Below are 1,153,433 nucleotides of genomic sequence, written 5' to 3' on the forward strand. Positions count from 1 at the left end.
TGCTCCAACCTGTGGAAACTTCAGAGTTTTTCCTTATGTCCTCATCGGCAGTTTTATGTTTGATAGTGTATTAGCCAGTAGCAGGAATGCTTTGCTGAGGAGAAATAATGCTAAAATCAACACCTCATAACAAAATGTAAAATGTCAGTAACCTGTTATCAGAGTTTAAATACTTAAAGCCTGATGGTAAGATTCTAAGAATAAAATATATGTAATTTTATAATTCTCTAGGAAAATCTCTAAGAAGATTTTTTCTTTTAAACATATAGGCATTTATATAGTCATCTACGTGCAGAAACTTAAGAATACTGATGCAAGTTACCTACAAAAGCCTCTGTATTAGTGGAGGAAAAACCAAATCCTGAAGAATGCCAAACACATTTCTGCCCCACTTTTTTGGGATGAATAAATTCCTTAGCTTAAGTTTATATCTCTGCCAATAGCAATGTAAATGCCTAATACATGGTCATGTACCGTAGAGAATCACTTGATGAAAAATATGAAATAGGATTTGCATAGAATTCATTTAAACAATGCAAATAAGCTACTAGCATTCTTGCTTCTGTTCCCAGTGGAATCTGACTAGTGCCAATGAGTCGGGCACGGGATAGAAGGGTGGGTTACATTGTGCTTCACTCAAAAACTGTTATGTTTATAGTACTACTTAAGCCCATTCAGGAATTTCATATGCTTTTTGTTATCTTCTTCCAAGGTTTTAACACTGATGCCAAGTGCTTAAATTAAACACATATTTTGCCAAATAACAGGGCACACTGTGAGGTTAGGTCGAAGAGGGACGGTTTATTATCTGGACACAGGACAGGAACTTAACGAGCAATGTCAATACAGAGATCTAATTAGTCACACCTTTTCCTTTTCAGCTTTTAGATATATGACATAGAGACTGACTTATCAAAGTAAAGCACATGTTGCTTTTTTTTTTAAATCCATCTAAGTTAGTCTCATAATTTCTGATCCCATAGTGAATCATGCCATGATTCAAAAGATCTGTCCTTCACATAAACCTATAAGCACACATTAAAAAAATGATTTATTGTACATCTTTGCATTTCTTAAGGCATGAACAATGGCGTACAGATGGAACAGGCTCTGAGAAGCATCACGTCTTTTTCGACAAGGCCAGCACAAGCACACATCAAACAGACACACCTGAAGTCTGAACTGACCGACCGCTGTGGCCCAGGAGCCCCTCTGATAAGGTGGTGGTGCTTCCAGATAAAGGACCAAACGCGTGGCTTCTATGTCACGTTGCTTTGACTCTCTTGATCAGCTTTGAGCACCAGTTGCAGTTTGTTTTCTTGAAAAACTCTTCAGACTTTGGATTTTATATTCTACTCTTTTTATTCTGCTTTTCGAGGAGGGTATGGATGTTTTTAAGGAATATGGTTGCAGCAAAACAGAAAGGATCCAAGAGTGGTTAGGGGCCTTGTCTAATGCACTTCTTAGAGTCCATTATAAAGATGAATAGAAAAGCAAATGGTAGGTTTTCAGTTGACCCACAAACCACGCTTAGCTATAAGAAACTGAATTGTGCATAGTTATTTCTTCATTCAGAGTGTGATATGTTGGCTAGCTCTACATTCCCAGTTTACCAAAGAACAGGGCTGTCTACTTTACTAAACCCAGGGTCTTTTCGCAGCTCCCAGTAAGTGTCGTTAGAAACCCAGACTTCCCTTTGATTGGCATTGATAACTTTTCTGTGAAAATATAAAAATGAAGATTAGACAAAAATTGCATCAAGGTAAGCTGATAATTGGATCCTCTCCTGTGAATAAGACATACATATAAGCAGTACTTTTTTTTTTTTTAGGGCAGTTAGTGTCTTATCTGCTTACTGATGACTTGAATATTTTTGGCCAGAAATGAACTCATTTTGTTGTTAAATGGAAGTGGGTAGGGTCATGAGGAGAGAGGCTGAGGGCAAGAATAAATCATCTCCAGGCAGGACTAGAAAGTGAAGAGCCCCAACCAAAGCACATACAAGTATTAAAACTGAGAACCTCAGGCCCCAGAGCCCAGAGTCTCTTGTGGGGAAAAGTATGCAACGTCAGTAGCTCTAAGAGCCTCTGGTTGGTCAGTCTTCAAAGCATGCACTTTAGACGTCTGAAGGGCAAGGCTGCATTTCTACCTAGGGCAGTCTTGAAATGGCAACTATAGAGGGTATGAGGTTATGCTGAGCTTTTTGTCTTGGCTCTGGAGGGCAACAGATGGATTTGGAAACCAGATTAATCTGTGTGAGGTATATACAATCCTGTAAATAATCCTGTAATAATCACCCACAATCATACCACAGTGGGTATAACTGTTCAGATTTAAGCTCCATGTATTAGAAATAAAATTAAATACTAATCAAGCTAGGATGACCTTGTGGACAGTAGGGTACCATCCCATCTCTGGGTGAGGAAGTGGGAACAAGTTTCTATAATTCTAAAGGGTACAGCTGAAGAACAAAGAGTCTCCTGGGCAAGATCCTCAGTCTCTTTTGCTGTCTATGAAAAGTGCTATAGAGAAGAATTTATTTTTATGCAAATCTGATTCAGTATTTCCACTGCCAAAAGCAAAGTTACCAAAATCAGTTTAATTTTTCTACCTTTAAGTTCTCTGGATACCAAACTATTTGTAATTTTCTTTTCACCTGGTGTTTCCCATTGTTTATGCATTTACAAAACATTTACTTGCTATCTGATTGAACTGACTTACTTAAAAAATTTTGGTATATGTTCAAGGTTGTTTTCTTCCATGTATCGTCTTCGAGATCTCTGAAGTTCTTCTACTCTTTGTTTCTCTGCTGCTGCAGCTTCCAAATTTCCTTCTTCCAAAAATCTAAGCAAAGAGCAATTGATCTTTTAATATATTATCCTCTTTTCTGGGAAAAAATAATCTCATGTACACAAAATTACCTTCTGGTTGCTGTAAGTGTAACACTCTGGTAATGTCCTCTCACCCCTGCCCTAGGCACACCGCCTGTTTGTCCATCAATCCACATGCTTTCTGTGTATGTGGTCTGAATTACTGTGTACAGCAATATAATGGTAGGAGTGAAGGATCAGTGATTTGGTCCTTGAAGACTTTTCTTTGCCATTTGGGGCTCTACAACTTGAGGTTTTCAGGATGGCTGGAGGGTCCAGGGTTAGAGCAACATGAAGTAATAACTTGTGCTCCTTTTCCATATTGTCAAGAAGCACTTGTTAACCCAAAAGAATTAAAACTAGGGACTCAATCAGATACTTGTACTCCAGTGTTCACTGCAGCATTATTCACAACAGCCAAAAGGTAGAAACGAGTTAAGTGTCCATCAGCAGATAAATGGATAAACAACATGTGGTAAGTATACATATGATAAAGAGATACAATAAAGCTAAAAGGAAAAATGAAGTCCTGACACATGCTACAACACAGATGAGCCTTGAAAATATTATGCTAACTGAAATAAGTCAGATAAAGGGACAAATATTGTATGATCTCACTTATGTAAAATATCCAGAATGGGCAGATGTATAGAGACCAAAGTTTATTAGTGTTATCAGGGCTGAGAGGAGGGGGAAACATGGAGTGATTACTTAAGGGGTACTGAGGTTTTGTCTGGGGCATGGAAAAACTTTTGGAAATAGTGGTGATGGTTTTATAACATGAATTTAATTAATGTCACTGAACTGTACACTTGATGGTTAAAATGGAGAATTTGTTATATCTATTTTACCACAATTTAAAAAATATGAAACAAAATAACAAAAAAAGCACTTGGTATAGACCATAAAATAGAGGATGAAAACTGGCTATCATCCATCTACTTTTAGAAAAATTGAGGGGGGAGGAGTTTTCCTGTTTTATTCGCGAGAATAAAACTGATGGAAAAAAAAAAAAAGGTTAACAGTTGGAAAAAATTACAAAAGGCCAAAGAATAGGAAATGAAATTCAGGAAGGGAATATTAAAATAGAATTGAGAAACAAAAAGCAGATTAAAAAAAAGACCCACTGGTGATTTGCAAATATTTAAATTTCAAAATAAGAGCAAAGGACAGGGATACAATATGATATACATTATACAGGAAGTTATTGATAGATTTGAATGTCAAATCGTGAGACTGCATGTCTGGAGAGAGAACAGAATAGCAGAATATAAGAGATCTGAACAGTTGAACATTCAATACTGAAAACATCTTGGCAGAAGACAGATAAAGTAAAAAAATACACTGGAAACAGGAAACTGACGTAGGTCTGGACAGTGTTTCGTTCTGTTGTATACAGGGTCACTATGCATCAGAACTGACTCGATGACACCTAACAACAACATAGAAATTTTGGAAAAAGTAAGATGAATTCAGCAGGAGTGAAAATATAGGACACAGTGAGTGCAGAATTATGTACAAATAATAAAACATAAGAGCCAGAAGGTATTAAAGTACATCTTACTCATATCCTATGGGATCAAAACCATGTTGGGCATATTCCAGGCTTTCATTCAAAGCATTTCTCAGTGCCCCTGTCACTTCATACTCTTATTATTTAGTTTGAAAGATACTCCATGTTACAGAGTAATAGGAGAAAAGAAGTTAAACAAAAAAACCAGTGGGGAGGAGTGATTTTGTATTTAGTGGAAAGACAGAGTCTATTGAATCTGTAAACCTTTGGTAATTTTTTTTGGGGGGTGAGGAAAGGAGATAAAACTTTTTGTTGAAAAACATCTGTGTTATTTTCCGTGGGGAATATTTTAGTTGAGATAAACAACCTTCTGGTATGATCACCCTATGGATACTGCTTTACCTAGGGTTGTGGTTGTGGTTAGTTGGCGTCGAGTCCATTCTGACTCATGGTAACCCCATGTGTGTGGAGAAGAGCTGCCCTCCATAGGGTTGTCAAGGCTGGAAACTTTCAGCAGCAGATTGCTAAGCCTGTCTACCCAGGCGCCTCTGGGCGGGTTAGAATCTTTCGGCTAGTAGTGGAGCACTTAACTATTTGTGCCAGAATTACTGACTGAATGAATAAATGATGGTGGAGAAGATAATCTCCATGACCTCTGTAGTCCTGTGCTATGACCTATGTACACCTTAAATACCACTGTCGTCCTTACCTCTGATCTGGCCTAAATCGTGCATCTGTCGGTGGAAGGAGGTCTTTCAGCACAGGATCTAACTCATTGAGCTCAATAGCAAACCTTGTGAAGCCATAATAGAGTTCATAGTTGGTTGGCATGGAACCTGGAGGGTGACAGATGGGCTATTGCTGAGAGACAAAAAGGCTTACAGATCTCAGAGAGCTGACTTACCCCTGTGTTTCATTAATACCCACTGTAGTACCAAATTTGTATAGTCATAAACACTAGGTTATACATGTTTTTCAAGTGAATTAAATCAGTTATATTTTGCTAGGTGGGGAACTTTATGTTACCAGAACTGACAGGTTCATATATGTAATAATAAAATCCAGCTTTCAAAATAAAACTTTACACATATAGTAGTCTCACTGGGTAAACTATTCCATAACTTTTCTTTCAAAAGTTCAGTAGCCTTACTACGTGCAAGCCTGATTTGCTATAAACATTAAGATTTTGCTAGAAATACTTATTTACTTCCCTTTAGAAAAGAAAAACATGAGATCTAAATTGATTTTTATTGGCACTTTTTAACTAACCCCCTCAAAGGCAAGACCTTTGTTTGCTTTGCCCATTGATGTATCCAAAGCTCCTAGATCAAAGCCTCATACCTAGTCAGTAGTCAATAAATAGGTGCTGAAATGAATGAACGAACCACTCTACTAGCAGGAATTTAAATGCTCATTGATCTGTCTTAGGAAACCAACATTTAATTTTAAAGTTAGGGATTAACTGACAAAATTCCAATGAGAATAAATGTTTTGTAGAGACTTGTTCCATCTATACTAATCAATTATATGCTACTGTTATTACCAGAACTCTTTTGATGTCTTTTGTTAAATGCCAACATATTGCTGCTTTTTGTTGCTCAAGTGAAGATACGACAGAGAGCAATGGCCCTGAGATTGGAGGGTGCCTGTTTGAGAAATAGCGAAGAGACTGGTGTGGTTAGAGGAGAAGCAAGTAAAAGAGAAATAGGCTATACTATAAGGGAGATAATAGGGGGTTGAGTGTGGAACCTAGAAACTTAGAGAACAGAGGGGCCTCCAAATCTGCAAACAAAATAACAAGAAATGGGCCAGACAGCAGAAAAAAAGCCATTCCCTGAAACAGTGGGGCAGGGTATCTAAAAATAGCCCACAAACTTCTTTAAAGTTGCCTTTCAGAAGCAGCTGGAGAAAACCAGGCCCAGGGACGTACGCAGAACATCCACCTGTGACCGCTGTGTGACCTCCCACCAGGGACAGTGAGAGGCTACAGCCCCAGCCAGGGAATTGAACCCAGAGAGCGAGAGACCGCACAGACGCGTCACCCCATAATAAATCCTGCTACGAATCCCAGAGGCTTCCAGGACCGGAGCCATCTTGGAAAGCTGCTGCATGCACACCTTAGTTAACATATCCCTGCCTGTGTCTATGAATAAACATGAATCTTTTCCTGCCAGAGAACTTTTAAAAACTCGGGCCTGTCTTTTGTTCTGTGAGGTGAGGGTATGCGTTGCTCTAGGCCCTCCTCGTCTCCACTTGCAAGCCTCTTCAATAAAACTTTGCTTGTGTGGAAAACTATGTGCCTTACCTGCTCATTCTTGACCAGTGAGAGGCAAGAACCTTACTCCAGTAACAAAAAGATCACTTACTCTGGCGAGTTATTAAATTTGAGGATTATAGATGTTTGCGAGCTTTCCTTTGTTTAATTAAAACAGAGGATAAATAACATCAGGAAGGATTTAAGTTTGATTTCAATTGTCTGAACTTTTTAATAAATATACCTAGCTTTTGAGATGCAGGCATTATACTTAAGAGTGATTTTACATGAAGCCAAAATCTAACTGCCTTTACGCGCCTATGTTTTTATAACATCACTGTTAAAGAAAACAAAAGGTAAACTGCATGGGATGATCTAACATTCACTCCTGGTACTCTCCTGGGGGCAGGACGCACATGCCAGTCTCACCTGGTCTCCAGATGCACTTTGCAGAAGGAGCCACGCCACAGTAGAGCCCTTCATGCCACTTCCCAAACAGCCGGTGCACCACCTTTCCCTCTTGATCCATAACAACACCCTGGACTTCATTCACATTAGAATTCCAATAATTCACCTGGGAAAATCAACCCCCAATTAAGAGTCAATCTCTTCAACAACGCCAAATCTCTACAACTTCTGTATGGGAAATTTTCTTAACCTTGAAGTTACACATTCAAGCCATTTCAAGAAATCTACCTTGAAATGTTTTTTTACAGAAATGGTGGCTTCCTAAGTGTTAGACAGCTAAGCTTTTAAGAAAGGGACGATCTCTACTCTATCATGGTAGCATGAAATAGAGAAGGTTTAGGCTCTATCCTAGTAACCTAATATCAATTTATAGGTTGGTAATTTCTTCCTCAGATCCTTCTGTCTTGTATTTTCCCTTTGTTCATGGATTTTAATGAATTTCAGTTGGCAATTCTGCAGAAGTGGTTTGTGAAATAATTTTCCCAGTATTTGTAAATGGTTAAATTTTATCCTGGGGACCCTGCTTTGGCCCTCTTCCAGCCATGCCCCTCCCAAAGGGGTGAAAAGTCTATGGGTACCTACCCACTTAGAGCCCATGATCCCCCTTCTAGATCAAGCCCAAATACCCAAGACTCTTATTAAATTCTCTGTCCAAATGGCTCAGAACTTATTCCACAGCCTGCACAGGCCTTTTTCTTAGATTCATCCAAGGGCAAACAATCCACCAGTGTATGCACCTTTAGGCCTGAAGGGTGGTCAAGAGGTGGCTCTTTGCAGGGAGTGTGGACAGAGCTTAGATATGTGGGCTGGACTGCCTACATATGTGTGTGTGAGGTCCCCTGCAGTGCAGAACAGAGCTGAAAGTGGGAAGAAAAGCGGGCAAGGCCATGGGCCAGGACTGGTTCATCCTGTGTTGCCATGCTTCCAGCACGAAGCTCTGAAGTATCCAACCTGGCCTTGTGGCTTGTGATAAAAGGCATATTCATCAAGGCCAAAGGACAGAACATATTTTCTTTGACATTCTGTAGGCTTAATTCATATATTTTAAAATATTTACACATGTGGTATAGGCACCTCCATTTGTACTCTTGCCCTGGGCTCTGCAAATATCAATGACAGGCTTAAAATGAAGTTTCTCATAGCCCACAAAACTAAATGCACACATGTACTCTTATCACCAAGTCAGACAAATAATGATCCCAGATCTTCACTTCTAAGCCATCTAATGAGTCTATAAGGAGAAAAAAAAGAATATCTCGAGCTAAAATAAAGACATTAAATTAAAACTAATATGATCTTCCAATACGGTGTAAAAGGATTTAACTAAGGGTTCAATGTTACCTGTTTACCATATGAGAATGTGATCATGAGGGTTCATGTACCACAATGGATTCTGTGGCACACCTAAACAAACATGGAGGTGATACTGAGGGAAAGTGGTGTTCTGTGGGCATTTCTATCCCAAACATCTTTTCTTGTTAATAAAGGCAACGCTTTTTGTTGGACTTATTTGGACTACAATAGCAGCATTTTTGGATAAGGGTTGTGATGAATGGTAGCTATCATCTACATGGCTGCTCTATTCAACTTGACAGAAATTGTCAGGAAATAATAATTACATGATATTTATCTTAAATAAGATCACCTGAATATGTTATAATCAAGCAGGAACAGAATATAAACCAGACTTGTTATGGGCAAAAAGTATTTTCTGGGGTTTTGCTTTTTGAAATGCTAACTTGCTGCTTAATAAAGAAATCATTTCTGTTTTCTGTTTTGAGATGGTGCTTTGTTGAACCTCCATACATAGAGATGCCTTCATGCCTCAAGCAACTCCATCGGTTGATTTTGCTTTCTCAACTAAAATGTCCTTAAGCACCAAAGATACAGGACAAATTCACTTGCTGCTGTTTAAAGGTAATTGTACTACTTCTTCCTCAGTAAGTGTTTTATACTATTTTTCCTACACTATGTTGTATGATGTTATTTACCTTGACAAATGTGAGTTTGCAGATGCAAACACTGCTTTTGGTATTTCTGATGGTGACTTCTCCATAATGCTCTATCCATCTCCTCCCACTGAGAATGTTATGTATGCACGTGGTGACTTTATTCCACACATAGCAATCTCCGTATCTGCTGGTGAAGAAAGAACGTTCATATTGGTTAAAAACAGTGAAGGTCACAAATAGGTATTACTGTATATACTAATGACAATGTTCTGTGATCAAAGCTTCATTTCCCTTATATCTTCCTTGGAAGTTTCTTCGTAGTCACAAATATTTATATGACATGATTCACTCATTCAAGGAAGACTTTCTAGAGGATGTGAGATGTTGTCTAAGATTTGGTGGGATGGATAAAAGGGTATTATGGACTGAGGAAAAGCAACAACAGAAGGCACAAGGGCCAGAAGAGCACAATGCATCTAGGGACCTATGAGCAGTGTGTTACAGGTAAGTGGGTGTGGCAGGCTGCGAGGCTGGAGAGGTGTGCTGAGGCAGAAGAGGGAAGGCCTTAAATGACACACCAAGGAGTCTGCATTTACCTTGCAAGCAATGGGGTTACTGCAGAAGGATTCAAGGTAGAAGGCATGATAGGGTGTGCATTTAAGAAAGGTTACTCTGAGAATGTTGTCTCGTATTTCAAGTTAAGACCGAAGATGTGAATACTTCTTTGGGAAAAGACTGACTAGCATAACTAAGATGAAACAGATCTAATGCAAATTCCGGAAAGTAAGGTTATGAGAATTTCCGCCAAGGAATGAGATGACAGCTTCAAATCACATTTAGGTTTGCACATTATGTATATTTATGCATATTTTCAAATAAAATGAAATGCTTCTAAATCCTTATAAAATTAATGAATTGCTATGATGCAGGCACTACATATGCACCTGGGAAATATTTCTTCTTTCCAAATTTGCAAATATTGAAAGTTTATTTTGTGTACCTGGGGATACTTTCTTCCCCTCACCTTCCTCCACCAACCCACCAGCAAATTCTGTGATTTAAGAGGAAACAAAAAACAAAACGTAGCAACCAAAAAAAAAAAAAGAGAAAGAAACAAAGAACTCAACCTTCCTTCCTTAACAAGATAACTTAGAAATTAAAATAAATAACCCTGGATCTAAAATGAGCTCAAAATTAGAATTATAAATCATATAGAAAAGGGGAATGTTTCACATAAAATGCAAACTAGCACAGTGACTGGAACATGGTAGGTGCCTGTTGTTGACTGATGAATGAGGATGTAAATAGACAAATAGGCAGCTTTGACACATATTCTAACATTCTCATTGATTTTTGGGAACCATTCTCAAAACTTTGGTGAAGTTCGCAAAGCTTTGAGCATACAGAGAAATGAACCCTTGGCACATTTTGAGATTTAGAAATTTCATTTCTGATTTAGAAAAACAGATAAGAAGCCAAAAGGAAGATGGGACCAACGTACTTGGGAAGCATGACATTCAGTGTTCCAACAGGCAAGATTTCCATTGACTTCCCCCAGAACTTGTTTTTCCATCTGATATCTACACAACATAGGTAGAGGACAAGAAACATGTACATCATGTCTTATCATTTGTTCCGTAAAAAATAACCTTTGTATTACACTTTACCTTTTACAAAGCACTTTCGTAATAAGAATTGATTCCGTATTTTTTTAATTAAAATGACAAGAGGCTGAAGATGGCCCAAGATGAAAAGATTAACTGTGAACCAAAAAAACCTGAATATCTATGTTTCTCTATAATACATGCTCTGTATTTGTTGTCAACTAATAAATCTCAGAAAAGCCTGAAATAATATGTGTGTGTATGCATATTCATATACACATATATACACAGACTGTACTGTGTTTTGGAGCCCTGGTGGCACATTGGTTAAGAGCACCGACTGCTAACCAAAAGGTCAGCAGTTTGAATCCACCAGCTGCTCCTTGGAAACCCTATGGGGCAGTTCTACCCCGTCCTGTAGGATTGCTATGAGTCAGAATCGACTCGACGGCAACAGGTTTGGTTTGATTTTGGTTGTACTGTGCTTTAATATTACAGATAACATTATATGTTCTTACAAATTTTCACTACAAGACAGAAATAGTTAACATAGAGATCACGTATCAGCTGTATAGCAACTGCAGTGTGGCAGTATCATTGATTTATATACATACTTTTTCCCCACGTGGAAGAATTATACAATTTGGGAGAACAGTAAAACAAAATAAAATCTCTAAATATAGATACACAAGATTTATGAGAAAGTGGGATTAACTTAATGTACATGTTCCTACACTAGTTGTTAAGATACAGCTCAGGGCCCAGCACTTTATCTCACATGATGATCTTATGTTTTCCTCTTAAAACTCAAGTTTACCTGTGTATTTATAATAACTGCCCTGTTCCCTTTTCATGAACTAAGGGAGCTTAATGCTGTTGCCACAAAATTTCTGAATGTTTGTCATAACCAGGAAATGATTTACTCTCTTATTTTGGAAGAAGGTACAGTTCTGGTGCTCTATCATTTTGTGTATTTTTTAGGTTGAGGAAATTCCCATAAGAAGAGTTACTCTGTGAGCAATGAAGCACCCTTCAAACTGTGAAGGAACTATTTATACTTAATGGTCAAATTTACATATTTTTTCTTTCCTTTCCAAAAGGGTTTTGTAACTTTTCCTTTTAGGGAAGTTTTTAATATTTGACTGAACACAGGGTATTAAGTAAAGGCTTCAATCCAAACCTCTGAGCCTCAGTGAGTAAATGACCAGAAACTACTGCAATGTTTATCAATCCAAATAGACTGTGACCACTGGTGATATGCCGCAAAGCCTTTGTTCAGGATGAAAATCTCTTTGTACACCCCAAGAAGCAAGAAGGCAACCTGCATAACCTCCATGGTATGGATACAGACAATGAGGCACAATGAGGTAAAGTAATAGCCTTAAGCTGGCAGGGTCAGCATGAACCTCTGCTGTCCCATAAGGCTGTGCCTCCTAGATGAACAATCTCCTCTCTTAAATGACATGGTATCATATTTCAACCTAGAAATTTAATTTCTCAAACTGAACTAAGTGCCAATTGCCAATATTCACTAAGTTCAAAAAGAAAAAACCTAAACAGTATAATGTACCTTTAGAAATGAGAAACTTTTTCATAGGCTTGTAAAGTTGATTTTCAAATTATAACTAAAATACAAACCTTGCCAAAACACAAAATTCTTTGATTCACAGTGACAGGCAGAAATGGGTGGATGATGGCTAACCTGGTAATTAAAAACAAAAAAAGAAGGCAACAGACATTAGTGTTAAAACTTCCACATATGATAATTTTTTACACCATATATTGGCCACCCTAAAATACTCAATTCATCCATATATATTAGTGAATTATTCTCAAAATGCATAAGTGAATTACTAAATCTTTAACTTTTAAGATGTCATGCTTAAACATGGAGAATTTACAAACATTTAGGCAGATGAGCTAAGTAACTTTTCTGTTAAATGGCATCATAAACCACCCAAAACAGATAGTTCCCTCCTACTATACAGAGACGTCACTCAGTCCAATGGGACTTACCTGTTCTGAGAAAAATCGGAAACCTTTGTCTTCTCTAATGCATTCATAAGTCTCCCCAAGGACAGGGTTGAATGGCTTACTTCCTGCTCTGAAATAGGTGGAGCAATATCCTGAAACTGCAAATGCAGCAATAAGAACCTGTTAAAACATTTAAGAAAGGAAAATAATATAGGAGAGACTATTTCCAGGTCTGTTTGTCCCTTATTACTCTAGATTTTACATGCTCCTTGTCAACGGGCACTGATTTGATGGCCTTTGCTTTTTCTATTATTTTCACAGGATCTTCTGGAACTTAAGGGGGAAAAAAGCTAAAATGAGGCTCCCATAAGGGAACCTGGAGGCAGTTGGGGTCGAGTGTTCTTTATTCATACATCCAGCCAAATTTCATGATCATGAGTGTTGTAGGTTGAATTATGTCCCCCGAAAAGACATGTTCAAGTCCAAATCCCCAATACCTGTGAACGTGTTCTTATTTGGAAATACGGTGTTTACAGAGGTACTCAAGATAAGGTCACAGTAGATTAGGGTAGGCCCTAATCCAATGACAGGTGTCCTTAAAAGAGGGATATTTGGACATAGAGACACAGAGGATAGACGGTGATGTGAAGGTGGAGGCAGGGTTGGAGTGCTAATGTCTAAAAACCAAGGAGTGCCAAGGATTGCTGGAAACAAACCTTGGCTAGGGCGGAGGCATGGGACATTTCTACTTGAGAGCTTCCAAGGAAATTAACCCTAACGACACCTTGATTTTGGGCTTCTGGTCTCCTGAACATTGAGAGACTCAATTTCTGTTGTTTTAAGCCACTCAGTTTATGGTAACTTGTTATGGCAGTCCTAGCAAACTAATACAATGAACATCAGAGTTCAAATATCTGAAACTCGGTGTGTAGGTTATGCAGGACGGTTGTGGTGCTGGTGATGAGAGCAAGTAAAGTTTCCCACAGCCACACTGGAATAAAGCCCAGGCCAAAGTACAAACAGGAAATTACTTTCTCAAACCAAAGCTCCTAAACAAATGGGGTATCTTGACATTCAGGGAAAGCTGATAAAGCGAGGCTAACCAGTTCCTGGCAAGTTGATTCTGACTCATGGCAACCCCAAGTGTGTCAGAGTAGAACTAAGCTCCACAGAGTTTTCAATGGATGATTTTTCAGGAGATTGCCAGGCCTTTCTTTTGAGGTGCCACTGAGTGGGTCTGAACTACCAACCTTTCAGTTAGCAGCTGAGCGCATTAACTGTTTGTACCACCAGGGACACCAAAGCGAGGCTAGACATGCATGCCTTAAACCTGTAAGGAATATGATCTTTTACATCCTAACTTTAGAAACCCTCTAAACCAGAGATAAGTCACAAAGCTCACCTGAAACTTTTTGGCCCTGCATGACTTATGCAAACGAACTCTCTTACCTATGTAGTAGGAAAGTTATGCAAAAACCATGTCTCCAAATATATCATCCTAAGGAATTCTGGCTTAGCCCTGGTCTAGGGTTGGCATTGTTTTGTGGCACCGAGTTTATTACCATGCGCTCATAGGGATCGTCGGTCTCCGAGGCCTTGTCCAGGAGCTCACTGTATTCAATTTCCTCACAGAGATGCTGCAGAGTGTTGAGGGGCTCATTTAGCTCCACAGGCATAGAGACTTTAGAAAGGTCTTTGCCAATGTTGTTCCTCAAGATATTCCACAGGTTGATGTTACTGGTGTCAGGACAGGGAGCGGGCAGGCACGTTCGGCGTCCATTTCGGAAAGCCCCCCCCGTAAGCTCCCCATTCAGGACTGGAAGAGGGAGAAAGACAAGAACCACAGTGAAAGATCCTCTGGTTTTCTGATTTCATAAAACCAGAAGGAATTAACCCTTCCGATGGAGCACCCTTCTTAAGCCTTCATCATGCTCTCTCAAGAATAAACTGAATTATTTCAATACAAGGTTGCTAACAAATGTACAAATATCAGTGCAAAGTTTTTAAAACACGATTGGGAAATATTCTCAAATATTATTTAAGAAAAGGTAAGTTAGATTTAAAAATTTAACATTTAAGGATGAAAACTTTTTGCATGAGCAAGAAGTAAAACTTTTTGCTCTTAACCATCTACTTAATACCTTTTTAACCATCTATTTCCACAGAGTTTACAAATATATTGAACAATCAGCTCAAACAGGACACTTAGCGAGGGGAAGAAAATGACTTTGTTAAGTCACCAGAGTTGTAATTTGCTACGTAGACAGAACAACCTGGAAGCTCGAATGATGCATACTTTGCCGAGAAATGTTGTCTGCAACGCTGGTGTTGTCTTCAGATATGTTATCACTCACATCACTGATATAAGACTCATCATCTGAAGCCTAAGGAAGGCAATAGAAGGGATTAGAATTCTCATTCAGTCTTCAAAGCTCTGATAATTAAACACTTAAAAACAAGAAATTATTGTCCAAATGAGAACCAGAGGTCATAGTGAGGAATGTACTTGGCATATATGCAGTGAACGCTTGAGGTTCTACCTCAGCCAGTATATATCAATTGCTAGAAAGCAGCCTTTGTCTTTAAGTAGCTACTTCCTTGTCTTGTTTGGGGAGGCCAGTACATAAACAAAAAACCTTTAAATACAATACAGTAAGAATGTGCACAAAGGAAGGCCCCATGACTCCACCGGGAGGAGTCAGGAGAGACTGCCTAGAGAAATATTTACGCTAGGTGTTGGAGAATTAATATGTTTTCCAATTGTTAGAGACAGATGCACAGGAAGAAGGGAGAGTGTGTACAAAAGGCAAGGATCACAAGAGAAACCTTTATTCTCAGAATGGTAAGAAGTTTAGTGTGGCTGGGATGGAGGGTAGAGAACAAGAAGAGAGCCTGGCTGAGAAGGGCTTTTCATGCCACCAAAAAGGCCTCACACATAATCCCTACAGGTCTTTGAAAACCAACAAAAATGCAAGGGAATGAGAGAATTCAATTAGTTTTCAGGAAAATACTTGGTGCCAGTGTAAAGAAAAAGCTAGCAGGGAAAAAGTCTCCAGAGTCATCTGGAAGGCAAAAAACAGGATACTGCATAGATCCCCTTAAGAAATACTGACAGCGTAGATTAAGGTGGTAGCAGTGAGGATGTGGCGGTGAAGCTGTGTATGAGATACAATAGACCAAACTTGGCCGTTCATCTGGGGAGATGGGAGATTTAGGGAAGAGGAGAAATAAAAAATTAAGCCTACACGTAAGGTCCGTTTTTGAGGAAGATATGGAACTAAAATGAAACCAAAATATACATGAAAATAAGCTTAAAGGACAATGTAAGTCCTAAGAGGAGTCAGAGACAGCAGATAATAAAGTCGGGGCATGAGACAGACCCCACAGGGAGAAATGGGAGCAGCAATGCCTCTACTGCAGGCAAGGCTGCTATTGGTGCTTATTTACTTTCTCTAAAACGGAAACAGCACTCTATTTTTTCTGAACACAAAACCAAAACATTCTTTTTGTAAAAAGTTAGAAATTACATAAGGGTATAAAGATGAATATGAAAATCTCTCAAATCCTGTTACCTAAAGGAAACTACTTTTAACATTTCAGTGGGTATTACTCCCCAATTTTAAAATACCAGTACACATATATAGATATATCTGTCTAAATCTACTGAAAATGAGGATTCATCTGTATATTGTCTTCTAGTGTTCTGAATATATTTTCATTATAATAAATATAGTGCTCATGTTTATTTGGAAGAGCAACATATATCATTATATAGTCATAACATTAGGAATTTAACCAGCTTCTAAAGATGGACAACTAGGTGGTTTCCAACTTTTCATTATTATAAACAACACTTGAACATCCTTATAAATATGTGTTTTGTGTATCTGTTTGTCTGATGATTTCATTAAGATTTATTCCTAGGCGTGAAATGCCTGGGCCAAATGGTATGCTCACTTTTAGGCTTTTGTCTCCTGCTGTCAAATTGTTCTCAATTGAGAGCATTCATCTTTCAATCCCCTTGACCACTGTACACTGTTAGTTTTTAAAAATATTGTCTTAGTCATCTAATGCTGCTGTAACAGAAATACAATAAAGTGGATGGCTTTAACAAAGAGAAATTCATTTTCTCACAGTCTAGTTTAGTAGGCTAGTCCAAATTCAGGGCGTCAGTTCCAGGGGGAAGACTTTCTTTCTCTGTTGGCTCTGTAGGAAGGTCTTTCTTCCCCTGGATTGGGAGCTTCTCTGCGCAGCAGCCCCAGGTCTAAAGGACATGCTCTGCTCCTGGTGCTTCTTTCTCGGTGGTATAAGGTCCCCAACTCTCTGCTTGCTTGCTTCCCTTTCCTTTTATCTCTTGTAAGATAAAAGGCGATGCAGGCCAAACCCAGGGAAACTCCCTTTACACTGGATCAAGGATGTGACTTTAGTAAGGGTGTTACGATCCTACCCTAATCCTCTTTAAAATAAAATTACACTCACAAAATGGAGGACAGCTACACAATACCGGGAATCATGGCCTAGCCAAATTGATACACATTTTTGAGGGGACATAATCCAATCCATGACAAATGTCTACCATCTAATAAGGAGCCCTGGTGGCACAGTGGTTAAAGTGCTCAGTTGCCAACCAAAAGGTTGGCAGTTTGAACCCAGCAGCTGCTCTGCAGGAGAAAGATGTGGCAGTCTGTTTCTGTAAAGGTTCAGTCTTGGAAACCCAGTGGGGCAGTTCTACTGACATACAGGGTCACTGTGAGTTGGAATAGACTCGACAGCAATAGGTTTGGTTTGGTTTAACCTACCTGATGAAAGATCTCTTTCTAACATGTGAATTTCATCTTTTATGGATTCTCTTCTCCTATCTTTAACATGTTTTACTACTTTACCATATGTTATATTTTTCCTAGCTTGTAATTTGGGTTTTTAACTTGGCTTATGCTAATTTATTTTTTCAATGTAAAAGTTTTAAATTTGTATATAGTAAAAACAATCAGTCTCTGCTGTTAAGGTTTCTGGATTTATTGTTATTTTTAAAATGAGGGTAGTGGAGAGTTCATATAAATAAGGAGAGAAGAAATGATTGGCAGAATGATTGCATGAATGAATGAATGAATAGCGGTGGTTTTGCTTCTGCACACTGAGCTGCGTTTCAGCAGTCTATAAACAATGCAAAATGAGAATAAAGGCTTTCTCTGATACATATTTTCCTACTGCAATTGGTTCTAAAGAATAGAGTTTTACAGCTCCCGTTAACTGCAATGGAGCTGAAAGCTAAACCACCAGGCTCATGAAAAGCCACCTTCTTAAGCCTGATAAAATAAATAGATAAAAATTCTTCTAAGAGATTGCTCTGCAAAAGCTAAGTAGACTCAGTTTCATTAGAGGAGACAAATGCCTGCCTGAACCAAATTCACGTTGCATGAATGTTTATTGTTTGAACATTTGTTAGGAAAATACTCATGTTTATCCTACAAAAAGCTATTAATTTATTCCTCTTGAATTTTCAATCTCTCTCAAATTGATACATCACAGAAAAAATCATAGAATTAAATGAGGTAAATACATGGTATTGCATTGTAAGGTATGCAAGTGCTATTTGGAGTTAATTAGTGGGTCCAAGAGGGATTCTGACACCACTCACTCTTCTTTCCCTTCCTAGAGGCACTTTCACGAAAGTGGTGATTTTTTTATGGATGGATGAACTTAGAACATGGTAAAATTAAATATATCTAGATAGATGATAGACTAATAGATACATAGATAGTAAAAATAACAAGAGACCAGCTACTAATTGTAAAGAGTCTTTGGTCAGGTGGATCAATGGTACATAGATTCTTCTGTTTGCCATTTCTTCTTGCTTCTGATAAGACTTGACATTATAGTTCGAAAAATGGTGCCATGAATAAAAGAAGTTGCTTTGATTAAAAAAAAAAAAAAAAAGTTAGGGGGCAGGAGGAAATGGTAGTTTGAAATTTTAGGCAGGGCAACCAAGGTAGGCTTCACTGAAGGTGACTTTCTAGTAAAGGACTGAAGCGAGTGAGGTTGCTGACATGTGGATATTGGGCAGAAGAGCATTCTAGCTAAGGTGGATGCACATGGTGAGGCCCAATCGCCTTTGGCAGCTGTACTGCAGAGGATCCAGTCTGAGCCTCTATGCAGCTGCTGCTAGGATTCACACACATATAGTAAACTAACCAGGTGGGCTTGCCAAAAGTCTGTGAGTGTGAAGATTTGAAGAGCCTTCTGGGGTGACCTCATCATTTAGGACAGTCGGGCAGATACTGCTGACCCAACAATAAAGGCTCTTAGCCGAAGTAGAGGAGCAGCTCTGAGAACACCCTGAGTCTGTCACTTGAGTCCGTGTCCTCGTCCAGCCCCTTCAAGTACTTAAGACTGAGTGTTATGATAAAGGAAGAAGTTTTAAGTAAAAACAGTTATTTCATGAAAATTTGTAAGACACAGGGCATAAGGGACAGGTGTGCAAGTCAGTTCTTTCTAGTGTGGGTTATAGATGAGTCACTCTCCCTATTCCAGCAAGGGATACAAGGTGTCTTTAGCAAATTGAGAATTCCAGGATCACTCCTTTGGCCTCTGGGAGGCTCCAGAAGAATAGAAGTGGCATGAGATGAGGCTGCAGCTGTCTATGGGCATGGCTCAGATACAAGGACCTTTGTATGAAAGCTGAGGAGTTCAGATTGCTATTCTCAGGACACTGGGAAATTGGGACATGATCAGGTTTGTATTTTAGAAAGATTAATCAGGGTACCCAGTGGAAAATGGATTGGAGGGGGCAAGATGGGAAACAGGAAAAACCAGTTATGGGACTGACAGGGTAATCAAAGTGGGGAGAAGATGGGGGGTTGAACTGGAGCAGTGGCAGTGAAGCTGAAGGGAAATGCATGGGTCTAAGAATACTTAGATGACAGAAGGTACAGAATCAGATGAGTAAATCAATGTGGGTGATGGGAGTAATGAGAGAAGGAGTGAAGGAAAATACCCAGGTATTTGATGCAAACACTTGGGTAGAAGAGTACTGATATAGGCAACATGAGGAGTATGTGCAGGGTTGTTTTTTTTCTGGTGTGTATATGTAAGGGGTTTGTTGATTAATTATTTTTTTAGATGTGTTGAATTAGAGATTCTGGGGGAACACCAGGTGGCAATGTCCAACAGGCAGCTGGTTATATGGATTTGGAGCTGATTCTCCTCCCTTTCTCTCTAGACCTGCTCTCTCCTTGAGCTTCAGACTTCAATACCCGGATGCCCACCAGATAACGCCACGAAGAGGCCTAATAAACTCATGATGCCTCAAAAGTGAACGTATCATTGCCGTGTACCCCTGCCGTGCACCTCTACATGCCTCCTTCTACCACTAGGTTCTTTTTCCTCCCTCACCTCCAAGGAAGGTGCACCACCATCTTGCTTAGATACCTATAGTAACCTGATTCACATCCTATTCATTTCTGTATCACCCCACTAGTACCTTGGCACCCCAGTCAAGTGAGACCCAACAACCTGGAAATAGGGGGGATTGGGTGCTTTCAGAGAGATAAGCTATAAAGTCAACAGATGATGGGTCAGAGTCCAGACCTGCAGAGTCTAATTTGACTGTAACCTGACTGAAAATGGAAGAAGCAATGGGAGCTTAGAAAAGAAACAGTCAGAAAAGGAAATGCTGGTTAACATGCTTCCAGTATGGTGGTTCCAGTTGAGGAGAGGTAGTGGCCTGGCTCAAGACACAGATAACCAGTCTGCTGGTAGGGGTATCCCTGTAGTGGAGACAGAAGCAAGGAGCCAGTGTATCTTTATCCTCCTAGCCACTGTGTTCACTCAGCTCACTTTTCCTGCTGTGTCTCATTCTGTGCTCACCAAGCAACCTGCCTGTCATGCACATTTGCCTACAGGGAAAGAAGCACTAATCAGCAAGCATGGCTATTCTATCCATCTCCTATCAGTTATCATTATAATTGATTAAACTGGCACTCAGCCTGTGAAGGGGAGTCTCTGTGAACCTGCTATTTTATCACTTGACATCTGAGAGGCAGGTGCAAACCTTGGTACATTAACAAATTCAGTGCCTGATACAGGAATTCTATTTTACCTTTCTCGTATTATAAAAGTGATGTACGTTCATTATTTCTTTCTCTTTTCTACTTTGTTTTTGTTTTTAAAATCACTCGTAATTCCAAACATCCAAAAACAACTACGACTAACTGTCAGGATGTTTCCTTCCAATTTCTTTTCCAGGCACGTGGAAAAAACATTTAGCAACTATTTCATTTCGTTTTTATACGAATGCAGAACAGATTCTGCAATCCTAAGTGACAAAAGTCCTAATCGACTCTGTGAGAAAGGGTTTCAGCTGCTTCCTCTATTAAAAAGAAAAACGCCTACTTGACTAAATTTCAGTAATGTCTATAACCTGAACAAGGAAGAACATCCCTGCTTCCATGATCTTGCCAAGACTCATGGGCATTAAGAGCAATCCAATAAAGCTTTCATGGTAGCTGGTGGTTAACCGCCAAAACCCACAATTATTCAACTAGCTGTATACTAGACATTATCCTCCTAAGTGTAAATCCACATCTTGAGCAAGAATATACGTATGGTGACATTCTAATTTTCTCATTCTTTCTACAGTTATAAGATAGACTTCTATAAAGAACTCTGTGATCAACTATCTGATTACTCTGACATATGGATCATACAAGAAAGTCAGAACAAATGTTTGATTCTTTCCTTTTATTCACCCAATTTAAGAGTAACAAAGTAGTATCCAGACTGATAAGTGCCCAGTAAATGGGAGTCAATATAGTTTTCATGCTTTTCGCTTTGCTAAAATTTGGACATCTTACTATGATGCCAAAAAAAAAAAAAGTCCAGTCATACTTTCTTCAACCCAAACTTATGATCATGAGTAGTTGTGGGTGACATGTCATAGAACCTTACTTCATTCTCTGATGAGCTTGCAGAGAGGAGCACCTCTTGGGCATCGAAGAACTCAGAGACAGATTCTGACATGGAGAGGCGGCTCTCATTGGCTACTTGCTGTGACAAGGGGAGACTAACATGGATTTGCTCACCAGCCTAGAGAAGAGAAAAGCACATAGTTTAATCATTTTTCTGTTTTAGAAAAGCTATTCATTCGTAGCATGATGCCAAGTATCTGGAGAAATCCACACTGTGCATTCAAAGAGTGGTGAGCACAAGTAATTTTCACTTGCAGCTCAATCTTGACCACAGCCTAAGTCTTCTTCCAGTATGTCTAAAGAATCCACAAGGCAGAGTAGGAAGGAATAGGTACTGTGATTTGATTTTAAATCTCTGTCCAACTGATATTAAGTGGAATTTCATAGTTTGAGCCCCTATCAATCTGCTAAATTGATTGTGGAGGTAAGTTCATTCTCTTATTCTCAGGTCTAACACTACTAGTCATATTCTAGACATTATACTAAACCTCAAGAAGTATGTGTAGAAACTACTAGAGACATGCTAACAAAACAATCTACAAGTCTAAATTTTGAGGCAAAGTATATAAAAGTTATTGTCCAATTTGATCAGGAATTTTAACCAATGAAACATATAAACAGAGTATTGAACCTCATTTCAAACTGTATTTTTATTAAATAAGTGATAAATATTGTTTTCAAGGCATCTGTCTAAATTTCAATCGTAAAAACATGTAAGAGATGTATAGTAGATATTTCTGTGCAGTAGATATTTCTTTACAGGTTGTGAAGAGGAATCCAACTGAGACTATTTTAAAATTTTTAAATGGCAACTCTTTAGAGCTACTTCTAAAGATTTTGGGTGTTAGGTGTAATGACAGATCACAGCACTCGTGGAAATGAACAGGCATAGAGTGGGCAACTTAAGTTAAAGAGAAGCTGTCTTGGGATGGTATTTCCTAAGCAGTTAGAGGCTAGAACCCTTGCACCTGTAGATTTCTTGCTGCAAATACGGCCTCAGTATTAGTTAAAACTCTTCCCTTGTTACATGTATCACTCAATATGAGGCTCTAATATTACTGCTGAAAAGTGTAAAACTTCACAGATATAAAATAATTGTTCTGTCAAGGGTCATAAACAAAATTATACATTTAAGTCTTGTCCAAATACTGAGTATTCTTCTATCCCATTTCCATTTCTTCAATCTGAAAAATGGGAAATGGAATAATAATAGCACCGACCTCAGAGGGTCACTGGGAGAATTACATGAGCTAATACACGTAAAGTGGTTAATACAGTACCTAGCACATAGCATATGTACATTTGACAAGTGTTAGCTATTAATTATCATTATCAGTAGTAGCTGTAGTAGCACCATTAGTATTAGCAAGGTCAAGTGCCTTCTCTTCTTAAACAGAGCTTTCAAAAAAACCTTAAGAAAACTTTTATTTGGCACCTTCTCAAGTAAAAATGATTTTTTCAACATTTCATTGACCATTTGGGGATAATGAACATTAAAAATGAAGACTCAAGACAGACACAGAAAATTCACAAGCGGCATAGATATATAAGCAAAAATTTAGCGGCATCATGTGAACACAGGAATAAATAAAAATCAGCACTGATCACCCAGAATAAATGATATCAAGCACATGAACGTTCTTCACTCCAAAGAATACAAATGTGTATGTGGGGAATCTTATCAACAGTGAAAGAGCTGTATAAAAACAAAAATGTGCAGTAAATTTAGAGGCTACAGAGTAAGTACTCAACATCTATTAAAAATCAGTCTTACCTCATCAGGGCTAGGAATAATATTTACACTGACAACCTGCTCACAAATAATAGACTCTGAATGTATTCTGTTCAACCGACTCCTTAGTTCAGCATTCTGGTTGAGTGCCTTGAAATAACAAAAATTGCACATGAAACTTCAAATTAATAAGCAAGCATAAAACAAAACAAGTACACAGGTACAACTTAGACAACAAATTCTCTGATGTTCTCAGCTGTTAACTTTTGGAGTCATCATAGGCCAGAACCTACTGGTAAGAAGGAAATAAATGGCTCAGAATTAAGGAATTCAAAATTTGTTTTATAAGATTACTATTTAGTAGCTTAGTGGGCTGAAAGAGTTTATGTATTTGATAAAACTGATTTATTTCATTCTTTTCCCCTTAGATTCAGGCCCATTATATCCAAGCCCAGTCTACCACCACACATATATTACTTTTTGCAGCCTGGGAGAAGATCTGTTAGGTACGAAAACTGTTGATTCTTTCAATTTCTTATTCTACTTTCCAAAGTTTGGGAGTTGTTTCAAAGTGGGATAGCTATCTTAAAAATTATTTGGAAATGGAACGGGCAATGAGCTGGCTTTAGTTTATAGAAGTATATTTTAGTCTGATGAAAGAAAACAGCTATATCTTCATGTTCCAGGTAGCTGATGTTCCAGGAGCACATAATTAACACATGACAGAGCAGGAGAACTAACTCACGTGCAGATGAAAAAGTGCCTTCTACTCAACAGTGTAGATGCTGACAACCACAACAAAAAATGTAAAAATGAAAGTAAACTGATCCCAAGTTACCTACATCATACTACTTTCAACAAGCCTGTCATCAGTAAAACATGACATGCTATAACACAATTTAGTAGGTATAGCCATTGTATTTATTACGAGAACAGCTGTACATAAACATGGACCCTGTGGACAAAGGTACAGTGAATCCTCAGGGAATAGACTTCTCAGTGATACATGTTTCATTTACATAATACAGATGCAGCTAACTGGAGTTACATCAAGCCTCAAAAAAAAACCTATGTGAGGACAAGATTCTGTAAGAAGTTGGGCCATGTCTGATTGCTGCTTTTCTTCCCATTAAAACTAGCAATTGGAAGATGGAGATGTGTGTTTCAGAGAATGGAAGGTCAATGTAGGGCTTATTAAAGAGCATCTGCCCCAGGGAGTGGGCATTGTTTTTCTTCATACAGAGTCAATGAATACACTAACCCCTACATATGTAAATATGAGATCCTAATGGCATCTCCGCACCTATTAAAACAGCCAGGGTAGATACAAAAGCAGCTTAACTTTCCACTTGCACTGAGAAGTGCACAGTCCTTGAGCACAGAACATAGAACAGCCTAGCCCCACCCGCCACGTGCAACTGTGATTCCTGCTTCTTCTTTCCCTTCAACCCAACATTCGCTTTTTGAACACTGAAAACTGTTCATTCACAGCTTTTGGCTTTTGTTTAAAGTCTGTAGACCTTATTGGAGGAGTAGCAGAGTGGGCACAGCTTTGCATACCTAAGACATTTCTATAACCTTTGCCTTAATTCTCTAGACAGGTCTGCAAGTTTGGGCTCTGGCCATTTGCTAGTGTCACAAACACAGAAACAAGCACTTGCCTCAAATCCATGTTGGGATGAGGTGACACATGAACAAGCAAGCAAACACGCAATGCAATGGGAGGATGTACTCAAAATAAGAGTATTTTTATATGAACAAAGGATCTCTGGTGGCGCAGTGGTTAAGTGCCTGTCTACTTCTCTGTGGGAGAAAGATGTGGCAGTCTGCTTCCATAAAGATTACAGCCTTGGAAACCCTATGGGGCAGTTCTACTGGCCCAAAGGTCGTTATGAGTTGGAATCAACTCCACAGCAAATAGTTTATAAGAACAGCAGTGGGGTAAAGGAAGGAGGGGAGATAAAGCTTGAAGACCTGGAACTTCAGTTACACAATACATGATACACTCTTCATCCTTATGGAGGAAGGGTATGAACTGGAGCCCTTTTCTGGATGGTGGCAGCAATGATTTCAGAGAGAATTTTAAGAGTGAAAAATGCCCAGTTTGTAAAACACGTCAAATAACACACCTAATCTGGTAAGCTATCAAACAGTGATGGACTAAAGGTGGATACAGAGTCTACAGTTGTTAAATTTGGGAATAGAAGGAAATACAGATCTGGCTAGCTGAGAAAACAGGGAAGTGTTAGAAAAAAAAGTGATTACATTTTTAGTATACACCATGTGCTCCAAAAGAAGAATCCTATTATCTTTACATCTTGCAAAAGTGCTCAGGAGCATTTTTCCTGGTACAAAATCTCAAACACTTGGAATTAAAAGATAAAATAAAAAACTGCCTTACTCCGGTCCTTCGTGACTATAATAAATAGGCTTATTTATTCTTCTGTGATTTTTTTTGCCCACAAATATAATGAGATCTTAGTTGTTTAAATCTTTGGAACCTGATATATTTTTGCTGCCTTGTAAATGTCAGCTGCTAACTGGAAAGGTTGGTGGTTTGAGCGCACCAGCTGCTCCTCAGGAGAAAAGACCTGGGGATCTGCTCCCATTAAGATTTCAGCCTAGGAAACCCTATGGGGCAATTCTACTCTGTCTTATAGGCTCTCTGAGTCGGAATCGACTCAATGGCATACAACAACAAAAACAACCACCTTGTAAACGTTAAGGCCTCACGGTCAGTTGCCTGGTGGTTTTAAGTGCAGAATCACAGTCTTGGCCTGAAGGTTACCATTCAAACCTCTACTCATGGTTCCTCCATAGTGACTGAACCTTCTATTGTCCCTGGAACAACAGAATTAACAAAACAACCCCACAAAAACTCAAAGGCAAGGATAGATAATTGTTCTTCACAGTGAGAGTTTTAAACATAGCTTTGCCATTTGTAAGGCAAACTGCAGAATTGTTTAGTCTGGATATTTTTTTTAAAAAGCAGATTCTCCTTTAAGCTCTCATCTAATCCAATATTCGTTAAATGTGCTCCTGACCACAGGTGTTTGCGTGGGGGGGGGGGTGGTACACGAGACAAACTCTGGCCTTAATTTCAATAGGGAATGAGCTATAATTTTTAAAGGAATTATTTTTTTTCATAATATATATGCAGTGGTAGAATAAAAGTTGTTACTTAGTACAAAAAACACAGAAATAAATACTGTTCCAATTCTGGCAACCCCTATGGTGGAAACTGTAAGCAGACAACCAAGCATGCAACAGCCCATTTCTGAACATCTTTCTGGGGCTGGCCTCTCTCCTTTTGCCTTGATCACACAGATGGTTTGAAGTTTTTTACAATCAAGTGTCATGAGCTTTGTGGTGCCGCTCTTAGGCATTGCTCAGGACCACATTTAATATTTCCCTTCCTGAAACGCAACTATTTTCCTATATAATGATATCATGGAAACCTCGGGAACATGGAGGAATATAAGCATTTTCAGTGAAATGATGCCAGTGTTAATTAACATAAAAGGCCCCAGAAACTGGCAGAAAGAACATAGGGAATGTACTCCAGGAGGGTGAACAGTGTTGAGGCAAGGAAAAAGGAGGCAGGTCACCAGCCACTCACATTAGCCTGTGAGCGAGAAAAGCTATGAAGACTTGTCAGTAATAACATTGTTCTATTAGTTGCATAAAGGAGGCTTGGTGGCGCAGTGGTTAAGCACCAACTGCTAATCAAAAGGTCAGTGGTTTGAACCCAACAGTGGCTCCGAAGGAGAAAGATGTGGCAGTTTGTTCCTTAAAAACTACAGCCTTGGAAACCCTATGGGGCAGTTGTACTCTGTTCCATAAGGTTACCATGAGTCAGAATCAACTCCACAGCAATGGGTATTAGTTGCATATAGGACCAAAGGCCTTCTAGAGAGGGAGCACCTTGATGATAGGAACCGTGCCTAGATTCTTTACTACACAGGTTCTGTGCTTATTCTCACTCCGTGCTTTCGTCAGTGAGCTCAGACTACACTAAAACTCTCCATGACACTTTCATTTCCTCATGCCTGGTATCCCTTGATAGGGATATGAATCAGACTCAACTCGATGGCAATGGGTTTGGTTTTGGTTGGTGTCCCCTGTACATATTCAAGTGAATATCTCTAAGAAACACTGAATTCCTCCCCAATTTACAAAAGAAGTTACAGTCTTGAAGATCTGAGTCATAATCAATTGTCCAAACCCCACCTCTTTAGCTATTATCTTCCATTCATGAATCCTGGCAGACAATGGGTGAGAATTAACCTTAGTCTGGGTGAGTCTCTGACTTACACATTTTACTAAATGGAACTGTGGGTTCTGGGAAGGAATCATGAAAGCCTGCCGGGTTGGAGAAGGATATGAAACATATGGCAAGATAGAAACCCTTTGGATAAAAGCAAGAACCAAGTCCTGGATACCTCTTAAAAATTACCATTTTTTTTCCAATTTTAAAACAAATATATACTATTACAGTATAGTATAGTTTCATTTAGTAAAATGTATAATATATACTATTATAGTATAAAACCCTGGTAGTGTAGTGGTTAAGTGCTACAGCTGCTAACCAAAAGGTCGGCAGTTCGAATCCACCAGGTGCTCCTTGGAAAGTTTCTATGGGGCAGTTTTACTGTGCAATGGGTTTTTTTATAGGGTCGCGGATGGCACTAGTTTTTTTTTTTTATGAGTCGGAATCGACTTGATGACAGCAGGTTTGGTATAGGAGCCCTGGTGGTACAATGGTTATGTGCTTGGCTGCTAACCGAAAGGTTAGCTGTTCAAACTCACCAGCTGCTCCATGGGAGAAAAGACCTGGCAATCTGCTTCCATAAAGATTTATAGCCTTGGAAACCCTATGGGGCAGTTCTGCTCTGTCCTATAGGGTCACTAGGAGTTGGAATCAACTTCACAGCAATTTTTTTTTTTAATAGTATATTTGGAAAAGACAAAGGAGAAAAATATTTTCAAAATTCATACCTTACTACCCAATCAACCAACTATAGGTATTCAGGTGTATTTACTTGTAGTTTTTTTCCCCCTTGCATTTTATCACATTGTTTAATGTGTGACATAATTGACATCCTGTGTCTGCTACTTACTCTTGTCACATAAGCATTTTTTTGTTTGTTGATAACTCTTTATAAACATGATTTTAATAGTTGCGGAATAGGCAATTGTTTCCCATTATTGGGCATTTATGCTGTTACAGATTTTTAATAATATAAATCTCACTGCCGCGAACATTTCTGTTATAATGAGTTTTTGCATTCAGCATTACTTCCTTACTAGACATGATCAGTTAAGCCCCTACAGGATCAAAGGATTAAAATTTTAAGGATTTTAAATAAACAAATTATGTCTAAAGTCACATCAATTTAAACTTGCTGGATAACTACAAAAATACGTAACGGATTATATGACGAATATCTTCATACGCAACAAACCTGGCCAAGTCTTAGGGAACTGTGGAAATCTGCAATACACTTGGAACTTTTATCCCAACTCAGTATATTTATTTTGGGCATGTGAACAGTTTTGGACAGGCAGGATGGCAGATATGACTGGGCTTTTAATTATGCTACTATGTAAGCTAAGCCAATTTTTTTTTCATATATACCACATTTCATTAATTCTAAGATGCTCAGTTTCATCCACACTTAACATCTCTGAAATTGGGGCGCATCTTACAATAAATACGTAAGAAAGCACAAGTTCAATTTGATTGACAGCTGTTTTTCTTTGTTTTTGGTTCTGTTAGGTGCTGTTGAGTCGGTTCTGACTCATAGTGACCCTATGTACAGCAGAAAGAAACACTGTCTAGTCCTGTGACATTCTCACAATCACTGCTATATCTGAGCCCACTGTTGCAGCCACTGTCATTGAGGGTCTTCCTCTTTTTCACTGACCCTCTACGTTACCAAGCATGATGTCTTTTCCAGGGACTTAGTGGTAGACAAAATGATGATGGTGCATCTTACAATTGAGGGCATGCTGATTCAAGGAAATACGGTATTTCTAGCTGGAGTACAGGGATCATATCCTGCTGCTTACATTTATATGGCCCTAACTCCACTGCATTTAGCATAAGCTGTGCACAGATTCTAGGACAAGAAATTAAACCAGTAAACAGTGATTAAGTGATAGACTCAAGTCAAATTGAAATTTTTATTATGATAATTATTATGCTATGCTGAGGCTGCCTTATTCTTATTATATACTATTTGATTTTCATGTTCAGGGTATGACATTAAACGGGACGTGAAATTATAGCTGATGCAGAATATAGTCATTTATAAAGGAATAGATGCCACATAAAATTCCCTGCCTACAGGCTTGAGTTTAACATCTACGCTGCCTCTCAGGTATGAAAGTCAATTTCAAAGTTTCATGGAGGTAAAATAACAGAATTATGTATGTGTCTATGTACATATGGAAACCCTGGTGGCATAGTGGTTAAGAGCTATGGCTGCCTACCAAAAGGTCGGCAGTTCAAAACCACCAGGCACTCCTTGGAAACTCTATGGGGCAGTTCAACTCTGTCCTATAGGGTCGCTGTGAGTTGGAATCGACTCGACAGCAATGGGTTTGGTTTTTGGTATGTAAGTATAGATCAGGGAAGAAATATTACTTCAGAAGAGGAATTCATTAGAATGCCCAGCATTGCAAATTTTACTTGCCCCAGGCAGGTAACAATTATGTTAAACATGTAGTGAAGAATGCTAATTGCATATATTTTATATGCTACATTCCTTCTAAAAGGATGATGGAATTTGCTGAGTTGATATACTTAAACTCTTTATTGAAAAATGACATTTTAATCATGAGACATACGTCAAGTAGGGCTTATGTCAAATAAAAAGAAGTAACTTTAAACATATTAGACTACATTAAGAAATTATTTAAACACATTTTCTCTCCTTCCTTCCCTCTCTGGGGGAGACTGGGCTTGGCAACAGGTCATGAGAATATCTGGGGTTTAACTAATAACACATGAATATGGACCAATGATATCTTTAGACTACCTAAAATCATACTATAATTCTAAGTTATACTAATATAAAAGCACACTCAGAATATGGGAAAAAAACTGTCTCTATTTACTCAAACTATTCTGTATTTTGTTCAATCCCAAGTGCCGTACTGACAGAGATACACTGAAAATAGAGTTGGCCAACCAAGATGGCCCCATCATTTAACCCCATGCCCATCTTCGATGTCTTCTAATCCACCTCACTCCTTACCTTTATGAAGTAAACATGCTGAGGTAACTCCAACCTCAATTGCCCTACCAGATTGTACATTCTCTCTCCTTTTCTTTACAACCAGGTTTCTAGAAAGAAACAAAGAAGCCAATCCTAGAAATTTCTGCTTCTTCACCATTCATCAACTCTGGACAATCCCATCATAGCTTCCCCCCCAGTCTTCTGAAATATGCTCTCCTGACTGCCAAAATGAAGGTTTTTTTTTTTTTAGTACATGTATTATTTGCTGCTAAATCAGATTCTGTTAACTTTTTCCTTCTTGAGACTATCAAAACTCTTTACCCTTGATCTCAATCGTCATTGCTTTCTAAATTCTTTGGCTGCTATCCCTGGGTCTTCACCAAAAGTTTCCCTCTCTTAGCATGTTTTTTAACTATTAATCTTCCTCATGGCAGCACCACTGGGTCACTTATATTCTGACTCAATACACAATTCATCGATACCTATAACTTCACCTATGTATTAGGATATCCACATCCTTTTCTCTAGCCTAGACCACTCTCTTGGGCTCTAGATCTATATATCAAATTGCCTGCATAGTTGTCCAAGTAAAAAAGCTGGAAATTAGCTTTGACTTGTTTCTCTCCAAAATGCGGCTGATCTCCAAGCCATGCTGATTCTCCCTCCTTGGTGTCTTTGAACCCATCCCCTCCTTCAAACCCTACTGGCACTTGCTTAGTTTAGACACACATCTCTGGATTATCATAATAGCCTTCTAAGTAGTTTTGCCTTCATTCCATTCATCTGCCATACTAAACTAATCTTTCTAATATGCAGAAATTGTTGTTGTTGTGTCCTCAAGTCAATTCGGACTCATAGCAACCCTACAGGATACAGTAGAATTACCCATAGGGTTTCCTAGGCTGTGATCTTCATGCGAGCAGATCGCCAGGTCTTTTCTCCCATGGAGCAGCTGATGGGTTCGAACTGCCAACCTTTCAGTTAGCAACCAAGTGTCTTAACCATTGTGTTACCAGGGCTCCCTTATATGCAGAAATACACAATAATATTTCCAATTTCTGACATGATTGCACACCAGTTAAAATTCTTTAAGTTCTCCCTATCACAATAAGATAAATCCAAACTCCTTTGTGTGGTCCCTGATGAATTGGTTGCTGTAAACTAGCTGCTTCTAGACTAAGTCTTCCTTGTTCACCCCTTGTTTCAGCCTCTATGAACCACCTGCCATTCTCTAGACACCTCTCCAGTGGTCTAGCCATGGATAGTGGTTCACTAGGAAGGAGTGAGCTGTCAGTCAATGTAAATACTTAAGTAAAGGCTGGCTGAGGTGATTCTCAAAAGAGAGTCCAGCCTCAGAGGTGATGGGAATAGACAGCCTGTGAGGGCATGGCTGCCCCAGTGGGAGGATCTGAACAGACACCAGAATGTGAACATGTAACTGAAAGCACTGAATTCTCTAGTAGAATAGTCCCAAATTACTCTCCTATCTTCTGAGGATAAAATTGAGCTTTCTGGTTAAAAAAAACTAAATATAACAACTAAAAACAAAACCCAACCAAAACCCCAACAAAAACTTATTGAGGCTCTAACTCTAGATGCAAATAAATATGTTTGGATAAGAGAAGGAGATGTTTAACCCAAAGGACACACAATTGATAATTATTATTATTATTTTAATTTTATTGTGCTTTAAGTGAAAGCTTACAAATCAAGTCAGTCTCTCATATAAAAATTGATATACACTTTGCTATATACTCCTAGTTGCTCTCCCCCTAATAAGACAGCACACTCCTTCTCTCCACTCTCTATTTTTGTGTCCATTCGGCCAGCCTCTGGCCCCCTCTGCCCGCTTATCTCCCCTCCAGACAGAAGCTGCCAACATAGTCTCATATGTCTACTTGATCCAAGAAGCTCACTCCTCACCAGTAACAACTGATATTATTTTGGTTTTGCTTTATTTTACTCTTATCGTGGTAGCATCAGCTCTTGCCTTGGGAGCTGCTGCTATCTGCCCAGGCCCAATTCAAGGTCCAATTCCTCCACGAAGCCTGATCTGTGGCTCCTTTGTCAGCTCTGACAACAGAGCCCTGGAAATCTGCACCATTCATTTGTGCTCTGAACGGACTTCTGTGTGGTCCACTGAACTGTTTCCTGAGTAAATGCTGCTCATCCCACTAATCAGGCCATGAGCTTCCTGTGAACAAGGCCAGGGCTGCTGTCATCACCTCATACAGTACCTAGCACAGTAGGCTGAGTGAAATAAAATCAATAAACAAGTGATTAACTACTGTAAAAGTTCTGTTCTTAATCATTCAAATCTCACTTGATGCCCAAATCAGGATCTCTATATACCGTTCCCAGTCTTGACCAACAAGCAAATAACACCAATCAACGAAGTTTCTCAGTTTTCTTAGCAACCGGCTTGACTAACACCGCTAAACTGCTATCACTCAATATGCCAGAAGGCAACATTCCAATACTTAGGAGAACAAGAGCATATTTTATATATTTACAAAATGATTATCTGCATGCTTATTTGACCATTACTTTGATCTCTGTGATGTGTGATCAATTAACTTTCAACACATGAGAACAGTACAGGGAAAACCATTAAAGCATTCTTAGGAATAAAGCCTTCTGCAAACTGGCAGAATAGGTGCCACTTTTAATATTAGCTCATGCTCCCAAAGCCCCGGGTTTTGCACTGGAAGCGACGTATGCACCTCAACTGACGGCATTTTATGGTGGACACAAAAAGTGTGACTCAGGTAACAGCACTGAGTAACATGAAGCTTAACATGGAAAATAAGCTGACAGTTCAGGTACATCAAACGCAGTCATACAGCTTAGGTGTAACTTATAGGGACTGAAGGAAACTATTCAAGCAGGATCTGATCCATATGGAGAACCACTTACCCAGGATTTGCTTGCTCCTTCACTCTGGTCCAAGGCACCAGGAAGTGAACAATATTTTATATAAACACTGAGTTCTCACACAAAAATCACAATAACAACATTGAATTCCCAAAGGAATTAAAATAAGTGCATTTATTGACTAAATGATGAAAATACTTACTTCAGAGGAAATGGAAAAGCTTAAGGCATGACTTTAAAGAACTTTCATTAGAAATTTCAACTTTTATATCTGTATACAGGGATTTGATTGGTAATATAAAATCAAGTGTATAGTATATGTTGAGATATAAAAATTGAGCTTCAGGGAGCATAACTCTGAAAGGAAGTAAATCCTAAGACTGTGCACATCAAAAAAGTAGAGGTGGGTAATAAAAAAAAAAAAAAAGTAATCAGTAAATTCGAACAGATTAATAATATGTGTAATAAAAGGGACAAGTATCACATGTGGAATATCTATATACTTTGTTCTATACAACACTGGGCTGAACATATATTCTGGAACATATTTTAGATATATAAATCATGTATATATGCACAATTACTTTTTTAAAGCCAGGAACTGCCTTATAAATGACTTTAAGATAGGCATTAAGTATTCAATCAGCCAAAATAACAATTATATGGCTTGCAAGCAAATTTGGTTTATTTTTGCTCTTACTTTGGTTTGTTTTTTGGAAAAAAATGCAGTAACATTTAATACTGACACCTCGATGACTTGGGAAGATTTCAGATGAATGAACCACACCCATGGCTGACCCTCCCCCTTCTCTGGCCTTATAGGATTAGAGTGTGTCTTTCATGTGAAAACAAACACTTGCATTTACCTGAGACAGTGACTGTCTGAGCCGAGCCATCTGTGTGCTGTGGCCTTTATTGTGATCCTGCTCAGAAACCATCTGCTTAAGCTTCTCCTTCTCTATAGCTATGCTGTTAAACGCAGACTTCAGTAGAGAATGAACTGGGTGGGGATGCAGTTAGGGTTGAAAGAAAAGTGAGAAACAGCTATCAAATGTATCCAGAAAGAATACACAAAATTATAAACTTCTCAGAACTTCAGCTCATACACAGACATTTCTTGGAAGGTTATGTTATCATCTAAAATTTAGCCTTAAAAATAGAATCTATTTGAATATCTATACTCAAAATAAATATGGTTGTTGAGTGCTGTTGAGTTGATTCAAACTGACAGTGACCCAATGTGACAGAGTAGAACTGCTCCACAGGTTTTTTAATCTTTATGGGAGCAGATTGCCAGGTCTTTTCTCCCACAGAGGGGCTTGTTGCTTCCAACTGCTAACCTTTCGGAGGCAAGTGCTTAACCACTGACCCACGAGGGCTCCTTAATAAAGTATGGTAGTGGTAATTAATCAGGGTGGAATTTTTAGCATTTCATACCAAACAAGACAACAAAGATTTGAAAGTAGCACAGAAAATATCAATTCGAAATATCAATATTTAGAAGCTAATCTATAAATCTTAGGAGAAAAAGTTTTTGTCACATCTGACGATGATACTTCCAAGTTCTGTGTATCATGAAGTCTCATGTAAATAATTTAGAACTATCCAAAAATTATTTCCAAAAAGTATGCATCCCAAAAGAGCATTTTTATGAGTCCTGTCACCAAAAAACAGGCAGCTGAACTAGAAGTTCTGACTAGTTCTTTTGAGGTAGAAAATGATTTGGTTTTAGGAACAGCACTTGAATTACTCATAGCGAAGAATATGCTGATGTTAGAAGGGCTTTGATTTAAAAGCAACGATAAAGACAACAACTTTCCCATCCCTGCATACCCAATAATCTACATTAGTTAACACTTGTGGCAATCTTTAACTCTGAACTACAAAAAGGATGACTCTCCAACTGCTATCTTTACAACATCAGAGTTTCTATAGAATACAAAGTCTTCTAAAGTAGGAATTTCCTTTTTTAAGGGTTATTTTTAAAGAAGTAGGAAATTTTAGCACAAATTACTGTGGCCTGAATTAAAGGGGTGGGGGAATGGCAGCATTATGAGGGAGTCCCAATCTATTGATTTATATGTTAAATTCCAGTTGTAATCAATTTAAAGGTGATAACTCAATAACTGGAATACATTAACCCTACTGGCAGCTCTGAAAGCAGAGTCTTTGCCCATTTTAAAACTCATAATGCTTTCTAAAGAGTTCACTTAAGTCACAGAAAAGCCCCTTTTTCCCCTAGCATAGAGATTTTGTGTGTCTGTTGAAAAGAAAACATGCAGTTTCAACAGAGGCTTTAAAACTGTTGAAATCTGGATTTCCTGAAAGCTTTTCAGGATTGCAACCAAATACACAAAGCTTTCCTGAGCTGCCTTCAGATTCACCCATCTCCCTACAGCAGCTGTGCTATATTCAACACACAGGTTGTGATCTCATTCTAGCTGGCGCCCTCTGCTGGAATTAAGAATTACTGGATTAACTGGCCATAAATCTATCCTGTTAGGGAAACAAAAGAACATTGCTCTACTCTCATAACATAGTTGGCACTCAGCTGAGAAATGCAGTGAAAATGTACTTGGAGTAAAATGGCAGATGAGAGCGAGAGGTGGCCTTACACAACCCCAGCTGAGAAATCTATGGAAAAAAAGGGTAAGGTGATGTAGCTTAATTTTTTGGGACTACTGAATTAAGGAAAACTAAAATAGTACATCTTTGCTAATGGTTTGAGAGTGTAAATTTCTGTTGGTTCAACATTCCCAGAGAGGTTCTCAGTGTGGGTCCCTTCTTTTCCTGAGCCACCAGGTACTTGGGCATTAGGGGCAGTGGAGATGTTCCAGCCCTGGTGGCACAGTGGTTAAGAACTGAGCTGCTAACCAAAAGGTCGGCAGTTCGAATCCACTAGCCGGTCCTTGGAAACTTTATGGGGCAGTTCGACTCTGTCCAACAGGGTCGCTATGAGTCGGAATCGACTGACAGCAATGGGTTTTTGGTAAGAGATGTTCCATTTAACACACATTTTTTCAAGAATATATTATAGCCTATTACGAGCAGCCCCAGGGGAAAGAAATACGATTAATTCACAATAAAGTTAAGAGACCAAAAACAACATAATGTATATCTCTCTCCAGGAGATTACACATTTTAAAAAACAATACCTAGGAAGGTTCCTATCTTAATTAAAAAAAAAAAAAGCTTTCACTGGCTAAAAGTTAAATGCTATGGCAGCAAGGGGGAGGTGATTTGGGAGCCATGGTTCTTTTTCTTAAGCACAGATAGGACTGCTCAGTCCATCTATATTCTACTATCCACCCTACTGTTGTTATACATTACTCTCCATGGCTGACAACGACAAGCTAACTAACACTGTAAGCCTTATTGAAAATTTAACATAAAAAAGAGATTTAAAGGTAGGATCTTTTTCCCCATCCTCGAAAATCTGGGCTGGTTTGTGATGCTCTGACGAGCAGACTACAGTGGAGGTAATGCTGTGCCACTTCTAGAACTAGCCTTGAACTAGACCAGCAAGTTCCTACGTCTGGTCTCTTAAAGTCCTAAAACCACAACGGGGTCCCTGAGACGACATGAAGAGGGAGAGGCGCATGGCTGAGTGCAGTCTTCCAGCCCTCCTGCCACGGTCCCAGGCACAGGATTGAAGCCACCTTGGGCCTTCCAGACCAGCCCGGCCTCATACCATCAAGTGAGCCCAGCCAATGTGATATGGAGCAAAACTGTCTAGTTGAGCCCTGCCTGAATTCCTGACCCACAAATTGTAAAGTACAATTAAGTAAGTGCTGTTTAAAAAAAGAGACAGAGGAACTCAACCAGAATCTGTTTTTTTTTTCTCCCTTCTTTCTTGCTAAGGATAGCCGATAAATACATACTAAATGACAACTAAAGACACTGGGGGAGGGGGGAGATGCTGAATAGTAGTATCTGCTGGACTGTCTAGGATAACCCTTTCTTTCTTTCCCTCTTTCTTCATCCCAGTGACACTATCTTTATTCAATCAAAACTGTAGACCTCTGATGTGTGTTCACATCCCAGGCATAGCATCCTGATGTACTTTGTATAAAGAACTCCAAAGAGTATAGAAAAACATTTAATCTTTCTAGCATGATGACCTAGACAAAGATAAAAGAAAAAATGGCAACCTCTCATCAAAGAAGAGAGCGTCCCTAAAGGGCATGTTACATTTGTTGTTACCTTTCTGGGCAATTAGACAAAATTCTTCTTGAAGCTTTGTATAATCCGTTGAACTTTCCAGAGGGTCAGTGAGATGGCTGGGGGGAGTCTGAAATTCAATATCTGCACAAAGGTTGGGGTTGGAGGAATGCAAGCGAACCGGTGACATTGTAGCACTGAATGGAACCTGAAAGAGGAAGATACAAATTATTAAAGAGCAACAGGCATTGTTCCCCCTTCTCCTACACAGAAAAGATCTCTTCCAGGCTGACACACTCGAGACACTGTACTGGTTTATTTTGCAGGGGGCTGCGGGGCGGGAAGGGAATCTCATTTGCCATAGTTGACTTAGCGCTGCCCCTGACTCACCAGTCTTTCTGTTACAGAAAGAGACGACTACAGAATGACAGGAAGAGAAGGCGGAATCCCAGATCAGTTTCACTTTTGAACTCAAGAATTTTATTGAAAAAATAACTGGCAGAAAAACAAACAAACAAAACAACAGTCTGAGCTGTGACACAGCTGACCTTTCTTATAAAATCCGTATCAGAGAACTATTTGTGTTCACTTCTCTCTGAGCCTGGAACAGGATCTTAAGTCAGACTAACCATTAAAAATTCACAAAGGTTCACTTTTTTCATGGCAAGCAGATAAAACACAAATCAAGTTCAAAAGTAGATAAAATAGTGGCCTAAAGAGACTAAATTTGAAATAGAATTTTTAGAACATATACTAGTAACGAAATATATAAATTAAAGTTTACCTACATAGGTTACATATATGAATATGGTTTATGAGCTGTTTACATATATGAACACGGTTTACGAACTGGCCAATACTGAAAAGTACAGAGTTAAAAAAAAAAAAAAGAAAAGTCATATTACTATAGATTTTCCTAAATGGCTAGAGGTGCACGTCCCTGCCCAGGCTGAACCTGGACTAGGCTTGTGATGAGGGAAGCAACATGCCTGCCCTCTCTTCTAGAAGGTTCTTCCTGACCATTACAAATGCTGTTACCAAACATTCTTGAAAAACGGAAATACCAATTCTTCTTGTAAATCAGATCACCAGTAGCCTCTCCCTAATACCTACTGCACAGATGTTCATGATGGTCTCCAAGGACCAGACTCGTAGACTCCTCCATGCACAGAATTTTGAATAAATTAAAGGATAAGTCACATCTCCTATCTAACAGGAACCATACTGTAGGAGCAAAGAACCAATACCTTGTGTGATATAAACATGTATGTATGTCAGAACCACTTATATCAGTTTCTGCTTTAAACTTCCTGACAGACTTGGAGAGTTGGGGAGGGAGAAAAGGGAAGGGAAGGCAGAAGGAACAAAGAGAGGGAATGCAAGCACACTGAGGATATAGAGGAGAGATGAAGGAAATGGAGAGAAGAACCAAAAAATCTGCCTGAGCTGCAGTTTGGGGATATGGGTGAGGATGGTTGAGACTGTACAAAGGATCCTTCTGGTGTAGCTTTGCTCTGGCAGGGAGTTATTTATCTCAAACGTATCTCCCTCTTACTGGAAAAGGGAGGGAACATGGAGCTTTCCCCCTAAATTCAGCTAAGGTAAGCATGTTAATATATGTTTTCCAAAGCATTTAGTATCTAGAGTTATCAAAGTAACTCTCTCTCACCCTCCATGGATACCCTGGCCACTCGGGGCTGGGAGATGTTAACAGCTTGCTTAGCTCATCCGACTGTTTTGGAGAAGAGATACACAGAAGTGGCAGGTTAGCTATTTGAGAAAATGGAGTTCTTGGGTTCAATAATCTGCTGGAATTCTGTCCAGGTAACTTTATGATAACAATCACTGGGGTCCTTTTGAGATGCAATAAAAGAAGGGGATTTATGTGGAAAAATATTTGAAGATAGATAAAGGAAATTCCTGACTTCAACATTGGTGATGCTAAATCTAGAAAGAGCAGTCAGCCCATAGCCCTCTAGGAGGGGCACAAAGGATCCCTGAGAGAGGTTTATGGAGATTCGGAGGTCGTGGGGAGAGACCCTGACCTGAGGAAATGGGTAGACTAGGGAGTTTTTAGACTTACGGATAAGGTTTCTAATACAAGGAACCATAAAAGCATTAAGAAAAAGGAATGTGGGTGTTTGATGATAGGGTTGCAATATGTTGATGATCACAGTCTAAGGACTTTATCTGTACGCAGGGGCCCCCAACACCCCAAGGATTAGCATGGTTTAGGAGAGGAGTCTCCTTCCTTGAGTAGGTGGGGAGGGGGTCAAGACACCTAGGAGAGAGGTTGGGACACGAGGCCATTATGCAGTGAAGACCCAGAGAGTCCAGTAAGGACCCAGAGTAGTCCCTCAGATAATGGCTCCCTAGTAAAAGTTGAAATTAGATGCTGAAAAAAAAAAAAGTTACAAATTTATGTTTTGAACATAATGGAAGTTTAAATTGGCAATTAAAACTGTAAAAGTGGATTTACAGTTTCCCCACAGGGAAAGGGACTTGGAAATTGAAAACTAATTTTTATATACTTCTGAATGAAAATGTTTATATTGTTATCTTTCTTGCTAAAAAGAAGTGTGTGGAATGGGTCAACTTAATTGAAGAATTCATGAAATGAAATTGAAAATACAAATTGGGATGTATTAATCTAATTGTGGAAACCCTGGTGGCATAGTGGTTAAGTGCTACGGCTGCAACCCGAAAGGTCGGCAGTTCGAATCTGCCAGGCACTCCTTGGAAACTCTACGGGGCAGTTCTACTCTGTCCTATAGGGTTGCTATGAGTCGGAATTGACTCGACGGCAGTGGGTTTGGTTTTGGAATCTAATTGTAATGGAAAATTTCTCTTCAGCCTGGGGACCTATTTATTCTTTTTTTTTTTTATTTATCAATTTGATAACTACGTTCTATCAGTGGTGGCTGGAGTGGAGCTGCCCACAGCTCTTAACGCTTATTCCTGAGAAGCATCAGTGCTGGGTTTGGGCCTTTACACACTGCTCAGGACAGAAATCCAAGCCTTCCTTGAAGTTCTATGATAGGGAGGAAGCCTGATCCTGGAAAATTCTAGTACCAATAACTGTAGTTTGGAATGGGGATGTTAGGAGATGCTCTTAACACCCAACTATGAAGAAGTTAAAATAGAAACAGAGGTGGCCATGGAATTGCTGGCACCGAAACTAAGCAATGGTAAACATGAAAGAAAAAACACACCAATATGTCTAAGGTAGATTCCAAGTTTATACAACTCATCAAGCCAATGTGCAAAAAGCCCTCTGCTGTTGTTATTCTGCATTTTGGGTACAGGAATTCTTTTGGGGACCTCTGAGTGAACTGGGACCCTCAGTGTTCCTCCACGAGGAGGGGGTCAGTATTTCTCTGCCCCAAGTTTCTGTCTGTTGGGTCTGGCTGATGTTACAAGTAGGCCATTCTGGGTGCTGGTTCTAAGAGTCAACAACAGTAGATTTCTGAAACATCTCCTTGGGTGTATTTCTTTGGAAACAATCTCAACTGCCCCAGACACCTGAGCAGGTAAGAGAAATCGTGAGTAGGAGCCATTTGGAAGGATTCTAAGTAAAAGGCACCTAGCAGGATAGGAGAGGATCAAAAAATGTGTGGGATGTAATGTTGGGAAGAGAAAAGACCGGGAATTAAGGGGAACCATTGCACTAAAAGAAATATATCTAGGTGTTACTGAGCTTCCGCTAAGGGTGATGGAAAAAACTGGAAATAGTGGTGATAGTTGTACAACATGATGATGGTAATTAATGTCACTGAACTGTACATGTAAGGAATGTTGAAATGGCAAATGTTTTGTTATATACCACACACACACAGACACACACAAATTTAAACAGGGGGAAAAAGAAATAGGAAGGTTGAGTCACCAGCATCAGGCTCTTGAGATGTAGGTGAGAGAGCTGAGGGCGCCAGCTCAGAGGGTCCTGCTAGGCTTTGTTATGCCCTGGTTTGTAGTTAAAGCTATAAATCCTGGAGAGAGTAGAATAGTCTGCAAGTGAGCAGTTATTCCTCCCAGTTGTGACATTACTAAATGTCATTCTTAACTTCTATAGTCACAGCTATCCTGGAAGGTGGACATTTATGCTTTCTTCTTTCAAAAGCTTTTTCTTTTCTACCCCCAATTTTTAAAACATAAACCCATTCTATTCAAATAGGTTCTAATCCCAGTTTTATTACAGTCATTACTTGGATCTACAATTTAAAAAAGGAACAAAGTAGAAACAATCATTTTCCTGCTTGTCATCTTTGAAATACTTAAAGGAAACAGTACCTGCATAAAATGGTTGACCCTTCCTTTCCGCTGAGATGCTGTTCTAATAATCATATGGATTTCTTAATTTTATAAATGAAAAATTGTTTTAAGAATTATTTATTATACATGTATCTACTGTCAGAATCTGCTACTGCGTCAGTGTCATAGACTGTACGTGTCTACATTTGAATACATGCATAAGATATGTATTAGCTATGAAATCAATTCCAATATTTTGTTTATTCAAATGTTCACAAAATTCTGAGTTTAGGTGTCAGTTCCCTAAATGAATTCCAGGTCACTGGTTCATTTCATAATCAAAAGCAATTTTGTTTCTGAAACAACCCAGCTAAGTATGCGTATATAAAGCAAGACTCAATTACTAATCATTAAGTAGAAAATCAACCACCTTGGCACAGGTATCCAATCTACAGCAATGCAACAAAAAATTCTTCATTTTTTTTTTTTCAATAATTCTGGTCTGAAACATACTCCAGCATTAGCAAGAAAAGACTGTTGTTAATTCAGGAAATATTATCTAACAGCCAAAAACTAACATCTATGATTGCTGTGACTCAGTCCTCTGCATTAAAAAAAAAACCAAAAAATTCATAGGATTTCATGATTAAGTAAATATGATGCTTTATGTTTATCTAGCAAACAGTCCCTGTGCTTATTCTGTTTTATAAGCATTCTGTAGGGACAATTCACTATTCTAAACATTTCTGCTCAATTTAAAATTCTGGTTGCTAGGATTGTCCATCACAATACTTTATCTACATGCCTTACAGCCATTCTATTTTCTCTTAAAAAACTACATAAGCAAAACTCTAGATATAAACACCCTTTAACTTTGTTATATCTTTACATACTACATGTTCTGATTTTCATTTCAATATTTTTCCAGAAAATAATTTTCCCTTGCTATGTGTAATTTTTTTCGGGTTTATGTGTAATTTTGGTAGCCATTTCAAAACAACATCAAAATTCACCTTCTTACCCTCTCATTTCTTTATTCTCACATCCTTTTCAAATAGTCACACTGCTGCCAAAAAAAAAAAAAAAAAAAGGCACAGTGTACGTCTGTAGTAACATGACTTTTCTTAGAAAAACAGAAATCAGTTGTAAAGGTTCCAAAATCACAATGGCAGAAAAATAACAGTACAATCTCAGGAAATTCCACACCATGGGAGCTGTACTCAGTTTTGTAAGCTTGACTTTAATTATTTCTTACACAGAGAGCAGAAGTAAAGAAGTGGATTATGTAATAGTTTTCCACTGCAAGAAGGGATACCCCTGAGTGTCTCCTTCTGTGCAAAGACAGTCAGAGAACATGCACCGGATCAGCCAATACATTAGAATGGCACCAACAGAACAGGGAAATGACATTTGCACACCATTTCCCATCCTTATAAACTCCCCTTTGAGATGGAAATCCACTCACTGTTGTAGCCACTGCTGCCGCTAGCCTCTGCCGGCGCCGAGTTGTGCTGAACTGGCCCTTCGCAGGTGGCCCTTCCTGACAGTGAATGGGAGAAGAGAAGGGAGGAGAAAACATGGGATGGGGAAAGGAGAAGATGGGATATGGGAGGATGAAAGATAATCAGACAACGAAGAGGGAGAATTTTTAACTGAAGTTGACTTTTCCTAAATCTTAGCATTGAAAAGAGCTTGAAGGGATATTCATGCTGTAAGTAGCTCACCATTCTCCTCATGGAACCCCTAAATACCTAAGGGTTTGCTGAATATAACTCTCACCCCAGAAAGACCTGGAGGGTTATGAATTGATGAGTAGTCTGTGATTTTAAAATAAATGTGCATACCGTTTTTATTGCTGCAATCTCATATTATATGAAGTCACAAGGCATTCAATAAGTGGCAGCAAAGAAAAAATAAGTTTAGGTAAAGCTGATAAAATAGTTAACGTGGGAAGGTTAAGATGAAAGCCTATGGTTGACCAGGAAGAGTTTTGCTGTTGGCTTCCGGGAAGAAAAAAGTAAGAGAAAAAAGAGAAAGGGTATCATAAATTGCCCCCTTCCTACTTTTTCTCCTACTGGAAAGTTTGCTAGGATTCAACATTAGGAGTGGAGTTGAAGTTGGGATTTTCAGGCTGAAGAAACTTCTGAGGAGGAAGCATGGGAAATAATTTCAAGTCATTCAGTGTACTGTAACAATTAATGCCTACAAAAATCAACTATGAAAAGAAGAGGCATAGGTTTCATTTAGTGATGTGCCCCTATGCATAACATACAGGAAAATCCTAGAGCTTCCTCTCATTTGTTTTCTTCCTGTTTTGACTGATGAGATTAAGAGATAATGATATTTTCTTCTAACCACTGAACTCTGCCCTATCTGACAGACCTGATTTGTCTTTTATTTAATTGAGATGTACTTTCTTAAGAGGCACCTATCAGTTCAGATTGAGAGAAAATGGCATGACTTCTTTAGTCCTTCTAGAATGACAGAAAGTATTTTCAGATTCCTGTATCTCCAATTCTCTTTATATTTTACCAATTACATTTACATTTCTTTTCCATACTCACAAACACACACAGATACAGACACACACATACACACACAACCTGTTTTTCACAAAAAGTACCCTTTATGCTTAATGTAACAAAAGAAGGAAAAACTTATTTTTATTCTTAGTAGAATCTGAGTATCTGTGAGATCTAGGGCAGCTACATAGAATGGCATCAGATGTGCTACTATGTACTCCCTACTATTCCTAGTCCCTTCCAACATCTAGGGGTCCAGTACTTAATACATGCTAATAGTAACATGGGAAATCCAGTGGTTCTCTCTTCTACAGCAACTCCTTTTTAATCACTCTCTCCTTGCTCTCCTCTACCCATTTAAGCCACAGCCAAATTGTTATGGCATAATGATGATACTGAGATTCTATTAGAGCAAGAAAATTTTACGTTCGTAAGATAGGAAACCCTTTTTCTAAAAGGTAATCCCCACAGATCCTTCTACGACAAATGTTGCCTTCAGTGAGTTACACACTGGGTTCCTGAGGCCAACTTCCCAATGGCTTCTTAGAAATATGGCCATATAGGTCCAATTTAACTCTCACACTAAAATTAGTAGCACAATCTAGTGTTTGCAAAAAGAAGCAATCAAATATCTAGTATAACATGTTTTTACTTTTACTTTTCTGAGATCAATTTTTTAAACGATCTATTTTGCAGTTATTTCGAAATGACTATTACTATAGAATGTTCAAAGCAAAGTTCAGTGAAACAACATTAACAACAGTAACAGTAACAATAACAACCACCACCAAACAGTCTATGTTCCTTCACCTACAGCCGGTATGCTGAAAGTTATAATTGTTGTTGTTATTAGTTACCGTGGAGTTGATTTTGACTCATGGCAACCCCATGTGTTGCAGAGTAGAAACTGTTTTATAGGGTTTTCAAGACTGTGACCTTTTGGAAGCAGATCACCAAGCCTGTCTTCTGAGATACCTCTGGGTGGGTTCGAACTGCCAACCTTTTGGCTAGAAGTCGAGCTCTTAACTGTTTGCACCACCCAGGAACTCCTAAAGTTATAACAAAGAGGATGAAAATGAGCTGCTCACTACAAAGCCTCTCAAATTGGCTGACTCAACGAATACCAGAGAAGATGGTTCAAGTAGTAAGATGATTATGAACTCAAAACAAATGGTTGGCATCATTAGAATAGATTCAACAGTCACAAAACACTTAAAATGGGGATAGGGTGGGGATAGAACCATGTGTTAGGGCTGGAGAAGGAGATGGGTATGTTTTAGAGTCCACTACATTAAAGATAAATGCTCTGTCTTTCTGTAGGCAAAATACTGATGAGTAATGATGCTCAATACTGGTCACAGTCACACCCAGATGAGCTTATGATTCCCCAGCCAAGTGTACAGGTTGAAGAAACTTCACGTAACTTCTGACTAGTTGAGAATGAGCATCCTAAGAACTCCTGGAAGGCCTACTGGCTTCTATGGGCAGAAAAGGTTCAGGGATGGTACCAAATTCTACAGCACTCACTCCTATGATACCTTTTGTTTTACTAGTACAAGTGAAAATGGGTTTCTCTGGGAGTAATTAATAGCTCACTGCCACCGCTAAGTCTATTTCTACTTGGGAGCTGGAACTGAATCTCCCAGTTTTTAAGCGGCAGAATTTTCTTTTGGCCTGGAGATGAAATCATTCCAATTTCCTTTAAAAAATAACTAGAGTCAGAAGGGTCATCTTATTACTCTTTGGCAAAATGAGAACAGAGCAAAACTGCATGAATAAAAACATAAAAACAAACAAACCACCCAAAGATGTGGCAGGAATATGAATGAGGAATATTTTCCTGCTTTTTGCGCAATTTTGTTTGATGACTCAAAAGAAGCCTGTGACTAGGAGGGGTATTCACAGTTGCATTCTGTTTCCTTCAGAAAAAAACACTGAGAGACACAGGTATTATGGTGGGCCTCGTAGCAGCAGCAGGGAGGCCAAAGGCACCACACGCAGGTTCACTGAGAATCAACCTATTCAAGACAACACCTGTGAACCAGACAGCTCTGCCACAGCAAACCTTGTGAACATAGGACTGAAATACTATCTATCCACAACTGTGTATGTTCATACGATGCTAGCCTTCTCAATTATTTTTTCCTGGCTATGATAGCCATGGACCCCTGGTGGCATAGTGGTTAAGAGCTCAGCTGCTAGTCAAAAGGTTGGCAGTTCAAAGGCCACCAGCCACTCCTTGGAAAACCTATAGGGCAGTTCTACTCTGTCCTATAGGGTCGCTATGAGTTGGAACTAACTCGACAGTACCTAGTAACAGCAACATGATAACCACAGATACCATGCCTAAAAAAACAAAACAAAACAAAACAAACTAGCCAATCACAAATTCAAAACAAATGATACTGCCAAAAGCCATTTTAGGTAATTTTTTTTTCTTGTGAAATAATTTGGCACATTTGTCTCTACTGTACTAATTTTATGAATAGAATGGAAAACACACAAAAACATACTGAACAAAGAAATACAAAAAAATTGTGTTCATAGAATATGGACATTCTAAATTAAAAAAGCATGGATCCTTAGTGTTTATGAAGGTTTATTTTCAAATACATTAAATAAGCAAGCAAAACAACAAGAGTTTGTTATTGACACATTCATAATTACAATATAAAGAATGTTATTAATGCAGTCTGAATTAGAGGATTTTGTTATTCAGAAGACAGAAGAAAGCTGAAAAGCAGTTCCTTTTGTACTAGAATATAAATTCATTTTATAGTATAATAAAAAGAAAAGCCAAATCATAAGTTTAATTTTTATGGTCCAAGACAAGGGTCCATTATAATACTAAGCTAGTATTGGAAGAGTGGAGATTCTAGTTTAAAGATCTGAAAGTAATATTTATGCCATAAGAGGTTTTAGGCATTTACCCAATTTCCTAGCATTGTAATATAATAACATATAACATAAAATGGTCTTATTTAAAAAATTTAAAACTACCCATTTCAAATATATAATTTTTTCAAGTAACTTGATCATGAAACATTAAGACTTAAGTTCAAATTTTAAAAGTGATTGTTGATGACCAAATAATATTTATTTTTGGAGAATTTTGGAGAATTTTAGAGTTGAAAGGAAATTCAGAGATCATTAAGTTAAATTTATCATTTAATCCAGAAGCAAATGGAAGCCCAGAAAATTTAACTGATACATGAAATTCGACTGTCTGGAAATCATGGTGATTAGACTAGAACTTCTCAATTAGACTAGAACTTCTCAGTTTGTTGATTTCTAGTCTACAGCACCCCCACCCCTTTTCTTGAAAGATAAAAGTTTGGACAAAGCTAACTATGTAACTCAGTTTGAATAGCACTGACTTTAAAGAAGTTAAGCTGCTCTCTGAATGAACTCCCATGGACTGATACATATCGACTAATATTTTTAAAGTATATAAAAACACGAAGGAAGGAAAGGAAAAGTCTGTACCTGCAGTTGTATTTTTGTATCTTTGCTGACGCTTTTTGTTCTCCATCGTCTTGTAACCCGCTTGTCTTTCTTTGAAATATCTACACAGTTAGCCTACATTACATAAATAGTTAAAAGCAACAAAGTACTGTTAAGTTCACACAGATGATATAGGTATAGGCAGAGAGAGCACAGCAGGTTAGTAAAGACAATTGTTAGACACCTGTAAGCAAACCAGCCAGGAAAGAACGGCATGTCTGATACATAGTGGGCATTCAAAGCAGAGGCAAGAACTTAATTACAAAATGTATTTTTTTGATACACAAAATGGAAATCATAGTAGAGAACTTTAACATTTTTTTCCTATGGGGAAAGATGGTAATAATTCTGACAGTACTGAAATGGTATCATTTTAGTTGTCATTTCTAATGCAACATAAAAATGGATTCAGATATTTCTTCCAGTTTGCATTTTGATGTAAAATATTTTAAAATAGTTAAATTTTAACCCAATGACTGAGATTCAAAAATATTAAGAGTAACTCTGGAATATAAACTAGTCTGTACTATAGTTATTTCCCTTTAAACACGTCCAGTAAAAATTATGTTTGTATCTTAAATCCTTCAACCAGCAGCAGTAATATGTTTACCTGCATGTCAGTAAAGTTAGGTGCTGACTGAGTTCTCTGCAGTATTTCCAAATTTTGAAGGAGTTTGCTCAGTTCCACAAGGTTTGACTGGCAGTGTGCAAGGTCTAATAAAAATCAGAAATAAGAATGTGTTAAAACTGGGGTAGGGGTAGGGAGAGCGCTGGTGGTGGAGGTGGTTAATAAAAAGGAGTCAATCCAAATTATGGTAAATATAATCAGGTGAATCCATATTTTTATGATGATATTGGGAAATGAATCAAAACAGACCCTTTTTACTGGCTTCGAATTCTAAGACCATTTAAGATAATTTCAAAGTCCACTCTTACAAATGACCAGCTATTAGTATACAGAGCCATTAAAATCTAAATCAAATTGTGTATGCTCACTTTCCTGCTGGGAAGGCCCTAGCCACATGAGACACACACTCAAGGGACTGTTAGCAGCCCTGGTTCTATCCTTAGGAACCTGTTCGCCTGCTCCTATTAAAATGGAACTTGGGTGGAGCTAAAGTCAAGTTCAGAAAACAGGATGGAACACAAAATCAGATAAACATTCATCTATATTTTAGCTCACTAACCACAGTGCAATGAATTCTTTCTTTAAGATCTATGTCACTAAATCAATGACTATGGAATGGTGGTCTCCAGTCCAACATCAGCATCACCTGGGAACCTGTCAGAGAAGCAGACTCTCCGGCCCCACCTGAGACCTGCTGAATAAAAAACTATGGGGTAGGGCCCAGCATCCTATGTTTTAGTAAGATCCCTGTGCTAAACTTTGCCCTGAATAATTTGTGATTATGGTGACATTATTGTTCTATCACATTTAAAAGAGCGGTATATAACTCGTCCCCTTTCAGGGCATCATTCTACCTTGGATGACATTAGTACGAGATAAGCCAAAAAAGAGACAGTCCAAGTGGATTAGAGGTATTGACAACTAAATTACATTAATTTAAAAAATACTGTTTTTTTTTACTAAGGAAAACAGTCACACTGGTAGAATTCTTAAAAAATACTATTCTTAAAGTAACATCCGTTAGAGTAAAAGAGAAAAAGATAATAATTATTGTGTTCGATGATTTCACATGTCATTTAATTTCAATTTTTTTATCTGTGAAAATAGTCCTCGGTAGGTCCTCACGCGCCCAAACTCTGCTTGGAGTTAGAATTGACAAAGATAAAACTTCTCTGAAAGGTTATTAGTCTTAGTGCATCCGTATGAGAATTCTGTGGCTGGTGGAATTAAAACCTCTAGTCTACTTACCCGCTTTCGCCCCCTACTGTGCAAAATTATTCAAATTATGTAAACCTTAGAAATGAAGGAATAGTTTAAGAAAACTGCAGAGGGCATCAAAATCATTCTGTTTGAATGAACATTTAGAATGAAAAAAATTTTAATTTAATTTTTATTCTTCTGGTGTATTTGAGAGACTTTTTAAAGCTTCACGTAATAAAATGTCACCCTTTAGAAAAAACTGGCCTTTAGTATGTGAAATTAAACACAGTAAAGAATACTGAGTTATTAGTATTACCTACTCCATATTAAACGTTTAGAACATGTCTTCCAGGTACTTGATTACTTTTGCACGTGTACTCTTATGAACAGACTGTAACAGGGCAGGCCTATAAATCTCTGTTAAATTATAAAGTGGTTGTTCTTACCTTTGAGGCCTCTTGGTAAAAGTTTCCTTTTTATTATCCTTGCTTGTTATTAAATCTTAAAGATATGAATTGTTACCTATATCATACAGCCAGGAAAACACGGCCAAAGATGAAGTAAGGTCAATAAATATAGATAGCTGTGTTTGGGGGTTTTTGGGTATAATTTTTTACAGAGTTTTTGAAACATTTCATAACTTTACTAACTGCTTCATCTTAGAGAACGGAAGTATAAATTCATAAATCAGTAGCTAAAAATCCTATGTAACTTCATTTTCTATCAAATAAAAGGCAATATTCTGTCCCATGTATAGAAAAATACAAAAACAGATTCATAGATAGGCATTTTAATTGTTATAATAAAAAAACCCCAATGAAATAGCAAATGAATAAAGGGGTAACTTCTATGAGGACTTTTACACAGGGCTCAGAATCACTGGGTCCCTCCTCTTAGCAGCTAAGCCTCACAACAGAGCCTAGTGTTCAAGGGCCACTGCTGTTCTTCCAAGAAACACTTGGCCATCAATGGCCTTTGGATTCCTTCATGGAGCCTAAAGGAGGTGCAGAAGGAAGTCAGTATTGACAAGACAATGGAGCAGCTCTTGGCCGCCCCCTGCCTTCTTTTCAATGAAAATAAGGTAAAGTGGCTGTTAAGAATTGAACTGCGTCCCCCTGCAAAATATGTGTCGTAGACACTAACCCCTATAGTGGTTATAATCCCATTTAGAAATAGGGTTTCTTTGTTATGTTACTGAGGCTGTATTGGTGTAGGGTGTGTCATAAATCAATCTCTTTTGAAATACACAAGAGCAGATGATGCAAACAAGCCCAGTTTGGTGGGAGACAGATGCCAAGTTACAAGAGATCGCCAAGAAATCAAGGAACAGAAGCTAAAGAGGCAAGGGCCTTCCCCCAGAGTGAACAGGAAAAGAAAGCTTTTTCTACAGCCGTGACCTGAATTCAGATTTCTAGTTTTCTAAACAGCGAGAAAATAAATTTCTATTTCTTAAAGCCACCCGCTTGTGGTGTTTCTGTTATAGCAGCACTAGATAACTAAGACAGCAGCTAAGAAGGCTAGGAAATTCAGGAGATAAAAGGGAAAGAAAGAGGGAGAAAAGTAGTGCAAAGATAGAAAAAGGGGGTAGATGAAAGAGGTTGTTGTTGTTGTTAAACGAAACAACAACAAAAAACCTGTTGCCATAGAGTTCATTCTGACTCATATAGTGACTCTACAGGACAGCGTAGAATTGCTCCATAGGGTTTCCAAGGAGCAGGTGGTAGATTAGAACTGCCAACCCGTTGGTTATCAGCCAAACGCTTAACTACTTTGCCACCAGGGCCCCAGTTGTTGTTTTTAGGTGACGTCAAGTTGATTTTGACTCACAGCAACACCATGTGACAGAGCAAAACCCCCCCATAGGGTTTTCTTGACTGTAAACTATGAAAACAGATTGCCAGGCTGTCTAGCTTAGCCATTTGAATCACCAGGGGCTCCTCAGACAAAAGAGGAGAAGTGAAATGGTAGAAAAGGACCTAAGTCCTAACATGTCTTTCAAAGAGCAAAACTACACAGTAAGCATCCTGCTGGTAGGAACTTTAACATTATCTTGGTTATCATTCACTGAACATTGTATTTATGTTGTTGTTGTTAGTCAAGTCGACTCCAACTCATGATAATCTTATCTACGACAGAATAAAGTGTTGCCTGGTCCTGTGACATTCTCACAATCGCTAGCATGTTTGAGTCCACTGCAGGTAGTGCCAATACCCAGCACAATCTTTTAGGCATAAGGAATACAGCCATCGGGTAGGATTTGTAGAGTTAACATTCTGGTGAGAGAGAAAAAATCCTAATGTATACAAAAAACAATCTGTATGTTAAACTATTATGTATGCATTTTTAATGATGGCATATAAAGCTGTATATACAAATGGACATTAATGCTTCTATGAAAAAAAATGTGCTCCAACTTCCAAGCAATCACTTAATTTAGATATCTGAGAAGACCTGGACTGATCTAAGTCCACACTTACGAATAGCCAGCCATTTTAAGTATCAGGATTATAATTCAGATATGAGTTCAATAAGATGTTACATGATAAGCTTTTGAAATGCAACCAATCTCAATACTCGGGACAAATGATCAGCACAGACCAAAAAAAAAAAAAAAAGTGCCATGGCAGTTTAGGAAAGGATAGTTTGAGGTCATCAGAGCTTACTTCAAAGAGAGTAGAAATTATTCTTGGTCTGGAAGAGAGGTGAGAAAGATTCAGCAAAATAGGAAGGTAGAGAAGGGCAGAGAGGGCAATCCAGGTTGGGAAGAACAACCTGTGCAAGGGCATGGAAGTGAGGATGTGCAAGTATGTTCAAGAGACAGCAACTGAGTTTAGCTGGGCTATGGATTCTCTTTAAGGGACCCACAGAAGGCAATGCTGGAAGAATAAGTAGGGCCAAAAAGCTGAAAGCCTGGATGCTAAGTGCTGCACTAAGCAGTTTAAACTAAAGCCTTAGAGCAACAGAAAACCACTGAAGAATTTTTTGCATAAAATCTACTTTAAGAAGTATCAGTCTTGAGGGAGCATTACATAGTGGAAAAAGAACTGGCTTTGGAGTTAGTTAAATGTGCATAGCCTCAGTCTCACCAGCAAGGCAGCTATGTGATCTTGGGTATATTCCTTAACCTCTATGCACCTCACTTTCCTCATCTGAAAAGTGGGAATAATGGCAATACTGCACTAAATCCTGGAGGAGAACTGAAAGGCAGGACAGAGGACACAGGTAGATAAGACAGGAAAGGAGGAACACCCCTGAGACTGGAGAAAGAGGCATGAGGGAGATGGGGCTCAGAAGTATTCTGAAGCAGAGAGGGAGAGAGAGAAGTGCATCAAAGCCCATGTCACCTCATTTGATCAGATGAATGGATATTGTCCCAACTAATGGTCTAAATCTTTTCAGTAACAGAAGCGGTAAGATTATATGCCGTGAGTGTGTGTAAGGGTGTAGAAGTTAAAAGAGAGGCTGAAATACCTAGAACCTCTGCTGAAGCAAACCTGCAGAGTTCTAGGAAAATGAGGGTTGGCTTCTTTCTTCAACCTGAATTTCATATACTCAAATTAATGTCTGTGTGTTTTGTGAATACATCCAAGTAAAACCCTTCAGTGGAATGTCAGCTGGATATGCCTTATAAATATGACATCCCTCTTCAAATCATATTTTTACATGAAGATAGAGTTCGGGATACTGTTGTCTCAAGGGGCTGACAAAAAAGCTGCAGACTTCTGGAATTTGCAGACTAGTGAAAAATATGTGTGTTTTTTTCCCAGTATGTATATGTGTATTATTTATTTAGTTTTTTGGATTGGGGATCAACACAAATTCACAAATTTTACTTTTTTAAGTGATGACATCAAAATATAATGTAATATCTACTTTCACCATAATCTCATAAAAGAAATAAGCTTCTTGCAAGGGTGATGGCATAATTTGGGAATGGATAAGGGTGGTTGAACATGATGAACAAAATTAATGTCACTCAACTGTACATATGAAAATTGGTGAAATGTCAAATGCTGTTACATATACTTTTACCACAATTAAAATAAGTTAGGCCCAACATAATATCAAAATAATCTTTAAAAATTAAATCAATTTAGCCTTACAAAACACTATATACTCTGCCCTTGTTTTTCTCACTTTTGATGGTATTATGAAAACTGTCTCAGAATAGAAATGGTCTGTGGACCAACCCTGGAAATGTGCTCTGGATGATTTTAAGGAAAGAGAAAGGCTTCTACAGATTAAGAGGCTCAGGGATGGCAGATTGAGGGAACTGTGTACTGGTTGAGAATATTTAATAACCAACACAGTGGAATACCACTAACAGGTCACTGTAGGTCACCTCTGAATTTTGCCTTTTTACCGGTGAGTTGTCAGGGAACATATACTTATTCTGTGGTCAAGAAAGAGCAACAAGATCAAAAGGGGGGAAATGCAGAACAGAATTCAAATTTTCACGGAATCCAGACTTTCAGGATCCATGAAGGCTGGATGAACTGCCAAAACTATTGCCCTGAGATAATATTTAAACTGTAAACCAAAAACATCCCCTGATGTCTTGTTAAAACCAAACAATAGTTTAGCTTAACTAGTAAAGTATGTCTGCCTTGAGCATTGTGCTCTTTTAAGATCTATACGGGATCAAACTGACCAAAGCAACTTGAAGGCTCAGATAGGAACTTTAGGAGGCAGTGAGTTTAAGTTAATGGGGGAGGAACAACTCAGAAAAGGAGGGTGAGAATGGTTGTACAACCTGAAAAAGGTAATCAATGCCACTGAATTTTACATGTAGAAACTGTTGAGTTGGTGTGTGTTTTCCTGTGTATATTCTCAACAACAGCAAAAGAAAGAACAACACAGGAGGCAGCAGTGGAAGTGACTAGGGAGGAGGGCAGAGGGAGAGCCAAGGACTGCAGCGGGAAGGCAACACTGACTTATGGTGTGACTGCCCTGGGTCCTGGTGTAGAAGACAGAGGGGACTGGTGATGAGATGAGGTGAGAAGGTTGAAGTGGTTGAAAGTCAGGGTAAAGGTAAAAACCAGACTTAGTGTGCAGAAGTGACAGGAACTGTGAGTCGAAGGACAGAGATGGATCTGGTTTATAAAAATAAGAAAAAGGAAAGGTCAAGGCAATAAAAAGGGGTGGGGTGGAGGGGTAACACCCACAATTCACATCTTTTTTTATTTTGGCATATTCTTATAGCCTACCCTGGGAAGGAACTAACCTTCTGCACACCTGTCCATTTCTTCTGAGTCCTGTAGCCAGGCTGCCACTTTACTTTGGCCCGTCGTGCAGGTTGCAGGGAGGCTATTGCTGCATGGTAAAGGAGACTGCCATGGAAAGCTGTTTGGTTGCACCTACCGCACACAAAAATAGGATGGAACATATGGTTACACTAAGCAGAAACAGCACATGTAAATGATTTAAAAAAATACAAGTATTCTCATAGCAACATTAAAAAAGAAAGGATATGTTCAAAATATGGAAGTAGCCTCTTGGCTAAATGTGGCGTGATGTGCTCAGTGAAGCCAAAATTCATAAGCACCAGGACTGTTATGAGGAATGTCATCAAAATAAACAGCACTGTCATCAAGTTGCTATCTCCATCATTTAAAGAAGTGGACATTCAAGTATTCTGTATCTCATACTCACAAGGGCCATATTTTCAGTTACTTAGTAAGTTGTATCTTGCAGCACTCTTAGCTCATGACTGAAGGCCTTTTCTTTCCAATAGGTGCCTGTACCCTGATATGATCAGTTCAAGGTGCCACCAACCACATACGGCTCCTAAATACATTACCCACTAGCAAGCAATGTTGCAATGCTTGGAATGCATACTGGAATTTATAATATTTTAAAAGGCAGTCTTGGGAAGTTCCTACTATCTGTAACTGATAAACTTTTCATTAAAGAGATATTACGTGAGAGGAGTTATCCATATTTGACTTTAATATTCAATTACAACTGATTGTGTCTCTTGTAAATCATTATGAACTGAAGGATGCACATACTTAGCAAACCCAGACTTATTTATTGCCTGCACAGGGCCACAAGCCAATTAACATTCAAAAGTCTCATAATTTGATATTTAGAAAGTAAGCAAAGTGATAAAAATATCTTTCCACTCTTTATTGCATTTTGATAAATGTAATAGAAATCTTATCACTGAGTTAAATCTTAGAAGTATGTCACTGGTAACCAGAGCAATAGATTTTTTATGAAAACAGAGTTGAAGAGGTTTCTTACTTCAAGGCAAAAAGTGGGGAGGACTGGGTTTCATTTCTTCATTCTCAGGTATCTCTCAAGTTATTTAAAAAATAACACTAGGGATAAAAATAATATATCTTTTATCAACACTCTGCCAAAGATGTAGGGAGAAGCTGGAGGACTCCAGTAACTAAACATGTATATTTATAAAAGATCCATCGGATCTCTCATTGAATTTGGACTAACTCTGAAAATTTATTCTGGTTCTCTGCTGCAAATACAGCAGGCCCAGAGAAAACTGGGGACTATCTGGGGCATCGTGAGATGAGTGAATCTGTACACGTCATCTCTTCCTAACCCCCCTCTCCCTTTTCATTTTCAAGCGATTTATATTAAGGTTAACCTAACACCTTATCTCTAGGAGAAAGATAATTAAACAGGCATAGTCCTTGGCCAGGCTGGTAGCCAGAATGAAATGATACAAGATTTGAGAGCCTTGTGAAATATAATTAATGAGATTTAACAAAAATTACTTAAGTAATTTTCACTGAATATAGTGATCTGATTTGATTAGTCTTGCAGTTACTCCATGAGATTTTCCAATGCGCTGTAAAGGGAGCCTGGACATGTAATAATATCACATTCATGCCTGCATAAGTCAACAGAGAAGAGCAGAATCTGCACCGACACGTTCTTGAACCCAGCTCCCCCGGTGGCTCGCTCCCTTGCAGCTGTCTCCAGTCTCGGTTTCAGGTGCCAAGTGTGAAGCTGCGGCACCCCTGGGCAATGCAAGGCGGCCAATATTTGAAAAACCTTAATTATTGAATCAAAGGCGCAAACAGCTGTCTCCTAGCCTGTTGTCACAACCTTGACATTTTACCAGGCACCATCTCTAGATCTTCAGTGCCATAAAAAATGAACTCTTAGCACAGTCCAAAGAATAACTTCGGCTTCCTTTAGTTAGTCTGGCACTTGATACAATGGAAAGGGCACTGAGTTTGGAAACAGAGACCTGGGTTTAGATTCTGGCTCTGCTGTTTAATGGCTATGTAATTTCTGGACAGATTATTTGTTGTCTTTGAGCTTCAGCTAAGATCAGAGATGAATGAGTGACATATAATTAACCAGTGCCTGGTCGCTCACACTGGCTACTACTTATATTATTGTCCTATTTTCTAGCTCACTCACATTAACTTTGCAGGCAAATTCACTGTCTCTCTGTGGGTCATGGGTATGTTACAGCTCAAGGCAAAAAAGCAAGTTTCATTTTCAAAACTTTGGGGTCTTCAGCTCTTTATTACCACCCAGGAAGGCACCCAGTTTCTGGGTGCTGATTATTTCCTGATATTCCTACAAAGACACATGAAAGTGCAGGAAGGAAAAGTACCCATTAATTCTCTTGGTGACGCACATTTCTGCCTTATCTATTCTTGTGAATAACTTTGATCCCAAATGTCACTGTTGTCTTCTGAGTGTTAGTTTACAACATAAACATTCTCTCTCTGGGGTTTTTCAATTGAGACTCAGTTATATACTTACAGACAGTTACATACTTGTGTAATTTTTTAAACAACTTCCACAGAACAAAGTCATACCTTTTCATCTAAAACGGAAACATTAGCAGCTGGTGAGGATTCAGCTGTGGAGGTTGAAGGAAATATGTGAAAACTAGCATCCCTTGGTGACCTCACAATTTCATTCTGACGATACAACCGATGATGGCGCAGTTTGGAGACCCATGCATCAAACCAGTCCTGGGATTTTACCTAAAACAAAGAACAAGAACAGAAAGTGATTAGGAAACCAATTTCCTGATTACTATTGACACTGGCAAGTGATTTCCCTTGATAACGGCAGAGAAACTGTTGAAAAGTGCTTTCACCTTCAAATGATAGATGTGCTCTTCTGTGTCAAGGTCTATTCTCCGAGCTTTCTTTTTAATTGACATGACCGAGAGGCCAACATCGATGCTCCCATGGACCTTCCCTTTTTGAATCTGAAATCAAAAGACTGGTCAATGGGCTGGAGGGATACATAATTAGATGTTTCCATGTTTAATTTAAGTGACCTCAATGTAATCTTTAACGTATCCATGGGAATTAGAATACGACACCTCCTCCAAAAAGAGGAAATGGTTAAGGTTCTCTTAATTTGGGGATGGGTGAAGTTGCAGTGACTTCACACCAGTTTCAATAAGTAATTGTTCATCTCTTATTTCTATTTTTGGCATAACCTATAATGTCAATTCTTCATAATTATAGATTGCACCATTTATATCCCAAAAAAGACATCTTTAGTGGTTCCTAAAATAACAATGGCCAATCTTTGACCTACAACACAGAACATCCTCAAGTAATCAACTGGCGACAGCTGCTGGGGCAGAACTGGGCAGCTGGGACCAGAAAGCACAGAGCAGCAGGCTCTGGCTTCTAGCTGTCCCTTTCTGATCAAGGACGCACAACTGATTCAAAGACAGAGATGGGGACAAACTTAAATTTGAGTCCTCTGTTCTTTCCCCTATACCACAATAATAACAATGAGGGAAATTTCTAGTTTTGCATGCAAACAACTACTTATATCAAAGACAAATAATTTGGAATAATTTTACTGAGTTGGAATTCCAAAGAAATAGGGATGTATGAAATAGAAATGAAGTTCAAAAGACAAGTTTTAAAAGGACGTCAACGAGGAACAAAGATTGTTTTAAATCTCAAAAAAAAAAAAAAAAAAGCATGCAAAGCACAGTTTATTGAGAGATGCTGAAAGCAGGGTATTTGGGTTTTCTCTTTGAGAAAGGGTCATTTTATGAGTACATCACTTTTAGAGTTTAAGCTTCTGTTTTTAATAACATACATCACAATAGTTGAATTAGATCTTCATGCACCAGTTTGAGATTTTACACTAGTCTGACTATAAGCATAAAACATGCCTTGTATGCAATGTAGAGGTTTGGTAGCTTGTTAAATGTTACAGGTATAGAAATGCACAAAGCTGGTAACTACAGCACAAAGCTTGTACAATTATGGTATTTACTCACTTCAAGAAGAATTCTAAATCAGTCTTTGGAAAACATCCTGTGTGCTACTTACATCAAGTGGTGCCTTTGAATACTTTAACATTCCATTATCCAGGACAAAAAAACGCTGCAAGAACCAGAAAACTCACAGTTACTGTCTGTATTTTGAATTATATATAACATTCACAAACGCGGATCTAATGTTGCTTGGCATTTAGCAATCAATATGTTCAATCATTTTAATGTATTTGTATCCAGTGTACCTGGACATGGTCTGTCACGCTAAATGGTAAGGAGACCAGAGCTTTATTCCCATCCTTTAAACCCACTATGGTTCTTTTCACACATAATCCAATAGGCAAGGAGCCTTTAAACTGTGTTTTTCTCAATAGGAAGAAATCTCAGGGCCTACATCTGAAAGACCTTCTGAGTTAACCACATTGGGATATTTTTGAAACTGAGGTAACAAGACAGCAGATAAAATTAAAAGCTAAATGCCTTGCCTCCTGGCAAGTGTGGAAACAATCATCTGGAGTAAGTCACAGGGTGATTCCATGAGGAGTTTGTATACACCAAACTTTTCACCCTGGAGGTGAACTCCTGAACTTCTCCCAACACCATGGGTAATACCTGAAAATGCTCACGTCCATTACAGAATACTGAATTATCAGGAAAGTTTAAGAAGTGGCATTAGCAATACGCTCCTATCGCCACTTAGCAAAACACTTAAATTTCACTATTAGCAGAAAAGATGAAAAATGATTTCTGAACTACATTAAGAACTAAAAAAATTATTTTTGTCTCCTCCAAGGTGTTCCTGGTCAAATATAAACAGATGCTGCCATTTTTGTCCAGCACCCACTCAGGAACTCTCTACTGTTGATTTCCCTCCCCTGGACAACTCACAGCAGAACAACAGCTGTCAGGACCTAACCAAACAGCGGATCTGCTGCTCTCCTCTATGATCTACAGGTTCAGGAAGTCTTTCTACTGCTGGAAAATCTTTATGTGATTCAGAAACTCTTAGCTGCTGAGGTGGCAGGCAGTCAGGCCCGAAGACACCTGCACAGAGCTCCGAAAAGTTCACTCTATTCCCTCTGCTACAGGTTCTGGGAGGCAACAAGTAAGCACAGGAAGATAGAATTGCTAGTTAAAACACACTTGATCACTCAACCACCCACGACTTGGGCAATCTAATGGGCTGAGGCTTAGTATAAACACATGGCAGCATTAGGGACCAGGAGGAAAGGCAATGCAAGGGATGTTGTTATTGGTTGCTGTTGAGTCAATTCTGACTCATGGTGACCCAGCATGTGCAGAGCAGAACTGCCACAGGGTTTTCAAGGCTGTGACCTTTCAGAAGCAGATCGCCAGGCCTGTCTTCCAAGGTGCTTCTGAGTGGGATTGAACCACTTTTGGCTAGTAGTTGAGCATTTAACCATTTGCATTGCCCAGGCACTCCCTATGCAAGGGATACCCTCCTGTTATTTATTTAGCAAAATATTTAAAGGCATGATTCAGAAAGAGTTGCTGTTGAAACAGCCAGTTTTGCTGAAACATAAATTTAGAGCAATAAATTAAAGTGAGTGACTGATATGAAACTGGTTTCTCTGACCTCTTTCTCATTTATCCATTTCTATCAAAGAATCTTAGCAGATAAAACCTATAGGATAGTCATGGGAAAACAAAGGGTAGCAAAGCTTTTGATTGGAGAAATTACAAAGTGGTAAGGTCAGGGTTAAAGGCAAAGGTGATCCTAGGAAGGTGAATGACTAGGGGGGCCAAATTAAAGGAAAAACAAGAGTGCAGAGAGACTCCTGGCATTGGGATAATATTGTGGGTTCAGGGGAGGTGGTCTCAGACTGGGGTAAGGGCACATTAGTCAGAAGCTCCTTTTGACTGTTTTCACTCCACCCTTGGAGACAGAGGAGTGAGGTAACATTTTCCATCCATTTAGTTTTAGGTCTTCCCCTTAAAGAACAAAAAATATACTTCCTCAAGGAAGTTATAATCCATAGCCACATGCCTTGAATATAACTATAAAGAACAGATGGGTTAAGTGGAGGGATCATTCTCCTAGTGATTTCATAGAAGAGACGCGGTGGTCTGTCAAAGAGTTTATATTGAAAATGGAAGACGACTTTTTCTTGTTGCTGTTGCTATTAGCTGCTATTGAGTAAGCCCCCGACTCGTGGTGACCCCATGTACAATAAAACAAACTGCTGCCATGCCCTGCACCATCCCCACAATCTGTTGTAGATCGGACCATTGTGATCCGCTGGGTTTTTATTGGCTGATTTCCAGAAGTAGATCGCCAAACCTTTCTTCCTAGTCTGTCTTAGTCTGGAAGCTCCACCAAAACCTATTCAGCAACCTAGCAACATGCAGGCTTCCACTGACACATGGGCGGTGGCCGTGCAAGAGGTGCATTGGCCAAGAATCGAGCCAGGTCTCTGGCAGTGGAAGGTGAGAATTCTACCACTGATACACCAATGCCTTCTTCTCTTTCTTAGGGTTACAGAATTCTTGCTCAAGTATTTGCAACAATGTAATAAAAATTCTTTCTCCATAATTAAAACTGGGATGCAGACAAAGGATGTGGAGGAATAAGGAAGGAATAAACCACATACTTCAAAGAGCAGTAAACAAGCTTTCAGGATCAGTAATTTTCCAAGTTTAGATTGCACTGACAGCAGTAATTCTAGGAACTCACACCAAGGAACTAAACAGACATTCATGTATAAAGATCCTCACCACAACATCATAAGAGCAGAAAATTAATCAGGTCTTATATACCCAGCAATAAGGAACTGATCAAATTTTTTTTATATACCCAGCTATAAGGAACTGATCAAATCAATAGTGGGATATACAATCCAACAAAATACAAGCCTGCACTTAAAAACATCTCATATTTAGAAGAATATTTGATAGCATGAAAACTTATTCATACTAAGTTAAGTGAAAAAAGATTATAAAACAGTATGTACAAAATTTACTTTAAATATCTGGTTAAACTGGATTTTAAATATCATGTAAAATATTTTTCTCTGCATACGTACTGTATCACAGATGACTTAAGTAGGTGTAATATGACCAAGAGGTCAGCAGATGCAGCCTGTATCGTTACGATAAGGCCTTGAAAACTAGTTTTACACATTTACACATACAACCATACTCTGGGTTTCCTACCCTGCGATATTAAATAAGATCCTGTCTATTACTGAAGATAATTTGAACATGAATGTGATTAAAATTTTACCTTGTGCCAGCCTTTTAAAGGCCATTTTCTTTTTTTCAGCATAAAGCCTTCATGTTTATCTGGTTTCTGGACATTGGTTTGGCCTATTTTCAGCCCTTCTATAATTTCCCAGCTGTCAGCTTCCTAAGAGGAAAGAACAAAAACAAGTCACACATTTCTAGGTGCTTCATAACACACTTCCAGCAGATTTTTAAGTAGAAGTTGCTTTTGAACCACTAAAAGTATGAACAACATTCCAGGGCAAACTCTAACATCGGACACAGTTATGCACTTTTTTAATTGAAGTTAAAATGAGTTTCCCAGGTTGACCCGCAGGTATACAGGGTCCATTAGAGATCGGTTAGAGCTACCTCATCTACTTGGAGCTGAATGGAATTTTGATTCACCTGTACTCAGAATGTTTAAAATGCATTTTTCCAGGCAATTAACCTCCTGGCACAGAGGAACTTTAAAGTTTCAAACTAAGACTGTTTTAAAGACAAATGTTCAATTAATTGTGTGGACCTGGCTTTCTGTCTAGTAATGGAAAGGTCACTGCAGGTCTAAAGTGCCCCATAACCTACTATTAACAGTGCAGTGCATCGCTTAGTCATCTGTTTCCTCTTGGTGAGGCTGCGTGCGCCCGCTCGCTAAACACACACCAAGAAGTTGAGGGTTTGGAAGCATCCTGAGATACACACACCCCTGGGAGCCTCTGGAGAGAGAACCAGACTGTAAGGCCAGAAATCTTGCGTTCCAGAGTCCACACCATCACCCTCCGCTGTTAACAACAATGACTAAATGACGGTAATCTCATCAGTAAGATTTTACATGATTTGTTCATCTACAGAGTTTTAATTTCTTTTAATTAGCTGCCAACATTTGAAAATAAGATTTCAGACTTTGAAATCTCAAATTTTTAGTGTTTTTTGAAAGCCTATCAAATCTGGCAACTCAGGGCCTGCCCCAAGTAAAGGCAGCTCACCTTCACTTTGCCACAATCCCCAAAGGGGCTGCTTCTCTATTACCTACCTGGCCCTTAGTGACATTCTGAGTTGTAACCCTAGGAGGTGAATTCTAAGGTCCCACATAATGCTAAGACAACCACTGGCCCATGATACACCTTAACAGCCCATATTCTACACCCCAGGCACGTCTGGTGACAGTCAGGGCCAAGATGAAGCCCTTTTAAAAATTAAACAGAAGCTGTGGCTCCTGAGGCAGGAACACCACCACCTTTTCACATCCCACGTACAACTGCTACAATCCTGCCCTCAACGCAGGGAAGCAAATGCTCTCAGTGTAATCTGCTCTGCTGCCTCAGCCTCTGAAAGCTGGACGCAGTGACCATTGATCAGAGCAGACCCCCTGCAGAGTGCCCTATCCCAAACTGATATGGGAAGCTGCCTTCTGAAAAAATACGTTCTATCAGAAATTACTCCCTTAGACCATAGAATAAGGGCCTCAATAGGAATGGCTGATGGATTTCATCTTAGGGCAGACGGATCTGCTGCCCACATGGCCAGATGGCAGCTGACCCAGACCCTGCTGAATGACTGACTGAGAGGCTTCGACAAGCCTCAGAGGCAAAGGTGCCATAATCCATTACTGACGCTGGGGACAGGAAGGGAGAGGGCTGCGGATTCAACATCCCCTCCTCCTTCCCCTTCTTCCTCCTCTCGTCAGAGAAGCTGCTAACCCTCTGTCCAAGTCAAATCTGTATGTTTAAGTTCAAATATGTGGAAGGGGGTGGGATTTTTACATAAATTTTACGTTTCTAAAAGATGTGGCTGGACATCGCTTCGTTCTAATGTTATTAACAGTAGGATATGGCCCTGACTTCCAAAAAGCTCTCTAAACCCAGCATCACAGCTCCATCTTCCCACATTTCCCATCGTCAACTTCTTGGTCATCTCCGAAGGGACACTAATGACTCAACTACATACAGAAACACATCTATCCGTGTTCATTTGGCTACATTAGGAATTCTTTAAAGGGCCTGTAAATCTTGAAAGAGGCCGTAAATAAGAACCCAAGAAGTAGTTTTCTACTTGGAGATAATTTATCAGAAACTATGACTGATCCAGTCAAAACTGCTAATTAGATAATTTTTTTTTTTTTAATATTTCTGATAAGACATCTCAGGCTCTATACCAAGTTTTTGGAGAATACTTTATAAATGTAGGTAAAGTGTACAGCTTTGAAATCCTAATTTTTTAATACTGAATTGTAATTTGGCAAGTAACCCTGCTTCTGAATACTGTAGGAGAAAATAGGTGTTTATGAAAAGTCCAATATCTTTGGCTTTCTACTCTCACCAGAAAACTAGACAACTACTCTATTCTATACAAATGGTTAATTTTTACCGATTTTGTTTTAAAGGTTTACTATAACCAATAAATTCAAACTCTTCATATATGTGTAAGTATATTCATTAGTGCTTTCTCAGTTCTTAGAGAGAGAACAGCTATATTTAATAGCATTTCTGTATTTGTGGCCCCATCCATGTACAGCATCTCTAGAAGAACAGCATTTTTGTTTCTGGCTAGGTCTTATTTGAAGGCTAGTGTTCATCTTCGATTTATTCTGTATGTATGTGACGAAGAATACCCTGTTTAACTTGTGCAAATGTAAACACTTAATAATAAGACCAAATGCTTTCAGAAATTCTTTTCTAATTAAACTCAGGATGTAATAAAAGCTTGTCCCTGTGGTGCTACAGCTACTGCTTTCTATCACAGTGTTTTTCTCTTTCCTTCTATGGAAGTTTAACTGCAGAGGAAAAAGGAAGGATCACATTGTAATGGCGAAAGTTAAACATTTTTAAGCATAAGTGTAGCAGCTCTAAGCAAATAATTCTATTCTCTCTGATGCAATATTTCTAAAGCCCAGCAAAATAAACGGAAAAGAATTCAAATACGGTTAAATAAGCTGTCAACCTGACAAAGAGGCAAAGGATAAAACTAGAGCAAACAACATTCTACCTATTTCAATTATAAATGATGACGAGAATGTTACAAATAAGGTAAGAAACGAAATAACCCACCCCAGGACAAGAAAGAAGCTTCTATGTTCTATTTTCTGTTATGTTCAAATTTTTCCCCTTTATGCTTAGTAAAAGGAGCCCTGGTGGTGCAGTGGTTAAGCGTTCGGCTGCTTACCAAAAGGTTGGTGATCCAAACCCACCAGTCACTCCATGGGAGAAAGATGTGTCAGTCTGCTTCTGTAAAGATTACCTGTTGTCATCGAGTCCATTCTGACTCATAGCGACCCTATAGGGCAGAGTAGAACTGCCCCATAGCGTTTCCAAGGAGCAGCTGGTGGACTCGAACTGCTGATTTTTTGGTCAGCAGCCTACCTCTTAACCACTGAGCCATCAGGGCTCCATTCCCTTGGACGCTCTACGGGGCAGTTCTACTCTGTCTTATCCGGTCACTATGAGTCGGAATCAACTCGATGGCAATGGGTTTATGTTTAGTAAACTAGGTCTACCTTAAAACTAAAAAACCAAACCCGCTGCCATCAAGTTGATTCCGACTCATAGTGACCCTACAAGACTGAGCAGAATTGCCCCATAGGGTTTCTAAGGAGCACCTAGTGGATCTGAACTGCTGACCTTCTGGTTAACAGCCATAGCTCTTAACCACTATGCCACCAGAGTTTCCGGTCTATCTTAAAGCTAAAATCCCTTTCTGAAAATTGAAGAAAACTGGCTGGCTGTCATGGTTAAGATTGTGTGTTAACTTCACTGGGCCTTGATTCTCAGTGGTTTGGCAGTTATGTAATGATATAGTTTGGCAGTTATGATGTAATCTGGCAGTTATGTAATAATGTAGTCATATTTCATGATGTGATCAGCCAATCAATTGTAAGGGGAGTTTCCTTGGGGGTTTGGCCTGCATCCAATATATAGATGGAGGTTCTGGTGCAGCTTGCTTGCTTGCTCTGGATCCTGCATCTAACTCATCATCATTTGACCTTCAGTTCTTGGGACTTGAGCCAGTGGCCTGCCATATTGCCTGCCAATCTTGGGATTTGTCAGCCTCCACAGTCTGTGAGCCAGTGGCCTGCCATCTTACTTGCCGATCCTACAGCTATGTGAGTCAGGAGGAGCCTCCAGCTCTCATATGTATCTCATATATATGTGAGTGTGTGCGTGTGTGTGTGTCTGTATGTGTGTGCTTCACTGGTTTTGCTTCTCTAGGGAACCCATCCTAAAACAGGGGTTAATTTTGATTGACAATAATTTTCTGCTCAAAATCTCCCACTTTCCTACGTTAATTATAATAGAAACAGAGTCAGAAACCTTAATGTGGTAATGTCAGTACAGTACTCCCCCTAATCTGTGGTTTTGCTCTCCATAGTTTCAGTTACCCACGATCAATCATGGTTTGAAAATGTCGAATGAGTATGTAGCATGATGAAATCTCACACTGCCCTGCTCTATCATTCATACAACTTATTTCAGTATATTGCTATAACTATTCTATTTTATTATTAGTTATTGTTGTTAATCTCTTACTATACTTAATTTATACATAAACTTTATCATAGGTATGTATGTATAGGACAAATTATAGTATACTCAGGATTCAGTATAATTTATGGTTTCAGGCATCCATGGGAGGTCTTAAAATGTATCCCCCTGGATAAGGGGGGACTACCGTATTTGGCTTGAGTCAAATACACATTTTTTTTCCAAATACACATTTTTGCTATTATAGAAAAATTTAAAACACTTCTCTCTGTATCTCTCACTATTGTGGTCTCTATTTCCCTCTGCTCTAATTGTCACACACTTCCCAGGTGACTCTGGACAACTTGCTTATACTCCAAGTCTCTGATTCCTTATCAGTAAAATGACAATATCTTTATCCACTTCATTGAGTTGTATGTTGATTAAGAGAGAGAAAGCATGTACTAATCCATTGCCTGGTACATGGCAGGTGTTCAATAAATGTTAGTTATCTTTTCCATTATGCCTGTGCTTATCTATACTCTTTCTCCTTTAACTCACTATGAGATAAAACTGAGGTTCCAAAGAGAGTACTAGTTATATCCACAAAGCAGACATTCTTTATTTCTCATCCAAATGGAAACAATCAGACTATTTTTTAAATTTCTCTCTAAATTACTTTTTAGAGTTCAATAACACCCTTTTTTTAAGTTTAGCAGCTTACTCCATCTGAAAGAATAAGCTTTATAGCTTAAAATATCTCTAAAATATAAATAGGTGCAATGTATATATTCTACAACACTATGGTACTACACTATTTTTTTCTTAAAGTATTGTATTTAATATTGGGAAAACAAAGTGGAAGTATCATTTATACATAGTAAGATGTTAACCTTCTTTGGAAATAAAGTGCTATTTTTATATCTGAACTCACAATTTATATGTATTGTATTTTCAGAGTTTCTTGATAAGGTAGTCAGGCCACTGGCTATCTCTGGGAGTCCGTGAGGGGTTGGGGATGAACAGGACGGTGTTTAGAGTCCCCTCAGCTTTTCTTCATGATTTTCGTGTTTTATACAGAAATGCATTCAGATGTTTCCTTAGTCCTGGGAAGAGAAGGCTGAAGGGGAGGGAACACTGGCTTCCACGAGAGGGAAAAGGTCTTAATAAATAATTTGCTCCTCCTAGGAAGGTCAAATGTGAGGAGAAAACTAGAATTCTGAATGTTCAACAGGCCCCCTGTGTGGGGACTATTTTACCTTGCAGGTGGCGTAGAGCTTAAAAGCACCGGTCATAGAATTAGAGAAATCTAAGTTTGGGAAAGTTACTAACTCTCTATTCCATATTTGTAAACAGTGTGGAGCTGTTCATAGGATTATATGAAATGGGATAATGTATTTAAGCATTTAGCGCAGTGCTCGGTGAGCAGGATGTAGCCCATAAATGGATGCGGCCATTATTACTCTTACTGCTGCAAGACTCAGTGGTCTTTTTCTGTTAGCTCTGCATGAAAATATTTGCTCATTTCTCCAACAGGGAATGGCAATAGAATTTTTTGCCTTCTTCCTTTCAAACAGCGAGAATTTTGTACTTTGGATGTAACCTTGAAAATGACAAGAAAATATACGTTCATCTATTGCCTCCTAGCCCCATAGAACCCCTATATACTGGGGGCAGAAAGAAATGAAAGACCAACCCTGTTACTGGCTTCACAGCTACATTAGGGGAGTCAAGTGTAAAGGTTATTTACACTTCAACAGGTCCCAGAGCAGGCACTATGCCTTCTGAGAAAGCAGGATATTTCGTTACTGACCTTGGAGAGGAGGATTGGCTCTGGTTCTAGCAATTGCCGACTTACAGAGGGCTCGGTGCTAGAGGAAGCAGTCCTCTCCAATATGTGAATACTCTGAAAATAAATATAAATAAAGCCCAAGGTTAGACAACTCACTTCTCATATGGATGGGCATGGAGGTGAGATCACATACATCACAGATCACTATGTTACAAACGGCAAGTTCCTGAAGAGACTAAATTCAGCAGCAACAGTCAGAAAAATCCGTCAGCACCAGATTTCGGTTGTCCTCTCTATTGCTGCTGAACATCTGCTGTGATGACAGTTTCAGTTTTCCTGTCAGAGTAATATTCCTTGAAAAATTTAGGACACACACATACAAAATAGTAAGTCCAGAGTAAGTCTGAACGTTTTTATAAATTGATGAGACTAGGATATCTAATACTGAGAAAAAGACAAAGGTCTAAATGAAAAAAAATCAAGTCCCTTAATCCTATTTAATTTTTTAGTGTCTTAGACATACACGCAGAGAAGAAAACAATTTATCGAATACGATAAACAGTAGATGTCTTTTATGAAGACAATAAAGAGCATTTGTAGAGCCATAAGATAACATTCCAAAAACAAAAAAAAAGGGCCAAGTACATGAACAGACAACTTGCATGGAATATTGGAAAAGACGTGCAACCTCAGAAATATTTAAAGAAATGAAATCCAAACTAATAAGATTTTTTACCCATCAGGTCTAGGATTGGGTTGAGATTGGGGGAAAGGAATATAAAGTGGGTATTTTTTTTTTTTTTTATGATCCTTCTAAAGAATAATTTTACAGTTACATCACAACCTTTGGGAAAATAAATATATGTCTCATCGACCCAGCAATTCTACACCTAAGTCTTTAAGAAAATAATCACACAGGTATATAGAGGTGTAAGAACAAAAGCATTATTTCTTGTAAAGAAAAACAAATCAAGAAAACCAAATATTGAATACATACAAGAATAGTACAGACCTATAAGAAAATACCACACTTATAATAGTATGCTTATGATTCATAATGACAATATGGATCTATGTTTATTGGTATGGAAAAATAACCCATGGTATTCTATCAACAAAAAATTGGGCTATAAAAAGTACGCAGATATTCAGCCAAAAAGAGAAATGAAATTGTGATACATGCTACGATATGGATGACTTGAAAACATTATGCTGAGTGAAATAAGTCAGACACAAAAGGACAGTGTATAATCTCACTTATACAAAATATCTAGAATAGGCAAATTCATAGAGACAAGTTCATCAGTGATTACCAGGGGCTGGCGAGAGGGAGGAGTGGCGAGTTTACTGCTGAGGGAGTACTGAGTTTGTGTTTGGAGTGATGAAAAACTTTCACAAATAGACGTGGTGACAGTTGCACAACACAGTGAATGTAATTAATATCACTAAATTATTGTACACCTAAAAATGGTTAAAATGGAAAGTTTTTAAATATATTTTGCCACAATAAAATTATATATAAAAACGCATACACACGTATATAAGATGATGTTATGCACGTAATCAAAATATACTTCAGAATGTTAACAGCAGCTACACCTCAGGGGTGGGATTACAGGTAAATTTTAATTCTCGTTACTTATTTACCTCATTTTCATATATATATTTTTTGCAATAAGTGATACTACTTGTATACTTGGAAAAAAAATTAGTCGCTTTCTATGGCAGGCATACACTTGAAAGAAATCTAAGGGATAACCTAATAGAAATAATATTCAAATACAGGCTGAAAAATGAAATGTAGCATTTCACTTTAGTAATAATTTGTTGCTTTAATAAACAAGGTACATGTTTTATTTATGTATTGAAGTTTCTATTTTTGGTCTCTGGAAAACTATTAGATCAGTATTTGCTTTTTTATGAAAAATTACACTTGGATCTGTGTCAAATTATTCTTATTTTTCTACAAATTTTCTAGCTTTTGGGTATTTCTATTACCTTATAATATGTACTCTTCAAATATATCTGAACAAAACTTCCTTAAAAGTAAATTAGATGAAGTACTTTTTAAACATATGAGTTGACCATTTCTGACAAAGAACCTTGACCAATAAAGATATATGTGTCACTGTATTCCCAAGATTGAAAAAGGCTTCCTCCCATCACCTAAAATAAAATAAGTTTATAATTTCAGATGAGTCCCTTCAGATGGGGGAAAAAAAAAGTTCCCTAAGATACTGTTTCTAAATATCAAGAATTAGAACCAATTAGAAACCACACATTTTTAGTACCAAGTTCCCTCTTCACTATTTAATAACAACAAAACAAAGTTCAGTAAATATAATTAAGTAGAAAACCAGACATTGCCAGTGAAACGTGCCATTCACTCGTTCACGCAATCAACAGTTCAGTACTGGGCACCTACACTGTGGCAGGCACAGATGACAAGGCTACGAAGAACGAAACAGACAAAAGAACTGCTCTTGTCATGCTCATATTCCAGAGAGAAGACTTATCACAAAAAGGCCTAATAATGCTAAAAACACTGTTTTTAAACCCGTGCTTTTTAAACCTGTCCCATGTGGCTGCTGCTTTTACTTACTGTCATTTTTTCCAGTCAGGTATCTTATGTCTGAGCTTCTCTTTAAGAACCACCCCCATTCATGTACTTTCAGGTTGCTGGGCAATAAAACACACATACCTCCTCCTCCCCTCCTCCGCCCTCAATTAAAACACACACACACACACACACACACACACACACAAAACAAAACAAAACATGATAAGAAAAGCAAATCCTGGGAAGAAACTTGATCTTAGCAACTATGTAGGCAAGAAATAAAGGATTAACTCAAGCAAGTTGGCCAGGGGAAGGAAACTAAACCCCTAATTTCCAAATCAAGCCACAGATACAGAAGTCAACTTGGTACATTTAACATGTACGAAAAATGAGTTTTGTCTTTATAGATACCTGAATATATTAAAATGTTGCTAGAATATTGTGAATCAGAGGGTTGGCAACCAAACAAATCACACAGGACTCTCCTTCCCCCAATTTAAACAAGATGATATCTATAAAATACCTACTGCAGTACCTGCACAAAAACACAATATTTGTTTCTTCCCCACTGGATTTTACAAATAAGTTTAGATTACTAAAGAAAAGTAAAAAGGTTGTTCAATTTAAGTACAGTACAATATAGTACATATTGCAACTGAGTGAAAAATCTAAATTCCAAATGTCAATTTGCCAAGGCAAAAATGTTTACTTAAAAATAGTAATAAATACATTTTTTATTCAAACTAGCTACCATAAGTATATGGCATATATTTTACTGAAAAATATATTTTTCATCATTTATAAAATTTGCTGATACCCATTATTACAAATGTAACTAGTTTCACATATAAGCAGTTTCACTGAACTTCCAGAATGATAATGAAGACCCTCATTTCCAGTGTTATATTTGTATAAGAACCTAAACTACTGGTATCTATCTGGTAATAAATTCATCCATTACCTTAAGAATTATCTTCAAACTCATGTTGTAAAACCAAAAGCATATCTATGAATAGTTATACAATCACATATACACGATCATAATGTGTGCTGTAACTTTTTGTACTTGTCTTCACAAGATGTTTATTTTCATATTCTTTCACTGTAACTTGGAAACACATGCCACATATCCTCAAGGCATTATACATATAAGCAAGTTAAATTAAAGGGTTACATACACTCATTATTTTTCTAAAATCAAGTTTCTTCTCAAATGCTAAAATTACAACTTCATTTCCAGGTCAGTTTTTTAAGGAACATACACAGTAGGTAAGAGTACTTACCCGCCCCTTGTTCCCCCTGCTCAGAGGGAAGAGCTTCATATTTAACTTGAAACCAGGAGTCCAGAACACATTTCACTGCAGCCCTCTAATCTGGTAAGTTTGTTTCCCAGGTTAGTATTCACTGATCTCAATACCTCCTGAATAGCAGTGGAAATCTGCCAACATGACTGTATTCTAGTTTACTTGGTATCAAAGATGTGGGTAAACAGACAATGAGATATTTAATAATGGCTGAATGGTTTAGCACAATTCACTCAGAAAGCAACAGGACTCTCAGAAAGAAGAGAGTCCAGAAGATTGGGTGAGCAGGTCTTCTGCTTTCTTGGACCTATCATTTATTTGCTGTAATTTCATTTCAAAAATATAGGGGAACTACTGGAAAGTTTTTAGTCTGTAGATAAAAATTTCTGTATAGACTCACTTCCCACACAAATTTAGGACAGTGATAAGGAGAACTGGACCACTGCTCTCTGAAAGTTAATTCCATGGAAATTGGTCATGTGATGATATTATCTAAGCTATTTTTATATTCATGAATAACATAAAATATTTTCAAAGTAAAATACACAAAATAGCTTTGAAACTTCTAAGATATTTTCTTCTTCAAGCTTCTGTCTGCTAGGCATGTCTCTCTTCTCAATATGTCTAATTTTAACATACCAACACACGGAATGTGATAATAGTAAACTTTATGTTAGTGTTGATGGTGATGACGGTAATAATGGTAGTTAATTTTTTAGTCCTTTATATATTTCTGTCTCTATGCTTAAATGGATTGGTTTACTTCATCTTCACAACAACCTTGTGAGTGGTAAGTTCTAAATTTATTTTATGGCTGATTGAACTTACACACAAGAGGTTAAATCATTTGCCTAATGTCATTTAACCAGTAAGTGTTGGAAGTTGGAATCTGAATTAAGATTTTATTCTAGAGCCCATGCTTTTAAGCACTATTTTCTCCTAAAGTTAAATGACCAAAATTACAGCAACTTCAAGTAGCAGATGACGTTAAGATTAATTGAACACATCAAAAGGCATCCTCTATCATGGAAACCGAGCTGTAGACATGAGTAAAACAAAAAAGAAAAGATTACAGCACTCTTAAATATGGTGCAGCCTCAAGGTTAATTTCCTTGCCACTCTTATTTCCAGGGTTAATTTCCAATTTTCAAGAATTAAGTGTAAGTCAGCTAGCGTTTACTTCAGGGATGCAACGTATGATGTAGGGAAAAGAATGTAAGTTTTGTTGTCACACAGACCAGTGTACCGATCTTCATGCTGCTCTTTACCATGTGATTTAGATAAATCATTAACCTCTCTCAGCCCCAGTGTCCTTTATCTATAAAATGGGGATAATGTCTACCATATAAGATGTTGTAAGTAACCTAGTGTATGCACTGTGCTCCTAGAGGCTGGCACATAGCAGGCACTCAATAAATGACAGCTAACATCTCAGTTATAAATACTGTAAGAATGTCAAGGAACCTTATGCATTCTCATTGCCACTAAAAGAGGTCTCCAAACACTCTGTAAGACTGTGATCTCCAGTCAGTCAGAGGCACTCCGCAGTTGGGATACCCATTTGGAAGTGATGAATCTATACCCTACATGACCATCATGTTTCCCAATTAACTGAGTAACCATAGTTAGCACCACCCGTGGCCAGAGCATCAGCATTAACTGAGGAAGCTGACCAAGTGAGTGGAGACAGATGCCCTAGTTACATGCCAGTGTAATCAAGAGCAGTGGATGGCAAAGCATACTCTAAGCCCCTATGAAGCCTGCAACAGAAGATGGGCAGGGACCTGCCTACAATCTTCTCCATTCCCTTTAGGAAAAAAAAAAAAAATTTAGAAGATCACAAAGTATTAAAAGCACCAAGCCAGAAGGCCACAGCTGAAGAAGTAGTACTTTTACTGCTTTTTGACAGTCACAATTATCTCACTCTCACTGAAAGATGACAGAACTGCATTAATAATAAATCTCCATATAAAAGTCACAAAAAAGAATGAAAGTATAAAATTTTAAAAACAGTGGCTAGAAAAAGTCCATACAGCACACGTGGAAACCCTGAAAGGAAAAAAGCAAAGTCATCACAGTTTTGACTCTTCCTGTACAGAAAAATGGAAGTCATCTTGAACCGATAGCTTTGACCCCACATTGAACTGGTATGTTTTTGAAAACCCTGCATTTTAAGAAAAGACCATTTGGATCCAACAAGTGGTCCATTTATTGCTAAGAGCAGTTCAGTGATCTTTACTTTGAAGTAGTAAAAGGCATAAGAATAAAACACTTACAAATCCCATGGCTGCCTTTATGTAAACTTACTTACTGGTAAACCTTACTGGTAAGCTTGCACCTTATTCTGTACTCTTAGCATTCACAACAGAGTAACAAAATCACTGGAAACCCCAGTGACCTCATGATGGTGAGATGGAGTAAAAGCATATAATGATCATACCACATAACAGCAATTACAAACAAGTGGAATATAAAAGGGACAATGCTAAGCTACTTTAAGAGCAAAGGGTCTGGGACAAGTAGAGTTAACCTAAAAAGGCAGGAGAATAGTACTGTGTGACGTGAAAAGAAAATTAAAGGTAAGTTAATTTGTCATTTTCTATAAGGCTATTAAAATTGCCAAGAACAGACAAAGGGCTTCAGCATGAAAATCACTCACATGATTTTGCTAATGATACAAGCCAAAAAAAAAAAAAAAAAACCCATATCCCATACATATCTTTTTAGGTTCATGTATGTATGTTTTAGGTAGAGGCTTGTACTGCTTTGATCAGCCTTGTAAACTCAGAACATAGATGCAGGACTATACCTAGATATGCTCAATAAATACTTGCTGAATGAATGGGCAAATAAATATCTGCAATAATATTAGTGTCTAAGTTCAAAGTCTCCCGCAGACATAATTTCAATTACCATGAGATATGTGACAAGATATGGTGTTTTCAATCACCCCTTACCCATGTGGAAGCTGGACAATGAATAAGGAAGACCAAAGAAGAATTGACATCTTTGAATCATGGTGTTGGTGAAGAATATTGAATATACCATGAACTGCCAAAAGAACGAACGAATCTGTCTTGGAAGAAGTACAACCAGAAAGCTCCCTAGAAGCAAGGATGGTGAGACTATGTCTCATGTACTTTGGACATGTTATCAGGAGAGATCAGTCCCCAGAGAAGGACATCATGCTTGGTGAAGTAGAGGGTCAGTGGAAAAGAGGAAGACCCTCAATGAGATGGACTGACACAGTGGCTGCAACAATGGGCTCAAACACAACAACGATTGTGAGGTTGGCACAGGACCAGGTGGTATTTCATTCTGTTGTACATAGGGTCGTTACGAGTCAGAACCAACTCAACAGCACCTAACAACAACATGTGACAAGAAGCTATGTTTTTTTGTGGAGGGGCTTATTTTCACATGAGAAGAGGAAATAAGATAATGTAAAAAACACAGTTAACACAGGGTTTAAAATGGAAGGAAGTGCTTAATAAATGCCAATCATCACTATGAGTCCAAACCAACTCAATGGAACCTAACAACAACAACCTTCAAAAACAAAAAATTACTATGAGATTATACAGGTAGTAAAGAGGACAAAATATGGCTCAGTTCCTGCCTCAGCACCTCAAAGTTGGTTTGAAAAACTTGCTCCAAGTTTCCCTTCAGCATATCCCTCATATTCACTTATTTTTTTTATCTTCTTATTTATGGGGTTAGGACTTAAGTTTATTATTAAAATAATACACATCATATTTGCTATTCTCTAAATACTGTTTTTAAAGCTACACACCCCCCCCCAACAAAATAGGAACTTTAATACGTATTTTTGATTATAGAAGCAATACCCATTCATTGCAGAAAGTCAGGGGGAAAAGAAAAAAGAAATTAAAAACATCTGCACCAGCAGTACACTCAATATCTTGGTATATTTTATTTCAGCTTTTCTTCAATGCTCATATACATTCAATTCTTAATAATAAAATTGGAATTTACTGTTTTAAATTTAATAAGCTGTTTTTTAATTAGTAATATATAATTTTCCCATGGCATTAAATATTATTGGAAAACATTTTTAGCAGCTGTGCAAATGGCTATGGAACAGGTTATTTAAACAATTCCTTGTTAAATATTAGACTGTTTCTAAATTTTTACTATATAAAAATACTTCAGTAATAAATAAATAGATAATAAATTTAATAAATATCTTTGCACAGAAATCTTCACCTGTAACAACAAAAAACCAAACCTGTTGCCATTGAGTAGATTCTGACTCATAGCGACTGTAAAGGACAGAGTAGCACTGCCCCATAGGGTTTGCAAGGAGTGCCTGATGGATTTGAACTACCAACCTTTTGGTTAGTATCCGTAGCTCTTAAGCACTACACCAATAAGGTTTCCTCTTTACCTATAGCTTTGATTATTTTCTCAGGATACGTTTTTAGAAGCTCAGTTACAGGGTCATATGTTATGACCTTTAAAGAGTTTAGGTACATATTGCTAAATTTCCCTCCAGAAATCAATTAACACGCTTACCAGTAGTACATAAGTATACATTACCCTGAAGCTTTACCAACCTTGGCTGTGATAATTTTTACAAAACTGGCTCTTAATCAGAATTTGAGGTCAAGAAGTCTACAACATGCATGGGAACTTTCTGCTACCTTTGTGATGTATTTTACTTAGAGCCAAATATAGTTATCGTGGATATTGGGTAGAAGGATGGTAAAATTTTCTATTTGTTCAAGTTAAAAATCAAATAAAGCAGTTGTATAGTCTTATGGCCTTTTGGGATGATGTTTCTATAGTCCTAATGAAACACAAAGTGTATTCTGTTAGAGCGATGATTTTCAAACCTGGGTGAACAACAGCATCTTCTGGGGAAGCGTCTATAAATGACAGACTCCTGGGCCTCTTCAACAACCCACTTAATGAGACCCTCTGGGGTTCATTAACTGATTATACTGCGGCTATATCCATGTGGAGTTGTGCCTAAGAACCTAACATGAAGTGTTAAGCTTGACCTGAACAGAGAAATATGCTGATATAAAAATGTTATTCAAAACCAGTTATTTCAAGGCAAGAAGATATAACCGTACGTGAGACATCTATAAGGCAAGTCCAGAGAATCAGAGGGTTCTGGCAAGGAAAGCAGCAGGTTCTTACTCAAGTAATGACGGGTTCTGAATCAGTAGCGCATAATGAGCGTCTGAGTGCCATGGCAAATTTCTTTCCAGTGGTCTCAATTTTACCATACTTGAAACAGACTGAACACATACGGTAAACAACACACAACAGCAACAATGATCTCCAAATGGGGATTGCAAGAAAACTGCGGGGCTGCTCGTTTCTTTTAACGGAAGAGGCTAATAGCAGTTTTCAATAAACATATGATCAGAAGTTCTGATTCCGAAAGTAATACATGTAGTGAAAATACACAAAAGAGAGAAAAGCACAAGTTCACCTATGATACCACTGCTCAATGATAACTCCTAACATGTTGGTCTAGGTACCATGTAGCCTATAGTTTTCTTGGACCAATGAGGATCAGAAAAATAGGCATTATTACTGAGGGGAAAAAATGACAAGGCAATACATAACTCAAAAATTACTGATATTAACACACAACCATTGGTCTCTTCCCATCGGGAGCAAAGGAGAGTGAAGGAAACCAAAAACTCAAAGAAGAAATTAGTCCACAGGACTAGCGGCCCATGGGAACCACAGCCTTTTCTAGCCTGAGATCAGAGACACAACAGAAGGTCCTGGTAAGAATGGAATGAAAACATAGACCAAAACTCAAATTCATAAAAAAGCCCAGACTTACTGGACTGATAGAGAGCAGAGGAGCCTATAAAGACTATCACCCTAAGATACCTGTTTAACCTGGATCTGAGCACTCCCAGAGGTCATCTTTCAGCCAAATAATAGACTCGTCTATAAAATAAACAACAGTACCTGTGAGGCATGTGCTCCTGAGAATAATCAACTATATGAGACCAAAATGTCAACATTTACACAAAAGCAAAGACAAGAAGGCGAGGAGAGGCAGGGAAACTGGATGGATGGAAACAGGGCAGGCAAGGTGGAAATGGTGAGAGTGCTGACACATTTCAGGGACTGTAGCCAATGTCACAGAACAATGTGTGTCTGAATTGCTGAATGGGAATCTAATTTACTCTGTAAACTTCCTCCTAAAACATAATAAAATATTTTTTAAAAAATCATTGACAAATGCTGTCTTACAAAGTTCACTTAGAAGTGTAGAGAAGGTCCTTCTTCTGGGGATTCATCTTGCCACATGTTTTACAACAGGACAGAGATGGAGTGTCCAAGAGCAAGAACTCCAGAACTGAGTTTCCATAACACAAACCCTGTCTTAGCCGCTCATTAGCTGTGGGCAAGTTATTTCATCACTTTATGCCATAGGTTAGTCCCTGAAAAATGGGGATAATCATAGCTCCAACCTTACATGGCATAGCCTCAAGAAATATCAGCTGTTGTTGGTATCGTTTCATTGGTTTATTCACTAACTTTGTCCAACATTTAGACCTTTCAGAATACCCAGTTTACAAAATGCATGTAAATCACAAAAGTTCATCATAATGTGCGCTTTTGCAAGCAAATATTATTTTCCCATTGACACTGGTCCAAAGTCCTAAAAAGTTTGTACTGTGGGGGGATTCCTTGCAAAAGGCTAAGTTGAAATCGGAAGCAACGCAACAGTTTCAAGATACCTACTACCAAGGGCTTTATTCACCAGCATCACTCTACAGAGGATGCTCTTATAAGCAGATTTTCAGATCAAGCTAGCAGAAAGTGAGAGCTGGGCTCCAGGGTCATCCAGCAAAACCCTGGGCCCAGTGTAATTCTACACAGAGCTAGGGCTTTTCTGAGTCTCACACCAGCAGATTTCAAGTTATACTCCTCTCTAACAAGGTTGGAGATGATTTAAATTGGAGTTTAGGTACTGTTATGAACTGAATTGTGTTCCTCCCAAAACATACTTTGAAGTACTAACCCCAGTACCTGTGAATTTGGTCTTGTTTTGAAAATAAGCCTCCAAATAGGGACTTTGGTTTTTTAAATGAACATCCTTTGGTTAGTCCCAGAACTACTGAAACTGTCTCAACATGGTGGTTTCATACATGCGTATTTTCAAAAAGTTCCCTAAGATATGTAAACATAAGAGTAATTATGAAAACAAACAAAATCTAGTTAGTCCATCACAAACTTAGTAAACCTTTTATAGAATGCTAACATAAAGTACTATGAGAGAGACAATAAAGATTATAATATGTTCCACAGGAGAATTCTATGTTTCAAAATAAATCCTCCCATCAACATTTTTAACATCTGCACAGAATGCTCCCAACTCTTTGCTTTTGTTTGATGCCACTTCCTTCAAAAGCCTCAAGTGGAGGCCATTTATTCCACCACACAGCCACTCTTTCAGGAGCAAACAGAAGGGTCTACACTCTCTTAGCTCCCCTCTGCCACCTTTGGACCGTCCCTCTTCTACTCTCAAAATCCAGTCTTCTTGTGAGACTCAGAACTCCCAACTACACCACTCTCTATCCTTTTTGTCTTCTACTAACCTCACCATTATTCCTCCACCAAACCAAACCCACTGCCGTCAAGTCGATTCCGACTCATAGCGACCCTACAGGACACAGCAGAACTGCCCCATAGAGTTTCTAAGCAGTGCCTGGTGGATTTGAACTGCTGACCTCTTGGTTAGCAGCTGTAGCACTTAACCACTATGCCACCAGGGTTTCCTTATTCCTCCACAGGCCTCTGAAAACCTGGTTCACGATAATCCTTTCCATCCCAACTCCTCATTCACTTAATAATTTATTCATTCAAATATATACTGAGCCATACGTATGGTTCTGTGCTAGGTGCTAGGGACATACTGGTGAACAAAATAAAATTCCTATTCTCATGGAACTTACATTCCATTTGGGAAGTAGAGGAAGGGGATAAAGACATACACAGATAAACAAATGTGTAACATGTCAGGTTGTGATTAGTACTTAAAAGAAAAATAAAATAGGGTGGTGAACAGTGAGTGATGAGAATATTCAGGGAAGGGAAAAGAAGGCTTTCCAAAAAGGATACATTTGGAGATTGAGTCTGGGGATGCCTGGAGGAAAAGCAGGCTAGGCTAGGGTTACCACAAATGAAAGGCCCTGAGGTGGCGGCGTGCTTGGCACATCTGAGGAACATGCTGGAGAGAACTGTGAAGGGGAGCATGGTAGGAGATGGGATCAGAAGGGCAGGCAGAAACAGATTATGAATAACCTTGTAGACAATGGCCAGCCACCTGAAGGCTTTGAGCAGACTGACACGATCTGACTTAGGTTTTAAAGTGATCACTCTATTATGTAAAGAATGACCTGTATGTCAGGCAACGCTAGAAGGAGGAAGATCAATTAAAAGATTATGGCAATAGTCTAGGTGAGAAATGATGGTGGTTTAGACCAGGGTGAAGATGCAGGAGGTGGTTAGCTGGTCACATTCCAGATACGTTCCGAAATAGAACCAGCAGGATTCACTAACGATTTAGAAGCTGGGTGTGAGAGAAAGAGAAGAATCAAGAAAGACCCCTAGGATTTTGGCCTTACCAAATGAAAGGATGGGGTAGCTGCTTACTGAGATGGGGGAAGACTGGGAAGGGGCAGGTTTGAGAGGGAAACGAAGAGTTCAGTTTTGGACATGTTAAGTTTGAGATGCCTTCTCAACATCTAAGTGGAGATCACCCTTGATAATTTCACTATAGTTGACCTACTGACATCCGGTGTCAGTGTTTACAAATTCATATGCTTTTCAGGGCCAGGCAGGCAACATACACAAGTGTTGAAATACAATAGGGAGTAGGAGCTACTATGACCAACTGGGGAGTAAATGTTCAGTCTAGGAGGGAAAGCCACCAATGAGCCTCCGTTTAGCACTGTCATTTGGAATCTGGGCCCAGTATTGCTAAATCTTCCAGTATTTTAATAGAAGGAAGAATCTGGATAATTACAATCATATCTTAGAGGGGAAAAAAAAAAAGTAGCTCCACAATCTAATAAATTCTGAAATCGCTAGTGAAATAAAGTTTGTAACTGCAGCATTTTATCGGTGTCCTTAATTTACTTGTATACATTGATGAACAAATGCTTAGAGAAATCACAGGGGCACTGAATCACTTTATTTTCCAACTCCTCTTTCTCCTTCACCTGTTGTGCTACATTATTTAGAGACAGGAAAGATAGCCAATTACTACTACGCCCTTGGCAGATGTTCTTTGTTTTACTTATCTATGAGGAAGGAAGATGGGAGAACACAAAAAAATCTGGAATGGGAAACTTGTAATAAAAAGACAAGACTAATATTGATGCAGGTCTTTAAAAATATCCTCCAGAATGTTATTAAAACATTTGATGTGCAAGACTTTTGTCTGTGAAGACTATTAAAAAGAGCTTACAATATTGTTGAGATGAGTACATAAAAAGATAAACAATGTAAAAATGGCAAATACTATGAAAAGGTTCCAGAAAAGCTCAAAGAAGGAAGAATGCAATGTAGGTTTGAAAGCCAGTGAAAGTGTCACATGAGTCAGTCCTTGAAGGATGGGGAGGCATCAAGTCAGGAGGAGGGTGGTAGGAATTCCATGCACAAAGGACATGGGCAGAGACAAAGATAAGCCAGTTTTAGGAACCATGAGAAGATAAGACTGTATTAGGTTGGGAGAAAAACAAGACAGGAGGCTGGATCAGATCATGGGAGTCACTGGATACCAAGTAAGGAAATCTGGCCTTAAATGTATAGGTAGAAGAGATTCACTGAAGGGTTTCGAGCATGAATCTGCCATGTTAATGAAATTTGATCTGATGATGACATGAGGGAGCTGACAGCTGGAATGAGAAGAAAAGATGAATGAGGTTGATATTAGAAGGAGAAAATAATCAATAGGATTTGTTTACTTACTGAACGTGGGAGAAACAAAAGAGAAAGGAACGGCTTTGACTCTGTGTCCCTAAGAGAATGAGTACCACGACAGCAAACTGTTTTATATATATTGATTTGAGATGACAGTGGTACATTGAAGTAGGAATCCACCATTAATTAATGACTTGGGACTAGAACCCAATAAGAAAAGAGAAATAATGTGCATTAAGGAATCACTGCATTTTCACTCTTGTGCTAGCTCCTTTCCCTAGGTGATCAATTTTAGGAGAAAAATCAGGTTGGAGTTTACAATTTAGCACCATCCACACAGATGTCAGAGTCAAAGCAGGAGAACAGACAGTATTCAATGAAGACCAATTTATCACACTTTCTCTGCATCCCTTTATTATTAAAACAGACTTCACACAAAAATAAATGCATATAAAAAACACTCCATCGTATCGCATCACATTATAGCTCAAGATTTCTGAATACCATAAGTTAATACTGGGTTCTAGGTAGCATTTGAGGTAGGGAAGCAAAAGCAGAATTATAATTGTCCTTTTTTAGTCTTCTCTTCCCTGAGAGGAAATGAACAGATACAAAACAGGAGGCAGGAAGGAACCAGAGCAGAAAGTATTTTGGAGAGTTTCCACCTGCTGAGGTAACAGGGAAAAAAGGAACTCTCAAAAAACAATAACCACTTGAATATTGTTTCTTACTTTTCTAGGATTCATTATCAATTTACAGACATGCTATTTCCATTCCCATCATAAAACTTTCCATTCACAACCTGGAAGGTGTCACGCGTTCCACCTTTAGGCTCCTCCTTTGGCCTAGCAGGGTCTCAGTTTTTGCCTGCTGTCTTACATGCTGGCTCTAGAGCACAGGTGCAACAGGCAGATGAATGCACGACAGATGTTTCTATAGCAGTCATCAGTCTTCCCATTAGCCACAATTCTCCAGGGTGAGCTGGGTAGATCCCTTTCTTCCTACCGCAGCCACGTAGGCCATGCTGCTTAAAATGTCTCTCAATTTAAATACCCAAAGCAAGGTAACAATGGAGAAGCCATGGTAAGAAAGGACAGAGGGGCAGGAACAGGGTGGACTGAATTTGCAACCCTAGAAAGCATCTGGGCATGCAGTAGTTATTTAACATAAAATTATTTCCATTCATGGTACTCCTTTGACTCTACCCGTGCAATGCAATAAACAGTTTAACTGCATGAAAGTTCCCAAAAAGGAAAGTTTTTTTTTGTTAAATTAACACCACCTACTTATTGTGAATTTCCAGTTACACTATAAAAATCCTGTCACAAGATAATTTTATACTGGAAAAAATTTACTCAGACATACGTTGGAAAAAACCACCACTTGTTTTGACAATAAAGAACATTCGTCAGATTAGTTCCCACACAATTTTGGCAGCAGCAGAACCACTAAAACAGTAATGAAGTAAGTCTGTAAACAAAAATAATTTACAGAATGGGCTCAAATGGGACAGTGGATGGTTTCTACCACAGTTAAGCAATAACAGTTCATTTTCTCTATCGACTTTAAACATCGCCTGGGTTCTCATTGCTTTGAATTCCCTGATACTACAATAATTTTTTTTTAGTATCTTGAATCTGTATTTTAAAAGGTTCCAAGAAACACCAAACAGAAGTTATTGCTTGGCAGGCTTGTGAGAAACTTGTAGGAAGAAGTCCTTTGCTGGTTCACAGATTCCTTTCTACCTCACAATTGAAGAGAGGAAGAGTAGAACATTCTAGTTCCTGATGCAGGCTCTCCTCTCCAGATATTGGTGGTGAAAAGAACACTGCAGGGCTTCCCCAGCCACCACCCGGTCCTCTTGCCGTGATATGCATTCTAAAAAAAGAATCCTAAATAACAGGAAAGCTAGAGTAGGATAAGTAAGGTATATCTATAGGAAATAATGAATTTTCCTGTGGAATGAAAGGCTTCACAACAAAATTTTAGAATTCATTAGCAACCCCATCATATCCTATTCATACTATATTTACATAAATTAACAAAATACATTTTATACCCCTCTCTTACCTGCCTACTGTCCCTCTGGGTGGATGTTGAAGAGGAGGCACTTCTATGGGTTGGAGTGGATGTTTTATGAGCAGGGGATATGCCCTTCTCGTCTGAACTCATAGCTGCAGTTGGTCTAGTTATATGCACAGAAGACCATCCCAATAGTGTCTCAGACCCACAGGCAAAGAAATGGATGATTTCTCAGCTTTGTTCCATTTCATGAATCATGCTTGACTAGGAAAACGACGCCAATATTGTGGGTGTCCAAATCACCTAAAAAGCAAAACAAACAAAAAGACTTCAAGTAAGTAATTAAAAAACAAAAAAAGATCATTAAACTTAGGAAAGAAACATTAATTGGTGTTGGCTGAGAGGAACACTAGTAAATATTATTTCTTCCTCTAGATTTTTTAGAGGATAAAATATTTATAAAAGGCTTTTTCTTGAACCAAAACTAGTACATCAGCTTCTTCTAAAAATTAATTTACCCTGCCAAATGGATTACATAAGAGCTCAGTATGTTCCCGTCTTCATTTAGTTCAGCCAGGCCATGTACTTGACGGTTAAATCTAGAACAAAGCAGTTAATCACAGAAGGGTTAATACATTATGTTAATGCATTACATGTATCATGTGATCCAGTATTATGTGAAGGATCAAAGAATATACAGTTATGTGCACCTCAAGGCTACAGCATGCCTGCATAAGACTTTCATCTCAACAACCAAAAGGCTCACAAGCATATAGATTGACAGGCATGTCCCGGAACTGGGGTAATTAAAGTTGCTTTACTGACTCACAGCCAAGAGCCACTTTGCTTTTTATTTGGATTGATGTTAGGAAGGTTTGCATTATTAATATTAAGGTTAAAAGCTTGTGACTGAGAGAAGCATTGTTAAATTGGCCTTGTCTTCCCACAAGTGTAACACAGTTAAAAAAAGATTTTAAAAATGGATTAAAAAAATTAAAGGAAAAAAAAAAAGCTAATCAGGATGGTGTAAGATGAAACGTTTCAACAATAACATGCAAATCTGTGACCCAAAACATAGACCACTAAGTTCCAATTCCCAATTTAGTACTAATATTCCTTGAAGGAAGTTCAGAACACGTGTGTAGATCGTTCAGCACAGGTTAGGAGAGAAAGATTCTGGGATTGAATAGAAATCAACCTTTACATCAAAAAAAAAAAAAAAAAGTGAGACTTGAACTTCAATCCAGAAGCGAGACAGTAACACAGAGATGAAGATGCAGGAGGTATTATCAGGACACATGACAAAGGCAACTGACCAGGTCTGGAAGTTAGAGGTTTGCCTGAGCAGTGGGTTACAACTGAGATCTGAAGGATGAGTAGGAGCTAACGAGGGGCCTGGGAGTCCAGCATCTCATGATGAAAGAATTAGCAGAGGCCAATATGATTAGAGCACAGACAGGAAGTGACATGAGGGTCAAGGAAAGGCAGGGGCCAGACCCTGCAGGGCCTTTGTAGGCCACATTTGGCATTTTGATTTTTATCCTAAGAGCATAAGAAGCTGTAAAGGGACATGGCATAACCAAATTTGTTTTCGGGAAGTTATTTTGGCAGCCATGGGGAGAACCAAATTGGAACGGTAAAGAGAGTGAGGGAGGCCCGATCAGGAAGGAAGATGTGATGGACTACAGTGGCAGCCAAAAATCTAACACCAAGTCCCATAAACTGTGAGGATCACGGGGAGGAAGGAAAGGCAGGGTCGGGGATTACTCCCAGGATGACAATGTTGTTTGTGGAAGAGGGCTGGCCAAAGGCCATCCACAATTGAGGCGAAGGTCATAAGTATGGCTTCAGACATGTTGAGCTTGAGGTACCACTGAGGCATTCAAATGGAGATAGACACAAGGAAAATGTGAGTCTGGAGCTCAGAAGAGAAGTCTGAACTGGAGACATAAACGTTTAATAGATTATGTTAATACTACAGATATACTGAGTGACTTATGTATAAACCAAAACCTGCTGCTGTCAAGTAGATTCCGACTCAGAGAGACCCTACAGGACAGAGTAGAACTGCCCCATAGGGTTTCCAAGGAGTGGCTGGTGGATTCGAACTGTCAACCTTTTGGTTAGCAGCAGTAGCTTGCTGTGGCTCTTAGATCATGTAAAATCGTCAAGTAAAATTAAAATTTATACCGCCAATCAAGTTGTATTTTTTAAATCTGTAAGGCTATGTTAATGGACTATGTGACTCTAAATGTGATAATTACGATTTTTTATGGTTACCTGGTTATATACAGGAAACTAAAAAAACCAAACCCGTTGTCATCGAGTTGATTCTGACTCACAGCAACCCTATAGGACAGAGGAGAACTGCCCCATAGAGTTTCCAAGGAGCACCTGGTAGCCCTGAACTACTGACCCTTTGGTCAGCAGCCACAGCTCTTAATCACTATACCACCAGGGTTTCTACCTGGTTATATATTTAAAAAGCAATCCCAATACCTAAAAAAGAAATTATTATAAGCTGGGAAAATTATATATTCTGGAGAATAAGACTCATAATCCTTTACGATTTCACATTCGTTGTTGTTGTTAGGTGATGTCGAGTCACAACAGAACAAAACATTGCCTGGTTCTGCATCATCCTCACAATTGTTGTTATGTTTGAGCCACTGTCAGTCCATCTTGTTGAGGGTCTTCCTCTTTTTCGCTGACCCTCTACCAAGCATGATGTTCTTCTCCAGGGATTGGTCCCCCCTGTTACCATGTCCAAAGTACACGAGACGAAGTCTTGCCATCCTCGCTTCTAAGAAGTATTCTGGCTGTAATTCTTCCAAGACAGATTTGTTCTTTCTTCTGGGAGTCCATGGTATATTCAATATTCTTCAACACCATAATTCAAAGGCATTAATTCTTCTTCAGTCTTCCTTATTCATTGTCCAGCTTTCACACGTATATGAGGCATTTAAAAATACCATGGCTTAGGTCAGGCGCACCTCAGTCCTCAAAGTGGCATCTTTGCTTTTTAACACTTTAAAGAGGTCTTTTGCAGCAGATTGGCCCGACACAATGCTTTGTTTGATTTCCTGACTGCTGCTTCCATCAGCGTTGATTGTGGACCCAAGTAAAGTGAAATCTTTGACAATTTCAATCTTTGCTCTGTTTATCATGAAGTTGCTTATTGGTCTGGTTGGGAGGACTTCTGTTTTCTTTACGCTGAGGTGTAAACCATACTGAAGGTTGTGGTCTTTGATATTCATTAGTAAGTGGTTCACATCCTCTTCACTTTGAGCAAGCAAGGTTGTGCCATCTGCATATCGCAGGTTTTAATGAGCCCTCCTCCAATCCTGATGCCCCATTCTTGTTCGGATAGTCCAGCTTCTCGGATTATTTGCTCAGCATAAAGACTGAATAAGTATGGTGAAAGGATACAACCCTGATGCCACCTTTCCTTGTTTTAAACCACACAGTGTGTCTTTGTTCTGTTTGAATGACTACCTCTTGGTCTATGCACAGGTTCTGCATGAGCATAATTAAGTGTTCTGGAATTCCCATTCTTCACAATGTTATCCATAATTTGTTATGATCTACACAGCTGAAGGCCTTTGTTACCATAGGATAAATAAAAGCTGCTTATCCCCCCAAAACTGGAAGGCTTTCTCTTGAAGCAAAACTAGTCTTTGCGCAAACAGAAATGCAAAGAGCCATGGAGCTCTTTTGTTGGCCAGAAGTGAAGTTTTGTTTCGTATTGGCAAAAGGTAGCAACAAGCTGACACTTGACAGATAACCGCCTAATCCTTTTTTGTTTTATGAAGGTGTCTTAATAAGTGTGAGTAAAGTTTCTGAAGCCAAGCTCTGATGCCAGCAAACAGAAAGCAAGAACACTGTTCAGATCCTGGATATGAAGTACTGTTTTCTGGTCCAAGATGTTTCACAAGTAGATGCTGACACTTGAGCCAAAAGTATAGTGGTTTTATGATGTGCTCAAGTGCCCCCAAGGGATGAGGCTGAGACAAGTAAGCTCATTAAACTGGTATCCATTTGGAAGTAAATTCAATCCAAGCTACATCAAGCGCCAACATTTCCTCTGTTGAACTTTTTTTTTTCCCCAAACTGCATCCAACTCTACTTTCCTCATTCATACCAATGCTAGCACCTGGGGTTTTGTTTTAATTTAAAGTGATATTTACAGGGTAACCTATCCATGGTACAAGGGCAATATTTCAGTTCAATTACGAGTACCTTGATATAAAAAATGAGTAAAAAATTTTAATTCATTCCAAGAATTGTTTTGTGCAGTTGCTGTTTTTATTAGTTTTTGGTCTTTTTTGTTTATTAACAAAAAGGGACGCAAGCACCTATTAAAGGGTTGAATTTGAGGACCTTTAAAGGTTCTTCCAACCCCTGATAACAACCCAAAAATTATCAGTCAAGGGCTTGATCACCTACTCAATTTCACAATGCATTACAAAAGTAAGAGTGTCTAAACTTTGTAAGTAGGCTGCATCTAATTATTGTTTATTCTTAGGGTGTAAGAATTGCTGTGACATAAAAAGTACTTACTTTAGCTCTATTAAAACACATTTTCAGAAACTGTCTAAATAATATTTTAAACCCAGAGAGACCACAGATTGTAACATCAACACAAACATAATTACTATACTCAGTAAGAACAGTATTGTGGGTGAAAATAACAGCAATATGAGAACTGAACATTGAATTTTCCTGTCTCATTCCTCCTTCGTATCAGTGAGAGCACTACTCTTGTTGCTAAATGCTGTAACATTTTCATTTACACTGAATGATATAAAACTCAGATTTATGGCCCAGGGAACTAACAAAAACAACCAGTGGTATAGAAGGCTTCTAGAACAAACTTGCTGTTTATACACACCGTAAATTGTAAATGTCCAGAAAAGACATTTGAAACTGGGGATTACCTGATCTTGAGCATCATAAGCTTACATAAAACAAGGGAAGGGGCTGTTTTATTTACTACGGAATCATCAGAACCTAGAGCAGTCCCTCATCATAGCAGCCACTCAATAGTGAATAAATGAATTAATGAACAGGTAATTTCATAAGGCAATTCCATACTCAACGTCTCATCCAACCTACAAAAACAACACTGTGAGATGTTTCACAGATATGGAATCCATCAATTTCAGAGCCTTCCACGGGCTTAGTGCTGGGGTTACAGGAAGAAGCCTGATGGTCATGTTAAAACATCACCACAAGACACATTATAGAGAATCCAGAGCGTGGGAAGACCTACAAAACAGAAGATGCAGATCTGCAACATGGCGTAAAAGGACAAAAGGGAGAAGAAATTTATAGATTAAAAGAGATTTAAGAGATTCATAACCAAACACGGGTAGACTTTAGATCCTATTTCAGGCAAACTAGTATAAAAAGGATTTATTGAGACTTGGGGAAATCTGAAAATGAAGTGGATATTAGATGATAATAACGAAGTATTCATTTTATTAAGGTGTTAAAATAGCACTGTGGTTGTTTTTAAAAATCTTTATATGTTAGAAATACATACTGAAGTGGTTATACATGAAATGATACAGCCTCTGAGATCTGCTTTAAAATAATTTTAAAAAGGCAGGAGAATAGCCCCCAAAAACCCAGCAGAATATTAATATTTGTTAAATTATGTGTAAGAGAGATTTTGGTTATAGTATTCTCCCCATTTTGTGTATATTTGAAAATTTCCACGAATTTTTTTTTTTTTTTTTTTAAGAAAAAGCAAACAATTGTTGACTACAGAAAGTTTACAATTTATTGGGAAGAAAGTCTACTAACCAGTTTAAATACCACTCAAGAAGTGCAGTGATAAAAGAAGCAAAGGGTGCTATGTGTATACGGAGGAAAGGTACTCATTAGTCTTGTGAGGCCAGGGTAAGACAAGGTGAAAATTCAGTCTGTCACAATACAAAATGAGAAAATTTAAACATGGGATTATTTAAACCTGCAGTGTACATGTCGAAGATGGTGTACATCATCAAAGATGGTTCACTGCGGATATTCTATAATGAACAGGCCCAAGCCCAGCATCATAACCGCTCAGGCTCTCAGTACTTTCTTTAGCTGCCAGCAGGCCTTCCAAAACCCTCTTCTAGAGGGTTACACACAAGGCCTCCCTTCCACTTCTCTGAGGAAACCCCCCACCCCACTTTAACCCCATTCTGTGCTTTGGAAAGGTGCAGTAATAACTATACTGAATGCTAAGAAGGGCACATTCCAGGAAGGCCATTGAAAACTATCACAATGTGCTAAGCTGTAGCAGAGAAGGAAGGGCAGTGCCCTGACAGGTTCCTCTCACATGTCTAATGAGTGGCCCAGAGAGAGACACAAGGTCACATTTATTTTTAGACCTCAATCCTGGCACAAAATGAAACTGATGAGTGGACAAAATGACAAGAGCTTGAAGAAATTTTACACTGTGAATCTTCAGATACCGATAGCATGGTATTTTTCAGTTTATAAATTAGGGTAAAAATCCAATCACTGTGGTTTTCCTTAAAACTTATCTTTATATTATTGCATATTAAAGAGATTTTCATCTGTTAAGATTGGTTTCTCTCAGTAGCTAACATTTTTATTTTTTCATTAACACACATAAAATATAAATTCAATGTATAGGTCAGCTTGGGCTAAATTATGATGTGGTAACAAACAAGCCCAAACATCTCAGTGGCTTACAAGGAAGGTTTATTTCTTGTTCATGTTACATGTCGTTTAGAGGTCAGCTGGAGCTCTACTCTGTGTACTCTTCATTCCAGGCTGAAGGAACAGCCCCCATGACAGGGAGAGAAAAGAGCATGGTAGAACCAGGGAATAGCTCTTTTTTTTTTTTTTTTTCCTTCGGTCCCAATTTGGGTCATTATATATATATATATTTTTTAATTAACTTTTATTAAGCTTCAAGTGAACGTTTACAAATCCAATCAGTCTGTCACATATAAGTTTACATACATCTCACTCCCTACTCCCACTTGCTCTCCCCCTCTTGAGTCAGCCCTTTCAGTCTCTCCTTTCATGACAATTTTGCCGGCTTCCCTCTCTCTCTATCCTCCCACCCCCCCTCCAGACAAGAGTTGCCAACACAATCTCAAGTGTCCACCTGATATAATTAGCTCACTCTTCATCAGCGTCTCTCTCCCACCCGCTGACCAGTCCCTTTCATGTCTGATGAGTTGTCTTCGGGGATGGTTCCTGTCCTGTGCCAACAGAAGGTCTGGGGACCATGGCCGCCGGGATTCCTCTAGTCTCAGTCAGACCATTAAGTTTGGTCTTTTTATGAGAATTTGGGGTCTGTATCCCACTGATCTCCTGCTCCCTCAGGGGTCCTCTGCTGTGCTCCCTGTCAGGGCAGTCATCTATTGTGGCCAGGCACCAACTAGTTCTTCTGGTCTCAGGATGACGTAGGTCTCTGGTTCATGTGGCCCTTTCTGTCTCTTGGGCTCTTAGTTGTCATGTGGCCTTGGTGTTCTTCATTTGCCTTTGCTCCAGGTGGGTTGAGACCAATTGATGCATCTTAGATGGCCGCTTGTTAGCATTTAAGACCCCAGACGCCACATTTCAAAGTGAGATGCAGAATGATTTCATAATAGAATTATTTTGCCAATTGACTTAGAAGTCCCCACAAACCATGTTCCCCAGACCCCCGCCCTTGCTCCGCTGACCTTTGAAGCATTCATTTTATCCCGGAAACTTCTTTGCTTTTGGTCCAGTCCAATTGAGCTGACCTTCCATGTATTGAGTGTTGTCTTTCCCTTCACCTAAAGCAGTTCTTATCTACTGATTAATCAATAAAAAACCCTCTCCCACCCTCCCTCCCTCCCCTCCTCGTAACCACAAAAGTATGTGTTCTTCTCAGGTTTACTATTTCTCAAGATCTTATAATAGTGGTCTTATACAATATTTGTCCTTTTGCCTCTGACTAATTTCGCTCAGCATAATGCTTTCCAGGTTCCTCCATGTTATGAAATGTTTCACAGATTCGTCACTGTTCTTTATCGATGCGTAGTATTCCATTGTGTGAATATACCACAATTTATTTACCCATTCATCCGTTGATGGACACCTTGGTTGCTTCCAACTTTTTGCTATTGTAAACAGAGCTGCAATAAACATGGGTGTGCATATATCTGTTTGTGTGAAGGCTCTTGTATCTCTAGGGTATATTCCGAGGGAATAGCTCTTAAAGCTTCTGCTTGTAGATGGCATATGTCACTTTCCCTCATATTTTATTTGCCAAAGTAAATCACATGGCCAACCTTAAGTCAGTGAAACGTGGAAGTATAATCTTCCCGGAGGGAGAGGCATTGAGTACTTAGCCACAATAACATAATCTACTGTATTCACTATAGGAAAAAAATAAAAAATGCAGATAGATAAATGAAAATATTTCAACTGTCTCTAATTTCACCACCCAGAGATAACCATTTTTAACATTTTCACTTCTACTTTAGCCAAAGTAGGAGAATAATATGCATACTGGTTTGTAATATACTTTTTAAAAATCAACAATATATTGCTAAGAAGTATTCCTTTTGAAAAAATAAACATTAACAACACAATTCTTAATCACTAAATATGTTGCCACCACAGAGATATTTTGCAATATACTTAACTGGTCTTCAGATGGACCATTTAGGTTCTATTAGTATATTTTGAAATAATGATATTTATCACAGAAGAGCTCATAATAGCTATGTATTCACTTTTGATTATTATAAAATGATCCTTTATGTTTCTTTACACAGGGTCGCTATGAATCGGAATTGACTCGATGGCAACGGATTTGCTTTTGGTGTTTCACGTTTCTTTGAATACTTTTTGCTTTATCTGATGTCATCTGCTCTTTTTGTTTAATGAATGAAATTTTGTCCATCCTTTTGCATTTAAACTTTCTGTATCATTTTGTATTATGTGTTTCTCTAATAAAGATTATCTCAGGTTTTTAAAAAAAATACAGTTTCAGCAAAGTTTTTCCCATTTCCATTTAATATAATAACTAATAGTTGGCCTTACCCCATCATACCATTTTAAACTTTTCTTTTTTGTTTTTTCCTTTAATGTTTGATGACTTTTCCTTTATATGCTCCCTTTTGCAGAATAATGACTTTTACACGTACTTAACTGATTTTTAAGGACCCCTGGTGGTACAATGGTTAAGTGCTCAGCTGCTATCTGAAAGGCTGGTGGTTCTAAACCCATCCAGCAGCTCTATGGTAGTAAGATGTGGCAGTCTGCTTCAATACAGATTAAACCAAAACAAAAAAACAAACCCACTGCCGTCGAGTTGATTCCGACTCATAGCAACCCTATAGGACAGAGCAGAACTGCCCCATAGAGTTTCCAAAGAACACCTGGTGGATTCAAACTGTCAACCTTTTGGTTAACAGAGGTAGCTCTTAACAACTACACCACCAGGGTTTTCTTATTACAGTCTAGAAAACCCTACGGGGCAGTTCTAAGTCACTATTAGTTGGAAGCAACACAATGGCACCTAATTACCAGTAATTTGAAAGACATAAATGAGCCTTTTAAATTTCTATTTCTGTTTCAAGTTTTTCTAAATCAGGCTGGAATCTAGTCTGAAGTGACAAAGTGAAGGCAAAAGTAAAATGGTATCTTTTCAGTCTTCTGCAATATAAGACCCAAAAAGAAAAAAAAAAAAAATCACCAAAGTTTTTTCTTCTCAGTCTTCATTGTCAATCTTGATGATATGATCTAGAGTTTTAGGTCCAGATTATTACTACACCAATTTTTATAAATGTTTTATACCTTCCTTATTTTTAACTTTTACTTTTTTTTTTTAATGGTGGCAAAGAGTTTTACCAGGAACCCCTGGCATTTTAAATTATAATATCCCTTATCTTGGTTTCTTATTTTTCTTCATCAGTCAATCTATAAATGCTAATTTTCCTAAAAGGTACCTGGGAAACAGATACATTAAGACAAAGAAGGAAAGGTGGGCGGGAGGAAAGTGGGCAGGAGGAGGAATGAAAACTGGGTGGGGCAGACGGAATGAGAGACACACAGGACAGACAGGAGGAAATCACACCTGGGATTCTAGAGCAAAAGAGAGGAGCAGCTACTACTTTTTTAGGTTGGAGTCACACTTGATCTCAGAGTGAGAAGACAGCCTGGAAGAAAAGTACAAAGTTTTCTTCTGCCGTTTCTCAAGCAGACTCCTTTTCTGCAAAAGAAACTGAGGTATGTCATAATCAAAAATTGCTTAGGTTTTCTTCAACTTGAGATATTACCTTTGTAAAATTAAAATCTAGTTCTCCACTCAACACTCTTTCTGTGTGTACGTGTGTGTGTGTGTGTCTAGTGGGGTGAATTCTTCTACTTAACTATAGGGTGAAAGACTAAAGAAAAAAGCAACTGAATAAACAAAACAATATATTGAGAATATTACATATCAAAAATGCAACACATAGCTAAAGGTACACGGAAAGGAAAATTCATGGCCTCAACCATTTATATTACTAACATGAAAGAATAAAAACAAATGCATTAATATTTATAACTTAGGAAATTAGAAAAGAACAATAAGACAAATATAGGAAAAGTATAAGGAAATAAATAACTTAATAGTTGAGTTGATAAATCTAAGGGCTATTTCTTTGAATTAACAAAACATGCATATAAACTGCTAACTTGATCAATAGGGGATAGAAGGAAGATCCATAAATATACAAATAAGGTAATAAAACATATATAACCAAAGAATAGAAGAAAATATATTATGAGATAACACCTACAATCTATAATCAATAACTAAAACTAATAACCTATAATTGTCATGGATTGAGCTGTGTTCTCCCAAAAAATGTGTGAACTTGGATAGGCTATGATTTTTAGTACTGTGTGCATGTCCTTCATTTTGGGATCTGATATAATTGTCCTATGTGTTATAAATTCTAATTTCTGCCTTTGGTTAATGAGGCAGGATTAGGGTGGGATGGATGCAACACCCTTATGCAGGTCACAGCCCTGTTTCAATCCATGTAAGGGGAGTTTCCCTGGGGTGTGGCCCATATCACCTTTCATCTTACAAGAGATAAAAGGAGAGAAAAGCTAGCAGAGAGAGAGGGACCTCCCTACCACCAAGAAAGAAGAGCCAGGAGCAGAGCTTGTCCTTTGGGCCTGTGATCTCTCAGCTGAGAACTTCCTAGACCCAGGGGAAGACTGATGCCAGGACACAGGGAGATCTCCAAGAAAAGCAGGGCCCACAAACGCTGAAAGGAGACAAGGACCTTCCCCCAGAGCCAACAGAGAGAAAGCCTTCCCTGGTACCCTGATTTTGGACTTCTAGCCTCCTAAACTATGAGTGACTAAATTTCTGTTTGCTAAAACCATCCACTTGTGGTATTTCTGTTACAGCAGCACCAGATAACTAAGGCAATAATTAATAACTAAAACTAATTGTAGGAAGAAGTTTCCTACAATCAGTCTAAGAAGACTGAAAAAGTATATCATCCATTCCATACCCATTCCCAAATTTGTAAAAACTCATAGAAAATACTAGGATACAAGTATTCTTTATATATTTGTGCTATTTCCACAAGTGCAAACACATCAACACCGACACATCTATGAATCGGCCCAGCATCAGGCTTAATGATGAAACATTAGTACCATCTGCATTAAAGTCAGCAACAAGACACTGATGCTGGTTATTGCCCTATTAACACTGCTCAGAGTGTGTTAGCCAATGCAATTAGACCAGATAATAAAACTATCTGAAATACCCAAGAGAATCAAATGAAAATTAACAAAAGAGGGGGAAAAAAAAAATGTAAAAGCTTTTAGTAAGGTAGCTGGTTACAAAAGTAATATACAAAAATAGTTTTCTTATATCCCAACATTAAATAATGTTTCATAATCACAGAATATTTGAGAATAGATCAAAGTAGAAAACAAAAATACCCAATCCGGGAAAAGAAGGAATATTCTCCTGTTATAAATCCTAATTCAAAAAGCCATAAAATTCCCAGAAGGGACCTTATTGACTTATAAAGGATCTATATGAAGATTAACAGCAACAATAACAACCAGCACCTTCTATGAACTCTGCACTCTTCTGAGTGTTTCATATGTATTCATTCATTCTGTCCTGCCAATATTGATGGGGTGATGCTTTCATCTCCCCCATATTATGAATGAGGAAACTGAGGCCAAGAAAGGTAATGGTCACACAACTGGAAAATGGTGGAGCTAGGATGGAAACCAAGCTGCCCGTTATGTGTGTACAACAGTGTTCACTGCAGCATATTGTATAACGGAAGCACAGCCTAAACAGTGTAATCATAATAAAATTGGTATATGAATTATGGTACATCTACGCAGCCTTTAAACCTGATGGACAGGGAGTGGGATGGAGGTAGGCAAAAAGAAGGGATAAAGGAATAATTTGTTCTCTATTTACATAAGAATTTAATTTTTTCAAACATTTAAACTTTTATATTGAATTAAATACTGTAAAACATTAATTCTTCATTTATTGACCCGATTTAATACAACTTTTATTAAAATCAAGGAGCCCTGGTGGAGCAGTGTTAAAGCGCTCGGCCACTAACTGAAAGGTTGGTGGTTCGAACCACCAGCTGTTCCGTGGGATAAAGATATGGCAGTCTGCTTCTGTAAAGACTTATAGCTTTAGAAACCCTGGGGGCAGCCTACTCTGTCCTATATGGTAGCTGAGTTGGCACCGACTCAGTGGGTTTTATTAAAATCTTAATGGGAGTTTTGGGGACTTGACAAAACTATTCTAAAGTTCATCTGGAAGAAAAAACATGTGAGAATAACAAGAAAAATTAGAGATAATTTATTTCATCATATATTGAAGCTATTTTAAAGCTATAGTAGTTAACAGACTCAGTGGCACCTAACAACAACAATTAACGGTGGTACACAGTCAGGAAACAGAGATGGACCAAAGGAACAAAACAGAAGATTCCAGAAACAAATCTATACAATAATAAAAAGGTCTTTAAAATACTGGCAAGAAAAGGATGGATTATTTAACAACTACAAATAAATGAATGAATGAATGAATGAATGAATGAATGAATAAATAAGTTGTATCCTCTTGGGGTAGGAAATAATTTTTTTTAATCATGGCATCAAAACCAGCATTCAGGAAGAAAAGATTAATAGATCTGACTACTTGAACACTTAAAACATCTGAATGCAAAAACAAACAAACTCCACAGAAAAACAAAAAAATCAAAAACGGGAAAAACTATATAACAAAACCAATATCCATTGCCGTCAAGATGAATATACTAAGAGCTCTTACAAATCAGTGAGATGAATAAAAATACTAACAGAAAAATAGATAACATGCATTGGCAATTCACAAAGGAAGAGAAAAAAACAACCAATACATAGCTTTAGCTTTCTGGAGGAGTTTGATTTGATTGCCTTAGCACAAATGCCTACTTGATCGACAGATCGTTATAAATGAATTCCAGCTAATAAATCTATAAGAAATCACAGAATTAGATAAAAACCACCATGTTGAAATCCACAATGAAATAACTGATTAAGGAAATAATCAGGTACATAAAGATATATACCTAATTAAAGTGGTGGTAAGATGAAAACAACTCAAGTGTCTTAAAATTGGTGAAATAAATTATGGCACAAATAGTTAAGTTTTGGTGGTGAAATCTGAGCTGATTTTTATTTTCTAAATCTTAAATAGAAAGGTTTTTTTAATATTAGGTATATTATTAATTCTATTTCCATTTTGAAAAATATTCATTTGAGATAAAGCATACAACTCAACTTTGAAAAGTTGGTTTGTGATGATGGTTACACAAATTTATACATGTGCTAAAACTCTGAACTGTACACCAAAAAAGTCAGTTTTGTGTATGTTAATTTAATAGTTGTTTAAATTTTAAAACAAAAACATATAAACTTGATGAAAAAATATAAATAAAACATGCTTTAATTATTTGCCTTCTATTAAAAGTAGAGAATCATAGAAAAGGGTTGTGAGGAAGGAAGGCAGACACTCATGTGTACTCTTTGTCTCTCTCAGGGACACACACACACACACACACCCAACTAAACAAATGGAAACTGGAATAATGAAAGAGAAATGTGACATCCCACACACATTCCCAAAAGTGTATTAAAAAACAGAGCACAAAGAAGACAGAGGTTTCCTGAACTATCAAGTAACATTCCAGTCTTGTGGCTTTTAAAAGTACAGTAACAAAAATAACAACATCATTATGCATGTTTTTACAACTCAATCATATGGGGAAATAAGTTAAATGAAATCATGCCTGATTTGACCCAAGAGGGAGAAATAATTTCTCATTGTATTTAAAGACATTTGTAATTCAGGTATAAGTAAACGTTTTGTTATCCAAAGGTTTTCACTTCCACTGGCTCACATTCCCTCTAACTTTTTGAACCAATCTCAATTTTCTTCAATGACTTAAGAATTATCTTTTTCTACCTATTTACTCATACCTTTGCAGATGGAAGTTGCCCTGAAATTTGGCTTAAATCAGCCGTTTTCCAATATCATACTACTCTGTTAAATTATAAAATGATAATGTCTTTATTTGAAAACTGTAATTTGAGCTCCCATACCCTCTAATTGGAAACCCTGGTGGTGTAGTGGTTAAGTGCTATGGCCGCTAACCAAAAGGCTGGCAGTCCAAATCCACCAGGGGCTCCTTGGAAACTCTATGGGACAGTTCTACTCTGTCCTACAGGGTCGCTATCAGTCAGAATCAACTCAATGCCAATGGGTTTGGTTTTTTTTTTTTTTTTTTTTCAGGTTTTGCCCTCTAATTAGTACATATGCCCCTAGATTTACTAATTATATATTCTTTCCAATCTAATTTTAATTTTGTAATTGGAATGAATTTATATTCCCAGGATATGGCTCAGCTTACTCTACCTGTTTTGGGTTTTGTTAGTTCTTGGGCATTATGCAATGGATTGTTCTCAGAACGGGGTCTTAAATAGCAGCGACCATTTTTGAGTTCTTGCCATGTGGCAGGTGTGAATGCCAAGCGCCTTCCATCCATTCACAGCAACTCTCTTGTAATCTCCTATGCACAGATGAGGAAAGTAGAACTTAGGAAGCTTAGACACAGTCCTCAGTCTGGTTTCCAAATCTATCCGACATCAAAGCCCATGCAACACATTCTCTTATCACTCTTTACCCTTGACTTACTAATAAGCCAATAAATCAATCAAGGAATAAATCAAGTTTTCAAGAGTATGGAACAATACCGATGGCATACTATACAAATGTGTACAGGATCTTAACTGGGGTCCATAAATGCGCGTAACACATTCTCCAAGGCCCAAAAATGAAATGAAAAGTGGTGGGTATACGCAATTTTATTTTACTGGGTGGGTATTTAATAGCTTTCATCAGAAACCCTGGTGGCATAGTGGTTAAAAGCTACAGCTGCTAACCAAAAGGTCGGCAGTTAGAACCCACTGGGCACTGCTTAGAAACCATATGGGACAGTTCTACTCTGTCCTATAGGGTCACTATGAGTCAGAATAGATTCAATGGCAACAGGTATGATTTTTTGTTTTGTTTTGTTTTGTTTTTTTCATCATAATATCAAAGGGCTAAGAAGTGCAGCCTTAGGAGCTTATGTTTCTAAAAGGATCGTTACCAGTACAGATTAAAACAAGAAAAATCTATGGATACAGTGGCTGCATACCATATTTAGTGTAATGAGATCACAGGACATTTGATTTTGATGTGACTGTATACCATGGACACTCTTGACAAGGCCATTTTGATACAATACTTGACAGTTTTACCAGTGCTGATTTTCCAAGATTTGTCAACCACGTCTTCATATTGGCTTCTAAAAGGGACAGTTTTAAAAGGAAGATTTGGTAATGTCATATTCATATTTCAATAGGAAAAATAATATGGTAAAATATGGTTCTGATGACTGCTGGTAGATATTGGTGGTCAGCACAGTGTTAAAGACTTTTTGGCAATAAGGGAAAATACCAGAAGATTATGACCTTAAATAAGGATCCATAAAACCACTGTGGAGTGTGTACAAACTCATACTGAGGTACCAAGTGACCGGAATAGCACTCAACAGAGATGTCCCTGATCACCCAAAGACTCTCCTGTTTCTGTGCTGAGTTGAGGCATACTGAAGGGTTGGCTAAAGCAGACAAAATTACTTACATTAAAAGTGTTCCTGACATACTTTTGTGGTTACGAGGGGGGGAGGGAGGGAGAGGGTTTTTTACTGATTAATTAGTAGATAAGAACTGCTTTAGGTGAAGGGAAGGACAACACTCAATACATGGAAGGTCAGCTCAACTGGACTGGACCAAAAGCAAAGAAGTTTCCGGGATAAAATGAATGCTTCAAAGGTCAGGGGAGCAAGGGCGGGGGTTTGAGGACCATGGTTTAAGGGGACTTCTAAGTCAATTGGCAAAAAATAATTCTTTTATGAAAACATTCTGCATCCCACTTTGAAATGTGGCGTCTGGGGTCTTAAATGCTAACAAGCGGCCATCTAAGATGCATCAATTGGTCTCAACCCACCTGGAGCAAAGGAAAATGAAGAACACCAAGGTCACACGACAACTAAGAGCCCAAGAGACAGAAAGGGCCACATGAACCAGAGACCTACATCATCCTGAGACCAGAAGAACTAGTTGGTGCCTGGCCACAATTGATGACTGCCCTGACAGGGAGCACAATAGAGAACCCCTGAGGGAGTAGGAGATCAGTGGGATGCAGACCCCAAATTCTCATAAAAAGACCATACTTAATGGTCTGACTGTGACTAGAGGAATCCCGGCGGTCATGGCCCCCAAACCTTCTGTTGGCACAGGACAGGAACCATCCCTGAAAACAACTCATCAGACATGAAAGGGACTGGACAGTGGGTAGGAGAGAGATGCTGATGAAGAGTGAGCTAATTATATCAGGTGGACACTTGAGACGGTGTTGGCATCTCCTGTCTGGAGGGGGGATGGGAGGATAGAGAGAGTTGGAAGCTGGCAAAATTGTCACGAAAGGAGAGACTGGAAGGGCTGACTCATTAGGGGGAGAGCAAGTGGGAGTAAGGAGTAAGATGTATATAAACTTATATGTGACAGACTGACTTGATTTGTAAACGTTCACTTGAAACTCAATAAAAGTTAATAAAAAAAAAAAGTGTTCCTGAATTATGAGCTATAAAGACTTTCACAATACAGAGTTATTAGTTTTGTAATATTTTGTGCTCAGGTTATGGCTTCTTTATGATATTTCTCCTGACTCTATTAGAATTGTCACTCCAATCTGTATTACTTCTATACCTATGCATACATATATTATTGAACGTACACTGCACTATATTTATTTGTATTGAGTCTGAGAGATTCTTGAGGGCAGAGACTATGTCACTTTATTGCACTCCAATGTCACAGGCTTAGACTGCTTACTGACTTGATACTTTAAGACTTAAGTCCTTCATTTTATTCATTACAAGTACAGGTGGTTGTGCTCACAGGCTGTGTGTAAATAACCATCTTTGAGTCAGTTCTCTGAGTGATTTCTGAAGATAACCCAAAATAATCCAAATGTTTTTTTTGCAGACTGGGGTTTCCTATCTGTTCAGCAGTCGGCTGGAGAGAAAGACTGTACAAAGTTCAACATTCCCAAGAGAAAACTGTGTGGCTGTCCTAAAAAAAGACCCATCATGCTACAATGGTACTCTAGAGGACTGAGACAATTATTAGGTTTTGTTCTCCCTGGCACTGTGTTGTACATTAGAAATAGAGGCAGCAGCGTTAATTCTTGCCAAACACTGCTGATGGGTTAGTCTGGCCACACAGAGTTACTGCACCTGCTACCTACCTAATTGACCAACCATTATCTACCTAATTACAGGTATTTCATGGTCAGAACTTTAAGCAGACTTTAAAAAAAAAAAACTGTCATTGCAACAGAATACCAATGTTTGGGCAGACCTTTACCCACATAGCAGGGTGCCCACAATTTTACTTGTGTTGGACACCAAGCATAAGTGTTGGTTTCAATTATTGCTCATTCGTTGTTAGAGGAAGGAACAGCTGACACTGACTGATGTATTACTAGGCCCGAGGTTCTTCAGTCTCGTGAACTCAGTTAATTAGGATGTGGTAACTTTCCTATACAAGGAGCCCTGGTGGTGAGGGGTTAAGTGCTCCCCTGCTAATCGAAAGGTCTGCAGTTCAAACAAACCAGCAACTCTGTGGGAGAAAGATGTGGCAGTCTACTTCCGTAAAGATTTACAGCCTTGGAAATCCTATGAGGCAGTGCTACCCAGTCGTACGTATAGGGTCACCTGAATTGGAATCGATTCGACAGCAACGGGTTTGGTGTTTTTGGGTTGGAACCTTCCCATATATCCAGTAGTGACACAATTTTATTAAAAGTCCCTATAAAAGAAGTTTTGCTAATTTTTCCCCCAGTCACTGTCTTAGACTAGATCAGGGATTGGGGCAAGCTGTTTATATAGAGGGCCAGATAGAAAATATTTAAAGCTTTGCAGGCCATACAATCTTTGTCCCAGCTACTCAAAACTGCTACTATAATGGAGAAGCAGTCATAGATAACACGCACATTAACGAGAGTGGCTGTGTTCCAATAAAACTTTATTTACAAAAACAGGTTGCAAGTCAGATTTGGCCTGTGGGTTTTTTTGCTGACCCCTGGGCCAAACTACGAAACATTAGGACACATTCTCAGGACCAGATGTTGGAGAGTACTTTCAAACACAACAATTAACAAGCAGTTTCCCATGGTAGTTGGTTAATCAGCACTAAAGCTGACAAAGCATTTACGTAGGAGATTGTGAATTTAATAGCTTCTTGCCAATTTCAGATTCCTCTACTTCCCCTAACATGTGAAAGATGATACGTCATGCACAAAATAAAAAAATTACTAATAAGGCAAAGGGTAGATAAACTTGTCTGGATTAGGGTAAACTTTTATCTATGACACCAATTTTATTAAAAGTCCCATGTGAAAAAAAATTTGCTAACTTCCCACCTGAAGGCTAAAACCCTAAATAGTCCAAAAGTATCTCAAGAAAACGTATGAGTTTAAAAAGGGGGGTGGAGGGTGGGTAGGATGTAAACTAACTTTTAAAGTGGGCTTCTGAAATTAAGAATTTGGCAAAATGATGTATAAAAATGGGAAAATTTGTTGTCCAAAAATGCAAGACTGGACAAAAGTCTAGACAGCAAGAGTATTCAAGTAATAGATTCTCAACCCACCACTCTCTCTTAGTCCTTTCCTGCGGAAGTCTTCCTTCCTCATCTTTGCTGAGAACTCTAAGCAACACTGTACTTTACATTGTTTTAATACAAACTTTGGTGTTTCTTCCTCCAGTTTTTATTTTGAAGTAATTTTAGATTTATAAAAAAGTTACATAGTACAGAAAGTTCCATATATCCTTCAACAGCTTCTGCTTTCTCCAATTTTTATGTTTTTCCAAAACTGAACAAGAAGAGATGCTAATCTTAAAGTTTAAGTATTTATAGTGTCAGTTACAAAGACACTATTTCAAAATAAATTCAAATGCCAAATTTGTAGTTATTGCTTAAATAAACTGTACAAAACCAAAACCCACTGGCATCGAGTCGATTCCAACTACAGCGAACCTATAGGACAGTGCAGAACTGCCTCACAGGGTTTCCAAGAACTCCTGGCGTTTTGGTTAGCAGCTGATCTCTAACTCTAACCACTATACCACCAGGGCTCCAAATAAACTGTACTGTACTTTCAAATTTAGTATTTAGTCAGCAAATCACCCTTCAGTTCCAGGCTCAAGTGCCTCCTCAGATCCCAATCCTCCCACTTTCTAGTGTATTATTCCTTTCATTTTCTTGAGATCATTTCTCTCAATCTACAGATAAATAAAATCTCTGAATTTTATTTATCAGCTTTCTATTTTTCCCCAGAGGTCTTACCTGTCTTGTTTCCCTGATACAACCCCGGGGCTCAGTACAGTGCCTGGCATACTACAGATACTCCATAAACTCTGCTGGGTAAATAAATGAATGAATGAATATCTACGTGAAAGGGGGGAACACTTTAACTTTAGATATGGCAGGAGTGATAAAAAACCTTTTATTTATTTACCTCACCGCTGGTTTTGAAATTGAAACCTTTAAAACTCTACCCACAGCCATACACAGTTGAAGGTTTGGGGAGCCTGGTTGGATAAAAGATTTGAGAAGATAGAAAAGTCAACTGCAAAGCACTGAATCATGAAATGCAAGGATATATTTATTCTCCCCTTCAAATCACTTTTCACAGTAAACATGGTTTATAAAAAGCAAAAGGCACATAAGCAGTGTGTCAGTCCATCATCTCTGAATCACTTATTATTGTGTAGTTGACAAAGTTTAGAATTGCTACCCCTGATATATCCTTGTTCCCTGAAAGTCTGAGCTTCCAGAGTAGATCTGTGTTAGTTCAATGTGCACAGGACTTCCTGGCATTATTCATTTGATGTGAATAAAGTACATTTTAAAATCACCCTCAAAATTAAGCTAGTAATCATCCTTCCTTATGTGAAACATATTCGGAAAAAAAACAAAAACAAAAACATAACAATACTAGATTCCAACCTTATGGTGGCTTAGAAAGAAGACATTTTAAAAAGACAGGTAAACCATTTAAAAGGCTAAAGAGGTATTTCCTTTCCTTCCTTTCATTGCCTAATCCCCAGCTTCAGGTTGAAGGAATTATCTGGTTGCAGGTAAAGAAGGAAGGAATGAAAGAAGGAAGAGAACAAGGGAAGGAGGAAAGGAGGGAGAGACTACCTGTTCACATATTCTCTACGAACACTTATATTTCTCCGAGGTCCCATACTACAAATGTATCCAAAACGCAGAGCACTTGATCACTCGACCAACCAAAGGAAGTCATTCAAAATAACTACTCATAAAATATCCATTTATCAAACAAAAAGAAGCAAGAAGATGAAAATGCTGGGGCACCTTCAGGCTTTCTGCTTCATTTAGTGCTTTTATCTTCCTTCTGTTCCTGGTCCTGTACTACAACGAAGAGTAAAAAAAAAGCAAAAAACAGTGCCATCTAGTCGATTCCGAATCGTAGTGACTCTAGAGGACAGGGTAGAACTGCCCCATAGACTTTCCAAGGAGGGTAAAAAAATAATAAATGCATTCAATGCAGCACAAACTGGTCCACCATCCAAGGAGTACAACAATTCCACTGTGACCCCTGGAACATGGCCTGCTTATGATGTAATGAGTTGCAAATAAAAAACTCAAATTATCTGGTAAGCGCAAGATTTAATAGGCTGACTCTCACTGCCAAGAAAGATATCAGCATTTACACTAAAAACAGAGTCGAGGGGAAAATTCCTCTTCTGACCTCATATACAAATTTTGAAAGACCAAAAATAACAATAATAATAAAAGGTAAAACTGGTAGTTAACTCCTTACCATGTAAGGTTCCCTACAAAAAAATAGAACAATGATTAGTAGCAGTAATGCTGAGATTATTAAACTGAAACTATTTATGTACTAATTATAATATAAACCAAGTAAGTTCATAATTTTATTTTGAATCACGATTTTTCATTGTAGTTAGAGAAAGAGATACAAATAAAAAAAATTAAATACTATTATGTTAAAACTCTATAACATTAACTTGGAAAATCAGCATAAACTCATGATTATTTTTCTCTTCAAAAATATGTCTCCTGAAAAAGCCTAGAAACACTGACAACCTATAGGAATGAGTATGCCTAATGTCCAGATCGTGTTTTCTAAATTCCATTTCCCACTACAAGGAACCAAGGATCCTTGGAATGGCTAATTCTTAGACTGTGGTACAAAATATACAAGATGAGCTCAGGGAATCTTGTAATAAAAAGCAGGATCAAAGACTAATGGGACAGGGGTGCTTCTGGGATGTTCTGTTTATTGATTGGGGTACTGATTATATGGGTATGCTCAACTTATGAAAATTCATGGAGCTGTTCACTTATGATCGGTTCACGTTTTGGTGTCTATATTATTTTTTCAATTAAAAACTTTCAAAACATAACGTGGTGCTGTCAAAAGGACAAAGAAGCCAACTTGAAAGGGCTTCCAATGCATCAAGAAGGTTCTATTTGAGCATCAAAAAGAGTAAATAATTTAAACATATCAAGTATAAAAGAAAATCCATAAATTTAAATCATACTCAAGGAAAAAGGGAGTCCTTCCCCCAGAAAGCAAACAATAAGCATCATGAAATCACCTTTGCAAAAAAAAAAGCACCTTTTTATTATTTTGAAATTACCTACTAAAAGGGAATTATTAAGCACTCACCTATTTTTCCTTTATGAACTGTATTTCAGGATCACCAAATGCTTAGTTGATGAAAGATACACCATTATAAAAGAATTCAAGCTAATAAGTACAGTATAAGTAATCACAGAATTAGATAAAAATCACCATGTTGCAATTTCCAATGAAATAGTGGATTCAGGCAAAGGTTATTGGTGGTGGTAAAATCACCAGGTGAAAAAGGTTGATGTTATCCTCTGAAGCCATTGGTCAATCTTTGCATCGCTAAAAGTAAATGAGTTAAAAAAGGGGGGGACGGGGAAGAGGGCAAGTCTGGAAAAAAGAGATTTAAAAGTCACAAAAACCAAATTAAACATGTGCACTTTTTTGGATGTGATTCAAATAAACCAAGTATAAAAAGACAATTTTGGAACAATCAGGGAAATTTGAATATGTAATGAATTAACGTTCAAATTGTTAGCTGTGACAACAGCATTATGGTTTTGTAGGAAAATATCCATATTTTTAAGAGATACTTACTTAAGTTGGGGTGGATATGACATGATTATCTACTTCTATTAACTTTGGAATAAAATGTTAACAGGATAGACGAATCTGGATGAGTGCAAACGGGAATTTATTACATTGTTCTCTTTTATAAGTGAGAAAATTTTTAAATGTTATTTTTAAAAATACACACACACACAAAAAAAAAACAGCAAGAAAATCAAGACCATCCCTAGTATTTACGTATGAAATAGTTTGGCATTAAGAGCATACTCTTATTTATTTATTTTTTTGTTTCCCACTTAACTACCTCTTCATTCCCACTTTTACTGGATATGCATTTAATGTACAGTTTATTTTTTTCAAAGCTGGTCTAAGTCTTTCAGCCAGTTGGGTGACTCATCTTTCTAGAACCTCACCTACCAGACTGAGAAAGAGAATGTATAGGGCAGAGCTGGTCTAACAGTTTTTATCTCTAGACAAGGATTCTTTCCTGGTTCTTTGTTTCCATTCTTTCCAAATGCAGGAAATGGAACTAGAAGTTTTTTCACTGCTCTTCCCTGGAGAGAAGAGGTGGCCAGCTTTCTGACACCTCACTTGGCCTCTTAAGCTCTTCAGAATTAGGTGTGTTTTGAGCAAAGGAGACCTTCAATCTGGGAGAATGAGAAGGAAAGAAAGCCAAGGAGGGGAAGAATGAGAACAGCTAAGATGGTAACACTCCTGCCAGCCTTTTTGCTATTCTCTCCACTTTTGCTACTAACGGAGAAGTTTCCTCACCCTAGAAGCAGATAAAAGGAGGCTAATGTCAGCTTTCTTACTATGCCAGGATTGGACACTCTTTCTCCTCTTCCAGTTTGTGTCTAACCATATTGTATTTGCTGACTAGTTAGCCGATTTCCTGAGTTTACCTTTTTCACATTTTTACCCGTTTTACATGCCAATAATGGCTTCTAAGCCATTAAAAAAGCCCTTTGTCAGTCTTGGCTGTCCTTTCCTCAGGGTGTTAAGTGAAACAGGGTGTGAACCTAATTACAGGAACTTCAACAAGAGGAGATTAAGGGTCTTTCTGTATGCTTTTCTGAGTATAAATGCATATAAAGTCTAATTTCTGAGACAAAAGGGCTAAAAAAAAAAAAAAAACCCAAATTTCATTAAAAAAAAAAAGAGATGTCAATCACCTGTATTTCCTTTTGAAAGAAGAGTCTAATTTTTTTCCTCATACAGTCAAGTCACAGCTCAGCAAATGTCTGGAAACAAATTTCAAGTTACTTTATTTCCATGAACTTAGATCTGATAGTCAAAGGACGCCAATATATTTAATCTATGCTTGTTGTAAAGTATCAGGAGATAATGGGCAATACTGACCTAAGCCTAAGAGATTCCATTACTTTATGCAGGCAGAAGGACACCAGGCTACCAGAAATAAAAATCCAAACCAACTGGCCTCCTTTCTTGATTACATCAACATTTAAAAATGGATGCCCTAAGGCTTGAAATCTGCTTAACTAACAATCACTACCAGTTTAAAACTAAATGGGTGGTTGGGGTTAAGAGCCAGTTTTCCCCTCTTCAGTAAACTACAATCAAATGATGAATGTCTGAGTTTAGCTAACACAAAGAAATGCTATACCCATAAGGACCCTAAGATTTGAAACACTTTCGTGGTCAAGGTGTAAGGGGGAGGGAGAGAGCTTGTACTCTGGAAGAGGGTGAGGCAGGGGGTGGTGACATTCCTCAATAAGATAGTCCCTACAGAAGAAGAGGCAGGGAGTGGTGACATTCCTCAATAAGACAGTCTCTACAAAGGTAGAGGCAGGGAGTGACCTTCCTCAATAAGACAGTCTCTACAAAGGAAGAGACAGGGGGTGGTGATATTCCTCAATAAGAGGGTCCCTACATAGTTAAACTTTAAGCCAAGGAAATGATCTTTACAAGGGTCCTTAATTTTTTTGATTTGATAAAGTCCTTAACTTGATAAAGTCCCTAACTTGATAAGGTCCCCAACTTGGTAATTAAATCTTAAGCCAAGGAAATAGTCATCATAGGGGTCCTATCCTAGCTTTTAAATGTTAACAGAGACACTGAAGAGACAAGAAGGGTATAAAACCTTAAGAAAACAACTATGGGGCACTCAGATTCTTTCTCTACCTGAGTAGACCGCCTGATGCTTCCTATTCAAGTGTACTTTTACTACTAACCCTCTGCTTGCTAATAAACCTCTGCTCGACAGACGGCACTCTTTTGCTTGGCACTATTTAAATTTTTTTCTTTATTTGTCTCAGTGTTTGAATTCTTTCCTACACCCGAAGACAAGAACCGAGGCCATTGTCCGGTAACAAAGGCCCTCTTTAACATATGAAAGTTTGATTTAAGCTCAAATCAACAGGAATATTACTGTATATATTTTAGCTCACAAAACAATATATGATGATCAAGGATGGGGAAAAAGTTTTGTGATTTACTAAAACCCACCGTGCTTGAATGTATGCCTAGTTCTGATGGCTACATTTCTCAGTGTCAGAAGTGCTGCAGATGTGGATGGCACAGCATACCAACTACTCTATCAACCTGGCAACCAGAATAAGAAAGGGGCTAGAAAATGGGCTCTAAATCACTACAGGTGTCATTAAAATTGAAGCCAACTCAATGGATTCTTTTACCTCCAAGGGACCAAACCAGTCAGATTATTATAAGGCAACGGAACTCAGTTTACGAAACACCAGACCCTGAGACGATAATCTCAAGGTCTGGAAGAACTACTCAGACTTTAGCGCTTATGCAAATCAGATCTCCTAACTAAAAGCAATGGAATACTTTATTTTTAATGTCTTTCTTTTTCATAGGCAAGTGTCAGCTTAACCTCAGAGAGACATTATTCTCAAAGCACATGTATTTTTCTGAAAAATAATAAATGCTAAGACTAACAGTGTTCTGCATAAAGTACATAGGTGTGACTTTAAGTAAGTACGAGAAGAAATTGACACTTAAGCGTACTTCAAAGCAGGACTCTTGAACTCAAACATCTGCAAGGGTCAGGTGAAAACATAAGTATGTATGGCTGGTTGGGTTAGATACTTAGGGAATGGTAAAGCCTAGAAAACTTCAGCCCTTAGAATAGTAACAAGACCATGGTTCCCAGATTATTAATCTCCCAAGAGAAGCCTGGTATCTGACTTATGAAGTTTCCAGATAGTCAAATGTTGACAATTAACTCATTTAAAAACAGCAACAACAAAACCCTTATGGGTTAAACAAAACTGAAGTCTAAATTTGTCCCATGGGCCACCAGTTTGCTAGCTCTGCTCTAAATGTAATTTAATTTTAAATAATGCAGTAGTAAACAGAAAACTTGTCACATAACAATGATTATGCCAGATTACTGAACCATGGTTTGTGCTGGACAGAGAGGACCAGAACACAGGAAAGGATAGTGGTGGTGGTGGTTTCACAATACCCTGGGGAGCTTTTCCCAAATTACATATGCTGAACTATTATCACCATCATCATCATCATCATCACCACCACCACCACCCCTGTCCCCGAGGGCAAATAAGAGTTTGGGTAGAGAATACACAGCTTTCAAAACGGTCTAAGATGACAGAGTGTATATCAAGTGGCTCTGAAAATAATAACTACAAATATCAAAGATGACAAGGAGACCATGATAAGTATCACTAGTACCATATTCATCATTTCAACTTCAAGGACAAAGAGAAAACCATCAATTGTGTAAGTATTTACTATGAAAGTTTATAAAACGATGCATTTTAAGAATGTGTGCATGCATGTACGGGTGGATTTGTATATGTATGTGTGTGTATGTATATAAAAGAAGCAAGGGTAGCATTTCTGCTATTTTTAAGCTTAGGTCTTCAAGTTCATCAATCAAAAAAGGGAAGAGAGCAGTGTCTTATTTCCATATGATGTCAAACTGCAGATAGAAAAAGGTAACAAATATTGTTGCATGTTTTTCTACTTCCTATGCTTAAAAATAGTAAAAAAGAATTTCTTAAAAAAATTTTTTTTAAGAGATGGCTAAAAATAACCAGAATTACTAAATATCATTTTAAGATTTGATATGCATATAAAAGTTACGAAGAAAGACCTTCCTGGGACTTGGTATTGTCTTGCTAACTTTTTGCTGTAAGTACTACCTAAACCAACCCTGCTTTTGGTATTAAGCTTGCGCAAAACACGTTCTCCTATCTGTAGGTAACCTTTAGATCCCAATGCTTTCCCTCTGTATGAATGCACATTATTAGTGTTATTAAAATGTTATTTCTTAATACTCAAACATTTGAACAAGAAGTCTACAGGCAGTGTATTTGTCCAAAAATTTCACAGGTTATGCTTGTAAAAGTTAACAGTTCTCCAGTTTGCAAAATCGATTTGTACTAAATATTTAGGCTTATGTCACTGAATTGAAATATATCCCAGGTTACTAGAAAAAGTTTCTCAAGACATTATTTCCTTACGAATAACATAAAAACACTGTCATAAGGAATACAGAAACCTGAGGCTTTCATATATAACTTGAGTACTAAAGGAGGTATCAAAGTACTTTTCTCTCCTCCCCAAAACTTCTATCAGTTATATGTGCGACACTACTGTACACAATAGGGACTCCTTTAAATAAGTGTTTAAGTAAGCAAAGTAAAAGTGAATCTCAAATGAAGTTGTAATTCATCTTCTTCCTGGCAACAGGTTTGTTAAAAAAAATATTCAAAACAATTTTGCAATGATTTAGAAAAAACCCAAAACATGTTCTTGTACCTTGGAGTCAAAGTCTTCCAGGTTGACTTTATGGTAAAAGCTGTTCGCAGTGGTTTATCCTCAGATGTCTGCAGCTTTTCTCCTTGGGGACGCAGTCTATGGCCTATTGGCTGTTCTGGGGCTATCTGGGCAAATTATGGGTGGCTCCTTAATTTCCTTCTCTTGAAGTTTTCCAGCAGCAGCAGAAGCTGAAAAAAGAGAGATTAAAGTCACACACTGCATCTTTACACAGCCTGCATGCATGAGCCCCTCTGGGAGAAGGTCTGTGGCCAATCAGAAAATTTTTCCCAAGTTGTCTTTTGAGGAGAAAGTTCACAGGGGAAGGTGCTTCAGCTTTTTACCTACTTCACTTAATCTTATGTAATCTCAAGGATGTAACCACTGAACTGCTCAGCAACCAGCAACATTCATAATTTATATCTTACCCAGAGCTTGGATAAGAAACCTCTCAATTTATATAACAAATATTTTCTAAAAGTATATTTTCCAGAACGACATTTAACCCTCCAATTAAATGTAAACTCAAAACTGAGTTTTTAAAAATAAAGTATGAAGTAGTTTCATCACATAGGTACAATCCCTAGTGCCCTGACAAAGATCCAATAATAGTCTCTAATTTGCCTTACAAGAGTAGAATTGTTGCCAAGCTCCTAGAACAATTCTCTAGCAGAAAGTGTGCATTATACTATCAGGGAATACAATTTTCAACTTGGCATAATTTTACAGAAGGCAAAGAACCAGTATTTTATGAGAAAATGAAATATCTTCACTTTTCTTTAAAAAGAAAAACCAGACAAGCAATCATCCTGAAACACAACAGCAGTGTTTATCTTCTGGCCATAAACCTCTCTAGCAGGATCATTTATTGACATATTCACAAGGTAGCTTTGATGTTTTCAAAGCCTGTCCTTTTACTGTATTTTAGTTTTTCTTCTTCTCGCTCTCTTTTTTTCTTTACTTATGGTGAAAGAAAAAAACAAAGTATATATGTGGTTTTTTCCCAAAAGACTATGTGACTCACTTAAAGTGTAAACAATTGATGTCTAGCCAGCATCATGTTGTTCCTGAAGTACTATCTTTTTGCAAAACAAGCTTCTTCTAAACCCTCCCTCTTCAAAAACACATTTAAAAAAACTCCCCTATGTACGCATCTTACATGTCCTAAATAAAATTGATGATTATGATGCTGACACAGAAGACCTAAGGTTAGGGTCTATCAGGATTATTTCTGTATGCTCAGCAGTTTATCTTTTTGTTTTTCCCAAACACTACTCAATCTATACTCTCATGTAACTATAGTCAGACTGAACATGAATGGTCAGGTACAGAAACTCACCGGCCCCCTTCCTTACTCTTTCCTATGGTAGACTAGGCCAAGCTTTGAAAAAGGAGAGGACACGGAAAAAGGAAGATGAGAGAGAGGAAAATTCTTCCCCACTCCCACCCCCATTCCTCTTCCCTAGTTTTACCCTAAAACAGCAAAGTGAGATGGAAAAAGAAAATAGAGGACTGGGAGTAAGAAGTAGCCCTGGTGGTGCAGTGGTTACGCACTGGCTGCTAATCGAAAGGTCAACAGTTTGAACCCACTATCAGCTCCAAGGGAGAAAAAAAAAGTCCCGGTCAGCTTTTGTAAAGATTACAGCCTTGGAAGCCCCATGGGGCAGTTCTACTCTGTCCTACAGGGTAGCTATGAGTCAGAATGGACTTGACAGCAATGGTCCAATGGGTCAGGGGTAAGATTAAGGTTTCCTCTGCTTCCCTTTATTTCCCCCACTAAGAAGCAGAGAAGGGAGGGAGAGGACAGGGCCAATCTTGCTAGACATACCTAAGGAATTCCTCTTCCTCCCACATCACACACACTGTGTATGTCCTAGTCTCCAGCCTACATAAACCAGATTCGTGGGGAAAGGAGCCCTCTTCTGTTTCACTCTTATCTTTCTCCCACAGTCTTTGCCCTATTAAAAAACAACAACAAAAAACAAACCCGCTGCTGTCTAATCGATTCTGGCCCATAGCAACCACGTCCTTCAAAATGCAGTATGAAACCACAACTCCCAACTTTTTTGCTGATCTTTCTAGTTAGAAAGCAGCTTTTCATCTCACATGGTATTTTTGGTCCATTCTACTCTTGGGAGGCTGTCCTAGTCTTACAGTTATATGCGCTTACTCATGTTACCGTAAGTAAATTGCGGGTTCAAGCCACCTACCGCAAAGCCAATACTGAGACAGGAGGAGGTAAGCAGTAAGAGGGCTTTATTGAATACCGGTATTCAAGAGACAGAGGGGGTTAAATTTCTCCCAAATTCTGTCTGCCCTAAAGGGTTGATGGGAGGATTTTATATGGGAAAGATCAGGGTTACCTAATGTTTTGAGCACGTAGTCTACAGATGGTCTTATACATCACAAAACAACTACAAAAACTCTTTATTAAACTAAAGATAAACATGTCAGGCACCTTGGACTCTAATCAGTATATTTATAACAGGCTGAAAAACTCTCAAAAGAATTTCTCGGCTAGTGGGGCTGTTTTGCCAAGTCTACTGTGGCTAAGATAGGGAGCAAGAAAGCAAACCTTCTTGTCGGTTTGCAGGCTGAAGGCCATTTCTTAAGAGAACAAAGAAAGGAGACATCAAGGCCACAGGAGCTAAGATAGCTCCGCATCCCATTGGAGGAGACCAGTGCAGCTGGTGCAATTAAAAAATGTTTAGAGATTACTTAGGGCATCCTTATGGCATTAGCCATGTCAAGCTCTCAATCGCCTATTTCGAATAAGTGAAAATATGTTGTAAGGTATTGGGGTGTTTGTTATGTTTAAGAGCAGAACAGGCTGCTCAGCTATATTTTGAACAGAGCCTGCACCATTTTTCAAGGACTAGAGATTAATGACAGCTTAAGTTTTTTAATACAGCTATATTAAAACAAATGAGAAAATATATTCTCCCTAATATTAAAACACTAAAGAAAAAACATTTTCACTACTTCACTCACACCTTTTGTCTCTCCTGCCAGCTTACCTGGGCAAGCTTAGGAAACAGGGACCAGATTTTAGTCCCCTGTACACAGTAGGTTTGAGAACTAAAACTGAAATTCGCAAGATTTCTGCTTCCATGTATTCTGTAAGGAACTCATCTATTATTGTCCATTTTGCTATAAAAAGCACAAAAGTGTGTATTTTCACACTGTAAGAGTGTAATGTCAGATTATAGGTTTTAGTTTGTTCTCAGGCTATAATCAATGTTCATACGGACATTCTGTACAACCTTCAAAAAGACAATAATCAAGATAAAGTACAGTGCAGACCGCTCCAGGTTACAACTTGTCATACTATTTTACATGGTTCAGATGTAATCAATCATCTCTGGTAATTATTCAGGCCAGGAATATTAAAAATATTTGTTTTAAGTCAGCTTCAAAGTATTGATTAGGATAGAAAAATTTGCACCTTCACTTTTGAATTCCAAGTTGCCAGGTTACTAATATATTAAGTCCTATTTGAAAATCAGGAAGCTCATCAAGTAGGTAACTAAACCTTACTTTAATTAAGAAACTGTAGAGGGTCTTGGTTTACCTTGCACATAAGCTGTGTGCTGGGCAGAAGTCTAAAGGTAATAAGCTTCTAAAGGTCAGGCCTGATTGCTCCTGTGACAAAATATACTGAATTCCTTATGACAAAATACACTGAAGATTAATTCTTACAGTTCTAATTAAAAAAAAAAAAAACTTGAAGAGTTTATTTTTAAACTATAACAAAAATTGATTTTTTTTACCAGTATATCCAATTTTTATCAACACATGTTTACCAAAGGAATCACGTTCCAATTTAAAGATATCCTCTTGCAGACCAAAAAGAACTTAACTGACCCTCCTCCATTAATTAACCATAATAAATTGGATGCTGCAAAGTTTGTAAAGGCTGATTAGAAATAAAGTCACCCGCACCAACTAGTTCTGGTGAAGGAGTCTCTGGGAACTCTCACTCAGAGGAGACCTGTGATTTGGCAGAGGTTCCTTCTGCATGGCTCACTCAGGAAGCAACAGCATTTTTCCTGTAAGCTGTGACTAACCCTCCCACGACCTGAATTCTGCCCACTACACACCATGTTCTAGTCTAGTATTCCCCACACATTCCCACTCATTTCTTATTCAAGCCCATCACAGACCACGATGTACTCAACTCAAGACTAGATCGTCCCGTGTAGCTACCAAGTAAATGCATAATGCAAAATCAAGACAAGAGAAAGCAAGCACCATCATTCTATAAAATAATGAGGGAAAGATTCTTAAAACAGTAAAGACAATAACAACCAGGAGAGTATTTATACAAAGGTAGTAGCAAAGCCCATTTCACAACAAAAATAAAGAGATGAAAACATATGTATTTTCTGTGTATATGGGGCCCGTGGTTTTGCTTCAATGCTAACACCATTTTCACAAAGAACTGGTCTTAATGAAATATCCTAAGTTGCTTTTCCAGAAAACTGTAGCACAAGACATGGTATAAGACCTTCAGAAACTTGCTTACTTTGTCTACTGCCTCCACTAAACTGCCTTAGTTGGTGGAAAGGAATTGTTTTCCTTTTTTGCTCTGGCAGCAATGTTTAGATAAGAAATTGATTTTTCTCCCCCTCCCTTTGACAATTCCAAATGCACTGAGGGTTTCTGCACTGTGTCTAAGTCCCTAGAGAATACAGTTTTAGTGCACAACCCAATAGAGTTTTTAGAGACAAGGTTGTGCTGAGGTAACTTTTCGAAGATGCAAATCTCAATCTCCAGTCACTGTTGCAATTACTGGTGGCTTTCTTGTCAATGACTGAAGAGTATAACAGGTAATAAGACTTCTAACCTTGGAAATATAACTAATCTCCTTATGCTACTATATAGCAAGACAACTAAAATTCACCAACTAAAATAACATACCAGAGTTGTCATATCTGTCATTACTGACTGATTCATTCATTGAACGACAGGTCAATTGTACGCTTATTGTGTACAAGCATCAAATCCAGGCAAAAAAGGGGATGTAGAAATGTAATAAACAATAAAAATAAGGTTCTTGCTATTAAGAAATTTAGAGTTTAGCCATAGAGATAACAAGAAAGGGTACATGAATAATCTGTTTAAGTGATAAAGGCAGAAAAATGTGCTCTGGATATACATGGCATGAAAACATGAAGGAGTTTGTGGGTTGGGTGTGAAGCAGATCGGAGGAAGTTGCTCGAAGGAGTAGGCATTTAAAAGATGATAGAATTGGGCAGGAAATGGACAAGCAAAGATGAATAAAGGCATTTAAAACAATGAGATGAGTGCATGAAAACCAAAAAGTGGGAAAGTATAGGCTGTAGTTCCTGTGCCCAGCGTAGGGAACAGAAAAGAAAATGGGGAGGTGAGGATAGAGGAGGTATGGAGCAGTGTGGAAGGTTTTCAGTGCTGGTGAAAGACGAGATTTCACTGTGTGGGTTGTGCAGAACCAGGAATGGAGTTCAGAGCAGGGGAGTCCCATGATTAAGCTTCGGGGAGACAAGAAAGAACTTGGGAAGACCACACACATCAGCAGCCCAGGAAGGAAGGAAGACAGGGCAACCTACATCAGAAGTTATACCTGGCAGGACAGAAAGCAAACACATACAGTATCACATATTTCTTGTCTTATCTACATACTCGATGGGAAGATAAATATTAATTTTTTCAGGAACATGATTCAAGTAAAAGAAGATATAGCCAGTATGCTAATAAACTAAAACTAGTTTACTGAACACAAAACATAATTTTTTTCAATCTGTTATATTTATCTGATCTAAGCAAATCTTCAGAATTTTTTTGTTTATATCTAACTTGGTTCAAATTGACATGTATTTCTCTGGGGATAAAGAAAATGTTTTATTTCTCCAAAATAAGAACTCCATCAACTCTAAAGCACCGTAAACATGCTAAGGTCATATCCTACTCTTCTAAAAGTAATATGCTCTAGAGCAAGAGTTAGCAAACATTTTCTGTAAAAAGGCCATATCAGTAAATATTTTAGGTTTGTGGGCCATACAATCTCTGTCGCAGTTTCTCAACTCTGCTGTTACAGCATAAAAGCAGCCATTGGCAGAATGTAAATAAATGAGCAGGTCTATGTTCCAATAAAACTATATTTACAAAACCAGATGGCAGGCCACATCTGACCCTTGGGCTGTAGTTTGCGGCCCCTGCTCTAGACTAGAATCTTAGGATACAAAGATTCATGGTTGTCAACCATTAGCAAACAACTCCAAAAGCCATGACATGTAACAATTTTTAATTTTTCTGGGAAACCAAATTTGCATTGGGTACCTCATGAGTCTCTGTGAAAACATGACTCAAAAAGCTGGCAAGTGGCCCTAGCACATAGCCCAGCTTTGGATACTTGGCGTGGCTTTATTTTTCTTAGCTTCTTAATGTGTATAACTTTGATGTGAAAATAAAACGTTATTCGGAGACGGCTGCCTCAAAGAAAATTTCCACTGATAAGGTATGGAAACCCTGGTGGCGTAGTCGTTAAGAGCTATGGCTACTAAACAGTGATTAAAAAGGAAAAGTGAAGAGGTTCTAAGGAAGTAATGGGTTCTAAGAGAAGCTCTGAAAGAGAATGTCAGATTTGGTGATATCTCACACTCACTAAGACATCTACCATATATTCTACATGGAAATATAAAAATGTGACTCATGAAACCATTTCAGGGAATGCTCTAACCAAGGCTGAAAATGCTCATTAATTAAGGGAAAATTCAGGGGAAATGTTAGGACATGCCTGCCTCTTGACAGAAAATGTGCATAAGAGAAAGCCAGGGAATTCTGGAGATTTATGAAAGTCTCAGATCATATTTTCCTCATGAATTCTAATGATCATTCTCTTTTATTTTATGTAGACGGTGAAAAGTAAGGAACGCTAAGATGGAGGTCCCCAGGCTACAGAAAATTCCAGTGCCTCAAGCAGCCTGCTTAGCATGTCCAGTAGCTTTACATTAACATCCTAGTTCCCTTGCTTGACTGGCTTTACATTAATATCCTGGTTCCCTTTTTTTTAAACTGTTGCCCCGAACTAGAGGAAACTGGCAGAAACTGGTTTAGGTGCCACGCTGACATTCTGGATAACCTTTCAGTTCATTAAGTACCTCATACATAGTAACATCCCCACCTTTGGGTGGAGTTTAACCACCACCTTCTGAACATGCAATACATGAAGTTGTATGTAAACTCCATTGTGCCTCTGTAGTATGATTAAGAATGTTGCAGATGTAACTTGTATGAACTTCCTGCTTGTAAACCCAATAAAATTAACCTTTCAATGAGCAGTCTTGGAGGCAGCAGCACCGACTGTTCCTTTCCTTGTACAATGAAATAAAGGTACTTTTCAAATCTCCTATCTTGGCCTCTTGTTTATTGGCTGAGATGAGTCACACTGAGCAAAACCTAGAGTTTCCACTCAGCAACAATACTATCATCTTAAATCAATTATATTAGGTTAAAGATGCTACCAGTGATTTGCCACTGAGAGTGACTTACTAGTTTTGTGATCTTGTGCAAGTTAATTTCTCTCTCTGTGCCTCAGTTTCTCCATCTGTAAAATGTGGCTCTGTCACAGGGTTGTTTGAGGATTAAGCAAATCAATGCATGTCAAACGTTTAAAACAGTCCCTGGCACACAGGAAGCACTCAGTGTGATAAAGCAGCTGCTGCTGTTGATGATGACTGAAAATTAAACTCTACATACACTTGTCATCTTCTCAGATAAAGTATCAAATCAGACCTGATTAAGCTCCTGTTAATGAGATTCAGGTTTTATAAAAGAAAGAAAGGAGAGAGGGAAGAAATCAAGAAAGAGTAAAGCAGACAAATAATTTACAGTTGATAGGGAGTATCTTGCTGCTGTAACAAATACCACAAGTGGATGGTTTTAACAAAGAGAAATTTATTCTCTCACAGTCTAGGAGGTTAGAAGTCGAAATTCAGGACGCCAGCTTCAGGGAAAGGCTGGAGCTCTCTCTCTCTGTCTGCTTTGGAGAAAGATCCTACTCATCAATCCTCCTCTGGTCAAGGAGCATCTCAGGGCAGAGACCCCAGATGCATGATCCTGGCTCTTCTTGCTTGGTGATAGTGAGGTCTCCCATCTCACTGCTCACTTCTCTTTGATAAGTCAAAAGAGACTGACTCAAGATATAACCTAATCTTGTAGACTGAGTCCGGCCTCATTAACACAACTGCCTCTAATCCTGCTTCATTAACATCATAGAGGTAGGATTTATAACACAAAGGAAGATCACATCAGATGACAAAATGATGGACAATCACACAATACTGGCAATCATATCCTAGTCACTTTGGGGGGACAAGCTTTGGGGGGACACAATTCAATCCATAACGGTATGTAAAAGAGAATAATATGGAAAAATGACCACACTCTCATTTATTCCAGCCCAGGTCTTTCTTGTACATAGGACTCCAACTCCACTGATTTAATTAAGTGTCATAGGAAACAGAGGCCACCTACACCAATTATGATTAGTCCACCAAAAGCAGAATGTATTATAACCCAGAACAGAACCCTGGTGGCTCAATGGTTAAGAGCTTGGCTCCTAACCAAAGGATGGCAGTTCAAATCCACCAGCTGCTGCTTGGAAACACTTTGGGGCAGTTCTACTCTGTCTTATAGGGTCGCCATAAGTCAGAAACGACTTGACAGCACATAACAACAACAATAGCTAAAACGTATTAACTCAGTGTGGTACCAATTATAATATTCATTCCTAAGTCTGTTTTCCGGCCTGAGACCTTCAGCAAATATACCTTACTTTTATGATTCTGATGACTGGTTTTTTTTTAATGACTGTATCCCACACGTGTCTGCCAGTTTGTTGTACTGTGGGGGCTTGTGTGTTGCTGTGATGCTGGAAGCTATGCCACCAGTATTCAGATACCAGCAGGGTCACCCATGGAGGACAGGTTTCAGCTGAGCTTCCAGACTAAGACAGACTAGGAAGAAGGACCCGGCAGTCTACTTCTGAAAAGCATTAGCCAGTGAAAACCTTATGAATAGCAGCGGAACATTGTCTGATATAGTGCTGGAATATAAGCTCCCCAGGTTGGAAGGCACTCAAAAGATGACTGGGGAAGAGCTGCCTCCTCAAAGTAGAGTCGGCCTTAATGACGTGGATGGAGTAAAGCTTTCGGGACCTTCATTTGCTGATGTGGCACGACTTAAAATGAGAAGAAACAGCTGCAAACATCCATTAATAATCGGAACCTGGATTGTATAAAGTATGAATCTAGGAAAATTGGAAATCGTCAAAAATGAAATGGAACACATAAGCATCGATATCCTAGGCAGTAGTGAGCTGAAATGGATTGGTACTGGCCATTTTGAATTGGACAATCATATAGTCTACTATGCTGGGAATGACAACTTGAAGAGGAATGGTATTACGTTCATCATCAAAAAGAACGTTTCAAGATCTATCCTGAAGTACAACACTGTCAGGGATAGGATAATATCCATACGCCTACAAGGAAGACCAGTTAATACAACTATTATTCAAATTTACACACCATCCACTAGGGCCAAAGATGAAGAAACAGAAGATTTTTATCAGCTGCTGCAGTCTGAAATTGATCAAACATGCAATCAAAATGCATTGGTAATTACTGGCGATTCGAATGTGAAAGCTGGAAACAAAGAAGGATCAGTAGTTGGAAAATATGGCCTTGGTGACAGAAACAGTGCTGGAGATCGAATGATAGAATTTTGCAAGACCAACGACTTCTTCATTGCAAATACTTTCTTTCACCAACACAAACAGCAACTATACACATGGACCTTGCCAGATGGAACACACGTAAATCAAACTGACTACATCTGTGGAAAGAGACGATGGAAAAGCTCAATATCATCAGTCAGAGCAAGGCCAGGGGCCGACTGTGGAACAGACCATCAATTGCTCATATGCAAGTTCAAGCTGAAACTGAAGAAAATCAGAGCAAGTCCACGAGAGCCAAAATATGACCTTGAGTATATCCCACCTGAATTTAGAGATCATCTGAAGAACAGATTTGATGCATTGAACACTAGTGACCGAAGACCGGACGAGTTGTGGAATGACATCAAGGACATCATCCATGAAGAAAGCAAGAGTTCACTGAAAAGACAGGAAAGAAAGAAAAGACCAAGGTGGATGTCACAGGAGACTCTGAAACTTGCTCTTAAGCATCGAGCAGCTAAAGCAAAAGGAAAAATTCATGAAGTAAAAGAACTGAACAGAAGATTTCAAAGGGCCTCTCGAGAAGACAAAATAAAGTATTATAATGACATGTGCAAAGAGCTGGAGATGGAAAACCAAAAGGGAGGAACATGCTCGGCGTTTCTCAAGCTGAAAGAACTGAAGAAAAAATTCAAGCCTCGAGTTGCAATAGTAAAGGATTCCATGGGGGAAATATTAAATGATGCAGGAAGCATCAAAAGAAGATGGCAGGAATACACAGAGTCATTATATCAAAAAGAATTAGTCAATATTCAACCATTTCAAGAGGTGGCATATGATCAGGAACTGATGGCACTGAAGGAAGAAGTCCAAGCTGCTCTGAAGGCAGTGGCGAAAAACAAGGCTCCAGGAATTGATGGAATATCAATTGAGATGTTTCAACAAACAGATGCAGTGCTGGAGGTGCTCACTCATCTATGCCAAGAAATATGGAAGACAGCTTCCTGGCCAACTGATTGGAAGAGATCCATATTTATGCCTATTCCCAAGAAAGGTGATCCAACCAAATGTGGAAATTATAGAAAAATATTGTTAACATCACATGCTGAAGACTATTCAAAAACAGCTGCAGCAGTATATCGACAGGGAACTTCCAGAAATTAAGGTCGGTTTCAGAAGAGGACGTGTAACCACGGATATCATCATTGCTGATGTCAGATGGATCTTGGCTGAAAGCAGAGAATACCAGAAGGATGTTTACCTGTGTTTTATTGATTATGCAAAGGCATTTGACTATGTGGATCAGAACAAACTATGGATAACACTGCAAAGAATGGGAATTCCAGAACATTTAATTGTGTTCATGAGGAACCTTTACGTAGATCAAGAGGCAGTTGTTTGGACAGAACAAGGGGATACTGACTGGTTTAAAGTCAGGAAAAGTGTGCGTCAGGGTTGTATTCTTTCACCACACCCATTTAATCTGTATGCTGAACAAATAATACGAGAAGCTGGACTATATGAAGAACAGGGCATCAAGATTGGAGGAAAACTCATTAACAACCTGCGTTATGCAGATGACACAACCTTGCTTGCTGAAAGTCAAGAGGACTTGAAGCACTTACTAATGAAGATCAAAGACCACAGCCTTCAGTATGGATTACACCTCAACATAAAGAAAACAAAAATCCTCACAACTGGACCAATGAGCAATATCATGATAAACAGAGAAAAGATTGAAGTTGCCAAGGATTTCATTTTACTTGGATCCACAATCAACAGCCATGGAAACAGCAGTCAAGAAATCAAAAGATGTTGTATTGGGCAAATCTGCTGCAAAGGGACCTCTTCAAAGTGTGGAAGAGCAAAGATGTCACCCTGAAGACTAAGGTGCACCTGACCGAAGTCATGGTATTTTCAATCGCATCGCATGCATGTGAAAGCTGGACAATGAATAAGGAAGACCAAAGAAGAGCTGACACCTTTGAATTGTGGTGTTGGCGAAGAATATTGAATATACCATGGACTGCCAAAAGAACGAACAAATCTGTCTTAGAAGTACAACCAGAATGCTCCTTAGAAGCAAGGATGGCGAGACTGCATCTTACATGCTTTGGACACGTTGTTAGGAGCAATCAGTCCCTGGAGTGGCTGCAACAATGAGCTCAAGCATAACAATTGTAAGGATGGCTCAGGACTGGGCAGTGTTTCCTTCTGTTGTGCATAGGGCCGCTACGAGTCGGAACTGACTCAACGGCACCTAACGACCACAACAACGATTGCATAGGCTTCTCTACAGTAGACCATTAATAAAGTAATTACATTTTTTTAATACCCTTTCTCCCAGTGTATTAGTCCTTTCCTTGATTTACTCTTTCCCTACCTGAACTGGATACCATGGCCAACAATTTCAGCAACACTTACCAATGCTCTAAATGCCTCATATTCCCTTGTTCTGCCACACCTACCTTGCCAACCAGCAACTCAGAAAAACAGCTTTCCATGCTTCCATGACTGGGCTCCCAAGCACAAATGAACACATACACACACACAGTGGCAGTAAAAGTTTACACCTTTTAACACAGGTGAATCTCAGCACTGCTAAGCAACCATTTTGCTTGTTCCTGGTCAGCTCTCCTTCCTGATCACCAGGTGGTTGAGCTGAACCTTAACTCTCCACCTCAGCCTCCCTAATGCTATTTCTGTCAAGTACACTCTCAGCAGATGACTTAAACTCCCACTTGAGTGGGAAAATAAGCAGATTTAAACTCCGTCATCTCCCTTCCTCTTCACTCCCTAACTTATCAGTATCCTAACCCATAATTCCCTTCCTCCTGCTGATGAGGAAGAGGGTTGGTCCTCATTTTTCATTGGCAATTATCCTATCCATGCCCCAGATTCCATTCCTAACTCTTCCCCTGGAATTTGCTGTGTATATAATCTTCTACCTACACCTTTCAAGATTTCCTGGGTGGTAGAAATGGTTAATGTGTTCAGCCAGTAACTGATAGGTTGGTGGTTTGAATCCACCCAGAGGCTCCTAGGTACAAAGACCTGTCCATCTACTTCTGAAAAATCACAGCCATTGAAAACCCTATGGAGTACAGTTCCATTCTGAAACACATGGGATCACCATGAGTTGGAATCGATTTGATGGCAAATGGTTTGGTTTATACTGTCTTCAATAGCTTTTTCGCCATAAATTCCTTACACTGGACTTACCAATATACCCAAGTTTCCACCAGTCTGAAGAATGAATACAGAATGTCCTATGATCCTACCTCCCCTCAGGCTATCATCATTACTCTCTCATTCCTCACTCATCCATTCAATAAACTTTTTTTTTAGTTCTTATTTTAGACTAAGAACTGGCAATCAAAGATGAAAAAGATCTGCTTCACTGTTTTAGAGAAAATAACAGTCTAAAAACCTAAGCCAGTGTAATATAACTTCTGCCAAATTTTTCATCTTCACTCTACTTAATCTTTGTGGCAAATGACAAAGTTACCCTCTATTTCCTTGAACTTTCTTCTCTCTAGGTTTCTAATACACTGCTCTCTTCTCCTTTAAGTTTCTTCTCCCCAAGTCAGCTTGATTGGCTCCTTCTCCTTTGCCCTTTTCTTCTTCTACACTCCCTTTGGGTGGCCTTATCCCACTCCAAGGGCTCCAACCAACCATTTTCCAGAGACTGCTAAATCACTCTCTTCAATGCTAGCCTCTCTTCTAGACTGTATTCCCAACCACCTATATTTCCAACTGCCTACTGATTTTTCCATTGGAATATACTATGTTGTTTCTGTTAGATGCTGTTGAAATGATTTTCGATTCACAGAAACCCCATGTGGGGGAACTGCCTCTCAGGGTTTTCTAGGCTGTAATCTTTGGGGGAGCAGATCACCAGGTTTTTCTCCCTTGGAGCAACTGGGTGGGTTCAGACCACCAGCTTTTTGGTTACCACCCAGGCGTTTAACCTTTGCGCCACCAGGGCTCATGGGCACCTGAAATTCAAAGTGACTACAAATCAAACCCCTTCACAATTATAAATACTGTGGGACTGGTTTCCTATGTTTGAAGGATTAGGACCATTGTCTTGGTCAACTGATCCATCTTGGTCAACTGGCATAATATGGTTCATAAAGTTTTTGTTCTACATCCTACTTTGGTGAGAAGTGCCTGGGTTCTTAAAAGCATGCGAGAGGCCACCTAAGATACAACTATTGGTCTGTACTCATCTGGAGCAAAAGAGAAAAAGGAAACCAAAATTCTAAGATGAAACTAGTTTACAGGATTAATAGTTTACATGAACCACAGCCTCATCTACCCTGAGACCAGAAGAACTAGATGGTGCCTGGCTACCACTACCAATCGTTCTGATTAGGGCCACAATAATTGGACCCTGAAAGGATAAGAGAAAAATGTGGAACAATACCTCAAATTCCTAAAAAAAAACAGGCTTGCTGGACTTGTTGAGACTGGAGAACTCCCAGAGACTACTGCCCTGAGATATTCTTTCAACCTTGAACTGCAACTAGCCCCTGGGGTCATCTAATTTTAGCTAAACAACAGATTGGCTCATAAAATAAAGACTATCACCTGTGAGTACTGTGCTCCTTTAAAAAATCATCTCAATGAGATCAATGATCAACAATTAGTTTAAAACAAAGATGAGAATGTAAGGGGGAGGGAACTAGATTAATGGAAACAAAACAACCAGAGTGGAAATATTGAGACTATTCATACATGGTGAAGAATGTAACCAATGTCACTGAACAACTTGTGTAGAAATCGTTGAATGGGAATCTGAACTGTTGTGTAAACCGTTAATGAAAACACAATAAAATATTATTTTAAAAAAAAAAACAACCAAGCCCCTTATCTTTCTGCCCCGGTCCTTTCCTCTTCATGTGCTCTGTTTTAATGACTTCACTATCCATCCACAAACCAAGTTAGAAACCAGTTACTTTTAACCACTTCATTTGCAGCTTTCCCATTCAATGCATCCTAAGTCCTCTCACATCTTGTTCCCAAATACCTTTCAAAGACATCATTCTCTTTTTGCCATCTCAGCTATCTCTGGCTTAGACTATTTATTTCTGCCTCCTGGTTTCTCTGCTCCCAGTCATTTCTCATTTCTCTCCTCCAATTCATCTTTCACATTGTCATCAGTTATACTTCTTAGAATGTATATCTGATTGTGTATCCTCTTATACAATTACTTTCTATTAGTTGAAGAAGGGGATCTCTGGGTGAGCTCCAGAGAGGCTGGGCACTCTTTAAAGTGAATACAAAAATTTATATGTGCCCTTGATTTAAAAAAAAAAAAACGGTTAAAGAACACTGTCCTGTAGGACAAATTTTAAACTGTTTATCAAGGCACAGGAAACGCTGGTGGCATAGTGGTTAAGTGTTTGGCTCCTAACCAAAAGGTCAGCAGTTCAAATCCACCAGGCACTCCTTGGAAACCCTATGGGGCAGTTCTACTCTGTCCTATAGGGTTGCTATGAGTCGGAATCGACCTGACGGCAATGGGTTTGGGTTTTTTTAAATCAAGGTACAATCTGCAATCTGGTTTCAATTTGCCTTATCGGTTGCACCTTAGTCACTCTCCTCACCTTTCATGTATACTCTCAGACTCAACAAGCATCCTATTTTTCTCCACACACGCACACCGAATGCCACTACACCTCTCCAAGCCTTTGCATGTGCTGTTCCCTCTACCTGTAATATTTTTCTTGTACATCAAACACTTCAACATCCTTCCAGTCCTGGCTCAGAACTCAAATGTCACCACTGAGGTGGTGCACTATGCCTGGACAACAAAAGGGATGCTAGATAGATATTCGAGTGTCTGTATAACTTAACACTGGTCTGAAAAATTTCTTAAATTCAAAGCTTCACACTATATAAATAGTCATAAATTACACACAATATATTTATTTAAGTCTAGGGACATCCTTACTGGTGTCCCTAGATTTTAGTGAGATCAAGGATAAGGTGTCTGGAGCCCAAATGTCCAAGTTCAAATCCTGGCTCAGCCAATTACCAGTAACGTGACCTGGGAAAGTTACATAACTTCTCCATGCCTCAGCTTCACAAGCTGTGAAGATGTAGATAACAACAGTACTTACCTTTTAGGATTATTCTGAGAATTAAATTAGTTTATATATATATAAACTACATATATATATATCACTTAAAACTATGTAAGTGCTTCATGGTTTCATGGGACACTCCACTTAATTGGCCTAAATAACATGTTTAGTGCTTCTGTTTTACCTCCTGGAACCCTGGTGGTATAGTGGTTAAGACCTAGGCTGCTAATCAAAAGGTCGGCAGTTCGAAACCACCAGCCACTTCTTGGAAACCCGATGGGGCAGTTATACTGTGCCTTATAGGGTCACTATGAGTCGAAATCAACTCAACGGCAAAGGGTTTTTGTTTTTGTTGTTCTACCTCCTACTTCACTGTGTAGTACCTTGGGTCTTAAAAGTTTGCAAGCAGCCATCCAAGGCATAATAATTGGTTTCTATTCACCTGGAGCAATAGAAGAAGAGGGAGAGTCAGGAATAGGAGGAGAAAATGGAATGTGTGGCTAACTGCCTCCATAAACAACTGCATCCTTTGCCATGAGACCAGAAGACCTAGATGGTGTCTGGCTACCATTACTGAACATTTTAATCAAAGATCCTATAGAAGAATCCTAACTAAAGTGGGGGAAATGCAGAACAGATTTTCAAATTCTTTTGGACTCCAGAGTTTCTGGAGCCATGGAGGCTGGATGATCCCTGAAAATATTTCCCTGAGATAATCTTTAAACCTTAAACCAAAAATATCCCCTGAAGTCTTCTTAAGGCCACAGTAGTTTTGCTTAACTAGTAAAAAATGTCGCCTTGAGCATTGTGCTCTTCTAAGAACTATCTATAACGCACCAGAAACCCACTGCCGTCAAGTCAATGCTCCCTCATAGCAACCCTACAGGACAGAGCAGAACTGCCCCATAGAGTTTCCAAGGCTGTAAATCTTTATGGAAGCAGATTGCCACATCTCCCACGGAGTGGTAAGTGGGTTCAAACTGCCCACCTTTTGGTTAGCATTGAATGCTTTAACCACTGCACCACCAGGGCTCCTAACCAAAATCAAACCAAACCCAGTGCCGTCGAGTCAATTCCGACTCATAGCGACCCTACAGGACAGAGTGGAACTGCCCCATAGAGTTTCCAAGGAGCGCCTGGCGGATTCGAACTGCCGACCCTTTGGTTAGCAGCCATAGCACTTAACCACTATGCTACGAGGGTTTCCACCAGGGCTCCTAGAACTATCTAAGTGGGATCAAATTGACAACAGTAACTTGAAAGATTAGATAGGAACTGTAAGGGAGCAGTGAATTACGTCAGTGGGGGAGGAACAACTCAGAAAAGAAGGGTAATAATGGTTGCACAACTCGGACAGAGTAATCAACGTCACTGAACTGTACATGCAAAAACTGCTGACTTGGTGTATGTTTTGCTGTGTATATGCTCAACAACAACAACAAAATAAATAAATAAAATTTTAAAAAACTATGTAAGTTCTTTCCATTATTATATGTATTTATGAAAGCAATTACCAGGACTAAAGGTTCTAAGAAATAATCACAGATAAGAGCAAAGCTAATTGACCTTGCCCACATAAGCCTCAAGCTTTAGTCAACTAAGTTAATTAGCCGGTGAATACTAGCAAAGACGGCCTTTTCACTTATGTTTTTTAATCAACGGAAGAGAAAATTATTTCAAATCTATCTGATAAAAATTCTTCTATTAGTCTCGAATAGCAAAAAAATAGTAGTTGAGAATATTTCCAAGCCACACAACAGGTATAATAAAATGATTCCTTTGATTAGAAAAAAGCCAGAGCTACTCTTTCCTGGACAGCAAATCAATCAGCCACCTCACTGCTACCAAAGTGTCCAATATGAAGGGAAAATGCTAAGTAGGAAATTGGGAAAAAGACAAAGAAGCTTAATGACTCAGCTATCAAACCACCTTCAATAAATATTTGCAGACCTGGTGGCTTGTTTGCCAGAGAAATAGGATATTAGGCATTTTAGCACCACCTATCATAAATTTTTTTTTTTTTTTTTTTATCACATAGCCTAAAAAAAGCTATGAAATGTCTATGCTAATATCATTGAACCTAACGAGGATTCAAAATCAGTGCATGGCTGTAGGGATGCAGCAACTGTTCATTCAAGTGATATGATTATGTGATGCATTTAAGACAGTATCTGTGGATACTTTGCAGCCAAAAAAAAGCCGTTTTGACTCAGACCATAAATATTGTAGTTATGTAACAGTATTTTTTTTGTTGTTGTTCCCCAGCAAACCATCAGAAAGGATCACCTTACTCTTTATTAATGGCATAATAATCAGACCTTACGTTAAAATACTTGAGTTAATATTTGAAACGAGCCCAAATAAAGCCTAAATTTTCTTTTTTTAGTATTAAAGGTCCTCCATGTTCTAAACCCAACTAACTTTCCAACTTGATCTTCCAAGTCACGCTTATTGAGATGTTCAACCAAACTGAACTTCTTCCAATTCCTCCAGTCATACCCATTCCTTATCCAATGTGTGTTTCCTCTAGTTAGAATAGTCCTCCCCTACATCTCCAAAGTCTAAATCTCACTCTTTCTTTAAGAATCTATGGGATGCCATGAAGTCATTCCCTATGGCCCAGCTGGAAGTAATTCTCAGGGTTGTTAATTTTCATAACCCTTGTTCAGCACCTCTTGCACTTTTCTCAGTCTATCCCAAGCAGAGTTACTGCTACAGTGTCTTTTCTTCCCGCTAGACTGAAAGCCTTTAGGGCAATGTCCACACCTGCTTTATCTTTGTAAGCCCAACTGCACCATGGGCACTCTTTGTGCCTGACAGGTGCTCATTCTTCTTGTTCATAATTTAGCAAGAAGTATGCTAAATATGTTAGAGCTCATTGTAACTGATCATTTAAACCAAATGTACAGGTCCCCTCAGACAAGCTTTGTGGAAGAAAGGCTTTGGTTAAAAAGATATGCAAGAAGACTTGTTTCTTTGCGAATCAAATGGAATAAAGAGAATTTTAATGCTGCAGGGCAAAGACACTACCATTTACATTTACCACCCAGAGATTTGCTAACTACTAACATTAAAAGCTTCCCTCCCACTCAAGTAACTGATAATACGCTTGCAAGTGAGGTAAATCGTAAAACAACTGGTCTTGTCTTTCCCCTAATAGAAACTCAAAACACTGCTCCTCTCTGAGCTTTGATAAAGAGCTCTCAAGACCTGTGGATATAGTGATAATTTCAATTACTACCTCTAATATGACAAACTCTAGGACAAAAATGTAAAAAACAGAATCTGATACATAACAGAGCCCACAAGTGCCAATGAAGAGAGGGAAAGATTAACAAAAGAACAACTAAAACTTGGCAGTCTGATACTACTAGGGAAGAATTCACAAGTTCTAACACGCCACATGGACTATGCTAATCGAACTGCTTACTGGGTCACAAAACGAATGCTGACTTTACTTTTATGTGATGCTCCAGGGCTGCCCACTGTCTATAGTTCTATGTTCATAGATGACATCTCTCTGCCTACTTGGTTCACAAACTGCTGCCTAAATGAGTTTTAACATTCACTCTTAGAAATTAAGTAATTTTCCTAAGCCCACAGTCCTGAAGGAATGGAGGACCTAAGTCCTAAACTCAGATGAAATAACAGACTCTGACAAGGATGTCTTGACTGAGTCGTTCTAATGGGAAATTTTCTGTTGGGCGCTCTACCTGATATGGTTTTCATATCAATGACGTTCGGAACATTCAGTCTCCAATATCATGTTTCTAGTGTCTCTTGGATCACTGGAATGGCAACTGAATCCTTGGAGCCGATAGCAAGAGACACTTAAGTGTTCTAATTTAGCCTTTAAAATAACATTACATATGTTCTTTAAAGTCCATCACAGGCAAACAAAAGTCAGAATCATGTTAAAATTTGTTAATAAATTAGGGAAACACTGTGGTACCACCATAATTATGCAATGTTTCAAACATAAAATAGACTCTCAACAATTATAAGGCTTATAAAATCTGTATTGTTTTTCATATATGGGTTAGCTGAATAATGCTGGCCTAATTTCTCTTTGATTCAATCGCTTACCTCCTATGCTGCTTTGATGGAATTATTTCAAATTGTCCCATTTCTTAGGCCTCCTGTTGTATCTTTTCATCTAGATTTCCATTTGGTTTCACAGTGATGTACTTCTTTGCTCATTAGAACACACAAAAAAATTCACAACTACATCAGACATATTAGTATTTCTATGACTAAAACTTCCTGTATTTAGATAAATGATGTTGGCAGTAAATGTGGAATAAATTTTAAAATATTGAGACAGTGAACAATGCCATCCATTACAACTCAAAACTCTTCTACTGGAAATTTATTTTGATGTCAGAGACTGATAAAAAAAAAAAACAAAAAAAAAAAACAGGTGGGGAAACCAGGTTAGATTGTGTTATTGCTTAACAGCAATTTCCCTGAAATTGAGTGCTTCCTTCAGGCCCAAGTGGGTCCTGGAAAGGGCGTGGGCCTTGTGGTTGAACAGACGTGGTTCAAATCCCAGCATGATTTTTTTTAGCTATGAGACCCTGGGCATGTTACTCAGCCTATTTCAGCTTCAGCACTCTCATCTGCAAAATGGAGATTGGGCTAATAAACCCTACTACAGATAATAATATGTTCCAACCTAGTACTGCACATAACACATGACAGGTGCTCAAATGCTAATTATGTGTAAAGTATTTTAACTCACAAAATTTGGGACTTTTAAGAATTATTAATTCTGCTGCAGTCTTGAACCATTCATTCCAATATTAACTCAATGTCTACCACTGTACTAAGTACTTCAGGCAAGTTATGCATGGTCCTCATCTTTAAGGAGTTTGGATTCTAGGGGAGACACTCAAGATCCCTCAATTGGTAAAATACTTCACTGGTAGCACTGAATTCATCATGTCACCTTTCAACATCTCATCTGTTTTTTCCTTCAATTATTTGACGTTTTGTATGTTGTTTAAATTTATAGCTGATGTCAACTTAAAATGTAAATTCCTTGGTTGTTTCAAATCTTGTTTGTATGCCCTTAAATTCCTAGTGCAGCAGGACAGTGTCTTGTACACAACAAACTTTCTTGTTTATTTAACCTATCGCATCACAGTATTTTTCTCAGCCTCAGTTTTACTTGCCAATGTTCTTTAGGTTTTCATTTTTCTCTGCCACCCATGAAACTTGCAGATCTGAAAAAAATGCTTACTAGGATGGTGCACTGCTTATGTTTGCATACGCCACTTCTATTAGGAGAATGTAGGATATGGGTTATGTTAATCTAAGTTTTCTCTCATTAACCCTTTCATCCTATAATAGAGTTTAATATGGAAGAGGAAAAGTGGGGGAAAATAAAGAGATAATAGATAAATGTATGCCACTGGGAAGAAAACAGTAATCTAGCTTTGACAGCACCTTAGTTATCTAGTGATGCTATAACAGAAATACCTCAAATGGATGGCTTCAAAAAACAGAAATTTATTCTCTCACAGTTTAGGAGGTTAGAAGTCCGAATTCAGGGCATCAGCTCTAAGGGAAGGCTTTCTCTCTGTATCAGCCCTGGGGGAAGGTTCTTGTCTCCTTTCAACATCTGTGGGCCCAGCGTTCCTCAGAGATCTTCATGTGTCTTGGCATCAATCTTCCCCTGGGTCTAGGAGCTTCTGAGCACAGGGATCCCGAGTCCAAAGGACGCGATCCACTACCAGCTCTTCTTGCTTGGTGGTAGGAGGTCCCCCTCCTCTCTGCTCGCTTCTCTTTTTTATATTTCAAAAGAGACTGACTCAAGATGGGACATAATCCTGTAGATTGTGCCCTGACTCATTAACATAACTGCCTCTAATCCTGCCTCATTAACATCATAGAGGTTAGGATTTATTGCACATAGGATAATTACGCCAGATCACAAAATAGAGGACAACCATATAATATTAGGAATCAGGGCCCAGCCAAGTTGGCACACATTTTGGGGGGGAATCATTCAATCCATAACAGACAGCTTACAATGCACTGGTGAAAACAATAATAACCATGTCTCTCTGGACTCCTCTTCCTATAATGCTCAAGGCCCTGCTGATGCCATATGTAACAACATGCCCAGAAAATACCCTTGAAAATTATACATAGGATATCATGCTTATCCATCTCCCCAGTACCTACTTTTTCTAAAAATGTGATTTTTCTAAGAGTCACTAATGAGGAAAAAAAAAAAGTGCCAGGGAAAAACCTAAGCCTAGCAATAGAATGTAGCAACAGTATTTGTTGATGCTCTTGCAGAAAGAGTCAAATGAAGGAACCGTGAATGACTCTAGTTTCATAATTTTCTTCTCTGTGGTCTTGTTGCATATATGAAGTCTCATGTGATTCTTGAAGCCACCTGTTAGCACCTGAAGTCACAAGACCTTGGGGGTTGCACCTGCATGTCTTGGCCTCAATCTAGGAGTTAAGGCTTCATGCTCACTTTCCTGCTAGCTACAGCATCGGCGTGACTGGGTGCCATCTGCTCCTCAGAAGAGCCAGACCCACCTTACAGACAGAGCAAGCTGGTCAACCACAAGCCCTGTGGCTCACAAGATGGATCATGCTGACATGACTGAATCAGTTTCTGTTTGGTTCATTCACTGATATTCCAAAGGGAGAGTCCCAAGTGCCACAGGGCTTTATTTTCCTCTTCTGAGATACCTGCCCACTGTAAATTATAAAGTATTGTCCTGGGGACAAGCATCAGAAGTTGGGACAGGTCAGTAAAGAGCTGCATGGTTATCATTATCCCATGAAAATCAGGGAACACACATGCATGGGGTCCTCAGGGTTCACTGGGCTCAGTGTGGTACTGAAGAATTACAGGGCCCCAAACGTGGTCCTGAATCAGTGTGGTCCCCCTGAATCATATGGGCACAATGCAAGTAGTGCACTTCACATAAGAAGATCCATTCTTAGGGTTGAGACCATGTTATGAATTGAATTGTGTCCCCACAAAATATGTGTTGAATTCCTTGCCCCTCTACTTGTGGATATGATCCTGTTTGGAAATAGTTTTATTATGTTGATTACATCATACTCATGTCACATGGGTTATCATTCAAACCACTTCTAAGTTATAAAAAGAGCAAATTAGGCACGGATGTACACACACAAAGGAGCCCTGGTGGCACAGTGGTTAAAGCACTCAGCTGTTAACCAAATGGTCAGCGGTTCAAACCCACCAGCTGCTCCAAGGGAGAAAGATGTGGCTATCCACTTCTACAAAGATTTACAGCCTTGGAAACCCTATGGGGCAGTTCTACTCTGTCCTCTGGGGTCGCTATGAGTTGAAATTGACTCTACGGCAGTGGGTTTGTTTTTATACACACACAAAGAGGGAGACAGATGCATCTACCGGCTGAGGAATGCCATAGATTGCTGACAGCTACTAGAAGCTGAAATAGACAAGGAAGGACCTCCTCCTACAGCTATTCCCTGAATTTGAACTTCTAGCCTCCTAACACACTGCCCACTGCTGTCGAATCAATTCCAACTCATAATGACCCTATAGGACACGGCAGAACTGCCCAATAGTGTTTCCAAGGCTATAATCTTTATGGAAGCAGGCTGCCACATCTTTCTCCCACAGGGCCACTGGTGGGTTTGAATCACCAAACTTTCAATCAGCAGCCAAGTGTTTAACCACTATGCCACCAGGGCTCCTTTCTAGCCTTCTGAACTGTGAGAAAATAAATTTCTGTTCTTTAAAGCTACCCACCTGTGGTATTTCTGCTACAGTAGCACTAGGTACCTAAGACAGACCAGAATACAAAAGAAGGCCTACAAACTGACCTTTGCTTCTCTCCTTGCCTCATCCCATGCCACATCACTCTTCCTTTTAGTTGCTTGGCATATTCTGTTCCTTCTGCCTGGAACACACTTCCTTCCATTTCCTCATCATTTAGTTAGCCGCAATGCTGCCCAACTGTCAGTTCCCCAGGGAAGTTTTTCCTGATCCTGCATGTTGAGTCAGATCTCTCTATTACAGTCTCACAGAGCCCACATTTTTTTCTTTAGCATTTATCACAGTTTGCAATTAGAGATTTGTGTGATTTCTTATCAGGCATATGTTTTACCCACGAGCTTGTAAGCGTGTCGAGGCTACCTGGTATGCAATAAATACCTGTAGAAAAAAAAGGGGCAGGAAGAGAAAATGGAAGCGAGAGTGTAGAGCAAAGGGTAGGAGAAGAAAGGGGAGGGAGAAAGAGGGCAAGGAAATGAAAAAAAAAAAAAAAAGGTTTAAAAATGTAGTACACGCTTCAGCCTTGACAGATTTAGGTCTGTGGTAGGGGAAGCTTCCTCACCCAGCTCACACTTACCACCAAAAGGCTGCTATCCTTTCAAAAGCTGGCCTAGAATTTCCAAGTCAAAGCCACCACAGAAGACTCAGTGACTTCTAATACACTGGGGGACAATTATTCAGCTCTGGAACATGGAGACAGTGTGAAATCCATTAAAGTGCCCTGTGCAAGCTCTCTGGCCTGTGTTCAGGCATTTTAGGCACATACACACATGCATGGACACACATGCACACACAAAGACATGCACACACTTTATAGATGGATATAATAATCAGCGCAAAACATGAGGAAAAGTAAAAGAGAAAAAGTTACTGTGCCCACTGATATTACCCTCCTTTGAGGTTTCACACTCCCCTTGAGGTCTACACCAGTGATTATCAATGTAGGAGCCAGGGACCCCTGGGAGACGATGCAGTTTTTGCAAGGTGTCCCCAAATGTACATGCAAAGCAAGCAGTACCTGAAGACTAAATAAATAAAAACCCAATTATTGCCATGTTGGAGACCAGGACAGTTTGCAAGTGAAAAGGGATTCTCAAACTCCAAATAGTTCAATATCACACAATTTAGAAATCAATTATGATTAGTCCTGTTGCTCAGTGGGAATGCTGTCTATTTTCATCTAAGTAATAAAGCATTGATGGAAGAAGCCTACCTGTGAAATGGGCCTTTATTGCTCATTCTGAGCCAAAATTGTTTCCATGCTCATTAGTACACTCACAAAAAAGTACTGCAGTATTGAAGGGATATGGTCAGTATGCATTAAGCAACGTCTGTGAATTGCCATAAGGTCTTTAGAGGAAAAGATGTCATATAAACCCAGGGTCAGTGTAATGACAATACTTGTGAACCACAGTTTGGACATGTACATCAGAGAATGACGCTTTGCATTAGGTAATTTCAAGGGGCTTTATTTATTTTCATCTTCACACATTTTACTTTCACCTGATTGAATATAACTGGCATTCACACAAGAAGTTAGGGCAGTGACCAATTATGGGTCACAAGAAGAGGAGGCCTCACACTGGATAGCTCCCTGGGCATCATTTCAGCATACCACCAGCCCCTTCGCTATTCTAAATATGAGCTTAGGGGGACTCAAGCCAGCTAAAGGGGTAAAAGCACCAACTAAACAACATGAGGAAACGCTGGTGGCGGAATGGTTAAGTGCTATGGCTGCTGACCAAAGGGTCGGCAGTTCGAATCTGCAAGGCGCTCCTTGGAAACTCTATGGGGCAGTTCTACTCTATCCTAATAGGGTCGCTATGAGTCGGAATCTACTCGACGGCACTGGGTTTGGTTTGGTTTTGGTTTAAACAACGTGAAAGTCTTCAAGAATTCTGAGGCAAGTTAAAATTTACCATCATTTTAGAAAATACGGAGAATTTTCTTTCTCACATCGTGCACACATACACATTTATAGTTGCATGTGCTGGTTAATGTTATGTGTCTATTTGGCTAGGCCATGATTCTCAGTATTATGTAATTATCTCCATTTTTTGTGATCTGATGTAATTATCCTCCATTTGTGCTTTGATGTAATTATCCTCCATTTTGTGATCTCCCATAAGACATGTGATCACCTCTATGTGATCTGATGTAATCAGCCAATCAATTGTAACGGGAGTTCCCCTAGGGGTGTGGCCTAAACCCAATAAATATATGGATGTTCTGTCAAAGTTCAGCTGCTTGTTCTGGATCCTGTTTCTGGCTTGTTACCATCTGATCTCCAGTTCTTGTGATGTGAGCCAGCAGCTTGTCATCTGATCTGCCGACTTTGAGATTCGCTGCTCCCATGGCACTGTGAGCCAGCAGCTTGCCGCCTGATCTCCTGATTCTGGGTTTGTTACCCCTGCAACCACCTGAGGCAGGAGATGCCTCCAGCTGACATCTGAACCACAGACTTTGGAACTTGCCAGCCTCCACACGGTGTAAGCCAGTTCCTTGAGATAAATCTCTCTCTCTCTTACACACAAAAAAAGATATATATATATATTTCACTGGTTTTGCTTCTCTAAAGAACCCAGCCTAAGACACCGAGAGTAATTGGTATTGAGAGTGATTCTAGAGAAACAAAATCATAAGGATGAGTCTCCTTATTTGGTTCTCAAGTCTGACTAGTCTTAATAATATAATAAAGGCACTGATAACTCTGCCTCCAGTAATAAAGAGGGCCCTACTAATCCATGGAATGAGGTGGGGATATTAATACACAAAATATCATCATCATTAGATCACATATTGGTGAGAGGCGAGGCTCTGGGTGATCCCATGTTTGATACTTTTCTAAAATTTTTTCAGAATAAGTATAGGGAAGATGGTTGGTTGGTCCTCCTTTAGCTAAAATGGTGAAAGAAAGAGAAGAGCTCAGAATTTCAAAGTCACAGTTCAACTGCCATATAAAAGACCTTAAAGTTGCCACCTGTGCCCTGAAACAAAGCCTGATGATTTCTTGTAGTAACAGAACTGATATTGCTTAAAACCAAACTCATAAGAGTGGCTGAATTACAATGCCAATTAATACCCAACCTCAAATGGTGTCTGAAGTTAAAGCGAGGGCATTAATTGAGAAGAAATGGTATCCTGAAACCTGGCATGCAGACAAGTGGGCAGATAACCAGGAAGCTGGGGGCACTGAGCCCCCGAATTCCTCCGAATCGCCCCTGCCAAAAGAATCAGTCCTCTTACTCCCACCTGAAGTGATCTCTTCATCTTTGTCTGCTAAGCCACCCTCTCCAGGAAAACCATTATACCTTCTACCCTTAGACCAGATTCTCTAGAGAAGCAAAACCAGTGAAGTATGTGTATGTGTGTGTGTGTATAAAAGAAATGGCTTACACAGTTTTGGAGGCTGAAAAGTCCCAAATCTGTGGGTCAGGCAGCATGCCTCTGGCTCACAAGCTGCAGAGGCTGACAAATCCCAAGATTGGCAGGTAAGCTGCTAGCTCAAGTCCCAACAACTAGAGTTCAGATGCAAGATCCAGAGCAAGCAAATGCCAGCGACCTTTGCTAGAAAGTCCACACATATTGGATCCAAGCCACACCCCCAAGGAAACTCTTTTTCAATTGACTGGCTGCTCACAGCAGATCTCATCATGGAGGTGATTACTTTAAATCAGATCTCATTGCAGAAGTGAGTACATCATTACGTAGCTGCCAAACTACATAACTGCTGCACCGCTAAGAATCATGGTCCAGCCAAGTTGATATCCAACCTTAACCATCACACACCCAGATCTGATAAGATTAATCCAGCTGTGCCTGAAGAGTCTTTGTCAGAGATATCACTTGGGGCGGCACTTTGGGCATTGCCTGGGCCACTGCTTGAGGCAGATGCCTTACAAGACATTGCTGAATGTTCCCAAGACCAACCTGCACCACCCATTTTTGCTTCTAGACCTATAACTAGACTTAAGTCCCAGCAAGCCCCAAAAGGGGTAGTACAAAGTGTGACCCAGGAAGAGATATGCTATACTTCAATAGAACTATTTAATTTCTCTAATATGTACAAACAGAAACCTGGGGAATATGTGTGGGAATGGCCATTAAGGGTGTGGGATAGTGGTGCAAGGAGCATAAAGTTGGATCAGTCTGAGCTTATTGATATGGGCCCACTAAACTCAAATCCTTCAATGTTTCAGCTTGAGAAGTTCGAAAAAGATCTAATAGTTTATTTAGTTGGTTCACCGAAGCATGGATTAAATGAAGGGCTACACTAAATCGAGTTGAAGTGCCAGACCTGCCTAGGTATATGGTAGAAGAAGGTATCCAAAGGCTTAGGGAAATTGGCATGTTAGAGTGGAATTATCAGGTGAGGCCACAGACCCACACATAATTGCCCAGAGGGCACACTTTGTAGCACAAAAGTAGGGAACAAATTTGGGAAAGGAGCCCCAGCATCCTTGAAGGATGCTGTGATTGCTATTTTACATTAAGTCAGATTTGAGAGTGAGAACTGCCCTAACTGAATTAATGGGGCTGACTGGACCCCATGGTAGTAGTAGCCAAGTGGCGGCACTTAATTGACCAAGACAAGGTGGGCATGGTTACCAGAAAGGACAACAAAGTCAAAGCAATAATCAGAATAGCCTGACTTGTACGGACTTAAAACAATGGCCACTTAATCATAATGTCCCTAGGATGAAATAGATGGGAAATCTACTAAATATTTACTTGATCTAAACAAGCAGAAGAATTCTAGGTCACGTGAATGGCAGTCTAGCTTGAATCACCGGAATAGAGGGTCACAGACCCCCAATCCATTCCCAAACTTGAACCAGTTTACAGACCCAAAACCCCTTAATGAACGGAAGGCCAGGGCCTCTTAAGAAAGGACCCCACTACACTGCCAAAAATTTACACTGTTATTCTTACTTGCAGCCTTCCCCAAAGGGATCCATGGCCTTTTACAAGAGTCACTGTGCACTGGGGAAAAGGATATAATCAAGACTTTTCAGGGATTAGTGGACACTGGTTCTGAACCGACACTAATTTCAAGAGACCCAAAATGTCACTGTGGCCCACCAGTCAGAGTGGGAGCATACAGAGGTCAGGTTATAATGGAGTCTTAGCTCAGGTCTATCTCGCAGTAGGTTCAGTGAGTACCTGAAGCCATCCTGTAGTGACTTCCCCAGTTCCAGAATGCATAATTGGAATAGACATACTCAGCAACTGGAAGAACACTCACATTGGATTCCTGACATGTAGAGTAAGGGCTATTATGGTAGGAAAAGCCAAGTGGAAGCCATCAGAAATATCTCTACCTAAGAAAATAGTAAACCAAAAGCAATGCCAGGAGGGATTACAGATATTACTGCCACTATTAAGGACTTGAATGCAGGGGTGGTGATTCCCACCACATTCCTTTCAAGTAGCCTATTTGGTCTGTGGAAAAAAACAGATGGATCCTGGAGAATGACAGTGGATTATCATAAACTTAACCAGGTGGTGGCTCCAATTACAGCTGCTATTCCAGATGTGGTTTCACTAGTTGAGTAAATTAATACATTTCCTGACACCTGGGATGCAGCTACTGATCTGGCCAATGCCTTTATCTCAATTCCAGTTTTGAAGGATTACCAGAAGCAGTTTGCCTTCAGTTGGCATGGCCAGTAATACACCTTCACTGTGCTACCCCAGGGGCATATAAACTTCCCAGCACTGGGTCATAATTTAGTCCATGGGGACCTTGATTGCCTTCCTCTTCTCCAAGATGTCACACTGGTCCATTTCATTGATGACATTATGCTGAGTAGACACAGTAAGGATGAAGTATCAATGACTCTAGACTTATTGGTAAGATATTTGCATGCTAAAGGGCAGGAAATTAACCCAACAAAAATTCAGGTGTCTTCAACCTCAGTGAAATTTCTAGGGATCCAGTGGTATGGGGCATGTCAAGATATTCCTTTTAAAGTGAATGATGTTATTGCATCTGGCTCCTTCCAAAACTAAAAAGGACACATAATGCCTAGTGGGCCTCTTAGGATTTTGGAGGCAACATACTCCACATTTTTGTGTGCTTCTCTGGCCTATTTATCAAGTGACTTGAGAAGTTGCTCCTTTTGAGTGGGGCCCAGAACAAGAGAAGGCTCTGCAACAGGTTCAGGCTGCCGTGCAAGCCCCTCTGCCCCTTGGACCATATGAGCTGGCTGATCCAATGGTGCTTGAAGTGTCAGTGGCAGATAGAGATGCTGTTTGGAGTTTTTGGCAGGCCCTAATTTGTGAATCACAGCACAGACCCTTAGGATTTTGGAATAAAACCCCGCCATCCTCTGCAGATAACTACTCTCCTATTGAGAAATACCTTTTGGCTTCTTACTATGCCTTAGCAGAGACTGAATGCCTAACAATGGGCCACCAAATCACCACGCAGCCTGAGCTGCCCATCGTGAACTGGGTGTTATCTGGCCCACAGAGCCATAAATTTGGACATGCAGAGCTGCACTCCATCATAAAATGGAAGTGGTATATATGAGATTGGGTTCAAGCAGGACCTGGAGGCACAAGTAAGTTATCTGAGGAAGGGGCTCAAATGCCCACGGTCTCCACTCCTGTCACATTACCTTTCACCTCCCAGTCTGTACCCATGGCCTCATGGGGAGTTCATTATGATCAGTTGTTTGAGGAAGAGAAAACTTGTGCCTGGTTTACAGACGGTTCTGAGCGATATGCAGGCACCACTCAAAAGTGGACAGTAGCAGCACTATAGCCTCTTTCTGGGACCTCCCAGACAGTGGTCCCTTTCAATGGTGGTACAATGGTGAAGGGAAATTCTCTCAATGTGCCTAACTTTGAGCAGTGCACCTGGTTGTTCACTTTGCTTGGGAAGAGAAATGGTCAGATGTGTGATTATATACTGACTCATGGGCTGAAGCCACTGGTTCGGCTGCATGGTCAGGGACATGGAAGGAACATGACTGGAAAATTGGAGACAAGGATTTATGGGGAAGAGGTATGTGGATAGACTTCTCTGAATGGGCCAAAGAAGTTAAGATATTTGTCTCTCGCATGAATGCTCATCTAAGAGTGACCTGAACAGAGGAGGGCTTTAACAATTAAGTAGATAGGATGATACATTCTGTGGAAACCATTCATCTTCTTTCCCCAGCCACTCCTGTCATGCCCAATGGGCTCGTGAGCAAAGTTGTCATTGTGGCAGAGATGGAGGTAATGCATGAGCTCAGCAACTTGGACTTTCACTCACCAAGGTCAACTTGGCTACAGCATCTGCTGACTAGCCAATCTGCCAGCAGCTGAGACCAACACTGAATCCCCAGTAGGCCACTATTTCTAGAAGCAATCAGCCAGCAAGCTGGTAGCAGGTTGATTACACTGGATCACATCCATCATGGAAATGGCAGCATTTCATTCTTATAGGGATAGACACTCACTCTGGATACAAATTTGCCTTCCCTGCACACAATACTTCTGCCAAAACTACCATCCATGGACTCACAAAATGCCTTATCTACCATCATGGTATCCCATATAGCATTGCCTTGGGTCAAGAGACTCCCTTTGTAGCAAATAAAGGGCAGCAATGGGACCATGCTCATGGATTTCACTAGTCCTACCGTGTTTCCCATCATCCTGAAACAGCTGGCTTGACAGAACGAAGGAATGGCTTCCTAAAGATATCATTACAGTGCCAGCTATGTGGCAATATTTTACAAGGTTGGGGCAATGTTCTCCAGGAGGCTGTAGATCCTCAAAATCAGCATGCAACATATGGTGCTATTCCTCCCATAGCAGGATTCACAGGTACAGGAATCATGGTGGAAATGAGAGTTTCAGTATTATCTTTAGTCATCCACTCACAAGATTTTTGCTTCCTCTCCCCGTGACCCTATGGTCTGTGAGTGTAGAGGTCTTACTTCCAAAGACATGAATGCTCCCACCTACAGACACTAATTCCATTGAACTGGAAGTTAAGAATGCCACCAGGCCACACTGGGCTTCTTCATGCCTCTGGATGAACATGTAAAGAAGTGAGTTACCATATTGGCTGGTGTGACTGATCCTGATTATCAAGGGGAAATCAGATTGATATTAAATAACAGAGGTAAAGAAGAGTGTGTGTAATACAGGAGATCCCTTACAACATCTTAGTACTACCATGCCCTGTGATTAAAAAAAATAATTAAATTTTTTTTTTTTTACGGAAAGCTACAGCAACCCAATTCTGACCTGACTACTAATGGTCCAGACCCTTCAGGAATGAAGGTTTGAGTCACTCCACCAGGCAAAGATCTACAACCAGCTGAGGTACTAGCCAATGGTAAAGGGAATATGGAATGGGCAGTGGAAAAAGGTAGTTCTAAATACAATACGACCATGTGACCAGCTGCAGAAACCAAGACTGTAATTGTTATGAGTATTTCTTTCTCGTTTTATTATACATGTCTGTGTGGATACACACACGGCAAATATTTTTGTTATCTTCCCTCCCTTTTCCCATCAATTAAAAAATATAAGATGTAAACAGGACTAGCAGGTTTTCAGTTATAAGCATATTAGTTGTATCATGAGTAGGATGATTTTATAATTGCCTTTATTTAGAGGTAATGTATGATTTAAGGAGACGTGTACAGGTGCCAAGTTTATAAGAGCTGAACTGTGATGCTTAATGTTATGTGTCAACTTGGCTAGGCCATGATTCTCAGTATCATGAATTATCCTCCATTTTGTGATTTCCCATAAGTAATATGACATAATCACCTCCATGATGTGATCTGATGTGATCAGCCAACCAGTTGTAAGGGGAGTTTCCTCAAGGGTGTGGCCTGTAGCCAATATATGTATGGATGTTCTGGCAAAGCTCATTTGCTTGCTCTGGATCCTGTTTCTGGCTCATCATCATCATCTGACCTCTGGTTCTTAGGACGTGAACCAGCAGCTTGTCATCTGACCTGCCAACTTTGGAATTCACCAGTTGTGCAGGCCTGGGAGGCAGCAGCCTGTTGTCTGACCTGCCAATTTTGGGTTCGTCAACCCTGCAACCACCTGAGTCAGGCGAAGCCTCCAGCCGGTGCCTGATCCACAGACTTTAGGACTTGCCAGCCTCTACAACCACATGAGTCATTTCCTTGAGACAACTCTTTCTCTATATATATCTATAACCACCCACTGCTGTCAAGTCGATTCCAACTCATAGCGACCCAATAGGACAGAGTAGAACTGCCCCAAAGAGTATCCAAGGAGCACCTGGTAGATTTAAATTGCCGACCTTCTGGTTAGCAGCTGTCACACTTAACCACTGCGCCACCAGGGTTTCCGTATATATCTATACACCTCACTAATTTTGCTTCTCTAGAGAACCCACAGTACGAAGCTAGACTATATGAAGAACAGGGCATCAAGATCGGAGGAAGACTCATTAACAACCTGCGTTATGCAGATGACACAACTTTGCTTGCTGAAAGTCAAGAGGACTTGAAGCACTTACTAATGAAGATCAAAGATCACAGCCTTCAATATGGATTACACCTTAACATAAAGAAAACAAAAATCCACACAACTGGACCACTGAGCAACATCATGATAAATGGAGAAAAGATTGAAATTGTCAAGGATTTCATTTTACTTGGATCCACAATCAACAGCCATGGAAACAGCAGTCAAGAAATCAAAAGATGCATTGCAGTCGGCAAATCTGCTGCAAAGGACCTCTTTAAAGTGTTGAAGAGCAAAGGTGTCACCCTGAAGACTAAGGTGCGCCTGACCCAAGCCATGGTATTTCCAATCGTATCATATGCATGTTAAAGCTGGACAATGAATAAGGAAGACCAAAGATGAGTTGATGCCCTTGAATTGTGGTGCTGACAAAGAATATTGAATATACCATGGACTGCCAAAAGAACGAACAAATCTGTCTTCGAAGAAGTACAACCAGAATGTTCCTGAGAAGCAAGGATGGCAAGACTGTGTCTTACATACTTTGGACATGTTGTCAGGAGGGATCAGTCCCTGAAGAAGGACATCATGCTTGGCAAAGTACAGGGTCAGCGGAAAAGAGGAAGACCCTCAACGAAGTGCACTGACACAGTGGCTCAAACAATGAGCTCAAGCATAACAACGATTGTAAGGATAGCGCAGGACCGGGCAGTGCTTTGTTCTGTTGTGCATAGGGTCGCTATGAGTCAGAACCGACTCGATGGCACCTAACAACAACAACAACAACAACAACAGAGAACCCCGCCTACAACATTGAGTATCTCTGCAAGCCCTTAGGCTTCCTAACCCAGTCATGGGAAACAAAGTTTTACAGACAGGAGGAGCCTGGCACAACCCTGAGCACAATTTCACAGTCAGACAAAAAAATGAGCAATCCCCAAGATCCCAATATAGCAGAAAAACACACTGACCAGGAATGGAAAGTCTGGGTTTCTAGTCCTAGCTCTGCTGCTATGAAGAGTGTCACTTTGTACAAATAACTTAGTGTCTGTGTGGCTAGATCTCTTTAAAGGTTGTCAGATGATATCAAAGCTCCTTTCAGCTCTGACACTCTGTTATAGGTAGACTTTTGTCCAAGATCATACTAACACTTTGTTTTTAGAGAAACCTATTATGGGATTATTATGTGATGGTTCAAAAACAAGTACAACCTTGGAAGTGCTCATTCGTCTATGCCAAGAAATTTAGAAGGCAGCTACCTGGCCAAAAGACTGGAAGAGATCCAATATATGTGCCCATTCCAAAGAAAGGTGATCCAATGGAACATGGAAATTATCAAACAATATCATTAATGTCATAAAAAATATACACAAGTAAAATTTTGCTGAAAATAATTCAAAACCAGATGCAGTAGTACATTGACAGGGAACTACCAGAAATTCAAGCACGAGGCAGAAGAGGACATGGAACAAGGGATATCACTGCTAATGTCAGATGAATCTTGGCTGAAAGCAAAAAGATGCTTACCTGTGTTTTACTGACTATGCAAAGGCATTCGAATGTGTGGATCATAACAAATTATGGATAACATTGCGAAGAATGGGAATTCCAGGACACTTAATTGTGTTCGTGCAGAATCTGTACATAGACTAAGAGGCAGTTGTTTGAACAGAACAAGGAAATACTGCATGGTTTCAAATCAGAAAAGGTGTGCATCAGGGTTGGATCCTTTCACCATACTTACTCAATCTATATGCTGAGCAAATAATTCAAGAAGCTGGACCATACAAAAAAGAATGCACAATCAGGATTGGAGGAAGACTCATTAATAACCTGCAATATGCAGATAACAACAACCTTGCTTGCTGAAAGTGAAGAGGACTTGAAGCACGTACTGAAAAAGATCAAAGACTACAGCCTTCAGTGTGGATTACACCTCAACATACAGAAAACAAAAATCCTCACAACTGGACCAATAAGCAACATTATGATAAATGAAGAAAATATTGAAGTTGTCTAGGATTTCATTTTACTTAGATCCACAATCAACTCCCACGGAAGCAGCAGTCAAGAAATCAAATGACATATTGCACTGGGTAAATCTGCTGCAAAAACCTCTTTAACATGCTAAAAAGCAAAAATGTCATTTTGAGGACTAAGGTGCACCTGACCCAAGCAATCATATTTTTAACTGCCTCACATGCATGTGAAAGCTGGACAATGAATAAGGAAGACTGAAGAATTGATACATTTGAAGTACGGTGTTGGAGAAGAATATTGAATATACCACAGGTTGCTAGAAGAATGAACAAATTTGTCTTGGAAGAAGTACAGCCAGAATGTTCCTTAGAAGCGAGGACGGCGAGACTTCGTCTTACTTTGGACATGTTATCAGGAGGGATCAGTCTTTGAAGAAGGGTATCATGCTTGACAAAGCAGCAGGTCAGAAAAAAGGGGAAGACCCTCAACAAGATGAACTGGCACAGTGGCTGCAACAATGGGCTCAAACATAGCAACAATTGTGAAGATGGCGCAGGACCAGACAGCATTTCGTTCTGTTGCACATAGTGTCACTATGAATAGGAACCAACTTAATGACTCCTAACAACAACAACATTATAGACCTAATTTCTCATTTCAGAGCATATAACAGAGAACAGATTCAGTCCAAAAAAAAAAAAAAGGTTTAAAAAATAAATCTAATTTTTCCATCCACTTCCATTATAAGTTTGGAACTATATCTTCAGAAGACAAAGTCTAGAACTTTTGACAAGACCAGGATTAATGAAGTAACAGGTGCTGGGTATATTGAGTTTTATATGGAATTTGGACATATGTTCTCCAAATCTGAATTTCAGTTCTGTTTGATTTCTCACCTCTGACTCATATTTTCCCAATTTACTAATTCCAAGAAACAATTTAAATAAAGTGAGAGAGATATATACATTGACATCCCCTAATTTTCCCATTAAACAAAGGCTACTACGATGGTGAACAAAGCTGATTATGTCCTAAAGTCATATCTTCCAACAGTGGCAAATTTGAAGCTTAATAATTCTATTTTTTTCTCTTTCACCTTTAATCCACTGGATCCTACATGCCTAGGCAAGGAGGCTAGTAAGCTACTTTCTATTGAAGTATCAGAAGGAAGCCTGCCCTTGCCACACTGAATAGACAAGCTCAGTGATGTCTATTTTAAAATACTCATGTTTCCTTTTTTTTGAAAATGGATATTAAGATTAAATAAACACAAACACACTTCAGATATCTTTCATGTATTTTGATTCATAAAATGTTCTCTTGGAGACAGATTTTGAAAAACACTAATGAAATGGAGCTTTACTAACATTTGATACCACTCTTAAAAGTTGGTAAATTTGAACTTTTCCTCAAAAAAACAACTCCCTCTTGCAATGGATATTATAGGAAATTTAATTCTCAAACAATTGGGGATCTTTAACATATTTGCTTCATTTGTTATGGATAATCAATCTGAAAACTTACATACTTTCAAGTCTGGCATTTTAAACCTATATGAGCAGGGTTTTTCCAGCAAATAAAAAATTTTATCTCTGCATTTAATTTTGAATTTTTCTATGGAGTAATTAAAATAACTGGATTCTGTATTTCAATTTTGAACAACACACAAGCGTAATGTTTTCTTTAGATAGTGCATGAATGTATATGTCTTCCAGGCTACCCTGGGGGCTCCAAAGTCTGGGCCTCCCGCCTTCACCCTTGCCTCCACTAGTCAAAATGTCTTAAACACTGTCTCTCATTAAATAATAATGAAGTTAAAAATCAACAAGAGAAATCTGACAAAAATGATAACTTAAAACTCACTTAACCATAAAGCAAAACCAGAAACCGCATGGACATGAAGGGCTTGTAGCCAGGTAATTCGGTATTGCATTCACACACTGAATTTCTCATTTCTAGAGATAAAAGCCCTTTTCCAAGAAAAAGTTCAAAGTGAGAAAACAGTTAAAGGAGCGTCAACCAAAGTTCAAATTTTCTTAATACAAAATTCCCCGTTCGAACTGCCTTAATCTGGTTTCTGATCTCTTCACCTAAATCACTTTACATCAAGGCCTCCAGCCATTTCTGCACTGCCGAAGCCAGTGACTAATATTTGAGTTTCACCTTTTGTTTTTTAACCTCTTCTCTACTCAACACATTCGAAATATAGCTTTCTCTGAAAGGGCAAAGGAGAAAGCAGAAAAACAGATTGTATCATATTTCAAGGTCCCTTTGCAGTTCGATTTTCCAAGATTTTATAATTATTTCCTTAGCTCTTTCTACATTATCTTACAGTTCTTGGTTAGTTACTCCATGCTTTTCTAACTAATCATATTTTAGTTAGTTCTTTTGTGATTTTCTTCTTTAATTGTTTTATGGACATATAACATTCCTGATGAATAAAGTAAGTAATTCTTAAGTGTATACAAACCCAGTGCCATCGAGTAGATTCTGACTTATAGTGACCCTGTAGGACAGAACAGAACTGCCCCATAGAGTTGCCAAGGAGCGCCTGGAGGATTTGAACTGCTGACCCTTTGTTTAGCAGCCGTAACACTTAACCACTATGCCACCGGGGTTTCCTTTAATATCCTATACGCTTAACTATATAGGATGGTATTTTACAAACGAAACCCTAGTGGCATAGTGGTTAAGTTGGAATCGACTTGACGGCAATGGGTTTTTTTTTTTTTTTGTATACACCTATAGCACCACCATCTAGATCAAGGGATAGAACATGTCTCCCCAACAATGACTCCTCAAAGAATCACTATTCTGATTAGTTTTCCCCCTTTTAAAATTTCATATATATAAACATCAACTTTTAACTAGAAATCTGCTCATGCCCACCTTCTTTTCCCATGTCAAAAATCCTGCTTCTCAATGACATCAGCATAATTCTTCATTGCTCTTAACCACTATGCCACCAATAAAAATGATAATCTTCTGGTTCTATCATTGTTCTTCAATTATGCTGCTATAAAGAGAAACTGCTTCTCATCAAGGCCTTAATTTATTCTGAAATACTGTTTGTAATGGAAAAGTAGGATGAATGCTTGATTCTTTCCTTTTATTTACCAGTTTCAAAATAGTGAGTTGGGTTCCTGACCTCTTCCAAAGGTGACCAGTAGATTATTATTTTTTAAGATCATTATGAACTTACAGATTTAAACACATTTAATATGTTTAAAATGTTCCATTTGCAGACATTATTCTTTTTGATGATGAAATTGTCCGATTTTTTCTGAAATAGCCTCTTCAAATTGGCACCTGAGCTATATATGTATGTAATTATATGTATCTATCTATCTTTCTATTTATTTATAATATGACCTAATTGTCTCTGATAGGCAAAATATTCCAGGCTCATTGTACTTTTTTGTCCCCAGACCTGGAATTGGCCATTTCTCCAAAGAACTCTGGTTCCTTTTGATGGAAATGGTATTTGAATGTACAGTCTGGGCACTGGGAATGGTCATTGCTACTGGGTTACTCATTATTTCTAGACCTTTTTAGAGGATAAAGGTAGGAAATTTTATTTTTAACTAAACAAACTAATGAACTTACACTGACGCTTCCAATTCAAATTGAAGATTACAAGTGATTTTTTTTTTTTTAAACAAAAAATTTCCTACAGAAGAAAAATACATTTGGATCTAACTCTACTGTTGAATTCTCACTGATTTCTTTTAAATTAAATTGAATGTAAGCTCTGGGTACAGTAATTCAACCACTATTTTGATCATTCCTCTTCTGCTTAATTAGCAAAACCGAACCATTAAGTAATCCCATTGAGAATGATGAGACAGGTAAATGGCTTTCTGGATCTTACAATTATCAGTACTTGACCTTAAAAATTCAGCACAATCTGAAAAGGAATTTGATCAAGTGACCTCCAAAAGCATATAGACAGGTACATGACTGGAAATTAGTAGGGCACTAGGGGTGGTAATGCAATGCTTATAAGCAAAGGACTTAGCTAGTTCCAGGCCAATTATTTCACGGTGCAGCATCTCTTCTGTCACCAACCTTACTTACAGAATCTGCTCTGTCACTGAAGTGAAAAATACATCTTTCATGAGGAAAAACTGCTTATCTCTCTACATGAGCTTGAGCAATGATAAGGCAACTCCAGGGCCTCGGTTTCTCAGAGTATTGTTGAGGGAACCATCTTTCTGTAACTAGGAAATAGAGATGTAGTTTCAGACTCAATAAAAAGCAGTGAACTCTGGCCAAATGACTAGAGCTTCACAGACATTCTGCTGAAAACAAGAAGCCAGACACAAGAATACACACTGAGAGGTTCATATGAAGTTCAAGAACAAGCAAAGTAATCTTAGGTGGAGAGAAAAATCAGAACAGTGGTAACCTGCAGAGGGTGGGGAAGTGACTAAGAAGGGGCATGAGGGAACTTTGTCAGGTGATGGAAACGTTCTATATTGTGATAGGTGTGTACGTTACATTACAAAAACAAAACAAAACAAAACCCAAACCTGTTGCCATCGAGTCATTTCTGACTCATAGCAACCCTATAGGACAGAGCGGAACTGCCCCACAGGGTTTCCAAAGAATGGCTGGTGGATTCGAACTGCTTATCTTGGCAAGTAGCTGAGTTATGAACCACTGTGCTACCAGGGCTCTATATGTTACATAGGTATATCCATATCTCAAAACCGTACAGCTAAGATCAGTGCTTTTTAGTATATGTAAACCTTACCTAAAAAAAAAAATCGTCATGTGAGGATGAGAGTGGATGAAGGTTAAGGTGCAAATGATACAAGGATGACAGCATACTGATGATTGTTGAGGCTGGGCGATGGGTCCATGGGGTTCGCTATAGTATTCTGTTTATTTTGTACAGGTTGAAATTTTCCATGATCAAATTTTTTAATAAAGTTTATAGCTTCAATCTATTCTCTACCACTTAATAGCTGTGGTTCCCTGGGCAAATCACAACTTCATTTTATTCATCTATAAACCCCTGCACACCTCCCTCAACACAACTCTGGGTTTTGCTAAGTATTGAGTGAGTCAATGGCTACAAAAGCAATTTCTAAACTGTGAAGCAGTATATAAATATAGCAAATTAATAATAATGAAGAATTTGTAATTACTAATAGTCTACATTCCACCCTGGCAATTTTGAAGAGATCGTTAATATATTTCTTTCAATAGAAACATGAGTTGTATCTATTCACTTTTCAATAATTCCTATTTTATAATGCAGAAATATGGATAACACGAATGTTATTGATATTTGATTAAAAAGTATACTACGTGTTTTTTTTTTCCCCATAACTTCCTAACAATGCAAGTAATTTGGCCTTTAGAAAAAGTCTGTATTCCTTGTACATACACCAACCTGACAGCAAGAGAAGATGGCCAAAAGCACACCCCATAAGGAAGTTAGTTCAGTGTTTTAAATGATGTGGCTAAATCATATGCTCGTAATTGAAAATCAACTATTAAAAAACCTATTGAAGTTTGACCATCTGAAATAACGTTCAGGAGCATATGCAGATCACCATATTAGGCATAAGAAACACTAAAGCCTTGACAGGAATCAATTATACTTAGAAACTAGAAGGCTATGCGTTTGACCATTCAGTGTTAAAACACATGTATAATAAACTCAAGGAAGCCCAGCTCAAAGTGGACATATGAATTAGTCTTCTATTTTTTAATTTGCCTCTGAGGCTAACCTCAGTTGCAGCTACCACCAAATATAACTCAGTGCTGAGAGAGAAAGTGAGTTGCAGGTGCAATTCTTGTCTAACGTTCTGGTCTAATCCCCACAAGTCAGGGTGAACTCTGAAAAGACAAATCGATGGCCTCTTGTGCTGTTGTTGGCTCAAGTTTCAAAGTAAATAAGCAGACTACAGTTATGTCTTAAATGAGCACATTCTAGTTCAAAAATATACTTTTAAGGAAATCACTTGGATAGATTCTTTTGTATTAGTCTTATCTTCAAATAACAGATGTGCGCACCAAGTGCCTACCTGCAGTTTTCCAACAGCTTTTGAGATCCTGGTTTCTGGAGCACGTTGCTTTCATTTGAGCTCTCCACCCTGGTCTTTCAGCTCTGCCATGAAACGGTCTGGTGAACTCATCCTTGTGCCGTGTCAGATGCTGCAACCGCTCCTTTCCACATGACTTCCTAAGAAGCACCAGCTAACTCTACCAACTGCTGGGTTTTAGAAGTTGCCTGAGGAAGACCATCTGAGCTGCTGCGTATGAAATTACTAAACAAAAATGAGGCTGTAACTGCTCACTTCTTATTCCTTTGTTATGCACACAGCACATTGCACAGCACCATGAACCTTGGCAAAGACACTAAGGGCTGGTCACTTGAAGGCAAATCGAGGCTTTGAGCTAACAACCCTGCTCCAACTATCAGGAAAGCCTTCAAGATCTAATTCCACAAAATACCAAAGTATGTTCAAAGTTTATATCTACCCTTACAGTCTAATATCCCGTCTGTGGAAAGGGTCTTTCTAGTTCCTAAGAGGCTGTGCCGCTTTCTCTAAACACCAATTTTTTGCTTTTCCCTTGTAAGTTATCACAGAGCTTTTCTGCCACTGAAGAGGAAAGCTTTCCTATCAGCCCATGAAACCACATAACTCCCTGTGTGGTCCACCAGGTAAAGAGAAGAGGAACTCAAGAGGAGCTGAGCTTCTCTACTGTTTTATCCCAGACTAGGATGTTCTCCTCCTGTGGCAGAGAAATCATAGACATCAAGGTCAAACCACAGGATGGTGTGAACACCAAGGCCTGCATGAATTCCAAGGATTTTGGACTAGACCATTTCTTCCAAGGTCATTTTAACTCAAATTCTATCATTCAGAAAGACACAGGAAATTGGAAGAACAGAGGAATCAAGTGAGAACAGGCAGATAGAAGGAAGCTCTACAGGATTTTGGACTGAATCATTCCTCTGTCATCCTCCTCCCCCAAATCAGTTTATTTTATCAAGTTTTTCTCCGCCGTTCCTCCAAATGCAGGCCCTGATGTCACACTATGATACGAAGGGAAAGACAAGGTGAGGGGCTGGATAACTGGTATAAGGGCCTCAAGGCAACCTCTATAGCACTCAATCAACCACCCAATCAATGGAGCAAAATCCTTATTATGAAGTTTTAACCAGCAAAGGGCAATGGTGTTGATACCAGAGAACTACCTTTTTGAAAACTTCTGTTCCAGAGAGCCCTAGTGAGTGAGCATTATAAAACAGCAGGCCCCAAAACTTTTCACAATCATCTGGGGGCACTGTTTAAAGATACTAGTACCTGGACTCTTGGTAACGCAGTGGTTAAGAGCTCAGGCTGCTAACCAAAACGTTGACAGTTCGAATCCATCTGCTGCTCCTTGGGAACTCTATGAGGCAGCTCTACTCTGTTCTGTAGGGTGACTATGAGTCAGAATCAACTCAAGGGCAACAAGTTTTGGTCAGATCCCACCCTACTCCAACTAGTTCAGACACTTTGTCATGGATCTGAAAATCAGAATTTTTAATAAGCTCCCCAGGTGATTCTTAAGTAGCTATGCTAGTATTTGGAAACTAGTGTACACTAGTCTTTTTCAATTCTCAGTTCTGCTTTGAACTGAGTGAGTCTGAGGGGTGGATATATTATCTACTTGGAGATGCCCAACAGGTAGTTAGAAAGACAGGTCTGACATCACAGAGAAAAGTTAGGTGTGAGAAACAGAACTGGTGGTTAGCTGACTAGAGCTGACAATGGATGAGGCTTGCCTAGGTAGAATAAAAAGAAGAAATCATCAATTGTAAAAAAGAAGAGTCACGGGCGGAATCTTTTTTTTTTATTATTATTGTGCTTTAAGTGAAAGTTTACAAATTAAGTCAGTTTCTCATACAAAAATTTATATACACTTTGCTATATACCTCTAATTGCTCTCCCCCTAATGAGACAGCACACTCCTTCCCTCCACTCTCCCTCTTCATGTCCATTCCGCCAGCTTCTGACCCCCTCTGCCCTCTCATCTCCCCTCCAGACAAGGGATGCCAAAATAGTCTCATGTGTCTACTTGATCCAATGAGCTCATTCTTCACCAGTATCATCTTCTATCCCACTGTCCAGTCCAATCCCTGTCTGGAGTTGGCTTTGGGAATGGTTCCTGTCTTGGGCTTACAGAAGGTCTAGGGACCATGATCACTGGGGTACCTACAGTCTCAGTCAGACCATTAAGTCTGGTCTTTTTATGAGAATTTGGGGTCTGCATCCCACTGCTCTCCTGCTCCCTCAGGGATTCTCTGTTGTTCCCTGTCAGGGCAGTCATCGATGGTAGCCAGATAGGGAGAATCTTGAAGCAAACAATATTTAAAGGTGCAGCTAAGGTGACCAACCATCCCGGTTTACCCAGGATGGAAGACTTTCAGTGCTGAAAGCAGGCAAGTTTTAGCAAACACGGAATTGATCACCCTCTGCACAGTACAGACAAGGCCAACAAAGATGTCTGAGAAAGACCAACCGGGATTGCAGGCAGAGAACCAGGCATGTGCATACCCCAAAGGCCAAAGCTGCGCAGGGTCTCCAAAGGGAGCCAAGAGCGTCAGTGATGACTAACCCTTACATCTAAACATAGAGAGGCACCACCGCCTAGAGAAGAACAGCAGACTCAGACAGAAGGCAAGGATCCCAGTCATACTTCTGCTACTTATAAGACTCTGGGAACTAACATTTTTTCTGCACTTCATTTCCCTAACTGTGAAAAAGGATTGATCAGATCTGTAATTCCATTAAATTACCAGATAATAAATAAACCTTTACCCACATCAAATTTAAACATCAATGGCCAAAATTCTCACGTCCCCTGGAAAAGGTTTTCTCACAAAACAAAATGACCAAACACTCAATTTGTTGTCCATTCCTACTTCTTCAAAAGCAATTCCTGAAACATGTCTTCTTACAACACATTGACAATCCACACGTGACATAACACAAGGCTTATCTCATCATAACATCCATGTTATCGGGCCACTTTGATCGCCACTACAGTAATTTGAATGTCCCCCATTATTTGTCACCTTCTAGAGATGCTGGCCATAGTACACTTTCTCATAAATGTTCAGTTGCTGCAGAGAAACCAGGGGCCATGATCACATGTCAGGATCCCTGATATACTGCTCCAAAAAGGTCATATGATTTTAGCAAAAGATCCAAATAATACTTAGATAGGGGTTGTGTCATGAACAGTTATCTCATCAAGCCAGGAAGGAACAGCAGATAATTAATTCATGCTGATGAAAGACTGTCTAGAACTATTAGGATTAATTATATGTGATGGGGTAGTATCTATGTCTCTCTGCAGATTTAAATTAGTTCTATTCCAGTAGCCTCAAGTAATGTGATCTGTAAATTAGATGGCATCTGATTCAATTTTATTTGTTTAACAAAGACCACTGGGCTATTCTGTAAAATCTTAGTTTAGGTCCTGACCAGATTATGAGAGCCATAGTCTCCTGTTATTTGTTTCACCCAAATCTTCTTTCCTGCTTTAAAAGTCTTGGTTTGGGGAATTATGCTAAAATGCAGGGGTCAGGAAGCTATAGACGCTAGATCAAATCTGGCCCTCTGCTTGTTTTTGTAAACAAAATTTTATTAGAACCCAGCTATACCCACTGGCTTATGTATTATCTATGGCCGCTTTTATGCTCTAACAGCAGAGGTGAATAGATGACAACAGAGAAAACAAAGCCAAAAATACTTACTAGCTGGCCCTGTACAGAGAAAGTTTACCAGTCCCTACTATGAAATACTAACATTAACGCTATTTTTTTAAAAAAGGAAATGAAGTGATAACATTAAAAGCTTTATACCATTTTGGCAACAATTAAAGAAACTGGATGGTGACTTTTCAATTCAGGAATTAGCAATCAACAACTCAGCCCTTGTAATCACCAAGGGCTCATGGAACACTTTTTGGCATAGTGGTTAACATGGCCAAGTGTACGTTCAATACAACACTGCTCTTCACTCTCCGATAGTCTTAGGAACACAAAGAATAAACATGTCAACACGGAAAAATGATAAAGCACATTTCTTTCTGCTTGGAGTCCAGCATTTCAAAAGGAGAAATTATACAATGACAAGCACACACACACAGGCTGGCTGCTGCCACCATCGTTTATAATCTAATGAAGAAAATGCAGTGAAGCAGCAATAAGGGAATTGTCTCCATTTGGTGCCAATGCCTATGAGGGAACTGTCACTGTTAGAGGAATCTGGAATTTAAATCAACATAGTTCTTCTGTGGCTTCACTGCTTTAGGCAGAACAATGTGTGATGAGAAAGAACAACTGCTTTCAAAATCGAAACTACTGTGAGCCTTAAAAGATCACCAACATAGATGCCCTGGAGACAGATTAGATTGCCAGAATGACAGATTATATTTACCGAGAGGCTCTTGGTGAAAGTCCACCTCCTCTGCAGTAATTAAGCATGAAGAGCCCTGCAATCTCCTTTCTGCTCCCATGGAAAGCCCTTGCAAGCAGAAATGGCACACTCACAATTTATCAAATTTCATGGCACAGAAAATTAAATGCAGATATTCCTCTAGTTGAGAGAAACAGGGAAAAAAACAACATAGTAATGGTTGCTAAGTTTGATTTTACATTATTGACAGAGTAAATGCCTTACCAAATAAAAAGTTTAAGAGCTGGGTATAATTCAATCCTTCAGTTCCTATTAAGGATCACAATGGGTTTCTCCTACTGGGACACTGAGATCTGGCTCTTTACACCTTCTTTGGAGTCTTAGTCCTCTAGTATCCATCACCTTCTGCTCCCTGAGCCCATTCACTCCCTTGTTTAGCTAAAGGTGGGTCCCATGCCTGAAGTCCTTGGGCTTTCACTGGACAAACACGGAGACTACAACGCAAGCTCACTCTCCTATAAAGGAGGAAGAGACATCACAGACTGTCTCACAGCCAAGAGCATGAACAGCTAAATATGTTTACACTTTTTTTGTTCAAATATTTGCTGAATGTCTACTAAGTGCCAGGTATTGTATTCAAGGTCAAAGTTTGACAGTGAGCAAAAATCAGATCAATCCAACAATACCAGAAAATTAAAAATAGTTTAATCCTGGATAATGAGATTTTAGCTGATTTTTAAAAAATTTGTTTTGCTTCTTTGTAATTCTTGTTTGCCAAAATATCAGCATTGAGTAAGTATTATTTGTACAAATAGGAACTGGACAATTCTCATCTCTTCCTCTCAAATATCTGCCACTCATAACCCTTAAGTCTCCAAGCCAAAATCTTAGGAGAAACCCTGAGTCAAAAGACCTGACACTAACTTCTCCATTCTCATCTGTTCAACAACAGGAACCTGACATTCTTGTGTGTATACAAAGCAATACGTCCTGATCTTTACTTAATAGAATCATGTTCTTTACCAGTGGCTGTCCCCTCCAACTAACATCAGGGTTGCAGATCAGATTACATAATTTCTTTTGTTGATTTTAATAATACGCATGAAAAGAAAATCATAAAAATATAGATATTTCATTATAAAAAGGTCAAACTTCCAACCTGTAAATATTTACACACAATCACACACACAACCAAACCTCTGAAACTTTTTAAAAAGAAGCATTAAACATTTTGAAAGGACCTTCACTTCCGCACAGTACTTTTAAAATGTATCAAGAAAATTTACATTGCTCCTCTGCTATATCATAAATAAGCTTTATAATATGGGGTTACGGAGCCCTGGTGGCAAAGTGGTTGAGCGCTCAGTTGCTAACCGAAAGGTCATCGGTTTGAATACACCAGCCGCTCCACGGGAGAAAGACGTGGCAGTCTGCTTCCGTAAAGGTTTATTTACAGCCTTGGAAACCCTATGGTAAACTTTCTCTATGATAAATACAAACGAACAAAGTCTCCATATAATACCAGCACTTAGTATCTGTGAAATCCTGGTCAAGTCATTTAGCCTTTCAGAGTCTTAGCTTTCTCTTCTACAAAGTGGGTATGATGTAACTTTCCCTGCAGGAGCTTCCAGGTTTGGAGGATAATGGGTACTCCATGGACACACTGTTCCCAAAAGATCACAAAATCAACAAGAGAACAAAGATAATCACAAGACCCATGCTATTCAGCATTATTAGGAGACAGAGAATACCAAAAACTTCAATTACCTGTTAAGTGGAGAAATAAACACAAAATTCTAACAGAGCTCCTGCCGCTATTGCAAACCAGTGAGAACTAGGGGATAAAGGTGCAAAGAGGACTTAGATGAAACATAGACAAAATAACTCCCCAAAGAGAGAAAGTCCTGCACTAAACGCCAATGTATCAAACAGAGGCCTCGGACCTGGTAGTTCCCAGTACCCTAGCAACTTGTAGGGGAAGGGCTTAAAGATAACAAGGATCTGAGACTTTGGATGGAGGCTTCCTGAAGTGTTGCTTCTGGGAGAGAAGGAAATAAATAGAAGGACTGGTGCTTCTTGGAGACATAGCAGTGAAGTAAGGAGGAGAATTAAGGATACTACACAAATGAAAGAGAAGCAAGACACAGCTTGCTTCTCACCATCCCCTAAAGAAACTGCACTTCACTGTATTGACAGAAATGAGCTCTTTAACTAGGAAAAAGAAAACCTGTTGCCGTTGAATCAATTCCGACTCATAGTGACCCTATAGGTTCTACTCCTACTCCTCTAGGAGTAAAACTGCCCCATAGAGTTTCCAAGGAGCACCTAGTGGATTCGAACTGCCAACCTTTTGATTAGCAGCCAAGCTCTTAACCGTTGTACTACGAGGGCTCTTTTGGTTTTCTGATTTTTTTTCTATTTCTGGGCATTTTGTGGGGGATATTCCTCAATAAGAATCTAGTAGATTTAAGGATCTACAAATCTACTAGAAAAGACTTTTATGGCTGCTGAATACTCTCTGCCCCCCCCCAAAAATCATGAACCAGAAGAAAACTGCAATACAATACTCCAAACTGAATTAAATATCTTCACGTAAGCATTTGGAGAATTTATAAAACACCTGGAATCAAAATAAGTTAAGAACAGAAATGACACCTCTCCTCAAAATAAGGGAAGAAACTCAATAAGAGCTGACTGAACTCATCAAAGGCAAATCATATGAGAACACCAATAAAGAGAATGATGAAAAGGAAATCAGGAAAATGATACCACTTATAATAGCCCCTAAAAAAAAAAAAAAAAAAAAAACTTGGGAATAAATCTAACCAGGGATATAAAAGACCTATACAAAGAAAACTACAAAACACCACTGCAAGAAACCAAAAGAGATCTACATACATGGAAAAACATACCATGCTCATGGACAGGCAGACTCAAAACTGCGAAAATGACAATTCTACCCAAAGCGATTTACAAAGACAATGCAACACCAATCCAAATACCAACAACATTCTTTAAAGAGATAGAAAAACTCATCATTAACTTTACATGGAAAGGGAAGAGTCCCTGGATAAGTAAAGCACTATTGAAGAAGAATAAAGTAGGAGGGCTCGTACTACTTGACCTCAGAACCTACTCTACAGCTACAGTAGTCAAAACAGCCTGATACTGGTACAATGACAGATACACTGACCAGTGGAACAGAACTGAGAACCCAGATGTAAATTCGTCCACCTATGGTCAACTGATCTTCGACAACGGCCCAAAATCCATCAAATGAGGAAAAGACAGTCTTTTTAACAAACGGTGCTGGCAAAACTGGATGTCCATCTGCAAAAAAATGACACAGGACCCATACCTCACGCCATATACAAAAACTAACTCAAAATGGATTAAAGACCTAAATATAAAGCCAAAAACTATGAAGTTCATAGAGGAAAAAATAGGATCAATGCTAGAGGACCTAATACACAGCATTAATAGGATACAAATCACAACCAGCAACACACAAGCTCCAGAGGATAAGCTAGATAACTGAGATCTTCTAAAAATTAAACACTTATGCTCATCAAAAGTTTTCACTCAAAGAGTTAAAAGAGAACCTACAGACTGGGAAAAAAATTTTTGGCTATTACAAATCTGACAAAGGTCTAATCTCTATAAGAAAATCCAACACCTCTACGACCAAAAGACAAATAATCCAATTAAAAAATGGTCAAAGAATATGAACAGATACTTCACCAAAGAGGACATTCAAGCAGCCAACAGACTCACGAGGAAATGCTCATGATCTCTAGTCATCACAGAAATGCAAATCAAAACCACAATGAGATACCATCTCACCCCAGCATTACTGGCATGAATCAATAAAACAGGAAATAACAAATGTTGGAGAGGCTGCGAGGAGATCCGAACTCTTATGCACTACTGGTAGGAATGCAAAATAATACAACTATTTTAGGAAATAATATGGTGCAGCCTTAGAAAGCTAGAAATAGAAATACCATATGATCTAGCAATCCCACTCCTAGGAATACGTCCTAGAGAAATAAGAGTCATCACATGAATAGATATACGTACACCCATGTTCACTGCAGCATTGTTCACAATAGCAAAAAGATGGAAACAACCTATCAACAGATGAATGGATAAACAAACCTCAGGACATACACACAATGGAGTATTATACAATGCTGAGGAACAATGAATCTGTGAAGCATCACGTAACATGGATGCATCTGGAGGACACTATGGTGAGTGAAATAAGTTAATCACAAAAATCATATAAGATCACCATTATAAAAACTCATGAAAAGGTTTACATACAAAAAGAAACAATCTTTCATTGCTGGGAGCCAGGCTGCAAGGGCGGCCCCTCTGCACCCACTGCCCCCAGCATAAACATCGAAGAATTCCTGAAAAGTCAGGTGCTGGGAGCCAGGCTGCAAGGGCGGCCCCTCTGCACCCACTGCCCCCAGCATAAACATCGAAGAATTCCTGAAAAGTCAGGAATATCTCTGTCATCTGTGTTATGTTTCTGTTTCATTTTCAGCCTGTGTATAGCAGAATGTATAAGCATAAAATTCCATTATAGATTTAGGGACCTTTGGAGGGGGGCGTCCTACTCATAATCCCCTGGTGAAATCCCGGGTAGGGACAGCCCGTGTATTACCTGGGGATCAACATGAAGTTGTCTTAGGGGGAAAACGAATAGCTCAACTATGGAAAACAAAAACAGGATGGTGGAATCCTGGTACTTACCGAGGCCCTTTTGTGATTAAATCACCACCCACACATGATCCCATAAAAGTGGAAAAACAAAAGGCAGTGAGTTCTCTCAGCCGATTTCTCAGCCAATTACAGGTCGACCTTCTCGTCTACCCCGCTCACTGCCGCGCTTGACTGGTCTTTGGGTATAGAGATTGGGCTAATTGTCCTTGGCATAATCATGGACAATATGACGTAACCCAAAGTGGCTGGACTTCAAGAACTTGGCCACCCTGGACAAGATGGACAAAGCCTATGTGGCAATGGTTTTGCAAAAAGATTAATTGTTATAAAAACTGTGGAAGGTATTGCAAGATTAAGCATAACTGTAAAGCAGTATGAAGTCAATTGTTACTTTGTGTAAAAATAAATCAACAAAATATTCTCTTCAATTAAACAAAAACTCATTGTACTTGTGTGCATATGCGGAACTGTACTATGTGTCACTTGGAAAATTATGTCTCTGGGAAATGATGTTATCTATAATGATTATATCTTGTACTGCCCCTTTACTGATCATGCGATGTTATGCTTTTGTAAGCTTATGATATAAAAGACCACGTAAAAAATAAAGAGCAGGCTTCTTTTTCTGCAGAATGAAAATATAAGACACACTACGTCTCATTCTTTTTCGCCAAACTCTACCCCTCCTCTGGTGACCCTGTTCTTTGCTGAGGCTGGCCCTCGGCATTTCATGGTTATGAGGGTGGGGAGAGTTGGGGATAGAAAAACACTTAATAGACAATAGATAAGCAGTAACTTTGGTGAAGAGTAAGACAGTATACAACACTGGGGAAGCCAGCACAGCCTGTACAAGGCAGGGCCATGGTAGCTCCACAGACACACCCAAACTCCCTGAGGGACCAAATTGCTGCTCTGAGGGCTGTGGGGACCATGGTCTCAGGGAACATCTAGCTCAACTGGCATAAGAGAGTTTATAAAGAAAATGTTCTACATTCTACTTTGGCAAGAAGCATCTGGGGTCTTAAAAGCCTGTGGGCAGCCATCTGTGACACTCCACTGGTCTCACCCCTTCAGGAGCAAGGAAGAATGAAGAAAACTAAAGACACAAGGGAAAGATTAGTCCAAAAGATTAAGGGACCACATCTACCATGGCATCCACCAGGCTGACTCCAGCACAACTAGATGGTGCCTGGCTACCACCACTGACTGCTCTGACAGGGATCATAATACGGGGTCCTAGACAGAGCTGGGTAAAAATGTAGAACAAAACTCTAACTGAAAAAGACAGAGTAGGCTTGCTGGCCTGACAGAGACTGGAGAAACCCTGAGAGTATGGACCCCGGACACCCCTTGGGCTCAGTAATGAGGCTACTCCTGAGGTTCACCCTTCTGCCAAAGATTGAACAGGCCCATGGAACAAGACTAAAGGGGTACACCAGCCCCGGGGCGGGGACTGGAAAGTAATAAGGAACAGGAAAGCTGGTAATAGGGAACCCAGGGTTGAGAAGAGAGAGGGCTGACATGTCGTGGGGTTGTTAACCAATGTCATGCAACAATGTGTATACTAACTGTTTGACGAGAAATTCGTTCGTTCTGTAAACCTTCATCTACAGTTCAATAAAAAAAAAAATATGAAAAATGAAGAATAAGTTAAGAGGTGCTTGAGAAAGAATAAATTTGAATTGATATTTAGTATGAATCAGAATCGACTCCACAGGAAAGGGTTTGGTTTTGGTTTAAGAAACACAGAAGAAAAGCTGAAAACAAATGCAAGGAACAGTAAAGAGCTTGAGGTGTTTGGGAAATGGTTAGAAGTTAAGTACACAATAGCATGGGGGCAGGGGGGTGGCAGCACAGGAAGATAAAGTTAACAAGCAAGAATGGAGCCAGAGTAACTCATTCAACAAGTATTTTTGAGTGTCTACTGCATGCAGGGCACAGTTGCTTGCGACTGTGAATGGAATTGGCTCACGCCCCTACAGGCAAGATAAGTGGAAAGTCAGGGACCTTTCATCAGAAGAGTGATATGATCAGTCTAAATTGAGAGGAAGGTAACTCTAGAAGCGGAATGGAAGACATTCTGCAATGAGGTGAAACTGAAAGACAGGCTAATTAGGAGATCATAATAAATAATTCTGAGATAAAAGCATCAAGATTTCCTGATGACCTCACTGAAGAAAATAACGGAGGCTTTTATTTGGGGAAGCTGAAAAATGACTCTATGAATAGATGGAGAGAATCTGAGCTCTATTTAGTGGCATATGCATATATAGAGAGAGAAGAACCTTGGGAGAGTGTGGAAACTGGAGAACTAGATTTGGGAGTGGTCAGAAGGGGTAGCTCCTGGATATAAGGAGAGGGCCCATGGGTTATTCAGTTCTCATGCCTCAGAGGGTTATGGACCAACTCTGGAAACATCAATAAATATTTAAGGGTAGAAGTGGAAGAAGAGCACTGAAAGACAAAAAGAGACACGAGTAGAGCCAAAAGAGAAGATGCCCAGAACCCACAAGAAGAGAGATTTTTCAGAAATGGTGGCTGGTCCACAGAGGCAAAAACTGCAGGGAGACCGAGTACAGTAAGGACTAAAAAATGGCAACTCAACACCACCAGTGATCTTACTAATAAGCAGTTTCAGAAGTGTAGGAACAGAAGCCATAATGTAACGGGTCGAGGAGTAAATGGTATTCACAAAGCAGAAAAAGGAAACAGAGTACTCTCAGAAGAGGTTTCACAGTAAAGAGAAGAAAGGAGATAGAGGTTGGTGCCTTGAAAGGGAAGTAGGATCAAAGAAAACACTGGGAGTGAAGGGACAGGTAAGAGCCAGTGGTAAAGTCAAAACTGCAGAAACCCCCAAAAGAGAATATAACTGATACAGTAAGAGAGAAAGGGGCCAGACGGTCTGGACAGAAGCTACAAGGTCAGCTTTTAGGGCCTCTACCAAAGCTGTGAGAGCAGGGACTTAGGACACAATCCCAGTAGTCCATGAACACTGGTCTGTTTCTTCTCTGAATTTCTATAGGATGTACTGTAGGATTTAGGGTTGGGGACATAGAGTCTAAGACATGGCTTTGAATGTCAGTTCTGCCACTTACCATCTAGGCATCTCTGAACAAATCATAATTCATCTGAAGCTCAGTTTTCCCATCAGTAAATCAGGAGTTACAATACCAGCTCCATCCTCTACCCACCTACTTCATGGTGTTTTTATGTGGATCAAATGAGATAGTATATGTGGATGCATATATACACAAAGACAGGACAGCTCTATACATAAAATACTGTATTAGTATCTAATTATTCCACATATACTTGTTTCCCATCAGAGACAGTATTTGTTCAATCTGCGGTACATCAGACCCAGTCTTTTGAAGACAGTAGATGTTTAACACACATTGAATGAGTTGGAATAAGCACCAGCCTCCTATTCATTAAGGGCGTGTTGCTGAATTATTTTCTGTGTCCCACACCACTGCACAGTAAAACCATCATGCTTAAACCTGGGGGAGGTTCCCAAACTGAGTTTTTGGTAAGACTCTGTCTTGGTCATTTAGTGCTGCTATAACAGAAATAACACAAGTGGATGACTTTAGCAAAGAGAAGTTTATACTCTCTCAGTCTAGTGGGCTAGCTGTCTGAATGCAGGGTACTGGCTCCAGGGGAAGGCTTTCTCTCTCTGTCAGCTCTGGGGAAAGTCCTTCTCATCAGTCTTCCCTTGGTCTGGGAGCATCTCAGTGAAGGAACCTTAGGTCCAAAGGACATGCTCTGCTTCCGGCACTGCCTTCTTGGTAGTATGAGGTCTCTCTGCTCACTTCTCTTTTATATCTCAAAAGAGACTGGCTTAAGACACTATCTAATCTTGTAGATCTCATCGATATAACTGCCACTAATCCATCTTATTACATCATAGTGAGAGGATTTACAACACATAGGGAAATCACATCAGATGACAAAATGGAAGACAATCATACAATACTGGGAATCATGATCTAGCCAAGCTGACAGATATTTTGGGGGGACACAATTCAATCCATGACAGACTCCTACTGAACAACAGAGTTCAACTGCATACATTTTGCAGCAGCATTTTCAAATTAGCAGAAGTGCAATCATGAAAAGGTTGCCATATGTTAAAGTCAATAATTTTTTCTTTTTTTTAATTAAGAAAAACCATAAGAAATCCTGTTCCAAGAGCACTCAGCCATTGGGTCTAGAGAAGGCATGTATACATGAGAAAGTCAACCAGCACACCCCAGCTGAGGAAGGAGGCACGTGCTCCCCAAACTGCTGTCTTGTGGTAGAAATCCACTAGTGAAAGAAGTCATGCTTGAGTTCTATCAAATGCTCACGTAAGAAGTCACCAAAGTCAAATCCATCACGTCATTTCACATTTGCTTCCCTGTTACCCCTGAAATGGAGCATACACTGGAAAAGTGCATTTTGCTGTAACTCCTACAGTCCCACCTACCATTCTATCGAAATCTTTTTAATTTCAGAGGTAATATAGCATCTGTACCTTAGCACTTTGTAGGCAGAAAAATAACACATGGAGAAATACACTTTTTCAATACCAAAGAAGCAAATTATTTTTTCCTGTTCTACACAGTAAGTACAATAAGGCTCACACATTTTAAGCAACCTAGATAAGCTCTTTCTTGTTCATATGAGGCATGAACAAGTGTTTTAAAATTAAACTGTTAACCAAGTGTCAGGGACCATAAAATAGCATAAGCAGTAGTCTCCCTCTGAAAAGTAAACACCAGGGTATTCAGAATCACATGAAACTATAAAAGCATATAGTAGTAGTACTATCTATTCAATGAATTTGAGTCAAGAGACCTACGTACTACCGTCACTACTCAAGAGGAAAATGTTAGTATTTGATATTATTATTATTTTCATTTTCTACAAAGCCATTCATTTATTATTCATGCAAATATATTTTGGGCCCCTAATGATGTGCCAAACACAGTGCTACGACCTGGAGATAAAGTGTTAAACCAGATAACCTCGTCCTCATTCTCATGGCCTGATGGTCGAAAGAGAGAACCAAATTTTAAAAATTAAACAAAAACTAGGCATATGATTCGGGGCTCTGGTGGTACAGTGGTTAAGAGCCTGGCTACTAGCCAAAGGTCAGCAGTTCAGCAGTTCAAATCCACCAGTCACTACCTGGAAACCCTATGGGGCAGTTCTACTCTGTCCTATAGGGTCGCTATGAGTCAGGAATCAACACAACAACAGGTAAGCATATGATCCACCACTTATCTGTCAGTTTGTTGTACTATGGTGGCTTGCGTGTACTGTGATACCAGAAGCCATGCCACCAGTATTTCAAATCAGGATCACCCATGGTTGACAGGTTTCAGCAGAGCTTCCAGACTAAAACAGACTAGGAAGAAGGACCTGGAGGTCTACTTCTGAAAAAATTGGCCAGTGAAAGCCTTATGAATAACAGCAGAACATTGATATAGTGCTGGAAGATGAGGCCCTCAGGTTGGAAGGCACTCAAAATATGACTTGGGGGAGAGCTGCCTCCTCCAGTCACCCTTAATGACGCGGATGGAGTAAAGCTTTCAGAACCTTCATTTACTGATGTGGGACAACTCAAAATGAGAAGAAAATGCTGTCAACATCCATTAATAATCAGAACATGGAATATACAAATCAACTAAAAAGCAGTATGATGATAAACGGAGAAAATACTGAAGTTCTCAAGGATTTCACTTTACTTGGCTCCACAATCAACGCCCAGGGAAGTAGCAGTTAAATTAAACACCGCATTGCATGGAGTAAATCTGTTGCAAAAGACCTCTTTAAAGTGTTAAAAAGCACAGATGTCACTTTGAGGACGAAGGTGCAAGCCACTGTATTTTCAATCGCCTCATATGTGTGTAAAAGCTAGACAATGAATAAGGAAAGCTGAAGAAGAAATGATGCCTTTGAATTATGGTATGGGCAAAGAATATTGAATATACCATGGGCTGTCAGAAGAACAAACAAGTCTGTCTTGGAAGAAGTACAGTCGGAATGCTCCTTAGAAGTGAGGATGGGGAGATTTTGTTTCATGTACTTTGGACATGTTATCAGGAGGGACCAGTGCCTGGAGAAGGACATCATGCTTGGTAAAGTAGAGGATCAACGAAAAAGAATTACATTCTGAGAAAGTAGAAAAATCTTTGTAAAAAACCCGCTACACAGGGTTTTAACCCATCTTTTACATTTTACAACGAAAAAGAGGAAGACCCGCAGCGAGATGGGATTGACACAGCAGTTGCAACAAAGGGCTCAAGCACAGCAATGATTGTGAGGATTGCACAGGACTGAGTAGTGCTTTGTTCTGTTGTACATAGGGTTGTTATGAGTCAGAACCAACCCGATGGCACTTAACAATAACACAAGCATACAATTACAAATTTTAAGTGCTAGATAGATCATGGTACTATGAAAAAGAATAAGAGCGGGACCTAATGTAATTTGAGAGGAGAAGAAGGCTTCTTAAAGGAAACAGCATTTAAGCAGACACTGAAGGGCAAGGGAGAACGGGACACTCCAGACAGAGGGAACAGCATGTGCAAAGTCTTTGAGGCAAAAAAGAGCTGGCACACTACGAAAGGGAAAAAAGGCTGGTGGAGTTTGAGCACAATATGCTAAGGGCAGAGAAGCATAAAATGAGGTGGGAGTTGTAGGCAGGAGCCAGAAAATTCAGAGCCACACCCCCTCCAAAAAAAATTTGGGTTGTTTTGCTTCTAAATACAATGGAAAGCAGACAAAGAGGTTAAAAAGAGCAAAGACAGGGTCAGATTTGTATTTTTAAAAGAATGGAGGAGGGCAGGATATGGGAAAGCTATGGCAGTGGAGATGGGGACAAAAGAGGATGAGCTTGAAATGTATTTTGGAAATAAATGAACAGGGATGTTTAACTTGGGTAGGGTAGTGCAGTGAGGGAGGGAGGAGTCAAAGGTGAACGCAGCTTTCTGGCTGGAGTGACTGATTGAATGGAGGTGCTTTATATAAAGAACCACTATTGTTCCTTAGTTGCTGTTGAATTGATTCCAAATCATGGCGACCCCATGTGTGAAGAGTAGAACTACTCCATAGAATTTCCAAGACTGCGACCTTTCAGAAGCAAATCACCAGGCCTTGTCTTCCCAGGCTCCTCTGGGTGGGTTTGAACTGCCACTTTTCAGCCAGTAGTTGACTGCTTAACTGTTTGTGCCATCCAGGAACTCATTACAAAAGGTACAGTTGATAAGTAGGAGATCAAAAGTTTGGTTTTGAACAAAAAGTTAAAGATGTCTTTGAGACTTCCAGGTGGAAATGTCAAGTAAGTGGCTAGATTAAGTGAAAATAAAACATAATACATATGCCATTTCACTTTTATGAGCTATTTTTTTTAGCAGCTTACCCAGGTAAAGATTGTCCAGCCTTCTTTGAAGGAGTCACTCCCACAATCTGACTCAGCAGGGCAAGGGGTTGGGAATACAGGTCCTTTCTAAGAACTCTGAACTCTGAAAGTGCTCCTTCTCAACTACCGGACATTACATTCTGAAAAAGTAGATAAGTCTTTGTAAAAATCCACGACACAGGGTTTTAACTCATCTTTTACATTTTACATGCAAACACACTTTCTAAGGTTTTATGTATAGATATACTGTGCCACCTGTTTTATAAGAAGCCCTTGTGGCACAGTGGTTAAGGTGTTCGACTGCTAACTGAAAGGTCAGTGGTTTGAATCCATTGGCCACTCTGAGGAAGAAAGATGTGGCAGTCTGCTTCCATAAAGATTACAGCCTAGGAAACCCTCTGGGGCAGTTCTATTCTGTCCAATGGGTCACTATGAGTCAGAATTGACTTGATAGCAATGGGCTGTTTTATAGCTGCCTTAAAAAAAAAAAAAAAAAACTTAAGTTATAGATGATTAAGTGAGCTCATCTACCATTTCTCTAATACACAGTTAAACCATCAGTCTCCTACTCATATTATAACCAACTGGTGGCATTTTGAAAAGCACCGCAAGGTGGTATGAAATCACTGTATCAACCACTGATTAACTGGTTTCATGTTATAAGAAACTCCCAGCCCATATGTAATCCCTGGGTTATTTTGTTAACTAAGATATTATAACTCAAAATCCATTGTTCACTCAAAATTTACAGTGAGCTAAGTAAGAGCAAAAGCTGCAGAGGCAGGCTCACCACGCTTGACTCTGGCAGAGTGACATTTAACACCAGGGCGACTGCCAAATAAAAAATATGACATCATCCACATCTGCTGATTCACAGGGAAGGGGGGGAATAGGAGGAGGAGATACGGAAGCCAAGAGAAATGTGGGAATTGTGATTACATTTTGCTGGAAATTGAGCTAGACAACTGCTTAAAAAGGTTACTAAAACAAAAAACCCACTGCCGTCAAGTCGATTCCAACTCATAGCAACCCTATAGGACAGAGTAGAACTGCCCCATAGGGTTTCCAAGGAGCGGCTGGTGGATTCCAACTGCCAATCTTTTGGTTAGCTGCCGACCTCTTAACCACTACACCACCAGGGTTCCAAAAAGGTTACTGGTAGCCAGTAAGGAAATAAAGAAAAGGCAGGTACTTTGTGCAATGAGATACCAAAAACCAAAACCAAACCCAGTGCCGTCGAGTCGATTCCAACTTATAGCGACCCTATAGGTCAGCGCAAAACTGCCCCATAGAGTTTCCAAAGACCACCTGGTGGATCTGAACTGCCGACCCTCTGATTAGCACCCATAGCACTTAACCACTACACCACCAGGGTTTCCGCAGAGATGAGTCAATAATATCGGTGAAGCGGGGAAGTAAATGGGCAGTTTTAGCCATAGTCACAGATGGTTGACAGCACGTGTTCCGTTTTATTCTTCTGAATGCATATTTTACACACTGAATCCACTTAAAAACATAGCTCTCAATCACACTTCCACAACATATATTCTAAAAACCATCTTAAAGCCACTTTTGTCAAGGCAATCATTTCAACTAGGCACAATTTTACAAAATATCTTTTTAAAAAAGTAACAAAATAAATTTAAAAATGGTCAATACACAGAATACAGAAATACAATTTCTAGAGTAAGAAGCATATTTGTGCTACATGTGCCGAACTGCTTTCACTATAAATTTATACCATAAATATGCATGCATACAGAGTTCATTTATGGTATCAAATAAAAATGAATTAAATATTTAATCATAAGCCAAGTTCATTTTTCACAGAATAAAAGCCCTAAAATAAAGAAAAGCAAAAACAATTCATTGGCATCACATCATTTGTGCAATAATTATATCCTAGGAACCTACTATTTGGTTTAGGAACCTACTGTGTATAAGGAACTGTGTGAGACACAAGGGTAAGGTGGTGGATTACTGAACCAAAAGCAGAACACTCTCTGAGAAGTGGGAACAGGCCCCTGGGTGACAATTAATAATAACAGCGGTAGTAGAAATAATAGTAACAACTATTAACATTAACTTTTATTACGTGATTATTACACAATTGGTTCTCAGTTAAGCACTTTTTACGTATCATTATTTCATTTAATACTCATAACAGCCCTATGAAAGAGATACTGTTACAGACTTCCATTTGGAGATGAGAAAATTGAGTCTTAGGGATAAATCCTTTGCCCAGGATTTTATCGCTAGTAACCTTCCAGCCAAAGAGCCCCAGTGGCACAACAGTTAAGTGCTGGACTGCTAACCAAAAGGTCAGAGGTTTGAACCCACCAGCCGCACCACAGGAGGAAAGATCTGGAGATCTGCTTCCAGAAAGATTACAGCTAGAAAACCCTATAGGGAAGTTCTGCTGGAATTCGACTCAACAGCACCCCATGACAACAAACCTTCCTTCCAGCCAGGATACAACCCATGTCTGTACAGCTCTGGTGTCTGTGCTCACATTCTCCAACAATAAGAATCCCTAATTTTAATCTTTTTAAAAATAATTTATTTTTGTTGTTGAAAATATACACAGCAAAACATATACCAATTCAACAATTTCTACATGTACAATTCAGTGATATTGATTATATTCTTCTAGTTGTGCAACCATTCTCACTCTCCTTTTCCAAATTGTTCCTCCCCTATTGACATATATTCACTGCCCCCTAAATTTCTATGTAATCTTTTGAGTTGCTATTGTCATTTTGATACCCTATAGATAGTTCAAGAAGGAGCCCTGGTGATGCAATGGTTAAGCATTCAGCTGCTAACCAAGAGGTCAGAGGTTCAAACCCACCTGCCACTCCACAGGAGAAAAGACCTGGTGATCTACTGCCATAAAGATTAACAGCCTGGGGCAGTTCTACCCTGTCCTCTATGATCACTGTAAGTCAGGATCAACTTGACGGCACACAACAAAAACATTGCTTTGTTTTAAGAAGTTTTCAGGGAATATTTTTGGTTTAAGGTTTAAAGATTACATGAAGAAGAAAACACCTAGGTAGGACCCAAATTCTAGAGGCAATAAGGGAAAATACTGAGACTTTTCTCTGTAAAAAATTAACGTGAATTTTCCATATGGAAAAAAATACCCAAAATAAAATTAAGTAGAATATCTCATTTTTTTTTTAAAGTCTTTATTATTATTGCCTTTTATTATCACTATCTTTATAAACCCAGTTTTTGTCTTTGAGGGTTGGCACGAGAATGATAACATCAGCAAGTTACATGCTGCAACACTGGATGTAGTACACTTTACTAACGATGTACAAAAAGGGAAGAAACCAAAATGGATGGTGGTAAGTACTCGTAAGTGCTCGGTTCTTCCTAACTTGAATACGTTGTCAGTCAGGGACTACCTGTATACGTACATATCACAAATGACAAAAGGTCCCAAATCAATACGAAGTAGACAACCAATCTGTCATGGGTTGAATTGTGTCCCCCAAAAATATCTGTCAACTTGGCTAGGTCATGATTCCCAGTATTGTATGACTGTCTACCATTTTGTCTTCTGATGTGATTTCCCTCTGTGTTGTAAATACTACCACTATGATGTTAACAAGATGGATCAGTGGCAGTTATATTGATGAGATCTACAAGATTAGATAGTGTCTTAAGCCAACCTCTTTTGAGATATAAAAGAGAGAAGGGAGCAGAGAGACAGGAGGACCTCATACCACCAAGAAAGAAGCATCAGGAGCAGAGCGCATCTTCTGGACCCACGGTTTCTGCGCAGAGAAGCTCCTAGTCCAGGGTAAGATTGATGAGAAGGACTTTCCTCCAGAGCTAACAGAGAGAGAAAGCCATCCCCTGGAGCTGGTCCCTGAATTTGGACTTCTAGCCTACTAATCAAAAAACAAAACCCGTTGCCGTCGAGTCAATTCTGACTCATAGTGACCCTACAGGGCACAGTAAAACTGCCCCATAGGGTTTACAAGGAGCAGCTGGTGGATTTAAACTGCCAATCTTTTGGTTAGCAGCCATAGCTCTTAACCACTACACCACCTAGCCTACTAGACTATGAGAAAATAGATTTCTCTATGTTAAGGGCAGAGATGGCGAGACTCTGTCTCTCATACTTTGGGCATGTTATCAGGAGAGATCAGTCCCTGGAAAAGGACATCATGCTTGGTAAAGTAGAGGGTCAGCGAAAAAGAGGAAGACCCTCAATGAGATGGACTGACACAGTGGCCGCAACAATCGGCTTAAGCATAATAACAACTGTGAGGGTGGAACATCTCCGGGCAGTGTTTCGCTCTGTTGTACATAAGGTCGCTATGAGTCGGAGCTGACCTGATGGCACCTAACGACAACCACATAGAGGTGACAATAAAAGATATGAGAAGGGATGAGAATTATGAAAAAAGAAGACATTGACGGTCTACCAGAAGATAATCCATATATTTAGGAAATATAGGAGAAAGGGCATCTAAAGGAGACAGGAAGACCATGGGAGACCTAAGAGAATACAATAAAACAGGTACCATGAAAAGACGCCACAGTGTCCAAAGTTGCAGAAAACTAAGGAAGATAAGAGCTAAGGAAAGGCTACTCACTGGATTTGGCTGCCAGGAAGTCACCTCCGTCCTCTGAGAGCATTTTCAGTAATGAGTAGTGTCAGAAGCCTGATTCAGGACTGATTCAGGACTGAGTAAGTAGAGATAACAAGTGAGAGCGGTCACAGGTAAACTTGGCGATGATGGGAATAAAAGGAAAAGGAGGATGGTGACGGATAGAATGACACGGTTGCAAGAAGAATCTTTAAAGCAGTAGTTCTCAACCAGGGGTGATTTTGCCCCTAAAGAGACATATAGCAATGTCTGAAGACAATTTTGGTTGTTACAACTCTGGGTGCTCCTAGCATCTAATGGGTTTAGACAGGGATAAGCATCCTGCAATGCAGAGGACAGGCCCCACAACAAAGAATATCCCAGCGAAAAATGTCAATAGTGCTGAGATTGAGAAACCCTATTCTAAAGGATCGGAGAGACCTGAGCATTTTTTGTATGGTTATAACTTAATTGTTACAAGAAAGGAAGAAAATAAGGGACAACTCAAGAGTCTCATAAGATTAGGAAGGTATAAGATTAAGGACAGAGGCAGGTGGGTGACCCTTTCCAGTTGTTTGAAGCAGGAGGAACGGAAATGAGGAAGAAAAGAATGTAGAGAGCTGGAGATCAAAAAAGAAGGAAATTGAGAGAACTCATATCTGATGACTTTGATCTTCTTAGAAAAATAACCAAGAATTCTATGGAGATATTGGGGTGGAAATAGGGTCTTCAGACAGTGAAATACTTGGAATAGCCTCTGTGGAGGTGGAATCAATTAGAGGGACATGAAAGGATTACCAAGTATCCCTGAAGCCCCAGTAGGGGGAAAAAAAAAGCTCGGTTTCCTGAGTATCTACAGCAAAAAGGTTATTAACCCCTGGAGCAGGAGGTAAGAGCATACCATTAGAGTTTTCCCAAGGTCAAGATTGGCCAGTTGGATTAGAAAACAAGAAGTGAGAAAATTTAGACATTCCAGCTGAATCTGCTCATTTGAGGTCAAGGCTAAGGCAATGAAACCAAAACTAGATGATCTGAAAAGATTACTTACTTTGGTATCGGTATGTCAATTACACTGTTACTGAATCCCCTTACATATTTTACAGCAGGCACTAGTGAGATGGTCGTCAGAAGTTAGTAAGTCTGTATCTGAGCAATTCAGCCTCCCTCTGACCAGTGCTAGCAGGCCCACATGAAAATCAAACCTCTCTGACATCAAACCCTCCTTAGAGTCATAAATTGCAGAAAGATGGTAGTATGATAGAGTAACACATAATATTCATTATTGTAGGAGGAACATCATGGCCTACAGCCGTAGGTAATAAGCGGAATTCAACTTTACAACTAAAGCAAAATTAGCCTTCCTTTCTTGCCTTCTGCGCTCTAACCGATTGCACTGTCTGAAGACACAAATACCAAGTAAATAGTATTCGCTAGACTTATAATTTTCTTTCAAGATCAAGATATGGGGAATACAGTTGTATGCCATCGTTATTTTAACTATAGTTACCTTTAATACAGACCTATTTCAACATGTTCTATCATCTTAAAGAAACAATTCAATTTTTAATGAACTGCAGCACGTAAGAAAGTAGATTGAATAAAACCAATGGAAGGGAAACTCCAGGGTGGAAAGAATTACGTCTTATACTTCCGCAAATCCTCTCATGGCTTCCTGCATACATAACTGTGCAATAATTATGTACTGATAAAATAAATAAAATATATATACTTCTGAAGATTCAACTAATGGCAAGCCTTTTCTGCTCTTCGAAAGTTGCAAAATTAGTCAGAGACCCTAATGTTAACTTGAGTAACTTAGGTTTCAGACACAGCAAAGTGTTCCAGAATAGGAGGCTGGATATTTAAATTAAATTAGGTAATGCACATAAAACATTCAGTGCTGTGTGAGCACCTATATCCACTTCCTCCTTTCTATAACCTGTTGGGAAACCGTGGTGGCATAGTGGTTAAGTGCTACAGCTGGTAACCAAAAGGTCAGCAGTTCGAATTCACCACGCTCTCCTTGGAAACTCTATGGGGGCAGTTCTACTCTGTCCTATTGGGTTGCTATGAGTCGGAATCGATTCGACGGCAACGGGTTTGGGTTTTATAACCAGCTGACCCACTGACTTTGTCATCAAGCAAAACACTTAAGTAACTTCTGTGAGTCTAAACTTCTTTTCTAGCTAACTGTGTGATTCCCACTTTGCAACCATCTGAAAGACTTTTTAAAAGGAGCGAAGTCCATTAACAAGTTACCTTATTTACAGCTGACAGAAAGTCTGTGTATTTTTTTATTGTTGTTGCTAAAATGGTCTATAATACTAACTTATGTCTGAGTTAAAATTTTTTCCCATAGAAATTCATTTATAAAATGATAATAGAAGTCATTGTAATTTGGTCATTATAACTGGAATGAAATGAAAAAGAGATTGAAATTCACATTCTAGCTTTGGGCACATTTCAGGAAAGCATCAATGAATAAAATGAAATAAAATACTAGTGAGTAGGAAAAGAAGTCACAAAACAGACTCAATTTTGCATACCCGTATGTAGTGGGCTCTAGTTTTCCTAGATGTGTCTCCACTATTCCCAGCTACTACTACACCCAGAGTTCTCGCCACAGCCACCTTTCAACACCTGTGTCAGTTGGATGAGGCTTGGTAACAAATATTTACTCAACACCTACTACTTTTAATTCAAAAAGTCCTCTTTGGATGACAAGGAAATACTCTGGGGAGACTCCAGGCACAACAGAGGAAACAGGTTTAGCACAGAACAAGGTGGTCCAGCTGCTCCAGTAATACTTCCTCCTCCAACAAGTCTCCAGCTTGGGACACAGTTCACATGCCAATAAAAATGGAGGATGGAGAGGTGTCAGTGGAAGACAGGTGGGGGAGAGGAGTTCCACATCTGTCAAGTTTGATTACAGAGCACACTCTTTATTTTTAAAAGAAAGGGGGGAGTAACAGAAATCATGCCTTCTTCTCTCAAGAAGCTTAAAATCTAACAGGAGAAACATTTATATAAAATCTTTAAAAAAGAAAGAGAGAGAGATAGTATAGTCCTGCACACTCTTTTAACTCAGTATTGAAGTCACCCTTCGACCAAAGATTATGCAGGCCCGTAAAACAAACAATAACACATGTAATTCAACCATGTATATGAGACTAAATGGACTTACCAGCCCTGGGGCAAGGACAAGAAGGCAGGAGGGGACAGGAAAGCCAGACAAACGAAAATGGGAAACCCAAAGTCAAGATGGGGAGAGCACTGGCACGTCACAGGGTTGGCAACCAATGCCGCAAAACAATATGTGTATTAATTGTTTAACGAGAAACTAATTTGCTCCATAAACTTTCACCTAAAGCACAATAAAAAAAAAAAAAGAGGCTCATATTGTTTCTAATATCTAGAAAAATCCAAATCTGATGCTACCTATGCAACAAAAAATTGAAACGAGAAAAATTGCACGCATGCGTGTGCGCACACACACACTGGTTTGGTTGTGTAAAAGTAACGATTATAGCATAATCATTTCAAAATAAAGTTTCTAAAAAATGTCTATTTACCTACCTATCTACGTATCAGAGTACATTAGTAACAGGCCAGTGACAGCCTGAAATATGTTTTATTCAAAAGGGATGAAATCCAACAAAGGTTGACAATTCACAACTTGTGAAATCTTTGATTATATTAACCTGAATTGGACAGATGTTCTAACTCCATATTTATTGAAATAACAATTGCAAAAGTTGCTATTGTTGTTGAGATTATTATTGTTATTATTTGACTTCCCAACTTACTGCTCTGATAAGTATAACAGAATTTGAGTAAATGATATGACTTCAGACATACAGACTAATTACCATTATAAACTAATATGAAAATATTTCTCTTCTTCTCCTACTAATGTAACACTGGATGAACATTCAGTTTTTAAGACTATCTGATTAGTACTATTACAAAACTGAATAAAGTAAATTACAGAGAAAAGGAGAAAAATTGCCATTATAGAACTATTACTGTCTCAATATATAAAATGTGTTGGCAAGAGTATCTTCAGTTTCACTAGAATTCAGCCTATTGTGAATAATAATATTAATGATAATTGCTAGTACTTATAAGGAGATTACCATGTGCCAGATACTGTGCTAAACTCTATATGTGAGTCATCTTACTTAATACAACCCACAAGGAGGTACTGTCATTAAAAGATGTGAAGAATAAGGAGATTAAATAGCTTGTCCGTGGCCAGATCTGAGATGCCAAAGCTCAGGCTCCAACTAATAAACATCCTACTTGAAACCCTTCTCACTGTCCCCATATGTAATCCCCACCTTAACATTCTAGACAGGATGAGGGATCCCCCAGGAATGCCCTGAAATGTGAGAGAAATTAAACTCTGATGGTTTTAATCTGACATTAAAAATTATAACTGGAGTAAATTAGCAAGTAATGATATCAGTTAGTAAGTATATTAGTAACTAGAGTAAGTAAGTAAATAACTAGAGTAAGAAAGCAATGATATCAACAGTAACTCCAGTTATTATGACAGAATTAAGCTAGGGAAATCAACATTGAAAACAGAATTGCCAGAAACAAAAAAGTCCCATCTAAGCCCACAGAGATGCCTCAACAAATTATCAGCCATGATAAAATAAGGCTAAATAAACCCCATGAAAATAGCGATAAGAAGACCACGTCACAGAAATTATAAATTCATTATCTAAAGGGGTTGTTATCTGATTTCTAATTTCACCTTTACTGTGTATTTCATTTCTGTAGCCAATTCAAGGAACTCTTCTGAGTGTTTTCTAAGTTTTTTTAAAGGGTAGGCTCTCATCCCAAGCCTATTTGAAGACTGAAGAAACTCTTCTCCCTATTTCTATGCTCAGAATATTGATCACGTTTCTTGAATTAGACGTTCTGAAAGTGCTTGAAGAGTTGTAAAAATGGAAAATAATAATTTATGGCTCCCAATATTATGAAAATACATACATCCCAGGCAGTACACCACGGGCTGTTTCTATTCAGCCATTAGGAAATCTCTTTATGCAATTATTCAGTATCCAATGTCGGTTGCCATTACAAATAATCTGACAGTTTAAAAAAAAATCAGGTGTGCTGAGTTATTCTGAGCTGTTTCTCAGAGACAGCAGTGAGAGTGCTTAAATGGCGATATCTGAGGCCAAGGAACAATCAGGTCCTGCCTGGCACTTGGAAGAGGTATTGCTGGGGCTACTTTTGAAAGGCCAATCTGGAGCTGTTAATCCAGAAGAAAGTACTTGGCTGAGTGGAAACGCAAACATTTGGGGAATAAACAGACACACCAGGGATTTCAAGACAGTATAGTTACTTACCCTAACGACAAGCAAAATGTAAATATCCTATTAAACCCTGAGAGTACCAAGCAGATAAATCCATTTCCTCCTCTATAAAACCAACCCATTGCCTTCAAGTTGATTCTGACACACAGCGACCCTAAAGGACAGAGGAGACTGCTCCATAGAGTTTCCAAGGAGTGTGTGGTGGATTCGAACTGCTGACCTTTTGGTTAGCTCTTTATGCACTACCCCACCAGGGTTTCCTCCTCCTCTATAGGGGAATAATATTAGTAACAATATGTATTTAGTAAGCTGTGCCAAGTATATTTTGATTTAGCTATCACAACCACCTTATGATGTACATTCTATTATCCAATTTGACAGATGAGGAAACTGAGATTCAAAGAAGTTCAATATTTTGTCTAAGATCATACACAGTTGGATTTAGACCCAGGCACTCTGAATCTAGAGCCTCCCTGCCTGCAACAGTTGTGCCTTGTGCCTCTTAGTCATTCCCAACTATTTACTTCCTTGAAGTCAAGGTGCTCATTAGAAAGCACAATAAATTATCCATATATTGAATCAAAAGTTAAAATACACCTTTATGTAAATTCAGGTTATCTTAGACTAGGTTCTAGAATAAACAAACAGCAAGATATGGCAAATGTTTAGAATAGGAGGAAAATACCAAATACTGGAAAGCTATACTATGATTTATCTCTGAACTAGGAAAAGACTACTACTGTTTTACCCAGTGTATGGACTTGAGCAGCAAAACACCTGTGACCAGCTCCTAGGACATGTGAGCTCAGCTGAAGATCCTCTAAGATGGACATTAAAGACGTGTAAATTTAAACAAGGATTAACTATTTGTTGGTTTAATTTTATTAATTTGCTTATTAGATTTGCAGAGATTAAAAAGAATGCCGGAGTGGTGAGGATGTGGGGAAACAGTTGCTCATACTGTTGTGGGTGGAAATATATCCTCTCCTCACTTACTGACATGGCTAAGTTCCAAAGAGTAAGTCATTATGTGAAACCGTTGTTATGCAAAAATGGAGGATGACCACATCATTACATAACTACCAAATTACATCATTATGTAACTGCCAAGTCACATCTTACATAACTGTCAAGTCACATCATTATATAACTGGCAAGCTACATCATTATGTTGTTGTTAGGTGCCATCGAGTCGGTTTCAACTCACGGCAATCCTATGCACAAGAGAACGAAACACTGCCTAGTCCTGCGCCATCCTCACAATTGTTGCTATGCTTGAACCCATTGTTGCAGCCACTGTGTCAATCCATCTCATTGAGGGTCTTCCTCTTTTTTGCTGACCCTCTGCTCCTCCAGGGATTGATCCCTCCTTATAACATGTCCAAAGTATGTGAGATGAAGTCTTACCATCCTTGCTTCTAAGGAGCATTTGGTTGTACTTCTTCCAAGCCAGATTCATTCATTCTTTTGCCAGTCCATGGTATATTCAGTATTCTTTGCCAAAACCACAATTCAAACCCATCGATTCTTCTTCAGTCTTCCTTATTCATTGTTTAGCTTTCACATGCATATAAGGTGATTGAAAACACCATGGCTTGGGTCAGGCACACCTTAGTCCTCAAGGTGACCTCTTTGCTTTTTAACAATTTAAAGAAATCTCTCGCAGCCAATTTGCCCAATGCAATGCATCTTTTGATTTCCTGACTGCTGCTTCCATGGGTGTTGACTGTGGATCCAAGTAAAATGAAATCCTCGACAACCTCAATCTTTTCTCCTTTATCATGATATTGCTTATTGGTCCAGTTGTGAGGATTTCTGTTTTCTTTATATTGAGGTGTAATTCATATCGAAGGCTGTGGTCTTTAATCTTCACCAGTAAGTGCTTCAAGTCCTCTTCACTTTCAGCAACCAAGGCTGTGTCATCTGCATAATGCAGGTTGTTAATGAATCTTCCTCCAATCCTGATGCCCTGTTCTTCATATAGTCCAGCTTCTCGGATTATTTGCTTAGCATACAGATTGAATAGGTATGGTAAAAGGACAAAACCCTGACCTGACACACACCTTTCCTAACTTTAAACCACGTAGTATCCCCTTGTTCTGTTCGAACGACTGCCTCTTGATCCATGTACAGATTCCTCATGAGCACAATTAAGTGTTCTGGAATTCCCATTCTCCGCAATGTTATCCATAATTTGTTACAATCCACACAGTCAAATGCCTTTGCACGGTCAATAAAACACAGGTAAACATCTTTCTAGTATTCTCTGCTTTCAGCCAGGACCCATCTGACATCAGAAACAACATCCCTGGTTCCACATCCTCTTCTAAATGCGGCTTGAATTTTTGGCAGTTCCCTGTCAATATACCGCTGCAGCCGCTTTTGAACAATCTTCAGCAAAATTTTGCTTGCATGTGATGTTAATGATATTGTTCAAAAAATTCTGCATTCTGTTGGATCACCTTTCTCAGGAATAGGCAAAAATATGGATCTCTTCCAGTCGGTTGGCCAGGTAGCAGTCTTCCAAATTTCTTGGTATATACAAGTGAGCACTCCCAGAGCTGCATCCATTTGTTGAAGCATCACAATCGGTATTCCGTCAGTTCCCAGAGCCTTGTTTTTTGCCAATGCCTTCAGTGCAACTTGGACTTCTTCCTTCAGTACCATCACTTCCTGATCATGTGTTACCTCCTGATTGGTTGAATGTCGACCAACTCTTTTTGGTATAGTGACTCTGTGTATTCCTTCCATCTTCTTTTGATGCTTCCTGCCTCATCTAATACTTTCCCCGTAGAATCCTTCAGTATTGTAACTTAAGGCTTGAATTTTTCTTCAGTTCTTTCAGCTTGAGAAATGCTGAGTGTGTTTTTCCCTTTTGGTTTTCTATGTCCAGGTTTTTGCATATGTTATCATAATACTTTGTCTTGAGCTGCCCTTTGAAATCTGTTCAGCTCTTTTACTTCGTTTTTTCCTTTTGCTTTAGCTACTTTAAGTTCAAGAACAAGTTTCAGGGTCTCTTCTGACATGCATTTAGGTTATTTTCTTTCTCTCCTGTCTTATTGATGACCTCTTGCTTTCGTCTTGTATGATGTCCTTGATGTCATTCCACTCGTCTTCAGTCATTAGTGTTCAACATGTGAAATCTGTTTTTGAGATGGTCTCTAAATTCAGGTGGGATACACTCAAGGTCATACTTTGGATCTCGTTGACTTATTCTAATTTTCTTCAGTTTCAACTTGAACTTGCATATGAGTAATTGATGGTTGGATCCTCACTCAGTCCCTGGCCTTGTTCTGACTGATGATATTGGGCTTTTCCATTGTCTCTTTCCACAGAGTAGTCAATTTGACTCCTGTATATTCCATCTGGCAAGGTCCATGTGTATAGCTGCCATTTATGTTGGTGAAAAAAGGTATTTGCAATGAAGAAGTTGATGGTATGGCAAAATTCAATCAAGCAATCTCTGGCATCGTTTCTATCACCAAGACCTTATTTTCCAACTACCAATTCTTTTTCTTTGCTTCCAACTTTTGCATTCAAATTACCAGTAATTATCAGTGCATCCTGACTGCATGTTCCATCAATTTCAGACTGCAAAAGTTGGTAAAAAATCTTCAATTTCTTCATCTTTGGCCTTAGTGGTTGGTGTGTAAATTTGAATAATATTCGTATTAACTGGTCTTTCTTGTAGGCGTATGGATATTAGCCTATCACTGACAGCACTGTACTTCAGGATAGTTCTTGAAATGTTCTGTCTGGTGAAGAATGAAATGCCATTCCTCTTCAATTTGTCATTCCCAGCATAGTAGACTGTATGTTTGTCCGATTTAAAATGACCAATACCAGTCATCATTATACAACTGCCAAACCACTGAGAATCATGGCCCAGCCAGGTTGACACAAAACCTTAACCATCAGAGCCAGCGTTACTCTCACCTCGCACCCTGGAGATCATTACTACCAGGCATATGTTGTTAATGTGCAAAATAGTCAGATAGTAGATTTTTTACTAATGTCCTAAACTCAAAATGTCAAATAATGAGACAGTCAATAAGTGAGGAGAAGGTGTATACATAGATGTTCACTATGATGCTAATTATAAAACAGACATAGGAAGTAAAAGAAATATTTCACAGTAGGAATTACTAAATTACAGCATGATGTGGTCTGTTGGAAACCCTCCCCAGTTGCATAGTGGCTAAGTGCTATGGCTGGTAACCAAAAGGTTGGCAGTTAAATTCACCAGGCGCTCCTTAGAAACTCTATGGGGCAGTTCTACTCTGTCCTATAGGGTCACTACGAGTCAGTATTCACTCAACAGCGACGGGTTTGGTTTTTTCGTTTGGTATGTGGTCTGTTAATGCAGACGTATATTTATTGACATGCAAGGTATTTATGCTATAAATTGGATGGAAAAACAGACTACAAAAGTATAAGCCCAGTTCTTTTTAACATTTATTTATTGTCCAGCAGATATGCCATGAGTTTTAGCATCTAAAGAGATAAACTGGACAAACTGTTTAACCTCCCTATTTTTCACATCTTTAATAACAATACCTACCTCATGGATTGCTGAGAATATTAAGGTAGATTGCGTGCTTAATAAAGATCAGATGGTGTGAAACAATAAAACTAAGGCTAAAATCTAGATTGCAGAATAAATCAGAATGTGTCCACCTACTGGGATGAGACTGCAAAGTTCCTCCTGTGTCCATTTTTCCCCCTTTTCAAGAAGAGAACTTCCTCTACCACCCCACTTACATAAGTTTTAGCTTGGCATATGGCCGTTCAGGTAGAGTCTACAATTCTCAGCCTTCCTTGAGCTAGATGTGGCCACATGACTTAGCTCTGGTCAATGGGATGAGAGCAGAAGGATGTGTGCAACTTTGGGTCACAGTCTTTAAAAAGAAACTGCTTGCCCGTTCTGTCCCCGTCCCCAGCCTCCAACCTTCCTGCAGGCTGGATGCAAGAGTCGTGCTAACCACCAGCTTCTACTATAAGGAATGGAGCCTTGGTCTCTGAATGAGCTCTAGACCAACCAGTGGCCATCGAGTCGATTCCAACTCATAGCGATTCTATAGGACAGAGTAGAACTGCCCTATAGGGTTTCCAAGGAATGCCTGGTGGATTCAAACTGCTGACTTTTTGGTTAGTGGCCGTAGCTCTTAACCACTACGGCACCAGGGTTTCCAGTGATTTTCAAACCTTAGAGTGCATCAAAATCACCTGGAGAACTTGTTAAAACTAGACTGCTGGGCTCCACCCCTAAAGGTTCTGATTAATAATTTGCATTTCTAACAAGTTCCCAAGTGATGCTAACGCTGCTCATCCAGCGACCCCATCTTGACAACTGATGATCTAGGTATGCTTTTCCAATACTGTGGCCACTAGCCCCATGCGTTTTCTGAGTATTTGAAATGTGGCTAATGCCAATGAGGAACTGAATTTTTAATTTTAACAAATTTTAACTTTAAAGTCAACACTTGATTTAGTTAATAGGAAACTTTTTAAGCACATTTTGAACATCTTAGGCATGTGAATCTACTTTTTCAACTGTAAATTTCATGAAATCCAAATACAAATTAAGTATTTCTGATAAAAATTAACTGTCCTAATTAAGGGTAAAATACACATTGGATTTTAAAGACCTAGTACATTAAAAATAATATATTTCATTAATCATTTTATATTGATATTGTGATAAAATATTTCAGATATATTATTAATAATATTAAAATTATTTTCACTTGTTTATTTTTACATTTTAAGTGGCTACTTTTTTATTCTTACCATTTAAATTACATATGTGGCTCACATTATATTTCTACTGGAGAGCAATGATTTAGACTATTATGTGAAAGAGGAAGTGGGAGAGAGATTTATCTTGCCTGGACCACTGGCTTTCTTTCAGAGTTTCTTCATTATAGCTGCTTGGCCTATACTCTGATTATCCTTCTCTCATGCAAAATGTACAATTTCCAAATGCCTACTGGTAAATGTATTTTGCTATTTTTATTTTATTCAACCTCAGATGTACAGAATTAGATTAATCACAATCTTTGATGTGAAATACTTTCACACCATTGGGCCATGCATGCTGCCTTCATTTACTCATTCTTCATTTTCAATGCTGTAATAAGAAACCATGAACCTACTACCCAACATGAAAACTAGACTCTGACAATAATTTATCCACCCAAATGATCTTTCTCATCTCACCATCCTACCTCCTAGTACCAGAGGTAAAAACCATCCTGAATCTCATATTCAATATTCTACTGATTTCCTTTCTCTACATTATCATTGCACATACATGAATTCTTAAAAAGTGTGGTTATGGTTTCAGGTGCTTTTAAATTTACAGAAAAGGGTACTACATGTAGTATTTTTAGAACTTCATATTACATTATATTCCTAAAACTCATTGTTGTAGTTATTTCATTATAATTTATCCTTATTGTAGCAGGTATTCCATAGGTTGAGTACCAGGGGCAGATTATCCAGTAAGCAAAGATGTGGTGAAACCCATGTGAAACTGTTCACTACAGATTAGTAAGTAAGCACAAGTAAGCCCGTGTTTATCTTGCTTACTAGGTCATCCACCCCTGTCTGGGACTGTAAATTTGAAGACACTTTGATTCTGTAGCAAGATGCTGTGGGGCTGGGAGAGAGGCAGATGCCAGCCATACCTAGAAGTGGAGTCTTTGATGTGGTTGAAAAATGTGAAATTATTCACTACAAATGATCTGGTAAGGAAGGTAAACACCGTGTTTACCTTGCCCATTGGATAATCTGCCACTGGTGAATATAATAACAGTTTATTCATCCAGTGTCCTATCAGTGAGCATCCAGGTAAATAGAAAGTTAATCCAGACTTCTGATCTTCCCAGGTTTTTTTTTTTTATCACATTGTGTACAGTGCTACCATAAACCCTTCTGTACATATACTAATGGACATGTGCAAAAATTTCTCTTATATTTAGGAGTAAAATACTGAGTTATAGAAAATGTGACTGGTCAATTCTATGAGATAATGGTAGACTATTTTCCAAAGTAGTTGCATCAATTTACTAGCAGTATATGAATTAATACTTTTCCATTTTTGCCACTTTAATAGTATTATGAGTTATTGCGTCCCTAAATTGTGATAGCTACTTGTAACTCCTACCAAATAACTGGGTTCAGCTATGCAAATAAGGTGCCTGTGGCCCACCAAGGGGGGCTAGATAGCTTGTTAATAATGCAAATAAGGTACATGGCACCATTGTGGGGGTAGGGCCATGCAAATAAGGTATATGGTATCCTAACAAGGGAATTGGTCAGTTTTGCCATCCTACTATGCTTAAAATGAGCCATCCAAGAGATGGCCAAGGGGACCTCATTACCTCTAAAAAAGAAGAGCTAGAAGTGGAGTGCATCCTTTGGACTCAGGATCCCTGCACTGAAAACCTCCTAGGCTGAGGAGGCAGAGAGAGAGTTGTAACTCTGGAGACAGTGAGAAATGGTGAGAAGTAGCAGCAGAGAAATGGCTGTAGCAAAGACAACAGAACCAGGAGACCAACAGGAGATGGCATGGTGGGCTTCCTGGCCCATGGAGCAACAAAACTGAGAGCCTTCAGACAGAAGGCTTGCTGGTGGAGTAGGGAGCCTTCAGGCACTTGAGGAGCTAGGTTCACTGACTCAGAGAGAGAGAGTTGAGCGCCTCTGGGCAGGAGGCTTGCTGGCAGGATGGGGTGCCTCCAGGCACCTGTCAGCAGAGCTAGGCTCATCAACCCAAGGAGTTAGAGAGCTGAGCACCTTCGGGTCAAGGCTTACTGATGAAGTGGAGCTAAAAAGCTTTATAACACTTGCCTGAACAGGGCAGTGGTGGGGCCAAGAGGCTGAGGGCCAGAGAGAGGCCCGCCTACAGATGTGGCTGAAAAGAGGCTGTCTGGATTGAAGAACTGTATCTTTAGTCCTTCCTGATCCTAAATTGTAACCTGTTACTTCCCTAATAAACCACATACTTATGAGTATGGTCTGTGAGTTGTGTGTGGCCACTGCAATGAATTATCCAACCCAGCAGAGAAGCAGAGGATGTCATGGGAGAGACAGGTGGTGTAAGAATTGGTAAAAAGGTTGGAGAAAGGAGGCATGTGTGACCTCCTCCTCAAAGGAATCAGCCTTGGACTGTTAATGATGATCATGATTCTCTCTCTTTCCCTTCCTGAAATTAAACAAGAAGGTCAGATGCTGTTGCCACATCATTTTTACAGTCCCCGAAAAAGACATGTTGAAGTTCTAATCCTCACTACCTGTAAATATGACCTTATTTGGAAAGAAAGTCTTTACAGATACAATTAGTTAGCACAAGTTCATAATGGAGTACAACAACAACAAAAAAAAAAACTCCATTGCCGTCGACTCTATTCCAACTCATAGCAACCCTATAGGACAGAGTAGACCTGCCCCATAGGGTTTCCAATGAAAGGCTGGTAGATTCCAAATGCCAATCTTTCAGTTAGCAGCCATAGCCCTTAACCACTATGCCACCAGGGCTCCATAAAGGAGTACCAAACCAAACCAAAACCAAACTCATTGCCCTTGAGTCAATTCCAACTCATAGCAACCCTATATAATGGAGTACAGTAGGCTCTAATTCAACATGATCTGTGTTACTCTAACAAGAGGCAAAGAAACAGATATACAGACACGACACAGAGAAAAGACAGTCATGTGAAGATGAGGCAGGCTTGAAGAACCCTCAAAACTACTGCCCTGACTAACAAGTGGCCATCTAAGATGCATCAATTGGTCCCAACCCACCTCGATCAAATGAGAATGAAGAACACCAAGGTCACACGATAACTAAGAGCCCAAGAGACAGAAAGGGCCACATGAACCAGAGACTAACATCATCCTGAGACCAGAAGAACTAGACGGTGCCCGGCCACAACCAATGACTGCCCTGACAGGGAGCACAACAGAGAACCCCTGAGGGAGCAGGAGATCAGTGGGATGCAGACCCCAAATTCTCATAAAAAGACCAGACTTAATGGTATGACTAAGACTAGAGGAATCCCAGCAGTCATGGTCCCCAAACCTTCTGTTGGCTCAGGACAGGAACCATTCCCGAAGACAACTCATCAGACATGGAAGGTACTGGACAATGGGTTGGAGAGAGATGCTGACGAAGAGTGAGCTACTTCTATCAGATGGACACTTGAGACTGTGTTGGCATCTCCTGTCTGGAGGGGAGATAGGAGGGTAGAGAGGGTTAGAAACTGGCCAAATTGTAACGAAAGGAGAGACTGGAAGGGCTGACTCATTAGGGGGAGAGTAAGTGGGAGTATGGAGTAAGGTGTATATAAGCTTATATGTGACAGACTGACCTGATTTGTAAACGTTCACTTAAAGCTCAATAAAAATTATTACAACAACAAAAAAAACCTACTGCCCTGAGATAATCTTTAAACTTTAAACCAGAACTATCCCCTGAAGTCTTTAAGCCAAACAATAATTTAGCTCAACTAGTAAAGAATGTCTGCCTTCAAAAAGATGGAAGCAACCAAGGTGCCCATCAATGGATGAATGGATAAATAAATTATGGTATAGTCACACAATGGAATACTATGCATCGATAAAGAACAGTGAGGAATCTATGAAACATTTCATAACATGGAGGAATCTGGAAGGCATTATGCTGAGTGAAATTAGTCAGTTACAAAAGGACAAATATTGTATAAGACCACTATTGTAAGAACTCGAAAAATAGTTTAAACGGAAGAAAATATTCTTTGATGGTTACGAGAGGGGGGAGGGTGGGAGGGTAGGAGAGGGGTAGTCACTAATTAGATAGTAGATAAGAACTACTTTAGGTGAAGGGAAAGAAAATACTCAAAACAGGGGAGGTCAGCACAACTGGACTAAACCAAAAGCAAGTAAGTTTCCTGAATAAACTGAATGCTTGGAAGGCCAGCATAACAGTGGTGGGGGTTTGGGGACTGCAGTTTCAGGGGACATCTAAGTCAATTGGCATAATAAAATCTATTAAGAAAACATTCTGCATCTCACTTTGGAGAATGGCGTCTGGGGTCTTAAACGCTAGCAAGTGGCCATCTAAGATCCATCAATTGGTCTCAACCCACCTAAACCAAAGGAGAATGAAGAACACAAAGGACACAAGGTAGTATTGAGCCAAAGAGACAGAAAGGGCCACATGAACCAGAGACTACATCAGCTTGAGACCAGAACTAGACGGTGCCAGGCTATACGGATGACTGCCTTGACAGGGAACACAACAGAGAACCCCTGAGGGAGCAGGAGAGCAGTGGGATGCAGACCCCAAATTCTCATAAAAAGGCCAGACTTAATGGTCTGACTGAGACTAGAAGGACCTCGGTGGTCATGGTCCCCAGACCTTCTGTTAGTCCAGGACAAGAACCATTCCCAAAGCCAACTCTTCAGACAGGGATTGGACTGGACAGTGAGACAGAAAATGATACTGGTGAAGAATGAGCTTCTTGGATCAAGCAGACACTTGAGACTATGTTGGCATCTCCTATCTGGAGGGGAGATGAGAGGGCAGAGGGGGTCAGAAGCTGGCGTAATGGACACAAAGAGGGAGAGTGGAGGGAAGGAGCAGGCTGTCTCATTAGGGGGAGAGCAATTAGGAGTATATAGCAAGGTGTATATAAATTTTTGTATGAAAGACTGACTTGATTTGTAAACTTTCATTTAAAGCACAATAAAAGTTTAAAAAAAAAAAAAAAGAATGTCTGCCTTGAGCATTGTGCTCTTTTAAAGGACTATCTATATGGGATCAAATTGACAACAGCAACTGAAAAGGTTAGATAAGAAACTTAGGGGGGCAGTGAGTCTATGTTAATAGGAGAAGAACAATTCGGAAAAGGAAAATGAGAATGACTGCACAGCTTGAAGAATGTGATAAATGTCACTGAATTGTACATGGAGAAATTGCTGAATCAACAATAAAAATAAGTAACCATTATTAAAAAAAAAAAAAAAGAGGCACCATTTGGATGCCAAAAGCCAAGTAACACCTGGGGCTACCAGAAGCTGGAAGAGACAAGAAAGGATGTTCCTTATGGCCTTCAGAGGGAGCATAACCTTGTCAACACTCTGAATTTGAACTTCTAGTCCCCAGAACTGAGACAATAAATTTCTCTTGTTTTTGTGGTACTTTGTTAAAGCACCCCCGGAAAACCAATATAAATAGGTATAAAACAGCATTTCATTGTGGCTTGGCTTGCATTTCCCTTCTAATCATAAAAGATGTTGAATATCTTTCATATACTTCTTAGCCATATGTTTTCTTTTCTGTAAAATACCCATTCATATTCTTTACCTGTTTTTTTCTAGCAGATTATTCACACTTTTCTTCTTGATTTGTAAGACTTCTTTACATATTCTACTAATCCTTTCATCTTTTGTGGGACTAGTATAATGAACCTCTATGTACCCATCACTCAGTTTTGAAAATGATCAACTCATGTCCAATCTTCTTTCATCTATTCCCACCTCAAGGAGCCCTGGCGGCACAACGGTTAAGTACCTGGATGCTAACCAAAAGGTTGGCAGTTCAAAATCACCCACTGGCTCCACAGGAGGGAGACCTAGCAATCTGCTTCCATAAAGATTACAGTCAAGAAAACCCAGTGGGGCACTTCTACTCTGTCACATGAGGCCAATGTCACTAAGAGTTGAAATTGACTTGATGGCACCTAACGACAACATTTCCCTCTTCCACTCTCACAGATTTCATTGAAGCAGGTATCAGGCATTATATGCAGTACTCTTAATAAGGCTTTTTAAAAAAAAAAACAAATGAAAACCTCTGCTGTCGAGTAGATCCCGACTCATAGCAACCCTCCAGGACAGAGCAGAACTGCCCCATAGAGTTTCCAAAGTACACCTGGTGGATTTGAACTGCCAACCTCTTGGTTAACAGCTGTAGCACTTAACCACTGCGTCACCAGGGTTTCCAAAGCCTCTTTAGATGTACAAAATTCTTAATTTTAATACAGTTGAATTTGTCAACTCTTCTTATATTGAATGTTTTTTGTGCCTTAAGAAATCACCTGCTTCTCTGAAGACTAAAAGACTTAGGAAATCCTTTTTTCTTTTCTCCTAAGGATAACTATTTATTTTCAGTTGCATTTACTGAACAGTCCCTCATTTTTCTACCAGTCTGACATATGACAAAATTCTAAACATGTGTGAGTGTGTTTCTGGGCTTCTGGTCAATTTACCTCTGTCCAGGACCAACACCACACTATCCAAATTTCTATAACTTCAGAACATGTCCTAATGTATGACAGGGTAAATCCCTTCTTCTTACTCGAATCTTACAAATATTTTCAAGGTTAAACTCCAATTTAACCTGCTTTATTACAGAGTTCTCCTATCCCCTCTTCTCTTTACATCTGGTGCACTTGATAGGCACCACCGTGCTCAATTCTTACCCAGTTTTACATTGCTCACCCATACATGTTCAATGGGTGTTGCTCACACACTTAATATAAGGACCAGTAAACATGCTGGTCACAGAGGAGATGCTCAATGCAATTTAATGGCTAATAAGAAGAAAACAAATGTCTCTGCTGTGGCCACTAACAGGGCAAAGCCTTAGCTGGTGGGGAACTGAGATTCATGACTCCTCCATACTTTTGGCTGAAACACAAAAGCGAAAAGGATTCAGCACTGGGGAAAGAAGGTAAACTGTTTCATTACGAAGACAATATGGAAGTCAAATTTGTCCTGACAGAGGCTAGAAAACAGTCATTCCATCATTTACACATGACATAAGTTGCTGCTACATGCCAGGCACCATACTAGAAACTAAGATGAATAAAACAAAGTTCATAATCTAAAGCACCTATAGTCTAGAGGAAAAATACACATATAAAGAGATTAACAGAAACTGTACAACACGTTCTAGACAGAGTGGTAGCACAACCAAGAGAGTAATCAACTAGGAAAATCAGAAGACTGGCATTCCTCTTCTGCTGCCCAACTTTATAAAAGGCACCCTTTTAAAAATACTTTGTCTTCCAAATTCTTATGCTTTGAATGGGCAAGTAGATCCTTTTAAAAACAGAAGGATACTTACATGTTGCTCTGATCATTCTCCATTGGCCCAACCCCACCACAAATCCATTGTCCAACCTCCTCAGCTTTTCTCTGGACTCTAGGTAGTTGACCTCTATAAACTACATTACCCAAAGTCCTTTGCCCTCTAGCGTCCATATGGATTTGGCCAACAGAATACACCAGTAGGAGATCAGAGAGTGGCAAAGAAAAGAGGTCAGAATATTTATGCCCTGCCCGTCCTTGCTGTAGCTGTAGCTACAGCTACAGTTACAGCTCCATGGCCAGGGGCCCCCTCCACGGCCACAGGCTTACTGGGTCTCAGTAACAGCGCTTCTACCCTGTCTCCTTCTGGGCTAGAGACAGTAGTGGTTCCCACTGTTGCTACCTCTGGGATGCTTCACCATCACTTGTGAGTTCCCTGAACCCAGCACTTACCTCTTTAAATAATTCCTTTATCAAATGCTCTTCAGGTAAATCTTTTACCTGCCAGGACTTTGAATGAAGCCATGATGTTCTGAAACTACAAAGGCCAAACTCTAGAAGATATCTGAGCAAATTTTAAGTTTTCAAAGAGCCTGCAATCTGAACAATATCATCACTATCCAACATTTGCTGAGTGACTACTTTGAAAACCACACTGTATCAAGAGCTGGATATACCAGTTTCAACTATAGTAAACTTTCATCTCTCCTGTATCTCGTTTGGAAACCCTGGTGGCATAGTGGTTAAGAGTTTGTCTGCTAACCAAAAGGTTGGCAGTTCGAATCTACCGAGTGCTCCTTGGAAACCCCGTGGGGCAGTTCTACTCTCTTCTATAGGGTAGCTATGAGTCAGAATTGACTCAACGACAATGGGCTTTGGGGTTTTTTTGGGTACCTTGTTTAAGATCTGCAAAGAGGAAGATCGTCTGGGAAGTTCTGAGTATTTCAGGAGGAGAGTCACAGGCTTTTTTTTTTTTTTTAAGTAACGGGACAAATTAAGCACCTGACTGATGATTCTGAGGGTAGAGAATGGTTGGCTCGTTGCTATCCCCAGACAGACTTTCATCCCAGGGCTACACAATGATGTTTTTCTGTCTGAGTCTGCTTTCTGCTTATTGTCGTTGTATGCCACTGAGTGGATTCTGACTCATAGCAACCCTATAGAACCTATAGGACAGAGTAGAACTGCCCGGCAGGGTTTCCAAGGCTGTAAATCTTTACAGAAGCAGACTCTCACATCTTTCTCCCACAAAGTGGCTGGTGGGTTCAAACCACCAACCTTTCTGTTAGCAGCCAAGTGCTTAACCACTATACTACCAGGGCCTCTTTCTGTTTAGTAAAAAAAGAATTAGGGCAGCTAAAAAGCGTCACCTGTCATAACAGCCATCCTGGTATATTTGCAGATTTGTTTTGTTACCATAAATAAATAAATAAATAAATAAATAACCTGACTTTAACTACACTAGTTTCAAATCTGTTAACAGTTCTGATTCATGGAAGTAACTAATAAAACTGTGTCATCTGATTCTGGAAAAATCACTCACAATTTGTTCAGGCTACAATGGGGAATACAGGAAGAATACAATGGCAGTTCCTTAAAGCAGAGTTGATCAAATCATTACATATACAAGTCTGCTTCTTTGGAAATGTATTTTTGTTGTATGCTTTTTAGAAGTCTCTGCCATTATTCTTCCTTCTACAGACATTTATTGGCTGTGTATTTTTTTTCCTAAACATGACTTCCATCCCTTAAATCTCAGAGTGCTTCTGCTCATTCTGTTTTCTTATACATGAACATTTGCCTTTATTTATTACTCTGAATGCTACCATTTGGTTCAATGCGACGTTCTCTTTATTTCTTCAATCCCTGTTCTCTTGATTCTCTTTTCCTTTATTTTCTCGCTTCCCTGAGTTGATCATCAGATCATGGCATAACTCCACTTTCCCCCAACATGAGTAAAATGTCCTGAAATCAACAAACTTACTTCCGCTGCAACTCTATGGCCAGAGTTTCTCTTTCAGATGTCATGTTCCCACTGGAACTTGAGCTATCCTTTGGGCATTTGACTAGAAGCAAGCGAGGTTGCCCAGGCAACCATTCCAAATTGTCCTAGGATGCCTGGCAAGCGCAGCCGGATGTGAAGGTCACACTAGCCAACCCTGTGACAGTTAAAGGCAGTCTCCACGCAGCCACCAAGGGCTCAGGGAATAGACATCAAGATGAGCTCAATAACATTTGCATAATCATAAAATTATCAGGCTCCCAATGCCATAAGGACCCATGCAAACAGACTATTTCAAAGAGCCCAAGATTCTAAACTTGAAAATGAACAAGAATAGGTGAGTGTGCTAAAATCACTAAAAACAACACTTTAAAAGCCAATCAGATGGAATTCAATCAGTTAGCTGGTGAGCACGCTTTAGCTACCTGGTTCTTTTAAATGATCTGGGGACAACCATACCCTGAGGAAAGGGAATAAAGGCCTGAAAAAAGTCACTCCATACCCTTTTACTTTTTATAATAGCCTTCTACCAGAAGTGTTTAAAATGCTATACTTAAACAGCAAGGCCCAATATTGAAAAATACGCCCAATATCCACTAAATTAATTTTACATTTGACTAAATCTCAATCAAAATACCAATCCAGTAGGAAAGATGCCTATAACAAAGCAGATAAGAATCCATATCCCTAATAAATTAGGTGCTCCCACAAAATTATGAGCCAAGAGGAACACCACTAAAGAAAAATGGAGAAAGAATATGAACCAGCAATTCATTACAAAACTCAACTGGCCACTACAATATAGGAAAAATGCTCAGCCTAAATAAACAAAGATGTACTTTAAATCAATGCAAAACCATTTTTCAAATAAACAGACTGAGGTAAAGAACTGGAACTTTCAGGACTGCTATCTGGTAACGAGTCTCACAAGCTTTCAATATACGCAATGCTTTGATCTAATAATTCCACATTTAAGAATTTATCTTGAGAATATAATCAAACAAGTGTACAATCATGTATAAAAAGATGTTCATCACAGTATCGCTTATTACAGCAAAAAAAAAATCAGGACACAACCTATGCATTCAACAAATCTCTACAGCCACTCTAAATGAAAATTTAAATATATATTCACCAGTAAGGAAAAGCAGTCCAAATATTTCATTTGGTTGGAGCTAGGGAGTAAGAGGAGGGAGAGGTTTATTAAGAAACATTTGTAGCATAACTCTATTTTTGCAAAAAATAAATACAGTGATTCATAGGAATAAATATTCTAGGGGGAAAAATTGGGAATTCTACACCAAAGATTGTCTCTCTCTCTGGATAATGGAATTATGGGGGATTGTTATTTCTTTGGATAAAGGTCTATCTATCTTTTCTTTATTTCTGCCAGGAACATATAACTACTTCTTGGTGCAATGGTTAAGAACTCGGCTGCTAACCAAAAGGCTGGAGGTTCGAACCCACCCAGCAGCTCCACAGGAGAAAGACATGGCAACTTGCTTCTGTAAAGCTTAAAACCAAACCAAATCCATTGCCGTGTAATGGATTCTGACTCACAGCGACCCTATAGGACACAGCAGAATTGGCCCATGGGGTTTCCAAGAAGTGGCTGGTGGATTCAAACTGCCGACTTTTTGGTTGGCAACTGAGCTATTAACCACCGTGCCACCAGGGCTCCTCCATAAAGATTACATAGCCTGGAAAACCCTACTGGGCAGTTCTATTCTGTTACATGAGATAACTATGAGTTGGAATTGACAGCACACAACCCAACAACACCAAAATAACATTTAGTTTTTAAAACATTAAAAGGTATCATGGAGAGGCGGAGCCAAGATGGCGGAACAGACAGACACTTCCAGTGAGTCCTCTTTACAACAAAAACAACAGAGACCTGAAAAAACAAGTGAAAGGAGTATATTTCTGGCGGGCTGGGAGCCCTGAGCCTCAAACGGAAGTATGGAGAATGAGCTGAGGGGCAGGAGGAGGAGGAGACCCTTCAGAGGTGGAGAGAAGTTGCCGGATCTGAATTAGGGGAGCCCTCAGGCACCATTCCCGGAGGGGTGGCGGCAAGCTGGTACTAACTTTCGGCCGCAGTTTCCTCAGGGAGAAGCAGCCAGCCACACAGCCTACTCACACCTCCGGAACCCAAGAAGAACGGCACTCTCAGCAAAAGCTAAGTACTTGCGTAAATTTTAATGCGCGCCCCCCCCCCCCCCGCACCCCGCCGCAAACTGGCTTCAGCAGCTGAATTCCTTGGGCCTGAGATAGGCACTGTTGAGCACCCAAAGCCATCCTCCCGGCCTTGGGGAAGGAAAAAATTTGCATTTGGAGGAGAAGATAATTTGCAAACTCCACTAACCAGGGGAACTCAGGACAGAAGCAACTCCTGTCCAGGCATAAACCGTCCATGAACTTTGAGCACCTTCCCCTTCTGCATGGACCTGTGTGGGCCTATTTTGGGAGAATAGGCCCTTGTTGGCAGACTCCAACAATTTAAGCTGTGCGGTGGAGAGGTGGGTGTTTGATGTTTGACAATGCTTTGCCTATAAAATAAGGTCCCTACCTACCAACATCAGGGACCTGGGAGCTCCACTCAGGTCACCCCGCCACCTGCGACAGGGGTCCAAAGATAACTGGTACCTTCCAGTACTTACAACCAAAAACATTGGGTGCCCATGGTCCATCTGCAGAACCCTCTCACCTACACGCTCTAGGGAACAGGGACAAGCTTTCCTCAGAGACACTCTGGGGTCGGTTCTCAGCCCCCTGCCTTGTTCCGACCGTGACCCCCTGCTGCAATCAGATACTGGTATATGCGCCAATCACCCCACCCCTCTAAGACTGTAGGACAGAGCCTGTACAACACACTTGATGATCAGCTACCTGGAAACCTGAGCTGAATTCATACAAGAAAACTGAGTGGACTCCTACACTGATATACCTGATAACAGCTCTAGCCATCTGGGGACAGGACACCAGAGCTCCAAAGGTGAAAATAATCAAGCTAGCTCACTCAAACAACCCATACGGGTATACCAAAACAAAACAAAGCAAGAAGCTACAACACAGTAACCAAGCATAAACTAATAACTTATAGATGGCTCGGAGACAACAGTCAATATCAAGTCACATAAAGAAACAGACCATGATCACCTCAACAGGCTCTCAAAACAAAGAATCCAGGGATCTTCAATACAAAAGTTTAATATACAGAACCCTTCAAGACATCTGAAGGAAATGAGGCAATACACAGAACAAGCCAAGGAACACACAGATAAAGCAACTGAAGAAATTAGAAAGATTATTCAGGAACATAATGAAAAGTTTAGTAAGCTGGAAAAATCCATAGACAGGCAACAATCAGAACTTCAGAAGATTAACAATAAAATTACAGAATTAGACAACTCAACAGAAAGTCAGAGGAGCAGAATAGAGCAAGTAGAAGCTAGAATTTCTGAACTCGAAGATAAATCGCTTGGCACTAATATATTTAAAGAAATATCAGATAAAAGAATTTTAAAAAATGAAGAAATCTTAAGAATCATGTGGGACTCTATCAAGAGAAATAACCTACGAGTCACTAGAGTACCAGAACAGGGTGGGGACAACAGAAAATACAGAAAAGAATTGTTGAAGATTTGTTGGCAGAAAACTTCCCTGATATCGTGAAAGATGAGAAGATGTCTATCCAAGATGCTCATCGAACTCCAAATAAGGTAGATGTTAAAAGAAAGTCACCAAGACATATTATAATCAAACTTGCCAAAACCAAAGATAGAGAGAGAAGTATAAGACCAGCAAGGGATAAACGAAAAGTCACCTCCAAAGGAGAGCCAATAAGAATAAGCTCGGACTACTCGGCAGAAACCATTCAGGCAAGAAGGCAATGGGACGACTGATTTAAAAAACTGAAGGAAAAAAATTGCCTTCCAAGAATCATATATCCAGCAAAACTGTCTCTTAAATATGAAGGTGAATTTAAGACATTTCCAGACAAACACAAGTTTAGGGAATTTGTAAAAACCAAACCAAAAGTACAAGAAATACTAAAGGGAGTTCTTTGGCTAGAAAATCAATAATATCAGGTAACAACCCAAGACTAGAACACTGGGCAGAGCAATCAGAAGTCAACCCAGACAGGGAAATCTAAAAAAAAACAAAGATTATAAAAATTTAAAAAAAGCTCAAAACAGGGTAACAGCAATGTTATTATATACAAGAAGACAACATTAGAATAATAAAGAGGGACTAAGAAATGTAATCATACACCTTCCATATGGAGAGGAAGATATGGCAATACAAAGAAATAAAAGTTAGGTTTAAATTTATAAAATAGGGGTAAATAATAAGGTAATCACAAAGGAGACAAACTATCCTACTCATCAAAATAAAATACAAGAAAAAAATAGAGACTCAGCAGAAACAAAATCAGCAATAACAAATATAAGGAAAGGACAATATATAAAGATAATCTACTCAGCACATAAAATTAAGTGGGAAAAAGAAACTGTCAACAACACACAAAAAAAGACATCAAAATGATAGCACTAAATTCATAACTATCCATAATTACCCTGAATATAAATAAACTAAATGCACCAATAAAGAGACAAGAGAGTGGCAGAATGGATTAAAAAACAAGATCCGTTTATATGCTGCCTACAAGAGACACCTTAGACTTAGAGACACAAACAAACAAAAACTCAAAGGACGGAAAAAAAATATATCAAGCAAACAATAATCAAAAAAGAGCAGGAATGGCAATATCAATTTCTGACAAAATAGACTTTCAAGTTAAATCCATCAGAAAGGATAAGGAAGGACACTATATAATGATTAAAGGGACAATACACCAAGAAGATATAACCATATTAAATAATTATGCACCCAATGACAGGGCTGCGAGATACATAAAACAAACTCTATCAGCACTGAAAAGTGAGATAGACAGCTCTACAATAATAGTAGGAGACTTTAACACACCACTTTCAGTGAAGGACAGGGCATCCAGAAAGAAGCTCAATAAAGACAAACCAAAAAAAAAAAAACACACATTGCTGTCAAGTCGATTCCGACTCATAGTGACCCCATAAGTCAGAGTAGAACTGCCCCATAGAGTTTCCAAGGAGTGCCTGGTGGATTTGAACTGCTGACCTTTTGGTTAGCAGCTGTAGCACTTAACCACTATGCCACCAGGGTTTCCCAATAAACACATGGAAGATCTAAATGCCACAGTCAACCAACTTGACCTCATAGACATGTACAGAACACTCCACCCAACAGCAACCAAGTATACTTTCTTTTCTAGTGCACATGGAATGTTATCTAGAATAGACCACATCTTAGGTCATAAAGCAAGCCTTAGCAGAATCCAAAACACTGAAATATTACAAAGCATCTTCTCTGACCATAAGGCCATAAAAGTGGAAACCAATAACAGAAAAAGCAGGGAAAAGAAATCAAACACTTGGAAATGGAACAATACCCCGCTCAAAAAAGACCGGATTATAGAAGACATTAAGGATGGAATAAAGAAATTTAGAGAATCCAATGAGAATGAAAACACTTCCTATCAGAACCTTTGGGACACAGCAAAAGCGGTGCTCAGAGGCCAATTTATATCAATAAATGCACACATCCAAAAAGAAGAAAGGCCCAAAATTAAAAAATTATCCCTACAACTTGAACAAATAAAAAGAGAGAAACAAAACGAACCCACAGGCACCAGAAGAAAACAAGTAATAAAAATTAGGGCTGAACTAAATAGAAAACAAAAACAACTGAAAGAATTACCAAGACCAAAAGATGGTTTTTTGAAAAAAATCAACAAAATTGATAAACCACTGGCCAAACTGACAAAAGAAAAACAGGAGAGGAAGCAAATAACCCAAACAAGAAATGAGATAGGCAATATTACAACAGACACAACTGAAATTAAAAGAATCATATCAGATTACTATGAAAAATTGTACTCTAACAAATTTGAAAACCTAGAAGAAATGGATGAATTTCTACAAACACACTACCTACCTAAACTAACACAAACAGAGGTAGAACAACTAAATAAACCCCTAACAAAAGAAGAGATTGAAAAGGTAATTTAAAAACTCCCAACAAAAAGCAGCCCTGGCCCAGATGGCTTTACTGAAGAGTTCTACCAAACTTTCAGAAAAGAGTTAACACCACTACTACTAAAGGTATTTCAGAGCATAGAAAAGGATGGAATACTCCCAAACTCATTCTATAAAGCCAGCATATCCCTGATGCCAAAACCAGGTAAAGATACCAAAAAACAAAACAAAAAAATTACAGACCTATATCCCTCATGAACTTGGATGTAAGGATCCTCAACAAAATTCTACCCAATAGAATTTAACAACATATAAAAAAAAAATAATTCACCGTGACCGAGTGGGATTCATACCAGGTATGCAGGGATGGTTCAACATTAGAAAAACAATTAATACAATCCATCACATAAATAAAACAAAAGACAAGAATCACATGATTTTAACAATTGATGCAGAAAAGGCATTTGACAAAGCTCAACACCCATTCATGATAAAAACTCTCAGCAAAATAGGAATAGAAGGAAAATTCCTCAACATAATAAAGGGCATTTATACAAAGCCAACAGCCAACATCACACTAAATGGAGAGAGCCTGAAAGCATTCCCACTGAGATCTGGAACCAGACAAGGACGTCCTTTATCACTGCTCTTATTCAACATTGTGTTGGAGGTCCTAGCCAGAGCAATTAGACTAGATAAAGAAATAAAGAGCATCCAGATTGGTAAGGAAGAAGTAAAAGTATCTCTGTTTGCAGACGACATGATCTTATACACAAAAAACCCTAAGGAATCCTCCAGAAAACTACTGAAACTAATAGAATAGCTCAGCGGAGTATCAGGATACAAGATAAACATACAAAAATCAGTTGGATTCCTCTACGCCAACAAAAAGAACATTGAAGAGGAAATCACCAAATCAATGCCATTTACAGTAGCCCCCAAGAAGACAAAATACTTAGGAATAAGAATGAAACAAGAACCACACCTCACTCCATGCACAAAAACGAGCTCAAAATGGATCAAAGACCTAAATATAAAATCTAAAATGATAAAAGATCATGGAAGAAAAAATAGGGACAACGTTAGGAGCCCTAATACATAGCATAAACAGTATACAAAACATTATTAAGAATGCAGAAGAAAAACTAGGTGGGAGCTCCTAAAAATCAAACACCTGTGTTCATCCAAAGACTTCACCAAAAGAGTAAAAAGACTACCTACAGACTGGGAAAAAGTTTTTAGCTACAACATTTCTGATCAGCGTCTGATCTCTAAAATCTACATGATACTGCAAAAACTCAACTACAAAAAGACAAATAACCCTATTAAAAAATGGGCAAAAGATGTCAATAGACACTTCACTAAAGAAGACATTCAGGTAGCTAAGATACATGAGGAAATGTGCACGATCATTAGCCATTAGAGAAATGAAGATCGAAGCTACGATGAGATTTCATCTCACTCCAACAAGGCTGGCATTAATCCAAAAAACACAAAATAATAAATGTTGGAGAGGCTGTGGAGATTGGAACACTTCTACACTGCTGACAGGAATGTCAAATGGTACAACCACTTTGGAAATGGATTTGGCACTTCCTTTAAAAGCTAGAAATAGAACTACCATGTGATCCAGCAATCCCACTCCTCGGAATATATCCTAGAGAAATAAGAGCCTTTACACGAACAGATATATGCACACCCATGTTTACTGCAGCACCGTTTACAATAGCAAAAAGATGTAAGCAACCAAGGTGCCCATCAACGGATGACTGGATAAATAAATTATGGTATATTCACACAATGGAATACTATGCATCAATAAAGAACAGTGAGGAATCTGTGAAACATTTTATAACATGGAGGAACCTGGAAGGCATTATGCTGAGTGAAATTAGTCAGCTGCAATAGGACAAATATTGTATAAAACCACAATTATAAGAACTTGAGAAATAGTTTAAAGTGAGAAGAAAACATTCTTTTGTGGCTACTAGAGGAGGGAGGGTGGGACGGTGGGGGAGGGGTATTCACTAATTAGTTAGTTGGTAGATAAGAACTACTTCAGGTGAAGGGAAAGACAACACGCAATACAGGGGAGGTCAGCACAACTGGACTAAACCAAAAGCAAAGAAGTTTCCTGAATAAACTGAATGCTTCAAAGGCCAGTGTAGCAGGGGGCAGGGGTTTGGGGACCATGATTTCAGGGGACATCTAAGTCAACTGGCATAATAAAATCTATTAAGAAAACATTCTGCATCCCACTTTGAAGAGTGGCGTCTGGGGTCTTAAATGCTAGCAAGCAGCCATCTAAGATGCATCAATTGGTCTCAAACCATCTGGATCAAAGGAGAATGAAGAACACCAAAGACACAAGGTGATTACGAGCCAAGAGATAGAAAGGGCCACATGAACCAGCAACTACATCATCCTGAGACCAGAAGAACTAGATGGTGCCTGGCTACAACCGATGACTGCCCTGACAGGGAACACAACAGGGAACCCGTGAGGGAGCAGAAGAGCAGTGGGATGCAGACCCCAAATTCTCATAAAAAGGCCAGACTTAATGGTCTGACTGAGACTGGAAGGACCCCGGTGGTCACGGCCCCCAGACCTTCTGTTGGCTCAGTACAGGAACCATTCCCGAAGCCAACTCTTCAGACATGGATTGGACTGGACAATGGGTTGGAAAGGGATGCTGGGGAGGAGGAGCTTCTTGGATCAGGTGGATACTTGAGACTATGTTGGCATCTCCTGCCTGGAGGGGAGATGAGAGGGTAGAGGGGGTTAGAGGCTGGCGAAATGGACACAAAAAGAGAGAGTGGAGGGGGAGAGTGGGCTGTCTCATTAGGGGGAGAGTAATTGGGAGTGTGTAGGAAGGTGTATATAAGTTTTTATGTGAGAGATTGACTTGATTTGTAAACTTTCACTTAAAGCACAATAAAAATTATAAAAAATAAAATAAAAAGGAATCACGATTAACTTTCACGTGTACAGGAGTCTGTTTTATTTCCTCACCTAACTTTTGTTTTAGGCCAAGATTATTAAATCTCTTGGCAACATCTGAGCATCTACAGATCAGAGTATAGAAGTTTTAAGGACAACTATGGACGTTTCAACAAGCGGATACAGCGCTGGGAGTGCTCACTCATCTATGCCAAGAAATATAGAAGACAGCTACCTGGCCAAATGAATGAAAGAGATCCATATTTATGCCTATTTCCAAGAAAGGTGAGCTCACCAAATGTGGAAATCATCGAATAACACCATTAATATCGAACGGAAGTAAAATTTTGCTGAAGGTAATTGAAAAGCGGCTGCAGCTGTATATGGACAGGGAACTGCCAGAAATTCAAGCAGGATTCAGAAGAAGACGTGGAGTCAGGGATATCATTGCTTATGTCAGACGGATCCTGGCTGAAAGCAGAGCATACCAGAAGGATGTTTACCTGTGATTTATTGCCTATGCAAAGGCATTCAACTGTGTGGATCATAACAAATTATGGATAATATTGCAAAAGAATGGGAATTCGAGAACACTTAATTGTGCTCATGAGGAATCTGTACATAGATCAAGAGGCAGTCATTCAAACAGTGTGGTTTAAAGTCAGGAAAGGTGTGTGTCAGGGTTGTATCCTTTCACCATATCTATTCAATCTGTATGCTGAGCAAATAATCCAAGAGGCGAGACTCTATGAAGAAGAATGGGGCACTAGGATTGGAGGAAGACTTATTAGCAACCTGAGATATGCAGATAACAACAACATTCCTTCCTGAAAGTGAAGAGGACTTGAAGCACTCACTGATGAAGATCAACGACCACAGCCTTCAGTATGGATTATGCCTCAACATAAAGAAAACAAAAATCCTCACAACGGAACCAATAAGTAACATCTTGACAAATGGAGAAAAGATTGCCAAGGATTTCATTTTACTTGGATCCACAATCAATGCCATGGAAGCAGCAGTCAAGAAATCAAATGATGCACTGCATTAGGCAAATCTGCTGCAAAAGACCTCTTTAAAGTGTCGAAAAGCAAAGATGTCACCTTGAAGACTAAGGTGCATCTGACCCAAGCCATGGTGTTTTCCAACGCCTCATATGCATGTGAAAGCTGGACGATGAATAAGGAAGACCAAAGAAGAATTGAGGCCTTTGAATTGTGGTGCTGGTGAAGAATAGTGAATATACCATGGACTGGCAAAAGAATGAACAAAGCTGTCCTGGAAGAAGTACGATCAGAAAGCTCCTTAGAAGCAAGGATGGCGAGACTGCATCTCACATATCCTGGACATGTTGTCAGGGGAGATGGTGAGCAAAAGAAAGGAAGACCCTCAACAAGATGGGTTGACACAGTGGTTGCAACAATGGGTTTAAGCACAACAATGATTGTGAGGATAGCTCAGGATCACGCACTGTTGTGTTCTGTGTACGTAGGGTCACTATGAGTCTGAACCAATTCGACGGCACCTAACAACGTAACAACAACATGGATTTTAGGTGGGAGTCCCTGGGTGGTGCAATGGTTAACATGTTCAGTGGCTAAGCGAAAGGCTGAAGGTCTGCGTCTATCCAGAGGTGCCTTGAAAGAAAGGCCTGGAGACCTACTTCCAAGCCCTATGGAGCACAGTTCTACTCTGACACACATGGGGTCGCCATGAGTTAGAATCAACTCAGACAGCAACTGGTTAGTTACTTACTTTATAACACATCCCTTCAAGTGTTATCATATGCTTACCAGGTATATCCTCGTTATGTTTCTACACTACCTTACCCTAAAAGTATTTAGTTTACAATATCCCCACCCACCCAAATTTAAATGTCCCTCAAATTCTTTATATTTACTCAGGTTTACATTTATTCTTTCTTTTTCCTTTCCTTCTCTCTTTTATTAATGAGATGCTAAGTGGCCATCTCTAAACTGCACACAACCAAGACTTCCAGGGACTTCTGTCGTGGTTAAAATTTGCAGACGATATGAATAGTCTAGTTGAAATAGCCATGCCCCAGAATGGAGGGGGAAACAAAGAGGTTCTTAACCACAGAGAATCCTTGAGTGGCCTCAGTGGGCTGAAGAGTCAATTATGTCTGAGCTAAGCCCATCACGAAGCCAGCATTCTGGGGCAGAATCTGGCTTAATGGACACAGTCACGGTCAGTTATCCCACGAGAGCAATCCTTTTCAGAAGCTTTCACTGCTCATCGTCACTCTAGCAACATCCTGTTACTGCAGTTTCCCAGGCAGGGTCTCAGAGACATCCTAAACATCCAAAATCTGTAGGAAAATCCTACCTGAGGAGATAATCCTAAGGTCAGCTACATAAGCAAAACCACAAGTGACAAAATCAGGTTGTGTATACAACTCAACTGGTGATGCTTCTGCAACATTCCATTTTAGCTTCAAAAGAGAAATAAGTTTTAATTTCTTAATTTTCTCTGTAAAGCAGAATAAGGATGTATACCTATAGGGTCGTTATGAGTCGGAATCGACTCCACGGCACTGGGCTGGATGGACCTATGAGACATATTTATAAAGAAAGATTTTTAAATTCCATTTAGATGTTTGTTCATTTTTCAACCTAAAAAAATAGAGCATACATTTTCAATTAAATCAAGGTGGTCAATTGTTGTTATATGTCGAGTCAATTCCAATTCATAGGAACCCCATGCAACAGAGTAGAACTGCCCCATAGAGTTTTCTTGGCTGTAGTATTTATGGAAGCAGATCACCAGGTCTTTAGTCTGTAGAGCTGCTGGGTAGGTCTGATCCTTTCAGTTAGCAGTCAAGCACTTAACCGTTGCACCACCAGGGGTCCTTGGTGGTCACAAAGGTCGCAACAGAATTTGGTTTCTCACATCTCTGCAGAGCCTGTTTTCACATTTCCAGCATCCTTTCATGTATTTTCCACAGGTTCCATTGGTGCATAGGAGTCACTATGTGAGTACTGTGTGGGAACAAAGATGTTCCCATGAGCAGCTCATAGTTTAACATGTCCTTATCTTCCATCCAATATCTCCAGTCCCTTTCCTAGGTACTCAAAATCTTAACACACTCAGAATTAGCTGTATTTTCATGTTTCTGAAATCGAGGCTATCAGTTAGGAAGACATCCTGTACTTGCTGCCTTGAAATCGTGTTGTTGTTCAAGTGACAGTGGCGGTTATTTAAACCTATAAATCCTGCTAGTATCTGTCACCCACAGCTTAGCATATTGAGGGTGACACGTCACAATATCACTAATTGCTCCTGGCATGTGAGGTTTACCAACGGACCTCTGAATGCAAAATGGGTCTTGGATTTAATAGCACATAATCAGTTCCTGTTACACCCCAAAAGGAGAATCCTGCCGGAAAGTGGTCCAACGGGAAGGCTTTCAGCTGCAACATGTGCTGATTATAAATAATTACTTGTCAGGACCCAGACATACAGAGTCTGAGAAATAATTCAACTCACCACCCCCTCCCGCTACCCCAGATGGCAGTGTAATAAGCAATACAAGACTCACTATCCCTGGCTCCTTATTGATACTCATCTAAATGTCACCCTTGGCTCCTAAGACATTATCTACAGAATGCAGTTGTTATGGAACTAATACCGTTGGACTATACAGTAAAATCGAAGCCACACAATTTTTAAAATCACCTTAGGCTTGAAACTTGACTTTGCCACTTACCACTGGCTTTGATTTAGGGCAAGTTGTTTAACTTCTGTGCTTTAATTTCCTATCTGTAAAATGGGGATAAAAACACCTACCTCAAAACGAGACAGTGTGTGTAACACAGCAGATGCAGTGTAGATGTTCAGCTCCTCAGTGACAATTGTTACGTTTCACCCCCTTTACCTGCCCCAGAATGAAACATCCTTTCCTCCTCTGGTATCACCCACCTCCATTACCAGTCTCAGCTCAGTCTCCATTTTTCAGGCAAAAAAATCTCAGTCATTTTCAAAAAAGACCAGACTTACTGGTTTGACAGAGACTGGAGAAACCCTGAGAATATGGCCCGCGGATACCTTTTTAACTCAGTACTTAAGTTACTCCTGAGGTTCACCTTTCAGCCAAAGATTACACAAGCCCATAAAACAAAACATGACTGAATGAGCACACCAGCCCAGGGGCAAAGATGAGAAGGCAGGAGGGGACAGGAAAGCTGGTAATGGGAAACCCAAGGTCGAGAAAGGGAGAGTGTTGACCCAGTGCAGGATTGGCAACCAATGTCACAAAACAATATGTGTATTATTGTTTAATGAGAAACTAATTCGTTCTGTAAACCTTCATCTAAAGTACCAAAAAAAAAAAAAAAAAGTCATTTTCAAATCTTCCCTCTCCCTCAGAGTCAAATAAACTGTGCTGCTGGAATACAGCCTCTTTTCTCTACTATTACTTCCAAAGCCTTAGCAAAACAAGTATTATGTATCAAACATCTATTTGATGGTCAGTTTTATGTGTCAACTTTGCTAGGCTACATTCTCCAGTTATTCAATTAAACACTAATCTAGATATTGTTGTGAAGGTATTTTGTAGATGTGATTGAAGTTCATAATCAACTGGCTTTAAGTAAAGAAGATTATCTCAGATAATTTGGGTGGGTCTGATTCAATCAGCTAGAAGGGCTGAAGAGCAGAGCTGAGGTTTTCTGGAAGAAGAAATTCTACCTGTGGTCAGCAGATTGGCCCCATGCCCCCATGAAGTTCCAGCCTGCCCTTCCTGATGCCTGCCCTATGGATTTCGGATTTGCCTAGCCAGCCCCATAATCTCATAAACTGATTCCTTGCAATAAGTCTTTTAATATACATCTCTTATTGGTTTTGTTTCTTTGGTTAAACCCTGACTGATTCAGTCTACTTCCAGAATAAAGGGAGAAATAGGATGCAACAGCTGAACAGCTACCAAAATCTCCTAAATAAGGTCCTCACAGTATTGCTTCGTTAGGTAGTGGGAAGTGTTCAAGTTCCTAGAACATCAGATACCCCACGTTCAAACGTAAGTACAAGCACATATAACATATGCCACAGCTTCTGTCCAAGTGCATTCATTTAGCAAATATCTGAAGGCCCTGGGGATAGAATGGTGAACCTGATAAGCATGATCTTTGACTTCATGGAGTTTACAGCCTAGTGGGAGAATCGGGCATCAAACCAGTAATCATACAAATAATCATAATTATGATGAGTGCTAGAAATACAGGATGCTGTTGGCATATTTAGTAGGGGAATGTAATCAACCAGGGAGAACTTTTAGAAATATCACTGACAAATGATACTAAACTGAAGACTTGAAGGATAAGTAGCCAGGCAGAGCATAAGAAAAAGAGCATCCCAGCAGAGGGAACCACATGTACAAAGGCCTTAAGGTGGGAAGAACCTAGATGAATCAAAGCACCTGAAAGATGGAAAGTGAGTCTGGGCTACTGTGAATTAGTGGTGGAGATCATGCTAAGGAAAGACACTCATCTTTAACTTAACATCAGTGGGTAACTAGCTGTACACTTTCAAGCAGATGGCAACATGATCATATTTGTGCTTTAATATTTCTCTAATGGCTGTGAATAAATTCACAGGGCAAACTGGATTTGGGGGGACGAGCTGCCAGGCTTTTGCTACAGTCGAGGCAGGAAACAATGGGGGTATGGACAAGGGCAGGCTGATGGGGATGGAGAAATGTGATGGAGGACAAGGTGTTGAGACGGACCATTTCCTAAACTATGCAGCCAGGGCATGAAGCGGGGGGGGACAGGCTTGGGAGGGAAGGTCACAGTTCTGTTTTGGGTTTGCAGAGTATGTGATTCCTGTGATATAATCAAGTGGTGATGTATGTCTGGAATTCAGAGGAGAACTAGGCCAGATAAACAAATTTGGGATTTGCTAGCACAGAGTCAGTACTTGATGAGGTGAAACAGAAACAGAGTATAGAGTGAGAAGAGAACCCAGGACTGAGCCCTGGGAGCAATGACATTTTAAGTGGGTGGAAGAAAAGCTTCCAAAAGAGCCTGGAAAGGAGCAATAAGGAGGGTCCATGTTCATACAGTGAGCATTCCTTTATACAAAGAACTTCTCCATGAGCTTCTTTAGTTTCCCCTTCCATGTTCAAAAGGGCACATGTTTTCACTGAAAAGGAAATAACCAAGTGTAAGGGTAACAACTTGGAGGAAAACTCAACTGAATAGGCACGAATAATTGTGTTTTATACAATGGATACCACCTCAATGATTACTGTTTGCAACAGTTACTCAGTCTTTGGGTCAAACTGTACTTGCTGAAAAGTCACTTCTTATTAACACTAATGGCTTGGCCCTTTATACATAATTGGTTCAGGCAATTAGTTGTAGGGCTCACATTAGAACACGCTGCTTTAATCTTATGAAAATAGCTGTGTGTCACATTATTTGAAGAGTGTCTTACTTGAAAGAAAACACTGAAACGATGGGAAATACTAATTTAAAAACACTCAGAGAGGAGTGCCCAGGCCCCTAGAAGAATCACACAAATTAGTGCAGGTTCAGTGACTAAAAGAGCTTGGGCTCCTTGAAAGGACACATTTAAATTAAAACTGCACTTTCTTTCTCAGACTAGCAATGCTCCTTGCCTTAATCCTCCCCATTAGTACAACTCAAGATACGTCAGGGAAAGATCTCCAGTGCCGAGGTTCAGAGGGCAATTTGTAAGGCAGCCTTATTATAGCGTATAAAAACAGGCCCAGCAGAGGCCCCATGGAGCCAGCAGTACAAGAGCACAATGCACAAGTAAGAGCTTAATGAATATTGGATGACGACATTTTTCCTCCCTTGTATACTGGTATGAGGCAGCCCCCAATTTACCAATGGGACTTGGGCCAAAAAATTGGTTTTCAAGTTGATTACCTGGAACTTGAAACATATTTTTCCTTTAAAATTGTGTTATAAATGTTGGCGTCCAGGCTGTGCTGAACCATAATAGAGTTTAACTACAGTTCCTCTCCACCATTTGTAACAATGTTTTTATGAAGAAACTCACTGAGTTACAATCTAGTATTCCAAGGATATGTCTTCCCTCCACAGCTGTCCCAGAATGGACAATGACGCTACCCTTCGTAGCAGTAGGAAAAGGCCTCATCTGACTTCAAGCTGGGGGTCTGGACAGGGAAGTAATGACGGGGACAGCATTTGGGGGTTGGGGCTGGTGGCTGCCAGCTGAGAGATGCTAATCTCAAAACGAGGATGTGGAAAGTACTTCAGAGCAGGTTAAAACAAAGGTTTAAACCCTGGCAAGGTTGCAGGGATGGGGCGGATAAGGAAGCCCTAACAAAAGGGCATCAGGCAGGGGACAGGAGAGGAGCAGCAAGTGCTGGAAGGAATCATGTTTTGGCAGGAGCCCTGTGGGAAGAGTTAATTCTGAGGCTAGGGACAACCTTCAAGGTGAGTCCCAGGAAAGATCAGATAGTAATCCGAGACAATCCCCTTAGGTCTTCAGGGCACACTATCACCCAAAGTCTCTGGAACCATATAATAAATCTCGTAGCTGCTCTCCTATTTGTACATAAGCAGTCCCTCTGCCTGGCCTTCCTAGAATTGACTTGGTGGTTCAGGACCCCCCTTGACTTCATATCCTGGTCTATCCATCTACTATCACCCACTCAGGCTTGGCAGCTTGGCTCCAGAAGACCTTCTTCACCCAATCCATGTCTTCATGCTCCTGCTCCTTCCCAGAAGAGACTGTAGTCATTTGTATGTCCAGTGTACATAAGGTATATTGTATCTATGTTAGTCTTCCAAAACTGATATCCAAACTCTAAAGGCCATCAAGCCATAATACTCAAAAGATGGTAGCTTAGTTGTCTATTGCTGCTATAACAGAAATACCACAAGTGGATGGCTCTAACAGACAGAATTTTATTCTCTCGCAGTTTAGGAGACCAGAAGTCCAAATTCAGGGTGCCAACTCCAGCGCAAGGCTTTCTCTCTCTGTCAGCTCTGGAGGAAGGTCCTTCCCCTGGTTGAAGAGTATGTCAGCCCAGGGACCCCAGGTCCAAAGTACATGCTATGCCCCCAGTGCTTCCTTCTTGGTGGTATGAGGTTCCCTGTCTCTCTGCTTATCTCTTTTATACCTCAAAAGACATTGGCTTAAGGCACAATCTAATCTTGTAAACACATCTCATTAACATCATAGTGATAGAATTTACAACACATAGGAAAATCATATCAGATGACAAAATCATGGATAATCACACAATACTGGGAATCATGGCCTAACCAAACTGATACATATCTCTGGGGGACACAATTCAATCCATGCCAGATGGGTGTCAACTAATATCTTTAAAATGAATCCTTTAACAGTGAAATCTTAAATTGTCCTAACTGCAGAAGAAGGTCAGTTTGTAAGTCTTTGTTGGCTTTTCATATTTTTAATTTTCTTACAGTCTTTATTTTTTAATATGGTCTTATTTTCCAAAGTACATGCAGCAATAATATGGAGAAGGAAAAAGGAGAAAAAGGGCACCGTGTATAAGTTATTTAAAAAAAAAAAGTTTATGATTCACATTTAACCGCTGCAGGTTATTACTTAAAGTTATTAAAACCAAACTCATTGCCATCAAGCTGATTCCGACTCATAGCAACCCTACAGGACAGAGTAGAACTGCCCCACAGAGTTCCCAAGGCTGTAATTTTTAAGGAACAGACTGCCACATCTTTCTCCCACAGAGCAGCTGGTGGGTTGAAACCAATGACATTTCAGGTAGCAGCCAAGTGCTTAACCACTGCATCAAAAGGGCTCCTCCAAATTATTTAGTGAATAAGAAAATGGCAGCCAGGCCCATAGCCTTCACGCAGATGCTTGAGAAATTGTTCTCTGTGAATCTGCCCAGCCCAATAGGAAAAACCTAAAGGTATTAATTTGGTGGTGAGGGCAGGCTTCCTCAGCAAACTAGATGAGCCTGTGAAGGTGTCAGTTCACAAGCCACACTTCCACAGTATTCTACTAGGCAGCATTTTACTTCTAATAAAACTTTGCTAATAATCATCACACTGGCACACAAGTTCTCTAAACTCAATTTCCATAATTTGATTAATATTTCCTCATCATATCAAGTAGCTGAGAAGGGAAAAAAATACTTTCAATATTAGATAGAAGTCATTACCTATATTAGATTTTCTCAAACCAGTTTCTATCTAGCTTTGGAAATATCTCCAAATATTTGATATCCTCCCTCAAAATTCTTTCAAAATACTCTCTCTACCTCCACCTTCCCCACTTCCCCAGAAACACCCAGGAGCTTTAACTCCAGCTGAGTGCAACTGGGATTCTTACAGGTGACTTCCCCCGCATACTCCTGGCATCCAGATGTTTGCTAATTTACCTCTGCAGGCATCTCCTGGTGGCAGGGGTACTCACAGCCAGAGAAACCATCTCTGTGGTAGGCTGAAAAATAGACCCCCAAATATATATTGACTTTCTCATCCCCAGAATCTGTAAATATTACCTTATAGGGGAAAAGAGAAAATTTATTTATATGGCAAAAGATGTGATTAATTTAAGGCTCTTAGAGGAAGTGCTTATCTTGGATTATCTAGGTGGGCCCTCTCCTTTAAGAGAGAGGCAGAAGGAGTTTTTACACAGATGAGAAACACACACAGAGAAGGTGATGTGAAGATGGAGGCAGAGGTTGGAGTGATGTGGCCACAAGCCAAGGAACATCAAGGAATGCTGGCAGCCATCCGAAACTGGAGGAGACCAGGAATGGATTCTCCCTTAGAGCTTCCAAAGGGAGCACAGCCCTATGAACAGCTTGATTTCAGCCCAGTGAAAATAACTTTGGATTTCTGGCCTCTAGAACTGTGAGGAAACAAATTTGTATTGTTTTTAAGACACCAAGTTTGTGGTAATTTATTATAGCAGCCAAAGGAAACGAATGTTCTGCTGCTATTCATAAGGTTTTCACTGGCTAATGCTTTTCAGAAATAGACTGCCGGGTCCTTCTTCCTAGTCTGTCTTAGTCTGGAAGCTCAGCTGAAACCTGTCCTCCATGGGTGACCCTGCTGGTATCTGAATACTGGTGGCATAGCTTCCAGCATCACAGCAACACACAAGCCCCCACAGTACAGCAAACTGACAGACACGTACAGGGTCAGCAGAAAAGAGGAAGACCCTCAACGAGGTGGACTGACACAGTGGCTGCAACAATGAGCTCAAGCATAACAACGATTGTAAGGATGGCGCAGGACTGGGCAGTGTTTCATTCTGTTGTGCACAGGGTCGCTGTGAGTCAGAACTGACTCGATGGCACCTAACAACAACAACAACATAGGAAATGAATACACCAACAAGTACACACTCAGGTGCACAAAGACGGGGCCATCTTTATAAGCAGGGACCCACTGGTTATACCACTTTCTCATTTACAAAGGGAAAAAAACACCTTTAAGGGAGAGCTGGTAAAGGGTTTACTCAAACTTTTGGTACTTACACTTCAGTAAGTGATTCAACATGAATCAAATTTTCTAACTTGAAAACCAAAAGATGAGTAACAATATCACTAGGTATACAGGTTACACTATTGTGTCCTCCTGGTTTTGTGCTCTGACTTCTTGTCCTAATGGTCCACTAAATATAGAAGAAAATCATAAAGTAATGACTCTGATTTTCATATTTGGTTTGTGGACTCAATCTCCTATCTATATCATACTTCGTAATCCACAACGGCACGACATTAAGTGATCTGTGTGTTCTCGCTTTCCTTTGTGTTGACATAATATGCAATAGAGCTTTTTACTCATACAAGTACCCAAGAAGGTTTTTTTGTTTCACTGTTGAGAGTGCTACTGAAAAGTATTTTAAGCCCTCACACAAGACAAAAAGTAGATGCTGATTTTCTCAAAATGGCCAAGAAGTCAAGTCCTAGTCACATGTACTTGAAGTATTACATTAAGGAAAGAACTGTGGAAAAATGAGATGCCTAATATCATTATCCAGCATGTTGAATAGGCTTGAATAGTTTAAGGTTACTGACTCAATTGTGACTAGATTTTAACAGTTTGAAAAATAATTTTAAAAGATGGCAGAACTAATCCCACTTTCATGAGTGACGTATGGGGTCTTAAATGCTAGCAAGCAGCCATCTAAGATGCATCAATTGGTCCCAACCCACCTGCAGCAAAGGAGAATGAAGAACACCAAAGACACAAGGGTAACTATGAGCCCAAGAGACAGAAAGGGCCACATAAACCAGAGACAACATCAGCCTGAGACCAAAAGAACTAGATGGTACCCGGCTAACATCGACGGCCCGGCCAGGGAACACAACAGAGAATCCCTGATGGAGCAGGAGAACGGTGGAATGCAGATCTAAAATTCTCATAACGAGACCAGACTTAATGGTCTGACTGAGACTAGAGAGACCCTGGAGGTCATGGTCCCTGGACACTCTATTAGCCCAAGACTGGAACCATTCCCAAAATCAACTCTTCAAACAGGTATTGGACTGGCCTATAAGACAGAAAATGATACTGGTGAGAGTAAGCTTCTTGGCTCAAGTGGACACATGAGACTATGTGGCCAGCTCCTGCCTGGAAGTGAGATAAGAAGGCAGAGGGGGGCAAAAGCTGGCTGAATGATCATGGGGAATACAGGGTAAAGAGGAGTGTGCTGTTGCATTAGGGGGAGAGCAACTAGGATACATAGGAAGGCGTATACAAGTTTTTATACGAGAGACTGACTTGATTTGTAAACTTTCACTTAAAGCACAATAAAAAAAAAAGAAAAGATGGCATAAGTGATATAACATCTTTGCCCAGCCTTTGACACTTGCATAGCCAAGAGCCAACTGCTCTAAAGTGGGACAAATGATCATTCTAATTGAAACTGATCAAACATTTAGCTGTGCTGCTTAGTGGTGTAATGCCCTTCGGAGGATTAAACAAACAATTCTGGAAATATACAAGGCCATCATGCTTGTTAACAAATGTCCGATTTGAAAGAATAAAATATTTTAGTGTTTCAATAAACAACTGCACGTAACTTTTCACTTGTCCAAATGACTGGCCTAAAAATTATTTGGACGTAAGTACTGGCAGTATCTTCTCCCCTCTGTTGATTGCCTTTTTGCTGTCTTTACAGTGTTTTTGATGAGAATTTTTGTACAGTCCAATGTGTCAATTTTTTCCTTTACGGTGAGTGCCCTTTGTGTGGTACTTAAGAAGTTTCTTTTTTCTGTTTAAATAGAAGCTTTATTGTTTTATCTTCCTCAGTTGGATTTATAACCTACTTGGAACTGTTATTAGACACTCAGGATTTATTAGAATATCAGATAAAATTCTGGGGACTTCTGTCTTCCACATCACTTTTCACTGTCATCATCCAGGGCTAACTATGAGCTCCTTTGTTCCTTTAAAACCATTGCAGCCACTGTCAACACCATATAAAGCTCCAAGCTTCTGAAGCTTATTTTTGCTCCATCCATCAGCCTTCTTCTTTGACTCTCCTCCTTTCCTATCTAGTTAATCATGGGCTGTCACTTCAACATCTCTCTTTTTACCACTCTCATTTCTCTACACCCTCACTCAACATAAATCCCAACCCTGGCAAAAAGAAGGTAGTATGGGTCAGTTGGCTTTGGAGCTACAGGAAACTAGGTATTAAATCCAATTATACAATTTACAAACTGCAGGAGCTTGGCAGTCACTTGATATTTCTATTTTCTCATCTGTTAAACTCAGAAAAGCCGGGGTTGGGTAGAGGGTGTAGGGAGGAAACGGAGCAGGGGTTGGGCAAAGTGGGGAGGAGCAGAATAACAATATCAACACTCTGCAGGTCTATTGTAGGGATTAGGACTAATATATGTCAAGAGCCTGGCACAGAGTGGACACTAAATAAATAAATGGATGGTAGCTAAAAAAAGAACAATCAATCAATAAAGCCACTAACCAACTCACTCCACTGCTTCTGAACGTTGCTAGAGAGAATCCTACCACCTCAGCCTGACTTTAATGATAAGACATCTTTCCCATTCACCACACTGGCTACATAAACTTTTGCCACAAGCCCTCAAGCCCTCTATTTCACTCTTTTGCCTGCCTACTCACTTTCAACATATCCCTGAGGTAATTCTGCTTCCAGCAAAAATGAAGGAACAAGGTTCAAATTTATCTTCCTGCCTGAAACAACCAAAAAATGGACAAAACATATGAAGATAGTTTTCAAGACACTATCAGAAAATGAAAGACAGTGATTCCCGACAAATAGAAAAGATGTGAAGTGATCCTCTGACTGTACTGGCTTACCACCTTGACAGAGTTTCCAGCTGTGGCACAGGGAGTGGGAACCCACGTGGAGACCAGTAGATTCGCTGAGTTGAGTTCAGAAACACAAGGCAGCTATAGTTCAGAGGAAAGGGGAGAGAGCTTCACAGAGAGAGAATTCTAGAGATCTGGAGAGAGTATTCAGTTGAATCCTGATCATGGAAGTAAGGAAGTAAGGAGGCTTGAGGAAAAAATCACTGGAAAGGACTAGAGATTATAGTGCAGTGCCTGTACTCACACAGAATCGGGAACAGTTCCTATTCCCACCCAGAATGGATACGAATTCAAGGGACGCTGGATAGACTGCACAGAAGGGTCTTGCCCCACTAGTTCTGGCGAATAATTAGCTTTAAACTGAGCACCGTTCTGGTCCCATCTAATAAATCTTAAAGCAAGACCTACAAGAATCGAGCTATTTCCAAATAAATTAACTGCATCCCAGAATAAAGCTTAAGACTTTTTATAGGAATACAAAACTATTCAGCACCCAACAGAGTAAAATCCATCCTATCAAATTACCAGGCACACAAAGAAACAGGAAAGTACAACCCATGAGGAGATCAATCAATCAATCCCAACCAAGAACAGTCATAAATATTGGAATTAACAGACAAGAACATTAGAACAGTCCTCACAGTTGCATTCCATATGTTTAAAAAGGTGACCCTGGGTGATACAAACGGTTAACATGCTCAGCTGCTAACCAAAAATTTGGAGGCTTGAGTCTACACAGAAGTGCCCCAGGAGAAATGCCTATCTACTTCAGAATAATTAGTCCTTGAAAACTCTATGGAGCACAGTTCTACTCTGACACACCTGTGGTCACCATGAGTTGGAATCAGCTCAATGACGACTGATCTTGTAGGCCAGCAGATGCTGGGTACAAGGCAGGCAGACTTTAAAAGAGCTGCCATGAACCCTAATCTGCAAATATACTAGGAAAAAAAGACTACTACTGGCCTCCATTAGTATTTTATCCACATCTATAAAAAATCATTCCTAATGTGTATGTAACGGGTCAGGTTGATTTTGTAGCCAGGCAAGTGACAGTCAAGCCAAGTTTGGCACTAACTTGGACACCTCAAGCAACTTCTTCTGTTTTTCATCTACAGAATGAAGGAGGTAGACCAGATGACTTCTTCTAAGATCCTTCTGTGGTTTGGGCAATGTTAGGAAAGATAATGCCCTAGTTAAGTCTCAGGTACTAAGCCACTAGGAAAAGATGACAACTGATACTTTGGACATCTGCTTGTCACAAAATATTCTCATAGTACATAATCCCAGAAGAACCATTTTTTTTGAAGGATGGCCCTTCTTCCCCTCTTAAGTTGTCATTCTAGGCTGATTTTACAAAAATCAGCTGCACACCAACTGTCAACACCCCACACTGCCTACTAATATTTCCTTTAGACAGAGCATTAACCATGATTCTTAACTTATTCAAATCAGAAAGGGGAATTAAATCTTAATTCTCAATAATATAATACTATATATTTTTTAAAGCATAAAATTTTAGGAATATTTCTGCAAAGGCTTTCTGGAATTCCAAAAGAAATCCATCTATTTTTAGAAAGAATCCAAGGAATTATGGAAAATAGCATGAAATTATCAAGTTACGCCCACCCAGACACAATAATACATTCTGACACAAAGCACTCATATGTGATATTATCATCTAAGTCACATATTTAAGCTAAAACCGAGGGGTAGACGTGCGGACTAATTCATCAGGGACGGCACTCTACCACCACACTCAAAAAAAAGGTTACTAATTTATTTTTGGATTCATACCTATGACAGCAGAGGAGAAAATTACATCATAATTTGTGGATAGTTTTTTTTAAAGGGTCTAAAGAAACAGAATCTTGCTTGCATTTAGCTCTTAAGCTATTGCTTTACAGAGACATGTCAAATAGCCTGTTTTAAACTAAAAGGAAGCAATTAAAAAGCTCTAGCATCTACAACTTAAAGAAATGGGTTTAAAGTTTTGTTTATGTTGCTGGTGGCCTCAAAGATATGATCCCTAAGCCTCCTCATGTCACATTATTTGGCCAACTAACAAAGAATGATACATTCTTCTAGAAGAATTTTTACAAATATTTCTTGTACAGAGAAACAGAAATAATTGTCAGTTAAACCAAATCTGTTGCCATTGAGTTGATTTCAACTCCTAGCAACCCTATGGAACAGAGGAGAACTGCCCTCATAGAGTTTCCAAGGAGTGGGTGGTGGATTCAAACTGCCGACCTTTTGGTTAAAGGCCCGAGCTCTTAACCACTGTACCACCAGTCAGCTGCCCTATAACGGCCATTCTGAGAATAGATGATCAGCACTGCTTTATCCAAATATATGTTTTCTTTTAAATTTTAAAAGGAAAAGCTCTGCAAGATTTTTCTTCAGTTCTTCCAAAGATTAGAGTTTAAGTACAAACTCACCAAACCTGTAATTAGCATTTCTAATGACAAACAATGTACAGTGTAATTTTACATGAATCAATTAACAAAAATTATATATTCAATAACACTTACTGAATGTCCACTATGTACAAGGATATGTGATGTAGGAGTTAAAAAGATGAATAGAGCGAGCTTTCCACTTCTGTGAAAAGCTTCTTAATAGCATTAGTTTTGGAGACTTAACAAGTGAAAAAAAAACACTTAATGGTTTTTCAGTCCCGCTGAGGCTCCCACGACATCTGAGCAGTCACTCAAAGGCAGCTAAAGGTTGAAGACTCAATATCTCACAGAGAACCACAGGATTTAGACCCAAACCTAGGCAACAGAATTTGCCTCCCTTCTTCTACGAATGACCCAGCAAAACACTTAATAATAAATACTCAAGCATATTCAGGAGCAAATTAAGAGAAATATTAAGTGTATGTGGAATGGGTAATGGTTGGGGGACAGAGGGGAGCAGAAGGGAAGAAAGGAAAGAATATGAGTTTTTATTTGTCTAAAGCAGAATTTCCACAGTAAAGTCAAAAACTGAAACATTGCCTTGGATACTGACACATGGGAGCTCCAGCTGATTTAAGAAAATGAGTTTTTTATGTTTCTCTTAACCACCAAACGAGATTAATAATTCTGGCCATTTTTTACTATCTGCCAGATAGTATTTATACGCTGAAGATAGTAAAGGCAGAGTTAAGAATCCAAAGTATCCAATGGACATATGTTGCACCCAATTCCTGCTCAGAAAAAAAATTTTTTAATCAAAGTTATCATTGTATAATAGTCACTAAATACCAATGTTGTACTAAATGTGCAGCGAGTTAGACAAAGTTGAATTTTGAAGGAAATTATTTGAATCCATTCACTGAAAAAAAAAGATCCAATTAAATTTTTCTTGGTCATTTCAGTTGTCATACTTTTGATGCTGCTACTGATATATATATTTTTTTATATAATGGTGATGACTCCCTAGGTACTACTGGAGACATTTGGTGGGTTTTTACTATGGACCAAGAGTGAACAGAACACAAAACTCAGGAAGTAGGGGCTAATAAACCCATTGCCACCCAGTCAATTCCAACTCAGAGTGATACTACAGGAAAGAGTAGAACTGCCTCATAGGGTTTCCAAGCTGTAAAGCTTTTATGGAAACAGGCTGTCTTATCTTTCTCCTGCTGAGCAGCTGGTAAGTTCAAACTGCCAACCTTTTGGTTAGCAGCTGAGCACTTAACCACTGCGCCACCAGGGCTCAGGGGCTAATAGTCGGCCCTCTGTATCCGTCGGTTCCGCATCTGCGGATTCAACCAACCACGTATCGAAAATAATGGGGGGAAGTGGGGGAAAAGAACATTCCAAAAAGCAAAACTTGAATTTGCCACAGGGGGAGCACTACGCTGAATCCACATGAATGAAGTGACGTGTAGGCATCCCCTTCTGTAGGCTCCTGCCATTTCACAGATTCTCAGCCTTTCTCCAGCCCTCGTTATTTGAGCCTTGTTCCTCTCCCATCTTGTCATTATTCCCTAAACAATACAGTACTGTGTAATAACTATTTGCATAGCATTTACATTATATTAGGTATTATTAAAATACACAGGAGGATGTGCATAGGTTATGTGCAAATACTACACCATTTTATAGAAGTGACTTGAGCATCCGTGGATTTTTGATATATGGGGGGGTCCTGGAACCAATTCCTCATGAATACTGAGGGACGACTGTATCCCCTATTACAGGTTAGGAAATCCACCTTGGGCAAGTTACTTAACCTCTCTGTGTCTTGGTTTTCTCATCTTGAAGATAGAGCTGATAACTGTTCCACCCAATAGCACTGTTGTGACGGTTAAATGAGTTAATATATACCTCAAGCGCTTAAAACAACGCCTGTCCCATAGTAAGCTGCACATGAGTCTAAAACACCTTGGTGAATAAAGTTATACAAAGTCTAGTCAGACAAAACCTAGTAAAGAAGTATTACCTAAAACTGGTTAAGAGTCCAAGCTTCAGAATCCTGCTTGGCCTCTTATTAGTGATGGATAGTGAGCTGGAAGGAAGAACACCTCCCTCAAGAGCAGCTTCACAGCTTGAAATAAGAGCATTATTATCTCGAATGCTTAGGAGTATACAAAAAACGCTGAACAAATTATAGCTAGTTTTAAGAGTGCTCTTTTAAGGAGTTTTAAAAACTCCTAGACATTTCACTGTATATGAATCACATGAACATAAGCAGACTATCCGGATCTAATACTTTTTCAGTTATATACAATGTCCTATTAATTGTATATTATTTTATCAAGAAAAGCTGATGAGTCTCCAATCAAAGCTTACTGGCTCCATAAAGGGTGGGGAAAGAACAAATTTCGTGAGCTTTCTTTAACCCTCATTCTCAACTTCTTTGCAGTATTTATGATAGTTCATTTCTCTTTTTAGAAATTCTTTCTTCTCCTGACTTGGGCACATGATTCTCAGTCTTTTGCCTATTAATCTAATAGTTCCTTCTCCATCTCAGATTTCTCTCTCTATTCTTCCTGTGCCTAAAAAGCCATCAGCTCCTAAATTTTTATCTATGGCCCTCTTACTATAAAATCTCTGATGCTTCCAGAGGTACTCTTAGCACTACATCACATTCGCCTCATTAAACTTCATATTATAGTAAATGATTACTTGTCTTTCCTTTGGATGGGCTGGGTCTTGAAAGTAAGAGCAACATCTTAATTATCTTTCTTTCACCCTTAAGACCTAGCAAAATCTCTTAAACATAGTCATTGCTGTAAATGAATAAATGGGTAAACATATAAGACACTTTGAACAGATTATTAACATTAAAACAGAGCCTTGAAAATACCGTTAACAATTTCCTTATCTCTCTCAAATTAGCTTTTTGTTTGTAACGAGGCGTAAGAGACATTATGCCTGTATTTACATTTCACATAGTAAGTTTTCCAACTAATGACTATTACTGTATCTAATTTGCAATTAGCATGCTAAAAATATTAGTAGCTAGCACTAATACAGCACTTGCTGTGTGCCCTTTTCTAAGGAATGTATGTGCATTAATTCATTCTATCTTCCCAACAACCCTATGTATTAGGAATTATTTTTATTTTCCCATTTTACAGATGAGGTAACCAAGGCAGAGAAGGGTTAATGGCTTGTTCAAGGTCACACAGCTAGACAAAACCAAACCAGAGTTTGAACCCAGGCAGCCTTATCCCCAGTCTGTGCTCATACCTAAGCCTTACCTAAACAGCCATTCACTATAAAAATTTGATTTTACATAAACATTTTTGAACTTATATTTAGAACTCTTCACGGAAGATTGTTGATTGTTAGTATTATCTTTATCTGTAATGTAAACAAGTTATCTATATTAACTGCATCAGAGTTCTGGCTTCAGGAAAACTGCAGAACAAAATTCAAACTCACAAAAAAAGACCAGGCTTATTGGGCTGAGACTGGAGAAACCCTAAGAGTACGGCCCCGCAGACATCCTTTTAACTCAGTACTGAAGTCATTCCTGAGGTTCACCCTTCCGCCAAAGATTAGACAGGCCCATAAAACACAATGAGACTAAAGGGGTACAACAGCCCAGGGAGGGGCAAGGAGAAGGCAGGAGGGGACAGGAAAGCTGGAGGAATAGAAATGGGGAGCCCAAGGTCGAGAAGGGGGAGAGTGTTGGCACATTGTGGGGTTGGCAACCAATGTCACAAAACAATACGTGTATTAATTGTTTAATGAGAAACTAATTGGCTCTGTAAACCAACTAAAGCGCAAGAAAAAAAATTTTTTTTTAAACTTCTGGCTCCAGTATACATATACAATGTGCTAATGCATATTTCATAATGCTAATTTTGCATCATATCTTATTTTATATATATGCTAAAAAATCTTATAGGTTTAACACAAAATCTGGATTTTCTTGGGAAGCTTTCATTTTCATATAGATTTTTTTCTATATTCTTTATAAATTTTCAAATTAAAAAGGTAAGAATTTCTGTAAATATGTAACATAAATCACACCAATGCTACTCAGCACTAGGTGTCACACAAGACAGCCACAATGTTATAATCTTGTTGAAAATCACAATTTAATATGATCTCAGTTTTTAAAGGCTATGTTTAGCCTTAATTTCTTACCACTAAGAAAAAATTTCTTAATTCTCAGATGTTATACTTACTGCTTTTAGGCCATTAAACCTAAAAAAAAAAAAAAACCTGTTGCTGTCGAATCGATTCGAACTCATAGGGACCCCATAGAACAGAGTAGAAATGCCCCAAAGAGTTTCCAAGGAGAGGCAGGTGAATTCGAATTGTCGACCTTTTGGTTAGCAGGGTAGCTCTTAACCATTACACCACCAGGGTTTCCAACCTAAGTACGGTGATGGAGAATTCCACTCTTAAAATGCAAAACACACTTTTAAATACACAGAATTCTCACACATGATTAGCCAGTGCTGGTAGAACTGATTTCTCAGGAGTCACTTTTTAAAGAAAAACTGTTGCTGCCTCTGTTTGACCAAAAGTAAGAGCATCGAAGAGTGTTCAAGATTAAACAACAAAGTAACCTGCCCGAACCACACTTTTTTCTTTGCCCTTTCTAAGAGTTCAAAACCTAATATCATATTTTAGACCCCAACAGGCTCCTTCCCTCGGTCCTCGCACCTTCTGTCCCCTCTGCCAGGAAGGGATTTGCATGCACCCAGATTTTCTCAGGACCTGCCCTTTCCAATCAGTCAGGGTCAGCTCAATGTTTCTACCTAGCAAGGCTGTGCCTGGCCAGGCCACTCAGAGCACCAACAACCGTTCTCCTCCCTATCAGCCACTTTTATTGTCCCCTTTGTTTTGTTTTTTTTTAATATTTTGAATGAGGAGGACTTTATTAAAGTATGTCTCATATATATCTTTGTTTTAATGACAGCTTTGTATTTAAAAATAAGACAATATAGTAGAGTTGATCATTAAAAGTTCAAAACCTTTAAAAAAAAAGTTCAAAATCTTATTCATTATTACAGGTAGGAATTATTTATTTTAGAAATCTGAAATATAAAGTCTTTATGGTAACAAAAGTAGTTCTGAAAATTACGAATGATTCTATTTGGATCATGGAATTTGTGTTTTACGTTTATACCTCAAGATAAAAAGTATATTCTCATCACATTAGCCCCTTAGTTTTTTTTTCCTCAAACCATGAGCATTTTTTTCTTGTACTTTAGATGAAGGTTTACAGAAAAAATTAGTTTCTCATCAAACAGTTAGTACACATACCGTTTTATGACATTGGTTAACAACCCCACGATGTGTCAACACTCCCTTCTCAGCCTTGGGTTCCCTATTACCAGCTTTCCTGTTCCCTCCTGCCTTCTGGTCCTTGCCTCTAGGCTGCTGTGCCCCTTTAGTCTCATTTTGTTTTATGGGCCTGTCTAATCTTTGGCTGAAGGGTGAACCTCAGGAGTGACTTCATTATTGAGCTAAGAAGGGGTCCGGGGCCATGCTCTCAGGGTTTCTCCAGTCTCTGACAAGCCAGTAAGTCTTTCTGTGAGTTAGGATTTTGTTCTACATTTTTCTCCAGCTCTGTCCAGCACCCTCTATTGTGATCCCTGTCAGAGCAGTCAGTGGTGGTATCCAGTCTGGTGGAGGACGTGGCAGTTGTGGTCCATTAGTCCTCTGGACTAATCTTTCCCTTGTATCTTTAGTTTTCTTCCTTCTCCCTTGCTCCTGACCTGGTGAGACCAGTGGAGTATCTTAGATGGCCGCTCACAGTCTTTTAAGACCCCAGACGCTACTCACCAAAGTAGAATGTAGAACATTTTCTTTATAAACTATATTATGCCAATTGAGCTAGATGTTCCCCAGGACCATGGTCCCCACAGCCCTCAGCCCAGTAATTCGGTCCCTCAGGGAGTTTGGATGTTTCTGTGGAGCTTCCATGACCTTGCCTTGGACAAGCTGTGCTGGCTTTCCCAGTATTGTGTGCTGTCTTACCTTTCACCAAAGTTACCACTTATCTATTGTCTATTTAGTGTTTTTCCATCCCCACCCCTCCCCTAGCCCCTTAGTTTTTAATGGCGCTGCAAGTTTATAGGCTGTCTCCCTTCCTTAGAATATATAATACATGAGAGCAGGGACCTTTTGCAATTTGAAAGCACAGGGCCTGGTACACAGTTGAGTGCTCAAGAAACATTTTGTCAAATAAATGTATGATCCTGAGAAAGATGACAGGCTTAAAGAATGTCAGAATGATAATCTATTTCCAATACTCTGAGCAAGTATAAACCTATAATCTAAGAACAACGTCTAATCCCAAATTTATCTAGCACTGAGTTAGGCTTCTTACCATCGTACCTATCTGGAAAACGAACCTCTGAGCTAAAGAAAAACAGCTTTAGCAAAATGAGAGGCAGTATGCACTCATTACTTACTACTTCGAAAATGTATCTGAAATAAAATACTTCTTGGACCAAATGCTTCCTATGTATCAGGAGAAAAGACTCATGGCGTGGGAGGGCAGCATGAACAGGTGTCAGAAGCCCGACGGCTAATGGAGAGAGAAAGCAAAAGATCTTCAGTGGAAAAAAAAAAGTCAGTTACCAGTTGAAGGAGAGTAATTCCTGGGTTATTTGTGAAGGAGCAATTAGTGCTGCCTGCCTCCACAGCCCCAAAGTCATCTGTATTACAGGCAGGAATAATAACGGACATTCTGTCTTGAATCATTAACATCATTTTTAGGGGTTCTGTTTTGGCATTCTCTATGCACAATTTTTAAAAGCGAAGTGTGGAATATTCTAGAGAATTTTCCAATTTTAAAAAGGTTTAAAATTCAAGGGAAAAGAAAATATTGTTGTTTAACAGGGATATGTGTCACCTGTGTATAACACTTTTTTTCTTCATAATACTGGAAAAACAGAGAACCGCAGAGTGGGGCCATGTGCTCAGGGGGAAGCAACTGAATGGCCAACACAGCGGACACCCAGGGAGCTTTAAAGACATAAAGAAATACTAAAAGGGCCTGGTCCTTAAAAAAGGAGGCCCTTCTCCCACGTGGAAAGATAAAATATATAACGGGGCAACCAAAGAAGACCCCCAGAAGCACAGAACAAGAAGCCGAGGAGCTGTACACAGTGGTGACTGCCAATGGGCTCTATGGGCAAGGAGAGGTGAGATGAGGCTAGGAGGCAGAGAGGAAGGAAAGAGATCTGGGTGTGGAAAGGGCAATGGGCAAAGGCCGGGAGCAGGGTGGAGTAAGGGGAGGACAGCACCCTTAGAAACAGCCAGGCCTTAGTGAGTGTTTTACCCTAAGCTGGTCAGGAATTGAGATTTTCTACTTAGAGTTTCCACAAATAATAAATATTAGAAGCTAATTTTCAAAAGAACTACAATATTGAGCATTAAAAAAAAAAAAAAACTACAGAATGTAATAAAATTTTAATTATTTGTATTTGATTTATAAGTCACTTTTGAATTTTGGTGTGCCACAAGGTAAGTATTATATCAATTATCACTGCAGAAGTCTACAGAAAAAAATGTTGTTATCTTTGTTCCCTGGTTATTTAGATTCTAGGTAAATGGGAATTTAATGCAATGATTAACATATTTTCTACCTATATAAGGACTTAATAGTTCTCTAAGTGTTTTCACATAGTATTGTGAAATGTGAATTCAGATGAAAGTTACAGGCCCTGGATGGGCGGTTCATTAAGGGGGGAAGCTGGGAACAGAACTTGTATATCCATGATACCTATCTAGAGCTCCCCCTGTCAAAAATACACTGCTTCTCTGGGAAGCACATGTCCAGATAAAAACAGCCACAAGGATGGAAAAACTGGGGAACAAATAAGGGTGATGATTGAACAACATGACAAACCTAAGTTAATGTCACTGAACTGTACATGTGAGGACTGTTGACATGGCAAATGTTTGTTACATATATATTCACCACAATTAAAAAAAAAAAAGCGCCACAAGATAGTAGGCAATTTTCCCAGAGCAATGTATTGACAAAAGAAGTTGAATCTACAGCCAGAAGAAGCAGTTTAGCACAATACCATGGTCACATGTGTGTAATATATGGTGGCACAATGGTTAAGCTCTCAGCTACTAACCAAAAGGTCAGAGGTTTGAACCCACCAACTGCTCCACGGGAGAAAGATGTGGCAGTCTGCTTCAGTAAAGATTACAGCCTTGGTGTCTTGGTTATCTAGTACTGCTGTATCAGAAATACCACAAGTGGATGGCTTTAACAAAGAGAAATTTATTTTCTCACAGTCAGTCCAAATTCAGGGCATCGGCTCCAAAGGAATGCTTTATCTCTCTGTTGGCTCTGGAGGAAGGTCCTTCTCATCAATCTTTCCCTGGATTACGAGCTTCTCTGCACAGGAACCCTGAGTCCAAAGGACGTGCTCTGCTCCTGGCACTGCTTTGTTGGTAGTATGAGGTCCTCACCTCTCTACTTGCTTCCCTTTCATCTCTTGTAAGATAAACAGGTGGTGCAGGCCACACACCAGGGAAACTCCCTTTACATTGGATCAGGGATGTGACCTTTGTAAGGGTGTTACAATCCCACCCTAATCCTCTCTAACATAAAATTACAATCATAAAATGAAGGACAACCACACAATACCGGCAATTATGGCCTAACCAAGTTGACACGTATTTTGGGGGGACACCGTTCAATCCATGATACTTGGAAACCCTACGGGGCAGTTCTACTGTCTTATAGGGTCGCTTATGAGTTGGAATCGACTCCACAGCAATGGGATCTCTTAAAGAAACATACTTAAATGTTCACGTGTGTAAGATTAAACCTGCTCACAAAGGTCACAGTTTCATGGGACATCCCAGTTAATTGGCCTAATTACATGTTTAGAGCTTCTCTACCTCCTGGTTCATTGCACAGTTCATTGCACAGTGCACAGTAAAAGCTTACAAGTGGCCATCCCAGGCACAACAGTTGGTCTCTATTCACCTGGAGTAACAGAGGAAGAATGAGAGTGTCTGGGATAGAAGGAGAATATGGAATGTGTTGGTAACTGCCTCCAAGAACAACTGCTTCCTTTGCCATGAGACCAAAACTGGATGGTTCCCGGCTCCCGTTACTGAACATTTTAATCAAAGATTCTATAGAAGAATCCTTATCAACAGAGTGAAAATGCAGAACACAATTTCAAATTCTCATGGACTCTAGACTTCCTGGAGCCATGAAGGTTGGATGAACTCCTGAAACTACTGCCCTGAGACAATCTTTAAACCTTAAGTCAAAAATATCCCCTGAAGTTTTCTTAAAAACCAAACAATAGTTTAACCTAACTACTAAAAAACATCTGCCTTGAGCATTATGATCTTTTTAAGAACTATCTATATGGGATCAAATTGAAAGATTACACAGAATCTTAGGGGGCAGTGAATTTACGTCAGCGGGAGAGGAACAACTTAGAAAAGGAGGGTGAGAATGGCTGCACAACTCGAAGAATGTAATCAATGCCACTAAATGGTACATGTAGAAACTGTCGATCCGGTGTATGTTTTGCTGTGTATATTCTCAACAACTACAAAAATAAATAAAGTAAAATTTAAAAAAACCTGCTCACAAAATTCTATTGTGAATTAGATACACTAAGTACACTGTTTAAGGATCAAATACATCCTAAAATTTCAACAGCCCTGGAAAGTCATGGAAAGCATTCTCTAAATACTTTCACACATCCCCCACAAAGCCAAGCCCACCAAGGTCATTCCAGTGCCTCTTCTGTGATATCTATCGAGCTTCTCTGACCTTCCCCACTCACCTCTATCATCCTTGGCTCTTCAAATCGCCCCGTTTTCCTTGTCACACCGTTTAGAAACTATAGAGCCTATTCCTCCCAGCTTTCAAATGAACTTGTTTCAAAAAGAACATAACCACTAAAAATTCAGAACCTCCAGTGAGAAAAGAAATACATATTATTTACTCAATTCACTTATTAGGATACATATTTAATCCTAACTTCACCCCTAGAGGTTAAAAAAAAGAGATTGATGTAACTTTTTTTTCCCCTGCATATTTTCTCAGTGTCATTTCTAGCTTAAAATTACCAATTCCAAAAGAAAAGCTACATGTATTAACTTTGAATATTTATTAATGATTATAATTAAACTTTTTACTTCTTTTTAGGAAACATATTTCGTAACACAACAGCTCTCTCTGTCAGTCACCCAGCTTTTTATGTCTTCAGTCTAACTCATAATTATGCATACTACAGCTTATTAAATTCATATCCATACATAATTATTCTTCCCAAAGCTGTGACCCACTAACCATTCAATTGCTTCCTCAGCTTTCTCCTCAATATTCTATCCCTTTTTTTTTTTTTGCAAGCTCTAGGAGGACAAAGGCATAGTGAAACCATTGCTCTTATAAATGCATGTGCATAAGAGTAGGATATCATAAAAGGTTTTGGAGATTAATATAAAAATATCCCAGGATATTTCAGGGGATAAAAACCCAAAACCCACTGCCATTGAGTCAAATCTGACTCATAGTGACCCTACAGGACAGAGTAGAATTGCCCCAAAGGATTTCCAAGGAGCAGCTGGTAGATTTAAACTGCCAACCTTTTTTGGTTAGCAACCGAACTCTTCACCACTGTACCACTTAGGCTCCTTTCAGGGGATAATATTTTCTACAAAATGAGGGGGTTGGAAGAAATCAGTGACTCTCACAACTGGCTCCCAGAATGAGTGCAGTTTTAAAAGAATACAGATTCCTGGACCCCACACCAAGTGTGTAGCAGATGATCTCCAGGCTCCGACCTTTAAAATACAGTCTTCTCTACTGTACCACTGCAAGTTGCATTACAGGGGGTGGAGCAGTTAATAATACTATCTCTATTTCTGTGTTCTCCCAGCACAGGCTTCTGTCATCACCTTCTTTAAAGTCTATTCTACCTGAGCTCTAGTCAGCAACCTACTCCTAATCAATGTTCCTGGGGTCTCCCTCCCAGTGAGACTGGATAGCTGGGGCATAGTGGCAAGGGCAGGACAACTACACAGAACTAAGGTGCGTCAACCCTGTCCCAAAGGACAACCACTCCCAGTTTCCTTCTTCTTTGAACTTTAGCATCAGAGTAGTAGTTAGGGTAACACTTCATGGCAACTATTACATTCTTTTATCAACAGAGAATGGGCCCCAAATCTGCAAAGGAATTCTGTTGGTTACAACTACTTAATATTCTTGATCAGCACAAGTGATCTTAAAGAAATTTAAAATTATTTTGGTTTGAATAGATAACATGTTCACATGTTTAAAAATCCAAAAGAGTGTACTGTAAGAAACTAATTGCCCTTGCCTTCCCCACCCCTAGCTACCCAGTTCTCTTCTCCGGAGGCAGTTACCGGAGTTGGAATCTAGTGTAATCTTCCAGAGATAGTCTTTGCAGTCATAAGCGTAAAGACACTGACACACACACAAACATTCCTATTTAACACAGATGACCATATACTGCTCTACACCTTCCTTTGTTCTCATTTTACATCCTAGAGATTATTCCATATACGCCAACAGTGATTTCATTCTTCTTAACAGCTACTGATTTTGTTTGTTCCTAATGTATTTGAACAGAATCTATCAATCCCATATTGATATTTAGTTTTCTTTTTTTTTTTTTGCTGTTACAGACAACGCTGCAATGAATGTCCTCGTGCAAATTCATTTTGCAATGTACATCTGAAGAAAAATTTCTTAGATTAGAGGGTAGGTGAATTTTTATTTTGCTGGATATTGCCAAATTGCTCTCCATAGAGGCTGCACCAATTCGTACCCTCACCAACAATGTATGAGCCTGCCAGTTCCCTCAAAGGCTTGCCACCATAAGGTATTAAACTTCATAATCTTTGCCAATCTAATAGGTGAAAGGGTTTAAAATTGCATTTCTCTTATAAGTTGAGCATAATTTCATATGAGTGCCATCTGTAAGTCCTTTCCTGTGAACATTCCTTTGCCCCTTTTTCTATTAGATTATCAGACTTTTTTTTATTGACACCCAGAAGCTCTTTAGATATTAAGGAGTTACTGATGATACACATGCTTTCCTCCCAGGGTGGTGATGTCTATCTTCTGATGGTTACACATGCTCTCTCTTCTTTTAATGGAGTTTAATTTATCTGCCTTTTATGCCTTCTGTACCCTTCAAGATGTTTAAAAGATTTCTTCTTTTTCCCTGTATGAAGGCCAACATCTTCCCAAATAACTGATCTCCATATGCCTTCAAATTTGCACTTTTATTTTCTCTGTCTATACTTTTTGAAATGATATTGAAAAGCAAACTAGGATATAATACCCATCCCCTTCCTTCCTTGTCTATAACCTTCCTATTCCATTACCTTGAGTTCCTGTGTATTTTGCTCTTTCCTTCTCCTTTGCTTTCTCCATGGAGCTACACGTGAACCCCACGTTTGCTTGGCCAACCCTGGAGATCAAACTCTTTTTATAGTTCGTGCTTCAATGTGAAGTTTACTGAGATCAAATGGAATTTCATTAGTGTCTTTTCATAATCAACATGCCATTCAAATTGCACTACTTTTTCTATTCTAAGGAAATTATACAACAAAAACTGTTCAGATTGTTGCCTGATGGGGTGCGAATATGCAAAAGCTTTTCTAGCTGCTACAGATAAATAGGAAGTGAAAATGTTATCCTGATTTAAAATAAAATCATACTTCTAAACTTTGTCTCCAGAAATGACATGTAACTTTTTTTTTATTGTAATGTCTTTCAGATATTTTATTCTTCAAACTTTAGTAGTTGATAATAGTTTACTTAGAGCAACACTGTATTACAAAACTCAAGGTAACTTTATATTTATAATAAAAATTCAGACACCAGTTTAGGAGATGTGAAATAAAGCTATTGCTGGAAATTGAGGCCAGGATTATTTTAGGTACCACTTTTGGAAAAAAAAAAAAAAAAAGATTCTAAAAATATACTACTGTTGTTCTCCCTTTTACTTTATGATCTTTTCAAAATGTGGATAGGTCTGTCTCAAGATTTACAGCGAGAATTGCCTCAATTAAGATGCAAGATAAAAAAGTTTATATCCCCGTCCACTGAGTTAAAAGGCAAAGCTTCAGGCATTAAAATAGCAAACACCTAAAAAATTTAAGTAACTATAATTGGTAACACCTATTCCTGTCATCATACCCTTGAAAACAAAGCCTTCTCTCTAAAATCCTAAGGAAAAAACATATTATTTCACTTTTTAAAGCCAACTCCTCGAAAAGGAGAATGATGGAAAGTAAGCCTAAAATCCGAATGTAGAAAGTTCCCATTGGCACATTTTCTCATTCACCCACCCATAATTTGAGGAAGAGCTTTTTTTCATAACACCACCAATACAAGTAATTACCTGTCACATTCTCTCCTAGTCATATCTGCACCTGGGGCTAGCACCTCCCTAGGTAAGAGGAAAATGGGAGAGGTTGGATTAGTTTTTTTTACAAGCCTTTTCAGCTCTAACATCTTATGAATCTAATGTAAAGGTCATTCAAGCATCAGCATATCAAGCAAATAGATTTCCAGTCTCTGGGTAGTTCCTTAGTATATTTTATAAACAGACACACAGTTTTTCTGGAACAGTAACCCCAAAGAGATAATCCATCACCTCTGAGGCACAGGAAGTTTTCTGTGTACTAATCACGAATTCTTTGAACTCAGTCTCATAGTACTGGTGAAACACTCAAATGTTGATGCCAACAATTCTATTTAAATGTTATTAACTTACTTAAACTTATCTTGAGTTTAAGAGTTAAATTATATACTTAATGCTCTCTTTAGCCTAGTAATCTCCAAAATAGTCCTGGATATTAAGCTACTTCGATTTGGCCTCTTTTCTAGCTCTGCATTTTGTTAGCTTATTATAGATTTCCTGAGACACTGGCCCTGTCAGTTGGAATTCCCTCACACGTGGCACTTTTTACTTTCAAGTAAGCTGCCAAACCACTGTCATCGTTGGACTTTTCTGTTTCCTATAATTTGACCACTTCATTAAAAGAATCCCTTTAATTCATAGTTGTTTAACATTTTCATTATGATTTATTTTAATGTAAAAACTACACTCATTCACAAAATGAACACAAATTCACAAGAGAATAGGTTCATCTAATCTACCAAGGACTTAATCTTGAGATCAATATACATGACTCAATATACTCAATTCCCTGTAATATCCAAGTCAGGTCTTCTAATAACTACTTGGTGGCACAATGGCTAAGCACATGGCTGCTAACCCAAAGGTCAGCGGTTCGAAACCACCAGCAGCTCCGTGGGAGAAAAGCCTGGTGATACACTCCCATAAAGATGTACTTGTTGCCATCCAGTCAATTCCAACTCACAGTGACCCTATCAGACACAGCAGAACTGCCCTATAGGGTTTTCAAGGAGCGGCTGGTAGATTTGAGCTGATCACCTTTGGTTAGCAGCCAACTCTTAACCACTGTGCCATCAGACACCTTATGGGGCAGTTCTACTCGTCATATAGCGTTGCTATGAGTCAGAATTGACTTAACAGCACGCAACAACATCTTTGTCTATTTCTATTTTTCCCTTTAGAAGTCAATTCAACACTAAGTCACACTCCATTCCAAACAAATCCAAACTCACCCATCCAACTATCCCTTCCTTGACTTTTGTCTTGCTCCTATATGATAACATTTGTCTTCATGACAAGAGAACTTACCATGAGTGTAAAGCCTTCCTTTTTAAAAAGCCAATAAAACAGAACTTCATTTAAAATAACTGTTCTTTGCCAGGACTGCATTTTTTTTCATAGCACCCTTAACTCAAGAAGACCTAAACATAAATTTGGAAAAAAATTTAGGGAATAAATGAAAAAATAGATACTTCATGCAGGTTCAAAAATCACCACCAAATCCATACCACAAACATGCGTATTCAGTAGAGACTTGTTTTGTATAGGCTTTGTTTTGGTCAGACCCTGCGGGCAGTCATGTTTATGACCCAGCACTTAATATGGTATCTGGCACATACTAAGTGTTCAATAAACACTGGCTGAATGAGGAATGGCACTCAATGTGCCCATGTCACCTTCACATGAGACCCACAGACACTAGATCAGCCTAGAGTTCAGTGTTCAAATGGATAGACACAGAACTGCCTCCAAGTTCACGAAAACACAGAACCACGGCAGAATTTTAGTCACTGAGATGTACATCATGTCAGTTATCCCTAAATTTTATTTTACTTCATTGTCTTGACCAAAGCTACTAAGTCCACACTGGATTTCAAATCATTAAATAGTTATATCTATTCAGGGAATATAAGGAATGTGTAGCTGAAGCAAGGGATATGGATAATCATCCCCCAAATAACAGAGGCTACAGACTCCTTTCTAAGGAGAACTGGTGGTGCAATGCTTAAGCACTCAGCTGCTAATCGAAAGGTTGGTGACTTGAACCCACCAGCTGCCCCACAGGAGAAAGATGTGGCAGTCTGCTTCCATAAAGATTTACAGCCTTAGAAACCATGTGGGGCAGCTCTACTCTGTCCAATAGGGTAGCTATGACCAGGAATTGTTTGGATGGCAATGTGTTTGTTTTTTTTGGTTTTATAGGCTCCTTTATTCTATTTATTCTATTATGAGCTTTTTAATAATTTCGGACTTTATTGGTAAGCAACAAGCTTTTTTCTTTGGAAGTCAGTCTTTTTTTTTTTTTGTATTAAAGACATTGCCACATTTCCATTCAACTGCTGTTGCAACTACCGGCAAACTGTTCTCCAAATCACTATGCCAGGGAAAGGCAATCAAGAACTAGAGTCTGTTGGAGAAAATTTTACTTTGCCACCAGTTATTATATCAGCTAATACAAAACCAGTTGGAAGATAAAATTAGAGATAATCAAAAGACTGTCAAAAACATGTAAAATCAGAAAAGAATTTTAGAATATGAGAAAATGCTGAAAATGTATTACAGTGTGTACAAGATCATCAGTTATGATGATATTCAGTCAAAATATCACTATATATTACTTCAAAATAGATTTAAAAGTAAAAAGTCTAACACTTGTCCCCATAGGAGAGCATAAGTAACTCTTATTATAATGCACAGACTTAAAGTATTGTAACCTCTTTATCTTTTTCAAGGGGGGTGTATGTGACAGAATTTAAAGGCATGTGTTATTATCTCGCAACATGAGATAGAAAATAAGTATTATGCCTAAAGGTTCTAGTCAGGCAATCACATCTTATTCCCTGCATTACATGAGGTGGCTATTAATATCTCCATTTTAGATCTGCAATAAGTAGGGGTCAGAAATTTCTATTCCAACTTCCCCATTTCTTCTAATTATAGTCACGCATCTTTGACTCTTTCCTCCTCCTCTGAGTTACGCTTTGGATTCTTCTCCCAGCATCTTTTTAAATCTCTTCTCTATACTTTTCTATAAACTTGATGACTCATCTCAATCAGCAACCTTCCAACTCAGGTCCCTGCCTTGGGTCTCTCCCATCCTTAATCTATCAGCTTCTTACACTTTTTTGTTATTGTTGTTATTGTCCTTCCTCAAACACTCTGTAATCTCTGCCTGCTTCTCCCCTGCCCAAAGAGGTGCTCAGATATGAAGGTTGAGACCTAAGATTTGTTAGCCATGTGATCTCGGGTAAGTTTCTTAAACTCCCTGAAGCACAGTTTCTGCTTTTGAAAAATGAGATAACATCTCCTCACAGGGTATTTGTGAGAACCAAACAGTAGAATGGACTTGAAAGCAGTGAGTAAACTGCAAAGCACTACGCAAATATGAACTTAGTGATACAAATCTGTGCTACTCTATGAACAGAGACTGTCCTTACACTTATTTTATAAACGCTTTAGTTAGTTTGAAGCCCTGGTAGTGCAGTGGTTAAGAGTTCCGTGCTAACCAAAAGGTCGGCACTTCAAATTCACCAGCCACTCCTTGGAAAGCCTGTGGGGCAGTTCTACTGCATTCTATAGGGTCACTATAAGTCAGAATCAACTCAATGGCAATGGGTTTTTTAGTTAGTTTACTGTTTGAAAATTTCTCATGGCTCTCTTCAATTCTGTTCACATCATTTTCTCTGTCTGAGATGGCCTTTCTCTTCTCAGCACAGCCATTTCCTGCAAATCTCTTCCATGAACTCTTGGTAACTCATGCACGTATACAGGGACTGCTTCCTCACCCCTCAATGAACATCCATCTTTGTGGGCAATTTCCTTTTGGTACAGAAGTCTGTTCTGCCTGGTGATAATTATTGTCCTTATTTTCTTTTTCCTTAGAACTTTAAAATTATCATTGGTCCATGCATGACTCTGATTCTTTTCTTTACTATGATAATCACCTATGAACTCACCACCAAGCCCAAGTACTAGATCATTAACAATAACTTACATCCACCTATGTGCCCTTCCCCATGCCATCCCTAGTGTTCCTAAGACAGCCACCATCTTAAGTTTTATTTTCTCTTGCTTTTTGAAAAATCATTCCCTTGCTTTTTTTTTTTTTAACTTTTTTTTTAAAAAAGTATATTTCAACATGTACGTGTATGCAAAGGATTACAACTCAACATGAAGAAAACAAAAATCCTCACAACCGGACCAATATGCAACATCATGATAAATGACGAAAAGACTAAGTGGTCAAGGATTTCATTTTACTTGGATCCACAATCAACGCCCATAGAAGCAGCAGTCAAGAAATCAAACAATGTATTGCATTGGGCAAATCTGCTGCAAAGACCTCTTTAAAGTGTTGAAAAACAGAGATGTCACTTTGAGGACTAAGGTGACCTGGCTCAAGTCATGATATTTTCGATTGCCTCATATGCATGCAAAAGCTGGACTATGAATAAGGCAGACTGAAGAACGATGCCTTTGAATTATGGTGTTGGTGAAGAATATTGAATATACCATGGACTGCCAGAAGAAAGAGCAAATCTGTCATGGAAGAAGTACAGCCAGAGTGCTCCTTGGACACGAGATGTTGAGACTTCATCTCACATGCTTTGGACATGTTATCAGGGGGGATCAGTCCCTGGAGAAGGGATATCATGCTTAGTAGGTAGAGGGTCAGTGAAAAAGGGGAAGACTCTCAATGAGATGAACTGACACAGTGGCTGCGACGATGGGCTCAAACAAAGCAACAATTATGAGGATGGCATTTATTTTTTTATGGGACCAGGCAGTGTTTCCTTCTGTTGTGCATAAGATCACTATGAGTTGGAACTGACTCGATGGCACCTAACAACACATGTATGCAATAAATCAATATAACCACTCTGAAAATAATTTGGCAACATCTAGTAAGGTGAATATTCATATACCTTACAAATTACCAATTCTATTCCTAGGTATATACCCAGAAGACACTTGTGCATGTGCCCCAGGAAACATGAATGATGAGGGGAGCACCGTTTGTAATTTAAAAACAAAAACCTGGGAAAAAAGTGTCCACTGGCAGGAGAATAGTGGAACATATGGTGTTATAGACACGTAACGGGATATTGTACAGCAGCGAAAGTTGATGAACCACACCTACATACAAAAAGGATGAGTTTTAGTTTAATGTTGGATGAAAAAAAAAAAGGCCCAGAAGACAATGGATAGTGTAAGACTCTTTTTATAAAAATTTTTTTAAATAACAAAAAATATCATAATTATTATTTAACCTTTTCTTTAAAAAAACTTTTAAGAATTTATACCTTATCCTCCCAATCTAGACTTACACACTCCTGAGGGCTGGGACATCTTTTTATTCTTATTTGCAATTCCAATGATGCCTAGGTCAGTGCCTTGAAAAGAACAGGTACTCAATAAGTAATTCTCGACTGAATACTGGACACCAGTTAACCAAGACATTTTAATAAAATTTAAACCCTCTTTCCCTACTCCAACAGTTTCATGAATAAAGTCACATAAAACTTTTATCTATTTATGCATTTTGCCTACCTCTATTTCTGCAGTGGTATTACTGACATCCAACCACAAACATTTCATCTTGCAAGGACTTTATCCCACTTCTTGGAGTAAAAACTACCAGGTTAAAACTCTAAAACTAACATAAGGTTAAAGAAATTTAGGAACACAAAAACTTTTATTATGCATTCCTGTAAAAGTCCAACAGAATCACACCATACTAAAGTCAAGAGACAACTGATAAACCACCATAATTTGAAACTGAGGTATCCCCAAAGGCAATCCATCCACTGAAGGTAATTTTGTTGCATAATTGAGCTGTCAACATCACTTAACTGAATACTAGCAAATCAGGATTTTCAGGTCTTCTAAAAGCAAAGATTTTAATTTCAACATATTTTGCTTCTACCTTGAATGAGAAAAATGATTTTAAGGAAAAACATGAAATCCAGCTGCAAAAGACTACCAGGCAGAAAAATATTCCACCAATCAGGGCCTTCCTTATAACCCGAGGAGGGTTATGCATATTCTCTATAGGTGAATATAGCTGAGTTACACTGCAGCTTCCCTTCGACCTTGGGAACCCTGCTCACTCTCAGAGTTACTGCGAGGTCTTCTGTTTCATTTATTATTAGTCCTTTTATCTGCAATGCTGTAGCATTCAGTAGGAATATTATCAACAGTGTGAGCTTACAGCACCCGAAACTGTAGAAATGCTTCCAAAAAACAACGGTGGGGGAGGAAAAAAATATATAACCGAGAGGAAAACAAAGTTAATGCTATTAAGAAGGGAATTTTTTAAATTTTCCCTGAGGGTTACATTTATTAGTCAGTTCTGTGATACAGTAACAAGCCATCCGCATGTGATTTTTTAAATTTTAGAAAAGATTTTGAAGAAAAATTTTGTTACATGAAAAACACAATCACAACTGGCTATAACATACGATTGCCAAACCTAGTCCAGCGGTTTTAAAATGGAGAACCTTACGGAGAAAAAGCCTCATAGGACTTTGTGCCCGGGAGAGAGAAAACCTCACAGCCCAGTGAGTTCACTTAGTTTCGTGTCATTTGCTTCACGTCCATTATGTAATGCTCTCCCCAGCTTTAGGACACTATGTTTAAGCTACCGTTCAGGTATATCACGGAACTGCCACAAAATCAGTATCTGCTCATAACTTTCAAAACAGCTTAAAAGGTGCCTTGCAGATGTGCGTGTATACAGTACAGGCTTAAAACAAAAAAAAACTCCTGGTGTCATTACTTCTTCCCGGCTTCCTCCTCAGGTCCCTCATTCCTCCTCCCCCCAGCATCTCCACCGCCGCGATCCGCAGGCAGCTCCTAGCTCCACGCAGAGGAAGCACGTCTTGACTGCATTGCAAACCCAGTCCGGGTCTGAACCAGAGCAGGCAGACTCAGCCCTGGCCTGGGGGTGTGGACTAAGGCAGCAGGAAGGCTGCAGGAGGGCCAGCAGGGGTGCTCTATGAGTGCAGCCCGCAGTGCACGCGCACAGTAAAAGCCACTGCACAACTTCCCCATCCGCTCCTCGCAGCTCCCCGGGTTCCCCGAGAGGTGCAGCGTAGGCGTTCGCTTGCTAGGGTGCGAGGGCTCTCACCCGCGCTAGTTCGGTTCTCCACTGGCAATTACATCAGTCCTTCTTGCTCCAGCTTCAATCCCCAGCCTGGGGCGAGCCCGGGCGCCGGGCGACGCGGGGGAATGCGGGTGTGAGCTCTAGGCAGCCAGAATTCCCGACTACGAGGGGGAGGGGAGGACGGCGAGCAGGGACCGTGACACAGACGCCCCCTCCCACCTCTGCTGCGGGCTGGACTGACACCACCGCCCCCACTTTTCAAGTACCCGGGCTATCCGGCCGGGAAAGCCGGGAGGCAGCGATGCTTCGGGGGGCTGCAGCAGATGCTGCCTACCCGCGCCTCCCTAGGGATCCTCGGCCCTCCGGACGCGCACAATGCCCCCGGGCCGCGGTGCACCACGGCGTTCGCCCCGGCGTGCCCTCTGCAACTAAGACACCTACCTGGAGGGTGAGCGGAGGCTCCACGGGTCCTGATACTGGCGGCGGCGGGAGGCAGGAAGTGGCCCCGGCTGGCGGGCGGACAAGCGCGCAGGCTGGCTGGGGAACCGAGGCACCGGCGCCGCCTGCGCCGAGCCGCGGTTTCCAGCACGGACAGCGGCGGCGGCGGCGCTGCGCCTCCAGTGGTCGGCTGCGCCGCAGCCCCTCCTCTCCCACGGGCGGGGCGCGCAGGCGGGGCGGCGCTCCGGGCTCCCCGCCCCCGGCTCCCAGCTCGCTGGCCAGGCCCGAGCGCAGCTGTAGGCGGCCGGCGCTCCCGCCGCGTGCCCACCAGGCAGGCTGCACCTCCCTGCGCCGCCCGGAGAATGGCGGGGCCCGGCGCGGCGACTACGATGCCTGGGGTCTCACTGCGCGGACTCGTCCACGGCCGGGCCCTGGGGGAAACCGTGGTCTCTATTGGTCACCCGCTCCGGCGACCCTGTCCGGATATCCCCGGACCCGAGCGCAGCAGAAGCGCCCCCGCCCCGCCCCGCCCTGGCCAGCGGAAGTGAGCCGGCCAGCCTCGCAAGGTGTGAACCCGAATGGCTTCAGTGCTCAGTGCCTTGCAGCGTAGCGGCTAAGAGCACCGTGGGAGAGTGAATTCAGAAGGGAACGGCAGCCTGGCGGCCTGCCCCCCACGCCCCCCCCGCGCCCCGAATGCTGCAAAGCCCCTGCCACCGAGCGCCCTCTGAGGCCGTCATCCAGGCTGGTCAGTACACAACTGTGTGTACCTCCTACCCCTGTCCCTGCTGTCACTCGGGAGCAAAACTTCCCAGGTCCAGGAAAACACTTGGATTCTCTGTGAGAGAAACAGTCTGTTGCTGCAAGCCTGGAGCAAAGCAGAGCAATGTCAGCCCCACCCCACCACTGCCCGACCCTTTCACAGTTATACTGTTCTCTGCCTATGCCTGAGGACAGATGAATCCAAAGGCAAATTTGCTTGAAAGGAGGGGTAATTTAAATATTTGCACAGACGTTTCTTCTGTGAACAGATGACTTAGGAAATGTCAGAAGTATTTCTAGACATTTCTGTCCTCACTGTCTTCAGGGGGGTAAATTCCAGAAAACACCGACTAAAGCCTAATACTCTGGGCGGTGCAAAGTTAAGCTTTCAACTAGCTAAAACGTTGGTTGAAATCCACCCAAAAGCGCCTGGGAAGACAGGCCTGGAGATCTGCTTCAGAAAAGTCACAGCCTTAAAAAACCCTACGGAGCAGTTCTACTCTGCATATATGGGTTGCCATGAGTCAGATTCCAGTCCCGGCAGCAGGCAACTAACAACAGCAGCTGTTACAGAAAACAGTACTGGACTGATCTGTGGGTTCTCTAGGGGTCTGGATTGGATGAGCAATGCCTTTAAAAATTAAATTTTAGATATTGCTATCACTGAGGCAACTGTGACATCGTTTCACTGTTCTCTTTGCTGATAAAATCTTGATTTGCTGTGAAATAGTCAACTATATGTACCTTCTCTCATATGTGCTTTCTCTTGAATCTCCAGTCTCACCTTTTTGAATTAGCTTCTTCCACTCTGACTAGCAACCTTCTCATATCAATCCTGTCGTAAAATTATAGATGCTGGACCCTGTGACACATCACACTTTTACATGAGCTCCTTCCCTGGAAAACAACTCCTCAAGGTAAAGGCTGAGACGCTGACCTTGGCTTGATCATCTTCTCCCTTTATCTCCTCCTTCCATCTGGGCTCCACTGACAGAGCTCCACAGAAACTGCTCTCTTGCTGGGGTGAGAGAGAGAGCCAAGCCCCAGGTAAGACAGTACAAAAGTGTGGAAGGAGATAGAGCGTACTCAGTCTTTAACATAAAGAAGTAGTTCGCAAAAGTTTTCACTCAACCCTTAATAGCAGAGAACCGTAAACTATGGGGGTGAGAGAAGGGGACTACCACAACCTAAATCTCAGGTTTTATCTTAAGAATGCTTGCACACTTTTCATTCTATCCCACAGTATTTGTGTGTGTGTTACTATTTTAAAAATAAGTTTAAAACTGTTTACCATCCGGAAAAAAAGTCTCCTACCTGTCTAACTAAGTAATGTTCAAATAAGATGTGAGGGCATTACACCCATTCATTTGGAGAAATGGGGTGGATTAAAGAGAGCTGATGCTGCATACCAAGGCAGCTTCTCCAATGTGTTCCTGCGTCACAGTGTTTTGAAAACTCAGCAGGCATAGGTATGTAAATACAAATAGCAGGCTTTTCACTACTTTTTGAGATATGGCAGGGTTATTGCTCAGAAAGTTGTCTGAAGACAGGAATGTTTTCGTATCATGTATATTCACGCTGGGAGTTTAAGTCATAATGTCATATGTTTGGCTAAAAGAATCTCAGCTCCCCTGAGCCGTCCCCTTTTTTTTTTTTTGTCTCAGAGAAACACTTGTTAATGGGCTTTTTCAGTGAAGAGATAATCATGTTCTTAAAATACTGTTAATGCTATAATTTCATCACACGCAAATAACCTGAGCCTGACATGAATCGTGGCCCCCACCATCGGCTCTTTTCATCAAACTCTCACACTTCATGTTCGTTGCTTTTTTTAATTTTAACTGTCTAGTTGGGATTTCCTAGGAAGGCTGAAGTAACTAATACTTATTGCGGGATGCAATCCCAGGGCATCGTGAGTGAGGAAAAGGGCAAGTGAGGCAGGGAAGGATGGGAAGCAAGTACAAGGTGATAGGTAAGCAACCTGGCATATGCTCCAGGAAACTGGAAAGACAAAACCAGTTGCTTAGCCATGTAAAATGTCTGTGGATATGCTGTGTAGAAAATTGTCCCTAGGAATAGTCTACCAAAGGGAGCATCAAAGAAGATATTTATCTGCAAAGCTCCCCCCATTCTCCTATCTCCCACTGGTCAAAATTTACCCCCCTGGTGGTTAGCTCCTCCCCAGCTTCCAGGATATGTCATCTGACCCCTTTGTCAAAAGCAAATCCCATGCCCTAGAGCCAAGGTATGGTACTTATGCTGAATTGTTCTACAGTCAATTTCATTATGTAGTAAACTACATTTCCCAGAATCCCCTTTCCTATATGGTTTCAGGTTAAACAAACAAACAAAAAAAGTTGAATCCACCCACCTCATGGCAACCCCATGTGTGCCAGTGTAGAACTATGCTTCATAGGGTTTTCAGTGACTGATTTTTCAGAAATAGGTCACCAGGCCTTTCTTCCAAGGTATCTGTGGATGTACTGTAACCTCCAACCTTTTGGTTAGCAGCTGAGCGCCGTTAACTGTGCCATCCAGGTTAGAGATGGACAAAACTGAAGTAGGGTGAGATTTGAGAAGCAAAAGTAAAGCAGCAGCTCTGCCACTCTGAAAGTTGTCATTGTTAGAGGTGGTGAGAGAAAAACACAAAGATGCAAGAGGGTTCCTGATTGTTCTCACTCTTCTCTGCGCTATAGTCTCCTTTGCTGAGCAACTGAGACCAAGATCAGCTACCAGATTCTTCACTGTGAACTCACAGATGTGGTAGTCATTAAAGACAACAATCATCCCTAGACTTCTACACCTGTCTTCTTGCTCCCTCTGCAGCAGCTGGATGTGCCTAGTGTCTAAATTTCCTCGCAAGCTCTGACTCGTTTGCCTGTGCCAGCCAGGGCTGCTCACCTACTTTCCTATGATATTCCACATCCCCCTTTTCAGACGTTTACTTCCCCAACTCATCCCTCAAATGTGAAGGTCTAAATCCTACCATAAATTCCTTATTAAAAACACTCATAGCGATTTTGCTTCCCTGACTGAAACTTGTCTGCCAAGGGCTTAAACTTGTAGCTGCACTGAGTCAATCACTTGGGGGCAGCTGAGGCAGGCAAGTGGCTCAGAGTCCTGAGAAATGTGAGGCCAAGAGAATCTGAGGAGGCACCTTAGTCATGTCCTATACAAGCAGCAAAACATTTTTAGTTCTAAGAATTTTAAGTTCTCATGGAATCCAGACTTCCTGGAGCCACTGAGGCTGGATGACTCCCTGAAACCATTACCCTGAAGAAATCTTTTAAACCTTGAACCGAAACTATCTAAATGAGTAATTTCTTTTATAAGGACTGGCACAAAGCTGGTTACTATGAGGGGGAGGTTAAAGATGTCCCAAATGTCCAACTTTTCCAAGCTGCTGTACCACTCTATCATCTCTAACATCGACTACTCTCCCCCCTCCGCCCAGTACTCTCCCTCCCGTCTTTCTGTTCCTATTTTGCTGCGACATCCCGCAGAACTCAGAAACCATATACAGAAATGGTTCATGCAGTTGTGGAAGCTGGCAAGTCTCAAAATCCTTGGTCAGGCACAGGCTTCTTCCAACCCACGTGGCTGCAGGAGCTGATGAACTAAACCCAGCAGTTCAGATGACAGGCTGCTGGCTCACAAGGCTGCAGAAGCTGGTGAATCAGGTCGCACGATAGGCCCCCAGCCCAAGGGGCTGTGGAGGCCGGTGATTCCCAGAATCACCAAGTCAGACAGCTGGCCTCTGGTGAGGTCATTGGATCACAAACTGGAGGCAAGATCAAGATGCAGAAAAACAGAGAGCCTCTCCAGGCAACACTCCAGGAAGGGCGTAACTTTCATAAGGGTGGGGCTTGAGTCATGTGCTCCTGCAAGGCTGTGACCCAAGACACACCTTACACCAATCCTGCCTCATCAACATATGGAGGTCAGGATCCACAACACATAAAATGGAGGACAACCATACAATACTAGGAATCATGGCCTAGCCAAGCTGGCACATAACCCCAACCATCACAGGTTCCGCATACCATATTTGCATAATCCCACTCAATCATATCTTAGTCTGGAAGCTCAGCTGAAACCTGTCCTCCATGGATGACCCTGCTGGTGTCTGAATACCGGTGGCACAGCTTCCAGCATCACAGCAACACGCAAGCTCCCGCAGTATGGCAAACTGACAGACACATGAGGGAAATGATGAAGTAAAAGAACTGAAGAGAAGATTTCAAAGGGCGGCTTGAGAAGACAAAGTAAAGTACTATAATGACATGTGCAAAGAGCTAGAGATGGAAAACCAAAAGGGAAGAACACACTCGGCGTTTCTCAAGCTGAAAGAACTGAAGAAAAAATTCAAGCCTTGAGTTGCAATAGTGAAGGATTTCATGGGGAAAATATTAAATGACACAGGAAGCATCAAAAGAAGATGGGATATACAGAGTCATTATACCAAAAAGAATTGGTTGATGTTCCACCATTTCAAGAGGTAGCATATGATCAGGAACCAATGGTACTGAAGAAAGAAGTCCAAGCTGCTCTGAAGGCACTGGTGAAAAACAAGGCTCCAGGAAATGAGGGAATATCAATTGAGATGTTTCAACAAATGGATGCAGCCCTGGAGGTCCTCACTGGTCTGTGCCAAAAAAATAAGGAAGACAGCTTCCTGGCCAACTGACTGAAAGAGATCCATATTTATGCCTGTTCCCAAGAAAGATGATCCAACTGAATGTGGAAATTATAGAACAATATCGTTAATATTACACGCAAGCAAAATTTTGCTGAAGATCATTCAAAAACGGCTGCAGCAGTATATCGACAGGGAACTGCCAGAAATTCAGGCTGGTTTCAGAAGAGGACAAGGAACAAGGAATATCATTGCTGATGTCAGATGGATCCTGGCTGAAAGCAGAGAATACAGAAGGATGTTTACGTTTGTTTTATTGACTGTGTAAAGGCATTCGACTATGTGGATCATAACAAATCATGGATAACATTGCTAAGAATGGGAATTCCAGAGCATTTAATTGTGCTCATGAGGAAACTTTACATAAATCAAGAGGCAGTTGTTTGGAGAGAACAAGGGGTTGTATCCTTTCACCATACCTGTTCAATCTGTATGCTGAGCAAATAATCCAAGAAGCTGGATTATACGAAGAAGAACAGGTATCAGGATTGGAGGAAGACTCATTAACAACCTGCATTATGTAGATGACACAACCTTGCTTGCTGAAAGTGAAGAGGACCTGAAGCACTTACTAATGAAGATCAAAGACCACAGCCTTCAGTATGGATTGCACCTCAATATAAAGAAAACAAAAATTCTCACAACTGGACCAATGAGCAACATCATGATAAATGGAGAAAAGATTGAAGTTGCCAAGGATTTCATTTTACTTGGATCCACAATCAACAGCCATGGAAGCAGCAGTCAAGAATCAAAAGATGCATTGCATTGGGTAGATCTGCTGCAAAGAACCTCTTGAAAGTGTTGAAAAGCAAAGATGTCACCTTGAAGACTAAGATGCACCTGGCCCAAGCCATGGTATTTTCAATCACATCATATGCATGTGAAAGCTGGACAATGAATAAGGAAGATCGAAGAATTGACTCCTTTGAATTGTGGTGTTGGCCAAGAATATTGAATATACCGTGGACTGCCAAAAGAACGAACAAATCTGTCTTGGAAGAAGAACAACCAGAATGCTCCTTAGAAGTAAGGATGGTGAGACTATGTCTTACATACTCTGGACATGTTGTCAGGAGGGATCAGTCCCTGGAGAAGGACACCATGCTTGGCAAAGTACAGGGTCAGAGGAAAAGAGGAAGACTTTCAACAAGGTGGATTGACACAGTGCCTACAACAGTGACCTCAAGCATAACAACAATTTTAAGGATGGCGCAAGGGCAGGCAGTGTCTCATTCTGTTGTGCATAGGGTCACTATGAGTCGGAATCGACTCTATGGCACCTAACAACAACAACTCTCAATCATTGTGTGTGAGTCACAAAGGCCATGGCTAGAAAGGCCATGTTAAATAATTCATTGCACGGCACTATCTTCTGAAGTCATCTTTGTACCAAATAATATTTTCACCTAATTAGAAAAGAATGCCTGCATTAAACATTATGCTTTTTAAAATAATTATGTCTATGTGATCACACTGACAACAGCATCTCAAAAGGGTAGATGAGAAGCTTAAAGAATAGGTGAGTTTATGTTAATGATGGTGAAATGGTTTGGGAAAGGTTGTCAAGAAAGGTGGAACAAGTTGAAGAATGTAACCAATGTCACTGAATTGTAGAAATTGTTGAAGTGGTGTATATTTTGTTGTATAAATTTTCACAAAAAATAAAAATGAAAAAAAAAATTGTAGTTTTGCTTTGCATTTGTTCTTCAAGAGTGCTCACTCTGGTGAATCACTCTCTTCTGAACAATGACTTATTTTGCCTTTGCTGAGACATTATTTTGGTTCCTTGAAAGAAAATAACAAATCAAGCCTCAGTTGAAAAACTCTGACCAGTATATTCCCCTGGCTATGGGAGTATCCTATCTGAGTTTTCCATTTTGTCATAAATTTGACTCTAAAAATGAGTATTCTATTTGTAATTTACTGATTGTTAAATAAAATTTTTAGCTTAAAATTTAAATTACTGCTTTTATTATCCCAATGGAACACAGTGAAAACATTTCCAGAGGGAAACTCCTTGAAGCAATGAGTTCTTGGAGTGAGTTTTAGGGGTGAGGGGCCTTGATCTACTCTTACCTGCAGCCTGTTTGTTAGATTAGGTGCTGTCTTTGAATATGTGCACACATTTTTCCAGTTGATACAATGTTCCTTAAAATCATATGTATTGTTGAAACTTACCAAGAATATTGCCATAAAGAACTATGTAAGTGAATGTATCTTCATAGACATTGTTATTTTGAATGTAGAAATCACAGATCAATAAAAGGACAAATCATTAACATCAATGCTTCAGTAAAAACTTTAAAGTTAAAAACCAGGATAGCCTCAGTCTTTCAGCTATTTGTGTACAGTTAAATGTGTCCTTAATTGGTATTACTCAGTGTGGAACTTTTTTTCAGCTTAACTGCTTCTTTTTTAACCAAGACAGATTCATCCATAACTAGAATGTTAGGCTTCACAGCATTCTTCCCATTAAATGAACTTCTTCCAAAAAGTGTCTAACACTGGCCCTGAATGATGTTTCAAACAGTTTTATTTTGCTGTTTGTTCATGCCTTCCATTGTTGCCAACAGCCAGGATACATTGCAAAATGGAAAAAACATTGGTGGTGTGATGGTTAGTTTTATGTGTCCACTTACCCAATTATTCACTTAAACACTAATCTTGGTGTTGCTGTGAAGGTATTTTGCAGATGTGATCAACATCTACATTTGGCTGACTTTAAGGAGATTATCCTCCATAAACTGGGTGGTCCTCATCAAAATCAGTTGAAAGGCCTTAAGAGCAAAACTGAGGTATCCCCTGAGGAAGAAGAAACCCTGCCTGTGGACTACAGCTTCAACTTCTGCCTAAGAGTTTCCAGCCCAGTGGCTGGCTATACAGATTTTTAATTTGCCAATACCAACAATCACATATGTGAATTCCTTAAAATAAGTCTCTTAATAGGGATGCATATTCATTACTGGATCTTTTTCTCTGCTAGAATTTTGACTGATACAGGTGGTTTTGTTCTAAATTTTAGATGTTTCTATAGGACTTATGGTTTTTCATACAGTTATTCCTGAAGGTTTTCTTGTACAAGGGGCACTTAAGAGTTAGGTTGATTTGCCTTTTCAAAATATGATACACACTTTTTTAAAACATCGCATTTATTGAGGTATCATTTATATAAAGTAAAATTCACCCCCTTTTCAGCATACAGTTTGATGAGTTTTGAAAAATGTATAAAGCTGTGGATTACTTGTGGAAGCACCATGATCAAGTTATAGGACTTGGGGGTGGGGCCAAGAAGGCAGAGTAGTCAGATGCTTCCAGTGAACCCCCTTACAACAAAGACGCCAAAAAAACAAGTGAAAAGATTACGCTTACGACAAACTAGAAGCCCTGAATATCAAAGGCAAAGTTAGGAAACGGACTGAGCAGTAGGGGGAGGGAGAGACAGTTTAGAAGTGGAGAAGAGTTGCCGGACCTGAATTGCCGGGAACCCTCAGGCACTACTCCCAGGAGCAGCTGCAGCGGGCTGGTGGTAGCGTTTGGCTGCAGTTTCCTCAGGGGGAAACATCCAGCTGCACAGCCTGGTCACACCTCCGAAACCAGAGAAGAACGACGCTCTCAGCAAAATATAAGTGCTTGCGAATATTTTACCACACCCTCTGCCCTGAAGCTGGCTTCAATGGCTGTTGATTTCCCTGGGCCTGAGATAGGTCCTGATGTGCAATCTGAACCATTCTCCCGGCCTTGGAGAAGGAATAAATTCACAACTGGGGAAAAGATAATCTGCCAGCTCCACTAACCTGGGGAGCTCAGGACAGAAGCAGCTCCTATCCAGGGATAAATGGTCCATGGACTTTGAATACCTTTCCCTCCTGCAGGGACTTTTGTGGGCCTATTTCAGGAGAATAGGCCCTTGTTGGTAGACTGCAACTGTTTCATTTGTGTGGTGGAGCAGTGAGTGTTTGATGTTTGACACTGCTTTTCCTGTTAAACAAGATCCTCACCTACCCACATCAGGGGCCTAAGGACTGGTGGCTCCACTCAGGTAACCGAGCCACCCACAACTGGGGGCCAAGCATAACTGGTACTTCCCAGTCTTTACAACCAAAAGCATTGGTTGCCCACGGTCCATCTGCAGAACCAGCCATCTGTGCGCTGTAGGGAACAGGGATGTGCTTTCCTCACGGACACTCGGGATGGTTGTCAGCCCCCTGGCTTGTTCAGAGCCTGACCCCTGCTAAAATCAGATATCGGTACCTACACCAATCACCCCTGCCCCTCTAAGACTGTAGGACAGAGCCTGGACCACACACTTGATGACCAACTACCTGGACACCTGAGCTGAATCCATACAAGAAAAGTGAATGGACTCCTATGCTTATATGCCTGGTAATGCCTCTAGCCATCTGATAAAAGGACATTAGAGCTTCAAAGACAAAAATAATCTAGCTAGTTCCCTCAAGCAACCTATCTGGACATATCAAAACAAAACAAAGTAAGAAGCTAGGATACAGTAAGCAAACATAAAATAAACTGAAACAATAACTTACAGATAGCTCAGAGACAACAGTCAATATCAAATCACAAAAAGCAGCAGACCAAGATCATTTCAACAAGCTCTCAGAAAAAAAGAATCAAGCGATCTTCGGGATGTAGATGTCTTCCTGGAATTACCGGATGCAGAATACAAAAGATTAATATACAGAGAACTCTTCAAGACATCAGGAAGGAAATCAGGCAATACATAGAACAAGCCAAGGAACACACAGATAAAGCAGTTGAAGGAATTAAAAAGGCTATTTAAGAACGTAATGAAAAATTTAATAAGCTGCAAGAATCCATAGAGAGACACAATCAGAAATTCAGAAGATTAACAATAAAATTACAGAATTAGACATCTTTACAGAAAGAGGAGCTGAATTGAGGAAGTGGAAGGCAGAATTTGTGAGATTGAAGATAAAGTACTTGCCGACAATATACTTGAAGAAAAATCAGATAATAGAATTAAAAAAAATGGAGAAACCCTAAGAATTGTGTGGGACTCTATCAAAAGAAATGACCTATGAGTGACTGGAGTGCCAGAAAGGGAGGGATAACAGAAAATACTGAAAGAATTGTGTAAGATTTGTTGGCAGAAAACTTCCCTGATATCGTGAAAGATGAGAAGATATCTATTCAACATGCTAATTGAACTCCACATAAAGTAGACCTTAAAAGAAAGTCACCAAGATGTGTTATAATCAAACTTGCCAAAACAAAGATAGAGAATTTTAAGAGCAGCTAGGGATAAAGGAAAGGTCACCTACAGAGGAGAGTCAATAAGATTAAGCTCTGACTACTCAGCAGAAACCATGTAGGCAAGAAGGGAGTGGGATGACTTATATAAAGCATTGAAGGAAAAAAATTGCTGGCTAAGAATCATATATCCAACAAAACTGTCTCTCAAATATGAAGGTGAAATTAGGACATTTCCAGATAAACAGAAATTTAGGGGATTCATAAAAACCAAACGAAAACTATAAGAAATACTAAAGGAAGTTCTGTGGTTAGAAAATCAATAATATCAGCTATCAACTGAAAACTTGAACACTGAACAGAGCAATCAGATGTTAACCCAGATAGGGAAATCACAAAAATAAATCAAGATAAGAAAAATACTCAAAAGGGAGAAACAGCAACATCATTATGTAAAAGAAGACAACATTAAAACAATAAAGAGGGACTAAGAAATGCGCCATAGATCTTTCATATATAAGGAAGACAAGGCGATATAAAGAAATAAAGGTTAGGTTTAAACTTAGAAAAATAGGAGTAAATATTAATGTAATCACAAAGGAGACCAACGATCCTACTCATCAAAATAAAATATGGGAAAAAAATAGAGACTCAGCAGAAACAAAACAAATTACAACAAATACGAGGAAAAGACAATATATAAAGATAAGCTACTCAGCACAAAAAATTAAGCGGGAAAAAGAAACTGTCAACAACACACACAAAAAAAGACATTAAAATGACAGCCCAAACGCATACCTATCCATAATTATGCTGAATGTAAATGGGCTAAATGCATCAACAGACAGTGGCAGAATGGATAAAAAAACACGATCTGTCTATACGCTGCCTGTAAGAGACACATCTTAGATTTAGAGACACAAACTAAAACTTAAAGGATGGAAAAAATATATATCAAGTAAACAACAATCAAAAAAGAGCAGGAGTGGCAATATTAATTTCTGACAAAATAGACTTTAAAGTTAAATCCACCACAAAGGATAAGGAAGGACACTATATAGTGATTAAAGGGACAATATACCAGGAGGATATAACCATATTAAATATTTATGCACCCAATGACAGGGCTTCAAGACACATAAAACAAACTCTAACAACATTGCAAAGTGAGATAGACAGCACCACAATTATAGTAGGAGACTTCAACACACCACTTTTGCTGAAGGACAGAACCTCCAGAAAGAAGCTCAATAAAGACATGGAAGATCTAAATGCCACAATCAACCACCTCGACCTCATAGACATATACAGAACACTCAACCCAACAGCTGCCAAGTATACTTTCTTTCCTAACACAAATGGAACATTCTCTAGAATAGACCACATATTATGTCATAAAGCAAGCCTTAGCAGAATCCAAAACATCGAAATATTACAAAGCATTTTCTCTTACCATAAGGGCATTAAAGTAGAAATCAATAACAGAAAAAGCAGGGAAAAGAAATCAAACACTTGGAAATGGAACCATGCCCTGCTTAAAAACGACTGGGTTATAGAAGTCATGAAGGATGGAATAAAGAAATTCAGAGAATCCAATGAGAATGAAAACACTTCCTATCAGAACCTTTGGGACACAGTGAAACCAGTGCTCAGAGGTCAATTTATATCAATAAACGCACACATACAAAAGAAGAAAGGGCCAAAACCAAAGAATTATCCCTACAACTTGAACAAATAGAAAGAGAGCAACAAAAGAAACCTTCAGGCACCAGAAGAAAGGAAATAATAAAAATTAGAGCAGAATTCAATGAAGTGGAGAACAGAAAAAGAATTGGACAAGTTAACAAGAACAAAAGCTGGTTCCCTGAAAAAATTAACAGAATTGGTAAACCATGGGCCAAACTGACAAAAGAAAAACAGGAGAGGAAGCAAATAACCCAAATAAGAAATGACATGGGCAATATTACAACAGACACAACTGAAATTAAAAGAATCATATCAGATTACTATGAAAAATTGTACTCTAACAAATTTGAAAACCTAGAAGAAATGGATGAATTTCTACAAACACACTACCTACCTAAGCTAACACAAACACAGGTAGAACAACTAAATAAACCCATAACAAAAGAAGAGATTGAAAAGGTAATTTAAAAACTCCCCCCCCAAAAAAAAGCCCTGGCCCAGATGGCTTTACTGAAGAGTTCTACCAAACTTTCAGAAAAGAGTAAAACACCACTACTACTAAAGGTATTTCAGAGCACAGAAAAGGATGGAATACTCCCAAACTCATTCTATGAAGCCAGCATATCTCTGATGCCAGAACCAGGTAAAGACACCAAAAAACAACAAAAAAAATTACAGACCTATATCCCTCATGAACTTGGATGTAAGGATCCTCAACAAAATTCTACCCAATAGAATTTAACAACATATCAAAAAAATAATTCACCATGACCAAGTGGGATTCATACTAGGTATGCAGGGATTGTTCAACATTAGAAGAACAATTAATGTAATCCATCATATAAATAAAACAAAAAGAAATTGAAACGGTAATGAAAAAACTTCCAACAAAAAAAAGTCCTGGCCCAGACGGCTTCACTGCAGAGTTCTACCAAACCTTCAGGGAAGACTTAACACCATTACTACTGAAGGTATTTCAAAGCATAGAAAAAGATGGAATGCTACCCAACTCATTCTATGAAGCTACCATCTCCCTGATACCAAAACCAGGTAAAGACATTACAAAAAAAAGAAAATTTTGGACCTATATCCCTCATGAACATAGATGCAAAAATCCTCAACAAAATTCTAGCCAATAGAATCCAACAACACATCAATAAAATAATTCACCCTGATCAAGTGGGATTTATACCAGGTATGCAAGGCTGGTTTAATATCAGAAAAACCATTAATGTAATCCATCACATAAATAAAACAAAAGATAAAAACCACATGATCTTATCAATAGATGCAGAAAAGGCATTTGACAAAGTTCAACACCCATTTATGATAAAAACTCTTACCAAAATAGGAATTGAAGGAAAATTCCTCAACATAATAAAGGGCATCTATGCAAAGCCAACAGCCAATATCACTCTAAATGGAGAGAACCTGAAAGCATTTCCCTTGAGAACGGGAACCAGACAAGGATGCCCTTTATCACCGCTCTTATTCAACATCGTACTTGAAGTCCTAGCCAGGGCAATTAGGCTAGACAAAGAAATAAAGGGTATCCAGATTGGCAAGGAGGAAGTAAAGCTATCACTATTTGCAGATGACATGATCGTATACATGGAAAACCCTAAGGAATCCTCCAGAAAACTACTGAAACTAATAGAAGAGTTTGGCAGAGTCTCAGGTTATAAAATAAACATACAAAAATCACTTGGATTCTTCTACATCAACAAAAAGAACACCGAAGAGGAAATAACCAAATCAATACCATTCACAGTAGCTCCCAAGAAGATAAAATACTTAGGAATAAATCTTACCAAGGATGTAAAAGACCTATACAAAGAAAACTATAAAACTCTGCTACAAGAAATTCAAAAGGACATACTTAAGTGGAAGAACATACCCTGCTCATGGATAGGAAGACTTAACATAGTAAAAATGTCTATTCTACCAAAAGCCATCTATACATATAACGCACTTCCAATCCAAATACCAATGTCATATTTTAAGGGGATAGAGAAACAAATCACTAATTTCATATGGAAGGGAAAGAAACCCCGGATAAGCAAAGCATTACTGAAAAAGAAGAAGAAAGTGGGAGGCCTCACTCTACCTGATTTCAGAACCTATTATACAGGTACAGTAGTCAAAACAGCCTGGTACTGGTACAACAACAGGCACATAGACCAATGGAACAGAATTGAGAACCCAGATATAAATCCATCCACGTATGAGCAGCTGATATTTGACAAAGGACCAGTGTCAGTCAATTGGGGAAATGATAGTCTTTTTAACAAATGGTGCTGGCATAACTGGATATCCATTTGCAAAAGAATGAAACAGGACCCATACCTCACACCATGCACAAAAACTAACTCCAAGTGGATCAAAGACCTAAACATAAAGACTAAAACGATAAAGATCATGGAAGAAAAAATAGGGACAACCCTAGGAGCCCTAATACAGGGCATAAACAGAATACAAAACATTACCAAAAATGATGAAGAGAAACCAGATAACTGGGAGCTCCTAAAAATCAAACACCTATGCTCATCTAAAGACTTCAGCAAAAGAGTAAAAAGACCACCTACAGACTGGGAAAGAATATTCAGCTATGACATCTCAGACCAGCGCCTGATCTCTAAAATCTACATGATTCTGTCAAAACTCAACCACAAAAAGACAAACAACCCAATCAAGAAGTGGGCAAAGGATATGAACACACATTTCACTAAAGAAGATATTCAGGCAGCCAACAGATACATGAGAAAATGCTCCCGATCGTTAGCCATTAGAGAAATGCAAATTAAAACTACGATGAGATTCCATCTCACACCAACTAGACTGGCATTAATCCAAAAACCACAAAATAATAAATGTTGGAGAGGCTGCGGAGAGATTGGAACTCTCATACACTGCTGGTGGGATTGTAAAATGGTACAACCACTTTGGAAATCCATCTGGCGTTATCTTAAACAGTTAGAAATAGAACTACCATACAACCCAGAAATCCCACTCCTCGGAATATACCCTAGAGATACAAGAGCCTTCACACAAACAGATATATTCACACCCATGTTTATTGCAGCTCTGCTAACAATAGCAAAAAGCTGGAAGCAACCAAGGTGTCCATCTACGGATGAATGGGTAAATAAATTGTGGTATATTCACACAATGGAATACTATGCATCAATAAAGAACAGTGACAAATCTCTGAAACATTTCATAACATGGAGGAATCTGGAAGGCATTATGCTGAGCAAAATGAGTCAGAGGCAAAAGGACAAATATTTTATAAGACCACTATTATAAGATCTTGAGAAATAGAAAAAACGGAGAAGAACACATACTTTTGTGGTTACAAAGGGGGGAGGGAGGGAGAGGGCTTTTTATTGATCAATCAGTAGATAAGAACTGCTTTGGGTGAAGGGAAAGACAACACTCAATACAAGGAAGGTCAGCCTAATTGGACTGGACTAAAAGCAAAGAGGTTTCTGGGATAAAATGAAAGCTTCAAAGGTCAGCGGAGCAGGGGCTGGGGTCGGGGGAACTTGGTTTGAGGGGACTTCTAAGTCAATGGGCAAAATAATTCTATTATGAAAACATTCTGCATCCCACTTTGAATTGTGGCGCCTGGGGTCCTAAATGCCAACAAGCGGCCATCTAAGATACATCAATTGGTCTCAACCCACCTGGAGCAAAGGCAAAGGAAGAACACCAAGGTCACACGACAGCTAAGAACCCAAGAGACAGAAAGGGCCACATGAACCAGAGACCTACATTATCCTGAGACCAGAAGAACTAGTTGGTGCCCGGCCACAATCGATGTCTGCCCTGTCGGGGAGCACAACAGACAACTCCTGAGGGAGCAGGAGACCAATGGGATACAGACCCCAAACTCTCATAAAGAGACCATACCTAATGGTATGACTGTGACTAGAGGAATCCCAGAGACAATGCTCCCCAGAACTTCTGATGCCACAGGACAGGAACCATCCCCGAAGACAACTCATCAGGCATGAAAAGGACTGGTCAGTGGGGGGAGAGAGATGCTGATGAAGAGTGAGCTAATTAAATCAGGTGGACACTGGAGAGTGTGTTGACAACTCTTGACTGGAGGGGGGATGGGAAGATAGAGAGAGAGGAAAGATGGCAAAAATGGCACGAAACGAGAGACTGAAAGGGCTGACTCAATAGGGGGAGAGCAAGTGGGAGAAGGGAGTAAGATGTATGTAAACCTACATGTGACAGACTGATTGGAATGGTAAATGTTCACTTGAAGCTTAATAAAAATTAATTAAAAAAAAAAAAAGACAAGAACCACATGATCTTATCAATTGATGCAGAAGAGGCATTTGACAGAGTTCAACACCAATTCATGATAAAAACTCTCAGCAAAATAGGAATAGAAGGAAAATTCTTCAACACAGTAAAGGGCATTTATACAAAGCCAATAGCCAATATCATCCCAAATGGAGAGAGTCTAAAAACATTCCCCTTGAGATTGGGAACCAGACAAGGATGTCCTTTATCACCACTCTTATTCAACATTGTGCTGGAGATCCTAGCCAGAGCAATTACACTAGGTAAAGAAATAAAGGGAATCCAGATTGGTAAGGAAGAAGTAAAATTATCTCTATTTGCAGATGACATGATTATATACACAGAATATCCTAAAGAATCCTCAGGAAAACTACTGAAAGTAAAAGAAGAGTTCAGCAGAGTATCAGGATACAAGATAAACATACAAAAACCAGTTGGATTCCTCTACACCAACAAAAAGAACATTGAAGAGGAAATCACCAAATCAGTATCATTTACAGTAGCCCCCAAGAAGATAAGACACTTAGGAATAAATCTTACCAGAGACATAAAAGACCTATACAAAGAAAACTACAAGACACTACTGCAAGAAACCAAAAGAGACCTCAAAGTGGAAAAACATACCTTACTCATGGATAGGAAAACTTAACATTGTAAAAATATCTGTTCTACCAAAAGAGATCTATACATTTAATGCAATTCCGATCCAAATTCTAACAATATTCTTTAAGGAGATGGAGAAACAAATCACCAACTTCATATGGAAGAGAAAGAGGCCCCAGATAAGTAAAGCATTACTGAAAAAGAAGAACAAAGTGGGAGGCCTCAATCTACCTGATTTTAGAACCTATTATACTGCCACAGTAGTCAAAACACCCTGGTACTGGTACAACAACAGATACATAGACCAGCGGAACAGAATTGAGAATCCAGGCATAAACCCATCAACATACGAGCAGTTGATATTTGACAAAGGCCCCGAAACAGTTAAATGAGGAAAAGACAGTCTTTTTAACAAATGGTGCTGGCATAACTGGACAACCATCTGCAAAAAAATGAAACAAGACCCATACCTCACTCCATGCACAAAAACTAACTCAAAATGGATCAAAGACCTAAATATAAAATCTAAAATGGTAAAGATCATGGAAGAAAAAGTAGGGACAACGTTAGGAGCCCTAATACATGGCATAAACAACGTACAAAACATTACTAACAATGCAGAAAAAAAACTAGATAACTGGGAGCTCCTAAAAATGAAACACCTATGCTCATCCAAAGACCTCACCAAAAAAGTAAAAAGATTACCTACAGACTGGGAAAAAGTTTTTAGCTGTGACATTTCTGATCAGCGCCTGATCTCTAAAATCTACATGGTACTGCAAAAGCTCAACAACAAAAAGACAAATAACGCAATCACAAAATGGGCAAAGGATATGAACCGGTACTTCACTAAATAAGACATTCAGGTACCTAACAGATACATGAGGAAATGCTCACAATCATTAGCCGTTAGAGAAATGTAGATCAAAACTACAATGAGATCCCATCTCACCCGAACAAGGCTGGCATTAATGCAAAAAACACAAAATAATAAATGTTGGAGAGATTGTGGAGAGATTGGAACACTTATACACTGCTGGTGGGAGTGTAAAATGGTACAACCACTTTGGAAATTGATTTGGCACTTCCTTAAAAAGCTAGAAATAGAATTACCATAGGATCCAGCAATCCCACTCCTTGAAGTATATCCTAGAGAAATAAGAGCCTCTACATGAACAGATATATGCACACCCATGTTCACTGCAGCATTGTTTACAATAGCAAAAAGATAGAAGCAACCGAGGTGCCCATCAACGGGTGAATGGATAGATAAATTATGGTATAGACACACAATGGAGTACTATGCATCAATAAAGAGCAATGATGAATCCGTTAAACATTTCATAACATGGAGGAATCTGGAAGGCATTATGCTGAGTGAAATCAGTCAGTTGCAAAAGGACAAACATTGTATGTGACCACTATTATAAGAACTCAAAAAATAGTTTAAACAGAAAAGAAAATATCATTTGATGATTATGAGAGCGGGGAGAGAGGGAGGGAGAAGGGTATTCACTAGATAGTAGATAGGAACTATTTTAGGTGAAGGGAGAGATAACACACAATACAGGGGAGGTCAGCACAACTGGACTAAACCAAAAGCAAAGAAGTTTCCTGAATAAACTGAACACTTCGAAGGCCAGCGTAGCAGGGGCAGGGGTTTGGGGACCATGATTTCAGGGGACATCTAAGTCAATTGGCATAATAAAATCTATTAAGAAAACATTCTGCATCCCACTTTGAAGAGTGGCGTCTGGGGTCTTAAAGGCTAGTAAGTGGCCATCTAAGATGCTTCAATTGGTCTCTACCCACCTGGATCAAAGGAGAATGAAGAACACCTAAGACACAAGGTAATCATAAGCCCAAGAGACAGAAAGGGGCACATAAAACAGAGACTACATCAGCTTGAGACCAGAAGAACTAGATGGTGCCCAGCTACATCTGATGACTGCCCTGACAGGGAACACAACAGAGAACCCCCGAGGGGCAGTAAGCAGTGGGATGTAGACCCCAAATTCTTGTAAAAAGACCAGACTTAATGGTCAGACTAGAAGGACCCCAGAGGTCATGGTCCTCAGACCTTCTGTTACCCCAAGACAGGAACCATTCCCAAAGCCAACTCTTCAGACAGGGAATGGACTGGACTATGGCATAGAAAATGATATTGGTGAAGAGTGAGCTCCTTGGTTCAAGTAGATACATGAGAGTATGTGTGCAGCTCTTGTCTGGGGAATAGATGAGAGGGCAGAGGGGGTCAGAAGCTTACTGAATGGACACGAAAATACAGAGCGGAGGGAAGGAGTGTGTTGTCTCATTAGAGGGAGAACAACTAGGAATATATACCAAGGTGTACATAAGTTTTTTATGAGAGACTGACTTGGTTTGTAAACTTGCACTTAAAGCACAATAAAAATTAAAAAAAAAAAAATAATAGGACTTTTCCATCACCCCTAGGAGTTCCTTTGTACTTCCTTCCAGTCAATATCCTTCTCCTATCTCAGCCGGGCAAATGCTGATTTATATATACTGTACGGTTTTGCATTCCCACAGAGCTGTTTGAGAGATTGGACCTTTAAAACTTCTTTTTTATTGATAAAACCAGAACAGAATGAATGAGAACGATGACACATTGTGAAAAATATAGTCAATATCACTGAATAATTTGTGTAGAAATTGTTAAACGGGAACCTAATTTGCTGTGTAAACTTTCATTTTCAACACAACAAAATACTACTTTTTTAAAACATAGGCTAAAGATTTGACCAGACACTTCACCAAAGAAGATATACTGATGGCAAAGAAGCACATACAAAGATATTCAACATCAGTAATCATTCCCTGTTGCTGTTCAGTTGATTCTATCTCATAGCGTTTTCAAGGAGTGGCTGGTGGATTCGAACGGCTGACCTTTTGGTTAGCAGCCAAACACTTAATGCCCATGCCACCAGGGTTGGTAGTTATTAGTGGAATGCAAATTAAAACCACAGTGAGAAGATGGCCCAAGATGGCAGCTTAGTCACACACACCTTGCCAGCCTCCTGCAGCAAAGAACCAAGAAACCAAGTGAAACAGATACAGATGACAGTCTGGGCACCCAGAACAGCAAACAGAAGGATGAAGAATTAGATCAGCCACTGAAGGGAAGGAGAAGTGGGATGAAAACAGCAAACAAGGAGACTTACGGACTGCAGGCACCCTTCCGGTCAACCTGTGCCAGCATGACCATCTTGAGACAAAGCAAGTAGCATTCCTGGGTGTGGAGTACAGGAAGGCAATTTCACGGAAGCCCCAATAGAAGACAGAGATATTGTATTGACAAACCTAGAGTAAAGCAAGGTGAGCAGAACATGAACTGGTCACCCACATAGTGACCACTGTACCCTCACCCCAATCACCCGGCACACACAGCACCCAACCCAAGAACCAGTGAGAATGCTTCCTGCACCCACACCCAGGTTGCCAGCCAGACAGACATCACCTCACCAGTCACATCTTCACAGGTGCCAGCTATACCTCTGCCAAACAATGAGCAGAAGATGCTAGTGTCCTCATGTAATGTCCACTCAGCTGCAACAGCAGATACCCCATGGCCAAACAGTTCCTTCAGGCTGTCTGGACTTGCACTGAAATGCCTTGATACTTCACCACCTACTGAGATGCCAGTTCATGCACACACAGTGGGCCTACTGCATCCAATTAGGTAACACTCCCTCACAGCAGATATGGAAATGTTCTGCTCTGCCCTCCAGAGAACACTCTTACTGTTAGCACTAAACTTGGTGCCTTGGAGACAGCAGACTTCATAACAAATCATATGAAGAACAGGATAAGGTGGCTCAAATAAGCGAGCAAACTAAAGGGGCAGAAAACCTTTCTGAGGAAAAAATTGTAAAAGAATTACTTGATAAGGAATTCAAAAGACTTGTATATAAGATCCTCAAAGAGATCAAGGAAAACAGAGACAAAATCCTAGAAGAATTCATGAAAACAACAGAAGAACAAAATAACAAAATAAACAGACAATTAGAAACTAGACAAAAACAAGAACTAGAAATCTAGAAGATTAACAATAAAATATCAGAAATAGATAATCCGATACAAGGACATAGAAGTAGAACTGAATCAATGGAAAAAAGAATCACAAAATACAGGACAAATTCTTTGATACTAATTTGTTTGAGGAACAATCAGAAAAAAGAATGAGGAAAGATGAAGAAAGCCTACAAGTTATGTGGGGCACTATCAAGAAGAATAATTTTTGTGTAATTGGAATTCCAGAACAGGAGGAGGCAAAAAAAAAAAAAAAAAAAAAAGCACAGCGTTAATTGTAAAAGATTTGTTAGGAAACGTCCCTAATATTATGAAAGATGAGAAGGTTTCCATCCAAGAAGCTCAACGAGCCCTATGAGGAAAAGAACCCAAAAGAAAGTCATAAAGACATATAATCAAACTTTCCAAAAGCAAAGACAAAGAAGGAATTCCGAAAAATGAAATATCACCTAGAAAGGGGCACCTTTGTAGTGAAAAACAAAATATCACTTATAAAGAGGCACCAATAAGACTGAACTGTGATTTCTCTGCAGAAACCACGCAGGCAAGAAGGCAATGGAATGACATGTATAAAACACTGAAAGAAAAGAATTGCCAATCAAGAATCTTATATCCAGCAAAATTGCCTTTCAAATACAGTGGTGAAACTAGGTCAGTCCCAGATAAACAAATTAAGGGAAATATGTAAAAACTAGACCAAACTTACAAGAAATATTAAAGGAAGTCCTTCAGACAGAGGACCAATGACATCAGACAACAATCTGAGATGAAGACATATGACAGCATTGCCCAGATACCAATCCGGATAAAGATTATCAAAAGCAAAATAAAGCGCAAAACTGAAAACAGGGAGCTGGACATATCAATCTGTAAACAATGACAACTTCAAAACAAAAAAGGGGAATAAATGGTGTAGTTATATAACTGCCATATGGAGAGGAAGTCAAGGCTGTGTCAAGATAAAACATACTGTTTTAAAATTAGGAAGAAAAGGTAAATTTCAGAGTGACTACAAAGAAAATTAATAAATTTCCTCACCAAAATAAAGAAGAAAATAAAAAAGACTCATCAGGCATAAAATCAAAAACGAAGGGAATGAAAATCCAAAAACAGAAAGAACTCAGCACAGGAGATTAAGTGGAGCAAAGAAACCATTAACAACACAATAAACAGCATAAAAAAACGGCAGCAGTAAATTCATACCTATCGATAATCACACTGAATGTAAATGGTTTAAATGCACCAGTCAAGGAACAGAGAGTGGCAGAATGGATAAAAAAACACATGACCCATCTATATGTTGCCTACAAGACACACACCTTAGGCCCCTGCCACTCTCCTAACTCAGAACTGAAGCCACTCCTGAAGTCCACCTTTCAGTGAAAGATTAGACAAGCATATAAAACAAACAATAACACCTGTGAGGAAGATGTTTCTTCATTCAATCAAGTATATGAGACCAAGTGGGCAATACCTGCCCAAAACCAAAGACGAGAAGAGAGGAAGGGGTAGGAAAACTGGGTGAATGGACACGGGGAGACTGGGGTGGAAAGGGGGAGAGTGCTGACACATTGTGAGAATTACAACCAATGTCACAAAACAATTTGTGTATAAATTTTTGAAAGAGAAACTAATTCACACTGTAAACTTTCACTTAAAGCATAATACAATTAAATTAAAAAAGACATAAATAGGTTAAAAAGCAAAGGATGGAAAAAAATATATCATGCAAACAGTAACCAAAAGAGAGCAAAAGTGGCAATAATAATCTCTGATAAAATAGACTTTAAGTAAAAACTCATTATTAGAGACAAGGAAGGGCATTACAGAATGACTAAAGGATCAATCCACCAAAACTATATAACCATGATAAATGTGCACCCAATGACAGAGCTCAAAAGTACATAAAACAAACTAACAGAATTGAAAAGAGAAATAGTTCTACAATAATAGTAGGAGACTTTAACACACCACTTTTGATGACAGACGGAACAACTAGAAGCTCAACAAAACACAGATTTAAATAACACAATCAACCAACTCAACCTCATAGACATATAGGGAACATACCACCCAAAAGCAGCACCATACACATTCTTCTCCAACACACATGGATCATTATCCAGAATAGACCATAGCCACAAAGCCACAAAGCAAGCCTCAATAAATTAAAAAACACCGAAATGATACAAAGCATTTTCTCTGACCATAACACTATAAAACTAGATAGCAATAACAGAAAGAACAATGAAAAAAATTAAATACATGAAAACTGAGTAACTCTTAAAAACTATTGGGTAACAGAAACCCAGTGCCGTCGAGTCAATTCCGACTCATAGCGACTCTATAGGACAGAGTAGAACTGCTCCATAGAGTTTCCAAGGAGCGCTTGGCAGATTTGAACTGCCGACCCTTTGGTTAGCAGCCGTAGCACTTAACCACTATGCCAATTGGGTAACAGAAGAAATTAAAAAATTCTTAGAATCAAATAAGCATGAAAACACAACGTACCAAAACCTTTGGGTTATAGCAAAAGCAGTGCTCGGAGGAGAATTTATGGCAATAAATGCACACATCAAAAAAGAAGAAAGGGCCAAAATCAACAGCTTATCCCTACAACTGGAAAAAATAGAAAAGGAGCAGCAAATCCACAGTCACCAGACAAAAGGAAATAATATCGGAGCAGAAATAAATACTGTAGACAATAGAAAAACAATAGAAAGAATCAACAAGACTAGAAGTTGGTTCTTTGATAAAAACTGGCTGAAGGAAAAAAATGAGAATATGCAAATAACCAAAATAAGAAATGAGATGGGTGACATTGCAACAGAACCAAATGAGATAAAAAGAATCATAAAAGAATATTATAAAAAATTGTACTCCAACAAATTCGAAAACCTAGAAGAAATGGACAAATTTCTAGAAAGATGCAATGTATTTAAATTAGCACAAGTAGAGGCAGAAAATTTGAAGAAACTCATACCAAAGGAAGAAATTGAAGATGCTATTAAAAAAACTCCAACAACAACAAAAACCGGGTCCAGATAGCTTCACTGGAGAATTCTACCAAACATTCTGAGAAGAGTTGACACCAATTCTACTCAAACTATTTCAGAACATAAAAAAGGAAGGAATACTCCCTAATTCATTCTATGAAGCCAGCTTAACCCTGATATCAAAGCCAGGTAATGCACCACTAAAAAAAGAAAATTACGGGCTAATTATCCCTCAGGAATATAGGGCCAAAAATTCTCATCAAAATTCTAGCCAACAGAATTCAACAGCATATCAAAAAAAATAAGCAGGATTTATACCAGGGATGCAAGGACGGTTCAACATTAGAAAATAATCATAAATAAAACAAACAAAAAGAATTGCATGATCATCTGAATTGACACAGAAGAGGCATTTGATAAAATTCAACACTCTTTACTGATAAAAACTCTCAGCAAAATAGGAATAGAAGGGAAAATCCTTGTCATAATTAAGGGCATATACGCAAAACCAACAGCCGATATCATTCTCAACAGAGAAAGATTGAGAACCTTCCTGTTGAGAACAGGAATGAGACAAGGATGCCCTTTATCACCACTCTTGTTCAGTATGGTACTGGAAGGTCTAGCTAGAGCAGTAAGGCAAAAAATCGAAATAAGAGGCATCCAGATTAGAAAGGGAGAAGTAAAACTATCCTTATTTGCAGATGGCATGATCCTATACATAGAAAATCCCAGAGACTCCACAAGAAAATTACTGGAACTAATAGAAGGATTCAGCAAAGTGGCAGGGTATGAGATCAACACACAAAAATCAGTTGGGTTCCTCTATACTAAAAAGGAGGACTCTGAGAAGAAAATCCAGAAATCAATACCATTAACAGTAGCCCCCAAAAGGATAAAATACCTAGAAATAAACCTAACCAGGGACGTAAAAGACTTATGCAAGGAAAATTATAAAATAGTACTGTGAGAAACTAAACGAGATCTACAAAAATGGAAAAACATTCCATGCTTATGGGTTGGAAGACTTAACATTATGAAAACATCAATACTGCCAAAGCGATCTATAGAAAGAATGCAATCCCAATCCAAATCTCAACAATATTCTTTAATGAAATGGAAAAACTAACCTCCTACTTTATAAGGAAAGGAAGGAGGACCCAAACAGCTAAAGCAGTATGGAAGATGAAGAACAAAATAGGAAGCCTTTCACTTCCTGATCTCAAAGCTTACTATACAGCCACGGTAATTGAAACAGACACATAGACCAATGGAATAGAATTGAAAATCCAGAAGTAATTCCATCCATCTATGGGCAACTGATCTTCGACAAAGGGTCAAATCCATTCAACGGGGAAAAAACAGTCTGTTTTACAAACGGTGCTGGTAAAACTGCATACCCACATGTAGAAAAATGAATCAGGATACATGCCTCATGCCATGCACAAACATTAACTCAAAATGGCTCAAAGGCCTAAATGCTAAAGTTGAAACTATAAAGTTCCTGGAATATAACGTAGAGTCAAAACTAGGGGACCTAATTTTCAGCATAAATAGTCTATCAAACAAAACTAAAAATGCATGAATGACAGAAGATAAATTAGACAACCAGAACCTCCTAAAAATTAAATTCTTATGCTCATCAAAAGACTTTACCAAGAAAGTAAAAAAAGAACCTACAGACTGGGCAAAGATCTTTGCCAACAACATGTTTGATAAGGGTCTAATCTCTAAAATATATAGAAAACTTCAACAACTCAACAACAAAGAGACAATCTAATCAAAAAATGAGCAAAGGACATGAACGGATAGAACAGAACAGGTTGTTTCATCAAAGAGGACATTCAGGCAGCCAACAAATACAAGAAAAGGTGCTTTCGACCATTAGCCATTACATACACATACATACATACCCCGTTGCCATTGAGTCGATTCGACTCATAACGACCCTATAGGACAGAGTAGAACTGCCCCATAGAGTTTCCAAGGAGCGCCTGGCAGATTCAAACTGCCGACCCTTTGGTTAGCAGCCATAGCACTTAACCACTACTCCACCAGGGTCTCCTTGTTGTTGTTAGGTGCTGTCAAGTAGGTTCTGACTCATAGGGACCCTATCTATGTACAATACAATGAAACACCTCCTGGTCCTGCACCATTCTCACAATCGTTGTTATGCTTGAGCCTATTGTTGCAGCCACTGTGTCAATCCATCTTGTTGAGGCTCTTCCTCTTTTTTGCTGATCCTCTGCTCTACCAGCATGATGTCCTTCTCCAAGGACTGATCCCTACCTGATAATATGTCTAACGTACGTGAGATGTAGTCTCGCCATTCTTCCTTTTAAGGGGCATTCTGATTGTACTTCTTCCAAGACAGATTTGTTCATTCTTTTGCGTGTCCATGGTATGTTCAATATTCTTTACCAACACCACAATTCAAAGGCGTCAATTCATCTTCAGTCTTCCTTATTCATTGTCCAGCTTTTGCATGCATATAAGGTAGTTGAAAACAGCATGTGTTGGGTCAGGTACACCTTAGTCTTCAAGGTGACGCCTTTGTTTTTCAACACTTTAGAGAGGTCTTTGGCAGCAGATTTACCCAATCTTTTGATTTCCTGACTGCTGCTTCTATGGGCGTTGATTATGGATCCAAGTAAAATGAAAATTCCTGACAAATTCAACCTTTTCTCCATTTATCATGATGTTGCTTATTGGTCTAGTTGTGAGGATTTTTGTTTTCTTTATGATGAGGTGTAATCCATATTGAAGCCTGTGGTCTTTGATCTTCATCAGTAAGTGCTTCAAGTCTTCTTCACCTTCAGCAATCAAAGTTGTGTCATCTACATAACACAGGCTGTTAACGATTCTTCTTCCAATCCTGATGCCCTGTTATTCTTCATGTAGTCCAGCTTCTCAGGTTATTTACTCAGCATATAGACTGAATAGGTATGGTGAAAGGATACAACCCTGACACACCCCTTTCCTGACTTTAAATCATGTAGCATCCCCTTGTTCTGTTCAAATGACTGCCTCTTGATCTATGTACAGGATCCGCATGAGCACAATTAAGTGCTCTGGAATTCCTGTTCTTCACAATGTTATCCATAATTTGTTGTGATCCACACAGTTGAATGTCTTTGCATAGTCAGTAAAACACAGGTAAACATCTTTCTGATATTTTCTGCCTTCAGCCAGGATCCATCTGACATAAGCAATGATAATGGGTTCCACATCTTCCTCTGAATCTGGCTTGAGTTTCTGGCAGTTCCCTGTCAATATAAATGCTGCAACCACTTTTGAATGTCTTCAGCAAAATTTTACTTGCTTCTGATATTAATGATACTGTTCGATAACTTCCGCATTCAGTTGGATCACCTTTCTTAGGAACAGGCATAAATAAGGATCTCTTTCAGTCAGTTGGCCAGGTGGCTGTCTTCCAAATTTCTTGGCATAGATGACTAAGCACTTCCAGTGCTGCATCCTTTTGTTGAAGCATCTCAACTGATATTTCATCAATTCCTCAGCCTTGTTTTTTGCCAATGGCTTCAGTGCAACTTGGACCTCTTCCTTCAGTACTGTTGGTTCCTGATCATATGCTATCTCCTGAAATAGTTGAACGTTGACCAATTCTGTTTGGTATAGTGCCTCTGTGTATCCCTCCCATCTTTTTTTGATGTTTCCTGTGTCGTTTAATATTTTCCCCATAGAATCCTTCACTATTGCAACTCAAGGATTGATTTTTTTCTTCAGTTCTTTCAGCTTGACAAATACTGAGCATGTTTTTCCCTTTTGGTTTTCCAGCTCTTTGCACATGTCATTATAATACTTTACTTTGTCTTCTCGAGATGCCCTTTGAAATTTTCTGTTCAGCTCTTTTACTTCATCATTTCATCCTTTTGCTTTAGCTACTTGACATTCAAGAGCAAGTTTGAGAGTCTCTTCTGACGTCCATTTTGGTCTTTTCTTTCTTTCTTGTCTTTTTAATTACCCTTGCTTTCTTCATGTATGATGTCCTTGAAGTCATTCTACAGTTCATCTCATCTTCAGTCATTAGTGTTCAACACATCAAGTCTATTCTTGAGATGCTCTGTTAATTCAGGTGGGATATACTCAAGGTTGTACTTTGGCTCTCATGGACTTCCTCTAATTTTCTTCAGTTTCAACTTGAAGTTGCATACAAACAACTGATGGTCTGTTCCATAGTTGGCCCCTGGCCTTCTCCTGACTGATGATACTGAATTTTTATATCGTCTCTTTCCACACATGTAGCCAGTTTGATTCCTGTGTATTCCATCTGGCAAGGTCCACACGTATAGTTCCCACTTATGTTGGTGAAAAAAGGTATTTACAATGAAGAAGTCATTGGTATGGCAAAATTCCATCATTCGATTTCTGGCATTGTTTCTATCACCAAGTCCATAATTTCCAACTACCAATCCTTCTCCTGATTATATGTTTGATCAATTTCAGCCTACAGAAGTTGGTAAAAATCTTCAATTTCTTCGTCTTTGGCATTAGCGGTTGGTGTGTAAATTTGAATAGTAGTCATATTAACTGGTCTTCCTTGTATGCATATGAATATTTTCCTACCACTGACAGCATTGTACTTCAGACTAGATATTGAAATGTTCTTTCTGACAATGAATGTAATGCCATTCCTCTTCATTTTGTCATTCTCGTCATAGTAGACCATAGGTTATCTGATTCAAAATATCCAATACCAGTCCATTTCAGTTCACTCATGCCTAGGATACCAATTTTTATGTGTTCCATTTTATTTTTGATGATTTCCAATTTTCCTAGATTCATTCTTCATACATTCCATGTCCTGATTATTAATGAGTGTTTGTAGCTGTTTCTTCTCATTTTGAGTCATGCCACATCAGCAAATGAGCGTTCCGAAAGCTTGACTCCATCCACATCATTAAGGTCAACTGTACTTTTTTAAATTGGTTTTTGGGTACTTTGAGGAGGTAATTCTCCCCCAGTTGTCTTTCGAATGTCTTCTAACCTGAGGGGCATATCTTCCAGCACTATATCAGACAATGTTCCACTGCTACTCATGAGGTTTTCACTAGTTAACTCTTTTCTGAAGTAGACCACTGAGTCCTTCATCCTAGTCTGTTTTAGTCTGGAAGCTCAGCTGGAACCCGTCCATCATAGGTGACCCTGCTGTTATTTAAAATACCAGTGGCATAGCTTCCAGCATCACAGCAACACACAAGCCCTCACAGTACGACAAACTGATAGACGTGTGGGGGAATGGAATATTACACAACCATAAAGCATAATGAGGAGTCTATGAAACATTGTATAACATGGATGAATCTGTAGGACATTACATTGAATGAAATGAGTCAATTACAAAAGGACAAATATTGCATGGTCTCACTTTTACAAAAAGTTGGGAATAGGTATACATACAGAAAGCAATGTTCTTTGATGGCTACCAGGGATAGACGGGAGAGGTAGGGGAATCACATTCTAGATAGTAGACATTTGTTGTTTTTGGTGATGGGAAAGGCAATACCCAATATGGGTGAAGTCTGCACAACTTGTTCAAGATAAATGAAGACACTAAGGAGTATGCAAGAATAAGGGACAATTTTGGTAAATGCAATAACATACAATTTTGCAACAATAAAAAGAAAAATAAAAAAATTTTGTGTGGTTATGTAAGTAGACATGTATGCATCTATGTGCATAGGAAATCACATATGAGTATACATAGTGGGCACAGTTACAGATACTTCCTAGACATAACCAAACACCTCACAGGATCAGAATTCTGGGGTTGAAGGCCTGAGCCCATCTTCTTGCAGGACAATTCAGTCAATTGGCATAATGTAGTTCATAAAGATAATTCTACATCCTAGTTTGTGGAGGAATGTCTGGGGCCTTAATAGCTTGTGAGCAGCCATCTGAGATACAATTATGGGCCTGTACTTGTCTGGAATGAAAGAGAATGAAGGAAACCAAAGACTCAAAGAAGAAACAAGTCCACAGTATTAACAGCCCATATGAACCATGGCCTCATCTGCCGTGAAACCAGAAGAACTAGATGGTGCCTGGCTACCACTATTGACCAGGGATACAATAGAAATTCTTGGACAAAAAGGGAGAAAAATGTAGAACAAACTAAAATTCCTAAAAAAGGCCAGACTTAGTGGACTGATGGAGACTAGGTGAATCCCTGAGACTACTGCCGTAAAATACCTTTTGAACTTGGAACTGAAGCCACTCCTGGTGGTCACCTTTCATTCAAACAATAGGCTGGCTTTAAAACAAACAATATTACCCAGGAATACTGTGCTCCCTTAAATAATCAACTATAGGAGACCCAACAGTCAATATTTACTGTAAAACAAAGATGAGAAACTAAGGAAGGGCAGGGAAGCTAGATTAATAGAAACAGAACAAAAAGAATGGAAATAATGAGGAGGTTGATGTATTGTGAAAAATGTAACCAATGTCATGGAACAAGCTGTATAAAAATTGTTAAACAGGAATCTAATTTGCTATATAAACTTTCACCTAAGACAGTAATATTAAAAAACTAAAACAAAAAACACAGTGAGGTATCACTACATGCCTTTTAGGATGACCAAAAACAAAAACAAACAAACAAAAAACCCAGACAACACCAAGCGCTGGCCCAGAGACAGAGCAACTGGAACACTAATACATTGCTGGTGTGAATGCAAAATGGTGCAGCTACTGCAGGTAAATGTTTGGCAGTTTCTTTTCTTTCTTTTTTTTATTGTGCTTTAAGTGAAAATTTACAGTCCAAGTTAGTTTCTCATACATAAATTTATACACACATTGTTATGTGACCCTAGTTGCTCTCCCTATAATGTGACAGCACACTCCTCCTTTCCACCCTGGATTTCCTGTGTCCATTCAACAAGTTCCTGTCCCTTTTTGCCTTCTCATCTCACCTCCGGACAGGAGCTGCCCATTTAGTCTCATGTATCTACTTGAGCTAAGAAGCACACTCTTCCGGAGTATCATTTTATGTCTTATAGTCCAGTCTAATCTTTGAAGAGTTGGCGTCGGGAACAGTTTTAGTTCTGGGCTAACAGACAGTGCAGGGGCCATGTCTTCTGGGGTCCCTCCAGTCTCAGTCAGACCATTAAGACTTGACTTTTTATTAGAATTTGAATTCTGCACCCCACTTTTCTCCTGCTCCATCAGAGACTCTCTGTTGTGTTCCCTGTCAGGGTGGTCATTGGTGGTAGTCAGGCACCATCTAGTTCTTCTGACCTCAGGCTGATGGAGTTTCTTGTTTATATGGCACTTTCTGTCTCTTGGGCTCATTTTCCTTGTGTCTTTGGTGTTCTTCATTCTCCTTTGCTCCAGGTGAGTCGGGACAAATTGATTCATCTTAGAGAGCTGCTTGTTAGCTTTTAAGACACCAGACGCCACTCACCAAAGTGGGATGGAGAACATTTTCTTAATAAACTTTGCTATGCCAATTGACTTAGAAGTTCCCTGAAACTATGGTTCCCAGACTCCCGCCCCTGCTACTCCGTCCCTCAGAGTGTTTGGTTGTGTTCAGGAAACTTCTTAGCTTTTGGTTTAGTCCAGTTGTGCTGACTTCCCCTATATTGTGTGTTGTCCTTCTCTTCACCAAAGATAATTCTTGTTTACTGTCTAGTTAGCGAATACCCCTGTCCCTCCCTCCCCACCCTCATAACCATTAAAGAATGCTTTCTTCTGTGTTTAAACATTTTCTTAAGTTCTTATAATAGTAGTCTCATAAAATATTTGTCCTTTTGTGACTGACTAATTTCACTCAGCATAACAGGCAGCTTCTTATAAAGTTCAACACACACGTATGTATTACTTTTAAAATGTGTCCTCAAGTTCTTTGACATTCCCTTCAAAGGTTGAGCTGAATTTCTCTGTTCCTGAGGGTTACTTGCTTTTCACGAATAGATTGTGGCAGTCCCCTCTGAGACTAGGTTATAAAAGATCATTACAACTTTTTTGTTCTATTGGGTCACTTGATCTGGAAGAAAAAAACTGTTATGATGGCACTCAAAGGTACGGAAAAGTTCATATGAGGCCTCATGCCAACAGCCAGCACCAACTGGCCATTTATATGAGTGAGTCATCTGGGAAGAGGATCCTCCAGCCCCAGTCGACTCTAATGACTGCAGCCCAGGCCAATATTGTCTGTAACCTCATGAGAGACCTAAGACAGAACTACCCAGATATGCTACTCCCTGTCCCGATGGAAACTGTGTAGATAGTAAATATTTCTTGTTATTTTAAGCTACTATGTTTTGGAATAACTTGTTATGTAGCAATAGATAACTAATACAATTTACCATATGTTATGGATTGAATTGTGTCTCCCCCCAATTTTTATCAACTTGGCTAGGCTAGGCCATGATTCCCAGTATTGTGTGGTTGTCCACCATTTTGTGATCTGATGTGATTATCCTATGTGTTGTAAATCCTAACCTCTATGATGTTAATTAGGCAGGATTAGAGAAGTTATGTTAAAGAAGCAGGACTCAATCTACAGAATTAGGTTGCATCTTTAGTCAATCTCTTTTGAGACATAAAAGAGAGAATTGAGCAGAGGGGAAAAGGACCTCATACTACCCTGAAAGTAGTGCCAGTAGCAGAGTGTGTTCTTTGGACCCCGGGTCCCTGTGCTGAGAAGCTCTTAGGCCAGGGGAAGATTGATGACAAAGACCTTCCTCCAGAGCCAACACAGAGAGAAAGCCTTTCCCTGAAGCTGGAGCCCTGAATTTGGACTTCTTGCCTACTAGACTGTGAGAGAATAAATTTTTTCTGTTAAATGCATCCACTTATAGTATTTCTATTATAGCAGCACTAGATAACTTTTTTAGATAACTAGGATACCATACAACCCAGGAATACTACGCCTATATATTCATCCAAGAGATGAAAACCAGTGTTCATGCAAAAACCTGTATGTGAATGCTTATAGCGACTTTACTCATAATCTCCCCAAATTGGAAACAACTCAGATGTCCCTCAACTTATGAATGGATAAACAAACTGCGGCACACCCGTACAATGCATTACTACTGAGCAAGAAAACAGATCAAAATACTGATACATGCAACAACAAGGATAGACCTCAGATGCACGAGAAAAAAGCCAGTCACATAAGGCTACACACTGTATAATTCCATTTATTTGACTTTCTGGAAAAATCAAAACTATAGGGGCAGAAAACAGACCAGTGTTTGCCAGGGGCTAGTGATGACTGGAAGATTAACTACAAAGGAATGTAGGATATCTTTGCAATGTTGGAACAGCTCTATGTCTTGATTTGGTGGTGGTTACATATTTATATGTGTTTGATCAAACTCCTAGAATTTTAGACTAAAAAGGGTGAATTTTATTCATGTAAATTATACCTTAATGAATAAATCTGAACAAAAAAGTAAAAAAAATAAAAAACTTTCCTTTTATTACCTTAGACCTCCTTGCACAGGCCTCCTAGAGGAACTAAGGGAGTAAGAACCAAAGCTTGATGATGGACAAAGACGCTAAGGGATTTGAGACGTAAGGATACATTACCATAGCAATAGATGCTGCTAACCAGGGGCACTTATTATCCTTCTTCCAACTCCCTAAAAACTTTCTCAGTATTTATCTCTAGACCCTCAACTACTATAAGCAATGGGGCATGTACAATAGGTGTGGTGAGATGATTTCAGGTGGTTCACAGACATTGCATTTTAAGGCATTGAGTCACAGAGTGAGAAAGTCTCTTGTCAATTCTCTTTCATTCTTTCAGTTGACCTCAAGGGGCAAGGTTCAACTGATGCTCATATGTTTTTACCATCTCTTTAACACCTGCTTACCCCATTTTTTAACAAAGAGCAAGCAGACTCTAAGAGGCCTTGACTCTAGTAGGATGTTTCCAAAACTTAATAACAGTTTTTGTTTGTTTATTTTCACTGCATTTATTTTTTGGGTTACTTTCTATGTGCAGCTTGTGATACAAAGTTTACTTTTAAAATACACACATTTGAGAATGTTTTTTAAAAAGAAGTCTATCCAAAAACATATAGATAAGCAATATTGTAGATAGTATATAGATGTGGTCAAAAATCATAAAAGCAGTAAAAGAACAACTGAAAAATGAGGAAAACTGGAAAAAGCAAAGTCATAAATGTTGAGATTCTAAACCAGTACCAAACTTTCCTAGCTATTTGATCTTGAAATTGTTTTTGAGACTTCTCTAAGCCCCAGGTTTTCTCTTTAAAATAGAGTTGGGAAATTTTCCCAAAATTTAAAAAGGTTGCTGTGAGGGTTGGTACAGTAACTTTGTTACAAAGTCAGGGAGTCCTCAACACCACCCTCACTCCTGACACCAACCGAAAGTGTAGCGGTCTCCAAGACCACCCGCAGATTAATAATTTGCTAGAAGGACTAATAGGACTCACTGAAAGTTGCTATAATTACATTTATAGTTTGTTACAATGAAAGGATACATATTAAAATCAGCCAAGGGAAGAGACCTAGGGCAGAGTTCAGGACAGTTATGACTGCAAAGCTTCCAGTTGTCCTCTCCCAGTGGAATCATGGACTGCAGTAATCTCTTCCAGCAACGATATATGACACTGCGCATGGAGTATTGCCAACCAGAGCAGCTTACCTGAACCTTGGCATTTCAAGTGTTTATTATGGCTTGGTCATGTAGACACAGTTGACCACCTGGGTGGCTGGTCTGAGTTTCCAGACCACCCAGAGGTCAAGCTGAGACTGCATGATCCAAAGCCCCACCACAAATCATACTGTTAGTATAGACTATCTGCATATCATGGGCTATTAAACACATTTGAGTTGTTTAATTCAATTAATAGATATATTCAGTGAATAGATATATTCAATGACAAAAATGTGCTGAACACAAGGACCTTAAATCAACCTATCTTCTGAAATGCCTTGGACGCAACAGTACCGTCCATAAACAGAATGCCTGTCTCACACGTAATATGATCTATGTAGAGTAGAGGGTCAATGAAAAAGAGGAAGACCCTCAAGAAGATGGATTGACACAATGGCTGCAACAGTGGCTTCAAGCATAACAACGATTGTGAGGATGGTGCAGGACCAGGCAGTGTTTCATTCTGTTATACATAGGGTCGCTATGAGTCAAAATAGACTTGGTGGCACCTAACAACACAACAGCATGCTTTTCTAATGTATGTGGATGCTGTTGTGATTAATAAAATATAATTTATTTAGAAGTATGACTAAGTTCATAGTAGTTTTGGTTATTATGTTTTTTTCTCAATCGATACTCTCACAAATGGTTCTGTGAAGTTTTGTTTGTTTTGAATATTATGAATCTTTGCCTTGAAAGTGATTGAGAAACACTGGATTAAATGACACTCAAAAGCATCATACAGCTCTTGACTTACACTCTCATAGCTAGTGTCAAGATATGTTTAGGTTGATAAAACTGTTCAGATTGAACCATAATATCAAACTAGTTCATGAGATGTAAGTATGTCTTGCCTGATACACAGTATAGAAAAAGAGGTTATATGTTAATATTAAGTGTATGGGTAATACTAAAAGTAGCAATATGTATTGCTATACAAATTATACATAGCATTATTTAGATATAATGTTTCAAGTTCATTTTCTCATTTTATCACATGGCCTTGTGAAATACACAGGAATATTTTCACTTGACATAAGAGAAAACTGAGGCACTAAGAGGTTAGGACTTGCTCAAGGTCATACTGGTCAATGGCAGGTCCTGAAATTCATTTGGACAGCAATACCAGGGCTCCAGGTAATCCAAGTATGATGCACAAGAGGGACAAAGGCTCTGGGTGGGTATGCTAGCTGGGTCCTGTACATTCCTTGCCCAGTGGGGAGGTGCATGGCTAGGGAATGGTCAGAGGGAACCTCTAAAACATGGAGCAGAAGCAAAGGTCCTTCTCACCTGATACTGTGGACCATTTTGATCCGCACTTACATTTATGAATGGTTTAATTTCAGCATTCCTCTGGAAGGAAAATTAGTTTAACCATTTGCCTCATAAATATAAACCCTCACAATCTTTCTCCTTTATTATGAAACTCCATTCCATCTTTACAGAACTGTAAAAATTTCAAATCACTATTTCTCAACTTCTAAGAAATGATTGCTTTTAATTTGATTTGGAGGTACTAATAAACAGTGATATCCAAATTCTTCTACATAGGATAGAGGAAATTATCAAAAGTAATTCATAACATATAGATTCTTTTTTTTCTTCACTTTTTTTGTGAAATGTAATTCTCAAATTAAACAGACAAAAACAATTTCTCTTAGGAGGTATGCCTTTGATATCCAAAGAATAAATGTATGTAGATGAGTAAAACAATATACTAACTCTTCAAAGTTTTATGAACGAAGAGGTCAAGAAATAAGTGTCAAGATCAGGGAAAGTACTGGATGTGTCTCACTGAGACTCACCTTCATTAGGTCTCCTCGTTTCAACTCCCCTGATACCCACACCTGATTCCCAAAAATTCTGGTCAATGCACAAAATTCTTTTCTTTGGTTCCATTTAGCAGAGCTGAGACATGCTGACATTTTCCAAAATATCTTCACTAAACAATGAAACAAACAAAAAAAACCAAACCCATTGCTGTCAAGTCCAACTCATGGAGATCCCATGTGTTACAGAGTGGAATGTCTCCATAGGGTTTTTTTGGCTGTAATTTACAGAAGCAGGTTGCCAGGCCTTTCTTCCATGGTGCCGCTGGGTAGGTTTGAACTGCCAATCTTTATGTTAGTAGTTGAGTACAAACTGTTTGCACCACCCACAGACCTTACTGAACAAAAAGGGCAAAGCAAATGGAGAAAACTAGAGAAAAGTACAAATAGCTTAAATATGGCCTTGTTGCCAGAATAAGGTTTCAGGCCCTAAGGTAATTAACTGCATTTCAACACCTGTGGTTATAATTTCCTAGATATCTCACATAATTTCTTTCCCTAAGGGCTCCCAGCCTTGCTTGGTCAAGGGACTTCTGGCCACCGCCTCTCATCTTTCTGGTTCTCCAGGTATAATTTAAGCATCCATTTTGTCCTGATCTGTGGATGAGTATTAAATACCCAGATTCATTTATATTGACACATTCCTTTGGAACTCTTGACCTAGCCTGCTTTTAGTTGGAAACAAAGCTAATCATGAGGATTTTGTTCATAAACAAATAGATAAACTTCTAGGGCTGTGATCAACTCTCTCCACAGCTGAAGAACTCAGAAGAGGCTTTTCTCCTTTCCCCAAACACAGGGAACTCATCTGTTATCAGCCTGATGCAAGAACATATACTGACCACGTAACAGTGTGCATACACTGACATAACATTAGAGTAGCCCAAAGAGAGATGGCTTAAAATAGTTTTAAAAGGAAATTCTCTGAATTACTGAAGCCTGGGAGGATATTTATGTTATTATGAAAGAAGTGTAGTAGCCGCCTCTTTTTTGCCCAGTCAGAAATCTACTTTTATAACCTGACCTGTTGCTGTCGAGTTAATTCCGACTGATAGCGACCCTGTAAGACAGAGTAGAACTGCCCCACAGGGTTTCCAAGGAGCAGTTAGTGGATTCAAATTGCTGACCTTTTGGTTAGCAGCTGAGCTGTTAACCACTGAGCCACCAGGGCTCCCTACTTTTATAATGGAGTATAATTTATAACTCCACCGATCAATACAATAGCCTCTAGTCACTTGTACCTATTTAAAGTTTTAATTAACATTAAACGAAATTTAAAATTCAGCTCCACAGTTGCAGCAGCCATATTTCAGGTGCTGGATAGCTACACGTGGTTAATGGCGATTGTATTGATAGCAGAGAATAATTTCCACGGTCCACAGAAAGTTCAATTGGATAGTACTGATCTAGATATTCTTGCCACTAAAAAGGAACAAAATTTAAAATCTTTTTCCTGTTACAACAGCCTTGAGCAAAACTTGAAGTGCTCAGAAGGAATGAGATAAAAACTTCAGGGCTCACAAGTGGAAAAGGAACTTTTTTTCATCTAGTCTGTAACAAGTGTTAGGACATTTTCAGCATTTTGGAAGGAAGCAAAGTCTCCTTAGCAATTGATGTATAAAAAGTCTGTGCTTAAAGTGAATTTTTAGGTGCATAAATGGACAGTAAGAATAAATTTCCCAATTTAGGAAGTGGAATCCCAGAGTAAACTAGTGTTGGTAGAACACAGAAGAGAGAATCTACAGAACTAGTAAAAAAAAGAGATTGAGATTAGACCAAATCAGATATTATTATCTTAGTAGTCATATCTCAGAGCCCTGGTGGCACAGTGGTTAAGCGCTTGGGTGCTAACCAAAAGGTGGGCAGTTTGAATTTACCAGCCACTCCTTGGAATTCCTGTGGGGAAGTTCTACTCTGCCCTATAGGGTCAACTCAACAGCAACGAGTTTGGTTTGGTTTAGCCACATCTAGCTAAGAGTCTCGCAGTTCCTTCATGAAAGGAAAAAAAAAAAATCATTGCCGTCGAGTCATTTCAGACTCATTGAGTAGAACTGCCCCATAGAGTTTCTAAGGAGCACCTGGTGGATTTGAACCACTGGCCCTTTGGTTAGCAGCTGTAGCACTTAACCACTGTGCTGCCAGGCAGCAGGGTTTCCTTATGAAAAATGATTATAAATTAATATAAAAACCCCAGTACATGTCTTTTATAGTTGATTACTTACTGACTCAAGGGCAATGGGGTTTATACATGATTTTGTTTAACTACATAGTAAAATTCTATATAGTGAAAAAGTGATATATGGTATCAGAGAGTATTGTACCAGTTGCCATAGAATCGATTCCAACTCATGGTGACTCCATGTGTGCCACAGTAAATCTGTGCTTCATAGGATTTTCAAAGGCTGATTTTTTGGAAGTAGATTGCAAGGCCTTCCTTCTGAGGCACCTCTGGGAAAACTTCAGCCTCCAACTTTTTAGTAGCAGGCAACCATGTTAACTGTTTGCGCCACCCAGAGACTCCAGAGAGCGTTCTAGGATGGTAAAAAAAAAAACAGATTAGAAGTCCTTACAAACATTAAAGCTATAAATAGAGCAGACAGAAAATGTAAAGAAAACTTAGCAGATAGACCTGAATTTTTGGGTCTAATTCTGTTTTTAGTTTATGTTGTCTTTAATACTTAGTCTCTATGTAGTGCAAATGGTTAGGCACTGGGCTACTAAGTAAAAACTTGGTGGTTCAAACCCATCTAGAGGCCCCTTAGGAAGACAAACCTGGTGATCTGCTTCCCAAGGTCACAGTCGTGAAAATTTTATGGAGCACAGTTCTATTCTGCAACATATGGGGTCACCATGAGTTGGAATGGACTTGACAGCAACCAGTTTATCTTTAAATACATATTCCCTATGTTACACAGCTATGTCTGTTATATAAGATTTGGTAATTCATTCACTCTTCCAAAGATTCCTGTCTGGGAAATGAATTCTTTTGAACATTTTTTTAAATTAATCTTATTTTGTTTTTGTGATTTCCCTATCTGAGTTGAAATCAGGATGTTCTGTTCTGTGTCCTTGTATTGTGTTGATATCTGATATTATTGATTTTTTGACCAAAGAATTTCCTTTAGTAATTCTTGTAGCTTTGGTTTGGTTTTTTGCAAATTCTCTAAGCTTGTGTTTATCTGTAAATGACTTAATTTCACCTTTGTATTTGAGAGAAAGTTTTCCTGGATATATGATCCTTGGCTGGCAATTTTTGTCCTTCAGTGCTCTATATATGTCATCCCATTGCCTTCTTGCCTGCATGGTTTCTGCCAAGTAGTGTGAACTTATTGATTCTCCTTTGTAGGTGACTTTTCATTTATCCCTGGCTGCTTTTAAAATTTCCTCTTTATCTTTGGTTTTGGCAAGTTTGATGATAATATGTCTTGGTGATTTTCTTTTGGGATCTATCTTGTATGGGTTTTGGTGAGCATCTTGGATAGATATCCTTTCATCTTTCACGATGCCAGGGAAGTTTTCTGCCAACAGATCTTCAACTATTCTGTCTGTATTTTCTGTTATCCCTCCCTATTCTGGAATTCCAATCACATGCAAGTTATTCTTCTTGATAGAGTCTCACGGGATTCTTAGGTTTTTTTCATTTTTTGAAATTCTTTTATCTGATTTTTCTTCAAATGTATTGGTGCCAATTGCCTTATTCTCCATCTCCCCAATTCTGCATTCCAATTCCTCGATTCTGCTCCTCTGGCTTCCTATTGAGTTGTCTAATTCTGTAATTTTATTGTTAATCTTTTGAATTTCTGAATGCTGTCTCTCTATGGATTCTTGCAGCTTATTAAATTTTTCACTACGTTCTTGATTAATCTTTTTGGTTTCTTCAACTGCTTTATCTGTGTGTTCCTTGGGTTTTTCTGTACATTGCCTTATTTCATTTCTGAGGTCATCCCTGATGTCTTGAAGCATTCTGTATATTAGTTTTTTATATTCTACATCTGGCAATTCCAGTAATGTATCTTCATCTGGGAAAGGTTTTGATTCTCTGATTTGGGGGTTTGTAGAAGCAGTCATGGTCTGCTTCTTTATGTGATTCAATATCGACTGCTGTCTCTGAGGCATCTATAAGTTATATTTGTTTTATATTTGCTCACTGAGTCTTATCTTCTCATTTGGTTTTGTTTCAGTACACCCAGATGGGCTCCTAGAGTGCACTAACTTGATTGTTGGAGCCTTTGAATCACTTATGTCCTGTTACCAGCTGGTTTGAGCTGTTACCAGGTATATGAGCCTATGAGTACATTGACTGTTCTTGAATAGAACCAGCTCAGGTGTCCTGATAGTGGTTCACCTAGTGTGTGGTGTAGGCTCTCGCCTACTATCTTAGAAGAGTAGTGGTGATGGTTGTATGCACTGGTTTCTAGTAGTGGCAGGGGGTCACGCTCTGAAGAGGGCAGGGTGCTGACAGCCTTCCCCCAAGTGCCGGTAAGGAAGGAGCATCTCTGTTCTTTAGAGCGCTCTGGTGGGTGGGCTCTGCAGCTGTACCTTAGGCACCCAATACTTGTACCTCTAAAGATTGGTAGGTGTCACTATCCTCAGACCTTTTTTGCAGGTGGCTAGGTGGTGTGGATGGAGCCTCAACCCTCAGTTCCCTGCTGTGGATCAGTGAGGGCTCTGTTTAATAGGTAGAGTGGTATCAGACCTCCAAAACTTGCCTCTCTGCTGCTCAGCTAAAACAATTACAGTCAGATCTCTAATAGAATTGCCTTTGTGTTATAATAGCCACCTGGTTCCATGTAGGGGTGAAAGCCAAAGACTGTGGATCTCTTATGCCTGGATGGAGCTGGTTCTGTACTGTTATTCCAGTTTAGGGAAATCAAGAAAGGATTTTTCCCCTGATTGTTAATTGCTGCTTTTCCCAGGCCAGGAGAATGGGTTAGAGAAAAACACACACACACACACACACACACACACACACACACACACAGAGCACTTCTCTCTCTGGCCCAGGGAATTCCAATGTTAATGAAGATGGGGCAGGGAGGGGAGGGATCAGATAGATAGGAGAAAGTAGCACAGGTAAAATAGACAAAATCATTTATCTTGTTTGGTGAGGGCTGTTTTATCTGAGATTCCAGAGGGGTGTGTAGCCTGTGTGTGCTTGCTGGGTCCCCGCTGAGATTGTCCCAGGGGTTAGGGCTGTGTCTCGTGCTTGCCTTGTCTCAGGAAGACACCATCAGCCCTGCGGCACTTGCTCTGAAGCCCAGCACAAAGGGATCAGGGCTGGGTGGCTGCTTCTGTGTGATCTCTCTGTCCCCCGTCATTCAGGTTGGTTTGTAGCCTGTGTGCCCTGGCTGGGTCCCTGTGGTGATTGTCCCTGGAGGTTAAGGCTGCATCTTGTGCTTGCCTTGTCTCGGGAAGCCAGTATCAGCCCCGCTGCACTTGGTCCAAAGCCCAGCACCAAGGGATCAGTGCTGGAACGCTGCGCACCAGGCTCTGGAGCCAGTTGCTGCTTCCGCGTGGTTTCTGCTTCCCCGTCAGCCACGTTGGTGGGTAGCCTGCATATGGTGGCTGGGTCCCTGCTGAGATTTGCCCCAGGGAGTTAGGGCTGCATCCTGCTGAGATTTGCCCCAGGGGGTTAGGGCTGCATCCTGTGCTTGCCTTGTCTTAGGAAGCCATGATCAGCCCCATCGCTCTCGCACCAAAGCACTGCAAGGGCTAAGGATGCCAGACTCCAGAACTGGTAGCTACTTCAGCATGAGGTTTCTTGCTCCCCTGTCACTCAGGTCAATTCCTTAGTTCTGTGTTTGATGGTCAGGGTTCGTAGATTGTTATGTATGTAATTGATTCACTTGTTTTTTGGAGTTTTTGTTGCAAGAGGGATTAGCAGAAGCTTCTGCCTAGTCAGGCATCTTGGTCCCCATTGGAAATGGATTCTTTTGAGGAAGGGTGATCACTAGTCATATTTCTGTGGCTGTTAACTATTTTATATCCTGTGCATTTGATAAGCCTGTTGCCTCTTCCTGAAGCTGAGTGCTTATGACGAAGGACCTAGAGCTTAGTTCAGTATAAGAAGCAGGGTAGTATTTTTCCTTAAATACAGAAATCAAGAAACACACACAATTTTGAAGTCCCCCCCCCAGTGAAATAACATGTTATATAACACATTTTGAATGTTCATATATCTTCAGTCTTCTGCCCTCAATTATAGGTAAACGTCAGCAAAACTATTTTTGGCCTATGGTAAAGTGAAAATACAAAGTTCCGTTTACACCAGTCTAGGTGCCATAAGAAGATAAGCAGAACTTGATTAAGACAAGAAAAAATAACCATGTGCATAACTGCCAGAAGGATACCCCCCAAATTCAACACCGTAATGAGTTAACAAAATGATTCCGTCCATCTGATCACGATTTCACTGTCTATCAGTCCCCTCCTGTTCCTCACATCCCTTTTTGTCCACATTATATGCTAGGTCCACCATTATAATTTCTCCAGTAAAAAAGTCCTCAATGCCTGCACTGCTTCTCTGACTGCATTCACCTGACTTGATTCCAGCCCTGTAAGATTCTAACTACCTCCACCTTCTCTTGGTCTGCATCCAAGTAGCTGAACATTGATGGAGAAGATTACATATCAGCCTCATTCTACTTTTGGAGTGTTGTCTTTGAAAGTATTCTTAAGGTTCGTGGATTTACTGTGTACCACCTACTTTTTCCAGCTCTCAGGTTTTTGGTAGTACACTTTTACATCTGAAAGTATTTGCTGCCCTCCAGTGGGGTCTTTCATAATGGTGCAAGGTGAAAGAAACATTAGTTGACGCAAAATAGCTGGGGTATGAGGCTTGCAAGTAAGGTAGTATAACCAGGAAGTGTGATTGGTTAAAAAGATTTGTCTCTCTTGGCTTTTGTATCCCTAGATAAGCTTTGTAAGCATATTTATGGTTTCCTGTGTGATAGTTATGGAGCCCAGGTGGGTTTTTGTTTTGTTTTTTGCACCATATTTGGAAAGCCAGAGGTTCCGCATGTAACCTAATGGAAGACACCATAAAAAACACGAGCAACCAAGGACCGGTGGTAAAGATGGGGAACTGCTATTTAAGGGGTTCAAGAATCTTAAAAATTCTGTGGTAACCAGGTAAAACCAGACAATATTTCTCAAAATCCGTATTACCAACAAAAAATTTAAACATACTCCGTGACTCAGCATTCTTCCATTAATGAAAACATATGGTATAAAAAAAAAATTCAAAGCAGAAAATAATTAGATCTTGAGAGGGTTATATAATACAAACAATCATAGAAATTTTCCGGTGACTTTCATTTTCTGCTCTCAGGAATATTATTTCATATTTTCTTATCCATCCTTAAATTTGCTAACTCCTTTCAGTCCAAAACTCCCAGCTGACAATCTTGCCTCATTTTTTGTTGAAAAAATAGAAGCTATCAAACAGGAACTTCTCATTTCCTACTTTGCCCATCTATGAACCTATCTGCATCAAGGCCTACCTCCTGTTACAACTGATAGATCACCCCTCCATTAGAGGCCACCACATGTGCTCCTTCCGTCAGCTCAAGGACTTTGCCCTTTGAGTTTTTCCTCCCTCTCCTGTATTATCAACCACTCCTTTTCTCTGGGATCATTTCCAACAATATACAAACACGCTGTAGTACTGCCCATCTTAAAAAAGCCTCCTTGATCTTATCATCATCTCTCCAGTTACAGTCCCTTTCTCCGTTGCCTTTTATAACTAAATTTCTCTACCACCTCACTTTCTATTCCCTCCACCAGCTATTCCATCTGGTTTCTGTCCAACAGTCCACCAAAACTGCTCTTTTTAAATACCATAGGTTTTTCTTAGTGGCCTCCATGTGGTCAGATCCAATGCACACCTTTCTATTTACATTTTGCTTTTAGCTGCATTTGACAAGTTTACAACTTCTTCCTCGAAATATTTTTTTTTTTTCTTGGTTTCTGAGAAACCAGTCTCATGATTTTCCTACTAACTCTCTGGCTTCTCTCTCTCAGTTTCCTTCATGGTTCCCCTTCTACCAAGTTTTAAATGTTGAAGTTCCCTAAGCTTTAATCAAAGACTCTGGACACTTCTCTTCTGCGTGCTTTTACTCAGGTAATCTCTCCAGTCCAAACTTGTTCTCTGAGCTATAAACATTAGCAGATGAAGTACATTTACCAGAAGAAAATGTTTCCATAGAGCAGCTGAAAATTATGATAAAATATTTCCCCATGAATTTTTAAAACTTAATGAACCAATTACTTCTATGAGTTAAAACCATAAAGTAGAGATGTTTAAGAGTCCTTGGAAGAAATGTTAAGACAACAGGAAGAAATGAAATGTGGGCTGATAAATCTCACGGAAGAGTGGAACAAATGTAACCATTGTAGAAATGAGAGCAAAATGAGAAGGAATACATGGATAAATAGAACCTGCTGAAAACACATAAAAGGATAAATTGAGTGGAAATGGGGAAGTGAGTAAAATAAAAGAAATGAAGAAACATTTAAAAGATTAAAAAAAGATAGCTATAAAGGCAAGCAAAGGAGATATAACTGCATAACTAAGGTGTGAGGAAAACAAATAAAGAGTAATTTAAAGATTTAATTACAGAAAACGTTCCTAAAATAAAAGAACACTTGAACCTATACCTTGAAAGGATCCAATGTATCCAAGAAGAAATTTACCCAAAAGAGCAAACAAGACATAGCCTAATAAAGTTGCTGAACTTCAAGATAAAAAAAAAGAGAATCAGTGAAAAAGATCAAGTCACTTACCAGGGGGAAAAAATAAAGTTGGGCTCAGTTTTCTCCAGAGCTATGTTCAATGCTGGAAAATCCTCAAAGAGGATTTTGGCTTTCCAATGGCTGCTATCAAGTATAAAAGTGTAAAACAAAGTGTCTTGAGCGTGATTATGGTTCCCTCGAGTTTTATTTAAAGATTCTATTAGATGACAAACATACGACTAACCAAAAGATGTCCTGAGAAACATGACAAAGACTACCAAAGAGCAAAGACTAAAAAACATGGGGAAACAAAATCTAAATTTTATATGCTTGGTTATATAAAAATGAAAAACTAACAACAGTTACAAAAGGAGGACGAAATAAAGTAAAAGTCAGTGTAAACATATTGATTTCTTTATCTTTAACAGTTGGAGCTCAATGGATAAATATAAAATTATGTAGAGCAGGAGGATGGGGTGGAAGAGAAAAATATATTAATGCTTACTATAGGAAAAGGGAAAACTAAAAAATAGAGAATCGAGGTCATTATACAAAATCTGTAATTATCGAGACAACAACTAGAATAATACAAGCTTTCCTATTTAACAGATAAAACACATAAGAAAAAAATAATCAAAGGAAACTGACTAGTGAAATATTTTTTAAAATACAAAATAATTATAAATAACATGAAAATGTTGAGACCAAATATATCGGTTAAATCAGTAAACATAAATGGTATAAACTCACCTATTAAAAGAAATGTATATTTAGATTGTTTCAGAAAATAAAATCAAATTCAATGCTACAAAAATATCTATATTCTTTAAATCTTTAGGGAAAGCATACTGTTCTATCCACTCTCCTCCTCTTCTGACTTAGTTTTCCTGACCCATGAACCACTTTCCTGATCTCTATCTCTTAAGAGACAAGTGTGTTTTCTGTGCACCCTCTAGAGGAATTCCTGGTGTTCAATCTCTATTAATAATATATTATCATATAATATTTTGGGCAACCATGTTCCTGATCAGATCTGCTTGGTGTCCTTTAGCAAACTTAATGAAACAAGCCTGGTTGGATCAATAACCACTGTTCTTTTATGATCTTTAGAATATACCAAAAAAAAAAACCCCAAATCCGTTGCTGTCCAGTCGATTCTGACTCATATATGATTCTCCTATTTCAAAGTATAGATCATTTTAGAGATTTTGTTGCTCTTAGCTGATAAGAAATGAGTAACACCCAGGAATTCAGAAGACTTCAGTCCTATACTCTCTCTGTAGTAGACACTGATACACTGCCAAGGTCCTCCTTCAGTACTGAAGGATTTATTCCCCCAAGCTGTTGAGAGTGGTGCAAATGGACAGCCCTCAGCTATCAGCCCCCTTCAGGACTGGCACAGCTGAAGAGAGCTTCATTGTCTCAACTCACACTCCATTACAGGATGGTTTATATCCAATGACTGGTCAATATAGAGTTATAAAGGCCTGATCCCATCTTCGGAAGGTCTGAGGCTTTCCTCTGTCTGCCTTGTGTCCTTCCCTTCCCTTCTCTTACATAGGTGATGATCCCTAGAGTACTCCTGATGAATCTCCTGCCTGCTAATCTCCATCTCAGTCTCTGCCTAGCGGAGAAACCAACTTGTGCCATCCATTGTTGTTGATTTTTCTCTGCCACCAAGAAGAACCCTTCATTCCCAGAGATTCTGATTCTGTAAATTTTTAGAAGAGCCCAGGAATTTAACAAGCCCCCTGAATTACTCTAAAAGATGTTTTTGAGACCCACACTTTGAGAAACACTGCTTTAAAATGTAAAAGGAAATGAACCACGATTGTTTTGTGCACCACTTTATCCCTAGTGCCTACCATAGAACCTTACATGTGTAGTCTACAAACATTTGTTGGATAAATGAATATTCTTGTTCTGTCTTTCAAATTGCCTCCACACTCATTTCCCAGCAGAAAAATAAATGTGGTATTATTAAAGCTTTTACAGATGTGGAAGGGATGGTAAGGCATCTTCTAATGAAGCCATACCTGTGGCCAAGGAAAATGGCAATATGACAAATATCTGTGAGAGATTCTGCTATAACTTAATGTGCATTTAGTTTCGCATTTTTGCAAATAAACAAACAAAACCTTTTCCATTTGAAGTAATCCTGAAACAGAAAGAACTTGCCAGAAGAGTACAAAGAACTTTTTCTTTTTTTTAACCTTTGAGAGTAAGTTGCTAACCTGATGTTCCATTATCCGGTCATATTTTAGCATCTATTTCCTATATAAAAGAACATTTTCCTACCTAACCATAACACAACCAATCCAGATCAGGAAATCAGCATTGACCTGTTACTACCATCTCATCCTAAGACCCTGATCAAGTTTTGCCAGATGTTTCAATAATGTCATTTATAGTAAAAGGATCCAGTCCAGGATCACTAGCCGCATTAACTGTATGTCTCTCTATTGTCTTCAACCTGTAACAGTTCCTTAGTCTTTTCTTGACTTTTATGACCTTGACACTTTTAAAGATCATAGGTAAGTAATTTTGTAGAATGTTCTCTAATTTGGCTTTGTCTGATGTTACCTTATAAGATTATACTTCTTTGGCAAAAACATTACAGAAGTGATGCTGTATTCTTCTCCTATCAGGTAGCCCACAATTTCAATTTGTCCCATTAGGAGGTTGTTCATTTTGATTATTTGATTAAAATGGTGTTTTCCAGGTTCCTGTATTATAAAGTAACTCCCTTTCCCTTTGTAATTAATAAGTAGTTTGTCAGGAGATGCTTTGAGATTATGTAAATACTATATCCTGTTCCTCATCAAACTTTCAATTTATTCATATCAGTATATTGTTGTTGTTAGGTGTCGTGGAGTCAGTTTCAACACATAATGACCCTATGTAAAACAGAAAGAAACACTGCCTGGTCCTGTAGCATCCTCACAACTGTTGCTTTGCTTGAGCCCATTGTTGCAGACACTGTGTTCATCCATCTCGTTGAGGGTCTTCCTCTTTTTTCTGACCCTCTACTTTACCAAGCATGATACCTTTCTCCTTGCTTCTAAGGAGCATTCTGGCTATCCTTACAATACAAATTTGTTCATTCTTCTGCCAATCCATGGTATATTCAATATTCTTTGACAGCGTCATAATTCAAAGGCATCAATTCTTCTTTGGTCTCCCTTATTAATCGTCCAGCTTACACATGCATATAAGGAGACTGGAAATATTATGGCTTGGGTCAGGCACACCTTAGTTGTCAAAGTGACATCTTTGCTTTTTAACACTTTAAAGAGGTCTTTTGCAGCAGATTTGCCCAATGCAATGCATTGTTTGATTTCCTGACTGCTGCTTCTTTGGGCGTTGATTGTGGATACAAGTAAAATGAAATACTTGACTACTTCAATATTTTCTCCATATACCATGAAGTTGCTTATTGGTCCAGCTGTGAGGATTTTTGTTTTCTTTATGTTGAGGTGTAATCCATACCAAAGGCTGTAGTCATCAGTAAGTGCTTAAAGTGCTCTTCACTTTAAGCAAGCAAGGTTGTGTCACCTGCATATTGAAAATTGTTAATGAGTCTTCCTTTAATCCTGATGCCGAGTTCTTTTTCATATGGTCCAGCTTCTCAGATTATTTGCTCAGCATACAGATTGAATAAGTATGGTGAAAGGATACAACCCTGACACACATTTTTCTTGACTTTAAACCATGCAGTATCCCCTCGTTCTGTTTGAACAACTGCTTCTTGGTCTATGTACAGGTTTCTCATGAGCACAGTTAAGTGTTCTGGAATTCCCACACTTCACAATGTTATTCATAATTTGTTATGGTCCACACAGCCAAATGCCTTTGCATAGTTGAGAAAACACTAGTATTCTTTGTTTTTGGTTAAGATCCATCTGACGCCACGAATGATATCCCTTGTTTCCCATTCTCTTCTGAATCTGGCGTGAAGTTTTTGGCAGTTCCCTGTCAATGTACTGCAGCAACCACTTTTGAATGATCTTTAGCACAATTTTACTTGTGTGTCAGTTTGTCATACTGTGGTGGCTTGCGTGGTACTATGGTGCTGGAACCTATGCCACCAGTATTTCAAATACCTGCAGGACCACCCATGGTGAACAGGTTTCAGCTGAGCTTTCAGACTAAGACAGATTAGGAAGAAGGGCCTGGCGGTGTACTTATGAAAAAAATGAGCCAGTGAAAACCTTATGAATAGCAGCAGAACATTATCTGATATCTTGCCTGAAGATGAGTCTCTCAGGTTGGAAGGCACTCAAAAGACAACTGGGGAAGAGCTGCCTTCTCAAGGTAGAGCTGACCTTAATGACATGGGTGGAGTCAAGCTTCCAGAACCTTCATTTGCTGATGTGGCATGACTCAAAATAAGAAGAAACAGATGCAAACATCCATTAATAATTGGAAGGTGGAATGTATGAAGTATGAATCTAGGAAAATTGGAAGTCATAAAAAATGAAATGGAATGCATAAAGATCAATATCCTAGGCATTAGTGAGCTGAAGTGGACTGGTATTGCCCATTTTGAATTGGACAATCATATGGTCTACTATGCTGGGAATGACAAATTAAAGAGGAATGGAGTTTCATTCATCATCAAAAAGAACACTTCAAGATCTATCCTGAAGTACAACGCTGCCAGTGATAGGATAATATCCATAGGTCTACAAGGAAGACCAGCTAATACGACTATTATTCAAATTTATGCACCAACCACTAATACCAAAGATAAGGAAATCGAAGATTTTTACCAACTTTTGCAGTCTGAAATTGATCAAACATACAGTTAAGATGCATTGATAATTACTGGTGATTGAAATGCAAAAGCTGGAAATGAAGAAGGAACAGTAGTTGGAAAATAGGGTCTTGGTGACAGAAATGATGTGGGATATCACAGGAGAGAATTTTGCAATACCGATGACTTCTTAATTGCAAATACCTTTTTTTCAACAACATAAACAGCGACTATACACGCGGACCTCGCCAGATGGAATACACAGGATTCAAATCTGCTATATCTGTGGAAAGAGATGATATAGAAGTTCAAAATCATCAGTCAGAGCAAGGCCAGGGGTCAGCTATGGAACAGATCATCAATTGCTAATATGCAAGTTCAATCTAAAGCTGAAGAAAATTAGAACAAGTCCACAAGAGCCAAAGTATGATCTTGAGTATATATCACTTGAATTTGGAGACCATCTCAAGAATGGATTTGATGCATTGAACACTAATGATCAAAGAACAGACAGGTTGTAGGATGACATCAAGGACATCATCATACATGAAGAAAGCAAGAGGTCATTAAAAAGAGAAAAAAGGAAAGAAAGAAAAGACCTAAATGGATGTCAGAAGAGACTCTGAAACTTGCTCTTGAACTTAGAGTAGCTAAAGCAAAAGGAGGAAATGATAAAGTAAAAGACCTGTACATAAGATTTCAAAGGGCGGCTTGAGAAGACAAAGTAAAGTATTATAATGAAATGTGCAAAGACCTAGAGTTAGAAAGCCAAAAGGGAAGAACACACTCAGCATTTCTCAAGCGGAAAGAACTAAAGAGAAAATTCAAGCCTCGAGTTGCAATGTTGAAGGATTCTACAGGGAAAATATTAAATGACACAGGAAGCATCAAAGGAAGATGGAAGGAATACAGAGTCACTGTACCAAAAAGAATTGGTAGAGGTTCAACCGTTTCAGGAGGTAGCTTATCATCAAGAACTGATGGTACTGAAGGAAGAAGTCCAAGCTGTACTGAAGACACTAGAGAAAAACAAGGGTCCAGGAATTGATGAAATACCAATTGAGATGTTTCAACAAATGGATGTGGCACTGGAAATACTCACTCATCTAATGCCAAGGAATTTGGAAGACAGCTACCTGGCCAACCAACTGAAAAAGACCTGTATTTGTGCCCATTCCAAAGAAAAGTGATCCAAAAGAATGCAGAAATTATCAAACATATCATTAATGTGTATCAGTATACACCCATATATTCCTATTTCATTCAATGGGTTATGATTTTTCACTATTATTTATTTTGATTCTTATATTGTCCTAGGTTTGTCCAGTGGAGGCTCCTTCAAGTTGACTGCTGTGTCCTTTTGATTTGAGGGCATTTTCTTATATTATGGCACAAATAAGATGTTCCAGGTTCATTTTGTAGTTCCTCTACCGCAACCCTGGAAACAGACATTTCTCCAAGGAACCCTATTTAAAAGTACCTGTCCACTAGTCCACGACCTTTCACAAGGACTTATTATAAGCCTAAAATAAATGCTTAAAGAGGAGTTTATGAAAGCTATGTAATGAGTTGTTTCTTGCTTTTTGAATTTGAAAGATATTACACTCTGTGCTTGAAATTCTAAGCTCCAAATGTACAGGTTTCCTAAGAATTTATTGCATTATCTTCACTGTAGAGATATGTATCTTTAGCATATCTAGGAAGTAATGTAAAGTTAGTAATACCTTGCATAGTATAGTACATTTATATAACCAAGGCCCATAAAAGACAATAAAACCTAGTTAAAACTGCTTTGTGGTTAGATTTGTGACTGCCAGTTCAGCAGCATGGGGTGCTGGACTTTGAGAAGACAACCTTTGTTTGTGCCTTGGTGAAATCGTTTAGAAGGAAAATGATCTCTACCTCACTAGTTTGTTCTAAATGAGACACCCCCCCCCCAAAAAAAAGAACCAAACCCACTGCCATCGAGTTGATTCTGACTCATAGCGACCCTGTAAGACAGAGTAGAACTGCCCGAAAGAGTTTCCAAGGAGTGCCTGGCGGATTCAAACTGCCAACCTCTTGGTTAGCAGCCACAGCACTTAACCACTACACCATGAGGGTTTCCTCTAAATGAGACAGCTCCCATAAAACTGTCATGTAAACTGTAAAAAGCTGTTCTAATGTAAAGTGTGATTACTTGGAAATGCTAACAAATACATAGCTCTTCAAGCCTCTAAAAGTGAACTCCTTGGTTTTCTCAAGAAGAAAACTAACATGGCACAAAAACACCATCACTAGCGTGAAAACGTGTGATTGGCATTATATGCCAAAATTTTCATAGGACCTTTAACAATATATTTCAGATTTCAATTTGGCTGAAATCTCTCTGATAACCATGCTATTATTGCCTATTAATTTTCTTACATGCTTTGCTAAATTCAAATATTTTATTCCTTGGGGTCATCTACACATGAAGTGTTTGTTAAGCTTGTAAAATTACTGAGAATGAATCATTAAAGAAAATAAAGAAGAGTCTGTATCTCTTTCAAAGGTAAGAAAATGGTTTCTTAGATTATGGGTGAACTTTGAATAATTAGTTCAGAAGAAGAGAAACACTGAAATCCCGCTTATTCAGTGGGAGTTTTGTAGAAAAGACAAAACTAATGAATTACCATTAATATTTTAGGGTATGAAAAGAATTGTTTTGTAAAGAGTTCTGTCTTTTACAGATACATATTGAGATATTTCTAAATAAAAAATAAAGGAAATATTTTTGCAATGAGGAGTAGGAGAGAGTATAGTTTAGGGGTGAGCAAACTTTCTGTAAAGGGACAGATAATAAATATTTCAGGCTTTGAAGCTATATGATCTCTATCACAACTATTCAATTATGCCATTGTAGCACAAAACAGCCATAAACAATACACAAATTAATAAGTGTGCCTGTATTGTAATAAAACTTTATTTACAAAAGTAGGCAATGGGCCAGAATTGGTCTGTGGGCCATAGTTTTCCAGTCCCTGGTATAAATGAAACAAGACTGACAATGAGTTAATAATTATGAAAGCTGGATGATGGGTACAGAGAAGCCTTATTACACTATTCTGCATGTTTTTTACGTGTTCAAATTTTTCCATAATAAATTTTCTGTAAGAAAAAGACAAAAAATAAAAAAGGGAGAGAGAGAGAGAAAATTTGGATAAGGGATGTAGAAGAGAATAGAAATAAGTAAACTGTGATAAAATACACTAAATGTTGTTGTTAAGTGCCGTCAAGCTGGTTCTGACTCATAGTAACCCTATGTACAGCAGAATGAAACACTGCCGGGTTCTTACCATCCTCATAACCATTGTTATGCTAGAGGTCATTGTTGCAGCTGCTGTCTTCAGTCCATCTCATCAAGGGTCTTCTTCTTCTTCGTTGACTCTTTACCAAGTCCTTCAGGGACTGGTCCCTCCTGAAAGCATGTCCAAAATATGTGAGACAAAGTCTTGCCATCCTTGCTTCTAAGGAACGTTCTGGCTATCCTTCTTACAATACAAATTTGTTCTTCTGGCAGCCCATGGTATTTCAATATCCTTCACCAAAACCGTAATTTAAAGGCACCAGTTCTTCTTTGGTCTTCCTTATTCATTGTCCAGCTTTTGCATCATATGAGGCGATTGAAAACACCATGGCTTGGCTCAAGTGTGCCTTAGTCTTCAAGGCGACATCTTTGTTTTTCAACACTTTAAAGAGGTCTTTTGCATCAAGTTTGTCCAATTCAATGAGTTTGATTTCCTGACTGCTGCTTCTATGAACATTTGCTGTGGACCCAAGTAAAATGAAATTCTCGACAACTTCACTAATTTTCTCCATTTATAATGAAGTTGCTTATTGGTCCAGTTGTGAGGATTTTTATTTTATGGTGAGGTGTAACCCATACTGAAGGCTGTGGCCTGATCTTCATCAGTAAGTGCTTAAAGTGCTCTTCACTTTCAGCAAGCAAGGTTGCATCATCTGCATATCACAAGGTGTTAATAAGTCTTCTTTTGATCCTGATGCCCCATTCTTCTTTGTATAGCCCAGCTTCTCTGAATATTTGCTCAGCTTACAGATTGAATAAGTATGTTGAAAGAATACAACCCTGACACACATCTTTCTTGACTTTAACGCATGCAGTATCCCCTTGTTATGTTTGCACAACTGCCTCTTGGTCTATGTACATGTTTCTCATGAGCACAATTAAGTGTTCAGGAATTCCCATTCTTCCCAACATTATCCATAATTTGTTACGATCCACACAGTCAAATGCCTTCGCATAGCCAATAAAACACAGGTAAACATTTTTCTGTTATCTCTGCTTTCAGCCAAGATTCATCTGACATCAGCAATGATACGCCTGGTTCCATATCCTCTTCTGAATCCATCTTGAATTTCTGGCAGTTCTGTCAATGTACTGCTGCAGCCACCTCTGAAGGATCTTCGGCAACATTTTGCCTGCGTGTGATATTAGTGGTATTGCTCGATAATTTCCGTATTCTGTTGGATCACCTTTCTTTGGAATAGGCACAAATACAGATCTCTTCCTGTTGGTTCGCCGGGTAGCTGTCTTCCAATTTTCTTGGCATAGATGAGTGAGTACTTCCAGTGCTGCATCCTTTTGTTGAAACATCTCATCTGATATTTCATCAAGTCCTGGAGCCTTGTTTTTTGCTACTGTCTTCAGTGCAGCTTGGACTTCTTCCTTCAGTACCATCAGTTCTTGATCACATGCTACCTCCTAAAATGGTTGAACCTCTACCAATTTTTTTTGGTACAATGATTCTGTGTATTCCTTTCATCTTCTTTTGATGCTTCCTGTGTCATTTAGTATTGTCCCTGCAGAATCCGTCAGTATTGCAACTTGAAACTTGAATTTTTTCTTCAGTTCTTTCAGCTTGAGAAATGCTGAGCATGTTCTTCCCTTTTGGTTTTCTGACTCCAGGTTTTTGTACATTTTGTTATAACATTTTAGTTTGTCTTCTCAAGCCGTCTTTTGAAGTCACCTGTTCAGCTCTTTTATCACTTCTTCCTTTTGCTTTAGCTACTCTAAGTTCAAAAGCAAGTTTCAGAGACTCTTCTGACGTCCATTTTGGTCTTTTCGTTCTTTTTAATGACCTCCTGCTTTACGTATGATGTCCTTGATGTCATCCCACAACTCCTCTGGTCTTCTGTCATTTGTGTTCAGTGTGTCAAATCTATTCTTGAGATAGCCTCTAAATTCAAATGGGATGTATGGCTCTCGTGGACTTGTTTCAATTTTCTTCAGCTTCATCATGAACTTGCATATGCGCAATTGATGGTCTGTTCCACAGTTAGCCCCTGGCCTTGTTCTAAGGGAAGATACTGAGCTTTTCCATCATCTTTTTGCACAGATGTAGCCAATCTGATTCCTGTGTATTCCATCTGGCGAGGTCCACATGTACAGTAGCCATTTATGTTGTTGAAAAAAGGTATTTGCAATGAAGAAGTTGTTGGTGTTGCAAATTCTATCATACGATCTCCAGCGTTGTTTCTATCACCTGGACCCTATTTTCCAACTACTGTTCCTTTATCTTTGTCTACAACTTTTGCATTTCAACCACCAGTAATTATTAATGCATCTTGATTGCCTGTTTGATGAATTTCAGACTGAAAATTTGGTGAAAATCTTCAGTTTCTTCATCTTTGGCCTTATTGATTGGTGGGTAAATTTGGATAATAGTCATATTAGCTGGTCTTCCTTGTAGGCATATAGATACAATCCTATCACTGACAGTGTTGTTCTTCAGGAAAGATCTTAAAATGTTCTCTTTGATGATGAATGCCAGGCCATTCCTCTTCATTTTGTTATCCCAGGATAGGAGACCACATGATTGTCTGACTCAAAATGGCCAATGCCAGTACATCTCAGCTCACTAATGACTAGGATATTGATGTTTATGCATTCCATTTCATAATATACATAATTAAAAGTAATTTATTTTAATGGTCAGGTTTACTAGCAAGAATCGACTAATTTCTATTTCCTTTTTATAAAATCTGCCTCATCATTTTTTTAATGTACTGAATTTGAGTATTTATATCTACCCTTCAAGAAAGTAGCTATTTTTTTGTAACACACTAAATTTAGGCAAAATTAAGTGCCAAGAGATATTAAAATAGATTTTATTTTTAAAAGTCTGCACAGATAATAGAAGATATCATTCATATAGGACGTTAGGACACCTAGTAACAATGCTGTTGAAAATTCTTTGCTCAAAGTATACCCCTGCTCCAAATCCATTGCTATGATATGCAAAATATTAAATACAAATTAAAGACACAGCTAAAAAAAAAAAAGACATAGTTATCTTTGATAGAATAAACATCCTTTTTTAGCTAGGAATTGAAGAGAAATGCAAAGAAGTAAATGGGGCTAGAGCCATGGTCCTGCTGGACTCTAGGTCTGTAAGTAGGTGGAGGTAATTGGGAGTTCATGCCCTTTGGGGTAGTAGAGAATCAAAGTGCCTAAGATAGGATGGATATCAGAGAAAGGGTCCCCGCCTAAAACCAGCAGCTAGGCTGATGATCCCCACTTATCCCACCCCCTTCACGAGGCAGTTTAAAAAAAATTGATGCTGACTATTGCCTGTCACTATAGCTTTATGGGAAGCTGCATGCTTCAGAATGCAGGAGGACAGAACCACCACAGCCTGGCAACAAATACCTCATGTTACCATGGAATATGTGATAAATTACTGGCCCAAATTCTTCTCTCCTGTCTGTACCCATATCCTTTAACTGTGACGTTCCTCCTCCACAAGGCAGCGTATTTTTTCTACCCTTTGACATTGAGCTGTCGTGGGACTTGCTTTGTTGGAAAGTAAAACTTCTCATCTCCAGCCAGTAAAAGATTCTGATTCAGCCTGGGTGCAAATATCAAATTGAAGGGGGTACTATGATATCCTGTCTTAAGATACCTGAAAAAATTAAGGTGGTGCCTGGTAGATCCTCATAGCTGAATAGCAGCATTTCTAGAAAGATTAAGGACAGGGTCCCTTGGAAGCCTAAAGAGTGGAAGGTCCCCATAATAAAGTCTGGAGTAAGAGAAATGTTTCAGAAATAATTGTGGATGTGCTTTTGGCAGATATTGTTCACTGAAAGCAAATGCATAGAAAATCTACATTTTTGAGAGAGCTGTATTGGCAAGCACACTGCCAGCTGGAACTTGAAAAGATTGAGAATGTTTGAGATGTTAAACGATCTGGGGGCCAGCAACTTTTTACGTGCAGGAAGTACCTGAGGAAGCTTCGTAGCACCAAAAAGGGCATATTCTCTAACGCCCTCTTCAGAAGTGGCCAAAAAGACCAACAACAGCCAAAAAAATATGGGTATGGTTACACAAATATGTATGTAGGCATATGAGTATGAATATGTGGGTACATATGTACTCTCGACGGCACTGGGTATGTATTCTCAGAGAGCAGTATGTGTGTGCATGCATGTATATACATATACATAATGAACTACATAGGGGACACAGATCGGGATATTTCTTAGACATAACCAAACACCTCACAAGACTGCCTTTTGGGATTTGAGGACTTATGACCACAGTCTCGTGGGACAACTAGTTAATTGGCATAATATAGACCATAAAGTGTATGTTCATCCCAATGTGGTATGTAGTGTCTAGGGTCTTAAAATCTTATAAGTGGCTATCTAAGATACAACTATTGGTCTCTACCCACCTGGAACAAAAGAGAAAGAAGGAAACCAAAAACTCAGGGAAGAAAGTAGTCTAAAAGACTAATAGTCAACAGGAACCACAGCATCGTCTAACCTGAGACCACAAGAACTAGATGGCAGCCAGCTACCGCTATCGACTGTTCTGATCAGGGCCACAATAGATGGATCCTTATAGAACAGAAGAAAAATGTGGAACAGAACTCATATTCTTACAAAGTCCAGACTTACTGGATCAGCTGAGACTAGAGGACTCCCTAAGACTATGGCCCTGGGATACACTTCAAACCTCAAACCAAAATTATTCCTTGAGGTCACCTGTTAGCTAAATAACAGAATGGATCATAAAGTAAAGAATATCATCAGTGAGTAATAAGCTTCTTTAAAAAAAAAAAAAAAAATCAACTGTAGGTGACCAAATGGCCAAAAATTAAAGCAGAGAAGAGAAGGTAAGGGGACAGGGAAACTATAGTACAGGAAATTGTACAACCAGAATGGAATGAACGAGAACAATGACACTGTTATGGATTGAATTGTGCCCCTCAAAAATGTGTGTCAATTTGGCTATGTCATGATTCCCAGTATTGTGTGATTGTCCGCTATTATGCCATTTTGTCATCTGATATGATTTTCCTGTGTGTTACAAACCCTACCTCTATGATGTTAATGAGGCAAGATTAGAGGCAGTTATGTTAATGAGGCAGGACTCAACCTGTATCTTCAGTCAGTCTCTTTTGAGACATAAAAGAGAGAAGTGAGCTGAGAGACAGGAGGACTTCATACCACCAAGAAAGTAGAGCCAGGAGCAAAGCATGTCCTTTGGACCTGGGATGTCTGTGCTGAGAAGCTCCTAGATCAGGAAAAGATTGATGACAAGGATCTTCCCCCAGAGCTGACAGATGGAGAAAGGGTTCTCCTGGAGCTGGCACCCTGAATTCTGACTTCTAGCTTTCTAGATTGTGACAGAATAAATTTCTGTTTGTTAAAGCCATCCATTTGAGGTATTTCTGTTATAGCAGCAATAGATAGCTAAGACAGACACATTGTGGAGAATGTAACCAATATCACTAAATAATTTGATATTTAAAATTGTTAAATGGGAACCTAATTTGCTGTGTAAACTCTCACCTTAAACACAATAAATACTAAAAAACAAAACAGTGGCCAAGACTAATGATCATAGTTTCCTTCTGATTCTAATCCCTGCTGAGAATTTGCATTTCCACCCCAGATACACTGAATAAGAATCTATTTTAACAAGATCCCCAAGCGATTCTTTTGTATGATAAATTTTGAGAAAACATACTAGTGGTTCTCAGAATTTAGTCCTTAATCAGCAGCATTAGCATCATTCTGGGAACTGGGGTGAACCAGTTCTAAGCCCTGGTTGAAACCAAGAGCAGTGGAGGACAATGGACTGGAGACTCAACCCCAGACAGCAGAATGAGCATCTAATCAAGGAACATTTTCCATCCCCAGAGAAGGTGAATGTGGCAACGTTTGTCTAGTGGTATTTCAGAACAAGGGAGCTAATGCCTTCTAGTTGTCCCCTTTTTGACTAAAAATCCAGTGCTGAGTCGATTCCGACTCATAGCGACCCTATAGGACAGAGGAGAACTGCCCCAGAGAGTTTCCAAGGAGCACCTGGCAGATTCGAACTGCCAACCCTTTGGTTAGCAGCCATAGCACTTAACCACTACGCCACTAGGGTTTCCCCTTTTCTAGAGGGTTAATTGCAATTATCCTATCCTTGTTCCATCATCTCCCAAATCATACACACATTTGATATATAAGATTTTTTTTTTTTTATTGAACTTTAGATGTTTACAGAACAAACTAGTTTCTCATCAATTAGTACACACGTTGTTGTTCGACATTGGTTAACAACCCCACGACATGTCAATATTCTCCCTTCTCAACCCTGGGTTCCTATTAGCAGCTTTCCTGCTCCCTCCTACCTTCCAGTCCTGGCCCCAGGGCTGGTACAGCCCTTTAGTCTTTTGTTCCATGGGTGTGTTCATTCTTTGGCTTAAGGGTGAACCTCAGGAGTGGCCTCATTACTGAGCTGAAAGGGTGTCTGGGGGCCATACTCGCAGGGTTTCTCCAGTCTATCAGACCAGTAAGTCTGGTCTTTGTGAGTTAGAATTTTGTTTCACATTTTTCTCCAGCTCTGTTTGGGACCCTCTATTGTAATCCCTGTCAGAGCAGTCAGTGGTGGTAGCCAGGCACCATCTAGTCGTGCTGGACTTAGTCTGGTGGAGGCTGTGATAGTTGTGGTCCATTAGTCCTCTGGACCAATCTTTCCCTTGTGTCTTTGCTTTTCTTCATTCTCCTTTCCTCCAGACAGGGTGGGATCAGTGGAGTATCTCAAATGGCCACTTACAAGCTTTCAAGACCTCAGATACTACTTACCAAAATAGGTTGTAGAACATTTTCTTTATAAACTGTTATGCCAATTGAGCTAGATGTCCCCCGAGACCATAGTTCCCAGCCCTCAGCCCAGTAACTCAGTTCCTCAGGGAGCTGAATGTGTCAATGAAGCTTCCATGACCTTGCCTTGGTCAAGTTGTGCTGACTTTCCCTAGAAGGCATTATTATTATACTGACAGTAAACAAACCTGTCCTTTGCTGCAGAGGGAGACAGTATCCTTATCTTCCAAGGCATCCTTGAAAAGTCAGTGCCTCTGCTTGCAAGATGTACACAAGGGACCCATAGAAATAGTCACCAAAACTGGGTTACATGTGTGTATGCATTTGTCAAAATTTAAGACTTACACTTAAGATTTGTGCAATTCACTGTAATTTTTCCTCAAAAAACAAAACCCCCAAACCCTGTAAAACAAACAAAATCAAGTGTGAACAAACTGAGGACAGGTAAGGGGAATTCTTTTGTTCTGGTGAATCCTTTGAAAGTGGTGAGTGATAGGCTTCAGAGGCTGCTGCCTTATTTAAGTGGCCCACTTTACTTCTTCAAACTATACCATAATTAGACTAACCTACATATAAAAAAAAAAAAAAATTTTTTTTTTTTTACATAAGAGCAAGGAAGTCATCTGTTTTTTTCCTTCTCACCATTGTGTTCCTGACACCCAGTACACAAGTGCTCAATATATTTCGAGTAATGTTCTACAACAAAGCTAAAAAAAGGAGCTAACACTTTGACCCAGAAACTACCAAACCATCACCTCTTTATCCTGCCATCTGTTCTTTTCTCTCTTGCTGTCTTCACTTCCTCTCATCTCAATTATACTTTTCCTTCCATCCCACCCTCAAGGGGCCATACAATAGGATAAAATGATCTCTTCATTCCTAATAAACAGAACATGGTTGAACTAGTATATGAACTTAAGTGATGCCCAAGTCATACTCCATAGATGAAAACGTGGCATCTAAACAAGTATTCATAAATATGGACTTGTTTACAGAATCTCTGCTGTAGGAGACATATGATGACGTTAAACGTATTTTTTAAAGGCAAAAACAGGAAGCCTTTGTGCTATAATCCAAATGAATAAACATTTATTTTGTGTCTTTTATGTGTAAGGTGCATAGCTGGGTTTGAGGTGGTTACAAAGATAAATAAGGTGTAGCCTTTGCTCACAAAAAGCTTACAATCTAGTGGGATAATCTTTTTAGATATTTTATTATTATAAAAGACATGTTCACCAAGGAAAAATGGGCAATGATGAAAAACAAATACACATTTTGACTTCTCAAACTTTCTAGCTGAAAACAATTAAAAATCACATTATATGCAATTTTGTACCCTGCTTATTTTCACTGAACAGCCATTTTTTCCATACTACCCATAGTTCTTGAAGGATTTGTTGTTTCATAATATTCAGTTGGGTTGTCAGTGAGTGTTTCTATAATCTCAACGTTGTTAGTTGCTGCTGAGTTAATTTCAACTCATGGCGACCCCATGTGTGCAGAGTAGAAATGCTCCATAGGGTTTTCAAGGCTATGACCTTTTGGAAGCAGATCACTAGACCCGTCCTCTGAGGTGCTTCTCGTGGGTTTGAACCACCAATGCCAACTTCTTGGCTAGTAGTTGAGTGCTTAACTGTTTACGCCACTCAGGGAACCAAATTTCTACTATAGCTATTTAGTGTAGTGGTTGAGTGTGGTCTTGGATTACTGCCTGAATCTGAAACCCAGCTTCCCTGTTTGATGGCTATGTAATCTTAGTCAAGTGACTCTCTCTGAATGCATTTCCACTTCCCTTTCTATAAAACAGGAATGATAGTACTTACCTCATTGGGTCGTGGAGATGTATGTAAAACAATTAGCCCAGAGCCTAGCAAATATTAAGGGCTCAATAAATTTAATTATCTAAGCAGTTTTAGCAATTGCCTCATCAATGCCCATTTCATGCCTTACTCATTATATAGCGATCATGTAGCTGGGGGGAGAATAGACACTGATTTATTTATAGAAATCAGGCCAATCCTATCTGTCCAGCTAGTAATTGTTTCAAGTAAACCAGTCATCATCCAAACAATTCGTAGGATTTGTATGGTTACAGGAATGGACAAGTAACCAATTTGGGCAAACAGATCTCATTGTGGTCCTATTAAGATATGTATTACGGTATTTTTTTCCTGTAACGTGTGAATTACTCAAAGGATAAACCCTACATGAGGATGGTGTAGTGTTCTTTTAACATATTATTTACATTTTTTAATGTTTTACTTAGATTTGTTTGCATCCATATTCATGGGTGAAAGATCTATACCTTTGATTTTGTCTTCATTGAATTTTGCTGCTAGGGTAAAGTAAATTATGCAAAATGGATTGTGTATATTCCACCTTTTTATGTCTACAGGGAAAAAAAAACCTATATACCACAGGAATAATGTGCTTCTCAAAAGACTGGAAGAATGCATAAAATGATCAGGGGTCATCTGAGGAGATACAACTCATTGATTATATGAAATTTTTCTTTGGTTACTACATGTTCAGGTTTTTTAACTCTTGAGTAGATTTTCTAAACTTGTTTATTGAACATTTCATAAAATTTGTTCACAAATTAAAATAAAATTGAGGCTAACATTTATTTTTAAGTCTCCTCTATGTTTCAACACCTTTATTATTTCTGTTCTTGATTTAAAAAAAGAATACATTTGCCAGCAGGGTCGTCTATTTACTTTTTTCTAATTAGTCTTATGTTTATGCTACTTTTGTTTCTTGTGTTGCATGTTGAACATTCATTTTCCCTGTTTTTATGTAATAATGGCTGTGAATTTGACTTTCAGCACACCACCCTCTACTGTTTTGCCATTCTTTTCACTCTATTTCAATTTTTTTTTTGACAAAATAGCTGCTTGAAAGAGGGTTGCTTTTATTTTCCAGATGACTGTGCTTTATTATCTAGTTGTATTACCTTGTGGTTAAGGCACAGGGTCTGTACAACTTCTGCTCTTTAAAAAGTGTTACAGGGGAAAGGTCAGGCTCTGAGAATTACTATCAGCTCTTTTTTTTTTTTTTTTTTCCTTTTACAGTCCACTCAGGTGCTGATGTATATCCAGACATTAGACCCATTTCATTTCTCCACGAATCCAAGAAGGCCAATCAGATCTATGCATAGGGTAAAAGAGGGCAAGTGATTTCTCTGCAATAAGACCAAAGTTGTTAGGACAAAAAGCCTGGAAAGAATGTTTCCAGTTTTTTTTTTAAATTATTATTATTATAGGCCACTGTCTCTGCCTCATACTTTCTCTCTTAAACTGCATTCTGAGATATTTTTTGTGTTATGTGTTCATGACAGAATTTGATTTAATGGTGAGTTTCGTGGAAAAAGCAAGTCATTCCATTCTGTTTTTAAATCTAAATTATATTAACCCTTTAACAGAATTTAAGCAGTTTAAACTGTTTTGGTCTTAAGGGCTTTTTTCTTTTAACTTGTGTCGCTTACACTATTTTAGTCTTTTCTAGGATTTGGACAGTAGACATTCCATGATTAATTTTATTATTAACCACCTTAACAAATTTCAAAAAGATTGTTAAACTTATATTTAACTGTCAAAGTAAAAAAAAAAAAAAGAACAAAAAGTTTTAATTTTTTTTTACGAAAGATAATTTATCCCTCACCTCACCCTCCCCCAACCCCCCCCCCCCAAAAAAAAACTGCCTTCTCTTCTTGGTCTTCATTAACTTAATCTGGGACTATAAACCCCATTAAAATTTTTTGGAATAGATTAAGCCATACAATAAATCTCAATTTAACAATCACATTTACAACAATTATCTTTATTATCCTCATAGTTTCACTGACTTCAGTACTCACCAACTGGTCTTTCTCATTCTTTTATTCTTAATTTTGATTCATCTTGGTAGTCTCATAATTATATTCAAGTAATTTTGTCAAGAAATGGTAAAGGAGTAGTATGCTGCATATCACAAAATGTCTGTTACCTTCACAACTTGGATGAGTGGTGAAATCTTGAACTACAACAACTCTATAGACTTTGCTTCATTCCAGCTGGCATTTAATGTGTACTAGAGGACCTTCAGACTTGAGCTCTTTTCAGATCAACAAGGTTTCTTCTATTAAAACTGATTATTGTTTCATTTGTTTTGTCATCTTCTTTGAGAACACCTATTATTCAAAGAAATCTCTGTGATCAGTCATTTTTATCTGTGCGTCTTCCCTTACTGAAGGTGCTGGTTTATTTTAACTTATTTAAGCTGCAGAATCTCTTAAAGGAAAGCTTATTAGGCACAACATGTAACACTGATGAAGGCAGATCTGTTCTGATTGACAGACAAGGAGAGACACCTCCACATGTCCCTTCTGGGCTCATGTGAACCCCTAGGGTTCTGAAAAGCAGTTTGACATTCATAGTTTTTCATCACGGATTAGATTTTCTTCAGGGCTATTACTATTTACTGCTCCTGAAACAAAATTCAATTTAGCTTCTCACCTTTTTTTCTAGTCCCTGACTCCTACCTCGCCCTCGTCATTAAAATGCCCTCTTACACCACAACAGGAGGCGAAGCAGATGTTTTCTAATATTTCCTGTTATACATCCATTGAAAGAATAAAGAAAGCCCTTACTTCTAAATGCCTCAGGGCATTGCTCCTCTCACACTGCAGAACTGGCACATAAAATTTGCTGATTTTTTCTTTGCTCATCAAGAAACAAAAACTTTAAAGTTCTTGATACAGCAAAATACATAAACCACAGGGGGAAAAAACCCTTGCCGTCGAGTCTATTTTGACTCATAGTGATGCCATAGGACAAAGGAGAACTGTCCCATTAGGGTTTCCAAGGAGCAGCTTGGTGGATTCAAACTTCAACCTTTTGGTTGGCAGCCGAACTCTTAACTACTGTGCCACTGGGGCTCCACTACATAGAGTACAGTTCAGAAAGGTATCATAAAGTGAACACCAACCACCCTGGTCAAGAGATTATCAGATTATATTATAAACTCCCTTTATGCCCGCCTTCCCACTCTATTATGCCCAAAAGGGAAGGTCTGCTTGTTTTTGAGATTTCTATGAATGGAAATCATAAAGCACATTTTATTTTTGGCTTGGCTTCTTTTGCTCAACATTATGTTTGTGAGATTCATCCAAACTGTTGTATGTAGCAAAAGTGAGTTCATTTCCTTGCTGCACAGTATCCCATTACATGCATTCTATTGATGGACACTGGGATCATTTGCAATTTGAAGCTACTGTAATGCCGCTAAGAATATTCTGGTATGTCTTTTGGTACACATCTCTGTTGGATATATGCCTAGAAATGGAATTGCTGAAGGTATACAAATGTCCAACTTTTGTAGATACTGTCAAACATTTTCCAAAGTAACTGGGCAATTTACACGTCCCACCAGCAGTTCATGACAGTTCCTGTTGCTCCATACCCTCACCAACACTTGGTATTGTCGATTTTTAAATTTTTGCTGTTCTTACAGGTGTGAGGGTATGGTATTGCAGTTTTCATTTGTATTTCCTTGATAACTAATTTGGTTGAACACTTGTTTTGAAGATTCTTAAACTTATATTTAAATATTAAAGTAAAAAAGAATTTCTTTATAAAAAATAAGGAATTTACCTAACATTCCTCTGCCCTTTCTCCATCAAAAAAAAACAAAGTGCCATCCCTTTGTGGTATTCTTTTGTGCATGACTGTTTAAATCTCCTACCCATTTACTTACTCATTTCTGAATGAGGATAGATTTATCTAAGGCAATTTCAGGGGAAATGTCAGGCTCTGAGGATTGTTATCAGCTAGCTCTTTTATAGTCCACTGAGGAGATGATGTAATCCAACAGGTGGTCACCAAATTTAGACCCACTTCATTCCTCTAGGAAATCCAAGGAGGCCCATCAGATCTAGGCTTAGGGTACAACCCATAAACAACAGAGTAAAGGATTTTCTTGCAATAAGACCAATGTTCTTAGGAGAGAAGAGGCTAGAAAGAACATGTTTCAGATTTTTTTTTTTCTAAATCCTGTTTTAAGTATTTTAAAACAGCTGATGTACAGAAGCTAAGAAATCTTTCTGGGCCCCTTATGCTGCCTTTGTTACTCAGAATTGCTCTTCTAGTCAGAGGTGGGATCTCTTTTATGATCCCACCGCCCAGGTATATGCCAACTGTGGTTCTGTTGATTAAGCAAAGGCTTCAAGACACTGTAGCTTCAGTATCATCAGTGAAGTAATGCAGAATAGTCTATTATGATGGGACTCTCAGTATCTGTCTCAGATTATTGGTAGAGCCTTCTCATATGTAATGTTGTTGTTCTTTGGTGCCGTCGAGTCGGTTCTGAACCTATGCACAATAGAATGAAACACTGACAGGTCCTGTGCCATCCTTACAATCGTTGTTATGCTTGAGCTCATTGTTGCAGCCACTGTCTCAATCCACCTCATTGAGGGTCTTGCTTTTTTCCGCTGACCCTGTACCTTGCCAAGCATGGCGTCCTTCTCCAGAGACTGATCCCTCCTGACAACACGTCCAAAGGACACAGTCTCGCCATCCTTGCTTCTAAGGAGCATTCTGGTTGTACTTCTTCCAAGACAGATTTGTTCGTTCTTTTGGCAGTCCATGGTATATTCAGTATTCTTTGCCAACACCACAATTCAAAGGCGTCAGTTCTTCTTCAGTCTTCCCTATTCATTGTCCAGCTTTCACATGCATATGATGCAATTGAAAACACCATGGCTTGGGTCAGGTGCACCTTAGTCTTCAAGGTGACATCTTTGCTCTTCAACACTTTAAAGAGGTCCTTTGCAGATTTACCCAATGCAATGTGTCTTTTCATTCCTTGACTGCTGCTTCCATGGCTGTTGATTGTGGATCCAAGTGGAATGAAATCCTTGAAAACTTCAATCCTTTCTCTGTTTATCATGATGTTGCTCATTGGTCCAATTATGAGGATTTTTATTTTATGTTGAGGTGCAATCCAGAAGGCTGTGGTCTTTGATCTTCATTAGTAAGTGCTTCAAGTCCTTTTCACTTTCAGCAAGCAAGGTTGTGTCACCTGCATAACACCGGTTGTTAATGAGTCTTCCTCCAATCCTGATGCCCCGTTCTGCTTCATATAGTCCAGCTTCTTGTATTATTTGTTCAGCATACAGATTGAATAGGTATGGTGAAATAATACAACCCTGACGCACATCTTTCCTGACTTGAAACCGATCAGTATCCCCTTGTTCTGTCCGAACAACTGTCTCTCGATCTGTGTAAAGGTTCCTCATGAGTACAATTACATGTTCTAGAATTCCCATTCTTCGTAATGTTATCCATAATTTGTTATGATCCACACAGTCGAATGTCTTTGCATAGCCAATAAAACACAGGTAAACATCTTTCTGGTATTCTCTGCTTTCAGCCAGGATCCATCTGATAGCAGCAATATTCCTGGTTCCACGTCTTCTTCTGAAACCAGCCTGAAATTTCTGGCAGTTCCCTGTCAATATACTGCTGCAGCCATTTTTGAATGATCTTCAGCAAAATTTTGCTTGCGTGTGATATTAACGATATTGTTCTATAATTTCCACATGCGGTTGGATCACCTTTCTTGGGAATAGGCATAAATATAGATCTCTTCCTGTCAGTTGGCCAGGAAGCTGTCTTCCCTATTTCTTGGCATAGATGAGTGAGTGCTAAAACCTGGGAAGCTAAGGTACCATCTTGCTTTACTGACAAGTCACTTGATATGAAATCTGAGTCAGTCACTTAAAAAACAAAAAAAAACAAACTCCTTTGTACTTTATTTAGTAGAAATCCCTTCTCATTTCCACTATTCTTACGTAAGTTTCTATGACTGATATTTTTTTCTATTTGAATGTTTTCATGGGTTTTTCTGTAGACAAATAGATATTTGTATTTACACAAATAATTATTACCAATCTTATTTTCTAGATGAGAAAACAGGTCCACAGAGGCAATGTGGCTAACACGTATGAAACTTGCTTTTGGGGAACTGAATGCTAAAAATATCAACAAGATCTAGAAAACATGACAAATTTCTATGTTACAAGTGACTGAAAGCTATTAAATGGAAGCTGGGTATCCCAGGTACATTGCTAATCTTTCAATATGATGTAAAGGAGATCTAATTCCATTCTTTTTCATGAAATATTTCTTCTGAGTTATTGTAGTGAAGCAAGACTGAGGTAGGTGATAGATGGGACTACATTTCAGTGCCTGGTATAGGCTCCTTATTGCCTAACATTTCTGTATTTAGAGTAAAAGTGGGAAGAAATGAGCTCTGTTAGGAATTTCTCTTGATAGGTTTAAGCCAAGATCATACCTAATGGTAGATCAGCCCTGGCAAGAGTTTCTGATGATCAAGCAAGATAAAAGTTGTCTCTTCTGGCATACTCTTTTTTGTCTAGTTGTTATAATCTTGACATTGCCAAGCAGGTCAGCCTGTCTAGTGCCCTCAGAAACTACTGCAGAATTCTCTTAAAGCCAGTCCTACAAGTAAAAAATTATCTCCTTTCTCACCTTCCCTAAAACATCACATTGGCACTTGTATTTCTTAAGTTATCCTAATGTACAGATGTGGAAAGAGAAGAAAGTCTTTTGTGTCAATGGAGCAACGATGTAAGAATGCAAAACCAACTTCTCCTAGAGTCAAAAACTAACACAACAGGCAGATCTTCTACTAAATTCCATAAAAACCATTGGTGTGGAGTTGATTCCAACTCATAGTGGCCCTAAAAGTCAGAGTAGAACTGCCCCATAGGGTTTCCAAGGCAATCTTTACAGAAGCAGACTGCCTCATCTTTCTTCCACAGAGCGGCTGGTGGATTCAAACTGCCAACCTTTCAGTTAGCAGTGGAGGGCTTAATTAGCAGACATCAGATGACTTCAAAGTAGCTGACTTCAATTCCCTTCTTTTAGCATTAAAAAACTAACAAACCCCAAAGAACTTTGTGCTATTGAATACTGTGATATGTGTATTGGTAATTCTGGAAAATAATATAAGAACAAAAAAATCAGTTAATTGCAGCATCATTTACCTACAAAATCAGACACGGAGATAGAGGAACGAGAATTCAATAAGTAGAGACTCATAGGATTATCTGAGTAAGCACTTTGGTTGCCCTACTGTGCTCAATATTCTGTTCCATTTTTATGGAAAAAAGTCCTTGCCTGTCCACGCAACTCTTGTATTTCACATATAAATAATTTTATTAAAAGTCTTCTGCTGCCTTCCTTCCACCGTTTCTGCAGCAATATGGTCAGATTGGCAGTCTCTATGGATGCTAAATTTTGCAGTCTTGGTTAACATGTGGGTTAGCTAGCTCACATGAACCTTACCACCCAGATATTGGCTACAATTCATTTTAGCCATAACCAACCGGTTGCCATCAAGTCAATTCTGGCTTATGAAAATTTCATGTGTGTCAGAATAGAACTGTACTGCATAGAGTTTTTCTTTTTTTTTTTTTAGTTTTGGTGAAAATATTCACACCAAAAGCATCGCCAACTCAACAGTTTTCCATGGGTGATTTTTCAGAACTAGACCACCAGGCCTTTCTTCTGAGGCACCTTTGGATGGACTTGAACCGCTAACCTTTTGGTTAGCAGCTGAGCACTTTAACCATCTGCACGATAGTCAGAGTTCCCTTTTCCTGTGATAACCACTCAACTATATTTTTACAAGGCCTGGTAACTTTCTTAAAACATAGCGGGGACTGCGTTTTCTCCTGAGGACAAGTTTTAACTTATACGAAGTCAAAGTGTGGTTACTGTAATGAATAAACTGTAACTTCACATTTTAATTAAATATTTCTGATCCCCTAGCAATACCATACCTTCAGTTCCCAGGATCCATGTATTCTTGAGTTACTGTTTCTAGAAAAGGAAATAATGCAATCCATTTATTAGAATTCAGATATTAAAATGGAATTTACCTAATAAGGATGACCTCCATTTTTCCTCTTTATTAAAATCACATATAAAAATAATTGCTATACCTCTGGTTGAAGACTATAAAATATTTGTTTTCGCTCTCACTGATTTTTAGTTTTATATATTTATTAAAGTTAGTTATGGAAAGTTAAAATGCACCCATGTATCAACAGATTTTTGAGTGCACCAAAAGAGCATTCATTTTATAAGAGAATTCATTTTAGGATTACAAGAACACCCACATATAGATACATTTCTGTACCCTTTTGATTATTCTATTCCAACTTTTTAAACATTGTTGATAACATCTCCTCCATGCTTGTCATTTAAGAATATAATTTAACTTTGAGGATGAATAATATAATGTACTTTAAGATCAATGTAAATAAGAAATAAAATTAGGTGGCAGCTTTAAATGACTGCTAAAACAATCCTCACCTTTTAAAAACATCAAAAATACTGCTAACATGAAAAAGCCGGCCTTTATTTTATTAGTGAGGCTGCTTGTGTTTTTCTACATCTTAATGCAATTCATATTTAAAGACACTAAACTGAAGGAAAAGTGAATGCTTAATGATAAAAAATTCTAGAAGACTTGAAAACTTCTCAGTGCCTTACTTTTATACAATCCAACCTAAGTTTAACCTACAGAATCTCTTTAGGCCAGTGTATTGCAAAGTGAATGTCACTGACCGCCCATCACAACAACTAAAGGAGCTTACTGAAAAATCTGCACTCTGGGGCCCACCCCAAGCCTGCAGAATCAGCATATCTGTATTATAAACGAAACCCAAACTGATTCTTGTACATACCAAAGTTTAAGAACCACTGCTTCAGGCAATACAAATCTTTCATTTAAGGCATGGTGCCTTAAATAACATTGAAATGCTGTATTTCACTGTTTTTGAATAGCAAGGTTTATCACCATCTAGTGGTAAAATCCCTTACTTCTATTTTTCACTATTTCATTAATTTTGAGTAGGATTCCAAATGAAATAGAACAAAGTTCAGAAAAATTTAAAATTTCAGAGTAATAATTTCCTTAGTATTTTTCATTAACTTTTAACCTAAAGTAGGATAAAAAAGCCTGACCAATAAAATGGTAAATAAAATCATACCAGACCATATGGATGAAAAAATACACATATTCTGGAAGAATCTTACCTAAAAGATACTCCTCAGAATACCAGTACCCTGTTAGTAGTGCTCCTCTAAAAACACATTTCATAAAAAAAAAAAAAAATTTATTTTTATTTTTTATAGGTCAAATAAAATTGAAAACAGTGCATACTATGGCTCTCTCTTACAGACTCATGTTGTTCACTGCCACAGTTATGGCTCTGAGAAGTTCCATGGCCAAGAAACCTGTGCAACTAACATTAACTGAACATTTTCTAAATGTATCTGACCATGAAATTTTTTCTTCCTGAACAGTCATCAACTCCTCTCAAGACCCTAGTATTTCCAGTAACACGGTTTGGGAGATGATGCTCTAGAAGCTGTTTTTGACACCTGTAATATATCCATACAAAACCCGAGTCAATGAATTTACAAGAAAGTTTTGATCAGGTCTTATTTTAAATGTTATGTATTACCTGAACCACATACTGAAGAGTTTACTGACTAGTACTGTTTATCATCTTTTTTAAAAATTAAGGAACTATTGTTGTTGTTAGGTACTATTGAGTCAGTTTCAACTCATAGTGACCCTATAGGACAGAGCAGAACCGTCCCATAGGGTTTCCAAGGAGCAACTGGTAGATTTGAACTGCCAACCTTTTGGTTAGCAGCTGAGCTCTTAACCACTATGCCACAGGGGCTCCAAGGAACTATATATCTAATAAAAACTCACTAAGTCAACAGTTTTAATAACTGACATATGTAGAACATCTAAATATCCACATATTATGTTTATTTTCACTGCATTTGAGAAATAAATGTTTAGGTGAAGACGTAAGCACTAGTTTGATGTTTTTTCTCAGGTTCCAGAACTTCTTCATTTTAAGAAAAATGTGACATTCTGGCTCTTAAAAAGTTTTAGGGATCAACTTCAACAGACAGCAAAGCATCTAAGACTAAATATTTGAGATTAAAATTAAATGCACAGTGAAGCATTATTCATTGAGACATGTAACTGGAAGAAAGAACATAAAACAGAAGATTGCACTGAAAAATCAAAGAAGTGCTTTGTAGGCTGAAAGGTATTATACAAGTCTCTTTAGAGCTTATATGAAGGACTAGAGGATATAAACCTGTGTAAGGAACCTTAATAAAATTACAGCTGTTTGCTGACAATGGCTGGGCGACCTTAAATGCAGGAAATGCTGGAGAAATGGGGATTATATAATCTGAACAGAAAATTTATAGAAGGCAGGAGGTTATGTGATGGCTACCATGTGAAAGATTCAACTTCTATATGGCCCAGTGAAAAACTTAAGAGGGTGAAAACTGAACAGAATCAGATTTTATCTCAATTATGAAGATTAAGCAAAGATGCAATGGACTCTTGTAGAAAGTAGTGTTCCCTGCCTATTAACTGTTACTTTTGCACTGTTTAATGAGCTGGTGGGAATATTTTTGAGGAAATTCAAGCATTACTTGGGTGACAGAGGTAGACGATTTTTAAAGCATAATTAAACTCCCATCTGTGAAATTTGAATTATGGATGCAGTAAATGAGTTTGGGCTGAATAAATCTATCTGTTGCTAATTAATTTTCATTTCTCCTGATTAAGGTTTTTGATTTTTAAAGAGAATTTGCTTTTATTTTTAAATATGTCGTTTGGCCCAAAGAAAGATACTTGGTTCAATTATTATTCACTAAGTCCTACTACCTGGGAAGACAGGAGTGGATTTTCTTACTGAAATTTACTAAAATTACTGATTCAAAAAAAGGATTAAATTTTTCAGTGGAAGGATGTCCCAGCATGAAATACTCTACTATGTTAAGTGAATTTAATCTTTCACTATTTTTAGTTTAACTCAGAATGCGACAGGCATAATGAAATAATTAAATGATGTTTTAACAATTGTATACCATAAATACCTTTTTTAAGGTGCCATGTGTTTGATTTAGATGCGCCATTTTTGATATATATTGTTTACCTCAAGAGCTGACAAATTTTTTTCTTAGGTTTTTAAAATATAAGCGGAATAGGTTCCTAATGAAAATTTTAGTCTTTAACTTTGAAATTATTATCTCTTATCCTAGTATGTCTTGAAAATTGTTTACATGTTATATTTTTGCAGTGGTTACTATACTTCTGTATTTATAAGGGAAAAACATCCACCCCCAAAACCTCTATGATTTATTGAAACTTATTATAAACTATAACTTTTCATTTTTTCACTTTTATCACTACTGCTTTATAATCTTGAAAGGTCTTTAGAAAATTACCAACAAATTTTGGTATAACTATAAAAATACAGAATAAAAACATTTCTAATGATTTGTCTTTTGGATCTTCTTCTCAGAGTACGTGTAAGTAGCTAATCTGCATGTGCAGACTGAGAAGCAATTACCGTATTTTATTGAATCTAAGATGCAGATGACTGAAAGAAACATTTATGTTCTACTAAGAAAGAAGGCTGTTAATTACACTATGACACACAATTGATAAAGCTGTTTCCAATTTCAGAGGCATTAAAATGTAAGAATGTGCATCTCAAAATCAATGAAATACATCATTTAGTCATATTCTAAACAATGTCTATTAAATTTTTTCATTCTCATCTTTCACATAAATAAGGCATGACTTAGTTAAGCAAAGAAAACTTTATTTATGCTACACATAAACAACATATTGTTCTATGAAACAACTACTATATTAGTTTAGCATTAATGTGTGGATTAGAAAATACATGTCAGCAATCCCTGCTCCCCAGACAAAACAATGTTGTGCACAGACTATCAGGTTATATGAAAAAAAAAAGCTGTCAACTGTCCACAGGGAGTGCGTCCAGTCACATTTTCAGTCAGTCAGCTGAGGACTATGTCATTATTTAGTCTCTGTTCTGCAGAAAGAACACAACAGAAGTATGAAAATCATCACCTGAAAGGAAAAGAACTATTGTATATAGTATTCCTAACATTTCCTAATTGTTCCTTCATTTCAATATAACTGATGTCATCTGCTTACTTAATCATAAATGCCCCCAGATAAGCAAAACCAAACTTAGAAAAGACGATGCAAGCAGGTACTGAATTTCTAGAGGGAAAACACTGTGAATTATTACAAAATCAGAATGCTTTGAAACACTAAAACTTCTATTTTCCTCTAATTGAAAAAGAAATGTATTTTGTACATCAGACCCAACTCCTTAGAAGAGAACTTAATTACTTTCAAAGCTATATTTTTAGGCCAGTTTCTTCTTCTATTTCCTAGGTGTGGCTTACTTTAATCCTAGACTCATTCTTCAGAGACAAAAGGAACCAAGGCTTCATGAGCTATGTTTATGTCCTCTTGAAATTAGAGAAGCAAACAAAAAAGTGTACCCCTAAAAAATTTCAGCTGTCAAAATAATATAAAATTTGGGAATGTCTTTCATACTATTCTTGGAAACTTAATACAAGATACTGATATAATGTACCAACAAAGGAGAAGAATCTCATTATGGAGTCCATGGTAAATATATCTGCAGCAAAATAACAAAATCATGCTGCCGTTAGAAAACATTTAAAAACAGTATTGCTAGTTATAGTCTACCCAAATCACCATACCGAACTACTCTGACCTTACTCTATTCTTGCCTTGAGTATGTGTAACAGTTCAATAATGGAAAAGTGACAGATATATACCTTCATGACTAGCCATGCTGAAAAATGTATATTTCCTCTAACATGGTAAACTGGATGAATGTGTATCGCTTTTAAGGGGGAAAAAGTGGTACTAAAAACATTAGCTCTCACAGAACCACTGGCTGTGAGGTAGTTTTTTTTATCATTGTTGCTGTGTGCCGTCAAGTCGATTCCCACTCATAGCAACATGTCAGAGCAGAACTGCCCCATAGGGTTTTCTAGGCTGAAGCCCAGTGGCACAGTGGTTAAGAGTTCGGCTGCTAATCAAAAGGTCAGTAGTTCGAATCCACCAGCTGTTCCTTGGAAACTCTATAGAACAGTTCTACTTTGTCCTATAGGGTCACCATGAGTTGGAATCAACTTGATAGCAATGAGTTTGGTTTTTCATCTTTACTGAAGCAGACTGCCACATATTTCTCCCTCGGAGCTGCTGGTGGGTTCAAAATGCTGAACTTTCAGTTAGCAGCTGAGCACTTAACCACTGTGCCACCAGGGCTCCTTTTTATATTGTTAAACTTTGAGTTTCTGACCATTCAGACTGCATTATATTGGATGAGATGACATTTCAAAGGTTTCACTGAAGCTATCAATGAAAATGTTTTATCTTAAACTTGCAAAGCATTTTTCATTTTACAAGCAATTTTTTTGATCTACTTTCTCTCAATAACCCTACGAAAAAACCGGATCTCAAAAGGGTGAAGAGACCGCCCCAAACACGGTCAGTGGCAGAGCTGGGATTTCAATCCAGACCTTCTGATCTTAAGTCCAATATTCTTTTTACTATGTAAACAGTCATTACTAAAGGCTCAGAGTCATTTATACATTTTTCATACTAAAAAGTCGGTATTATTGTCCTTTTTTAAGGACAGAGATTCTTTTAACAAAAGCAAGAATTAACTTTTACCTATATATTCAAATATTCAGACAGAACTAAACATACTCTTGTATGTTATTTTAGAGCACAAACTGTCTAAATAGAACTTAGTTCTTAACATTTTATTCATAAACACTAAAAACTGCTTTGTTACAAGAAGGACTTGCTAATTCTTTTTCACTGGTGATTTACTATTTCTCGGATTAAATTACTAAATGTATGGAGTAATGGGAGTGATATCTATCATTAAATAAAATGTTTTTAAATTAGAATTCTTCATAATGGACCCAGTGGGCGCTTCTTACTGCCAACTGCCTTCTCTGGAGGAGGAACTGATCATAATCACCTAAGCTGCTTTATTAGAAGATGGTCATCAGAAGTTAAGGCCTGAGCCAATCTATTCTGACACTTGAGCTCACAAAAAGGGTCAGAAGGAAAACCTGGAGTGAAGAAAGACAGACTTTCAAGCCAGTCACTTCAAACTGAACTGAAAGTACCTGCCAACTGCTACAATTTGATCTGTAGTGGACTTGGGAAGGAGGAAAACTTCAGCTTTCCTTGAAACTCAGAACTGATTTAGAAAATAAAAAGTCGAAAGAGCTGAACATTTCTAACTTTCAAGAATGTTTCCCCAAACCACAGAAATATAAACTGTTATAAAAAAAAGAAATTTAAGTTTTGATTTTTGAAGATCAATAAAAGAAAAAGAAATTCATATGGCTGTATGTATCACTATACAGAATAGGCAGCAGAATTTCTGATAAATTGTCAGGGTTATTTTTTTAATATATATGTACATATGTATATACACACACAAAAATATTTTCTGAATGTATAGTTTTAAGGCACAAACTCACAAACGTTAAGTCCAGAAAAATACCAACATTAGGTTCAAAAGGTCTGAAAAATATATATTATCTGATATTACTCATTAGGCATTTTATTAGTGAGAAGCCAAAATGTTCTTTATAAAGACTTTATAAATTACCTCAATTTATAACTCAAGACAAAAATCCTGCAAGTTAAAAATTCTTTAGAAATATCTTAATATTAAAGTTTAAGCAAGCACGCAGTGAAAAGTCCAATTCTCAAACAAAAAAGCCATTTAACTTCATCTTCTAATTGAAATCTTATTTTACAGAATGGCATTATTTTACATTTATCCAGTAAATGTCAAAAATATTTTTAAAAGTTTAATTAAAAGAAAAAAAATATATATATATAGAAAAATTAACCCAAGCTGTAGCTTTCTCAGCAAAGTTTTAAGCCAAAGTACTTCCATGGATTACTAAATCCCTAAGACGAAAGCTCATAATTAGTGCTCATACATACTCCTCTTGCTATACTATTTAGCCAGTGCTTTTTATTCAGAAAAAGGACTTACCTCAAGAATCAGTATGTTCTTTGCCGTTTGTTAGATTCTTCTCTTGGGGAATCTGCTAGCATAACTTTAAGCCTGACCCCATTCAGGATCTTTCCATGTAAAGTTGTAATGGCATCATTAGCACTTATTCTATCTGCATACTTGGCATACCCCACATTTTTTCCTGACACAAGGTAAACTTCGATCAGGTTACCGAAACGACTGAAAGAAAGTCAAAAATCAACTGAAATTGATAAATACAGCTGAACAAGCCTAAAACTTGGCGTACATTCTTGGTTCCTTTTTCACCCCTCTCCCAACATCCAACCACTAATTCATGCCAATATTACTTCTTAAATATCTCCTCAGTAAATTTCTCTCCATTCTCACACAGGCTTCTTTCCTCATTCAGGCTATCATTATTTTTTCCTTATATTATTCTAATGCCTTCTTCACTAGTTTCCCTGACCACTGGGCTTGTCCCTCTCAAATCCATTCTCCATACTGTCTTCTGAGAGTGATTTTTCTAAAATACAAATATAATAATTTACTCCCTAAAAATCCCTTTAGCAGCTCCCCATTGCCTCCAGAGAAAGGACAAACTCCTTCATATAGCTTGTAGGCCTGTCTTGATTGATATGGTCCTTGCCTTCTCCAGCTTCATCTTTTCTCACAATCTCTTAAATTCCATATTTTGATGGCCTCCTTTCTCTGGCAGGAATAACCACCCACACCTCTGGTTTCTTCCCTGGTTAAATTATTTTTATTCTTCAGGTCTCCATGTACAACTTGCTTTTTTCAGGAAGCCTTCTGAAAGTTTTCAAGTGAGGTGCCCCCCAAGTATCCCATAGCTTGTATGGGGGCAGTTCAACTCTGTCCTATAGGGTTGCTATGAATTGGAATTGACTCGATGGCAATGGGTATGCGATATATTCCTTATCATAGCACCAATCTCACTAGGCTGTAACTTCCTGTCTACTTGGCTATCTCCTGTGTGAGATAAGCCCTGAAGAAGGCCATGACTATAATATCTTGTTTACATAGTGTTTTATTCACGTATCTGTAGCACTTAGCACAGTTCATGGCACAGCGAAGTTCAATATATAAATTAAACGAATCAATTAAATAAAGGTCAAATACTTGAACTACATCCCTGATTGTTTTTCCAGCTCCTATCTTTTTAACTCGCTACCATTGTTGTAAGGTAAAAGCGACAAAGATCAAAAAAGAAAAAGTTAGAGTTTTATCAAAAACAGAAATGAACAAGCGCCTTTCCCTACATTTTAACCTATTATATACTTTCCCATAGTCATGTAATTGCTTATTCAATGTGATTATAAATATCCCAAGGGCAGAGCCTATTCCCCACAACATCCAAATACCAAACAAAAAACCAAACCCATTGCCGCTGAGTCGATTTCAACTCATAGAAACCTCCCCATAGGGTTTCCAAGGAGTGGCTGGTGGATTTCAACGGCCAACCTTCTGGTTAGCAGCCACACCAGGGTTTCAACATCCAAACAGTACTGACAAAATATAAGATACTTAATAAATACTGTTCAGGTGAGTTACAACTACAAAGGAAAAGGTATGTGAAAAAAATTCTAGTGGACAAACAGGCTAATGCAGTTTTATCTTCTCTAAAGAGCCAAATCATTTGCCCATTTCATGCATGTAGCTTATCAAAACAATCCTACATGTTTTATGTCTTCAAAACAAAATTAACATGGAATTCTGTTTTGAGAAACAAATGACCATAAATTTAAAAAGGTGATCAAATAGGGAGATTTTTTAAATCCCAGAACAAATTATCTCCACCTGATAGGTACTGAACATAGGGAGTTTCAAGACTGTGGTAGTGCTTAAATCACTGGTTTAAATAAATCATACCATAAAGCATAACTTTGTGAAATTGAAATCTTACCAGAATATATCCTCTAATACGTCTAAGGGTAAAGGATGAGGATTAAACACAATAAAAAGTCTTTCTTTCACAGGAGTTTCAGGAGGGGCTTTTTTTTTGCATGGTGGAAGTACAACATCTGTTTGGATTTGAGGCAACTGCGATCCGGAACTTCCTCCAAAAGGCTGTTGAAAAGTTAGGTACAAAATGAGAAAAAGAAAAACTACACTTTACGGATTTTTAGCTGAATAATAAAGACAGATGGCAATTATCTATACATGGCAACTACACCCACTCCTCACTTACTGAGGTGATTAGGTTCCGAAGACCAGATTGTTATGCAAAAATCAGCATTATGCGAAAACGGAGGATGACCACATCATTACAAAACTGCCAAATTACATCATTACATAACTGTCAAACCACTAACAATCATGGCCCAGCCAAGTTGACACATAATCTTAACCATCATTGCCAATATTACTTTTGCCTTGTACCTTGGCATTCGTTACTGCCAGGCATACACCATCAATGCAGAAAAGAGTCAAATAGATTTTTTACTATTGTTATAAATGTGAAATGCTGGATAACGAGACAGTCAATAAATAAGGAGTAGGTGTATATACACGTGCAACTATACCATGGTAGGATTTGGTCTTTTATTAAAGTGCTGAAAATTTTCTTACATAGACAATCAACAAAGGTCACATTTTATACGCTATTTATGTACTGTGAAAGTTAAATTCTTAGCTACTTACCAGAAACTGTTGCTGACTTGGGTTATTCCACACCATTGATGCAAGCTGTGCTGCTACCATCTGCGTTGCCATTTTTCTAAGGAGACTGGAGATAATGACTGACAATTTACAGAAAACTACAAATATTCAGTTTAACAGTAACTCATTTTATGTGACTTCCTTACCTGAGAGGTTAACTGTTTTCTATTTTTATTCTTCAAGTCATAATCATGTACATTCAAAGCTTGGCTTAAACACTCCTGGAATGGTACTTACTCTGCTGCATTACTCCCATCATCAATGAAGGAAACACCTATTCGATTTCCAGGAGGGTACTGAAATCCATGTAATTTGTATTTTGCATAAATAGCTGATGCTACATTAAAATATTGAACCACTCCATGACCTAAAGTAGAAAACACAAAAAAATTTGAGGCAGTTTCAGTGCCTAAAGTTTGCATTGCAAAATGTCTCAAAATTGAAACAATATAGAAATACTCTAACATCACAGGTAAACAGTGGCGTCAGCTATCAAACAGAATTATAACATGCTTGGATGCTGTTTTGTTTTTTTGGTTTAGGATGTTACGTTTTCAATCCCTGGAGAAGGACATCATGCTTCGTAATGTAGAAGGTCTGTGAAATAGGGGAAAACCCTCAATGAGATGGACTGACACAGTGGCTGCAACAATGGGCTCAAGCATAGCAACAATTGTGAGGATGGCACAGGACCAGGCAGTGTTTCGTTCTGTTGTGCACAGGGTCGCTGTGAGTCAGAACCGACTCAACAGCACCTAACGACAACAAGATGAGGAAAATTCAGAAGCTCTACTCTGGGCCTCAAAGAATTTATGATTCAAAAGAGAAGATAAGGCATATACACGATCTATGGCAGAAAGAATGTGGTTAAGTACATGACAAAGGACAAAGTGCTAGGGACCCTTATAGCAGGAAGGGACCACACGTGACTTGGAGATGAGGGGACACTTCAACGAGACTTTTTTCTTCTAATTATTTATATATATACAGTGCTTTAAGTTAAAGTTTATAGCTCAAGTTAGTTTCTCATACAAAAATTTATACACGTCATTATGTGATCCTAGTAGCTCTCCCTATAATGTGACAGCACACTTCTCCTTTCTACCCCATATTTCCCATGTCCATTCAACCAGTTCCTGTCCCTTTCTGCCTTCTCATCTTGCCTATGGACAGGAGATGCCCATTTAGTCTCATGTATCTACTTGAGCTAAGAAGCACTCTTTATGAGTATCATTTTTTGTCTTATAGTCCAATCTAATCTTTGTTTGAAGAGTTGGCTTTTGGGAATGGTTTCAGTTCTGGGCTAACAGAGTCCAGGGGCCATGTCTTCCAGGATTCCTCGTCTCAGTCAGATCATTAAGTCTGGTCTTTTTACTAGAATTTGGGTTCTGCACCCCGCTTTTCGTTAGGGACTCTCTGTTGTGTTCCCTGTCAGGATTGTCATTGGTGGTAGCCAGGTACCATCTAGTTCTTCTGGTCTCAGGCTGATGGAGTCTCTTGTTTATGTGGCCCTTTCTGTCTCTTGGGCTCATATTTTCCTTGTGTCTTTGGTGTTCTTTATTCTCCTTTGCTCCAGGTGGGTTGGGACCAATTGATGCATCTTAGATGGCATGCTCGCTAGCTTTTAAGACCTTAGACACCACTCACTGAAGTGTAATGCAGAATGTTTTCTTCATAAAGTTTGTTATGCCAATTGACCTAGATGTCCCCTGAAGCCATGGTCTCTGTCCTTTGAAGTGTCTGGTTGTATTCATGAAAGTTTTTAGTTTATGGTTTAGTCCAGTTGTGCTGATTTCCCCTGTAATGTATGCTGTCCTCCCATTCACCTAAGATAATTCTTGTCTACTAATTAATGAATACTCCTCTCCCTTCCTCCCTACCTTCACAACCACCAAAGAATGTTTTCTTCTATATTTAAACCTTTTCAATGAGATGACATTTAAATTGGACCTTGAAAGATGGGTAAGAGATGAGGGTTTGGGCATTCCAGATAGAAAGAACTGTCATTAGTCAATAATGTTTTTTCCCAAGGGATTTGTCCTTCATCTGGTCACAGTGAAATTCTCTATCACTCTGGGATACGTAAGTGGTGCTGGAAGAAGCAAGACACTTTAAATCTCATTGTTTTAAAAGTTCAAATAGGTATCCAAAAATTGTCATTATGTTCTACTGTTTATTGCATTCCAACCTGTTCCAGTGAGATGAACAAAGATAAGACAAACAAGATCTTCCTCTACCACCTGCCAAAATCACCAAGAACAGTAACATGGAAACAAACAACAGCATGTGTCTACCACCTTGTTTTAGTATAACAATGAGCTATTTTGGGAGTAACCATATCTAAATGTAACAAGGTATTCTTCAAAAAGTGACAATTTTGCCTTGGTAGTTAAGTTTTAGAGGGTTTGGGAGTTAAGTGGTACTACTTGAGAAATGTGAAAGTCCAGAATTTGAATGGTAGAATACAGATTTAAAAAGACCAAAGAGAGAAAAGTTAAAAAAAAAAAAAAAAATGCAGCATATAACAAGGAGAGTTGAACAGAGAAGATAACAGAACCAAGTCTTTCTGAACAATTCTCCCTCAAAGTGCACAGAACCATTAAAAAAAAAAACAAAAACTGCTGTCAATCCTGACTCTTAGTGACCCTATAGGACAGAGTGGAAGTGCCTCATTAGGTTTTCCAAGGAGCGGCTGGTGGATTCGAACTGCTGACCTTTTGGTTAGCAGCCGAGCTCTTAACCACCACGCTACCAGGGCTCCATATGGAACCATACTGGTTTTAGACACACTGCTATCCCTGGACTGCTATTGCCAATCAGCTTTACTCTGGAGCCAGGTGAGCAAATGGAACAGCAAAAAAAGCAAAGAGAAGCTTCTAAAGTGGCACCAAGTAGCCACAGATTCAACTAATATTTGCAGAGTATGTACTATGTGCCAGCAGTAAATGCACTAGGCCTTACATATATTATCTCACTTAATTTTCATAAAGTAGATTTTCTTGTTTCCATTATATAAAGAAAAAAATTGAAGCTTTGTAAAATTAGGAAACTGTCAAAATCACACTAGTAAGTTAGAAAGCCAGGACTCAGACTAGGAATAAAAAGCACTAACAGAAAGCAGGTGGCTCAATAAAATTTTCCTTTCCTTTTGGTTTCTTCCATTGATTTGGGAGATTTGCAGAGTTTTATCATTTTACACTTTGTGGATAAATTTCATGAAGCTAGAATGTGGGCAGGCTAGAGAAGCTGGTTCAAATCCCCATTAACTTCTACCTTTTGTTGAGGTTATAGGGGCAGGTAAGATCATATTGGGGCAGGATGGACAATGGGGCTCCCTTCCCTTTTAAATCTTACTTTCCTATAGAGCTTTTCTTTTCTCTTTTGGTTGCTGGGAAAATGAGAAGCTATAATGGCAATACCTTGATAATAAGTGAAAATGATTCACTTGCATACTTTCTTTTTAATCTCCTTTCCTGCTTCCTGACGATCCGTCCCTTCCATCCCACCCTGTTAGAATATTCTAGGGCTATCTGGTCACTGCAGCATTCACACTTATATCATCACCGAGGTTTGCCATTCATGCCCAACTTCCCTAAACGTCAAAAGTATCCATTACTCTTATTTATTCAATGGTGCTTTCACACTGGCTGTAAGGAAAAAGCAATTTGATTGAACCACGCTAAAGCATGACTGATCTAGAACTTCAACGTACTATCCAGGGTATCTGCATTTTAAAAGGGTACGGTAAACCAAATAGACCTCTAAGTGGTGAAATTCCAGAAAAAATATTTTAGCCACAAGTAGATAATGAGACAAAATGGGCAGCTCCTATCTGGAGGTGAGATGAGAAGGCCGAAGGGGACAGGAGCTGGCTGAATGGGCATGAGAAATACAGGGTGGAGAGGAGGAGTATGCTGTCCCAATATGGGGAGAGCAACTAGGGTCATATAACAATGTGTATGTAAGTTTTTGTATGAGAAACTGACTTGAACTGTAAACTTTCACTTAAAGGAGAATTAAAAAAAAAAAAATTTAGCCAATAGGAAAACCAGAGGCAAGGACTAGGATGAACAATGGGAAGACTACTATAGTGCCTTTCTGGGAACCTGGGAAGCAAACATACACAGGATGACATCATACTTTTATGGATTAGTAAATTATCAAAGGCTCACTTTTCAAAATTATATAGTTTGCAGCTACTCTAACACTGCTGTGTATGCAACATTAGCAGTGGGAGTAGTGTTAGTAATGTTTGGGTCATCGTGGCATTATTTCTCCACCTACGATGGAGAGAGCACAGTATAGGGAATAGAGATCTTAGTTCTGGTCCTGGCTTCACTATAAACTAGCTTCATATTCTCGAGCAAGTTACTTTACCTATCTGAGTCTCATTTCTCTGATTTGTTAAGTGAGAGGAGGGAAGGAGTAATAGACTAACTGATGTCTAAATTACATGACTTTCTGGGAACGTGGACTGACCTACCTAGTCTCTGTATAGCGTTACAGCTGCTGAACCATTGCCCAAAGGGAAATGCATACCCTCCTCCGCAGACATCAACCTTGGAGGAACAGCTCTGGAACCATACTGTGTAGACCTTATTTTCCAGAATGCTTGTCCTTCTAAAGTCAAGGTAGGCCAGGCTGTTGTATCATCCCTTCCCAATCAATCAGCTAAGGTCAGTTCTTGGGTACTTAACTTTCATAGTTCTCACCATAGTTTAACTTTAAAAATATCTAAAAAAGTTGGTGAATTAAGGAAACATAATAACAACAACAATGTTAAAATAATTACTACTCTACTACTACTCACTCACACACACACACATACACACACACACACACACAGTGCTACATGCCAGGCACTGGTGTAAGGACTTTATGGATACTAAATTACTTAATTAATCCTCACAACATCGTTAAAAGGTAGGCGCTCATTACCATCGTTTTATAGATGAGGTACAGATGGTTTAGGTGACTTGCCCATGATCACTCAACTAGTAAATACAGAATCAAATGTACCAGAAAAGAAAGTTCTGTCATACCTGTGTGCAACAGCTATGTTCTTAGAAACTGAAACATAAGTCAGCTTTTGTAAAAATATGAACACAATATTTTAAGAAAAATGGGATAATGTGCATAAGTTCTGTCCAGTGAATTTAAGTTTAGGATACTGGCTTTTCTTATATGGCATAGATATACCTATAAATCAGTACTTCTTAACTTTTTATTTTTTGGAATCTACTTTGAAATTCAAAATCAAAAGGCTTAAAACACAAGAATGGATTAAGGTAACACTAGATAATGGGTTTAATCAATTAACTAGTCAACACGTTCAAATGGCTGATATAAAGCCTTGTTTGTATTCTGTGGGAAGAAGCAGACAAATAGGGCATCTAGAGGCTTTAAATGAAGGGAAGGAGTTTCATTTAGGGGTATAAAGTTTAGGAAAAAAGGGACTTAGGGGTGAAAAGGAAACTTTAAGGGCTTTATAACTTTGCCTAGCTTTCATCAACAGAGTACACAGACCCTAGTCCGAGGTATCTTCATTGCATGACTGGAAATAAAGAATATTCTACATTATGGGAGTTAAAATATACATACATTTTAAAGTAAATGACTTAGCATAAAAGAGGTGTATTCCTAGAGGTTTGGCTGTTAAGGTATCACTGTGTTCAATCTAAGATGGAGAAAAAGGAAATCTATAATTCTTGTCACACAGTTTATCTGACATAAAAGGTATCACTGGAGAAAAGTCACTTTAACAAAACACAGTTTAATTAAAAAAATTATAGAAATCATTTTACCATAATTTGAATAAGGATCTCGTTGAACTTCACAATATTCCAATCCTGGTACTATATCAAAAATGCTGAAAAGCTGCTCCTCAGTGAAAGGAACTCTTGATACAACTGACAAGCGTTTGGAGATAGCTTCCTGTCCTCTGTTGTCATTCTTTTCAAAACTTGCAAATTCAGGTTGTTGTTCTCCAATAATATAAAAAAAGTAAATCTTTAAATTTCTATACACTCAAAAGCTCATTTAACATTTTAGGTACTAGAAAGTAAAATTAACTTTTATTAAGTCTGCATATTGAACAAAGACACTATATTTTATATATACTCTTGGTAAGCAGCACTATCAGAAGGGATCAATGACAAGAAAACAGACAACTCTCTCCACTCCCCCATTTCCTTCAAACTGAAATGCAGAAATGTGTAGCCTAACTTCACAGGAATTAGTTTAGTATGCAAAACTGTAAAATACAAGCTGAAAGTTTGTCAAAACATTTTAATTCATAAATTTCATCATTCATTTCCCTCTTTTTCTAATTTTCTAACTTTTACTTTTGTCATTCCTCTCACTTCTCTAGCCCTAATTTTAAAGCAGTAATTGTTCTGGGACAAAATTTTAGAGCTCATACCGAGGGGGAGTTTGTATGTCTTCCGTATTTTCTGGTCAGCTGCAGAGGCAGAAGCTCACCCCCAAAAGTGGCAGTGACATAATCTAATATTTATATAATGTATAAATACAAAAAAACTATAATAGGAAATAAGTTCAATAAAATAAGTGTTAAATATTATGGACATTAAGAGTCATGACCAACTTCCTAGGAAAAACAATTACATTCTGAAAATTTTTATTCACTACATGATGAAAGAGTATTTAAAAAAAAACTCAAATCAGATTGCATATATTACTTAAACTATTAAAATAATGGCAGCCCACTTACCAAACGGAAACATATTTACTCTAGGTTCATGTCCCAAAGTCTCCTGCCTCATACTACTATAATGATCTTGTTCAGAGGATTCAGACGCTTTATTTTTAGGTTCAGCCAAGATTGCCTTAAAACCTGGGGGGGGAGGGGAGGGCAAGAATACATGAATTTCAAGCTTCATACCAAATTTAACAAACCTGCAAATATATTTGACTGCTAGGGCTTGACCTGGTATTATAATTGTAAAAATTATAACAATGGCCACCTCCACCAGACCTAGTTCTTTGCCTTCTGGAAGATGTCAAAGTGTAAATGAGAACAGCAAGAATCCCAAATCATGGGTCAATGTAGACATGAAAGAGAAGCAATTCTATGCTATCCCTTCAAACCTCTCCCTAGTACAGATGACACCACACATCATCCCAGGCTTCTCAATATCATAATCCTATAGGATTTCTTCATATTCAACCTGTCATCAAGAGTCTTCCTTTGAAATATGCTTAGAATATGCTATCTTCTACTTTAATCTCCCTGTCTTTTTAAAATTTAGATTCTCTTCAATGAACTGCAACAGCCGTTTAACAGGTCTCCTTGCCTCTGAATTCAGAGTTCTAAACCAGGTGCTCAAGGATGAGCTTCAGAGGGTGGGAAGGTTCCATGAACTTTCTGAAACTTTAAAGAAAATGTTTATGCATATATGTACATATGAGCATTTAACATTTTAAAAAAGATTTATTTATTGTGGTAAATATATATGTGACAATACATTTGCCATTTCAATATTCTTCAAATGTACAATTCATCAACATTGTGTACATCATGTTGTGCAATGATCACCATTATGTTTCCAAATTTTTCCATCACCCTTAACAAAAGCTCAGTGGCACGTGGGCATTTTTTAAGGGTGATAGTTCACAGCTTTCATCGTATTATTCAATGGCTCCAAAAAGGATAAAACCAACCAGTTTGGATTCTGGATTACAGAAATCCATCGTTGACAATATGGCCAGAGCAACTGTTCTAAAATGGCTTTTGTTATTATTAACAATCTAGAAAGGATTCCTAATGTGGACTAAGCTCAAACTCTTCCTAATCTTCCATATGTGGGTCTAGCATACCCAATTAACTCTGTTTCAAAATTTCTGAACAGGAATATTATGCTTCACTCAGACTGTTGCCTTCATAGTACTAAGTACAAGATGTGTTCACTCCTAGTTCTGTGCCTTTGTTAACGCTGCTTTCACCTTCTGTTTTGCCTACTCTGTATCAGAATCAAGTCCAACCTTCTTCTGGATGCGTTTCTGTGCTCATTCAGCTTGCTTACTGTTCATCACTGATAAACTAATACCACGCCCTTTTGAACATTTTTTTCAAGTGGTAAATTTTTATTGAGTCCACTATAAATGGCAGTATCGTTGATAAAGACCTCAATAAATATCTACTGAGGGCTTATTACTATGCTAGGTACTTGAGGGGACAGAAAGACAAATAAGATACATACCCTGCTTTCAAAGCGACTTAAAAAAAAATTGATCATTCCTTTACTATTTTTTGCCTCTTAGGTCTTACCTACCTGTTATGGATTGAATTGTGTCCCCTAATAATATGTGTCAACTTAGCTAGGCCATGATTCCAGGTATTATATGACTGTCCACCATTTTGTCATCTGATGTGATTTTCTTGTATTGTAAACCCTATGTCTATGATGTTAACGGAAACCCTGATGGCGTAGTGGTTAAGAGCTACTGCTGCTAACCAAAAGGTTTGGAATTTGAATTCACCAGGCGCTCCTTGGAAACCCTATGGAGCAGTTCTACTCTGTCCTACCGGGTCCAGTCAATGGCAATGGGTTGTGATGTTAATGAGGTGTGATGAGCAGCAGTTATGTTAATGAGGCAAGACATAATCTACGAGATTAGACTGTGTCTTAAATCAATCTCTTTTGATATATAAAAAAGAGAAGCAAACAGAGAGACTTGGGGAATCTCATACAACCAAGAAACTACTGCCAGAAGCAGAGTATGTCCTTTGGATCCTGGGACCCTGCGCTGAGAAGCTCCTTAAGGCAGGGGAAGATTGACGACAAGGGCTTTGCTTCAGAGCCAACAGAGAGAAAGCCTTCGCCTGGAGCTGACACCCTGAATTTGGACTTCTAGCCTACTAGGCTGTGAGAGAATAAACTTCAATGTGTTGAAGCCATCCACTTGTGGTATTTCTGTATGGCTGCACAAGATACCTATGACACCACCCAATATAGCTTTAAATTCCTTAAAGGCCAGAGCTGCCATATATTCCATTTGTATCCACCTACTTAGCATATACTGTCGCTATGAGTTGGCATCGACTTGGCAGCGGGTTTGTCTTAGCATATTGATGGGTATACCACAGGTACTCAATAAATGCTGGCTAAATAAAATTAAATTAGAAGGATCTAGGAGAAGATTTTGGTATGTACCTTGATAGTATCTAAGAATTCTACTGATTAACAGTAATTCTTGCCAGTTTGTGCAGATTTTGAAAGTATCCTAAAACTCACTAATTTAACTATTCCACATCTCATTTCTAAAGATCAATATAATCAGAAACAAGACAATAAAGAATATTTTGGTTGGCTTCTTTAAAAAATTTATTCCTCATTACGTATACTAGCAAAGCAGAAGATTCAATTAATTACATGCTAGCTTGAAATTAATCCAATCTATATTTAATTACCTATGTTAGGAAACTTTATAAATCTTATCCTTAACCTGTATGTTTATTAATCTACTTGATTCTATTTAGTATATTAACAGGGTTTAGGCTAACTATGAGCAAATATTACAAAAAACTTGTATTTTCTATGTAAAAAATATAAAATTGAAGGAGTAAATCAATCTTTTTATAAAGTTCAGAAATTCTAAAACACTTAAAAAAAAATAAACTTATAAAATAACCCCAGTGTGACAATATTATTTTCACTTATGATCTAAAAGTTAATATAGTTAATCACATTTCTCCTCAAGATAGTGCCTCAGTGAATGCTTTAACAGATTATAATCCCAAAATAACTTTCATCCTAGGGCTATACATATTTAACCTCCCCCCCACGACAATTAAATTAGCAGATACAGTTATTAGTAAAAACTACTATTAGACTCAGTTATTTAGAGTAATCAGAATTTTTTCAAAGGCTTCAACAATGTTAGCCAAACACATCCTTACTTCGATCACAGTTTTCTATTGCTTGGGCAGCTTGTGATGGTTTTAAGTATCGCACATAGCCCAAACCTTTACTTTCTCCAGTGACTTTATTCTTAATAATGCTGCAATACTCGATATCTCCATATACCTATGAGAGTTAAAAAAAATGATTTTAGGGGAGTCAAAATTAATAACTGAAGAGATTTTTTTCAGAAATAATATTTATGCTTAGTTGTGCCTCTCGCAAAGAAAAGTAGAATTACAATTCATAGCCATTTTTAATGATTACATCAAAATGTTACAAATTAATGAGGTGCTAAAAAATAATAATAATGATATAAATAGTATATAATATAAAGAGTATCTAAGAATTCTATTGCTAAACAATAATTAATTAAAAATAAATTAAGGACCTAACCAATATAATGATAATTTTCATTTACTGAGTACTTGCTTTACATATAAAACCAAACCTGCTGCTGTCAAGTTGATTCATAGTGACTCTGTAGGACAGAACAGAACTGCACCATAGAGTTTCCGAAGAGTGGCTGGTGGATTTGTACTGCTGACTTTTTGGTTAGCAGCCTGAGCTCTTAACCACTGTGTCATCAGGGGTCCACTTTACATACACAATAGTATCTTAATGTCACAACAGTACTTCAAACATATGTACATTATATTGCTTATCTCACAGGGGAGGAACGTGGGCCTTAGAGAGATTAAAACTTGACTAAGGTCACAGAGAAGCCGTGGTAGCACAGTGGTGAAGAGCTCAGCTGCTAATTAAAAGGTCAGCAGTTCAAATCCACTAGCCACTCCTTAGAAACCCTATGGGGCAGTTCTACTTTGTCCTATAGGGTTGTTATGAGTAGGAAAGGCAACAGAGTTTGGAAGGTCACAGAGGTAGAGCAAGAATTTGGTCTGGATAGCTCCAAAGATCTGTTCTGTAGCTGTTACGGATGGTATTTGTGAAATTAGACTTTTTAGATTCAAATTTTGGCTCTACCATTTAATAACTGGCGGCATACTTATCCTTTCTGTGCCTGTCTCCTACTTACTTGTTAAATGAGACTAACAGCAGTAACTATCTCACAAGGTTTTTTTAAAGGTTAAATGAACTAATAGGCATGAAATGCTCATACAGGGCATGGGACACAGTAAACACCCAACACTAGCTATAATGATTTGTCTGCCTAACAGGGGCCTCTTAAAAAGAATATTTCTAAAAGACACTGATTAGCTCGGGAAGTTAATAACTTATATGAGAAATACAGGGTAAATATTTACTTTTTATGTTGGAAGAAATAAGGAATATAAATTGATCATTTAATTATCTTATAAAATTCTCTAAGCAATTAGCAACTTAAATTGCTCTCTAGATAAAAATGGTCTTATTTGCTCACTCAGAAAAAGATAAAAATTTACAAATACAGAAGGTTAAAAAAGCTTTTTTCTTACTATTAGAAGAAGTATGGAATATGTATTTTTGATATTTGTTATTACTATTTTTTATTGTGGTGAAAATATACACAAGACTTTCACAAATTCAAGTATTTATTTCTGTAGTACTCTATACTCAATTGGGGTTGCAGAAGGAAGTTTGAAAATTACTTTTCATAACTTGTTTCTTTTCTTTCTAGTTCACTGTCCACTTGATTCACAGTACTGGCAGAGTTTGAAAAAAAGTACAACTCAAAACAATTTTAAGACTGCTTTTTAGTAATTTTTGTGGGAATATATCAGCACATATAAAAATCAATAGCTAAAAAGAAATTTTAAATTATCTTTAAATTTCATTTACTATGATCTTGCTATAGGTTCAGAGTTGTAGTTATTATTTCCCAGTTTTTATATATTCTTTAAAGAGTTTTAGGTTAAATATTCAAAGATCTAAAAACAGCTATTTTCTTCTCTACCACCAATTTAATGATCTAACTCAAAAAATACTTCAGATTTCAGTAACCATACAACATATCACAGATGCTGGCTGATTTGAAGACATAAATACCTTAAATTTTTCCCGTAGATCTTCTTCTGTGTAGGATTTTGGTATCATAACAAAGATTCTTGTAAGCTCTTCATCTTCAACATCTCGGTGACTTCCAGATGATCTGGACTGAGCAATGAAAACCTAAGGAACAAAAACCAAAAGATAATTAAAAAAAAAAAAAAATCAACTCTTTTCCTATTCCTTAAGTATACTTACTTCATGATTATATGCATGGGATTTATGTCTTATCAAAAAATTTTTTCCAGTCTTTATTGCAACGGTTTTTTATGTGAGATAATATCAATCTCTTCATTGTATTGTCATTTTTTCCAAATATGTTTCTATTTGTTATTTTTGTTTAGAAAGAGCAATAGTCGGGAAATCTTAATTTAAAATCTAACCTTTATTAAGTCAACAGTGCTCTTTGAAAGCAATTGAAAAAATCTATGAACGACTACTCTGAAATCCTATATGTGTAATCAAAATCTATAACATACAAAATGGGTATGTATAAAAATTACTTAATTGGGAGTAGATTCCTTAACCTTGTACTTTGGAGATAGCACCTTGATTTTTACTGCTGCATAAACATTTGCTGTAAATTTCATGTTCTGCTACCAGACTAGCTGAGGTTTGTTAATTACCTACTGCATAGAAGTAAATCAATACTTGGATTGGCCTTTCTGCCCAAGACACCTGAACTCTCTTATTTCCTTTCAGGAGAAAATGAGGAAGTTGAAGGTTTTCTTACCTAATTTTCATTTCTAATCTATTTGCTGCTGCCGTTTCTTTGCCCTGCTATTGGTTTCTAACATTCCCACCTGGCCCTCTGCTGGTTCCTCACTGATCTTTTTATCTTTCGTACTCTCATTTTCAAGCTATTTATAACTAACTCTTGTCAGTGAGAGCCTATTAATGGAAATAATGACTTCTGTTTTTTTTATTTCCACTCTTGCTTCTGTCCTTCAGCTCCCGCCATCCCCTCTCAATAAGTTTCTATTCAGATTATTAGATGCCAGGACACTGATAGGGCAGGGTCTCTGTGCATTGGTGTCTGGTAGGTTATCCAACCCAGCCAACTTGCTCTCCTCAGTCTGCATGAGTGGTAAGGAGTAGCAAGTCAGGCCAGTTTCTCTGTCCTTCCATGTTGTGGCATGTGCTTTGTGGCCCAGTTTACTTTGGTCTAAGCTCAGGTGCAAATTTTTTTCTATTTTTTTTTTTAGGTTTATAATCAATGAGTTGGCGAATGTTTTGGTGTGTTTATTTTCACAATTAAAAAAAAATCAGTGAGGTACATAAAGTGCACAAATCTTAAGTGTACAGTTTGAGATGCTTGTAAGTATATACCAGCATGACCACCATCCAGATCAAGATATGGAGAATTCCCATTAACCCAGAAGGCTCCCTACTGTCATTCCCAGTCACCTCTACCTCCAACTCCAAGTAATCATTCTTGTGACTTCTGTGAAGAAGTAAATTAATTCTTACTTGCTGCCTCTCCTTTTTTTCTCATGAGGAACAGGGGTTTGCTGTGAATTGTTTTTTCTTCACTTTATAGTGTTAAGATCCAAACATTTTTTTGGAGTGCTCAGGAAGTGGGGGTGGGAGAGGTAATATAGAGGCCTGCATATGGTAATTTAACTGGAGATACTGAAAACACTACCTTGGTTTTGGTGGACGACAGCCCAAGAGGCTGCTGCTGAAGAAATTAGACTACCTAGCTAGGTACTGTAGTGAAACAGCTCTCTGGCTGAAAGTGAGTGGACAAAAATGTTAAAAAAAAAAAAAAAAAGTAAACATTAGTTCTTTGGGAACAATCACTTTAATTTCTTTGCTGCTGAAAGGAAGTGTATATTTTAGTGTTGGGACTTCCGTATATGAAAATTTAATTAAGGGAAGTGGCATCTTTTAGGTTTAAAAATCCTCTCCACTAAGCTATGACAATCATAATTGCAAAGAGATGAAAATTAGCAATCTAGTGCAGGGTAACAAACTACAGCTCCCTGTTTTTGTATAATCCATGATCTAAGAATTGTTTTTACATTTTAAAAGCATTGTTAAAAATAAGAATATGCAACAGAGATTAGTATGTGGCCTATAAAACCTAAAGTATTTACTAATTGGCCCTTTACAGAAAATGTTTGTTAACCTCTGATCTAGCATATACTGTGGCCTTAAAATTAATTTTGTTGATGCCCTGTTCTGACCCACTTCAAAGAGGTGAGTAAGGGGAAAAATGGATATCTATTGTGTTGTCGATATATTCTGAGGCTTTTTCTCTTCTGTGGATGGAGCTATAAGGGAGACTTCCAGAGACTGAAATATCTGAGTCCTTCATTTCTTTTTTTTTCCATTTCTAAATGCATATTAATACTCTTCTCAACAGTCTGTGTTAAAAAATGTTGGGGGGGACAGTTTTTGTGGAAAGCTCTGACAACAGAATTACATATACACCAACTATTTCTACCGGACAGGTGAAGGGAGCAGTTTAGGCAATTATCAGGGTTTCACTCACTACTGGGTCTTGATTAGACTTCTCAGCAAGTAAGGAATGACATTTTGATTGCTACTGACCAACAAGGATCTACTGAGAGCTTACCTTGTGCCAGGAATTGTGCTAAAAGCATAGACTACCTCAAATAACCCTCAAAATGGCCTTCCCATGGGGCATTATCTTCATTTTAGAGGAGTAAGTATGGAAACAATATAAATACCACCAGGGTGAACTAAGAGTATAAATACAATCGTTCAGTAATACAAAAACGCACAATACCACCACAATGATTTGACTCTGAGGTCTGTTTTTAAAGCAATGTGGCAGTAACAGAGAGTGTGAAGAACCGAATGCATGCTATCGATACCTTCACAAATAGGGGTTATTAGAAGAATGTGCAGATGAAGCAGTTTTAATTACCTGCACTAATTTTATCTACATGCATACTTTTTTTGCTTGGTTTTGGGAAAATGCTCATATCAAGGCAGCTTTATGTACTTGTATGAAAAGTGCCATACCTACCTGATGAAAAAGTTACACGTTTTTACACATGGTAAATGGGGGCATCTGCGGGAGGATGGTGAGAGAAGTACTCAAATAAGACCAGGGTTAGAGTCGGGCGGTGGATTAAAGACTTTCTGATTCGAGACCAACAGGAGTGCGGGGAGGCCCAGCCTCTGCAACTTTGCGGCCCGAGTCCCTCTCGGGGGCGGACGTTCTCTCCGCACCTCCTCCCCGCCCCCAACTCCCGCACTACCTCACGGCTTCGGAGAAGGGGGTTCCTGAGAGAGCCCTCCCCACAGCCATTCCCCAGTACCCCCGGAAATGCCACGGGCTGCTGGTCCGCTCCCGGGGACCGACGTTCTAACAATCTCCCCCACCTCCACCCCAACACAACCACCCTGACACCGCCCCTGCGGGCACCCGGACCTTGATGGGCTTGGTGTCGTTGGGGCTGAGGCACTGGCCGTGCATCTCCTCCATGGCCCTGCAGGCCTGCGAGCTGCGGGCAAACTTGACGAAGGCGATGCCCTTGGACTCCTTGGTGTGTTTGTCCCGCACCACCCAGATGTCCTGGATCTCGCCGAAGGGCGAGAAGCGCTCCCTCAGCACTGACTCAGGCGTGTACTTGCTGATCACCAGGAAGATGCGACTGTTAGGCGGCTCATCTAGGCTATTTACGCCCGGTCGGAAGCCCCCGCCGCTCGCACAGCCGCCCGCTTCGTCCATGGCTCTCCAGCCCGCCGCGGACGGCCCTCAGCCCTAGCGGCTTCCGCAGCGCCAGCAACGGCCGCAGTCGCACACCCAGCCGTTGCGGGGACGGCGCTCCGCCTCCGGAAGACGGAATAGTCCGTCGCCGGGGGCTGTCCGGCCGCGTAGGGCGTCGGCTTCCGGGGAGAAGCCTATAGCGCCCCCTGGCGACGCGGGGTAACCTGACTAGGTTCAGGTCTCCAAACCTGTTACACCAAAGCCTGAACATCAAGTGTGCAATCCTTGTTCCCTGAGGCCAGAGCTGCCCTGCCTGATTCCAGGCTTTTCCAGCACAGTCTTCATTCCACCCCCTAAGAACCCAAGGATTCGTCCCCAAAATTTGCCATCTTAGTCATAAGCTCAGTTGAAGGCCACTGTAAAGAACCTACTGCCGTCAGGTCGATTCCCACTCATGGTGACCCTATAGGACAGAGTAGAACGGCCTCGTAGCGTCTCCAAGGCTGTAAATCTTTGTGGAAGCAGACTGCCACATCTTTCTAAGTGGCTAGTGGGTGTGGGTTTGAGCCGGAACGTTTAGGTTAGCAGTTGAGCCCTTTAGTAACTGTGCTGAGGGCCACTGTAGGACAAAGTTAAAATCACACAGCCTAAAAGCTGAACTGAATCTTTGAGATCATCCAAAACCAGCCTCATTTATTAGAGATGAGAAAATTGAGGCCCAAAGAATAGCCAAAGGTCATAGACATACAAATTACAGAGCCAAACCCAGAACCAACCCTGGCTGCTGATCTACTCCCACTGCATCCCCAGGGGGTTTGAGAACCAAAAACGTAGATTGCTAAACTGTGCAACTAAGGGAAATCATGGATGAAAGCAAAGTAGGAAGGGTGTACTGGCTTCTAAGGCTTGTTAACAGGCCTTGGAGGAGAGGTCAGCAGAAAACCAGGAGAAATCCAGAAACAAGGCCTGAATTTAGCAGTGATGTTGGAATGAAACGTAAGGAATAGACCAGAAAGTGGCCCAGGAGCAGAACTGTTTGAATGTCCAAGGCCAGGCTTTTAAGACCTGGGTTATTAGGAAGCCAAACAGATAAATATTTTTTGTGTGCCTACCATGTGCCAGGAAATCCTGGTGGTGTAGTGGTTAAGAGTTTGGCTGCTAACCAAAATGTCGGCAAGTTGAATTCACCAGGTGCTCCTTGGGAACTCTATGGGGGCACTTCTACTCTGTCCTACAGGGTCGCTGAGTTGGCATCAACACGACAGCAACGGGTTTGGGCTTGACTGTATGCCAGACTCTGTGCAAAAAGCTAGACATACAATGGGAAACACAAAAGACATGATCCCTGCTCTCAGGGACCTTTTTTTCTATTGTGGAAATCTTACAAGTAAAATGTAATTCTATGCAAAATAATGTCAGATTGTGGTAAACATAGAACTTGGGCAAGTTACTTATTTCCAGCTTCAGTTTCCTCAACTGTAAAGCACAAATAATATTACCTACTTTTTTTTTTTTTTTTACTAAATAACAGTTGTTGTCAAGCTTAATTAATTCATCGTTTATTCAATTAACAAGTATATTTGGCTGTCTACTATGTGTTGGGTAATTCACTATCCTCAAGGGGATATAGTATTAAACAAAGTGACCACCTTCCCTCGTGGAATTAAAAAAAAAAAACAACCCAATGCCATCGTCCAGTCCATTCCGACACATAGCGACCCTATAGGACAGAGTAGAACTGCCCCACAGGGTTTCCAAGGAGTGTTTGGTGAATTTGAATTGCTGACCTTTTGGTTAGCAGCCAAATGCTTGACTACTTATGGAATTAGTAGTCTAAAATTGTATAATCAAAAAACCAAATCTGTTGTCGGCGAGTCGATTCTGACTAATAGAGACACTATAGGACACAGTAGAACTGCCCTATATAGGGTTTCCAAGGAGCGTCTGGTGGATTTGAACTGCCGACTTTTTGGTTAGCAGCCAATCGTTAGGATTGTACTAGACAATGCATATGGAGTTTTTAGAAACAAATGAGATAGTATGTATACAATGGCACAATAGAGATTTGATTTCTTTTTTTTTTTCTTTGTCTATGATGTCCACTCCTTTACCCTTGCTATTGTATAATTTGTGATAGCAACTAAGAGTCAGGGGTTCTGGACTCCTACCCTTGACCTTTCCACTGACAAGATTGTGATCTTGGACAAGTCAATTTCTCCTTGTATTACATTCCACAGTTGTAAAATGAGGGTTCTGTTTATCCTAGGGTTTAGGAAGCGTAGGAAAGATCTTTCCATAGCTTTACATTTTTCTTTCTCTTACAAATCCGCCAGGCGCTCCTTGGAAACTCTATGGGGCAGTTCTATAAGGGTGCTGTGAGTCGGCATTGACTCGACAGCACTGGGTTCTGGGTTTTACCAAGACCAATCAATGTGAGTGAAAGTAATGTGGTGGTGTAACAATTTTGAAAGAAAGCTCAAAGATTCTGAACAAAAATATTTACATACTAAGTGTGTGTTGTGGGTGTTGTTAGTGCCATCTAGTGGAAAACATGTATAATTTTCTTAAACTCCACAGACTGCATAATATTCATTGTCAATCAAGATTACGGGTGGGTATCCTGAAAATTTTAGGCTAATATTCAGAGCAGTTAATTTTTTTTTTTTAAAGAAGGGATAAAATATTGAATAAAATAAAACCAGGGACAGGAATACTGGGAAATGGTAGGAAAACAAATTTTCTTTACTACTCAATCATGTGACATACCACATTTCAAGTAAAATTAAAAGTTTACTTATAAATTGCGAAGATGTAGTAAATACAGTTTTCTTCATGACTTACTAATATTTTAACATCTTTGCATACCGTACAATTCACCCATTTGAAATTTTCAAATAATTGGTTTTTAGTATGTTCACTGAATTGGGCAACCATTGCCTGCCACAAGAAATTTTAGAACATTTTCATCACTCTGTAATGGCACAGTCATCAGGTTTCAAATCATATATAATTACCTTTGAACATGAATCACATGTAACTAGTTGTCATTGTTGTTAGTTGCCATCAAATCGGTTCCAACTCATAGTGATCCTTTATACAACAGAATGAAACACTGCCCAGTCCTACACCGTCATCCTCACAACCACTGCTATGCTTGAGCCCATGGTCGGAGCCCCTGTGTCAATCTATCTCATTGAGGGTCTTCCTCGTTTTCGCTGACCTTCTACTTTACCGAACATGATGTCTTTGTCTAGGGGCTGGTCCCTCCTGGTAATATGTCCAAAGTACATGAGACAAAGTCTCACCATCCTCGCTTTTAAGGAGCATTCTGGCTGTACTTTTTCCAAGACAGATTCGTTCCTTTCTTCTGGTGGTATATTCAATTCTCTTAGCCAACACCATAATTCAAAGGCATCAATTCTTCTTCAGTCTTCCTTTGTCCAGCTTTCGCATGCATATGAGGCGATTGAAAATACCGTGGCTTTCAACCAGTGTCACAAAACAATTTGTGCATTATCTGTTTAATGAGAAACTAATTTGCAATGCAAACTTCCACCTAAATCACAACTAAAAAAAGAAGAAAATACCATGCCTTGGGTCAAGCGCACCTTTAGTCCTCAAAGTAACATCCTTGCTTTTTTAAAACACTTTAAAGAGGTCTTTTGCAGCAGATTTGCCCAGTGCAATACATCATTTGATTTTTTGGCTGCTGGTTGCATGGGCATTGATTGTGGATACAAGTAACTAAAACATTTGAAAATTCTGAGGTTTGGAAGAACAATTGTTATTTCGTTTTACATTAGAGAAAAGATGTGCTGGGCATTTGCGAAATAAAAATTTTCAAGATTTTTAGACATGTAGCCTATAATTGGGAAACGCTGGTGGCAGAGTGGTTAAGAGTTCAGCTGGTAACCAAAAGGTCAGCAGTTCAAATCCACCAGGCGCTCTTTGGAAACCTTGTGGGGCAGTTCTACTCTGTCCTATAGGGACTATGAGTGGGAATCGACTCGACGGCAACGGGTTTTTGTTTTAGCCTATTATTTTAATTATTAGCATGATAAACACTTTTATTTATTTCACGTGAAATTTAGATGTCCTTTGAAATGCCTTCCAAAATTCTTGTGAATTTCTTTTTAAAGAATGACAGAGGGGATATTGTGACTTATTTTTTAAATGTAAGGAGATAATAAGTGGTAAGTTCTTGCTATTGTTCTCTGAAGTCTCTCAAAATATGAGGTAATTACAATAAGGCTTAGTTGGTTGGAGATATTAGTCTTCATGCATTATATTGAATCAAAAAAAGTTTTGCCCGGCTTTACCACTGATATTTAATGGTAATCAATTAATAACTTTCATTTTATATTGTTCTGAAGGAATATGGTCCTGAACCTGCATTTTTCCCATCTGTAAGGCCACTGATTATGTATGCAAGCAGCTGGCCTGGCCTCTGGCAGACACTTAATAAATAGTAGTTTTGTTCTTCTTCTTCAGTTTGCATGTCTTTGTATGAGTTTGAAAATAATTTCAATTCTTCATATTTTTCCCTGGTCCTTCTGATTCAATCTGATGATACACTTATCTTTTAAATGGGTAGATCACAGGTCAACACATAGTTACAACTGGCCAGCTTTTTATTCAATAGTCTTTATTTTCAATAAATTTTATCTTGTTATTGTGGCTATTTAAATTAAAATAAAAAAATTCAGTTAGTCACTCGCATTAGCCACATTCCAAGTGCTCAAGAGCATATTCAGCTAGTGGACAGCACAGAAAGAATATTTTCTCCTTGACAGAAGTGTCTATTGGCAGCACTGCTTTAGAGAACAAGAATATTGGGTAAACCTCCCAGATAGCTAATTCACAAAATTTTCACTATTACCTTCCAAAGTACCTTGATTGTTAAACAGTTGAAAAAGTATTTTAATATTCTTCCTTCTCTTTCACAGCCTTACCACTCATGTTTCACGAACTATGTAACCATAGCTAAGCTACTCTTCCTACTCACATTTTCCTGAACAAAGCTTTGCTTTTCTTACCTCTCTCAGCCTTTAGCACCCTTGTCCTTTTTGTAGCTTTCTCAGTCTCCCCTCCATATCTCCCTTCTTTATTCCTTCGGGACTCACTCTGTTTCTATTCACGCTCTCTCCCTCTCTTTTGGCAATTAGCAGCATGCTACCTTGCAATCAAGGAGCCCTGGTGGTGCAACAACGGTTAAAAGCTTGGCTGCTAACCCAAGGGATGGTGGTTTGAACCCATCCTGTGGCAGAAAAACCTGGTGATCTGCTCCCGAAATGATTGTCGTTGTCGTAGCTGTAATCTTCATAAAAGAGCAGATTGCCAGGTCCTAGAAAACCCTAACGGGCAGTTCTAGTTTGTCACGTGGAGTCGCTATGAGTCACAACAACCTTGCTGTCCGTTCTTGTATTATTGAATTTTTATTTAGTTCATTTATAACGATTTAAATTTTAATGTATTTACATCTTGCCCTAGTTGGCTTGTAGCTCATGGAAAACTGGGACTGAGGTTTGGTGTTTGTATCTCTAAGTTGCTTGGCACAGTGCCTTGCCCATAGTAAGCATTTGATTTTTTTTTTTTTTTCTTTTGTTGATGTGATTTGAGTCCTTTGATCAAATGCTACTGGACCAATTCATTAAGAGTTGAGTTCCTACTTCAAGCAAGACTATGTACACACTAAATACACAGATAATTTAACCCTTTGGTTAAGCAAAGATTAAAATAAAATAAAAAAAAAACCCAACAACGCGCTTGGGACCATCGTCCCCTGAAGGGACTTTCACTTCGGTACGATTACGTGTAGCCAGGAGCCGCACAGTAAGTGCAAGACTTCAATCCCGAGAGTTGAGATCCCGCGGGATCTGGGGGCCAATCAGCAGTGCGGTGAAGCAGGCCCGCCATTGGCTGTGTCCAGCAGAAGCACATGCCAGGTGGGGCCTGCGGTTCAGGGCGTCAGGGTGTCAAAGCGCGGCTTCTGGACCGTCCGACTAGAGCTTGGGGCGCGGGCTCTGGTCCCGCGGTGTCCTCAGTGACTGCTACGGAGCGCCGCCGGGGAAGCAGAGGATGGCACCGCTGGCCCTGCGGTAGGTAGGACTGACCGGGTCGGGGTGAGCCAACAGCCGGGAAGTGTGAAGCCTTGGTACGGGCCGATGCAGTTTTGTTCTGGGACTACCAGAGGAGCCTCCGACCGTCCGGCTAGCTGGCGGGGCCCCGGTGTCCCTAAGTGCAACAGAAGGCTTTGTCTAGTGAAGGGCTCCTCTGCACGTTCTCACATTTCTGAGTGGGTCTGATTCTGAGTAGAGCCTTCCACCCATGGATGGCAGAAGTCTTCCTCTACATGGGAGCGGGTGACGTGGAGGGGATGGCATCGAAGGGCCCGGGTTGGAGGTTTGGAGAGCTAGATTTTTATTCCAGCTCTGGGACTTAACCATAGACACTTAGAAGAGAAAAAGGCTGTAAACACCTGTGAAGTTTAAAGGTGTGAAGTGATTAACCCAGGGTTACATATTTATAACTACGTTCCACTTCAGTACGCTTCACTCCAACACGCATGGTCCCAAATAATCTTTTAGAGTCTGTTTAGTATTCATGTGTAAAATGTTCTGGTGAATTTCTCCTCCCTCCTTCATCACTTCAATTATGTGGATTTTGTATAATTTGAACACTTTATTGGTGCGTTGTTTTTACTACTTTCCTTTACACAAAGTGAGAAATGGCCGTGGTGTGTGTATTAAACAGTATTTCACCTAGCCATCTTTAAGCACTCTTCACTCAGTTTGGTGAACAAAATTTTAAGCGTCAGCAATGTGTCAGAAATTGTGTTCCAGCACAGGGTTGCCTTAAGAGTGTTCATTCTGGAGGTGGATTGTTAAAATTAAACTTCTAGGATTACAGGTTTATTATGGCTCCACCTCTCACCAGCTATTTGAGCTCATATAAGTTACTTAAGATCTCTGTGTCTCATTTTCCTCTTCTGTAAAACTAGAGCTAGTAATAGTACCTACCTGACAGGACTGGTATGAGTATTAAATGAGTCAATAATATATAGAGGGCTTAGAACATGCCTGCACATAGTAAGCATACGTGTTTGCTGTTCTGTCTCCTCATCCTTGGATGAATGATCATTTTCATATCAGATGCTTGTTTCAGTGAGATATTTTTTTCTTAAATGCTGGTAGAGTGCGAAATGATTACAGCACAAAATGAATTCCCTTGATTTTAGTTTTCTTGCCCTCTCCCTTTCTGCCATTCACGAATCTTTATTTGGTTTTAATGTGCTTTGAGAAGATCATAGGTACTACTTCTGTGACTAAAGGTAGCGAAGTGAACATTTTAATGGTGACAAATACTGGTAATTTGAACAGTGATAATGGAACTTTTCTTGTAAGCGACTTTCAAGTGAAATATATAGGTTACGAGAAAAGAGGGTTTTTGTTTGTTTCTTTAATATCATTAGCATTCACTTCAGTGAAAGTAATGAAATTCCTTTTTTTCACAGGTTTGAAAATCTGATATTTACTTTGGTCTGAGGTTTAATGTTTCATTGCAGAACAGAATGGGAGATGCCGAAGCAGGAAAGAAGATCTTTATTCAAAACTGTGCTCAGTGCCACAGAGTGGAAAAAGGTGGAAGGCACAAGACTGGCCCAAATCTCTGGGGCCTCTTTGGCCGAAAAACAGGACAAGCACCAGGATTTTCTTACACTGATGCAAACAAAAACAAAGGTAAAACCAGGCAGCTGGGAAAGGATCAGATACTTTGTAGCAAAGGAGGCAGTGCATGATTTGGCATTGATAATTTCTTTATGTGCAGCGTTAAAAATGAAGTTCTTATTTCTATTACTGAAATATTGTTATATATTTATATGTATATGATCTGTTTTTGGGTAACTGGTCACCTTTTTGATCAGAGGAATCCACAATATTGTGTGGCATAGGTTTTCGACTATACAGGAATTTTTTTAAGCAATAGATTTATGGTGAAAAAGCATGAGTTAAATTTTAAAAATCAAATAATATTTTAATGACATAATGGTAGTTTTCTGTTTGTAACTGATTTTTAGCAGGGTTGAAGGGATGTTATATAGATCGAAAAAGTATGTTCAACTTCTTTGTTGGAAAGGGAATAGATGGCAGTTAAAGGGAGAGTATTTTAGGATTAAGAGAATAAAAATGGTTAAAAAAAAGCTATAATAAATATCTTTGTGAAACAATTTATTACTCCTGGACTTACATATTTTTTGTTAACTGAGTTATATATATATTTTTTAAATAAGGTGCAACTGTATTTGAACTTTTCTCAGAGGGCTGGCATTTCTTATGGGCCTGAATATCAGATTATTGCTGTTGGGAAATGTCTTGAACATAAATTATTGGCAGCTTTGAATCCTACTGCTAAATGATGTAAATGTAGTATTTTTAAATTTCTCAATGGGTTATTATAGCACTTGTGTAGACTGTTGCCATTAGGTGCAGTCGAGTCAGTTCTGACTTATAGTGGCCGTATGTACAACAGAACGAAATACTGCCTGGTCCTGTGACCTATTCACAATCGTTATGCTTGAGCCCATTGTTGCAGTCACTTGTCAATCCATCTCATTGAGGGTCTTCCTCGTTTTTGCTGACTCTCTATAATGTATTTAATTTGGATGGTGTCTTAGATGTCTAGCATTGGTGTAACAGAAATACCACAAAGGATGACTTTAACAAACAGAAACTCACTCTCTCACAGTCTAGGAGGCTAGAAGTCCAAATTCAGGGCACTAGCTCTAGGAGAAGGCTTTCTTTCTCTGTTGGCTCCTGGGGAAGGTCCCTGTCATCAATCTTCCCCTGGTCTAAGAACTTCTCAGTGCAGGGACCCTGGGTCCAAAGGACACCCTCCGCTCCGTGCATTTTTTTCTTTGGTATGAGGTCTCTGTCCTCTCTGCTTGATTCTCTCTTTTATATCTCAAGAGAGATTGACTCAAGATGCAACGTAATCTTGTAGATTGAGTCCTGCCTTATTAACATAACTGCCTCTAATCCTGCCTCATTAACATCATAGAGGTCAGGATTTATAGCACATAGGATAATCACATCAGATCACAAAATGACGGACAGCCGCACAGTACTGGGAATCAGGGCCTAGCCAAGCTGATATACATTTTGCGGGGACACCATTCAATCCATAACAGATGGTATCTGACCGTGTATTGGTATTTGTTGTAGGTGAGGGGCTTTAGTGAGGGGAATTGGTGGCCTATGCATTAATCTTTTTTGAGTGTATCGGTAATAGTTTGTACTTTGTCAAATGGAAGACTCTGCTTTATTTAACTTGTACTACTGTTTCTATTAAGATATGTAAGATATAGTGAAATTTTTGTTGTCTGACATTTTAGGGGAAAAGGACCTGCAGATAGTCAATAGTTTGGTTAAAACCAGATTAGCACATTGTGGGGACTGCCAGTTTTCTTTGTGTGTATGTAAAAATAAGATAGTTTTCATTTTTCTGAAACATTGAGAGCGGGGTGAAGAGCTGGCAATTTGGCAATGCCCTAGTCTCCTACACTTCTGAATTTCCCAGCAAACCATGGTAGGGTGGGGTGGGGAAGATGTGGTAAGTGTAACTACTTTGTTGTTGTTAGTTGCTGTCAGTTGGCTCTGACTTATGATGACCTTATGAATAATAGAATAAAAACTCCCCAGTCCTGTTTTAACTTCATGGTTGTTGGTATTTTTGAGTCCATTCTTGTGGTTATTGTGTAGCGCTTCCAATGTAGAGGGCTCGTCTTCCAGCACTGTTTTGAACAATATTCTGTTGTGATCCATGTGGTTTTTGTTGGCTAATTTTCAGAAGTAGGTTGCCAAGCCTTTCTTTCTAGTCTATATTGGTCTAGTCTATATTGGTCTGGAAGCTTCATTGAAACCTGTCCACTATGGGTGATCCTGCTGGTATTTGAATACCGGTGGCATAGCTTCCGTCCTCATAGCAACATGCAAGCCACCATAGTCCAACAAACTGACATAGACTGGTGGTGAGTAATTGTGTTAGAGCTTTACTTAGCATTTGAAGATTATATATACGTGTATGAAATAGATAATTTGTAAAGTACTTATACTAAAAATAAATAAAATTTTAGTCTTTGTTGAGTCAGGAGCACTTCAGCATCTTTTTAAACACTAGGGTAGTTGTTAATAACACAGTATCACTGTTTACAAAAATGCTGGTTAACAGACATTACCAATTTGTAGACTACTAAGCAAATCAGTTTTTTTAAAATAATTAATTTTTGTGTATTTATTGTTGAGAATATACACAGCAAAAGCATACACCTATTCAGGTTTCCACATGTACAATTCAGTGGTGTTGATTACATTCCTTGAGTTGTGCAACCATTCTCACCCTCCTTTTCTGAGTGGTTCCTCCCCCATTAACATAAACTCACTGCTCCCTAAGGTTCATTCCTAATCTTTCAAGTTGTTGTTGTCAGTTTGGTCCAATATAGACGGATCTTTGAAAGAGCACAGTGTTCCAAGGCAGACATTCTTTACTAGTTAAGCCAAACTACTGTTTGGTTTTAAGAAACTTCAGAGGACATTTTTGGTTTAAGATTTAAAGATTACCTTAGGACAGTAATTTTGGGGGTTCATCCAGCCTTCATGGCTCCAGAAATTCTAGATTCCATGAGAATCTGAAATTCTGATCCGCATTTTCTACCTTTTAATCAGAATTCTTCTATAGAGATTTTGATTGAAATATTCAGTAATGGTAGCCAGTCACCTTTCAGTTCTTCTGGTCTCATGGTCAAGGAGGCAGTTGTTCATGGAGGCAATTACCCACAAATTCCATTTTACCTTCTTATTCCTGACTCTCCTTCTTCCTCTCTTGCTCCAGGTGAATAGAGACCAACTGAGCAAATGAGTTTTTAATTTGACTTATACTTTGTGTTTATATCGCTTTTTAGTTTTTTAAAGTAATATTTCTCTGTAGCGTCATTTTGTTATTTTATTATCCAGTGACAAGAGCAGTTAACTTTTGAAGTTCTGATTCATAGGCTGTTTATAACTTAATATTTATTCCTCTAGGTGCCAATATTTTGAAGACTTTGTTGCTTATTAGTATTGATTTGAAATTATGTTACAACTTGTTACAAACATATCTTTTATTATAGATTGTCCTCAAAGGTTGAAATTTGTTGCAGTGCTGTAGATCAGTTGTTCGGGCTTTGTCGCTGTGGTCTTGTAACTCCCACCAAAAGACTGGGTGGGACTGTGTGGATGAGGTGCTTGTGGCTTGCTAATAATGTAAATAAGGTACATGGCACCCTTGTGCAGGTAGGACCAGGCATATAAGGTGTTTAGAACCCTAACAAGGGGGATTGGTCAGTTTTTGCCATCCTGCTAGGCTTAAAATAAGCCATTCCAGAGGTGGGAAGGAAGGATCTCATCATCGCCAAAAAAAAGAGCCAGGAGTGGAGTGTGTCATTTGTACCTGGGATCCCTGCGCTGAGAACCTCCTAGATCCAGGAGACAGAACTATAATACCAGAGATGGCAAGAGACAGTGAGAGGCAGTGGCAGAGAAGCAGCTGCAGCAGAGGCAGCAGAACCAGGAAACTGTCAGGAGATAGCATGGTGGGCTTCTCAGCCGAAGGAGTGAGAAAGCTGAGCACCTTCAGGCAGGAAGCTTCCTGGCAGAGTGGGGTGCCTCCAGGTACTTGGCGGTAGAGCTAGGCTCACCAACCCACAGAGTGAAATAGCTGAGTGCCTTTGGGCTGTGTCTTTCTGGCAGAGTAGGGTGCCTCTGGGCACTTATCAGTGGAGCTAAAAGAACTTTGTGACACTTGCCTGAGCAAGGCAGAGGCTGAAGGGCAGAGAAAGGCGTGCCTGTGGTCATGCTGAAAGGTGGCTGTCCTGACTGAAGAACTGTATCCTGAGTGTTCCTGAACCTGAGTTGTAACTTGTTACTTGCCTAATAAAATCCGTAACTGTGAGTATTATCTGTGAGTTCTGTATGGCCGTTGCAAGAAATAATCAAACCCAGCATAGAAGCAGAGAGTGCTGTGGGTGGAATGGTTGGTGTCAGCAGTGTAAAAAGGTCGGAGGGTGAAGGCATGTCTGAACTCCACCTCATAGAAGTCAGCCTTGGGCTGTTGATCTTGATTCTCATTCTCCTTTGTGAAGTTAGAGTAGGTCAGACACAGCCCCATCCCATTTTTACAGCTGTATAAAAGGCTTGGTTTTAGTGTTATTTAATTAATAGAAATAAAATTTTCCTAGGTCAGATCATTTAAGTAATATTTGTGACTTATTTGGGGACATAATAATGTTATTTGTTAGCTTTACTAATGAAATAAAGGAACCCTGGTGGTGTGGTGATTAAGTGCTCAGCTGCTAGCATAGAGGTTGGTAGTTTCAAGCCACCCAGCAACATTATGGGAGAAAGACCAGGTGATCTGTTTCCATAAAGATTGCAGCCTAGGAAGCCCTGTGGGGCAGTTCTGCTCTGTCATATGGGTTCGTTATGAGTTGCAATCAACTCGACAGCACCTAACAACAAAAAGTGATGAAACAAGACCAGTAAATAACTATCTTAATTGACTAGGGCTTTAAAATAAGGTTATTTAAAATAATTTAAAAGATCCTTTAGCATAGCTTGGTCCAAGACATACTTGAATAACTAAGAAGAAGAAGAAGAGCCAGGAAGATAATACTTCAGTGTTACTGTACATTATGGTACACTGTCAACCATATTTTACTTTCTATGTATGATCTTTCTGTTGTAAATAATTACACTATTTGCATCTGTCGGTTTGTTGTATTGGGGGGGCTTGCGTATTGCTGTGATGCTGGAAGCTATGCCACTGGTTTTCAAATACCAGCAGGGTCATCTATAGTGGACAGGTTTCAGATAGGCTTTCAGACTAAGACAGGCTAGAACGAAGGACCCGGTGTTTTACTTCTGAAAAAAATTAGCCAGTGAAAATCTTTTGAAGAGCAGCTGAACGTGGTCTAATACAGTGCCAGAAGAGGAGCCCCTCAGGTTGGAAGGCACTTAAAATACAACTGGGTAAGAGCTTCCTCCTCCAAGTAGAGTCCTTCTTAATGACGTGGATGGAGTAAAGCTTTTGGGAACCTCATTTGCTGATGTGGCACAACTCAAAATGAGAAAAAATAGCTGCAAACATTCATTAATAATAGTAATATGGAATGTACGAAGTACAAACCCAAGAAAATTGGAAATCATCAAAAATGAAATGCATAAGCATCGATATTCTTGGTGTTAGCTGAAATGGACTGGTATTGGCCTTTTTGAATTGGACAGTCATATGGTCTACTGTGCCGGGAATGACAAATCAAAGAGGAATGGTGTCATATTCATCATCAAAAAGAACATTTCAAGATTTGTCCTGAGTATAATGTTGTCAGTGATAGGATAATATCTATACACCTACAAGGATGACTGGTTAATATGGCTATTATTCCAGGTTTACATACCAACCACTAAGGCCAAAGGTGAAGAAATTGAAGATTTTTGCCAACTTCTGCAGTCTGAATTGATCAAACATGCAATCAAGATGCATTGATAATTACTGGTAATGGAATGAGAAGGTTGGAAACAAAGAAGAAGGATCAATAGTTGAAAAATATGGCCTTGGTGAGAGAAACGATGCCAGAGATCACATGATAGAATTTTGCAAGACCAACAACTTCTTCATTGCAAATACTTTTTTCACCAACATAAATGGTGACTATACACATGGACCTTGTCGGATGGATTACACAGGAATCAAATCGATTTCCTCTGTGGAAAGAGATGATGGAAAAACTCAATATTGTCAGTCAGAACAAGGCCAGGGGTCCACTGCTGAACAGGCTATCAGTTGCTCATATGCAAGTTCAAGTTGAAGCTAAAAAAAAATTAGAACAAGTCTATGAGAGCCAAAGTATGACCTTGAGTATATCCCACCTGAACTTAAGGACCATCTCAAGAATAGTTTTGATGCACTGAAGACTAATGATTGAAGAGTGGACGAGTTGTGGAACAACATCAGGAACATCATACATGAAGAAAGGAAAAGGTCATTAAAAAGACAGGAGAGAGAAAAAACCAAAATTGATTTCAGAAGAGACTCTGAAACTTGTTCTTGACCATAAAGTAGCTAAAGCAAAAGGAAGATATGATGAAGTAAAAGAGCTGAATAGAAGATTTCAAAGGTTGCCTTGAGAAGAGATGTGCAAAGACTTGGAGTTAGAAAACCAAAAGAGATGAACATGCTCAGCATTTCTCAAGCTGAAAGAACAGAAGAAAAAAATTCAGGCCTCGAGTTGCAATATTGATGGATGCTCTGGGCAAAATATTGAATGATGCAAGAAGCATCAAAAGAAGATGCAATACACAGAGTCACTGTACCAAAAAGAATTGGTCAACACTCAGTCATTTCAGGAGGTAGCATATGATCAAGAATTGATAGTACTGAAGGAAGAAGTCCAAGCTGCACTGAAGACACTGGTGAAAAACAAGGCTCCAGGAATTGATAAAATACCTGTGAGAGATGTTTTAACAGATGGAAGCAGCGCTGGAAGTGCTCACTTGTCTATGCCAAGAAATTTGGAAGACAGCTACCTGGCTAACTGACTGAAAGAGAGCCATATTTATGCCTATTCCAAAGGAAGGTGATCCAACCAAATGTGGAAATTATCGAACGATATCATTAATAGCACACACAAGCAAAATTTCGCTACACATCACTCAAAAGCGGTTGGAGCAGTACATTAGCAGGGAGGGAACTGCCAGAAATTCAAGCCGGATTCAGAAGAGGACGTGGAACGAAGGTTATCATTGCTGATGTCAAATGGATCATGGCTGAAAGCAGAGAATACCAGAAAGATATTTACCTGTGTTTTATTCACTATCTGAAGGGATTTGACTGTATAGATCGTAACAAATTATAGATAACGTTATGAAGAATGGGAATTCCAGAGCACTTAATTGTGATCACGAGAAACCTGTGTATAGACCAAGAGGCAGTTGTTCAAACAAAACAAGGGAATACTGCGTGGTTTAAAGTCAGGAAAGGTGTATGTTAGGGTTGAATTTTTTCACCGTATTTGTTCAATCTGTATGCTGAGCAAATAATTCGAGAAGCTAGACTGTGTGAAGAAGAACAGGGCATCAGGATTGGAGGAAGACTCCTTAACCTGTGATATGCAGACGACACAACCTTGCTTACTGAAAGAGATGAAATCGAAGCACTTACTGATGAAGATTAAAGAGCACAGCCTTCAGTATGGATTATACCTCGACATAAAAAAAACAAAAATCCTCACAACTGGATCGGTAAGCAACATCATGATTAGCAGAGAAAAGATTGAAGTTGTCAAGGATTTCATTTTACTTTGATCCACAATCAACAGCCACAGAAGCAGCAGTCAAGAAATCAAACGATGAGTTGTATTAGGCAAATCTGCTGCAAAAGACTTCTTTGAAGCGCTAAAAAGCAAAGATGTCACTTTAAGGACTAAGGTGCACCTGACTAAAGCCATGGTATTTTCAGTTTTCTCATATGCGTGCGAAAGCTGGATGATGACTAACAAAGACTGAAGAAGAATTGACACCTTTGAATTATGGTGTTGGCAAAGAATATTGAATATACCATGGACTGCCAGAAGAATGAACAAAAGCTTGGAAGAAGCACAGCCAGAATGTTCCTTAGAAGCAAGGATGATGAGACTTCGCCTCACATACTTTGGACGTGTTATCCGGAGGAACCAGTCTCTGGAGAAGGACGTCATGCTTGGTAAAGTACAGAGTCAGTGAAAAAGAGGAAGGTCCTCAATGAGGTGAAATGAAACAGCAGCTGCAGCAATGGGCTCAAGCATAACAGTGATTATAAAAATGTTGCAGGACTGGGCAATGTTTTGTTCCGTGATACATAGGGTCACTATGAGTAGGAATCAACTTGATGGCACCTAACAACAATAGCAGCAACACTATTTTAATTCTTGGAAAAATACAGACATTTCGTATTTTAAAGAAGGTTCTTTGTCCCCTATGGTATGCTTAGAATATAATTTTAGAAAATTCGTGACTGTAGCTATAATCTTTTGTTGTTTTTTCAGTAAATGTATAATTTTTCTTTTGAAAATTATACCTTTATAGTGTATTGAAGTGCCATTTTCATTTTTGGAAAATGATAATTGAAGCAGATATTAGAAACAGGTTGTTTGAATTAATTCGTAATTTGCCCAGGGTTCGATGCTAATAAATGATGAAACCCAGGTCTTCTTGGGTCTTCAAACACAACATTTCATGGGGTTAACATATTAGCTAAGCTAACTGATTATTAGGGGTTAGTCTTTATTTTTTGCCTATTGTCACGTCAGATGTTGTAAATGGAGGCAGTAGGACACACTGATTCATAAATGTGTTAATAATTAAAATACATCTACATTATAAGAAAATTTAATTAGTTCTAAAGAGTACTTCCCAATGTGACTGATGAGAAAACTACATAAGTTTACTTCTCCCTATCTCCCTAACTAAATTTGTTTGGTAGTAGTGTTATTTCTGATCTTAATGGCTATATTTATAAATAATATTCATATTCCTTTATAACTTGATTTACTCACTTTAAGCAATACTCATCTATCCTCCACTATGAAGGATGAGAAAATCAAAGTGTTATACAACTTCCCACTTTCTCACACTGTTTCCTAAGTCTTTGTTACTTGTATTACTTCTACCCCGAGATGATATATGCCATTTACATTGTATGTAACTGTAATTACCACATTTGTTTTGACATTTGTTCTGCGTATAAATAGTATCAATGCTTATTCTCAGATTTTACCACAGTGTCTTTTTTGGTTGGTATGGGGTTATCTATTAGTATTTAAGTCAAGAAAGGTGCATTGAAACCATATTACCCCACTTGTTCGATGTTCAAAAATATCTGTGCATTGCTGTTACAAGTGAATAATAGTTTGGCTGGATATAAAATTATCTCATTAATTAATTTCCTAGGATTTTATATGCTTCATGCTGAATGATTCTTTGCAAAAAAAATCAGAAGACAGCCTGGTGGTTTTCCACTACAAGTTACTTGTTTTTATCTTTACTCTTTTATCTCTGATTTTCAGCACGATTCTTATTTTTGAAATTTAGTAACTTTGCTAGCCCATGTCTAGTCTTTTATTGATATGTTTCAGTATTTCTTGGAGCGTGGTATACTCTTACAGTTGGTAGACTCAGAGCTGTTACCTTTTTAAAGTTTCCTTGAATTATATGTTTTAATAATTTTATTCTATTTCATTTGTGTTTCAACCTTACTTGGGTCACCAATAATACATATTTTGATCTCCTCTGTGTAAATATCTTCTGTATCTGTCATTTGCCCTTTGATTCTTTTAAATTCTTTACTTTTTCTATTTAATTTTTATCAATATTTTCAAGTCCTTTATGTCTTTCTTTTTTCTCATTTTCTCTTTGAACCTTGTAGCTCTGCTTTGAGACTTTGATTCATAAAAACCATGTTTGAGTATGTGGGAATGTGGTAATGATTTTCATCTGCTTAATGTCAGTAAGTCTGACGTGTATTTCTCATTTATCTTTTATTTTTTATATTCCTTTCTGCTGTGTATGTATGTGAATATTTTTGGTACTCTTTTGTGCAGATACCTTTGGTTATTGATGAGGACAGTTATTTGAAGAAGAACAGTAATGATGAGGAACTGAGTGTTCCAGTGAGTTATTTGTTGTTGTTAGCTGCCGTCAGGTCAGTCCCTGACTCATGACGACCCCATGTGTTACAGAGTTGAATTGCTCCATAGGGTTTTCTTTGCTGTAATCTTTACAGAAACTGTTTGCCAGGCTTTTCTTTGTCAGAGTGTGGGTGAGTTTGAATTACCAACCTTGAGGTTAGCAGCTGGTCGCAGACTGCTTGTTCCACCCAGGCTCCTTTCTAGTTATAAGGTGTTCCTTGCCCACAGTTATGTTAGAGACATGTGTATGTGCCTGAGTGTGTATGTTTTTTAGGGGAGTTATTTGACTTTTTACTTCATTTTACAAAGACTAGCAGCTCTAGAGTTATCTAACACCCTCGATTTTTCTCCTATAACAAGGTAGGGTCCTTTTTTCAAAGATGGCATGTCTGTGTTTTCTTTTTCAACCGTGGCTCCATAGCCCGCCATGACATCAAACTGAATTTAGGGGGGCTTTCACAGCCTACACACTATTTTTGAACTAAACAAAGCGTTAGGACTTCAAGAATGTGTCACCCACTTTGGAGAACTCTTCTCTTCTGAGATCATCAGTAATGGGTGTCCATTCATTTTATGCTTGGAAGTCCTCGAATTATATAAAGTTTGGGGTTATCGGTGCTTCCTCAAAAGTTTCATCCATCTACATGATACTGCAAAAACTCAATTACAAAAAGACAAAAAACCCAATTAAAAAATGGGCAAAAGATACGAATAGACACTTCACTAAAGAAGATATTCAGGCAGCTAACAAATACATGAGGAAATATTCACAATCGTTAGCCATTAGAGAAATGCAGATCAAAACTACGATGAGATTTCATCTCACTCCAAGGCTGGCATTAATCCAAAAAACACAAAGTAATAAATATTGGAGAGGCTGTGGAGAGATTGGTACACTTATACACTGCTGGTGGGAATGTAAAATGGCACAATCATTTCGGAAATCGATTTGGTGCTTCCTTAAAAAGCTAGAAGTAGGTGGATGATCCAGCAGTCCCACTCCTTGGAATATATCCTAGAGAAATAAGAGCCTTTACACGAACAGATAGATGCACACCCATGTTTATTGCAGCACTGTTGACAAGAGCAAAAAGATGGAAATGGAAGCAACCAACGTGCCCATCAACGGATGAATGGATAAATAAATTATGGTATATTCACACAATGAAATACTATGCATCAATAACGAACAGTGATGAATCTGAAACATTTCAGAACATGGAGGAACCTGGAAGGCATTATGCTGAGGGAAATTAGTCAGTTGAAAAACGACAAATATTGTATAAAAGTACTATTATAAGAACTTGGGAAATAGTTTAAACTGAAAAGAAAACATTCTTTTGTGGTTATGCCAGGGGGAGGGAAAGGGGTATTCACTAATTAGATAGTAGATAGGAACTACTTTAGATGAAGGGAAAGACAACACACAATACAGGGGAGGTCAGAACAACTGGCCTAAATGGAAAGCAAAGAAGTTTCCTGAATAAACTGAATGCATCGAAGGCCAGTGTAGTAGGGGCAGGGGTTTGGGGACCATGGTTTCAGGGGACATCTAAGTCAATTGGCATAATAAAATCTATTAAGAAAACATTCTGCATTCCACTTTGAAGAGTGGCGTCTGGGGTCCTAAACGCCTGCAAGCAGCCATCTAAGATGCATCAATTGTCCTCAGCCCACCTGGATCAAAGGCAAATGAAGAACACCAAGGACACAAGGTAATTACGAGGCCAAGAGACAGAAAGGGCCACATGAACCAGAGACTATATCATTCTGAGACCAGAAGAACTAGATGGTGCCCAGCTACAACCAATGACTGCCCTGACAGGGAACACAACAGAGAACCCCTGAGGGAGCAGAAGAGCAGTGGGATGCAGACCCCAAATTCTCATGAAAAGACCAGACTTAATGGTCTGACTGAGACCAGAAGGACCCCCGTGGTCATGGCCCCCAGACCTTCTGTTGGCCCAGGACAGGACCCATTCCTGAAGCCAACTCTTCAGACAGGGATTGGACTGGCCAATGGGTTGGAGAGGGATGCTAGTGAGGAGTGAACTTCTTGGATCAGGTGGACACTTGAGGCTATGTTGGCATCTCCTGCCTGGAGGGAGATGAGAGGGTGGAGGGGGTTAGAAGCTGGCAAAATGGACACGAAAAGGGAGAGTGGAGGGAGAGAGCGGGCTGTCTCATTAGGGGGAGAGTAATTGGGAGTATGTAGGAAGGTGTATATAAGTTTTTGTGTGAGAAATTGACTTATTTGTAAACTTTTACTTAAAGCACGATAACAAGTATAAAAAAAAAGTTTCATCAAACATGGAATTAGCAGATGTCATGCAAAGTGATGGAGTAGGAGTCTCTAGGGGTCGGTCCATCTACCAAAACAGCAACTGAACTGAAAAGAGCAATTGAAATAAACTGTCTTGGAACCCTGGAACCTAATAAAGATACTTAAAACAATAAGGGAGTGCCTGATGAAGAGAGAGGCTGCTGGTCCTTCATAGGTGTGCTGCATTTGTGAACTGGTTACATTATTCAACCCCCACCATGGTGGTGGGGATGACAGCCCATGTGCTAGAGCAGCTGGCTGGTGCCAGGACAGGCAGTGGTGAACTTGTCCTCCAAGGATTTGGAATTGTACATTTTAGTTGGAATAGTGGTGCTTGAAACTGGTGCAGATGCTTGCTGTGTTTTCAGTGTTTGCAGCAGTAGCTTCTCTCTGGAACAATAGCTTAAAGGATCAATGCTGCACCAATTTTTTTTTCTTTGGTTAGGTATTTGTCAGGTCACTGATTGACTGCAGAGGTAATGGAACAGAAACTTCCAGTTAGTGCATACAAGCAGTTGGAATACGCACTTTGTAAAAATAGTTTGGAAAAGTCACTGAACAGACAACCACAGCCTTCATCAAGTAACAACACAATCCATCAGGCATGGGAGAATCACATTTTCAGAGCCACCACATTACAATGTCCAGAATGTCCTGTTTTCAACAAAAACTTAAAAAACATTCAAACAAATAGGAAAGTATGACTCATTCACAGGAAAAAAAAAAGAATTTGACAGAAATCGTCTCTGAGGAAGCCCAGACATTGGAATTACTAGTTAAAGATGTTAAATCAACTGTCTTAAATATGCCCAGTGAGCTAAAGGAGCCCATCAGCAAAGAACTGAAGGGCGGTAAGAAAATAATGCATAAACAAAATAAGAATATTAATAAAGAGATAGGAAGTATAAAAAAAGAACCAAACAAATTCTGGAACCAAACAATAATGGAAAAAAAATTCACTAGAGGGGTTCAACAGCAGATCACAGCAAGTGGAAGAAAGTATCTGCGAACTGAAGACAGTTGAAATTATCTAGTCTGAGGAGCAGAAAGTAAAATGAATAAAGGAAGATGAACCGAGTCTGAGGTACCTGTGCAGGACCCTTAGTTGTACCAATGAATGCATCGTGGAATCCCAGAAGTTGAGAGAGAGAAGGGGGCAGAAAAAATATTTGAAGAAAGAATGGCCGAAAATTTCCTAACCTGATGAAAGACATAAATATGCACATCCAATCAACGGATGAATGGATAAGTAAGTTATAGTATATTCACACAATGGAATACTACGCATCCATAAAGAACAGTGAGGAACCTGTGAAACATTTCATAACATGGAGGAACCTGGAAGGCATTATGCTGAGGGAAATTAGTCAGTTGCAAAAGGACAAATATTGTATAAGACCACTATTATGAGAACTTGAGAAATAGTTTAAACTGAGAAGAAAACATTTTTTAGTGGTTACGAGACGGGGGAGGGAGGGAGGGTGGAAGAAGGGCATTCACTAATTATACGGTAGATAGGAACTACTTTAAGTGAAGGGAAAGACAACACACAATACAGGGGAGGTCAGCACAACTGGACTAAACCAAAAGCAAAGAAGTTTCCTAAACAAACTGAATGCTTCGAAGGCCAGCAAATCAGGGGCAGGGGTCTGGGGACCATGGTTTCAGGGGACATCTAAGTCAATTGGCATAATAAAATCTATTAACAAAACATTCTGCATCCCACTTTGAAGAGTAGCGTCTGGGTCTTAAATGCTAGCAAGCAGCCATCTAAGATGCATCAATTGGTCTCAACCCATCTGGATCAAAGGAGAATGAAGAACACCAAGGACACAAGGTGATTACGAGCCCAAGAGATAGAAAGGGCCACATGAACCAGAGATGACATCATCCTGAGACCAAAAGAACTAGATAGTGACCGGCTACAACCGATGACTGCCCTGACAGGGAACACAACAGAGAACCCCTGAGAGAGCAGAAGAGGATGCAGACCCCAAATTCTCATAAGACCAGACATAATGGTCTGAGACCAGAAGGACCCCAGGGGTCATGGCCACTAGACCTTCTGTTGGCCCAGGACAGGAACCATTCCTGAAGCCAACTCTTCAGACATGGATTGGACTGGTCAATGGGTTGGAGACGGATGCTAGTGAGGAATGAGCTTCTTGGATCAGGTGGACACTTGAGGCTATGTTGGCATCTCCTGCCTGGAGGGGAGATGAGAGGGTGGAGGGGGTTAGAAGCTGGTGAAAATGACATGAAAAGAGAGAGTGGAGGGAGAGAGCAGACTGTCTCATTAGGGGGAGAGTAATTGGGAGTGTGTAGCAAAGTGTATACGGGTTTTTGTGTGAGAGACTGACTTGATTTGTAAACTTTCACTTAAAGCACAATAAAATTTATTTAAAAGAAAAATATGCACATCCAAGAAACTTAACTCCACGTAGAATAAACTCAAAGAGATCAAGAGTTGGCTGAGACACGTTACAGTCAAATTGTTGAAATCTTGAAAGCAGCAAGAGAAAAGCAAATTATCATGTGCAAGGGAGCCTCATTAAGATTAACAGCTGATTTATCATCAGAAACCATGGAGGCCAGAAGGCAGGAGGATGACCTATTTAAAGTAAGTTTTATGTATGTTTCACCACAATAATAAAAAAAAAATGGAGTTTTTGACTGGCTTTAGAATGGAAAAAGAGATAGAGGCCAATGTTTCTCTGTCATGTTAACACCAGCTTCCTGAACTTTATAGATTTTGATAAAGAGAAACTAGAACAAAGGCAGCTTGGTATGATTAGCAAAAAGAACATGAAAATATGAGTTTGTAGTTGCACATTCTTATCTCTAAATAGTCTTGTCGTCTTGGAGCATGTTACTTCTATTTCATTGGGCCATCATCTTCAAAATGAAAGGTTAAATGATCCCTAAGGTCTTTTCTAGAAGGAACTCTGTGATCCTAGGAGGAGGAGCACTGCTTAGGCACAATGTTTCTGGAGTGGTAGTTTAGTGGTGTACCTTGAATAATTCTAAACAGCATGTCAGTACTGGCTTTCTACAGGGAAGCCAAGGATTAGAGCACCAAAGACTATTTTTGAAATTTTCTTGTGGATCAGAAACCATAAGTGTTCTCAGTTGTAATAACGCTCCTGTTGAGTCCAAGAACTCTGTGGGACAGTTCTGCTCTGTGCTGTAGGGTCCCTGTGAGTTCGAATTAACTCGATGGCAATGGGTTTGGTTTTTTGATGTATTGAGTCCAAGAGTAATCTTTTGTTCATATATGTGGGTAACATCAAAAAAGTAAACCCTGCAAATGTAATTACAGAAACTTAAAACTTATTTTCACCTTTCTAGGTATTATCTGGGGAGAAGCAACTCTGATGGAGTATTTGGAGAATCCAAAGAAATACATCCCTGGAACGAAAATGATCTTCGCTGGTCTTAAAAAGAAGAGTGAGAGGGAAGATCTTATTCAATATTTAAAAAAGTCAACATCTTAATGAAATGTTTATTACAATTTCAGAAATACTAGTGATGAACCAAATTTTTCTAATTTCAAATTTTCCATATTTAAAGCAGTCATGTTTGATCTTTCTTGATCAGCCTGTAGCAACTTTAATATTTCAGAATAAAGGTTGATAGTTTTCATTGTGTGTGTTGTACTGAGCAAATGCCCTTCAGAGTCTGAATTTGCTTTTGTCTTCTTACTAACTATGGGGATAAGGTCAGGATGGAGGAGGAAAGGGAAGGAAACTGAAATCTTTTGTCCTTCAGTAGTCTGTACATGCACAAAATATTTTATAAGCTTAGCAACTGCTGTTGATGGTTGAGATAGCTTCCACATACTTACATTGCTGTAATTTGAATGTAAATATAGCAGGCATTAGCTTTAGTTTTCATTAGGCTGTGTTTGGTTATGTGTTTGCTTTTTATTATAAACAATATTTAATTTTTAGGGAAAACGAAGTCAAATATTTTAATCTTAGGACTATTACTAGAAAAAAAATTGTTAACCATGAGTGACATGGAGCAGGGAATGCATGTTCCATGTTAATAAACATTTAAATTACATAATATATAATTTTTTTGCATTAACCTTTTTAATTCTGAGTAATGTAGTACCAGATTGCAGGGAGACATAACGGGGACCCTGAGAGCAGCCCATAAATTGCAGAGTCAGAAAATAAAACCACCTCACAGTAAGTGGCAGTGACATATGGTGGAGCACTTCCACAACAGAGCTTGTGTGGAAGAGCGGGGCCTGGGTAGTGTGAGGCAGTCTCTGAAGCAGCTATGCAGCCCTGCAAGTATTCTGTCACCCAGCTGATGTGGCCCAAAGCAAGAAGGAGAAGCAGTCAGAGAGGCAGGTAATGGTTTGGTCAGTGGTCATTATGGGGTGGGGATGGGACATACATTATCTCATTTACACTTCACAGTAACACTCCTGTGAGGTGGGTGTTAACTGTTTACATTGAGGCTTCCAGAGATCTGGTACCAAAACTAAAACTTTTATCTCGTTATCTAATTCTTGGGAACTTTCTCACAACGTCATAGAATATGTTAGCTAGCTAACATAGCAGACCACACTTCTGAGAAAGTACCCTAACAGAAGGTTCCCAGTCCGAGGGGAATGTGGTTGAAAGAGCAGTGATTTCCAGGGGAAGAAGACCAAAACCAAACCCGTGGCCATCAAGTCGATTCCGACTCATAGCAACCCTACAGGACCGAGTAGAACTGCCCCATAGAGTTTCTGAGGGGCGCCTGGTGGATCCAAACTGCCAGCCTTTTGGTTAGCAGCCTAAGCTCCTAACCACTACATCACCAGGGTTTCCTTCCAGGGGAGGGTCCGTTAAATCTGCTAAGTGCTTAGGCTTACCCTTAGTGCTGCTGGAAAGTAGGAAGAATGCACTCCTCTCATGGAGCCCAGTGCCAGTATTGTAGAAGGGAATGTATCCCTGGGGGCCAAAAGAGTGCTTCAGGCAAAACTGAGCTTGTTACTCTCTCCCTGGAGGAATTCTTAGATGAGGGCAGAAGCATTTGTAGGGACTTCAAGAGTTGCTGGAGATGTTGCCTATCTCAGAACTGAGCTGGATTTGTAGGAGGTAGAGTTAGGTAACATACCTTATATTTCAATCTGCATGGGGACAGGAAGCTTTGTGAGAAAGAACTTGAACTCAATTCACATTCACAATTACAGTTCAGATTTATACAACCCTGACAGATGGATGGGATGATGTTGACAAAAGCCACAGTGCAAGGAGAAGCAAGAAAGCCTCATGTTTAGAGCTTAAATACTTTCGACTTAGGGAAGATAGAAGATAGAGTAAGGAGAGCTGAGATAATAAAAAGTTGCGTGGAAAGAGAAGTACTAAATAGATTTATTCTACTTAAAAATGTTCAGTTAATGAGATGTTGGTGTTGCTTTAAGGTGTTGAATCTTGCTTTAAATAGACTAATATTTATCTTAGTGAGAGCAGAGTAAGTACCCCTTTGCTGGTAGCAATGTTTCCTGTATCAAAGTGCCAAAAAAAAAAAAAAAAAAAAAGTTGGAGGAAAATTTGCAAATAAATGTGGTAATTGAGATTCTGCATTGTGACAGGCCTTATGATTGGGTATTTGTTATCTCTGAGAGGCTTAAATTCATCTTAGGATCAGTTTGTATGAAGGAACTTCTGGTAATATAGTGATTTTATACTGTCAACTTAGCTAAGTTGGAACTGTTCCCTAGAAGTCTCTTCTGTATATGGTTCCTGGTTAGGATTGGCCACAGAGAAATTTACCTGAGATTTGGAAGACAGAGGAGTGAGGCAGAAGCCACTATATTTGGAATGCACAGGGCCCCAGGTGCAATTCATGCATGTTGTCACTGATCTGTTGACTCAGCTGTGTGTGGTGGGGCTACAGCCAGGCCTCACCTCCTCCAACTCCTGTGAGGTCTCTTTTAGCTTCTCTGAGTTCAACCTGGTGTATGGGCAGCTTTGAGGTGAAGGGCCCAGTTTGTCACCCACATCATCAAGGTTTGAAGTGAGAAATAGCACTGGTACCAGGTGGTCCTCACAGATTTGTCCTTGCCCTCTGTATTAGTTTCCTAGGAGTGCCATAACAAAGTGCCACAGACTGGGTGGCTTAAAACAACAGTGTATTCTCTCACATTTCTGGAAGCCAGAAGTTTGAAATTAAGGTGTTGTCAAGGTTGCTTCTTTCTGGAAGGATCTGAGGGAGAGTTTGTTCCATGCCTCTCTCCTAGCTTCCTTCTTTTGGTTTCCCACAATTCTTGGTGTTCCTTGGCTTACAGATGCATCACTCCAGTCTGCTTCTGTCGTCACATGGTGTTCTTCCTGTGTGTCTCCCTGTGTCTCTGCTTATAAGGACACCAGTCGTATTGGATCAGGGGTGCACCCTACTCCAGCATGACCTCATCTTAACTAATTACATTTGCAAAAACCCTATTTCTAAAAAGGTTATGAGATACTGGGAAGGACATGAATTTGGGGGGAACATAATCCAACCTAGTACATTCTTCTTGATTTGCTTCCCAACCGCCTGCCCTGATGACCTACAACAACTTTAGGCCCACTGCCAGATGCAGAGCGAATAACCTATATAATCTATAGTTTTCTTCACAAGCTCCCCTTTGTGGTCTTAGTGACTTCTGAACTTTATTTCCTCAGCTTCTCTCAAAATTGTGTAAGGTCTGTTGTTGTTGTTAGTTGCCATCAAGTTGCTTTCCACTCATGGAGACCTCGTGTGTGGCAGAGTAGAACTGTGCTGCATAGGATTTTCCGGGCTATAACCTTTAGAAGCAGATCACCTGGCCTATTTTCTGAGGCACTTCTGTGTGGGTTCAAACCACCAGCCTTTCGGCTATTAGTTGAGCACTTAGTACTTTGTGCCACCCAGGGACTCTGTGTAAGGTCTAATCCCTATAATAAATCCTTATTCACTGATACAGGCAGTGTAATACACCTGCTTTGTGAATGACAGGAACCTCTAAGGGGATTACTCTCTGAGTGCTCTTCAACCAAAATTTGGTGCACCTTAATGGAACAAAGAAGAAAATAATTAACAACTATTTGAAGTTGTCCAAATATTAAAGCCTGCAAATATCTCGGAATCTTGAATTAAACGTTCAATAGAAAAAAGATTCATGCTAGTTGGAGAACAGATTCCTATGATTATGAAGTCTGAAATAAAAAGTGTTCTTGTTTTACAGCCCCATTAGCAGGAACCAGGAGACTTCAGCAACTGGGAAATGTTATGCTGATCACATATCAATAAAATTACATTCGAAAAGTATTACAGGCAGTCATATAAGATGTATGTTTATATAAGATGTACTTCTGTGGCTTTTAGCATACACAATTCTAATACATACCTTGATAAGAATCTGAAAGAATAAACTTGTTTCATTTAATTAAAGTAAAATGTGAAATCACTTAACTTGGCATTATTTGTGTGTTTTAGAAGGGACAGAGAGATCTTCAGAAAGCTGCGGAACATTGTTAGGTCCTGCGTCCTTTTAAAAAATTTTTATACTAGTGAGTGAAATATGTCCTAGACGTCAACCAGTAGTCAGTGATTTTTGTGGGAAACAGCATACCATTTATTTCTCAAGAAGTGGTTTATATAATACAGCATAATTTTGAGAGTATTTTATTTGCTTATTCTCCCTCATCATCACATTCTTTTAACACGTATAGGAATTTAGAATCAAATTTTCTTCTCTGAATTTTCCCTCAATAATCTTCGTCATCACAGTCACAATCACTTTTCCATCCAGTTCTTGAGCCTGAATTCCTAATTCCCCACAAAGTGGGACCTCATTTAAATATGGAGCATTATGGGAGTAGGTACCTCAGTAGAGGGAGGTTGCATGAGGGCAAAAGAACTGATGACACAGGCCCTAAAAGGCAAAGGGGGTGGTGCAGAAAGGGACAATATTTGTTCAGCTATAAAATGTGGGGGTTGGGCCAGATAGCTCATTTTCACGTATTTATTTGCAGAACTATTTGTTTAAATGCAGTCCTCTCCCAAAGAAAAATAAGTATTTAAAACAGAACCACTCCGATTAAGGGAGGGCGTGACACCCTCTTTTCTCTCTCCTGCCCCATCTTTCTCCCTACCTCCTGTGAATAAGACTACCTTTTTTTTTTTATTGTACTAAGTGAAAGTTGACATAGCAAATTAATTTCTCATGAAACATTTAATACACAAATAGTTTTGTGACATTGGTTACGAACCCTGCGATGTGTCAATGCTCTCCTCTTCTCCACCCTGGGTTCACTGTTTCCATTTGTCCAGTTTTTCTGTCCCTTCCTGCCTTCTGTCTTTGCTTTTGGGATGGTGTGCCCATTTAGTCTACAAAGCACGTTCCTCACGAGTGTTGTTTGCCCTATAGACCTGTCCAATCTTTGGCTGAAGGGTGAACTCTGGAGTGTCTTTAGTACTGACTTAAAAGGGTGTCTGGGGGCCGTACTCTCGGAGTTTCTCCAGTCTCTGTTGAATAAGACTACGTTTGAATAAAAGATACAGGGGCTAGGAAACGTTTGAAAACTGATGGTTCCCATACTCTTCTTTTACAGCTGATAAAACTGAGGTCCAGAGACTTTGCCAAAATGAAACATCTAGTTAGTGTTTGTTCCAAGAACTGAGGCTAGAACCTAAGTCTTGATTTCAAATATCTGATTTTCCTATTTCTCATGTGGGGTTATGGTTTTGAGATGGGTACACTTTTAATTACTATCATCCATCCATCTCGCTCACATTTAACTTTGTCTTTCTGTAAAGACTGGAATAACACCTTTAAATCACATGTAATAAGATTATTTTTTACTAAAATCTTTATTAATCCTGCCAAGAGGTTTATTTTTGGCTTATCTTTTTTTTTAATTGTACTCTAGATGAAGGTTTATGGAACAAACTAGCTTCTCATTAAACAGTACATATATTGTTTTTTTGACATTAGTTAACAACCCCATGACATGTCAACACTCTCCCTTTTTGACCTTGGGTTCGCTATTACCAGCCTTCCTGCCCTCTCCTGTCTTCTAGTCCTTGTCCCTGGGCTGGTGTGCCCCTTTAGTCTGGTTTTGTTTTATGGGCCTGTCTAATCTTTGGCTGAAGGGTGAACCTCAGGAGTGACTTCATTACTGAGCCAAAAGGGTGTCCTGGGGCCATACTCTTGGGGTTTCTCCAGCCTCTGTCAGGCCAGTAAGTCTGGTATATTTTTTGTGAGTTAGAATTTTGTTCTATATTTTTCTCCAGCTCTGTCTGGGACCCTCTATTGTGATCCCTGTCAGAGCAGTCAGTGGTAGTAGCTGGGCACGATCTGGTTGTACTGGACTCAGCCTCGTGGAGTCTGTGGTAGTTGTGGTCCGTTAGTCCTTTGGACTAATCTTTCCCTTGTGTCTTTAGTTTTCATCGTTCTCTTTTGCTCCCGAATGGTTAAGACCAGTGGAGTTTCTTAGATGGCTGCTCGCACAGGCTTTTAAGACCCCAGACGCTACTCACCAAAGCAGAATGTAGAGCATTTTCTTTATAAACTATGTTATGCCAGTTGAGCTAGATGTCCCCAAGACCATGGTCCTCACAGCCCTCAGCCCAGTAATTTGGTCCCTCAGGGAGTTTGGATGTGTCTATGGAGCTTCAGTGACCTTGCCGTGGACAACTTGTGCTGGCTTTCCTAATATTGTGTACTGTCTTACCCTTCATCAAAGTTACCACTTACCTATTGTCTATTTAGTGTTTTTCCATCCCCGTCCCTCCCTTCCATTGTAACCATCAAAGATTGTTTCCTTTTGTGTGTAAACCTTTTCATGAGTTTTTACAGTAGTGATCTTATACAATATTTGTTCTTTTGTGATTGACTTATTTCACTCAGCATAATGCCCTCTGGATTCATTCATGTTGTGAGATGCTTCACAGATTCATCACTGTTTTTTATTGATGCATAGTACTTCGTTGTGTGTATGTACCATAGTTTGTTTATCCATTAATCTGTTGATGGTCATCTAGATTGTTTCCATCTTTTTGCTATTGTGGACAATGCTGCAGTGAACATGGGTGTGCATATGTCTATTTGTGTGACAGCTCTTATTTCTCTAGGATATATTCCTAGGAATGGAATTGCTGGATCATATGGTATTTCTGTTTATAGCCTTCTAAGGAAGCACCATATCATTTTCCAAAATGGTTGTAACATTTTGCATTCCCACCAGCAGTGCATAAGAGTTCCAGTCTTCTGGCACCCTCTCCAACATTTGTTGTTTTCTGTTTTTTTGATTTGTGCCAGTAATGCTGGGGTGAGACGGTATCTCACAATGGTTTTGGTTTGCATTTCTCTAATGGCTGGTGATCGAGAGCATTTCCTCATGTACCTGTTAGCTGCTTGAATGTCTTCTTTGGTGAAGTGTCTGTTCATTTCCTTTGCCCGTTTTTTAATTGGATTATTTGTCCTTTTGTTGTAGAGGTGTTGGATTTTCCCATAGATTTTAGAGATTGGACCTTTGTCAGATTTGTTATAGCCAAAAAATTTTTCCCAGTCTGTAGGTTCTCTTTTTACTCTTTTGGTGAAGTCTTTTGATGAGCACAAGTGTTTAATTTTTAGAAGATCCCACTTATCTGGCTTATCTTCTGAAACTTGTGTGTTGTTAGTTATGGTTTGTATCCTGTTAATGCCGTGTATTAGGGCCTCTATCATTGATCCTATTTTTTTCTTCTATGATCTTTAGACTTTTTGGTTTTATGTTTAGGTTTTTGATCCATTTTGAATTAGTTTTTGTGTTTGGTGTGAGGTATGGGTCCTGTTTCTTTTTTTTGCAGATGGACATCTAGTTTTGCCAGCGCCATTTGTTAAAAAGACTGTCTTTTCCCCATTTGGTGGACTTTGGGCCCTTGTGGAAGATCAGGTGATTGTAGGTGAATGTGTCTGGGTTCTCAATTCTGTTCCATTGGTCAGTGTATCTGTCATTGTACCAATAGCAGGCTCTTTTGACTACCGTAGCTGTATAGTGGATTCTGAGGTCAGGTAGTGTGAGTCCTGTTACTTTATTCTTCTTCTTCAGTAGTGCTTTACTTATGTGGGGCCTGTTCCCTTTCCATATAAAGTTAATGATTAGTTTTTCCATCTCTTTAAAGAATGCTGTTGGTATTTGGATCAGGATTGCATTGTATTTGTGCATTGCTTTGGGTAGAATTGTCATTTTCACGATGTTGAGTCTACCTATCCATTAGCATGGTAAGTTTTTCCATTTATGTAGATCTCTTTTGGTTTCTTGCAGTAGTGTTTTGCAGTTTTCTTTGCATAGGTCTTTTACATCCCTGGTTAGATTTATTCCTAAGTATTTTAATTTTTTTTAGGGGCTATTGTAAATATTTCCTGATTTCCTTTTCATCATTCTCTTTATTGGTGTATAGTAATCCAAGTGATGTTTGTATGTTTGTCTTGTATCCTGCTACTCTGCTGAATCTTTCTATTAGTTTCAGTAGTTTCCTCCTGAAGTCTTTTGGATTTTCTATGTGTAGTATCATATCATCCTCAAATAGGGACAGTTTTGCTGCTTCGTTACCAATTTGGCTGCCCTTTATTTCTTTTTTTTGCCTTGTTGCTCTAGCTAGGACTTCCAGCACAATGTTAGGTAGGAGTGATGATAAAGGGTGTTCTTGTCTTGTTACTATTCTTAACGGGAATAGTTGGCCTTTGGATTTGTATAGATGCCCTTTAATTTGAAGAATTTCCCTTCTATACCTATTTTATTGGGAGTTTTTATCAGGAATGGGCGTTGGATTTTGTCAAATGCCTTTTCTGTGTCGATTGAGATGATCACATGATTTTTTTACTTTTATTTATGTGGTGGATTATATTGATTGATTTTCTAATGTTGAACCATCCTTGCATACCTGATATGAATCCTATTTGGTTGTAGTGAATTATTCTTTTGATATGATGCTGAATTCTATTGACTGGAATTTTGTTGAGAATTTTTGCATCCATATTCATGAGAGATACTGGTCTGTGCTTTTCTTTTTTTGTGGTGTCTTTGCCTGGCTTTGGTATTAGGGCTATACTGGCTTCATAGAATAAATTCAGAAATATCCCTTCATTTTCTATGTTCTGAAATAGTTTGAGTAGTACTGGTGTAAGCTCTCTGAATGTTTGGTAGAATTATTCAGTGAAGCCATCTGGGCCAGGGCTTTTTTTTGCTGGAAGTTTTTTTTTTTTTTTTTTAAATTACCTTTTCAATCTCTTTTCTATTATGGGTCTGTTCAGATTTTCAACATCATTTTGTGTTAGGGTATGTACTGTGTTTCTAGAAATTTGTCCCTTTTCTCTAGATTCTCAAATTTGTTGGAGTATAGTTTTTCGTAATACTCTGTTATGATCCTTTTTATTTCACTTGGATCTGTTATACTGTCCCCCCATTTCCCTTCTTGTTTAGGTTATTTGTATCCTCTCCTGTTTTTCTTTTGTCAGTTTGGCCAGTGGGTTTGTCGATTTTGTTGATCCTTTCCAGGAACCACCTTTTGCATTTGTTGATTCTGTTATTTTTCTATTCTGAATTTCATTTATTTTTGCTCTGGTCTTTATTATTTCCTTCCTTCTGGTGGCTGTGGGCTTCTTTTGCTGTTCTCTTTCTGTTTGTTTGAGTTGCTTAGCTAATGTTTTGATTTTGTCCCTTTTTTTAAAATAATTTTTATTGTGCTTTAAGTGAAAGTTTACAAATCAAGTCAGTCTCTCATACAAAAACCCGTATACACCTTGCTACACACTCCCAATTACTCTCCGCCTAATGAGACAGTCTGCTCTCTCCCTCCACTCTCTCTTTTCGTATCCATTTCACCAGCTTCTAACCCCCTCCACCCTCTCATCTCCCCTCCAGGCAGGAGATGCCAACATAGTCTCAAGTGTCCACCTGATCCAAGAAGCTCACTCCTCACTAGCATCCGTCTCCAACCCATTGTCCAGTCCAATCCATGTCTGAAGAGTTAGCTTTGGGAATGGTTCCTGTCCTGGGCCAACAGAAGGTCTGGGGGGCCATGACCCCTGGGGTCCTTCTAGTCTCAGTCAGACCATTATGCCTGGTCTTATGAGAATTTGGGGGTCTGCATCCCACTGCTCTTCTGCTCTCTCAGGGGTTCTCTGTTGTGTTCCCTGTCAGGGCAGTCATCGGTTGTAGCCGGTCACTATCTAGTTCTTTTGGTCTCAGGATGATGTCATCTCTGGTTCATGTGGCCCTTTCTATCTCTTGGGCTCGTAATCACCTTGTGTCCTTGGTGTTCTTCATTCTCCTTTGATCCAGGTGGGTTGAGACCAATTGATGCATCTTAGATGGCTGCTTGCTAGCATTTAAGACCCAGACGCTACTCTTCAAAGTGGGATGCAGAATGTTTTGTTAATAGATTTTATTATGCCAATTGACTTAGATGTCCCCTGAAACCATGGTCCCCAGACCCCTGCCCCTGATTTGCTGGCCTTCGAAGCATTCAGTTTGTTTAGGAAACTTCTTTGCTTTTGGTTTAGTCCAGTTGTGCTGACCTCCCCTGTATTGTGTGTTGTCTTTCCCTTTACTTAAAGTAGTTCCTATCTACCGTATAATTAGTGAATGCCCTTCTTCCACCCTCCCTCCCTCCCCCGTCTCGTAACCACTAAAAAATGTTTTCTTCTCAGTTTAAACTATTTCCCGAGTTCTTATAATAATGGTTTTATACAATATTTGTCCTTTTGCAACTGACTAATTTCCCTCAGCATAATGACTTCCAGATTCCTCCATGTTATGAAATGTTTCACAGATTCCTCACTGTTCTTTATTGATGTGTAGTATTCCATTGTGTGAATATACCATAATTTATTTATCCATTCATCCATTGTTGGGCACCTTGGTTGCTTCCATCTTTTTGCTCTTGTCAACAGTGCTGCAGTAAACATGGGTGTGCATATATCTGTTCGTGTAAAGGCTCTTATTTCTCTAGGATATATTCCAAGGAGTGAGATTGCTGGATTGTATGGTAGTTCTATTTCTAGCTTTTTAAGGAAGTGCCAAATTGATTTCCAAAGTGGTTGTACCATTTTATATTCCCACCAGCAGTGTATAAGTGTTCCAGTCTTTCCGCAGCGTCTCCAACATTTATTATTTTGTGTCTTTTGGATTAATGCCAACCTTGTTGGAGTGAGATGAAATCTCATTGTAGTTTTGATCTGCATTTCTCTAATGGGTAATGATCATGAACATTTCCTCATATATCTGTTAGCTACCTGAATGTCTTCTTTAGTGAAGTGTCTATTCATATCTTTTGCCCATTTTTTAATTGGGTTATTTGTGTTTTGTAGTTGAGATTTTGCAGTATCATGTAGATTTTAGAGATCAGGCGCTGATCAGAAATGTCATAGCTAAAAAACTTTTTCCAAGTCTGTAGGAAGTCTTTTTACTCTTTTGGTGAAGTCTTTCAATGAGCATAGGTGTTTGATTTTTAGGAGCTCCCAGTTATCTAGTTTTTCTTCTGCATTCTTAATAATGTTTTGTATACTGTTTATGCTATGTATTAGGTCTCCTAACGTTGTCCCTATTGTTTCTTCCATAATCTTTATTGTTTTAGATTTTATATTTAGGTCTTCGATCCATTTTGAGTTAGTTTTCATGCATGGAGTGAGGTATGGGTCTTGTTTAATTTTTTTTGCAGATGCATATCCAGTTATGCCAGCACCATCTGTTAAAAAGACTGTCTTTTCCCCATTTAACTGTTTTGGGACCTTTGTCAAATATCAGCTACTCATATGTGGATGGATTTATGTCTGAAGTGTTCTCTGTATTTCTATGAGTTCAAGATTGTGTCCTTTAGATCTTCTGTGTCTTTGTTGAGTTTCTTTCTAGATGTTCCGACCTTTACTGAGAGTGGTGTGTTGAAGTCTGCTATTATTGTGGAACTGTCAATTTTTCTTTTCAGTGCTATTAGAGTTTGTTTTGGAGCTCTGTCATTGGGTGTGTAGATATTTATTATGGTTATGTCTTCATGGTGGTTAGTCCCCTTAATCATTATATAGTGCCCTTCTATGTGTTTTATGGTGGATTTTGTCTTAAAGTCTATTTTATCTGAGATTTGTATTGCCACTCCTGCCCTTTTTTTGGTAGCTGTTTGCTTGATATTTTTTTTCCATCCTTTGATTTTTAGTAAATTTATGTCTTTGTATACAGCATATTGATAGATCCTGTTTTTTCTATCTAATCTGTCACTCACTGTCTGTTAATGGGTGCATTTAGGCCATTTATGTTCATCATAATTATTGATAGATGCAAGTTTATTGCTGTCATTTTGTAGTGCTTTTTTTTTTTTTTTTTTTTGGTGCTGGTATTTTCTTTGTTCACCTTACTCACCTGTGCTGAATTCCTTTTGGTTGTGGATTTTTTTCTTTTGTTTTTGTTTTTACTGAGACTTTATGTTGTTCTTCATTATTTTGATGAGTAGGTTTGTTAATTTTCTTTGTGGTTACCTTAAAGTTTACCCTTATCTTCCCTGGTTTGAACCAGTCTATTATTACTCGGTATTGCCTTGCTTTCCTCTTCATTAGAAAGTTCTATACATGCATCTTTTATTCCCTCTCGTATTGTTTTGACGTTGTTGTCATTTACAGATTAACCTCTCTGGTTCCTTGCTGTAAATCTTTTGGTTTTGAATAGTCCTTGAGAGTTCATTTCCTAGGTTGGTATCTGACTGTTGCGATCTTGTGTCCTAGATTCAAGCTGTTGTCTGATGTTGTTTGTTCTCAAGCCAAAGGACTCCCTTTAATAACTCTTGTAAGTTTGGTTTGGTTTTTATGTATTCTCTTAATTTCTGTTCATCTGGAAGTGTCCTAATTTCACCATCATTTTTGAATGAGAGTTTTGCAGGATATATTGTTCTTGGTTGGCAATTGTTTTTTTTCAAGGTTTTTTATGTCATTCCATTTCCTTCTTGCCTGCATGGTTTCTGCCTAGTAATCAGAGCTTAGTCTTATTGTTTCCCCTCTGTATGTGATTTTCATTTTCCTATAGCTGCTCTCAGGATTCTTTCTTTGTCTTTGGTTTTAGTGAGTGTGACTATGCTGTGCCTTGGTGATTTTCTTTTGGGGTCTGTCCTACCTGGGGTTCCTTGAGCTTCTTGGATGGTCAGCTTTTCAACTTTCATATTAGGGATGTTTTCTGCCAGCAATTCTTCTATGATCCTCAGTGTGTTTTCTGTCCCTGTTCTGGAACTCTGGTCATTCAAAAATTTTTGCTTTTGATTTTGTCCCACATCATTCTCAGGGTTTCTTTATTTTTCTTTGTTCTTTTCCCTGATCTTTCGTCAAACAGAGTTGTATCCAAGTATTTGTCTTTAATTTTGCTGATCCTGTCTTCCATTGTTTCAAACCCGCTCCTCAGACCTTCTCTGACACTGTCCATTTCTGAAATCTTGTTGTTTATCTTTTGGATTTCTAATTGTTGATTTTGTGTGATTTCTAGTTGTAAATTTATTTTGACATTTTGTTCCTGTATTATTTTCCTGTTCTTCCATTTTTTTGTCTATTTTCTATGAATTTGTCTGCCTTTTCCATGAATTTGTCTATTTTTTTCTCACAGTTGTCTGCTTTTTGCTTCAACTCTTGCATAGCTCTGAATATTAGAGATTCGAATTCCCTATTTGGTAGTTCTAGTGCCTTTTCTTCTACTGGAAAGTCATCTGGTGTTTTATTTTGGACGCCTAGTGGACCCATCCTGTCTTGTTGTTTTATATGTTTTGATATTGTCTGCTGTCTTCAGGATATTCAGTAGTTGTTTTCTTCATTGTTTGGTTGTAGGTTTGTTTGTTTCTTCCTGCTTTTTTGTTTAATTTGGTTATGTCTGAGCAAGCGGGCTGTGCATTCTTTATTGTTTGCTCACCTGTGGGCATGATACTTTTCACCTTCTTGTCCAATGAGGAGGGCAGGTTGCTTAGGTATGGTGCAGTGAGGCAGGTCCAGTGGAAGGGGAGGGGCTGGGATGGGTTGTTTGTGACATGTACTGGGGCCGACAAGGTGGGCTAAGCTCAGTGCTGGGCAGGTTCCGGTAGGCTGTGCCTGTGCTGCTTAGGGGTGCAATGTTCAGTGCATGATGCAGATAGGCAGGAGGGGTGGGGAGGTTGTGATGTGTGGAGCTAAGTTGAGTATGGGAAAGAAGAGAGAGAGGAGAGAGAAACAGGAGCCAGAGAAAAAAAGTGCTGAGGGAGCCTGCTGTTGGCGTGAAGAGATGAGAAACAGAGAAATTAAGAAAAGGAAAAAGAGAAAAAAATTTAAAAAATACCCCCAAGGATCCCACTGGTGACTGTGGAAGTGGCTCCCAGGCCTTGGTGCACAGCCCATCTAGAAGGGGGAGAGATGACACACAGCGCCAGGTATTCAGGAGACAGGAAAAGAAGGAGAGTAGAGAGAGATGAGAAACTGAGAAATGAAGAAAAACAAAAAGAAAAAAAGAGAAAAGAAAAATAAATAAAAAAAGAAAAGAAAAGCCCCCAAGAATCCCACTGGCAGCCAGAGAAGTGGCTCCCAGGCCTTGGGGCAGAGCTCGTCTAGAAGGGGTGGAGATGGCACACAGCACCATGTACTCAGGAGACAGGAAAAGAAGGAAAGTAGAGAGAGAGAAGAAACTGAGAAATGATGAAAACAAAAAGGAAAAAAAATAAAGAAAATAATAATAAAATTAAACAAACAAAAAGAAAGCCCCCCCGCCCCAGGGATCCCACTGGTGTGGGTGAGCAGACTGGGGCATTGACTACCAAGCCTGGCTAGAAGGGGTGGAGATGGCGCACAGTGCCAGGTATTCAGGACACAGGAAAAGAAGGTATAGAGAGAAATGAAAAACTGAGAAATGAAGAAAGGAAAAAAGGAAAAAAAGAAAAAGAAATGCCCCAGGGATCTTACTGGCCTGGCTGCTCAGACTGGGGAAGTGGCTCCCAAGTCACGCAGTACAGGTGGGTTAGAAGGGGTGGAGATGGCATACAGTGCCAGGTATTCAGGAGACAGGAACAGCAGGTAAGTAGAGAGAGATGAAAAATCAGGAAACGAAGAATAACAAAAAGGAACAAAGTAAGAGAAAACAAATAAACAAAACAAAACAAAGAAAGGCCCCAGGGATCCCACCAATGTGGTGTCATGGACCAAGGAAGCAGTTCCCCATCTGAGCGGCGCTTCACAGCCTATCAAGAAGAAGCAAAGATGGCACACGGAGCCAGGTATTCGAGAGAAAGGAGGGGGAGGAGGTGAGAGGCAGGGAAGAATCCAAAGGAAGCCAAAAAAAGCAACATCAGCAACAAAGAAATGGCACTGAAGGAGCTGGCTCGTATGGGCGGGATGAATCCAAGCGGCACAGAGCAGGTACCTCCTGGCCGGCTGAGCAACCTCAGCTTGCTGGGAAGTGGCAAAGGCCAAGCAGGGGGAAGAAGGGTCGGGTGTGGGAAAGCGTGTATTGCTAGTTACCGGGTGCTCTGTCTCTTGCTGAGAGCTCCATGAAGCTGCTTTCCCATAGTCCCTGTCCTCTGATTTCTGACAGGAGTCCAAGATGGCATATCTGTGCTGTTTTAGCTGATAGGGGACCTCTGCTTGTATCTCTCTTTGCTCTGTGTTCTCTGTCAGTTTCTTATTCCATTCAGTGCTTCGTTAAGTTCTTTATCTCTTCATTTGATGCTTCGGGTTCCAGTATTGATGTGTGTCTCTGTTTTACTTAGTTTTTGGGTCTTTGGTGTGGAGGGATGACGTGGCTCTGACTCCTGGCTTTTTTTTTTTTTTTTTTTTTTAAGATATTTGGAATAGTATTATGTGAAAATTGTTGCTATATAAATGTTGTTTGACAATGAAAATAAGGATGATAATTTTAAACTATTGTGTTCTAATCTCTACTATAACAATATGGTCTACTACAGTGGAAGGTCATTAATTAATTAGTTTTCCCAATAGTACTTATTGTACTTTGTGGTAGCTAGTCTCCAAAAATGGCCCCCAATAAACCATGATTCTTGGTGTTCATGCCTTTGTATAGTTTCTTCCCACACTGAATCTATGCTGACATAGATTTTAACTAACCTGTCTTTGACTAATAGAATGTTATAGAAGTGATGCTATGCCAGTTCTGGTCCTAAGCCTTAACAAGGCCTGGGAGCTTTCACTTTTGCACTTTTGGGAAACCTCAGCCACCAAGTGAGAAGTCTGGCTATCCTCCTGGAAGGCTATGTAGAGAAACCTCATGGAGAGTAAGAGGCCCTGAGACTGGAAGGAAAGAATGTCAGACACATACACACACGCACACACACTATAAAGAGATTGATGATTGATTGATTCAGTTGTCCTAGAGTCCCAGCTGAGCCTAGGCTTCCAGACATGAGAGTGAGCCATCCAGTCCGGTCAAACCCCTAGATGACTGCAGCCCCAAAATTATTTGAATGTTTTTAACAGTCGCACTTTTTTTTAAACCTCAGATTGTGGAGCTTTTGACAGTACAACTCTCCAAAAATATGATTTCGGTTTTTTGTGTCAGTAGTACTTTGTGCTTATCAGGCTTCCATGGAATTCTTTTTCCTGAGCCATTCCTTTGCCTAAGGCTGAGTCTTAATTAGCCTTTGTTGCTCAAGTGTATACTATTTTATTTTATTGTAAAAATGTAACATAAAGTTTCCCGTTTTCATTATTTTAAATGTACAATTCAGTGTCATTAATTATATTCAAATGTGTAACCATCACAGCTATTTCCAAAAATTTTCATCACCCGAAACAGAAACTCTATACTCCTTAAAAGCAATGACCCCCCACACCTTCCTACCCCCCAGCCCCTTGTAATCTGTAATCTACTTTTCTGCCCCTACGAATTTGCCTATTTTAGATATTTCATGTAAGCAGAATCATATAATATTTGTCCTTTTGTGTCTGGCTTATTTCACTTAGCATAATATTTTCAAATTCATCCATGATATAATAAAAAAATTTTTTATAGCACATATTAAAACTTCATTCCTTTTTATAGCTCAGTAATATTCCATTGTGTGTATATACCACTTTTTTTTTTCTTTTTGTCCATTTATCTGTTGATGGACACTTGGGGTGTTTCTATCTTTTGGTTATTGTGAATAATGCTGATATGAACATTGATGTAAAAGTATCTGCTTTAGTCTCTGCTTTCATTTCTTTTGGGTATATACCTAGGAGTAGAATTATATGTTTAAGTTAAAAAAAAAAAGTATTTGTTGTTATTGTGGTAAAAATATATACAACAAAGCTTCACCAGTTCAACAATTTCCAAGTGTATGGTATAGTGACATTGTACATGTTGTGCATCCTTTATTGCTATCCTTTTCCAAATTATTCCATCACCATTAACAAAAACTCGATGTAAAACTTCCTGTCCCCCCTTTCTTCCACCCCTGGTAATCACTAATACATCTTTGGTTTCTATATATTTGCTTATTTCATATAAGTGAAATCATACAGTATTTGTTCTTTTGCAGCTGACTTATTTCACTCATACTGTTTTCTAGGTTCATACATGTTGTAGTATGCATCATGACTTCATTTTTCTTTATGGGTGAGTAATATTCCATTGTATGTGTATACTACATTTTGTTTATCCATTTATTCATCTGTTGATGGACATTTAGATTGTTCCCACCTTTTGTCTATTGTGAAAAATGGTGCCATGAACACTGGTGTATGCTTTTTGTGTGTTTGTGTTTCTGCTCTTACTGGGTATATACCTAGGACTGGGATTGCTGGGTCATACGGTAGTTTTATGTTCAACTTTTTGAGGAACCACCAAACTGTTTTCCACAGTGGCTGTATCATTTTACATTCCCATCAGCAATGTGTGACTGTTCAAATTTCTGTACATCGTTGCCAACACCTGTTGTTTTGTTTTTCCTTGCCATTCTAATGTGGGTGAGAGAATAACTCATTGCGTTTGATTTGCATTTCCATAATGGATAATGGCATTGAATGTCTTTTCATGTGCTTGTTGGACATTTGACTATCTTCTCTGGTGAAATGTCTGTTCAAGTCCTTTGCCCATTTTTTGATTGGGTTGTTTGCCTTTTTATTCTTAAGTTTTAGAAGGTTTTTATGTATTTTGGGTATTGGATCCTTATCAGATATATGGTTTCTGAGTATTTTCTCCCAATCTGTATGCTGTCTTCGTTTTTTTGATAAAGTCTTTTGATGAACAAAAGTATTTAATTTTTATGAGATCCCACTTATCTATTTTTTCTTCTGCTGCTTATGCTTTTGCTGTCATATCGATAATCCGTTGTAAAATACTAGATCCCACAGCCATGCCCCTATATTTTCTTTTACAGAATTTATGGTTTTAGTTTTCACATTTAGGCCCTTGATCCGTTTTTGAATGGTTTTTGTATATGGTGTGAGGCATGGATCCCAATTCATTCTTCTGCAAGTGGAAATCCAATTTTCATAGCACCATTTATTGAAGAGACTCTTTATTCCCCATGGAATGGATTTAGCACCCTTTTTGAAAATCAGTTGACCATAGATGTACAGATTTATTTCTAGACTTTCAATTCTATCCCATTGATCTATTATTATGCCAGTACCAGACTGTTTTAATCGCTGTAGCTGTATGGTATGTTTTGAAACCAGAAAGTGTGAGTTCTCTTACTTTATTCTTCTTCAAGATTGTTTTAGCTATTTAGGGTTGTTTGCCCTTTCAAATAAATTTGAGGATGGGGGCTTTCCCATTTCCCTAAGTTTATGGCAAACTTATTTGATGCAAACTCTGGCTTGAACTGACATAAGGCTATTTGTAATCTTCATTTAATCTCACATAGTGTAAAATTCATATGTTTTACTGCAGAAATATTCATGTGAATGTGTTTGATTACAAGATATTGCCCCAGATCCCACAGAAGGCATTATGTAATATATGATATACGCTCCCATAACCTTTCTAAAGTATGAAAAATTTTGAATTTCAAAGGTGGCTCCAGTGGTTTTGGAAAAGGATATGTACACAAATTAAAATTGTGTTGTGAATGAAGAGAAACTGTGACTGGAAGAAATGCTCAAAATACTACACAGTGGTTTGACTATGGGTGACTTTTTTAAAAAATCTTTTTGATTATTTTCTGTGCTTTCTGATTTGAAATAATCACAAACATATCACAGAAAAAAAAATTGTATTTTGAGTTTGTTCTTTGGATCCAAAGTTGAATTTTGAACAGTACAAGCCCTATCTTGGGTGACTGGCTCAGCAATTCATAAGGCTACATACATTAGCTGTTCTTACAACAAATAGCAGTGATGCAATTAGAGTTTCCAGAGTAACTAGTTATGTTAGCTCTTACTTTGCCTTATGCCCCACATTAATAAGTAAGAGTAATTTGGCAACAATGCAATGGTTTCTCAAAGTTCAAACTGTCTTTGATTTTGATGTGTTTATGTTGAAACAGTAAATTCTGACATTAAAACATTATATATGTTTTATGGGTAAATTGTATAGTACATTTAAAAATGATTATTTGAAACTTATAGCCGCTTGGCCTTGCACTAGTCTCTCATTTATCATGACAAATCAAAAAATAAAATAAAGAATTAAGAGTTGACATGTTTATATTCTGATGTTAGTTGCTGTGAAAGTTAGTCTTGGGAGTAATATTTCTTCTTTGAATCAAGTCATAAATAACAGATGAGACAACTGGAGATTGTCCTTTAACAACAAGGCATTTTAATTTTATTCTTATAAAATATTTCCTGTAAGACATATAAAAACAGTGCCTGGAATGATAAATACTTCTGATTTCGTGAATGAAGACTAGGCAGTTAAGAAGAAAGAAGTGAGTGTTTTAATACTTATTTCCATCTGCCTTCTTACATATTAATTTGTTCCCCAAATTAAAACCAAATCATCTATTGCTGAATTTTTCCTACCAATGTTATCCTTTTTTCCTGTTAGTAGTAGGTGGCCTACACTCTGAATATTAATTCTAGTTATGGAATATTATTGAATATAAATAATGTCACATGTCATGGTATTTAGGAATGATTCTGATTTGTTTTATACATTTCCTTATCTGTCATATTCCACCAGTGGTATCTTGTACTGTCATTTGTACTTTAATGTACATGTCCTGCTTCTCTAGCTATATATATTCCTTGAAGAAAGCATATATTCTTTGAAGAAAGGGATTATTCTTGCACTATTTTATATTCTCAACATCTAACTTAACTGTGCTGGCTGTTGAAGATAATCTTAGCAAAGTTATTTTATTAAATACTCAAGGAATTTTTTTATAGTGCATTTACCCATATCCTGTTAAGTTTGAGTCTCTAAATATGGAGAAAAATATTTTGAAACAGTTGAACTCTAATGAATTTTTTTCACCAACAAACCTTTATTTAGCAAGATGCTTTGGTTATTGCTGTTTTTTTCTGGAGATATAGAATACTCTGTTGATTTTAAGAATAAGAAAACAATATCTGAAACATTTATGGCATTATATTGAAGCTTGTTTTTCTGTACCTTCATAGATTATTATTGTTCACTTAGATACCTTTGAAATTTTAAAACCTTATATTCTACTTATTAATTTTTAATATAATTATGAGTGCATAATTATGATTATAATTATGAGCCCATACTGGGCTATTTATCAGGGTGGTTTCTAAATTGAAAAAAGAAGTAGAAGACTATTACTATGTGAATTAATGTAAACATTTTAAAAATTAAGAATTAAATGTATAATCTAGGTCTAGATAAATATCAAGTATTAGATGATTTTAGCAGGTATCTGACCAAATATGTGGAAATATGGAGGGACACAGCAGAGTTTGTATTATGGAAGCAGGTAAAATTTCGCATAGGATATGACGTTTCAAATAGGCCTATGGGAGAAGAAAAGTTTCAGAGGCAGAAAACGGTAGAAGAGCATTTCAGGAGGAAGCTTAGGAGAGTGAAGGTGTATGTATGTTTGGAATATGGAAGGCCAAACCAAACCAAACCCAAACCCAGTGCTGTTGAGTCAATTCCAACTCATAGTGACCCTATAGGACAGAGTAGAACTGCCCCATAGAGTTTCCAAGTAGCGGCTGGCGGATTTGAACCGCCGACCCTTTGGTTAGCAGCTGTAGCAATTAACCACTATGCCACCAGGGCTTCCATATGTAAGGCAGGGAGTAGCATAAGATGAGAATGGAGATGGAAAGCAGAGGTGCAATGAACGGTCTTTTTTTTTTGAACATGGCCAGCCTAGTAGCAATTAAGTGGTATCTCATTCTGGTTTTATTTTTTAAATTTTTACTCTACTTTAGATGAAGGCTTACAGAACAAACTAGTTTCTCATTAAACAATTAGTATACCTATTGTTTTATGACATTGGTTAACCATCCCATGACATGTCAACACTCTCCCTTCTCAACTTTAGGTTTCCTATTACCAGCTTTCCTGTCTTCTCCTGCATTCTAGTCCTTGCCCCAGGGCTGGTGTGCCCCTTTAGTCTCATTTTGTTTTATGGGCCTGTTCAATCTTTGGCGGAAGGGTGAACCTCAGGAGTGAGCTAATAAGGTGTCTGGGGCCATACTCTCAGGGTTTCTCCAGTCTGTCAGGCTAGCAAGTCTGGTCTTTCTTTTTGAGTTAGAATTTTGTTCTACATTTTTCTCCAGCTCTGCCTGGGACCCTCTATTGTGATCCGTGTTAGAGCAGTCAGTGGTGGTAGCTGGGCACCATCTAGTTGTACTGGACTCAGTCTGGTGGAGGTTGTGGTAGATGTGGTCCATTAGTCCTTTGGACTAATCTTTCCCTTGTATCTTTAGTTCTCTTCATTCTGATGAAGGGTCTTTTGACTAGCACTTCATCCTAATAGATAAAAGAGTTTATAAGCAAGGCTGTGCCATTATCACGCTTGTTATGTGGGAGGCAATACTGGTTGGTAAAAAATGGACAGATAATGAAGGCTTGAATTAAGCTGGATTCAAAGAGAAATTTCTAAGGTAAAATATACAGGATTGTGTGATTTAAGGTGAGGAAGGAGTGAGAGTGATCTTGGCGATGATAAATTTGAAATATCTGTGCAAAATTTAGGAGCAAATGTTTTGCAACAGTTGGAAATGTGGATATGGGTTTTAGGAGAGAGCCTGTGTGGTCAATTGTTGTATCAGTGGCCCCCAATGAACCACACCTCTTGGTGTTCACATCTTTGTGTAATTCCTCCTACAACTGGCTCTGTACTAGGCTCCATAACTGGGTTTGGCAGACGAGACGTTAGCAAATGTGATACAAGCATGATAAGCTGTTGCACATTGGGCTTATCCTTTCAAACACTTCCTGTATGAACTCAGCTCCCCTACAGGCTATCCTATTGGTATATATTTATCTGCACAGTTACTTATTGATCATTCTCTGGTGGGTTACTATGGGTTACAAAACTTCAGTGGATTAAAGTGAAATCACCACCAGGATAAAACCCATTAACACTTTGCCATCAAGTCGATTCCGACTCATAGCGACCCTATAGGACAGAGTAGAACTTCCCTGTAGGGTTTCCAAGGAGCGGCTGGTGGATTTAAACTGCTGACCTTTTGTTTAGCTGCCAGACACTTAACTACTGTGCCACTAGTGCCCCTCCATCTTTTGTCTGATCTTGTGAACCACTGTTTCTTAAAAGAACAATGTGTCAATTTCTGTTTCTTAAAGTGAATGTTTCATTTTGAAAATGGCACTAACATTCATTTACATATCTGAAGGTGCCCAGTGGTCACAAAATAACAGTCTATATGACTGTTTTAGGAGATAGAATGAGTAGGAGACAGAATTAGAAGACAGAAGTTCATTGGGCTTGAAGAAGCTCTTTCTGAATTGTGGGATGTCGCTAAGAGTAAGGTGAAACCAGGAGCAGATCAGAGGTTGAACTTGGCAGTTGTCTTAGTTATCTAGTGCTGGTATAACAAAAATACCACAAGTGGATGGTTTTAACAAAAAGAAATTTATTCTCTCACAGATAGGAGGCTAGAAGCCTGAATTCAGAGTGCCAGCTCCAGGGGAAGGCTTTCTGTCTCTGTTGGCTCTGGGGGAAGGTCCTTGTCATCAGTCTTCCTCTGGTCTAGGAGCTTCTGAGGTGCAGGGACTCTGGGTCTAAAGGATGCGTTCTTCTCCCAGCTCTGCTTTCTGGGCGACAAGAGATTCTCCTGTTTCTCTGCTTGCTTCTCTCTTTTATGTTTCAAAAGAGATTGATTTAAGACACAACCTAATCTTGTAGATGGAGTCCTGCCTCATTAACATAACTACCTCTAATCCTGCCTCATTAACATCACAGAGGTAACATTTACAACATATAGAAAAATTGCACCAGATGACAAAATGGTGGACAAACACACGATACTGGAAATCATGGCCTAGCCAAATTGATACACATTTTGGGGGGGACACAATTCAATCCATGACAACAGGTGACTTTGGAGGAGTTATGTGCCTGCTCTAGGTCTGTTTCCAAATATTCAAAACGAAAGTGGAGTATTGGATGATCTCTAAGGTTCCATCCAGTTCTAAAATTTAATGAGTCCTCTTTAGAATAACAAAGGTTATCTTGTATGTTACCCAATGCTTTGCACATTAAAAGTACTCAATAAATACTAATGGACAATGTCAGTGATAAAGTAATTAGTAACTAGGATCAGAAAGAATCCACTTACTCTTGAAAACTACAAATAAGAAGGCTCTTTTACCTTCTTCAGTGAGAGGTTACTTGGACAGTATTTATAGCTTTGCGGGGCTGGGGTGGGAGAAAAGGAGCCTGCAAAGCTTCATTCGTGAGCTGGATGATCTATCTTCATAATATCATACATTTTCAAGGTGAGGGCCCTAGGGAATTTTGTTGACTGCAAATGTTGTAGTGCATTACAGAGAATTTTTATGGAATTAGCAGATGAGCAAGAAGAGAACAGAATTACCCAAGTGTTCTTTTCAGCTACAGTTCCCATTTTTTCCTAAGGGGACCTCTTCAAGTTTCCATATTGAGCCAAGTATCTGCATTTTTCCCTCCAGATCTTGTACAAATACTTCTTTGTCCCTGCTACTCTCTGCCCAAGAAGAATGACCTATATGGATTTCCACAGACTCCAGTGCCCTCTGGCTTCTGGTTGGGTTTGGGCAGTGAGGAGCCCCAGCAAGAGATAGGAGGGAGGGAGGAGGGTGAGTTCAGAGTATATATTCCCTGATATAACTTCTACAAGGTCACGTTGAACTGTCAGTGTCCTTCGACAGACTGTCACAGCTCCTCTCAAGGCCGTTGTCACACTACAGGAGCCTCTCTCTTTCTGGGTCCATATAACCTCTCCTTTCCTCCTTGCATCAGGTCTAGGGGTGGTGAGTTCTCTGCAGCTGCTAGCCCCAGGTTCCTTTACTATCCCTTGTGGTTCACCTGTGTTCTACCTTTGTAATTATTCCTTTTGTAAGTTAACCCTCCAGAATTACTCTAATTTGAGTGTGCCCTGTTTTCTGTTGGAACCATGACTAACACATATGCCATTTTACAAACTGCGAATGAAGAGGAAATGGCAACTGAGGCCACATCAACACACTTCTTATTATGCAGCCCTCCATCAGAGCCCTCTGGACAATCTTATGTGTACTCTCTGCCACCTTCTCATTCTCTTACCCAGTGACTGACTTCTTTGGGGAACTTATGCACCACACAGGGAACATGGCTATGGCCAACTTAGAACTAACCCAGAAATGCTGAGTTCATTTCCCCAAATCTTTGTTCCATTGCTTTCCCAGTAGTCTTCTCTACTCCCACTCCTCTTGGTGCTATAGACTACGAAATCCTCAAAAGTAGAGGTTTTGTCATGGTTCTCTTTTTGTCTCTAGAGCATGGAACATGATCTATGCTAAACAAATGCTTGTATAATGAATACATGGAAGGTGGAATTAAGGAAATGTTTATTTATTACACTTTTTTCTTTCCAGCCAGCCCAGTGCTGGTCTTTTGGAAACTTCTAATCTACTTCTCTCTCTTCTCTGAGGATGCTCGGTGCTTTTCTTGCCCCCATGCACAACACTGCTGCTGTGTTATGACCAGCTGTGTGCTGATAAAAACATTTTTTTGGTTGCTATTTTGTAACAGCTTTATCAAGATATATATAATTCACATACATAAAATTACCCATTTAAAGTGTACAATTCAATGGCTTTTAGTATATTCACATAGTTGTGCAACCATCACCACAAACAATTTTAGAACACTTTTTATTACCCGAAAAAGAAACCCTGAACCCATTAGCAGTTACTCCCCTTCCTCTTTACTTCCCTATGTCCATCCCCAACTATTAATCTGCTTTCCGTCTATGGATTTGCCTATTCTGGACATTTCATATAAATGGAATCATACAACATGTAGTCACTTTTGGCTCATTTGTGAGTGACTTCTTTCACTTTGCATAATGTTTTCAAGGTTAATCCATGTTGTAGCATGGCTGAATAATCCTATTGTACTGAGATACCAAATTTTATTTATCCATTCGTCAGTTGATGGATATTTAGATTGTTTATACTTTTTGGCTATTACGAATGCTGATGAACGCTTAACAACCACCAATCAGGGGAGAAAAAGTCCTAATTTATGGCATTTGCTGATTTTGATCGTGTAATCGCTCCCATTATGGCTTATTTCAAGCTACCATCATGATGTCACCCAATATGGAGGTGTAAAGAAATGCTAAAATAGGCTCCTGTGAGTCCCTGTAAGTCAGCTCTAGGACACAGCTGACCATGTTCACTGATGAATCACTTAAATGACCATAGATGTGGCCACATACAGTGAGGTTCCCACATGCCATTACTTTAGGATAATAATAATGACAATAATAAAAGTACTCCAACAGCTAAATTTTTTGAGCACTTTCTATGTGCCAGGCACTGTGCTAAGCATTTTTTTTCTTTAATTTTTAATAACCACGCACCCCCTCAGTAGCCAGCATCTCCAAACTGCCAATATTTTACGCTTTGGCTGACTGTCAGAAATTACTCAACTCCTCGGTGTTTTCTCATTTGTAAAATGGGATAAAAACAGTCCCCACCTCATGGATCTGTTGTGAGGGTTAAATTAACATATTACTTTAAAGCGGTCAACACACAGCAAGTACTCAACACACTTTTATTTATCTATGTAGCTCTGAGGACATCTTCCAGGAGCAAGACAGTCGGAAACTGTGTGCCTGCTATGTAGAAGCCCTGTAAAGGTCTTTACCTGCCTCCTTTGCAGCTCTTTTTTATTGCTCTAATCACCAGCATTTCTTAAGAGCACTTCCACATTGTCCCATTGTCCCAGGGAACAGGATGGTGCTTCATCTGCTTTTGTTTCCCACAGAAGAGGATTCCCCTGGGGTTCAAGAAAAGTGTTATCAGCGGTACCTCTTTCCTGGCAAATAACCTGCAGCTTTACCACTAGGTTTGGAAAAGGCCCAAGGGTAATGTGGCGTTATTCTCAGCCTAACTAGCTGAGACAAGCCAGATCCCAAGCATCCTCAGGGCAAGAGAAAGAAAAGCCTCCCATGTAGGAGAAATGGTTAAACACAAGCCTCAAGTCCCAGAACTTTGAGAGTAAAGGAAGTAGTGGTGGCCTTGTGGGGCTGAGTAGAGAAAGGAGAAGATGGCAAATTGTTCAGGAAAGGAAGAGTAACAGCCAAATATGCAGGAATGATTGGAAGGACGTCCCCTGAGACCCTCAGATCCACTTTGCTATATGCCCTTGCAAGGCAGGGTTTCCCTAATCCCTGTAACTGTTTTTCACTTCCCCCCGCCCCTCTTCTCCTCCTCTGGTCCATGAATTTGGTTAAACTCATAAAAGTGTTCACACAGGGAACTTCATTTGCTAATTTCTGGCAAATTCAGTTCCATTAATATTTACTGAAGGCCCACAAAGTGCTGGGCAGTGCTAGTGGGCAGTCCCAGGCATCCAGGGAACCAACAATACACAGCCACATCCCAGAAAAATAACCCTGCCCTTCTCTGAGCATCTTCATTTCCTCGGAGTCTGCTGCTGCGTTCCGATCCCTGCAAAACATCCACACTTCCTCGTACTTGGGCTCCCACTGGGCTCCGGCGTGGCCTCCTTGAAACGCTGAAAAGATTAAGGGGGCGGGAAATAGGGAGGGCTGGGGAGGTAGAAAGGAAGGAGGCGGGAGGAACTAGGTGCATTTCCCCCTTCTAATCGTGTTCCAATCAGGAGTCTACCGTGTTCCCAGGCTCCGATTCAGGCAGTCCAGAGACTTTTCCAGGAACCGCCTGATATCCTGGTCCGTGGACTTTGGCTCGTCGGGATCCTGGTCTTCCTCCTCCCACCTCCCTCTTTCCTCCAGGCTTGGTGTCTCACTCAGGGGCGTGTCCTACCCTCCCTCTTTCACAGTGGACCACTCATCCGGTTACAGCAGCAGCAGCAGCGGCAGCAGCCAGAGCAGCGATAGCTCCGTTTTTCCAGAACAGGAGACGTGACAGCGGCAGCAGCTCAGTGCGGGGCACCTGTGCTGAGCAGGACTGGCAGGACGAGGGGGTGGGGTTCGTGCCAGCCACTCTCTGAGTCAGAGAAGGAAGGGGCACCTGCCAGTTGGGATTCCACTGCTTAGCATAATCTCCAGTTGGCAGGAGAGGTGGCACCGAGCTGGGAGTACTGGTGGGAGTCATGTGTAGGCCCAGCTAGAGGCTCAGGGCAGGTAACCATTGGGTCAAAGTGTAGAGAAGCAGCTACAGCAGTGTCTGGGACTATGACAACCCCTGGCCTGGACTTCGGGGAGGTGGAAAGTTTCCTGGACAGGCACCCAGAGTTGTTCGAAGATTACCTGTTGCGGAAGGGGAAGCAGGAGATGGTGGAGAAGTGGCTGCAGAGGCACAGTCATGGTCAGGGGGCTTTAGGCCCAAGGCCCACTCTGGCTGGCACCAGCAGCTTGGCTCATGGCGGTGGCAGAAGAAGCAGCATCGTTGGTGGTGGCACTGGACCAAATGGCTCTGCCAACAGCCAGCCTACTCCTGGTGGTGGGGACTGTAGTGGGGTTCCTTTGAGTCCCAGCTGGGCCAGTGGCAGCCGAGGTGATGGGAGCCTGCAGCGAAGAGCTTCTCAGAAAGAGCTAAGGAAGAGTTTTGCTCGCTCCAAGGCCATCCATGTGAACAGGACCTACGATGAACAGGTGACCTCCCGGGCCCAAGAGCCCCTGAGCAGTGTGCGGCGGAGGGCGCTGCTCCGGAAGGCGAGCTCTCTGCCCCCCACCACAGCCCACATTCTCAGTGCCCTACTGGAATCGAGGGTGAATCTGCCTCAGTACCCCCCTACAGCCATCGATTACAAGTGCCATCTCAAAAAGCACAATGAGCGTCAGTTCTTCCTGGAACTGGTCAAGGATATCTCCAATGACCTTGACCTCACCAGCCTGAGCTACAAGATCCTCATCTTTGTCTGCCTCATGGTAGATGCTGACCGCTGCTCTCTCTTCTTGGTGGAAGGGGCAGCTGCTGGCAAGAAGAGCTTGGTCTCCAAATTCTTTGATGTGCATGCAGGAACCCCACTGCTGCCGTGCAGCAGCACAGAGAACTCAAATGAGGTGCAGGTCCCCTGGGGCAAAGGCATCATTGGCTATGTCGGGGAGCATGGAGAAACGGTCAACATTCCTGATGCCTACCAGGTAGGACTGTCCATTGTCCTCTCCTCCCAGAACCACTTTGGCCTGGGAGCCGACTCTTCAGTTACCATTTGGCATCCAAGAATACAATATGAACCCAGCTATTTAAACTGCTTCTTGAGTTTAGACCAGTTGAATGTTATTACACCATCTTTGATGTAATGGTCTTTTCCTAATGCACAGTGGCTTATGGGAAATAAGATATCATACATTTTGTACCCAAATAATACTATGTGTTTCCCTTTCAAGATTCTTGTCTTTAAGAATGTCAGTGTATGGTTTAAGAATGCATAAGTGATTGCTAGAAAAGACATCTGCTCCAGAATTACAGTGTTAAGCTGAAGAAAATGGGCATTTGGTATATCTGATACTTTTTGGGACCATAATCCATAATGCCTTTATTTTCTCTAGTTCAGGGTGGGAAAAGGAACAAAGTGCCCAACTGCTTCCACATCACATTATCTAGTTTTAAGTTGCTTGAGTTCCAAGGTAGGGAAGAAGAAAAAAAGAGGAAGAAAGTTAGAGAAGAATGAGTCTTTGACCCATTTGTGCACTTTTAGCAACTAAATTAACTCTGTTTCTGTTGCTGAGTTTAGAGGGGTTGGACAGATAGAGGAATTTAGTTATCTTCAGGCTTGTATAGGAATCAGAATGGTCTATGGTCAGCTTTTGACAGGACTAAACAAGTAGGTTTTTAGTATGTGAGACAAACAAAAATTATATTGGTAATGTTTCAGCAGCTCCAAAGGCCAACAGCAGGGGAAACATGCTAGTTTCAAGTGAAAAAGGAAACTCAACCTGCTGCCGTCTGGTGTTTCCAAGCATTTCATTTTCACTGTGATTTGAACTTGATATTAGATGCTGGATCTGAAAGCCAGTCAGTTCTAATTTCTTCAGTATTTATTCACTGAACGTGATGAAACTGCATGTCATTTTCTATGAGGCTTCTTCAGGGTTCATAAGAACTGAACATTCCTATCCTTGGTTGTAAAAGTTTTGTAGTCATTTGCTGAGCACTTCTTCCGCTTGTCCCACAGAGCTACATGTTTCTCTAGAGTTCGGTTGCTGTTGGTCACAATAGCAAAAGTGGTGGGAGGTACACTAAAGGTAAATTTTCTCTATTTCACCTGAAAAGTGACAATTTTACATAGAACATTTACTAGCTTTACTAAAACCAAGTGTCATATTTTTATGAGATGTCTATCAGCATAACACTTTAATATTAAGTGATACTTGTGAAAATACCACTTTGATTAACCTTTTGTTATTGATTAGATGCGTTATTCATTATATCCTATTTAAGACTTTGATAGGTTTAGGTCAAGCAACCAATTAATATTCTTCAACCAGTATTTCTCTACAATCCTATAAAGCCATGGGAATAAATAAAAGCATTTGATATTCTGAAGATTCTGTAAAAAAAAATTGGTGAACAGGCACTAAATTTTCTTTCCCATTCTTTCCACATCCTTATTGTGTGCTTTTGCTAAAAAACAAAACAAACCCTTTCTAGTTGGATGATACTTGTTATAGCCTGAAAGTGCAGTCTTCTCTCTTTGTAGCCTTTATATTTTATTCTTCTCCAATTGATTTTCTCCACTTTCTATAGCTTTTATTTCTTACTGTCCTCTTCCAGCACCTAACTTTTATTTACTACTATTCATATACTGTCCTTTCTTCAAAACCATAATTCCTGGCTTCCTCAGCAGTTAACTTGTCCTCTTGCTGCCTAGAATTGTGGCTGTAGGTGTTATCAAAGGCATAGAAAATCAGAATTTCAGCAGCTGATGTTTCCTCTTTGCCCCCCTCTGCCCTACCTTGTACTACAGATACAGTATAAAGCAAAGGTGCTTTTTAAACATTGGAAGCTGACACTGGGGAAAAGGGATATTTTTTCCTTCCCCCCCTCCCCAGGGTAGTAATGATGGCTGTAAAGAAGACTGGTTGCTGGGCAGACTGGAAGGAGACAGGTAGAGAAGGCTGTTGTACAGGTTGGGAGCTTAAGTTCCTGGTTTACCTCTTGCCTTCATTTGAACTATCATTAGAAAGTTTATTCTTTCTCCATTGGGCTCTACTATATATTTCTAACTTTTTATGCTTTTCTTCATTTTATGTTCTCATCTTTGATAAAGCTTCTTTCCCCTTATTATGATTACCTACAGTCACCATTTGTTTATCCCTACTTCCACTGTCAAAGATTTTTCTCTTGTGTAATTTTCCTTGTTTATTGCCTTCTTGAGTTTTAGTGGTCACTCTTAGAAAAGAAAAAAAAAAAATTTTTTTTTTTTTCTTACCCTGAAGGGTAATGAAGTATCATTGAAGTCAAATTGGCCTGGACAGATACTATACACAACCTCTCACTACCTGTGTAATCTTGGGAATTTCTAATCTCTTGGAGTCTCAATTTCCTCATCTACAAAAACGGGAATAATAACACCTACCTTGCAAAGATTATTGCTGTGAAAATTAAGTGAGATATTATATTAGAGGCACTAAAACAGTATTGGCAAATTGCAATTATTCAGGAAATGATAACAGTTGATGATGATGATGATATCTAGTTTGTTAGTATTCTTTTTATTTACCTCATTTTCAATTATTCTCCTTAACTGGAACTGAGATGTGAACTCAGCAGATTTTGACCAGCGTAATCTGTCCCTGAGCCAAGCCCCACTCTTTTACTAGGTACTTTAGAACCAGGTTTGCATTCAAGGTATATAGAATTCTTATCCTTCCACCCTCCATTTAAGAGTCCTCTAAATGGGATTGATAACACCCGTCCATATTTTATCTTCTTAAAAGTTTTTTACTTTGTTTTTCTTAACAACTTATGCAATATGAACTTTTTATAAGGTTGAAATAATGTTGCATCCTTCCCCATCCTAGCGTTTCTCCCCATCCTGTTCATTTCCTACTGTTACATATTTCTCAGTGAAAACTGACAACCTCCCAACTGCATGTTCCTTTATCATATTGTTGTTTTTGTAATTTTTATCATATAGATAAATATCCTGAAGTTTTTATGCAAATGTATAACCTTTGTCCCAGATTCTTTATTAACTATGTTTTTTTCCTGAATTTTATGTATTTTGTTGTTGTTGCTGAGAATATACACAGCAAAACATACACCAATTCAACAGTTTCTACATGTACAATTTAGTGACATTGATTACATTCTTCAAGTTGTGCAACCATTTCCACCCTCCTTTTCTGAGTTGTTCCTTACTCATCAACATGAACTCACAGACCCATATCTAATCTTTATAAGGCTCCTGTCTAATGTTTTGAGTTGCTGTTGTCAATTTGATTCCATATAGATAGTTCTTAAAAGAGCATGATGCTCAAGGCAGGCCTTTTTTTTTTTTTTACTAGTTAAGCTAAACTATTGTTCTATTTTAAGAAAAGGTCAGGGATATTTTTGGTTTAAGGTTTAAAGATTATCTCAGGGCATTAGTTTCAGGAGTTCATCTACCCTCCAAGGCTCCAGAAAGTCTGGAGTTTGTGAGAATTTGAAATTTTGTTCTACATTTTTCCCCTTTTGATCAGGATTCTTGTATGGAATCTTTGATCAAAATGTTCAGTAATGATAACCAGGCACCATCCAATTCTTAGTCTCATGGCAAAGGAGGCAGTTGTTCATGAAGGCAATTAGTTACACCTTCCATATCCTCCTCCTATTCCTGACTCTCTTTTTTCCTCAGTTGCTCCAGGTGAATAGAGACCAATGGTTGTGCCCTGAATGGCTGCTTGCAAGCTTTTAAGACCCCAGGCATTACACAATGAACTAGCAGATAGAATAGAAGCACTAACTATGTTGTTAGGCCATTTAACTGGGATGTCTCATGAAACCATGACTCTAAACCTCCAAACCAAGGAATCTAATCCCATGACGTGTTTGTACATAAGCAGCCTCAGCATCTACTCTTTTTTTTTGTCGTTGTTGTAAATGTATTTATCACACAACTTTTGCCAATTCAACTTTTTATAGGTGTACAACTTATTGACAGCAATTACAATAATCGGCTGCAATTTTTCCATCACTGTTACCTTCCCTCCTCCTCCTCCTTCCCACTCCTGGTAACCACTAATAAACTTTGGTCTCTGTTCATTTGTCTTTTCTTGTCTTTTTGTATAAGTGGGGTCATACAATATTTGTCCTTTTGTGATTGGCTTATTCCACTCAGTATAATGTCTTCAAGCTCAATCCATACCATAGCATGTATCAAGACTTTATGTCTCCTACTGGCTGAGTAGTATTCCATTGTATGTATATATCACATTTTGTTTATCCATTTATCTGTTGGTGGACATTTAGGTTGTTTCCACCTTTTGCTTATTGTGAATAGTGCTGCAGTGAACATTGGTGTACAAGTCTCTTTTTGAGTCTCTGCTTTCAAGTCTTTTGGATATATACCTAGGAGTGGAATTGCTGGGTCATATGGTAGTTCTAGGAGCCCTGGTGGCAGCACAGTGGTTAAGTGCTTGGTTGCTAACCAAAAGATTGGTGGTTTGAACCCACCAGCTGTTCCGTGGGAGAAAAGATGTGGCAGTCTGCTTCTGTAAAGATTATAGCCTTGGAAACCCTATGGGGCAGTTCTACTCTATCCTGCATGTTTGGTGTGGATTGCAATTGACTGGACATGAAGGCATTTGGTTTTTTTTTTAAAATAGTAGTTCTATTTTTAGTTTTTTGAGGAACTGCCACACTATTTTCCACAATGGCTGTACCATTTTGCATTCCCACCAGCAATGAATAAGTCTTCCAATTTCCCCACATCCTTGCCAACATTTGTTCTTTTCTTTTTTTTTTAATCTTAGCCACCCTAAACCAAAAAAACACTTGTTGCTGTCAAGTCGATTCCGGCTCATAGTGACCCTATAGGACAGAGCAGAACTGCCCTGTAGGGTTTCCAGGGAGCAGGTGGTGGATTCCAAGTGCTAACCTTTTGGTTAGCAGTCAAACATTTAACCACTGCACCACCAGGGAGTGAAATGGTATTTCACTGTGGTTTTGATTTGCACCTTTCTGAAAGCTAATGATGCTGAGCATCTTCTCATGTGTCCTCTTTGGTGAAATGTCTATTCAAGTCCTTTGCCCATTTTATCATTGGGTTATTTGTCTTTTTGTTGTTTAGTTGTTGAAGTTTTATATATATATTTGTTATTAAATTCTTATTGGATATATGGTCTCCAAAGATATTCTCCCAGGTGGTAGCTTGTCTTTTCACTTTTTTGGTAAAGTCTTTTGATAAACAAAAGCTTTTAATCTTTATGAAGTCCCATTTATTTTGTGTTTTGCTGTTTGTGCTTTTGTTATCACATATTTTTAAGGTACTTCTTGCTCAGATTAAGCTAATATACTTTTTTCCTTAGGAGATGAAATTTTTATCACACTAAATTTCAAAATTTAATCGCTTAATAACTAGACTGATGATCCTCTTGGGAGTTCATGATACGGGCTTTGGAAAGGCATTAAAGACACTTAGGAAATTAGGATTATAAGCATGACGTTCTGGAGTTAGGAGTAAGATATTAAATGAAATGCTAAAGTTTAATAGCAAAAAACCCCTAGTTTATTTCATTATTTTTCATAAATTTTCCCTCTTAGTCCTTATCAGACTTAAAATAAGGAGAAAAATAAAGAATTGCAAAAGGAAAAGAAATTATTTTAGGTAACCAGTGTGGATCATAGTGACTGCAACTTACCTTTTTTCCCCTGACAGTTATAAGTTATTAAACAACCCACTTTAATATCCTAATGAAAAAATTGCCCTCAAGAGGTTGAAGATGATAAGAGCACTCAAATAACAGGTGTTCCCTTTGAGATTATTCTAAGCATTTAGAATATACCACTTTAAACGTTAACTAAAAGTGTGAGATAATATTTTCGTTAGTGTTGATAATGATGATACAGGTGTTTGATGAGCTTTGGGTCTGAAAAGCAGCCAGGATGTTTTGTTAGGTGAAGTGGGAGGCAAAGAAGGGATGACGCAGGAGGATTACAGGTGTGCCAGGCTTTCAGAAAACCTGCTGTTTACACAACAGATTCATTTATTCATTAATTCCAGCAAACACACACTGAGTACCCATTATACTTCAGGTCCTGGGTAGGGGCTTATGGGCATACAAAGTGAGAAAACATGCTTACTGCGCTCCAAGTGCTTACTATTTGAGGGGTATGTATTGTAAAGAAACACCTAATACCAAACTGTACTTAATACCACAGTCACGGCTCAAACTATGGTATTGGTTTTAGAGGAGAATGGGCTGGGTTTATGTGACTGGGCTCATGGCAGAAGACTTCATGTAAGAGGTGGCATACAATCTGGGAAGCTGGTTAGATTTCACAGTTGGAGATGTTTGTGGGGTTGGAAGAAGTAACCGAGCTACAGAAAAATGGCTCCAGCATTTTTGGCAACTGTGAGTGGTGTAATTTGGCCAAAGTGTTGCATATGCTGTAGAATGAATGTACAGAAGTAAACCCCTCTCCCTCCTCCACAAAACAAAACAAAATAAAACAAAACCCACTGGCATCAGGTCAATTCCGACTCGTAGCGACTGTGTAGGACAGAGTAGAACTACCCGCCCCGGGTTTCCATGGCTGTAAATCTTTATGGAAGCAGACTGCCACATCTTTCCCCTGTGGAGCAACTGGTGGGTTTGAACTGCCAACCGTTTGGTTGGCAGCTGAGCACTTTAACCACTGCACCACCAGGGTTCCTTAACAAGAATGCCTTAGCAAGTGCCAAATCCAGGTGAGGGCAAAAAAGGGCCTTGAGTGTCAGGCTAAAGAGTTTGAACTTTATTAAGAGTAGGCCACAGGGAGCCTTCAAAGACACTTTAACATCAGAGTGGTGTTTTGAGGGGAGTAACCTGGGGCAGGGGCCGGGGGAGCAGGAGGAGGCTTAAAGTCTATACAAAGACAAAGACTTTTTATATAAAAATCTTGGAGCCCTGGTGGTGTGGTGGTTAAGTGTTCAGCTGCTAATCAAAAGGTCAGCAGTTTGTATCCACCAGCTGCTCTTTGGAAGCCCTATGGTGCAGTTCTCCTCTGTCCTATGGGGTTCCTTTGAGTCAGATTCGACTCTTTGGCAATGGGTTTTTTGTTCGGTTTTATACAAAGACGATGTCAGAGTCTATACAAAGTCTATTATGAAGGTCTAGGGGAACCATGATGAGAAACTGAGATAAAGCAGGAACAGGAGAATGGGAAGCAGAGGACAAAAGGGACATGTCCTGCAGATATGGATTTGGGCAAGGAGGAGGGAGGAAACGGTTAATGATTACTTAGCGATCCTAAATCTGGATGATATGGAGGACAGTAATACCTTTTTATTAAAAGCAGGAAAAGAATCTGGGTTTAGGGGAAGTATTCTAAGCAGGGTTATATAATTTGTGGGGCCCACTGCAAATTGATAATGCAGGGCTCTGGATGAGGGTGGAGAAGTCAATTTCCTGTTCCCAAGGATGTGCCACCCCAACCCACAGTGGAAGGAGTACTCTCGAGAGATTGCAACTTTCACACTGGGATGTTCTCAATACCTGGATTGGGGGTGATCGAGGGGCTCCGGCTGAGTTGACCACCAAATATGCCATGGTGCTGCCAGCTTGGGGTGGGGATGGCCATAGCCTTGCTCCTCCTGAGATGGCTTAGGGCATGCACCAGACCATGACCCTTACCCATTCCCCAACCAGAGGCAGAAGGCATTGGCAGCCACAGGCTCCTCCCCCACAGATGTGACCCAGTTGTCTCCCTTGGTTTCGGGGTAGGTATATGTCTTGGTTATTTAGTGCTGTTATAACAGAAATACCACAAATGGGTGGCTTTAACAAACAGAAATTTATTTTCTCACAGTTTAGGAGGCTAGAAGTTTGAATTCAGAGTGCTGGCTCTATGGGAAGGCTTTCTCTCTTTATCAGCTCTGGAGGAAAGTCCTTGTCTCTTCAGCTTCTGTGTCCCAGTTCCTCGGAGATCTGCTTGTGTTTTGGCATCTGCCTTACCCCATTTGTCCTCTGTTTGCTTGTTTAATCTCTTTTATATCTCAAAAGAGGTTGACTTAAGACATACCCTACACTAATTCTATCGCATTAACACATAACAAAGACAATCCATTCACCAGTGGGATTGTAACCACAGGCCTATAGGTTAGAATTTACACACATATTTTCGGGGAACATAATTAAATCCAAAACAGTGTGAGAGTGGTATAGGCTGGATGGGGCCTGGGATGCCAGGATGTGGAAATCTGTCAGTCAAGAACTAGTCCTGGGGAGGTGGTGGGAGTCAGGACTGAACGAGTTGAGCTCCAACCTCCTGGCTCATGTGCAATTATCCCATTAAACTTTACTAGAAAACAGAAATTCAAAGATAAAATTACTAAGAATTCTATACAGCACATTATTAAACTTCAAAGTGGGCTCTGTGCAACTGCTCTGGTCAAACACCTGTGAAGTGGACTCTGATTCTGAGTCATATTGAAGCTAGGGTGAAGTTCAGTTTTACTCCAGCCTGACATCTCTGACATCTACTTCTTTCCTTCCCATGGCCTCAGCTCCGTCCTAATTAAATTACTTGCTGTTTTCAGTGCCCGGGTAGTGCTTTTCTATTTCTGGGCTTTGCCTCCCTTCTGTTAAGACTACTCTTTCTTCACCTTTGCGCATTCAAATCAGGCCCTGTCTATGTAAGAAGGGAGGGATTATTGCTTAGTTTTTGAAGACAGATGATGGAAAACAAAACAAAAAACTATGCACAAAGTTGTATTTAAGAATGCATTGTATGATGATATTATGTGAACTATTTATTAGATATAATAAATACTATTATAAATAATGATATTTAATAATTCACTTTCATTATGATAATACTAAACCAAATTAAATTTTGTCCAATATCATCTTTAAGAAATCAGGGATATGTAAAAATATTTTAGAATAATCTCCATTGAAATAACTATGTTTAAAAGTGGTCTCAGAAGGGGTTAATTTCAGATAATTTCATCTAGAAAATTCAGAGATGAAAATGCTTCATTTCCTGATGAGCCAGTGGGGACAGACATAGTCTACACTCCTGTGAGTGAGTTACTGAGATTTGCTTAAAAGGCAGATGTTGACCCTATTCTAACACTACTATTATAAAGGAGTTTCATGAAATCTTATTTCAGCTTTGCACATAGTGTTTTAAAAATTCCCCCAAACCCACAAACATGTTCACTAGTCCAGAACCAGAATTGATTTTGTGCGCAAAGCAGGAAACATTTGCTATTTCAGCGCCCCTTCCAGACAGACGCAGGATCGTGATAAACATAATGACAAATTGCATTTGCTGCTTTCTACATGAGGATAGATTACAGAAAAGTACAGTCCCTACAGAATCATGGGGAGGTAATTTAAGGTTAACTTAATTTCTTCCCAGCCCATAAGCTAAATGTTTACTAATCTGACCAATTTATTTTTGTTCCTGAGGTTTGGGTCACCTGTTTATTTACGAGGGCTGGCTTAATTTGAAAGTTAGTGCTTTATGTTTAATATAGTGTTGAAGGGTCATATGAAGCTTTCCTCTGAAATAGATGTGAGTTGTTTTATAGGAGAGATAACAAGCTCTTTGAGGGACACTATTTTAAGTGTGATATTTTGCAATATAACCACATTCTTTTGGAAAGTGGAATTTTAAAATCCTAAAAGAGGCAGTTTAGTAATAAAAAAGTGGCTTGGGTTCCTTAATATTTTAGGAGAAACTTTGGTTCTTGGTCATTTATAGGCATGCAGTCTAAATTTATTTATTTATTTTTAATATTTAAAATAGTAGAAAAGCTTTTCTGGCATAAAATATATATATATATATATATATACACACATGAATCATCTGTAATTCCAAGGTTTTCTTTTTTATTAAATTGGTTGGTTTCAATGACTGAGCAGTGGTTTCAATCATTAATGATAAATTCTGTTCCCCATCATAAAATATAGCTCTAGGGTGTTGCAAATTTAGTACAAGGAATCTTTTTCACCTGAATAAAAAAATGAGGAACCTATGAGATACCTCTTTAGAGTGTCTTTTTTTTTTTTTTTTTAATATAATGATAGTCTGAAGGTAAACTGCAATTCCACTGTTGATTAACAATAACTCTTTATGGAACATTAACTATGAACCAGGCATTAGCTCATTTGCATACATTGTCTCCCTTAAATCTCTCAACTCTTCCCTGAGTCAGTAGCTATTATCACTCCCATTTTACAAATGCGGACACTAAGGCTTAACGGGGTTAAGTAGTTTGCTTAAAGTCACTCAACTGGTAAATGAGGGAACTAGGATTCAAACTCAGGTCTGTCCAGCACCCAACCTTCGTGCCCAGGCATTTCCTAAATACTAGCCATTAAATGTTTGTTTTATGTGCAGTCATGCCAGTCCCTTTGCCTCCTTTTCTCTGCCAGTTTAAATCTCATCCTTCAAAGCCTATCCTGCCCCCTCCCACCCAAACTGGACATGACTTCTTCCTCCTTTGAACTCTTATAACTCTTTAATTATACTTATTTTTATTTTCTTAAGTACTATTTGTGTACTTAAGTGATCTCTGGACTGTGAGCTCCTTGAGAGCAAGGATCATGACTTCCTCATTTCACATTCCCTGCAGTGGATCTATAGGGCTTAATATAAGATTTTCTATTCAACTGAGTAATTGCCACTGATACTTCCCTTATATTGGTCAATTCGATCACTTCCAAGCAGAAAGCTCAGTTTACTCAGGGCAATGTAGACAGCTAACCATGATATTCATCCCCTAAACACATCTTTAACTCTTTGGATCTTATTTTGCCGATATTTTAAAAAAGTAGGGCCTATGAAACCTAGATAACTAGTAATTATCTGAATTGCCTGTCTGTATTAATCAAATTTTCACCTTAATTTCTCTGCCCTCCAATACTTTTTTGTTTTTTCATTTACTTTATTCTATGTAGAGACCACGTTATAGAGAGGGCGGACTGTCCACTAGCCAAATACTAGTAACTAACAACAGCCCACTGCCAACTTCTTCTAGACAAGGGAATAGCATGGGGCATGAATGTATGAATGTTCTGGCTAACTGAATTTCCTAGTTTGCTAATGATTACTCCCTTCATGCAATATAACTTCTTGAAGGCAAAACACCCTTCCAATATAAAGCCTTGCAGATATCATGATTTCTTTCTTTGAAAATCCTTTCAGTTGTGGGAGATTATATTGGCCAAAGTCGTAATTATTTATTTTTCAAGAACATTGCACTTTCAAGTTTACCGATTACAAATTTTATGTTTCACATACTCTCAAAAGATCTCATAAAAATCTAAAACTCTGAGATAGTTGGAGTCCTGGGTGGTGTAAACTGTTAAGTGCTCGACTGCTAGCCTAAAAGTTGGTGGTTCTAACTCACCCAGAGGTGCCTTCGAAAACAGGTCTAGTGATCTGCTTCTGAAAGGCCTCAGCCTTGAAAACCCTACGGAGCAGTTCTACTTTGCGCATATGGGGTCTCTTTGAGTCAGAACTGACTCTATGGCAACCAACAACAACCTTCCAAGACGTGGCGATTAGATGTCCATGGGGGCATGTTCAAGTGAAATCCATCTCTTTCTCTTCTGGTCTTTATAGTTATCATCAGTAAACTGGGCTGGTTGTTATACCTTCTCCCTTCCAAACTCCCAGATAAAATAACAAGGTATTCAAGGGTAAGCAATACAACTGCTCTTGCTATGTAGAAAGGAACTGCTATGCCTAGATCTGAAGGAGAAGGTACAAACTACCAGAATCCTGAGAGAGAGCTACAGAGGAGAGAGGGGCTACCTGGCCAGAGCTGTAGCCTTGGGGAGAAGAACTCAGCTACTGTGAAACTATGACATGGAAAAGAGGGGGCCAGGGAAACATTACCCTCACCTCTTCAGTTTCCTGCCACTGCCACTCATTGGTTGAACCTAGCTAGAAGCCAAGAGGGCCAGGTGGAGTTTAGGGAGTCCCCCTCCTAGCACAGAATAGGGCGGCTAAAGGTGGCAAGCACATCTGGAGAGCCAAATGGAAACCATCCAGCATAGCTGTATATATTATTTTACTCACAAGGGGTGTGTGTGCAGACACCAAGTGAGGTTGGGATAACCTTCTTTGAACAATAAATTTGTTAATTTTTAGAACATGGTGATTCAAAATTTGTTGAAAACTAGTTCAGAAATGCCACAATGGTATTTGGTTGTGTTATTCTCTTCAAATAATTCTGTTTATTCCCTATACCCTACACCCCAGAAGAAACTCCATAATAGGTAACCTGGGCCAAACATTACCCACAAAGAAGAGGTGACTTTGGCCGAGTTTATAGAACCTTTTCCTGTACAACCTGAATAAACCCATTTGTTTGCAATTGAGTTCTTAAGTTACTAATCACTTTGTTATACTGTAAAAGACATTGGAGTATAATAAATCATGCTGTAGAGTTGGTCAGGAGTCTTGGACTCTCTTTCCAGTTCTGCCTTAGTTTTTTCAGCTATAAAATAGAGCTAATACGTCTGACATGCCTAGCCCATTGTATTTTGTAAGGATCTAATCATTAAGCTTAATCACTAGTGTCTACTGAGATAAGGGGAAAGCATTTTAAAAGGATAAAGTAAGAAATGTAAGGTTTTATTAATGTTTTAAGATGCACTGTGCTACAAGCTTTATTCAGAGGGATGCTATGGCCCTGGATCTTACACGTAAGAGGAGACCTTTGACTGAAAATATGGTGGCACCACACATACATGATACATTACACACAGGTAATGATTATTTTAAATTGTAAAGTAATTGAATGCTTTAAACGAACATTAGACCTTGAGGATTTACTGGTCATAACATATATTCTACATTTGACAAGGACAGGTATATTAAATTTCTTCTTACAATTGATCAGTAAGCCTATTTTTTTAAGGTATAAATGTATTCCTGAAAGTAGACTGCCATCGTCTTTGAGTTACTGTGCTGTAAATGCCCATATGAAATCTCCAAATTGACCATTTGTAGTTTTCTTGTTAAAATCCTAGCGTTTTTAAAAGTGACAGTGTTTGGATCAAACATTCTGTAAAACAATGAATTAAAGTAAGGTAAATGAACACTAAATCTCCATGCTTATAATCAAGATCTAATAGGTGGAACCTGTAGCCCAATTTTATTTTATATGTGTTGACTATTCACTGAATAAAAGATAGGCTTTCCTTATTTTATGCTTTTCTGTTTGGACATGGTGTTACTTTGAATACTCTGCATTATCCTTTTTGCATTTATGCTGTCTAAACTATCAGATTATAAGACTCTGTTTTAACCTTTACTTTTTTCAATTAGAAAAAAATTAGATGGTTCTCCTTTTTCGTTTAAATGGCTGTGCACAGTTTAATGAGCTAACAATTTTTATGGGTATTTGGCAACTTAATGTGCATTATTACATATTTTAAGTTTTAATAACAACTGTAATGGAATTATGAACTGTAGGCTTGGGACATTGTGGGAAAGATCGTCCCAGGGTTGCTAAGGTAATCAGTCTAGATTTTTATTCTTCTTCACATAAGGTATTCTGGGAAGGACCAAATATAAAGACCACCTTTATGAGGAACTCACATCTCCCCCATAGTCTTCTCTTTCTCCTTTTGCTTCCAGTGGACCAAGTGAGAGGGTGTATTCTCTGTGCAGCTGTTAAGGCTGGCTTGTTTATCTGTTTTCAGGTATTTGAGACGGGTCAGATTCTTCTCTCACTTCCTCTTTGAGCAGGGACAGATTACTCAGTAAGCAAGGTACACATGGGCTTAATTATGCTTACTTACTAATTTGTATTGCACGATTTCACCACATCATGTGGTGAAACTCATGTTTAGATTAGAAAGTAAACATGATTAAACCCATGTGTACCTTGCTTACTGTAAGCAGGTGCACACCATACTTATTGGTTAATCCGCCCTTGTTTTAGAGTATTGGCTTTGAAAGCCCAGGACAGCCATAGTGTCTTCTTTTATCACAGCCCTGAGATTATCATGAAGAGAAGCAAGTAGGAGAGGAGCCAGTGGCAGTGGATGTGCCAGGCATTAACCAAGCAGGGAGAGAAACTCAGAATCTCTGGAGGGGGGACTGAAAGCACAGTTGGGATCATTTGGGAGATGAGGCTTCTTGCCTCTCACCATTTGCCATCCATTTTATAAGTGATGAAACAAGAGGAGCAAAATCTGATTTGGTCCCTCCTTTTTACTCATGCCTGCTGTGAGTTCCATCGGATAGACAGAAAGGAACTGGCATTCAGGGAGTACATACTAATTTAAAATATAAAGGACAGGAAAACATTTTTCCACCCCTGAATTAAACAAATTGAGATTATATGCTTTGTTAAAGAACAAAAGGATCATCTGGGGAAAGAGGAGCACTATCATCCTAAGGGTATTTTATACTGAAAGCCTTAGATTTCTGTTGAAGAAACAACCAGTTTTCTTCTTTAGAAATAGCCTCAAAATAATCAGGATTATTCAGTTATATAGCAATATAAATTATTTTTTAAAGCAATTTTGGGAGGCTGTATAGTGTCATTTAATGCAAAATTAGTAGAGAAATATTAATGTATCAAATGGAATAGACGCATTTGTTCACTAGCAAGTAAAGCCAAAATTTATTTCCAAGCTATTTCCCCTCTTTACTATTTGCTGTTGAGTGGACCCTCCTCCTTTAATGCTAACTTAGCACCTACCACAGTAGTCACCATATAGTAGGTTTCTGGTAAATCATTTTTGAACAAATGGAAGAGCCCTTATTATAACCTTAATTTGTTTCAATACTGAAATGCACTAATGGAACCATTATGTAGGGCACACTTACTTTCTCAGCAGTGGACCTATTGACATTTGGCCCAGATAATTCTTTGTTTTAGGGGGCTGTCCTGGGTATTGTAAGATATTTAGAAGCATTCCTGGCCTCTCCCTACCCAGATGCTGGCATAGTTGTGAAAATTAAAAATGGTTCCAGATATTGCCAAATGGCCTCTGGGAGCAAAATCCAATCCCCCACCCCACCCTTAGTACCGCTGATGTAGGACAATTTGTCAGTAATCATGTACTGTCTTAAGAGTATTCATGACTTCTGAGGTAGCAATTCCAGTTCATCCTAAGGAAATTTTTATAGGTGTGTGTAAAGACTTGTCTGTATGAATACTCATTGTAGTAGTGATATTTATAACGGTATAAAATTATCAACCCAAACATCCAACTAGGGGGTTGGATAAATAAATTATGGTACGTCATAAAATGGAATACCCATAAAATGGAATCACAAAATATTATCAAGTGGACAAAGCCTATTAAAAACAGAATATAAGTTCTCTTAACAACAGCAATAAATCCTGAAGGAAGTGGTTGAGTGCATCAGCTTCTGAATCAGACAATGGATTTGATTCCCAGTCCTACTACCTAAAAGCTGTGTCATATTTTACCTTTCCAGTTATTTCTGCAATCCTAAAATGGGAATAATAATACCTACCCTGGATACCTATCTTACGACCACCGCTCGTTGGTCAATTTGTTGTACTGTGGTGGCTTGCATGTTGCTGTGATGCTGGAAGCTGTGCCACTGGTATTGCAAATACCAAAAGGGTCACCCATGATAGACAAGTTTCAGTAGAACTTCCAGACTGGAATGGACCAGGAAGAAGGATCTGGAGGTCTACTTCTAAAAAAATTGGCCAGTGAAAACGTTATGAATAGCAGCGGAACATTGTCTGATACAGTGCTGGAAGATGAGCCCTACAGGTTGTAAGGCACTCAAAATACGACTGGGGAAGTGTTGGCTCCTCAAAGTAGAGCCGACCTTAATGATGTGGAAAGAGTAAAGCTTTTGGGACTTTCATTTGCTAATGTGGCACAATTCAAAATGAGAAGAAACAGCTGCAAACATCCATTAATAACTAGAGTGTGGAGTGCATGAAGTATGAATCTAGGAAAATTGGAAGCTGTCAAAAATGGAATGGAACACATAAACATCAGTGTCCTAGGCACTGGTGAACTGAAATGGACTGATATTGGCCATTTTGAATTGGGCAGTCATATGGTCTACTATGCCAGGAATGACAAATTGAAGAGGGATGGTGTCACGTTCATCATCAAAAAGAACACTTCAGGATCTATCCTGAAGTACAGCGTTGTCAGTGATAGGATAATATCCATACACCTACAAGGAAGCTGAGTTAATACAACTATTTATTCAAATGTACGCACCAACCACTAAGGCCAAAGATAAAGAAATTGACCCCATGCCTATGCTCAGGTCCCCACCAGGGATTGGGGGGGACAACAGAGGAACATGAGCCTCCCTGTCAACCTGACCTTGGCACAGCCCTGGGTAGAGGAAAGCAGTGGTCATGAGGATGTGGCAGGGAGAGGCCAAGATCCCACCTTTGACAGGCAGTGGGAGGCCAGACCATGCATGAGCCCCTAGAGCTACAACATTGGATTTCACTTACAAAACAAAAATTCAAAAGTAAAATTGTTAAGAATTTCATGACAGTGACCAAAAGAGCATTAAATCTCAAGTGTGGGGCCCTTCTCAGCATGGGATCCTGTGTGACTGTCTTGGACTCAGGCTCATAAAGCCACCCTGGGGGAGGGGGTGCTATACTATGACTTTTAACTGTAAGAATTAAGGCAAATTATGAAGATGGTGAGCTCCTCATGGAAGTTCATTACTTTTTCACTTACTCCCATAGCACTTTGCCTGTATTTTTTGGTAGCCTTAATTTTGTCTTACATGTCTTCCCATTATACTGTTAAAGTCCTTGAGGGCAGGTACTATGATTTTCTCAGCTTTGTAGCACTTCCTGTATGTGGCACAGCACCTAGGTAGATACTCAATAAATACTCTTATATGAATGTACATAGGATTGTGTGTAAGGAATGTATAGTAAAACCTGAGAAAGCTAGAACCTGTGTAGGGTGGAAACCTGTCAGAGAAGGAAAACTCACATATTTTCCACTAAAACAGGTGACAGGAAGGTGGTAAGACTGCACCCTGTCAAAGGCAGAAAGCTTTTGAGACCTGGAAAAACAAGGCAGCCTCGTTGAGTTCCGGCAATCACAGGTTTCACTGTAATTGAGGATTCAGTCAGAAGGGCAAGTAGTCCAGGTACTATTACTAAGTTACAAGGTCATATTGGGACCAGGAGTTTAGCTAACAATGCTGAACTTAAATGCCAAAGGCCCTTTAATTTCCTCATATATGGGTTCACAGGTCACATGGTCAGGTATAGGGCTACACTGGTCCAGGCTGTGAAAGTTAGAGAAATGAAGGGGTAGGGAACCAAGCAACTTATCTATAACCACTAGAGAAGAGAAATTAGCAAGGTTGGGAGGATGAGAGGGAGAAAGGTATCAACTTTGACCCTAAAATGACTGGCCTGGGGCTTTGGGAAAATTCTCATGATGTGATTAAAATAATGGCAATTCTGACGCAAAGGAGATAGATGTATTCTGCTTTTCAAACGTTTGTTTTAAATGGCTGTGGTGATGTCTTTTCAAAAAGACAGAATGGTTCACTAGGGAGAATATAAAAGGTCAGACTGGGAGTTCTCTGATTTAGGGCTGGTAATTTAAGCCCAACTTTTTTTTTTTTTTTTTAATGTGTATAGAGAGCCCACCACAAAGCCTCTGATGAAAGCAAATGCACCACTCCCGCCACTTCCATTTCCCCCCAAAAGAACCAGAAGTATTTATGTTTCTCCAGTCTATACTTGCTTTCCAGAAGCATTCTCCAAGATTGTCAGTTTCTTTTTTTGGGTTCTATATATTTTTATTTTGATTATCTACCATTACGCTAGAAGCTATTCAATCCTGTGAGAAGTCTACAATTCTTCTAAAGTCATTTGTGACCAGTTTTATTAAACATCGAAATAACATTTCCAAGATGGTGAACACAACTGTTAATACTCCAAAGCTCAAAGGAACAGGAGTATTAACAAATACACTTACCTAACACTTCAGAATCCTCTGAACTGCTTGCCTCAAGCTCTTTCCTTTTCTGATGTCTTCCTGTTTCCTTCTGCCTCTCCATTTCTTTGTCTTGTGCTTTCCATTTCCTCTTTTCTGACATACCACATGTATCTTTCCTTTTGTGCAATTGCCTCCCCTTGTCCTTCCCAAATTCTCCTATTTTCTTTCCTTTTTCCTATCCTCCCTCCCTCCTCCTTTCAACTTGCCTCTCTCTTTCTTTATTATCTTTTTTTTCCCCTTTCCTTTTCTTGCCCTCTCTGATCTTACTGACCTGAATACAAAACCGGCACCACACTAAAAATAATCACCTGAAAATAAATATTTGTTCCCAGTTTTTAATTTCAAAATCAAATGAACCTTGTTGGTCTCACAGGCCTCCCTCAAAAGGCAACTATGTTTCTTTTTTATTTCCATGTGGCCTGTGATCCTATCCTTTTTACTTTTAAAATCAGATGAAATATTTATTTTTCTTTAAAAATACACAGATTTTAATTACATTTTAAAATGTTACCTCATGTGGCCCTTGCTTATAATTTCTTTCCCTTGGGTCAATGCCATGCAATATAAAAAGGACCTTGCCTGGAAAGTATGTTCTAAGTAGAACAAGTAACAGGGAACTTGGTGCTTAAACTCTTGGTATACAATATCCAGGGTTTTATTAACATGAAAACAGTCATAAACATTATTTCTTGAGTATGTCTCTTAGCCTAGTATCCTCCAGGAACTCATAGCAACAGCAGTACAGGAGTTACCATGCCAGCAAGTCTTAGGCTGATTTGAGGTCTTGTCTCTGTTAACCTAATGTTGCTGATGGTGAATGTCCCCTGCAAGGCTCTTTTTTTTCTTCCCTTTTGTATACAGAAAAGAAATATTTCCCAGCCTCCTGAATCCACCAGGAAGCAAGTGGGATTTAATTGCCCCCGTTATTATATTGCTTCTCTACCAATGTATTAGTGCTCAGAAACTTGCTTAGTCATTTGTAAAATTCAGCCCCAAGACCCACTGCTGCCCTCTCAAGACAGTCTATCTGAGGGAGAGTCAACCGAACTTTATAAGCCGTGTGACTATGTTTCTGAGAGCTGACGTTTCCTCTTGACTGAAAACCACATTGAAACTTAACATCTGCATCTTTCTTCATTATTGCTAAAAAAAAAAAGAACAGTTGCTGTTGAGTTGAACTCATAGTGAGCCTATAGGACAGAGTATAACTGCCACATACAGTTTCCAAGGAGCACCTGGTGGATTCAAACTGCCAACCTTTTGGTTAGCAGCCGGAGCTCTTAACCACTACACTACCAGAGTTTCCTCATTATTGCTCACTAAATGTAATATCTGTGTGTGAAAGTGTTTTGTTTTTTTTAAATCACTTTAGCTTTATGAAAGATAATTATTTTCCTTTCTTGATAAAAAAGGAACCCATTAATTTATGAATGCGTTTCTAATTCTCTATAAATGTGTAAAGCTTATGAATAGGCTAGCTGTTCAATATTTGGAATGGGAGAACTTGAGTAAATGAGCATCAGGCTACTATTTTTTTTTCTTGTATGGTGTCACCTTTGATAAATCACCATTTGCCTAAGGAGACTTGTATAGTAAAAAATTATTATTACAATAGAAATACTAGTTTTCCATTTTCATTTTGCAGAAATTCCATCTATAAATTCCTCAGTCAGTGCATTTGGAACTGAAAGTAATGTTCGCTATGTTTGAATACAACTATGAGCCTGGCACTTTCATGCAATTATCTCATGTAATCTTTACAATAACCCAATGAGAAAGAAGGAATGGATATTACTCTCCTCATTTTATAGATTGGGAAATAAGCACTGGAAGTTGTCGTTTTCCTGAGGCCACAGCCCATAAGGGGCAGACCTGAGACTCTGCATACCTTCATAACTGGTTCCCCAACTCTTGGGCTTTGAGAGGACCTCTTAAAATAACATCTCTCTTTTCTGCCCAGAACCAACTGAGATGAGAAATAAAACAAAAGAGGAAGGCAAACAGGACATAAAATATCACCTTTAAAACTTACGAAGCTGGTACTGTAGCATAGGCTTATATTTATGAGCACTTAGGGTTTCTAATACTGAACTGCAGAATTAGATAGAACTACCTTCTCAGGTACAGACAACTCTGGATACCCACAGTCCTCTCCATATCAGAGGCTTGTCCCTTTGAAATTTAGGGAACAGAGGAACAGAGCAGAAGGCAGCCTACCACCCTAAGAGTCAGGGGAGTAAAGGGCTGGGCTATGCATGCTCTCTTAGTCTCCCTAGTATCCCAATCAGGTAACTTACTGATTTTCCATGGGGAGGTGCAAGGAGTGGTCCAAAGGCTGGTGTGGTTTAGGGAAATCCCTCCTCCTGTAATCCAGGGGAGAGGAAAGAACCTATCCACCTTTCACATATACCATGATACTTCTCAAATAAATTTGTTATATCTGAACTGTTGAGAGAACCCTTTCTTTCACCCTCTATATACCCTCTTACCCTTGTCTTATCTTACTTATCCTCAGTTGCCAAAACCAGAAATCTAGAAGTCATCTTTGATTTCTTCTTTTTATTCACCCACTGTATTAAATCCATCAGAAAATCCTTTGATTCATTCTTTGAAACAGATCTCAAGTGTGTCCACTTTTTTCCATCCTATTGCTACAACTCCTATTCAAGTCACCATTATCTCTCACCTAGATTATTGAAACTAGCTGGTTAAATTAACTTGAAAGTGGTCTCTCAAATTCTGCTCTTAACTATTTTGTACATAGAATGGTTACAAGGCAGCAAGGAGTTCATTCTGGGTAGTGGTGGATAGAAAGGTGGGGCCAAATTATTTTGATGGACTAGTTATCCTAGTCAGCTTCAGTTTGAAGATGAAGGTTCAGTTTGAAGATGAAGGTTTATTAGCAGGAGAAGGACCCAAATCTTGACTGCTCTTGCACTCATCACCTACGGAAACTCGGGCAGATGACTTGATCTCTGTGGTCCTCAGAGTCTTCATATGTAACATGGGAGGGATAGAAAAATGATTTCTAATACTCTTCCAAGGAGCCCTGGTGGCGGAATGGCTAAGCACTTGGCTGTTAACCGAAAGGTTAGTGGTTCAAACGCACCTAGCGGCTCTACGAGAGAAAGGCCTGGTGATCTGCATCTGTAAAGATTACAGCCAAGAAAACCATATGGGGCAGTTCTACTCTGTCACGTGGGGTCGCTGTGAATCAAACATCGTCTTGTTGGCCTGTAACAACAACAAAACTCTTCCAGCTCTAAAATTGTTTGGAAGCATAGAATAGAAACCTTACCAAACAATCTGCCCAAGAGTTGTAGGATTAATTTTTTTGTAGCAAGTTATGCCCAGTGATGAATGAGTCTCATGTCTGAGCCATGCCTATGGTTTACCAACGGCTGCTCCAGAATGTTACAGGGTGGGCTGCAATCTAGCTGAAAGTGTGGGCAGGGGACTTGTAATAAAGCTCTATTTGCATAGCAGCCCTTTGGCTTTATTTATTGTATGCTTATTTGGGATGGCTGGGGATAAGCCATTCCTTGCTCCCTGGGTCTTCCCATCAATTGCAATAGAGGATACAGTTGACTATTATGTTATAGAATCTGAGTCTCTGTAATTCAAAAATCAGCTAAAGTTTTCCTGCGTAATTATTCCTATTTAAGAACACTAATGAGACCACAGGAACAAGACAGGGCCTAGAATATAAATAGAATAGAAGCTGATCAAAAGGTATTGGGCAACGCTCTCTGCCCCAAGCTAACAATTTCACAACCTACTATTCTTCTATTACTTCTTAATTATCCTCAATACCTGGCTTTTCCAAACATCTCTGAGACCCCATCAGCAGTGAATAAGTTAATTAGCAGTTAATGCACTAACAGAAATTAATTGACCACATGTTAAGAGCAACAATGGAACTCAGGATAGGTTAATGGATTGAGAATGGTAAAGGAAAGCTACAAGATGAACTAAGGTAAGTTGATTAGCTTGGCTTTGCCAAAAGCAAACCGTGTTTATGTCTGCCTGATTCAAATGGGGCGGCCAACAGCCTTCCTCAACTAAATGTCTTCTAACCTTCTAATTCTACAATTATACATTCTGAATTTCTGACTCCAATTCTTAAATAAAAAAGAAAACAAAAAAAACCTTAGTAGAAAGGAAGCATTGATGATTGTATTACTGAAGCCAACTACTTTTTCAACATTATGTTTCTATAAATTTCTTAGACAACCCACTTTAGGATTGTTCTGTATTGTATGGTTTATAATACAACCTTCCAAAGATGCTTCTTTAAGTGGACAAAATCCAATATTATGATGGCACAAGAAAAGGCTTCTGCTAATAAGACCTCATCATTACATTTTATAGGCATTAAAGGATCACCGGAAACCCTGGTGGTGTAGTGGTTAAGTGCTACGACTGCTAACCAAAGGGTCAGCAGTTCGAATCCACCAGGCGCTCCTTGGAAACTCTGTGGGGCAGTTCTACTCTGTCCTGTAGGGTCGCCATGAGATGGAATTGACTCGATGGCACTGGGTTTCGTTTTTGTTTTGGTTTTAAAGGATCACCTGGTAACATAATTTTTTCATTAATGCACAAACATAATTTGTTTTATGATTAACACACAATTGAAGAGTTCATATCAATTGGACCAACCAAACCAAAGAAAATTAATAATAATAGTTAACATTTATTGAGTATATGCTGTGTACACTATGCTAAGATTTAGTTATCTCATTTAATTCTCACAAAACTCTATTTGATACAATTACTTTCACCATTACATATGAAGAAGCCCAGCTTTGTGAAGTTAAGCAACTTGCCCATTCTGACGCAGCTAGTAAGTGGCAGAGCCAGAATGCAAACCCAGGTTGTTTGATTCTGTCTAGAATCTATACTCTTACTGCTATGTGACGTATTAAGGATTATACTCTTACTCTGCTCACACATTCAGGGCTGTCTGTGAAAGAGGAAAGTTCTTTGACAAAATATGAAGTTCAAAAATCTGTTAAAGTGCATTCTATAAGCTGTTTTAGAAATTCACATCCACTGACATCAGGTGACATTATTTGCATGCCCCAAATCCAGCAATAGTTCATGTTTTCAGAGTTTGGGGCAAGATACCTCAGGCAACTTTACTGCTTGCCATAGGACTCCTTAGTGTCTGTAAACACAAATATTAATAGTAGTAGTAGGTAACACTTGTAAGGCGCTTACGATGTGTCAGGCATTGTCTTCTTCTTGTTGTTAGGTGCTGTCGAGTCAGTTTTGACTCACAGCGACCCTGTGTACAACAGAATGAAACATTGCCTGGTCCTGCAGCCATCCTTACAATCATTTTTATGCTTGAGCCCATTATTCACAGCCACTGTGTCAGTCCATCTCATTGAGGTCTTCCTCTTTTCTGTTGGCCCTGTACTTTACCAAGCATGATATCCTTCTCCAGGGACTGATCCTTCCTGACAACATACCCAAAATATGTAAGAAGCAGTCTCGCCATCCTCGCTTCTAAGGAGCGTTCTGGTTGTACTTATTCCAAGACAGGTTTCTTCATTCTTTTGGCAGTCCACAGCATATTCAATATTCTTTTCCAGCACCACAATTCAAAGGTGTCAATTCTTCTTCGGCCTTTCTTATTCATTGTCCAGCTTTCACATGCATATGATGCTATTGAAAATACCATGGCTTGGGTCAGGCGCACCTTGTCGTCAAGATGATGTCTTTGCTTTTCAACACTTTAAAGAGGTCCTTAGGAGTAGATTTGCCCAACGCAATGCATCTTTTGATTTCTTGACTGCTGCTTTCATGGCTGTTGATTGTGGATCCAAGTAAGATGAAATCCTTGACAACTTCAATCTTTTCTCCGTTTATCATGATGTGGCTTATTGGTCCACTTGTGAGGATTTTCGTTTTCTTTATGTTGAGGTGTAATCCTTACTGAAGGCTGTGGTCTTTGATCTTCATCATTAAGTGCTTCAAGACCTCTTAAACTTTCAGCAAGCAAGGTTGTGTCATGTGCATAACACAGGTTGTTTATGAGTCTTCCTCCAATCCTGATGCCCTGTTCTCCTTCATATAGTCCAGCTTCTCAGATTATTTGCTCAGCATACAGATTGAATAGGCATGGTGAAAGTATACAACTCTGACATACACCTTTCCTGACTTTAAACCACTTAGTATCCCCTTGTTCTGTCCAAACAACTGCCTCTTAATCCATGTACAGATTCCCCATGAGAACAATTAAGTGTTCTGGAATTCCCATTCTTTGCTATGTTATCCATAATTTGTTAGGATCTGCATAGTTGAATGCCTTTGCATAGTCAATAAAACATAGGTAAACATCCTTCTGGTATTCTCTGCTTTCAGCCAGGATCCATCTGACATCAGCAATCATATTGCTGGTTCTGTGTCCTCTTCTGAATCCAGCCTGAATTTCCAGCAGTTCCTTGTCCATATACTGCTGCAGCCCCTTTTGAGTGATCTTTAGCAAAATTTTGCTTGTGTGTGATATTAATGATATTGTTTGATAGTTCCCACATTCAGTTGGGTCACCTTTCTTGGGAATAGGTATAAATATGGATCTCTTCCAGTCGGTTGGCCAGGAAGCTGCCTTGGCATAGATGAGTGAGCACTTCGAGCGCTACATCCGTTTGTTGAAACATCTCAATTGATATTCCGTCACTTCCTGGAGGCTTTTTTTTTTTTTTGCCAGTGCTTTTTCAGTGCAGCTTGGACTTCTTTCTTTAGTACCATCGGTTCCTGATCACATGCTACCTCTTGAAATGGTTGTATGTTGACCAATTCTTTTTGGTATAATGACTCTGTGTGTTCCTTCCATCTTCTTTTGATGCTTCCTGCATCATTTAATATTTTCCCCATAGAATCCTTTACTACTGCAACTTGAGGCTTGAATTTTTCTTCTATTCTTTCAGCTTGAGAAACGCCGAGTGTGTTCTTCCGTTTTAGTTTTCTATCTCCAGCTCCTTGCACATGTCATTATAATACTTTGTCTTCTCCAGCTGCCCTTTGAAATCTTCTGTTCAGTTCTTTTACTTCATCATTTCTTCCTGTTGCTTTAGCTGCTCGACCTTCGAAAGCAAGTTTCACAGTCTCCTCTGACATCCATCTTGGTCTTTTCTCTCTTTCCTGTCTTTTCAATGACCTCTTGCTTTCTTCATGTATGATGTTCTTGATGTCATTCCACAACTCATCTGGTCTTCGGTCATTACTGTTCAATGCATCAAATCTATTCTTGAGATGGTCTCTAAATTCAAGTGTGGTATACTCAAGGTCGTATTTTGGCTATTGTGGACTTGCTTTTATTTTCTTCAGTTTCAGCTTGAACTTGCACATGAGCAATTGATAGTCTGTTTCACAGTCGGACCCTGGCCTTGTTCTGACTGATGATATTGAGCTTTTCCATTGTCTCTTTCCACAAATGTAGTCGATTTGATTCCTGTATATTCCATCTGGCAAGGTCCATGTGTATAGTCGCCATTTATGTTGGTGAAAAAAGGTATTTGCGATGAAGAAGTCATTGGTCTTGCAAAGTTCTGTCATGCGACCTCTGGCATTGTTTCTATCACCAAGGCCATATTTTCCAACTACTGATCTTTCTTTTTTATTTCTGACTTTTGCATTCCAATCACCAGTAATTATCAATGTATCCTGATTGCATGTTTGATCAATTTCAGACGCAGAAGCTGATAAAAATCTTCAATTTCTTCACCTTTAGCCTTAGTGGTTTGTGTGTATATTTGAATAATAGTTGTATTGACTGGTTTTCCTTATACATGTATGGATATTATCCTATCACTGGTAGTGTTGTGCTTCAGGATGTATCTTGAAATGTCCTTTTTGACGATGAATGCTGTGCCATTCTTCTCCAAGTTGTCATTCCCGGCATAGTAGACCATATGATTGTCTCATTCAAAATGGCTGATACCACCCCATTTCAGTTCACTACCTATGATATTGATGTTTATGCACTCTATTTCATTTCTGATGATTTTCAATCTTCCTAGATTCCTACTTTGTACATTCCACATTCCAATTATTAATGGATGTTTGCATCTGTTTCTTCTCATTTTGAGTCATGCCGCATCAGCAAAGGAAGGCCCCAAGAGCTTGACTCCATCCATGTCATTAAGGTCAACTCTACTTTGAGGAGGCAGCACTTCCGCAGTCATCTTTTGAGTGCCTTCCAAATCTGGGAGGCTTATCTCCTGGCACTGTATCAGACAATGTTCCACTGCTATTCGTAAGGTTTTCACTGGCTAATTCTTTTCAGAAGTAGACTGCAGGTCCTTCTTCCTGGTCTGTCTTAGTCTGGAAGCACAGCTGAAACCTGTCCTCCATGGGTGACCCTGCTGGTATCTGGATACCAGTGGCATAGCTTCCAGCATCGCAGCAACACACAAGCCACCAAAGTACGACAAACTGACAGATGTGGGGGTGGGGAGGGGTCATTGTCTTAGCATTTTACATGTGTTGCACACAACAATCATATAGATAGTTGTACAGTTGAAGAAATCGAGGCCCAGAGAGGTTACGTAACTCCCCCAAGGTCACACAGGTAGGAAGCTGGAGAACCAAGGCTTGAACCCAGACTGTGTACTTTGAGTCACAGTCTGTGTTCTTAAGCATCACAATCTGCTGTCCCTGTTGTGGTACATTAAAGATGGGTAGCAATCAATTCAACATCTTTTCACAGTGCCCTTTGCCAAAGTTGTGAGACAACTTTGACAAGGACTACACATTGTAGGTGGTGCAGCAGTTAACTATTTGGCTTTTAACCAAAAGATTGGTGGTTTGAACCCACCCAGCAGCTCTGTGGGAGAAGGACCTGGTGATCTGCTCCTATAAAGATTACAGCCTGGAAAACCCTAAGAGACAGTTTTACTCTGTCATGTGGTGTCACTATGAGTCAAAAAGCAACTCGGGAGCACCCAACAATATACATTTGATGTTTCTGGAAGCTGGGTCATGAATATGCAGCATGGACAGTACCTTTAAAAATGAAAAGCTTTCATTTTTCATCACAGTACCGAAATCTGCTTGGAAGGAATCTGTTTCCCTCACTAGGAATTAACTGGAGAAAAGTGTTAACAATTTCCCACAGTATCTTAGAAAAATTGAGAATTTTCAAGGCAGTTGCTCTCCAAAGATCTTATAATTGCATAAATCCATTGTAAATCAAGAGATGTACATTTGGCTCTGAGAAAAAATGCCTGAAGTTCTAGAATATTTAAGCAAGAAATTATTCTAGAATAAACTGCACATTTATCTTTACTGTGAAACTTTTTGAAACTATAGGTGAACTGTAGATAGAACACCAAAGTTGTGTTGTTGTTAGGTGCCATCGAGTTGGTTTCGACTCGTAGTAACCCTATGTACAACAGAACGGAACACTGCCCAGTCCCGCGCCATCCTCACAGTCATTATGTTTGAGTCCATTGTTGCAGCCACTGTATCAATCCATCTTGTTGAGGGTCTTCCTCTTTTTTGTTGACCTCCTACTTTACCAAGCATGATGTCCTTCTCCCTCCAGATAACATGTCCAAAGTATGTGAGAGGAAGTCTTGCTATCCTTGCTTCTTATGGGCATTCTGGCTGTACTTCCCCTAAGACAGATTTCTTCATTCTTCTGGCAGTCCCTGGTATATTCAATATCCTTCACCAACACCATCATTCAAAGGCATCGATTCTTCTTCTGTCTTCCTTATTCACTGTCCAGCTTTTTTTCTTCAGTTCTTTCAGCTTGAGAAATGCTGGGTTTGTGCTTCCCTTTTGGTTTTCTATCTCCAGGTCTTTGCACATTTCATTATAATACTTTACTTTGTCTTCTTGACTGCCTTTTGAAATCTTATGTTCAGCTCTTTTACTCCTTCATTTCTTTCTTTCGCCTTAGCTACTCTACATTCAAGAGCAAGTTTCAGAGTCTCTTCTGATATCCATTTTGGTCCTTTCTTTCCTGTCTTTTTAATAACCTCTTGCTTTGTTCATGTATGATGTTCTTGATGTCATTCCACAACTCACCTGATCTTGAGTCATTAGTGTTCAATACGTCAAATCTATTCTTGAGATGGTTTCTAAATTCAGGTGGGGTATACTGAAGGTTGTACTTTGGCTCTCGTGGACTTGTTCTAATTTTCTTCAACTTCAACTTGAATTTGCATATGAGCGATTGATGGTCTTTTCTGCAGTCAGCCCCTGGCCTTGTTCTGAATGATGATACTGAGCTTTTCCATCCTCTCTTTCCACAGATGTAGTCTATTTGATTCCTATGTGTTCCATCTGGCGAGGTCCATGTGTATAGTTGCCATTTTATGTTGGTGAAAAGAGGCATTTACTATGAAGAAGTTGTTGGTTTTGCAAAATTCTATCATGTGATCTCTGGCATCATTATAGCCATAGTGATTTATTGGTTCAATAGCTCTTATGCTCTTAGGCAGAGCTTCCAGACTAAGACAGAATAGGAAGAAAGGCTTGGAGATCTACTTCCAAAAATCAGCAGATGAAAACCCCCTACGGATCACAACGGTTCAATCATGGGGATGGTGCAGGACCGGGCAGTGTCTAGTTCCGTGTTGCATAGAGTCACCATGAGTCAGGGGCTGACTTGATGGCAGCTAATAACAACTTATGTTAGAAAACTTACTCAGCTTCAAGTTCCTCATGTGTATAGTGGGACCAATATACCAACTTTTCATGGGTGTTATGACTATTATGTATATGTAAAACACCTGGTAAAGATACCTGGCACATAGTAGGATCTTGGTAAATGATCACCATCATTGTTATCATCTGAGGAGTCAATAAGTTCCATAAGTACCTCATTTCCTTTACAATTTAAACTGATCACAAGCATCATTAATGTCTATTTTAAAGGGTAACTAAACACATTCGGTTGTGGAGTAATTGGTATAATACTTATGTCTACTTTTTGTCTATGGCTAGAAGACCAATTTTGAAAGCCAAAGACCTGAACCACCTGTGCTGCAGAGCCAAATTATGCTGTTTCTTTTTCTTCAAAGCAGCTTTTGGTGTTAGAAGAACCCTGAACTCTCTTTTCTGGGTGGTCAACTTACACACTTACTACTGCAGGATTTGGCTAATATCTTGAATTAATGTGAAGGGAGAGCCCCATGGAGAAATTTCCTGAGGAATTCACACTATTTATAAGGCGTTGGTGTGATTCATCTGCCCATAGCAGATTCTTATTAAAAAACATGCCTTTTATGAAGTACTATTTCAGAATGTGTACTGAGTACTTACTATTAACCAGATATGATAGTGATAGTATATGGCCACACTGCATGAACCATAACTAGAAATTATTTTTATGGCTAGACACTATATCTAAAGGCTTATAATTAATTTTATACCAAAAAAGAAAAAAGAAGCAAAGTCTTTCTCTCTAGCATCTTAAATGAGTGCCTCACCACCCTCACCCAAGGAGGCCAGTAGCCCCTCATCTCAGGTAATTGCTCCAGGCTTTACTTCCCATCATTGTCTGCCTCCCACTGTATGCACTGAATCTCCTGGTCATCTTCTTTGAAACAGTGTACTTAGCTTATCCCTCTCTGCTTGTCCCTCTAATAGACTACTTTTTACAGGATCTTCTCAGCCTTTTAATTTGGTCCTTTTAAAATGCTGACTCTTGGTTTGCCTCTCTATTACCTTTTGACCTCATGAACAGCATGTGATACCCATTTCTACACCTAACCATGGTTTCTCTTGTACCACACATTCATTTAGACCCTTTACTGATTGGTAGAGGAGACAGCAATGGAACTTGGTCTGTTTGTCACGACCCATCTAAGGTACTTATCTTTCCTTGGAAATTTATTAAGAAACTTTGGTCCAGATATACTGATTTTGTATGATCATCTGATGGGAAGAATATTTTAGTTGTGATAGTTCATTGCAATGATTTTAAAGTGATTTTATTATCTCAAATCACTGCTGCAGCAAGTAGAGCTCTTAAATCAGCTGTTTGTAAAAATACGGATTACCAGAATATTTCTCATCTGCCTTTATCCCAGATAAATATAGGAAACTTTTGGATAGGAAATTGACAAGCTGTCATCATCCTATCTCAAGCAAAATGCCAACCTGAAAAGAAGGTGCAAAATGCCAAGGACGCCCTTGGGTAGATGGTCGGAGAAGACAGGCCAAGTAGACTGGTTAGATTTCTGTTCCTAGCATGTCACTCAATGTCCCACATATGTAGTCAGTCCTGATGAGTTACTAAGGGTTTTAAGACCTCCATCTGGATTATAAGACAAAAAGCAACAGGAAAATTCTTTATTCCAACAAAATTCATATAGAGCACTTTTGCTTGGCCCTGTGGATCTGGAGCAAAGTCAGTTCAGGTTGTTGGAATTAAGGTTCAGACTGTGTGGTCTATCAAATCTAAGTACACAGTGTGTTGTTGGAAAATCAAGCAGCCCTGGATTAATATCCAGGCTCAGTGACTTATTGGCCATGGACTTTGGCACTCTTTGCTTCAGTTCCCCTATATGTTAAATACGTACCACGCAATTCTCAAGGCGTTCTTCCCACGGACACATGACAATAGCAGAGCCATTAGAGAAATTAGAGTTTTCTGTCATTGGTGTTTTGGATGCATTTCCTTAGTACCTGTGAATCACAAAACAGAGGGAGCCTAAATCCGTTGTTGGTTACAGCTGTCAAAGTTGAGTTGTAATTAACCCCTCAAGATATACCCCCAATAATAATAAAAGCAGAGTCAAAAAGGGCCCCTCATTCCTGGTTAAAAACTTGTTAGTCAAAAGGGAGATGGATATTATAGCTGCTTGGAAGTTGTGGGGTTCAATGTAGGTTGTTTGGATCTTTTCGCCTCACCGTTGTATGCTACAATGATTTAGAACAAAATTAATACAGAGCAGTTTTATAGTAATCGAAGAATGTCTTGGTTGTGGCTCTCTTGCTCCTATTTTGTTTTGATTTTTAATTGCTATGCAACATAACACAGGTAGTCCCTGACTTAATGACATATTTGAGGTACGATGAACTGCATTTAAATGACTGTCTTTTTTTTTTGTACATTTTATCATTAGTAATATGTACTACATACAGTGTTGTAGCATGTAATTTGCTGATGTTATCGTTCTCAGATGTAATGTTCCCAACCCCCAAAGACAAATAAAGATCAGATTTATAAGATGCTGATAACAAAAGGCAATAATAACGAAAAAAAAAAAGAGATATTTGACTTAACGTCAGAACTAACTTATGATGGAGTAGTTGTCAGAACAGAACCCTGTTGTAAGTCAGGGACTACCTGTACTAATTTTAGAGGGCTACATAGCACAATATCCTATATATCTTAAGGATTTTTAAACCAAGCTTAACAATCTGAATGTTACTTAACAAAATACATACTGAGCCCCATTGTGGTGAGAATGGAAAGTATATCATATAAAACTGATTAACCATGCATTAATATCTTCTAATATGCATACATTCTATTAATTTTGATTAGCCATCTACCCTTAAAATTGTATATACAAGATGAAAGTTCTATGTTAGATAGTTTGATATAAAATAGGTAGAATATGTAACTTGTAAATATTTAATTATATGTAGCTTTAGAATTATTGAATGGAAATGTCTATTTAGGTAATGTCTGAGGCCAGCTAAGCCTGTATAAAACAATGACCACGTTTACTGATTGTCTCCTTTCCTCACACAAGAAAGCATGCTCACCACGTAGACACTAAAGAAACAGAAAAGGAACAGTAATACTTACGCAGTTCTTTTAAAATTTTTTGGTAAGAAAGCAAAGCCTCTTGTATGGGAAAGAGTTATTTTTGTAAGATCATCTAAAGTTTTGGGCACTAATGCCCCAAATTAAATGTATACTTGTATGTCTGTCTATCTGCATTGCACATGCAGACAGGCTGTGCCTCAAACTTCTAGGCAGCCGTGAGAGTGCTAAGAATGAGGCACATACACCCACTGGCATCAACCATTCCACGGGTGCTACATTCATCTGTGATCGAGCCGAACACATGAGACACTTACACAGTGTTGGCAAAGTGAAAGCTAGTATTATTATTATTATTTGTGGAAAGCAAACAGTAAACAATAACAGATTCTCAAAGGGGAAACACTTGCCCTTCCCCAAATTATCCATGCCCATTCTTATGTTGCTGGGAAGATATATCATGGTTCTGATCAGATGCTGTGTTCAGGTCGCTGCTACTTCTGGCTACCGCCACCCTCTCTGAGGCTTCTGCTCTGCTACTGGGCCTTGCCTTGCCTGTGGGAAGACCCCTGCACAGGATTTCCCAAGCATCTGCTGCCCGCTCCTACTATCTAGGTCTGTGGTGCTCTCTTGCTGCCACGCTACCTGGGCCCCTGCTGCTGTCGGGGAGGGAAGCATGGAGCCCCTGCATGGGGCACACTCAGGCCTCTCTTACCCTGCACAAACAAGTATTATAGCTCTTTTGGCCCCGCTGGCAAGCCTCCTGCCCAGAGGCGTCTGGCTCTGCCCTGCTGTAGGAAAACCCCTGCACAGGATCCTCCAAGGCAACCCTTGCACAGGGCACACTCAGCTCTACCTTGCACAGGCAAGTGTTACCCTTTTAGCTCCACCAGCAAGCCTCCTGCCCAAAGATGCTCAGCTCTTGCTCTGTGGGCTGGCAATGCCACCATAGCCGTCTTGGTCTGTGGGCCGAAGCCCACTGCAGTCACCTTGTTCTGTGGACCAGCAAGCCCACTGCTGCTGTCTCCCGCCGTCTGACTCCTTCTTCAGTGTTACAGTTCTCTCTTCTGCATCTCGGAGATTCCAAAGGATGTGTCCAAAGTATGTGCTCTGCTCCAGGCTCTTCTTGATGGTAGTGGGTCCCCCAAAACCTCTGTAGGGTTGGTCTTTATGTAAGCGTACTCCTTGTCACATGGAAACCCTGCTGGTGTAGTGGTTAAGAGCTACAGCTGCCAACCAAAAGGTAGGCAGTTCAACTCCACCAGGTGCTCCTTGGAATCTCTATAGGGCAGTTCTACTCTGTCCTATAGGGTCTCTATGAGTCGAAATTGACTTGACAGCAACGGGTTTACTCCTTATCAATTTCAAGACATGACCCTCCCACCAGGACCACAAACTGACCGGTTCTCTTCATAGGCCACAGTCACTCAATTTACATAGCAAGCTGACCAATCCCTGTAAGACTAGCTCAGCCAATCATTTTGGTAGAGTTAGAAGACCATGGCTAGGAAGGCCATGTAAAAGCAATTCACTGCACTGTAGTAAACATATATTTTAAACCCTCTCAAGGTGGATAATCGTTAGCTGCCATCAAGTCGACCCTCGACTCATGAAGACCCCATACACAACAGAACGCAATGCTTCGCCATCCTGTGCCATCCCCATGATCGCTTAAGGATAATAGAACAGGTCTCATCAGAAACTTATGCTCAAGGTAGCCCCTGAATTCACAGGCAGACTCAGCTAACTGTATGGTAATACCCAGAGGAATGATACTTGAAATTATTTTCCTTTCTTAGGGAAAAGGAAACAGGGCAGATGTGAAACTGGACAGATAGTACTTCAAAAGGGGAATTAACTGCTTTTAATGCATTGGCAATGCGATCTGTCATACAAAATATTATGAAGGCATTGGAGAACTACTGCCACATGGACTTGAATAGATATTGCCTTCTGCTATTTTTGAAATTTTTTATTTTTGCGAAAATAGCTCAATGTAGGTGTTATCTAGTTAGAAGTTAATATTGAATATGCATTCTTTGGAAAAATGACATGATTTAAAAAATTCTCACTGCTTATTATCAATATATATTTGTTGATAAGCTTGCTAACTTAAAATTACATATCAGACACTGGTATCAAAGTCATAAAAGTTACTTGGATAAAACTGTGTGGAAAGAATTGTAGAGAAGGCAATTCTATCTAACAGATTATCTGCAATGGTAATATCAACACACAATAAAAGAACAAGAACAGTGAACAAATTGGGGTGTGTGATTCTCTGAATAGACATTCAGTTTTAGTACCAGTAACTCTATGGGGTAAATTTTTAGTGTAGTGGTTTAGCCACAGTGTTCCCATTAACATAATGAGAACTGAGTCGTTAACTGCTCCTGGGTGTTGCTAAGCATACCCTTAGAACTCTGAAAATTAAAGTCAGAACAAAATGTGTGCTGAACATATTGCTACTGACAAGATCATTGGCCCTTCAGTTTTCATTGTATTGCCCAATGCCTTTTAAAAATAATTGTGAAATATATTCTACATTCAAAAGTGAGGATAAAATATACATGTACTTCATAAAGAATAGTAATAAAACAGACACCCTTCTACTTACGTAAGGTTAAAACATAAAACATTTCCATTACCACTGAAGTCTCCTGCTGCTCCTTCACAGTAATATTATCCTCCCTCCCTGATCCTTTTATCACCATGCTGATTATTTTGTAATTATTTCATTGCCTTCTTTTTTGTGGGTTTGCTACCTATGACTTTTACTATACAATCTGCAATTTCATTTTACCTGCTTTAGAACCCTATGTAAATAAAACCATTCTATGTATATCCCATTCCTTGTTTTTTCTGCCCAATGTTATGCTTTTGAGATTCATTCATGCTGAAATATACAGCAATGATTTCTGTTACTCTATAATAGTCCTTTCTATAAATATGTCACAATTTATCCATTCTACCATTGATAAATTTTTGAGTTATTTCTAGTTTTTTTTTTTCTGTTAACAATGCTACTATGAACATTCTGTACATGTTTCTTGGAGATGTACACATCCTAATCCCCAGAACTCGTGAATATATTACCTTATATGAGAAGAGGGACATTGCAGATGTGATTAAATTAAGGATCTTGATATATCAGGGGAGATTACTGCAAGGGTCCATATAAGAGGGAGGCAAGAGTGTCAGAGTTAGAGAGATTGGAAGATGCTATGCTGCTGGCTTTGAAGATGGAGTATTGGTCCATGAACCAAGGAATGCAGGTGACCCTGAGAAGCTAGAAAAGGCAGGGAAACATATTACCAACAGCCTGCAGGAGAAACACATTCCTGCTGATACTTTGATTTTAGGACTTCTGACTTCCAGAACTGTAAGAATAAATTTGTGTTGCTTTGAGCCACTAAATTTGTGGTAAGTATGTTACAACACCAATAGGAAACTAATACACGTAAGATGTTGTGATGTCTAATTCAACAGTTAAATGTGGGCAAGGCCAGAGTCTGAGAGAATTTTAAAATCCATGCATTTTTATGTATCAGAACATTACCCAACTTTGGCATCTTGGCAATGTTTTGTTTCTTTTGTTTTCTGTGATTTTTAGAATATGTCATCAAGTTCCTTTGGCATTTTTATGGTTTATTGTTTTTGTTGTTGAGGAGAATATGCACAGCAGAACATATACCAATTCAACAATTTCAACATGTACAATTCAGTGACATTGATTACATTCTTCAAGTTGTGCATTCATTGTCACATTCCTTTTCTGAATTGTTTCTCCCCCATTAACATAAATCCACTGCCCCCTTAAGTTTCCTGTGTGATCTTTCGAGTTGCTTTTGTCAGTTTGATCCCATATAGATACTTCTTAAAAGAGCACGATGCTCAAGGCAGACATTCTTTTCTAGTTAACCTAAACTATTATTTGGTTTTAAGAAGACTTCAGGGGACATTTTGGTTTAAGGTTTAAAGATTATCAATAGTTTCAGGGGTTCATCCAGCCTCTGTGACTCCAGAAAGTCTGGATTCCATGAGAATTTGAAATCCTATTCTGCATTTTCTCCTTTTTGATCAGGACCCTTCCACAGAATCTTTGATCAAAACGTTTTGTTTTTAGCCGGGCACAATCCGGTTCTTTTGGTCTCAATTAAACCTAAGTTTTATGGTAAAGAGTTTTATAGCCAGGATGATAATGCCTTTAAAAAAAATAACAGTGCTGCTAGTTTAGACTTACACCCTGCTAAAAGTATAGAGTGTTATTCTGTCTATTTTTTATATATTTACATTCTTTCTGAAAATTGACCCACCTCCATCTTGACAGCTGTCATCTGGTATATCTTGCCTGTCTATTTTATTGGCAATTCACTAGCATAATGACTTGTATCTTATTGGAGGGCTCTTTTGAAGCTATAGTGCTCTCCTGAAAGGTAATCCAATTACCTCAAAGTAACTATGCTAATTATTCTTGCTTTCTAGACTACTTTTCCTTGTGTCATTTTTATATCATAATAAAATCATTTATATAAAATAACTTATAGCACATTCTTAAGTGGTCATATGGATGCACCATAATATAATCAATTTCCTGTTGAACATTTAGATATTTTAAATTTTCTTCATCATAATTTCCCAGAAATTGAATTACTGTTCCAAAGAGTGTGAAAAATTTAAAGACTTTTGTTACATATTACCAAATTATTCTCCATATATATTGTACTAATTCATACTCTCACAAGCTGTGTATAACACAAGGCATTTCACTGAAACTTTCAATACACTAGATATCTCGACATCTTAAATTTTTAACCTTTATCAATTTTATAGGAAAAAATTATAGTTGCCATTATAGTGTAGCAGTTTTCACATATTTGTAGCTCATTAAATTTTTTCTTTTGTTAATTTCTTATTCCTATTTGTTACTTATTTTTTCTCACTGATTTGTAAAAATTCTTTATATGTTAAGGATTTAACAGTTTGACAGCCATATGTTTAAAAATATTTTATCAATTATATTTTGCTTTTATTTTTGTTTGTATTATTTTTTAGGTACTGAAATTTCAAATTTTTATGTAGCTAAATATATCAGCTTTTTTCCTCTTATGCATCCTTCTTTTGGCCTTATGCTTAGAAAGACTTTTCTCACCCTGAGATCAGACAAAAACGTTCAGCTGTATGTCTTACATTCTTTTATTATTTGATTTTTAACATTTAACTTCTTAAATAAGAAATTTTTTTCTTAATTAAATGATTTAGTTTGTTGTTAATCACTCTTTTACTGAAAAATTTTTGACATTTGTAATTCTGGTAAGAATTCCAACCTAAGTGGAACAATAAAAGAAAAGGAATTAATCTTATTTTTATTGGCTGCTTTGTTTAAAGATTTGGTTGAAAAGAAGGCCAACATTTTAACATAAAGCCATAGACTTTTCTGAGTGCAAATTTAGAATTTACCTGATACTCTGTGGGATGTATTATACATTCTCATAATATTGACTGTAATGATTAATAGTCGAAATCTTTTTTTTTTTTTTTTTTTTTTGCTATTATTTCATTTTAAAATAGGAATGTGTTTTGGTAGGATTTTGAGTAAATCTTCTGTCCTACTTTTCTAATTCATCAAGAGATGTTACTTAATTCTTTACTGTGCTTAAAATTAATTTTAATGCATGATGTGAGATGGGCCTTACTTATCTTTCCCAAGTACATAACTAATTGAATAATCCATAATCTTATGACTGATTTTAAATGCTTCTCTTGTGATTAACTATATTTATACAAACACACATGTTCACATGCTTTGTTGGTTAGGTCCCTTCGTGTTGGTCCTGTTACGTAGCGACCCTGTGTACAACAGAACACTCCCTGGTCCTGTGCCATCCTCACAACTGTTGTTATGCTTGAGCCCATTGTTGTAGCCACTGTGTCAATCCATCTCATTGAGGGTCTCCCTCTTTTTCACTGACCCTCTGCTTTACCTATCATGATGTCCTTCTCCAGGGACTGGTCCTTCCTGATAACACGTCCAAAGTATGTGAGATGAAGTCTCGCCATCCTTGCTTCTAAGGAACTTGTGGCTTTCTATTCTCTTTCACTAATTTTTCTACCTTTAGAACAGTATCTCTCTGTTTTAGTTGTCCCTTAAACTAGATTTAAATATCAGGTAATCACTGTACTCTTATTGTCATGTTTTCACAAGAGAAAAAATGATTCTAAAACACATTTCATTTTAAAATGGTTTAAAATATTTTAGAACTTTTAAGTTTTAAAAACGAACATTAAAAAATTACTCATAACATGAAACTTTTGTCAAACAGAAACAGTAACTTTAGAATATTAACAATAAAAGTTAAAATATGTAATTAAAATATATATGATAATAGAAGTTGAAGTATTTGCCATAAATGTGGGGAAGGTCAGGACCTAACTGACATAGCTGTTTCCAAATCAGTTACATTTTTGGGCCACTTTTCAGGTTATCTAAATTCCACAATGGGAAGACTACAAAAGTTTTCTGTTGGAGGTGGCCCTTGTTAGGTTTTAAAGAATTGAGACCAAATCTTGAATGTGTCGTTATTTCATCTGCACTCCTGATCCGGACTTGGCTTTTTACAGTTACTGTCTTGACCTCTGTTTTCAGTGTTATTTCCTAGTTCCTGCCTGTTTTTTCTGGAATATGAACCAAAGTTCCATGCTGACTGTTCCCTTGTCCATATTCACAAACTTTTTGGCCTTCTTGGCTCCACTTTACAGCTTTGTCTCCCTAATTCACTTCAGTGTTTAAATGGGCCCTTTGTGACAGAAACAAAGGTGCTTTCTGGCTAGCTGACCCTGTCCATAGCTCTCTTCACATACTGCCCTTTGCTTAGATGTTTTAATTATGCACAATAAAGTTTATAGAACATTGGGTTGCATTTTAACTCTGCTTGCAATTTATCTGCATACTTATAACTGTAATAATAGATAAGACTTCATCATTTTCTTTTGTACCACCTCACCAGGAACTTTGGTTTCAACTGTGTCATTCTTATGCTTTTTGCCTGAAATGCATTTGTATTTATTGTGAGAAAGATTAAATAATAATCATGATGACAACAACAATGTAGGACCAATGAAAAGTACCCAAAATAAGATCAACAAGCAAAGTTTACTTTAGCAATACAACTAAAGGAGGGATAATCCCCCAAACAACATGTAATAACAATGACTGTTTGAAAACCTCATATTAAATTATTTTATTTTGTCTGTTAACCACTAATTTAGTTAGACAGGCTTTAATGAAAGCATACTCACTAAACATTTACCAGATAGAGCTGACCTGTGTGTGAGTATACACTGCTCCACTACTTAATCACTTCAGGTTCACAAGAGTGAAAACTGCGAGGAGATCTGAAAACATAAATATTTGAGTCTCTTTCCTTATTTTTTTTTTTTTTTTGGTTTAATATTTTATACTATACAGAGCTCTACAAGTTCTTTATGAAAATGTTGCAAGAGACAAGATTTGTGTTTACTGTAATGACATTCTGCAAATACATATTAAGAATAACAATGATAATTTAGCACTTTTTCTCAGCAAATATCAAATTGGGAGGTCCCAAGAATTAGCTAGTTACCATATGCTGTGTCTTTGTTTTTATGCAGTCTCAAGCCTTCCATCAATTCAAACAATTAGTTGTTCTTTCTGTGGAGAAAAGCAGAATAGTACACTTCAAACCATTAAAGACTAATCAAAAATTTCAAGAGGCTAGCCTTCCAAGAGTTATCTGGAAAATAAGTAATGTTTAATGATAAGTCATAAATATAAGGAAATGCTTTTATGAATAGGATTTAAATGAGTGTTACTAACTGAGGTACTAATAAATGCAATTTTCTTTTTAGTGTCAGACAGTTTGGCAGTATGTTGGTTCAAGTTTCAATGGCGTATTCATTTTACATTTTGTATTTCCATTAGCTTGTCTGCATTAGAACCCCATGAGGCCTTTGAAAGAGGATGTGGATGAAATGTGGAACTGAACTCTATTTTCATACCTTCTTTGGGAGGGTGGGATAATGGGGTGGGATGGAAAAGATATGCAGGATCAGCCCGTTAAGACTTGGGGGAAAGTGGAGGGAAAACAAAACTAAATAAAATGAAACAAAAACTAAAAACTTGCCCTGAAAGCTCTAAAACAGTATTTCATGATCTGTTCCCTGCAGACCCCCACAGAAGCCTTAGTTTTCTTAAGCAGCCCTCTAATCCAGTGGTTCTTAACCTGGCCAGCAGCCAGAATTCAGATCCCCTGCTCAGCCTGCACCCCTTCTCTCTCCCACCAAATTATGATTTAATTGGTCTGCATGGGGCTAGGAATCAGTAGTTTTCTGAAGCTCCCCAGGTGATTCCGATGTTAGTGAGGTTTGCCAACCACTGTTCTATTCCTGTGCACACCTAGCAGTATCTGTAGATTGAATACCATATATCTACACATACCTTGTATAACATTTCTTCCACAATTTATGGGTACAATAACTCAGATACAAAGCCACTTAAAAGTGTCATGAGACTGATGGAGACTTTTTGTCATTAGGTGTTTCCTCATCTGTATATTCTAAAAACACCATTAACGTCATATGGAGGTTCTCGGACTTGAAGAGTTTGAGCATCACATCTATGAAGAATCCAAGGTAGAATTGAGATTGTGGTTTAAAAAAAAAAAATCCTTTTAGGTTAAGTGACAGTCAAGACTAGTTCTAGGGATAAGGCTTAACCATGAGCACAAGGAAATTTTACTACAAATTGTTGGGGATGGAGGCCTTAAAAGCAGAAGAGAAGAAAGAGCTCTTAGGCAACTCATCCTTGCCTTGAATCTGAGACCTGGATAAAATCCCAGACTCTGGCTCCTACTTGGAGAGCCTTGAGTGGCTTCTCTGAGGAAACAGAAAAACAGAATAAATTCCTTTTTGCTTTGAGGCCTCTTATGTGCCCCTACGAGCCCTGGTGGCACTGTGGTTAAATGTTCAGCTGCTGACTAAAAGGTCAGCAGTTCAATCCACCAGCTGCTCCTTGGAAGCCTTATGGGGCAATTCTACTCTGTTTTATAGGGTTACTATGAGTTGAAATTGGTAGCAACAGGTTTGGGTTTTTTTTTTTTAATGTGCCTCTAAAGAATATCTCTTTAGTGCAGTGAACCTAGCTCTTTTCTCAAGCATCTGTAAGCACAGATTCAGAGGTTGGTTCTTTCTGCAGTCTTAGTAAGTCTTGAGGGCAGGACCTGTTTTCTGGCTGTACCCTATAGAACCACATTCAAGACTTGCAGATGAGGTTGCAAATACAAGACCCTGCCCAGAAACAGATCCAGTTGCCATTCTTTTTGTACCAAGCACGAGTCATTTCTTTTGCTGGAAAGTAAAAATGCTTTATTACTTTGGCTTTAAAATGTTAAAAATCATAGCTGAGTGTCACATGCAAAACATAGATATGCTCAAAAGACACATAGTAGATCCTTGCACTTCTCAAGAGCAGCTATACTTAAAAGATCAGAGATTGGAAAAATATTATGACATAAAACTACATGAAGCAAGAAGAGTCTACCACAATCATAAGAAACTCATTCTAGATTTTAACAACCTTACTAAAGGAACGCTTGCTTTAATTTATTAGAAGTCTCTCCTGTTGTAGATCATTTCTTGTTCTTTTGTCCTAAGGAAGAGACATAGAAATTGGGTACCATTCTCCAAGTGATATTTCATTATAGACCAGAAGGCATTTGTTAGTTTCCTATCCAAGTTTCCGTTTTCGGGAATGAATAAGGCGAGTGTTTCTTCTCAGTGGTCCTGTTTCTTCCTTTAATGGGGTTCTATTTTATGAAGTGTTGCCGGTGAGCGTGGTAAACTCCTGCAGATCTTCAGCTTGAAAGTTATTGGGCAGAGTACCCATCCTTACCTTAACAGTCTTTAATCATTTCAAGTCCTTTTTCCTGAGATTTTAAGAAAGTATATCAAGCTGCTTTTGAGGCATCTCCACCATGTGGATGGCCCACCAGCACAACAACAACAAACACCCATTGCTGTTGAGTCGATTCCGACTCATACTGACCCTGTAGGACAGGGTGGAACTGCCCCATAGGGTTTCCAAGGAGCATCTGGTGGATTTGAACTGCCAACCTTTTGGTTAGCAACCATAGCTCTTAACCACTACGCCACCAGGGATTCCAGATGGCTCACAGTCACCTAAAAGTCAAAATGCCAAAAATGGAACTTTTTTTTCTACCTCAAAATCTGTTCCTCTCTGAGTTCCTCGCTCAGTAAATCACCGCACCACCCAAGGAGGTACATGTGCCAGAAATATGGAGTCATTTTTGACTCCATTAGTTTTAACAACCTTTCATCAAATCATCACCTTCTAAGTATCTTTCAACTCAGTCTATTTCCTACCACACCTACTGCCACTACCTACCATCCCAGTCCAGAGATGGTTCATCTATCACCTGGATCTTTTGCTTCCAACCCATTCTTTACACATAGCCAGAGCTATGCTTTCTAAAATGAGCAACCAGTCATGTTACTCCCACCCATCTTCTTAAAACCCTCTAGCAACTCCCTTTTTTATGATAAAGTTTAAATTTCTAAACCTGGCCACTAGGCACCCCCTCAACCTCCAGCCAGTCTTTCCTGCCCCATCTGACTCTTCCTTTCAAAAGCCTATCTTCTACTTCTTTCAGTCTCTCAAACTGCCAAGCTGTCTCTTGCCTCTGGGCTTTGGATCTGTCTTTCTGGGACATCTTTGTCACCCCTTCCCACCTCTTTTATCTCTCGTTTTTCTGGATAATTCCTACTGATCCTTTGGGTACAAGCTTGAATAATTCACTTTTTTGGGGAGATTTTTTCCTCATCCTAGATTAGATGTGGGCTCCCTGCCTTGTGTTCCCCTATTACACCCATTTGTAGTTATTACTTGGTTAGTGAAATATATTTTGAAATATTTTCTGTTATTAAACTTTCCGTCTCTATAACATCAGAGTAATATGCCCCCTTATCCAATTATTTACCTGATTTTCTTCATCTCTTAAAGTTAATTTATGTCTCAATTTTGGGTTCAGCCTTCTTGATTTGTTAAATTGGAAAGTTAATCTAGAGATTAACATAGGGTAGAAAAGTGCAAAATTGTATCAGTTCTTCTGACTTCCTGTTAGGTGGACTGTATTATGTTTTTAGTTAATTTATGAAAATTATCTTATAAGTAGTTAATAATGAAGACATGGACAAATCATATTTTGAGATGCATTATTTTTTAAAACCACTAATTTAATGAAGGAGCCTTGGTGTGCAATTGTTGAGCACTCTGCTGCTAATTGAAAGGTCTGAGGTTTGAACCCACTAGCTGCTTTGCAGGAGAAAGATATGGCAATCTGCTTCCATAAAGATTATAGCTTTGGAAACCTCATGAGACAGTTCTACTCTGTTCTATACCGTTGCTATGAGTCGGAATCGATTCGACAGCACACAACAACAATACTCAGGGATGGATTACCCAGTAAGGTACACACAGGCTTTCTTGTACTTACTAACCTGTACATAAACACGATTAAGCCTGTGTGTACCTTGCTTACTGGTTAATCCGCCCCTGACAATTCTTAATGGAGTAAACCTTCCTTTCCAGGTTTTAAATTGGAAGGTCATTAATGATCACGCATATCAACACAATTATTTTTCTCCTCGAGTTACAAGTTTGTTGGGTGGGTATAGAGAGTTTTGTAGATGCTGGGGAGGATTTTTAATATTTTTGTGACCCTTGATCGTACTGAAGGAGCCCTGGTGGGGCAGTGGTTGCCAAACAAAATTTTGCCTGTTTGAACTTACCAGCCACTCTGTGGAAGAAAGATGTGGCAGTGTGCTCCCTTAAAGATTACAGCCTTGGAATCCCTATGAATGGGGCAGTTCTACGCTGTCCTATAGGTTACCTCTGACTTGGAATCGACGTAACAGCATTGAATTTGGTTTGGGTTTGTTCATGCTGAAGCATCCCAGTGTCTGTTGCTTTTGTGTGGCTTTAGATACTTTGGCAATGGATGCCCCATACCCTGGGTGATTGGTCTACTCAGGGTTGGCCTTTCGTAGTAAGAGACTCTCCTCCAGAGACACAGATTATCACAAAGGTAAAAGCAGACAGGCCATGCCTACTCCACAGTAGATTTTTTGAATCCAGTTCAACATGTTCCACACAACTTATATGCGACCACTATATATGCTGCTCTCCTTGTTCCTTCCCATTTTAAGGCTTTTCCCATCAGTGAATTATATTGATTTCACTAGTGACTAAGCTTTCTATCATTTAGGACAATGGTTCTCAACTCTGTATTCATGTGAGAATCACCTGCCTGCTATTAATTATTCAGTTTGGGATGATGGGGAGGGGCCCAGGCATTGGTGGTTTTGGAAAGCTTCTCAGATAATTCTTATATGCAGCCAGGGTACAGAACCACTGACTTAGGTCAAAGAATGTATCTAACCTTGTTTAAAAACTGATTTATCAATCTTCTTGACTCTTTCCATTTGTAGACTTTCACCTTTATCTCACTTTTCCCCATCTCAGTAAATGGCACTTCCATCTGAACAGTTAATCAAATTAAAAACTGAGGCTTATTTTTGTCTTTCTTCCTCCTTTCCTCAGCAATCCATCAAGAAATTATGTAAACTCAGCCTGCAACATATCTATTTCTCTTCACCTCCGTTGCCTTTATTTTAGCCTAGACTATCCTCACATCTCACTGGGATGGCTGAAATGTTTTCCTATCTGGTCTTTTCTATTCCAATATTGTATCATCCTCCATAAAGATCATGATTTCTAAAAAAAAAAATGGTCTTAATTTTTCTTATTATATTTCAAACATTTAGGCAAGAATAGACCATCCAGTTTAAAAAAATAACATGTTATGTTTGCTTCATATAGTTTTTTTAAATTTACTGTGCTTTAGGTGAAAGTTTACAGTTCGAGTTAATTTCTCATACAAAAATTGTACACATATTATTATGTGACCCTAGTTGCAATCCCTATAATGTAGCAGTACACTCCCCTTTTCCACCCCAAGTTTCCCGTGTCCATTCAACCAGCTCCTCTCCCTTTCTGCCTTCTCACCCCGCCTCTGGACAGGAGCTGCCCATTTAGTCTTGTGTATCTTCTTCAACTAAGAAGCACACTGTTCACAAGTATTATTTCATGTTTTATAGTCCAGTCTAGTCTTTGTTGAAGAGTTAGCTTTGGGAATGGTTTTAGTTCTGGACTAACAGTCTGGGGGCCATGTCTTCTGGGGTTCCTCTAGTCTCAGACCATTAAGTCTGGTCTTTTTACTAGAGTTTGAGTTCTGCACCACACTTTTCTCCTGCTCCGTCAGGGACTCTCTGTTGTGTTCCTTGTCAGGGCAGTCATTGGTGGTAGCTGGGCACCATCTAGGTCTTCTGGTCTCAGGCTGATGGAGTCTCTGGTTTATGTGGCCTTTTCTGTCTTTTGAGCTAATATTTTCCTTGTGTCTGGTGTTCTTCATTCTCCCTTGCTCCAGGTGGGTTGGGACTAATTGATGCATCTTAGAGGGCCGCTCGCAAGCTTTTAAGACCGTAGATGCCACTCACCAAAGTGGGATGTGGAGCATTTTCTTAGTGAACTTTGTTCTGCCAACTGGCCTAGATGTCCCCCGAAACCATGGTCCCCAGACCCCTGCCTCCATCCTTCTCTACGCTCTGAAATACCTTTAGAATTACTGGTGTTAACTCTTCTCTGAAAGTTTGGTAGAATTCTCCAGTGAAGCTGCCAGGCCCAGGGCTTTTTTTGTTGTTGTTGGAAGTTTTTAAATTACCACTTCAATCTCTTCTTTGCTGTAGGCTTATTTAGTTTTTCTACCTCGGTTTGTGTTAGTTTAGGGAGGTAGTGTGTTTCTAGAAATTTGCCCATTTCCTCTAGGTTTTCAAATTTGTCGGAGTACAATTTTTCATAGTATTCTGTTATGATTCTTTTAATTTCAGCTGGGCCTGTTGTGATATTGCCCATCTCATTTCTTATTTGGGTTGCTTCCTCTCCTGTTTTTCTTTTGTCAGTTTGGCCAATGACTTATCAATTTTGTTGATCTTTTCAGAGAACCAACTTTTGGTCTTGATAACTCTTTCAATTGTTTTTCTATCCTCTATTTCATTTGTTTCTTCTCTAATTTTTGTTATTTCCTTTCTTCTGGAGCCCGCGGGCTTCTTTTACTGCTCTCTTTGTATTTATTCAAGTTGTAAGGTTAATGTTTTGATTGTGCCTTTTCTTTTTGGATGTGTGCATTTATTGCTATAAATTGACTTCTGAGCACTGCTTTTGCTGTGTTCCAAAGGTTCTGGTAGGATGTGTGTTCATTCTCATTTGATGCTGTGAATTTCTTTATTCCATTCTTGATTTCTTCTTTAACCCAGGAGTTTTTGAGCAAGATGTTATTCAGTTTCCATGTATTTGATTTTTTTTCCTTGCTTTTTCTGTTATTGATTTCTACTTTTATGGCTTTGTGGTCAGAAAAGATGCTTTGTAATATTTCGATGTTTCAGATTCTGTTAAGCCTTGCTTTGTGGCCTAATACATGGCCTTTTCTGGAGAATGTTCCATGTGCATTGGAAAAGAAAGTATACTTTTCTGCTGTTGCGTGGAGTGTTCTGTATACGTTTATGAGATCAAGTTGGTTGATTGTGGCATTTGGTTCTTCTGTGTCTTTATTGAGCTTCTTTCTGATGTTCTCTCCTTCATTAAGAGTGGTGTGTTGAAGTCTCCTACTATTATTGTGGAGCTGCCTGTTTCTCTTTTCAATGCTGTTAGAGTTTATTTTATGTATTTAGGAGCCATGTCGTTGGGTGCATAACTATTATGGTTATGTCCTCCTGGTGCACTCGCCCTTTAATCATTTTATAGTGTCCTTCCTTATCCTTTGTTGTGGATTTTGCTTTAAAGTCTATTTTGTTAGAGGTTAGTATTGCCACTCCTGCTCTTTTTTGATTGTTGTTTGCTTGATATATTTTTTTTCCATCCTTTGAGTTTTAGTTTGTTTGTGTCTTTGAGTCTAAGGTGTGTCTCTTGTAGGCAGCATATATATAGATGAATCATGTTTTTTTAAATCCATTCTGCCACTCTTTTTCTCTTTATTTGTGCATTTAGTCCATTTACATTCAGCATAATTATTGATAGGTGTGCCTTTTTTTAAATGAGTTTAGTGCTGTCATTTTGATGTATTTTTTTTTGTGTGTGTGTGTTATTGACAGTTTTTTGTTCCACTTAATTTTCTGTGCTGAGTCGTTTTTCTTTACATATTCTCTTTTCATCTTTTTCACTGTTGATTTTGTATTTGCTGAGTCTTTATGTTTTTCTTGTTTTCCATTTTGATGTGTAGGATTGTTAGTTTCCTTTGTGGTTACTTTAATATTTACCTGTGTTTTTCTAAGTTTAAACCAATCTTTTATTTCTTGATGTCGCCTTGACTTCCTCTCCATATGAAAGTTCTGTGACTACATTATTTAGTTCCTCTTTTTTATTTTAATGTTGTCATCTTTTGCATATCAAAGTCTCCGTTGCCCTATTTTCAGTGTTTTAGCTTTGATTTATTTTTGTGACTTTCCTATATGGGTTGATATTTGGTTGTTCTTAGTCCTGTGTTCTTGTCTTGGGTTGTTATCTGATGTTATTGATTTTCTAACTGGAGGACTCCCTTTAGTATTTTTTGTAATTTTGGTTTGGTTTTTACAAATTTCCTAAACTTCTGTTTATCTGGAAATGCCCTAATTTCGCCGTCATATTTGAGAGACAGTTTTGCTGGATATATAATCCTTGGTTGGCAGTTTTTTTCCTTTAAAGCTTTATATATGTGATCCCATTGCTTCCTTTTTTTTAAAAAATTTTTACTTTAGGTGAAGATTTACAGAACAAACTAGTTTTTCATTAAACGGTTAATACATGTCAACACTCTCCCGTCTTGAACTAGGGTTCCCTATTACCAGCCTTCCTGTCCCCTCCTGCCTTCTAGTCCTTGCCCCTGGGCTGGTGTGCCCTTTAGTTTTGTTTTGTTTTATGGGCCTGTCTAATCTTTGGCTGGAGGGTGAACCTTGGGAGAGACTTCATTACTGAGTTAAAAGGGTGTCCGGGGTCCGTTCTTTTGGGGTTTCTCCAGTCCCTGTCAGGCCAGTAAGTATGCTTTTTTTTTGTGAGTTAGAATTTTATTTTACATTTTTTTCCAGCTCTGTCCAGCACCCTCTATTGTGATTCCTGTCAGAGCAGTCAGTGGTGGTAACCAGGCACCATCTAGTTGTACTGGACTCAGTCTGGTGGAGGCTGTGGTAGTTGTGGTCCATTAGTCTTTTGGACTAATCATTCCCTTGTATGTTTAGTTTTCTTCATTCTCCCTTGCTCCCAAAGGGGTGAGACCAGTGGAGTATCTTAGATGGCTGCTCACAGGCTTTTAAGACCCCAGACTCTACTCACCAAAGTAGAATGTAGAACATTTTCTTTATTAACAGTATTATGCCAATTGAGCTAGATGTTCCCTGAGACCATGGTCTCCACAGGCCTCAGCCCAGCAATTCAGTCCCTCAGGGAATTTGGATGTGTCTATGGAGCTTCCATGACTTTGCCTTGTACAAGTTGTCCTGGCTTCCCCAATATTGTTACTGTCTTACCCTTCACCAAAGTTACCACTTATATATTGTCTATTTAGTGTTTTTTCCATCCCCATCCCTCCCTTCTCTTGTAACCATCAAAGATTGTTTCTTTTTGCGTGTAAACCTTTTCATGAGTTTTTATAGTAGTGGTCTCATACAATATTTGTCCTTTTGTAATTGACTTTTTTTACTCAGCATAATGTGCTCCAGATTCGTCCATGTTATGAGATGCTTTGCAGATTAATCATTGTTCTTTATTGTTGAATGATACTCCATTGTGTGTATGTACCGTAGTTTGTTTATCCATTCATCAGTTGATGGTCGTCTAGGTTGTTTCCATCTTTTTGGTATCGTGAACAATGCTGTAATGAACATAGGTATGCATATGTCTATTCATGTGACCACTCTTGTTTCTCTAAGATATATTCCTAGGAGTGGGATTGCTGGATCATATGGTATTTCTATTTCTAGCTTTCTAAGGAAGCACCATATTGTTTTCCAAAATGGTTGTATCGTTTTGCATTCCCACCAGCAGTGCATGAGTTCTGATCTCTCCCCAGCCTCTTCAGCATTTGTTATTTCCTGTTTTTTTTGATTCGTATCGGTAATGCCAGGGTGAGATGGTATCTCATAGTGGTTTTGATTTGGGTTTCTCTTATGGCTAGTGATCTCGAGCATTTCCTCATGTGTCTGTTGGCCACTTGAATGTCTTCTTTGATGAAGTGTCTGTTCATTTCCTTTGCCCGTTTTTTAATTGGATTGTTTGTCTTTTTGTTGTAGAGGTGTTGGATTTTCCTGTAGATTTTAGAGATTAGACCCTTGTCAGACTTGCCATAGTCAAAATTTTTTTCCTAGTCTGTAAGTTCTCTTTTTACTCTTTTGGTGAAATCATTTGATGAGCATAAGTGTTTAATTTATAGAAGATCGCAGTTCTCTAGCTTATCTTCTAGAGTTTGTATGTTGTTGGTTATGGTTTGTATCCTGTCGATGCCCCGTATTAGGGCCTCTAGCGTTGATCCTGTGTTTTCTTCTATGAACTTTATAGTTTTTGGCTTTATATTTAGGTCTTCGATCCATTTTGAATTAGTTTTTGTATGTTGTATAGTGTGGGTCCTGTTTCATTTTTTTTGCAGATGGACAGTCAGTCTTCCCAGTACCATTTATTAAAAAGACTGTCTTTTCCCTGTTTGATGGACTTTGGGTCCTTGTCAAAGATCAGGTGACCATAGGTGGATGGATTTACAACTGGGTTCTCAATTCTGTTTCATTGGTCAATGTATCTGTCATTGTACCAGTACGAGGCTGTTTTGACTGCCTTAGCTGTATAGTAGGTTCTGAGGTCAGGTAGTGCAAGTCCTCCTACTTTATTCTTCTTCAATAGTGCTTTGGTTATCTGGAGTGTCTTTTTCCATATAATGTTAGTGATTAGTTTTTCCATCTCTTTAAAGAGTATTGTTGGTATTCAGATTGATACTGCATTGTATTTGTAAATTGCTTTGGGCAGAATTGTCATTTTCACAATGTTGACTCTACCTGTCTATGAGCATGGTGTGTTTTTCCATTTATATGGATTTCTTTTGGTTTCTTGCAGTGGTGTTTTGTAGTTTTCTTTGTATAGGTCTTTTACATCCCTGGTTAGATTTATTCCTAAATATTTTATCTTTTTAGGGCCTAGTATAAATCTTATTGTTTTCCTGATTTCCTTTTCATTGCTCTCTTTATTGGTGTATAGGAATCCAACTGATTTTTGTATGTTTATCTTGTATCGTGCTACGCTGCTGAATCTTTCTATTAGTTCCAGTAGTTGTCTTTTGGATTTTCTATGTGTTTTTTTTTTTTTTTATGTGTAGTATTATATCATCCACAAGTAGAGACAGTTTAATTTCTTCATTACCAATTTGGATGCCTTTTATTTCTTTTTCTTGCCTTATTGATCTAGCTAGGACTTCTAGCACAACGTTAAATAGGAGTGGTGATAAAGGGCATCTTTGTCTTGTTCCTGTTCTGAAAGAGAATGTTTTCAGCCTCTCTCCATTAAGAATGATGCTGGCCGTTGGTTTTGCATAGATGCCCTTTATTATGTTGAGAAATTTCCCTTCTATACCTATTTTATTGAGAATTTTATCAGCAATGAGTGTTGGACTTTGTCTAATGCCTTTTCAGTATTGATTGAGACGATTATAGGTTCTTTTGTTTCCTTTTATTTATGTGGTGGGTTACATTGATCAATTTTCTGATGTTGAACTACCCTTGCCTACCTGGGATGAATCCTACTTGATCACTGTGTATTATTTTTTGACATGCTGCTGAATTCCATTGCCTGGAATTATGTTGAAAATTTTTGCATCTATATTCGTGAGAGATATTGGTCTGTAATTTTCTTTTTTTGTAGTGTCTTTGCCTGGTTTTGGTATCAGGGTTATGCTGGCTTCATAGAATGAATTTGCAAGTATCACTTTCCTTTCTATGTTCTGAAATAGTTTGAGTAGTACTGGTATAAGCTCTTCTCTGAATGTTTGGTAGAATTCTCCAGTGAAGCTGTCTGAGCCAGGGCTTTTTTTTTTTTTTTTTAATTACCTTTTCAATCTCTTGTTATGGGTCTGTTCAGATTTCCAGCATCATTTTGTGCTAGTTTGGTTAGGTAGTGTGTTTCTAGAAATTTGTCCATTTCCTCTAGGTTTTCAAATTTGTCGAAGTATAATTTTGCATAATACTCTGTTATGATCCTTTTTATTTTAGTTGGGTCTGTTGTAATGTCCCCCATTTCATTTCTTATTTGGGTTGTTTGTGTCCCCTCCTGTTTTTCTTTTGTCGCTTTGGCCAGTGGTTTGTTGATTTTTTTTGATCCTTTCCAAGAACGAACTTTTGGTTTTATTGATTCTTTCTATTGTTTTTCTATTCTCTATTTCATTAATTTTTGCTCTGAGCTTTATTATTTCCTTTCTTGTGGTGGCTGTGGGCTTTTCCTTTTTTATTGTTTTTGTTGTTTCTTTTTTCTACCTGTTTGTTCAAGTCGTGTAGCTAATATTTTGATTTTGTCCCTTTTTTTTTTTTTTTTGAGGTGCATGTATATTGCTATAAATTGACCTCTGAGGGTGCCCTTGCTGTGTCCCAAAAGTTTTGGTATGATGTATTTTAATTCTCATTTGATTCTAGGAATTTTTTGATTCCATCTGTGATCTCTTCTTTTACCCAGTGATTTTTAAGGAGAGTGTTATGCAGTTTCCATGTAATTGATTTTTTTCCTTGCTCTTCCTGTTGTTAATTTCTACCTTGAAGGTACTGTGGTCAGAGAAGATACTTTGTATTATCTCATTGTTTTGGATTTTGTTGTTGATGGTTGCTCTGTGGCTTAAGATATGGTCTATTCTGGAAAACGTTCCATGTGCATTGGAAAAGAATGTGTACTTTGCAGCTGTTGGGTGGAGTGTTCTGTGTATGTCTATGAGGTCAAGTTGGCTGATTGTGCCCTTTAGCTCTTCTGTATCTTTGCTGAGATTCTTTCTAGATGTCCTGTCCTTTACCAAGGGTGGTGTGTTGAAGTCTCCTACTATTATTGTGGAATTGTCGATTTCTCTTTACGCTGCTGCTAGAGTTTATGTATTTTGAAGCCCTGTCATTGGGTGCGTGAATGTTTATTATGGTTGTGTCTTCATGATAGATTGTCCTTTAATCGTTATATAGTGCTGTTCTTTGTCTTTTATGGTGAATTTTGTTTAAAGTCCCTTTTATCTAAGATTTAATATTGCCACTCCTACTCTTTTCTGGTAGCTGTTTGCTTGATATATTTTTTCCATCCTTTGATTTTTAATAAATTTACATCTTTGTTTCTGAGGTGTGTCTCATGTAGACAGCATATTGATGGATCCTGTTTTTTTATCCATTCTGTCACTCTCTGTCTCTTTATGTGTGCATTTAGGCCATTTACATTCATTGTAATTATTGATAGGTGTGAGTTTATTGCTGTCACTTATACTGCTTTTTTTTGTGGTGCTGACATTTTCTTTGTTCCTCTTACTTGCCTGTGCTGAATTCCTTTTGTTTGTGCATTTTTTTCATTTCTTTTGTTCTTGTAAATTTTGTTTTTACTGAGACTTTTTGTTTTTCTTCTTTATTTTGATGAGTAGGTTTGTTAACTTTGTTTGTGGTTACCTTGAAATTTATCCTTATCTTTCTAGGTTTGAACCAGCCTATTATTACTTGGTATCACCTTGCCTTCCTCTGTATTAGAAAGTTCTATACCTACACCATTTATTCCATCTTCTGTTGTTCTGACGTTGTTGTCATTTACAGATTAACCTCTCTGATTCCCTGTTGTAATTCTTTTGGTTTTGGATAGTCCTTGAGAGTTCATTTCCTAGGTTGGTATCTGGCTAGTATAATCTTGCATTCTGGGCTTAGGCTGTGGTTTGATGCCTGTTCTCAGACTGAAGGACTCCCTTTAATAATTCTTGTAAGTTTGGTTTGGTTTTTACATATTCCTTTCATTTCTGTTTATCTGGAAATGTCCTAATTTCAATGTCATATTTGAATGAGAGTTTTGCGGGATGTATAATTCTTGGTTGGCACTTTTTTCTTTCAAGGTTTTATATACGTCTTCCCATTGCCTTCTTGCCTGCATGGTTTACTAGAGCTTGATCTTATTGTTTCCCCTCTGTATGTAACTTTTCATTTTTTTCAAGCTGCTCTCGGTATTCTTTGTTTTTGGTTTTAGTGAGTGTGATTATGATATGACTTGGTAATTTACTTTTGGGATTTATCCTATATGGGGTTCGTTGAGCTTCTCGGATGGTCAGCTTTTCATCTTTCATGATGTTAGGAAAGTTTCCTGTCAGGAATTCTTCAGTGGTCCTGTCTGTGTTTTCTGTTTTCTCCTCCCTGTTCTGGAACTCTGATCACTCGGAAATTTTTGCTTTTGATTGTATCCCACATCACTCTCAGGGTTTCTTCATTTTTCTTCATTCTTTTTTGCTGGTTTTTCCTCAAATAGAGTTGTATCCAAGTGTTTGTCTTCAACTTTGCTGATCCTGTCTTCCATTGTCTCAAACCTACTCCTCAGCCCTTCTATGACACTGTCCATTTCTGAAATCTTGTTGTTTATCTTTTGAATTTCTAGTTATTGTTTTTATATGATTTCTAGTTGTGAATTTATTTTGACATTTTGTTCCTGTGTTATTTTCTTGGATTCTTCCAGTTTTTGTCTGTATTCGTCATGGATTTATCTGCCTTTTCCATGAATTTGTCTATTTTTTCCTTATTTTTTGTCTGCTTTTTGCTTTAACTCTTAGATAGTTCTGAATATCAGAGGTTTGAATTCCCTATCAGGTAGATCTAGTGCCTTTTCTTCTACCAGAAAGCCATCTGGTGTTTTATTTTGGATGCCTACTGGAACCATTCTATCCTTTTTTTTAAAAAAATAAATATATATATATGTTTTGATAGTATCTGCTATCTTCAGGACATTCGGGAGTTATTTTCTTCATTTCTTGAGTGTAGGTTTGTTTGTTTTGTCCTGTTTTATTTGGTTATGTCTGAGCAGGTGGGCTGTGAGTTCTTTGTTGTTTGCCTGTCTGTGGGCACAACACTTTTCACCTTGTTGTCCAATGGGGAGGGTCAGTCGCTCAGCTATGGTGCAGCAGGGTAGGTCCAGCTAAGGGGAGGGGCTAGGATGGGTTGTGTGTGGCATGTACTGGGGCCGACAGGGTGGGCTGGGAATCAGTGCAGGGCAGGTTCTGGTAGGCTGTGCCTGTGCTGCTCGTGAATGTGATGTTCAGTGCACAGTGCAGGTAGTTAGGAAGGAGGGGGAAGGTTGTGCCATGTGGAGCTAAGATGCGTATGGGAAAAAGGAGAGAGAAGAAAGAGAGACAGGAGCCAAAAACAAACAAGCAAACAAGTGCTAAGGGAGGTTTCCATTGGAGTGGAGAGATGAGAAACTCAGAAATGGAGGGAAAAAAAAAAAAATGAAAAGGGAAAGAGTAGAAAAAATAAATTAAAATTAGAAAAAAAAAAAAAGAAAAGCCCCCAGGGATCCCACTGGTGTGGCTGTGAAGACTGGGGAAGTGGTTCCCAGGCCACATAATACAGCCTGGCTAGAAGGGGTCGAGATGTCACACAGTGCCAGATATTCAGGAGACAGGAAAAGAAGATAAGTATAGAGAGATAAGAAACTGAGAAATGAAGAAAGACGAAAAGGAAAAAGAAATGCGCCCAGGGATCCCACCGGTGCGGCAGTACAGCCTAGTTAGAAGGGGCTCCAAAGCCATGAAAAGAAAAAACAAAACAGAACAAAGGAAAACAAAACAAAGCAAAACAACAACAACAACAACAAAGCCCTGGGGATACCACCAGCATGGCAGCATGGGCTGGGGAAGCACTTCCTCAGTCGAGTGGCGCTTCACAGCCTTTCAAGAAGAAGCAAAGATGGCACACGGAGCCAGGTGTTTGACAGAAAGGAGGGGGAGGTGGTGAGAGGCGTGGAAGAAACCAAAAGAAGTGGAAAAAGGCAACATCAGCAACAACAAATGGCACCCAGGAGCTGGCTGGGGTGGGTGGGGCAAATCCGAGTGGTAAGGGCCTGAAGCCAGTGCCTCTCAGCCAAGAGACTGCGGCTGGACAGGAAGCAGAGGAGGCTGAGCTGCAGTGGGGGAGATGGATGGGGATAGGAAGGTGTATATCAGTGATTACTGGGTGCTCTATCTCCTGCTGGGAGCTCCTGGAAGCTGCTCTCCTGTACTCCCTGTCCACTGATCTCTGTTGTGGGCAGGGCGAATCCAAGCTTCACGGACCCTGTGTTTCCTGGCCTACTGAGCAACTGCAGCCAGTTATGAAGTAGGGGAGGTCAAGCAGAGGGGAGAAGGACTGTGGATGGGAAAGCATATACAGCTGGTTCCTGGGTGTTCTGTCTCCTGCTGGGACCTCAATGAAGCTGCTTTTGTGTACTCCCTGTCCGCTGATCCTCGACAGGAGTCTGAGATGGCAAATTTGTGCTGCGTTAGCTGATGGGGACCTCTGCATGTATTTCTCCTCACCGTGTGTTCTGTCAGTTTATTATTCCATTCGGTGCTTGGCTGAATTCTTTATCTCTTCATTTGACGTTTAGGGTTCCAGGATTGACGTTTATCTCTGTTTTACTTAGTTTTTCGGGTGTTTGCTACAGAGGGACAGCATGGTGCTTCCGCCTATAGTGCCATGTTGGCTGGAAGTCCCCCATGGTGTCCTTGCCTGAATGGTTTCTGGGAGTAGTCAGAGCTTAGTTTTATTGGCTGTCCTTTGTAGATGACTTTTTGTTTATCTCTAGCCGCTGTTAAAATTCTCTCTTTATCTTTAGTTTAGCAAGTTTGATTTTAATATGTTTTGGTGACTTTCTTTTGGGATCTACCCTGTGTGGGGTTCAATGAACTTCTTGGCTAAGTATCTTCTTGTCTTTCACGATATCAGAGAAGTTTTTTGCCAACAAACCTTCAACAATTCTCCCTGTATTTTTTGCTGTCCGCCTCCCGCCGCCCCCCCCCCCGCCCCGGCCCCATTCTGGTACTCCAGTCACTCATAGGTTATTCCTCTTGGTAGAGTTCCACATTATTCTTAGAGTTTCTTCATTTTTTAAAATTCTTTTATCTGATTTTTCCTTAAATAACGTGGTGTCAAGTGCTTTGTCTTCAGTCTCACTAATTCTGACTTCAGGTGCCTCAGTTTTGCTCCTATGACTTTCTATTGAGTTGTCTAATTCTGAAATTTTATTGTTAATTTTTTGGATTTCTATTTGCTGTCTCTCTTTGGATTCTTGTAGCCTGTTAAATTTGTCATTATGCTCTTCTATGGCCTTCTTAAGTTCCTCCGTTGCTTTGTCTGTGTATTCCTTGGCTTGGTCTGCAATTTGCCTGATCTCCTTCCTGATCTCTTGAAGAGCTCTGTATATTAATCTTTTGAATTCTGCCTCCAGTAATTCCAAGACTTTCTCTTCCTCCAGGAGGCTTTTTGGTTCTTTGTTTTGGGCACTTGCTGAAGCCATTATGGTCTGCTTCTTTACATGATTTGATGTTAACTGTTGTCTCTGAGCCATTAATAAGTTATTATATTTATTTATTTTATGTTTGCTTACTGTGTCCTAGCTGCTTGTTTTGTTTTGTTTTGATATGTCCAGATAGGCTGGTCATGTGAGCTACTTTAATTATAGGTGTCTTTGAAAGTCTCGCGTCCTATTACAGGAGGTTAGAGCTGTTACTGGGTATGTGAGCCCAGGAGTCCATTTACTTTTCTTGTGTGGATTCAGCTCAGGTGTCCAGGCCATCGGTCACCAAGTGTGTGGTGCAGGCTTTCACCTATAGTCCTAGATGAGCAGGGCTATGTAGCAGCGTTTGGAGCAGGCACAGGTATCTGGCTGCAGTAGGGGGTTATGTGCTGACCAAGATAGGGGGCTGATGGCAGCCTCTGAGTGCCTGGGTGGAAGATGTGTCCCTGTTCCCTAGAGCTCATAGGTGGGTGGGTTTTGCAGCTGGACTTTGGACACCCAATGCTGCTGACTGTAAGGACTAGGAGGCACCACTTATTATCAGACCCCTGTCGTGGATGGCTAGGTGGAGTGGTGCACCTACCAGTCTTCAGGCCCCTGATATGGGGAGGTGAGGGTCCTGATTAATGGGCAGAATGGTGTCAACTGTCAGGAACCTGCCACTCCCCCTTAGCTGTTGCAGTTGAAAATAGGCTTCAGGCATATAATCTGTTGTACTATGCTAATGAGGGCCTACACTGTTGAAATGGGAGCACACAGGCCTGGGCAGGGGTGAAAGTCATTCAAAGTCCGTGGACCCCTTATGCCTGTGCTTAGGCAAAAGTGCTGTGCCTGTCCTGAGATCCCAGCTTAGGAGAGTTGGCAGATTATTTTTTCCTGTTTGTTATTTGTTAATTTGTTCCCTCCTCAAAGCTGGGAGAATGACTCACTTCCGGCCCAGGGGCATGGCAATCACTGAAGCCGACTTGAACCACAACAGGGTAGGGAGGGGCCGGGTGAATGGGAGAGAGGTACTTCCCAGAGGGGAAAGGGTTTTTTTTTTGATCCTGCACCGTAGGTTAGACACTGGCACTTAACTTTTCCAGATCTATCCCCACTTTCACCTACAGGTTTGTGCAGACTCTCCACCACTCACTTTCCCCTGGTGTGGAAAATGTGTCCGGAGCACTACTGCTTGCCTCAGCCTGTGTGTGCTGGCTGATCCAGCCTGCAGGATGCTGGCCAGGTCAGGTCTGTCAAATCCTTGCTGGTTTTGAGCTGCCTTTCCCTCCATCTGCTGCTCAGTCCAATGCCTCAGTTTTGTCTTTGATGTTCAGGACTCCTAGATTGTTATATGTAATCAATTCACTTGTTTTTTCAGGTCTTTTTTGTAAGAGGAACCACAGGAAGCATCTGATTACTCCACCATCTTGGTCTCTCCTCATACGGGTTTTCTTAAGAACTAAAACTTTATTGTTGGAGTTGAGGCCTCCTTTATACCTCTCTCTGATGCCATTTCTTCCTTTGTTCCCCAGAGGTGGCCTCTAATATAAATTTAATGCATTTAATGCATTCCTTTATAGTTTTATAGTTTTGCTTCATATCTGTGAATCCTTAAAAATATTTAGTATTGTTTTGAAAAATTGGTAATGTTAAAAAATGGTATTAGACTGCAGCTGGATTATTTCACTTAATATTATTATTTTTTTAATGTTATGTTTTTGATAATCATTCATGTTGATATATGTAGCTCTGGTCAACTCACTTTAAACTGCTGAATATTTGAATCAGTAGATCATTATTTGTTTATCTATCCTCCTACTGACCAACATTCAGGTGCTGTATTAGTTTCCTAGGGCTGCTGTAACAAAGTCAATTAAAAAAAAACAAACCCGTTGCTGTCGAGTCAATTCCAACTCACAGCGACCCTATCGGACAGAGTAGAAATGCCCCATAGAGTTTCCAAGGAGCGCCTGGTGGATTTGAACTGCCGACCTGACTTAAAAGAACAGGAAATCTAATCTCTCAGAGTTTTGGAGACTAGAAGTAAAATATCAAGGTGTCAGCCAGGCCATGTTCCCTCCTAAGTCTCTAGGGGAGTTTCCTTCCTTGCCTCTTGCAGTTTCTGATAGCCCCAGATGTTCCTTGACTCGTGGCAGTATAGTAAGCTGCGTGTGTTTTCACATGGTCATTTTCTCTCTGTGCCTGTGTCTCTTCTTATAAGGGCACCAATCAGATTGGATTAGGGCTCACCCTACTCCAGCATGACCTCATGTGAACCTAACTAATTACATATACAAAGATGCTATTTCCAAATAAGGGCATATTCACAGGTACTGGAGATTAGGATTTGAACACATCTTTCGGGGAGACACAAATCAACCAATAACAGGTGGTTTTCAAGTTTTTATTTTTATAATCAATATTACGGTGAGCATTTGTATATCTCTCTTCTGTACGTGTGCAAAAGTATCTCTAAGTATATGCCAAGGAGTGAAACATGGAGCCATAGGGCTTCTTTAACTTTTCTATATTTTACATAATTGTGATGCAATCTTTAAAAATTATAAACCATTATTCAAAAATGTTTTATCGAGCATCTACAGCATGCCGGGATGCAACAGTAAACAAGACAGACAAAATCTCTGCTGTTTTATATCTTATATTCTAGCGGAGGAAGAAAAAGTAAATTAAAAAGCTAATTTCAGAGGGTGCTAAGTACTAGAGAGTGAATCATGCCATTCTTCTGCTTCAAGGTCTTCAGTGGCTTTCCATTGCGTTTATAGGTCTATAAGACTTTGTACCATATGACCTATACATCCATTTTCCACTCTCCATTTGGCTCCCTGTGCTTTAGCCACATTGACCTTTGAGTTCTTGGAACTTGTAAGGTTTTTTCCTGCGTCAGGGCCCTCACATACATTGTTTCATATTTCTGGAAAGTTCTTACATAATTCTTTCCCTGGGAAATCCCTATTCATAATTTGTCTCAGCTTTCTTGTTCTGTTTTCAGAGAGACCTTCCTTGACTCCCATAAAAGTAGATCTCTCCTGGTAGTCTCTCTCATGGCACCTATTCCTTTCCATGGTATTACTCACCACAATATATAATTATATACTTACTTGTTGTCTATGTCACCTTTTAGATTTCAAGTTCTGTGAAGGCAGGGATGACGCCTCTTTTGCTTCCTGCTATGTCTCCACATAGTGGTTCCTCAGTAAATTATTCTTTTATTTTTAGTTTTTATTATGCTTTAAGTGAAAGTTTACAAATCAAGTCAGTCTCTCACACAAAAACTTATATACACCTTGCTACATACTCCCAATTGCTCTCTCCCTAATGATATAGTCTGCTCCCTCCCTCTACTCTCTCTTTTTGTGTCCATTTTGCCAGCTTCTAACCCCCTCTACCTTCTCATCTCCCCTCCAGGGAGGAGATGCCAACATAGTCTCAAGTGTCCACCTGATCCAAGGAGCTCATTCCTCACCAGCATCACTCTCCAACCCATTGTCCAGTACAATCCCTGTCTGAAGAGTTGGCTTTGAGAATGGTTCCTGTCCTGGGCCAACAGAAGGTCTGGGGGCCATGACCACCGGGGTCCTTCTAGCCTCAGTCAGACCGTTAAGTCTGGTCTTTTTATGAGAATTTAGGGTCTGCATCCCACTGCTCTCCTGCTCCCTCAGGGGTTCTCTGTTGTGTTCTCTGTCAGGGCAGTCATCGGTTGTAGCCAGGCACCATCTAGCTCTTCTGGTCTCAGGCTGATGTAGTCTCTGGTTTATGTGGCCCTTTCTGTTTCTTGGGCTCATAATTACCTTGTGTCCTTGGTGTTTTTCATTCTCCTTTGATCCAGGTGGGTTGAGACTCATTGATGCATCTTTGATGGCCACTTGCTATCATTTAAGACCCCAGATGCCTCTCTCCAAGGTGGGATGCAGAATGTTTTCTTAATAGATTTTATTATGCCAAACGACTTAGATGTCCCCTAAAACCATGGTCCCCAAACCCCTGCCCCTGCTACATTGGCCTTCAAAGCATTCCGTTTATTCAGGAAACTTCTTTCCTTTTGGTTTAGTCCAGTTGTGCTGACCTCCCCTGTATTGTGTGTTGTCTTTCCCTTCACCTAAAGTAGCTCTTATGTGCTATCTAATCAGTGAATACCCCTTTCCCACTTTCCCTCCCTCCCCCCTCTTGTAACAATCAAAGAATATTTTCTTCTCTGTTTAAACTATTTCTTGAGTTCTTATACTAGTGGTCTGATACAATATTTGTCCTTTTGCAACTGACTAATTTCACTAAGCATAATGCCTTCCAGATTCCTCCATGTTATGAAATGCTTCACAGATTCATCACTGTTCTTTATCGATGCGTGGTATTCCATTGTGTGAATATACCATAATTTATTTATCATTCATCTGTTGATGGGCATCTTCGTTGCTTCCGTCTTTTTGCTATTGTAAACAGTGCTGCAATGAACATAGGTATAAAGGCTCTTATTTCTTTAGGATATATTCCAAGGAGTGGGATTGCTGAATCGTATGGTAGTTCTATTTCTAGCTTTTTAAGAAAGCGCCAAATCGATTTCCTAAGTGGTTGTACTATTTTACATTCCCACCAGCAGTGTAGAAGTGTTCCAGTCTCTCCACAGCCTCTCCAACTTTTATTGTTTTGTGTTTTTTGGATTAATGCCAACCTTGTTGGAGTGAGGTGGAATCTTATTGTAGTTTTGATTTGCGTTTCTCTAATGGCTAATGATCGTGAGCATTTCCTCATGTATCTGTTGGCTGCCTGAATGTCTTCTTTAGTGAAGTGTCTGTTCATATCTTTTGCCCATTTTTTAATTGGGTTATTTGTCTTTTTGCAGTTGAGTTTTTGCAGTATCGTGTAGATTTTAGAGATCAGGCGCTGATCTGAAACGTCATAGCTAAAAACTTTTTTCTAGGCTGTAGGTAATCTTTTTCCTCTTTTGGTGAGGTCTTTGGATGAGCATAGGTGTTTGATTTTTAGGAGCTCCCAGTTATCTAGTTTTCCTTCTGCATTGTTAGTAATGTTTTATATACTGTTTATGCCATGTATTAGGGTTCCTAACATTGTCCCTATTTTTTCTTCCATGATCTTTATCATTTTAGATTTTCTATTTAGGTCTTTGACCCATTTTGAGTTAGTTTTTGTGCATGGAGTGAGGTATGGGTCTTGTTTCATTTTTTTTCAGATGGTTATCCAGTTATGCCAGCACCATTTGTTTAAAAGACTCTCTTTTCCTCATTTAACTGTTTTAGGGCCTTTGTCAAATATCAACTGCTCATATGTGGATGGATTTATGCCTGGATTCTCAATTCTGTTCCATTGGTCTATGTATCTATTGTTGTACCAGTACCAGGCTGTTTTGACTACTGTGGTAGTATAATAGGTTCTAAAATCAGGTAGAGTAAGGCCTCCTGCATTTTTCTTCTTTTTCAGTAATGCTTTGCTTATCTGGGGCCTCTTTCACTTCCATATGAAGTTGGTGATTTGTTTTTCCATCACCTTAAAGAATGTCATTTTGATTTGGATCAGAATTGCATTAAATGTATAGCTCGCTTTTGGTAGAATAGACTTTTTTTTAATGTTAAGTCTTCCTATCCATGAGCAAGGTATGTTTTTCCAATTATGTATGTCTGTTTTGGTTTCTTGCAGAAGCGTATTGTAGTTTTCCTCAGTAAATTATTTTTAAAAAAATTAATAGAAATTAGTGCTTTTCTGAAAGCTTGGTTCCAGGCTCATTTTGAAACTGAGGTTTGCTTTTGTTTAGATTTTGATTTTCCTCTCTCCTTTAGTCTCCCTTACCTGGCTAAGGATTTTAGGATGGCTTCCATGAATACCCAGGTGCCACTGATTCCACTTCAGCCAATGGTGACCCCATGTGTGTCAGAATAAAACTCCATAGGGCTTGCAATGGCTGATTTTCGGCCTTTCTTCCTAGTCTGTCTTAATGTGGAAGCTCTGCTGAAACCTGTTCATCATCATAACGACAGGCAAACCTCCACTGATAGGGGCGGTGGCTGTGCATGAGGTGCATTGCCTGGGATTGAACCAGGGCTCTCACATGAAAGGGAAAAATTCTACCACTGAACCACCATTGTTCTACTCTCTAGCCCTTGTTTATTCTCCAGATGGTGGTAAATTGCAGAGCTTTGTTTTTGTTTTTTGAAGCCTCCTTTAACTAGGGAGTATGGAGAACATTGGGAGAAGCTGTATTCCAGCCCCTAGGTTGAAACAGTTAGCCTGGATCCAGTTTATCATCTTCGTTGAAGCCTTTTTAGTGCCTGTTATTCTTTCAGGAGTCAATCTTTTTTTTTTTTTTTTAATGTATGTATTTGACCATTTCAAAGTAAATTGAAGGTATCATGACATTTCACCTCCCCCCATACTGTAACATGTATATCCTAAAAACAAGGACATTCTTCTACATAATTACAGTACAGCTACCACATCCAAGAATGTTTATATTGATACAATGTAACATTTATCTGACATAAAGGCCATGTTGAACTTTCTCTAGTTTTCCTGCCAAAAATATCTTTTATAGATTTTTTAAAATACAACTTCCAATGATAGATCACACATTTCATTTGATTTTCAGGTCTCTTAAATCTTCTTTTACATCAGTACAGTCCATGGGTTTATTTCATTTTTAATTTTGTCTCTCATGACATAGACATTTTTGAAGAGTCCAGGTCAGTCTTCTGGTTAAATAACCAATAATCTATACTTATTGTTTCCCCCCCCCATATGATGAGATTCATACCACACATTTGACAAGAATACTCTGTAGGGAATGATGTTTCCTTCCTATTGAATCATTTTGGAAGGCACATGATGTCATTTTGTCTCATTAATGGTGATGCTAAGTTTGGTTTTTTTATTTAAAGGTGGTGTTCACCAGATCTCTCAACTGTAAAGACGCTTTTTCTCTCTTGTAATGAGTGGGGCGATACTTCGAGACTGTGTGAACATCCTGTTTAACAACAACCTTTTTACCCAGTGATATTGGCATTCATTGATGATACTTGTTTGCATCCATTATTATATTGGTAGTTCCAAAATAGAGACTATATATTTCTATTATTCTTTCTGCATTTATTAGCATACAATCTATAAATGAGCTTTTTATCTCCTACTCTCCTTTTTTGGGGGGAGTGGAGGAAGATTATTTTTGAAGTATACTATGGACTCATAGGTTCTTTTTTCACAGGATTATCTTGACCAGAAATAAATTAGTGCTTTTCTGAATATTTTTTCATAGTGTCTTAATATATGATTCACATGTATTTTTCTAATATGATATTTCATAGCTGGTTATCTTTGTGACATAACCTATTTTAATAAATAGCATACTCGGGGGTTCTCTTAAAACACTTGTCCCTTTACCAATTTTGATATGTTGTAGTCAGGTTTAAAGTCTTTCTTCATTTAGCATGGTAAAATTTATGGCAATGATTTATTATCATTTTATTCCTTTGAATTCAACATGAAACCAAATCTAATATTGTGATTTAAAATCGGGGGTAAAAGTTCCCACTGATAAACCAAATCCAAACCAAATCCATTGCCATCAAGTTGATTTGACTCATAGTGACCCTATAGGACAGAGTAGAAGTACCACATAGGGTTTCCAAGGCTGTAACCTTTATGGAAGCAGACTGCCACATCTTTCTTTCATGGAGAGGCTGGTGGGTTTGAACTGCCGACCTTTTGGTTAGCAGCCGAGTGCTTAACTGCTGCGCCACCAGGGCTCCTTTCCCAGTGATAAGGAATCATATACAAAAATACACTTCACTCTCCTTCTCCCTGACAGTGTGGTTAGTGCTTTCTCTGTCTTATTTTTAGGATCGAAGATTCAATGATGAAATTGACAAGCTAACTGGATACAAGACAAAATCATTACTGTGCATGCCTATCCAAAGCAGTGATGGCGAGATTATCGGTGTGGCCCAAGCAATAAATAAGATTCCTGAAGGTGCTCCATTTACTGAAGATGACGAAAAAGTAAGATTTCTTGCCTTTTGTGACTTGTACTTTGCTTTTTGATCATTGATTGCTATTCTCTCTGAAAAGCACAGGAATTTTATGAATAGCTGTTGGATTAGTCCATTCGTGAAACAAAGAGCTTTTTCTCAAGTTATATACAATGTGTAATGGGTTTTTTTTTTTTGAAAGTTCATAGAATGTGGTGTAATTGAAAATAATTACTTCATCTTTTTCTTAACTTACTTTTCATTACAAGCCTCAGTAGTATTCTTGTTATTCCCTGGTCTTTATTTTCCTTATAAGTAAGCTTTTTAATTGAGGATCACACCACTACCACCCATGGCCCAAGGGAAGATAGGGATTACTATGTTTCAGAAACTCAGCACTTTTCCTTGTATTTTCATAATGACTAGGAAGAATTGTTTTCTTAGTTCTTATAGAAAAATCTCAATAAAATGAATGCTATTTAATTGGTATTCCAAACTGCTAATAAAAAGAAAGTTATTTTTGTCCCTGAAGAGCAGTTGACCTTGGTAGAAGTGATGTATTTTTTGCTCTGACATTCTAAATTCTTTCACCAGTAGTTTATTCACCAGTTATCTTAAAAAAGAGACTCTTCAGGAAACTGAAGTTCCTGCTTTGAAGCAGTGACCTTATATTGAATGAGATCTGGTGGAAAATTTATAAAATCTGTGGTAAAAACAAATCTTGTATCTCTCAAATTTCATGATTACCATTCTCCTATTAGATAAAAAAAAAATTAAAAAGACTTTATAATTTAAATTTCTGGTTGTGGGGCTGCTATTTGCCAGTGCTGATCACTAACATGGAGCCTTGATGGCACACTGGTTACGAGCTGTGGCAGGCTATGTTTGCTAACCAAAAAGTCAGCAATTCGAATCCACTAGCCACTGGTAGAATTTGAGTAGCCCAGATCCCAGTAAAGGTTTATTAACTCTTAGAGCATGATAGGACTTCAGTTTACCGAATTTTTAAACAATTCAATAAACTTCTACTGTGTGCAAGGCTCTTGTGTCAACAGTCATAGGAGTCCCAAAGATAAATTCTACATGTGTCATGCCAAGACAAGAGGCAAGGAAGGATCAGTTACAAGATGTTCTAGGGCATGCTATGAGTGTCTGGGAAACGGGGGATTATTTTCACTTGGAGGAGCTGAAGAGGCTTCTTGGAAGAGGAGCCATTTGAATTGACCTCTGAAGAGAGAATAGACCCTCTTCAGACAGAACCAGGTGAGAATGAGAGGATGTTTGGAAACATTTATAAATGCAGGGTACCTTAATCATTGTGCAAATGTTTCCATGGAATGTGCAGATAAAGCAAAGATTTCATTTTGTGCATTTTGTACAATGGATGACAGAGTCCTGTAATAATGTGCCACTTCTAAGGTTTTAGACAGAAGGATTTAGGTTTTGTGTGTTTTCAAACATACCAACCTCATACCCAAGACATCCCCCAAACACTTATACACAGATGGTAGTCCTGCTTTCATATGCCTTCTTCATTTAAAAGAATCCTGTTATATATTTAGTTCTCATCCTTGATTCTCTTTACAATACATTTGTGTTCTGGACTTTTCTCAATGGATTTATATTGATGACATAGGACTTCATGAACTTTGAGTGATTTAGTGCACAGGGCTTTGTACCTGTCTTCAACAACATCAATGTTTCATTGTTGTTATTAGGTGCTGTCAAGTCAGTTCCAACTCATAACGACAGAATGAAATACTGCCCAGTTCTGCACCAGCCTCACAATCATTGTTATGCTTGAGCCCGTTGTTGCAGCCACTGTGTCAGTCCATCTTGTTGAGGGCCTTCTTCTTTTTTGCTGACCATCTACTTTACAAAGCATAATGTCCTTCCCCAGGGACTGGTCCCTCCTGATAACATTACTAAAGTATGTGAGACAAAGTCTCAACCATCCTTATTTCCAAGAAGCACTCTGGCTGTATTTCTTCCAAGAAAGTCTTCTTAATTCTTCTGGCAGCCCATGGTATATTCAATGCTCTTCACCAATATCATAATTCCAAGGCATCAATTCTTCTTCGATCTTCCTTATTCATTTTCCAGCTTTCCCATGCATATGAAGACATTGAAAATATCATGGCTTGCGTCAGGTGCACCTTAGTCTTCAAAGTGACATCTTTCCTTTTTAACACTTTAAAGAGGTCTTTTGCAGCAGATTTGCCCAATGCAATATGCTGTTTGATTTCCTGACTGCTGCTTCTATGGGCATTGATTGTGGATCCAAGAAAAATGAAATCCTTGACAATGTCAATCTTTTCTCTGTTTATTATGATGTTGCTTATTGGTACAGTTGTGAGGATTTTTGTTTTCTTTATGTGGGGGTGTAATCCATAGTGAAGGCATAGTCTTTGATCTTCTTCAGTAAGTCCTTCAAGACCTCTTCGATTTCAGCAAGCAAGGTTTTGTCATCTGCGTATCGCAGGTTGTTAGTGAGTCTTCCACCAATCCTGATGCCACATTCTTCTTCCTATAGTCCAGCTTATCAGATTAGTTGCTCAGCATACAGATTGAATAAGTATGGTGAAATGATGCATCTCTGACACACACCTTTCTTGATTTTAAACCACTCAGTATCCCCTTGCTCTGTTCAAATAACTGCCTCTTGGTCTATGTACATGTTCTGCATGAACATAATTAAGTGTTCTGGAATTCCCCTTCTTCACAATGTTATCCATAATTTGTTATGAACCACACAGTCGAATGCCTTTGCATAGTCAGTAAAACACAGGCAAACATTTTTCTGGTATTTTCTGCTTTCAGCCAAGATCCATGTGACATCTTCTGAATCTGGCCTGAATTTCTGGCAGCTCCCTGCTGATGTACTGCTGCAACTACTTTTGAATTATCTTCAGCAAAATTTTACTTTCATGTGATTTTAAAGATATTGTTTGATAATTTTCACACCTTTCTTTGGAATGCACACAAATGTGGATCTCTTCCAGTCAGCCAGGTAGCTGTCTTTCAAATTTCTTGGCATAGATGAGCACCTCCAGTGCCGTATCTGTTTGTTGAAACATCTCAATTGGTATTCCATCAATTCTCGGAGCCTTGTTTTTCGCCAATGCCTTCAGAGCAGCTTGGACTTCTTCCTTTAGTACCACTGGTTCTTGATCATATGCTACCTCCTGAAATGTTGACCAATTCTTTTTGATACAGTAACTCTGTGTATTCCTTCCATCTTCTTTTGATGCTTCCTGTGCCATTCAATATTGCCCACAAAATCCTTCAAAATTGCAACTTGAGGCTTGAATTTTTTCTTCTCTTCTTTCAGCTTAAGAAATGCCCAGTGTGTTCTTCCCTTTTGGTTTTCTAACTCCAGGTCTTTGTACATTTCATCATAATATTTTACTTTGTCTTCTCAAGCTGCCCTTCGAAATCTTCTGTTCAACTCTTTTACTTCATTTCTTCCATCTGCTTTAGTTACTCTACTTTCAAGAGCAAGTTTCAGAATCTCTTCTGACATCTATTTTGGTCTTTTCTTTCTTTCCTGTCTTTTTAATGACCTTTCGCTTTCTTCATGTATCATGTCTGTGATGTCTTCCCATAACTTGTCTAGTCTTTGGTTATTAGTGTTCATGTTCAGTGCATCAAATCTATTCTTGAGATGGTCTTCAAATTCAGGTGGGATATACTCAAGGTCATATTTTGGGTGTTATGGACTTATTCTAATTTTCTTCAGCTTCAACTTAAACTTGCATATGAGCAATTGGTGGTCTTTTCCATAGTCAGCTCCTGGCCTTATTCTGAATGATGATATTGAGGTTCCATCATCTCTTTCCACAGATGTAGTCGATATGATTCCTGTGTTTTCCATCATGTGAGGTCCACGTGTGTAGTCACCATTTACATTGTTGTAAAAAGGTATTTGCAATGAAGAAGTTGTTGCAAAATTCTGTCGTGTGGTCTCCAGCATTGTTTCTATCACCAAGGCCATATTTTCCGACTACTAATCCTTCTTCATTCCAACATTTGCATTCTAATCAGCAGTAATTATCAATGCATCTTCAACGGCATCAATGTTTAGGTTGAAAATGAAGACCTGGGACCAAGTCTCAGCTCAGCAGATGACAAGCATCCTGCTTTGGGTGAGCCACTGAATCTCTGAATCTGAGTTTCCTCATTTGTCAGCTATAGTCTCCACCCTGCCTTGATATGATAGTTAAATAAGATCATAAATGAAAAGTACTTTGCAAAATGTAAGAAACTAGGCAATTGTAAAACATAAATTTTATTTAAAAATTATATATTTCTAAAGAGTTTTAAAATATTCTTCTGTATTTGTCACCAGGCAACTTATTTCTTAGATTTTTTTTTTTGAGTATTTCCTTTCTCCAAATCTTATATTTTTTCCTTGTGGCATTTTCCCGTGTGCCCACAGTAGAGTCTTAACTCCCATCCTCTACAAAATGTTCTTGTTCTTTCCCCCAAGAATTCTATGTATGGTTAATCAAACAGGAGTGACAAAGAAGAAGAACAGAAAACACAAGCTAGTAATGAATGGGAAAGAACAAAATCTGGATACATCTTCCAAATTAGTGAAGACAGTATGTGTAATGACTACACATAGACCCTTTATTGAGTCCACTTGAGTTGAACTTCCATCTCTGCCATGGCCTGTGTAACCCTGGGCAAATTACTTAACTTCTCTATGCCTCAATGACCTCCTCTGGGAAGAGGGATGATAATAATAGTACGCATCTCGGAGGGCCGTAGGGGGATTAAATGAGCGAATACAGAGAAAATACTTGGAAGAATGCCTAACATATAGTAAGTTATCACACACACACACACACACACACACACACACAAATAGCATTTACTGATAGCATATTAATATATGTAAGATACAGCCAGCTTTCAGTTAAAAAAGGTTACCTCTGTATAATTTAAACCTCTAAGTTTTTATTAAGCACAACCTATATGCCAGGTAAAAACCCTGGTGGCATAGTGGTTAAGGGTTATGTCTGCTAACCAAAGGTCAGCAGTTTGAATCCACCAGGTGCTCCTTGGAAACTCTATGGGGGCAGTTCTACTCTGTCCTATAGGGTCGCTATGAGTCGGAATCGACTCGACAGCAATGGGTTTGTTTTGGGTTTATATGCCACGTGGAAACCCTGGTGGCGTAGTGTTTAATAGCTATGGCTGCTAACCAAAAGGCTGACAGTTTGAATCCACCAAGCAGTCCTTAGAAACCCCGTGGGACAGTTCTACTCTGCCCTATAGGGTCACTATCATCAGAATTGACTCGAGGGCAATGGGTTTTTATATGCCAAGTAATCTTCTGGTGGTGGAGTTTCAGCAATGGAAAGGGGAATGTACTTCTTTATAAATTCAAAATTATCTTTTTTTATTGTTAATGTACTACATACTGTTTTAGTTGGTTGTACAAGATTATGCGTTAGATTATTATACTAATTTATATTCTACTTTTAAAACTCCTTCTTAAACATATGTCCATATAGGCATGTAGTCTACATTTGCCATTTCTAGGGATTATAAAGTTTTCTTCTTTTCTTTTTCTATATACCTTAGTTTTCTTAGTCATTGCCCTATGACTGGAAATCTGAGTTGTTTCCAGTTTTTCACTAACATAAATAGTCCCCGAATGAGTATCTTTGATGAATTACTTTTTTCTTTTGTATTATTTCTTTGGGGTATATTCTGAAGACTGAAATTACTGCATCAAAGGGCAAGAAAAACTTTATAGCTCTCATTCCATGTTATCAGATAGCTTTTGGAAATATTGAGCCCATCTACAATGGTTATGGGATGCGTGTACCTATTTTCACAGAGCTCTGCCAACTTAGTTCAGTTCACATTTTAAAACTCAAATTAGATTTCCTTAGTCTGCCAGCAGGCTTGAGACAGCTTCCTCCCACATTCAATAGTATAAACTCCAGCAACAAAAGTAATTTCAATGTTACGTACAAGTAAGGAAACAAGGAAGCTAAATGGAAGCCATGTGGTTAGCGTCTAGGTATACCACTCTGGAGTCAGGTACCCTCCAAGGCAGGCTCAAGTCTTTGCTCTGCTGTTGATTAGCTGAGTGAACTTGAGCAAGTTGTTTAATATCTCTAAGCCTCAGAACCTTCATCATAGGGTTGTTGTGAGGAGTCAGTTAGATGATATGTATAAAGTACTTAGGATGGCACTTATTATCAATAAATGGAGCTTCATGAAATATCTCGCCATGTATTTTGAAGCCAAATTGCCATGGATTGAATTGTGTCCCCTCAAAATATGTGTCTACTTGGTTAGACCATGATTCCCAGTATTGTGTAGTTGTTCTTCATTTTTTGAGTGTAATTTTATGTTAAAGAGGATTCGGGTGGGATTGTAACACCCTTACTAAGATCACATCCCTGATCCAATGTAAAGGAAGTTTTTCTGCAGTGTGGCCAGCACCACATTTCATTTTACAAGAGATAAAGGGAAAGGGAAATGAGCAGAGCAGGGTGCCTCATACCACCAAGAAAAGAGCACTGGGAGAAGAGCAAGTCCTTTGAACCCCATGTTCCTGCATGGAGAAGCTCCTAGACGAGGGAAGATTGATGAGAATGGCCTTCCTCCAGAGCCAACAGAGAGAGAAACCCTTTCCCTGGAGCTGACACCCTGAATTTGGACTCTCAGTCTACTAGACTGTGAGAAAATAAACGCCTCTTTGTTAAAGCCATCCACTTTTGGTATTTCTGTTAGAGCAGCACTAGATGACTAAGACACAAACTAAAATAATTTGAACTCTATTCATTATTTTGCTTTATACACATAACTACTATGTCATCATTTATGTGGATAATGGTAAATTTATTGCACATTTATCATGATATGATTTATATGTCTTGGTATTGTAAAATGTCAACTTCTGGAGACTCTAAACTGTGGTATAATTTTAAAACATTTTGCAAAATGAAAATAAAAAAATCATTTGCCTGAGAGATAAATTAGAAATTAAGTATGGTATATTTATTTCTGGACTAACATAATTGCGCAGAGAATCCTATTGTGTTTCTTGAAAATTCTGTAACTATGATTCAGTGGCTGTGCTTTGGTATGTAATAATGGTTGGAAGAAATTGGAGAGATTTTGAAGGCCATGCCCTACTACCCAAGCCCTCATCCAATGCAGAAATCTTTACCCAATAATTCAGCCTCTGCTTGAAAAATTCGTTTTGATGACTTAACAATCATGCTTTTTAAAGTTCTTGCATAATTGGCAATAATTTTATCAGTAGTCATGAGACTTTTATGTAAAATATGGTCTACCATATGCATTTTATGTAATATATAGTGTACAGATTAATAATTTAAATCACATACTGACGGATTTTTATTTGGTAATTCATGTTGGAAGTACACACAAAAGCAGAACAGATGATTAGAATTTTCTGGTTCACTTCCTGGATTTCAAGCAAATGTTCATGTTTTTCAGTGATATGTTTAAGCTAGCTGATATAAGCGGTATGACTGAACTCTTTGCATCCAGTTAATTCGTCAATTTGTTATTCCTGGGTAAGTAAAGGAAGTATGATTTTGCAGCACAAAATAATGAGACCTGAATGGGAGCAAACATTTGTAATCTATTAAACTGTTTGGGCGCACCAGGATGAAACCTGGGAAATAAAAATGAGCACCAGCTCTTTTCCACTCTTCCCAGGTTGCCCATACCTCAGCCTCAAAGAAGCCATTTCTTCTTTTGGTGTTACATAAAGTATGATATGTCTATTACGGTTACTTTCCAACAGTAGAAGTAAGCAGCTGTGGCTTGAAGTTCTTCTTTGGGTAGTCTTTATAGGGTTTCTTTGGCATGTGATCACCTCTCATAATTCAGAGAGCTTGGCTACCCTGCTGCTATCCATCACACTGACATGTTCAGATTCCCTGCAGTCCGGGGATGCAGCCAACTGAGCTTGGCTGCTTTGGGACTGGCCATGTTCCAGGAGCTTGTTACCACTGATGCTGCTCTGCCAATTGGTGTTGAGGATGGTGCAGGAATGATGTTAATGAATCTCTCCAGAAGCTGCCATTTTGTTATCTGCAGGAGACCTGGGACTCACAGCCAGATAATGGGGAGGATTTTATAAGCTCCTGGTGTGAAGGCTGATGTTTAGGATCCTTGTGGGATATGAAGTGTGCAAAGTTCATTGTCGTAAGGAAGGACGATATTGAATACATCACCCTGAAAGGGGTGGCAAATTGGTGGCCCCAGTACTCTGAATGTAGCTCATTGATGTGTGACTTGCATAGGATATTTGACTGGCATAGTCAAATATGTTTTAAAAAAAATTGTTTTAAAAATTATTTTATTGAAATCCGTTAGACATGGCTGTAAGCTCTGCCATAATAACCAACCTCCAAACAACTAATCAGTTTAAAAAAATCAACTTAATGAGGGGCGAAGGTACTTTAATGGACAGGCTTCCTCTTTGATATTATGAAGAATTAGCTTCTAACAAAAGTATTTTTCAAGTAGCTATTTTTAAAAAGGCATCTTACTGTACACAACTATAGTGGTATTACAAGAACTCTGCCAGGCAAGTTTATGTGTTTGCTATTAGTACTCCATTGTTTTCTATTTTTAGATACTCAAATGCCAAAAGAGAAGTGAATCAACTAATTGTAGAAATTGTCCTTTGTGCTCTCATCTTGTTTTTCCTTTTCTGCCTATATTCCAATTATTAGATTTTCAAACTTCTTGTAATAAAATACTGTTATAATTAAAAGTCAGGGTTTAGCAAAATGTTTTAAAAGCCCTGGCAGGCAGCTCATGATTTCAAGTTCTCTTGGATACAGTAAGGTTTCATTCCTTGAAAAAGTTGGATTGAATTTCATAACTGGTTAATTGCAACACTTTATCTACATGTAAACTGTCTAGTCACTGCACTGTTTATTTACCTGTTAGCAGCTATTACTCAGGTTTCAGATAATCAGTGTGAAACAAGAGCTTCAGCGACCAATTCCGTCATGTCCTCTGTGTTCGCTGGCCTATGTCTGATGAGAGCTTCAGAAACAACTGAGATTTGTGAGAAAACTGTGGCCAAAACATTACCAGTCAGAACTCAGGTTACTTTCAGGGAATTTTTCTGTTAAAGAAGTAATGTTATAAATCCTGGCTCTATTCTCTGCCTCTTCTTTAGGCCAGGTCTGATGGCCCAGTGGTTAAGAGCTCGGCTGCTAACCAAAAGATTAGCAGTTCAAATCCCCCAGCCGCTCTTTGGAAACCCTATGGGGCAGTTCTATTCTCTCCTACAGGGTAGCTATGAGTCAGAATTGACTCAATGGCAATGGGTTAGGTCTGGTTTTAACTTTGGGGACGGAAAGCAAATTGGCCTGCCAAGACCTAGCTTAAAAGTTAACACTCAATGAAAACTGGTCTGTTTTGCCCGGTTTTGTCTTGTACGTCACAGTCCTATACCTTTGCTTATATTCTTATCCAATTGCATGGAATTCTCCTCTTCTTCACACTCAAGGCTAAGTCAAATTCCGTCATCTCAGACCTAAGTAGGCACTCTTCCAAAAGTGACTATTCTTTGTTCTTAATAGTTCCTAATATTTCATAGTTTAACTTTTTTTCAGATGTTCCCAAGTGATTGCAGTTGTATTTTTACTAACCATTTATTTAGGAAATATATAATGACCAAATACACAGGAATAAAAAAAAAGTAGTAATGAAAAAGTCAAAAACATAGAGGATAATACATACATAATGTATTTGGTATTTCAGATATAGATAATACTTGGTATGAATATAGATTTATAGGCCCTTTGCAAAAACTCTTACCGTCCTCAGATGGCTGATGTGCTGGCATTTGTAATTCCTTGTGTTCCTTAGCTTCTCTTTTTGTTTCTAAGAGTTATCAAGGAAGCGGTAACCCAGCAAGCTAGGTTATATATACTAGGAATATGAAATAAATAAGTTACAGGGCTATAGCTGTTACAATGCTGAATTAACAGTGATTGGGGAGGGTTTACAGTAATCACTGACCATCATTTTTAATAGCTGTATAGTGTTCCATTATGTAAAAGAACTATTTGTTTCATTGTTTATATAAAGTTTGAGGCACTGTTCTAAGTGCTGGGGTTCAAGTGATGAATAAGGCAGACAAAAACTCCTGTCCTCTCAGAGTTTGCATTCCAGTGGTGAAGACAGACAATAAAGTAAACACAAGAGTATATAATTTCAGGTATGATTAGATGTATAATTTAGGCACTTCAACATGTTTTTTCAGTAGCTTTTGTTCATCTGAGTGTGATTAATTATTTCTAGGCAGTATCAAAAGGGCTCACAGTAACGTGAGATCTTTCACTAGATTTGATCCAAACCTCTCTCTCAATCATAACTGTTACCTCAGTTATGTAATAAACTGCGACTAACTGTTCACCTGAATCTCTCTTTTTTCCCCTTAACTCTTAAGCGTTCACAGAAGCCCCTTAAGCTGCCTTTTGTGCTAAACTTGAGGTATAAGAAAATGTTGTCTTATTATTGTTTTCACCTCGAGTGACTCTGTCCTGTATCTTCTTATGAGTATCGACTTGTAGTCACAGTACGACTCACCATCATCTGGACTGGGAAAGTTAACAGACTGGACGACATTAACCTGATACAGCCAGGCTGCAGATATTATAGTGCTGAACAGACATGACTCTGGGGAACCTGGGAGGAAAAGGTTGGGACTGAGGACAGTTCAGTGCATTAAAAAAAAAAAATGTTAAGGGACCGATAAATCAGCAGTTCTTAATAGCTGGGAGAAATTGAAATTGTCTTTTGGTCCAGACAACTTCTTACAAGTGCATAATGACAAAGAACTAGCTCTCTTATAAACTCTCTCTCTCTGATTTATACGGGGTTAGGACAAGAGGGAATGATCTGCAGTTGCAGATTGGTAATAAATAAGTACTTTTTGGCAGTAAGAATTGTTCTTAAAGAACTAGAACAGGGTGTTGTGGATTCTCATTTACTGGAGACTTTGAGTTAAGACAGCTGTCTTTGAATAACTAGTTCAGTGTTAATTGAATAAAACAGCAAGTTTTTTTCTTTTTACCTTAGAGTGATGACATCAGAGTTTTTGCAAGGGGTCTGTATATCTACATGTATACCAAGCATTATCTATACCTTGATTTGGAATTTTAACAACTTGAATTCTGTTTTGCTTAAAAAGTGGGATTTAGAAGAATTCCAGGTATATTGACTATCTTTGAATTTGGTATCTCTGCCTTTCCTGGTTTCCTTTTATAAGATTTTTTCCTAATTATAAAAGTAATATGGGCTTATTTTAGAAAATATACAAGGTACAAGAAAAAAAAGAGGAAAAATGAAAATTGCCCATAATCATCCTACCTTTCAGATAAATTGCTGTTAATTTTCTATTTGTAATTCTCTATATTTATCTATTATACCTATAAATGAAGATTTTCCCCAAAATTTGCATCATTTAGTCTACACGGAAAGAACCCTTGATGGTCAGTGGTCTGTGTCTGTAAAGATTTACAGCCATAGAAACCCCGTGGGGCAGTCTGCTCTGTCCTGCAGGGCTGCTGGGAGTCAGAGTCAACTGGATGGCAGTGGTCAGTGGTCTGTGTCTGTAATGATTTACAGCCGTAGAAACCCCATGGGGCAGTCTGCTCTGTCCTGCAGGGCTGCTGGGAGTCAGAGTCAACTGGATGGCAGTGGTCAGTGGTCTGTGTCTGTAACGATTTACAGCCGTAGAAACCCCGTGGGGCAGTCTGCCCTGTCCTGCAGGGCTGCTGGGAGTCAGAGTCAACTGGATGGCAGTGGTCAGTGGTCTGTGTCTGTAAAGATTTACAGCCGTAGAAACCCTGTGGGGCGGTCTGCTCTGTCCTACAGGGCTGCTGGGAGTCAGAGTCAACTGGATAGCAGTGGTCAGTGGTCTGTGTCTGTAAAGATTTACAGCCGTAGAAACCCTGTGGGGCAGTCTGCTCTGTCCTGCAGGGCTGCTGGGAGTCAGAGTCAACTGGATGGCAGTGGTCAGTGGTCTGTGTCTGTAAAGATTTACAGCCGTAGAAACCCTGTGGGGCAGTCTGCTCTGTCCTACAGGGCTGCTGGGAGTCAGAGTCAACTGGATGGCAGTGGTCAGTGTCTGTGTCTGTAAAGATTTACAGCCGTAGAAACCCTGTGGGGCAGTCTGCTCTGTCCTGCAGGGCTGCTGGGAGTCAGAGTCAACTGGATGGCAGTGGTCAGTGGTCTGTGTCTGTAAAGATTTACAGCCGTAGAAACCCTGTGGGGCAGTCTGCTCTGTCCTACAGGGCTGCTGGGAGTCAGAGTCAACTGGATGGCAGTGGTCAGTGGTCTGTGTCTGTAACGATTTACAGCTGTAGAAACCCCGTGGGGCAGTCTGCTCTGTCCTGCAGGGCTGCTGGGAGTCAGAGTCAACTGGATGGCAGTGGTCAGTGGTCTGTGTCTGTAACGATTTACAGCCGTAGAAACCCTGTGGGGCGGTCTGCTCTGTCCTACAGGGCTGCTGGGAGTCAGAGTCAACTGGATGGTCAGTGGTCAGTGGTCTGTGTCTGTAAAGATTTACAGCCGTAGAAACCCTGTGGGGCAGTCTGCTCTGTCCTGCAGGGCTGCTGGCAGTCAGAGTCAACTGGATGGCAATGGGTTTGGTTTAGTCTACACGGTATTTGATCATGTTTTAAACAATTCTTCAAAGGTACAGTTTACATGATTGGATTATATGCTACCATATAAATGTACCATAGTTTGTTTAATCATTTTATTCCTCAGCATTTAGTTTGTTTCTAAAACTGTGTTATTATAAAATTACACTGTAATGAACATCTTCATACATAAATCTGAGACCACATCTTAGGATAGCTCTTATCCCGAGCTATGAGAAATTGCTGTTCTATATGTAATGATCTGTTCTGTGTGATCCAATATCCGCAATTTCATATGGTTCCAACTAAAGCTTAGGAGTACTGGGACAAGGGGTTTGAACATATATTCAATTTTTTATACCCAGTTTATTGAGCTATAATTCACATACCGTACTACAATAACTGTGACACCAACTCCAGGTTAAACTTCACAGGTTAAGGACACAGTCCTCTGTAACACTGCCCTCACTTCAGATACCAGCAGCAAGCTCAGGGGTCCCCAAGCCACCCTCACTTCTGACCAGCTGGCTACAAACTTGGGGGTTCCCGCTACCTCTCAGTTTCAATAATTTTCTAGAATGACTCTCAGGGCTCAGAAAGTGTTGTACATACAGATGATTACAGTTTTATTATAGCAAATGGATACAAATCAGACCCAGGAAAAGGGAGAGACTCATAGGATGAGTCCTAAGAAGATCCCATATACAAAGCTTTTGTTGTCCTCTCCTCGTGGAGTCAGGACACATTACCCTACTGGCACATTGATGTGTGACAATACGCAGAATATGGCCAGCCAGGGAAGCTCACTGGAGTTTTGGTGTCCAGAGTTTTTATTTCATAGGCATGATTGGCTTGTGACTGAACTCAATCTCCATCCCCTTCTCCACACTGGAGATCAGTGTGATATTAGGGGACTCAGAGCTCAACTTCTGTTCACACGGTTGATCTTTCTGGCATGGCCAGCTCCGATCCTGAGTCACTTTCTTAGCATAAATTATGGAGGGGCCCACCATGAGTCAGCTTGTTAGTATAAACTATCAGGTGTGTCTAACATGCCCACCATGAATAACAAAAACAGTCCAATTGCATGGGTAATCCCAAGCATTTAGAGATCACCTCCTAAAAATTGAGGACAAAGGCCAGCCAAATTCTTTATTACACATATGCATTTCACCCATTTAAAGTTTACAGTTCAGTATTTTTCAGTATATTCACAGAGTTGTTCAACCATCACTGCAATCAATTTTAGAACATTTTCATCACCCCAAAAAGAAACACTGTACCCATTAGCAGTCATTCCCCATGTCCCTCCCAACCCTTCTAGTCCTAGGCAACCACCAATCCACTTCCTATCTCTCTGGATTTGCCTATTTTGGATGTTTCATATACATGCAGTCATACAGCATATTGTCTTTTGTAACTGGTTTCTTTCACTTTATGTGTTTTGAAGGTTCATTCGTGTATCAGTACTTCATTTTTTATGGCCAGATAATATTCCGTTGTATGGATATATCACATTTTATTATCCATTCATCTGTTGGTGAACATTTAGGTTCTTTCTACTTCTTGGCCACTATGAATAATGCTGGTATGACTATTCATGTGCAAGATCTTGTGTACACATTTCTCTTAGGTATGGACCTAGGAGTGGAGTTGCTGGTCATATGGTAACACTATGTTTAATCTTTTGAGGAACTGTTGACTGCATTCCAAAATGACTGCATTTCCATTCACAATGTCTGAAGATTTCAATTTCTCCATATCCTTGCTAACACTTATTATTATTTATCTTTTTAATTATAGGCATCCCAGTGAGTATGCAGTGGTATCTCATTGTGGTTTTGATTTACATCATCCTGATGACTAATGATGTTAAGCATCTTTTCATGTGCTTATTGACTGAACAATTATTTTTAAAGCTCTTGATACAGTTCACCTATTTTATCTCCATAAAATTGTATTAGTTTACATTGCCAACAGCAGTATGTCCACTCACTGCACTTTACTAGCTTCAGTATTATACTTTAAAAAAAAGATGTTTTCTTGATTTCTAATTTCACTGTATTTCCACTTCTTTGATTTAGTCTGTGTATGTGTGCATTGCACAAGGAATTACCATATTTTTACACAAATAACATGTTCCTTTTACATTTGTTGGTCAAGGTATTTTCCTAATCACCGCTATGCCAATTTTTACATGTTGCTGTAAAAAAATTAGCATACTACCCTTACGAAAATATCTCACAGAGGGAGGGCGTGGTTAGCAAATAAACATAGAAAGCACACGTTATTTGTGTAAAAATGCAGTAAAAATTATTGGTCTAAGCTGATATATTTTTTTAACTACAAAAAAAAAAAAAAAAAAAAAAGACTGCAAACTGACCTAAGCCAATTTGGTCATACACAACTGTTTTTTTTTACATCATAATATCTACCAAAAATTTTTAAGTAGGTGAGAATTGGCTACTTTCCCATAAATTTGCTACTTGCTTTTAATGAAAGCAGGTCTCAGACCAAATTCTACCACACATAAAGACACTTATTTAAACAAAAATTTATTAGCATTTGACCTTGTGGATCATAACAAAATATGGATAACATTGCAAGGAGTGAGAGTTCCAGAACACTTAATTATGCTCATGAGGAACCTGTACATAGACCAACAGGCAGTCGATCAAACAGAGCATAGGGATACAACATGGTTTAAAGTCAGGAAAGTTGTGTGTCAGGGTTGTATTCTTTCACCAAAATTACTCAATCTTTGGAGGCCTGGTGGCACAGTGGTTAAGAGTTCGACTGCTAACTGCAAGGTTGGCAGTTTGAATTCACCAGTCGCTCCTTGGAAACTTCATGGGGGCAGTTCTTCTCTGTCCTGTAGGGTCACTATGAGTTGGAATTGCTCGACGGCAATGGGTTTGGTGGTTTTGTATTCAATCTGTATGCTAACAAATAATAAGCTGGACACTATGAAAAAGAATGTGGCATCAGGATTGGTGGAAGACTCTAACAACCTGTGATATGCAGATGATACAACCTTGCTTGCTGAAACCTAAGAGAACTTGAAGCACTTACTGATGAAGATCAAAGACCACAGCCTTCAGTATGGATTGCACGTCAACATAAAACAAAAATCCTCACAACTGGACCAGTGAGCAACATCATGATAAATGGAGAAAAGATTGAAGTTGTGGAGGATTCCAGTTTTCATGGATCCACAATCAATGCCCATGGAAGCAGCAGTCAAGAAATCAAATGACGTATTGCATCGGGCAAGTCTGCTGCAAAAGACCTCTTTAAAGTGTTGAAAAGCAAAGATGTCACTTTGAGGACTAAGGTGCACCTTACCCAAGCCAGGGTATTTTCAATCGCCTCATATGCACACGAAAGCTGGACAATGAATAAGGAAGACTGAAGAAGAATTGAAGCCTTTGAATTATGGTGTTGGCGAAGAATATTGAATATACCATGGACTGCCAGAAGAATGAACAAACCTGTCTTGGAAGAAGTATAGCCAGAGTGCTCCTTAGAAGCAAGGATGGTGAAACTTGGTCTCACATACTTTGGACATGTTATCAAGAGGGACCAGTACCTGGAGAAGGACATCATGCTTGGTAAAGTAGAGGGTCAGTGAAAAAGAGAAAGACCCTCAATGAGATGGATTGGCACAGTGGTTGCAACAATGGGCTCCAGCATAACAATGATTGTGAGAACGGCACAGGACTGGACAGTGTTTCATTCTGTTGTACATAGGGTGGCTATGAGTTGGAACTGACTAGACAGCACCTAACAACAACAACAGGGTCAAACATTCATTCATTATGTTTAATAAGCTTCACAAAGTCCTAGCTCTCTTTGTTTCAGATGATTTAAACATTCCTTGCAATATTCCAGGAAACCCTGGTGGCATAGTGGTTAAATGCTACGGCTGCTAACCAAGAGGTCGGCAGTTCAAATCCACCAGGCACTCCTTGGAAACTCTATGGGGCAGTTCTGTTCTGTCCTGTAGGGTCGCTATGAGTCAGGATCAACTCCATGGCAGTGGGCTGCAATATTCCAGAAGCAGGTTCTGGTTACTCTTATTGTGAACACCAGGCAAGAAGAATTGTTCCACGCAATAACAGAATTGGGTGGCCTCAGGGTTCATTCCTAAAAGTACATATCTGGAATTTACTAGATTCTTATACCTTATTAATGCAAGGGTGGGGAATAGTTCTAAAATATTATAACCAATACACATACCTTACTTATTTAAGTAAGCAGAATTCATCTCTAGCATCCATTGTGCTGATTAACAAGCCACGAATTTTACCGGTGAAAACCCATTTCAGACATGAACAAAGCCCATGCCGTTGATGTCAAATAAAGATATCTGAAGCACTTGTAGTAACTGCATTTGGAGTGTGGCTTTCTGATTAAATATCAACTGACCATGCTTGGAGTGTAAATTCTTGATAGGACAACTCTCTGTTCCTCAATGGCAAGTTACCCCCCTCCACACACATTGTCTTTGCTAAAGAATTAAAGCAAATTATAGGCATCATAACAGCATGCATGGTCTCTTGGTGTTTCTTTCTTTTTTTCTTTTCCCTGAAACAAGAAAGCATAATCATGGAAACTGTTAATTAAATGTCTTCTCTGTTATAGGTGCTTTGCTTTGCATACATTATTTCATTTAATTCTCACAACAACCCTATTGGTAATTTTGATCACCCTCAGTTTGTGAATGGGAAAACTGAGTGTCAGATGTCTTAAAGAACATGTCCAGGATCACTATGCTTGTACACGGCAGAACCAGGAATCAGCTGTGCCTGTCTGTCTTGGCATGGCACATGGGACCACACGGTGGATGTTCCTTTTTTTTTATTGTACATTAGATGAAGGTTTACAGAACAAACTAATTTCTCATTAAACAGTTGGTACATATATTGTTTTATGACATTGGTTAACAAACCTGCGACATGTCAACACTCTCCCTTCTTGACCTTGGGTTCCCTTTACCAGCATTCCTGGGATTATATCCACAGGTATAGGGGTTTAAGATTTACGACATATATTTTGGGGGGACGTGATGCAATCCATAACATGAGATTCTACATGTTTAACAAATGGGGCGGGAGGAATGGAATGTTGTGATGGAGTGAAAAATTATTCCTAAATTACATTGTCATTCATGAATATCTGCTATTAAACTTAAGTTTTATGTCTGTAAGGAAAATAGAAAAGCTAACACTCTAAATGTTTCGGAATGATTAAAAATAATGATGGCTTCATACATGTACAACTATGAGGTAGATAATTTAATATTTTCCTTCTATTCCATTTTTTGCGTTTTCACTGACTAATAACAAAACATTTTTAGTTTATGGTTTTTATGGGTTTTTTTTCCCCTCCGGAGGATGAAGAGGAGTTGAGGATCAGTCTAAATGTAGCTTTCTTTTGCTTTGAAAAGTTGTACTTTTCAAATTTGCAAGTCCTGTTCAATTTCATTGATCAGTGTGGTGAGATTCCAGTATATACTGCCAGCAGCCTATTTGGAGGTTTTTTCCCCCTATGTTTAGCAAAATTATACAGTATGCTGTTTAAATGAAGCTACAGTATATTCCTTATTAGAGAATTTCAAATAGAATATAAAATGACTTTGTGGCATAGTTCATCATTTTTATTTTTAACAATGTGTCAATTTTTAAAATATACTTGGATATTTATTTTTTCTTTTTCTCTTCTATATATTAGAGGTAGAAATGAAACCATTTCTTTTGTCATTTTCCATTATTTCCTTATATTTCTCCCACATGCATCCTGGATAATATCCTGGCTAGATAAGATTGTAGGCTGTTTTCACTGGGAAATTCTGATTCCATTGCTAATCAACGAAGTTTAGGAGCATTATCCCCGTATGCTCTTCATCTTCTGCACACTCCATTTAGAAATGAGAAAAAGTCTCAAAGGTAGGCACTACTATATTACTAACAGGCAACAAAGTCCCTCAAGAGAGAGCCGGAGCTGGAGTGAGAGGATGTTGAGAGGGGGAGAAAGTAATGCATAGTTTTGAAAAATGAGGTTATGTAAGTTAGAGCTGCCCAGCGATGCTCTGAAGGTCTGTTAGGCACAGTTGTTGAAAAGGAATTTAAATGAAACTAAAATGAAATAACAAAACTCTCTCACTGGGAGAATTTAAAATGATTCCTCATGAGAATTAATTGGCAATCAGGAGGCTGGAACCTGCTTCGTTCGTCTGAAAACTGTACTTGATATTTTGGAAGAATCACTGTCTATCTGATATAAATGATATATAATAAGTCACTGTTCAATCAGTGTGGTAAATCGGTACCTTTTCTTTAAACCTGATACCCAGTCTATAATAGCATTGAGTATTTATGACCGCTATAGCATTGGGGTTTATAGCATTTGGGAAGTCTTAATTCCATCTTCAGTGCTTGACTATTTGGTATACTTCATTTCCAAAAGCCTATTCATGCCAATTTTTTTCTCTCTCTTGTTAAAACAATGTTTCTGATTAATTTTGTAAAACTCTTAATACTGACTTCAAATGCATTTGTCATGATTTCTCAGTTGTACTTGTGGTTTAGTAGTGTAACTGAAATTTCTTCCAGCTACTGTATCCAGCTTTCTATTTCCAAACCCAGAATGAAGGATCAAAATAGGCCTTGAATTTATTCTCCCCTCTTATGACGACAGAGAACCACAGTCCTTGGATGAACCTTAAGGGTCCACTGCTCTTTTTCAGTGTTGGCCTCTAAGATCTCGGCTTAACAGTTTGACATGCTACCATAGTGATTAGGATGGTCATGGAACATGATGAAAGTTTTGCTGTTGCTATTTTTAAAATAATTTATTGTATTTCATTTTATTGTTGAGAGTATACACAGCAGAGCATATACCATTTAACAGATTCTACACGTACAATTCAATGACGTCGATTACATTCTTCAAGTTGTGCAACTATTCTCATCTTCCTTTTCTGAGCTGTTCCTCTTCATTAATGTGAACTCATTTTCCCCTAAGGTTCCTATCTTATCTCTCAAGTTACTGTTTTCAGTTGACCCCATACAGGTAGTTCTTAAAAGAGCATCATGCTCAAGGCAGGCCTTTTTTTACTAGTTAAGCTAAACTATTTTTAAGAAGACTTCAGGGGATATTATTGGTTTAAGGTTTAAAGACTACCTCAGGGCAATAGTGTCAGGGGTTTATCCAGCCTCCATGACTCCAGAAAGTCTAGAATCCATGAGAATTTGAAATTCTGTTCTGCATTTTGCCCCTTTTGATCAGGATTCTTCTATATCTTTGACCAAAATGTTCAATAATGGTAGCTGGGCACCATCCAGTTCTGGTCTCATGGCAAAGGAGGCAGTTGTTCATGGAGGCAATTAGCCACACGTTCCATTTCCTGTGTTTCTGACTCTCCTTCTTCCTCTGTTGCTTCAGGTAAATAGAGACCAATTGTTGTGCCTTGGATGGCTGCTTGCAAGCTTTTAAAACCCCAGGCAATACACAGTAAGTAGGAGGTAGAACAGAAGCATTAAACATGTTATTAGGCCAGTTAACTGGGATGTTCTATGAAACCATAACCTAAACCTCCAAACCAAGGAACCAAGTCCGATGAGGTGTTTGGTTGTACACAAGCAGCCTCAGCAGCCTTTTTTTTTTTTTTGGTCGCATTGTAAATATATCTATCAAACAACTTTTGCCAATTCAACTTTTTACAGCTGTACAACTTATTGTCAGCAATTATATTAATTGGCTGTGCAACACTACTTTTAATCAATGCAATTTTCTAGTACTTTAAACTGAGAGTCAGTAATAATCCATCCTTTCTCCATCTCTCCCACCCCGACAACCACTGATAAACTTTAAACTCTATATATTTGCCTGTTGTTACCCTGGTGGCATAGTGGTTAAGTGCTACAGCTGCTAACCAAAGGGTCAACAGTTCAAATCCACCAGGTGCCCCTTGGGAACTTTATGGGGCAGTTCTACTCTGTCCTATAGGGTTGCCATGAGTCAGAATCAACTCGGCGGCAATGAGTTTGGTTTTTTTGGTTTTGTCTTTTTATTTAAGTGAAGTCATGCAATATTTGTCCTTCTGTGATTGACTTATTTCACTCAGCATAGTGTCTTCAAGCTCTATCCATATTGTAGCATGTACAGTAGCATGTATGTAGACTTCATTTCTCTTACTTTCTGAGTAGTATTCCATTGTATGTATGTACCACATTTTGTTTATCCATTCTTCCGTTGATGTGCCTTTAGGTTGTTTCCATCTTTTGGCTATTATGAGTAGTGCTACAATGAACATTGTTGTACAAGTATCTATTTGAGTCTCTGATTTCAAGTCTTTTGGGTATATAACTAGGAGTAGAATTACTGGGTTGTATAGTAGTTCTATTTTTAGTTTTCTGAGGAACTGCTGTTACTGTTTTTTTTTTTTTAATAGACTTTATTTTTTAGAGCAGCTTTAGGTTTACAGAAAAACTATGCAAAAATTGCAGAATTCCTACGTATTCCCTATCCCTTACACATTGTTTCTCCTGTTAATATTTTGCATTCCTGTGGTATGTTTTTTACAATTGATGGACCAATATTGATATATTATTATTAACTCAATAGTTTACACTAGGGTTCATGCTTTGTAATGTATAGTCCTATGGGTTTTGGCAAATACTTAATATCACGTGTCCATTATTACGATATCGTACAGAATAATTTCACTGCCTTAAAAATGCCCTGTGTTCCACCTATTCATTCCTCTCTCCTCTCTTGACCCCCTAGCAACCACTAATCTTTTTATTGTCTCTATAGCTTTGCCTTTTTCAGAATGCCATATAATTGTAATCATACAGTGTGTAGGTTTTTTGGACAGGCTTCTTTCACTTAGCAGTATGCATTTAAGTTTCCTTCATGTCTTTTCATTGCTTGATAGCTCGTTTCTTTTCATTGTTGAATAATACTGCAGTTTGTTTATCTATTCACTTATTGAAGGACATCTCGGTTACTTCCAATTTTTGGCAATTTTTTTAAACATTGGTGTTCCTGTTCTTTTAACATCTGACACAGGGTGACATGAATTTTTATTCCTTAGACACTGAAAATAAATGCATTTTATAGAATTTTCATTATTTTGAGATTTGATCCTGACACTTGTGGATTGTTGTCATGGATATTTCCATTGCTTTATACATTAAATACCCAGCCAGTTAGAAACAACAAAAATGAAAAAAATATGGCAAACTTCTAGTCTACATCACAGATTTCTTAAGTAAATAAAACTGGAAACCAAACTGCTTCTTCCTTTCTTGTCTGCAAATTGTTGCCGGGGGGCAGATTATACACAGATCACTGGGTCGAGCAAGGGTTTTTGTTCCCCCTACCATGCACAGAGTAAGAAGTCATTCTCCTTGAAATTACATCTTCACGAGGACCACTATGTAAAACACAGTTGTATTTGTGCTGGAAGGACAAGGTCACAGCAATTCACCTGGAATATGATCTTTCACAATTATTCCCAGAAAAAAAGCTCTGAAAAAATACTCTCTGCCCTTCATGGTTCAAAGATGATGTAAAATGTTTGTACTGTCCTAGTTACGGACACTAAAGGCAGGGAGCTCATCCAACAGACAGACTTGTGGGTCTGGTGCTAAGTTTAGAAAGATAGTCAATTAGAGGATGGCAAAATACATACCAGGTATGTTGTTCTTGTTGTTATTTACCATTGAGTGGATTCCAACTCATGGCAACCCCATGTGTGCAGAGTAGGACTGCTCCAGAGGGTTTTCAAGGCTGTGACCTTTCTAAAGCAGATCGCCAGGTCTGTCTTCTGTGATGCCTCTTGGTGGGTTCAAACTGCCAACATTTTGGCTAGTAGATAAGCACTTAATCATTTACACCACCCAGGGACTTTGCTTATTACTTTTACTATTTTAGAAGCTACTGGAAGTATCAATCATTTTAATAGCATCAAAATTTATATTTGTGGAGATTTCATTCTTCCCATGTATATTAACTCATATATTCTCTCAATATTCTTATGAGGTAGGTAAGACAGTTGTTAAAAGTTTTTATTATAGGTGAAGTAACTGAAGTCTGTCCTGTCTAGCAGGAAGTTAATAGTGGAGTTGGGAGTTCAGTGTTCTTTCTTCACCTTCTTCCTGGCTTGTCATTTTTGTAAACAGTGGCTCTTGATTCTTCCCACAAGTCTGCTTAAAAACAGGAGAGCTAAATGAGAGGGTACCCATTGAGTTAATGGTAGAAATTATTCCATTTAATATGCCAGAATATACAGTTAACCAATCAGTAGGAGATACAATTCTTTTGGAATATCATAATAATGAAATCACAGTTCCTCATGTCTGATGCACATTGAGCTTGTTAGAGAGACAAAGGCTACATAAGAGTTTTATTTTATAAATCCTCATGTAAAATTTTTAAGAACCACCTGCTCTGGATGGATGAAAATCATAGAAAGTAAAGATACTTGAGAAATTAATTTTGTTCAAACATTCATTTTAGAGCTTAAATAAATAAAGAGGTTCAGAGATTTTAAATGAGCTGTTCCAGGTTACATAATTAGAAAATAACAGAGCAGAGCCTTGAATTTGTGTCTTTAAATTCAAATGGCCCTGGCCTTACTCTCTATAATACAGACCTTTGTCTGCTTATTAGCAGAGGGCCATATGACAGTGGTGGTCCCTTTCAGCTCTGTGGTTCTTTGGTGAGCAAAACCAGAAGGGTAGGGATCAAATTTCATCACCCCATCTTATGGACAGGGAAATCCTGGTGGAGGACTTGAATTAATGAGTGAGACAGTGACATAGTGTAAGTTTCCCAAGTACCCTTTTACCTGTCTTTCCAGAGACCCTGCTATATCACAGATGTGGTAGCCTACAATGCTTTTGCTTCCACAATAAAAAAAGATTTGTGGAGAATCAACTATATATGTCAGCTACAGTAGCTAAGAATAAAAAGAGAAGAAAGAAGAAGCTCTGTTCTCCAGTCCACACTAAAGTAAAGCACAAGACAGGTTATAAATATTTTCATGCTCTATGACAATCTCAGTCATGCTGGAATCACATCAAAATGCTAAGAACAGATTCTAGGGAGTTGTAGGTTTGTAGTAAGCACTAGTTCAGACTCTCTTAAGCTGATATTTGGATAGATCAAGGTTATGTCAGAATGAGGAATCTTCAAAAATTGATATGTAAATCAGTAGTCTACTTAGCTCAAGAACCTTAAAATTTCACCTACTTAATTACCCACTGGTGATCGCTGGTTTCTGGCCAAAGAGCTAACATAATGTATGTAAGAATAAAATGAACCATTGGAATAAAACTCTATAAGGAATGTACGCTTAAGAATGATAAAAAATAGAAGTTTTGGTGAGAATAGGTCAAGTGTAACCATGAGGTAGTTGTTTATTGAAGAGGTAAATAGTATGAGAGGTTGAGATATTTTATTAACTTTTCTATCATCTATCTATATAGGACATCTCAATTCAGGTGTTTTGATGCAGTCATTTTGACATAGTTAAAGCTAGCAGACACCCTAGAATCTCTTTCCAACCTTAACCCCATCTTAATTCTGGGCAACTTTTACTTTATTAATTTGCAAATGTTAAAACTTTGAGTTCGTATTACTTTTATGCCCAGGATGAATCCTGTTTGGTGGTAGTATATTATTGTTTTGGTATTTGCTGGGTTCAGTTAGCACTTACAGTGATAAGTGAGACTAGTCTATAGATTTGTGTGCTATCTTTTTATCTCTATTGTCTTTATTAAGATTATGTTAGGTGTATTATTTTAGAATTAGAATAAAAAAAATTTTTTTAGTTTATTATTTTTGGGAAGCCTATAAGGAGTTATCAGTCCCCCCAAAGCATTACTATAAATGAATTTTACTGTAAGTCTGTGTTAGAGAATAGTTAGAAATTTAATGACGATCTGTGCCGTCTAGAGCTGAGAATAAAGGACCTTATTATGGCCCAAATGTCCATCCCCGCCTCTATTATGTACCCAATTAAAAAGGAAAACTCAGGAAACTTGCAGAAAGCAGATATACTCTTCCTCCATATTGATGTTTTTCAGCATTTTTAAAGTCATGTCTTTTTAGAGACCCACAAGAGACCTATCCTGACCAAGAAGATGTCCAATTAGACTTTATGCAGTTTGTTTTATGAAAACAGTATTTGTTTTTACATTTGCAAATATAAAATTATATTTTAAATATTTTTTGAGCTATTTTCCCCTCCCAGGAGCTTGTCACTTTGAAAAATTCCTGTTATAAATGTTAAAAGTAAAAATATATTCTGTTATTGATCAGCCACATTATTTAAAAGCCAAAAAAGTAAATGACTGTCACTATTGTGACACTAGTGAAGGAATCAGAAAATTTGAGATGCAGAAAATTCAAGATACAAATGAATGTTTAGTGATTGTCATGGATTGAATTGTGCCCACCCCCCAAAAAAAATGTGTCAACTTGGCTAGGCCATGATTCCCAATATTGTGTGATTGTTCAGCATTTTGTTATCTGATTGCTTTTCTTATGTGTTCTAAATCCTACGTCTATGATGGCAATGAGGCAGGATTAGAGGCAGCTACGTTAATGAGGCAGGATTTAATCTATAAGATTAGGTTGTGTCTTAAATCAGCCTCTTTTGAGATATTAAACAGAGAAGTGAGCAGAGAGACTGGGGACCTCTTACCACCAAGAAAGCAATACCGGGAACAGAGCGTGTCCTTTGGACTCAAGGTTCCTGTGCCGAGAAGCTCGTAGTCCAGGAGAAGATTGACGATAAGGATCTTCCCCCAGAACCAACAGAAAGAGCCGGCACCCTGAATTTGGACTTATAGCCTCCTCAACTGTTAGAGAATAAATTTCTCTTTGTTAAAGCCACCCACTTGTGGTGTTTCTGTTATAGCAGCACTAGATAACTAAGACAGTGACTAAGCAATTATTTGACTGGAAGAACTCATATTTCCTTCTGAGATGAGTGCATGACTATGAATCATATAACCCTCACCCTACCCCCATCCTCACCTATCCTCACTGATGCTGGGATGAGGCTTACAAAAGGAAAGAATTTCTGTTTTATCTATTATTTGCTAATTATTTTTCAAGAAAGCTGAAACTGTGATGTATGTATTTTAGTCTGGATCAAAATGTCATAGCAGTCTATTCTCACTTCTCTCTCTCCCTACCCTTCCTCCCTCCTCCGTCTTGTTCCTCGAAGGATTTGAGAAAGCTGATGGGAAATCTTGGGATGTGAATAAAAGTTTTGTGGCCAGGATAAGGTGATGAACTGGGAATTCTCGAAGTCTCCCCCCTTGCCCGGCCATGCAGATTTGGGGGAAATGCAGGACTTCGGCCTGCTAGGGTATTATGGTAATCTCTGACTTTATTCAGTCTTGACCAGTATGTGTTATTGATTTACCCTTTCCTTTTCGCATGAACTTATAGCCGCTATGAGTCGGAATCGACTCGACAGCACTGGGTTTGGTTTGGTTTTTGTTTTTGGCATGAAGGGCTGGAGGATTCCAGTGGATTCCTGGTATTTAGATAAATGCGCCTAAGTCAGGTTGAAGGAATTTTGGATGAGGAGGAAAGACTCACTGAGAATACGTAGGACAAGTAACATTATTCAGGGAGACAAAGCAGTTTGTGACCTGCAACCAGGAAAGCTATTCTCCCTCAAAATGCGGAAATTCATTCATTGTAATGAAGAACCTTGCCAATGCATGAGTATAACTATTAAGATTTTGGCTTCGGCAAATCAGTTAATGGATCCATTTTCCTACGTGTAAATGGCATAAATCCCTAGTTTGTGCATTAAGGAATTCACAGAAAAAATGTCCTCTGTTTTACAGAGGAAATGAAGCTTCATTTCCTTTCTTATTTGTAGCTTGCTTCTGGATATGATAGGCAGATTTACCCCTGGGCAAAGTATTCTTCTGAACTTTATTCATTCTCTGCTATGACTAATAGCTTTTTCACATAACCACATCAAGAACTGGTATTGCTTTAGGAAACAGCATTCTACATCTCTAGTGAATTGCTTATGTTTCTTGAAGCAGAGTAAATTGCTCTTATTGCCATTCTTATGTATTTTCTGACGTAATAGGGGCACTGAGACAGTCAGTTGATTTAGACCATGATGGGTATTGAGGACCACTTAAAAGAATGCTGCACAGAACAACTGAATCAGATCTGATCTCACCAAAAAGTTCAGCATGTGTATGTGGGGCTTTGAATGCAGTTAGCAGGCAAGCCTCTTTTGTCACGCTTGCTGACATATCATACCAAAATTTGTAAGCAGAAGTGATACATTTTTATGTAAAGATATCATGTAAACCTTGATGCATCTGGAATACTCTGGTTAGTTTGGGGCAAGAAAAGAAGAATGAGGCTACAGAAGATCCTAAGAAGGCTTCAGAGGCTCTGATACCATTGTGCATCTTTTGCTGCCCATACACTTGTGGAAACGGGCTTCCCACAGCTGCTTTCTGTGGACCTCGGCTTGTTTTGCCCTTTTGGTTTTCTGCCTTAATTATTGTCTTAATCTCAGTGTCACAGACAGTGAAGAGAGGGATGGGCTTCTACATGAGAACATTGTTGTATGCAGTCAAGTCAATTTCAACTCATTGTGACCCTATAGGAACAAGTAGAACTGCCCCATTGCATTTCCAAGGCTGTAATCTTTTTGGGAGTGGATCTCCAGGTCTTTTCTCCTGCAGAGCCATTGGTGGGTTCAAACTGCCAACCTTATGATTAGCAGCCAAGCCCTTAACTATTGTGCCTACTCTCCTACAGGACGGTAGACCTAGACAGTTAGGACTCTGCCAGGACCAGCTACATAATTTGGATGGCCTAGTGCAAAATGAAAATGCAGAGCCCTTTCTTCAAAAATTATTATGAATTTCAAGCCAGTGACAACAGAGCATTAAACCAAATGTGGAACTCTTTTAAGCATGGGATCGTATGCGACTGCATAGGTCATATGCCCACCAACGTACCTCTGCTCATTGGGCTGGAAATATAAAGGTAGAGAAGGTATTTGATTTAAATCTGTATAGTTTAGAAAGAAATAATTGAACTGATGACTTTTTTAATGACATCTCAGAATATTAAATCTAGGGAAACCACTGAAGTTTGGAAGTGGGTGCTGACAGGTTGCCCTCCTTACATAGCAAGAGCGAACTCTCTGAGAACTCACACAAGGTAGACCCAAGAATTTCTATTTGTGCTACAGACAGGGTCAGGTTGAGCCATGGAGGCATCAAGATGTGACTCCTACAGGCTCAATCTGGATATGCAGTGATATTCTTGAATTCCTGGACTCAGAAGGATAATCATAAAGCCCTAGTGGTGAATGTTTTGTTATTGATTCAGACTTGAGTTGCTTTCATTAGTTCCAGTATAGAGTGAAGACTCACAAAGTTTAGAACAGATGAGAAAACATTGGCTGGGAAGATTTGGTGTGTGGCAGTGGTGGCACCAGTGACTTCTCAGTCTTGACTTGCTAGAAATTGTTTTGTAGCCTCCCCTCTTGCTAACTTTAATTTTATAGACCTGTCTGTCAGCTTTTAATGGCTGGCCTGTCACAATGGAAGAGAAAGCATTAATTTATCAAAAGCTTCTCTGAGGGAATTTTCTAGAACCAATGAGAAGTTAGTAAAAGAATTGGGTTGCAGTAACACAAGAAAAAAAAAATTATAAGAAATGGTAAAAATTAAAACACAACAGAGAAACTTCTTCTGTCTTTAAAGTTCCACAAGAAAAAGTAGATCCCATCTTTTAAATGCAATAGTCCAACCAAAAAAAAAAAAAAACGTAGCTTTTGAGTTGACTCCAACTCTTAGCAACCCTATAGGACCAAGCAGGACTGCCCCATAGGGTTTCTAAGGAGTGCCTGGTGGATTCAATCTGATTAGTAGCCAAGTTCTTAACCACTGCACCCCAGGGCAATATGATAGGCATAGAATATTTGTTTTAAAAACAAAATAACAATTCTAAAGACAACAGCCTATTTTCTACTCATCTACCAGTTTAATAAATCAACTATTTATTCCAGATGAGAAAAGAATACCTCATGCAAGGAAGTGAAACTAGCATTTATACGGAGTGGCAGCACTGCGTTAGACACCTTCATATACATCATGTGCTTTCTTTTATGCAGCGATCCAATTTGGTATATGTTATTATCCCCACTTAGGGGGGGAAATGTGGTTCAGAAAGCAGCCATTTCACTAGCAATGTTCCTCAGAATAGTGACTCTGTAAAGTGTCAATATTTGTTCCATGATAGCGGAATGCTTGGAAAAATATTTGGTTTTTTCAAGGCTAGGGAAACTTGGAGTATATAATTGACATTTTGAGGTCCTTTGTTCTTTTCCCATTTCCATCTCCTCCCCCATGAGGGCTAGAGGGTCCTCTGACTCTCAATTATGACCCTAGCAAAAGCTTTTCTCAGAAATCAACAAAGAAAATAACATTTAACTGTAGCATTATAGACATCTGCAAACTGTTGGGGGCAATTTGGGAGACAGAGGGTCTCCATGGAGTCACTGAAATTTTACTATGTAAACAGATGTCAGTGGGTAAATCTGCCTACCTTTGCAAAAATATCTGGAAGGATGTAATTGCAGAAAAGTTTGATGAAAACAAAAAATCTTCCCAGCTAATATTTTAATTTATAAGATTTGAATTAGTTATCCAACAACAGGTGTTTAAGTAAAATAAATGTTACTTCAAGGTCATTGTGCACTCCGTAAAACCTCAAAGATGTTAGCATATGAGGTTAGGTTGAAAATAGGGCGACAACAGTATAGAAGCCCTCCTGTGGGCACCATGGTCTCGGGGAACATCTAGGTCAATTGGCATAACATAGTTTATAAAGAGAATGTTCTACATTCTATTTTGGTGAGTAGTGTCTGGGGTCTTAAAAGCCTGTGAGCAGCCACCTAAGATACTCCACTGGTCTTGCACCTTCGGAGCAAGGGATAATGAAGAAAACTAAAGATGCAAGGGAAAGATTAGTCTAAAGGACTAATGGACCACATCTACCACAGCCTCCACAAGACTGAGTTCAGTAGAACTAGATGGTGTCTGGCTACCACCATTGACTGCTCTGACAGGGATCACGGTACAGGGTCCCAGAGAGAGCTGGAGAAAAATGTAGAACAAAATTCTAACTCACAAAAAAGAAAGACTTACTGGCTTGACAGAGACTGTTTGCACCACCCAGGGACTCCACAATAACAAGTGTAACTAACATAAACAGATTTGGGAACAAATATACTTGACAGTAAGTGAATACACTCACCTATTGGGGGCACATGTATACAGGAGTATTGGTTTACTAGCCACAACCTTTCAGCATGCCACCGATATGTTGGGATGTTCTATAGAGGTCATCAATTTATGCAGCAAGGTGCTAAAGTGAAGGCCATCATGAAATCTTCAACTGTAGTAAAAAATCATGTTTTTCTAACTTTCAACCACCCTTGATACCATGAGGTCTTTAACTCTTTCAGGCCCTTCTACTTACTTCTGGAAAGTCCCAAGGGGATGCTTGACATGTGCTCCTAACAAGTTCTTTGATTTTTCTTAAACGTTTAGGCATCTCTTGGTCTAAGCCTCATGAAGGTATTGTCCCACAGATGGCTACAGCTAGGCTGCCTCCTGCAGATCACGTCACCATGATAGAACCACCATTGTCCTGGGAACGAAGAACTTGCATTGCCTCCCTGGCTAAATGTAACTGGCTATTTCAGGTTTTACTCATATCTTTCTTTTTTTTTATGAGTGAAGCATAAACATATGGAGGCTATTTAATTCTGAATGTCAGCAAACAGGATATACTACTAACCACTCCCTTCTGTCTAACGGCTGAGGTGTTGTCAGAGGGCTAAGTTTGTATGTCTGGTCTCCGCTCCCCTTAGGATGAGTTATTTCCCAGGAGACTCCTCAGGGTCTCATGCAAATGGACTCCTTACAAGTGTAGCCCACCAGTCCACCAGACATTGCTCAGACATGGGCCCACAGCTCAGACATTTCTTAAATCTCCATGTTACATGAGGGCAGCATTTTCTTTTTTCATCATTAGCTGCAGCAGTAGCAACTGGACACCACCTGAAGTACTTTACCAAATTTAATCCTCATAATCTACACACCATTATTATCCCCATATTTTAGAAGAGCAAGCCAAGACCCAGAGAGGTTTGAGACAGACACTAGTGAGTGGTGGAGTTAGGACTGGAACTAGATCCTTAATGACTCTCCATACTACCATCTACGAGAGAGAACACAGAATATATACCTCATTCATGAAAAGCAGCCCATAGTGGGCAGAATAGGCTCACAGGGACTGTGAAAAACCTGTAGTCAGGTATCACCTCTTCATGCTGTACCAGATGCTTCTGCTTGTCTTCTCTGCCTAGTTTCATGGCTCTGTGTAGCTAATGCTGCAGCAGGAGGGAAAGGCATAGCTAAGAAGAGGGGAAAGGAGTCAAGAGTGTATTCAGCTGGTGGTAGGAGCTGGAATCACCACTTCCCCAATGTCTCAGTGCAGCAAGGTGTGGTTACTCTTACCCTGTAAACTTACTATGCCAACAGGCAACAGTGCGTAAGTCTGATTCTTTTTTCAGAAATACCCAAAAGGATGTAACTGCAGCAAAACTTGCTGAAAACAATCAAACAAAAAACCTGGGCACTTAGTATTATATTTGATCTTAATGGTTAACATTTTAATTTCAAAGATTTGAATTAATTATTCAGCAACAGTGCTTTGAGTAAAAGAATTGGCAAAAAAGGACTATGAAAGCCAGGGCCTGCTTTGTCCTGGCTATATTTTCCTTGCTACTTGAAATAGTTTGGCAACCTCCCTTTTGAGAAAACTTATTCTAGATCAAAGGGTTTTTGTTGAAGATCACTTTGGCTCTTAGTTTTTAGGGTGACTCCCCTGTTCTCTGATGTAGTGTCTAAGCTTTGAAGGAGCAGATATAAACACCTGGGCATTGTCCTGGCTCTTCATATAGCATTTTGTAAAATCCTTGAAATCCCTTTTGGACAAATATTTTTGCTTTTGTACTTTTTTCCTTTTGGTAATCCCCCCCCCCCAAAAAAAGCACTGCACCAATTCATAAAAATTTAAAGCTTAAGAGCAGAAATTCTCTTATAGGATAGGAAATTAAGGCAGATAGGAGAAATGGCTTGTCCAATGAGACAGCAGATTAGTGGTAGAGCTAGGACTGAGCTCAGCGTTTCTTAGCATTGAGCTCAGAGTTCTTTCTGCTATATTGGATTGTCTCCTGTGCCACTGATTAATGAATTTCTGTGGATATGGTAGCTGAATGCCCAAAATGCCTTTGAAAGTGACAAGAGACATTGTTCCTTACAGATTTTTTTAGTTTAAGTGACTCACCAGAAAATGATAGGAACCTTTCTTATGCATCTGTATTCCCTGCTTTGCATAATTTAGTTTGAATCATAGCTTTCCCAAATGATTATAGATATTGGATAAATAAAAGCAATACATTGATGAAATAAAATGGAGCTGAAGGTAAATTGTGGCAATTCTTAATAAGGTTTAGTAATGCTAAAATTCAGTACTAAATTATCATTTATTAAAAATGTTTCCTGTTAATTTACACTGCTAGTTTCAATTCCAACTCCCGTTGACATGTAGACATTTTAGTAGGTTTGATGAAGACAAAAAAAAGCACTATTTTAACTATAATCACCTGAAATGCTGATAGTGACAGTACAGTGTAACCTACTGGAAGCAGTTGAAGACTGCTACTAAGAGTCATATATGCACCTTAATTGAGGTATATGTCTGATTTGTTATGCTATTAAAACATCTGAGTATGTTTCACAAAAAGATTTATTTGTTATTTATTATTGTTTTTATTATTTATCAAGAGAAACTAGAAGATTCTTAGTTTTTGGGCTTCTACTTTATAAACTGCTGGGTGGTATAATAATGACTAAATTTGGGCACAGAATGACTAATTTGGCCAAGACCATAAAACCAGTAAGCTTTGCAGACAGATAGAACTCAGGCAGTGTGGCTCTTAACCACTGTGCTTTTACCTCTGATCAACAAGGAAGCCAGGGGCCTTGACGTCAAGTATTCCTCAACTGAAAACTTGGCTCTGCCACTTAGTAGTTGTGTGAACTTGGCAAATTAATTTATACCTTTATTTCCTCTTTGATAGTAAAGGGAGAACATCAGTAATCATCTCATGGGATTTTGGGGTGAGGTTTATGTGACATGATATCTACTTATCACAGTACCTGGCATCTAATAAGCATTTAACACATGGTAGCCTTTATTATATTAATATTATTATTATGATATGTGGGATTTAAAAATTAGAATAAATGTTACTGAGCCCAAGGAGCTTTTGATTTAGTTGGAAACTATAAATAGGTACAAATTAATGTAGAATCAGGAGTTGGGAATAAAATAATAAAGAATAATACACCACAATTTCAAAATGCTCAAAGGAAGCTCTGGTAAACCTATATTTGCTTTTTTTCTGTTTTTTTTTTTTCTCAATTAAAAGTGTATGTATGTCATGCCGTATACCTTAAGCAATATGCTGTTGATTTCATGTGAAAATTATTAAGTCTAGATTTTTATATATGAACTATCTAACTTTTCATTTGTTCTGTTGCAACAAACTTCTGTATTAGATGGACAATTTCATGCATTTTTGCTATACATCATTATTAGCTCTTCCATTCAGTACCAGTCTAAAATCGGGACAGTATTAAGACACCTTCAAATTATAGTAGGTCTTTTTCAGTAATCAGTACATTTCTAATTTTTATATAAATAATTTCTTTTCCCAAGCCTTCCAACAGTTGCATAGTAACAGATGGTCATTTTGGTATTGATTGATAGCTACTAAGTAGAAGTGAAGATTTCATAGAAGGAAATGTGAGCATCAAGGCATTAAAGAGACAACATATTGCTAATTTGTTTTATTAGTTGACACTATTTTGGGAGTTGGCTTTGTCAGGCCCTTCTGAGATGAGCCCCTCATCAGCTTCAGAATTTCTTATGTGGAAGGTCACTTTCCTAGGCTGTCAATGTCAGTTGCCTTGCTTAGTTGACTGAAACAATCAGATTACACAGACTTGATGACTAAACTTTTTATGTTATGGCTGTAACTGGTAAACTCAGTTTTTTGTCCATCTTGCTGTTCAGTTATAAATTCACTGGTGTTGTGTATTCCAAAATAAAAAGTTTAATTTTTTCTTTGGTCCATCGAATAACAAAACCCCTATGCGTTTATGTTTCATTTTTTCAGTAACTAATTTATCACAGTAAATAGCAAGAGTCTTTAAAGTGGCTTCTTATATAGTAGAACTGGAATGTGTTTTTAATATAGTGATTATAGCTGCTTTCTTTCCACTTAATCCTTCCTCACCTTCATTGTACGTTGCAGCCTCAGAATTTTCTGGTTTTCTTTAAAATCATTTGGACTGAATCAGCTTTTAGAGTAGTTGCTGATTAAAATAAATGTCAATAGCTCATTGCTCATAGTGCCACCTTGTGGCCTTGGTCCATTACTGCTGCCCACGCAGCAATGAAGGCACGCCATCTAGTGGAGCCGAATCTGAAATATGCAGTTACTTTAAGAAGTGCATCCCTAGTCATGTAATTACTTATTTTCAGGTCATTAACTACTTGAGAGGACTGAGGTAAAGACAAACTGTAGTTGAAATGAAAAGTGACTGCTATTGAAGACAAGTTAGAAATTAAATCATCTCAGAATTATTTGGAGTCCCTGGGTGGTGCAGATGTTTAAGCGTTTGACTACTAACTGAGAGGCTGGTGGTTTGAATTCATCCAGAGCCACCTCAGAAGAAAGGCCTGGAAATCTACTTCTGAAAGATCACAGTCAGTGTAGTCAAGGGGAAAAATATTCATGATCACTTCTATAGTGTGGAGAAGCAGGTACATGCTTAGATTCTTTTTTTTTTTTTAATCGGATATCAAGAAATTACATTTTGCTAGTGCTTTTCGGAAGGCAAAAAACGAGGTACCTGATATTTCCTCTTGTTAAATACTTAACCCATTTCCCCTCTCTGCTCTCTTCTCATCTCTTCGCATCTGCACATGAACTTCTTTCCCTCGGCCAAATGACTCTGTCAGAGGAGGTCAGTAATGTGCTTGAATGCTTGTGGATTAATATAGACCTGAAAAAAAAAAAAGCGTTGAACGTCCTACTAGCCCTGCAGTTTTTCCACAGATCTTCCTCCTGTTTCTATTTCTTATTGTATTACCTCATTTTATAGGTGTACCCATGAATACAGGGTTAGGAGATCAAACCTTCACAGCATGTTCCAATTTGGGGCAAAAATATCTGAATTTCCTAAAACATACAAAGAATTACAAGTGAAGGTATGATGTTTGGATGATGGAGGTGGTATTGGAATCAAGGTCATGGCAGAGAAAACTGGGCAATAAAAAGAACAAAAACTCACAGTACTCATTAAAAACATTGAAGGAGAAAAGAAAGAAATAGACTTGAAAGAATTCTTTTTAATTATTAAGTGTGTAATTTACACTCTTAAGTTCCGTTGAAAAGCCATTCTCCTCTGGTTGTGATGAGCGCAACTGAGATTGTTATATTATTAACAAACAGTTTCGAGGCAGGGTACATGCTCTCTTTCTGTGGTATATACTTTTGCAGGCTTGGTTGCAAAGGCCTGTGACTGTTTTCCTGTCTCAAAATCAAGAAACCTTAGGAAGACAGAGAAGTCAATATGCAGTCATTTCAGGTTCAGCTAAGAGTAGACACTGACGAAGTCTAAACCCATCATTACATTGAAAAGATGAGCACTCCTTCCTTTAAAAAGAAAAACGAATCTCTAGAGAAGATTCTACAATTTTCTAATTTTATTATTATTTTTTACATTAGATTCTATAATTTTAGAGTAATTTATTTACCAACCTATCTTTTGCAAAAGTATCTTTAGCAAGATAGGTTTGTAAGTAATAATATTGACCTTGTACTTCCTAAGTGCCATGCTCTGTGATGAGCAAGCACCTTACAGGAATTGTCTTATTTATATCTGTTAACAACCCTGTGATGTCTATTATCATCACCATTTTACAGATGAGAATACTAAGGTTAATTTAACTGTAGGTTCTGCTATGTGTGTTTGTGCATGTAGGAATCTGGTCATCCTCACTGGATCACTTAGGGTCACAGCCACTTTCACACAGCCCCCATGTCCCATGTAGAACCACTAACCTCCATTTGGAAGAATATTACTCTTGGCAACCCCACCCTCCTTTTTCAAGGGCATGACTAAGACTTTTCATTTCTCTGACAATAAAGGAGTGGTCATATTCTCTTGACTGTTCGTAATTTGAAATTTATAACCTTACCTGCCTCTTCCCTCACACCTTCCCATTTCTCTCCGCCTTTCCATCACCTAAATCAGTGTAGTTTAATATGTGTAACAGAGTGAAAAATCTACACTGGGTCACTTTTCTACTTCAGAAGAATTTCTTTTAAAAAATGAAATTGATGTCTTTGTCGAAAGACTAAATAAATCATTGAACTGTTAGATATCATAGATACCAAAAACTGGGCTAAAACTTTAAACCCAAAATTTCATCTGTACGGAATAACCCAGTCGTTCTGAGAGCAGGACAGTTTTTCTAAATATCAGACTGAGTGCCTTCTTTTTTATTAGTGATCATTTCTGTTTTATAGTTTATCTCCTCTTACTGATGCAGAAAACTAAAAAATGAGCTCAATTTTTAACAATACCACAGGTTGATGCAATTAAATTCCAGAAGGAACAGTAGTTAGACTAAACTAGTTGACTAGATATTAGTCAGAGGATGCAAAAAAGCTAAAGCTATCAAGTTAGATTTCTATGCTACCTGATCAGAACTATAAAGAGAGATTTAGGAATCTCAGAGTATACTTGGTTTTTACTCTCTAACCCTCCTCCTTGACTTAGTACGTAGCCTTCCATTCAGTCATCTACCTTAAAGCAATAGGTTTCAAACATTTTTGAGTACAACCATAGTAAGGAATTGATTTTACATTGCAACGCAGCACACATTTGCATATATAACTGAAATAAAGAGTCACAAAGCCATACTCACCCTGACTGTGTGCAGTGCACTCTGATATTTTTTACTCTATTTCATTTACAACAATGTACTCAAGTGATTTTATATCCCACTAGTGGGTCAGGACCCATAATTTGAAAAACACTGCCTTAGAGTCATACTTAATTATTCTGGATCACAACCACATTTGTTTGATGGGCTGGCAGATCCTGCCTGCTCTGCCTCAGAACTGTCTTCTCAAATTACCTTCTCCTCTCTGGCATCACTCCCTGTTCTTACCAAGTTCAAGCTTTTCCCCATCTGTCATCCAACTATTACAATAAGCACACCTTGCCTCTTGCCAACGTAGAGGACCTAATGCATTTCTTCTTTCTTTAAGTCCTTTACCATCCTCTACTCCAGACACATTCAAGTTGGGTGTGTTCATCAGTCACAGCAGAAGAGTATTAGGCAGGAGCTCCTTCAAATACCTTCCTGTTCACTTCTAAACTTACCTTTTAGGACCCTGGTCTTGACTTCTTAGTCTCTACCCTAGAAGAAGAGATGTCCCTCCTGTTGGGATCAACCCCTTCTCACCTGCACTGGACCTTTTGCCCACCGTCTACACTGGACCCTTTCACATCCATTTTCTCAGCTCTCTCTATCGCTCTGATTCATTCCCCTTTGTTCACCTCTCCCTCATCATAAAATATCCTTCTTTCAATTCAAACTTTCTTTTAACTTCTCTCTTTGCCTTTCCTTCTGTAACAAACATCTTGAAAGATGGGAACACTCCATCAATTTCCGTTTATTTTTCAACCTAGTTTAATTTGGCTTTCTCTCTACCACTTCACTGAAAAGCTTTCACTAAGATTGAGTATTACCTACCTGCCAAATCCTAAGGTGTGTTTTGAATCATCACTTCTTTTTGATCTTTGAGCAGCGATTGTTAGTTTTGAATCTTTCTGGCCCCCTTCTCTCCCTATCTCTGAGATCATTCCTTCTGAGTGCCGTGGAAGAAAGGCCTGGCAACCTACTTTTGTAAAGATTATAGCCAAGAAAACCCTATTGAGCAGTTCTACTTTTTAACACAGAGGGTCGCCATGGGTCAAAATTGACTCGATGGTAGCAGTTTTTCTTTTTTAAAAAAACACGAGGAGGGGGGCCAAGATGGCTGACTAGGTAGAAGCTACCTCGGATCCCTCTTGCAACAAAGACTCGGAAAAACAAGTGAATCGATCACATGCATGACAATCTACGAACCCTGAACAACAAACACAGATTTAAAGAGTTGACCTGAGTGACAGAGATGGAGAACGAACAACGACAGGGAACCATCGACTGTTTTCGGAGCCTGGAGCCAGCGTCCCAGTCAGGTAACCTTGGCGCCGGGCTTAGGACTGGGCGCAGGGGAGCTGAACGCGGCATCTGGACACAGCGCAAACAGGGTGCGCAGCCCTACTCCCCTGAACTAACCCCAGGAGGGGGCCCAGCCGATCCGCAGCAGCGGCGCGGTGACGCGGCTGGCCGGACGAGAAGTCCCCGGGAGGCAGCGACTGATTTTGGAGCCGGGAGTGCAGCGTCCCAACAAGGAAACCTTGACGCTGGGCTTTGGACTGGCAGCGGAGGATCTGACCGTGGCTTCAGCAGGCCAGACCCTCAGGGACAATCTCCACACAGCCAGCACACATAGGCGACACGCCCCTTGGGAATCTCAGGTAAAATAGTCATCCCAAGCAAGATAAGCAACTTTGGCTATACTCCGGGGTGCTACTCTCTGCTGTTTTTCTGAACCCTCCCCTCCCCTTCCCAGGTGGCTTCATTAACATTGGAATTTCCTGAGCCAGAGGGAGAACGGCTCCGGATCTGTGGCTTTGCTTTTCCCTTTTTTTTTTTTTTTTTTTTGGTCTTTTCCTAACCCATTCTTCCGGCCTGAGAGAAAAACAACACAAAAAACCCAGGGACCAAAAATCCTTCCCTAATTGGACTAAAAACACAGAACCAGCTCCAGCCAAGCATATATGATCCAAATCTCGGGCTTTCATCTTTACAGGGAACAAGGTGGCTGTTATAATGCAAAGGCAGTTCTGATAGGGATCTCACTGCATTTTTTTTAGTGGACGTACTGGAAAAACAAGCTCCCCAGGTCTGATATCTCTGCTTATTCAACAGAGCCCTAACTGACCCACAACAGGGAACTGAGGGCTGAAGCTCCCCGCAGACCACCTAGCCTCTTGCCTTAGGGGTCTAAGAAGGGTGACACCTACCAATCAGTAGAGGTACTTGCATTGGGAGCCTAAGGTACAGCTGCAGAGCCCTCCCACCAAGGTGCTATAGGAATAGAGACATACCTACCTCACTGACACTTGGGGGAAGCCTGTCAGCATCCTGCCCCCCCTGGAGTGTGAACCCCAGCTGCTAATAGAATCTGGTGCACACAACTATCACCACTACTTCTCGAGGTGGATAGGTGTTAGGGTGCAGCACACACTTGATGACCCAAAATCAGATTCTACTCAAGAATAGTGAATAGACTCAGGCATATGTATCTGGCAACAGCCCAAACCAGCTGGTAATAGGTCATAAGTAAGTCAAGAGCTACAGCAAACAAGACAGCACAATCTAGTAGCCCATCCACGTATATTGAAAGAAAACAAAACAAGATAAGACTCAGTGAGCAAATATAGAATAAATCACTATTATATATCTTAGTGATGGCTCGGAGACAGCAGTCGATATCAAACCACATAAAGAAGCAGACCATGACAGCTTCTACAACCCCCCAAACAAAAGAATCAAAATCTTTCCCAAATGAAGATACAATCCTGGAATTATCAGATACAGAATATAAAAAACTAATTTACAGAATGCTTCAAGACATCAGGGATGACGTCAGAAATGAAATAAGGCAAACTGCAGAAAAAGCCAAGGAACACACTGATAAAACAGTTGAAGAACTCAAAAAGATTATTCAAGAACATAGTGGAAAAATTAATAAGTTGCAAGAATCCATAGAGAGGCAGCATGTAGAAATCCAAAAGATTAACAATAAAATTACAGAATTAGACAACGCAATAGGAAGTCAGAGGAGCAGACTCGAGCAATTAGAATGCAGACTAGGAAATCTGGAGGACCAGGGAATTAACACCAACATAGCTGAAAAAAAATCAGATAAAAGAATTTAAAAAAATGAAGAAACCCTAAGAATCATGTGGGACTCTATCAAGAAGGATAACTTGCGTGTGATTGGAGTCCCAGAACAGGGAGGGAGGACAGAAAACACAGAGAAAATACTTGAAGATCTGCTGACAGAAAACTTCCCTGACATCATGAAAGACAAAAGGATATCTATCCAAGATGCTCATCGAACCCCATTTAAGATTGATCCAAAAAGAAAAACACCAAGACATATTATCATCAAACGTGCCAAAACCAAAGATAAAGAGAAAATTTTAAAAGCAGCCAGGGAGAAAAGAAAGGTCTCCTTCAAGGGAGAATCAATAAGAATAAGTTCAGACTACTCAGCAGAAACCATGCAGGCGAGAAGGCAATGGGATGACACATACAGAGCACTGAAGGAGAAAAACTGCCAGCCAAGGATCATATATCCAGCAAAACTCTCTCTGAAATATCAAGACGAAATTAAGATATTTACAGATAAACACAAGTTTAGAGAATTTGCAAAAACCAAACCAAAGCTACAAGAAATACTAAAGGAAATTGTTTGGTTAGAAAACCAATAATATCAGATACCAGCACAACACAAGGTCACAAAACAGAACATCCTGATATCAACTCAAATAGGGAAATCACAAAAACAAATTAAGATTAAAAAAAAAAAGCTTATAACAGGGAATCATTGAAGTCAATATGTAAAAGATCACAATAATCAAAAAGAGGGACTAAATACAGGTGGCATAGAACTGCCATATGGAGAGGGATACAAGACGATATAGGACAATACAAGTTAGATTTTTACTTAGAAAAACAGGGGTAAATATTAAGGTAACCTCAAAGAGGTATAACAACTCCATAACTCAAAATAAAAGCCAAGAAAAACGTAACGACTCAACAAACATAAAGTCAAATACTATGAAAATGAGGATCTCACAATTTACAAAGAAAAACGTCTCAGCCCAAAAAGTAAGTGAAAAAATGAAATTGTCAACAACACACATAAAAAGGCATCAAAATGACAACACTAAACACTTATCTATAATTACGCTGAATGTAAATGGACTAAATACAACAATAAAGAGAGAGTCTCGGACTGGATAAAGAAACACGATCTGTCTAATATGCTGCCTACAAGAGACACACCTTAGACTTAGAGACACAAACTAAAACTCAAAGGATGGAAAAAAATATATCAAGCAAACAATAGGCAAAAAAGAAGAGGAGTAGCAATATTAATTTCAGACAAAATAGACTTTAAACTTAAATCCACCACAAAGGATAAAGAAGGACACTACATAATGATAAAAGAGACAATTGATCAGGAAGATATAACCATATTAAATATTTATGCACCCAATGACAGGGCTGCACGATACATAAATCAAATTTTAACAGAACTGAAAAGTGAGATAGACACCTCCACAATTATAGTAGGAGACTTCAACACACCACTTTCGGAGAAGGACAGGACATCCAGTAAGAAGCTCAATAGAGACACGGAAGACGTAATTACAACAATCAACCAACTTGACCTCATTGACTTATACAGAACTCTCCACCCAACTGCTGCAAAGTATACTTTTTTTTCTAGCGCACATGGAACATTCTCTAGAATAGACCACATATTAGGTCATAAAACAAACCTTTGCAGAATCCAAAACATCGAAATATTACAAAGCATCTTCTCAGACCACAAGTAAATAAAAGTAGAAATCAATAACAGAAAAATGAGGGAAAAGAAATCAAATACTTGGAAACTGAATAATACCCTCCTGAAAAAACACTGAGTTATAGAAGACATTAAGGAGGGAATAAGGAAATTCCTAGAATGCAACGAGAATGAAAATACTTCCTATCAAAACCTCTGGGACACAGCAAAAGCTGTGCTCAGAGGCCAATTTATATCGGTAAATGCACACATACAAAAAGAAGAAAGAGCCAAAATCAGAGAACTGTCCCTACAACTTGAACAAATAGAAAGTGAGCAACAAAAGAATCCATCAGGCACCAGAAGAAAACAAATAATAAAAATTAGAGCTGAACTAAATGAATTAGAGAACAGAAAAACAGTTGAAAGAATTAACAAAGCTGAAAGCTGGTTCTTTGAAAAAATTAACAAAATTGATAAACCATTGGTCAGACTGACTAAAGAAATACAGGAAAGGAAACAAATAACCCGAATAAGAAACGAGAAGGGCCACATCACAACAGACCCAACTGAAATTGAAAGAATCATATCAGATTGTTATGAAAAATTATACTCTAACAATTTTGAAAACCTAGAAGAAATGGATGAATTCCTGGAAAAACACTACCTACCTAAACTAACACAATCAGAAGTAGAACAACTAAATAGACCCATAACAAAAAAGAGATTGAAACCGTAATCAAAAAACTCCCAACAAAAAAAAGCCCTGGCCCGGATGGCTATACTGCAGAGTTCTACCAAACTTTCAGAGAAGAGATAACACCACTACTACTAAAGGTATTTCAAAGCATAGAAAATGATGGAATACTACCCAACTCATTCTATGAAGCCACCATCTCCCTGATGCCAAAACCAGGTAAAGACATTACAAAAAAAGAAAATTACAGAACTATATCCCTCGTGAACATAGATGCAAAAACCCTCAACAAAATTCTAGCCAATAGAATTCAACAACATATCAAAAAAATAATTCACCACGACCAAGTGGGATTTATACCAGGTATGCAAGGCTGGTTTAATATTAGAAAAACCATTAATGTAATCCACCACATAAATAAAACAAAAGACAAAAACCACATGATCTTATCAATTAATGCAGAAAAGGGATTTGACAAAGCCCAACACCCATTTATGATAAAAACTCTCACCAAAATAGGAATTGAAGGAAAATTCCTCAACATAATAAAGGGCATCTATGCAAAGCCAACAGCCAACATCACTCTAAATGGAGAGAGCCTGAAAGCATTTCCCTTGAGAACGGGAACCAGACAAGGATGCCCTTTATCACCGCTCTTATTCAACATTGTGCTAGAAGTCCTAGCCAGAGCAATTAGGCTAGACAAAGAAATAAAGGGCATCTGGATTGGCAAAGAGGAAGTAAAATTATCTCTATTTGCAGATGACATGATCTTATACACAGAAAACCCCAAGGAATCCTCCAGAAAACTACTGAAACTAATAGAAGAGTTTGGCAGAGTCTCAGGTTATAAGATAAACATACAAAAATCACTTGGATTCCTCTACATCAACAAAAAGAACATTGAAGAGGAAATATCCAAATCAATACCATTCACAGTAGCCCCCAAGAAGATAAAATACTTAGGAATAAATCTTACCAAGGATGTAAAAGACCTATACGAAGAAAACTACAAAGCACTACTACAAGAAATTAAAAAGGACCTACTTAAGTGGAAAAACATACCTTGCTCATGGATAGGAAGACTTAACATAGTAAAAATGTCTATTCTACCAAAAGCCATCTATACATACAGTGCACTTCCGATCCAAATTCCAATGTCATTTTTTAAGGTGATAGAGAAACAAATCACCAACTTCATATGGAAGGGAAAGAAGCCTCGTGTAAGCAAAGCATGACTGAAAAAGAAGAAGAAAGTGGGAGGCCTCATCTTACCTGATTTCAGAATCTATTATACAGCCACAGTAGTCAAAACAGCCTAGTACTGGTACAACAACAGACACATAGACCAGTGGAACAGAATTGAGAACCCAGATATAAATCCATCCACATATGAGCAGCTGATATTTGACAAAGGCCCAGTGTCAGTTAATTGGGGAAAAGATAGTCTTTTTAACAAATGGTGCTTGCAGAACTGGATATCCATTTGCAAAAAAATGAAACAGGACCCATACCTCACACCATGCACAAAAACTAACTCCAAGTGGATCAAAGACCTAAACATAAAGACTAAAACGATAAAGATCATGGAAGAAAAAATAGGGACAACCTTAGGAGCCCTAATACAAAGCATAAACAGAATACAAAATATTACTAAAAATGACGAGGAGAAACCAGATAACTGGGAGCTCCTAAGAATCAAACACCTATGCTCATCTAAAGACTTCACCAAAAGAGTCAAAAGACCACCTACAGACTGGGAAAGAATTTTCAGCTACGACATCTCCGACCAGCGCCTGATCTCTAAAATCTATATGATTCTGTCAAAAGTCAACCACAAAAAGACAAACAACCCAATCAAGAAGTGGGCAAAGGATATGAACACACACTTCACTAAAGAAGATATTCAGGCAGCTAACAGATACATGAGAAAATGCTCTCAATCATTAGCCATTAGAGAAATGCAAATTAAAACTACGATGAGATTCCATCTCACTCCAACAAGGCTGGCATTAATCCAAAAAACACAAAATAATAAATGTTGGAGAGGCTGCGGAGAGATTGGAGCTCTTATATACTGCTGGTGGGAATGTAAAATGGTACAACCACTTTGGAAATCTATCTGGCGTTACCTTAAACAGTTAGAAATAGAACTAACATACAACCTAGAAATCCCACTCCTCGGAATATACCCTAGAGAAATAAGAGCCTTCACACAAACAGATATATGCACACCCATGTTTATTGCAGCTCTGTTTACAATAGCAAAAAGCTGGAAGCAACCAAGGTGTCCATCAACGGATGAATGGGTAAATAAATTGTTGTATATTCACACAAGGGAATACTACGCATTGATAAAGAACAGTGACGAATCTGTGAAACATTTCATAACATGGAGGAACCTGGAAGGCATTATGCTGCGCGAAATTAGTCAGAGGCAAAAGGACAAATATTGTATAAGACCACTATTATAAGATCTTGAGAAATAGTATAAACTCAGAAGAAGACATACTTTTGTGGTTACGAGGACGGGAGGGAGGGTGGGGTGGAGAGGGTTTTTTACTGATTAATTAGTAGCTAAGAACTGCTTTAGGTGAAGGGAAGGACAATACTGAATACATGGAAGGTCAGCTCAACTGGACTGGACCAAAAGCAGAGAAGTTTCCGGGATAAACTGAATGCTTCAAAGGTCAGCGGAGCAAGGGTGGGGGTTTGGGGACCATGGTTTGGGGGGACTTCTAAGTCGATTGGCAAAATAATTCTATTATGAAAACATTGTGCATCCCACTTTGAAATGTGGCGTCTGGGGTCTTAAATGCTAACAAGCGGCCAACTAAGATGCATCAATTGGTCTCAACCCACCTGGATCAAAGGAGAATGAAGAACACCAAGGTCACACGATAACTAAGAGCCCAAGAGACAGAAAGGGCCACATGAACCAGAGACCTACATTATCCTGAGACGAGAAGAACTAGTTGGTGCCCGGCCACAATCAATGACTGCCCTGACAGGGAGCACAGCAGAGAACCCCTGAGAGAGCAGGGGATCAGTGGGATGCAGACCCCAAATTCCCATAAAAAGACCATACTTAATGGTCTGACTGAGACTAGAGGAATCCCAGCGGTCATGGTCCCCAAACCTTCTGTTGGCCCAGGACAGGAACCATTCCCGAAGACAACTCATCAGACATGAAAGGGACTGGACAGTGGGTAGGAGAGAGATCCTGATGAAGAGTGAGCTAATTATATCAGGTGGGCACTTGAGACTGTGTTGGCGTCTCCTGTCTGGCGGAGGGATGGGAGGCAAAATTGTCACGAAAGGAGAGACTGGAAGGGCTGACTCATTAGGGGGAGAGCAAGTGGGAGTACGGAGTAAGGTGTATATAAACTTATATGTGACAATCTGACTTGATTTGTAAATGTTCACTTTTAGCTCAATAAAAGTTAATTAAAAAAAAAAAAAAACACTACCAACATAGTCAATAACTAGCTGTGTGGGCCTGGAAAAGTAGCTTAACCTTTATGAGTTGTTATTTCCTAATGTGAAATTACAGCATGTTAGGGGAAAGATTTTGAAAAGAAAAACAAACAGAAAAAAAAAAAAAAAGGGAAATAATACTGCAAACTGTTGTTAAATGTTTTTGTATTATTATAAGATAAACCAAAACGAAACCTGTTGCTGTTAAGTTGATAGCCAGGGCAATATTCGGAATACATAGCTGCTGTTTTGTGAGTTGTCTTAAGACTTGCTAATGAATGGCTTATCTAAACAACAATGTGTGTTGGAGCATGGAATATCTACTAAGCAGTAGTGTTTTCTTGCTATTTAGCTTCTCAATCCTATAGAATCCAGTGACGTTTATCCCTCTGAGAGCCCATGCAGGAACGGATATCCTTAGATGAGCATTATATCAAACAACAGTGAAAACATGTGCTTCAGCCAATAACGATCCTCTAAGTATCAAGTAAGGAGCCCTGGTGGTACAATGGTTAAGTACTTGGCTGCTAACCAAAAGGTCAGTGGTTCAAACCTACCAGCTGCTCCGTGGAAGAAAGATGTGGCAGTGTGCTTCCATGAAGATTAAAAAAAAAAAATTTTTTTTTTTTGGAAACCCTATGGGGGCAGTTCAACTCTGTCCTGTAGGGTCACAGCAAGTCAAAGTTTGCTTAACGACAATGGGAGTGTCAAGTGTTCCTAGAAATCCTTTTTTGTTGTTGTTGTTGTGCTTTAGATGAAAGTTTACAGAGCAAATGAGTTTCCCATTTGATAGTTTGTACATAAAGTATTCCATGACATTGATTTCATTCCTGACAATGTGTCACCACTCTCCCCATTACGCCCTAGGTTCCCCACTTCCTTTCATCTTGATTTTCTACCCTTTCCTGCCTTCTCATTTTGCTTTTGGGCACATGTTACCATTGTGATCTCATATAATTGATTGTTCTAAGGAGCACATTCCTCTCGGGTGTTATTGTTTATTTTATGGGCCTGTCTGTGGTTTGGCTGAAAGATGGTCTCCAGGAATGGCTTCAGTTCCAGGTCAGAAGGGTGTCTTAGGGCCAAGGTCTTGGGGGTTCCTTGTCTCTGTCAGACCAATAAGTCTGGTATTTTTTGTGAATTTGATTTTTTTTCTACAATTTTTCCCCTGCTCTGTTCAGGACCCTCTGTTTTGATCCCAGTCAGAGCAGTTGGTATTGGTAGCTGGGCACCGTCTAATTCTTCTGGTCTCAGGGTCATGTGGGCTGTGGTTCATGTGGTCTTTTAGGCCTTTGGACTAATTACTCCCTTGAGTCTTTGGTTTTTTTCACTCTCCTTTGCTCCGGACGGTAGGAGACCAATAGTTCTATCTTAGATGGCCACTAGCAAGCTTTTAAAACCCCAGATGCTAACATCCTTAGTTCTTAGTCATTCTTTTAATCCCTCTGTTGCATTTGACAGTGCTGACCCTTTTCCTTCTCGAAAGTCCTTCACTGACTTCCATGACTCCATGTGGTACTACTCAGGTTCACCACCTGCCTTGGGCTTCTTTTATTGTGTGTCGTCTGACTCACTTCCTTTACCTGGTCTGGGAGTGGTGGTGTTTCCAAAGGTGCTATCTTCTGCTTTCATTTCTGTTCTACACTCTATTCCTTGGGAGTCTCATGGTTGTTGTTGTATGCTGTCGAGTTGATACAGTGACCCTGTATGACCGAGTCGCGTAGTGGTTAAGGGTTTTTCTGCTAACCAAAAGATTGGCAGTTCAAATCCACCAGCCACTCCTTGGAAACCCTATGGGGCAGTTCTACTCTGTCCTACAGGGTTGCTATGAGTCGGAATCAGCTCAACGGCAATGGGTTTGGTTTTTTTTGGTATGACAGAGTAGAGTTACTGCATAGGGTTTACCGGGTTGTAATCTTTACAGGAGTAGATTACCATTGCTGATGGTGGGTTTGAACTGCTGACCTTTCTGTTAGCAGACAAGCATTTAACCATTACACCACCAGGGAGTCTCATTAGCATTTATGATTTCGGCTCTCGATCTCATGGGGAATCTAGGTCTCTAGGCTTATTCCACTTCTGAAGCTCCAAGGCTGCTCAAGTCATTTCTACTTGGGTCTCCTGCTGGCCTCTCAAATGCTACATATCCCAAACTAAACTTATTAACTTCCTTCACTCTCACCCTGACTTGAATCTTCCTCTTGAGTTTTTGGTGCTGGTCAGTAACATCACCTTGATTCTGCTCCTCCCTGAATTTCCATGCCCAATTGGCTGTCAAATTCTACCAATTCTATCTAGAAATGACTCTTGGATCTATATCATTTAAGAGTGATAGTTTATACTCCACATTCTTGATTTTTGCCCTCACTGTCTGGACTACGGAGTCCTGGTGGCACAGTGATTAAGAACTTGATTGCTAACCCAAAGGTCAGCAATTTGAATCCACCAGCTGCTCCTCGGAAACCATATGGGGCGGTTCTACTCTATCCTATAAGGTCACTATGAGTCAGAATCGACTTGACAACAATGGGTTTGGTTTGGTTTTTTTATCTGGACTATTGTTTCTAGAGTTGTGTTTCTATAGTACTGATATGACCATATCATTCATTCAAATCTTTGACAGCTTTGTGTGGCTTCCAGCATAAAATCCAAACTCTTTATTATGGCATATGAATCATTTTAGGATTGAGTTTCAACTACTTCTTGAGTCTCATTTCTAGACACATCGCTCACTGGAATTCTTGCTATTTATAAAGTCCCAAATGCGTATCACCAACTCCTTGCCTTTGCTTATTCAAATCCTTCAGTCCAGAATTCAGTTAAAGTCATTGACATTTGTTAAAGGTCCCCTATAATACCACTCAGCAAATGTTGGTTGCATTGAAATGTAATTGTCAGCTTCTCTCCTGAGCATAACTATGAAAGTAGAGGTCAATTCTTTTTCATCTTTGTATTTCTAGCACTTAGCAGACTTCCAGATGCGTAGTAGGTACTCAAGAAATATTTATTTGGACGTAAAAGCTAAAAAATTGCTAGCCTGCTTGGTTATATGTATTTTTACTACCCATTTGTTCCCTAGGAGACACAAAGTAGTAAAACAAGCACTTAAAGAAATAAAATCAGCATTCTTTACTGTTAACTGAGCGTGAATTGTTACTTGCTGTGGGAGAATGGCTGTTTACCAGATTGATCTTTGCATAAATAGCTGTAAACTACACTTTTACTCACTAAGATCTGATTATTGATAATAATGAATGTGTGTAGCGATGAGTTTGCTTACGAATTTTCCCTGCATGAATTCTTACACATACAGGACACTCAGGTTTCAGTATCATAGATGGCAGATAACGCGCCTGTTCCCTTCTTTTCGGCACAAAGTTTCCTGATGTGGTGTACATGAAACACTGAGTGTTTAAATCCATATCATTATCAACAATAAAATTATGGCTATGATGCAAACACTGGAGAGTCTTTAATAACTGAAAATTGACTCATCCTATTATAGGAATTTATTTGACTATGTACGAATTAAGTGTTTTCACTTGAATAATGTTTTTAAAGCACATTTCCAATGCTATATATGAATTATTTTCGCCGGAATAATGTTTTTAAAACACTTAATATTCCCAACCTTCAGTTTATTTTGTTTGTATGTAGTTCTTTTTACCTTCTCAAGCAGTCACTATTAATTAGGAGAGTACCAAAATTCTAAATCTATTTCAGTTTGTTACAGAAAAAACAATTTCTTCCTTAGGATAATTATTCTGATATAGATTAAATAGCAGTCAAAGAAAATCTACCAAAAAGAGAAATAGTTTTCTTCTTAATTAGGTTTACCTGAATGAATTGTTTTAATGTTTCGAGAACCGCAAAGAAAATTCAGTAATGTTGACATAAAAATAAATGTCTACATTGATAAGACTTGATTTATTAGGAGACAAAATAATCTTTTGCAGTTGAGGGTCAGAAAAGAAATATGATCTGTTGGTCCTTTTAGTTTATTACCATAAACTAAAAGTCTGTGGGTTGAGTCAAAATTAGCGCCTTGTTTGACTCAACAACTACTTTCCCATTTGAGGGGATGTGAGAGTGCAAGGGCATGGACATTGGAATCAGTCCAACGATGACTTAAATCCTGGCTTCACCATTTATTAATAGTGTGACCTTTGTCAAATGGCTTGGTCTCTCTCGGTCTCAATTTTCTAATCCATAAATTAAGTATGCATTCATTCAACTATTTATCAAATATTTATTGAGCAATTAGTTATGTTACTATGTACCCACTCCTGTTATGAGAGAAGTAACAGTGAACAAAACAGGCAAAAATCTTGGCCCTCATGGAATTTACTTCTAGTAGAGCAATAACAACAGTGCCTGTCTCCTAGGATTGTTGTGGGAATTAGCTAGTATAATGTGTGGAAAGTGCTTAGCACAATTCCCAGCACCTTGTACATCCAGTAAATTAGGGAAAATGACTAGTTTGTCAGGCATGCAGATGAGGTGCTGGGGTGTGGCCTGGGAGGAAGGTAGACCCTGGCCAGGTTGTAGAAGTTGGGATTTATTGAGCACTTACTATTTGTCCGACCCTGTGTTGTTGTTATTGGGGTTTATTGAGCACTTACTATTTGTCAGACCCCGTGTTGTTGTTATTGGGGTTTATTGAGCACTTGCTATTTGTCAGACCCTGTGTTGCTGTTACTTGACTCATGCTGACGCCATGTACAACAGACAGAAACATTGCTCAACTCTGTGCCATCTTTATGGTCATCGGTATGCTGGAGTCCATTGTTACGGCCACTAGGGCACTAACCTTCCAGCCCTATATGGAACAATACCCTGTTGTGATCCATAAGGTTTTCACTGGTTCCTTTTCCAAGGTAGATAACAAGGCCTTTTTTCCTAGTCAGTCTTAGTCTGGAAAGTCTGGAAGCTATGCTGAAACCTGCCCATCATGGGTGATCCTGCTGGTATTTGAAATACCGATGACTTAGCTTCCAGCATCATAGCACCATGCAGAGCACACAGCATGACAAACTGACAGACGGAGGCTAGACACAAAGTATAGGGAGCTGGAGTAATTCCCATCACCCCAAAGAGTTTTCCTGTTTAGTTTTTTTTTTTTTTTTTTAACAATTCTTAAGGTAGGCAGCTTTTTTCTTTTGAAAATGAAAACTTTGATCTTTGGGGTATAATAGTTCAAGACTTTTTTTTTTTTTTAAATGTTTAGATACAATATTAAATAAACCTACAGTTTAAACCTGTTTTTTTTTCTTTAGTTTTTAATCTTCCCCTGCATCTACTTGTTTTCATTATAATGATGAAACACACCTTAACTTATGTAAGAAATATGTTCCTAAAATAGAAGATGAGCCACATTTAAAATGTTGTATTTGCTGTTTAAATGGCCTCTGTTGCAATGTAAGTTATTTGACCTAATTTATCTTTGATATACACTTGAATTTTAATCTATCAGGTTTGTTTAAAGCAAGGCACATCAATTAACCATTGGATCTGCTCCTGTTTATTATTCCAATAAAATCTAGAGCTATCACTTTAAAAATTTTAAAATATAGACTTTCATGTGCTTAGCACTAACTTACTAGTAACAGCAGAGATTTCTTTTATTTATAATATAGATTATGTCTAAGATGGTTCACTCTCTATATAAATTCAGTATATAATTAAATGGCTTCATTAAGTTTAACTGAATGATCGAACATCTTTCATTTTACTGATTGTATATCTACAAACTGTGACTAGGGGATATTGATATATTTATGGCCATTTATTTTCAGAAAGAAATATTTATTTAATGCCTATCGTGTGTCAAGCACTGGGCTAAAAACTCTGGGGAATGCAAAGTCTAAAATATAATCCCCTTTATGAACTTGCAATTTATTAGGGGAAATAGCATATACCCACATAAAGAGTTACATGCAAGACTTAAATTGCAATATGAGACAACAACATAAAATAGCGTTTCCAAAATTGTGGTATGTGAAATCATTTTGGGTAGTAGACACGGACATTTTTTATATAAATGATTATATCTTTACTGTGTATATTTTTATAGTTATCGACTATTTATGCCAAGCGTTATTGGTTTTCCATCATGACCATCATCTAAAATTTCCTATAAAATTAAATGTATGCAAGTAAAAATAACAGAGTTGGTTTTAAGAAAAATTTAAAGACAAAAACATAACAGGAAGTACATGGATATGGAAAAAAATGGTAAAGGGTATGTGAATACTGAGATTTGGGAAACTGATGAAAAGAAATGCCATCCCGTGATTTGCAACTAAGCATGTTGCCAGCATGCTCAAAGGAAGCAAAGTTCTCAGTGGGCTGGAGGGGCAGGGCAGGCTTGTGGAGAAGGAAGGACTTGAGACAGGCCAGAGAGGAGGGAGGACATCTTGGGTGAGGTTCTCACAGTGATAGGAGAATCTGGAGGCCAGAATCCATACTCCATCAAGGGGCAGGGAAAGGATTTAGAGTGGAGGATTTGTGGTGGGGAGGACAGGAAGAAAGGCTGAAAATGTAGGTTGAAGTGAGGGAGATTGTACCGGACTGTGACTTTTAGGCTGAGAAATCTGAGCTCTTACTGTTGTTTGTAAGAGGAAGCATTTTGCTCCACTCGGGGCCGGTATCTTGGAGGGGATGATCCAGAGGGCTCTGGAAAGCCTCCTGGATCATATATGTGTCTTTCAGCACGAGATCCTTAACATCGTTGGTACTGAAGGAGTCGCTGTCTGAGAATATCTCTTACCACTGACTACTGTTCTGTAGCAAGTAGTGACTTGAAAGGCGAAGTAGTCAGGAGGCAACAATAGGCTATGGATCAATTTGAAGGTGGGAGGAGGGGGGATGTCTAAGGCAGAATTAGAATAACATCAAAATATGGGATGTTTGGGGATGCCTTATGTTCTCTATATAGCTATGTGGTACACATAAAAGTGTTGTAATAAGGTGTTACTAGATTTGAAGGAGTTCTTGGGTGATGCAAATGGTTAAGTACTCTACTACTAGCTGCAAAGATTGGTGGTTCAAATCCACCCAGAGGTGCCTCAGAAGACAGGCCTGGTGATCTGCTTCTTAAAGGTCACAGCCTTGAAAACCCTATGGGGCAGTTGTATTCTGCACACACGGGGTCACCATGAGTCTGGATCAACTTAATGACAATTAACAACAACAACAGATTCATTGATTACAAATGTGTTTCATTCTTTTACTCTTTGGCTTTGCGATTTTTCTGTTTTAGATAATTAGATGTGACTGTGGTGAGTCCCAGGTTCCTTTTGCATAGTTTGTCTTAATTCTCTAATGTGATTTTACTTTGCGGCACCCTGGGTGTTTTTAGCAACTTGGGAATAGTTCTAAGTTTATTCTGAAGTATGTTTAAATACAAATTTGGCTTAAAAAATTAAATATGAAATGACTCTAATGGTTTATAATGAAATGTGATTTGGAAAAAATTCCTAAATAATACTATTCTTTTTACTATTATCGTTACTAATTTTTGCTATTCAGTTGAAATTTCTTCATTCCAAGTGAGTTCCAAAATGGTACCTTTAGCCTGTTGGTAATACAGTGGTATCAAAGTGGAATTAGTCTCAAATTGCCTCCTATTCTCTAAGGTGAATGAGAAGGAGAACTTTGAGTCCCCACCTCAATTTCAACTAGAGCAAATCTGTTTTAACTTATTTTTTATATCTGCCCTCTGATGACACTTTGAAAGTCTAAAATAAAGATGAAAAAGATAATAAAAACTCTAAGCAATGGGGTATTGCCACAAGTGGTTCAGAGATCAAAGTCATCCTGTCAGTGACTGCTCATCACACCTGCCAAGAGACGCTGTGATATGTACATAATCAAGACCATCGCTGTCTAGACTGGGAGTCAAGGCTTGGCTACTTAGAGAAAGAAGTGCATGGTTTTTACTCATTTACTCTATTGAGTATAAAGTATGTTATAATTATCTTAATCCTAAATATTAACCAGTATTCCTAATACCTAAACATTTAAAGGCATTACAACTGTGGTAAAGTGTAAAGAAATAAAATAAACATCTGACCTTTTCACTAATACTTGGCAAATTTATATCTCCACTTCTGCCTACCTAAATCCAACTCTCTATTTGATTTACTTTTGGAAATCTAGTTGATATACCAAATTTAAAATTTGGCTAAAACCAAATTTTTGAATTTTTCTGCAACCTGTTTTCCTCAAGCCTTCTATAATTCAACAAATGACACTAAGCATTTATTCAACCTCCAAACCTTTTCCTCACTTCTCAAATCTAATCAACCCATCAGCAAGTCTTCTTGACTCAAAATATATCCCAGTCTCTCCTTTCTCTTCATCTTTACAGCCACCATCTTGGTCATATTCCAAACTGCCATAATTTTTTACCTGGACTATTTCAATAGCAGAGCCCTGGTGGCACAGTGGTTAAAAGCTTGGCTGCTGCAGTCCGAATTCACCAGCCACTCCTTAGAAACCCCATGAGGCAGTTCTACTCTGTCCTATAGGATCTCTATGAGTTGAAATCGATTTGACGGCAACGGGTTTAGTTTTTTGGTTTATTTCAATAGCAGTAGCAATGGGTCCTCCTGATTAGACCAATACTCCATAACAATCTATTCTCTATAAGTAGCCAGGGTGAGCTTTTAAAAGTATAAATCACAGCATAGTACCTTTCTGCCTAAAACCTGCGACAGGCTTCTCACTCCATGCAAATTCCCAACTCTGGCTTATAAGGTATAATCTGATCCCTGTCTTCCTTTGAGATTCATCTCTACTGCCTGAAACCATGTTCAGTATTCTCCAGCCAAAAGGCCATTTCTGTTCCTGGCACATGCCAAGCTCATTCCAGCCTTAGGGCTGTTGTGCCTCCTCTTCTTGGAATGCTTGGCTCTCAGATCAGCTGCTTCTTGTCACTGAAATGCCCCTTCCAAATTAACTTCCCTACCCACAAGTTGCTCTGTTTTCATAAGAGCAAAATTATCTCATTCGTTTATTTTTTTACTGTCTATCTAGCTCCTCCCCCTCCCTTGAATGTAAGCTACATGACAGCAGCAACCTTATCTTCTTGGGAACCACTTATTCCCAATAATTAGCACAGTGCCTGGAACATAATACAGGCTCAATAAATTTTGTTCAATTAGTCAATTTATTAATTCAGCACTCTTTTTCCTTCTTTTATTTGATGAGTTTAAGGCAAGAAACGTTTAATTCTTTCTTTCAGATCCTTTGTGTTTGCCCTATTATGTCAATCCCTATTTAAATTTAAGATGAAATTTTATGAAGAAAATGCTATTAATTATAAAAATAGCCTTTTTTTTCCTCCTGAATCCAGCTCTGAGAGTTGTTCCATTTAAGGAATTATGTCCTCCTGCATGGCTTGATGCTGTTGAAAGTCACCAGATGCTTTAGCATTTCTCATTTGAAAATTGTTCTTTCTAATTCCTTCATGGGGCAGAAACCAAAAGAGGGTGTATTAGTTTCCCAGGCTGCCATAACAAAATATCACAAATTGGGTGGCTTATAAGAACAGAAATTTATTGTCTTATAGTCCTTGTGGTCATTAGGATTGTGTGTCAACTTAGCTGGGCCATTATTCTCAGTGGTTTGGCAGTTATGATGTAGTTTGGCAGTCATGTAATGGTGTGATCACTTCCATGATGAGATTTGATATAATGTGATCACCACCATAATGGAATCTGCTGTGAGTAGCCAATCAGTTGAAACGGAGTTTCCTTGGGGTGTGGCATGCATTGAATATAAGCGGACATTCTGGCAAGGCTCATGTCCTTTTTCTTGCTCTGGATCCTGCAGCTGGCTTCTGTTTGTCTGACCTCTGGTTCTTGGGACTGGGGCTAACAGCTTCCCTGCAGTCTTGCCTGCCAATCTTGGGGTTCATTGATCTTTGCAGCCTGTGAACAAGAGCCTTGCTGTCTGATGTGCTGATCCTGGGTTTGCCAGGCCCTGCGTCTATATGAGGAAACCCTGATGGCGTGGTGGTTAAGTGCTATGGCTGCTGACCAAAGGGTCGGCAGTTCGAATTCGCCAGGTGCTCCTTGGAAACTCTATGGGGCAGTTCTACTCTGCCCTATAGGGTCGCTATGAGTCGTAATCGACTCGACGGCACTGAGTTTGGCTTTTTGGATTTGGTGCCTATATGAATCAGGAGAATCCTCTATCCTGACCCACAGACTTGGAATGTTCCAGCCTCTACAATTGTATGAGTCTTTTCCTTGATATAAATCTCTCTCTCTACATGTATTTATACCCTTTACTGGCTTTGCTTCTCTAGAGAACCCAGCCTAAGACAGTCCTGGAGGCTAGAAATACAAATCAATGTTTTGACCAGGCCATGCACTCTCTGAAGCCTTTAAGGGAAGATCCTTTCTTATTTCTTCTTGCTTTTGGTTACCTCAGGCATTCCTTGGCTTGCAGCTACAGCCTAAGTCCATCATCAAATGGCCCTCTTCCCTCTGTCTCTCTCTCTCTTTTCCTTTTTCATAGGACATCACTCACATTGGATTAGAACCCATCCTAGTCCAGTTTAACCTCCTGTTAACTGATGATATCTTTAAAGATCCTATTTACAAATAAGGTCAAGTTCACAGGTAACAGGTGTTGGGACTTCAACATAAATTTTTGCAGGGTACAATCCATAACAGAGGGCAATTAATTTTTCCTAGTTTTTGCAAAAATGAAATTCACCAATTACCTCTTTAAAATTACAAGGGAACAACTTTCTGCTCTCTGTCTTATTTTATTTCCAGTCGTAGATATAGATTTGTTAGTCTGAATTTTCTGTCCACATTCAAGATAGAATATACTTGTTCAACATTTAAATAAAATTGAACAAAAATTTAAAGCAGAGATAGGTAAAATGTAGTTTCACAAAGGGCTTGTGCTGATCTTGGGATGACCCTGTGCTGCCTACCTCCACCCCTCTGCTAAATCCTCCACCCCTCCGTCAAGTCCTTCCACCTCTGTCAAGTCCATTAACCAAATCCTGTGTGTCCTTGTGTGTACCGAGGGAAAAAAGGGTGTGTAGTACTTTATGTACTGCACGGTCCTAATTATATTTAAAAAATGCATTGAAAAAATAGAGGAAGGAAAAACAGCAATAAATCAGTCTGCAAGAAATAGTTTTGGAATTAGAGATATTTTTGTTTTCTTATAATATATATATATAGTATCTACAATATGGATATTTTCTTGATTTTTAAAAATCTTTCAATATTTGTTGGTTTTAAAAATAATGAACGTGTATCTTTTTCATTTATAATTTGTATTGCTTTTATAATTGGAAAAAATGGGACACTCTTTAAAAGAGAGAATTATTGGAACTAAGGGTCCAAGGTGGGTTGTACCAGCCAACCCCTGAGGCCCTTAGGTATGACAGGTGTGGGCGTCCATTTCTTGTCTCTAATAACCTGGGAAATCATGTAGCTCAATGGGCTCTGTTTTTTATTCTGGTTCGGAAAAGCTGGTTTCAGGTTCACAACCTGGTTTGAAGTATAATTCTTTTCCAGACAAAAATGGTTTAAAAATCACATTGTACTACATAATGGAATTTCATTTCTTCCTGAGCAGCATCACTCAGGGGAAGTTTTTTGTTTTGTTGGTTTTTTTTTTTTCTTTGTTTCTTTCTCTCTAGCGTTAAGAAAATACTCCCTTTGAATTAATAATGTTTGGTACTATGAAAAGAAGCATATTGAATTTGACAGTTGTAACAATTGGAGTTCTAAGACCATTGAGAATAAATAATTGTGTCTTTTTTTTTTTTTAATCCTTTTTTGCTGGGAGAAATGGCATATGTTATGTACAGTCTTGGATTTTCAAAGAAGGTAGAAACATTTGAGCATTCATGTCCTTACGTATTAGGAAAATCCAATAAAGTTGATGCTATTTCCCCAAGTACTCTTAAGTCTGACCAGCAGCTTGTTAGAAATGCAGAATCTCAGACCCAGCCTAGTCCTACAGAATCAGAATCTACAGTTTAATAAGATCCCCAGGTGAGTTTTTTGCACATTAATTGAAAAGCATTGTCCTAGTATATTTGGCAGTTTCCAGGTCCTAACTGCCAAATCTCTAGCTTCATTTACTGCCTTTTTCTCCTCTCTCTGCGCCACCCCCTCCAGCCCCCAGTAACTTACTAAGAAGTCCCTAAAGCAGGAGTTCTTAACTTGGGGTCTGTAAACTCTTGGGGGTTGTAGCTTGTTTGTGAATCTACCAAAATTCTATGTAAAATTATGTGTGCATATACATACTCAGCTTTCATTAAATTCTCATGAAGCAAGACAAACAAGCAAATGTTTAACTGTTCCAGGCCACAAAAGCATGAATACCATGTTCTGCCTTGAAAGATAGAATAGGATAACTCTAGTGATTACAGAATTATTATCTTTACCTGGAAAATTCTAAAAGAAAAAACTGGAAACACCAGTATTTTATTGTTTTAATAAAAAGAACCAAACTGACCACAGAATTGATCACAGATATGAGGATTTTTGGAAGTAGCTTTCTGGTTCCCAAAAATTGAATTCTGCTCCACTGGTCCTGATGTGTTTAGGTTAAGAGAAAATTGCTTACTAAGTCTCAGAGGTAATGTATCCTTTAGGATAATTAAAGAAGGCAGACTACTCTGTAACACGAGTTTTGTGTCCTTATCTTTTTGATTAGTTTGATTCCCTAGGATAGCACTCCTCACCCCTGACTGCATCTTAGAGTCATCCCACCCCAGACCAGTTGAGTCGAAGCTCAGAACCTTTGGAGCTGGGGACCAGTCATACTGGGTTTTGTTTTGTTTTAACTCTCCCTTTTTTTTTTTTGGGTGATTTTAAAGTGTAGTCTGGTTAAGAACCATTTTCACTGAAGAGTGTGTTCTTTAAATTCCAGAATGGCCTTCTTGGGGAATTGCGTATCTTTAATTATCTAGGGGACACTTGATTCTGTTTCCTCTGGGCAAAGATACCTTTTTTCTATTGGAACAGCTTTAAATATGTGCCCTACTGTGCTATCTTCCTTCATCATGTCAGAGGGAGGCTGATGTACAGAGAAGTTGTCCAAATATGGACCTGACTCCAAGAACTATTGAATTTTCCAGCTTCAAGTCTGCTGCTCTAATTGCCAGTCCATCTCAGAAAAGCTCCTTGATTTTTATATTATGAATGACTTTTCAAATATGATAAATCTGAAAGGCACCTCTGTGTTGGGCTCCTTTATGGAGGATACTTGATATGCCCAAGAAGTGACGAAAATGAGTAATTGTGCTGTAACTAAAGAATTTAATTGTAAGTAACTTTTTTTTTTCCCATTTAGGAGTACTTGACTTATACTGTAGCTATGAAATGAACTGTCTTTGACGTTTTTGTAAGCCTAAGAACACATTAGGATCTTTAGGATTCAGAATTTCAAAGAGAACAGGAAAGAATATACACTGGAAGTAATTTACAGAGTCATGAGTAATAACCTTCATCAAATAAGGAAAATGAAATACCACGAAGTTCCCATTTATAAAGCTTTCCCCTAAGACATTCACAAATTGATACCCAATTACATATTCACATTTTTCCATTTTGTACTTCAAATATTTATAGCATTATTAGGTTTTGCAGCCATTTCTCTGAAAAATAACCTAAGAGTTTGTGTATTACCTTCTTCTAAAGGAGATTTCTGACAATCTTAACGCTTATCTTCTCATTCTCTTGAGAATTTACATGTGAATTAGTGGGATTTGTGCTCACCTCTGCTTACCTCGAGAATGGATTCACCAAGTGTTCATTTAATCACCATTTCTTTCAAGATGATTAGGGTACATTCTTGAGAATAATAAATTAGGTTTAATGTCATCTTGGGGGATGGGAAGCAGGGAATAGAATTACAGAATAATTTCGAACCTGATGAAGATTTTTTGAAGTATTTTGTACTCAATATTAATGAAAAAAATTGTAACTGATTATTTCTTAGTATTTAAGCTTTGGTTTGTCAGGTTGGGGGAATAAATATTCAGAAGGATATAATATAACTTGCATGGTATTAAGTTTTGTTAACCTTCTAGCTAAGGGATTAATGCGCAAGACTTGCCTTTCTCTGTTGTCTCTTAGTAAATATACACAAACAAAGTGATTTTCTACTTGAAATGGAAAATGCATGCAGGTTGTGTTTATGTTTTCAGTCTTTACTTTGGATTCCTTAATTGTGGAGACCTCAATAGGAGGCTCTGTGATAAAGTTGCTCTTTTTCTGATGTGCTTCGGTTTTATTCGTGGAAGAAAGTTTTTTTTTTCTGGTTGAGACTACAGCTTTGTGATAGCTAAGATCCTTGTCTGATATTTCTCTCTTTTTCTATCTTAAAAAAGAGACCTTACAGCTGAGTTTATGAATGACCTGCCTGTCTTAGTTTCCTAGTGCTGCTGGAACAGAAATACCACAAGTGGATGAATTTAAAGAATATAATTTTCTCACAGTTTGGAGGCTAAAAGTCCAAATCTTCATCTCAGCTGTGTTAATTCTTTCCTTGTAGATAGTCATCATACTTATTCAATCTGTATGCTGAGCAGATAATCCGAGAAGCTGGACTAGATGAAGTATGGAGAAAGACTTATTAACAAACTGCAATATGCAGATGATACAATCTTGCTTGCTGAAAGTGAAAAGGACTTGAAGCACTTACTGATGAAGATCAAAGACCACAGCCCTCAGTATGGATTACACCTCAACATGAAGAAAACAAAAATCCTCATGACTGGACCAATAAGCAACATCAAGATAAACAGAAAAAAGATTGAAGTTGTCAAGAATTTTATTTTACATGTGTCCACAATCAACACCATGAAAGTAGCAGTCAGAAGATCAAACGATGTATTACATTGGGCAGAGCTGCTGCAAAAGACCTCTTTCAAGTGTTAAAAAGCAAAGATGTCACTCTGGGGACTAAGGTGCACCTGAACCAAGCCATGGTATTTTCAGTCACCTCATATGCATGTGAAAGCTGGACAATGAATAAGGAAGACTGAAGAAGAATTGACACGTTTGCATTATGATGTTGGCGAAGTATATTGAATATGCCATGGACTGCCAGAAGAATGAACACATCTATTTCGGGAGAAGTATAGCCAGAATGCTCCTTAGAAGCAAGGATGATGAGGTTTGGTCTCACTTACTTTGGACATGTTATCAGGAGGAGCAGTCCCTGGAGAAGGACATCATGGTTGGTAAAGTAGAAGGTCATTGAAAAAGAGGAAGACCCTCAAAGAGATGTTTTGACATAGTGGCTGCAACAATGGGCTCAAACATAGCAACAATTGGGAGGATGGCGCAAGACCGGGTAACATTTCATTCTGTTGCAGATAGGTCGCTTTGAGTTGGAACTGACTGAATGGCACCTAACAGCAATAAGGTAGTCCAGGAATTTCTTCGTTCCTTGGCTTGTAGATGATCCTCCATAGCATCTATCTTCTGCCATATATGGTTGTGTCCATGCCCAGTCTGCTCTTTTTATAACTCAGAAGTAATTAAGACATACCCTACACTGATATGGTCCATTAATATAACAAAGAAAACCCTATTTCCAAATAAGAATTACATCCACAGGTGTGGGTGTGGGGAGGGGGTGCACAATTCAATCTATAATATTGCCCATTTCATTTGTTTTGATAAGCTTTATTTTTAACTTAAGCCAGACTAAAATAATCAAGGAGATTTGGCAGCAAAATTAGAAATATTTTTCTCTTTTATGGAAGACACATGACTCTTCAAATTTTGACGTTTAATAATAATTTTAATTCAGCCCATGCTTATCAATGCCTAAAATGTTCCAGGCTCTGTGCTAGGCATTCCAGGGAAAGCAGTGATTGCTTGCCAGAGAGTCATATACTTGAGAAAGAATAGAAACTGAATAATCATAATATAATGTTATAAGAGCAATGTACAGAGTGGTGTCTGACACAGAGAAGGGGATAAAATTCTCTCTCTGAGAGAGTTGGAGAGGGCTATACAGAGGTGGAGTACTAGTTATCAGGATCATCTGTTCAATCACAAGCACCAGAAACCAATTCAAGGTGAAGGAGATAAGTTAAAAGAAAAGAAAAAGAGAGAAATTTACTGGAAGGATATAGGTTTCTGACAGAATTGAATAAATAAAGAGAAGACAAAGGAAAGAAAAAGGTTGAAGAACTGGACCTCAGAAAAGACCTAAGCTGGACAGTTCTGGGCATCGAGGTAGTAGTCCCTGGGTGGTGCAAACAGTTAATGCATTTGGCTGCTAACTGAAACGTTAGAGGTTTGATTCCACTCAGAGGTGTCTCAGAAGAAAGGCCTAGCAATCTACTTCTGAAAAACCAGCCATTGAAAACCCTATGAACACAGTTCTATTCTGACACGCCTGGCATCTCCATGAGTCAGAATCGACTTGATGGCAACTGTTAGGTAGTAGAAACTCAAGAAGCCTCTTAAGGAAGTCTCTGTGGAATGAATCGACTCCAAATGTATTCTGTCCTTGTGTCGCTTTTCTTAAGATTCTCAAGTGATTGGCCCAGTGTGGGTCATGTGCTCACTCCTTAGCTAGGACAGGGCAGGGCACTTTGACAGTGCAATCAAGGTACAATCAAGGGAAATCAAGGTACTATTGTCAGATGAAGGTGGAACAGGGGCAGTCAAGTAAAAATAACAGAAGTTTACTCCAAGAAGAGATTATTTAATCCTTGGAGGATAAGTAGGAGTCTCTTAGGTGAAATTAGGGGAGGGTCATTCTGAGTGGAGGACATACAATAAAAAACAAAGAGTCATGAAAGAATCTAGTTTGCTGGATAATGGCAAGAAATTTAATGTGGTAGGGACAAACTATATATTAGGAAGTTTGGCTGATGAGAAGTGATAAAAATAAAGGGAGATTTCCATATGGCATGAGGAAAGATTAGAAGTCAATCGTATAGGTAATAAGATTTTATTATTACTAATCTTAGAATAATTTAAAACAGTAGCAAAACAGACAAAAATGTGAACAAAAAATTGACAAATTTTTTAAAATAATTTATTTACTTTTTTCTTATTGTTGAGAATATACACAGCAAAAATATACACCAACTCAAGTTTCTACATGCACAATTCAGTGACATTGATTACATTCTTCGAGTTGTGCAACCATACGCATGCTCCTTTTCTGAGCTGTTCGTCCCCCGTTAACATAAATTTGTTTCCCCCTTAAGGTTCCTATATATAGAGTTGATGTTGTCGATTTGATCCCAGATAGATAGATCTTAAAAGACTTTGATATAATTAAGGAATGCATAAACTTGGAAATAATGTTTCCCAACATGTGTGTAATGAAATAGCATTCCCTTTAGAATCTGCAGGATAAATTTTAAACTATTTGTTTTTTCTGAGAGATTAACAGTGCATATTCATGTGTGGAAGGTATAAAGAGGATTTTGTTTAATTCAGTGATTTCTAAATTTATTTGACAGAAGTTGAGCACTTATCTTATGACAGCTATTAATATCATACGGGACACACTTTGGGATAATTTCTTTTTTTTTTTTATTGTGCTTTAAGTGAAAGTTCACAAATCAAGTTAGTCTCTCACACAAAAACTTATATACACCTTGCTACATACTCCCCATTATTCTCCCCCTAATGAGACAGCCCACTCCCTCCCTCCACTCTCTCTTTTCTTGTCCATTCTACCAGCTTCTAAGTCCCTCTATCCTCTCATCTGCCCTCCAGACAGGAGATGCCACCATAGTCTCAAGTGTCCACCTGATTCAAGAAGCTCACTCCTCGTCAGAATCCCACTCGATCCCATTGTCCAGTCCAATCCCTGTCTGAAGAGTTGGCTTTGAGAATGGTTCCTGTCCTGGGCCAACAGAAGGTCTGGGGGGCATGACTACCGGGGTCCTTCTAGTCTCAGTCAGACCATTAAGTCTGGTCTTTTTACAAGAATTTGGGGTCTGCATCCTACTGCTCTCCTGCTTCCTCAGGGGTTCCCTGTTGTGTTCCCTGTCAGGGCAGTCATCGGTTGTAGCCAGACACCATCTAGTTCTTCTGGTCTCAGGCTGATGTAGCCTCTGGATTATGTGGCCCTTTCTGTCTCCTGGGCTCGTAATTACCTTGTGTCCTTGGTGTTCTTCATTCTCCTTTGGTCCAGGTGGGCTGAGACCAACTGATGCTTCTTAGATGACCACTTGCTAGTGTTTAAGACCCCAGACGCCACTCTCCAAAGTGGGATGTGGAATATTTTCTTAATAGATTTTATTATGCCAATGGACTTAGACATCCCCTGAAACCATGGTCCCCAAACCCCTGCCCCTGCTGCACTGGCCTTCGAAGCTTTCAGTTTATTCAGGAAACTGCTTTTAGTTTAGTCCAGTTTTGCTGACCTCGCCTGTATTGTATGTTATCTTTCCCTTCACCTAAAGTAGTTCTTATCTGCTATCTAATTAGCGAATACCCCTTTCCCACCCTCCCTCCCCTCTTTTGTAACCACAAAAGGATGTTTTCTTCTCAGTTTAAACTATTTTTTCAAGTTCTTATAATAGTGGTCTTATACAATATTTGTCCTTTTACAACTAATTTTACTCAGCATAATGCCTTCCAGATTCCTCCATGTTATGAAATGTTTCACAGATTCATCACTGTTCTTTATCGAGTGTAGTATTCCACTGTGTGAATATACCATAATTTATTTATCCGTTCATCCATTGATGGGCACCTTCGTTGCTTCCATCTTTTTGCTATTGTAAACACTGCTACAATGAACATGGGTGTGCATATATCTGTTTATGTAAAGGCTCTTATTTCTCTAGGATATATTCCAAGGAGTGGGATTGCTGGGTCGTATGGTAGTTCTATTTCTAGCTTTTTAAGGAAGGGCCAAATCGATTTCCAAAGTGGTTGTACCATTTTACATTCCTACCAGCAGTGTATAAGTGTTCCAGTCTCTCTACAACCTCGCCAACATTTATTATTTTGTGCTTTTGGATTAATGCCAGCCTTGCTGGAGTGAGATGGAATCTCATTGTAGTTTTGATTTGCATTTCTCTAATGGCTAATGATCGGGAGCATTTCTTGTTAGCTACCTGAATGTCTTCTTAGTGAAGTATCTATTCATATCTTTTGCCCATTTTTTAACTGGGTTATTTGTCTTTTTGTAGTTGAGTTTTTGCAGTATCTTGTAGATTTTAGAGATCAGGCGCTGATCGGAAATGTCATAGTGAAAAACTTTTTCCCAGTCTGTAGGTAATCTTTTTCCTCTTCTGGTGAAGTCTTTGGATGAGCATAGGTGTTTGATTTTTAGGAGCTCCCAGTTATCTAGTTTTTCTTCTGCATTGTTAGTAATGTTTTATATACTGTTTATGCCATGTATTAGGGTTCCTAACATTGTCCCTATTTTTTCTTCCATGGTCTTTATTGTTTTAGATTTTATATTTAGGCCTTTGATCCATTTTGAGTTAGTTTTCATGCATGGAGTGAGGTATGGGTCTTGTTTCATTTATTTGCAGATGGATATCCAGTTATGCCAGCAACATTTGTTAAAAAGACTGTCTTTTCCCATTTGACTGCTTTGGGGCCTTTGTCAAATATCAGCTGCTCCTATGTGGACGGATTTATGTCTGGTTTCTCAATTCTGTTCCACTGGTCTATGTATCTGTTGTTGAACCAGTACCAGGCTGTTTTGACTACTGTGGTGGTATAATAGGTTCTAAAATCAGGTAGAGTGAGGCCTCCCACTTTGTTCTTCTTTTTCAGTAATGCTTTACTTATCTGGGGCCTTTTTGCCTTCCATATGAAGTTGGTGATTTGTTTCTCCATCTCATTAAAAACTGTCACTGGAATTTGGATCAGAATTGTATTAAATCTATAGATGGCTTTTGGTAGAATAGACATTTTTATAATGTCAACTCTTCCTATCCATGAGCAAGGTGTGTTTTTCCACTTATGTATGTCTGTTTTGGTTTCTTGCAGAAGTGTACTATAGTTTTCTTTGTATAAGTCTTTTACATCTCTGGTAAGATTTATTCCTAAGTATTTTATCTTCTTGGAGGCTACTGTAAATGGCATTGATTTGGTGATTTCCCCTTCAGTGTTCTTTTTGTTGGTATAGAGGAATCCAACTGGTTTTTGTATGTTTATCTTGTATCTTGATACTCGGCTGAACTCTTCTATTAGTTTCAGTAGTTTTCTGGAGGATTCCTTAGGGTTTTCTGTGTATAAGATCATGTCATCCGCAAATAGAGATACTTTTACTTCTTCCTTGCCAGTCTGGGTGCCCTTTATTTCTTTATCTATCCTAATTGCTCTGGGTAGGACCTCCAATACAATGTTGAATAAGAATGGTGAGAAAGGGCATCCTTGTCTCATTCTGCTTCTCAAGGGGAATGCTTTCATGCTCTCTCCATTTAGGATGATGCTGGCTGTTGGTTTTGTATAAAAGCCCTTTATTATGTTGACAAATTTTCCTTCTATTCCTATTTTGCTGAGAGTTTTTATCATGAATGGGTGTTGAACTTTGTCAAATGCCTTTTCTGCATCAATTGTTAAAATCATGTGATTCTTGTCTTTTGTTTTATTTAAATGATGGATTACATTAATTGTTTTTCTAATGTTGAACCATCCCTGCATACCTGGTATGAATCCCACTTGGCCATGGTGAGTTATTTTTTTGATATGTTGTTGAATTGTATTGGCTGGAATTTTGTTGAGGATATCTGCATCTAATTTCATGAGGGATATAGGTCTGTAATTTTCTTTTTTTGTGGTGTCTTTACCTGGTTTTGGTATCAGGGATATGTTGACTTCATAGAATGAGTTTGGGAGTATTCCGTCCTTTTCTATGCTCTGAAATACCTTTAGTAGTAGAGGTGTTAACTCTTCTCTGAAAGTTTGGTAGAACTCTGCAGTGAAGCTGTCTGGGCCAGGGCTTTTTTTTGTTGGGGTTTTTTTGATTACCTTTTCAATCTCTTCTTTTGTTATGGGTCTGTTTAGTTGTTCTACCTCTGTTTGTATTAGTTTAGGTAGGTAGTGTGCTTTTAGGAATTCATCCATTTCTTCTAGGTTTTCCAATTTGTTAGAGTACAATTTTTCATAGTAATCTGATATGATTCTTTTAATTTCAGTTGAGTCTGTTGTAATATCACCCATCTCATTTCTTATTTGGGTTATTTGCTTCCTCTCCTGTTTTTCTTTTGTCAGTTTGGCCAATGGTTTATCAATTTTGTTGATTTTTTCAAAGAACCAGCTTTTGGTGTTGTTAATTGTTTCAATTGTTATTCTGTTTTCTATTTCATTTAGTTCAGCTCTAATTTTTATTATTTGTTTTCTTCTCGTACCTGAGGGTTTGTTTCTTTTGTTGCTCTCTTTCTATTTGTTCAAGTTGTAGGGATAATTCTTTGATTTTGGCCCTTTCTTCTTTTTGGATGTGTGCATTTATTGATATAAATTGACTTCAGAGCACTGCTTTCTCTGTGTTCCAAAGGTTCTGATAGGAAGTGTTTTCATTCTCATTGGATTCTCTGAATTTCTTTATTCCATCCTTAATGTCTTCTCTAATCCAGTCATTTTTAGGAGGGTATTGTTCAATTTTCAAGTGTTGATTTCTTTTCTCTGCTTTTTCTGTTATTGATTTCTACTTTCATGGCCTTATGGTCGGAGAAGATGCTTTGTAATATTTCAGTGTTTTGGATTCTGCTAAGGCTTGCTTTATGACCTAGTATGTGGTCTATTTTAGAGAATGTCCCATGTGCACTAGAAAAGAAAGTATACTTAGCTGCCGTTGGGTGGAGTGTTCTGTAGGTATCTATGAGGTCAAGTTGGCTGATTGTGGCATTTAGATCTTCCATGTCTTTATTGAGCTTCTTTCTGGAAGTCCTGTGTTGAAGTCTTCTCTGATTATTATGGAGCTGTCTATCTCACTTTCCAATGCTGATAGAGTTTGTTTTATGTATCTTTCAGCCCTGTCATTGGGTGCGTAATTATTTAATATGGTTATATCTTCTTGATACGTTGTCCCTTTAATCATTATATAGTGGCTTTCCTTATCCTTTATGATGGATTTATCTTTAAAGTCTATTTTGTCAGAAATTAATATTGCCATTCATGTTCTTTTTCATTGTTATTTGCTTGATGTATTTTTCCATCCTTTGAGTTTTAGTTTGTTTTTGTCTGTAAGTTGTGTCTCTTGTAGGGCATATAGACAGAGCATGTCTTTTAATCCATTCTGCCACTCTCTTGTCTCTTTACTGGTGCATTTAGTCCATTTACATTCAGCGTAATTATGGATAGATATGAATTTAGTGCTGTCATTTTGATGTCTTTTTTTGTGTGTTTTTGACAGTTGTTTTTTCCCACTTAATTTTATGTGCCAAGTAGATTATCTTTATATAGTGTCCTTTCCTTATATTTATTGTTGTTGATTTTGTTTCTGCTCAGTCTTTATTTTTTTCTTGTATTTTATTTTGATGAGTAGGACAGTTTGTCTCGTTTGTGGTTACCTTATTATTTAACTGTATTTTTCTAAGTTTAAACCTAAGTTTTATTTCTTTGTCTTGTCTTTGTCTTTGCCTTGTCTTCCTATCCATATGGAAGATCTATGACTACATTTCTTAGTCCCTCTTTATTGTTGTCTTCTTTTACATAATGATATTGCTGTTTGCCTGTTTTGAGTGTTTTTTTATCTTGATTTATTTTTGTGATTTCCCTGCCTGGGTTGACTTCTGATGGCTTTGCCCAGTGTTGTAGTCTTGGATTGATACCTGATATTATTAATTTTCTAACCAAAGAACTCCTGTTAGTATTTCTTGTAGTTTTCGTTTGGTTTTTATGAATTCCCTAAACTTCTGTTTGTCTGGAAATGTCCTAAATTTCACCTTTATATTTGAGAGACAGTTTTGCAGGATATATGATTTTTGGCTGGCAATTTTTTTCCTTCAATTTTTTTATATAAGTCATCCCATTGCCCTCTTGCCTGCGTGGTTTCTGCGAAGTAGTCTGAGCTTATTCTTATTGACTCTCTTTTGTAGGTGACTTTTCATTTATCCCTAGCTCTTAAATTTCTCTCTTTATGTTTGGTTTTGGCAAATTTGATTATGATATGTCTTGGTGACTTTCTTTTAAAATCTACCTTATGTGGAGTTCGATGAGCATTTTGGATAGATATCTTCTCATCTTTCATGATATCAGGGAAGTTTTCTGCCAACAAATCTTCAACAATTCCCTGTGTATTTTCTGTTATCCCTCCCCGTTCTAGTACTCCAATCACTCAGAGGTTATTTCTCTGGATAGAGTCCCATATGATTCTTAAGTTTTCTTCATTTTTTAAAATTCTTTTATCTGATTTTTCTTCAAATATATTAGTGCCAAGTGCTTTATCTTCAGGTTCAGAAGTTCTGCCTTCCACTTGCTCATGGGATAATTTCTTGATGACTATGATTTGCAAAGAGAATTGCTTGTATTTTTTAAAAATTAATTTTTTTAATGTACCAGAGTGTTTCTTTTCTAAATGAAATTGATAATGGTGTTAGCTCGGAGCACAGCAAGTTAATAGGAAGGCAAACTATTATAAATAGAATTTTCATCCTTCATTCAAGCAGCTACTGAAATCTCCCCTTCTTTATTAAGCTTTTCTGTACTAAATAAAATACCATAAATTCCCAGGACCCCATTCTGTCCTGATTATCATTTTATTTAGGTTTTCAAATATAATTCCAATATAATTGGGGCTGCCTTTTGGCCCAGATGCCTTCAAAGAAATAGCCCAACAACAAGCAGGTGATTATAATTAATTCAAATATTGGATTCAATCTCTGAAGAAAACACCTGATTGGAGAATATATTCTTAATATATAAACCTCCCGTTGCTGTTGAGTTGATTCCAACTCATAGTGACCCTATAGGACAGAGTAGAACTGCTCCATAAGGTTCCCAAGGAATGGCTGGTGGATTTGAACTGCTGACCATTTGGTGAGCAGCCGAGCTCTTACCCACTGTACCACCAGGGCTCCTCTTAATATATAGGGGGAAAAAACTTAAAAAAATTTTTTTATTATGTAAAGCTTCAAACTTTTTCACATTTATACTTTTTACAGAATAGTATAATGAATCCAATAAATCCATCACCAGTTTCACAACCATCTAGTCCCTCATTCCATAAAGTAGAGCACCTTACTTTTCTTCATCTCCCTATCCTAGTCCTGCCTAATAACCATGGCACAAGTGGGGGAAGAGAGGAGGAAGAAGGGCAGCTGGTGTAATCAGGTCAAGTAAAGGTAATTTAAGAACCCACTTTGGCTAGACCCGCAAGATGTTCTGTATTCCTGTTTGTAGAGAGAATGAAAGGTACATTAGGGTGCTTTTTAAATTTCCATTGTCAGGTGGAACAATCACAATATGATTCAGAGCAGTCAGTGCATCCTTAGTATGCCCTGCCTCATCCCTAACCCTGCTCATTCTCCCTCCTCCCATCTTCTTCTGAAGCAGATTTCAAACATTCAATTTATCCATAAATGTTTCAGTTATATATTCCTAAAAGAGAGTCACTCTTTGAAAAACTAACAATACTATTATCATCCCAAAAAATTAGCAATAATTTAATTGCCTCATAAATTTTTTTAGCAGTTCTTTTGTTTGTTCAGAATAAGATTCACATTTTGTAATTGGCTGTTATGTCCTTAAGCATTTTTAAAGTATAGGTTCCCTCTCCATCTCTTTTTTTCTTTCCCACTTGCAATTTGTTTGTTGAAGAGAGGGCTAGGTGATCAACTTGTCCTTCTTTGCCCAGGACCTTCCTGGTGTTAGTGCTGAAAGTCCCATGTCCTGGAAAGTCCCTCAATTCCAGCAAGTTTGTCCTATAGAGTTTCCCACAGCCAAGGTTTTGCTAATTGCATCCCTGTGGTAAACATGCCCCTCTCTCCTATTTCTGCAAATTAGCTGTTGGATCTAGGGTCTTGGTTTAATTTAGGTTCTTTTTTTGTGTGTGTGGCAAAATTGCTTTATCGGTTGTACTGTTGTGTACTGACATCAGGAGGCACAAAATGCTTGTCTCCTTTTTTTGTGATGCTATCAGTTGTTAATAAAAAATGTCTAAATTAGCAAAATATCATAAAAATCCTTTCATAACTCTTATTATCTCCTCCTGTTTGCAGAAGTTGTATACCTAACACTCCTGATTTCTCTTCTTCCTTTTTAATAGGAATCCACCCTATACCTCACCACTCTGGGTTTCAGGGGAGAGCAGCCATATCCCACACCCAGGGTGGTGAATTATGATCTAGGCTATGTGGTTGTCATGGACTGAATTATGTCCCCCCCCACCTCCCCCGGCCAAAATGTGTGTTTCAACTTGGTTAGGTCATGAGTCCCAGTATTGTGTGGTTGTCCTCCATTTTGTGATTGTAATTTTATGTTGAGAGGATTAGAGTGGGATTGTAACACCACCCTTTACTCACATCACCTCCCTGATGCAAGATAAAGGGAGTTTCCCTGGGGTGAATGTCCCTGGGATGTTGCCTGCACCACCTTTTATCTCTCAAGAGATAAAAGGAAAGAGAAGCAAGCAGAGAGTGGAGGACCTCATACCATCAAGAAAGCAGCACCAGGAGCAAAGCGTGTCCTTTGGACCTGGGGTACCTGCACCTAAGAAGCTCCTTGACCGTGGGAAGATTGAGGGAAAGGACCTTGCTCCAGAGGTGACAGAGAGAGAAAGCCTTTGTCTGGAGCTGACACCCTGAATTTGGACTTTAAACCTACTTTACTGTGAGAAAATAAACTTCTCTTTGTTAAAGCCATCCACTTTGGCTATTTCTGTTATAGCAGCACTAGATGATCAAGACAGTGGTGGCCTTATTTTCCTTGCTGGGGAATGAATGGTTCAAGTGTAGGTAGGTGTTGTAATTCTGGCCGATGAGATGTGAGAGGGAGTTTGCTAGAAAGCTTCTGAGAAGGATTTTCCTCACTCATTAAAAAGTAGACACGTGGGAAGAAATAGAGTTTATTCTGCTGGAACAGGGGGAAGCAGGCTTAGGTGGCTGGTTAGTGACACATTTCAGTTGACATGGATGGCAGAGTAGAAGGATGAAAGTCTTAGATGAGATTATGGAATCTGAATTAACCAACCCTACCTCCTTTTATTTGGAATTTCTGTCTGTGCATGATGATAATTCTTCCTTAATTTGGAATTTCTGTCTATGCATGATGATAATTCTTCCCTTTTTAAAAAGCCACTTTTAGTTGGGATTTCTGGTACTTCTTTCAGAAGCATCCTAAGTGACCTATCCCCTAAACATTCTGTCCCACACATTCAATAACTCCAAACCTAGCTGGTGTTACTCTTCACCAACTCCTCCAACCCTCCCCTGGCCATCCTGGATCCCTTCATTTTTCTCCCAATAGACATTATTTCCCTTTCCTCTCCTCTCCCCTCCCATTTACCTCTATGGTTACAGGCAAAAGAAAAAGACTGTGAATGTTCACACTTAGTAATTTTTGCCCGCCTTCATACGATACATACTCTTTAGTTTTGAACCTAGTGGTTATGCCATTGCCTTTTGGCTGGTTGAGGAGCCCCTCTCTCTATTTCCTGGAAGGGTGCTTTGCATTGAGTGAAAGACTAATCTTCTTCCTGTCTGGGGTATACAGGATCTTCTTCTTATCTTGGAGGTCAAGGCAAAGTTAGTGTTCTTCTTGCTCATCTGTCCTCTTGTAGCTTTTTGAAAAGGACAGGCAGAAAGCAACTTTAGGTCATCTTGGTAGGTACATTTCACAAGAAAAGGGCCACACCTTCTTGCAAATAAAGCTTTCACTCTGTTATTAAATTTCTGTGTGTAATGAATTATCTTTGATATCTCCCTCAAGGCTGGCTCTTTTTACTAAGTGCATTAGAGATAGGGTGATCACATAATTTATCATCCGATTCAGGACACTTTTGGAATGAAAGGAGATGTTGTTAATAATTACCTTGGGTCAGTGGGCACAAGCCAGGACTATCCAAGCAAACTATAATGTGTGGTCACTCTAATTAGAATGTGTGACAGCATTCACAATGTTCTTCTGTAGAAATGTGTGGAAGAAATGTGTGGACAGCTGCTTCAAAAATATTTTAGGGACACCGTAATTAGCTGTTAATCCTCCAATAGTTCCCCCAACAGCCCAAATTCTCAGAAAATTACACCTCCCAGGAATACCAGAGGGGTATTCAAAATAAAAAATAATTTAATAGAAGTATTCCTGAATTTTTATTTATTTGTTTATTTTTATTATTGTACTTTAGATGAAGGTTTATAGAACAAACTAGCTTCTCATTAAACAATTAGTGCACATATTGTTTTGTGACACTGGTTTCCAACCCCATGACATGTCAATATTCTCCCTTCTCGAACTTGGGTTCCCTATTACCAGCTTTCCTGTCCCCTTCTGCCATCTAATCCCTGGGCTTGTGTACCCCTTTAGTCTTGTTTTGTTTTGCAAGCCTGGCTAATCTTTGGCTGAAGGGTAAACCTCAGGGGTGATTTCATTACTGAACTAAAAGAGTGTCTGGGGACCATACTCTCAGGGTTTCTCCTGTCTCTATCAGACCAGTAAGCCTGGTCTTTATTTGTGAGTTAGAATTTTGTTCTATATTTTTCTCCACCTCTGTTTGGAACCCTGTATTGTGATTCCTGTCAAGCAGTCAGTGGTGGTAGCTGGGCACCATCGAGTTGTGCTGGAGTCACTCTGGTGGGGGCTGTGGTAGTTGTGGTCCATGAGTCTTTTGGACTAACTTTTCCCTTGTGTCTTTGGTTTTCTTCATCCTCCCTTGTTCCTGACAGGTGAAACCAACGGAGTATCTTAGATGGCCACTCACAAGCTTTTCTGACCCCAGATGCTACTCACCAAAGTAGAATGTAGAACGTTTTCTTTATAAACTATGTTATGCCAATTGAGCTAGATGTTGCCTGAGACCACAGTCCCCATAGTCCTCAGCCCAGTATTCAGTCCCTCAGGGAGTTTGGATGTGTCTTTGGAGCTTCCATGAACTTGCCTTGGACAACATGTGGTGGCTTCCCCAGTATTGTATACTGGCTTACCCTTCACCAGAGTTACCACTTATCTGTTGTCTATTTAGTGTTTTTCCATCCCCACCTCTCCCCACCCTCATAACCATCAAAGATTGTTTCTCTTTGTGTGTAAACCTTTTCATGAGTTTTTATAATAATGGTCTCATACAATATTTGCCCTTTTGTGGTTGACTTATTTCACTCAGCATAATGCCCTCCAGATTCATCCATGTTGTGAGATGCTTCACAGATTCATCATTGTTCTTTATTGTTGTGTAGTACTACATTGCGTATATGTACCATAGTTTGTTTATCTGTTCATCTGTTGACAGGCATCTAGGTTGATTCCATCTTTTCACTATTGTGAACAATGCTGCAATTAACATGGGTGTGCATATGTCTATTTGTGTGACAGCTCTTATTTCTCTGGGGTATATTCCTAGGAGTGGTATTCCTGGTTGTTGTTGTTGTTGTTAGGTGCCATTGAGTCGGTTTCGACTCATAGCCACCTTATGCACAACAGAACGAAACATTGCCTGATCCTGCATGATCCTTACCATCATTGTTGTGCTTGAACCCATTGTTGCAGCCACTGTGTCAATCCATCTCATTGAGGGTCTTCCTCTTTTCCGCTGACCTTGTACTTTACCAAGTATGATGTCCTTCTCCAGGGACTGATCCCTCCTGACAATACGCCAAAAATACGTAAGATGCAGTCTTGCCATCCTTGCATCTAAGGAGCATTCTGGTTGTACTTCTTCCAAGACAGATTGGTTTGTTCTTTTGGCAGTCCATGGTATATTCAATATTTTTCCCCAACACCACAATTTAAAGGTGCCAATTCTTCTTAGTATTCATTGTCCAGCTTTCACATGCATATGATGCAACTGAAAATACCATGGCTCGGGTCAGGCACACCTGAGTCTTCAAGGTGATATCTTTGCTTTTCAACACTTTAAAGAGGTCCTTTGCAGCAGATTTGCCCAATGCAATGCATCTTTTGATTTCTTGACTGCTGCTTCCAAGGGTGTTGATTGTGGGTCCAAGGAAAACGAAATCCTTGACAACTTCAGTCTTTTCTCTGATTATCATGATGTTGCTTATTGGTCCAGTTGTGAGGATATTTGTTTTCTTTATGTTGAGGTGTAATTCATACTGAAGCCTATGGTCTTTGATCCTAATCAGTAAGCACTTCAAGTCCTCTTCACTTTCAGTAAGCAAGGTTGTGTCATGTGCATATGCAGGTTGTTAATGAGTCTTCCTCCAATCCTGATGCCCCGTTCTTCTTCATATAGTCCAGCTTCTTGGATTATTTGCTCAGCAAGCAGATTGAATAGGCATGGTGAAAGGATACAACCCTGACACTCACCTTTCCTGACTTTAAACCATGCACTATCCCCTTGTTCTGTCCAAACAACTGCCTCTTGATCTATGTACAGATTCCTCATGAGCACAATTAATAGTTCTGGAATTCCCATTCTTTGCAATATTATCCATAATTTGTTAGGATCCACACAGTCGAATGCCTTTGCATAGTCAATAAAACATAGGTAAACATCCTTGTGGCAGTCTCTGCTTTCAGCAAGGATTCATCTGACATCAACAGTCATATCCCTGGTTCCATGTCCTCTTCTGAATCCAGCCTGAATTTCTGGCAGTTCCTCATCCATATACTGCTGCCGGCCCTTTTGAATGGTCTTCAGCAAAATTTTGCTTGTGTGTGATATTAATGGTATTGCTTGATAATTTCCACATTCAGTTGGACCACCTTTCTTGGGCGTAGGCATAAATGTGGATCTCTTCCAGATGGTTGGCCAGGAAGCTGTCTTCCATATTTCTTGGCATAGGCAAGTGAGCACTTCCAGTGCTGCAGCCGATTGTTGAAACTGATATTCCATCAATTCCTGGAGCCATGTTTTTCGCCAATGCCTTCAGTGCAGCTTAGACTTCTTCCTTCAGTGCCATCGGTTACTGATCATATGCTATGTCTTGAAATGGTTGAAAGTTGACCAATCCTTTTTGGTATAATGACTCTGTGTGTTCCTTCCATCTTCTTTTGATGCTTCCTGCGTTGTTTAACATTTTCCCCATAGAATCCTTTACTATCGCAACTTGAGGCTTGAATTTTTTCTTCAGTTCTTTGAGCTTGACAAATGCCGAGCGTGTTCTTCCCTTTTGGTTTTCTATCTCCAACTCTTTGCACATGTCATTATAATACTTTACTTTGTCTTCTCGAACTGCCCTTTGAAATCTTCTGTTCAGTTCTTCCTTTCTTCATCACTTCTTTCTTTTGCTTTAGCTGCTCGATATTTGAGGGCAAGTTTCAGGGCCTCCTCTGACATCCATCTTGGTCTTTTCTTTCTTTCTTGTCCTTTCAATGACCTCTTGCTTTCTTCATGGATAATGTCCTTGATGTCATTCCACAACTTGTCTGGTCTTCGGTCATTAGTGTTCAATGCATCAAATCTGTTCTTGAGATGGTCTCTAAATTCAGGTGGGATATACTCAAGGTCATATTTTGGCTCTTGTGGACTTGCTCTCATTTTCTTCAGTTTCAGCTTGAACTTACATATGAGCAATTGATGGTCTGTTCCACAGTCGGCCCCTGGCCTTATTCTGACTGATGATATTAAGCTTTTCCATCGTCTCTTTCCACAGGTGTAGTCGATTTGATTCCTATGTATTCCATGTGGCGAGGTCCATGTGTATAGTTGCCATTTATGTTGGTGAAAGAAGATATTTGCAGTGAAGAAGTCGTTGGTCTTGCAAAATTCTATCATTTGATCTCTGGCATTGTTTCTGTCACCAAGGCCATATTTTCCAACTACCGATCCTTCTTCTTTGTTTCTGATTTTCACATTCCAATCACCAGTAATTATCAATGCATCCTAATTGCATGTTTGATCAATATCAGACTGCAGAAGCTGGTAAAAATCTTCAATTTCTTCATCTTTGGCCTTACTGGTTGGTGTGTAAATTTGAATAATAGTCGTCTGAACTGGTCTTCTTTATAGGCATATGGATATTATCCTATCACTGACAGCGTTGTACTTCAGGATAGATCTTGAAACGTTCTTTTTGATGATGAATGCAACACCATTCGTCTTCAAATTGTCGTTCCCATCATAGTAGACTATATGATTGTCTGATTCAAAATGGCCAGTAGCAGTCCATTTGAGCTCACTAATGTCTAAGATATCAATGTTTATGTGCTCCATTTCATTTTTGACGATTTCTAATTTTCCAAGATTCAAACTTCGTACATTCCAGGTTTTGATTATTAATGGATATTTGCAACTGTTTCTTCTCATTTTGAGTCATGCCACATCAGCAAATGAAGGTCCTGAAAGCTTTACTCCATCTCTCGTTAAGGTCAACTCTACTTTGAGGATGCAGCTCTTCCCCAGTCATCTTTTGAGCAGCTTCCAACTGGGGGGTCGGGGGGGGCTCATTTTCCGGCCCTATATCAGACAGTGTTCCACTGCTAGTCATAAGGTTTTCACTGGCTAATTCTTTTTCAGAAGTAGACTGCCGAGTTCTTCTTCCTAGTCTGTCTTAGTCTGGAAGCTTAGCTGAAACCTGTCCTCCATGGGTGACCCTGCTGGTATCTGAATACTGGTGGCAAGGCTTCCAGCATCACAGCGACACACAAGCCCCCACAGTACAACAAACTGACAGACAGGTGATATTGCTGGATCATATGGTATTTCTATTTCTAGCTTTCTAAGGAAACGCCTTACCATTTTCCAAACTGGTTGCACCATTTTGCATTCCACCAGCAGTGCGTGAGTTCCAATCTCCCTGTTGTTTCCTCAACATTTGTTATTTCCTGTTTTTTTTGATTGATGCCAGTAATGCCTGGGTGAGATGGTATCTCATAGTGGTTTTGATTTGTGTTTCTCTAATGGCTAGTGATCTTGGGCATTTCCTCATGTGTCTGTTAGCTGCTTGAATGTCTTCTGTGGTGATGTGTCTGTTCATTTCCTTTGCCCATTTTTAAATTGGATTTTTTGCCTTTTTTGTTGTAGAGGTGTTGGATTTTCCTGTAGATTTAGAGATTAGAACTTTGTCAGATTTGTCATAGGCAAAATTTTTTTCTCAGTCTATAGGTTCTCTTTTTACTCTTTTGGTGAAGCCTTTTGATGAGCATAAGTGTTTAATTTTTAGAAGATCCCAGTTATCTAGCTTATCTTCTGGAGTTTGTGTATTGTTAGTTATGGTTTTTATCCTGTTAATGCTACGTATTAGGGCCTCTAACGTTCATCCAATTTTTTCTTCTGTGATCTTTAGAGTTTTTGATTTTATATTTAGGTCTTTGATCCATTTCAAATTAGTTTTTGTGTGCGGTGTGAGGTATGGATCCTGTTTCATTTTCTTACAGATAGACATCTAGTTTTGCCAGCACCATGTGTTAAAAAGACTGTCTTTTCTCCATTGATGGACTTTGGGCCTTTGTCAAAGAGCAGATGATTGTAGGTGGGTGCATCTGGGTTCTCAATTCTTTTCCACTGGTGAATGTATCTGTCATTGTACCAGTACCAGGCTACTTTGACTACCATAACTTTATAATAGTATCTGAGGTTAGGTAGTGTGAGTCCTCCTACTTTATTCTTCTTTATCCATAGTGCTTTACTTATCTGGGGCCTCTTCCCGTTCCATATAAAGCTAATGATTAGTTTTTCCATCTCCTTAAAGAATACTGTTGGTATTTAGATTGGGATTGCATTGTATTTGTAGGTTGCTTTGGGTGGAATTGTCATTTTCACAATGTTAAGTGTACCTATCCGTGAGCTTGGTAAGTTTTTTTCCATTTGTGTATATCTCTTTTGGTTTCTTGCAGCAGAGTTTCTTTTTTTATTTTAATTGTGCATTAAATGCACCTTTACAATTCAAGTCAGTTTCTCATACAAAAACTTATACACACATTGTTACGTGACCCCAGCTGCTCTCCCTATAGTATGACAACACACTCCTCCTCCCCACCCTGTATTTCCCATGTGCATTCAACCAGCTCCTGTTCCCCTCTGCCTTTCCATCTCACCTCCGGACAGGAGCCACCCACCTAGTCTCATGTATCTACTTGAGCTAAGAAGACACTTCTCACTAGTATCATGTCTTATAGTCCCGTCTAATCTCTGCCTGAAGAGTTGGCTTTGGGAATGGTTTCAGTTTTGGGCTAACAAAGAGTCTGGGGCCATATCTTCTGGGATCCCTCCAGTCTCAGTCAGACCACCAAGTCTGATCTTTTTACTAGAATTTGAGTTCTGCACCCCACTTTTCTGCTGCTCAATCACGGACTCTGTTGTGTTCTCTATCAGGGTGGTTATTGGTGGTAGCCCAGCACCATCTAGTTCTTCCAGTCTCAGGCTGATGGAGTCTTTGGTTTATGTGGCCCTTTCTGTCGCTCAGGCTCATATTTTCCTTGTGTCTTTGGTGTTCTTCATTCTCCTTTGCTCTGGGTGGTTTGGGACCAACTGATGCATCTTAGATGGCTGCTTGCTAGCTTTTAAGACCCCAGATGGCATTCACCAAAGTGGGATGCAGACCATTTTCTTAGTATACTTTGTTATGCCAGTTGACCTAGATGTCCCCTGAAACCATGGTCCCCAGACCCCCACTCCTGCTACTCTGTCCCTCGAAGTGTTTGGTTGTATTCAGAAAACTTCTTAGCTCTTGGTTTAGTCTAGTTGTGGTGACTTCCCTATATTGAGTGTTGTCCTTCTCTTCACCTAAAATAATCCTTGTCTACTATCTAGTTACAGAATACCGCTCTCCCTCCCTCCCACCCTCATAACCATCAAAGAATGTTTTCTTCTGTGTTTAAACTTTTCCTTGAGTTCTTATAATAGTGGTCTCATACGATATTTGTCCTTTTGTGATTGACTAGTTTCACTCAGCATAATGCCTTCCAGATTCATCCATGTTATGAGATGTTTCACGGATTCATCATTGTTCTTTATCGTTGAGTAGTATTCCATTGTGTGAGTATACCATAATTTATTTATCCATTCATCCATTGATGGCACCTAGATTGTTTCCATCTTTTTGCTATTGTGCATAGTGTGCAATGAATGTGAGGGCTCTTATTCCTCTAGGATATAGTCCAAGGAGTGGGGTTGCTGAATCGTATGGTAGTTCTATTTCTAGATTTTTAGGGAAGCACCAAATTGATTTCTAAAGTGGTTGTACCATTTTACATTCCCAGCAATGTATAAGTGTTCCAGTCTCTCCACAACCTCTCCAACATTTATTATTTTGTGTTTTTTGGATTAATGTTAGCCTTGTTGGGGTGAGATAGTATCTCATTGTAGTTTTGATTTGCATTTCTCTAATGGCTAATGATCATGAACATGTTCTCACATATCTGTTAGCCACCTGAATGTCTTTGGTGAAGTGCTTGTTCATATCCTTTGCCCATTTTTTAATTGGGTTATTTGTCTTTTTGTGGTTGAGGTTTTGCAGTATCTTGTAGATTTTTAAGATTAGACACTGATTGGGTTTGTCATAGCCAAACTTTTTTTCCCAGTCTGTAGGTAATTTTTTTACTCTTTTGATGAAATCTTTGGATTAGCATACGTGTTTGATTTTTAGGAGCTCCCAGTTATCTAGTTCTCATCTGGTGTTTGTGGATTGTTAGTAATGTTTTGTATACTGTTTATGCCATGTATTAGGGCTTCTAGCATAGTCCCTATTTTTTCTTCAGTGATCTTTGTCATTTTAGATTTTATATTTAGGTCTTTGATCCATTTTGAGTTAGTTTTTGTGCACAGTGTGAGGTATGGGTCTTGTTTCATTTTTTTGCAGATGGATATCTAATTATGGCAGCACCGTTTGTTAAAGAGACTGTCTTTTCCCCAATTAATGGACTTTGGGCCTTTGTCAAATATCAGCTGCCCATAAGTGGATGCATTTACATCTGGATTCTCAATTCTGTACCATTTGTCTATGTATTTGTTATTGTACCAGTACCAGGCTGTTTTGACTACCTTGCTCCTCCTGTTGTTAATTTTTACATTGAAGGCATTGTGATCAGAGAAGATACTTTGTATTATCTCAGTGGTCTGGAATTTTTTGAGGGTTGCTCTGTGGCCTAAGATGTGGTTTATTCTGGAGAACATTACCTGTGCATTGGAAAAGAATGTGTACTTCGCAGCTGTTGAGTGGAGTGTTCTATACATGTCTATGAGTTCAAATCAGCTGATTGTGCGCTTTAGCTCTTCTGTATCTTTGTTGAGGTTCTTTCTAGATGTTCTGCCCTTTACCGAGAGTGGTGTGTTGAAGTCTCCTATGTTTATGGTGAAACTGTCAATTTCTCTTTTCAGCGCTGTTGGAGTTTTATGTATTTTCAAGCCCTGTCATTGGATGTGTAGATATTTATTATGGTTACGTCTTCATGATGGGTCGTTCCTTTAATCATATAATGCTCTTTTTTGTGTTTTATGGTGGATTTTATTTTAAAGTCTGTTTTATTTGAGATTAGTATTGCCACTCTTGCTCTTTTTTTGGTAGCTGTTTGCTTGATATATATTTTTTCCATTCTTTGATTTTTAGTAAATTTACGTCTTTGTTTTTAAGGTGTGTCTCTTGAAGAGAGCCTACTGACGGATCCTGTTTTTTTTTAATCCATTCTGTCACTGTCTCTTTATGGGTGCATTTAGGCCATTTACGTTCAGTGTAATTACCAATAGGTGTGAGTTTATTGCTGTCATTTTGTAGGTTTTTTTTTTTTTTTTTTTGTAGTGCTGACATTCTCTTTGTTCCTCTTACTGTCCTGTGCTGAATTTCTTTTGTGTGTGGATTTTTTTCATTACTTTTGTTTTTTTAGATTTTGTATTTACAGAGACTTTATGTTTTTCTTCTTGATGAATAGGTTTGTTAACTTTCTTTGTGGTTACCTTGAAATTTACCCTTATCTTCCTAAGTTTGAACCAGTCTTTTATTACTTAGTATTGCTTTTTTATTTTATTGCTTTGTGTTCCTCTCCATGTGAGCTTTCTATACCTACACCATTTATTCCCTCTTTTATTGTTCTGATGTCGTTGTCATTTACAGATTTACCTCTCTGGTTTCCTGCCGTAAAGCTTTTAGTTTTGATTAATCCTTGAGAATTCATTACCTAGGTTGGTATCTGGCTGATGCAGTCTTGCGTCCTAGATTCAGGCTATCATCTGATGTTTTTTGTTCTCAAACCAAAGGATTGCCTTTAGTAATTTTTGTAAGTCTGGTTTGATTATTACGTATTCCCTTAATTTTTGTTTATCTGGAAATGTCCTAATTTCACCATCAAATTTGAGTGACAGTTTTGCAGGATATATTATTCTCATTTAGCAATTTTTTTCTTTCAAGGTTTTATATGTCATTCCATTGCCTTTTTGCCTCTATAGTTTCTACCAAGTAATCAGGATTTAGTCTTATTGTTTCCCTTCTGTGTGTGACTTTTCTTTCTTTCTTTTTTTTTTTTTTTTTGAGCTGTTCTCAGGATTCTTTCTTTGTCTTTCATTTTAGTGAGTATGATTATGTATATGCCTTGGTGATTTTCTTTTGGGGTCTATTGCATATGGGATTCATTGAGCTTCTTGGATGGTCAGCTTTTCATCTTTCATGATATTAGGAAAGTTTTCTGTCAGCAATTCTTCAATGATCCTCTCTGTGTTTTCTGTTTTTTTCCACTGTTCCGGAAGTCGCAAATTTTTGCTTTTGATTGAATCCCATATCATTCTTAGGGTTTCTTCATTTTTCTTTGTTGTTTTTTCTGATTTTTCCTCAAAGTGCTAGCCAAGTATTTGTCTTTAATTTCACTGATTCTGTCTTCCATTGTTTCAAACCTGCTTCTCAGACCTTCTATTGACACTGTCCTTTACTGAAATGTTGTTGTTTATCTTCTGGATTTCTAATTGCTGTTTTTGTATGATTTCTAGTTGTGAATTTATTTTGACATTTTGTTCATGTATTATTTTTCTGAATTCTTCCATTGTTTTGTCTATATTTTTCATGAATTTATGTGCCTTTTCTGTCAATTTGTCTACTTTTGCCTCATTTTTGTCCGCTTTTTGCTTCAACTCATGGATAGCTCTGAATATTAAAGATTTGAATTTCCTATCAGGTAGTTCCAGTGACTTTTCTTCTGCTGGAAGGTCCCCTGGTGTTGTTTGTTTGTTTGTTTGTTTTGGACACCTACTGGAGCCATCCTGTCCTGTTATTTTGTATGTTTTGATATTGTCTGGTATCTTCGGGACATTTGGTAGTTATTTTTTTCATTTATTGATTGTAAATTTGTTTGTTTCATTCTGCTTTTTTGGTTTTATTTGGTTATGCCTGAGAAGGTGGATTGGATGTTCTTTGTTGTAGTTTGCTTGTCTGTGGGCAGTGCTTGTCCAATGGGCAGTATCAGTTGCTCAGCTATGTTGCACTAGAACAGGTCCAGTGGAAGGGTAGGAGCTTGAATAGGTTGTTTGTGGCACATACTGGGGCCAACAGGGCAGGGTTCAGTGCAGGGCAGGTTCCAGTAGACCGTGCCTGTGCTGCTCGGTGGTGTGATGTTCAATATGTGGTGCAGACAGGCGGGGGAGGGGGGAGGTTGTGATGTGTGAAGGAAAGTGGGTGTGGGAAAGAAGAGAAAGAGGAGAGAGAAACAGGAGCCAAAAAAAAAAAAATGTTGAGGAAGCCTACTGTTGGAGTGGTGCAGACCAGGGGAAGCCATGTGCTGGTGGTTTTCTAGCCAGGTGGTGAGGCACAGCCCATCTAGAAGAAACAGAGATGGCACAAGTTGCCAGGTGTTCAGGAGAAAATAAGGGAAGGGTGGTAGAGAGAGTTGAGAAATTGAACAAAGAGAAGAAAGTCCCCAAGGGAGCCTACTTGCTTGGTGGTGCAGAGTGGGGAATTGGCTCCAAAGCCACTAGGCCCTACACAGCCCATCTAGAAGGGGCAAAGGTGGCACACAATGCCAGGTATTCAGGAGAAATGGAAAGAAGGAAAGTAGAGAGATGAGAAACTGAGAAATAAAGAAAAAAAATTTTTAATTAAAGAAATGCCCCCAGGGATCCCACTGGCGTGGCATTGAGGACGGGGGAAATGGCAGCACTGCATAGCCCATCTAGAAGGGGCAGGCACAGCACATGTCACCAGTTGTTCAGGAGAAAAGGAATGGATGGTGCAGAGAGACAAGAAATCGAGCAAAGGAAAAAAAATCCCCAAGGGAGCCCACTAGTGTGATGGCACAAACTGTGGAAGTGGCTCCCCATGGGCATGACACTGCACAGCCCATCTAGAAAGAGCAGAGGTGGCACATGGTGCCAGGTGTTTTTGAGGAAATAAGGAAAAGATGGTAGAGAGACAAGAAACTGAGAAACAAACAGAAATTCCCAAGGGTGCCTGCTGGCTTGGTGGCAAAGATTGGGGAAGTGGCTCCCAAGCTGCTAGGCACTGCACACCCATCCAGAAGGGACAGAGATGGCACACAGTGCCGGGTATTCAGGAGATAGGAAAAGAAGGAAAGTAGATAGAAACAAGAAATGAAGAAAGAAAAAAAAAATCCCCCAGGGATTCCACTGACTTGGTGGTGCAGACTGGGGAAGTGGTTCCTCAGACAAGCAGCACTTTGCACCCTGTCCAGAAGAAGCAAAGATGGCACACGGAGCCAGGTGTTCTAGAGAAAGGAAGGGAAGGAATTGTGAGAGACAGAAGAAATCAAAAGAAGCCAAAAAAAAAAAAAAAAAAAGCCACAACAGCAATAAGAAAATGACACTGAAGGAGCTGCCCGGTGTGGGCAGGGTGAATCCAAGCAGCATGGAGCCAGGACCTCCCTGGCCGAGTGACCTTGGCCCACCAGGAAGTGGTGAAGGCCAAGCAGGGGGACGGAGGGTAGGGGGTGGGAAAGCATGTATCACCGATTACGGGGTGCTCTGTCTCCTGCTGGGAGCTCCATGAAGCTGCCTTCCTGTACTCCCTGTCTGCCAATCTCAGTGGCTGAGGAGTCCAAGATGGCGAATCCGTGCCGTGTTAGCTGATAAAGGACCTTCACTCCGTATCTCTCCTTGCTTTCTGTTCTCTGTCAGTTTTTTACTCTGTTTGGTGCTTGGTTGTGTTCTTCAACTCTTCATTTGATGCTTAGAGTTCCAGAATTGACATTTGGGTCTTTGCTGCGGGGGAATGGTGTGGTGGTTCTGTTTATAGTGCCACACTGGCTCTGCCTCCTATTCCTTAGTTTTTAAAGCCGTGGTAATAAAGAAACACATTTTCAACCCAAGGCACTTTTCAAATATCTACCTATCCACGGTAGAGCATCTGTGATGGAGAAATTTCAAGAACTTTTCCTCCCCAGCATTTTTCATATTAGGAGAGATCTGTGAACAGTTGAGAAGTGATTGAGGAGTGAGTTACAGGATGCTTTGTTTAAATTGCATCAGGGGCCAAGAAGTGACTTTGTATCCATGGCTTCAAAAAATGGAAGGATAATGATAGCTTTTTCTAGAAGCTGAATGAAAAACAGATCTGGGTGTTACTTGAAGAATGTGAAATGACAGGCTGTGACCCTGATGTCACATAAATGCCAAAATACAACCAAGCTCAAAATAGACCAGGCATGGAAAATGGGAGCAGTATGTTCTGGGAGACCAAGAAAAAAACATAGTAAAGGAGTACTGTGTTATGGCTCTAGACTCACTTACGTTTTCCAAATTCCAATCTCCCTTGTAAAACATGTGCTTACCTTTTTTACTGTCTGTTGATACCTCACACTCTCTCAAATGACATCTCACCCATCTTCTTCTATTGTTCATCATAGGGATGACATTAGGTCCAGAGGAAATACATAGATATCTACAGAAGAACACCCAAAGAGTTGCGGGAGGAAATAAAGTAAAATTATATAAAGGAGAGATAAAGTATGTTGACAATTGTTTCAATGTTCCAAGACACCAAATGGAGGAGATTGATAGCTGATTGAATGTGTTGAATGCCCAATTCTCTCAGTATTTTGGTCTTTCCAATATCTCCTTGAGACATGGGGATAGGCTGAGATCCTTATTACCTCCGTATAGCAGATGGCCATCGTCTTGTTCAATGTCACATTTCTGGTGGGTGTTATGGTCAGGGCCAGGACTCAAATTCAGGTCTCTGGCTCCAAATCTCAAGCTCCTTCCATTGGTATATCCCCAGTAGCCTCCCCCCAAAGAGATATACCTGAGAATCCCAGGTCCTGGCCTTCAGGCTGGTAGGGATGAGGATGGGACCCAGCCTTGGGTGTGAAAGTAGTAGAAAAGCAGTTGGTTTATGCAGCTTCTTGGGTACTACCCATGGTTACAATTTGTTGTGTCATTAGTTGATGGCTCTCTCTAGCTTCTCTGCCATTGGTCAAGTCCGTAGCTTTCCTACACAATGCATGTAATATGTCCCCTATGAATACTTGTGGGATGAACTTTCCTACCCTTCCTACTCTTTTCTGCATCTCATTTCCAGGTAGAGGGACGTCTGGGTAGTTACTCAATACTCTACTTTTAACTATAATTGCTGCTTCTGCCTTTGACCTGGGCTTCCCCCAGGTGGATACTAGAACTCACCAAGACATTTTTTTTTTTGTCTTTTCTGATATGTATTTAGTTCATTGACTACTCACCCAGGTATTGGACATGGTTAGTGATTACCTGCAAAGTAGACATTGTACAGCTGCTAATGCATGCTTGCCCATTTGCTTGGCTACAGGGCTTTCACTCAACAAGCATGTATATACCATCTACTGCATGCACTGAGGAAACTAATGTATTTTTTTCAAATTTATCTAAAAAAATTTGTTTCAGAAACACTAGTCATTTTATGACTAGCAAAACAAATACATAATGATGCTGTGGGATACATATTGAATTGCACATAATTAATTGATCAATTTAAACCTGAAACAATAAGCTTTAAATTGAGCAATGAAAAGTCTAAAGTCTTAACTGCCAAATCACATACATGTACTGACAAAGTAAACAGCCCACACTTATTCTATCAAACTTGTAAATTGTGATTCATTCCCATTTCTTGTCAGGGAGTACATTTAGCTTATTATAATCATATTTATCCTGGAACTTTGGCTTATTAAGTAAATAACTTGTGGAAAAGCAGAATTATTGCTCAAGTAGCAGTTATCTATTTACGAATCTTACTGTTGTCTTTAGATTCCTGCATAGGAGCAGTCTGGGAAGAAAAGCAACGCTGCACACTGATTTCTGTGCTGTAAGCTTGATGAGCAACTGGGGGGAAAAGGCTTTATAGAATTCTAGATAGAATTTATTCAACTATAAAATTAACTCTCCCTCCCCACACCCCAACACTCACCTACACACAACCACCTAGAAGTAATTTAATCGAGATTAAGTGTAAAAGAAACTCAAGAAAACGTCAAGCATACCAATGTTAAAAGAAAGGGAAGGCAAACCACAGAAGCCGCCTCATGGAAGTTAGGAATTGAAAGAAGAGTCTTGTCCTTGTACAAATGAAGCTTCAAGTTCATTCTTTAAAATACCGATACAGGCTTTAAAATACTGATACAGTCTTTAAAATACCATTTTAAAGGTAAGGTTATTTAAGGTATAGCAGTCTCCATTTGGGAAACCCTGGTGGCATAATGGTTAAGTGCTACGGCTGCTAACCAAAGGGTCAGCAGTTTTTTTTTTTTTTTTTAGTCTCCGTTTCTCAAGATTAACCTAAACCTAGTTACTAAATATTCATTTGGTTTTGAACTTACTGACATCTAATTAGTGTTCCTGAACATTTTGCCCAGCAAATCGAGGGTCTCAGCTAACTAAAGAAGGATCTCTCCACTTATGGTCTCCAAACCCAGATAGTGTGCGCTCCTCTTGGAGAATGAAGAGGAAAGCAGAGCATGATGTTGACACCCTGTGGGCAGGTGCACACTGGTCTGGGCGGGAGGAGGGAACAGCCACCCAGAATACTGAGGAGATTGGGGTGGCAGTGAGAGAGCCCAGGATGGTGGCATTTATGGGACAGGAGTGGGGTAGCCTTAGTCTCGACTCACCTCCTCCCCAATCCTCAAATTTCCCTGCAACCTCCAGTAAGGCTCCTGAAGAAAAAAGATTTCATTTTTGTTGTAGGGTATTTTTTTTTCCTGTTGATTTTTCCACATTGATATAAAGGGACACAGACAGCTCAGGTTCTCCAGGTTCTCACTGCCTAGATTTTGAAAAACATAAAAATTAAAAACATAACCTCAAAATTATTTTTAGATGACTTTGCCATTTTGAACAAAGTTAATTCTTGAGTTTTGCAGAGTCAAAACTTCTACAGGAGCTAGAGTTATTGAACCTATATTATAGTTTTCTATAGTTTATCCTTAAAAAAAAAAAAGTTGCCATGGAGGTGATTCTGACTTATAGTGATCCTATGGGACAGAGAAGAACTTCCCCATAGGGTTTCCAAGGCTATAGTCTTTACGAAAGGGAGATTGCCACATCTTTCTCCCAGAGAGTGGCTGGTGGGTTAGACCTGCTGACCTTTCAGTTAGCAGCTGAGCACTGAAAAATTGTGCCACCAAAGCTTCTTAATTTGTTACGGTCACAGAAATTAAAATCTTCACATTCTGTCAAGTGATTGTCATGCAGCTTTATAAGTATTCATTAAATAAGATTGACTAAATGGTATTTCCTCTATCTCATGCACTATAAATTCCACTGTAGTAGTGCATAGTAGAACCTGGTATCACAGCATGTTAAGACAGTTAAATCATAACTCCTTTGTTTTAGGAAAGCAGCAAATATTGGTGTTTCTCTTTTTTTAAGTTTTATTGTGTTAAAATATATATAGCCAAAAGTTCTCCATTTTAACCATTTTTAAGTGTACAATTCAATGATATTAATTACATTCATCATGTTGCACTACCTCAGTACTCTCCATCTCCAAAAGCATTTGATCACCCCAAACAGAAATTCAGTACCCCTTACACAGTAGCTCCCGTACCTTCCTCTCTCTAGCCCCTAGTAACTACTGATACATTTTTGTATCTATGCGTTTGCCTGTCTTAGACATTTCATGTAAGTGGGGTCATATAATATTTGTCTTTTTGTTTCTGACTTATTTCACTCAGCATAAAGGTTCATCCATATTGTAACACCTATCAACTACACTTCTCTTTATAAAAAAAAATTTTTTTATATAGCTGAGTAATATTTCATTGTATGTATAAATATATATTTTTATATATATCTCATTTTGTTTATTCATTCATTTGTTGATGGACACTTGGATTGTTCCAGCCTTTTGGCTATTGCAAATAATGCTGCAATGAACATTGGTGAACATGTGATATTTCTCTTCTAAAGGTAAAGAAACTAATGCAAAGATTGAGACACTGAAATAGGTATTTTGTTGTCCCATTTTACCAATAATACATTATCAGCAAAGGACTTATTAGAGTATGGAAAATGTGTTTTTCTGAAACTCATCTATCTAACCATGTGACTCTTAACTCTTTTACTGTCAGCCATGTAACAGAGCAGTTTCACCTTTGGTAATGTGAACCAACGGTCTGGTATCCTGGGGGATAAATATTTCATTTCTTCTCTACCTCAGCAGGTATGAGACACATTTTCTTCCTCTTCACATTTTCACAGAACAAAACCAATGCTGGATATTGGCTATTTAAGAAATGTTTGCTAATTTAAGTACCAGAAGTGGCGGGTTATACACTAAGGACAGATTTTCTAAAATGGTAGTAACTGAGAAAAAGGAAACATTTCAAATGCAAAATCTGGCCTGAAAAGTTTGCTTAGCTCTCATGGCAGTGCTTGTTTTATTAATAAATAAAAGGAAGGGAGATATTGGCGAGCTTCATATTTCACTTCATAGGTGTGGGTAAGGGTCGCTTGTAGGAGGGCTACAGTGAAAGATGAAAGTGGAGAACATCTTAGGGCCTGACTGAGAAGGGCCAGGAATGCCCTTACCTGAAGGCAAGAGGGAGCCGTGGAGGACATGTAAGCAGGAGAGTACACGACCAGATCTGGAGAGTAACTGATTAAGTGGAAGGGTGTCTCAGTGGACAGACACTGGCAGCAGAAGACTGGTGAAGAGATTTTTCTAGTGGTGCAGGTGAGAGTTGATTAGATCTTGCAAAGTTGGAATAAAAAGAAAAGTTATTAGAGTATTTCAGTCCTTCATGTCCTTATAGTGGGCAGGGTTTTAAGTACACAGGTCCAAGAAGGTATGAGCACTAGTAGTGGAGAAAATTGAATAGAAGACAAAACTCTAAAGACAAACAGATATATAAGGAATAAGAGACTGTCTTTACCAGTTTATGGACTTAAATCAGTCAATCAAAGGTTATGTAACTCTTTGAAATTGTCGTCTCCCCTTTGGAACATTTGTGAGGGCCAGTCCTTTCTTCAAACTTTTCAAATCTCAAAAGTTGGAACTTGGTCTATGATATCATATTTTGTGGGCTCCATAATTTACTGCTTTGAGTTATTTACGCAGAGCACCTCAATTGCTTGCTTGCTTACTTCTATCGTATCCACTGAATTATAAATACGAAGGAGATATTGAACTAAATACCAATGAATTACAATGCCACTCTTCTCGAAGCCTCAAATTGGTTCTTTTAGACGTAGAATTTACTTCTTAGACAGTAAAAGGGTTTTCTAACAGGAAAATTTGAAGCTAATGTTTTCCTATAAACTTTTCCCTAAAATGTCATGAAACCAAGAGGGAAAATGGATGTTTGAGCTCTTTTTAACTCTTCAAAACAATTTAGCAGAAGTACAGATGATAAGTCAAGCATTTTTTTTTTTTCTCTAGAAAATGAGAAAGACACTTCTGAAGTTAGTTTGAAGCTAGTAGCTGTATAGGAAATGTAGGTAAGATTAGATTAGTAGTAAATCCAATATCTAATTCACACAAATAATGCTTCCAATGATACAAAAGTTTTTGTTCCTATTATCTTAATTAACTTTCTAGATTGATATAATTTCAGAGAGGATTTTTGGCTGCTCTTTTTTTCTTTCTTAAATCTGAAAAGACTATATGGTAGTTGGTCCTCATGCAGCCTACCTCACCTCTGTCCCCTAAGCTCCCTAACAACTGTGTATGCATGAGGAGACAGGTACCACATCTTTTTCTGGTAAGGAATTGTGCCTAAAAGAAAGCTTAACAGCAACTAGAACTTGGTGAAGAAACATAGTAAACTGTAAGGATGCTCATATGCGTGTGTGTGTATACATTTATTTGTGTCTATTAAATTCAGTAATTATTTGTTGAGAAAATTTGCTTATGTCAGTTATTATGCCTTGTTTTAGAGGGACAGAAAAAATGAATAAAAGATTCACTTTGGCATCAGGCATCAGAGAGTTCACTCTCTATCTATGGTTTTGACATTGGATCTTATAAATTCTTTGGGCGGTTGACCTTGACTAACTGTCATGGTGAACGGATAACCATTAGATTTAGTCATAGAATCAACCTCCCTTTTTACAGTAAGTTGGTCAGACATATTAAGGAAAATTTCTGCCCTTAAGACCAATACAAATAGCATTATTGTTCTTAGCTCAAACAGACTCTACTTGGTAGTCAGTATTTCTGTAGTTAGTTAGGCCAGGCTCTGATTTGATCAGGGTCATGGATGCATAGATGTGAGTATAAAATACAATTTGGGTTCACATGTGATCATGCTACAGTTGATTTTAGTAAGTGAAGACAAGAATTTAAAGCAATGACTCATATTCTGAACTTCTTTTCTAAAAGGAAAGGAGAAATGCTTCCATCAGTTAATCTCCCACAAGAAATGTATGAAAATGCTTGTTTTCCCACATCATTACTAGTCCTGGGTATTAGTATTAATTTTAATATTTGTCAACATAGGAAAAATGTGATAACTCATTATTTGTAATTCATATTTCTTTGATAATTAGGGTACTTGAACATCTTTATTTCATTTTTTTTCTTTTTAGTTCTTTATGTTTCTTTTTTGTGAATTGCCTGTTTATAGCTTTTGACTACTTTTATGACTTTTTTGATTGAGGGAATTCTTTCCATATTTAGAGTATTCATAATTATCAAAAATGTTACAAATATTTTTCCCAGTTACAAATAAATTTCCCAGTGCTTTTAATTTTATTTATATTCTGAGATATAAATGTTTTAAATTCTTATGTACTCAAGTGTATCCAAATCTCTCATGTAATTTTCAAATTTAGTGTTACGTTTGGAAAGGTCGTTTACAACTAAGGACTATATAAATAGTTACAACACTTTCCCATGAGTTTATTTTTGTTATTAATGTTTTAGTTTATTTTTGGTGAAAATATACACAGCAAAATCTGCTTCCATTCAACAATTTCTAGACATAATGACCAGTGCACTGGTTGTATTCTTCACATGGTGTCAACATTCTTGTTATTTCTGTCCTAGTTGTTTCACTCCCATTGACTTAAACTTTATGCCCTCCAGCCTTCTCATCTATGCATTAAAGTAGCTGTTGTCCATTTGGTCTTATATAGATTTTTTTTTAGAACTCAAAACTCAAAGGTGACAATCTCTACTTTTTGAGCTAAACTGTTACTTGGTGTGGTGAAATTAATTCCTTTATGTGGCCTTTTGCCTTGGTTCTTTGGAACAACAGCTTGAGAGGTTTTCTCCCTAGGCCATGAGGAGTTACCTTTCCCCTAGTCTTCTACCCTAGAGGGTTTGTTACTTTTCTACAAGTTATTGACATTTTCTGGGTAAGCTATAAACAACTTGTGGCTTGATACTAATTGCCTGGTCCTGTGCAGCAGCCTGCCTTGTGATTGGTATGCACATTGCAGGGATTAGACTAGACTATAAAAATGAAATGTCTGTAGCCTACTATGCAGATTAAGTGTCTCTGGCGTACCAAGAGGGGATTGGTCAGCTTGTGGCCCCAGCTGGGAGGGGCTCCTCCTTGAAATTGACAAGGAGTTGTGTATATAAACAGCCAACCCCAGAGAGGTTTTTCAGACAGAAAGAAAGAGGAAGAGAAGCAGCAGGAAGAATCAGAAAAAAGAAAAGAGAGAAAGGAGAAGAAGCAGAGAGGAAGAAGCGGCAAGGAACCTCCTAAAAGAGCTGTAACGTGGGTCAAGGGCTTACACTGAAGATGGTGACAGGCCTGGAAGGGGCCTAGCGGCAGAGCCAGAAGGAACAGGCCCAGAAGGGGCCCAGAGGCAGAGCCAGTGACCACAGAAGGCAGGGCCGAGAGGAGCCTCTCCTGAGGGGGACTAGAGAAGGCCTATCCTGAGGGGCCCTAGAGAAGGCCTGTCCTGAGGGGGCTGAAAGGAGGCCTGCACTAAAGAAGGGAGACTTTGTCTTTATGCTTCCTGATCCTAATCACAAGTTGTAGCCTGTTGATCCTGATCCCAAGTTGTACCCTGTTACTTCCTTAATAAACCCCTTAACTGTAAGTATGGTCTTTAAGTTTTGTGTGGCCACTGCAATGGGTTTTTGAACCCAGAAGAGAAGTAGCGAGTGCCGTGGGAGGGATGGCTTGTGTCAGAATTGGTAAAAAGATTGAAGGGTGGAGGTATGTCTGACCTCCACCTCACAGGGATCAGCCTTACGCTGATCTTGATTTTCATTACTCTCCCTGAAGTTAGACAGGTTCTGATAATACTACTACCCCCACCAATATTTTATAGGGGTTTTCCATTTTTCTCTGAATTTTAGAATAGTTTGAATAGCATAGGAATTACCTTGTGCTTGAAGATCTGACAGAATTTGCCTATGAAACCATCTGGACATGGCACCTTTTTTTTTTTTTTTTTTCGGCTTTGACAAAGAGAAATTTATTGTCTCACGGTCTAGTAGGTTAAAGTCCAAATTCAGGGTATCAGCTCCAGGTGAAGGCTTTTCTCTCTCTGTCGGCTTTCTCATCAATCTTTTTTTTTTTTTTCTTAATAGATTTTATTATGCCAGTTGACTTAGATGTCCCCTGAAACCATGGCCCTCAAACCCCCGTCCCTACTACGTTGGCCTTCAAAGCTTTCAGTTTATTCAGGAAACTTCTTTGCTTTTGGTTTAGTCCAGTTATGCTGACCTCGCCTGTATTGTGTGTTGTCTTTCCCATCACCTAAAGTAGTTCTTATTGATTATCTAAATAGTGGATATCCCTTTCCCACCCTTCCTCCCCTCTCTTGTAACCATCAAAGAATATTTTCTTCTTTGTTTAAACTATTTCTCAAGTTCTTGTAATAGTGGTCTTATACAATATTTGTCCTTTTGCTGCTGACTAATTTCACTCAGCGTAATGCCTTCCAGATTCCTCCATTGGAAATGGCACCTTTTCTGAGCATGATTCTTTAGCAGCTCTCTCATTTTCTGCTGTGGTGATTATTCTACTCAGGTTTTTCAGTTGTCTTGGTCCATTATGTTAATTTATATTTTCTTTAAAATTCATGAGTTTCAATCAGATTTTCATAGGGTTGTGCAAAGAATGCTATTATGACTCTTCTATTTTTTTTTTTTTCTGTAGCTGTAGTTATATCTTCTTTATCACCTCTGTTTTAGTGTATTTGATTTTTTTTTGGATTAAACTATCTTGTGATTTATCTGTTTTATTGCCTTTCACTATAAGAATCATTTCTGGATTTATTTACCAGTTTTACTGGTTGTTTTCTCATTTTTTTTTCTGCTTTTGTTTTTCTTAATTCCTTCCTTCTGCTTTCTTCACGTTTGTATTTTTTGTTCTTTTTTCTTACTCCAGATGTTATTTAACCTTTAAAATAAATATTTAAATCACAAAAAGAAACATCACTTAAAAGAAAGGTTTAGACTATGTAGCTGACAGATTAAATATGAGGTAAAAATTAAAAAGTGTAGATGGAGCAATAAAACATTTTGGTGTTGAAGATGGCTTCCTAGCTTGCTAAGTAGACTCTCCTAAGAAACATAATCAGAAATCTTGCTGAATTACAGATGAACCATGTAGAAAATTTCCGCTTTTCCTCTTTGGATTGATACCACGCTCTGGTAATAAATGATTAGCTCTTCACAAAGTTCTGTTTGTTGCCAAGTCAAATTTTAAGCTCTTTCTGCCTCCAAGATTGTCCATTAAGAAAGTCTTGAATTTACTAGCCACTAATTCTGTGTTTCAGTTGCATAGACACAACTTATGGATTTGATCAAGGCTTTTACATTTATAATATTAATTTTAGGTTTTACATTAATTAAATATTAATGCTCTAATCATATTTTTTTCATAGCCTTCTCTGTTTTAAACTCCACTGGAGAATATTGCTAGAAATTAAAAAATAGTATGGTTTATTGTCCATGTCATTGGTATTACATTTTGATGATGAATTATTTTTAGAAAATGAGAAAAAAAGATATACAAGAGGGAGAATCCCCTCTGGTCTTGTATGTATCTCTGAATAGCAATTTTATATTTCCTCACTATTTTTCCTGAGATTATTACATATCTTTCACAAGCATCTATAAAATACTAAGTCATAGTTTTAAATATTGGAGATACTTTCAGATGAGCTTCTAATGAGATTTTTAAAAATATAGTATAAAAATGCTCACAGAAAAGAAGTTGGGAGAAAAAAAAACTTAGTTTTTAATAAGTGTGAGACTTTTTTTTAATTTTATTTTGTGTAAAATTATGACTACAGGGCACATTGGGATGTACAGTCAGCATATTTAAAGTAATGGCTTTTCTCAATGGGAAATCAAAGCTTAGTGAGTTCTTAGCACATTGCAAGGATGAGAGAATCTTTGCCATTGATCCAGTAATCTAGAAATCCTGAGGGACTGGCAGTGCTGGGCTAGAGAGGATCATGGTTAAGGGGATGGGTGGAAGTTGCCATGACTTGTTCATGCCTATATCGATAGCAGTCAAAGAAGCCTTCAGGTGTTTGGACCTGGGTGTTTGGAACATTGATGGTTTGTTTGAAAGATATAGGGCATTTTAGAGGGGGAATCTCTTTAGAGATTCTTTAGAGGAGGACTGAGATGATGAACTTGGCTTCGGAGTGCAGATTTTAAGATAGGACCTCCAAGTGTGGTAGGCAACTGATGATGGAGTGCAGAGGAAAAAGTCAGCACAAGAGAGCCCTCTTTGAGAATTGTCCCAGAGGTGACTATTGAAAACACTGATGAAAGGAAGGAACTTTGGCACATGTCCAACTAATATGGCTGAGTCCAGAGTTCAGTTCAACCTAGGAACAGGAATGCTAAATAAACTTAAACTATAAGACAGAGGAAGCAAACATTTTCAGAGCTCATGTTTTTGGGTAAGAATCAGAGACCTGAGACCTGGAGCTGGAAGGTAGCACAAGAGGAAGTGGGGTTAGGGACATAAGAGAGTGAAGTCAGCTTCCAAACTAAGAAATCAGAGGCTGAGGGAATTAGTGATGGACCAAAGTTCAAGAGTGAATCAGGAGAAGCAAGTAAGCAGAAGGAGGAATTTTCTCAACTGCCTTAAATATTGGCCAATACCTGAAATTCAGTGTCTTTTCTAGCTGACTTTTGCTTAAAGGTTAGTTCTTGCATGCCCAACCTACTATATTTTGCAGTATTTTTATATTGTAAGAATAAATAAATCCTTAGAGGAAAAATATAGAAAGAGAAGGCTAGAAGGCTCAAAACTGAGTCTGGGACTATATCTTGAATAGGGTGTATCAGAAATACAGCAAGAGAAAGTAGGCTATATAGTATATGGAATCCAAAGTTTTTTTTAATATTTAGCAGGTAATCCAGTATTACAGACTACAGAGAGGATAAGAACTTAGAAAAAAGTTGCTGGATCTGGTGATTGGGAGACCATTGAGAAGCCTTGAGCCAACCATTCCTGTAGACTGCAGATTGTAAGCCAAATGAGAGTGAGGATATGAAGACTGACAGATTTAGGTCACACAGTGAGATGGACACAGCAATGCCAAGTGAGGGGAATATATTCCTTTTTGAAGTGGAGAGGGAAGCATCCAGACATAGGACATAGAAACTACAATGGTAGAGACGAAGGGTCCCATGGTCCCCCAGAAAGAACAGGAATCTAAAACCCAAGGGCTTATCTCCACAGATAAAGGATGCCTTTTCCCTTGGGCCTGGACAAAAGGATATTCCCTGGGTAGGCTGATGTAGAGATAAGACTGAAGGTAAAAAAGGAAAAATTTTAAGGTCTTTGTTTGATCCTAAAGTTCACTGGAATCAGAGTGGAGACAATAAACAAAATACCTGGTTAAGCTTCATGTAAAAATAACATGTCAAGTCTTACAGAAATATAATATCTCCTAGGACTTGTTGGAAAGAAGCATTTTTTATTTCTGTGCTTTCAAGAGGGCCCTTGGCTATCATGCTCTACATTAAGAACCAGGAATTATAAAAAGGAAGGAGCTAGGTAAATGAGATGGAGAATTTACTAACTGGAGGAAGTAGTGTGAGTATATTTCAGATTTAAAGAAAAACTTATGCATTTCTCACCAGAAAGTAGTCTAAGAGGAGTTTTTCTGATCATATACCGCTGACTATGATATACAGGAATTTTTCTACCACTGAATGTTAACACCCTAACTGAGTAACTAGATCACGTAGCTTGCTGCATTTGTATCTGTGCTATAAGGTGTAAGCAGAGAATCAGAATGATCTTAATAGCTAAAGCTTAAGAATACCTGAATCTTTCTGTAGCTCAAACTGCCTTCTTGTAGGAGCTGTGAGTTACAAAGAAGGATGGAACAAATGGGCAGAATGAGATATGTAGGTCAACCTACTTATAAAAATAACCTTGGCAGAGTTATGTAGTGGATATCTTTATAAAAATTTCTTCACACTATGAGAGGGAGTCAGCCAGGTTTACTCAGCCATAATATTTATTATGCTTCATCTAAGCAATCATAGTTTACTGGACTACATCAGACAGATGACAGTTATTAATTATCAAGTCAGATTTGCAAAAATGAAAAATGTTAATATTCTTTGTATATAAAGAGTGCTAACTAAGCGATAAGAAATAGATGAATCCCCCCATTTCCTTGTTGGCAAGAAGGAAGCCCAGTCACTTACCTGCTGTCTCAGTGGGTACCAGGAGCCCTAGGAGGGTCAGAGGGAAAAATCCACTTTATGACTGGTCAGGCCAGACTGGGGAACAGGTGGGCCTTCTATCTACCCCACATTGTTGGCACAGGTGCTGCAGTATGGCAGTCCCCCCCCAACCCCCCACCAACAACAGCCAAAATAACAAAAGAGAGACTCTGCCCTGGAGTCTGCCTCTATTCCACCTGAGGGCTGAACTGCCCAGCTGAGCCCTTCCTGGGTTGCTGCTCCGCAGAGTCTGTGAGCAGCATATGTGATTGTTTTATGCCATTAAATTTTGGGGTATACTGATATGCATGTGGCATTAAATAACCAGATACACCCTATCCCCAAATTCACCAGATTTTAAAGTGGTGACTCTGCCCCGGCTAATGTGGCCAAGGATGTCAGGCTGTCCCCACTTTTATCAGCCAAATGGGTCCCTCCTCCTTCTCCTTTGTAGAGTGAACAAGAGGAGTGGAGAGAGAGGGCAAAAGTGAAAAAAAAAAAAAAAAAAGATGTATCACCAGTGAAAAATAAACAACAGACATAAATAAATAGGCCATATTTAAAAAAATACAGATAACCCATGAAGTGTGAAAAATGTTCAGCTTACTAGTATTCAAACAAATGTAAGATAGACAAAAGTTTAAAAAGAATAACAATACCAAGTATTTTTTGTGTGGGGGTAAATAATTTGGCAGTACCTATTGTTATCTTTTTTATTTTTAATGCACACATTCTTCAGTCTTAAATGTTCACTTCTAGGAATCAAGACATATTGCCCAGATACACAAAGGTATATTTGTAAGAAAGTTCATGGCAACGTTATTTATAGTAGAGAAAAACTGGAAACAATGCAAGTGTATATTAGTGGATACATCTACCCCTTAGAATATTCTGCAGAGATTAAAAAGAATGAAAATCTTTTTGAACTGACATGTAAAGATTCCCAGGGTATACTGCCAAATTAATAAGAAGTTGTAGAACGTAACTTAGTGTGATCCTGCTTATGTTTACAAACACCCCTGAAAAAAACAGAACAAAACTAATTGCCATTGAGTTGAGTTAAATGTGTTCTCCCCTGAATTTGGATCAGTGAGGAGACCACCTGGGACCTCTTTTCTTTATAAGCTCCTCTTAGACCATATCTCTGCTTGCCTTGCCTCTGCTCCGTTTCCTAAAAATGGAGCTTCTGAATCATTACAGCAGCTTTATTCAAAAATTGTCAAAAATTGGAAGCAACCAAGATGTCTTTCAGCAGGCGAATAGATAAACAAACTGTGGCGCATCCACACAGTGGAGTATTATTCAGCTATAAAAAGAAATGAGCTGTCAAGTTATGAAAAAACACGGAGAAAACATAAATGCATACTGCTAAGTGAAAGAGGAGCCCTGGTGACACAGTGGTTAAGAGCTATGTTGCTAACCGAAAGGTCGGCAGTTTGAATCCACCAGCTGCTCCTTGGAAGCCCTACGGGGCAGTTCCCCTCCGTCCTGTATGGTCGCTATGAGTCGGAATCCACTGAAGGGCAACAGGTTTTGTTTTGTTTTGTTTTTAAGTGAAAGAAGTCAATCTGTAAAAGCTACATACTGTATGATTCCAATTATATGACATTCTGGAAAAGGCAAAACTATGAAGACAGTAAAAAGATTAGTGGTGTCCTGGGGTTCAGGAGGAGGAAGGGATGGATAGGTGGAACACAGAGTGTTTTAAAGGCAGTGACACTGTTCTGGATGATAATTAGTGGCAGACACGTGACATTGTGCATTTGTCAAAACCCATAGAACTGTACCACATAGAGAGTAACCCTAATGTAACCATGGACTTCAGTTAATAATAATGTATCAATATTGATTTGTCAGCTCTAACAAGTGTATCACATTAATAATAAGAGAAACTGTGCAGTGGCGAGAGGGGACGTATGGAAATTTTCTGTACCATGATTTTCTTATAAATCTAAAAATTCTCTAAAAAATAAGCTTCTCCTTTTACTTTATTCACCATCTTCTTCTCCCTCATCGTTCGTAAACAAAGTCCCCTTACTGCCTTCCCCTTCATTCTCTTTAGAATGTTAACTCTTAGACAATTCAAAAAGTATATCATTGGATCAACTATTCCAAGTCAATTTTTTTTTTTTTTAAACACAATCTGTAGCGTATGTCTCTGTGTATCTGTTGGAAGCAGTTTTCTTAGATGAGGGCACAACATTGTTAGGAAAAGCCACAGTTTAGCCAAAAGTGTATGCTTTAGAAACCCTGGTGGCGTATTGGTTAAGAGCTATATGGCTGCTAACCAAAAAGGGCGGCAGTTCAAATCCACCAGGCGCTCCTTGAAAACTCTATGGGGCAGTTCTACTCTGTCCTATAGAGTCGGAAGTGACTCCACAGCAACGGGTTTTGTTTTTTTTAATATGCTTTGGTGTGAACTGATAAGATTCATTTATGATTCTGATTCTTTTTTAAAAAAGCCTCGCCTATTATCTTTACTTAATTTGCACAGGAACAAGATTGCAGTGAACCAAACTATACCTCTGGAAGCAGTAATTTTCTCTGGAGTCTTTAGAAAACTCCAACTCTTTTATTTTTATTTTTAATATTCTATTCCTAAACTGCTCTGAAAATGTTTCATTATGTGATGATACCTTGTTTCCAAATTACTCTACTGCAAAAGTCTGTTTAGCTTTTGAATTACAACGATCTTAGAGCACCCCCAGTTCCAAATCAGTGAGACCTGAATCGGTGAAACTTTGCCCTCTAGTTAACACCTGAGGTCAGAAGGCTGCTAGAGCCCAACTCTCAGGATCTGCACAAAGAAAGCAGATGCTGACTGATGGGGGGAAACCTTCTCTGATCCTTTCATTTGACTGACAGTGGTATGGTTTTTCAAGCTATTCTGTCTTCCAGGAGTGAAATTCATGAAGGGGATGGTACCAGGCCCCTCACTGAGAATCTTACATAGACCTCCTGTGTTCTTTAATGTACGATTGTACCAGACCAGCGCAGATCATGGGGCTTGATGGCCTTTCTCTGTGGTTTGCAAATTTGAAAAGGTCGGGTACCTGCTGTCTTTCTTTGGTACATTGATGGAAGGCCCCAGTGCTCAGATTTTGTGCTTATTAGTGATACTTTTCAAGAAGCCTTAGTGGCACAGTGGTTAAAGCACTCAGCTGCTAACTGAATGATCAGCAGTCTGAACCCACCACCTGTTCCAAGGGAGAAAGACCCGGCAGTCTGCTTGCATAAAGATTTACAGCCTTGGAAACCCTACAAGGCAGTTCTACCCTGTCCTAGAGGGTGCCTGTGAGTCGGAATCGACAGCAACTAGTTAGTGATACTTTTCATGAGTTTCCTGGGCTAAAATGGCTTTTTCACACTGTTTAATGATTTTCAGTTTAGCTCCCTCTCTGAATGGGACGTTGTAAAGATTAATTAGCCAATGTTCATAAAGTGCTTTCAAGCTGAAAGGTGCTGCACAAGGGTGTAGAGACTCATTAGTTTCTTAGTCATTAAGTTTTTTTAGACCTTTTGGCATTCAGCAAGTACATGGTGAGGGCTGAACTAGCATAATTTTTTGGGGGGCGGGGGGCAAACTTCAGAAAAAGCAGAATGGAATATACCTTGTGTGTGTGTGTTTAAGACATTTGTTACACTGATACTGAAAAAATAATACAAAAATATTTTGGTTTTCATTATATTCTACTTCCACATGGCTTCAGCTTCTTAGTCCCTCCTCTCAAAATATATTTGCCTGCTTCTCCTGAACATTTATTTGGAAACTTTGTAGATCGTATTGCCACATTGGGCTTTCATGGTGGAGTTGAATCTGGGATCCAGACTGCCACTGAATGACATAAGGCAGAGAGTTTCCTTTGTAAATAAAAATCCTTTCTCTGTGTGCCATGAGTCATAAAGTTATAATATTGTCTCTATCTGCAGTGATCTTTAATCAATATATAAGTTAGAGTCTTATATGATTCGGTTAAGTCCTGATTGAGTCTGGAAAATTACAAATTGGCCTGAAGGGATTTGTTAAAACAGTTGAATGAATTTTCCGAAAGAAAATGTTATTACAAATGTGTCAGGTGCAAAGTTTGCTCCTCACTGTAGGTGAAATAAGCAAATATCTTTATGACAATGATTACCCTTGAATCCAATCATACCATCAGAGGCTGAGTACTGGATCAAGTTGTTTTGTCCTTTCTTGAACAGCTAAGCTATGTAGTCATTGTGGAATGGTATAAAGAACAGCCCTCAATACTCCCTCTGTAGGGATGGTATTATGGATTGAATTGTGTCACCACAAAATATGTGTTGTAAATCCTAACCACTATACCTGTGGTTATAATTCCATTCAGGAATGGGTTTTCTTTGCTATGTTAATGAGTGTAGAATGTGTCTTAAGTCAATCTCTTTTGAGATATAAAACAATCGAGTGGGCAAACAGAGACGGGGGAAGAGAGATGCCATGCCACATGAAGATGACCCAGAAGCAGAAGCTCAAGAGACGAGGACCTTCCACCAGAGCCGACAGAGAAAGCCTTCCCCTAGAGCTGGAACCCTGAATTTGGCCTTCTATCTAGCCTCCCAAATTGTGAAAAAATAAATTTCTGTTTGTTAAAGCCGCCCATTTGTGGCATTTTCTGATATAGCAGCACTAGATAACTAAGACAGGTGGTTAAGGACACTGTCCATTAAAGTATATTATACATCATCTTTATGAGGACGCCTGGAAAAGTTTCCTCTCAGGTCCCAGATAAGGAAAAGCTGTGCCTCTTCTGAACCCATTTGGATTTATTTATTAATATTATTAGTCTTGTAACAGGAGCATTCTTCTCTTTGCTTTGGCTGCTAGGAAGCAGAGACAAGTGTGTTATCTATTTTAAGAAACTGTACAGTGCTCTTGTAAGGTATGGAGATGGTGCCAGGAGAGCACAGAGAAGGGAATCACTAACTCTCAGTCACTTTAGTGAGTTCTGTCTTGTCAGTGCCTCCATCACATCTTCTTCACACTTGCATTTGAGCTTTTACCCAGTTTTCTTCCCATCTGGTATGCCCTACTCTCTTGTCTCATTTCACTCACTTAAAAAAAATAATAATAATAATTTTTTTTTTTTTACCATTATGACTCAACTCAAATTAATTATTTGAAGCCTTTCCCAGATACTCAATAATTTTATTCCTCCCATGATTTTTATGGCCTAGAGCCACATTTTTAATTATATCTCTTTTGTTAGCTTTCCTTCCTTCTTCTTTTCATGGTTTCAAAGCATTTTCTGGAGTAACACACCATATGTCAGGCACTGGCTAAACGCTACAGGATTAAAAAGTTCATTATTACAAAATATCTATGATATGTTAAGGGAAATGACATGTGCATCGGTAGATTTATATAATGAAGAATGTGGGCTGAGTCATGCAAAGTCAGTGAAGGGAATAATTATACATGGGGTATCAGAGAATGTATAAGTGCAGTTCAACTAGTCCTATAAACTAGATAAGGATTCCATTTCTGAGAATATGGCAGAGTAGATGTCCTGAACAACTCTAAGCAAAAACTACCAGAAATGCTGAATAAAGTTTTTGTTTTGTTGTTTGTTTTTTAATCTTAAAATAAGGGAACTCTTAGAGGCCAAAAATGAAATCAGAAAAACAGAAAGGTAAGCAAGTTTTGAAGTTGTCAGCTTCCCTAGGGGCCTCGATCAACCACTAGGGACCTTGAACTGCTTTCATTTTGCTGGCTACATTGGGACATGAGGGATAGAAGGTAAAGTATAAGACCCACCCAGGGTGGATAGCCTGAAAGGACATGCCCACATCAAGTTAGGACCTTAAAAACTATACCTCAGTGAAAGTGTAAACTGAAAAATATTACTACCCCACATGTGGTGACAGTAAAGAAACTTGATTAATACTAGGTGAAAGACAAACCTCTCAGAATACAAAACTACATTGTGTGGGTTTAGTACCATCATGCGGGTATAGTCTGAAGAAATTCAAGCTAATAATTTATTATAACATGCTTTTAATCAAAAGCACTCATGGCAAAAATCTGTCTTGGAGGAAGTACCCAACATGCTTCTCAGAAACAAGGATGGCGAGACTTCGTCTCACATACTTTGGACATGTTGCCAGGAGTAATCAGTCCCTGGAGAAGGACATCATGCTTGGTAAAGTAGAGGGTCAGTGAAAAAGAGGAAGACCCTCAATGAGGTGGATTGACATAGTGGTCGCAACAAAGGGCTCAAGCATAACAATTGTGAGTGTGGTGCAGGACTGGGCAGTATTTCATTCTGTGGTACATAGGGTCGCTATGAGTCAGAACAAACATGACAGCACCTGACAACAACAGCACACATGGCAATAAACAGAACAAATAATCTCTGGAGCATTGCATTTTCAACTCTGGCCTCAAAAACTTCTCACTGGCAAAATTCCATCAAACATGAGCCCACAATTAAAAATTTACCAAGTAAACAAAAAAACAAAAGATTGTGATCAAGAGCCAATTTCAGGCCTGCCAAATCTTTAGCTAATGGAATTATCAAATTAATACTATAGAGAAATAAATAAATGAGAGTATAAAAATATGAGAAATGAAAAGAAATAATAAAAATAGCAAATCAAATTGCAAGAACCAAATAGAACTTTATAAATAAAAAATGTACCTGTTGACATCGAGTCAATTCCGACTCATAGCAACCCTATAGGACAGAGTAGAACTGCCCCATACAGTTTCCAAGGAGTGCCTGGTAGAATCGAACTGCCAACCTTTTGGTTAGCAGCCGTAGCTCTTAACCACTACGCCACAAAAATTGTAAGATATATTAAATAGCAGAATTAACCCAATGCTAAAACCAGGAGCCAGAAGACAGATGTGAAGAAATTGTCTAGAATTCAGCACAGGGAGACAAATATATTGAAAATATAAAAGAGCAGTAAAAATGTTAAATTTAGATTTTGTTAAGTATAGGTAAAAATGTTAAATTTAGATAGGTAAAAATGTTAAACTTAGATTTTGTTAAGTAAAAACAAAATTTCTAATTTAATTACTAAAATAGAAGAAATAGAATCTATTAGAGTTTGGAATAAATGGAATAAGAAAATCAATAGCATTTGGTTCAATTAAAAAAAAAGGGAGTAAAGAAATTTTAACACTGATTTTAGTCATTGTTTCTGGGCCCTTCGCCTTGCAATTACAGGCGCTGAAAATGATTGTAAACATGTTTTCTAATGATCACTTAAAAAACCCATACATACTAAGTTGCTATGTTGTAGAGTTTATAAATATACAGGACAAATGAACAAGAACGATAGTCTTAATGTTATGTGAATGAGTGTTTATGGCTTGGGATAAAATGTTCAGTAATAGCATCATACACAGATGTCACAAAAAGCACTGTCTCTCTTAACGTAGGTAACAGTGGAGGTGATTATTCTGTAAACTGTGTTATTTGATTTCAACAGTAATTCTGGTAGTAGACACTGATACAAAGATACATCTGAAATGTTTAAATTATTCAAAGGAATGTGAATGTAAAAGAAGCAATATTTCTAAATTAATATATTATTTTATTTTATATGATTTAAAAAGCCCTGATGGTGCAATGGCGAAATCGCTGAGCTACTAACTGAGAGGTTGGAGGTTCAAATCCACATAGCAGCTCTGCAGGAGCAAAGACTTGGTGACCTGCTGCTATAAAGATTACAGCCTAGGAAACCCTATGGGGCAGTTCTACTCTGTTGTACAGGGTCGCTATGAGTTGGAATTAACTCGATGGCCTACAACAACAACAAAAATACATGTAACCAAAATGATAAATTAAATATAATGAATCAAAAAATGGCCAATAAAATTTTGATAAACAGAAGTGGGGATGGGGAGCATGGAGGAAAAGAATTGCAGGTGATACAGATGCTAGAGATATAGTAAAATATAGGTTTTTTTTTTGAGGAGTAGGCTCAGGGAGTCATCTAGTTTAGCTGGAGATAAGAGTGTACATACTTGGAGATACAGCTAGGGCCAAATCTTTCACGGGCTTCAATGCCTTTTAATGCCAAGTTAAGAAGTTTGAACTTTAGTCTATATTCTCTGTAAAACTATTGAAGGAGTTTGAGCTACTCATCTCGTGAATATAATTAAAACTAGGTGGTAAATTTGACAGCAGTGATGGTATTATGTAATTTATTGTTCATACTGCATTGGTAACACAGTGCCAGACATGGGAAAGCAGTCAGGTAATTTGTTAAATTGAGCTGATCTGTACATTCCGAGTACAGTGGGTGGGATGTTGAGTTTTGTCATTTACTTTTGTTAGGGTACTGCTATAGAAGCCTAAACTTGATGAATTAGAATATACAAAATAAGACAGCACGAGTCCCTTGCCATTCCAAATGCCAGGTTAATGTTCCATAATTGGTTTAAATTAGCAGAGTTTTGTTGTTTTCCATTTCCACTGAAGAATAAGAATTGGAGCAACATTGAGATATGACGGTTTTTTTACATTTATGAGAGAAAATTTCATGAAAGTGACATTTGTTAAACATTTAAAATAGAGGGAGATTATGGGGTTGCTTTTCCTGAAGGCCATGACAAGTAAATACCACTCATCTGTCAGGAGTGAATTGAGGGGTGCTGTCTCAGACACAGTGGGGTAGGTTAAAGAACTAACCAAGCTAATCTGATTTATGTGCTTTCCTGACAGTACATAATGTTGTTCACAAAAAATAGCTTATACTATTTGGAACAAGTATTTGCAAATTGGAAAATTTTAGACTAAAAACTAGGCTTAGCATAAATAAGATTGGATGAGGATTAGGAGATTTTCCATTGACTGACAGTGTGACCTTGGGCTGTTCCTAGCCTCTTAGGACCCGCAAGTGTTCCCACTGGGCCTAAGAGTGGTACTCTTTAGGCAATGTAGCTAACAGAGCCTGGTTCCCAGTCCCTGAATCCCTCTTTACCACCTAGCTAGAACTACACCACAGGATCCTCACCTGTAGGCTCTCCTTTGCCAAAGCCCCTACTTAGGATGAATTCTGTGACTCTAAGAATGTTGTGCCCCACGTTTAATACCTGGGCTTCTTTAGCCTCATTCCTGAGCATTGCTACTCAACCCACCTCGTATGCCAGCCCCAGTCTAGATCTCTGACTGCTCACTGGGTTGGCTTTTCCTTTTTCATGCTATTCCCAACCTCTTTCTCTCACTCCATACCAAGAGTGTAACTGATCGTTGAACCCCACCTAGAGGCTCAGGTCTTGCTACCTACTGACAGGCTCTCCTAAAGCCAGTTTCTTCTCTGCTTGAACATTGCTGCTCCCCTGGTCTCCACAACTACTCTCTAACAACCATCAGAGTGGCCTGTTATCTGTCCAGTAGTTTTCTTAAATCAACTGCCAGACAGATCGCCACCTGAGGTCTGTTGCCCTGTTATCTCTGGAAACAGGCTACGTCCATTATAGCACACCTTCTTTCTGCTTCAGCAGTTATATTTACCTCTCTTGTGACTGACTGCTTATGTACTGAAAGAATCTCATTCCAGTCCCAGCAGTCTGCTTTATTGTGTTACAGTTAACTGGGCATACATACAAATGATATGAAGGATAAATATTACCTTGGGACATAGCAACATGTAGAAGTAAAGAAAGTGAGTTCTAGGGTCAAACTGCTTGAGTTTAGAATCCAGTTTGACCACTAATGGTTAGGTGACCTTTTCAAGAACTGTGAAAGGTCTGAGATTTTATTCTGCGTGCAAGCTAATTAGTTATCCTGTCGCAGTTTCATGGATGCTGGCAAAAGACACAAGACTTTTGGATCAGAGACAAAGGACAGTTTATTATTCATAGCCATAGCAGTAGTCAGAATATGAGCATTTGTACTAGTTCCCACAGGGCAATACATAGAGGGCCAGATGATATCTACACACAGTGGGACAGTGGATTGCATAACAGAAGAGGAACCTTATTGTAGAGAACACAAATATTTCATAGTAATCCTGCCTGACCTCTGCCCCAGAAGGTGATGCTATCTAAATTATACTGGATAGTAAGCAGTTCTGCCCTTTGCCCTGAAAAGAAACACTATCTGTATCTTCCAAAGCTGTTCAAACAAACATCCTTGAAAAGAGATCCAGTGCCTCAGTTTGCAAGGCATGTAGAAACATGAAAGACCCATGGAGAATTAGCTCCCAACAACTTTGGGTAAGTTCTTAAAGCCTTAGTTTTCTCATCTGAAAAATGAAATTAATGGCATATACCAGATATAGTGGAGCCCTAATGGCACAGTGGTTAAGAGCTCAGCTGCTAACCAAAAGGTCAGCAGTCTGAATCTGTCCGCCACTCCTTCGAAACCATATGGGGCAGTCTACTCTGTTCTGTAGGATCGCTATGGGTTGGAATCAACTCGATGGCAATGGGTACTATATATAGGTGTGGGGACCAAATGATATGGTACATATAAAATGCTTAAAAAAAAAAAACCAAACCCACTGCCATTGAGTCGATTCCGACTCATAGCGACCCTATAGGACAGAGCAGAACTGCCCTGTAGAGTTTCCAAGGAGCACCTGGTGGGTTCAAACTGCCGAGCTTTTGGTTAGCAGCCGTAGCACTTAGCCACTACGCCACCAGGGTTTCCATAAAATGCTTAGGTACATATAAAATGCTTAGCATCATACCTGAAAGGTATCAAGGACTTCGTCATCGCTAGTATTACTACTATACATCATTGTTTCTTGAATAAGATGCCAGGATGTTTATTGAATTCTTTGTTTTCATCAGCAAATAGAATGTTGTGGCTCACTGATGTTTCTAATTATTTGAGTCACTAAATATTAATATTAAAAAGGACCAGAAAGATTACCTAGTAAAAATTGTCATTTTACAGATAAGAAAATAGGTTCAGAGAGATTAGGTGACTTGTTGAATTTCACACAGAAAAGTCATAAACAGGACAGAGAACATCTGATTTAAAATTCAAAATATTTTTAATTATACACATTGCCCCAAGACTCAATAAATATTGGCATTACAAATGAATTGAAGCAAGACTATAATGTATTAGAAAACATTTTACATGTTCATTTGGCCACCCTTGCTTGACTTACAAACCACCTTAAAATTGGCCAGAAAAAGTGGTGGAGAGTTGAAATATGTAACCCTGATCTCCTCCTTTTCTCTACCTCCATCATAACCACGCTGTCCTTGGCACAGAAAAAACAGAAAATTGAAAGGAAAGTGCCTTCTGTGTGTGTAGGTGATGTTGAAAATGGGCCCATTCTGGCTAAAAGCAGAGAAATTCTGGCAGAATATCTGGCAGCTTTATGTCAATAGCTTTATGCCAGCTTATCAACAAGCTTCCTAAGGCATGAGGGGGAGTAGTGGGGAAGAGAGGGAGAGGGTGACAGAAAGAACATCTAGTTCTAGAAGGCAATGTGTTGTAAGGAATTAGCATCAGTAGCAGAATAAGATGACCTGGATTCCTGTGTGAACTTGGGCAAGTTACTGAGTTTCCACCTATCTAAAACATATATAACGTTCTTCCGTGAGGAACTGATGTGAGATTCAAATGAGAAAACTAAGGGAGAGTGTATGGCACATAGTATATCTTATAAAATATTAATTTACTTTGAATCAATTCAGTGAAAGCATCAACCCTGAAAAGATTTGTAAAAATCAAGTAATTAATTCCTGCACCTTTTCTTAACATTGATTCCACTGTTTATCTCTCTTCTTTAAGAGAAAGGCCATGCCTTTTGGCTCTATAGCACTCTGTGGTGCTTTCAGGGATCCTGGGTCAGAGTTGAGCATGCCCAGGTAGCCAAGCAAGATTTTAAAAAGAAGGAAATGATAGGGAAAGTGAATTGTCCTTCATCTTTTGTCCAACCCAATGTAAGGGAATGTGAATTGTCCTGCATCTTTCGTTCACCTCGAGTCTTCTGCAAAATCACCCCCCTTCCAGGTAAATCTGTTCTGGGTGTCCTAGGGGTGTCTCACACATGCTCCTGAGCAGGTGGACTCTGGGTATTATCCCTTACACACGGTGAGCACTGCACTGCCCGCTGCTGGGCCCAGCAGGAACTGCTCTGTTTTGTCTTCACAAGGCACCAAAGTATGTGTGTGTGAGTCAGGGGGGATAAGGTGGGGGGAGAGAGACAGAGATAGATTGTGATATGAAACATACCCTTTTTCTTCTGCTTCAGAGAAGCCCTGAAGCAATGTCACTTGTTTCTTCTATGTTATGAAGACTTCAGGGAAATAATTCTTTCGATTTTTACTTGGAGCATTCTATTTTTCTGGAATCAGAGATTCTGAAGATGAATTTGAGTGAGAGTGCTAGGCAGTTACTGAAAATTCCTAGACCCATCTGATGAGAAAGAATTTGTTAAGGGTTAGGCCCTTCAAACCTAGTTATTTCTTCCCATGGGAATTCTCTCTTAAAGGCTCCCCAAGTTTTCTTCAAACCAGCTTTTATAGAACCATTTTTGTTTATGGGTATGGAAAATTTGGCAAAGTGTATCAGTGATGGTCGTACATAACTGATATAACTGATCTCTCTGAAGTGTATACATGAAAAATGTTGAACTGGCAAATGTTGTGTCATCTATAATTTTCAACAATAAAAAAATAAGATGATTTAGACCCAGCTCCCGTATCAGAGCTCTCATAGTTTGTTGCCTTACTCTATGTCTTGGTAGATAGAGAATGTCTCCAGTTAAAGCTTGATTTAGACCATATCATAATTAACTCTGAAAAAATATCCCTTCTGAAGTTAAGATATTATAAATGACTCTGTGCTTAATCCTAGGGTTAAAAGGAAACTATTACAATCAGAAATATGCAGGAAGTGTGGAGTTTGGTTCAGCAACATTTTAAGGTTCTTAATCTTCTCTTTGTCCAGGTTATGCAGATGTACCTTCCTTTTTGTGGAATTGCCATATCCAATGCTCAACTCTTTGCTGCCTCAAGGAAAGAATATGAAAGAAGCAGGGTGAGTAGAGAGAAATATTGTGACAACCCTCACAGCTTTCTGTCTTTCTAGTTTCTGTGAGTCATTATGCCTTTTAAAAACAGCAGATGATCTTGAAATAGTCCAGGAATTTTTTTTTTAATTTGTATAATCCTAGTCTATGATTGAAGATACCTCTTAATGAATATGCCCAAATGGAAATGGATATAAATTCTCTGTAGTTGTGTGAGGGAAAAAGTGCCAGCTTCTTTTAAAAAGGAAATTAATTTCAAATCTATATTGTAAGGCAGCAGATATATCCTTGGTTATTTGTTGCTTTGAAACAATAATACAACTTTGTGATCTTTTGCAATTTAGTTCCTTTAAGAACTAAGGTACGATACAAACCTTATTTCATCATCCTTTGCAAATTTTGTGTTTAAATTGAAAGTTTTTCAGGAATAGCATCACAAGATACCTGGTACAATAAAGTAAACACTATTTTATAGGATTATAAAGAAACATGTTCAGAGGGATGATCTTCTATACCTTCATCTTTATAGAGCTAAATAGTTAAAAAAAAAAAATAGCTAACAAAAAAGTTAACTTATTGAAGAGAGATTAAATTTTACCAGGCTTGATCTACTTTTAAATATAAGGAAATTACTTGCACAATTTAGGAATAAAATTAATAAGATGTTAGAAAAGGTTTGAAACTCAGTTAATCTGTTAACCAAATTGATTAAAAATTTCATTTGCTAAGCATTTTGATTCATGATTATTTTACAGGAAACAGATGAATACAATTGACTACTATAGCCATCTTCCTTAGCAGGGTATACCACACTTTTTCTCTCATCTTGATCTTCCTTTCATCTCCAGCACCTTGTCTTTCCATTCACCTCCTCTCATTTGGCCTTCCAGTAATATAGTCCTCAATTTCTAGAAAACGATCTGTTTGTTTCACTTTCTCATGCCTTTAACCACATCTCTCCCTTTGTCTTCAATGCCCTCATGTTCACCTTTACCCTCCCAGTGCCATCTACCTTGCATAACTCTTCAGGATGCAGCTCAGCCTTCTAGTTAATCTTCCCTTCTCTTATTTTTTTCCCTTGTATTTACTGCCTTGTTCTATTGTGGATACTTATCACACTATATTATAATATTTATTTATGGCCCTCCTCTCCAACTACATTTTGAACTCCTTAAAGGAAGCTTCATGCATTATTAATCTTTGCATCCTCAGTGGATGGAAGTATTCGTTCAACAAATATTTATTGGGTGCTACTATTTAGACACTGTCCATCCAAAGCCCCTGCCCTGATGGAGCTTACTTTTCTAATGGGAACATAGGTAAAAGCCATATATACTAATAAAAAATAATATATTATCAAAAACTGAGAAAACCAGACCTGTTGCCACTGAGTTGATTCCAACTCATAGTGACTCTAGAGGAAAAAGTAGAACTGCCTCATAGGGTTTCCAAGGAGTGGCTGGTGAATTTGAACTGCTGACCGTTTGGTTAGCAGCTGAGCTCTTAGCCATTGCCCCACCAGGCTCCAGTATATTATCAGGTAGTGATAAATAGTATAAAAAAAATAAAGTGAGTAAAGGGGTTAGAGACTGGTTGCTAAAGGGTAGGTTGGGAGAATGCTTATTTTAGATGTTGATCAAAAGATCTCTATAAAGAGGTGGGATTTGAGCAGAGACCTGAATGAAACTGGAGCAAATCCACACAAACGCATGGGGAAAGCATTCTAGGTAGTGGAAACATCAAGTGCAAAGGCCCTAGAGACAGGAGAATGCTTGGCCAATGTCTATAGAAAGCAGAGAAAGAGGGCAAGAATGAAAGGCAATGAGATGGGATAGGTGAGTCAAGGGTCAGATGGTAAAGAGATCTATGGACATGGCAAGGACTTTAGCTTTTATTCTGAGTATAATGGAAAGCCACTAGAAGATTTTAAGCAGGTAGTCTGGTTTACTTTAAAAGAGGTCACTGTGGCTTCTGTGGAGATGATAACCTGGCTGGGGAGGGGGAGAGAAGACTGAAAGCGGGAAAAGTGGTAGGAGAGTATGTTAATACAGGCAATAATTAATGTGACTGGGACTAGGGCAGTGTTATGGATTGAATTGCTTCACCCCAAAATATGTGTTGTAAATCCTAACCTCTATGACTGTGGTTGACAGCAATAGGTTTGGTTTGGTTTTTATGCCTGTGGTTATACATAATCCTATTTGGAAATGGGTTGTCTTTGTTATGTAAATGATGCAGGATTTGTTGGACGTGTTTTGAGTTAATCTCTTACACAATATAAAAGAAACAGATTATGCAAGCAGAGATAGGGAAAGAGAGATGCTAAGGCACATGAAGATTGCCCAGGAGTAGAAGCTCAAAGAGACAAGGACCTTTTTCCAGAGCCTACAGAGAGAAAAAGCATTCCTCTAGAGCTGGCACCCTGAATTTGGACTTCTAGCCTCCTAAGCGGTGAGAAAAATGACCCCAAGTGTTGCAGACAATCATCTTTCAGTTAGCAGCCAAGAGCATTAACCATTTGCACCTTTTAGGAAATCCCATTAACATATAGGTGGCCCAAACCAAAACCAAACCCATTGCCATCAAGTTGATTTCGACTCATAGCGACCTTATAGGACAGAGTAGAACTGCCCCATAGAGTTTCTAAGGAGCCCTTGGCAGATTCAAGCTGCTGACCTTTTGGTTAGCAGCCATAGCACTTAACCACTACACCACCAGGGTTTCCCATAGGTGGCCCAGATAAACTAATCTGGGGGAGGATGTAGACAAAGGAAGAGGTCCAAGGATGAGCCCGGAAGCAAAAGAAAGGCAATAGAGGAAGGAGGGAAAAAATTGGGATGTTTGTGTTCTCAAAGGCACATGAAGAAACCTTTTCAAGAAGCAGGGGGTGTTCAACTGTGTAAAATGCTCCCAGTGTCGAATTGAATGTAATCCTAGATTTTCTTCTCCTTTTCTCCTGTTCTGGAGCTAGTGGGCATTGTTATTTGTAAAACTTTCATCACTTGTTAGTAAAGCAGTGATTTTTAATTAGAAACAATAAAATTACTATAATGTGATTTGTCTGTACAAGATGCAAGCCACAATTAGTTTTTCCTCTGAGATAAATGTTCTGTGTGTAGATCCCAAAGGCTCTATCCACGGAGTCACAACAAATTGAAAAGTTAAATAATCGTTCAGTAATATGCACACAATATGATCAATCTGAAGAAAAAGTCTGGATAATTAAGGGAATTATGTTTATCTCCTTAATAACAGGCAATTTGGTTCATAATTATTCAGATAATTGCCTCATTTTTAATGTTATATTTGAACTTGACATTATTGAGCATTGTCCTTTTACAATGATCTCCTGTCCAAATGCAAGACAGTCAAGACACACTCAAAACTTTTCTCACCCCATTAGTATTTCTCTTTGTTTTGGGGATCATAGAGCAATCTGTGACCTTTAGTCCATTCTCAGAATCTTTCTTTAGAGATAGCACTGCCCAGGACATTTGGTCGTTTTTTAATTGCTCATTAAGCTAGGCTTATATCATGGATCCTTTAACTCGTTCAAATGCTTTTCTACCTGAATAGACTCAGAGAAGAAATTTCACTTGTTTCAAATGTTTTCAAGACAAATTAAATTCATTACCAACTTTGAAAATCAGTCACATCTTAGGGATAATGATTAACACCTTTTTTTTTTACCTGAATAGATGTGAATTTGAAAACTCATGAAATCTCTTGTGAGAGGTAACCTGAGGTTGCACATCTTAATAAATTCTATTGAATAAGCATCCTCTGGCCAGCTCACTGGCTGTGTAATTTTCTGACTGTACTCTGATAGAAGCATAATAACTAGCACCTCTTCATGGCCCAGTATTCTCAAATCTCTGGAATTACGCATGTCATAAAAAATTCCAAACAAATACTATTTTAATGCAAAAATTATAAGCTAACTTGGTTGGATAAAGTGACAGATTATTATAATTGAATTTTTAAATGAGTACACAGATTTCAAGTTAGAATTTAAGTTTTTTAAAAATTCACGCGCTTTTCATTTGTTGTTTTAACAAATTTTAATGCTGTTTTCCTTCCCCGAGATATATAGTAGTATGTAAATGTTCTCCTAGACTGGTTGGAATGCAGCAGTACTTCTTCTTGTGTGGAGGGATTAGTGATGGTTTTATATATTTTTTTGAAGGCTCTGAACCTTAATTAGCATTCACCTCTATAATTCTTTCAGAGTTCTGTGAGAGATGTATATTAGTGAAAATAAGTCTTAAATATGAATAAGAAGCTATTTATTCCTGATGGTAAGGAAGAACTGCTTTGTAATTTCTGAAATAAATGTGCTTTGGAGGGAAATCAGATGTTTGTTATTTATAAAATGTTCGGTTTTACCTAGTCACCTTGCAGAAAAACTAAGGTAGGAAGGGGAAAAAGCTTATAGCTGGTGAATATGTGAATCTTGCTGTATGGACTGACACTATTATCAAGTTGTATTTTGCAGTTCAAGAGTGTGTTATAAAACAAAGTGATGGGAATATGTCATGAAATCATAAATGCTTTACAAAATTAGCCACAAAAAGCTAAATGGAATTTTTAGCAAAGAAAGAGAAACAAAACCAACAACCTTTTTTTTGAGTCCTATATCTGCCTAAATAGGTCCATTTCATCTTTCTAGGCTTTACTAGAGGTGGTTAATGATCTCTTTGAAGAACAGACTGACCTGGAGAAAATCGTCAAGAAAATAATGCATCGGGCCCAGACTCTGTTGAAATGTGAACGCTGTTCTGTTTTACTCTTAGAGGACATTGAGTCACCAGTAAGTGATCTTTCTTTTATTTTTCATACAGATTTAATGACTATGTAAATGTAATAAAGTTAGTTTACTTGTAATTTAGCTTGTGAAATTTCAACTTGATTTACTGACGTGGCTTGAATTATGTCCCCCCAAAATATGTGTATCAGTTCGGCTAGGTCGTGATTCCCAGTATTGTGTGATTGTCCACCATTTTGTTATCTGATGTGATTTTCCTATGTGTTGTAAATCCTATCTCTATGATGTTATGAGGTGGAATTTGTGGCAGTCACATTAATGAGGCAGGACTCAATCTACAAGATTGGATTGTGTCTTGAGCCAATCTCTTTTGAGATAGAAAAGAGAGAAGTGAGCAGAAAGACATGGGAACCTCATACCACCAAGAAAGCAGTACCGGGAGCAGAGCGCATCCTTTGGACCTGAGGTTCCTGTGCGGAGAAGCTCCTAGACCAAGGGAAGATTAATAAGAAGGACCTTCCTCCAGAGCTGACAGAGAAAGCCTTACCCTGGAGCTGGTGTCCTGAATTTGGACTTCTAGCTTACTAGGCTGTGAGAGAATAAATTTCTGTTTGTTAAAGCCATCCCCTAGTGGTATTTCTGTTATAGCAGCACGAGATGACTAAGACAATTACTCTCTTTGTGACTCTGTTGTTGTTAGGTGCTGTCGTTAGCTTGGGACTCACAAGCAAAGCCCACAGGAGAGAAAAGAAAGGTTATGATCTTTGTTTTTTCTTTTCTTGGATGAATACTGCTAATCGTTCGAACTGGAAGCCAAGGATCAGACTGTTATAGTTAATGACTGAAAACAGGAAGAGTAAATCTATCTTCTTGTTGTTAGATACTGTTTAGTCAATTTTCAATTCATGGTGAACCTATATGACATGGTAGAACTGCCCCATAGGGTTTTCTAGGCTGTAATCTTTATGGGGGCAGATTTCCAGGTGTTTCTCCCGTGGAACCTCTGAGTGGTTTTGAACTGTGAACCCTTTAGTTAGCAGCCAAGCACTTAATCATTGTGCCACCAGGGCTCCTCTTCATGACTGTGGTCTTGAAACTATGTGTTCTAATAACTTCTCCTAGTAAGCTTCTAGTAATTATATCTTTAAAAGCTAATCTACAAGGCAATTATTAGGGAGACAACTTTTTATAAAATTAGAATTTTTATTTTCTTTGAATGTTTTGTTTAAATGCTTTGCTGTCACCTTAGAAACATAGACTCATAAGCTGAAGAGGACCTTAGAGATCTAGTCTAGCCCTGTGTATTTACAGATGACAAAACTAAGGGATTAAATGGTTTGTCCAGTCTCACACAGATAAACTCATGTCTCTCTTTTTGCAATCTACAACTATATTTACCCATCAAGGGGAAGACCCTCAGCATTTATAGCACTGAACTTAAATCCAGACAACACTGTACAGCCCTCTTAAGAGGATTCTGCCCTAGAGAAGCAGTGCCCTTAGCTCTTGGAGCCCAGTCAAAATTTGCCTGAGCTGTGTGCACTGACCAGCCTCATCAGGGCCGCTCTCTGCAGCAGGGGTTTGTCTAATTGCTTCTGAAAGTGCAGCTTCTAGTTTCTTTCACTGCTGCTTTGAGGTCTATGGGTACTTGTACAAAGCAAGCTAATCAGGTAAAGGGAGGTTCCTTTGGACTTCTGCTTAGGGGTTCCTGTTTCTCCAAAGGGAAGAGTCAAGCTAGTTCAGGGCCTCAGGCCTACTCAGCTTGGTGACTTGTGGTTGGCTTTTAGGTTCTGTTAAGCATCTTTGGCTCTTTGAGGGAAATCTGCTGAGTAGATACACAATAATATTGAAAATAATGATCATCATCAATCTAACTTCTTGAAGGTTAAATATCTAACCCTTAAAAAAAAAAAAAAACCCCTTTAGTATCTTTGTAGTGAATTCTCTTCAAAGATCAGGAATTGTCTAGCAATTAAGAACTGTTTTAATGCCTCAAAAACAATGATATTTTACTGTACTTTACTTAAAAAACTTAGAAAAGATTATTGCCCTTTCCTTTAGGTTTGTTTTCCTCAAAGAATAAGAAACTAAGGGTATAAATTTTGGAGATTTAATAATAAATATTGTAAAACTTATAACATTGAGTTTTAAAATAAAGTCTATGTGTGTTTAAAATGTTTAGGAATTTCCCCCAGGTTTTTGCAGAGTTTGGAGTTATTTCTGTTTCCGAGAGGTTCAGCAGATGTGGTTCACACAAACTATAGACTTACAAGTCTGTGATTTTATAAAACTCAGGTGAACCTTGAGAGAACATATACACACATACCAATAGCCCATATTTAGGGAGGGCTTTTTTTCCAGACACTGGGTGAGTCACTTGAGTTTATTTAATCCTCACCACATCCTTATGAGGTAGGTATTGTTATCATCATCATTTTTTAAGTCAGGAAATAATATTTAAGAGAGACTGAGTGACTTATCAAAGTCACCCTCACCGGCTGGCCCTAAAGCCCTGAAAGGAATGGGAAGGGGTGGGGAATGCTTATGGATCCCTGCAGGCTATGTGGCTGCAGAGAAGCCCTCCCTAAGCAAGGTCAGGAGGGGGCAGCTGTTGGGGCTTTAGCTGCCAGGAGCCCCTGAGCCACTCCCAGGTCTCTGTGGGGAAAGTGGCTGGGAGGCCAGGCTGGAATCTGGACAGGGCAAACACTTTGTTTGCTAGTTCATTTGCATGCTAAAGAGAAAGTAACTTAAATCAGCCAAGGGTGGCCATCCTTGGTAATTCTCCATTCAGGACTAGCTTATGTGTGGTCTAGCTCTTTGGCAAATCAAACATTAAAGAAGACATGATAGAAGATGGAATATAAAAGGTGGGGAGGGGGGAGATGGAGGGAATAGTAGGGACACTGATATCTTCAAGGTATAATAAAGAAAGTAAGGGTGGTGTCAAAAAACACCATCTATAGTAGACAGTGTATTAATACAGTGGCTTCAACAAGCAGGCTGAAAGACTTCTACTATTGTGAGGATGGCTCAGGACAGGGCATCCTGTGTACACAGGGTTGCTATGAGTTGGATAAAACTTGATGGCACCTAACAACATCAATAGAGTAGATGTTACAAGTAATAAAGATGTTAGTCTATTGCTGAAAGTTAAAACAGCCTTTTTATTATCACAACTGAGCATTCTTAACTGTAATGGTGGGGCTAGATCAGAAAGTTCTGGACCACTTGTCATCATTTCTTCTCTCTGCCTCCCTGCCCCAAATGAGGATAAACCAAAAGACCAAACCCACTGCCTTTGAGTTGATTTTGACTCATACCGACCCTACAGGACAGAGTAGAACTGCTCCATAGGGTTTCCAAGGCTGTAATCTTTTTTTTTTTTTTTAATAATTTTTATTGTGCTTTAAGTGAACGTTTACAAATCAAGTCAGTCTGTCACATATAAGCTTATATACACCTTACTCCGTACTCCCACTTACTCTCCCCCTAATGAGTCAGCCGTTCCGGTCTCTCCTTTCGTGACAATTTTGCCAGTTTCTAACCATCTCTACCCTCCCATCTCCCCTCCAGACAGGAGATGCCAACACAGTCTCAAGTGTCCACCTGATACAAGTAGCTCACTCTTCATCAACATCTCTCTCCAACCCATTGTCCAGTCCCTTCCATGTCTGATGAGTTGTCTTCGGGAATGGATCCTGTCCTGGGCCAACAGAAGGTTTGGGGACCATGACCGCCGGGATTCCTCTAGTCTCAGTCAGACCATTAAGTCTGGTCTTTTTATGAGAATTTGGGGTCTGCATCCCACTGCTCTCCTGCTCCCTCAGGGGTTCTCTGTTGTGCTCCCTGTCAGGGCAGTCATCGATTGTGGCCGGGCACCAACTAGTTCTTCTGGTCTCAGGATGATGTAAGTCTCTGGTTCATGTGGCCCTTTCTGTCTCTTGGGCTCATAGTTGTCATGTGACCTTGGTGTTCTTCATTCTCCTTTGATCCAGGTGGGTTGAGACCAATTGATGCATCTTAGATGGCTGCTTGTTAGCATTTAAGACCCCAGATGCCACGTTTCAAAGTCAGATGCAGAATGTTTTCATAATAGTATTATTTTCCCAATTGACTTGGAAGTCCCCTTAAGCCATAGTCCCCAAACCCCTACCCTTGCTTTGCTGACCTTTGAAGCATTCAGTTTACCCGGAAACTTCTTTGCTTTTGGTCCAGTCCATTTGAGCTGACCTTCTGTGTATTGAGTATTGTCCTTCCCTTCACCTAAAGTAGTTCTTATCTACTAACTAATCAGTAAAAAACCCTCTCCCACCCTCCTTCCCTCCCCTCCTCGTAACCACAAAAGTATGTGTTCTTCTCAGTTTATACTATTTCTCAAGATCTTATAATAGTGGTGTTATACAATATTTGTCCCTTTGCCTCTGACTAATTTCGCTCAGCATAATGCTTTCCAGGTTCCTCCATGTTATGAAATGTTTCAGAGATTCGTCACTGTTCTTTATCGATGCGTAGTATTCCATTGTGTGAATATACCACAATTTATTTAACCATTCATCTGTTGATGGACATCTTGGTTGCTTCCAGCTTTTTGCTATTGTAAACAGTGCTGCAATAAACATGGGTGTGCATATATCTGTTTGTGTGAAGGCTCTTATTTCTCTAGGCTGTATTCCGAGGAGTGGGATTTCTGGGTTGTATGGTAGTTCTATTTCTAACTGTTTAAGATAACGCCAGATAGATTTCCAAAGTGGTTGTACCATTTTACATTCCCACCAGCAGTGTATAAGAGTTCCAATCTCTCCGCAGCCTCTCCAACATTTATTATTTTGTGTTTTTTGGATTAATGCCAGCCTTGTTGGAGTGAGATGGAATCTCATCATGGTTTTAATTTGCATTTCTCTAATGACTAATGATCGAGAGCATTTTCTCATGTATCTGTTAGCTGCCTGAATATCTTCTTTAGTGAAGTGTGTGTTCATATCCTTTGCCCACTTCTTGATTGGGTTGTTTGTCTTTTTGTGGTTGAGTTTTGACAGAATCATATAAATTTTAGAGATCAGGCGCTGGTCGGAGATGTCATAGCTGAAAATTCTTTCCCAGTCTGTCGGTGGTCTTTTTACTCTTTTGGTGAAGTCTTTAGATGAGCATAGGTGTTTGATTTTTAGGAGCTCCCAGTTATCTGGTTTCTCTTCATCATTTTTGATAATGTTTTGTATTCTGTTTATGCCTTTTATTAGGGCTCCTAAGGTTGTCCCTATTTTTTCTTCCATGATCTTTATCGTTTTAGTCTTTATGTTTACGTCTTTGATCCACTCGAAGTTAGTTTTTGTGCATGGTGTGAGGTATGGGTCCTGTTTCATTTTTTTGCAAATGGATATCCAGTTCTGCAAGCACCATTTGTTAAAAAGACTATCTTTTCCCCAATTAACTGACACTGGGCCTTTGTCAAATATCAGCTGCTCATATGTGGATGGATTTATATCTGGGTTCTCAATTCTGTTCCACTGGTCTATGTGTCTGTTGTTGTACCAGTACCGGGCTGTTTTGACTACTGTGGCTGTATAATAGATTCTGAAATCAGGTAAGGTGAGGCCTCCCACTTTCTTCTTCTTTTTCAGTAATGCTTTGCTTATCCGAGGCTTCTTTCCCTTCCATGTGAAGTTGGTGATTTGTTTCTCTATCACCTTAAAAAATGACACTGGAATTTGGATCGGAAGTGCATTGTATGTATAGATGGCTTTTGGTAGAATAGACATTTTTACTATGTTAAGTCTTCCTATCCATGAGCAAGGTATGTTTTTCCACTTAAGTATGTCCTTTTTAATTTCTTGTAGTAGAGCTTTGTAGTTTTCTTTGTATAGGTCTTTTACATCCTTGGTAAGATTTATTCCTAAGTATTTTATCTTCTTGGGGGCTACTGTGAATGGTATTGATTTGGTTATTTCCTCTTCGATGTTCTTTTTGTTGATGTAGAGGAATCCAAGTGATTTTTGTATGTTTATCTTATAACCTGAGACTCTGCCAAACTCTTCTATTAGTTTCAGTAGTTTTCTGGAGGATTCCTTAGGGTTTTCTGTGTATAAGATCATGTCATCTACAAATAGAGATAATTTTACTTCCTCTTTCCCAATCCGGATGCCCTTTATTTCTTTGTCTAGCCTAATTGCTCTGGCTAGGACTTCTAGCACAATGTTGAATAAGAGCGGTGATAAAGGGCATCCTTGTCTGGTTCCCGTTCTCAATGGAAATGCTTTCAGGTTCTCTCCATTTAGAGTGATGCTGGCTGTTGCCTTTGCATAGATGCCCTTTATTATATTGAGGAATTTTCCTTCAATTCCTATTTTGGTGAGAGTTTTTATCATAAATGGGTGTTGGACTTTGTCAAATGCCTTTTCTGCATCAATTGATAAGATCATGTGGTTTTTGTCTTTTGTTTTATTAATATGGTGGATTACATTAATGGTTTTTCTAATATTAAACCAGCCTTGCATACCTGGTATAAATCCCACTTGGTCGTGGTGAATTATTTTTTTGATATGTTGTTGAATTCTATTGGCTAGAATTTTGTTGAGGATGTTTGCATCTATGTTCATGAGGGATATAGGTCTGTAATTTTCTTTTTTTGTGATGTCTTTACCTGGTTTTGGTATCAGGGAGATCGTGGCTTCATAGAATGAGTTGGGTAGTATTCCGTCATTTTCTATGCTTTCAAGTACCTTTAGTAGTAGTGGTGTTAACTCTTCTCTGAAAGTTTGGTAGAACTCTGCCGTGAAGCCGTCTGGGCCAGGGCTTTTTTTTTGTTGGAAGTTTTTTGATTACCGTTTCAACCTCTTTTTTTGTTATGGGTCTATTTAGTTGTTCTACTTCTGAATGTGTTAGTTTAGGTAGGTAGTGTTTTTCCAGGAATTCATCCATTTCTTCTAGGTTTGCAAATTTGTTAGAGTACAATTTTTCGTAATAATCTGATATGATTCTTTTAATTTCAGTTGGGTCTGTTGTGATGTGGCCCTTCTCGTTTCTTATTCGGGTTATTTGTTTCCTTTCCTGTATTTCTTTAGTCAGTCTGGCCAATGGTTTATCAATTTTGTTAATTTTTTCAAAGAACCAGCTTTTGGCTTTGTTAATTCTTTCAATTGTTTTTCTGTTCTCTAATTCATTTAGTTCAGCTCCAATTTTTATTATTTGTTTTCTTCTGGTGCCTGATGGATTCTTTTGTTGCTCACTTTCTATTTGTTCAAGTTGTAGGGACAGTTCTCTGATTTTGGCTCTTTCTTCTTTTTGTATGTGTGCATTTATCGATATAAATTGGCCTCTGAGCACAGCTTTTGCTGTGTCCCAGAGGTTTTGATAGGAAGTATTTTCATTCTCGTTGCATTCTAGGAATTTCCTTATTCCCTCCTTGATGTCTTCTATAACCCAGTCTTTTTTCAGGAGGGTATTGGTCAGTTTCCAAGTATTTCATTTCTTTTCCCTTGTTTTTTGTTATTAATTTCTAGTTTTATTGCCTTGTGGTCTGAGAAGAAGTTTTGTAATATTTTGATGTTTTGGACTCTGCAAAGGTTTGTTTTATGACCTAATATGTGGTCTATTCTAGAGAATGTTCCATGTGCGCTAGAAAAAAAAGTATACTTTGCAGCAGTTGGGTGGAGAGTTCTGTATAAGTCAATGAGGTCAAGTTGGTTGATTGTTGTAATTACGTCTTCCGTGTCTCTATTGAGCTTCTTACTGGATGTCCTGTCCTTCTCCGAAAGTGGTGTGTTGAAGTCTCCTACTATAATTGTGGAGGTGTCTATCTCACTTTTCAGTTCTGTTAAAATTTGATTTATGTATCGTGCAGCCCTGTCATTGGGTGCATAAGTATTTAATATGGTTATATCTTCCTGATTAATTGTCCCTTTTATCATTATGTAGTGTCCTTCTTTATCCTTTGTGGTGGATTTAAGTTTAAAGTCTATTTTGTCCGAAATTAATATTGCTACTCCTCTTCTTTTTTGCTTATTGTTTGCTTGATATATATTTTTCCATCCTTTGAGTTTTAGTTTGTGTCTCTAAGTCTAAGGTGTGTCTCCTGTAGGCAGCATACAGACGGATCATGTTTCTTTATCCAGTCCGAGACTCTCTGTCTCTTTATTGGTGCATTTAGTCCATTTACATTCAGCGTAATTATAGATAAATAAGTGTTTAGTGTTGTCATTTTGATGCCTTTTTATGTGTGTTGTTGACAATTTCTTTTTTCCACTAACTTTTTTGTGCTGAGACGTTTTTCTTTGTAAATTGTGAGATCCTCATTTTCATAGTATTTGACATTATGTTTGTTGAGTCGTTATGTTTTTCTTGGCTTTTATTTTGAGTTATGGAGTTGTTATACCTCTTTGTGGTTACCTTAATATTTACCCCTATTTTTCTAAGTAAAAACCTAACTTGTATTGTTCTATATCGTCTTGTATCCCTCTCCATATGGCAGTTCAATGCCACCTGTATTTAGTCCCTCTTTTTGATTATTGTGATCTTTTACATATTGACTTCAATGATTCCCTGTTATAAGCTTTTTTTTTTTTTTAATCTTAATTTGTTTTTGTGATTTCCCTATTTGAGTTGATATCAGAATGTTCTGTTTTGTGACCTTGTGTTGTGCTGGTATCTGATATTACTGGTTTTCTGACCAAACAATTTCCTTTAGTATTTCTTGTAGCTTTGGTTTGGTTTTTGCAAATTCTCTAAGCTTGTGTTTATCTGCAAATACCTTAATTTCGCCTTCATATTTCAGAGAGAGTTTTGCTGGATATATGATCCTTGGCTGGCAGTTTTTCTCCTTCAGCGCTCTGTATATGTCATCCCATTGCCTTCTCGCCTGCATGGTTTCTGCTGAGTAGTCTGAACTTATTGATTCTCCCTTGAAGGAGACCTTTCTTTTCTCCCTGGCTGCTTTTAAAATTTTCTCTTTATCTTTGGTTTTGGCAAGTTTGATGATAATATGTCTTGGTGTTTTTCTTTTTGGATCAATCTTAAATGGGGTTCGATGAGCATCTTGGATAGATATCCTTTTGTCTTTCATGATGTCAGGGAAGTTTTCTGTCAGCAGATCTTCAAGTATTTTCTCTGTGTTTTCTGTCCTCCCTCCCTGTTCTGGGACTCCAATCACACGCAAGTTATCCTTCTTGATAGAGTCCCACATGATTCTTAGGGTTTCTTCATTTTTTTAAATTCTTTTATCTGATTTTTTTTCAGCTATGTTGGTGTTAATTCCCTGGTCCTCCAGATTTCCTAGTCTGCATTCTAATTGCTCGAGTCTGCTCCTCTGACTTCCTATTGCGTTGTCTAATTCTGTAATTTTATTGTTAATCTTTTGGATTTCTACATGCTGCCTCTCTATGGATTCTTGCAACTTATTAATTTTTCCACTATGTTCTTGAATAATCTTTTTGAGTTCTTCAACTGTTTTATCGGTGTGTTCCTTGGCTTTTTCTGCAGTTTGCCTTATTTCATTTCTGACGTCATCCCTGATGTCTTGAAGCATTCTGTAAATTAGTTTTTTATATTCTGTATCTGATAATTCCAGGATTGTATCTTCATTTGGGAAAGATTTTGATTCTTTTGTTTGGGGGATTGTAGAAGCTGTCATGGTCTGCTTCTTTATGTGGTTTGATATCGACTGCTGTCTCCGAGCCATCACTAAGATATTAAAAAAAAAAAAAGATATAGTAGTGGTTTATTCTATAATCGCTCACTGAGTCTTATCTTGTTTTGTTTTCTTTCAATATACGTGGATGGGCTACTAGATTGTGCTGTCTTGTTTGTTGTAGCCCTTTACTTACTTATGACCTATTAGCAGCTGGTTTGGGCTGTTGCCAGATATATATACCTGAGTCTATTCACTATTCTTGAGTAGAATCTGATTTTGGGTCATCAAGTGTGTGCTGCACCCTAACACCTATCCACCTCGAGAAGTAGTGGTGATAGTTGTGTGCACCAGATTCTATTAGCAGCTGGGGTTCACACTCCAGGGGGGGCAGGATGCTGACAGGCTTCCCCCAAGTGTCAGTGAGGTAGGTGTGTCTCTATTCCTATAGCACCTTGGTGGGAGGGCACTGCAGCTGTATCTTAGGCCTCCAATGTAAGTACCTCTACTGATTGGTAGGTGTCACCCTCCTTAGACCCCTAAGGCAAGAGGCTAGGTGGTCTGGGGGGAGCTTCAGCCCTCAGTTCCCTGTTGTGGGTCAGTTAGGACTCTGTTGAATAAGCAGAGATATCAGACCTGGGAAACTTGTTTTTCCAGTAAATCTGCTAAAAAAAAATGCAGTCAGATCCCTATCAGAAGTGCCTTTGGATTGTAACTGCCACCTTGTTCCCTGTAAGGATGAAAGCCCGAGATTTGGATCATATATGCTTGGCTGGAGCTGGTTCTGTGTTTTTAGTCCAATTAGGGAAGGATTTTTGGTCTCTGGGTGTTTTGTGGTTGCTTCTCTCTCTTTTTTTTTTTTTTCTCTCAGGCCGGAAGAATGGGTTAGGAAAAGACCAAAAATAAAGGGAAAAGCAAAGTCACCGTGGAGCCGGAGCCGTTCTCCCTCTGGCTCAGGAAATTCCAATGTTAATGAAGCCGCCTGGGAAGGGGGAGGGGGATTCAGAAAAACAGGAGATTAGCACCCCCGAACATAGCCAAAGTTGCTTATCTTGCTTGGGATGACTATTTTATCTGTCGCCTATGTGTGCTGGCTGTGTGGAGATTGCCCCCAAGGGTCTGGCCCGCTAAAGCCACGGTCAGATCCTCCGCTGCCAGTCCAAAGCCCAGTGTCAAGGTTCCCCTGCTGGGACGCTGCACTCCCGGCTCCAAAACCAGTCACTGCCTCCCGGAGACTTCTCGTCCCGCCAGCCGCGTCGCCGCGCCACCTCCGAGGACCGGCTGGGCCCTTCCCGGGGTTAGTTTAGGGGAGTAGGGCTGCGCCCCGTGTTTGTGCCGGGGGTAGATGCCGTGTTCAGCTCCCCTGCTCCCAATCCAAAGCCCGGCGCCAAGGTTCCCGGTTGGGACGCAGCACTTCTGGCTCCAAAACCAGTCATTACCTCCCGGGGACTTCTCCCACCAGCCGCGTCTCCACGCCACCCACGCGGACTGGCTGGGCCCCCTCCCGGAGTGAGTTCAGGGGGGTAGGGCTGCGCCCCTTTTTTGCGCCCTCACAAGATTTTGAGTTCAGTTCTCCTGGGCCCAGTCCTAAGCCCGGTGCCAAGGTTACCTGACTGGTACACTGGCTCCAGGCTCCGAAAACAGTCGCTGCTTCCCCGTATTTGTTCATTCTCCGTCTCTGTCATTCAGGTCAGCTCTTTAAATCTGTGTTTGTTGTTCATGGTTCATAGATTGTTATGTATGTGATCGATTCACTTGTTTTTCCGAGTCTTTGTTGCAAGAGGGATCCGAGGTAGCGTCTACCTAGTCAGCCATCTTGGCCCCTCCTCCCCAAGGCTGTAACCTTTATGGATGCAGACTGCCACATCTTCCTCCCATGGAGCAGCTGGTGAGTTCAAACTGCCGACCTTTTGGTTAGCAGCCAAGTTCTTAACCACTGCATCATCAAGACTCCTTCAAGTGAGGATAAACCCATGGAATCCAGAGGGGCAACTTCAGGACATTAAAAAAAAAAAAAAAAAGAAGGGACCAATCTGCCTTGTACTGAATAGAAGCTATGAAGATTTTTGTCAAGGCTGCTGCCTGGGGAGGTGGTGGAAGAGTTGGGTGGTGAGGAGGGCTATGTATGTTGGCATCACCACACAGATGACCTCTCAATGCTATACTTTCCTTTTTTTTTTTTTTAATTTTTATTGTGCTTTAAGTAAAAGTTTACAAATCAAGTCAGTCTCTCATACAAAAATTTATATACGCCTTGCTGTATACTACTAGTTGCTCTCCCCCTAATGAGACAGCACACTCTTTCTCTCTACCCCCTCTATTTCCATGTCCATTAAGCCAGTTCGTATCCCCCTCTGCCTTCTCATCTCCCCTCCAGACAGGAGCTGCCCACATAGTCTCGTGTGTCTACTTGATCCAAGAAGCTCACTCCTCACCAGCATCATTTCCTATCTTATAGTCCAGTCCAATCCCTGTCTAAAGAGTTGGCTTTGGGAATGGTTCCTGTCTTGGGCTAACAGAAGGTCTGGAGACCATGACCTCCGGAGTCCTTCTAGTCTCAGTCACACCATTAAGTCTGTTTTTTGTATTTGTTTTTGTTTTTGTTTTTTTATGAGAATTTGAGGTCTGCATCCCACTGCTCTCCTGCTCCTTCAGGGATTCTCTGTGGTGTTCCCTGTTAGGGCAGTCATAAGTTGTAGCCAGGCACCATTTAGTTCTTCTGGTCTCAGGCTGATTTATGTGGCCCTTTCTGTCTCTTGGGCTCATAATTACTTTGTGTCTTTGGTGTTTTTCATTCTGCTTTGGTCCAGGTGGGTTGAGACTAATCGATGCATCTTAGATGGCCGTTTGGTAGTGTTTAAGATCCCAGACGCCACTTTCCAGAGTGGGATTGCAGAATGTTTTCTCCATAGAGTTTATTATGCCAATTGACTTAGATGTCCCCTGAAACCATGGTCCTCAAACCCCCATCCCTATTACGCTGGCCTTTGAAGCCTTCGGGTTATTCAGGAAACTTCTTTGCTTTTGGTTTAGTCCAGTTGTGCTGACCTCTCCTGTACTATGTTTTGTCTTTGCCTTCACCTAAAATAGTTCTTGTCTATTCCACTATCTAATTAGTGAATACCCCCTCCCTCCCTCCCTCTCTGCTCTTGTAACCATCAAAGAATATTTTCTTCTCTTTTTAAACTATTTCTTGAGTTCTTATAGTAGTGGTCTCATACAATATTTATCCTTTGACAACTGACTAGTTTCACTCAGCATAATGCCTTCCAGATTCCTCCATGTTATGAAATGTTTCACAGATTCCTCGCTGTTCTTTATCGATGTGTGGTATTTCATTGTGTGAATATACCATAATTTATTTATCCATTCATCCATTGATGGGCACCTTGTATGCTTCCATCTTTTTGCTATTGTAAACAGTGCTGCAATGAACATGGGTGTGCATATATCTGTTCGCGTAAGGGCTCTTATTTTTCTAGGATATATTCCAAGGAGTGGGATTGCTGGATTGTATGGTAGTTCTATTTCTATCTTTTTAAGGAAGCACCAAATCGATTTCCAAAGTGGTTGTACTATTTTACATTCTCTCCAGCAGTGTATAAGTGTTCCCGTCACTCCACAATCTTTCCAACATTTATATTCTGTGTTTTTTGGATTAATGCCAGCCTTGTTGGAGTAGATGGAATCTCATTGTAGTTTTGATTTGCATTTCTCTAATGGCTAAGGATTGTGAGCATTTCCTCACGTATCTGTTAGCTTCCTGAATGTCTTTAGTGAAGTGCTTGTTCATATCCTTTGCCCATTTTTTAATTGGGTTATTTTTCTTTCTGTTGTTGAGTTTTTGCAGTATCGTGTAGATTTTAGACATCAGACGCTGATCGGAAATGTTATGCCTAAAAACTTTTTCCTGGTGTGTGCATGATCTTTTTATTCTTTTGGTGAAGTATTTGGATTAGCATAGGTGTTTGATTTTTAGGAGCTCCCAGTTATTTCGTTTCTCTTCTGGTGCTTGTGCATTGTTTGTAATGTTTTGTATACTGTTTATGCCATGTATTAGGGCTCCTAGTGTTGTCCCTATTTTTTCTTCCATTATCTTTTTTGTTTTAGATTTTATATTTAGGTCTTTGATCCATCTTGAATTAGTTTTTGTGCACAGTGTGAGGTATGGGTCTTGTTTCATTTTTTTGCAGATGGATATCCAGTTATGGCAGCACCATTTGTTAAAGAAACTGTCTTTTCCCCATTTAACTGACTTTGTCAAATATCAGCTGCTCATATGTGGATGAATTTATGTCTGGATCCTCAATTTTGTTCCATTGGTCCATGTATCTGTTGTTGTAACAGTACCAGGCTGTTTTGACAACTGTGACGGCATAATAGGTTCTAAAATCAGGTAGTGTGAGGCCTCCCACTTTGTTCTGCTTTTTCAGAAATGCTTTACTTATCCGGGGCCTCTTTCCCTTCCATATAAAGTTGGTGATTTGTTTCTTCATCTCGTTAAAAAATGTCATTGGAATTTGGATTGGAATTGCATTATATCTATAGATTGCTTTTGGTAGAATAGATACTTTTACAATGTTAAGTCTTCCTATCCATGAGCAAGGTATGTTTTTGGAAACCATGGTGGCATAGTGGTTAAGTGCTACAGCTGCTAACCAAGAGGTCGGTAGTTCAAATCCACCAGGCGCTCCTTGGAAACTCTATGGAGCAGTTCTACTCTGTCCTATAGGGTCTCTATGAGCCAGGATTGACTCGAGGGCAGTGGGTTTGGTTTTGGTTTGGTTAGGTCTCTTTTGGTTTCTTGCAGTAGTGTCTTGTAGTTTTCTTTGTATAGGTCTTTTGTGTCTCTGGTAAGATTTATTCCTAAGTATTTTATCTTCTTGGGGGTTACCGTAAACAGTATTGATTTGGTGATTTCCTTTTTGATGTTCTTTTTGTTGGTGTAGAGGAATCTAGCTGATTTTTATATGTTTATCTTCTATCCTGATACTCTGCTGAACTCTTCTATTAGGTTCAGTAGTTTTCTTGAGGATTCCTTAGGGTTTTCTGTGTATAAGATCATGTCATCTGCAAATAGAGGAACTTTTACTTCTTCCTTACCAATCTGGATGCCTTTTATTTCTTTATCTAGAATAATTGCTCTGGCTAGGACCTCCAGCACAATGTTGAATAAGAGTCGTGATAAAGGGCATCATTTTCTGGTTCTGCATATCAAGGGGAATGCTTTCAGGCTCTCTCCATTTAGGATGATGTTGGCTGTTGGCTTTGTATAAATGCCCTTTATTATGTTGAGGAATTTTCCTTCAATTCTTATTTTGCTGAGAGTTTTAATCATGAATGGGTGTGTTGAACTTTGTCAAATTCCTTTTCTGCATCAATTGATAAGATCATGGGGTTCTTTTGTTTTATTTATATGATGGATTTCATTGTTTTTCTAATATTGAACCATCCCTACATATCTGGTATGAATCCCACTTGGTCATGGCGAATTATTTTTTTGCTATGTTGTTAAATTGTATTGCCTAGAATTTTGTTGAGGATTTTTGCATCTAAGTTCATGAGGGATATAGGTCTGTAATTTTCTTTTTTTTGTGGTGTCTTTACCTGGTTTTGAAATCAGGGATATGCTGACTTCATAGAATGAGTTTGGAATATTCCGTCCTTTTTATGCTCTGAAATACCTTTGGTAGTAGTGGTGTTAACTCTTCTCTGAAAGTTTCGTAGAACTCTCCAGTGAAGCTGTTTAGGCCAGGACTTTTTTGGGGGGAGTTTTTTATTACCTTTTTAATCTCTTCTTTTGTTACGGGTTTGTTTAGTTGTTCTACCTCTGTTTCTGTTAGTTTTGGTAGGTAGTGTGTGTCTAGAAATTCATCCAGTTCTTCTAGGTTTTCAAATTTGTTAGAGTACACTTTCTTGTAGAAATCTGACATGATTTTTTAAGTTTTAGTTGGACCTGTTGTGATATCACCCATCTCATTTCTTATTTGGGTTATTTGTTTCCTCTCCTGTTTTTCTTTTGTCAGTTTGGCCAATGGTTTATCAGTTTTGTTGATTTTTTCAAAGGACCGGCTTTTGGTGTTGTTAATTCTTTCAATTGTTTTTCTGTTTTCTATTTCATTTAGTTCAGCTTTAATTTTTGTTATTTTTTTTTTTTCTGGTACCTGAGGGTTTGTTTCTTCTGTTGCTCTCTTTCTATTTGTTCAAGTTGTAGGGATAATTCTTTGATTTTGGCCCTTTCTTCTTTTTGTATGTGTGCATTTGTTGATATAAATTGACTTCTGAGCACTGCTTTCTCTGTGTCCCAAAGGTTCTGATAGAAAGTGTTTTCATTCTCATTGGATTCTCTGAATTTCTTTATTGCATCCTTAATGTTTTCTCTAATCCAGTCATTTTCGAGCAGGGTATTGTTCAATTTCCAAGTGTTTGATTTCTTTTCCCTGCTTTTTATGTTATTTATTTCTACTTTTATGGCCTTATGGTCAGAGAAGATGCTTTGTAATATTTAATATTTCGGGTCCTGTTAAGGCTTGCTTTACGACCTAATATGTGGTCTATTCTAGAGAATGTTCCATGTGTGCTGGAAAAGAAAGTATAATTGGCTGCTGTTGGGTGGAGTGTTCTGTATATGTCTATGAGGTCAAGTTAGTTGATTGTGGCATTTAGATCTTCTGTGTCTTATTTAGCTTCTTTGTGGATGTTCCATCCTTCACCAAAAGTGGTGTGTTGAAGTCTCCTTTTATTATAGTGGAGCTGCCTATCTTACTTTTCAATGCTGTTAGAGTTTGTTTTATGTATCTTGCAGCCCTGTCATTGGGTGCAAAAATGTTTAATATGGTTATATCTTCTTGCTATATTGTTCCTTTAATCATTATATAGTCTCATTCCTTATCCTTTATGATGGATTTAACTTTAAGTCTATTTTGTTAGAAATTAATATTGCCACTCCTTCTCTTTTTTGATTGTTGTTTACTTGATTTATTTTTTCCATCCTTTGAGTTTCAGTTTGTTTATATCTCTAAGTCTAAGGTGTGTCTCTTGTAGGCAGCATATAGACAGATTGTGTTTTTTTTTCCCACTCTGCCACTCTGTCTCCGTTGGTGCATTTAGTTCATTAACATTCAGCATAGTTATGGATAGGTATAAGTTTAGTGCCATCATTTTGATGTCTTTTTTTGTGTGTTGTTGACAGTTTCTTTTTCTCACTTAATTTTTTGTGCTGAGTAATTTATCTTTATATATTGTCTTTTCCTCTTATTCGTTGTTGTTGATTTTGTTTTTGCTGAGTCTTTATTTTTTTCTTGTATTTTATTTTGATGAGTAAGATTGTTAATCTCCTTTGTGGTTACCTGAATATGTACCCTTATTTTTCTAAGTTCAAACTTAAATTTTATTTGTTTATAGCACCTTGATTTCTTCTCCATATGAAAGATCTATGACTACATTTTTTTATTCCCTCTTTATTGTTTTAATGTTGTCTTCTTTTACGTGGTGACATTGCGGTTTCCCTGTTTTGAGCATTTTTTTTTATCTTGATTTATTTTTGTGATTTCCCTATCTGGGTTGACATCTGATTGCTTTGTCCTGTGTTCTAGTCTTGGGTTGATATCTGATATTATTGATTTTCTAACCTGAGAGCTCCCTTAAGTATTTCTAGTAGTTTTGGCTTGGTTTTTACGAATTCCCTAAACTTTTGTTTACCTGGAAATGTCCTAATTTCACCTTCATATTTGAGAGACAGTTTTGCTGGATATATGATTCTTGGCTGGCAATTTTTTTCCGTAAGTGCTTTATATTAGCCATCCCATTGCCTTCTTGCCTGTGTGGTTTCTGCCAAGTAGTCCGACCTTATTCTTATTGACTGTCCTTTGTAGGTGACTTTTTTTTTTATCCATAGCCGCTCTTAAAATTCTCTCTTTATATTTGGTTTTAGCAAGTTTGATTATAATATGTCTTGGTGACTTTCTTTTGAGATCTACCTTATGTGGAGTTCACTGAGCATCTTGGGTAGATATTTTCTCATCTTTCACAATATCAGGGAAGATTTCTGCCAACAAATCTTCAACAATTCTCTTTGTATTTTTTGTTACCCCTCCCTGTTCTGTTACTCCAATCACTTGTAGGTTATTTCTCTTGATAGAGTCCCACATGATTCTTAAATTTTTTTAAATGCTTAATCTGATTTTTCTTTGAATGTATTGGTGCCAAGTGTTTTATCTTTAGTCTCACTAATTCTGCCTTCCACGTCCTTAATTCTGCTCCTCTGACTTTCTTTTGAGTTGTCTAATTCTGTAATTTTATTGTTAATCTTCTGAATTTCTGATTGCTGTCTCTCTACGGATTCTTGCAGCTTATTAAATTTTTCATTATGTTCTTGAATAACCTTTTTAATTTCTTCAACTCCTTTAGCTGTGTGTTTCTTGGCTCGTTCTGCATTTTGTCTCATCTCATTCCTGATGTCTTGAAGAGTTCTGTATATTAATCTTTTGTAATCTGAATGTGGTAATTCTAGGAATACACCTTCATCCGAGAGATTCCTTGATTCTTTGTTTTGAGAGCTGGTTGACGTGATCATGGTCTGCTTCTTATGTGATTTGATATTGACTGTTGTCTCCGAGCCATCAATAAGTTATTGTATTAGTTTATTTCATGTTTGCTAACTACTGTATCCTAGTTTCTTGCTTTGTTTTGTTTTGATATGTCCAAATAGGCTGCTTGAGTAAGCTAGCTGTGAAGCTCTAATGTCCTGTCACCAGATAGCTGGAGGTGTTACCAGGTATATGAGCCTAGGAGTCCATTCACTTTTCTTGTATGGATTCAGCTCAGGTATCCAGGTAGTTGGGCATCAAGTGTGTGGTACAGGCTCTGTCCTACAGTATTAGAGGGGCAGGAAGGATTGGTGCAGACAACGGTATCTGGTTGCAGCAGGGGATCATGTTCTGAACAAGACAGGAAGCTGACAACTGTCCCCTGAGTGTCTGTAAGGAAAGTGTGTCCCTGTTCCCTATAGTGCACAAATTAGTGGGTTCTGCAGATGGACCATGGGCACCCAGTGCTTTTGGTTGTAAGGATTTTGGGAGGTACCACTTATCCTCGGACCCCTGTCATGGGTGGCTAGGTGACATGGGTGGAGCCACTAGTCCTTAGGCCCCTGATGTGGGTAGGTGAGAACCCTGTTTAATAGGCAACACAGTGTCAAACATCAAACACCCACCTCCCTACCACACAGCTGAAACAGTTGCAATCTGTCAACAAGGGCCTATTATCCTGAAATGAGCCCACATAGTTCCAGCAGGGGTGAAGGGTATTTAAAGTCTGTGGACCATTTGTGCCTGGACAGGAGCCCCTTCTGTCCTGAGTTCCCCAGGTTAGGGGAGCTGGCAGTTTATCTTTTCTCCCAATTGTGAATTTATTCCTTCTCCAAGGCCAGGAGAATGGCTCAGGGTGTGCAGCCAGCCCTATTGCATGCCCAGGGAAATCGACAGCCACTGAAGCTGGTGTGGGGGCTGGCGGCATAATAAAATGAATGCAAGTACTTAGCTTTTGCCGAGAGTGCCGTTCTTCTCTGGTTCCGGAGGTGTGAGTAGGCTGTGCGGCTCGCTGTCTCTCCCTGAGGAAACCGCATCCGGAATGCTACCACCAGCCCCACCGTGGTCACTCCAGGAAATGGTGCCTGGGGGTTCCTGGCGATTCAGGTCGGGCAACTCCTGTCTGCTTCTGAACCTTCTCTCTCTGCCTTTGCCGCTCAGCCCATTTTCTAACTTTGTCTTTGCTCTTCAGGGCTCTTAGCTTGTCATATATATAATTGTTTCACTTGTTTTTGGGGGGTATTTTTTGTAAGAGGGATCACCAGAAGCATCTGATGACTCTGCCGTCTTAGCCCCGCCTCCTGTGCTTTCCTTTAACACACTTCTGACCAAAGGTTTCTCCAAACTTCAGTCTTGGAGGGGCTGCTGTTCTGTGTACTACCCCAACTGTCAGGTAGAAATTATAAGAAGGAGACCAGACACAGTCACACAGGGTACTACAGGAGAAGAAGCCAGGCCTAAAAGGGAACCAGACGTCAAAACCTGGCACTGCTGCATTGGTTTCAACAAACAGAAAATAGTGCAGAGACAAACTTCTCTGGCTGGGACTTCCTCCTTCCCTGCCTCAGAATGCTGAATGGATAAATGGATATTAAGGATATTAGCCATCTAGATTTAATGAATGATGTAAGTGATTATCAGAGAGAGGACCCAAGGAGCAACCATAGGAACTATTTTATTTTATCGATGAAGGGCAGGCCTAGGTAGATTTCTATCCATTCAAAGTGTTCAGCCTGAGACTAGAAGAACTAGATGGTGTCTGGCTACCACTACCAACCACCCTGACTGGGATCATAACAGAGAGTCCTGGACAGAACAGGAGAGAAAGGTAGAAAAGAATTCAAATTCACAAAAAAGACCAGACTTCCTACCCTGACAGAGACTGCAGGAACCCCCACGACTATTCCACCTGGGCACTCTGCTAACCCAGAACTGAAACCATTCCCAAATCCCACTTTTCAGACGAAGATTATACAGGCCTATAAAACAAAAAATAACACATGAGAGGAAAGTGGTTCTTACTTCAATCAAGTATACAAGACCAAATGGGCAACTCCTATCCAAAAGGAAGATGAGAAGGCAGGAAGGGACAGGAACTGGACGAATGGACACAGGGAACTCAGGGTGGAAAGGGGGAGCGTGCTGTCACATTGTGGGAATTGCAATCAATGTCACAAAACAAAATGTGTGTACATTTTTAAATGAGAAATTAACTTGAGCTATAAACTTTGACCTAAAGCACAATAAAATTAAAAAAAAAATAAGAAAACATAAGTGGAACTTGACAACATGGCTTTTCTTTTAATTTCTAAATTCTGTATAGAAAAATAACATGTAAGTGTAGCCAAAAAAATAGTTTAAAAGGTAACTAAGATGAAGAATGGATAGGGTTTTGCTTGTGAAGCTAGTAAAATTTATTATAAAACTAGAGGGTGTTGCAAAGGAACAGTTGAGCAGAGTAGAGTTCAAAGACACCAATATATGTGACAGTCTAGTAAAGATTGTTTTATAATTCGTGAAGTTTAGAAAATTGTTTCTAAGAAAACAAAAGTGTATTAGAAGACTGGAGAGTTTTAGGCTTCAAATAAGTTAGTTTTACTACAACTATTTCAACAATAAAGATGTTTTTATGGTTATAACAGCATACATACCAGATCTAAGTGAGCAAATCCAGAATTCAATTATACTGTTTGCTTAACATTTATGGCCTTTCTTTCCTTATTATTATCAGCACATCTGTTACTACCAGGATGCTTCTTAGACATTCCCCATCACCTTTACACCCTGGTATTTATGATAATCAGCAAAGAGCTTTTTTACTACGCAAAGTGCTGTCTCTAGTTTTAGATGTGTTATAACCAATAGCCATCTATATAACACAAAGCAAAAGTTGCAGGAAAAAAATGTGACATCAAGGTGTTGGTGGAAGTCCCCCTCTCTACATTTTTCCCCAATCTTCCAGACAGCCTGGTGTGTTGTTTCAAGGAAGAGATTACACAGAATATAGAAACAAAAAACTAAATTCTGGACTTTTGAGTTCCAAAATGGGGTTTTAAATTTATAACAGCGTTATTATTCTTGAAAACCAAGACTTTTTATTTACAAGAGGTAGGCTTTACTAAAGCCTTGAGGAAATCAGAGCTCAAAGTTATGACAAAAGCAATATATTAGAAAAACTATAGATGAAGCCTTAGATGATCCCACTTTTGCATTGCATTTGCTTTTGTACAGCTGTATTTGTGACCTTTGAAATTTATAATCAATACATAAATTACATTCTCTAATTAATCCATCATGTAATATTCAGCTCACGTATTGACAAAAGAAGTATTTGAAATTAGGTGGATGGGGAGAGTGGTGGATTATTTTATAAATGTGTGGGAACAAATGCCTGGCAATTTATAAAAACAAAAAAAGTTGAATTTGTACTTCATACCTGTTAAAATACAATTTTTAAGACAAAATCATGACTCTCATGCAAATATAAGATAAATGCATATCAAAGATTGTTTTTAAATCATTAATTAATGAAAGAATCAATAAGATTCTTGTCTTAATTATCAAGTGCTGCTATAACTGATATACCACAAGTGGATGGCTTTCACAAAGAGAAATTTATTCTTTCACAGTGTAGTAGGCTAGAAGTCCAAATTGAGGGCACCAGCTTCAGGGGAAGGCTTTCTGTCTGTATCAGCCCTGGGGAAAGGTCCTTATCATCAGTCTTCCCCTGGCCTAGGAGTTTCTCAGGAGCAGGGACCCTGGGTCCAAAGGAAGCGCTCTACTCCCGGCACTGCTTTCTTGGTGATATGAGGTCCCTATGTCTCTCTGCTTGCTTCTCTCTTATATCTCAAAAAAGATTGGTTTAAGACACAACCTAATCTTGTAGAGTGAATCCGGCCTCATTAACATAACTGCTGTGAATTCCACCTCATTAACGTAGTCATAGAGGTACGATTTACAACACATAGGAAAATCACGTGAGATGACAAAATAGCAGACAGTCACACAATACTGGGAATCATGGACCAGCCAAGTTGACAGATATTTTGGGGGGACACAATTCAATCTATGAGAGTTGTAAAACCCATCCAAAGAGCATTTGAGAAGCTAGGTGTTTATAGGCAATGTTAGGTTAAGATTTCTCAGGGACAAAACTGGTTAATGTACAACAAGGCTGTAAACTGTAATCTTTGACATCTTTTCCATCATATGGAAATCACTTGTATCTCTACCAGACAAAAAGCTACCAAGTACAAGTTAAGTCTGAGTCCTTTAATCAGTAGTAAACAATGAGTTGAGGTAAGTGTATTCCTTAGATCAGGAATTAGCAATTTTTTTTCTGGAAATGATCAGATAGTAAATATCTTAGTTCTTGTGGGTCATACAATCTCTGTTGCAGCTACTCAACACTGCAATTATAGCACAAAAACAACCACAGAAAATACATAAAGACTGAGCATGGCTGTGTTCCAAAAAAATTTTATTTACAAAATAGGTAGTAGGACAGATTTGGCCTGCAGGCAGTAGTTTGCAGACCCCTGTCCTAAATAATCCTTGGGTGATCATCTCCCTCTTATGACATTGAAAGATAACCACCACCTTGTTGGCCAATTTCTGTAGTGCCTATATAAATTTGACATGAATCAAAGATTTATTGTATAGAAAAATATTGGTGAATATTGTTTGTAATTGGGTAGATAAAGGCTTTCTAAAGCATTCATATAATTGCTATGAGAATATAAGCACATTAAAACACCAGCTGTGGTTTTTCAGTCATCAGGTTGGCAAAGATTTAAAAGAATTTTAAATAACATATTTAGAATTTCAAAACAACTGGTATGAGCATGCATATGAGAAAATGGACAATTTCATTACTGATGGTGGGAATTTAAATTGGAGTAACATTTATGGAAATCAGTTTGATAAAATATATTTTGGTTTTCTGAGGGCATAGCCTTTTCACTCACCAACTCCTCTTCTTAAAAGTTAGCATAATCAATTGGTCTCAACCCACCTGGATCAAAGGAGAATGAAGAACACCAAGGTCACAAGATAATTATGAGCCTGAGACAGAAAGGGCCACATGAACTAGAGACTTACATCATCCTGAGACCAGAAGAACTAGATGGTGCCCGGCCACAACCGATGACTGCCCTGACAGGGAACACAACAGAGAACCCCTGAGGGAGCAGGAGAGCAGTGGGATGCAGACCCCAAATTCTCATAAAAAGACCAGACTTAATGGTCTGACTAAGACTAGAAGAATCCCGGTGGTCATGGTCCCCAAACCTTCTGTTGGCCTAGGACAGGAATCATTCCCGAAGACAACTCATCAGACATGGATTGGACTGGACAATGGGTTGGAGAGAGATGCTGATGAGGAGTGAGCTCCTTGTATCAGGTGGATACTTGAGACTATGTTGGCATCTCCTGTCTAGAGGGGAGATGGGAGGGTAGGGGGGTTAGAAACTGGCAAAATGGTCATGAAAGGAGAGACTGGAAGGAGGGAGCGGGCTGACTTATTAGGGGTGAGTAAGTGGGAGTATGTAGTAAGGCGTATATAAGTTTATATGTGAGAGACTGATTTGTAAACTTTCACTTAAAGCACAATAAAATTATTTTTTTAAAAGTTTGCATAATAAATTAGCTAGAGAAAAGAGAAACATGAGTATACAAGAATGTTTACTGCAATATTTATAATAGTGAAAAATAAAGTTATTCAAATAACAATAGAATAATTTTTATATAATGAAGTTAAATACAGTGAAAATTGGGTGGGACAAAGTAAAGGGCTAAATGAGGCTACCTGTATACAGGCATCTTGGGCAAAGTACAGTGTTCACCAGAACAAGTCTTGCACACTTGCTTGGAGCAGTAAGGGCAGGTACCTGTGCAGGCTCAGGGATGTTTCCTGAGTCCTCCTTGGAGCCACAGTGGCAGGAGAGGTGGGATGGAATAAGGAAACTTGCAGACAAGCCGTTTTGGAAACGAGGCTTTCAATATATCAGGACAAATGAGAATGTGAGTAACAAATCACCCTGTAGCTGCTAATCTTAGTTAGCTAAAGAGAACTAAAGCCAAATTCATCACAAAAATATCTGTGAGTATGGGGCTTTCCAGTAAGTAAAGTAAGTAAGGGAGGCAGGTAGGCAGGAGTGAAAATTGCTGCCCAGAGGAGAGTATTGGTGAGAAAATGGTCAAAGACAATAGACTGAAATTCAAGTGCAGCCATGCTAGGTCACTCCTCTGACTCCATTCCCTCTTCTCCCACTATCCATTCAAAGAACAAGTAACAAAAAACCACCAGCATGGGACCTATGTAAAGGTAATATAAGAAAAAAGGAGGAAAGCGACATGAAAACAAAAGCGAGATGAAGAACACACACCAGAAAAGTTGCTAACAATTTTCCATCAAATGAAATTAAAGATAATATGATTTCTCAGAGGGAAAAATAAAGTGTTCAAAGAAGAGATAGAAGCCTCAAAGGATAAATGATAAGCAATAGAAAGACAAGAAAACTGAGTTGGCAGAGCTTAGAAAAAAGTAGAAGAAAAATATGTGAGCATACAAAAATGAATATTACATCGAGAACATCAGAAAAAGAAAAGATGCCTTCAAAATGCTTTCAGGAGCATGAAGAATAAAGTTGGAAATGAAATGGAAAATAACAGAGTATAAAAAGATAAGAGAGAGAATGATAATAGTAGAGTCAGAATAAGGAAGTCCAAAATAAGCATAATTGGTATTTCTGAAGAGAACATGACAAATGGAACAGGGCAAAAAAATGAAAATTCCAATGCTAGGACATTATACTAAAATAAAGACAAACTTGAATTTACAGGTTGAAAGAGCATATGATTTCAGGAAAAGTTGATACTGATTGCTTAGCACTGAAATAAATGCAGTCTTAATGGACTTCAAAGGTAATGAAAAAATTTTATGGGCCTCCAGACAAAAAATCAAGTCACGTATTGGAGAAAAATTCATTCTTTTGTTAGACTTCCTGATGGCATTCTCCAGTGCTAGAAGATAACTGGGCACCGTCTACAACGTCCTTAGGGGGCAAAAAAAATATGACCCTACAATTTTAAATCCAGACAAAGTAATATTCAGTTATAAAAGCCACAGCTAGATATTTTCATTTATGCAAAGAAGAGCACAGGAAATACAGTTCCAAGAGTCTCTTCCTGAAAAAATTTAAGAGGTTGAAATCCAGCCAACCAAGTGATGAACGAAGAAGACATGATAAACAAGACTAGTATTGAATGCATAAAAAACAGGAAGCCTGTGATTTTAGAAACAACCATAAGCTTTATATTGTAAATGATAACAATAATGCTAGTTCCCCACGCTCCCAAGTCTGAAAGGGGCGACATATTGGTATGTGTCTGCATGGGCAATGAGTTTTGCTACAGAAAAAGAACATTGTGCTTGGGGAATCTATCCCTTTTATATGGAGTGGTATCAAGCCTCACCTCTCCAGGTTGTTTGGTGCAAACACAAGCCTGATCAATGAACTGGGTAAAGAGAGGTGAGGAACTTCCCTTGTGATGTACACAGTAAGCCTATGCAAGCAGTGCTCATGGCAGATTGCCTTCTGCCAACAGGTATCTTTGGATTCGCACAGTATTTTAATTTTAATGTGTGAAATTTATCAATCTTCCATTTTGATTTGTGCTTTAAGAGTTTTGTTTAAAAATCTCTATCTACTTCATATTATGATCTCCTCCTGTATTTTCTTTAACTCATCTTGTATTTATGGTCTTATACATCCATCTGGCATTTATTTTTGTGTGTAGTGTAATGCCATTTATGTGTAAACAATCATCTCAGCGCTGTTTTTCCCCCATGTTGTCATGCTGCCTCTATGTTACATCAAGTTTCCATACGTACCTGAGTCTGTTTCTGAGTTCATGATTTTGTCCCACTGATCTGTTTGATCTGTTTGTCAATTTCTGCACCAGTATCGCACTGTCTCAATTTCTATAGTTTCATAAAACCCAGTGCCGTCGAGTCGATTCTGACTCATAGCGACCCTACAGGACAGAGTAGAACTGCCCTATAGTTTCATAATACACTTTAATGTCTGAGAGGGCAAGCCCTCAGTCTTGTTCTCCTTGGGCTTGTCTATTCTTTACCCACTGTTTTTCCATATAAATTTTAAGAGCAGCTTATCAATTCTATGAAAAATTTGGTATAGATTTTGATTGCAGTTGCTTTAATTTAGGGATCAATCTGTGGGAATTATACAAGTAACAGAATTCAAAAGAAAGTGGCTTAAATAACAAGGGCATTTATTATCTTACATGATGAGAAGTCTGGAGGAGGTGATTCTGGGGATAGTTTAGCAGCCTGATGATGTAATCAAGGACCCAGGTTCTGTCCATTTTCCTCTGCTTGTCTCAGTGACTGGCTTTCAACGTCTGACTTTTTCTCTCAATGTCTGGGAGGCTGGCACAGCTCCAGGCAGCATGTCATCAAATAACTGTGTCCCAGGAGAGGAAGAAAGAGAAACTTCTTTTCATATATCTTTCCTTTCTTCTGAGAAGAAAGTATTTTCCAAAAGCCCCTGGCAGCTTTTTCCCTCAAGGCTCATTGGTCAAGACTGGGATGTTGTTCAAACCTTTTATATTTTTAAGACTTTTTTGTTCTCCATCTGTTACCGGAGAATGGCCTCGGTTCTTGTCTTCGGTGTAGGAAAGAATTCAAACACTGAGACAAATAGTGCCAAGTGAAAAAAAAAACCAGTGCCAAGTGAGCAGAGGTTTATTAGCAAGCAGAGGGTTTTTTTTTTTTTAGAGGGTTAGTAGTAAAAGTACACTTGACTAGGAAGCGTCAAGCGGGCTACTCAGGCAGAGAAAGAATCTGAGTGCCCCATAGTCGTTTTCTTAGGGTTTTATACTCCTTTTTTCTCTTGATCTGTCTCTATTAACATTTAAAACCCAGGACAAGACCGCTCCACGAAGACTATTTTCTTGGCTTAAGGTTTAATTACCGAGTTAGAGATCTTATCAAATTAGGGACTTTATCAAGTTAAGGGATTTATCAAATCAAAGACCCCTGTAAAGATCATTTCCTTGGGTTAAAGTTTAACTATGTAGGGACCATCTTATTGAGGAATGTCACCACCTCCTGTCTCTTCCTTTGTTGGGATTGTCTTATTGAGGAATGTCACCATCCCCTCTCTTCCTCTTCCCCTTCCCGAGTGCAAGCTCTCCCCCTCCCCCTTACACATCTGTCATTTTCTGATAGAAGTATGTTCAAGTCTTCAGTGTAAATGAGATCACTATCTCCTTGTAACTCTGTAGGTTGTGGATTTAGCTTCTCATATTAGTATTAATTGTTTATGTTTTTTTGAATTTGGGATTGCAGCTCATTTTGATGGGATGATTTTTTGTTAGTCTGTGCCATTGTTTTCTTATTTCTTCCTTGTCCTCATCCCTCCCTGTCTAACAGTATGCACAGCTCCCTGGCCCCTAGTGCAGAGCCAGGTCTTAAAATAGTGGCTCGAGTCTCCTGCTGTGTGGTAACATTACACTAAGCTAGAGACAGCTTGATTCAGTTTCTGGGGTTACCTGTCTCAATGGAACACATTTAGTCCCCAGGACGCAATAGAAGCTGAAATTCCAGCCATAGCTTCCTGCCTGTTTCTGGACTTGTGGCACTGTGATTTCAGGCCGATGCCTTTAGAGGTCTTTTTTTTTTTCCTCCCATCCCTCTTCCCCTTTCTCTTTCCTTGTCCTTTTAAACTCTTGAAGTCTTTTTGGTTTTTTCTTTCTGTGTTTTATCAATGTTTGCTCTGTATTTTGAAGCGAGCAGGTATGTCAAAGCATGAACTTACAGCACATCTCCACTGGCATCCCATATGGTACTTTTATAATCAGGAAAAAATTAAAAATGTCACTTCAGGGAAAAAATGCTCAAACTTTCCTTCCTCCAAAAAGAACTTTGGCTTCTTGTCTCTATTTTATGTGAATCATTCCTGGAAACAAAAACTTCTAGGTATTTTTGTGATTCTAATACTTTAAAAAAAAATGTTACTACCAAGGTGTAGTATTTTCATGGCTTTGCTAAATTTTAGAGAAAAAACATTTGTCATAGATTGAATTATGTCCCCCCCTCCAAAATGTATGTATCAGTTGAGCTGGGCCGTGATTCCCAGTATTGTGTGATTTTCCCATATGTTGTAAATCCTGCCTGTATGATGTTAATCAGAGAGGATAGGCAGCAGTTGTGTTAGTGAGGCAGGACTCAGCCTACAGGATTATATTGTGTTTTGAAGCAATCTCTTGAGATATAAAAGATAGAAGCAAGCAGAGAGACAGGGGGACCTCATACCACCAAGGAAGCAGCACTGGGGAGCAGAGCATGCCCTTTGGACCTGGGGTCCCTGCTCCTGAGAAACTCCTCCACCATGGGAAGATTGAGGACAAGGACCTTCTTCCAGAGCTGACAGAGAGAGAAAGCCTTCCCCTGGAGCTGACGCCTTGACTTGGGACTTGCAGCTTACTTGACTGTGGGGAAATAAATTTCTCTTTGTTAAAGCCATCCACTTGTGGTATTTCTGTTATGGCAGCACTAGGTGACTAAGACAACATTTAAATCTAAGTGTAGAAGCTTTGATTCACCAAGATCTTAACTCAGTCTTGAGAGACTGTGTTCATGTTCTGTAAGCTGGGCATTCAGGCGTAAACTGACCAGCTTACTAAATGGATGCCAAAAATAGAAATGAAGAATTCCTTTCTAGCCTTCTTTTCCTGCCAAAATTAATATTTTACCCTCTTTTGCGTCTCTTAAGTATTTCAATTTTATGTGACTTTGCCAATGGTATTTTCCACTAGACTGAAAAAAAAAAAAAAAAAAAGATTGCTCCATAGCTAGTTGCTGTCAACATTAGTAAATATTTAGTCCTTTGAACTGAATTTTTCCTTGTTAATGTTATCCCACTCCATGAATCCGTCTAAGCAATTCCTATCATTTCTCTTAGTTTCTTTCCAGCTCATGTATTTACTATTATCTTTATTTCTTTCTGTGCTTAGTCAAGTAGAGCAAATGTAGACATTTTAATCCTATGTCCCAAGGCACTGTCTAAGCCCCAGCGTTTGCACTGTTTTCCTTTCATGGATCGTCCTGATGGCTGGCAGTTACTGTGTTGTCTAGGACTCTACTGAGCACTTCACAGCTAAGCTTATAAATGTGAACCTAGTTTCTGGAGTTCATAGAGCAAGCTAGCTAGGATGCTTGTTTTCTAATACATGCCTTAGCATCTTGGTTCTTACATAATGTACATACAATTAGGTCATTGAACTACATGATCTTCCTGAACCCAACACTTGAGAGGAAGAGGTGGGGTGACCATCAATCTGATTGTTGTCCAGCAGCCTTTGATTCAATCCCCTCCGTCCTCCTGGAAGGGAAAAATTGCTGCAGGCTTTCCTTCCTATTTCACTTCCTTTCCATTTCCCCAACTTTTTTCTTTTTTTCTCCCTGTAAGGAAGCCAACTTAAATTTGATTTAATTTTTGTCCCAAGTGCTTTTTCTGTAGTGCAAAATGCAAGGTATCAAAAGAAACTGTAATGATTACCCAGACGGTCATTGTGTTTTATAAATTATTAACCATGAACATATATTTTAATATATTAACCCAACCCACTTTATTAATAAATATATATTAATATAACTTAACTCACATCATTAATCATTTACATATATGTTAATTACATGTATGTATGGAAACCCTGGTAATGTAGTGGATAAGTGCTATGGCTGCTAACCTTAAGGTTGGCAGTTCGAATCCACCAGGTGCTTCTTGGAAACTCTATGGGGCAGTTCTACTCTGTTCTATAGGGTCGCTATGAGTCGGAATCAACTCAATGGCAGTGCGTTTGGGTTTTGGTTTTATGTATATGTATGTAGACATCTCCATCACATCCTGCCCTAAATCTTCATCACCTCTGGTATTTCCGATTTTAGTTAATAGAATCGTCATCATTTAGTAAGTAACTCAAGCTAAAAAACACAGAGTAGTTTTTAAGTCTTCTTCACCATCTACATTCTAAGTCTTGTTGATTCTATGTCTGAAACATCGTTTCTGGGTCCTCCAGTAAACCTCTTCTGCCACTGTCTTGACTCTGTCTATGCTAATCTCTGAACTAGATAATTTCCTCCTGACTCATTTGCTTGCAGACAGAGCATTCTCCCTTCCAATCAACACAATAATGTTTCTAGTTATCTTTTTAAAAGACCCATCTGCCCATTCCATGTTCAAAACTTTTGGTAGCTATCTGTTGCCTACGCATTAAAGTTCAAACTGCCTATCATTCAAGGCCTACCACCTCTGGCCCTAATGTGTCTTTTGGTTCTACTTTCTGGTCCACTAGTTCCTTCTATCCCTTTCTTCCACCCAGGGCCGGATTAAGGCATGTGAGGGCCCTAAACACTGATAATCTGTGGTGCATTCTCTTCTGCTTACTCATTCATTCAAACGGGATATGTGAATTAGATATATACATATATATGTTATATGTGTATGTCTTAGCTATCCATGATGTGACTTCTTTTTAAATATGTGACTATAATATTTTTTTTATAATATTAGTGATTGAATGCAAAAGTGGTGTATGCTCTTATAAATTCTTCAATGATTTCATCACAAGTTAGCTGCCAAACAAACTCTACTTCCATATATAATGAGGATAATGAATTGAGTCTTTCTTGAATCATTGCTGTGCACTTACTTTTCCTTGTGTCCTGTATGCCTTACATCTATGGACCTTTACTTTGAACTACTGGCGCCCCTATTTTATTGATGGCCTAAGCATGTGTTTACCTTGCTTATTGGGTAATCTGTCCCTGTTTCCACTTGTACCCCACCACACATGCTCAGCCTGTGAGTGTGTTGTTGGCCTCTGTATCTTTGCACATATTGTCCCACTGAAAGACAAAATGCACTGGACAATTAAAAAAAAAACTGGACAATTAAAGAGATTATATTTAGGCAATAGGGAGAATATTCATTAATGAGGAATGTGTGAAAGAAAAGGAAGGGGGCCTGAGGTTTTACAGAAGCAGGTAGACAAGGCAGTTATAGGCCAGTCTATGGGAATCATGAGGAAGGAAGGAGACGGGTCTCTTCTTAGAGTATGAGAAGATGAACTGGTCCTCTGTGGTTAACCAATTCCAGAACCCAAAATGGTTGAAGGATTTGTTTACCATTGCTGTTTTCCTGAAGCAGAGGGGCTCAGGTAAAGTTTAGCATTGTCATATCCGTACTGGCTATTCTGTGTGCACGAGTACATGCACACAAGCAAACACACACACACACACACACACACACACTCACCAGCTGTTGTCTCCCTTTTTTCTTGCTCAGCTGATCTCTACATTCTTTACCATGGGCTTTTTTGCCCTCTGGCTTTTGGTTGGGTTTGGCTAACAGGAAAAAAAAAAAAGGGCAGAAGAAAATTAGAGAGCTGGAGGAGAGCGAGGTTGGGGGTGGTTATTTCCTCTGTTTATTCTTTGCTACCTCTAGCAGTGGCTGTGACTGAATTCTTCCAAGATCCCTCTATACAGCTCTAACTTCTGCTAGGTTCCAGTAACACTGTTTCTTCCCTTTCTCTATTCCTTCTTTCCTCCCTCTTTACTGTGTTCCTTCATACCTAGAGGTCTTAATGGTTTTCCAGTGTAGCTTGTCTCTAGGTGCCTTTCCTTTCCTTCCTTGTTTCTCTTAACCCTGCCCACACCTGTGTAGCTAGGCCTCTTATTGAATTATGTTCATTTAGACCCTTTTGAGTGTGTGTTCTGTTTCCTGCAAAAATTTATTTAATTCCTCAGCCTGGAAAGCATTCCCCACTTCTTGGTTTGAAGCAGGCCGGCTCATCCTTTAAGATAGAGTTCATACAAAGCCTTCCTGAACACCTTCTTCTGTGTACTTGTAGCATTTTGAACATATATTATCTCGTAATTATATATTTGTGAACTGTTTTGCCCTCTGTACTATGTTATGAGTTCCTCAAAGGCAGTATATGATTTATGCCCTTTGGTATTTCCAGAGACTATAATAATGCCTGGTGCAATAAGTATGTGGTAAATGTTGATTGAGCGAACAAATAATTAGAATAAATTATCCATTGGCAGAAGTGAGATGAATAACTAGTTTATCAAGAAAGATGATAGTGGATAATTATTTAATTCATTCATTTGCTCTTATAGAAAAATAGGGATTCAGAAAACAAAACAACCAAAAACAGTGATTACTTAGTAGATCATTCCCATTTTCTTTTTGGTGGCAGGAATATCTATTTGAACATAGTTTTGTTTTTTAAGTTGTTTTTAAATTAAAAGAACAGAGAGAAACTAGACCAACTAGTGCTTGACAAATATCCAAATCAAAAAGACTTCTGTCCATGGAGCTTTTCCAAAGGACAGGCAAAGGCAAACGGAGGATATTTTGTTTACTTCACTGTGGCATGTGTACTGCTTTCCCCAGGGCGTGATAACCAGCGCTGATCCACAGTGAAGGGAACTTAGAACCGCTTGTTCCTTGACCTATAAGCCATTTCTATTCTGTCCTTTACAAAATTGTGTTTTTACTTAGTGTGAGTGTGCATGTTTGTTTATTTAACTGATGCTCATTTAGAATTAGAGAGTAAATAAAAAAAGTTAATGAAACTAAAAATCATAGGATTGGTCCACATCAATAAAGCATACATTTTATTATCTTTTATTTTTGCTTTTACCTGCTTTTTAGTTGGTCATAATCTATCCAGTGGCACTCTATATATCTCATCAAATTATATAAAAATATTTTAGTGGTTGTTGCTGTCTTATTTTTTAACCCAGATGTCCGACTATGAACAAATTTCTACTTGAATGCATTGTACTTTCAATAAGTTCTTTTTAAAAATATAAATCAGTTGATGCTTTGAGGGGTAGCCAAAGGCTTGCCTGCCTAGAATTTGCTTTTAAAAGATAAACTTTTGAGAGTGAAAAGAGACGCTATTAATAATTGTCCCAGGGCCTCCATATTGTCCCAGAATAACAGGCTTAATTAAAGTGGGACTCTCTGATGTCAACTGGAACATATAGTAATATGCATGTTCTCAAGTATACCCCCCACCACTTGCCTCAATGCCTAAAATTTCTGTTGTCATGATGTTGCCTTAGATTAAGAGATTATGACACCAGAAATCCTTTTTTTCCTGAAATATGAATAAGTTATATGGGAGTATTAATATATTCCTCAATCATCAACCATTAACACTTCAGCAGAAAATAACTAGTTGATCGGGCCCAGAGAAGGTTCTAGGGCAGGAGTCTCTAAACTTCATCTGTAAAGGGCCGGGTAGTAAATACTTTAGTCTTCGTGGGGCATATGGTCTCTGTTACAACTGTGCAACTCTGCTCTTGAGGTGAAAAACAGTCACAGATAATATGTAAATGAATTAATGTGGCTGTGTAACAATAAAACTTTGTTTACAGAAACACCTCTCTGGCTGGATTTGGCCTGGGACCATCTTTTGTCCACCTCTGCTCTAGAGAAATGGGAGCCAGGAAGATTAGTCTACATATCCATGCCATCCATGTGCCAAAGGGCAGTTCTTAAAATACCTAACTCTTGAGCAAATAGAAAGTGAGCATGTATCAAAGATTTATTTAACTCATTAATAAGGGAAACCAGCAAGGGTGGTATAGCAGGCACTGAAAGAGTGCTGGAATAAGATTGCTAGATTAAAAAAAAAAAATGATTATTATCCTCCAGGACGATAAAATTGTCACTATTGGGCTTATTTTCTTTCTACTGCACAGAAATCACTTGCATCCGTACCCGTAAACAAAACCCTTTGCCTTGGAGTCGATTCTGACTCATAGCCACCCTACAGGACAGAGTAGAGCTCTGGGTTTCCAAGGAGCGACTGGTGGATTTGAACTGCCAACCTTTTGGTTAGCAGCTGAACGCTTAACCACTGCACCGCCAGGGCTCCTTTGCATCTGTAGTTGGATAAAATGTATTTGTCTTGCTATAGGACAAAAATCATTTGTATTGCTAAATTAAGTGAAACCAAGTGTTCTTAGTAATATCAGAGAGTTTAATTTTATCTATCAGATCAGGAAACTAAAGAAAATATCTGACTTGATTTCCAAATGCAGAAATAATTAATAGTTTATTAACAATTTGATTGATTTTATGCAAAGCTGAGTGTTTTACTTCAAGTTACTTGCAGTCTTATTCTGCAAATATATATAAAGTGCTCCTACTTTTATCCTGTTACAGTTTTAACTTTAAGACTTATTTAGCGTATAGTTTGAGGGATTTATTATTTGGTAATAACAAATAGTCTCTTCACAGTTTGCTGACCTTGTGAGACTCAAGTATATTTTAGCTGAATCAAGATTTCTAAGTGATTGGTTTCTGTTTAAGTCTTCAGGATAGGTGTTCCAGTTACTTTTGCTGTATAACAAATAAGCCCAAAACTTAGAGGCTTAAACCAACTATGTTATTGTGCTCATAGTGCCTATGCATCAGGAAACTGGAGAGGGCACAGCAGGGATGGCTTATCTCTGCCCAGGATATCTGGGGCCTTGGTTGGGAAATCTGGAAGATTGGGGGTGACCTGATGGTTAGGAACTGGACTCATCTGAAGGCTTGTTCAGTCAAACCTGGTACCTGAGCCAGGCTTCTGGGCTGGGCTGGCTTAAAAAGTGGGACTGCTGACCAGAACACCTACTTGTGCCCTCTATGTGTGATTTGACTCCCTTTCAACGTGGTGGTCCCAGGGCAGTTAGACTTCTTACATGGCTCCAGGGACAAGTATTCCAACAAAGTGGATGCCGCATTGCCTTTCATGACAGTCTCGGAAGGCACAGAACAACTTTTCCATCTATTGCATTGGTCAAAGCATGGCATCTCAGGGCTTCAGGGACAAGTATTCCAATGGCCAAGGTAGAAACTGCATTGGCTTTCATGACAGTCTCGGTAGGCACAGAACACCTCTTCCATTTATTGTATTGGCCAAAGCAATTGGAATCTGACTTGATTCAAGAAGAGGGGACATAGACCCTACCTCTTGGTAGGAGAGTGCAGGATCACATTGTAGAAAAGACTGTGGGATAGGAGATGTTGTTGTGGCCATCTATGGAAAATAAAATTTGCCACAATGATTCTTAGTTCACATTAGAATATTAAATGAAATATGTTCTATGGTTTTGTCAAGGATATTTCCTTATAGTTGAACAGTTGTCATTTAGCTAGTCCCACACAATTTCTTTGTGATAGACTTTTCTTTCTTTCTTTTTCCTAATGTTGCATTTTTAGTGTAGGCTCATTACCTCACGGATGAAACTTTTTATATTTAATCTATTCCCTGTTCCCAAGTCATTTTCTCAGGTATCCGTAATACCCTGTAAATGGTTAATTTAAAAGGCTTTTGAAACATGATTGCATCTGGCGGAGGCAAATATAAATGTCAACCTTGGAAGCATCCAGTGACATTCAGATATATTCCTTTCAGCACAGGGGACTTGTTTTTCTAGCGTGTAGCATATCTTGTCAAAAGAGAGCCAGAAGGAGGCCCTTTCCACTCAACATTTTTAGTGTCATTGAAAGTGCTGGCATTTTAGAGTCAAGCAGAATTAATCCTATTTGCCCCATTTAGTTGTGTAACACTGAGCAATTTTTTAAAAAATTGTGGACTAATTTCCTCATCTGTACACTGAGGATCAAAAATCCCTACTTTATACCACTGTAATAAGGAAATTAAAAAATTTAAGAAACTCCTGATATAAGGCCTGGCTTAGTAGTAGCTAATAATAAGAAAAGGAGCTCTGGTAGTACCATGCTTAAGTACTCAGCTGCTAATCAAAAGGTCAGCAGTTTGAACCCACCAGCCACTCTGTGGGAGGAAAAGTGGCAGTCTGCTTCTCTAAAGATTGCCAGCCTCGGAAACCTTAAGGGGCAGTTCTACTTGTCCCATAGGGTTACTATGCGTTGAAATTGACTCGGCAGCAAAGGGTTAATAATAAGAAAAACAAGTAGGAAATGAGGAGGAGGGCTATGAAAGCTCCTGAGAGGAACAAGCAGCTAAATACTGAGGGCCTATAAGAGTCGGAAACGACTTGATGGCACTAGTTTTTTGTTTTTTGTTTTTTTTTTTATGAGGACTGCAGAGGACTCTGCCCACTGTCGTCCCTTGGTTCAGACCTGGTGGAATCTAAACAAAAGTGTAACTCATTGCAAACTTTCTTTTCTCTCTTTTCCTAGCTTGCTCTTCTCTCTCCTTTACTTTTTTCTTGATTTTCTCCTCTTGCCTTTTTTCTCTACCTCTATTATCTTTTTTTTATTATTATCTATTCATTCTCATCACCCCTATATAACTCAGCGTCGAGTTCAGCTGCGTATTACAGAAAAATCCGAAATAATAAAGGCTTAAACAAGATAGAGATTTATTTCTCAAACATACTAGAAGTCCACAGGCATTCAGTCTAGGGATAATATGGTGGCTCTTCAGTTCTCAAGAACCCAACTAGCATCTTGGTTTCTATCTTGTTCCTCTTCTATCCTTTACACATTGATGTATGGCTCCAGCCATCCTTCAGGCTCCAGCCATCACAATTGTATTATAGGCAGCAGGACACAGGAAAGATCAAAAAAGAGCATATAAATACTAGCCTGCTGCCACCTTTAAGTAGACTCCGTGGAAGTCCCATACTACACTTCTGTTTAATAGTGTTTACATTGAGTAGAACTTAATATATGACCATACCTAGCTGTAAGAAAGGTGAGGGAAATGATCTTTCATCCTGCACAGCAATATGGCCAGCTAAAAATTGGAGTTCTGTTACTAAGAAAGAGACAGTGGATGTTGGGGTAGCGATGTGCTGTTTTTGTCAAAACTCCTGTTGCCTTTTCGTACTCCTATTTTATCTTTGTAAACTCATAGCAAAAATGCCCTTCCCACCCAAGAAGTGAACAGAAGAAGTGAAAAAGATGGGGACTTATATAATAGAATGCAAATATATAAGCTCATATAATTTAAAATAATTTAGTGTTAAATATTAAGAGGGCCACATGGGGGCTGTCATTAGCAGCAAAAAGTGAATCCCAGAGAAGGACTTGTATTCACTCCGACAGCAGTGAGGAACTGAGGAGGCACAAAACACTGGGAGCCAGTTATGAAGAGCTAAAAGCAGTTTTTTAATGATAAGCGTAGAAGAATGGAGAAAAAGAAACAGGAGGAATGGAACTTGGGGAGTAGATTTCTGGACATGCTGACAGAGAAGGGCAACTCAGACATGGGAACTGAGTCAGAATCTGAGTATTGAAAATCCCGAGAATGTTCATCAGTGGTTTCCTGTGGGCAGATATGGAATTAGAGTGATGGGGGGAGAAGCAACTCCTGTCTGGGTAATGAGGCAGAAGCCCACCAAGATAGCAGGTGGTAAGGAAATAAAGCAAATAAAAAAGAGCACCTAGGACTCATTCAGAAGAAGTCCTTGCTCTTTTCAAGACCAAAGAGGAACAAAATAGAACTTAAAATGTGAAAACGTAGTAGAAGATTATGAGAATGAGGTATTTGAAAGTGGTTCTCAACCGTTGCTATGCATCTGAATTACCTGGGAGAGATTTTTAAAAGGTAGATGCTGAGGGCCCACCACTAGAGAGTCTAATTCAGGTGACCTAGATTGTGGCTCCAGTGTCAGTAATTTTTAAAAAACTTCTATAACACTGGTCTAGAAAAAAACTGGAGAAGAAGTGACTTTAGAGGATTTCTTAAGGCTTTTACTCCCTTCTCAAATGAATACCATGAGACTGAATGTCTGTATTTCTGAACTATATTTACATTTTCTGTGCCAATAAATTCCATTTCAATGCAATAAAACTTGGGTCAGGTTCTTGCACTGAGTGTGCTGGCTTCATTGGACAGGGTGAGGGAGGAAGTGTCCACACTGGGATGATTGTTGAAGAAGGTGCCTTCCTCTTCTTTATGCTTTGAGTGGTGGCAGCAAAATGTTCACCTGGGAGCAATGATGAGCCAGGGATGCTAACTTTAGGAGCTTGGGATTGAAGAAGGGCATCCTTTTTGAGGGTTGGTGTCTTAGTTTCCTAGAGCTGCCATAACAAAATACCACAAAGTAGATGGCTTTAAAGACTGTAAATTTATTGTCTCACAGTCTTGGAGGCTAGGAGTCTAATTCAAGGCATTGGCAAGGCCATGCTCACTCTATCTGCTCTTGAGGAAGATCCTCCCTTGTCTTTTGCAGCTTTTGGTAGTTCCAGGTGTCTCTTGGTGTTTCTTGGCTTATACACGCATCTTCACATGGCATCTTCCCCCTGCACGACCCTTTCTCCATGCCTGTTCTCCCTTTTATAAGACCTCACTTTGAAGGAATTAAGACCCACTCTACTCTGGCATGACTTCATTAACTGATCACATGTTCAAAGACAAACTCTATATCCAAACAAGGTCACATTCACTGGTACAGGGGTTAAGACTTCAAAATATCTTTTGTGGGGGGCACAATTCAATTCATAACAGAAGGTGATTGAGTTGTTAAAACGGCAGTTAAAAAAAATTTGGATTCCAATGAGATATCCCTCTGAGTGACCACCACAGGATAGTATACTTCATTGTAAAAAAAAATATGTATTTTAAAACTTTGGCAATGTATGCTATGTAAGAAGAAAACACAGAACACAGGATAGAATTTTCTTCTTCGGTCACTTGGCATTTCCTCACTTAAAATCTCTCTTTAATCTCCAATTTTCATAATAATCATTATAAAGATACATAACATTTATTGCATTATTTTAGAACTGTGGAAAAGCTTTAATTGACCTGAATTTATTGTCTTTCTGTGTGGCAGGTGGTGAAGTTTACCAAATCCTTTGAATTGATGTCCCCAAAATGCAGCGCTGATACTGAGAACAGGTAGGGTTTGTGGGTTTCATGTTTGACTTTTGATATTCTTTGGTCCTTGGTGTTATTAGCAGTGTTGCATAATTCTTTGAAGGTAAGGGTTGAGTCTTTCTCTACATCAGCAAGTGTAACCAAATATTATTACTCTTCTGTATTTCAGGGCTTAAATACAAACTATAGTATAAAAATACATGCATATGTATCTAGCTTGTGATTCGTTTTTAAGACCAAATTTTGGAATTTATTTTACAATTAAATGTTGTTTTTAGTCCCTTATTTCCCTGAATCTTGTAACATTTAAAAAAAAAATCTCAGAATATTCTGATGATTTTTGGACCTTGTATTGAAATCTTTTATGCAAGTTAATAAGGCATGGCAACAGAGCAAACTTGTTTTCTTTTAGCCAACAGGTTTAATTTCTCTGCATACCAAACATTTGACTGAAAGTGCTAACAAAGTAAATTTTTAGATATTTCCTAACTCTGCAGATAGCCTAACTTTTTTACTTATTCCAGCCTTCTCTTTTTCATTTTCCCATTTGTTTTCTAATATTTGACTAATAACATCCCCTTATAAAAAATAGTGAGTTCCTAAGAATTCAATTTTTGACCCTGTTGGCATTTCTGAGGCTATAACCGGGTAAAAGTGAAAGTTAGGGACAACCAGCAAATTTCTGTTAGCTTTGCACTGCCCCAAATAAGAAGCGCTGGCTGCTATAAGAATGGATTCCCTTTACTTTTGTTGCCTCTGGAGAAGGGCTAAAAAATAGTGAAATTGACCAAAATGCAGAGATATGGAGAAAGACAGGTAAAATACTTGGGACAACCTGATGATGATGACAATGATGAAATTACTGATATTAATGCTAAATATATGAGCAGCTTCCATTCATTGAAGGCTAAGTGTGCCAGGTACTGTGCTAAATGCGTTATATGCATTTAATTCTCTGTGAAATAGCCATCCTTCCCCCCTGCATGATGGTGGAGAAAATCAAGGTTCAGCAAGCTTATGTAACTTGTTCAAGGCCCTGCAGCCAATAAGTTGTAGCCATATCCAAGGGCAAGATCATATAGATAAGACTTTCCCAACCTCTGGACTTTGGCCCCATTGCCGCCCACAATTTAAAATCTGGTAGTTGATCTCATATAGGGAATATCTCTTGGATTAATGTTTCCCAAATCTGGCTGACCTTCAGAATCAGCTTGGAGAACTTGGTAAAAACTAAATTCTTGGTATCCACATTGACAGATTCTGATTCTTTATGTTGAAAGTGAGTTCTTAAATATGTACATATTCAAAAGGCTCCCCAAGTTATACCTGTATCAGTACGTAATATGCAAGGATAATTTGATTTTATGTATCTATTATTGCCTGTGAGTTCAGGAAATAGAAATCAGTAAATTAAAATGGACATTTAGTTACTGTTTATCAAGGGCATCATATTTATAAGAGGCCTTTTCTACATACTGTATAATTTCATTTATAGGATATTCTTGAAAAGGCAAAATTATAGGAACAGAAAATAGATCAGTATTTGTCAAGGGCTGGAGATAGGGAAAAGGGCTGGCTACAAAGGGGCGCAGGGGAATTTTGGAGTGTGATGGAACTGTTCTGTATTTTGGTTGTGGTAGTGGTTATACAACTGTATACATTTGTCAAAACTTGCAAAACTATTCACAGGAAAAGGATAATATTTGCTGTATATGAGTTATACTTTAAAATGTGAAAAAAGTGGCCTTTTAGAAGTGGTTTTTATGTACATATCTACCTCTAATGTCAGCTAATGTATACCTAACAAAGATATTTAGGCATAGAGAGTTATTAGTCACAAACTCAGCAATTTTCCTAAGTACGATGCTGTAAAATAGCTATATATATAACTATATAAGTGTATATGTATATATATATATACATACACACACACACCAAAAAAAAAAACCCTATAGGACAGAGGAGAACTGCCCCATAGAGTTTCCAATATTCAGCTGATTAACTGTGTCTGTCAGTTTGTCGTACTGTGGGGGCTGTGTGTTGCTGTGATGCTGGAAGCTATGCCACCAGTATTCAGATACCAGCAGGATCACCCAGGGAGGACAGGTTTCAGCTGAGCTTCCAGATTAAGACAGACTAGGAAGAAGGACGTGGCAGTCTACTCCTGAAAAGCATTAGCCAGTGAAAACCTTATGAATAGCAGCAGAATATTGTCTGATATAGTGCTGGAAGATGAGCCCCCCAGGTTGGAAGGCACTCAAAAGATGACTGGGGAAGAGCTGCCTCCTCAAAGTAGAGCCGACCTTAATGACGTGGATGGAGTAAAGCTTCTGGGACCTTCATTTGCTGATGTGGCACGACTTAAAATGAGAAGAAACAGCTGCAAATATCCATTAATAACAGGAACCTGGAATGTACGAAGTATGAATCTAGGAAAATTAGAAATCATCAAAAATGAAATGGAACGGATAAACATCGATATCCTAGGCATTAGTGAACTGAAATGGATTGGTGTTGGCCATTTTGAATCGGACAATCATATATAGTCTACTATGGTGGGAGTGACAACTTGAAGAGGAATGGTGTTACATTCATTGTCAAAAAGAACATTTCAAGATCTATCCTGAAGTACAATGCTGTCAGTGATAGGATAATATCTATACGCCTACAAGGAAGACCAGTTAATACGACTATTATTCAAATTTATGCACCAACCACTAGGGCCAAAGATGAAGAAATAGAAGATTTTTATCAGCTGTTGCAGTCTGAAATTGATCAAACATGCAATCAAGATGCATTGATAATTACTGGTGATTTTAATGGGAAAGTTGGAAACAAAGAAGAAGGATCAGTAATTGGAAAATATGGCCTTGGTGATAGAAACAATGCCAGAGATCGAATGATAGAATTTTGCAAGACCAACGACTTCTTCATTGCAAATACCTTCTTTCACCAACATAAATTGTGACTATACACATGGACCTCACCAGATGGAACACACAGAAATCAAATTGACTACATCTGTGGAAAGAGACAATGGAAAAGCTCAATATCATCAGTCAGAACAAGGCCAGGGGCCGACTGTGGAACAAGCCATCAATTGCTCATATACAAGTTCAAGCTGAAACTGAAGAAAATCTGAGCAAATCCACGAGAGCCAAAATATGACCTTGAGTATATCCCACCTGAATTTAGAGACCATCTGAAGAATAAATTTGATTCATCGAACACTGGTGACTGAAGACCGGATGAGTTGTGGAATGATATCAAGGACATCATCCATGAAGAAAGCAAAAAGTCATGGAAAAGACAGGAAAGAAAGAAAAGACCAAGATGGATGTCGGAGGAGACTCTGAAACTTGCTCTTGAACATCGAGCAGCTAAAGCAAAAAGAAGGATTGATGAAGTAAAAGAACTGAACAGAAGCTTTCAAAGGGCGACTCAGGAAGACAAAGTAAAGTATTATAATGACATGTCCAAAGAGCTGGAAATGGAAAACCAAAAGGGAAGAACACGCTCGGTGTTTCTCAAACTGAAAGAACTGAAGAAAAAATTCAAGCCTCAAGTTGCAGTAGTGAAGGATTCTATGGGGAAAATATTAAATGACGCAGGAAGCATCAAAAGTAGATGGAAGGAATACACACAGTCATTATATCAAAAAGAATTAGTCGATGTTCAACCATTTCAAGAGGTAGCATATGATCAGGAACCGATGGTACCGAAGGAAGAAGTCCAAGCTGCTCTGAAGGCATTGATGAAAAACAAGGCTCCAGGAATTGATGGAATATCAATTGAGATGTTTCAACAAACAGATGCAGTGCTGGAGGTGCTCACTTGTCTATGCCAAGAAATATGGAAGACAGCTTCCTGGCCAACTGACTGGAAGAGATCCATATTTATGCCTATTCCCAAGAAAGGTGATCCAACCGAATGTGGAAATTACAGAACAATATCATTAATATTACACGCAAGCAAAATTTTGCTGAAGATCATCAAAAACAGCTGTAGCAATATATTGACAGGAAACTGCCAGAAATTCAGGCTGGTTTCAGAAGAGGACGTGGAACCAGGGATATCATTGCTGATGTCAGATGGATCCTGGCTGAAAGCAGAGAATACCAGAAGGATGTTTACCTGTGTTTTATTGACTATGCAAAGGCATTCGACTGCGTGGATCACAACAAATTGTGGATAACATTGCAAAGAATGGGAATTCCAGAACACTTAATTGTGCTCCTGAGGAACCTTTACACAGACCAAGAGGCAGTTGTTTGGACAGAACAAGGGGATACTGATTAGTTTAAAGTCAGGAAAGGTGTGAGTCAGGGTTGTATTCTTTCACCATACCTATCCAGTCTGTATGCTGAACAAATAATATGAGAAGCTGGACTATATGAAAAAGAATGGGGCATCAGGATTGGAGGAAGACTCATTAACAACCTGCATTATGCAGATGACACAACCTTGCTTGCTGAAAGTGAAGAGAATTTGAACCACTTACTAATGAAGATCAAAGACCACAGCCTTCAGTTTGGATTGCACCTCAACATAAAACAAAAATCCTCTCAACTGGACCAATGAGCAACATCATGATAAACAGAGAAAAGATTGAATTTGTCAAGGATTTCATTTTTCTTGGATCCACAATCCATAGCCATGGAAGCAGCAGTCAAGAAATCAAAAGAGGCATTGCATTGGGTAGATCTGCTGCAATGGACCTCTTTAAAGTGTTGAAGAGCAAAGATGTCACCATGAAGACTAAGGTGCGCCTGACCCAAGCCATGGTATTTTCAATCGCATCATATGTATGTGAAAGCTGGACAATGAATAAGGAAGATCGAAGAAGAATTGATGCCTTTGAATTGTGGTGTTGGCGAAGAATATTGAATATACCATGGACTGCCAGAAAAACAAACAAATCTGTCTTGGAAGAAGTATAACCAGAATGCTTCTTAGAAGCAAGGATGTCGAGACTGCGTCTTACATACTTTGGACATGTTGTCAGGAGGGATCAGTCTCTGGAGAAGCATATCATGCTTGGCAAAGTACAGGGTCAGTGGAGGGGAAGACCCTCGATGAGGTGGATTGACACAGTGGCTGCAACAATGGGCTCAAGCATAACAATGATTGTGGGGTTGGTGCAGGACGGGGCAGTGTTTCTTTCTGTTGTGCATAGGCTTGCTATGAGTGGGAACCAACTCAACGCCATCTAACAACGACAACAGCTGAGTAACTAGCCATGACCTCATATAAGTCATATTTCTCATATATTAAGAGAAAAAGCTTTATGGGTTTATTAAAATCTCAACTTTTGAAATTCTAATTCTTCAGTGTTCTTTTTATACAGCTGAATGTGTTCCTATGGTCAGAGCAGAGTTAAATACTTCTGGCCTTTTGAAGATTTTTAATAGTGAAAGAATTTCCATGTCACAACTAAATGACCCAAGGCCCAGGCTGCCCTTGGCAAACTTTCTGATAATAAAAAAAAGAAAGGAAGAGAAAAAGGTCAGGTTTTCTTTAAAGAGACATTTAAAAAGTGCCTTTGAACTTTGACATTATGATAGTCCTCTCCATCATTTTACTTATGGCCTTTAAATTAATGTAGAATGTACATTCATCTCAGAAGATCTTTCCTCTTGTAGATGTGAGATCCTTCAGTCATCTATTGGAAGTTAAAGGAATAAAGACAAGTGACTCTAACACTGACTTGGTCAGTGGCCATGGAAGAGACATTGAAACAGGCTATGAGTCTACAAATCACAGCCAACTCTCAACACATCATAAGTCTTTCCTTTAACCTTTCATCACTTAACATCTTTGCTATAAATAATGTCCATTAAACACTTTAGTCCTCTGGATATCATTTACAAGAGGTATATTAGAATAGCTTTTTAAAGAGAATTTCTATGGCTTCATGAAACAAGGTTTCAGGGTACAATTTCAATTTCGATGAAGTCTGTTTTGGTGCTTGCCCATTTTTATAGACAGTCCTTGAAGATTAAAAAAATTTTTTTTTGTAAATTTCCAACTCATCATTTCTGCATATTGTCTTGCGCTGCTAACTCCTTTGTCGTAGATAGTCTCCTTTTGGCCTCCATGCAAGTAATACTAACCAATTCAAGAGCTGGAAATGCTTTCACTCATTCCTCTCCTCATCTGGGATATCCTTGATAGCACCTCCAGTAATAAGATTCTCACTGTTTGTTGTGATGGACTTCTTTCATTGATGTTGTTGTGTTCTGTTGAGTCGATTCCTACTCATAGCAACCCTATGTGACAGAGTAGAACTGCCCCATAGGGTTTTCTAGGCTGTAATCATCAGTATTAGAGGAAGACTTAATAACCTGGATTATGTGGATGACACAACCTTGCTTGCTGAAAGCGAAGAGGACTTGAAGCACTTAGTGATAAAGATCAAAAACTACAGCCTTCAGTATGGATTACACCTCAACATAAAGAAAATAAAAATCCTCAGAACTGGACTCATAAGTAACAGCATGATAAATGGAGAAAATATTGAAGTTGTCAAGGAGTTTATTTTACTTAGATCCTCAATCAATGCTCACAGAGGCAGCGGTCAAGAAATCAAATCACATATTTCATTGGGCAAATCTGCTGCAAAAGACCACTTTCAAATGTTAAAAAGAAAAGATGTAACTTTGAAGACTAAGGTCTCCAAGCCATAGTATTTTCAATCATCTCATATGCATGTGAAAGCTGGACTGAAGTATTTAAATTATGGTGTTGATGAATAATATCGAATATACCACAGACTGCTGGAACAATGAACAAATCTGCCTTGGAAGATGTATAGCCAGAATCCTCCTTAGAAGAGCGGATGGCAAAACTTCATCTCAGGTACTTTGGACATGTTATCAGGAGGGACCAGTCCCTGGAGAAGGACATGATGCTTGGTAAAATAAAAGATCAGTGAAAAAGAGGGAGACCCTCAACCAGATGGATCGGCACAGTGGTTGCAACAATGGACTCAAATATAGCAACAATTGTGAGGATGGCACAGGACTGGGCAGTGTTTTGTTCTGTTGTACATAGGGTCACTATGAGTCAGAACTGACTTGACGGTATCTAACAACAACAAATCTTTACAGGTACGTATCACCAAGTCTTTTCTCCCACAGAGTGGCTGGTGGGTTCCAGCCTCTGACCTTTCATTTAACAACCGAGTGCTTAACCATTGCACCACCAGGGCTCCTTCTTTCATTGATAGGTAGTTTTATTATTAGAAAGACATTTTTGTTGTTGTCGTTGAACTACAGTCCTATAACTTCCACTTTTTCTAATTTGTTTTATTCCTTCATTCGGCAGTCATATATTGAGTGCCTACCCTTTGTTGCATACTCTTCTAGGTAATGGGGTTACAAAGATCTTAAAAAAAAAAATCAGTGGTCTTTGCCCTCAATGATTTCAAAGCCAATGAACAAGGGTGGAAGCAGGTTAAGAATATGTATGTAACCTAGATTTTATCAGGCATCTGGACTATGGCTATAAAAAGAGTCACATTAACAGTGATAATTCACATCTGGCTGCTTGGTCATTTCTCCCTTATAGTGGAAGAAGACTCCGAGCCCCTTGCAAAATCCATCCTTGAAGTATTTCTTGGAGTCCCAAAGATTTTTAAAAATTCTCCCTTTTTTGCCGACTCATTTATTCCAAGCTTGTTGCAGTAAAGTCAATTACGACTCATAGAGCTCCTATAGGACAGAGTAGAACTGCCCCATAGAGTTTCCAAGGAGCACCTCATGGATTCAAACTGCCGAGCTTTTGGTTAGCGGCTGTAGCACTTGACCGCTATGCCAGCAGGGTTTCCTTCTTCAGAGTACTCACCCACACATAAATCCTCACCTTTGGACATGGCAGAGCAGCATCTGCTAGGTATGGGCTTCCTTGCCCACTCCAAAATTCCCATGGGCATAACTGGCCTTCTCTACAGTGCTATGTCACAACTCCCCTGGCACTGTCTTTGATGCACTAGCGGCCTTCCCAACCCCCAGCAGTTTCCCCTATGATGTGTCACATTTTGTTATCTAACTCCTAAACAGCCCTGCATAGATCCCATTTTTTACAAGCCTTTCTGCTCCTAAAGCTTTTATTTGCAGCCTTTCTTTCTACATAGGACTTAGTCCATGGGGCTAGGCTTAGGAACCAAACCACAGGTTGTGGGCCAACCAGTGGGTTATTCATTCCCCACCTTACTTCCATCTCAGCTCAGATGCTCAAAACTTCCTCCTCATAGTCTCTTTCTCTCCATGCAAATAAATGCCGAGAGGCCACAGGTCCCTCTTATACAGATACTTCTGACTTTCATTTTAGGCTTTTAATTCCTACTATGTAAGTCAGTGACCACAAAGCAATTCAATACCTTCTATACAAGGTATGTACAAAAGGGTATATTAATACAGAGGAGGGACAGCCAACTCGTCTGGGAAGAAATGGAAGGTGATCCTTACGGACACTTGTGGATATGGTAATGCTTCAGTTAGATCTTGTAGAATGATGAGACACAACCACCTTCTAGGTAGGCGAAACATCATAAGCAGACATAGAGGTAAGAGAGAACAAGGCATGACTCAAATAAAAATAATCCAAATCCACTGCTGTTGAGTTGATTCTGACTCACAGTGACCCTGTAGGACAGAGTAGAACTGTCCATAGGGTTTCCAAGACTGTAACCTTTACAGAAGCAGAAAGCCACATCTTTCTCCCATGGAGCAGCTGGTGGGTTCCAACCACTGACCTTTCGGTTAGCAGCTGAGCACTTAACTACTGTGCCACCAGGGCTCTGAGGCATGACTCAGTCAGGGCTTGAGTGGTTGTCATGAAGGTCATCATGATTGATGATGATGGCTCGTAACTTCTCCTTAGGGCATCCAGCTGCCCAGAATGCCATCTGATTGGGGTGAAAATTCTGTCAGGTCCTTCTTACAAGTTCGAATCTTCCGATGCTTTGGATGCCCTCCTAATTGGAGGAGTCTACATGCCTACTTGCTCACAGGGGACATATTCAGATTTGTCTTGAAAAGTCACCTGGGCAGTAGTGTGGAAGGACACAGGGATTAAATGCATTGCCTCACCCACATGGCAATGATTCTGGACTGTAATACTGCCACTATCCACCATCTTCCCTTCTCCAGATAAACAACCTCTACCCTTGACCATTCCCCCTATTTCATGGTCCATAGACTCTTCACCACCCTTTTCTCTCCCCTGGATGTGCTTCAGCCACCAGAGTGCTTCTTAAAGTGGCCTTTCCTAGAATGGCATATGGTTTTCCAGTTTTTTTTTTTTGGAATTAGAGCAGATTAGAGAAGATACACCTTTCCGTTTCAGAATATAATGCTGCTAATGCACTGATTATTCGCAATCATCTTTTGTTGTCAATATTGACTTTTTTTTTTTTTTATTAAGATCTTTCCTATTCCATTAAACTCTCTGCCTCCCCAGGTCTCACTTAGGACCTTTCCTAAGAATGCTTATTTAAGAATATTTGATGAATCAGCCTGAACAAACTTTCTTGGGTCACTTGTTCAACCTTTAATAAACCTCTTTTTCATCCTCAATGGGAACAGGTAGTTTGAACAATCATATATATACTTAAAGATGGGAAAGAACATTTATGGAAATGTTAGTAGTTAGACATTTTTTACCAGTTTAAAATATATTTGGCTAGATTCTGTTTATGGATCTCCTACATATAAATATGGACGCTTTGGAAAATACATTTTCTCAGCTTTACTACTTTAGGTGTCAAAAAATTACACCAAACACCTACTCTCTATAATTTCTTGAAGGTAACAATTGACTAAAAAGGAATTGTTCATGCAATTATTTAATGGGAGGTAGTGAAAATATTGTTATTTAAAACCCAAACTCTATAACCACTTCAGCCCTCTAGGGGTTGAGGGGACACGATTTATTTCTTAATCTTTTTTTTTTTTTTTAACTTAATCTTATATTCTATTTTTCATTTGTTATGACTGGAAGGAGAGGGAGAAATAAGGCTGGAAATCCCAGAGCCGCTAAAGGACAAGATTCTTTGTTTAAATAAGCCTTGGAACATGCAGGTCTGTCAGGGGCGGGGGGGAGGGTAGGTAGAGGGGGAAGAGAGGAGTATGGAGAGCTGAAATGTTCTGTTTGAAAAGGTAAGGATTTATGGCAAACAGAATAATGGCCCCCACATCCTAATCTCAGAACCTGTGAATATGTTACCGTACATGGCAAAATGAGCTTTACAAATGTGATTAAGAGTCTTAAAACGGGAGATTTATATTGGATTATTTGAATGGGCTCAGTGTAATCACAAGGGCCTTGTAAGTGAGGAAGGAAGGCAGGAGAGTCATAGAAGGAGGCGATATGATGGAGCAGAGTTAGAGTGATGCAGCTCGACAAAGACTCACCCTGCCATTGCTGGCTTTGAAGATGGAGGAAGGGGCTACCAGCCAAGGAATGTTGGCAACCTCTAGAAGCTGGAAAAGGGAAGGAAACAGAGTCTCTCCCAGAGCCTTCAGAAGGAAGTCAGCCCAGCTAACACCCTGATTTTAGTTTAGTGAGACCTATTTTGAACTCCTACTAAATTGTGAGTATTTATAATAATTTTGTGCTGTTTTAGGCTACTAGTTTTGTGATAATTTGTTGTAGCAGCAATGCATAACTAATACAGGGATTTTTAATTTAAAAGGAATCAAAGAAAAATAGAACTCAGGAAAAAGAAGTGGGGTAGGAAGAGGCAAGCCAAGTCTTCAAGGATCGAGTGGGAAGAGCAGATGGGGGGAGGCTGAAACTTGTGGGGAAAATGTGGGCAATGGGAAATCCCCGGGGGTGGAGAACCTAAAGGATTTGTATGAACTGGGTTATGTTGTACTCAGTTTTAAATTATTATGCCTGCTTTGTCCCTGGTGGCGTAGTGGTTAAGTGCTACAGCTGCCAAGCAAAGGGTCGGCAGTTCGAATCCACCAGGCGCTCCTTGGAAACTCTAGGGGGCAGTTCTACTCTGTCCTATAGGGTCGCTATGAATCGAAATTGACTCGACGACACTGGGTTCTGGGTTGTCCCTTATATGACTCTCTGTCTGCTGTCTTCAGTTACTACTGGAGCTGTGATACCTAACCCAAAGGCCTCTCTGGACAGCCACTCTTAAGTGACTCTTAGCTCACAAAACCAAAAATTCATGTTTTTATTGGTCAATTCTGAGGAGATAGAGATAGAAAAAAATGAGATCTTTTAAGACTCATAGATAAATTGAAAATTAGAAATTTGTTTTATTTTGAATATTATTTCAGTTAAACTTCTGTTTTCTCAGAATAGTGTGTTAAATAGTGTCCTGCAAAATTCATGTCCACCCAGAACCTCAGAATATGACCTAATTTGGAAATAGGGTCTCAGCAGATATAATTAATGTTACTTAATCAGTTGACTTTCAGATAGGGAAATAATCGTGGATTATCTGGATAGGTCAATCTTATGAGCCCTTAAAAGTAGAACTTTGTCCCAGTTGAGGGCAGAAAAGGAACCTGGAAGAGATTTGAAGCCTAAGCAAAATTCAACACATCATTGCTGGCTTGAAGATGGAGGGGACTACATGTAAAGAAAGCCAGGACCTTCATCCTACAACTGCAAGAACTGAATTCTGCCAACAACCTGAATGCACTTGATTCTTTCCCAGAGCCTCCAGGAAGGACCACAGTCTGGCCCCCATCTTGATTTGGACCCTGTGAGATCCTGAGCAGAGAATCTAGCCATGCCACAAGGAACTTCTGACCTACAGAACTATACATAATAAATGGGTATTATTTTAAGCCACCAAGTTCGTGGTAATTTCTTATACAGAAATAGAACTAATACACTAAGAACGAGATTGAAACCAATGATGTTATTGTGTGTGCGTGCACACATGCACTAAAAGGATAAAAGACAGCTGAGCTCTTGAATGAGTGTTGTAAAGTCATGTGGGACAGATGACCAGGAGCCCTACATAACCTTCCAAGTTATGTTAGTTCTTGATGTATTTTTTAGACATGTATCTCCATATCTGTGCGGTTAAAGAATTGCTAGTGGCATGACCAGACAATATCAAACACTTACCCTTCAGTCAACAAACCAATGACTACTTGAGGAGGGAATATGTCTGGTTGTTATTGAAAAACCTTCCAATGACACCTCCTTGTAGAACCAAAAGAATTCCAGCATCAAAACTTGTAGGAAGGCGTCAGCAGCTTGGAAGAAAATCCTGGAGTTGGTAGTATAGCACTCTTAAATGCTACATCCTAAATGACCTGATGGCTCAGAGGATATGTGTGAACACCAACAACTCTGAACTTGAAGAAATTTTAGAAATGTCTTAACCAATTTATTTTGCTTATAATTTTTCTTATGTATTATCCACTTGTACAGTTTATATTTTGCTTTAAGCGTGATACATGGCAAATTTTGTCTAATCTAAAAGATCTTTGCAAGTAAGATTAAAATATTTTAACTGTTAAGAAAGCATTGTCTCATAGTTTAATTGGCAGCATTTTTTCTGTTTTTTCTTAGTGGTCCAAAAATAACAGTATATCTTACAATTGATGGTATTTTTAGATTCAATTAAATAATATGATCTTACCACACTTAGTTTTTCCTGTGGTTTCTCTACCTCTAGCTCACCTACATCTACCACTGAAGGCACCTCAATTTTGAGAAGCACTTGGGAGACCTTTAGGATTTCTTTCAGTCTTCTTAGGATTTTTTTTTTTTTTCTCTCTCTTAGGATTGGACAGTCTGTGATTTTTCTCAACATAAGTTTTCCACATTGCATTTTTTTTAGGTCAGAATAATGAAACTTGTGTTTCAATGCCCTATTGGTTTTTGTTCTTTTCCTTTAAAATTTTGTGTGGAATCTTGTTTTGCAAACGCAAGAATATAACTCCTTCCAGCAATGCTTTACAACCATTTCTGACTTCTCTGTAACTCTTTACTTTAGGCTTCCAGCCCCCATAGCCCAAATCCTGCCATTCTTTTAAGGGAAACTGACTTCATCAGATGTTACGATAGTGAGACAAAACTCAAGAATGAATGAACTCTGTAGTTAGTCTAAGGGCTGGCTAGCAAGACTCCCAGAGATGTCTGGCTAGTTCAGCAGCAGGGGTGCATTCAGGAATAGACTTGGAACAGATTATATTAGTCTAGAGAGATGGAGGATGGTGAATGGGGATTTTGTTTATTCTTGAGTATACTATGATTGTACCCTAAAACCATATTGTACATTTTATAACTCTGAGATGCTCCGGGTGCGGTGATCTCCACTACTTATTCAGATTATGAATGTGATTCTGGGCCTGAGGAACAGTCGTTATTCTAGAAAGTCTGATGTGACTCAGTCTACTCCCATCTCCCTCTTCCGTCTAGGATTTGTCGTTTTTGCTGTTTGTTTTTTTAGTGATTTTCCTGAGTTATGTAAATCAGACCCCACCCCACCCTCACCATCTAAGGTTTGTTATTGTAGCCATTAACATCCTGTAAGGTATCTCATAGAGCTAGGATTGCTATGAGTAAGAATCAACTCGATGTCAATGGGAAAGTCTCTATTCTTTATCGTATGTGGCAACTGAAATCTCTGCTGGTTAGCGTGGTGATCAGCTAATGATTGGACAGAGATTTCCTTAAATGTCTTGAACAAATTAAGTCTCCTAGCCTTTGCTGAAGGGTTTTGTATGTGTGTTGGGGGTGCCTTCATTGCTCTGGTAGGAAGTTTACCACTCAGTGTTAGCCTTTACTTCCTGCTTATGCAGAGCTTCAAGGTCAGCCAGGGATGAGAGATTAGAGCCTTCTCAGGTCTTTCCTGGGCATGTGCACAACCCTACACATGAGCATGGCCTTCTAGAGTCCCAGCAATATGTCAGAGCTTTTTAAAGCCCCTCGTGGACGTGTTATTCCACAGCTTCTCATTTTCAGTTTTTGGGTCACCTTTTTGTTAGCCCAAATATTATCATCACTTAAGCAGTTGCATTGTTAAACAATTGCTGCTGATTGTTTTTGACAAATGCTCAGTGAGTGAACTCTGAGTCAGATCATATGAAGACAAGCTCTGTCAGTGGGATATCCTAGGAGCTGCCAGACTGATCGAATAATGACAATTCTCTGGGGACGGGGCCTTTGGGGAGCTCCAAACCTATTCTGCTCCATCCAGTGGATGCTGGGCTGTGGGTTTTCATGGCTACTGTGATTATGAGACCATTGGTTTTCAAAGCTACTGTGGAGTTGAGGAAAAGGATATGGGAATAAGGTAAATTCAAATGTCACAAAGCTTCCTGTTCCTACCAAGATTTTTCCTGAAGAAACATTTTTTGGATTGTTGCAAGCCTTTTTGTTTATTTCCAGAGTTTTGAAAAAGTTTATTTTGATGGTTTTGCCAGTGTTCTCATTGCTTTTATGGAGGAGCAGGGTTTGGGTGGTCCTTAACTCCCACGTTCTTGAAGTGCTGTCCTCTTGTTTTTACCTTCTCTTTTATACCCCTAATACCCAGAGTAATTGAGAATGTTAGAGAAACCTACCCACTGATGTAAGACAAAATATTTCTATAGTATCTCATGAATATATCTTCTTTCTTCTTTATGAATCTTCTTTCTTTACTGTGCCTCTGTTAGTAAAGATTTGATGGGTGTTTTCTATAGATAAAAATATGCTACCTCTTCTGATTTCTAGGAAATGAACAAAATCTTTAGAACATTAAAATTTTGATTTGCACCATCGCCACCACTACCAGTCATTTTGGAACATAATGCAACAAGATTGGTATTGCTATGTAACTTCCTTTAAACAAGAAATCTCAGGACATCATTTTTGGCTGTCTATTTTCTATCAGAAACCTTGGTGGCACAGTGGTTAAGAGCTATGGCTGCCAACCAAAAGGTTGGCAGTTCAGATCTACCAGACGCTCCTTTGAAACCGTATGGGGCAGTTCTATTCTGTCCTATAGGATTCCTATGAGTTGGAACCGTCTCAACAGCAATGGGTTTTTTTTTTTTTTTTTCATATTGTCTACCACATTCAGGGCTGCTGAACCTCATTATGCCAATATTTAATGTTAATGTAAGAGGGATAAATTCAGATGGCTCTGGAGGCTCATTTCCACACCCTTCAGTTAATTAGCAATGAGGGGGCCTCAGCAGGTCTGAGTTAACTCAATAGAAGACAAGGCTGATATCAGAAGCTTCCTCTTATGCTCTCTCTTGGTATCAAGGCCACTCCCTTGACCAGAAAGCTCTATTGTTACAGAGATACCTAGATGTTTTCTGCCTTGTAACCTATAAATACCCACAGTGTTACAGTGTTAAAGTGTTCCCACTGAAGCACTTTATACCTGGCTTAAGCACACATCTCAGGGAACCATATCACTCTGATACTTTGTGCTTACAACCCTTTCCCCCATTAAATCTATTTTTTAAATACGCTCCATGGCACTAGTGGAGTATGTATCTGTATCCAGTTTCCATGATGTTAATTGTAAGAAATGTCAATGAAAAGATGAAGCATTGTAATGAATTTGTGTATCTTCTAAATCATCTTAAGAAACTCAAGGAAACATGTTTCCCAACTGTCTAACCCTCACCTCTTAAACATATGTAATTTCTATCTTTTCTTTTTTCTGACTTAGAATATGAAGACTCAGATGAAAGATAAACCCTGTCATTACTCTTATTTATTTCAGGCCAGTGAGCTTGTCACTCTAGTAAAACTGTCACAGAGGAGAATGAAAGCTATTAAAATGTTTCATGAACAAGAAAATACATGAATAAGTACTGAGATCAAGCATAATAAAGTAGCCTATGTAGGTCAGCTGTCCCTTAGATTGATGCTACAAAGTAAACAGGATTATGTCAACTCAGGAACCATAACAGTTCGTTTTTATATTTGGCTAGCTTATTTTTGTAGGTCTCTCATTTAACATGGCTTAGTTAATTTTTTAACACATTGAGTCCACTTCTCCTTTCTTGCTGTGTAGACAAATGCCCAGGACTTGTTGGGAAGTTGTGCCCTGACTCCAGAAGAGATGTATGGAGGTGGCCACAGCATCCCTAAAGAGAGATGTGTGGGGTGTCTTGGAATATCTAGCAGGATGGAGTCCAGGTGCATGCTGTTTTATGAGCAGTTTTGCCAGCTAGCACCTCTTTAGCATCTCTACAAATCTAACAATGATGCCTCTCCTGCCCTGAAAGTTAAGCAGTTAAATGGAGCATGTCTCATCTTGCTGCTTTAAATAAAAGATAAGGAACTGATAATGATTTAGGGCCTTCTAAGTGCTGTGCACTTTTCATGCACTAGGTATATGTGTCCGTGCCTCATTTCCATGATGTTTAAATTATAAGAATTAAACATCAGTGAAGAGGATGAAGCATTTGTAAGAAATTGTGTATCTTCCAAATCATTGTAATTTGGAAGATCTCAATAATTTCCACATCATTATATTTTAGTATCCTCAAAACAGCCCTGTGAAAATGGGTTTTATTTCCCCTATTTTACATTATAGAAACTAAGAATTAGAGACACTGTCTTAGGCTGGGTTCTCTAGAGAAGCAAAACCAGTGAAGTGTATACACATGCACACACATATATATGTATGTATATATATAGAGAGAGATATTAAGGAAATGGCACACATAGTTTTAGAGACTGGGAAGTACCAAGTCTGTGGGTCAGGCATCAGGCTGGAGGCTTCTCCTGACTCATGTAGTTGCAGGGGCTGACCAACCCAAGACTGGAGGTCAGACAGCAGGCTGCTGGCTCAAAGGCTGCAGAGCTGATGAATCCTGGCAGGCAGTATGGTAGGCCACTGGCTCAAGTCCCAAAAACTGGAGATCAGATGATGACAAGCCAGATGAAGGATCCAGAGTGAACAAAAGCCAGTGAGCTTTGCCAGGAAGTCCATACATACTGGATGCAGGCCACCTCCCCAAGGAAACTCCCTTTCAACTGTTTGGCTGCTCATAGCAGATCTCATCGTGGAGGTGATTACATCATCACATAACTGCCAAACCACTGAGAATCATGGCCCAGCCAAATTGATACACAACCTTAGCAATCACAAATCCTAATACGCCGATCTGTAGTTTTACAGCTAGGAAATGTTGAACCAAGACGAGAATTGAGATTTGCTTGGCTGTGAAACCAAGTTGTTGCTATATATTCCTAAAAGGTAGACATCAACCACTCACAGCAACACCGTGTGATGCTCATCTCAGGTTTATAAGACTACCTCAAAGTGACACCAACTACTAGGAGTGATAAATCTCATATTTCTTATTGAGGAAGTGAAGCATAAAAAATGTGTGCTGTGACCACCATGCCTTAATTTTTGATAACCCTGAATACTTAAAATGTGAGACATATGAGTGTGATGAAATGTCCTCAGGCAAGACCTTAAAGGCAAGTTCATGAGCAGTCACAGTAAATTGCAGGAACACCTACAACATAGATCATCTTCCTCTTCTACCATAGTGCAAGAACTGACAGCCTGGTTCTGCTTGCTAATTACATCCTCTCCCATTACTTTTCATCACTAAATGACTTATTTGCTAACCTTTAAAGATATACTGAAAACAGTAGGGGATTATTAATGTCCCAGTCCTGCATGTTCGAGACTGTCTCCTGCTGGAGTCTTAGCTTTGAATCCCACTGGTATTGACTTAGTTCCTTAATCTCCTAATTGAAAGACAACTTCAAATAATGTTGCACAGCTTGAGGCTTCAAGATGGACCCAGAGATAAACAGGCTTACCTGGCAAGAAGAAGTAAGGAAAGAAGCTTCTCTTTGTGAACGAAAATTCAGACAAACCTCTAGTCAATGAAGCAAAATGGCAGGTAGTACCAGGTACAACCTGTGGATCAAAAATAGACTTTTATTTGCCAAACATAAAAAGAAACATCTTTCGTAAACAGTACTTTGAGTTCTTGTCTCTTCACCTATCTGGATCCTATCCTGGCTGAATAATACTCAGGATTAAAGAAGCGCAATTGACAATTATTCTTTGACAACGAGAAAATAGATTGTATCTATGTTGAAACTTATACCGCCATCATAATGGTCTTTTTTTTTTTTAATTAATGGTCACGGACTTCATTAATTATTGCTAGCATATGAAGGGGAGTGCCTTAGTCAGTCTTGAAAATATTACATTTAAAGTGCCTGGGGATAACCAGGAGGAAGTGTTCAGAAAGTTCTTGGGTATATACATCTGGAACTCAGGACTCCTGGGAGTCATCAATATGTATGTAACTGTAGAAACAAATTATGTGCATGGGACCACTCAATACATAGGCCATCCTCTTGCATGGTAGCATTACTCATCACTTCTACCATGTACCCTAAGATTTAGCTCTACAATTTACCACGCCAGTACAGAAAATCTCATACTTCAAAAGCGTTACTTGTGCTGTGGTTTTGTTTAAATTGTTTTTCTCTCCTTTCTCTGCCAGGTGAAGTCTTACTTATCCTTCAGAGCCCAGCTCAGTGACTTCCTTGGTGAAGTAGTTTCCCAAATGCCATTTCCAACCCGAACAGAACTAACCCTTCTTTTCTCTGTTTCCATAATATTTTGTACATCTTTTCACTAAGGCATTTATCATAATGTATTATCATTATTTGTGAGTTTCCTGAGGGTGTGGCCTCTCTCTTATTTACCCCAATACTCTCCAGGGCCCAACAGTGCTTCTAGAACTTAGTAGGGGCCCAACCAATGGTCATTCTTCAAAGAGTGAAATCCAGAGAGACTCTAGTGAAGACATTCAAGTAAACTCAAGCACACAGAAATGTCAACATAGATACAGTCTAAAGATTAGCATAATTTTATTCAGATATTTTTGTTTTCTGATATAGACTTTTTCTTGAGAAGTAATTCTAAAGATAATCTTAAATTTATTTTCATATAGTTTTCTGTATCTGGACCTTTACCTAAGCTAGGTTTTTCGAACATCAAAGATTTTGAAGTCACTTGTCCTGGAGTATTTTATTTTGTCTTGTTTTGTTTTGCTTGTGTTGATTTCTCACCTACACTTCTCTGCAACTTCCCAACCCTAAGGTTTATACCTGCCTCACTGGCCCTCCCTTCAGGGGCAGCCACATTTCAGGAATTATGTATTTCTATAATAGGGCAATTCTCTTTTATCCCTTCGCAGTCAATATATTTGAGCTTATAAAGCTCTCTTTGAAGTCAGTGTGATTCTCACATTTGGAAGCAAGATACCACTGAGAAAAGGGCTAAACTGCAGCCCTTTTATGTGAAACCCACTTAAAAACCTACATCCTCCTACGTATCCAGTTTTTGTAAAATAAGAAGCTACAGAATTTCTTTGCAATTAGTTTGTTATTTTAAATGAATCCAGAGCTTAAGGATGTTTACTTTTTTTAGAGTGAAAATAATAAGCTATTAACAAGTAGTAGTTAATTTTTACCTTTCAAGTAACTTTCAGGTAGAAAGTTGAAGTTTAGATGTCAATTATATTTATTTTTTTAGACTCTTATTTCAGGAATTTTTTTCTGTCTATTGTACTTTTTTTTTTTTTCCAGTTTTTAAATAGACTTTATTTTTTAGAAGCAGTTTTAGATTTACAGAAAAATTTGCAGAAAGTCCGGAGAGGTCCCACATGCGCCCTCTTCCCATGCACACTGTTTCTCCTGTTATTACCATCTTACATTCCTGTGGGACATTTGTTACAACTGATGAGCTGTACTGATACATTATTATGAATGAAATTCCTGTGTTTACTTTAGGGTTCATTATTTGTGTTGTACAGTCCAGTGGGTTCTGACAAATGCATAATGTCATGTGTCCACCATTACAGTATCATGTAGAATAGCTTGACTGCCCTAAAAATGTGCTCCACTTATTCATCCCTCCCTCACCCTCCCCGAAATCCTAGCTTTTCTTTATGTTAAGAATATATATATATATATATATGTATACACACACACACACACACACTCTGTGTGTGTATAGGATGGAGCACTGGTGGTGCAGTGGTTAAAGCACTCAGTTGCTAACCAAAAGATCGGTGGTTCGAACCCACCAGCAACTCTGCCAGAGAAAGATGTGGCAGTCTGCTTCTTAAAGATTTACAGCCTTGGAAACCCTATGGGGCAGTTGTACTCTGTTCTATAGGGTCACTATGAGTTAAAATTGACTCGATGGCAATTTTGTTTGTTGTTGTTGTTTGTGTATCTATATATGTCTTTATAAATCTCTATTGTAGGGGACTTTTGTGTTATGTCTTGCATGTGAAATGGTTAATAAAGAATTACTAACTAATGTTCGTCAGGATGGCTCCTGAGGACATCTCCAAATCTGATCATTTATATCCATGACCTTACTATGTTCTGTTCCAACAGAAATCAATGGAAAGGAAGGAAAACATTCAGAAAAAAAGGGAGCATAAGTCAGAGGGAGTTGACCTGTAGGACCTTTATTAAAAATCTGACCCTTTAAACCGTATGTGTCCCTCAAGAAGCAGAAATAATTTGGCCATTTCCTTTCTAATTAAATTCACACCACATTGCTGAAATGTACACCCCTAAGGTATACTGAATTTGCTTTAAAAGTTGGTATGCTTTTTAAAAACGTTACTATGGGCAAGATTATATGAAAAGAACTTGGTATAAATCGTTACCTTAATCTGAGTGATAAATCTCTAAATAGTATTATACCCGCATTTTACAGAGGAAGTGTAAGTAACTTGCCCATAATCACTCAACAAAACAGGCCAAACAGGCATTTGAATTAAATATGTCAGACTTCAAAGTTCCTGGGTTTAATTGTAACACAAAATTAACTTTGCCTGTTGTCTTAATCATTACCTAATTAAGCCTTAAAAAAAAGAAGAAGCAAGATTTTGAAAGCTTTAACTTAGAATCATGATTCTATATTACAATTGAATATTAGGATTTGAAAAGAGTAACTGGTACAAAAGCCAGGCTGTGACGCAAATACCAAGAGTGACAAAGGAACCCTCCTGGCTGTCTCTCTAAGCATCCTGTCACCCTGGACCTTAATTTATGTACCTGTGTAGCTGGTGATAGGTTTTCTGTGAGACCGTTCCCATAAACATTAAGCTGCAGAAATGGAGAGCTGGCTTTCGGGGAACCTGGTAAAACCGTTTGCACTGTAGCAGCTATAGTTTAGTACAAATCTCATCTCCTCTCTAAAGCCTTACATGGATTATAATACCTCGAGTCTTTTCTTCTCCAGCACTCGTGATTGGTAAATTGACTTGGTAACTAGTCAGCACTACCATGTGACAAATTTTTACTTGAAATTCAAACTGGGCATTCTAACTGTATAATGTTTAAATGTCTGTGTGTTTATTTCTCATCTTTCCAACTATGCAGCTAGTCCTCTGAGGGCAGAAGCCAAAGCTTATACTTTTTAGAAACTGCCTCATCAGTGCCTGTGCACAGTGCTTTGCACAAAGGTGGCACATCTTCTGTACAGGTCAACAATTTTAGGATGATTTTGATGTAGTATGCAGCCTGAACCAAACCAAATTCTAAGCATGTTTTAAATTTAATGGTTCTATCATCATCTTTTCTTTGGGAATTCTGTAAGTAGAGACTAAAGATGTTAATTGTCAAATTCAATGTTTTTTTCTCTCCTCCTTCCTTAGACTGCAGTCTCAGACTGAAGTGCTTATTATCTGCACCATCTTCCTGAAACCCTCTGTAATGTCAATTCCTCCTTCCTTCCTGGAGTCCCTGGATGGTGCGAATGGTTAATACTCTTGGCTGCTAACTGAAGGGTTGGAGGTTTGAGTCAACCTAGAGTTGCCTTGGAAGAAAGTCTTGGTAATTTATTTACAAAAGAAAAAGGAAAAAGCCAGCCATTGAAAAGTCTATGGAGCACAGTTCTAACTCTGACAGACATGGAGTCACCATGAGTCAGAATTGACCTGATGGCAACTGGTTTGGTTCCTTTCCTCCTTCCTTCCTTCCTTTAGGTGCTAACCCACTATTCTTGCTCTATTCCTACTCATTAACTTCTTCCCTGAAAGGCAACAGGATAAACAAAATAATCTGGAACTTTGGAGTCAGACTTTTATGAAAACCCTATCTGCTTGGAGACATGTAGCACCTCTGAGCCAAGGTTTTCTCATTTCTGAAAATTTAGGTGATAGCACTTATCTCATAGGATTTATGAGGACAAAACAAACTAATTTAGGTAATGCATCTGGCCTGACTCTTGGCCCATGTGGGTGGTGGTAAGTACAAGTCTTCCCTTTTTCTTCTCTCCCTTTTTCCTGATTTCTCAATATGTTCTTTCCCTGAGAAATCTCATCCATTTTACTCTCTCTGAAGATAATCCCAAGTCTCTAACAGTATTTTCAGTCCTGAGGTTTGATCTGGGTTCTAGTCTTTGATTTTCGACAATGACCAATATGACCCAGGCTCGCAGAGAGCCTAAGTCATCTCTCTTCATCTCCTCAAAACAGCGCCCTTCTGATAATAGTACCACAAGAACTTGGGAACAAAATGTAAGCCATGGCTGAACCTTTCACAATGCCTCTTGAGTCACCAGCATCATCCCCTCCCACCTGCACAACCTCAGAGGTCTACTAGGAGCTCTTGCTTCCTTCAGTCTCTCCTTAGCCAGTTCTCCTTGTGCCCCGTCCCTGGATTAAACTTCCTAAAACCACAGCTTGAATCATGTCACTCCCCTGCTCAGTAATCTTAAATGGCTCCCCAGTGCCTATAACTAAGGTCTCGACAACTTGGTTGAAGCCTCTGCTCTTAAATCCTGACCTACTTTTCAGTCTTGCTCCCCACACTATGTATCTTGTATCCGTCATTATTCCAAGAACACACCTTGCACTCTCCTACCTTTGCTCTGTATGTTCATGATGTTTCCTCCTCTCCTCTCCAGTCTCTCCTTGCTGAACTCTTGTCCAGCGTGAGAGGTCTAGCTTAAAGGTTTTGCCATCTGTGGATAAAACGCTCCTTTCTTGGTTCCCTGCCCCCAGCTGTATTCCTGTGTCTCTCTTCCAGACTCTTCTTCTGACTCCTCTTCCCAGATCCACTCCTTCAACATTGTTCTCCACCCCTATGGTCTCGCTGCAGCTTTTCTTTCCTGTACTGCCCATCACACGCTAGGGCAGCACTTTCCAAAGTGTTTTGTTACAGAACACTTTACAAATTGTAGCCTGGAGTAAAGTACACAGACAGCACAGAATGAATGGACAGGCCAATTAATCTCTGCAAGAGATGAACAGAATTCAATCCATACACTCTTTTAAACTTAGAAATGATATCATTAAATCAGATCCTCCTATCAGGTGCATCAGCCACTCTGTGGGAGAAAGATGTGGAAGTCTGCTTCTGTAAAGATTACAGTCTTGCAAACTTCAACATCTCAACAATAAAAAGACAAACGGTTCAATTAAAACATGGGCAAAGGATGTGAACAGACACTTCACCAAAGAAGACATTCAGGTGGCTAACAAACATATGAATAAATGCTCGCTATCATTAGCTATTAAAAAAATATATATATATATATTTTTTTAGCTATTAGAGAGATGCAAATCAAAACTACAGTGACATACCACCTCACCCTGACATAACTGGCACTAGTCACAAAAAAACAGGAAATAACAAATGTTGGCGAGGCTGTGGGAAGATTGAAATTTTATACACTGTTGATGGGAATGTAAAATGGTACAACCACTTGCAAAACTGTACGGCACTTCCTCAAAAAGCTAGAAATACCCATATGATCCAGCAATCCCACTCCTATGTATATACACTAAAGAAATAACAGCCGTGACATGAACAGACATTTGCACACTCATGTTCATTGCAGCATTATTCACAATATCAAAAAGATAGAAACAACCTAAGTGTCCATCGACAGATAAATAGATTAACAAACTGGCACATACAAACAATGGAATACTACACAACAGTAAAGAATAATGATAAATTTGCAAAATGTTTCACAGCGTGGATGAATTTGGAGGACATTATGCTGAGTGAAGTAAGTCAATCACAAAAGGACAAATATTGTATGAGACCCCTACTAGAAAGTAATAACAAAAAGTTTACACACAGGAAAAAAAGAAAAAACATTCTTGATGGTTACCAGGGGAGGGGGAGAAAATTACCAATTAGGTAGAAGTCAGCAGGTAACACTGGTGAAGGGAAAGACAATACATAATATAGGGAAAGTCAAGACAAGACAGGACACTGAGAGAAACTCAAGAATAAAGGGAAACTCCTTAGACAATCCTGAAACAATAGTATTAACAAATGATAATTTACGAATGGACAAATAGGTAGATAGAAACGCCAGGAAGTGTGGGAGGATTTAAGAGAACACATCTACTGGCAGATGTAGGTTTGGTAGTAGGTATTTCTACATGCATGACTGTAGGTGTGGTTCATATAGCACACATAAGGGCTATAGTCAGGGACCCCTCTTAAATATAAGTAAATACCTCCTAGGATGAAATCCCTAGGCTAGAAGACAAAAGACCATAGACTGGGGGGACATCTACGTCAACTGGCACAACATAGTTCATAAAGACAATGTTCTGCATCCTATTTTGGTGAGCGTCTGGGGTCTTAAAAACTTATGAGCAGCCATCTAAGATACAATGATTGGTCTCTTCCCGTCCAGGGCAAAGGAGAGTGAAGAAAACCAAGGACCTAAGGGAGCAATTATTGCAAAGGACCAATGGACCACATGAACCACAGCCTGAATGACCCTGAGACCAGAAATACTAGATGGTGCCAGGCTAACACTACCGACTGCTCTGACTGGGATGACAACAGAGGGTCCTGGACAGAGCAGGAAAACGAAACATCAAATTCACTGAAAAAATTAGACTTACTGGTCTGGAAGAGACTAGAGGAACCCCCGAGACTATGGCCCTAAGACATCCTTCTGGCCTGGAACTGAAGCCATTCCTGGAGACCGCCTCCCAGCCAAATGATAGACAAGCACATAAGATAAACAATAACAAACCAAAGACACAAGGAAAATATTAGTCCAAAGGACTCATGGATCACAACTACCACAACCTCTACCAGACTGAGTCCAGCACAACTAGTTGGTGCCCGGCTACCATCACTGACTGCTCTGACAGGGATCACAATAGAGGGTCCCGGACAGAGCTGGAGAAAAATGTAGAACAAAATTCTAACTCACAAAAAAAGACCAGATTTACTGGTCTGACAGAGATTGGAGCAACCCTGAGAGTATGGCCCTTGAACACCCTTTTAACTCAGTATTGAAGTCACTCCTGAGGTTCACACTTCAGCCAAAGATTAGACAGGCCCATAAAACAAAACAAGATTAAAGGGGCACACCAGCCCAGGGGCAAGGACAAGAAGGCAGGAGGGGAAAGGAAAGCTGGTAATGGGGAACCCAAGGTTGAGAGGGGGAGAGTGTTGGTGTGTTGTGGGGTTGGCAACCAGTGTCACAAAACAATATGTGTATTAATTGTTTAATGAGAAACTAGTTTGCTCTCTTTACCTTCATCTAAAGTACAATAAAAAAAAGAAGAAAAAAACTGAACATTTAAGAGTTACGCAACTATTTACAATTTGTAGACAACTGTGAATCTGAGTGTTAATCAGATAATGAAAAAAGGAGCTGTGCCAACTTACTGTGTTCCTGTATACAATATCCTGTATGATGTATACCATATACATTATACTTCAATGAAAACATTGTACAGATACAAAAAAAAAGAACGGTAACACCCAAGAGGAACTTACTTTCCTACTAAGGATACAGTACTCCTTAGAACAACCAATTATATGAGACCAAAAGGACATTATTTGTCAAAAAGCAAAGACTTAGGAAGGGGTAGAAAATCAGGATGAAAGAAAATGGGGAACCGAGGGCAGAAACTAGGAGAGGACTGACACGTTATGGAGAATGAAACTAAGGTCATGAAACACTTTATGAATAAACTATTGAATGGGAAACTAATTGCTCTGTAAACTTTCACCTATAAATGCACAATAAAAACAACAGAATAGAGCACAGTTGTACTCTGACACACTTAGGGTAGCCATGCGTCGGAATCAACTTGATGGCTTTTTTTTTTTTTTTTTTTTAGGTCTGTGCTCTACAGTAGAATATGAGTTTTCTTCACATAGGTCCTGCACATTTCTTGTTAAGTTTCCATTTTATTTCCTCACTGGTGATAATTCACTGAAGGGTTTAAACAAGGAAGAGGCATGACTAGCAGCTGTACCTAGAGGTGGTGAGAAGGGGGTAGCCTAGCCTCAGGTGGGGAACCTGGTTAGAAACCCCTTGCCATGGGGAATATGTTTTGATGCTCTGCAAGTTTTGCCCATTCTGTTATCGTAGTTTTTCTCATCAGGCAGCTTTCCCCCCTCTTGTGGCTTCTCTGAAGTGCGTACATCCTTCAAGAGAATGACTTAACACCCAGTGCGTATTGAACCCACCCTCTGGAAATAAGCCTCTGAGACCAAGAGTTGACTTCCAAGGAGGTGTGCATGGGACAAGTGTTGAAGAAACATCAAAATGACACCAGAAACCTCCCGTCTGAAAAAGTGAGAAAATGATTTATGCTCCCTGACCCCACTTCCTCGGAGCTCTAACACAGATGACTGCGCTCCTGGGAAGCTGCTTTCAATTAGTCTGGGGCCTTTGGGAGCCATTTCCCCGCCTCTTGTTTGGAAATACTGTAAAATGGAAAGATGGCCCTGGAGGAGGATGCCTGGCAGATGCCTCTCCTAGGTGTGTGAACAACTTCCCCTTCTTCTCCCCTCCTGAAGTGCCTCAGAGAACCAGGCCAGGCAAGAGCAGGATATTAAAAAAAAAAAAAGAAAGAAAGAAAGAAAAGAAAATGAAATCCCCCTAAAAGAGCTTCCATAGAAAAAGATTTCAGGAGCTAGGTTGTACACAGGAGGGCTCTGCGGGAGTGGGTTTAGAAAAAAAAAAAAAAGATTTTTTTTTTTTTTTTACTAATGCTACATTCCAGCAACAGCAACAGCAACAACATAAATAAAATTATACCTAGCATTTAAAAAAAAGAAAAGATTACAGCCTTGGATACTCTGTGGGGCAGTTCCACTCTGCCCTGTAGGTTCACTGTGAGTCAGAATCAACTCAATGGCAATGTTTTTGTTTTTTTTAAAAATCAGGTACATAATCACGGTTCTTCCTGTATTTTGCTTTCACTGCCACACAACATAAAATTTCAGTCCTGACAGGTATAATATAGCAAAGGGAAAGTAAAGCATGGGCTTTTGGTTATTTGCTGGTTTGTTTTAGGAAACAAAGGCTTCAGCTTATCTTTGAAGTGCTTTGTCTTTTTGCTGCTTTGATTTCGGTACTATCTAAGAAGTATAACCTAGCTTTTTATTAAGACTACCATTTTTCAGGCAGAGATTCATAGAGAATAACTTTATGTACTACACTTCTTCCTCACTTATTGACTACCTCATTATCCAACATTCTGCATTTAGGACAATAGTAAAAAAATCTATTATCCAGCTAGTTTGCACGTTAATGATGAGATGTATGTACGGCACTAACGAACGTTGAAGTGTGAGGCAAGAGTAACACTGGCTGTGATGGTTAAAGTTATTTGTGAGCTTGGCTGGGCGATGATTCTCAGTGGTTTGGCCATTGTGTAATGATGTAGTCATCTTCCATTTTGTGATCTGACGTGGTCATTCTCCACTTTTGCATTATACCAATTTCCCATAACAACCTGTTCTGTGAAACCTAACCATGTTGATAAGTGAGGAGAGGATGTATTAATATTTAATATGCAATAAGGGGTTAATAACATCATAACTATATGTTGAACTTATAAGACATAGATCAGCAATCATTATAGATGACATACACTAATTTTTTTTTTATACTAATGTTGGTGAATAATGCTAACACTTCCCATTCATTCATGCATCTGGCAGCCTCTCCATGCCAGCTCCCAGTATTTCTAGTATGGTACAAAGTCCACATAGGCCCATTATTGCATAATAACAATGACTATGTACATGTGTTTAGTGTTTGTCTTACATATAATATACATTTTAGATTAAAATTTCAGTAGAGCTATTATTATCATTGTCATTATTGTTGTTAGTTGCCATCGAGTTGATTCCAACTCGATGGCAACCTCAAAGGTACAGAGTAGAACTGCTCAATAGGGCTTTCAAGGCTGTGACCTTTCAGAAGCAAATAGCCAGGTTTGTCTTCTGAGGCACCTCTGGGCAGTTTTGAACCACCAACTTTTGACTAATAGTCAAGCACTTAACCATTTGCTCTACCTGGAGACATTTATTAACATAATGTAGAGCCCAGAGTTCTACAGAATGCAGTTTGGAAAACATTGCCCTGATTTACTTTCATTCATCCCCATGAAATTTCACTTATTACTTGCCAAGCCACAAATTCATACCCTCCATGGAAGTTTTCCTTGGTAATGTTAGTTTGAGTATTATTCAGTTTTGCATTTCCATAGCTTCTAATTGTACTGTGTGAGAGAAAAGATGGAAGAGGGAGGGAGTGAGAAATCTCACTAGTTCTTAACACCTTTTTTGTAAATTTGATATTTGTAGTAAAAGTGATAAAAGGGAAAGTCCATGAAATCATGTAGCATGAAATTCCTTGTTCATATGGATGTAATTTGAATTATTAATATTAGGGGTCAGTAGAGTTAAAACAGACTTTTAATGAGATTTTGTAGCTAGGCAATGTGCTTTTTGTTAAGAAACGTACTCTGAGACTAAGAAAAAAATTACGTAACTACTATGTAATCTTGCTATATCTAAAATTTTGTAAATTCTCAATGTATTTCCTGATTTCCCTCCATTCTTGGGTTTAATTTTACCTGGTGCCAAATCATCTAGTCTGTTCAGTTGAGGGGTAGGTATGTGGAGATTGGGGAATTTCATCAGACTACTACCTTGGGGTCAGGTAGTAACCTAATTTCGGTCATTACCTGATTATCTATTTTTTGTCTGCCTGTGGTGGGGCAGTTGCTCTCTGGATCATAGAGAATATATAATTTCTACCCATGGATCTGATTATTTTATATTATAGCGGATAAGTCTTTTTGAGTTAGCTCCTGATAATTACCTCGCTATTGTTCTGTGACTAATGTCACTTATCCCTTCTTAATGAGGAAGATAGTCCTGCTAGTATTGTAGTTTTACAAGGTTCTTTCAAGCAAATTTATGTTTCTCTCTTTTCTTACTGCTTGCCTTGGTAGTTTCAAAGAAAGCATGGAGAAATCATCATACTCAGACTGGCTAATAAATAACAGTGTGGCTGAGCTGGTTGCTTCTACGGGCCTCCCAGTGAACATCAGTGATGCCTACCAGGATCCTCGCTTTGATGCTGAGGTGAGAGGAGTTCTCTGGTTCCAGACACTATTGATGGGTTGCGATAACAAACGGCAGCTCGCTGGTTGAAAGGGAAAAAGGGCATCATATAGATCAACAACAACCCCTGAGTTTACTGGCAATTCTTTTGCATCCTTCTCTTGGGATCTGACTTTTAGCATTGCCTACTGTCTCCTTGGAAACCATATGGGGCAGTTCTACCCTGTCCTATAGGGTCGCTATGAGTCAGAATCGACTCCATGGCAATGGGTTTTACTCTTGACTGAAAGTTAGAAAAACTTCATATCTCTACCCTGATTAGGTACATTTTATATTAAACTATGAAATATTTGATAAGAAGATGTATGTAAGTTATTTCACAATAGATCCTAGAACAACTACCATATTTAAAAAAATTGCTGCCCAAAAACAGTGAATTGGTTGGTATTATTGTTTATTGTTTACTATGTAAGAGCAGAGTGCTGATGCACAAACTATCTTAAAATAATATAGGTTCTGACTTGTAGAAGTTTAAATTCTAGCATAGCATAGAATGCCATAGAGATAAATTCACACGAACATATAAAATGTTGCTTCTTTATACATATACTGTTGCGATTGAGTTAATTCTGACTCATAGTGACCATACAGGACACAGTAGAACTGCCCCATAGGATTTCCAAGGAGCAGCTGGTGGATTCAAACTGGTGGATTCCAACTGCTGACCTTTTGGTTAGCAGCCGAGCTCTTATCCACTGCACCATGATGGCTCCACTTTATATATATAAATTTCTTTAAAGGAATTAAAATTTTCTTATTCTAGATCTCCAAGCTGAGATCTGAAGATTAACAGGATTTTTCTTGGTGAAGAAGGGTGAGGAAATGTGTGTTCTAGGCAGGTCGAGAGTATGGGGGGCTGGGGAACTGAAAAAAAAATTTAATGTGGCTGAAGGGCCAAGCTAGAAGAGGCTGGAGAGGGAAGCAGGGGCCAGATCATCGAGAGACTTTGGAAGCTGTATTCAGAATTTTGAGTATTTACCCTGGGTGATGGGAAACCTATAGTTGTGTTTTAAATGGAGAAGCAGAGAGTTATATTTTAGAAAGATCACACTGGCTACAGAAGCAGGGATAGATCAGTAATACCAACAATGGAACATTTAACCTATGCACCCCTGAAATTGAGAGCTGGCCTATGACTGTCAAGGTAGACAAACATTTGGTCCTACACCTCTCAGACTTCACAGTCCGGACTGCCCTGTGCTGTCTCCATGGTCAGGAGTGGGACACGACCATGGGCAGGGAGGCCAGGAGCTAAGTCTAATCTATAACATCGGTCAAGTCTTCTTTACAGATCTCTGCAAGGAAATTTTTTCTACCATTTTTGAGCACTTACGAAATGCCATCTACCATTCTAAATGTTTTATGTGGCTTTTTTTTTTTTTAATAATATTTTATTGCATTTTTGGTGAAGGTTTGCATAGCAGTTTAGGTTCCCCATTCAACAATTTCTACACAAGTTGTTCAGTGACATTGGTTACGTTCTTCACAATGCATGAACATTCTTATTATTTCCATTCTGGTTGCTCTGTTTCCATTAATCTAGTCTCTGCAAGGAAGTTTTAAATTGCCAAAACTCGTTGCCTCAACCCACTTGCCTGGAACGCTCTTTCCCCCAATCTACATTCTCTGAGTGTTTCCTACTCTTTCTTCTGGCCTGAGGTTAGTTAGACACTCCTTCCTTGGAAATCCTTTCATGATCTCCCAGTCTGTGTTGGGTGCACCTCTGGTGTGCTCTCTGAGCTATATTAACACTGACTACCCTCTATCTCTTTTCAGTTTTGAGTCATTAAATCTGAACTTTGAGTTATCTTCCTTATGAAAGTATAGTCCAATGTTTCTGTAGTTCTTCTCCTTTATGGAAGAATACCAACACCTTGGTTCTGTGATTGGCACAGTGAAAATGATTTACCAATGTCAATACTTGTATACTATAGTGATTGTGTTCAGACTGATATTATAAAGTCTTGCCTTTTCATATCTTTCTCTTCTCCTTGATTTTAGAGAGAGAATGCTGAAGAACGAATATCGATACTCAATTTTATGGAGAAATACTCTCAGTATTCTATTATTAACATTAGTAAAAACTGAACAAACAGAAATGCTTGTTATACAAAAGCAAAAAATCATTGCTTGCCAATTCATTGTTACAAAGTCAACATATTTGATTAGATGTCAAGGGATAATGGTCATTTCCTAACCCAAATTAAAGTGCTAAATTTGGTAAGAGTTGCTATTATTCTGCTCTAATCTTTGGACCATAAAAAGCATCAAATTCTGGAGAAGCAAAAAGAGTCCATGAATTACATCATTACTTTTTTTTATCAGTTCATTCATAAAACATGTATACAAAGGTATGACAAAACATGATGCAGTGCACATGTATGCACTTGCTACCCAGATGAAGAAAAAGCACATGATCATGACTTTTGAACCCTTGTATTGACTTTTCCAAATCTCATCTCCTTTCTTTCCCCCAGAGAGGTAACCACCATCCTGAATTTTGAACTTATCATTCCTTTGCTTTACTATATAGTTTCATCAATCACACATGTTTGAATCCCTATATAATATATTGTTATATTTTGCATATCTCTGAACTGTATGTAAATTGAATTAACCTCTATGTATTTTTCTGTGGCTTGCTTTTTTCACCCAACGTTATGCTCCTGAATTGTGTGGGCAGAGAAGGAGCAAGTCTGGGAGGCAGCTGGATATGATGTGATGAACCAGGATTATAAACCTGGGTTCAAACTCTGGCCCCACCACTTGCAGGCTATGAGGCTCTGGGTAAACTAACCTCTCTGAACCTTACTTTGCTCGTCTGAAATATGGGAAGAGTATCTTCTTTGACTTGTAGGTTTTTCCATTATTAAATGAGATAATGTTTGTAAAGCATTTGGCCCAGTACTTAAGACATAGTAGACGTTCAGTAAATGGTAGCTTTAATATTTGTTTACGCTGTAGTTAAATGAAATTGTTCCACAGCAACTACTGAATGACTTGCTAGGGGATCACCCTGTAGATTCTTCAGATCTCTAACTGGTGATGATGACCCCAATATACGCACTTGTGCATTTTGTAGTTTCTTCTGCAATTTGGACTAACATGGGAATCTTGCCAATGTGGGGACTCATTATACCAGGGGCTAGTTTTTGTTATTAAGAGGTAAGTTACTATATCAAACTTTGCTTTAGCTTTACAGTTAAAGTGTTAAACTAGATTTCTGATTTCTATGTCTTTCCCACCGTGTAATAACTTGTGGAAAGCCCTCAGAAACTTTGCCCAAAGATACACACCAAGAGAATGATCTTTATTTTGAAATCTCAGCTTTGAAACTGTTTGTCTTTCTTTTGATATAAGCTACAAAAGGATATCTTTAATATCGTATAAATCCCATCCCAGGTGCTGTCAGGCCCTTGCTGAGAGGGTTATGGGGCAAGTGATCATAGTTGTCCACCTGCTGGGTATATTCTTTGTGGTTATGTTAAATTATTAATAGAGTTCCCTTCTTGTGGTGAACAGAACTACAGTGATTACTTGGCTTCTGTTTGCCTGTCAGAGCTGACTCTTAGAGTGGCACCTGCTGAGCTTGATAGTGTGCATGGTTTGAAAGCCAAACTCCTTGGTTTATGGGTGGAAAATAATGAGCGAATAGCTATATCATATAGTCACAGAGCCAAAACTAAGTTTCTGGGCTTTAAATTCTGCAAACCTATGAAGATCACTATATGTTTGTTCTGTTACAAGTCTCTGTAATCCTTGAAAAGCATGGAGGACGGACCTAGTAAATACAACTATATAATATTTATATTTATAGTGGCTCAATAAACAGTTGTATGCATGGGTTTTTTAGTTTTATCAGTTGTTTGCTCCTTGGGAAGGGAGTACCCACGCTTAGCTCTGAAGACATTGAAAGGAATTCCATGTATATTGGCTTTCTATTGCTGCATAACAAAATAACGCAAACTTAGCGGCTTAAAACCAAGGGCTTAGAACTGGTTTGTTCTGGTTTGAACCTCTGCTAATAATTTGCATTTCTAACAATTTTCTCTGCCGAGAATTTGCATTTCTAACAAATTCCCAGGAAGGTATACGTAAGAATCACTTACAGATCTTGTTAAAATGTAGATTCTGATTCAGTATATCTGGGGAGGAAATACAAATTCTCAGCAGGGGCTTGAACTGGAGTGAACCAGTTTGAAGCCCTGCTTAAAACAACACCAATTTATTCTCTCACATTTCTGTAGGACAGATGGCTGGGCACAGCATAACAGGGTTCTTTGCTCAGGGTGTTGGCTGGGCTGTGTTCTCAACTGGAACTTGGCATCCTTTTCAAAGCTCATTTGAGTTGTTGGCAAAATTGAATTCCCTGCAGTTGTAGGACTGAGGTCCCCATTTTCTTACTGGCTCTTAGCCGAGTCTTGCGCTCAACTACTAGACACTGCACTTGAGTTCCAGCCATGTGGCTGTCTTGCAACATGTCAGCTTACTTCTTCAAAGCCATGAGGAAAATCTCACTGCAGTTGGCTACCACAGAGCCTGATATGATATAATATAATCCCAGGAGTAACTATCCCATCAGATTCACAGGTCCCATCCATACTCAAGGGGAGGGGATTATACAAGCTTGTACACAGAGGAAAGGGGGAATCTTGGGGGCTATCTTAGAATTCTGCCTAGTATATCTTAATAAAGACTAAAGTTGAGTTTACACAAAATGTGTTGACCCCATGAGGCAGTCTATATATTCTGATATGGAAAAATGTCCACAAGAAAAAAAGCAAGCTATAGAGAAATATGTTTAGAATAATATATATAGAAATATATATACACACACACACATATATATGTATATATATATGTGGGAATATATATATGTGGGAATATATATGGGAATATATATATACACATATGTATGTTATTTTTCTAATAGATATCTCACACTTAACATGTCCAAAACAGAGCTCACAATCTTTCCCCCATGCCTGCTCCTCTGTTACCCTATCTCTGTTAAGACAACTCCTTCCTTCCTGGCATTTATGCCAAAAATCTTACAGGTTTGACTCTCTCTCGTGTTGAACGTCTAACTCATCAGGAAATCCAATTATCTGTAAAATTTATCCAGAATCTGATCACTTCTCGCCAACTGCTACCACCCAGTTCCAAGCCATTATCATCTCTGAACTGTTTTATGGCCATAGCCTCTTAGTCTGTTTCTCTGCTTCTACCCTTCCCCTCTATACTCTATTCTCAACCAATAGCTAGAGGGAACCTTTAAAATTTAAGTCATATCATATCTCAACTTTGCTCACAAACTCTTCAATGTCTCTGTATTTCAATAGAATAAAAACCAAACTCACGGTTTTCAGAGGCCTACAATGCCCTACACAATCTGGCACTTTATTAATATCTTCCTTGCCTTGTTCATACTGCTCCAGCCACACTGGTCTCCTTGTTGTTTCTAGAACTTTCCACTTACACACAGTCCTCAGGGCCTTTGCACTGGCTGCTCCCGTGGGTAAAATACTCTTCCCCCAATATCTATATGGCTCACATCATCACCTCCTTAAAACCCTTGTTCAAAAGTGGCCTGTCAGTGAGGCCTGGAACCCTGGATGTTCCTAGTCCTGCTTATGCTGCTCTATTTTTCCCCCATATTTCTTAGCACCCTGTAACGTGTTAAGTATGTTATTTATGTATTTTGTGTATTGTTTACCATCTGTCTCTTCTCACTAAATGTAAGCTCTACAAAGATGAGGATTTTGTTGATTTTGTTGACGGATGTATCCCTAGCAACTAAAACAATGCAGAATACACATCATTGTTGAATATATTATCTATTATTTATGATTATGTATTGTCAAATATGTTGAATTAAATTATTTATTAATATATATTATTGAACATATTATATATTAATATATGGATATATTATATATTTGTAGGAAAAGAACAGGAAGGACCAACATCGAGCTGTTAATAGTTGCAATCTGTAGAGATTGCAAGATTGAGCTTTTGGTGTTTTTGCTTTAAAATTTTTACAAGTATTTATATTATTTTTGTAATCGACAAAAATTATGAAGATATTTTTTAAAATTTAGACCCTTTACATATTATATGAAATTATATTTCACCAGGTCATTGTGAGCCCTCCGAAAACTATAAACAATTACTCAATCAGGGATTGAAATAACTAAGATCTTAACTTGCCTTACTTGTATCTTTGGGGAATTTTGATGGATCATTTTCTGTTGCCTTTGCCTGTATAAAGTGTTGCTTAGATTTTTTTTTAACTAAGAGCTTTGTCTGAGCCTATCCCAACAGCATATATATATAATGCATTTGCAGATGACCTGTTGTTGCATCAGGTAGCTTCCTGAAGTACATGCTCTTTACAACAGTTATTCTGGCCTTGCTTTTAGTTGCCATTGTGCTTATGAATTCAACTCCCAATAATTAATTGCACTCTAATACATCATCTCTGGAGCTTTCTGCCCTTCTTTTTATACTAGATTCAAAAAAAAAACACATTAAAACAAATACACTAATGCAAAACAAGCCATTATTTAGTCAATCTAAGGTATTATATTCTATTGCTTAATTTACTATCTCCTTCCATTTGTAGTTATGGAGAGAATTTTCAGAGCCAGCATCTACAGGGTTTGTTTTCTGCCTATGATAGGAATGAACAATTGGACCCAATGTTTAAATAGGAAAGGCTCAACAAGGGGAATGGCTAAAAGTAGACCAGGCCTTACGCATGGATGGATTAGATGCATCCATTTGTTACAAATGCAAGTGTGGTGGGCAACCCATCAGCACCCAGATCTCCTCTGCTACCCATGGCTGATGCTCAGAATTACCCATTAAAGCTAAGGTGTCATGACCCAAAGTCTGTAGCTCTTCAATCGCATGTAGTTCTTTCATGTGAAGTTCTTTCTCTTATTTATTATTATTATTATTAAAACCTGTTATGGACTACTCAATAGTGCTTACCCTTATCATGTATCGCTTAAGGATAATGGGGCTCCAGGCTCTGAGAGCTTCTGACTTAGAGCATTAAGGCCCATTTCACTAGTCAGCCCTTCATATTGGAGCATCCTATAATCTGGAGTGCTGAGTGCTAGCCTGGAAGGACAGTTCATTCCCTATTCTTTGTAGCACCTTCTAAGCTATCAGTTATGCTCTTATTACAAAGGAAAATGTGCAAAATTGAAACCATTAAGAGATAAAGCTCTGTGGATCTGCTGAAATGCATTTGCTACTGGTAATATTCTCTTGGTCACTGATGCTTAGTGCAAACTAGCTTAAGATCCTTTCCCAAGAGCAGGGTTTGGTAGGGAAGATTGGGCAGTGAATTCCAGATAACCAGGAGAGGCAGGGAAGGTTAGGAGAAGGGGTATAACTAAGACCAGATATAGAATGGGGATAGTTGTCGGTGGTGAAAATAAATATGAGTCCCATGGTTTTGAGAGTTGAACAGACTTTGTTGCATAGGTGGTGGAGACAGTGCCTCAGCTCTAAGCACAAATATGTTTTTGTTTTTGGTGTTTTTAGGAGTGTTTTTGTCAGGGATTTAGGTAATTATTTGTAGGCAGTGTTCTAGAAGTCATTAGGACTGATCCTATGTTCAGGTAAGGTAGGCAAAAAGAAACTGCCTCTATATTGTTATTTCAGGGAGATCAAGGGGCTGACTCCATAAAGTCTCCTCCATCAACTTGTCCTAGTGCCAGAAATTCTCACCAGATGATTGGCCTTTTGGAGTCAAAGCATTGCTTTAGGTTATTGTTAAAGTTGTACATATCTTTCTTGGGAAAGGAAACATGTTGCACATTAATGGTTAGTGTTACATTATTATTGATTCCCTTAACATTTCCTTTGACCACCCTTGAGAGTCTGGAACATATGGCAAGTATTTTTTGATGGCTCCAAGAGTTAAACCATCTCTAATTAGATCCATTAGCTGGAAAGATCCAGTGAAGACAGGGTCTAGGTAAAATTTTTAAGTAGACAATTGTCTTAGTTTTTTAGTGCTGCTATAACAGAAATACCACAAGTTGCTGGCTTAATGAACATAAATTTATTTTCTCACAGTTTAGGAGGTTTGAAGTCTGAATTCAGGGTGCCAGATCTAGGGGAAGGCTCTGTCTGCTCCTCTCTTTTGGCTTGTCTTCCTCAGTACCTTGGCGATCTCCACATGGCATCAGTCTTTCTCCATTTGTGCTTGCTTCTCTGTGCCTAATCTGCTCTTTTTGTATCTGAAAGCTGATTGGTTTGAGACACACACTACACTGATACGGCCTCAGCAACATAACAAAGAAAACCCTATTCCCAAATGGAATTACATCCACAAGCAGAGGGGTTAGGATTTATAACACATATTTTGAGGGGACACAGTTCAATCCATAACATACATCTTTAATTGGAAAGAACTAGAAACTCCAGATAATATATTTATTTTTAACTATAGCTTCCTAGAAAGGGTACTTACTCTCACATGGTCTAATTTTTGAGACCTTAATGCTATGAATTTTAAATTAAGAAAATTTTTGATAATAAAAAGCACAAATAAAAGAGATAAGAATTAGCCATGATCCCATAATTTGGAGATAACCGGTGTTACCTGTGCAGGAGACAAATATCGATGATGCTGCTGAGGCTTAGAGTTCTGGTGACTTGACTGGGATGGTGCAGCCTGTGGGTAGCTTTGAACTCCATTCATAACAGTAATCTGGAGTCTTCATGGGCTTCTGGATGAACTTCCATCACCTCCCTTCTTCTCCTTCAGCCTCTGTAGAGGATGGAATGTGCTCCTGGGTCCTACATTTTTGGGTGAAATGTAAGTTATTCATTACATTCATTCATTTCATGTAAACTAATCTGGATTAATGTAAGTTTCCAGAAAATAAAAAAAAAAGAAAAAACTCTTGAAAGAAATAGGCAATTGGAGAGTTGACTTAATGATATTAAAATTAGAAAATTCACTCTATTTACACTTGGACATCCCTCCTTCTCACCAGCTCCCATCTTGGGCTCATCAAGCTTGCTGATCACTACCACCTCTTTCCTGTTCTCCTAGCCAGTTAGTGCTGGCTTCACCTCTTTTCCACAGCCACAGTAGGAATAATTTCAAGACATTATCAACATAATTCTCTCCCCTTGTGTTCATCCCACACGTCTCTAGCTCTTGATCGATGCAGCTTTGTTTTCTCAGGGGACCTCCCACTTCTCCAGGACTAACCACTTCACTCATGTTCCTGATCTCATCCCTTCCCCCCTTGACTGTCTTCACCTTCAGTTATCCTAACATGTTGCTAAATTCAGTAAACAATTTTTAGTCCTTATCCTATTTGACCTCTCTGTAGCATTTGACACCATTGTTCTCCCTTAATTCTACTTAAAAAATGACTGTTTTCCTTGTGTACAAATAATCATGTTCATTATCTAAAATTTAGAAAATAGAAACTTAAGAACGTCCATAAGCAAACAATTCAATGGGAACTATTGTGAATATAATCTTCCAAGATTTTCCAATGTATATAATATGTATTTATATTCCTCCATATATCCACACAATTGCATAAACTATTACCACTTAATATATTAAGCATTTTTCATGTCAATAAATATTCTTCTATAGCATAATTTTAATTAGATGCATAATATTCCGTTGTATGTATGTATCATGATTTTTTAAACCAACTCCCTCCCGTTGAATACTCAGAATATTTCTAATATATCATTATCATAAATAATGTTATGGTTCATAACTTTATGTGTAAACTTTTATGCATAGCTTTGATAGTTTCCTTAGGGTAAATTCCTAGACATGAAATTGATAATTCAAAGGGTATATGTACTTTTTAGGCTCCTGATACACATTGATTAATTTATTTCCAGAAAGGTTGTAGCAATGTGTGTTCATGCACAAGAAATGCAGCAAAGCCTTGAGGTTAAGAGCGTGAGTTTGAGATTCCTTTTCCATCCCTATCGTTGACCCTACCTTTTCTTTCCAGTCCTAAATATTGGGTCTACCAAGGTTGAATTCTTAGTCTTTTTTGTCTTGTTTTGGACAAGTTCTTCCTTGGTGATTTTACTCATTCATTTAATACCAAAGTGCTGATGACTCCAGGATTAGTATTTCTAGCATCTCCTCATATATTGCCATATCAATGGTAACGTGTGTCACCTTGAACTCAGTACTGATTTCCCTCAAACTTCCTGTGTTCCCCACCTCAAGGAACTTCATCACCCTTACTCAAACCATTGAAGCCTCAATGTTATCTTCCATAGAGATGGTAGGGCACATACCTCCTCCTATGTTCCCAGGATAAAAAATTCTTTTGTGGAACAGCAGTAACTTAAAAATGATTGGTAACAAAACTCTCTTTAGGTGTATAGCCTCAGACTTGTTTCTCTCACCACCCCTCTGCAGCTGTCTTTCTCTTCATCTCTCTCACTGCATGTTCCTTTTCTTCTTGTCCACTGTGACCTCTTCCTTAGCTACTTGAGATTCCCTAGGAGAAGTTAGACGGGGGCTATGGTTGTCTCAGAGTTGGGAGAGACAGTTGCGCCTACTGCTCAGTGCTGGTTCAGGACCACAGACAATAGTATATGACCCTCTCTCAGCAAAACAAAACAGACCCAACCATTTATTATTTTTGTGTGTGTGTGGCTAGTTCAAGCCTGTAGATTATACCTCTAAAACCTCACTAAAGTTGGATTCCTTCTCTTCGTGCTCATTGACATTGCTGTGATTCAGACTTTATCCCAAGGGAGAGACAGAAAACCACTTTGTTCTTTTGGAAGATAACTTTGATGGATGTGTTTGTTATTTTCTGGCCTCCTTTGAACCAGTCTCTTCCCATTCAAGGCAGTCAGTCTCTCTAAATCTAATCTGATGTGGGAGGTAACAGTACCTATCCCACAGGGTTGTTTTAAAGTATATGATGAAATAATGCAAGTGAAAGTGTGGAGCTGGGTGCCTGACACACAGTAAACTCCTAGTAAATGTCAGCTTATCATCATCATCATTCCCATCATCATCTTTGAAAAACGAGTTTAAAAGGTCTAAGGTGCTCCTGATTTCTCTAAACAGAGTCAGTTGCTGGCTTTTCTATGGTATTTTCAACATTCTGTACTTGGACATTTTATCTTATCTGTTTCTAGTTTTTTTAGACTGTGAGATCCTCAAAGTCAATGACTATTTGAATTCATTTTTATATCCTGGCGTATGTTGTTGTTGTCATCGTTAGGTGCCATAAAGTCAATTCTGACTAATAGTGACCCTATAGGACAGAGTAGAAGTGCCCCATAGGGTTTCCTATGCTGTAATCTTTACAGGAACAGATCGCCAGGTCTTTCACCCTGAAGAGTGGCTGGTGGGTTCAAACCACCAACTTTTTAGTTAGCAGCTGAGCACTTTAACCGTTAGGGCTCCTTCGTCTGCTGCATAAAAAAAAAAAAAAAGGAAGTAATAAATAAATACCTGCTGGAAAAGTGCACTGGATGAATTTGTATCCATTTTTTGGTTGCTATTTTTTTGTAACTGGAATTCTCAAAAATCGATCAATATAATATACATAAGAACAAACCAAAAAAGAAAAATCACATGATTAAAAGATGTAAGAATTGAAAAATAAAATAACATGATGTTGTGCCTAGAAAATCCAAAATACTCTATAGATAAGGTATTAATAATTTAACTTAGCAAGATTGATAGATACAAGTTCAACAGACAAAAAATACTTAAAGCTCTATATGCCAATTAAAAACATTAGAAATAAAATAATTTACAACAACATGAATTTTTAGAACACTTAAGCACAAAAGTGACAAATTATGTATAGAGGCTTCTACATAAAAGCCTGTGAAACTTTGCTGACAAATTTTTTAAATGCCTAAATAAATTAAGGGGAGTGTTTATAGATTGAAGGTGTCCCTGGGTTGCACAAACAGGTAAATGCTTGGCTATTCACCAAAAGGTTGGTGGTTTGAACCTACCCAGAGGCTCTTAGGAAAAAAGGCGTGGTGATTTGCTTCTGAAGGGTCACAACCATGAAAACTCTTCACGGTCCTACTCTACAACACATGGGGTCACCATGAATTGGAATCAGCTGGACAGCAAACTAGTTGTGGTGATAATGGGCTGAATGATTCACTTTTGTAAAGTTGTCAATACCCCTCCCCCCGAAATCTGATCTGTAGATTCAATGCAATCCCAATCAAAATCTCAGCAGTGTGTGTGTGCATATGTGTGTGAATTACAAGTCGAGTCAAAAATTTATATGGAAATGCCAAGGGCCAAGAAGAAGGACAAAGTTGGAGAATTTACATCGGAGGATATCGTATTTAAGTCAGTATAGTACTAGTATGAGAATAGACACATAGTTCAATGGAATAGATTAGAGAGTCCAGAAACAGATTAGCACATATATTGACACCAAGATCTTGGCTACTAACTGAAAGGTCGACAGTTTGAACCCACCAGCAGCTCCGTGAAAGAAAAGGCTCAATGATCAGCTCTTGCAAAGATGACAGCCTAGGAAACCCTAGTGGACAGTTCTGCTCTGTCTCTGTAAGTCGGAATTGACTCAATGGCTCCTAACAACAACAGATTAATGACAAAGACGGTACTGCAGAGTGCTGGGAGAAGTTTATTTTTTTTTCCCAAACTGTACTGGGTCAATTAGATATCCATTAAAAAATGAAACAAAACAAAACGAAAAAACTTGACTCTTAGCTTATACTATACATGAAAATCAGATGGATTATTAATCTAAATGGGAAAGTTAAAATAATAAAGCTTCTAGGAAAAACATAGAAGAATATCTTCATGAGCTAGGAAGAGGAAAAAAATTTCTTAAACAAGACCAAAAAGTTTGTTGTTAGCTGCCATCGAGTCATGGTGACCCCATGTATAACAGAATGAAACGATGACCATCCCTGCACCATCTTCTCAATTGTTGGTATGCTCAAATCCATTGTTTTGGCCACTGTGCATTTTGAGTGCCTTCAAAAAAAAAAAAAATTTTTTTTTTTTTCCAACCTAGGGGACTCATCTTCTAGCACTATTATATTGGACAATATTGTGTTGTATCCATAGGGTTTTCATTGGCTACTTTTTGGAGGCAGGTCTCCAGGCCTTTTTTTTTAAAGTCTGTCTTAGTCTGGAAACTTCGCCAAAACCTGTTCACCATGGGTGACCCTGGTGGTATTTGAAATACCGGTGGAATAGCTTCCAGTATCTAGCAACATCCAAGCCACCACAGTATGATAAAATATCGATATATTGAACTATATCAAAATGAGGAATGTCTGACTTGAAAGACACCACAGTAAAAGAATGAAAAAAACAAGCCACAGAGTGGGAAAGATATCTGTAATGTATATATCTGGTTAAGGGCTCTTATCCAGAATGTAGAAGAAACATTTAAAAATCAACTTTAACCAGACTGAGTCCAGTACAACTAGATGATGCTTGGCTACCACCACTGACAGCTCTGACAGGAATCATAGTCGAGGGTCCTGGACAGAGTTGGAGAAAAATGTAGAACAAAATTCTAACTGAAAAAGAAAGACCGGACTTACTGGCCTGACAGAGACTGGAGAAACCCTGAAAGTGTGGCCCCTGGATACCCTTTCGGCTCAGTGATGAAGTCACTCCTGAGGTTCACCCTTCAGCTGAAGATTGAACAGACCCACAAAAAAAAGATGAGACTAAAGGTGCGTACAAGCCCAGGGGCAAGGACTAGAACACAGGAGGGAACAGAAAAGCTGGTAATAGGGAACCCAAGGTTGAAAGGGGTGACTGTTGACATGTTGTGGTGTTGTTAGCCAATGTCATAAAATAGTATGTGTTCTGACTGTTTAGTGAGAAACCAGTTTTTCCCTAAACCTTCATCAATTAAAAAAAGAGAGAAAAAAGAAAAAAAAATCAGTTTTAAAAAGTCAGCAACCCAATGGGAAAATGGGCAAAAGTTCTAAACAGACACCTCATGAAAGAGAATATTCAAATAGAAAATAAATATATGAAAAGTTGCTCAGTCTTATTATCCGTAGGGAAACTATATAATTTGTTGTCTATATTGGAATATTTTTGAGAGTGACAAGGCATGCTGTTGATTTTGCCAGAAAAACAGACTTAAGCCAGGATGTCACTCTGGTCATCAGGGAAATTCACATTACATTCACAATGAAATACCACCACATATCTACCAGAATTGCTAAAATTTAAAAAAAAAAAAACTTACAATATCAAATATTGGTGGTGATGTGAAGCAACTGAACCTCTCATATGCTGTTGTTGGGGGACAAGTTGGTACAGCCAGTTTTGAAAACGTTTTAGCTGTATCTGCTAAAGCTGAATATGTGCATATCCCAGCAATTCTATTCCTAGGTATATGTGCAACAAAAATACATACGTAAGAGTACTAAATATGTACAAGAATATTGATAATTGCATTATTTATGTAGCTCCAGACTGGAAACAACCCAAATGTGTACTGAAAGTAAATGAATAAACAGTATTGTATCCACAAGGTGGAATAAAATTTCTTCTATGAAACTGAACAAAACTAATAAATGTTGAAAACATAATATTATGCAAAAGAAACTGGACACAGAAAAATACACATTGTATGATTCCATTTATATAAAGTTAAAAGCAAGCAAACTAGTATATGGTGTTAGAAGTCAGTATAGTGATTGTCTTTTGGGAGGAGGGGAGGAGCATGGAAGTGGCTTCTGGGTTGATGATAATGTTCTACTTCTTGATCTGAGTGATGACTACATAGCTTCGTTTACTTTGTGAAAATTCATTGAGCTGTATGCTTATGATTTTCACAGTTTTCTACGTGGATGTTACTCTGCAAAAAATAGTAAAAAAGAGACACTAACATATTGGTGTCAAAAATACAAGACATTTGGAAAATTAATTTCTCAAAAAGGAAAACCAGTAAAGGAAAGATAACCAATATAAAATTTAGGTTTGTAAATTAACTTCCAATTTCAAAATTTTTTTAAATGTAGCTCTTAACTTCTACAATGAGCATTTTAAAATATCTTTTTATCTTAATAATCATGTCCAAAACATTGATATATTTGTTTCTCTTATAGTATGGGGATGACAGGTTGACCTTTCTCACTGGTAATCAAGATCGTATTAACCCACTGACATCCCTCCTGTTTTAGCAGATCCTATCTAACTGTTCAAATATGGACCATTGTTTATAATACTAAGTGGAGCTTCTTATAGAATCATATTTGATACTGATAATTATACTTTCACATTAGATGAAAGTTTACAGAGCAAATTAGTTTCTCCTTAAACAATTAATACAAATATTGTTTTGTGGCATTGGTTGCCAACCCTGGGATGTGACAACACTCTTCCCGTCTGGACCTTGGTTCCCCATTTTCATTCATCCAACTTCCTGTCCCCTCCTGCCTTCTCATCCTGGCCCCTGGGCTGGTGTGCCCATTTAGTCTCGTGTACATGGTTGAGCTACATATATTATTGTTTGTTTTATGAGCCTGTCTAATCTTTGGCTGAAGGGTGAGCTTCAGGAGTGACTTCAGTACTGAGTTAAAAGGCTGTCTGGGGTATACTTTCATATTTTAAATCTGTCATCTCCTAACAATCTGTTAGGTTACAGAAAGAAGATCTTTAGAACATCTGTTTACATTTATCTCATCATTTGCAATTTCTATTTTTTGTATGTGATTTTACAATGTACACAATACATTAGTAACAGTATAACCATGGAATATTAAAAATGTATACACATATGGTAGCATTATAGGCTTAAACATTTTTACCAGCAGGTGTACCCATTCAAAGAAAAATGCAGATTACAGGCTTAATTAGGATGTTTAAAATACTCAGAACAGAAAGAGTGACCGGAATTCTTGTCAGCTGGTGTGATTGTCACTGAGTTAGGTTTAAATCCAGCTCTCTATGGCTGCAGAGATTGGAAGAGGTAGTGTTGGTTGGGGCATTTTGGTTGACTCATATTTGGTTAGGGTTTGATTTCCTTGGGACGTTCATTGTGACATTTTAAATGAAGCGGTGAGTGTATATGTTAAAAAATCAGATTACAATGTGTCTTTCAAAAGTTATTTGAAGATATCTTTCATGAAGAGTGGTAAGCTATAAATCAGATATGGGTAGTTAATATTTAATTTCAGTTATCTTCTTTCTTACGTCTAGGCTGACCAGATATCCGGTTTTCACATAAGATCTGTTCTCTGCGTTCCTATTTGGAATAGCAACCACCAAATAATTGGTAAGACATTATCTAAATAGTTTGTTTCTTTTATGAATAATATAAATTTGCTTCAAAATGTACCCACATCTGTTTAAGGGTATCGTCCTTTTTACGTTCACGACTCATTAATATATGTCTCATACACTTGTATGATCTCTTATGTGCAGACTTAATCAATATTAGTCAGAACAACCAACAAGTATTTATTAAGCTAAAGAACTAATACATTTTGAACTTGGAGAGAATCTCAGAAATAAACCAATAGAACTCGCTTATTTTACCTTGTGGAACCTGAGGCTCAGAGAGAGAGAGAAAGTGATGTGACTTGTCCATGATGACAAAGTGAGTTAGTAGCAGGGCCAGAACTGGAACTGGGGCCTCCTAACTCCTAGTGCAAACATCCCTCACTATGTCTACATACTTACATGTGTGCTTTTACTCCTGGAGTAAATGCAAAGGAGGAAAGAACATGCACTATTGCACATATAGTGAACACACATCTTTCTGCCTGGACAGTTCTCAAATAGGCCAGGCTTTCCCCAAGGTAAGGGAGCAGTGGGCCAAAGCAGCTTCCGGTTTTTCTCCCCCTCCCTGCCTGCTTCCCTCTCCTCGAAAACTCAGTCAGGAAAATATCAAACCTAAGAAAGAAGCCTAGGCAAGAAAAGTTTGGTGATTAAAGGAGAGAAATCGTGAAGGATGGAGACATTAGTAAAAAATTATTGAAACACAATGAAAATGTGTTTTTTTTCTAAGAAACATAGATAATTAATGCATTTGGTAACCAATGCATTTATTTACTCCTCTTTGCATCCCCTAAGAGCGCCTGTTAGACTCTAAGATAGCACTACTTACCAGAGGGTTTAGTGTTCTGTAAGTGTTGCTGGGAAACCCTGGTGGCATAGTGGTTAAGTGCTACAGCTGCTAACCAAAAGGTCGGCAGTTTGAATCTACCAGGCGCTCCTTGGGAACTCTACGGGGCAGTTCTACTCTGTCCTGTAGGGTTGCTATGAGTTGGAATCGACTCGACTGCAGTGGGTTTGGTTTTTTTGGTTTAAGTGTTTCTGAGACCTGAATTCTGAAAGGATTTTTTACCATCAGTTTGCATACTTTGCAGAAAAATACTGGTTATTATTGAACAGAAAGAATATTCTAAGATTTGGGAAGTTGAGTCCTTAGTACAAATCATTGGATTACATCATGTATTGTTTTAAAAATATTTATGTTTAAAGAGAAGACAAAGTCCCATAAGAAACATGATACATCATGTGTTGTCTCAACAGCAATCTCACATACCATCCTTCATTTCAATCCAGACAGTAAACAGCTGTTGTTGCTTCCAAATTAGAACTGTACTTTGCCTGTTCCATGTTAAAAAATTTGAGTTTCACTTATAAATGTCTTCTAGCATATGATGACTTACCTCTCCGGTGGGAAGTTGTGCATTTCAAAAAGTGCAAGCGTGCTGTAGAATTACAGCCCTTTTCTGGTTTTGTACTAAATGGGGACGGAGGGTAATTGTTTTCAAGATTGTTGAGTTTTTCTCATTGACTTGTGGATTTTAATAGTCGTGCTCTAAAAATCTGGTATAATGCTGGAAATGAACTTTAGAAAAAAGAAGTACATGTAAATTAAGTTTGTTAGAACTGTATGTACCCCATGGGTTGCAGGCAACAGGACTAACCTTACTTTGAAAGTTAACTGTATAGAATCAGCTTCTGTTGGTTGTAATAATTCCTCACACTTCTTGAGTGTTTATTCCCCATGGAGCAATATGCTAAATGCTTTACAGGCGTTCAAACATTATCTACGTTAATCTTCATAAAACCCTCTGAGATAGTTAACATTTTAATCTCCATTTTACGCATGAGAAACTTGAGTGCTAAAAAAGGTAACTTGCTAGAGGTAACACAGTTGATGGTAGAGTTAAAATTTGAAACCAACAGTCAAACTCCATAGCCTGTTTTCTTAATCACTCTGCCATACTGTCTTACTCAAGCATTGTGCTCAGAGAATTGTATATATATATATATGCCAGTATTCCGTTATTTTATGCATATATATACATGTTGTTGTTGTTAATTGCCATCAAGTAGGCTTTAACTCATGGTGAACTATGTGAAACAGAATGAAACATTGCCCAGTCCTGTGCCATCCTCACAATCATTGGTATGTTTGAACTCATTGTTGCACCGTGTCATACACATATATTCAGTTATATATATCTTTTAGTTATATATTCAATATATATTCAATTCAATTTTAGTTATATATTCAATATTTGTTCAGTCATGTAGATTCAGTTTCGTATCTATAACTGATGTGAGTGTATATACATATTTGTGTATATATGTATATATAGACACACACATGTATATATACAAAGTTATTTCGGAGATATAGTGCATAGCCATCTTGAAAATCATTTTCAGGAATCCCATTGATTTCTGGTAGAATGCCAGACTTTAGTCAGTCCACAGTCTTTGAAGATTGACTGTACGCTTCACATTTACTCTCACAGAGTCAGCAGGCACTAGAGAGACCAGAATATAAACTGAATGTCTGCAATTACTTAAAAGAGTCATAGAGTCAGTTGTGGCTTGCTATATTATACAGTACTAAAAATGACCACGTACCCCAAACTTTTCCCACAGGGGTGGCTCAAGTGTTAAATAGATTGGATGGGAAACCTTTTGATGATGCAGATCAGCGACTTTTTGAGGTAAGAAAATAAAACCGAGGGTTATAGCTGAGTTATCAGTAGTCTCCTGATTGCAGGTTGGGCAAATTTGTAAGCATAAATAATTATTAATCCATTACTATTATGCTTAAATGTTGTAATAAAATTTAAAGAAAGATTTAAAGAATATATGAACACTTAGTTTTTTTTTTTTTTAGGTAAGATTTGATTTTTTTTTTTTTCACTAATCAAAATTCTTTTTAATCATTGATTATTTTTATCCTAATTTTATTACAGAATTAAATCCTGCCCATTGGTCTGGTCTTGGTTTTTTTGGGCTTTGGTCTTCAGAGTGTTACTCTTATCCTTGTCTTGTTTGCATGTGTTTAAAGCTGTGAGGCCCCTAACCAGCTCAGCCAGGTCACCTTTCTTTTGTTCACAAGCTTCCATTTACTATAGTTTGCCCTCTAGAGGGAGAGATAACAGGCATCTCTTCTGAGGTACCTCTGGGTGGGTTTGAACCACCAGCCTTTAGGTTAGTAGACCAGTGTTTAACCATTTGCACCACCCAGAGACTTATCAAGCCTGGAGTGAGCTTCCTTATAGACCTTATACCACTAGCCAACAAGAAAACCCCTTCTCATTTTTTTAGTCAAGAATACCTCACAGCTTTCTTTATTCCAAAAAACCAAACCTATTGCCATCGAGTCTATTCCGACTAAAGCTGTAATCTTTACAGAAGCTGACTACCACATCTTTCTCCCTTTGAGGGGCTGGTGGGCTTGAACTGCTGACCTTTTGACCTTTTAGTTAGCAGCCGAGCTCTTAACCACTGAGCCACCAGGGCTCGAGCTTCTTATTAGATGCTTCTAAATCAGTCCTCCTTCCCCTTAACATTTTACCTTATGGTTACTTTTATGTGGTTTCTTTACCGGCAATATTTTATAGTCTAGCAACGGAAAGAGGTTGCTTTTGGGCAAGTAGAATGGACTCATTAAATCAGTTCACAATCTAAATAAATTAAGAACATATTTAAAGGAGTTATTAAGTATATTTTTCAGTGCATGAAATAGTTTCTTCATAATAACATTAAATTAATCATTTTTCTCATGCTCAATGTGAACTATAAGGTTGTTACTTGACAATAGTAATTAAAAATTTTAATGTGCATATTTTCCCCAGGCCCACCTCTCTACAATAAAATTATATTTTCAGACCTATCCCTGATGACTGCTTACTTTCATATTGGATTTTACCAATGAGGTATTAGGATTTCTAATTAGTGAGCTTTCTCTTTCACAGGCTTTTGTCATCTTTTGTGGCCTTGGCATCAACAACACAATTATGTATGATCAAGTGAAGAAGTCCTGGGCTAAGCAGTCTGTGGCTCTTGATGTAAGTGTGGTATTTATGTCAGACTCCTATGCTAAAAAGCCCCTTGTTATGGGCTTCATTTTATAATTTTTAATGATCTTTTTTTTAATTATCTACTTCTTGTTTCTTAATTTTTGTATTATGGATTCAAATTTGATGAAAGCTAGAGACTCATTCTAGGGAAAAAATGCACATATGTACACAATTTTGCATAAATTTCAGTGAGTTTAGAGATTCCTTGAAGCCCATTCATGTATATCTCATGGTTAGATATAGATTTTAAAGCTTAAGTTTTATTAAATAGTAGTGATCCAAAAATAATTTGTCACGATTAAAATGTATTATGAACATAGATTTGAATATGGGTGAGTATTTTGGAAATTCACAATGTTTCTTACCACAGGAGAAAGCCTCACTATGAAGATGAGACTCAGAGTGCTGGGAGCTGCTCCTGTCATTATCCAGCCACCCCCACCCCACGCACACCCCGCTGAGAACTCTGACATGTTTCCCTTCATGGCATCTCCTCTCAGATGCACTAAGTTCTCAAAGAACTGTTCTTGTTTTCCTCAATTCCAGATGCTTGCTTGATCCAAGACCTTGTTTTTTCCAACTTCTTCTCGGTAGCTATTACCAAAGATTTTTTTTTTATATGTCTATGAAATATTTAGTAAGTAGAGCAGATAAAATGTCACTGTCATGATAACAATATATAGAACAGTATGATATAATAAATGCACGATCTTCAAAATACTCCATTAGCCAAGCTAGATATTGGATATTGGTAGAAAGAGTAAATCAAGGGGAAATATAAATAGGCAAGTCAAGGGTACCTGCAGTAATCTGAATTGAGATTTAAAAGACATAAAATTATACTTATCTGTTTACATACTTTTTTTCTCCTAACTAGATGGTAAGCTCTCGAAGCACAGTGATTTTTATCTTTTTCATACGAAGTTATTCCCAGTGCCTAGCAAGGTGCTTAACACCAAGGATGCATTCATGGAATGGTTTTTGGAAGGAGGGAAGGAGAGAGGGAGAAAAGGAAGGTGAAAGAACAGAGAGGAGGGATATTTTTGCTCTCCTTTTAAGATAGGGCTGTTATATGTAACATCTTTACAGTAAAGACTATAAAACACTATATTTTTTTTATAGGATGAATTAATAAATGGGTGAACTGTAAACATAGAACCAACAGACAAGAATCCCTTGTATATCATTAAAGTTTGCGTGCAGAACTATTTTCAAATCCTGGCTGTCACCTCCCTCAACTGTGAGAACTAAATGAGATGATACATGTGAATATTTTAATAATCAATCAATAAAACTATAGCAATAATAATAACCAGTATATTATTATCCATAGTCATATTTTCATTACTGACAAATTACCATGGATTAGGAAAAAGAGCAAAGGATAGGAATTTGAAACATCGAATGTTGAGTCATTCCTCCTTAACAATTATCAAATTCTGATCTCCAGTCTCCTCACCCTCAACTACAGAAAGAAGGACACACCATATACAAGTCCCATCTTAAACTTTACTTCATATTAAGATATGGTCATGGTATAATTAACACACTAACTCTCACACACACATATTCTTACTCCTTATCTACTTCCTGGAGGAGCTTCATCATGTTGAGAAGGGAGAATAATTAGGATGAAGCATGGATAGCATAGAAGATTTGATACTCTCACTAGTATCACCTCCTAATTTCTACCCTGCCCCAGGGTACCACAGTCACCATGTCCTAGAAAATGCTAACATACCCTACTATCTTTAGCCACCTTCTCCTCTTCATGAACTTGTGTTCATAGTGAACACTCTCTTGTTTGTGAAACTCAGATCCTCCTCTCCTTAGAGACAAAAATTATTACTGATACTGCTCAGTTTCCAGGCCAACTCTGAGTCTTGTGCCAGTCTCACTTTCAGAAGTTTAAGGTGTTTACTTGTACATTCAGTATGCTTTATTTTGTCCCGGTGTCAAAAGTGTCAAGTCTGGTGTCGCCATCTTGGTTTTGTCTTCCCCTGCCCACCCAACTGTGTACCAGATTCTCGACTGTAATGATCACGTAGCATTTACCCCACTTCCCAGCTCAGGAATCTATATGCAAGACTATCTAGAAGGACTTCTTATCTCAGGGCTTTATGAAGATAAAATGATTTGTTGAGACCTACTAAACCTAAACTCTGGAATGAGATGTACATACACTGTACTGTACATTAACTTCTGAATGAATAAACCTATTTTAAATTGATGTATTTATAAACATTATAAATGGATGTGAATAAGTGTAATATTTATGCAAATATTTCTATTAAAAGTACACAGTCATATATATGTTTTTGTAACCAGCATAGTACCATAAATGATTTGAGCTACTTTATAAGAATATAAATAATCTAGCAAAAAAAAAATGACGGTGAAACCTGTGAGAGCTGAAACTCAATGGTACTTTGTTGTTTTTCCAGGTCTTGCAAATTTTCCACCTTTGACAGGGTGCAGTCTTACCACTTTTCTATCACTCTCTATTAGTGGAAAATATTTGAGTTTTCTTTCTCTGACAGGTTTCTGCCATACACAAGTTCTGGCTTTCTCAGGTTTTACTGTAATAATAATAATAATAACAGAGCCAAGGGAGAGAGAAAGCCAGGGGAAACAGAACCACAAGTGTACTATCCTGACACCATCTTCACCTCTCCTCCCGAAGGACCTGGGGTAACCCTTTTTGCCTTTTTCACCATGGCAAAGGAAAGATTACTCATAACCACAACAATGAACTCAACATACCATTGATTGTTAAAATGGCGCAGGACCAGGCAGTGTTTTATTCTGTTATACTTAAGGTCACCATGAGTCAGAGCTGACTCGATGGCAACTAACAACAACAGCAACAAGGGAAGACTCTTCACTTGAGTCTTGTAAGGTTTCTCTTCTACTTGTGTTGTCTCATTTTTGCTTATTTTCTTCAAATTTTATCCCACCTAATCTTGCCCCAATAAAAGCTGTGTCTAAACGTAGTTTTCTCACGTCCAGAATCGTATGTATAGTCCCTTGCAGTATCTTTTCCTCAAGGACAAGAGTGGGGGCAAATAATTCATCCCACAGCCCCCAGTTACAAAAACCCTTCTGTCCCCAGAAAGAGAGCAGGCTTGGAGAGTTTATGTGAATACATTCCTTCTTACAAATTCAGGGCACTCTTGAGAGACAGCACAATTCTATTCTCTTCTGTCTTTAAAAAAAATTCTTTTCTTAGTGCAACCACTGGATGTAAATATTCTCCAGATAAATTATCTGGGAAGACCAGCCCCCACCAACGGTGCTAAGTACAGCCTATTTGAAATACTCAGAGCTCACTGGAGGTGCTCTTTTTATGCAGGCCTCTGTTCGCATCAATATCCCCTGCAGAAGGAGGCTTTGCCTAAACAAAAAGCCGTGTATGGGGAAGAGTTAAAGAGCTGTCTTTAGCATTAGTCTCATCAGTCTACCTTGGTTTAGTCAGTCACTGGTAACCTTAGGCATGTTATTTAATCTCAGTCTCAGTTTTTTCACATGCTAACTGGGTATAATAAATGGCTTATACCTTTCTGAAAGGGTGTTTTACAGTTAAAGTAATGCAGGTAAGGTATTTATTGTTGTTAGATACCGTCGAGTTCATTTTCAACTATATAGTGACCCCAAGTGACAGAGTAGGACTGCTCCATAGGGTTTCCTAGGCTGTAATCTTTATGAAAGCAGATCACCAGGTCTTTCTCTTGGAGAGTAGTTGGGTGAGTTCAAACCACCAACCTTTTGGGCAGCAGCCGAGAGTGGCAATCACTTGCACCACCCAGGCAGTTGTTATTAACTACAGCACTTGCTGTACTTACTCTGTGTGAGTTCTGTCTGCTCAGCCCAGAATTTGCTATAAGACTGTGCTGTTTGGGGAGCTAGGAAATGGAGCAGTGTTTGTATTCTAGGGCTGCTATGACAAAGTACCACAAAGGGATGGCTTTAAACAACAGAAATGTATTCTGTCACACTTCTGGAGGCTAGGAGTCTGAATTCAGAGTGTCAGTAGGGCCATGCTCTCCCCGAAGTCTCTGGGGGAAGGTTCTTTCATGTCTCTCTCGGTTTCTGGTAGCCCCCAGGCATTCCTTTACTTTCGGATGTATCTTCACATGGTCCTCTACCCTTTCTGTCTGTATCTCTGTATCTCTTCTCTTATACAAGGAGTCACTGAGATTGAATTAGAACCACCCTATTCCATCATGGGAAACCCTGGTGGTGTAGTGGTTAAGTGATACGGCTGCCAACCAAAGGGCCGGCAGTTCAAATCCACCAGCTGCTCCTTGGAAACTCTGTGGGGCAGTTCTATTCTGTCCTATAGGGTTGCTATGAGTCGGAATCGACACGTTGGCAACAGGTTTTTTTTTTTTTTTTTGGACTCCATCGTGTTAGTGAGCTGATCTTAACATAATCAAAGACCCTATTTCCAAACAAGGTCACACTCATGTTCACAAGTACCAGGGGTTAGGACTTCAGTGTATTTTTTGTGGGGGCACAATTCAATCCATAGCGCAGGTGTAACTTTTTGTCCCTTTTTTCGGGAATATCACTTCCATTTGAAGTTTGAGCTGAAAACAGATGGCCCATTTCCTAATCCTATGACACATCCTGTGCAGCACCACTGAACACCCAGCAACATGGCAGCCACAGCTGTTCAGGGCATTGCTGCTCACTCAGTGCATGTCTGTGTGACCCTGTATGTTTCTGCAGAAAAATCCAGGGCATGGAAATACATTTCCCATGTCGAAAACAAGTTTGTTTTTTCTTTTAAGCTGTACATCTTTAAGCACAAGGTTTCAAAAAAAAAAAAAATTTGGAGTAAGAAGACCTCTTGTTCCTTCCCTGTTGCCACGTTTTGGCAACTTCAGCTAATTTTAGCCATAATGGTGAAAAATAGAAATATAAACACATAAATATTTTCTGCTTTTCTGCGCTTTAAAACATGATGTGACTAATACATTATCTGGATTTTGTTTAACAATTGAATTATCAACTCCATTATTTAGATGACTGCTTCTCTTAATTTAGCTATACAAGTCTGTTGTTAAACTCCTTTTTCCCAAATATGTAAAATTAATACTCTAAGCTCTTAGAGAGCAGAGAAGTTCTTAAAGCTGAATAATGCCACAAAGAGAGTAACTTACTATCATTTGTTAAAAATTTTAATGTTATGATCCTGATATCCATTCTCCATGAGCCGCCAAGGGCTTCAAAAAAGCTATGCTGAGATATGTTGACATTTGCTGAGAGTAAAGATCTTAAGGTAAAAGGGGGGAAAACTTTACCTAAAAGCCCAGGGTACAAAGAAAATACAACATGAATGTAGATTTAGAATATTATTTCCTCGTTTAGAACATCAAGAACTGCCCTTTGGCTTCTCTCGTAGTTACTGCAAAGGAAGCCTTACCTAACACTGATGAAAAATATTCTAAGAGATATAAATCTGTGTATTAAGGGACTCCTTGTTCAGCTTTATGATCGGAAGAGGGAAGAAATGAGGGTGCAAGAGGGGATGAGAAAAGGGCATATGCAATTAAGAGCCAAGTCCCATTTATTCTCCCTTCAAATGCCTCTCCCCTTCATTTTTTCTTTTCTAATTCCCACAGCAGGCATCCTACTTAAGGTCTTCATTACCTCTGATTGGACAATTGCAATAACCTTCTACCTATTCTTTTCTAAACCATATTTTCCATTGTATCACTCACCTTAAATTACTCCCCAAACCTATCAAAGGACAAACCTCTTAGCCATTAGGGCCTTTGGAAATCTCATACCAAACTACCTTCCTACTCCTGGGTCTCGTTTCTCTTCTTGGAATATTCTGTGCTACTTACAAATTCAACTATTTCGTAGTCTACAAATCAGGCACCTGCCACTCTGCTATCCAGCCTTTAACATCCCTTCCACTTTTGTTATTTTCTGTTCCGATTATGCTATCTCCCGTCAAAATTGTCCCATCATCCAAAGCTCAAATGAAATGTAATCTTCTCTGTAAAGCTTCAGATTCCATGGTTATCTGTTCTTCTTTTGAGAATTATTACCTTTGTCCTATATTGTAGTTAGTTCTAAGTGTATTTTCTTTCTCTGCTAGATCTTGAAGGGTACTATCATGTCTTATCTATCTTTGTATCTTCTCAGCTTTTACATATAATAGGTACTCAGTGAGCATGTATTGAATAAACGAATGCATGCAGCCACAAGTAATCATTTTTGTCTCCCATGGCAACATTCTGAAAGGAGAAAGCTTGAGTTGTGACAATGAAACTGGCAGTCACTTTAACTGGCAGTCCTGCTGGCCACAGGCTGGCATAGCCACCTCTCTTCTCCCATCCCTCATTATAACCCATGATTACACAGATTTTTGTCATTGTTTTTGTTGTCAGGGGGACCTCTTCCCAGATACGTGTCTTCTGGGGTATTTCCTTAGGTGAGGATTAAGGGGCCAATGCTGCTTCCTGAAGATAAGGGAGAAGGATAAGCAACAGAGATGATTCTCCCAGCAGGAATCTCCTAAACCCCAAGGAGAGAATTTTAACTGGGCGAGTGAAAGGATTCAGGCTAAATGTCATTTCATTGTGTTTCACTCTTCCTTTAAACCTATTCTGCTGAATTAATCTTTCCTTTTCCTGGAGGACTCTTTGTTACATTCCTTAGCTCTTCCAACACACTCAGGTGTTAAATAATCTCAGTTTCTCCCCTAGCCCAGGGTTAGAAGCCTGTTATGAGGAGAGGGTTACAGTGCGTTTCTTTACTCTTCTCCACTTTACCCCCTCCCCCAAACAAGGGCAGGGGGTAAAAGGGAGGTAGTATAAAAGAGCAAAGCCTTACATGACTGGTGTGTCCTAACCTGGTTTCAGGGTTTTATGTGTCAGAGGCCAACATTCTCTCTCTCTCCCTCACCCCTCGCCCCCACACTCTCTCTTTTTTTAGTTAATAGACTTAATTTTTTAGAGCAAAGGAGACCTTGTGGCGCAATGGTTAAGCTCTCGACTGCTAACCGAAAGGTCAGCAGTTCAAACCTACCCAGCAGCTCTGTGGCAGACAAGACCTGGTGATCTACTCCCATAAAGACTACAGCCTAGAAAACCCTATGGAGCATTTCTACTCTGTCACAAGGGGTCACTGTGCATAGAATCGACTGGACAGCACCTAACAACAACAACAGCAACATTTTTTAGAGAAGGAGCTGTTGGGTGGCAAAAATGGTTAAGTGCTTGACTCTGCAGAAAGACTGGAGTTTGAGCCCACCCAGAGGCACCTCGAAAGATAGGCCTGCGATCTGCTCCCGAAGTGACAGCCTTGAAAACGCTTTCTTTTTTTATCATGAGTTGCTTTCTTGAACTCTTCGGAGAACTCCTAGGGCTGGGGACCTGCCGTTAACAGTTCCTTGATATGGGTTCTCCTTTCCTGACTGACAGCTTAGAATTTACTCTCTTGGTCCCTGGTTTCCAGTGCCCCATCTAGACCTTTGCTCTGTGGCTCTGTGAGGGTTATCTCACTCCTCCAGAAAGTTCTCTTGGTCAGGGTTCTGTTAAAGATGACACAAGTCTGTTTACCTTTCATGGGTCTGGTTGGCCCATGGGAAAACTCACCTGTCTTTACCCGCCAGGTGGCACAAACGCAAGGTTTCTCTCAAAGAAGCTATCTTTCCTTCTGCCCACGGGGCATTATGGATATTCATAAACCTTTAGATTTTTTATGTATAAATCAGGTACCACTCTCTGTTCCCACACCACAAAAAAGAAAAAAAAAACATTGCTGTTGAGTCAATTCCAACTCATGTTGACTGTGTAGGGCAGGAACAGGCTGCTACATCTTTCTTCCATGAGGCAGCTGGTTCGAACTGCCAACCTTTCGGTTAGCACATGAGCACTTAACCACTGCACCACGAAGGGAAATACATGTTAGTTCCTCCAAGTAGTTTTCTGACAGGAACCTTCAAGAACTTCCAGGAAATTCCAGCTAAGAAATTCAACCTAAGAAATGCTCAATGTAGGGCTCTCTCATGAGCTGTTACCCTTTTCTTATACAGTGCAGAGATAGGCAGTGAATACCTTTGCTTGGAGGTAGCAGAGTTAGTTTGGGGCATCTTCTTTCTAAGTCATGCCTAGATGGTCTAGCATCTCCCTTTAGAATGTAGTACTTATTAGTCTCAACTATAAACTCAAACAGAAAGAGTCCCGTTTAAACATCCTGTAATGTACCAAAAGCATTTTTCCAGACCAAGCTACTATCATCCCATGATCCATTGATTGTCCAAATAATAAATGTCGGCTCTTGGAACACCCATGTTCATTTGCAGGTACAATGGCTACAGAGCCAAATACAACATACCAGCGAATACAGAATGTTCTCATTTGTAAATTCTTCTTTACCGAACACATGCTAGATTATGTTAACACTTCCCTTGGAGAAAGGAGGAAAAGGAAACCCAAATGAATTACTTCCCTGAAATGGTTATGTGGTAATTAGCTCCCTGTTGTAGTCACTACTATATCTTAAGTTTCTATAAAACGATACAAAACTTTGGAAGTTGCTCTCTGAAAAAGCAAGACTCTTATTGAGCTGGTTTATTAATTATGAGCAAATGTGGCTTTTAAAACGGCCTTAAGAGAATAATCATACCAACTCTATTCAATTTCTTTTTTGAATAGCACAGTAAAGATCGACAAAACAGACAGTGTGAGCTTCAACTTTTCACTTTCATTCTTGTTGCCAAATAAAGTTCTAACAGTGACATACTGATTAGGTTTTAGGATATTTCAGCACAGCCCACACAGTAAAATCAACTGGGGGAACTTTTAAAACATATTGGTGCCTGGGCCCTTTCTCAGATAAATTGAATCAGAATTTCTAGAAGTAAGACCTGGGCATATATGTTTATTGAAAGCTCTCCTGGTGTTTCTGATGCACAGTGAAGGCTGAGAACTGTTTGTACAGAGCAATCAATCTGTGAGATAATTTTTCCAGTCTTCTTTTTTTTTTAAGGCAAACATAGTGTTGGATATTAGCACTTCGTTTATAGATATTTTTCATTATTTGTAATTACATTGAATAAGTCATATTGAAGACAGTAGATAAAGTGGATTGGGGCTAAAGAGTGCCATTTACTCCCTGCTTTTAAAAAAAAAATTTTTTTTTTTTTTTTTAAATACCCATTCACTCTTTGACCCCTTTTAATGTCATCCATCCCTACCTCTTTTGAGGAATCATCAGAAGGTCTGCAGTGAATGCCTATATTCAGTTCTCATCCTCAGTCCTTAACTTCTATTATTTCTTCATGCTGTTGACTATTTACTCCTATTATTGAACAGAAAATAACCAGTCCATGATGGTAATTAGCCTGTAAGTAACCAGTTTATTTCATGACCATAGGAGAGACCAGGATCTAGAGCAAGGATGGATGAACCTTAAAAAACAACAAGGCAGCAATTTTAGGTTTCATTACACTACTTATATGTGATTTACTAGAATTTTATAAATGTCTATAATATATTCTTTTTTTTTCTTTTGGTAAAAGGAGAGATAATTTCTATTCCAGTACTTAGAACAATACCTCACACTTGCCAAAAAAGACAAACCAGTTGCTCTCGAGTTGATTCCAACTCATGGAGTCCCCATGTGTGTCAGAGTAGAGTTGTGTTAGTTTTTCAGAAGCAGATCATCAAGTCTTTCTTCTGAGGCACCTCTGGGTGAACTCAAACCACCAACATTTCTGTTTACAGCTGAGCTGTTTGTACCACCCAGGAGCCCAACCTGACATATGCTAGGTACTTAATAAATATTTGTTGAATGATGAACTTAATTTGGCTAATTGGTGTCTGAAGCATTTTGTGACTTGCTAACATTTGAGCAGCCATTTTTGCATGTTTGGGACATGGTCTTATGAAATACTTGTGAAAACTCAGGTCACTCTCTTGCCTAAACCCTGAAAACCTCAATGGTTTCCATTGACCATAATAAAATCCCTGATTGGCCTACAACATTCTGGATGATCTGGCCTCTGCCCAGCTCAACCACCTCATCTCAAGTCTCTCTCTCTTGCTTCACTCACATTGCCCTTAAATCCCTTTAGGTTTACTTTTCCTTCTTCCCAAAATGCTTTTTCTCTGCTCCTTTTTATTTTCCAGGTCTCAGATTAAATACCTGTCCTCAGAGAGCTTTTCCCTGTCCAGTTTTCCTGCTGTCTCCCCAACACACCCCCATTGTCTCCCTCAGCATTTTGCTAGTTGATTTTGTAGCATTTATATAGGGTTGCTATGAGTCAGAATCAAATTGACAGCACTGGGTTTTTTGGTATCCCAACTTTTATGTTTGCCTGTTTAATGTCTGTCTCCATTATTGAAATGGAAGTTCCATAAAAACAGAAACCATGTATCTGGCACAGTTGAAGTCCTCAGTAGACATTGATTGATTGAATGAATGGCTTATGACCTAGACACCTAAAACTGGCTTGATGCTATGCCCTGACTTTCCTCCTCAAATCTAATCTGACTTTATGGCCACCAACCCTAGCCCAGACAGACTGGATAGTGACCACCTTGTTAGTCTTACTTTTGGACTTCCCTACCCTCAAGTCACCCTGTGGCACTTCAGTTAGGCGATGCCCCAAACTAGGCCTGCTTCTCCTTAACTCCCTGTACTCCAGAGAGAGATCTTAGCAAAGCCACGCTGCTTCCAATGTAAAGTTCTCCATGCTGTTTACGAGTAACCAATGTAATTAATCGATGTTTCTCCCTCCCAAACCATCAGCCATGGTAGCCCAGTTGATTTCGAAAAACCATGGAGGCAAGGAGTGGTGTGCAGAAAATAATCATATATAAATATGCAGTAATGAGCCGTTCAGAAGTATGGCTTTAAGTGAAGTCAGACTATTCATGGTTTCAGATAAATCAATTATAGATTTGAAAAAGCATTGGACGTATTATAGTTGTTTTAGAAACAGCAATAACCAATCCAAGTTGCTGAATTAGTCCAAAAGAATGCCATGTTCTTCTTTGTTCTTATTAACAAACAAGAAAAGCAAGTAAGCAAAGAATTCATTAGAAAAGCATTTGTGAAACATTAATACATTTAATAACCTACATGATTAAGAAAAACAGCCTCACTTTAAAGTAAATTGTGGGAAATAATGCAATTGTGGGAAAGGAACACTTATTTTGAAACAGTTATAAATTATAGCCCAGTGTATATATGCATGGAGGCATATTGAATTACACTAAGAATTAATCATAAAAACCTTTTTTAATTTAAGTGTTAATGGTTGAGATCCTTTATAAGAGTTTTACTGAAAGCTTAGAAAAATTGGGAGAATTATTATCACATGCAACTTTTTCAAAAGAAATATGCTGTTTCTTTCACTCTAAGGACATTAAAATGTTTGAAATTATAACTAAGCGGTTTCTGAAAGTTAGGTAACAGAAATAATCCAATCACAATCCTTCACATACAATAATTTTTTCCTCTAGGTATCAGAATATGTTAAGTCAAACAAATAGTATTTAATGACCATATATTATATGCAAGGTCATGTGGTAGGTGCGTTATATTCCCACCTATTTGGAGATCCTGCCTACCCAACACAACTCTTTGAAACAGAAGGGAACCAGGAACTAAGCAAAGGTCAAATAAACACTACAGAATTCATATACTAGAGTTCATACATTGGACTCTTTTACTTTGATTTTAAACACAATTCTAGCAAACCTTGTTGTGTGATTGCATAACACATCATGGTAATCATTAGGGGTCATCATCAAATATTTCTGGTTCTCTTCTTCTGGCCCCTAGTAGAATTACACTTCCCCACTACCTTGAATTTAGGTGGAACCATGTGACTTGCTTGGGCCAGTGAAATGTGAGTGGGAAAATTCAGATATGTTCCTTTTTCTACTGATGAGAAAAATTGACACTCAGAGAGGTTAAGTGATTCACTCAAGGTTACAGGATAAGTTTACAGGATTACGAACACAAGCAGCCTGACACCAAAGCTGCTATGCTCAATGTCCAAGCTATACTGCCTCCTAATGTTGGCATACTAACTGGTGACAAGTTAAGAAAACAAAATTTTACTAAATGAAAGGAAATGGCCAGCCCTAAAAATTTCCATAGATAGTCTCCACAAAACAATTAATCCACATATACGAATGAAGTACTACCACTTATCCCTTTGGATGGAGAGACAATGAGGTCATACTACAAACCAGTGACAATTCAGGGAATGAATTCTGATTTCTGTGCTCAGAAAATGTGGTAGAGTTGACTTATATGATGACATGATTTTTAACAGGATCTTGACCAAATGACTCTCATATGTCAAAGGTTACTAAACCTTGATATTCACTGAACTAATATCACAGCATTTTTGCATTTCTACTTTCAACGTAAATAAGAAATTAAAAAAAAAAAAAGCCTAGTGATGAAAAGTATAATTAGAATAAAGCTAAGGAAACATTCCCAAACTTTTAAAAGAATCGTCTGAAATCAGTATTTCATTCCGTTGTACATGGGGTGGCTATGAGCCAGAACCAGCTCGACAGCACCTAACAACAACAACTTAAATCATAGTGAGATTTGGGAGAAAAACCAGACAAATTTTGTCTCTTTTCTCTCTGCTCACTCCCATATCCAACCAGTAACATATATAGCACTCTAATCCAGGAATTTTTAGCTTCAGATCTATGGATGGACTTTAGACTTGTGGCTCTCACAGTGTGGTCCACAGATCAGTAGCATCAGCATTACCTGGGAACATGTTTGGTGTTGTTATTAGTTGCCTTCAAGTCGATTCTAACTCATGGTGACCCCACCGGGTGCAGAGTAGAACTGCTGCATAGGGTTTTCAAGGCTGTGATGGTTTGGAAGTAATCCTACCCCAGACCTGCTGAATCAGAAACTCTGGGGGCAGGACCCAGCCATCTGTGTCTGACGCATGTTTGAGAACCATTGAGTTATTGAATTACTTAGGTTAATGAATGCTAAGGAATGAAAGCATATGAGACTTTCTGAAGCATAACAGACCCAAAACCCATTGCCATTGAGTTGATTCTGATTTACAGCGACCCTATAGGGTAAAGAACTGTCCCGTAGGGTTTCCAAGGCTGTAATCTTTACAGAAGCAGACTGCCACATCTTTCTCCCCACACAGTGGCTGGTGGATTCAAACCACTGACCTTTCAGTTAGCAGCCGAGCACTTTAACCACTGTGCCTCCAGGGCTCCTGACATATAATAAAATGGGTGAAATATTGTCTAACAACCGTAGGCACCAGAATTCCTCTAAGGAAGGAATTCTCTGGGAGAATCCTTGATAAACCATTGGGATAGTAGAGATTGTGAAGAAATAAATACTGTCTGCCTCCAGCAATCAGGACCAGGCAGTGTTTCATTGTGTTGCACATAGGGTCACTATGAGTTGGAACCAACTCGAGGGCACCTAACAACAACAACCAGCAAACAGAGGATGAGGAAACCATTCTGTATGATAAAGGGAGAGAATTTTTGTATTTTACATTTGATATGGAGGAAGAGGGAAAAGGAAAAAAGAAGTTTACATTGGGAAGAAGCCAGAAAAATAAAGAGAGACTGAGATTGGATGAGGTTTATGGTCAGTGAAACACCTCATTGGTGGAAGAGTGATCAAAAGGCATTTTGAGGATGGGGAGGCTGACATATCATTTAAAATTGTTTGTTTTGATGTAACTCCCTCATTTGTCTTGGAAGGAAGGAGGGAAGGAGAGAAGGAGGGAAGGAAAGAAGGAGCTAATGATTGTATTGGTACTTACAGAAGAATTTTAAGGGATGGCTTTTAAAACTTAGATTGAGATTTGGGGTGTGTTGGGGTAATATTAAATTTTTAAACTGGTTAATGGCAAAGAGTGATTAAGTTAAATCTTTGCTTTGGGTGAATAAATGATGAGTGCATCCCTGATCCTAAATTGAGGGTTCTTTCAAGCCGCTGAAGAGGTTGACTCCTTACCTTTGAATAAAACCAAATGGAAAAATGGTATATCTATTCTTTCAATAAGTTTAATTTGAAAAGAACCCATCCAAATGGGCAGATCTTACGTTGACCTAGAAGTCCAAGCTTCTTGTGTGGGGACATTGTTGTGAAGGTAGACTTAAGTCCACCAAGCTCTTTGGAAAATTCCTTTTACTCACATCTTCCTGAGCACAATTTGGTAGATGCTTTTATTTTCTTCCTATTCCCATATAAATTTTGAAACTGAGTTTTCAAAATCAAGACTATTCTTGGTGCCCAATATGACTGACTCAGTAAGAATTTATCACTTTCTTGTAATTGTAGTTTCTTGTGCCCTCTACTAGTTTGCCCTTCTAGTTAAATGGAGAACTTTTAGCTTCTAACAGGTCACTGTTTCTTATATCACAGAGGGCCAGAGGTTAGCTACAGAGCTGATAGTTTCTTGCTAATACAAATTTCACCTAATGCAAAGTGAAATTGAAATTCGATATTACGTCTGTTTTAGGTACGTTGCTGATCATTTAACTTCAGACGTCCATGATTTTCTCAAAATATTTTTTTGTATCTCTTTCATCAGCAGAGCCCTGGATTGAATGAGTCTGATCCAGAGAGTCATTTCTTATATTCTGATGTTTGTAGCAATGGCAAATACACGGCTAATATTCTTCCCTCCCAATGGCCATGGCAGACACCATTAATCAATCACAGCACACCTTCCTGTTGAGCTCCTCCTTTAGACTGAACAGTCATTTTCAGCACATTGCTCCATACAACTACTAGCAATCAGATAAAATTGAGACACCAAAGAAAATCTATTTGCCAGAGTAGAAAATAGAAGCCCAAAGTATCTATCACAGTGACTTACACATATTAAGTACCCTGTAAATATATGTTCATATGAACTACACATGTAGTAGTAGTCGTGATAGTTAAGTAGCTAAGCAGTAGTTACGTAGTAGTTAAGAAGCAGCTGATCCTGGAAGTCATTCAGACAATTGATAAACTATTTCCTATATTACCCCAGATTCAGCAGTTATCTTTGTTCTACTTTAAATTCAGAACTTTTGAGTCCTTTTCAGATTTTTAAAACTTTTTTTTTTTTAAATGAGAGATGTATTCTGAAGGTCGTTATAACAGATCATCCAGCAGAAATGTTATCCAAAGTACTTTCTTGAACATTTCATTTCATTAGACAGCAGGCAGTTTCTTAAATATTTGACAGTAGAAACCAATGATTTCTCAGGTTCTATGCATTCATTCAGTTGCAGCGTCTTTGAAAGCTGTCATCATCTTGTTAAGGAGCGTGGGAGTATGGTTCTTCATGCACTGAGATGACACTGTGTCAGGTCATTCCCAGTAATAGGCTTTTCATTCCTTGTTCACCACCTTTCTTAGCCAGAGGCCTACTGCAGATAGAAGAGCTTTACTTTATTTCCTTGGAGCCTGTCCATATAAATTATTTGGGATTTTACTTCAAATTAACTTAACTTAAATCTGATATCAATTTAGCTTCCACATGTCTCCAAGTGCCACTTTGCCACCAGAGCCGTAAACGTATCCGTAACATTCATGCAGCCTTTTCCTGCCCAAGACAGCCAGTCTTCAGTGAGGTCTGTATTCCTCCTCTCTGTTAAGTGGTTCTTTACATTTGCAGTCCTCTCAGCCAGTGTCTGTAGTGGTCCATTTCTCATTTCTGGCTACCCAGATCCAGAATAAATTAACATTCAAAACTATTAGTGTGAGAGACCTGCCCTCAGCTCCTCAGAGGCAACTCCAGGAATTACAAGGCAAGTGTTTGGCTCTGGTTTGGAACTGCACATGGCAGAGGGCAGGGCTTGATACAGTGGTGCTATTTCACAGCTCTGCTTATTGTTTTTATTTTGAAATACAGTTTATTGTCGTTTCCTGCTGTGCGAAGTCAACACAAAAGAATGGTTTCTTTCCTCTGTCTCTCATGGGTCCAATAATTGCTTCACCTTGCTTTTTTGTTTTGCTATGAGCTTATTTTTTTTTTTTTATGAGCAAGTTCAATCCAAAAGTTAATTGAAGTTGGCAGGGTTTTGCAGATAATGATTTGTTTTTGACTATAAAGATTTCTAAAGTCAGAGCTCACCAACAAAACTGAGTAACTAGTTTTTATTTTAAATTAGAAGCAATTAATAGAAACACACAAGAAAAATCTACCTGGGACAGAAATTTTCTTGTGAAAGTTTAATGTTCATCAAGAGTTCTGTGGATCATCTGTTTACTTTTGTATGTAAGCTTTATACAAATCTTACTTAGCTGTCAAAAAAAATTAACTATTATATATGTTATGGCTAAATGCCCATATCTAGCAATGTTTCTCACTGGAAGAAAAGCCTGGCAATCTAACTCTGAAAAATCAGCCATTGAAAACCCTATGGAGCACAGTTTTACTCTGATACACATGGCGTCTCCCTGAGTCAGAGTCAACTCCACAGAAAAGGGTTAATAGTTAACGATATTTCTCATAGGGAAAGACTATATATATGGGTGTGTGTGTATATGTATATATATATATATATACACACACACATACATATACATACCATGATGTGTCTATCAGTTTGTTGTATTGTGGTGGCTTGTGTGTTGCTGTGATACTGGCAGCTTTGTCACTGGTATTTCAAATACCAGCAGGGTCACCGTTGGTGGACAGGTTTCAGTGAAACTTCCAGACTAAGACAGTCTAGGAAGAAGGACCTGGCAGTCTACCTCTGAAAAAACTGGCTAGTGAAAACCTCATGAATAACAGTGGTACATTGTCTGATCTAGTGCCAGAAGATGAGCCTCTCAAGGTTGGAAGGCAATGCATCTTTTGATTTCTTGACTGCTGCTTCCATGGGCGTTAATTGTGGATCCAAGTAAAATGAAATCCTTGACAACTTCAGTCTTTTCTCCGTTTATCATGATGTTGCTTATTGGTCCAGTTGTGAGGATTTTTGTTTTCTTTATGCTGAGGTGTAATCCATACTGAAGGCTGTGGTCTTTGATCTTCATCAGTAAGTGCTTCAAGTCTTCTTCACTTTCAGCAAGCAAGGTTGTGTCATCTGCATAGCTCAGGTTGTTAATGAGTCTCCCTCCAATCCTGATGCCCTGTTCTTCTTCACAGTCCAGCTTCTTGGATTATTTGCTCAATATAAAGATCAAATAGGTATGGTGAAAGGATACAACCCTAACATACAACTTTCCTTACTTTAAACTACTCAGTATCCCCTTGTTTTGTCCGAAGAACTGCCTCTTGATCTGTGTAGGTTCCTCATGTGCACAATTAAATGTTCCGGAATTCCCATTCTTTGCAATGTTGTCCATAATTTGTTATGATCCACACAGTCGAATGCCTTTGCATAGTCAGTAAAACACAGGTAAACATCCTTCTGGTATTCTCTGCTTTCAGCCAGAATTCATCTGACATCAGCAGTGATATCCCTGGTTCCATATCCTCTTCTGAATCTGGCCTGAATTTCTGGCAGCCGCTTTTGAATGATCTTCAGCAAAATTTTGCTTGTGTGTGATTTTAATGATATTGTTCAATAATTTCCACATTCAGTTGGATTACCTTTCTTGGGAATAGGCATAAATATGGATTTCTTCCAGTCCGTTGGCCAGGTGGCTATCTTCCAAATTACTTGGCATAGACAAGTGAGCACTTCCAGTGCTGCATCTGTTTATTGAAACATCTCAATTGATATTCTGTTAATTCCATCTACTGCTTAGGCAGTAGAGGCTTAAAACCTCAGGATAAACTCCAAAAAGGCTTTGGTTCCGAGTTATCATCTAGGGAAATTTAAAATCTTGAAAAAGTAACCAAGGCATTTATGTCTTTAAAGTCTTAATCTCACAATATTCACAAATTTAATTCCAGATGGATCGTAGAACTTAGTATATAAGATAAACCTATACATTTTCTAGAAGACAACATAAAGATATATACTTGTAACCTGGAGGTAGTCAGATTTTCTTAAACAAGACACATAAAACCATAACCATAAAAGAAAATATTGACAAGTTAGACTTCATTAACATTTAAAACTTCTGTTTACTGAAAGACCCTGTTAAGAAAATTAATAGACAAACCACAGACTGGGAGATCATATTCACAGAACATACATCTGAACAAAGGACTTTTATCTAAAATATACAAAGAACTCCTACAACTCAATAATAAAAACAGACAAAATAAATTTAAAATAGGAAAAAGTCTAAATTTGTAATAACTTTCTGCTTCAATGATTCAAATAATTCTAATTTAGTGACATTAATAGTTTTTTGTTTGTTTGTTTGCTTTTTAAATAAGAAAGGAAGTGGGGTTGGGAGAAAGCTGATTGAAAAAAGGGAGTGTGGAGGGCATTAGTGTGCCTTACCGTTTGGGCCTGGCTAAGCACCATCTGGTGGCAGAAGTTTTAAATTACAGCTAGAGATTTTGTGTGTGTGTTTTTTTTTTTTTTTTAAGGTACATAAAGATAAATTTTGAAGATTGAATCTGCAAAAAGACATGTACAGTAAGAAATTCTAATAAGATGACAGCCAAATTAAAGTTTACCACAGTAAAACTGAACCAAAAGAACAACATCTATTCAGTTATTTTTGCATTGAAAATACCTATTAATAATTATGAGACAACAAAAATAATAATAATACGATGGTATAATACCTTACCAAATATTTACATGGTAGAATTTTAATTGAATATTAATACAATAAACATAAGTCAATTATTTATATGCCAGGTTCTTGACCTGTATTATCACATTTAATCTTCCTAAAAGAACTCTGAAGTATAGGCCTACCCCACAGAACAATTCCATAATAAACATTTCCCCAGTAGAAAATCTCTCAGTTTTTAACAGCCAAATCTCATAGATCATACTTATCTGTCAATACAACATATTTAAACCTTTGCTTATATTGGAAAAAATTATATGTATGTCCCCTAAACTCTGTGCAACTTTAACAAAATGATGTGTAGGAAAAGTTGAGATTTATACTCCAAATATAATCGGTTGGAATAACATCAGAATCATTTTGAAAAGCACCTAGAGTTTTATTGTGAGTACGTGCATCTCAGCTGTTGCTAGCCCTGAGAAATATTTTCTGCCATGAAAGCACCTGTCCTGAATGTGTTTCCACCATGTTTTGAATATTTAGTTCTTGTTTTTGCTTAGCATTATACAATGAGTCTCCTCCCAAAGCTCAAAAAATATTGAAGAAAACAATGGAGAAAGAAGTAAAATGGGCGAGAAACGTTTCTACGATGGAAGGAAAATGTTACTGAATATAAAGCAACTTTTTGTTAAGAGCTATATTATGATCAGAAAGTAACATTTTAAGTAATTTATAACCTAACATTTTGTTTGATAGGTGCATACACATTTTTAACTGTCTTTTACTTGTGGAGGTCATACAGTGCATCATATATTTTTTTCCAGTTAAAAATGACGGAAACTAGGTTACCGGTTAGTGTTTTCAATTAGAATCTCTGATTTTCAAGAATATGATGTTAAATAGGAGGTGCCTGTATAGTAGGTACTATACCATTTTACAAATGAAGCCTAAAGAGATTAAGTAACTTGCCCAAACTCTCACAACTAGGATAGTGATGGAACCCTAGAAGTTGGGCTCCAGAGCCTGTGTTCTAAACACTCTGAACACTGCCTTCATTGTGGCCCTGCTCATATCACACAAACAGTATGTGCTCTCAGTCAGCATTTCTCAAAGTTCTAGGTCAACAGGTATTTAGGTTGGAATGTTACTAGATTAATACGTTATGTAAAAGGGGGTGCTGTGACCAGTTGAATTTGGGAAACGCTGAGTTTAACAAAATAAAATGTGTTACTTTACTCCTCAGAGCCAAATGTGTGCTGCGATTCTTTTAGGTTGGTAGGTGAAGAAAGTTTTAGCATTTCCCAGACTTTTTTGTTTGAAATTTGTATAGATTAAGAATGGGTTTTGCAGTGTATACATATATACATTAATACGTCTGTGTGCGTATGTATGTGTGTGCATACGGATGTTTGTGCTTATATATTTATATATATATATGTATATATATACTGGCTTAGATGAACAAGTGTGTATTTCTCTCATGAAACAAGAAGTTTAGGGCAGGGAAGTCCAGGCTTATTTCTCTTTCCCTTTCTGCTCTACTGACTGTAACAAGTTGGCGTCCATACTCAGGGTCGTTCCCTCATAGACACCAGATTTTGCTGCAACTCCAGGTCATTTAACTGTATTCCAGGAAGGAAGAAAAGGGAAAGAGAAGAGGCAGCCCCAGCGCCTCCACTTGCATTTCTTTGCCCAGAGCACTATCACATGGTCACCCCACATGACCAGCCCTAGCAGCAGAGAAACTGCAAATTGGGTTTAGGGCTTTTAAGCCTCTGTACCAGTAAGTTACAATATGGTGATAAACCACAAAGGTTGAAGTCTTGCTCACATGACATGTCATCAGCTGTGGGTTGGCTGTGGATCTGCTCAATGTGTCTTCTTTATTCTGGAACCCAGGCTGAAGGAGCAGTCTCTCTTGTGGCCATGCTGTTCTCATGGTGGAGGGAAAAGGGAAATAGCAGAACCATGTAATGCCTCTTAAAGACTCCGCTGAAGAGCGGTATCCATCACTTCCCCCACACTCCACTGGGCAAAGAAATTTACATTCTAAACTTGACGTCAATAAACCACTGCTGTCGAGTTGATTCTGACTTATAGCGACCCTATAGGACAGAATAGAACTGCCCCATGGGGTTTCCAAGGCTGTAATCTTTATGGAAGCAGACTGCCACATCTTTCTCCCTCTGAGTGGCTGGTGGGTTCAGACCACTGACCCTTCAGTTAGCAGCTGAGCACTTAACTACTGTGCCACCAGGGCTCCCCTGACATCAATAGGGCCGGGAAATATAATCCTCTTACAAAGAGGGCAGCAAATGATTTGTCATAACAATATAATATTTCCTATATAATAAAGCAGGCTAGTGAGAATAAAATAGGGAGTGAAAGTTGAATCAACCATCTGCTGTGTCTGCCACAGAGCATGACTGCGCATGTGTGCATGCACACACAGACACACACACACACTCCCTTCATTCCTCCCTTTCTTTTTTTCCAGGGCGTTTAACAGGACAAGTAGTCATATCCTTTGGGAACTACAGTCTTGAGTTATGTTATGTCTCCCTGATGAAATAACTACCTGTAGAAAAAGCCTGGTGTAAAATACTTAGTCTTTAATGTGGGGGTAGTTCCATTCAGCATTATAACGGATTCCACTGTAATTACACAGAAGACAATCTGTGTCACAGACTGTTATCAGAACATTCTTGTTGTGCATTAAAGTTTGCTGTCAAGTCAAGGCGATATACATGAGCAAAGCTTATTATTAAACAGGAGAATTTCAGAAAACATAGTCATGTCTGGTTATTAAAGTTTTTTTTTGTTTTTTTTTTTTTAATTTTCTTCTGAATCAGGTGCTGTCCTACCATGCGACATGTTCAAAAGCTGAAGTTGACAAGTTTAAGGTAAGGAATGAAATGGTTGCCCTTTTGGGGCATAAATTAAGCTTCACGTGGCCTCCTGACCCTTCATCAAAAAAAAAAAAAAAAAATACTGGCCTCTAATTAGTCCTGCTGACTGGGAGCTGGGAGTTGGGAGACTAGAACGGGGAAAAGGTGTGTTTTGAATATTTCAGTATTGGAGGAGAAGAAGGACTTAGGTATAACTGAGTAACCTCTCTGTGAGCATTTAAATGACTCAGCATTCATTTCTTCCCTTTGGTTACGTAAGCAGGATATCCGAGAACAATCTGTAATATGGTGAGAATCAGGACACCTGGTTTTAACAGTGGTTTTATCTTTAACTTGCTAGGTACTTAAAATCTTAGGGCCTATCTCTTCATCTGTAGAATAAGCGAAGAGACTAGGATAAGAAGAGCTATTCTTTACCAAGTACTTACTATGTGCCAGGCATTTTGCTTGTATTAATTCATTTAATCCTCACAATCCTGTGAAGAATGTACTGTTTTACAGATGAGTAAACTAAAGCACAGAGATGTTGAGTATCTTCACCAAGGTCAAATGATTCTGATGGTTATAGCTAGGCAATCTGGCCTCAGAACCAGAGTTCTTTGCTGCCACTCGTGGTAATCCCTTCCAGCTCCGATGTCCAATGAATCTGTGAGTGTTAGTCCTCTTCATCTTGTTGTTGTTGTTCTGTGCCATTGAGTCAATTCCAACTCATAGCAACCCTATAGAGCAGAGTAGAACTGCCCCATGGGGCTTCCAAGGAGTGGCTGGTGAATTCAAACTGCTGACCTTTTGGGCTGCAGCTGTCGCTCTTAGCCACTGCACCACCAGAGCTCCATTTTAATCTTAGTCACCACCACTCCATTAAAAGCAGCTCAGAATTTGCTTCGCTCTCTGCACTCCTAATGGGCAGTTTTCAGCAATGGTCAAAACATGGCAGTCTACAGAAACCTAATTTTCCTCCCTTTTGAAAGGTTTGGTGTCTGCCTTTTTTAGTTTTTGGGTGGGGTCAGAGAATTATCAGGTAAGCTACCACAACCATGAGAAAGATAGTATTTTGTATTTTAATATTACAACAAAACTGTGTGAGCTGGAAGTCGACAGGACTGCCTTGTTTTTCTGGGTCTTGCAAGCTTTCCACCTTTGACAGGGTGCAGTCTTACCACTTTTCTATCACTCGTTTTAGTAGAAAATATGTATTTGAGTTTTCCTTCTCTGTTAGGTTTCTGCCTTATACAGGTTTCAGCTTTTGCAGGCTTTACTGTAATATGTATCTTGGTGGTGGCTAGCCTTCCAAAAGCCTCATTTGCATGTAAATGCATTCATCTTCCCAAGAAAAATGGCACAGAGATCTTTGGGCCTGATAATTGAACCAGGTCATTAGAATTGAGTCACACTAACAAAGAAAGTTGGAATCGGCTCCACGGCACCGGGTTTCTGGGTTTAACAAAGAAAGGGAACAAAGGAAGACCCCAAACTCCGGGAGTGGGTGTAGGAGGCTCCTTGGAAGGGCAGGGAACAGCACATCTAAAGTGAGAAATAATGAGCTGCTTGGGCTCTGTATCACCCAGGCTACTCTAGAGAAACAAAAGGAATAGGATTTATTTTAAGGAATTTGCTCACCCGATTGTGGCGACTAGAAAGTCCAAAATCCCTAGGGCAGGCTGAAACTCAGGCAGGACTTCTATGTCACAGTCTTGAGGCAGAATTGCTTCTTCCCTGGGAAACCTCAATTTTTGCTCTTAAGGTTTTCAACTGATTAGATGACAATCACTCACATTATTGAGGGTAATCTCCTTTACTTACAGTCAACTGATTGTAAATACTAATCACATCTACAAAATACAAGCAACGTCTACACTAGTGTTTGCCCAAACAACTGGGCAACAGAACTTAGCCAAATTGATACATAAAATTAACCATTACAGGATCCATCCAAGGATATGGTTTATTACTGGCTTAGGGAAAAGACCTGTGGTGGTAATCCAGGTCAGAAGGAGGGACAGGCTGACAGCAAGAGGTGATAGCTGACAGCAAGAGTTGATAGCTGACAGCAGAGGAAGGAGGCAGGCCAGCCCTTAAACACAACAGTCGGAGTCCATTTGTTGTAGGGGCAAATATCCCACATACCAACTAGAACCTGAGTTCCACCAGGGCTTGGGGTTTTGTGTATTTTGTTCATTGCTCTATCTCTAGTGCTTTTTACAGTGGTTGGAACATAGTAACACTCAATAAATACTTGTTCAATGGATGAATGAATGAATACAATGACTAACTAAACCAAAAGAGCATCAGTGATTGAGAACTCAGAGCAATGAGTCATCAAGAAAATGTTAAAACCCTGGTAATACATAATTATTTTATAAATATTTCCATCGAAAACATTTAAAGCCTTTTCTCTTTAATATATAAAGTTCATTTACCTAGAAATCCTATTTATAGAAACGCCTAGTTCCCACTGAAATGCTAGTATAATGTCTATATTATTATATTTTTACTGTTATAATTATTATTGTTGCTGAAAGAGGGAAGAGGTAGGCAGCAAGAAGAATAGCAAAGCTCACGGTGGACTAAATATGACTGTGTGTCCAGAGCAATAGGAGGCCAGTATCCATAGCTCTCTACTTTCTGAGGATTATTGCCCTATGTTCAGACTTAATGCTTTGTTTAAAGTAAAGAAAACCCCATTATCCTGGAATTTGCCATGTCTTTCTATTCTTAACTCACAAACATACTAAAAATATGAAGTATTTAAATTTGAGAACGAAGGGTTATTTCATCTTATAATTGTCAAGATTATTAATTTAAGTAATTTATTCCAGATTTTATCCTGAAAGATATTAACTGGTATCTCGTTACAATGTAACTGAGATAGGGTAAATAATTATAACTTAATGGCTTTTTTCCTTGATATGTAAAGTAAATAAAACATCACAATTGGTAGCTGATGTCTGTTATAACTGCAGCAATAACATTAAAATGTAGTGGGCTTAAAATAATCCTACAAGTCGACAACAAAAAACATTTACTGAAATTCCAAGCTGGAGTATATACAATGGCAATATCTTAACATTGTGGCTAAATATCAGTAAATAAGTGCTTTGTTTTGACCAACTATGTGCTGACAATTCATGCTTGCATTCAAATATATTGTGACCTTTGCTACCTACCAAAACAAAAAACAAAAAAACCAAACCTGTTACTGTCGAGTCGATTCCAACTCATAGCGACCCTACAGGACAGAGTAGAACTGCCCCATAGGGTTTCCAAGGAATGCCTGGTGGATTTGAGCTGCTGAACTCTTTGATTAGCAGCCGTAGCTCTTAACCACTAAAGTAAAGAGGAAGTAAAAAAAAAAAAAAAAGTGTGTACTGATTTGAAATTTGAAATCCAAATTACCTGTGAGATTCGATGAATTAAGGGGTGGCTGAGTCCCAGTGTATTGGATTTTACCCAGCTGGACCAAGCTAGTCATCTGTGATTCAGGGGTTAAGATGGAGTTTGGCAAGAAAATGATTTTGTCATCTAGTACTAAAAAAAGACCTGGAGGTTAACTACATACATACATACATACATACATAGGGCAGACCCCAGTTTAAGCCCAAACTGCACCACATCTGGGATTCAGACACGTCTGGGAGACCAGAGAAATGTGGTCTATTTACATGCAGAGGCTGAGAAGCCTCTGGGTTGAGAATTCTTTCTAATGGAAGTTAAGGTGACGGAGCTCCATGTCTGGATGATTCCAAAGACAGCATGGGATTTATCCCTTACTCTTAATTCATTACAATTTATACCCCTGGGTGGTATGGCCTAAAATAACATAGATTTCATATAAAATACGCCGATAGACAATCTTTAGTAATCGTTGATACTAGGCTGATACCACCGTAACCCACTGCCGTCGAGTCAGTTCTGACTCACAGCAACCCCATGTGTTACAGGGTAAAACTGCTCCATAGGGCTTTCTTGGCAATCTTTATGAAAGCAGATCACCAGACCTTTCTCTTGTGGCACTGTTGGGTGGGCTTGAACCACCAACCTTTGGGTTGGCAGCCAATTCAAACATTTTGTGCCACCCAGGGGCCTAATACAACCTTCCCCCGTTACCCATTGCCATCGAGTCAAAACCTTAGCCTTCCTCATATCTGGTCTTCCTATTTCACATCCCTTCATGTTTTGGGATTTCTTTCCCTGTTCAGGGATAACATGGGGAAGAGGGTTGTTTTTTTCGTTTTATTTTGTTTTTTTAATTCTACTTCTCCTGCTGGAAAAAAAAAAAAATCTCTTTGGGGGAGTGCATGGTGGTGACTTGAATAAGTGGTGGTCAGAGCGTAAAAATCCTTTAGAAGTGTCATTGGACTGCCCAACCAGAATAAATACGTAAAACAACATTGTAATTGCTCACCCAAGAATGTCAGACCCTGAGCTTAAATTTCCTGGTTCCGATATGTCATTTATACCACAGGAAACAGTCCTTTTTGTTGGCCAACTGTACACAAAAGGATCACAGAACTTCCTGGAAAAAATGAATTTATTTTTAAAAGTCTGATTCAGTTTATAATGTTAATAGTATATCCTTTATGTGTTGGTTGCCCTGTGCATTGAATGAGGAAACCATGATCTAAAGGATGGTTAACATTTACCGGTCTTCTATGAACTCGAAATAAGAAAGGTGTGCACAGAAAATGTGTGCAGTTTTTAGTGCCTGTTTATATCACTTTTGCTCTGTGCTAAGGAATAATGTATAAAGGCCATATTGAAAATTAGATCTCTTTGAAGATGACTGGTTTAAAAGCTTTTAATAACCTGAAGATGCCAGCTGTGATTGCATAGGAAAATGAGTTTAGTACACCAATTATATGCTCCTGTAATTTTATGCACTTGACCAAACAGTTATCACTATAAACTGCCAGTTTGCCAATTAAAATCAACTCGTGGTCCTTCTCATGCTATATTGCTACCTTCTATCACCCCTTCTTTCAATTCAGAACTGCATGGGTTATGGATACAATCAGAGATGAACTCGTTTATAGCTCTATAACTGCCCCAGTAATTAAACGCCAATAACTCATATTGGGTGTTTGGGTTTGGACTCCCTCTTGCATGTTTCAGGTTTTCAATGTTAATGCCTAGGCCACAAATTAACATCCTGGTAAAGTAAATAAAGCACCAAGAATAGGTACTCCCTGAGCCTGTATATACTGAAAAAAAGAGTGCATACACCAAAAATAAGATCATATGGCATTGTCTGTGGGATCGATGACAGGAGACAGGTTGATCAATGGGATGTGATTTACTAGGCTTTTTTTTTTTTTTTTAAGTAATTAGATTTGAGGAAACAAATTTGATCCATGAAATACTCAAATATGTATAAGAAGCTGCAGCCTTCCAGACCACCTTTCCAGTTATGCCGGAAATGTGTCATGTGGTGTCTTAGTTTCTTAGTGGTGCTGTAACAGATGCCACAAATGGCTGGTTTTAAAGAATGGAAATTTATTTTCTTGCAGTTTAAGAAGCTAAAGGTCCAAATTCAAGGCACTGGCTCTAGGGGAAGGCTCTCTCTGTCGGCCCTGGGAGAAGATGGTTTTTCATTTCTGTGGACCCAGCATTCCTTGATTCATTGGTGGTCTCTGCATGGCATGTATCTTCCCCTCCATGTGTGCCTAATCTATTCTTTTTGTATCTCAAAAATGAGTAGGTTTATGACACACCCTACACTGGCATGGCCTCATTAACATAACAGAGAAATCCCATTCCCAATGGGATTACATCCACAGCTATAAGGGTTAGAATTTCAACACATATTTGGTGGGAGGGGCACAATTCAATCCATAACGTACTTTGAACAAGCAGGCAGGAGTGGGGGCTGCCCAACCCCACCTGGTTGGCTAAGTGCTTGGGATGCCTTTTAGTAGTTGATCCTCCAGAGGGCACTCCTTTTCCTAATTGACACAAAGGCACCATATGTGCTAGCCACTGCCTCATCCAGACCTGTGGAAAAGCCCAATCCTTGCAGCAGCCTTTTGCAGAGGAAGAGTGCACCAAACCCAGGTGAAGTGGTGAGTGCTGAGGACGGGCCGGGATAGAGCAGGGCAGTGTGGAGGGCTGGCAGGTAGCACAGCCCTGGGGAGCTCATGTTTCCCGCCCCTCAGGTTTCTCTCGCTCAGGGCGAGTGCTCCCACAGAGGCATCTCCACAGCCCAGGCAATAACCCAGGGCCTCAGGGTGCTAGAGAGAGAACAAGAGAAGCAAAGAAGCCCATTTTCCCCATGTCACAGCTCTCAGAGCCTCCCTGAAATGTCACCTTTGGCAGTCTCAACAATGGGTTTTTGGTTCATCTCAGCTTATTTCAAAGTTGTATAAAAGATGACCTGAGCAGTATAAATGGAATTCGAATATCATCTTATGCATAACCTATTCTGTCTCCTCCCTTGTCTCCACCTCCTGAATTTAAGGGGTTGTTTTGACTCTAAATAGTAATTATGCCAAGTTTAATATCAGAGTTTTTTTTTATTGTCAGGGAAAGTTATTGAACCTTCACCAGGAAATTGACTGCAGAGGAAACAGCTGAATCAGCACCCTAAAGGGCATCTTCTGCTCATAAGGAGCAGACTGAGCTGGGCAGCTTGTACTGCACAGGACACCGCCATAAATATGTGCAGTGCTTTGTGTTCAAATGTCTGCTTGTTTATATGGGGTTCTCTTCATGAATTGTGTCTTAATCAAATGCCACATCAGAAAAAGGATGGTTGTACTTTGTCACTCTTGAGTATTGAAAACACTGGTGAGGCGGGTGGCATGAGGGGAACTAGGCCTGGATGTCCAGGCTGGCCTTTCATACTGCTGAACTAAGCAGCTATGAATAGAGGGCCCTCAAGGACCTGCCTGACGAAGATACATCCTATGGTGACCCTGACCTCCCCCAAAATAAACTTAAATAGCCAATATTTGTCACTTCTTTCCATTTGAAAACAAAGCGGGGACACTCTCTAGAAGGCTACTGGGAGTGTATATAATTTTGGGAAGGAAGAATGACCCTGGAAGTCTTCCTCCCACCTTCTTCCTTCCACACATTAGCAGAGCTGGGTTCACTGTGTTCATTAATTTAAGTATCACCTTTGAAGGCCCAGGGAGTCTGAGCCTGAGGAAATGAAATAAAAAGCAGTTCATTTTTGGTTTCAGAGCAATAGGTTTCAGAGCATTTTAGGTTTCAGAGCAGAGGAGTGACAAGTCCTGAACATCCAGGGAAGACAGGATTGGAGGGCGATAATGTGGCAGTGAGAGCCCTGGCCCCTGAGCTGTGAAAGGAAGGAGCATAAAGGCCAAAGGGGTCAGAACCTTCCATAACACAAGGGCATCTGAGTCGCTTTACCTTCTTTCTGGTTTTCCCCCAATTAGAGTGGAAACCTTGGTGGTGTAGTGGTTAAGTGCTACGGCTGCTAACCGTAGGGTCGGCAGTTCGAATCCACCAGGTGCTCCTTGGAAACTCTATGGGGCAGTTCTACTCTGTCCCATAGGGTCACTATGAGTCGGGATCGACTTGACGGCACTGGGTTTGGTTTTGGGTTTTGGTCTAATTAGAACCCTCTGTAACTATAAATTCAGAGGTGGGAGGTAAAGAACTGGTAGCTCCTCGCCTCAAAGATGTGGACTTGGTTTAGCAGTCAAAATAGTTGACTCTCCCTCCTCTAGGATAAAAAGGAGCTAAAATGGGACAAATAGTAGCTAAAAACTCCTGACTATAATGCCTTCTCAACCCTCACTCTCCAGATGCACACTTTGGATGTATTTGTACAGCCATCTTTGGGTTCTCATACCTCCTCATCCTGCACGTGCTGTCTCATCCCTTCTGATTTCAAGACATCTCTCACATTCAGCCCACCTCAGCCATCCTCAGAGCTGTCACCCTAGCTCAGATCCTCTTATCTCTCATTCCGGGTTCTCCTAGCTGGTCTCCCTACCCTCTTTTCTTTCTTTTAATGTATACCCTTTTTTATTTCCTTTTCATAGGGTTTCCCTTTATCTTCCAAGGTCCTATTCTCTGTATAATTTTTTTTTTAATTTTATTGTGCTTTAGGTGAAAGTTTACAGCACAAATTACTTCCTCATTAAAAAATTTATGCACAAATTGCTTTGTGACATTGGTTGCAATCCTCCCTTTTTGTCAGCACTCTCCCCCTTTCCCTTGCAACCCCAGGTTCCCCATGTCCCTTCGTCCAGTTTTCGTGTCCTTTCTTGCCTTTTTCCTCTTTGCTTTTGGGCAGATGTTGCCCATTTGGTCTGTGTACTTGGCTGAACTAAGAAGCACGTTCCTCACATGTGTGATTGTTTGTTTTATAGGCCTGTCTAATCTTTGGCTGAAAAGTGGACTTCGGGAGTGGCTTCAGTTCTGAGTTAACAGGATGTCCGGGGGCCATAGTCTTGGGGGTTCCTCCAGTCTCTGTCAGACCAGTAAGTCTGGTCTTTTGTGTGTGTGTGTGTGTGTGTGTGAATTTGAATCTCATTCTACATTTTTCTCCCACCCTGTGATCCCTGTCAGAGCTGTTGGTGGTGGTAGCCAGGCACCATCTAGTTCTTCTGGGCTCAGGCTCATGGAGCCTGTGGTTCATGTGGTCCATTAGTCCTTTGGGACGAATATTTTCCTTGTGTCCTTGACTTTTTTCATTTTCCTTTTCTCTGGATGGAATGGGACCAATAGATATATCTTATATGGCCACTCACAAGCTTTTAAGACCTCAAACGCTGCACACCAAAGTAGGATGTAGGACATTTTCTTTATGAACTATGTTATTTTAGTGGGTTTTTATGCCAGTTGCCCTAGATGTTCTCTGAGACCATGGTCCCCAGTCCTCAGCCCCAGTAACTAGGTCCCTCAAGGTGTATGGATGTGTCTAGGAAGCTTCTATGACTTCGCCTTGGTCAAGCTGTGCTGAATTCCCCTATATTGTGTGTTGTCTTTCCCTTCACCAGTTAGCACTTGTCATTGTCTAGTTAGTGATTCTTCCCCCCACCCCCCACCTTGTAACCATCAAAGATTGTTGTTTTCTGTGTATAAACCTTTGGGTTTTTATAGTAGTGATCTCATAAAATATTTGTTCTTTTGTGATTGACTTATTTCACTCAGCCCAATACCCTGCAGATTCATCCAAGCTGTGAGATATTTCATGGATTCATCATTGTTCTTTATTGCTGCATAGTATTCCATTGTGTGTATGTCCCATAGTTTGTTTACCAATTCATCTGTTGATGGGCACTTAGGTTGTTTCCATCTTTCGCTAGTGAATAATGCTACAATGAACATGTGTATACATATGTCTATTCAAGTGATGGCTCTTACTTCTCTAGGATGTATTCCTAGGAGTGGGATTGCTGGATTGTACGGTATTTGTATTTCTAGCTTTTTAAGGAGGCTGTATATCGTTTTCCAAAGCGGTTATACATTCCCATAAGAGTTCCAATCTCCCTGCAACCTTTCCAACACTTGTCATTTTCTGTTTTTTTGATTAATGCCAATATTGTTGGGGTGAGATGGTATCTCGTTGCAGTTTTGATTTGCATTCTTCTTCCTTTTCTTGACCCTCTCCCAAATTCATCCTGTACACAGCTGGCAGAATAACTGTACTCTCATAACAATGCCAGTTTCTTGTTCACAAAACTTTAGAATCTTCTAGAAACCTCTAAATTCCATAGTTTCAATTTGTTTAAGTGGACACTCAAAGTGGTGTAAATTCTAACCTCCCCAGTTCACTTTTCCGGCCCATTTCCCATTTACCCTCCCCTCACCACAGTTATTTTTGATGTTTTCTTTCCATTTCCTGCCCTTTCCTATCTTTACTCCCATGGGTCCATGCCCTGTTCCTTGCCTCTGCATATTTAAGTCCTATCAATCTATCTGACCCTGCTCAATTGCCCCCCTCTTCATGAAGTCTTTCTAGCTGACTTTCAGGCAACAGTAATCTTCTCATTCTCCATTCTTTGTGTGTGTGTGTTTATCAGTTTCTACCTTGCATTATAGATCTTTGTTCACCTGTGTAATCATTAAACTAGGAGCATTTTTAGGAAAGAATTTTTGTCTTGTTCATCTTTGTAACCCTTATCCCACCTAAAACTGTGCTTCATACTGAGTGCTGGAGAAATATCTACCAAGTGACTGAATTCATTTAAATGTTTGCAGTTTTTAAGGCAGAGGAAGTTACGGGGTGTGGGTAGAGGCAGGGATCTATGACAATAGGAGTGTCTGCAAATTCTATCTCAATCCTTTGTTTTTAACTTTTCCTATTTTCCAATAGAAAACTAACAACCAAGAACTCAAAACAAGGGATTGAGACAGAATTTTCCCTCTTCAATGTTTCACTTTGGCCTTCAAATGGCTAAATAAGACAATGAAAACAAACAATTTCATAGAATTTTATCCTTAAGTTATTTTCTTTTGATTCAGCTATTATTCTTGGATCCCTGGCATTTTGATGTTTTGGGGGCCAACATATATGAAAATAAAGGGATTAATTTTCTTTGTTTAGGATAAACACCGATTTGACCCTATTCTCTCTGGAGTGCTCTGTAATGACAATCTTCCCTTCCCTGCTGTGGGCAAAAGCCCCTTGCCATCAGTTCTTAGTTGATTCATCAATTTCACCAATATTAAATAAGATTCTTCAGTCATGAATCCTGTCACCCCCACTCTGCAGGCTAGATTTTTTAAAAACCTACTATTTTCTTGAATCATAAGATGCCTTTGTAATTTTATTTTTATAGTCCTCTATTCTGTCTCTTCTACCTACTTTAAAATCATGGGCTGGTTTGGCGCTTTTTCATATTTTTCTCTCAATTGGAAATGGATCCATCCAAAACCTTTAAAATGTGCGTGAATCGTGATTCTATTAGTCTCAAGGCACCACATAAAATAGGAAATAAGTTAGTAGAGAATGTCTGACCAAAGGGTTTTCTGCAGTCTCAGTAGGCAGAACTCAGTTTTTGTTAAGGCCTACAGACACAGCAAGACTAGAGGAAGCAAACATGTGAATACACAAAACAGCCACAACTCCCCTTGGTTCATTTAGAATTTCTAGGCCTTGAGTTTCCTCATCTATAAAACAAAGCCATTTCCTGCTATAAAATGCCATAATTTTATGAGCCTGTAAAGTTTATCTCTAGGAGAAAGGAGAAAATAAAACATAAAGCAACGAAAATATGGACAAAACATCTAGAGGGAAGGCCCTTAAGAGTTCTGAATGCCCAAAGGTTTGAATTTAAGCGCTGTTTAAGAATTTGGGTATTTAGTGGGAGACTTGGCTCAGCTTGATTTAATTACATATCATAAGTGATTGCCGAAGCCCACCATGGCTACATTATATTTGAAGTGTTCTATAATACAACGGTAACTCTGAGGAATATAATTGATTGTTTTAGCTAAGACAAGAATCTTAATCTCACCAGTATCAAACTATGTACTAATGCTACTTATAAATGTTCAAATAATAATAATGTCTTAAATCATAAGACCTAAGAGTATATAAAACCTTTTTCACGCCTATTATCTCACTTGATCCACATGACCAGCTGGTGAGGGCAGGGTTAGCATATCTTCATTGTACAAATGAGGCAACCAAGGATCAAAGAGCCAGAAAGGAAAATGGACCTACTTGGCTTTGGCTTTCCCTCTGAAGGCTTTGCTGTGGCTTTGAAGAGGAAGCTTCTCTTCGAATGGTTAAATAGGAAAATGGAAACAATTTCACCAAAGTTTATCCTTAAGCCATTTTCTTTTGAGTTAATTATTATTCTTGGAACCTCCATGACATTTTGATAGTTTTGGGGTCACATAACTGTGAATGGTGATGATGTCTGAGAAGGACAGAATTTTTTACCTAAATTTAACATGGACATTTAAAAAAAGACATTTCATGATACTTTTTGGGCAATTAATATATAATACTGTTTTATTAGAAGCTTCTTTTTGTATTGTGACTGTGCTATCCATGTAACTCTATGTCCTGGGGTTTCAGACTGCCTAGAAACCTAGGGAAATTGGAACCAGCAAACATTATGCATCATTCTTAGCAAGAGGGTATATAATCCATTATTCTGACATCTCAGCTGTCTTCCTTACAGTCTAATTGGCTATCTAGCTGTATAGAAATCTCTGGACATGTGGAAAGCTCAAAGGAAAAGGAGCAGTCTCACTTTACTATCACATGCTCTTCAGGCCTGCCAACTACCTAAGAAAGTTAACAAGGATATGAGATTGCGAACATCAGCTTAATGATAAAGCACTTGTCAGGAGATAAATCTAATGTTTAAGGCATGAGAATTTATGAAGTAGAGACTAGTTGGGGGGAGATATGAAGTGAAGAATGGGAGACTGGGTTTATATTTGTATGATATTGGCTATGATACTTTAAATTAGGCACGTGAGGGACAGGAAGCTGCATATCTGAAATATGATGATTTTAACAGAAGACTCATAAGGTAAAATTTTAAGGATCTTTAAAAATTATTGTTCTGAATTAATCCCCGTATACTGTCTGTGTGTGTGTGTGTGTGTGTGTGTGTGTGTGTGTGTGTGTGTGTGTGTTTTAGAAAGCAGTCTTGTGGCAATTCATTGTCTCCAAAGATTCAAGGAATGGAAAATGGTGAGATGAAACACTTTGGCCACTGGGTGCCGTCCTTGCTCCATGTAAGGATTGCTGAGCCCATTTCTTAGAAAATGGTTAAAACCTAAAAGACAGTAATTTAAAAGTAATTTCAAGATATCATAATGTTTGTGTGTGCGCATGACCTGGAATATGTTAGTGACACAGGCAGCTTATTGATTTGCCTGGGCGTGAGGCGGAAGGACTGGGGAATCTCCCCTCTGGTTCAGACTTATAAACAAAGCCTGGGTAAAGTCAGCACGCTTGCTGTGTCCCAGTGATGCAGCCCGTGGGTGGCAGGGGCGGCACCCTAGAGAGGCTGGGGAGAGCCGGTGAGGTACCGTGGTAGGTATCTGGAGGTCAGTGGGTCACATGCCTCATTAATTATTTTTATTGTTGGGTGTAATTGCAGCGTGACACTTCGCAGCGACCTGAACCCAGCTGTCTCTGTGGCAGTGCTCTATCCCTTCAAACACATTTCTTTCATTACCAGAGCGTGTGAAGCTATTAAGCACTCCATTTCTTCCCCCTCCCAGGATGCAGCATGTAGGTAGAGAATTGTAACTCTGTTTCAGGTGCTTTCTGTCTCCCTAGGTTTTTAGAAGCAATTCATGGAACTTAAAAAGATGCTATCACAGGAAAGCATCAGAATGCCCTTCGTCAATGACACAATAATTGTGCGGTCTTTTGTTATCTTTGGATCTAACTCTGACATACCTAAAACCAAGGAATTAAATTTAGCGTTATGTGTAAGAATAGCCACAGAGAATATTCTAAGGCTGTCATGTAATGGAAGCCGATGGTTCCATCCAGGACCTAAAACATTTGGGACTAAAAGAAATTAGGCTGTGAACATGTAAGAAATTTAATAAAAATTGAAATTCTGTTACAGTACCACTATAACAGAAAACCCTAGAATCCTTTCTACAAGACCACACAGTAGAAGGGATCCAAGCTCAAAACAGGTTTGACATCATCCCCCCAGGTTGGAGGCCACAGCAGCCAGCCTTATAGGGTTCCCTGTGTCCCAGAGCAGCTCCCAATGGGACTACTTTAGGCTGACTGTAATCAAACCCACACATCCATGAAAGGAGAGTGTGAGAAGGGCTGGAAAGAACGTACAGTCAGCCTGTTTTCAAACTACCCAGGGATAAGAGGGATATGTATTATTCTGCTGTTAAGCATCTACAGGTGGATGGACTTTAAAACACATTTCCTGGGCTTACAATAAGATAACATGATACCAATCGCTATATACTTTCAAATATTGCTATTTGCCAAGAGTAATCCTATTGCTGCAGCATTCTTTCTGTCTCAGAGTGCTTTTGTTGCTGTTATTTCATTGAATGTTAACAATAAGCCTCTGAAAGACCCATCAGTGGCTAATTTGAAACTCTCCATTCCTGCCGCTGAGGCCCTTGGGCTCTCCCAACCCTGCTGTCCATTCAGTGTGCAGTCATTTGGATAATGACAAACATTCAATGAACATTTTACCACATGTTGGAGCTGTTTTCAGTGTCTTACCTATATAATTAACTCTAATCCCCACCAAAATCCTACTATTATTTTTTTTTAATATTACAGGTGATGAAACTGAGGCACAGAGAGAAATACCCAGTTAATTAGAGTGTACAAATTAGAAACAGACATATGGGTGAGCCCGCTGCATTTGAAATATTCCCTTTCTAAATGACATGGAACCTTTTGTGTTTTAGGTTATTTTAATCTTGGCTTGGCCCTATCCTATGGTCTGAGTATGAGCCCTTCAGTAATCCTGGCTTGGTTCCTTGACAGATGACTTCAGATTTCAACAGACTGTGATAAAGGTGTTTTTATTTTTTTGTTTATCTTGTTTTGTTCTTAAGGTTATGTAGTCAGTTGTAAAGTAATCCAGCCTCACTGTCTAAACCAGGTGTGCTTTCTCAGCCTTCAGCACGCTGGGATATCAACTTCAAAGGATAGGCTCATGAGATCTAAAAACAATTTTTCTTCAAACGGTAAATCCCCAGTAATTCCTGTACTGAATGATATAGTTTCTCTTGCTACTAGATTCATTTTCCTAAAAAATTTTTACCCCAAAGGATAAATCACCCACACTTCTTGTGTTGAATGATCCTGCTTCTCTTGCTAGTGGGTCCATTTTCCTAACATATGTTATGGGTTGAATTGTGTTCCCCAAAAATGTGTGTCAACTTGGCTAGGCCATGATTTCCAGTATTGTGTGGTTGTCCTCCATTATGTGATCTGATGTAATTATCCTCTGTGTTGTAAATCCTAACCTCTATGATGTTAATGAGGCAGAAATAGAGTAAGTTATATTAATGAGGCAGGATAAAATCTAGGCATTAGGTTGTATCTTGAGTCAATTGCTTTTGAGATATCAAAGAGAGAAATGAGCAGAGAGGAGAGGGACCTCCTACCACCAAAAGAGCCAGGAACAGAGCATATCCTTTGGACCCAGGGTCCCTGCATTGAGAAGCTTAGGAACCCAGGGAAGATTGATGATAAAGACCTTCCCCAACAACCAACAGAGAGAGAAAGCCTTCCCCTGAAGCTGGTGCCCTGAATTCAGACTCCTAGCTTCCTAAACTGTGAGGGAATAAAATTCTGTTTGTTAAAGCCATCCACTGTGGTATTTCTGTTATAACAGCAGTAGATAACTAAGAATTTGATACCGAGAGTAGGATGCTGCTCTAACAGATACCTACAATGTGGAAGCAATTTTGGAATTCAGTAATGGGTAGAGGCTGGAAGAGTTTTAAAATGCCTAATAGTAAAACCCTAAATTGTCTTGAAGAGAATGTTGATGGAATTATGGACGTCAAAAACAAATTCTGGTGAGGGCTCAGAAGGAAGTGATAAGAGCTGTAACACCAGAGACAGCACAGATGGCAAGAAGCAGCAGCAGAGAAACAGCAGCAGCAGAACGAAGAGACTGGCATGAGATGGCACAGGAGCCAACCCGTGGAGCAAGAGAGCTGAGTGCCTTTGGGCAGAAGGCTTCCTGGTGGGGTGGGGTGCCTCCAGGCACTTATCAGCAGAGCTAAAGAGCTTTGGAACACTTGCCCAAGCAGGGTAGACACCAGGCTGGCCCAGGAGGTCTGAGGGGCTGAGAGGCCAAGGGACCAGGAAGCAGAAGTTGAAAAGACAAGAACCACAGGAAACAGAAGTTCCTCAGTCTCAAAGGGTAGGGCCACAATTTCTGGGGTCTGAGAGAGTGGAATCATGACCTGCTGGGTCTCAAAGGATGGGGCCATGTCCTCTTAGGTTTCGAAGAGTGAAACCTTCACCACCTCGGTTCTGGAGTGTGGGAATGCCTTTCACCAGGTCCAGCAAGATGGGGCTGGATCCACTGCCCAAAGCTAAGGGGGCAGGGCTGCCATGCCCAAGAGACAGAAGAATGGGGCCTGCCAGGGCTGAGGGGGTAGGGTCTCCATTCAGACAGACTAGGAGAATGAAAAAAAAAAAAAAAAATGGAGCTGCCCAAATCTGAGGAAACAGAGTTACCATCCCATTGGACCTGGAAAGTGGAGCTGAAGTCCAGGGCCAAGGGCCTTCCGTCCAGAATCCAGAGAGCATGGCCAACACTCATACTCTGGAGGGCAGGGCTGTTGTCAGGATGGTCTCAAAGAACAGAGAATTATTTTGAAGCTTTGATAGCTAATGTAAATTGTTCTGCTGGGCTTTGGACTTGCTCGATGCTCGTTCTCATCCATTTGTAATGGAAACGTCTACCTTGTGCCTGTTCTGCCATTGTACTTTGGAAGCAGATAACTTGTATTCTAGATTTCACAAATGAAGAGAAATTTTACAGAAGATGAGATTTTGGACTTGGAGTTGATTTAAGATTTTTGGGATAATATGGTAGGGTGAATGTGGTTTACCTGTGGCAAGGATATGAATTTTGGGAAGGCAAAGGGTGGAATGTTATGGATTGAATTGTGTCCCCCAAAAATGTGTGCCAACTTGGCCAGGCCATGATTCTGAGTGTGGTTGTCTTCCGTTATGTGATCTGATATAATTATCCTACGTGTTGTAAATCCTAACTTCTATGATGTTAATGAGGCAGGATTAGAGGCAGTTATGTTAATGAGACAGGATGTAATCTACAGGATTAGGTTGTATCTTGAGTCAGGTTGAATCTTTAGAGATATTGAAGACAGAAGTGAGCAGAGAGGGAGAGACCTCCTACCACCAAAAAAGAATGACTGGGAGCACAGCAGGTCATTTGGACCTGGGGTCCCTGCGCTGAGAAGCTCCTGGACCAGGGGAAGACTGATGACAAAGACCTTCGCCCAGAGCCGGCAGAGAAGGAAAGCCTTCCCCTAGAGCTGGCACCCTAAATTAGGACTTCTAGCCTGCCAAACTGTGAGAAAACAAACTTCTGTTTGTTAAAGCCAACCACTTGTGATATTTTTGTTACAGCAGCACTAGGTAACTAAGACATGTTATAATTCATCTTGAGCCTTTCCAGATACAGAGGGAGTTATGAGGAGCCAAGCTTTGTGAATAGGTTAGTTCTGGTTCAAACCCCTGCTGAGAATTTACATTTCTAACAAGTTCCTTGTTGAGAATTTGTATTTCCACCCCAGATATGCTAAACCAAAATCTACATTGTAACAAGATCCCCAGACAAGTCTTATGTATAAATAACCTCCTGGGAACTTGTTAGAAATGCAAATTCTCATCAGGGGTTTGAACCCGACCAGACTGATTCGAAGACTGTTCGTGATGATTTCTGAGCAACAGCTGGCTGAACTCACCAGTGACCTTGAATTTGTCAAACAACTTTGTCAAACACGGGAGCTGGATCTTGAGGTAGGACATTTTGTACCCTTCCCCTCACCACTAACAGAAAAGCCTTACAGTTTAGAAAAGAAAAATAAGAGGGTAGGAGATTTCCTGTTACGAAGTTTCTCCAATATGAAAGCTCTAGTGAACACTAATCTTGGACAGTGGCCCCCTGCCTTAAGACCATGGAGAAATTTATGCTTCTGCCTGAAATATCTTTCAAGCCATCAGTAACCTTCTTGAAAGAGCTTTACTCTGATTCCCAGAGGAGTTGTGTATGAGAGCAAAGTCTGATTATTTTGATAACCCCCTTAAAGCCAGAGGTCCAAGTGTTCTACTGTTAGGAATGTCTGTGTCTGCTCTGGGCTGTAGTCAAGCTCCTCTCTCCACAGGGCTCTTCCTCCCACTGAGTAATAATAAATCCACTTGTGAGAGGGCAGAGTTGAGTAGGACGCAAGGCCCCAGATGTAAAATCTCCTTCCAATATATAGCGTCCATGATTCCAGAGTTCCTCCTGCGAAGGGCAACAAGCAGGAATACGGTACATACCAAAAACCAAACCTGCCCCACAGAATGTGCTCCTACAAAGCCAACTGCTGCAGGCAGAGCGGTGACCACTCTCAAGGCTGGCTGCCTGCGACAGTCTGCACCAAGCGCCCAGGCAGTCCTTTCTGGTCCAGTGTGCAGAGCCATCAAACTGCTGCACAGAGCATGTGTGCTCACTGCAGACTGGCTTTGCTTAAAAGAAAAAAAAAAAATCTTTGCTTAGAAGGGAGTAAATGTGGCCTCTCTCAGGGCTTAAGTTTCTCATCTTTCAGCCACCTCCTCTAGAAAGGAGCTATTCCCAGGTTCCTGTTTGGAGACTCTCAGGGAAGCTTTCTGGTTGGTCCAGCTTGAGTCATGTGTCCATCCCTGGACCAATCAACTGTCAGCTCCTAGGTGGGACCACATGGTTGGAATGGAAGAAGGACCAGTTCCTCTAGAAAGGAAAGAGGTATCGGACAGTCAATATTATAGCTATCCTATACAGGTGAGGTGTACATGCATATAACTTTCAGGTAATGATTTTCAGATCCAATCAGACCTACCCATGACAAGCAGGTACTTCCTGAGGCATAGGTGAGATGCTTACAAGGGCACTTTCATAATTTGTAAACACTGCATGACACCCATGAGTGATCTCTTTTCTGTAAGGGTTCCCCTGGCAACTTTGACTAGGCCACCTTATTGAAAAGAATTTTCTATTATGTCTTTAAAGCATTTCTGTTTCCACAACTAATCCCACTGATGGTCACCCTGATTTGGCTCTCAGACTCACTCAAATAGTATAAGGCAGACAAATGTAATTTCCAGGGAAGTACCAATTAAATTGGCCCAGGAAAGCTTTGTTAATTACAATCGCATGAGGTGATAATCATTCCATCATCTTTTTATTGTGCTTGAACTCAGGAGGCTCTGATATATAACTGGAAAAGCCCCCTTCAACCTCGATTAGATCAACCAATAAGCCACAGATTCCTTCTGAAGCAGTCATTTTTTCCTGAATTAACTAGAATCTACTGAAGAATTAAGCCCATCAAATAGGCCAAACATCCCTATATCCTGATATTTGAAACTCAGTGTAAAAAAGCTCAATTTCTAGTCTACTTCCTGGCATCATTAGAATTCAATTAGCAGAAGGACATTCTTTTCTAGAGGCTCTTTGGCAGATTTGTGTGTGAACAGTTAACCCAGTGTTAGCAAAAGCAGTTATTTGTATCCAAACAGCTCTGTCTGGCTGCAAAGATGCATCCCCAAGCGTTTAGACAGGACTGTTCTTATCCTCCCACCAGGATGCAAATATTTTAAGTGGACAGAGTGAGATAAAATGCAGCCAGTGCTGCCCCTGACATTGACCACATCCTGTGGCTGCTGGGATTTTTGGACTTGAGGGTCAGGGGAGGAAGGTGAAAGAAGGGGCGCTGGAGACAAGAAGACGAAGAAAATTTATAAAGTCCCCTTGACATTGTTTAAAATTATTTCCCTGAATAAACAAGTTTGGACTTTAAATGTATAAACACATAGCCACAGTACAATAGGTATATAGAAATATACCTATATTTCTAGGAAAGGGAGATGTGCTAATCAGACCATGAAAAGCAAGGTATCAGAGGGTAAGACAACCTTGATTTTTTTTTTGTTTGTTTTTTACAGTATTCCCGTAACTGCTCTTCAGATGCCTGAATGTAGATTCAGGAAGATTTATTTTTCTTCTAACAGGGTATGTTATAGTTGTCACTCAGCCTTGAAATAGTTTTCCTCTCCAGCGGAACATCAGGCCAGTAATATATTTGCATAGCTATTCCCACCTGTCACTCTTCTGCCAGCCTCCTGCGTCAGCATTGCACAGAAAGCCCAGCCAACCAATGGCAAGCTTGTAAGCTGCTGCATTTATAGCACATGTTTTCAAAATATTCCCACTTACCCAGCAACAGGAAAGGTATTTCATTGGCTCTTTTGCTCTCAGCTGGAAAGGAGGACAGTCCAGACTGACCTTTAGCTGTGAAAGTCAAGATGAAACATTAGCAAGGGGGGGAAGCCACATGTTTGGACATAGGAGCTTTACAGCGGCAAATGCAGTATTTTATCAGTATCATATAAAGCATGATGTTTTCATCGCCGCAAATAAAAATCAAATGTAAAAGAATGGTACCTATCAGGGCAGATAGTTTTAATCTGCAGCGTTATAGGACACACAAAACAGCAAGATTGGCCCCCGATCTTATCTGCCTGATGACAGCAAGTGCTGCTGAGCACGGAGGCCTCACTGGGAAGTGAATTACGGCTTTTTGGTGGGGAAACAATTAAGCCTCTTGCTGCTAAAGGTGAGATGCCATATATAGTGGTTATTCTAAATATAAAGTAAATCCTGAAAGTTACTTTATCAATACCTGATCTTGTGAATTTATCTTTGCCCTTAAAAAATTCTTCATTCTACTCAACTCTTCAGGCTTCCCCCCTCCCCCCCCCCCCCGCCCCCAGAGAAAACCAAAGGACAGAACCAAAGAGAAAGTCAAGGTTGCCCGGCCCTTGACTAACAGGCTATATAGCACCACCCCAGTCCACTCTAATTTCTTCTTCGTGTGGTCCCATGAAATCCACGGAGGAAAATTAAGGCTTTCCTCTTTACTCTTACAGGAAACCCTGGTGGTGTAGTGGTTAAGTGCTATAGCTGCTAACCAAAGGGTCAGCAGTTCAAGTCCACGAGGTGCTCCTTGGAAACTCTACGGGGCAGTTCTACTCTGACTTATAGGGTTGCTATGAGTCGGAATCGACTCGACGGCAACAGGTTTGGTTTTTTTTTTTTATATTCCTATAAAAAAATTTTTTTTAATTCATATTGACTTAATGCATGTGCGAACTAAAACAATTAGGGAGTGCTCTGAAAAGAACATGCTGTAAACCAGACTAGGAAAAAAAAAATTCTTAAACTGATGATACCCAGTCCTTGCTGAGGACCTGGCCTCACATCACTTCAGACTGTATGGACAGATGGGCATACTTTCTCAAACACTAAAAACAGTTAAACTCTAAATGGTTCAAAGTCAGGAGCCCATACATATCTTGTCATTAGTTGAGGACTTCAGCCTACTGCCCAGCAAGCAGCAAGGGTGATGGTAAGAGCTCCCTCAGTATAGATTCTTCACGCTGATTCCCCAGAGTGTCTCTTATTTGCCAGCTTAGAGCAGCAACATGCACGGAAGGTGCTGACTGCTTTTCCAGAAAGCTAGTCAAATTGGAAATTAACCGTAATTAATAGTAATTATAATTACAACAGACAACATAGTAACTGTAGATCCGATACTATTACATGCATGTTAATTCTGTAGATTCACATTAATAAATTTTAGTATGTGAATATAATTTCTGTGCACCACTAACAGGCTTAAATAATGATGCAGTCTGTAAGCTACCTTGAAGAACACCGTATCTCCAGTGCCTAACACAATTCCTGGAACATACAGGTGCTCAATAAAATATTTGTTAAATGAATAAAACAATAAATTGATGACTGAATTAATGAATTGATACATGACACAAAGCTTGTGAGTCTGCCCCAGCTTCACAGATGATAAACCTTGGAGAGCTGTTAAACATTTAGATCTTCTTTTAAATGTTTGGGTGTAAGCATCTAAAGGAGACTAAACTCAGGAAATCTAAGTTGTAATCTTGCTCAGTTGCAACTCTATGAGCTAGATATTATTACCTCATTTTATGGGCAAAGAGAATGAGACCTAAAGAAGCAAAGTAACTCACCCAAGGTCACAGAATTAGTAGGTCACAAGGACCTGCCCCATAGGATTTTCTTGGCTATAATCTTTATGAAAGTATTGCCTGGTCTTTCTCCTGCAGAGCTGCTGAGTGGATTCAAACCGCCAACATTTTGATTAGCAGCCATCACTTAACTGCTGCACCACTAGTGCTCCTTCCTGTTTTACCTAAATCCATGATTGCATTTTCAGTGGGGAGGGGTCAGGCTGGCTGCTTTATCCAGAACCTTTCCTAAAAACTGATAACTGCTAATATTATGGCAGTTCAAATCCACCAGGCGCTCCTTGGAAACTCTATGGGGCAGTTCTACTATTATGGCCTCACTTACCAAAAGGCATGATATTAGCAGGTATGGGTTTTTAAGAAAGGTTCTGGGTGGAGCAGCCAGCCTGCCACTCCCCACTGAAGATGCCAACAGCCAGGGAAAAGAAGCATGATAGGACATAAGCCCCATGACACCAGCAAATTACGGCATCAGCTAAAATTTTAAGATCAGTTGGTAGATCCAGATCTGCCCCAGAGAAAACATCTCTGCCATGTCAGTGCTTTGGAAGGATTTTACTCTTCTCTCAGTCGCTGTGGCTCCACGCACTAGAAATGGGATAATTGGCGTGTAAGTGGAAGGTCTGGGTCAGTGATTCTTAGCCCTGGCTGGACATTAGATTCGCCTGGGGAGCTGGCATTGGTATATATTTTTTAAACGCCTGCATGATTCTATTGTGGAACTAGGAATGAAAAGCACAGGTCTAGAATATTTCCCAAACTGGTGTCTCATAGAACATTGTACCACAGAATATTAATAGATGTGCCACACACCCACAAAAACTTCCCTGTAAATACTAGATTAAATAAAGTAAAACAGGAACCTTTACTGTAAATTTCTGAGTCTTGGTATCTTCATGTGCATTGCGACTCCTACGGTAGAGTATCAAATTTACCCAGCCATTTTTGGCTACACCTTTTTCACGGCCCATCTATTAACAGTTCCCGTAACAGCGTGCCAGAGAACACCAGTCTGGGCACACGCTGGCCTGGGCCAGAGTTGTCAAAGGAAAGGCACAGAGGGTCTCAAGAATAGTGAGCCTGAAACACTCCAGGACACCCAGGTCCTGACTTTGATACAATTCTGAGGATGAGCCTTTAATTATTATGCTCATCATTAAATAACAGTTAAAATAAAGACTCGTCTTGGGTACTTCTAAAGAGCAAGTCATTTTAATTACAGTAAAGTATATTTCAAAGCTGCTCCATTTTATTGTCAGCATTTCCATGCTGAAAATAAAATCTGTTACTGTTTTGAGCTGTAAATTGCGTCAAAGAAGGAGAGCTCCTAAAGAGTCATATTGTCTTAGAATACCTAGAGACACTCAGAGAGCAGGTCTTTACCTCCAACCAGGGATCTGTGAAAGAAAGAGGTGGAAATAAAATGGATCTGACAGTGATGCTGAGCTTGAGTATGTGCAGGAATTAACGATATACTAACCACCTAACTGCCTGAGATAAAAACAGGTAGTCAGTGATTTGTATTTTACGGGGCAGAGGTGGCGAGGTTTCTTATGTGCAGCTGAGATTATGTACTGTTGTAAAAGAAACCTAAACTCCAGTCTTCAGGGTCTAAGAAGGGAGCTTGCATCTCCCTTCTGCCCAGGACATCCCCTGAATATCTGACTCATATATACTCCTTTTTCCAACTACCTCATCTTTTTCCATTTGTAATTGGTAATATAACAATCAGCAGTTTTTAACTCACAGCAAAGTATAGCGGCCATGCTCTATGCCAATAGCCAAGGGCCTAGGAAGTTATTCAAGGTAGGTGTGATGAAAATCATAATGATAATAATAAACATATCTATCATTTATTGAGTATCTATGATGTGCCAGGCACCTTACATATGTTGTATTAATTTAGTCATCAAAACAATTCTCTGAGATTAGTGGTACTGGCTTTCTTGACCTGATGGGGAGCTACAGTTCAGGAAGGTGAAGTAACTTATTCAGTGTCAAAGCTGGGATTGGACCACTGTCTCTAAATGCTCTTTGCAGTATGCCCTGCTGTAACATGTAGAGTACACTTTGCTCTACCAATTAAGGGAAATAACAATTAATATGGAGGAGAGAATGATGGAAGGATATGCTTATAAATTCACATGTGAACTATGTCAGTATATACATATTTACACTCCTATCAATGGTTTGAAACCACCAGTGGTTCTGAGGGAGAAGGCTGTGGCAATCTGTTTCCATAGAAATTTATAGTCTTGGAGACCTTATGGGGTCGCTATGAATCGAAATCGACTCAATGACAGTGGGTTTTTTTTTTTTTTCTGTAAAATAGAAATATCTTTACAATACTTTTCAGTTTTTTAAAGAACATTTTGCATCAATAATTACCAAATCATTACCAGATGGGATGGATTACCCAATAAGCGAGGTACACACAAGCTTACCTGTGTTTGCTTACTAATCTGTAGTGCACAATTTTACATGGGTTTCACCTGGGGTATGCACAGGCTTACTTGTGCTTACTTACTAATTATGCACTACAGATTAGTAAGTAAACACAAGTAAGTACATGTGAACCTTCCTTACTGGTTAATCCACCCCTAGGCATCATATAATTGTGATCCTTATTTGCAAAAAATGATTCATAAGGCTTAAAATAATAGATTATTTATATTTTATTTATTTAGATGTAGATATACACATTTTTTTTATACACATATGCCAGCTTCTATGTTGTCTAGTGAGTATCTTTTGACATCTTTATTATGGGAAGATGGCTTTCCAGACCCATCTCTGTAGGGTATTAACTAATCCTAGTTGTTTGGGGAGCTGTGGTGTGGGATTTGTCTGGTCTAGACACATTCCTTTTATCAGGCCTTTGTGACACATTTATTAATGTGAAAGTTGACTACAGTAAAGACCATATCTGTAGCCATAGAAAATAACAGTGCTAACTAGCTTCTTAACCCTGCACCCTCTACTCAGAAATGGAAGATTAATTTTTGGCATACTTAAAACTGACTGAAATATGAATCTAATTTTGGTGACCTCTAGGAGAGAAGTGTAAAAATAAACAATAACAACAACAACAACAAAATGGGCAGATGAAATCCTGTTATCTCCAGCAAAAATAATAGTAGATGATTAGAAAAATATAGTGTGTCTGATGGGAAAAGTAGTCCACTCTAGCCTATACTTACAATGGCGTACTTCATACTTGATTCAAAGAAAATGGCTTTTGGAATTAATCCATATTACTTTCCATCACCTAATTCTAAAGCAGTAAATTTCTAGTTCCGGCAAAAAGCTGTTTCTACATTTTACATTTATTTCCTAGAAAACAACTTCCAATGCTGAAGAATAACTTCATCAATATAAATAATCTGCCTTCAGCTGTTTTATATCATATTCAGTGACAAACTATGAAATGTAACATTTTTGCTTTGACAGCTCATGAAATCCATCACCTATTTTCAGAGATCCTTCATTCAGAAAAAGATTTGATTTTTAAGGATTTGTGGTCCAATCAGAAATATTTGAACGTAAGATTTGCAGCTTTTCAAATCAATATCAGGATTTACTAGTAAAAACCTACAGTCAGTGGTTGAAATGTTATTGTAATCATTTATCCTATGTGACCTTTAAAAGAATAAAAAAATAACTGCTGTCTCATACCCATAGTTTATATCCAGCAACACTAGACAAGAGCAAGAAGCTTTTTTTAATTCACTCTGCAGTTCATGACTCTTCCAAGAATGATCCATACAGAGGCACTGTATGATCTCAGTAGTTAATAAGATGTGAATAGATAAAATGGAAAAAGGGCTTTATTCACCTGGTGTGTCTTTGTAAGAGTAACTTGAATTGTGAGAAATATTATTTGATTCATTTTCAGAATATAAATTTATAATATGCCTGCTCAGTTTTTCAGATGAGCTGGTGCACAGTTCTCCTACATGGGTCTGTAAGACAGACTCGATGATCTAAAATTTCCATTTAACCAAATTATCTTCATAAAGGAAAAAATTTGCTCTCAGTTGTAATTACAATTTGAAAATATTCTCTTGGATAAATTATCATTTATTGTTGTTGGGTGCTGTTGAGTTCATTCTGACTCATAGCTACCCCATGTGTGCATTGTAGAACTGCCACATAGCATTTTCTAGGTTGTAATCTTTACAAAAGTAGATTGCCTGGTCTTTCTCCTGTGGAGCCAGGGGGTGGATTCGAACATTTTGGTTAGCAGCTGAGCACTTAACCATTGTGCTGCTAGGGCTCCTTATCATTTATTAGATTTATTAAAAATGTTTCATGTGCCAGAACTTTCTGGGTATAAAAGTATAAATGTGATCATTATGTTAAATGCATTATCTGAAATGTCTCACATTCAAGATAAAAGCTAGAGAATGTTACCAATTAGAATCAAATCTAAGACAGAAGTTGAGCAGGGTGCCTGGAATGTTAGTGAATTCTGCCTTAAATTGGAAGAGGGACTTGGGAGGGGCAGCAGGATCTGGTAGAGAAAGGCCTAACCTGGAAACCAGGAGATTCTAATACTGGCTCTGCTGTCAGCAGGCATGCTCACGTTGGGCTAGTTGTTCAACTTCTCTGGCATTAAACTGAGGTGCCAGCCTTCTACCATTTTGGGGGATTTCTGAAGGGTATCCAGAGACTCACTTCTATTCTGTTTGTTCCAAATGAGCTGAGCTGAGGATAAGACCAAGATCTCTCAAATGCTTTTCTGAAATCTCTCAACACAACACAATAAAAGACAAGCCACAAGTTCCCCAAGAACCCAAAGATTGAAAATGAAGCTCAGATTTAGAAGGAACCTGGAGTACATGGAGAGGGAATAAGAAAGAAGATGAGTAGAATCATCCCAGCATCCCCAAGTATTTGAACTGGTCCAAGAGAGCTATTTGGAAATAATACTTTCAGAATCAACTTCTATTCTTTCCTTCTAGAGTAGAAGATACAGAGCCATCTTGGGCTTGGCCCAGACTCTTCATAGTAAACTGCCTGTGCTGCCACTATCCCACCTAGCTGAGAAGTGTGGTGACTGAGGGGTGGGTAAGGCTGAAGCCCAGACTGCTGCCAAAAACGAATGAGTACAAAGGAGAGCACTAAAAAAGGTCAGAGCGGGAAGTAGTGGTCTCCAGAGCTAGGGAGAATTTAGAAATGGGAGCCAAATTTTCACAACAGGGCACAGTTGAGGAAAATTACATATTAATTCAGGAATAGTGAAGCCAGCCCCAGGTGTATGGTACTTCTCAAGCTAACCTCTACTCCTCCACTTGAGAGAATACCCCAATAACTTACTGTTATATGGAGACATAAGCCAACTGTTTTCCCACTGTTTTTGTTGTTGCCACCACCTTGATAAACCTTTAAAATGTTTCTACTTCCCACCTCCATCTCAGCTGAGTTATTTGAAATGCCTTTCTTTTTCTTACCTGTGCCCACCCACCTCACCTGCCCCCACTCTGAGTCTTGTTATCGTAGTTTAATACATTCAGCTCCAGTCGGTTATTAGATCTCCCCTGGCAGTCAATATCTCTTATTTCAGAAATTCTTGACACTTACAATAGATAATTCCATCACTCTTTTATTATCTTCTGTTTAGATTTCACTCTCCATATTGCAATTTCATTGCTTACCACCTTTTCCCTTTCCTCTTCATTTTTCATTCCCTTGGGGTCCCTGTTCTAGCCCAGTTGTTTGGTAAGAAGCTCTGAATCCTTAAGGATTCAGAGAGAGAAGAAGCTCTCAATCCTTACCTAGCCACAAATACTCTTCTCTCACACCAGCAGGCGAAGCCCATCTTTGGGAATGTAAGAATCTAGGGCCGCAGTCTTTGTCTTACATGTACATAGATGTTATCTTTTGGCTTCCAAGGTTGCATTGAGAAATCAAATGCCAGTCTGGTTTTCTCCTTTTTAAGTTACTCACTGTTTCTGTTTGGCAGCCTGTTAGAGTTTTTTCTTCTGTCTTAGATTTCAGGAATTTTACCACAGTGTGCCTGGGTATAGGTAATTTTTTTTTATCAGTTCCACAGACTGTGTGTTTTTTCTATTTAGGGAAATGTTCTATTTTTGTTGAATTATTTCCGCTGTTCCTTTTTCCCCTTCTAGGACCCCTGCTGTTTACCCATTTTCCTCCTGGACCTCTCCTCAAAGTATTTTATCTTTTCCCACCAGGTTTCCAAATTTTTATATATTTTCTTCCACTTGATCTTCTACTTTGGTTGTGTTTCTTCTACTTTGATGTGTTTCTTCCACTTGATCTTCTTAACTACTTTGGCTCTCCACAGAGACCATCTTCTTCAGTTTACCTACTGAATTTTTACTGGGAAATTACATATTTCATCCTATTTTTGTGCTGTAGGCCTTAGACATAATTGTGGTGCTGAGGATGATGTTCACATTTTCTTCTGTCTCCTCTAGCAGCTCTATTTCATTAGCAGCCACTTAATCTGTCTCTCTCTTGGCTGGGTCTGCTCCTGTGCATTATTATTTTCCTTTGCTCATTGTGGCTTGGGTCCAGCTCCTGCAATACTTCAGTGGCAGCAGTCCAAGAACTACTGGAAGGTGCAGAGGCCCCATGGGTAAGCAATAAGCTAACAGACAGGCTCTGGCAGGAGACCTCTCTGTCCCCTGGTCCCCTTGGCTGATGCCAATCCTGCTTCTCAGTGGTGAGGAGGACTCAGCCCACTGGAGAAACTTTTGCCTATTGGTCTTTTTGGTTTGGACACCAGGTGGCAACTGGCTTTTCTTTCTTCTGAATGACCCAGATACCCAAAAATCAAAAGTTATCTCATCCAGCCAAAGCTGACGTAGATGTTAGGGTCTTTTGCTCACATATTCTTTCATTTCCAACTTGGATTTTATGCATAGCCCCAGTCTGTTACCCCTTTCTGATTCCTGTTTTGTTTGTTAACCAATACCATGACAACAGGTGAGGGGAAGGGCACTGTAGACACATTTTATTCTTAATACCAGATGCTAAGATACTGTCTGAATTTCCTTACTTTCCACCTACTACTAACTCCCTTTTTCCATGCAGTAATCATATGTGGAGTGGCATAACTGGACTTAAGAGTTATAAAACTGTCCAGATCATTACTCTATCACCTGCCTTTTCTCTTTAGATTTCTGGTAACTTCTTAAGTTACTCAAGCTTCTTACAGCAAATTAGTTAGCCTCTCTGAGTCTCGGTGTGGTGTGAATATTCAATGAGAAACTAGCTGCAGGTAATAGCCATTAAAAATATGTTAGTTCCCTTTCTTCTTATTTCTCTTCAAAGGATCTGAATGAGCCACAACTTCTCGGCCATCCTAGATCAAGCAAGGTTGGTTTGGGAGGCATTTCCACACTATGTCCTCTTATTCAGTGCTTGAATTTTTCAAGGCATATTTTAAGTGCCCAATGAATACTTGATGACCCAATCTCCTTCCTTCACCCCTAACTTCCCTGTCTCCCATTTTATAAGTTCTATACCAAAACCAAACCAAATCTGTTGCCATGAAGTTGATTCTGACTCATAGCAACCCTGTAGGACAGAGTAGAACTGCCCCGTAGGGTTTCCAAGGTGCAGCTGGTGGATTTGAACTGTTGACCTTCGGGTTAGCAACCGTGCTCTCTCAACCACTGCACCACCATGGCTCCATGAGTTCCATACCCTCTTCATATGCCCTTGTTCTTAGCTTCTTTCCTTCACAGCTGAAACCAAGAGAATAACATTTGCACACTTAACTCCTATGAGGCGGTAACCATCAATAATCCTAATTACCAAAATCTATGAGAGTTTAACAGAAAACAAGGAAAGCACCAAAATACCATTACTTAGAACCTAAGTTCTACATCTGGTGTCTGTAATCAGCATCTGTGTTAAGTTTGATTCTTCTAGCCCTCTTCTTGACTCAGAAGAGAACTAAAGGAAAACCATTACAAACAGCTCTGGCAAATAACTCTTTACGTCATTAAATCATTTTGCTACTTATGTGGAGGAGTCCCTGAGCGATGCAAATGGTCTTGGAAGAAAAGCCTGGCAAGCTACTTCCAAAAAATCAGCCATTGTAAACCCTATGGAGCACTCTGACACATGTGGGTTTGCCGTAAGCTGGAGTCAACTCAATGGCAACTGATTTTGTTTTGTTTTTGTTTATATAAGCAGGAAGCAAAAGCAGAAACACTGAATCCAAAAAATTTGGAAGCAGCAGAGTAGTAAAGTATAGCTGGCAGTACACTGCTCTAAGATTGGTCCCTAACTCTCCCCATGATGCTGGCCCCTCCTCCCTCTTATCAGTGGGAACCACTCTCAGGAGAGGGGTTAAAAGTTGGCACCTCCATAACACCTACTACCCATTTAAAATGGAGCTTTTCTTCAGACTTGAAGATACGGCTTCCTATTTTCCTAACCAACTCTTCCTCCTGGGGAAAGTGTTCCCAAAGTATCTTCCTACATTTGTCAGTGGAATTTAGTTAATGTTTACTGAATTCCTGCCACATGCAGGCCCCCTGGGTGGTACAAGAATAAAGCAGACAGAGTTTCTGTTCTGTCCTGCTCTTCAGGAAATCCCTGTCTTGTGGGATAAATGCATAAATACACAGAACTTCGCAAAGTGCCTGGCACATAGTAAGCCCTCAATAAATATATTGAATGAATGAATAACTTTGATAGAGAGTAGATTAATGTAAATGCTACAGAAGAGACAAAGACAAAATTCTGGGCGAATTCGTGCTGGAGACGTTGCCCGTGGTTTGTGAGAGGCACCTGGGAAGGCTCCATTGAGGAAATAGATATGAGCAGAGCCTGGCTGGCTGAGGAGTTCTGTTGGGCTAGGTGGGTTGAAAGGAGGTGAGGCGAGCATCCTGGAGGTCTCTGAGAATGAGAGATCTTTCCTGGGCCTTTTCTTGACGGCATAGCCATGCAGTAATTTTCTCAAAAAGGGAAGTACAATGATACAAACACAAGGATGGTAAGAGAAGGCTTGAATGAGCAAGATGTAGGTGGAAGAATGACTCCACTGCCCACTCTCCACAAGAGGATCGCCTTCCCTGGCAGAACAGCAGCTTGATTTCAAGTTTGACAAGTTTACTGCCTCCCTGATCCTTATCTTTTGAGATGTTTAACTTGAACTTGATGAATCATGTTTTCCTCCAGTGTATCTTGGATACGCCAGCACTGAATATATTTCTTTTCAAGTGTAAATATGGTGTTTGTTGGGGTAGAGAAATCCTTTCCAGATTTCCTTCTCTAGGACACCAGGGAGAGGAAGGACTGGAATTGTAATCAGGATACTTTTTAAGGAAACCACTTTTCCTGGGATGACATGAAATATTTATTTTGAATTCCTGGATACTTAGTATTCAATTCATTTGCAACAATGACAGCCATCATATGTTGAGGGCGTAGGACTAGCCTGGCACCGTGCTAGGTATTTTATCTGATTAACCTTTTTAACAACCATCAGAGGTGGTTATTGGTATGTTTCTTTTTCAGAAGAGGAAATGGATGTCCAAGACCATAGTTCTAGGAAGTGGCAAATCTCACCGTCAAATGCACATCTGTTTGGCTTCAGAAACGATTATGCGCTTGACATTCCACCAACCCACATTTAAGTACCAGCCATGAACGAGTGCTAAAAACACATTTAGGCTATAATAATTGCTGACACTGGAGAATCTTAATATTTCCTTATGGAACTTATAAATGGTGAGAGACGGCAGGGATGCATTATCCATAAGCAAGGTACGCACAGGCTTACTTGTGCTTACTTACTAATCCATAGTGCACAATTTCACCTGTCATTCATCACATCAAAGATGTAAACACAGGTAAGCCCATGCATACCCTGCTTACTGTAAGCCTCTGCATACCTTGCTTACTGGTTAATCCACCCCTGAGAGACAGATTCACAAAGACCAAGTTATAATTAAAAAAAAAAAAAAAAAGCTGCATGGAAGAGAAAAACGCTGGAAGCAATAATACCATGGCAACGCCACAGTGGAGCTAAGCTGAGAGTGCATTCAACTGATCGTGCAGATAATATAGGGTAATGGTCACGAACATCGAGTGCAGGGGACCAATTACTTGAGTTTGAGTTCTAGTCCCATCAGTTTCTTGTTATATGACTTTGGGCAAGTTACTTATCCTCTTAACCTCAGTTTCTTCATCTGTAAATTGTACTTTGCTTGTTGTTGTGAGGAATAATTGAGATACAACAAAGCACTTAGCACAATGCCTGTTGTTGTTAGGTGCTGTCAAGTCGGTTCTGATTCATAGTGACTCTATGTACAGCAGAACGAAACACTGCCTGGTTCTGTGCCATTCTCATGATCGTTGTTATGCTTGAGCCCATTGTTGCAGCCACTGTGTCAGTCCATTTCATTGAGGGCCTTCCTCTTTTTCGATGACCTTCTACTTTACCAAGGATGATGTCCTTCTCCAGGGACTGGTCCCTCCTGATGACATGTCCAAAGTATGTGAGATGAAGTCTCTCTTCTAAGGAGCATTCTGGCTGTTCCCTGTTGATGTACTGCTGCAACCATTTCTGAATTACCTTCAGCAAAATTTTACTTGCATGTGATATTAATGGTATTGTTCGATAATTTCCGCATTCGATTGGATCACTTTTCTTTGAAATAGGCACAAAGATGGATCTATTCCAGTCTGTTGACCAGGTAACTGTCTTCCAAATTTCTTGGCATACATGAGTGAGCACTTCCAGTGTTGCATCTGTTTGTTGAAATGTCTCAACTGGTATTCCATCATTTCCTGGAGCCTTGTTTTTTTTTCCATGCCTTCAGTGCAGCTTGGACTTCTTCCTTTGATATCATCGGTTCTTGATCATATGCTACCTCCTGAAATGACTGAATGCTGACCAATGCTTTTCGGTACAGTGACTCTGTATATTCCTTTCATCTTCCTTTGATGCTTCCTGTGTCATTTGATATTTAAAAAAAATATATTAGTGTTGTTATATTTTTGAATATTTTCACTGACTGTTACATGTGGGTTTTGAAATATAATTTAATTTCCAAAATATCTTTGCCCTACTCAGTATATTCAGTTTAGGTGGAATGCAGATATATACCACCAAGAACATAATCAGGACAAAATTAAAGTGCTCGTTATCATGAGGGAACAGTCTGGCTGAAGGGCAAGACAGAAACAGCTAATGAAATATCTAAGTCAAGACCAGATTAAAAACAAGGTGTGTGTGTATGTGTGTGCATGCACATGTATATGTGTGTGTATGTATACAGGAACACCTCTGTCCAGCCAAGAATAAATCCAGGTACAATTTAAGACGGGGAATTCTGGTTGAGGAATTGGGCCACGAAGCCCCTTTGCCTCACTTGATCGATTGCTTCTTCACTGCAAGCGATTGCTTTATTCAGCCCTAGCAGTAGACACTGTTTTTATAATGTTTCTTGTGCTTTTATGGCATGAATCAATATAAATATTTACTGGATCTATAAGTAAAAGTATATAAATTCTTATTTCTCTTATTGTATAGAGGAACCATGAAAAACACATGGAAAGTAGAGTCAATTTTTCTGCAAGAAGACACACAACACAACTGAATGCTGAGGAAACAGTAGAGAGCTACGTAGTTTGAAAAGTAACAAGAAGCTCTGCCATACTTTTTTATGCACAGAATGGAAAAAATAATTTATACTGAGTGCATGGATATTGAAATATTTCTTCTGACCATAGTGATAGTTGGGTGACCAGCTCCATATGTCCACAGGGGCAAGTACTACTAGCCTCAAATAGCAAATCAAAAAGAGGAGACCTGGGAAGACAGAGTGTAGGGCCAGGTAAGTGCCATGAATGGAAAACCCAAACAACGTCCATGTGCTGGTCAGTGACTCTGCACCATCCTCTTCATCCCTGGGTTGGCCATTAGCTACTGATTCTAATCCAGAGTTTTGCCCCTTCTTGGTTTTGCTCTGATAGTGGAGTGTAGAACTTTGGAACAGGGCCATGACGCAGTACACTTGGGACAGAGTCAGCTTGACTTTTATCAAAACCATGAGGAGGGGAAGTTGAGCTTCCAGTTCCCTTTGATCTCCCAACATTGTCCTTTTCTACCATTTCATACCCTTCCAGGCTCCAGGCATCTGTGCCTTAAGTGTTGTGGTTCAGCATTAGTGTTTACTTGCTCTCTTAAATTCTTATTGGTGGTAATCTTTTGATAAAACATAATTTCAAACTACAGAAACAAAGGAATATGATATTTATTAATCTTTAACTGTTAATTAAATGCTGACCCAAGCCACCTTGTCCCTATTACTGGTTTCCTAACCCCATTCTATCACCAGGGCTTAAAATTCCTCGAAGTCTCACCTCCAGTACTCTTGCTGGTACACAAGTTCTCTTGTCTTCTTTTTTTTTTCTCCTTTTCTGTGTAATCACCACTGAGATGCAGTTATTGTAATCTCATTCCTTCGGGAATTATTTTCATTTTCTGCTCTTCATTATGAGTCTTTTCTTCCATCCCCACTGCCCCAGAAACATTTTCATTTTAATAGGGAAGAATTCTCTGATCAATGTTGATAAATCTCTAGTGGTGGTATTTAGGACAGGTAGGAGAAAAAGCTCACCTGGAATCATAGCTCTTCCTCTCAGCTTTCTTACAAAAAAAAAAAAAAACCCAATGCCATCAAGTGGATTCCGACTCATAGCAACCCTGTAGGACAGAATAAAACTGCCCCATAGAGTTTCTAAGGAGTGGCAGGTGGATTCAAACTGCCAACCTTTTGGTTAACAGCCGAGCTCTTAACCATTGTGCCACCAGGGCTCCTCAGCCTGTCTAGTAGGCAGTTATCCATTGGACTCATGTGAAGGTCATATTTGTACATAAAGTCACATTTTTTTCTTTACACCATTTCTACTAACAGTTGGGAATTTCTGACTGTTTTTTTGCAAGTTTCTGTTTGTGAAACATATAAGCCTATTCACTAAATCCAAGTCTTTCTGGAAATTACAGTGTGCCAAGTCTAATAGCGGAAAAGTTGAGAATGTTGGGTGGAGTTGTTTTGTTTTCTAAGATCCTTAAAAAAGATTGTTCTAAAACTAATATAGTGTGGCTGTTGGTTGGGGTATTTAGGCTATAAGAAGCTGACATTTGAAGTGTATTATTCTTTAAAATGGAATCAGTGTTGATTAAACCTAATTATTCATTTATAAAATCACTATTATTTTATAAATGGTGGCCTATGTTATTTTCTAGAAATCTCTTTATATCATTTAACTTCCTACGCCTCTTTTAGTACTGTTGAGGTGGATTTAGGTACTCAGGTAAACTACCAGTGGATGCAGAGCTTGCCCTCACTCATCACACAATTATAGAGCCTTTGCCACATGTTCTATATGCTAACGGGTGCCGTGGAGTGTGGAAGAAAGATCAGTGGCTACCATCTCTCAGGTGAGGCTCCAGGAGGGAGAATCAGCAAGGACTCAAGCAAGGCCCACAGAGCATCAGATTGAGATTGGGATTTGCAAACAAGCACATGAGTCAAAAATCGGGATATTAAAGGGTGGTAGTTCTGGCAGAACCAAGACTAAAGGCAGCAATTTGCTGGTTTAGAAAGACCATGCTGGACTGGCAGCACCTTCATTAGGGAATTCCCATCTCGCATCCCTAAACCTTACAGCCTAATGCAATCAACAGAACCTCAGCTGCTTGAAAATATCCCATTCTCCCACTGCTAAGATGTGGGAAGAGGGGCACAAAGAGAAGTTCGTGATAACCTCATAAGACCACCATGGAACATTCACACATCCACCCTGCAAGGATCCATGTCCTTCTTGGAGGGTGAAGGAGGCTAAATTACCTCTCAGAGTCACACAGCTGCCAAGCTCAGACTGGAGTCTGGAGACCAGAGCCACAGGTTAGGGGCCCCTCTGTGCATCTCCTACTGCAGACAGCCCTTGTGCTGTTTAAACAAATAGATCATTAGAGTCACCCAGAGATAAAAGACTACTGACTTATTTATTTTACCGGGTCTTCAATTTCTGCGTGTGTGTGTGTGTGTGCATGTGTGTGTGTTGATTCAAATGCCAGGATATTCACAGGGGTGATTGGCAAAAAGTTCCTATAAACCTCAAATCCACCAGGAGTTATTGTGGCACAGCTTGGGGGGAAAATAAAATAACTTTCATCGGGACTATCAGGCTTTAATTCACACATCCAATAAATATTTGATGAGTTTCTTCCACGTGCCAGGCATCGTCCACAATAGCGAAGACTGTGCTGGACACTTAGGACAAATGACTCCACGCAGCATTACTGCGGGCAGGGTGTCATGGACCACTGCCCCAGCTCTCAGGGGCTCTGGAGCTTGTTCATTTCAGTCCTGTCCAAGTTCAGGTACACAGGGCTCCCTCATCTTGCTAGCTCAGAGCTTTACACCTTTGTTTTTCTCCATAATCACTCTGTTTACTCTTCGTTCCTCTTTAATAGAGCATGAGCATATCAGATATAGGGTCTACATCTTTTCTTTGGTTTCAGAACAGATTCTATGACCTTGGAAATTTTTATTGTGTTAGCTCTTTTTAAACATTTTTATTCTAAATATGTTTTATAAAGCCAGAGTTTTACAATGATTTGGAATTAAGGCAGGGACACTAAGTTAAAAGTATTTCATCAAGCTCCCCAGGGTATTCCTCTGGTGCCTGGTACTTCCCCATCACAGCATATATCACACTGTATTGTAATTGTCTGCTCACTTCTTGATGGCCCCCACCAGACTGTAAGCACAGGGATCCCACCAATTTTACAAGTGTATCTCTAGCGCCTAGTGGAATGCCTGGTGCAGAAGTACGCCTTCAATAAATGTGCATAGAATTAAATGTAGAGGTCCCATATGGGAGTGAAAAGGATCCCTGGTGGTGCAACAGTTAAGCACTTGGCTGCTAACTGAAATGTTAGTGATTCAAACCCACCCAGGTAACTCCGTGGGAGAAAGACATGGCGATCTGCTCCCATAAAGTTTACAGCCTAGAAAACCCTATAGGGGGGTTCTACTCTATCACGTGGGGTTGCTATGAGTCAAAAATTGACTCCATGGTACCTAACAACAACAACAATGGGAACGGATAGAACGGATTCCTCAGGGTCTTCTTGTTGAAATCTTATATGCCCACCTTTTCCTTCCTTGGGGCTTAGAGACGCAATAATGAGAGTAACAGCAACACATCAACAACAACGACAATCACAACACTCTATTATTCAGTGTTTCCGACTTCCAAGCACTGTGCTAGGCTTTTTATGTGCATTATTTCATTTACTTCTCACAACAGCCACTCAGCAAGTAGGTGTCAGAGCAAGGGCTAGAGCCCACATCTCTTGTTATAAGTGTTCTAGGCAACTGCAAGGTAAATTTAATAAATTGTTTCAAGAGAAAGCAATTACTAGAAGAATTTAAACCATACTTTTTAGTAACATCATTGCAGAAATTCCTAGTAGAGTCAAACCTTTTCTTTGGAGGATAGTATTGTTAGTTTGGTGTTTCATTACTTATTGGCAGTGAATTATTTTATCCCTGTTTTATTATGAAATTTTTCAAACATACCAAAAAAGTTAGAAGAATTATACAGCCAGCAGTCCTCAAGCAATGGTTTTTCACTTCTTGGACAACCCCTCACACTCTTACTTTCATGCTCCAAATCTGCATACCTCTCCAAGCCACCCAAGTCTGAGTAATTTGTTGCTATGCTTAACAAAACCAGTTGCTGTCAACTCTGACTTATGGGGACCCCATGAGTGTCAGAGTAGATCTGTGCTCCACTGGGTATTCAATGGCTGATTTTTTGGAAGTGGATCGCCAGGTCTTTCTTCTCTGGGTAGATCAACCTTTCAGTTAGTAGCAAAGTGTCTTAACCATTTGCACCATCCAGGGACTCTATTGCTGTGCTTACTCTAAGGATAATGTCAGGGACAATGGTTCTCAATCTTTAGTGACCATCAGAATTGTCTTAAGGGCTTCTTGAGCACAAAAGGGGCGGCAGCGGCGGCGGGGGTGGGGTGGGGTGGGGAGGGTAGGTACCTCCAGAGCTTTTTTATTCAAAATTTGAATTTCTAATAAGTTCCCAGTTGGTGTTTATGCAGCTGGTTTGGAGACCACATTTTAAGAATTACTGGCTTAGGAAATTTTTCACTGAAAAACACAAGAGATGTTTCTCTCTGGACTCAGAGCCAAGCATAGCTGTGCCTCTATGGGTTTCCTTAGTCCTTGTTTTGTTTTTGTCTTATGAACACTATAAATCATCTACCATGTGTTCTCTTTGTAGTGGTGCTAGTAAGCTTGCAGAAACATTTGTGGCCATCTTTGCAAATGTATTGACTCTATGGCATGCATTTAGTCTAGCCATGTCACTTCAAATCATGTTTTGTATTCCTATCCTTAGTTTCCCTTTGACTTGTCTTTCTGGCCTATTTCTGTTTATTCTCTGGTATTGCATGAATCTTTGAAATCTACATTAAACACTTTTTTGGAACAAAGCTGGGTACGTATGTAACAAGAAAAACTTTGATATACCATATTGACTAAACTTGAAACAGAAGGCAATAAACTTTTATAACAGAAACAGTTTTCAAAAGGAAATTTACTTCAGAGTACCCACCTGGTTTAGAGACTATAGGCTTGATGAACAGCACTTTTAAATCAAAGGTACAACATATCATCAGCGCTTAGTGCTGATTCTCTTTCACCTTGCATACTGCCTTTACAATCATTGTACAATGTCCATGATGCCTTATGAACTGATCTTGTAAGCTTCCTTTTAAACAACTGTCTTTCATGAAACAATTAGAGAAAGGTATAGAAATACATAAACTGATGTGGTATACGTACATGTGTTTAAGAAGAAATACTTGACACCTTTGTTTAAGAAATTATACCAGATTGTGTTTAATTTTATTTTAAACACTACATCCTAGAAAAAAGAAAATCTCTTTAAAAGTGACTTGCTTCTGTTGAAATGCAGTATTCAAAATTTCAGTGCTGCTAAGGAGAACTGTTTCATTAATAAACACGAATAATCAGGGCATGTAAGAAATATTAAAGAACTAGTCACATGGGGAGAAATGTTCCTATTTCAAAGGGACAGTTGTGCACGTGTCTTTTGGTTCTCTCCATGACAAGCAAAACACGCGGCAACCCTGACTGTCTGTGAAGCTTACATTGCTTCTGGAAAGATAACAAAGAGTTTCTGGAATGAATGGAACCCAGTTATGGATAAGATTGATTCACTAGAACAGCTCAAAAAAAATAAATAAAAAGATGTTTAATTCCTGGTAAGATTCCTGAAAATCACGCAAAGAAGTGATTGAGGTATAGAAGATTTTCCTGCTGCTAGGTCTACTTGAACCTAGAAAACCAAGGTGATTAAGCAATAATTTAGAGTAATTAAAGGTGAACAAGAAAAGGGATACATTGTACTTAGGAGTTTGTCTTTCTTTAAATCTTCTTCTCATTTTTATCATCGTTATTAGTAACTAGTAACATTTTTGCTTTTATGCACTTAAAAAGACAAATGTATAAAGTGCTCTTTGATTTGGTAAACAGTGTTAAGGGAAATTTTGTCACTATCTAGGTGAAGCTTAGACATTGTAGGGTACTGAGATCCTAAAAGCAAACAGTCCCAGGGGAAGTTCTTCTTAAACTTAAGTGTGTATGAGGGTCACCTGGAGTGTTTGTTAAACCCCAGGACCTACGTTAAACTACACAGGGGTCAGAAGAAAGCTACGGACCCCTCCGCAGAGATTACACATAAACACATTCATGACAATTTTCATACATGATTCAGGAAGCTCATTTCTACTCTAATGGGTGTGCTTGAAAACCATAGAGCATGAAACCCAACCCAGTGCCATCGAGTAGTGACCGTAAATATTACAGTGATTTACATAACATCTGATAAAGAAAGGTCACTATAGGATGGGATAGGAAGGAATGAGTGGGAATTAATATGTAAGGAAGATGGGATTTGAATTCCAATTTGCAAAGAGTAAGAGGGAATTTAAATCCAGTAGGTGGGGTTAGGATAACCTGAAAGATGAGCATAAAGATGGTAAAATGCCTAGCCTGATGTATTGGAGGGCTTCCACAGAAAACTAGAAGATTTGGTGGTCAATGTGAAGCCAGTTTATTAAGGGCCTTGAATGCCAAGCAAAGGAATTTTACTTTATCCAGCAGGCCACATTGAGCCCTTAAAGGTATTTAAAGAGGGGGTGACATGATACAAATGGTATAAGCTGAGTTAAAGGGAGAAAATCTATATTTTACTATATTTTTTAATAAGAGCTAAGAGAGGTTCTCATAGTTCTTCTTTTTAAAATATTTCTTGGCAATTCTTGGACATTTATATTCACCCGTATGTTCTACTTCTGTGTACAGAAGTAACCCATGCAGTGTAAGAGCTTGGTTATCTCAGTGTTGTATGCTTGTCCCCAGGAACATAACTCAGATCTTCACATCATTGCTACACATGCCACTAGGTGGCTTCACAGCCTTTTGTAGCTTTTGGTGTTGTTTTATAAATGAGCTGGCAGAGCCTGAAAACGTGCTGGGCCTTCTCAGCCAGCTGAGTAGTGCACTCCTCAGATTATCTCAACTTTATTGATCTTTCTCCTTGGAATGCTATAGTTTTCCTCTCGGGTGTCACATGTTGTAGATAAACCTGTAAGGGACCTCAACATCCCATTTTTCCCTGCTTGGAAGTTGGTACAGACAAGCTACATTGTTCTAGGATTAATAAGAAATGATGTCCTCCTTCCTGAGCAAGAACAGAAATGAGTTAAAATTTCATGATTCACCACTAAAAACATGGCTGTATGTATCCAATTAAGTATCTAATCCCTCTAAAGACTGAGTTCATGTGTGTGTTTTTAAGCACTTCTCGGCCGTATCCCAGACTCCCATCTAGACAGAAGGATCTCTTTTCTTCCTGCTCTCTGCCCCACAAAATCACTGGTTTGCTGCTTCCGTCATTTTACCAAGTTACCTTGCAAAGTCAAGGGTGGTCTTAGAACCCTGTGAATGCTCTGCTGGCTGGCCTGGGCTAACATCATTTGTCCAAGGTCTGCTTCTGCTTGCCTAGAGGACAAGTTACTATTTCAGGATGGTTTTGGGAGTATTGAGCTGATTCTGTTCACTCTGATCAGTCCAAAGCTAACAGCTGGGGCTCCTCAAAGCCAATTGTGAGTTTAGAGACTCCCCCAAGTGGGTCCGTAGAAGTAAAGACCAAAACGTTGTCCCCTAAATGGGCCCAGACTACTCATCATAAAAAAAAAAAAAATAGACCAATGGGCTAGTCAGTGCACCCATAATAAAGAAACACGGGACCTTCTGGCTTAGCATAAGCCTCAATTTTAGAGGCAGGGTAGTGGTTAGGAGCCTGGTTTCTAGAACTAGACTCCACAGGTTCAAATCCACCTCTGCCAATCGCAACCGTGCTACCTTGAGCAAATTGCTCTGTTTCAGTTGCCTGATTTGCAGCATGGGATTACTAATATTACCTACCTCTTATGCCCTTGTGAAGACTAACTAAATTAATACACATAAAGTGCTACAACAGTGCCTGCCATGTAGTAAGTACTATGAAAGTATTGGCAAAATAAAGAACTTAGTTGTGCCTTCCACATCACCACAACCCATGCTCCCATCTCCAATAATCCCAGGATCCTAAGGTTCCCTGACTTTTGCTTTTGCTCAGAGGTATAAGTGAGGTAATGGGCTGTATGGCAACAAGTCGATTTTCCTTTGAATTTCCAGGGCTAGACCATCACCCATTTTGTTGTTTCTTCCCATTTTCTGAGCATTGCAAAATGTAATATTCATGTCTCAAGAGGTCTAGGATTGTATTTTAACATTTTATAGCCTCTTTGTAAAGCTACCTTTTCAATTTTAGAGGAGACAGTTTTATGACTCCTTTTGATAACCACTTAACTATTAAGACCCAAACAAAGAAGAGGAATGGTCAAGGGATATCAGGTACTCCCAGCCAGCTAGAGTCCCACCTCTCGAACATTATTCAGATTAGCTCCAGGACTCATAATTCTGCGTTTTCATTTATTGCTGCAGTAAAGCAAATGGTTCTTTTATCCAAATGTTATTTTCTGGCTATTAATTCAGTAGTTGTTTTGGATTGTGGCACTCCTCATTGATTTACGGATATGGCGCTTTATAAATATTTAAAAGTCGAAGACTGACATTTGGAGAAATTGACTTTGATTTGTTTTGTTAATATCCTATGACTATAGTAATTACAGGTTTGGAAGATATGGTCCCATTTTCTTTATAACTGATAAAAAGAAGAAGAGATGGGGAGCACATATCTCTATAACAGTGAACTTGGCAACTGAAGGCTCTTCCTAAATCTCTCGCAGACCAGACCTCTATGCACACCTCCTCAGGACACATATGACTCTTTACTCATTTTAGTTTTCTCCAGAGACTGCTCTTGAACCCAGGAATGTGTAGATGAAAACTACCCACGCTTCTCAAAATAGCTGAAAATGGTCATTCCTGAAAGGCTTGGGGTTCTCTCTGCAGCTACAAGTGCCAGCAAGGGTTTACAACAGGGCTCAGGGTGATCTATAGACTGGTATGATTTAACCATGGATCAATCAACCCATTAGGAAAAAAAAAGGCAAGGTCAATAAAGATGGGTCTTGGTGAACCAGAGGTCATCCAACATTTTTCAACCTAATGTTCTTATTTCCTTTCCATTAACATTTCATAATGAAAAAATGCCTATATTCCTTAATTTTTAAGATAATTAAGTGAATTTAGTGCCTTTGAAGGGTAGAAGATTTATAACGACATTAGGGAATACACTGTTAATAATCTGCAAGACAGAGGCCACCTGGATAGCTCTACACAGTTTCCATCACCATTGCTGCACCTTGACTATAAACTATAAGGGCTCAACCTCCACTGGCAGTTCAGAACCAAACTTCTCTCCTGAGACCAGAAAGACTTACATCTTTTGGGACAAGGCTTCTCCCCTCATGGGAAGTGGTCTTCCAGTTGTACTTGAATTTGAACAAATTATAATGAGCTCAGATCTTTCCAAGAACTTGGCATTCTTTATATACAAGGCCCTGCAACCTGTGTTGGAAATAGAGAGCTGTTCTGGTGCTTCACTAAGGAAAAAGAAGCATGGCATCTGCCTCTAAGATTGTTGTAGGCTGATGAGGAGATCAGGATTGACACAGTGAACACACCGGGCTCAGAACAAGACAAGGAGATCTACATGGCTATAGCCAGGCCATGCCCATATGGAAAAACAGGGACTAAAGACCACATGCTGGCTTACCCATGAGTTTCCCAAGCTGATTACTTAAGGCATCATTTAATAAAAATAATTGCAATGATTTTGGGGTAAAGATGGTAGATCAAACACACTCATTTTTCTTTTGTTCTCTCCCTAAACTCCACTAAAACAACAGAGTTTTTTTTTTTTTTTTGAGGCATACACTCTAAAAGTAAGAAAAAAAGGGGGGGAGGAGAGAGGAGAAGACTCACATTGACAAAATTTTAGAAGCTAGAAAGCAAATGGACAAGAAAGCAAAAATAAGCTAGCAATAGGAAAAGCTAAGGGGCAAGCAGATTTATACCATAGACTCCTGCCCCCAGTAGCTCAGAAATTGGCTAATTAAGTACCTTTGGAAATGGGAATGAAAGGTGGACAATAAACAGAAAAATGGAGATCTAAGAAGCAATTTTTTTTTTTTTTTCCAAGAAGCAATTAGATCCTTTTGGTCCTTTTTCAGAATCCTCCACTTCTTAGAGACTAGAAGTTTAGTCTCTGAAGAGGGTATAATAGAGAGCCTTTGGGTTAGAGTGCAGAACTTGAGGGTAGAAGAACATACTAAAAACAGGGAGGATTAAATGAACAGTTACATACCAGTGCTAAGACCCTCTTCTAACCCGATTCCCTATTAAGCTCCAGCCAGAAGATTCTTCTCTGGGGCATTTAAGTAGCTGAATAGCAAAGACCTAAGATATTAACATTTGGTGGCTACTCCAAGGAAGCAGGTCAGCCAGATCCCCCTACAGAGAAGCCCCCTCCCCCTTCCCCCAAGCTACAAATAGATGTTTTTAGAGCCCCCACTTTTAAACAGGAACCATCAACAAAGATGACCAGACAGCTAGTGAAACCTCTAATGTGGAGGAAAGACACTAAAACAATGTGAAGAAAGTGAACTAAACTGTGAAGGAGAAGAAAATGTCAAGGAACTACCATTAATACCCTCAAAGAGGTAAGAGAAGGAATAGCATCCATGAAACAAAATTGAGTGCTATTAAAAAACATTTTTAAATGAATATCCAGACAACAACAAAAAAAGAGGTCTTAGAAATGAAAACTGTATACTAGAAATTAAAATCTCAAGAATAAGAAGAGAGGATGCATCCAAGAAAATAGAGCAAAAAGAAAAAGAAATGAAAAATGGAAGGAAAAAAAAAAAGAAAAAAAGTCCAAATATCAAATAATGGGAATTCCAGAAAAATAAAAGAGGGGAAGAAGTCATCAAAGAGCTCATTTGAAAACTTTCCTAGAATTAAGGAACATGATTTTCCAGATTAAAGGGCTTACAAAGTACCTCGGATTGTGGATGAAAATAAACTCACAACAAGGCACATTTTCATGACACTTCAGAACTCTGAAAGCAAAAAGAAGATCCTACAAACATGACGGGGAGGGTGAGAGGATCAGGACTCAGAATAGCTTCTAACTTCTGAAAAGTAATATTGGAATCTGAAAGACACTGGAACAATGCCTTCGAAATTCAAATGGAATGATTTCTAACCTAGAAATCTCTATCTAGACAAATTATCAATCAAACTGAATGATAATAACATAAAGATATTTTCAGACATGCAAAGTTTCAAAAATTTTATGTACCCACACCTTTTCTTTGGAACTTTTGAAGGATGCTGCCAAAATGAGGGGAGAAAGCAAGAAAGATGTGGGACAGGAAACACAAGAGAGAGGTGAAGGCATTCCCAGAATTATGGTAAAGAAACATGCTTGGCTGACAGCTATATATCAGACATAGAAGACCAGTCCAGATGGGAGAAGTTGGGTAAGTTCCGGGAGAGATATCTTCAAGAAGAAACTGATGGAGTACCTGAAGCATCTGAAGTAATCATTATGAGAGGAGACTTAGACAGCTGGTAGAGAGTTTGGAGATTGAATCAGTGATAAATACATAGAAAACTAAGCGAGCATTAAAAAGAAGAATTGTTAACTCCAGAGAATACAAAATGCTGTCAAGGAAAAGGAAAAGCAATCACAGAAAATTGTGTGACTTAGTGTGTCTTTTACATAGTTGTAATAATGTAGACCCTGAATATGCACCTAAGCAAAGTTATTATATCAGTATATTGGGTAGTGAGAAGAGTCAGTGTATGAGGCAGCAGAGGTTGGCAGAGGTCATGTAGAACAGCTTAATCTTCTTCATCTCTAATGTTGTGAAGTCAATGGATAATGCTTAAAACAGAGATAATCAAGAAATAAGACTATAAGCATCTTACTTAGGCAAACACAAAAGAAATCTAAAGGATTTGGAAGTGGTTGTCTCTGAGCGAGGGAAAATTTTTATATCAGATATTTGCTTGTGTGTGTGTGTGAGTGTAACTCGCCTTGTAAAACTAGTTTACTCATAAAACTATGTGCATGTATAACTTCGATTAAAAAATATTTTGAAAGTAAAAATTAAAAAAAAAAGTGCTTGTCATGGGGCCAGGAGCAAAGAGTAGGGACACGCACATGTGTGCACACGCACGTTTTCTGCCACTGTGCTTGGATTTCACACCCTTGCCTTTATTGCAAAGGAACTGGTATCTAAAAAAAAAAAAAAAAAAAAATTTTTTTTTTACAAGCATGTTAATATACTAAAGTGATTTACTGAAGGATAAACTGATTGATTTTTTTTAATGAGAATAAATAATCATCAGAATAGAAGGTAAATTATTTTGTAATGTACATATTTGTTCATCATTCTTTCATATTGTGAATAACCGGTGTTCAGATTTTAACCTGAAGATGTAAACTCCTGTGGAGGAAGACAGAGTTGGGAAGGAAGAATTGATTATGTGGTTTCTGGAATGCTTAGAGTGACCAGAGTTGGATTTAATTGCTTAGGCAAAGTAGTCCCAGGGTGTGAATTACTCCCTGGGTAATTTACACCCAGTGAACAGACTGGGAATATGAATGTGGAATGGTCCGTGATAACCCGACAACATAAAAATGACTTCCTTAGCAAGAGTGGCCTGAAGGAAATGGCAGACCCAATCAAATCAGCATAAAATGATTTCAAAGATTTTTTTCCTTCTCTTTCGGTTTGTGCGGGTTGACTGATTGACAGTTGCCTAACATGGCTGTTTTGATATCCCTGCATATGTATGATGAGTATTGTAATTACGTTGTCAGGTTTGTATAGAATAAAGCTAAACAATATTGCAAAATTTATTCCTTAAATGAAGCATATACTATGCTACCTTCCAAATATCTCTATTTTATTAAGAGAACATATTTTGCACCAGAGATGTGCTGTCTGATCCTTTCCATCCTTCTGAAGACACGGAACTCGTATGCAACAATGAGCACGTGTATGGCTACACGATATAAGGATACAAGAAACAAGACAAAGTGGTGTATTCCATCTCCTTCTGAATAGCGGCAATTAAAATTCACAGCTGCTGGCTGCCCAGATGTTTCTTTCATTTAGTGCCCCGTTTTTTTTAATATGCATCAGAATATATTGTATGAACAGCTCTATATTCTAAATTCTGCAGACTAGATCCTGTGTGTATATTTTATCTTCAGATTAGCTTCCCTCCCCTCCTCCCCCCTTCATTTGCAGTTCAGAAACAAAAGACATTTACAGCTCAGAATTTAGCTATATCAGGGTGTAAGTGCAGGTCAGGCCTGATTTATGTGGCACTGCTGATAAGCAGGGAGGACAGCAAGACGTGGGGTTTGGGAAAGCTGGTGAACTTGGCTTGACTTATGTCTTCTGCTTTTGCAGGCAGCCAACATCCCTCTGGTGTCAGAACTTGCCATCGATGACATACATTTTGATGACTTTTCTCTCGACGTTGACGCCATGATCACGGCTGCTCTCCGGATGTTCATGGAGCTGGGGATGGTACAGAAATTTAAAATCGACTATGAGGTAAGATGTTCTGTCCTGGATGATCTCAGGATGGCCCCTGGGGCAATGGGTTAGCCCCTCTGAGCCTCAGGTTTTCCAAATACAAAATAGGGATGATAGCACCTTCCCTGGGCACCCTGCGGGATTACCATGAGAATCATATGATACGTTTATGGAAGGACTTTGATCATTGAAGGTTGTTACTCAGATGCAAGGCAGCATTTGGATAATGGTCCACTGGAGACACATACCACTGCCATGACACAACCTCCCCCTTCCCATTCCAGACTCTGTGTAGGTGGCTTTTGACAGTGAGGAAAAACTATCGCATGGTTCTGTACCACAACTGGAGACATGCCTTCAACGTGTGCCAACTGATGTTCGCGATGTTAACTGTAAGTAAAGTATGTTCAGTGACGGTGGATACGGTGGCGGCTGTCCATCACTTGTGTGGACCACAGACCTTCTCCTTCCATTTCCATTTCGCTAACAATTGCCATGTGATTTAGTTGACGTCAGAACTTACCTGGGAGTATATATTTGGTAAGCGTTTCTAAGCTTTAGAGCTGTAAAATCACTGACACACTGAGGCAGGCACAGTCTTGGAATGGTCGCTGGAGCCTCTTTTCTATGGTTTGTCTCAGGAAACTAGTTCTTTTACAAAAGAAATGCTTGGCTTTTCAAAGTAATCTTTTGCAGAGGAAATGGGAATGAGTAACAGAACAAAGAGATCACTGGATAAGAATCTAACCTGGTGGAAAGCCAAAGTGGGGAGGTGTCAACATTACCCACAGGAACACAGAAATCCTGGGAGATACTTATCTGGCTGGAGAGGGCAAGAGAGAGCAGAGTGGGGTAGGAGTGTATACTCTCAGGGTTAGGGGCTCACCAGACTTAAAATCTCTGCCCCAGGGGCTGGAACCCAGTGAAGGTGTCCACTGTGTTTTATGGAGGTAGCTGGGGCAACCTGCCAGAGGTAAGCCTTGGAATTTCATCTAGAGGCAAATGTTTGTGGCCATGATTGAAACAAAATCCTCTATTTATCCTTATTCCTGGCAAAAAAATAAGGCTTGCCTTGGCCTTATTTTCATTTATATTGTTAAGATATCATCAAGTAAAATGTTTCCTGGCTTAAATTTGTTGGCTTTTGATATCATGGAGAGATATGTGTGTGTGTGCATGTGTGTATCTTACGTACATATGTTTAAACATATCTACCATAGGAAAAAAGAGAACATGAGTTTTGGATTCTCAAAACATAAATCCAAATACCTTGCATTTTTGCACCCAGGCTCAAATTTAGGGAACTCCAAGTGAAATAAATTTTCCTTTGGTCTAACTGAATGGAAACTATTCTGCTCCTTCCTTTTGAAATGCTCTGCCCCATTCTCTTCCTATTAAAATTTTACTTATCTTTTAAGGCATTGACCTGATAACAGTTCTTCCACGAAGCCTTCCTGCTTCTCCCCAAGCATCAATAAATACTTATTTCTCTGCACTGTATTTAGTATAACACATATATTTTTCTGCTATGTATTTTAAGTTACCACACTCTTTCTCCTATAGGGTAAGCTGCTTGAGTTAAGAGGTAAATTCTTATTCTTTCAACAACATTCACCCATTCACTCAACACCTATTTCTGAAGGTTTCACCAGCACCTTGCACTCTATTGTACAATTGTTAGATTTTCAACAAATGCATATTGAATTGACTTGAATCAAACGTCACATGGCATAAAAAGATGGGACAAAATCCTCTGCTCTCTTATACTTGAGGACTTGTTTTTTGGGTCTTCAGCTGTTTAAGGAGTAGGCAGACTGACCTGGAAAAATTGGACTAGCCCAGTCCTTTGTTACATACATTATACACCATCAAAGCAATCAGCCAGTCAAGTGAGGAAGGACGATGGTTTGAACTGTGAGGCTTCATTGTTAAAGAGAAAATATTGGTTGAAAAAAATAATGCACTAGCTTCATTTTGTTTTTCCATATCAGATCTCAGCAGATAAGGAATCATTTTCTGTGTGCAGAGTTCAAGAGTCTGGCTCACAGAAGCTATTCGATAAAGAAATTATTAAGTGATTATTTTGAAGTACCTGTTAATTTATGGTGAATTGCCAAAATAAGTAAGCAAGAACCTTGATCAACAAAGAAAAAAGGAATAACTGTGACATTGTGAGTTAGAGGTGTCAAGGTCAGAGATAAATTTTTATGACAAGCCTTAAAAGAGCTGGGGTGGGGGAAGTTGACAAGGATAGAGGGATAGAAGTGGACACGCAGGAGAAGAAGGAAATACATACTGAATTTTTCTCCAATGTTTTTATGATATGGACAATCTTGATCCTTTTCAAAAAGCTGAAGAGAGTGGAACTCAAAGACTGTGTCACCACAATGGGGATACTCATACTGTCAGGATATTTCAAGGGTACAGTTGTTGTTGCAAGCCTGCTCATCAGCCTTGAAGAGTATCTCTGTTGGTGAACGTTTGGGTTTTGTTTTTGTATTCATGCTAGTGTAGAAAGACGAGAATTAGCTGTTAAGTTCTCCAAGGGGTGGGAGCTTGGGGAGAGGCTACAAAATCAAAACATGTCTTTGGAAAGACTACATTAGTGAATATTATTTTTTTTCTCCTTCACATTGAATTGAAGAACTACATCTGGAAAAGATATTATTTTCCGCTCGTGAAATTTGTGCTGAACTTGACTAAGGGTATAAGTTGAAAATGTCAACTATTGTTTTTCTCTAACCAAGCGATCAGTCCTCAGTATCTTCTCCAACTTGACCACAGGCAATCTTGTTGCTCAGGATATTCTAAGAAAATAATTACCGCAATAACAAAGATTACTTGATAAGTGAAGATGAAAATGAATTTAATTTACTCATCAATTTTAATTTCTGAAATAGGAACCTCAGCTTATGGGAAGCTGATAACCTACTTGCTTCCACGAATGGGCATTTCACTGTCGTTGTGTTTGTTTTTTTTTGTGTGTGTCAATGATACTCATATTCCATTTTTTTTTGTTTAGTACCCAAGTTTTCTATTAATCTGGGCGGGGGGGAGGCGGGGAATCACCATACAACCATTGCATTCAGCCAGGGTCACAAAGCCAAGAAAGCACGGCACGTATATGTTGAATTTTCCTCTAGATGGCGCTCCAAGGCAAAGTTTCTCAGCTAGTTGCCAGGGAAAATAGGAAAAAAAAAAACAAAAACTTGCCAACCTTCCCTGAGCGTTTCTTTTCTTCAAGAACAGGAGAAAGAAAGAAAGAAAAGAGTTATAAACAAAGCCAATCTGCCCGGAAAAGAGCCCCTGCTGTCAGGACGGACCTGTTTTCTAATTGACCACACCGCTGATGTTAGTTAGCTTGAATAATCTCCATCTCTGTGCAACCTTAAATCTGTTGTGTATTTTCCTAAGTCCATTGTTTCTGGCAATGGAAAAATGCATAATTGTGTGTCATTGATGAGCAAAAATTTTGGCAGTATGTACAAAAAGACGAGACGATTCTATGTACCCACCAGCTTCCTAACCTTTAACCCTAAAAAATCATTTAAAACACAGAAAATAAACTTACTGTCTCGGAATTGTGTTTTGCAAAAGTCTTCAAGTGTATGCCTAAGTAACAAAGCAGTTTTTGTTCCTTTGGAAATTTTAAAAAAAGAAAAAATTTGTAGGATAGGCAATTTGATATGGAGTGGTGGAAATTTAGTTCACTAGGAACCCTATTAATCCCTCTAACCGAAATTTCAGATTTGAAAAATGAAGGCTTCAATAATTATTCTTTGATTTTAAAGAGCTACTTAGGAAGCTAAAATATACCAAGTACTTTGAATTCCTCAGATAAATGCAGTGTAGAGTACCAGTTACTATTTGTGGTTAAAAAGAATAAAATCCTGTAGATGAATGATAATTATAGAAATTCTATTTATATGTGCTTGTGGAATAAACATCCCATCAAGCACATACAAAATGAAAGAAGATGAACAAATGTCTTATATTCACTGTGTAGACCGGATAGGAAATGGTGGTGCTTTTGTTCGTATTCATAGAATAAAAGGCATACAGAGGTGCCGAGGTTGCAGAGACATTTTTTGGTTTTATAAATGATGCATGATCTCTGACAGATTTTCCAAGGGGAAAAAAAAACAAGGTTTCCTTAAGAGTCAGTATTCTTTACTGTCCCATAAATGTACTCGTTAGCACTTCGGGCCATGCCCTGCATCCTGTAGGGGCTCAATAAAGATTAATTGAATGAGTGAATTTAGTTTAGGGTAATATTATTCAGGGAACCACGTTGCTCAGTGTCCAGTTAAAAAAAAAAAAAACTATAAAATGATGAACAACTATCACTGCTAGAAATCTTGTTCTTTCTTCATATCACACTAAGGTTCAGTGAGGGTTCATATAGAATATTATGATCTTGCAGAATTTGCTGGATATGAAAAGAGAAGAGCACATGATCACATTAAAATTTATGGTGGTGCTGGCGGCAGAGTGCTGGTGGGGAATCGCAGTTAAACACTAATAATAACCAGGTATCACAGCAAACACATTGACACCCCCTGACATTTACAGGGGGGGCTTCTTAAATCTTAAATGTGGAGGTAGCATGTTTAAGTCCATATTTGTGTTGTCAACAAGGTTATTTTCAGAGATAAGCTAAGCCGTTTTATTGATAATTCAAACGAGAGAGCAGAAGGGACATTTAGGGAGAAAAATCCGTCCTGTTAGCCAGCATGATGACAATGCACTGTCTGCTATCTGCAGTTTTCAGGAAACTCCTTGATTTTTGAGGTAGAGAATTTCTTCTGGAAGGGGAATCTTGGAATCCGAATTGGAGCTCCCCTCTCCCAAAAAAAGGACAGAAGCAATTAAATTTTTAAATAAAATATTTTTACTCAATAACCGGAATCCTAATCTCAATAAAAAGAAATCTAATTCCTTTGTAGATGTAACCTTGGAAGGTACAAAGAGATCTAGGTATTTTGTTCTGTAACAAACTGACTGTAATGAAGTAATAAACTATACTAATATCAATAATCATCAAACATCATTTTTTACACTGCATTTCCTTATCAATCTGAGTAGTAACTACTTATATTTTCTTTAAAGTAAATGACAGTATTATCATAATAATACAATAAAATCTGCGTATTAGAAAAACAAATTCTTTAATCTTCATGTAGGTATATTTTGGTTTCTGGTGTGACTTTTAAAAGACGGCAAATTTTTTAAATTTAGGACAGTAGTGGGTTTTAATGTTTTTGCAGAACATCAGTGCTGGGCACTATAAATTAACTATGGAGCTAATCAATTTGAATGCTATGTTTAAATTATATTTAAGACTCCTGCCTTTAATCAAATAAGAAGGCTCCGGTTTTTTGTTCTCTCTGGCTACATCTCAGAGTCCCAGTTAGGCACTCCGTGCTTCTCGCTGACATTTCCTTTATCCACATTTATTTTATAAAGGAAAAAAGTCAAAACCACACATAATTAAGAACCTGGCAGGCTAATAACCAAACATACAATTGAGCAGAGGGATGATCCAATCCATTTTCTCACACAGGAGAGTAACCTCCATAACTCACTTTAAGCTCTGCCACTCATGAGTTATGGGTCATTCCTTTTCTAGTGAAAATAAATTCTCCTGCACCATCAGCCAGAGCTGGGTGTTTTTCTTAGGACATGTAAATTGTAAAACTGTATGAATGCAATCATGTCCAGCATTATGGGGAAGTATAAGCTCTGGCTTATGGACACAGGCTTGTAAGGAGACATGTATGTGGTTTCAGGGCTGTGGCTGCCTAGTTACAATATAGGATTTTTTTTTTACTAAAGTGAATTTATCCTTGATATTTTTACGATGTTGGTAAACTGCTTAATCTGTCGCTTTGTGTTTTACGATGCCAGCCAAATCCTTCAGGTCAGGGAGACCCAGCAACAGAGCCACGACCGTTTATCACAGCCTCAATTTTCCCCGGTTTACGACTTGGTTGGTAGTGGCCTTTCTTAAGACTGAAACCTGGCACCTAAGCATGTCAAGTTGAGAGCTTTAAATTTTTTTTAAAATTTTATGGGTCTCATGTTTAATTTTGATCCAATGATGATGAATAAAAATTGGGATAAGCTTTGAAGAAGCTTCATATTCTTGAAATTCATATACCTGGCCTTTCATGGCACTTGGAGAGATGTCTTTCTGCACAATTAATGTTCACCATGTGATCTGTTTCATTTACTGTGCTCACTAACCACATGCTATATGGTTTTTGGTTCACTAATAATTTATCATGAAGAAAATATAAGCTACGCTCCTGAACATGGACAAAATATGCTGTCCTTAGGCTCAAAAAAAAACATAAAGCACATACATTCTTAATGGTAAAAAGCTAAGCCCTTAAGAATCTACTATTTGAATGTACCCTAATGTTGGCCCACTCAGCTCAGGAAAAAAAAAATTTTTTTTTGCTTTTTTTTGAGTTGTAGTATGTGTACAAGTAGATAGATGGAACAAGCCTGGTGAAATGTGGGTTCCCATTGAAGCAAAGTGATACATACATGAATGTTCGTTATTGTAGTCTCTATATTTCTGTACATTTTTAACTTCCCAGAATAAATACTTTTTCTTTTAATTATGGTGAAAAGTAGGTTAAAAATGGAGTCTTGGTAGTGATTAAAATAATAAATGAAATAATATAAAATCAATCCAAATTCTTTTTATCCATGAGTTAAATACATACTCAGTATATACAATTGTACCAGACTATTAAGTTTTGCTGCCTTGCCTTTCTAAGACTTGCAAGGACAAGCATTTGCAATCTTATCTGAAGTTGAGCGTCAACATCTGGCCAAAATATGACTTAGGTTTTCTGATTTTATAATAAGTGCCTTCAGAAACTCCTGCTTATAAAAGAAAATCATTTAAGTGTAGCCATAACATCTTTACAATTCTGAGCTTGGTAAGGAAGGGACCATTGTAGACTGAAGTCAATATTTAATTAACGGCAAATCAGTATTTGGTCACATTCATTTTGAGGAGAGAAGCAAATTTAATCCAAACTATCCTATCCCACTGCTGTGGCTACTCAGACAAACCACAGTTGGTTTGTGTTGTATTGTTGTGCACTCTAATGAAGGAGACATAGCACCCGAGTAGCTGGGAAGGCCTGGTTGCTAGAGTTCAAAATGGGGCTGAAGTGCCCCTTTATCAGCCGTCAGTTCAGTAGACCCAAATATTGGCAGGCAAAAGTTACCGCAAATGCCAAGTGTGCTTGAACATTAAACCTAGATACTATAGTTTTGTAGCCCTGGTGGTACAGTGCTTAAGTGATACAGCTGCTAACCAAAAGGTCAGCAGTTCAAATCCACCTCCTTGGAAACCCTATGGGGCAGTTCTACTCTGTCCTATAGGGTCGCTATGAGTTAGAATCAACTCGATGGCAATGGATTTGGTTTGGTTCGGTTTTCCACCCAAAAGCTTGAGAAGGTCCTCTGCTTAAAAGCATTGCTTTGGGACCTGTTGTATAGTTTCATACCCATGAGCCTGCCATTGGATTTTATATGTTGAGACATTGCCATTCCACTTTGAAGCACACAAAACATCACAGAAGCATGCTGTACTTGCCCTAAATGCAGGTGGAGCCCAAACGTGTCCTGTGTTAGTTTCCTGAGGCTGACAGTTTCTCACTAGAAAAGGGCGCTTGATGGTACTATTCTGGCTGGTACCAGGTGTGATTGAATTGTATGTACAGCAAGAGCCAGTATTCTGCCTGTCTTTTTCACCATTCTGCCCTTGGTGCCTGGAACAGAGTAAGTGCTTAATAAATATTTAATGAATGAGTAAATGAATGAGTGGACACATCTTAAGATATCAGTATTTTATTCCAAGCTAAAGAGTTTGATGAAGTTTGGATATATTCTTAAAAATAAAAAAGGATTTATACACACACATATGTGCGTGTGTATGTGTGTGCATACACTGTATTTTTAAGCAAATACCGTACACCTTCTATGTTTTGTTGCCAGCCACACCCTCCCCATGTGAGGCATCCTCATAAGGGCACTATGCTAATTTTTCTTCACAACAACCTGTAAAAAAAAAAAAAAAAACTGACATAGTGGCACCTATGAAAATACCTCGTGGGGGAGAGTGTGGCCAGCAAACAAACAGAGAAGGTGCGTGTTATTTATGTAACAATACTCTGAGTGTGTGCATGTGTATTGGGTTTATATAGAGACATATATATAAACCCATTGCCTTTGAGTCAATTCTGACTTACAGAGTGGAACTGCCCTATAGGGTTTCCAAGGCTTTTTTTTTTTTAATCTTTATGCAAGCAGACTGCCACATCTTTCTCCTGCAAAGTAGGGTGGTGGGTTCAAACCACTGACCTTTTGGTTAGCAACTGAGTGCTTAGCCACTGCACCGCCAGGGCTCTCTGTCTGTCTACATGCACACACACAGATACACACGCACGTATATATACACATACAGTATATGTTTAATTAATAAATATGCCTCATGGAAAATATCCCATCACTGCTAACATTTTGATGTACATCCTTACAGTCTTTTTCCTATGCATATATTTATGTATTTTATAAAGTTAGAATATTCCATGTGTACTACTATATCTTGCTTTTTTCTCTAAGCCTTAATTGTAATAAAGCACTATGCATTATCAGCTACCTCTTGGTGCACCAGAACCATGTTTAGACTCAAAATGTCAATGGCTCTGTAACATTAACATCTTACTATTTAAGAATAATTTCCTTCATGGAATAAAGTACACACTGATTGATTTTTGAAAGCCCCATTACCTAATGCTCTATTATCATGAGTGTTGAAAAGCTGCCTAACTACACCTATACCCTCACCGTATAAGCTTTATAGCCCAGTAGATATGAACACAGACTCAGAGCCAGGTTGCCTGGGCTCTGTTACATTCTAGCTGTGTATTCTCATACCTTAATATCCTCATCTATAAAATGGGGAAGATAAGAACAAACTCTATTTCAGAGGGTTCTTGTGAAAATTAAACAAGGTTATATATTTGAAATACTTTGAGCAGTGCCTAGAATATACTAAATTCTATACAAATGTTGGAGCACTGGTAGCACCGTGGTTAAGAGTTCGGCTGCCAACCAAAAGGTCAGCATTTCAAATCCATCAGCCCCTCCTTGGAAACCCTATGGGGCAGTCCTACTTTGTCCTGTAGGGTCACTGTGAGTTGGAATCGACTCGACAGCAATGGGTTTTTGGTTTTTATACAAGTGTTAACTATTGTTAATATTATTCCAAACCTCTTTTCTCAGATATACCAATTGCTTGGTACATAACAGGCACCTAATAAAAATAGCATCTGTTAAATTAATGAATTCTCTATAGTACTGTCTAGTGTTGATATTATAGCTGCTGTTTTTATATCTTTTTGGATTCAACAGAACCACAAAGCAAGAGTCATTTTTCTCTGGCCATGATATTCCCCATCCTGTAGAATCACACAGGATCAGTTTTGAAAATGTGGTACATCTGAGCTGGTTTAAATTTTATGCTGGCTAATGATGGGAGATCACGGGATGGCTTAGGGGCCCCAGTGAATCAATCTTACTGGTTTTGGCCCTTTGGAGTTCCAGTTACTTTATGCTCCAGTGGCTAGGGCAGGGTAAACCCAAGCCAAACCTGTTCCCATCGATTCGATTCCAGCTCATAGCAACCCTATAGGACAGAGTAGAACTGCCCCATAGAGTTTCTAAGGCTGTAAATCTTTACGGAAGTGGACTGCCACATCTTTCTCCCACAGAGCAGGCTCGAACCACTGACCTTTCAGTTAGCAGCCAGTGCTTAACCACTGTGCCACCAGGGCTCCTTTATGGTAGGGCACCTGTAAATCTGTTGCCGTCAAGTCAATTCCGACTCATAGTGACCCTATAGGACAGAGTAGAACTGCCCCATAGGGTTTCCAAGGAGCACCTGGTGGATTGGAACTGCCGACCTTTTGGTTAGTAGCTGTAGCTCTTAACTACTATGCCATCAGGGTTTAAAAGGACAGGGTTATTCCTGGGTACATTTTAGCCCAACGAAGGGTGGTCATTGGAAGCCTGCTCAGAGGACAGTCACAAGGCCTTTGTTCAGAGGATGAGGTGGGAATTAGGTCTATATTCCTTGACCATCTCTTTCCTTAGATGCATTGTATTCACTACTTTATATTTCTAATATGGACCATGAGGGAATGCAGGTAAGAAGATATAGCAAGCTAAAAGCTAATAAATTCCATAATTATTGGGTCAAGAGCAGAAAAGACATAGTTGTATCTGAAAATTGATTAAGAATAAAATAGAGTGGTCAAGGGTGGGATAAATACATTAAAATACTCTTCCTGCTATTCTCTTTTGAAAATAGCTTGTCTTCAGCAGTCAGTTTTTTGACTCAATATGGGTAAATGTGGTTCTGAATGGATAGGACTAGAAGGAAGATGGATGAGGAGGGGGAGGGGCAAATGGACATGTAGTGGCAGGCAGACACTTTTCAGGCCTGACGGTTTTCAGAAACCATTTACCAGGCAGCTTTAAATCACAGTCATGAGATAGGTCCTGCTTCAGTAACTCAGGTATCGCAGTCAAGGGAGGTAAATATGTTTTGTGTGACTGTGGTTATGCTATACTTCAGGGATTCTTTACTGTGAAGATTCAGCGATGTGCTCCAGGATCTTTGAACACCATAAAATTAGAGAAAATTTTCTGGGAAGAAGGTCCATGGCTTTCATCAAATTCTCAACAGTATCCATGATACAAATAGTTTAAGAGGCGGAGAGGAGCAGGGAGGGAACATGGCTGTGCAAAGCATTATAGCAAAATATGTTCTATTATATTATATAATGGATGAAAACTCATGGCTTAAAAATTAGGATGGCATTAGATTTTAACTTCTAACTAAATTTCTAGCAGAATTGCCTTATTTTCACATTATCCCATCCCTGTTCTTACAGTTCTGATTCAGCAGCTAGTTCTAGTCAACAGCATTTTCACAAGCAAAATCTCCCTAGACCTCAGTGCCCTTCCATTGTTGTCTACAACACTTAACTCCTCGGTATCATTGATAATTATTTTACCCTTGATAGACTTTCAGGATTTACTTAGTGTTAGCAAGATTCAAAGCAACAAAGTTGATTTACAGTTTCAAGATGATAGATAAAGACATTTATACCCTCTTCTCCTTTGGGAATGGGTTCTCCTTTCAAAAATCACCCCAAAATACCAGGAGAGCAAGAAACAGTCTCAAATTCTACATTTCATGGAACCATAATATATGAAGGCAGAATATGGGAGGAATGGTTCATAACTTAGCAGAGAAGAAGGTCCATCCCAAGTGCCTTCACGAGTGAGAGTGTGGGTGAAAAAGCACGCATGAGAAACAATGGCCCCCAGAACCTATCATGGCTCAGGAACTGGAAGCATCAGATACCACAAAAATGTAAGGTGGGGGTGAGGGGGTGATGAAAACAGTGAGTCCCCGGGTCCCTATCCAATCTCCACGTAGTTAGAGGACTATTCTTCCCCCACCTATACAGGAAACCAAAGTATTTGCTGGGGAAAATGATCCCCAGAATTTAGAATATCGGCAGTGGGGAGGGGGCAGTTAATATGAGATGCACACTGAAAACAACAGAATTAAGGAAACTATGAGGATTAAACTTCGTAAATATGGGAAGGTACAGTCCTCTTTGCTTAGAATGCCAACACCCAAGTTTTCACCATCTCTAGGCAGCAGATTGGAAACCCTGGTGGCATAGTGGTTAAGTGCTATAGCTGCCAACCAAAAGGTTGGCAGTTTGAATCTGCCAGGTGATCCTTGGAAACTCTACGGGGCAGTTCTACTCCGTCCTATGGGGTCGCTATGAGTCAGAATCGACTCGATGGCACTGGGGTTGGTTTTGGTTGGGTTTAGACAGCAGATTGGAAATTCCAGAGAAAATAAACGATACTGACAGTTAAGGATCTCCAGCAAAGGAAGAGCCAGTTACATGGTCATCCTGTAGTAAAACCCAGCAACCTATTGACACCACCAACATACACTGGTGCATTTTGTAAGCTTTTTAATGATTTTCTCTTCAATATGACTAGACAACCAAGGATTACCAGACATTTGAGGGAAACCACCACACACAGAGAAAAGAAGGAATTCAGAGGAAACAGACAGTTCAGGGAGTAGAAGGAAATCTCAGAGGAACCATAGTATCTTTAGAAAGATAAAATACTACATCCATGAAAGAAGACTAGCATGCTGTCAGAAAAGGAATAGACAACAAGAAAATGCTTATAAATTAAAAATAGTCTTATTCCCGGAAAGTAAGTGGAAAATAAGTCAAAATAAACAATGGGAAGAAAAGATAAGAAATGAGGAAATCAATAAGAGAAGTCCAAGATTCAACCAATTACAGTCTCATTCCAATAGGTCAGAAAAAATAGCAAAGAGGAAATTATTTTAAAAAAGAGATTATAAGAAAGTTGTACTGAAGAAGACAAGCTTCCAGATTTAAAAGGCTTATCAAGCACAATGAATGAAAAAAAAAGTTCCAAACCGAAGAGTATCTTTGTGAAATTGCATAACGCCAGGGATTGGGAGAGGGTTCTAAAACAGAGAAAATCTAGTCACACTTCAAAGTATTAGGAGTAAGGATGGTATACTTCTCAAAAGCAATTTTGAATACCAGAAAACAATAGAACAGGCCTTAAAAATTCTGAGTGAAAATGTCTCAAACCTAGAATTGTTAGGCAAACTATCAACTGAGTATGAGAATAATGACATTTTCAGTAATTCATAGTTCCAAGAAAAAAACAAATTATCTACCCCAGTTTTAAAAAATTAACACCCTTTTTCATGAAGCCACTAGCAGATGTGGTCCCACAAACAAACGAGTAAACAAAGAAAGAGAAAGACGTGGGATGCAGAGGTAGGAGACCAACTCAGGGACAGGAAAGAGAAGCCCCCCCATCCTTGATGATGGCAAGCGGAATCCGAGAAGGGAAGCTGGCAGCAAAAAGAGAGAATTCAGACCAAATGGTAAGATCAGGGTTATAAGAGAGAGGCCCCATGGTACAAAGAGATCTAATAAAAGATCTGACAGCTTTGACCCCATTTTTTTTATACTTGTTTTTAGAGGCATTTTACAGAATTGGACAGGGTGTGTGAGAAGAATTAGTTACATGTTCAAAGAAGTCTTAACTCAGGAAATGTAAACATTTACATATGAAAAAAAACACAATCATTGGACACTAGCTGGGTCAGCAGTGAATAATAGTTACAAGGTAGAAATGCAATGAGGAAAGCAGTGAGTATGGATGGAAGTATGAGGGGAGGGAAGAAAGGGTGTGTGTAGGAGAACATAAAGCCTCACCTGGCACAAGGCATCAATGTGTAAGGGCAGACACTGGCACAAGTATGCTGGGAATTTGCCAGTCTCTGCCACTTATAAGAAATTCTGTTCTGCATTTTCCGCTTTAGATCAGGATTCTTCTGTAGAATCCTTGATCAAGCCGTTCAGTAAGGTAGCTGGGCACCATCCAGTTTTTCTGGTCTCGTTGCAAAGGTGGCAGCTGTTCTTGGAGACAATTAGCCACACATTCCATTTCCTCCTATTTCTGACTTCCCTTCTTCTTCTGTTGCTCCAGGTAAACAGAGACAGTACAGGTAATATTTTAAGTAAAATAAAACTTAGAAAAGCCAACAGTCAACCCTAAATTTTAAAACATAGGGGTACAAACTTTGACATGGACTATTTCATACCCCCAGGTAATTTATTAACATTTCCATTTGCTATGCAAATGAAGTTATATATATTTCTAAAGGTAAGAGTGGACCCAAGTCCATTTTTAAAAATAAAATTGTCAACACGGGAGCCTATTAGTGAGTTATTCTGCAATAAAAGCATAACTAATGCAAAAATAAAGTGTTTATTGCTCTAGGGCAAGTATCATACAGATACTAGCCACTGCTCCTAGCTTTCGGGGAGAAAACACACATGAAAAGTGAAGCAATTTGAATCCTACCTCTCCTCTCCCCCACCCTCCGTGAAGATTTTAATAAGTAATGCAACAGGAAACTTACAGAGTAGAAGGGGGAAAGACATAAAGCCTGTGATTCCAGAAAGTGTCCAGGCCTGCTTTCCCAGAGGTCCATTTCTTCTCCTAAACGAATGAAAGACCCAGCAGGAATCAAAGAACCATTTCTGCTCCTGGTTACTTAATTATATCAAACTGTTTCCAAAAGGTACCACATCCCACCTATGCATTTCACAGGCAAACTACCAGAGGATAATAAAAAAAAGAATTCCAAGGAACGGACACTCCACTTGATGCTCAGTCTGAGTTGCCTAATCCTTTGCCGAATTCTGGTTTTCAAGACATGTGCTGCCTTATTAACTGCAGAACGTTCATCTGTCCGCCAAGGGAATATAGAATTAAGGCTATATGTATAAAAGAACTTCTAAATGTCATCCAATAACACTTGGAATACTTTTAAGGTGTTTCTTTTAATACATTTTATTTTTGCCTGCTTTCATCTGAGTGGCACCTGGCAGACACAGCATTCAGTTCTAAAGCCACCTTTCCTCTTCTTCCCTCGACCACTAAAAACGATGCTCCCTAAAACGTGGAGTTACAGACCACCTTTTGCTCTGGTCCTTTGCCGAACTGTCACTGTATCTGGAGAGTGCGAATTCCTCTCTAAAAAGGCTACAAGATAGCCTGAACTTTGGCCTGGTGTGCCAGTGCAGGCCGCTGTGACAGTGAACTAATTCATCATGGTGGGAACCCTAGGCTGTGCAAGTGGCCACCCAAATGACTGCCGTTGAAGGGGGTGGCAGTTAATCATTTCCTTAAACGATGCGGGTATGAAAACAGAGCTGATTGTTGCTCAGCCGACTGGTGTTTTCCATCCTTCCTGCCCCCAGTAGTGACTGTGGCCATTTTCCCTTCCCAGACTGCAGGGTTTCAAGAGATTCTGACCGAGGTGGAAATTTTAGCTGTGATTGTGGGCTGCCTGTGTCACGACCTCGACCACAGGGGAACCAACAATGCCTTCCAAGCTAAGTAAGTGTTCTAATTGTTGTTATTTTAATGCATTTGCTTTCTGTTCAGAGCCAAAGGTGACAAGTGCTAAAGAGTAAAGCATTAATTTCTGGCATCCGAGGCCAAGGCCACGCAGGCTTGGGCATGCGTGTCATGGGGCCCATCCATCTTTATAATTCCCTATTCTTCTTTTAATTGCAAATTTGCCCTTCATGTCATGCTTGTTGATTTGGTCTGTCTCTGTTGACCTCAGTCAGATAACAAAGCTCAGTTTTTAAAAGGCCCTTTTTTTCCCCCCTCCCAGAATATTTGCTTTCATGGTATTATAAGCTTTTTGAAACTGCTACTCTTAAAATCCAACTTAGAGGCTATTAAAATAAAAGTGTTACTAGGAGATTTTATGAAGCAAAGTGTCTCTTGCTTCCCCAGTAGAATCTCTTCCTGGGAGTCTTTGAATGTTGAGTCTTGTATAAACTGCAGTGAAGTAAAGCCGCACACAAGGAGCACAGTCTGTGTGCCTCCCATCCTTACTCCCACAGAAAGGTGGGGAACAAAGCAATTACGGACATGCTGGGTGTTTACATAACGTTCATGGACAGGATAATCTGTGCCTAAGGAAGTTGTAGAAACCCTGGTGGCATAGTGGTAAAGTGCTGTAGCTGCTAACCAAAAGGTCAGTGGTTCAAATCCGCCAGATGCCCTTTGGAAACTCTATGGGGCAGTTCTACTCTGCCCTATAGGGTCGCTATGAGTTGGAATTGACTCGATGGCAGTGGGCTTGGTTTTGGTTTTTTAAGGAAGTTGTAGATTCTCAGGATGGTGCAAATGGTTAACACGCTCAGATACTAACAGAACGGTTGGAGGTTGGAATCCACCCAGAGGCACCTGGGAAGAAAGGCCTGGAGATCTACTTCCAAAAAGTCAGCCATTGAAAACCCTATGGAGCACAGTTCTACCTTGACACACATGGGATGCCATGAGTTGGAGTCAACTTGATGGCAACTGGTTTTTTAATCAAGATGTGCTGGTCAGTATAGCCATTGCCTGGTGGCTCCTGCTGTGGCCAAGGCCACAGGACTTATGGGTGCTAAAAATAAGACCTAAACCCAGATCTCCTGACTCTTATACTGAGGGTCCAGTTTTAACATTGTGTCACACAAAATGACATCAGAAATCAGAAGCTGGAGAGAAAAGTTTGGGGTGTAGTGGTTAGGGACGGCTTCAACAAAGAGGTAAGATTAACTTTCAGATAATCCACTTCAAAACCCTCAGAAGAGGTCTACCTCTATAATCTGAAACTCTTAACATCCCATTTGGTGACGACAGGCTCCTTCCAATCCACTACTCTTTTTGTTCCCCAAAACACTTACCCATTGAGACCTTAGAGTCCTGAGCCCCTGCATTTGCTCTGGGTCTAGCAGATGAATTTTGACCTTGTATTCTTCTCTACCCATCCTGTATCCCATCATTTCAACCCTCTCTTCTCAATACCCTAAATTTTCTTGTCCTTCTTAACTTTGGATCCCTGGTGGCGAAGTGGTTGAGAGCTATGGCTGCTAACCAAAAGGTAGGCAGTTCGAATCCACCAGCCGCTCCTTGGAAACGCTATGATGCAGTTCTACTCTGTCTTATAAGGTCACTGTGAGTTGGAATCGACTCGACAGCAACAGGTTTGGTTTTGGTTTGGTGTCTCTTAACTTTCTGTGACACGCACCTGACAAAATCAGCCCTGGATCAATGTAACAATTCAATCTCTCACTGCTGTACCTAGACTTTTAAATTCTACAAGAGAAGATGTCACAATTGTGAGAGTGTGGGACATACTAAATTTATGTTCTCCCAACTCACCTGGACACTCAGTACTCCCCAGCAATCTTTCTGTGTCCCTCTCTGGCTCCACCTCCCATTACTCTTAGCAGTTATATATGCCAAACGTTCTCTCTTCCTACACCACCTCCTGCTCCACCACCTCCCTCACACCACTCAGCAGATGACCTTGCCTCCTACTTCATGGAGAAAATTGAGGCCATCAATCGAGAACTCCCTCAATTTTCTCCCCTGCCACCTGCAAACTTATCTATCTGTCCACGTCCTTCCCTCTTTGCCTCCTATCTCAGTGAAAGGGCTGTCCTTTCTCTTATTTGAGGCAAATCCCTCTACCTCTGCTTGGTTCCCTTCCCTGCTACCACCTCAGGGATCTTGCTCCATCAATCTTCCTTTCTCTCCCCTGTATTAACCTCTCCCTTTCTATTGACTCTTGGCATTCTATTGATATGAAAAATTCTCCCTTCTTGGGGGGAGGGAAAAAAAACACCTTAATCCTCACTTCTCGCTCTAGTTGCAGTTCTGTTTCTCTTCTTCCCTTCACAGTCAAGCTTCTTTGGAAAGTTGTCTATGTTCATTGTCTTCACTTCCTCCAACCTTTTCCTCCCACTTGGCTCCCGGTTCCACTTCATCAGGGCAACTGCCCTCGGTAATGTCCCGATGGTCCCTTTTCCCAAATCTGCTGGATCCTTTATTGTCCTTCTTTTTTGAGACTTTTTGGAATGAGACATATTTTATACTCCCTCCTTCCAGAAACTCTCCTCCCTGTCAAAGGGTTATCCTCCACCCTTATAGCCTTCCTTCTCAGTCTGCTTCAAAGCCTTTGTTCCCCTGCTCCACTCTTCACGGGGGTTGTTCTCTCCCATCTTCTCCTGCTCTACAGGTCCTTATTCAGGGCCTCCACCCATCTGCAGATGAGCCCCAAATCCATATTTTTGAACCATAACTCTCTGCTTATCTCTAGGCACTTATTCCAGCTGCTTGAGGGACACTTCCTATTTGAAGTCCCACAGCCACTTCAATCTTAGTCTTTCCCTTCAAATCTGTCCCTCTGTCTCTTATTCTCTATCCTAGTTAGAGGAAATTTTATTTTACTATTTTAATGTAGCTTTTTAATAAATCTAAAGTTTTCTGATTTCTTAAACAGAGATAGAGAGAAATCCTTAAAAAAATATAATGGAATGCAGACAAGAACTCAAAAATAGGGGTGACGAGTTACCCCACTAGATGATGGGTGACACCAACCCTAATGACACCACTGCCTTGCCAGCCCCTCCCCCAACGGCACCAGCTCACCCGCCACCACCGCCACCATCACTTTGGACCATGGGGTCATTTCGGTGTCACCCCATCTGGCAGTGTCGGGGTGCAGCCCGTACCTCGCTCCACCTACCCCCTAGTGATGCCACTGGCTGGTTCTACCTCATTTCTGTTCTTTGCAATTAACAGTCCCTGAGACGATGAGGAAAACTACAATTTATTTGTTGTCTGCTGTGTTTCAAGCCAACATCCCTGTGGGGTAGGTAATTTTATCTCCATTTTATAGGAGGAAACCAAGCCTGAGAAGGATAAGGAACTTGCCCAAATTGATACATTTAGAATGTGGAATAGCTGCTGTTTGGACCTGGGCTGCTGGATTGCAATAATCATTCTTCAGTCGATGAATCATACTCTCCTCCATGATTTGTGATATCTAGTTTGGACCTTTGAACTTCTGGTTTCTTGGCCGACCTTCCAGATACATGAGCTCTGGAAAACTAAAATATATTTTGACATTTAGCAATTCAATTCAAGACATGGAGTCATAAAAATCATAGAACTCAGTGCTTTAATTTTACAAAAATGGAAACTGAGATCCCTGTTATGGTTTGAATTGTTCCCCCAAAAAGTTACATTGAAGTCCTAACCCCTATACCTGTAAATATGATCCTCTTTGGAAACAAAGGGTTTCTTTTGTTACATTAATGAGGACATACTGAAATAGGGTAAGTCGTAAACCTAATCCCTTCTACGTGGTATCTTATAAAAAGAGCAGAATGGACACAGACACACACAGGTCAAAGACAAATACCATGTGAAGATATATCTTCAAGCAGTCGAGGGATGCCCAGGAGTTACCGACAAGGAAGGATTCTCCCTAGAACTGATGCTCTGATTTAGCCTCTAAAACTATGAGACGATAAATTCCTGCTCTTTAAAGCCACCAACTCTGGTAATTTTTTGTTATGGAAGCACAAACAAAATAAAATAGTTCCCAAATCTCAGGTTACTTATGTAAGATTGAACAGCTTTCATACATATGCCAAAAAAACAAACCAACTCATGGCAACTCTATGTGTTACAGAGTAGAACTGTTCCATAGGGTTTTCTAAGATGTAATCTTTACAGAAGCAGATCACCAGGACTTTCTTTCACAGAGCTGGTGGGTGGCTTTGACCTGCCAACCATTAGTTTAGTTGAGCACAAACCGTTTGTACCACCCAGGGACCTCTTCACACACCTTAAGTAGGTATTAAGTCTCTGATACTAGAATTCAGTTTTTTTCCCATCCTCATGCCACATGATCAAATCTGCCCCTTTCAAGATAGCATGATGTGTTTCCTCAAGACAATTAACCTCATATATAATTTACCACAACTTATCAGCTCATGGGATGCACCTACCAAATGGAGTCACTTTTGAACTTAGGACACCTAATACCACCACGCAACCCTAGTTAAGATTTCCTTCAACAATGAATGCTGAAAGAGGCCTTTTTTACATCATGGTATAGGAAAACCCCTTGCCATGAGTCAATTCCAGCTCATGGTGACCTTATAGGACAGAGTAAATATGCCCCATATGGGTTTCCAGGGCTGTAATCTTACAGAAGCAGACTGCCACATCTCTTTCCCATGGGGCAGCTGGTGCGTTCAGACCACCAACCTTTCAGTTAGCAGCTGAGCACTTAACCACTGTGCCACCAAGCCTCCTTATGGTGAAGGAACTATCTTTTTATTGATTAGAATAAAATTCATTCAGTGAGCGTGCTGTTGTTCAGAAAATTTCTAAAAAGAAATCTATAGCCTTATCTCTTTTCATAAACCCACTGCTGTCGAGTCGATTCCAACTCATAGCGACCCTGTAGGACAAAGTAGAACTGCCCCATAGAGTTTCCAAGGAGCGCCTGGTGGATTTGAACTGCCAACCTCTTGGTTAACAGCTGTAGCACTTAACCACTATGCCACCAGGGTTTCCCTCTCCTTTCATAGTCTCTCAAATTTGAGTGTTTTCTATGTGCAAGGCATTGTGCTAAGTACTGTGGAAACAAAGAAGTGTAACAAAAGGTCCCTTCCCTGAAGTATAACTGTCTCTAATTCCAGTCCGTCTAGTAGTTTGGAAATGCGATTTAAATGCACCAATTATTATGTGACAAAGCATATGCTATCTTTTTTTCACGTAGAAGGCTATAAAGAAATAGGAGACATTTAGCAGGGGACAAATTACTATATAAAGTGTAAAATGTCTCTACGATAAAAAGTTGTGACTTTAGTTATAGTGTATATGATTTATTCTCTTAGCCTTTCTGATAAGTGAACCTTTGCATTTTCATATTTTATTATTAATTTTTAAGTATTGGAGTGCGTGCGATGAATGATCAGTAGGTAGAGCAGTAAGACCACAGTGCTTTGAAATGACTCTGTTCACACCTCTCCCCTATTTTCTCAAGGGACAGCGTTTCCCACTCATCCCCCTCTCTATTACAGCTGCCCCTGATGATTAAATATCAGTACCAAGCAGCTTTCTACCATATTCTCCTAGGAGACTTCTTCTATTCATTTCTAGCATAATCTCTTATACTCATTTCTTGGGAACGAAAACCCATCTTGTCGCTTTCGGCCAGGTCCCAGAAGTGAAATACTAGGGCACATTAATCTGCAGTGACAGCCTAATCCCATTCCTCACCACCTCCCAACAATTCTCAATTTCCTAATTACCTTTCATAGTTTTCCTTTTTAAAGTTTCCTTTCAGCCTAGGCTGCACACTGCCATTAAGTCACTTTTTCAAAGAATATTCATATCTTGGGAAGTTATGAAGGTACATTTCCTTTTGCATGCTGATTTTTGGTGCCTATGCAAAGCACTGAATGCCTGTAGGGACAGAATTTCCACTTTGCCTTTTCTTTTTAATGCGTTTCTGCTCAGTGTGCTGCATGTCTAAATGAGAAACTTTAGTTCATTGGAATGACCTAACCAATAATGAGCATCAGAAGTAATCATATATAGAAATGCACTAGTGCTTACAAAGTTTGGATACATCTCTTTTTTTCTCCCTTTCAGTCCCCCTCTTGCTCCACACACCCTCCGTACGTGTACCCATTGCCGTCAGGTCGATTCTGACTCATAGTGACCCTATAGGACAGAGTAGAACTGCTCCATAGGGTGTCCAAGGAGCAGCTGGTGGATTTGAACTGCTGACCTTTTGGTTAGCAGCACAGCTCTTAACCACCATACCACCAGGGCTCCACATCCTGCATATATATAATTATATTTTCACAACTACAGTGTGTTGGAAACCCTGGTGGCGTAGTGGTTATGTGCTACGGCTGCTAACCAAAGGGTTGGCAGTTCGTATCTGCCAGGTGCTCCTTGGAAACTCTATGGGGCAGTTCTACTCCTGTCTATAGGGCCACTATGAGTCAGAATCAACTCGACGGCACTGGGTTTGGTTTTTAGTTTACAGTGTGTGTAGGCGCCAAAGTTACTTACATGAGGGTATACTTACCACAGACAATTAAAATGAAGTTTGGTGTTAAAACCCATTCTGATTTGGATTTTTTTTTTCATACTTTACATGAGAAATTGAAATATACCTTTACACAAATATATTCCGTGAAAGATACACACCTCTGTAAAAAGTGGTTTTATGACCAAACAAGATTGGATAATGCTGTGTGTTATGTTCCTCTCCAGCAGTATCACAATGCACATCCACATATTAACACCTCTGAGAAATCCCACAGGAAAGAAACAGTTTAACTTTTTAAACCCAACATTTCCCAAACTTACTTGACCATGGAACCCTTTTATTTCTGCCCATAATACCATTTATTCTCTAGAATACTTTTTGATACAGCTTGTCCTAACAGATAAATTTTAATTATTATTATTTTGCCATTTGTTTCAAGTTCTATGACTGTGGCCTTCACTCTTGGGGGTCCTAGGAGTTCAACAATATATAGAGGCAGATATGGGCGGCATTTTCAGTGAGTCTTGGCCTGAGAGAGAAAGCACCAAGATGTTTTGTGGTCTTAGAAAATCTGACAGAGAACAAGCCTAGTCATGTGGGTAAGAGATCCCTGTGGAAATGGAAGCATTCGTGCTTAAAAAATTACTGTACAAAACTCAGAGTAGAGCTAGTATCGTGCTCCCTTCAGTGAGTGTACCTTGCTTGCAGGTTAGCACTGGTAGTGCAAGACTGATCAGAGAAAGCCCCCAACACAATTATAGAGGTGGTGGGGGCTCGGTTGGGATGTTCATAAAAGGCTATAGACCCCACCAAGATCCATGCTGAGTCACACCTCTATGACTCACTATCTGCCCTAAAAAAAAAGTAGTCTTTAATTCTGTCTGGGAAACAGTGAAGACCCAAATCAAACCTTGTTGCTTCAGTGGAAACTTCTATGGAAGCAGGTTATCAACCAGGTTACTGCACTCCTACCCTTACTTATCACTCTGCCTTATGATAATTTGTTATCTTCCCTATTAGACTTCGAGCTTCCTGAGGGCAGGAGCTATGTCTTATTTATCTTCGTATTCCACGTGCCATGGGCCTGGCATGGTAATAGTCATCAATACTTGTTGGTTGAATGAATGATGGATGAATAAATGTCTAGAGAGCCATGTTGGCTCCACCTTCTCGATGGATAAATGAATGAATGAATGAATGAATCACAATGTCTTCCTTCACTTTCATAGCATTAGTCTGAATGCTGTCTTGCAAAATCTGCTATGTTGCAGGTTCAGCTGCAAAATCTACATAGTTTCTCTGACTGGATCAGTGTTGCGTGAGGGTGGGGAGAATTAAGATGGAATTACAGAAGGGAAGACGAAGGGATCTGATGCTGAAGATGCTCAGACCAATGCTGTCACATGGCTGCATGTGTACAAACACCAGACAACTGAGAAAGCACCTGAGATGAAACACAGTGGTTCAGAAGCTGTGTGGACATGGGGGAGAGGGAGAGGTGCAGCAGAGATGTCCCCTGGTTAAAGGAGGAAACATCTCCATACTCATCCTGAATGTTGAAAATATAAAGTGAGTTGTGATCATCTACCTGACTTAACTTTAGTGGGGTCCAATAAACCAACATGAATAAAGGAAGACTGACTATTTTGCATCTTGACCCAACCTTACATCAATGGCCCTGTTAGCAAAATTCATGAGTAAATAAATGTGGTGCATCTGAGCATGGCTGTTAAACAAGCTGCAGGAATGAGCCTGCGTTGGCAATTGTAACAATAGGATTCTGAATTAAATTTTGAAATCTTCTTTCATCGATGACAGCCAACTTGGTGAAAAGGAAGAATCAAATATCAGAAATGTATGTTATAATGATCACACTTGTTATGTAACAAAAAGACAACATAATATGGTGGAAAAAACCTTAAAAACTTGGATTCCAATCTAGATCTGGTGCTTACTAGCTGTGTGACCTTGGAAAAGTTACATAATGTCTCTGAGGACTGGTTTTCTCACCTGTAAAATCAGAAAATAATATCTATTTCACTGTTGTCAGGATTAAGTGAAATAATGTATGTAAAGTTGTTAATATGTTGCCGAGTGCATGGTAGGCACTTACGAATGGTGTTGCTTTGTTAGGCTTTGTTAGGTGCTGTCGAGTTGGTCCCAACTCATAGTGACCTTATGTATGACAAAATGAAACACTGCCCAGTCCTGCGCCATCCTCACAGTCATTGTTATGCTTGAGCCCATTGTTGCAGCCACTGTGTCAATCCATCTTGTTGAGGGTCTTTCTCTTTTTCACTGACCCTTTACCAAGCATGATGTCCTTCTTCAGGGAGTGGTCCCTCTTGATAACATGTCCAAAGTCTGTGAGATAAAGTCTTGCCATCCTCACTTCTAGTGAGCATTCTGGCTGTGCTTCTTCCATGACAAATTTGTTCTAATGATCGTTTTTATTATTAATAGCATTATTTTTATGTATTATTATCATAAAAATGTTAACATACTTATTACTGTCACCCTGCCAATTTGAAGTTATCAGCCAAGCAACTACACCTACTCCTAACTTATGGTCTATCTCATTATCTGACATTTTGTATTTACAATAATAATAAAAAATCTACTATCGGACTATTTTACACATTAACAACATATATCTAGCAGTAATGAATGCCGAGGTGTGAGGCGAGAGTAACCCTAGCTATGATGGTTAAGTTTAAGTGTCATCTTGGCTGGGCTATGATTCTCAGTGGTTTGGCAGTTGTGTAATGATGTAGTCATCCTTCATTTTATGATCTAATGTGGTCATCCTCCATTTTCACATAACGCCAATTTTTCCATAACAACCTGGCCTTTGGAACCTAGCCATGTTGATAAGTGAGGAATGGGTGTAATATTTTTTAAGCACCTAGTTCACGCAAGGCACTCTGGTGTGATGTGCATATAAAACTCCTAGAATAGCCAAGACAAAGTGTATACCACACATTTGGAGACACATATTTTCATAAAAATGAACTCCATCATAGAAATATAGTCGTTAATGTTAAATATTGATTACTAAATAATATGATTATCCAAATTTTTACTTATATGATAAGACTTAAAGAAATAACACATACCTGACTAGTACCTTCTTTATTTTTATTCGCAGTAAGCCCTATTGAACCTAACATTGTTGTTTCTCCCAGCGTGGGCCAGCTCTGAGTCTTTCTAAGGGTTGCAGGCCCCTGAGCCCCTGAATTGACCATGATCTTGGGCTGCTTTGTACCGGAGATGGAGGGCAGCTTGTGACCAAAATCCTTCACATTGTACTTAGATGCAGTCTTTGCTCCTCTCACTAACGGGACAGGCTGCGCACTCTCTCTTCCCAGGGCTTCCAAGTTAAGGCCAAATTGCCCTTTCAATTTCCATGGCTCCTGCATTAAGCAAGAAAGAGCACAAGTGATGGGATTGTCTAGGATCTCTCTTCACTCTTAAGATACTCTAACTCCTCATTAGAAAATAAACATATTTGAACATTTTAAATAAACATTGCTGAAGTGGCATTGTTGAGGAATGAGTTGTGCTACATAAGTGAAGTTTACAGATAACTGAAAGTCATTCCTTCAAGTATCAATTAACACTTTATTGATTTAAAATGAAAATACCTATATGTATATTAATTAAGACTTAATTATAGACCACAATCTATTACGTGCCAAGCATTGAGATAAAAAAAAAAAAAAAAAACCCACTGCCATCAAGTCAATTCTGACTCATAGCGACCCTATAGGACAGAGTAGAACTGCTCCGTAGAGTTTACAAGGAATGCCTGGCTAATTCAAACTACCAACCTCCCGGTTAGCAGCTGTAGTACTTAACCACTACACCACCAGGGTTTCCAAGGTATTGTGATAAAAAAATACCCACCTTCAAATATTTTACTTTATTCTCTTAAATAACAGGTGAGATAGATGTAATAGCATTATTTTAGAGACAAAGAAAGTTGGTATCAAAAAGGCCAAGTAATTGTATGAAACTACTATGTAAAGGAAGAGCTGAGGTTGGACTCCAAATGCAGGGAACTTTCCAGAATTACACAATGAGATACCATAGTGCGAATGTGAGCTGGGAAACCATATTAGAAATTTGTCTACCTTGTATGTAAAGTAGATAAAGTGGTCTCTGAATGATATTCACAAGGTCTTTTCCCATGGAGGTTCAAGTACATTGGGTTTAAGACAGCTGTTCTAGACACTCGGAAACCATACAGCCTGATCTAAAGATCTATTGGGCATTAACTATACTTTCCTCACTAACTTGCCCAGTTTTCCAGCAGTTTTAAAGTCTGATAGCCAACGGGGATCTCTGATATGAGCTGCTGTTTTTTAAAGGGACAATACAAGTTTTTCTTAAAACTAAGAGATAGGGTTCGAGTGGCTTCTTTAAAGATTCATTATAAAAGAACCAGTTGGATTATAAGATCTTGAGAAATAGTATAAACTGAGAAGAACACATACTTTTGTGGTTACGAGGACGGGAGGGAGGGCGGGAGGGTGTTTGCTGATTAGTTAGTAGATAAGAACTACTTTAGGTGAAGGGAAGGACAATACTCAATGCACGGAAGGTCAGCCCAACTGGACTGGACCAAAAGCAAAGAAGTTTCTGGGATAAACTGAATGCTACAAAGGTCAGCGGAGCAAGGGCGGGGGTTTGGGGACTATGGCTTAGGGGGACTTCTAAGTCAATTGGCAAAATAATTCTATTATGAAAACATTCTGCATCCCACTTTGAAATGTGGCGTCTGGGGTCTTAAATGCTAACAAGCAGCCATCTAAGATGCATCAATTGGTCTCAACCCACCTGGATCAAAGGAGAATGAAGAACACTAAGGTCACACGATAACTATGAGCCCAAGAGACAGAAAGGGCCACATGAACCAGAGACTTACATCGTCCTGAGACCAGAAGAACTAGATGGTGCCCAGCCACAACCGATGACTGCCCTGACAGGGAGCACAACAGAGAACCCAAGGGAGCAGGAGATCAGTGGGATGCAGACCCCAAATTCTCATAAAAAGACCAGACTTAATGGTCTGACTGAGACTAGAGGAATCCTGGCGGTCATGGTCCCCAAACCTTCTCTTGGTCCAGGACAGGAACCATTCCCGAAGACAACTCATCAGACATGGAAGGGACTGGACGATGGGTAGGAGAGCGATGCTGATGAAGAGTGAGCTACTTGTATCAGTGGACACTTGAGACTGTGTTGGCATCTCCTGTCTGGAGGGGAGATAGGAGGGTAGAGAGGGTTAGAAACTGGCAAAATTTGTCACGAAAGGAGAGACTGGAAGGGCTGACTCATTAGGGGGAGAGTAAGTGGGAGTATGGAGTAAGGTGTGTATAAGCTTATGTGTGACAGACTGACTTGATTTGTAAACATTCACTTAAAGCACAATAAAAATTATTAAAAAAAAGAACCAGTTGGCTGCAATTCCGACCGCGGCAACCCCATGTGGTCAGAGTAGACCTGTGCTCTGTAGGGTTTTCAAAGGCTGGTTTTTCAGAAGTAGATCGTCAGGCCTTCCCTCTGGGTGGACTCGAACTTTGAATCTTTCTGGTAGCACCTGGGCGCCTTAACCATTTGCACCACCCAGGAACTTCAAAGACCTATTACAGGTAGCAAAAACTGCTGTTGGAAGAGCCCCATGGCAGTGACAGCTAATGTTTCCTTTTCAGTATTAATGCACTGTTTGTGATTTATGAACTGGGTTGACAGCATCAAGTTCTCAGGGAGACCCTCTACCCTCCTGGTCACAGTTTGCACAGTTTTAGTTATTACTTCCTTCGCAGCAACAATCACAGCAAATCTGCATTGTTTCCAAGCCTATGCCCTGTCCTCTACTCTCCATTATCAGATTGTAATTCTGCTTATATATGTTGAAGCCACAATGCCAAATCAAACCAAATGTTGTTCTTATATACTCACTCCTGCTCCAGTTCTTTACTGGTTACCCAGACCCCAAAACTGCAGCAGTACTTCCCCAGGCGCATTCTCTAAAACTCTAGTCCATGAGGTGCTCCTTGGATGAATATTTTTGTGGCCAAAAAAGTTGTCCCGGTTATTCTATCATGCTGTAAATGCATATAAGTTTATATTAAAGATTCTGAGAAATTGTGTACATATTTTATAAGATTATACCATATATACCCTTTTTTGGGTATAAGATTTTGGGGGGGCGTTTACCTTATATTAGAATCTTATTTTTTATAACCCCTATTAATAGTATTTGGAGCCCTGGTGACGCAGTGGTTAAGAGCTATGGCTGCTAACAAAAAGGTTGGCAGTTCACATCTACCAACTGCTCCTTGAAGACCCTTTGGAGCAACTCTACTCTGCCCTACAGGGTTGCTCTGAGTTAGAATCAACTTGTTGGCACCAGGTCTGGTTTTCGTATTAATAGTGTTTATTACTATTAATGGGGGTATAAAAATTAATATAGCCCTGGTGGCACACTGGTTAAGAGCTCGGCTGCTAACCAAAAGGTCGGCGGCTTGAATCCTCCAACCTCTCCTTGGAAACCCTATGGGGCAGTTCTACTCTGTCCTGTTGGGTCGCTATGAGTTGAAATCAACTCGACGGCACCAGGTTTGAATAGTATCTGCAAGAAACATCGGGAAACTCTGTCTTAGGGCAACTTGGCCTCTACTGGCTCCTTGACAATTACATGTAGTCAAAAGCTAAGTTCTGTTGACTCTCTCTCCTCCCATTCCGTTTCTTTTATCAAAAAAAAAAAAAAAAAGTTGTTATCAAGTCTATTCCAACTCTTGGCTACCCTATATGTGAGAGAATAGAACTATGCTTCATAAGGTTTTCAATGGCTGATTTCTTAGAAATAGATCACCAGCCCTTTCTTCCAAGGTGCTGCAAACCTCCAACCTTTTGGTTAGCAGCTGAGCAGGTTAACCGTTTACACTACCCAGGGACTCCTCCATTCAGGCCCTTTTCCCTCTCCCCCAGCCCCATGGTAGTTAATGTGCCCTGGCTGCTGTCACTGCCTCATAACAAGTTGGCTTTGTTGCTCCCTCCTCACCCACCCTGCAGCCCCTGGTGCACAGTTCATATCATGGAACCCCTTCCCCATTCAAAAACCATCAGACCCCTCATTACATAGTGAAAACATCCAAAGACGTTGCCCCTGAAAGCAAACACCTTTCTAGCCTTTTCAGAAACAATTTTCCATCACATATCCATCCCTCCAGCCATCCCTCCAGCCAAACAACTCAGCTGTTGTTCTGGGCATGCCTCCTCCTCATTTCCTTTCAGCATATTTCAGCTCATTCCACCACATCCTCACACCCCATCTCTGCCCTCAAAAGGCTTACCTTCTTCATGATCCCCTGAGCCAGAATTTTTTTTTTTTTCCTCAGAGCATGCACAACACTTTGATTAGATCTAAAGCACTTTCTCTAGGGCATTAGTATTTGTGTTGTATGGTATGTGCCCACTTTTTCCTTACGATTATGTCTTATTTTCGTTACTAGTCTTGGATTTCTTAGAGGCAAGAACTGTGTCTTATTCATCATTACATCATCTGCAGCATCTAGCCTGACACACAGAATATTCCCAAAAAAGTTTATTTAATGGATGAGTGAACTACATAAGCAACTAGCTTAGGATGTATCTGTTCATGGTCCTTTGCCAAAAGCAGGAAAAGTAGTTCCATCCAAAGAGCTGGTGTAGGGGAAGGGGTGGTAGGTGGAGGGTCCTGGTCACTCACCGTTTGGTCTCTTTCAGGAGCGGCTCTGCCCTGGCCCAGCTCTATGGAACCTCTGCCACCCTAGAGCATCACCATTTTAACCATGCAGTGATGATCCTTCAGAGTGAGGTACAGACTGCTGTTCCACTTCTCCCCTGACAGAAATAAAACTCTTGTTTTCTACCACTCTTTCTTTGCCGTGTCACAGGTAGCTACAGAGCAGTGGGACACCTTATTTTAAGCCAAACTATTGAGCTTCTCCTTGGCGGCTTTTTTATTCTTTCAGAAGCCTGACCAAGGACCTTGTTCAAGCTCTGAGTTGATTCAATTGCATTTCATTATTGCTTAGGAGTCTTTTAGATTCATGTAACAGAGTAGGTTGCCCATAGCTCGTCACTTGAGCATGACCTTACCCTCCTTAGTGGGTACAGAAGCCCACTAAGGAAGTGACTTGGTCCAAGTGACAAGTATAACCCAAAGCCAATTTAAAAGGTGATAGAAGCAGAAAGAGGGTGAGAAAGATGTACTTTATTAGCACAATGAAGAAACCTATAAAAGATAAAAAGAACTAAAATTGCTGGTGGGACCAGTTTGAAAGTGACAACTGCAACTAAATTTAGACCCAGGGCTAATGCCATATGCCCCATTTTTCTTCAGTGGCAATGCAGGAGTTGGAAGCAGTTAGAATTTTATACTTTCAGCTCTCCGCAGGGAAAAACAGAAACCACTGTCTGGCTGAGGCTTCTGAGTTTAAAATTGTCAAGAAAGGATCTGTTTAATTTTCTGCAGGCATACAGGCTTTTTTTTTTTTTTTTGAGGCCAGGAAGGAATCATCTGTTCCCCATTATTTGTCAGTTCTCTGGCTGTGCCATTAATTATTATTATTATCATCATTAAGGCCCCGCTTCGCTGGAATAGCATCATTAAATATGGAGGGTCTTTTCCTCCAGCCTATCTTGGGAAAGCATGTCTTTTGCAATATGGTGAAAGCCCTCCACCCCATAAAGGGGAGTCGGCACTGGGAACCCGAGTGCAGACCAGGGAAGGGCACACCCGTGGGGGTGACACATTTTCAGACGGGAATAGAACCCCAAGGTTTAGGCTCTCAGTAACTGACAAGAGATCAGCATCCGGGCATTTGTGGCTCTGGAATTTTCCACCCAAAGTCATGTTTTAGCTGAATCCTGTCAAAGAGGGAAGTAGGGCTCAGAGGAGCTGCAGTTCAGATGTCCTTTCTGCACAGGTGAACATGATGGGTGTACACCTCCACCCCCCAAAACCCCACCTTTGTAATAACAAGCACTATAAGGCTTACTCTGAAGGCCATTTGTTTGTGTCCTTGGGGACTTTCTAGTATAAAACCCCACTAACTCAGAATTTGTGTTCATACAAATAAAACACATCGACTGCCCTTCATGTTGTGGTTCTCTATAAATAACAGAGAATAATAATTACAGAGCCACCCACTGAGTGCTTGGTCTGTGCCAGGCACACCGTGGGGCCTCACCCACATCCCCTCCTGCCCTGCCCATCAGAAAGGCAGGTAAAAAGGTGTTATTGTCATCCCATTTTCCAAATGAGGGGACTGAGACACAGAGAGGTTAAGTGGCTTGCTGAAGGTCACACAGCCAGTTGGTTGCCCCAGACCGTCTGCCTCCACGTTTGGCTTTCTTCCCATCAATACCACACTCCTGCCTCCCTAAACAAGAGTGGAAACAGCATCTGAGGGAGACTTAAATCTTCTTCAGGGAACAAACCCTTGAGGCAGTATAGAAGGTCCCTTTGCAAATAAGCAATACACTGATTACAAATTAACTTTTTTTTTTTGCAGCTTGTCTGGGTAGCTTCGTCACTCTGTTAGCTGTAAATTGCGTTAATTACTAAATATGCTTTGTTGTTGTTAGGTGCCCTGGAGTAGATTTTGACTCCTAGCGACCCCATGTGACAAAGTAGGACTGCCCCATAGGATTTTCTAGGCTATAACCTTTACTGAAGGAGCCCTGGTGGTGCAGTGGTTAAAGTGCTCAGCTGCTAACTGAAGGGTTAGTGGTTGGAACACACTAGCTGCTCTGCAGGAGAAAGATGTGGCAGTCTGCTTCTGTAAAGATTACAGTCTTGAAAACCCTGTGGGGTAGTTCTACTCTATCCTATGGGGTCTTTATGAGTCGGAATCGACTTGACAGCAATGGGTTTGTTCTTGATTTGAACCTTTACTGGAGCAGGTCTTTCTCCTGCAGAGTTACTAGATGGGTTCCAACCCCCAAACTTTTGGTTAGGAGCTGAGCGCTTAACCGTTGCACCACCAGGGCTCCTTATATGTGTCCTTTAAAAGTAGTAAAATGCACTCCCTCACAAAATAATCAGAATCCTCAAATTCAGACTATCTTTCTTCTTAGTCCTCTTTAGTTCTTACTGTAACTTTTTCCCAATGGCTCTATCTCTTCTACTGGGAGATGCTGGGCATGGAGCTGGATCCAGGGGACTACTTTTCCCAGGGCTTCCGACCACTTTTTCCCAGTCCCCAGAACAAGGACCTATGATTGATCCATGTGGCACAGTTCAGACAGAGAAACCTGGCCAGTATCATGGTGAGGTACTCCTTTAGTGATTTGTCTTATTCCTAATGGCAGAATTAAAGGTCTGGAAGAGTCCATTTGAAAATTATTATTAATATTGGACCTGGTCCCAGGTGGAACCAATATACTCTTCAAGGAGTGTCGGGTTCACCCAGAGATAAATTAACTCAGGGGAGCAGATTATCATGTGATGCCTGGTAAGAGCTCATCTACTAATTGATATTCTGGTTCTCTGAGAGAATTAACTTACTTTCCGCTGGGGAATAGTTTCTTCTCAGACAGGTATGCTGTTCCCTCTCTTCTCCTCCGTCTTCTGGCTCTCAACATAAGGGTTAAAACTGGTCCACATTCTGGGCCACGTGTTTATGAGTTTGTATTTCATACTAAATTGACCTGATAAGTGAACAGTCCTGACTTTCAAAGCAAAGTCAGTGAATTGTTGGTCACCTTATGGAAGGATTTTTCACTTTATTAAGAACAAATTGTGGAGCTGCCTCATGCAGTTAAAACAAATTTTGATGAATGGAAGTGTGCTTTTCAAAGGTGTAGAGCTATAGGTATATTTGCAAGTTTTCCTAGATAAATTAGAGTCCGCTGTGCCAACAACTAAAGCAATCAGCTGCTAAGCAAAAGGTCTGTGGTTTGAAACCAACAGCAACTCTGCGGGAGAAAGATGTGGTAGGCTGCTTCCATAAAGATTACAGCCTTGGAAACTGTATGGGGTCACTGTGAGTCAGAACTGACTCAAAGGCAGTGGATTTAGGTGCCAAGGATAATGTCTTATACATCTTAGCCGTTCCCTAAGTATTCATTACACTGAATTTAATCCACTGTACATTAAGGCATATCTTAGCAGTTTAACAAAGGGCTTCATAGCTTCAGCACTGTTGATATTTTGGGCCAGATAATTTTTTGTTGTAGGGAGCTGCCCCATGCACTGTAGTGTGTTTACAATTTCCCTGGCTCTATCTACAGGGTGCCATAGCACCCTTCCCCCAGTGTGACAGCCAAAAATCTCCAAATATTGCTGTCTCTTGAGGGGCAAAATCACCCTCTGTTGAGACGCAATGGTTCAATGGACTGTTTTTTCTCCTCCTTGAAGTCACTTGTTTCCTTAGCAAGTGTTTCCAAAATGTCAGCTTAAATTTTTACTAGTAAAATCAGTGTTTATTTTAGGGTTGGGAAAATTCCCAAATGTTTTGCCAACTTCTCTACTCAGTAATTCCATAGGAAATGGGCCATCAGCTACAGTTGTTGGCACAAACACTTCCACAGTAAGACAAGTTCAACCATTTCTAGAGTTTTCCCTTCAAAAGAGGATGGAGTGTCCTTTGGTAAAAAAAAAAAAAAAAAAAATTTTTTTTTTTTCTTTTACCAATAGGCCTCCCCAAAAAATGGTTGCACTCTCTAGCTTTACTGTTTGCCAGGGAATCTGTTTGTATTTTCATAAGATTTCCTTAAATGAGTTTTTATTATATCCCCGGCCCCCTTTTTTTTAACACAGGAAAAAAATATCATTAGCAACCACAGATGTAATGTTCTCTTTTGTGACTTTACTTTCTCATTACAGGGTCACAACATCTTTGCTAATTTGTCCTCCAAGGAATATAGCGACCTTATGCAGCTTTTGAAGCAGTCAATCTTGGCAACAGACCTCACGCTGTACTTTGAGTAGGTATTGGCATTTGATCTATTTGACAAATGGGTATCTAAAGTTCCATCCTGTAATTAATTTTCAGGTTCGTATTGGGAGTTGCATGCTATTCTGGCATTGATATCAATGTGCAAATGAGCTAAACTTTGTTGGTGTTATTTCTCCCTCATCTAAATGAACTCATTCTCACTTTAAGGCCGCATCTGTAAACCAAGAGAAGCATGGCCACAATCACCAGATTTATAGCTTTCTTCTGTTCTATGGGCCTTGTTTGGGACTCTTGACTCTGTAACTAAGTGGTGGCCATTTTAGAGACTGGCTAAGATTCCTAATTTCGACTGTTATTTCTGGTCAGATCTGTAAAGGCACTAATGATGATGATGATGAAAAAGATTTGTTTCTGGGAGGTTGACTGGATATCCAAGCCTTCATTCCTTGCCTGCCCTGTATCTCTCTTCCTCAGAACAGCTATCCCCGTTTTTCCCACCATTCAGGCACCTGTCCTAGCTGGAAATCCCATCACTCCCATTCTCTTTTGGACCTGCTCTATCAGGCACCATCTTTTTTAGTAGCCTGGTAATATCTCCACGGATATGTACAGTTCTCTCCTTTCTTACAAACCAAACAACCTCCTTCCCTGAAAAAATTCTGTCACTCAACTCCATGGAGATCTTTAACTGTTTTTCAGTTTACCTTTCTTTTGTTGTCTTCCTTTTTTGATAAAACCATAAACCAGTTCCATTGACTTGATTCTGACTCATGATGAGCCCATGTGTATCAGAGTAGAACTGTGCTGCATAGGGTTTTCAATGGCTGATATTTCAGAAGTAGAATCACCAGGCCTTTCTTCTGAGGCTCCTCTGGGTGGATTTGAATCTCCAACCTTTCGGTTAAGCAGCCAAGTGGATTAACTGTTCGAGCAACCAGGGACTCCTTTTGATAACTAGAGAACATTAATACCTCTATTTTCCTTATACCCAGTCCACCTTGAAGAGCAGCATCCACCTCTACAGTCTACCAAAATTGGACTCTCAGAGTCACCAGAGACTTCCCTGTTCCCAAATTCAGTGTCTTTTACTAATCTCTCGTATGTTCTAGATTCTTTGAGCTATTTACTGATTTCTCCAGGCCAGTCTACTGTCTTTGCTTCCATGATATCCTGCTGCCTTCCTCTCTCCTTTTCTGAATACTTTGTAGGTTTCTTTCCTCTTGCTCCCAGATAGAAGTCCTTGGACCCATGTTCTTCCTTCTCTACTTAGATTCCATTCACCCCCCTAGCCTCACCAGTTACCTCTATATAGAAGACTCTCAAATTCTTCACTCTAACCCTATGAGTCGACTCGACGGCAACGGGTTAACCCTCCCTCCCATCCTAGGCCTGTCTCTCCAACTTCCGTTTCAAAACCCTTCAGTGGCTTCGTTGCTAACAAAGCAAGCTCTAAATCTGGTTTGGCTGTCAAGGCCTTCCATAATCTGTCCCCAACCTTTTCTTCATTCTTCTCTCCTACATGATTTATTTACTCCAGCCAGTCTGGTCTACATACAACCCTTTGAAAACACTCTGCACAGTCTGGCGCATGTGCCACAGTCACACCATTTGTTCCTCCATGGGATATGTCCTCCCACTCTCATCTGGCTGAACTAACCATCCTTGAAGGTTCAGCTCTTGTCCTATATTTTCCATGAAGCCTTGTGTCACCTTCTCTGAAATCTTATTGCATTTTGGCACTGTATCAGTTATAATTAGGTTCAATTGTATGTGACAGAAAGGCCAAGTAACAGTGACTTACTGCTGTGTCACATGAAAGAAGTCTGGAGATAAGCAATCTGGGGTTGTTAGAATGGCTCCATTAAGTAGTCAGGGACCCAGGCTTCTTCTGTCTTGCTGTACTGCCACCTTCAACACATGGCTTTCACCTCTTAGTGTAAGATAGCTGCTCAAGCTCTAGCCATAATGTTCACAATTCAGACAGCTGGAAGAAGGAAGGGACAAAGAAGAAAAGGGCCAAGGGACGATGCAAGCTGTATTTTAAGAGTATTCTGGAAGCTGCCATATGACACGTTTAATTGGCCAGAATTTAACCACTTGGCCATACCTAGTTTCAAGAAAGGTTGGGAAAGGAATTCTTTATTCTGGGTAGCCAAGTGTGCAGCTGAAAACCAGAGGTTCTATTACTATGAAAGAAATGAAAGAAGGCTATTGGGTAGAAAACTGGCAGTCAATGCCACAGGTATTTATTGTTGGATTCCACTCAATGAGTTGCTACATAGTACAGAGGAAGAAGTAAAGGCTTTGGAGTCATATTGGCCAGGATTTAAATCTCATTTTGGCTTTCTGGTTAAGCCTCCTAGACTGAGCCAAGTGTCTATATCCTCTCCCTCCTGAAGCTCCATTAAAATGACACTAAATGAATTTGAAAGGGAAAAAAAAGGCATAAGTCTGCAAGGAGAAAGAGTGAGAGAACACAACAATTGACATCAATACATTTGTGGAAAAGGGAAGGCAGACCAATGAACGGTAACTACCAGAGTAGAAGTGGAAAGCAAAGGCCTACAAAGGACAACTCTGAGAAGCAAGCCAGTTTGCCCTGCAGAACCTTGCTGGTGTATTGGAGATAAAAGGTACTGTGAAAAGTGGAGTTTACACTCCAAGCTGAAGACATGCAGATTTCTAGAAAGTCAGTTTGCAGAGCAGTCAGAACCCACGAAGTCCTCCACAAGCATAGCCAGGCAGCTCCCTTTTCCTCTAGCCCAGGAGAAGGCCAGTGGTTTATTCTCTGGCTCTGGAGAAATGAAATAAAGAGCTCTAGAATGGGGAGAAATATAGGGAAGGAATGCCATGCAGAGCTCAGAAGAGGGAATTAAGTGAAATGGAATGAGTCTCTGGACTGAAAACCCATGACCCATAGCCCAATCACACAGAAGCTAGGAGTCTACAAGTTACACACACCCAGGGTTGTCAGATTTAGCAAACAGAAATACAGGAGGCTCAGTTAAATTTCAATTTCAGATAAGCAATAGATAATTTTTGGTGTAAGTGTATCCCATGCAATATTTGGGGCATGCTTACACTAAAAAAATTATTTGTTGTTTATCCGAAATTGAAATTTAACTGGACTTCTTGTATTATATGTTATCTAGCAACCCTACGCCCCTCCCACACACACAAACACAATTCTCACTCACCTTTTTAATGTGTTACTATTAAACACAGACAGACAACCAAGAGTCTTAGAACATTCTTATCTCCAATATGAAAGACAGAGGCCAAAACATAAAAACAGAATTCTGAGGAAAGAGAGAGAGGAAAAAAAAAAGAAGATCTAAGATATTGCATCTGTGAAAGAAAAACAGGATGCTAAAAAATAATAATAATAATAGGTGCAACCAGAGAAGAGGAAAGAGTTCTTGGAAATTAAAAACATGATTTGCAAAATAAAAAATCCAATGAAAGCACTGGGAAATAGAGTCAAAGAACAAAAAGGCAGCAAGATGAAAAACACTGCTAACATTGTATGCCTTTTAGTACTATTTCTTTGGTTAACTATGTGCATGTGTTACTTTGATAAATATAAATTTTAATTAATTTTAAAAATATATCTAAAAAATTGCAACCTCAGCTCTGCCACTAACTAGCTGTGTGTCATCAGACAAATTATTTACCTCTCTGAACCTCTTTTCTTCATGGAGATTGTAGTTGGATAATAGTTGATGTGTTGCACCATTATTGTGAAGATTAACAATAATTTATATAAAGCACTTAATAGCGTGCCTGAAGTAAAGAAGACAAATGTATGTGAAAGCTTTTGTTATTACCAGGTTGTTTTTTTAAATTTTTCAAAGTTTTATAAATACATTAGATTTTTATGTGTGTGTCTTATCCCCCAAAGTAGGTTACAAAATCAACTCTTTCGTTAGATTGTTTTATAAGTGGCAACATCTACAAACTCATTTGCTTTACGTCCTATTTATTTTGCATGTTTTGGGTCCCTCGTATTTGCCTTAACTATCATGATTTTCCATCTTTTTCTGGAGTGATGTTCCTTGATTTAGGATTTGTGAGATGCTGGTTTCCTTTTAACATTTTTACTTCCTGACCCAGATACTTGCAAGATTTTGTGTTATTTTTCTCAGGGTAGAAGTGTTTCCCCAAACCAAGTTCCCAAGTAACTTCTAAGGGGAAAAAAAAAATCTCAACACTTGGAGTCCATTTATCAAGCCCTGTTAGGGATGTGACAAATTCACTGAGTGACCGCTGGAATGCAGTCAAGGAAGTTGGTTGCAACTCGTTTTCTCATTACTCTGTTCTTATCTTAATGCTGCAGCCCCTGCTAATGTTTGCTGACTCCTAAAGAAGCTGGCTTGTTCCCTCTTTGTCAGAGTTATTGTTTTTTGAGGTTCTGAATAGCTGCTCATTCTCTAATCTAGACCTTCGGGAGGCTAATTCACTTGCCTGTCTTCTGTTGTGTTAAAACGTTGCCATATTTTTTAGCCAAAACAATCCCAGAGTTAATGAAGGGAAAACCAGCTACCACAAACTGCTGCAAAGATGATTTTATCCCACAAATGTCCAACGGTAGAACTACAGGAATTTTAGAAATTATGTAATCCAATTCATCTCCTTCATTTTGTAGATCCCGTGCTGAGATCCAAAAAGTAAAATAGCAGCAAAACTGGAGACCTCACTTCTTCACAGGGCTCTTTCCACAATTACCATCTTCCCTCTCTAAGGGAAGAATCAAGAAATAGTTTTCATTTGGATTTGGGATACAGGATGTGGCAAGATTTACCTTTCTACCCATTGCTGTCAAGTCAATTCTGATGATTACCTTTCTAGGTGTATTTTAATGGGTTTAATATGAAAACCGAGCTGGGTTCCCTGTGCCCTTTCCCAAAGTAGAGCCGAGACCAGGGCTTGCGTGCAGGTGGTTTAGATTTGGAAGTGACTCCAGAAACCGGGAATGGGGCCTGGGAAACTTCCTAGTAAGGGCGCATTCCTTAGTTAGTCATCACAGTGGCAATTGGGCTTGATCTTGCAGAAACTTTCCGAGAAGTCCTGTATGCTACCCTTAAAATTGTCCACTGGGTCCTCATCCTCCATTGGCCAAAGGTTGCCCAATGAGGTGCTAAATCCCACACACTTTCAGGTCATGCATGCTTGCTCCAAAAGGGGAAAATGTTCAAGTCAAGGAAATGTGGAAAACCTCTAAAAACAACCAAAAAATCTTTAACTTTAATTTTTAATGGCATTGAGTGTCCTTGGGATTCTGTGCTACAAATGGCATATGAAAACAGTATTTACAAGATTAAAAAACAGCAACCACACACACACACACACACAAAACCTTCAGTGTGAATTTCTAGACTTCACAACAGAAGTCTAGGGGTTAATTATTCAGTCTGATTTTCCAAGTCACTGAAAACATTTTCTAGTTACTGTTGAGTAATTTTCTGAGATTGATTTCTGTGCCTATCTCTGAGTCCCTGTAGTGAATAAGGCTTTGATAATTAAATAGTAATTCCACCGTCTCTAGCAGGAATTAGAAATACCTTATCAGTAACCAGCCATGTGACTTTCAGAGAGTCATTTCATCTCTCTGCCTTGGTTTCCTTCCCAGCAAAATTGGGATAGGCCTGTCACCCACACCAATCTCCTAAGGCCTTTGTGCTGATCAATAGAGATTACCTATATGAAAAAGCTTTGATAATTTAACACACTTTGTGAAGAAAGGAATATTCAGCCGGAAAACTTAATAAAATATGCACCCACCATAGAAGATGATACTTGTTTAGAAGCTTTTGAACTTCATTCTAATAAAACTTTGAAATTGAGGGTGTGGGGTAGGCAGAGAAAGAGATCCAGAATTACAAATGTTAATACTTCAAAGGGTTGCTGGGAGGCCCTGTACAGGTCTTACATGTCTGCATGTAAGTCAATAAATGTGGCCCATGCCACATCCGTAATTGATAATAAAGACAACAACTAACATTTCCTGAGTGCTTACTTAGGAGCTTTATACATATGTTATCCTACTTCATACCTAAAGCAGTCCTATTAGAATAGGTACTATTACCAACCTCATAATACACATGAGGAAACTGAGGTTTGGAAAGATTCAGTAAATTGCTCACAAATGTTAAATAGTAACGCTGGGATTAGAACTATGTAGTTGGACTCCAAAATGTTTTTAAATACTCTGTCTTTGCTCTCTGCATTTATATAACTGATAGCTGAAAAGTGCTAAAGGGAAAACTGAAGCCCATTCCAGGACCTTTTAGGCATCAGGGGCAGCAGTAACTTGAGTATACACATGCCTGAAGCATTTGCAGACACACTAGGTATTAGGCCTAGAAAAATGAATGAACTCCAGGCCCTACCGTGAGCAGTAAACGGATGAGGGTGAGGCTTCCTGGTTAGAGTTGCTCAGAGCCTGCATAGTGGGTCAACACTGCAAGTAGAGGCTCCTCGTTTGCAGTTGAGAGCCCTGGTAGCACAGTGGTTAAGGGTTCAGGCTGCCAACCAAAAGATCAGCAGTTTGAATCACCAGCTGCTCCTTGGAAACCCTGTGGAGCAGTTCTACTCTGCCCTATAGGGTTGCTATGAGTTGGAATTAACTTGACGGTAACGAGTTTGGGTTTTTGGGGGGGGTTTGTTTGTAGTTGAGCTGAGCTGGAAGCATCAGAGGATGGTAATTCTTTAGCTTTAATACGGTCAGGGAGGTGGTTGCTGTTGGGCGGCACTGAGGAATGGCCCCACAACTAGTTTAGCATCCATTCATAACAGATTGTGATTACATCACACTATACAAGCCCAGGAGCCCTGGTGGCACAATGGTTAAGAAGTTGGCTACTAACTGAAAGATTGGCCCACCCAAGGGGCTCCATGGGAGAAAGACCTGGCAATCTGCTTCCATAAAGATTACAGCCCAGACAACCCCATAGGCAGTTCTACTCTATCACATGAGGCTGTTATGAGTTGGAATCAACTTGATATCACCTAACAACAACAATAACATACAAGTGCTGCACTGTTCTAGGCATTGCAGTATCTCCCTGCATCACCACTACAGTGGATGCTCCATGAAGGCGGACACTTTGCTCTTTAGCTCACTCTTGAAGCCCCAAAACATAATGGTTTCTCAACTGAAATTCTTGTATCAGCCTGCAAGGTAGATATTGTTATCCCTATCTTACAGGTAAGTGTATCTGGGCTTGGAGAGGGTAAGTGATTCGCCCAGGGGCATCGGATTGTCTGCGTGCCTTCCTCCATGCCACATTGCCCAGAATACAATTTAAGCAGAGAATTAACTGATAATTCAGGTTTTATGAGTCCGTGTGGATATTCAATGCTTTTCGGATTGACTTTCTAACTTAATCAGATTAATCTTCAAATTGAAATGTTTCCACTTTCCTTTGTGCCCTGCAAACATCAGCAACTGTGGGAGATGTTCAGTTTGGTGGTTTCTTTGTCTTTGTCTTTTCAAAGGGATCCAATGAGTAGCATTTCTCAAAAACATCTAATGATGACAACAAAATATACTAAATTATTTTATATCGTTAAGGATTATAGTTTGACTATACTTTTAAAAATTAAATTAATACCTAAAACAATTTATTAAAAATGCAGTAGGAACTCAATAAATGTTTCTATCACTGTGCAGACAGGAATATTCATTCATTCATGATTCAACAAATGTTTATTAAGACCCCACTATGTGCAGTGTTTTCAGCTACCACAGTTGCCAACACTGAACTAGCTGCTGTATTGGAAATGAAGAGGATAAACTAATGTACACCAACAAACCCACTCCCGTGGAGTTGATTCCAACTTATAGTGACCCTATAGGACAGAGTGGAACTGCCCCATAGGATTTCCAAGGTTGTAATCTTTACAGAAGCAGAATGCCACATCTTTCTTCTGCAGAGTGGCTGGTGTGTTCGAACTGTCAACCTTTCAGTCGGCTTCTGAGCGCTTTAAATACCACGCCACCAGGGCTCCTTAAACTAATACATAGTAAGGTGTTAATGACTGTTAGGGCTTCCTCCCTCCCAAACATTCTTAAAATTTAACAGAACCTGATGAATTAACCCACTGACATTATTCTAATGTTAGAACAACAGGCCAGGACTGCTGGAGGAGATATTTTTTTACTTCCTGACACACTTCAAAGCATGTTTACATATACTCATCCCCATCCACATGATATCTCAGTGGATTAAAGAAAACTAGAAATTCATCCGCTAACACTTATTAATGCCTTCTTTGTGCCATCCCCAGTGCTAGTTACACAGGATACAGAGGCAGATAAAACATGGTTCTTACTTTCAGGGGCTCAGAGCCCAGTGGGGAAGAGAGAAAAACAATTACACTACAGCTTGATGAGTGCTACAGCCAAAGTAAATGCAGGGGACAACTGAGGACACTCAGTCTAGTAACGGCTTAAACAACTTCTTTGCCTGGTGATACGGCTTAACCGAACTGATTGCTGGGGCGTTGTGTTGTCTAATCGTCTACCATTTCCAACATGCAGAATAACTCTAGACTTCCCATTTCCCACATTTTGCCAAATTTTCTTCCTGCCATCAGCAACAGCACAGCATTCAGCAAATCATTTCAGTGAAATTCTTTGCTGGCCTTTGTATTATCAGTGCTAGTCTAAAGCAGAAGAAAATTCACTTTCAAAATTAAATATGTAACTTTTCTCCTTTAGTCATAACTACTAGACTTAACATGTACATATTAATTTTCTATTCCTCTCCAGTGCTAGTATGCTGGAAGCCCAGGAAACACCAGAATCTGCATTTAACAGGCCGATGTGTGATTTGCCTGTTGAATGAGCTGGAAGAACACTGAAAGAACAAACGCCCTCTTCCCCTGTACCCATCCCACCCCTTCCACTCACACTCACTCCTGCCTCACAATTCTGGAGATGATACTGCAGGAGGATCACAATGATGATTTGCCACCTCAGCAGTAAAACCTTCCCAGCATTCATGGACTTTTAGTAGACACAGAGCAGTTAGATAAATAGATAGATAAACAGTATGTGTACATACATACACATATAGCTATATAAATTTACCAAAAAAAAAAAAAAAAAAATCCTGATTAAACCCAAAATATACACAGGAAGGGTAATTTCTCCCTGTACAAAGAAAAAATGCCATGCATATAAATTACAAACCAGAAAGATTTTCCATGTAGTGATGGGTGACCGGTAACCAATCTTTAGAATTATTTTTGTGAGTAATTTTAGCAGTTCTGTTCAAATGATGCTTTTTTAAAGACTGCTATTTTTCTGATTGGAACATATGTCAGGAGAGCAGGATAAAAGCCTAATAAAAGCATATCTGATTATAAATGAGATTTTCCAGTAAGTTGCTTTTCACTAGCCGAGTACTTGCCATCGTCCTTGAAAACCAAGGTTCCCAATGATCTGCCTAAGAAATTAATGATATAGTTCCTCATGACAGAGCCGAGTCTGGATCCAGGAGGTATTGTATAGTTTTGTGGGTTTTCAAATGCTCATTTTAGCAGCCTCATGTTTTCTAAATGCTCCTAATCTAACAGTTTTGCATATGCTAATGCTCTTGACTATAGAATCTGTACACATATACACGTATAGGTGTAAAAGGGGGCAGCTCTTGGGTAAGCTGTTTCTCAAAAGCACAGTGACTTTCACATTGCGGCTTTGTAATGATTATCACTAAGGAGAAGAGAGGAAATTCATCACCTGGAGCCATGAACCAACCCAGGCCCGGGCTATCTGCAGCTCTTTGGAGAACCCTGTTATTCTCTGGTGTCTGCCGGGTACTTGGTATGTTGCTGTTGTTAGGTACCATCAAATCAGTTCCAACTCAGCGGCCCTATGGACATCAGATCAAAACACTACCTAGTCTTGTGCCATCCTCACAATATTTGTTGTGCTTGAGCCCATTGTTGTAGCCACCATGACAATCCATCTTGTTGAGGGTCTTGTACTTTTTCACTGACGCTCCTCTTTACCAAGCATGATGTCCTTCTCCAGGGACTGGTCCCTCCTGATAACGTGTCCAAAGTATGTGAGATGAATGAAGTCCTGCCATCTTGCAATGCTATAACAGCTCATGGGAGTTGCCAGCCATGACTCTCCATATACTCAAGAGTCCTGTTACCCACAGGTTTACAAAGACTATCTCAGAGGCCAGAACTAGGAGGCTGAGGACATGAAATCTACCCATATCTGCCCATAACTGACCTGGGACCCTGAGCAAATCACTGCATCATCTTCCTTCATCTTGAGTTTCCTCAACTATGAGAGAATTACAGCAGAGTTTTTCAACAGTCCCATGCAGCTCTAACTGTATGGAAAATTCAAATTAAAGGTAGAAAAGAAAGTATTTTTGACCTGGCAATAATTTTGTATTTACATATAACCTTGAAGAGTTGCCGTGGATTGATTCTGACTCATATTGACCCTATGGACAGATTGGAACTGCCCCACAAGGTTTCCAAATCTGTAATCTTTACAGAATCAGAATACCACACCTTTCTCCTGTGGAGCAGCTGGTGGGCTCAAACCAACAACCTTTTGGTTAGCAGCAAAGCACTTAACCACTGCGCCACCAGGGCTCCTATATTTACATATATATCCAAACACATATACTGGCAAAGAATATTGAATATACCATGGACTGCCAGAAGAATGAACAAATCTGTCTTGGAAGAAGTACAGCTAGAATGCTCCTTAGAAGCAAGATAGCAGGACTTCATTCATCTCACATACTTTGGACACGTTATCAGGAGGGACCAGTCCCTGGAGAAGGACATCATGCTTGGTAAAGAGGAGGGTCAGCGAAAAAGTACAAGACCCTCAACAAGATGGATTGTCATGGTGGCTACAACAATGGGCTCAAGCACAAGTATTGTGAGGATGGCACAAGACTAGGTAGTGTTTTGATCTGATGTCCATAGGGCCGCTGAGTTGGAACTGATTTGATGGTACCTAACAACAGCAGCAACATCTGTATACGTATATACACATACATACATATATGTATATGTACATATATGTATGTATGTGTATATATATACAGAGGGGAGAAGCTCACACATGAATTTATTAGGAGACGTGTACAAGGATGTTCATAGCTGCACTGTATGTAATAGCAAAAAAATGGGGAATTAAATTTTTATCAACAGGAAATGAGCAAATAAAATATAATAATATGGGAATCCCTGAGTGGTACAAAAGGAGCCCTGGTGGTCCAGTGGTTAAGGCACTCGGCTGCTAGCCAGAAGGTTGGTTGTTCAAACCCACCTGCTGCTCTGCAAGAGAAAGATGTGGCAGTCTGCCTTTGTAAAGATTTACAGCCTTGGAAACCCTATGGAGCTGTTCTACTCTGTCCTATAGGGTCTACTCTGTCCTACAGGGTTGCTAAGAATCAGAATTGACACAGCGGCAATGGGTTTGAGTGGCACAAACAGTTAACATGCTCAGCTGCTAACTGAAAGTTTGGAGGTTCAAGTCCATCCAGAGGCGCCTCAGAAGAAAGGCCTGGTGATCCACTTCCCCCAGATCAGCCACTGAAAACCCATAGTTCTACTCTGAAACACGTGGGGTCACCGTGAGTTGGAACTGACTTGGCAACAACTAGGGCTGGGTTATAACAGTATACGGAATACCATGCAGTACTGTGAAGGAACAGCCTAGGACTCTGTGTAACAACACGGATAACTCTCACAGACTAACAGTGAGTGAGGGAAACAAGTCGCCGAAGAATGCACACCCTCAGATGATACCACCTGAATAAAGATTTAAAACGGGCAAAATAATATTGTGTATCATTTGTTTTGTAAAATTTTAAGGCTATTTGTGAGGATGATCTATACAAAATTTAGGAAATGATCACCTTATGTGGGAGAGAGGCAGACAGAGTCAGCAGTGCAGAGACACCCAACGGCCTCAACAGGACTGGAAAAGCTTTATTTCTAAGTTGGATGGTGCATAAATACTTTGTCCATTGCATGATTTTTACACCTTCTAAAATACATTAAATCTGCATCATAAATCTTCGTCTATCATCATGTCAGAATCATTTTTGCAGCTATATGAAGATGATTAACTATATCTCTTGATCTTTCAAGAAGGATTTTTTTCCAGGAACTTTTTAAAATTTTAAAGTACAGTTAGTTTTAACCTTTAAAGCATCTATTTGGCTGTTGATGTGACTGACTATATCACCAGATGTGTGATGTACACAGTTCCACTATTGACTAGACATTTCTCTTGTTTATCTTGACAAATCTATGGTGTGTAGGAAGTCTCCTATTCTGAGTTCATAGCCCAATGTTGGGACCTCAGAACCTGTCAAGAAATAACCACACCATTGTGAGTGAAGGAAAAATCATTGTTTTATGCTGTATGAAAAAATTTCTTCCAACCCTCCTGTATCCACCATCCCTACAATTCATGTTTATTCCCTTTCACCCTGATGCAGTGGAATCTAGCTTTGTTAATGTGATGGAAGCCTGTGACTGATTTTGAACTCCATTGATATAAGACTTTCGCACCAGCAATTTAGCTATTTAAATGTTCACCACTGGGGAATTTATTATTATGGTGCTATTTAGTTGTCAATTCATAGATTTGAATGCAAAAAAAAAAAGAGCTTGTTTTCTGCGTTGTGTTAGCCGCTGTGTTAATATGCCTCTTTGTATCAGATGTTATATCTCATGTACTGAACCTACTCGCAGCAGATATAACAATAGTCAGTGGAAGGAGGGTCAGACATTGAATGGATATTGTGTTCTTATTTCTTATTACTTGTTATATTGTCCATATATTTCAGGTTAGAAACTAGTCTTCAAGGGTCTCTCATGGCTTATCTTGAGTGGGTTTTATGTTTTTTCCTCATCTCAATCTTTCCAAATGTCAACCATGAAGATCCCAAACAATTAGAACCTAGGTAAAGCCAGTGGCTGAAAAGTTGTTTTAAAAAAATAAATAGCTTTCTGAGATAAACAACCATACATGGGAAATGAATTTCATTCTTCAATTCAACAAATATTTATTGAGCTCCCACTACACACCATGCACTATTGTAGGTGCTGGGATGCATCAGTGAACAAAACAGTCAGGCCCCTGTCCTCATGGAGCTTGCATTGTAGTGATTTCTTAGAATAACTCATAGGATGGAAATGGCTACCCAGCTACATATGATGACAGGGACAATGACTCCATCAGCTCTTCCAGGAAGCCTTCCATGATCCTCCATGACTCTCCAAACTAAACTAAGTACCTTTCTCTGTGCTCCCAGGACACGTGGGTGTATCTTTGCTATCTGGTGCAATGATTAAGAGTACACGCTGTTTATTCCAATATATTGTGTTTGTATCCCAGCTGTGAAACTTTGGGACAGGTACTTAACCCCTCTGGGCTTAACAACAGTAGCTAATCCATACTGAGTACCTAATATATGCCAGACACTCTGCGAAGTGCTTTATGTAAATTGTTTTTTATTAATAGATCTCATTACTATTACCCTTTTACTGGTAGGAACACTGGTGCCTCTCAAGGGTAAGTAGCCTGCCCAGATCACGTGGGTAGTGGTAAGTGGCGGAACCCAGGAAATCTGCCAGGTACACACTAAACACCCTGTAAATATTAGTCACCTCAGGGCCAAGACTAGGGTGAGACAAATGAGGTTACTCATGGAAATCTAGGGTCAGACCTGCCTTTATTTAAAATTTTGTTATTTTGTTTATTACGGAATTTTGGCATTAATTTTAGTTTTTTAAATATTGCATTAAACTATTATTTACCTTGATGACTGAGATTTTTGGCAGTCCTTTAAATTTTGTGCCTGAGGCTGGTGTCTCACTTGCCTCACCCTAGTTGCCTCACGTTAGTATCATGTTTGAAGGGGAGTTACTCGTTTATTTTTTTGTTGCCCCTACTAAACTCTGAGGTGTTGAAAAGTAGCACCTGTGTCTTGTGTCTGTAAAGTCTAGTACAAACTTGGCACAGAATAGGTGTTCAATAAATACTTGTTGAACCAAATTGTCTTCTCCATAATTATTCCAAAAAAAAGACTAATTTGCATTCAGTAAGAAGAGAAAACTAGGTGGTCTTTTCAATCTCCATGTAGTCCAGTTAGTCCATCAAGTATTGTTGGCAGTATTACTATTAATATTATTTACATATAAACTATAGGTATCAAGTATTGAGTATCGACCAGTGCCAAACGCTTAACATACCTTATCTCAAATCTTTACCACTAAACTTGAAATTGAGACTCAGAAATACGGAATCACTTGCCTAGGACCACACAGCTAATAAGATACCAAGCTAAAAAACCAAACCCACTGCCATGGAGTCGATTCCAACTCATAGCAATCCTATAGAACAGAGTAGGACTGCCCCCGTGGGATTTTTAAGGCCGTAAATGTTTACAGAAGCAGACTGCCACATCTTTCTCCTGAGGAGTGGCTGGTGCCTTCGAAATGCTGACCTTTTGTTTAGCAGCCTAACACTTAACCACCACACCACCAGGACTCTCCAGTAACCAGGGTGGTGCAATGGTTAAGTGCTGGGCTACTAAAAAGACTGGCCATTTGAACTCACCCAGCCGCTCCACGGGCAAAAGACTTGGTGATCTGCTCCTGTAAAGATTACAGCCAAGAAAGCCCCATGGAGGAGTTCCACTCTGTCACATGGGGTCGCTCTGAGTTGGAATTGTTTCCAGGTACCCAACGACACCATTAAACCCAGGAGTGTGCGCCCAAAGCCTGCTCTTTCCACTGAATCACCCTCCCTTTCTATTTCAGTTCAGTCAGTGGTGGTGGGGAGAAAGAGGCGGGACCTTTTCTCTCCATAAAGAAGAGAGTGGGCCAAATAAAGAAAATGTTAAAGTTATAAGAAGAAATGATAAGTGTGCGCACAACCTTCTCACCTCCCCGCCTCCCCACACACCCATAGTGGAAGGGTTTTGCTGCGTCCTTCAGTGTAATTGAGTACATGTCATCTCTGCCAGTTGCTGTAAGTTTGAGTAGAGATTGTCCCATAATATGGTATGGCCTTAACCTGTATCCAGTTCAAGGAATAGGTCCAGAACCTGTCGTTATATCTTGAATAAAGCAGTAAGCTATACGTTTGACTTCCTGACCTGCCATTCTTGGGTAAATTGAGAAGCCAGTCTGACCAGGTGACAGGAAGTCCATACAGTCAGCCAGCTGGTCGTGGGCACCTCAAGCCAGACACAGGGGAGCCGACTGCCCTCAGCATCATGTTCTTTGTCCTCCAAACTGTAATGGGTCAGCACTATGTTTTAAGATCCTCCGTTGTCTGATTCCCACCATAAATGATGTGTAATGGCAGCATTTTCCAAAGTGTATTCCTTAGACTGTCAATACTGTGTATGTCTGTAGTTAAATGCGGCTAAACAGGCTTTTCTATTTCTCAGAGCCTTCAAAAGTTTTACCAAGAGAGGTAAATTGTAGGCAGCATTTCTCAAAGCTACTTAGCCAGGGAATCCCTTTTCATGGAGCACCTCCTGAGATGAGAATTTTGCAGGATGTACTTTGGGAAATGAGGCATCAAGTTCCTTTAAATACTCTCTCAGTGGAAAGTACCTAGAGGGTGAAACATGGGAAGTGATTCTTAAAGGAATCAGAATGGTGATGTTCTCTTTTTTTTAATTGTTCCTTGTAAAAAAGAAGTCATATAACTACATTAAAGAAAAATAAATCATCCATATTCTCACAACTTTAAAATATTCCCTTCTTGTCCATTTGGAGGTGTATAGGGCCTGTGTGTATGTGTGTGTATGTATGTGTTTCGAGTACTTAAAAAGTACAAACGCTATGCTAAATGCTTTACGTATGTCATCTCATTTAATACTCACAATTACTCTGTGAGTTAGCAAATATAATCCCCAGGTTAGAAACGAGGAAATTGAGGCTCAGAGGGTTTAAGTAACTTCCCAACATTGCACAGAAAGTAGGTGACTGAGCCAATAACTAGTTGTCTTCTGACTCCAGAGCCTATGTGCTTAAGCACTGAAATGGTGAAATGGTTATTTTCTAACCTGGAAAAACTACTTATCCTGAATTTACTACCAGGAAGTTTATCTTATCTTGGATCATCATACAAATCAGTTCTATGTTGAATGAAAAAAGGACATTCCAGAATTGTTCCCACTTTTTATTTGTCCTTACCTCCCTTTTCTGCCTTTCAGTAGGTGTCACAAAGGGCTTCACAGCACGTAATCCGAAATGCAGTACTATGTTGTTTTCGGTATTATGGCTCAATCATCTCCCCTGTTGTAAATACATTCAGAAATGAATGTGGCTTTTTTTGAAGTCTCAACATTTTTAAAAAATGATTTATTTTGATAGCACTTTAGCCTTATGATTTCAAATGTTAAGATACTTGGTTCAAGTGGTCTTATATTTTCCCCATAAATGTGTTTATGTCACCCCACACACTGAGAAACCTCATTCCAGGTTTGTTTCTGTTTTCTTTCTTTCTTTCTTCATTTGATTTTTGTGCAGGAGGAGAACCGAATTCTTTGAACTTGTCAGTAAAGGTGAATATGATTGGAACATCAAAAACCATCGTGATATATTTCGGTAAGAAAAAGCTCTTATTCATGTGTGTTTTCATTGTTTGAAGATGTAGCCACACTTTTCTGACAGTGCTAAGAGCATACAAATGATTTTTAAAGTAGCAAAGCCTGGCTTATATTCAACACTTTCAGATATTAGTTATATAGAGAAAAGAGAATGTGTCTCAGAAAGTGAACCTTACTATATTTTGGTTTCCTCTTCATAAATTTTTGAAAATTAGAAAATGATGTTAAAATTAGTCAACAAGCCATGACTTCCCAGTTGTTTAAAAAGGACAAGCACAAACCATCACGTTTATGTGGTACATTTTAACCAGCCTACCACAGTCACTCCAGATGGTCATGCACCATCCCTTTCTCTCATCCCTCGACCCTCCGCTATGCCCACCTTACCCATCCCCAGACTTCTGCTTTCTTGTTCCTGTTCTAAAGCTGCAAAGTATTACTGGGAAAGCTCGTGAGGCCAGCATTATGGGCTCACTGTGTCCCCGCCACAACCAGGCATCCACTGAAATGAACTTGAATGAACTCAATGACCTTGGAGAAGTAGGCCTCAAATTATCAAGTGGATGAAACCCAAGTAATTATCCAAGTTATGGTACAAGAAGGCGACATCACAGAGATTCCTGATTATACCGTTGCCTATCTAAGAAAGAGACTTGCAAAGCCCAATGCATTACCCTATAGTCTTGTTCTCCTCGGTACCCTCAAAACCTAATATGAGAAGCATTGGAGTGTGGGGAGAAGGGGTCTGGGATTATTGTGATAAGCACAGAACCCTGAATCCTTTTCTCGCTTTGGGAAATTTTACTTACTCTCTCCAAGCTTCTGTTTTATATATCTGTAAAATAGGAATAATAGCACCTCCCTCTAAGGATCATGCTGAGGATTCTTCCTGTTGGTATTTATAAAACACTTAGAACAGAAGCAGGCCCACAGAAAGCACTGTAGAAGTGCTGGTTACAGAAGATCAAATATGAAGAATAGGCTAACGTGTATCTCTTTGCATAGTGCTTAGCACAGGGATGTTTGGAATGAGATGTTTCATAAATACAGCGTGACTCTGCAGGGCCGGATGCTGGTGCTGCCTGGCTGTGCTCTGAATGGTCCATTGTTATCTGCAACTCTGCCTTGTTACCTAGAGGGACTTCCTGGGGAAGTACACAAACCCCACTACCATCTAGGCACGCTCTGCCATCTGGGAAGCAGACGTGTTTCCAAGGAGTTGGAATCTGGCAGGTGATGAAATGTTAACACCTGACGTCAGGATAGCCCCCTGACCTTTGACAACATAACCCTTTCTTCCAAAAGGAATTAGCCAAGATGTTGTTTCCCAGCTCAAAATCTTCATTCCTTGTCATCAGATACTGCCGGTTTTAGTACAAAGACAGCAGATTTTGTACAAAGAGTGTGCCTTATTTCCTACCCCGCAAATTACAAGCGCCTGAGCTATCTACAATTTGAATTGTTCTCCATGCCATTGTAGCCACAATTCAGCATGAATTCTAGTTAAACCCAGTAGAAATCCGCCCCTCAAAAATCAGTCTCGAATCTTCTCTGTGCTCTCTTATGTACTTAAATTAATGAAAGCTGTAGCTGAATATGTTTCTTCTTCATAATGCTTATAAAACATGGTTGTAGCCAGGTTGTAAACTGGAGTGAAACTGTGCTTCTTCCCCGTAAATCTTAGCTGTACAGAGCAGATGAAAATGAAAGCACCTCTCCTCTTTGGTATGGGTTTTCTTCCATTCCCATCAATCAGTGGTAAGTTGGTAAATTGATTCATCAGCCATGTACACATCATTATATACAGATTCCCTTGCTTATAGTAAAAAAAAAAAAAAAAAAAAGTGCATTGTCCATTGTAAATTATTTTAAACAGAGCTTGCTTAGCTCAGGTATGGAGAAAATAGTGCTTTGCTTTCCTTGATCTGCTGCAGACCAAACAAAAGGGCCACTGGAGGATGTGTGATATAGCTTTGTCTTCCTAAGCAGAGTGGCCACATGATGGAGATGCTGAACATAGGGACTATAAACAGTGCTGCCCCTTGTTGAGGTAAAGATGATGTGAGCTGGCCTCGTTTCCATTTTATTTATTTATGTATCTGGGACGGGTTTGTTTAAGAATGCAACAAAAGATTATTCAGGCTGTTTTGTTTGGTTCTGCTTTTCAGATCAATGTTAATGACAGCCTGTGACCTTGGAGCCGTGACCAAACCGTGGGAGATCTCCAGACAGGCAAGTGGTGATTAATGACTGGGCTCAGCGGTGGAGGGTCTGGGTCAGGGGACAACATTCCCAGAGCCCCCACTTCTAGACACTGAAACCCTAGTCAATTTGCATCAGTATTAACATGGTGTAAAAAATAACAGGAGGCTTGGGCACGACATAGTTTATTGCACAGTCTTTTTCTTTATCGCACTTCCACTGAGCAATATTTCTGAACTTGGTAAGATTTTTTGTTAGCCTACTAAATCAAATAACATTTTGACCATTTCTTAAGGCAAGAGTTTCAAAAATAGTGTTTTAAAATAGATAATCGTATTTAAGCACAAGGTCCTGTTTTTTACATCCGAGGAAAAAAAAAAAGGAGGATGTGAAAAGGAAATTGTTTTTCTTTTAGAAGGCAATTTAGAGATCAGAGGGCTTTTTGGCCAAAGTGTGCAGTGTCCAGTATAATTTGTACCAAAAAAAATCATGCCTTTCCCACTTATTGGGTTTCACTGCCCAAAAGTGTTAGTTCTGCCACAATGATAGTTTTCAGTCAGGTAACTACCCAATGTAAGATTGTTGTTTACTGATATTATTTGGAAATTAATAGCTCTTAAAGTTTTATGAGGCACCTACTGTGCGGGCAGTGGAGTTCAGAACAGTAGCTTGGTATCTTAAGACTTGGCATTTTAGGACAAATAAGGTAGACTTGGAAACTCTATGGGGCAGTCTACTCTGTCCTTATAGGGTCACTATGAGTCGGAATCGACTCTACAGCAACGGGTTTGGTTTTTTGGTTTAAGATAGATTTATATAACAATCAAAAACTAATATTATTGACTGTTTTTTATGTATTATTTCATTTAATCCTCAACCTCCTCCTTTAGGTTAGATATAGGTATTGCAGTAGATTGAATAACGGCCCCTAAAGATATCAGGTCCTAATCCCTGAAATTTGTAAATGTTACCTTAGAAGGAGAAGGGGACTTTGCAGATGTGATTAAGTTAAAGATCTTGACATGGGGAGTTTATCCTGGATTATCTGGGTAGGCCCTAAATCCAATCACAGTCTCTTTATGAGAGGGAAATTACACATACAGAAGAGATGAAAGCAGTGTAACACAAGACAGATTGGAGCGATAAGGCCGCAAGCAAAGGAATGCAGGCAGCCACGAGAAGCTGGAAGAGGCAGGGAACAGATTTTCTCCTAGAGCCTCCAGAGCGAGTGGGGACCTGCTGATACCTTGATTTTGGCCCAGTGAATCTGATGTTGAACTTTTGGCCTCTAGAACGATGAGAGAATAAGTTTTGTTGTTTTAAACCAAAGCTGCCAAGCTTAAGGTAATTTGTTTCTGCAACCTAGGGAACTAATACAGCTATTATCCCCCATTTTATAAACGGGGAAAATGAGGCTTAGAAAGGATAAGTAGCCTGAGGTCATATACCTAGTAAGGATGGAGCTAGGTAGTCAGATCCTAGCAGATTAGGTCCGAAGCCTTCATTCTTGTCAGTGTTCTACATTTTCCTACACGGAATGCATCAGTCCTCATTTTAAAATGATGCAACTGTGTGAGCAGAATAGGCTATGATATCACTAAATCCTAAATCTCAATGGCTAAAAACAAAAAATTGCTCACACACATGTGCATCCAGGATTAGATGGGACCTCTGTCTTCATTCTGGAGCAACAGCTATTGGGATTATTGCCATTGATTGTGGCAGAGGAAAAGACAGCCCTTGACAGTCTTGCACTGGCAATTAAATGCCCCCATCTCAAATAATTCATTGTACCGAACTTGTCACATGACCTCACCCAACCACAAGGGGACCAGGAAGTACAATGCTTCCATGTGCCCAGAAAGTAGAAAGCCTAGAATAGTTGATGAAAACGTACTACCACAATCTGCTCTTCTAATCACCAAAAATGTGATTCACTCTCATTCCTGCAGGCAAAATATATTTATCCTCTCCCCAGAAGAGACAACCTAAATGTCCCAATAGTCAAGGCATCAAGCTCAAAGTTCAGGATCTCGAGGTGATACATGTTAGACTCTGCATCAGATCTGGAAGCAAACTAAAGACCTATGTACACCCAAACAGAGTGTCTAGCATACACTCAAAACACAAAATACGCATTTGAACACTCCCACTCAAAATGGGAAAAGCTGGGCAATATTTGGTGTTGGTGACCTATAGCAATTCAAAACCCTGCTGGATATTCACTGTGGAGCCCCCACCCTGTCTTGGGCCCTTTGGAATAGACTCCCCAGTTCACTTTTTTCCATCACCTTTAGATCTACCTGGGAAATTATTCCTTTTCCCTTATCCTCCATGGTTGTATCTGAAGGCCAAGCAGCTTTCTCAGCTTGCTTCCCACCTACAGAAGGTTGAGGGCCCAAGGCTTGTTTTAAGTTTTAAATAGTCACAAGTTCACGATTTCTTTGACATTAAAACAGTCTTAAACATTTAGTCTTTGATTGTAGTTATTTCCATGTGTCAATAACCACATCCACTGTTCTTTTCTATACAAACTTCTTAGATTTTCCATATTTCTTTGCTTCCTAACTTTCAGAAATATAGCAAATATATTTCTTTCTTCTCTTTCATGACTTAATTCCTAGTACCTTGGGCTGAACAGGCATTAATGAGAGAACCATATAGACTAATTACTGAGTCATTTTTGTCCAGTTAAAAAGAATTGCTGCATTCCACCTAATTATTTCAGCCTTAAACTACGGTGTGCTGGCCACACATTTGATTTGATTCTTGTTGCATGGCTGAGTTATAACTGATCTTTGTCATTCAAAGCATATCTCAATTTTCATTTTTACTGTTTGGTGTTGAGAAGTAGCTTTATCTTTCATCCCTGTAAGACCCTGATTTCGTGACTTTCTGTATTCCATTTCATTCCTGGTGATAAACCTGATGTCCTTTTCTGAGCTTATCTCTTGTGATACCTTCCAAGACACGGTCAATAGCAATCATCGCATGCTACTGATAATTGTGTTTTCCAATCTCTTCCCTAAAGCTATACTTTCATTAGGTACATTATTTGCTTTATTTTAGTGAGAATTGCACAATGTATTTTTTTACTTTGTAGCATGGACCATAATCCTTACAGCCTCCTCACTATCTCATACCTGGCTACTAAACTGATGTCACGTATTTTAGGTTTCCTCCTTCCTTTCCTTTATTTTCCTTCCCTTCCCTCACTTCCCTTCTCTTTTCTTTCTTTCCGGTCCCCTTCCTTTTCTTTCCTTTCTAATAGCAGCACCTTACTTCCATACCAATTTTTTGAGTCAATCTAGGCTAGGAGCCCTGGTGGCACAACAGTTAAGCTCTTGGCTACTAACTGAAATGTTGTTTGAACCCACCCAGCAGCTCCTCTGCAAAAAGACCTAGCAGTCTGCTCCTGTAAAGATTAAAAAAAAACAAACCCATTGCCGTTCAGTTGATTCGGACTCATGGCAACCCTATAGGACAGAATAGAACTGCCCCATAGGCTTTCCAAGGAGTGGTTGGTAGATTCAAACTGCCAGCCTTTCGGTTAGCAGCCATAGCTCTTAACCATTGTACCACCAGGGCCTAGAAAACTCTATGGGACAGTTCTTCTCTGTCACATGGGATCACTATCAGCCAAAAATTGACTCAGTAGCACCCAACAACAACAAGAGGATAAGCTAGGCTGTGTTCCAAAACGTCAAATAAAAAACAAATCCAGACTTTGATAGGTGGAAGCTTTATTCAGCAAGAAAAGGGAGGAAAGGACTGTTACAATAGGGGAGAGTCTGTTGTAATAAGGAGAACACTCAGACCATAAGATCAGCAAGTGTCTCATAGAGTTAGGGGAAAGGAGCTTTCTTTTATAGAGACTGAGAATGAACAAGCTAGAGAAAAACCCAGGTGTGGGGAAGTGGAATGAAGGGCTGACGTCATCAGGTAGTAAATTGAAATGTTTCACACCAAGGTCAGTTCGTTATCAGGAAAGAGCCCTTAAAGTGGGCTGGTATGTTGGCTCAGGCTGTGGGTGGGCCAAAGTTCAGGGACTTGGGGGAAGGAGAGATGCTTAACCAAAGTTTGGTTAACAGACACTTTGTTTCTCATTGATCAGTGGGACAAGCAATTCAGTTACTCATTTATGAAACAAGGAATAGGAATTTGGTGGGTTTGTGTCTGGCCTTGTCATAGGTAAATAAGGGGCAGCCGTGAGTCTTATCTAAGTCATATGGGAAAGGTGGTTATTTGCAGTAAGACCTTTTCCTGAACACAAAGGACGGGAGATTTGTTTAACCATCGCTATTTTTTGGTATCACAGGGTTCAAGTAAAATTCAACATTACCAAGAAATAAATACTGAAATTTCAGTTGCTTAACACAATAAAAGTTTATTTCTTGCGTACATCATAGTCCAATGCATTTAGGCAGTTTTCCTGTGGAGCTCTCCTCCAATTAAATTTTGGTCTGAATTTTAGTGTGATACAGTTGAAGTGGGTAAGGTAAAGAAGGGTAATTGTGGAGATTTTGTGTCACTGAGTCGATTATTTCCACATCTCTGTTCCCCTTCACTTTCCTAGTGTGGGAAGGCCACCTATAGGGTAGAGTTTGAGAATAAATTGCTAAGAAGTAGGTGGCTTTTCCAGGTATTTGGAAAAAGTGTAGTGCTGGGGGTGTCTTCTGTGACAGAAACTGAAGGGCTAAAGAGTGGGAGGGTATGGGGGGAACAGAACTGACTGACTGAAAGAGGGGTGCTGAGGTATGATGTGCCAGGGTCTTCAGAAACTGCATATCAAGGGCTCAAGTTGCTCAGCCCACTTGGGGCCAGGGAAGTGACAGGGCAAAGTACTTGGAAAGAAAAAAAACTTCTGCAATAATATTTAGACCAACTTGGGGGGCCCAGTGGCTGCTTGCAGGTGGTCTTCTTGGTCACTGATGTAAATATTATTTTGTTTATAGGATGTGTAATTCTGCCAATAGTGCAGAAAATCAAGAGTTCAGAGATAGAAAACACAAAGCCATGTTTTTCCAAATGGTTCATTCAGAAACGTTTTCACAGCTCTAAACTGGATATCTCCTTTGTGTTTGTCTCCAAATTGAACAGGCTAAGATATTTCTAAAAACATACTCATTCTAAGATTTTAATAAACACTTCGATTAAAAAAAAAGAAACTTAAAAGAAATTAATATATCTCTACCTAGATGTTGATTTTTTCTCTTCCTTTTCAAAATCGGTCTTCCTCCTCACAAATGTGAGTCTAAGCATGTGGGTTTCCCCGGTGAACCCCCAAGGCCTGATTAGCATCTCAATTTCCTTCTTTAATAAAAAATTCAATCAGGAGCCACTTAATGTTCCTGATTGAGTTTTTAAGTACAAATGAGAACAGTGGTCCAAGTTGAGCTGTGAAAGAAGCACAGGGGAGATACCCAAGACCACTTAGGAAAAGCAAGGGCAGGATTTTTCTTTTAATTTCTTTGTTTTCCAGGGGCTACAGATCTATGCAGGACTCCCACCTTGGAGTGGACTGATGAGCAGCACATTTACATTCTTTAGTGCAAAAGAAAAAAAAAAAAAAAAAAACAGCCTCAGAGCAATCTGAGGGAGAGTTCTGGGAACTGAATAAATGAGGCCATACCTTAGGGGACCATTTCTTTTTTAAAGGAAGGCCAGAGGAAGATGAGAGAGGCCTGGGGTGCTGACAGGAAAGGTGGTGGCAGAGATTGCAGAGGAAAGAAGTGAATCAAGTCCTAGAAAATGGGCAAAAGTACACGTGAGGTGATTATTGACCCAGCAGTCAGGGTGAGGGTAATTTTCAAGTCAGTTCCAACTAGGTTTATGCTGTTGAGTTCTTTAAACGGACCCATGTTTCTTATTAGAAATGTTAAAAATCTGAACGGACTAGATATTCTATGTCTTCATGTATGATTGAATACTTGCAACTCTCAGATTTTTTAATTTTTATTTTTCAGTGATCTGAGTTTGATGTTGTTTTTAAGGTTTATCTATGACTTACGGTTGACAAAAGTCTTTTGAGAGACACTTAGGTGAATTATCTTGATTCTATGCACTTGACCAAAATAACACTTCTAACCTTTGGCCAGACCTAAGAGCCTGATCATTACAAGAGCCTGGAATAGAGAAAATTGACTTTGGGGACCCAGGTATTCTTGCCATCAAGTTGTCTGGATTTCTTTCTTCTCTTTCAGTATTTTGTAAAGCTAGCTTATTCTTCATCCCAGAGATTTCCTAGGCACATACCACCACATCATTGAAAATGCCTCTTCAGCACTTGCCTGTCATATCGATTGCTTCTCACAAGCTGTGCTTAGAAGGACAGGACTTTGAGAAGGAAAAAAAGATCTTCAGCTCAACCATGGTCAGCAATTGCTGATCTTCCACTCTAATGCATGAAAAGTGAGAAAATTCAGGTCATTACTTTGGAAAAACCTTTGATTTGGGATAGAACAGCCATTACATTGTGCTTGCACCTACTTTTAAATATATTAGCCTACTATAAATTAACATTTAAATTTATAGATTCAGAGATCCTTGAAGAGCAAATTACGTTCTTTGAACTATATTGTGATACACTTTAAAAGTCCAGTATGAACAGTTAACCTAGCATTGGTGCTGTCCTTTGGCTGATTGCTACAGTAGGGAGGAGAGAGCGTGTCCTAGGGTTCTCCCTTCCAGAGGGCATGAAAGTATTGGTAGAACAAGCCAGTTAAGGAGTTTTTATGGTGGCAAGATAAAGCTAAAATAAACGTATACCACAAGATAAAAATCTACATAGAAACAACCAAAAATTAATTATATTGTTACCACAAAATAACATAATAACATATAATAATAACATAAATGATTATTACCTTATTTGCTTCATTTTCCATATAAGAGCACATCCTACTTCCAACCGGTGCCTCATCCGCAATATGGAAGCTGTACTGTGAAAGATGGTCTGTCTCTCATACGGGGCCAGATTAAGGCATGTGAGGGCCCTAAACACTGATAATCTGCAGTGGCCCCTCCTCCACTTATGTATTCACACAGGATATGTGAGTTAGATATGTACATGTGCATGTATACGTGTATGTGTGTGTCTTACCTATCCATGATGTAACTTCTTTTTAAATGTAACTATAGTATTTATAGTATTAGCTCTGGGTTTTGTCTGGGTTATAGTATTAGCTATTGAACTCAAAAATGGGATATAGCAGAATGAGATGAACTGATTATAAAATTTTTAGTGGATGAAGCATACTAAGATTTTTACTATACCACATTTTCTACAAAAAGAATATTCCACATATTCTACAACAAAGGAAATGAACCAGTGAAATCAGTTGTTTCAACAATCGATGAAAAATTCTGTTGGTCTCCCACAAAGAAAAATTGACTTTCACTGATTTTGCTTTAAAAAGCTCATACTTCAATTTTGATGCTTATTTCATAATAAATGCTATAAATATGAGCAAATGAAAATGTCACAAAAGAAAATTTAATGATCAGAAAAAATATTACAACAAATTACTATGTTTTATTTTTAGATAGACCTTTCATTTCTAACATATTATAATTAAAAATATTTCTTTCTATTCTTTACTCTTGCAAATTCTTCAATGATTTTGTCACAATTAAGCTACCAAACAATATCTACTACCATACATAATGAAGATAATGAATCAAGTCTTTCTTGAATCATTGTTGTACACTCAGGGTGTTTGAGTCTCTTTAGGGACGAAAATGAGTGTTGTGTTGTGCAGTGTATGATCACTAAAATTAGGAATATGTGTAAAGCAATTTTAACATTGGGAAATATGGATTGTATTTTATCTTCTATTTATAGAATCATACATGGCTACACGAGTAGAATGGAGTTGCTGGATCAGCAGACAAGGATATACAAGACGGTTCTCTCAGAATGGGTCAGAGACCTGTTATCTATTAGTATAATCAGTCCTTGCCCAGCAACCACTCATGTTGGATCCAGTTGCGTATTGGGTGAATGCAACAAGAGTTAGAGTCAAAAATCCACTCCCACCTCTTATTAATTAGAAAGAAATAATGTACTCCCAAGAGACCCGCTGAGATAAGGAGTTTCAATTACATGGGAGGGAACTGTAGGAGACAGATGTCAGTAAAGGTGTTGAAGCAGTAGCGCCTTCATAGCTTGCTTCTGGGTACCGTTGTGACCCTGTGTGAACTTTATTTCTGGCTGGTACATTCTCATACACTGGAGCTGGTATCAGTTTCATTTAGTGCTCTGCCTGTTCCCTTCCACTGTAGTGTTGTCTTTTCCTTGTGTTCTGTCTGCTTGGCATCTAGGGTCTTTGATCTGGACAACTGCTGTCCCTGTTTCATTGATGCCCTAAGCACATGCTTACCTTCCTTATTGGGTAATCCATCCTTGCTCTCATACATCTAACAATACATTGCAGAAGTTCTGATTAAAAGAAAATCAGTTTCATTGATGAAATTCTGTAATACCTTCAAATCTGAAAGGTTAATGTCCTTACTTCCTTATAAGCTTATTCTGTGATTATCAGTGTTGAAAATAATCACGACACACTTAAGCCGAAAGTAACTTCTGAATCTCATGATAAATCACACATAACCATAAACTAAAATATGTGTATATTTCAGGTGGCTGAACTTGTAACCAGTGAGTTCTTTGAACAAGGAGATCGGGAGAGATCAGAACTCAAACTCACTCCTTCAGTAAGTTCATCATTTTTTTGCATCCTATTTGCTAACACCTTGCTTTATTACAATGTCTTAGTTACCTAGTGTTGCCGTAACAGCAAAAACAACAAAAATACCACAAGTGTCTTTAAAGAATATAAATTTATTTTCTCACAGTTCTGGAGGCTTAAAGTCAAAATCAGGGTCTTGGCCATGTTGATTCCATCTGTGGGCCTCTCTCCTAGTTTCTGGTGTCTGCCAGCAATTTTTGGTTTGTTTTGCTTATAGGTGCGTCCTCAAACCATGTCTGTCCGCCTACCCTTTGCCCTTCATGTGAGTGACTCTGTGTCCATTCTGCTCTTTTTATGAGACACTATGGGAAGTGATTAGGTTTAGGACCCGCCGTACTCTGGTATAGTCTCATTAACATAAAAAAAGAAAACCCCTATTTCAGAACAGTCATATTTACAGGTATAGGTGTTAAAACTTCAACACATATTTTTGGGAGACACAATTCGATCTGTAACGTATGGAAATTTTATATGAATAGAAATTATAAAAATAAAGAACGAAGGTAGATTCCTGGATGAAATTCTTGGATTGTGCCAGCCTTGATATTCTGGAATTTAAATGGTTGCCCAAACAATATCCTAGTGGCCTGATTTTTTTTTTTTTTAATTGTGGTAAAATATATATAACAGAAAATTTGCCAACTTAACCATTTTTGTGTGTGTACAATTCAGAAGCATTAGTTATTATCACAATGTTTTGAAACTATCAACACTATCTCCAAAACTTTCTCATCACCCCAAGCAGAAACTGTATCCATTAAGTGATAACTTCTTTTATTATGATTTATTTACCCTTTTGAGTAACTATTTCAAAAATAAACCTAAATCACCATTTGAAAACCAAAAAAAAAAAAAAAAAAACCAAACCCATTGCCATCGAGTCAATTCTGAATCATAGCAACTGGGTAGGGCAGAGTAGAACTGCCCCACAGAGTTTCCAAGGAGCACCTGGTGGATTCAAACTGCTGACCTTTTGGTTAGCAGGCATAGCACTTATCCACTACACCACCAGGATTTCCAAAGTGGGGAAGAAAGAGAATGGTTTAAGGAAACACTTCTGAAAGTTTAAAGCTTTAATTAAATTTAGATGCTAAACAGTCTTATTCCCAAGTTTCTGATTAAGAGTGGTGAGCTACTTAACAAGCATTTCTTGAGTACCCACAGTGGGACAGGTAGGAATGAGGGAGGAGGTAGAAAGTGGAATTTGAATAACACAGAGCCCAGCACTGGCATTTCATATGTGAGCAATACCTACTTTGTAATTGACATATACAAAACAATTATAGACAAGCTACCCAGAATTGAGAATCTAGAACAGATAGTTGTAGTCAATAATGGAGAATTCTAGATTTTATTTTCCAGCTTTGAACTTTTCAAAATCCCAAAAGCAAATCATGTAAAGTCTTTCTTTTCTTTGTTTGCATAATGAAAAATTTTACCTGGGGAACTAGGTTCTAGTAATTGAAATGCTATTTATATTGGGCTTGCCCATTTAATTGTTGTTTATGAATTCTTACTGGATGCCCAGGATGATGCCAGGTTTTTACTCATGAGGATACAGAAGACATAAATGCCTCAATCACCAGCCTCAAGAAGAGGAAAGCCTCTTTATTCTTAATGAGTAGATAGCTCAGCTCTGTGATGGTGGAAGGTATTTGAAAGCCTGGCATAGCACAATAGAGTCATTGAGGCTCAAAGAATGTGTCAATTGTGAGGAATGTCTGTTTATGAGGTTTCAAATCAACTGAGTTTTGAACATTTAGAGATACTAATAAGATCTTCAAGTTTTAAGACACATTTCTTTGCTGACATTTAAAGCAAGGAAAAGCAGAATGAGCTCCTAGCTTAAATAGTTTCACCAGTTTGAAGTCAGAAATCAGTCTTAATGGTCTTATCTATTTTAAATTAGTTGCTTACCTATGAAAGGTCAGAAGACTACAAAGGTGAAACACATGCTAATTATTTAAGTTTTCAAAGCAAACTGTATACTATGTGTTTTGCAAACATCCCTTTATTCTTTTTTGGTGGTGTCACCAAATTTGGTTATTAAAAATATATGTATTAGTTTGGAATATATACAGTTAATGTCTAAAAGCTAGTTCACCTAGATTTCTCTCAGCTACAAATCTATTTTCAAATAAAAGCTTTTGTTTCCCTTTTAAAAACCGTTTCAGAGGCACCCACTGAAGGGTTTACAATGCAGCAATGCCACAGGTCGTTTAATTAAATGAAAAAAATATGAGTAACTCGCCAGTGCTGGAGAGCTGAGGGTGTAGTGGGGCAGCACTAAGGAGTCTTTGTCTGCAGGCTCTGCTGAGGCATTTTCTGAAGGCATAATTATAATGAACCCAGTGGTGGAAATACAGCTGTAAATGATATTCTGTGCTCATAAAAGGCTACTTAATATGACTGGTGACTATCCCCTCAAGAGAGACTGGGCTGGGGTGTCCTCCACTGGCCCTTTCCCAGAGATATCTGGTTATGCATGCACCCAGAGCTGACACCTGCTGTGTCCATTATTCCTTGTTATTTTGGAAGAAAATTGTCTGGGAGTCCCCTTCAGGTGTCATGATCCCTGAAGTCATCAGAGTAACTTTATGAAGACCAAGGTCTGAACAGGATCACAGCCAAGGTGTTAGTACTGGAAGCAGTGAGTCAGTTACTGAAACATGGCTTGAGCATCTCTATGTGTCGAGCATGAAGCTGAGCACTGTGTAGACGGAGTGAACAAGGTGCCATCTTCCCTGCCCTCAAGGAATTTGTCAAATGGTAGGAAATTAGACATTAAATAAGTAATCACTAACAATCAATTACAAGACTGCAAAGTGCTATATAGGAAAAGCACAGGATAGTGTGGTACCTCATACTCCCATTCATTTTCCTCTCATCAGACATTTATTTAGAAGTGACTAGTCCAGAAATAAGCCCTTATAATTATGGTCAACCCATTTTCCAAAAACTTGCCAAGACAACTCAATAGAGAAAACTAGTCCCTTCAACAAATGGTGTTGGAACAACTGCAAAACTAGCCATGTGAAAAAGAATGAATTTGGACCCCTACTTCTCACCATACACAAAAACAAACTCAAAATAGATCATAGATCTAAATGTAAGAGCTAAAATTATGAAGCTTAGAAGAAAATATAAGTGTAATTTTCATGACCTGAATTAAAAAAAAGAAGTGACTTATAATACACACTAAGGACACGGTAATTATTTAAATAAGAAAATGTCAAGTAACAATGAAAATGATAGTGAAAATAAAACAGAAGCATATTTTGTAAAGGAACGTTTTGGACCAAGACTCAGATTTCTCAAAAACCATCCCTTTCTCTACCACATTTCAGTCTTCTCTGAATTTCATTTCTTTCTCCTGATATTTAACATTTTATATTGCAAGATAAGGATGAACAGAACCTGTATGATTTAGTGACTTTCTCCCTAATTTGGAGCTATTTCCTCAAAAGTGCCCTTCTGTCTCTTGTGAGCCTTGGCAGCTACTGCTTTTGCCCCTTCCACTCCTACCCTTGCCCATTAACTTGAAGGACCCGGGCTTTTCAACATCTCGGGACCGAGGGTGAGGATCCCTGGTGGTACAATGGTTAAAGTGCTTGGCTGCTAACCAAAAGGTCAGCAGTTTGAACCCACCAGCTGCTCTGAGGGCGAAAGATGTGACAGTCTGCTGCTGTAAAGATCACAGCCTTGGAAACCCTATGGGGCAGTTCTACTCTGTCCTGTAGGGTTGCTGTGAGTTGAAATTGACTTGATGGCAAAAGGTTTGGTTTTTTGTCTTTGGTACCCAGGGTATGGCTTGGATCCTCTCTGAGGACCTGCATGAATACTGAAATGACGTAGATGCTTCATTTTATATAAAAGAAAGATAAAGCCTACTCTAAGACAATAAGACAGGGCAAGTTATAAGCCTTCTAATTAGTAAGGGCTCCACTCACTTATCCACTTATCTTCTTCCTTAGACCCTGGCCTTACTCCTTAAGAACCAAGAAAAGGACGTTCTCACTAGAGTAGAGCTGGCAGTGTTTATTTAAGGAATCCATTTTAGCCTTCCAACTTCCAACTTCAATTGATTGTTTCTCGTTTTAAGCCTGCCCAGCAGAAATATGTCACTTCTTTTTCTCAAAAGTATACCTAAATTACCTCAAACATTATAACATCATAAAGTTTAAAGGCAGGGACTAATGATCATAGATAAAAATTTAGGAATTTATTAATGACAAAACCTTGTTGAAAAACACAGAAAATTAGCAAACTAACACCTGAAAAAAAAATAATATTGATGGCTTCTATTTATAATGAAATTCCTTTCCCATCCTATCCCCTACTCCTCCAATATAAAACTAAAAGCTTGCCTTATTATTATGGCAATAAATAAATATGTCTCCTTCCCCTTGTCTTGTACCCAATTCCCAGTGACTTGATGGCTTGATTTTAGTAGCAGTTACCTATATCTGAAGACAGATTTTGGCCTCAAGGAGTTGCGTACTATAAAGTTTAAATACATTCACTTACGAAACTCATAAAAAGAGAGGAAAATAGTTTATTTCTTATCATAGATAAAGGAAAAGAAAGTCCGTGTGAAGATTGATTGTGATTTTTGAAGTGTTCAGCTGATAAAAATTGGATCATTGTGGCAAAGTGTTTGACAACTCACCTGTAAAATACTCAGTGTAATAAAGCAAGGTTCTCCTCCTCCATTCTAGGCTATTTTTGATCGGAACCGGAAAGATGAACTGCCTCGATTGCAATTGGAATGGATTGATAGCATCTGCATGCCTTTGTATCAGGTAATCTTAATCATCAGAGTGTCCTGATGAGCCAGAAAAGGAAGAGTATGTTTACACTATTTTCGGAAGCATTAGTTCAAGGAGACCCTTCCAAAGTCTTCGAAATCGACTCGGCAATGGGTTTGATTTGGTTTGATTTTCCAGGGTATGTATGTTTCTGAGGATTCAGATTGATTTTATCTTTTCTCACATTTCTGACCCTGGAAAGTTTGTACTAGGAGGTCCAGAGGCCTGAGTTCTCCACCACCTTCTAGCACATAATCTCGCTGGGCCATAACTCCCTCATCTATGAATCAAGGCTACTAATATTTTATCTCAGCATTTCCCAAACTGTGCCTCATGAAACACAAGAACCTAGCTCTAGCCTGGCAGATATCAAGCAAACAAACAAAACCTTTTGCCTTCGAATCCAACTCACAGTGACCCTATATGACAGAGAAGAACTGCCCCATAGTGTTTCCAAGGCTGTATATCTTTATGGAAGTAGACTGCCACACCTTTCTTCCGTGGAGCAGCTGGTGGGTTCAAACCACTACCTTTCAGTTAGCAGCTGAGCACTTAACCACTGTGCCACGAGGGCTCCTAAGTCTAATAGATACCCCTTCAAAAAGAGTTTCCTGGCCCAATAACTAAGAAACCTCTTGTGCACATTAAAATACTGAAGACTTGATGAAGTCCTACAGGAAAAAACATGTTTAACCTTGACTGACTCTAAGTTTCTCAAACATGTTTGGCCATGGAAATCTTTCTCTCTTTTTTTTTTTTTTTTGTTAATTTTACTTTTATTGATAGCAGGTGAGACATGAAGGTTCTATGAAACATGGGTTTCTGCTCTGACCCCATGGTCTGGGCCAGGAGGAAGGTTTTGTGAAGCATCTTCCATCTTAAACCCTTGTGGCATAGTGGTTAAGAGCTACGGCTGCCAACCGAAAGGTCAGCAGTTCTAATCCACTAGCTGCTCTTTGGAAACTGTATGGGGCAGTTCTATTCAGTCCTATAGGGTCTCTGTGAGTTGGAATCCACTTGACAGCAATGGGTCTGGTTTGGTTTTTGGTTTTCCATCTTAAAAGTTTGTCACTGTCTGAGGTGCGTGTGACAAATCCAAACTGCTGGATTCTGAGGGAGATGCACTACTGATTCCTAGGGCTGCTGCCCGGTGTGCAGGACTCAGCTCCTGGCAAGGCCACAGGAGTGGGCGCTAAACTGTTCACGCTACTTTTTGAGACAGATTAGGGCAGGCATCGGTTAATACTAAGAGTTTAGTGTGCACTGGCTTTTAATTCTGTTTCTAAGCATTTGCTTTCATGTGTAAAACCTGACGAGTTCTTTACCCCCCACCTAGCTCAATCAGACTGAGCTTCTTTTCTAGCTTAAGTGAGAAACACATGCAGGGAAAGCAGAACCTCTTTAGTTTCTCACTCTGTGTAACTCCACTGAAAACACAGTATTGTTTTTTAAGGACTTCACAACCATTAAGTTTCAAGCTTATCTACCACTTAGTTTTCAGCACTTTTAGGAGCTGTGGAGCCCTGTCGCATTACCCTAGAAGAGAGAAAAAATAAAAAAGATCTAGAATACTGTCTTGAAGATGGAAGTGTAATTTTCCTAATGACAAGAAATAACAAAAGTAAATTCATTTAGTTTTATATAATCCATTGCATAAGTAATAGTATAAAATCAACCAAATAAAGTATTAGTCCAAAACAGATTATTCTGATTATAAATGGAGAGTGATGTTCTTTTATTTAATAGTGAAAGCTCAGGTGAAAAAACTAAAAAATGATGTGCACTTATGAGGGAATGTTCAACTCTCTTTTCCTCCTGCCTCCTCCCACTGTCACTACTCTGATATCTGTGAATAAGCTAAACCTCCATGTGTAAAGGCCACAGCTGTTGCGTCAGGGATATCTTGCTCTGCTAAATTGACCTTGACTACCCACATTGAATTATTTTTTAATGTTTTTCAGTTTTCTGTGCACACTTAGCCAATAAATGAGATGAGTAAATTATTCTTGCAATTAATAAATTCTTTTTATTGTTGGTAATGCTTAGGAGATTGAAGACAGCGTATTTGTGGAGCCGATTAATTTTGGCACTATTCTGCAAAGCCACTTTGGAACAAACCCAAAGTTTACGTACTTTTCCTATGTTATTAGCTATAATACATGCTGGAAGAATTCTCCTGTGCTTTTCCATGTTAATTTAATTTTTTCATTACTAATTCACAATTGCTTGGGCTCATCTTATACTTCCTTTTAAATAGTTTGACATCTTCAGGTTAAAAGGAAGTTACTTGAATTTAAACTTAAAATAAGCAGTTTCCAGAATTTAGGGAGTAATATTGCCACCTCACTTTACATACACCCCAAGTTTTCATGTCTGTTTTTACTGCTTATCTGTGAGGTTAGATACATCTACTGTTTTCATCCACAGGAAGTTAACATATAAAGGTTAAGTGATGCCACCCTCCCAAATCAGAGTTGCATCCTGCTCACACGTGGCCTTGGCTTTGCTGTAGTGGCCCTTCTACTGTCCCACTCCATCTCGGATGGGTATTTCTTCCACCATCTTATTATTTAACTAACCGGAAAAAACCGGAAAGAGTCATGTTATTCTAAAGAAGAATGTTAAAGGAGCTGTTTCCAAAAGCTCATATTTATCCCTACTGCTGTATGGTCTCAACTGACAGAAGATGAAAATCTTGCCCTTTTTGTGAATTTCTTATCATCACTAATTCTTTAAAAATCTCACCAGATTTATTTGGTAAATTCTTTGCAAGACTTTGAAACCAATATTTCAAAAGAGCCGTCAAAGTAAAACTTTGTAGTGATTTGAAGTAGACTCTCTGAGGGCTTCTATTTTTGTTCTGTCTTCATACAGTTGGTTTTTTCCCTCTGTTTAACTAGATAATCTCCCATTAACTCTTAGCCCTCCAGAAATGCAATGGAAATCAGTCAGTGGACAGGAATTTTAGTGAGAAGATACAAAATCTAAGGTAAATGATGTACCAAGCAAGTAAAGTCACTGAGGGGAAATGTCTGAAGGAACTCAGGTTGTTGCTGAAAGACCCATAATCAGGGATCTGGAAGGATAGGAGGCAAATGGAAGGGTACAGGTGGAAGAAATCCTAAGTATGACTGGTCTGAAACGAAATATAACAACAACAAAAACCTGTTGCCATCAAATTGATTCCAATTCATAGTGACCCTATAGGACAAAGCAGAACTGGCCCATGGGGTTTCCAAGGCTATAATCTTTAGGAAGCAGACTGCCACATCTTTCTTCTAAAGAGCAGCTGGTAGGTTCGAACCACCGACTTCCCGGTGAACAACTGAGAGCTTTAACTGCGGTGCCACCAGTTGTCATTGTTAGGTGCCGTTAAGTTGGCTCTGACTCATAGCAACCCTGTGCATAACAGAACGAAACACTGCCCGGTCCTGCGGCTTCCTTAAAATCGTTAGTATGCTTGAGCTCATTGTTGCAGCCACTGTGTCAATCCACCTCATTGAGGGTCTTCCTCTTTTCCGCTGACCCTGTACTTTGCCAAGCATGATGTCCTTCTCCAGGGACTGATCCCTCCTAACAAAATGTCCAAAGTATGTAAGATGCAGTCTTGCCATCCTTGCTTATGGAAATGAAATATAAAAGGTAAGAATTCAGTTTGGCCTTGCTAAGTCAGTCTGAGGATATGACAAATAATCCAAAATAATGCACATGAGACAAAGAATGCCTCCTTTAATGTCTTATCTGCCATTTAGTTTTCAGCACTTCTAGGAATAATAATATTTGACCCCAAAGTGAGGCATGTCTAGGTGGCAAGAAACTTCATGTAGAAAACTAAAAACCAAACCCGTTGCCATCGAGTAGTTTCTGACTCATAGCAACCCTATAGAACAGAGTAGAACTGCCCCCATGGAGTTTCTAAGGAGCACCTGGTAGATTTGAAACGCCAGCCTTTTGGTTAGCAGCTGTACCTCTTAACCACTACACCACTAGGGTTTCCACTTCATCTGGAGCCTGAGGCAAATGGATACTTGTATGTTGTTATCTGCTGCAGCCTCACCCCCGACTCATGGTAACTCCATGCACAACAGAATAAACCACTGCCTGATCCTGTGCCAACCCCATGATTGGTTGGGGATTGGACCGTTGTGATCCACAGGGTTTTCATTGGCTGATTAGAGAGCTAGAATCTCCTTGCAGGTGGAGCAGTGTGGAGAGATGGAGTCTAGAAAGAGCAGATGCTAACCAAGGGCATGCCACAGTTGGAGGATGCTGGGTACAGTAGTAGAACAGACTGTGAGTCTGGGAGAGGAGGGTGGAGATACAGCTGGGCAGTAGATACAAATACAGTTTAGTGCAGCCTTTTTGTTTCATTGGCTTTCAGTGGGTGTTATGGATTGAATTGTGTCCACCAAAAACATATGTTGTAAATCCTAACCTGTATGCCTGTGGTTATAATCCCATTTGGGAATGGATTGTCTTTGTTAGGATAATGAAACAGGATTAGTGTAAGGTGTATTTTGAGTCAATCTCTTTTGAGATATAAAAGAGATTAAACAAGCAAGCAGAGGAGAGATGGGATAAGATAGATGCCAAGACACATGAAGATTTCCAAGAAACCAGGAAGAAGAAGCTGAGGAGACAAGGACCTTCCTACAGAGCCAATAGAGAGAGAAAGCCTTCCCCTAGAGCTCGCACCCTGAATTCGAACTTCTAGCCTTCAAAACTATGAGAAAATTAATTTCTATTTGCTAAAGCCACTCACCCATTTATGGTATATCTATTATAGCAGCATTAGCTAACTAATACAGTGGGTAATTCAGTTTTACTTCATGGATTTAAAGTGTTGTGCTTGTTAAATATCAAAATAGATCAGGCACTTTCTACTTGTGCTCCAGTTTGCAGAGTTGTATCTCTTCTCCAAGCTAAGGGTAAAGATTCCTGCTATTCAGGGGTGCCTGAAGGGCAACTTGTGTGCCTAGATGAGAACTCACATAAAGTACACTGGTGCATTTTGGATGCCCATTGCATTTAAAATTGAAACTCTTAACTCTGGGACAACTTCAATTTCCATTACTTTGTGACTATGTTGAGGGAAAACGATGAGGAACACTCTGCCCCCCCAAAAAAAAAAAATCTATTCCTTGGGAAGTTACCTAAGTCATACAGTAATTGACTGATAAGTTTCACAGAAAATATTTAAAGAAAGCAGAAAAAGTGATTTATGGGCCCTCTTTATCACATGTATTGTGAATGAGAGGCTAACTGGTTCTATTTCAAGTGGAGAAAGAGAGCAATTACTTGTCGCATTTATTTAGCTCTCACAACGTGCCAGGTGGGAAGGGAGCATGCCGAGAACAGTCCTAGATCCATAAATAGTCATATCACAGGGAGACATGACATGTTTATACACTCATTCCTCACTCATCGACACGGTTAGTTTCCAAAGACCAGGTTGTAATGTGAAAATTGGCATTATGTGAAAATGGAGGGTGACCACATCAGATCACAAAGTACAGGATGAGTACTTCATTACATAACTGCCAAGTTACATCATTACATAACCGACAAATTACATCATTACATAACTGACAAACCACTGAGAATCATGGCACAGCCAAGTTGGCACATAACCTTAACCATCACAGACAGCATTACTCTCACCTAGTACCTTGACGGTCATTACTGCCAGAAGTATATCATTAATGTGCAAGTAGTCAGATAGTAGATTTTTTACTATCGTAAATGTGAAATGTTGGGTAACAAGATAGTCGATAAGTGAGGAGTAGGTATGTGAGGATATAATTCTGTGGAAATTGCCTAGCTTCTTAATCTTATAACTCCACATTTTTCTTTCAAAAAAAAAGAAAGAAAATCGTGCTAATAGGCAGAAGTCATGATTTATCTGTGACAGCATTTTAATCAGGAAGCATATAGGAAGCCAAGAGTGGGCAGGGAAGCATCAAAGCGTGTTCCCCAAGAGAAGACTAAAGCCGGGATGGTTAGCTCTGTCCTAGCAGGGTATCTCAGAGGAACACATTGACATCTGATTCCCCTGCTTTCTGCTGTCTTTGCACCCTGCTGGGGATTCATTAGCCTGCTGCTTAACGTCTTTGGAGGAAAAAAAAAAGAAGAAGAAAGAAAGATACCATCAAACTTTGAAGTCATTGCTGTACCAGCCTTAGGGATAAACAGAAAACCCGGTGTCACAGTAACATACTGAGCTGCTTTTTGCAATAGCAAGCTAAATTTTTGCCCTTTATTTCTATGCCCAACTTAATTGAACCTCAATATACTTAAAATTTCAATAATGCACAGAGGTGTTGTAAATCGTCTGTTTGTTATGGATTGAGAAATTTAATTTTTATTATCCACATTTTCAGGTTTTCAGCTCATCCCAAACTGGCGGTGACTTTGGAGTGAATTTACTTACAGATAAAGCAAAAGGGCTTGACTGGCCCGGGCAATGTCTAGCTAGAATAATTCTCTGTCTCTATTAAGAGAAGGGAAGCTTCAGCCAAGAGTGTTGCTTCTTTATAAAAACGTCGTAGGGTAGTACTTCTGCAACAGGAAGTACTTCTGATGTTAAGATTACCGTAACCTTTGACTTTTTTTTCTGCCTGCAGTTGCAGGGGTTGTTTTAGAAAATACATTAATTAATATGCTCTTAAGAAATATAAAAGAAAAAAAAAAAAGGTAAAACCTGTTGCCATCGAATCAATTCCAACTCATAGCAGCCCTATAGGACAGAGTAGAACTGCCCTATAGGGTTTCCAAGGAGTGGTTGGTGGATTCAAACTGCCAACCTTTTGGTTAGCAGCTGTGCTCTTAACCACTGCTCCACCAGAGCTCAAAAAAACCTTTTAAAATATACTTGAAATTATATATAGTGGGAATCAGAAACTGATAAACTGGAAAAGAGGATGCAAGGTGCTATTCCAGGACTGTTTCTGTAGATATCAATTAAAAGTACTTTAAAAACTACTCAGTGTTTTCCTAAATGGATCATTTCCCGTGTCCAATTTAAAAAATCAAACAAGTTACGAGCATAACATCATCTCCTCTTAAAAAAGCCTACAAGGAATGGAATGTGGGCATGGAGAGGAACAGCTTCATCAGACATTTAAAATAAAACAAAAAGGACACCACCCAAATCAGTTTTCTATGTTTTTCTCTTCTACACTTAGTGTTCTTGTGGCTGAGAGGCAGAGATAGTTGGGGTTGATTTCTGTACTTGTCTTTGTAAAGGGAGGACATGTATGGAGTGACACCATCCATAACTCAAAAAATTTAAAAAGTAAAGAGAGAGGGAATGTAATTTCCTATATTCTGTACAATTGATCTATCTTGCTTACCCTTCTCCTGGTAATCAAAGGGGGATCAGGGGCTGGTAGTTAAACTTGACAATTACAGTACCTCGATCTTCTCTGGTTAAAACAGGTCTTTGGGGGAACTCAACTTTGAATTGCTCCCAATTAGAGCCATACCTTCTCCCTAGCCAGCATTTAGGTGCCGGGGGCCCCAACTATCATGGTGACCTCACAACTGTTGTAACCATGAGGGAGAAGGACCCCTGGTCCACACACTGCCTACTGCATCTTACTGGGCTCACTGAGAGATGGCTGGTCAGGATTCTGGGTGGCCTCTGTGTGACTGTGAGTATGGGTATGATGAGCACTGTGTGTTGGCCATGGCCACTAGCCCTAGCTACTGATATCCATGGTCCTTGTAGCCTCTGGTGGCAAACCCTCGCTTCTCCAACACCACCAGCTTCCTGGTCAATTCTAGTCTACTGGTTCTCTTGGCATTTGCTCAGCCCCTTTGGGGCACTCATGAACTCCCAACTACTTTCTCCTCACCCTGCTGTCCACATACCTTCCTTGTCCTTTCTAATATGCTCCCTGGTAGTGCCAGGTTGCTCTATGAAATTTCTATCATTTTCCTGAATTAATCTTTAAGATTCAAGAGACAAGCTCCTTCTCCCCATCCCCAGGGTTTGACCTCATGGAGCCTGGAGCCAGGAAGTCACTTCTGGCCATTCACTTCTTGCTCTTGCTCTCACTCTTGTTTTTGCTCTCAACTCCCCTTCCTCTTTCCTGTGCTCTTTTCCCTTCCCTTCCCTTCCCTCTCTCTCTCTCTCTCTCACACACACACACACACACACACACCCTACCACTCAACAGTGGAAAGTTTTATCATTTCTTTTCCTTGTCTGATGGGAACTATCCTTATATGGTATCGTCTGTGCTCTCCATGCTAGAGCTTGTAGTAAAACTTGGTAATTTGACTTATCCAGGCTTGACTCTTAATAGGTGTCATTGATTGAATTGTGTCCCCCCAAAATATGTGTCAACTTGGTTAAGTCGTGACTCCCAGTATTGTGTTGTCCCCCATTTTGGAATTGATATAATTTTCCTATAGGTTGTAAATCCTAATCTCTGCCTCTGGTTAATGAGGCAAGATTCGATTATGTTTAGGAGGATTTAGGGTAGAATGTAACACCCTTGCTCAGGTCACATCTCTGATCCAATGTAAAGGGAATTTCCCTGGGGTATGGCCTGCGCTGCCTTTTATCTTAAAAGAGGTAAAAGGGAAGGGAAGCGAGCAAAGAGAGGGAGACCCCATACCACCAAGAAAGCAGTACCAGGAGCAGAGTGCGTCCTTTGGTCCTGAGATTCCCATGTGGAGAAGCTCCTAGTCCAGGGGAAGACTGATGATAAGGACCTTCTTCCAGAGCCAACAGAGAGAGAAAGCTTTCCCCTGGAGCTGATACCTTGAATTTGGACTCGTAGCCTCCTAGACTATGAGAGAATACATTTCTCTTTGTTGAAGCCATCCACTTGTGATATTTCCATTATAGCAGCACTGAATGACCAAAACAATAGGTAAAGAAGAGTTCTGGAATTTAGAAATCCCCTTTCTTACCACACAAAGTTGGCATTTGGGGTTATTCTCTCATAACTGAATAATGACAGCTCGATGTTTCTAGCTGGATCTACATTTGCTTGAAGGAGGGAAGCCCATCATACCAATGGTGAAAAGCCACAGGCATCACAATTCAAGCAGAACAAAAAATACATTGGTTTAATGTTGTTGTATGCTGTCGAATCGATTCTGACTCATAGCCACCCTATATGACAGAGTAGAACTGCCCCTTAGGATTTCCCATCTTTATGGGAGCCGATTGGCGGGTCTTTTCTCCCTTGGAGCAGCTGGTGGGTTCAAACCATCGTCCTTTTGGTTAGTAGCTGATTGCTTAGCCATTGCATCACCAGAGTTCCTTATTGGTTTAATATTTTCAAAATATTGTCCTTGTTACATATAAACCAAAAAAACCAAACCTGTTGCCATCAAGTCAATTCTGACTCATAGCGACCGTATAGGAGAGAGTAGGACTGCCCCATAGGGTTTCCAAGGAGCACCTGGTGGATTTGAACTGCTGACCTTTTGGTTAGCAGCTGTAGGCTCTTAACCACTATGCCACCAGGGTTTCCTTGTTACATATACCATACCCAAATACAAGTACTAATGGTAAAGCCTGTTTACTTCAAAAATATTCCATGTACTATTAGTCAAATATGAATGCAAGGGAAATATAAACATTCAAAAGTATCAGTTGTATATAGTTTATAGCTCCCTCACTATAGTCTTCCAAACTTTTGCCAAAATGATCTTCCTAAAAATAATTTTTTTTTTTTTTTTAAATCTGATCATGGCATCCCTCTCCCTTCCAGATTCCTTGATTTAGCATTCAAGGGCCTCATCATTCTGAGTTCTCCCCTCTACCACTTATCTCCTGTTATCCTACCCACACCCCACCAAGGCACTCTTTGTTTAAAAAGCATAGGACTCACTGCCCATGCCTTTGTCCATGTCTGTGCTGATGCTTCCTGCTGTCTCCTTTCTGCCTGGAAGGTGTCAGCCCAAACTGCCCCCTCCTCTGGAAAAGCTTTTCTCCACCTCAACATTTCCATGACACTCTATCAATGCCTTCAGAATCACAGGAACACTCTGTATCATGATTACTTGTCTCTCTTCCCCATTAGGCTAGTTTCTTGGGACCATCGTATTCCTGGCACCTAGCACAGCACCTAGCACCTTAGAACTGCTCAGTGTTTGTCGAATACATGGATGAAGGAACAGAAGAATGAATGATGGGATGCAGTACCAGAGAATTAATTATAAGCAGTGGAATGTATGAAGTAAGATTATAATGTCGTTTTAAATTATCATCCATAAATATATAAAGCCTTTCATCAGAGTAGGCACTGTTACATTCTTGCCCATAATCTAAAGTATATGGCCTATGATATCTCTTTAGAAAGTGGTTTGGTTCTCATTGTGGTTGAATTGGCCCTTAATTCTTACGTAAAGGACCCATTTGTTATAGCCGTGAGTTTTTCAGGGATTTGACTTTTTCATTTAAGAAATACATTAAACTTCCTTTTACCTACCATTGGCAGAAAATGTAGTCTTCTAGTTATTTTAATATTCGAGTTAATAAAGAACTAGGACATATCATGCATCAGTTACAATTTCAAGAAAATATAATTCAATAGAACATAGTAAATTTATTAGGATTAAAATGTCATCTTTCTTTGATTTCAGAAGACTTTTTAGATCCTACAGTGCCTAAACAGTTGTTGATATAAACATCAAATTATAATGTGCTATGTGGGATGAAGTGCTAAATAGCAGAGAGGCCTCACTAATAGAAGAGCATTTACGTTCATGTCACTTCCTGTATTGCGTGTGATATGTGGCAGGTGAGAGATTCTCCTGCCCTTGGCTACATCCTGGAGTTCTTCCTAAATACATTATGTGCCAGGATGTTTGATTTTATACAGAGCTTTCCACCTCCAAAAAGGAGTATGGCTTGATAAAACAACCAGCTCTATGTACATTTTCTTATAAAGAAAATGGACTTTATTTTATTATTTAATGTAACTGAAAAACATGTTTTTTATACAGTAGTACTTAATCTGGAGCCCTGGCGGTGGAGTGGTTAAGTGTTCAGCTGCTAACTGAAAGGTCAGCAGCTCCTTGGGAACCCTCTGGGGCAGTTCTACTCTGTCCCATAAGGTCGCTGTGAATCGGAATCAACTCGACGGCAACAGGTTTGATTTTGGGCTTTTTTAGTATTTAATCTATTCCTATTTGTATGTATTTCATCAGTTCAAAACTGCCATCACAAATCTGTATTAAGATGCTGGAATCTGGTGAAAAAATTATAGTACATTCCCTGATAAGACTGTCAAGGGTAAATATTTTAAGATAAGATCTTCAATTTCTTTTTTTTTTAATCCAGCTGACCGGCATAAATAATTCTTTTTAAAAGTGTTTCTGCTGTGGTATCATGAAGCTAAAAATCACTTAACCCCAAGATATCCAAGGTTTGGAATGTTGTCTTTTATTAAGTTACATGCCAGTTCACCTAGAAAGCATATTTTAAAAACTGGTTCATCTCTTCTTCTGGGCCCTATCTCCTTTGTCTTTAGCAGAGAGAGAAAGGAAGAAAGAAAGAAAAAAGGGAGGGAGGGAGGAAATTGCATTTTTCCCCAGAAAATGAATCAAGAACTCTTAAACATTGTTGTTTTGAACTATGCACGCCTCTCCAAAATATCTTGTAATGTTTATTTGGAGGGTCGGCATTGTTTGAGCTCCTGGGAGGTAAGGCATGCGATAAACATGAAATATTCTTATTATGCTTTTGCCAAACAGACTCTTCTGTACTATTCTAAATGTTTCCTAAGAGAATTCAAGGAGGCACTATCTGCATCCTTGGTTATCACTACTGTTATGTTTAATTATCGTAGCCACATCCTTATAACTAGAAAATATAAATGTAAATAAATCTCCCAAAGCACACTGCCCCATCTTAGTGAGCAGGTCCTATATGGCAATGTGATCAGAGAGGACCAGGTGCTCAGCCTCACGCACCAACCAACATGGGCAGCTCAGCAGTTGAGTCTGTTAGCCAGTCTTAAATGAAATTGAAGACGTCTATCAGACTTTTTTTTTTTTTTTTATCAGACTGAGATTTTGGAAGAGAAGGCTCAGACTGAGATTTTTGAAGAGAAGGCTAGTGTTAGAGTCGTACAGATACAAGGGTAGCCTTACACATACTTTTTCAATAAGCAAACAATGGATACTGACTGTATTGGCCACTGGAGAAAGGCTTAAATTTTAAAATTTGTAAAGTGCTTTTACATATACAACCCTAACTCTGTGAAGGAAGAACATACTTAATTTTATTTTGGATCCGATACTGCATAATGGCCTAATTTTTATAGATGAGGAAACTGAAGCCTAAAGAAGCTAATGGACTTAATTACCATGAAGCAACTATACACAGCAGAGCCAGAATTTTGAAACCACATTCTCTCAGTCTTTCTCTGCTGTACTGCCCTGAGGAAGTGAAAGTGATTCCATGTTGTCCAGCAGTACTCTACCTTTGTATGCCTCCCATTTATAGAATAAAACTCTGAACCCTTCAGAGGGGAAGATACAGAGACCTGAGTACAGATTCCACAGGAGAGATTCCTAGAGGACCGCGTGGGCTAATGGATTCTGTTAAGCTATTCTGTTACTATACGAAGCTTTCTCAGAAATATTTTGTGTCAAGTTGTCCTTGATCTAGTATTTTCGCCTATAAAGTGGGTTGATGTTACCAGTTAGAGATGGTGAATTGACCTTATTTGTCTCCTCATCCTTCTGGCAAGCCCATTAATACAATAACAAAGGATTTTTTTTAAGAGATAGAAACTCACAAAGACCACAGAATATGAGAGGAGATGAGCAGCGAATAAAAGCTATCCTCAAATATTGGAAACTGGGAAGCAGATGAAACAAAGGGAGTGACATCCTTCTTGTCTTTGAATTCATGTATCATCTGAGGTCTTAGTTCTGAGGATGATGTGAACAGCTGAAAAATCTAAGTAGGAAGGAAGAAAAAGAGAAGCAGAGACATACAGAGAAGATAGAGAAAGGAGATCTAAGACGAGACAATAAGGGCTGAGTGTTGTTATAAGTGTTCTTCCCATCTGCCCTCCACACTCACAAAACCTAAAGCTTTCTCAGCTTTCTTCTTCACCACTGGCTGGTAGGTTTGACTGCAAGTAGCTTCACTGTGCTACATTTGTAATCTCTTTGGATTTACAAAGTGACTTTCTTCTTGGAACAAATCGAATTGATGATAGTTAATATCAACCCTTTTAAGAGCCTGAATCAAAGAAGATAATATATGTGTCAATGCTTTGGAAAGGGTAAATATTCAACAATAAAGTCCTCAATACGAGTAAGTTACTGTTATTCTCAACAACATCATCTTTAAGCCTCAGTATCCTCTGCTATGAATTCAGATAAGGGTTGCCAACCTGCCTGTCTCACTGAGATGCGTTGAGTCTATAACGTCTATTGAACATTTACTATGTGCCAGGCTAGGACTTTTCAAGCATTATCTGATTTAATTCTCTTAGCAATACTGAGTTAGGTGTTACTGTTATCCTCGTCTCAGATGTGAAAAGAGTCTAGAATTTCTGAACTTGCCCAAGAGTACATAGTTAGTAAATGGCAGGACTTAGATTCTTTCTGCCTTCAAAGCTGGGGCTCCTAACTGGTACAACTTAGTGTCGCCTGAGATGATGTGTGTGTGGGCATTAGTGTTATACAAACCTCATATCCTGATTGGGTCATTTAAACAGAAGCTACATACTGTTGTAATACTGAAATTACTTGCAGATCATCTGTAAAGAAGGAAACAAACCCTGAAAGGTCGCTTGTGACCCCACTTACAGTGGCAGAGCTGGGTTTAGAACCCAAAACTTTTGACTTTGCATTTAGGGTTTTTCCCAATAAACTCTACCGTCTATATAGAGAGGATTTAAAGCATATTATCTCCAGGTTTTCAAAGCTACCCTGAAAGAAAGTATTAAAAAAGGAAATCCATATGAGTGGCAATGCAGGTTTCGAATAAGTAGAAAGCAGAATTAACCAGAGAGTGTTTTGAAGGACAGCACGGTGAACCAAGATGCCTCTGAGAACGGGGGAAATGGAATGAAAAGTCAGCAAACAAGGTAGAAAAGACAGCCCTGAGCGGGCCTGAGAAACTGAACAGAAAATCTGAAAGAAGATAAATGGATAATTTAACAGCCATTCAGTTTTTAAGAAAGACAAAGAACAAGCTACATTGCATCAGAAAAGGACGAGAAATGATGATGGATGGGGTCCTTCAAATGAGTGGTGAACACAACAGAATCACAGTTGCCTGCAGAATTCCCAGCTAAGGGCAAATTTGAGGAACTAAATAAGGATATGAGACTGATACCGATTGAAGAGTTTTTCAAATTCTATTTAATGGCCAGGCAGGGGACATTGATCGCTTTTCAGAGGAAATGTTGAGAAGCAATGAGGTAGTCGGCCCTTATTTGTGATGTGGATGGGCAAGTGGAGGGAGGCGGAGGATGTGTGTTTATATACAGCATCACCTCAGCATACATTGAGGTATTAAAATAATTTTTGAATTATGGAGGTAAAGCACTAATTATTTTGATCTTTGTGAAATAAGCATGTCTGTTTTTTACCCTTATACTCTAAAGCCTTCTTTAACTATTAACCATCAGGTAACTTATTATTTATGATTGTAACACATGACCAAAGATCGCTAGTTTCTTTTTCAGTTCATGTTAGATGTTTAAATAAGATATTTTATTGTTAAATAGTTCATAACACACACATTACAAAATTCAGAAAGTGTGAAAGGGACAAAAAAGATTAGAGAAAAGTGATCCTCCTCACACTCCTGTCCCCCAGTCACCCAATTCCTCTCCCTAGGAGCACCCACTTTCTTAGGAGCACCCACTTTCTTGTCTATACTTCCGTAGATACTCTATGTATATAGAAGCACAAATACAGTGTGAATGTGTGTGTCTATGTATACATATGTACATGTATACATATATACACATACACACACATATATATATATATACACATATAAGGAGTTCCTAGGTGGCACAAGGGAGCACTGGTGGCACAGTGGTTAAGTGCTCGGCTGCTAAACAAAAGGTCAGTGGTTTGAACCCACCAGCTGCTCTGTGGGAAAAAGATGTGGTGATCTGCTTCTGTAAAGATTGAAGCCTTGGAAACCCCATGGGGCAGTTCTACTCTGTCCTATATGGTTGCTATGAGCTGGAATCTACTAGATGGCAATGTTTGTTTAGTATTTAGGTGGCACAAACAGCTAAGTGCTTAGCTATTAACTGGAAAGTTGGCTATTCGAATCTGCCCAGAGGCACATCAGGAAAAAATCCTGGCAATCTGCTTCCAAAAGATCACAGCCATTGAAAACCCTATAAAGCACAGTTCTACTTTGAAACACAGGGGTCAAAATGAGTCAGAATCAACTCAGGAGCAACTGGCTTAGTTTGCTTTATATAGATATGTATGCCCATAGTATACATCCTGTTCCATACCTTGCTTTTTAACACTAAATATATTTTTGAGATTATTCCTTTTCAGTGTCCATACAGCAGCTGTTTCATTCTTTTTTTATGGCTGCATAGTATTAGATTATAAGATGAATAAATCATTTAATCCTTTATTGATAGACGCTGATGTTGTTTCTAATGTTTTGCTATTGTAAACGTACGATGAATAATACAATGTGACTACATTCTTTTCACATTTTATCTATAAGATAAATTTCTAGACATGGAATTAATGAGAATTTGGAGTATGGGCATTTGAAATTTTGATATATATTGCCAAATTTCTCTCCATGGAGTTTGGACCAATTTATATTCCTACTAGCAAAGTCTAAGGTATCTGTTTCCCCCACACATTCATCAATAGTGTGTTATAAAACTTCTTGAATTTTGCCAAGTTGATAGGTGCATGTCTTAGTATCTAGTACTGCTATAACAGAAATACCACAAGTGGATGGCTTTAACAAAGAGATCTGGAATATAAGTTATGTGTTTTCCAAAGTATAATAGTAGAACGGGCACAAGGTAGACATTTCTATTACAAATGGATCTGTGGCCCCACCCTTTGAAACCAAGAAGGCACTGTATCCCATGCTCCTTCCAACAGTTCTGCTGATTTTCAAGTTGCTTCAGGGATGATCCTTTTCTTTTCTTGGAGGACAACTGTTGCAGCTCCTTTGGGCTGTTCCTGCCTATAGAATTCCAAGAGGCAGGAAACATCTGTTCCTTTTGTTATTTCTCTGTCTCTTCAGTCTACCACCACTCATCTTTCAGTTTGTTGTACTGTGGTGGCTTGGGTGTTGCTGTGATGCTGGAAGCTACCCCACTGGTATTTCAAACACCAGCAAGATCACCATGGTGGACAGGTTTCAGCAGAACTTACAGACTAGGAAGAAGGACCAGATGGTCTACTTATGGAAAAATTGCCAGTGAAAACCTTATAAACAGCAGCAGAACATTGTCTGATATAGTGCCCAAATATGAGCCCCTCAGATTGGAAGGCACAAAAATATGACTCTGGCAGAGCTGCCTTCTTTAAAGTAGAGTTGAGTTTAATGAGCTTAATGTGGATGGAGTAAAGCTTTCGGGACCTTCATTTGCTGAGGTAGCATGACTCAAAATGAGAAGAATTAGCTGCAAATATCCATTAATAATCAGAACATGGAATGTACAAAGTATGAATCTAGGAAAATTGGAAGTCATCAAAAATGAAATGGAATGCATAAAAATTGATATTCTAGGCATTAGTAAGCTGAAATGGACTGATATGGCCATTTTGAATTGAATATTCAAATGGTCTACTATGCTGGGAATGACAAATTAAAGAGAAATGGCATTGCATTCATTGTCAAAAAGAATATTTCAAGACCTATCCTGAGTACAGCACTGTCAGTGACAGGATAATATCCATACACCTACAAGGAAGACCAGTTGCTATGACTATTATTCAAACTTACTCGTCAACCACTAATGACAAAGAAATTGAAGATTTTTACCAACTTCTGCAATCTGAAATTGTTCAAACATTCAATCAAGATCAAATTGGTCAAACTGGTGATTGGGATGTGAAGGTTAGGAGCAAAGAAGAAGGATCAGTAGATGGAAAATATGGCCTTGGTTATGCAAATGGTTATGGAAATGATGCCAAAGATTTCATAATAGAATTTTTGCAAGACCAATGACTTAGTCCTTGCAAATACTTTTTTTCAACAATGTAAATGGCAACTATACATGTGGACCTCACTGGATGGAATACACGGGAATCAAATCAACTACATCTATGGAAAGAGCCCATGGAGAAGCAGCTCAGTATCATCAGTGAGAACAACGCTAGGGGCCAGCAGCAGAACAGACCATCAATTGCTCATATGCAAGTTCAATTTGAAGCTGAAGAAAATTAGAACAATTCCACAGGAGCCAAAATATGACCTTGAGTATATCCCATCTGAATTTAGAGACCATCTCAAGAATGGATTTGTACATGGAATGCTATTGACTAAGACAAGATGAGTTGTGGGATGACAGCAAGGACATCATACGTGAAGAAAGTAAAAGGTCATTAAACATGGAATACCAATTGAGATATTTCAACAAATGAATGCACTGTGCTGAAGGTGCTCACTAATCTATGCCAAGAAATTTGGAAGACAGCAACCTGACCAACCAAGTGGAAGAGATCCATATTTGCACGTATTGCATTGGGCGAATCTGCTGCTGCAAAAGACCTCTTTAAAGTGTTAAAACAAAGATGTCACTTTGAGGAGTAAGGTGTGCCTGACACAAGCCATGGTATTTTTAATTGCCTTATATGCATGGGAAAGCTAGACAATGAATAAGGAAGACAGAAGAATTAATGCCTTTGAATTATGGTGTTGACAAAGAATGTTGGATAAACCATGGAGTGCTTTTAACGAACACATCTGTCTTGGAAGAAGTACATCCAGAATGCTCCTTAGAAGCAAGAATGGCAAGATTTCATCTCATGTATTTTGGACATGTTATTAGGAGGGACCAGTCCCTGGAGAAGGACATCATGTTTGTTAAAGTGGAGGCTTGGTGAAAGAGAGGAATACCTTCAATGAAATGAATTCAAACAGTGGCTGCAATGATGGGCTCAAACATAGCAACAATTGTGAGGGTGGCACAGGACCGGGCAGTGTTTCATTTTGTTGTACATAGAGTTACTGTAAGTCAGAACTGACTCGAAGGCACCTAGCAACAACAACTTCAGTCTAAACTGATGGGTTTTCTGCTTTGGTAGTTGGTTAGATCCATCAGCCACAGGCTTAATCTCTTCAACAAAAGATTGTGTAACCAGGTCCTTGTTGAACATTCTAGTTTGTACAACAGAACTTTCTAAATCTTTAAGTTCTGTTTTCATTTTGCACATTTCATTTTTAAGTTCATCTCTTTCTTCTTGCATTTTACTATAAGCAGCAAGGGGAAGCCATGCAGTCACTTTAAGATCCTGCTTAGAAATCTCATCAACCAGATCTCCAAGCTCATCACTTACAAGTTCGACCTCCACCAAACATTTGAATGTAATTCAAACAGGTTCTTTGCCGCTGCAGGAAAGCGTCACCCTTCTTCCAATGTCCAATCACATATTCATCATTTTCTTTTAAAGCGTCACCAGAAACACATCTTACATGCATATTTCTAGCCACGTTCTGTTGCTGACGCCATATGTTTTCTCTAAGGCAGTAGAGACTTTCTCTATAGCTCCCCTTACTCCCTTCTGAGCCTTCACCAGAATTGCCTTTGATGTCCATAATTCTACCAAGCCTTTTCAAGGCAATCTGGGTTTTTACTCTTAAAAACTCAAAACTCTTCTAGCCTCTACCCACTATCCAATTCCAAAACCGCTTCCGCATTTTAGGTATCTGTTAGAGAAGCACCCCACTCATCCGGTACCAAATCCTGCTATAGCAGAAATACCACAAGTGGATGCTTTAACAAACAGAATTTTTTTTTCTCACGATTTAGGAGACTAGACACCTGAATGCAGAGTACTGGCTCTAGGGGAAGACTTTCTCTCTCTGTGGTCTCTTAAGGAAGGTCCTCGTCTTTTCAGCTTCTGCTTCCTGGTTCCTTGGAGATCTCCATGCATCTTGGCATCTATCTTATTCCATCTCTGTCTGTGCTTCCTTGTTTAATCTCTTTTTATATTTCCAAAGAGATTGACTCAAGATACACCCTATACTAATCCTGCCTCATTAACATAACAAGTACAACCCATTCCCAAATGGAATATAACCACAGGCATAGAAGTTGGGATTCACAATGCATGTTTTTGGGAGACATAATTTAATCCCTAACAGTGGGAAATCTATCTTACTGTAGCTTTAAGTTGTATTGTTCATATTATAAATGAGTCTGATCATATTTTTAGTATAAATTTATTTAAGAGCACTTTGTACTTCTTTTTTTCTGCAAACTCTTCCTATTTTTTCCATTGGGCTGGCGTTCTTATTTATTTCTATGAGATCCCTAGATATAAAGAAACTAGATCTTTATCTGTAACCCAAGTGGCAAATATTTTCCATTTGTCATTTATCTTTTCACTTTGTGCAATGCAGAAACATGTTATTTTTACAAATTCATGAATTTTTTTCTTTTATGGCTTCTGGAGTGTCATACTTAGAATGATTTTCCTTCTCCAAAATTATGAAATTTTTAAAAATTCAGAATTTCTTTAATATCTTTTTGTTTCTTTTTTTAATATTTATACCTTTGATTCATCTGGTTTTGTTTGGTGTAAAGCATGAGGTCAGAACCCCTCTTTATTTTTTTGGATGGCTACCCAGTTTTCCTCCCATCAGTTTTTGACTAATTTTTTGCCTTATGATTTGAAATGTCACCTTTATTGTATACTAAATTCCCTTATGAATTTGGCTCAATTTTAAAATTTTTTTATTCTGTTCATTGGCCTGTCTGACCGTTCATAGTATTTTAACTAATATCACTTTATAATATATTTTAACATTTGATACCCTTCTTTTTCAGTATTTTCTAGATATTCTTGGTTATTTTTCCACAATAAGCTTTATAACAATTCAAAAACAAGTCTAGTTTGTCTTTTTGTTGGGATGCTTATTTAATTTTAAATGGTCAGTGTTTGAAAGTTAAATTAATATAAAATTTTCCAACATTAAAAAACAGAAGATGTTACCCATTTAAAAAAAAAACAAAAACCATTATGGAGGTTTTTTTCCATAAGATTTGTACATTCCTTTCCTTAAACTGCATTTCAAAAATTAAAAAAAATATTCTGGGTATTGGTCTCCATGCCCCCAGACATACAAACTTTTCCCTGATCTTAGCCTCTTGAGTTAGCAGTGTAATTAAAGAGCCACGAAGGCATGCTCTCTGCCAGGTCTTAAAGGGGACAGACTGGCCCCTTCCTATGGACAAAGAGAGGCCAGCTAATTATACAACACCCTCCTCAGACATACACCCCGTGGTATGCGTTAAATATCTCCCTTCTCGTCTTCCTATTTTTTCTCTCTGAAATCTCACCTTCTTTTTTATGTTGTAAAACTAAAAAAGAAGTTTCTCTTTCCACGTGGAGAGAGACCACCAAAATAATACAGGATTTTTGTCCCTGAGGATCTTACCTAAAGACAAAAACATCTCTCATGGGTACTTTGGGGCCTGGTCCTCTAGATCTGGGCATTGGAATGTGTGGGCTTTAATGACGCCTTCCTGTCTTGGATTCAAGCACTGTTTGGTGCTGGGCATGGGACCACCTTTGAACTCTCACAAGAAATACAGCTTCTAAAAGGTTCAGTAATCATCAGGCTTGCACGGCGCTCCCTCAGTTCATTAGTGCAAATAATTTGTCTTCTGACCGTTTTCAGACTCTCGAATATACGCTAAAAAAAAAAAGTAAATGCTGATATTCTAGAATCCATTTATGGAGATCTCATAGTACCTCGAGGTCCCTGGGTGGCACAAACAGTTTGCTCTCGACTACTAACCTAAAGGTTGGCAGTTTGAACCCACCCAGCGGCACTGCAGAAGAAGGCCTGGCAATCTGTTTCTGTAAAAATTACAGCCAAGAAAACCCTAGGGAGCAGTTCTACTCTGTAACACATTGGGTGGCCAAAGGGTTTGTTTGTTGTTGGTATTTTTTTTTTTTTTTCTTCATAGTACCTTATTCATGTCATTAAAACTAAGGGCAGGGAATTGCAATTTCATTTTTATACAACCTTCTCCCACACATGCACTCCATCCATTATTCTTGGAGTAACTTAAAAAAAAGAAAAAACTTAGGACCCTAGAAATATAAGAAGTATGTAAATATATACATAGTGAATGAATGCTTGCAACTCAAGAAACTAAAATTTTTAAATTGTTCTTTTTACACATTGAACTTTGCAAAAATAATAGATTTTATATATGTCTATAAAATCTCACATGACGCAGTTTTACCAGAAAACAGTCTGGTGTGTGTTAAGGTGGATTATTACCATGTGGCTGTGTTTTAGTTACATGTTCCAACTACCTCTTCTATGAAGCCCCATTCATCAAAGGCTGTGGCTTCTGGGTCAGTGGCCATTCCTTCCATGTCAGAAGTTGCCTACACAGTGAACATGATTGATTAGCTACCAGTCCGCTCTGAAAACCCAACCAAGAGAATAACCTAGGACAGTATCCTAGAGGGGCTCATTATAACAAAAAAGACTGTTCTTATAGCTCCCATTTATACAAGCTGTCTTTCGGCCTGCCTGTCATTTACTACTTAAGCCCTTGTTTTCTTTTCCCTGGCCATGATAGAGTAGATGAGGCACAGATAAAAGATTCACTGTCTACACCTAGTGTTTGGGAGGTGGTGTTGCTTCCTTACTCAGCAAGGGTGCTTCCCTCCTGTAAATTTGTTCTGACTGGTGTCAGTTCTTCTCTGTCCTAGAGGATCGTTATGACTCAATGGCAATAGGTTTGGTTTTTTGCTTTGGTGTCAGGGACACTAGAGCAAAAACGTAACTTCACCAATGTTGACACTCTGCAGTTAGGCATGAGATATCTGTTGTTAACAACACCACAATTGAAATGCCTGATGTGAAGACACCACAAGCTTTGTAGTCAGACAGGCCCAGACTCACATTCCAGCTCTGGCATATACTTAACAATGAAAATTTTAGCTCTTCTAACTTAATTTCCCTAATCTCAGGTTCCTTGTCTGTCAAAACAAGGCTAACAATACCTATCTCACAGCATTGTTGTGAGGTTCAATTAGCTCGTGTGGAGAGCGCCTGGTAGGGTGCCTGAAACGTAGCGTGTGCCTGAAACGTAGCGTGAGCGTGCGTTCAGTATGCTATAGCTAGTTCATTTTGGCGTGGTGTGTTTTACTCTGTCACAGGGAGCAAACAGTAACCCACAGGATAGATTCAGCCCACAGACATGTTTCATTTGGTTGATTGTTATTTCTAAAATTGTAAAATATCCAGTTTGCCACAGTCTGCACCACTCCCACCTGCTTCATGCAGCCCATTTCATTCACTGGTCTGGCACTGCAGACATTTGTGTTTAAGACCCTTACCCTATGTTGAGGAAATAACAATGCTATTAATTCAAGTAGGCTAAAATTCTTGCCTCGTTAAGTCAGACCTACAATGTCATTTGCGAATATCATTTCTCACAAAGGAATCCCTTGAGCATATAAATAAAATTAGCAAAACAAGTGACCTTAGAAGTTAGGAAGGAAATGGAAAGGGAGAGAACTGCTATAAAGCACTGTTGCATTTTCACCTTCATATGTGCTGCTAATCTGCTTCAAACCTTGGAAAGAAAGTAATCTCTTTCTAAGTTATCTCTTGTGCTATAACTAGCTTTCTGGATGTTGGACACCGATGTGACAAACGTCGTCTTCAGTTATAATGTGGGAACACTGTGCCCTTAGGGTTCTGAATACAGATCTGAATCTTTCTTGCCCTGGATTCTAATGAGCTTGCTTGCCTCACACTAAGCGTTACTTCTGTGGCTCTATCATCTTCTGTGTTGTTGAGGTAACTGTCTCACATGATTTAGATTTTAAATTCTCAGGTATCTCTAACAAAACAGAAGAACTTGATTTATTTTGTCATGTGCAAAAAGCACACACACACAGCCAGCCTGCCACTGCCAAATAGGAACAGATCCACAGAGTAAAATACCCTATATATAAAAACCAAACCCTCTGCTGTCGAGTCGATTCCGACTCACAGCAACCCTATACGGCAGAGGAGAACTGCCCGTAGGGTTTCCAAGGAGTGGCTGGTAAATTTGAACTGCCAACCTTTTGGTTAGCAGCTAAGCTGTTAACCACTGCGCCACCGGGGCTTCATAAGTATATGAAGCACACACCTTCATTACAACTAGTTATCCTACAAAAAAAGAAAACTTCATTTTCAGCAGCTTCAGGTAAAATCCCAAGGAGAATTCTGATGTGCTTAGCTTGGGCCATCTGCCCATCCCTAAACCAATCACTGTGACATTCTAATTGGTCAAGCCTGAATTGTGCGCCTACTCAGAGCATATGAGCTCAGTGGATAGCCTCTGCTGCCTAGTACACTGTACTCATAGCTCACTGCCAAAAAAAATAACTTCTACCCCCTTCCCAAAGCAGGCATCAACTTTTTCAAGTATCAAGATGCCTAGAACGCTCAAACGCCTGCACAGGTGGGCAGAAAATACCCATTGCTGTCAGGTCGATTACAATTCATAGCAACCTTTTAGGACAGAGTAGAACTGCCCCATAGAGTTTCCAAGGAGCAGCTGGTAGATTTGAACTGCCGACCTTTGGGCTAGCAGCTGGCTTCTTAACCTTTCAGCCACCAGGACTCCAGACAGAAAATAGATACCTACAACATGACATCAATTCTCTCAGTTAGGAATTGTATTCAGCTACTAGTAACAAAGACCTGAAATCACAATAGCTTAAACAAAATCAAAATTTAATTTTCTCTCTGGTGAAAAATCATCCAGAGAAGTCAATCCTGGGCTGCTGTAATATGGCAACTCCATAACCATCAGAGACCCAGATCCCCGTGACCTCCCTTTAACACACTGCTGCCATACTCAAGGCTGCCTCATTGTTATAAGATGATCGCTCTGACTTAAGCCATCATATTCATGTTCCAGCAACTAGAAGGAGAAAGGGGCAAGGGCAAGAGAATGCAATTCCCAGCTGAATGTGCCACATTTAAAGAGGTATCCCAGGAGCTCTGCTTTATGAATTCTGCTTTCATCTCTCTGGCCACTCCTAAGCTCAAAAACCTGAAACCGATTCATAGTGACCCTATAGGACAGAGTAGAATTGCCCAATAGGGTTTCCAAGGAGTAGCTAGTGGATTCAAACTGCTGACATTTTGGTTAGCAGCCAAGCTGTTAACCACTGCACTACCAGGGCTCCAAGGGAGGCTAAAATAGATACTGGGTAGGCAAATAGCTGTAGGTACCAGAGTCCTAGCAGAGTAAATGGCTATGTGTCCAAATAAGGCAAAAGTCAGAAGACCTAGAGTTCTTTAAACTCTATTGTGTTGTAGCCTGGGAAGGACCCAATAAGTATGTCTTTTTTTTTTTTTTTAAGATCTTCAGTTGTGGTGAGTACACTGAGTCAGCTATTCAAAGCCCTTGCCTCTGGCTGGGTCTTTCCTTATGCTTTCACCCTTGGGCTTGTTCTCAAAACTCCAACCTTGTATTTGGACAACTCTGAAACCTATTCACTCTTTTCCAGGTTGAGTCTCTCTCTTACCTGACCCTCTGATCTATCTTGACCTCTTCAGACCTAAGTCATATAAACACAGTAACACTTCTGTCTGGATAGTCAGATATTCCTTAGGATGGACAATTTTATCATCTTGTTAATTCTCTTGTTAATTGCTGTCAAGTTAGCTCCAACTCATGGTGAACTCAAAATGCAACAGAATGCCCGGTCCTGTGCCAACTTCATGATCATTGGCACATTTGAGTCTATTGTTGCAGCCATTGTGTAGTGCCTCCCAAACTGGAGGGCTCATCTTCCAGCACTATATCAGACAATATTCTGTTGTGACCCATAAGTTTTCATTGGCTGATTTTCAGAAGTAGTTAACCAGGTCTTTCTTCCTGGTCTGTCTTAGTCTGGAAGCTCCATGAAACCTGTCCACCATGGGTGACCCTGCTGGTATTTGAAGTACTGGTGGCATAGCTTCCAGCATTATAGAAACACACAAGCTACCACAGTATGACAAACTGACAGACAGGTGGTAGGGACCAACAAAACTTGTATAGAAATTCACTTTTTATTCATAACTCTAACGAGCAAGGTTGCCCTATGCAAAATTGGGCCATATGAAAGTGTAATCATATGTCAATATTACAAATATAGTAATTGGTGAAGAATTCAGGCTCTGGAGTCAGAGAAAACTGAGTCTAAACCCTGGTTCTGCAGCCTCAATGGGTTTCATAACTTTTCTGGGCCTGATTTTCTCATTTCTAAAATGGAGCTGATAATATGCCTCCCTCATATGGTTGTTTTGAGAACTTAATGGGATAAAATATATAAAGCATAAATATAGTCTGGCACAGTTATGTGTGTAACATATGTAAACAATTATTATTAATTTTCCAGCTTCAGCAAATTACACACTAAAGATACATTTTAAGGCTGGGATCTTTATGTGAACGTTTAAAAGCATTTACCCAAAGGAGGCTGGCCTGCTTTTGTGCTCGCCATTATTGTTTGATTATTTGTTTTTAGAAGCAATTTTTTTTTAAAAAAACTGTTGGAAGCCTCCTAAGGTACTTAATACATTATCTTAAGCAATTTAATGCAAATTAATTTTTACACAACCTTGAGTTTCAAAACCATTGGAACTGGGGAGGGAAGAAATGAGGCTTAGGAGGAATCTTTTTGCTGCCACCCATCTGAGCCCCACAGCCAGTTCCATCCGCTCTCACATGTCATAGCTAACATTTCGGCTACAGCTACTCCCCTGCCAAGTATACCAGGTAGAGTTTAGCTTTTTCTTTTTCCACTCATGAAAATGTTAAAATGCACAGAAACATGTGTGTTTCAGGTTTTCTAGAAATTTTGATGGGATTTTTGGGCATTTCAATATTTTTTTGTACCATAATCCAAATTTTCCATAAGGCTTTATGTGGTTTTTTTCTGTCTTGTTTCTGATATCTCACTCTCTTTACATACCACAATTCTCTTTTTTCAATAAGGCCTTATAGGCAATGTTAAGGGATTTGGACTTGATATGATAAGCATATGCATATCAAATGAAAGCTATTGAAAAGTAGAGAGTGGCAAGCTTGGATCTGTATTTTTGATCAACTCTTCCAGGGTGACTTCAGTGTAGAAAGTTGACTGGGCAAGAGCTAGAAGGCTGGAAGAGCAGTGGAAGATTTAGAATAGTTGAGATGATAATGGTAAGCTAAACTAGAGTTGTAGAAATGGAAGTAAACTGACCTAAAAAGGTACTTTGGAAGTAGAATTGACAGGACTTGGTGATAGATTGGATGGTGGAAGACTGATAGAGGGATATCATAGATGACCTGTAGATTTCTGGGTTGGGCAGCTGGGTGGAAGATAATGCTCAGTTCTCTAAAAGAGTAGCCCTGAGATCAGAGGAAAGCTTGAAGAGAACGTGTTTCAGTTCCGAACAGCCAGTCCATTGTATCTCTGGCCTTGTCAACATGATGGAAGAGTAGAAGGTTGGCAAGCCAAATTTGATTCCCAGCCAAGAACATCACTACAGTATGGCTTGTAAAATCCAGGGTTATGTCAGTTAAAATCATGAATAACCTTTTAGTAGAACAAAGAGGGCTTAGCAGTTCAACAATTCACTAATTTAAAAGTTTGGAATTGTTCCCACAATTGGCCACTTCTCTCTGAAGTCGTATACCTTACACAGAAGCCTTCTGTGATCCTTAGATATGCCCTTTGCACCTATGACTGGCCAGACAAATTAAAGGGAATTTCTGTCCCTCCCACCCCTTGTATGCTTTCCTGCCCCTCCTATTGAAGGCCTGAGCAGAGCTGATGCCAGCCAGTCATACCATTAATGATTTTCTATGTCAAAAAAATTACTATAAAAGAAGGTGGAGCCAAGATGATAGAATAGCCAGATGTTTCCTGCGATCCCTCTCACAACAAAGACCTGAAAAAACAAGTGAAATTATTATATTAATGACAAGCTAGGAGCCCGGAACATCAAAGGCAAAGTTAGAAAACGGACCGAGCCGCAGGGGGAGGGAGAGATGGCTCAGAAGCAGGGAGGAGTTACCAGACCTGAATTGCTGGGAGACCTCAGGCACCATTCCTGGAAGCGGCTGCGGCAGGCTGGTGGTAGCATTTGGCCGCAATTTCTTCAAGGAGAAGCAGCCAGCCACACAGCCTACTCACACCTCCAGAACCAGAGAATAACAGTGCTCTCGGCAAAAGATAAGTACTTGAGTATATTTACTGTGCCCCCAGCCCCCAAGCTGGCTTCAGTGGCTCTTGATTTCCCTGGGCCTGAGTTAGGCTGTGTTGAGCACCTTGAACCATCCTCCTGGCCTTGGAGTAGGAATAAATTCACAATTGGGGGAAAAGATAATTTGCCAGCTCTGCTAACCAGGGGAGCTCAGGACAGAAGCAGCTCCTGTCCAGGCATAAACAGCCCATGGGCTTTGAATACTTTCCTCCCTGCATGGACCTGTGTGGGCCTATTTCAGGAGAATAGGCCCTTGTTGACAGACTGCAACCATTTCAGCTGTGCAGTGAAGAGGTGGGTGTTTGATATTTGACACCTCTTTGCCTATTAAATAGGGTCCTCACCTACCCATATCAGGGGCATAAGGACTGCTGGCTCCACTCAGGTCACCCAGCCACCCATGACAGAGGTCCAAGAATAACTGGTACCTCCCAGGCCTTACAAACAAAGCATTGGGTGTCCATGGTGTGTCTGCAGAACCCACCCACCTGTATGCTCTAGGGAACAGGGATGTGCTTTCCTCACAGGCATTTGGGGGATAATTCTCAGCCCCCTGCCTTGTTCAGAGCATGATCCCCTGCTGCAACCAGATACCTGTACCTACACCAATCACCTCTGCCCCCATAAGACTGTAGGAGAGAGTCTATACCACACACTTGATGATCAGCTACCTGGACACCTGAACTGAATTCGTGCAAGAAAAGTGAATGGACTCCTAGACTGATATACTTGATAACAGCTCTAGCCATCTGGTGACAGGACGTCAGAGCTCCAAAGGCAAAAATAATCAAGCTAGCTCACTCAAGCAACCCATCTGGGCATATGAAAACAAAACAAAGCAAGAAGCTAGGACACAGTAAGCAAACACAAAATAAACTAATACAATAACTTATAGATAGCTTGGAGACAACAGTCAATATCAAGTCACGTAAAGAAACAGACCACGATTGCCTCAAAACAAGCTCTCAAAACAAAGAATCAATGGATCTTCTGCATGAAGGTGCTTTCCTTGAGTTGCTGGATGAAGAATTCAAAAGTTCACTATACAGAACTCTCCCAGACATCAGAAACAAAATTAGGAAGGAGATCAGGCAATACACAGAACAAGCCAAGGAACACACAGATAAAGTAGTTGAAGAAATTAAAAAGGTTATTCAAAAACATAATGAAAAATTTAATAAGCTGCAAGGATCCATAGAGAGACAGCAATCAGAAATCCAGAAGATTAACACTAAAATTACAGAAGTAGACAACTCAATAGAAAGTCAGAGGAGCAGAATTGAGCAAGCGGAAGGCAGAATTTGTGAGCTTGAAGATAAAGCACTTGGCAACAAAATATTTGAAGAAAAATTGGATAAAAGAATTTTTAAAAATGAAGAAAACTTAAGAATTATGTGGGACTCTAAATAACCTATGAGTGATTGGAGTACCAAAACAGGAGGGACAACAGAAAATACAGAGAGAATTGTTGAAGATTTGTTGGCAGAAAACTTCCCTGATATCATGGAAGATGAGAAGCTATCTATCCAAGATGCTTATCAAACTCCGCATAAGGCAGATTCTAAAAGAAAGTCACCAAGACTTATTAAAATCAAACTTGCCAAAACCAAAGGTAAAAAGAGAATTTTAAGAGCAGCTAGGGATAAATGAAAAGTCACCTACAAAGGAGAGTCAATAAGAATAAGCCCGGTCTACTCGGCAGAAACTATGCAGGCAAGAAGGCAATGGGATGACTTATATAAAGCATTGAAGGAAAAAAATTGCAAGCCAAGAATCATATATCCAACAAAACTGTCTCTTAAATATGAAGGTGAAATTACGACATTTCCAGATAAAAAGAAGTTTAGGGAATTCATAAAAACCAAACAAAAACTACAAGAAATACAAAGGAAGTTCTTTGGTTAGAAAATCAATAATATCAGGCATCAACCCAAGACTAGAAAACAGGACAGAGCAATCAGATGTCAACCCAGACAGGGAAATTACAAAAATAAATCAAGATAAGAAAAATGCTCAAAACAGAAACAGTGATGTTATTATGTAAAAAAAGACAACATTAAAACAATAAAGAGGGACTAAGAAATGTAGTCATAGATCTTTCATATGGAGAGGAAGACAAGGCAATACAAAGAAACAAAAGTTAGGTTTAAATTTAGAAAAATAAGGGTAAATATTGTGGTAACCACAAAGGAGAAAAACTATCCTACATGTCAAAATAAAATACAAGAAAAAACATAGAGACTCAGCAGAAACAAAATCAACAACAAAGAATGTGAGGAAAAGACAATATATAAGGATAAAAGACTCAGCACAAAAAAATTAAGTGGGAAAAAATCTGTCAACAACACACAAAAAAGACATCAAAATGACAGCACTAAAATCATAGGAAAAAAAATCATACCTATCTATAATTACGCTGAATGTAAATGGACTAAATTCACCAATAAAGAGACAGAAAATGACAGAATGGATTAAAAAAACACAATCCATCTATATGCTGCCTACAAGAGACACACTTTAGACTTAAAGACACAAACTAAAACTCAAAGGATGGAAAAAAATATACCAAGCAAACAACAATCAAAAAAGAGCAGGAATGGCAGTGTTAATTCCTGAGAAAATAGACTTTAAAGTTAAATTCACCACAAAGGACAAAGAAGGACACTATGTTGTGATTAAAGGGACAATATACTAGGAGGATATAACCATGTTAAATATTTATGCACCCAATGACAGGGCTGCAAGATACATAAAACAAACTCTAACAGCATTGAAAAGTGAGATAGACAGCTCCACAATTATAGTAGGAGACCTCAACACACAACTTTTGGTGAAGGACAGGACATCCAGAAAGAAGCTCAGTAAAGACACGGAAGATCTAAATGCCACAATCAAACAACTTGATCTCATAGACACATGCAGAACACTCCACGCAACAACAGCCAAGTATACTTTCTTTACTAGTGCACATGAAACATTCTCTAGAATAGACCACACATTAGGTCAAAGCCTTAGCAGAATCCAAAACATCGAAATATTACAAAGCATCTTCTCTGATCATAAGGCCGTAAAAGTAGAAATCAATAACAGGGAAAAGAAATCAAACACTTGAAAACAACAATATCCTGCTCAAAAATGACTGGGTCACAGAAGACACTAAGGATGGAATGAAGAAATTCATAGAATCCAATGTGAATGAAAACACTTCCTATCAGAACCTTTGAGACACAGCAAAAGCAGTGCTCAGAGGTCAATTTATATCAGTAAATGCACACATACAAAAAGAAGGGCCAAAATCAAAGAATTATCCCTGCAACTTGAACAAATAGAAAGAGAGCAACAAAAGAACCCTCAGGCACCAGAAGAAAGCAAACAATAAAAATTAGAGCAGAATTAAATGAAATAGAAAACTGAAAAACAATTTGAAAGAGTTAACAATACCCAAAGCTGGTTCTTTGAAAAAATTAACAAAATTGATAAACCATTGGCCAAGCTGACAAAAGAAAAACAGGTAAGGAAGCACATAACCCAAATAAGAAATGAGAGGAGCGATATTACAACAGACCCAACTGAAATTAAAAGAATCATATCGGATTACTACAAAAAATTATACTGTAATGAATTTGAAAACCTAGAAGAAATGGATGAATTTCTAGAAACACACTACCTACCTAAACTAACACAGAGGTAGAACTAAATAGACCCATAACAAAAGAAGAGATTGAAAAGGTAATAAAAAACTCTCAACAAAAAAAAAAGTTCTGGCCCGGATGGCTTCACTGCAGAGTTCTACCAAACTTTCAGAGAAGAGTTAATACCACTACTTCTAAAGGTATTTCAGAGCATAGAAAAAGATGGAATATTCCCAAACTTATTCTATGAAGCCAGCATATCCCTGAAACCAAAACCAGGTGAAGACCCTGCAAAAAAAGAAAATTACAGATTTATATCCCTCATGATCTCAGATGCAAAAATCCTCAACAAATTTCCAGCCAATAGACTTCAACAACATATCAAAAAAACAATTCACCGTGACCAAGTGGGATTCATAACTGGTATGCAGGGATGGTTCAACATTAGAAAAACAATTAATGTAATCCCTTATATAAATAAAACAAAAGATAATAACCACATGATTTTATCAATTGATGCATAAAAGGCATTTGACAAAGTTCAACACAAATTCATGATAAAAACTCTCAGCAAAATGGGAATAGAAGGAAAATTCCTCAACATAATAAAGGGCATTTGTACAAGCCAACAGCCAACATCATCTTAAATGGAGAGAGCGTGAAAGCATTCCCTCTGACATCAGGAACCAGACAAGGATGCCCTTTATCATCACTCTCATTCAACATTGTGCTGGAGGCCCTAGCCAGATCAACTGGGCTAGATAAAGAAATAAAGGGCATGCAAATTGGCAAGGAAGCAGTAAAAGTATCTCTATTTGCAGATGACTTGATCTTATCAGCAGAAAACCCTAAAGAAAACTACTGAAACTAATAGAAGAGTTCAGCAGATATCAGGATACAAGATAAACACACAAAAATCACTTGGATCCCTCTACACCAACAAAAAGAGCATAGAAGGAGAAACCACCAAATCAATACCATTTACAGTAGCCCCCAAGAATAAAAAATACTTACGAATAAATCTTACCAGAGATGTAAAAGACTTATACAAAGAAAACTACAAAACACTACTGCAAGAAACCAAAAAAGACCTACATAAGTGGAAAAACATACTTGCTCATTTTTTTTTTTTTTTAGGAACACTTAACGTTCTAAAAATGTCTATTCTACCAAAAGCCATTTATAGGTAAAATGCAATTCCAATCCAAATTCCAACGACATTTTTTAATGAGATGGAGAAACAAATCACCAACTTCATATGGAAAGGAAAGAGGCCCCAAATAAGTAAAGCATTACTGAAAAAGAAGAACAAAGCGGGAGGCCTTACTTTACCTGATTTTAGAGCCTCTTATACCACCACAGTAGTCAAAACAGCCTGGTACTGGTACAACAACAGATACATAGATCAATGGAACAGAATTGAGAATCCAGACATAAATCCACCCACATATGTGCAGTTGATACTTGAAAGAGTCCCAAAGTTAGTTAAATGGAGAAAAGATAGTCTGTGTAGAAACGGTGCTGGCATAATTGGATATCCAGGTGTAAGAAAATGAAACAAGACCCATACCTCACTCCATGCACAAAAACGAACTCAAAATGGATCAAAGACCTAATATAAAATCTAAAACAATAAAGATCATGGAAAAAAAAAAAGGACTATGCTAGGAGCCGTAATACATGGCATAAACAGTACATAAAACATTACTAACAATGCAGAAGAGAAACTAGGTAAGTGGGAGTTCCTAAAAATTAAATGCCTATGTTCATCCAAAGACTTCACCAAAAGAGTAAAAAGATTACCTACAGCCTGGGAAAAAGTTTTTAGCTATGACATTTCTGATCAGCTCCTGATCTCTGAAATCTACATGATACTGCAAAAACTCAACTACAAAAACACAAATAACCCAATTAAAAAATGGGCAAAGGATATGAACAGGCACTTCACTAAAGAAGACGTTCAGGTAGCTAACAGATACATGAGGAAATGCTCACAATCATTAGCCATTAGAGAAATGCAAATCAAAACTACAATGAGATTCCATCTCAGTCCAACAAGGCTGGCATTAATCCAAAAACACAAAATAATAAATGTTAGAGAGGTTGTGGAGAGACTGGAACACTGCTGGTGGGAATGTCAAATGGTACAACCACTTTGGAAATCGATTTGGCACTTCCTTAAAAAACTAGAAATAGAATTACCATATGATCCAGCAATCCTACTCCTTGGAATGTATCCTAGAGAATTAAGAGCCTTTACATGAACAGATATATGCACACCCATGTTCATTGCAGCACTGTTTACAATAGCAAAAAGATGGAAGCAACCAAGGTCCCCATCAACAGATAAATGGATAAATAAATTATGGTATATTCACACAGTGGATTACTATGCATCAGTAAAGAACAATGATGAATCCGTGAAACATTTCATAACATGGAGGAATCTGGAAGGCATTATGCTGAGTGAAATTAGTCAGTTGCAAAAGGACAAATATTGTATAAGGCTGCTATTATAATAACTGGAGAAATAGTTTAAACAGAGAAGAAAATATTCTTTGATGGTTACGAGAACAGGGAGGGAAGGAGGGACGGAGAGGGGTTTTCACTAAACAGATAGTTGATATGAATTATTCTAGGTGAAGGGAAAGACAACACAATACAGGCAAGTTCAGCACAACTGGAGTAAACCAAAAACGAAGAAGTTTCCTGAATAAACTAAACGCTTCAAAGTCCAGCATAGCAGGGGCAGGGGTTTGGGGACCATGGTTTCAGGGGACATCAAGTTAGTTGACATAATAACATCTATTAAGAAAACATTCTGCATCCCACTTTGGAGAGTGATTTCTGGGGTCTTAAATGCTAGCAAGTGTCCATTTAAGATGCATCAATGGGTCTCAACCCACCTGGACCAAAGGAGAATGAAGAACGCCAAAGACACAAGGTAATTATGAGTCCAGGAGACAGAAAAGACCACATAAACCAGAGACTACATCAGCCTGAGACCAGAAGAACTAGATGGTGCCTGGCTACAACCGATGACTGCCCTGATAGGGAACACGATAGAGAACCCCTGAGGGAGCAGGAGAGCAGTGGGATGCAGACCTCAAATTCTCATAAAAAGACCATACTTAATGGTCTTACTGGCACTAGAAGGACCCCAGAGGTCATGGTCCTCAGACCTTCTGTTAGCCCAAGGCAGGAACCATTTCCAAAGCCAGCTCTTCAGACAGGGATTGGATTGGACTGTGGGATAGAAAATGATACTGGTGAGGAGTGAGCTTCTTGGATCAAGTAGACACATGAGACTATGTTGACATTTCCTGTCTGGATGGGAGATGAGAGGGCAGAGGGGGTCAGAAGCTGGCTGAATGGACATGAAAATAGAGAGTGGAGGGAAGGAGTGTGCTGTCTCATTAGGGGGAGAGCAATTAGGAGTATATAGCAAGGTGTATATAAATTTTTGTAAGAAAGACTGACTTCATTTGTAAACTTTCACTTAAAATACAATAAAAAAATTTTTTAAATTACTATTAAAAAATGCTTTAAATTTTCTCCTTTTTATACCATGAATTGTATCTCTTAGTTTCTGGTTATTTCCCTTGAATAAGGTTGGGGTGGGAGGAGGTTACTTATTGCAAACAACTCTGGAAATATAACTCAACAACAAACAAAGAAACCAGTTGGCATTGAGTCGATTTCAACTCATAGTGACCCCATGTTCGTCAGAGTAGAACTGTGCTCCATAAGGTTTTCAATGGCTGATTTTTTGGAAGGAGATGTCCAGGGCTTTTCACCTAGTAGAAGAAACTGGGTGGACTGAAACTGTGAACCTTTCAGTTAGCAGCCAAGCATGTTAACCTTTGCACCACCCAGGAACTCCATTTCAATTATAGAAGGCCAAAACCATCCTCTCTTTTTTTGCTTTTTTTAAAATAAATAAATAGCAAACTCAAACAGTGTCCTCAAAGTTCTTTAAGAGGTGTTAATGACACAGTTGGATATTTTCAGATTTAAAGACACTTCTGTTTTTAATTTGGCGGGGTTTCTCCATCCCTCCCTCCAAAAACAGAATATAGAAGTGCTGACTTTTTCTGAGTGCTTTACAAACATGTCTTTCTCTTTGCTTACTCCTTTGTCCCGCATCTGCCCTGTCAATCCAGTTGATTTCTAAGAAGTGATTGTGATCAACTAATGAGCACATGCTGGGCCAGATGATAGCAGATGTGGGTCACGAGGCAGAGGGGAAGCAAGGGCAGAGTCTGACTCCCAGCAGCTTGGTGAACTGATGAAAACAAGATTTCAGGAATAATGGTAATAAGAGAGAATACTACACTCATTTCCTGAGGGAGTCATTCTGAGTTTGTTTTTACAGCAGGATTTTGTAGCAGGTTAGAACGTCCTGACCCCAGTCTCGGCTGCTGGCAGCTGTCCTGGCCTTGGCCCTTCTTCCTACCACTACTCCATGGGGGGAGTAAAGGGAAGGCTGTTGTTCCACAGGTTTACTGTGCTAGGTGCTACAGATACAAAGATGAAAGTCCCTTCCCTCCATTCTGGGAGCTCATAGGATAGTAGGGAAGACACAGTTGTTAAAAACAATGACAAGGAACTTCCACTGCAAGCCATGATGGAGTAGCAGAATCCAGATTTACCCTCTCACCTTAAATAACTACAAACACACAGCTAAATATACAAAACAGCACTTTTCAGACATTAGATAACAGACAGCATAAGGCAGTGATTCCCAAGAATAGGGAATAAAAGAAGTATCCCCTACAGTTGTCCCATCTTACTGCCTGGAGAAGGAGCCCTGTTGTCGCAATGGTTACATGTTCAGCTGCTAACCAAACAGTTGATGGTTCGAACCTACCAGCTGCTCAGAGGGAGAAAAGACCTGATTATCTTTTCTAGTAAAGATTACTGCCTAGAAAACCCGATGGGGGCAGTTCTACTCTGTCAGATAGAGTCCCTATGAGTCAAAGTCAACTGGACAGCACAGAACAACAACAATACTGTCTGGAGAGAGTTTCCAGGCCACAGCACAGGTAGGAGGATCCCAGGCAGACCCCAGTATTTCTTTGAGTTGAGGAGGCAGAGCCAGAAGTCCAGGAAGGCCAAGCAAATGAGAGTTTTCAGGACAGAGTACCAAAGATGAGAGTACTTCACAGAGATAGTGCTACAGGGATCTGCAGAAGGCTTTCTTAATTCTTCAGCTGAGTACTGATCACCACATGCATATGAGGAAAGTACTGAGGTAGGGGGAAAAAAATCAGAAAGGAGAAAATAGGAAAATCCTCAGACCTCACATGGAGGAATAGCTTATGCTGTTAACAGCCAGAGTGGGAAAAGTTTGAAATACATGAGGCACCAAGTGGAGTGTTCAGAAAGGCATTACCTCAGTAATGTGGCCAAGTTAGCTGCTCTGGATCCACCTAACAAAGTTTAAATGCAAGTCTGGAAAGAATCAATTGTTTCCAAATAACCAAACTGTGTTTCAAGATAAAGTTGAAAAAACTTGGGACTACAAAAAAATCCAGCATCCAGCAACATTAAATTCACAATATTTGATATTTAATCAAAAATTATCAGGCATATGCTGCTGCTCTGCTCACACAGACAAGGTAGTAAGAGCTATCATAACCACAGATGAGTAAGCAACAAAGCACACCTGGCCTGCCCACCCTGACATATCCAAACAAAACAAAAAAGCAGGAGGAAACAAATGAACATACGATCAGTAAATAAAGAAAATAATACCTTAATGTCTCAGAGACAGCAGACAATAACAAAACATAAAAAAGCAGGACAAGATGGCTCCAGCAAGTGACCAAAATAAAGAATCAGATAACCTTCTGGTAGAAGAAAAGGCAATGGAACTATCTGACATGGAATTCCAAAGACCAATATTTAGGGCCTTCGAAGAGATTAGGAAAGAGATCAAGGAACACACAGACAAAACCAAGGAAAAAAGACAAATTTATGGAATATGCAGACAAAACCAATGAAAACATAGCCCAAATCAAGGAAAACACAGACAAAGCAATAGAAGAATTCAGGAAAATAATACAAAAACAAATTTTCAAAATAAGTAAGCAATTAGAAATCCAACAAAAACAGCAACTAGAAGTCCAAAGGATAACAAAATTTCAGAAATGGACAACTCAATAGAAGGTTTTAGGAGCAAATTTGAAACAACAGAAGACAGAATCAGTGAGATTGAAGACATCCGTGGACACCACTTTGAGGAAAAATCAGAAAAAAGAATGAAGAAAACCTAAGAATTATGTAGGACACAATGAAGTGCAAAAATTTGCACATGATCGGATTTTTAGAACAGGGGGAGTTAATATAAAACACAGAGAAGATTGTTGAAGATTTACTGGCAGAAAACTTCCCAAATATCATGAAAGATGAAAAACTGACCATCCAAGAAGCTCAACGAATCTGATATAGGATAGACACCAAAAGAAAGTCACCAAGACATATCCTAATCACACTTGCCAAAACCAAAGAGAATCCTGAGAGCAGCTCGAGAAAAATGAAAAGTCACATACAAAGGGGAGACAATAAGACTAAGTTCAGATTATTCAGCAGAAACTACACAGGCAATGGGATGACGTATATAAAACCTTGAAAGAAAAAAAACTCCCAACCAAGAATAATATATCCTGTAAAACTCTCAGATATGATGGTGAAATTATGACCTTTCCAGATAAACAGAAATTAAGGGAATTCATAAAAACCAAACCAAATTTATAAGAAATATTAAAAGGAGTCTTTCAGTTAGAGAACCAACAACATCAGGCAAAAAACAGAGTCTAGGACACAGGACACATCAGCCAGATACGAACCTAGGTAAAGAACTCTCAATAATAAAACAAAGCTAAAGATTTAAAACAGGGACACAGAGATGTCGATCTTTAAATGACAACAACATCAAAACAACAAAAAAGGAGGGAATAAATGGTATAGGTATGGAAGTTTCAAGTGGAGAGGAAGTCAAGGTGATATCAAGAAATAAAAGACTGGCTCAAACTTAGGAAGATAAGGGTAAATTTCAAGGTAACCACAAAGAAAGTTAATAAACCTATTCATCAAAGTAAAAAAGAAAAGAAACATACTCAGTAAACACAAAATGTATAATAACAAAAGAAAAAATCCACAAACAAAAGGAACTTTGCACAGGAAAGTAAGAGGAACAGAGAAAATGTCAGCACCATGAGAAAAAGTACAACATTATAGCAATAAACTCATACCTATCGATAATCACACTGAATGTAAATGGCTTAAATGTACCCATAAAGAGACAGAGAATGGTATAATGGATAGAAGAAAACATGACCCACCAATATGCTGTCTATAAGGGATATACCTTAGACACAGGACATAAATATATTAAAAAATCAAAGAATGGGAAAAAAATATATCAAGCAAACAGTAACCAAAAAAGAGCAGGAGTAGCAATAAAAATCTCAGATAAAATAGACTTTTAAGGCAAAATCCACCATAAAAGACATGGACATTTATCTAATGATTAAAGGGACAACCCACCAAGAAGGCATAACCCTAATAAATATTTACACACCCAACAACGGGGGTCCAAAATACACAAAACAAACTCTAAGAGCTCTGTAAAGAGAAATTGACAGTTCCACAATAATAGTAGGAGACTTCAACACACCACCTTTGGTAAAGGACAGAACATCTAGAAAGAAACTCAACAAAGATAGAGAAGATCTAAAGGCCACAATCAGCCAATTTGACCCCATAGACATATATAGAACACTCCACCCAACACCAGCAAACTATACATTCTTTTCCAAAGCATATGGAACATTCTCCAGAATAGACCATATTTTAGGCCACTAAGCAACCCTTGATAAAATCCAAAACATTGAAATAACACAAAACATTCTCTCTGATCACAATGCCCTAACAGTAGAAATCGATAACAAGAAGAGCAAGGAAGAAAAACCCAAATACGTGGGAATTGAATGACACTTCGCTTAAAAATAACTGGGTAATAGAAGGAATCAAAGAGGGAATAAAAAAAAATTTCTAGAACCAAATGAGAATGAAAACGCATCACACTCAAACCTTTTAGATACAGGAAAGGCAGGGCTCAGAGGTCAATTTATAGCAATAAACACACACATTAAAAAAGAAGAGCAGGACAAAATCAAAACGTTAGCCCTACAACTCAAACAAATAGAGAACATCAAAAGGAGCCCACAGGCACCAAAAGAAAGGAAATAATAAAGAGCAGAAATAAATGAAATAGAGAATAGAAAAAGAATCAACAAGACCAAAAGTTGGTTCTTTAAAAAGATCAACAAAATTGACAAACCACTGACCAAACTGACAAAAGAAAAATGGAAGAGGAATCAAACAACCCAGATAAGAAATGAGATGGGGGACATTACAACAGACAACTGAAATAAAAAAAAGATCATAACAGAATACTATGAAAAATACTATGTGTTCCTATAAATTTGAGAACCTAGAGGAAATATACAAATTTTTAGAAACACACTACCTACCTAAACTAAGAAGAACTAAGATAGAAAATCTGAACAGACCCATAACAAGAAGAGAGATTAAAGAGGTGTAAAAAAAAAAAAAAATTTTTTTTTGACAGCTTCACTGGAGAATTCTACCAAATATTCAAAGAGCTCACACCAGCGCTACTGAAACTATTTCTGAGCATAGAAAAGGAAGAAATACTCTCAGATTTATTCTATGAAGCCAGCATAACCCTGATACCAAAGCCAGGCAAAGACGCCACATAAAAAGAAAATTAAAGACCACTATCTTTTATGAATGTAGATGTAAAAATTCTCAACAATATTCTAGCCAATAAAATTCAGCATTATATCAAAAGATAATACACCACGACCAAGTGGGATTCATACCAGGTATGCAAGGATGGTTCAACAACAGAAAATCGATCAACATAATCCACCACATAAATAGAATAAAAGAAAAGCATCACATGATCATCTCAATCGAAGCAGAAAAGGCATTTGATAAAGTGCAACACCTATTCCTGATAAAAAATCTCAATAAAATAGGAACAGAGGGGAAATTCCTCAGCATAATAAAAGGCATCTATACAAAACCCTGGTGGCATAGTGGTTAAGAGCTACAGCTGCTAACCAAAAGGCCAGCAGTTTGAATCCACCAGGCGCTCCTTGGAAACTCTATGGGGCAGTTCTACTCTGTCCTATACAGTTGCTGTGAGTCGGAATCGACTCAATGGCAGCAGGTTTTTGGTAAACAAAACCAACAGCCAACATCATTCTCAATGTTGAGACGCTGAATACATTCCCCCTGAGAATGGGAACAAGACAAGGGTGCCATTTATCACCACTCCTCTTTAACATTGTGCTGCAAGACCTATCTAGAGCAATAAGGCAAGAAAAAGAAATTAAAGGGCATCCAAATTGGAAAGGAAGAAGTAAAACTATTCCTATTCACAGATAATATGATCCTATCCATGGAGAACTCCAAAGATTCCACAAGAAAACTGCCAGAACTAGTAGAAAGATTCAGCAGAATAGCAGGATACCAGATCAACATAGAAAAATCAGTTGCATTCCTCTACACCAACAAAGAGAACTTCGAAAAGGTAATCAGGAAAACCATACCATTTGTAATGGCCCCTATAAAGGAATAAATCTAACCAGGGATGTAAAAGACCTATACAAAGAAAACTACAAAACACTATTTCAAGAAACCAAAAGAGACATATATAAATGGAAAAAACATACCATGCTCATGGATAGGAAGACCCAACATTGTGAAAACGTCAATTTTACTCAAAGCGATCTACAGATATAATGCAATCCCCATCCAAATACCAATAGCATTCTTTAATGAGATGGAAAAACTAATCACCAACTTTATATGAAAAGGAAAGAGGCCCCAGATAAGCAAAGCATTATAAAAGAGAAAGAACAAAGTAGGAGACCTCACGTTACCTCATCTCAGAACATACTCTACAGCCATGGTAGTCAAAACAGCCTGATACTGGTACAGTGCCAGACACATAGACCAATGAAACAGAATCGAGAATCTAGACGTAAATCCATCCACCTATGTTCAGCTCATCTTCAACAAAGGACCAAGTTCCATTAGATGGGGGAAAAGACAGTCTTTTTAACAAATCGCACTGGCAAAACTAGATGTCCATTTGTAAAAAAATGAAACAGGACCCATACTTCACACCATACACAAAAGCTAACCTCAAAATGGATCAAAGACATAAATATAAAACCTAAAATGATAAAGATCATGGAAAAAAAAGTAGGGACAATGCTAGGGGCCCTAATACATGGCATAAATACAACATAAATCATAACTAACAATGTGCAAACACTGGAAAAGAAACTAGATAACTGGGAGCTCCTAAAAATTAAACAGTTAAGCTCATCAAAAGACTTCACCAAAAGAGTAAAAAGAGAATGTACAAACTAGGAAAAAATTTTGGCTGTGACATATGGAGCAAGGGTCTTATCTCTAAAATCTGTAGAATACTTCAACATCTCAACAACAAAAAGACAAATAGCCCAGTTAAAAAATGGGCAAAGGGTATGAACAGACACTTCACCAAAGAAGATTTAATGTGGCTAACAGACATACGAGGAAATGCTTGCAATCATTAGCTATTACCCGTTGCTATCAAGTCGATTCTGACTCATACCAACCCTACTGGCCATTAAAAAAAAACATTAGAGAAATACAAATCAAAACTACAATAAGATACCATCTCACCCAACGGTACTGGCACTAATCAAAAAAAACAGAAAATATTGGAGAGGTTGTGGGGAGATTGGAACTCTTATGCACTGCTGGTGGGAATATAAAAGGGTACAAACACTATGGAAAATGATACGATGCCTCCTTAAAAAGCTAGAAATGCAAATACCATATCATCCAGCAATCCCATTCCTAGGAATATATCCTAGAGAAATAAGAGCCATGACATGAATAAACACATGCAAACCCATGTTCATTGCAGCATTATTCACAATAGCAAAAAAGTGGAAGCAACCTAAGTGCCCATCAACAGATGAATGGATAATCAAATTATAGTATATACACAGAATGGAATACTACACAATATAGAATAATGATGAATTCATGAAACATCTCACAAAATGGATGAATCTCAAGGGCTTTATGCTGAGTGAATTAGGTCAATCAGAAAAGGACAAATATTGTGTGAAAGCACTATTATAAAAACCCAAGTAAATGTTTACACGCAGAAAAGAACAATCTTTGGGAAAGGACGGGTGGGGAGGGGAAATCCCTAACTAGATAGGAAACAAATGTTAACTTTGGTGAAGGGAAAGACAACACACAGTATAGGGAAAGTCAACACAGCTTAACCAAGGCAAAGTCATAGAAGCTTCCTAGACACATACAAATGCCTTGAGGGGCCAAGTTACTGGGGCTGAGGGCTGGAGGCCATGGTCTTGGGGGACATCTAGGTCAATTGCCAAAACATATTTCATTAGGAAAATGTTCTGCATCGTACTTTGGTGATCAGTGTCTGGGGTCTTAAAAGCTTGCGAACAGAGATCTAAGATACGTCTTTTGGTTTCATCCCGTTTAGTGCAAAGGAGAATGAAGAAAACCAAAGGCACAGGAAAATATTAGTCCAAAGGACTAATGGACTACATGAACCACATTCTCCACCAGGCTGAGCCCAGAAAAACTAGATGGTGCCCAGCTACCACCATTGTCCGCTCTCACAGGAATCACAATAGAGGGTCCTCGACAGAGTGGGAGGAAAATTGTAGAGCAAAATTGAAGTTCACACACCAAAAAAAGAAAAAGATCAGACTCACTGGAGACTGGAGGAACCCCTGAGACTATGGCCCCTGGACACCCTGCTAACTCAAAACTGAAGCCACTCCTGAAGTCCCTTTCAGCCAAAGATTAGACAGGCCTGGAAAACAATAACACACGTGAGGATTGTGCTTCTTAGTTCAATCAAGTATATGAGACCAAACGGACAACACCCACCCAAAAGCAAAGCCAAGAAGGCAGGAAGTGACAAGAAAACTGGACAAATGAACATGGGAACCCAGGGTGGAAAGGAAAAGGGGGAGAGTGCTGACACATTGCAGGGATTGCAACCAATGTCACAAAAACACTTTGTGTATAAATTTTTGAATGAAAAACTAATTTGTGCTGTAAATTTGCACGTACAGCACAATAAAATTTAAACAAATACATTATCAGGCATAAAAAGAAGGAAGAAAATTCAATGCATAATAAAGAGAAAAATCAATTAACCCAAACAGACACTGATCATACAATTGGTAGAAAAGAGCATTAAAACAGTTATCATACCTATGTTTTATATGTTTGAGAATAGAGGAAAGATTGAGCATGGTAAGCAGTGTCATGGGAGATTTAAAAAAAAAATCAAATTTCTGGAAAGGAAAATTATAATTTCTGAGATAAAAATACAGTAGATGGGATTCACAGCACTGCAGAAGACATAGCAAAAGAAACCATCCAAAACGAAACTCAAAAAGAAAAAAGACTGAAAAAAAAAATGTGAGCAAAGGATTAGTTGAGTTTTGAAATAACACCAAGTGGCTAAATATATGTGTAATTGGAGTTGGGGGTAAACAGAAAAAATAATTGAAGAAATAGTGGTGGAAATTTTTCCAAATTTGATGAAAATTACAAACCCACAGATCCAAGATGTTTAATGAATTCCAAGCAGAAAAAAACACGAAGGAAACTACACCAAGGCACATCCTAATCAAACTACTTAAAACCAGTGATAGAGAAAACATTAAGGGGAGCCAGAGGGGGAAAAAATACACATTCTGTACAAAGAAACAAAATATAATCAAGAAGACAACATCTTTAAAGTACTGGGGAAAAATCCCGAAGGTATTTTCAGTGTGAGAAATATGATTGAAGTGATAGAGAGCATGTTACAGCAGGCATAAATAAGAGTCTGGATTCTGAACCAGAGAAGACTTCACAGAGGAGGTAGAGTATGGGCTGAGTCCCTCAAGGGAGGGAAGTTTTCATATAACTCTTTAGAGTCAGATAGCGTCAGAGAGACTTAGGTGAAAATCCTAGCTCCATTTCTCACTGTAGGACCCTAGACAAGGCACTTAATCTTGCTGAACCTCAGTTTCCTTATCTGTAAAATGGAGATGATAAGAGGACCCACTGGGAGGTAATGAACTCACTGCCTCTTGCTAGATGGTCCTGTAGCAGGGATGCCACAGAGGAAATTCCGGCATCCGGTGGCTGACTGAGCCACCTACAACATAACCTTTACCGTTCCCCTGTGTGAACGTCAAGAATGAGCAGACAGGCAATTAAGTTTCCCTTTTCTCTTTCCTTAAATGAAGAGTAAGTGAAACAGATACTAGTAGTATGCTCACAGAAGTCATCAGGTCTCAGTCTCTGATGAGACATTTTTAGGAATGCTTGCATCTTTCTAAGGAGCACTTATCTTGATGATTGCACATTGTGTATAATGAATACAAACTTTGGAATTTAGTTTGCAGCTAATCCCTTGCTAATAGTTCCATATTCTCTCAACCAACTGGATTTATGTGGCAAATCTATAGTGTGGGCAAGAGAATTCTTTAGGACAGAATTTTTGCTACCTTTGCCTAGAACCAGCACCTGGCCAGACGAAAATGATATTCTACTATGGCAATTCTGTGTTTCAGGAGGACATGAAACAATGAGAAAGAAGGAGCTCTGAGAAATATGTACCCCTCCCCATAAATATTTTATTCAACACAAAGGAAGCAAGAGAGAGAACAAAGATTGAGAATAAAAGAAAGAAATCTGTTTGAGGCTAAGCCAAATGAACTTAAATCGTTTACGGAATAAATTGCTGGAGTAATTCGAATCATGGGCAGGTGCTACGAATGTAATTTAGGAAATGTTCGGGAACCTGCCAAGGAAGAGAAAAATGTGTTGCTTTTGAGATCATTTCCCAGCAGCTTCATAAAAGAAAACTGATTACAGGAATTTAATAAGTAAAACAGAGCCAGAAATACAGTAATCAAATGAGTTTTTAATTACATTTCAAGCAGAAAAAAATTCCAATTTGTGCTCCTGGGATTAAAAAAAAATTAAGTTCTAGAGAAATGCTTTCTGTAGCAGGAAAATAACATAAACACTAATTTCCATAGGAATTACAGTAGTCAGTTTAATTAAAAGGCTTGATCAGAGTGAAGAGGAGCCAATGCCAAACTACACTAAATAAAACCATGGCAGTCGTGGTTACCTCATACAATTGTCTAAATAAAAACACTGTACAGTGAGTGGAAAACAGGCACCTGCATCTTTCCCGTGCAAATAGAGAGAAATTGGATTACTGCCTCAGGACGTTGCTATATATTATTATGATATGGAATAACTGGTACATTTGGCCTAAAATTAAATGTTTTTGCCTGGTGTGATAAACGTCACTTTTAAGAGAGAGAACATACTCTGTTGGAGGGACATTGATGTGAAGATGTACCACCTTAGCCAGGGGTGAGCACTCACTATTCATTATGGTACCTAATTATTTCTGGCCTTTTCTACCCTCCTTACATCTAAGGAGTCCTGGTGGCACAGTGGTTAAGGCGCTCAACTGCTAAATGAAAGTTTGGTAGTTCAAAGCCACCAGTGGCTCCACAGGAGAAAGATGTGGCAGTCTGCTTCCATAGAGATTTACAGCCTTGGAAACCCTATGGGTTCATTAAGAGTGGAATCGACTCGATGGCAGTGGGTTTTGGTTATCTAATGTCTAGTTACAGCCTACTCATATCCCTGGAGTAGATGGCTATATCTGGGGGGATAAGTCAGGTCTTACTAACAGATTGTTTGCAGTCCTGCTTGGGGAAATACATTCTGCCATCCTCAACATGAAGTGGTATCTTGCCTGGTAGAGGACATCACTGTTGAGCACTCTAACCACAGGTCATGCTTGGAGAAGGCTTTATAGGAGGCGTGCTGGAATTGTGGTGGTTTAGTCTTATAGGGTTGTTGTGAGTCAGAATCGACTCAAGAGCACTCAACAGCAATTACAACAGTCACATGTTCACCTTTTTCCCCTTGTTATGAATGGGACACACCTGTAAGATGTCTACGTGCAAGGGGTGGGGGGGGGGCGGGTATAATCTGTGGCCATGGAACGGAAGCAGCTAACTGGCCCAAGGTATAAAGTAGGAGCACCACTGTTCCATGGGCTAACACTCCCACAGCTCCATGTTTATTTTTTTATTCAGTGCTTTATAGAGAAAGCGAAACTATTTTTTTTTTTTTAAGCGAAACTATTTTACAGGGCTTAAAGCAACAAAAAAGAAACTTTGATTCACCAGAATTCCATGGAAGGTGGGGAAGGCAGGCTATCTGGCAAGGCCAAAACTAAAAACCAAACCCGTTCCCATCGAGTCGAATCTGACTCATAGCAGCTCTAAAGAATAGAGTAGAATTGCCCCATAGGGCTTCCAAGAAGCAGCTAGTGCATTTGTACTGCCAACCTTTTGATTAGCAGCCAAGCTCTTAACCACTCTGCCACCAAGCAGTGAAATGGGGCTAGGAAGAAAACTCGGTTGCTCTTCCCATGGGGTGAATATCAGGACTTTAGTTTTCGAGGAGACGAGGAGCATGTTGAAGTTATTCAGCGGGGTACTCATTTCCTCTATGAGAACCTCTAAACTTCAGTGAAGTTATTAGGTATCCAAAATGTTGAGGGAGATTGGATTTCCTGTGAAAAAAAGGAAATGCAGTAGAACTTTGGATTGGAAATGATGCAGAGTGGAGTCAAGAAGTCCAAATGGACTCAAGAAAGAAGTCAAAGAGAAGCACAGGGAAGTAAGACTTGGAAATCATGGAGAGGAGTTTGAGAGGTGCCCAGAGCATGAAATAGGGTTGAGTGTTACATAGATCTCAAGTGACACAGAGGCCCCAAATGACATAAAGATTCTACTCAATGAACAATGTCAGGATCCATGAGAAAGTCCTGTGCATATGTGAGATGGATGGATGACAGGATGCATGGATAGGAGGAAGGAAAGAAAGATGGGTATAAGCAAGAAAGGAAGTTCCTGGTGTCAGGCCTCACTCCAATTTGATGACAATAGCCATCACACTCCAAAGTGTCCTCAGAAGTTTATATCTTCTGTTCATTTAATTTGGGTATTCAGTAATATCCTTGGTGATAATACTAACTCCATGGCTTCTGGCCCCAGAATTGACCCTACTGCCGCTGGTCGTAGCCCTGAGATTGATTTTGTAGCCATGATTGTTTCCTCTGAAGTTCTGGTTGTAGTTACCTCTGTTTGAAAAATCACCTTTGCTGGGGAAAACAAAGCCCCAGGGCATCGGTAGCCAATTCCACTGCTTCTCTCACCACCACCACCTCTCTGTGGCATATTGCCCCTCCTATTATACGCACCGGAAACCCTGGTGGCATAGTGGAAACCCTGTGGGGCAGTTCTACTCTGTCCTATAGGGTCGCTATGAATCGGAACTGACTCCACGGCAGTGGCTTTGTGTTGCTTTATCACATGGACCATGATTTCCAGGAGCAGCCGAACACTGCCTGATAGAGTGCTAGAAGATGGGCCTCCCAGCTCCTGGTAAACACCAATAAACTTTTGTCTCTATGCATTTACTTGTTCTAGATGTTTCATATAAGTGGGATCATAAAATATTTGTCTTTTTATGTCTGACTTATTTCACTCAGCATAATGTCTTCCAGCTTCATCCATGTATCAGAACTTCATTTCTCTTTATAGCCAAATAATATTCCACTGTATGTGTGTACCACATTTGTTTATCCATTCATCTGTTGTTGGACATTTGGGTTGTTTCCACTTTTTGGCTATTGTGAACAATGCTGCAGTGAACATTGGAGTCCATGTATCTGTCTGAGTTGCTGCTTTCTTTTGGGCATATAGCTAGGAGTGGAATTGCTGGGTCATTTGGTAATTATATATTTAATTTTTGAGCAACCACAAACTGTTTTCCAGAGTGGCTACACCATTTTACATGCCCACCAGCAATGGATAAGGATTCCAATTTTATAAACTTTTAAATTCATCTTTTACTTAAAAAAAAAATCAGTGGAGTAGAGAATAATGGAATTTCCCTGTTGGACAGCGTAAAGGATGTGTTCCTCTGGCCTGTATTTCTCTACTGCTATTTAATCTGCACTTCCCAAATTTTTTCCAGCCCCTGGTTCAGTGGCAAGATCCTAAACCCCACTATCCTCCGCAATAGTCCTCTGATATGAAAACTGCAGAAATACTCATTCAAATTAAATTCAAATGCACCATCTCACATTTAGGGCTCTCATTCCACTGCAACAGGTAATCCAGGTTTTGAGAAGCTGGAAGCTTATACTATTTTGGAGTAGAGTACTCTAAAAAAAAAAAAAAACACAAAATTAAGTACAAAAGAAAATATTTATTTAGAAGGGTCTGGCACAAGTGAAAGGAGCCCTGGTGGTGCAGTGGTTAAGCGCTCGGCTCCTAACCGAGAGGTTGGCAGTTCAAGCCTGCTAGCCCCTCCATGGGAGAAAGATGTGACAGTCTGCTTCCATAAAGATTTACAGCCTTGGGTACTCTTTTGGACAGTTCTACTCTGTCCTATAGGGTCGTTATGAGTTGACAGCAACAGGTTTTTGGTTTTGGCACAAGAGGGGACCCTGAAGCCTGAGCTTCATTAGTCTTGTGGCCAGTCCACCTCTGGCCACACCCTACATTTCCTCTTCCCTCATCTCTCCTGCATCTCCCTGTCACTCTCTTCCATATTCTTTTTTCCTTTCTACCATGTCTATTTTACATGTTCCCATGTTGGTCTGTATATTTAGCACAGCAACTAGATCCTTAGCTTTGAGAATGAGCACCTCGCCTTGTTTCAGGATTTTAGCTGACTTTTCTTATTCAGGTAAGCCTACCTAGAGTCATCTATGGCACAGCAAATGGTGGGTTGGTTTTTGTAAAAACTTAAACTCACAGTCTGTTGGAATGTAAGCCGTGTATGGAGTCCTGGTGGCATAATGGTTAAGATTGGCTACTGACCAAAAGTCAACAGTTTGAATCCACCAGCCACACCTTGGAAACCCTATAAAAAAAAAAACCTGTTGCCGTCGAGTCGATTCCGACTCATAGAGCGACCCTATAGGACAGAGTAGAACTGCCCCATAGCGTTTCCAAGGAGCACCTGGTGGATTCGAACTTCCAACCCTTTGATTAGCAGCCATAGCACTTAACCATTATGTCACCAGGGTTGGAAACCTTATAGGGCAGTTCTACTCTGTCCTAAAAATACATATATTAGTAGACATGTGACACTGAGTATTTTGTTTTTCTGTCTCTCTTGATGTGGACTTAAGACAGGATCATGGTCTGTGTGGCTGGCGCCCCCTGGAGTTGTACACGGCCATCCTTTTTTTTTTTTTTTTTTCTGCATAGGCTCTATTAATGGAACACAATGGTGTTAAATGCATGTTTCTTTCAAGTACATAGCTCAAGTTTGTAATCTAATCATCACTTTCAGTTCTTACAGACAGTTGCCATTCACCTCACAAATGAAACCTGGAAAATTATATCAGTGACTGTCTTCCTCTCCCACTTCTTTTTGTTTGTTTTGCTTTAGGCATTGGTGAAGGTCAATGCGAAACTGAAGCCCATGCTGGATTCGGTGGCTGTGAACAGAAGTAAGTGGGAAGAGCTGCACCAGAAAAGGCTGCTGGCTTCGGCCGCCTCGCCCTCTCCTGCCAGCCTCACGGTGGCTGCAGAGGACAGAAAGTAAACCTCCCAGCCAACCGCTGCTGCAAGATGACTGCAGCCTGAAGGGCCAGCTTCACTCCAGCCATACCATCCCTTTGTCCATTTCTGCTCAGACAGACCGAAGGCCTTGGGGATGCGCTGTGAAGCATGCCTATGCTTTACTGTGAAGTGCAGTCAGCAGGGGAGAGAGTGACAAGAAGGACAAAGGAGGGGGTGGGGTGGCGCACACCAGCCCCAGGACTCTCAACCTTCCCTGATGCTGGGCAAAGAACACACAGAGGCTGAGACGAAGGCTCAGGGCAGAGGATAGTTGTAGATGCAAGGACCTGAGGAAAGCCGATCCTGCTTGCTGCAAGCTGAAAGAGCACTGAACAGTGACAGTGTCATTAGCACTGCTTCATTTTGTATATGGGTCTTCTGTTGTTGCAAGCCAAACACTGCCTGCCTTTGTGCCCTCTCTCTGAGAGCCCTTTGTGCCAGGCTGTCCCAAGAATACTGAATTGTATTCCATAGAGGTATTTTATTTCTAGTCCTAGAATTCTTCATGACGGGTCAGACAGACCCTTTAGAGTTACCTACCTAAAAGATAAATTATATTATCCTTACAAATAACCAACCAATCCCAATTCTCCCCCCCACCTCACCCCCCAAAGTGGTCCATAATAGGAAGACAGCAAATGTGTTTGGCTGGCTGGTGTTTATAAAAGATTCACAGCACTGCATTGGAATTGCGGTCACCTTTTTCAGAGTTTTTAATTCAACCTTGATTGTAGATCAAGGTTTCTCCAAAAAAGAATGAATAAATAGACCTTAATATTAAAGTGAGAATGAGAGAAAATCTGTAGCTGGATTTACCACAGTGACGCATGAACATTTAGGGAACTATTTCTAACAGTGATACACATTTCACAGGACACAGCAGAGCCACAGACACTGAGTGTTGACTACTTTGAGTCTTTCTAGTGAAGTTTTGGTATGAAATTTAAGGTTACTACCTTAAGCCCTTGTGGCACAGTGGTTAAGCGTTCAGCTGCTAACCAAAAGGTCTGCAGTTTGAATCCACCAGCCACTCCTTGGAAACCCTGTGGGGCAGTTCTACTCTGTCCTATAGGGTCACTATGAGTCAGAATCGACCTGACAGCAAAGGGATTTTTTTGTTGTTGTTGTTGTTTTTTAACCAGTAACCAACTTAAAGCCAAATGCAAAGGTCCCTGGTTTTGGATTTATTCTTCAGTGTAAGAAATAATGCTTGAAAGGTCTGGGCGAGAGAACACATTTGGTAGGCAAATGTGAATCTATTCAGTTGGACTACACTCGGTTTATAATGGCTAAGAATAAGCTGTATTAAATAGATGCACTGACTAGAAAGCTGCTTTGCTCCCCATTTTACTTGAGATGTTGAAGACGTGGTATACCTTATCCAAAGAACACTGGGCTAAAAGATAGATTTCTATCTCCAGCTTTGGCGCTATTGACTGGAGGACATTAGACAAGCCACTTAACTTCTCCCAGCCTGTTTCCTCATCTGTAAAATGAGATTACACTAGGAAATGATTTTCAAACATGTTTTAATCTTAGAACTCTTTGTTCAGATAAACCTTAGAAGGAATCCTCAGGATATAAAATGTCTAAAAGCTGAGCTCCTCGGTTAGATGCAGGTTGGCGTACCCAGGGCCCCCACAAATCCTCATCTCTTTGAATACACACATGGTGGTCCATAAACTCTGAGGAGTTTGCAAATCCCCAGACTAGATGATTCTGAAGGTCCATTCCAGCTCTGAAAAGTCTAAAATTTACAACCATTTTTGATCTTGTTGATACTAGTCAGTATCAATTCTTGACTTTACTACTTAGATGTTAAAATAAGGGCCAAGTTCCACAAGGGTCATTGTTTCCTGCCACATAGTTGACATTCAAGAAATGTTTGGAGAATGAATGGTTAAATTAAGGTACCAAACTGGAAGTGAAGGTGAAGTAGATAATTGTAGAGAAGTAAGATTCTATATGGTAGGAATGAAGTAAAAGAAAATCAAAAACCAGGCAAAGAGTAAAGCAAAAAAAAAAAAAGACAAGACCAATAGAGGAAAGGCAGAAACCAAAGCAGGTGGCAAGAAAACTGCAAAAGGAAAGGTGAAAGTCAAACCAAATGAAGAAAAATGGCACTTTTAACCAAAAAAATGGGGGTGTGGAATCCTGTCATCAATTGCTTAGAAAAGAGAGACACTAGAGCAGGGAGATGCCTTACAAAGGAGAGAAGGAAGGAGTGGGAGCCCTAAAGAATAATGTTCCTGGCTACCCTTTACAGCTGTCTCTGCAGGGAAGGCGGGAGAAACTAGGGAGAAAATGAGTGCAGGAAAAATTGCCTCTGCAGAGCAGGTAAGAAGAGGTTGTTCAGATTTATGGATTTTATTAAGCCAGTTTTCTGAATCACTCTGCTATAAAGGAAAATAGCTTCTGCTGGGCTATCTCCCCTCCTTGAGGTGAGGAACAAAGGGTGGGTGGGGTTAGGGACAGACCCTGGTCTGCCTGAACAACGTGCGTCTGCAGCTCCAGAGGCACTGCAGGTGTTTCTGGGTATTGCACCGCATCATGTTTATATCACAAACGGGAATTGAAAATCAGCCCATGTGAGGCAGAGATGAGCCCACATCTGTTATCCTTCCCAACAATAAATAAATAGCCCAGACAGACGAATGCCAGTCCGTGTAAAGCAAAATTTTAAAGCGTCTGCTTTATGATAAAACTGGACCCAGGGTCTGACGGAGACAGCAGGCAGCTACGGGCACTGTAGCTACCCTGAACGTTGATGCTGCATATTGATAAGGGGAACATAATTTATAGCACAAACCCTATGGCTTCCACTAAGGTTGAGTTTTCCTCTCATTTTCTTGCCTATTTATTGGCTTCGCTGCACGGTTGCCAATAGCAACATCCACTGGTAGCAAGGGGAGTTCAACACCATTGCAGTCTGCCCTACAGTGGAGCCCTGACAATGTCAACCATCAATCCAGTAGCTGTTTGTAATTGCCTCCATCTATTTCTCCTGTCTCAAGGTATCTTTCCTATTGTGGGCCAAAATTCAGAAACTGCTGACTAATGCCATGGGTCTGCTCCTCCACGACCATGAAGCAGTGGGAATGGAGGGTAGCAGCCTCTCTGGTACCAACACTGCTGGGGGTTAGAGATTGAACTCTTGGAAGTGTGAGGTATTTTTAATCCCTTTTCTAAATAAGTTATAATTTTCTAAGAATGTGAGGTATATGTGGTTACTTGTATATTCTTTCCCAAAATAACGAAAGAGAAATTTTCCCATTCCAGATTATTAATGTTTATTTTTTTTTTCTTGGAAGAAGACTTTTGAAATGCGAGTCTTCTTATAAAACAACCCCAAACTGACCATGCTATGTGTGCTTTCTCAGATCTCTTGGCGTTAAAGGTTAAAATGGTGTCATCATACTTTCTCTAAGAGAAGCATTTTTTCAGATATGATATTTATGCCTGTTAGCCCATGCGCAGGTAGTACCTACACAGCCTACAAGGTTGCTGTCAACCCCTGGCAAGTAGGGACAGCCTGGCATGCTATAAAGGGCACCTTTATAAAGGGCACCATCCAGTGCACAGGAGACCAGGGTTCCATCCTGGCTTGGCCACTGGCTGGACGTGTAATCTGGGGACTCTCCAGGTCTCAGGTTTTCAAAATAAAATCATTGATTTTTTTTTCAGGTCATTTCCATACTGAAGGACCAGCCTGTGTTTAACTTGTTAAAATTTTTCCAAATAATTTTTTAATTTACCCATTTCAAATAAAATAATAGCAAACTTAAAGATGTCATCTTCTCACTGAAGACAAAATAAAAAGTTACATATATGGGGTACATATAAAAACAACTTTACCACAGATGTGTCTGAATCTGCCTCTAGTGATTGTGAAAGATAAGGTCATCAACACAAATTTTAAAAAAATACATCCTTTTATTTCATAAATGACAATTTTAGATTATTCCATAGCATAGCTATCCCATAGTGGTAGTCAATAGAAGTAAAGTTATAAATGTGAGTCAAGAGAAGCTAAAACAGTACATGTGCATTTTCTCTGTTTCTGAAATCTGAGCTGTCCCTGCATTTCCAGGTATTTTATATTTGCAAACATGTTGGGTTAGAAATAACCTTTAAACATTTGCTAATGTAATAAGAATATTATTCAGTATTAATGCCACAGAGTTCAGCTTTTTTTTTTTGTAGCAAAGTTTATCATACTTTATCCACTTAGCTTAGGTCATTAAACAGAGTCAGCTCAGTTTACCTTGAGGTACAATTATTTTAAAATCAATTTCTCTGCTGACTTTTATGAATTGCAGAAAGATAAACTGTTTCATCCCCAGTAATAGGGTGAAGCAATTTCCTTCACGCAGGACAGAAATCTACACATAGGAAGGGAAGATTTAAATCTAAAGAAAAATGCTTTTGGAGAAAGGATAAATTAAAGCAACAAAACCAAACCTAATTTTGGAGCCTGAAAACTCTGGCAATGCCACCGTAGTGAAGTTGCATTACCTGCTTCAGCATAACAGTCACTGAAAACACAAGGCTTATTCTGCCACGTGCTATAAACGAACTCCCCAAACTCAAATGTACCAGGAAATTTAAAGGTCGAGTCTGGCTACAAGAAAGACAAAATTTCATAAGCTTCACAAGCGAGCAATAATGGAATAAAACCCATAGATGGCAGAAATAAAATGAGGTGTAAATGGAGAATTTCATGCTGAGCATTCATATTTAGCAATGCCCAATGTCTGCTTACATTGTTTGTGTTACAGTAGCTTTTCCTCAGCTAATAATTTGGGGTTCTACATCTTTTCTAATTATCAATTTTCCTGCATGTTTGGTACAGCACTCAGCAGTGCTAAAGATAGATTATTTATCTGTATAGCATACCTGTACCAATGTCTTTGAATGTATACACTGGTACAGAAATAATTTGTTTATTAAGTAAATGAAGTATTTGCTGTGAAAAATGTGTTATTCGGGCCATCATTAATCTCTGTTTTCATTTTGTATGTGTGTGTATGTATGTATTAGAATTTCAATTTTTTTGCTTTAGTTTAGATTCAGATTAGATCATATTTAGATGAATTAAAAAAAAAAAAAACAGCATAATGTGGAAATAGGAGGCGAAGTTTTGTTGAGTCTCATTCCCTGGGGGGAAAATTGCTTTTGCCATTTTATTTTGATGTATAATAAACTAAAAGGGATCCCCTATTGATTTGCTTCCTAGTTATTATTGTTTTACACAAAGGAAGGGAAATATGTCTTCAACTGAGTTGGTTGAAGTCATTCTCTTTGTGTAGATTTCCCAGGCTGATGTTTCATTGTAAGAATACTACATTATAGAATGTTGACCATTTCACAAGCAACTAATCCATCCTTTTGAAGCAATCAGCTTTTAGAGACCTAAATATCTTTTGTTTTTTTTTTTTAATAAAATGCTTAAAGCTTAACTAAAACCCTGGCATAATTATTCTTTATTTCTCTTAAGCAGGATAATTTAAGGGCTGAAAGAAGGAAGCACGCATCAGGATACCCACAATTAAAATTCTGGCCAACAGTTTAAACCATTACCTTTGTCTTGGTCTGTGTTGTTTGCCTATGTAAGTGGGATATTGGGACAGCCCTGTCCATATAGCATTTTAAAGATTAAAAAAAAAAAAGGTTCTTAGAATTATTGAAGTTTTTCTGGAGATAAAATAATCTGCGGCCCAACGCCAGGTTCCTGTGTCTGTTAAAGATTGCTCAAATTTCCATGGGCAATTACACAGGGGGATCGCATGAACGCAGGGCCACCAGCCACACTGACGCCATACAATTACACAATGGCTCCGGTGCTTAAACTTCAAAATTCTTACACCATTGTGCCTGTTCTATTAGAACAAACTGCAGCAAATGATCCAAAGCCAATTCAAATGACTGGAGAGGAGGTGCCCAGGGGGAGCAAGCAAGAGGTGCAGCGCGGCCCACTACTGGCCAGCGTAAGCCATCACCAGACGCCGCGTGCCTCGCTGCTGCAACCAGCAGCTTCTTTGTGCTTTGCAGTGGAGCCGTTAAAGTGGGACCAACAGTAAGGATCACCTATTTCACAGAACGGCTGTGAGGAGTAATGAGGGAAGTTAGACAAACCAGGCCGTGGTCCTAATACTCAAAGTGCTGCATAAACACAAGGGGCTTAGAGTGGCTCTTTTGTTTGAATGGTTGGTTGAATTTTTAAACGCCAGTATCCACAGTTGTGTCTTCTCTGCTAATTCCTTTTATAAACCATAATGATATTGTGCTCTCCCCGATAAATTTTGAATAATGACACCACAAAATCCAAAATGGAAGCTACTTGATCAAGAGCAAGGTATATATAAGGAAATATATTACCAATTAAAATATTAATAAAGCTGGAACTACCAGCAAATGTAAATTAAGTTCATAATGAGGTTAAATTTCTCACCATCTGAACGTAAAAGTTTCCAAGTGTTGATCTGGTGTTAAGTCTTTCCAAAAGTCCCAAAAGTTTGAACAGATGCTCCTAAAAGCTAGTTAACTACATTACCAATTTGACACTAATTTATTCTTTTCTTCCCTGCTTTTTATGGAGGGGGGTTAGGAGATAATTGAGCCTCCCAAACTGACCATCCTGAAGAAAATGTTCTGGGATGGCAGGAGAAAGAAATAACTTCCAGAAAACTGTTTTGCAGAAGGTCTTCCTTTATTAAGGAACATATTTGACCACAACTGTGCTTGAGATGGCAAGCCTGGTGGCATAGTGGTTAAGACCTATGACCGTTAACCAAAAGGTCAGCAGTTTGAATCCACCAGGTGCTCCTTGGAAACCCTGTGAGGCAGTTCTACTCTGTCCTATAGGGTCACTATGCATTAGAATCCACTCTATGGCAATGGGTTTGGCTTTTTTTTTTTTGGTGGTTGAGATGATCATAAATTAACAAAGTTTAACAATAGGAAATGGTTATATTTACAGAATAAATAAGAAAACAATCCCTTTCAATTAGTTTTAAAAGAGAACGCCAATAGATCCCACTTGGGATTTGATCATCTCATATTTTACAGGTAGAAACATAAACATATTAAGAACCAAACATCGTGCTTTGAGCTCCTATACATTTTTCATGAATGGAATTCTTCTGCGTGGTAAACACACCTCCACTTCTGCAGCAAAATCCACCTTGAGTACCAAACTGTTATCTCATGGCCTAATTCCTTTCTAAAAAAAAAAAAAATTCTACCAGTCACTAAATCACTTTATTGCAACCACTAAATGCCTTCCTGTTACTTGGAATGGTACGATACACTTACTTTTTGATATATGCTCCAGGTTTTCAAGGTTCTATTGGAAACAAAATGATCCTTTATGGCATTTTATAATATTCCACCTCATTTATTGCTTAACAGAATTTCTATCATTAATTAAAGGGATTTCTTTCACCCATCTCCACAAAAAAGAAAAAAAAAAAAAACCCTAATCTATTCCCCAACTGCCTATCAGAGGCTAAATAAAAGTTGCTCTATCACAGCAGCAGTGATGGTCATGCCAATTTCACAGTGTGATTTGTGCACTCATTTCATTTTGAAAATGACCCTGCCCTCCATCTGTCTAAGCCGAATGTCCTGCTTTTTTCAAGCCAGGCCTCTGGAGCAGCATCACATGAAACAAGGAGGCAGGCACACAACGGCCTCCTTCCTGCCATTTCAGCTGCCACACTCACAGATATGTACCAACACAAAGAGGAGAACCCCAACTGATCCCTGCAGACATCAGTGATATTTGGGGAAAGCAGACAGTCCATTTATTTTTAATACATTTAAGAAGCCATTTGAAGGTGGATGCTTTTGTGATGAAAACACAAATGTGCACAACAGAGACAGACTAAAGATACAAAAAGCACTTTCATGTTTCCATGGTCTGTCATCTTTAACTTGACTTAATAGCAACTTACCCAAGGTAACAGCTCAATACATAAGGATTTTTTAAAAATAATTTTTATTGTGCTTTAAGTGAAAGTTTACAAATCAAGTCAGTCTCTCACATAAAAACCCATATACACCTTGCTATACACTCCCAATTACTCTCCCCCTACAGCCCATTCTCTCCCTCCACTCTCCCTTTTCGTGTCCATTTTGCCAGCTTCTAACCCCCTCCACCCTCTCATCTCCCCTCCGGGCAGGAGATGCCAACATAGTCTCAAGTGTCCACCTGATCCAAGAAGCTCACTCCTCACCAGCATCCCTCTCCAACACATTGTCCAGTCTAATCCATGTCTGAAGAGTTGGCTTCAGGAATGGTTCCTGTCCTGGGCCAAGAGAAGGTCTGGGGGCCATGACCACTGGGGTCCTTCTAGTCTCAGTCAGACCATTAAGTCTGGTCTTGTGAGAATTTGGGGTCTGCATCCCACTGCTCTCCTGCTCCCTCAGGAGTTCTCTGTTGTGTTCCCTGTCAGAGCTGTCATCAGTTGTAGCCAGGCACCATCTAGTTCTTCTGGTCTCAGGATGATGTAGTCGCTGGGTAACGTGGCCTGTTGTATCTCTTGGGCTCGTAATTACCTTGTGTCCTTGGTGTTCTTCATTCTCCCTTGATCCAGGTGGGTTGAGACCAGATGATGCATCTTAGATGGCTTCTTGCTAGCGTTTAAGACCCCAGACGCCATTCTTCAAAGTGGGATGCAGAATGTTTTCTTAATAGATTTTATTATGCTAATTGACTTAGATGTCCCCTGAAACCATGGTCCCCAGAGCCCTGCCCCTGCTACGCTGGCCTTCGAAGCATTCAGTTTACTCAGGAAACTTCTTTGCTTTTGGTTTAGTCCAATTGTGCTGACATCCCCGGTATTGTGTGCTGTCTTTCCCTTCACCTAAAGTAGTTCTTATCTACTATCCAATTAGTGAATGCCCCTCTCCTACCCTCCCTCCCTGCCCCCTCTCATAACCACAAAAGAATGTTTTCTTCTCAGTTTAAACTATTTCTCAAGTTCTTATAATAGTGGTCTTATACAATATTTGTCCCATTGCAACTGACTAATTTCACTCAGCGTAATGCCTTCCAGGTTCCTCCATGTTACGAAATGTTTCACAGATTCCTCACTGTTCTTTATTGATGCGTAGTATTCCATTGTGTGAATATACCATAATTTATCCATTCATCCGTGGATGGGCACCTTGGTTGCTTCCATCTTTTTGCTATTGTAAACAGTGCTGCAAAAAACATGGGTGTGCATATATCTGTTCACGTAAAGGCTCTTATTTCTCTAGGATATATTCCAAGGAGTGGGATTGCTGGATCATACGGTAGTTCTATTTCTAGCTTTTTAAGGAAGCGCCAAATCGATTTCCAAAGCAGTGTAGAAGTATTCCAATCTCTCCACAACCTCTCCAACATTTATTATTTTGTGTTTTTTGGATTAATGCCAGCCTTGTTGGAGTGAGATGAAATCTCATTATAGTTTGGATCTGCATTTCTCTAATGGCTAATGATCATGAACATTTCCTCATGTATCTGTTAGCTACCTGAATGTCTTCTTTAGTGAAGTGTCTATTCATATCTTTTGCCCATTTTTTAATTGGGTTATTTGTCTTTTTGTAGTTGAGTTTTGCAGTATCATGGAGATTTTAGAGATCAGGCACTGATCAGAAATGTCATAGCTAAAAATTTTTCCCAGTCTGTAGGTAATCTTTTTACTCTCTTGGTGAAGTCTTTGGATGAGCATAGGTGTTTGATTTTTAGGAGCTCCCAGTTATCTAGTTTTTCTTGTACATTCTTTATAATGTTTTGTGTACTGTTTATGCCATGTATTAGGGCTCCTAACGTTGTCCCTATTTTTTCTTCCATGATCTTTATCGTTTTAGATTTTACATTTAGGTCTTTGATCCATTTTGAGTTAGTTTTTGTGCATGGAGTGAGGTGTGGGTCTTGTTTCATTTTTTTGCAGGTCAATACACAAGGATTTTAAAATATTAAAGCTATTTCCAAAGGACAAGTGTCAATCAGGCAGGCAAAAAGGAAAAGAGTCCTCCCCTCCCTGATTACTGAACATGACTAGCAAGCATCCCTCAACCCACATTTTGCCCTGAGTTGAAGACCCCAAGGAAGTGAGTCTGGAGACCAGGTAGACAGAAGCCTTGGAGTGGGGCTTTAGGGGTCTTGCTCAGCTGGTTTCTCTGGGGATACTGGGTAGTCTGAAGCCACATTCAACCTCTTTAGAATGGGTATAATTTGTTCTTTCCTGGTATTGATGCAGTAGGAGGATCCTTGTCTAGTCCCACCAAGCACACAGCTCTGGCAAATTCTCAGCAAGGAGGAGCAAAAGAATACATGAAGTTAGTCACTTTATTGTATGAGCAATGACACACCTACTGAAGTTTCCTAGCTATAAAATGTGACTAAGAGCTACACTGCTTCCACTAGTCACTTGCTAACATCTGCTCACTGATGAGGATATCTAAATTTCTGCTGCCCAAACCAAGTTGGATGTTTTAATGAGGAGAAAAAAAAAAGACAACCATCTTCCCTCACACATACTTGGCACCAAAAATTGGCCTCTTACATCCTCAACTACAGGAGATACATAGATGAGTATTCATCAGTCATATTTCCCATCCAGTTTGTATATATATACTGTGTGTGTGTATACATATATATATATATATATATATATATATATATATAATTTCTTTTACCAGGATTAGCACAAAGCTGATTCCTATGAGGCGGAGGTTAAAGATGTCCCAAACGTCCAACGTTTCCAAACTGCTATACTACTCTATCACCTCTAACATCAACTACTCCTCCATCTCTCAGTACTCTTCCCCCCTCCCTGTCTTTGGGTTCCATAATCCTCTGCAACATTTCACAGAACTCATGAGTATTACCAAGGAAATGGTTCACACGATTGTGGAGGCTGGCAAGTCCCAAATCTGTGGGTCAAGCATAGGCTTCTCCCGACTCACATGGCTGTAGGGGCTGACAAACCCAAATAAGCAAGTTAGCCCACAGGCTGCTGGTTTGCAAGGCTGCTGAAGATGGGAAATCAGGTCAGATGATAGGCTGCTGGCCCACAGGGTTCCAGAAGCCAGTGAATCCCAGAATTGGCAGGTCAGATGGCAGGCTGCTGGCTCAAGTCCCAAGAACTGGAGGTCAGACAGTGACAACACAGACACAGAATCCAGACACAGAGAGAGCCCAACAGAACACCGACATATGTACCTTGAATGCAGGCCACACAACAAGGCTGTGACTCAAGATATACCCCATACTAATCCTTCTTCGTTAACATACAGAGATTAGGATTTACAACATATAAAATGGAGGATAATTAGGATAATCACATCAGATCACAAAATAGAGGACAACAATACGGTACTGGGAATCATGGCCTTGCCAAGTTCACACATAACCCCAACCATCACAGGTTTCATATACACTATTTACACAGTCCCACTCAGTCATTGTGTGTGATTCACAAAGACTATGGCTAGAAGGGCCATATTAAGTAATTCATTGTGATACATAAAATGTTAAAAAGCAAAAATGTCACTTTGAGGCCTAAGGTACACCTGACCCAAGCCATGGTATTTTCAGTAGCCTCATATGCATATGAAGGCTGGACAATGAATACGGAACACGAAAGAAGAACTGATGCCTTTGAATTACAGTATTGGCAAAGAATATTAAATATACCATGGACTGCTAGAAGAATGAACAAATATGTCTTGGAAGAAGTACAGCCAGAATGCTCCTTAGAAGCAAGGATGGCAAGGCTTTGTCTCATGTACTTTGGACATGTTGTAAGGAGGGACCAGTTCCTGGAGAAGGACATCATGCTTGGTAAGGTAGAGGGTCAATGAAAAAGAGGACAACCCTCAACGAGATGGACTGACACAGTGGCTGCAACAATGGGCTAAAGCATAACAACGTTTGTGTGGATGGTGCAGCACTGTGTACTGTTTTGTTCTGTTGTACATAGGGCTGGTATCAGTTGAACTGACTCGACTGGCACCAAACAACAACAAATATATATACACACACACATACACATAATCAGAGCCCTGGTGGCATAGTGGTTAAGAGCTTGGCTTATAACCAAAAGGCTGGCAGTTCAAATCCACCATCTGCTCCTTGGAAACCCTATGAGGAAGTTCTACTCTGTCCTATAGGGTCGCTATGACTCAGAACCGACTCCACGGTACCTAACAACAACAATAACATGAATATACAGTGGTTAAGAGCCTGGCTGCTAACAAAAGGCCGGCAGTTCAAATCCACCAGTCACTCCTTGGAGACCCTATGGGCAGTTCTACTCTGTTCTATAGGGTCACTGTTGAGTCCAAACAGACTCAACAGCGCCTAACAACAGCAACACACAGATTTATAAACCGCAATATTATTGAGGCGGCAGCTAGGGAACTTGTACTGATGTCTTTAATTATATAGCAAAGACATAGTTTTTATGTGGGACGTTTTTATTTTAGGAATTAGAGAGGCCGATGGAAATCACGGAAGGCAAAGAGAAACCACGCCGCTCACTGGCAATGAAAGTTGGAGAAAAAGTACCAAGTTCAAAAGCCAACATATGCTCGGCAGTATTCGTTGTTATATAAAAGGGCAGGCGGGTGACACTTGGAAATAAAGCCAAAAGCCTCCCACTACAAGCTGAGATTCACAGCATTCTTTTCTCTGGCCAACTTCTAAAGAGCCAATATAAGGAGTCATGATCTCTGCACTATTCTGTTCTTAGAAAGTGTGCTATCAGGGCACCTTAAAAACCGAAGGTACTCTAAATCTAGGAGGATTCAAAAGAGACATTCCGCCTTTTCAATCTCAATTCTTTTACAAAAACAAAACGTGAAACGACATTACGTGCTTGAACCAAACAAAATAAGACCTCAAAAGTGAAAAGGACTTCGGGCTCCCTATCTCGCGCAAGGAACCAAGATGGCGCAAGGGACACAGCCAGCAACCGTCAGCTGTAACAAGGCGCCCAAACCAATCCACTGCCGTCGAGTAGACGCCAACAAGCCTGTGAAGACGACATATCCCGGAGGCCTTGGGTCGGTCCCACAGAAACTACGCTTCCCAGCATGCAATGTGGCCAGTTACGGGCAGTGGCGCGATTAGAGAGATGCATGCCGGGATTAGAGTTTCCATCTCTAAATAGCTGCAGGAGCTCCGTCTCCTCCCGCTCCGTGACTCACACCTCGGCGCAATCTATAATTGTAGGGAAAGTAAGCCAGTAATTGAGAGACACACGTCACTGAGTCTTTTCTACTCCTAGCCGGATCCTTACGCGGCAAACTTACTTCCGGAGCAAATATTTTCTCAGTCTTCCGTTTCCGGTCGACTTGTTGCTGTGGTAACCAAGGTACACAACAGTCCTGGCCGTTATGGAGGGAGTGAGCAGTGGACAGATCCCCGATGGGGAGTTCACCGCGACCGTGTACCGGCTCATCCGCGATTCCCGCTACGCCGAAGCAGTGCAGCTGCTGGGCAGGGAGATTCAGCGGAGTTCGAGGAGCCGCGCCGGCCTGTCCCTGCTGGGCTACTGCTACTACCGCCTGCAGGAGTTCGCGCTGGCGGCCGAGTGCTACGAGCAGCTAGGCCAGCTGCATCCGGAGCTGGAGCAGTACCGCCTCTATCAGGCCCAGGCCCTGTACAAGGCCTGCCTTTACCCAGAGGCTACCCGGGTCGCCTTCCTCCTCCTGGACAACCCAGCCTACCACAATCGGGTCCTCCGCCTTCAAGCGGCGATAAAGTACAGCGAGGGCGATCTGCCCGGGGCAAGGAGCCTGGTGGAACAGCTACTGAGTGGGGAAGGAGGGGATGACAGTGGGGGCGAGAGTGAGCCTGATGGCCAGGTCAACCTGGGTTGTTTGCTCTACAAGGAGGGGCAGTATGAAGCCGCGTGTTCCAAGTTCTCTGCGGCCCTGCAGGCCTCGGGTTACCGGCCTGACCTTTCCTACAACTTGGCTTTGGCTTATTACAGCAGCAGGCAGTATGCTTCAGCTCTGAAGCATATCGCCGACATTATCGAGCATGGCATCCGCCAGCACCCGGAGCTAGGTGTGGGCATGACCACGGAGGGCATTGATGTTCGCAGCGTTGGCAACACCTTAGTCCTTCACCAGACTGCTCTGGTGGAAGCCTTCAACCTCAAGGCAGCTATAGAATACCAGCTGAGAAACTATGAGGTGGCCCAGGAAACCCTCACTGACATGCCACCAAGGGCAGAGGAGGAGTTAGACCCTGTGACCTTACACAACCAAGCACTGATACACATGGATGGCAGACCTACCGAAGGATTTGAAAAGCTACAGTTCTTGCTCCAGCAGAACCCCTTCCCCCCAGAGACTTTTGGCAACCTGTTACTGCTTTACTGTAAGTATGAATATTTTGACTTGGCAGCAGATGTCCTGGCAGAAAATGCCCATTTGACTTACAGGTTCCTCACACCCTATCTCTATGACTTCTTGGATGCCATGATCACTTGCCAGACAGCTCCAGAAGAGGCTTTCATTAAGCTTGATGGATTAGCTGGGATGCTGACTGAGCATCTCCGGAGACTCACCAAACAAGTACAGGAAGCAAGACACAATAGAGACGATGAAACTGTCAAAAAGGCAGTTAATGAGTACGATGAAACCCTTGAGAAGTATATTCCTGTGTTGATGGCCCAGGCAAAAATCTACTGGAACCTTGAAAATTACCCAATGGTGGAAAAGATCTTCCGCAAATCTGTGGAATTCTGTAATGACCATGATGTGTGGAAATTGAATGTGGCTCATGTTCTGTTCATGCAGGAAAACAAATACAAAGAAGCAATTGGTTTTTATGAGCCCATCGTCAAGAAGCATTATGATAACATCCTGAATGTCAGTGCTATTGTATTAGCTAACCTCTGCGTTTCATATATTATGACAAGTCAAAATGAAGAAGCTGAGGAGTTGATGAGGAAGATTGAAAAGGAGGAAGAGCAGCTCTCCTACGAAGACCCAGAAAAGAAAGTCTACCATCTGTGCATTGTCAACTTGGTGATAGGAACACTTTATTGTGCCAAAGGAAATTATGACTTTGGTATTTCCCGAGTTATCAAAAGCTTGGAACCTTATAATAAAAAACTGGGAACCGATACTTGGTATTATGCCAAAAGATGCTTCCTGTCTTTATTAGAAAATATGTCAAAACATATGATTGTTCTTCGTGACAGTGTTATTCAAGAATGTGTCCAGTTTCTAGAGCACTGTGAACTTTATGGCAGAAACATACCTGCAGTTATTGAACAACCCCTGGAAGAAAAAAGAATGCATATTGGAAAGAATACAGTCACGTATGAATCCAGACAGTTAAAAGCTTTAATATATGAGATTATAGGATGGAATACATCATAATGACTGATAATAGCTTTTATCCTAATGGCATTATCAATATTTGACATTCTTATTTATCAGTATTTATTGTTTCATCTTTATGTGTTACAGATTGAACTCTGTACACTTGTACATTGTAATAAAAATAAGTACGTTAAGACTTGTTTTGAGAACCTCACAAAATGAAATATAAGGAGAACTTGAACCCTAGAAGAATTTATGAAAAAAAACTTTTAAACTGATGGGGGAAGTTATTTCTAATAGAATTTGCAAGCCTGTGGCCCTTCTTTGTTATCTTTTGTGATTTACTGTGCCTTGAGGTGCCCCGGTATGACAAGATTGCATCATTTATGGACTAGGCATCATTCAAGTACAGAATGAAGTAGTGTATAGAACTTCTGGGCATTAATAATCATTTCAGAGATTGTATTATTCTCACACCACCTTAACTATATTTATAGTTCATACATTTTGCATAGAATTTAGGATGTTCCAATACATATGTAGTCTTACAGCCTAACAAAATTATGGTGCTGTGGTATAGATACAAGGAACAATTAACAAGCAAATTTCTGTGGTTTTCTTTTGCTCCATTTGTTAATATATGAATAAGATATGCTCTTACTGTTTTTCATAAGTGTGCTTTCATTGATCTTTAACAGTGATTAGTAGCAGAAGTATCCTTAGAACTCAATTCTAAAATCCTACCCTTGTGTTGCAACTTAGAACATGTTAACATTGGGGCTTCCAGTTGTAGCCTCGTGGGTAAGGAAGAATATTCTATGCTATTCCCATTACCCCATCAAACTCCTCTCCTGTGCACATCACAGATAAATCAATCAGTGGGTTGTAAAACCTTATGTGATAGGTTCATAATGCCATTTTCACATCAACAACCTTACTAGTCATTTCTGGGGGGTTCTTAATGGGAACCTCACTCATTCTGCACAGGAATTGTATTTTCTGAACCCCGTAAATGCTTTGTTTTCCCATGCCTCACCCACCAATTTGCTCTTCATAAATGTAACTGTCAACCCCCACTTGACTTATTAAAAAAATTAAAAGTATTAAATTGATTCATATGAGATTGCTGATTTTGAATGTTTTTGACTTATAAAAACAGCGATTTTTTATTACTCAACCTAATAGCTTGCCACTGAAAGGTATGGATTCCTGCCATGATTTTTTTTTTCTTCAAGTAAGGCTACTTAGCCACATAGGTACCCAGATGAAGCACACTCAGGATAACTGCTCTGTAGCAGGACCTATTTGGTGCTGAAATTCTGTCAAATCTATGGAAGACTTTGTCTCGTTGTGAAGTCTAATGTACGGTCTTTAATTTATGGCACTTAATCTAAATGATCTGAGCTGCTTCCATTTACCCAGTTGGTGGTGGTGATCTCATATCTGAAGGAAATCTGAAAAGAATTTTATTGTGAATTATACTGTATATTTGAGACACTTTTCCATTTTCTGAAAAAGTAGGAAACACACTGGGTCAGGTCACAGACTCCTTTGCAATTGTAGCCTGTTCCTTATATTCTTTAAGTTACAAATTAACTTCCAGAACCCAAAAAGAAAATTTTTTTTTGCAGTCTTCTGTTTCTGTTGGTTTATTGCAGTAGTAATGAGGACGCACAACAATCCTGGCAGTTATGGTGGGACTGAGCAGTGCTCAGAGCTGGGATGAGGAGTTCAGGCCCATCCTGGATTCCCGCTATGCCTAGGCAGTGTAGTTGTGGCTGAAAATGGCTTTTATCATAATGGATCTGTTATCTATATTTGGCATTCTTTTTCATTTGCATTTATCCTTGGCATCTTTACATTTGTTGCACGTTGAACTTTGTACACGTTAAAAGTATAACAAATAATGTTTGAAGAACTTTGCTATTAAAAGGGGTGTATAGAGTGTGCAGTGTAAACCCAGTCACTTCCATGTTATTTCTTGTCACTGTCTGTCACCAGGTCTTTCCTTGTAGCAACAACTTAGAGAGACATCTTTGTATAAGAAAAAAAAAAAGTAACCCTAAATTGCACTTGATGCTTGAGCTTTAGACTGTTGAAGAGAGTGTGGCATGAGCCAATGGACTGTTGGAGTGGGTGTGTTTCATTCTTCAGATGACTGATATGTCAGTGATTCCTAGGCTGTGGCTGGACCATCTCAATCAGCAAATAAACACGGTTCTATATTGCCATCTCAGGATAGACCGTGCTGTCTAATAGTCTAGTTTTTACCTTGACTGTATGCCTGCACACCATTCTTTAGGCCTTTAACTATCTGAATCTCAACAAACTCAAATTTGGGTCTTGGCGTAGGCCCATTTAGTAGTACAGATACTAGATGGGTGAGAATTTTTTTCTTGTATTTTTAGATTGTTAGGTCCGTGACTTAATTTTTCTTCCAAAAGTTAGTTGGCTGGTTGATTGATTCTTAAGTTTTAAGATCGATATTTCCCTTCATTTTCCGTTTTTTATTTTCCAGAATTGATTGTGACTTTTTATAAGTAGTGACAAATATTAAGAGGAGAAGCTTTTTAATGTTCTCAATGTAGGGGAAATAAGCCCTGAACAGAGAATAAGAAGACTTGAGGCGTGAGTTCCAGGCCTTCCACAATCTAGTTTCAGGCCTTAAGAAATCAATTCACGTCTTGGGGATTGCACAGTAATTTGAACTACTAGCTGCTCTCTACAGTTACCTCTGGTTTAACATCTGATTCTGTATAAGCCATAGAGAAGAACTTTACTTCTTTTCTGACCTTGCTGTATAAGCAACTCAGTTAGGAAATATATATTTGTATTTCAAATGAAAGTTTTCTTTCTGGTATTTTGGCTTACATAAATGTCCCCTAAGATAAATGTTTGTTATTATCTTACAGTTGGACACTGTAAAATATCAATTTCTACTAAAAAATAGATTTTTGCCTTTTCTACTTGGAGCTTTTACTTATACATTTAGCTATGAATGTACAAAAGGCAATCACTATTCTCTACTATGGTTGTACATAAATGAATTTGGTAAATATTTAGAAATTAATTCTCTTAACTTTCACATTTAGTTCACCTGCTAAAGCACGTATTTGTTGGGGAAGGGAGGTTTGCTTTTAATCCTTCCAAAAAATGCTATATCCCCCTTCAGTTCAGGAGCTTTATTGACAGGCTATTGTACAATTTTTTTCCAATTATTGTTGGGCTAATTAGTGCCTCTCCTACTCCTGAGGTAAAGGTCTTCAGCTTCCAGTCTTCCAGAAATCTGGTAAGAGAAGAATGGGTGAAGTGAAGATGAAATGGAGACTTGGCTAGATGATTTTCTTCACAACCCACGTTGGATCCCCTTCATGTCCAAATCTCAGTAGTTAATCAAATGCCTGCTGCCGTTAAGAGAACAGAAGTAATGGATAACAGAGTGGAAGTAACAGATGTCACAGCTACTTCTGTAACTGACTCACCAAATCAAATCATCAGTCCTTACACCTTTGTTTTATTTAATACAAGGAGGAGAGGTCATGCAGACTTTCCAAAAGGACGAACAAAGCCAAATAGAACAGGAAGACAATCACCAGTTTATAAAACTCTCTCTTGTGTTTTCTTTTCCTGCCTTCAAAGGGTCTGGTTAACAGATTGTGCTGTTTACTGTTGCAGAATGTATCACAAGATAAGAAATGAAAAATCTGCCCTCCTTACCATCCTCTTTTTTCTTTCTCTTGTTTATCTCCTATTTTCTCCCTTTTGTCAACTATATGGACACCTTTCTCTGGTAGCTGGCAGCTGAAACCACAACCAGGTGTAAAAGATGCATACCAGCCTTTTAGCAATAAGTGTCAGGGGAGCTAGCTCTGTGAGAATCAAGGTGACTCTAGAAATGTGTGTTTTAATCATACATTTTTGCAAATCAAGATAGCATCTATCAATAAAAAGTGACTCTGTAATGGGTAAGGCCAGAGGAAAATTTTAAGAGGACTCACCAAAGGCAATGAATCTATATAATTTGTCAAACACAGTGCCCTTTATTTGTATATTTATGTTACCCCATCCTTTTTTTTTTTAGATGATCTGTGACTTCAATAGAAAAGGATGATTGAAATTTTAAAGATGTACAATATTTTTTATTACTTAAAATGTCACGTGACATTCAGAGTTAAATATACTCTTAGTTCTAGAAGACACTTACTTTTCTGTATCCATAATATTGAAAAGTGGGGCTGAGCATTAGCCAAAAGGTAATTAATTAATTAACCATAGGCAATGGTCTTGCTTTAATATTCTCCTGGGTGAGAGGTGTTCGTGCAAGGTGATTACTTTATATTTTAATCCACTTTTAATTGAAATTCCTTTGGTGGTTTAATTAAATTAGCTCCTCGGATTAGGGCCAGGATTGATTCACCGCATACAGAAATCCCTTTTACAACACCATAATGTATATGTCTGAGAAAAGAAATAGCTTCCATAGGGAAAAGTTATTAAAAAATAGAAAGTTATACGTACATGTATACTATTAAAAAGATAAACATTTGTTACTTTAAATAGGACCTGTCAGTAACTTGATTGCAAATATTACTAGGTGAACATGTAAACTGAGCCCAGTTCCTTGTTCGAATGTGAAATTTGCACAGGTTTGTGAAACAGCACATTATTAACAGCAACTGGATGACTTAGTTCAAAATAACATATGGCTAAGATTGTACTGCGCCAACAGGACCCTAGCGAAGTGTGGGAGAAAGCATTCATTGCTATTATTATTTTGATTTCAACTCTTTATTGGAAGAGGCAAATGCTTAAGACAAAGGACACATAATGAAAAGTTCCACCAGCACACACAGCAACTGCTGTAAAAAGCGTATCCACAGAGAACCCAGAGTGGCTCGTTACTGGCTAGTTAGTTTTTCTATCTCTGCTGTATAAGGTCAGACGCTGTTCTGTAAAAACTTAACTTCTTGGTCCCAGTTATTCCAATACTCCTTTGTGGAAAGAAGAACATATACTTTTGGGAATAGATGTTTATTTCATCCTTAACTAAGTCAAGAAATGCTATAGCAAGAGATGGTCACACTACCATTGTGACACAAAAGAAATCTTCTGGAATCAGAGCATGACAGAAACGCAGCTGAAAGAGATTCTGATACCAGGCAATACACACACCCACAAATGTTATGGGGTGCCATTACGTGTATGTACGTTAGAAAAGAAACAAATTTTCCTGTCATTCATGCAGCATTTTTATTTCCAGATCTTTTTTCCTTGCACTAATTCATTACAGTTTAAACTTTTGACAAAGCGCCAAAGAGGTGAACATATAATTTGATCAGTATGCTAAAAATAGTTATTAACTCGTTTCAGAAACTAAAGAGACCATTTCTCCATCAATGTACATAAGATTTATAATAAAATCATTGGCAAAAGTGTAAAATTATTTGGGAGTAATCACGTGAAATATAAAATGGGAAATAATAAATGCATTCTTTATAAAGTTTGTATAATTTCTGTAGATAAGACCTAAGTAGATTTTTTACATTACAAATAGGGCATTACAATAAACATTTGGAACATATCTCTAAGTAGGGCCTGAACACTGAGCCCAGGGATTTTGACTACCTCATCTCTTGAATCATAAAACTGAGGTCCAGAGAGACTATGACTTGCCCAAGATCACAAAGTCAAGGACTGTAGTGACAAACTCAGGCTCAGAATCCAAGGCTTCTAGTTGAATTCTATGGGTCTTTCCACTATACCACATTCCTTCCTGTAGGTTATTTTTCCCAAATTTATTCTAACTCTATCAGTGCTAAGCATTCCTTTCTCCAAAGCTATGACTTTCACCACTTCCATTGCTGCTGGCTATTTAATTGGTGATTTAATAAACTTTTTCCAAAGTACACTTAGTAAGTACATTCCTGGGCTGGCCTAAATTACATTACAGTCTCTAAAAGTATACTGTAGAGGATTTCAGCAGGCACCACATGTTATCATCAGGGGCACAGATTTAGCTGTGGTACAATCTGGGTTGGGCACAAAGATTATTGATCCAATTATTTCATTACCTCCTTAAAATATCACTTTTTTATGGTCTTTCTATAAGTTAGTGATATTCCTCTTCCCATTACACTTTCTAGCCAACTAGCCACTGGGTTCTGGGTCAGCCACAGTCAAAACAGCTGTCAGGAGGCTTCTCCACACCTCAAGTGCAAAGGGCCCTGCGGTACTTATTCAGCAATCCCAGTAGACGGCCAGCTGTGCCACAAGTATTTATGGAGTGTTATCAGAGGCTTTTGAGGTTCCCTAAATCTTTGCCTTTACTTGCAAATCCATTGAGCCGAACCTTAAACACTTACCCTCTTCCAGGAGCTTGATTACTCAGCTGAAGTTTTAGGGAGGAAAAATTAAAAGCAAGCCAAGAATAAGAAAATAGAGATCCTGTTATACACCTTCTTTTTTCCCTTTATGCCAGAACCTCTTGGTCCTCACTCTACATCAGAATCAGCTGGTAAACTCTTAAGAAATAGAGATGCCCAGGCCCTAGCCCCTAAAGATTCTGTTTCAATTTATGGGAGTGGGAATGGAGGGACAGTTTTTTACAAGCCCCTCAGCTGATTCTAACGGGCAGACAAGGTTGAGAACCACTGTTTTATGCAAACTAAGCGCTGGTGCTTCACAATGGGGCACTGGGTGGGAAAGGACGAGGGCCCTGTTTGAGAATAGTGACCCTGACGCCCAACCTAAAGAAATTTTAATTGGAACCTATCAGGGTATCTGAATTTTTAAAGGTATTCAGTCTGGGGTATTCTGGTTTATTCATATGCAGCTTTTCATCAATGAAACCTTAAAGTTTTAAAAAACTATCATACACTCAAGGATTCTTAAGAAGTTTTTGGATTTCATAGAAGGAACTTGAAAAATACTAAAGTAGCTAAATTTATAAGTGGAAACATAACTTGTTAAAGTGGATTTCCCAAATCTTTCACACTTTTTTCTTCAAAGACCCACAAGTATCATTTCCTGTTATCACTCCTTAGTTTACTATACTTTGCTAAAGTCAAAAGTAACACTAGACATGTGTTATCATAACCATTCTCATAAAAGCTTTTGACTGGCTTTGGATACACCTAGGTTGTTCTCATATGGGCCAAATACATCTGGTCTCCCTATAAACATGGATTCCTCCAACGTGACTCCAATACCATGTGCGCGTTTACATATACACATGCATCTTTTTAATTTGCATTGAAAATACTCAGCAGTTATGGTGGTTCATAACCCAATATCCATTCACCCCACTCCCACCCCCAGTAGTTCGGTCTACCAATGGCTCTTAGAAAGCTTGGATGCATATTAGAAGTATCTGAAGAGCTTTTAAAACTCCCAATGACACTCCCTATTGCTGGAGGGAATGTAAAATGGTGCAGCTGCTGTGGGAAACAGTTGGTGGTTCCTCAAAAAGTTAAATATAGAATTAGTACATGATCCTGCAAATCGCCTCGTGGATATATACCTAAAAGACTTGAAAGCAGTGACTCACACAGATACTTGTACACCAATGTTCATAACAGCATTTTTCACAACAGCCAAGAGGTAGAAAAAACCTAAAATTCATCAACAAATGAATAGGTAAAGTGTGGATATACATACAATGGAATATTATTCGGCCATAAAAACGAATGGAGTTCTAATATATGCTACAACATGGATGAACCGTGGAAACATTATGCTAAGTGAAATAAGCCAGACACAAAAGGACAAATACTATACGATCTCCACTTATTTGAAATATCTAGACTAGGCAAGTATATAGAGATAAGAAGTAGATTAGTGGTTACCATGTGCTGAGGGAAGGGGAAGGGGGAGAATTAAAGCTTAATGGGTCCAGAGTTTCTGTCTGAGGTTACGAAAAAGTTTTGAAAACAAACAGCGATGATGATTGCACAATACTGTAATTAATTCATTAATACTGTAATTAATGTCATTGAATTGTATGTACACTTAAAAATGATTCAAATGGCAATTTAGTATTATATATATTTTAAAACAATAAAAAAAAGAAAGTCGTTATAATGTCTGTCATAAATGAAGTCTTTTCCTTAAAAAAAAAAAAAAAAAATTCCCAGACTGTATCCCAAAGCAATTAAAGCAGAATCCCTGGGGGTGGGAGCCAGGTAGCAGTATTTTTCTAAGCGTTCAAAATTCATCCAGTGTTGGGAACTACTGGTCTAAGGCCATCATTTTAACACCCTTTTCTTTCTTTTTTTTTTTAATAATTTTTATTGTGCTTTAAGTGAGAGTTTACAGGTCAAGTCAGTCTCCCACATATAAACTTTTATACACCTAACTACACACTCCCATTTACTCTCCCCCTAATGAGTCAGCCTGCTCCCTCCTTCCAGTCTCTCCTTTCATGACCATTTTGCCAGTTTCTAACCCTCTCTACCCTCCCATCTCCCCTCTAGACAGGAGATGCCAACACAGTCTCAAGTGTCCACCTGATACAAGTAGCTCACTCCTCATCAGCATCTCTCTCCAACCCATTGTCCAGTCCAATCCATGTCTGATGAGTTGTCTTCGGGAATGGTTCCTGTCCTGGGCCAACAGAAGGTTTGGGGACCATGACTATTGGGATTCTTCTAGTCTTAGTCAGACCATTAAGTCTGGTCTTTTTATGAGAATTTGGGGTCTGCATCCCACTGTTCTCCTGCTCCCTCAGGGGTTCTCTGTTGCTCCCTGTCAGGGCAGTCGTCGGTTGTGGCTGGGCACCATCTAGTTTCTCTGGTCTCAGGATGATGTAAGTCTCTAGTTCATGTGGCCCTTTCTGTCTTTTGGGCTTGTAATTATCTTGTGACCTTGGTGTTCTTCATTCTCCTTTGATCCAGGTGTTAACCCCCTTTTCTATCATTGATTTAGGATAGGCATGAGAAGAAGTCTCCTGGGGGGCTGCTGGGAAAGGTTTCTTCAGCCCTTAAAAAAAAAAAAATCATGAAAGAGTACCTCTTCATCCTCTGGGCATTGTTGATCTGAATCTGCTATCATCATCTTATGACCATGATAGAAACCAGCCTAAGGGTGCAGGTGACCCAGAAAATATTCAAAAAAGGGAAAAAACTTGTGTCCTTGACATCTTTAGACCACTGTATTGCCCACCCTGGAGCCTGGCCAACTTCTGGGACTTGTAAAGAATGTAAATAATAAGTTGTCTTATTGTTTAAACTTTTTTAAGACAGATTTTTCTGTTGCTTGTGCTTAAAAGCATCCAGACCACCCTCACCATACATAGGCTGTACATTTTGAGTGATATCCAGGAAAGGATTAGTTTTTACGCATATTTGCAAACACTCTGGTAATCTAGTCCTACTTGAGACCCAGCATCACTTCTTGTGTTTGTCGTTGGGTGCCGTCGAGTCAGTTCCAAGTCATAGCTGCCTTATGTACAATAGAACAAAACACTGCCCGGTCCTGTACCATCTTCATGATCATTGTTATGCTTGAGCCCATTGTTACAGCCACTGTGTCTATCCATCTCCTTGAGGGTCTTCCTCATTTTTGCTGACCTTCTACTTTACCAAGCATGATGCCCTTCTCCAGGGACTGATCCCTCCTGATAACATGTCCAAAGTATGAGTAACAAAGTCTTACCATCCTGGCTTCTAAGGAGCACTCCAGCTGTACTTCTTCAAAGAAAGACTTGTTCGTTCTTTTGGCAGTCTATGCATTCAATATTCTTTGCCAACAGCATAATTCAAAGGTGTCAGTCTTCTTCATCCTCCTGATTCATTGCCCAGCTTTCGAATGCATGTGAGGCAATTGAAAACACCATGGCTTAGGTAAGGTGCACCTTAGTCCTTAAAATGACATCTTTGCTTGTTAATATCTTAAAGAAGTCTTTTGCAACAGATTTGCCCAATGCGATGCATCGTTTGATTTCCTAACTGCTGCTTCCATGGGTGTTGATTGTGGACCCAAGTAAAATGAAATCCTTGACAACTTCAATCTTTTCTCTGTTTATCATGATGTTGTTTATTGGCCCAGTTGTGAGGATTTTTGTTTTGTCTATGTTGAAGTGTAATCCATACAGAAGGCTGTAATCTTTGATCTTCATCAGTGCTTCAAGTCCTCTTCAGTTTCAGCAAGGAAGATTGTGTCATCTGTGTAATGCAGGTTGTTAATGAGTCTTCTTCCAATCCTGATGCCTCATTCTTCTTCGTATAGTCCAGCTTCTTGGATTATTTGCTCAACATACAGATTGAATAAGTATGGTGAAAGGATACAGCCCTGACATACATTTCCTGACGTTAAACCACACAGTATCCCTGTTGTGTTCAAATGACTACCTCTTGATCTATGTACAGGTTCCTCATGAGCACAATTAAGTGTTCTGGAATTCCCATTCTTTGCAATGTTATCCATAATTTGTTATCATCTCACAGCCGAATGCCTTTGCATAGTCAGTAAAACACAGGTAAACATCTTTCTGGTATTCTGTGTTTTCTGCCAGGATCCATCTGACGTCAGCAACGATATCCCTGGTTCCATGTCCTCTTCTGAATCCAGCTTGAATTTCTGGCAGCTCCATGTTGATGTACTGCTGCAACCACTTTTGAATGATCTTCAGCAAAATGTTACCTGTGTGTGATATCAATGATATTGTTCAACAATTTCTGCATTTGATTGGATCACCTTTCTTTGGCATAGGTACAAATATGCATCTCTTCCAGTAGGTTGGCCAGGGAGCTGTCTTCCAAATTTCTGGACATAGACGAGTGAGCACTTCTAGCACTGCATTTGTTTGTTGAAACATCTCAATATGTATTTTGTCAATTCCTGGAGCCTTGTTTTTTTGCCAATGTCTTTAGTGCAGCTTAGACTTTCCTTCAGTACCACCAGTTCATAATCGTATGCTACCTCCTAAAATGACTGAATGTCCACCAAGTGTTTTTGGTACAGTGACTCTGTATATTCCTTCCATCTTCTTTTGATGCTTCCTGTGTCATTCAGTATTTTGCCCATAAAAAGCTTCACTATTGCAACTCAGGTCTTGTATTTTTTATTCAGTTCTTTCAGCTTGAGAAATGCTGAGCCTTCTTCCCTTTTGGTTTTCTAACTCCAGGTCTTTGCACATGTCATTACAATATTTTACTTTGTCTTCTCAAGCCCCCCCTTTGAAATATTGTCTTTGGCTCTTTTACCTCATCAGTTCTTCTATTTGCTTTAGCTATTTAATGTTCAAGAGCAAGTTTCAGAGTCTCTTCTGACATCCATTTTGGTCTTTTTTTCTTTCTTGTTTTTTTAATGACTTCTTGATTTCTTCATGTATAATGTCCTTGATGTCTTTCCACAACTCGTCTGGTCTTCAGTCATTAGTACTCAATGCATCAAATCTATCCTTGAGATGGTCTCTAAATTCAGGTGGCATATACTCCAGGCTGTACTTTGGCTCTTGTGGATTTGTTCTAATTTTCTTCAGCTTCAACTTGAACTTGCTTATTAGCAATTGATGATCTGTTCCATAGTCAGTCCTGCCCTTGTTGTGACAGATGATATATCAAGCTTCTCCATCATCTCTTTCCATAAATGTAGCCAATTTGATTCCTGTGTATTCCATCTGGCGAGGTCGACATGCATAGTCGCCATTTATGTTGTTGAAAAAGTATTTGCAAAGAAGAAGTCGTTGGTCTTGCAAAGTTCTGGCGTTGTTTCTATCACCAAGGCCATATTTTCCAGCTACTGATTCCAGAACACTCAGCTGTGCTCATGAGGAACCTCTACATAGATCAAGAGGCAGTCATTTGAATAGAACAAGGGGATACTGGGCAGTTTAAAGTCAGGAAATGTATGTGTCAGGGTTGTATCCTTTCATCATACTGATTCAATCTATATGTTGAGCAAATAATCCAAGAAGCTGGACTATATGAAGAAGAATGGGGCATCAGGATTGGAGAAAGGCTCACTAACAACCTGTATTATGCAGGTGACACAACCATGCTTGCTGAAACTGAAGAGGACTTGAAGCACTTACTGGTGAAGATCAAAGACTACAGCCCTCCGTATGGATTACACCTCAACATAAAGAAAACAAAAATCCTCACAACTGGGTCAATAAACAACATCATGATAAACAGAGAAAAGATTGAAGTTGTCAAGGATTTCATTTTACTTGGGTCCACAATCAACACCCATGGAAGCAGCAGTTAGGAAATCAAACGATGCATTGCATTGGGTAAATCTGCTGCAAAAGACCTCTTAAAAGCGTTAAAAAGCAAAGATGTCGCCTTGAAGACTAAGGTGCACCTGACCTAAGCTATGGTGTCTTCATTTGCCTCATATGCATGTGAAAGCTGGGCAATGAATAACGAAGAATTCACACCTTTGAATTTTGCTGTTGGTGAAGAATATTGAATATACCATGGACTACCAAAAGAATAAACAAATCTGTCTTGGAACTAGTGCAGCCAGTATGCTCCTTAAAAGCAAGGATGGTGAATCTTCATCTCACATACTTTAGACATGTTATCGGGAAAAATCAGTCCCTGGAGAAGGGCATCATGCTTGGTAAAGTAGAGTGTCAGCAAAAAAAGAGGAAGGCCCTCAAGGAGATGGATTGACACAGTGGCTGCAACAATGGGCTCAAGCATAAAAACGATTGTGAGGATGGTGCAGGACCAGGCAGTGTTCTGTTCTGTTGTATATAACGTCACTACGAGTGGGAACTGACTTGTCATCACTTAACAACTGATCCTTGTTTGTTTCCAACTTTTGCATTCCAATCACCAGTAATTATCAGTGCATCCTGAATGCATGTTTGAACAATCTCAGACTGCAGAAGCTGATAAAAATCTTCAATTTCTTCATCTTTGGCATTAGTGGTTGGTGCATAAATTTGAATAATAGTTGTATGAACTTATCTTCCTGTAGGCATATGGATATTTTCCTATCACCAACAGCATGATACTTCAGGATAGATCTTGAAATGTTCATTTTGACAGTGAATGCAACACCATTCCTCTTCAATTTGTTATTCCCAGCATAGTATACCATATAATTGTCTGATTCAAAATGGCCAATACCAGTCCATTTCAGCTTACTAATGCCTAGGATATTGATGTTTACAAGTTGCATTTTATTTTTGAAGATTTCTAATTTTCCTAGCTTCATTCTTTGTAAATTCCATGTTCCTATTATTAATGGATGTTTGCAGCTGTTTCTTCTCATTCTGAGTCATGCCACATCAGCCAATGAGGTCCCAAAAGCTTGGCTCCATTCACATCTTTAAGGTCGACTCTACTTTGAGGAGGCAGCTCTTCCCCAGTCGTCTTTTGAGCGCCTTCCAACCTGAGAGGCTCATCTTCCAGCACTATATCAGACAATGTTCTGCTGCTATTCATAAGGTTTTCACTGGCTAATTTTTTTCAGAAGTAGACCACTTGGCTCTTCTTCCTCATCTGTCTTAGTCTGGAAGCTCAGCTGAAACCTGTCCACTATGGGTGACCCTGCTGGTATTTGGATGCCGGTGGCATAGCTTCCAGTGTCACAGCAACACGCCAGCCCTCACAGTATAGCAATCTGACAGACGCATGGGAGGCGTCACTTCTTAGGACAAAGTTAACTGACCTTTGTAAGACATTACCTGATACCTCTACTTTACTAGTATCCAATCCAGACATTTAAAGTTGCAGCAGCTACTCATGAGATTGGATATCTTCATTTTCTTATGTCAAAACAAACAAACACACAAACAAACAAAACATCGCCCTAGAGTGGATTCCAACTTAGAGCAAACCTATAGGAGTGGCTGGTGGATTCGAACTGCTGATCTTTTGGTTAGCAGCTGTAGCTCTTAACCACTACACCACCAGGGCTCCACTCACTGGTATACACGTATATAAAAATCCTTTTCTGTCACATTGATTCTGACTCATAGCAACCTCTTAGAGAATTAATGCTCTACTCAAACGAGCTAGCTCTAAATCTAAAGCTTGCCTATTGTGTGTTGGCAAAACCACAAAACAAACACTCATGCACATAGTGACTCTTGTGGAAAATGTACTCTTCAATTTTAGAATTTCCCTCACGTTCATGTAAAATTGTACCCGTAAAAGCTCAATAGTAATCAAAGAATAAAAATGAAAACAATGGCAGCATTTATTCATATATAGTAAACCCAAGTGTTAAAGTGAGGCAACTTAATCTTTCCTCCAGTGAGAAATGCTAACCTATATACTACACTATTTCAGCCTTGGCCCTTTTCAGTCATAAACCTAGTTATGAGAAAAGCTTCATAAAAAATAAATAGTTTTTCCTGATAACCTCCCTCAGCAGTGCATTCCACGTATCTGGCTCAACTTATTCGGAGTTGTTGGCTTATATCAGTTCTCTAGAAGAAGGACACAAAAAATTCAAATTGAAACCGGATGGTCCATATCACATCATGGGATTGGGACAATTGATTCAGTTACATAATCTCTTAAAACATCTACCAGGAGAGATTCTAAGACTGAATTTATGGCACCCCCCCACCCCTGCCATTTTTGGACCTACAAAAAGCAAAGCAAAATCCTTCTATGAAATCTGAAACCCTAGTCGCTGATTTCCTGGCTGATGTCATTTCAAAGGCACCGTGCAGCCCTGTGAGAGTCGCAGTGGATATCTGCTTGTCTGTGGCGTTTCCATCTGTTTCCCATCAGAAAGGACCTCTTTGTGGAAGCATGGTAAATGTAGAGCACCCATTCCTCCCCGTGGGTCCTGGGCTTTGTTACTAGTCTCCCATCCTGCTTTTTAGGATCACCTGCTGTTAGGATTGAGTATGCTGAGTTTTGCCAGAATAAGAAGGGATATAGAATTGCATTGCTATAGCTTTACTTTTCATCCATGTTCAGCTTATCATAGACCCCAAAAAACTACTGTGTAAAAATTTCCATATGATTCTGAAAGGACTTTTGCAAATGTTACTGAAATGGAAACTTGGTCACTCAGGTTTTTTTTTCCTTTCGGAGAAGAGTTTTCTATATAACTTACGTACTGCGCTTCCTATTTAGAAAACAGCTTGTATTGGAAGCAACTCTTTCTGAGCTCTTCAGGTACAAAGTTGCTTAAAAATGTAAATATTTTGTGTCAAAGGGCTATTTCTTCACTTCTTATTAAAGGTCAACAAGAGACCATATAATAAGCAAAGAAAATCGATAATGACAAGAGGTTTCAAAACTGATCTTTTAGGGCTCAGCTTCAATACAGATAATCCACTGTAAATAACTGTGGGTTCGTGGTGGTACCAGATTGTAACTAACTGGGAATTGGCTGGATTCATCCAGCAATAAATGCATAATGGTCGCCTTTATTACTGAAGAAACAAAGCCTGAGTCAATTCCATGGGAATGTTTAATAAGGGAAAAGATTTCATGAAGATCAGCCTTTTTCTCATCTCCGTTCTCCCCCATAGGTATTACAAACTTCACAGTGTCTGAATAAAAACAGACTCTCCATTATATTCCTAAAGGGATAATTTATAAAGTATGTGTTTATAAATTGGACTTTCTGTGTGTATGTGCCATTTCTTCAGAGAAGGTTAACTATAACGATAAAATAGAAATAACACCACTTTTCAATATTCCTCAAGTCCCAATCTCTAGAAAAAGACAGGCATACAAAGGTCTTTTTATTCATCCTGTCGAACACCAGTTTGTGCCAATATGGTTTCCTGGAGTTCAATATCAAACGGGCATGGTCTCCAGTGACAGACAGAGAGGGCAAGTTTTCCTCTTAACACTGGGGAAAAGGAAATATGAACACTGAACCAAACAACTGTGAAAAAGTGGAAAGGAGATGAGGGAAGGCCTTGAGATAGAGGGAGAGACATCAGGGAAGGACCAAGTGAAGAAGGGAAATAAACAACTTGCCTTTAAAGGAAAGATTAAATTATCAATCCTATATTTATATGGGAGCCCTGGTGGCACAGTGGTTAAGAGTTGGGCAGCTAATCAAAAGGTCGACAGTTTCAATCCACCAGCCACTCCTTAGAAACACTATGGGGCAGTTCTACTCTGTCCTATAGGGTCACTATGAGTCAGAATCAACTTGACGGCAGTGGTTTGGCTTTGGTATATTTACATGCCACCACCCATCTGTCATTTTGTCATACTGGGGTAGCTTGCATGTTGTTATGATGCTGGAAGCTATGCCACTGGTATTTCAAATACCAGCAGGGTCATCCATGGTGGACAGTTTTCAGCAGAGCTTCCAGACTAAAACAGACTAGGGAGAAGGACCTGGTGGTCTACCTATGAAAAAATTGGCCAGTGAAAGCCCTATGGATCACAACAGAATATGGTCCAAGATAGTGCTGAAAGATGAGTCCCTTGGTTGAAAAAAAAAATACCAGTGGCTGCAACAATGGATTCAAGCATATCAACAATCATGAAGACGGCACAGGACTGAGCAACGTTTCATTCTGTTATACATACCATCTCCATGAATTGGAGCAACTAACAATAACAACAAAACATAAGGGATCTTCATCTCAGTTTCTAAAGCATGGTACACACATGAGATAATTAAGATAAATTTAGTTGGCACACAGAAAAGCAGTTTTTTATTTTAATAGTAATGTATTTACTTTATTTATTAAAATATATCTACCTAACATATCCAACCCAAAATTCCATGGATTCTATTGCTTTAGGATAAGGCTAAAATTATAAAGTAAGTTCATTGAAAGAAAAATATTAAATAAATAATAGTATGTGTAGTCTTGGCTATAGGAAGAATCACGTCAGTGATACTTGAATGACCAAAGTTTAGGAAACCGTGGTTTAGGCAAATGGAACACAGAATTTCATGTGAGGTTGTGAGGAGAAATCTGCTCTTCATTGGACAAAATTGTGGTTTTTATCCATTATTGATTTGGTATATATTTGTCAAAACCAAAACTAAACCCATCGCCATCGAGTCAATGCCAACTCATAGTGACCCGATAGGACAGGGCAGAACTGCACAGTAGGGTTCCCAAGGGTGTAATCTTTATGGGAGCAGGCTGCCACATCTTTCTCCCACAGAAACTGGTGGGTTCAAACCACTGACCTATTGGTTAACAGTAGAGCGCTTTAACCACTGAGCCACCAGGGCTCCTTTTTATCTGTCAAGGGCCTTATATTTTCAGAAAGCTAGCTTCACATTTTTATACAGAGATTTTTGTCACCAAGTGCATATTCCTCAAGAGAATGTCGCTTAACAAATCTATTGGGAAAAAAAAAAATAACTTTCTAGATCTGTTCCCTGTCTGAAAAGTTGAGACTTTAGATATTTCTCCCCTTTCCCTTAAAGTTCTAATCTGTTCTGATCCTATGGTTCTTTTTTTTTTCGTGTTTACAAACCTAAAAGTTCTTACTTTTTTGGTGGATGATGAGTCCTACCAGTAGAGGGGGCCTCACTCTGCTTGAAAGTACGGCTGAAGGGATCTTCACTCCATTCTATACAGGATCGCTTCTCCATTTGTTGGCTTAAACCCAATTCTGTCTCTCTTTCTCAGAGTTAGTAATTTTAAAGAGGCACCGCTAGCCTATGGACCACCCTGGCAGTAGATGTACTGTCTGAGATCCAGTCTTAAGATTTCGTAAGGATTGGGTTAGCCCCTGTACCACATCATGTCATGTGAACGTTCTGATCATTTACCACATTCTTCATTACGTGTCTGGTAGTTTTGGGCTGCCTAGGCAGGACCCGGAGCCCTGGTGGTGCAGTGGCTAAGGGCTTGGCTGCTAACCAAAAGGTCAGCAGTTCGAAACTACCAGCTGCTCCTTGGAAACCCTTTGGGGGCAGTTCTTCTCTGTCCTATAGGGTTGCTATGAGTTGGAATCAACTCGACGGCAACAGGTTTTTGTTTTTGTTTTTTTTTTGTCTAGGAAAGGGTCCACTTGTGTTATTTGGAGTTGGAGTCAAAGTTTTAGAGTTGGAAGGACTTCTGAGATCGTGTGTTCCAACTCCCTCATTTCACAAATGAAAACTAGCCAGTCAGAGAACTTAAAATCCCAAGAATGTTATTAGTGGGGAAATACAAGTTAGATAAGAAGTCATTCCCAGTTTGGCTGGGAATCAAGAGACTGCCTGTTTTGTCCTGACTGCCCCTAGGGGCTGTGGGACTTTGATGTTGTTGTTAGTTGCCATTGAGTAGATCCCAAACCGAGTGGAACTGTTCCCTACGGTTTTTCAGGCTGTGGCCTTTCAGAAGTAGATCCGTGGCCTTTCAGAAGTAGATCCCCAGGCCTATCTCCCGAGAGGCCTCTGAGTGGGAGTAAACTGTCAACCTTCTGGCTAGGACCCAAGCACTTAAACATTTGAGCCTCCTAGGGACTGTGGTACTTTGAGCAGGTCATTTAAACTCTGGGCCTCAGTTTCCTTTTCCTGTAAAATAAAGGCACAGGAGTGGTACTTGCTTTGTTTACTTAGGCTCTATCCTACTGAACTTTGTGCTTCTAAATTATGATTCCTTTACCTTTTACTCGTAGATAACTCTAAGACCCACTGTTTGTTTTAATGCTCTTTCATCTCCTTTATAAATGTGTTGTACCTTTTTGAGTATGTTGTTGTTGTTGTTAGCTGCCATTGAGTTGGCCCCAGACTCATGGCAATCCCATGCACAGTGGAATGAAATGCTGCCCAATCCTATACCATCCCCATCACCAGTTGTGGACCAGATCATTTTCATTGGCCGATTTTTGGATGTAAATAGCCAGGCCTTTCTTCCTAGTGTCTTAGTCTGGAAGCTCCACTGAAACCTGTTCAGCATCCTAGCAACACATAAGCCTTCAGTGACAGATGGGTGGTGGCTGGGCATGAGGTGCACTGGCTAGGAATCAAACCTGGGTCTCCCACACAGAAGGCAAAAATTCTACTCCTGAACTACCAATACTCCATCCCTATATGAGTAAAAAGAACTTAAAAAAAATTGCCGTCGAGTCAATTCCAACCCATAGCAACCCTACAGCACAGAGTAGGACTGCCCCATAGAGTTTCCAAGGAGCGCCTGGTGGATTCGAACTGCGGACCTTTTGGTTAGCAGCCATAGCTCTTAACCACTATGCCACCAGGGTTTCCCATAGAAGGGATTAAAATTCAACTACACCAGAACTAAGAGTTATAACTCCATTATGAATGCAACAAATATATAACCCAAGACTATAAGAGAGCATAGAAAATTGAAAGCAGTTGGAGTATTAAGGTTGTAGAATTATGGAAGATTTTTCTTTTTTAAGTTTATAACCATTGTGTAATAAGCATAATTTAAGAGGATTAAAAAATCCAATCTAAAATGGCAAAACAGCGGTTAACAAGTATCAAACTACAGCCAGCTTAAGACTTCACTAGGCAGAATGAAAGCAATCAGCAGCCCCACGCACACTCACCTCCAGCCCCCTCACTGCTGGTGTGCTTCTGCCTTGCACTAAACCTTCCCATTTTTCAGGATATTGAATTTGAGTCCAGGAAAAGCTGACATCATGTAATCAGAGTTTGGAATTACAGTGTGTATCTAATAAAAGCTTACAGACCTTGCCCTTCTTTTCCCCTTCTCCCAAACACACGCACACAAATAGAATCTTTTAAAGAGGTATGTATTTGCTCAGAAGGAAGAGGGTGGGAAAGAAGTCATGTGAAAAGGAGACTGTTCCAAAGAACCAGGTGGGCTCCAGACCAGGACAGTTACTGGCAGAAAGGATAGCTTCACACAGGAAACTGTCATCAAGGGAAAGCCCTCCTTTGAATGAAAGGAAGAAAGGGAGACGGAATCAGTCTCCACTGCAGAGTGAAGAGACTCTTGTTAAGACTGGAGCCTGGAGGCCACACACCCTCTTCTGCTGACAGTGCTGCTCTGTGGAAAGGACAAAGGTCTCTCTTTGACTGCCAAGTAAAATTAATGCAAAAGTATTGGATGATGTGCCCTACACATCTGGATTAATTCTGCTGGAGACCCAGGGCCGGCTTCATTAGTGTGGGACCTGTACAGCCACACAGGGCCCCTCGCTCAGGAGGACCTTGTGCTTGGTTGAATGCTCTGCTGTCATTATTTTGAAATTCTTAAGAGTTTATGAACAAGTGGCCCCATATTTTCATTTGTCACTGGGCCCTAAATATTATGTAGCCAGTTCTGGCTGGACATGTTTGTGAAGCTGTTCATATTACACATACATTTCTTATATCACGGCTCTGTGGTTAACCCTTTCAACATGCTTAGCCCTGGCCTACCTGCGTTGGAGTCTGTTTCTTCCCACAAGTTCCTCGCGGCCGTTCATGGGCTCTCCTCAGGGAGCAGTCCTTTCTCTCTTTATAAACTCCAGGTCAGAACTGTGTCTTGTCACATACAGTCCAGCACATGTTTTGTCTCTTCCTCCCAAGCTCAGAGTCCCATGCTTTCTACACCGGGCTGCTCTAAGAATGCACCCCCTTTTAGAACTGACATTAAAAGTAGTCAAGTCCTTAAATCTTTGGGGGAGCAAAGACACGTGCAAACTCAGGCTACCCTGGGAGCTCCACACTGGCCTTAATGAGGGCTTGTGTGTGGCAGTGAGGCTGTACGAGCAAGCAACAAACAGGTTACCTATGCTCTGCTTCGTCTTGCTCAAACATCCATTGATCCTTAACACTTGGTCTTCCAGAGGTCAGTTCTACTTTAAGGTTGAAAGCAATTTCTTGGAGTGGGTGAAGTACAGCAGTTAAACTATAACTCTGGATCATTGCCACAGCCAAAAACCCATGCATAGGCTACAGTGAGAACTGGTAATCCCTCCCTCTCCCCCAGTGCCCTCCCCTACACCCGAAAGGCCCAGAAGAAGATCGGAATGGATTGTAGGTAATACAGATCCTTTAATAGTCCAGGCATCTTCCCGTAAGGCCCCCAGTGCAGAGCAAAAAAGAAGCCAAACACTGTTCTGCACAAAAATGGGGCTCATTGCCTCAAGGGGGAGGGGAGAGGAGGAAGGAGAGAGAGAGAGAAGAGAAAAGGCGCTTGCAAATTTGGAAAATACTTTTCAAGATTAATTTAGATTGTATCAGCCCTGAAAATGGATGCTTGTTATCGGATGAGACCAGCAGACACAACAGGTAGCTCACCTAATAGGAACACTAAAAACCAGGTCTGACCAGTAGACATCAGGTTCTCCCTTCTTCATGCAACAAGGGCCCTCTCCTCCCTGTGCTGTGAGGTTTGAACAGCAACAGGGCATCACCACCCGCTTTGCCCCAGAGGGCTTCTGCAGAGCCAGTGATGGGGATGGACAGGGGTGGAATTTTCATGAAGGAAGTGGATGTGCACCTGACAGCAGATGTGCTAGGTTGGGATGGGAATCCACAAGGATCGTTGTCTTAGTTATCTAGTGGTGCTATGACAGAAATAACTCAAGTGAGTGGCTTTAACAAACAGAAACTTACTTTCTCACAGTTTAGAGGCCAGAGGTCCAAATTCAGAGCACCAGCTCTCGGGGAAGCCTTTCTGTTGGCTCTGGAGAAAGGTCCTCGTCTCTTCAGCTTCTGCTGCAGGTTCGTTGGAGATTTCCATGTGTCTTGGCATTTATTTTACCCCATCTCTCCTCTGTTTGTTTAATTTCTTTTATATCTCAAAAGAGATTGACTCAAAATATACCCATGCTAATACTCGGAAACCCTGGTGGCACAGTGGTTAAGCGCTACGGCTGCTAACCAAAAGGTCAGCAGTGTGAATCCACCAGGTGCTCCTTGGAAACTCTATCGGGCAGCTCTAATCTATCCTGTAGGGTCACTATGTGTCAGAATCGACTCCACAGCAATGGGTATGGTATGGGTAATCCTTACTCATTAACATAACAAAGACAACCCATTCCTAAATGAGATCATAACCACAAGCATAGAGATTAGGATTTTTGTTTTTGCAGGGGGGAACATAATCCTATCCATGACAGTCATCTTTCTGTGAGAGGCCTAAGACTTTGAAGTGCATCCCTTTGAGGTTAAGGACAAAGTCCAAATTAGCTAGAGTCCTGGCTTGTCCTTTTCTGTGTAGTTGTTTCCAAAACCACAGAGCTCTGGATGGGCGCAAGAGACAGGCTGCTAATCTCTGTTTTAGGGAGGGGCATCACCTTACGGAGTAGATTGGGATTCAGAGGGCTTGAGACAGAAAGTAAAATGAAACTTGCTCCTTCCTCGATCAGTGAATATTAGGGCCCTCTGAAAAAGGACAGGTCGAGTTTGGACACTCAGGTAACCTACTGATATGCCTAGTAGGGAATCGGCACTGCTTCTGTTACTTTCAAAAAGGATTCATCAAATCACCATCCTATTTCTAAACACCAACAATGTAAATACGCTCAACCAAAACATATTGCATACTGCACACCTTGATTGCTTTGCTGCATGAAAATATCAGTGACTCAATGGCATGACACAAAAGTGCCTATTGGTCTGTGCGTTGTCCTGGGGGATCCTGGGAAGGTGGATCAAGGTCAAGGTGGCCACAGGAAGGAGGGGTGTGGATTCAAGAGCTTCAGAGAAGCACACTACTCTCAGTAATTAGAGTAGCTGCCCTCTGGAAGGGCTGGTGGAAGCTGAGCTGCTGCTGCCTGCACCACAGCCTTGCTGGATCTAACCAGCCTGATAGAGCACTTCCGTTGCACCTGGCACGGTTCTAAGCACTTTACAAATAATAACTCGTTTAATTCTTGCAATAACCGTATGCAGCAGGTTTCATTAACATCCCTATGTTTTGAGGTAGGGCACACTTCTGGCACCATAGAAAGCTTACATAACCTTGCTCAAGGTCATGCAACTGGTAAGGGTAAAGCAAGGATTTGAGACCAGGAAGTTTGGCTCTAGCATCTGTGCTTTTAACCACTAGATTACGCTGCCAGATTCTGCAGCTACAACAAAAAAGCACAAAATCCCAGGACGTGGTAGGGCTCAGAAAATAGCATCCATGTCTGAGAAGTTTCCAAGTCTCTGCCAGAGAGCAGTCCCTGTTTCAGCTCAGGCCTCCACAACACCCAGCCAGGATGTCCTCTGACCCACAGAACAGGGCTGTTTGGCATCAGTACCTGACCATCTCCTAGGGTCAGAGAGGATTCCCATTCAAAAGGCTCTGTAGATCTTTTCTGCAAATCTACTTTCACAACAAGCATAAACTTGGGCAGTCCAGGGAGAAAAGTCCGTTTTTCTGCAAAGGGTTGTACAAAGCAGCAGTATCCAAGAACAGCTGGGCAATATCTCAGTCGCCTCGTCCCTGCGGTCCTGAAGCTCGGGGTGCCCTTGGCTGAGTTCTGCAGTGCTTGACCCGAGCATCAAGGGCAAGTCAGACTCCACTTTTGGCAAGTTGAGCAGTATTTAGTGAATACTTTTTCTCCTTGCCTCTCGCTCTTTCCAATATACTTGCCTCCCTCGCCTCTCCAAACAGTGCAGAAGACCTTTGGCAGAGCAAACTGATGCTTGCACAACGGAAAGAAAGAGAACTGTAGCGCTGCTCACACCCCAACTACGCAAAAACAGATGCCTTCACTGAGTCCTGAAGTTGCACACGGAACTCCAGAAGGTCTCTGCGTGGACAGGCTGACCGAGGCGTGGAGAGACCCGGGCTGCGCGCCCAGCTCACCACATCATTCCCTGACCCTTCATTTTTCCATCTGTAAAAGGCGAGTCACAATATCCGTGCTTTGTGCTCTCCTGCGCTGTTATGAGGCTCAAATGAGATAATGTATGTAAAGCGCTTTGTAAACTGTAGAATGCTTTACAAATGTAAGGGATTATTACAAACCACAATACAGCGATGTTTTATGCTTTTATAAAACTACTGGCTGGAACTGCAGGCAGGGGAATCCCTCTGGTGATTTTTATTTTGGAAACAGGGGGACTTGGGTCTGCTTCCTTGCCAGGAATTGGATTCCTGGCAGCAGCTGTTTATTCCATTTCGCTGCGCGACGCACATATGGCCACAGCGCGACTCCTGCGGAGTCGGCAATATGTACTACTTTGTTTGAGCACATCAAGGAAAAGCGTCTTTTCTCCACCCTGGCTTTTTGTAACTTGCCAAGTCTAACACCTAGGAAATAGAATCTTTCACCTCACACTTCGCCACGGCAGCATTTGTTTTTTTAGATGAGATTTTTCCTCCTTAGCAACCGGAAATTTACAGCCGAACTGGCACCATAAAAATGGCCTTCACTTTAACAGATTAAAATCCTCGGCTGCTGCTCTTTTTTTTTTTTTTTTTTGAAGCTCTGCTGTGGTTAAAATGAAAAAATAATATTGATATGTGTCCTGGGACTGAGCTGGGGCCAGCAGGAAAAGACTGAGACACTAACACATTCTCCTTTCCATCTCTCTGCAGCGCACACTTGGACCCAACCGGCGCTGGGGACTGGGTGCGCAGGCTTCCTGCAGTGACTGTCCGGGGTACGAAATAGTTCAGCACAAAGCCCTGCACCCAGCCGTCATTGCCGATAACCACTCGCTGCTCCCCTGGGTGTCTTGAGATCACCCTATGTCTAAGAACTACTACTTGCTTGTAAATGTCAAGAGGAATTACGAACATTTGTAGAAACTAACCGTTTGACTAATTTCCTGTTCCATGGAGCAAATACACTATGCCGTATGTATTTAGAGTCTGGTGCTGACAGCTAGGTCGTGGCAAGCTTCAAGGTTACTGGATCATAAATGGGATTAGATAACCCAGACGGTGTGGCTCAGACTCCAGCACTTCTAATACCTTATTAAAACCCCAGAAAAAGGCAAACAACTTTGAAGGGAAAGTAGGGTATAACACACCCCCAGAAAGAGAGAAAGGAATCCTGCATATGGAACTGGGGGGCTTGATAACCCCCTGGAGCATTTCTAGAGTACAGGTTAGAATAAGCAAGCATTTTAGAACACGAGACATGAAGAAACAGGTCGTGATTTATAGCTTAGAAAGAATTTTCTATTAGATTTGAGTGATGGCAAGAGAGAGAAAGTAAGAGGCTGGGAGAGAGAACTAGAAAAAAGGGAAAGAGAAGGAAGGAAGGAAGGAGGGAGGGAGGAAAGAAAAGAAGGAAGGATGGTAGAAAACATTAAGAAGACCAGAAATGACAATAAGAATTTGCAAATCCAGATAGTCGAATGCAGTGTACCACCTGGAAGTCTTCGCATTTTAAATTATCTGTTTCCTTTTTATTGGCCAGATTAATTATTTCCACCTTGCCACTTGGCAGGTAGGTCACTGCTCCTTTTCACAGCATTAATGAACCCATTCACTTTTTCTCCATGTAATTAAGACTGGGAGTTACAGATCACATTTTTAAATTGGTTTAGTGTATAGCCAACTCAGTCTTTATTAAACAAAATACATGACATCAGGTATTTCTTGTTGAAAAAGAGTGTTGTTTCTACTGAGGGTTCCTCCAGTGGCTGAGGATGGGTGTAAGGGGCTACTTTGTTCTTTTTATTTTCGGAGAAGAAATACAGACCTGTAAAGTTATAGCATCCAGGGTGGTGTTTCATCTTAATGTGCTCAAGGCCTGGAGACTTAAGGGGCAGCTGATGGATTCATGTTTAAGTATTTGTATTGCGCCAAAATTCTGACCAAGGCCTTTCATGAGCTATTTGAAAAGAAATAACTTTGGGTATGCTATTAAGTTAGTTAAGTGAAATATATTGCCCTCTCCTGTTAGCTTTATTTCTAGCCACTTAGGAAACCCTAGGAACATCAAGAGTTATTCAGTACATTGAATACAGTAGCTGAACACAGTAGAGAAGGCTTTGTGGTTTCTACAGCCCTCAAGAGAGCAAGCTTTAATTTAAGCCAAACCAAACTGTCTCCCAAAGCATTCCATTTCATTCAAGACTTCTGGATGTCAACTTGTTTTCTAAGGAACTAAAGGTCAAGGTACTTTAATCTTTCCAGGACTTGAATCGAATTTGCGGCACTAAAATGCATCCGGCGGTAGACCTAACTGAGGAGGGGGGCTATTGGGCAGACATCTTAATGACGATCATCTTTGTTGCTAGCAAATGACTAGCAACACTAACCCAAAATATTAATACTACTACAGTGTGTTGTTTTTACATATTGAAAGCTTGGGAGAAATTCGTTTGCCTTGTTTGAATACAATGGAATTGGCATCAGGGATATACGAACTGGTGTTTTTCTAATTCTTATTCCATTTCTTAGCAAAAGTGGAATCTTCCAGTTACAGGTAATAACTAAGCTCAACTAATCAACTCTGTGACAAACCACTCAAAAAAACAAACCACGCAAGTACATAACGAAATTTAGTTACTTCTTTTTTAAGAGACCCTACATTTTGCAATCTTCTTCCCTACTGTTGTAAAACTTTATGGTGTTCTTTTGTCTACTGAGATTTCACGTGGTTAACTGCTGTATTTCCTTCTAACCCAAAATGCAAGTGTGGTAATGATATCCATGTGCTTCGATAAAGGCATGTTGGTCTGTGGTCATGTTTTAAGTAAGTGTCTAAACACACACAGTCACTCAGAGTCAGCTGGAATGGCATTTCATCTTGTTCTCATGTATGGCAGACTGTGGTGTGACAAAAAACATACAAAGCTAATTACACCATGGCTTGGTGCAGCTCTGTCCCTCGCACTAAAAGGAATGGCTTAAATGCTTTTTACTCATTGTTGGGGTGGCTTGAAACCGTGTGTAGTCTTTACATGAATAAGGTATTTCAAATTCATGTCATAGCCATGTGCTAGGATAGAAGTAATTGGAAAGAAAACATCAATTTCAGGCCATTGGAGCCCTTATACACACTGTTGGGAGTCCTCTTTTTGGCCTATACCCAAATTGTTTCTTGTGGGGCAAAGCTGAAGCTGGGATCTCTGGAAAGCACAATAATTGAAGGGAAAAATGCTCAGAGAAATGAGGTTTTCAACTTATAGGACACTAACCAAACAAGGGAACCATCTCGATGTATTACCAGTCCCTGCTGGGCCAACTTCTCCACAGGGACAAAGATTCATGCCAAATGACAGCAAGCCTATCTCCCTGCCTTTCCCTCCAGGAATGAGCTGCCAAGAAGCAAAAACATCTGCCATGGGGAACTGTTCAGGCGTCATATAAGTTCCCTCTCCCCCTTCGACCAGATTTTCCTTCTGTGCTGGCACAAGAGGGCTGCCAGACCCAGCACTGAGGGAAGCCTGCATACTGTAATGGCCAGCTCAGTCGCCTTCAGGTCTGGGCTAGGTTCTCTGCAACCACCTTTCCCTACACCACCCCCTCGTTGCCTCCCTCCCCTTATCCACTTCCCACAATTAGCTTATCTCATTCCAGGCTGGAGTCTGGATCAGGAGAGCTAGCCTTGGACTAGAAGAGGAAAACAGCAACCATGGTTAGATTAGGCTTTGAGAGCCTATCCTACTGTATACACCATTACAAAAATAATAAGTATGTTGAATTGGTATATGTTCTGCTATGTATAATCTCAACAATAACCAAAATAAAATAAAAAAAATAATAATCATGAGAGATCTATCTAGTGGTTGCAATACTTGTTTTCAGTTTTCTGAGTTAAGTATAACATGCTATTTTTATATACAGAAATACTGATATTTTCATTGGTGTAATAATGTTTTTTAGACACCAGTCAACTTGAGTCTCTCCAATTCCAACCCCACCTGTCCCCTACCTATCTCCTCTACTCACCACTGATACCTTGACCAAAAGCCCTCTCAGCTCCTCTTTGCTACTCAGTTCTTGTAACTCCACTGCTCTTCCACCCCCACCCAAAGCCCCAGTGCTTACTTGGACTTGGTGGGAGGAGCCAGATCTTCCTGCTGGAGAAGGGGAGGAGTAGATCCCAGGTAGGCTCATCCTTTTTGGTCAGTGGAAGAGAAATCACCCTGTTACAACTGGAAGTCGCTGGCCAGAACCAGAAGCAGTGCAGATACGGTGATTCTGAGAGCACCTCTCAATAGAGCCAAACATGGTCCTGCCGGGCCAGTGACCTTAAAGGAGGTGGCCTCTCCAAGGGCATGTGGGACATGAGATGGGGAAGGGGACTGAAGGGACCAAAAACAGCAGAGCCAGAAGCAGCTGATATTTGATATCAGAATGATAACATATGCTTGTTGTTTATACCTTTAAGAATTTATGGTTTTACTTGATATTTTAATAAGTTAATAATTTTTTGTACATGAAATATATTAAATATTTACTTATACTGAATTCAATTTTTTTTTAGTGAACTCTGAACACTTCTTAATAAAATAACTTTCAGAAAGTTATTTACCTAAAATGAATACTCCAGTACTGGTGGTGTCACTTTGCGCCAGAATTGTAATCATTCTAGGGAGGCTCCCCTAGAAGCCAAGGCTTTCTACAGCAGAGATAGTCCGTGCACCCTACTAAATCAGAGGGAGGGGGTTGGTCTCCACTAAAACACAAGAATCCACAAACAGCCTACGAACTCCATCTTGCCATGGGTTTATTTGTGACTCATCTGCAAAGCATTCCCAGACTATAAAGTGCGCCCTGTGTGCCAAGAACTGTGGGCCAGAAGCCTGACATGTATTATTTCTATTCTTCTTGATACGTCATGAGGTAGGTACAGGTGAGGAAACAGAGGTCCAGAGAGGTTATGAATTTGCTCAAGGTCACTGAGCTAGTAAGCTCCCAGTCCAGGTTTTAAGCCATAAGCACCTGAGCCATATCTCACACACTTTACTCCATGTCACAGTGCCTCTCAGGGGCAAGAAAAATCTGAAGCTTGGGCTGGCACTGAGAGGTCCATGCAAGACCCCTCATCTATCCCTACTGACCATGGACGATTTTGCTGCTTAATAAATGCAAAGTGACATGAGTCTCATAAGGAGGCTCAAAAAGCTGAGGTGGCCAGATCTGTGGGACGATTTGTTCCCAGGTTTCTTTTTCTTCCGACAGAATGAAGGACCACCGTGAGCACCAGCCTCTCAGTAAAATGTAAAATCAGGAATTTGGGGTTGGGGCTTCTCATGGATTGAGTATCCTCCCAAAATATCTGTCCACTTGGCTAGATCATGACTCCCAGTATTGTATGGTTGTCTATCATTTTATCATCTAATGTGATTTCCCTGTGTGTTGTAAATCCTATCACTATGATAGGATTTACAACACACTATGATGTAATAAGATGGGTTAATGGCAGTTATATTGATGAGATCTACAATAGTAGTGTCTTAAGTCAATCCCTTTTAAGATATAAAAGAGAAAAGTAAGCAAAGAAACATGGGAACCTCATACCACCAAGAAAGCAGTGTTGGGAGCAGATTGTGTCCTTCAGACCTAGGGTTCCTGCGCAGAGAAGCATCTAGTCCAGGGAAAGATTGATGACAAGGACCTCCCTTCAGAGCCAACAGAGAGAGAGAAAGCCTTTCCCTGGAGCTGGTGCCCTGAATTTGGACTTATAGCCTACTAGACTGTGAGAGAATAAATGTCTCTTTGTTAAAGCCATCCACTTGTGGTATTTCTGTTAGAGCAGCACTAGATGACTAAGACAGGGCTTTATAAAATTTTAATTTGTTTCACAAGTGTAAGAGCTGACTAAATGTCTTTCTAAGTTCTAAGCCTAGCTATGTATGCTAAATGAAAAGAAGGGCACAGCTGCTGTCCAGAGACCACAATAAGCAGCAGAAACAGTAACTTGCAGACCCACCAAGCCTTACCTTCACAGCATTTCCTTGGGCTGCAGAAGTGACTTGTGCATTTATGGTTAAACCACAGAGCCCACCAAGGTGTCCTTGAGCCGATTTCTTTCCTGTTATCAATTTTCCTTTCTACAAATTCCAGTGCAAATATACTCAGAAAGAGAATTGAGAATCTTAGATTCCCCAAAACAAGGAATCCATATTGCTTCTTTACCCCAAAATACTTAGTCTTGGCAGGAGAATCATTTCCTCTTCCTTCAATAATGTGGTGTGGTGAAAAGATTCGGACAGACCTGGCTGAGATCTGGCTTTCCACTTACTGTCTCTAAAACCTTGAGCCAGTTATCTGATCTCTTTGGATCCCAGTTATCTCATCTGGAAAATGGTGGTGATTTTATATACCTTGCAGGGCTGGTGTGTGAGGAGCGTGTAAATTTCAAATAGTGATACCTGGCATTCAGGCTCTGAGTAAATGATAGCTTTTGTTATTATTGAGACCCAACAAATTCCATCTGAGCTGAAATGGTGGCCCATAAAAACAAGGAAACAAATGCCTATAGTTTCATATACAATTTTGGAATTACTGAACCTTCACCCCAGGCAAGTAATATAAGGAGATTGAGAGTTTTTCTTTCTTTCTTTTTAAAGAAATGAAATGTTTCCATAGTCTGCCCAGTATACTTTATGGGCCCTTTACTAATCAAGTTAGGCTAAGTTATTCTGCAGTAAAAAAAAAAAAAAAAAGTCGCCCATACTTCAGTGGTACCTCAGTGGCTTATAACAACAAAGCTTTATTTCTTGCTCAGGCTCCACGTTACTTCAGACAAGCAGTGGTGATGCTATGCTTGGTCTGCACTGCAGGACAGGCTAATGAAGCAGCCCTTGTATGCGGAACTGAAGGTCTGACAAAGAAGAAAGAGAACATGGTGAAGCCACACAATGCCTCTCAAACTTCTGCTCAGATGTCACTTTCCACATTTCATTGGCCAAAGCAAATCATATGACCAAGCCTGATATCAACAGGGTGGAAAAGTATAATTTACTACCAGGGAGGAGCAGCAAATATTTTGAACAATAATACAATCCATCGTAGGCCCAATTATCAAACAAACATATGGAGCTAGAAGCCTGGAAATTAATGAAAATGAAAAAGAAAAGTTATAGATGATAAAAAGACACTGGTCAGACCTGAGTGACTGAAGAGAATGTGATGTCTGATTATAACAAAGACTGAACAAAGACCAAGACATCATGACTTACATGGATTTTTTATAAATGACCTAGACAGAATCTGGCAGGAATGACCATCTAGAGCTTAGAGCCATTGGAATCTGGAGAGGTGAATTCAAGTACTATGAAGTATTTCCAGCCAATATGGAAGCAGGTGAGAAAAGTTACAAACATTTGTTAGTGTTGGGGGGAAAGCTGGACATCTCTTCAACAAACATAATTCATCAATATGATTCCCTCTTTAAAAAAAAAAAAAAAAAGACATCTAGAGCCACGTGATGATGCTAAGCAGTTTTGTGGTGGATGCAATGTGGCCCAGAAAGGACGGTGCAACCTAGAAAGAAGAATAAACATCAGTTCTAATGGGGCCAGGCCCAAGGGGCCGGCAACTCTAAGAGCTAGGATGTCTTCACCCCTGACCTTGTGTTGGTCACATATTTGCACTGACCTCACTCCCACTCAGCCTGTAGCCTGGCCCAGGAACCCCTTTACAAGATCAGATTTAGAAGGCTGCACTTTTCTGTCCCACCTCAGAGTCAGGTGATAAGAGAGAACTCTGGCTCATGAGGCAGATAGTTCTACATCTGTAGGTTTTGGATTTTATTTAACGTAGTTAGTTAACCCAGGAACCAACCAGAATTATTCCCCTCTTCTAAGGTTTTGGCTTTGCCTAGTCCCAGAACTAATCTCCGGTAATGCCCTACCAAGGCCCGACTGCAGGTTCACACAGACCCACTTATCTCTGGAATGCAACCTGAGTAAGTGGCTGAAGGGCACAGCAGTTCTCAGTTATGACCCTGCAGGCCCTCACACCCAGAAACACTTAACTCTGAGCTGTATGCTCACTGATGGTGGGGAGGGGTGACTGCACACATAACAGCCCCTTTCGTTAACTGAAACCCTTGTAAGCAGGTTGTGCTGACAAGCCCTCGGTGGCTCTTTGCCCTCTCCCCATCTGAGATGTGAGGATGATTAACTAAAAACATCCCTATTACAAATCCCCCATCTTTTCAGTGCCTGAATATTCCTTTGCCCACATTAGTCCCACCTTGCTGTATCCCAGTGTGTTTTTTTTACAGTGGTAATGGATTTTTAGGAGGGGATCTAAAGCTGCCCTAGGCAAAAATGAAGCTGAGATGTATGAGGATGAAATAGCTGGATCACATAGCAGACAGGAGAATGGTTGCAAGGTGAAAATGTTTCTAAGGCTAATTGAGTGACTGTGATCCTCAGGATTAGGGGACACACAGTGGGTGCATGCAGCTATGACAGTTTCCCCTCTACAGGGAACATCCATCATTTTTATCTACTCAGCACCCTTCCTCCAAACACACTCTTTCTCCAGGAAGGAATCCAACTCCTCTGGCCACAGGTCTGGAAACATGTGACAAAGTGTGGCCCAATCATAGTACCTCATGCACTTGTATTAAAAGGGTGGACAGGTTTTCCAATCTAGACTAAACAGACTCTTACCCTGAGATTTTTTTATGATAACGTGCCTCATGGATCGGTGAACTAGGTAGGTCTTCATTTCAAGATGGATCATTTGATCTTGTCTCTGATAAGAGTTCAGTGGCACTGAGGGCCACTAAACTCAAGAGTGGCTTCTCCACTTGTTTTTTTTGACAATGTGCTGGAAACTACTGCTTATGACTTATGCCATTTCCCTCCAGTTATCATGCACATTTTTGTCCTGACCCATGAAGTCTATCATTTTTCTTGGAAACCCTGGGCCAGGCAGAAACTTCTTGGCCTTGACTATTCACTATTCAAAAGGCGAGAACCACAGGAATTACTAGCTCAAGTTCATCTATCTGGGCACCTACTTGAGCCATTTCCATCTTGCTGGCATCAGGTTGGAAGTGGGACCATGTCTATCAGAAGTCTTCTTTCCAGCTGTCTCTGGAGAAACAAAGAATAATCATGCTCTTACAGTATCGTCCCAGGCCTTCCTAGGTGTTTGAATTGAATTAACGAAGCAGAAGCAAGTGCTACTCAGAAGACAATTACTCTAACATGGAGACAAGAAGGAATCCAGACACCACTCAGGAGTCCTCCTGAGCCCAGAGCTGTTCCTGTCACACTCTTCTGTCCCCAGAACCTAGTCATGTTCCTAACAGGCTGTCATCTCAGCATGTGAGCAAGAAAAAACAGTCTGCTAGGTGTTTCATCCAGAACCTCCCTCTGACTTTAAAAAGTACCCCACTACTCAGTGCCAATGACAGGAGCTTGACACAAGGGGCCTCTGGAATCGGAGAGGACTTGAGTTACGCTCCCTAATTAATCTTAGGTTTGGCAAGAGTGACCTGGAGTGTCAAAAATCTCTACTCAAACAGATGCTCCGCAGGAGCTCTGGCAACTAATGAAGTTGTCAACAATGCTGAGGAATAAGAAACAATAATATCACTTAAGAGTCCAATGCCCTTGTTTGGAGGCATGGAAGGGAAAGCACTGGGCTTGGACTCAAAAGAGATGAGTTTGAGTTTGGGGACCACTTATTAACTGGTGGACCTTGGAAGAGTCGCTTTACCTCTAACACACTCATTTTCCTTTAAAATGTGGATACTCATTTCTGTCATTCCCATACCTCATTTGGTTGTAAAGACCAACTTAGGCGACATTTGGGAAAATAGTTTGTAAATGGGTGAAACATTGTACAGATGTAAGGGACTGTTGGTAGCATCAACAAGTAATTAACAAACAAACGGATTGATGCTAGGCAAATCTGGAGGTAAAAGGCCAGGTAGGGGCTGCTACAGGTCACCAGCCTACAGGTAATGCTAACACAAACCAAGGCAGAGGCAGTGGAAATAGAGAAAAGGGACAGGGATTGTTATGGATGAAATTGTGTCCCCTGAAAATATGTGTCATAAATCCTAAGCTCTATTCCTATGGTGTGAGCCCTGGTGGCACAGTGGTTAAAGCCCTTGGCTGCTAACCTAAAGGTCAGTGGTTCGAACCCACCAGCTGCTACTAGGGAGAAAGATGTGGCAGTCTGCTCCTGTAAAGATTTACAGCCTTGGAAATCCTGTGGGGCAGTTCTTCTTTGTCCTATAGGGTCGCTATGAATCAGAATCAACTTGACGGCAATGGGTTTGACTACACCTATAGTTATAATCCCATTGTGGAATGGGTTGTCTGTGTTAGGTTAAAGAGGCAGGATTAGTGTAGAATGTGTCTTGAGCCAATCTCTTAAAGATATAAAAGGAGCAGATTAAGCAAGCCGAGATGGGGAAGATAGATGCCAAGGCACATGGAGATTTCCAAGGAACCAGGAAACAGAAACTGAAGAGACAAGGACCCTCCTCCAGAGCTGACAGAGAGCGAAAGCCTGCCTCTAGAGCTGGTACCCTGAATTTGGACTTCTAGCTTCCTACACTGTGAGAAAATAAATTTCTGTTTCATAAAGCCACCCATTTGTGGTATTTCTGTTATAGCAGCACTAGATAACTGAGACAGGGATCCTCTCTTAATTTTCTGACACCTAGGAGATACTCGATGGCACTGGGTTTGGTTTGGTTTTTTTTGGTTTAGGAGGTATCTACAATTGTTTAAGAAATGAGTAAGTAAAATATAATCAGCAACTCTTTAGAAAAGAATACTCTAAGTTATCAACACATTACCTGTTAAAGTAATTTTTGATCATTCTCATGTTTGTAATACCACTGAACCTGGTATATATTATTGCATTTATCACCCTGATTTCACGTATTGTAGACTTTTACATCTCCTCTCCTAGACTTGCCCCTGTGGGGCAAGGACCATGCTTTATTAATATTTGAAACCTCTCTAGGTGCCCAGCATACTGCTTTATGCATAATAAATACGTAATGTTTGATGGATGAATGAAGGATTAAAATACAATCATATAACTATGGATTTATGTATTCAAATCTTAACAATAATCTTGCAAGACAGGCATTTTATTCCATTTTACAGATGAAGAAACTAGGACTCAGAGAGGTTAAGTAAGTAAGTAAATAAAGTCATGTAGCTGGTAGAGTCTGGATATAAATGGGCCTGCTCCAGAGCTCACCAGCCTCTGCCTGTGTCCCCAGCGCTTAATGACTAATACAACCGCCCTGTATGAGTGTGTGTCTTGGTTATTTAGTGCTGCTATAACAGAAATACCACAAGTGGATGGCTTTAACAAAGAGAAGTTTACTCTCTCACAGTCCAGTAAGCTAGAAGTCCAAATTCAGGGTGCAGGCTTTAGGGGAAGGCTTTCTCTCTCTGTCAGCTCTGGAGGAAGGTCCTTGCCATAAATCTTCTCTTGGTCTGGGAGCACCTCAGTGCAGGAACCTCAAGTCCAAAGGACATACTCTGCTCCCGGCACCGCTTTCTTGGTGGTATGAAGTCCTCATGTCTCTCTGCTAACTTTTCTCTTTTATATATCAAAAGAAATTGGCTTAAGACACTATATCTAATCTTATAAATCTCTTCAATATAATTGCCACTAATCCATCTCATTACATCATAGTGATAGAATTTACAACACATGGGGAAATCACATCAGATGACAAAATGGTAGACAATCCTACAATACTGGGAATCATGACCTAGCCAAGTTGATGGATATTTTGGGGGACACAATTCAATCCATGACAGTGTGTCCTTGTGATTTTGCACTTGTCTTTAAGTTGCTAAACTCCTATTTGACCTTGTAATTGCCTAGACTGGACACACACTTCACTATGATGAGGAGGGAAGTGAAAGGGTCCCTAGGAGGAGGGTCCTATTGTGGAGTCTATGGGAAAGTTTGAGTACATAAAACTTTTCTGAAAATAATCGGTTTCCTCTAGGTTGAGGCCCCCAGGGTCGAGGTCCCTGGTACTAAATCTAATATAAACTTATAAACAAAGCTAAGGGAAATGCACACTGCTCTGAGCATGATGAAACCTAGCATGTCCCACCTTGTCCTGTGAGAAAGAGCATGGGGAGGGTGGAAAGGGCCAGGACTCCACATCTGTCTAGCCAGGAAGGCAGCTGGCAAAGATAATCTAGATAGGAAAGGAGGTTTCTAGGACGACTAGCAGTCCAGAACGTGTAGCTTTCAAGGCTGCTTATCATTGATAAGGACAACTCAAATGTTATTATATTTTTGTTTGTTCCTGTGTTTTGTTTTTTTCAGATATCATAAGCACATCTGACCTGCCTGGTCCAGCTACTGCAACAGTGTTCAAACATATTCTCCTAGTAGACTTAACCACTATGCCACCAGGATTTCCGCATTTTTTTTTTATTCTCCTTGTAGAGGACCCAGAATTTGCAGTGCTCTTTATAAAACACCATTAAAAGTTGCTACATTTAATGCCATCATGCAAACTAGTGACACTTTTATGAAGAGACAAGTGGTACTAGGCACCAAAGATTTAAGGATATTTAACTAAATTCAGAGAGTACAGAAGGGTATAAAATGACTAGTAAATGTCTCCCTCCTGAACTGCCACCCGCCCCACTCCCTCCCCAGAGAGAACCACTGTTGACGGTTTCTTAAGTATCCTTCCAGACATGTTTCCACATCTACACAAGCACATATAAAAAAAAGAATACGTATATATTGCATCCCACTCTGGTGAGTGGTGTCTGGGGTCTTAAACACTAGCAAGCAGCCATCTAAGATGCATCAATTGGTCTCAACCCACCTGGAGCAAAGCAGAATGAAGAATACCAAAGAGACAAGGTAATTATGAGCCCAAGAGACAGAAAGAGCCACATAAATCAGAGACTACATCAGCCTGAGACCAGAAGAACTAGATGGTGCCTGGCTACAACTGATGACTGCCTGACAGGGAACACAACAGAGAATCCCTAATGGAGCAGGAGAGCAGTGGGATGCAAACCTCAAATACTAGTAAAAAGACCAGACTTAATGGTCTGACTGAGACTAGAAGGACTCTGGAGGTCATGGTCCCCAGTCTTTCTGTTAGCCCAAGACTGGAACCATTCCCAAAGCCAACTCTTAAGACAGGGATTGGACTGTACTATAAGATAGAAAATGGTATTGGTGAGGAGTGAGCTTCTTGGCTCAAATAGATGCATGAGACCTGGGCCAGCTCCTGTCTGGAGGGAAGGTAAGAAGGCAGAGGGGGGCAGGAGCTGGCTGAATGGACATGGGGAATACAAGGTGGAGAGGAAGAGTGTGCTGTCTCATTGGGGGAAGAGCAACTAGGAGTACATAGCAAGGTGTATATAAATTTTTGTATGAGGGACTGACTTGATTTGTAAGCTTTCACTTAAAGCACAATAAAAAATAAAATAAAACAAGAAAAAAAAGAATATGTATATATCTTTTTTAAAAAAATCAGTTCATATTATAGATGCTCTTTTGTCCTTTGGTCTTATTCACTACATCATGCTGTAAATGTATTATTAAATGTTTTTGAATGACATAATTAATGAATTGTGAATGAATAAATGAGATGTATTTATATTATACCTTGGTACGGTCCTGAGATGCTCATCTAACTGTAAAACACCCACAGGTCCTGCTCTTATTTCCCAGTCAGTTCCCCTTCTGACTTTTGAAAGCCCTTTCCCCTGGTCAGTCAAGTGAGAAGAACAGGAGCATTGGTGGGTCCTAAACTCCACCCCGTTCCTCATGAGACATCCCAAACAAATGAGACTGGGGAAGGGAGGCCAGACAGGCTCAGCATTTCTTTGACGACCTCCATTCACACCTCTAACATCTCACTAACTCATTTGAAATGGGTTTGAGTTACGAGATAATTCTATGCACAGATTCTCAATAAGGTTAAAAATACTTTTTCAAGTAAAGCTCCTGCCAGACCTGCCTTAATTAAGGAAAAAGCAAGATTCATATGCTGTTGATTTGTATGCTGCACATCAACAAAAAATATTCTAAAGACTTTAACTCAGATTCCTATTAATTACTTTAGCAAACACTTTCTGGACAGCTACAACAAAGATTAACTTTAGCCAGATGTTGGTTGAAGGATACGAGATTCCAAACTGATCAGTGTGAAGAAATGACATTTGACCACATTCTTGGCTATGGACAGAGCTCTTGGTCTTGAACCCCAGGGTGTGGCTCTACTCCAGGTCCTCAATCTGGATTTTACAGGGGTGGGGGACAGTTGGAGGGAGTCTTACTCTGGGGTGGGTGTGGGGGGTTGCTGATCTACATTGGTCCCTTACTTATAGGGTGAAAGGAGCTGCAGCAACGCCTGGGGAGTCCCTACCTGCCTCAGGAGCCTTGGGGCAGGAAGCCCAGGCTGGTGCTGACTTTACAGTGCCCTCATCATCACCTGTCCCATGGGTGAGCTCCTGACTCCTCTCTGGCTCCCCTTACAGTCCCTGTGATGACATTTCAGTGGCCCAGCAGCTGGGCATGCAGATTTGTTCCCAGCAGGATTGGGCCTTGCACCACTCACTCTGGAGATGTCCCAAGCTCCTCATCTCCACCACTCAATGCCACACAGAGAAGAATTTACCCATTCCAATGGCCCTGAGTGGAAAGAGGGGCTGGTATCTGGAAGGTTCTTTCCCCATCCAGCTGAGATCTGTGGGAATGCTGATTATAGATCTTCTCACCTTTCCACTACAGTGTAGCCTAGTGGAGAAAGAACCACAAAGGGATCAGGAAGACAGGAATTCATATTCCGACTCCTTCATTTAAAGCTTTGATCAAGTTACTTGTCTTCTCTGAGCCTCATTTTCACAACCAACAAAATGGGGATAACAATACCCACTGTATTATTGTTGTGAGAATTAAACTAAATGTAGCACAGAATTGCCCAATGACAGATACTAATATTAATGTTAGTTTCCATATTTTTCTTTTGTCTTTAAAATGGGATACCTAACCTAGGTTAACATACTCTCACTGCTGATAGTAATCAGTCTTATAATAATGTATATGTGTCAAGTGAGGAGAATATACTCCGACTGTGCTCTAATGGAACACAGGGTATAGAATAGAAGACAAGACCAGATTTGTGGTTTTGTGGGGTTTTTTTTTTTTTGTCTTCTGCAGACATGGTATAGCAATGCTGGCCAGATCAGGGATTAGGCAAGCCCACCAATTGAAGGAAGTGACAGTTGACTGTGCCATTCCATAAACTTTACAACCCATGACAAGCCCTAGAGTAGATTCCTGAAAACTTCTGAGTTTGCAGGAGCCAACCAGCCTATCGATTAGTGTGTACTTTCTGAGGCATGAAGTCAAAGGCGAATGGCTCTCTCCCTGCCCACCTCTGTAGCTGGAGAGAAATGCACAAGCCTACAAGGAGGGTTGATGACCCAACGGGGTGTGTGATAATTGCCCAGGGGTGGCACAGACTTTCCCCTGGTGACATAGCACATCTCACTATAGAGGACGAGGAATTGACAATCGGCCCTTTCCCACCATTACTGCCATGTTCCGAGTTGAACCTGAGCTGGTCTTTAGACCTTGAGGTCCTGTTACTTTTGACCTTGTTTTTGTCCCCCACTAAACAACCAAGGTCCTTAAGTGCTTCCTATATAGCACCTAGCACAATACCTGAGACATAGTAGGTGCCTAACAAATGACAAAGTAAGTTTATACCTGAGGCTATCAGTTGCCTGATATTTTAGACCAGGTGTGCCTATGGGATAGATAACAGGTACCTGCTCAAGGCAGTTCTTTTGTCATTACTTTTTATTGCTGCCTTTGATATTTCTTTGTAGAAATATAAGACAAACATTTGTATATTAATGTCCTCTGACAACTCAATTTTAGAAGCAGGATGGGTGCTGAGGAAGGAGGAGAGAGGCTTCCTTGGTTAATGGAAGCTCAAAGGATTACAGAGAAAGACAGAAGTGAGCCCAGGTCCAAGTACCAACAGATGTTCTGCAATTGCTCCTGGCTGCTGGAGACACTGAGAGAGCTACAGTTCCTGGATGGCTACAGACCTGCCCGGATGTGACAAGGAGGGCCATTTGTTAAAGCCTCCAGAAGGAACCATTGCTGAGGACCCAGCATCATGTCTCTGGGCACCCCACATGGGCTGCAGGGCCTGAAAGATTACCTTGGTGGCCCCATCAATTTGGCAGAAACAAAAAAGCACCAAGATACCAGGCAAGCTGCTACTAGTGGCTATTTGTGATCTCCTTGGCACTTGCAGCCCAGGCTGGCTGGCTTGCCAGCTTGCCCTGGCACTCAGGACCAGCATTTCAGAAAGTTCTGGCAGCAGAACCTGGGAAATGGCATCTCTAAAAAAATGTGGGGAAAGCTAATGTCATGTTGGTGAAGCTCACCTGAGGCCCCTCCATCTGTTGGTCTCCCTTTATGGCTCTCCATTTTTACTTTCTCTTTAGCAATCAGAGCCTCAGCTGTCCTTTCCATGCCCTCGATGGGGAGGGGGTCGCGGATGGTCTTCTTCTGTCCACTGGTTTACGATTCCCTCATCATTATAGCCTGACAGCCGGGCAGGGCAGCTGAAGCAATTCCAGTCAAGGTTGTCATATAAGACCAGGATGGAGGGGAAGATGGTTTAGATGTGCAGGGTGTGTACCTAACTCCCTGCCACAGATAGGCAGAGGGCCTGAGTGGAGCATGGCCATAATGGGGCAGCAGGGAGTGGTTTTGTGGTCTCAGGACTTCTCCTGCAGCCTAGGTGGACCCAATACAGGTAATTTTGGGATACATGGCCTTTCCAGTCACCCTCTGGGCATCATCTGAAGTTCCTTAATTGCAAGCAAGAGAAACCAAGTATGGTTAACTTAAGTCAAAAGAAGTAGGAAAAAAAAAGGGGGGGAGGAATTTACTAAAAGAATATAGGGAAGCTCTCAAAATCAAAGGAAATACTGAATTCCTTTGTCTTAGAAGGTATAGGGTGAAGAGAAAGTACTGGGATCTAGATAACAGGGCACATGTTGTTGTCGTGTATCATCAAGTCAACTCTGAGTCAATTCCAACTCATAGAAACCCCATAGGACAGAGTAGAACTTCCCCCATAGGTTTCTTAGGCTATAATCTTTACCGGGGCACATCACCACATTTTTTCTCCCACGGAGCTGCTGGTGGATTCAAACACCAACTCTTTGTTAGCAGTCAAGTGCTAAACCTGGAGCCATTAGGATTCATAATACAGACTAATCCTTTCAGAACATTTGTGGTCCCTGAATCAAGCTGCTCAAGATTACTGGGAGAGTCTGACTGGCTATGTTTGGATCAGGTGACCGAATCAAAGCCAATCATATTGGCTTAATTTGATTGACAGGTTCATGAAGACTTCCCAGTGTACAGGGGAGGGCTTATTCCCAGAGGCAAATCAGAGCTCTACCAACAGAGAGGTGGACACTGGGTGGGCAAAAGCCACAGACGCCCACCACTCCAAGCCCACAAAATCCCTTTCTCTTCACTCCCATGTTTGGGCTAACAAGTTCCCTGACAAGAATTTGCATTTCTAACAAGCTCCCAGGAAGTTATATATAAGAATCACCTGGGGATCTTGTTAAACTGTAGATTCCCCGTGAGGGACTGAATTCTCTGGGCTGAGGGCTATGGGGACCATGGTCTTGGGGAACATCTACTCAATTGGCATAACATAGTTCATAAAGAAAATACTCTTCATCCTACTCTGGTAAGTAGTGTCTGAGGTCTTCAAAGCTTGTGAGTGGCCATCTAAGATACTCCACTGGTCCCACCCAGTCTGGAGCAAGAGAGAATGAAGAAAACCAAAGACTCAAGGCAAAGATTAGTCCAAAGGACTAAATGGACCATGACTACCACAGCCTCCACCAGACTAAGTCTAGCAGAACTAGATTGTGACTGGCTACCACCACTGACTGCTCTGACAGGGATCACACTAGAGGGTCCCAGACAGAGCTGGAGAAAAATGTAGAACAAAATTATAACTCACAAAAAGAGGACCAGACTTACTAGTCTGACAGAGACTGGAGAAACCCTGAGAGTATGGTCCCGAGACACCCTTTTAACTCAGTACTGAAGTCACTCCTGAAGTTAGACCATCAGCCAAAGATTAGACAGGCCCATAAAACAAAAACAGACTAAATGACACACCAGCCCAGGGGCAAGGATGAGAGGGCATGAGGGGACAGGAAAGCTAGTAACAGGGAACCCAAGGTCGAAAAGCAGAGAGTGTTGATATGTCATGGGTTTCACAACCAATGTCATAAAACAATATATGTATTAATTGTTTGATGAGAAACCAATTTGCTCTGTAAGCCTTCATCTAGAGTACAATTGAAAAAGAAGAAGAAGAAATGGTGGAAGAGTTAAGAAAGTCAAGGACAAGAAGGGACACGGTTACTATCTACAAATGGACAGACCTTGAGAGGGGTGTCCTAGAGCTGTTTCCTACTTCCATGAAAACCTGAATAGAGGAACAGCATCCATGATCTAGAAACCTGGGAATAAGCAAATGCCTCTGTTTCCTTCCCTCTTTTCCCCAAATTAAATTGGGTTCCAAATTCTTTCATTTTCTTCTTTGAACATTTCTCCTCTATACACAACACTTCAGGCCCCATTGTTTCCCCCTCCCAGGGTCAGAGTCTCCTAAACATTCTCCCTGCCTCCAGGCTGCTCCCTCCTCCAATACTCTCCCTCTATGTAGCCAGAGGAATTTCTCAGAAACCCAAGCCTGATCACATCTCTCCCTCTTAGGGCCCTTTGTGATCTATCTCCAGCTTACTTCTCCAGCCATCTTGCTCGTCTCTCCTTTCCCCACAACTTTCACATGGAGTTTCTTGTGAAGGCAGGTACCAGTGCCTACTAACCATCTCCATTTAAGAGTGGGTAAAAGAACTATCTTCTCTCACTGCCTGGATTTGGGGCATAAATGGAAGTAGTCTACAAAAAGCTTGCCACCTCTTTGAAGTATTTTTGTCCTAGAATAAGTTTTGATATTTGTGCATTCTGCTTCACCATAGGCTTATTTGCTTTAATGTACATATATTGTTTTAAATATTGGCCATATCAGCTGCTGACTCTGGTATCTCAGGCACACCACCTCAAGGGAGTTTAGAGCCCCTGTTTCAGGGCCCACCCCAGCTGTCTCCCGCCTTGAGGCTTTTGCACACTCTGCTCTCTCTGCCTGATTGCCCTCTCCCAGACTCCTTTTCGTCCACTTGGTGACATCCACTTGGTGACAAAAACTGAACTGTTACTTTTCCCCCTTTAAGACACTCCTGGCCACACATCTCAACATGGGGCTGACCATCCTTCTTGATGCCCTCACTATGTCTTTAGTGGGCACATGCATATTTATTTGTCAATCCTCTAAGGGATTTTAAGCTTCCTGAGGACAGGCATAAGGTCTGATTTACTGGTGAATCTCCAAGGCTGAACAGAAGGCCAAGCACAAGGTACATGGTGGTTAATTATTGAATGAAAGAATTCACAAATGAGCTTAAATTAAAGCAGGAGTCATTTCTGTGGGATATACTTGGGGATGGTGACAGGATGCCAAAATGCTCCACAAAGATTAACAGTGAAATTTCCATTCCTGAAGAGCAGTAGCATCAAGATAGGGAGAGCTCTGCCCCCTCCGCAGAAGGTATGAACATTCAGCCACCTATAAATGCAGGGAGGGCTGGTTAGAGGGTCTCCTGAGATTTCTCCTACTTGGATTGTGTGAGCCTATTCCCTAAAACCTCACTGCCTCTCTCACTGAACACTGCTCCCCCTTTCTGAGTTTCCTCTAACCTAGTTTGAGCCCCTTAACATCTTGTGCTTGGGCTAACACACTTATTTCTTAGTCACTTGCCTAAAAGTACCTCCCTCTCCCATTACCCTGTATATCACCTACCGATTTCTCACCCCACCTCAAATCCCACTAAGTCCTCCACACATCTGGAGAACATGGTCCAAGATATTTTCTTGTTGTTAGCTGTCAATGAGTCGGCCCCCTACTCATTGCAACCCCATGTATAATGGGATCAGACTATTGTGATCCACAGGGTTTTCAATGGCTGATTTTTGGAAATAGATTGCCAAGTCTTTCTTCCCAGTCTGTCTTAGTCTAAAAGCCTCGCTGAAATCTGTTCAGCAACACACAAGCTTCCATTGACAGATGGATGGTAGCTGTGCATAAGGTGCATTGGCTGGGTTTTGAACCAGGTCTCCTGCATGGAAGACTACCACTGGCCCCCTAAGGTATTCAAGCTCCTCCAATTTCTAGCCTCAGCTAAACTTTCAACAATATTCAACAAATATAAATTTCATGTTTACTGGTTCCAGACACTGCTATCATGGTGTGCTGGGGTATCTTAGCCCTCGGGATCTTGCATTCCATCCTTCTAGCCTTATCTCCCTTCGTATTTCCTAACCTGTCCCCCAACACCTGAACACACCTCCTCATCCCCACATCCTTGCCTATCCTCCCAGTATTCCCTGGCCTAGAATACCCTCTCCATCTGAGCTGCGCATACCTTAGTCTCAGTTAAGTTTCACCTGACTACTGAGACTTTCCCAAATATCTCAGACCACAGGGATTTTTCTTGCCCGCCTCTGAGCTCCTGTGGCACTCACCTAGGCTCACATAACCACTTACGTTAGCTATGTTTGTCTGTATGTATGGGTGTATATGGCTTCATGTGTATGTCTTTTCCACCACTAGAAGGTAAACTTTCTACAAACTAGAAGGCAGAGATGGGTTTTTATCTATCTCCTCCTTGATCTTGCTTAGTGCTTGGCACATGGAACTCAATGAATATTGATGAAAGCATGGACGTTAATTGGTAGCAAATAGGTCTCAGGGCTCTCCCTGACTTCGCTGGCTTCATTCCTGCTCCCCAAGATGCCCACTTCTCACAATCACACTGCCTGATTCTTGTTTCAGATGGGGTGTTTGTGGACATCTGTCAGTTTCTGATAATGCCTCACACAAGGGCACTGGCAATGGGAAAAGGGACCCAGGTCTTGAAGGTTTCACAAGGCAAATTTTCCTTGGAACCTGATAGACCTGGTCAGATCTCTCTTTCCACTTTGACTTCTCCAGAATAGAAACTGGATATATACTCTGAGGCATATTCTAACTAGCGCGGGATTCTCTTTTTATTCCTGTGAAGGACAAGGATATTAAAGCAGAGAGGAAACATAAGGCAGCAAGAGGGCCTCCAAAGAGCCTGGTTATCCTGTTAGAAACTTCATTACGCACACATACACTCACACAGAGGCACACACACACACACAGCCCTCCCAGGGAGCTTCCTTACACATGCACATACAGGCACACATATACAAACATACACCCACATTCACAAACGTGCACACACGCACAGGCCTATGCATACACATGGACACACAGGCACACACACAATCCTCTCAGGGAACTCCATTATATACACATACATACAGGCACACACATATACAAACATGCACTCACATGTACACACACACAGAGTCCCATGTGCACACATGGATACACGGGCATACATACAGTCCTCTCAGGGAACGCTATTAAACATACAAACATACACACACACACAGGCACACATGCATGCACAGTCCTCTCAGGGAACTCCATTATGTATGCACATGCACACATGAACGTATATACACGCACATGTATACACACACAGGATCACACACAGGCACATGGGCCAGGGAGCCTGCAGCTTGCACTGCCACTAGAATGGAGTCACAACAGAGGTCTTAGCAACATGACCTCCTGATGATTGCACTGGCATAGCCAGATAGAGCCAGCTTAAAACACATGGTTTCTTCTCAGCAGAATGCACAGCCACCACCATTTTCCATCATCTCCAGCCATTCCTGCTGCAATCTGCCAAAGAGAAGGAAGGGAAGCAGCTTACAGACATCATCACTTGACCAGCAACTTGGTCTCCTCATCTAAACTGCCCTTCTTGGCTGCCAAACCTGGCTGCAAGACAGTTTCTGCCCTGGGACTGAAGCAAAAAAGAGAAGAATTTAACAACAACAAAAATTCTCCTAGATGACAAGACCTACAATGCTCTGGGGCCGCATCTAATTAACTTACAACCTCTGATGTCAACAGCTTCCAAGGCTGGTGTGGTACATTTGCAAACACATTCCAGGAGAGTCAATATGATCTGGTGTTGACACAGGCCCATAACTGTCAGAGGCAGTAGTTTTCAATTTATGGATGCCATAAAGCTTTGGATATGATTGCTACAATGTGTGGTGTTTTTGACAGTAAGCAGGAGTTGGGGCTTTGGGGAATATCGGCTCCACGTTTGTCCATGGGTTTGGGCTCATGAGGGCCAACCTGTAGTGATTCCTGCTGTTACAAAGCAGCTGCAATAATGACTCCAAATAATGAACCCAAGGATGTTTTGTGGTTCTTTACTGGTAAACTCTACTCTTCTACATCAGTCCAAAGGTACATTATTCATTCAGCAAACATTAGCTACCACCTACTATGTGCCAGGCACATCGTGCAGAGTAAGTACAGAATACAGTGGGAACACAGGAAATGGCAAATTTACCTTCAGGGCAGGGGATACAAAGAGAATCCTGATGGAGCAGAACAGTGGGATATAGACCTCAAATTCTCATAAAAAGACCAGACTTAATGGTCTGACTGAGACTAGAGGGACCCCAGTGGTCATGGTCCCCAGACCTTCTGTTAGCCCAAGACAGGAACCATTCCCAAAGCCAACTCTTCAGACAGGGGTTGGACTGGACTACAAGACAGAAAATGATACTGGTGAGGAGTGAGCTTCTTGGCTCAAGTTGACACATGAGACTATGTGGGCAACTCCTATCTGGAGGCAAGATGAGAAGGAAGAGGAGGACAGGAGCTGGTTGAATGGACATGGGAATACAGGGTGGAGAGGAGAAATATGCTGCCTCATTAGGGGGAGAGCAACTAGGAGTACATAGCAGGGTATATATAACTTTTTGTATGAGAGACTGACTTGATTTGTAAACTTTCACTTAAAGCACAGTAAATAAATAAAACTTTACCATCAGGGGAGTAATAAATGTTAGGTCTCCTTGCATCCAAGAACTCTTCTAGCAAGAACCATGATGGAAGGAAAAAGAAAAACAAGGAGAAGGATGGCGAATGCAGCTGCCATCAGCCTTGGCTCCTATCACCTGGAGATGTGAGTGTTCACAGATACGGATGCGTGTGACTTGTTCGTGTTGGCTACAACAGGAAGAGTGACATTTTCATCGTCTAAGGGTCTGCTTGGAGCCCTGGAAGCACAATGGTTAAGTGATACAGCTGCTAACCAAAAGGTCAGCAGTTTGAATCCACCAGCAGCTCCTTAGAAACCATATGGGGCAGTTCTACTCTGTCCAATACGGTCACTATGGGTCGGAATCTACTCAACGGCAATGGGCTTAAGGCCTGCTTACTGACCAAAATAAAACATCACCAAAAACATTCTTAATTTATTATCACTTGCAGACCTCAAGGTCAACATTTGGAGGTACTCATAGTCGGTAGTTCAAAAGCCGGGACATACTGCCCCAAGCTGGTGCAGACAAGACTGCCTGTGTTTTTGTGTGTGTATGTATGTGCACGTTCTGGCCTGAATCTCTCTAGATAGATCCCTTATGGTTCACAAAAGCAGGGAAAGCCAGGTCAATGAGAGTCATGTAACCAACAAATATTTCCTAAATACCTACTGGGTGCCAAGCACAGCGCTGAAACAGAGGGGCTAGAGGAAAAATTGTGTTGAACGGAATGTGCTCTCAAGGGGCTCTAAGAAGTTAAAGGACATTTGCTCAAGAGCAGACAGGAGATAAGTTATTTAGATTGATATTCACAACACTCATTTTCAGGTAATTCCAACTAAGAAAGGCTTTTATCTAAAATAAAGGAGAGGAAATGGCATTCCAAGTTGTGGCTCTGAAGCAGACAGTTTTAGAAAGCAGTGAGTGGATCTGCTGGGTAAAAGTGAAGCAAGGCAGAACCCTGAGCATATTTCTTGGATTCTTTTTGACACAGAAATACTTTACATTTTTTTTGCTGACGTTATCACTTCCGTGAGTATACAAACAAGTTTAGAACTGGGGTGGTTTCACACATGAGGCTTTCTAGATGACTCCAGGGAGCACTCCCCGGAACCAAGGGTTGCTTCCGAGCTGGAAGGCAGACAAGGTCAGCACAGAGGACTGATGCGTGAGCTAGTTGAAACCAGGAGCGCTCGGTGCTGTAAGGCCAAAGGGGCCAGGAAGAATCGTGTTGAAGAGTGACCACGCTTGGCCAGGCGTGGTAACAGGGCTGTTAGTCTATTTGATCATGGAAAAAATAAGACCAGAAAGACATACCAACTGTTAGCAGCATTTGTCTCAGGGTGACAGGCCAATGTGTGCTTTTGGTTCTGCTTTGTGCATCTCTATTCTACGTTCCAAATGTAACACAATAAACATGCTGTGACTGCCAGGCAAAGGAATCTATTATTGTCAATCAACTAGATAGTTTAATTTTGACTCATTCATCTTAGAGATCATCTATCCGACCTTCAATACTGGATGAGTATCTCAAATTCAACTCTCTGGTTAATGTTGTAAAGAATGCCCTTGATTTCAAATGGGATACCTGGAAAAAAAAAATTCACGGGCCCAGAGAAGTTGAGTTAGATAATGCATGAAAGAACTCAGCATGGGCTTGGCTCAAAACTACTGTTGGATAAAAGCTAACTACTCATATTAACAATCATAACAAAAGGGCTTTTTTAAATTCTGTGGTTCTATAGTTAGAAAGGAAACCCTGGTAGCGTAGTGGTTAACAGCTACAGTTGCTAACCAAAAGGTCGGCGATTTGAATCCACCAGGTGCTCCTTGGAAACCATATGGGGCAATTCTGTTCTGTCCTATAGGGTCGCTATGAGTTGGAATGGACTCAAGGGCAACAGGTTTGGTTTTATAGTTAAAAAATGTCCTTGAGTGGTGCAAACAGCATGCGCTCGACTATTAACCTAAAGGCTGGCAGTTCGAACCTGCCCAGCAGCACTGCAGAGGAAAGGCCTAGTGATTTGCTTCTGTAAAGATTACAGCCAAGAAAATCCTATGGAGCAGTTCTACTCTGTAACACATGGGGTCGCCATGAGTCAGGGGCCAACTCAACGGCAGCTAACAACAACAACATGGTTTGAAACTTAGCATTTTTTAAACATTGACTTTGCTCTGCCTGCATTTGTGTTTTTAGTTTCCAACAAAGTTGTGCTGTGCGAAAGCAAGCTTGCTTCAAGGAGAGAGAAGGGGAAACCCCACATACCTAGGCATCTGTGGGAATTAGTTTTCAGATTGCTTTATCTCTTTAGTATTCAAGCCTCATGACCTGATCATCAAATTCACTTCAGCCTAAACTGCCCTCTGATTTTTTTTTTTCCTGTGTTTGGAGTTTATATTAGAAATTTAGATTTACAGCGTTGCAGACCATTTTTAGCCATTTTATGAAAAAAGGGGAGGCAATAGAGACCCACTTGTCCAATGTGTCATTTTAAACACGGTGGGCAAGCGGAGGGTGGCAGCTTTATTTATCAGCACATGCTTACTGGAGGGCTGGTAAATGGAATTGCTTGCTCTGCCAAGCACACAGGGAATAAACACAGCACTGAGCTGGGCTTTTACAGCAGCTCTGTGATGTTGAATTATGAAAGGATTAGGCAAGGTGTGGGAGAATGGAGGCTCTGTATGTTGTTTTTCCTCCGTCTTTTGTGAAGATTTGAGGGTGAAGAAAAGCCTAGGATAAAGGCAATAAAAAAGTCCGCCAGTTGATATTCATTGGAAAATGTGTTGGGAGATTTCTGATTTACTCCTCTGGCTATTTGTTAAGTCAGAAATCATGATGGGAATAATGACTTCTCTCTCTGAGGGAGGAATTCATTAGTGTTAGACCCAAAGTCCTGCCGTGGCTCTGGAGCACTTGCTTTTACTGCCAATCTTAAGGGCCACAATATTCTGTTTTGGTGAATTTGAAAGTTGAAGCCCACGCCTGCGTAGCAATGACATTAGTAAGTGAATTGTAGTTTTCAGATCTATTTCTCTTTTCTCTTACCGCTAAACTGTGTCAAATCCAACTGATCTAGAAGCTGATAGCACTTGAATATCTTCTTCATCAAAGAAGATATGCATACCAGTACTACCATTTCTGGGCCAATTCTTCACTTCTCTCTACCTGTCTAATTGTTAGACCAAGTTCCCAGATCCCTCTGCTCATCCCATCATCTCCGAGTCCATGGCATGCATGTGACAGAAACCATCTTCCTGGAAGCCTTATTCAAAGGCCTTAGAACATAATGTGAGGCCTTCCCTTCAGATCCAACTTTAGTTTTCTTTTCCAACCTCATCTGAAGCCTCCAAACTCCTTGAGTAGATCATGCTTGCTCTTTTGGGGGTTATTTTGGGGGCCTTTACAGAGGCCGGTCCCTTGGCTAGAAATACCCAGCCCACCATTGGACTTCACTTAAATGATACCTTCTGTTGAGCGTCCTACCTGAAGTGCCCAAGGCTATGTTCTCTCACAGCATACCATGCTTATCAGGGTACTTACCACACTTTATTCGAACTGTCTGTATATCTAGATGTCTTTGCCTTCGAAGCTGAACTCCTGAGGGCAGAAACTATGTGTTATTCCCTGATGATTGCTGCTTCTCAGCATGGAGTCATGCACATAGTAAGCATTTAATAAGTGCCTGTTGCATGACTGCATTAGTCAGGGTAAAGCTGTAACAAGCAAAAAAAAAAAAAAGACATATATTTCTCAGGCACACAATAGTCCAGTGTAGTTGTTCAGTAGGCAACCTTCCATGGGGTGATTCAGGGATTCAGGTTCCTTCTATTTTGTGGCTTCACCATCTTTTAGGGCCTTGGAGTCCTTCTATTAAGTCAGCAGATGGGGAAAGAAAGGGTGGAGAAGACATATGTACTTCCTAATCATTTCCCTTCCAATCATATTCCATTGGTAAGAACTGGCCCAGCTACATGCAAGGGATGAGAGGGCAGGAGGGTGACGCTGAGAACCAAGATCCCTGATGGGCAGCTGCTTCCAAGCAACCACTCCTTACTATGGAATGAATGAATGAAATCAAAGATCAAGTGCAGTGGCAAGAACTGAGGGATATTGAGACTGGGAGGGAAATCATATTAAAGAGCCCCAAACCTTATTTTGTAGGAGAAGCAGCAGGTCCACAGTGGGTAAATGACTGACCCAGTATCACACAAATATTTAGTGGAAGACCTAGGGTTGAGTTCAGGTAACATTGGTTCTTGCCCTAGGCTGCCGAATGAGAAAGTTGCCCCTACCTCTCTGAACCTCATTTTCTCATTTGTACAAAGAAAGTTTTGTGCCAGATGTTCCCTAAGATCCAGCCCAGATGGCTGGGCTGGAGGTGGCACATGCAGGATCTTGGAGATTTCTTCTGAGAATCATACAATTCAGGTTCCTGAGATTACACTGAAAAACAAACTCAGGAGAGGAATTTCGATCCGTGACCAATCATTTCATCTGCACATCCTCTTTCAACCAGAAATCAACAAAATGGATGACATCGTGAAGATGTTTGAGAACCAGGCAGACATATCTGCTGTCCACGTACCTTTATCCATCCAGAATTGGCTTGGGTTTGCACTTGACATTGGTGAGCATGATCTGAATGTCCATGCCATTCCTCAGGCAAGACTTAGACCATCGCACAAGGAGAATGAAACTGAGACTGCTTCCCAGTTATTTGAGGTGAAAATTTGAGATTTAATTGTATTCTGATTGCTAAACGCTACCCTATTCTTTCTTTCAAAACAGCTCTAATCATGCATTTCACATTATTCTAAATCTCAAATTTTAAAACAACTGGATAGAAAGAAGATTGAATAACATGCTGACTTCATTAGAAACCTATTTTTAGGAGATAAAAAAATTAATTTGAATGATGGAAGTTTCAAAATGAACTTCAAACACAGACAAACGTAACTAGCCATTTTTCAGAAGTTGCTAAAAAACTTCAAATGTATTTTGCCCCCAAGACATTTTTCTTTTAATGTTAGTGACTGTCTAACCTCCCATACAACTAAATGACTCATGCTTAAATCCTCAAAGAGCAAATCAGTAGGAATGCGTTCTAGACCTCTTATAAGCTTTTATGTTCAATTAGGCCATTTCTTTTTCTCAGAAGATGAAAGGGATCCACAGTGTTCTAAAGTTAAGTGTGCTTCCACGCATATGACTCAATAAATGCTATTGTAATACTTCTTTCACATATCCCGAACCCCAAGCTGTTTGTTTCACTGTGAAAATCTGTTCTGATGTACGTGCCTTACCTCCGTGTCCTAGAGAAAAGCATCCAGTAAATATTTCCCTTTTTATCCTTACACACTTTCACTCTCAGGAAGAATGTCTACTTCCTGAGGGGGGCACTAGGGTGATGTAGAAGTGAGGTTGCTTTGGAAGTTACTGGTAAAGCACTTCCTAGGTCCAATTTGGCAAGGAAGGCCTCCCCACCCTCCCCCACCACGGGTGCCATTTCCTACAATTTCCCTTCCACCCTAAACCTGGAGCCCCAGTCTATAAAGAAAAAAGGAATAAGCAAGCTGTCTAAAGAGTCTTAATTCTTCTTCATGGTCTAAAACAACATGTTACTGTGGCTTTTGACCTCCAGGGGTTGGATTAGATGGTATTCCACATGGTTTTATTGTGAGAGGTTTTATTGCACATTCACCTCACAGATCTCCCAACAATTTGATTGCCATAAAAATAGCTAACATATGTGGCAGATTTTTAAAACATCCATCCACCAAATGGATTTGCTTCTCATGTGGCCACCCGGCAACTTTCTTCTCCACATACTTTGCTCAGGTTCTAAACCTGAGGGTGAGAATCACCCTGATGAGCTGTAATGAATGTGGATCCCAGGAGACAGACTCTCTGCTTCTATGACCTCTGAGTTAAGTCTTAGTTGCCAACTTTTTCTTTTTGATAGTGGTGATGGTTTTGTTTGTTTGCTTGTTTTTTTTCTTTGGGAGGTATGTTATTAAAGATACATCTTTGTGGGCCATAAAAAAGCCTGTGGTCTTACATTCCAGGGCCCGTGGACACTGTCTCAGTGGGCTAATCTAGCCCTCATGTATCCCGAGTCTTCTCATTTGTAAGCCACTACGGTGCTAACCTTTCAAAAACAGAGGCTGAAACTATCATAATCTACTAGAAGCAATGCAATGGTTTCCTTGGAAGGAGCTCATTGTCTTTACGTTGCATTTAGATAGTAAAAACAATACTAAAAATCACACAAAAATGTACCTCTTTTTACATAACAGCTGCTTCTTTTTAAAGTGACACTGCTTCTTGAATAATTCTTCAAGGTCCAGTTCATTAATGCCTCCTCCATAAACCCAATAACTGGGTATGAGGTTGCTTTCCCCTCACCTCTCTTTTGTCACTTATCAAAGTGTCCCCTAGATATTTCTGGGGGACTCAAAATGGAGCCTTACAAGGGGCCCAACCAAGCCTATTAAGTGTAGCCCCCCACCCTTCGTCTGTATTGGCTCCACCGGCAGCCGACTGCAACCCAGCCTAAAGAGCGCACTATCTGTCAAAAGAATACCAGTATTTGCCCCTGGATGTTGGTAAGGTTTCCTGTATTCCAGGTACCATAAGGAAGCTGAGGTAGGTGGGGGAAGGCCTCTGCTTCTCCCACTCAGAGCTGTGCCTTGTCACCTGGCTCGGACATCTCTGTCCAGGCCCAAAGAAGTCTCTCTTGAGCCACTCCATCAGCCTCTAAATCTTCACCCTTCTCTCTACAGGGGCTCAAAATTAATCCGAAAGACCATGGAGGGTCCCTCCATCCTTCATTCTCCTGGTTACGCTGGCATTTCTGACCCTGTATCTCTCTTCCCTTTGCCTCCAAGCACTAGCAGAATCCACTTGGTAGAGACTTGTGTTTTGTTTACCAAAACATCTTAATAAAGCCACTTCGGCTTTGGCAAGATGGTCCTTCCAGCATGGGCTGGATGAGACAAAGTGAGAAGAAATATTTGGTTACCTAGAACAATGCTGGCCTGGGAATGGGGATAAACTAGGGGTAGACAAATAAAAAACCCCAAAACCCCAAACCCATTGCGGTCGAGCTGATTCCGACTCCTAGCAACCCTACTGGACAGAGTAGAACTGTTGCTTAGGATTTCCAAGGAGCGCCTGGTGGATTTGAACTGCTGAGTTTTTGGTTAGCAGCTGTAGCTCTTAACCAGTATGCCACCAGGGTTTCCAAACAAAAAACACACTCAAAAAATCTTTCCAACTAATTTTCAACTTCATCAAGATGAAACTTCTACAGATAGACCTTGTGCTTTTTCACCTAGTTTATCAAATCCGTTTATAGAAACCCTCAAGCTACAGGTTTAAAAATAATAAAGACCATTTTTAATTAATGAAAGGCATTATTAATTACTTCAGTATATCAAAATATGTTACATATATAGGCAACCAAATGAACTGAAGCTTTTTTTTATATGTAGCCACATATTGTACCTGGCATGAGAGATACGGATTTTTACTATCTCTCTTTAACACCACTATTCTCACATACCCTCCTCTCTCTCCAAGGTTACTCCTAGTGGTGTTTAGGGGTGGTGTTTGGGAGAAATCAAGGAAAAGGAAGATTCTTCCATATTTGTATACCTGTGAGGCCTAAAGACAGGATGTACCATGAGAAAGAAGTCAAGAATTCAGTGGGAGTGAGAAACCTGAGTATGTGATACTGGGGTGAGGTAGGATTTCCAGACAAAATACAGGATGCCCAGTCAAATCTGAATTCCAAATAAACAACAAACGATTTTCTGATATAAGCATGCCCCAAATAAACTACTTACATTAGATATCTTGTAGTTCTGTTTGCAAAATCTGGCAACCCTAAGTTGGGGGAATGCTGGAATGTGTTAGCAGTAATTAATTTTAAATTAGCTATTTTAATTCAAATATCATAGATGAGTATGACTTGGGTACAGTGACTGGGTTAAGTAACACTGTACATTTTCAGAGGTACCGTATTTAGAATCAGCCTAAAGTCCGTCACAAATTTACATCAGTGACATGGTTCTCCAGACTTCATAATCTGAACATCCTCCTCCCATGTCAAAAAGCCAAGAGATCTTTAAGGAAGTCCTAACACCGTTGTCCTAGTGACTGTCTAAAAATCTAGCTCTTCCATCTTTAAAGGATAACGCTAGTTAGACCCTTTAAACTTACAGAGAAACCAATTACTACAGAGGCAAGTAAATAGCACCCCCATTTCCTACCCATAGAGTTAACAACAGAGGGATATGCAGACTGAGGACCCCTAACAAAGAATGCAATTCTCAATGAGGTCAGCTTAGTCACCACATAATCAAGATGGGGCCCTTTCCCCACTCTCCCGCTACCTGGCTTTCTCAGCAACCACATACAACCATGCTTTCAAAATATCCAAATTTTGCTTTTAAAAAGACCTAAGCAAAAAAAAAAAAAAAATTTTTTAAGCCATCCACAGCAGCAAAGCAAAACATTAGAAAATAATTTTCAACTGAAAAAAAAAAGTTATTATAAATGTACCAAATAAAATACACTGTCAATATACTTATCAAGTTACTACCTAAAGTGAAATGTGGGGACCCTGTTTCATTTTATTAAAGCTGGATTTATTGCTCTGGTTTATGTTCTCAGAACTTAATTTCGTCTCTAGGTAATCTGCCCAAAGGAAAGCTGGTGGGTCAGTTGTATGTTGGACTACACCAGCCTAAGCAGCTGTGATATAGGTATCAACTAACCTTGGCCTCTGCCAGCACCCCCACAAACAAACAAAAAACACAGCCAAAAAATCTTTCCAACGAATTTCCAACTTCATTAAGATGAACCTTCGACAGACCTTGTGCTTTTTTACTTTTGCACCATCCCTCTTCTCTTAGATCTCCCAGCTTAAAACCTATTCATCCTTTAAGACTCAGCTGAAGTACCACCTCCTGTACAGTATCTCTCCAGCTCTCTAGCCTGTCAGTTCTCAACAGGGGATGGACTGCTAATGGGGGCATCCTACAAATCAATAAGAAAAGCACAAATGATCCAATAGAAAAATGAGCAGAAGACAAGGACACGTTTGTCATAAAAGAGAAAATATATATAGCCAATAAACATAAAGTCTGACAATACCAAATGTCAGGGAGGATGTGGATTTACAAAATCTCTTATGCACTGATTGTGGGAATGCAAATTTGGGCAACCATTATGGAAACCAGTTTGGCTTTATCTCCTGAAGGTGAACGTTCAAATATTCTAATGATACAATAGTTCCACTTTTAAGTATATATATAAGAAAAAATCTAGGACACATACACCATGAGGCATATATAAAAATGTTTGAAACATTAAAGATCCAGAAAAAACCCACATGTCCATCAACATGAGAAGGGATGAGTAAACTGTGGTATATTCACACAATAGTATGTAATAGTCAAAACCAGTGAACCACACCAATACATACAGCAACATGAATGAATCAAAATTACAACATTCAGTGAAAGCAGCATAGCCACATGAACGCTTTTCATAAAGCTGAAACAAAATAATGTTCAAGAAATTCATGTAGATACAATGAAACTATATAAAAAGGGAAGCAGAATAATGACAAACAGGGTATTCAGGATAATGGCTACCTAAGACAGAGACAAGAAGATGGTTTGAAGGAATCTCTATAGTCAGTAGTAGCATGTTATTTTGTGTTGGGTGATGAGTTCTGAGGTGATTATTACATTATTAAAAATAACTAAACAAACAAAAACCCCAAATGACTAGAAGTGGACCATGCATGGACCCATAATGAGAGTGGGTCAGTAACCAAAGGTTATAACTAATCAGTCATGTGAACCTGGAATTTAAAAAAAAAAAAAGGAAGGAAGGGGAAGGAGGGGAGACAGGAGGGGAAGGGAGTGGAAGGAAAGGAAAGTAAGGGAGTGGATGAGCAGAGAAAAGAAAAGAAGTTATGTGCATGAGAGATGTTACATAATATATATAAATCTCATTTCAGAATAGATAAAGGGCCTGTCTTAGTTATCTGGTGCTGCTATAACAGAAATACCCTAAGTGGATGGCTTTAACAAACACATTTATTCTCTCATGGTCTAAAAGGCTGGAAGGTCAAATTCAAGGCACCAGCTCTTAGGAAAGGTTTTTCCTTTGTGCCAGTTTTGGGGAAAGGTCCTTGTCATCAATCTTCCCCTGGTCTAAGAGTAGCTTCTCAACACAGGCACCCCGGGTCCAAAGGATGTGCTCCGCTCCTGGTGCTTCTTTCTTGGGGTATGAGATCCCTCTCCTCTCTACTCGATTCTCTCTTTTGTATCTCAAAAGAGATTGACTCAAGATACAACCTAATCCTATAGATTGTGCCCTGCCTCATTAACATCACAGAGGTTAGGATTTACAACACATAGGATAATCACATTAGATCACTAAATGGCAGACAACCACACAATACTGGGATCATGGCCTAGCCAACTTGACACACATTTTTGGGGGACACAAACTCAATCCATAACAGGGCCTTAGCAAATACTTGCTACAAAAGGGGCACAAGGTATCTGATAGGGCTGCAAACCACTGCTCTAGCCCCAATGAGGGTTTGTTTTTACTGTGACCTTTGAACCTCTGTGTTGTGTTGTACCACCCCTAAGGCACTGTATACATATTTTCTGGATTGTAATTTTCAATGTACTTCAAGTATTGCCTCTGGTCTGTAAATTGCTTAAAAGTTCTGGATCCTCCACAATGCACAGTGCCTTGGGTGAAGGACGCACTCACAAATTTTCTGAATGAACAAAATACACTGTTTAACTTGGTGCTTTTATGTCTTGGAGAAGCAAGTTTAATGTTGACACTAATTTATGCCAGATAACTGCCACTCCACATTCAAGGCACATTACCAGGCACTCTTAGGAGCGCAACATCTGAAGCGTCAGGAAAGCATCTACTCCTATATGGTAGTTTAGCTCAATAATTCAGGGCCATTGTTGTTTAAGCCTATACTACCGTAGTAAGTTTCCCAAGGAATCTCAATAAACCAAAAAACCAAATTGATTAACGCTGAGTTGATTCCGACTCATAGCGACCCTAGAGAACAGAGGAGAACTATCCCACAGGATTTCCAAGGCTGTAAATCTTTATGGAAGCAGACAGCCAAATCTTTCCCCTGCAGAGTGGCTGGTGGGTTTGAACCACTGATATAAAAATGACTTGGGGAAAGTGTCTGACTTCCTCTAACTTCACAAGTGGAAAGGAGATTCAAGGTCAACAGCCCAAGGCTGATTCCCATGAGGCAGAGGTCAGACATGCCTTCTCTCTCCACCATCTTTAGTAATTCTAATACAAACCGTCCCTTGCACAGCAGTGCTCTTCACTTCTCTGCTGGGTTCAATTGTTCATTGCAATGGCCACACAGAACTCAGAGACCATACTCACGATTATGGGGTTTATTACAGAGGTTACAGGTTACAATTCATTCTCAGGAACACTCAAGGATACAGTTCTTCCACCAGGACAGCCTCTTCCCAGCTGTGCTCTCAGAAGCGCCTCTTCCTGGCCTTAGGCCTTTGCCCAAAGGCACTTGGCTTTCTCTCTTCGTGGGCTTGGAAGCTGAAGGGTGTCTGCGGCCACTGATTCTTACCATCTTCAGGGTGACAGCTCTCTCCCTCTCTCTCTCTCTCTCTCCCAACCATTGCTGGCTCCAAAGACAGAAGGGGGCCATGAGCCAAGAAATGTGGCAGCCTCTAGAGGTTGGAAAAGGCAAGGAAGAGTTCTCCCCTAGAGATTCCAGAAGGAACACAGTTCTCCTGACACCTTGATTTTAACCTGTAAGACTCATTTGGACTTCTGACCTCTGGAACTGTAAGGTACTAAATTTATGTAGTTGTTTTAAGCCACCGGTTTTGTGGCAATTTGTTATAGCAGCGATAGGAAACTAATACTGTATATACCTATTTTTACCAATATGGAAACTGCAATTCAGCCAGTTAAGAATCTTTTCCTCTGATAGGCTGTTGGAAACGGCAGAAAAGGGATTTGACTACAGTTGCTCTATACTAAACTACCCTATCTCTTTCAAATATATTATGCCACCTGGGGATATTTTCATGTCTTGATTAATTTTGTTTCTTCTTTTGTTTGTATTTAAAGGTCCTTTAAAAACGGAAGGCAAAGTCTCCAGAATTCCATTTGCGCAAGCCACAGAAGGACAAAACCATCTCAGAAAAGGAGAAGAATCTCACCACAGGATAGAGATCAAGAGGTATGTGAAGCACCTGTTGTGCTTGTAAAACAAAATAAAGTTATTAAGTTCTTCTTTTCCTAGGAAAAAATGACTAAGTCAACTGAAGTTTTCTCTACATCACCCTCAACCTCTAATACCAAATATATAGAAACCATTCAAAGCCATTTGAAGCCTCAGTCCCAAGACATTCCCAGACACTTAGGCAGCAAGAGTCACTGGGATGGGCGGCATCATTCTGCAGAACTAGGTGACAAGCTCTGACAAAGAAGAGAAGCCACTAGGAGTTCTGTTTTGCACATGGATCCTGCAGCCTTCTGAGAAAAATATCAAAATGCATTGAGGCTTAATGAGGTCCCCAAAGTAAAATCCTGAACAAAAATGGGTAACAAATTGCCTTGAAATCTTTGGAAGGGCAGCAGAAAAGATGAGGAAAGCCATTTAGGAGGCTATTGCAGTACCCAGGAGAGATGGTGGTGGCAGGGCGGCAGTAGTAGTGATGGAGACAAGTATAAGGACTTATTTCAGAAGCGGAATTGTCAGAACTTGATTAGTTGGATGTGGGGAGTGGGGATGTGGGGAGTGAAGCAGAAGGCTTGAAGGACAGGCTTGGTTTCTGGTTCAGTCCGTCAGCACAGGCCCTGGGAATATGTTCCATAACTCTCCAGAGAGAGCCTCAAAGACCAGTATGATACTTAGGTTGCTGCTCAAATTCCATGGCAATTGTCACCCAGTTTTTAAAATTATTCTTTTAAGGTTGATAAGGAGTAGGGAGGGCTTAATGTATACACTGAATCATTCTTAGTAAGAAAATTTAAATCATAACCCAATGGGGCAGTTTGCATATTACCCCTGCCCGGGGCTCAAAGAGAAATCAGACTAGACCTGTAACATCTCAGGCAGTATCCAACGAAAAATTTCAGAACTAAATAACATAGTTCAAATGGGTGCCATTTCAGACAGTTGGATGGCAGGCCATGTGAGATGTCATGGATGGGTCTCTGACGCTGTGATAAAGCAGCTTGGAAGTTTTGCAAATGAATAAACATGTTTAGAGACTGATAACATTTTTCTTTTAGGAATCTTGTCTTCTGCTTATGGATCTCAAAGACCTTTTCCATCCTCTTTATTATTTTCATGATTGTGTTTCAGAAATAAAAACAGGTATAAATCCACTGCCATCGAGTCGATTCTGACTCATAGCGACCCTATAGGATAGAGTAGAACTGCCCTGCAGAGTTTCCAAGGAGTGCCTGGCAGATTTGAACTCCCGACCTCTTGGTTAAGAGCCATAGCACTTAACCACTACACCACCAGGGTTTCCAAAAACACGTATAGACAGGATATATGTGACTGTGAAAGGTACCGGTCTTGGAGGAAAGAAGTGATCCTTCCATTCATTTCTTGCCTCTTGGAAATGAGAACTGTGAAAGACACTCTGTCTTAGTTATCTAGTGCTGCTATAACAGAAATACCACATGTGGATGGCTTTAACAAAGAGAAATCTGTTCTTTCACAGCTCAGGAGGCCAGAAATCCAAATTCAGGGCACCAGCTCCAGGGGAAAGCTTTCTCTCTGGATTAGCTCTGAAGGAAGGTCCTTGTCATGAATCTTCCCCTGGTCTTTGGAGCTTCTCTGGCACAGAAACCCTAGGTCCAAAGGATGCCCTCTGCTCCCAGCACTGCTTTCTTGGTGGTATGAGGTCCCCATGTCTCTCTGCTTGCTTCTATCTTTTGTATCTCAAGAGATTGATTTAAGACACAACCTAATCTTATAGATTGAGTCCTGCCGCATTAACATAACCGCCTCCAATCCTGCCTCATTAACATCAAAGAGGTAGGATTTACAACACATATGAAAATCACATCAGAAGACAAAATGGTGGACAATCACACAATACTGGGAATTATGGCCTAGCCATGTTGACACACATTTTTGGGAGACACAATTCAATCCATAACATGCTCAAATGTGGAGACTGGGCAACAGCCTTGTCAATGCGTCCCACAGCACATTCCAACTTCAGGGAATGGCGTTATCAACAGCAGTACCCACAATTGTGTCTTCTCTGCTAATTGCTTTTTATAAACCATAATACTATTGAGGTCTGCCTAATATATTAACTTAGATAATAACACCATGTCTTAGTCTTCTAGAGCTGCTATAACAAAACACCACAAAGTAGGTAGCTTTAAAGAACAGAGATCTATTTTCTCACAATTTTGGAGACTAGTAGTCCAAATCAGGGTCTTGGCCACATCAATTCCTTCTATGGGTAGAGAGGAACTCTTCCACGCCTCTCTCCTAGTTTTAGGTGGCTCCTAGAGATCAGTGTTCTTTTGCTTGTAGACGGATCCTCACGTGCTGTCTTCCCCCTGAGTGTGACTCCCTTTTTATAAGACACCACCCAGACGCGAGGAGAATTAGTATTCACTCTAGTATGACCTCATTCGACTTAACTGATAACAAAAGAAAAACCCTATTGTCAAACGAGGTCACATTCACAGGTATAAAGGTTATGATTTTAACATATCTTTTGGGGGGATACAATTCAATTCACAAAATGCCATAAACCCCAAACTATTTGATCAAAAGCAAGGTATATTAAAGATGGGAATATGTTGCTTATCAAAATAGTAATAAAGCTGGAAACCAGCAAAAAAAAAAAATTAAGCTCATAATAAGGTTAAATTTCTTTGTGTTTATTCAGTTTACGCTGTTTTCAAAAAGTCTTAAAAAATTAAACAACAACAACAAAAAGATTAAATGGATGTTCTTAAAAATCAGTCAACTACATTACCAATTTTGTACTAATTTACTTTTCTTTTTCCCTGTTTACAGAAGGGTGAGAGGAGGACAGTAGTGGCAGGATAATCAGTCCTGTGTGTCAGTGGACACGCAGAGGCAAAACAGCAACCTAGATTCCAGAGGAAGGAAGGAATCTGAGCCCTCAAATTGGCCATACTAAAGAAAATGGCCTGGGATGAAATGAGAGAGAGAAATAAACCTGAAAAATGGTTTTACAGAAGGTCTTCCTTTATCATGAAAGACTTTTGACCACAGCTGTTATTGGGATGCTTATAAATTAACAATGACTGCCAACAAGAAGTGGTTACACTTAGAGGATAAATAATAATTCCTTCAGTTAGCTTTAAAAGAGAATGCCAAATAAATCATACATGAGACTTGACCACCTCATTATTTCCCCAGGCAGAAATACGAACATATTAAGAATCAAATATGAAGCGTTGAGCTCCTACACGTTTTGCATGAATGGAATTCTGCATGGTAAACAGGTCTCCACTTCTGCAGCAAACTCCACCCTGAGTCTAAAACTGTTTTCTCATAGCCTAATTCCTTTCTACCAGTCACTAAATCACTTTGTTGCAACCACCAAATGCTTTTCTGTTACTTCAAATGGTATGATATACTTTTTGATAAATGCTCCAACTTTTCAAGATTCTATTGGAAATAAAATGATTGTTTATGGTATTTAAAAATATTCCACCTCATTTATTGCTTAACAGAATTTCTATCACTAATTAAAGGGTTTTCTTTCACCCCCCGCCCCGTCCCCCGCCAAAACCTAATCTATTCCCCAACCGCCTATCAAAGACTAAATAAAAGTTGCTCTATCACAGCAACAGTGATGGTCATGCCAATTTCACAGTGTGATTTGTGTGCACTCATTTCATTTTGAAAATGACCCTGCCCTCCATCTGTCTAAGCCGAATGTCCTGCTTTTTTCAAGCCAGGCCTCTGGAGCAGCACCACATGAAACAAGGAGGCACGCACACAACTGCCCCCTTCCTGCCGTTTCTGCTGCCACACTCACGGCTACGTACCAACACCAAGAGGAGAGCCCCAGCTGATGCCTGCAGAGACCAGTGATATTTGGGGGAAAGCAGATAGTCCTTTATTTTTAATACATTTAAGAAGCCATTTGAAGGTGGACGCTTTCACAATGAATGCACAAACCTGTACAACAGACAGAGACAGGCTGAAGATATAAAATGTACTTTTGTGTTTCTGTGGTCTGTCATCTTAAATAGCAACTTACCCAAGGTCAATATATAAAGATATTTAAAAATTGAAGCAGTTTCTAAGGGACAAACGTCAGGCAGGCAAGCGTAAAAGGGAAGAATTCCCCGCTCACTGATTACTAAGCAGGAGTAGCAAGCATCCCTCAATCCACGTACTTCCCTGGGTTAAAGACCCAAAAAGGGTAGAGTCTGGAGAATGGGTAGGAAAAAGCCTTGGAGTACGGTTATAGGGGTCTTGCTCAGCTGATTTCTCTGGGGATTTTTGGTGGTTCAAAGCTGCACTCAACCTGTCTCAAATATATAGCTTGTCCTTCTTGGTAACGATGCAGGCGGAGGCTCCTTGTCCAGTCCCACCCAAAAGGTCACAGCTCTGGCAAACTCAGCAGGTGAGAAGAATGAATGAGTACATGAATTCAGTTGCTTTATGTTGCAAGCATGAGATGCCTACTGAAGTCTCTTTATAACAGATGACTAGGAGCTACAACGCTCCCACTAGTCACTTGCTAACATCTGTGCACAGCTGTAATGCAGGACAGTCATATGCAGTTGTATGCAGACAGTCATATGCAGCAGTGGCAGGAGATAGTGAGTGTTGGTTATTAAGTTTTCAAATAATATATGTAAATGGTCTTGCAGAGTACCATACAGTACGGTTGGTGCTGGCTCCAGAATTTATACATAGAAAAGATTTATGGGCAGAAATACTATTGAAGACACAGCTAAGGGACTTGCATTGAAGTCTCTAATTATATAGCAAAGACATGTTTTACTTGAACTATGCTTATCTTGGGTTATGGAAACCGTGACGGTGTAGTGGTTAAGAGCTACGGCTGTTAACCAAAAGGTGGGCAGTCTGAATCCACGAGGCACTCCTTGGAAACTCTATGGGCCAGTTCTACTCTGTCCTATAGGGTCACTATGAGTTGGAATTGACTCGACGACAACAGGTTTTTTTTTTTTTTTATCTTGGGTGGTAGAAAGGCTAATGGAGATCATGGAAAACTAAGAAAGCCAACACTCACTATCTCCTGCCACTGCTGCGTATGATTCACCACCACTAGTTGCAAACTGGTTGACTCCAACACATGGTAAACTCATGTGTGTCAGAGTAGAACTGTGCTCCATAGGATTCTCAGTGTTGCACAGGATAGATGCTAAATATATATGAATACAAATATATACATATATATAAATCATAGCTATTATCTTAAAAAATGCATAATTAGCCACTTAACTCACTAGAATAAGGTAGTTTTCTTTTGCTATCTTGACTACTTCCTTGACTGAAAAGTTTAATTTGTTCTCCCACAAATTTTACAGTCCTCAGGTCAGTCTGGAAACCTTGGTGGCGTAGCGGTTAAGTGCTACAGTTGCTAAGCAAAAGGTTGTCAGTTCGAATCCACCAGGAGCTCCTTGGCAACTCTATGGGGCACTTCTACTCTGTCCTGTAGGGTCGCTGTGAGTTACAGTTGACTCGATGGCAATGGCTTTGGTTTTTTTGGTTTCAGATCAGTCTAATCTATGAGTATGTTTTTTATTAGTTATCCAATATAATTGTATGGCATAATTAAGACCCTACTTTTGCATTGCCCAAAAAGGGGTCTGCACTCGGCCGCAAATCAAAAAATCAATAGTTTGAACTCACTACCCACTCTGTGGGAAAAAGATGCAGCAGTCTGCTTCCGTAAAGATTTACAGCTTTGGAAACCCTTTGGGGGTGTCCTATAGGGTCACTATGAGTTGGAATCCACTTGACAGCAATGGGTTTTCACTGCCCCTCTATTAAGTTCAAAGGAATTTATACAAAAAATAGTCCCCAGGTAGGAACATGGAGTAGGAATGTGGAATCCAGAACATCTATTCTAAATATCTGACAGAGAGACAAAAGAAAACTCAGAATGGTTTCTTGTATACTTCAGCAAATCCGCAGTCTTTGTTGTTGTGTCCATCCCACAGAGACCTACAAGAAAGAGCAGAACTACCCCATCGGGTTTCCTGGGCTGTAAATCTTTACAGGAGCAGATCACCAGGTCTTTTTCTCCTGTGGAGATGCTGGTGGGTTCTAACCACCAAACTTCCAGTTAGAAGCTGAGCTCTTAACCATTGCACCACCATGGCTCCTTGAAAATCTCTTTAGAAACCTTCAAATTAAAAATTTGGGGGGAAAAAATGAAAGTGTAGGCAAATTGGTGTCTTCTTGTCATTTTTCAACTGAAAGAATCATCCACTTTTTAATCACCCACCCCCTTGTTGATTCTGACTCATAGAAACCCTACAGCACAGAGCAGAACTGCCCTATAGGGTTTTCAAGGAGCAACTGGTGGATTCAATTTCTTAAACACTGTGCCACCAGGGCTTCAGCGACCCTATAAGGCAAAGTAGAACTGCCCCCATAGAGTTTCCAAGGCTGTACATTTTTACCCAGGCAGACTGCTACATCTTTCTCCTGCAAAGGAACTGATGAGTTCTTGGTTAGTAGCCAAGGCCTTAACCACTGCACCATTTTATCAAACAAGTGATATCCAAAAACACCATTACAAGTCTGGGCCTCTCACACACACATAACTCACACCCAGGCTAATTTGGTAGGATTAGCTGGGTCTGGGACAGACACACACACGCACACCCCTCCCAGGCTAATTTGGTAGGATTAACTGAGTTAGAAAAGTAAGTGCATAGAGATTACAGCACATTTTAGTCTTCCATTTTTTTCCCTTGGAAAAGAGGTCAAGTATTTCTCCAACATTTCCAGCTAGTAGCGCTTGGCAACCAACCAAAAGGTCCTCCGTTGTAACGCACCAGTCGGTCAGCGGAAAAAAGACTTGGAAAACACTTGACGATTCATTCCCGTAAAGATTACAGCCTAGGGGGCAGTTCCACTCTACCCTATAGTGTCGCTGTGAATAGAAATTGACTAGATGATACACAACAATAGTGAATGTTGGAGGACCACGGCAGTGGGTTGAGACAATGTATGCTCAGTAGCATTTATCGTTTATGAAAAACGGGGGCTGGAGATACTTGGAACTAAGGCGTTCCTCTCTCCTAGTCCCAGATGAGATTCTCAACACTTTCCTCTAGCCAACCTCTGGAAAGAACCAAAATAAGGAGTCGTGATCTCTGCACTCTTCTGTTCTTAAAAACCGTGCCTTCGAGGCACATAAACTGAAACTAACTGCACAATTCCAAGGAGACATTCCGCCTTTTCCATTCCAGTTATTTTACAAAAACAAAACGCGAAAGACATCATTTGTACAAAGGCTCAAAAATGCAAGGGACTTCAGGCTGTGAACTTCCCTTCCCAACACAAGGGTCTGAGTCCGCACAACGGACACAATCAGTAACCCTTACTTGTAACGAACAGAAAAGAATTCCGTTTGTAAACCACGGCTGTCGGAGACCGTGGATCAGTCCGCCGGAACTACGCCTCCCAGCATGCAGTGCGGCCAGTTCCTGCCGAAGCGCGACTGAAGAGGTGCATGTCGGGAACTAGAGTTTCCGTCTCTGAACGATTGGAGAAGTTGCCTTTCCTGTACCCTGACTTACGCTTTTGCAGTCTAGAGTTCTACGGAGAGCAAATCAGAAATTTAGAGACTCATTTCAGGGTCCCCTCCCTACTCGTAGCCGGAACCTTACGCGGCAAAGTTACTTCCGGAGCAAATCTTTTCGCAGGTTTCCGTTTCCGGTCGTTTTGTTGCCTTGGTAACGAGAACGCGAAAACAATCTTGGCAGTTATGGCGGGAGTGAGCGGTGGCCAGATTCCGGATGGGGAGTTCACCGCTACCGTGTACCGGCTCATCCGTGATTCCCGCTATGCCGAAGCGGTGCAGCTGCTGGGCGGTGAGCTCCAGCGCTGCCCTAGGAGCCGAGCCGGCCTGTCGCTGCTGGGCTACTGCTACTACCGCCTGCAGGAGTTCGCGCTGGCGGCCGAGTGCTACGAGCAGCTAGGCCAGCTGCATCCGGAGCTGGAGCAGTACCGCCTCTATCAGGCCCAGGCCCTGTACAAGGCCTGCCTTTACCCAGAGGCTACCCGGGTCGCCTTCCTCCTCCTGGACAACCCAGCCTACCACAATCGGGTCCTCCGCCTTCAAGCGGCGATAAAGTACAGCGAGGGCGATCTGCCCGGGGCAAGGAGCCTGGTGGAACAGCTACTGAGTGGGGAAGGAGGGGATGACAGTGGGGGCGAGAGTGAGCCTGATGGCCAGGTCAACCTGGGTTGTTTGCTCTACAAGGAGGGGCAGTATGAAGCCGCGTGTTCCAAGTTCTCTGCGGCCCTGCAGGCCTCGGGTTACCGGCCTGACCTTTCCTACAACTTGGCTTTGGCTTATTACAGCAGCAGGCAGTATGCCCCAGCTCTGAAGCATATAGCCGACATTATCGAGCGTGGCATTCGCCAGCACCCGGAGCTCGGTGTGGGCATGACCACGGAGGGCATTGATGTTCGCAGCGTTGGCAACACCTTAGTCCTTCACCAGACTGCTCTGGTGGAAGCCTTCAACCTCAAGGCAGCTATAGAATACCAGCTGAGAAACCATGAGGCGGCCCAGGAAGCCCTCACTGACATGCCACCAAGGGCAGAGGAGGAGTTAGACCCTGTGACCTTACACAACCAAGCACTAATGAACATGGATGGCAGACCTACCGAAGGATTTGAAAAGCTACAGTTCTTGCTCCAGCAGAACCCCTTTCCCCCAGAGACTTTTGGCAACCTGTTACTGCTTTACTGTAAGTATGAATATTTTGACTTGGCAGCAGATGTCCTGGCAGAAAATGCCCATTTGACTTACAGGTTCCTCACACCCTATCTCTATGACTTCTTGGATGCCATGATCACTTGCCAGACAGCTCCGGAAGAGGCTTTCATTAAGCTTGATGAACTAGCTGGGATGCTGACGGAGCATCTCCGGAAACTCACCATTCAGGTGCAGGAAGCAAGACACAATAGAGACGATGAAGCTGTCAAAAAGGCAGTTAATGAGTACGATGAAACCCTTGAGAAGTATATTCCTGTGTTGATGGCCCAGGCAAAAATCTACTGGAACCTTGAAAATTACCCAATGGTGGAAAAGATCTTCCGCAAATCTGTGGAATTCTGTAATGACCATGATGTGTGGAAATTGAATGTGGCTCATGTTCTGTTCATGCAGGAAAACAAATACAAAGAAGCAATTGGTTTTTATGAGCCCATCGTCAAGAAGCATTATGATAACATCCTGAATGTCAGTGCTATTGTATTAGCTAACCTCTGCGTTTCATATATTATGACAAGTCAAAATGAAGAAGCTGAGGAGTTGATGAGGAAGGTTGAAAAGGAGGAAGAGCAGCTCTCCTACGAAGACCCAGAAAAGAAAGTCTACCATCTGTGCATTGTCAACTTGGTGATAGGAACACTTTATTGTGCCAAAGGAAATTATGACTTTGGTATTTCCCGAGTTATCAAAAGCTTGGAACCTTATAATAAAAAACTGGGAACTGATACTTGGTATTATGCCAAAAGGTGCTTTCTATCCTTATTAGAAAACATGTCAAAACACACAATCATGTTGCGTGACAATGTTATTCAAGAATGTGTCCAGTTTCTAGAGCACTGTGAACTTTATGGCAGGAACATACCTGCAGTTATTGAACAACCCCTGGAAGAAGAAAGAATGCATATTGGAAAGAATACAGTCACGTATGAATCCAGACAGTTAAGAGCTTTGATTTATGAGATTATTGGATGGAATATGTAGTTATGGCTGATAATGACTTTTGTCATAATGGCTTTGTTATCTATATCTGACACTTTTATTTGTATTTAGTCTTTGGCACCTTTAGATTTTGTTACATGTTGAGCTTTGTACACTTTAAAGTTATAAGTTAGATAGAACTTTTGATAATTCCACAAAATGAATACGATCAAAGGAATTTTAACCCACGAAGAATTTATGAAACTTTTCCAAATTGATAGGGAAAGTTGTGTCTGATAGTACTTGTAAGGACTGTGTTTTCTGCCCTTTGTTATCTTTGTGCTTTGCTGTATCTTGAGGAGCCCCAGTGCAATGGGTTACATCACTCAGAGACACAGTACAATCAAGTCTGGAACTCAGTAGTTAAATGTAGAGGACTACTGGGCTTTATCACTTCAGGGATTCATGTTCTATCTTATTTACCGTCATAATTCTATTAATTTGTAATGCTTACATTTTGCATAGATTTTAGGATGTTCTGGTAGGGTATTTCAATATAGATGTAATGCACTACCTAACCAAAATTTCTTAGGTTATAAATGTTTTTGTCTGTTTTTTTGACGTGTAAGATTTAGGAAGAAAACTTATGCCCTAACAGAATTATGGTGCTATGGTGTAGAGACAATAAACAATTGACATATTTCCCTGACTTCCTGTTGCTCCAGTTGTTAATAGTTCCAATACATGAATAAGATATGCTCTTACTGTTTTCTGTTTTTGTTTGTAATAACTCTTCCATTGATCTTTAACTGTGATTAATAGCAGAGATGGCCTTCAAACTCAATACTTAATTCCTACCCTTGTTTTTTCAACTAAGCGTATGTTAATGTTGGGGTCTGTTTCCACCTTGTAGCCTTTGGGTAAGAAAAAACGTTCTACACTATTCCCATCACCCCCACCAAACTCCTATGCACATCACAGATGGGAAGTTTAGTGAGAGGGTTCTGAAACCTTACCTGGAGGATTCATAATGCCACTGTCACATCCACAACCCTCCCAATAGTTTTCTGGTGTTTTCAGTGGGAACCCCACTCATTCTGCTCAGGCATTTTATTTTCTGAACCTACGAGTGCTTTACTATTTGTTTCCCCACTACTCATCCCTTTTCCTAAATGTAACTGTTAACGTTGACTTGACCTGGCTTAGGAAAAAACCAAAAGTATTACGTTCAATCATAGGAAACTGCTGATTTTGAGTTTTTGACCTAAGTTTCAAACTAACATTTCCACTGAAAGGTCGGAACCTCTGCCATAAGGAAGTTATATATATGTGTATATATATATTTCTACCTTCAAGGAAGAGCCACTTAGCCATATAGGTATCCAGATGAAGTACGCTCAGCATAATTCCTCTGTTGCATGACCTATTTTGATGCTGAAATTCTATCAAATATATTGGAGATTTTAGCTCATTGTGAAGTCCAAGGTGTGGTGTTGAATTTTTTCTTGGAATTATCTGAGCTGCTACCATTTACCACTGATGCTTTGATCCCACATTTGGAAGATAATGTTTAATGACCTTTCAGTGCCTCCCATAGCACATTCTATCTCCAGGGAAAGTTCTTTCTTTAACAACTTTTGTATTAAAAGTGTTGCAGTTTCTTTGTGCAGTGGCTCTGTGCCCCTCTCAATCTACACAGTCCCTTTTAGATTTGGAAAGTAAATGAACTGGAATCATTTTCAACAGCCACATTACAATTCTGATCTTTTTTTCCCCCCCATTTCCTCTAAACTGCTTTTTCTTTAAAAAAGAAAAAAAGCATATAGTGTGAGTAATGTTAACCACCCCAAAGCAAATGTTTTCCAGATTCCTTTTTGCAAATAGCCCAGCCTTTATTCAGCCAGTTTATTTATCCAGGTGCTGTGTGTTTGCGGTGTGCATGTATGTGTAATTTAGCTTTTCAGAACATAAAAAGCTTTTCAGAAGTTTTTAACCCCTTGGCGCTGGGCAGTTGGGATTTCCTGGTTAGTAATGCATCAGGAAAACCCAACTGCTCCTACCACTGAATAAAGGAATACCAGTCAATCATAGCATTTGTCCCTTTCCTTACCCTAACTCTCCAGGGAGGCATTCACCCCAGAATGACAGATTGCTGCCTGGCAACGACAGACTCATGATCCACATCTACAAAGCCAGCAAGTCAGATCCAGAACACTGGAGGGTACTGGGAAGGGTGAGGGTATTCCTGGCTTCCTGGAGACTTATTGACTCTTTATAATATAGATCTTTTAAGCTCATGTTCAAAGTAACCTGCTCCGTTTCTTGATTCTAAAAGGCAAGTGACTTTACAGTTATCCCACATTTTGCCATTTGAATGAAAGCTTCCATTCCTACAAGCTCCGTGCTTTTAGAACATGTAAGTGCTAAAAGCACTTTTCTTGATGAGATTTATCTAAATTCCTAAAACTTACACTCCTTTAAGTTTTTTTATAATATCTGTATAGTCTATTTTAAAGAGTTCAAATATTAAATCCAGTATTTCATAATCTTAGACAATCCCCTGGTCTCCACACATGCACAAGCAGAATATGGGCATGAGTTTGTACACAGGTAGTTACATCCGCATTCTCAGACATGACCAAGAACTTGATCTTTCTGAGGAGAATAACCAAGCACAGACTCCTGTGATCAGTGACATGACACTGAATTTGTGCTCCACATGACAGTCCATTTTTGAATGTGACCTCAGCTATGGCACAGGTGTTCACACTAATCCCATCTGTGAAAGTTCAGTGTACAGTGACTAACTCTAAACCATTCATGAAAAGCAGCCAACAGGGAATTGGGAGGACTCTGTGGAGATAAGATGCCTGTGATCAATGACACTCCCTCCCAGAGGGGTGATATAGGTACATACAGGTATGGCTTCTCAGACCTCAGAGAAGCACCTCAGATGGAAACCATACAGAATTATAATAGGTTTGGCCTGCAATCAGAATGATTTGTTTCCGTTTATACACAGAAGGCTATGAGGTAGAAGGCTAAATAAACTTATTGAGAAATGTGAGATTAAAAAAAGGTAAATGACTTTGAAAGGACGTTTTAAGGGAGTAACTTTCCGACCCCTCTGCCCATGACCCTCCCTGGCTCATTTCCAGGCTGGCATCCCTGAGAGGTAACACTGCGGGAAGTCTGACCTCTTGGCAAGTAGGGTGTGGATATCTAAACACTCTGACCTTAAAAGGACAACATCACCAAAGAAAACCCTTTTCTTTTGGGTGAACATGAGCTTTTTCAAATACAATTTTTTTTTTTAAGTTCCTGAATTTTTCCTTCTCTTAATGACTATGGGTGATCTGAAAGCATCTGGTTTCCTGAGGGTATTCTCTGCCATACTGTGATGGTTAAGATTGTGTGTCAACTTGGCTGGGTCATGACTCTCAGGGTTTATATGTGATCACCCCCATGATGGGATCTGCTGTGAGCAGCCAGTCAGTTAAAAGGAATTTTCCTTGGGCGTGTAGCCTGCATCTAAATTAAGCAGATGTTCTGCCTTTTGCCCTTACTGGATCCTGCAGCTGCCTCTTGTTTGTCTGACCTCTGGTTCTTGGGACTTGAGCTAGCAGCTCTCCTGATGATCTTGGGATTCATCGACCATACAGCCTGTGAGCACCTGCCAATCTTGAGTTCGCCAGCCTCTGCGGCTATCTGAATCAGGAGAAGCCTCTATGGAACTTGGGACATGGCAGCCTCTACAATCACATGAGCTGTTTCCTTGATATAAATCTCCCTCTCTCTCTCTCTATTTATACGCTTTACTGGTTTTGCTTCTCTACAGAACCCAGCCTAAAACAGATACTGAGTACTTCCTGACATTGATTTGACTTGCAGCTCACTATTCACCATTCACGAACTGCCTTTTATCCCTTGTTAACCTACCTCTGGGAGCCATGATGGCACAGTGGTTAAGCACTGTGGCTGTTAACCACAAGGTCAGCAGTTTGAATCCACCAGCCACTCCTTGGAAACCCTATGGGACAGTTCTACTCTGTCCTATAGGGTCACTATGAGTTGGAATCGACAGCAATGGGAACTTACCTCTGATACTAAAGGGATGTTTGGGTTAGCTGTAGTTTTCTTTCTTTTTTTTTTTTTTTTTGCCCATAGTATTACTCAAACAGCACATTTTGTGATGAGCCATAACTCTTGGCTCTTGGTTGTCCAACCACAGTCATTATGAATGTAACCACCAGATTCTAAACTTGTTATTTTCATTTTAAGGGGTAAAATATATGCACATTTCAAGTACCCCAATGTAACTCAAATCTTTCAGCAGCAAACTTAGTTCTTAAATTAGTAGTTTTAAGGAATTGTTACTTGTCAAAAAACCTAGATTGTCTCTAGGTTATAAAAAAGTTTCTTTCATTTTAAGCATTTCTTTAAATTTCCACTCTTTCTATGGGAAGATGTCTAACTTATAGAAATAGGTTGTTCTTACACATTAACAAGCAGCTCAAAGGAGTACAATACTATAAATTACAAAAATGCAAATATATTAAGCCCATTAGACACAGCACTTCCTTTTAGGGGTTTCATATTAAAGTTGTGAACTCATCACTTCAGGACATTGTAGATTAAACATTTACAGAGAAAGATAGCATCTGAGATGGAAGTCTTGCTGGCATTTCTATGGCATATAGCAGTGAAGATAGCTGTACCTTTTGTTCTGTAGTAGGAAGCTCCACTGCCGCACCTGTGCCCTTATGTTGAGGACAATGACGAAGAAAACCAAAAACCAAACCAGTTGTGGAGTCAATTCCAATTCACAGCGACCTCGTGTACAGAGTACAACTTCACTCCATAGAATTTTCAAGGCTGCGACCTTTCAGAAGCAGATCGTCAGGCATTTCTTCCAATGTACCTCTGGGTGGGTTCCAACTGCTGCCTAGGAGGCCCTGAGTTATTGAATAAAAAGTCTAGTTGTAGACAAAATGTAAAAACATGAGGTGAGCAACAGCATGTCAAGTGGGAAGTGTAAATGCCTGAACCCTGGATGCTCTTTCATGGATGTGTTACCAGGCAGGTCTGAGTTATGTACCACAGATATCTGCCATTACTTGGGTGAGAATCCAGACATTACGTGTCTCAATTTTACTGATGACCCAAAGCTGGATGGGATAGGAAATATTCTTAGTAAGTCAAGATCCTAAAATATTTTGAAAAGTTTGAACTAAATCCAGTAAGATAAATGTTAGTAAGGATAAATGTAAGTCAAGGAGCTTTAAAAATTCAGCCTCCAGGGAGATGTGGTCAAAACAGAACATGTGGAAAAAGACAAGCTTCGTTAAAATTCAAGTTAAGTTTGAGTTGATAGTGCAATGTCTACCACAAATGCATTTATTAGTGACTAAAATAAGGGAAGCATTGGTACTGCTCTGAAACATTGGCATTCAGGCCTAGACACCTCACTTTAAGAACATCAAACTAACACACATGGAGAGAGATAACGATGATGAAGGGTCTAGAAACTGACATGAGCAAAAGTTGACCGGAGAAGATTTGGGGGAACATGAGAGCTGTCCTTAAATACTTGAAGAGCTGTCCTTCGATACAGCGATTGGACAATTCTTTGACTTTAGAAGGCAGAAGTTGCATTACTGGGTAGAGAAAAACGGAGGTATATTTCAGTCTAATAAGTAAAAACCTTTTAATTCCTGAACATTTCAGACATAGGAAAAGGCTTCCTGGAATAAACTTAGTCAAAGCAAATGTTCAGGAAGACTGGTTATCTGTTTGGGGCCTAAGGGACTAAGGAAGTTAGGTAGCAATTACATAAAGGGTAGAAATAAAATGATTCCTGTGGTGCAATAAATCACTTTTATATGGCCTTTCTAGCCATAGACTTGTAACTCCCACAAAATGACTGGTTGGGCAACAGTTTTGTAAGGGATTCGTCAATTTACTATGCAAATAGTGGCTTGAAAATCCACCCAATAGGATTGAGCTCCTTGAGGTCCAGCTATGGGATTGGTCAGTTTTGCCACCCTACTAAGCTTATACAAGGGCCGATTCCACAGAAGACTCTCAAGAAGAGTCTGGAGAACAGTGCATCTTTTGGACTCAGGGTCCCTGCACTGAGAACCTCCTAGACCCAGAAGAGAGAGTTGTGTACCTCCATGCAGAAGGTTTGCCTGCTACTCAAGAGTTACTCAAGAGTGATATGCAGGTGACACAACCTTGCTTTCTGAAAGTGAAGAGGACTTGAAGCACTTACTGATGACGATCAAAGACTACAGCCTTCAGTATGGACTGCACAACATAAACAAAAATCCTCACAACTGGACCAGTAAGCTACATCATAATAAATGAAGAAAAGGTTGAAGTTGTCAAGGATTTCATTTCACTTGGATCCACAATCAAAACCCAAGGAAGCAGCAGTCAAGAAATCAAATGACGTACTGCATTGGGCAAATTTGCTGCAAAAGGCCTCTTTAAAGTATTCAAAAGCAAAGATGTCACTTTGACAACTAAGGTGCGCCTGACCTAAGCCACGGTATTTTCAAAAGCCTCATATGAATGGGATAGGTGGGCAACGAATAAGTAAGACTAAAGACAAATTGATGCCTTTGAGTTACGGAGTTCGCAAAGAATACTGAATACCATGGACGGCCAGAACAAACTCATCTGTCTTGGAAAAAGTACTTTCAGAATGCTCCTTAGAAGCAAGGATGGTGAGACTTCGTCTTAAGGACTTTGGACATGTTATCAGGAGGGACCAGTCCCTGGAGAAGGACATCATGCTTGGTAAAGTAGAGGGTGAGCAAAAAAGAGGAAGATCCTCAACGAGACGGATTGACACAGTGGCTGCAACAATGGGCTCAAGCATAACATTTGTGAGGATGGTGCAGGACCAGCATTATCGTTCCGTTATATACAGGGCTGCTATGAGTAGGAACTGACTCAACGGCACCTAACAACAACAAAGAGCTCTAACACTTGCCCATGCTGGGCAGAGGCCTGACTGTGCCTGGTGCAACAGGCCTCCCTCACTGTGCATGCTGGGAGCCACACAGGCCCTTGGGCAGCACAGACCTGGGTAATGTGGTGGCAGGAGAAAACCATGCGGACCTGGGTAGTGTGGTGGGAGCCAACAGCAGAGACCTCGAAGGACCCAGGGGCAGAAGGTCTGGAGATTCTGTACAAGAGTCTTCCTGCCAGCGAGGCAAGGCTGTGAGGCCCACTGGAAAAGCAAAAGCCTCTGAAGCCGTGGAGGCTCCCCAAGGCAGCATGGTGGCAGCCAGAGGCAGCGGTGACATGAATACAGCATCTGACCTGAACCACGGCATGGCTGCCCAGTGACATAAGAATGGACATGGGTAATTTGTGGAAGGGTAAGCTTTTCCCCCTTGAGAACCTGTTACTGTTTACTGTTCGCTTTCTGTGAATAATAATGGCTTTCACTTTTTTTTTTTTTTCACTTTGCCAACAGTGTATGTCTCGTGTGTTCAGCTTGATCACAGATGAACGTAGTACCTACCCATGGAATGGTAGTCTTATGGCTGCCTGGAAGTTTCAGGCACAGCCTGTCTGCATGTGTAATGCATATAATTTCTAAGGTTCATTCAGTTTGAGCTTGTATGACGCAGGTAGAAAATTGCTTTAAATAACATAAGGGATAAAATCTTAAGAGTGGGTAGTATTATTGTTTAGATTGAGTTCAACAGGTCTGACCCTCGATCAGTCATTTCAAAGCCCAGACACAGCGACACCTTTCTTCCAACATGGAAGCCACAGGCAGAGATGAAATCAACATCTGTCTACATGTCCTGCACTACCAGAGAAGCTACTCATGGGCATGGACTGTATCCTACTCATTTTCTCCACATAGCTGTCAACAAAGGGTCTATATGAAAGAAGCAACAATTTTTGTAACAATGAGTGGTTTTGGTATTGTTTTATTTTTTCCCAGCACATCTTAAAAATCACAACATGGGCATTTGCTCATACAGTCTAGGAAAACCAATAAAAGAAGAATCCGAATATACACTGAAAGCACAGTATTAAGACTACGTGTTGAGCCCTTGTGGAAAACAGTATGGCTCAGTCTGAACTGACAAAAGCTATGCTGGAATCTCTCAGGAAGTCTCCTTCCCACTACATATTCACATTTAGACTATAAATGTAAAGAGAAGAATTGTCTGTATGCATTAGTTACAGCAGTATAATGGCTTACATACAAGTGCTTACCCACATGTAGTTCCCAAAAGATTACTACAGTACTGGCAGGAATATGTACTGCCTTGGAGGAAGACTCAGGATATTATTCAAGTTGTGTCAGAGCCAAAGTATTTCACAGGCTTAGCAGAAAAGACAAAAATTAAGAAAAATAACCTACACATATTTCTCCTAAGATTTATCATTGTCCAGGAACAGAAATACTCATTATTCTGAAGGCACCATCACACAAAAAAGGACACACAACATAAGAAATAGAAACCCCCCTCACAGGCTCTGCTCCTCAGGGAGTATGTGAGCGAACATCCAGAAGCACGCGGTGTCTCAGGGTCTGGGTGAGTATATCACATACGCCAAGCCACTTTAGGGTGACTATGTTTGGGACAGTAGAAATGAAAAGTACATATAAATCCCCACTGACTTGTTAGATTTATGTGAGAGTACAGGTCCACCACACAGTTAAATATGTTAGAGTAGGTGATCCAAACCAATGCTGTTGAAAGGACTACCAGGGTTTCTACATACTACTTAATGCCTGACGTGTTCTTGAAGAGGAACGGCCTTGAACTTCCAACCAACCTCTGTCTTTAAAAACCTAGCCTCTCCACTCATTTTAAATAATGGCTATTTCACAAAAAACAAAATACCCCAACAAGGCACTGTGAGCTTTTGAGAATATTCTTTTAAGAAGCTCAAAAAATGATTAGTTATAGAAACTGCATACCAGTAGGAGCATTTCATGTCCTTTCCAGATATATGAACAAGCACATTCTAAGGACTGAGCATGTTTTATAGGTGTTTGTGTCATTCATGAGAAGGAAAACACTACGAACGGTAAAATGTCTTAAAAAACGTTATGTATGTTGCTAAGAAACCCACCGTAAAACAATTTTTTCCTTCTCTCTCTGATTCAGATGCTCAGAGTCTGAAAAAATGTTAATGATACTTAATGTATTATTTTTCTTCCCTGTAGGAAAAAAAGTGTAAAATAACCTCCTTTGGGAATCAAAAAAATAATCTTTTCATGTTCACAGAACTAAAATTACTTCTTCGATGGTTCTTTGGCTTGAATGTTGTGTGTGTGTATATGTATGTATATACATACACTTATCAGTGGTCCTTACTCATGTTTACTAAGGGATTGTTGTGGTTAGTAGAGCACAGGAAAGCTCATTCTTTGAGGATCTTCCAAAGTTCAAGAAGGAATGCTTCAAGCTCACAGGAGGCTAAACATCTCCTAAGAATACAACATTAATTTAAAAACAGAGATCGATAAAACCTTTTAGTTAGCATTAATATACTCAGCTATAATTGAAAGGGATTTAGTCATATTTAGGTTGCACGCAGTGATTATGCTACATCAGTGAAGTTATAGGAAAGAATTTTCCACTTTCAAGTCAGTGGATATATGGACGAAGACGAAAAACTGAAGTTCAAAGAAAAACCCATATGCTAACAGAACAATCAAGTTTCACGCTTCCTTTGAAGAAAAAAAAATTCTTAGACTCATGTTCTTTTTATTAATAATATAAGTTTCTATAATCTTGACATTACAAACAATTTTTACAGTTAAATTTCACACTGAATACAAACACTGTTTGGCTTAGGGAGGAGGATAGCTGAGTAACTTACATCCTTCATATGAGACACTATATTTCAACAGTTTGAGAATATTTTTTATACTTTCTGTATTTCATCATCATGTATGAGTTGTTTATTTTTCAGGAAACTGAAATTATTAAGAATTAAATGAATTTGTTGACACGTGGTTCATTTGGAAACATGATGCCTTTAGGAAAGCTAAGCTTCCATAACTCATAAGTGAAAGGTAAAACACTGGATCCTTCAATCCTAAACTACATTTATTTTCAGCTTTTATCCCACCATGAACTAAGCCCTACTTAAAACGAAAATTACTAAAGATAAACTGGTGAATAAAAAATTATTAAAGCTGTCCTTAACTCCCGTTTCGGTTTCTTAAAATTTTGATATGCTTCCTGTGGCCTTCCTTCCTGGCTGCCCCCAACACCAGCGACACATGCATTCTGTCAATCGATCCATGTAAACAACCATGTTCTACATCTTTGTGGAAAAGTCGCTCAACAAAACCCAGCCCCCATTTGAACAGGTTATGTAACACACTTCTGACAGGGACTACAGAGCTTCTCTGATCAATTATGGTTAAGAAGTTGCAGCCATAAAAGAATATGACAAAGGAAAATCTTTGAGGCCAAGAAGTAGAAAGGCATTTTGAAAATGCAAGCTAGGACTTAGCAGTTACTAACAGAATATTCTTATACCATCTGTATCCAGTATAGTACATACACTGATGGAAGCTAATCCATTATTGTGCTTTTGTTTCCTGAAATACATCAACCAGCTATGCACACTAAAAGGCTACCAGCTTCATAAACCACTTTTAAGTAATAGTAATATAATATGTAAGCAATTTTAAGAAGACAACTCCCAGCTCGTCAGAAAAGGAAGTACGTTAACCCTCTCTGTGGTAAAATGCTGGGCACAACAAATGTGTAGCTTCCACAATCCTTACTAAACTAAAAAAGCTCAAGTTACTTCACCTACGATGAAATTGACTTACGCACTATAAACTGCCCCAAACATTAAGGCAACAGGTTCTGTAAGGGTCGACAAAGCCTGTTCACGTTGAGTCGTTGTATTCAATACCATTTCCAACTATCCGGAAATTCCCATCCCTACTGAAACCTCAACCCAGATGTGACCTCATCAAATTTAAGAAAAATATAATTTAGGGAAGACGAATGCGTGTTACACAGTACTAAAAACCAGATAGGCTAAGGACTTCTAATATTTAATATAAACTTACTCAAAATGAGTTAAGAAGGCTTACAACATTCTCCCAGCTTTAACTTTTATGAAGACTTTTTCAGATATTTTAGCGTTAGGAGGCAAGACTTCAGTGCTTCTTCATGAACTCAGTCCTCCATAAGCATAGACCCAGGCACCTCTCAGAAGCAAGTGTGTAACAGTAGGGACAAGGCTACTAAATCAGAATGAAGCAGTATTGATGAATGTTAATGTGTTTCAAAAATGATCGCTGTAGAAATGACTCCAGCTACAAAATGTAGTCACCATTATAAAATCAAAGATGGGAAGTCCTGCATACGTGGAAAAAGAAAAACCAAAATAAATCACTTATTTCCAGAAGGTTCATACAGAATACTGAACACGACAATTTCAGGTGTTACATTTATTTTTTGTTTTTGTTAGGTGCCATCGAGTCAGTTCTGACTCATAGCAATCCTATGTGTAACAGAAAGAAACACTGCCCAGTCCTGTGCCATCCTCACAATCATTACTACGTTTGAGTCTACAGCTGCAGCCACTGTGTCAAACCATCTCCTTGAGAGTCCTCCTCTTTTTTTCGCTGACCCTCTGCTGTACCAAGCATGAAGTCCTTCTCCAGGGACTGGTCCCTCCTGACAACATGTCCAAGGTATGTGAGATGCAGTCTCACTGTCATCACTTCTAAGGTGCATTTTTACACTTACAGTTTCCTAATACCAAGTACTGATTTCTGGGGTTGGTGAAATCTGAACTCCCTGGGAAAGTATGTTATAACAATCACATGCAAGGGAATGGATCTGCTTATGAATCTTTAAGTTTTATTAAAAAAAAATTACTCAGAAACATGTATATACTTCTAATGATATTAGTAACTTATTAAACTTTACATTTTGATCACTAATTAGAGAAATTACCTTCACAAACAGCTGCATTTTATAAAGCTGAGATTTTTATAATTTTAGAAGCAATTTCCTCGTAAGTATCCAACTATTTCAAAAATCATGGGCTTCACACAAAGATCTGCTGGAAATTTTATAATTGAAAATAAATCACCAATGAAGAGAGGCAGCTTCTAATAAATATATATTTAGTTTTATTGTTAGACTAATATTTAATTTTAATTTGCTTACAGATTTAAGTTTATTAGTTTGAGGCCAATTTTAATAGTTAAAAATGATTTATCATTTTGAAGTCTTAAAAACAGCATTTTGTCAATTTTGAATTTTTTACTTTTCTGGTTAAGGCTACTTCAGATATAAAAGGTATCAAACTGCCCAAAAATACTTTGGAGCTGCTGTTACACAGACAGACAGTGTGTCCTTTTAAAGGATTGTCTGCATTTTGACTTACATTATCTGATCAAATATTAATTTAAAAAATTATCAAAAGTATTGTATTAAGAAAAGAATCCATCTTGAATTGTGAATCATGAACCTTGACAGACAGTAATTCAAAATAATCATTTCACTTATTTTAATATCCAGGTTTGAATGTAAAAATGCTTGCTAATGTGATTAATGTTCTCCCTATTATTTAAGAAATATGATATTTCAAACTTTTGATTATGGCATATGCATTACTACATAACATTTCTTTAATTTTAGGTTAAACCAGTAATTAAAAAAAGACATTATACCATTATTAAAAACTAAATGGAAATTTTACTTTCAGGTGAAAATTGATCACGCTGCTTGGATTCATTAAAAAAAAAATTTTTTTTTGCCATTGAAACTGTTGAGGCTTTCAAATTCAATAGCTGGACGATGACTGTGTGTCTTTAGTCAAACAGCCCTTCCTACTGGAGTTATTAAGGGTAAAAAATCTTCCTTCTTCTGCCCTCTTGTAGCTGCTGCTTCTGCATCTCAGCACAAGAAAGTGAAACAAGAAACAATAGGTCTCCAAGGTGAAGAAAGACATTAATTTCATGGTAAACTTGTTCTTCACGTACAATGAGTGAAAGTCAGCTTTTCTTACAAAATATAATGAATGAACTAGGATATAACAATACGTTATCTCAGTGATACAAATATAACTCATACCTCAGTAGAAACAAAAACATGGAAAACAAAAACATGTCCCCAAACAGTACAATTTGTATACTGATAATTTGATGTTTAAATCTGTATACTAATTACAAAGAAAAATGCAGGCCAAGCACCTGACAGAACTCAAGGCATCCCAAATAACACACTGCCTATATTCTTTCATGAATATTCTCTCTTAACAGCGTTCTCACACTAGAATGTGCTCTTAAAAAGCATTATGTCAATCACTCCTCTGTGGAATTCTTCCCTAGATACCGACTTCCCAGAAACGTCCTTTTAAAAAGAGGTTAGATAAGGAATAGATGACATCAAAACCTGCCTTTGTTCCCCAAGAGGAAGCTTCAATACAAAACAGCTGGCAGCATCTTCCTTGGATATAACAACTGGTAGCTTTGTGCTGCCTGAGTAAAACTTGAAATAATAACCATTTGGCTATGAACCAATGTACCTACGACCAGAGAGATTTAGGAATACCATCTGTCAATCCATAGATGTAGAAACAAAACAAACTACAGAATGAAAACAAACATTTTAAAACCAATTAACAAATACGGCCAAAATACAGTCCATGATATATTTGATTACTGGTATAACCATACTTGAAGAATTAAAAAAAAAATGACTTTTTTTGTAAGAATAGTAACGAATTTATAAAAGGTTTCTGTTTCCAAAGATGTTATTGGGGTCCACATATTCCTTGACAGACTTCAGCATCCCAAAGCCGACATCAGAGATACTTTCCTTTAGCCACTGCTTCCGTAACTTGCCCACTGAAAAAACAAAATCAAAAATGCTTCAGTATACACTGTGATGCTGGGAACCAATCAATCTTGTGGCCATGAATGAACAAACACTATGTGATAAATGCTTTTATTCAAAAATGAGAAATGTTTTGCTTTATTTGATTTATTGAGCCCACCAGACTATCAAGCTCATTAAGCCCGATGTATTCCCAGGGGAAGCCTGTGCCCCACAGTGTCTCTTTTCTCTGTAAACTATGAAACGGAGATGAAGGAAGCTTGGACTGAGATTATGGCCCATTTTACAAACAGCAAAATGAGAAAAACATGCTTTTCAAAAGAACACACACCGTCTTAACTACCAGAATAGGTCAAAGTTTCAGAGAAAATGAAGCTAACAAAAGAAAAACGGAATATCCAGATGAATTTGTTAGATACAGGATAGCAAAACTGACAGGATATATTTTGAGGGGCACAAAAGCTAAGAAAAAAAATAAAAGAAGAAAATCTGTCCCTTAATAGGCATAAGAAAAAAAAAATCTGGTCATGAAGCTTTCTATTTACATTTTCTTTTTGTATTACTTTTAAGTGAATTTGTATGTTCCCACCTAATGGCTACTTTCTTCCTACAGTTTTTCCAGAATTAGAGATTTTTTAAGGTACTAAAAAGATCAAATACCTAACCCATTTTAAACATAGTCTTCTGCTTTTTACATACTGTATTATGTTCCCCTTCTTTTTTTCTAGGTCTTGGTAATTTATTCTGCTAATAATGAAGTAACATAATAGTTAGCAGCATAAATTATATTTTAAACGGTACTTAATGAAAAACATAACCTTTTCTAAGTTGAACTTTTGCAAGAAAGAATATATACTTTGTCATTAAAAAACAAAGCAATATTCTGGTTTATCTATGGTGAAATAGAAAAATCTTTTAATTTACAGTTAAGACTATTTGTGGTTAGCACTTCTCAACAAACACATTATTGTAATAACTGAATTCAAATGGTCATTTTCCACGAATGTTCATTAATGATTCAAAATTATCAACAGTGATTTAATTCGTCAACCAAAATAAGAAACCTTTCATTAAAGTACTCAGCCTGTCATTAAGGCTGCTGTGATACACTGTAGCATCTGCCTTTTGGAAACCTTAAGTTAAATACCATTTCAAACTTAATTCAAACTATCTTTTGTGTCCAGTTCTGCAGGAAACTACCAAATTGTTACAAAAATATTAAATAGCATAACACCCTCACAAGGAAAAATATTTCTGCTTGGCTTCTAGAAATAACATTGCTGGTACTAAGATGGGGGACCCAAAAAAACCAAACCCACTGCCAGCGAGTTGATTCCGACTCATAGCGACCTACAGGACAGAGTAGAGCTGCCCCGTAGAGTTTCCAAGGAGCGCCTGGCGGATTCAAACTGCCGACTTCTTGGTTAACAGCCATAGCACCTAACCACTTACGCCACCAGGGTTTCCAAGACGGGAGATCAAAAAAAAAAAAAAAAAAAAAAACCAAACCCACTGCCATAGAGCCGATTCCAACTCACAGCACCCCTACAGGACAGAGTAGAACCGTTCCATAGGGTTTTCCAAGGAGCACCTGGCAGATTTGGGGGGGGAAAAAAAAACATTTGTAGTAATTAACCACTACGCCACCAGGGTTTCCACAAGATGGGGGAAGGGAGTCTTAAATTCAAGAAGAGAAATTTGTTAAAGAGACCCCTAAAACCAGAAGACAGTACAAATTCCTACTTACTAAGTCTCTACCGCCTAAAGGATGTTCTACCAAGTCATCTTCTATCTCCCTAAAGGACAACCCACCACAATGCTTTGGCTCCAGTTTTCTCATCAGCAAAGAGGAATCTATGAGTTCTAAAGGCTCTTCAATCCTAGTATCTTTTAATTTTTATAAACTTAAAAAAGTTACAAACCAGTTATTTCCAGAACTTCCCCCAAGGGATTAAAAATAAATAAATGAACAGCTCCTCTGTGAGCACAGAAATGGCATTCCCATAAGCTGCCCACACTGAGGCTGCTCAAGAGAGACGGGCAAGGGGCAGTCAATGCCAGTCTCTACTGTTATCTGTAATATAGTTTCAGTGAATGTCTCCTGTGGTTATGGATGTAATTGTCCTGAAAAGACTGCAAACAACTGCTCCAACAAGATGGAGCACATTAGAACCTCAGCAGGATGCCCAACAGCTAGCTTGTCTGCCAGGTTTTACACCTCTAGTAATAATGCAATTCCACAAGGAACTGAACCATCGTCTGAGAAGCCACCCAACAGCCACTGCATATTTAATGAAGTTGCTCACCAAGTGCTGGAAAACAGAAGGTGCTCGGAGTGCATCATTAGTTCTGTCAGAAGGATAATTTACACATCTATCTTGTCAAATTTTCTATGGTTTATACTTTTACAACAATCAATCTAACATGCATCTGATTACTGAACTAGAAAGTTACAACAACAAAAAAAGGCAGTACGGCCGGCACAGCGACGGCCCTTCATAAACATATTTGATGAAAGAGTTTAACCCCTTGATGGTACAGGTCCTGAGCTGCTTCTGCCACTGATAACAGGATTTGAACTGGGGTCAAAAATCACAGCTTATGCAACTAAAGGGACTAGGAATCTTTGGTTTTGCTGAACAACTGAAATCAACCGCATTGTAGGATATGTGTACAAATAGAAAACAACAGTTCAAGTGAAAATGCTAAATGTGCCTTCATAACAATTACTGGAAATAGTCTTCTTAAGCTTTTGTAGAACCTTCTGCAACTGCCTCAGAGGAATCAACAAATTAAACAATGAAGACACAACACCAAAGGCCCTAATCTCAGAGAGGGATCTTACTTCAAAGTGGAAGACTTTTATTACAGAGCTAATATCACTCTCAACAACAACGTCCTTTGTACAATCCCTATTGTACACTGCTAAGACATTCAGAAATTACCTGATTATACTAATCTGTACACGTGTTACACATATCTACACAACTACATAGCAGCTGCTCAAATATTTGAAGAGATTGTTTTCAGAAATGGAAGCAATGATACTTTTATGTATCATTTATGTAATATGCCATATTGGGGAAGGGGAGAATGGATGAGTGTAAAAACAGCAAATAAAAGGTGGCCTAAGATTATTTCAACATTCCTTGTATGTGATATGTATCCACTGAAAACTCACATGTACATTCATGCATACCACATGAAGCCTATTCCTCTTTCTAGACCTGGCTCATCTGATGTGGGTATGCATGGCTGTGTGTGCAAATACTACTTTTGATTTCTCATTCTTTAGAAGTACAAACCTAGCCTGAGAGTCAACACTAGAGCTACAAAAAGCCAAGCCCACCACCTCTGGAAACAAGATAGGGACACTGTATTTCATAATTCACTATTATTTTAAATATAACACGCTAGGTTTTAAGCATCTTAAGACGTAAAAAGACACCAAAATGATGGGCCAAATACTGAACATTACTGAAAGCAAATGGAAATTTTTGTGTGCTTAAAAATGGATTTCACCTTTTTATAATTTAATTTCTAATGATGTATATCCAGACAGGATAAAAAAAGATTTTTGTGTTCTTCCAAAATATACAGTACATTTAAAAAATTTTACTTTAGAAACAGGAAAATGGAAGGATTGGGGATAGTCTTCAAAATCACAGGCTGTTCCCTTTGGATGTGAACAGCTCCAAGAAATAATGTATTTTGTAGTATGATCAACAGCATTAACGAATGAAGAGACATGTGTGGGTGAACAGACGTGTACATGGTGGCCAGCCTAGCCACCAAAAATTATCTGGAATCACTCTCTGTGGTTTAAGGGACTGAAGGCTTAGCAGAAACTACCGAATGGTCCCATCTTTAAAAAGCTAAATATTGGGGTCTGCTAGCCAGAGCTCTCTTTAAGCTAGAAAATACTAATTTTTTTTAAATCTATGAATTTGATTATAAAGGGAAAAAGATTATTCACATATTAAAAAAATTATGAATAGGTCATAAATTAAAGAAAATTCAGAAGATTATTGAAGCTAAAGCTCAGAAATAAAATTTAGCCAAAGCAGAAGCCGTTATTATAACTTTATTTTGAAAGTTCTAGTTTGAACATCCTGTACACGTAAACATTACTCTATAGGTCAGATTTTAAAAAGAAAATCTAGATTTAGCTGCTTATAGGAATGAACTGAGCATCGAGTTTGTATTTCAGGATTTAATTAATCCCACCAAACTGCTAGGGGATTATTTAAGGGACTAGTGCTGGAGGAACACTCAATCACTTGACAAATGAGGTTCTGACACTCTGGAACTTGCTAGGTACTGGTGGGAACAGAGAAAGACAACAGGAAATTTCCATTTTTTGAGATGCCTGGTGATCTGATGGTGATGATGTTTCTTTAGAGGGGTTTTAACCCGAAAAGAGGGTTTAGCTGTCCATTTGTTTTTGCTAAAAGACACACTGGCTTTTTGCTTGGTTGGTTTTAGCGGTGGTACATGCTCAGTGTTAGCCAACAGGCCTCCGACCGTGAACGCTAACATGTAGCTTTTAAGGGAGTTTGAGATAGGATATGACTACCCAAGATTCTATAAAAGGTAATGCTTACCCATTGCCGTCGCGTCAACTCCAACTCATAGCGACCCTATAGGGCAGAGCAGAATGCCCCTATAGTGTTTCCAAGGAGCAGCTAGCTGGTGGATTGGAACTGTTGACCTTTTGGTTGCCAGCCAAGTTCTTAACCACTGTGCCACCAGGACTCCAAGTTGAATGCTTAGTGGATACTAAAATCCCAACTGATTTCTTTATGAAATCATATGACTTTATTGTCTACTAATAAAACTTCTGATAACAAGATAACAAATTCATAGTACTATGGATGTTACAAAGCAATTAAAATTCAGTGTTATTTTAAGATTTTTCTCTTATTATGAATATTTAAAATGGAAGATTTCTTCATGTTGAATTTCATCTGTGCAGTTTATATTAACAGCTCTAAGTGCTCACAGAGCCATAAATAGGTCTTTCGAGATTGTGAAGCAGAAAAAAACTTTTAATTAGCAGGGTGACAACAGATCACGAGAGCTGGATTCAACCTGCCCTCAGGACCAAAACCAAGTGCTATTTCTGCTATGCACCCCCCCAAAGACGGCCTAACATGCTAGAAGTTTAAACTATAGTGGCAATCACTGCCCATATGATAAAGTCCAAACCAAGTGAACAGGTCAAATAACACCATAGAAAGGGTAGAAAAGGGATAGAAACCATCATATGCTCTGTTACAGACTAAATTGTGTCCGCCTAAATTATGTACTGGAATTTTAACTCTATACCTGTGGATGCAATCCTATTTGGAAACAGAATTTTTCTTGTTATGTTAATCACTTCTGAGTTATAAAAAGAGAAGATTAAACACAGATGCAAGCAGAAACGGCGCAAGACAGATGCCATGTGAAGATCAGCAAGGATCCAAGGAATGCCAGGGCTACAGAAGCTGAAAGAGACAAGGACCTTCCTAGAGATGATGCCCTGAATTTGCACTTCCAGCCTCCTGAACTGTGATAAAATAAATTTTTGTTATTTAAAGCCACCTAAAAAAAAAAAAAAAATTTTTTTTTTTTTTTTTACCTGTGATATTTCTGTTACAGCAGCACTAAGAAATTAAGACACACTCCTTGAAAATTAGAGCCACATTTTATTTTATTTTGTCCTAGTGTAAAACACGGTGGGCACAGTGCAGTAAGAATTCAATAAATGTTAGCTGAATAAAAAAATTCAAGCACAGTTATTCATAAGCCATGTTAGATAAGGAGTAAGGACTCAACTATTCAGGGAAAGCAATCTGGGTTTCCTTAACTTCCTCTGATTATATCTGCCTTACATTCCCTCTATTTTGATTACCTCTCAAATATATTCAGAGCTATTCTGTAGGAGCTAAGACAGGAGAAGGTATGTCACTGAACCTCAAACTATTGTTTCCTTCAAAATTTCTGGAACTCCTTGGACTATATCAGTGGTTCTCAACTGGGGAAATTCCCTCTACCTCCCCCTCCACCACATTTAACAATGTCTGGGCACATTTTTGGTTGTCATAACTGAGATGTTACTGGCCTTAGTGGGTAGAGGCCAGGGATATCATTAAACATCTTATAATGTACAGGGCAGCCCCCTGACAACAAAGAATTATCTGGATGAAAATGTCAGCACTGCCAAGATTGAGAAAGCTTGCACTATATGCTCCAAAAGGTCTGTTTCCTAAGAACTCCTATCATTTCTATAAAGACAACATACCTTCATTATTACAGCCAACTGTATTAACAGCAAATGGCTTATTGTCATTTGCAAGGTGACCTTGCTCTAAATTTGAAACTACTGACTGAGTCAAGAGAAATTCTTGAAAAGGTGGTTAGACATAAACTACACTGAGAACATCAACCATTAATGACAAATGTTACTTTATTTTAAAATTTAGAATTGATTCTGGTATCTACTGAAGAAAAAAATTTAAGTGATTTTTTTTGGCCATTTTCCTAGCCAATAGGTGAAAATATATATGAAATAAAGCCTCACAGCACCGTTCAACAGAACTTTCTGTGGTAACGGAAATGTTCTATATCTGTACTGTTTAATATAGTAGCCACTAGCCACGTGCAGATATGGAACTCTTGAAATGTGCCTGGTGTAATAAAGGAAGTAAATTTTTATCTTTATTTATTTAAACTTAAATGGTCATATGTAGACTAGTGAGTTCTGTATTGGGCAACACAGCTCTACAACAACATTAAAAATAAATTTCATATAAAGTCACTTTTGCTATACTATAAAACCTCTATTAGAATTAACTGCTAATCACATGAAACTAAGTATAGTTAATTATTGTGTAATAATAATGTAGTTCAGAAATTCTCGAAGTAACAAACATCTTACTTATGAGAGCCCTGGATAGAAAATTGCTGGGAAGAATGAAAACTCTCTTTAGAGGTCCAAAGAGAAGCGGTATTACCCAAGCCACTTATTCTCTCCTAGGGATACATCCGAGGCTGGATACTACTCCAGGTATAGAGTGTAGTAACCATGCAAGCAGCAGTCAAGAAATCAAATGACATACTGCATTGGGCAAATCTGCTGCAAAAGACCTCTTTAAAGTGTTAAAAAGCAAAGATGTCATTTTGAGAACTAAGGTGCACCTGACTCAAGCCATGATATTTTCAATAACCTCATATGCATGTGAAAGCTGGACAACGAGTAAGATGACAGAAGAACTGATGCCTTTGAATTATGGTGTTGGCAAAGAATATTGAATATACCATGGACTGCCAGAAGAATGAACAAGTCTGTCTTGGAAGTACAGCCAGAATGCTCCTTAGAAGCGAGGACGGCGAGACTTCCTCTCACATACTTTGGACATGTTACCAGGAGGGATCAGTCCCCAGAGAAAGACATCATGCCTGCTAAAGTAGAGGGTCAACAAAAAAGAGGAAGACTCAATGAGATGGACTGACACAGTGGCTGCAACAATGGGCTCAAACGCAGCAACGGTCATGAGGATGTCACAGGACCAGGTGGTGCTTCGTTTTGTTGTACACAGGGTTGCTACGAGTCAGAACCGACTCGATGGCACCCAACAAATAAACGGCAAACACAATGTTGTCCCTGGCCCTTTTTACCTTGGACTGGGCATCTGCAGTTGCACTGGTGGGAAGGAGCTGGGATTGGGTGACTCTTCATACAGATTTTTTCTGTCATTTCAAATATTTAACCTATGGTATAGCTTTTTTTATAGCTAGAATACTTTAATGTTCAGCTAAATTATAGGTGAAGCTGGGTTTCACAATCTGGTCTGGGAATCCATTACTACATTTTTTCAGTGGAAAAATATAATTAACTTATTAAATTTTGTGAGAAAAGGCCAGTCACAAAAAGAAACAGAAGGAAAAAATTAACTTAAAGGGAAAAACAGGTTTTCTAATATTAAATAAATAAATAAATAATTTTTTTTTTTTTTTTTATGGTCATCTAGGAAACCCTGGTGGCATAGTGGTTAAGAGCTACGGCTGCTAACCAAGAGGTCGGCAGTTGGAATCCGCCAGGCACTCCTTGGAAACTCTATCGGGTAGTTCTACTCTGTCCTATAGGGTCACTATGAGTCGGAATTGACTCGATGGCAGTGGGCTTGGTTTTTTTTTTTTGATATGGTAATCTAATAAGGATTCAATGGTGGAAATGCTATAGTCATCTGATGGGTACCAAAAGACCAATCACAACCAGGATATTGACACTGATACAATTAAGATACAATTCATTAGGTGAAGGGAAGGACAACACACAATACAGGGAAGTCAGCACAACTGGACTAATCCAAAAGCTAGGAAGTTTACTGAATACAACCAAATACTTTGACGGACAAAGCAGCAGGCGCAGGGGTCTGGGGACCATGGTTTCAGAGGACATCTAAATCAACTGGCATAACAAAGTGTATTAAGAAAACATTCTGCATCCCACTTTGGTGAGTCGTGTCTGGGGTCTTAAAAGCTAGCAAGCGGCCATCTAAGACACCATCAATTGGTCTCAACCCACCTGGAGCAAAGGAGAATGAAGAATACCAAAGACAAGGAAAATATGAGCTCAAGAGAAAGAAAGGGCCATATAAACCAGAGATTCCATCAGTCTGAGACTGGAAGAACTAGATGGTGCCTGGCTACCACCAATGACTGCCCTGACAGGGGACACAAAGAATCCCTGATGGAGCAGGAGAAAAGTGGGATGCAGACATCAAATTCTAGTAAAAAGACCGGACCTAATGCTCTGACTGAGCCTGGAGGGACCCCAGAGATCATGGCCCCCACACTCACTGTTAGCCCAAAACTGAAACCATTCTCAAAGCCAACACTTCAGACAAAGATTAGACTGGACTGTAAGACACAAAATGATACTGGTGAGGAGTGTGTTTCTTAGCAAGTAGACACATGAGACTATGTGGGCAGCTCCTGTCTGGAGGCGAGATGAGAAGGCAGAGGGGGACAGGACTGGTTGAACGGACACGGAAAACACAGGGTAAAGAAGAGGAGAATGCTGTTACATTGCAGGGAGAGCAACTAGGGTCACATTACAATGTGTATTTAAGTTTTTGTATGAGGAACTGATTTGAATTGTAAACTTTCACTTAAAGCACACACACACACACACACACACACACACACACAAAAAGATACAGTTCAATGACCACATGGATCCCTGTGTTGCTTTTATAGTCACACCCCCACCCCTACCATCCCTGACTCCTGGAAACCATTAATCTGTTCTTGTTCATACAATTTTATCATTTGAAAATCTTATCTAAATAGAATTATATAGTATGTAATCTTTTGGGACTGGCCTTTTTTTTTCTTTAACTCAGTATAATTCCCTAGAGATTCATCCAGGTTGTTACATGATATCATTTGTTCCTTTTTACAGTTTGGTATTGCTGAGTAGTATTCTGTGATATGAATATACCACAGTTTGCTCAACCATTTACCCACTGAAGGGCATCTGGGCTGTTTCCAATTTGGGACTACAGTGAAGAAAGCTGCTATGAACATTCATGTTCAAGTTTTTATGTGAACTTAAGCTTTCGTTATTCTAGGATAAATGCCCAGCAGTGCAATTGCTAGGTTTTATGGCAGCTACGTTTTTAGTTTAAAAGAAACTACCAAACTGTTTTCTTGAATGGCTGTAGTGTTTTACATTTCCCACCAGCAATTTATGAGTTATCCAGTTTCTCCACATCCTTACTAGCATTCAGTGTTGTCCCTTTTTTTTTTTACTTCAGTCATGCTGACAGGTGTGTAGTGATGCAATGATGTGGAACGTCTTTTCATGTGATTATCTGCCATCTGTATATCCTCTCTGGTGAGATGTTTCCTCTTTCTTTTGACCATTTCCTAATTAGATTGCTCGTTTTTCACATTTGACTTTTGAGGGTTCTTTGTATATTCTAGATACAAGTCCTTTGTTGCACTGGTTACATTTTCTACATCAGGTCAACATTCTTCATGCTTCCATTAATCTAGCTTCCCCATCCTCCTTGACCTTCTCATCAATGCTTTAGGGTAAATGTTGACCATGTGATCTCATATAGATGATTTTTTTCTTTTTAAAGGACTCACAGGTGGTATTATTTTATGAGCCAATCTGTTGTTTAGCTGAAAGGTGACCCCCAGGAATCGTTTCAGTTCAAAATTTGAAGGGTATCTCCGGGCAATTGTCTCCGGGGTTTCCCTAGTCTCTACCAGTCCAGTAGGTCTGTTTTTTTTTTTTAAAGTAAGAATTAGATTTTGTTCTACAATTTTCTCCCATTCTATCCAGGACCACATATTGTGTTCCTGGTCAGAATGGTCAGTAGTGGCAGCTGAGCATCATCTAGTTCTTCTGGTCTCAGGATAGATGAGGCTGTGGTTTGTGCAGGCAATTAATCCTATAGGCTATATTCCTTGAGTCTTTGGTTTCCTTCTTTCTCTTTTGCTCCAGACGAGTAGAGACCAACAGTTATATCTTAAACTCGCTAGTTTTTGACACGCCAGACACTACTTAACATACTAGGATGTAGAACATAAACTTCAGAGGCTGTGTTGTGTCAACTGACCAAGTTGTCCCATAAGACTATGGTCCTAAGCCTTCAAACTTAGTAAACCAACCTTGCCAGGTGTTTGCTTATGTCTGGGAGGTGACTGTGACTATGTCCCCTCTGTACTTTATTATACATAAATCGTGCCTCACGTAATGCCCACAATGTTTTGTGAAATAGGACATTATGCAATCTGTTATGTAAACACAATATCACAGTATATACAGGCAGTCTCCGGGTTGCCCAGACCCATCTGCTGTTCTACCTGCCTAAACAGCCCAGACCCGGCAGCACTGGAGGCCTCTTGCCTGCCAGACAAAGCCTAAGAGGTGTATTCGCTGGATACAGGAGGCTGGCCTTGCCAGGTGTATGGCTGTGGGCTGGGCAGGGGCTACACCAGCAGCCAGTCAAGACTCTGCACACATTCGCATGCAGGGCTGGGGGCACATGATGGAGGGATGCAGAGAGGTGGCCATGGGGACTAGGCGGGGAGCGGGTGAGCAGGTGCCAGGAGCGTGGCTGCTTTTGGCAGTCCTGGCTGCCACTGTCTGTTGGTGCGGCTGCTTTCTGATCACATGCAGCTACCATCGCCACCACCAGGACCCTGTGAGTACCCAGGGACAGGCCTAGAGACCGTGGCAGGAGTGGGGGAGGCAGAGCAGGCGCTATGCTGCACAGTCAGTGAATTAGCTGCACATCAGGGAGAAATAATAAATAAAAGGAGAGCTGCTTTCCATTTATTTAAAAAAAAAAAACCTCATGGGACCACAGACTATATGCTGTTGGATGTTGCCTGAACGTACCTTATGCGATGCATGGCTGTATATGAATACCGTATTTTTACACAAGTTTAACACAGGCTTTCTGTTTGCCAACAGTGTCTTCCTGTGAGGTATTTCCCTAAGCACACTATGCTAATTTTTTTTACAACAACATGTAAAAAAAAAGGCATAGCTGTACTTAGGAAAATACCTCTGGGGGGAAGGTGCCATTGGCAAACAAACGTAAAAGGCGCATGTTATTTACATAAAAACATGGTGTGTATGTTTATATATATATCAAGATGATATATATTTATCAAGACATGACAATTGGCACCCAATGCCAAAATTTATTTTTAAAAAAAAAACCCTAACAGAATTGAAGAAAGAAGCAGACCCACAACAACAGTAGGAGATTTTAACACACTACTTTTGACGATGGACAGAACAACTTGAAAGAAACTCATAGATATATACAGAACACACTCACCCCACCCCGCCCCCACAGCAGAACAATACACATTCTTCTCTAAAGCATACGGAACATTCTCCAGAACAGACCACATCTTAGGCCACAAAGCGAGCCTCAATAAATTTTGAAAACCTGAAATTATACAAAGCATCTTTTCTGACCATAATGGTATAAAACTAGAAATCGATAAAAGGAAGAACAAGGAAAATAAATACATGGAAACTAAATAATGCATTACTAAAAAACTACTGGGCCATAGAAGAAATCTGTTTTTTTTTTTCCTACAAGTTTTGTTTTATATCTAAGTCCATTATTCATTTTGAATAATTTTTGTAGAAAGTGTGCGGTTTATGTTAAGGTTCTTTTTTTGTTTTTGGCCTATGGATGTCCAACTGTTCCAGCATCACTGTTCATCATTTGTTGAAAAGGCTACACTTCCTTCAGCAAATTGCTTTTGTACTTTTGTCAAAAATCAGTTGGACACTTTTTGTCAGTCTATTTACAGATTCTTTGTACTGTTCCAGTGATCTATGTGTGTATCTCTCCACCAATACCACACTGTTTTGATTACTGTAACTACACTAAAAAAAAACAAAAGCAAAAACCAAACCCATTGCCATCGAGTCAATTCTGACTCATAGCGACCCTATAAGACTGATCAGAACTGCCCCCATAGAGTTTCCAAGGAGCATGTGGTGGATTTGAACTGCTGACCTTTTGGTTAGCAGCCATAGCATTTACCCACTACACCACCAGGGTTTCCATAGCTATACAGTAAACCTTAATAGTGGGTAGAGCAATTCTTTCCACTTTATTCTTTTTTTTCAAATTGATTTAGCATTCTAGGCCCTATGCCTTTCCATATAAATGGTGGTACAAGGATTAAGCTCTTGAACAAAAGGCTGGTGGTGATTTGAACCCACTCAGTGGCTCTGCAGGAGATAAGACATGACGATCTGCTCCATTGAAGGTTACAACCTACAACACCCTATGGGGCAGCTCTACCCTGTCACATGCAGTCTCTATGAGTTCAAATTGACTTGACAGACCTAACAACTATCTATAAAAATCTCTGTTGGGATTTTCATAGGAATTGCATTAAACAAATAGATCAATTTACTATGTCAAGTCTCCCAATCCATAAACACTGTATGTCTCCCTACATACACAGGTCTTCTTTGATTTCTTTTATCATCATTCTTCAGCTTTCAGAATACAGATCTTGTACATGTTTTGTCAGAAGGAGTCCAGGTGGCACAATGGTTAAGCCCTCGGCTGCTAACTGAAAGGTTAATGGTTCAAACCCACCAGCCACTCTTCAGGAGGAAAGACCCGGAGATCCGCTCCCGTAAAGAGTACAGTTTAGGAAACTTTATGGAGCAGTTCTGCCGTGAGTCAGAATTAACTTGATAGCACATAACAACAACATGTTTTGTTAGATTTATGCTTAAGTATTTAATTTTCTTTGAAACAATTGTAAATGGTTTTTTTTTTTAATTTTTCATTGTTAACACATAGAAATGTGACTGATTTTTGTGTGCTGATCTTGTATCCTACAATTTTCCTGAGCTTTTTCTTTGGTAGATTCTTTAGGTTTTTCTATATTAAAAAATTTGTCATTTGCAAATGATATTTTAAAAAACTTGTTGCCTTCAAGTTGATTCTGACTCACAGTGACTTTATAGGACAGCGTAGAACTGTCCCATAGAGTTTCCAAGGTTGTAAATTTTTACAGAAGTAGACAGTCGTATCTTTCTCCCATGGAGTGGCTGATAGGTTCGAACTTGCCAACCTTTAGGTTAGCAGCTGAGTGCTTAAACGCTGCGCCACCAAGGCTCCTCTCATTTGCTAATAGGGAGATTTTTATTTCTTCCTTTCCAACTGTACGTTTTATTTCACACTATAGGTTCTCAACCAACTGCCCCAAAGCTGATCTTTTGATCATTCTTTTGAGCAGTTTCCTTTTACTTTTAAAGTTTCTGATACTACTGGATTCTGTTAAGACCACACAAAAAAAGCTAAAAGCAGTTGCCCTGTGATTATTCTCTGAACAATAGGAAATAATTTTGGTTAGGTAAAGACATCAATATTTAAACTAAGACCGGTTATACTTAATCAAGCTTTTTTTTTTTTTTACTTCCTGACAAGGACTTTACGTGTAATTTTAGCAAATGAACAACTTAAAAACTTAAGTCATAAACTGAAATTAAATATGTGGCTGACATAAACGCTGTTGTTTAAACTGACCAGCTCATCAGTTACAAAAACAAGCATTCAGAAGATTAAGTTAAGCAGGCTTTATATTTCCTAGAGCCTCCAGTTCCAGACTACATCTGTTTTCTTTGATACACAAAGCCAGAGTTAAAATAGCTCCATTTATCACGGCATGATTGTAGGCAGACAAACCAGCCTGTCTGTTTCCAGATAGCAAAAGGAACTGTTATTAATCACAATTACAGGCCAAACACTCTAAGAGAAATTGCATCAATATTCTCCCACCCCCAGCCCTTCCACCCTGGAACTCAAAAATGGTACTGAGAGTATCATGACGCTGCCTGAAAGTCAGTAAATAAAGATGCTTCTATGAGGTCAACTACAGTTTTAAGTTCTGGGTGCAAATTAAGTAAAACCTTTTCAATAGACAAAAATAAGTGATCTCTCAAAAGCTCTAGTATTGAATATGTTTGGCAGGATAATTAGACACACTCTCTATTTTAAGTTTATATTGAAAAGGTTTCTGCTTTATGAAACTACACTGAATAGCAGCAGGCATCTGAAATATACAAATTAGATAATTATCTCTAAGTAGACAAGCATTTTTCTGTAGCATATTTTATAGCCAGTAGTGTGAAGAGAATGTCTTTCTCTTTCATACACATTGTAAGAGACATTCCTAAAGAGTGAGACCAATTGCAGGTTATAGATGATGGGGAAAAGGGCATAGTACGTCTGAGAAATAGCGGGAAGGACAATACTGCTAGAAGGACAGAACAATGAGAGATGACGACAGAGAGGCAAATCATGTACATCCTTGAAGGCCTTGATAAGGAGTTCAGATTTTATTCTGAATGTGAGGAGAAATCACTGATCTTTTTTTCAAAAGACTGCTCTGGCAGCAAGAGACATAAAAGCAGGGGAGCAAGAGTGGAAGCAGACAGACCTGAGAGGCAGCGAATGCAATAGTCCCAGCAGGAGAAGGTAGTGACTGCAGCCAGGGTAGTGGTGGCAGCAGAGGTGATATATTTGGGAGTCCTCTGCATGTAGATGGTATAGATAGTATTTCCACTCACGGGACTAGAAATAATGACCGAGGGGGTGAGTGCTCACAGAGGAATGAAGGTGGCCGAGGCTGAGCCCTCCACCAATTTAGGAAGTGGACAAGGTGGCAAAGGGAATGCATCTTCATTTTACCAGTACCCGTGAAATATATTTTGTATTCAGACTTACCTGGTTTTCTTTTCTAAGCAAGAAAGGAAACCAGATAGTTTAGCATTTGTTTCCATGTGGCCATATTTTGACCATATAAAATATAAAAACATGAGAATAAGACAGAAATAAGGTTTATATTTAAATGAGGCAGAACTTCTCAAATTAATATGTGATCAAATCTTGCTACATTCAACTTCAAGCCAATAATTTATGGAAATAGATTATTTCGTCAAACTTGGGAGCCAGCAACAAATAACAGTCTATAAGCCTAGAGCCTGAAAACGTATATAAATTATACAAGGAATTTTACTGTAATACACTCTGACCTGCATTTGTTTTACTACATGATACCACCAACATTTTGGGAGTCTATAATCAGGAAATACAAAACAACCAAAAAGCAAAACTGACTTATAAGTAAGAACTGAGAAAACAATGAAATATCTAACCCAGTGCCGTCAAGTCGATTCCGACTCACAGCGACCCTATAGGACAGAGTAGAACTGCCCCCATAACTGCTGGACCCTTTGGTTAGCAGCCATAGCACTTAATCACTACACCACCAGGGTTTCCATGAAATATCTATGATGAGGAAATTAAAATTTTCATTCCTTTCTTTTAAAATCTAAAGTAAGGTAAGTAATTGACTTAGACAATGTCAAAATTATAGAAACAGGGGTTTTGTATTATAAAAGAAAAATAGTAACATTTCCCATTTCTTCATTTTATAATTTGCTAAAATAGTGCATATTTTTTTAAAAATTGTGCCTTTTTTCAAAGGCTGTCATTTTCAGTCTTTTAGGTTTTGCCCATCTCAGATACTTCAGGCTTTTAAGGAAGAAGTCAGCAATGGGCACGGTGGCAAGAGGAATTTTCTAATTCAAATTCTGGCACCAACAATTAATTACTGCTGATACTTTTGGGTAAAACTCTGGTACCACTCAGAGCTGTAGGGTCTTCACATGAAAAACAGGAATAAAATAAGATCTATTCCACAGCATTTTAGGTACGATAAAAGATTAAGTTATATAGAGTACCTAGCAAATATTAACAGCTTTATAAATGTTAATTCCGTCCCTTACTCCATCTCCCTTCTTTTCACTGTTTCAACTCTATAGCATTTACATGTTTATTAAAATCCCTTTTTTGAATGATTTTTTGAAGAAAAGGATAGACTCGGACCTTGATCAAAGTGATGATGACATCATAAGCTCACCAGTTTTGATCAGTAACCTTTCGAAACCAATAAAACCAAACCAAACCCACCACTGTCGAGTTGATTCTGACACACAGTGACCCTACAGAGTAGAATTGCCCCACAGGGTTTCCAAGGAGCGGCTCGTGGATTTGAACTGCAGATCTTTTTGGCTGTTAGCAAACGGAACTCTTAAGCACTGTGCCACCAGGGCTCCAGCATTCTGAAATACTGTTTTATTCTACTAGGCTATAAGGTCCTTCAGGGGGAATGACTGCCATTCTTTGAAACCCTATTATTGCCTACAGGGCCACTAATATTTATAATAGGGAAAACAGACTACACAACAATATTAAAAGGTATTAACTTTGTATCAAAAACATCACAGGAAGCTATTTACATTATTTGTTTTGGGATCAAAAATTGAATAAATATGGTATCACAGGTAAATTAAGATTTACATTTTTCAACTACTGCTTTTTATTAACTCCTATTTGTGCGTATGGATTAATTCAATGGACTAATACCATAGCTTTCACAGATAACACAACATAAATTTTAAATAAACTTATACTAGGGTTGTTTAACCCTTTGTTATGTAAATTTATATGTATTTTCTTTTTTAAATAATGGCAGCTTAACAGATACATTATTTCAAGTATGTCTATGTACCTTTGTCCATGCCTGCCAAAGTGTTCTCAGTGTCTAGGGGTATATCTGAATAAGTAATATCAGCAGCACTGCCCTATTAGACTTTCAGCTTCTCAGATTATGGATATTTATTACTGGAGGGACTTGAACTTGAATATCCTCATAGTTCCTAAAGGGATAAAGTGTCATTGGCAAGAGAAAAAATTGTTGGTTTAACTCTCCTTTGCAATGCTGCAGATCATTCTCATCTCCAATTTCTACAGAATTATTGTCAGTGTAAAGTTTGAGTAAACTGAGAACACCATCTCACAATTAAGCAAATATCTAACATCCAGTTATCTACATGACAATTAAGCCTCTATTTCCTCCTATATACACAATTTAGCTATTCTAAGCCTCTTGCAGAATCACATCTCTTTTCATACTTACCGTTAACAACACAGAACCAATATTCCCTGATCTTAAAGGAGAAAATGCATTGTTGGCAGCTGACGTGTATCAAAAGGCAAAATTTTTGGCCACAGAAAAGAACTTTTAATTTTTCTTCAAATAACTAATTATGGCTAAATTATTTTGCTCCCTCCTACCATGCAATCAATTTGGAATGAAGGACATATCAATATTTTATGATATGTTTCTTACGTTCCTCACATATCAATATGGTGGCATTCTGAAAACAGAACACATAAAAAGATTTTCTGAACATTTTAAAAAAAAGTGCTAAAATCTAAGTATAAAATACCTCATGTCTGAAACCCCACAAATTAGGTTTAGACCTTTGGATTAATCAGAAGTTTTTAATTCTATTTAGAGGTTTCTAATATCCGTTTTCCTTCCTTCTTCATTTTTGTCATTCTAGCATTCATTAGTACCATTATCAAAGAATAATAAACAGGAAAAGGAGGGAAAGAACAAATTTATTCACTTTAATACTTATCAGTCAGTTAAGAATTTATTTGTTGGGGTTAAGAAAAAAGTAAGGTGGTAGCAAAAGATTAAATTTTTACAATAAGGCTGGGAACTATCTATTTCATTCATCCACATTAGCAGCCTTCTCCAGCCTATCCCCAAAACCCCAAACAATAATATTACATGAACACAGACTCAGGATAGTCTACTCCTTTTCCCACAAAAAATCTTTCATTCATTCTACACACACGTACTGAGGGCTGACTGGGCCCAAACATTGTTCTAGATGCTAGGTACACAGCAACAAATAGAACAAAAATCTCCGTCCTTATGGCGTTCAAGGAGGGGACACACACACACACAAAAGAGAGCGCATGTTAGACAGTAAGTGTTATGAAGAAGAATGAAGCAGGAAAAGAGGGATATAGAGATTTTAGAGCAAGGGCCGAAGTTGAATTCTTAATCTGGGCGGTCATTTATCCTCATACTTCTCTCTAGAAAAAATGCATTAAAAAATCTATGTATTTCTATTTGTCTAAGTATCAAATTATATTAAGAGGGATACGGTAAGAATAAATTTCCATTGTAACTTCAAAAATTATAATTTTAAAGACAGAATGGCCATTACTTAGCTTTTAAGGAAGATTGCCTTGTACTATACTTTTGTTAGCCTGCTAGTAAACATAGGTTGATATAATAATTTTTATTGGTGATGTGATGAATTCTCTGGTAAAATTTGACATTTACCACAACGATCAACAAGTAATAACAAAACAGCATTAAAATCTTGAAAAGAGATTTTTTCATATCCTGTCTTGATTAGTTTACGGAGTTTTGGGTGGGCAGAGCGAACTGCTCTTCAATACACAGCACAACTGATGTCCAGCTACACTCCAATAGTGGTTGAAAAACACTTATGCAGTTTTTTGTTTTTTTTTTTTTCCTGTAAAAACTTTTGCTATAATGGTCAAATATCTGCCAGGCAAGCTGGGATATTCTCTCGGTAACCTGAGGTCCCTGAGAACTCAGAAGGCTGTCTAGGTTCTATCTAGACAGACTTATCTAATCAAGCTTCTGTTGGTTACCACCTCAACCTAGACTACCTTAGTAATTGCTGTTCTAAAACAGAAAAAACTTTGAAGAAATCTCAAGTACTCTCAAATCACTCATATTAGGATTTTTTCCCCCAGCACTGTACTGAACCAAGTGTTTTTAAAAAGAAGGAATACTAGAAACTCTATCCCCACCCCACCAAAAGAATACCTCCGTGGTGATGTGACAGGCTCCCTCCATTAGCGAGGATCTCTTCTCTAGCAGCTGCCTGTATGTGGAAACAATACAACAAATAATTGCTGGATTTCAATCTGGAGTGAAAGAGTAAATCCAAAGGAGGCACATACTTCCTTGGTTAAATAATAAGCTAGCAGCCTATTTTTCCTCTCTTAGGTTAACTGTGTTTAAAAAGCAATTAAAATGTACAGTCTAACCTTATAAACATTTTTCTAGTGAACAGTCACAATGTCTACAAAGACCACTTTAAAATGCTGGGGGGGGGAAAAGGTGGCAAAATGATATGACCATCAGATCACCAGCGGCACTAAACTGTTAAAAGAAAAAAAAAATTCTGTGCATGTGGAGTAAACTTCTCACTATACCAACAAGTATTAGTAACTAACATTTATTGACTGCTTAATGTATACCCAGAAAAGTGCCAAGCAATTTGCCTACAGCATCTCGTTTCTCTTCATTACAATCTTATGGAATAATTAATAATTACTCCCATTTCACAGATAAGGAAAATGAAGCTTAGATAGGTTATTCACCTAAGATCATAACAGTGAGCAACAGAGTCAGGTTTACTTACAAGGCTACAAAGGATCGACCATAAAAACCCTTATGGAGAACATGTCTTAGGCCAATGCCTTGGGATAAATTACTTGCCAGTCCTATATATAATAGCCATAAGGTGAAATATTTAAACTGCCCTGAACCACTCAGAATTACTCAGGTGTGTAAAAACCATCAGGGGTTAGGCTAGAGGAGGAAAGGGCCCAGGTGGCACAGAAAGGCTACATCTCACTGCAAAGTAATCTGTAAGAACCCTCATCATTTAGGATATAGGGTTTTCAAATGAGTCATGAATAAGCTAGTCCCTGCTCTAAGAGACTATGTTTTCTAACAAATTATTTTAAATAATCATAGAAATAACTACTTGAGGTCAGTAACACCTAGAGAATGGCAGTTTGGACTGAGAAAGAGGGAATAATTTCACTCTTGTGGTACTGAAGGAAAGGGGCTTTTGGGTAGCCATGGTACAGCACCGAAGCACTGAAAGGCTCAGGGGATGGGAAAATACTCAAACTTTTGGGGGTAATAAATATGTTCGCTATTTTGATTGGGGTGATGGTTTCAAGGTTATACACATATGTCAAAACTCATCAAATTGTATACTTTTAATATGCATAGTTTACTGTATTTCAATTATACCTCAGAAAAAGCTATAAAACAGCGGGGAAGGAATAGGAGGAGGCCAAACTCTGTGTATACTTTAAGTCTAAAAATATGTGACTGAAAACCGTCCTGCAGAACTATCTTTGGCAGGCATTCAGTGAAGGGAAAACACCAGGACACCTGAGGCTTTAACAAACCTCGGTCTCCTACAGGTCAGCTCTGGCTCCTTCTGAGTCTAGTCTGTGTCAACTCCAGGCATACTTGTAATGAGAAACATTGGCCATCAAAATAGATGGCTTTATAAAAGTTACCTGCTCAAGGAACCTCAATGGCCTATACACAGCTTTAGCAAACAAAGAAACTGCAAGCCTAGAATGATATTACAACATGGATAAAAAGCATTAGAGCTGTTGACCTCAACCAAAGCCACCACCTGAAGATGGTTGGGCTGACAAAGTGGTTATCAAGGATTCGTATAGTCCTTTGCTATTTAATCAGCTATTATGTACTGAAAGTAGCATCCAAAGAATCACTGACTACAGGTATAGAGGATATTAATTTTAAGCCCATAATCTAGTATACAGGTCAGTAGAATAGTATGCTTCTCATTTCTATGGGCCAGCAGCCAGGTAAACTATGTGTAATTAAAGAGAGTTCAACTAAAGTTCATACATCAATAGCACATGTTTATTTAAATTAATAATGTATGCATAATTACCTCAGTTTGTTCAAACACAGTCAGTGGGTCACTAATTCCCCTGTAGTTAAAGGCAAAATAGAAGTAGATACATGCACCTGCATCATAAGTCTGCGTCACCCTAAAAAACAAAGACAAAATCCCCATGAGGCTTTAACTTAAGTAAAATCAGATTTAACATCTAGAAACTCAAAGGCAAAATCACCTGAATGATTTGCTTAAGCTATAATCTCACTGTCTGCCCACTCTCCTTCTCTGTTATAGAAATGCAGATTGGACATTTTTCTTAGAGTTGTGGCTCAAACAGGTGAACTGAGGATGCAGTGGGAAATAAAAAGATTTTACCTTCATTAAAGGGCCAGTTTAGTCAGTATTATAGGCACACATTCAGTCATTCTTTTGTCTTGTTTAATCCCACGTCTACTGGGAAATTAAAAAAACATTTACACATTTTACAAGCAACACTGCCACTTTCCCCTGACCTTATCAAAGTTGTTTAGTTACCTAGAAGTAACGGGAGCAAGCGTGTGTGAAAATACACTATATATCAGATGAATGTACTATATTAGTTGTTTTAAATTATATAATCAAAATAACATTACAACTAAATGGTAGAAAGGTGTATGTACACTTTAACAAAAAAATTTTTTAACAACAAAAAAAAACTGAAAGAATAAAAACATATCCCAACAACAATAAAAGTAATGTAATTTTTTTAATCTTTCCTCTATTCAACTAATTTTATGTACAATTAGTTCTTCATGTAACTGGTATGAGACATCATTTGAGGCACATTCATATGTCAAACAGTACAGCTCTATTATTTTTCAAAAGCATGTTTTCCAGCCAAAGGAAAGCAACAGGTCCATATGTGTAGATGTCAACTATTTTGTGTACTGCCACAGTAAACAGACAGGATACAAAATGTCTGCCCCTTGAGAGGGAGTCCCTGGGTGGTGCACATAATTAACATGTTCGGCTGCTAACCAAAGGGTTGGAGGTTTGAGTTCACCCAGAAACGCCTTGAAGAAAGGTCTGATCTACTTCTGAAAAGCCAGCCATTGAAAACCCTATGGAGCATGGCCCTCCCCTGACATACATGGGGTTGCTGTGAATCAGAACCAGCTCAACGGCAACTGGCTCCTTGAGCGAGGCAACATCAGACTAGGAAAAAAAAAAAATTTGGTTCCATTCACTGGCCTAACACCACAGAGACCATGAGCGTGAAGGCATTGAGTCCATATAAACATTCAAACACTTGACTAAGATCAATTTTCATTATTTTAAAAATGTATATTGATAAAATGTGGACAATTACAACCTCTTCAAGGTATATTAAATGCTCTGGCAACAATACTATGAACTTGCCATTTGCTTGGATTCTCCTGGCTCAAGAGACTTAAACATTGTGGCCAGGAAAAAAAAAAAAAAAAAAAAATCACCAAAATTGGAGGCCAAACTGGAGACTCTCTTCAGTCCCTACAATTTAGAAAATAAATGACTATGAAATAAATATCAGTAATATTTTTTTCTACACAGTTAATTTAAATGCACCAGAAGCGACTCTTCCATACTCTCTATAGACAAAACAAGATGTAGCCTTAGGATACAGGATGATGAATAGAACTCAAGAATGCTGACAATCTTGGATTCAGTTTAATAAGCCATCTGATGATGTGCTAGACACCTTGAAAGAGAGAATATAAAGACAGACAACATAATAGCTTTATGTAGCTTAAAAACAAGTCTAGACTCTAGACTAAATGGAAGGAAAATACTAAAGTAATAAAATCACAATAAGTGATTACACAAAGTATAAGAAAATTGAGGCAGGTCAGGTTGGGAAAGGCACTCTCGAAAAGGTATAACTGAATGGAGACTGACAGAAAATGTCTGAGACTGTTCTAAGTAAGAAAAGTGCCATATTATCAAGGTATAAAATAGATCAGCCAAGAGATAATGGAGGAAGAGTAAAAAAGCCAGACACTCGGCAATAAAGGAAGCAGACAGGCACACAGGAGATTGAGGGAACAAATTAGGGGAGGATGAACTAGTAATAACCCTAATTCTGATGTCAGGAATAAGAAAATAAAAGAATTTGAGAAAAGAAAAACTGAGATAAAGAAGCAATGGTAAATAACTGCTGTGATAGCACATGGAGATGGACCTTCACTTAGCACAAGCTCTGTAGCATACAGTCCCTGAGTGGCAAAGACACATCTGCTACTCTCTCTCCCCACGTCTCGTATCTTACATGCCATTCACCCTACGAGCATTAATAACCCTTCCTAAGTATGGGCACCTTCCAAAAACTACGTTCCTGAGCTGAAAGGACACAGATGCCAACCTAAAGGCGTTCCCAATGGCAAAGTCTGGGACAATTTGAGCAACAAAGTGAATAATGATAACAACAGCTATAACCCAGAGGATAAAATATCTGAGTCCATACTGATATAAATAAAAAACAATTAAATAAATAAGCAAGTAGGTAAGTGGAAGAATGTTTTCTTATAGTAGAATTCCAACTAATAAATAGAAAATTACCATTTGCAAGTATCACAACAACAACTGTTGTAAGAGTCATCAGTGGGAGATTGATGATTGGAGACGGTATGATAAGAAAAAGACTATTCCATAGTTTTAAATCTTATTTCTATTCCAAATTTCCCCATAAGATATTTATTAAGTACAATGAGGGAAAAAATAGTAACTTTTAAGTGGAGAAAGCTGACAGGCACCACCATAACCAAGTAATCAAAGTTAATATCATGGTAACGGGCATATGGACATCATGTGCCTCCTGATATGATACACCAAGAAGAACACACAACACTTCTGTGGTACTCTTGCTAAAATGTATAACCTGAATTCAATCACAAGGAAACATCTAACAAACTCAAGCTGAGGAACATTTCACAAAATAATTGTCCAGTATTCTTCAAAAATGTCAAGATCATGAAAGAATAAAGAAAATCATCCCAGATTGGAGAAGATTAAGAAGCCAGAATAACTAAACACATTATGTGATCCAGGATTGGATCCTGAACTAGGAAAAGGACATCAGTGGGGCAAATAGTAAAATTTAAATAAAGTTTGTAGAACAGTTAATAATATTGTAACAATGTCAGTTTTTTGGTTTTGATAACCATACTGTAGATAATAAGATGTTAACATTTGGGAAAGCCTGGTGAAGAGTATATGGGAGCTCTTTTTACTATTTTTACAACTTTTTAAAAAGTCTGAATTATTACCCCCCAAAATTTAAAAAAATCTTTTAAAACTACGTAAATATCTCTCCAGTGGTCTGAAATAAACAAAGCCCCATCTCCCTCAGAAGGAATTAAAACATAAACAAAGGGTGTATTGCAGTTAAAAACAGCCCCAAAACAGACTAGATGAAACTGCATGATGAATTGTAAGTCTTCCTTCCTCAAAGTTAACAGAAATAAAGGAGAACTTAAAACTCAGAAACAGGAGAAATGTTCAAATATCAAAAATGATCAGACTGGGTGAAATGCGGCATCTTCAATAAGTTCACATTAGTAATTGGTATCGATTTGGGAAAGGAACGATCAGACCAAATGCTGTGAACTGGCCTTAAAATAGACACAGACTCCATATGTGTGCACGCTGTCTATTTACAAAAGCTACCAAGAATGTTAGCTTATTAAATCATATACATGATATATATCTAGGCTTTAAGAATGCAATTAGGTGAACATTTGAAAAAGAGCTAAAGTAATCATAGTCAAATCTCCAAATCCAATTTACTGAGTTTTCCACAAAAAATCTAATTTAACAGAAGGAGCAAATACAGAGGAAATACTCTTTTTACTACACAATATAAATAGAACATAATCTAAAATTTTAATAGCCTGTTAGGCCAAATGTTAGGTGCCTCAGAACAGAAGAAATGAACTGTTTAACAATGCTACCGTCAATTTGCCAGCTGTGCTTTTCTTCCAGTGTTAATTCACACTCATAAAAAAGATTCCTTAGATGTTTACATTTTGAATACCAGATTTTCAAAGTTTAAGAAAAGCTAGAGAACCATTTAACTGTGAGGGCACTACCTTTAGGAAAAATCAAATTCAAATGAAATTTGAAAGGTGAATAAATTAAGTGATTCATAAGAGAATCGTTAATATCAATAAGCAGAAAATATAACTAAATGTTAATAGGACACTGTCATCTTCCAACAAATCCAGCATCTATACTACACAGTTCAGTTTTCAGTAGATAACCCAAAAACCAGTTGCCACCGAGTCTATTCAACTCATAGCAACCCTATAGGACAGAGCAGAACTGCCTCATAGGGCTTCCAAGGAGCAGCTGGTGGATTTGAACTGCTGAACTTTTGGTTAGCAGCCATAGCTCTAACCATTGAGCATCAGGGCTCCTTCGGTAGATAAGCAGGTTACTGAATTCACAACAAAGCTTGATGGGACTGACTGAATCAGTATTGTAAAACAAAGACTAAGTCCAAATAATGAAAAACACCTGTGAAAAGCTTCCATTTGGGTCCATTTCAGAAAGGGACTCAGAGCTTAGATCTTTAAATAGATCAGTTCTATCACTTGCGACACTTTAATCTCTTCCAAGACCACCTGGACAAGTGATAGTGTATGTGACAAAGTCACAATACTGTTAATTCTGAAGGTTTTTTGTGCTCTACACTTCTTGGAGTACTTTGTGTTACAGTCAACTGACTAGGAATTCCTTCCCACATAACCTCTTCAGAAAATTTAGAGTTGGGATTTCTATCCCAGTATAGAATTTTTTTTTTTTTTTTTATAGAAAGTACCTTTTAGTGGACAAAATGAATTAAGTGAACTCAATAAATGCAGCCCACAGCTGAATTAATTTCCTTAGGATCTTTGATTTCAGTTAGAACTATACTGATCTTAAATTCATTTTGAAATAGCCTTTCAAAACCTGGTTTAAAAAAATATGCTTATAAATTCAACAGTTACATTCAACACAGAATAATCTCCTTGTCCACCACCAAGCAGCTCAAATCAACTAAATTAAAGTCAAACTCTAGTTAAATGTTAGTTTAATCAAGTGTGAGCCATAAAAAGTATGTTTAAAACTCCTATTTATCAAAATCATTTAAATAACTAGACATTGCGCACTCTTAACTTTTGGTTTTATAAGCTGATCACAGAAGCTGACCGTATCTCTTACCACAAAATCATTCTTTAAAAAAGAAAAAAGCTACTTAATAAATATGGCATATAGTCAACTCAGTTTAAGTATACTAATTTTATCTACCCATAATACAAAATGAAGATTCTTAGTCCTCATGAGCATCTTCTGAAGAACCAAGATTTAAGTATTAATACAGAATATGCTGTAAGGCAAAATCTTTTACTTCCCAATCATTTTCGGTGGTGATTTATCATAATGATATTTTCATAACTGGGGGAAAGAAGGTTCTTGGGAGGTGTTGAATAGGGAGTTGGGGCAGAGGAGAGAAGCAGGTTGGTAAAAAGCTGTAAAAATTGCTACTTGACAAACCAAAGGAATAACAGTTTCTCAACTACATGAGAATAGGTTGTATAACCTAAAATATTTCAAACTTTACTGGTAACAAATAACATTTGGATTATTAGACCTGGTTTGCCTTTAGTATTATAATAAAAGGCCTGATAGACTGGACTGTCAAGAGAAAAGCCAAGGATCAATTTTGGTTGATAATTTAAATAAACACAAAATTTATTCTTGAGTGTTAAGGACTTTAAACTAAACCGTTCACTTTTAAACATACCCCAAATTAAAATCAAACAAACAAATGTATATTCTTATATCTTCATTTGGAAAGGCTCTCTCCAAGGTCAAACACTGAGCTACCATTAAGCTTTACCAAGTTACAAGCCTTTTTTTATACAGAACATTTCCCTTCCTTCAGGCATCTCAAATGCCGATTTTTTCAGGCTTTACACTCTCTGATTCTACCCCAATGTACTTGTTTGAAAACAAGTTAAAACAGAGTTGATTAAGTACTTCCTGCAATACTCTTCAAATGCTGACGGTCCTTCCCACTTAGAAGGAGAAAAGACTATTTCAAGGACACATTCCTGAATTAAAATGAACAGTTAAGGTGTTTTAAAAAATGCTTTGCCTACATCTCATCATAGAATTTTACTTTCTCACCCTGTGGAAGTATAATTTAACAAATTCTAAAAGGTACTTGTCCCAGTGGAAGCAATAAGTAAAAGAAATACAATATGGTAGCAGGGAAGTACAGGATGAAAGAATGCAAAAGACGGAGACACCACAGAAGAGATAGCAGTTTAAAGAGTACAGAAATATTTCCAGTCTTGCAAAAGAAAATACAGAAATTATCATTCTATGACAAAATATTAAGGATCAAGGAGGCTTCACAACTGGATGTCTTCATGAAGACTTACTGAAGAGGAAGAAAAAAGCAAATTTTCCTTACTAATACTAGTATAGATTGTCTACCTCAACCTTAATGTCCTTACCCCACAATAATACTATAGCACTTATATAACCCTTTAGAGTTTACAAGTTTTTTTCACACGCTTTCTCATCTGATTCTTAGAATAATCCCATCAAGTAGATGGTGTTACTACTATTGATGATAAAATTAGAGCTCAAAGAGATTAAATTACTTATAAACAGCAGAACAGTGCCTTCATTCTTCAAGACACATGTAGTTTTCTTACGATACAAAGAAATTTAAAAAGCTAGACAGGAAACTGCCAGGGCAATGCAAGGTGGCGGACAGGACATGATCCCCGGGCTGCAGTAGCCCAGGTGTGCACTGCTGGGTTGAGCTTAAGTCATTCCAGGCAAATCAGAGGAACAAGCATCATCAACAGAAATATACAGAATGTGCAGTTATGCTGAAGCCTAAGTGTTGTTTCAGAAATCCAGCATCTGGTGCACTTAATAATAAAAATAGAGACATTAAATTATTATTTTTATTTTAGTCATGCTTATATTGTTTAAACAAAGTTTTCTGCTTGTTTCTTAAATAAATATCAGAGATGTATTTCTAAAAACACACACACAAGCAAGAAAGGGAAAGTGAAGCAGTTATACAATACAGACTGTTCAATAACTTTTAAAATGCTAGATTACTATTGTATCATATATGGTTTCCCTTCTCATGATCTGTTCTGATTCCCACTGACTCTCCACTCCAATTAATTCTGTAACTTTTTAGAAAGTCCAATGTTCAACTCATCTTGATCAGCTGGTTACACAGAAACCAAATTCTGTTGGTTACACAGAAAATTAGTATCAAAAGAGTGAATACAAAGTGCCCCTTCTCAAGAAAGCCTCTTTTTGGGCTGCTGCTATTTAACATAGAAGACAAGATCATCAGTTAATCATGCACTGTCCAGTTCGGAATATACTAGCCACATGTGGCTTTTTTTTAAATTAAAATCAAATCAAATTTAAAAAACAGTCACATTCACAACATTTCAATAGTAACATGTGGCTAGTGACTATTACATATTGAATAGTGTAGATAAAGAACATTTCCATCATCACAGAAGGATCTATTGAAAACCACTGAGTTAATCTTCATTTGGATCTTTTTGCTCTTCCCTTTCCTTTATTCCACTCCCATTCATTTAATCAACAACTGATAAAACAGTTAAAGGACTCTGATGAAGAAAGCTACCGTTGACTGCGTATGTAATTTGTCATTTCTTTCTCCAGGAGCTCAGGCTCTTGGCCCACTGTCATGCTGTCCAAAGGGTGTCTTACTCCTAAAGGGCTTAGGACTGCTGTAAAATTCCAGTAGTGCTATCCTAACAAGGTGGCAAGCTAAGTTTAGGAAAGCTTGCCAAATGGAACAGATTGAAGCTTTTCCTCACCTGGCAAATTACATTTCTCTATTGATTAAAAAACGGTTTTATAAGAACAATAAAACACTCACCTGCATGTAGAAAAAGGAGCAAACTGAACACCTTTCTCTTTGCACTCCCTTGTTATTCTTTCTTTGACATTTCTACAGAGATCTACAACTCTAGAAAAGACAATTGAATACATCATTAAGTTTTCAAATGAATTATACAAACTCTAATAAATGCTGGTTTATCTGGCATCCTTCAAGTCAGAATTCTCTGAACTTTTATAGTTATTCCTTCGAGAATAAAAAAGAATCTTGATCATTCAAAATTGAGCCTTCCATTCATAACCTCAGAGGGAGTAAAGTCTTTTTTTTTTTTTTTTTTTGCTATAGGAAAAAGAAGTCAGAAGAAGACACACAAGTCTTTTGAAGGCAGGTTCCTATCCTCAGGAAAACCCAATTTCAAAATAAATTCAATTATAAGGTTTTAAGAGCTTTAAAAAAGCAATAAAGAACATGTCGATAAATATTCAATTTTGGGTTATGTGAATACCAATCTTTATCCATGTGTAAGATGTTTTCCTTAATTGAAAAAAATTCAATTAACAATTATGACGTCACATCAAATATTCAACAGCCTATTTTCAAACACTGAGCCGAAATCCAATTCAACAAATAAGGCCTATTGGACACTATGCATAAAGTGCTAATGTGCTATGCTAGACTGTTTTATATTAAAAGTCAATGAAAACAGGCACGTGAGGGATGATAATTCTTAAAGGGGTAAAGAGGTTGACATTACTAATCTATTTTTGAACGTGAGCTGTAACATTTTGTTATAACTACATATGTTGTTTCAACTTGAAGTATTCATAAGCCATTTCATTCCCTAATGAATATCTAGGCCATGCACTAACACTGCCTATGTTAAGAATCATGAGAACTGAAAAGATAACAAAGAAACTCAGAAGGCTGGCCTATCTCTAGGCTAAAGACCAATTTGACTGTAAAAGAACCAATCAGATAAAAATATGAACACTTAGATTATGCTTTATAAAACACATTAAAGTTATCTATAGTTCCAATAAGAGTATATGATTAAAATAAAAACACAAAAAGGGTTTTAGTGTTTTAGTAACACGTCACATTTTCTATTTTTATAAGTATAGTATCTGAAAGTTCTATAAATGCTAATTTTACAAAACAGTGCTAAATTCAATTCTGCTCTAATCTGTGAAAGCTGCAGACAAGTTTGATTGGCCTGTGTTATGTATGCCTCATTTATGAAATGGTAAGAATCCACATTTAAAAAAATCTCTAGTAAAGCATTTAGATTACTAAAATTTAACACCTTTTTGTATAATCAAAATTGTTAAAGTTGTTGAAAATTGTTAAAACAAATACTTTACATAATACATAAGACCTACTAAGCTTTTATATCGAGGAGTTAATGAATATTACTTTTTTTTTTTTTTTAAATCAAAGTAGCAAGTTCATTATCATGACTCTAGAAAACAGGACTCAAACACTACAGCTGAGTAGTCTAAAAAACATTAAGAATTGCAATTCATTGGCTTTTATAGTTCTTTGCAAATTAAACTATCAGGTGGATTGTATTTCAGTTCAAATGCATTTAAATGTATCCAATAATCACAAACAAACTCCTGTAAAAATGCAATAGGAAACATGGACATGTTAAGAACAGCCTATACCTAAACCCTCACCAGTAGCTAAGCTGAATAATGAGGAGGAAATGGAAGAAAGAACAGGACTGAATGGCTATAATCCCCAATGGTACACTTTCTATACATGATTTCTAAGAAGTGGGTTCTGAAAGTGTTCTTTCATAGAAACTGAACAAAGGTCAATATGGTCCATTTTGACCAATCATTTCATAGGACATAAATGTACTGTGTATACTTTTTAATTCTTACTTGACCTATCAGCAAATTTAACGCTGCTGACCATCCATTCCCTCTTCAAAAAAACTCCCCAGGCCTTCTCTCACATCATTGATATTTATATTTCCCAAAAGCCCCTAGTTATTATTCCTCAATCTCCTTTGCCACCTCTTGTTTGTATGACTATCCCTGAAAAGTTGGGATTCCCTGGACTTCTTTCTTAGGCCTTCTTTTTTACCCCCCTTCACTCCATATATATATAAATGTTCAAATCTACCCCCTTGGTTTTAATCACAAGCCTTATGCCAGTGCCTCCAAAATCTCTAACTCTGACCTCTCAGGCAATTGTTTTTCAGTGGGCTGCATTCTTATTCCACTCCAGAGTTTGTTCATAGGACTCTATGCAGAATATTCACTAAGTACCAACTAGTGAATATTAGTGCCACTGAGGGTACACAAAGACTATTAAGACCAAAAGTCCCTCAACAGGCTTACACATGAAAAGACCAATGACTCAATGTGTGAGGGTTAAAGATCCTGATCCCACCAGTAACTGCTAAACAAGGTCTCTATCCAGTTAGTACTTTGAGAGAAAAGCAAGTTGCTAAATGGGTAACTATCAAATTTTATGTCAGGAATGTAACTACTTTCCAGTAATGATATTTATTAAAAAAAACTTTAGCTGAAAAAATTATTATAAATGAAAAGAGATAACCCTGCATAAAACATAAATTATCAGTGAGTCAATTAAATAAACATGTAAGTATATACAAGGAAAGTATGAAGAAAAATGGAAAGATAGTACATGATTAGCTCCCATAGTTGGATGAAGAAGAGAAGATGGCAATTAGTAGTAGTAACTGAATGACAAGGAAATTCATTACACTGAAGAAGAGGCAAGTACTACACTAACCCACTTAAGGAGAGGTATTAAAGACTAAAATGGTCTTTGAGGCCACTACAAAGAGCTGCCAACCGACTTCCATTGCTCAAAAAAGTCAGATGTCAGTAACTTGCTCATTTTTTACTTACTTTGTTAAAATTCAGCATCAAAAATTGTGACTGATACTATAAACTGGGTTAAAATCTAACAAAGCATGGAATCTGAGCACCTATGCACCAAAAGTCATAGTCGACAGTAGATGAAGACTGAATGTAGAAGGGTAAAAAGTTTTCTGGTGGAAAAAAGATCTTGGGAGAACAAAATGTTAAAATACTAATTATTTAGAAGGTAGATTCCTAGAAATTTGTTCTAATAAGCTCCATACTCTTCTGTAGATCTAAAATATTTCATAATTTTATAAAGAAAAAGTAAAATATAAGGCACAGTAGAAGAAAATAAAAATATATTGACATCAAGAATTTTTTTTTTTATTATTCAATGACTTAACAACTTACAAATCATTTTTAATGAAACCATTTCACATTTTCTAACAGGTTTTGGAGTGCCTGGGTGGTGCAAATGGTTAACGCACTTGGCTGCTAACCAAAAAGCTGGGGGTTTGAGACTATCTAAAGGCACCTCAAAAGAAAGGCCTGGTGATCTACTGAAAAACCAGCCATGGAAAACCCCATGGAGCAAAGCTCTACCCTGACACACATGAGGTTGCCACCAATCAGAAGTGACCCAATGGCAGCTGGATTTTAACCCTTACTTCCTTAACCAATATTTATGCATTCGTGTGTGTATGTGAGTAAGTGTGTGTATTTCTTATAAAGAAGCTCTTCTAAAATTTATCTCAATTTGTCTTATCTGAGCCATTTACTGTAGTGTGTTCCAGTAACAGAATTTTTGCTTAAATTTAAAGATAGAAATTGTACAATTTCTTAAATTGGGTTTCTCTCAGAAACCACTTTAAATGTAAGTTTTAATGTGTACACATATAATATCAAAAGTTAAATGATAGATGATAAAAGAAGGTTAACTGGCTTTATAATTTGGGGGGACTTTTTAGAGAACACTTAAGCATATTAATCACTTAAGAATTTAAATCAAAGCCAAGTAAAACCACATACTGACATTTAGTGCTCAGCAAGATTCTTTACAACGTAAACGTCAACAATACTTTCCTTCTTCTAGGGGTTACAGAGAAATTTGCCTCAAACCAAAAATGGCTGGCAAATACGACATTCTGAGGAAAACATTAATTTAAATAAAAGTGGCTACCTTGTTTCAATGTGCATAAAATCTTAAAAGTCTACCTATTTACACACAAAATTACATTACTTCGAGAACTCATATAGCATAGTTGGATAATATCAAGCATTTTATTATGTTTTACCTGTCCCAAGGAGCAGAAGTCTCAAAGGATTCTCCTAATACGTAGTATTCCAAACCCAAGTCCTGTTAAGACACATACACAAAAATACAAAAAAATTAAAACAGATGCAGAAGAATCAATAATACCAACTGCTAGCATTTCATGTCCCTTGTTTATATTTCAGAAGCCCTTGTGGCATAGTGGTTAACAGTTTATCTGCTAACCAAAAGACCAACAGTTTGAATCCATCAGATGCTCCCTGGCAATGCCACGGGGCAGTTCTACTCTGTCCTATAGGGTCACTAAGAGTCAGAATCAACTGGAAGGCAATGGGGTTTTTTGGTTGTTAGTATTTCATGTCATCTTTAGTATTACATGTTTCTAATTTAACCTCAACTACTCTTTACTATCCACATCATAAAAACACTGGAAAGTCACCCCAGCAGTGAGATATAACCTCCGTGAGGGTAGGAACCTTGTCCTATTCTCTTCTATATGCTTGGCACCTCGCAAAGTACCTAACACATGGTAGGAATGGAAAAATTTCTCCAGTGAATGGGTTCTCTATCCTGGAATGGTCTATGTACATGAAGAGAATCTTGGCAGAACAAATTTTCCGTGGTTAAAACAGCAAATTAACCAATGTCATAATTGGTCATCAGGGTTGGAGGAGCGGAGGGAGAAAAGTCATGGGGGGAGTTATAGGGAAGAGAAGATCTCTTCTTAAAATCAACTTTTTAAAAAACAAATTTAGAAAACAGAACGCCTCACTTTACAGAAGGGACAGAATGGATAGAGCATCTGGATGTACCCTCGCTACGAAGATATAATTTATAGTGAAAATGGAATGTGTACAAGGTGGAATGTGTACAAGATGGAATACACATATTACAAGTAACTTATAATAATTAGTTTCTTTACCCAGAGCACAATCCGGTTTTAATATCAAAACGGAAAGAACCATTCACCATCACAGAAATACAAATATTTGAAAGAAAACTTCATAAGGCAGAAAAACCAATACATGACTAAGTGTTAATGCCCAGTAAAATGAATCACTTCAATTCCACCACTGGTTGACAAGAAAAAAATCCAAATTCCCGATCTAAAATGTGTGCTTTTCTCCTATTCAAAAAACATTTATACGGTGACAATGATATTAAGAATTGGGATAATAAGAAATAAAATAAAACCATTGATTCCCCCCAAAAATCTCTTAATTTGCTTATAGTATTAACTATCATTAATTAGAATCCTAATAATCAAGAAACTTACTCCAAACTAACCGTGTCTATGTTGAAGTTGGTACAGTTTACTATTTCGCTTTCCACAATTCTGAATTCAGTATTATGGAAAAAGTCAATACCCTCAGAGAAAATGCCTAACAAACATGGGGAGAAACTGGTACAATGACAGTGTAAGGAGACAGGCATTATTTACCAAGTGCATAAATCTTATTTTTCAGATCTAAAATTACCCATTACCTTTCATGATTTGTATATCTCTTAATCACAATTTCTAACACAGGGCACAGGCAATGAATACATTTTTTCTTACCTGCATTATGGGCAGGGGGGGAGAAAGGGGGTCCCTATATGCTTCAATTCACTGCCATTTAAAATCTGTTTTTTAGCTATAATTACATTATTTTTATAATGAGAACACATTAATTCAAGCTTTTTAGAGAAGTGAAAACAAAGGCTTATGTAAGTATTTCCTTCAAAACAATCTCTAAGTGAAAAATTAGAAAATTTAGTACTTGAGGAAGCCAAAATATCTATAGGATATCTGAGAAATGACCTTTTAAATTAAGATCCTTCAAATTACTTGAGAAGCAAAGTTAAAAAATAAATGAATAAAAGTAACCCTAGCAACAGCAGAAAATAATTAAGAAACTTCAGTTTGTTAGAGTCAAAGTAGAAAAGCAAAACAAAATAAATATTTCAAAAGAACAATTTAATATCAATAAGTATAGCAGACTCTTGAGGTTAACAATGACTAGAGAACAGCATCTTACAAATAGTAAATGAAGAATTATAAGAACTATGGAGCTCATATATAAACAAATTATCTAATTCTATATCTTAATCATCACCAATGAACCAGTAACTACTCGAGATCGCGTTAAATACCAACTTTTAGGCACATTTAAAGAAATATTTATGTATCTTTAAAGCAGATTATATGAACAAGTGAGGGATATTGCTATATAAGACAGCTTGATTCTAACCAAGTAATGTTAGAAATGTCAACTTCCTGACAGAGAATGGCTTTATTCTTTTAAAGAGCAGAAAATTGATTAAATCATCTTTTAAGTTTCTCGAAAGCATACACGAAAGGTTTAAATGGGCTTCTGAAGATTTGTAGCTGATCATATAAAATGATACGCTAAATTACAATAGGTTAAAAATTAAGGAAAAAAAGATAATTTTATATGCTCAAAGTAAGAAAGCGTATTATCCGCAACATAAATTAGTAGTGACAGGAGAAATATGAGATAACTTACTCGAATATACGCAATGACATAGGTCAGCAAGTAACCCCTTTGTCCATTATCTTCTCCAACGGCCAACCCACTGTAATTAAAGAATAAACTGTTAATGTATTCAAATGAACAATTAAAAATATAAAACTAACCAAACTGATTATGATGCCTCAAAATAACTCCTTAACAGATTAATGTATACTACAATGCATCTTGTTATTATCTAAATATATCAAAGAGCTGTCAAGAGAATAAGCTTGGATAAAAAAATCTAAAAATACTTTTAATATTTTAGTTTAGCCATTAATTTCAAACTTTTATCCACCAAACTAATAAAACTGACTCATTTGAATTTGAATTATTCCTATCCATACTGTCAAAAGAGTAGAGAAAGAATGCTAAGAAACAAGCTTAAATAATCTCCAAAAAGCTTAACAAGATACTTAAAAGCTGATTTTATTTATATATAAAGAATTATGATGCTAGACTAGCATCCCAAACACCAGGAAGTTTCTTGAATATTAAGCACGTAGTATTTGAAGTGTTAGACATGGTTTTTATTTTATGGAACTTATGGTTTAAATGGGAAACAAAACACAGTCATATAGAAATATTAAAGTTTACAAAGCATGTAGATAAGCACAATGCCAACAGGTAAGGTCTATTGCTATGACTATATAAACTATTCATTCCTATTTGAAAGTAGTTTTATCCACAGAAATTATATTTGGTCATCTAGTTAGAATTAATCCCACATGGCATACAATTCAGCCCAAATATACTCTCTGGTTCCTTGCTTTAAAAGCTATGAATGAATACTGCTTCCTAGTACCTGCAGTAAAAAGCTTTTAATTATGCTTTTTTTCATCATCAGGCAGAAATTAACTCTTAACTAGTCTTAGCCAACAAAACAAAACTTACCCCAAACTCTCAAAGTACCCACTAAAGACCGCTCAATAAAACTAAATAACAGAAAAATATCTTTTCTTGTGACTTTTGGTCATGATTGATGATTAGCTTTTAGGCCACTTTTCTCAGTGTCCTAACTGCATCTCTTTGGTCTCACTTCATATGCCAAGTCATTAGCCATGAGTGTCACCTAAGACTCAGTCAGTCCTTGAAACTGTTACATGAACCTCTTGTAGAAGAATCGTTTCTCTATTGCTTCAGTTAACACCTTAGGGTTAAATTTCTTTCTTCCCCTCAAGTTTCACTGAATTAAAAAAAAAAAAAAAAATTTTTTTTTTTTTTTTTTTATGACTATGGTGTAAATAAATAATACAATGTAGCTGTACCCTTGTTCTATACAAATACTGTAAGGAAATTTCAGGCTAGGATATATTAGCTAAATAAGAATTTCCCGACTTACTACTGTAGTTTGATATACATGGATTAAAGCCATTCAAAAGGACTGGTAAAGACTTGAGAAGACACGCTAGTCTACAACTACTTGGGGATGGGGTACAATGAAATAAATGGGTTGTGTGTATTACTAAAATATTAATGAGCAAAGAAGACAGAACCTAGGTCAAGTAAGAAAAGACAGAAGACAATTCTGAGTTGGGAAAGGGGTAGAAAGTCAAATCAAATTCCAAAACAAAAGGAAAAAAAAAAAAACACTGAAGATTGCTGAAACAAGCACTTTAAGAAAAAAAGACAAGCCCTCAGGTAGATATGAAACAGTCAGATTCTAAGTCCAAGAGAGAAAAAACACCACTGATATAGAATAGAAACAGTTCACCCTGGGTCTAACAGAAAAGGAAAGGAAGGAAGTGAAGACTAGGAAAGGGTACAAGAGGCCTGTGTTGAGAATCTTTAGGAAGGAGCAGGCTAAGTATGTATTTGTAAGAAGTCACAGCTATATGTAAACCCTGGTGTCACAGAGGTTAAGAGCTGTGGCTGCCAACCAAAAGGTCAGCAGTTCAAATCCACCAGGCTCTCCTTGGAAACTCTAGGGGCAGCTCTACTCTGTCTTATAGGGTCGCTGTAAGTTGGAATCCACAGGTTTTGGTTTTAACAGGTATGAACATTTAGTAGGCCTGCCTATGTCAGGATAAGACAAAGTTCTACTTCTTAGTCTCAGGTAGCTTATCTATCTAATCTTATTTATCTTATCCATCTAATCTTATCTATTTATCTAATCTATCATCTTTTCCCTAACCTCCTTCTAATATCTGGCAGGAGGAAACAGAGATCTGCTCCACTATGGGATCCATTATGACAAATCACTATATACATTCTCTCATCTAAAGAGGAAAAAAAGAGATGTCCATTTTAAGGTTATAAACTCCAAAGGAGAAAAAAGGCAATGAATCACAGGTTTCCCCACAAATTTAGCTATCTGGGATTTCTCTTAGCATTCAAAACTGCCTATCCTATCCTCGCCCAGAATTACCTTAAGAATCGATTTGTAAACAAAAAACAATAGCAGGGCTTAAAAAATTAAAGGCTTCAAACTTGCCGTCTTTGTAGCCACTCCAAAAAACTATATTTAGATTCAAAGCGCTTTATCTTGGAGCAGCGATATCTATCGCCTACTTCCTGTTCTTTCCCAAATTTCAAACATCAATTAACAAGGTTCTTAAATTTAAAGTTGGTGGGTGAGGAAGGACTGGGAAGACTAATGAAAGAGGAATGAGAGACAATCTTTTTATATAAAAGGGCCATCTGGTGAACCTAATCATTCTCATGTTAAATTACATTAACAACTTAAACACACACTTTAAAAATAACGATAACACATTACCTTAAATTCTCTGGTAAATGTCAGTACATCCGTCATGAATGCTGACAGGTACTGTTTATTCTGCTCAGCCCTTAGCAAAGTTAAAGCACATTACTATCAAATATGGATCAACTACCAAAGTATGATTGTTCAATATTTGACTGCTATGCTTTGTTGGGTTTGATGTGTTCAAAGGCGCTTAAGAGACTTGGAGTGTTAAAGACAAGGCAAAAGAAATGGCTAAGACAACACACAAAAATATTCAAAATTGTTAAAAGTACATCATTAAAGACAATCAATTTAAAACTAATGAGAGGGATGGAAAAAGAGTATAAAATTAAAAAAAAAAAAAAAGAACAGAAAGTAAAGGATAGAGTAATGCCATAATTCAAAGGAAAATACATGAGCTAAACTAACGAAAACTTTAGCAGGAAGAAACTTGGTGGTGCTTTCCTTCACTCTTTTATGCAGAAGAAGAAATGACTGAGAAATGAGAGTTGACATCTTAAGTAAGAAAAATATCCCTGAATCTTTCAGTGATTAGCACAAAGAATTAGTGCCTAGAGGTAACTGGGGGGAAACCAGACTTCTGCTAGAAAAACACAAGAAGCTATTTCCAAGTACCAAAAAATCAAAACGGCCCTAAGTCATCTGCTTTAAGTCAGTAGTCCAGGTTGTTTAAAATAAATTTCTGCATCTAAATAAAGGAAGCCATGACAAAAGTACATTAAGAAATTAGTCATAATATATAGCGAAGAAGTAACAAATAATAGTAGCAAAAACATAAGATACCAATCTGGGCATGAGTTTCTATCACTTTGCTTTTAATTGACAGTTGATTTACTATGATCTGTTTTTAGTGGATGAATCTGATACATCAGAATAAGCAAAATCGCTAGAGTTAAATCAATAGTTCCGGAGCCTAAGTATCAGCATCTGAAGACACTTGAATTCCACATCTTAAGGAAGATTCACTCTCATTTCTAAGTTGTAAATAGATGATGCTGTGTGGGAAAAACAAACTAGCATGATGTGGAAAGAGAGCTCATGAGCAGCTGGCTGCCCAAATTAAAACTGACAAAATGATTCTGACAAATACCTAAAGATTAAAACACACTGTTTAAAGGGTGGTATAGTAATTAGGCACAAATGAAGTAGAATAAAAGATGTCAGGGGTAAAAAGTATTTAGTTTCATTAATTCATTTAGTAAATATTTAATAAGCATCTAATATGTGCCAGACCATCAGAGGTGATATCTAAAAAGAGACAGGTCATGCCCTATAAAAAAATTGTGTGTGAGGTAGAATAAACAGACATTTTGTCATTACCCTATCCTAATCTAGCAGGTAATGTGGCACTACTAAATACAGTAGTCCCCCCTTACCTCCTGGGGATACATTCCAAGACCCCCAGTAGACGCCTGAAACTGCAGAGAGTACCGAACCCTATATACTCTGTTTTTTCCTATACATACATACCTATGATATTGTTTAATTTATAAATTAGGCACAGTTAAGAGATTAATAATAAAATAGAACAATTACTAAGTAAAATAAGGGTTATCTAAAAAAAAAAAAAAAAAAAAATTTTTTTTTTTTTTTTTTTTTAGAACGTGAGTACTATGATGTTGCAACCATCAATCTGATAACCAAGACAGCTACCAAGTGACTTAACAGGTGGGTAGTACATACAGTGTGGATATGCTGGACTAGGGATGATTCACATCCCAAGAGGGACAGATCGGGAGGGTCTGAGATTTCATCACACTCTCAGAATGGCATGAAATTTAAAACTTACAAATTGTTTGTTTCTAGAATTTTCCACTGAATGTTTTCAGACCATAGTTGACCATGGGTAACTCAAACTGTGGAAAGCAGAACTACAGATAAGGGCAGACTACTGCAGTAATGACTTGTTGGCTAATCTGAATTGTAATTATATAGACCCTACAAAGTAGAACTCCTCCCTGTGTGTGTTGGGGGGGAAAAGGGGAGGGTTGAGGTGAAACTAAACAAATTTAACCTGATATAACTCATATATGATTCAAATATTATAGTAAAACTTCACAGAATTCAAGCAAAATGTCGTTTTCCATGTCCCTACGAGTCCATCAAGAAAATTTTTAAACCTGTTATTTAAACATATACAGAAACATTCCTTTTTTTTTTTTTAAACAACATTTCAGTCTCTGACATTTAAGGCTATTATTGGTTTTAGTTGGTGTCAAGTCGGCCCTCAACTCATGGTGACCCCACTGCACAACAGGATCAGCCCATTGTGAACTATCTATAGGGTTTTTGCTGGCTGGCTTTTCAGAACTACATCACCCAGCCTTTCTTCTCAGTCCTTCTTAGTCTGGTAGCTCCACTGAAACCTGTTCAGCATCACAGCAGTACAGTTAAGTCTCCACTGACAGACAGATGGTGGTGGCTGCTCATAAAGGGCATTGGCTGGGAATCAAACCCAGGTCTCCTATATGGAAGGCAAGAGTTCTGCCACTGAACCACCACTGCCGCATATTTAAGGCTAGGGTAGATAAGAAAGATTTTAATTTAACTTCCTTAAATCTTCCTAATATAATCTGCTTTAAGAAAAAAAGTTTTTTAATCAAATTATATATGTTCCCCACATAACCTAGAAAGTAGAAAGTAGGTACACACACAGGGCTAAATTCATTTTGGAGAAGGTAAACATGTACATTTTAAAAATTCAAACACCAGTGAGAACACCTGAAATCCAAGCTGTTAGTTCATTAAATGAATTTTTATAACATAGTTACTTGTAGCTAATTGAGTTAAAACATCAGCGATCCTCAAAAAAGGAACTGTGGGAGGAGGGAAAGTAAAAAACTGTTGTTGCTGTTGTTAATGAATCTCAGATTTTACTAAAGAAATTAAAATTCCACTTGCTAATTTCAGAAGGGGGTGAAAACAAAAGTGAGGAATTAATTTGCAATACTGAAGAACAGTACAAAAATGATTTAAAATTATGCCCAAGATTAGACCTTCTCCCCCTCTACAAACACTGTGTTTTAACGCAAAATTCAGAAAATTCCAGAAATAAAGGGCAGAACATTACTTATGAGAAAAATACATAAAGTGGGGCATTCTAAGACACATGGCTCCAAATTAAGTGTTTATTTGCTCTTGTAAAAAACAGCCAAAATTTTTAAAAAAGGAATAAAATTATTTATAAAGATGTTTCAGAACTCAGTACAAGCATAATATGTATGTATATTTCAAGTCCTGAAATAAAAAGAGAAGTAAGGGATACTATCTGGAAAATTGTTACTTTATGTTCTAGAAAAGGAAAGGAAAAAATGTAGTCCTGATTAATGACATTTTCACTGTAGTTCTCATCGATCAGTCTTATAATCCATCAAGCCGACAGACAGAAACCACCCTATCATTATTCAGTTGGTTATAGATGTGAAATGTTTTCTGTTTCTTTGTACCAGCACAAAACAGTAAGTGACAGGAGGTGGAGTATACATAATTTATCAAATACCTTTGATTAAACACAGTTTCCTTTTAAAAACATACTAACGGCACACTTAATTCATACACTATTATCCCTAAACAGTTAACATGACTATGGATTTTTTTTCCCTATTTCACTCTAGCACAAAAAAATATTATAAAATTAACATTAACATAAAAATCTATCAGAAATGCAATAAAGATACTTAATATATCACATGTATGACTGGACATGTAAGAGTAACATACCAATCTAACATCTTGAAAATTTTTAAAGCAATCAGAAACAATACTTTAAATCTGACTACAAATTTAATAATGAAAAGGGTAAATAACTGATTAAAGATATTAAAATTTTAGCTTAACTTTATCTAGGCATTATCAATGTAAAACCATACCCAAATTTTGCAGCAATGTCATACACTTGCTTTTCGTGTTGAAGAACCTTCTCACGGTCCCCCTCAAACAGTAATGTAGCTACACTTAGCTGATTGGGATCAAATCCTTTAAACTATAAAAAAATAAAATTTTATTATTACAGATAAATCTTATTCTGCAAAATAGTAAACTGAAATACATTTTGCTCTTTTATTCTTCTGATCTGGGCTCAAACATATAACTCCTTAAAAACTGAGCTTTAAAACTTTACACGTCAACCAACAACAAGATGTCTAATGAACCTACTCAGGTCATTACAATGTAACAAAAAACCCAGTGGATTTCCTAAAATGATGAAGAGCTTCTAATATTCTTCTAGAAGAATAAGGAGGTGATGATGGTAACAAAAATTCTGAAAAACAAAAGGGAGAACAAGACCTATAACAATTAAATCCATTTAATCCTTTAAGAACAGAAAATCATTACAAAAAATTTGATACATTAAAATAGGTTCTATTTCATGGATAAGTACATAAAAGGATGTCTTAGGCATGGAAATCAATGTAGAGAAGCAAGGATTAGATCACTAATGGTGCTGCCACAACTGGTTAGCACCTGGAGGAAGGGGAGATGTAAAGATTAATTTAGATATTAATTTCACATCATAAAATTGAAATAAAGTCAAACAGTAATAAAGAGAAATTGTTTTAAAATTCTCATTAAGAAAAATGGGGTGGGGGGGAGGAGAAAGAGAGAGAGGAGAAAATGGCCCTGATCATTGTTCTGGAGAAAGGAAGGCTTTTCTAGGCTTAGAAGTAATCAAATAATCACAGGAAAAAATCTAAAAATTTGAAACTTTTACACAAGAAAAAAAACTTCTATTAAAAAGGCGGGTACTTGATGGAAAAAAATTATCAACATTTATGACAAAGAACATCTAATAATTTCATTACTAGAAAGGGTGCATATCAAAGCACCAAGGAAAATAACTTTAAGTTGGCAAAGTAATTATATCCAACTAATTCACACCGAAATGACTTTTGGAAAGTATGTAAAATGTTCTGTCTCACTGAAGCTTCAAGAAAGATCAACTACAATACAGTGAAACCTGCAAAAGCCAGAACCTGTGTTAGGCAGAAACCTGTCAGAGCAGGAAAACTCAAATATTTTCCACTAAAATGAGCAATGGAAAAGTGATAAGCTGTACCCTCTCAAAGGCAGAAAACTTGTGAGACCCAGGAAAACAAGGCAGTCTCATTGAGTTCCAGTTCTCACAGCTTTCACTGTACTATTTTTCCTCTACTGAATGTAGGACATAACAAAAAATCCTACATGTAAAAACAAGGATATGATAAAAGATTGCTCATGTGTATCACTAGTGGTAGTATAAGTTGGTATAACCCTTTATGAAAGGAATACAGCATTCAAGAGCTTAAAAAAAACAAACAAACCTTATTTCACTTCTACTTATCTACTCTAAAGGAAAAAAATCACACTACAGAAAATTCTATATGCTTGAAATTTTTAAAACAGTGTTAATTTTAGGAACTTCAAAACTGGCAAAGAATTTAAAATTTCTGAAATTGCATGATTGATTTATGTGATAAATATTTATTCCAATGTGAAAATCTGTGATTATTAAATCTACACAGTAGCACAGAAAAACACACTCATGATAAGTGGGGGTAAGGAGGAGAAAGCAGGGGATAAAAGTATACTAAGCACTTATATTTTTAGCATTTTATAAAAATTCTTACCTTTGTAATATAAAACTTTTTCAATCCATCCAAAAATGATGTAAAAATAGAGGAAACCTGAGGTTTAAGAGCATGACCTTAAGAAGGAAAAAAAAGTTTGTATTTTAAACTAACAGCAAGTTCTGTGTTTTTCAGGACAAGAGACTACTTCAGCTTGAGTATCCTGAAAGCGAAAGTTTTCATGACTTTAGTTTTTATATCTTCCTGTTATTTTTTTTATGTTATATACATAATGCATATCTATATTAAGATCTACACCTTCCACGTTTATCGTCTTTCAAAAATCACACAAAACTTTTTATTTACAAAACTTCTTGTTTGTTTTTTAAGTCAAAGTACATCATGCAATTAATACTACACACAGGTTATCTTTCAGTGGCACGGTTTATACACAGTAAACTTACTTCATTAATTTTTACTTCATTAAGAACACCCAACGGTGGCTGGTTTTACTTTTATTTTGTTGAATTATACAGACACCATTGAGAACTATAACCAAACATGGAGTCAATGCCAAGTTTAAGGTTGTTTCTTAATTAATTCTTAATTCATGCAGAATTCTTGGCATAAAGCTAGTAATTGCTTTCTTAATCACACCCAGAGAATTAAAATTGCCAAAATAACATAAATGGTGTCTCAGAGCCGGTTAAATTAACATCTTTGCCTAAGGACTGGGCTTAACTGAGCAAAAGTCTTTTACTATTTTTCCAATTTTCTGAGCAGCAACTTCTATAACTCCCAGGACTGTTATATTTAAGAGTCATGCATCTGGCCTTCACAGTATGAGCCCAATTCAGAAAAATGTGGAGGTACGTATTTACATAGAATTTTTATAAAGAATTTTAAAGCTGCAGTAAATATAAAATTATCTCCAAATAAAACACATTTTTTAAAAAGCATTTAAAGTTTTGGAGCTTTTTGTTTTTTAAAGTGTAGGTCTTTTAAAATGGGTACAAATAGCAAACTGGCGATTTCTGAAGAAGAAAGATCTCTCTGGGGGGAAAAAAATTATTACATGTAGTCTTTTATGTTCATCTGATTTCTTAAAGTGTGAACCTGAATATGTAATAGTTATTTACTACACTTTTACTGGATATAACTGGAAACTGCTACGTAAAAAATCAAGCACCATCATCTTAATTAATCAGAAGCTAAGAGACAGACATCTGAGCTATAGCTGAGATATTAAAAAATAAATAAAGTGCAAATTAGATAAGAGATGAACCTAGCAATCTTTTTGAGGTCCTGGATCACAAGTAGGAGGTCTGTTTGAGGATTATCTTTTAATAACCTTCTCTAGTATAAACAGTGCTTTAAAATATACTTCAGCATGTAAAATATACTTCAGCATGTAAAAAGTCAGAAATCACATTATCATCAGAACATTCACTTCCTATCCCAAATGGAGCTCATTCGACCTTAACAATAAATACATAAACATATATATGCACGAATGTGTGTGTTGTGTTTAAAAAAAAAACCTGAAATTATATATTCCTTGTACAAAAGTCTTCTGGATCCATGTATCTTTATATAATAAATGAGAAGTCCAAATGTTACTATCCTAATGTGAAATAATCATCTCAATGCATTAAGATTTACATGCACAATTTCCATTAATACTAGTGGGAGTGGATCACCAAACCAAAACCAAACCCACTGCCGTTGAGTCCTTTCTGACTCATGGTGGCCCTATAGGACAGAGCAGAACTGCCCTATAGGATTTCCAAGAAACACCTGGTGGATTTGAACTGCTGACCTTTTGGTCAGCAAGCGTAGCACTAAACCACATACATCCCTAATACTGAGCTGATATGATTAACGTATAGTAAAAGCGATAAGACCTTTAAGTGGACAAACAATATTAACTGAAACCAAAAAAACAAACCTGTTGCCATTGAGTCCTTTCCGACTCACAGTGACCCTATAGGACAGAGTAGAACTGCCCCACAGAGTTTCCAAGAAACAACTGGTGGATTTGAACTGCCAACCTCTTGGTTAGCAGCCACAGCACTTAACCACTACCCCACTGGGGTTTCCTTAATATTAAGCAGAGGATATTAACTGCTGTCTTTTACTTATTCTTAATGTTGCCTATCAAATTAATTACATTCCAAATATATTCTAGCTATTGTGTTTCATCTTTTATACTAAGCTCACACATGAGGTCACCATGAGTCAGAATCAACTCAACAGCAACTAGTTTTCAGGAAGTATTATTCAAATTTACTAGCTGGACTGTTTGATTAGTGAATTTTGCTGTAATAGTGTTAAATAAGAAAGATTTATTAGAATCTATGTTTCAAAGAAGTACATGAGGCAGTGGGAAAAGTCTTGGGCTTTAAAATCAGACAGGTTTGGGCTCAGCTTCAGCTTTATCACATATGACTTATAGATTTGGGTCCAAATGTTTAGCTTCTGAGTCCTTTGTAAATCAGGAATACTCTACCTTGAATAATGGTTGTGAGGAGGTATTTGATAAATTGTACTATGCTACTATATATTATCCAGGATCTGTTCACCCTCTTTTGCCAATTCGATGATTAATTCAATCAACATGTTAATGACTATTATGTGGCAGGTATAGGAGATATAAAAATAGAAACATCCCTAAATTTGAGAAATTTGAGTCTACAGAAGAAACAGAGGCATTAACAGGTCATTCGACTATATTAAAGGTTGTGTCAGAGGTAGGGGTGATATTAAAAATATTACCAACCAATAATATGGCTTGTGCTGTAACAACCAATATGGCACAAACACTGATCAATCAGAAGAGATGCCAGCCATATTGCTGGTGCAAAGTCCTAGGCACCCTTTGCTCTGTTAAGTGTTATTCCTTTAGTTGCTTGATCACGGAGCCATGACAGAATATATAGATGGAAAGGCTTCAGTGGGTACAGAGGAATCAAAGGGGTTACAGGCAGCCCTGAAGCATAAGCAGGGTTGCATTTTTTTTTTTTCCATATGTAGAAATTTAGTTCGAGATTTAAGTTTATAGAATTTAAATGATTATTCCCATAATTTCAGGGATTGTTTTGAGGATGTTTAAATTCTATAAATTACAGGAATGATTATTCCCATAATTATTTAAGTTCATAGAATTTAAATGATTATTCCCATAATTTCAGTGACTGTTTTGAGGGTATTTAAATTCTATGAACTTAAATCTCAAATTAAATTTCTGCACATATAAAAAATATACAGAAGCAATAAAACTAGAATTAGATGATAGTATCAGAAAATTTAATACTTTAAACAAAATAGAAACATACACTTTCAGACATGACTGCATACTAATTCTCCACCTAAAACAGACCTAGGGCACCTTAAATGCAACCCATTGTAGTATCTTTTCCCCCCAAATCACCACCTCTTCTACACTGTCATTCTACCCACCCCATTGATCAAATTCAAAACCTGGGAGTTGCCCTCAACTCTTCCCTTTATTTTTCCTTCCAAATTCAGTTGGCAAATTGATCTTTCTAAAATCTATCCCCTTCTATCTTCTTTGCTAGTGTCCTGTTCAAGGTCCCTAATATTTGCCTCTTAACAACATAACACACAACCTGATATTTAAACAACCATCACGTATGCACACATTCTCAACCACATTAGGATATTACCCAACTACCACTCATCGGATCCTGCCCTATCTAGGGCCTTACTATAAGCCAAAACCTAGCAACAACTATTATAGACTCAATTTGACTAGAAAAAATAATTCCCAAAAATCTAGCAACTATACAGAAGATAGCCGCCAGCCTGGTATCTAACCAAAAAGGCCTAATAAAACTCTACTTCCTATCATTTCTCCTATCAATTACACTAGGCTTACTAATCGCCCTATAACGCTTTCGAGTAACCTCAATAGCGATAAAAATACTAACAAACAGTATTCACCCAGCCATAGCCAAAAATCAAAACCCATAACCATACAAAGACGCTCCCCCAGAATAATCCTCACGTACATACTCAAAAACCCCTTCGCCAAGAACTATAAAACCTTCCAAGCCACCAAAATAAAAACCCACCAATTCATACTCACCACTGAATAACCACATAATTATAAAAATCTCCATTAACAAACCTACTAAAAATGCACTCAAAACTATAATATTTGACCCCCAAGTCTCAGGATACTCTTCAGTAGCCATAGCAATAGTATAACCAAAAACTACCATTATCCCACCCAAATATACTAAAAATACAACCAGCCCCAAGAAGGATCCCCCAGAACTCATAATAATTCCACATCCTAAATAGCTGTTTCATCTCCTAAATAGTATCCCTCTTCCACACTTGCACCCATCTAATTCATCCTGCACAATGCTACTAAAACTCGCTAAGATGTAAAGCCAAGTTATTTTATTCACTGCTGACAAAAAACCCAAGTCTATCTTTTAAGGCCCTAGTCCACCTATTCAGCTTTATCTCTTTTAACAATTCTTACCCTATCTATTTCAGCCACACAGAACTAACCGAAACACCCTAAAACATGGCATTGTGGTTCATAATTTTATATTGTTGCTGACAATCAAAAAAGTTTGGTAGAGGAGGAGAGAACAGGCAAATGGCTATTCACTTTTTAAGATTCAGTTCAAACATCACCCTCCTTTAAGGGGTAGCTCTACTCTGTCCTATAGGGTCACCATCACTCAGAATTGACTGGAAAGCAACGGGTTTAGTTTGGTTTTTCCTGACTCTCCATCTCTACCTCAAGTAGTATCAGCCATTCCTTCATCTGCATCCCACAGCATCCAGTGCAGTCTTCTTTGGCAGCACCTCCAGCACCCATTCATTTATGTAACTGACTGTCTTCACTGGACTCAGAGCTCTCTGAAAGGAAAGGACTATAACATTCATCTTTCTAGCTCTGCACTTGGTACTATTCCTAGCACCTAACTGGTGTTTCATAAATTTTTGTTGCTAAACAAATCAGATTCCTTCCTTGCTGTATTCTTTTCCCAGGGCTGCTGTAACAAAGTACCACAGATGGGGTGGCTTATAAGAACAGAAATTTAGAGTCTCACAGTTCTGGAGGCCTGAAGACCAAATCAATGTGTCAGCCAGCAAAACTCCCTCAGAAATCTATTGGAAAAGATTCTTTCTTGTCTCTACCAGTTTCTGGGAGCCCCAGGCATTCCCTGGCTTGCAGCTGTAGCATAATTTCCTAATCACAAGGCCATCTTCCCTCAGAGCCTCTGTGTTTCTTCTCCTTTTTATAGGACGCCACTAAGATAGGAGCAAGACCCACCCTACTCTAGTATGACCTCATGTTAATTTAACTGATAAAATCTTCAAAGACCCTATTTCCAAACAAGGTCATGTTCACTGGTGCCAGTGTCTAGGACTTCAACACAAATTTTTAGAAGACACATTCAATCCATAACACTCACCAAACTGAAACTGCTGGTTGTCCATGAGGCGAATAGATGCAGGAGCACATCTCTATTTAAAAAAGGAAAAAAAAAGTGATACATGTTCAATTCAGTAGGAAGCTAGATAGGTAGAATACGAATATTATCTTTCTATACTTAAAAGATCAAAAGCTTAGATCCTAAGGATATATACGAGAAAAGAATCTTAATTTTTCATCCAATATTATGAAGACAAATAGAACATCAGTGGCTTCCATAAAATATTTAGGGAGAAAAAGAGATCTATATACCGTACTTTTATGCAAATAATGTGCACTTTCTACTTTATTTCCTAACTGGGCCCTCCCCACCTTGAGGTATTTTCGTAAATGCATCATGCCAATTTTTTTTTACAGCAATATGTAAAAAAATTGGCACAGTGGTACTTATGAAAATACCGGGGGGGGGGGGATGGCATGATTGGCCCACAAACACAGAAGGCACATGTTATTTGCCTAAAAATAGGGTACATAATACACATATAAATGCATACATACATAATTTTATTTATCTACGATAAGAGTTGCTTAATGCCTAACAAAGACCTATGGAAAAAGCCTAAAAGAAATACCAGTCCTCAGAGTGGATTATTTCAGAACAAAGTAGAAATTTCTAAGACTTGTCAAAAATCTAAATGCACAGAGAAACACCAAAAATTAGTGTAACAGAATATACTTATTGTGAGTGGATCCAATGTGAATTGGGCAGTGTCAACCCAAATAGACGGGTCAGTAAGACACTCTGAAGAATGGAGAGTGAAAGTGGGTTATGTACATCATTCTTATGTTAATTTCTCAGGAGCTAGCATCAGAACACATAAGGGTTCTGGGGTCAGTTGGTTGTAGAAACAGAATCACTAAGGAAATGCCATGCATTTTCCAGTCAGACCCCAGGTTCCTGCTTCTCGAAACTGGCTGCACGTAGATAATTCTCTAAAGGAGTCCAGTGCTCTGGCTACGTTGGACTTGAAGGTGACTTTAGGAAAACAATTCCTTAAAGGCTTGAAGTTCAAAAGGACACCTAAGGGCAGATGGCCTGAGCAGGTCACCCCAGCTCCATGGGCCCAGAAATTTGGATTCTAGGAGAATTAAAACTATTTCTCAGACTACAGTCAGTGCCTAAAGTATTATGCCAGTTATCAACTAGGCGTGTGTGCTGTGCCTGCCCTTCTTGATGAGTTGTGCTACACGGCTCAGCTAGAGAGCCACTAGCACACGGCCTCCCCATCCCACCGCCAGGCTCCCTCAGAGCCGGTTTTTTTTTTTTTTTTTTTTCTCTTGGTTATCAAGTTGTTAGACACTTTTAAAAATAAGGATGATGGCAAAAATTTTTGTGGACCAAAATATTTTTAAAAATTGTCTGCACTGTCTTCATAAGTAACTTGAGGAATTGCTCCTTCTTTTTATTGCTTCTCATAGTCCATTTTAAACAGAAAAACAATGCAGACAGTGCCCAGAATTTTAAGATCTTTCACGGTTAGCTATGGGTAAATAGCAAATAAACTTTTGAAGCTTTGAAGTTATGTATCTAAAAATGCACCTGTGCTACATTTGTCTAGGTATATCCTAAAAGCTGCAAGAAAAGAAAAATGAGGGTAGCAGCCATTCATATTAATTTTGTGATGCTAAAACACTACAATACAAACACAATCAAAGTGCAAGTTAGCTACAATTGTTTTATAGAAGCAATCAAGCTGTACCTCAAATGGGACTTTTATGTTTGTATGCAAATTTTTAACATGGCTAAACATCTATTAAACTATACATGCTTTTAGACCCTAATATTAACATGGTTAAACATGTTTTTAGACCCCAATATTTTGACAAATGATAAACTTTTTAAGCATTTATCTTCTGAATAATATTTATCCATGACATGCATATCAATATGAGACTGAGACTCACTCAAAAGAACAAAAATTAATATATACCCCAACTAAGCACTGTAATGTTTTGCTATTATTTACTCTTAATTGGACAAATACTTAATTTTTATAAAATCACTCACAATACACATTTTATTTCATCCAGTAAACCAACAAAATGATTACTTACATTCTTATTTTGAACACTACACAGTTTATTTGCTCACATTTCATACTAAAGGTGAGATTATATAATCTATATCTTAAAAGTTACTGCCAACTCTAAAGAAACAGTATTAGGTAATTTTATACACACATCATAATAATACCAATCATCTTATATCTTTTATGACACTATCACTTCTAAGCTGTTTTCATATGTCATTATTTAATGTTAAGAAACAACCCTGTCAGAATAGTAGAACAACTGGTATCCCGATTTTACAGGTGAGGACACAGAATCAGAGAGGTTAAAAATTAAAAGACTTGCCCAAAGTCAGATGCCTGTTACATGGTAAAATAGAACTAGGACCAAGGTATTCTGATTGCTAGAGATCAGCACTGTTACACTGCCTCCAAAAAAAAATTTTTTTAACATACATACACGCACTGCTTTAAAGCCAAGTTTAAAGAAAATCTAAATTAAAACTATCTTTTTGCTATTCTGTGGTTTTATTAAAACTACAGCAGTTTATAAAATAAAAATGTACATCCTGAGTATTTTTGGATCTTGGTATAATGGTATCTTTGTACCTTTATCAATTTCCAAAGTAGTAAGGGAAGATCAATTTTCTTCACATTTACAAATCTGGATTTTTTTTTTTTTTTTAATAACCCAAAACCCACTGCCATTGAGTCGATTCCGACTCATAGCGACCCTGTAGGACAGAGGAGAACTGCCCCATAGAGTTTCCAAGGAGCGCCTGGCGGATTCGAACCGCTGGCCTCTTGGTTAACAGTCGTAGCATTTAACCACTACGCCACCAGGGTTTCCTTTTTTTTTTAATAGGCATATCAATTTCTAATAAAATATGGAAGCCCAATCAGACCAAGTTTCCTTTCTTCACATACATTCAACACACATATTTATGTTTTAGCTCAAGCATACCATTAAAATGTGAGAGAAAATTCTGAGCTATTCTGCCATCCTTTAAAAAAAAAAGTTTAGATTCCTACCAACAACTTGTACATTCCATCTCCTACTGCCACTCAGATTCTACTTCACCTGTATCTATAGGTCTTATTAATGAAAATAACCAGTATAGGCAAACATGTCAGAAAACCTGAGAAAAATATACTAAATTTAGTATAATAAATTTCTAATGGAATTCACAATCCCTAAAACACTAAAATACAATATGCAGACTTTGGTTAAATCTTGATTTTAAAACACTATCTATAAAAAGCATTTTGGGGACAACTAGGATAACCTGATTATAAAATGGATAATAGATGGCATTAAGAAATTACTGCTGATTTTCCTAAACATGATAATGGCATTGTGGTTATAAAGAAGAACACCTTTATTTTTAGGACATGTATGCTTGCTTAAGTATTTAGAGGTCAAGTGTCATAACATCTAAAACTTTATTTCAAATGGTCCAGAAAACACATCAACACACATATAGAACAATCAGAGCAAAAATTAACAATTGTTGAATCTAGGAAGTGCATCTACAGGTTATCACTGAACTATTCTTTCAAATTTTATGTATGCTTGAAATTTTCAAATTAAAAAATTGGAAAAATAGGTTAAAAAGCTTTAAGACACTTCGTATATCATATGGCAACTTATCTTCAATTACACTGAATGTGATTTTAACTTGACAGCTGAGTTGCATAAATTAGTAACCCATTATTCCTATTCATATTGAAGAGATAACTGATACCAACAGACTTAATATGATCAAAAAAGAATAAGCTAAAGAAAAAAATTTTCTTCCACATAATAAATATTAAATGTTTTCAATATTAAGTCTTTTTAAATTATCAAAATCAAACCAACAGCTTTATTAGCATTAGGTCTTATACTTTAATAGTGCCACATTTTTTTAAAGTCAGTAAATGGAGTTTCGGTTATTACCATAAGTAAATTTTCATAAGTAAAGCATTCAAGTTAAATACATACAGATTGGTTTACATGATAGCCCTGGCAAATGATAGTTTGTAAATCATTGTGTTTCATTCTAATTATACAAGCAGGAAAAATGTCTTAGAATTCCAAATAATTAACACCGCTACCGTTAATTAAGCATAAGTTTCTACAATCTAAAGGCCAAAATGTTATTATTCTTAAACAACAACAATAATGACCACATTCAACCTGAGTTACTATACAAAATTAAGACTAGGTTATATTTCAATTGCTTAAAACTAATTTGGTAGGCAATTAACTAATTTTAATTGCCATTTAAAGTTAGAGGCAGCACAGATTCTGAGAATGTTAACACTAAATTTACTACCATGCTACTCAATTATGCTGGGCTGAGAGTACCCGTTACAGGAGAAAAGGGTGAAAAAAGTCCTTAAGTTAAAGTGACCCCTGCTGGTAGGTGATCAGAACTAATGTGAGAGGGAATGTCTTTTCCAAGTAGTTTCTTTGGTAGGTTATTGATAAATTCAGAGAATTTAAGACTCTCAAAAACTGCTTATTCACATCAAAGCTAATAATTTATTCCTTTCCTATTATGATAAATGAGCCCTTATTAGAATCTTTCATGTCAACTGACTTGTAGCTAAGTATAAGTAAATAGTCTGATAAAGGTATGAGAAACTTATTACATACTAATAAAAACTCAACAATATCTTTGTTTTATCTGAACACAGAAGAAATAGATAACCACACTATCTTTCAAAGACGGGTATAAGATTTACTAAGTAAATTTTCTGGCAACTTCTTTAATAATGGTATGACCAGGAATATACTTGATACATAACCTGAAAAATAAAAATAACCACTCTGGTTAGTAGTCTTATTCATCTAGTAGTATTCTCTGCACTAACCGAAAGGGCAACAAATTTCTGTATCCAATGACTTTTAATCTAAAAAAGTCTCTATAAGAAACACGTCAAAAGATTTTGTAAAATTTGTTTTTATGAAATTAAGTCATATCTCTTATTTCCCACAGAGAAAACCATAACTTTCACTTGAGATGAGACACATTATCTGAGAAAGTGTCTCTTAATTTGCTAGTTACTGACAAAAGAAATTCAGTATTAATACTCATTTCCAATGTCTGAAGGATTTCTACTATTCTAACTTAATAAGGAAAACAAATTATAAAGGTATAAGCACTGAATGGTATTCTGTATCTCTGGTATCATGGCTAAGAAATAAATCATCTTTGAACTGAAAAGGTTTGGTTCTTCAAAGGATAAATCAAACTTTCTGAGCAGACTTTGGAGCATGGCCCAAATTCCTGAATCTAAAGACTATATTAGAGATAGTCTACTAATCTCATACTGTATCAGGAGCAAAAACTTCAATATCAAACCTTTTATGCAAAGGTTTGGCCATAAAATAGGGTTTATCTATACAAAAATTTAAACAGAGAATTTATCATGATATGCAATATCCTTAGTGATTACTAGGGGTTTATTTAGTGATTATCCAGTCATACTATTATCTAGTTAACTTGCATAATATCTATTGCACTATACTGGCTATACAGTTAAGATCACAGTACCTCACAAAAAGACACACAATAAAATTAATGATAAGAAGTTCAAAAAAGGATATGTGAATGACAATCTGAGAATTATGTTAAGTGCAAGTTTCTAGATATAAAAACTTAAAATGTACAAAGATAATTAGTTCTTCCTCTAACTAAAAGTCAGCACTGACACCACAGATAAAAATCATACAATATTCAAGGCTATTATTGGTTGCTCATATTACAAATGGCCAACCAAATGACTAACTTACAGCTAGGACCATACATAGTAAACAAAAACTTTATTTTACAAGAGAATTATCTCTTTTAAAGAATTCTGGTTTTCAAGAATGAAATAATACATATCATATAGTGGCTATTCCCTCCAATTGTAGCAAAGAGAGGGCCAAAAGTTATGCCAAACAGTCTCCTAATTATAATTTTTAATTTTTCAGTTTAGTAAAGGTGAAATGCCTCCTTCTGTGTAGTTCCTGGTAAAGAGAATGTCTTATAACTGTTCTCAAGTTCCATACATTTTGCTGGTAAAGAATTCAACAGACTAAACATTTAGCCGGGATTATCCCTCTGCTTCAGAGATAGAAGTGTGAAACAAAAAATGGTTTAAAACGACAATTCTGTTTTCTATATATAACCAATTATTCTCAAGAATTTCTGCTGAGTAAAAAAAAAATTTTTTTTTTCTTTTTTTTATAAAGAGGTTTTAAACGTTTTAGGTTAAATGCTAAAGCCAACTCCTTTCAATTTACCTGAACCCAACCAGGATCAATTAAATCAAAAACAGAGCAATTGAGAATTAACATTTCAAGGCATCAGGCATGATCTATTTTTTTCTTTCCAAATCACGATCTAAACTCATTAGAAAAAGCGCCCTATCAATGAAAAATTGTTTAAAATAAAAGTGATGGTAGGTAGATAGGACCACCTCTTGTCAAAAGGTTGTGTGAGAAAAAGCTGTCTTTTAACCTCTAATCCTAAAAACCTGGCTCTGATGCTGAAAAAAGACAGTCTTCAGAGGGATAAGTACAAACCCATGCCCAACATATGGCCAGTTTTTCCTCTTATTGGAACAAATGGCCCTCTCTCAATACTATAAGGCATAATGCTTAAGTTTTTATTGAGGAAAAACAGCCAAACTTCGAAAACTGCTTTTGTTTTAACACTCAGTTTTCCCCTCAAACCGTATAAAGGTAAAATTGTCATCACCAAGCAATAAAAGAGAATAGAAAATTTTATCTGACACTGATAATTCTGATTACAAAAACACCACTTTTCCCCTCTTGAGAGGCTACACAGTAGCTAATCTATTTTCTGAGAAAAGAAAGTCTTAAAAATCACTTACCCATCTACTGAATAAGGCTGGAAATTGTAGCAGACTGCCACTTATGAGATATAATTACATTAACCTTCCACTAATCTTCCTTTCTAGCTCCTCACAAGGCAGTGAAGTACTGAAAGAGGACAACTCCACACATGGAAAAAGATCAGATGAGAGACCTTAGTAGAATCTTCTGCTGCCTGTATAAAGTTGCTTAATTTATTTCCTTCAGTAAGAATAGTGATGAAAATATACACAGACCACCTTGCTATTTCTGAATAATCATGTATGCTCCTTTCCAAAAGATACTCATTCAAAATACGGTTTCCCATTTCAAAAGCAACTTGAGTCTGAAAATATTGCAAAAATAGAAGTGCTATGAAATGACAGTGAAGAATTACAAGCAGCCAACTCATTATTCAATCAAGAATTTGGCACAATCATAAACCACATACCATCTATTTTAATGGATCTTAATTCTTCTGCTATCAGCTGAAATTCCAAATCCCAAATTGAACAATGCCTAGTGCAAAAACCTGGTAATTTTCTCAATTTTTCTACCTGAGAATACTGTTAGAAAGCAGGACAGCAAATACTGTACTGTTCTTACCACACAAGATTTGTACATTCTGTAAACTAATATGTAAATGTCCCTAAGCCATAATACTAATATTTATCCATCTCCAGAGGCAGTAAGCATTAATGCCTTTCTCTACATGTGTATTGTAACAGAAGTTCCTAGAGGGGCGCAATATTTCCAAATTCAAGTAACTATTCTTAGCCATTGTTTCATTTAATAAATAAGAGCAAAGCTTGAAAATATTATCCAGGCTTTTTAATCAGTTTCAAATAAGGCAAGTTTCTAGTCCGCGGTATTTATGTCTCTAAAAACTGTCTATTACTAAGTACACTGCACCAAATTATTAGAACTATAGATTAGAAAGTTTTCTTTTTGACCTGCTTTTTAACCATGAGGTGGCACTTTCTATCAATCACCACCATTATTTATTCCAAGGGGGAAAAAACATATCTCCAAAATGGTTTGAGTAGTAAATTTAGGTTATGGTCATTAGGTGACTATTCCAAGGATTTTCAAAAAACACTAAAAGCCATTTTTTACTGACTTAGGCAAGGATGAGAGAAAATTCCATTCCCTGCTTTTCAACAGCACAGGTAGCACTTTACCACTTTCTTATAGGGGTGTATCAAATTCTTTTAGAAAAAAAAATGTACCAGATTGTACTATGCTTAAAATATAATATTTTCCTTTTTAATAAAATTATAAACAAGATTTTGAGACATTTTCCACATCACTTCTAATTAATGAAACCTAAGATATATATATATTTTTAAGATATATTTACATGTAAATATTTACAATGTGGAAAAGTAGAACACTCAGGAAAGCATAAAATATGTACACCTCTACTCTAAAGATCACATAACATTTTTATATAAGTATACTAAATCTGTGTTCTATAGAGGGGAGATATTGTAAAGGGACAGAGTTGGCCAACACAGACTGCAGGTGTCCTCATTCAAGAGCTTTTGAAAATAAATACAAATATAAACTACTTTTGTAAATTCTATAATTGGTTTGTAACCAATGTCACTGAACAATTTGTGTAGAAATTATTGAATGGGAACCTAATCCGCTGTGTAAACTTTCACCAAAAACACAATAAAGTATTAGTTTTAAAAAATGGAGGCAATAATGGTCAATTTGAAAGATGTTATTCAAAAACCTGAACAAGAGAGACAGTATGAATTTTTGAGGGGAAATGGTCAAAGCTGATAGAGAGGAAAGTAAATAAAAGTACTTAACACAAAGGATATAATTTAAAAAAAAGATTTGAAATTAACAAGAAAATATAACCTATATATGAAAAAATGTGTTTTTTTATTTGGTGAACTGGTTATTTCCTTAAAAGCTTAGCTTTCCATTCCTCTAGGTATTAACTCACAGGCAAAACCTTAACGCTTTGCAGGTTGTTCTTTTACTCCTTGATACCTTAACAACTTAAATTTGAAGTTACTTTCCTTGGCCTTTGAGTAGAGGCTTTAGAAACAAGTATCAGAAAACACTTGAACTTCACTGCTAAGTGCTCAGGCCTATTTTAGCATAACAAATATTATTTAATCCTAAAACTTCTCTCCATTGCCCGTAGTTAATAATCCTGCTTCTAAATATTTTGTGATCTTATCATTCCAGCAAACATGGCATAACAGACTACTCTACTTCCCTAATCGTGACACGATATCCCCAAAGTTCTAGTGAATCACGAGCTCTTATGTAAGGTTTCAACTGTTAACAGTCACTTATGTTTTAGCCCTAAACCAAAGCAACTTGTCACAAGCCTACCAAGAATGTTCATCCCAGAACTGTTCTGTTTTTTAATCAAGATTAAAGAGACCTATTTTTTTTTTTATACTATGTCTGGAAACCCTGGTGGTGTAGCAGTTAAAAGCTACAGCTGCTAACCAAGAGGTCGGCAGTTCGAATCCACCAGGTGCTCCTTGGAAACCGTATGGGGCAGTTCTACTCTGTCCTATAGGGTCGCCTTGAGTCAGAATCGACTCGATGGCAACGGATTTTTGGTTTATACTATGTCTAGATGGGAGAAGCAATCTTATTGATAAGTAACTGAAGTTACTTGAAAATTATTAACATTATCCTTGTCAACTTTATGTGCTCATGTAGTTGGATTTCCTGAAAGTGGAAAACTGCCAGATAAAATGAGTGCTTCAGAAAGTTGTTTACGCAAAACTCTGAGTGTATGGGTAGCAAAAAGTACCTGGAGCTAAATTTGAGACTATGCCACTTTCTAATTGGGTGAGCTAAAACTCAAAAAGGAGAAGAAGCAGATGAAGGTCAGTTTCTTCATATCAGGAGTAAATAAATATCATCAGCCAAAATCGGTGCGTTGTTGATAACAGATTTTACTTATTAGTATCATGTTAAGACTCTTCAATATCTGGCCCCAACCATACTGTGCCTTTTTACTCTCTGTACTTTTCTACATATATTGTTCTTCAAGCCTGCAATGGCCTTTCTTTTTCCCTATCTCCTCCTACCTCAGTGAGGGCAATGATCACAGGATTAACAGGAGAATGATATTTTAAGATACGTGTTTACAAAAGATTACTTTGACTATAGTGGGAAAACGGAACCTGACTGATGAGAAAACCAATGTGGCAATTCAGGTAAAAAGTGATGAGAACTGACCCAGCACAATATCATTATATGGATGGAGACGATATTTGATGGTGGAGAGGGCACAGCAAGAAAAGCTTGCAGGTATAGTCAACAGACTTACTGGAGGTAGTGATGATGACGACGATGATGGCAAAAAAGAATGATGATAATAAAAACTTAAGAGGTAACAAACAATATTATTTCATTTTATAAATGAGGAAAATAGAAAGGGTAAAGAAGGCCATATAGCTAATAGTAGTGGACTTCAGATTTGAACCCAAACTACTTGAGTGCATATAAGCAGTGAGGAGAAAAAAGAAGGAATCTAACTGTAAAGGTGATTTCTTAGGGTGAATGAATAGATGTTAAAGTCAGCTATAATTTTATTGTGGCCTTCTACATTAAGTGCACATTAATGTTATTTAGCCTGGAGTAACAGCCAGTAATAAAATGCAACACTTTTGTCCTCACATTATTTAATTTTCTGGACTCCCAGATTGAAGGAGAAGTGCTTGTATCTGTCAAATTTATGCTCAAATCTAAGGTGAATCTAGGAAACTCTTTAGATACGTATAATCTTAACATAGGATTTCTTTAATTCCCAGTACTATAATCTAAAGACACTAGCCAAATACTCTGTATCTGAGCTGAAATTCTCAGTATCATGTCTGACTTCCTGAAAATCCTTCACCCGAAATCTTCCTTATCTACATTATATTTCTCTCTTCAATTCACTACATGCCTGCTACTCATTTGACAAATATTTACTGAGATCTAACTATGTACACAGGCACTGATCCGGAAACAAGCTCTTGAGCTAATGAGAGAGACACATATATAAATAATAGAACAAGATAAGGTGTATACAGATTTTCACAGTACGATTTAAAAGAGAAGAAAAATTAACTGACTAAGAAAACTAAGGATTTGTGGATGTGACTTAAGACATGGTTTTGATAATTTGCCAGGAAAAAGAGATGAAATAATGAGTTCAGTTCCTAAACAAGTGTGCTGTGGTTACAGGATGATCACACGGACAAGCCATTAGAAATATCAAGACGGAGCTCAGGAAACGATAGATTTTAGAATCGCTAGCAAGAGATGGAAAATGAAACGTGAGAGTAGATGAGATAATCTTAGGGAAGACTGAATAATCAAGAAGAGATTTTATTTCATTCTACCTGAGAGTTAAACATGTTAAATATGCATTGTATTCAAAGCAAATATCCACGAACTACTGGAAATAAAAATCCCAATGCAAATAGCCTATGAACAAACAGAGTAAGCTGCCATCTAGTTCTTTTTCATCAAGCAAATTTTTGCAGCATGAATAGAAATATGGCTAAAAATGCAAAATATTAAATTGTACTTCTAAAAAGTAGTTGTATGTTTACAACTATCTTTAAAAAAATCATTGAGAACTTATACACTGAAAAAAATGTTAAAGTACATCAAAACATTAACAAGGTACTTCTGCTTCCAGCCACAGGAGAATAACAGGATCTAGACTTACCCTCCTGTCAGTAATAAGTGGAAAATTAATAAGATACATCAAATATTTTTTTTCCAGATATTGGACAACATGCAGCACAGGAAGACAACATAAAAATGTTTATACAAAACGTAAGAGAATTTGGTAGCCGATCTGCACAAGAAATTTTAAAAGAAGTTCTTCGGGCAGGAAAAAAAATGATACCAGACGTACCGTTGGATTCACAAAAGGAATAAAAAGCAATGGAAATGGTAAATATGTGGGTACAAATGCAATATTTTTTCTCATTTTCAATTTCTTTAAAATATTAACAGTGGCTGTTTTGGAACTGTAGGAAGATGAAACTCTTTGCTACTTTTCATTTTCAGTACCTCAGAGAAGTCCACATTGCATATGGACTACTTGCTTGATATTCCTCCTTTGCCTTGCCAGATCCTCCCTCCACCCTGCTCTGGGTATTGGGAAGATGGCCTACATGGGTCACATCAAAAATCTCCCTTTCCCTCAAGATTTCTAGTTGGGTATGGCTGATGGGAAGGATTAAAGAACTCTAGGAGATCAGAAAAGCAAGAAAGGGACTGAAATATATTCCCTTGACTTTCCCCTGCTGGAAAACGTTGAAATAAAAAATTTTCACAAACTATTGTAGTTCAAGCAATGACCCAAGTGCCTAAAGAAATGTATAACTTTCCACACTGATACACAGAATTAAACAGAGGAAAAAAAACTTACTTGGCCTTATCTAGTCTTAAAATACTTTGATAAAATATCCTTAAAGAAAGGAAGAGAACATGAGAATTCTTTTTGGCTTATAGCTAAATATGTTATACGATGCTGTATTATTTAAGCTATACCTTAGATAATATTATAAAATTAAGCAGGGCCTAACGGCAGCACATTCTAAAAACTATAAAAGTTTGATTACCTACATTCAATTTCTAAATTTTGGGGTCTCTGATATTCAGCCATTTCTTTAATTTCAATAAATGTCTTAATTTAAGAAAAATGAACTACTACTTCGATTAATCATAAAATATCTTACCCAAAAATTACTTAAGAAAATATAACATTTAATAAAGGGCAAAGTCATTTGAAGCCACTGAACCGAGTGCATATCTTACCTTGGATTAAAACTGTACCAAAAAAAACCAAACCAGTTGCTGCCACCAAGAAAAGAGGTGTGATAGCAATTACTGAAAGAAATATCAACTGCACTTAAAGGAATGATTTTATAACATTACCTTTCTATATAGAACTGGAGAAAAGAACACAAACATAAACAACTAAATATGAAGATTACTTGTGACACATCACAATCAATTATTGCAGAATTTAAAAATATAAATACATATATGCATTTTTTTTTTTTTTTTTTTTTTACCTGTTTTGCAATTTCTCTTAAACAGGCTACTCCTTGTTCAAAATTAGGAAAAGCTACTGAGCCATACTTTTGGTATTCAGGGACTGGTCTGATTTTTATTGTAGCTTCTGTTATCACACCAAGAGTTCCTGAAAAAGAAGGGGGAATAATCCATCACATGCCAACTTTCTAAATCATATTTAAAACTATTCTATTTGGGGAATAATGGTCACTTAAGTTTTCTGAGAAAAACAACTGAACAAATTTTATAATTTCCAAAAAAAATTTTTTAGAATATAATTTTCTATTTTAAAAACATTTTAAAGGTAACCTTCCTCCAAGAAAGTTACTTTGAAATGGCTTAAAAATTAATAAGAATTATTAAAAGGAAAAATATTAGAAAAACAGGTTTTTATCTCAGACAAAAGTATGTTCTGATATTTTTGTCTATTTTTACCTTGAAAATAATTTAATGGGGGTAAGAAGAACCTACTCTATGAGAATTTAGGGTTTTAGAAGAAATTAGAGGGGATATGACTATGTCTTTTCTCCTAAGAGCTCGTACCAAAAAAAAAAAAAGACAAAGACAATACTGAGATATTCTTGTGTTTTGGATTGAACTACGTCCCCAAAAAGTATGTATTATAAACCGTAACCCCTATGCCTATGGTTATAATTTCATTTGGGAATGGGTTGTCTTTGTTACATTAATGAGACAGGATTAGTGTAGAGTATATCTTGAGTCAAGCTCTTTTGAGATTATTAAATAGAGATATTAAACAAGCAGAAACAAGAAAAGCAGTGATGGGATAAGACAGGTACCAAGACATATGGAGATCTCCAAGGAACCAGGAAGCAGAAGCTGAAGGACAAGGACCTTCCTCCTGAGCCAAAAGAGAGAAACCCTTTCCCTAGAGCCAGCACTCTGACTTTGGATTTTTAGCCTTCTAAACTGTGAGAAAATAAATTTGTTTGTTAAAGCCATCCACTTGTGGTATTTCTGTTTTAACATCACTAGATAACTAAGATACCTTGTAAGAAAGTAGATATTCCAGAGAAAAAACAGATATCGTAAATATCCAGCACAAGTGGACCACCAATGGAACAAATGTTCTTTTTCTTTATTACATGTGGGAAGAGTTGTAATCAGTGAGGAAAAAACTAAAATATAACCACATGATCTAAATATCTATGCTACAATAAAGAGACAGTTAGGAACTATTATATTCAAAAACTAAAGTTTTTCACATCAATGGTTTCTGATGTATAAATGGTAGAAATTATAATAAAGTATTAATGTTGCTAGTACATGTTTCTGAGAACCAATAAAAAACAGTAAAAGGGAGAAATCTTCGAAACTGTAAAATTTGATTATGACACCAGAAATAAATAAAAATATCACAAAAACCAGTTTCCAATAAATTTACAATATACCTAAAACAACCTGTCAACATATATTAAATCACAACATATTCTCCACATATTTCCTACCAAGAATATCATATTTGACCCTATTATGACCTGTATAATCACAAAAGCCTTGCAAGTTAGGCCTAATTAATATTTGATAAACACACACACACATTCATTCATTCTTGTAAATTCTAAAAAATAAACAGGTGATTAGATTTTCTCTTTGATTTTAGCATCTTTATTGAGATATAATTCACATACCATAAAATTCACCCATTTAAAGTACAAAACTCAGTGGTTTCAAGGATATTCAAAGAGTTGTGCAACCATCACCCCAAAAAATAAACCCCGTACCCATTGAGCAGTAACTACCCATTCTCCCACCCCCACAGCCCTAGGGAACCACTAAACTGCTGTCTCTATAAATCTTGCCTATTTTCGATATTTTATATAAATGGAATCTTACAATGTGTGTTCACTTATGACTGGCTTCTTTCACTCAGCACAGTGTTTTCATGGTTCATCCACGTTATAGCCTGTATCAGTACTGCAGTCCTTCTTAATTATCGAATAACACTGCACTCTATGGTATACATCCCTTTGTTTATCCATTCATCAGCTAATGGACATTTGAGTTCTTTCCACTGTTTGCTTACTATGAATAAAGCTGTTATGAACACAACACAAATTTTTGTGGGGAAATATGCTTTCTTTTTTCTTGGATATGTACCTAAAGACTTCCTTAATTTCAGAAAAATCCCTGATACACTATTTTCCTCCCTTAGCCTCTCCCCTCCCCTCCCCGCCCCTTTTCAGGCTACACAGGCTAGGTTATAGCTAAGTTATTTCCTGGAGTATTTATAATGAAAATCTTTCCCACGTAGCTATCTTCATATGCAGACCCGAAAACTGAACTCTAAAAGTTTCACCTCCACCCAGAATTAACTTTATGTAAGTCTACATCTTGACCAAATACAAAAACATTTCAAAGTGATTTCTTACATAATTTATTATATAAAATATGAAGAAAAGCTGATTTAGTAGGGTACTACAAAGCATAACACTTTGAGAAATTTTTTTAAAGATGAGAGACGATGAATTCAGGAAAAAGTATGACTCCCCAAAATGTAAAACAAGAATTTATAGACAAGCAAAAAATGTTCCAGCTAGAAGTTAAATTTCCTATTGCCAGGTCCTCATTAGAAATACTATTAAGATTCATTATTTTAGGTAACTATGGAATTCTTTTTAAAAATAAAAGTTTTCAAACAACACGAAAAATAATTAAATCAGTCCCTTTAGCACGGCTTTTAAAGAAAGTATAAAAGTTGGGGTTAGTTTGGCCCGCAGAAAAGAGAACTAAAGTGAGAATGAAAGTAGAGAGCAGTTTTCCATCACTGAGAATGAAAGAAAAATGAACACTTTAATGAGTCACAAGAAATAAGAAGTAACTAGCATAGGGATAGACCTTGGACGTGACGTTGTAAAGAACCCCCCAGACCCACACCCCAACGAAAGTGGTGAAAATCAGAAGAAAAACAGCCATTAAAGTGTCTGGAAATAGTCCTGAAACAAATGAAGAATCATCTATTCATGTGAATCTATTAAAATTTGGTAAGAACAGCAAGAGTTCTTGTCACCTGAACCAAGATTATGCCCTCCTAGCCCCCTTCCCAGCTCAGCAAGAGGGGAACTCCACTCCAGACTGGTACACAGCCAACAATAAGAAGTCTCTTTCCAGCTCCCAGCCGGAGGGCTATCATTCTGTGAGGAGCAGGATGTCAGTGTTTCTCATCTGGCCCCAGATACCTACTGCTGAGGCTAACTTGCAGGCAAGTGCAGCAGACAGCTGGAGATGCTGTTCTTGCCTTCAGCCACTGAAAACAGAACAGAGGCTCTAGCTTGAGCCCAGTACTACTGAGAATACTGGTGGCTAGTGGTAAGAGCTACAGCTGCTAAAGAAAAGAATGGCAGTTCGAATCCACCAGGTGCTCCCAGGAAACTCTATGAGGCAGTTCTACCATGTCCTATAGGGTTGCTATGGGTCAGACTATACTAGAAAGGAACGGGTTTGGTTTTTTTGATCACCCCCGCACTGGGTCATAAGGAGCTGGTTCCGTGTTAAGAGAGGCAAACTGAGAAGACCTGAGGTTACTGCCCTCCTTAATGACACTAAAGTAAGACATAAAGCAGCAATGTCACTCAGAGAGGAGTACACCATTACATTGTTGCCATCCCCATGCCCAGAGCAGTGGCTCACAAAGTATCCTTGGGAGACACAGGCCATAAAACAGATAGCTCCTGATCTCTTCCCAAAGAACTAACTTCAATTGTAACAGAACATGGGGAGTTTCAAGACTAAGGGCACTCTCAAAAACAGTGGAGCATGTGGTGAAAGGCAATTAGGAGGAGACTGGGAGATTCACTGCAGATACAGGCTAAACTGTAGGCTGGCTAGTTTTCTGTAGAGAAGAAGGGAAAAAGATGTGAGGAGGAGCTCTCCTGGAGTCAAAACAAATCTCAAACACAGACTTCAGGAACTATTCCTTCTACCAGAAAACCAGTTTCTATCAAGTCAATTTTGAATCATGCAGACCCCTAGTGTGTCAAGAGTAGAAATGGGAGGGAGGGCCAAGATGTCAGACACTTCTGGTGATCCCTCTTACAACAAAGACCCCAAAAAACAAGTGCAACAGTTATATTTATGACAAGCTAGGAGCCCTGAACAACAACGGCAAAGTTAGAGAACAGATTGAGCGGCAGGGGGAGGGAGAGACAGTTCAGAAGCAGAGAGGAGATGCCGGACCTGAATCGCCGGGAACCTTCAATACCATTCCCAGGAGCAGCTGCGGCAGGCTGGTGGTAGCATTCGTCTGCATTTTCCTCAGGGAGAAACAGCCAGCCGCACAGCCTACACACACCTCCAGAACCAGAGAAGAATAGCGCTCTCGGCAAAAGCTAAGTACTTGTGTATATTTTACTGCGCCCTCAGCCACCAAGCCAGCTTCAGCGGCTGTCAATTTCCCTGGGCCTGAGATAGGCTCTGCTGAGCACCCTGAGCCATTCTCCTGGCCTTGGAGAAGGAATAAATTCACAATTGCAGGAAAAGATAATCTGCCAACTCCACTAACTTAGGGAGCTCAGGACAGAAGCTGCTCCTGTCCAGGCATAAACAGTCTGTGGACTTTGAATAACTTTCCCCCCTGCATGAACATGCGTGGGCCTATTTCAGGAGAAGAGGCCCTTGTTGGCAGACTGCAACTGTTTCAGCTGTGCAGTGGAGAGGTGGGTGTTCCATGTTTGACACCGCTTTGCCTGTGAAACAGGGTCCTCACCTACCTACATCAGGGCCATGAGGACTCGTGGCTCCACTCACATCACCCAGCCACCCACGATAGGGGTCCAAGGATAACTGGTACTTCCCAGTCCTTACAGCTAAAAGCACTGGGTGCCTGTGGTCCATCTGCAGAACCCACCCACCTGTGCGCTCTAGGGAACAGGCATGTGCTTTCCACAGACACTTGGAGGACAGTTGTCATCTCCCTGCTTTATACAGAGCATGACCCCCTGCTGCAACCAGATACCAGTACCTACACCACACACCCCTCCCCTCTAAGACTTTAGGGAAGAGCCTGTACCACACACTTGATAACCAACTACCTGGACACCTGAGTCAAATCCATACAAGAAAAGTGAACGGACTCCTAGGCTCATATGCCTGATAACAGCTCTAGCCATCTGGTGATAGGACATTAGAGCTGCGAAGGCAAAAACAATCAAGCTAGCTCACTCAAGAAACCTATTTGGGCATATCAAAACAAAATAAAGCAAGAAGCCAGGATACAGTAAGCAAACATAAAGAAACCTAATACAATAAATTATAGATGGCTCAGAAACAACCGTCAATATCAAATCACATAAAGAAGTAGACCATGATCACTTCAACAAGCTTTCAAAACAAAGAATAAAGGGATCGTCTGGATGAAGGTACCTTCCTGGAATTACCAGATGGAGAATACAAAAGATCAATATACAGAGCTCTTCAAGACATCAGGAAGGAGATCGGGCAATACGTGAACAAGCCAAGGAACACACAGATAAAGCAGGTGAAGAAATTAATAAGGTTTTTCACAAACATAATGAAAAATTTAATAAGCTGCAAGAATTCACAGAGAGGTTGCAATCAGAAATTCAGAAGATTAACAATAAAATTACAGAATTAGACAACTCAATAGAAAGTCCAAGGAGCAGAACTGTGGACACGGAAGACAGAATTAGTGAGACTGAAGACAAAACACTTGGCACCGATACATCTGAAGAAAAATGAGACAAAAGAATTTTTAAAAAATGAATAAACCCTAAAAATTATGTGGGACTCTATCAAGAGAAATAACCTACGAGTGACTGGAGTACCAAAACTGGAAGGGATAACAGAAAATACAAAGAGAATTGTTGAAGATTTGTTGCCAGAAAACTTCCCTGATATCGTGAAAGATGAGAAGCTATCTATCCAAGTGCTCACTGAACAAAAGGCAGATCTTAAAAGAAAGTCACCCGGACAGCTTCACTGCAGGATTCTACCAAATTTTCAGAGAAGAATTAACCCATTACTACTAAAGGTATTTCAGAGCATAGATAAGGACTGAATACTCCCAAACTCATTCTATGAAGCCAGCATATCCCTGATACCAAAACCAGGTAAAGACACCACAAAAAAGAAAATTACAGACCTATATTCCTCATGAACTTAGATATAAAAATCCTCAACAAAATTGTAGCCAATAGAATCAACAACATATCAAAAAAATAATTCACCATGATCAAGGGGGATTCATACCAGGTATGCAGGGATGGTTCAACATTAGAAAAACAATTAATGTAATCCATCATATAAATAAAACAAAAGACAAGAACCACATGATCATATCAATTGATGCAGAAACGGCATTTGAAAAAGTTCAACACCCATTCATGATAAAAACTCTCACCAAAATAGGACTATAAAGAAAATTCCTCAACAGAATAAAGGGCATGTATACAAAACCAACAGCCAACATCATCCTAAATCGAGAGAGTCTGAAAGCATTCCCCTTGAGATCGGGAACCAGACAAGGATGCCCTTTATCACTGCTCTTATTCAACATTGTGCTGGAGGTCCTAGCCAGAGAAATTAGGCTAGATGAAGAAATAAAGGGCATCTAGATTGGCAAGGAAAAAGTAAAAGTACCTCTATTTGCAGATGACATGATCTTATACACAGAAAACCCTAAAGAATCCTCAAGAAAACTACTGAAACTAATAGAAGAGTTTAGCAGAGGATCAGGATACAAGATAAACACACAAAAATCCATTGGATTCCTCTATACCAACAAAAAGAACATCGAAGAGGAAATCACCAAATCAATACCATTTACAGTAGCCCCCAAGAAGATAAAATACTCAGGAATAAATGTTACCAGAGATGTAAAAGACCTATACAAAGAAAACTACAAGACACTACTGCGAGAAACCAAGAGAGACCTACATAAGTGGAAAAACATACCTTGCTCATGGATAGGAAGACTTAACGTTGTAAAAACGTCTATTCTACCAAAAGCCATCTATAGATACAATGCAATTCTGATCCAAATTCCAACAACATTCTTTAAGGAGATGGAGAAACAAATCACCAACTTCATATGGAAGGGAAAGAGGCCCCAGATAAAAAAAGCATTACTGAAAAAGAAGAACAAAGTGGGAGGCCTCACTCTACCAGATTTCAGGACCTATTATACCGCCACAGTAGTCAAAACAGCTTGGTACTGGTACAACAACAGATACATAGACCAATGGAACAGAATTGAGAATCCAGATATAAATCCATCCACATATGAACATTTGATATTTGACAAAGGCCCAAAGTTAGTTAAATCGGGAAAAGACAGTGTGTTTAACAAATGGCGCTGGCATAACAGGATATCCATCTGCAAAAAAAATGAAACACAACCCATACCTCACACCATGCACAAAAGTGAACTCAAAGACCTAAATATGAAATCTAAAATGATGAAGACCATGGAAGAAAAAATAAGGACAATGCTAGGGGCCCTAATACATGGCATAAACAGTATAAAAAAACATTACTAACAATGCACAAACACCAGAAGAGAAACTAGATAACTGGGAGCTCCTAAAAATCAACACCTATGCTCATCCAAAGACTTCACCAAGAGAGTAAAAAGATTACCTACAGCCTGGGAAAAATTTTCAGCTATGACATTTCCGATCAGCATCTGATCTCTAAAATTTACATGATACTGCAAAAACTCAATTACAAAAAGACAAATAACCCAATTAAAAAATGGGCAAAAGATATGAATAGACACTTCACTAAAGAAGACATCCAGGTAGCTAACAGATACATGAGGAAACGTTCACGATCATTAGCCATTAGAGAAACGCAAATCAAAACTACAATGAGATTTCATCTCACTCCAACAAGGCTGGCATTAATCCAAAAAACACAAAATAATAAATGTTGGAGAGGTTGTAGAGAGACTGGAACACTTCTACACTGCTGGTGGGAATGTCAAATGGTACAACCACTTTGGAAATCGATTTGCTGCTTCTTTAAAAAGCTAGAAATAGAACTATCGCACGGTCCTGCAATCCCACTCCTTGGAATATATCCTAGAGAAATAAGAGCCTTTACACAAACAGATATATGCACATCCACGTTCACTGCAGCACTGCTGACAAGAGCAAAAAGATGAAAGCAACCAAGGTGCCCATCAATGGATAAATAAATTATGGTATATTCACACAATGGAATTCTACACATCGATAAAAAATGATGATGAATCCGGGAAACATTTCACAACATGGAAGAATCTGGAACGCATTATGCTGAATGCAAGTAGTCAACTGCAAACGGACAAATATTGTATGAGACCACTATTGTAAGAACTCGAGAAAAGTTTAAACAGAGAAGAAAATATTCTTTGATGGTTATGATAGTGGTGAGGGAGACAGAAGGGTATTCACTAATTAGACAGTAGACAAGAACTATTTCAGGTGAAGGGAAAGACAACACACAATACAGGAGAGGTCAGCACAACTGGACTAAACCAAAAACAGTTTCCTGAATAAACTGAACGCTTCGAAGGCCAGTGCAGCAGGGGTGGGGGTTTGGGCACCATGGTTGCAGGGGACATCTAGGTCAATCGGCATAATAAAATCTATTAAGAAAACATTCTGCGTCCCACTTCGGAGAATGGCATCTGGAGTCTTAAACACTACACCAAGCAGCCACCTAAGATGCATCAATTGGTCTCAACCCACCTGGAGCAAAGCAGAATGAAGAACACCAAAGATACAAGGTAATTATGAGCCCAAGAGACAGAAAGGGCCACATAAGTCGGAGACTACATCAGCCTGAGACCAGAAGAACTACATGGTGCCTGGCTACAACCAGTGACTGCCCTGACAGGGAACAGGAACAGGAGAGAAGTGGGATGCAGATCCCAAATTCTCATAAAAAGACCACACTTAATGGTCTGAGACTAGAAGGACCACGGAGGTCATGGTCCCCAGACCATCTGTTAGCCCAAGACAGGAAACATTGCCAAAGCCAACTCTTCAGGCAGGGATTAGATTGGACTACAGGACAGAAAATGATACTGGTGAGGAGAGAGCTTCTTGGATCAAGTAGACATGAGAGTGTGGGCAGCTCCTGTCTGGAGGGGAGATGAGTGGGCGGAGGGGTTCAGAAGCTAGCCAAATGGACACGAAAACAGACAGTGGGGAGAAGGAGTATGCTGTCTCATTAGGGGGAGAGCAACTAGGAGTATACAGTAAGGTGTATATAAATTTTTACATGAGAGACTGACTTATTTGTAAGCTTTCACTTAAAGCATAATTTAAAAAAAAAAAAAAAACACACATATAAAAGAGTAGAAATGTGCTCCACAGGGTTTTTGGAGGCTGGTTTTCAGAAGAAGATCCTCAGGCCTTTCTTCCGAGGTGCCTGTGGGTGTACTCGAACCTCCAACCTTTTGGTTAGCAGCACCCTTTTAAGAAGGCTGAATTTGGTTATATTAGTATGTTGAGCAATTTATGCCTAGAGCATTGTGGAAAACAATGAAGCAATCAGACTGCAATTAGTGGTGATTAACTTTTGGGCATAATTGGAAAAGAGACAAAGACACCCCCACCAAAATCAACGGCATCCCAAAATGACCGGGCATATCCAAGACTGCAATCCCTGAGGAGAAACATCAGAGGGTTAACACTGCAGGGGGTGGTAAACAGATTTCACTAAAATAATACAACTACACTAAACAAACAAGCACTACATAATTAAGTGAAAAGCTAAAAGTAGTAAACTTTTTTTTTTTTTTTTTACAGTATACACATATATGCTTATATACAGCAGTACTGTTGACTCTAGGTGGCGGGGGCGGTTGGAAGGATGCCCAGAAGACAGGGATAGAAGGCAGACTTTTCCCTATACATTCTCGTGAGTCTTTTTAATTTTGTACATGTTTGTATTTCATACACGCACATGTTATTACCTATTCAACCACTAATTTAAAAATGTATATCCCTACATTAGCAAGCTTTTCTAAAAATTCTCATTCTATGTCAAAATTCTAAGGTACTAGTGAGAAGGGGACATTTAAATTTTTATACACGTGCTTTAAATTTTTATACACGTGGAGCCCTGGTGGCGCAGTGATTAACAGCTCAGCTGCTAACCAAAAGGTGGGCAGTTTGAATCCACCAGCTGCTCCATGGAAACCCTATGAGACAGTTCTACTCTGTCCTATAGGGTCACTATGAATGGAATCATCCGATGGCAGTGGGTTTGGTTTTTTTTTGTGGGGGGAGTTTAACACCTCTTATGTACAATGTAAGCACTCGAAAGTAGCATAACCCACCATTAATGCTGTAAAACCAAAAAAAAAAAAAAAAAACATTGCTACTGAGTCAATTCCGACTCATTGCGACCCTATAGGAGAGAGTCGAACTGACCCATGAGGCTTCCAAGGCTGTAATCTTTACAAAAGCAGACTGCCACAGCTTTCTTCCATGGAGCGGCTGGTGGGTTCCAACTATCGGCTTTTTGATTAGCAGCTGAGCGCTTAACCACTGTGCCACCAGTGCTTCTCTCATAATACTGAAAGTGAGGTTTAAAAAAAAATCAGTAGTATAAAATGAGATACTGCATTATTTCAAGGTAAATGAAATGGCCAAGGTGACTCTGTGCAACTAGCCAACTGAGAGTTCTAGGGGTCCTACTGTAAAACCAAAATCCATTCAGGTCCTAAAGGCAGTCTGACAGGAGACAGCTTCCATTCAGACTTATATTCAAATTACACCACTCATAAATTAACTTCATCAAAAGGCCCATTTCTGCAGGGTTTTATTACATTTAATTCTTTTGCTCCGGGAAGATTTTGCTGGGTGAATGACACAAAACTACTCAGATTACTTACCACTCAATTATATGTACATTATACCAATATTTTATATCTACTTTATATAACTGTTTATAAATAAATATACAGCAATGACATATCATAAATGGATACTTTTACATCATTTACTTTTCTTTCTGTTTTATATTGCAATAAATTCAAGAATTTTCTGTTTTACAGTTTTCAAATATAACATTTGTTCTCAAAGAAAATTGAGGGCTTCAATTTTTGACATAACATGCAAGTAGCGAATAAAATGTTACATAATCTGAAAATATATTTTCAAGTGATTTCAGAGAAGAATGGCAATTATCTGATGCTGAATTTCCTCCCTTCCTTGACTTTTCCCCACCCCTCAAAGAAAACACAAAAATCAACAAGGAGAACAAATAAAACAATACAGAACCTATACCTTCAGTATTAAAAGGAGACAAAAAAACACTGCAACCTCCAAATTACCTGTAAGGAGAGAGAAAAAGAAAAAATTCTAACACACTTCCTATAGCTTTCCAAATGCTGCAAATCTGTAAGGGTGGAAAATGGGTAAGGGGAAGCCTAAAAGATTCCATAAGAAAAAAGAGAGGGTAGGAGAGGAGTTGGTGGGAGCACAGACAAAAATCATACCCAGAAAGTGAAAGTGCAACAATAAATGCCAAAATACTGTACAGGACTTAATACTTCATAGTGCTGACTACAAGAAGGGGCTTGAAAATAAGTGGAACCAGAAATGGCAGCCTTGGAGAAGCACTGCTTCAGGGGATTATCACATATATAGAAGAAGTGGTACCTTTTGGAAACAAAGCTGTAAAAGGAAAGAATGAAACAAAACAGAGATATTAAAGGATTTGTAAAAATGAAAAATAACAAGACCTGCCATCCCTCCCCCCACCAAAAATACTACCATTCATAAAACAAATAGCACAGAAGAGGGAAGAAGTAACAGAAAAGGGCACTCTCATACTAGGAACCCTTTCCAAGTAACAAATAGGAATGGAAAAAGAAAACCAAATCCATTTTTTTAAAAAAACTACTGCGAAGTCAGAAAATGCAAATACAAGCTTTTCTGCTGATAAAATGGGTCCCTTAGAAAACCAACCATGATTTGAAGAAAAACATAACACATTTTAAATTGAATTAAATATCCTCAAACAAGCATTTGGGGATAGAGAAAAACAACCAAAATCAGAAATACAAATACTAAAAACAGAAATGGACAAAAAACAAGAAGAAATGAAACAAGATGACCAAACTCAGAAAGGAAATAGAAAAGCAAAAAAGACAAAAGAGAAAATGAAGGCAAAGTTACGAGGTACCCAAAGAAGAATAGCTTCAGATGAAAACTTAATAAGGGCACTGAAGAAAAGGAGGAAAATAATCAAGGGAATAAAACTGAAATAAAGAAAAAAGTCAGAGATAAAGAATCAGAGAAAAGGTGGTTGATATGGGTTTTTTGGGATGGAAGACAGGCAAAGGAAGTCAAATATGTGTGTAATTGGTGTCCTTGAAACAGAAAAATTAAAACAGTGAGAAAAACCTGGACATTTAACGCTACAATCCAAGAAAGCTTTGCAAAATAAAAGACCATCTGAATTTACACATAGAAAGAGTTCACCAGGTACTGGTGCAAACTGACAGAACAATCAACTCTAAGACATACCTAGTAAAATGATTAGGCTTTAATGATAAAGAATTCTCAGGGCCCAGGAAAAAAAATACCAAACAACCTACAAAGGCAAGAGAATCAGGCTAGCATCAGATTCCGTAGAAGAATGTTCAAATCCAAGGCAACGGTGCAGCAGCATTTTCAAGAAACATAAAAAAAAATTAAGTGTTTAATCCGAAGATATTGTATCCATCCAAGCTGTCCTTCAAGTTTCAACCCCACAGACAAACACAACATTCCAGAACTCAGGAGATAATACAAATATGTCTTTCCTGAGGAACCTACTAAAGGATGAGTATATGAAAGATAACTGATAAAAGTTCACGAAATGACCGATGGTGAGCATTTCAATATACTTAGTTGTAGAGCAAAGACTAAAGCCCTTGATATATGTGTGGGTTGAAAAAGAAAAATGTACTTTTAACTGTTTTTTAAATAAACAAGCAAATCATTTTAAGTTATTAATAAATTCTACATACTAGGAAAAAAATGTATTTTTTTCCTAGTATGTTTATTATAATTTTCATTATACTGATCATGTTATAGCATCTAAAAATAGGAGGAAGCTGCTTATTGAAAAAATTATTATGAAAAATTAATAATGCAAAACAGACAAAAACATTAAACTTAACACGGTCAGTCATGAGTGAACTTAGTGGGATATGGAAGAAATAAGTTTTATGATGTTAATACTTTCAAGGTTGTCATCAAATGATTTATATGAAAATAATTTTTTTTAAAGTGTGGGGAAAAAGTTTATGATTCACATTTAACAGCAGCAGGTTATTACTTAAACCCGTTAAAATTGTTGCCGTAGAGTCTATTTCAACTCATAGCGACCCTATAGGACAGAGTAAAACTACCCCATAGGGTTTTCAAGGCTGTAATCTTTATGGAAGCAGACTGCCACATCGTTCTCTCCCAGAGTGGGCTGGTGGACTAGAACCACCGACCTCTCAGTTGGCAGGCGAGCGCTTAACCACTCAACAGCAACAGGTTAATGTGGCCTAGTATATAACTATTTTTTATCAAGCATATTTCCTTTATCTTTTTGTTTACTTTATTATTATAAGTTCGCTTTCCTTAAATTCATACAATAATTTACTACTGAGAGAGGTATTCCAGTCTTTTAAATAAAAGCTGTTGTAAAAGCCGTGAAAACCCCAAGCTATTTCTCCAGCCACCTTGAACCCTTACCTAGAGCTCATCCCCCCATACACAATTGAACTTTATGTTCTAGTTACACTGAAAAACTGGCAACTTCCTGAGGCACACATGTTTTTTCTCACTTCTAAGCCTACATGCATGGGGCAATTCCCTCCCCACCTTTCCTCAATTCTACAGGAGTTATTTTCAGCTTATCAACCTTCAAGGCTCACTGTAGGCATGGCCTCCCTGGGGAAAGCTTCTTAAGCACCCACCTACGTGATTTCGTTTACATTTCTCCTGCATTTACTTCTGTCACAGAATTGATCCTACTGTATTAAAATGATCCATCATTACCAGCATCGTACCTAGCAACCAGAGCTTTAAAAATGCTAAATTATGGGAGAAAAAAATATTTTTGATGAGGTTACTTGAAAAGATAATTTATATTTATAGAGTTGACTCCAACTCTATTATATATCAATAGTATACTTAATAATTCAGTTTTAGCACATACTTGCTATTCCACTTAACCTTTGATGGTAAAAAGTTATATTCTTTTAGTTACCTTTTAGATGATACATTAGTACAAGAAGTTCCAGAATAATATATATTAAAGAACTATGTTATTTTAAGCGTATTTTTTTTGTTAAAAATATAGCTGTTTTTTCATATAAGAGTATGCTGATCAGAAAAGGAATAAGAGTAAGTTGGTGAGATAACCTGACAAAAGTTTTCCATCGAATATCATGAAAAAAATCTAAGCTATCCTAAGTCTCACTAAGAGAGAGTTTTTTTCCTTCCTTGATGTCACTGCCAAAGGTAAAATGTATGCCCTAACATCCTAGCTCATTATAATTTATCTTTTATCCATTATTATAGCTGTTTCCTGAATCTATCTCTTTTTTCAGCTTGTACCATTTTCTGAATAGTGAGTTCCACTGATAGTTTAGAAACAGTTTCTTGCTTTAATTTGAGTTCTCTACCATTCTAAACACTGAAAAATAAGTCCATCTTCATCTTATCATTGTAATTCACAGTGCCTATATCAGTTACTTTGCAAAACAGAAGAAAAAAGGTTAATCTTTTTCTGATCTGTATAGATCATTAAATGTAAATTACGAAAAAATAAAAACGTAAATTTTTAAAAAATTAAATGTTTTGGATGAGATGTGAAAAACTATATTCTAGTCTACTCAGCATTAAATAAGCAAAGATACTACTTGAGTAGTGAAAATTTTAAAAAACAACAGAAGTTTAAAAAATAGATGAGTCAACGGAGTTTTAAATTCCGATTTTCCTTTAAAAATCAAATAGTAAATAACAGAAGATATAACTATAGACAAACAGGACTATAAGACAATGTTTTATTAGTCCTTTCCCCTGATAATTCTGACACGATTAAAAAATACTATAATATGTTAAAACAAACCATTTACACTCTTAACAATTACCCTTCATAAAATTATTGATTAAAAACTCTAAAAGGAAAATTAAATAAAAACAAAAAGACCAAGCTGTTTCTAGAAATACAGAAAAGCAAAATGTAAGGATATTTAATAAGACATTCTCATGATTAAAAACTTAATGAAGTACCAAGTTAAAACACTGGACTTAAAAAAAAAAATCATTCCTTAAATATATAAAACATGTCTTTCTTCCAAAGATCTGATATCACAATATCACAGGCTTTCACAAAACTGAGTCACTAACTTGTTGGTTTTTTTTTTTTTTTTTCGTAATAAATTTGCAGTTATATTTACCTTCAGATCCCATGATGAAGTGATGGATATCAGGGCCTGTTGACATACGAGGTCCTTGACAGCTTTTTTCTATTATACCTCTAGGTGTTACCATTTTTATATGAACCACCTGTTTAATACAATACATGATGTAAATTCTAGACATCTGTCAATAAATTATGTGTAGGTGTGTATATGTACACATACATATTTATGTAAAACAGTACTTTTAAAATATGGGATTAAGTGATAAATTGTGACGCCCTTCAGAATTCTAATATCCTTTAGTAACTCTTAAAGGTAAATTTAGTATATAGCTTTAAAAGGGGGAAAATCATTCTAAAATTGTACACCTTGTTTTAAATTGGTGTAGGTATATTCATCATCTTAAGAATTGAACAACACATTTCTTTAAACCAAATTTAACCTAGGGTTATCCAGATGGCATTGAATTAATTAAAGGACCCAAGAAATAGTCAATGATCACATCTTAATAGATTCATTCTTACATTTATTTAACAATATTTATGGCACACTATCATTCATGTCAGGAGCCTGGGTAGTACAAGTAGTTTGCAACTGGCTGTTAACCTAAAACGTTGGCAGTTCAAACCCACCCAGTGGTTCCGTGAAAGAAAACTCTAGCAGTCTGCTTCCACGAAGATTACAGGCAAGAAAACCCTATGGAGCAGTTCTACTTTGTTAAACAAGTGGGGCACCGTGAGTCAGGGACCGATTCAAAGGCAGCTAATAACATTATTCATGCCGGGCACTGCTTGAGATAATTAGAATTCTAAGGAAAAAAATTTTCTTGCCTCATCCCCACCCTCAACCTTACTCTACCCACTTAGTAGAAAATAGTGAAAAGAATGGCACAGTTAAAGATCAGGTCAAAATCGGGATGAAGAGGGAGATACAGTTAATCACTTAAAGAGGTGGAAAAGAGAGATCTGTGTGATACATGTATGAGCTATATCTCACACAGGTGAGAAAATAAGTATACGGGGGAAGTGGTGTCACTCAAAAATAGTTCCTGAGATCTCAATTAGAAACGAGTAAAAATGCAACACACTTTTGGAAATTTTTTTGATAGATAAGTAACTATTCACTAATAAAGGAAATGGCAAGAAAACATCAATAATCAATTCACAAAATGAGAAGTAAAAATTATTCAATCAGCACATTTTAAAAGTTTACATTCACTAGCAATTAAAGAAATACAACATTAAAAGACAAAAAAAAAAAAAAATTCCAGTGAAACAAAGATTCTCACACTACTAGTGGGGATGTCAACTGGTACAAAATTTCTATAGAGCAATTTGGTTGTCAAGGATTTCAAAATGTATAAGCTTTTTGATCTAACAATTGAAAACTCCAGGAATTTATCCAAAGAAATTAAAGATGTATGCCAAAGAAATTAGTTCAGAGGATTTTCCCTTTGTTTTCAGTAAACTGAAATGGAAAATAGTTTAAATATTCATCAATAGAGAATTGTTTTGTTAATAATATCAAAACAAAAATCATATTAAGCCAATTAAAGAAGGTGAATGAACTTCGTTTAATAGAAAACCCACTGCCGACCTGTCGATTCTGACTCATAGCAACCCTATAGGAGAGAGTAGAACTGCCCCATAGAGTTTCCAAGGAGCGTCTGGCAGTTTCGAACTGCTGACCTCTTGGTTAGCAGCCGTAGTACTTAACCACTATGCCACCAGGGTTTCCTCATTTAATAGACGATTTGCAAATTGGAGTAACATTTCGATTAAAGAACTTCCAAAGATTCCACCCTACGTTATCAACTCTGCCACGGAACGGGGTCAGAACAGTGTTTATGTAACAATTTACCCTAAAATACGGCTGGCTTCTTTCTAGTCTGACTTCAGAATTTCTGCACAGGTAATTCTTCAAAAGAGATCAATGCCTAAGGCAAATGGTCTTTACTAAGTTCCTTACTAGGCTATTGTTTGACTTAAAGGTGACTTTAGGAAACCAGTTTTCTCAAGGCTCAAGGTTCAAAAGAAGATCTCAGGACAACGGCCTAGGTGGGTCACCCCAACTTCATGGACCCCAGAAATCTGGATTCTAAGAGAATTAAACTCTGTTTCTCAATAATTACCAGTAAAATAATTAAGCAGTCTTTCAAAATGATGGTGCAAATCTATGTTCATTTATACATTGATAACATACAATTTAAAAGCAGATTAAATACAGAATGATTCTATTTTTGGTATTAAAAGCTAGATATACACATATGTTTGTGGGTATGCCTAGAAAAGGGAATGGAAAGATGAACATGAACATGTTAAAAGTGTTAGAAGTGATTATATATATTTAGTACATATGGCATACTTGGAAACACTGGTGGTGCAGTGGTTAAGTGCTACAGCTGCAAACCAAACGGTCGGCAGTTGGAATCCGCCAGGCGCTCCTTGGAAACTCTAGGGGGCAGTTCTACTCTGTCCTATAGGGTCGCTATGAGTTGGAATCAACTCAATGGCGCTGGGTTTGGTTTTTTGGTTTTATGGCATACTTGAATTTTTTATACTTCTGTAATGAGCACATATTTTTTAAATTAGTATTTTTAATTTCTTAATTGTATTACAGTTATGATTTAACAGAAGCATTTTCTTCAGAAAATTTTAAAAAATTAAATGCTCACTATAATTGTTCAAGTTCAGAATTTAGTCTGATTTTATCACTATAGTTTTGGTTTTTTTTTTTTTTTTTTGCTTTCTAACAGGGGGAAGTATGGCAAGGCATCTTTCATAGTAGCAATGGATTGGTGATAATGGCACTGAGCTTTAGCTCTACAGCACCAGCATAAGAAAGTTTAGTCAGAAATGCTGACATAATCCTTCAGTGAAGGAATAGTCACTGAACCAAGAAATACTTCAGTTCAACTCTAACAGCATTCCTTAAAATGAACTTGAAAACAAGCGGGGGCCAGAATTAAAGTTTATCCCACTGTATACAGAAAGCATCTAAAACTTCTGAGTGTTCAGGTGATTATATTAAAAACTGAGAATATGCAACTACCTGTAGCTTTTTTTTCAAACCAGTTAAATAAGGTACTAGCATCATTACCTACTATACTTGAACTAAATATGCACTAACATTGATTAGAGAAATATATTAGCATACTCAAAAAGATTAAATTTCTTTTCATGAGTTCCACTGCAGCCACTTAGATAAAGAGTATCAACTTTAATAAAGTTTCTATAAAAACAATGTCAGTTCAGAGGAAACTATATATTGCAAAAGAAATTTAAGTTAAAAATAAAATATGGTAAATAATTACTAACGCAAAAAAGTACATTAACATCTATGTTTATAATTTGTGGCTCTTAAATCTCTCCCCAAAAATGATTAAAATAAATTACATGCTTTAGGAGTACTAAATGAAGCAGTCTATCAATGGTTACCTAACTCTGATAAAGATCTTAATAATCAATAGCAAAAGGATCAAATTCTCCTCTAAAACTGAATTTAAATTATTTTAATTCTAAAAAGAAAAATGTGATTTTTTAATGTCCTTAATTAAAACAAACAAGACAATGTAAACAATAAGTGTTAGGAATACAGACACTTAAAAATCTTAAATGACTGGGTGTTAAACTATTAAGAAGCAATGTATTTAAAGATTCTATATTCCTATCAATAATAAAGATGAAAATATTGAAACTTTAAATCTGAAAAGCAAAGCTCAACAGCTCCAGGTATAATGTTAGGAACATCACTTTAATAGTTTCATAAATTAAAGTTATCTTAAACTATTATTAAAACATCAAGGACCATGAAGCAATTCCTACACACCAGGGACTTGGTAACAGTTTTCATTTTATGTCCTTTCCATAATTCCATGCAGTGAATATTATTACTCATTATACAGAAGGAGTCACTGGGTGGTGCAAACAGTTAATGTCCTCAACTATTAACCAAAAGATTGGAGGTTCAAGCTCACCTAGATGAATCTCAGAAGAAAGGCCTGGCAATCTACTTCTGAAAAATCAGCCATTGAAAAGCCTATGGAACACAGTTTTACTCTGACACACATATACGGTCACCATTGAGTCAAAACTGACTTGAGAGCAACTTTTTTTTTTTTTTTACAGAAAAGGATATTAGATTTAGAAAGGCAAACCAATTTGCACAAGGTCAAAAGGTTAATTATTAGAAAAGCTGCAAATGGAACAAATAATACCTAATTGCTAACCAGGCTGCCCATATTTATACTATTATCACACTAACTCCCAGAGAACTGGTACTAGATCACCTAAAATAAAATGGAGTGCACATGAAACATTAAGCATCATACTGCTACTGCGCAGAACACTTTGAATCAATCAGGCTCTTCAATTCTATACAGAAAAAATTTTTTTCAGAAAAACAAATATTGAATCCTTAGACAACAGAGTACCAATGATGAGATCACATAAGTAAACGGACTATTGGTAAGTCGAAGATTGAGTGTCTAAAAGGCTTGTAACATATATTTTATAAATCGAATATTGTGAAACATTACAAAGTTTACATATTAGTCACCTGAAGAGCTGTTGTTAGGCCCATTGAGTTGATTTTCAGCAACCGGAGACAACCTTAAGTAGTGACCACAGTTGCTTCTTTTAATCATGTCTATTATACATATTTACACATATTTAAGAAGCCCTAGTGGTTAAGCTCTTGGTTGCTAACCGAAAGGTCGGTGGTTTGAACCCACCAGCCACTCTGCAGGAGAAAGATGTGGCAGTCTGCTTCTGTAAAGACTACAGACTTGGAAACCCTATGGGGCAGTGCTACTTAGTCCTGTAAGATCACTATGAGTCATAATTGACTCGACAGTAATGTGTTTGGTTTTCTGGTTTTAGTTTATACATATTTAACATTAATCAAAAGGGGTATATTTTTTCAGAGCTCCACCCATCCAATTCTTAATTTTTAAAGTCATTTAATCACTTTATAATAATCTCCATATACTAATCAATTATTACATAACAATTTAAAAAATTTACCAGGTCTTCAATGTTGCCATAGATATTCTTCTTCATGCCTGATGCCCGAGTAGATACCCATCCTCCCACAGTGCTGAACTCCAGGGAATCTGGTTCATGACCTGTACAATAACCACTTTCCTTAAGCTGAAAAACAAAAATGCAATATTTCACTAGTGAAAATGGTCCCACTTCACACAGCACTCAACACATTAACCTTTCCCATTTAAAAAAATTTCCATATATCACTGGTATTTGGACTCATTAGAACCTGTATAGACAAAAAAAATACTCTTACCAAACTTGTCCAAAAAAAAAGATACTTTTTAAGCTTTTGCCTAGTAGAGAGACTTCATAAAACTAAAAAATATGGGTTAAAGATAGTTGTATAGGTTCTATAGTTTCTAAAGGTTCGCCAGACAGTCTCACTTCTTGTATTTTTTTATTTTAAAGCCAGCCACCCTGTCTCTACTTTTTTTCCCCATAAAAAGACAATTTAAATACTTACAGAGATCAGATTATGCTTAAGTAACTGCCAACTTCACCTAAACACTTTCAATAAATAAAGCATTTAATCTCTTGTTCTCCCTACCCTAATATAATATGCAGCAGGTCTGCAGAAAATCTGAGTAAATTGCCTGTACTTAATTCTCTCAAGGAGTCATGTGTTTTAATGTACAGCCATCTGGCTGGGTTTCCTGCATGTAATACCATCATTTATTTGTGATGCGGATCGTGCATTCCAGTACATTAAATAGTCACTTGTTTCTCATTTTTCTATATTAGCTTGGCTTTGCCATCTGCACAGCACCTGAGGTTGAATGGATGCCCTTTGCTGAAACAACACCAAAGCCATTTCACTGAAATCATTTTTAAGACTCAGCCATCTTGTGTCAAACGTACAGGCACCACCATCTGCATACCTACTCTCTACTGCACTCAAGTCCATCAATCTGTGTTGACCGCTTTGATGGTCGTCCAGTTAGGCAACTATTTCTATTTTTCAAATAAGACAAGCAGAGATGTAGAATATATCAGCTATATTTGTATCAGTATATTAAAGTATGGTATGACAGTTGTAATCCAAAATTTGAGAGCCCATTAAGTTAAATATAATTTATCAGGTTTCATACTCCAGCAATGCAAATTATGTAACTTTTCTAAATTTTCTGCTAGAAGAACAAGATTTAAAGAGGTATCAATTGCTACATAATGGATTTTTTTTTCCACCAAATATTTAATACATTTATTTATGAGAGGCTAATAACCACCCACAGGTGTAAGTACCTTAAATATATGACTAAACAGGTTAAAATGAAGATTATCAGACTGTTATATTTCTTCCTTAACTTATCCCCTAAAATCTATATTCATATTATTTACTCTAAAAAGAATACTGCTATTCAATTTTTCTGAAATAATTAGGAAAAGAAAAAGAAAAGACATTCATGGACTCCCTAAGATGTGCTAGGCAGTAAGCAGAGAGTTTTCACATATTCTCATGACAAAAGACACCTCCACATTATCTATACAGAAGCAGATCATTAAACACACATTTAAATTATTTGTATCAGTACATTCAATATTAGATTATACTGTTAATTTGCCTCTTACGTCAGGTAGGCTACTTCATTGCCTTCTCTAATTACGAGTATCTACTATGTGCCACGAATTGTGTAAAGCAATGAAAAACAAGGTAAGAGAAAAAAAAAAAAAAAGACACTACCCTCCCCACACTTGGGGAGTTCTCCCTAGTACGCCAATTTAAATATACTTCTTTGTTGAAACCTAACTTTCTACTAGCTAAATGTAATGCTTAAGAACCTGGATTTGAGACTTGACATTTACCTTACCCAGAAAATTTTGATACTATAGTATGCTAGAAAACCCTGGTGGCATAGTGGTTAAGAGCTACGGCTGCTAACCAAAAGGTCGGCACTTCCAATCCACTAGGTGCTCCCTGGAAGCTCTACGGGGCAGATCTACTCTGTCCGATAGGGTCATACAAGTCGGAATCGACTAGACGGCAATGAGTTTCGAATTTTCTTGGTTATGGTACGCTAACTCAGTGAAAAGCAATTCTTGGCACAGTAAGTACTTAATAAATGGCAAACAAGGAGCCCTGGTGGCATAGTGGTTAAAGCACTTGGCTGCTAACTAAAAGGTCATCAGTTAGAACCCGTCGCTTATACCATCAGCTAAGAAAAGTCTGCTGAAGAAAGTAAGGTCCATAGATTTACTCATACACTTAATTAAATACCCTTTTTTAATAAAATACAATAGTCCCTCTGGTCCACGATACCCTACATAAAAATAACAACTACAAATACATCAATCACTTACTATGTACCATCAAGCTCTACAGGAACAGGAAATTTATCTTACTCACTTCTGTATCCCCATTTTGAAACAATAAATATTCACTGCCTACTACATGCAGAGCTTTGGATACGTCACTAAAACAAATAAGCAAATAAGTTCCTAAACTGTGGAGGGTATATTATACAAAGAGAGTGGAACTAAAACTAACAATAAACATATTGAAATTATCAGAAGTTAGAAGAAAAGTACAACAGAAAAAATTAAAAGTACTGCAGGAACTTCCACCTGCACCGAAGATAGAGTAAAAAGGACAAGAGTTACCCTCTCACCTGAAAAAAAGAAAATATATACATATATATACATAAATTTAAGAAACAAGTTTTCAAACACTGGACATGAAGTATAAAGTAACAAATACAGTGATCCATAACAGAAAGCCAACAGAGGAGATGAGCACTACAAATGCCCCAGCTCCGTGCCTTGAGAGTATCTAGGCTGCAGCACAGGGAAAGAGAATCCCGGCAGAACTCAGCAAACACCCTGCATTGAGGGGATGGATTTAAGAGTCCTGGGAAACTAAGGCATCTACAGCTCACAGGAGAAAGTACCAAAGAGGAGATAGCAGCAACAGAGAAAAACCTGGAGATCTGTAGCGGGTCCTCCTTGAGTATTCAGCACAGGCAAGTGAAGAAACTGCCCAAGGCCAGAGAAAAAAATAAACCAAAAGGATTAGAGGACAATATAGGCACTCACACGGGGCATGAAATGGTATCTGTGCCCAAAAGCCAAACTGGAAAAATTCTTAACTCACAGTATGAAAATTATTAACACTGCCTCAACAAGTATGTTCAATTTTATTCCAGTTCTTTGCATCTTACTATACATAGAATACTCAAGAAGGTCAGGTCTCAGTAATGAAAAAAAAGTTAGCTCTAAATTTGCCTAGCAAATCACAAAAGCAAGATCTAAAAGGATCAAACTGTTTCCAAATGACTCCATCCCAGAAAAAAAAATCTCAAGAATATTTACACAATATAAAAATATCCAAGACCCAACAAGATAAAATTCACAATGGCCGGCATCTAATAAAAAATTATCAATCATACAAAGAAGCAGGAAAATACAACCCATAAAGACAACAATAATCATTATCAGAATAATCAAAACTGATACAGAACTAATACGCTGTTGTTCTTAGGTGCTGTTGAGTCAGTTTTGACTCACAGTGGCCCCACAGGACAGAGGAGAACTGCCCCATACAGTTTCCAAGGAGTGGCTGGTGGATTTAACTGCCAACCTTTTGGTTAGCAGCCAAGCTCTTAACTACTACACCACCAGAGCTCTGAGAGCTAACACAGTTATTAAAGTTAGCTGACAATGACACTGAAACAGTTAGTATAACAATATTCTTTATATTCAAAAAGTAGAGACATGGAAGATGTAAAAAGATCCAAATCAAACACCTAGAGATGAAAGCACAATGTCTGACATAAAAAATACACTTGATGGAATTAAAAGCAGAATACACATAAAAAAATTTCATGAACTTCAAGACACAGCAACAGAAACTAAAAAAAAAAGTGAAAAGAACAATAGTAAGCAGTGGGACAATTTCAAGCAGCGTAATATGTAAATAAATAGAGTCCCTAAAGGCTGCGGGAGGAAGGATATCTGAAAAGTAACAGCAAATTTTTTCCAATTTTGATGAAAGCTATAAACTCACAAATTAAAGTTCAACGAACCCCAAGCACCAGGAACATGAAGAAAACTATACCAAGGCCCATCATAATCAAATTGTTCAAGCCACTGATAACAAGAACACATAAAAAACAGCCAGAGGAAAAAAATGTTGCATAAAAAGGAACAAACATAATGGTAACATCAGATTTCCCATCAGAAACAACAGTAGTAAAAAGACAATGGAGCAACATCTTTAAATTAAGAAAACCTGTCAATCTATAATTTTATACTCAGTAAAAATATCTTCAAAAAAAAAAAAACAAAGAAATAAAGACTTTTGCAGACCAAAAAAAGAAAAAGAATTCACCACCAATAGGTCTAGATTAAGGACGTGTTAAAAGTAGTGCTTCAAGTTTCCTGAATAAACTCAATGCTTTGAAGGCCAGAGTAGCAGGGGCAGGGGTTTGGGGACCGTGGTTTCAGGGGACATCTAGGTCAACTGGCATAATAAAAACTATTAAAAAAAAACATTCTGCATCCCATTTTGGAGAGAGGCATCTGGGGTCTTAAACACTAGCAAGTAGCCATCTACGAGGCAACAACTGGTCTCAATCCACCTGGAGCAAAGGAGAATGAAAAACACAAGTATGCGCCAGGAGTCAGAATGGGCCACATAAATCAAAGACATCAGCCTGAGACCAGAAGAACTAGATGGTGCCCAGCTATAACCAATGACTGCCATGACAGGGAGTACAACAGAGAATCCCTGAAGGAGCAGGAGAGCAGTGGGATGCAGACCCCAAATTCTAGTAAAAAGATCACCCTTAATGGTCTGACTGAGACCAGAGGATCCCAGAGGTCATGGTCCGCCGACCTTCTGTTAGCCCAAGACGGGAACCATGCTCGAAGCCAACTCTCCAGACAGGGATTGGAGTAGACAACAACACAGAAAATGATACTGGTGAGGAGTGGGCTTCTTGGACCAAGCAGACACATGAGACTATTTGGGCAGCTCCCATCTGGAGGGGAGATGTGAAGGCTGAGGGGGACAGAAGCTGGCTGAATGGACACGGAAACACAGGGTGGAGAGAAGGGATGTACTGTGTCATTAGGAGGTGGGCAACTAGGAGTATATAAAAAAATATATATATACATAGCAAGGTATATATAAGGTTTTGTATAAGAGACTGACTTGATTTGTAAACTTTCACTTAAAGCACAAATAAAAATTAAGAAAAAAAAGTAGTTCTTCAGTTTCCAAAATGTTGATTTTGAAATGTCCATTAGATATCCACGTGGAGATATTAACTAGACAGCTGGATAGACAGTCTAGAGTTCAGTAAAGAATTTTGGGATGATAATATAAATTTGGGAGTCTTCAGTATACAGGAGGAATATTCAAAGTCAGCTGCTTTTAAATAAAGCAGGCACAGGCTCAATAAAAATGAACTAAATAAATCAAAGTTCTAAGTACTTTATGGTATTAACTTATTTCACCCTAACAAAAACCTTATGAAGTAGGAATTATCATTCTCATTTTACAGAAGAAGAAACTGAGGCACAGAGTTTAGTAACATGCCCAAGGTCACATAGTTAGGAAGTATATTTGAGGATAATGGCTAACAGCTAATAAAATATTTTCAAAAGGTGGGTTCCTAAACAAAGAAAAGTAATATGAAGTTATTAGTGATACTGCCCATGTTGTTACTGTGCCTGCCACCAGGTCGATTTCAACTCACAGTCACCCAATATGACAGAGCGGAACTGCCTCAAAGGGTTTCCTAGGCTATAATCTTTATGGAAGCAGATAGCCAGGTTTTTCTCCCACAGAGCCACTGAGTGGTTTCAAATCACCAATCTTTCAGTTAACAGCCAAGTGGTTAGCCTAAAAACAAATTCCAAAAATCCATAATAAGCATGTTAATGATATGCCTTAAATTTTATATACATTAAAAAGCAAAAACCCACTGCCGTCAAGTCGATTCTGACTCATAGTGAGCCTGTTAGACAGAGCAGAATTTCCCCATATGGTTTCCAAGGAGCGGCTAGTAGATTTGAACTGCCCATGTTTGGTTAGCAGCTTGAGCTCTTAACTACTGTACCACCAGAGCCCCCAAAAAACAAAAGTAATTACATATTAAAGAGGTTAAAATCTGTGTTACCCAACTACTGTATCTATATCATTTTAAAACATCCAGAAGGAAAAACTAACTGAGACAATCTAAGCTGGTTACCTTTGATGAAGTAAAAATTGAAGGACACAGAAGTTTAATGAGCAAGAAATGGAACTGGGATCAAAACAGGTGTAGAAACTGTATATGGTCTACTAGAGGCAAAAAATAAAGTTCTATACTGCCATTTAGGGAAATGAACTAGTAGGTAAAATATCAGAAGATCCCAGTCTAGGAAAATGTCACTTAAATTTCAAGGAAATATGTTCCTTGAATTTTAATTCTAACCTTTCAAAAAAAAAACGAAAACTTGGAAAGGTTAAAATACTACATCAAATGCTATAATAAAGGATATAAAATTTGAGACAGGAAAGGCCATCCTGTATTATTAAAAAATTGCTGATGATAATACTTCATTCAGGCATAATGGAAGACCAATACAGAATTTTTTGAAGTTTTTCATTCCTCTGCCCACTGAAGTTCATTATTAACAAATCTAATTACCTTGACACAGAAAACTTTGACTTCCTGAAAATCTTTAACACTTCCTCAACGAATACGTTCAATTTTATCCTAGTTCTTTGCATCTTACTATATTAAAAAATAAAGAGAATAGTTTGTTAATTTTTTTCAAAGTCTTTCATTCACACCTGATCACAAGCAGAACAACTTCAAGCAACTAGAGGCAGGCACTACAATGAGAAAAAGAATTCCGACGTCAAGAAATGTGGATATAAACTATCCAAGAAAACACTGTCTACCTGAAGACCAAGATTTTCCTATGCTGTACGTACGGTTCAGGCAAGAGAATGGTTCATATTTTTTGCGTACGGATATCCAACTGTTCCAGCAGCCTTTGTTCAAAAGCTTATCATTTCTCCCATTTATCTTTGCACTTTTGTTGAAAATCAACCGACCGTGTATGTGTGGGTTTATTTCTGGACTCTCAAGTATGTTCCATTGACCTATATGAACATCCTTATACCAATACCACACTGTCTGGATTACTGTAGCTTTATATTAAGTTTTGAATTAAGGCATGCAATCCTGAATCCTCCAATTTTGTTCTTGTCTTTCAAATTGTTTTCGCTATCTTAGGGTCTTTGCATTTTCACCTAAGTTTTAGAATCAGCTTTTCAAATAAAAGAATGTATGCTGCAGATTTGCTAGGAAGTGCATTGAATCTGTAAGTATGTTCGTGAAGACATGGCACCTTAACAGTATTGAGTCTTCCAATCATACAGTGGTAATCTATCTAGGTCTTATTTTGTTCCAGCAATGTTTTGAAATTTTCAGTGTGCAGGTCTTGCACTTTTTTGTTGTTAAATTTATTCCTAATTTTTTTTTTTATGCTACTGGGATGTAATTATTTTAATTTCATTCCTTCATTTTTCATTGGTAGTATATGAAATAGAACACATTTCACATATTCATCTTGATACCTTGCTAAAGTCACTTATTTTGTGGATTTCTTAAAAATTTTTACATATCAGATTATGCTGTCTACAGTCTGTACATCTTTAATTTCTTTCCCTTTCTAGATTCTCTATTACAATGCTAAATAAAAGTGGTGAAAGTGGATGTCCCAGCCTTGTTCCCAATCTTTAAGGGTAAAGCATTCTGTCTTTCACCATTACGTATGATGTTAGCTGTACAGTTTTTATTATATTAATATGTGTATTAATTAATTTTCAAATGTTATAACAACCTAGTTTTGCTAGAACAAAATACATTTGGTTATAGTATATAACTCTCTGTATGATACTGAATTCAGTTTGCTAATAGTCTGTTAATGATTTTTACATCTATGAAACATTGTTTCCTTTTTATGCCATTTGTCTTTGGTATCAGGTAACACTGATCACATACAGTAACCTCGGAAGTGTTCTCTCTTATTCTGCACGAGCTTGCAGAAAATTGATGTTACAGGCTGCCTCTGGGTTATGAAAGAGAGCCATTTCTAAGTCTGTCCTTAAGTATAAGTTGTCCCTAACTCTGACGTTCGTAACCGTGGGACTGTCTGTATTTCATCCTTAAATATTTCATAGAATTACTAATAAAGCCTTCAGGACCTGGACTTTTCTTTATGGTAAGATTTTTTAATTATTAATTCAATTTCTTGACATAGTATTCAAATTTTTTTTTTTTTAATTTTCTATTTTTTCTTGAGACCATTTTGGTAACTTGTGATTTTCCAGGAAGTAGTCCATGTCACCTAAGTTGTCTAAAGTTTTAGTATTAGCATTAGTGCGGTTCTTAATATTTCTTACAATTTTTTTACCTTCTATTGAATCTAGGTAAATATACCCTTTTTCATTCCTGAGTTGTAAATTTGTGTCTTTTTCTTCTTGTCCAATCTAGCTAAAAGTTTACTGATTTTGTTAATCTTTCAAAGAGCCAACTATTGGTTGACTTTATCTATTGTTGATCTATCTCTTGCTGGTTGACTTTTATCGTTATAAAATGTACCTCTTAATTATGTTCCCTGCCTTAAAATTACCAGTCTTAAAGTCTTTTTTGGCTAATATTAATGTAACCAACACAGCTCTCTTACAGTTACTGTTTGCTTGGTATATCTTTTCTACCCTTTTGCTGTCAACCTATTTCTGTCTTTGAATCTCAAGTGCGTCTCTTTAAAAAACAGAGATGGGATCTTCTTTTAATCCGGTCTTATAACTGTACCTTTTGAATGGAGTACTTAGTCCATTTACATTTAAAGTAATCATCACTGATATTGTATTTACATCTGCCATTTTGCTATTTATGTCTCATGCCTTGTTCCTGTCACTCCTTTACTGCCTTCTTTTGCATTAAACAAATACTTTTTAGTGTATCATTTTAATTTTTTAGCTTTTATTATTCATTTATTTTTAAAAGTTTTAGTGGTTGGTCCAGGGACTAAAATATGTATCATTAGCTTATCATAACCTATCTCAGGTTAATATTGATTTAATTCTAGTAAAATAGAGTAACGTTGTGTCAATATAGCTCCATTTCCTCTCCTTCCTTTGTACTCTGATTGTTCCATACACTACATCTGCCCTAGTGGCACAGTAGTTAAGAGCTCAGCTGTTAACCAAAAGGTTGGCAGTTCAAATCCACCAGCCACTCCCTGGAAACCCTTAGGGCAGTTCTACTCTGTCCTAGAGGGTCACCATAAATCGGAACTGACTCAATGGCAATGGGTTTGGTTTTATATATGTTATAAAACCAACAAGTGTCAATTCTTGCTCTATACAATTTTATGGTTTTTACAGACATTAAGAGAAGCAAAAAGGAAAATGTTGTTGTTGTTAGTTGCTGTCGAGTTGATTCCGATCCATGTGTGCAGAGCAGAACTGCTCCATAGAGTTTTCGAGGCTGTGACCTTTCAGAAACAGATCACCAGGCCTGTCTTTCAAGGTACCTCTGGGTGGGTTTGAATCACCAACCTTCTGGTTAGTAGTCAAGCACCTAACCATTTGTGCCACCCAGGGACTCCAAATAGAAAAATAAACCCTTCATATTACGTATGCATGTAAATGTGTACAGTTTTTAATATTTACCTACATAACTATCATGCCCAATGTTATTCATTCCTTTGCATCTGAGTTATCCTCCGGTGTTATTGTTTTCCTTTCAGCCTTAAAGATTTCCTTTAGAATTTTCTGCAGGACATGTTTGCTAACAGTAAATACCCTTTGTTTTTTTTTAAATCTGGAAATGATTTTATTTCACTTTCACTTTTTAAGGCTACTTTCACTATAAACAAAATTCTTGGGGGACATTTTTTTTTTTCCTTTCTTTTAGCACTTTAAAAATGTCATTCCACTACCTTCTGGACTCCACTGTTTCTCATGAGAAGGCAGCTGTTCCCCTGTATAAGTTGTTTCTCTTCTACTGCTTTCAAAATTTTCTCTTTGTCTTTCAACTGTTTGATCCTGATGTATCTAGATGTGCTTCTCTGTGTTTATTCTACTTCGGGTCCCTTGAGCTTCTTAGAACAATGTTTTTCACCAAATCTAGAAAGATTTCAGCAATTATTTCTTCAAATTTTTTTCTGCCTCTTTCTCTCATCTCCCTCTGCTACATCCGTTACATGTATGCACTGCATGATACTGTCCCAGAGGATTTTAATGCTTTCTTCCCTTATCTTCATTTTTCTGTTCTTCATACTACTTTCTACTAATGTATCTTCAATTTCATCAGTTTGTTCTTTTGTTGTCTCCAATGTGCTGTTGAGCACAACTAGTGAACTTTTCATTTCCATTTCTGTACTTTTCAATTCTAGATGTTCTATTCACTTCTTTTCTATGCTTTGTATTTTTCTACAGAGATTCGTAATTTGTTGACTCATGCTCATCTTATTTTCGTTTAATGCTTTTAATACAGTTTCCTTTAACTCTTTTAATGTACTTGTAATAGCTGCCATGTGCTATATGCAACATCTGGGCCCACTCAGTTTTTTCTTTCTAGATCTACTAATTTTGGGTTGAAAACTAAACATGTGAATTATACATTGTAGCACCTCTGTTTTATTTCTTCTGAGGGCTCTTGGTTTTTTATTAACTTACCGCGACTTAATTAATCTTCCTATGTGGTATAGCTGCTGCTGCCTGTACTCAGCCTTTTTATTCTTATTTTGTAGTCTGGCTTCTCAGAGACACCCGCTATGTCTACATAGCTTGGTGTTCAGCTAATAATTTGGGCAGAGGTTGTGCTATACCATTTCAAAGCCCATAAGGCTTCCATTCTCTGCCAATTGATCTGTATAAATAAAGATTGGGTGGACCAAAAGCAAAGAAGTTTCCGGGATAAAATGAATGCTTCAAAGGTCAGCGGAGCAAGGGCGGGGGTTTGGGGACCATGGTTTAAGGGGACTTCTAAGTCAATTGGCAAAATAATTCTATTATGAAAACATTCTGCATCCCACTTTGAAATGTGGCATCTGGGGTCTTAAATGCTAACAAGCGGCCATCTAAGATGCATCAATTGGTCCCAACCCACCTGGAGCAAAGGAGAATGAAGAACACCAAGGTCACACGACAACTAAGAGCCCAAGAGACAGAAAGGGCCACATGAACCAGAGACCTACATCATCCTGAGACCAGAAGAACTAGTTGGTGCCCGGCCACAATCGACAACTGCCCTGACAGGGAGCACAACAGAGAACCCCTGAGGGAGCAGGAGATCAGTGGGATGCAGACCCCAAATTCTCATAAAAAGACCAGACTTAATGGTCTGACTGAGACTAGAGGAATCCCGGCGGTCATGGTCCCCAAACCTTCTGTTGGCCCAGGACAGGAACCATCCCCGAAGACAACTCATCAGACATGAAAGGGACTGGACAGTGGGTAGGAGAGAGATGCTGAAGAAGAGTGAGCTAATTATATCAGGTGGACACTTTAGACTGTGTTGGCATCTCCTGTCTGGAGGGGGGATGGGAGGATAGAGAGAGTTGGAAGCTGGCAAAACTGTCACGGAAGGAGAGACTGGAAGGGCTGACTCATTAGGGGGAGAGCAAGTGGGAGTACGGAGTAAGATGTATATAAACTTATATGTGACAATCTGACTTGATTTGTAAACGTTCACTTGAAGCTCAATAAAAGTTAATAATAAATAAATAAATAATAAAGATTGGGGGAGACCATTCATGGTAGCCAATTCTCAAATATCCTTTGACTTTCACTTTTAACCAGGCTCTCTCGGGTTTCCCTTAGGTATGCATAGTTTCCCAGTCAATCAGGGAAGTGTGGAAAGCTTATCTCAGTCTTTCAATGACTCTCATTTTCAGCATTTTTTCAACAAAATGTTGACTAATCTGCTGCTTACCCTAACCAGGAATGCATCTTAGCCAACTAGGCTGAGGGCTTTTTTATGGACCCAAAGCTAGGACCATCTCCTCTGGCAGCAAAGCTGCTGGTTTTCATGGCCAGCTCCTAGCTGTTAAAAACTACAGCTCTTGTCGAATGAGTATGGGTTGGGATGGGGTGTGGGTATAGTGCAGTGAATTCCCTTACTTGGCCTTCTGCCCTTGGTCTTTGGAAAAATAACCTTAGGGGATTCCCTAAGTAACTATCTCTGAGCACAGGTCTGTCTAAGGAGTCCGTCTAGTTACCTAAAAGGAGCATGTGGACTGGATAATAAAAAACCCTGGAACCCAAGTGTTCAGAGAGCTTTACTGCTCTGAGAGCTGTCCTGATAGACAGTTGTCTAGCCAAGAGCTATCCTGGTTGATGAAGGGACCCTTTCAGACATAACTTGTGTGCCTCTTCTTGCCACTGATGCTGAGTTGTATCCTGTTACTCCCAAATTATATACTCTTACCCTAATAAATCATGTGAGTATAGTCCTGTGAGATGTTTCAGCGAATTATCGAACCCAGCAGAGAAAGAGTAATGTGGAGGAAGCAGCTGGTATAAGAGATAATGGAGGAGTTGGACAGCAGGGATATACTTGATCTCTGCCTGATGCCTGACAGGAACCAGCATATACTGATTCTTATTCAAGAAGTTACCCGTCAGTTGGTGGTGGGATAAAATGATGGAAAGAGAGCAGCCTCGAACGGTAATGTTGCAGGCTCTTGCATTCTGACCCAAAACTCTAGAAGCTTTTCAAGAATGCTTCCCAAGTTGTTGCCTACCTTCAGTTGATTTCCAGTGTTTTTTTGATAATTTCTTCCAGTTTTACACTTTTTTTTTTTGCAGAGAGGAATCATCAACCCCTCTGCTGCCTCTCTGAAGTCCCTCCTCCAGAGAAGCCTTTTTTTTTTTTTTTAAAGAATATGGTAGGAAAAAAAAAAAGCCTGAACATATTATTTAAAGATCTTGGCATAAACATATTCATTCAGCCCACAACCTATTTAGTGTAAAAATACTGTGGGGGAGCAATCTTCATAAAAATTGTTAAAATGGGAACCTAATTTGCTGTGTAAACTTTCACCTAAAACACAAAATATTTTTTTAAAAAAATGTGGAAACAACAAAAATGAATGAGACACGGACTTCCATGGAGTTTAGGTGAAGCAGCACGTATTGTAATTAAATGACTGGCGCACAGTAAAAGCTATACCTTAAAAGACAGTAAAACTGATATGTATGGCAACAGGACAGAGGGAGAAAGAGTAAGATTCCAAACAAACAGAGCATAGCAATAAAATCCAGAATTCATATGGGAGTCTACCTACTCTGAAGCCCATGTTCTGCCTGAAGTACAAGAGTATGTGAAAAGAACCAGTGGGAGGTGAGGTTAAAAGGGTAGAGCTCAGTTAGACTGTAACAGGGCTTGAAGCTAGACTAAAAAAGGTTGGTCTTTTTTAAATAAGTAATGAGTTGCAATCGAAGATTTCTGAGCAGGAGACATCAACAACCAGGCTCCAACTGAGCTTCGAGATTAATCAGAAAATAATACAGGGAGGATTAGAAAAGAGTATATGTCGTGGTTACTTAAACACATGTGAAAATGCTTTCAAACTTCTAGCAAGTATGCATGGTTTACAGAAATCTAACCTTCTTTACATGACAACATAAAAGTGATTTAAAAAAAGAATTTAGGAGACTTCTTAAGCTTAAGTCCCCCACACGTCTGTCAGTTTGTCATACTACAGGGGCTTGCGTGTTGCTGTGATGATGGAAGCTACGCCACTGGTATTCAAATACCAGCAGGGTCACCCACGGAGGACTGGTTTCAGCTGAGCTTCCAGACTAGGAAGAAGCTGGTGGTCTCCTTCCGAAAAGAGTTAGCCAGTAAAAACCTTATGAATAGCAGCACAACATTGTCTGACACAGTGCCAGAATATGAGCCCCTCGGGTTGGAAGGTGCTCAAAAGATGGTGGGGGCACAGTGGCTACGAGCTCAAGCATAACAACGACTGTAAGGATGGCACAGGACCTGGGCAGTGTTTTGTTCTGTTGTACATAGGGTCACTAGAGTCAGAACTGACTCGACAGCACCTAACAACAACAATAATAGGCTTAAGTAGCTTAATTGTGATAATTTTTTAGGCTTAAGATCTTCAGTATAAGGAGTCATTTTATTCCATATTAGTAAAATGATGAATTACTAAACTGTTCATCAAATCAGCAAGAAAGAAGTAAAAACACATCACATTGTTTTATAAAATAAATAAAAACAAGATCACATTCAATCACATCTCTCTCCACGTCCTGTTAAAGGGCTGGAAAGAGCTATAACCCAAGTTAAGCAAAATGGTCAGTACATCACCAACAAATTGGACTTTCTAATTCTTGTTTATAAAAATTAAATTACAGTCATCCTAACCACGTTTGAGGGGACTGAAGGAGCCAATACAATTTAACAATTACCTGCTTAGAATTTATGAAGGAAACTTAAACTTCTCCAAAAAGTCATTAAAACAAAAAACCAAACTCTTGCCGTGGAAAATCGACTGATAGCAAACCTATAGGAAACTATAACTGCCCATAGGACATCCAAGGAGTGGCTAGTGGATTCAAACTGCTGACCTTTTGGTTAGCAGCTGTAGCACTTAACCACTGGGCCACCAGAGCTCAAAAAAAAAAAAACACATTAGGATCCCAAAAAAGAATCTGTAAGGACACCAAGAGTTTCATTAACTCATTACACGAGTAGTTTAAAAAAAAAAAAAAAATCATTGTAAAGTTCATTGAATAGCAAAAACTAACATCTACCAAAAAACCAAAAACCCACTGCCGTTGAGTAGATTCCGACTCATAGAGACCCTATAGGACAGAGTAGAACTGCCCCATAGTTTTCAAGGAGTGCCTGGTGGATTTGAACTGCTGACCTTTTGGTTATCAGCCGAAGCACTTAACCACCACGCCACCAGGGTTTCCAACATCTACCAGGCTGATCCAAATTATCACCAAGCTCTGAGAACTCTATATTCACTTTATTCCATTCCTACTACTATATTTCAGATCACTATCAGCTCTTGTCTGAATTAACTGCAGCAGCCCCTTACCCTACCCTTACACCCACCCACCCCCATCCATCCTCCACACAATAGCCAGAACTGTTTAATTACAAAGGTAAGTTTGAACTTCTAAAAGAGGCTTTACAAAACCCTTTATGATCCTATTTCTTCATGGTTTCCTAGCTTCATGTTTTACCATTACTATACTTAACCAGAATGCATTCTGCCGTATACATCTGATAGGCTTCAGCCATACTCAGCTACTTCAGTCACCTAAGAGCAACAGCTGTCCTTAAACGATCTGTACATGCTACTTTCTCTAACTGGATTGCTTTCCCCACTTCCATCTCTTTTTGCTAACTCCCACTCATTATGAAGTCTCATTTTAAATGCTACATCCTGCAATGCTTTCTTTGGCCACTGCTTTCCCCTAACTCTATTTGATGTGCCATAACATCTTGCATTTAGCCCTCACATAGTAATTCTCACTCTGAATCATAATTGTTAATTTATCTAACTTTCTTTCCTAATATAAGCTACCAGAGGGAAAGGGAATAGTGTCTTATTTACTATCATGTCAGCTAGCTCAATGCCTGAGCCAGAATAAAAACTGAACAAATTTGTTGAGCGAGTGAAAGTTTTATGAAAGATACTTCATTCAGAAGGGGCACAGAGCAGTTTTGAAAACCTTAACAAAGAAGAAACATACCTGTCTTTCCAACTCTTGTCCAGTTATGCCAGCCTCTACATGAGCAGTCAGATTATTTTCATCGACCCAGAGGATTCGATTCTGTTGTAAAAGAAAAAAGAAGTCTGAGCTCCATGAGCTGCTATCATCCATTGTTTCAGGAATTATAACTTCGTAACTCAAAGCAGCAAGTGACAAGATAGTAATTAAGCCAGTAGGGTTTCCCTCCCTCACATTGGAAAGCTCCTCTTATCCCTAACTATACAAGATGACAGACATAGTAAGAGAAGCAGTTTATTATGAGTCGGTTGGTTAAAAACATACACTTTGTCTTTAGTCAGATATTAACTTGAATTAAATGCAACCTTTTACCTTAGGTAAATTATTTAACCATCTAAGCTTAGTGTTTCCTCATTTGTAAAATGTGGATAGTAATAATACCTACTCAGGGTTGCTGTCAAGATGAAATGAGAAACTACATGTAAAAAGCTGAGCATACACAGGTCCTGGCACTCTGCAAATACTATCTGCACTACTGTTAGCATAGCTAGCAATTTTATCTGATAATTTAGAAATATCAGAAGATAGTTATAAGATTAGATATCTGCAAAGACATCTGAAATACAGTAAATGATATATCTACTTTATTTTCAATCCAAAATAGAACCAAAGACCCCAGGTTTTAAAAAAAAACACATCCCTGCCTCATGCTCAAAACAAGACATTGAGTATTGTCTGGCTCAACTTGCCAAATGTGTGACTGTCAAAAAAAATTGTTTTTTAACATTCTTATTTTGACTAATTTATATATATAAGAATTTTCATGAGTTACTTTTGACTTTTAAGAGCAGGCTCTTTCATCCCTTCTATTTGGCTGAGCAATCAGGTAATATACAGAATCTTCTTCTGGATTCCAAGGATGCTTTATTTGCACTTTGATATGCTCAATTTCAAAGCAATAACTAATGAGGATAAGTCTAGCTAATAATAAAGAAGGAGAACCACAATAATACAAAAATAGAGGTCTCTGATTAAATTTCAAATTGGAACACATACAAGTAACTGCACTGTTTAATTCACAAGGCTATGCCATACCACGCCACACCAGTTGTTATCAAGTCAGTTCCAATTTATGGCAACCCCATGTGTGTCAGAGGAGAGCTGTGCCCCACAGCGTTTTCAATGGCTGATTTTCAGAAGCAGACTGCCAGGACTTTCTTCTAATATGCCTCTATATGGACTTAAACCTCCAACTTTTTGGTTAGCAGCTGATCATGTTAACCTTTTGTATCACCCAGGGACTCCCACAGAGCTATACTAAGCACCAAATAAGATGATGTAAGTGCATGTATTTTTTATGTTATATAAAGCCATCTGTGACGGTTAACATCATATGTCAACTTGGTTAGGCAATGATTCTCAGTGGTTTGACAGATACCATGTAATCATCTTCCATTTTGTGATCTGATGTGAGGAGCCTATCAGTTGAAAGGTAACTTTCCTTGGGGGTGGGGCCTGCCTCTAGTATATAAATGGACGTTCTGATTAAGCTCTCTCTCTAGATCCTGCACACTTCTCATCACCTGATCTCTGGTTCTTGGGACATGAGTCACCAGAAGCCTTCAGCCTACCACCTGACCCACAGATTCAGGCCTTGCCAGCCCCCACATCTGCATGAGCCATTTCCTTGAAGTAAATCTTTATATATTAATATACATGCTTCACTGGTTTTGCTCTATTAGAGAACCCAGACTCAGACACCATCATTAAAATTAGTACTCTTTACATAAGACAATAGTAATTCCAAGGTAACTATGGGGAAAATCAGGTTTTTTTCCTGTAACAACTATTCAAAATAAAGTATTAAACCACAAAATAAAAAGACAAATTTATTAAGCCGATGGCACCTTAAATTGTACACATCTTCCCCCCAAAAATTGGTTCTTGAGGCAATTATATACTTGTCCTAATTATATATCTTATACCTTTCAGGTATCCGAATATATTTTTTGGTAAAGGAAAGAAATTGAAGGAGGCAGAGAAGAAAACTACTTTTATGGAAAGTTTAGGGAAACCTAAAGAAAATGTACATGCTACTCTGTTACATCCAATATCTATTACTCAATCCGAATTAACAAGAACAATAACTTCTTATATTACCATATATGTTATAAAAATGTCACAATTCTAACTACTTTCTACATATCACATCAGAGAGGAGCACTGGTAGCATAACCATTAAGCATGCAGCTGCTAACAGAGTGGCTGGCAATTCAAACCCACCCAGCGGCTCTATGCAAGAAAGACCCAGCTATCTGCTTCTGTAAAGATTACAGCCTAGAAAACCCTATGGGGCTGTTCTACTATGACACACAGGATAACTACGAGTTGAAAATCAACTCAACAGTACCCAGCAACGTATCAGAAGTACACTGTGCAAAATCATGCACAGAGAAGGCTTATTGACTTCAGTCAAATCAGTTATTGAGTACCACCCATCATAATAATATCTGAGACAGTTCAAGGTTAAAGTGAATATACTTTCTCTGTACAATAAATGCTTAGAAAAAATACATTTAAAATTCTACCACAGAATTCTAAGCATCTACTCAGTGTCAAAATGTACAATATACCTTTTTTTAATAACAACTAGGACTGAGTCATAGAGATGTTTTAAACAGAAAGCTATCCTCCAATACTTCAATTATCACATACCATTTGTGAAGTATCCAAAGAAATAATGGTCCTCGTCTCATCTGCAGGACACATCAGGCCATATGAAACACTTGTTCCTCCTGTCAAAATAGGAAACAACTTTATGTTTAAGTATTTTATTTTTAAGCTACATTTCTAAGGCAAACCCCTAATGCAAAGTACATATATGCCCGCTAACAAGGTGATGCCTATTTCTACTTTGCAAAATACGATTTGCAATGCTAGTATACTACAAGCAAACTCACCTTTATTTTATGCTGAGTGCCAAAATGAAGAAATATTATGGAGCTGAAAGCAATGGGATATGATTCCATTCCCTGGGTATGGCACACTCAAGTGAAGCCCCTAGCAATTTGTGGAACTCCAAAAACACGATTAGAAAAGTTCTAAGCTAATGATTACTGTGGAGAGTTAGCTTAAAAGAAAAAAATTCTCATCCTATAAAAAATTAGAGACACCATTACCTCATTTCTATCATAATTATGAGATTCATTTATCGTTTAAAATAATATTTTATAGTCCCATACCAAAAGGCTTTAATAAATTAGAATATACATAAGTTCAAATTGTTCAGATTATGGAATATACAAAAACAAGTTTATATGTTCTTTGGTGAAAAAGTGTTTTTAACATAAAATAAATAATACAAGTATTTAAGCAAGGTGTTGCTGTTTTCCCTTGACACTGGTTGTCAAAGAAAAAATGCTTTTTTGACACCAATAAAGAAAAATACAGCGTTAACAGTTTTTAACATGATTTGTATCACCATATATCAGAATAATTTCTTAAACGGTACTTTCATGCATTTTGGATGGAAAATATGTGGAAGTCACCTTGGTACAAGAATTATAGGGGGTGTTCTACAGGGTTTGGCTTAATTTTACAAGGTGAAATCATGAATTGTCAGTTAAAAACATGATGCCTATAATCAGGAACCACTATTTACTTGTCACAGTCATTTGAAATCAGAAAAAGATTCATAAGAAAAACTGACATTGTGGTGCTTTTTTTTTTTTTTTTTCATGAATTCAACAAGTAAAGCATCAGCTAAAGAGAGTATCCAGAGCTGCTAGATTTGTTGAGTCCCCATTTCCATTCCATCAATGGCAATTCAGTCAGTGAAGATAATTTCCTTTGGTTTGTGCAAACTGGTAAAACATTACGGTGGATAAAAGATCCAAAGAGATGAAATTTTTCTTAAAATTAAAAAATAGCATTAGTTTTCTATCTTAACAGATATTAGTGATTTGGTCATCACTGAACTGGTTAATCTCTTACTCTGCAGAGCACTCCTTCTCAAAAGGTTCCACCCCCTGCCATCGAGGCGATTCCGACTCATAGCAACCCTACAGGACAGAGTAGATCTGCCCCATAGAGTTTCCAAGGAGTGCCTGGCGGATATGAACCGCGTTACACTGGTTATATTTAGCTTTTGGAAAATAAAATTCTCTCTGTAAACATACAAGTTGGAAAGCAGTTATTAAAGCAGCACTTCTTCAGGCATTAAACCACAGCTTCCACAAGGATCCATATGGGAAAGAAGCCATGAATGGAGTGTACACCCATCTCAAACAATTTAGTTGGATCTACTTAGAACAGTAATGAACACCATAAATTTTTAGAGTAACCACATCATAATTACAAAAATGTTGTTGTCAGTGAGATGACACAAGTTTACATCATTAAAATTCAAAAGGTGCAATACCTACCACCAATTGGTATGATACAAAGGTTATATTTGCACGCTAGATTCACAATCTTAACTACATCATCATGACATGCTGTTGGAAAAAAAGGAAAATTAATTAATCACAGGGATATGAATAACCCTGCAATATAAGGGTCTATATATAAAGTTCTCTAGTATCTAAACTTGTCCTTCATTTATTCACTCATTGACATATTAAATAAATCAAAAAAGTTGTTTTAACTTTTCATTTTGAAATCATTTTAGACTTACTAAAAGTTATAAAAGTAGTACAAAGAATGTCCCTCACCCAAAACAACAACAACAACAAAAAGCCCAAACCTGTTGCCATTGAGTCAATTTCAACTCATAGTGACCCTATTACATGACAGCGCAGAAAGGTTCCCGTAGGGTTTCCAAGCAGCTGGTGGATCTGAACTGCTGACCTTCTGGTTACCAGTCGTAACTCTTAACCACTGCGCCACCAAGCATCCCTGAATATTAGCATGTTACAGAACTCCAGTTCAATTATCAAAACCACAAAATACTGACAATACTATAAACTAATGTACAGACCTTATTCAAATTTTGCCAGTTATTCCAATAATAACGTCCTCTTTTCTGGGCCAGAATCAAATCCAGGATCACACACTGCGTTTAGTTATCATTTCTCCTTACTCTTCATTAATTTAAGACAGTTCTTTGACTCTCATGTCCTTGACACTTTTGAAAAGTATTGGTCAGTTATTTCACAGAACATCTCTCATTTTTGGGTTTGTATGATGTTTCTTCATGATAAAATTAGGATATATACATTTTTGGCAAGAATTCGCCTTTCTCAGTGCTTTATATCTGGAAGTGGATGATGATTAAAAAAAAAAAAAATCCGTTGTGTCGAGTCAATTCCAACTCATAGCGACCCTATAGCACAGAGTAGAACTGCCCCATTGTGTTTTCAAGGAGCGCCTGGTGCATTCGAACTGCCGACCTTTTGGTTAGCAGCCATAGCTATCAATCACTACACCACCTGGGTTTCCGTGGATGATGCAGACATGTCTCATTTCTGGTAACGTTAACTTTCATCATTTGGTTAGGTGGTGTCTGCTAGGTTTCTCAATAATAGGGTACTATACTTCTTGTTGAAATTAATAAGTATCTTGTGGGAAGATACCAAAGATAACATAAATATCATGTTTCTCATATTTTTCAGACCCACTAATTTTAGCATCCATTGTTTATTCTCTATTCTGTTTTTTAAAAAAATGTTAAAATATTACATATAATGCACTGCACTTGAATTCTCTTCTACTGTGAATAACTAAAGGACACTCTATCAATGTACAAGTTACATAAGTAATGAAAACCTAATTGTAGACCATTTTAAACGCAAAGTAAGAAGTGCTAAGACTTAATTTGACTGGCAATCCAAATTTAATGGAGGTTTTTAAGGAGGGGAACAACATGACAAAGGGAATATTTTAAAAAAGACTTTATCGTCAATCGGAAATTTACATCAAAGACCTCAATGAACTGACAATCTGTTGGAAAACAAACTATTTTCAAGAAGTCCTTAAACTGGAAGATTCAACAGAATAAAAGTATAAACTTGATTTGGTCAGCAATACATCATTCTTGTAGATGCCTGAAGCATGAAACAAGATGGCAAAGAATATTTTTAGAAAAATTAACCTCTCAATGGTGTAGGGGTGGGACAAAAAACTTACGGCATGGAAACCTTTAAGAATATTGCAAAAATCTAGGTATGTACTAATCAAGGCCGGAATTGAAAATTAGAATGGAGAAAAAAAAAATCAAAGGGCAAAGTTGTGAGGGAACTAACCAAAAGGGAAGGATTTTACAAAGCAAAAAATCTTCTGTGCGATGAGTAACTCCATCTGTTTCCTAAATCTGGAGTTTTATAAATATTTAGATTTCTTAAAGCAAGCCACGTATTACCATTGATGGTATTCTCTTAGTATTTTAATATTCAAACATACAAAGAAAATACATAGAAGGCACCCTGGAAAGTTCTACTCAAAATATATGAAAGCATGTTCTATTAGGTTTCCTGTGAGAAATTAAAATTGCTAAATTTTGCTTTTGTTTTTTCCAGCGAAAAATGGGTCTCATTACGGGGAGAGTAATTGGGAGTGTGTAGCAAGGTGCATATGGGTTTTTGTGTGACAGACTGACTTGATTTGTAAACTTTCACTTAAAGCACAATAAAAATTATTAAAAAAAAAAGAAAAACGGAATGAATCTCCCTCAAATCTTGGTAGAAGTAGCCTAAAAAAAAAAAAAAAAATTTTTTTTTTTTTTTTTTTTTTTTAAAGCTAATAAAAAACAGGCAAAACAAAAGTATTTCCTCTATTTGAGGATCTCTTTCTCTTTTTTTCCAGGAACAGCTAAATTGCTATACAAACTGACATCCCAATATGATTATTTACATTCAAAATGAAGACTTAAATCATCAAAATAACATCGATCATCAACACCAACAGTTCAGGACAATAATACTAAATTAATGGTACAAGAAGGAAAAAAAAAACTTACTCGGCCATAAAACTATATCAGGAATTCGCTGAAACATTCCTTCCCTGAGTGTAAATATCTCATGAAGACAATGACCTGTTTTGCAGTTTAAAAAAGAAAAATGCAGAAACATCTTAAATTATAGGAAACTTTTAAATTTAAAGTTAACAGTACTCAGATAAAGTAGCTTACCATGAGCTCTAAATACTCGATCATCTGCTTCTTGTGAATATGAAATATTAGTTTTTTTAAGGTCATGAAGAAAATCTTCATTTACAATAGAAGGAGGTGTATCATTAGGGTTTAAGGATGCCTAGAAAATAAAATTGGTTGCTTTAACTTATTTCTAGAAAATAAATTCCAAATATCTCTGATAGCGAGAACAACTATAAAAAGTAGTTTGTTCTGTTTTTAACATCCAAAGTAAGGCAGAAACATAGGAAAATACCAAATAATACGTATGGAAATCAACTTTGTGACAGTTTGCCGTTTTGGTTCTAAGGCCTGCCTTTTCACTGCATCATGATTGTCAGTAAGAACACAGGAAACAGCAAAGCTTCAAATCTTTAATTTTAGATTAAGAAGAATGGAGAAAAGTCACTTGACAGCTGTATTATCTACATTTTACCTATAGATAAAGCTCCGCATTTCCTATACTTTGATTTCCATTATAAAAGATCAAAAATTAGCCCTACAGTAACAGATCCATTTTTATAGGACTGTTTTAAAACTTACAACATAATTAAACTCAATTTCAACTAATAAGCAACTTGAAAAATAAATCCTCAACGTTAGAGTTAAATCGGTGTGACCCTGGGCAAGTTACCCAACTTCTGTGAGCCACTGCTTCTTCATCTGTTAAATGAGGTTATTACCACAAAATTTATAGGGGTACCGTAAAGAAGGGAGGTTAAATGTAATAACTTTTGCCAAAAGCACCTAATATCACACCTAGCATTTTTTATAGTGGAAGAGGTCTATAAATGACTGGCTAAATCAAATCTGCTATGAGTAAAAAAAAAAACCCATGGCATAGTATTTGGGAAAAAGAAAAACTTAAGAATATTTAAAGGAAAAATATGATACTTTTATAAAGATCAATATCCTAGCCATTAGTGAGCTGAAATGGACTGGTACTGGCCATTTTGAGTAGGACAATCATATGGTCTACCATGCCGGGAATGACAAATTGAAGAAGAATGGCATCGCATTCGTCGTCAAAAAGAACATTTTAAGATCCATCCTCAAGTACAACGCTATCGATGATAGGATAATATCCATACGCCTGCAAGGAAAATTATTATTCAAATTTACACACCAACCACTACTGCCAAGGACAAAGAAACTGAAGATTTTTACCAACCTCTGAAGTCTGAAGTTGATCAAACATGCAATCAAGATGCATTAGTAATTAGTGGTGATTGGAATGCAAAAATTGGAAACAAAGGAGGATCCACAGTTGGAAAACACGGCCTTGGTGACAGAAACAACACCGGGGACTGCATGATAAAATTTTCCAAGACCAACAACTTCTTCATTACAAATACCTTTTCTCAACAACATAAATGTCGACTACATATGTGGACCTCACCAGACGGAATACACGAGAATCAAATAAACTACATCCGTGGAAAGAGGCTACAGGGAAGCTCAATACCATCAGTGAAAACAAGGCCAGGGGCCGACTGCAGAACAAACCATCAACTGCTCTCACAGAAGATCAAGTTGAAGCTGAAAAAACTAGAGCCAGTCCCTGAGAGCCAAAATACGACCTTGAGTACATCCCACCTGAATTTATAGACCATCTCAAGAACAGATTCGACGCACTGAACACTATGAACCACATGAGCTGTGGAATGACATCAAGGACATCATACAAGAAAGCAAAAGGTCATTAAAAAGACAGGAAAGAAATAAATGAACAAAATGGATGTCAGAAGAGACTCTGAAACATGCTCTGGAACATAGTGCAGCTAAAGCAAAAGAAAGAAATGATCACATAAAAGAACTGAACAGAAGATTTCAAAGGGTGGCTGGAGAAGACAAAGTATTACAATGGCATGTGCAAACATCTGGAGTTAGAAAAACCAAAAGGGAAGAACATGCTCAGCGTTTCTCAAGCTGAAAGAACTGAAGAAAAAATTCAAGCCTCAAGTTGCAATACTGCAGGATTCTACATGGAAAATATTAAACGACACAGCATCAAAAGAGGATGCAAGGAATACACAGAGTCACCATACCAAAAAGAATTGGTCAACATTCAAGCATTTCAGTAAGGAGCAGACGATCAAGAACTGATGGTACTGAAGGAAGAAGTCCAAGCTGCACTGAAGGAAATGGCGAAAACTAAGGCTCCAGGAATTGACAGAATACCAACCGAGATGTTTCAACAAACAAATGCAGCTCTGGAGGTGCTCACTCATCTATGCCAAAAAATTTAGAAGACAACTACCTGGCCAACTGACTGGAAGTGGTCCATATTTGTGCCCGTTCCAAAGAAAGGTGATCCAAAAGAATGCAGAAATTATTGAACGATATCATTAATATCACACGCAAGTAAAATTTTGCTGAATATCATCCAAAAGCAATTGTAGCAGTACATTGACAGGGTACTGACAGTAATTCGAGCCGGATTTAGAAGAGGACCTGGAATGAGAGATACCATTGCTGATGTCAGATGGGTCTTGACTGAAAGCAGAGAATACCAGAAGGATGTTTACCTGTGTTTTACTGACTATGCAAAGGCATTCCACTGTGTGGATCATAACAAATTACGGACAACATTGCAAAGGATAGGAATTCCAGAACACTTTGTTGTGCTCACGAGGAACCTGTACATAGACCAAGAGGCAGTCATTCAAACAGAACAAGGGGATACTGTGTGGTTTAAAGTCAGAAAAGGTGTGTGTTAGGGTTGCATCCTTTCACCATACATACGCAGCCTGTACACTGAGCAAATAGTCCGAGAGGCAGGACTGTTTGAAGAAGAATGTGGCATCAAGATTGGAGGAAGACCCATTAAACAACCTGCAATATGCAGATGACACAACCCTCCTTGCTGAAAGTGAAGAGGACTTAAAGGACTCACAGCTGAAAATCAGAGACTACAGATGTATGTATTACATCTCAACATGAAGGAGACCAACGTCCTCACAACTGGACCAAGAAGCGACATCATGATAAATGGAGAAAATACTGAAGTTGTCAAGGATTTCATTTTACTTGGATCCACATCCTGTGGAAGCAGCAGTCAAGAGATCAAACGACGCACCGCACTGGGCAAATCCGCTCCAAAAGACCTCTTTAAAGAGTTAAAAAGCAAAGATGTCACTTCGAGGACTAAGGTGTACCTGACCCAAGCCATGGTATTTTTAATTGCCTCATATGTATGCGAAAGCTGGACAATGAATAAGGAAGACTGAAGAAGAATGGATGCCACTGAATTGCGGTGTTGGTGAAGAACACTGAATATACCATGGACTGCCAGAAGAACGAACAAATCTGTCTTGGAAGAAATACAGCCAGAACACTCCTTAGAAGCAAACGGTAAGGCTTCGTCTCATGTACTTTGGACATGTTATCAGGAGGACCAGTCCCTAGAGAAGGACATCATTATTGGTAGAGTGTCAGCAAAAAAGAGCAAGACCCTCAACAAGGTGGACTGACACAGTGGCTAAAACAATGGGCTCAAGCATTACAATGACTGCGAGGATGGCGCAGGACCGGGCAGTGTTTCATTCTGTTCTACACAGGATCGCTATGAGTCGGAACCAACTTGACGGCACCTAAGGACAACATATTTTCTTATTCTCTTATTAAGTCTCTTAAAAAGAGGAGAGAGAGGTACAAAGAATTAAAAAGATGAAAAAGGAGATCTTTTTCAGAAAAATTAAAAGAATCTGGTTTGGGAGGACAGGAACTAGTATAGCCTAATGCAATTACTAGAATAACTTTGGATTTATAAATAAATATAATGGGCACTCATTCAATATCTACAGCATCTCGCATGTGGAGAATACAGTGTAGAACATTGCCCTTGCGCTTATGGGACTTATATTCAGTTAGAGGGTCATGCAGAGTACCAAGCTATGGCAAAATAATAATACAAAGAAATGCTAAACATTTTATTAAGCTTGTTATGAATAGACAATTTAATGTTTTCTAATCCTATTACAAAACAATGAAATTATATGAGCAAACTAAAAATTTCTATCACTTATATCTTAAATTTTTACTTTTCTGTAATTCTGCATATATTCTAATGTCCTAATATTAAACATAACATTATATTTTTAAATTATTCTATATTAACCCTAGATTACTATCCGTAATTATTTATTATTTAATAATATCTAAAAATAACAGCAACTTATATTTTTATAACAAAGTACTCTCACATGATTGACTAATTGAACTTCATTACCAACCTACAGAGGAAAAAGAGATAGTTATTACTCCCACGTCTCAAATGAGGATAATTGAGACTCAGAAAGGATAAAGAATTTGCCAGATAAATATCAGATAAATTCTGAAATTAGCATCTAGATCTGAGATGAGAGATCTAAACGAACTGCATAACCAGCAGGTTTCTTAACAAAAAATACGGAAAAAGCATTAAAGCAACTATAGCCAATTATAAAGGTGAATCTAATTAAACACAGTTGGGGATTTAAAAAAATACAGTTAAACATGTTATCAATCATTTTTATTTGCTTACTTTAGAGGTAGTTTTATGCTCCAGACTTACTCCAAGGGTATTTTGGATCCAATCTTTAAAAGTTGGTAAAATCATGCCACTAAGTGGGTATCTAAGGTACAAAGAAGGCAAACGTTAGACAAAGGTATCTCCATTCAAATTTAAAGCTTAGACTCTGCTTCCAGTAATGGTCAAGTAGCTCCTACAACACAAATACAAGTGAGATCATTATGCTTTATGAATGATAGTTAGAAAATCACTGTAGCCATATTCAGCAATTTTCTTCCACTATAATGTTTTGGCTCTAGTCTGATTCTTCCCTTGCCACTGCTCCAAGTGAGATTGTTTTTCTGTAATTCTTTATGAATGATATTTAGAAAATCATGGTAGCCATATTCAACAACTTTTTTTTCATTATAATGGTTTTGCATCCTCTCTACTTCCCCCACAAAACTGACGATGGAACAGCTGGATAAGAATATTATACCATAGCTGCTTTATTTTTTGTTCTGTAAATACCTTACTTCCCCTCATGCCCTTTTCCAGGCACTATCCCCTTTCCCCACACCAAGGAATTACTATCTGACTTTTAACGTCACAGGTTAGTTTGGATGGACTGTTTTATACTTTAAACGAAATTATAATTTAAATGAAACAAAATGTATTTGTTTGTGTCTGCGTTTTCTTGCTCAATAGCATTTGTGAGATTCATCTATGCTGTTACATGCAGTTGCAGTTCTTTCATTTCCACAGCTGAATTCCACTGTATGAATATATCACAATTTCTTTATCCGCTGTATTGCTGATGAACAACTGTTTATAGCTTTTGGCACATGCAGGGGCATTCTTGAATTTGTTTTCTGGAGAGTATATACACACTTCTGTTGGGTATATAACTAGAGTAAAATTTCTAGGCCACAGGCTACGTATGTGTTTAGCTTTAGTAGATGCTGCTTGGCAGTTTTCCGAAATGTTTACCACAAGCAATGCATGAGAGTTCTAGACGTTCCACATCCTCCCCATACTTGGTGGTGGTGTTCTTTTTAGACATTTTAGTGATACATTGGAGCCCTGGTGGCACAGCTGTTAAGACCTCAGTGGCTAACCAAATGTTGGTAGTTCAAATCCACCAGCTGCTCCTTGGAAACCCTATGGAGCAGCTCTACTCTGTCCTATAAGGGTCTGGCAACAGGCTTTAGTAATGCCTCGTTATGGTTTTAATTTGAAAAATCACTATTACTTACTAAGAGCCTATACCAATAGTTACAACAGTACGTCTATTATTGAATAGATCTTTACTACAAAAAAAACAAAGCCCACTGCTGTCGAGTCGATTCCAACTCAGAACAACCCTACAGGACAGAGTAGAAGTGCCCTGCAGAGTTTCCAAGGACGACCTGGTGGATTTGAACTGCAGACCTTTTGGTTAGCAGCTGTAGCTCTTAACCACTACACCACCAGGGTTTCCAGGTCTTTACTATAACTGAAGATTAATTTGAGAACTTTATAAGAACTGGTTCTGTTATAAAACATCATAAGGTGAGATCAATTTACCACTTTTTTTTAGGACTGAAGTAGACTGTAGAAGATATAGAACCAGAAAAAGTTTTCAAGACCAATGAAACAAGCCTATCTGCAAAGAAAACGCCTTGTGAACATACATGTCCAAGAAGAAGTGCACATCAAGATTTACAGTGATGAAAGACAAAGGGACTGATTCAACTCTGTGGCAGTGCAAGAGACAGCATAAACATTAGCAGACTAAACCATCTCTTCTCAAGGTGAGTTCCACAACTGCTAACCCAATCAACAGCTTTTTTGTAATTAGATAAAACTTTTTTTTTTTTAAAGAAAAATGCCACCAAAAATATAAAGTGTAACACACCCAAATTCTATTTACACAGTAACTTGTACTTTTTAAGCACCAATTAATATATGATACCTTTAAAGTCACAGAATAATGAGTTTTCAAAAATTTGTAGTTTATAGAAATCAATAGCATTAGCTTAAATTACTTAAATATTGCCTTATGCTGCCTAATTCCAGAAGGACACAATTCATCTATACCCGGAGGGAATAAGAGTGGCAAGATTATAAATCTAAGGATTTATAAAATGAAAAATTATAAATTTGTTCAGAAGATAATAAAACTACCTACTTTTTCCCTAAGACCTGTAATAGCTTAGAGTAATTGTTTCTAACTTAATGGCTGGGTTTGAAATGTCAAAATCACCCTCCCAAAAATATATACACACAATCAACTATATTTGCTTACAAAAATCTCCTACCTTTTCAACATTCTTTGGATCAGAAATAGGGGAACACCTCATACATCTTCACTGAGAGTTACTCTTGGTTTCTGGCACCTAAGGATTCCCCTTTCTTCCTACTTCTGTTAAATATTTCTTTCTTGTGGTATTTTACGTATTACTTTCTGTGTTTATAGAGTACAAAGGGTCTGTATTTGCTCAGTCCACCACACTATCATAAGACAAAGTCTGTAAGAAGAATTTCAAAAATTGTCCTTACAATCTAATATTATTAATACATAAGCTGACTGAATTAATATTGTTCAGCCAAATCAGTATTTTCTTGTACTCATCCTTTGTAGTCACAAACTTTATTTTTCTTTTAAGAATATCACAATCTTCCTATGCTTCTGCCTGTGAAGGGAACTTCTGCCACAGGATAACTTTTTATGACTAACCCTGCTGTTGCTGGCATACGGGCTGTAGAAAGCTTCTGTAGAACAAGAACAGGGATGAGTTCGATTATCTGAAGAAGTAACTCACAAGCACAGTGTAACAAACAGAAAAAGAATGAAGCTTAAAAGCACCTGGTTTCAATTCCAATTTCCCATTAAGCAGGTGACACGAGGTAAATTATTTAACTTCTCCCATCCTCAACCGAATTATTTTTACGAAAATACCACTACTCATCTGATAACAGTTATTGTAAGATAATTCAGTAGACACTCAAGCAGTAGCTATTATCTTTAAACATGTTTATAAATGTTTTCTGATAATAATCAGAGAAACCCACTAATTCACTCATTATCTTCGGGAAACTAGTCTGGATATAGAGAAAGCTATGATCCAATCTGGAGCCCTGATAGGGCAGTGGTTAAGAGCTACAGTTGCTAATGAGAAGTTCAGCGGTTCAAATCCACCAACTGCTCCTTGGAAACCCTAGAGGGCAGGTCTACTCTGTCCTCCGCTACAAGAGGCTTGGTGGGAGGCCAACTACCTTCCGCTGAAGTGAATATCCAGATACGTACTTTCTTGGTCTCCCTTACAGGCTCTGCCAGAGAGATGCACCCTTACTCTCCTGTTCCCCTACTGGACTTTGACTCAGGAGTCAATGATGCAAAGAAATGAGGCAAAAAGGAATCTATGACAGTGGTGGCAATCTTCCAATTTCTAAAGCCAACAAATAAATTCTCTGGTTTTATTGCACCCTACATAAAAATCTCTCTCAAGACCACTGAATCCCCTTTGCTCTGATTTTACGCTCTCCCAACAATCTCTAAATTGCAAGCTTTGTTTTCTAGATACGTTAATATCAGGAAGGGTATTAACAAGTATTCCATACAGTGAGAAAGGAATAGTTTAATCACGAATACACTGCGGTTCTAACTTTAAAATCAGTCTCTTACTATGACACATGAGTCAGAACCTTTCAGCCTAATTTCCCTCTGGGAGAATTAACAAATCAAGTGCCAGAACACCCAAATCTGAACCAGATTCTGAACCCACAGGACCCACTAAGGTACAGTTATCTGTGTTTTCCCTAACCATTCACTACACACACACACACACACACACACACACACACATACTTCTAACATAAACCACTACAGAGCCCACAGTACTCTATAAGAGACTGTAGATGTCCTATGCTTTTAACAGCACTGTGCTGAAGTAAGGAGCCCTGGTGGCACAGCAGGTGAAGCACTCATCTACTAACAAAAAGGTCGGCAGTTCGAACCCACCAATTGCTTCGTGGGAGAAAGATGTAGCAGTCTGCTTCTGTAAAGATTACAGCCTTGGAAATCCTATGGGGCAGTTCTACTCTGTCCCACAGGGTCGCTAGGAGTCAGAACTGATGTGACAGCAGTAGGAGTGGGCGGGTATTGAAGTATAAGTGACTATCTGCTCCTTCCTATAAAATACGTATGTTGTACCTCCAAGGTGCAAAGAAAGAGAGAGAAACAGAGAAATGAGGACACTGAAAGGACAGAAAGTTGGTTTTCTGAGTTCAGAAGATTCATCTTTTCCCTCCAGATTTGAAAACCCACTCTACATAGCCAAGTTTCTACTGTATCAGGCATTACTCTATCATTTAAAATATAAAAGACTTGACATTTAGAATACTGGCAAATTTAATTTTTTAAAATAATATTTTGTGTTTCTGGTGAAGGTTTACACAGCAGTTTAAGTTCCCATTGAACAATTTCTACAAAAATTGTTCAATGAGGGGTGGGGCCAAGATGACAGACTCGGTAGACGCTACCGCGGATCCCTCTTGCAACAAAGACTCGGAAAAACAAGTGAATCGATCACATACATAACAATCTACAAACCCTGAACAACAAACACATACTTAGAGACAGAGAACGAACAAATACGGGGAAGCAGTGACTGTTTTCGGAGCCTGGAGCCAGCGTCCCAATCAGCGGATTTTCTGGAAAAACAAGTTTCCCAGGTGTGATATCTCTGCTTATTCAACAGAGCCCTAACTGACCCACAACAGGGAACTGAGGGCTGAAGCTCCCCCCAGACCACCTAGCCTCTTGCCTTAGGGGTCTAAGGAGGGTAACACCTACCAATCAGCAGAGGTACTTGCATTGAGGGCCTAAGGTACAGCTGCAGTGCCCTCCCACCAAGGTGCTACAGGAATAGAGACACACCTACCTCACTGACATTTGGGGGAAGCCTGTCAGCATCCTGCCCCCCGGAGGGTGAACCCCAGCTGCTAATAGAATCTGGTGCACACAACTATCACCACTACTTGTCGAGGTGGATAGGTGTTAGGGTGCAGCACACACTTGATGACCCAAAATCAGATTCTACTCAAGAACAGTGAATAGACTCAGGCATATATATCTGGCAACAGCCCAAACCAGCTGCTAATAGGTCATAAGTAAGTCAAGGGCTACAACAAACAAGACAGCACAATCCAGTAGCCCATCCACGTATACTGAAAGAAAATAAAACAAGATAAGACTTAGTGAGCAATTACAGAATAAACTTTTTTTTTTTTTATATCTTAGTGATGGCTTGGAGACAGCAGTAGATATCAAACCACATAGAGAAGCAGACCATGACAGCTTCTACAACCCCCCAAACAAAAGAATCAAAATCTTTCCCAAATGAAGATACAATCCTGGAATTATCAGATACAGAATATAAAAAACTAATTTACAGAATGCTTCAAGACATCAGGAATGACCTCAGAAACGAAATAAGGCAAACTGCAGAAAAAGCCAAGGAACACACTGATAAAACAGTTGAAGAACTCAAAAAGATTATTCAAGAACACAGTGGAAAACTTAATAAGTTGCAAGAATCCATAGAGAGACAGCATGTAGAAATCCAAAAGATTAACAATAAAATTACAGAATTAGACAATGCAACAGGAAGTCTGAGGAGCAGACTCAAGCAATTAGAATGCAGACTGGGAAATCTGGAGGACCAGGGAATTAACACCAACATAGCTGAAAAAAAATCAGGTAAAAGAATTAAAAAAAATGAAGAAACCCTAAGAATCATGTGGGACTCTATCAAGAAGGATAACTTGCATGTGATTGGAGTCCTAGAACAGGGAGGGAGGACAGAAAACACAGAGAAAATAGTTGAAGATCTGCTGACAGAAATCTTCCCTGACATCATGAAAGACAAAAGGATATCTATCCAAGATGCTCATCGAACCCCATTTAAGACTGATCCAAAAAGAAAAACACCAAGACGTATTATCATCAAACTTGCCAAAACCAAAGATAAAGAGAAAATTTTAAAAGCAGCCAGGGAGAAAAGAAAGGTCTCCTTCAAGGGAAAATCAATAAGTTCAGACTACTCAGCAGAAACCATGCAGGCAAGAAGGCAATGGGATGACATATACACAGCACTGAAGAACAAAAACTGCCAGCCAAGGATCATATACCCAGCAAAACTCTCTCTGAAATATGAAGGTGAAATTAAGATATTTACAGATAAACACAAGCTTAGAGAATTTGCAAAAACCAAACCAAAGCTACAAGAAATACTAAAGGAAATTGTTTGGTCAGAAAACCAATACTATCAGATACTGACACAACACAAGGTCACAAAACAGAACATCCTGGTATCAACTCAAACAAGGAAATCACAAAAACAAATTAAGATTAATTAAAAAAAAAAAAAGCTCATAACAGGGAATCACTGAAGTCAATATGTAAAAGATGACAATAATCAAAAAGAGGGACTAAATATAGGTGGCACAGAACTGCCATATGGAGAGTGATACAAGGCGATATAGGACAATACAAGTTAGGTTTTTACTTAGAAAAATAGGGGTAAATATTAAGGTAACCACAAAGAGGTGTAACAACTCCATAACTCAATATAAAAGCCAAGAAAAACGTTAACGACTCAACAAACATAAAGTCAAACACTATGAAAATGAGGATCTCACAATTTACTAAGAAAAACGTCTCAGTACAAAAAAGTAAGTGGAAAAATGAAATTGTCAACAACACATAAAAAGGCATCAAAATGACAACACTAAACACTTATTTATCTATAATTACGCTGAATGTAAATGGACTAAATGCACCAATAAAGAGACAAAGAGTCTCGGACTAGATAAAGAAACACGATCCGTCTATATGCTGCCTACAAGAGACACACCTTAGACTTAGAGACACAAACAAACTAAAACTCAAAGGATGGAAAAAAATATATCAAGCAAACAATAAGCAAAAAAGGAGTAGCAATATTAATTTCGGACAAAATAGACTTCAGACGTAAATCCACCACAAAGGATAAAGAAGGTCACTACATAATGATAAAAGGGACAATTGACCAGGAAGATATAACCATATTAAATATTTATGCACCCAATGACAGGGCTGCAAGATACATAAATCAAATTTTAACAGAACTGAAAAGTGAGATAGACACCTCCACAATTATAGCAGGAGACATCAACACACCACTTCCGGAGAAGGACAGGACATCCAGTAAGAAGCTCAATAGAGACACGGAAGACCTAATAACAACAATCAACCAACTTGACCTCATTGACTTATACAGAACTCTCCACCCAACTGCTGCAAAGTATACTTTTTTTTCTAGCGCACATGGAACATTCTCTACAATAGACCACATATTAGGTCATAAAGCAAATCTTTGCAGAATCCAAAACATCAAAATATTACAAAGCATCTTCTCAGACCACAAGGCAATAAAACTAGAAATCAATAACAGAAAAACTAGGGAAAAGAAATCAAATACCTGGAAACTGAACAATACCCTCCTGAAAAAAGACTGGGTTATAGAAGACATCAAGGAGGGAATAAGGAAATTCCTAGAATGCAACGAGAATGAAAATACTTCCTATCAAAACCTCTGGGACACAGCAAAAGCAGTGCTCAGAGGCCAATTTATATCGATAAATGCACACATACAAAAAGAAGAAAGAGCCAAAGTCAGAGAACTGTCCCTACAACTTGAACAAATAGAAACTGAGCAACAAAAGAATCCATCAGGCACCAGAAGAAAACAAATAATAAAAATTAGAGCTGAACTAAATGAATTAAAAATTTACAGAACAGAAAAACAATTGAAAGAATTAACAAAGCCAAAAGCTGGTTCTTTGAAAAAATTAACAAAATTGATAAACCATTGGCTAGACTGACTAAAGAAATACAGGAAAGGAAACAAATAACCCGAATAAGAAATGAGATGGGCCACATCACAACAGACCAAACTGAAATTAAAAGAATCATATCAGATTATTATGAAAAATTGTACTCTAACAAATTTGAAAACCTAGAAGAAATGAATGAATTCCTGGAAAAACACTACCTACCTAAACTAACACATTCAGAAGTAGAACAACTAAATAGACCCATAACAAAAAAAGAGATTGAAACGGTAATCAAAAAACTCCCAACAAAAAAAGCCCTGGCCCGGACGGCTTCACTCCAGAGTTCTACCAAACCTTCAGAGAAGAGTTAACACCACTACTACTAAAGGTATTTCAAAGCATAGAAAATGACGGAATACTACCCAATTCATTCTATGAAGCCACCATCTCCCTGATACCAAAACCAGGTAAAGACATTACAAAAAAAGAAAATTACAGAACTATATCCCTCATGAACATAGATGCAAAAATTCTCAACAAAATTCTAGCCAATAGAATTCAACAACATATCAAAAAAATAATTCACCACGACCAAGTGGGATTTATACCAGGTATGCAAGGCTGGTTTAATATTAGAAAAACCATTAATGTAATCCACCACATAAATAAAACAAAAGACAAAAACCACATGATCTTATCAATTGATGCAGAAAAGGCATTTGACAAAGTCCAACACCCATTTATGATAAAAACTCTCACCAAAATAGGAATTGAAGGAAAATTCCTCAACATAATAAAGGGCATCTATGCAAAGCCAACAGCCAACATCACTCTAAATGGAGAGAACCTGAAAGCATTTCCCTTGAGAACGGGAACCAGACAAGGATGCCCTTTATCACTGCTCTTATTCAACATTGTGCTAGAAGTCCTAGCCAGAGCAATCAGGCTAGACAAAGAAATAAAAGGCATCCGGATTGGCAAAGAGAAAGTAAAATTATCTCTATTTGCAGATGACATGATCTTATACACAGAAAACCCCAACGAATCCACCAGAAAACTACTGAAACTAATAGAAGAGTTTGGCAGAGTCTCAGGTTATAAGATAAACATACAAAAATCACTTGGATTCCTCTACATCAATAAAAAGAACATCGAAGAGGAAATAACCAAATCAATGCCATTCACAGTAGCCCCCAAGAAGATAAAATACTTAGGAATAAATCTTACCAAGGATGTAAAAGACCTATACAAAGAAAACTACAAAGCTCTACTACAAGAAATTCAAAAGGACCTACTTAAGTGGAAAAACATACCTTGCTCATGGATAGGAAGACTTAACATAGTAAAAATGTCTATTCTACCAAAAGCCATCCATACATACAATGCACTTCCGATCCAAATTCCAATGTCATTTTTTAAGGTGATAGAGAAACAAATCACCAACTTCATATGGAAGGGAAAGAAGCCTCGGATGAGCAAAGCATTACTGAAAAAGAAGAAGAAAGTGGGAGGCCTCACTCTACCTGATTTCAGAACCTATTATACAGCCACAGTAGTCAAAACAGCCTGGTACTGGTACAACAACAGGCACATAGACCAGTGGAACAGAATTGAGAACCCAGATATAAATCCATCCATATATGAGCAGCTGATATTTGACAAAGGCTCAGAGTCAGTTAATTGGGGAAAAGATAGTCTTTTTAACAAATGGTGCTGGCATAACTGGATATCCATTTGCAAAAAACTGAAACAGGACCTATACCTCACACCAATCACAAAAACTAACTCCAAGTGGATCAAAGACCTAAACATAAATACTAAAACGATAAAGATCATGGAAGAAAAAATAGGGACAACCTTAGGAGCCCTAATACAAGGCATAAATAGAATACAAAACATTACCAAAAATGACGAAGAGAAACCAGATAACTGGGAGCTCCTAAAAATCAAACACCTATGCTCATCTAAAGACTTCACCAAAAGAGTAAAAAGACCACCTACAGACTGGGAAAGAATTTTCAGCTATAACATCTCCGACCAGCGCCTGATCTCTAAAATTTTTATGATTCTGTCAAAACTCAACCACAAAAAGACAAACAACCCAATCAAGAAGTGGGCAAAGGATATGAACACACACTTCACTAAAGAAGATATTCAGGCAGCTAACAGATACATGAGAAAATGCTCTCGATCATTAGCCATTAGAGAAATGCAAATTAAAACTACAATGAGATTCCATCTCACTCCAACAAGGCTGGCATTAATCCAAAAAACACAAAATAATAAATGTTGGAGAGGCTGCGGAGAGACTGGAACTCTTATACACTGCTGGTGGGAATGTAAAATGGTACAACCACTTTGGAAATCTATCTGGCGTTACCTTAAACAGTTAGAAATGGAACTAACATACAACCTAGAAATCCCACTCCTCGGAATATACCCTAGAGAAATAAGAGCCTTCACACAAACAGATATATGCACACCCATGTTTATTGCAGCTCTGTTTACAATAGCAAAAAGCTGGAAGCAACCAAGGTGTCCATCAACGGATGAATGGCTAAATAAATTGTGGTATATTCACACAATGGAATACTACGCATCGATAAAGAATAGTGACGATTCTATGAAACATTTCATAACACCGAGGAACCCAGAAGGCATTAGGCTGAGCGAAATTAGTCAGAGGCAAAAGGACAAATATTGTGTAAGACCACTATTATAAGATCTTGAGAAATAGTATAAACTGAGAAGAACACATACTTCTGTGGTTACGAGGGGGGGAGGGAGGGAGGGTGGGAGAGGGTTTTTTACTGATTAATTAGTAGATAAGAACTGCTTTAGGTGAAGGGAAGGACAATACTCAATACATGGAAGGTCAGCTCAACTGGACTGGACCAAAAGCAAAGAAGTTTCTGGGATAAAATGAATGCTTCAAAGGTCAGCGTAGCAAGGGTGGGGGTTTGGGGACCATGGTTTAAGGGGACTTCTAAGTCGATTGGCAAAATAATGCTATTATGAAAACATTCTGCATCCCACTTTGAAATGTGGCGTCTGGGGTCTTAAATGCTAACAAGCAGCCATCTAAGATGCATCAATTGGTCCCAACCCACCTGGAGCAAAGGAGAATGAAGAACACCAAGGTCACACGACAACTAAGAGCCCAAGAGACAGAAAGGGCCACATGAACCAGAGACCTACATCATCCTGAAACCAGAAGAACTAGTTGGTGCCTGGCCACAATCGACGACTGCCCTGACAGGGAGCACAACAGAGAACCCCTGAGGGAGCAGAAGATCAGTGGGATGCAGACCCCAAATTCTCATAAAAAGACCAGACTTAATGGTCTGACTGAGACTAGAGGAATCCCGGCGGTCATGGTCCCCAAACCTTCTCTTGGCACAGGACAGGAACCATCCCCAAAGACAACTCATCAGACATGAAAGGGACTGGACAGTGGGTAGGAGAGAGATGCTGATGAAGAGTGAGCTAATTATATCAGGTGGACACTTGAGACTGTGTTGGCATCTCCTGTCTGGTGGGGGATGGGAGGATAGAGAGAGTTGGAAGCTGGCAAAACTGTCACGGAAGGAGAGACTGGAAGGGCTGACTCATTAGGGGGAGAGCAAGTGGGAGTACGGAGTAAGATGTATATAAACTTATATGTGACAGTCTGACTTGATTTGTAAACGTTCACTTGAAGTTCAATAAAAGTTAATAAAAAAAATTGTTCTATGACATTGGTTATATTCTTCACAATGTGTGAACATTCTCATTAATTTCTGTTCTGATTATTTGTTTCCATTAATCTAGTTTCCCTGCCCCTTTACATTCTCATCTTTGTTTTAAAGTAATTGTTGACCTTTTGGTCTCATGTAAGTGATCTTCTAAAGGAGCACACAACTTACAAGTGATATTCATTATTTTTTTAGCCAATTTGTTATTTAGCTACAAGGTGACCTCGGGGTTAGTTTGAAGGGTATCTCAGAGCAATAGTCTTAGGGAGTTCTCCAGTCTCAACCAGTCCAGTAGGTCTAGTTTGTTGGTTTGTTTTTCAGGAATTTGAGGATCTGTTCCACATTTTTCTCCCATTCTATCAGGGTCCATTTACTGTGGCCCTGACGGTAAATTTAATTTTCACCAGAAACGCTTTCTATCTAAATGACACCATTTTTCAACTAAGCCCCCATCAGCATACTGCCTAGTCATACTTACTGATGGGAATGAGAAAACAGATATTTACTTTTCATATTAAAAACCAAGTGTCAAATGTAACTATAACTTCACTAACATTAGTTTCTAATTACTATTTCAGAGGTTTTCTTTCATGTACAAAGCACGTGTAAGTCATAAAAATGGAATGCTGATGTTTCCAAGGAAATGAAATGAAAAACTTTAACTTCTCAAAAAAATAACACTTTTTTCCTGACATTTTAACATATTAAAATACCATGTAAGTTTTTTAAAACATTAACCAAACCATATTAATGCCCAAAATTTATTAAGCCGAAGTGCAATACTGAAACAGAGTCATAACATATCTAACCCAGTTTTTTTCCTAGTCTCAATTTTTAATTTATTTTTTAGAGTCGGCATTCAAGTATCACATATCTGCACTCACTGCCCTTTCAAAAGTTGTATTAAAATTCAAAAGACAAACTGAAAACATCAGCTTTGGCAGGAGCAGTGCAATGTTGCTTAAAATCAACTAAAACTTCATTTTACAATTTCGTCTGCACCTAGGACAAACAGTAACAATACAAATAACTTTTAGAATTCTTATCAACATATTACCAAAAACATTTCGGAAATATTGTGAAAGCTATCACACAAATGACTGATCTTTCTTCATCACTTCTTCCCTGATACATGGCAGAAAATAATAAAGACACTATTTATATTCACACAGAATTGAGACTGTACCACTTTCACGATAACCCACACCCAAAGGTGAACTCCCAAATTTAAAAAAGGAGTTACTTTCAATGTCATGAGATTGGGTGGTAGGGTAGATGTAGACCTTGTTTGGATCTCAATTCAAACAAACTACCTAAAAAAAGTCCTTTTTGAGACTGGGGAAATGTGAATGTAGAATAGATATATAGGTGTTATAAAATTATTGCTGTTTAGGGGAGTATAACAATAGGCTTATCAAAAAATAATACATTAAAGGATACAAAAAAATGTAAATATTTAGAGATGACATGATAATGTCAGGATCTGAAATACTATAGCAAAAAAAAAATGAAGCAATTATGGCAAAATGTGGAAAACTTTTAAATCTGGAGTCATTATATTATTCTTTTGTATGTATGGTTACAGTTTTTCATTGAAAGAAGGAACAAAAGAAAGAATAAACAAACCAGGGTTACCTTTTCCCAGTCAACTCAACTTGACCCTTCTTATTGATGAAGAACTTGGAATCATTATATCCCCATCCATTCCATTTCAGAACTTCTTGCCTAATGAGAACAAAAAAGCATATACATGAGACCTATGCTAAACATCTCCAAACTGAAAAGTATATCATTGATTATTACCTTTCACAATCACTTAAAAGGAGACCGTATGCCCACTAATACTGTATTAGCTTAAATAAAATGAAGTACATATCAAAATGTCTTTATGTTAACATTTCTAAATATAGAATCACTCCAAGGAGCAGCACCAGCTTCACAGAGAGCTACAAACTCTAACGTAACGCATTCAAGGGAAGAAGAAAAAGAGAGAATAAAGAAAGTAAGTTTACAGTATAAATACATTTCACTTTGTACATGTTATTGAGTTTACACTGAAGGACGGTCTAAAAATTTTTACAATTAAAACTAGGAATTCACTGAAAGGAAACAAAGGTCTCCATACATTAGAAAAAAAATCATAATCATTAATTTTCTGCTATGATGAAAAAGACCAATTTACAAGGTGGATTCATTAGTAGATTAAAAATCTGAGTACTGAGTTTATAAACATTCTAAATTCTTCAACTTCCATGTAACTACAGATCTCTATCTTGACCTACATATCTGTCATGGATTGAATTACGTCCCTCAAAAAAAGTGTGTATTAACTTGATTAGGCCATGATTCCCAGTATTCTCAGGTTGTCCTCCATTTTGTGATTGTAATTTTACGTTAAAGAGGATTAGGGTAGGATTGTAACTTCCTTACCAGGCCACATCCCTGATGCAATGTAAAGGGAGCTGCCCTGGGGTATGGCCTGCACCACCTTTTATCTCTCAAGAGATAAAATTCACAGCAACCCCCAAGTACAACAATCATTGTTATCTTGAGTTCATTGTTGCAGCCACCATGTCAATCCATCTCATTGAGGGTCTTCCTCTTTTTTGCTGACCCTCTATTTACCAAACATGATGTCCTTCTCCTGGAACTGATCTCTCCAGATAACATGTCCAAAGTATGCGAGACATAGTTTACGATGACTGTATTAAGGGCACGGCTGCTAATGGAAAGGTCCATGGTTCAAACCCACCAGCAGCTCCTCGGGAGAAAAGACCTGATGATCTGTTCCTGTAAAAATTATAGCCTAGGAAACCCTGTGGGGCAGTTCTACTCTGTCATGCTGTCATATAGGGCCACTATGAGTCAGAACCAACTAGACAGCACACAACAACAATAATCTTTACAGGAGCAGATCACCAGGTCTTTATTCCCACAGAGCTGCTGGTCAATTAGAACTGCAAGACCTTTCCATCAGCAGCTGAGAGGTTAACCACTGTGCCACCAGGGGACGGCTCCCAAAAAACCATTGCCGTGTAGTCGATTCCCACTCATAGCACAGCCCTATCTAGACAACAGGAAATCATTCCAGTATAGATGTTGAATTTGGCATGTTTACATGGCTTAACAATGAGAATCACTTTTCTTAAAATTATGTGCAGAATTTTTAAACAGTATTCCCAAATAATCCCAAGTAAAATGCTAAACCCTCACCGCTTCACAAGGAAATGAATCGAGGTGAGTAGGGAAGAGCTATAGCTCTACACTAAAAAGTGAAGAGACTGACATACTGAAAAATCTTTAACCTTAAATTTTCAAGTTAGGTCCTTAAAAAACTTCTATATTTTCAACTGTAAGCTAATGTGACTTTTTCCATCTTTTCATCCCAATCGGAAAATTCTTTCCTATGACATGGGCCTTCCTATATTTATACCAGCTTTCGTAGCCTTCCCAGAAGTTGAAGTATACACATTCAGAATGCATTTAAGCCCCAACCCAGTGTTACAGAGCTTAGATGGTATATAATTGACATCTAGGTTACCCCCAAACCAATCTTCGGACATCTTCAAGATTTCCATGTGTTAAATTAAAAAGTAGATAAATTTCCTAGGCTTCTGGTTTTAAACTTTATACACACGTACCCCCCTCAATGTATGTATAATACACAATTTGTGATTACATTAAATTTTAAAATAATTTCTTATACAGAAGATAGAGCATAATGAGTAATTGAAGGGCATTACAGAATTAACATTTTAAAAATTAGAGTAAACCTTTTAACAGTCACAGAATTCTAAAACTAAAAAGGTCCTCAGAAACCACCCAAATCAACTACCAATTTTTCAGGTGAAGAAGTGCCTATAAGTTACAGCTAAGCTAGTGATTAGCCTGTGAAGGCTGACTCCCAGTCCTGTGATTCTTCCTCTTTAGAGGGGTAATATCTGAAACCCACTAAGTCACGCCCTCAGGTAACCAAAATGATTTAAAGCAACCCTTTCTTCATCACTTCAAGATTTTTTAAGGCACTCTTACGTGTTGTTATTATTATAGTCACTATTTTACACGACTTAAAAAAAAATTTTAAAAATCAAGGCATACGGTTGTTTCAGGCACTGTAAGCACTGAAATGAAGAAGACTGATCAAAGAATCACCAACCTTCCATAAGATCTAAATAAAAGTATGCAATTCTCAACTAACCCCAGAGGTCAATGAACCAGTCTTTTTCAGACATTCCACTTCTTACATCTACTACACCGAAATTAATATCTTCAACATACAAGACCCTTCTTAACTTCCTAACTGAAATAAAAACAAATGTTTTATAAATTTACACATCTGAGCCCAGCACCAAATGGTTTTTTACAAAAAGGTACTGCCTAGCATAACAAAAGAAAATGGAGATTTATAAAATAACATCACATATACACAAGGTGGCAGTATTCTCCTATGATATACACTATGTATATACTCAGCTCTCTGCATTTCCCAGTGCTGCTGTTCACACAATCTTTAACTGAACTATTAACCCAACACCAGAGAGAATCATTATGAGCATCAACAGCCCAAAGTCACTTCCTCTGAGGCGGGGCTTAGACATACCTCCTCCCTCCAACCTGTTTACCAATTCTGACACCAGTCATCCCTCCCACAGCACACTCTACTTCTCTGCTGAGTTCCATGATTTGTTTCAATGGGCACACAGAGCTCACAGACCACACTCACAGTTAGGGGATTACTAGGGAAACCACAGTTACAAATCAGGTTCAGGAACACTCAGGATACAGTTCTTCGAGTCAGGACAGCTTCTTCTTAGCCATGTCACAGGCAGTACTCTCACTGGCCCTTGGCCCCTTGGGCCAACCTGGTCTCTGCCCTGCTCGGGCAAATGGTACAAAGCTCTTTTAGCTCTGCCAATAAGTGCCCGGAGGCATCCCATTCAGCCAGGAAGCCTCCTGCTTGAAGATACTCAGCTCTCTCGCTCCATGGGTCAGCACACCCACTATAACCATCTTTCTCCATGGGCCAAGAAGCTCACCGAGCCATTTCCTGCCAGTCTCCTGGTTCTGCTGCCACTGCTTCTCTGCAACTGCTTCTCATCATCTCCCTCCATCTCTGGTGTTACTGCTCTGTTTCCTGTCTAGGAGGTTCTCCACACAGCGATCCCAGGTCCAAAGGACATGCTCTGCTCTCATCTCTTCTTCTTGGCGGTAGTCAGGTGCCCCTTTTCTGGGATGGTTTGCCTACTGGAATGGCAAAACTAACCAATCCCTTTGTTAGGTTTCCATACACCTGACTTGCATACTCCCAACCCCACAAGGGTGCCATGTTCCTTAATTTGTATTATTAACAAGCTGTCCAATCCTCCTGATGGCCTACAAGTACCTTATTTGAATAGTCCTGCCTAATCTTTTGGTGAGAGTTACAAGACAATGGCTAAAAGGGCCATCTTCAGTAATTCACTACACCACATCACTGCAAACCTTTATTCTTAAAATAGGAAATTTTCACTTTTAAGTCACTGTTTTCCCATCGGATTACTGTTTCTTAAACAGTAATAAATCCTAAGCATCCTGGTATAAATGCATGGTTTTTCTATCATTATTACTATTTTTAATCATATTTTTCACTATAAAATAAGAAAAAGAAAAAAATGTTCCAGTCTACTTTTATTTGGGGCTAATTTTTTTTTTAATAATAAAAAATAAGTTAAACTAGCTGATAACTTAAAAAAAAAAAATTCCAAGTTCTAATAAAAGACACTTCACAGCTCAGTTCATATGAAAAGCAAATTTATACCTATCTTTTCCAATTTAACCAATGAGAAAAACATCATATGATCTCAGAGGTTTTGAAAAAAATAAAAATTGGAGTATGAAGAGCCAATGCTGGATTTCTATCTCATCAGCCTCAGTGTCAGTTTAATTCAAATTAACTACACATGCAATGTATAGAAATTTTTTAAAAATCTTTGAAGACTTTTTGTGTCATTAAAATCCTTATTAATCTGGTTCTGTGCTTAATTACTTCAAGATTCAGACAATCTAACGGAAATCAAGAGTGAAATAAAAAATAAAAGTGATAAAGTAAAGACGCCAGGATTAGATCAACAAGACATATCCCTAAAAAGATACGTTTCAGAAAATTCAATAAATAATATTCCTACTGACTTGTTTATTTAAAGAAAAGTTGAAGTTCCCAATTTTTAGGTTCTAATTTTAGAATTAATTTTTAGATTCCAATGGGAATCTAAATTTCCATTAGAAATACAAAAACCCAATGATGGGGGGAAACGAGAATTTTTTCTTAATTCTAAATTTAATGAAAAATGCAAATGCTTAATGCTTGCTTCAGGAGCACATATACTAAAATTGGAATACAGAGAAGGTTAGCATGGCCCCTACGCAAGGATGACATGCATTCGTAAGGTGTTCCGTATTTTTAATCAACTATGTGAGACCAAATGGTCAACATGTACCCAAAAGCAAAGATGAGAAGGCAAGGAGGGAAACGGAAGCTATATCAATGGAAACAGAACAAGCAGAATGGAAATAATGAGAATGCTGATACACAGTGAAAACTGTAACCAATGTCATGGAACAATTTATATAAAAATTATTAAATGGGAACCTAATTTGCTGTGCACACTTTCACCTAAAACACAATAAAAATTTTTAATGTGTATAATTACAATAAATTTATAACTGTGTTCATATCTAGCCCACCTAAAAAACCCAAACTTGCTGTCAAGTTGATTCCGACTCATAGCAACCCTACAGAGACCCTATAGGGCAGAAGAGAACTGCCCTGTAGGGTTTCCAAGGAGCCGCTGCTAGATTCAAACTGCCAACCTTCTGGTTAGCAGCCAAGCTCTTAACCACTGTGCCACCAGGGCTCCGCCTAGTCTAAAGTTCCTACGAAATTTCTAAAAACACAGTAGGAAAATTCCTGTCTCCAATGCTTACTGACTCAATCTGGCAGTGCAACTATTTCCTTTTCAAATAGCTTAGTAAAGTGAAATAATTTATGCATACTTAGGAGAAATCCTCCTTACAAGAAAGAATAAGAAAATCAAATTAACACATGGATAATCATGGCACTCAATTCATACTGCTACAAATCTCATGGTTCCAAGATTGCTACATCTGACTTAGAAAATAGATGAATGTTATAGGGTCGCTATGAGTTGGAATCGGCTCAACGGCACTGGGTTTGTTTGTTTTTTGTTTTTTTTTTTGGTATCAGGCTTTGATAGCTTAATACAGTGAAACATCTGAATCATACAATATTTCCTCTTGCCCTGATCTAAAATGTACCAACCTACGTTCTTCTGATTTCCTTGCCTTCCAACAGAAAGAAACAGACCAACTCAAATGGCTTAGAAGGTGCGACAATTTTATTTTTCATGATTTAGTTAACATGAGTCAGACCACCTAATGAGATTGACTTCAGGACCCTACCAAATATCAGGTTTCTGGACAGGTCAACAAGGTAACATCCTTGCTCTCTAGGCAGTGAGTCTTCTCCTTGCAACACTTTTAACTTGAACATAAATTTCAATCTTTCCTCAATATCCCCACTGTTTCTCTTACAACGCCACCACCAGCTGCTGTCCAGCTGATTCCTACTCATAGCAACCCTATAGGACAGAGCAGAACTGCCCCATAGGGTTTCTAAGACTGTAATCTTTACAGAACACTGTGATCTTTACAGAAGCAGGCTGCCACATCTTTCTCTCCCATTGATTGGCTGGTCGGTGGCAGAATGGCTGGTAGGTTCAAACCACCTACCTTTGGGTTAGCACCTGAGCGCTTTAACCACTGTAGCACCAGAGCTCCTTCTTACAGCACTAGTTGCCATAGTAAAAACTGGGCCTTCTGATGTAATAAGTGGTTAATCAATTTTCTAATTTTCACCAATGTGATGGTGTAAAATAGCTTAAATTTGAGGTTTAAGAACACAGAAAGTTGTTAGCAAGAATATGGAGAATAGGAACCCACATACCCTCTTGATAAGCCACTCTACAGAGCAATCATGTATAGTACTAAGTTTTCACAAGTATTGCCAATTTAATCATGACCCAGCTACACTACTCCTAGGTACATATTCTAGATAAGTGAGTACACAGGCCCAAAGGGGACATGTCTGACATACTCCCCAGAGCATTGTTTGTGAGTAGGAGTGGCTAGAGGTATCACTAGAGAAATGGATGACTGAAGTAGTAAATGCAGCAATCAGAAGCAGTGAGGTTAATAAAAATACATACAGAAACATGAAGAGATTTTTAAAACTGTGGTGAACACAAAGAAAAGGAGAAACAATAAGATCTACAGCACAAGAGCATTTTAGCAAATTAAAATATACACCTAAGTAACAATGCACATTTTACAAAACACATATATATATATATATTTAAGAATATTCATGAGTGCCCACGGGAGGAGGGGTGGATGGCATTAAGAATCGGAGACAGAGGAAAATGGAAGTAAGAGAGACCTTGCACAGACAAATGTCACGAAATAAAGAAGTATGATTATCCCAATTCTCTAAACCTCAGGCAAAAAAAAAAAAAAGGTAGAATAATTTCTATTTAAAAGCATAAAATCTGTAAAGACATTTTAAAAACCCAGTGCCATCAATTCCGACTCATAGCGACCCCATAGGACAGAGTAGAACTGCCCCGTAGAGTTTCCAAGGAGCACCTGGCAGATTTGAACTGTCAACCCTTTGGTTAGCAGCCATAGCACTTAACCACTATGCCACCAGGGTTTCCGTAAAGACGTTTACAAGTATTTAATAAGTAAAAATCTTATAACTGTCCGCTTGAGACTACACCCAGAGACAAATGTGTGCCTAAATATGCTCACCCTTGAATCTTAGTTCCATTTGTCTCTGTTTCAAGAAAACAATTCTTTCTTTAGTGTATGCACAAAAATTCCATGACGGCTTGTTATAAAATCCTTAATTAGATTTTTAGCTACCTCTACAATTTTTTTTTAATGATAGAATTCTGTTAAAAATGAGTTCGTTTCAAACAGATATCAAACAAAATACATACTTAAGTCCCTACAGTCAACTTTTCATAATTTGTAAGAAATTAGCACTTTGAAGAAATTCTTTAATGCCCGAATTCACAGGTCAAATGTTGCATCCCAAAGGTCTAACTCCTTTCGCTATACTTCTGACATATAGTAAGAGTTAAATAAATTTCTCTCTGAATAAATGAACCAAACAAGAAAAGGTAATGTATACATATTTTTTTTTACTCTTATAGACAGAGGCACAAGGAAGAGAGAAAGCCTAAGGGACAGTAAGGAGAGGCCAGCCTTACACATCGGCAAAATAACCTGGTACTCTACTGCAGGTTCATGGGGCACCTTCCCTTACCCCCAACCTTCTCTTACACACTACCAAATTCTACCCACCCACCCAGCCACTCCACGGGATAAAGACCTGGCAATCTGCTTCTGTAAACATTACAGCCTAGAAAACCATATAGGCAGACACAGATTACACCCAATAAGCAAAGTAAGCATGTGCTTAGGGCATCAACAAAACAAGGGCACCAGCTGTCCAAAGCAAAGACTCATAGATGCCAAGCAGAAAGGACACAAGGAAAAGCAAGCACACAACAATGATTCAAGAAAGGCTCAATTCATTATCTTTATTATATACGGAAGTAGATTTTGTTCAGCAGCTTAATTGTGACAAAATCACTGAAGAATCTGTTACGAGCAAAGAAATGTTTTTAATTATAACACATTAGAGATGAAAGATCTATCTAAAAATAAAATACAGTAATTCGTTGTAGTATGTTTCTGATCACTACATTTCCCTTTATGACATCTTTTCATTTGTTCATTTATAATTATAACATTTACTATGAAACAAGCATGCAAACTGAGGTATAAGCCATTTAAAGCAAAACTGGTAAAAATTGATTTTTCGTTATGGGAAATCAAGAGAATTTTACATTGTTGAAACAACTAAAATTCACTGACTCATTTCTTTTGTTGTAGAATATGTGGAATATTCTTTTTTGTAGAAAATGTGGTATGTAATAAAACTCTTAATGCCTCGTACCCACTAGAAATTTTATAACCCAGTTCATCTCATTCCACTAAATTGGCATACGCCACTTTTGCGTTCAACAGCTAATATAGTCACATTTAAAAATCAGTTATATCATGGATAGCTAACACAAACACACATATACATATATATTTATCTAACTCACATATCCCATATAAATGCGTAAGCAGAGGAGGGGGCACCACAGATTATTCCTGCTTAGGGTCCTCAAATGCCTTATCCAGCCCTGCCTATGAGGCACTTCTACTCTGTTACATGGGGTCACCATGAGTTGAAATTGACTCGATGGCACCTAACAACAACAACAATCACTTGTACCTTTAGTAGTATATATTCCAAATATTGTGTGCTATGGCAGGCGGGCATGCACATACACACTCAAACTTGGTATCTGCCATTCTGAGGGCCTGGAAAGGCACAAGCATCCTTTTACCCTCAAGTGTTGGTCTATATAATGATGAAAACAGCCCAAACTGGTATCAGGGAGTTAGCTGTCTTAGCAAAAGACAAAGAGCAAGGATGTATACTTCGCTTGGCTACTTCTGATCCTTGGATTGTACTTTGAACGTCATGATTTGTTCCGTCCACTGTCCACTTGTAATCTAGTCAATGTGACAGTTTTGGCAACCAATCCCAGGCTTTCCCTACCACAACTGGGAGTATGCCAACTCACTTTCACTACTCCATCCCTTCTTGCTAGGAATTGGAAGAGGAATTGTATTACAAGCTGATTATACTCACCAATCTGCAAGTAGCCAATGGCCATTTCTGGTACAGCCTTGCAATTCTGCAGAAAGTATTAAACTGACCAGAACAAAAAATATATATATATGAATGTCTCCCAAAATCCTTATGTTCTTTACCACAGAAACCCAGCCTCTGATTTCCCTTTCTTAGTTGTCATCCAAGGGACAGACCACCAATAGCCTTGGCAAGACCTTGAAAATCCATACCTGCTTGATGTACACAGTATTCTTGTTTTAATAAATGTTATCTTTGCTTAAATTAATATTATTTATTATAATAATAAGAAGCCCCTTCTACTTTAAGTGATAGGCAGTTGAGATTATTACTTTCATTCTGGAAAACCCACAGAGAAAAACGAACCACACACAGTTTAGGGGAGAGAAAAAGAAATATTAAAATTAGTACCCAATCTTGGGAGTGTAAAAATCACATTGGGTACTTATTTTAAAATCATGTCTCACCAATGATTAGAATCTCTGGCAGCAGGGTCTCAGGACCCACATTTTAAACAAGCACTGCCAAGAAATTCTAATGCCGTGCCATCCACAGACCACCTTTGGGTGAATGCTGGCTAAAGACATGAGGAAAGGTTGAGAGGAGAAGCCTCATCTGCTGAACAGCCACAAAGGATATAAAGCCTAATGCAAATGGTTTTAAATCAAATTGCTCTCATCCAAGCCTTACCAAAATCAGAAGAGGAGTCAAGTTAGGGAAAAAAAAAAAAAGACAAAACTTTAAACTCAGTGACTTGCAGCAGGAGATGAATCTAAGTAATTCTGAAACAAAGCAAATGCAGCAAGAGGGCACTCACCACGTAGAAGACAGAAGAAAAGCGATAACAGGAGATGGAGATTGGGTACATGACAGGGGCGGTATCACAGGTCTATACCCAAATTTTACAAAGAACTCACCTAGAATGGGAGTCTCTGGGTGATGTAAACCTTAAAGTGCTTGGCTGCTAACCAAAAGGTTGGAGGTTCGAGTCTATCCAGCAGTACCTTAGAAGAAAGGCCTGGCAAACTACTTCTGAAAAATCAGCCATTGAAAACCCTATGGAACACAGTTCTATGCTGGCACACATTGAGTTGCCATAAGTCAGAAAAGACTCAGGCAACTGGTTTAACCTGGAATGGGGAGTGAGAGCTATAGAAGGATTATATTTTCTGATTCAAATTTTAAGGAATCTGATCTGATACAGGACCCTTTCCGGTTTATACATGTTAAAAGTCTTACAAAGCATAAAAATTAAAACAATTATTCATCAAATAACTTGTCTTTAGCACAAGACATAAAAAAAAAATATTTACTCAAATTTCAATATATGTAATTACCAAGCCACATACCAAGTAGACTCAGTGATGTGCCATGGTTCCTAAGAACCTCGGAGAAGAGCTTCAAATGAGAAACACCACAACAGTGCACGATAGTGATACTCAGCCTACCATGCAGTACTAGAGGTTACTGATGCTCTTTGGTTTTCTTCCCTTCCTCCCCAATACATAAGGTATTTATCAGAAATATGTTTTTGCTAATAAAATGTCATTGTTTTCGTTGAGTACCTCCTACCTTTTGATGTGCTTCAACCTTCAAAAACTATTTCAGCACTGGATTCTTACTTCTTTCTATGCCATTTGCTGCAATAGTCATAATCTACATACTACTGTAAAGCTAAGGGCTTTACAATCATTACCTCATTTTCTTCTCATAACAATCCTGCAATATACGTGTTATTATGAGAAAACAGGTTCAGAAAGATTCAGTAACTTGCCAGAATTGCACAAACATTGTATGATACAGCCAGGACTTTAATCGTGATCATCTTACTGCAACACCCTTAACCACCAAGTTATGATTTCAATATACTGATTGCCACACAAGGAACACAAAGTATTACAAGAGCTCAGAGAAAGTAAGTAGTGTTCATCTCTTGCTCAGAGAAGGCTTCACTGTGGTGACATCCAAACTTCCAATTGTTTTGGAAAGTGGTAGAAATTCAACAGTCAAGCAGAAGCAGAAAAGCACAAGGGCTTTCCCATGCTGTTGAGTAGCCCAAACTGGCTGAAGCATAGAGCATATATAAGAAAATCAGGAAGAGCAGCAGAGAGCCCTGAATGCCAAATTAAAGAGATTAAGCTTTAGTATTTCAATAATTAATAGGGAGCAATAGACAAAAACAATCCATTCCCAATATCAATGAAGTTTTAAAGCCACCGAAAGTAGAAATCTAACAGTCTGCTTTAAATTTTTGCTGACTCTCCAGTATGGATAAAAACCCAATGCTTTAACACAGCATACACTGTCCTTTGGAAACCCTGGTGGCGTAGCAGTTAAGTGCAGTTCAAATCTGCCAGGCGCTCCTTGGAAACTCTGTGGGACAGTTCTACTCTACAATGTCCTTTACAATCTGGCTCCAATCTACCTTTTTACCTTCTTTAACAGCTATTCCTCCAGTCACACTAAAAGTTATCACAATTCCTTATACACACCATGTCTTTTATGTCTTCATGTCCTTGCATTTGCTATATACCCCCATCTCAAATGCCATTTTCTCCCTAGAGAACTCTTATTTAACATCAAGAACCAGTTCAGAAGTCACTTCTCCTATAAAACCCTTGCTATCTTAAGGAGAATTTATGGTACCTTCATTTTTTTTTTTTTCTGTATACATTGATTATAGCATTGACAACATCATATCTTCTACATATCTGTCTATATATCTCCACTGAACTGTCGATCATTTTTGTCATGTTAAAATGCAGCACTGCACCAACAGGCAGCAAATGTTCACTTTCCCTGAACAAAAATTGCAGGGGAGAAAATGTGAAACAATTAAGATTTCATCTAGGGTGTGGCAATGAAGAAAACACAAAGTATCTTGAGAATCAAAGGTAACAAAATCTATATGATTTGCCAACTGACTGGATAACGGATTGGGAACATAGCTCACCAAGGTCTTATGACTGAGGTGTTGAGCTCAGGTAACTAAATAATGATGGAAATGAATAGAAATATTGGAGTACTGGGAATAAAGGCTAAAATAATGGCCTAATACATGCATACTAAGTTGGAGAAACCAGCAATATGTTCAAATACAAATGCCCAATAATTGAAAATGTGAAAAATCGGGGTTGAGAAAATTCGAGATATTACCTTAAAAGTTCCCATAATAAAGTTGAAAGTTATGCAGTCCAAGAGGGTGAGATTACCAAGGAAAAAAATGTAGAAGAACTAAGATCCTCAGGAATTTGTGAATTTAGAAAGCAGAAGAAGTCAAGAAAGGCATGGCCAGAAAGGTAGGATGGGTAGGAAGAAAACGAGGAGTATGCAATAACATGGGAGCTAAGGAAAGAGAGAAGAATATCTACCAGGTATAGGGAATTCTTCAGGAAGATGATTAAGGATTTTATAATTGGGCTATTGATGGCCTTTAAAGGGGCCATTTCAAATGAGTGGTATAAGCAGAAAACAACTTCAAAGAGTTACCTGAGCATGCTTTTCAGTAGCAGAAAGTCAGCAAAGAGAACAAGATTGATGACACAAAGGGAAAATAAACAGGCTAACTCACTGAGCAAGATTCTGGAGATGGAATCATCAAAAATGATGAGCAGATGATCTGGCTGTGACATCTTTCAATGTACTATAGTCAGGGTCAGTTCAGCTCATTTAGCCACCAAGGCAGCTATTTTTGCACTATGATCACTAACACCTCCTCTTCCAAGGAGTATTTGATTGGAGCAATGCAGACATGTGGCTCAGATACTGGGAACAAGTGGGTTCAACTTGCTCTCTGCAATGGGCTAAATATCCCGGAGGAGTGGAGTGGCCATATCTTGCCACTGGGACAAGAGAGCAGAGAAAAGCTGATCCACTTACAGAAGCATGCAGCAGAGTAAGAAGTGATGCTAGCAAGATAACTGATGGCTCTCCAGTTCTTAATTTTAATTTCTTCCTGAGGTCAAGCTCCATTGCTGTCCTTGGGTGCTCCTGCTGTTATTAGGTGTCGTTGAGTCGCTTCTGACTCATAGTGACCCTACATACAGCAGAACAAAATACTGCCCATTCCTGTGCCATCCTCATAATCATTGATATGCTTGAGCCCACTGTTGCAGCCACTGTGTCAGTCCATCTAATTAAGGGTCTTCCTCTTTTTTGCTGACCCTATACTCTATCAAGCATGATGTCCTTCTCCAGGGACTGGTCCCTCCTAGATAACATGTCCAAAGGATGTGAGACGAAACCTCGCCATCCTCCCTTCTAACGAACATTCTGGTTGTGCTTCTTCCAAGACAGATTTGTTCACTCTTCTGACAGTCCATAGTATACTCAGTATTCTTCACCAACACCATAATTCAAAGGCATCAATCCTTCTTCGGTCTTCCTCACTCCTTGTCCAGTTTTCACATGCATGTGAGGCCAATGAACACACCATGGCTTGGGTCAGGCGCACCTTAGTCCTCAAAGTGACACCTTGGCTTTTTAACACTTTAAAAGCAATCTTTTGCAGCAGATTTGCCCAATGTAATGCACTGTTTGATTTTGTGACTGCTGTTTCCATGCGCATTGATTGTGGATCCAAGTAAAACGAAATCCTTGACAACTTCAATATTTTCCCTGTTTATCATAATGTTGCTTATTGGTCCAACTGTGAGGATTTTTGTTTTCTTTATGTTGAGGTGTAATCCATACGGAAGGCTGTGGTCTGTGATCTTAATCAGTAAGTGCTTCAAGTCCTCTTCACTTTCAGTAAGCAAGGTTGTGCATCTGCATATACCAAGTTGTTAATAAGTCCTCCTCAAATCCTGATAACGTGCTCTTCAGATAATTCTGCTTCTTGGATTATTTGCTCAGCATACAGACTGACTAAGTATGGTGAAAGGATACAACCCTGATACACACCTTTCCTGGCATTAAACCACACAGTATTCCCTTGTTCTGTTTGAACGACTGCCTCTTGGTCTAAGTACACGTTCTTCATGAGCACAATTAAGTGTTCTGGAATTCCCGTTTTTCACAATGTTATCCATAATTTGTTACGATCCACACAGTCGAATGCCTCTGCATAGTCAATAAAACACAGGTAAACATCTTTCTGGTAGTCTCTGCTTTCAACCAAAATTCATCTGACATCAGCAATGATATTCCTTGTTCCACACCTTCTTCTGAATCCGGCCTGAATTTCTGACAGTTCTCTGTTGATGTGCTGCTGCAATCGCTTTTGAATGATCTTCAGCAAAATTTTCCTTGTGTGCGATATTAACGATACTGTTTTATAATTTCTGCATTCAGTTGGATCACCCTTCTTTAGAAGTGGTACAAATACGGATCTCTTCCAATCAGTTTGCCAGCTTCTTGGCTTAGATGAGTCAGTACTTCCAGCATTTCATCTGTTTGCTGAAAACATCTTAACTGGTATCCCGTCAATTCCTGGAGCCTTGTTTTATACCAATGCTTTCAGAGCAGCTTGGACTTCTTCCTTCAGTACCATCGGTTCTTGATCATATGGCAACTCCTGAAATAGTTGAATGTTGACCAATTCTTTTTGGTACAGAGACTCTGTGTATTCTTTCCATCTTCTTTCGATGCTTCCTGCGTCATTTAATATTTTCCCCATAGAATCCAATATTGCAACTCGAGGCTTTCATTTTTTCTTCAGTTCTTTCAGCTTAAGAAATGCCAAGCACGTTCCTCCCTTTTCGTCTTCTAACTCCAGGTCTTTGCACACTCCATTATAATACTTTGTTTTGTCTTCTTGAGCTGACCTTTGAAATCTTCTGTTCAGCTCTTTTACTTCATTTCTTCCATTTGCTTTAGCTACTCTCTGTTCAAGAACAACTTGCAGAGTTTCCTCTGACATCCATTTTGGTCTTTTCTTTCTTTCCTATCTTTTTAATGACCTCTTGCTTTCTTCATGTATGATGTCCTTTACGTCATTCCACAACTCGTCTGGTCTTCAGTCATTAATGAATATTTAGTGCATCAAATCTATTCTTGAGATGTTCTCTGAATTCAGGTGGGATATACTCAAGGTCGTACTTGGGCTCCTGTGGGTGCTCCTATACTCTTATAATAAACACCCTTTTTCTGCTGTAATCTAGCTCAAATTAATTAATCTTTGTAACCAACAGTCCTAATACACTTACCAAAAACAAGAATTCCTTTACAGAAAAATTATCAATTGGATAAAATTTAAAGGCATGCAAGGCAACCTAAAACATACTTCCTGAAAACAATGAGAGATGGAGGGAAAATTTTGGAAATAAAATGAATATGAGACTAGCAGTCAAATAGCAGGCTGATACTTTGAGAAGCTGAAGCAGATAAATACTATCTGAAATCAAAACTAACCAAAATATTAAAAAGGCAGAACCTTTCCGAAACAGATTTTACTTCAAAAGTGAAGCTGCTCTGGGGTCTTAAATGCTAACAAGCGGCCATCTAAGATGCATCAATTGGTCTCAACCCACCTGGAGCAAAGGAGAATGAAGAACACCAAGGTCACACGATAACTAAGAGCCCAAGAGACAGAAAGGGCCACATGAACCAGAGACTTACGTCATCCTGAAACCAGAAGAACTAGTTGGTGCCCGGCCACAACCGATGCCTGCCCTGACAGGGAGCACAACAGAGAACCCCTGAGGGAGCAGGAGATCAGTGGGATGCAGACCCCAAATTCTCATAAAAAGACCAGACTTAATGGTCTGACTGAGACTAGAGGAATCCCGGCGGTCATGGTCCCCAAACCTTCTCTTGGCACAGGACAGGAACCATTCCCGAAGACAACTCATCAGACATGAAAGGGACTGGACAGTGGTAGGAGAGAGATGCTGATGAAGAGTGAGCTACTTGTATCAGGTGGACACTTGAGACTGTGTTGGCATCTCCTGTCTGGTGGGGGATGGGAGGATAGAGAGAGTTGGAAGCTGGCAAAATTGTCACGAAAGGAGAGACTGGAAGGGCTGACTCATTAGGGGGAGAGCAAGTGGGAGTACGGAGTAAGGTGTATACAAACTTATATGTGACAGTTTGACTTGATTTGTAAACGTTCACTTGAAGCTAAATAGAAGTTAATAAAAAAAAAAAAAGGAAGCCGCTGATTTACTCTGAAATGCAACAAAAATATGATAGCTTAATTGTGGACGGAGAAACGGTTGCATTGATGGATAGATATGTGATAAAACAAGCACAGTAAAATGCTAATGGGTAGAATCTAAATGTTTGGTATAAAGGCGTCTATTATAAAATTTAACTTCATACATGTTTTAAATTTTTCAAAATAAAATGCTGGGGAGAAAACGAAGCTGCTGACACCATAATCCTTAAAGTACATCACCTCATATAAAGAGATCTGCCTGCACTGTAAGTGGTAACCATCTTAATAAGCATGGAGTTTGCAATACTTACTGAAAACAATAAATGCTTTAAATTGGTACATGCAGGCCAGTTGTCTCGGCTCTCCCCACTTGTTACCACCCCAGAGACCCAGGCAGGGTTTCCTAGGCTCCCTGTGGTCATGTTTTGGTTTCTCCTTAGAGATGCAACCTAAACATCTGATTTCCTTTTATATGAATTTCTGGAAAGCTGCTTTTTTTTAAATTATAAGATACAAATTTGCTCAAACATGAAGCAATCTTTCTCCTAGGATTTCTACAATTTCCAATTCTTTATTCTTGGTCAGAATAAAGTCCAAACAAGCAGTTGCCTTTTATTTCTGTCTCTACCCACTGATGAGATGAATGAATGATGTATTCTAATGCTCTTTGATCCACTAAGGCCTTTTTTTAAACTGTCCCTTTAGGAAATTATTAAGGATCTAACTGTAAAAATGCTTATCACAGCCATTGTTATAATAGGGAAAAACGGGAAACAACTAAACAAAATACTGGTTATATAAATTGTAGACTACATATAATGCAGTATTTCTTGAGTCACTGAAGATGTTACAGACTAATATTTCTTGGCATGGAAAACTATATACAAGACAGTGAGTAGAAAATGGTGATTTTCAAGGCATTATTACAACATGGCCTTAGACACATACCGTGTCTGAAAGGATTTATGCCAAGATGCTATAGTAGTTATCTCTTAACTAGTTTGAAATTTGAGATAGGCCCCACTGAGCACCTAGAGCCATCCTCCCAGCCTTGGAAAAGGAAAAAGTTTGCAACCGGGGGAAAAGATAATCTGCCAGCTCCACTAACCAGGACAGCACAGGACAGAAGCAGCTTCTATCCAGGCATAAACAACCCATGGACTCTGAGTACCTTTCTCCTCTATATGGATCTGTGTGGGCCTATTTCAGGAGAATAGGCCCTTGATGGCAGACTACAACTGTTTCAGCTGTGCAGTGGAGAGGTGGGCATTTGATGTTTCACACTGCTTTGCCTATTGAACAGGGTCCTCACGTACCCACATCAGGGGCATAAGGACTGGTGGCTCCACTCAGGTCACCCAGCCACCCATGATAGGGGTCCAAGGATAATTGGTGCCTCCCAGTCCTTACAACCAAAAACACTGGGTGCCCATGGTCCATCTGCAGAATCCACCCACCTGTATGTACACTCTAGGGAACAGGGACACGCTTTTCTCAGAGACACTTAGGGGACAATTCTCAGTTCCCTGCCTTGTTCAGAGTGTAACCCTCTGCTGCAACCAGATACCAGTACCTACACCAATCACCCCTGCCCCTCCAAGACTGTAGGACAGAGCATGTACCACACACTTGATGATCAGCTACCTGAACACCTGAACTGAACTAATACAAGAAAAGTGAATGGACTCCTAGACTGATATATTTGATAACAGCTTTTGCCATCTGGGGACAGGACGTCAGAGCTCCAACGGCAAAAATGATAAAGCTAGCTCACTCAAGCAACCCATTTGGGCATATCAAAACAAAACAAAGCAAGAAGCTACGACACAGTAAGCAAACATAAAATAAACTAATACGATAACTTATAGATGACTCAGAGACAACCGTCAATATCAATTCACATGAAGAAACAGACCATGATCGCCTCAACAAGCTCTCAAAACAAAGAATCAAGGGATCTTCTAGATGAAGGTGCATTTCCGGAATTACCAGAGGCAGAATACAAAAGATTAATATACAGAACCCTTCAAGACATCAGGAAGGAAATGAGGCAACATGCAGAACAAACCAAGGAACACACAGATAAAGCAACCGAAGAAATTAAAAAGATTGTCAAGGAACATAATGAAAAACTTAATAAGCTGGAAAAATCCACAGGCAAATAGCAATCAGAAATTCAGAAGATTAACAATAAAATTATAAAAGTAGGCAACTCAATAGAAAGGCAGAGGAGAATAATTGAGCAAGTGGAAGACAGAATTTCTGAACTTGAAGATAAAGCATCGGGCATCAATATATTTGAAGCAAAGTCAGATAAAAGAATTAAAAAAAATGAAGAAACCTTAAGAATCACGTGGGACTTTATGAAGAGAAATAACCTACGAGTGACTGGAGTACCAGAACAGGGAGGGATAACAGGAAATACAAAGAGAATTGTTGAAGATTTGTTGGCAGAAAACTTCCCTGATATCGTGAAAGATGAGAAGATACCTAACAAAGATGCTCATCAAATTCCACATAAGGTAGATTTTAAAAAGAAGGTCACCAAGACATATTATAATCAAACTTTCCAAAACCAAAGATAAAGAGAGAATTTTAAGAGTAGCTAGGGATAAATAAAAGACACCTCCAAAGGAGAGTCAATAAGAATAAACTCAGACTACTCAGCAGAAACCACGCAGGCAAGAAGGCAGTAGGATGACTTATATAAAAAATTGAAGGAAAAAAACTGCCCGCCAAGAACCATATATCCAGCAAAACTGTCTCTCAAACATGAAGGTGAAATTAGGACATTTCCAGATAAACAGAAGTTCAGGGAATTCGTAAAAACCAAACCAAAACTACAAGAAATACTAAAGGGAGTTCTTTGGTTAGAAAATCAATAATATCAGGTATCATTCTAAGACTAGAACACTGGGCAGAGCAATCAGAAGTCAACCCAGACAGGGAAATCACAAAAATAAATCCAGATTTAAAAAAAACGCTCAAAACAGGGAAACAGTGATGTTATTATGTAAAAGAAGACAACATTAAAATAATAAAGAGGAACTAAGAAATGTAGTTATAGATCTTCCATATGGAGAGGAAGACAAGGTGATACAAAGAAATAAAATTTAGGTTTAAATTTAGAAAAATAAGGGTAAATAATAAGGTATCCACAAAGGAGACAACTATCCTACACATCAAAATAAAATACAAGAAAAAAATAGAGACTCAGCAGAAATAAAATCAACAACAACCAATATGAGGAAAGGACAATATATAAAGATAATCTACTCAGCACAAAAAACTAAGTAGGAAAAAGAAGCTATCAACAACACACAAAAAAAGACATCAAAATGATAGCACTAAATTCATACCTATCCAGAATTATGCTAAATGTAAATGGACTAAATGCACCAATAAAGAGACAGAGAGTGGAAGAATGGATTTAAAAAACACCATCTGTCTATATGCTCCCTATAAGAGACACACCTTAGACTTAGAGACACAAACTAAAACTTAAAGGATGAAAAAAAATATATCAAGCAAACAACAATCAAAAAGGAGCAGGAGTGGCAATATTAATTTCTGACAAAATAGACTTTAAAGTTAAATCCATCATAAAGGATGGGGAAGGACACCACATAACGATTAAAGGAAAAATATACCGAGAGGGAGAAACCCTGGTGGCATAGTGGCTAAGTGCTACGGCTGCTAACCAAAAGGTCAGCAGTTTGAATCTGCCAGGCACTCCTTGGAAACTCTATGGGGCAGTTCTACTCTGTCCTATATGGTTGCTATGAGTCAGAATTCACTCGACGGCAATGAGTTTGGTTAGGTTTGGCATACCAAGAGGATAAAACCATATTAAATATTTATGCACTCAATGACAGGGCAGCAAGATACATAAAACAAACTCTATCAGCATTGAAAAGTGAGATAGACAGCTCCATAATAATAGTAGGAGACTTCAACACGCCACTTTCGGTGAACGACAGGACTTCCAGAAAGAAGCTCAATAAAGACGCAGAAGATCTAAATGCCAAAATCAACCACCTTGACCTATACACAACACTCCACCCAAAAGCAGCCAAGTATATTTTCTTCTCTAGTGCACATGGAACACTGAAATATTACAAACCATCTTCTCTGACCATAAGGCCATAAAAGTATAAATCAAGAACAGAAAAAGCAGGGAAAAGAAATCAAACACTTGGAAACTGAACAATACCCTGCTCAAAAAAGACTGGATTATAGAAGACATTAAGGAGGGAATAAACAAATTCATAGAATCCAATGAGAATGAAAACACTATCAGAAACTCTGGGACACAGAGAAAGCAGTGCTCAGAAGTCAATTTATATCAGTAAATTCAGAAATACAAAAAAAAAAAAAAAAAGAAAGGGCCAAAATTCAAAGAATTATCCCTATGACTTGAACAAATAGAGAGCAACAAAAGAAACCCTCAGGCACCAGAAGAAAGCAAATAATAAAAATTAGAGCAGAACTAAATGAAATAGAAAGACAATGGAAAGAATTAACAAGACCAAAAACCGGTTCCTTGAAAAAACTAACAAAATTGATAAACCATTAGCCAAAGTGACATAAGGAAAACAGCAGAGGACGCAAATAACCAGAAAAAGAAAGGAGATGGGCGATATTACAACGGACTCAACTGAAATTAAAAGAATCATATCAGATTACTATGAAAAATTGTACTCTAACATATTTGAAAACCTGGAAGAAATGGATGAATTCCTAGAAACACACTACCTACCTAAACTAACACAAACAGAGGTTGAACAACTGAATAGACCCACAACAAAAGACAACATTGAAAAGGTAATCAAAAAAACTCCCAACGAAACAAAGCCCTGCCCTGGAAGGCCTCACTGCAGAGTTCTACCAAACTTTCAGATAACAGTTAACACCACTACTATTAAAGGTATTTCAGAGCATAGAAAAGGACAGAATACTCCCAAACTCATTCTATGAGGCCAGCATATCCCTGATACCAAAACCAGGTAAATACACCACAAAAAAAGAAAATTACACACTTATATCCCTCATGAGGAAACCCTGGTGGCATAGTGGTAAGTGCTACGGCTGCTAACCAAGAGGTTGGCAGTTTGAATCCGCCAGGCGCTACTTGGTAATTCTACGGGGCAGTTCTTCTCTGTCCTGTGGGGTTGCTATGAGTCGGAATCGACTCAACAGCACTGGGTTTTGTTTGTTTGTTTTTTAATCTCTCATGAACTTAGATGCAAAAATCCTCAACAGAATTCTAGCCAATAGAATTCAACAACATATCAAAAAAAATAATTCACCATTACCAAGTGGGATTCATACCAGGTATGCAGGGATGGTTCAACATTAGAAAAACCATTAACGTAATCCATCATATAAATAAAACCAAAGACAAGAATCACATGATTTTATCAATTGATGAAGAAAAGGTATTTGACAAAGTTCAACACCCATTCAAGATTAAAACTCTCAGCAAAATAGGAATAAAAGGAAAATTCCTCAACATGATAATGGGCATTTATACAAAGCCAATAGCCAACATCATCCTAAATGGAGAGAGCCTGAAAGGAGTCCCCTCGAGATCGGACACTAGACAAGGGTGCCCTTTATCACCACTCTTATTCAACATTGTGCTGGAGGTCCTTGCCAGTGCAATTAGGCTAGATAAAGAAATAAAGGGCATCTAGACTGGCAAGGAAGAAATAAAAGTATCTCTACTTGCAGATGACATAATCTTATACACAGAAAACCCTAAGGAATCCTCAAGAAAACTACTGAAACTAATAGAAGAGTTCAGCAAAGGATCAGGATACAAGATAAACATACAAAATTCGGTTGGATTCCTCTACACCCACGAAAAGAACATCGAAGAGGAAATCACCAAATCAATACCATTTACAGTAGCCCCCAAGATGATAAAATACTTACGAATAAATCTTACCAGAGATGTAAAAGACTTATACAAAGAAAACTACAAAACACTTCTGCAAGAAACCAAAAGAGATGTACACAAGTGGAAAAACATACCTTGCTCATGGATAGGAAGACTTAACATTATAAAAATGTCTATTCTACCAAAAGCGATCAATACATTTAATGCAAATCCAATCCTAATTCCAACGACATTTTTTAAGGAAATGGAGAAACAAATCACCAACTTCATACAGAAGATAAAGAGGCCCCAGATAAGTAAAGCATTACTGAAAAAGAAAAACAAAGTGGGAGGACTCACTCTACCTGATTTTAGAACCTATTATACCGCCACAGTAGTCAAAACGGCCTGGTACTGGTTCAACGACAGATACATAGACCAATGGAACAGAATTGAGAATCCAGACATAAATCCACCCACATATGAGCAGCTCATACTTGACAAAGGCCCCAAAGCAGTTAAATGGGGGAAAAAGAGAGTCTCTTTAACAAACGGTGCTGGCATAACTGGATAGCCATCTGCAAAAAAATGAAACAAGACCCATACCTCACACCATGCACTAAAACTAACTCAAAATGGATCAAAGACCTAGATATAAAATCTAAAACAATAAAGATCATGGAAGAAAAAATAGGGGCAACACCAGGAGCCCAAATACATGGCATAAACAGTATATAAAACATTACTAACGATGCAGAAGAAAAACTAGATAACTGGGAGCTCCTAAAAATCAACACCTATGCTCATCCAAAGACTTCACCAAAAGAGTAAAAAGATTATCTACAGCCTGGGAAAAAGTTTTTGGCGATGACATTTCCGATCAGCATCTGATCTCTAAAATCTATATGATACTGTAAAAAACTCAAGCACAAAAAGACAAATAACCCAATTAAAAAATGGGCAAAAGATATGAACAGACACTTCACTAAAGAAGACACTCAAGTAGCTAACAGATACATGAGGAAATGCTCATGATCATTAGCTATTAGACAAATGCAGATCAAAACTACACTGAGATTCCATCTCACTCCAACAAGGCTGGCATTAATCCAAAAAACATAAAATAATAAATGTTGGAGAGGTTGTGGAGAGACTGGAACACTTATACACTGCTGGTAGGAATGTAAAATGGTACAACCACTTTGGAAATCGATTTGACACTTCCTTAAGCTAGAAATAGAACTACCATATGATCCAGCAGTCCTACTCCTTGGAATATATCCTAGAGAAATAAGAGCCTTTACACCAACAGATATATGCACGCCCATGTCCACTGCAGCCCTGTTTACAACAGCAAAAAGAAGCAACCAAGGCACCTATCAACGGATGAATGGATAAATAAATCATGGTATATTCACACAATGGGATACTATGCATCGATAAAGAACAGTGATGAATCTGTGAAACATTTCATAACACGGAGGAATCTGGAAGGCGTTATGCTGAGTGAAATTCGTAAGCTGAAAAAGGACAAATATTGTATTAGGCCACTATTATAAAAACTCAAGAAATAGTTTAAACAGAAAAGAAAATATTCTTTGATGGTTATGAGAGGGGTGAGGGAGGGAGGGAGGGAGGCAGACGGGTATTCACTAATTAGACAGCAGATAAGAACTATTTTAGGTGAAGGGAAAGACAACACACAATACGGGAGAAGTCAGCACAACTGGACTAAACAAAAAGCAAAGAAGTTTTCTGAATAAACTGAATGCTTCGAAGGCCAGCACAGCAGAGGCGGGGGTCTGGGGACCATAGTTTCAGGGGACATCTAAGTCAACTGACATAATAAAATCTATTACGGAAACATTCTGCATCCCACTTTGAAGAGTGGTGTCTGGGGCCTTAAACGCTAGCAAGTGGCCATCAAAGATGCATCAATTCATCTTAACCCACCTGGACCAAAGGAGAATGAAGAACACCAAGGACACGAGGTAATTACAAGCCCAGGAGACAGAAAGGACCACGTAAACCAGACACTACATGAGCCTGAGACCAGAAGAACTAGATGGTGCCCGGCTACAACCGATGGCTGCCCTGACAGGGAACACAACAGAAAACCCCTGAGGGAGGAGGACAGCAGTGGGATGCAGACCCCAAATTCTCGTAAAAAGACCAGACTTAATGGCCTGACTGAGACTGTAAGGACCCTGGTGGTCATGGCCCCGAGACCTTCTGTTGGCCCAGGACAGGAACCATTCCCAAAGCCAACTCTTCAGACAGGGACTGGACTGGACAATGAGATGGAGAGAGATGCTGGTGAGGCGTGAGCTCCTTGGATCAGGTGGATACTTGAGACAACGTTGACATCTCCTGTCTGGAGGGGAGATGAGAGGGTATATAGGGGGTTAGAAGCTGGTGGAATGGACAGGAAAAAATAGAGTGGAGGGAGGGAGCAGGCTGTCTCATTAGGGGGGAGAGCACTTGGGAGTATGTAGCAAGGTGTATATAAGTTTTTGTGTGACAGACTGACTTGATTCGTAAACTTTCACTTAAAACACAATAAAAATAGGGAAAAAAAAAAAGATTAAGGGTTCAAGGATATGTGACTACGGGAGTAATGCTAATACTAAATAAGAAAAGCCAGAAAAGAAACTTCATTAGAAAAGAGAAGGTGCAGCGCCATGAATCACTTAATATGGCCCTTCTAGCCATAGCCTTTGTGACTCCCACAAGATAAATGGGCGGGACTATGTAAATAAAGCCTTTGGCCCACCAAGGGGATCAGACAGCCTGCTGAGAATGTATTTAAGGTGCAAAGAACCCCTGTGGAATACAAGCAGCAGAGAAACAGCAGCAGCAGAACCAGGGAACAGGCGCGAGAGGGTGCAGTAGGCTTCCTAGCAAGGTGGCTACAGTGGGTATGCTAACCCATGGATTAAAAGAGCTGAATGCCTTTGGGCAGGAGGCTCTCTGGTGGAGTGTGGTACCTCCAGCCACTTGCTGACAGAGCTAGGCTTGCCAAGCCACAAAGCTAGGAGCTGAATGCCTTTAGGCAGAGGCTTACTGGCACAGTGGGGTGCCTCTGGGCGCTTATCAGTGGAGCTAAAGAGCTTTGTAACACTTGCCAGAACAGGGCAGAGGCTGGCCCGAGGGCTCAAGGGGCAGGGAGAGGCCTGCCTGCGGGCACAGTCGAGAAGCTGTCCTGACCTATGAACTGTATCGTGAGTTGTTCCTAATCCTGAATTATAACCTGTTACTTCCCTAATAAACCCCACAATCCTGAGTATTGTCTGTGAGTTCTGTGTGGCCACTGCAAAGAATTATTGAACCCAGCAGAGAAGTAGAGAGTGCTGTGGCAGGGATGGCTGGTGTCAGAATTAGTTAAAAGGTTGGAAACAGGAGGCAAGTTCTGACCTCCACCTCTTAGGAATCAGCCTTGGGCTGGTGTTGATGATGATTCTCTCACCCCCTTGTGAAGTTAGAGGAGGTCTGACGCTCCCATCACACCATTTTTACAGAATAGACAATAAGTTAGGTTTCAGTCTTCAGCTGCACTGTCCAACATAGCGTCACTAGTCAAATATGCCTATTTAAATTTAAATTAATTAAAATTTAAAATTTCTCAGTCACACTAACCATATTTCAAATGCTTAACAGCCACAGGTGGTTATGGCTACCGTATTGGACAGAACACATTACAGAACATTTCCATCATCACAGAAAGCTCTATTGGACAGTGCTGATTCATAAAATTTGAGTTGATAGCAGAACTTCCCATCAGTAGAATGTCTGACTAGTTAAAGTCGAGAGACATCCAGAATTCAAGCAAATGTCATTACAATATCCCTGATACTGGATTCCTGTGAAGTTCAAACACCTTTAGAAGAAATGCAAAACCCAACCAAGTAATCATTCTAAGCAGTAGCTGCAAATTTCTGTGACTATAATGAATTAGATACTACATATAACTTGATTCCAAGGTCCTGGGATACATGAACACTCCTCCACTTGATGGGATGATGTTGCTGACATAGCAACTATAAATAGAATTTGAAGAGTCCCAGTGAGGTCCCCAACAAGAATCTGGTCGGCATCCTGGCCACAACGTTTGGTAACTTCAAACATGCTGGCAAGGTCAAATATTACATGCCATCATACAATAGTTTTCTTAATGACTGATGAAGTGGTATCTGCAGCTCTAAATCTCGCCCAGAAGTGAAAACTCTCTCATCAAATGTAACCACAATTAACTGGAGCGATGACAGCCTTCCTTAATGGTAAGCATCTTTCAATTACAGAGAGATCTGGAGTTAAGTATACAAATGTTTAAGAGTATTAAAGTTTTTGTTTTAAGAAAACTATGCAAAATTTTATCTTTTACATACTTGTAAAATTTAAGAGAATCTGGCCTGTAAGAACGACTGATTTATAGCTCAAATTTAAAATGTGTAATTGTGTAATAGATTTAAACTTGTGATTTAACACTGGCATCTTCTAAATTCATAAACAATATTAAACATCACAAGGACTTTAAGGTCACTGCATTTATAAATTCAGTTTAATATATTTATAAGGATGATTTAGTACTTGGGAGTTTACTAATTCGAATGATGTACTTAAGAAAATTGAATGCATTAAATTTATAAACACAGTTTAAATTTTAAGAGTATTTAACATTTTATAAGATTGAAACATATGAAACTGCTATTTTTATAGGTCAGAAATGGTCATATGTCAGCAATTTCATATGGTTCAACATTTAATACGAAGGTCCCTTAAAAGCGACAAAATTTTCTAAACTTATAAAGACGTTAATAAGATTTATATTGATTTATAAGCTCAACTTAAAAGCTTAAGTAAAAACTAAGTTTAAATTTCCTTCAAAACATCAAATATTAATTTTAAAAATCAAAATAAACTTCTGAACAGTCATTTCCATACTTAAAAGTCACACTTGATGACATTAAACGCAGAGACACACATATACACACATATCTAAGAGATTCAAAAGCAGTTAAAGATATGACCCTGGAGTTCAGTAGAAAGATTGGGATATTCTCAAATCTATTCTTTAAAAAAAGTGGCAGCTGAAAGCAAGAAAAAAGGTAAGATCTGAGGTACTACAGAGAATGAGGGCCAAGAACCTCTGAGCCATTTACTTAACACATTTGTTTCCTACAGGTTGATACCCTAGAAGGATTCCTTCAACAATTACTGGATACCTAAACAAAAAGTGGTGTCTGTGTGGCTGGGGGGGGGGGGGGGGGATGGAATATTATTCAGCCATAAACAGAAATGACGTTCTGATATATACTATTACAGGGATGACCTTGAAAACATTACACTAAGTCAATCAGTAAGACACAAAATGACAAATATTGTATGATCTCTCTTATATGAGATATCCAGAAAAAGGAAATGCATAGAGACAAAAGTTTTATAAGCAGTTATCGGAAGCTGGGAGCAGAGGGCAATGGAGAGTTACTGCTTAAGGTGCACCCAGTTATTTGAGGTAATGAAAAACTTTTGGGAATAGATAGTGGTGATGGCACAACATGGTGAATGTAATTAATGTCACTTGAATTGTATACTTAAAAGTGGTTCTTATGTGCCATAGAGCTGATTCCAACTTACAGCGACCCTGCAGGACAGAACAGAACTACCCCATAGGGTTTCCTAGCCTGTAATCTTTATGGGAGCAGATCGTCAGGTCTTTTCTCCAAAAAGCAGCTGGTGGATTCAAACAGCCTAACTTTTGGTTAGCAGTCAAGTGCTTAACCGTTGCACCACTGTATTATTTTTTACTACAATAATTTTTTTTTAATTGCTAGATACTCTAAAAAATCTAAGCCAATGTAGGACATGATATTAAGCATAATTTTAATACAAACAATCAAACTGGTTATTACAAGAAAGATGGAGAACAGAGAAGGAAGAGACAATTCCAACTCGTAGGGGCAGTATAAATGTCATCACAGAGGAAATGGCATACCTCAACAAGGTTCAGAAATCTAAGATCAAAACTGCCTGAGAAGCAAGCCTTCAAAATAATAGTGCCAACTAGCAAAGATGTCACCAATAGGGATTCCAGGCAGAAAAAACAGCATAAGCCAGTGTTTCTCAAACCTGCACTATTCACAGTATCTTTACAATTTCTGCCTTACTCTTCAACCACCTATACTACTAATGACCTAATTTTTTCTTTACACCAACTCAGTTTTTTTAATCTTGTATTTCATATATACCAAGGGATATATAGCATATAAGATGAAAATTTATTTACGCAACATCTAGCTTAAAAACACTAAAATAGCACAAATATCTTTGAAGCCCTCTATATACTACTCGAGCACTAATACAAATGAAGCCACTGTCAACTTCTGTAAGTCACATTTTATAATATTGCTGCAAAAATCCAGAAATTCAGTATTAAATAATTCATTTTAGAGATCCATATAAACCATTCTAACCAGAATTTCAAAATAGTTATGGCAGAGGTCTCAGTTACTAAAAGTTTAAAACATTCACATTCTGAACGCTGAGCCTACAATTCATGTGATATGTAGTATACAGTATATGACCACAATGCTTTTTTAATTATATTAGCCTAGCCTATGCAATAATATCTGTAAAAACACTAGCTCGGTGTGTACTTCATATTAAAATAAATATATAACTATTCAAACCCTGGTGGCATAGTGGTTAAGTGCTCCGGCTGCTAACCAAAGGGTCGGCAGTTCAGATCCGCCAGGCGCTCCTTGGAAACTCTATGGGGCAGTTCTACTCTGTCCTATAGGGTCGCTATGAGTTGGAATCGACTCGACGGCACTGGGTATTTGGATTATTGATAGACATTTGGGTAATTTCCAACTTTTAGTTTGAATAAACCAAAACCAAACCAAACCCAGTGCCGTCGAGCCGATTCCAACTCATAGCGACCCTATAGGACAGAGTAGAACTGCCCCATAGAGTTTCCAAGGAGCGCCTGGCGGATCTGAACTGCCGACCCTTTGGTTAGCAGCCGGAGCACTTAACCACTATGCCACCAGGGTTTCCCTATCAATAAGAGGCTGGATAAATTGTAGTACATCCAGCCAAAAGAACACCATTTAGCAATGAGAATGAACAAAATACAACTACACACAACAACGTGGATCAGTATCACAACCATAAAATTTAAGAGTTACTGGTTTCCATTTTATGACTCCATTTATATAAAGTTCAAAAACGGCAAATCCAAACTACTGTGTTAGAGGTCAAGGTAGTTGATTATCCCGATGGAAGGCGACACTGGAAAAACACATGAAGGGGACTTCTGGGGTGCCTGTAATGTGACTAAATACTAATAAGATAGATGTGTTCACTTTGTCAAAATTCATATGCTGTACACTTATGATTTGTACACTTATTTATGTAATAAATTATGTAATAGGTTGATAAAGTTTAGTTAAAAAGTATATAAAAACATTTATAACTATAGAAACAAGTTTTCTATTCATGTTCCACCCCAAATACCTCAGGACCATCACTGCTGTGTGTGTGTGCACTACCCCTTGGGAAACACTAACATATCAAAGAATGAGGAACGGGAGGGCAAGACATGTTCCAAGAATGGCAATAATTCTGGTATGTAGTTAAAGTATACAGTAGGTGTCAAGGAAACAACAGATAGGCCTAGAAAGGCTGGTTAAGATAAACCCTGAAGATCCTTAACTGTCCTACCAAGGAAACGGTATAATGTATTCAGTAGGCAACGGGCCTAACACATGCTAATAATACAGATGTAAGACTATTTACCTACCATAAAGTTTTCAGCCCTTTCCCCTAAATTTCTTCAAAAACATTCCAGCAATACCTCCATTCCCCAGCCTTCCATTTCCATTTCCAATGTGCAGGGACTTCAGCAAGAGCAATACTCCCAGCCTCCCCTCTACCTTCACACATTCACTATTTCTAATGGGAGGAAAAGTGAGTGACTTATCCAGTTAGTGAATTCTGAGAGAAGGCACCAAGCACCTGGGGTCATACCTTGCTCTCTCTTTAGAACGTACCTGCTCCAGAGAGGTTATCAATCTAGTTTCTCTACACCATGTGTCAGGCTTCTTGGAGCTGGCTCTGCTTGTCACTGAGTCTATCTAATTCAGGGTAAATATTAGGAAGTCCGAATCTAAGCCATGTTCCCCAACCAGGTTTATCAGTAATACAGCTGACATTTTCATCTCCACCTATCCTGTATCCTGTGTCTTCTTAACTGATTCTAAACTTAGATGCTGGGATACTGATGTGATTAAATATTACCCTTAAAGCCCAACAAACAGACTATTAATGGAGGGAGGGCGATTACTACTTTATGCCAAATGACTGGCTCTACTTAAGATCCTTTGATTTGGTTTGAAGCTGAAATTAACATACTAAAATCTGTTGACTAGCAGAAGTTATCTCCATAATAAGGAAATAAAACCAAAAGGAGTAATACTTGCTTAGCACTTCAGCTAAGTGCTCCATAAAGTATCTCTACTGACTACAACAGCACTCCATTTCTCTGTAGCCTAAAAACAGATGACTTAATTTATTCCTAGATATTTTTATTAGGTAACGTAGTATAGATGGCTCTTTAGTAGTAACTTCCTGACATAAAGAAGTCTATTTTGAAAAGATCCTGGTCATCTCAAAATGATACGTGCAATCTAAGCATGATACCAAATAACCATAGAGATTATTAATCCATCAGGGTTCCTTGTTCACTCACAATCTAACAAGCGTTTGCTTACAGCCCAGTAGTGAACTCTCCATGTTATTCCTTCTCGTGTTTTCCTCCTTTCTCCTCCGACCTTGGGTCTTCCACATTCTTCCTCCTCCTCTTCCCAGCACTGTCTTCTCCCACAAGTCAAACGGAAAAATTCACTCACAAAAGAACACACTGGTCTCTTTCAACCATGCATTATATTTTCTTAAATTACAAATTTTATTTTGACACTATCATATACTTTATAATTTCTTCAATAAATACAATATGAACTAATGTTTTAGCCATATGCCACAGTATTTGATCACGATCAATTTAATCACAAAAGCTTTGAAGGTTGGCATGATAAAGAAAGTAACTTGATGAACATTAAGTAAATAATTTTCTACCAAGGAACATCACCAAGGGTGGCAACAAATTACAGGGGAAGGAGCACAGGCTCTGGGGTAATACAGACCAGAGCTGGAGTGCTGTCTCTTTCATTTCATAGTTGTATGACCTTAGATAAATTAACTTCTCTGACCATCCACTTCCTCACCTATAATTACAAATAGTATCTTCTATTTCTTAGGACTGTTTTGAGAAAATGTCCATAAAGCCTTAGCATTGTGCCTGGTATGTCTTACTCAAATTAAAACTCTTCCTGTTTCTACTATCACTAGAATTCCTAGCAAGGAACTCAAAGTATACTAAGTATTGCACCATAACTACCAAAATAAGCCATAGTTTTGCCAAACGTTGTTAAGTCATAAGGCAGGTCACTTACTTGTGCAAATAACCTTTGCTGCAGAAATGCCTCAGCTCTTACAGGCTTCAGGATGCCTTCCTGGGGAACATTTACAAGAGGTTAACTCAGCTTTTTTCATTCTTGAAAACATCTACCAAAGCTTCAGGTAGATGTTAAATTATTTTTTAAAGAATGGCGTGAGAAAATGACATTATAAACAAGTAAACAAAACATTTAGTAGGATTCTTAATCAGATACTCTTTTGCTCTGAACCAGAAAAGTTTATTTACGACCTCTGTAAAAACTGCCGTTGAACAGTTCTAGTGAAAACTACAATGAGGTTGAAACTGAAGTTACAAGTGGGAAAATGATGATCAGTAGGGAGGGGGCTGGATGTCAACAAGAGATTTTTCTCTTCTTTTTTTCATAACATTAAAATAGCTAAAACAACTAAATAAAATTTTAAAAACAGAAAAATCCAAAGTCAAGATGTAAAAATGTCACATACTTCATTGACATTTACTGTGAAGTATAGCCACAATGCTTCTTAGAAGTGAGGATGGTGAGACTTCATCTCATGTACTTTGGACATGCTATCAGGAGGGACCAGACCCTGGAGAAGGACATCATGCTTGCTAAAGTGGAAGGTCACTGAAAAAGAAGAAGACCTTCGACAAAATGCACTGACACAGTGGCTTGCTCAAACATAGCAAGGATTCCGAGGATGGTGCAGGACCAGGTAGTGTTTTGTTCTGTTGTACATAGGTTTGCTATGAATTGGAACTGACTCGACATCACCTAACAACAACAACAACATGATTTTTAACAACCTAAAACTGCATTCATAAGCAAGGTAAAAAAGAAATTGTATTTGCTCAAAAGTACATGGAGGATTTACTTAAAGTAAAAAGGAGAACTCAAAAGTAATCTGTCCCTCTCAAAACTTGCTCAGCAACATCAAATAATGAGAATATACATTCCTGGCTAGAAGTAATTAATTAAATCAACTCATAGGAGACCATGTGACACGTAAGAAACAGGTTTTGGTCAGTCAGCCCCCTTAAATGTCCACATTCCTTGGGATTCTGTCACCCCTCTTCTACTTTTATTCAGCCTCCACACTCCCATGGGATCTAATTTAGTCATATAGTTTTAAAGTATCACTTAATGCACTGGTAACTTCCAAAACTCTCAAATCCATCCTTTCCTCCTCATTCTAACTGCCAGCATCTTGGTTTAAGCCTTCATTATTTCTCACCTGTTCTGCTTCAGTGGCCTCCCCTAAGCTGAGCCCCCTATAGCCACCCTCACCCTTCTCCAATTCATTTGTAACACTGCAGCTGGAGTGGTTTCTCTCAATTGCAAACCCAATCTGACCACGTCTCTTCCTGGTTTAATTCCTTCAAGGGTTTCCAGTTGTGTAGCCCCTCAGCTGCTTCATTTTTCTTCACTCCATTTATCACCATCTGATGACTTGTTCCCTGTCTCCCCTGAGCTAGACAAGGACAGAGATTTTGTGCGCTATTATATGTTGCATAGTAAGCACTTAAACATGTACGAGTGAGTGAGTGAGTGAATGAATGAATGAATGAATGGAATGAGAACCCACAGGGCAAAGGCCTTCCTGTCTGCCACTGCCTACCTCTTTTCATTTCACACAGACCTCTACCAGTAATGAATTTAATTACTCAAACACAGATAAGTACTTTCATGTCCCCTTGCTTTGCCACATGTTGCTGTTCCCTTTGCCTGGAATGCACACTCTCCTCACCATCCAAGCAACCTGCCAAACTATCATCCGTATTGTAAAGCCTTTTACAGAAAGCTTCCCCTAATCCTTGATCCGCTATATAGAGTACATCATTCCTTCCTTTGTGCTACATCTGTACCTGTTTCTACAATGGCTCTAACCAAACTGTACTGGAACGTGTATCTCCCTTACTAGACTGTGAACTCCTTGGGGCCAAGGACTATTTATTCATCACTTTACCTTCACTGCCTAGCACAGTACCTGACATTAAGTAACCATAAATACTAAAAAATTTATCAGACCAGAACCAGTCATGAGATAAAAGAATCACAACCAATTCCATCTCCCAGGATAATGAAAGGGAAGAAGTGATATAAACAACACAAATCACCAAATGATCCCAAAATAACTGACAGTCATACCCACACCTTATTAGATACAAACTCTGGCTCCTTGCTCCATCATCTGCCTTCTCCTTAGGCTCAGCTCTGCTTCTGGCAACTTGAGGCCCAGCTAAGCAGTAGGAAGTAAAAGGGAGACCTGGGTTCCCCCGTGAATAATCTACTGAGTAGATCACTCTCTGAGGAAGCTTTTGATAGTCCATCTAACACAAGTTTTTGTGTTTCCTCATATTTTGATTCCAACTTTGAAATACCTGTACAGGACTAGATTTTATCACTAGCCACCTAAAACCCTGAACCAAAAACCAGAACCTCCTACACACAGTATCTTATGCCATAAATGGGTTACAGGTATGCCTGAGCTATTGCTGCCTTCAGTCTCTGGAGTAGCCACATAGATATCCCACATCAGTCACCTTCAGCCATTTGGGCAGCCTTGCTCATTACCCTAGTGTGCCTTACAAACATTATTATTTTTGTTCTCTGACTGCTGTAGACCAAGGCCCTTAAATCCAACCATAAGGGAAGCCTGCCCTATCTACTTAGTTCTAAGTCTTTGAACCTGTGTATAAATGTGTACAAATGAATAAACATAAAAGTACATGAAGCCATTTAGAAAAGATAAAAATTTTATACTCAATGACAGCTAATACAGTATCAAGTGAAGCCAAAGCCTTGATGTGATCTTGATTCCTCCCTTCCTCACCATTCAGTAACCAAGATGTGGAAAATTTACCTCTTAGTATTTTTTTTAATAGGTTGCCTATTTTCAATACCATGCCTTGGTTCAGAATTTCAGCATTTCCCATCTGGATAATAATCTCCTAATTGGTCTCCTGTCTCTGGACTCAGTGAAAATTGCGGCTATCATTTGAAGGGTTATGTGACAGGTACTGCATTAAACACTGGATTAGTTAACTCTACTTTTCAATTCTCACAGCCAACATTGAAAAGCAGAAATTACTGATGAGTGAACTGAAGCGCTGAGAGGTTAAATGACTTGCCCAAGATCACACAGCTGGAATTGTGGAGTGGAAATTCAAAATCAGGTCTAGCTCCCAGGTAACCTGCTCAACCTTCTTCAATTTGATCCTCAGTGTGACCTTTTAAAAGGTAAATTTAATCCTATTTTGCCCCACATGAAATCCTACGATGGCTCCCCATCACCATCGCGGTAAAATCTAACCTGCAGAAGCAAGACAAAACGCTCACCTCTCCATCCCCTGCCATTCTCACCCCCTCTGGCCATACTTAGCTCCCTCTCAGTTTCCTAATCTGTGTCTCAACTCTTTGCCTGTGAGCAAACTGTTTCTCTGGCAAGAATACTTTTCCCCTTTGGCAGGTTATTTCCAAAGCATGTACTTCAAGATTTACTCAAAACAATCCTTGCTCTGGAAAGCCTTCACCCTAACAAGCACATACCCAAAACTGGGTTAAGTGACCATGTTTTACAGTTATCAGCTAAGTTTCTTATCACACTGTATTATATCTTTGCCTTATGAGGCTATTTGTTCCTCAAGAGCAAATACTGTATCTTGCAATCTCTGTATTGCTAATAGAGTATGTAGTAGAGAAAACACTCAAATGTATGCAGAGTTGATGAATGAATTTTTAAGACGCAGTATACCTGAAGAACTTGGGCCTGAAGTTAATTTGATATGGTTTCAAATTCTAACCTGCCATGTATCAAACCTGCCAAACCTGCAGCAGACTTAAGCCTTTTCTTTTTTTTTCCCCTTCATCTGTAAAATGGAAGATAGCTGCATCTATCTCATAGTTAGGGGAAAAATAAAAGAAATAATGCATTTCGCACAATCCCTGGCACACAAAAAGTACACATTAAACATTAGCAACATTTTTTTTTCCAAAGTTTATTTGCCCTGAGAAAGCCACATCTCAGAAAAGAGCTTCGCCCAAAGCTTTCATCAGAGATTAGTTTCTTCAAAAAGTCGAAAGCCCAAAAATCTCATACAACCCTCCTTCATTCATAGACAAGGATCTTTCAGCATTCTGGTTACACAGAGCTGAGTAGCTACCACACCCAAATCAGTAACTAGTCTTTGCGGTTTATCGCTTCTTATGCAACCATCGGTTTACTCCCTCAAAGTTAAAGACCGTGCCCCTAAGCAGGAGGAAAGTAGCCCCACAGAAACCAGTCAACACTCTCCTCCAAGGCCCCATCACCTCTCCCTCCAGTCTTTCGCAAATGAGAAATACAGATCTGAGATCACCAAACTTAAAACCCCTAGGAGAACCATAACAAAATCTTTTCTACTCATACCAACGCTTTAGCCCCCAAAGTATTAATTCAAGATAGAGAACGAATTCCTGGCAGAAAGAGTCCAAAGAAAAGGATTCCCTTAACCCTTTCCCCAGTAAAAGTTCTTCAGGTCTACTGCCCTCAAATAGGGATCAAAATCCACCGTTCCACCCCGCCCCTTCTCGACAGAGTCCAGGGTCCCCTCTTCTCTCTCCAGAAAGAGAAGCGGTTCCGTACCTTCCGGGGCTAGGATTCCTTCCGCCCACCCAGGGCACCTCCCTCCCAACCTCGCCTGTGCCCTCCTGCAACACAGGCCCGGCCTGCTCCTTCGCCGCCAGCTCCCTCCACAGTCCCGCTACTCACCGCTTCTTGGGGATGGTGCCGGACTCCTGCGCAGCGGGAGTGGCCGTGGGCGCCGCCGTGGCCGCCGACACGGCTCTCCGCGCTTTGCACTCATTGGCACCCAGAGCATCCTGGGGCCGGCCCAGTAGATGGCCCGAGAGAACCCGCAGCCTCCGCCTGGCGCGGTCCTGGTCCTGATCCCGGTCCGCTGCAGAGCCGGGGCCCGCGCCTCTCCCGCCGGCTACAGCCACCGCCTCCGCCATGGCTTCCGCCATGGCTTCCGCCTTGTGCTGCCGCCCCGGACCGCTGGGCGCGGGTGAAAGGTCACTCAGAGAAGCGCCCGATGCGACCATTCGCTGCGGCGCATCCCGGCAGCCACCGCGGCGACTGGGCGGCGGGTGGCACGCGCCTGGAGCTTCACATCCTCTGCCCCCGCCCACCTCGTTCGCCCGCCCTCCGCGGCCACGCCTGTGGCCCCCGCGCACCTGCTAAGCAGGTGAGTTTGAGTCGTTCCCGAATTGGCCCAGCCTGAGTTGTCTGTACCAAGAGCCAAGCCACAACAGCCCCCGAGGTGTCCTAGTACCCTGGATGGTGTCCTTGGGTGTGGCTTGGGCCTCCAGAGGAACATTCGTGGGCAAACGCCTTGGGGCAGGAGGAATATGGGCAGTGCTCCTGAACCAGACAACGAAACCAGCAGCAAGCTGTGATTGAGATCCGAGAGCTCCACCTCTGCTTCCCCCTCCCTGTGGGGCCCTAAAGTGACTAAAAACTAACTCTTGTTGCCTGTGACCGTTACAGCAAATAGCTGCCATTTACTCATCGCCTACTTCGTGCCTGGCACTGTACTTAATGCTAGATCTCCATTTTACAGATGAGAAAACTGAGGCTCAGGGATATTAGCTTGCCCGAGGGCATGAGCATGGAAATAGCTAAAGCCTGGTTCCAATTTAGGTAATCTTTCCATTCCTGGATGCTGTGCCCTTCTATACCCTAATGGAAGTAGGGTTTTTTATTGTCATAGATAAAATAACCCCAACAACTGTTCTTAGGACTTCTCACTTACTTACAAATTGACTTCATTTTTGGAGGATGGAACTCAGTGAAATTAGGGACATCTCATAGAACACAACCATTTTCAGCCGGTGTCATGCTTAAGAATTACACAAAAACTGCTACCTATACTGGATATTGTCGTTCTCCATCATGGATGTCACTATCTTCCTAGATAAAAGAAAAATATTGGCAGAATCTGAAGAACACCACATTCCTAGGAGTAGATATTGACTCACTGACCTCTAGGATCCTATCGCCTTCTAAGATTGAGTTTATGCTTTTAGGTTGAACTTTCAAAGAGTCTCAGACTGGTTAAGAACTATCAATTAAAGGCTAGGCAAATTACCTTTGGAGGGCCAACTCCAGCCTGCAGCCTGTTTTTGTACAGCACTCAAGCTAAGAATGATTTTTGTATTTGTATAAAAAAAAAAAATACGGTTGTTTAAAAAAAAAAAGAATATGTAACACATCTTATGTGGTTCCGCAAAGCCTAAAATATATATTATCTGGCCATTTACAGATCTTTATGTCCTCTGAAATTCATGTGTATAAAGGGGTGCCAAGCCACATTGAAAACAACCCAAATGCCCAGCAATAGAGAAGTGATTATGTAAGTTATAGTACATCAATATGGGGAAGTATCTTTTCAGCTATTAAAATAATTTAATACAACTGTGGAAACTTAGGAAATGCTTATGAATTCGTGTTAAATGTAAAACAATGGCCATAACCTAGGCATTTTTGTACGTATCTCTTTACTCAACCTTTGCAACAAAACAATGACACCGATTTTATTATCCTTATTTCACAGATTAAGGCTCAAGGAGAATAAGAGGCTTTTCTGAAATAGCTGTGTATTATCTGAAATACGGTGTTTTCCATTTTATTGTCCTTATTTCACCCTTAGAGTTTTGGGACATTAACATTATGTGTTAAAACTTGCATAGGCTTTGTTTTATATGTAATTTGTTTTTTTCTATGAATTTTAAAATTAAACTTACTAAAACAAATTGTCACCCCAGGCTTAAACCCTACCTCTAGTTCTTAAAGATTGAGTTGTCGGAAGAATTTCAGAGATTGCTACCAGAGCTATCCCAGAACCCAAACCCAGTGCCCTCGAGTTGATTCCAACTCATAGCGACCCTAGAGGACAGAGTAGAGCTGCCCTATAGGAGCACCTGGTGGATTCGAACTGCCAACCCCTTGGTTAGCAGCCGTAGCACTTAACCACTATGCCACTATCAGATGGACCTTATTTCTGGAGTACAAGAACATGAGTCACATACAGACTTTCTTAGGTATCTGTAACTGAGAAAGAGAATCTTTCTTAGTGGCTTTGCATGATTAAATATGGAATCCTCCAAGCCACTAGTTCCTGACTTTTGTGTACTTTGGCCCTGTTTTTTGGTATATACCATGTACAGCACAGTAGAACCTATTCCTGGTTGGTGTTTTCAGGATTCAGCTGATGACTAGAAAAGCAGGTATGTACTACTACACATTTGATAACAGAGAAGAGAGATCCTGACTCCTTCTCCTTTACTTGATTTTGTCAATTAGAGGTGTTGTCACCTACTTAACAGTTTTAAGACCCACTGCTGGTACTGTATTTGAGAAGCCTTCAGATGCCAAGTATATAATCCTAGTGGTCTTCGTTTTGTCCTGCACAATCTGAAGAAAAGTACACTCATTTCCTCTGACTCGATACAACAGTCATCAAAACATATGAAGGTGGTTCAAATCAAGAATTAATGAGCCAAGGATTATTTCTAAATCCTGTTCCTTCAGTTCCTCTGGACATTACCTCTATTGCCTTATGCTTAACCTCCTCCTTTGTCTTTATAATCCAGTCTCGGATGTCACTGGTGAAATTGTTGCAGAAGGAAATAATGACAACACTCTGATCTAGAGCCACCAGTTACCAACCTTTGGATACAGCAGATCATCCTTTGCTTTTGTAAGAGTATAATCTCCTTATTCTTCCTGTGCTTCCCTGAATGGGGCAGAAAAAGCTCATTTTCCCCATCCCTTTTATGCTGCTCTGTTGCCTACCAGTGGCACCACTGTCATCCTGTTCCATCAGCCACAGGGTTATTTTCAGCCTTTTTCTCTTTTGCCTCTTACATCCAGTGCATCAACAGTACATTGTCCTCTGTGTCTCTTAGATCCAGTGTTTCCCTTAGAACTTATTGTCTGTGCTTCTCATTTATCATATACTGCCTTGATTTGTTAGTGAACTTTTATTTGCATGTATCTGTTTCTCCCAACAGGCCATAGGCTCCATGAAGGCAGAGTTCATGTCCTGTACAAGAATCTGAGTCTTACAAACACTTAGTTTATAAGTGACTCATAAATTTAAATTTGGAGAGACTTACTAGAGCTACATTATTCACAGGAATGATTTCCCCCTTTTCCCCCAGCTGGAAATGCCTACGTCATTAATATACAAAGTTATTTCATAGGACAGTGCTTTCCAATAGAATTTTCCACTATGACGGAAATGTTCTGTATTTGTGCAGTTCAATACACTCACTACTAGCCACATGTGGCTATTGAGTGCTTGAAATATAGCTAGTATGACTGAGAAACTGAATTTTTAATTTTATTTAATGTTAATTTAAATTTAAATAACCACATGTAGCTAATGATGACTGTATTGGATAGCACAGGTATAGAGTACGAATAAGTTACTGGTGCCTGGAAATGTCAACCCCCATCTTTCTTCCTCCACCACCAGGATAATCCATACCAAGATACAGAGAAGAGGCATATGCAGAAAAAAGATTTGTTTTTTATATACCGACCTAAGGACTGTAAATATATTTTATAATATAAATATATATAAATACGTGCTTAAATGTGGTCAAATACATGCTTAAATGTGGTCAATCTTCCAGGTACATTATGAGTTACATAGGCTTTTATGAGCCACCTTACAGACCTAACCATCAGAAGTAAAGTTCCTTTTTACATAATGTGCAATTAAAAGATAAGTCTTTGTGGAAGAAAAAATAGGGACAACGTTAGGAGCCCTAATACATGGCATAAACAGTATAGAAAACATTATAAAGAATGTAGAAGAAAAACTAGATAACTGGGAGCTCCTAAAAATCAAACACTTACGCTCATCCAAAGACTTCACCAAAAGAGTAAAAAGACTATCTACAGACTGGGAAAAAGTTTTTAGCTATGACATTTCTGATCTGCGCCTGATCTCTAAAATCTACATGATACTGCAAAAACTCAACTGCAAAAAAACAAATAACCCAATTAAAAAATGGGTACAAGATATGAATAGACACTTGACTAAAGAAAACATTCAGGTAGCTAACATATATGAGGAAATGTTCATGATCATTAGCCATTAGAGAAATGCAGATCAAAACTACAATGAAATTTCAACTCACTCCAACAAGGCTGGCATTAATCCAAAAAACCCAAAATAATAAATGTTGGAGAGGCTATGGAGAGACCGGAACACTTCTACACTGCTGATGGGAATGTCAAATGGTACAACCACTTTGCAAATCGATTTGGCGCTTCCTTAAAAAGCTAGAAATAGAACTACCATACGATCCAGCAATCCCACTCCTTGGAATATATCCTAGGGAAATAAGAGCCTTTACACGAACAGATATATGCACACCCATGTTTATTGCAGCACTGTTTACAATAGCAAAAAGATGAAAGCAGCCAAGGTGTCCATCAACGGATGAATGGATAAATAAATTATGGTATATTCACAATGAAATACTACGCACTGATAAAGAACAGTGAGGAATCTGTGAAACATTTCATAACAGGCAGGAACCTGGAAGGCATTATGCTGAGTGAAATTAGTTGCAAAAGGACAAATATTGTATAAGACCACTATTATAAGAACTTGAGAAATAGTTTAAACTGAGACAAAAACATTCTTTTGTGGTTATGAGAGGGGGGAGATAGAGGGGTGGGTGAGGGGTATTCACTAATTAGTAGAAAAGAACTACTTTAGGTGAAGGGAAAGACAGCACACAGTACAGGGGAGATCAGCACAATTGGACTAAACCAAACGCAAAGAAGTTTCCTGAATAAACTGAATGCTTCAAAGGCCAGCGTAGCAGGGGCAGGGGTCTGGGGACCATGGTTTCAGGGGACATCTAAGTCAATTGGCATAATAAAATCTATTAAGAAAACATTCTGCATCCCACTTTGAACAGTGGCGTCTGGGGTCTTAAACGCTAGCAAGCAGCCATCTAAGATGCATCGATTGGTCTCAACCCACCTAGATCAAAGGAGAATGAAGAACACCCAGGACACAAGGCGATTACAAGCCCAAGAGACAGAAAGGGCCACGTGAACCAGCGACTACATCATCCTGAGACCAGAAGAACTAGATGGTGCCCTGCTACAACCGATGACTGCCCTGACAGGGAACACAACAGAGAACCCCTGACCGAGCAGGAGAGCAGCGAGATGCAGACCCCAAATTCTCATAAGACCAGACTTAATGGTCTGACTGAGACTGGAAGGACCCGGGTGGTCAGGGCCCCCCAGACCTTCTGTTGCCCCAGGACAGGAACCATTCCTGAAGCCAACATTTCAGACGTGGTTTGGACTGGACAATGTGTTGGAGAGGGATGCTGGTGAGGAGTGAGCTTCTTGGATCAGGTGGATACTTGCGACTGTTGGCATCTCCTGCCTGGAGGGGAGATGAGAGGGTGGAGGGGGTTAGAAGCTGGCGAAAAAGACATGAAAAGAGAGAGTGGAGGGAGAGAGCAGGCTGTCTCATTAGGGGTAGAGTAATTGGGAGTGCGTAGCAAGGTATGTATGGGTTTTTGTGTGAGACACTGACTTGATTTGTAAACTTTCACTTAAAGCACAACAAAAATTATTAAAAAAAAAAAAATGATAAGTCTTTGGAATGGTAACAAAAAGGATAGCATGAGGGTTCCAAGCCCAAGCCCCCTTTCTGATGAACTAGGAAGGCTCTGTGAAACTGTTGAGAGATTCCAGGAATTATTTGAGTAATGCAAAAGAATATGTAATGGCTCTGAGGGAAATATGAGGCATAGTGAGAAACAGATGGTTTGTATGCCAGATCTTAAGATGTGATATCCAGTCTTAGCTCTAGAATCCCTAGGCCCAACTCCTGTTCAGCTGCTGCTTCTAAGCATTGTATTCTTTCTAAGGGAAGCCTTTGACTGTTTCACATGGACTGTTGCTGTTAGTTGCCATCAGGTTGATTCTGACTCATGGCAACCCCAAGTGTGCAGAGTAGAAGTGCTCCATAGGGCATTCAAGGGTGTGAACTTTCAATAGCAGATCACCAGGCCTGTCTTCCAAGGTGCCTCTGAGTGGGTTCAAGCCTTCAGGCTTTCAGCTAGTAGTCGAGTGCTTAACTGTTTGTACCACCCAGGGACTTCACATGGATTGTTATTGTTGTCGTTAATTGCTATGGAGTCTGTTCCAACTCATGGAAACCCCACGTGTGCAGAATGGAACTGCTCCATGGCATTTTCAAGGCTGTGATCTTTCAGAAGCAGATCACTAGTCCTGTCTTCCAAGATGCCTCTGGGTGGGTTCGAGCCGCCAATCTTTCAGCTAGCAGTCAAGTGCTTAACCATTTGTGTCACATGGACTTATGTTGCCATCGAGTGAATTCCAACTAACAGCAACCCTGTGGGATAGAGTTGGAAACCCTGGTGGCGTAGTGGTTAAGTGCTACGGCTGCTAACCAAGACGTCAGCAGTTCAAATCCACCAGGCGCTCCTTGGAAACTCTATGGGGCAGTTCTACTCTGTCCCATAGGGTCACTATGAGTCGGAATCGAGTCGATGGCAGTGGGTTTGGTTTGGTTTGATTTATGGGATAGAACTGCCCCATAGAGTTTCGAAGGCTGTAAATCTTTATGGGAAGCAGCCCACCACATCTTTCTCCCACAGAGTGTATGGTGGGTTCAAACCGCTGACCTTTGGTTTAGCAGCCTAGTGCTTAACCACTGCACCACCAGGGCTCCTTTCACATGGACTAGGAGTAAAGGAAAGAACAGAAGGAGTAAATTGTCAAATATTCTAAACAGAAAAGCTCTTCAAGTTTGAGTCCAGTGACTCTGGTCTTTGAATTTCTCACACGTTTTATAGATGTTGCTAAAATAGAATCAGAACATCAACTAGCACGTTTGCTTCCTACTACCATGTAAAGTTCATAGATTTCTTGCCAAAATACCATATAACCAACAACTTCCTCAGATTCTTTTTGGAATGAGGTGGGACTATTCATTTTTGCATAACTCACCAGAAACCTCAATCTAAGGCAACTAGCATGCCTTAAGTGTACTAAATGTACAGTCTCATCCAAATTGAGGAATATGGACATGCTTCTTGCCAACTATCAGAAAGCGAAATTCATACATTTTGCAAAATCAACAGAATAACAAAAAGGCTTTTCTCCTGGGTGATAAAAAGCTTGAGGTAAATGAAAAATAAGGGTCAGTCGAAAAATACTGCATATATGGAGCCCTGGTGACATGGTGGTTAAGAGCTCAGCTGCTAACCAAAAGGTCAGCAGTTCTAATCCACCACCCACTCCCTGGAAGCCCTACGGGGCAGTTCTACTCTGTCCTATAGGATCACTATGAGTTGGAATGAACTCAAAGGCAATGGGTTTTGTTTTTATTTTTGTTTTTTTAATGAAGTATATATAGGCAATTTGTCGAAAGCCAATTATGTACCTAATTCTCTACTAGGTGCTGTGAGGTGCAAAGTACATAAACCAATGTCTTATCTACATGGTAGAATCAGGTTAGTTAGGAGTCAATATATATGTAGGAAAAAGTTGTTTGATACCAATTTGGTGGAATAAGTGGGATGTAGATGACCTTAGTGAAGGGTTTCCTACTGCCTCTCCTTACAAGAGCAAAGCCCAAGCAGAGTGCTCTGAAATTTGTTTTGTGCTACCTAAACAGAGCATCGTTTGTTTTCTTGACTACTGTTTCCATGGGCATTGATGGTTGATCCAAGTACAATGACATTCTTAACAACGTTAATATTTTCTCACTTTATCATGATGTTGCTTATTGGTCCAGTTATGAGGATTTTTGTTTTATGTTGAGGTGTAATCCATACTGAATGCTGTAGTCTTTATGAATGCATATACCACAGTTTATTTATCTTTTCTAAAATTAGTGGAAATTTGAGTTGTTTCCAGTTTGGGACTATTATGAAAGCGTTGGTATAAACATTCTTATCTATGTCTCTAGGTGGATATATACATGAATTTTGATCGAGTATATATCTAAAGTGAAATTGCTAGGTCATAATACGTGTATATTTAATAGGTAATGAAATGCCAAACTGTTTTCCAAAGGGATTGTACAAAATCTTCTGCCCCCATAGTATATGAAAGTTTCCATTTCTTTAAGACATGTTATTGTCAATCTTAGCGAATCTGATGGTTGTGTATTATTGTGGTTTTAACTTGCATCTCCCTGATTACTACGTTTTTGTATGTTTATAGGCCATTTGGACATCATTTGTGAAATTCCTGTTCAAGACTTTTTTTTAATTGGATTATCTGTCTCTTATTATTGATTTGTAAGAATTGTTATGATTCCAGATATGAGCCTTTATGAACAGAATGCATTACACATTTCTAATCCCATATGTGATTTGCCTTTTTATTCTCAGTAATGTTGTTTGATGAACAAGAGGCCCAAACATGGTCAAATTTACCAATCTTTTCCCTTATTTAATAATTTTTGTGTCTTATTGAAAACCTTTTCTTACATTCTGATGGATTTGTTTAGGGCTACAAATTTCTCTCTAAGCAATTAAATTCATTACTTCCAGTTTTGATGACAGTATCCTCATTATTACTCAATGACAAATAGTTTCATTTGTGTTTGAAAATAGTAAGTACTCTACGGAAGGTCAGCTCAACTGGACTGGACCAAAAGCAAAGAAGTTTCCGGGATAAACTGAATGCTTCAAAGCTCAGCGGAGCAAGGGTGGGGGTTTGGGGACTATGGCTTAAGGGGACTTCTAAGTCAATTGGCAAAATAATTCTATTATGAAAACATTCTGCATCCCACTTTGAAATGAGGCATCTGGGGTCTTAAATGCTAACAAGCGGCCATCTAAGATGCATCAATTGGTCTCAAACCACTTGGATCAAAGGAGAATGAAGAGCACCAAGGTCACACAATAACTATGAGCCCAAGAGACAGAAAGGGCCACATGAACCAGAGACTTACATCATCCTGAGACCAGAAAAACTAGATGGTGCCCAGCCACAACCGATGACTGCCCTGACAGGGAGCACAACAGAGAACCCCTGAGGGAGCAGGAGATCAGTGGGATGCAGACCCCAAATTCTCATAAAAAGACCAGACTTAATGGTCTGACTGAGACTAGAGGAATCCCGGCGGTCATGGTCCCCAAACCTTCTGTTGGCCCAGGATAGGAACCATTCCTGAAGACAACTCATCAGACATGGAAGGGACTGGACAATGGGTTAGAGAGAGATGCTGATGAAGAGTGAGCTACTTGTATCAGTGGACACTTGAGACTGTGTTGGCATCTCCTGTCTGGAGGGGAGATAGGAGGGTAGAGAGGGTTAGAAACTGGCAAAACTGTCACGAAAGGAGAGACTGGAAGGGCTGACTCATTAGGGGGAGAGTAAGTGGGAGTATGGAGTAAGGTGTATATAAGCTTATATATGACAGACTGACTTCATTTGTAAACGATCACTTAAAGCTCAATAAAAATTATTAAAAAAGAAAATAGTAAATATTCTGTCTTGTTTTGGGGGGTCAGTGTTCCATACAATGTCCATTAGGTCAAATTTGCCAATCATGTTGTTCACATCTTTTATATCCTTACTAGATTTTGCCTGTGTACTTATTTTATTAGTTACTGAAGTATCTTAAAATCTCTCACTATTATTATGGATTTATCTATTTTTTTCCTCAGAGTTCTGCCAATTTTTGCCAAATGTATTCTGAAGCTCTGCATTGTGTTCAAATTTAGAATTATTGTATCTTCCTGGTGAATTGGAACTTTTGTAATTATCAAAATATCTCTTTGTCTCTGATAATGATTTTTGCCTTAAAGGTTACTTTAGCTACACCAGCTTTCTTTTTGTGAGTGTTTCCATCCTATATCTTTAAATTTTTCTGTATCCATATATTTTAGATATATCTCTTTTAAACAGCATGTAGGTGTTTTCTTCTAAGTGGTTTAAACATAAAATCTGGGATCATTGATCCCATTTAATTTAAGTGAATTGCTAATATACTTGGTATTAGGTTAATATGCCTGGTGGCAAAATGGTTAAGCACTTGGCTACTAACCGAAAGGTTGGCGGTTCAAACTCACCCAGCAGCTGTGTGGGAGAAAGCCCTGGTGATCTGCTCTGGTAAAGATTACAGGTTAGAAACCCCTATGCACAGTTCTACTCTATCACATGGCTTTGCTATAGGTCGAAATCGACTCAGTGGCAACAGTTGGCTAGCAGCACAGGCCTCAGTGCCAGACAGACATTGTTCAAATCTTGGCTCCACATTGACTCTACCATTGACGAGATGTGTTGTCTCAAACTTGTCAAATTAATATCTCTGGACTTGATTCTTCATCGAGAAAATGAGGATAGTAATGACTGCTTCCCTGGGGTGTTTAAGGAATGTTGTTGCATGCCCTCAAGTCTATTCTGACTCATAGCAACCCTATAGGATAGAGTAGAACTGCCCCCATAGGGTTTCCTAGGCTGTAATCTTTACGGGAGCAAATCACCAGGTCTTTTCTCCTGGAGAGTCCCTGGTGCGTTCAAACTGCCTAACTTTTGGTTAGCAGCTAAGCACTTAAGCATTGCCCCACCAGGGCTTCTTATATTTAGGGATTGTTGTTACTGTTGTCAAGTCAGCTCTAACTCAATAGTGACTCCCTGCACAGTGGAACAAAATGGTGCCCAGTCCTGTGCCATCCTCACAATTGTTGCTATATTCGAGTCCATTGTTATAACCACTGTGTCAATCTATCTTATTGAGGGTCTTCCTCTTTTTTGCTTACCTTCTGCTCTACCAAGCATGATGTCCTTCTCTAGGGACTGGTCCTTCCTGATAACATGTACAAAGTACCTGAAATGAAGTCTCACCATCCTCAGTTCTAAGGAACACTCTGGCTGTACTTCTGCCAAGACAGATTTGTTTGTTCTTCTGGCAGTCCATGGTATATTCAATATTCTTCACCAACATCGTAATTCAGATGCATCAGTTCTTCTTTGTTCTTCCTTATTGTCCAGCTTTCGCATGCATATGAGGCAATTGACAATACCAGGGCTGATATAACTATAGGTCTCTTCCTGTTGGGAGCAAAGGAAAGTGAAGGAACCAAAGACTCAAGGAAGAAATTAGTCCACAGGACTAATACGCTATAAGAACCACAGCCTCTTCTAACCTGAGACCAGAAGGACTATACGGACCGGCTACCACTAGCGACTGTTCTGACCAGGGACACAATAGAAGGTCACAGTTAGAATGGGAGAAAAATGTAGAACAAAACTCAAATTCCTGAAAAAAGGCCAGACTTACTGGACTGATAGGCACTAGAGGAACCCCTGAGACAATAGCCCTAAAATAGCGTTTGAACGTGGAACTGAGATTACCCCCAGTGGTCACCTTTCATCAAAATAGCAGATTCGTTTATAAAATAAACAATATCACCCATGCACCCTTAAATTAATCAACCATATGAGACCAAACGGTCAACAAATACCCGAAAACAAAGATGAGAAGCCAAGGAGGGGCAGGGAAACTAGATTAATGGAAACAGAACAAAAAAAAATTGAAATAATTAGAACATGGACACGTGAAAAATGTAACCAATGTCCTATGACAAGTTGTATAAAAATTGTTAAATGGGAACCGAATTTGCCATGTAAAGTCTTGCCTAAAACGCAATAAAATATTTAAAAAAAAAGAAAATACCATGACTTGGGTAAAGCACACCTTAGTCATCAAAGAGACATTTTTGCTTTTCAATACTTCAAAGAGGTCTGTTGCAGCAGATTTAAGGATTAGTGAGCAAAAATTTAGTAAATTCTAAATGCTATTATGGAAGATGGAATGAGGTTAGTGTAAGGAAGATAGCTTCTCTGAAAAGCTAGTCCATGTTAAAGGGAAGAAAAATAAGGTTAAATGGGTAAGACGAGACCAAATCATGGGACCAGTGGAAACTTAGAAGAGTAAAAACTGGTGGGAGCGATTATAAGTTCCTGAGCAGATGATTGGCCTGACAAGCCTGGAAAGAGCACTTCTTTGGCATTCATTCTAAAGTAAAAGCCAACTTGTCAGGTATACCTGAGAACCTGTTGACAATCATAAAAAGAGGCTGTCCAGAAAATGATGAAGACCTAAAGAACTCCTACAAAACAAGTGAGCAATGTTTTCAATGACAGGAAGTCATTGAACTGTGATTAGCTGTCTGCTCCAGTAAAGGGCAGTGAGTTAGCTCAATGTGGGAATGGCTACAAGTGGTTCCATGTTCTGTTTGGTACTACTCTGCTTCAGTCACAACCACACTAAAGTACATTCCATGAGGAGAAACTGACTTCAATAATTAGCTAAATCATTGGGTGCTGTGTGATTAATTACTTTTGTGTGTGGGCTTTCTAGCCATTGTCTTGTGACTCTCACCCAGTGACTGGGTGGGGCTGTGCAAATAAGATAATTGTGGCCTATGGAGGGGACTGGTCAGTTTTGCCTTAAAAGAGAGCCAATTCTAGAGCAGAGAGGAGAGCTCACCACCACCAAAGAAGAAGAGCCCCGAGGCAGAGACCTGTAGGAGATAGTGCATTGGGCTTCCCGGCCCATGGAGCAAGAAAGCTGAAGTGCTTTTGGGCAGAGACTGAGGGCCAGGGAGAAGTCTATGCCTGACCCACGAATTTGGGACTTGCCAGCCTCCACATTGGTGGGAGCCATTTCCTTTCTATGGTTCATGAGTTCTCTGAGACGTTGCAGTGAATTAGGGAACCCAAAGACAGAGAGGAGAGTACTGAGGTCAGAGAGGGTAGTTTATCTTAGAGATGATGGAGTGATACAGCAGCTTGGAAAGTTAGACACTGTGGACATCTTTAGCCTTTGCCTCTTAGGAACTGGCTTTGTGCTGATCCTTACAATAGAAATTATTTGTTTATTGGGTATAGTTGGAAGTGCCTTATGTCCTATTACCCTTCTGCTGCTTCCTATCCACTCTATAATTCTTTCTTTCTTGATTTCCTCATATTTTAAGTAGGACTAATTTCTGGTCTGCCTGTCTCTTAGATTTATTGTAAAATAATAGATGTGTAAGCATTTTGGAAACCAAACTCAAAAGTCATTCTAAAATAATTATTTTCTCTGGAACATATAATATCAAGATTTGATATTTAACAGTTAACACTCTAAAGCAGCAGTTCTGAAACTTTTTGGTCCCTAGAACTCCCTTATAATCTTAAAAATTGAGACCCCCCCTGAAGAGTTTTTTGTTTATATCTCTCTGTGTGTGTGTATATACACATATACATATAGTTAAAACTGAGAAATATTTATCAATTTGTTTAAAAACAGTAATGATAAACCCATACATGTTAATATAAACAACTTATTTTATTAAAAAATAACTATGTGTTCCAGGAAAATACAAGACAGTGAGAAAAATGTTATTCCTTTACGTTTTTCCAAGTCTTTCTAATGTCTAGCTTAATAGAAGACAGCTGGATTCTCATATCTCCTTCTGAATTCCATCTATTAAGATATCACATGTCGTGGAATCTCTGGAAAACTCCACTTTACTCTCATGAGAGAATGAGAGTGAAATTGCAAATAACATCTTACTCTTTCTATGAAAATAGTTTTGATTCATTGACCCCCTGAAAGTATCTTGAGGACCCACAGGGGTTCCCGGATCACATGTTGAGAACCGCCACTCTAAAGTATTTCTGTAGATGTCTACTAAAATGTTCACTGGAGAAGCTGTAGACAACTAGATGCCAAAACTATGGTTAATGCTGTTGCCACAAATAAGTAGTATATAATGCCACTATTAATAAAACAAAGTCATCCAAAAATTTGGGTATAATTTCATACATCTCTAATGAATTTTTTTTTCAATTTCGTACAATCACGTTATACATGTGATTCCTACACTTTAAAATCCAATTTCCAAATCCAATTCCTATTAAGTGGGGTAGCTGAAGTTGGTATGGCTTTTGTGACAATATAACATGATCCAAGTTATTTTATAAGATCAGGCTCACTCCCATTTTAGAGTTGCAATGTTGTTTTTATCATTGCATTTATGGCAGTGGTAAATAATTAAAAGAAAGTAATTCCCAAGATGATTTTTATTAAAAAAAAAAACACCACTGATATCATAGCCTGGAAGCTGTTAATTCACAAATCTTACAATTTGGCCTTTTCACACTCCTAGGTTTTTTAGCTTAGTCCTCCTCTTCAGGCCACTTGAGGCAAAGACATAAGGTAAGTCTTTGCCAATACAAAAGACTCCTCCAGAGTCTCAGAGAGAACTGGGTCATTGGTTTGAGGATATCATGGCAAAATCAGTCATCTCCAGCGACCTATACTCAGCTCTGGTTAACTCTGCCTTTGGCTGGCTCAGGACTGTAGACTCTATTAGAAATCCCTACCCCATTCTCAGGAGAACTTTCAAAAGAATTAGATTGCTTACCCTCCCAAGTAGCCCTTAGCCCTCTCTCTATTCATTTCCACTTACTTTGTTTTTTGAAAGGGGAAGCTGATTTTGCTTCCCACTGGCTTAGGTTACACTGTAAGAAAGCTACTGTGAACATACTGGGGATGCACACACCTCGTTCTTTCTAGTCTAACTGAACCATAGCACCACCTCCGTGCCAGCAATTACACCTCTTGAAGCCTGAAAAGCTATGAAAGCTACTTTGAATGAACGTTTAAAATGACCTACTAACCATCCACTGCACCCCTAAATCTACTACTTAAAGGAGCAGAATCTGTTTTTGGAAATCTACTTTTTAAAATGTTTACATATTGTTGTTGTTAAGTGCCGTCGAGTTGATTTCAACTCATAGTGACACTATAAGACAGAGTAGAACTGCCCATAGGGTTTCCAAGGAGTGACTGGTGGATTTGAACTGCCAGCCTTTTAACCACAGCCTAGCTCTTAACCACTACGCCACCAGGTCTCCGTTTACATATTAGAAGACTATGTTTTTAAGCAAAGGTATATAGTAGCTTCTTCATACTCTTCTTCTTAATCTTCTTTCCTCATTTTTTGACCACCACCCCCTTTCCTTTTTTCTTTTCTTATAGACCCATCTGTTTTTCTTTTCTCTTTTTCAACGTAATGCTTGGCTAGAGAGAGGTGAGAAAAGAAATTACTCAGGGTCAACAAAATCAGTCAGTCCATGAGCCAAGAGACTGTCATGGGAGGACAGCCAAGGACAATGCCAGGAGTTTGCTCAGAGAATTCAAAGCAGGGAACATACCCCAAAATAGAGCCCCGTGTGGAACCACTGATAGCAGACTGGGAGACGGGAATGTGAGGACGGTCACTACAAGGCCAACTAATTCTGCTAAAGAGTGTCCTATTTTTAATATGCTCTTAAGGACGTTATCTGACGCTCTGACTACAGTCCTCAGAATATATCCTCGATCCTGCTTGTTTTAAGTTTGTGTGCAAAACAATGGTGTGTTTGAAAGTGTTAGATATTAATTTTCTATTTGAATGAAGGCATTCAAATGTCAGGGACTGTCAGCACATTTGTTTATTTTTTAGGAAAATGCCAATGCTGTTGGATCAGAAGTAATATTCTGATTTGCTTCTGGGGGAAAGGGATTGAAATTCATATAATCGACTGAAATTTTAATTATAGTCAGTTCTAACACTATTTTTATGATGAGTCGTATGATCCATAAACGGCTTTGAAACCAAGCCATTGAATCACATCTCAAGTTAGAAGAGGTTACCCATGTAGAGTGAGGTCGTAGGATGAGCCCCTCTGAGAACAGGCTGGAGGCTGGTAAAGAGGTGAACATTAAGAAACCTCCTACAGGGAAGCAGCGCACCAGCTGGAAAAACAGGACACCAGATGCAATAATAATGATGAAGAGATCTAGGCCCCATAGCAGCCAGGGGTTTTGCAAAAGCGAAAGGAAGACATTTGGGTGAATAAGCCCCTCTCTGTGCTAGTTCTGAGTGGCACTTACAAAGCACTGGGGGTCAGTAAAATCGGCCTTTGGTGGCTACCTACTGACTTGCCCTTTTGCACCTTAGCTACAAATGTACTTTTAGCTACAAATACGTTTGTAGTCGTGGGAAGCACCGTCCCGAGTTCTATACAGGATTTTCTAAAGACCACTCTATCATTGAGGGAGTTTATTTATTATAACCAGCCTGCAGATCTTCTGGCTCCCTGGCGGATCTTGGGACGTCAGGGGGGAAAAACCACAGTTACCTTGAAATCCAGAATTCAGGGTGTGAATTCGTAACATCAGCATAAAAAGGTGTAAGAATTTGGCTTTACCTTAGAAGACATCAAATATAGGTTGATAACCAATTATGCAACTTGCTTAACATACTGCCGGTTTCAGTTAAGTCACATTTTCTTTAGAACCAATCAGTGAAAATAACAGATAAGCTCATGTTTCCCAGCTTTGAAATAAGACTATTAAAATTACCTTGTCTTGTGGAAGAGTATGATGTTTTGGATTTGCATCCAAATAATCCAGTGGAGATGGAGAGCAGGGGAGACAGCAAGTGGCTTGGAGAACAGATCAGACAAGATTGAACATGTTATAGCTGGGTGACAGGTAAGTGGGTATACTCTCTACTTTTTGTATGGTTTGAATCTTTCATAATAAGAAGTTTAAAATTTATATGCAAAAATATTAACTCAGACTGTCTTTTTTATTACCATTTCAAAGGCAATCCATGTACACTGCAAAAATTTAAAAGAATAGTGAAACGTAAAGAAGGAGAAAAAATTTTTCGCATGCTGGCCTTTCCCAACACTCAAATATGCTTAAGAATGTTACTCCATAAATATAAATTGATCAATGGTCCTAGTAGCCTCAACCAGTCCTTAACTTTAATGCTATGATTTCTCTGGCATTGACTAATATTGATAAAAAAAAATATTGATACTACCCCACAATTGTGAAAGTGGGAGATAATAGAAGCAGCTATAAAACACACTGTACTAGTTAACCACCTAGCAGTTGTGATAATTTCAAGGTCACATCCAGTGATGAACCAGTGTGAGTAAAAATAGATACTTTAGAGTAACATGTTGACCTCTATGAGTTGAATGAACTCTGTCAGGGAACCAAGATATCATCAGATCAATTTCTATCCGCTGCAGCTTAGCAAAACACCTTGAAAAAGGATAGGTAAGCAATTAACTGTTACTTGCCAAAACAGCAAGAGAGTTTATTTCTACAGCCTAACCATAAGCCCGTATTTCACATATCAACACATGTAATGTCTTGGTTATCTTTGCTGGGTAACAAATTCCCCCCCAAAATCTAGCAGCTTAAAACAACAAACATTATCTCACAGTTTCTGAGGGTCAAGAACCCAGGAGAAGCTTAGATGGGTGGTTCTGGCTCAAGGTTTCTCAAGTAGTTGTAGTCAAGCTGCCAGCCAGGGCTACATTCATTTTGAGGCTTAACTGGGGCTGGAGAGTCTGCTTCCAAGCTCATTCACAAAGTTGTTACTAGGGCCTCAGTTCCTCACCAAAAGGGTTTCTCCATGGGCTATCTAAGTGTCCTCACAACATGGCAGCTAGCTTCCCACCAACTAAGTAATGAGAGGGAGACAGATAGACATACAAATGAGAGAATGCCCAAGGCAGAAGCTGCAATCATTTATAATCTAATCTTGAAAGTGACATACCATTACTTTTGCCTTACTCTGTTGGTCACATAGACCAACCGTGGTACAGTGTGGGAGGGGCCAGCACAAAAGATGTGAATACCAGGAGGCAGGGGTCACTGGGGACCATTTTGGAGGCTGGTTACTAGATGCAGGATAAAAAAAAAGAATTTATATATATTTGAGATAAGATACTTGAAAATGGATTTGTAAGGATTGTCTTCAAGAGAAGTATAAGTTGAATCTACCTGGGATGTTGAATCTACCTGGGATGAGTTTATTACTAAAGTGAAGAAGAATGTGTCAAACAATGATTTTTAATCATTTAAAACTTTTTAAAATGCCTTAACACTGTAAATAACATGTATAAAAGCAGCGTACCCCTATTAAGCACTCAAGCCAGGGGCTTGCTGAGCTAATCTATATCCATAGTTGAAGAGAATAGCAGTAGTGGTAGCTGCTAAATTCTGTTTTAGTCCCACCTTTGCCATCATGTGTGCCTCTGCCAAAGCTCAGTTCCTAGTTTCTTGTCCCATGCCTGGCAGGCTTTAGCCTAATTTGGCATAAATGCTCTTGCTTAGCTTCTTTTTTGACTCGTAATCTTAACCATCCCAATTAAGCAATCATGGTAGAAGAAAAGGAAAACATAGCATATGGTTCCTGCCTTCAACAAACTTAAAATCTCAACTCAAGAAGAAAATAATACCCACAACTGGAGGCTTTGAAAAAACAGAACTATAAACTCACCTCCCTGGTTATTTATTCCTATTGTTGGGTGCCATAGAGTCAATTCTAGCTCATAGAAACTCAATGCGACAGAGTGGAACTACCCCATAGGATTTTCTTGGCTGTAATCTTTCAGGAGGCAAATCGCCAGGCCCTTCTACCATGGAGCCTAGGGCTCAGTTTATGTATACCAAACAAAAAGTTATGCTTCAGTTTATTTCTCTGTATTCATCTCTAAAACTACACATATGTATTGACTTCTAGGACTGGTGCTTTTGAAAAATATTTGTGTGTCTCTGTCCATACTTCTAGATTGCAAGTCATCATTAGATAACAAAATCTGACATTGCTAACCATCTTACCAATAACTTAACAGTATTTGACATGGGTAGGAAGTTGAAGTAGGTAAATTTCACAATCCACCTAGAGAATCATGTTTATTCAGCCATGATCTTGATCAGATGTAGTGAAAAGCATGCTACCTATTGCAAGTAGATACCGTGTCATAAAAAATAGACACTAACAACATACTCAACAGTAGCTTTAAAATTGGCAACTCTAAAAAATGATTATTTAAGTATAATGGAAAGGTAAAGAAAAAACAAATGGCATCTTTTTGCTTTCATAATAGATATTATGAATGAAATAGGCCTTATAATAAATTTACTAGCTGGTAAAAGAAAAGTTTAATCATTTTTATTATCTATAGGATAATAAATTAACTCTCTTTAGTGGAAAGAGTTTGATGCATATGACCATTCATTCAGAGTCTAATAGCCACTATTAATCATCATCTCCTCTGAATACAATAGTGCTCTTAGTATCCTACAGTTCTGAGGTGCAGATTCCTTTTTGACACCTCTCTTGATGTTATCAGCATATGTGGAATAATAGCGTTGTCAGAGGTGTTTTCTTCTTGTCAAGATAATTCCTTGGCATCTCTTCAAAGATGTTGGCTTTTTTTTTTTTTTTGGTACCGTTCTGAAGAATAAAGAGCCTGTTTTTTTTTTTTTATTATAGCCACCTCCCCCAATTAAAATAAAACATTTTTTAGTCTTTAACAGAGGATTAAATAGTTTAGAATCAAGAAATTTTCCCCTCTGGTTTATTCTTTATGAGTTATTATGTTTATACTACCAAATTATGTGAGGTTTTGTTTTATTTTTTTAGGTTCACTTTAGCGGACACTTTTTCCCAGGGGAAAAAAAATTGTTGATCATAGCAGTAGGTCTAATTCCTTTCTCATATGTTTGTTTTTGAAGAACTCCCACAGACTGGCTTGGTCTTGACCATAGATAGAAGTTTATTCTGTATGATTTGTGTATGTGTGAGCTAGGGAGCAGCAATGGTAGAGGCAGAGATAAATCTTGTTTTTATACAAACATGTAAAAGAACCCTCAAATACTCTAAGAAATATCTCACAAAAGAGTAAATGATTAATATCAGATTCTTTCCTAAGAGCAAATTTTGATAGCCCAGAAATGGAGGTACTATGAGAACACCAGACACCTCAGAGAGGGTTAGGAGAGGTCAAACAGGGCATACCTACATCCAGGATCAGTTATCTGTCCCTCTATCCAATTTCTGTCTAAGGGCAAACCTCCCCCAATAACTTCCAAAGGAATTTAAAAGGATTCTTGCATCTTATGACTTCAAAACTATTATCAACCAGGTAAAAGTGTTTACTTGCTTCTTCATAAAAACCTAATTTTACAATTACCTGCATAGTTCAGAGAATTGTCCTTGACCCCTGGACTAGACTCCTATCTCTTTTTCATTTCCCAATTCTTCCTGCAAACTTCTGCCTGGCTGATAGCCCCATAATGCTTCCCTGAACACATCACTGTTCTGTTAAAAACATTGAGAACCTCCATTATTGTCTTCTGGCATTTAAGGTCATTCACCATTCGGCCCCAAATTACTTTTCAAGCTTTTTTACTTGTTACTCGCCTAATGAAAGGCTTCATTCCAACCATTCTATTACATAGGAAATGCCACCTCATTCACAAAAAGCCAAAGCCATTGCCACAGAGTCGATTCCAACTCATAGCGAACCTATAGGAGAGAGCAGAACTGCCCCATAGAGTTTCCAAGGAGCACCTGGTGGATTCAAACTGCCAACCTTTTGGTTAGCAGCTGTTGCACTCAACCACTACTCCACCAGAGTTTCCATCCTCATTCACGATACCTCTTCATTTGTCCAGACGTGATTTCTCCCTTCTGCGCTCTTCTATAATATTTTGTTTGGTTTATACGGATTTTATATTTTCTTATATTGCAGATGTTTATGTATTCACCTATGTCTCCAGTGCATTATGATAAACTCCTTGAGGACAAGAATCATATCTAATGCAATTTTGTGCCTTGCGTAATCCCTTCAGGATGACTTTCCCAATAGAGGTGTTGGCAAATGTCTGTGGAAGGGAAGACGTACAAGAGGTAGGCAAATAGGCTGGTAGACATGCTGGCTTTTTAAAGACTAATTTTGATCAACCTCTAGATCAGTAGTTTCCAATTCTGGGTATACATTTGAATACTAGGGAATTATTTTAAAACAGCAGTGCCAAACCTAAGACCAATTATATTTGAATCTCTTGGTAGTAGTAGGAGGAGGGCCCTAGCATCAACATTTGTAAAATGTTCCCCAGGTGACTCTAAAAAGAATTTGTTCAATGTGTAGCCCCCAGTCCAGCAGCAGTAGCAATGCCTGGAAATGTGTTAGAAATGCAAATTCCTGGGCTCCACCCCAAACTTAAAACCCAAACTTGTTGCTATCAAGTTGATTCCAACTCAGAGCAACCCTATAGGACAGGGTAGAACTGCTGCATAGGGTTTCCAAGGAGCTGGTAGATTTGAACTGCCAACCTTTTGGTTAGCACCCGAGCTCTTAACCACTGCACCACCAGGGCTCCTCCCCAGACTTATTGAATCAAAAACCCTAGAGGTGAGGCTCAGCAACCAGTGTTTGAATAAGGCTTCAGGTGATTCTGATGTACATTAAAGTTTGAGGAACATTGCTCTAGAATGTTAATAAAGTAGGACAGGAAGCAATGTGTCCAAAAGACAAAGGAATTTAATGAATTTGTTGCTTTTCTGACAACAGGTGATAGAACCATTGCAAAGACAAGACTTAAGATTAAATAAAAACTATACAAAAAACCTTTAAAATAATGACAGAGGCCTCCAAAAGAAAAATTGGTAATCAGACTGGATTACCTGAGAGTAACATAAAGGATGGCCTTCATTTTATAGGGACAAGATCAGAGAAAGATAAATACGAAAGGAGATGAAATCTGAAATGGATGTAAAATAGAAAAGCGTTCTTCAATTATACACATTAAAGGAGAAGACAGGGAAATTTCACACACACTGCCATACAGTAAAGGAAAAGTAATTAGAGTTGACCCCATAAAGGTAATTTTTTTTCTTTTTTTTTTTTAATGGTTTCTGAATATTAGTTGTTTTATCCCCTGATTATAAAAAATAATTTAGTTAGGTGCAGCAATTGGCCTTGATGAAGTAGAATACAAAGCCAAACACTTTAGGTCAGAGATAGAAGTGGCTAATGTGTATTTTTAATTGCTGACCATATTTAGCATTGGGGACCTGATGGTGTATCCCTCACACTACTGGAGAGGGAAAAAAACCTCCTGTTCTTGTATAATGACTCAGAACTGTGAGTCAGGAGAGCTGGGTTGCATGACCTTAGGCAAAACTTTTGCTCTCTCTTCTTACTTTGTTCACCTGTTGAGTGGAGATCTTAATACCTGTTTACCTTTTAAGGGCAATCTTAATCCTTGTTCACTTTGGGGGATATTGTTAGAGTCAAATAAAATAATGCATATAAAAGTGCTGTTCAAAGTTAAGAATGCCTTAAAAATATCAGATGTTCATAAGCAAATGTTATTTGTCACTCTGTTTTACAATCCCGGAAGAGAAAACCTCCTAAAAATGGCAAAAGACTAAATGTAATAACTAATGCTAGAAAGAAGGGAAAAGACAGCCCCAATTTGGCTCAATTTTGATATACATAAAAATACTAAAATGATATATTATTAATCCTCCAGGGAAGTACTACTGGCTCAGATAGCAATTAATATGGCTTCACTGACTAATTTCATATCATGGCACCATAACAGACTACCCACATAAGGGAAAAATAACCGATGTTTCCTTCAGCCACAGTTCAAATGCTCACAAATCTTTAATACGATGGAAGAAAAACTAACAAAATCATATACTCTATCTCTCATTCTCCTTATTGGTCTAAAACTAATAATCATTTATGGGTTTAGGCAAAGCTTTTGGCTTTAAGCCTCAATAAATGAATTGTGTTGGAATGTTCAAGAGTGATAAATGGGAAATTAAATATAAAATATTTTTTCAAGTTGAAGATTAATACAATTGTAAAGTATTATACACACACCCCTCCCCCAAGAAGCCAAGTATAATATGCCATATTTTTACCCAAATAATGCACATACTCTATGTTCGCCAACCACGCCCTCCCCCTGCGAGGTATTTTCCAAAGCGCATTATGCCAATTTTTTTTACGTGTTGTCGTAGTAGGAAAGAATCTTTATGTTAGGAGCTGGATCCCTGCATTCCACCCTGGAACTAGTGAAGTGCTTAATCTTGTACAACATGGTATATTCCCCCATGGAATGCTCCTCCTCTAACACCTATTTGCATCCCTTTGAGATACATTAACTTAAATAACAAGGTCATTGAGAGCAGGTGCTCAAGATTTACATCACCAAGGTCAGCACCCAAAGGACAGTAATCATTGATGAATCAGTGGTTCTGGAATGGTGGCACGAAGTGGTCAGTCCAAAGTTTAAATTATTTACTTCTCTAAGGTCCTGGATAAAGGCCCCTGGAACATGTTCATAACATTTTTATTAAACTAAATCTATGTAGTAAAAAGAATTTGTATTGGCTTTTTTTTTTATGAGGTAAATTCAGTCAATTGGGCAGAATTGAGCCTTTTAATTGACCCAGAAAATTTATTACACACATAAACACCCATATGTACATATATCAATTCAGTGTTTCTATACATGGAAGCTATAATCTAGGTGGGTGACCAAAATCTGTAAGCTTGACAATTTTCTGGGTGAAAGTACAAGGATTCAAAATGATACTGAAACATTCAACAAATGGTTCAGCAGAAGAAGCGAGGAATCTAGTACTTCTTAGTCAGAATCAAGGGAGAGGTGCAGATGTAGAAGAATACTGTAAAAACGGAAGGAGGGAATTTAACAGTATCTCAGCACATAGAATGAATAACGACACTTCCAAATGTATCCCTTTGTTTCTTCTTTAAGGGGGATGGTGCTTGTGATCAGCAAGCTAGCTGTGTATGGTGGAAGATGAGAAGATTAACAACTCTGTCTTTGATATTTAACTTGAGTAGGCAACGGCATTATAGACAAATGAGGTTCAGAAGTGGACAGATAAAGTTGTGTCATGTTTCTATAAAATGGACAGATTATCTCCTACCCTAAATTCCATGAACAATCCTCATTATCCCCTTTCAGCTTTTTTATCCAGGAAAAGAGAATTATCTTTGTGCGTTTATCCATTTTTTTAGAATGTGACCTTCTAGGACTGCATTTTTGGTATATCGTGCGTGGATGTAAGCATCCCGGGGGTGTTCGATGAAGGATGATAAAGGAGCTTAAATGAAGAGCGCAAAGTCAGGGAAAAAGTTAATAAGGCCCAATTCAGGATTCTTAACGTCTGTGTTTCCAGCAAAGGCGGATCTCACTTGCATCACTTCTTAGCTGTGTTTGGGTTTTAAAACATATTTATTTTATTTCCTTAAAGTTAAGTATTGACTAGCAATGCCAGCAAGTGTCATTGTGCTGAATTATCATTGAAATACCAAATAGTTTCCAAACAGATATGGTCAAAGGCATGTTTTGCACTATCACCTCTCCCTTGGCTTGGGAAAAAAAGAGAGAGAGGTCTTGCTACAAATAGCAGGATTAGTGAATCACAAAATGAATTATTACTCACTCGTGTGAAATCATGCACTTCTCATTCCTGTTTTCAGGGTTTGTCATGTATAACATTTTTAGCAAGCCCGGTCTGAAATTTATTGAGATTGTTAGTCATTGTTATATACAGGCCTTATCAAGTCAATGATGTCAACTCACTTTTTAGATACATTCTTTAAATTTACAATCAAAGTTTCTGCATAGTCCATAACTTACACAGTAATTAGTTATACAGTCTTTTCAATATATTTTAGGGTTGTGACTTCCAAGAACTCGGACTGATGTACCTACAAGAGCCAGTTTCCCCCAGTCTGCTGGGGCTCCCCCTGTTTTCCCTATCTCAGGTAAAAACCTGAAAGCCCTCCTTGACTTGCCTCCTGTCCTTCCGCTTCTACATTAACCAAGTTTCACCAGAAAAGGAGCCACGTTTTCCTCATTATTTCCACACTATTAGCCTACACCAGGCCACATCTCCCCACTCCCAGCCAATCTAGCCTTCTCCAGGCTCCCCATTTTTAATTACTCTTGCGTGCATTCCTGCCAGAATAATCTTACTAAAAAACAAACAAACCCATTGACATCAAGTTGATTCTGACTCAGAGCAACCCTATAGTACACAGTAGAACTGCCCTACAGGGTTTCCAAGGAGTAGTTGGTAGATTCGAACTGCCAGCGTTTTGTTTTGCAGCCAAACTCTTACTCACTGCACCACGAGGACTCCAATCTTACTAAAGCACCATTTATAACGTCTTCTAGCAAATCCGACTACTCCGTACTTTGACTATCTCTACAAACTAAAGTTTTGACTAGTACATATAGCCAGGGGTACAGCTTAACATTTCAGTATTTTCAGATAGTTTTATTTATGTTCATTTTGTCTTCCTTGAGGAAAGAGAGTAGGTCTCATATTTTTTTACAGTTACTGTAGCACCTAACACAAGACTTGTTCAAGGCCAGCCCTCAGGTCCTGCCTGATTAGGACTAATTTAGATATGCCATAGAATATTTGTGCTATACCAGGAAGAGGTGTTTTCAAATGCCTCATATGCATGCTAGCTGGATGATGAACAAGGAAGGCTGAAGAAGAATTGATGCCTTTGAATTGTGGCGTTGGCGAAGAATATTGAATATACCATGGACTGCCAAAAGAACAAACATGTCTTGGAGGAAGTACAGCCAGAATGCCCCTTAGAAGCAAGGATGGCAAGACTACATCTCACATATTTTGTACATGTTATCGGAAGGAACCAGTCCCTGGAGAAGGACATCATGCTTGGTAAAGTAGAAGATCAGTGAAAAAGCAGAAGACCCTCAATGAGATGGATTGACACAATATCTGCAATAACGGGCTCAAGCAAAGCAACGATTGTGAGGATAGCACAGGACTGGGCAGTGTTTTGTTCTGTTGTACGTGGTGTTGCTATGTGTCAGAACCAACTCAACGGCACCTAACAACAACACAGCAGGAAGAGGTAGATTACCGTTCATTCACTCATCAGACATTTTCAAGCACTTGCTATTTGCAGACACTATGCTAGGTAATGGATACAAAGTGAAGTAAGCCCTGCCTTCAAAGAGCTTGTGAGTCAAAGAAGTACAGCTCGGTGAGGACTGCAATAGAAGTATGCACAGGTGTTTATGGGCACTCTAAATCAGACTGGGAAAAGTATGGACTAGAACATCATTGTCCAAAATGTGTTCCCAGAGCACTAGTCCTGAAAGATTCTCCTTGGGAAAAAAAGGGGAGGTTCCATTGTCAAATAAATGTGGGAAACCCTGGATACTATCACTCCCTCTCTCAGAGAATTACAGAGCCTGTTAGCTAATGCCTTAGAGGAGTTTTGCAGTAAAGAAACCTGTGGGAAACTCTGAATGTGAGAGTGTTCCTAATCATTAGGAGAAAAGTGATGGTTGAAACCTTCTGAATGGGTGAGGTCACTGGGGGGCTCAGGAAAAAGAACAGAGGGCCAGGGCCAGGGCCAAGGATGAGGAGAATATCAATATTTAAAAATGGAGTGGAAAAAGAGTAAATAGCCCACAGCAGAGACAAAGATGAATTGGACAGGAATGTAGAAAGAAATTCAAAAGAAAGTTAAAAAAAAAAAACAAGGGCAGGAGTAGGAAGCAATTTTAGGGAAAGCTGGTGAGAAACATCAGATGAAGATTTTAGCGTGTCCACTGGATTTCATAATCAGGAGGTTACTGGCAACCTTGGCAAGAGTGTTCTCAGAAGAGTGCTGGGAGGGACAGTATTGCCGTGGATTGAGGCTGTGAGGAAGTGAAGACAGTAAGTGTGGACTGGTCTGTTGAGAGATTTGACTATGAAGGGATAGTAGTAGTATAGAAAGGGAGAGAGACAGAGGTATGGTGTTGAAAGAGGGCGATTTCAAGATGAGAAGAATTGAAGGTTTTTATATGCTGAGGGAAAAGAGCCAAATAGAGAGAAAAGATTAAAATAGAGGTGAATTGGGGGAAGGGTCTTTGGTGAAGCTAGGTACCTGAGAAGATAGGTGAGAGGGAATAAGTCACAGGTGCAGAGGAGTTAGCCTCAGGCAGAAAGAGGGCATTGGCCTTTTCTATTGGGCGGAACAAACCAGAAGATAGGCTAGAGGAAGAGAGATAAAGTTGTAGGTGGTGAGAAAGAATGTTATCAATAACAACATTAGTTAATACTCATTGAGATCTGTGCCAGGCCCTGTGATAATTGTTTTGCAAAGGTTATCTTATTTAATTTTCTCAGTAATCCTTTGGGGTAAGCACTAGTATTATCCAAATTTTACAGATAAGGAAAGAGCAGTACATGGAGAGGGTAAGTAGCTTGCCTAAGGTCTTATAGTGGTCAGGATGCCAAGTCAGATAAAGAAAGAGCCTTTTCCCTAAGGAGTACACTCCAGGGAGAGTGTTCTTCCTTGGTGTTCTCAATTCTTCCAAATGAAGTAGGAGAAAAGGCTATTTCCTGAGAATGAGGCAGGGAGGTGGGAAGGTAAGAGTATCTGAGAAACAGGACCTTATGTTTGGAATAGCTGAGAGTAGAATGGGCAAGAAAGCCAATTAAATACATATTTGTGAATGTCACTAAAGTTGAAGAGCGTAATTTAGCAGAAACTTAGACTCCTGTGGTTTGTGACACCCCACCCCACCCTTACTGCCCCAAATCTGCTATGCCAGAATCTAGGTAAGAGAGCAGGAAAAAGACAAGTTGAGATTCTCAGACTCTTTGAAAGGAGGCACATACATCCACAGAAGTGACTGTCCGTAGACACAAGGCAGTTGATCCCAGGTGCTTTACCATAGGTATAAACAAAGGGCTGCCAGGGTGCAGAGAGGGAAAGGGGCTCATTCTGATCATCGTGATTAGAGAAGTCTGAGAACTTGCAGAAATTTAAACTAGGTGTTTCATAATAAAATCTGAGTCGATTCTAAGCTTAAACTACCGAGAAATGAGCCAGCAGAACACAAAAGGAAGAGGAAGTTTTGAGAAAAGACCATACATTTAGTTGTGAGACATGTTGGTGTTGTGATGCCAACAGTGTTACCACATGGAGATGTTTGGGTTTGGAAGTTATCATCTAGAGGTAATAGTTAAGAAATAGTTTCACAAACGGAGATGTTGGCACACAGTGAGAGTGTAAAGATATCGAGGAGCTGTCTCATAAGTTCCTCACAGATAAGGGCAGAAAGATAGCATGCAAGTCAATAATACAATGGCACCCATGCAGGTTCTCTGGCAATGAAACCAGGATAGAAGAGGATACTTCTAGAGTATGGAGTAGGTAGAGGTTCACTGATGTAAACGGCCCTAAAGAGTGATTAAGGTATTGTATAAGGAGTCTAGGAAGGATTCATGATTAAGCAGAGGGAGGCTATAAAAAAAAAAAAAAGCTGAAGAAATTTCAAAAATAAAGTTCACCTCTTTCACAAGTTTACGTGGACCCAGCCCCGCAGGAAATTACAGTAAAGGTAGAAAGGTAAGGTTGGTGGGAAAGCCCTGAGGAACCTATGCTGACTGAAGCTTTTTTCATAACTTCTTTGCTGCCTCCTTTGTACTTCACTTCAGCCCTCCCACCAACATTGCCTCACACATTTCTGTTTGCCCTAAAAATATATTTTAAAGGTGAAGAAAACCAAAAGTAACACATTTGTAAAAGAAAATTATTTTACTTTTTTGTAGTAAGTTCCAAACCCTGTTTATATTTGTGTCTGGTTAAATCCTGGGCTTACATCTTAAAATTCAAATGTGAGGAGGCAACAAAAGAGTCCTTTAGGAATAAAAAAAAAATAGTCCCTTGAAAATAAGAGTAGGCAAAAAGCCACCTCAGCCCATCTGTGAAGTGTAGAAAGATCTGCTGGCTAGGTACCACCTCCTTTATCTACATTTATGTTTATCCATGAACCAAGCCCGTTGCCATCAAGTTGATTCCAACTCATAGCGACCCTAAGGACAGAGTAGAATTGCCCCATAGAGTTTCCAAGGCTATAAACGTGTAAGAAAGCAGACTACCACATAGTTCACCTGCAGAGCAGCTGGTGGGTTCAAACCACTGACCTTTTGGTTAGCAACCAAGCACTTAACCGCTGCACAACCAGGGCTCCTTCACCATGAACACAGAACTTTTTTATTGGACACCACTTACCATAACGTAAAATTGGGTCCTGTGACCCAATTTCAAGCCCATCTGGAAGAACACAACTACTGGAACTCCCAGGCCCCAGTGCCAAACTCGCCATTAGCCAGCTGTACAGTTACAGGCAGGTCAACTTCTCAGAACTTTATTTTTTCATCTGAAAATTAGGAAAAGAAGCACCTGTTCCCCTATTTCACACAGTGACACTGTGAATCAAATCAGATATTAGATGGGAACTTTCTCTTATAAACTATCATACTATAAAAATAAGATATTGTTATAATAATTTTATTAGTAGTAGTAAAAGTAGTAGCAGTAATTGTTCTTATTATTAATATAGTAGTAAACACCAGAAGAACTTTATTTTAGCCCAGGATCTTCTAAAACCAGTTGTTGTTGAGTCAGTTCTGACTCACAGGGACCCCGTATGTGTCAGAGTAGAACTGTGCTCATAGGGTTTTGTTTGTTAAATTGCAGGAAATCTTCATTTTGCTCTTTGATGATTTTTTTTAACTGCAGCAAAAATATGCATAACAAAACATTCATCAGTTCAGTAATGTTTACATGAATAATTCAGTGACATTGATTACATTTATCATGTACGTCTTGCACAGGGTTTTCAATGGTTGCTTTTTCAGCAATAGATTGCCAGGCCTTTCTTCCAAGGTACCTCCAGGTGGTCTTCAACCTCAAACCTTTCAGTTAGCAGCCAAGCTTATTAACCGTTTGTATCACCCAGGGACTCCACTAGGATCTTAATTGAGCATGAAAAGGCCCATCCCTCTGGTACATTGGCTAAGTTCAATAGCAGGCAGGGAGCCAGTCAGGAAGAAAGAGTGGTAAAAAGAAAGGAAGTAGAGCGAGAGGAAGAGGAGGGAGAAGTGAGAGAAGAAGGAAGGGAAACAGCCGATGGAGAAAAAGGGGCAAAGGGAACCAAGAAGAGTAGTGGATGAGAAAGGAAAGGCCTCCTTTACTTTGTGCCCTTGAAACCCAATTTATTAGAGTTACTAGGATTAAGATGTGGTTTTCAGAGGGACTTTTTCACAAGAGATCATCAAAATGCAAGATCATAAACTGAACAGGGTAATCTACTAATCCATCTTTTTTTTTTTTTTTTTTTAAATAGGTCCTGATCTTTACAAATGGCCCTTGGAGAAAGAGGTACCAAAGAAGGCAGTTTTGATGAGCAAAAAAAAAAAGGGCAAAGAAATGTCTGCACAGTCGTTAGCCATTGTTTTGCATGAAAGCCAACTTGGGGAAAAATGTTTATGGCTGTAAGTGTGTGTACGTGTGTGTGTGTGTGTGTGTGTGTTTAAATGAAATAGCTTTCTTTTTATTAAGTTCCTTAGGGAAAATGTGTATATTTTTACAATTTATGTTGCTTACTCTACTGAATGGAAACCGTGGTGGCAGTGGTAAAGTGCTACAGCTGCTAGCCAAAAGGTCAGCAGCTCCTTGGAAACCCCACGGAGCAGTTCTACTCTGTCCTGTAGGGTCACTATGAGTCAGAATTGACTTGACCAGCAACGGGTTTTGTTTTTGGTTTTTACTCTACTGAATAGAAAAATGTCAATGAGAAAATCGGCAAGCTTCTTAGGCTCTTACATGTAAATTTCTGAGCATATCTAAGAAGTAGCAAAGCAGGTGCAGTTTTCTGATTTCTTATCTTGATTAGCAGCACAGAGGAACTGAAATGGGAAGGGTAGTTGAGTTTCGGAAAAGGAAGCTAAGGGGAGGAAAGAAATATAAATGCATCAAATAGGGTCATGGATTGAATTGTGCCCCCAAATACATCTGTCAGCTTGGCTAGGTCATGATTGCCTTATATGACTGTATGATTGTCTACCATTGTATCATCTGATGTGATTTCTCCATGTGCTGTAAATTCTGTTGCTATGATGTAATAAGATGGCTTAGTGGCAGTTGCATGGATGAGATCTACAAGATTAGACAGTGTCTTAAGCCAGTCTCTTTTGAGATATAAAAGAGAGAAGGAGCAGAGAGATGGGGGACCTCAAACCACCAAGAGAGCAGTGCTGGGAGCAGAGCACGTCCTTTGGACCTGAGGTTCCTGTGCTAAGATGCTCCCAGACCAAGGGAAGGTTGATGACAAGGACTTTCTCCCAGAGCTGACGGAGAGAGAAAGCCTTCCCCTGGAGCTGACTTCCTGAATTTAGACTTGTAGCCTACCAGACAGTGCGAGAACGAATTTCTCTCTGTTAAAGCCATCAGTTGTGATATTTCTGTTCTGGCACCACTAAATAACCAAGACAAATAGTAACTGATAGATTCAAATTTTTATATTTCCTCTCTTTTGAGAGAAACTCAAGAGTTTGAATTTTGTGGCATTTCATTAGATTTTTTTTGCAGGGGGATGGGGTTAGGAGTAGATGTAGAAAAACATCTTACAACATACCCAGGCCAAAAAACAAACAAACCACGCACACACACACACACACACACACACACACACAAACATACCCAAGCAGACCCAAAACCAAAAAAACTCAAACCTGTTGCCATTGAGTCAATTCTGAGCCACAGAGACTCTGTAGGACAGAGTAGAACTGTCCCATAGGGTTTCCAAGGATGTAAATCTTTATGGAAGCAGACTGCCATATCTTTCTCCCGCAGAGTGGCCATAACCACTGCACCACCAGGGCTCCTTAGGCAAACCCATCAAAAAAACTTTACTGTCAAGTTGATTCCAACTCATAGTGATTCTATAGGATTGGGGAAAACTGCCTCATAGAGTTTCCAAGGAGTGGCTGGTGGATTCCAACTGCCAACCATTTGGTTAGCAGCTAAGCTGTTAACCACTGTGCCACCAGGGCTCCAGGCAAACCCATGTTGTTGTTGTTGTTAGGTGCTGTCCAGTCGGTTCCGACTCATTGCGACTCATAGGACTTCACCCATAAACCAAAACCCAGTGCCGTCGAGTCGATTCCGACTCATAGCGACTTCACCCATAAAAAAAAAATTTTTTTTCACCCATAAAAAAAGAGGGGTGAAAATCATTCCTTTCTCTCTTCTGTCTTCTGTCTCTCACTTTCCTTCCCCCTCCCTCACTCCTTACCTTTCTACTTTCCCCCATTCATGGTCCCCGTCACGCAAATCATTAAAAGCTTTCTGAGGTTTATTTTTAATTTATTTGTATTTCTTATGTACAAAAGCCAAGCATTATGCTTCTCTTCATGCATTTTTGAAGAAGTTTTAGGTGCCATGTAAGGAAGTTTAATTAACAACATTTCACCTGCCCTGTGAAGTGAAAATTCTACCTCTAAGGTTAATAGTTTATGCTTTTTTGTTGTTTTGAACTATACGGGTGAGAGGTTTTATACATGTATGAAAATCAACAAATTGGCGAGATGAAGCAAAGCAGCCCATCGACAGAGGGCCAAAAGACACTTGCTGAGAATGAAAAGGGGACTGAGCTGGTTTCAACTGAAAGACCAACAATCATTTCAGGCAATAGTCTGCTCTTTCAGCTGAAAATATAGGAAACGGAGTGGCATAAATGAGTGTCCTCCTTGATGTCCCAAAAATCTGTTGGATAATGAATATGCCCTTCACCCTGCTTAATGGGAGCCCGCTGCTCCACTCCACACAAATGAAGGAAAGATCCTTTCAAGCAGTAAAAACAGAGGGAGGAGATCCTATATATAAGTTCTTTTCTGATTATAAAGTAATTTGAAGAAAATAAAAATGGCATATAATTTTAACACCCAGAAGGAAGTGTTGTGAACATTTTGGCGTATTTCTTCCTAGTCTTTTCTTTTTTTTAAAAGCTAGGCTATCTGTGCTTGAACAACAGAAGTGCAGTCATTTGATGCCCTCAGCACTGTTGGACAGAAAGTGGATTTAAAAATGCAAACATAAAAGAGAGAGGGGGGCAAAAATAATTGCACCCAACTGAACTGTGGAAAACTGTACCTGCCTCCAGAACTAAGTTGTTGTTGCTAGGTGTAGAGTCTGTCCAGACTCATAGTGGCCCTGTGTACAACAGAACGAAACACTGACCAGTCCTGTGCCATCCTCACAATCATTGTTATACTTAAGCCCATTGTTGCAGCCACTGTGTCAATCCATCTCATTGAGGGTCCTCCTCTTTTTTGCTGACCCTCTACTTTATCGAGCATGATGTCCTTCTCCAGGGACTGGTCCCTCCTGACAACATGTCCAAAGTATGTGAGACATAGTCTCACCATCCTTGCTTCTGAGGATCATTCTAGTTGTACTTCTTCCAAGACGGAGTTGTTCATTCTTTTGGCAGTCCATGGCATATTCAATATTCTCCAATACCTCAATTCAAAGGTGTCAGTTCTTCTTTGGTCTTCTTTATTCATCGTCCAACTTTCACATGTATATGAGGCAATTGAAAACACCATGGCTTGGGTCAGGCGCACCTTAGTCTTCAAGGTGACATCTTTGCTTTTCAATACTTTAAAGAGGTCTTTTGCAGCAGATTTTCCCAATGCAATATGTCACTTGATTTCTTGACTGCTGCTTCCTTGGCTGTTGATTGTGGATCCAAGTAAAATGAAATTCTTGAAAACTTTAGTCTTTTCTCCATTTATCATGATGTTGCTTATTGGTCTAGTTGTGAGGATTTTTGTTTTCTTTATGTTGAGGTGTAATCCATACTGAAGGCTCTGGTCTTCGATCTTCACCAGTAAGTGCTTCAAGTCCTCTTCACTTTCACCAAGCAAGGTTGTGTCATCTGCATAACACAGGTTGTTAATGAGTCTTCCTCCAATCCTGATGTATTGTTCTTCATATAGTCTAGCCTCTGCTATTATTTGCTCAGCATACAGATTGAATAAGTATGGTGAAAGAATACAACCCTGAAACACGCCTTTCCTGACTTTAAACCATGCAGTATCCCCTGGTTCTGTTCGAACAACTGCCTCTTGATCTATGTACAGGTTCCTCATGAGCAGAATTAAGTGTTCTGGAATTCCCATTCTTCACAATGTTATCCATAATTTGTTACGATCCACATAGTTGAATGCCTTTGCATAGTCAATAAAACACAGGTAAATATCCTTCTGGTATTCTCTGCTTTCAGCCAGGATCCATCTGACATCAGCAATGATATCCCTGGTTCCACATCCTCTTCTGAAACCAGCCTGAATTTCTGGGAGTTCCCTGTTGATATGCTGCTGCAGCCGCTTTTGAATGATCTTCAGCAAAATTTTACTTGTGCGCCGTATTGATATTGTTCTATAATTTCCACATTCGATGGGATCACCCTTCTTGGGAATAGGCATAAATATAGATCTCTTCCAGTGGGTTGGCCAGGTAGCTGTCTTCCAAATTTCTTGGCATAGATGAGTGAGTATTTCCAGTGCTGCATCCATTTGTTGAAACATTTCAGTTGGTATTCTGTCAGTTCCCGGAGCCTTGTTTTTCAACAATGCCTTCAGAGCAGCTTGGACTTCTTCCTTCAGTACCATTGGTTCCTGCTCATATATGCTACTTCTTGAAATGGTTGCGTGTTGACCAATTCTTTTTGGATAGTGATTTTGTATATTCTTTCCATCTTATTTTGATGCTTTCTGAGTCATTTAATATTTTCCTCATAGAATCCTACAGTATTACAACTCGAGGTCTGAATTTTTTCCTCAGTCCTTTCAAGTTGAGAAATGCAGAGTGTGTTCTTCCCTTTTGGTTTCCCACCTCCGGGTCTTTGCACGTGTCATTATAATAATTTACTTTGTCTTCTTGAGCCACCATTTGAAATCTTCTGTTCAACCCTTTTACTTTATCATTTTTTTCCTTTCGCTTTAGCTACTCAAAGTTCAAGAACAAGTTTCAGAGTCTCTTCTGGTATCCATTTTGGTCTTTTCTTTCTTTCGTGTCTATTTAATGACCTCTTGCTTTCTTCATGTATGATGTCCTTGATGTCATTTCACAGCCCTTCTGGTCTTCTGTCATTAGTGTTCAACGCATCAAATCTATTCTTGAGATGATCTCTAAGTTCAGGTGGGATATACTCAAGTTGTACTTTGTCTCTTGTTGACTTGTTCTAATTTTCTTCAGCTTCAACTTGAACTTGCATATTAGCAATTGATGGTCTGTTCTGCAGTCTGCCTGTGGCCTTGTTCTGACTGATGATATTGAGCTCTTCCGTCATCTCTTCCCACAGTTGTAGTGGATTTGATTCCTGTGCATTCCGTCTGACGAGGTTCACGTGTATAGTTGCCATTTATGTTGTTGATAAAAGGTATTAGCAGTGAAGAAGTCGTTGGTCTTGCGAAACTCTATCATGCAATTTCCAGCATCGTTTCTATCACCAAGGCCATATTTTCCAACTACCGATCCTTCTTCTTTGTTTCCAACTTCCACATTCCGATCTGCAGTAATTATCAATGCATTCCAATTGCATGTTCAATCAATTTCAGACTGCAGAAGTTGGCAAAAATCTTCAATTTCTTCATCATTGGCCTTGGCAGTTGGTGTGTAAATTTAAATAATAATCATATTAACTGGTCTTACTTGTAGGAGTATGAATATTATCCTATCACTGACAGCATTGTAGTTCAGAATAGATCTTGAAATGTTCTTTTTGACGATAAATGCAATACCATTCCTTTTCAAATCATCATTCCCGGCATAGTAGACCATATGATTGTCCGAGTCAAAGTGGCCAATGCCAGTCCATTTCAGTGCATTGATCCTAGGATATTGATGTTTATGCATTCCATTTCATTTTTGATGACTTCCAATTTTCCTAGATTCATACTTCTTACATTTCATGTTCCGATTATTAATGGATGTTTGCAGCTGTTTCTTCTCATTTTGTGTCTGGCCACATCAGCAAATGTAGGTCCTGAAAGCTTGACTCCATCCACGTCATTAAGGTCCACTCTACTTTGAGAAGGCAGCTCTTCCCCAGTCATCTTTTGAGTGAACTAAGCACTTGAAGAAAGAAAGCAGTTGTGAAAAATCAGCAGAATGAAGTGGAGAGAACACACAGAAAGCTCTGTCCTAGTATTGCTATCTTGCTTTTACCTCACTCCATGACCTTGGGAAAATAATTTTCCTTCTCAAGGCTTCATTTTCTTCACCTTTAAAATAAAGAACTGTGGGTCAGCATTTCACAAACATTGCTTTGTGCTGCAGAGGCAGAGAGGACAAGCAGAAATCTTCCAGCCTAATCAAGTGGGTTTTCCAACTTAAAAATGAAATTTGTGATGCCCCTGAAATGCTACCTGAAGGTTTTGAGAAAGATAATTTGCAACTCTTGGTTTAGTGGAATAGACAAGATGCTCTCCAAAGTTCCTCAGGCTCAGAAATTTTATAATTTAGGGTCACTAAAAGCCAAGTACGTCTTTAAAATACTACCCTAAACCAATATTCCCATATTGACAGTAATCCCTAAGTTTGTTGAGGTCTAGGAGAACCTCACTTTCAAAACAAATGGAAACCAAGAATTGGATATTCAATCAATTCAATCATTGTTATAGATTCCCTAAATAAAAAAGGCCGGACTTGGGCAAAATTGGGCAGTAAGAATCTATCCTTACTCCAAATTTTGCTTCTTCTTATCCTTCTCTCCCCAACCAGTTCTACCTTATCCAGGAATTCGATGACTTTGAACTTTCTTTTCCATCACCTATGAAAACCTATTGGAAAGTGGTTGATGTGAGTTATTTACAGCTTAATGTGTTTCTTCCAAGAATAATTGTACTGAAGTTTTATATCTGATTATTTAATAAAATATTTGCTCCCTGTTGAGGGAATTTCATATGTCAGTAAGTAGGTAGAGGAGATTATTTTTAGGGACAAGACAAAAGAACCTTCTTAAGTTCCCTAAATTCATATTAGATATAGGTGAGCCTTTGTCCAAGAGCCTTTCAGAATCTGGAACAATGAAAATTATGTCTCTTATGGGTCATCCCCCAAACATCACTAACAAGAATCTCATCCCCCCTCCCTACGTAGAGTTACTTTTGAACTTTTCGACAACTTGCAGAAAAAAACCAAAACCCACTGCGGTCAAGTCGATTCCGACTCATAGCGACCCTATAGGACAGAGTAGAACTGCCCCATAGAGTTTTCAAGGAGCGCCTGGCGGATTTGAACTGCCGACCTCTTGGTTAGCAGCTGTAGCACTTAACCACTATGCCACCAGGGTTTCCCAACTTGCAGAAAGACCACCCCAATTACGAGCCCTGAACTAAATGTAATATGGAGGGATTGTTAGCCTTGTTTCTGTTTTTGTAGTGAGGCTAAAAGAATCTAAAAAGAGTGCCAAAACTTAAATGAATTACAGATTGAATGAATAATGTATTTACAGAGAAATGATTTTTTCTAGATCAGTACTCCCCAATAGAACTTCTGTGACGATTGAAATGTTCTATAACTTTTATCCAATAGGTAGCCACTAGTCATATGTTGCTATTAAACACTTGAAATTCAGAAACTGAATTTAAATTTTTTATTTAATTTTACTTAATTTAAATTTAAATAGTCACATGTGGCATTGACAGCACAGTTCTAGATGATTCTTTGTGGAGACTGGTTGGGAGCCAAATGCACTTTTCTGACCCTGACAAGGGAACCTCATCCGAGTTGGGCAAATATGCCTTCAGAATAATTATATTAGTGACTGAATCAAAGACCATTGCTATTGACAAAACAGAAACTCTACAGAATTGCCTTGGAAACCCTATCAGAGAAGCACAGGGCAAACTAGTATATTGCTATTTAACTAAACTCACATAAGCCTGAGCAAATCCAAATAGAGCTAGCTTTACATTCTTTATGTTTCCTTAAATCTGTGTCTACTGGGAGTTTTTCATATTTCCTTGTCCACCCCTGTTACAGAATACCTTGGAAATATCTCCTCTGCCCAAAGACCCCCTGAAACCACAATTTTTTCTGACTAATGGAACTAAGAGGCTGTGACAATTGTCTATTGTTCTTAAGCAAGGCCTTTGGGACCCTTCCAAGAAGTAGCTTCAATATCTGTTATAAGGGAGGAGAATTTATACAGTGTCTAAAGGCCTTTTGTTGAAAATTTGTTTTTTGATAAGTTTGCTTTTCTCTAAAGGCTCTTTGTCAACAAACCCTCTTTGAGACATGCTTGCTGACTCTTCTGACGTTAAGTGTCTATTTTCAAAAAAGATTAGGGGAAGCTTGCCATTCGTGTTTCAAATATGGTAAGAAGATCATGATGAGACCTTACCATTGACCCTTAATTTCGGCCGTAATTGAGACATTAAGAGGGGCCAACCGTTACCCTTGCCTCTTTTGGAATAGTTTTGATTGTCAGTTACCTATTACTTCTAGCCCAGAGCCCAGTGAGCTCCACTAGCTGCATACCCATTGCTGATGGGTCAATTCTGACTCATAGAGACTCTACAGGACAGAACAGAACTGCCGCACAGGGCTTCCAAGGCTGTCAAGGAGCCCTTTTGCCACAGTGGTTAAAGTGATTAACTGCTAACCGAAAGATCGGCAGTTCAAAACCACCAGCGGCTCTGAGGGAGAAAGATGTGGCAGTCTGCTTCTGTAGCGATTTACAGCCTTGGAAACCCTATGGGGTCACTATGAGTCAGAATCTACTCAACAGCAATGAGGAATCTTTACGGACGTAGACTGCCACATATTTCTCCTGTGGAGTGGCTTTGAGCCACCAACCTTTCTGTTATCAGCCAAACACTTAACCACTGTGCCACTAGCAGTACAGGCCACTGTTTTCAAGAGCAGGTATGCATGACAACCCCTGGCCAGTCTCTCCATACCTACCTACCATTGCCATTTGGAAAGAATAGAGTTGATTACAACTTGTAAAATTATATTTATTTCTATGGTTTAAAAAATTTTTTTTTCCCCTTGGATATAAAAGACTGAGGGGCCTGGAAAAGAGGCTTGGTTGCTCTGGGTAAGGACTCTACGCACCTGGGGAAGAAGAAACTTAGATAAAAACCAAGTCCTAGCCCAGGGTACTTGGTTTCCTGTGTTGTTAGGAAAGTTGTTGAGAAACTGAGAACTGTAGTGAAGGGGACATACCTGTTTTAGAAATAACAGCTGCTGGTATTAATATGGAGCCCTGGTGGCATAGTGGTTAAGAGTGCAGCTGCTAACTAAAAGGTTGGCAGTTCGAATCCACCAGCGACTCCTTGGAAACCTTATGAGGCAGTTCTACTCTGTCCTATAGAGTTGCTATGAGGCGGAATCAACTCGGCAACAATGGGTTTGGTTGGTTTTGGCCGGTATTAATAAAAACAGTGGGAATCACTTCCTTATCAGGACCCCAGAGAAAGGAATCCACAGTTGTGATCCCTCTTGATTTAAGAGTCTTTGAAATGCAGCAGAGAGAGTTCAATGTTGCCTTTAATACAGGGCCTCAAACCGGGTTCGTTATGGTTCAAAGCCCTGCTGAAATTTACATTTCTAACAAGTTCTTAGGTAGTTATACATAAGAATCACCTGGGGATTGTGTTAAAATGTAGATTCTGATTCAGTATATTTGGGGGTGGAAATGCAAATTCTGACCAGGAAACCAGAATGAACTGTTTTGAAGCCTTGCTTTAATAACTAACTGGCTTACTCTCTTTTCTTTCTCCACCCAGATCTGTATAACTTTTAGGCCTTGCTTTCCATACTATGTTATACCAAAGGTTAACACTTAGAGCCCGCCTTACATAATCCCCTTACTTTAAAACTGAGAAAGGCACAGACTTGTCCAGGATCAACCAGTTATTACTAGAATTCCTGTCCCAGAGCTTATTTCATGTGCCATGAAGTTTCTGTTTCTACAACAGTAGCCAAGCCCTTATCTGGTCTGTTTCCTTCTCCTTTTTATAATAAAATGATAGGAGTTGTGCTAAGAATATATAACCCTCAGGACAGAGACAGCCCTGTCTTATACTTTGTTGTACTTATGCTTCAATTCAACAAATATTTATTAAGTGACTACAAGGCCAAAGTCCTACTACTACGTATTGCTTCCACAGATAAGAACTTCAGACATAGCTGCAGTTTAAGGTTCTCTTAAAGAGTTATTGCATCTCCACTCAAAACAGGAAGGCCTAGGGAACTTGTACCAATCTATTTATTTAACACAATAGAGTTAACTCATATTTACTCATCTTACTTTTCTTTCTGGTTACAGTTTTTGTATTTCTCATTACATCTTCCTGGCATCCTTTCCTGCTGCCTCTGTTTAAAATTGAGCACAAACACGATCATTAGCCGTTAGAGATATGCAAATCAAAACTACAGTGAGATTCTATCTCACTCCAACAAGGCTGGCATTAATCAAAAAAACACAAAATAATAAATGTTGGAGAGGCTGTGGGGAGACTGGAACACTTATACACTGCTGATGGGAATGTCAAATGGTACAACCACTTTGGAAATCAATTTGGCACTTCCTTAAAAAGCTGGAAATAGAACTACCATACGATCCAGCAATCCCACTCCTTGGAATGTATCCTAGAGAAATAAAAGCCTTTAAATCAACAGATATATGCACACCCATGTTTATTGCAGCACTGTTTACAGTAGCAAAAAGATGGAAGCAACCAAGGTGCCCATCAACAGATGAATGGATAAATAAATTATGGTATATTCACACGATGGAATATTACACATCAATAAAGAACAATGATGAATCTGTGAAACATTTCATAACATAGAGGAATCTGGAAGGCATTATGCTGAATGAAATTAGTCAGCTGCAAAAAGACCACTATTACAAGAACTTGAGAAATAGTTTAACAGAGGAGAGAACATTATTTGATGGTTACAAGGCAGGGGAGGGAGGGAGAGGAGTTTTCACTAATTAAATAGTAGATAAGAACTATTTTAGGTGAAGGGAAAGACAATACACAATACAGGAGAGGTCAGGACAACTGGACTAAACCAAAAGTAAAGAAGTTTAGGGAATAAACTGAACTCTTCGAAGGCCAGCGTAGCAGGGGCAGGGGCTTGGGGACCATGGTTTCAGGGGACATCTAAGTCAACTGGCAAAATAAAATCTGTTAAGAAAACATTCTGCATCCCACTTCGGAAAGTGGCATCTGGGGTCTTAAACGCTAGCAAGCGGCCATCTAAGATGCATCAATTGGTCTCAACCCACCTGGAGCAAAGGATAATGAAGAACACCAAAGACAAGGTAATTTTGAGCCCAAGAGACACAAAGGGCCACATAAAGCAGAGACTACATTAGCCTCAGGCCAGAAGAACTAGATGGTGCCCAGCTACAACCCATGACTGCCCTGACAGGGAACACAACAGAGAATCCCTGAGGGAGCAGGAGAGCAGTGGGATGCAGACCTCAAATTCTCGTAAAAAGACCAGACTTAATGGTCTGACTGAGACTAGAAGGACCTCAAATGTCATGGTCCCCAGACCTTCTGGTAGCCCAAGACAGGAACCATTCCTAAAGCTAACTCTTCAGACAGGGATTGGACTGGACTACGGGATAGACAAAGATACTGGTGATGAGTGAGCTTCTTGGATCAAGTGGACACATGAGACTATGTTGGCATCTCCTGTCTGAAGGGGAGATAAGAGGGTAGAGGCGGGTGAGAAGTTGGCACAATGGATACAAAAAGAGAGAGTGGAGGGAAGGAGTGCGCTGTCTCATTAGGGGGAGAGCAATTAGGACTATATAGCAAGGTATTTACAAATTTTCGTATGAGAGTCCGACTTGATTTGTAAACTTTCACTGAAAGCACAATAAAAATTTAAAAATAAATAAATAAAGTTGAGCTCAAGGTCCTGAGAAAGAAGTGAGAAAGCATAGGGTGTGACCCCACAAGCCAAATCTTGCACAGTTTCTATATATGGGGATTAGGAAAAGAATGGCTGGTTCTTGAATTCTGGTTTGACTTTGGACCTGGTTTGGAAGTGTGAGATTCTGGCATGAAGGTAAAAGAAAGTCTAACTAAAAAGAGAGCAGGATTATTCATATAAAATCTAGCCCCTGCTTACAGAGATTATCTGATTACTCTCACAGCTATGGAACACACACACACACACACACATTCCCTCTTCAGGTCTTTCCTCCTCCTCCCAGCTTTTCTTCTAGACTCTCCCCATCCCTATTGTCTCCACTCTAGTCCAAGTCACCCTAATTTCTCACCCAGATTCCAAACAAGTTTCAACAGCCTCCTCACTGGTCTTTCCACATCTATTCTTGCCTCACTTTGATCCTTGCTCCATTCTGGACCCTGAATGACTTTTTAAAAATGTGTTTCTTCCTAGTGTAATAACCCAATCATGGATGGAGCCTACAAAGCCATGCAGGAAAAAAAAAATAGGCTTTCAGCCACCTCTTTAGCCTTCTCAGTCTTGCGAGACACCCACACTGGTGCTACCACCAGCCTCATTTCTCCCTACCCTGACCACTCTTCCCTTTCCCTCAACCCTAACGCCATCTGCTTCTCTTCCTTCAGAGCTCAGTTTAAATGTCACTTCTACAAGAAAGCCTTCCCTGGTAACCCAGATGAAGTGAGGAGCCTTGTTAGATGTTCTAGTACCTTGCACTTCTCCTTCACAAAACTGCTTATACTTGTAACTACATAATTACTTGTTTAAAGACTGTCTTCCTAGCCAGAATATAAACTCGGGAGGTCAGAGACCATTGCTGTCCTGTTCGCTGCTGTATCCCTAGCATTTGGCCCAGGGCCTGACACAAGGTGGGGGCTTAGTAAATATTTGTTGAATGAATGGCCACATTCATGTCCTAGAGATACACATGGCATCTTCCCTGACACACAGATTTTGGAGTGGAAACAACCCATCATGTTTTTTATTGTATCCTCTGCATCACAGTTATTTTAAATTTGGTTTAATTTGACTATTTTTATCATCTATGTTTTTACATTTTGTTTCCAAAGGTCAAAAAAGAACTCTCAGGTAGGACTGCAGTTGGTGGTTGCTGTGACACCAGTGTTCTCAGAACACTGACCTTTCCCATTTTCTTTTTATACAGGAACCACCAATAGTCTTGGGGTGAGAAGTCCTGAATTCTAATTCCGGTTCTACCTCTGACTGGTTTGTATCCTTGTGCAAGTTGTAAAAGCTCCCCTGACCCTTAACGTCTTCACCTGTAAAAGTGGGTCAATAATAATACCTGCCCTACCTACTCCCAGGGTTATCGGGAAGATCCAATGAGAGGCGGGGAATAGACTGTAAAGCACCACGCAACTGTTGTTGTTGTTTTTGTCGTTGTTAGCTGCAGTGAAGTCAGCAGCCCCCGGACTCCTGGCAACCCCATACACAATGAATGAAACACTGCTCAGTCTTGTGTCATCCCTACGATCCGTTGTAGATCCAACCACGTTAGCTATTGTTTACTGATCCTCAGAAAAACATATGGCTGTTTTCTGCCCCCATCTCAGCCTGCTGAAGTAGAATTTCTTAAGGCCCCACCCACATGCCACCTTCTCTCTGAAAGCCTACTTATTCTTGTCAGTTAGAACTTCTTTCTCTTGCCAAAGCAGTCTGTTTTTATGAGTGTTTAGCAGTAATATTCTGGCTTTTTATTATAGTTACTTTGATATTAATCTGCTTAACCGACTAAACTCTGCTCCCTGAAGGCAAGGACACTGAACTGATAGGTTGTCTGGATCCTCTTTGTATCCTCAGCTTCTAGCACAATGCTAGGTGTTTGTTAAACTGAACCATTCTTTTTCATTTTTCTAGTAGCAGAGTGACTGGGGCAAAGCCCTTTAGCTTTATCAGTTCCATTAATCAGTTTCACCGTATATTCTCCATCACTCTGCCAAGAAATAGAGAGAATACAGATATCCTGTCCTCTTTGCCCTTCCTATGAAACATTTCCATAATTACTGAAGAAGAAGAAAGAAGTCAGGAGGAGGCTCGTAGAAGTCCAATACAAACCGAATAATGCCAACAAATGCATGTAGTGTGTTGTTGTTGTTAGGTGCCATTCAGTCAGTTCCAACTCAAAAAGACCTTATGGACAACAGAATGAAACGCTTCCTGGTCCTGCACCATCTTCACTATCATTGCTATGTTTGAGGCTATTGTAGCCACTTTGTCAATCCATCTCATCGAGGGTCTTCCTCTTTTTCGCTTACCCTCTACCTTACCAAGCAGGGACCGATCCCTTCTGCTGACACGTCCAAAGTACTTGAGACAAAGACTCGCTTCTAAGGAACACTCTGGCTGTACTTCTTCTGAAACAGGCTTGTTCATTCTTCTGGTGGTTCACAGTATATTGAATATTCTTTGCCAACATTATAATTTAAAGGCATCAATTCTTCTTCAGTCTTCCTTATTCATTGTCTGCCTTTTGCATGCATGTGAGGCAACTGAAAATATCACAGCTTGGTCAGGCACACCCTAGTCTTCAAAGTGACATCTTTGCTTTTTAACACTTCAAAGAAGTCTTTTGCAGCAGATATGCCCAATGCAATATGTCGTTTGATTTCTTAACTGCTGCTTCCATAGGGTTGATTGTGGATCCAAGTAAAATGAAATCCTTGACAACCTCAATGTTTTCTCTGTTTATCATGATGTTGCTTATTGGTCCAGTTGTGAGGATTTTTGTTTTCTTTATGTTGAAGTACAACCCATACTGAAGGCTGTAGCCTTTGATCTTCATCAGTAAGTGCTTCAAGTCCCCTTGGTTTTCAGCAAGCAAGGCTGTGTCATCTGCATAACACAGGTTGTTAATGAGTCTTCCTCCAATCCTAATGTTACATTTTTCTTCATGTAGTTCAGCTTCTTGGATTATTTGTTCATCATACAGACTGAATAAATATAGTGAAAGTATACAACAATGACACACACCTTTCCTAACCTTAAACCACGTAGTATCCTCTTGTTCTGTTCAAATGACTGCCTCTTGATCTATGCACACGTTCAGCATGAGCACAATGCCTTTGCATTGTCAATAAAACACAGGTGAACATCTTTCTGGTATTCTCTGCTTTCAGCCAAGAACCATGTGACATCAGCAATAATAGCCCTGCTTCCATGTCCTCTGAATACAGCTTGAATTTCTGGAAGTTCCCTGTTGATGTACTGCTGCAACTGTTCTTCAATTATCTTCAGCAACATTTTACTTGCTTGTAATATTAATGATATTGTTCAATAATTTCTGTATTCTGTTAGATCACCTTTCTTTGGAATGGGCACAAATATGGATCTCTTCTAGTCAGTTGGCCAGGTAGCTGTCCTCCAAATTTCTTCACATAGACAAGTACTTCCAGCACTGCATCTGTTTGTTGAAACATCGCAATTGGTATTCCATCAGTTCCTGGTGATTTGCTTTCCGCCAATGCCTTCAGTTCAGCTTGGACTTCTTCCTTCAGTATCATCAGTTCTTGATCATATGCTACCTCCTGAAATGGTTGAACGTCAACCAATTCTTTTTGGTACAGTGACTCCATGTATTCCTTCCATCTTCTTTTGATGCTTCCTGCATCATTCAATATTTTGCCCATAGAATCCTTCAAAATTGTAGCCCAGGGCTTGAATTTTTCTTTGGTCCTTTCGGCTTGAGAAATACTAAACTTGTTCTTCCCTTTTGGTTTTCGAACTCTAGCTCTTTCTACATCATTGTAATACTTTGTTTTCTTGAGCCACCCTTTGAAATCCTCTTTTCAGCTCTTTACTTCATTTCTTCCATTCTTTTTAACTGCTCTACATTCAAGAGCAAGTTTCAGAGTCTCTTCTAACATCCATTTTGGTCTTTTCTTTCTTTCCTGTCTTTTTAATGACATTTTGCTTTCTTCATGTATGATGTCCTTGATGTCCTCCCACAACTTGTATGATCTTCGGTCACTAGCATATCAAATCTATTCTAGAGATGGTCTCCAAATTCAGGTGGGATATACTCAAGGTTGCATTTTGGTTCTCTTGGACTTGTTTTAATTTTCTTCAGCTTCAACTTGAACTGCATATGAGCAATTGATGTTCTGTTCCTCAGTCAGCCCCTGGTCTTGTTCTGACTGATGATATTGAGCTTTTCCATAGTCTCTTTCCACAGATGTAGTCAATCTGATTCCTGTGTTTTCCATCCAGTGAGGTCCACATGTATAGTTGCCATTTTTTGTTGTTGAAAAGGGGTATTTGCAGTAAATAAGTCTTTGGTCTTGCAAAATTCTATTGTGTGCTCGCTGGCATAGTCTCTATCACCAAGGCCATATTTTCCAGCACAGATCCTTCTTCGTTTCCAACTTTCACATTCCAATTCCAGTAATTATCAGTGCATCTTGAATGCATGTTTGACCAATTTCAGACTGCAAAAATTGGTAAAAGCCTTCAATTTCTTTATCTTTGGCATCAGTGGTTGGTGGGTAAAATTGGATAATTGTATTAACTGGCCTTCCTTGTAGGTGTTTGAATATTATCCTATCTCTGACAGCACTGTACTTCAGGATAGAACTTGAGATATTCTTTTTGATGATGAATGTGATGCCATTCCTCTACAATTTGTCATTCCCAACATAGTAAACTGTAAGATTTTCTGACTCAGAATGGCCAATACCAGTCCATTTCAGCTCACTACTGCCTAGGATATTAATCTTTATGCGTTCCACTTCATTTTTCACGACTTTCAATTTTTCTAGATTCATACTTTGTATATTCCATGTTCCAATTATTAATGGATGTTTGCAGCTGTTTCTCCTCATTTTGAGTCATGCCACATCAGCAAATGAAGGTCCGGAAAGCTTTACTCCATCCACATCATTAAGTTTGACTCCTTTGAGGAGGAAGTTCTTCCCCCTGCAGCTTTTCCTCAAATCAGATGATAAAAAGTTTGAAATACTAGGGGCATCTGGAAAAGGGCAACTTCTAAAACTGATGTCTCAAAAAAATAAAAGTAAAAGGGAAAAAGAGGAGTAGAAATAGTCCATGTTATGATAAAATTGAACATGACTTATTGTTGAATCTTAGAAAAATGAGACTACAGTACATTGTATGCTTAAAGTAGAAATCATCCTCCCTAATGTGTAAACTTCTTAAAAGAATATATGCCCTGAAACCAGATGTATTGACTTAGAAATTTAAATTCTAATCTCATTTTGCCCCTATATAGCAGGGTGACCTTGGGCAAGTCAAGTTACCATCATCTATCAAGTTAGTTGCATCACATATGGGCCTCTTGTTGCAGAGTTTAAGAATAGATAGCCTCCTAAAGGAGCTTCCTTTAAATTAAGTCAGCCCTAATAGAATCACTTATGGACTTAGGGAAGGATGGACTCAAGCCATGACTGACAAGTGATAAAATAGATAGATGCCATCATCTAAGATCTTAGAACCTGGGGAAACAAATCTTTTTCAGATAAAACCTTTTGTTGTCAATTGCCAATTAACTTCCATTCGGGTGGGTTATTTTTTCCCCTTCAGTTCAACAAACCTGTTACTCCAGAGGAATAAGATAATATGGCGGAACTATCAATTAGTTCTATCAACTAATCGCTATGAGTCGGAATTGACTCGACGGCGCTGGGTTTTTTCTTTTTTTTAATCAATTAGGAAACCTGTGCTCTCGATCTGTCTGTGCCACTCCAAGCTGTGTGATCTTAGGCACTTGAATCATAGTGAAAAATGCTACTTATGGAGCATCTACCATGTGCTCATTTTACTAGCTATGTTACATGTACAATTCCTTTAATTATCACGAAATTCTTCATGGAAAGTGTCATTAGCCTCATTATACAGATGACTAAGCTGAGCCTCAGAGAAGTTAACTAATTTACCCTAGGTCACATAGTTAGTATAGGAAATGAGACACTAAAGTCGTTACTTTTTCCATGCTTTAGATCTTAGTGTTTTCCATCTGTAAAGTTAGGGAATTTAACGTGAACTCCAGGGAAAATATTTTTAAAATTCTTAACTTATGTTTGGACTTTGTATTATGGAAACTATCAAATACGCACAAGAGCAAAGAGACTAGTACAATGACCTATCCCTCAGCTGCATCTATCACCCCCGCATAGCCATTCCTGTTTTATCTGTAATCTCACCCCCTTTCCTCCCAGCCCCTGCCCCAACTGAATTCTTTCAAAGCAAAGTCTAGCCAACATATTATTTCATCTTCAAACATTTCAGTATTTATCACTAAAGGGAATACACGTAGAAATTAATAATTCTTTAATACCAGCAAATACTCAATGTATAAATTTCCCTAATTTTCTCAATTTTCTTCATTTTCAATTGGTTTGTCTAAGTTAGAACCCAAACAAGGTCCCCACATTGTGTTTGGCTGATATGTCTCTTAAGTCTCTGTTAATCTGTTTTCCTCATCTCCCACCACTTCTGTTTTTCTTGCGAAGTATTTGTTGAAGAAACTGAGTCGTTCATCTTTAAGAGTTTCCAACATCTGGATTTTGCTGACTGCATTCTTGTGGTGTCAATTAGCATGTTTCTCTGTTCCGTTTATCACCTGTAAACTGGTAGTTCATTCTAGAGATTTACTGTGATTCAGGTTTGATTTTTTTGGCAAGAACACTTCATAAGTTGTGATAAGAACTTTTATCAAGACATAATGTCTAATTTTAAAAGTATCATGCACTCATGGATTTTGACATATTTGATGTGTTTTGATCAACTGCAGTTGTTATTCTTTTTGATACTCAAATTGTAGGAACCTAGTCAAGTTGACTCCTGGATCCTTTTGACATGTAGTGGTATTTGGTAGTTTCCTCACTCTCTAATATGACAAGTGCCCAAGCTCATCTTATATACTTCCTGCCCTAGATCTCAAATCAGCCATTTTTCTAAAGACCCTTGGAAAGCACAATCTGGGCAGCAGTGGTGTTCATTTCTGTGGGGTTGTTCAATGTTTCTAGGCCTTCTCAGTGGACAGAGCTAGGAAATGCTTTCTTTTCTTAAGAGAAAAATACGTTGTGAGATACTGATATTTCCAATTCAGATTTAGGAATACAATATTTTATTTCTTTGATTTTATATTTGTACTCCTTTTCTTTTATGCTAGAAATCTTGGCCCCTTCTTTCAGAATTTTTTAATAGTTTCAAAATTTTTACTGACAATATGGTCATTAAAGATAATTTAAGATTTTTTTTGCACTTTTTCTTGAAGGTATATTTCACCAGGGATGTACAGTCCAATTACTGTGTTTTAATGTCCCTGAAACTCAAAATATTTAACAACCACTTGGAACCAATGAGAATGGACAGCCCCTTGCTATGCCATATTCTAACCCTTTAATTGTTGGATCATGGGGAAATGGAAGAAGGGTGACATCTCATCGAAGCAGCAGTTCATCAACCTATATGAAATGGTTTCAACATTTTAAAAACTGAGAATGCCAAACTCTGAAGACTGGCTGATTACCAGCCTGGTATCTTTAGTTCCCTTCTAGCTGTAACAAGAACCTGTACAGCCACTCAATTGAGATACCCTTCTCCTAATCCTTTACCATATTAAGCTTTGTTTATACATATTCTGAAAATTGGAGTGCCTGGGTGGCGCAGAAGGTTAAGTGCTTGATTACTAGCTGGAAGGTTGGCAGTTCGAACCCACGCAGAGGCACCTTGGAAGACAGGCCTGGCAATCTGCTTCTGAAAGTTCACAGCCTTGAAAACCCTACAGAGCAGTTCTATTCTGCACACACGGGGTGGCCATGAGTCAGAAATAACTCGACAGCAACTAACAACAACATCATGTCTGAAAACTTTATCCTGAACAAATGATTATTTTACATAATTCCGAATCAATTTCCCCACCATTATCGATAAAAATAAATTCAGAATGTTAATGGATTTTTGATCACAGGATTTTTTTTTTAAACTTGGATGTTCTTTGCGTAGAGTGTGGTGGGAGAGGCAAGAGATCGGTCTGGAAAGGTGAATTGAGATTATATAGGACTTTAAATGGCATGTTAAGGAATTTGGACTTTATCCTGTAGGTAAGGAGATGCAATTGGAAAGTTTTTAACCAGGGGAGTGATGTGTTTGGATCTTTAGGATATTTGGGTAGATAATTCCGGTGGCAACGTAAGGCATCAATTGGAATGGGAAAAAAAAATGAAAACAGTTCAATAGTTGCTCATATTTGAAAACCAATCACTTAAAAGCTATCCTAAGTGTCCAAGGCAGAGATGAGGAGACACTTACCTGGGAAAGTTACTCTGAAAATGGTTGGGAGAGAAAAGGACTCAAATGACATTTCAGAGGTAGAATTAGCACTACTTATGACCACTTGGACACAGGGTACAAAGATGAGGAAATATAGAACTGTGAGTAGATGGGGACGTCATTAACACAGGAGAAGGAGAAGGAACAGCTATGAGAAGAAAACACTAATCTAGCTGAGCGTCACCACTGATGCTTCTGCTGCTTTGAGCAGATACAGTTCTGCATCCTGATGTAGCACTTACATTCTCTGTCATTTCAAAGACATTCATAATACAGTTACATCTTGGCAGATTATTTTTAATTTATTGGAATTCCTCCACAATGTAGGACACCAAGGAAATCTTTAAATTCTGGAAACATAAGCTTCCTACTGATTTGGAAGATATTAACTGTGCTTGGTCATGCAGGTGTATATTGGTCTTGTCCAAACTTTTGATTTAATGAAGATAATTAAAAGAATAATTATTGCCTACTTGAACTTCTGCATATCAGATGTCATAGAGAATATCAACTCATAGTCTACACTGCCTTCAGTGTTAGAGGTAGAATAACTAAAAATTTATAGTGAGAAAATTAGAATATGGCAAATTGATATGTGGCTCAGATTTTCAAAGTAAATATTTTTGTGTTCAAAGCAAACAATCAGAAGGCCCATTTTCACTAACCTTCCCTTGGGAATTAAAGAACTCTTATCCACCTGATCTTTAAAATAAAATTATGAAATTCCAACAATGAAACTTGTTCTGCACTAAAAATAGAACTAGACACAACCCCTCTCCTTGAGGCCTTGCCCTCTGCCTTTCCAATATTTTTTGCAAGGTGTGAAATTCCAATTTACATATGATGATTTTTCCATAAGTAAAAGCTCAGCAGCTCATAAACTTGTGAAGTAACTGACATCTTTCTAATTCTGACAGCTCTAATGAGCTACAGGAAACACTGGCCAAATTCTGCTTGGTTTGTTTTCCATTCCTTTTCTAAATCCCTTATACTAGAGCTTACTGATAGAAATATAATGCAAGCCACATATGTAATTTTAAATTCTCTACTAGCCACTTTTAAAAAAAGTAAAAAGCAACAGGTGAAATTTATTTAATATTTTTTATTTAATCCAATTCTTCCCAAATACTATGTTTTCAATACGTTATCAATATCTTTAAATTATTAATAAATATATTACATTCTTTTTTCATACAAAGCCTTCGAAACCTTGTGTGTACTTTATACTTATATCTCAATTTGAACTAGGCAAATTTCAAGTGCTCAATAACCTCACGTGGCTAGAGAGACAGATGGTGTCTGCTGAATTGACTCTGACTCATGCTACCTTATGTACTACAGAATGAAGCATTGCCCAGTCCTGCATCATCATCACAACCGCCAAACTATTCAAGTCCATTGTTGAGGCTATCGTGCCAATCCATCTCACCAAGGGTCTCCCTCGCCTTCGCTAGCCCTCTGCTTCACCAAACATGCTGTCCTTCTCCAGCGATTTATCCCTCCTGGTGACACGCCCAAAGTAAGCTAGTTGGACAATGTTCCGCTATGATATTTAGGGTTTTCATTGGCTAATTTTCAGAAGTATATCGCTCAACCTTTTTCTTCCTAGTCCGTCTTAGTCTGGAAACTTCGCTGAAACCTGCCCACAATGGGTGACCCTACTAGTATTTGAAATACTAGTGGCATAGATTCCAGCATCATAGCAACATGCAAGCCACCACAGTACAACAAACTGACAGACAGGTGGTGGCTCATGTGGCTAGTGGCTACCATATTGAACAATGCAGCCTTATATAAGAATCACAGCTGGAGAAAATAACACTTTTCAAAGTCTAAAGCAGACTTTCTCTTAAATTAGATGATGAGTATAACATGCTTAGCATAGTCTTTGCCACTTATAGCTAGAAAGCCACTTCAAATCTGAGGGAGAAAGGTTATATGCTGGAAATTACAAATATACATTCCAATATTTAATCTGTTTTATTCTAGTGCCTACACCTGCCATGCTGTTTTTGTGAAGAATGGAAAATGGTGGTACTTTTCTGTCATGAGTTATGAATTTGTTAGCAGGGAAGAGTGGAGTTGCCATTAAATTTAATTCACTTCCAATCACAGAAGTAATGTGCTATTCTGGAGAGAGGGCTAGCTTAAAAGGCAGGCTTTTCATGTGGCTATGCCACTAACTGTACAGCTTGAGACAGGTCAAGCCCATTCTTTGGACATTTTCTCATCTGTAAAATGAGAATGGACCAGTTCAGTGGCTTTTAAATCATACTCTGGGGTTTATAAAAGAAGAGTGAAGGAAGAAATAGGTAGAATTTTTGTCCCCTGCTCCCTGCCCAGATTCAACCACTACAGGATCAAGTTTATTTGTTTTATACATTAATCCTCAGTGCAAGCTCCAAAGCTAATTATAACTTAAAACATTATAACTAGGGAACTTGAGTATCTCCTATCTTAGTTATCTAATGCTGCTATAACAGAGATACCACAAGCGGATGTGTTTAACAAGCATAAGTTTATTTTCTCACAGTCTAGTCTAGTCAACCCATTGATCAGTCCAATCCATGTCTGAAGAGTTGGCTTCTGGAATGGTTCCTGTCCTGGGCCAATAGAAGGTCTGGGGGCCATGACCACGGGGGTCCTTCCAGTCTCAGTCAGACCATTAAGTCTGGTCTTATGAGAATTTGGGGTCTGCATCCCACTGCTCTCCTGCTCCCTCAGGGGTTCTCTGTTGTGTTCCCTGTCAGGGCAGTCATTGGTTGTAGCCGGGTACCATCTAGTTCTTCTGGTCTCAGGATGATGTAGACTCTGGTTCACGTGGCCCTTTCTGTCTCTTGGGCTCGTAATCGCCTTGTGGCCTTGGTGTTCTTCGTTCTCCTTTGATCCAGGTGGGTTGAGACCAATTGATGCATCTTAGATGCCTGCTTTTTTTTTTTTTTTTAGTCTAGTAGACTAGAAGTCCATATTCAGGGCGTCATCTCCAGAGGAAGGATTTCTCTCTCTGTCAGCTCTGGAGGAAAGTCCCTGTCATCAATCTTCCCTTGGACTAGGAACTTCTCAGCACTGGGATCCCAGGTCCAAAGGACATGTTATTCTCCTGGCTCTTGCTTCTTGGTGGTATGAAATCCCCATGTCACTCTGCTTGCATCTCTCTTTTATATCTCAAAAGAGATTCACTTAAGACACAATCTAATCTTTTAGATCTCATCAACACAACTGCTGCTAATCCATCTAATTAACATCATAGTGATAGGAGTTATAAGAAAAACACATACGAAAATCACATCAGATGACAAAATAGTGGACAATCACACACTACTGGGAATCATGCCCTAGCCAAATAATTAGATGTATTTTGGGGGGACACAATTCGATCCATGACACCTTCACTTCCCCTTTCAGTGATGATATTCCACCATTTGAATCCTTAGAGTTTTAGAGACAGTAACGTTCCTAGTCCCTTTTCTACAAATTTATAACCCGCATTCACTTTTTTTTTTCCAAAATGAAAACAGCTTGGTTAGAAACAATATTATCTGACATATCATGACAGTGAATTGGGAATTCATAAGTCCTCATGATGCTGGCAGAAGCATGATCAACCAGAAGAGCTGTCTCAAGTAGAGAATAAGTTCTGCTTAATAACGACAAGTCACTTCCCCCTCATGAAGGGAGGGATCCATTGAAATCTACCTGCCATTAGGTAGCTAGCTATTCTCCCTGAGCTATGGTACTTCATTGGGCTCAGGGTTGGTAACTGTTATTGGCATATTAGGCACTCAGCAGTGGCAGTAGCAAGGTCAGCCTTGATGAGGGGAAATCTATGTTGTTGAGTTCATGCATAGCCTCAATGCCTTCTACTACGGCCACTTTGTGCAGCAGCCCATTGGAAATGACATGAGGGTGGTTGGGAAAGAAGCCTAATTCACCACTTCAGGATGTGTCACATTATTCACCTACTTTTAAGAGCTTTCACTGTGTGGGGACTTAATTGTGAACATTTGTATGGAATATGATATTATCTTCTGGCTCATTCCTAGAGGTCCTTTCATAAACCTTTTTCTCAACCTTCCTTGTCATCATTCTTGCCCCTTCCAGATTTCTGGTCAAGTTACCAAATGATTAGCTCCTGCTGATTCAGGCAAATTGAACAGTAAGATGTATTATTTTAAGTTCTGCTCATTGTGGGGATTGTCCTTTTCCATTGTCCTTCCGGGTCTCTAAGTGAGCTGTAACTGCTAGAGCAATCCACCCCAAGTCAGGAAGAAGCATCTGTAAACCAGGGTTTAGTTTTGTCCTCCTAAGCCCATTGGTCATAGTGAATACCGCATGAGTCAATACATGTGAACTGGCGAGGAACGGCAGTATGACAGGTGTAGGCAACCAGAGAATAAGAGTAACTTGCTCATGCAACAAAACTTCAGGACCTGTGCAGGCCTAGTGCTATATTTACTTTTTCAACTCGACTTAGTAGCTCACAGTATCAGTTAACACCTGGATCATGAGGGACACATAAATAAAATGGGATTGCAAAATCACTTGGTGTCCCAGTCCTAAACTCGGTAGCAAGCCTCTAAAATCCAAACAGGTTTGCCAAAATAATGCCTCTTCCTATTGGTGAAGGGCTCAAGGTATAGCAGTTTATCTCTCACCTTGGAATGGATAGCCAAAC

General features: G+C 39.0%; 7 protein-coding genes and 1 pseudogene across 31 annotated transcripts; 5 read left to right on the forward strand and 3 right to left on the reverse strand.

Annotated features, from left to right (window-relative positions):
- Positions 1 to 1,347: 1,347 nt before the first annotated feature.
- Positions 1,348 to 240,330, reverse strand: OSBPL6 (oxysterol binding protein like 6). Of its 14 annotated transcripts, none has more exons than XM_064286952.1 (26): positions 240,199 to 240,330; positions 111,847 to 112,034; positions 108,252 to 108,320; positions 84,291 to 84,545; positions 68,451 to 68,543; positions 62,203 to 62,325; positions 59,014 to 59,067; positions 57,807 to 57,920; positions 57,520 to 57,690; positions 54,942 to 55,074; positions 48,500 to 48,603; positions 43,329 to 43,403; positions 37,655 to 37,820; positions 34,318 to 34,451; positions 23,376 to 23,483; positions 21,582 to 21,719; positions 14,932 to 15,019; positions 14,198 to 14,451; positions 12,678 to 12,815; positions 12,300 to 12,363; positions 10,559 to 10,637; positions 9,097 to 9,244; positions 7,067 to 7,211; positions 5,093 to 5,219; positions 2,722 to 2,844; positions 1,348 to 1,718 (listed from the first exon to the last, which is right to left on the reverse strand). In XM_064286952.1, the coding sequence occupies exons 4-26, from the start codon at positions 84,390 to 84,392 to the stop codon at positions 1,610 to 1,612; spliced, it is 2,790 nt and encodes a 929-aa protein (XP_064143022.1). In that variant the 5' UTR covers positions 84,393 to 84,545; positions 108,252 to 108,320; positions 111,847 to 112,034; positions 240,199 to 240,330; the 3' UTR covers positions 1,348 to 1,609. The 14 variants fall into 14 exon arrangements, 13 of the variants coding, with proteins under 13 accessions (XP_064143022.1, XP_023398578.1, XP_023398579.1 ...); XM_023542810.2 differs by lacking the exon at positions 108,252 to 108,320 and adding an exon at positions 169,451 to 169,590 and having other exon boundaries at positions 240,199 to 240,326; XM_023542811.2 differs by lacking the exon at positions 108,252 to 108,320 and having other exon boundaries at positions 9,097 to 9,241.
- A 64,117-nt stretch (positions 240,331 to 304,447) lies between these two features.
- Positions 304,448 to 335,970, reverse strand: RBM45 (RNA binding motif protein 45). Of its 5 annotated transcripts, none has more exons than XM_064286957.1 (11): positions 335,619 to 335,970; positions 332,213 to 332,335; positions 330,226 to 330,352; positions 327,037 to 327,159; positions 326,111 to 326,290; positions 320,544 to 320,673; positions 320,289 to 320,373; positions 319,552 to 319,715; positions 317,649 to 317,849; positions 310,497 to 310,536; positions 304,448 to 304,817 (listed from the first exon to the last, which is right to left on the reverse strand). In XM_064286957.1, exons 1-9 carry the CDS (start codon positions 335,916 to 335,918, stop codon positions 317,657 to 317,659), a joined length of 1,425 nt encoding a protein of 474 aa, XP_064143027.1. In that variant the 5' UTR covers positions 335,919 to 335,970; the 3' UTR covers positions 304,448 to 304,817; positions 310,497 to 310,536; positions 317,649 to 317,656. The 5 variants fall into 5 exon arrangements, with proteins under 5 accessions (XP_064143027.1, XP_064143026.1, XP_064143025.1 ...); XM_064286956.1 differs by having other exon boundaries at positions 304,448 to 308,405; XM_064286955.1 differs by having other exon boundaries at positions 304,448 to 309,647.
- Positions 335,971 to 343,238: 7,268 nt separating this feature from the next.
- LOC100654286 (cytochrome c, testis-specific) lies at positions 343,239 to 360,771 on the forward strand. The gene is made up of 2 exons (XM_003406199.3): positions 343,239 to 343,636; positions 359,324 to 360,771. The coding sequence occupies exons 1-2, from the start codon at positions 343,468 to 343,470 to the stop codon at positions 359,467 to 359,469; spliced, it is 315 nt and encodes a 104-aa protein (XP_003406247.1). The 5' UTR covers positions 343,239 to 343,467; the 3' UTR covers positions 359,470 to 360,771.
- Positions 360,772 to 386,702: 25,931 nt separating this feature from the next.
- On the forward strand, positions 386,703 to 840,694 carry PDE11A (phosphodiesterase 11A). Its single transcript, XM_003405971.4, has 20 exons — positions 386,703 to 387,614; positions 451,859 to 452,017; positions 562,706 to 562,795; positions 567,457 to 567,597; positions 606,623 to 606,687; positions 635,904 to 636,036; positions 652,286 to 652,361; positions 654,995 to 655,062; positions 656,323 to 656,415; positions 677,907 to 677,957; positions 724,748 to 724,894; positions 725,161 to 725,268; positions 739,851 to 739,960; positions 754,266 to 754,356; positions 758,374 to 758,474; positions 774,992 to 775,069; positions 777,240 to 777,303; positions 785,914 to 785,988; positions 790,742 to 790,825; positions 840,539 to 840,694. The coding sequence occupies exons 1-20, from the start codon at positions 386,703 to 386,705 to the stop codon at positions 840,692 to 840,694; spliced, it is 2,802 nt and encodes a 933-aa protein (XP_003406019.1).
- Positions 840,695 to 853,651: 12,957 nt separating this feature from the next.
- LOC100676396 (intraflagellar transport protein 70A) lies at positions 853,652 to 862,223 on the forward strand. The gene has a single exon (XM_064286959.1). It carries the CDS (start codon positions 854,104 to 854,106, stop codon positions 856,102 to 856,104), a length of 2,001 nt encoding a protein of 666 aa, XP_064143029.1. The 5' UTR covers positions 853,652 to 854,103; the 3' UTR covers positions 856,105 to 862,223.
- A 59,928-nt stretch (positions 862,224 to 922,151) lies between these two features.
- Positions 922,152 to 925,500, forward strand: LOC100654567 (intraflagellar transport protein 70B). Its single transcript, XM_003406200.4, has one exon. It carries the CDS (start codon positions 922,601 to 922,603, stop codon positions 924,851 to 924,853), a length of 2,253 nt encoding a protein of 750 aa, XP_003406248.3. The 5' UTR covers positions 922,152 to 922,600; the 3' UTR covers positions 924,854 to 925,500.
- A 6,384-nt stretch (positions 925,501 to 931,884) lies between these two features.
- AGPS (alkylglycerone phosphate synthase) lies at positions 931,885 to 1,098,660 on the reverse strand. Of its 8 annotated transcripts, none has more exons than XM_064286963.1 (22): positions 1,098,392 to 1,098,428; positions 1,093,657 to 1,093,716; positions 1,092,894 to 1,093,021; positions 1,061,972 to 1,062,061; positions 1,048,776 to 1,048,866; positions 1,044,251 to 1,044,371; positions 1,044,080 to 1,044,154; positions 1,041,549 to 1,041,620; positions 1,039,840 to 1,039,919; positions 1,037,146 to 1,037,226; positions 1,021,392 to 1,021,517; positions 1,016,404 to 1,016,512; positions 1,000,982 to 1,001,109; positions 988,039 to 988,090; positions 982,640 to 982,716; positions 980,903 to 981,015; positions 974,321 to 974,390; positions 971,836 to 971,897; positions 967,740 to 967,829; positions 959,843 to 959,942; positions 957,937 to 957,994; positions 931,885 to 938,666 (listed from the first exon to the last, which is right to left on the reverse strand). In XM_064286963.1, exons 3-22 carry the CDS (start codon positions 1,092,989 to 1,092,991, stop codon positions 938,545 to 938,547), a joined length of 1,815 nt encoding a protein of 604 aa, XP_064143033.1. In that variant the 5' UTR covers positions 1,092,992 to 1,093,021; positions 1,093,657 to 1,093,716; positions 1,098,392 to 1,098,428; the 3' UTR covers positions 931,885 to 938,544. The 8 variants fall into 8 exon arrangements, 6 of the variants coding, with proteins under 6 accessions (XP_064143033.1, XP_023398584.2, XP_003406249.3 ...); XM_023542816.2 differs by having other exon boundaries at positions 931,887 to 938,666; positions 1,092,894 to 1,093,018; positions 1,098,392 to 1,098,490; XR_010322284.1 differs by lacking the exons at positions 1,092,894 to 1,093,021; positions 1,093,657 to 1,093,716 and having other exon boundaries at positions 931,888 to 936,162; positions 936,766 to 938,666; positions 1,098,392 to 1,098,658.
- On the forward strand, positions 1,066,680 to 1,066,777 carry LOC111749506 (U6 spliceosomal RNA; annotated as a pseudogene).
- Positions 1,098,661 to 1,153,433: the final 54,773 nt, after the last annotated feature.

Source organism: Loxodonta africana, chromosome 6, assembly GCF_030014295.1.
Source record: "Loxodonta africana isolate mLoxAfr1 chromosome 6, mLoxAfr1.hap2, whole genome shotgun sequence".
In the NCBI taxonomy this organism is placed as follows: Eukaryota; Metazoa; Chordata; class Mammalia; order Proboscidea; family Elephantidae; genus Loxodonta; species Loxodonta africana.

Excerpts from the sequence above, each read along its gene's own strand:
- OSBPL6 (XM_023542815.2), bottom strand. The coding sequence starts at position 84,392 with ATGAGTTCAGACGAGAAGGGCATATCCCCTGCTCATAAAACATCCACT. Across the intron at positions 62,326-68,450 it reads AGCCAATCCTCCTCTCCAAG|GAAGCTGACAGCTGGGAAAT; the intron begins GTCAGTAACGAA and ends CTTTCCTCTTAG. Across the intron at positions 15,020-21,581 it reads CAAGCTCATCAGAGAATGAA|GCTTCAGATGATGAGTCTTA; the intron begins GTAAGGTTCTAT and ends TGCCTTCCTTAG.
- RBM45 (XM_064286957.1), bottom strand. The coding sequence starts at position 335,918 with ATGGACGAAGCGGGCGGCTGTGCGAGCGGCGGGGGCTTCCGACCGGGC. Across the intron at positions 332,336-335,618 it reads ACGACACCAAGCCCATCAAG|GTTTTCATTGCTCAGTCCAG; the intron begins GTCCGGGTGCCC and ends TTTGTTCCTTAG. Across the intron at positions 326,291-327,036 it reads AGTAAATATGTTTCCGTTTG|AACAACAACCTGAATTTGCA; the intron begins GTAAGTGGGCTG and ends ATATTATTGGAG.
- LOC100654286 (XM_003406199.3), top strand. The coding sequence starts at position 343,468 with ATGGGAGATGCCGAAGCAGGAAAGAAGATCTTTATTCAAAACTGTGCT. Across the intron at positions 343,637-359,323 it reads TGATGCAAACAAAAACAAAG|GTATTATCTGGGGAGAAGCA; the intron begins GTAAAACCAGGC and ends TCACCTTTCTAG.
- PDE11A (XM_003405971.4), top strand. The coding sequence starts at position 386,703 with ATGACAACCCCTGGCCTGGACTTCGGGGAGGTGGAAAGTTTCCTGGAC. Across the intron at positions 636,037-652,285 it reads ATCCTCGCTTTGATGCTGAG|GCTGACCAGATATCCGGTTT; the intron begins GTGAGAGGAGTT and ends TCTTACGTCTAG. Across the intron at positions 655,063-656,322 it reads CAGATCAGCGACTTTTTGAG|GCTTTTGTCATCTTTTGTGG; the intron begins GTAAGAAAATAA and ends TCTCTTTCACAG.
- LOC100676396 (XM_064286959.1), top strand. The coding sequence starts at position 854,104 with ATGGAGGGAGTGAGCAGTGGACAGATCCCCGATGGGGAGTTCACCGCG.
- LOC100654567 (XM_003406200.4), top strand. The coding sequence starts at position 922,601 with ATGTCGGGAACTAGAGTTTCCGTCTCTGAACGATTGGAGAAGTTGCCT.
- AGPS (XM_003406201.4), bottom strand. The coding sequence starts at position 1,098,645 with ATGGCGGAAGCCATGGCGGAGGCGGTGGCTGTAGCCGGCGGGAGAGGC. Across the intron at positions 1,062,062-1,098,391 it reads GGCACCATCCCCAAGAAGCG|GCAAGAAGTTCTGAAATGGA; the intron begins GTGAGTAGCGGG and ends TGTTCTCATTAG. Across the intron at positions 1,037,227-1,039,839 it reads CTTTGGATACTTCACAAATG|AATCGAATCCTCTGGGTCGA; the intron begins GTATGTGATAAT and ends CTTTTACAACAG.